Raw genomic sequence first — 1,153,433 nt, forward strand, 5'->3', positions numbered from 1 at the left:
CTGGCATGTTTCTGGGCTATTAACCATTTCAAGTTTTTTCTATGGGGGTGTAAGTTCACGGTTCGTACGGACCATAAGCCGCTAACTTACATTTTTTCTCCAAAAAATGTACACTGTGAATCTCCCAGAATAGCTAAATGGGTTCTGGGGCTGGAAAAGTTTTGTTTTAAAGTGGAATACCTACCGGGTAAGGAAAATGTGATGGCTGATTTTTTATCCAGGTCACCTCTTGCTGTCGACATAACGGAAGATCCCTTAGATACTCCTATTCTTTCAATTCATACTCCTACCTTCACCAAAGAGGAATGGGATGAAGGAATGAAGAAGGACTCTGTTATGTCGTCTTTGAAAAACTTAATAATCAACGGGTGGCCGGAGAAATGCTCTGAGATCTTGGAGGAGTTGAAGAACTTTTGGGAGGTCAGGAATGAGCTGACAATTCTGGACAACAAGGTATACCGTAATTCTAAAATCGTCCCACCCGAAGAACTAAGAGACAAAATTATAGACCTTGCCCACGAGGGACACTTAGGGAGAAGTATTACAAAAAACAAAGTAAGGAACAGTTTTTGGTTTCCTAGAATGGATTCCAGGGTGGAACTAAAAGTGAAGGAATGCATCAGTTGTGCAAGAAGCGACAAGTCTAAGATGTTACACAAGGTGCCGTTATCCCCGGTGGAGGTACCGGAAACCCCATGGACAAAACTTGCCTTGGATATAATCGGCCCTATGGACACTCTAGGTCCACAAAAGAGATTTATGTTTGTTTTGGTGGACTACACTTCGCACTGGGTCAATGCCAAGTTTACATCTTCCACCACAACCAACAATCTGGTTTCCTTCTTAAAATCAGTTTTCTCTTTTGAAGGCATTCCTTCGATTCTCGTAACTGATAATGGGGTGCAGTTTACCTCTGAAGAAATGAAAAACTTTCTGAAGACTTTCAACATCAAACACGAGAGGACAGCACTCTATTGTCCCAAGGCAAACGGATTAGCAGAAAGAACCAATCGTATGATTAAGGATCATATCCAATTGGCGATATCTAATGGGTTCAATGTCAATGATTCCCTCAGAGACTGTTTGTGGGCCTACCACACGGCACCCAACTGTGTAAGCGGCATCTCCCCGTTTGTGGCCCTAAGAGGGAGAGAGCCGGGCACCAAACTTAATCCCCTCTGGCTTGATGGGGGCAAAACAATGGCCTATGACAGGAAGGAGTGTCATTTCAAAGTTCAGCAGCATCAATCCAAATACAAGGATTGGTATGACAGAAAACATGGAGTGAAAGGCTTTAATCTTTCTGTTAACGACCCTGTGGTGGTAAAGAGGCCCACTCGTGTTCAAGTGGGGCAGAGCAAATTTTTCCCTCCACAAAATGTTAAGAGCTTGGGGAAAAATGTGGTGCGGTTGGAGGGTGGTCAAAGCTGGAGTGGGGACAGACTGGCCACGTAATGTTCTTCCTGTCTCTAGTTTTGTGGTTGATATATGGGAGGGAGATGTGTTGTAAGTTACCGCTTTTACCTTCCCTTGGTACCTTCCGTCCACCCCTCCCCTTCCTCCCCTGTTAGCCTGCCCGGGAGCTCACCTTAGAACGTTGACAGTACCTTGTGTATTCTGAGAGCGGATGGCTTGGAATAAAGACACTTTACGTGTTGCTGGGAGTTATTAATGATTACAACACATAACTATTTTGCAAATGTCTTTTGTCTCTAATCTTTTGACTCTACGCCTATCCACTCACTCGATGCAATGTTATTATTGTGCCTAATGCATAGAAGTTGTGGTTCTGAGCTCTGTCCCCACATTATCTCTCAGCAAAGTCTTGGACTGCTAGACTCACTACAACTGAGGTTAAGTGCCTGCCCTGTGACCATCATTTGGGGTCAGACACTGCATAATTTTTTCTTTAGCTGTTTCTTGAACAGGGTTATTCCCCATCCTCTGTCTCTGACTAACAGGTAAAGCATTCTTGAAGCAGAAGGTCGGGCTCCACTTGTTTAACTTTTACCTGCTCATGCATCTGGGCTCCTGGAGTGCTATAATATGTGGGTAGATCTGACTGCTTCTTTGCCCTCCTCCTCTTCTGCATGCCATTCTGAGGGCCATCGAGGTTTTTCAAACATAATGGCTCCCAGCTGTGTGTTCATAACTTGTCTTTTTCATTTCTCTGTGCCGCTCGAGGCTGGGTATTCCTGATCTTGTCTACAGAGCTTGTGTTCATTGTGTGTTGGATGCTTTGCACCCCTTGTGCCCTGGTTGGACTTGGAAATTTGGTTCCCCTGTTTTTTGGTCACCTTGGATGGTTCTCATGTCTTGGCTTGAGCTTTTGGGGAAGCTGATTGCTGCTGGGCAACAGCCTTTTGGTTGGTGCCTCCTTGTCCCTGAAAGTATTGCTTTGCACTTACGGTTTAGTCAAGCAGTCTTACTATTCGACACATCCTGGCCACTCACGAAAAAATCGCTTTTAAACTACTGCACATATCACGCGCATTGTCACTGAGCACCGATTTCTCACTGTGTCACTACTGTCAGCACATCATTGCATGACGGCCACTCGTAAAATATTGATGTATGCATATATGAATGACGCAATTCATATATAAAGAATTTTTTGGTTGCATTTGAACTGTCTTGTGTGTTGCTTAAAGTCAAATTAATGTACTCTGTGAAAAAATGCTTGACTAAACCGTAAGTGCAAAGCAATACTTTCACCCAACAGAACCATTGTTACCTTATAAACTTACCGCCCAGGTTCTGAGGGATACTGGGTTACCCCATTGCTTTTTTGAATATCCTTGTCCCTGAAGCATCTCTTCCCACTTTTGTGTCGGGGTCCTTTTGAGTGAAGTGAAGGTCTGACTGTTGATTACTTAATTGGTTCTGAAGTATTGTGGCATATATAATTAACTTTGCAATTTCTATATTGTGCTTGCAATGGGATTCTACAACCTTCTGTTGTGGTCTAGCCCTTCTCTGTCTGAAGTCCTTGCTTGGACTATGCTGCTGGATGTAGCTTCTCCTGCTGCTCAAGTCTGCTTATCCTCAATTGGGTCCTCCTCCTGTGGGAGTTGTAATGGTTTCCCTTGAGTTCTGGCATCCTAGGTGCCTGATAGGCCTAGGGCATTGAGTTTAGAGAGCGGTGGGTGTGCTTCCTCTGGTTTGTCCATCTTTTCTTAGTACCCCAATCCTCTTGGTGTTCTGTTTAGCTCATCACTTACAGTTGTGTTGACCCTCTGGATTTGGCACTTTCTCCTTTATGATTGTGCTTTGCTTTATCCATGTGCCATTTGTGACTGCTTTGATAGACCATTGTGATTTAAGCCCTGGGATAAGGAAGTGATGAGAAGGTAATGCTTTAATTGCTTATCAATACTCTCATTACTCTCAGTAGCCATTACTGTGTCAGTCCTTATTGACTCTCCTAAATATAGTACTGTGAACCGACCTCAGATTGCGATCCATTGGCTTGCTTTAGTCATTGTCTAAGAAGAAATTTGGGTAAAGATGGACCTTTATAGGTATGACTGGGGAAACATATTGATTTATTTTAGATTAGTGGTAGAGTGACTGTCTCAATGTAGTAAAAGCACATCATGATATAGGGACTGGGACTAAGAACATGAATTAGAATAATAGGATCTCCAGCAAGCAATCTAAGCATTTGACCAGCCTGAAGTTTCATGCTACCCTTAAACCATCAATGCACCATCCAGATTCTGCTCCTTAGGCATCCTTAGTACCTTTCATGGAAATTCCTTTCCCACTTATTTGCATACTATTAACTCACTTTCATCAATTAAGGAAGCATTAAAATCACAACTGATTGTGTCTTCATGCATTAGTGACTAACCTCCTTCCATCAAGTTCCTCCTTTATGCCCCCACCCTCTCTTCCTCTATTACTACCTGTGAATATGCAAAATGTGCAAATGTATAACCCATCATCACTCTGCACACCTATCACAATATTCAACTAGCCAATTTGATTTACCATTTGACATTATGTCTAAGTATTCTGCTTCAATTGCTGCTCCTTTAAATAAACTTCCAGGGTTCATGCTTCACTAGTCTTTGTGAGGTCTGGGGGAAGTGAATCTCACCTTACCCTTCCACACACGTGTTTGTTTTACTGTGCAAGTAAATAAGTCATGTTGATTGTCTGTACTTTTAGGGAACACATTTAAGTGAACATCTAACTTTCCTTTTCCCACAGGCCTTTCAGCAAAGAGTACTGATGATCTTTGTACCAGAACTAGTGGAGCCATAAAATCATGACCAGATACAAAGGGGAGGAAGGACTTGGCACTGAGGGATATGGCGACATCTCTTTAGAGCTCCTTGCTCTGAGAAATAAGAATTGTGGCAACCATCTTTGAAGTTGCGAACTAATCTTTGTAACCTCACAGCTTCACATGTTAAATCCAACAACATAGAGGCAAAATTACAAGACAAATGATGGCCTCCCTCACACTAGAAGGTGCCTATCACACACACTAAGGCACCAAAAATGGAAGAACAGTGACAAATTTCTGATCCTGCAAAAAGTAAGACTGATCTTAAAAAGATATTGTAGAGAGAAATTGCTGGTGAAGTTGATACTTGGTTCTGAGCCATATAATACCTAGAGCTCTAGAGAACTGTGCACTCCCTAGATGCCCAGTGATTATCTCATGAAAATACTGCCTTATTAATACACTCTTCAGATACCGATGTTCAGAAGTGCTCGCTAATGCTTCCAAACAGGCACTTTGACCCAAAGGAATGGCTGATTCAACCCCTATGGATAACACAGCAATGGACACCCTCCACAAGAGCTTGCAGAAATCAAAATATGCATCAGCTCAGTTGAATGAACTGCAAACAATACAACAGCAGATGTGCCATCTCTTCGGAAAGCTATTGTCTCCTTCAAGCAAAGACTGGATATCACAGAAACAAGAATGAAGAAATAGAGAAACGGCTTGACTTATTACCAGAATGGGGACTGGAGATGTGAACCCCTATTGACTTAAAAGATCAAAATCGCTGGAACAACACCGACATATCAGAACCACCAGAAAATAAGGAGAAAACTGACATTTGCTTTCCTATGGACCCTCCACCCTGACCTACTGAAATTATCTTTTGACTCCTATTGGAATTTTAGTGTGCTTTCTGTGTCATCACAAGCACACCAGATCATAAGTGCAACTAAGAAACATGGACAATACCATCTGGACAACTCTCTTACATGGAAACTTAAAAAGGAAGAAACTTGTACCTCTCAGACCTCAACAACTAAGAACAGATGGAATACGTTATTGAGTCCTGGAGCCTGCAAGAATGCTGATAACTGTAGATTGGAAAACCAAAGAGTACAGTGACCCAGTAGAACTGGAATGGTTCTTGGAGGCTTGCGGCATGACAAGAATGGATTCAAAGTTCCCGGAACCTGCTATGATAATGAATTGCAATGATTGTATGTTCCCTGATGAAGGGCACAGTCCAAAAAGCATTAGCACAGAAATGCATATCGGTGGACATGAATGATAATGACTTTTTGTTGATGTAAACACAATGCATAATTATATTTTTTGAGCTAATAAGCAAAGGAGTTTTGTTGATATAAATTCATGGATTAATTAATTTGACTGGATTCACCATTTGGCTGTAGTAAAGTAGTGCATCAGTGGCACCAATTGCGATTTTAGATGAGGTTGACATTGACACTTTAAAAAAATGAATTCATGAACACCAATCCATAACTGTGAAACTAGTCTTCTTGCATGACATGGCAGAATTGCCTGCACTATCATGCTGTGCAAAAACATTATCCCAGCACTATTCCAACCTTTGAAAAATCGCTGGAGGTGATGAATATAGAAGAATATGGCAACATCATCTATAAATAAAATGATGGTCTACAGCAATTCGAAGACATCTGGGGTATGTTTTTGAAGGATAAGTGAACACCAGAGGCAAACATATTCCTGAAAGAACGTCATTATAGATAGTCAGGTTATAATGAACAGTTCATTAGGGACTCAGTACATGGTTCCTAGTTCTAATTTATTAAAGGTACCCTACACTATAGCAGGAGAATTTCTCAGCTGGAGTGAGATCATAAGGGTTGGACAGCCAAGGATGGGTATCCTTAGCATGCCAAAGTGTAGAAAGCTTTGAGACAATCAATAGAGTTGAAAAAGGGAGAAAATAATCTAGTGGGGAGGAGGGCAATGTGAAAATTGAAACTAGACATAGGAGGGTCTGGTAGTCGCATTGTAATGTTCGATGTGGAAATATTGTCACTGATAAAATACCTATTTAATGTGCGTATAATATTATGGATATCTATGATTTGTACGATCTTTAGATCACTAATGACTGTGTAAATATTTCACAGTGACTGTGTTTCCACGTGAAAAAGTCAATAAAACCTTGAATTACGAAAGAATAGAGACTAAGTAAACATGAACATCTCTTTATTTTCAGATTCTTGACAAATTGGCACACAGGCAGAAGAAAAACAAGTACATGTAAACTTTGTGTCAAATCAATGCATTTATTGTATTGCTCATTATCTCCTTGAGTAGGGTCTAGAGAATCACATGCGCTCTTTGACCCTTTGTATTCTGACCTACTGTGGATCTATAACTACTTTCTAAGCCCCAACAGGTCACACATCCTATGATGTGATCAGGCAAAATGCATTTCGTTTTAGAAATAAACATGTTACAAAGCAAACAAGTACCTGAAAAGAGTCCAAAAGATTCCCCTCTTGTCTTATTACAATAACTGACAGATACTGGCCTTTCTCTGCAGGAGGACATCTTTAAAAATATACCTGAGTGTGCTGTGGAGGAAGTGACAGCAATTTTACAACTTGCGACATATTGTAAACCAAAAAAACAGAAATTTAAGACTTTGTCATCAAAAAAGGTCGTGCTGTATTCTCGCTGTTAAAAGTGACCGTCATATCTTTGACCTGGCATTACAAAAATATTTCTTAACATAACATACAAAAAGCTACACAGTTTTTATTTTGCATGAGTTATAAACTTTTTGAAACTTCAGCCCTAGAAAGTTTTGAATGCAGATAATAGAACATATTGCAGTGTACAAGTGATGTGAACATGCAAAGTACAGATTTATGCATTGGTTAAGTAAAAGTTTTTATTGCTCTGAGGCATACAAACATGGCAATATTTAAAAAAGCAGAAGACCCCGGTGCAGCAGAAGAATATTTTTGATGAACTGACTTGCAACTCTTTTTGAATAGAAAATATAAAAGCTTCGTTTTATAAAGATTAGAAAAATACAAGTGGGAGGAATCTATTACATGTCAGCGCGAACAAAGGACGCAAAGATCCCATCCTCCTGCGCGAGAAGATTCTCCGGCGTGTCGTATTCTAAAATAATCCCCCTCCTCATGACGATGACCACGTCCGCCGTCAGGATCGTGTGTACCCGATGCTGGGGATAATGGAAGACATAACACATCATATCACAAAATGTCTGAAAGGGGCAGCCGCAAAATTAAGACCAGGGTGTCCAATGTACGTCTAGGTGGGGCAGTTCCATGCCATTTTTTAGAATATATACATAACTTTAATTTACGTACAATGAATCTCAAAGGACATCCTTTACTTAGCTAGTGGTTAATCTGTGACTAGGTTTACATCAACATCTTATGTGGTTCTTGTATTACAGAACACAACATGTAACACACGGTGCTTGCATTCAGCATATTATAAATGACAAGCTGTCCATTGCCCTTACATGGTCTTACTCCTGGGGCAACAACACCCAATATCCTCATTAAATTCGTTTGGTGGTTTGCATTGTATTTAACACTTTTGTTGTAAATTCGCAGCCTTAGAATCCTGAGAACTCCACAGTAAGTTCTGGCAGATTTGACCTGACAAAAGGTATTTGTCAAATTCAGTCTTTATTGCACAAAAAAGTTATTCAGATGAATGTGTAAGTTGGAGTTTCACCTTCACGGATACAAATGATGGCAATTTAAAGTTTATTCACTTTCTTTGCTCAGTTTTTGTTCTCCAGACACAATTTACATACATGTGCATTAAGCACACAGCATAACTTACACTCACACACAATACGTTACACGATGGTAGAGTCATTTTCACACATGGCACATAGGGGGACCAACTGGCATGGGTGCAAATTCAGGACAGTGAGTGCAAACATTTAGTACACAGGGTCAAAATTCAGGACCAATTCAGGACCAAAATTCAGGACAGAAGGTCAGAGACACATCAGAGGAAGTAGAGCAACAGTTTATAAGTAAATAAATAAGTCTATATTAAGTTGAGAATCTGCAAAGCAGACAACACCTGTCCTGTGGCAAGCGACTTCCAGAAACCTGAGGAAGACTGCCTGCTCTTCAACAAAGACCAGATCTCCTGAAGACAAAGGCCCAGTCCAGATGAATCCAACTACAAGGACTCCGGATCCTGCTGGAACCACAACTCCTGCCCACTCTGCACTCAACGCCCACGGCCCAAGTCTGAGTGGCTCACCTGTCCAGTGAAGTCTCCCCAGCGATCCTGACCTCAAGTCCAGCGTTGGCTTACCCCTACTGGACTCCTGGACGATACCTGTAGCCTAATTCCAGAGGCTCCCCTGGCCACAACACTCTCCGGTAAGAAGACTCCAACATCCAAAGCCAACCCTGCACCCGAAGCCCATGCGCCTTAGTGGGCTGAATCAACGGTGCACCTATGACCACCCCCAACTCAACTTACCTCTGCTGTCGTTTCTCCTGCAACATCCGGTGCGACCCCTGCAGCCTTTTTGTTGAAAGCAGAAACCTCATTGAAAAGCATTGGGAGCCAGATGCAGAATTTACACCCGGCTGCCTCTGTACCGCTGGTGGTGTATGTTTGGTGCTGCTTTGTAGCCCCACCGGTGCTTGACCTAACCCCCAAAGATTGGCCCCTGCAGCCGATTTACTTACCTGCAAGTTGTGTGGCTTTGAGCACCCCCAGTCTCCATTGAAACGCATGGGTCTGAATTCCGTTTTTGACCTTTGCACCCGTCGCCGCTGGTCGTACAGGTTTGGTACTCACCTGATCCTTGCTCCTTGCTGACCTTTGGGACTGAAGACTGGAATTGTAAGTTGCGTACATGATTGTTTTCCCCCATAGGATAACATTGAACTGTTCAGAAATTGCACTGTCCTGACTTTTGAAAGTGAAAAGTATTTTTAATAATTTTATTTTGAAATTTTTATAGCGCTCGAATGCCCAGGGGCATCTAGGCGCTACCATATACAGATACAGCTTCCTACAGGAGGCACAGAAAAAAGTGCGAAAGAACAAGGAGAAAGCAGTGAAAACGAGAGAAAAGGAAGGAGGTAGCAGATAAAAAAACAGGGGACAAAGCAAGAGAAAGCAGTGAAAACGAGAGAAAAACACTTTGAATCAGCTTACCCTTCAAGAAGTTGATTGCAGGTAGTGGTTTTGCACAACCTAATGTAACCCAAGGGTGGGTCGCCTAAAGCTGTTCTCTTTGGCCCTGGAGCACCCTAGCAATGCTCTCCTAGTTTAAAAAAGATTGACAGAATGTGACCAGCATGGCATGGAGACACGTGGCACCTATGAAAGAGAGTGAAACCTGGTGTTTCCTGTTGTGATTTCTCTTGCTATACCTCCACCATCCTCACTGATCGGTGTTTCTTGTCAGCACTTTATAGTAAAATTGTTTTCAGGTCTCAAGAATGTGACAGATAACTAATTTAAGGAAGCTCTTCTAGCGCACACTGCTGCCAATCTGGATTGGTGTGGCTTTGTAAAACAAAAACAAAGCGACACTGCCTTGCATTACCTTCTGTCAGGTAGGCGTTACATGGGTGTTACATGGGCGGCATATGGGCGTTCCTGTGCATCCACCGATGTGTTTTGATGTAAACCCATATTTACAGACATGTACAGATGGTTTTACGGCAAAACGGTGCGCCTATCCGAAGCTGGGGTAACAAGGAGAAATATCTTTATTTCTCCTTGTTACTTCCTCTTTGCACACATGCAAATAGGAGCTTGCCTAAAACTATAGTTTTCTCTTCCTGCTCAAACAACTTACCTGATCACAATGTTTTGGCACTAGGCCGCCACAAGTGCAACAGAATTAGGAGAGAACAGAACTGCACCTTATCTTTGAAAACACGGTGCTGTTCTGCTTGTTCCGCTTCACGAAGTGCAGCAACATAATTCGCTGAGAAACATGAAATGTTAGTAAATATGCTCCTAAATTTTTGGGCGCAGGCGTCCAGAAATAAATCTTGTCTTGGACCTTGTAAACCATTCTGCTGCCTTTTGACTAGGGTCACGCTTTAGAAATAAAATATACATACAGACAGAAATTCACTATTTGTTAAGAAAAGGCTATTTTTCAAATAATGAGGGAAAAATCCATCCAAGATTGCAGCACGAGGCATTTGCCTGGCCCGTTAGAGTGTGGGACTAGAAGCTTTTGGGATTAGTACACACCAGTCTTGTTATGTTAGACATTTCTAATGATGCTCTTCATTCTCCCTTGAAATGTTTAAATAAAAACTGTACAGAAGAACAAGTTACTTACCTTCGGTAACGCTTTTTCTGGTGGATACAGTATCTGCCTGTGGATTCCTCACCTTGTGAATATCCCCTGCGCCAGCATTCCACGGAACTTTTCTTCCCCAGCATTCCACGTCGACGTGGGCGACGTCATAATACACCTGCTCCGCTCGCGACTCCGATCGACGTCACCGGAGCCATGAGAAGCCCACGTCGGCGTGATGACGTCAGTTCCACCCATTTTTTCCCCGTGCCTTCGAGGCGAACAGGTGGACTAACGACAGACTCAAAGTATACACAGTATACAATACACCAACACATATGCATAGCATACAAAGGAAAAGAAAGCTAAATAAACAAGCATTTCCTACAACTGCACAACAAAGCATAAAAGCATATCAACAAGACCTATTTCATGGTATACAAAGGTGGACAACGGGGAGGCGGGTGGGTCAGTGAGGAATCCACAGGCAGATACTGTATCCACCAGAAAAAGCGTTACCGAAGGTAAGTAACTTGTTCTTCTGATGGATACATCTGCAGTGGATTCCTCACCTTGTGAATAGATTCCCACAGCAGTCCCCACTCCCGGAGGAGGGTGTCCACCTTCCTATACCAGAAAGTCCTGCAACACAGAGCGCGCGAAGAGGCCCTCCCTCCTCATCTCAGAGTCCAAGCAATAATGCTTTGCGAAAGTATGGAGGGAGGCCCAAGTCGCGGCTTTACAAATATCTGCCACAGGAACACCCCGGGCCAAAGCAGATGTAGAGGCTTTAGCTCTAGTTGAATGCGCTCTAACACCATCAGGAGGAGTCTTACCTGCCAGGGCGTAGCAGATCTTGATGGTCAGAATTATCCATCTTGACAGCGTGCGCTTGTGCACCGCCTTCCCCTTAGAACGACCAATGTAGCCAATAAAGAGCCGGTCATCCAGGCGAAAGTCCTTGGTTCTATCCAGATAAAAACTAACAGCCCTCTTCGGGTCCAAACGATGGAGTCTTTCCTCCTCTTTGGAAGGGTGAGGAGGAGGGTAGAAAACAGGGAGAGTAATGGACTGCCCCAAATGAAACGGAGTGACTACCTTTGGCAGGAAAGCAGCCCTGGTCCTGAGAACCATCCTTTCAGCATGCAAAGTAAGGAAAGGAGGTTTGGAACTAAGAGCTTGAAGCTCACTTACCCTCCTTGCCGAGGTTATGGCCACAAGAAAAACCACCTTAAATGATAACAGCCTCAAAGGACAAGTATGAAGAGGCTCAAAAGGGGACCCCATTAGAAAGGTTAAAACAAGATTAAGGTCCCACTGAGGCATTACAAATGGAGTGGGAGGAAACATGTTTGTAAGGCCCTTGATGAACCTCAGAACAACCGGAGACTTAAATAGAGAAGGTTGATCTGGGAGGCACAGAAATGCCGATAAGGCCAAAAGGTAGCCCTTGACCGTGGCCACAGCAAAGCCCTGCTGAGCCAAGGAAAGAGCAAACTGAAGCACATTGGACAGACGGGCCTTTAAAGGATCAATGGATCTCTCTCCACACCACTTTACAAACTTAGACCACCTGTAGGAGTAAATGGACTTGGTGGAGTGTCGCCTGGCCGATAAAATAACGTCCACCACATCAGGTGGGAGAGAGAATGAACTCAGGTTGCCCCGTTCAATCTCCAGGCATGAAGGTGTAAGCTCTGGAGGTGGGGGTGTAGAACCTGCCCCTCCGACTGCGAGAGGAGGTCTGCCCTCAGAGGGAGACGGAGCGGAGGGCACAAGGATAGGTGGAGAAGATCTGTATACCATACCCTTCTTGGCGAATCCGGGGCGACCAAAATGACTTGGGCCCGGTCTTGGCGAATCTTCCTCAGAACCCGAGGAATCAAAGGTATGGGAGGAAACGCGTAAAGGAGTTGTGAGCCCCAACTCAACTGAAACGCGTCCCCCAGCGCCCCCTGCATCGGAAACTGGAGACTGCAGAATGACGGGCAGTGCGCGTTCTCGCGGGTGGCAAACAGGTCCACCCGAGGTGACCCCCACGTCCGAAAGACATGACGAACCACCTCCGAATGGAGCCTCCACTCGTGATCGGCGGAGAACTGCCGACTGAGACTGTCCGCACGTACGTTCAGCACCCCGGCCAGATGATTTGCCATCAGACAAATCTGATGGTCCTGAGCCCAGGACCATAGACGTAAGGCCTCTCTGCACAGACAAAGAGACCCTACTCCTCCCTGTTTGTTGACATACCACATCGCGGTCGTGTTGTCTGTCAGGACTTGGATCGACTGACCGCGAAGGGAAGGGAGGAAGGCCTTGAGCGCCAAACGAATCGCCCGCAATTCCAAAAGGTTGATATGAAGCAACCTTTCCTCTGGAGACCAAAGACCCCTGATCTCCAGGTCCCCCAGATGAGCACCCCACCCTAGGGTGGATGCATCCGTTATCACTGTGGCCACCGATGGAGGCAGATGGAAGGGCTTTCCTTGCGACAGATTGCCCTCTACGCTCCACCATGAAAGATCCGCTGCAGCTTCTCTGGAGATCTTGATTGACTCCCTGAGATCTCCGTTGTGCTGATACCACTGCTTGCGGAGGCACCACTGGAGTGCCCTCATGTGCCAGCGTGCATGGCTGACCAACAGAATGCAGGAAGCGAACAGACCGAGCAGGCGAAGGACCTTCAGAACTGGAACAACCGCTCCACTGTGGAATAAAGGGACCAACTCCTGAATGTCGAGAATCCTTTGAGGAGGAGGGAATGCTCGACACACAGTAGTGTCCAGTACCGCCCCTATGAACAGGTTGCGTTGAGAGGGCACCAGGTGAGATTTGGGCACAATGATCGAAAAACCCAAGTCGAACAACAGCTGCGATGTTACCTGCAGATGATGCTGCACCATCTCTGGGGACTCTGCCTTCAGAAGCCAGTCGTCCAGGTAGGGAAAAACCGGAATCCCCGACCTCCTGAGATGAGCAGCCACCACTGCCATCACCTTCGTGAAGACTCGAGGTGCGGAAGTAAGACCAAAAGGGAGGACCGCAAACTGGTAATGTTGCGACCCAACCGTAAAACGGAGATACTTCCTGTGCGACTTCAGGATTGGGACGTGGAAGTACGCGTCCTGCAAGTCGAGCGACACCATCCAGTCTCCTTGCTGCAACGCTTGAAGAACCTGCGCAAGGGTCAGCATCTTGAATTTCTCCTGTTTCAGGTAAAAGTTCAAGATTCTGAGGTCCAGTATCGGACGCAATCTGCCGTCCTTTTTGGGAATCAGAAAATACCGGGAGTAGCATCCCTGACCCCTTTCCTGCTCCGGAACCACCTCTATTGCACCCTTCTGGAGCAAGGCTAGAACTTCCTTCTGCAGGAGAAGCAGGTGGTCCTCCGAACAATAACCTTGGCAAGGAGGGTAAGGGGGAGGAAACTCCCGAAAGGGAAGGGCGTACCCAGTCTCTACGAGGTTCAAAACCCAAAGGTCTGTTGTAACCGATTTCCAACCCCGTAGAAAGTAGGACACCCGACCCCCCACAGGCCTTACATGATCCAGGATGGGGGATCTAGGGCTGCTTCCCTGAGGCCTCATTGGGAGCAGAGGAGGAGGAAGAAGAGGGGTTGCGTCCAGAACCTCTCCGACCCCTTTGCCTCCCTCTATAGGACTTATAGAGGGGATTCTGCTGTTGCTGCTGCTGCTGCTGCTGGGGCTGCCGGTAAGAGCGAAAAGACGACCGCCCAAAGCCCCTAAATTTTCGAAAGGTCAAACCCTTTGCCGGTACTTGCAGGCCCAAGGATTTTGCAGTCAATCGGCTGTCCTTAAAACGCTGAAGGGCAGAGTCCGCTTTCTCCCCAAACAGCTTCTGACCATCAAATGGAAGATCGACCAGCGTAGCTTGAACATCCGCTGAGAAACCAGAGTTACGGAGCCAAGCCTGCCTTCTCACAGCAACAGAAGACCCCATGATCCTTGCCACGGAGTCCGCAGTATCCAACCCTGACTGGATAACTTGCCTGGCAGCCGCCTGAGTGTCCGCTACAACCTCCATGAAGGATGACTTATCCCCTTCAGGCAACTTAGGAGCCAAGGACTTAATGGAATCCATCAGAGCGTGCACGTAACGCCCCAGCAGGCATGTAGCATTAGTCGATTTTAACGCCATGCTTCCTGTCGAAAAGGTCTTCTTGGCTGCCTGATCAGCCCTTTTAGACTCCCTGTCAGCTGGAGACTGAGGAAAGGCACCAGAAGCATGCTTGGAGCATGAAGCCTGCACAACCAAACTGTCCGGGGACGGATGAGTGGATAAAAAGTCAGGATCCCCTGGTGCAACCTTGTACCTTCTTGCCACCTGTCTACACACTGCAGGAGAAGAAAGGGGCTTCTTCCATACCTCTAATACCGGCTCCAATATGGCCTCATTGAAAGGCAACAAGGGCTCCGATGTCGAAGTCGGAGAATGTAACACTTCTGTGAGCAGGTTGGATTTGTACTCTACAGAAGGCAGCTGTAAATCCAGAAGCTCCGCTGCTTTCTTAATCACTATGTGATAGGGAGCCAACTCATGAGGTGGAGAAGACCTGGCAGATGTATGTTCCCACTCTGGGGTCGTATCCAGCCCACTGGCTTCCTCAATGCCCTCGAATTCGTCCGAAGAAGAATCAACCTCACCTTCTTCCACCTCTCGATATCTTCTTTCCTCCAACACCCTCTGGGCTTCCCTCCTCGACCGGATTCGGGGTACCGACGTCGGCGACGTCGTACGCGGCGTCGGAGGAACCAGAGGAACCGGCGTCGACGGCGCCAGACACGGCGCAGATGGAGTCAGCCTCGACGTCGATGGAGTCGGCTTCGGCGTCGATGGAGCCAGTCTCGGCGTCGAAGGAGGCTCCGAAGCCTGCCGAACCTTCCGAGGTCGAATCGGATCCCCAGACGGCACCGGAAACTGCCAAGAAGGCGCCATCGGCATAAAGGGCATAAAGGGGGCCTGAGCATACTACTGTGGCACCCCCATTGTAAAGGCCATCGGACCCACGGGACCAGCTGGTGCTCCGGATGGGTAGTCTGCCCTATTAAAAATGCCATACATAGCATTTAAGAAATTAACCGAATCCGTACCTGGGGCCGGGAACTGAGGCAAAGGAACCTCTTGTGGGGCCTCCGGCACCGGCTCTGCAATATCCTCCACTGGAGCCTCAGAATCTTCAGGTACTGGAACCGACTCTTCCTGCTCCTCATGCATAGAAGCATCCGACTCCACACGAACCGGAGTCGACGTCTTAGACGGAGCCGAAGACCTCGTCGGAGACTGATTCGAAGTCTGCTTCCTCGAAGGAGAACCTTCCGGAGACCTTGAAGGTGAAGGAGAAGGAGACAAACCTTTACTCCGACGTCGATGAGACGAAGCCGACCTCGACCTCGACTTCGATTTCTTGGACTTTGAGGATCGACGTCTAGAATGTTTACTTTTTTTATGGTGTTTCTTCGACCTCGACGACCTCGAAGTCGATGACTCTCTCGTCGATCTCTCCTTCTTCCTCCCTCTTTTTTCCTCACCAATCTTCTTCATGAAGAGCTTGGTCTTCCTTTCCTTGAGTGCCTTCGGGTTCATGCTTTTACAGCATCCGCACTCCTCCATATCATGTTCCGAGGAGAGGCACCATAAACAATTCTGGTGAGGATCCGTTATCGACATCAGGCCTCCACACTCCCTACAGGGCTTAAAGCCCGACTTCCTAGTCGAAGACATAGTCGAATAAACAGAGATACACGACCAAACTACGAAGTAGCACTGGAGAAAAAACCGTTGCGCGTCAAAGGCGCGGAAAAAAGGGAACTGACGTCATCACGCCGACGTGGGCTTCTTATAGCTCCAGTGACGTCGATCGGAGTCGCGAGCGGAGCCGGTGTATTATGACGTCGCCCACGTCGACGTGGAATGCTGGGGAAGAAAAGTTCCGTGGAATGCTGGCGCAGGGGATATTCACAAGGTGAGGAATCCACTGGGAGATGTATCCATCAGAAACAGTGATTAAAATAAAATGAAATCCCTCCATTTATAGACTATTTCCTCTTGCCAGTCCATCCCACAATTAGCTCCTGAAGTGCTTTTGTCTTAGGGCCGGGGGCACTGCATAGGCTTCAGGAATAATAACTAAAGTATCAACTTTACTGCTAGTTGAGCCTGGTGTGACAATCTTTGTTGGTGTCCCCCCCAAGACCTCCTTCTCCAATGATTCCCTCAGTACCACAATTCAGGAGTGCCCCTCATTTCTCCATATCCCCCTCTCCCATATGTATTTAATTTATTTTATAGTGCTACTCATCCCGATATAGAGTGTCAAGAGCACTTCACATGACACACATTATTCAGAGACAATGATTGTATGTGTGTGTAAATCAATAATCCTTAAGACAATGAGGGCTGTAAGGTGTAGGAAATACATGCTATTCATAATAGTAGGAATTATATGCAGGGTCACTGGAATTATTTGTAGTATTATTTCATTTGTTTCATTTTAATACATGGTAATACTATCTTAGCAAAGATGTAGCCTCATCAGTACCAGTTTAACAACTAAATACATAACTAAGCAATGGGAAGATGACAAGTTAATCTTTGTGAAGTGCCATTCACTGCGCGAGAACACATCTCGCCACTTTTTTAGAAACTTTTGATCCATTTGAGCTAGAAACAATTTCTTTGTGCTAAACTCTGCTGAGTATGTAACAGATAATGGGTTATGTGGCAAATGCGGCAAATCAATAATTTTGAGGAAAGAACTGCAGCTGCAGAAGTGCTTAATTCCAATTGCCCTGATTATATGTTAAGAACGTTTGGCCTGGAGAAATACAAACTCAGTGTTCAAAACATAACATTGTGGTTGAGGCTTGTCCTTACTAATACATCTTTAATATTTTCTAAAGGAACCCATTGAACCATCTACATAAAAACAATTCTTTGAGCAGCATGTTACACTTTGTGCTTTGCAAGTGGCACATTGTCCCGCTGCTCTACTTTATGATGAATCAAAACTAGGATTAGTCAAAGCTCAGATATCTCTCAAGAAGATACATTAATCACCACAGTTAAAGATGACATTTTTATGATCGTCTTATAATTGTAGGTAGGCAAAGAAATCAGAAGTCTTTGCCATTAGCCCTGTATTTCAAAATAAGGCGTGCACCCTGGAACCCAAAGCATAGCTCCTGTTTCAGTGGCACATAAATTGAAATTAGTTTGTCATTCATTCATTCTTCTGAACACCAGACAGAATGTTACTACTTAGTAGGTTAGCAATAACAGTTTGAATATTTAAAAATCTAAATTAGTCAGTATATGTCCCAAAGGTTATGCAATCCTGCCGTGCCCTAGGCTGCTGTAACTGCTGTATAGGAGAGAATCACCACACACAGAAGGACAATGGGGGTCATTGACAGTCTGCAGTGAGCTGCTGGCCCCCAACAGTGAGTGCTGAAAAACTCCTGGGTCTTCTCACAGGGGGCATTGCAGATTCCTGCAAACCCCAGAATTACAGACAAAAGGCATACGTAAAAAGAATTATTACAGACAACGGACTAGACAACACAAATTTATGGACGGCTGGTCACCCTAACGGCACATCTCACATGTGCGTTTTGTCATTCATTTCCGTTTCTCATTGTTACTAATTTTGCATTCTGACCAGAAAAAAACAAGCATTGGCATAGCCAATAGGTCTCGCTTTTGGGACCTTATAAGTATTTAGTTATGCAACTGTTGCATGGCTAAACACTTATAAGGTCCCAAAGGAGAGACCTATTGGCTATGCCAATGCTTGTTATGAAAGGCACACAAAAACAGAGACTACAGTTCTATTTTTTGTTGTACATTATCAAACTGCCAAAAATTAAGTGCCAAAGAGACCCGATTTAGCCAGATTGTCTTCTATTTCAAAATAAGGTAACGGGGAAAACACATTCCCCTACTATCCTACTTGCATGCTCTATGTCGGCATGTATTCATACAAGGCTTGTTTGTATTTTCAATCGTCCCTACTCTGAAACATAACAGGAAGACTGGCTGCCCTGGGTGTCATGCTGCTGTGCATGGGTAGAGGGCAGCAGTGTTCAAGCAATGGCGCCATGAAGCCGCAGAGCCGGCGACAAAGGGGAAAGGCAGCCGAGCTCTGGGCCACCTCTTCCTGGAAGGAATGAAAGGTGGACGCCGGGTGATTTATCTAGCTGGGGCGAGGAGGACCGCTGACGCGTCCTGCTCTCTTGGCAATGCTTGGCACTGTAAATTGACCTCTTTTCACATGAAACGAAAGAAACTGTGACACTTCCTGAGAACATCGCCCAGCATTCCCAACAGGAGGACCACTGTACTCTGATAACACCGCTTTGAAGTGCCTGGAGCCAGGCCAGTAAGTACTGGAAGTGTTCTTCTGAGAATGTCTGTTTCTTATTACCCCAATTTATTATAAACCACATATGCTAACTTTAACATTTCTTCGACGTTTGAAGCTTTTTGTCTCCATGCCTGCTTTATTTAAGATTTTTATTTTTTATTTGATCGTATCATGTTTGCGCTTGGAATCCAATTCCGTGTCCCCGCGCCGTTATGTGGTGAATGCATTAAAGTTAGTTCTCCATTAGCTGGAAAACACGGGAGTTGGTAGAAGACGATCTCACCGGAGATTTTTATCCACAGTGTAACAGGAAAACGTAACCTTTTGTTTCTATAAGAGGATTCACATTTCCAAACATAATTTAAACAACATATGTTGGCATGGAACGGGTTTACAGAGCCATGTCAGAGAGGTTGCTTCGAAATGGAGTGTGTAGGGAGCAGTCCTTTATGCACGAACATGGCTTGAACATTCGAGGAAATTGCACCGTCGGCAAAGTACTAAACAAGACAAGCCTGGCGGAGCGTGGCGCGCGCGCTTGGCAGGGGCGGTGGAGCGCATTCCAGGCGGGGGAGCGGACCCTTTGAAGTACGATGCCAAACGGATTGCACGGCGGCACGATGCATGTGATTGTGCGCGTGCTCGCCATGCAATCCACTTTTGGGAGCCCCTTACTATAGTCTCGCATAGTGATTGCTACGCAATAGCTAGGCGAGACCTAATGAGACATCCAATAGGTGTGTTACTACTAATAATAATAATGGCATTTACATAGCATGTTTATGAAAAAGTCTCAAGAAACTAGTCAGTCAGACTTGGGTAGGACAGAAAGGGAACATTTGAACATAAATAGTGAGGAGGCGTGTCTCAATTCAGTGGCTTAGTGAAACGGCTTTTCAAAGCTTTGGGGCCCGATTCACAGAACTAACTTAAGACAAAATCCTAAACTTACTATCATTTTGGTATTCACAGAAGGCACTTACTCATTTTGGTAATTACAGAAGGCACTTACTCCTTTTGGTATTCACAGAAGTTAGAAGTCCTAACTTTAGGACTCCTAAATGCCTTCTGTGAATACCGAAAGTCTTAAAGTTAGGATTTTTCTCAGTTTAGGAGTAGTAAAGTTAGGACTCCAAACTTTAGGACTTCTAAATGCCTTCTGTCAATACCGAAAGTCTTAAAGTTGGGATTTTTCTCAGTTTAGGAGTAGTAAATTTAGGACTCCTAACTTTACTACTCAAAAACTGAGAAAAATCCTGTGAATACCGAAATGAGTAAGTGCCTTCTGTGAATACCAAAATGAGTAAGTGCCTTCTGTGAAATGGTAGTAAGTTTAGGATTTTGTCTTAAGTTAGTTCTGTGAATCGGTCCCGGAGTGTCTACACTCCATAACTGTTCACCACCTATGGAGCAGCTGGTTTTCATTGGAACACCTAAGGGTGTGATAGGGTAAACCAACGGGAAGGGTGTTGTGCAGGCACTTCTAGACTACTCAGCATGGATTAAAACTAGTTGTATTAATTGCAAGGATCAGTCCAAGTTGTCCCTAGCATAGGATTTGCACCCCTTCTTTCTTTTACTCAAAAAGCATGGTGGCATTTTGAGGCAAATGGAGCCTATTGGTAGAATGGACAGGTAGAGCAGTATAATGCCTGTTACAGTCACCCAGGTAGGACTTGTTACTCATCCTAACATGTCCAGCATCCTTCTCTTTAAACCAAATACATTGTATAGAACATAATGTGAAACTATGTAGAAATATTGGATATCCATTCAGTCCAATTCATTTAGTGGCCACATCCTCATAATATCTTGTGTCTTTTAACTTGTACCATTGTTAGCACACAGGGCTATGCCTGTTTTTTAATGCTGACTTTTGCTAAGTACAACAGATTTTGTTTTAATTCTAAAAAAAATACAGGGATGATTACTCTCTTGCCATAAGCTATTGTCTGCTCACCTCTTATGGGGTGTTTTCATTGCAAAGCATGAGGGACTATTTTACATGTACAAAATACATTCATTTATTTATGTCACACATGCATTCTGTACATAAGGTATCCTTTTGGTACTATTTATAACAGCAGGATCAGGTTCTTAAATGTGTCTCTTAGGATACCCATGCAAGTCTTTCCTTAAGATGGCTTTCCTTCCCCTTATTAGCTTCTCCTTTCTCATATTGGAATACCATGATCTAAAATGGCTACCCAATCTTCAAAGACATTGCCCTGCCGTCTCGAGATCAGACTGCACGATCTGTTATCAATGGTATTTTTGTTTCTTTACTTGTACCACAACCATATCTTGTCACATGACATTTGTGTATACTGAGAGGCTCTTCTGCCGCTTTTGGACCCTGTATACACCTTCAGCACGCCCATTTGCTCTCTGTCTTCCTCATATCAGATTGCTGCTCATGTTCAGACTACTTACTACCTCTCCGGGGCAAATTAAACCAAAGAAGGGGGGGGCTGCATGGTTCCCCTCCTAGAACCAATTATGGCCCTGGGGACCACCACCCCCGGGGCTGGATCGTGCAATGTCCCGGGGTGCCTACCGCTGGGACATTGCTGTTTGCAATGGCTTGGCTGGAGTCATCGAAAACACTGCTCCGCTTCATGCAGGCAAGAGCAGAAAATGCTCTCACTTGCACGAAGCAGTGCAGAATTGTGGTTGGACAAATGGAGCTGCATGTTAGCAGCTGCTTCTGTCCAAAAGCAATGCTGCCTCCCGCAAGACGAGGGGAGGTGGCAGGGATCGCAGGGGCCTTCAGGTGCCCACCGCTGTACCCCAAATTAAAAAAGTGGGTGCCCTGGGTGGGACAAGGGCACCCACACTACAGGCCGGGCCCGGGGGAAGTGGTCCCTGGGGCTGTAATCAGCCTGGAAGAGAGGCTGCCCAGAGCCCCTCCATTTTTTTTATTTTTTGTGATAACTTTTTTAAAAAAGAGGCAGGCCCCTGGGAATGGGGTCCCTAGACCAAAACTGGTCCAGGAGTGGGAGATGCTGTCCCCCCTTCCCTTTAAATAAAACAATTAAAAGGAAAGGCTGGGCTCTTGAGGATGGGGTGCCCAAAGCCAAAATCAGCCCAGGGAAGGGAGGCCATGCAGCCCCCCTTCCTTCACTTTACAACAAAGATTTAAAAAAGAAAAAAGAAGAAATGCCGGCCCTAGGGATTGGGGTCCCCAGGACCATAATCGACCCATAGGAAGGGGGCAGCAGGGTCACCCTTCATATTCTATAAATGTCTGGCCCAGTGGGGGGGAGACAGGGTCCCCAGGGCCAAATATGACCCAGGGAAAGGTGGCCACACGGCCCCCCTTCCCTTATAATTTAAAAAAAGAAAGAAAATTCTACCAGCAAGATGCCGGCGGCCCGCCCCTTTGCTGCAGCACTCGGCAATTACAGTTCCTAGCGCACTATTAGTAAGAGGATGAAGTCTCCTTGGATGCTGAGGGTCCCTAGGGGTCAACAAGAACTCCTGTTATTTCCAGTAAATCCTACACAGCGGAATTGCTGAGAGGTGGTCGGAGGCCACTATGCAAACCTGCCTCTCGGCGCACTGCTGGTAGGGGTAGGAGGTCCCCTTGCCTCTTGAGGGCCTCAGGACTAAAGTGGACTTCTTCCTCCAACCAGTAGTGCACCAGGAGGTGCGTTTGCAGAGTGGTGGAGAAAGGGGGCATGGCCTCCAACAATCTCCCAGCAATCCCGCTGTGTGGTTCATACTGGAAGCATTAGGAGGGACAGTTGGCCCCCAAGAATCCTCTGGAGCCAAGGGGACTTCATCCCTAAACCAGCACTGTGCCAGGAGGCTCATTTGCAGAGTGGTGTAGAAAGGGGGTGTGGCCTCCGAAGTCCTCTCAGCAATCAGGATGTGTGGGGCTTACTGAAGGTATCAGGGGGGCTTCTTGGTGCCCGAGGACCCTCCGCATCCAAAGTGACTTTATCCCCCAACCAGCAGTGCCCCAGGAGGCACATTTGAAGAGGGCCGGATACCCCCCAGCAATTCAGTTGTGTGGGACTTACTGGAGGTAACGGGAGGGCTTGCTGGCCTCAGTGGGACCCCCCAAAAGGCCTAGGGGGGTCAGGATGTTTCTACCCTGGACCCTTTATTTTGTTTTTACATTTTTTGTGGAACTCACTTCAATTGAGTCCCAGGATGGCTGCCAACACTTCCTGGTTGCAGTGCTGACAGCCAATCAAATTTCAGTACGGTTTCAGTAGGCTGTTTTGTTCCCAGATATCTATATTTTTTTAACTTAAAAATATCTTTGAAACTGCCGAACAGATTTTTACCAAATTACGAAAAAGCACATTTTCTGGACCAACATCTAGCTTTCTGCCAAATTTGGTGTAATTCCGTTCAGTGGTTCGGGCTGTAGTCGTATTCAAGAAATGAAAATCCCCATAGACATAACATGGGGAAAATGCATTTTGGGACCCCCCTTTTTTCTCGTCCCCAGCTTAACGGATCACCCCAAAACTTTGAACACAGCAGGTGAACCAAAAAGGGGACGTTTTGTGAAAGTGTCTCGAGGATTTATCAAGCATCAACCAATGTTATTGGCAAAACAAACAAGCATTGGCATAGCCAATAGGTCTCGCCTTTGGGACCTTATAAGTGTTTAGCCATGCAACAGTTGCATAAATAAATACGTATAAGGTCCCAAAAGCGAGACCTATTGGCTATGCAAAGCGGCCGCGAAAGTGAAAGTGATCGCGATCACGATCGCGGCCGCGCAAAGTGAATGTAATCGCTGTAAAGCGCGCGCGCCCGCGCACATGCACTGTAGCTCCAGGCTGGCCTGGTAGCACTTTTTGGAGCCCTCTCAATAAGTCTCGCCAGACCAGCGCATGCGCTGGGTCAGGCGAGACCTAAAAACGCCTTTCCTATGGAAACTTTGGTACTAACTATAACTACCTACTGGTGGCCAGTAGGTCATATATATATAGCCCTCCCCCCCATAATAAACGTGTTTTATCTTCTTGTTTGTAGTAGTAAAACATGGGCTCATGTGGCAACACAAAATTGTTTTTACACATAGTATTTTTGCACAGGTGAATATTAATGAACATTAGTACTTTTTTGCACAATAAAAAGCTCTTTTTTGCTAACATTTGCACATTAGAAACAGGTCTAAAGAGAACAAAACTTTACATTGTTTACATGCGAATGCGTATTTTGCACAGAAATCCATATGAGATCAGGATTTTATCATATTTTAAGGATATTTCATTTAAATAAAAAATAATGTATTTACACAGTTATTTTTAGAACCTATATGCGTATATTGCACAAGGTCGAGGATGATCTATTCTGATCTGATTAATCAGAAATGTTACTCTAACATGAAATGTGATCAAAATACCAACAATTGTAAATTAACATCAAAATGTACAGTTGCAATGTATTTATACAGTTAGAAAAATGAATACTGATCCTCTGAAATAAGACCGTTTCCATTATAGACGTTTCTTGAATGTGTAAATGAGGAAATCAAACGGATAGTCTGTTTTCCAGTTTCATCATGTAAAATAATGAGCACTTAGCACTTTAAATAGTGGAAGAAAAACCATGATATGTCATATGATCAAGGACCCTAGAGGTCTGAAACGCGTCATGGCGGCTATGCACTGTGAAAAATAAAAAAATCAGCACTAATTAAGTGGAGTTCGTGCCTTTTTCGAAAACTACGGGGAACCGATTGGAGAAAGGAGCAAGGATTATTGGTCCAAGACGGCTTCATTGGAGTACACGAACCCCCTCTCGAACAGGGCGAATCAGCAGGAAGCCAAGTCTGGTGTGAACCGGAAAATAATTATTCTCCTGGAGGAGGACGCTGACTCAGCCCCCGGATAGAGGAACGTAATCCACCGAGTGAGGCAGAGCGGAGGTTTGGTGTCGGGTGATGCCGAAAAGACCAGCGGAAGCCTCGTAGGAGGAACGACCCAGGAGTATCCGGTGAGAGGTGTGCGTGACGATTATGGGCTATTAATACAGCAAACATATCGTAGCATAATCAACAAATTAAAGAAAGTGCAGAATAATGGCCGCCAACATAGTACAAGGAAAGGAGCAGGCAGCTGAAGGGATGTTTTCTGATACAGCGTGTGCCCCATCACGATTGCAGACTAGCAGGAATGGCAACATTAGTATTGTGGGCAATGTGACTTTGAAAGAACAGTATAAGAAATTTGAAAAGTTAATGCGCACAGAACAAGTAAAATGTTGGGAACATAAGTCCCTGTCTAGATATCTGGATGTTGGCAGAATCCCACAGGGTCTGCGCATAATGCTTGCCCCAAGCTACGAGAACCCTAACCCCAAAATGCTACGTGAATGGGGTGAGTGTAATTTAGAATCCTCACGACGACTGGTGGAAATCTTGGTAAAATACGCCGATATTGACAGGAAGAGTTTATTAGAGCAGATTGATGAACTCAATCAAAAAATAAATCAGGTAGAAATAAACGAAACGCCATCCAGAATGAGAGAAGACATGGTGGCAAGATTGAAAAAAGAAGAAGAAATAATAAAAAAATGAAAAACATTTAGATTCCAAAGGGATAAAAATGACTATGACCAAGGCCAAATATTTACCTTCTCAAGGAAATACAACGCAGTTAAGGCAGCGCAAAAAGGTGACACTAGAAGAAATATTCAAGTACATATGGCAGGTACAAGAACTACCGACTACATCTTCAGTGTCAGACCTAAGCTCCTCCGTGGAGACGGAGTCGGAAACAGAGCACAATACGGGATTAAGGGAAGGGGCAAGCCAGCAGAAGAGAAGACGCTCGATAGGGGAGGAATTGGATTCTTTAAGAGAAGCAAGGAGACAAACCCTACTCCCCAGGAAAGAAAGATTCAAACCCGACAAAGGAAAAACAAAAAACGATAAGAGAGGACAAGAAGACGCCAAAACGAACATAAGCCAAAGAAGAACAGGGGTTGGCACCGTTAGCAATCCCACTATTGGAAAATACTAACTCAGTCATCAATCTGTCAAATATCAATTTGGATGTAGCAGAGCAACAATTGTTGGCATTGGGACTCACATTTTGCACAGAAAGTAACTTTCATTATCCCCAAACGCGTGGATATTTACAAATTTATTCGAAAATTTAAGTTACGAAAATATCATCTTCTAAGACAGGACAAAAATAAGGAGGAAATATCACAGGAAGCATCTGACAGCACAGGGAGTGCATTAACAGATATTAGCCTGATATGTGACCTCCAGAAATTGCAAAATGACGATGCTGAATCATCACACAATGAGAAAACACAGCAAACATTGGCACAACAAGGAATCAATGTCAACTTGGCGCCAAATACAAAATTTAAACCAAAATCCAAGTTTATCCCAGTATTATTAAGGGACTCCATTGACACATTCAATGAAGTCCTAATAAAAGAGGTGAGATCTTTACACTATAGAACTCAAGTTCAGAGAAAAAAAAAAAACATACATCAACTGAAAAAACTACGAGACAATGACACAGTAGTGGTACGTAATTCGGACAAAGGCGGAAATGTGGTTATTTGGCCAAAATCCCAATACTTAGAGGAAGCCTCTAAACAACTAGGTGATCGTGTGTGCTACAAAATAAGCAATAGAACAACAACCAAGACAGCGCAAAACGAGCTGTATGGGAAGCTATTGGCCTGGAAAAGTAGCGGCCTTATCAACCACGATGAACTAAAATATCTAAAAAATGATCACCCGGTACTGCCTGTAATGTACTTTATCCCCAAAATTCACAAGGATAGCTCTAATCCCCCTGGTCGACCAATAATTTCCGCTATACAAAGCCTCACAGAAAATGTTTCAGTGTATATAGACTCATTTCTACAAGAATTAGTGAAAGTATTACCATCATACATACAAGACACTACAGACTTCCTGAGGCAGCTACAAGGACTCAACTGGCAGGAAGATTACCTATTGATTTCCATGGATGTATGCAATCTTTAGACATCAATACACCATCTTGATGGAATTAAAGCACTGGAACATTTCCTAGGAAAAAGACCTATAGAATTCCATACCCATAACAAAATGCTAATTGATTTAACCAGGTTTTGCTTACATAACAATTACTTTTTATTTCAACAGCAAATATATCATCAAGTGAGGGGCGTAGCAATGGGCGCGAGCTTCTCACCCAGCTACGCCTGCCTTCATATGGGATGGTGGGAGGAGGTAGTTGTAAAAAACAAATATGCGGAAATCTGGAACAACAAAATAATCAAGTGGGTACGGTTTATTGATGACCTCTTTGTAATCTGGCAGGGGGATAAAATAAGTGCAGAAGAATTTATTAAGGAGTTGAATGTAAATTATGTCAACATTCAACTCACATATACCATCAGTGAAAGTGTAATATGCTTCCTAGATGTAGAAGTTTATGTTTCAAATAATAAGCTGGAAACACGTTTACATCGTAAACCTACATCGGGTAACACAATTCTGCACTCAAGCAGCTTTCACCCCAAGCATGCAATTTTTAGCATACCCTACAGGGAGATGCTAAGAATTCGAAGAATATGTAGCAAGGAGTCAGATTTAACCAAAGCACAAAGTGAATGTAAGACTCGTTTTTTAGCTAGGGGATATAAAGAAAAAACAATAGAGGAGGCAATAAGTCGCACTCGATCCAAACTACGGGACGACTTACTCTTTAAACCTTCCGCCAGTAAAATCAAAAAAGCAAGAGACCTAACCACTGAAAGCAGCCCATGACTAATCCTGATGTATAATAAACAAAGGGACAGCCTGAGGAAAATTGTCAAAAACAACTGGCATTTAGTGCAAATTGACCCAGTAATTGGTGAGAAAATGCCGGCAGATCCCTTAATAACATACAGGAAAGCGCCGAGCACAGGGGACTATATAGTCAGCAGCAGCCCCGAATTGTCCAAGGGCACTAACTGGCTGTCCAACAGAAAAGGATTTGTCCGTTGTTCAACATGCAGGGCTTGCAAATGGGGTGAAAGTAAGACCTCATTTTTAACAACATTCAAGGATAGATTTACAGTCATCAACACATTTTTGACATGTAAAACGAAGTTTGCAGTGTATGTGCTGGAGTGCTCTTGTGGACTGCGGTATGTGGAAAGCACGAAGCTGCAGGTCCACAAGAGGATACTCCAGCACATACGGGCCATCACCAATAAAGATATGAATTTTTCGGTGGCCCGTCACTTTGAAGAGGTCCACGCTAGTAGCCTGGACCATTTAAAGTACTTTGTAATTGATAGCATCCCGCCACCAAGAAGAGGAGGAGATAGGGAGGCTATGCTCCGGCGATTAGAAACAAAGTACATCCTCGAATTAGATAGCAAGACCCCGCATGGGCTGAACACCGCTGACGATTTATATACCTGGCTATAACCGTTGTTATGCAAGCTGAAAATAGCAGAATCTGAAGTCAGCAGATGTGCAACATGAAACTATGAAAACAGAGAGTTCAGTTATTAATTAATTTTAGTTTAGGAAAATACCTCTCCCCCCCATAATAAATGTGTTTTATCTTCTTGTTTGTAGTTGTAAAACATGGGCTCATGTGGCAACACAAAATTGTTTTTACACATAGTATTTTTGCACAGGTGAATGAACATTAGCACTTTTTTGCACAATAAAAAGCACTTTTTTGCTAACATTTGCACATTAGAAACAGGTCTAAAGAGAACAAAACTTTACATTGTTTACATGCGAATGCATATTTTGCACAGAAATCCATATGAGATCAGGATTTTATCATATTTCAAGGATATTTAATTTAAATAAAAAATAATGTATTTATACAGTTATTTTTAGAACCTATATGCGTATATTGCACAAGGTCGAGGATGATCTATTCTGATCTGATTAATCAGAAATGTTACTCTAACATGAAATGTGATAAAAATACCAACAATTGTAAATTAACATCAAAATGTACAGTTGCAATGTATTTATACAGTTAGAAAAATGAATACTGATCCTCTGAAATAAGACCGTTTCCGTTATAGAGGTTTCTTGAATGTGTAAATGAGGAAAATCAAATGGATAGTCTGTTTTCCAGTTTCATCGTGTAAAATAATGAGCACTTAGCACTTTAAATAGTGGAAGAAAAACCATGATATGTCATGTGATCAAGGACCCTAGAGGTCTGAAACGTGTCATTGCGGCTATGCACTGTGAAAAATACAAAAATCAGCACTAATTAAGTGGAGTTCGTGCCTTTTTCGAAAACTACAGGGAACCGATTGGAGAAAGAAGCAAGGAATATATATATATATATATATTCAATGAAAAAACCAAAGGTTTCACACATGTTATAGTTAGCTGGACATTTCACTCGTAAAAAACCAATGAAATTCCCCCGTTATAGTTAGTTCAGCTAACTATAACTCGCGCACCCGCAATGCACTACTGATGACGTCACATATTACATCACTCATGACATGGTCAGTGACATCACTCATGACATCACTGATGACATCTCAAATGACATCACTGATGACATCATCCAGTGAATGTGTGTTTTTCTGAAAATTAAATATGTTTTATATATGTATATCTCAAGGTCGATGGAAGAATAAATGAGTATATAAGTGTCTAAATTGATGATTTGTTTCTGAAAAATTGATTGTATAACTGACTGATTAAGTGTATCTTTTTGAATATATGGCTTAGTGAGTAATGTTTAAATGTGTAAATACCTGTATCAGTCTCTCACTTTGTATATAAGTGGCTGCATGGGTTGGTGAGTAGCTACATGAGTGTCTATATAGGTTAATAGTTGTTTTTTTGAGTATCAGTATGAGTGTCTGAGTGTCTTCATGGTGCGGTGGGGGGTATTACGTAGTGCATAGATGCATGAATGAGTGACTCACTGTTTGTATGTGTTGAAGACAGCATGTGTGCAGGACTGTATGGGTGGATGAGTGTGTGCATGGGTGTGTTAGTGAGTGAATGACTGTCTCAATAGTGTCTTCATAAGTAACTACATATGTTTTAAACTAGTATATGTGACTATTGGTGTTTATAAGTGAGTATATGTGAGAGTGAGAGATTGGAAGAGTTCCTGTATGAATAAGTATGTGTTTCTATAAGTGATTGTTAAAAAGACTAAGTATGTGTAAGTTTCTGTAAAAGTAAGTGTGCTGGTGTGTGTATAACTGTATATGCAAGTAAATGGATGTTTGATTCTTTATTAGCATGAGTGACTATGTGTGTGAGTAACTCTATGGATGAGTGGGATTGTGTTACAGGATGTTTAGGTGTATGAGTACATATGATGTGTGAGTACATGTATGAGTGACTGTATAGGATTGTTGGTGGATGAGTCGATGTGTATGTGGATCTTAGAATTACTGAATAGGTTGTTGTAACTGTTATTGGTATGTCCATTGTTTTGAAAATTTTAGTCTCTATTTTTGAATGTTTGTATCAAAGGTTATATTAGGGTGAGAGGAGGTCTACCACTCTGTCACAAGGATAATGTCATCAGTGATGTCATTTGAGATGTCATCAGTGATGTCATGAGTGATGTCACTGACCATGTCATGAGTGATGTAATATGTGACGTCATCAGTAGTGCATTGCGGGCGCGCGAGTTATAGTTAGCTGAACTAACTATAACGGGGGAATTTCATTGGTTTTTTACGAGTGAAATGTCCAGCTAACTATAACATGTGTGAAACCTTTGGTTTTTTCATTGAATTTCTAAGGTTTTTTAAATGCTAATTCCTAACTATAACGTGTGTGAAACCCATGGTTTTTTCAGTGAATTTCAAAGGTTTTTTAAATGCTAATTCCTAACTATAACGTGTGTGAAACCCATGGTTTTTTCAGTGAATTTGCAAGGTTTTTTAAATGCTAATTTTTTTTTTTCTTCTTTTTTTTTTTACATATTTTTATTTTAATTTCCTATCCTTTTTTAAAGACTATGGTTAAATTTGTAAAATTCTACAATATGTTTTTTTTAACATATTTTATAAAATAAACAGGTAAAATTTATTAGCAATACATTTTTTCCTTTTTTTTTTATTTTTTTTTAGTACGCGTACCGTAAGCTTACGGTAAGCGTACGGTTTACGCAATGTCCGTAATTTATCTACGCTGTTTGCGTATAGTTACGCAATTTGCGTAGCCGCGCGTACTCCGCGTGGGGCGCGTACGCGTGTACGCTACACGCGCACGTTACGTGGAAGTGTCGGGGAGTGACTGTTATGCGCATGCGCGCAAGCACGTGTCTTTTTTACGCGCATGCGTACTTTTGCCATAAGCGTACCGTAAGCGTACGGTAGGTCATGTGATCATGAAACACAACTTTTGATTGGTTGAAACTACTTTCAGTTCTAGAACTCTCCTACACCACACCCATTCCCCTCATTTCTGCTTGTGATCCCTTAGGAGAAGGAGCTGGGTTGTCTTTGTGATAGGATGGCAGAACAGCAGAGCTCTTCTGAGAGTGAGGCTAGCAGCACTACCTTGAGGCAGAGAGCGAGGAAACAAAAGACCTCTTACGTATGGGAGTATTTTACTTTTCCAGAAGGCCAGCAAAAGGTAAATGCACCCTTAGTGACTTGCAAGCTGTGTAAGCGTGTACTTTCAAGAGGTAATCCTGACAGGAAGTATTCCTTTGGGAATCACACCATGATGAGACACCTTAAGGATGTACACAGAAGGACACATGCTCGACTTACTGAAGGTAACCCTTCAGTAAATCAACCAAGCACATCCACAGCAGCTCAGCCTGGACCATCATCTGCAGGGCCGAGTCCTTCTTCTGCAGGTCAGGTGAGCCCTTCATCTGTGGGGGGAGCATCTCCTTTTTCTGGTCCTCTGGAAATTAACCCTCGGTTTGCGAGGGTTGAAGTACGGTGCGCCACTTGTCACGATCTAATTACTTATAGGGAGACCAGTGTTTCCCTAGTGAACAGTAAAATAGATCAGCACACTTGTCGTACCGTCTAATCTTCCCAATCTTTCTTTCCTCTGTCCCTGCATGAACACAACGGCTCTTTTAAGAGCCAACCTTACCTTTCATCTATTTTTTATATATTTTTTAAAAAACTTTTTTTATTTTTATTTTTACCGTACGCGTACGGTACGCGTAATTTTTTTTTTTTTTTTTAAAAACACTAAAAATCAATTATCATATTACAAGGTCCTTGAGAGACTACAATTAAAAACTGCAAATGTGATTGTAGAGAAGTGGAAAAAAGGGACCATGACATTATTGACTTACCATACCCACTCAAAAAAAGATTTATTCATTTAATTTATTTTTAATTGCTTTTAAAATGGTTCTAGTTTTCGAAAATGTTCTATCTCAATCTGAAAAAAAAGAAAAAAGTATTAATATTTAATAAAACATTTAATAATACAGTACACATATTTACATATTTTCAAAAAATATTTTTGCCTTTTTTTTGCTGTTTTCAGAAAATATTGCATTTCACTATAAATTGTGAAAGCAATTGCATTCATCATTTAACAGCAGGCAAAAAAAAATTAACAATCTCAAAGATTGTTTTTAAAAAAGCCCACAATCTCTTTTTGCATAAACATAACTTTATAGAAATGCATAATATTCTTAAAAAATATCATCTAATATCAATACTTATTTCTTTAAAATACCGTCTGATATTTTTGTTTCAGAAGTATAATCACAATAATATATGTCAAATAACTCCACAATACATCTGGTTCCATTTCCTTTAGGCCAAATAGTAATTTTAAAATTATTTTTTTGTTTAATTTCCAATGGTAATCCAATAAAAAACAAAAGTTTAAATTGTACAGATGTCACCGATTCTCTGTAACATTTTGGTTTCCGAAAGATTAATTAATAATTAAATAAGTCCACAATAGAATTGTTTACTTTTCCGCATGGCCAAATAGTAATTTTAAAAATCTTTTTTGAAAAAATTTCCAATGGCAATCCAATAACATTCCAAAATGTAAATTGTGCAGATGTTACCGATTTTTTATAAATTTTTGGTTTTCCAAAGTTTCCTTAAAAAATTGAAAAATTCCACATTACAATTGGTTACCTTTCCATTAGGCCAAATGATAATTTGTTAAATCTTTTTATTTGTAAATTCCAAATGGTAATCCAATAAAATGGTAAAATTGTTTTGTCCAGATGTTGTCAAATCTCTCTAAAATTTAGGTTTCAGGAAGATTAGATAGGAATTTGCTAAATCAAAAGGCAAACGTTGCTTAAAAATCAATTGGGAATCATTACACAGTGTCCAGCCTTTTTCACATTTAAGATAAACTGTGTAATGACCAGAAGTTACAGTAGGTCCATCATGGAAAATTATTGCAACTGTTACAAAAGTTTTTCCTGAAATTGATAATTGCTGTCCTGTAAACTTCTTTATTAAAGTATCCAATTTTGAACCATCAGCTCTACATCGTTGCATCATTAAAATTACATACTGTCTGTATTCCTTTAAAATTAATGTTGAAAACATGTCAGATTTACACTCACCGCATTGCATGCTATGATTAGCATCTTTAACTAATTTAGCAAAAGTGACTGTTTTACTCTCTCGCAATGTTAAATAAATAAACCTTTCAGAATCAACATTAGAGCCACATATATTATAACAGTTTTCACAACTATGTTCCCCTTTATAAGAGAGACCAAATACATTTTCAATGTTAACCCCTTCTTCTTCCAGTACCTGAAGAAAATAAATCAAGAATTCCTGTGCGTCTTGCTGTACATTTTGAGAAAACTGTGTTCGTCCTGAACATACATCTAAAACTTTTCTAATTTCAGTAGCACTTTCTATTTGAGTTTTATCATTACTCAGCTTTTCAAAAAGGAGACTCAGCACAGTACAGAATCTTTTTCCCTGATTTACTATTATCTGCTCTTGCAAACTTTCCAGATAAAATGCAACATTCAGCACTACATTAGCGTAGCAGTTGACACCAGAGCTATTTTCAAAATAACATCCTACAACCTGTACTTCATTTTCCTTATTCTTTTTGCTTGCAATTACATCACTCCTCTTTTTTTTCCTCCTCTCTACATCTTCATTACAGATATTCTCATTTCTCCTTTTACGAGAAACTACACGTTTCTCCAACACAGGATACTGACCTAAATGAGGAGCATAGCTTCTTCTTAATCTATTATACTCCTTTACACAATTTGTATCAGCACTAACTTTTGAATCATCAAAGTCTATCATGAATAAACCTGATAATGTTTTCACTCGTGACAAAGAAACATATGCCATACCTTCTTTGAACACAGTTGAACCAATGTTCACAAATGCACAATCTACAGTCAATCCTTGAGACTTGTGAATAGTTACAGCATATGCTAGCGAAAACGGAAACCGCTTCCTACGTACATATAAGTCTTTCACAAGCATGAAACGAACTGTACAACGACAAATATCTTTAACTTCTTCTATCTTATCAAATTTTATTTTTAAACATTCAATTCCATCTTTTTTCTGATAATTAATAAAACCCACAACTCTTCCCATAGCTCCATTAACTAAACCTTTTTCAACATCCAAATTTCTCCTTAAAAATACTCTACAGTTCATGCAAACATATAGATTTTTTTCTAATCCAGCTGTTTTGGAAATCTTCTTCTCTAGTGAATCCAATTTATTTTTCAGTGTGCCTGTTAATGTGACAGTAATTCTTCCATCCTCAATTTTGTCCACTGCTTCCAATTTCCTGATATCTTCCTTTTCCAATTTCAAAAGCTCCTCATTGAATATTGAGCATTCACGTAGAGTTGGCATTAAGCAGATGACACTTTTGTTTTCTGCAATGTTCTTGTATATCTTCTCTGCAACTATTTCTTCCTTTGGAAATAAATTATGTAGCAGCCGAGTCTGTAATGCTTTTTTGCCAGCTTCTGTGAGTAGTCCAATCCTGATATCTTTCAGAATACTTCCATATTCTTCATCGTTTGCTTGCCTCATATTAGTTGTAAGTTCCTTGTACTCAAAGAAGGACCAAATATTTGTATTACCGATGCTTCCCAATGACTTCTTCGTGTCTTCATGTGTCACAGTATTAAACACTGGTTGTCCTTTAACTGGAGTAAGTTGCAAAAGATCTCCAACAACTATGACGTGTTTTCCTCCAAATAACACGTCATAGTCTGACTTCAGAATTTGCTGCATTCTTAAATGCACAAAGGCAAGCATTAAGTTCGATACCATGCTCACCTCATCAATAATGAGAACTTGCATCTTCTTCAATACTCTTGAAACTTCCAAGCATGCTTCTCCAGTTAGCTTGTTGTATTGTATTTTGTTCTCATGCTCCACTGGTAACATTAGCAAACGATGTAAAGTGATTCCTTTTATGTTATATGCTGCTAACCCAGTTGGAGCAGTAACCACACAAGACAAAGTAGAATCCGTTTTTTGCTGTAGGTAGCTTCTGATGACTTTTATTAGGAAACTTTTTCCAGTTCCAGCTTGTCCGCTTACATACATCCTGATTGGATGAAATGATGTGCATGAGTACTCTTTTTTTTCATGTAGAAATCCGTGATCAATTTTGTTTCTGATCTCTTCATAAATTTGTTGCTGCTCTTCGTTCAGTTGTCTTTCCAAATTTTGTAAGTCTATAAATTCTCCTTGAGCTTGATTCATAGCCGTTTCCACTTCATTCATGGCTATTGATGCTTCATTTTCAACGATTGGTTGTCCTAGGGGATCTTGACTGAGTGTTCCTGAACTTTGGCTGTCCTGAGAACTGTCTCTAGCTATTTCTGCTGCAATTGTAGTTTCCTGTTCTATTTCTTCATTTAACATTTGCAGATAAGTTGTGAATGTATTGCATTGTATGCTGTCTTTGCAAGCATTAAAAGAATCTTCATAGCTTTGAAATTCTCCCAGTAGTTCATCCTCTGTACGCCATGGTTTAAACAGCTGTAAAAGAGCCAAGTAGTAAAATTCCTTTTTGTCAGTAGTGTCGCAACTCAGCTTCCGGTGATTTATCAAACTTCCTTTTGTTTGCTTCACCAAACATCCTTCCTCACCAATGACTTTATATTTTCCATTGTTGATGTCTTCTGCGGCTTTCCGTGAATAAATGTAGTTCTGCAGCACTTCATAGAGACACATGTTCTCCAGATGATGACTTCTCTTTGGGTAATATGTATCCAACATGTTTGATTTCAAAATATCTGTACTTTCTGGGTCATTCTCGGCCAAATATTCAATTTCTCCAACAGATTTCAGTACCCGATTTCTCATTGCTGCAAGGCCTAAACTTGCCCAAATTATTCTTCTTGATTTCGAGTAGAGACTTGCAGAAGATAACCTATCTGAACATTCGTAGGATCCAATTTCTCGATGCGATAACATCTTCAAACTGAAACTGTACAGCTTCTTCCTGACAGTTTTCTCGTGAGAAATCTCTTCCCACATTTCCTTCAATTCTGTTTTTTCTGATTTCGTAATGTAAGACGTTACATATCGAGCAACAGCAATGGAATTGTCAGCTACATACTGTATATCCATGTTAGCGTTCCACATGGATAAAATCACTGGGTTGTAGTCATTTATATTTTTTGATTCTTCTTTTCTTTTAAGGTTGTAGGTATTCTTAGGTGATTTTCTTGTGATAGTATGTCTCACAGATGACATAAAACTGTTAACTGTTAACTCTTCCATTTGAAAGAACAGGTCTAGGAAATCCAAATCGACATTTAGTGTAGTATTTATCTTTGCTCTTGTATTTCCGTCGACAGTATTTTCCACACCGATGACTTTGGAAACGTAAAACTTGCTCCTTTAACTTTTTCTCTTCTGTGCTTTTTGGTATAGCACATGTTGCATATTCTTCAATGTAAGATAACACTGCTTCATCAGTATCTGTTCCAAACTTTGGGGCATCCTTGATCCACAACAGCATATGAATATGAGGAGCACCTCTTGCCTGGTACTCTTTTCTCCAAAAGAAATCCACTACTTCTCCTAGAGGTGGATTTTTTTTATTGCAGATGAAGGACATCATAGCCTCAAATCTATGATTGAAATATCTGCAAACATTAACCGGATCCAATGAGCACAGTTCTCCTGCTGTCTTGTATTCGATGTTTTTAATGTTTTGAATTTGCCTCTCGTAGAAAATCCAGTAAATCATCCCAAGCGTACTCGGCACAGCTTAGGGTAAGGAACCATGTTGGAGTTCCTAAATTCCGTAACATGCATTTTAATTCACCATGGCGTCGGTACCAATATTCATTTGTCCCACGCTGACAAGCCATCAGATTGATCAGTTGTGTTTCCAAATGATCATCTCGGTGCTGCACTTTCTCCATAAAATCCTTAGCAGACACATTTTGTAAATGTACTCCACTTTTTAAAATGTGATATACTGCATAAGACAGTGCAGACAAGTCGCTTTCAAATAAAAGATGGAACAAATAAGGAATACTTTGTCGAAATCTGGGATCTTCAGCATATAGTCTTGTAGTCAGATACTCAGAAGCTGGAATCTGTTCCGGACGTTCATCGTATCGTCCTCCTTTTCCTTTAGGAAACAGCTGGGGAAAACATCGAGCTTCCAAGCTCTCCTCCCATACACTCACGGGAGTTCCTTTTGCTTTCTTCATCTGAAATAGATCAATATTGTCTCCCATAACTTCTTTTGAATGAAGAGGATGTATGCTAAAATGTTCATAAATTTCTTCTTCCTTTGACCTGTCCACTTTTTCAATTTGTCCAGTTGGTGTTTCTGTGTCTTCTTGTAAATCTTCTTCTTCTTCTTCTTCTTCTATATAAATTGATTCATACCATTTGTTATTCCTTTTCAAATACAAATTTGCTCTTTGTACTTTCCGTACATCTACCAGCTCCTGCCAAATCTTCTTATTCTTTGTAGGTACACCATTAACCAGAATAATTAATGGTTCAGTTTCCAAAGTATCCGCATCAATAGTTTCCATATTTTTTTTCAAATCCAAGGGCAAATACACCACTCTACCTTTTAAACCTCTCAGTAAATCTGAAGGAGGTAATTTACCAGTTTTGGGCTCCATACGTACTATGGTCTGGAACGGATGAACACATTGAATGAGTATAGACTCATATGTATTTAATTCAGAAAGTTCAGCAGGAATAGCATCCAATTCTAAATTATTATGTACAGCTCTGGTCGGCATTCTATTTTCCTCTAACTTGTTGTAACAGTATTTACAAATACGCTGAACTTCACCCAATTCAAAACAATTTTCAAGAAATATATAGGTGGCAAAATCCTTCCACTTATAATTATCTTCATTTTCACTCTTTCTGTAGAGATCAACATACCTGGTTTGTTTTCTATAATGAGTTCTGCAGCAACAAATACAAGTAATATTTGGTCTTTCATTAGAGATTATTGCAAATTTTGTTATGTGATCATTAAATGTCTTACTTACAGAGGGTTCTACATTTTCTTCCACTTCTTCCTCATTTACTTCTCTGCACTGTTTTTTTCAGGACCAAAGTAACAAAACTGAATTTCATCAACAACCTTCTCTACATCTGATACCGTTCCACGGAACAGAGCCCTATTCAATTCATCTAACTTTATTGCTGGACTTTTAGCAAAATACAACCGTCTCACAAACTTTCTCATTTCAGTATGATGAACAGCCAGCATCCTAAAATGATGGAAAACACTATTACACACTTTTCTAGATAGACAAGCCAGAGAATGACCCTGCAAACCAGTATTCTCTCTCACTCTGCATGGATCTAGACTTTGAAGCACCTTAATCTTCTGTTTCACACTTTTTTTGCTATATTCTCTTAGAAACTCACGAAATTTATCAATAGATTCCTGACGCACAGTGCAAATACTACTACAATTCCAAGTGTACACTGGGGCTTTAGGACGTCTCCCCATAGCCTCATCCGCCATCACTTGTACCTCATCTCTTGGAACCATTATCTCCTTCTCCATTATGCAACCATTTTTCACTTCATAAGCACGACCTCTGGTGTCAACTGCATGCAGCAAACTATTACTTTGAAAATAACTCTCTTCATTAAAAAAAGGTTCACTACTTGAACTATGCATCCATTTTCCTAAAAACACTTTACAAAAGTTTGTTCTGTTCACTACTCTTTTCCTTTTGCTATGTGATTTCAGTACATTAACCATTTTGTCTAATGTACGCATCCTATTCAAAATTAAAATGAATAGTTTCCTTTTTAATTCTAATGCCTTTGCTGCAATGGCTTCAATTTCTTTTTTTCTCTTATAAAACTTTGCCTTTTGCTTATATTTCTTCACATCCTTTATCAAATTGGACATAACTCTCCTCTGAAACATTTTTCTACGTATCTCTTTAAACGCTGTTTTTCTGTTTAAGTTTATCTTTTTAGTTGCAGAAGGTATATTTGCATTAACTAAATTCTCAATTTTTTCCTGTCCTTTTCGATTGAAATCATTCTTTCCAGTACAGACATTTTGTACATTTTTCCTTTTTTTGAATATGTTCCTCAGAAAATCTTTTGTTTGCTTACCAGAAGATTTTTTCTTCTTCCCAACATGAGCATCTTCAACTAACTTAGGTCCTCCAGTTGTCTTCAAATATAGGTTTTTTTTGTGGTCTTTTTTTACTCTGGATTTTGTAGGCATCTTAAATTTTGTTCACTGCTCTTCAGCAATACCTGAAAAAAACTAAACAAAAATTCCTTTATTTTATTTAAATATATTACTACATTTGTTTTCACATTAGTCACAAAACAACATTTCTTTGCCGATTTGAAAGCACACTTACTGCTCTTTTTTTTGGCAACTGATAAACACTTTTACAGACTGACACATTATGAATCCACTTTTCAGATTTTTTAAAAAGCACATGTCCAAACTGCTTTTTCAGACCATCACCATTTGTAACCTGGGTGACTGCCTACACTCCAGCAAGGGCAACCAGCCTTAGTGATGCTGAATGTATATGCATTACTGACTGAAACCTCAAACCCCACTCGCTTGTGAATACTGTGCATGATTCCACATGGTAAGTAGCTGGCTGTGTGCTAAGAGTCTGCTTCTGCACCAAAAAAAGGCTCCCCCTTTCCTTCTAATCCAACTGTGAAATCACCAGAGCAATACGCAATAAATCTATGCCTGTAATTCCTATTTACACACAGAGTCATGTTTTCACATTAGTCACAAAACGAAATTTCTTTGCCAATTTGAAAGCACACTTACTACTCTTTTTTTTGGCAAGTGATAAATACTTTTACAGACTGACACATTATGAATCCACTTTTCAGATTCTGAAAACAGCACATGTCCAAACAGCTTTTTGAGACCAGCAACATGTGTAACCTGGGTGTCTGCCTACACTCCAGCAAGGGCAACCAGCCTTAGTGATGCTGAATGTGTTTGCATTACTGACTGAAACCTCAAACCCCACTCGCTTGTGAATACTGTGCATGATTCCACAGGATAAGCAGCTGGGTGTGTGCTAAGAGTCTGCTTCTGCACCAAAAAAAGGCTCCCCCTTTCCTTCTAATGCAACTGTGAAATCACCAGAGCAATACGCAATAAATCTCTGCCTGTAATTCCTATTTGCACACAGAGTCATGTTTTCACATTAGTCACAAAACGAAATTTCTTTGCCAATTTGAAAGCACACTTACTGCTCTTTTTTTTGGCAAGTGATAAACACTTTTATAGACTGACACATTATGAATCCACTTTTCAGATTTTTTAAAAAGCACATGTCCAAACTGCTTTTTCAGACCAGCACCATTTGTAACCTGGGTGTCTGCCTACACTCCAGCAAGGGCAACCAGCCTTAGTGATGCTGAATGTGTTTGCATTACTGACTGAAACCTCAAACCCCACTCGCTTGTGAATACTGTGCATGATTCCACATGGTAAGTAGCTGGCTGTGTGCTAAGAGTCTGCTTCTGCACCAAAACATGGCTCCCCCTTTCCATCTAATGCAACTGTGAAATCACCAGAGCAATACGCAATAAATCTCTGCCTGTAATTCCTATTTGAACACAGAGTCATGTTTTCACATTAGTCACAAAACGAAATTTCTTTGCCAATTTGAAAGCACACTTACTGCTCTTTTTTTTGGCAAGTGATAAACACTTTTACAGACTGACACATTATGAATCCACTTTTCAGATTTTTTAAAAAGCACATGTCCAAACTGCTTTTACAGACCAGCACCATTTGTAACCTGGGTGTCTGCCTACACTCCAGCAAGGGCAACCAGCCTTAGTGATGCTGAATGTATTTGCATTACTGACTGAAACCTCAAACCCCACTCGCTTGTGAATACTGTGCATGATTCCACATGGTAAGTAGCTGGCTGTGTGCTAAGAGTCTGCTTCTGCACCAAAAAATGGCTCCCCCTTTCCATCTAATGCAACTGTGAAATCACCAGAGCAATACGCAATAAATCTCTGCCTGTAATTCCTATTTGCACACAGAGTCATGTTTTCACATTAGTCACAAAACGAAATTTCTTTGCCAATTTGAAAGCACACTTACTGCTCTTTTTTTGGCAAGTGATAAACACTTTTACAGACTGACACATTATGAATCCACTTTTCAGATTTTTTAAAACGCACATGTCCAAACTGCTTTTACAGACCAGCACCATTTGTAACCTGGGTGTCTGCCTACACTCCAGCAAGGGCAACCAGCCTTAGTGATGCTGAATGTGTTTGCATTACTGACTGAAACCTCAAACCCCACTCGCTTGTGAATACTGTGCATAATTCCACATGGTAAGTAGCTGGCTGTGTGCTAAGAGTCTGCTTCTGCACCAAAAAATGGCTCCCCCTTTCCATCTAATGCAACTGTGAAATCACCAGAGCAATACGCAAGAAATCTCTGCCTGTAATTCCTATTTGCACACAGAGTCATGTTTTCACATTAGTCACAAAACGAAATTTCTTTGCCAATTTGAAAGCACACTTACTGCTCTTTTTTTTGGCAAGTGATAAACACTTTTACAGACTGACACATTATGAATCCACTTTTCAGATTTTTTAAAAAGCACATGTCCAAACTGCTTTTTCAGACCAACACCATTTGTAACCTGGGTGTCTGCCTACACTCCAGCAAGGGCAACCAGCCTTAGTGATGCTGAATGTGTTTGCATTACTGACTGAAACCTCAAACCCCACTCGCTTGTGAATACTGTGCATGATTCCACATGGTAAGTAGCTGGCTGTGTGCTAAGAGTCTGCTTCTGCACCAAAAAATGGCTCCCCCTTTCCATCTAATGCAACTGTGAAATCACCAGAGCAATACGCAATAAATCTCTGCCTGTAATTCCTATTTGCACACAGAGTCATGTTTTCACATTAGTCACAAAACGAAATTTCTTTGCCAATTTGAAAGCACACTTACTGCTCTTTTTTTTGGCAAGTGATAAACACTTTTACAGACTGACACATTATGAATCCACTTTTCAGATTTTTTAAAAAGCACATGTCCAAACTGCTTTTACAGACCAGCACCATTTGTAACCTGGGTGTCTGCCTACACTCTAGCAAGGGCAACCAGCCTTAGTGATGCTGAATGTATTTGCATTACTGACTGAAACCTCAAACCCCACTCGCTTGTGGATACTGTGCATGATTCCACATGGTAAGTAGCTGGCTGTGTGCTAAGAGTCTGCTTCTGCACCAAAAAATGGCTCCCCCTTTCCATCTAATGCAACTGTGAAATCACCAGAGCAATACGCAATAAATCTCTGCCTGTAATTCCTATTTGCACACAGAGTCATGTTTTCACATTAGTCACAAAACGAAATTTCTTTGCCAATTTGAAAGCACACTTACTGCTCTTTTTTTTGGCAAGTGATAAACACTTTTACAGACTGACACATTATGAATCCACTTTTCAGATTTTTTAAAAAGCACATGTCCAAACTGCTTTTTCAGACCAACACCATTTGTAACCTGGGTGTCTGCCTACACTCCAGCAAGGGCAACCAGCCTTAGTGATGCTGAATGTGTTTGCATTACTGACTGAAACCTCAAACCCCACTCGCTTGTGAATACTGTGCATGATTCCACATGGTAAGTAGCTGGCTGTGTGCTAAGAGTCTGCTTCTGCACCAAAAAATGGCTCCCCCTTTCCATCTAATGCAACTGTGAAATCACCAGAGCAATACGCAATAAATCTCTGCCTGTAATTCCTATTTGCACACAGAGTCATGTTTTCACATTAGTCACAAAACGAAATTTCTTTGCCAATTTGAAAGCACACTTACTGCTCTTTTTTTTGGCAAGTGATAAACACTTTTACAGACTGACACATTATGAATCCACTTTTCAGATTTTTTAAAAAGCACATGTCCAAACTGCTTTTACAGACCAGCACCATTTGTAACCTGGGTGTCTGCCTACACTCTAGCAAGGGCAACCAGCCTTAGTGATGCTGAATGTATTTGCATTACTGACTGAAACCTCAAACCCCACTCGCTTGTGGATACTGTGCATGATTCCACATGGTAAGTAGCTGGCTGTGTGCTAAGAGTCTGCTTCTGCACCAAAAAATGGCTCCCCCTTTCCATCTAATGCAACTGTGAAATCACCAGAGCAATACGCAATAAATCTCTGCCTGTAATTCCTATTTGCACACAGAGTCATGTTTTCACATTAGTCACAAAACGAAATTTCTTTGCCAATTTGAAAGCACACTTACTGCTCTTTTTTTTGGCAAGTGATAAACACTTTTACAGACTGACACATTATGAATCCACTTTTCAGATTTTTTAAAAAGCACATGTCCAAACTGCTTTTTCAGACCAGCACCATTTTTAACCTGGGTGTCTGCCTACACTCCAGCAAGGGCAACCAGCCTTAGTGATGCTGAATGTATTTGCATTACTGACTGAAACCTCAAACCCCACTCGCTTGTGAATACTGTGCATGATTCCACATGGTAAGCAGCTACCTGTGTGCTAAGAGTCAGCTTCTGTACCAAAAAATTGCTCCCCCTTTCCATCTAATGCAACTGTGAAATCACCAGAGCAATACGCAATAAATCTCTGCCTGTAATTCCTATTTGCACACAGAGTCATGTTTTCACATTAGTCACAAAACAAAATTTCTTTGCCAATTTGAAAGCACACTTACTGCTCTTTTTTTTGGCAAGTGATAAACACTTTTACAGACTGACACATTATGAATCCACTTTTCAGATTTTTTAAAAAGCACATGTCCAAACTGCTTTTACAGACCAGCACCATTTGTAACCTGGGTGTCTGCCTACACTCCAGCAAGGGCAACCAGCCTTAGTGATGCTGAATGTATTTGCATTACTGACTGAAACCTCAAACCCCACTCGCTTGTGAATACTGTGCATGATTCCACATGGTAAGCAGCTACCTGTGTGCTAAGAGTCAGCTTCTGCACCAAAAAATGGCTCCCCCTTTCCATCTAATGCAACTGTGAAATCACCAGAGCAATACGCAATAAATCTCTGCCTGTAATTCCTATTTGCACACAGAGTCAGGTTTTCACATTAGTCACAAAACGAAATTTCTTTGCCAATTTGAAAGCACACTTACTGCTCTTTTTTTTGGCAAGTGATAAACACTTTTACAGACTGACACATTATGAATCCACTTTTCAGATTTTTTAAAAAGCACATGTCCAAACTGCTTTTACAGACCAGCACCATTTGTAACCTGGGTGTCTGCCTACACTCCAGCAAGGGCAACCAGCCTTAGTGATGCTGAATGTATTTGCATTACTGACTGAAACCTCAAACCCCACTCGCTTGTGAATACTGTGCATGATTCCACATGGTAAGTAGCTAGCTGTGTGCTAAGAGTCAGCTTCTGCACCAAAAAAGGCTCCCCCTTTCCATCTAATGCAACTGTGAAATCACCAGAGCAATACGCAATAAATCTCTGCCTGTAATTCCTATTTGCACACAGAGTCATGTTTTCACATTAGTCACAAAACGAAATTTCTTTGCCAATTTGAAAGCACACTTACTGCTCTTTTTTTTGGCAAGTGATAAACACTTTTACAGACTGACACATTATGAATCAACTTTTCAGATTTTTTAAAAAGCACATGTCCAAACTGCTTTTTCAGACCAGCACCATTTGTAACCTGGGTGTCTGCCTACACTCCAGCAAGGGCAACCAGCCTTAGTGATGCTGAATGTATTTGCATTACTGAGTCCAACCTCAAACCCTTAAACTATTCTTTTATTACACCAGTACACCTTAATTTATTGTGAAAACATAGTCCATATTATTTTACTTGTTCCTCACATTTAAATTTCTCCCAAAACAGAAAATAATAAACACAACTTCAACAAAAAAGAATTGCATTTCTATTATTCATTTCTTAATTTACCATATACATCCCCTCTCAAACTCTAAACTCGCCTTTAAAATTAGTTAGTTGTGAAAGAAATGTGGCATTCAAACAGCAGATTATCAGAGCCAGGATCTCTGTTCTTTACACCTCTCTCCTCTCAGCAGAACCAGATAATGGCAAACTTTCCCTCTCTTTTTCCACACATATACATGTTAGTTTCAAATCTCAGTGCTTGCCCCTTTTTTTCAAATGTAATCACACATTTCTATTGGTAGAAAACCAACCCTTTTCCAAAAGTACCCTTCCCCTAACTTGACTTCTGCCTAGTACCCTTCCCCCAACTTGACTTCTGCCTGCTACCATAGCAACAGCTCATGGAACACTGCTGTGTGGAGTCAGGTCAGAAGTTCGCCAAACAATGTTTCAATTCCACAGAGCAAGAGTGCTTGACTTTTCAAACCTAACAGCAAATCCATAGTACTGTTCTTTGGTAACACATTTTTCTGTACCAATACAAAACATGCTTCTATTAATTTACACATACAGCCTAGTTTTTATTCTAGAATGGTATGAAACAGCCAATCAGTTCTTTTTTTTATGAAAAAAATATGTATGCCTCCATTTCCAAACTGTCTTTCTTTTCATATTGCCATTCTACTGAATTACACCTCCTGAGTGCATCCAGTTCTCCTTTGAAGATGTTCACAGTGTGGATTGTAGGGCACAGCTATGTCTTCTGGAGTGAAAAGTTTGCAGAGAAAACAGGTATGGTGAGAGACCTTGCTTTGCCAAATGTAGACATTAAATGGATTGGTCAGAGAGGGTTAAAGTGGCACCAATTGATGCCATTGGTGAAATCCTTCATGCACATCCAACACCCTGACCTCATAATAGTGCACTGTGGTGGCAATGACCTAGGCACTTTGACTGGGGTAGGTCTGGAAATGCTTATGAAGGACACCTTTGCACAACTGTTTTCACTTTTCCCTAAAACTGGCTTTGTGTTTTCTAACATATGCCAAAGGCAAAAATGGAACTGGTCCAATCATTTCTGTCCGCAGATTGACAAAGCAAGAAAGCACGTCAACAAATCTGTTTCTGCTTTCCTCCGTGACTATGGTATGGGTTCCATTTACCACAACAACTTGCGTTATGACATGCAAGACATTTATAGAGGAGATGGTGTGCACTTCAATGATGAAGGGAACAGAGTCTTCCTCTTGAACCTTAGACTCTGCATCGGTACTTACTTGTAGGTACCACAAAAAAATCACTTCATAAACACAACGGCTCTTTTTAGAGCCCCCTAATATCTAAACACTTAAATCTGATTTTCATTTCTTTTTTTTTTTTTTTTTTTTACCGTACGCTTACCGTACGCGTACCCCGTGATTTTTTTTAAAATCAATAAATGTTTTCTTTGTACTTTTCTGTCCTTCTTTGACCCCCTTACAAATGTTAGGGGGTCTGTAACTCTCCTCCTTGCCCCCTTTTCTTGTTATCACTCTTTTTTTTCTGAGTGAAACACACGAAATGGCGGCCGCCGCTTCCTGGTTTCGACCGATTCAAATGTTTACTAAGATCTAAGAGCCAATCAGAATCGCGCTCGCGCACACCACCGTACGCGTACGGTAAGCGTACCGTAAGCGCACCGTAAGCTGGCTCAGATATATATATTGATTTAAAGGCTATTTTCTCAGAATCTACTGAACAGATTTACACCAAACCTACAAAAGGCACTTCCTTGACCTAAGGACTACCTCTCTGCCAAATTTCTAGTAATTCTGTTCAGCCGTTCGGGCTGTAGCCCTCTCTAAAAGTCCTATGGAAAAATGCATGGGAAAAACGCGTTTTGGGACCCCCCTTTTATCTCAGCCCCCGCTTGATGAATCCCCCCGAGACTTTCAGGGAAGGAGCGGAGCGTAGCGCCCCACCTATTTTGAAAAATTTTCGAGGATTCGTCGACCGGCGCCAAAGTTATTCAAAATAGAATGTTGCGGATTTCCTATGGAAACGTGGTCCTAACTATAACTACCTACTGGCGACCGCCAGTAGGTAATATATATATATATATATATATATATATATATATATATATATATATATGTAATGACATTATAAAACCAATACTTTACCAGCCACTTACACATATCTAAATAAAAGTATAAAAGAAAGTTACACACTTTTACATTATACATCTTTTAGTTTCAAGGTTTGTGGAGCGCAGCAGTGCCTTTTGAACTACTATTCTGTTTACCAAACAAAAATCATATATGCTCCAATTTGGAGATTCTTACCCAGTAAAAACCATGTGACTTTTATCACTTATGAGTCTACAGTTGTGATCAGTATGGTGTAGTGGTTTAAGCTAAACGTAAATGAGCCTGACAAGTTAGCTTACTACAGGAAGAATTCAATAGATGTTGATAATTTCCATATATTATCTAATTTATTGTAGACTTTTTTGCATGCTATCCGTGGACATATGACACACAGGGCTAAGTAATACACAAAACTGATTTTCAAAAACTAGCACACAAAAGATAGATTGTATTTAAAAAAAGAAAAGAGATACTGAGCTACCAACCATAGAGAAAGAGGATTTGTGATCAGTCATACTTTGAAGTCTATTTGTGACTCTTCACCAAATTGGTGAATATGCCATCCTCGTGTAAGAGCAGGTTTGAGGCAGTATCACTCTCCATTAAAATGCCCTCGGAAAAGACAAGTACACAGTCTGCATCCAAGATAGAAGACACACGGTGCTGGAAGGAAGACAGAGCAGAAAAAGAAATGAGAGTGAAAGTCAAGTTCATGTGAAAGAGAAAATTATGTTTTAATAGACATAAATTATTAGAAGAATATAAAAACAGAAAAAAGGGTGCGCTAAGTAGATTGGTAAGGTAAAGTGGGAAAATGGAATAAGTAAATTGAGAAATGTAAAGGAAATAGGGTAGTCCTTTTTATTTGCAAATTGTGTCAGAGTAACCAGAAAGATAATGCAAATGTCTGCAATTTTACCACAAATAGAACCTTTGCGATATTAATCCAATGCAATAAAAGTAATTCATAAAGGTTAAACCTTTGACTATTAACTTAATGAAACAGACAAATGTAAAGAAATACGTAAGGGTGTGTTGCCACAGAAAAACTGGCAGGTATCCAAGTGTATTTTGCTAGGGTTTTATACGCTATTAAAAAGTGGATTGTAATACCTTTTCAATGCGTTTCTATTAATATTTTGAGTTTATGACGCTAATTATATCCCCCATCTAAGGAATTTAAGCCCATGTCACTGAAACTGGGATAAACAGCTCCAGATGTGGCTAGTCTTTTCTTTGGCTGCCTTTTGGAATTGTCTTTGTCAAGGGAATACTCCCGTCACAAACTACCGAACAATCGTCACAAATTAAACTCAAAGGAATTTAAAATAGTCATCTGTGCATGCAAGTTGAACTTTCACTCTTGAATGGTTTAGTTTGAGAATATATTCACTTTAAATGTATAAAGGGATTGTTCTTCATTCTAATGTTATGCATGAATCAACGCTATTTGAAGGATTTATAGGTCCCTGGACAAAGTCCCGTTTTGGAGCCTCGAATGTTTTTATTACATTTTTTGCAGCTTTGCATAGCGCGACCTCGAGCCCAAGGTATTGGATCGCTTTACATGTGCACCAGTTACGTTACACAAAGACACATTTATTTTTTGGTAGGCCAGGGGAGACTAAGAACCTCATTTATGAAAAGTGTTGCATCGCTGGTTCAAAACAGCGATGCAGCACTTTTAATTGCGGCCTCCTTGTGACACCTTGGATGCACCATATTTATAGTGCAGACCCTCCGTGTCGCAAGGATTAACCGGATACGTCAGGAATCCTGATGGATCTGGTGACGCAGTAATGGCGCATTGCTGCAGTGTGTCACAAAACAGACACAACTCCAGCAATGTGTCATTACACAGGGGCGAGTGCCATGTAAAAGGGCCTGCATTAGTCCTTAAGCCAGCTGTGAAGAAGACGTAGAATTTGACTCAATGAACTCGTAGAAGTGGCACAGTGAAATCTTATAGATATCGCTGCGCCACTTCTACGAGCCTTTTTTACAGGGGAACGCCCACCCTGCATACATTATACCTGACGCAGGTATAAGGTAGGGCAGGGGTTTACAAAGTGACGCATCTGCCTAGATGCATCACTCTGTAAATATAGCACAGTGTGGCGCATTTTTTACACCGCCGCAGTGTCACAAAAAGTGACGCAACTGCAGCGTAAGCCTTTCATAAATAAGGCCCTAAGTGATTTACCCAGAACCACAGGATGTTGAGATGAAGCCGAGACTCCAACCAGGTTCTCCAGTTCTAAAGTCAGTAGCTCTGGCCGTTTCTAAAGACCACGTGAGAAAACACAAACGGCAAATAATAAAATTATACCTATCTTGGGTATCGGGTGTGTTTTAGCACCCAATTATTATCAACATTCAAAACATGGAAAATAACTTGCGCATACAGCATTTGTACCCATTAAGGGTCCGATTCCGATCCGGGTCGGAAAGCACTCCGACCGAGTCGGTTCCGGAGTGTTTGCTGACCGAGCCGGACCCCTACAGTCCAACCGAGCGAGTACGATGCGCACGTAAGCTGTCGGACTCGGTTCGGTCGGACTCCCATAGAAGTCAATGGGAGCCAGTTGTACGACACGTACATGCGCTCCCATTGACTGAATGGGTACGTCTCGAACAAGTGCGCCTCCTACAGTGGGTACGCATCTGTGCCATCCGCGCTGTACATGCCTGTGTGGGGGAGTCCCATGTGTCTCCCCCTGTGTGCGAGTTGTACAGCTGCGGGTGTCAGGGGGTCCGATGCGGACCCCTGAAGTCCAACTCCGGGAGCTTTTGCGAGCCGGACGCGTGCATCGTACTGGCTCGGTCGTGAATCGCATCCATTGCATGCCACGGTTAGCTTACGACCGAGACGTACGGAGCAGTTCGGACCCGGAAAAGACTCAGTCGGTGATTTTCATGCAGCTCGCATCGTACTGGCTGGCACGTACGCCTGTACGAGTCGGGCAGAAAACACGCGTACGGCTCATAGTTTTTCCGGCCGGATCGCGTTCGGTGCGCTTCCGACCTGGATCGGAATCGGCCCCTAAGTGAGTCTTGTTCGCCCTAGTATACCGTTATCATTGTCAGTTGCTACCAAATACAACCTAGGGTGCTGTCTGCGCAAACGCAGAAAAGAGAGCAATTTGCACTTAAATTGCTGTCAGTGCTGAATCGCGTTCACACACTGTATTTGCTCTAAATGTGGTACATCTAATTAGTGTAAGTTATTGCTCATGGCAATTGAAGACAGGCTGGAATGCCAGCCCACACACAGAAAAATACCCACTATAATGGAAGATATTTGTATGCTTCTGCCTCAGAATAATTTGAGACAAAAAGTGAAGTGTTTTGCAGTTCTTTCAGGAGCAGTGTATGTTACCTGTACATTTTATAATCTTGCTACTCAGAACATTTATCAGGTACAATTGCTTACATTTATTTAATTGGAAGGCTTGCACCATAGATTTCAAACCTGCATTGCAGAACTTGGTATTATAACAGCAGAGGCCTCTTGTTAACAGTGATGTTTTGAGGCTCTGCATGTTTACATAAATTCTTCTCAGTGTGTCGATAGGTGATACGTATGATATACATTGAATACATATGACTATACAGGCTGTGCATTGCACCTGAATATAATGATTGGGACAAAGGCGTACAGATGTAGATTTGATGGCCCTCAACAATGGAAGTTGCAGTAGTGCCCTGCATTGTACTGGTCTCCAGTTCCCAACTCTGGCAGGGTTTTAGTATTAGAATAAGAAACTGGCATTGACACAGATGTCAAAGGCTCCAACATGAGAGGACATACCTATCACCCAGGTTAATGAGACAGGTTTGGGTTGAAGACTAAACAGCTCTGTATCTGGATCTACATTTATTTAAACAGGCTCAAGCTTTTTGCAGTTAAACTATTCCTAAGATTAAAAGACTATTATAGGGCTCAGGTAGCAGTCTCTATAGAGATCTTATATATTCAGGCCGTAGAGCTGGGTTACAAAGATTTTAGAGGCCCAAACTTTTGACAGCAGAGCTATCCAATGTTTCATATTTCTCAGGCTTTGTACAACAAACCTGTTCTTTTGATGAACTATTTTACAAAACCATCAGTGATGTTACATAGATCCCACAGGCTTCGACTTTGTAAAGCACAGAACGTAAAGCTAGCTCTTAGGCAGGGCCACTTGAATTATGCAGCAGGGAAGGGCCCAAAAAATTTGCCGCACTGTTGAGTAAATTATGTGTCAAGAAAAGGCAAATTATGCAGTGTAATGTGGCACATTTTGTGATAGTATTACTTCATTATTATGTCATTTTTACCCGTGTTCACACTGTCTAGGCGTTGGTTGCACCTCATTAGTACCAGAGTAACCCCCCAAATATAGCAATTAGCAACAGAAAGGTGACTAGTCAACCTTTTCAAAGTGCCTTCCCAGTGCAGTAACAAGTGTCACTGCATTTTTAGTAGCCTTTGGACTGTTTGATCTAGAAACCTTTTTTGTTAAAAAATATGCAGATTATGTAGTTGATGATGTATTATACCATAAATGCGGTAAATCTATAACTATGCAAAAAACGCAGCTTCCGAACAATTGCATAATTCCAGTGGCCCTGGTCTCTAGGTTAACTTTATTGTACAGGATAATTCAGCTATCTTTCAGGTTACAGAGTTCATACTCAGTCCTCAAAATCACTGCTACCAAATACAGGTTCTTATTTCAGATATCAGATCTATCCCGCATGATACACATCTTTTAGGTTTCCTACAGAAATTCTAATTTTGTCCTGCACGATTACAAAGATGTTCCAGGCTAAGGTCTCATACTGGGGAACTATCTCACAGTTATACTGATCTCACAGTTTCTGGCTTTGTACGGCAGAGATTCCTTAGGTTAAACATTCTACAGACTCTGTCTGAAAACCCTCAGGGTATGAGGTTTGATAAGCTCAGTTATCAGGTGCTTCTTGGGGCTACAGAGATCGTACAGGATTTGACTTTGAGCAGGAGAGCTACCCTTTTATACCTGGCATTATTGACGTAGTTTACCCCTTTATTTTTGCCTTTGCCTCCTGTTATTTTGCTGTGTGTTCGACTTCAGCTTTGTTGGTCTAGATGCATTGGGAAGTTTGCCACTTCAGTTCAGTGTCAAAGTGCAAGTGCTCCCTCTGTACATGTTGTTCATGGATTAGTGATTCCATGATTGGCATATCTGATTGACTGGTAAGTCCCTATTACAGTGCACTGTGTGTGCCCAGGGACTGTAAATCAAATGCTGCTAGTGGACCTACAGCACTAATCATGCCACCAACATGAGCAGCCTGTAAATGTAACTCAGACCTGCTACTGCAGTGTCTGTGTGCAGTTTGGTACTGCCATGTCAACCTGGCAAGTGCACCCATTTGCCAGGCCCTAACCTTTCATTTCCCTACATGTGAGACACCCCTAAAGTAGGCTCAAGGTACCCCTGTGGGCTGGGTGCAGTGTAGGTGAAAGGTAGCACATGCCCTGATGTGCCAATTTAGTTTTTCACTATTGAAATGCCATCTGTCCCATTGGATAAAATGAGCAGTTTACTTGAAACATTTTTATAAGTATAACTGCCCCTGGGAACAAGATAGGAAAACAGATTTTAGTATACCTGAACTCAGAATGTAAAGATGCATCTTTTAGTGAGGATGGTTTTTACATTCTGGGTTTGAAAATACCACTTTTAGAAAGTAGGTATTTTCTTGCTTAGCCATCCAGTGTGCCTCTGCTAGGTTTGCGTATTAACGGTCTGGTTTTGGAGTGAAAGGGGCTGGGGATGTGCATTCTGTTCAGACAGCCATTTGGGGGGGGGGGGTTCCTTCCTTTCCAGGGTGAATCAGGGCTGGGCTGAATAGACCCAGGTTGCATTTAAATTAGGGAAGAAGATTTCTTTCACACCTGATTGGGCCTGGTCTGCATTGGATAATGCTGTCTCCACCTCCTGCCGAACAGCTGCACAAGAGAGGACAGAACTGGTTTTGGCTGGGCAAAGAGCTTCTTTGCCACCAGAGAGCAAAGGAATTTGTGCCATAAAAAGTGGGGCCCAGACCCCAGAACTTCAGATTACTTTTGGGATGCCAAGGAGAAGAGCTGGAGAAACTGAGAAGTGCTGCCCCTTTGTTGTGTGCTGTCTGGGGTTGGCCTACTGTGTCTGTGTCTGCCAAGGAAAGGACAAGTACTTTGCTGTGTGCTGTGTTCTCTGCTTGAGGAAGATCTCCAAGGGCTGGAAGTAGAGCTTTCCTCCAGTTCTGAAGTCTCAGGGCCACAAAGACTTCACCACCAGCTACCTTGAACTTCCTTGCTGGGAGTTCTGACCTGCCAGGAGGTGCCTGTTGCTGAATTGGGTGTCTGGAGCTTGTTCCTGCTGTTGGGAGCTGGAAAAGAGATGCAACTATGAGAAGTGCGACGCATCCACACCTGTTTTCGACGCATCGCTGACAAAACAGATTCAGCGCCTACCCGCAGCAGGAGAAATCGCTGCACGCCGCACCGAGTGCACCGATCTACGAAGGCCGAGAACACGGCACCGATTCCAATGCAGGCCCTGCTGTGTGGCTTCAAGAACCAACGCATTGTGGGACAGCGGCTGGAGTAACCAACGCAGTGCTGTTGCCACCACCGCATCGAGAACCAACACATCCCCGATCCTCACACATCGCACCGGGGTACCAAGTCTACATTAACGCTCGGGCCACAGTAAGAAACCAATGCATCACCTACCGGCACAGTAAGAAACCAACGCATCACCTCCCCTTCAGTAAGGAACCGACGCATCACCTTCCCTGCACATAGGGAACCAATGCATTACCTTCCCTGTGGCTGTTTTTGTTTATCTTTTTGATGCATCCAAGGTACTTTATGTTGAAAGTGTTGCATCTATTGTTTGTTATGAACAGAACTGTTTCTACCTTTTAAAAGTCATATTTTTATTACTGTATTGTTGATTTTTTCTTTAGATAAAGTTTACTTATTTTTCTAAACTGGTGTGGTGTTTTCATTGTCTTACTGTATGTGTGCAAAAATGCTTTACACACGGCCTCTGAGATAAGCCTGTCTGCTCGTGCCAAGCTACCAAGGGGGTGAGCAGGGGTTATTTCAGAAGTGTATCCCCTTACCTTGACTCGGAAGAAGGGTCTCTACTTTGACAACGGTGCAAACCATTGCCAACCAGAGACCCTCATTTCTAACATACTCCATATATTACATTGATCTGTCATGCTTCAAAAAGCAAACAGAGATCTTCTATGCTGAGGCCACCTACAGAGCAACTATTAGATTATACAGATATGAAAGCCAGAGTGCCTGATTAAAAAATTGAAACATACATGTTTGTGTAAGTTTACTATTTTTTGGTATTGACAAAATACAAGTTTAATCTTACAAATAGTAATTTTATGACTGTGGCGGCTCTGCAGTCAGGAAGGAAAACTTAGCACATACAAATATAGCACTGGCCTATCTTTTTATGTTTGGGAATACCCCAAAAAAGTTTGTGAATCAGGCCCTGAGACTTTTGACAGTTAAGCTATCTCTTAGGTTACACAAACTCTAGCTCAGGGGTCTCCAACGAGTAGCTTGGGAGCTACTGGTAGCTTGCCAGCACCATCAAAGTAGAATTAAAATCAAACCCTGTATCGCATCAAGAGAATCTGTGTAAGCCCTTTTGAGTGACCGCTATCACAACCAATGGAATGGCCTCATGCTAACACACTCTGTGTCAGCCTTTGGAGTCTGCCACTTGACCATCATTATCCAATCTTAATCTAACTATGTTACAAGGAGATTGGCTATGTTGATGTCCCCTCTTTATATGTCGGATCATGAGTGTGAACAGTGGGCCAAAAAAAAGGGTGGCAGCAGTAGACCAAGCAGTGATCAGTGCTGACCAAGAAAAGTATGGGGCTGCAGGAGCCAGAATTAAAATGTGTTATTTGGGTGCATGATCACCCCAAGAACCTAGGATCACAGGGTATGTTTGAGAGAAAAGAAAATTATCATCTGCATTCACTTATGAGTGCGTCTCTAATAAACACTATCACTTGACTTCCTCGAAGGGACGCCTAATGTGAACTAACTGTTGTATTCTCTTGGTTTCTCCCTCTTTCTTCCACCCCCCCCTTTCTCTGCCCCTCTTGTTACGTCCTGACAGCTATTGTGTTACCAACATTCCACAGCTGCCTTCAGCTGACTGGAACCTGTTGGTGATGTATGATGGACTAACGACCTCTCTCCACTTACCTGGCGTCTCGACTTTTCAACACTGGCGACGACTGCTGCGTGGAGGCAGCCACACCACCATCCCCAGCTGTTATGTCACAACACAGCAGTTCTCCAGAACAGTGGTAATTCGAGGGAATTTCTTTTCTTTTCTGCACCAGGTACAAGTTGCGATTTAAATTTCATATTGCAGAAGTTTCCCTGAGTATATCCTCATCGTCATTGTTGTGACTGGATTTGCTTACAACTTTCAAATGTTGTGTTCCTCCAAGACTCTTGGGACAACGTGGCGAGTGGGTGGCAGTTGTATGAGTGCTGGTTCGACGTTATCCTCAGCGATGAAGGTGCGCGGACAATATAGCCTCGCTGTGTGCCAACTCAATGGTGTGTGACAACTCTTCGGTGGGATGTGTGTTGAGTGTGGAGCTTCCGAACTGAATTCCTTGCTGTTCCAGGCATTCGACTTAGCCTGGCTGCTGTCAATTTCCACAGACTTGTGCTCCTTCAGGAAACGTGAGGTGCGCTGTGCTTGGCGATTCACCTGGGAGTCCCTCCATGCTGTTCTCCCATCGGGGATCCCGTGTTCCTTAGGAGCTGTTTCCTAGGCGGAACCGTGGTGGTGACGTCTGGAGACGAGTTCCTGCGGGGGGGTTGTGGCTGTAGACAGCCTCCGGAGGCGTTCCCTTTGCCGTCAGCCGCCATTACGCACCCAGCTGGTGATGGTTCCTGATGTAATTCCTCTACGGACCGCCCCTCACCTGCTTGTCATCGCACACTGATGGGCACAGCTGTCATCTAATTCCTTAGTGTGGGAGCCTGACTCCGCTGAGGGATTGCATCGTGTCCATGCTCTGTTTGGACAGTTGGTGACGGTTCCTGAAGTAATTCTTCTACGGTCGCTCCTCACCTGCTCGTCATCACACACTGATGGGCACAGCTGTCGTCTGTTGGACTTTGGGTGCCTGTTCTCGCTGATAGGCACAGCATATTAATGAGTCAATCTACGGGAGGGTTTCGCCCGTTTTGCCTGTGTTGGTGCACGCTGATGGGCACAGCTGTCATCTAATTCCTTAGTGTGGGAGCCTGACTCCACTGAGGGATTGCATTGTGTCCACGTTCTTCTTGGTTTTGGATGCCTGTTCTCGCTGATAGGCACAGCAAATTCAGGGAGAATTTATAAGGGGAATTTTGTTCTCTTTTTCTATACAAAAATTCTTGCCACTTTCCCTCATTACAATTTCTAATTTCTGCACCTATTGTACGCTATAGGCACAGCTGTTCCAGTAATCTCTTAGTGTGCCTGACTCCACAGAATCACTTTCGTTCATGTTTCTCTAGCCTCATGACTATGTTTTTATTGCCTTTTTCGCTGATAGGCATAGCTTAACATTTTAATAGAGGCACAGTAGTTTCCTGCCTCCCTCATTCCTTTTTTTTTTTTATTTTTTTATTTTTTTAAAAACCTTTATTTCTTCAAGAATCTGGACACAGCTATTCAGCCGACAACCCGGAGGTTCGGCAGCTTCATTAGGAGAGTATAGAGAATCGTCCACAGTACATTGAAGGAGCAGTGAGAAGGTTCCATTTTTAATAATTACAAACACACAACAAACCCCAGCAAGGCAACAACACTGAATGCCCACGGTGATAGCCCCTCAGGGGGAGCCGGACCCCAATCGTCTAACTGTCACAGTACTATGATAAGAGGAAAAAGGGGGAAAAGCAGAGGCCCAAGAAGTCAATTAACCATCACATCTGCATACTGAGCTGGAAAGAAGGTCAAGAAGAAAGCTGTTCCTCGGGGGGATCCAGATCAGGGGCAAGACATATTCCCCCCCGTATTGATTCCACCGCCCCCAGATGGCATGCCACTTCCGAGGACGGCCTCTGGCGCAATATACTGTCTTCTCCCTGAGCATACTCCAGTCCATATTTTCTTTCCACGCAGTTAACGTGGGGAGCCCCCCGGAACCCCACAAGCGCGCGATGTCCCTCTTAGCAATCATGTTACCCAGGGTCACCCACTGGGTCTGTGCCTCATCATGGTCAGTGGGCCCCCAGACATTCAGGAGACAACACCGCGCTTCCCGCTGCATAGCAATGCACGTCACCTCCCCCATCACCGCATGAACTCGCCTCCAAAATTCCATGATGACACCACACTCCCAGATGATATGTAGGAAAGTACCCACCATACCGCATCCCCTCCGACATAGGCCTTCTTCAGAGAATCCCATATGAACCAGTCGCGGCCCCGTCACATACACTCGATGCAGGATCTTGAGCTGCACCAGCCTCAGACGCGACGGGATCGCAACCTCCTTAGGAGAGGAAACAGCAGACTGCCAGTCCTCATCATCCAACTCGAGTCCGTCCCTAGTCCACTGGTCCCGCAGCCCCAGTAGCAAATCAGCCCGAACATTTATCAGCTTCTTGTAGATGAGCGAGATCGCGCTCTCCGGCATATGGCCATCAAGGATCCGGTCCTCCAAAGGAGAGGACTCAGGCACCTTCTCACCCTCCACAAGGACTGACAGCAGGGCATGACACACCTGAACATATCGGAAAAACTCAGACGCCCCCAACTCATACTCCTTCTGCAACTCTTCAAAGGGCTTCACCCTAGCCTTAATCAGCATATCTCCAACCCTGGAGATGCCGATCAAGTCCCATTTATCAAACCCTTTCGTATGCCAAAGCCTACCCAACCTTTCAGATTCAAACAACGGGGCAGCTAGGGTGAGCCGATCCTTCCAGCCCAGAGAGTCAGTCGCCATCTTCCATACACGCACCGCCACCCCAGTGGGCCCCGTGAGGGATGAGTCGAGGGACCGCGAGTACAACGCCCTAAAATAGTTCCCACCGCGCAACAACCATCTGTCCATGGCATAACCAGAGCTGAGGGCCGGGCCATAGAAACCGTGGTTAATCGCGGACAACTGGGTGGCCCAGTAATAGCGTCGGATGTCTGGAAGCGCGATACCCCCGTCATACCATGGAAGCGTCAATTTCGCAATCGCTATCCGCGGCCGCCCATCCCACAGCAACGTCCGTTGGAGGCTTTCGACCTCCCAAAAATACTTGGCCGGCACCCAATCTAGAGTATTTTGCAATGCGTAGAGGAACCGAGGAAGGGACATCATTTTGAACAAGGCAGCGCGCCTGACGAGGGAGAGCGGCAGCCTCCGCCAGCCCTCAACATCCCGCCGCAGGCGCGCCAGGGGGGGGAGCAGGTTTCTCTCATACCGCAAAGCGGGGTCCATGGAGATAAAGATCCCCAGATACACGAAGCCTTGCTGAGCAATCTGGATCGAACAAGTTCGCGGGACCGGCGGAACCTCACCACTCAGGACGTATAAATACGATTTACTCCAGTTGATGACGAGACCCGAATTCCTACCGAAGGACGTAAGAACGTCACAGACCACTATGAGTGAGTTCTTGGGCGAGGCAAGATATAACAAGATGTCATCAGCATATAGCGAAATGCGGTCCTCGTGTTCGGGCGACCACCGAAGGCCACGGATATCCGGATGCCAGTGTATCCACGCCGCCAGAGGCTCAAGAGCAAGGGCGAACAACAGAGGCGACAGGGGGCAGCCCTGCCGAGTCCCCCTCCCAAGCCGGAACGGAGTCGATGCCCGGCCATTTACCACCACACTCGCAAGGGGTCCCTCATACAGTAACCTCACCCAGCTCACAAAACCAGGGCCAAAGCCGAACTTGGCTAGCACAGCCCACAAATACTCCCATTCCACCGTATCGAAGGCCATTGTGGCATCAAGAGACGCCACAATAGCCGGTTCTCGCAGCGTGCCAGCCCTGGCGATCACCCCATGAAGGCGCCGAAGGTTCAAAGCGGTGTTGCGATGCGGAATAAAACCGGATTGATCCGGGTGAATCAAGTCTCCAAGTACCCTGACCAATCTGCCCGCCAGGATTTTAGCCAGGATCTTCGGCTCGGCGTTGAGGAGTGATATGGGCCTATAGGAGGCACACTTATCTCGGGGTTTACCATCTTTATGTATCACAACAATTGCCGCCAGCCTCTGGTCCAACGGGAGGGTCCCACTCCCCCGCGCCTCCACAAACATGGCGCGCAGGTGAGGGGCTACCCTATCCGGGAACAATTTATACAGGTCAATCGGCAAGCCATTCGGGCCCGAGGCCTTGCCCGAGTTCAGCGCGCGAATAGCTCCCGCCACCTCATCGACCGTTAAGTCTCCATCAAGATCATCTCTATCTACATCAGAAAGACAGGGCAGAGCGATATCCCGCAAGAGGTCACGCGAGTCCCCGGGCGGCCTATCCGACACTGAGGTATAAACCTTACGGAAATAGTCCGAGAAACACTGGACAATCCCCTCAGGTTCCACAATCACCTCTCCCCCCTCTCCCGTCAGCTCCGGCACTACTCTATTAACCCGTTCTTTTTTATCCAGCCAAACTAGGAGCTTCCCGGCCTTGTCACCTACATCATACAGGCGGCCCTGCTGCTCCCTACTGAGGGTCTTAGCGGCATTTGTCACAAGGTCCTTATACTCGGCTTGCTTCAAGCTCAGCTCATGCAGTGAGGCCGCTGTTACCTCCTCCTCTAGCGCTCCCTCCAAAGCCATGATCTCCTCCTCCACCTGCATAACCTCGCCATCTCTCCGCCGCTTGGCCGCCACTACAAGTGAGAGGGCCTCCCCTCTCAGAACGGTCTTAAATGCTTCCCAGAGCGACACTGCCGAGTCCACGGACCCCTGATTATCCTTGAAAAAATTATCAACTGTCTTCACCAGTGCGCTGCGCATCTTGGAATCTCGAAAGTACCAGGGGTTAATAGGAGCCACCCTGCCCCCTCCCTCTCGGCCGACATCCAACCTGACCCACACTGGCGAATGGTCCGATATGCCACGTGCCATGTGCCTGGCCTCAGAAACCAAAGGGGCATGCACGGCCAAAGTAAGCATATAATCAATCCTAGAGAGGCTACCATGCGCCCCGGAGTGGAAGGTGTATTGACACTGTGTGGGGTGTCGGAGCCTCCAGCAGTCTATCAGGCCGAGTGTGTCTAGGAAGTCTGGAAGCCACTTCTGAGCCCCCCCTGTGTCCCTGGGCGGGTGCCTATCCAGCAGCCCAGAGCCGACTGCATTGAAGTCCCCCCCTACCACTAACATACCCCCCGGGAGATCCAGCAAGGCCCTACCCAGATCCACAAACGTGGAGGCCTGCAGGGCTGGAGGGACATAAACCGAAACTAAAACCAAAGTTCTACCTTCCCACCTCCCCGCCACCGCCACAAACCTCCCCCTATCGTCAACAACGGTGGAGTCCACCTCAAATGGCAGCGAGGCCCTGACAAGGATGCCCACACCCCTAGACCCGGAGGAGAATCCCGAGTGAGCTATGAATTTATAACCCTTCCTATTAAGAGCATAGCACGTGTTGCCTATAAGGTGTGTCTCCTGCAGTAGGGCAACATCTGGCATTGACCGTTTCAAGTGTTGCAAAACTATCCCGCGCTTAATGCGATCCCCCAAACCATTAACATTCCAGCTAATAACACTTAAACCTCTACCCCCCATCCCCAAACACAAAGAGGCCCACCCCCCTCCGAAGAGCCACCATGGGACAATACCGAAGATGATCACTACGCCTTGCAGAAACAGACCCCCCAACAACAACCCCAAAATCCCAACCATCCCCCCCACCCTGCACCCCTGCTGCAGCTTACAAAGCCCCCCCAACTTGCAGTGTGCCTGTCGCCCTAGAAAACCCAACATCTACAAAAAGCACCCTAAGGGAGGAAAGAGCTCCCCTCGTCCTCCCGCAACCCTCCGCATTTACTGCACTCTAATCAAGTCATCAAATAAAGTCAAATCGAATCAGACCGGCTCCGAGAAATCAGCCTTGCCCATCCCGGCCACTGTCCCCATCCGCGACAGTATCCTCTCCCGTCCGCCGCCGAGGCAAAGCGTCCAGCCATTCATCGGCCATAACAGGAGACTCAAAGAAGAATGTCCGATCTTCGTACACCACACGTAGTCTGGCAGGGAAGAGCATGGCATACTTCAGATCCCTCTCCCGAAGTCGCCTCTTCACCCCCAGAAAGCCCTGTCTCTGCCTCTGCACCTGCTGGGTGAAGTCCGGATAGAAATTCACCGACGCGTTCTGGAAGGGGACCGGGCCCGTCACCCTCGATGCTTGCAGGATAGCTTCCCGATCTCGAAAATGAAAGAGCCGGGCGACAAACGGCCTCGGTGGGGCTCCCACCTTGGGCCTCCCTCCCGGCACTCTATGGGCCCTTTCAACCGCAAAGAACTTCCCAAGACCCTTAGGCTGCAGATGGTTAAGCACCAAGTCCTCGACGAGCAGGTCAACCGAAGCCTCATCCGAGGACTCCGGGACCCCGATAACGCGCACGTTGTTGCGCCTGGCCCGGCTCTCAAAGTCCTCCAGCCTGCGGGCGGCGAGATCACTCTCGGTCCTCAGCTTACGAACCTCGGTCTGCAGTTCCGCGACATCATCGGCGAGGCCCGTGGTCTTGAGGTCCAGGGTTTTAACCCGTTCATTCGTTTTGCCCAAGTCCGCACGGATCAGGTTGACATCCACCAAGATGGCATCCACCTTATGCGCCAGGGCATCAAACTGCCTCCCAATCGAAGTCTGCATCCCTTCAAGCGCGCCCATGACATCCTGCAGCGAGAGCTCCGGGGCCAAGGGCGAGGCCTCCTTCTGGGTATCTGGCGACTGGCTCGACCCACTCGGTGATCCCTTCTGCAGAGCATAGCGGTCCATATTATTGACCTGAGTATAGGCACCCCGCCTGGTAGATTTAGGCTTCAGCCGATCCACCTCTGCTTTGCCCGACATGGTTGGTACCAAGCAGGTCGGTTCAGATAAGACGGCCCTCCCTCAACGAGAGGAATCAGGAGTGATCAGTTCTGAAATGGGCCGCCAGAGTAACATGTGGAGCGTCCAAGGGATAATGAAGCCCCCAAGAGCTCTCCAGGGGCAGGGCAGACAAAGGGAGAGAAAGCGAAAGTGAAAGGACGGGGACCTCCATCCGACAGTTCACACCTCGCCTGGCCGTTGTTATTCAACTAGAAGTCGGGCGACCTGCCAACTCTAGCCCCTGGCATTCCTCGGAGATAGGCCGCAGTCTTCCGCCATGCATAACTCCGGTTCCCGGTGGGCGATCCGACCGCGGGTAGCATCAATCGCCTCCCTGGCAGGTCATCTACACGATGCAATGCATACAGACAGGATTAGAGACAGGATAGTCGACGGAGGGCGCGAGGGTCTCGGGAGCTCAGAGCTCACGCGGCCATCTTGGTCAAGCGCTAGACTCCTCCCCCCGCCTCCCTCATTCCTGACATATCCTTACACCCAATCTGCACTTTGGCTGCTCTCAATATGGCATTACCCCCTCCTTTCCTGAACGAAGTCCTTGGAAAGAATGGAAGGAAATGTTTGAGTCGTACCTCATTGCCATTGGTGGAGACAAATTCTCTAACTTCAGTAAACAGCACATTCTGCTACATAATTTGGAAATCTAAGGCTGCAAAACATTTAATAACCTAAAAGACTCTGAACAAGAAGTAGAGGAAGGGGAAGGAGATTTCAATGTTTACCTAGCAACAGTAAGCAAGTTAGAAAAACATTTTCGGCAAGCCATAAACGTCGTACTAGAAAGGCACACATTTTTTTCCTGGGTGCAAGGCAAAATTGAGAAGATTAAGCCCTACATTGCTGCACTTAAGGGTTTATCCAACACTTGTGAGTTAGAAGGGTTAACTGAATCGCTCATCAGAGCCCAGTTAGTTAGATGCACTAACAACCAAGAGATACAAGAGAAGCTGCTGGCAGGTAACCCTGATCTGAAACAAGCCATTGAAATCGCATTGAGTGTCAAACACACCGCAGAGTGCATAAAAGAAATGAGGGTAAATGCGAATTCTTGCAATGAAGTTAATGCCATTTCTTAACAAGAGTCTAAACTAGATAAGGATCCCAGAAAAAAGACTCAACCGGGCGCAAGTTTTAAAACTAAATGCTTATTTGATGTATTGAACTCCTTTGGTCGCAATTCAGGGCTTGTGATTAATTGGGTGAAATCCTGTATTTATGTGCTGGTTGGCGACCCCCCTCTTCTCCCTCGTGGCTGTTCGATTCAGATTTCACATTCTGGATTTAAATATCTAGGTATCCACGTGTCCCTCGATCCGGCGGTCCGTTATGCTCTGAATCTGTTGCCCCCGCTTCAGCGGCTGCGGGCCGATGTTGCTCGTTGGCGTAGGCTCCCGCTATCGCCGCTTGGCCGGGCAGCCTTATTCAAAATGATGTCTCTTCCACGCTTTTTGTATGCATTGCAGAATACGCTGGACGTGGTGCCCGCCCGATATTTCAGTGAGGTAGAGAGCTTACAGAGGCAACTAGTTTGGGATGGGAGACCGCGCATTGCTCTCGCTAAATTGACCCTACCGTGGTATGACGGTGGCATAGCTCTCCCTGATATTAGAAGATATTATTGGGCGTCCCAGTTGGTGGCGGTGAATCATGGGACATATGGCCCGGCGGTGAACCCCGCGTACGAGATGGATAAGCTACTGTTGCCGGGCAGAGATTTCAATAGGGCGCTTTATTCTACGAAGGGAAGTACTAAATTGACAGGTCCTACGAAAAATGCGGTGCGCGCCTGGCACTGCGCCACCGCTGCTACGGGATGGACGGGCCATCTGTCTCGTGCGACTCCACTGTATGCGTCGGATGCGTTGGGAGGTTTATGGCGTACGAAAGGCTTTGAGAAGTGGGATTTGATCGGAATTAGTCGTGTGGGCGATCTCTGGACGAAGGGCGCTTTTAAATCGTTTGAAGCTCTTCAGATGGAATATAAGCTGAGCGATAGGGAGTTCTTTCGCTATGCGCAGATGCGCCATGCGCTACTTTCCGCTTTCCCGAATCCTGCAGATATCCCTGAAGCCTCCCCGTTGGAAGATCGTTTGCTTGATGGTTACCTGCCAGATAGTACTATTTCCCTGATCTACAAAAAACTGATCAATACTCGAGCGGACCTTCTCACACATTTGCGAGAGGTCTGGGTCGCTGATGGCCTAGAGTTGGATGATGAGGACTGGGTAGCGGCCGTAGCCTCACCGAGGGAGGTTGCTATACCGGCTCGCCTTCGTTTTGTGCAGTTGAAGATACTACATAGGGTCTATGTCACCGGTCCCCGCTTGCTTCACATGGGTTACACAAGTGATGGTTTATGTCGGCGTGGTTGTGGCTTGCTTGGTACTTTTCTTCATATTCTGTGGGAGTTTCCGAAGGTGATACGTTTCTGGACTGGTGTACATGCAGTGATGGAGGAGGTTACGGGTGTGGCGCTGCTCCCTGAGGCTCGGCAATGTGTGTTGAATGTGTGGGAACCGACTGACTGCGATGTGGCACAAGAACGCTGGGTGACTTTGGGCAACATGATCGCTAAAAGGGACATTGCGCCGCTCTGGGGGTCCGGTAGGCCCCCCACAGTTACGAAATGGAAAGAAAATATGGACTGGTGCATGTTCCGAGAGAAGACGGTTTACGTGGCCAGAGGCAAACCTAAGACATGGAGTAAGATGTGGGGTCCCTGGAATTCCTATCGGGGGGATATCTGCGCCCCCCCCTTGGTGGTCGCACCGGACGTAACGATGTCCCCTTGACTTTGATGTTCCTGGTCGCTTTGCAGGATTGATGACTGATCCTCTCCCTGCCCCCCCCTGCCCTTTTTCACGCGAATAACTGTGTAATTGGCTGCGTTGTCGCTGTTGTCCCCCGCTCATGAGAGAGCAAGTCCCTGTTAATGGAGTTCTTTTGCCTGGTATAAGTTTCTTTTTGTTGTTTTTATTTATAAAATAGTTAATAAGAAACCTTTCTGTAGTGCTGTGTTCAGTTGTGGGCGGCTGCAGCCGTTATGCGTGCGGCTCGCTCCGGCTCTTATGATTGCTGTATTATTGTTTTCCTCCCTTTTCTCTACGTTAGCGGCCGGCCCAGGCGGTTGTAGGCCCATGACTGTGAATATTCGATGTGTAAATAAAGGTTTAAAAAAAAAAAAAAAAAAAAAAAAACGTAATGCTATAGGTGTGGCAATCCAGCACATCTGGCAAATAACCCGTCCTGTCCTGCCAAGAATGTAACGTGCCATAAATGTGGAAGGAAGAGACATTTGGCCAGGGTGTGCCATGATTACATGGTAAATCTGTATCCATGATAGAATCAGTATCGATACCAGTAGAGACAAAACTGTTTTTCCAAGTAGAAAACAATGAGGAGAATGTCAAATTTCCAGAATGTAGCATCACTCTGGACAACAAGCCGGTCAAAGTCTATGCTGACTCGTGTTCACCATACACTCTACTGGAGGGCAAGACTTTTGATGCAATGTTCCCCAACAAACTCAATACTCTTAAAGCTGCGGATATCAAACCAGGGGGATATGGTGGAGAACCCATACCTCTTCTAGGCATGACCACTATGTTGTTTGAGTACAAGGGTAGGAGCACAGTGGGTAAGGTATATGTTGCGGAAAAAGGGTCCAACTTGTTAGGGTGGAAGCACCAGAAGGAATTGGGCATGAAACTAGACCCTAATAGCCCAGACCAGGTACTGTTGAATGATCGCTCAGTTTGTGGACAAGACATCTGTGAGGAATTCCCAGAAGTTTTTACTAACAAATTAGTCCTTCTAAAAGATTTCCAACACCACATAAAACTGAAAGACAAGGCTAAAGCCGTTGCCCATAAAGTGAGGCATAATGCGAGCCCCCCTACAAAAAGAATTAGACCGTCTATTGAAGCTGGGTGTCATAGAACCCACTGAGAGCTCACAATGGTTAGCTCCCATAGTCATTACGTCCAAGGCTGCTAGTAAGGATGTCAGACTTTGCATAGACCTAAGAGATTTAAACAAGAACATCTGGGTGGACAGACATCCACTACCGAGGATACATGAGGTCTTAACGCTCATCAAGGATGCCAGTTCCTTTAGTGTCCTTGACTTATCCTCGTCGTACCACCAGGTAAAACTGCATCCAGAATGTCGCCACCTCACCTCCTTCATCACTCCCCTAGGGGCATTCCGGTATCTCCGTATACCGTTCAGATTAGCCTCAGTGGCAGCTGCCTTCCAAAGAATCATGCAGCATGTGCTGAAGGATGTTCCAGGCGTCTTGTGTTTCCAAGATGACATCCTCATACATGGTAAGAACATCAAAGAACATGACGACATGCTGAGAAATACCCTGCACAAGTTGAGTAAAGCAGGCCAAACCCTGAAGAAAGAAAAGTGTCAAATTGGAGTAAACTCTGTAGAGTACTTGGGTCATACCATTTCCCGTGATGGCACTAAACCCAAAATGAATCTGATTGATGCCATTCTTAATGCTGTTGCTCCCACCAATGTAGAAGAGCTGAAATCCTTTTTACGGCTATCTGAATACTACTCTAAATTCATACAAAACTATGCCAGCAGAGTAGAACCCTTACGCAATCTTCTCAGAGCTAAGGAACCCTTCATATGGAACGGTGACTGCCAAACTGCTTTCACAGAAATAAAGACGTGCATCACTCATGTGCCTTTCTTTGGCAGATTTGACCCTAGAAAAACTACCTACCTGTCCACCGATGCCAGCAATAAAGGGTTAGGAACTAGCCTCACCCAGAGGGTTGGAGACACAGAGCAAGTTGTTGCGTTTGCTTCAAGGTCGCTAAAGGGTGCTGAACTAAATTACTCCGTAATAGAAAAGGAGGCTCTGGAGTGTTTCTGGGCCATCAATCATTTTTTTAAAAACATGTGGGGTATACCCTTGACAGTCAAGACTGACCACAGACCCCTCACCTACGTATTCACAACCAAGGGTTCCACCAGAACCACAACCAGGATAGCAAAATGGACTTTGGGGCTGGGAGGTTTCAATTTTAAAGTCGAATACGTACCTGGGAAAAACAACGTAGTAGTTGATTTCCTGTCTTGCACTCCTCTTAATGCAAAGACAAACACACAAGAGGAGGAAGGTGAGGATGTAGTTTTAGAAATAGCAGTATTAGATAAGAAGGATTGGGAGGACTGCAATGTACTTGTTGAAACCATAGCTCCCTTAAAGAAATACATCAAAAATGGATGGCCTGACAACAAGTGTGCCCTACCTGAACCCCTCAAGAAATATTTGGAGGTAAGACTTGAACTTTGCATAATCAATGATGCTATCTACCATGGGGAAAAGGTAGTGCCTCCCATAGGAGTCAGAGATAAAATTGTATGCCTTGCACACAAGGGACACCTAGGCCGGAGTCTAACGAAAAACAAGGTACGCGAAGAGTACTGGTGGCCAGGAATGGATGCCATGGTAGAAGAACAAGTCAAAAACTGCATTGAGTGTGCCAAAAGTGACAAAACGTTATCAGTAAGGAAACCACCTTTGTCTCCTGTTCAAGTCCCTATTCGACCAAGGTCGAAACTAGCTTTAGACATTATTGGCCCGTTAAATCTCAAACATCTGAATGAGCGCTTTATCATAGTTCTTATAGACTACCCCTCAAGATGGGTGATTACAAAATGTGTGAACCAAATTGACACCAAGACTCCCATTCAGTTCCAGAAGGGCACTCTTTATGAAGAGGGCATACCAGATACTATAGTAACAGACAATGGGGTCCAATTCACATCTGACTCTATGAGGGACTTTCTTTCAGACCTAGGTATTTCTCATATGAAAACTGTGTTATACTGCCCCAGAACAAATGGACTAGTTGAACGCATGAATAGAGTCATCAAAGAGTGTCTTCAGAGAGCAGAAATCACCATAATATCAGCAAAATCAGCCTTGGAAGAAATGATATGGGCATACAGAACCGCACCTAATACCATCACAGGGGTGTTATTTCCTTAAAGGGGAGGAAACCCAAAACCAACCTCACTGCTGGATGGTTATGCAAAGACAGCCTATGTGTGGTTGACAGATCAGAAATTGCCAGGAAAATTGAAACACAACAAGAGAAATAGAAGGCGAGATATGACTACACTAAACATATTTAGACACACTTGTATAACTCAGGTGAATGGGTAAGCATCATCCTTCCTAAAGCTAGAAGGAAGGACCACTCAAGGTTTTCTGAACCCCTCAAGATAGCAAGAGTAGGAAGAAATGTAGTCCACTTGGGAAATGGACAAACGTGGGGAATGGACAGAGTGGTAAGATATAAACATCCCCAAATTGGTCTAGCGGAAACTGATATCCTGCCTACAAGCTCTAATTCTCCTTGCAGGTCATCAAGAAGTTCTGGTTGCCCAGTTTGGCACAAAGGCTTTAAAGTTGGTTGATTGCATTGTGTTTTCACTCTTGCTCCCTGCTCTAGTTTTTCCTACACTACCTCCCCTCTGGTTTTTCTCCCTTTCCTCTCTCGCTCTGTTGCCTTTTTTCCCTTCCTGCCTTGGGAGGTGTGTTATATTCTCTTGGTTTCTTCCTCTTTCTTCCACCCCCCTTTCTCTGCCCCTCTTGGTACAGCTATTGTGTTACCAACATTCCACAGCTGCCTTCAACTGACTGGAACCTGTTGGTGATGTATGATGGAATAAAGATCTCTCTCCACTTACCTGGCGTCTCGACTTCTCAACAGTAACCCACATCATAATGGTTTATATCTGGTAGAATTGTGTCAGTTATGGCATAATAGTTCTAATGGCATAATAATGATAACCCTTGACTATTTTGGGCATTCTTGGTCTAGTTGTGGCATACAGACCGCCATCAATGAAGTATTGAGAGCATGACTGGCCTACTTTTAGCACTCTTTGGCATAAGGGTGCCAACCCCTGCATAATCATGGCCATGGCTATGTGGTGGCCACCCTGGCCCTTATGGTGTTCAGCCTTGGCACAGTGGTGACCATGGTATAATGGTGGGCATTATTGGCATAATACAGACAACCTCAGTGCTCTTGTGAGCAACCATGGCCATTTGAAGCAATTGGTACATGTGAGTAGGCAAAAATAAAATGACGAGCTGATGTGTGAGCAACGTGTATTTACGAAAAATTTTAACTGATATCTTAAAGGCAAAAATATGTTTTTTCAATAAATAGTTTTCTTCTGGGAAATTGAATTTGTTTGCCCAAAATAGAAAGTGGTATTTGATAGAAAGAATATGTGTATTTTCAGAAACTGATGTGCTGAGGAAGACAAAATATTGCAATTCAAAACAAGTTTAAATTTGAAAGTTAAATGATACTTTCAACTAAGTTGGGGTACTTATTACTGTGGCTATTTCCTTGGTACCAGAGGGCATGTCAAGATTTGAATATTACTTCATTATTCAGGTGGAGGCGTTTCCTATTGGTATTCTCGTCTGGAATATTTGGGCGGTCACTACTGATACTGCTGCTTACAGAGGCCAAAGTGTAATGTTAACACATGTTATCACTATTTTACAGTTATAAAATTTGCCAGTATCTCTGGCAGACTTTCCATGAGCAGAAGTACTTCTCACTACAGAAAAGGTTGGAGACCCCTGCTTCAATGTTTAGGCCTATGAAAACCTATGAACTGGCACTTAGGTTACAGAGAACTGGCCTCTGATCGCAGAGGTATACATCAGGATTAATTGCTCTCACAGGCTCATGCATCTGTCAGAAAATATATTCCACACAGTACACAGAAGTTACAGGCTCAGGCCCATGACAGCTGAGCTGTCATTCAGGTTATAGGTTCTGACGTGTCTGACAGCAAAATTGTCCTTATACAGACCTAATGATAGCAAGCCTAGAACCCCAAAGCTATCCTTCAAGTGACAGGTAATCTGTAGGCTCAAGTGTATGAAAGTAAAGTTATTCCACTGATGACCTTACAGGCTCAGACCTCTGACAACAGAGTGAACTCTCAGGTTAGAAAAATAATACATGCTCAGACTTCAGGTAGCAGAGCTATAGGTAGGGAGACCTCGTAAGTCGCGGGCAGTGGGCCAAAGCCCCATTTGTGAAACAAACTTGAAATGGAGAACTCAAAAGACAAACTGTACATCCCTTCATAATCATAAGGAGTGCAACATATGTGCACCACTAAATTGTGCTACTTCTTATTTATTTATGGCACAAACAAAGTCGGGGCTACAATTTTAATCTCTGTGTTTTAAATGTTTATATAATGCCTTGATGTCACTTCCCAAGCACTTAGGTTCTTTAACCATATAGACATGGATGCAAGCAGATATTCTTCTAGGTTGTGCATTGCAGTGTGTTCAGCTATCTGTCCCATTTATTTAGGTTTATAGAAAGCAATGGCAAAAAAGGCCATCGAGCCTTTCCTTTAGTGAAGTACCCACAACAATACTAATTGGTGAAGAGTTTATTTTCAGTTGAACCCTGACTCTTACTGTTCAGTATAAGTCACAGGCTAATTCAGTTTGTATCCATGTGCACAGGGACACTTAAAGGATTTTAGGGGCTCAGGGCCAAATATAATTTGGGACTCCCTGCACAGAACAAGTCTGAATTAATTATTCATTTTCAGTTCATTCGTGCACTCAGCAACTTTGATCGGATCATTGGCAACCCTCTTCCTTGGCTTGGCTCCATTTGGGACCAACCTTGGAACAAACAGTCTCTCTGTCTGGCTGGCAACAGAGAAGCCGAAACACCAGATGAGTGAACAAGGTAGCTGCATGTGGACTCTTGCCTGACTTTTGGGCCTGTCCATACAGAGGTTTTGGTATGTTAACTGCACTCCTGTCTTGGCTCTATGAGGAACATGAACTCTATACTGTGATCGCATAGACTCAGCAGGTCCACTAGATGGACATTGCAGCAATAGAGGGAGCATATAATGTTGCTCCTCACTGCACATTGATAGTTGGCCTGCACTCAGGCCCTACTTGATGAAGTGGTCTCCAGCTGGATTGCACCAGAAAAGCAGACATACTAGTGATCTGAGCAAGTCTTCTACCAACAATGTGTGGTGTAGCTAGTGTGTCAGCACCATTTGGGCATAGAGCGGTGATTTTGTTTGTTGCACTGCCTGAGCTACGTGGGACTGGTATTTAGAGTCAGTTAGCACTAGACTGAAATCACAGTTTGGCAGCAGCTCTTAAAGGTCGATGCAGTTAAAAAGGATCACAAAATGCCAATTTCCACTGCACATTAGATGGTGTATGCTGCATGAAGACAAAGGCCCAGGGACGTAGCAACTAATGGTGCAGCAAGTGCAGTTCACTGGGGTCTAGAGCCCCAGGGGGGCAGTGATTCCTGATGAATGCTGTATTTTACTACCACAATAGCAGTTAAAGGGGCCATTTTCTTTACTTGCACTAGGGCCCATTACATTCTTGCCATACTAATGCAAAGACCTGTGCAGTTTAATTGGGGCTAAATGCTTGCTGAATCTAACTAGAATCGGTCTGTGCCGGCTAAAGCAAAGAAAGTAAGTGAACAAACTGATTATTTGAAAACTCTATACAGTCTGGGACTGTTACAAACCTTTAACAAGGGGGGGGCCTTAAAAAGTGGGGGCCCTGGTCAAGCACCCCTTTTCCCACACCTTAAAACATCTCTATCATTGCAATCGGAAGGCAATATGGCAACTATTTACTTTTCCGTTAGAAGTGTGCTGCAAATACACCACAACAGGTGGACACAAAGGCCTACAAAGTAACTAAGGGTCTCAGTTAATGGATTACAGGAGACTCAGTAAAGGTGCTGTAACCAGATAGCAGAGAGCCCACGAAAAGTATGGGCCGAAAAATGCATGCATGATTGATGTATGGAACACCTTTTCAGTGCTCTTGCTTTCAGAGTATTATTTATGCACATACATCAGCTGGCATAGCAGCTTAACTGGGCGTCACTGAAGACAGAAGAAAGCTGTGTATCCCCTATGGGCAGATCTGCAAACATTTTCTGTAGTACATGCTCCTTGACCCTCGTGTAACTCATGGCGATCTTTAAAAGAACACCTATAAGTTGTCCACCATAAGGTAGGAGAAAACTCCCAGCATGTTAGGAACACTTGTGATGTGGATAATGACAATGCAGGTTATATTAAAGAGTAATAAGAACAATATCGAGACACAAGAATATTCAGTCAAAAATATAATTTATAGAAATATAGAATATACATACTTTGCATGTAAACTACAAAAATATTAGTGTAAAAATACTGTGGAACTGAATATCATCAAAAAAGGTCACTCAATCAATCAATCAATCAATCATATGGTACTTATAAAGTACAGCTTATCACCTGCAGGGGTATTCAGCTGCTGTGCTGTGGAGTTAGTCAAAGAGCCAGGTCTTGAGTCCCTTCCTGAAGTGGGTGAGAGAGGGTGAGGTGTGGAGGTGGGGGGGAAGGGTGTTCCAGGACTTGGCGATTTGGAGGGAGAAGCCGCATCCTCTAGTATAGCAAAAGTGGAAGCATGGCACCTGTGCAAGAGCTAAATGAGCAGAGCATAGATTACTGTGAGTTAGGGGGAAATTCAGGCGATGGTTCATATAGGCGGTCCTTGGTCATGGAGGGCTTTGTAGGTGTGGGTCAGGAGCTTGAACTGGCATTTTTTCTGGATCGGGAGCCAGTGGAGCCCTTACAGGTGCTGGGTGATATTGGTCCTCTTTGGCAGATTGAGGGTCAGCCTGGCTGCTGCAATCAAGATTATCTGGAGTCTCTTCATGAGTTTGTGGTTGGGCCTGCATAGAGTGTGTTGCTGTAGTTCAGCTGGCTGGTGACGAGGGCCTGCATCACAGTTTTCCTGGTGCTGTTGGGGAGCCACTTGAAGACTTTGCAGAGCATGTGGAGAGTGTGAAATCAGGCTGAGGAGACAGCGTTGACCTGACGATTCACTGAGAGTTTGCTGTCCAGGATGATGCAGAGGTTGCGGGCATGGTCTTTCAGAGTAGGGGTGGGTCAGAGTTTCGATGGCCAGCAGGAGTCATTCCAGAAGGAGGTTGTCTACAGAAGATCAGTACATTTGTCTGTGTCTGTGTTGAGCTTCAGGCAGTTGTTCTTCATTCAGGGTGAGATGTTCTTCATTCAGTTGTGGAGGTTGGTCTTTATCATGGTGGTGTCCACTGAGAGCAAGAAGATGAGCTGGGTGTCGTCGGCATAGGAGAAGATGTGGATGTTGTGTGTTCTTAAAATGTCCCCAAGTGGTGTCATGTAGATGTTGAAGAGGGTTGGACTGAGGTATGAGCCTTGAGGGAAGCCGCAGATGGTATGCTTGGGTTTAGAGGTGAAGGGAGGGAGACAAATTCTCTGGGTGATCCCCATGAGAAAGGAAGCCATCCATTTGAGTGTGTTGTCTGTGATTCAGATGTGGTGCAGTCAATTGATGAGTGTGTGGTGGGAGACGGTGTCAGAGGCTGTGGAGAGATTGAGAAGGATAAGGGTGACTGATTCTCCTCTTTCGAATAGGGTGCGGATGTTGTCTGTTCCAGCGATCGGTGCTCTATCGGTGCTGTGATTGGCTCTGAATCCTAATTGAGAAGGGTCCAGCAGTTTGTTTCTCTCCAGGTGTTCGGGGGGTTGTAGGTGGACGGCCTTTTTCAGTACTTGGCGGGAAACTGGAGCACTGAGAAGGGACAGTAGTTCTGCAGCTTGCTGGGGTCTGCAGAGGGTTTCTTGAGGAGCAGTCTGATCGCTTTGTGTTTCCAGGCATTGGGAAAGGTGGATGTGGTGATGGAGGTCTTAAGGATGTTGATGAGCTGGTGGTTTGATCTTGTCTCTTCTGAGGTTGAAAAGTCAGTGGAGGCATGGGTTGTTGGGTGCTCCAGAGTGGATAGAGTTCATTAGAGTGTTTACGTTTGGTGTGCTGAGCTGTTCTCATGTGGGGAGTGGGTGGTCGAGTGGGTGGTCAGCAGCAGTGGTTGATGAGATGTTGAGGAGGTCAGTGGGCTGGGGATCGGAGTTTCTGTAGATGGTTGCTATCTTGTTGTGTAAGTGGTTGGCGAGGGCATCACAGAGTTCCTTTGAGGAAGGAATCGAGTTTTCAGTGGCTGAAGGGCACGTGAACTCTCTGACGATGGTGACGAGTTCCTCAGTTTGGTTGGCGCTGGTCTTGATCTGATGTGCCAGTGCTTCTTTTTTCGCAGCTTTGAGCTGGCGGTGGTAGTTGTTGAGGGCCGACTTGAAAGTGGCTTGATCTATGTTGTTCCTTTTGGTTGGCCACATTCTTTCCACAGATAGATAGATAGATAGATAGATAGATAGATAGATAGATAGATAGATAGATAGATAGATAGATAGATAGATAGATAGATAGATAGATAGATAGATAGATAGATAGATAGATAGATAGATAGATAGATAGATAGATAGATAGATAGATAGATAGATTTGCAAATTAATATGAAGCAACATTTAAATATGTGGGTGCATGTAGGTGGGCACATGGTGTGCCCCCCTCCTGCACAACATGGACTACACAGTTCATGCCATGCAGGAACCTGCTTCAGTGCTCCCACGGCGCTGCCTTTTTAAGGCTCAAATATGAGCCTTAGAAAGGCACTGCTGTGGGACTGCCAAAGCATATTACCAGTTTCCTTAACATAACCCTTTCCATTGCGGGCTCACTGCCATGAAAAGAGTTGCACTGAGGAAACTGATAATATGCTTGACTGTGCGCAGTGGTCAGAGGCCGCAATATGCTGGAGGTGCCACTGCGGCACCGCCAAGCATATTACAAGTTTCCTCAATGCGATAATCAGGCCCTTGGTATTAAGACTGCCAGGTGGAATTCTTACAATACTGTAAAGTCATACTTACTGCTATTGTAACCACTGTTCGATCTGAAAAGGCCGTCATAACCACCTTCTGCAAAATATTTTCCTAAAATGAAATCCAAAATACAAATGATCAGATTCATTTAGGAAGCACAAAATGCTCATTTTAAGTTCACACTTAGGAATACATTGCAAACAAATGTATGACATTAAAAATGTATGGGTAGTCCTACACGGTATTGTAATTGGGATAACCCATTACGACACTGCATGCAACTTGAAATTCTTTTATAATGGTAACAACTACCAGCTCTTGAATAATATCTAGGCCTACCACTTATATTTATGGGAAACTATAGAGCATTCATACCACTTACCATGAATTTCATGCTCAATCTATTTATGTTTGCATTTTATATAGTGCCATTACGAACTTAACTGTCTCAAATCACCTTGCACCTGGACCTCAAATCTTGCTAAAGGGATAAATTGATGAACGAGGTAGCCTTGGCTACATGTGTTCTTCATTTGTCTCAGGGGGCCGAGGAAGAGGTGTATTTTCTCCACTTTCCAGATTTCCAGAAGCTGCTCATCGATTGTTAGGTACAACAATAAACAACAATGCTACTTCCTCTTTCTGGTCATGAGGATGATTCCCTTCTTTTGGGAGAATCAAAAAGTTGTCAACTCTAGGGACTATTGGGAAAATAAATGTTTTGTTATGACCTGTATATGACTGTGATCTATCAGGATTGACCTTGTTTATGCCAGTTTTTGCCTCTGTTTCTCACATACGTGTTCTTTGCCGCTATTTTACTACACTGTACGATCAATGGAGCATTGAGTGCCAATACTTTACTATAAGTTATTATTGTAACAGATCTTATGCTCCTTTGATAATGAATTATCTTCATTTGAATATTATTGGAAGAGCTCTTTGATTCATTTTACTTGATTGTGGTAGCCTTTTCAACTCTGACTGTTTTCCAAACATATACCACGTGCAGCATTGTTGTGTATTACTGTATTAAGCCCCAGCTTTAGGAAGGCTTAACAGGCTTCTCCTGTTGTGTGTACTATCAAAGATGTTTAGGTGCAGATGTTAGTGGAAAGTCTGATCAATATTACGCATGCTCGGATTGGAAAAGGTCTCCCACTTTATCATTTGTGCTATCATCAGTGATGACCAAAGTGAGTTGGTTGGCATATCATAGAATCTAAGCGAATGGTAATGCATTACATACTGTAGGAGGTATGGGGGTGCCATGCCAGCTGCACATGGCATGTCAAGGTGCAAAAAATGTAGGCGAATTATCTTCAGCTTAAACTGGTCTTTGACAAGAAGACATAGCAGTTGCTCTAGAAATAGTACCTTATGAGTTTATTTATGTATATATGTTGCTCAGGGTCTTACATTGCTGCAACACAGCACAACTATGCTGAAAACAGGCGTAGAACATGTTATAACACTGTTAAAGAGCATTTGACTGTGAGCATGGTCCAGCATTCATCAGATGCTGGCCTGTGATGTCAGTCAGGGAATGATCACTTAAGTGTCTAAACAGGCAATAAGTTAAATGTTTCTATATCGAGACGGGTCTAGAGCGTTCTGGAGATCTCCAGAAATCTACGACTTTATCAAATTGAGACAGTATTGCAGGATTAATTGTGGCAAGGGGCTGCCGCAAGTGTGTAATGAGGGACAGGTTTATGCAAGCATCCTGGCCTTTGTTTCAGTAACCCTTATAGGCAAAAATGGTCTTTTTAACTTAATTCTTGAATTAGAAGAGAGACGCCTAGACATGTTTAATATGGTGCAAGTTCTGTCATTCCCTGGAAACCGAGTTCTGTTTTTTGAGTGGAGGGGTTTCAAGCTACAAATTAACTTTTGTTCATTAAACATTTTGCTGTAGTCAAACCATGCCATCTGCTACACTGTACAAATGTATTTTTTGTAATTTTTAATACGTTTTTGAAACTGATTTTTACGGAACTGAGAGATAAGGTGTCCTACTACTAACAAAAGCAGATCATTGTGCAATAAAACAAAATGTTTACTCACGGTGGCCATGTCAATAGAGGCAGTAGCTTCATCCATGATAAGTATGCTGCTTTTGCGAACAAATGCCCTTGCCAAGCAGAAGAGCTGTCTCTGGCCCACACTGAAATTTTCTCCACCTTCAGTTACTATGGCATCTATAAGAAAGTGTAGATTATGAGAGTCACTTGTGAGTCTGTGGGACACGCTAGAGGATGTAGGTTGTCATTTTTTGTTGCCTTTTTACGGTGTCATACACAATAAATAAATGCATCGTATTTCTCAGTCCAGCGGTTGTTGCAGGTGCAGTTAGGACAGTGAAAATTAATAAATAATGGTCAATATATTTTAGTAACCTTTAATAGGGATGATTGTGTTATTTCGTTAGGAATTCCAGTAGTATTTGTGTAACACAAATATGGTGGTGCACACATGTACGCTCCATTCACACATACATTTACAGGATGAAAAGAAACTACGCAGTTCCATAGTCACTTACACTTTTAGGGCCTGATTTAAAGTTGGGGGATAAGGGACATTTGCCAAAAAGTGTCAGATGTGCAGTCCACCCACATCTGTGTTCCTTTACCAAGTTCAAAGGACAGGAAAAGGCACCGTCGGCTCTACCATCAGGAGCACCATTTCTGCATGTGAAGGACTGCTGAAGATGTGGGCAGACCTACCTAAGATTATAGTTGCAGAAACGTTTCAGTGGTGCCTCCTCCATGTAACTAAGACCCCCTTATTGACCATAATGAGCTGTCAGAAATCCATACATAAAATGTCCCTCAGGAAATCCCCAGAACATCAGGAAAAGGTTTCATGAGAGTAATGGAAATCTACAGCTGACCAGGCAATGCATTTCAAATGCCTACAAACTGTCTAGAAATGGGACAGGGGCTGTCAGCAGATATTGGAGGAGTTGCCGGGGGTGGGAGAAGAGTGGTGAAGTTATTGGTGTGGGTCATATGGGCTGGAGTAACTGTGCAGTTCAACACCTGCCTCAGTTTATTATTTCCTCCATGATGCAGTAGGCTTAATGAGTCCAACACTGTGCCACAACCTTGGTGGAGTTGGGTTCTTCCGCCACACCAGGAGCCCCATGGCATGCTTGCCAAAGCCTAAATAATGGCATACATCTTCGCTCATTGTAAATTTACTCACTTTTCAACGAAGTATTGGAATCTAAAAGATGCCAAATATTTTAAATTACAAATATACAATAAAAGCAATAGACCACTTTCAAATAAATATTGTTAACAGCTTTAATCATGATCATTCAAAGAACACATTATTGATGTTCTTTAAAACAACAGAGCGACTTGCAACTTTTTCTTTAAAGCATACAGCTTTATGAGTTCCATGAGTTGCTCCTTCTAACCAGCTTGATGGGTTCCTGGCTGCCTTAGAGGTTGCTCTTTGCCTTGTGCATGAACTGGGCCATTTGTCTTCAAAGTGGTAATGCCATCACCTCTTGAAGATCTTGGATTGCATTCTCTCTCCTCTGTGACAAGTGTGAGTGTGCCCACAGAGAGATTTAATCCAGCACCTTTCTCTAGTACCTTCCTTTAGACAATAAAAGGATGCATCTCTTCCCCCTTAATGTGGGTTTGAAGTAGTGGGCACCCCCACCACATCTTGCTTCCACATAATCTCCTAATTCCTGCCTTCATGAGTCCATATGGGTTAGAGCTTTCCCACAGATTACACAGTCCCTCAAACTCTGGATTCAGACTACAGGGCTAATCTTCATGTGTATTGCATCAAACATACAAAGGTAATGGAAGGAATGGTTGCATTGTAACCCGCCTTTCTTTTGGCCACCATGCCACCTCATTTGCTCCCAGCCATATCTAAATCAGTCTTGACCCTGCTCCAGTAACAGTCAGGCCAGAAATGCCCAGCCAGGCCCTCCCTGAACCAAAACAGCCCAAGGACGGTTTTGTATCCGACTGACGAGCCCCCATCAGGGCAAAAACGGTTTGGGTTTTCTTGAGCTCTGGTACCCAGAAGACCTGAGTTTTCAGTTTAAGCTAAACTGTTTCTATTGGAGCAGGACGAAAACTGATTTGCATATGGCTGGGTCTCATCTTTTGTAATGAACAGTAGGAGTTTCCTTAACATTTTAATTAACAGTAGTAGGTGGCAAACACTTTATGAATGTGAGGAGAGAAAGAAAGATTCTCATCCAAGCTTTGACCAGCCACGCTCAGAATGATTTCAATGTCATCCATATAGCACTTGTGGGATAGATGTAAATCCTGGATCATCTCTGCGGGCGGAGCCATGTATAGACTGCATGTGTAGGACACAAAGTATGTTCTTGTGGTACTCATAGAGAGACCCATTTTTTAGTGGACCTGAGGGCGTGATAACTGCTTGACTCCTTCCTCTCATAAAGGAGTGCAACCACTCCAGGGCAACTCTGAGATCTCCAACAACCGCAGGCTTGTCCATCAGAACCGAGTGGCTAACAGTGTCAAAGGCAGCACAGAGGTCAACGGGAATGAGGGCTGCTGGCTGCTATCCCTCCTAGATTCAAGATCAGTCTCCCACACATTTTGGACTGCGATGAGGTCTTCCTGTGTGCTATGAGACTGGCGGAAGACAGGTTACCTGGAACTGGGTGAAGAGCTGTTAGATGTAAACTGACATAGTTTCTTGTTTACTTAATTCTCAGTCACTGAGGCACAGAGTGCATGAAAGGAAATATGGTAGGAACTACAGGGTTCAGTGCAGGTTTTTATTTTTTTCATAACAGCAAAATACATGCATTTTTCCAAACTTCCAGCAGCTTACTGGACCTATAAAATGCCCTTATTAGCTGACTCAGAGGAGTACAAGTAATTGGTATCACCAAATGGAAAATATGAGATGGGAAAGGGGTCATCTGTGATCCAGAGTTAACAGTATACATAATTTAAAAAACAGCCTCCACAGAGATGGGATATGAACCATAAAGCCAAAATGTATGGCCAATATTCTGTCTGTTTGTGCGCAGCAGCATGCACGCATGAGACTCACTTCAATGCTTCCACATGTATCTCTGACTTGCATGTTGGGTTCTTATTTTGTGCTCAAAACTCAGCTAGTATCACATATTCTCATAATATTGGACTCTGAAACAAGCTGAACGATATCAACAAAGATGGTGGGCGAATTATAGGCACTCGAGATTTTCCCTCCCAGCACCCACCCTGCTCCCTCAAAAGTACGGTGGGCCTTATTTATGAAAACTGTTGCATTGCTGCCTGAAAACAGCGGTGCAACAGTTTTCACTGCGCCCTCCTTGCGACATGATGGATGCATCATATTTACTGTATGACGCATCATGTTGCAAGGAATGACAGCTACGTCAGTATTACTGACGTAACCGTCTTCGCAAAACTGACGCATTGCTAGAGTTGTGCCGGAAGCATGACGCAACTCCAGCAATGCACGGGGAGGGCTATGACTATAGCACTGCATCACCCTTATGCCTGCTATGAGGCGGGCGTAAGGATTTGACTCAGCGGCGTCCTAGAAGTGGCAGAGTGAAATCTTATAGATTTCACTCCGCCACTTTTATGAGGCTTTCTTGCGCTGAAAGCCCACGCTGCATACATTGCACCTGACGCAGGTATAATGTGGCGCAGGGCTTTACAAGGTGACGCATCTGCCTGGTTTCGTCACCTTGTAAATATGGTGCACCGTGGTGCATTGTTTATGCTGCCGCTGCATCACAAGAAGTGCCGCAACGGTGGTACAAAATTGTCCCAAGGGGCCTACAAATGAGCCCTTGTGTTTGTAGCTTCCACGTGGAATATGGTGCTCTTTGATGCCACTTGGACATGGTGTCCTCAGCAAGTTTTCTTATCTCGCTTTGTCAGCTTGACAGACACGAATATCAGTGTCAACAAAACTTCCATACTAAATACCTGAAAAGACAAGGTGGGAGAGTCCGTAAACATCAATACTGCCGGAGTCTGAGTGCAATGCTGTTTCCCCAAGGTGCTTCAAGTGCCCAAGCCTTTGAGAGAGAATTAGGCTGTTGGCAGTTGGGTCTGGTATCTTGTGACACCTCAAAAGCTAATGGACTCTTTCATCCTTCATTGGAGGGCACCTGAGAGATCTGCTTGGGTCCCACCTCGATAGGGAGGTGATAGAAAAGTATCATAATTCTCCAAAAGCGAATGTGCATAGCAGTAGAGCCCACATCAGTTGAAGGGTGACAAACCAGCTCCTAGAAACATACCCTGCATGTCCTTAGGCTACCAGCAAAATTAAGCAGTGTTATTGAAGTGCATTTAAAAAATATTTAAGCACATCTTAAACCCCCCAAAAAAGACATCAGCAAAGCCGCTAAGGAATATGCACAGGTCTGGTGGCTCAGTGGACTAATACTTCCACGGCAGGGGCCTGTGTTTGATCTCATGGTCACAGGTTCAAATTCCGGAAGTCCACTCAGTCTTTTATCCATTTGAGATCTGTTATTCAGCGCCTGGGTGAACATGCGCTTTACAAATAGACGTTATGTTATGCCAACTATTCTACAAAAAAGGGTGCATTATTCATTTTATTATACCATGTACATATTGTTTTGCCTCACAAGAAATTCGATGGCATATGTCACAGAACACATGGCCATCATATCATGCTAGAGATGGCTACCTTGATTGTGCTATGCTAGACTTTGTGGTGGGAAAGGCCGCTTGCTCCTTTTCCAGCTGCATCATTGGGCCTGACCAGCGATCACTTAAATACACAGGCCAGCATTAAAGATTTTTTTAAATTTACACCTGGCCCACGCTGGCTGCCTGTACTCCCCAGCTGCTGGCTTCACATAGAGTGCTGCTTGGCTTATTTCATGTCATTGATGCTCCCGGTCCTGAGCCCCATTCCCACCGAATGGCAAAGCCTGATTAAAATCTAGGCCCAACATAATCCCCATTATTTCCCTATTACATAATTTTGTTGCCAAGGGTCCTGGTAATTACGATGATGGGAAATATTGGGGATTTACAAATCGTTAGGGAATAACAGGGGGAATCAGTGCCTCTATAATGAATACTGCATCTGTTTCGACTGCAGGGGAAATCTCCCTGTGAAACACATGCCTTCTAATCAATCCCCGGCTGCCTTTCCTCTCCTGTGTCCATCTCTTACCTATTGATGTCATCTCCCTTTTCCCCCTCAATCTGGGTCACCAGACTCCTTTTTTTCTCTAAATTTCTTTCTGTGCTGTCTCTTTCTCATCTGCCTCTTTAAAAAATATCTCTCATGTACCTCTTTATCATCTCTGCCTTTCTCTCTCTCTCACACACACACTTATCTTTTGCTCTGTATTTTTCTCTTGCATGCACACACAGCTGTCTTGTTCTCACTTTACTGTTTTCAAACATATTTTCCTCTGTTCAGCGTTGTCTCAGCCGTAGCTTTCTCTTATACTTCACTCTCTCACTCTCTTGCTGTCTCTCTCTCTCTCACACACACATACGCACACAGATCTGTCTTTTTCTCAAATTGTTCCTTTAGAACCCAGTTGTCTCGTCTCCCATTATCTCCCTCACCATCTCTCACATACATGCGCAGGCGCACACACCGCTGTCTCACACATAGACACACCATCTGTCTCTCACCTTTTCTTCAAAACCCGTCTCTCGGAAGCATTATGTTCCCTTATCCTTACCATTTCACATTCTCCTTTGAACCTCTTGTGAACCTCTTTCTCCACTGAAGCTGGGGCGTCCTCTCTACACCACCAGCAACAGAAAATACAATTTGCAAATATCTTTCTTTCTCCTGGGATATTCTCTTTTCTGGAACAGCAGGCTGTAGCTAGAAATGGCCAATCTGTATTTGGACTGGCGTTGACAGTCTCGCAGTGGCACTCCAGTTACAGAGGGGACCTAGGGCCCCCCTCCATTATGGGGAAACCTGGGGGCCGCTGCATCCCTCCTTCTCCCCAGACTTACCACACTTGGCCTTCAGATAGGTATTCTTGAAGTTGGTTCCCTGATCCGAAAAAAATCCTTCTGCAGTCAATCCAGGTAAAAATACTCATTACAGGAGTCACCAGGGAACACACAACTGAGAGGCACTCAGTCAGGGTACCTTTGCCATCGTCAAACACAACAAGCAGGTACCTTGGTAGGAACATCCTAAGACCCATAATGTCAATTCCCATCCGCTCAGAGCAATCTATGATAGTACGAAATGACAACAGGGGAGCCTCGGTTTGACCACTCTTCTGCCACATGGAGCACAGCGACCAACAGAAATTTGGGAAGCATGCTTTCTAAGTCTTCTAGACATTGGGGTGCTCTGTAAGAGGGACCTCATGGTCTAGGGTCATTGAGATCCTACTGTGACACTCTGGCACCACTGCTTTAGCTGGCATAATTTGTGAGGTTACTGGCTCAATGCAGGGCCGGACTGGGAATCCAAAACAGCCCTGGCACATTTTGTCGGACCAGCCCCCATACGCTGCATAGCGAGTGAGTGCAGTGAGCGAGCCTGACCTCTACAAATGGGCAAGGAGAGGTTCTGCTCCAAGGCAATTTGGGGAAAATGGCAAACATAGTGCATTCTACAACACATTTTTCATTATATATTCAATTGCATTAGTTTTCAAAGAATAGTAATGATGACCTTGCACTGCACCAGGATATGGCAATCTTTAATGGGGCTCTTCAATATTCCCTCCCTATCATCCTCCAGCAGTGCCTCTCATCTTTCCATAGCACCTCTCTCACATGAATGTAATATGTTTTATAATGCCTCTCATATCAGTGTAGGGTTTCGGAGCATTTTACATCACACACACATACAGAGACAATGAGTCATACATTTGTAAATCAGTGCATAGAAAATGTTACATAAGACAAAGTGGACTGCAAGGTGTAGGATTCACATGTCATCCATACCGGTAGGCATTTTGTAAGAGTGCTTGGTCTCGGAATGTATAAACTCAGGATTCAGAACGTAACAAAGTGGTTAAGGTTGGCTTTACTAATAAGAATTTATTTCTAAAAAAAAAAAAACTTTTTAGCCATATTAAGATAATGAAAGACTGGGAAAAAAACACAACTTTCTAACCTAGATTACAATTGTATCTTAGGAACTGCACAGTAACAAAAGGATCTCTGTCACAAAAGCAGTAACCCACTGAGCTATGCATATAAGATATTGTTCTGTGATCTGCATAGTACACGTTCTTTGTAGCAGGCATAGTAACCCTCTGTGCTACCTTAGATGAGTTAAAACCTGCCACAAGACAAAACTCCAAGAGATATCTTGTCACTTTTATTGTTGCCTGAAAACTGCTGTATATAGAAGGAACTCTGAAGTGCTTTTAAAACTGCTGCTTTGCTACAAAACCCACCCTCAATAACAAAAGCGACCCCTTCCAGCCTCCTGGAGAAAATCCAGATGTCTGGTACCGCCAGTCCAGCCTTGGCTCAGTGCATAGAAATCTACTGTTCCAGAAGACCCTGAAACACTTGTTCACTTTTCCTACAGTTAGATCTCAGCTTGGCGTTAAAGACTGCCATTAAGATGCACTTTTGATGAAGATTTCTAGAATTGTTTATGTCGAGACTATTCTCCTGAAGCAGCTCATACAATTCATGGATTTCATTTTTAGGGCTGACACTATGACCCAGGGGATTCCTCAGATGTTGTACCTGGTGAGATTAAGTTATCCAAGCACTCCTCAACAGACTCCACATTGGCAGGGTGCAAATGCAGTTTATCTTGGCTTTCCAGGACTATTGGTACAGGACTAGGTCTATCAAAATGCTTCAACAGCCTGCATGTAGTAAATCAGCTCACATCACTCCTATCTCTATGAAATCATTACCAAAGAGACAGCCAAATCCTGGCAGGTCACCTAAGAGACCGTTCATTGTGAGATTGTCTTACACTCCTACCTTAACCGGCACAGTTTCTTACCTTCAAGATGATGACTGCTGGTAGAATTTTCTGGAATCTGCAAATCTTGTTGTAAGCAGTGCAGCAGTAACTATACACTGCTCAAAATCATATAGTTAGCAATGCGATCCACACGAAAAGGAGCCCTGATAGGCAATTACCCTCTTGCCATCAATGAGTACATTGGTAATGAAGTGGTGAGACGTTTTTCACTTGAGAATGAATCTTGGGGTAGTTCCACACCTTTACGGAGACCATGACACCCATGCCAAAATTATAGTTTTGCAATCAATGTCAAAGACTAGGGTTGTAGTGTGGAATCCTGAGGTTTCACGGAGCTGCCAGTTTTCTTAGTTAAATTGGTAGGGAAATGCTTGAAGCTCCTGGCTCTGGGAAATATTTCAGAGATTTCTCCCCAGGTTTGGCATCAATGCATTTTTAGAAAGACTTTTCAAATATTTCTGAACCGGTGAATGCCTGACTTATGTGCAGGTCGCCCTGATTTCAGTGTTTAATGTTTTTTGCAGCGTTTAGTGGTGTTTTCTTAGTGTTTTCCAAACCTTTTGAAATCTGTGCTTATCAGTGTTTATGCAGCTTCCTGAATCTCAAAACAGAAAAAAATGAGTTTTTACAGTGTTTAAAAGACATGTTTTTACAGTGACTGTTTTAAAGCACGTATTTAATTTATAGGAGAAGGTATATAGGGTATGTAGCGTCTTCCCGTTGGGAGTGTGTCCAATGGACTTAAGTTAGACTGTTTTAAGGATAAGAAAGTCTATGCGTTGTATTCTCACTCACCACTCATTATCCTCTTTCAAATCTTATTCCCTCTCACAGTCACTCTGTCAGGACTCTGCCTGCTATACAGGTCTATTACTAGATTTTTTTTTTTTTAAAGTGCTAAATTTGTGTGTTTAATATACAAATTCCTGGACACAGTTGATGGTCATTTGCATGCTCATTACTGAATATTATGACAGTGTAGGGGTGGTTAACTCAATCAATAGCATAGTACCTTGGGAAACATTCAACAGCTTGAGCTACACTACATTAATTTGTAGCCCTGCATTATAAGGCACCTGAAACTTTATTTTTCAGCATGCTTGCCACTGCTTTTGTGCACTCGTTTACCCGACTACATAAGATGGTACTTCTATTTTGTGGGTATTTATAACTACAGAATGTCCCTATGGCAAATGTCTCATTTACAATGGGAACACTCAAGTCCCAAAATGCAACACGTATTTTGGGATTTGAAATGTGGCTGTTAACATTGTAACTACGGGCTCTAAACACCTGCATTAAATTGCAGTTGGGTAAAAAGCCATGATTAGCTGAAAATATCACTCATACCAATAGGACATCTTCTAGATGTAACTTTTGGTGGTATGTGGGAATTCTTGTATCATGTTTTCACCACAAGCCCATGTGCATGGTGACAGCACTCTTTTCACAGTTACCTGTTGTTAGAAATTGGATTTCTGGTTGGCAGAGGTATGCACCCTTCCCAAGCGTGAACCACAATTCTAGTCATGGTAAGTCACAAAAACATCTTAGATTAACCTGCGCTCACCCTCTGGTAACTTGGCACTGAGCAGTCAGGCTTAATTTAAGAGGTAATGTGTAAAGTATTTGTGCAACACATCAAACAGTAACACAGCGACAACACCACACAAAAAGATTCCACACCCAGTTAGAAAACTAGTTCTTAATTTAATAAATAAAACAAGATTAAAATGACAAAGTAGAAGTCAAGATATGAATTTTAAAAGATTATATGTGAAAATAGCGCTTAGAAGCAAAAAGTGACTATAAGGTTATCTGGTTGTGCTGGACTGGGCCACAGCGAAAAAAGTCCAGGTCGACGTGATGGAGGGCAGGCCAGATACAGGGACCCCGCAAGGCACAATGAACAAATGTGCCTTGATCCTGGTCGCAAACAGTGAGATGCGGGGTGCAGTCAAGTGATGCAACATTGTTGATCCCACAGTCGAGGAGATGCATGGATTTTCTCCATGCAATGAAGGCGATGCTTCTGTTTGGAAGATGAAGCACTGGTTCTGAGATGCGAAGGTTCTAAAACCTATGTGCTGGGTTTCTCGGCTGTGGCGGCGATGCAATGGATCCAATGCAGTGGTTCTGATGGCGATGCACTGGTTCCAAGTGCAATGCACCTGTTCTGCTCCTGCAATGGTGGTGATGCGTTGATTCTGCTCTTGCAGCAAAGGATGCATTGGCTCCGCTGCATCAAGTACCTGGGTCCACTTCCAATGGGCCAGGCACAGGAGCCGAGTGAAAGACTCTTATAACTCTGAGTCTACGAATCAGGAGGCTAGTCAGCAAGCCCTTAGTGGCACTCTGGATTCAAGTGATGGACGGTCAATCTTTACACAGTCAGAGAGAGCAGCAGGCAGCAGGGCAGCACAGCAAGGCTGCACTATTCCTGAACAGCAGTCCAGGAGAGTGACAGTCCTTAAGCACAGCTGTTCTTCTTCCTGACAGAGTAGTTTCAGGTCTAGAAGAGTTGGTAGTTCCAGAGGTTCGGTACTTATAACCAGTTGTGCCTTTGAAGTGGGAGTGACTTCAAAGAATGGTCTTTGAAGTGAACATAGGTCCTTTCTTCCTGCCCTGGCACCAGACTTACTACAGGAGGGAATGCAGTCCTTTGTGTGTGGACAGGACACAGCCTTTTCAGGTGTAAGGATGAGGTTGTGCTCAGCTCCTCCCTTACCACCTCCCAGGAAGATCCATCAAGTCACACCGAAGTTCCCTTTGTGTGTGGCTTTCTAGAGGGAATACTCTAAGTCCATCTGTCACTCAACCCAGCTAGTGATTAGAGACAGGCAGCAGACACCAAATGGGTTAGAGCAGGAAAATTCTTAACTTTCTAAAAGTGGCATTTTAAAAATAGTAACAATAAATCCAACTTTGCCATTAAAGAGGTTTTATCATTACTGTTAGAAACAGGGGTCTCTAGTTGGGAGGCACCTTTTTCCAAGTAGGGACCCTTCTTATTAGTCAGGGAAAGGGGGTTACATTTCTAAAATAACCCCTGCTCACCCCCTTGGTAGCTTGGCACAAGCAGACAGGTTTATCTCAGAGGCAGTGTGTAAATCATGTGTTCATACATACAGTAATACAGTGAAAACACTACAAATGGACACCACACCAGTTTAGAAAAATAGATAATCTTTATCTAAATCAAACAAGACCAAAGCGACAAAAATCCACAATCCAGAAATAAAAATATGACTTTCAAACGGTAGAAACAGTTCTATTCAAAGCGAATTGCAGTTGCAATACTTTCAACACAAAGTACCTTGGATGCTCCAAAATGAAAAGCAAGATCAGCCACAGGGAAGGTGATGCGTCAGTTCCTTACGTGCAGGGAAGGTGATGCAGCGGTTCCTTACTTCAGGGGAGGTGATGCGTTGGTTCCTTACTGCCACGCAGGGGAGGTGATACATTGGTTCTGTACTGAAGGGGTGGTGATGCGTCAGATTCTTACTCTGCAGGGAGGTGATGCATTGGTTTCATACTGCGGCCCCAGCATCATAGTAGACTTGGTGCCCCGGTGTGATGGGTAAGGATTGGGGATGCGTTGGTTCTTGATGTGGTGGCGGGAACTGCACATTCATTGATTTCTTCGGCCACGGTCCCACGTTGCATTGGTTCTTGTAGCCACACCTGTGTCGGAATCACTGCGGTGATCTCGGCCAACGGAGATCAGTACACTCGATGCGGCGTGTGGCAATTTCTCAAGCCACGGGCAAGCGCTGCGTCACTTTCTTCAGCGGCACGATGACGATGGGTGGAAATTCTTCACACACTGCGGCGATGCACCGGAAACAGGTGCATCACTTTCCAGCTCCCAACAACAGGAACAACCTCCAGAGGCCCAGAACAGCCGCAGACACCTCATGGCAGGTCAGAACTCTCAGCAACAGAGTTCAGGGAAGCTGGGGGTGAATTCTTTGTATCCCTGAGACTTCAGAAACAGGAGGCAAGCTCCACTTCAAGCCCTTGGAGATCTTACTCAAGCAGGGGACACAGCACACAGCAAAATCCTTGACCTTTCCTTGGCAGAAACAGCCACTGCAGGCCAACCCCAGACAGCACACAGCAAATGGGCATTGCTTCTCCTCTGTTTCTCCAGCTTTTCTCCTTGGCAAAGGCTCCTCTTGAATTCCAGAAGTGATCTAAAAGACTGGGGTCTGGACCCCTCTTTTTATAATACAAAATCCTTTGTTCTCTTTCGCAGAGAAACTCTTTGCCCAGCCCAAACCAGTTCTTTCCTCTCTAGTGCAGCTTCCTGGCAGGAGGTGGAGACAGCATTGTTTAAGGCAGACCAGGCCCCTTCAGGTGTGAAAGAAATCTCCTCCCCCTACTCTGAATGCAGCCCATCTCCATTCAGCCCAGCCGTGACTCACCCTGGAAAGGCAGGACACGCCTCAACCCCCCAAGTGGCTGTCTGATCAGAATGCACATTCCCAGCCCTTGTCACTTCAAGCCAGACAGTTAATACACAACCTAGCAGAGGCACACCTGATGGTTAGGCAACAAAATATCTACTTTCTAAAAGTGGTATTTTTAAACACAGAATGTAAAAATCACCCTCTCTAAAAGATGCATTTCAACCTTCTGAGTTAAGGCATATCAAATGTTATTTTCCTATCTTGTTCCCATGGGCAGTTATACTTATAAGATGTTATAAGCAAACTCCCCATTCTATCCTATGAGACAGATGGCCTTACAATAGTGAAAAAACTAAATTGGCTGTATTTCACTATCAGGACATGCCACACACATCAGGGCATGTCCTACCTTTCACATACACTGCACCCTGCCCACAGGGGCACCTTTGGCCTACCGTAAGAAAAGGGAAGGTTAGGGCCTGGCGAGTGGGTACACTTGCCAGGTCGACATGGCGGCAGCAAACTGCGCACAGACTTTGCAGTGGAAGGTCTGAGTTACCTTTACAGGCTGTTTATGTGGGTGGCACAATCAGTGCTGCAGGCCCACTAACAGCATTTGCTTTATAGGCCCTGGGCACACTCAGTGAACTGTACTAAGGACTGACTAGTAAATGAAATATGCCAATCATGGAGTCACCAATTTATAACAACAATTTACAGGGAGCACTTGCACTTTGGCACTGCACAGCAGTGGCAAAGTGCCCAAAGCATCTAGACCAGCAAAAATGAAGTCCAACACACAGCAAGAAGCACAGGAGGCAAAATATAGGGGAAACCCACACCAATGATGACAGGTCTAACAAATACCATTCCATAGGTACTAAACATGACAGATTTACCTTCTATTAGGAATTAAAGCTTATTGAATGGAATAAGGAATCTCCAATGTTATCCTGTGAGAAGGGTAGTCCTCACAGTAGTGAAAAATTAGTTTGAGAGTTTTTCACTACCAGGACATGTAAAACGTAAAAGTTCATGTCCTACCTTTTGATCACTTAGGACCCTGCCTGCTACCTAGGGCATACCTTAGGGGAGACTTATATATACTAAAAGGGGAGTTTAAGGCTTGGCAATAGGATTTTAAATGCTAGGTTGGCATTGCAATGTAAACTGCATATACAGGCTCTGCAATGGCAGGTTGAGACATGTTTAAAGGCTTCTTGAGTGGGTGGCACCCGCAGTCCCACTAGTAGCATTTACAGGCCCTGGACACATGTAGTACACTGTACTAGGGACTCATAAGTAAACTAAATGTGCTAATTATGGATGCATCAATTAAACCATGTTTTTAGGGGAGGGAGTGCATGCACTTTAGCACTGGTTAGCATTAGTAAAGTGCTCAGAGTAGTAAAGTCAACAAAAAGGAATCAGATGAGGCAAGGAGGCAAAATGCATGGGGGAGACCACCCTAAGGCTGTCAGGTCTAACACCGCTCGCTACATCTTGATTTGAATGTTTAAAGCCTGTGGTGTTTGGCAGTTGACATAATAGCAATACTGACTGATGTAGTAAAGGTTTTACCCATTCAGTGTCTGTGGGTAAATGGATAGTACATATTGTCCAGCCATTTCTCCATTCAGTGAAAGATTTAAACACTGACAAATGATCAAATATGATTTTAATATTCCCATATTCTCTACAGTGTATAAAATATTACATCCGGCCTAAAACATGCTTCAAAACACAACCCTGCACTGGTAATCTACACAAAACAGGACGAAACATAAGGAAGAAGAAACAATATTTTAGTGCCAACAAAACAAAAGCAGAATAATGTTCAACTAGTCTTTCTAGTAATGAAAATGTAAAAGCAAATGTGATTGCCAGGTAGAGTCTCCATTCAGGTAATCTGCACTTATATTTCCAGTTTCTTATAACACTCTGCTGTGGTCTCAGATGAGTGTCAGAGAAGGCTTGTAGCGGCTATTTCTTGATCTATGCAGTCCATGGGTTGTCTGAGGACTTCCTCAGCAGTTATAATAGTAAATATGACACCCCTACCCCATGTATGCACTTTCCCCAATGATTGTTAGGCTGTAGTTAGAATAGTACATCTGACCTCCCACAACTAGTGTGTGCAGTTTCCACAATGATCATTAGGCCTGAGTTAGAAGAGTACATCTGCCCCCAAGTATGCACTTTGCCTAGTGTTTGTCAAACTGGACTTTGAATAGTACGCCTAACCTCCCCCACACAATCATATACATTTACTCCAATGATTGTTAGACTGAAATACATCTGATGGCAGCAATATATGGACTTTCACAAATATTTGTTTCACTGGAGCTTAGAATAGTAAATAAGACCCTGCCTCGCGTGCCTTTTCCCTAATGTTTGTTAGACTGGAGTTAAAATAGTGATGCAATGACGCCAATGTATGCATTTCCCCCAGTGTTTGTTAGACAGCAGTCTGATTAATAAATTTGCCCCCTCCTCCACTGTGTATGCATTTTTGCCAATGTCTGTAGTCTTGCATTTAGAAAACTATATTTCAATAGTTCTGTATTTGTTTAATTTTTTAATGATTTTGAATTGAAGTTAGATTAGATGTTTTGAGCATATCTGATTGAAAAGTATATATTTGTTAAATTACTCTATTTCTTTTAATTATTTTTTCTGTTTGTTTTTTAAATTATTTGCAATTCTTCACGTTTTTAGTATTTTTAAAATAATATTTATATTACATAATTTCAAATATTAAGTATAATGGTTGAATGCATTTAAAACAGTTTTCTATTTCGTGTTAATAATGATTATTAATTAAATGATCACGTAGCATTTTATTTCTTCATAAAAATAATAGATGCTATATGTTTTTATTTAGTACTTTTATTTTTAAATATATTTTATACAATGCAAATTAATGTGTATATGTTATTTATATTTTATATTATAGTAATATATTCTATATATGAGATTAACATATTTTTTAAATTGTAATAATGTTAATTACAATTAAATACATAATCTTACAATTATAGGGTTAATAGTGTTGAACCACAATATTTTGCTAGTCTGTATTTCCATACTTTACATTATATGTGTTTGTAAAGTTTATATTTTGTGGTCAATGTTTTGGTCACAGTAGTTTTATACCACTATATTTATGTGGTCGATATTTTCTCATACAACCCCCAGATTTGTGCCTAGTTTGATGTAGTCATAGAAATAACAGTTGTAAATTTGATTTCAAAATCATTTTGGAACACATGCTACTTGCAACTAACATATGTATGACATGTATGCCATAAGCATGTTGAAAAAACTCTTTTACGATTCACACAACACCTACCTAGGCCTCCTGGCAGTGCTTTCACCATATTCTTCAGTTGAGCAATTTCAAGTGCTTCCCAAAGCCTGTCGTCAGTGCAAGTACACTCTGGGTCCAAGTTAAAACTGGGCAGAACATGAAAAGAAACTAAGTACCAGCGTCACCCACTTCACCTCCAAATGTACAAAAACATTGTTTACTGGGCATTGTGTTTATTATTTCATTTTTTGAAACATGCTGCTGGAGTTTCGAAGACCATGTTAAGTAAACATCACATAAACTTCATTCTTCCATGTTTCTTCAGCGAACATGAACAAATGTTATGGTGCATTCCGGAAAGCTAATTATTTCCTAAATAAAATAATCAATGTCGTATTCAAATAATTTTCATGAAAGTCATATGTGTCAGTCACATCACACAAGAAAGGAGATAATAGACACAAACCGTGATTATTACACATTGTAAACAACAAAGCCGAAACATTAACTTTAATTGAAAACAGACGACGGCAAGCAAGAGTGTCTAAGTTTAGCAGAGGTCTAAAATATTGTGATGCATACCCCATCTTGCAAGATGATTTTTAACACAGTAGGATTGAGCTACTTGAAGTAAGAACATTGCTTAATTAGAGCTTATGTAGAGTAAGAAAGGATATATTTATAGCTAGTACCCTCCAGGTAAAAGCATGATCCATAGAGCATTTACCCATCTATAAAGAATGAAGAGTGACTGGAGGAAGCTTCAAAGGAAAGATTTCTCTGATTTCATTGTTCAAGAAATGTAAGGCTATGCAACATCTCCACATGCAAGTCAATGCCACAGAGCTCTTGCAGACAGATGAATACAACAGTAACATGAGTCAGGGTTTTCTCATTGAACTAGGTTGTAAAAGGGAAATTGGTTAGACTTAAACTATTGGTTCAAATGAATGGCATTGTATAATGGTGCCAGCTGAACAACGAACGGCGTAGCTGGTCAAATTATTGGTCTTATGGTGAACAGGCATGAGCCATTGAAAGGGAATCAATGGGCTAGTTTGATGCAAAAAAGTTCTGAAAATGATAAGATATTGGTCACAAAATACCGCTTAAAATATGACAGAGGGTTTCAACCTGAATCTTGCATACGAGAGCAAGCATGCTGGGTACCAGTCAAAAGTCCAACTAATAGCACTTTGGACCTTCTGAATATGTATCACATGATATTCCGTCAGCCAGAGGCATGTACTGTTATACATGCAAAAGAAGCATGTGAGGAAAATTATGTTAATATGTGAAGTCACAGAGAGAACAACGCCTGTCTGTCTATTGCAGTATCTCTTTAATGAACTAAGGTCAATGGGAATTGTTGACAGCACTGACATAGTATAAAAGAGCAATGAAGAAAGGACTCAGAGACTAGAAGATACATATCGTATAGTAAGACTGCAAAAGCTATTTTACCATTTGAGTTGATATTTTGTTACTTTTCAGTGATATTCCAATTCCTGTTCCAAATATGTGTAATATTTGAATAATTTACTGTTAAGCACATAGCTATAAAATTTATCTTTTGTATGTCTTGAAAAAAGGAGGTGCTGTTATCTGTGAACAATGTTGTAATGTGTCCAACTGATACCTTGTCCTTTCCCTTTTTTTTTAGCTCTCTCACTTTTGGCAGTCGCAGTTTGGAGTATTTATCTACAAAGGGACCACAAAAAGCTCCTTAATCATAAAGAGAGCACTAAAGATTTTGCTTGTGATAGGGTTTCTTGTAAATTCAAATAATCTGGTGGAAAGCAATACGTTTTATCTCATAGGTCAAAATATCAATAACGGATCCTAATTTCCTCCAGTGATGCTCATTAAACTGGGTCAGTTGTACGACTTCTGCTCAGTGTCCCATATTCAAGGATTTAATCATGACACAAACAGTTTTAATTATAAGCAAGGTGTTAATCGCTTGAATTTCAGGTCGGTCAAGTGAGTGAGTTCACTTGAAACTAGACCTTCAACTGATAGAATCACTTTCAGTAAATTTTTGAACCGTTGAATACATCCTACCCAGTCTGAATAACCAACTGTTCTGAAGTAGTTATCTCAAATGACACAAAAACTGCAAAACATCTATGGTTGCTGGTATTCTAGTTTAGAGTGGGCATGCCTAGCAATGTTGACTGGTTTGATAACTTTTGGGCAGGTTAAGACTGATATATGTATAACTGTTCACTGCCTGTAATGCCAGAGTGAACACAAAAATAGTAACAATAACTGATGCATTTCCAGTAACCAATTTTTGTTTTTCTGATTGAATTGCTACTTAGGGTAATTTATATCAATGTTTCCTTGGTACTCCAGAGGTACTTTACTGATGAGGTTCAGAAAGGTCAAAATATGTCTCACATAATTTGTGAATTTTGAGCAGATGTGGTTTAGTGCCAGGGATAAATTGAACCTTATGTTTTCTTTATCAATTGGCTTCAGTGATTGTAGAGTTCAACAAATTCCCATTGGAGGAATCCTAAATCTTGCACTGTAAAGAGAATTTCTTGCATAGTCAGTTGAGAATTAATACAGATAAAACCTGCCAAATGTGCCCTCTATTTGTTTTGTGCCTCTTGACGGGGAGTGATTCAGTTTAGGATTAAAGAGATTGGAATCAAAGATAAATTACAACAAAACAATGCCTCTTAGGCCATGGATCAATAGTGATTTAATCAGTTGGACATTTCCTCCGATGAAATATCTATTGATCCACGGTCTAAGAGGCATTGTTTTGTTGTAATTAGTCTATTTGTTTTGTATCACATTAAACATAAATATGTGCACCCGTCCAAATTCTACACTTAAGCCATTGAGAAAATAAATTGTAATTATTTCACTAATATTGGTTAGCTAAGGACCTAATAAAAAGTTCTAATGGATGACAAAATGTTACAAAATGTTAGTTTATTTATTTGTTCCTCTTATTTATCTACACTTTTCAATAAGGCAGATTATAGGTAGCACAATTCTACAAAGATACATTAATTTTGACAGAGCTCTGTAATATCATTTATTATATATACAAGTTGTTTGATGAAATATAATAGTTTCAATGACCAAGTATAAGACAGACAAAAAGAGAGAGGCATGTTTCACACTAATTAATTGAGAAAATAATATTTTTTATTTGCTTTCAAAGAGCAAATATTTAAAACAGTGAGACACACATGCACACAAACTGAAACCTTTATGTTTTGGTACAGTCTAAATGTATAGTGGAACCGCTTACCGAATAGAACCACTGAAAAGTATTGGGTCTTGCAGAATGATTGAAAGCCTGGAACGTAGTGTGTGTAAAGGAAGTTTGGCAATGTCAATCCCGTCAATTACAATTTTTCCTGTCAAAATTAAAGACAAATGTATAGTTAATATTTGCTCATGGAAGAAGATATTTTCACATTAGTATAAAGAAAACAGTGATGATGACTAATGTGCGTGTAGGAGTAGGGTTGGAGGGTTGTAGGTGTGGAACATGTAGTCCAAAGGCAACAAATTAAATAATCAGAAAGATATTCTGGGAACTGACAAATGCATTCATTATTCCATTTCTTCAAAACAAACTGTATGTTGGCTCTAGTATGTCTATAAAAATTCTATAGTACTCAAATGTAAGAAATATAAGAAACTGAAAACACTGTTTTAGGTATTTTGTGGTTAATGTAGAGTTTTGTGAAAAGGGTTCTTCTTCACAATGGAGACAAAGTACTCTCTCTGCCAAACTCTTGGTCCACCTGCCCCGATTAGAGGTGGACAGACCACTAGATTTACACTGATGTAGTAAAATGTACTCTGTCAATGTAAACTTTTCTCCAACAGCCTGAGGGAATAGGGGTCACTGGAAGTAAGCCATCCAACCATCCGCCTTATTTAGAGTGGACAGTCAAATTGCATTTTCTCACTGCCCATCACTGCAAGGTATATCCTGGTGGTGAGGGCAGTACCAAAATAATATGAACCTCACACCATGGGAGAAAACTTCTATGGTGTTTGAGTCATTAGGTTTTTAGTTTTCGAAAACAAATTCTTTTGGAAGTTTATTTCTGGGGAAAAAATGGAAATGTTTGACAGCTGGCCACCATGTTTGAAGGAGCCTTCTGTGAAATCTTTCCTGCATAGACAAGAACTGCCATGACAGCAGATCATGATGAAGTATAGAGATGCCCATAGGGCCCACGGATATCTCTAAATTTGGTGGGTGGCGTAACAGCAGGGTGGTGGACGTAAAGTCCTCTGCTACCCTGTCTGTCTTTATTCAGGCTTTACGCTGTTCATCAAAGCCTAAAACAGGCTCTTTGTCTCAATAATGAATCGGTTTGTTACTGCACTTTATTAAAAATGTCTCATCTTACATCATTTCTGAACTGACTGAGGTGTGAGTTATTTTATGGATGTATAAATGTAACATAAAGCTGTATACTACATTAACTGGGTTAAGAAACTTGGTATCTTCGTGAGAATTTGAAAACTTCCCTAAGCAATTAATTAGAGTCCGGCTTCTTTTGGGATGCATTCGGAAAATCCAAGAGAAATCTTTAGCTTGTTCATGTCCAACATATTGGTAATGCTTAAGTACTGAGTAGAAAATCTAAGGAGCATGTTGTATGCAATACACACTGAAGAACTGTTGGGAGAGAAGTAAATGATGCATGCTAGCTATGTGGATCTCTGGCAAGCTCTAAGCTTTGTCTAGCTGTAAATATGTGTGCAACAACTGTGGAGGCAGAGGATATTTTTCCGAAGTGTATTCTAATGGAAACAGTAAAGCAAAAGTACATAAAGTGAATGAAGAATGTGATTTGCAGGATAGCATTCACGGATTGGTACTGACGGTAGGGGTATCGGAGAGTAAATTAACCAAGGTATGATTATTCCCATATGTAACAAATGGGGTTACTGGTTAGCTTAGGTATACACCCTGGCCAGGCAAAACTCACCACTCTAGTCAGGGTAAGCTAGATACACAACTGAGCTAACCTGTGCTCACCCTCTGGTAGCTTGGCACAGAGCAGGCAGGCTTATCAAAAGAGGCAATGTGTAAAGTATTTGTGCAACACACCCACACTGTAATACAGTGAATACACCACAAAAAGACTCCACACAGGTTTAGAAATATAGCTTATTAGATTTAATAAGACCAAATGGCAGTAAACTGCACACACAGGTACTTCAGTGGCAGGTCTGAGACAGGTTTGAAAGACTACTTATGTGAGTGGCACAATGAGTGCTGCAGGCCCGCTAGTAGCATTTGATATACAGGTCCTCGGTATATGGTATTCCAATTTACATGGGACTCGCCAGTACAACAAATATGTCAATCAGGTATACACCAATATCATCATCGTTAGGGGAGAAGCACATGCATTTTAGCACTGGTTAGCAGTCCTAAGGCCAACAAAAAGAATCATCAAAGTGGAGAGGCAAAAAGGGTGGGGAAAGACCACCCTAAGGATGACAGGTCTAACTCCATATTTGAAGCAGAAGTTGGTGGTTTAGCACTTGGAGCTACAATCTATTCCATCGCTACCCTAGACTCGTCCACCCTTCCACTCCTACTTCTGCTCCCGTTTTACATGCAGTGGCTGCATCCTCCCACCTCAGCCCCCCTTTTCTTTTGATTACTCTCCAGCTCTCTATCCCGTACTTCTTTCCCATTCGAATTTCCTGGATGCACACATGGTTCTCCTTTCCACACCATACTCACCTCTTATAGCACCTTTTACCTGCACTAAAGGTTCACAAACGATTTATGTGGGTTCTTATAATGAGTACCTTTTCTTTAATATATTCAATTTTTTTGCTATTGCTGACTATGTTCTTCTAATATCATATACTGTACGTCACTACTGCTTTTATACGAATGTGAACTGTACCAAAAACTTTTATAAAATAAGTTACAAAATACCTTGATATATTATTTCAGATTTCTCTTATGAACAGACAATTCAACTGCCTGTCCTCACACAGGTACCCTTTACCCATTTCCTTAGTGTTCTCTGTATCACTTCCCACTTCATCTCCGTCATGGTTTATTAATTTTAATTTTACTTTTAGGTCAGCTACACCTGACTTTGCCCCCGGTTGAGCCCTGCTTAATTCAGCCGGCCACCTGGCCCTGCTCCCGCGTCCAGTGGGTGAGCTCCCCATGGTATTCATTGACTGGTTCACAGCTCTCACATACGCGCCGCAGTAATTTCGTCCCGTACACAAAACGCGGTTACTCACTCTCCTCGTTCTATGTACTCACATTTTATTGGTAAATGATCTCACATCGCCCTCGATCATGACTCATTCCACGCATAACTCCCCCATTACCATCGATTTCGACACAGCTGTTAACCCTCCAAGCATGCCTTTAGCTCAATTTTGGTCACTTTACGCCCCTCTAAAGTGCGTTGATTCACACCCGCATTCCATCGTCTGCATGGTATTCCTTCTAATTTTACGGAATCATATCACAGGCTAGCGATATATTCTCTCATAGCACTCCCCTCTTGGCGCCTTTTCATCACCAGCCGCATGCTTACTGTTCAATACAAACAACAGTGATCCTCAAATCGACAGGGTAATGTATGGATAAATATAGTTCAGAATCGATACTATTTTCTGGAAGTCCAGCCGGATAACCGATTTAATTATTCAAATTGAGATTGCATACATAAAATACAATACACGTGGGACACAGTCCTGTGTCCAGAGTAACCATTGACATTAACAGAACAAACAAGGCATTTCAGGTAAGACAGAAAATAGAGCTTTTTAAGTTATCCAGTGTAAAAAGCTTTTTCAAAACAGCTAGTACACTTTTTTAACACAAGGGAATAACGTGCAAGCTATTTTAAGGGGTCAACGACGTTTCGATCCTTTTTAGAAGAGTACCAGGATCATCATCAGGACTTGGATGTGTACATGCCTGATTGTGAACAAAATTGCCTGTACTCGTACGAGAGCGAGAACCGTACAGTGACGGGGGCAACTGCGGGGGCTCACAAGTCTGAGCCAGAGAACAACAACACGGACTGGTCGAGGCCGCGGGAAACAATTTCTACCAGTGAGCGAACGCTAGATGAAGGGTATTTCCATAAATAATGACCGTCCATGCGAGGTTGTCGATGTAAGCAGGTTACTCGGTTCACTGTAACCCCCTGGACCAGGCTGGATCCCGTGCATTGTCACGCCGCCTCCATCATCGACAACCTCGCATGGACGGTCATTATTTATGGAAATACCCTTCATCTAGCGTTCGCTCACTGGTAGAAATTGTTTCCCGCGGCCTCGACCAGTTCGTGTTGTTGTTCTCTGGCTCAGACTTGTGAGCCCCCGCAGTTGCCCCCGTCACTGTACGGTTCTCGCTCTCGTACGAGTACAGGCAATTTCGTTCACAATCAGGCATGTACACATCCAAGTCCTGATGATGATCCTGGTACTCTTCTAAAAAGGATCGAAACGTCGTCGACCCCTTAAAATAGCATGCACGTTATTCCCTTGTGTTAAAAAAGTGCACTAGCTGTTTTGAAAAAGCTTTTTACACTGGATAACTTAAAAAGCTCTATTTTCTGTCTTGCCTGAAATCCCTTGTTTGTTCTGTTAATGTCAATGGTTACTCTGGACACAGGACTGTGTCCCACGTGTATTGTATTTTATGTATGCAATCTCAATTTGAATAATTAAATCGGTTGTCCGGCTGGACTTCCAGAATATAGTATCGATTCTGAACTATATTTATCCATACATTACCCTGTCGATTTGAGGATCACTGTTGTTTGTATTTAACGATTACCCAAGGTCCTCAACTACCTTTTTGGGTTCCCTTGTTCCATAAAAATGCTTACTGTTCGGCATGCCTACTTTTATCTAAATTCAAACTCTCTTCTTTCTTCAAATCTACCCTTTTCCTTTTATCTTCACAGGCAATTTCTTATGCTCAGGCCAGCCAATTATTCTTGTCCTGATGATGATCCTAGTATTTTAGACAGGATCGAAACGTCGTCGACCCAAGTTAACAACTTGCACATTAAGCCAGTGTGTTAAAAAAGTGCAACTGTTGTTACTCAAAAAGCTTCTAACATTGGATTTGTAAAAAAGCTCATTACGTCTTGCCTGAAATGCCCCCTTGTATGTAATTGTTTTACATGTATTGTCTTTTTTTCCCCAAAGGATACAGGATTGTGTCCCACAATTAGTATGTTATTGTATTTGTTATTTTTACATTCTAGAAATAAATAGGGTTGTCCGGCTGGACATCCCATAATATAATATAGCTTTGATTCTGGACTATATTTATCCCAAGTGTATTTTCCCTCTCTCCAAGGACCACTGTTTCTTTTAAAACATAATTACCCAAGGTCCTTGATTACCTTTTGGGTCCCCTTGTGTCTTTTCAAATATATAGACAATTCAACTGCAGCATTTGTGGTGCCCCATAATAGGTGGGAGTTTAACATCCCCTGAGTGAAGTTGTTTTGGGCTTACTTTTGATGTTGGAGCAAATTAAATGTTTCTTCTGGTTTATCTTTTTTTTTTCCAAAGAAAAAATTGGCTTTCTTAAACAAGGTTCTGTGAGAAAGTGCCTCTTTCGCAATTACATTTTATGTGGACTTATGCTGCTGTTTTTTTTACACTGCTAACCAGGCCTCAGTGCATGTGCTCTGACCCCTTGAAATTTCAAAATTATCTCACTCCAAATTGGCATATTTAATTTTCACATTAGTCATAATATATGGTGCCCCAAAATACGCTCATGGCATGGAAAGTTAAATAACAGTTATGGATTACAGCACTACTATCTCATCCACTTCTGTTACAAGACTAACATTGCTCCAGGTCTATCACTGTAGCACGGCCGCTGCAATTTTAAAACTGCAGCCCAATCTGTCAAAATGTCCCCGTTTAACAGGAGACCCCCGCCTTAAAAAAATTAATAAGTCACACCTAGGATGGACTTATAACCAATAAGACATGGTGCATGGTATTTATAAGTTGGACATGTAGAAACTTAAAGTTAACACTTCCTTACAGTAATTAGCACCCAAAAGCTAGTGTCACTGTAAGAAGGCTAGTTGGCTGGAATGTTCCTGTGGACTCCAATATATTGGGAGCACCAAATTACAGGCCCACAAACGCATATTACAGAACATTAGGTAAATCACAAATTCAGACCCCACCTATCCGGTAGCCTGCCATTTTAAAGACAAACATAACAACAATTCGAAACATCTTAAGTATTATTTATTGGACGCAGTTACGATTCTAAAGAGAGGGGCAATAGAGATTCCATGTTAAGAAGGTTGTAAACACGCTATATACTAGAATTGGATACCAAAATCCCAGGGGGCCTGAATACCAGCGAGGATCTGTTAAGCTGTCTGTACTACTGATAGTGGATTGTCAATTGGTCATCATGCATGTGTTACCATAGGTGGATACAAACTATACCCTACCATTGAATATGATAACTGTTAACCAATGAACAGGTATATAATTGATAAATGTTGTAATTGATTCAATATTGAAGGATAAATCATGATTGTAGAGGGAATTGAAAACTGCAGAGAAAAGGAAAAAAGATTTTATGATATTTTATATGAATTGTGGCTGCTACTTACCAAAAAATAACTGTTTAATTGGGTTTATTTAGGCATGTAGGCACTTTAAATTGAGTTATTACTTTGGTATAAGGGTGATTCACTTTTGCACTTTATTCTTTAAGAACTTTTTAAGGGGTTTCTTTTCAGACTGCTTAGAGACAATTGTGAATTACACATGTTAAAAAAAAAGAGCATTTAAGCCAGCATTGTCAATGGGAAGAAAATCTTTGCAAAGGTAAAAACATAGGATGCGGATACAAATGTGATTATGAATTTTTGATAACGTAGGTTTTAACATGTATTTTAGCATGATTTTAAACCAGATTTTATCATTACTGTAATCAAATGTCGATGTACTTGTGTAATCAGTCTACTTTCAGTGTCTATGGGTCGAGTTGAGGCACTAGTCACTTTTAATATTTTTATCCCACAATGCAGCACTGTCATGTGATCAAGGCCGTGGAAGGCCAAAACGCGTAATGGCGGACAGTCTGGAACAAATGCATCAGCACGAGTTAATGGGTCTGTGTCCGTCTTTGTTCTGACTAAGGAAATGACTAAAAGCGGAGTAGCATATATATATATATATATATATTACCTACTGACGGTTGCCAGTAGGTAGTTATAATTAGGACCTAGTTTCCATAGGAAAAGCGTTTTTCGATTTGCCAATATCTTTGGCGCCGTTTGACAAATCTTCACAAAATTTTCAAAACTAATTGCTCACTCCGGTCAGCTGTTTCGGGGTGATTCATCAAGCAGGGGCCGAGAAAAAAGGGGGGGTCCCAAAACGCATTTTCTCCATGGTAATTTCCATAGGAAATTTTGTCGCGGCTACAGCCTGAATTGCTGAATGGAATTACACCAAATTTGGCAGAGAGGTAGCTCTTGGTCCAGAGTGCACTCTTTGCTTTAAATGGTGTAAACCGTTCAGTAGCTCCAGAGAAATTTTAAAATAAAAGATATCGATATCTGGTGACCGAGGAGAATTCGCAAAACCTCCCCAGCACTAGCTTCATGCTGATTGGCTGCCAATACTTCAAACCAAGAAGTGTTGGCAGCCATCTCGTGACTCTGTAGAACCGATTCACAAAAAAAAGGTTAAAAAAAAAAAGTGGGCAGGATAGAAACACCCTAGCCCCCTAGGCGTGATCAGGGGGTCCCAAAATAGCATTAACATTTTTTTTTTTAAATCTGCGGGATTCGCACTGGTTGGGTAAATCCGGCCCAAAAATTTTTTAAAAACAAAGTGCGGTCTCCCGCGCTTCGTTTTAACAAGCCCCCGGGTGGGCCAGGTACCGGGGGCGATGTGCAAAATATCTGCAGGGGCCGCGCAGGGCCCCGCAGTCCCAGAGACCACCACCTCCCCAGGGTTTTTCGCAATTTTGGGCGGGGCCTCTAGGGCCCCCCAAGCCCTGGGGACTGCCACCTCCCTGAGGCTTTACTTAATTATTCACGGGGGCCTCACAGGTCCCCCCAAGCCCCGGGGACCGCCACCTCCCTGGGGCTTTACTTAATTATGGGAGAGGCCTCACGGCCCCCTCAAGCCCCTGGGACCACCACATTCCCAGGGCTATTCTAAAATGTAAGTGTGGGGGGCTTGAACCCACCCACACTGTCCCGGGGACCACCACTTCCCGGGACACTAATGTCATCAGCGATGTCATCAGTGATGTCACTGGCCATGTCATGAGTGACGCAATATGTGACATCATCAGCAGTGCATTGCGGGGGCGTGAGTTTTAGTTAGCTCAACTAACTATAACGGCCAAATTTCACTGGGTTTGTATGAGTGAAATGTCCAACTAACTATAACGTCACTGAAACCTATGTTTTTTTCAGTGAATTTCTAAGATTTTTTAAATGTTAATTACTAACTATAACGACCCTGAAACCTAGGCTTTTTCAGTGAATATAAATGTATATATATATATTCACTGAAAAAAACATAGGTTTCAAGGGCGTTATATTTAGCTGGACATTTCACTCGTACAAAACCATTGAAATTCACCCGTTATAGTTAGTTCAGCTAACTATAACTCACGCGCCCGCAATGCACTGCTGATGACGTCACATATTACATAATTCATGACATGGTCAGTGACATCACTCTGATAAAAAGGGGCATGGCCTCTGAACACCTGTCTGCAACGCAGCTCCCTGGCGCATACTGGAGATACCTGTTGGGCTAGTTGGCCCTCAGGGACCCTCAGTATTGAAAGAGAATTAATTCCCCAACTTACAACTCGCCACGGGGTGTGTTTGCACAATGGTGAAGGAAGGGGGCGTGGCCTGAGGTGACATGTCTGCAATCATGCCCTGTGGCGCGTTTAAAGGGTGGCGGTCCCCAGGGCTTGGGGGAGCCTTTGAGCCCCCCACCCATGTCTTTTTTGTAGCCCCGGAGGGTGATGGTCCCCGGTGCTGGGGGTCTGGGGGGCTGTGAGCCCCCCATATAATTGTTAAAATCCCCAGGGGTGGAGGTCCCCGGGGTTGGGAGGCCCCTCTGGGACTTGCCCCTGGGACTTGGACACCCCGGGGGCTAAATAGCAACGAAGTGCGGGAGTCTGGCATTCGTTTTTCTTTTTCGCAGCCGGATCCGCGGATCCTCCGTGGATTTTGCCATCCTTGTGGGACCCCCTAAGCAGGGCTAGGGGTCAGGGTGTTTTTACCCTGCCCCTTTTCGCGTTTTGCGCATTTTCTTTCACTGATTTCTTGTGCCTCGAGGCACAAGATGGCTGCCAACACTTCCTGGTTTGGAGTGTTAACAGCCAATAAGCATGCAGCTCGTGATCAGGAGGGTCCGCGGATCCTCCGCGGCCATAGATATTTATGTGTTTTTACTTTAGATTTTCTCAGCAACTACTGAACGGATTTACACCATTTAAAAAAAGGGTTCTTTCTGAACCAAGGGCTACCTTTTTGCCAAATTTGGTGTAATTCCGTTCAGCAGTTCGGGCTGTAGCCGTGTCTAAAATTCCCTACGGGAAATTGCATGGGGAAAAAACATTTTGGGACCCCCTTTTTTCTCAGCCCCCGCTTGCCGAATCACCCTGAAACTTTCAAGATAGGAGCGGACCGGAGCGCCCCACGAGTTTTGAAATTTTTGCGAAGTATCGTCAACCGGCGACAAAGTTATTGGGACTAGAATGTTGCGAATTTCCTATGGAAAATAGGTCCTAACTATAACTATCTACTGGCGACTGCCAGTAGATTTTATATATCTATATATAAACTCTCGGCACTAAAGAGGAGAAGGACAAATTAACCAACGAAATGAACACACGTTTAAAAAAGGAAGAGGCAAGAATCATGGAAAGAAAGGCCTACAAATTCCAACGGGACAGAAATGATTATGAACTTGGCCAAATCTTTACGTTTTTTAAAGAAATTTGACAGTTTGAGAAACCCCGATAATACAAGTAAAACTAAATGGAGAAACACCAGAAAAGTTGAAACTGAATCGTCGGTGTCGGAAGTGAGCTCAGGGGCAGGTACTGAGTCAGAAACCGAAATGCGCGATGTGACACATCCAAGGCAGAGCAATAAACCGTCCCCTGGCAAGGAAATCAGTTTTTTAAGCAGGGAGAGACTTCAAACGCTCAGACCTCGGACCCTAAAACAACACGGAGAAAACTCGCCAATTACAAATGCAGGTGCAGGCAGAGGGCGAGGAAGAAGCACAGCCTATCCAAGCAGAAGGAGGGGCAGGGGTCGATGGATGACAAAGGAATAAACGTCGATACCAATGATAAGACCATCATCAATCTCAGCACGTTTACTATCACTGAAACGGAGGAAAACATTCTCAGACTGGGCCTTTCATTTGTCCCCCACGTCAACATGAACTATGCCAATACTAGATGCGACATATATAAAGCTGTTAGAAGGTTAAAACTTCGCAAATACTTTGCTCTTAAAAAATCTGACGACAGTACCATGTCTAATAGCCAGCCCTCTAGCAACATCAACTCCTGTGATTCATCACAAACGGCTGAACTCTTCGAATTATGGGAAACGGATGGAACTGGTTACGCAAATAACCAAACAGGTAGTGAGCCAGCGAGAACACCTTTTAAACCTCCATCCGTCTTTAATCCCATCATGCCACGAGATTCTATCGATATATTCCATGAGAATACTGTCTGTCAAATAAAAAAACTTTATAAAAAAACAGTTACACAAAGGAAAAAATATGACAGGCAGTCTTTTGAATATGACCAGCTCATGAAGAAACTTGGTACAAATAAAAACATTGTGGTCCGACAAAGTGACAAAGGCGGCAACGTGGTACTTATGGAACGATCACTCTATGACAAAGAAGCATATGCTCAACTTAATGATAGACAATGCTACATGAGAACCAACGCAAGCGAACTCAAAATCATGGCACAAGATTACCATTCCAAACTCACGAAGTGGAAGAATAAGAGACTTTTAACTGAACCCGAACTCAAGTTCCTCAAAGTTGACAATCCCATGATCCCGGTGATTTATTTCATACCCAAGGTCCACAAGGATATCACCAAACCCCCTGGCAGACCTATTATTTCAGCTAAAGGGGGGCTGTTGGAGAAAACCTCTATTTACATAGACTTTTTTCTCCAGCCTTCTGTCATCAAACTTCCCTCGTATATTCAGGACACAGGGGATTTCCTATGCAAGATACAACATATCAAGTGGAAGAAAGGTTATTGGATGCTTGCCCTGGACGTCACAGCTCTCTACACCAGCATCAAACATGACATTGGTCTCAGGGCAGTCTCCCACTATTTAAACCAGAGGGACGACTACGAAAAAGAACATAACAACATGCTTCTGCAAATGCTACAATACTGCCTGACTAATAATGTTTTCATGTTTAACAATCTGATGTATCGCCAACTTCAGGGAGTTGCAATGGGGGCCAGTTTTTCACCGAGCTATGCCTGTATTTTCATGGGGGCTTGGGAAGAACTGGTCCTCAGGGTACAATTCAAGAAAGAGATAGATGAGCATGTGGTAGCATGGTACAGGTTTATTGATGATCTATTCATTGTTTGGCGAGGTGACGAGAATCAAGCACTAGGCTTTATAGATGACATTAACACCAATGAACATAATCTAGCCTTTACTGCAACCATGAGCCAGACAACAGTAACATTTTTAGATACTGAGGTATATGTCCACAATGAAAGATTAGAAACGAGACTGTACCGCAAAAAAACAGCTGGCAATACACTTCTACATGCCAGAAGCTCACACCCGGCCCACCTAATAGCAAGCATCCCTTATGGCGAAATGCTGCGCATTAGAAGAGTGTGTAGCAACAACATTGATTTAGCTTCTGCGCAGCTCTCAAGCAGTGCTAGATTTTTGGAAAGAGGTTACTCCAATAAAAATCATAGAGAGTGCGATTATCAAGTCTATGCAACACTCTAGAGAGGATCTTTTGAGTTCCTATACTCACAGCCAAACCACCACTGTTGTCAGTTTAGCTACTACTTCTATTGAGGCGGTCAACACCTTTAGAATTATCACTGGATACAGCAGACAACACAGGGATTTATGCAGAATCATCAATCGCAATTGGCCCATTGTACTCAATGATCCGGTCATAGGCGCCTCATTACCAGTACATCCTTCACTTACATTCAGTAGAGCCCCCTCTATGAGGGACATACTTGTTGACACCAATCCTGAGACTATCGAGAAAACGACCTGGCTACAAACTAACACAGGATTTTACAAATGTAAAACTTGTAAATCATGCCTCCAAGGGGTGAATATGAAATCTTACCAGGATGGCTTCAGTAACATTCAACATCAGATTAACAAGTTACTTACCTGCAAAACAGAATTTGCGGTATATGTGTTATCCTGTCCATGCTCTCTGCGATATGTAGGTAGCACGAAATTAGCTGTGCACAAGCGAATCCTTCAGCACCGCAGGGCTATAGCAAACCATGATAACACATGCTCAGTGGCCAGGCACTTCAGGGAGTTCCATCAAAGTGACAATCGGTTACTCAGTTTCTTCGTCATCGATGCAGTTATTGCAAGTAGAAGAGGGGGCAATAGAGAGGCAAGACTCCGCAAACTGGAAACACAATACATCCTACGTCTTGATACTAAACATCCGAAGGGGTTGAATTTAACGGAAGATTTGTATACTTGTTTACCATGATATGAGTTTGTTCACCACCATTCAGAGATGAACTATGTTTAGATCACTTTATCTGTAAGACAATGCTAACCTTCAACTGTAATTTACGTCGTCATGAGTCTCCATTTGTTGATTTCCATACTGTTAATCTGGACTCCAAACTTGGAGAGGTTAGGTACATTTGTATCCCGAGATTTATTCATAGTAAGTCACTTTGCACTTTTTTACCTTCCAAATTGGACTCCAGCTTTTATACTGTATATTCTATATTTTGATTTCCTCCTTCATTCCTCCAAGGGTAGCAACGATGTTGTTTTACGATCTATAGACCATAGATGTCCTAATTTGTCTCGTTGCTTGACACAACAGGATAGTTTGGTCTTTATCCTTTTTCCTTGTTTGTTTTTTGCACATCTTTTGCTCTTATCACTGGATCCAATTTTAGCAATGATACACAGCATGAGTTTTATATCAGACACACTGTACATAGAGTTGATGTTTACTTCCTCAATTTTTAAAGCTAGGATCAAGCCTATTCAATACCTCTTGTTGTTTTGTATGTGAATATGATGATCTTTATGTTTGATTGTCAGGTGCTACAGGCATTTATGCCATTATATTTTTTTGCGCCAACCACATTGAACAAGGACAGCTTCTTAATTATTTCCTTTGGGCTGCAGCAAAATATTTTTATACACTGGGCATTTAAACCATTAATCTTGTGTAAATAATTAATATTGTTAATAGATGGTTTGTTTTTATTGACTTACTAATTTATTTATTTATTGGTTTACATTTCAAAAACAGCGAAATTTGCACATGTATTGGGACTGATCCGGCATTATTATAGGTTGAACCATGTTTTGCACTTTGCACTTTACTATCAGAACACATATAGGTGCCGATCACGATCCGGTAAAAACCGGGTACGAACCGTCGGTCGGAGCGTTTTCCCCGTCCGACTCGTACCCGGTCGTAAAACTTTACAAACATGGAATTACGATTCGCACGGAAACACCATTTCCGTACGAATCGTAAAAAACACCGACCGACGAAAACATTCATACGAATGTGATCCGGGAATGCTGCGACGTGACGTCGAGACGCTTTCAGGCAGCGTTTCACGACCCAGGAATTACGATTCGAACCGACAGCAGTCCGGACGGCAATATTTTCTTACGGCACCCAAAAAGTGCCGGAAAAGTGAAGTACGGCGCGAATCGACCAGAGTAGGTGGCCCGGTACGCACCGTACCCCCCCCCAGCCCCCGTATGTATGCGCCGACCCCCCCCAGCCCCCGTACGTACGCGCCGACCCCCCCCAGCCCCTGTATGTACGCGCCGTACCCCCCCCAGCCCCCGTATGTACGCACCGTACCCCCCCAGCCCCCGTACGTACGCGCCGACCCCCCCAGCCCCCGTATGTATGCGCCGTACCCCCCCCCAGCCCCCGTATGTACGCACCGTACCCCCCCAGCCCCCGTACGTACGCGCCGACCCCCCCCAGCCCCGTACGTACGCGCCGACCCCCCGTGTATGTACACCCGTGTACGTTCGAGTCGAACCCCCCCGTGTACGTTCGAGTCGAACCCCCCGTGTACGTTCGAGTCGAACCCCCCGTGTACGTTCGAGTCCAACCCCCCCGTGTACGTTCGAGTCGAACCCCCCATGTACGAGTCGAACCCCCCCGTGTACGTTCGAGTCGAACCCCCGTGTACGTTCGAGTCGAACCCCCCCGTGTACGTTTGAGTCGAACCCCCCCGTGTAAGTTTGAGTCGAACCCCCCTGTATGTACACCCGTGTACGTTCGAGTCGTACCCCCACCCGTGTATGTACGGTGCGTACCCCCAGCGCGTAGCATACAGGGGGGTTTGACTCAAACGTACACGGGGGGTTCGACTCGAACGTACACGGGGGTTCGACTCGAACGTACACGGGTGTACATACAGGGGGGTTCGACTCAAACGTACACGGGGGTTCGACTCAAACGTACACGGGGGGTTCGACTCAAACGTACACGGGGGGTTCGACTCGAACGTACACGGGTGTACATACAGGGGGGTTTGACTCAAACATACACGGGGGGTTCGACTCGAACGTACACAGGGGGTTCGACTCGAACGTACACGGGTGTACATACAGGGGGGTTCGACTCAAACGTACACGGGGGCTGGGGGGGGTCGGCGCGTACATACGGGGGCTGGGGGGGGGTCGGCGCGTACGTACGGGGGCTGGGGGGGATACGGCGCGTACCGGGCACCTGTTTGGACGTCTCCATGGTTGTTATAGGAGTTCGGTGCGGACGGTCTTTTAACCATACGGTTGTACATTCGGACGCCCGGGACGGATCGTGATTCCCCGGTCGGACTTCGCTTTTCACGTTTGTACGGTAAATCGTACGAGGACGTGTCGGACACTTTTTCCGACCCGAGGACGTGTGGGGAATTATTCCCAATGCGATTCGTATGGTCTTTTTCCCATGCGAATCGTGATTGCCAGTTTGTACGGCACTTGTACGATTCGTACGGTAAAAAGACCGGATACGAGTCGCACGGGGAAATTTTTTACCGGATCGTAATCGGCATCATAGTGTTTTTTCTATGTCTTTCACATCGGAAGTCATGTGTCCATGATCTTGCACTTTGAACTCATGTTGGCTGCTATTTATTGGATCGTATTTCAAACTCACGTTGTCATGTGATCAAGGCTCTGCTGAGCCGAAACATTATGACGGCAACCTAACCGAATAAACTTAGCACTTTAACGAAGGTCCGTGTCCGCTTGTGAATTTGGATTCTGATGCGCATCGTCTTCCTGTTGCACCAGCGGTATCTGGATATATATATATATATATATATATATATATATATATATATATATATATATATATATAATTTCAAATTGCCTTGCAGATGAGGGGTTGTCTTGTGAGGCCCTGTTCCAATTGTAGTCTGGTCCTTCATATGTGTCTGGGCAGTTCAAATACTCTCTTGTGGGCCATGCATTGAGCATGTTCTAGGCTGGGGGCACAGGCCTCTGGAAAGGCGAGTGTTTACAGATTTCTTGGAGCATATGAATATAAAGCATGAGAAGAGCACAACTTTGTTGCCGTAGTCTAACGGACTTGAGTGTTTTATGAGTATGCTAAAGAAAGCAGTGCAGCATGCTACTCTTGAGAAGCACGATTTGAAAACTGTGTTGAATTCTACCTTGAGAGCTTATCGTTCAGCACACCACTCGACCACAGGTGAAAGTCCGGCTACATTGATGTTCAAGAGAGGAATGAACACCCTCTCAATGGACCAATTAGAGAAAGAAAGATGAAACAACAACTCATGCGAAGGACTTGGTTAACAAACAAAAGATGAAAGCAAATGCTGACAAAATATGCGAAAAGCATTGTCTTTAAGAAAGGAGATTCTGTGCCTGCACTACAAATGCGGAGAAGAAAATCTGATGCTCCATTTGATGCAGAACCTTTTTAATTGGTGTCTACGATAGGACACATGGTGACTGCCCATTGCACTGGGAAGTCTATTACCAGAGACTTGTCTCATTTCAGGCACTTAACTAATCGTTCATCAGATCTAAATGCTGAAGGAGAGACGGGGTATGAAACATCAGTGACTGCAGTTGCCTCTACACTGTTGACGCAGATCCTGGACAATGGTGGAGATAGTTCCTAGTTTCAGAGAACAAGATCAGGTCAAACAATTAAAGTGCTCAAAATATTGATTGAAGAGATTTAATTGCATGTTTAGATCTGTCTATTTTATGAAAAAAATGCATTTTCTTTTAGCAGAAGGGAGATGTAGTGTCTTGCGAGTTAAAAATGATGGAACCCTTTTGGCTCATGATAAACTTCATAGAACTGTGATGTAAGTGTTAGAGTGGAATGCAATGAAGACTGGTTTAGAATGTTGAAGACGCATTTAGACAGAGATGAATAAGACATATAATACTAAGCTCTGTGTGTGGCATAGACATTGGTGCAACTCAGGCTGGGGAGGATGGTACATGTGTAATTTCAAAGTTCTGTTAAAGTGCTGCACAGGAAAAATAACGTTTCAGAAAGCTTCCTCCTGATCCAAAGATTTGCCTAAAAACATTTACAATAATGTGGAATAATGTGCTGGGACATTTTCCACTTTTTACCCTCAATTCCTAACCCAATTCTATTAGCAGTGGTTGATTAAGTTTCTGTTATGTAAGACAGCTTAACAGCGTGAGTGGCACAGCAAAATGACTCCTGGCTAATGCTTTAATTGCAAATTGTAAAATGTAAACCAACGCATTAAGTAAATCATCTGGAAATCGAGCTATCCACAATTTACCTCTCTAGAAATGCAATTACAATAGCTGAACACACCACTCTAGTCAGAGTAAGATAGATATGCACCTGAGATAACTTGTGCTTACCCTCTGGTAGCTCGGCACAGAGAAGGCAGCCTTATCAAAAGAGGCAATGTGTAAAGCATTTGTGTAATACAAACACACCCACAGTAACATAATGAATACACCACAAAAAGACTCCACGCAGTTTTGTAAAAATAGCTTATATACTGAACAAAACAAGACCAAAACAATAAAAATCACATAAGTATTTCTCAAGTTATAAGCATTTTTGTAAGGTAGACAAAATGCAGTGCTTAAAAGTTCCCAAGTGTTGAAGGAACACTCACGTTTGATTGGGTAACTAATGTCTCGCCGACCAGTAAACTCTTCCGTACTTAAGGCAGAGGAATGTTAAATAACATTGCTACTACGGGGTCAGAATTCAATCCCGAGCAGGACGACCGCAATAAGCGCTCGAAGGGTCCCTCAAGACCAGGCCACAAAGACAGTCTCAGGCATCTGTCAGTGGGAGCATGGGGAGCTGTTGGGAACACTGGGTTGCGATGAGAACCAGAACATGCTCCTGGCGCTTCAAAACAGGCAAGCCTCTGGCCTCAGGGGTCTTTGTGCGGTGGTCTCATTTTGGGGGCCGCACTGGGTAATATAAAGTGCAGCACTGCAGAGGTCTTCCTGATGAAGAGGAGGCAGGGCACAGTGTTGGGGGGGCAAACCTCCGGGTTGGCACGGTGGCTTATCTCAACGTTTTGGCATCGGGGGCTGAAGCAGGGCACGCACAGACCTAGAAACCAGGCCAAAAAGTGCCCCATCTTCTTTCCGGCCAGCTGCTTGAGTTACACAGCACAAGCAGGCAATCAGGCATGGTTTGCTTGGATCAAAAGGTAGCTGACAGACTCACGATGACAGAGTCCCACAGTAGCATGGAAAAAAGCAAAGTCTTTGATAGCCCTGAGACTTCCAGAACGGGCTAAGCCAGCAAGCCCCTTTACTCAGTACAGCCAAAAGGTAGCAGGCAGCAGGCCAGCTCAATAAAGCAGGCATCAAAGTGGCAGTCCCTCCTGCAGCTCAGCAGCTGCAGGAAAACACAGCAGAGCAGTTAACAGAGTGGCAGTCCCTTCTGGCAGCACAGGAGTCCTGGCAATGTGCAGATGTAGAGCCAGCAATGCTTGGTTACAGGTGCAAAGAAGTGTCTGATTTGACAGGGTCAGAGTCCCAGTACTTAAACCCAAAAGTGCCTTTCAAGTAGGGGGTGACTTCAAAGGAGCCCTCTGAAGTGCATAAGGATCCCTTTCAGCCCAGCCTTGCCTACCAGGCTACTAATGGGGGGTAATGAGCCCTTTATATGTGGACAGGACACTACCTATTGAAGTGTAAGTGCCCTCCCCTCCCAGTCCTCCCTGCCTAGGAAGACCATCAGAATGCAGATGAATGGAGATGCAGATGAGTGTGCTGTCTTGTAGCTGTCTAGAGGGAAAGCACAAATGTAGCTGTCACCCAGGCCAGCCCAGATGTTAATTGGAGACAGGCTGTCATGCACATAGAGCAGGAAGTGCAGAGAAATGTCCACTTTCTGAAAGTGTCATTTCTAACCAGTAAGGTTAAATTCAGCTTCACAAGTAAGATGATTTATCATTACCAATCCAAAGATAAAAAACATGAAAGATCTTCTCTCTGATCAGGGATAACCACTTAAACATGTTAATGGGAATTCCCAATGCTAACCTAGGAGAGGGTAGGCCTCAGAGTAGTGAAAAACAAAGTAAGCTCTTTGTCACTACTAGGACATGCAAAACATAACACTACTACCTTTTACTTACATAGTCCCCTGCCCATAGGGATACCTTGAGCCTACCTCAGGGGTGACTTATATGTACTAAAAGGGGAGTTTAAGGGTTGGCAAGACGTTTTAAATGCCAAGGTAAAATGGCAGTAGGACTGCACACACAGGCCCTGAATTAGCAGGCCTGAGACAGGTTTGAAAGGATACTTTTGTGAGTGGCACAATCAGTATAGGATCCCACTAGTGCCATTTACCTTACAGGCCCTGGGTATATAGGATACCACTTTACAAGGGACTAATAAGTAAGTTAAATATGTCAATCAGGTATACAGCAAATACACACATGATTAGGGAAGAGGAACATGCACTTTGGCACCGATTAGCAGTGGTAAAGTGCTCAGAGTCTTAAGGCCAACAAAAAGATACAGCAAAACGTGGAAGTAAAAATTAAAAAGATTGGGGGAAGACTACCCTAAGGTTGCCAGATCTAACAGTCTGGATAATCCAGACCTGTCTGCTAGAAATAGTGTTACCAAGATTTTAAAAAATTCAAATGGGCTTTGGCTCCTCCCAAAGGAGTCCTTCTTTCTCAGGTCATGCATTTGACTATATGCACCACTTATCATGCAATTGACTATTTGGTGCATCACGCCACCTCCTAGGAAGTACTTGAATTGCAATGGATGAGTGTTGGAAAGTGGATTATTAGTAGTAGCGGATATGCATTTACCACTGGCAATAATAACAGTAACACAATACAGGACTCAGAATAGGTCTTAGAACATTAGTCCCATGTTCAACCCTTGGTAGCTCAGCTGCAAGCAGGCAGGCTTAATTTCAAAGACAGGTATGTAAAGCATTTAAAAACACCAATTCAGTAAATAATTAATACACAAAACACATTACAAAACCAACACCAATTATAAAAATAGGAAATATTTTATCTTTAAAATGACACCAAGACAAAATAATCCACTGTAGGGAACAAGAGATATGAAAGATTAAACACTTTCCAGTGCTTAGAAACTAATAGTGACACTTTTGGACATTTGATTGCCTCTGACTGGGACACCGTCAAAGGTTGAGGCCAACCGCGATGGAGCCCTGGAGGATTTCTCACAAGGCATCATGCAGTCTCCTCCTCCTCCATCTTTCTGAAGTTCCTCTTGCGGGTCCAAACTGTCCAGAACACAATCCACGGGTCTAGAATCTCCAAGAAGGTCCTTGAAAGGTTGGGAACACAATTCCCACAATGCCCCTGGACAACACACTTAAAAGTCTACTGGATACACTCCAGGCAGGGGACTCTTGGTGGAGTTGATGCAGGTAAGCTCTGTTACCCTGTAGCTTTCAGCGAGCCCACTTTTTATTCCTCTTGAAACAAGGTATATCCAAAAGGCTATAGTTCTAGATAATGCAACAAGCACAGTCTATCAGAATACAGGGCCTGATGAAGCAAATCAAGTTTCCAGCTGGGCATCCCTTCTTTATTCCTCTTGAAGCAAGGTACATCCAAAGTACTATAGTTGCAGATAATGCAGCAGTTCCTTCTTCTTCTCTCAGTTTCAAGCGGCAAAGCTCAGAGGCTCTCTCCCTCTCAGATACATATTCCACGTTCTCTGGGTCAAGCAGGAGGGCTCTCCTGTCCAATGAGGTGCAGGGCAACAACCCAGGGTAGGACAACATCCTCCAAAGTGTGGCACTATCTTCTCCCAGAGAGCACAATTTCTCCAAAATTCATCATGGCTGATTTTCAGCAGAGAGAGAAGTGCTAACTTAAACCAGCCCACAGGATGGCTCATCTCCATAATTTCCCTCCACCTTGCATCAGGAATTCCTGCCTTAATCCTGTAATGTGGCTGGGTTCAAAGGGTAGGCTGTAACTGGACCTGACTTACACTGTCTCTTCCCTCCTGCTGTGGCATTCCTATGGAGAAGGACTCTGCCCTCCCAGAATAGCTCTCCAGTCCTAGGGGCTCTTAATCACCTCATCAAAGCAGTCTGGCTAATCCACTTAACTCTGAATGATCAGATCAGAGCACTAGGGGGCTGAATTTTGGCTTACAGACAAAAACGGCTTATAACTTCTTGTCTGACTTGTCTGAATGTTTCCAACACCAGGGCATATAAAACATATTTTATAAGGACCCTGCCTATATATGCAGGACCCCACACCCCTGGACTCCTAAGGGAGAATTTAGGGGTTCTGAATATGTAAACAATATTTTGAGAAGCACTTTACCATAATGTTGGGAGTGAAATATGCAATTTCACTGAACCCAGCAGGACATATACAACTTATTTTATAAGGGCACTTTTTATAAATACCTGACCCCACCCCTGAGACACCTAGGGGAGACCCAGGGGTTACCTAATATGCCCACACATTGTACTGTATCATTTTCTAAGTGCCCCAAACACCAAAGTTGAGTTTGGGAACAATTTACATTTCAAAACACAGGGTTTCTTTTAAACTGACCTCAGGCGTCAGAAGTGCACACATGGAAGTGCAGAAAGGCTGCTGGTCTCTACTTTGCCATGCCCTATTATATACTAGGGACTTAAAAATAGTTTCAATCCCCCTGTCTTAATTATGTAATAGGGCCTTACAGGGGAGGTCATGCCAATCACAGGGGTACCCTAATCCATAGTGTACCCTAGTGCATGCAGGTGTGTTCACTGTATTTTAAGGGGCATATTCACAAGCCCCTATTGCCACCACAACGTCACTGAAAGACGTTGTGGTGGCGATAGGGGCTTCGCCTTTTTCACAAGGCAGCGTTAAGCCACTTAATGTGGCTTGACGCTGCCTAGTGAATAGGTCCCTTTTCACGTTGTGTTTAGCGTGAAAGGGGCGAGCAGTAGGTGTTGTGGTCGGCGTTCCACGGCAACACCCATTGATATTTTCACTGCCCCCTATTCACAAGGGCAGCGTAAATAGGATCTAAAGCCAAACTTAAGACCAGGAAAACTCTGTCTTAATTTGGTAATACGAGGAAAAATGCTTTATTTCTCCTCGTTTTTGCATTTTCCATGTGTGCTGACTTGTGCGCACACATGGAAAATGCAAAATGCCATGGTTTGTTCATGTACAGGAAGGTGTCCCTTCCTGTACATACACAAACCTTTTTTTGACAATGCCGTTTTTTAACTTACAAGTAGGCCTGGGCGGTAAATTTAGTTACGCTCGTGGAATTTGTGGTATTTTGACATTTTCGCGTTCCGCAGAGAGCGCGAAAATGTCAAAACTTTCGCAATCTGCCACGAAACGGAAGTATTTTTCTTGTTCGCGCTTTAAAAATGCATTCTCACGCTCGCGGTCGCGACTTACTCGGTCCCTGCGTTCGCAGACGAGTTTTCCTATCCGTTTGCACACGCCACAAGATGTTGGATTGTTGGTAGCCGGTCGCGCTATCCCGCGAGAGTTTGCATTCGCGAACACGTCATTGCGATCGCAAACAGGAAATAAGCATCGCAAGCCAAATGGCCGCGCCCATTAGCGACCGCATGAGCAAGTTGGAGATATATATCCCCGCGAGCACGCAAAAACACATTGCGAACGGGGCAGAAAAGCAATCTCCGCATCTTCGCGAAAGTTCCGCATGCTCAATGAGATTTTGAGCAATTTTGCGAAAGTCAATTTCGCGAATTCCGCCCACCCTTACTTACAAGTGTGCTGCATGAAGCATCACACAGGTAAGTTACAAACTGGCATTTAGGTTTGTTTATGCAGGAAGGGGCACCTTCCTGTACATAAACAAACCTCCCTGCTTGCAGACACCCTTGCACTCTGGTGCAAGGGTGCCTGCATTGGCGCTAAGTTGTGAAACTTAGCGCCATTGCAGTGGGAAAAGCAAGGCTGCACCATGTCCTTGTGAATATGGTGCAACCTTGCTTTTCCAAAGTGGCGGAGAGAGACGTTAAGGCAAGAAGGCTAACGGCTCTCTCCGACACTTCCTTGGGAATATCCCCCTAAGTGTCTTTTTCAGCATAGCATTGTCCCTGGGACTGGTTAAGCAGAGCCAGGGTCAGTCAGAGTCAGTTACCACCAGAAACAGTCAGCAAAAGTGTTGGAGCTGCCGAGGGCACAGGATGACTTTGCAACAATGAAGAACCATTTTACTCCTTAGAAGCAAATCGAATCATTATATATGAAATTATTTATTTTACAGGTGTATTGCATTTATAATACAATCCTTTTTTTGCAGTAGGCTTTTTAATATGTGTCATTGCTCAAACTGCAATCCAGAATGCTTGAATGCCATAACCAATACCTGATTGCTAACTACTAAGGGCCTGATTCTGATGCGGTTAGGAAATCTTCCCTATCTAATCGGTTTGACATGGTTCCCGACCGACTCGGATCGGGAGAGTCCGACTGACCGAGTATGATGCATCTGGATGCTTCCAGATACGATTTGGTTGGACTGCCATTGACTTCCATGGAAAGCTATGTTCCTAACCGCATCGTAATCTGGCCCTCGTCGGAAAGATACGTTCCCGATCCAATTTGGAAGGAGCAAATGCCGTTAGGAGATCTTCCTAACCGCATCGTAATCGGGCCCTAGGTGGGAATGCTTTCCTAACCGGATCGGAATCAGGCCATAAGAGTGAAAATAGCACTGTACGAAGCGCCCGGCACAAACAATACATCTTTTTATAGTGATTTGCTGATAATAAATCCTTTATAAGCTTTTCATGAAAGATAGAAAATGCACTTTACATTCAAACCCTACTCCCACTAAAACACTGTCAAGCATTTAAAAAATAATGGGTAATAAACCGTTGGCTATTTTCCTTAGAAATGTAAAACTATCACACTGAATTGAGTACTAAACATTCTGTTTTCTTGATGTATTTCAAATAAAATATCAAGTGTACATTTCATTTGAGGTTCAAGGGCAGGTCCACAATGCGGCTGAAAAAGGCCTTGCTTGTTGCTTTTTTAGACCAGGAAAGCCTGAATAAATATTAATTGCAGATGGCCTTACATACGGTTCATTACTATATAGTAAATGTCCCTGCCCCTTCTACAAAGTTAAATTCACTGAAGTTGGATCACAGAATCAGGGCTCAAGAGGCCTTTGATTCCACCGGGCTGCTCCTAGTGCCTCGGTCACTTTGCCCATTTCCCCCTGGTTAATTGCAGCAGGCATGACGAGGCTTCAAGAGAGAGAGAGCGAGAGAGAGAGTGAGAGAGAAACAGAGGGAGAGAGGAGGAAGGTAGAGCGGAAGCAATCAGAGAATTTGTTTTGTTGTAGCCGAGACCAACCTAGATATAAATAGGGAGAAGTGTTTGTGATCTGGTCTGATGCTGTCATGGCTGAAGGAGGCGTAATCATACCTAGTCTTGCTAGCTTGTCTCAGTGACATTGATTCAAAGCAATTTTACAGCTACAGAGTCTTCAGAGTAAGAAATCTGCTTTCCCAATATAGAAAATCAAAATAACTGTAATAAACATTTGCAAGTTATTCTACTACATGTCTGAGAATCAAACGTCTATGTATCGTGCATCCTACATGCTTTTCCAGTAGTAAAGTGGAGTCTTCATTGCATCTTTCGGTTATGTGGCCTGTGGAGTGTCAGCCCCATGCATTTCAATCTTTATGTGGCAGCCCTTGCAACCCTTATCAGTTCATATAATCCTACGTGTATGTGCTTTGCCGATGCTACTCAGCAGATCATCAAGTTGGATGGCAACAATGGCGAGTTTGCTTGAACTTTCCCTCAGGCCTTAAGGCAGTTGCAAATGGAAGTCCAGAAACTGCCTGTAACTTAACTAGAGAAAACAGTGAGGTCAGAGTGCAGGCGGTCCATTAAAATTTGGACATCAAGCTGGTGACCTGATACCTAGGCCAGTGACCCCTGCCCCTACAAGTACAGTAATTAATTTTGGTGCTGTAGTCAAGGACCAACTTTAATTTAACGCACAGATAGCTAAAGTCTAGCTATTCTGTTTCTTCCATCTCAGAGTCCTGAGAACAATTCTGTCCTTTCTTCTGGAATGGATTCACATTCCAATGGTGGCCAACCTTTGATTGACTAGAACTACCTTCCTGCACCAATGACTGAATCCAACTGTTTCAGAATGCAGCAGCTCATCTCCTTCCTGAACTGCCTTGCAAGTCCCCTATTTCTGGACATCTTCAGGCATTGCAGTGGCTACCCATGTCTGAACAACTTATATTTCAAAGCCTTTGCATTTGTTTCAATGCTTTTCATGAAAAAGGCCCTCATTTTATTTGGTGCTTGTTTCTCAGTATGTGCTTTTATGAACCCTGCGCTCCTCTATACCATATGTTTAAAGCTGCTAAAGATAAGGAAGTCGTACAAGAGCGATTATTTTAAGGAGATTTCAATCACACAACTAATTACCCATTAGGGTATCCAGGAGATTGAGCAGTTGTTAAGGCAAGTGGTCCCAACTGACTTATTCAAAGAGCCAGATCTTCAGCTTCTTTCGGAACTCAAGAAGTGAGGAGGAGGCTCTGATGTGTTGAGGTAGGTTGTTCCTTGTTTTGGGTGCAATGTAGGTGATGAGCGAACTCCTGCTTTGCTTTTGTGAATGCAGAGGGTGGGTTTGAGTGGCAGAGGAGCACAAAGTAGTTGTCTGGCAGGCTGGTGGAACTATATGTGGCTGTTCAGTTATACTGGTTCAGTGTTGTATAAGGCTTTGTATGTGAGTGTAAGAAGTTTGAATTGGCAGCCCTTGTGAATGGGGGACCAGTGAAGTTCCTTGAGGTAAGGTGTGATGTGGGCGTAGCATGGGAGGCTGAGTATAAGTCTTATGGCAGCATACTGGATGGTCTTTAGTCTGTGTAAGAGTTTCTTGGAGATTCTGGCGTAGAGTGCATGGCCGTTTTTGAGCCTACTTGTGATGACGGTTTGCATGACAGTCCTTCTGGTCTTCTGTGGCAGCCACTTGAAAACATACGTAGCATGCATAGGATGTGGAAATAGGAGGTGCTCACTGCATTAATTTGTGCCGTCACATTGAGCTTGTTGACAAGGATGGCCCCCAATTTTTATCATGGCTGTTGGTCCTATGATGAGATCTTATTTCCAAAGACCAGTACTTCTGTCTTGTCGGAGCTGAGCTTCAAGCAGTTGATTCTCAACCACTGTGCTACCATGGTCATGCAGTTGATGAAGTTAGTTCTGGTGGTAGTTCTCTTGTCCGTTATTGAGAGGATGAGTTGGGTGTCATTGACGTAGGAGTCAATGGTGATGTTCTGGGATTAGATTATGTTAGCGAGCGGTATCATGTAGATGTTGAAAAGGATGAGGCTAACAAATGATCTCTGGGGTACTCCACAGATTAGGTTCTTGCTCTCTGATTTGATGGGTTTCAATCTTACTTTTTGGGTTTCTTTCTATGAGGAAGGGGCAAGTCCAGCTGAGTGCGGCTCCTTGGATGCCTAACTTGCGGAGTCTTCTGATTAGGGTGTTGTGAGAGACTGTTTTGAAAGCCGCAGAGGTCTAACAGGCAGCTGTTTCCATTCAGTCTAGGATGGTCCAGATGTTGTTTGTGGCCATGGTGAGTGCTGTTTTGTTCATGTGGTTCTTTCGGCATCCAGATTGGGTGTAGGCCAGCTGGTGGTAAGTCTCGAAGTAGGACGAGAGTTGGTCATTGATGGCCTTCTCGATTAATTTGGCTGAGTAGGGGAGCTGGGAGATGGATCGGAAGTTGCTTATTTTGTTCAGGTCTGCTGGTGGTTTTTAAAGAGGGCATTGACTTTCACATGTTACCAGTCATCCAGTAACACAGCGGATGTGAGGGTGGTGTTGATGATGTAGGGGAGGACGGTGTTGACTAGAAGTGCTCCCAGGTTGTAGATGTGGTGGGGGCGTTGATCCCGTGGGCCCCGGAGTGGATGGGCCGTATGATTGTTGCTGAATTCTCTCTGGTGAGGGCTCTTCATACTATCAGGTAGACCTCTTAGTTGGTGATGGTTAGGTTGATAATAACTTAGCTGGGACCAGGTTGGTGTGCAAAGTTGCTCTGATATTTGCGATTTCTCTGTGGAAGAAGTTTGATAGGTTGTCGCAGAGCTCTTGGGAGAGGGTGATGTTGTTGACAGAGGCCGAGGTTGTAGTGAAGTCTTTGACAATTGAGATGGAAGCAAGGAAGTCAGCGCAGTTCCAAATCCAGTTGTTGAAGCTGGTGATGCTGTTGTAGAGGTTGTCTGTGGGGTTGGATTGATCCATGCTGAGAGTACTGAGTCAACCTGTTTTTGCGATTTTTCTCCAGCTGTGGCTTAGTAAACTGGTGCTTGTTGGTGTATTGACCAGCGATGTGTTGACTTGGACGTGGAGGTTGGAGTAGTCAGCCCAAGTGAGCGGGAGGAGGCATTGCATTTTATGCTGTCCCTGATGGTGAAGATGGGGGCAGTGTGTGTCCCGCGGGATGTTAGATGTGAGATGAGCTGGGTGCACAGGCCTTTTGCCAATAAGGCAGCAACAGTATGGTGACCTCTCCCCTGGAAGTTGAGCAGCATATAGGAAGAAATTAAAATCCTGGCTCTTTAAGCTATGACTGGTACACACTGGATATGTTTCAATTTATACTTCATAACTAGGAGACCTTTTGGCAATCGCTCAATTCACAAATACTAAAATAAATAAATATGTAGAAGCAGAAACTCAAGGTTAGCTCTGGATTTGTCAAGAGGATGTGTAACTCGGATGCTGTAGACTTACAATCAATGTTTCTTCAAGACATTTAAAACTGGCAGTTTGTTAGTGTTGGTGGCTAGTTGACAAAATATTCTTATTGGAGTGATCGGGAAAGCTCTGTCTCATTCCTCTCAATAATAGATAGGGTTTGACAAGAACACACCACATTAGTTGAACTGTGGGGTCTTCATTGCTAGGCATTACCTGTCTAATGGGTGTGTGTGTGTGCTATAAATCATCTTATAGTTAACAGCTATTTGGGACTCTGTTGTAATTGAAATTCTAAGAGTTTCCCCACCTTTTTCACCAAACTCCATGTTAAAAATGTAGGTGGTCTCAAGCTTCCATTGAGAACACAGGTTTTCCCGCATCTCCACTCTTCGCACTGGCTCCCAGTGAGGAAACCGATCTTGTTTGACTCTTGTTCTTGCATATAGAACCTTACATTAAATAGGCCGTCGATATTTGGCCACCAGAATTCACGTTTGCCTTCCTGCTATGAGGCTCTGGTTCTCTAACATGGTCTTCGCTATGGTTCCAAGGAACCATTGTTCAAGGTCATGTGGCTGCTGCTTTTCCATTCTGGGTCCTTCTGCATGGAATAAACTTCCCCTAGACCTCTGTCTTGCAAGGTCTGAACAAATCTTTAAGAACAAGCTGTTAACATGGCTCTTTGTTCAGCTGTAAGTGCTTATCTGAGAAGGCTAGTATGGGGACACTGTTGTGGCTCACCGTAGAGCACTGACAGCCCGAGGAAGACATGCCCGTAGGAGACGGGCGTAAGGAACTACATATCCCAGCGCGCTTTGCGAGATGACGCTCCGACGTCATCGCGCACGGCGCGAAGACGATGAAAAGGAACTTCCGGCATCAAGCGGGTGCAGGTTATTTTGGATTTCCAGGTTCGAGTGCGGACGAGATCGAGTGCGGACGATAGTGGCGTTCTGGTAGGGGTGCTTCGCACCAGCCTTGACTTCCCGCTGCCTTTGTCGCGCACTATTGTGCGTGTGGTCCGTGATAAAAATCCGAGGGTGAAATAGAACCGCTGCGGTTCCGTTGGACGCCTTTCCAAGGCATTGCGGGATCGCCCGAGCGGTGAGACATTGCACTGTGTTTTTGGTAATTGCATCCCAGCAACTCCAAGGATTGGAGCCTTTCCTATTTTTCCTCCTGTCAGAGGGAAACCTTCTCGGAGAACGAGAATAGGCCCACCCGCTGGGGGTTCTCTTTAGTTCACGCTATCCCAGGAGTATGGGAGCGTTCTAAGTTTGTACGGAAGACGGTGAAGGAGCTGCAGGCACCGAACAGGGCTTAAGCTTCGCTGCACCTCAATTGTTTATTTGTATCCAACAGGGGCGGAGAGGACTTCTGACATACGTCCTTCCCCACCCCCTGTTATACCCGAGGTTCAGGAATTGTGGTAGGTCCGTTTGTTCTGGGGATAAAGGTGAAGGAGGGAAAAGCGAGTAGGGGTATCTTGTGGCTAAACCATGTCCTTTCTATAGGTCACGAACTGCTTTGTTCCTCGGCTCTCCAGGTCTCCCAGTCAGGAGTGCTTTCTTTCCTTTACAGGTACAGCAGGGGAAAATAGGGGAAACATTGAGTACGGGAATCTAGGGGTTGTCCTAACCATATTGCCTTGTGCTTTTTCTTTCAGATCTCCCTCCCCGCAGTCCCCTTCCTTTCCTTCCCTCGCCTGATCACCCTTTTGTGTCTGTCATATACATACCAGACCAAGGGGCTATCGGGAGGTGGACCCCTTACAGCATCGTGCGACCCTGAGGACGTTGGACTGCGACAAAATAACCGGCCCACGAATAGCAGTCCTCCCAGTCGCACGGTGGGATGGCCACCTTAGAGGACGTATTGGCTGCTTTGGCCCTGTTACAGGCCGAGGTAGTCACCTCTAGAACAGAAACTGCCACACTACAGGCGCAGGTAGACCGCTTGGAGCGTAACCCCTTTGACGCTGGCACCCCCCGCGCTATCCCAGCTGCTCCGGTGGTGGTAGAAATCCCCACGCCTGTTCCGTTAGCCACTCCTGAAAGATATAACGGGGATAGCGGGAAATTACAGGTCTTTCTCACACAGGTAATGCTACACTTCACCTGTAAGGCCCGGGCATTTAACACCAACCATTCGAAAGTCGCCTTCTTGCTCTCCTATTTATCCGGGGACGCTGCACAATGGGCCGTTCCATTGGTGAGAAGAGACGATCATATCTTGTATGATTGGAACGCCTTTTTGATAGAATTTGAGAAGACCTTTAATCGACGAGCGGCCACGCTCTCAGCCGACAGAGATCTCCTGGAGTTGCGTCAGGGCCATCGGGACGTCATCTCCTATCTCAACGATTTTAGGAGGCTGATTACGGAAACTGAGTGGCCTGAAGGGAAACATGCGGCAATCTTCCACCAGGGTCTGAGTGAAGACATGAAAGATGTGTTGGCTCAGATCGACCCGCAACCCTCCTCCTGTGAAGATCTCATTAGTTTGGTCCTAAGGCTGGACCATCGCATGAGCGAACGTAAAGGGGAGCACCGAAAGAGGGAGAAACCCGTGCCAAGCGTGGAATACTCTCGATCTACGAACTCCGGGGTACAGAACAAGACAGAGCCCATGGAAATAGGCGCTGTTCGTTCCCCGCTATCGGCGGAAGAAAGAGACTATCGGAGGAAGCGAGGGCTGTGCCTGTACTGTGGTCGAAAGGGTCATTTTATACGAGAATGCAGCCTAAGGCCGAAGGTCCCCCGTCCAGAACAAAAGGCCGCGGTAACTCGCACAAACAGCTCTACTGCGGGAAACGACTCTGCTTAAAGGAGGAGGAAGGGAGTCCTTTGAGCGCAATGTACATCCCTTCTTTGGAGGATTTACCCCTCCACAACAAAAACCACTTCTATGTCGAAGTACACATCCTGGTGGACGAGGAGTGGATTCCGGTTAGTGCATTGGTGGATTCGGGGGCCACGGGGTGTTTTATGGATCAAGCCCAGGTGGTAAGGCTAGGGATCACCTTGCAAGAGAAAGACAAGCCTGAAATGGTGTTCGCCGTAGATGGGAAGATGTTGGAGTCCGGTCCGGTGAGATATCATACCGAGCCATTAACGATGAGACAGGGGACTGAGCATCAGGAACTTCTTTCCTTCAATGTCATACCGGCACCCCATTATGGATTAATCCTGGGGTTGCCTTGGCTGCGTCTCCACAACCCTCTCATCAATTGGCAGGAGAAGACCATATTTTATACCTCAGGCTACTGCTTGGCTAATTGCAATGGCTCACCCAAGAACCCAGCCTCATCATTAGCTATCTGCTATCAAGTCGCGACTGCAGTAGAACACGCAGTCACCTTACCAGACGCATACCAGGAATATGAGGACGTCTTTAATGAGGACAAGGCAGAAGTCTTACCACCGCATCGGTCATACGACTGTCAAATCGACCTGATCCCCGGAGCGGTCATTCCAGCTGGACGCGTATATGCCCTAACGGAGCCCGAAAATAAACACCTCAGGGAGTATTTGGATAAATACTTGAGCTTGGGCTTTATACGAGTGTCGAAATCTCCCGCTGCATCGCCTCTCTTTTTTATCCCTAAGGCGAACGGCGAGCTGCGCGCGTGTGTGGATTTCAGGGCCTTGAACGCCGTTACGGTGAAGAACTGGTATCCCCTTCCATTAATCAACGTCTTGCTGGAGCAGGTCAAAGAGGCAGTGATATACACACGTCTTGACCTAAAGGGGGCATACCATCTGGTCCGTATGAGGAGAGGAGACGAGTGGAAGACCGCATTTAAAACGCGCTTCGGTCTCTACGAATATTTGGTTATGCCGTTTGGGCTGTGTAACGCCCCAGCGGCGTTTCAGTTCTTCTTAAATGATGTCCTTCGTGAACACCTTGACCGCATCGTCGTCGTATATATAGACGACATCCTGATCTACTCTACGGACACCAAAGATCATCCACAACATGTCAAGACCATTCTGCAAACCCTGCGACGACATCACCTCTTCTGCAAGATCAGTAAATGTGAATTTGGGGTATCATCGGTAGAATTCCTAGGAGTAAACCTCACCCCTTGGGGTCAGGAAATGTCGGAAAGAAAGGTAATGGCCGTAAAAGAATGGCCAACCCCACGTAACCTTAGGGATGTGCAGTGTTTCCTGGGGTTTGCAAATTTTTATCGTCGTTTCATCGACCGCTTTTCAGAAGTGGCCAGCCCTCTCACGCTGCGTAAACAGTCGACGTTTCAGTGGACTGAAAAAGCCCAAAAAGGGTTCGAAGAGCTAAAGGAAGCCTTTTCGACAGCCCCGGTATTGGCTCATGCACACCCGGAATACCCCTTCATTGTGGAAGCGGACGCTTCCGACACCGCGGTGGGAGCAGTCTTGTCACAAAGACATTGCGAGACAGGACGTTTACATCCGGTGGCCTACATGTCCAGAAAACTGAACCCCGCTGAATGCAACTACAATATTGCAGAAAAGGAGCTGCTAGCCATCAAGAATGCCTTCAGTGAATGGAGGCATCACTTGATGGGCGCCCGACATGTAGTTACGGTCTACACGGACCATAGAAATTTACAGTTTATGACTGCAGCCAGACACCTCACACCCCGTCAAATGAGGTGGACACTCTTTTTCGCAGGGTACAACTTTCTTGTCACTTACAGACCCGGAAAGGATAACAAGAAAGCAGACGCTTTATCCCGGCAAGCATCCCAAGACATCACCCCAGCTGCTACTACAGGAGCCATAATCCGCCCAGAACACGTAATTGGGGCGACTTGCACGGATCCATTCTTAAAGAGCGTATCACAGAACGTGCGGACACCAAAGTGGAAGAACTGGCTGAAAGACAATCCTGATTGGAAACTAGTACAGGGGCTACCGATAAGAGGAAAACAACTGCTCCTGCCCATCAGATCCTTACGGCTACAAGCGTTCAAATGGTGCCATCAACTGCCCTGTGCAGGTCACAACGGCAGGGAAAAAACACTTGACAGAATCCTGAGACAGTTCTGGTGGCCGTCGGTTCGGAAGGATGTGATCACATGGGTCCAGGACTGCGGGGTTTGCAATCAAATGAAGGCTTCCCATACCAAACAAGCAGGTTTATTGCAACCTCTTCCCACACCTGACCTCCCTTGGGAGAACATCTCGGTAGACTTTATTGTGGGTATGCCGCGTGATAAGGGATGCACAGTGATCACAGTGGTGGTGGATTATTTAACGAAGATGGGGCACTTCGTCGCCTGTAAAGCTCTGCCCTCGTCAGGCCAGTTGGCGCATTTGCTCTTGGAGAACGTGGTGCGCTTACACGGATTGCCTAGAAAGATTATTTCCGATAGAGGCGGCCAGTTCACTGCTCATTTCTGGAAGGCCTGGTGTTCAGCCTTGGGAATCGAATCCAACATATCCACCAGCTTCCACCCCCAGACGGATGGGCAGCCAGAGCGGGTTAACCAAACCCTTAAGCAATACCTTCGGTGTTACTCCAACGCTTCTGACAACGAGTGGGTGGATTTCCTATGGTTGGCGGAGGTAGCATATAACAGCGCTACGCACACGTCCACCAAACTTACACCTTTTTATTGCTCTTATGGGTTCCATCCTTGGTTTTCCCCTTTCCTGAATCCAGCGCTGGTTACCAAGATCCCCGAGGCGCAGAGTAGGATAGAACGCATACAGGCAAACTTACTAGTAGCAAAAAGCAATCTAAGGGCTGCGAAGCGCAACTACAAGGCATCCGCGGACAAGCACAGAAGGTCCGGGCCTGTCTATAAAGTAGGTGACTACGTATGGTTGTCCACAAGACACATACGTTTTAAACGCTTCAGCATTTTCAATCCCAAATTCATCGGTCCTTATCGGGTGCTTCAATTGGTAAACCCTGTGGTAGTGAAGCTATCCCTACCTTCCTCGTTACGCATCCATCCTGCATTTCATGTATCCCTAGTGAAGCCCGCACGGGTAGGGCCCGATCGAAAGCCTGCCCCAGTGGTGGTACAAAGCGAGGCAGAGTACGAGGTGAGGGGGGTGTTGGACTCCAAGATTTACCGCAACAGGTTGTGGTACCTCCTTGCGTGGGAGGGTTACGGGGAGGAGGAAAATTCTTGGGAACCTGCCTCCCAGGTCCACGCTCCTAAACTCGTTGCCCTGTTCCACAAGAAACATCCCACGAAAGCGTGTTTATGTCAGTGCTCTTCGGGGGAGGGATGTACTGTTGTGGCTCACCGTAGAGCACTGACAGCCCGAGGAAGACATGCCCGTAGGAGACGGGCGTAAGGAACTACATATCCCAGCGCGCTTTGCAAGATGACGCTCCGACGTCATCGCGCACGGCGCGAAGACGATGAAAAGGAACTTCCGGCATCAAGCGGGTGCCGGTTATTTTGGATTTCCAGGTTCGAGTGCGGACGAGATCGAGTGCGGACGATAGTGGCGTTCTGGTAGGGGTGCTTCGCACCAGCCTTGACTTCCCGCTGCCTTTGTCGCGCACTATTGTGCGTGTGGTCCGTGATAAAAATCCGAGGGTGAAATAGAACCGCTGCGGTTCCGTTGGACGCCTTTCCAAGGCATTGCGGGATCGCCCGAGCGGTGAGACATTGCACTGTGTTTTTGGTAATTGCATCCCAGCAACTCCAAGGATTGGAGCCTTTCCTATTTTTCCTCCTGTCAGAGGGAAACCTTCTCGGAGAACGAGAATAGGCCCACCCGCTGGGGGTTCTCTTTAGTTCACGCTATCCCAGGAGTATGGGAGCGTTCTAAGTTTGTACGGAAGACGGTGAAGGAGCTGCAGGCACCGAACAGGGCTTAAGCTTCGCTGCACCTCAATTGTTTATTTGTATCCAACAGGGGCGGAGAGGACTTCTGACATACGTCCTTCCCCACCCCCTGTTATACCCGAGGTTCAGGAATTGTGGTAGGTCCGTTTGTTCTGGGGATAAAGGTGAAGGAGGGAAAAGCGAGTAGGGGTATCCTGTGGCTAAACCATGTCCTTTCTATAGGTCACGAACTGCTTTGTTCCTCGGCTCTCCAGGTCTCCCAGTCAGGAGTGCTTTCTTTCCTTTACAGGTACAGCAGGGGAAAATAGGGGAAACATTGAGTACGGGAATCTAGGGGTTGTCCTAACCATATTGCCTTGTGCTTTTTCTTTCAGATCTCCCTCCCCGCAGTCCCCTTCCTTTCCTTCCCTCGCCTGATCACCCTTTTGTGTCTGTCATATACATACCAGACCAAGGGGCTATCGGGAGGTGGACCCCTTACAGCATCGTGCGACCCTGAGGACGTTGGACTGCGACAGACACCTCTTTGGAGCACCTATGTACTCTACAAATACCATTCATCATCATCTTCATCAATATGTGGCAAATGTTTTGCTTTGTCCATGAAAAGAGAGTTCCATGCAGTTTTCTCTTTTTTCAGTTCCTGTTGTTTGGTAGGAGAATTATTATACTGTTGCTTGTGTGTTGTAATTGGTAATTCAAGTTTAGTTTGTTTTAGTTTAGCTTTCTAATCCTCTTTCCCACATCAGGGAACTAATTGTGGCCATATCCATCAACCACAGGGATTCAGCCAAAGCAACTGACCTCTCTCTTCTGGTAGCCTGCAATTTGAGATTTTCATTTGCTATACTGGCAGGGAAAGTGCAATGTTCCTAATATCTATTTCAAGCAATATTGGAGCATGGTCAGATAGACCACATTCTAGAATGTTCTTTGGCCGATAAAAATCCTTTGGTCAGAAAGTAGTCAATGTGGGAACTCCAGCCATGTACAAAGGAGAGAAAGGTGATCCCCTTATCTCTCTGGTTTAGAAGGCACAATATGTCTACAAGGGAGTCATTTTGTAAAATGTCAGTCATCAGCATTCTGTCGAAGTAATTATTCTGATCAAGGGAACCTGTTCTGTCCAGAATAAGGCCCAAAGCTAGGTTCCAGTTACCTTTGTTGATCACTGTGGTTCTACCGAACTCTAAAAGGAGGCGTTCAATTACTGTGAAAAAACAGCTTATGAGAAGTTGGGTGAGTATATTGATCCAATGATCAGTAGTTAATTTGCAATTTTTACTTTAGCAAAAGCATACCAACCTTCTGGGTCCAACTCAGTAAGTAATACTTTAAGCAGAGGGTTCTTGCCGAAGGGGATCGCACGCTCTTGAGGTTCTAACTCTTCAGGAGGTGGTTGAGTGATCCCGTGGCCATCTGTGCAGCTACTACCAACAAACTATACCACGTCAAGTGTGTTTCTTGTAAAAGATCGTCCAACCAATGTCTCAATGTTTAGTGGCCATATAATTTTGTATTTTTGTCCTCTTTATATAATGAGATTCCCTTCTGACGTTTAGCAATAAAATCTGTAGGCTTCATTTGTTATGTCATATTAATGGGACGTTAGATCTAAATCGCTCATGAATAATGTGGATCCTACACCTTTGTCAGAGTGAATCCTTAAAGTCACTAAATTAACCTGAGCTCAGCCTCCTAGTAGATATGACAGAGAGAAGACAGGTTTAACTTAGAGGCAATGCGTTAAGTATTTGTACAGTACCCAAAAAGGAGTAAATTAAAACACAACGTATGAAAAATCCCAAACCAATTTCGGAAAATAAGGTACATTTTAATAAATAAAATGTCACCAAAACATCAAAAGATCCAATAAGTCGAACAAGATTTATACATGTTTAAAGTTTGAATCTAAAAATTACAACCAAAAGCGTTAAGCGACAACTACGTCATTTGGTTGCACTTCACTGTGTCAAGGGTACCTTTTAACGCCGACCGTGGTGGAGCTTATGTTGGATACAAGGACAACATTCGGCACGGTCAACAATTTACCTTCACACATGGAAACTTTTATGGAGCAAAAGGTTTTCATCTGGGCAAGGCCGCAGGCTGTGGCCAAAGCTGGGCTTGTTAATGACAGGGAGCTGAAGTCTGAGGTCTCGGTGCAGCTGTTGACATTGGTGGGAAAGCTCGAAGCAGGAAAAGTTCAGGTTTTGCACCCAACCAGCCCCCACCATTGATTGGATACGAGCGGTGGTGGCTTGGTCCAGTGAAGCTTTCGATGATTGGACTTAGAAACCTTTCTGGGGCTCGTATATCTTCAGCTGGGCAAGGATGCAGGATGTGGCTGAAAAGGGCTTGACGTTGTTAGATGCAGGAAGCAGCTGATCCGGTGAATCAGCTTTGCTGCTGCAGAGAAAAATGTAGTAAGAGCTGTGACAAACTCAATCCCAGTGGCGATGCACTGTTGGCAGATCAGCTTGTCGGTCCCAAGCCGGTTCTAAGGGCAAAACGTTTTGAAGTCCTAGGTTTCATGAAAATTTAGACGGAGTACACTTTGACACCAGCCAAGGGTCCAGGAGTACTTGCAGGTCAAGACTCACTCCAGCAGAGGCCGGCAGTAGGGTCTAGGGCAAGTCCAGTTGGAACTGGTCACATGGGAAGCAGATAAACACCTCTTGAAACTTGTTGTAGCCCGGTAGCTCAAACAAGAGGTCAGCCAACTGACTCTTGAAGTCATTTCTGGGGTCCTAGGTACAAGGTGAAAAGGTCCAGTCCTCTTCAGGTCTTCAGACAGTAGGGCAGTCCTTCTTCTGAATCTTCTACAGGTCCAGCAGTTTTCTGAGGATGGTGCTAAGGAAGCTTTATTTATGCCCAGTAACATACTGGGGGTTGGGCAAAGCCCTGGCCACTTCCTAATCAATAGGGTATAAATTCCCACTTTTACAGCACTTCATGCGTGTTTTTCGGTAAACAGTCCCACATTGACACTCTCTGACCAAAACAAACATGGCCAAACCTATCTTCCTCTGTGCAGAGCCCCTGCACCCACCCTAGAGGTGTGACCAGGGAAATGATCACCCCCTCCTCTGCCATCACTCAAAACTAGTTCTGAGGGCAGCTCCTCTCCCATGGGGCCTGGTGCCTGGCGCCTGGCTGCTAGGGGACAAAGGAAGGGGGCAGGCCCAGATGCTAGCTACATCTGCCTGTGAATGGGTAGGTCGCTTTGGAGTTAATTAAGTTACTGGGCACAGTCCAAATGGTCAGGCTGCCAGAGAAAAAAACACCTTCCCACACCGAAGTTCTTTGTCTCAACTCTAGGAGCAGGGTTACACCTTATTAAAGCAGCTATTCATCTCCTAGGTGATAGTTGGAAGCTCATACAACTGGGCTGCATAAGGCTGTGGGTAGAGAACAACCACTTTTTAAAGGGACCTGTTCTAAAATATCTGTTACAAATCTTAAATATTTTTTAAATGTCTAAGAATAAACTTGGTAGTTTTTTCCTAGGCAGTGGTAGCAATATTAAATTTACTATTGTATCCCAATACTTTCATATGGAACAGCTAACCTTGCTGTAGTAAAAATGGCTTTTAGGGCCTAAACTTTGTAAGGACATGTTTAACATTAAACCCTTACATGCCCTACTTTCAAATACTATGAACCCTGCCTTATTGGGCACTAAGGCTTTAATCAGCGGTGACATCAATATTTTGAAGTAGAGTTTTAGACCTGTCAAAAGGTGTTATTTTGACAAGTCGAATGTGAGGTTTAGACCTGTGCAGCCAAGTTACTGGTGGCAGCTCTGCAGTCATTTATGCATTGTCACTGCAGTGGGAGGCACAAGGAATGCTGAAGCTCACTGGTGACACTTAACTTACAGGCTGCAGATACACTTCAAACGCTACATACTAGGGACTTTTAGGTATATTAAATATGTCAATTAGGGTATGCCAACTTAATCATGTTGCAAGGGGAAGAACAGGCACTCTACCACTGGTTGGCATGAGTAAAATGTACACAGTTCTACCGTAAGTAAAAACAGTCAAGGCACAAATCTGGGGTGGTACTACACAAAAGACAGTCATTGCAATAGTTTGTAATGGAGGAGGGGCTCCTTGCAATCTATGTCATCTCAGGAAGAGGTATGTGAAATACTGATTGTTTCCTTGAGAGAGGGGAGCAGGATAAAGGTTGTGGGAAGCTCCCTATTCAAATGGTATGAAGTAGTGATTTCATGTTCACCCCATGCAAATTATCTTCAGAGGACAAAGTGTTCTATGTCTGCAGTAGAGTTGTTTGTCTACTTAAACCAGTGGGCCTACCTTCACTTACAGAGAGTCAATATTTAGCAGCTGGCAGAATGATCACTGGCAATTTGGTAACATCCTCTGCATATGGGGTCATTCGTAGGCCCCCCCAGCGCCTTGAGACCCTTACGGGTGAGTAGTCGCTCTTAACAAACGCCTGATTGATTGATTGATTGATTGATGGTATTACAACCAACAAAGAGTAACAAGCAACAGGCGCTTATGGGAAAGAAATGACAGTTTGCATTTTTCAGCTTTCAAGATGGAACTGTAACACCTCAAGGAGGGTTCAGGCAATAAGAACAGTTTTGTGTATTATGCGACATTCTAATTTTTCCACTTGTATTTGTTAGGATCAAAAATGTGTATTGCAGCCAAATCATCATTTATTGGAGGCAGCTGTATATCAAATTTGGTAATAGCCTCATCATGATTATCTCTCCAATACTGGCAGACACTTTGTCCCTGTTCTGTCAGGCAGCTTGGTGGAACATGTACTCTTGAAGGGCATAGTATATCAACCAGAGTTAATAAAGCGATGGGAGAGAAGGCTGGAAAAAGCAGAGGGTTAGGAGTCATAGTGTCAGCATCATTATAAAAAGTGGCGGCTCCTCCGCTGAGGTGGAGGAGCATCACCCCACTACTTTTTCAGCAGTGTAAGGAAAAATAAATTGATAATAACTCATTGTTATTATCATTTAATTTTTTGCCTGTTGTGGGGTGAGAGTTGTGCAAGGCTGGCAGAGCTGCTCTGCTGACAGAGCAGGGGAGAGGAGGAGTGGTTTTCATTCCCTAAGTATGCATGAATGTTTAGCCAGCCATCTTGGGCTGGCCAAACTTTCATGTGCACTTAGAGCATGTGCTCCACCCAGGCTGGATTACAGCCTGGGTGGAGAACATGCCCTGGTTCCCAGTCCCGTCTGAGCGCCAAACCACAGTGCTCAGACCAATCACAAAGCTGCATTGCAGTATTGTGATTGGCTCTGGGGACCCTGGGTGCTTCTTGGGTGCTTCCTGTTTCGTGTTCCGGCCAGAGGAACAAGGATGAGAGACAGGACGAGGAAGACGCGGCGAGGAGGACATGGCGAGCAGGTAAGTTTATTAAAAAATTTTATTTAACCCCTCCCCACCCCCGCATCCCTCCATCTGTGCCGGTCGCCACAGATTAAACATAGCATGACATTAGATTGCTGTCCCAGCTGCTTCCTGATGCTTTTACTCCATTGTTATGTGGAAAAGCTCCAGAAAAAAGGCAAAATATGCAGAATTTGATTTTAAAAACAGATTCAGCGTGTTATGCCTCATTTTACTGTCCAAAACTGGGAATAGGGGTAGTGATATTTACCACATTGGTTAAATAGCTCGCCCTATTCCAAAAAACTTGTAATGAGGGCCAAATCGTCTATCACCCTTAATAGGCCTTCTTTCTCTGATTGCCTGGCTCTCTATTGATTCTGCTTCATATGGTGGGGATGCTTTGTTGGGAGTCTGTTGCTGTCATTATTTTGCTTGTACATTTATATCCAGTGGTTTCCTTCGAATCTAAGAATCTTTCAAGGCCATCTAGTTCTGTGAACTCCATGGGCATCCAGTCAAAAGTAGCAATCATCAAGGCTGGCTCAAGGATACTTAATTTCAGCTCTCTTTTCCTCAACTGCTGTCTTAATGTCAGGATCTTTATTCCATTAAATATTAATTGTCTGAGGAGTAAGGAGGGGTTTGAGATGGGTTAAAGAGAATTTTAGGGAGGGACATGCACCCACCCACAAAAGAGTAAGTCGATTATTATTCAGAAACTAAACTTCTTTAATTATTGCAGTCAAACATGACCCAAAATAGCAGTAAATATAATCCAGCTCAGATCTGCAGTAATCCAGGAGCACTCATGGCCACTTACTGCAAACTCCCTGCCCTATAGAAAATAAAGGAGGTAGTGACGTAAAATAAAACCCCACAGGAAACAATGTTAAAATAAATGATGTATTTCAATTTTTTGAACATATATATTAATGGATTTTATTGGTAAAGAATATAAATATAAGTAAAAATGAATATTATTTTATTAAATATTTCATTTTTTAAATGTATTTTTTTAATAATTAAATGAATTCAAATTAATTCTCTACACTTTAGAGTACAGTATCTTTTAATACATAAAGAAATATAGACATTTACTTTAGGTGTTTTGTAAATACATTTTCAAAAAATAAATGCATTTAAAATACTTAAGTTACTAAAATATTTAATTTAAAATTAGATGAATAGTACTATAACATGTTTTTATTTGTACTACATTTAAAACAAATATATATAATCAATTAACTTTAGAATTTAACATACAAATATTTGCACTAATGTTTTAAACTTTAATAAACTTTTATAATTGTATATTTAACACAGGAAGATCTCTGCCCCGATTTTGAGGGCCCCCAGTAAATGTGCAGACAGTAGTAAAGTCACCACTAGTAGAAACTTTACAGTCACTTATAACGGATTTATTGAATTCACCCCCCGTTTCAGGGAGCAGGGATGTGTCAGTCTACACTTTTGAGTAACTTTGCCCTTGTAAATAGTGACTAGCCAAAAGGAGTAAAGTAAGTTTACATTTGTGAATAACCCCCTCACTGCCTTGTTTGTCATTTTGGTAAACAGCTCAAACAACCCAAATGTCATCATGCCCTAAATAGCCAAGCATGACCCTTTTTAACATGCACTTCATACATCCTCCCCCGTCAAACACAAGGGGCCTGATTCACAGAATTAACTTAAGACGAAATCCTAAACTTACTACCATTTTCGTATTCACAGAAGACACTTACTCATTTTGGTATTCACAGAAGACACTTACTCATTTCGGTATTCACAGAAGTTAGTAGTCATAACTTTAGGACTCCTAAATGCCTTCTGTGAATACCGAAAGTCTTAAAATTAGGATTTTTCTCAGTTTAGGAGTCCTAAAGTTAGGACTCCTAACTTTACTACTACTAAACTGAGAAAAATCCTAATTTTAAGGCTTTCGGTAATCACAGAAGGCATTTAGGAGTCCTAAAGTTAGGAGTCCTAACTATACTACTACTAAACTGAGAAAAATCCTAATTTTAAGGCTTTCGGTATTCACAGAAGGTATTTAGGAGTCCTAAAGTTAGGAGTCCTAACTTTACTACTACTAAATTGAGGAAAATCCTAATTTTAAGACTTTCGGTATTCACAGAAGGCATTAAGGAGTCCTAAAGTTAGGAGTCCTAACTATACTACTACTAAACTGAGAAAAATCCTAATTTTAAGGCTTTCGGTATTCACAGAAGGTATTTAGGAGTCCTAAAGTTAGGAGTCCTAACTTTACTACTACTAAATTGAGAAAAATCCTAATTTTAAGACTTTCGGTATTCACAGAAGGCATTTAGGAGTCCTAAAGTTAGGAGTCCTAACTATACTACTACTAAACTAAGAAAAATCCTAACTTTAAGACTTTCGGTATTCACAGAAGGCATTTAGGAGTCCAAAAGTTAGGACTCCTAACTTCTGTGAATACCGAAATGAGTAAGTGCCTTCTGTGAATACCAAAATAGTAGTAAGTTTAGGATTTTGTCTTAAGTTAGTTCTGTGAATCGGGCCCACACTCTTCCTGTAATGCACCAGAATATCAAGGATATAAGCTATTGTTCCAATGCATTTTTTTCTGTGGACATATTTACAAGCCCCTTGCGCCACTTTTGCATAATTTTTAACATGGGAAAAGTGACGCACAGGTGGCGCAAGGGGCTTGTAAATCTGCCCCTAAAGGTCAAACAGGACAATAGTAATCACATAGCAGAACTAAGTAGCTGAAAAGGAACCAACTAATTCATTAGGGTAGGTCATCTGTAAACAAAAAATTAACAGTGCTCCTCTTGCACAATTAGGACTGCGTTTTTGCAATCAAAATCTGAAAATGTGTTTGTGAAAGGCTTCTTGTAACATATGAATATAACACAAGTTGTATTGGTATGGCAAGACACTTCCATTACAAAGTACAGCGGTGCTAAATTGACATGTTCTTTATCTCTTATTTTTAAAAGGTGTATGTATACATCACTACTACCCCCAAGAAAACTGATGCATACAAGAGAGAAAAGGATGTTATTCCAAACATATTTTAAACTACTTCAGCATACCTAATTTGGGTGCAATTCTGTCTGGTCAGGAATGTTAGTAGCTTCTCACACAATGGAGTGTGGGCTTCCATCCCACACGCGTTTCAAGCAAGCCACAATGTTTCAGACCAGGCTCATCGCAAGCAGCATTAAGATATACAATGTGCTGTAGGTACCGTAAGCAGTAAGCTGTACTTCAAAGGCAAGTTAAGACAGTGAGATTGAACATGCTCAGTGAATCATCTCTAGAGCTGACCTTCAAACATGTCCACCATTCTGAAGAATGCCAGAGACAAGGACGACTTTCCACTGCCAGTGCGACCGCAGATTCCAACCTGCAAGACAATGACGCTTCTTTCAGAAAAATGCTCATTAACATTGTTTATTATGCCAACAAGATGGTAGCTTGCTAGTGACAAATATTGACTGTGCAGCATTATGCACAAAGGATACGTCAGATTGGGCAAAACTCTGTTCATATTAAAAAGCTCACAATGTATAACATGTAGGCTGTTGCAGCTATTACTTCATTATTTCAAGAATAGAAGAGTCTGCTGAAGTAATGTCAATCTAATGGCCATACAACATACTGGCCTTGATTTAGACCTCGGTGGAGCGAGGCAGTAGCAAGTGAGGTGCATGAGCAATGTGAGAGCTGCTAATGCTAATGCCAGGCAATGACTCCAGTCAGTATTTCCACACATATATAAAGACAGAGTGTCTGGTTCTGGCTGGCTGCAAAGAGATTCAGTACATGTAAAGGCCATTGCTATCACCATTACAGTGTGTCAGGATGAAGGCTTGCCTGCATAGGGCTACTTAAGGCTTGTGTCTCTACACGTTTCAGCATCGCCCCTGACTTGTCCTACTTTCTGCTACTCTCAGCGACTGTGATGCTGCGGCCATTTTCTTTGCAGAGAAGAGCAACCAGTGTGCAACAAAGCCAAGTGTAGGACGGCCGTGTCTGCAGAGAACACGACGACGTCTGTAGGGTCCTCAATGGTTGGAACTCTTGAAAGAGGAACCCTCTCTGAGGTGTGGGTTAGATGGACAAGGAGGTAGCAGGCCTTGTATGAAATTGCCAGGTAGAATCTGAGCCATGTTGATCCTTCCTTCGTGGCCAGGGGAGTCGTCTGACTGAATAGAAGTGTGGTGAATACTTTCTTGGAATCTTTGTCTGAATTTTAATCATGTTCACAAGCGCAAACCTAGTTCCTAATCTACTCTGTTCAACTGTAGTAGGATTAAGGAAAGATTGTTTTCACCTGCCAGTCTTTATGGTTGCTGATATGTCTGTTATGCACTTACACTACATGCAGGAATTTGTGGGTCTTCATTTGGCCTCCTATTTTAAATTGTAGCAGAGAGCGTCATGAGATGAAATGGTGTTTGCCTCGGTGGAACTGACTGAATTAGTTGATCATAATGTTTCTCTCAGTGCAAGTGTCCCTCTGTTCGAAAGTGGATTATTATTTGATAAGTAGGAACCAACCACTAGTAATAAGGCCACAAACACAATAAAACGTTTAGTGAAGGTCTAAATAAATTATTCCCTTGCTCAACCCTATGTAGCTGGCAACGAACAAGCAGGCTTAATTTAGGAGATAGGTATGTAAAGCATTAAATAACACAAATGCATTAAATAAGTAAGACACTACACACAATACAAATTCAACACCACTTTATAAAAATAAGCTATATTTTTATGAACAAATAGACATTAAAACAACAAATATTCAATGTAAGGAACCAGAGAAATGAATTTTTAAAGAATATACATGTTTTAGAGCTTAAACAGCAATAGCACCATCTTTGAACTTCTGGTCGCGCTTGAACGGGACAAAGTCAAAGTTTGAGGCTGACTGTGATGGAGCTCTAGTCGGATACACTAAGCGAGAGGCGTCAGTCTAATTTTTACCTTTGCACTTAGGGCACGATTACGATGTCGTTAAGAAACTGTCCAGAGCGAATTGGTTCCGGACTAGATTCTGAACGAATTGGTCCTGCGAGTTCAGACGACCGATTATGATGCTTACCAACATCGTCCGGTTGGACTCGAATTGACTTCAATGGGAGGATGAGTTCTGAACGAGAACACAGGCTCACATTGAGAAAAAGGGGCAGTTGTGGACAACCTTGCACCCTTTGGTGGGTACCCCATGATGCCGGCCACATTCTGCATGGTTGGGAAGAGGTGTCCCTTGGGTACCCCCACGGGCTACATTCGTACGTTTCCGGGTGAAGGGGGCCCTCAACGGCCATTTCATCTCGGGCAAACCGAATCGGAACATCTGCCCGAATTTGTCATCGTATTTGCACATCAGAAACAGTGTCCATAGAGCTGTACGATTCGGCTGCAAAAGACTCAGGCTGTCCCAATGCCTTTCGGATCCGATTTGGACTGCCCGCATGGTTTCCGGGCATCGTAATCGGTTGTTGGGAAATCTGTAGGATTCGTTCGCGAAAAAGTGTTCTGAATCGGATTCTGCAATACCGAATCCCATCCGGTGCCTTTCCTAACGACACCGTTATTGGACCCTCAGTCGTTTTTCTGAAGCTTTTTCTCTCAACATCACGTCAGGCTCCTCGTCAGGCCAGGTTTCAAGTTGACGACGGCAGCTTGGGTCAGAACGAGGATTTGATGAAATCCTGGAAGTCTGGAGATCTGGAGCTTTCAGAGGAACAAACCTGAAATCCAGGCTGGGTTGCAGTTCGACGTTGTTGGCTTGACTCACGTCAATGAGTCGGTCACCTTATGGAGCTTTATAACAAAAAATTTTCAAACTTCTGGATCTCCTTCCAGAAGGTCCTTTTGGGATTCCAAGTTACCCACAACAAAAATCCAATGGTCAAGGAGTTCTGAGATGGTCTTTGGGATGATGGGACTACGTTTTCCACAATGCACCTGGCCAAATCCTTAAAAGTCCACTGGACGCACTCCAGGATTGGGACTTCTTGGTGGAGATGGTGCAGGTGAGCTCTGTTAACCTGTTGCTGCAGGGAGTCTACTCCTTACTCCTTGTGAAGCCAGACACAGTCTTTAGGGCTGTAGTTCCAGATTGTGCAGCAGGTGCAGTCCTTCAGAGTGCAGGCCTTTGGGTGCAGATCAGGGTTCCAGCAGTGCAGTCCTTGTTGTTTCATGCAGGAGATCTGAGTTGCCATGTAGCTCTCTCATATGTATTCATTGTTCCTAGGGATCAAGCACAGGGGCATCCCTGACCTATCAGATGCAGAGTTCCACCCAGCAATAGCACCATCTTTGAACTTCTGGTCGGACAGAAAGCACTATTCTCCCAAAATCCAAAATGGAGAAACTCTCTCCAGGAGGGCTAGTTCTAGCTAAGCCACCCCACTGGTATGGCTAAGATTCCTAACCCTCCCCTTTCAGCCCCTTTACTAATCTCACTACAGGGGCTCCTGTCTGGCTGGCGGTGAATGTTGTGGGGATGAGCCTGTGCTGCTCTAAACTGTCATTCTCCCTTTGAAAACCAGTTTGGCTACTCCACCCCCATCCTTCCTTGTGCTCTGCAAGTTGCAGTTCTCCTCCCACAGGGAATCCTTTGTCTCCAATCAAGTCTATTCACACCTCATTAAGACGGCTTGGCTCAGCCTGACGAAAGCTGGCCAATCAGGAAGGGGCAGCTGGGAGGCTGGATTTTGGTTTGCAGAAAGGAAAGCTCTATAACTTCTTTTCTGGGATAGTTATAATAAATCTAACAACGGAAAATTGTTGAATGTATTCTAACAATCATTTTTATACTTTGAAGTATGTTTTTTTGCTCCTTTCTTTCAATAGTTATACCTTATAAAACATTTCTATGTTTTCCTATGGAGCCATTGAGTTGCAATGGGGATAAACACAATTGGCAGGTTGTCCCTCAGCAGGGCATATACAACTTATTTTATGATGTCACTGTCTGAAGTTACAAAGAACCCCACACCTGGGGCACCTAGGGGAGACCTTGGGGGTGACATATGTAAAACATAAGATAATTTGAGACTTTGGAAGTACTTTTCATTCCAAAGTCCAATTTGCATATATTTAGAATGTAAAGGCAGTCTGAAAGACAGAGCTGCCTTTAAATTGACAGCAAGCAGTACATTAGTACACAATTAAGTGTATTAAAGCTACTGGGCATCTATACCTATATACTAGGGGCTTATAGCTAGGCTGTCAGTACCAATCGTAATTAGACCTAATTACCATTTACCTTATAATCAAAGCACTGGCCCTGGGTCTGGTAAGCAGAGCCCAGGGCACAGTCAGAGTCAATTACCACCAGTGTCAATCAAATAATGGGGGTGATCATGGCAAAAAGGGTGACTTTCTCACACCCTCTCACAATTATGTATTTTGTAAGAGAAAGCAAAGTTGTGATAAGTATTTCCTCTCCAAGGGTTTTCTATTTAAAAAATCTTGTTTGCATGTAAGCACTTTTCTCAGTTTTTAACTTCAGTAAATGACTACACTAAATGGATTATATTCTGGAGAGGGAGGGATTTGAAAATGAATAAACTGTTTTAGAAGCCCAGCAAGAGGAAGTTTTAACAGTAGCTTTGACTCTGCACTCTGCCACGTACACTCACATCTACCGCTTTCTAGACTGTCTGCCTACGTAACCATCTGTCTAAGTGCTCCACTTTTTCTCACAGAGGAGTGCAGCCTGCTACCCTGCTACTTTCAGGCAGTCTGAGAAGAGGCCCTATGATGAAGCTTGTCATCTAAGGGTGGGTGAGGACTTTCATCCTATAACTGGCCAGCATGGGCATAGACACATTAGAAATAACCCCAATACTGTTCTAGGTGTCCATAGGGACTTTAGAACACTAACAGCTACTGTGTTTGTGTTATCTTTAGGCGATCATGTTTAGTGGTTTGGTAATTCTCTCCTGGACACCCATGAGTAATATTCTGTCCTTCAGCAACCAGAAAGGGGATAAACAAGAATTGTCCTGGCAACCTGTTCCCTACCTTTGAATGTTGAAAAACGTTTACATGTGTTTCAGACAGATCTGTCATGCAGGATTTGAAACACAGCCCCCTCCCTGCATATCATATGGAGCTCAGTGCAGTCATCTCAGTCTACTGGGTGCTTCTGGGTGGAATATCACACCGCTTCATGGGCTGAGCAAAGGCTGGGAGGTTGCAGTGGCTAATGCTAATCAGCCCTCTTGCAGTTCTGCAGGGAAACAGTAACTTTCTAAAACATACTTTTTCTTAATATTTATTACAACCCAAATTTACCATTAAATTGCATTTTTAGTAACTAAGAAAAGTAGTGGTGCAATAGCTGGTTCCATTTCAGATATGCCGTATTAATATTTTAATCTGTACTTTGTTTTTACATAGGACAGCTAGACTTGCCACGGTGAAGATAGCTTTTAGGGTCGTGTGACTGTAGGGACGTGGTAACATACATTTTCTGTGTTTCACTTTTAAACACCATGCACCCTACCTTGTGGGCTGCAACGCTTCTATGGGGGTGACTTACTAATGTTTAAAAGGGAAGTTTTTACATTTTATAAAGGGTTCTCTTTTAATCAGGTCGCACTGCAGATTTGCATTGCAGCAGTTGGGCTACAATGGTAGGCCAGAAGCCATGTTTTCCTTTGTCATATGAGTGGATGGTACAAGAAGTGCTGCAGTCCACAGGTGACATTTTAACTTTTTATGCCATAGGTGTATGTTTTTAACTATGTGCTATGGCTTATAAGAAGTTAAATAAGCCAACCATGGATTAACCAATTTCTACATGTTTTAGTAGTCAAAGCACATGCACAGGGCCCAGGAATGGCTCCTATTTCCTCTGGGGGTATCGGTGACTCCAGAGGTGGAGAAAATCCAGGCCATTACAAGTTGGACCTTGAAAGTCCCCAATGCAATGAGGAAGTGCCAGGGGAAACACTGGAAACACCACAGATCTCGGAATTACAAAGGGGTTGGTAGTGACTGTTACCAGTCCCATCAGAATTAAGGGGCCACTCGTCATGAGGGCCTTGTGATCCACTGGTGATTCACTGGGTGAACTACAGAAATGGCCAGTGGCAAGTATCGGCTGTGACAGTATGCTTGGAGCATTTTCTTTAGTTTTGATGGCACTGGAATAGTATTGCAAAGTATTGTCTTTAGTTCAAATGATGTGCGTAACTATCAACAATTGTTTTCTTTAATGTTAATGAAGACAATCAATATATATGATGCTTATAGGAAATCAATGTCACAGGAACCTTTTTACTCTGCACTACGCGTTGTATAGAACTACAAATTTCAAGCACTCTTCGAAAATATGTTTCTATTGTGTGATTGCCGACGAATTCGTCGGAAATTTGAGAAATACTTCTGAAATAAATTGGACGAAGGAAAGAGCCCGCTACAACAAGTTACAACATAGATGTTCACTGTATGGATGTAGAGTAAAAATATGAGATTTGTATTTTAGGCTCCCCACCCTGGTGCTTTTGGTAACTATTCATAGGTCGCTTTCTAGGAAATGGTGGCACCAAAATTATTGTTTAGTCATAGAGAGGGATGTATGACAGAACCACACTTGCCATTACCACGCAGATATTACCACACAAAGGGCCTCATGTAGGTAGCCAAATACCGGTCGGTAACGGCCGATTTTCGGTAATTATACCGTTACCGACCGGTATTTTGGCCATTGGTATGTAGGGGGACATATTTTGCTTTCGGAATTTACCGAATCGGTAAAATTACCGATTCGGTAATAATACCGAATCGGTAATGTTACCGAATCGGTAACTTTTCCGAATCGGTAATTTTACCGATTCGGTAAATTCCGAAAGCAAAATCGAGATGTAGGGGGAGTGTGTGTGTGTGTTTATGAGTCGGTATTTACCACCAACTTATAGTTGGTGGTAAATAATGAATGTATGTGTAAATGCATTTTTACGCGCGTAGCAGTGTGCAATGTGGCATACATACATGCCCTTAGGGCATGTATGTGTGCCACATGTGCACACATGGCCGAATCAGGGGTGCAACAGGGTGTCAATGTGACACCCTGCCACCCTTGTATGTGTTCCCCCCATTACCGAATCGGTATTTACCGATTCGGTAATGAGGCATACCTTCCCATCAATGGGAAGGTATGCCTCATTACCGAATCGGTAAATACCGATTCGGTAATTACCGACTAGTAACGAATCGGTAAAAATTACCGACTCATTACCTACATACGAGTTACCACTTCTTAAATACCGAGTCGGTACGGCTCGGTATTTAAGAAGTGGTAACTGGTACGCTACCTACATGAGGCCCAATGTCTCTACCACGCATTGCCTTTACAACACAAGTCTTTACCACACATATGCCTTTACCATGCATACCTTCACCACTCATACCTTTACTAAGAAAATTTGAGTATATATCAGGTGAGTTCATACCATATAGGCCTCATTTACAACAAAGTGACTCAGCGCGGCGCCGCAAGCCATTTTGCTGCACCAAGTTGCATCTTTTTTAAAAGCACAGGGATGCGTCATAATTGCAACTGTATGAGGCATCCCTGTGCTTTTCCCTGTGCTGGCACACAATTGGCTGCCATGTGCCAACGCAGGCACGCGTGCACCATCGTGGGTGGACTTATCTGTTATTTCACTTTTAACATGCTCGTCAGATAAACGTATCACAAAACAAGGCGGCAGAGAGTAACACTGTGTACTGTACCTTCTGTCCTGGTTTAATGTAAGCCTTGACATGCTTAAGGACTGGCTTCAGGTTACTTTCATAGCGGACGCACAAATCATGAATTTTAATTTCACCATTTTGCGGCCAGTCTTCCGGAACTTGTGAAAGGTCTGAAATCAAAACGAAAGTTAACAGTCATAAGTCACATAATTACAGTATTAAACTTGGCAGGACTTATGATCTTTGTTTTGTAACTTTTTCAGTATGCACCTGAAACTTCCATCTGAGTGAGAGTGGAGAAAGCGTACTAAAATGTAAGGCGAGCTATAGCAATGAAGGACAGAATTAAAAAAAATATTTATCCAGAGTTGGATAGTAAAACGTGAATAAAACTGGGTCTGTGCTGCAATTCATATTTATGCAGCTCGGTCCGCACAAGTTCAGACAAACACTATTGTGGTAAAGATTGATCACTAAATTGAGGGCATGAGAAATGCACGTTTTCTACCACGACTATTGTATTGCAATAGACCTGTCACCAGTGGAACTAATAAACACAGCTGTGCAAATGAGGGTCCAGAGCACATGACAAATGTCTCTGCTTGTGATTTCAGCTACCACACTGATTGGCGGAGGACTCCAGCAGAAGATCCACAACTGCGACTAGTAAAGAGGAAGAAGAGGAGGGATACCCTATGTGGAGAAGCCATTGATCTGGGATGTGGGCGCATGGCCTCAGTGACTGAATGTAACTATAGACAAATGATAGGAATCAAATTATCCAAGTTGGTCAGGAGCCTGGTCTAATTGTGTAAAAGCCTAATCCTGCAATGACCACTGGCAGCCAGATGTTACTTTTTAGGAGTGTTTTACCATTTCTTTATAGATTGCATGCAACCACTACAGGTTATGAGTCTGAAATGACAAATCAGACTGCCTATTGGTGGGGCATTAAAGATCAAACCCATTCTCCTCAATGCCAGTGCAAATATGATCCAGATCTGACTCCACCGCTGCAAGATGTGGTCTTAAATTCTACTATTGGGTAGAGTAACCATCAGTCATCACCTCTTCCAGTGGTTCAAACGTGTGCCTGCACGATGTACTGCATACTGTTGCATATATAGAGCTGCAAGAATGGAGGTGCTCGATAGGACAGTAGCTTGCAAATAGCTGAGAAATGTCACTATTTACCTGACTGCTGGTTAGATGGCAGACGCTATGTACTGTTTGAATGGCCGACTTGCAAGCAGCAAACAAACTTCATTATTCACCATGTGGCTGGCTTAATTAGCAGACAGTATGCACACTTTTGAAAGAAGCCGTGTAAATAGCAAACAAATGTGACTATTTACACAGCTACTGTGTAAACAGCTCGAATTGCATATTTTTATGCCTTTCACTGATTTCAGCAGGTGCTTTCCACCAGGTAGAACTGCAATCAAATAGTGGCACAATTGACACTAATCCTTTTCTGCAAATTAGTGTTAAAATGGCTTAAATACAATTTGAACCCACGTAGCACTAACTAATGGGTCTAGAGGTCCTAATAGCCAATAAAGAGAATGTTTGAATGTTTCCAAGTTCATTTGGAAAGACACTGCATTTTACCAAGGGCCAAGATACAATGAATTTGGAGGCCCACTATAGAGCTGTGACATACTCCACAACTGCATCTTCTTATATATGTTTACCTCAAGAGGAGACAATGATAAACATTAGATTCTTTGCAAAACATTGGGAAGCTGTTTACCAAATCACAGCTGTGTACTCTTGCTTACCCACAAAGTCGTGAGAATGTCCTAGGGCAATATATAGGGTAAAAAAAAAGGCTCCGAGTTATCTAAACACCTTTTGTTCTGCCCGGAGATGTCATGCAATAAAACAGTGCTTACTGGTATAAGTAATTCTGGGTTAGTTCAATTAAACAAATCAGACCAAACCAACTGAAAAAAATGATTTTTAAAAGTAAAGGCGAGCACTGGCAAAGTTGCATCCCAGTGACATTGTGCCATCTGATAATTCGGGTTATCTTTTCAAAATAGAAACAATTGCATAGCCACCAACACAGTATAATTGAGAGGTTTCATTCTAATCTCATGACAGAAGGAAGAAAAATTGTATAATGTTAAAGAAATAGAATCTATGCTCCCACCTAAAAATCAGTGAATGTGTTTGTAAGTCTTCCAATGGGCATCTTTTTGTGTACCAGAGATGGGCAATGAAATGATTGTTCCATCTCTATGCTGGTGTTTAAGTATTGGGGAAACGTACAATTTTTTAAAAAATGTTTTCAGACTGATCTTCCAACTATACCATCACCAGCCAAAAGTTTTAAAAAATTTTTTTTAAATATAACATTTTTACTGTGATTATCAATACTGTAATTGCAAACATACACATTGACATGTGTGGTTTGTATATTTAAAAGCAAATAACCTTGATAGACATTGTTCATCAGTCTTATTTCTGATAAAAACTCTTAGAGAACATGAGCTCAACAGACACAATAACATATCATCCATCCCAAGAAAGTACTTTAATCTCACAGCAAAATAAAATACTGCACAGTTCAAATAGGAATGCAATTACACCTATTGCGCCCTCGCCCTGCTCCAGGATTTCTCCTAATTTTTACTTTCCCACTTATGAAGTCCTTGATTGACAGGCACTCAATCATTTTATGACTAGGCCCCAATTTAGCAACTAGGTGATAACGTAGCTTCACTCAAGTTACCAACCATAAATTAAATAGGTTTCTGCCATGATAATGAAGATGTGCAAACATGGTGGACCAGGGCAAGGTAATCATAGACCAACAGTACAGCACAGACATCTGCTCAGGCAAAATCATTATATTCCCAAACATAGTCTCACAATCCCTATTACATCTTCATAGGAATATCTGTGCAGGCTCTCCTACTAAAGAGTAGTTTTTACACAAGTTGCAAGTACATTCAGTTCATAAAGCATGCCAAATCCTGTGGGTTCTGCTTCTAACAGCTGACTGTGTGCTGAAGACAGTGGGGTGACTATTCTAGCAACATCATGCTTAGTTTAATCAATCAATCAATCAATGGCTTGTAAAGCACGACTAATTACCCATAAGGGTCTCAAGGCGCGGGGTGCGGGAAAGCTGCTGGTCCTTCGAGGCGCTGTGGCTCAGTCTGGTCTTGAGGTCCTTCCTGAATTGGGGCAGTGGTGGTGATTGCCTGGGGTGACTGTGTTGTGTAGCATAGACGTACGGACAATGTTTTCTAATAATTGTGATACCTTTGTTTTACATACACTTGTACTTGGCATGTGTATAGTACACTCAATATCATTGTGTGGATTTAGTAATATTAGGTGTTTTTGAGGAGTGACATCCTGTGCCTTTTCTCTGGGAATTGCAGCTGTGACTGCATGCCCTTTGCAAGGTGTCTGCTTCAAGCCTTTAGCATGTGGAGAGATTGTACCACCTATAAAGGTATAGAAATGTTATCAGAATAGGGTTCTCGGACTATAAATGACATTTTTCTGACTCAGATTCTTCTAAATTGGAAATATTTATCAATTGGCTGCAGTGACATTGCATGGTTTGAAAAGTTAAATGTGTTTTTTATTATGGTGCATAACGGCCTTGAGATAGATGGCATGTTCCTCTGAATGAAAGTTGCCAATGTGAAGTGTCTATGACATGTGCTTTTAGAAGAAACAGTGTGCCCCAGTTGCTTTGCACTGTAGGAAATAGACTGGCTCTTCTCTAACTGTATTCCCCTTCATATGATATTCATAGATAATTCAAAAAGGTTTTGATAAAAAAGGCAAGAAAAGGAGCCAAACTGTGTACAGAGATACACAAATGTACTTCTAGAAATATACATTATGTTTAAAAATCATCCAATGCCAAGCAGAACGAAAACATGTATTATTTGTCAGCTGGAATGTCCTCCTTGGCTCTGACTTTCAGAAAAATGTGACTACACTATTAGTCTTAATATTTTGAGTGTCCACCCACCCCTACATTTTTATTTACTAACTCCCTTTTCATACATATGTTAGAACTCTTCGTGCCAACACTAAATAAATTATAGATACATACATTTAAACCTTAACAAGCTGTGGAGCAACAATTGCTATTTAATGCGTTTAAAAATTAAGTAAATCATCATGTGTCAACTTGCATTTCCTTTAACAATCTATCATACTAAATAAAGGCAGAAGGGAGCATAGACTGATCTGCTCAAGACCCAGTGGTTTGTCTGTTGAAGTCTCTGGCTCAAGCTAAGCTTGTCCTCATTGGCATCTGCACAAATACAGCTTGTGGCTTTTCAGCCACTAATACAGGCAAAGACAAGGTCACAGCCATGTTATTGCTGCAACTTGTACTATGTTTAGGTCCTTCCAAAGCATTTACCTTTATTAGTCCCATATTGAAAATGTTCCGAGTGCTGGGTAGTGCAAATCTAGATTTATTCCTGGGGTACATGTAGAGACAGGAAGTAAAATGACTCTCTTCTAATACATTGGGAAGAGCTTGTGACCTCTCTCATTTGACTGCTTTCATAATATCAGATGAACGAAACTGAAAGCAAGGACAGGCCTATATTTAAGCTTTGTCTTCTGACAAATGAGAGGCAGAGAACAAAAATCACAAGGCTTTATTGAATGTTTTAGACATTTTAAGACAATCTGTCTTGCATTTATTTTATTTTCAAAAAGCAAACTTTAATCAGTGAGCCTTTCTGATTGTGTCCTGTTGAAGCCAGTGATCGCAAGGGTGCTGGTAGGGGTTGCAAACGGCAAGCTAGGGGTAGCAGCTGCTACCCCTAGCGACCCTCAATCAAAGTCCATGGCAATGGGTGCTGCAAGCTGCAATGGCCTCCTGCTGAGAACCCTAGCACTTATTTTATTGCAAAGTAAGCACTGCTCTTAGCACATGGAATGGATGGCAGATAACAAAATGCTGCCCTTTAGTTCAATGTCTTGGTGTGGTTCACTATGGGAACTGTCCAGGGAAAGCAGTAGACCGCTCATGACACGGATCGAATTCTGGCTTCACTCCCTCTGGCAGTTAGTTTTGTTGGGTGTTTTACATGCCAAAAAATCCATGGCTTCTCCTCATGGTCACTCTTCTTCTGTATAAGAGATGACAGGTAGGCTTCTAGGTACTAAGCAGACCCTTAGGTGCTCCAGCAGGCAGATGATGGCCGCTTACCTTCGGGAAACTGCCTGTCATAGAGACGCCCGTCCTTGCCACACAGCAGCTCTTCGAGTATTCTGCAGAGCACTCACTTTCTTAATGATAATGAATTTAGAACTTGAATAATGTGGAATGGTTTAGGCCTTTGTTTCAATTATCAAAGTAGATAAAGGCAACGCCAGGGCAAGATGTAGCATGTAGAACTTATGGTTAGAGTGGAAGCCAAGAGCATATACATTTGCCGCTTGGGTGCAACATCCCAGAACTGGGCAAAACCCGGAACCGGGTTGTTGCTGTCTACTCCACAGGCTGTGGCTTAAGGTTGAAGAGGGAGTTGACTATGATGACAATCCATTTTACTCAAGGAATGACATAGCGGACTGCGATAAACCACTAATAAACTGTTATTCTCTGAGCCGTTCGCCACTGATGGTGGGACCGCGAAAGAGAAGTGGATCAAGTCAGGTTTTAAAAGGATGAAGTGAGGAGTACTTTTACAGGTGACAGCCCAATCAGAATCTGGGGGATCGTAGGGGGGGAAGCATCCTTGCATGGCAGATCTCCCCGGTACAATTTTGGCCCCATGGACCCCATCCCCGAGGTCCCGATGTAATTTTCATAGGGAGGGGGCAGTCTGCCCCCCTTCCAGGGCTGATTTTGGCCCTGGAGACCCCAACCTCCGGGGCCCGGTGCACTTCTCGAAGTGAGGGCTGATTTTGGCCCAAGGAGGCAGCCCCCGGGGCGCTACCATATTTTTAGAGGGGAGGGGTGCGCGAAGCCACCTGGGCCAATTTCAGGCCCGGGGACCCTATTCCCTGGGGCCTGGCACCATTTAAAAGGGGGCACTTGCTTTCCTTCCCAGGCCAATTTCAGTCCCTAGGACCCAATCCCCGAGGCCCGGCACCACTTTAAGGGGGGGCACACAGCCCCACTCCCCACTCTGATTTTGACCCTGAGGACCAAATCCACAAAGACCAGGCATCAATATTAGGGGGAGGAGGCATATGGCCCCTCTTCCTTGCGCAATTTCGGCCTCAATCCCCTGGGGCCTGAAATTAAATTAAAGAGGGAGGGGGAATACAGCCCCCCCTCTCCCGGCCAATTTTGTCCCAGGAGACTCCGACGCTCGAGCCCAGAACTAACTAAGAGGAGGGGAGAATCTCCCGTGGTTCCCCTCCCTGGGCCAATTTCGGCCCTGAGGATCCCATCCCCTGGGGCCTGGCAGCATAATGAAGGGGGAGGTGGGCAGTGGGCAGGAGCATTTTTGAAGTTTGTGCCAGCCAGGAGGGGACTTGGTGTTTGCTCCTGCTTGGTAGGAGATTTAAAAATGCTCTGGCCAAGCAAGAGCAAACACAAGTTCCCCTGCCTGTGCCACTGCAGGCAGGGAAACAGCTGTGTCCTGGGGGTGAGCTTCCCTGGACATAGCTGCTGAGCTGGCCCTGGACGATGGGGTCCTCAGAGCCATTAATTGCTCACGGAGGGGGTCCGGCGATCACCCCTCGCCATAAAAATTGTTTTTGTGTTAGGCTCCCTGGGGTATAATATAATTAAATGCAGCCTGGCTTCTATTTTTTTTTTTTTGATCCTGCAAGAGATTTGTGGGATTCTGGCATTTTGTGCCTTCTTTTTTTTGGGCCCGGGGGGTCCCTCTGGGTCACCCCCATTGGGCCTCGAGGGTCAGGGTATCTGTCCTGCCATTATGGCCTGTAGTGCAGCTTTGAAATGCCATTCAGACCTGGTTAAATAAACCTTTTGCCAGGTCTAAACCTTCCTTTTAATACCCATAGGTCACTCCTAAGGTAGGCCCTAAAGGCTTATAGGGCAGGGTGCACTGTATGTAAAAAGTAGGACATGTGGGTTTAGGTTTTACATGTCCTAGCAGTGAAAATCTCCTAAAATTATTTTTCACTGTTTGCAAGGCCTGTTTTCCCATTAAATAGCACTTGCCTAATGTAACACCTTACATTTAACAAGTGATAACTTTGGCTTGGGAGTGGATGTTTACACTCAAACTAATTGTAATTTTTAATCCTCTTTGATGGTGAAGTCAGATTTTAAGTCTCAATTTTGAAAATGACACTTTCCGAGAGTTCATCTTTTCTTGTCCTAACCATTTTTGCCTTCTGCCAGTGCCATCAGTCACATGACTTGGAATGGCTGTACATTTGGGGTTTGTGTATTGCTTCCAGACAGTGACACAGAAGGGACTTACGTGTGGACAGGATGTACCATCCTGGCAGTATGACTTGGAGAGGCTTTACCCAGACCCAACTATATGTCAAAGGGCTTTGCCTCCAGCACACACAAAGGAATCGGAAACCAGAACTTTCCAGTGGAAGTAGGAGAGGGAATCAGCCCACACAAAGGTTTGCACCTGATATAAATATTGGAGCTCCATGGTCACTTTTCAGAACTCTTGGACAGGTGGAAGTTACAGAATAAGGACTACCCTGCTGCTAGATATCTGCCCTGCTGCCTGAAGGACTCCCTTGCTGTCTGAGAAGGAAGATTGGACCTGTTTGCCTTCATCACAGGCTTACCAGTTTGACTCCAAGGGTCAGTTGTCTAACCTCCTGTGTGAGCTACAGAGACACAACAAGTTTCAGAGGTTTTCCTGCAACTGCCCAGCTTACATACTGCAACTGTGCATGCCAGGACATGCAACTGGGCCTGCCTGAGCCCTGATGGCTTCTGCTCTTGTGAGTCCCTGCTCCCTGAGAGGTGTTTGGGCTAACAGGTCTAACAGAGGGGACTCATTGCAGTTGTGGCCATGGGAGGATCCCCCCCTAGACATGGTGTAGGGCAGCAAGACCTAGGGGAGGGTGCCACTCCTCTGGACCCGGTTGAAAGGAGACACATTCTGCAGGTTTGTCCTGTCCTGCTGCCCATAAAGGGGTACCATGGTATGCCCTTTGTCCCAACCTTTAGTGCCCAAGCAGTTTTCCCTCTCAGAAAATAAGCAACCCTTACACCTTCAGTCCTTTGTGAGCTGTAAAAGAGGTGCCTGTAGGTGGCAGCCCATGCGGGGTCTGCATAAAGCAGATTCATGTGGGGGGGGGAGGAGTTTGGCGGGGTTAATCTATTGAGATGCAAACAACCTTTAGATGGGCCTAGAACCCTCATTGCCTCTGTCACTCACTCCCGAACACCTATACAACCTCACCCCCCCGTGGCACTCACCCCTTTACCCCCTCTTACCTTCGATCCTTTGTTTGACTACAATTCACACAGTTGTGTTTATCTTTTCCTTTCTTTGCCTCTCTTCTTTACCTGTTCTCACTATGTCAACATGAGCGCGGTTTGTGAACACAAATCCCAATTTGCTCTCCCAAAGCCAAATGTATTAGCTTTGTTGGTGTTTGACCCAGATTGAAGGGTTGGAAACTTCACAAGATTATGGTGTCCTTTGAACAAAAAAACAAGAAGCTCGTGACTGGGTAAAACTGTGCAAATATGCTTAACCTGAAGTTGGCTGAAATTTAACAACACAAATAGATTTGCGGTCAGTGTTTGCACAATACTTAATCGAGAAGAGAGGTGCAAAAATAAAATAGTGCGTCATTGCAACAGCAGAGTACCACCGCAGCAAAAGGTCAATTTTACTTCAGCCAGACCAGTTTTAATCTTTCTAAATCCGGTAGCCATTGTAAAGCCCGTCTGGTAGTGTTGTCAATGATCTGAACTCCAAGTCCGTCACCAGTAACAGATTCCATCTTTATTGTCCGCAGAAAGAGGCGGAGATACTACGCTTTTGGGCATATCACTCAAGGCCACTTAGGAGTGTGCTGCTAGTTTTCCTGTACTAATTGCTCACAGTCAGGCCCCCTGATAGCATATCTCAGCATGATGGAATTTTCCCAAATGCTGTGAGTCAGGAAACAGCCACTCCTGGGAATCAGAGAGCCCGGAGCTACCCAAGAAACACCCGTCCAGCTTGAACCTCGGAGTGCCAGTCACTTCAGCGCTCATAACTGAACCGGACCGCAAGGATCGTGTTTTATGCACTACTTCATTTGAGTTTGCTTATCCTGTTTAATGCACACAAATATATATATGGATTTGTCGGAGTTCGAAGCCTATAGCTAACCTACGGGAGATCCTTGCTTCTAAGGTCGCCCAGAGCTGTGCTGCGGAGACACGCACCCACTTGGGGGCAGATTTACAAGCCCCTTGAGCCACATTTGCGTCATTTTTAACATGGGAAAAATGACGCAAAAGTGGCGCAAGGGGCTTGTAAATCTGCCCCCTGGTGCTTAAAACATGCCGGATGCATGCTTTACACTGGACGAGTAAGTAACAAATCCCCCATGGTACACGATGTTGCACTTCGGAGAACTATTGTACGTGGCACCGCCTTCTGACCGGCACAGGCAGCAAGGTCGAAGCTGGATGTAACAGACGCTTCCTGGAGGGTTATCAGGGCAGACGAAATGCTAAAAGGATACCTAAAACCTTGTATCTTTTCGATCACTCGTAATCTTTTGTGCACGTGTTACTTACTCAACACAGAATTATGAGAATGCAGACACGATTTAAAAATCTTTTTTTTTAGATTATTTAAATGATAGATCATGAAGGTCAAGGGTCAACGTAACAAAAAGAGAGGACCAAAACGATGTCATCTTTTGTAAAGTTATAACACGCCTTTATACAACAATATAAACTACTTGCATATTTGAATGTATTGAGCATTATTCTAAACCCACATCACCCTCCTGGAATAAATCTGATCTGCTCGACCTTGCTGCCACCCTGAGGGTGAAAGTCCAAATAGTTGGCTTTCAGTCAGGATATCTGATGTTGCTGAGGTAAGCACCTCACAAATTCTCATCGCTTTTACATACTTCACAAGATTCAGTGGCCCTACTCTGAAGTGGTAAAGCCTTTCCACTGTCACGAAGGGGCACAGGGGACAGTGTGCTGTATCCCATCATAGCTCACACCATACTCCTGCCCCACAATCCGCAGTTGAATCAGACCCCCCTACCTGGAAACGTCCATTCGACTGATCCTGACTGTCTTGCCTTCAGATCGTCAGTCCAACCGAGCCTTGGTGGTACCACCCCTGTCCCTACCACAGCCATTCATGTTTTTTCTATCTCCAGGGACAGAATGTCCTATTTCTTCATAAGATGGACTTACTGCATCTGACAAACCGCCCAGCTTTGAGCACTCTGGGTGGGGTGCACATCTCCTACCTGAAGGCAGGAATGTTTGGCAGTCTCTGCAAAGCCGACGTTTCCCAACTTTGTCTGAAGATGAAAATGCAAACCCTATGCCTGACCCTACACTCATAAAGTTGTCGAGCAGAACTAGTAGCCTCCTAAAGTCCAAAGGTAACTCAACAATTTGTCACACCGATTGTTCCGTATCACGACAGAAATGTGATTGATGCTGTTGGCAAGCGGTGATGTATCGAAGACAACACTGCATGGCTGCCAGTATGGTTCAGGCCACTCACCGCGGGCCGCAACAAAATGGTGGACGCCAGTGCCATGAGGAGGCTGGGCAGAAGGCGGGGTCTGAGGAGGATCTGAAAGCAGCCTCTGGAGCTTGGCAGGTCCAACGTTATTCTACTGCCATCATTATGATTATTATTATTATACTATTATCAGCACCATGAAGCCCTCGCGGGCGGTAGCACGCTTTACAAATACGCATAAAACGATCATGATATATTATATTGAATCTTTTTATCATTTTGTCACAGTAATATTACTACTCCTAATACTGCTGCTAATTCTACTGCAACAACGACTACTACTACTACTGCCACTACTACCACTACTACTAATAACAATAATATTCCTGATTCATGGCAACTCGGTACATTTGAAGGGTACGCTATCATAATTTCATTTCACCTATTGTTTTATTTACACTGACACGCTTGGCACTCTAAAACAATTTAACCAATAAGACTTAATGCTGAAATCTTTCCAGATTACAACGACCATTTTCTATGACCATTGAACGGTGACTTTGACATTCAGTGGTTGCTTCACATCGAAATGATGCGCATCTGCTTCGTATCTTCAGATCTAGGAAGGATATGACGTCAGCAGCGGCGTAGCACGTGTGCACAGACGACAATGCAAGCAAGGATTCTGGTGCCCTCATTCAGTGGTTTGGCGGTAAAAAAAAGACATAAACAGGGGCTCCTCTACCCCTAGTACCCGGGGCCGTTTGTGGAGACCAGCGTTTCTGTACCCAATGACCTACAATCCCAGTAACACTGATCAGATTTTAGGAGAGTTTTGCACAGTTGGGCTATATCCCGTTATATGTCTCGAAGAACGCGTTTGCAGACAAGTTACTTTTCAAATGTACAAGCTGATTATTTTAAATTTTAGTATGTATTCTTTAACTTTTCCAACGCCGAACGACCATTGAGTGAAGTAGAGACTGAAGAACCGATCTAAAGAAAATCAAATTGAATAGCTTCCTATGTATAATCTTAGTGTATGTCCCACGACTGGACTCTAAAATACACTGGTTTCAAATGCTGCTTCTATTGACTATTAGTCACGTTCTCAGGTTTCCTCTACCCATATATGGATCAGTAGAAGGCTTATTTAGTTTAACTTCCTCCAAATTTTACAATTAGTTGGCTCAACAAGTCATCTGGTTGAAATTTTAATCCACATACTATATCTGTCTGGATATAATTATTCTCACATTTATTGGTCTTTATCGCACTGGGAAAATAGAGCAGACATTTGTTTAAAATTTGTTTTAAACCCTGCGTAAAAATAATCCGCATCATAAAATCAACTAAATTCATTTTGCAGTGTAATATTACTCGTAGTCATCATTTTTGGCCTCATGTAAATTACTCTCATTTTTTTGCTCCCACACGTACACGCAGGGCCACTGGAGTTATGTGACAGTGAAGGACCAGATTATGTGGAAGGGTTATATTGTGTACAGATTATGTGGTACCTCTATGACAAGTCTTTAGATTAAAACATTGCTCTGAAGAACAGTATAGTTTATTTAATATTTTTATATAGTTTCTCACTAGGAGTTATTTTGGGTTCAAGACAAGAGTCCCTAAATAGAATCAACATATTGGTAATTTTTCTGACGTCTGCATGACAGATTGAAATAAACACATCTTTGAGGACAGTGTCTGTGATGTGAACATGAATTTGTGTTAATAGTGAAACAGAACCAGTGACAAATGGGAAATCATTCTATCCACCCTGTTTAAAATACATTTATGGATTTAAGTTTTTGTTTCCGGATACAGCCAAAGGTTGTTGAACATATCCATGAAACAGAGAGGTTTTCTATGAAATAGAGAGGTTTATACTGCCCGACCAACATTGCAACATACTTAAATGACTGACTACAGGGATCAACACCTGAAACTGTGCGGTTGATGATTTATGTGGAAAGTTCTGCAAATTCATAGTAATTCGGAAGCCCCCAACAGCAGCACAAATGCATTTTTTCCGGTGGCCTTACCCATAAGCATTGGGATGGACTAAATAGTTGATTTTTCGTGTTTAAAAAAGGAATGTCATTATTTTCTTAGACATTACATTAAAAAAACGATGTTTTACCAATGGTCCCTTCGTAGTCTTCAGAGTCAATGTTCAGGAAGCTGTTCACTTTCTTCACAGCTCCCATTTGCACCTCTAAATCTGCCAGATTCCGTACCACCCAGTTCAAGTAATTGGTGACCTGTATCACAAAATATAAGACTGTTTTAAATTGGGCATAGTCAATGCACCAGCAAATACTATTTTATGTGACACATACGTACAATGAAATGAACCCGAAAACTTACACCAGAGAAATTTCATGATCACACTTTGTCAATGAATGGACAATTATATGTAGAAAAAATCCTTTCCAGAGTAGGGTATTGGTACCATTGCCTACATTTTAAAACTCACGATCCTCTTCATTTCTTTCATATGCCAATAGTGCCTCATTATGTAACAGGGGGAGAGTGATGACTTAATTGCAATCTATAATTTACCAGGTGGGGTGCAGGATTGAGCAAGGCATAGCACTTATGATTGCAATTTTTGTGCAAGAAAAAGAATGAGTAGCAATTAGATATTTCAGTTTTTAATAAACGATGTTGTATCTTCATTCCAGAACTGTCGAGGGTGAAGGATGTCTGCATAGTAAAATATCTGCTCATTGATATGAACGTCATCCCTTCAGGTGAATTCATAAAAGATTACGTTTCAAATACAAGATAATTGACAAGTTATGCCCGGGAGGACTAATTCCAGGGACAACACTTCATCATTCAATTTCACAGAATGTATTACCTTTTAAAAAGTTGGAAGTTTCTTGTGGATCAGTCCAAAGCGGATCCAACCCTCAGAGCAAACAGTAACTTAAGAGGGGCCATTGGATTTGATGAATTCAATTATGTCTGAAAAAAATTCAGAAAATTTGGCAAAAAAATGTGATGTTTTGGGGAAAAAGCTGTTGGATGCGGAGGATACTGTTGTGAAGACACCTGAAAAGTCAAGTGTAGCTTTGACAAGACTACCAGACTATGAAGACTTAAGTAGAAAAACCATTAAAATGGCAAAAGCCTATTCGTTTTATTATTAGGTTTTTAAGATTTACAACTGATTTTGTAAAGGGCAAAGAAAAGGGTGATCTGAAAAGAAGCGATCAAATAAAAGTCAGAATTTGGGGATCATAGGAAAGCCAAGCATATTAACAGAAACTTTAGATCTCTGGACTAAGAATCACATTAATGTGTCAGATTGTATATTCGTTTTCTGGGTTTATGTACTTACATGGGCTTGCATATTGATATGTTCTGTTCTTTAACCAAATTAGGACAGTGGATGAAACATACGCATCCTCTACAATACCTTGCTGATGTGGAAGACATGGCTATCTTGTACTCTGTTGGACAGCTGGAGAACGTCTGGTGCTTGCTCCAGAGGTGCCCCCTTGGGGCTTCACTAGAGGCCAACGCCAATGTGTTTGTGTGCTAGCCCCTGGCCCCTTCGTTCATTGATGTGCCAGTTTGTGGCTGCCAAGGAGAGAGGTAGTAGTTAGCGTCCTAATCCACTGCTGTAGCGGATCCTCCTGACACCATAAAAGTTAAAAGAGGACAGAATCTCTTCTTTTCTATCAGTGCCTATGCCTGATGGATTGCTGCTGAGGAACTGTGGCTATGCTCCATCACTGCACAAGATTCCAACATTAAGCCACCAGGGATCTGCTTTGTGGCTGGTGCTCCCCGTGGCATAGGGTCAAACCACTATGGGGGCATTGAATTAATGCCATATTTCTTTCCCTGGGGTCTAATCTGAACCCACAGCCATACCCGGTTCTCGCCTTCATGGAAGGAGAATGGGGCTGGACATTTGTAGCTTTTTTAGCATTGGTGCCTGGGGTCTTTTTCCAACTCCTGAGGGAAAAAACAGCACAGAGGGGTACCATTAGAGAGTATCCCCTTTTCAATAGTGCGCATTCACAATTAATTCCTGCTTGAGGATGGTGGTAACGCCCCTTGCTGGCAATTACAAATAGACATTTTCTCTTCACCATTCAAGTCTTGTCCCCACATTAGCCCCCCACCACCCTTTCCGGTAAGGAAAAATGGAAAGTTGAAACTGTACATTCATTTCAATTTGTACTGATGCCAGTGGTGCAAATTAAAGTATTTTCTTCTTTACCTTTTCTTCAAGACTGCTTTATAGGCATTTTCTGGAGCCTTTTCACAGGGGCACTTTATATTCATTGCTCTCAGAGTGTTTTTCTGTCTCCATGACTTTTTGTACAATAATCTACCTTGCACTGCAATCTCACTTTCTACACTTATTACACACACAGCATACTCAGTGCACATTTAGACTAGTACCTAAGCATTCTATCTTGCACACAATGTTTGAGGGAAAACGTTTTAAATAGAAAACAGAATCAGATATGACATCTAATTAGATGACTGCTGCCCCATGCCTTAAGTCAGATAATAGAGGAGAGCTCTAAGACTGAGACTGGCATCTGAGGGAGAAGATTATGAAAGTGATTTTTCATGCGATAAGAACTTCTCGTCCAGTGAGTGTGAGCAACATGTCCATGCAGCAGACCAGGCAATAGTGATTTGCCTTCAGAAGTGTGATCTGAGCCACTGAGAGACAGAGCCCAATCGGGAATGCAGGCAGATGCTGGGCAGTGGGTTTTATGTCCCAGTTCTCAAATCACCATGCCCTTCTCTCCAACCACAACAATGTGTGATGTTGGTGTCTAGCTTGTTAGTCCTCTGGCAGTCAGGCCGGATCAATCCATGGACTAGATGAGTTAAATTTAGGTTTTTGGGGTCTTATGGAAATTTTGTTCTGTAATGCACACAGTGCTTCCAAAATTGTATGTGGCTTCACAATCAGATAACATGGAAACACTTGTTGGGTGACTTTGATGCTAGGTAACTCGAAGATGCTTGATCCTTCAATATCAAACAGATAGAACGTCTGAGAAGGGGAGGATAACGGAGTTACCCTACTAGGGGAGGAGGTCAAAGGAGCATCCTATGTCCCTATTAAGATGTATCAGACATTTTGGAAAATGATATTGTCGCTTCAAATTGAAACAGCAAAGGAGTGATCCTTTTGAGTGCAACCACGTTCTTCTAAATTCTGAGTGCATAGTTTAAAAAGGCTTATTATTTTGGTATTTTAAGGCTGCTGATGTTGTGGCTTCTTCTGCTGAAGTTTTCTCCTCAGATATTGAGTTTTTTTGCCATATTATATGCTTTTAGAAATTATGCAGGAGTGTCATGATGAAACCACCATTTAAACTCTGGATGGTCACAGGCAGTCATAGCGTTGAGATCATGACAGACAGGCCCACAATCAAGTGAAACAAGCCAAGTGACTGAAGAAAGTAGATATATATGGCCACTCGTATGTCAAGGTGATTGAGGTGTAATGCCACCACAGAGAGATTTGTATAGGAGAAAGGACATCCAATGAAATATTTTTGAGAAACACAATGAGAAAAAGGAAGGTTGCAACTATCAGGCTACATCTGAAAACCTTAAAAAGGAGTGAATATAAACAGTGACAATGAGAAAATTGCTGACTCTGTCTTTGAGGTGAAAGAAGATCTAGAAAAGCATTTTTCTCTAATAGCTAGTACCTCAACTCTCAGTGGTAGGGTTATGCGATTGGCATACTCAAAGGTGGTTGATACAGTAAGAAATTGGGTTACTCGTTAAGGAGGGTGAAACCCTACTCTACTCAAGTAGTAAACCCAGTTATTTTCAGGGAGAAGTCACAAGCACACCCTAAATAAATTTGTGCTGAACCCTTGAGTAGCTTGGCACAGAGCCGTAAGGCTTAACTCAGAAGCAATGTGTAAAGTATTGGTGATCCACTTCAAACAGTGATGACATACAAACACCACACAGAAGCGCCCCACAACAAATTAGAACAATAGAGTACATTGTAATAAATACAACCAGGCCAAAATGACAAAAATCCAATCAGTAGAACCAGAGATACTGCCGGTTTAAAGATATCAGTGAAAATAGCTCCAAAAAGCACAAAGTGCCAACTGTGGAAATCTGGTCACACCAGACTGGGACAAAATTACAAGTTCAGGCCAACTGCGATGAAGAACAGGCAAGTAAGGGTCCCAGTTAGGCCTGCTGAACAAGAGCACCTTAGATTCTGTTTGCGGGGTGTTGCAAGGTCCATGTCAAAGATGCATCATACAGTTGAGGCGATGCGAGGCCGGGTCAGAGACACGCCGCACAGCGTCTGTTCTGGGGAGCTATAATGTTGTGATCCGAGGTCCTGCATTGTCATTGAGGAACCTTGTGATGTGTAGCTCTGTGTTGAGGATGTGTTGTGGACCAGCTGGTTCCAAAGAGACTGTGGTGCTTGCGATACGATGTCCTACGCTGCCATCAAGGCTGCTGTCGATAAGGGCTTGCGATGTGAGGGCCTGCATTGGGGATGCATTGCACAGTGGCAGTTTTGATGAGTCTGCTGGCTGCAAGGTCGATGCAGAGTCCTTGCACTAGAAGAATCCATGCAGCAGAGGAGATGCATCAGATCTGTTTGGGGTAGAACTCACTAGTGACTCTGGAGTCACTCTGATGGTCCTGAGTACAGGTTGCAGGTCCAGTCCTCACCCAGTCAAGAGGGCAGCAGGCAGTTGGTCAGCATAGGAGGTATCAGTCCATCAGGGCTGCAGTACAGCAGAGTTGCAATACTTTCAGCAGCACAGTAGTCCTTCTTCCTGGTAGAGTCTTCCACAGATCCAGAGGTGTACTAAAGAGTTGGGTCAAAGGGTCCAATATTTATGTCTGGTGCCCACTTTGAAGTAGAGGACGCTTCTAGGGGTTTTCACCCCCCTGAGGTGTCAGACATCCACTAACTCTCTCTCCTGGCCCAGTTTGTCTGGGGACAAATAGACTAGTGACAAACCCTTTTTGAGAGTGCTCAAGCAGAGCCTTTGTGATATGCAAGTGTGGTAGGTGACAGCTCCTCCGCCTCATTAACTCAAAGTGGCTCATCTTGCCAACATCGGGCTACCCTCAGGCTCACTGTCTGGCAGCAATACACAAAGACCAACTGCCAGCCACACCTAGTCATATGATCCAGGATCCGGCTGCAGGCACCAAATGGTTAGGAGAAGAAAATGGCAACGTTCTACAAGTGCCATTTTAGGAATTGTGATAAATAAATCCAATTTTACCATTAGAGAGGGCTTTTTTTTAAAGATTTTTATTAGTTTAAATAACAAACTTGCTGACAGCAAATGACATTTATAATCTCAGTTTGTACAATTGATAAGGTAGCACAATTATTGACATAAGGTTCAAAGTTACTTTACATTCCAACTTTTAAGGCATTAAAGCAAGAAATATCACTTCCAAGCCTTTTATTTGATCCGGTAATGTGTGCAGTCTACTCACTTAGATCAGGGTCTGAGGCCTCATCTGGGGGGGGCAAATACTGCAACGAAATGCATTCCATTTACCCCATATCTTTACCCACTTGCAGGGACAACCTCTGTGAATGAATACTGTCTCCTCCGCCACCATCGCCCTATCAAAGTCTTGGCACCAGTGTAGGTGCATAGGGGCAGCAGGTGCCCCCCAATGTTGTGCGATATTTCGTTTTGCCAACATGATCCCCAAGGTTGCCCAAGTCTGCGCTGCATGGTTCAGGTTGGTAGGTTCCCAGATATTGAGGAGGCAGCGCCGGGGTTCTGGGAGGACCTCCACCCCGCTGACCCTGGTGATGGTAGCCATGATCTTTCCCCAGTACTGTGTTATAACGGGACAGTCCCATAACGTGTGGAAGAATGTACCCAGTTGCCCACAGCCTCTTAAACATAAAGGCGTCCCAGCTCGTCCGATCTTGTGAAGCGTTGTTCTAGTATAATATGTTCTGTGCAGTATTTTCAGTTGCACAAGTTGTAGTCGTGATGAGATCGCTACCTCCTGTGGGGATGCTAGGGCCTCCTGCCAGTCTTGGTCGTCCACGTCCCCCACCTCTGTGCGCCACTTCTCTCTCAAGGTGTGTAAGGGGTCTTTCTGGTTATTCACCAGCTTACGGGACATGAGGGAGATTGCTTTTTTGGTGAGGTGGTCTGTTAGGAGGCGGTCGTCCAGTGGCGATGACTCGGGGAGATCGTCACCTTGGGGTATGACTTTGGTGAGTGCGTGTTTGATTTGTAGGTATCGGAACCGGTCCGAGTCCGCCATCTGATATGTTGTGCGTAGTTGGTCAAACATCATTATTTCCCCTTTTTTCCACAAATCACCTACTTTGGAGATTCCTATAAGGTCCCACCGAGCGAAACCTTTGCTATTGCGGAGTGTACCCAATTTTGGGGAGTCCCAGAGCGGCGTGTGTTGGGTGATTTTTCCCTCCCAGCCGAGTGCCCATTGCGCTTTGAACCACGTATGTGCTGTGTGAGCCGTGGGGCCGATCAATGTGCGCATCTTGGACTTGTCATAGAGTGGGCTCATTAGTCTGTCCGTGCCTAAGGTGTGTCTGTCCATCCGTAGGGCTGGTTCCTCTTGTGGGGCATGGAGCCATTGGTTCACTATTGTAAGTTGGGAGGCCCAGTAGTATAACTGCACGTGTGGCAGAGCGATGCCTCCATCGTACCAGCCCCTAATTAGTTTTGTCATTGCTATGCGAGGGGGTTTCCCGTCCCACAGGAGGAGGCTCACTTCTGCTCGATAGCTTTAAAATATGAGTCGGGACTGGGGTTGGCGTGTTTTGAAGGATGTATAAAAAACTGGGGAGGGCCATCGTTTTGAAGAGGGCCGCCCGGCCCAGCAGGGTCAGAGGAAGAGAATGCCAATATTTCACATCACGTTTTGGTCTCTTGAAAGGGAGTATGAGGTTGCGCTTGTAGAACTGAGTGCGGTCCGGGATTATATGGATGCCTAAATACTTAAACCCATCATGTCCGAGTTGTATTGTCACGCCTCTGGGTAGTCGTGGGGGGGGACCATGGAGAATGTACATGACCGATTTTTCCCAGTTGATCATGTATCCGGAAAATCTGCCGTAGGATGCGCATATGTCCAGGAGGCAATTAATGGAGCGGCTGGGGGAAGCCATGTATAACAGAAAATCATCTGCGTAGAGGGAGACGCGGTCTTCCCAACTCTCCGACCATTACAGTTCACGTATCACTGGGTCTCCCCTGATCCAGGCCGCCAGAGGCTCGAGCACAAGGGCAAACAGTAGGGGGGATAGGGGACAGCCCTGACTAGTCCCACGCCCCAGGGGGAAGTCATCAGACACCCGTCCATTAACCACCACGTGTGCCAGCGGCTGTGTGTATAAGAGCCGGACCCAGGCCAAAAATTTGGGCCCAAAACCAAAGTTTTGTAGAACTGCGAACTGGAAGGGCCATTCCACCCGATCAAAAGCCATGCTGGCGTCTAAGGACAGGAGAACCGCCTCTTCCTGAATTGTTGACATTCGGGCCAGCACTCCTTGAAGTCGCTCAGATTCATTGCTGTGTTGCGGCCAGGTATGAAGCCCGATTGGTCTGGATGGATAAGGGACGCTAGGTAGGGCTGGAGCCTAGTCACCAGTGCCTTTGCTAATATTTTGGCCTCCACATTTAGGAGCGAAATGGGGCCATAGGAGGAGCATTCGTCGGGGGGCTTACCAGGTTTTGGGATCGCTACCAGGGTGGCTAACCTTTGGTCTCTCGGTAGCTGTTACTGTTTTAGGCTGTCTACGTACATCTGTAGTAGGTGAGGCCCTAATATGTCCACTTCTCTCTTGTAGAGCTCCACGGGGATGCCATTCGAACCCAGTGCTTTGCCTGGTTGGAGTCCCCTGATAGCAGCTGTGATTTCATCAGCCGTGAGGGGCGCCTCTAGCGTGTGCATCTCGGGGGCCAACTTTGGCAAACGTATGTCTCTAAGGAAGGCCTGGTTTTCCTGCACAGTGGTGTTCGTGGCTGGTGTATAAACTGTCATGTAGTGATGTGAGAAGGCCGTGACTATATCTTGCGCACCCGGGCCACCCAATGATTTGCACGTTCCTTTTTGTCAAGCCATGCGAGGAGCTTACCGACCTTGTCCCCCACCTCATAGGTTGTGTGCTGTGTTTGCTTTACTCTGGCCTTGGCTTCTTCCAATGCATGGTCTCTGAAGGCCTGTTGGGCGAGGGCTAGTTTATATGTCGAGTCCCCGGTTGGGTCTCTCTTGTGGTCTTCCTCTGCTAGGCTAACTGCTCTCTCAAGCTCCTGCATCTGCTGTACTTTGTCTCGTTTGTGTGAAGTGATCAGTGAAATGGCTTGTCCGCGCAGGACCGTCTTGTATGCCTCCCAGAGAATGGCGGGGGAGGATACTGTGTGTGTGTTGTCTTGGAAGTAGTGTTTCGTGGTCTTGTGTAGGGTTTTCCCTATGGTCGGGTCCCTCAAATATCCAGGATATATGGGGTATATGTGCCGTCTCCCAGTGCGTTGTAGGATGTATGTTGCTGAAATCGGGGAGTGGTCAGATATCCCTCTGGGGAGGTGCTTGATTTCTAGAATGTATTCAAGGCTCGATGGAGACGCGAGGATGTAATAAATTCTGGACATACTGTTGTGGGCCCCAGAGTGATGTGTGTATTGATGCTCTGTGGGGTTGCGGGTGCGCCAAATGTCCACCAGTCCTAGTGCTTCAGTGAAATCTCGCAGGGGTACGGGGGAAGTCCCTTGGTTTCGTGGTGGGAGCCTATCAAAGGCAGTGTCAAGTACGGTGTTAAAATCGCCTCCCACAATAAGTTCTCCTAGGGGTAACGAGAGCAGGAATTCACCCAGCGCCGGGAAGGTGAGATTGTGGAGCACTCGGGGAGCATAAACGGAGACAAAGTTGTAGGCACGCCCCTCCCATTGACACGAAAGTGCAGCGAAACGGCCTTGGTCGTCTGTCTTGGTGCTTCGGACCACCAGTGGGCAGCCTTTTCGGATGAGTATACCCACCCCTCTAGAGCCGGAAGTGAACTCAGAGTGAGCTACCATCTTGAAGCCCCATCTATCTAGCGCCTTGGTGGCATTCCCCACCAGATGAGTTTCTTGTAAAAGAATCACTGAGGGTGCGTGCCTCTTGAGGTAGTGTAGTGTTAAGCCCCACTTTATTTTGTCACAGAGACTGTTCACATTCCAGGATATCAGAGTTAGAGGGGGGCAAAGCTTGTGTGTATCCCTTGACTGTGACTGTGTTGGGTCGGGTGATACGCCCCTCGGGGCATCAGTGCGGTCGTTATGCATTGGAATAGTGTGTGGGGGTCGTTGGGTCGCGTGTGTGCTAACCTTGGATTGCACGGCATTAGCATTAGCATTGGGCAGCAAAACATTAACAAAATAAAAAATTCAAACGCGAACATAAACTGAAAAGAAATTGAACCGGGCCATACATAGCACCAATAACAGTCTCATAATACCTTCCCCCCTACCTGCCTCCCTGCCCGGCGGACCCAAAACTACCCGCCTCCCCAACTGAGCAGAGTGCTTATGCCCCAGAACAGGTACTTGCGTGGGGGGTGAGTGATTGTCCGTGACCCCGGGGGGTCCTCTCTGACTGTGTCGTCATCAGCGGCTAGTTTTTCACTTGAGGGTGGAAAAATCGTTGTGGTCGTTCAGTGTTACTGTCATTCTTGCCCGCTGGGTTGAGTCTCTTTAGTCCCCTTTGTCACTGGAGTCAGGCGACTTCGATCTTTGCGACTCGTGGATTCGCAGTTGCTGTTGGGTTCTTGATTTGCCGGATCCCGTTGCCGGACGCCATCCCTCCAGCCAGTCCCTGGCGTCCTTGGGCGTAACAAAGAACTAGGTTTTTCCCTCCGCCTCTACTCTGAGTTTTGCTGGGAAGAGCATGGAGTATTTGAGCTCCCTAGCCCGCAGTTCCTTCTTGACGTCCAGAAAGCTGTGACGTTGTTTGGTGACTGCTGCTGTGTAATCTGGGGAGAGCGTGACCGTTGAATTTTCAATACGGATCGGTGGGGCCACCCTGGCCGCCTGTAGGATGGCGTCCCGGTCTCGAAAATTGAAGATGCGGGCAAGAATCGGTCTGGGGGGAGCGCCCGGGCGAGGCCTCCCCCCTGGTATTCGGTGAGCTCTTTCTATAGAGAAGAAGCTGGAGAGTCCTCTTGGTTGCAGCTGGTTTTTTATGAGGTCTTCCACAAAGAGATCCAGCGCCGATCCACCCATCCTCTCTGGCACTCCAATGATGCGCACATTGTTGCGGCGTGAGCGCCCTTTCTGGTCGTCGAGTTTGGCAAGGATGAGTTTGTTGTCCGCCTCTAGATTGCGTACTTCATGTTGCAGTGCAGCCGTATCCGTGGAGAGGGTCGTTGTTGTAGATTCCACCTCTGTCAGCCTATGCGACAACTTTGAGAAGTCTGCCCGGATGAGGGATATGTCCGTTGAGATTGTGCCAATGGATGACTGCACTTGTTGGAGGGCGGCCATGATATCCACCAGTGTAACTGTGCTTGGCTCTTTTGCGGCAGGAACCTCAGATTGAGTCTGATTCGATTGCGTTTTGTCCGTCAGGTCCTTGGTGTAGGCAAATTTGTCCAATTTGCCAGCAGGTGCACCTCGTGGGTCTCGGCCCCCCATCTCCTCCGTTGCAGCTGGGGGCGGTGCCTAGTGGATTGGGAGGAAGGGGTAGTAAGCAACGCTGCCTGCCACGTGATGTGGGGGCACGCGTGGCCTTCCGGGTTTCTTACCCAGTCCCCCACAGTTGGACGTGCTGATGACTGGGTCACAGGCCGTTACGCCGCCCACCACTTTGCCTTTGGGCAGTGGGTATTTCAGAGGAGAGTCCAGTCCTTAAGAGAGCCTGTGGGGTCCACAACAACCCCGCTAATGGTACAGTGTCCGTTGCTAGCTAGCCAGCCTCAGCAAGGCTTCCCCTGCCTTGATCAATTACGGCGTCTGAGCTGAAGAGGAACGATGCCCGTGGGTGGGAGGTGGATCCCGGTGCCGTGTGAGACAGTGCTGCTATAGAGCTGCCTGACCGCGTTATGTGTTGGTAGAGGAACATTGCTGACTGTGCAGACACTGGTCAATGTGGTCTTATGGTAGTGAGTTGTTTTGGTCGTCCAAATCTTGTGCGTGCGCCTGATTCGGCTGTGGGACGCCGCATGTGGTGGTGGATGAGGTGCGCTGGGTGCAGGAGCGAGGCCGCTCAGCGGCAGATTGGTAGTTGTGAGGTGGGGGCCCGAGGGATGTAAGCGCCACCACTGCCTTGTCAGACACTTTGTTGGATACTGTGAGTCCTGGTATTGCGGGTTTCAGAACCGTGGCAGTGAGTACACGTGGGGCCTCGGCCCTCCGTGCAGGTACGGAGTGTAGATTTTAGTAAGGGGCTGTATGGATTGTTGCAGGCCCCCACAGGGCGGGTTGCGATTCACCGGCCGCCCTCACGCTCTTACCAGGCTCGCTGTTGAATTTGCTGGGGCCCCCTCCTTCGCGGCGTCTGTCCGTCGTCTGACTCACCGGGGTCCCGGCTCCAATAAGGCAGGCAGGCGCAAAGCACCTCCGCTCCGTGTTTTGCCACCACTCAGTCTACGGAGCTGTAGAAAGGCACAATCTGTAGTGCTGAAATTCCGGTTGCATCGGCGTTTCGATTCCACTGTTTGTGGGCCGGATGAATGTGCGGATTAATAAAGAAGGTTCCCTGGGTCACGGAGCTCCACTAGGTTGCGGCCATTTTGCTTGGTCTCTAGCCACCCCCCCAAAGCGAGGGCTTTTAATTACAATTCCATAGACACCAAACTCATTATTTCCATCTGCTCCCATCTGGAAGTTGCAGCTTATTGAATGTAATAAGGAAAATGCAATGTTATCCTATGGGAGAGGTAGGTCTTGCAGTAGGGAAAAACAACCTTAAGAGTGTTTTACTGCTAGGACTTTTTAAATACTTTGCGCCTCGCTCTATGGACAAATCAGGGCCTATCCAAGGGGTGATGGATGTGTATTAAAAAGGAAGGTTTAGGCCTGGCAAACGTTGTATTTTGCCAGGTTGAAATGACAGTTTAAATGTGCCCACACAGGCTGCAATAGCAGGCCTTAAACATGTTTAAAGGGCTACTTTATGGGTGGCACAATCAGTTCTTCAGGCCCACTAGTAGTATTTAATTGACTGGAGCTGGGCACATGTGGTATCACTTTACTAGGGATTTACAAGTAAATTAAATATGCTAATTGGGTGTAAGACAATTCTATCATGTTTAGAGGAGACAGCCCAAGCACTTTAGCACTGGTTAGCAGTGGTAAATTCCACAGAGTCTTAACAGCCATCAAAATTGGGTTTCAGAAAACAGGAGGGTGAAGCCAAAAAGTCTGGAGATGACCCTGCAGAGACGACTCAGTCCAACAGATGCATGCAGTAATAGTAGAGCAGACACTCAATTTCTGACCACCATAATTTTAAGGTTATTTCAGATGGCTATCAGGGCAGCTTCAGCGTCTTTACTTGGAAGGAAGTCATTTTTGTTGTCAGAGAGAAGTTTGTTCGCATGCGCATATTTGGAGATCTTGCTTAAGGCAGCTCTTTTAATCAGCCTTCTGACAAGTCAATGCTCTTTTTCTTGAGGATTGGTCTGATATCTTGATGGTGGGGTAGAGGGAGATTCCTCAGGCTGTGGAGAGTGTTTCTTGTTATGAATGCTGCACTAGTGGCAATGCCTGCTGGTTTATGCCGGATAGGCGTCTGATGCAGAGTCCACTGGCATACGTGCATTGACTAGCTCCTTGAATTTGGTTGAAGTTGTTTGATAGAGTCTAGAATGTAGTGTGTGCTCTTCTTTTTACTTTGCAGTATTCTTACAGAAGATCTGTGAGGTACTTTGTGTGGGAGTTTGATAGAGGTGATCTCCAGGTTGTGAAATTTCGTGATTATGCTATGTAGCACCTTGGGTGGTGTTTTGTAATGGATATTCCAATTAATTGATGGAGTGTTTTGCATTCTTTATGTGCAATTTGCATATTCTGTTGTGACATAGTAGGTATGCTTTGTCTTTTGGTTTTCTGTGTCGTCACTGCCAAGCACCTAGTTTTTTTAATGAGTTTTTTAATCTTCCTAATAGAGTAAGGACAGGACAAGCTCACAAAAGGATAAGGGTACACCCCAAACTGCTTTTTCAGGACACAAACGATTAGTGAATATTGTGCCAGACTGTTAAAGGATGTGGCTGATGCTAAAGACACCTCTTTACTGAAAACAAAAATCCTTTTAACGTCATAAGCTGTTGTTTACTCTCTATGGATGGGAGTAGTAACTGCTCTCCTCATGGGGTTTGCAGTGTTATCCTTGAGATTAATTACTCTTCTGTGGCATTTTCAAAATCTGCCAAAGACCAAGGACTTACAGTGAGTTAACAGAAAAACATAGAGGGACCCTGATTCAATAAGTAGGAGGGGAAAGGAGTCAGGGAATAATCAATACAAAAAAACAGAAGCACATTTCCCCCACTAGCATAGTATATATAGGCAATAAGTCCATAGATTGAGATGTGCCCACAGACCAAAAAAGGATATTTAAATTATTTTTTCTATCATTTTCATTTATTTATCAAAAATAATGCTATACATTATAATATGAATGCTGTAGTGAAATCACTACTGTAATTCATTTGTAACATGTAAAACCAAGCACATTGTAAATTCAACTTTGACACGATAAGTGATTTAGAGAAGGAAAACAATCATATACACGACACAAAAAAAAAGCAATTAAACAAACAAACAGTGTATGTAATAACTTCATACATATAAAGACAAAAACAAACAAAAAATACACAATACAATGTAGCGTCCATAAAACACAATGAAAAAGACAGAAATGCGCCTTTGAAATGAAATAAATGAAAATGATAGAAAAAATAATTTAAATATCCTTTTTTGGTCTGTGGGCACATCTCAATCTATGGATTTATTGCCTATATATACTATGCTAGTGGGGGGAATGTGCTTCTGTTTTTTGTATTACTTACAGTGAGTTAACACTTGAGGGCTGCAATGGACCACGTTCACCCTCAAATCAGTCCGCTAATTCCTGGAAAGAGCACAAAAGAGTGCAAGATCTCCTGAAAGAGGAAACTAAATGGATCAATGCCACAGCACATAGTCATAAGACACATGTATGTACTAAGATTATTCCTTCCCCGCTACATAAAGTAGCAGTCTCCAATAAACACCAAAATGAAAAAGAATAAACACTGACCTGTTGTGTAGCTAAGTTGTTCTTGGTAAATAAACTCAGTGTAACATCAGTTAACTAAGTTAGCCTTGGGAAATAGAAAAGTGCAGTCTATCCCATGCATCTAACCTGAATCATAATAAATTAATGAGGGAAAAAACTGTGAAGAACACAACAGTAGTCAGGCAGATTCCACATTAGAAATCAGGGTACTCGTTTGAGAATGTGATACAAATGCCGATGTTTGAGTATCTTTGCTGCAAATAGCAATACTGATATGCTTCACACTTATTTGTGTTTGTGAACACCTTGCTTGCCTGTTTGCTTCTGCTGGTGAGGCAGCGAGCACCTTGCTGTTCAATACAGCTTCTTGACGCCTTCGCTCATATTGGTCTTTCAGTAGCGGTCCGTGGAGGGAGTTCGGTGGGGCAGTGAGGCGGGGCGGGGGAGGAAATGTAAACACCGGAATATGGATGAACAGAGGTAAGTACACATTTAAATAAATAAAACGAATTCCTTTGCGCGGGCTGCATCGCAAAATGCGATGCATCGCGCGCAAGAAATTTGTTTTAGTACTGATTGAACCCATTGGCTAAAACATTGACTGCCATGCGTGCCCTCTCATTGCAGAGCTAAGTAAGATGGATCACAAGCATGTGTTTTTAAATAATGAATAAAACTAATTACATACCGTCAGGGCATAGGTAAGACCCAATCCCACAAGCCCAGAGCTGAGGTCATTCCTTATTGATGCAACAGCGGCTGTGAGAACTATGCATGCTCCTAAGTAATCCTATGGAGATATAAAAAAAAACAAATGCATTAGGTTCTGAAAATAAACCTTCTGTTCACTATTAATTTACCTTAAAAGATCAACATTGACAAACAGGATTAACGGATAACTTCATATTCAACACTTCAAAATGGTCAAATTTCAGGTTTTACATATATAACACTCGGAGTGTCACCCTGTAGCTATGCCAAGTGCTCCCTAAGAAATAAAGTTCATTTTGGCAGGTGAGAAATAAACCTAGAATGGCAATGTTCCCTGCGACTGCTGTCAGAGCTCATAAGAGGGTGAGTTGTAACGCAACAGATTTTCTTTGCTACATGCCTAGACATGGATGTTGGCTGACTTAAACCTAACCCTTATCTGCCCTTGCATGTTAAAAAATATGTTGGAATGCACTCGTATTCAACAGATTTGCAAAGAACCTTCAAAATAAGTGGTCGGGAAACAAAGGGCCTCATTTACAAGCCCATTGCGCTGCATGTGCAGCACTTTATTAGATGCACTGGCAGAGCAGTGTGCCTGCCCACACTTACAAGGGCACGTAAAGTCACCCTGCGTGACCTTTCATGGGCTTGTAAATATGGGCTGCTTTCACGCATTACTCTGTGTGAAAGGGGCATTCCATGGGTGTTGCTGTAGGTGTTCCCACGCAACAGCCATGGAACTTGATGCATTCCCAGATCTTGGAAGTGTCGTAAACCTTGGAATGCGTCAGAATCCTACAGCTCCCCGGGGGAGGCGTAGGGGTGCCGCAACCAGGAGAAAAACTTTTATTTCCTCTCGTTGTTTGCTCTTTCTTCATTCATTCTTTTGCTCTTTCTTCATGTGCTGCATGCTGCAACACACATATAAGGAGCAAAACACAATTAATGATTGTTTTTGTGCAGGAACATGTGCCTTCCTGCACAACAAGAATCATCCCTGCACACACTTACGCAAGGGCACCAGCCTCCATATGCTACTGCTTGCTGAATTATTACTACCAATGTAGAGAAATGTATTAAAGAAGAAGAAATTCTTTTTAAAGCTATTACCATTGCAATGTTGATTCCTCAAACCTAAGCCTGTTTGAATATGCAAAACAGATTTTAAAAAATACAGTCATCCCCGCCACGCAGGCACCCTTGCATCATGGTGCAAGGGTGTCTGCGTTGGCGCACGGCAGCTGTTTAAGTGGAGGCACAGGGGAGAAGGACAGGAATGCGGTGTATCTTGTAGATAGAGTGTGTTCCTGCCCTTTTATTTTGACACACTGCGGCGCAGTAGGAAGGCTTGCTGCGCTGCCGTGTATCAAAATATAGTAAAGAAGGCCTAAACTCTTTGGCATAAAAAATAACAGTAGCCTGGCAGTACTCCTTATGTTAGTAACTTGTCAACTTCTTTACGACAACAGTCATCACTCCACACAGTTGTCAGAGGCCTGAGGACTGAGGCTGGCCCACACCTGGCTACCAGAAGTACTCGGACCCATATAAAACCCACCCTGTTTTTCAATGCTTTGTGTTTGAATTCACTACCTATTTATAAAAAGTGTAGGCATCAAAAGTTTACTGTTGATTAACTAAATGCATGACACCATAATAAGATACATTAATAAGATATGTAAAAGCTTTCAGTTTGTGAAATTCATTAAAAAACCCATTTCTCAACCAGTTCATTCCGTAGACCTTGGCTCTTAGGCATGCACGGCTGCTCGGCCCCAGATCGCGGGAATGGCCACATCTCTTTGATCCTTACCAGTTCCCCTCTTTTCAAAGCACTCTGGGGTGATGGAAACATTATTTTACAAATGTCTAAATATATTGTGGATTCATTATACTATACTTAACATTATAAGTATGTTGACCTCAAGCAGAAACAATGAAAGCATCCGATATATGTTTCTCGGGACTGTGAAGGGCTAGAAAGGGTCTGAAAGATGCCAGGCAAGAGCACTGACTTGGCCATTTGAAAAATTCAGACTAAGATACTGCCAAAACAATTTCGTGTGGAATGCTGTATATCCAGATACTGTCCTCAAATGCCAGGTATAGTACTGTGTGCCAAGGTACTGTCATTATCTGCCAGGTGCGCAATTTCAAATTCTTTTGTGTTTCTCGAAATGCCAGGTGTATTCATACATGTGCTTCTACAGCCCACAAATTCCCACCTCAGATTGTATACCTTACAACAGCTTCATATCTCGTTGCAGAGCCATCAGAGCCCTGACACAACTTTACATACCAGGTACAGACACCACATGCTATGTACATCCTTGTACATCACAAATACAGTTACTGCTTTCTTATCAGAGGGGGCCCCTCCATTAGGGCAGAGGAGCGCCACCCCCCTTGCCACAACCCTCAAATAAAAAAGATCATAAACAGATTTGAAACCTGTTTTATTATTGTTTTATTTTAATCCCTTAGACACGCCCCCAGGACTCTGATGAGTCCTGGGGGCAGGTCCACGGGGATGACACTGCTGGTGGGGGAATGGTGGGCACTGTTACAGGCCAGCCAAATTGTCATGCGCACTGACGCTCTCTCCAGCCCCAGCTGTGTTGCTGGTGCTGGAAAGAGCAGGCACAGGCTTCCAGTCTGCCTGGGACTGCAAGTTGACAGTGCTCAGGCCAATCCTGACACTGCGTTTATGAAGCATCAGGATCAGACACAGAACAGTCCAGGAGACTGTGCCCAGAACAAGAAGAATGGAAGAGCGCAATATGGTGGGGGGCGGTGTTCAGAAAAGTTATTTTTTCATTTTTTTCATTTTTCTGTCCCCAGTGCCCCCACGCCCCTCCCCACATCCCACCTCGGGCCCGCCCCGCTACTTTGGCAGGGGACGAGCCACTACTGTTTCTTATACCGGTTTAATCGTAAATTCATATAGAGCTCTGTGCTTTACATAGCTGCTGCCATCATATATACCCAAGGACAGCCCAATATAAGCAAGCACTGGCATCTTAGGTCAAGTACAGCCATTGTATGCCAGCTACAGCCACTGTATGTCAAAGTATTGCCATCTTATGCTGGGCCTTGCCTCAGATGTACGGATGTAATTATACATACACCCAGTAAGACAATAATCTATCTACATCAACCTATGTCCAGGTTTGGATTGCATTGTTTAGATACAGTCTCTCATTTGCAGGCACGTAATGATTATTTGCTCAGTGCAGGGTCATAAACCCAGCAAAGTCTTAGACATGCCAGGTACAAATACCAAAAACACAGGTGTATTCATACATCCAGGTCCTGGGAATGTGCCAGACGCAATCTCAATTGAGTGGTCGGGGGGAATGATATCAAAATCAATACTCTCCGGGTCAGCAACAAACATTGTACCAATGTTGCTAATGGTAGATACACGTACCACATCCAATGACACAATCCACATTTTCAGCCTGTCATCCAATTCCCTAAATGAAAGAAAAATAGGGACATTTTGTAACAACGCATAGGATTGATCCGTTTTATACTAAATTGGAACTGTATCATTTATTTAGGACTATGCACACAATGTAGTATTCACTCCGGGCGCTACAGGTTTACATTGTTCTTCTCAGTGGCAACTGCTCCGCTAAGGCAGAGAAGCGTCACCCCACTGCTTGAACTGCAAGCTGAATACAAAAAATAAAATGATAATAACGTTTGCTATTATCATTTTGTTTTCTGTATTCAGCTTGCAGCTGAAGCCAGGGGGCGGGGCTGGATTCCCCGTGTCACAGGGGGAGGAGTGGTGGCAGCACCTAAAGTGCACATGATGGTTTGGCCCGCTGTCTCGGGCCGTCTAAACCATCATGCACACTCTGCATGTTCTCTACGCAGGCTGTATTACAGCCTGCGTGGAAAACATGCACAGTCTGCCAGCCCCTGTCTGAGCGCTGATCCACGTTGCTCAGACCAATTACAATGCTGCAAAGGCAGCGTTGTGATTGGTCAGGAGATTCTTGGAGGCTGTGTGCTTCCTGCAGAAGAAGGATGGAGGAAGAAGAGGTGGCAGCCTGTGGTCAGCGGTATAGGTAAGTGTTTTTTTTTTAGTTATTATGTCCCACATCCCCTTCCGTACCCTCCCACCCCCCCCCCCCCCCCCCACACCACCCCTGTTTGGTAGCAGCCGCTACTGGTCCTTCCTCATTTTTCGCACCAAATACTGAAATGTGCAAAGAGATCATTAACTTTGACAATGGGGTCCTCTCAGAGGTTGATAGAATGCATTAATTAGAAAATATTTGTGAAATTCAATATATTTAATTAACAGCATCAGGCACTGCACACATTACAGAAACTTTCGGATGCAGCTAAAAAGCTCACTTACTACCATAGTGAGAATCATCGATACCTCAATAAATAGCTCATTATACTTGTATCTGATATTATCAAGCAAAACCTTGAAAACAACTGTCTCAGTGGCAAAGAATTTGCTTATTTAAATAATTCTGATTACACCATTGCTGCTATCTACACCCCCCCTAAAACACATAAAAATGCTACCAAACCTCCTGCTGCCTATGTGTTGCAAGCTGTGTCTATTCTCCAGCTGCTGAAAAGACGAGTTGACTTTTTTATTAAACCTTTTGTGTCAGTGGTAGCCCATCGGTGATTAATAATCTAGGATGTCATTCTTTTCACATTAATACATATTTGCTTATCATAAAAGACATTGGGAGACTATACACTCATGGGCATATTTACAATATTTTGGTGTAGGGCAGCGCCGCAGGCCTTCTAGCTGCGCAACCCTATGTCAAAAGAAAAGGGCAGGAATGTGCTGTATCTACAAACTAGGGTGAATTCCTGTCCTTTTTGCCAGTGCACAAACTGTGGCCAAGCACCAATGCAGACACCCTTGCACATTGGTGCAAGGGTGTCTGTGATGTTGGCATGATTGTTTCCTGCACAAAAACAATCAAAGGATTCTATGTTGTATGTGCGCTGCAAAATGCAGCACACGTGGAAAGTGGGAAAAACGAGGAGAAATGTATACATTCTTCCTCATTATGCCTCCTTTGGAAAGGCGTTAGTTTTGGTGCTGCCCCAGATTTACGCTATGTTGTAAATCTGGGGCAGTGTCAAAAACCATTGGTGTTGCATGGGAACACCTACAGCAACACCCATGAAACACCTCTTCCATGCAGAGTAAGGCATTGCCTTACTCCATATCTATAAGGCCATGAAAAGCCACACAGGGTGACTTTGTGTGGTCTTGTAAATATGGGCCAGCACAGTGTGCCACCAGAGTGTCACAAAAGTGCCGCTCCGGTAGCAAACAAAACTGCCGCAGGGCCATTGTAAATATGCCACTAATTTTCCCCATAATGAGGCTCAAACTTCCCACACCAACCTTGAATCAAGAGTTCGCACCCAAGGCCAATGCGTTGAAAGCAATTTTTGGTCAAAATATAGCGAACGTGTATGTAGCAGATTTTGAGGAGCACTTCATATATCATGACAGTAACCCTTTTAAATACAATATTTTGAAATTGACTTCCTATGTGTGTATGATCTCCAGAGGGACCGATGAACAATGTAAATACTTTGAATGGCTTAATTAAAATACACCATTCTTGTTTTTACATTGAACTATCGCTATAAGTTGTCCTAATTGTACTAAAATACAAATTTAGGGAAGTCGGGGGCGCTAGAGAGCGCGCACGCAGAATGGCCGCACTGCTGTGAGGCTCCTGCAGCCTGGAACTCAAATCCGTAATTTATCCTGTCTAAACCGCTGCTCCCGCGACCGAAACTACCCGTGGCTGTTGAAGGTGTTTTGCTGCTGCTTTGGTGAAAGTTGGGGCCCTGTGCGTTCGGCTGCGGCGGAGTTAGCGGCGGCGGTAGCCGGAAGGGGAGCTCAGCAGACGTGGGGCGGAGCGAGCCGCCCGGCGTGTGATCCACGCAAGTCCGAGGCTCACCACGAGGCGAGTGGGCCGTGCTGGGGACCCGCGTTGGCGGCGCCTTGACGACTGTGCGGACGGCGGAGAGGTCGCTGAGAGAGGGGGAGGCACAGCCGGACACTACCCCCCTGCTATGAGTCACGTTGCTGCGTGAGCATTATCTGTGCACCCGGGGCCCTGTGCGGAACGGCGCCATCCGAGGGAGAAGCATACTACAACGGTGAGGTGGGGGCTCTGGAGCAATGCCGACGAGATACGACCTGCTCGCCGGGTAGCGGGCAGGGTGGACGGCGGTGTACCCTGCCCTGGTCTGGCCGACCCGCTCACGCGAAGGCCAGCGCAGAGAGCCCGTGTAGGTGGGGCGCTCCCCCCCCTCTCCCCCTGCTGCCAGAGGAGGACGAGAAGGTGTCCGAGACTGCGCCCACCCGCCGGGGTGGGCGGCTGTGAGGTGCCTGGGCCGGTGAGGGAGACTCGGAGACTCACCGCCTCGTGGCCATCTGCTGGGACTCGACGAGTGCTGGGCTCATCTCTAATGTGACGGTGCCTGGCTGGCCTCTCTCCCGTGTGCCGGCCTGCTGTTTGGATGTTCGAGGGAGGCGACACGCTACGGACGCTGCAACCCTGCACCCTGCGACCTGCGGGGCATTTCGCTCCATTTGCCTGGCACGGCATCGTTGATATTGGGGTCCCGGCGGCCGGTTCTTCCTCTGGGGGCTGTGGTGGTGGACGCCTCTTACCTGCCTTTTGCTCCCTGCTCGGGGGAGGCTGGTTCGGACCCGCCGGTGACCTGGTACTCACCACTAAGGTCGCGCTGTGTGCGGTCCGGGACTTCTGGCCCGCCTGTGCCCTTGAGGATAGCAGAGGCCGGCGTACTGAGACCTGTGTCGGCACCCACGATGGGCAAGCAGGACAGCCGGCAGCCTAAGCTCACGTTTGACCCCCCGGCGACCAAGAAAGGGGTGCGAGGTGCGCAGGACCCGGGAGGCACCCAGAGCTCGCCCGCGCCCGAGGCGAGTTCCTCCTCCCCGGCAACAGAACTACAACACCTAATGCGAGAGATGAAGCAAGGGTTTGCTACAATCGTGGACAAAGTGGACCGGCTATCGTCCAGAATGGACGCCATCGCGCAGAAAATAGATATCCATGAAGAGAGGATTGCGGAAACTGAGCGGAGGATATCCGATAACGACGATACCACAGCCACCCACACCACGCAGCTTTCCAGAATAGATAATGTCTTGAGACTTATAGCCGCAAAGAATGAGGAGTTGGAAGCCCGTAGCCGCCGCAATAACATCCGCGTGGTAGGGATTCCAGAATCCACCAATACAGGGCGCATGGAAGACTACGTGGAAAAGATCCTCCTGGCCGCCGTTGGTTCCGACGCCTTTTCTAAGCAATTTATCGTTGAGAGGGCACACCGCTCTCTTGGGCCGCGGCCGAACCCGGGAGCTCCTCCTAGACCCATCATTGCACGGCTACTAAACTATAGAGACCGGGACACGGCGTTGCGAGCGGCTCGCACGGCTCAGACACTTTCGTGTGATGGGGTCAACTTTACCGTTTACCCAGACTTCACGCCTATCGTGCAAGAACAGCGGCGTAAATTTCTCGATGTTAAAAAGAAACTGAGGGCCCAACAAATTGATTATGCACTACTCTACCCGGCTAAATTGAGAATTACCCACCAAGCACGGCAGCACTTCTTTACAAACCCTCAGCAGGTAGAGGAATTTCTTAAGGCTCTGAAGAATGGGCGTACAGAGAGGTCTGCTGGTGGCGAGGAAGATCGTGAAGATGAACACTAGCTATGAGGGTGTGTTTTTGTGCTAGATGGATCTGCGAACTCAGGAACTATTGTCATATGCTTAATACAAATGCGAGCCCAAGGGACATGCCAGCATGAAGACGCTGTGACTGTTTGGAACTTCTCTGGTCGGATGTGGGACAGCGGTTGGTAACGTATTCCAGGCGCCACCTCCCCGTGCCTTCCCCTGTTGTGAGAGGGGACGGGCCGCTGGGGGTGGATATGGGCGCACTCTGGACGGACCCCATGGGGTGTACCCCATTGCTAACACTGACTGTGTTGCTCCTGTTGAGCTTTCGGCGGGGAATTATGGGTGGGGGGAGGGGAGGGGATTCTGGCAAGTTGGGGTTGCTTCAGTGGGTTGGGGGTGGGGTAGGGATGTGCGTGACGGCCCTGGTCTCTCCCGCTGCCCTCGCTTCTACCGGAGCAACTTTGCCCGGGCGGAGGGATTGGCGCTGGCGGAGACCCCTGCTGCACACATTGTTTGTGACTATGGCCTGCGGCAACGATCAGGTAGGGACGCTCATTGATGGGTCATGGAGCATGGGGTGTACGGGGCTATCTGTCCTACATTCGGGGGGTGAAGGGGGGGGATTGGAGCGAGGGCCCTAGTGCTTACTAGCCCGGGCCGCCCTGCTATGCCCGCGCCTGGGGAATGTGGTAGGAGTTGGCATGCTCGGAACACTGAGGAAATTCTTGTGGATAGCTGCTGGACGACTGGGACAGAACGATTGTGTGTGACGACCCTGGCCCAACCTTTAGATCAAAATGCTTGGGAATGGTGGCTATGCAAGGCAGCTGACACTGGGTGGGGCGGGGAGATGCGCTTTCCGGTGCAGTATGAGATTGTCTTAGATACGTTGCCGGTAGACCATGTTCTTCAGATGGTTACGGGAAATCTGTGGGAACTGTTCAAGATGTGGGGTGGGGGGATGGGAATGTTTGAATATGTTATTGCACTATTGTACGCGACCAACATCAATGTGAGGTTTTTTTTGAAGATTATGGGTGCTCCTGCGGGTGGCATGCTGGGGGGTTCCCTCTTGGCGCCGACTCCTCCCACATTTATTCACGTGGGGTCTGGCGGAGGTAACTGCAGGCATGGGGGACACAGGTGGTGGCGCGGCTCTGATGCTGGGGTGACACTGCGGTTAAACATGTGTATTTATGGTTGCGTGAGGGGCCCTCCCCTGTCGCAGCACTGTCATATTCTTTTACTGTCCCCATGACACGAGTAGATTCGGCCTTAAATATCCTGACGTGGAATGTTAGGGGTCTGGGAGACCCGCGAAAGCGGAGACAGATACTCTCCTATCTAGGCCGCCATGTTATACATATTGCCTTTCTCCAAGAGACCCACTTCAGAGAGCAAGCCAGCCACCCCTTTGCTGGCAGGTGGGCTGCATTTGCTGCCTTCTCCTCCTACTCTTCGTACTCTAGGGGTGTGGCGATATTGATAAAGAAGGGAACGCCCTTCAGTTTGGAGGGCACTAAAAGTGACGCTCAAGGGCGGTACTGTCTAATGTGGGGTAGGCTGGGACATGTGGCGGTTACCCTGGTCTGTTGTTATGGCCCCGACATAGATGATCCGCACTTCTTTACAGACCTCAATGCAGCAATTGTGGGCGTGGGCCCGAGATAGCTTATTTGGGGGGGGGACTTCAACACTTCACTGGACCCGTCTAGGGATAGATCCCACCCGGCCCCGCACCATTACACTAAGGCGCGTGCGAGCCTGTTGGACGCATTGGCTAATCATAACTTAATTGACACGTGGCGGCACCTACATGCGGACGCACGTGAAGGTACACACTTCACGGCGCAAGCAAAATCATGGGCACGGCTTGACTATGTTTTTATTTCCCCTCATTTTCATGCGGCGCTTGAACATGCACACCATCTCCCACGCACGTTCTCTGATCATTCGCCGACCCGTGTCACGTTGCGAGCGGTGGACCTGGGCCCCCCTGTGACTTCTTGGCGCCTGCAGCCCATGATGCTGCTAGATCCGGTATTTCAGGAGGAGTAACGGGAGGAATGTTTAGAGTTCTTTGAGCGCAATAAAGATTCCGTGACTGAGGTCGGAACCATATGGGACGCTTTTAAAGTTACCATACGGGGAGTGTGCATCGCTAAAGGGTCAGGCGTTCTCAAAACCATATTAGCTCGCCTGCGTACTCTGGAGAGTGAACTTGAGGCGCTTGAGGTGTCGCTGGCCGACAACCCTGAAGATGCCACGCTCGCTCGTATTCGTGAAAAGATAGCGGAATATATGACTGAAGCCGATCGGGAAGTGAAATTTAGGGGCAAACACTGGATAGCTCGCCGCTATGGCGAAGGCGAACGGCCAGGGAAAGCCCTGGCAGCGACGATGCGACTGACGCGCCCGCCAAATACTATAATGGAAATTGAAAGCAGTAGCGGTGCCGTGTACAGAGACACCACGCTCATTCTCAACGCATTTGTTGAGCATTATCACCACTTATATACATCGACCAGGGCTGGGGATCTGCACCTGCAGGACTATTTGGGGGATGTCTCCTTGGGATGGCTTAGCGATACACAACAGGCGTTTTTAAGCTCCCCTTTTGAATTGGATGAGGTGCGGGAGGCTATTATGCACATGCAATCGGGCAAGGCCACAGGCCTTGATGGGATCCCAATCGAATTCTATAAGACCTACATTGATTTTATGGCGCCGGTCCTCCGCGAAGTGTATGAAGATGCACTGGAGGTGGGCCATCTCCCCCCTTCGATGCGTATGGCCCTCATTACTTCGCTCCTCAAGCCTGGTAAAGCTGCTGACCAATGTGATTCATACTGACCCCTCTCACTGCTCAATTGCGATGTAAAAATACTTGCTAAACTGATAGCTACCCGCATTAACTTGCTCCTCCCTAACCTGGTCCTCCCTGACCAGGCGGGGTTCGTGCCCGGAAGGGCCACATCCCATAATCTGCGTACTTTTTTCTCGATTCTGAATGCCGTACATGACGACCTCCCGATGGCTGCCGTCTTCCTTGATGCCTCGAAAGCTTTCGACTCGCTTGAATGGGATTATGTATTTCGAGTTCTGGAATTGATGGGGTTTCCCCTCATCTTTATTTCTTGGATTAGGCTCTTGTACGTATCCCCCAGGGCCCGAGTGCTGGTGAACGGGAAACTGTCGGAGGCGTTTCATATCACCAGGGGCACTAGACAGGGTTGCCCCCTGTCGCCCCTGTTGTTCGCTATCGCCATGGAGCCGCTCGCGGCGCGGCTCAGGCAGCATCATAAAGATAAGGCGATGCGGTGTTTCCAAAGACAGATATTGATTTCTATGTATGCGGACGATGTTACCCTGTATATTCGTGATCCCTGTGATAACCTTCACCCGATTCTTAGGGAGTTCGTCAGGTTTGGCAGGCTCTCGGGAATTCAGATCAATTGGAGCAAGTCTCGGGTTTTCCCGCTTACATCATCTACTAGCAGGTTTACGCTGGAGTACCCTCTAGCTTGGTGCGAGGGGGATTTCACCTATCTAGGTATACACATCGAGAAAAACAGGGAGGAACTGCTGAGGGCCAATTATGGCACGAAGATGACTCGTATTTCAGACTGCATAACTCGATGGATTACACTCCCCCTTTCTATGGCGGGTCGGGTGTCGCTGGTTAAAATGGTAATACTGCCACAGTTGCTGTATCTCTTCCTGAACATCCCCTTTTACCCGGGCAGTTTCTTCTTCCGGACCCTGCGCTCGGAGCTTATTCGCTTGGTTTGGGGCGGGAAGTCTCCTCGACTCAAATGGGAGGTCCTCACTAGGCCATTTGTGCAGGGCGGGTTTGGCGTCCCGGACTTTGAGCTGTACTTTCAAGCGGCGCAGGCGCACTACGCCTATTTCTGGATACGGCAGCCCCGATACATGCCCCAGCTTGCGGCCGAACACTGGCTGGCGCATCCGATCCCCATAGAGGGCGCATTGTACGCTCCGGTAGCGGGGGCGGATGCGCCGCCCACGACAGTGGCTGGTACGGTGACGGCCTGGAAGCGAATAACTGCTAAGCTGGGCCTGAATATGGTATACGCGCCGCTCTTGCCGCTTGTCTACCACCCTGCCATGCCCCTGCTGCAGGAGGCAGGGTTTCAGAAATTGGCCCAGGCTATCCACGTTAAGACATGGGGAGACTTATATCATGATGGCACGTTTCGCTCTATGGAGCACCTCTATGGGGGCATCCAGCCTTCTCCCCTTGAGGTGTTTTTGTATATTCGGCTCCGGCAGGGGCTTAAGGCACTCACGCCCGATTTCCCACGGGAACCGCCCGAGGTGACACCGTTACAGCGTGCCCTTCGGGACGAGACCCCTGCCAAGTTGGTCTCCAAGATCTACGGGTCGGTGCGATCGCTGATGGACGCGCCGCCTCTTGCTGCTCGAGAGAAGTGGGATCGGGAACTGCAGACCCCACTGACGGACAAACAGTGGGAGTTCTGCCTTCAACAAACGGAGCGTATCTCTTCTAGTAGCAGATTCAGAATAATACATTATAAATATATTCACAGGTTGTATTACACTCCTGTAAAGCTGCACAAATACCGACTCCGGGAGGATGATAGGTGCGAACGGTGTCATGCTCCTGGGGCAGACTTCCTCCACTTGGCGTGGGCGTGTGAGGCGGTGCAACGTTACTGGCGTCAGATCTTTACAGCGGTATCCAAAATGATCAATTCGGAGGTAGAGCCTTCCCCTGTCCTCGCCCTCTTGGGGTATGTGGAGCCCATACAAGCCGCGCACCGCAAATTCATTGCATTAGCCTTCCTGCTTGCTAAAAGACGAGTTGCATGCAAGTGGGGCAGAGGCAGGGCCCCTAAATTTAAGGATTGGATGCGGGATATTGTTTATTGCCAGGAACAAATTAACACGTACTCTGAACTTTTACCACCCGCTTCCAGGCCAACTGACATTTGGGCACCACTGACTTGCTACTTGCTGGAGGGGGAGACTGCTGGGGGGGATGAGGCGATCCCATAGCCGCATACGGGACTACCCCTCATGACATGTGTAACGCCTACGATGAATGGTGTGCTCCAGTGCAGATGCGACTGGCTGGCCGTTAAATGCAGCGGCCCTTGGCTCGTGAAGAGTGTCTTCCATTTGCCCAGTGCTGAGACGTGAGAGAGTGGAATTGCGGCTTCACCAGGGGGAGTCTGATTTGAAACGCACTGCACAGTTAATATGGATTTCAAATGCGATCTTGATTTATTGATATCTTGTGTTATCGATGCTTGCTGTGATGCTCCTTGTCACCTCTGTACTGCTTCCCACTGCCATATGAACCCATTGAAGTAACTTGCTTATGATGTATGGTCGCTCAACTTTCATAAATAAAGTTTTATAAAACTTAAAAAAAAAAAAAAAAAAAAAAAAAAAAAATTTAGGGAAGTCATAACTCTAGCGATCAAACTTCAGGCAGAAAATTACCCGTACAGGCTACACAAGAGATTGTGGTTGTGTGCTTGGTACCATGATCACCAGGCTCTTCTTCAAGGTAAACCTGTGAAAAAGACACTTCAGTTGACTGTGTTTCAACTTTTGGCACTGTATCCAACAAAATCAAATAGATCATTCTGAGAGAGTGGTATGTTTTAAATAATGGTATATCAATATTGAGAAACTGATGTTAACCTGCAATAAGGTCCACAAAAAAACAAAGAATTTCAGCAGTTATAGTTATACTTATGTTAAGAAACTATAATTTGTGGCCTAAAGTTACTTAAGAGTACACGTTACAGTTTATTCAGATAGGTTTAAATATAAGTATAACTATAATTGCTGAATTTCAATGGTTTTGTGTTGATAAAATGTCAACTTAAGAATAACGTCCCAGTAACGTTTGGTGTTTTTCAGTGACTATCTATAGTTTTTTCATGAAAAATAATATGCAATTACTGTATAATACAACCACCATCGCACATGGTGATCGGTCGTGTGCGTCGGGGTTGGCCACAGGGCGGGCCGGCCCTGCGGCCAACCCTGTGGCCAAACAGACAGCCCCCAGGCCCCAGGGACCTCCATCTTCACATGGCTTTAATTAAAAAAAAATTGTTAGGGGGACGTGTGGCCGGGTCTCAGAGACCACCACCTCCCCGGGGCCAAATATATTTATTAATGTGGGAGTGGAGTATGGCCCGCCTCCCTGGCCACATTTGACCCCAGGGACCCCATCCCCTGGGGCCCAGCCGTAAACAAATGGGGAGGAGTGCCGAGCGCCCGCTTCCCCCAGGTGATTTCACACACCAGGGTCCAACATTAAAATGTTTTTATTTTTAATAGGGAGAGAGGCCCTCTCTGGGCCAATTTGGGCCCTGGGGAACCCATCCCGCAGGGCCAAGCCATGTCTCCTGGGTGCCCCAAGGGCACCCAGTGTGCTATGAGAACATGGGGGGAGCCTCCAGGCACCCGCAGTTCCAGCAGGGTCCCGACTCCTACAGGTAAAATTGTGGTGGGTGAAGTTAACCTGAAGGTGTGTGGCATTCAAAAGGACCATACACATAAATATTGTTATCACTTGTTTATTTGCGGTGCTCTGAGGTAGGGAGATCACCCACACTGTTTGACAGCTCCGGCTTGAAGAAAGCGTTGTTATGTTTTCTTTTGCTTGGTGGGAGCTGCCAGCTCCCTCCATGAAAAAGCAAACAGCTACCTCCCAAGGGTGGGCACAGTGGGAGGTAGCAGGAGTTGGCCCTGGGGGGGTACACAGGGCCATAAATGGATCCACGAAGACCATGTGACCCCCTCTCCATCGTTAAACTTTGCGCCTGGGAAGAGGTGGTTCACGAGGATGAGCTGGTACCCAGGGACGCTGATCCACGACAGACTCCAACATTAATTTATTTCAGCCCCAGGGAGGTGGCAGTCCCTGGGGCAGCCGAGGGACAGTGCGGGCACCATGCATTATTTTTATATGTTTTGCCCCGGGGAGGTGGTGGTTCCCGGGGCACTGGCCGGCCTATCCGCATATATTTTTAAGTGCCCCAGGGAAGTGTCAGTCCCCGGAGCTGCAGGGGACTCACATAGGCCCCCACATGAATTTGACTTGATTTGCCCAGGGAGGCGGCAGTCCCCAGGGCAGGGTGGGCCCAGTGGGACCACTCGCATACATATTTTAAGGTGCCCCGGTGAAATGGCAGTCTCCGGGGCTTTCATAAGCCAAAGGAGAGAGGGCCCGTGCTACCCCCTCCTTTATATAATTGCTCATGCCCTCTGGACTTGGCCCACTCGGGGCTAAAAATTACTGAAGCAAAGAGCCCGTGCTGCAAGGGGATGTCTGGTGGATCCAGCAGACCGCCCCCCCCTTCCAGAGGGCTACCACCTTTTAAGTGTCACACTGTCAGTGTGCCCCTGACAGCTTATTTGCCTCTGTGCCCACGTCTATAATATGGCCGGGGCGCAGAGGCAAAGGGATTCGCTCATTTGCATGGGGCCGCGCCTCCATGCAAATGAGGGAACACCCGCTTGAGTATTATAGAAGGGGCCACACAAGCAACTGCAGCACCTTCTATAATATCAAAGTGTCCTAGGAGGGAGCAAAGCCAACACAAACACCTATTGCGCCCCTGGGGAACTTTGTGTAATACGGCCCCAAGAAGTGTTGGCAGCCATCTTGGGACTGAACTCCAACCGAGACTCACAACAAATGTCCTTGGCCTTAATTATGCTTCCGGGACCACCGTCTTCCAGTGGCTTAATTTGAAGAAGCTGTAACAGCTCCCACCAAGCAAAAGCAAACACTCCGGTTCCAGTGAGCAGAAGCTGTCAAAGGGCTTCCACCCACTGGAAGCGGAAGTTCCAGGCAGGGAAAGAGATGAAACGGTTGCTCCTGCACAGAGGAAGCTGTTTTTCCAGCAGTTCTCTCCATGCAGCAGCAATGTTGGCTCCCTCAAGAGGCAGGGAGCTGGCTCGCACCGTGGGAGCCTCTAGTCCCCGTCCCCCCAGGATCCTGAGGAAAAGAGCAGAAATAGGCAAACTAAAGGTGAGAAATGAGCAGTATGAGGAAGATTAAAGGTGAGAAATGAGCAGAAAGAGGCAAAATAAACATCAGCAATGAGCAAAAAGAGCTAAAATACAGGTGAAAAACTAACAGAAAGAGGCACAATAAAGGTCAGACTGGAGCAGAAAGAGACAGTGTGCAGAAAGAGGCATAGTAACAGGCAGAATGAGCAGAAAGAGGCAATATAAAGGGTAGCAGCGAAGAGAGAAGAGGCAAGAAAACAAGGAGAAAAAGAGCAGAGGAGAAGCAAAATTGAAGGCAGCAGAGGTTAGTGGAATGGACACAAGCTCATTCAGCTGCTCACAGACTCACTGAGAGACTCACACACACACTGACAGACCCACTTACAGACTCACTCACACACCCACGCACAAACTCATGCATCCACTCACAGATCTACTCACAGACTCATACACCCACTCACAGACCCACTGAGACACTCATGCATCCACTCATAGATCCACTGAAACACTCATCTACCCACTTACGGACTCACCCACTCACTCATGTTCCCATTCTCAGAGCCACTCAGAGACTAACATGGCCACTCACAGACCCCTCAGACACTCACACACCCACTCACGCACCCACTCACACTCATCCAGCTACTCACAGAACTTCAAAGACACTCAGACACCCACTCATAGACCCAGTCAAACTCATGCACACGGTTGCTCCTGCACAGAGGGAGCTGTTTTTCCAGCAGTTCTCTCCATGCAGTGCAATGTTGGCTCCCTCAAGAGGCAGGGAGCTGGCTCGCACCGTGGGAGCCTCTAGTCCCCGTCCCCCCAGGATCCTGAGGAAAAGAGCAGAAATAGGCAAACTAAAGGTGAGAAATGAGCAGAAAGAGGAAGATTAAAGGTGAGAAATGAGCAGAAAGAGGCAAAATAAACATCAGCAATGAGCAAAAAGAGCTAAAATACAGGTGAAAAACTAACAGAAAGAGGCAAAATAAAGGTCAGACAGGAGCAGAAAGAGACAGTGTGCAGAAAGAGGCAAAGTAACAGGCAGAATGAGCAGAAAGAGGCAACATAGAGGGTAGCAGCGAAGAGAGAAGAGGCAAGAAAACAAGGAGAAAAAGAGCAGAGGAGACGCAAAACTGAAGGCAGCAGAGGTTAGTGGAATGGACACAAGCTCATTCAGCTGCTCACAGACTCACTGAGAGACTCACCACACACTGACAGACCCACTTACAGACTCACTCACACACCCACGCACAAACTCATGCATCCACTCACAGATCTACTCACAGACTCAAACACACACTCACAGACCCACTGAGACACTCATGCATCCACTCATAGATCCACTGAAACACTCATCTACCCACTTACAGACTCACCCACTCACTCATGTTCCCATTCTCAGAGCCACTCAGAGACTAACATGGCCACTCACAGACCCCTCAGACACTCACATACCCACTCACACTCATCCAGCTAGTCACAGACCTTCAAAGACACTCAGACACCCACTCATAGACCCAGTCAAACTCATGCACTGACTCACAGACCCACTCAGACACTCATATACCCACTGACAGACCCAGTCAGAAACTCACGTGCTGACTCACAGATCTACTCAGAAACTTATGCACACACTCAAAGACCCACTCAGACACTCACACATCCAGGCACAGACCCACTCAGAGACACATGCATTTACTCACAGATCCACTCAGAGACTCATGCACTCACTCACCGATCCACTCAGAGACTCTAGTACTCACTCACAGACCCACTTACTCACCCACTCACAGACCCACTTAGACCCACTGATCTACTCATATATTCCCTCACCGACTGACAGACCCACTCAGACACTCTAACACCCACTCACAGACTTACTGAGGAACTCATGCACTTACTCACACACTCACTGTCAAAGTTTTGTGGAAATACAATTTAAAAAAGCTTAGAAATTCACTTAAAAACATATGTTACAGGGACATTATAGTTAGGAAATAACATTAAAAAAACCATTAGGAATTCACTGAAAAAACCAAAGGTTGCAGGGAAGTTATAGTTAGGATATGGAAATTCACTGAAAAAAACAACTGTTACAGGGATGTTATAATTAGGTTCACATTTCACTTGTATAAAACCAGTGAAATTCAGCAGTTATAGTTAGCTGAGCTAGCTATAACTTACGCCCCCGCAGTGCACTGCTTATGACTTCACATATTACACCACTAATGACATGGTCAGTGACATCACTCATGACATCTCAATTGACATCACTCATAACATCATCCAGTGAGTATAAGTGTTTTCTAAGAGTTTATGAGTGTTAAAGATATATATTAACCTACTACAAAAGTTGCACTGATATACTGGGTGCACTACTAATGAGCGATGCTGCCTTTAACATATATTATGTGAGTGGCTGTGTGACTGTGAGTATCCATGTGTGGGTGGGTGTGTGAGTGGCTGTATGGATGTATAAGTGGTTGTGTGAGTAGCTGTATGGGTGAGTGAGTGGATGAGTTGTATTTTGCATTTGATGAATGCAGGTACACCACAATATAGGCTATTGCATAAGCAAGTTCTGAGGTTACAAGTGTGAGAATGGCTTCCAGTTTATGTTGGTGCAAGGTATGGGAAAAAGTGACATTGTGTTTTCATTGTGAAGAAGGCACTCTGTGATGTTAGTAGCATGCAACACCAAGGAAAGGTCTTAATCCATGGTAACTCCTAGGTTTCTAACTTCTCTTGATGTTGTTGAAGGAGTATAAAGTTCGTTAGGCCATATGGCAGTAGGCTGGTATTTTTGCCATTGTCTGCAGGTCATACTCTCTTTTTTGCAGTACTGAGCTTTAGACTGTTATTCATTATCTATGTATTTATAGCACAGAGGCAGACATTGAACTGTGAATTGCAGAGGTCTTCAGGACTATCCTATAACAATTATTTGAGTGTCATCTCCATAGTTGTAACAGGTAAAGTTATATGATTTAATCAAATCAAATCTAGTGAGGGGTTAGGTAGATGTTCAATAATAGAGGGAATATGATTGACCCCGGAGGACCATCATAGTATGATGTACAGGGAGGTAATGTGAAAGAGGGTAGGTAGACTACACTTTGTCTATCTGTGAGATTGGAAGCAATCCATTTTAGAGCATTTCCACTGATACTTAAGGGTTTGATTCTGAAATGTGTAGGGATGTGCTGCAGTGGATCCCATAACCTTGAAAATTAATGTGGCCCAACAAAATATGTTACTAGGAGTAACTTTATTAATATACTTATGCACCTATATTTATTACTATACTGCCAAAGTCAAATACCATGTTATTACCGTAGTACAATAGAAATAACTGTTAAAGACATTTTCAGAAGAATACAACTGGGCCCATACCTACAGCACCTATATATTGAGATCCACTCGTGGCAGAATGTTATTCTATTTACTAAATTGTGAAGGGAAGCTTTATTTTGCCACCCCACATATATTTGTCTTCAGACAAACACATTTTAACTTACACTCAGCCGGGTTCAAATTTATACTTGAAGGATAGAAGAGGTGCTGCATTATGTCTCACAGGGGCATATGTATCAAGCCCTTTTCCCATTCGCAAACGGGCCTATTCTCAAAATCGGCCCGTTTGTGAACGGGAAAAGGAATTTTGGGATGTATCATCCCAAATGGGCATCGCAAATAAGAGAATCGCAAAATTTGCGATTCTCTATTTTGCGATTGCATTTAAGGAATAGCAAATTGCGATTCCTTAAATGCAATGTATGAAGCACAGAAAAAGTGCGATTTGGCCGTAAGGAATCGCAAATTACCACCAACTTCAAGTTGGTGGTAATTTGTGATTTCTTTGAAAAATGCACCACTTGTGCACACATACATATTTCAGGGGTGCAACAGGGTGTCCTTTTGACACCCTTGAAATTTGCATTCTCATTTTGCGATTCTCAAATTGCGAATCGTAAATTGAGAATGTCTTCCCCTTCATTCCTATGGGCCTCCTAGCCCATAGAAATGAATGGGAAAGTATTCCTTAATTGCAATTAGCAATTTGCTAATCGCAATTAAGGAATACCAAGGAATCGCAAAACATTTGCGAATTTTTTATTACATCCCGTTTTGCGATTCTCAAATAGCGATTCCCTAAAAATCGCTATTTGAGAATCGCAATAACGGTATTTGATACATATGCCCCTCAATTTCCACTCTAAGTTTCTCACAAAGTACTGAGTTCAATTGAGTAAAGCCCTTCCATTGTGCCAAGTTTGGTGTGGTTGTGGTTTGTGGGGGATTGAGTAAAAATTATTTCTGTATATTTAACGATAACTTGTAGTTTATGAAAAAATGCAATATATACCTTAAAGCTAAAATTTGTTTGTACATACTAGAACTCTAATAGCATATAGTTTGACATTCATACATAGCATCATCAACATGGTCCAAGCCAAGATACTTTACTGTTCCATTACAAGTAAACATAACAGCTCTTAGACTTAGAAGAGTTCATATACATTTTAGAATGATAGTTCAAAGTTTGTTTTCACCGACAACACAAATTTCTGTAGTACTTCTCTGTGTTCCCTAAATCCTTCCCTACAAATCCATAGTAAAACAAATGGGTCTTGGCAAAGGAAATCCGAAATCATTGTAGCAAGGTTTTCGCAGCAGCAACATAGTATCACAAACACCGAGCAATTCCTCGCCTAAATGAATGAAAATGAGTATGTAAAGTGTGGAAATTGCCGAGATGGGAGTTGATCTGGAACTAGAACATCCTTGATTCTGCACCAGCATGGTAAAGTCAGTGAAGATCCAGAAATTGGTATTCACATATTGTAGTTGTCATTGTTTCCTGATGGCATGAATTATCACTTCTCTGTCCAGGTGGTTAAAGATGTGGGCTATACTCAATCTTTGAGGTGTCCCTCACCGTGATGTAGGTTTTGGTCCTCTCTGTGCCCTTTCCACCGAGAAAAAGTTCAGCAATCTCCTGGGTTGCAACGAGGAGAGAATTCAGAGACAGATTTACTAGGAACGTGCGCTGTCCCAGCATGACGCAAGTTGTTGCAAGGCAACGCAAGTCCTTAACTAGGATTTACTAAGCTACGCAAAGCTACTTTTGAGTGGCTTTGTGTTGCTTAGTACATTTAGCGCAACGCATAGCACTGCTGTGCATTACTTTGTGTCTGGTAGGCGTTACATGGGTGGAGCATGGGCATATCCCTGCATCCAGCTCTGTATTTTGTTGGAAACACAGATTTACAAAGACTTGTAAACCTGGGTTTCCACCAAAATTGTCGTCCTAACCAACAGTGGCCTAACAAGGAGAAATATCTGTATTTCTCCTCATTACTTTCTCTTTCTACATGTGCTCATTTTGCTGAACACATTGAAAAGAGGAATATCCCTCTAAGGATTATTTTTGAGCAGTAAGGCCTTTCTGCACAAAAACAGATCTGCTGCTGTCCACGTAATTGGAGGCATATGAGCATGGAATTTCGGCGACTTCTAGCAGGTAAGTTATAAACGTGGCATTGCCAAAACCATATTAGGGAAGCTCAGACATCATTTTATTAGCCTCTCAATATGCTCTACTTGGACTTTAGGATCTTAGCTAATAGGATTTCTACATTGATACTGTTAGACTTGGCCCTTTTTGCAGGGTCAGCCCTGAACTTTTTGCCTTCCTCCGAGTATTTTTTCTGACCTGGTGTTGGTGGTTTTAGGACTCTGAGCACTTTATCACTGCTGTCCAGTGTTAAAGTGCATGTGCTCTCTATGGTGAACGTGGTAAGATTGGTCTACACCTGTTTGGCGTATTTAATTTACCTATCAATCCATTGTAAAGTGGTATCTCATATACCCAGGGCCAGTAAATTGAATGCTACTACTGGGCTTGCAGCGCTGCTTACCCCACCCACCAAAGTAGCCTTTGAAACCTGTCTCAGGCCTCTGCCATTGCAGGGCCTGCACGCGCAGTTTACTGCCGCTGTGACATGGCACATAAAGTGGTTGCCACGCCTGTGACCCCCCTTTTATTATATATCAGTCACCCTAAGGTAGGCCCTAGCTAGCCCTATGGGCAGGGTGCACTGTAGGTAAAAGGTAGGACAAGTGCCTTAACTGTGTGGCATATCCTGGTAGTGACAAACAGCCATTTTGGTTTCTCACTACTGTGAGCCGGCCTCTCATAGGAATGCATTGGGGATTCCCTGATATGTGTTTCAGTGGTAATTTCTGACATGAGAGGAGTAGGGTGGTCAAGTTTGGTATGTTTGGAATAGTGATAACAAATGCTGCATAATGGTGTTCGCAGATTTATTATCACTATTTCAGAAATTAAATTTTTAGAAGTGGGCATTTGTCTTTGTGCCTGCCTGTTGTGTATTGCATGTCTGGCTCTGGAGTGACAGAGACTGGGGAGGTGCAGTGGCTCCAGTGTGCCTGGGTAAGTCAGCGCTAGGCTGAATAGGCCAATCTGCATTTGGAGTGGTGGGAGGAGTAGCTACTGGGCCTGAATAGGGCTGTGCCTACCTTCCACAATGCTGGCTCTGCCCCCCTGTCGTGTGTCTGGGGCCAGAACCTATACTAACAGAGGAGGTTGTTATGCACTGTAAATAAAATGTTTAAGTGCCCCCAGAACTGGTCGGTCACAGCTCACAGGTTGACCCAGCTGGGGTCGGAAGGGCTGACGTGGTGCATGTGGTGCTCCCGTCAGGAGGTGGAGCACTTGGTAGCCAGGTGAAACTGGGGTTGGCGAAGCCCCGGTACGCCACAGCCTCAACGAGAAGGGAGGGCCCGAGAGCCTTCTTAGGTGTCTGCCCCTACTCTGTTTTCTGAGCGTGGAGGAGAGGGGGTTGAGAGAGCAGGAATGGTGTTGGTTGCTCCCGGAGCCCCTCCACGAGGTCCCTAGTACTTTAATTCCTGTATTGAGGGTATTAGTGGCACAGAGGCTGCTCCTGGGGGAATTCTCTTGGTATTTTGGCCATTGCCCAGACGGAGGGGACTGAGGGAAGTCTCCCTGCCAATGGTGGGAGGAAGGTGTTTTCCATCCCTGACCAAACTGCTCCTTCGGATGCCCAGATGTAATGGTGTATCCCGGGATGGCCCATAAGCACAGTATTGGTGTTCGGCATAATGCTCTCACCAAGATTTTTATGATGTCTGCAACTATGACCCAATGCCTAATTCCTGGTGCGGTTGTAATGTGTGCGCCTTATAATGTTTACTAAGGTGCACTGCTTCTGATGTATTATCTTCTGTGATATGCTGATGATTAGGTTGTATGCCTAATGGGTTCATGCTAAGGATAATGATACCAGTAGTTACTGGTTGTTTTCACTACTTGTGAGCTGTGATATGATGACAGTGGCCTGATTGGCCCTGTAAGAGTATATAATCTCTGTAAAGTCATACCTAGTGCCAGGTGGCACAGTGTACATATGTGATTGTGTTCTAATGTGTTTTATGAGTAATACAAAGGCAATTTGTTTAAATAACCTTGTGTGGAGTTTCTTTTGTGGTGTGTCTAGTGTGTCGCAGCTGTGTGTGTGTGTTGTGCAAATGCTTTACACATTGCCTTTGAGATAAGCCTGACTGCTCTGCCAAGCTACCAAGGGGTGAGCAGGGGTTATCTTCCACATGTAACTCCCTCACCCTGACTAGAGTGGTGGTTTCTGCCTAACTTAGGCGCAAGCCCTAGCCAACCAGAAATCCCATTTCTAACAGATACTGAACCTAGTCCACATGGATCAATCTGTCTTTGTTCCGATGAAAAATAGTCCAAAATTATTGTCCGTAGCAAGTGCCCACTGTATTTGGAGCAGAAATTTGATATGGAAAAAACATTTGATAGTTTGGGGCTGATTATGATGGCAAAGGGACCGCAATGGACCGACCGTCGTTTGCGGTCCCCCGACATCTGTCCCATTACGATGTGGTGTGCGGAGGCATCAGGCGAGGGACCATCCGCTGCTATTCCGACTGGCTCCTTCAGCCTGTCGGAGCATCTGAAATGCTCATGATTCCTTAATGATGACGGAGCCAGCCTCAGCTCCGCCATCGGGATTATGATGCCATTTTCCAACAGGCTTTCCATGTCAGCCTTTCCAACATGGAAAGACTATTGGAAAATGACTTTGGGGGCCCATAGGAGGGCCACCTTGGCCCTAAACATTCCTGCACTGTGTGGTAGGCACCATGAGGTGCCTTCCACAGAGTGAAGGGATGTTTCAAAACATCCATTTTACACTGGCAGCTTGTGCTGCGGGCCTTTTCCACTGCAGCAAAGTTGCCATTATTAAGTGGATGTTTACGCCCGCCCATAGCGTGGTTTCATCCTAATAATGAGGTCAGAACCACCAACCTAAGGTCGGGCGGTTCCAGACCACTACAGTGTCGGGTGGACGTAAGTCTGCCAAACATCGTAATGAGCCCCTTAATTCTGGGAATATCTGTCCTGCAGGAGATGCAGTTTGACAGGGTAATTCTGAAATAGATTACATTGTGATTGATGCATCCCGAGTGTGATTGCGGACGATGTCCTATGCATGGCTTATGTATTGGGGCACAAGGCAAGGTGGTCCATGTTACCTGCCCCTGTTCGTCCTGACCAGGGAGCCGCTTACAGTAGTTCTGATGTTGAGGTGACGATAGGGGGATCATTACACTCCTCTGATCTCCCTTTATGCTTCCCTGCTATGCCTCAGAGGTATGAGTCGGGAATAAATCATATTGTGCAAGGTCTAGAGAATTTTGGTAACACTTCTGGCCAGAAGATCAGCAGAACAAGATTCTGCACATTCCTGCTGAGACCGGTGGCAGAGCAGGAGGAATCATGTCTGTCGACTTTCAGTGGAATATTGTGACTCCGATATATCGTAGCTCAGATTCACCACTTGCAGGCAGACCTCTTTTCCACTAAGCTAGTGAAGCCTATAGCAAGCCCCTGGGAGTCCTTGAGTTTCTGGAAGTGCTAGCCACTGGCAGCATGAAGAAAGATTCCTCTGACTAAAATCATAATTCTTTCAAACCTGCCCTATTTGTTGTCAGTCCTTCCATTGAGCCTACCCAGAGGTCTCTTTGAGGAGATCAACAGTATGCTTACAGACCTTACAGTGGTATGTGTAAACACAATACTTAGCTGCATAAACTGCAACTCTGTATTGCAGAGAGGGATCTTAGAGCCCAGGATATAAGACTGAAATATTGGGGGTCCGGATCCAATGGGTAGCCCAGTGGCTGGAAGAACAAAACACATTAGAAAGCAGCTATAGCAATAGGTTGTCACTGGCTCCCTGGGTGCTAACGAGACTTTTCACACATACATATAATTACAAAAAACTGCCAGGACTACTATATGTAGCCAAGCAATGTGGGAGCAGAGCCTTAAAGCACACAAACGAAAAGGAGGCTCGGCCTGATTCGCAAAGGGCCTCTTCTCTAGTGGCAGAGGCCCCGCAGTTGTGGGGGGGGGAGTCTGCTCTCTCGGCCGCAATCACCGCACATTGTGGAGATTCCACCCCTTGTGCGAAGACCCCCTGTGACTGCAGGGCCTCTGCCATGAGTGCAGAGGCCCTTTGTGAATCAGGCCCATGATCTCCACTCTGGTCTCTACCATGTTTTGCGAGGCTGGGCAGATGAGTTGAGGTGGATATATGATCACGCAGTTGCATACAGACACTGACAGACCTGGAAGATGGCAAGAGACTACACTGTTCCAGAGCCTCCAGTGGGCAGGGCATACCCCAATGGAGTAGTTTCTGACATTTCAGCGCATTGGTGGCCGCATTCAGACAAACATGGAGCAGTGACCAGGAAATGCTCAGGAAGCATGCAGAGATGTCCATCATGTTTCGTCTGGGCAATGACAGAAGAACTGTTTCTAAATTGATCAAGACAGATTTAATGATGCTTCGGCAAGGTGGGCAGAAGATGCAGAAGGTTAAGTTGATAGATGCAGGGTATGTAGTACATAAAAGTGTACGTAGTACATAAAAGTGGTTTCCAGAGTGGGGAAATGTAAACACCGGAATATGGATGAACGGAGGTAAGTACACATTTAAATAAATAAAAAGAATTTCGTTGCGCGCGCTGCATCGCATTGGAGAGCCGAGAGCCGAGCAGCCCCGCCCACATGCCTCCACAAAGCAGCAGGACGGGAAACATAAAATGACAATAACTTTAAGTTATTGTCAATTTATGTTTCTCATTCCTTAAAAGCAGTAGGGCGACGCTCCCCCGCCTTAGCAGAGGAGCCACCCCTGGTAATAAAAATACTGTATGAAAGGAAATAAAATAGGACAACCCTGGTTTCAAAGGTGGAATATGTTTTTCAAAATGAGGTTATTGTCAATGTTCTAGAATTGTTAAAATGTGGATGGAAAATTGCAATTGCAATCTATATGTGCATTGTATTACCTTCTAACAATTGTAGTTATAGGAAGGCCATCGAATTTCAACTAAACAATGACGAAGCTAGTATTTGAATATTTCAAATAGCGTGGTACAAATCCATGATACAATTGCTTTTTAACTATAAATTGTTTAAACATTCTATGGTTTTGTACATGGCAGAATAAGGCCCAGTTGGTTGTGGTAAAGCTATGTTGGAGCTTGCCTTCTGTGTTTAAATATGGAACTTTTAGATGTGCATTCTACACCCTTTCTTTTCCAGGAACTCGATTTTATGTACTCTGTCTGCACTGGATAATTAATAACATCTATTTTTGTTGAATGATCTCAGATGTTAAATATGTGAACCATTGCTTCTCCGATTGTTCTTGTTTGAAATGTTTCTTAATTCCATCTTAACTAAATTCTCCTTATATGCATAAAACAGTACCATCCTCACAGAAACTGAAAACTGGTCTTACCATGTTAGCCTCACACAAACATGATATATCCTTAAAAGGTATCGGCTAGAAGTTCGTCTACCCTTTTCCAGATCCGACAGCAATTGTTCTTGTAAAGTTTTGTTTTCTAATTGACACTGTATTAGAAGACGCACTTCCCATTACATTTCGTCTCCCTTTCTCTGTCTCCTGCACTTTCTCTCAATTCTTCCCGATGGACGTCAAGTCGCGGTCGCCAGGGGTAGCATCCACTACCCCGGCTTGATCCCTTGTGACCCCTGGCAGTGCCCTTGCGACCCCAGGACTCGGAGATCACACCGTGAGAGGCAAGAACAAAAGGAAAACGAGACTCATATGAGCACGTTTTATTACTTTCTGTTGCTGGACAAGAACTGGAATATTTTAATTCCTTAGAGCAGTGTTTCCCTAAGTTGGGAACTTGGTGGGTCGTAAAATTCCAAGAAATTAATAAAGATGCCTTTAAACTCTGTATTTAAATTGTCATATTTGCTGCGATTCAAAGACAGGTCCAATGTGAGGTTATGTCTTCTGACAAATGACATATATATTTGTTTTTTTATGATGGGGATTGGTGTTTAGAAAAGTAAAGTGAATTATGTGACAAACCGGGGTTGTGGCCTAAGCGTCCATAGTGTAGGGCGTGCATCTCGGACTTACGAGTACTTTAAAAATCCTGAATTCTGCCTAAAGTGGCCCGGGCCATGAAGAGATAGACACCTGCGACCAGGTGGAAGGAGGACTTGTGGTCTGTTGGCCCCCCTGGCAGTGGTGGGGGTGAGATGAGTGCTCCTAACAGAGGCCAGAAACATGGTGCCCACCTAGATTTATCCACTGCACGCCGGAGTCTGGCAGCAACCGGAGCCTTTGATTTGGCCCTGGGGGCAGCTGGGCACTTCTGTGCCCCCCGCCAACTCCCCCATTTCAGATACGGAGGATCGCAGGCCTGGTGCTGACAAGCTCGAGCTGTGGGATCTCCAGCTGCCAACACTCACCTGGGAGAGGGCAGCGACAGACGTGGTCCAGGGAGCAGGTATGAGCTGGATTGATGATTGGTGGCGCCACCCGGGCTACAGGGCCGGAGGAAGACCAGAGTAGGCCCATGCTGATTCTGAGGAAGCTGGAGTGACACATCAGCGGTGAGTTGGTGCCAATCGGGCCTCGGACGACTCAAAGGACCCTGCAAGTGCACCGAGAGAGCGCAAGGCTGGCTGGGTGACCGCTGTGGTGAGGGCCAAGAGCTAGGAGACAGCCATGGAGGTGTGCAGCAGTGTTTGGGGGGTTTAGCTGAGATGGTGGGAGGTTTCCCCCTCCCCCACATGTAGAGAGGAAAGGTTAAAATTTTCTGGTACAGGGGAATTACTTGGACTGCCTGTGAGCTGCTGCCTTTGGGGAAATGGCTCCAGCAAGGAGTCGGTGTGCACACAGTGACACCTGAGAGGGGACACGCCAGGTGTGGGGGACAGGGACACAGCTGCAGCTGGACTTAACAGTGTGTAGACTGCCTTGGCAAAAGAGGTGGATCCCTTCTTCCCTTTATCTGAGAAAACTCCTTTCACTCCGGTCTCCCTTCTGGGCCCCTTGGCAGCGGGGCTATCCTCTTGAATAGTAAGAATGACACATGAATTTAAGAAGATGGCCAGCCATGAATATGGTGTGTTCCCGACAGCAGAAAGAGGCCCGCTCAGGTGGAGTGGCCAGTGAAAAGGCAGGCGATGGAGCATCATTGGCAGCCCACACGGCCACCATCTTACAAGCCATTAAAGTAAGCAAACCATCACTGGAGACACAAATAGCAGCAGTGGTATGTGAGGCGGGACTGCTGAGAAAAGATCACAGGAAACTGATCAATCAGGAGAAGGAATCAGAAGACCAACTGGGCACCACCATGCCACAAGTGCAAGAACTTACCAGGAAGTGCCCGGACATGGCTAAGGAGATAAAAGAGATACCGAATAGACTGGAAAATGCAGAAGAAATGTTCTGCCACCACAATGTTTGAATTGTGGGGGTGCTGGAGAAATCTGAGGGACCAAACACAGCTCTTTGTGGAGGAGTGGCTAGACAAGAATGTTTCACAGGTTAAACCCTCCCAGTTCATCTCTGTGGAGCTGGCGCATTGAGTTCCGTCCCACCAGCCGTGGCAGGTGCCGCCCCCCACGGCTCATCATTGTGTGACTCATGAACTTCAGGGATAGAGATGGTATCCTCCAGGCTGTGAGAAAACATGGTCCATGGACTATAAAAGGCCATGAACTACATTTATACCTGGACTATATGGCTCTGGTCCAAAGACAGCTAGGTAGGTTTGTGCCTGTTAAAAGAGTGCTAAGACAAAAATTACTACAATACTCACTCCTGTATCTGGCCAAGCTGGGAGTGGAACAGGAGGGAAGTCTAATTTCTTCCCAACTGTGCAGGATTCTTGGTCCTGGCTTGTGCACCGGGGGCTATGGTCGGGCCCACCGCAGAGGGGTGTGTGGGGGAGACTGTGGGTGGAGGGCTGCACCGAGGAGATGGAAAAACACCAGGGGAACAAAACACTGCCTCCTCCCCAACAAAGGCACAAATGAAGGCAGAACAGGAATAAACAGTCAAGAAGCTGCAGCAATACACAGATGTTCTCAGCTCGAACAGGTGGACAGCCCTCGCCCCTTAAGGGGGTGGCAGTGGATCGGAGCACATGGAGACTGAGCATGAGATGGAGGATGAGGTCTATGATGTTGGAACAATTGGTGTGATGGGGATCATGATGGATGGCAGAGTCTTGTAAGAAAGAACTAGGCCTTGCGCTGGGGTCAAGACTATTACACAGCTCTCACGAAAGGGACTACACGTGGAGGGACATTGTTGTGAGAACGGCAACACAAGAGAAGCGGACATCCAAGGCTTAGGAAAGATTACATAAGTTAGTTATAATATTTAGGTTTGGGCAAGTGGGCAATGTTTAACAAGGTAGAACTCCCAAGATTTGTATATATTATTCAAATTAGGCCATACAAGATTTAGGAGGGATTCTTTGCAAGGCTAGACTCACTGGTCTGGTATTTGCTCTGGGCAGGTGGTCAACCCCGGATAGACTTGAGGGTACTCCAATGGTCAAAGTACGAGGTGGGTATTGCCCTGCCCATGTATGTTAATAATATGAGGTGGTACAAGTAGGTGTGATGAATTACTGGGCGTACCTGGACTGGAAAGGCCTGGCATTCAGATGAGATAGGGCAGCAATGGGAGGGAAGAGCCGCCTAAGTGCACTATACGAAGGCAAAGTATCACCCACAGGCAATATTTACAAGAAAGTGACAAAGCGTTTCATTAAGCCATAAAGACTTGGACATAAACAATCTTTAAATGCTGTATTGCAGTTACTTTGTGTTCTGCTTAATGCAGCACACATAGAAGCTGTAAACCTGCACTTTTTTAAATGATTGTTTATGAGCAGGAAGGGGGACACAAGGCAGCACACATGGAGACAGCAAAAAGGAGGAGAAATAAAGCATTTCTCCTCCTTTCGCCTGTTTAAGACCTGGTTTTCCCTGGTCTTAATTTTGGCTCTGTCCTTTATTTACACTTCTCTTGTAAATAGGGGGCAGTGTAAAAATCAATGGGTGTTGCGGTGGAAGACCCACCACAACACCCATTGCCTGCCCCTTTTACGCTAAGTACAGTCAAAAAGGGTGCCTTATTTACAAGGCAGCGTTAAGCCACCTTAAGTGGCTTAACGCTGCCTTGTAAATAAGACGAAGCTCCAATCGCCATCACAACGTCACTAAAAGTGACCCTGTGGTTGCGATAGGGGCTTGTAAATATGCCCCACAATGTGCCACCCAACATGGACGGTAGTAAATGTTTGGAAAATTCTGACTAGGGAAATGAGGTGGCAACACTGATTGATGCCCAAAACACAGCTATGGGAGGGTTTGAGACTGAAGCCAGTGACAGCGCTGCGAGGTTTTTGGGCTGGGTCGTAATTCGCTCATCTACTTTGGTAAATGTATGGGACGCAAATGAGGAGATCCCCTACTTCCACCTAAGGCAGGAGTGCCAAATGCTACAAAAACACTGGCTGAATTATGCTAGGCTGTGCCACGCCCATAGAGGCTGTGTATTGTTAGAGGAGGAAACACAGGAGGACTCACCTGTGGGGAGTAGGCTCTTAGGCAGGTGGGTGGATAATAAACTGATTTCACTGACATACAGTACACTGATGAGGAACACCCAGCCTACCCTAATGACTCTGCAAGGTAAATGGTAGAGGGACCTGGGAGGGCTGGAGGAGGAAGACTGGTGGGAGGTGCTAACATTTCCTTCAAAGGTAGCAATAAAGGTCAGTTTTAGGTAGATTCAGATAAAAATCCTACATAGGGTATAGTACACATGCACTTTGCTACACAAGATGTGCCGAGCAGACAGTGCGGACTGCCTTAGGGGATGTGGTTTGGAGGGCACCTTCTCGCACACACTCTGAAGCTGCCCCCGCATTCAGACATACTGGGAAGCGGTAGCCGAATCCCTGGTAGAAGCGGCATGGGTTCCGTTGGGAATGACGAAAAGCTAGTAATCTTGGGGGACCCAACTGACCACAAGAGATACAAATAAATACTGATAAACATGGGATGCATGGTGGCTCAATGTGATATTGTGTGGAGGTGGGCTTCGTAGACCCCCAACACATGGTAACTGGGAGGCAGGAATGGACTTTTGTAAGGTGATGTAAAAAAAATGTATAAAGCCAGGTGTGTATGAAAACATATGAGAAAATATAGGGAGGGTGGGAGGGGACAGAGGGGTGAGTGTAGTAGAATATGTAGTAGGGGCTTGAGGTGAACTGCTCAGGCCATCCCTACATTCTGAAAGGGAGGCGTTGAAATAAGGATGCTGGACATTTGTGGACCTAATATGAATCCGAAGCAGAGGGGGATCTAGCGGGGACCGTATCTAATACTGCAGAGCGAGTGCATAATGGCTGTCATAATATGTATGTTTATCATTTGTTGTCGGAGAAATGACAACAAATAAAAATATTTTCGGTTTTTAATTATGTGACAATCCTGCTGGGGGACAGAGAGTATGAACGGAAATGATGTAGAATGTCGTTTTTGTAGCACACAACAAAATATAAATTCATGTAAATGAATTGTACACATACAGCAGTTTAGAAAGCAAAAATGAAGCACATTTTATATAATTCTGAAGTGTGATGAAAGCAAAGATTATAATATGATCAAAACAAATCACTTTAATTGGTGATGCACATATGGTAAATATTCACTGCATCTCAATTTCCACACATCATCATTTTTGTGCAACATAGCTTTATTAGTACAACTTTATGTCTGTACAAATTTAGTGGCCATTTCAATAGAAAATATGCAGCCTGTAAATAACAGAGCGCTGCCATATGATGCTTTAGTTGCATTAGAAAATTGCCAAATACCCCGCATCTTGGCCATCAAAAATAGGTGGGTCACAAAAGTTAGTTGTTCTAAAAAATTGGTGTGATTCTAAAACTCTTGGGAAGCACTGCAATAGAATATGTATCACACTTCGGAATGCTTTTATTTTGTAGGTTGATACATTCTGAAGTGTGCACAATGCAGACTAGAAAGAGTTATAATGGTTCTTTTCTGCTGGTGAATTACGAACAAACCCAGTTAATTTCAGGTCTGCAAACAGCAACAGAGATGTTTTTTCAGATAGTTTTCTGCTGCTGAAATTCCTATATGCCAATGCAAGGCCCCTCCATCTAGGAAAGGAGGGAAGAAAACCAATTCCAGCAAGACAGCAGGTCTTTTAAGGGTGTGGTGTACCTGGGACGGGGTACAGAGCTGCATACCTGCCAACTTTCTGTGGCCAAAAAGATGTGAGAAATTTCCATTTTTAAAACCATCAATTAGCATGTTAACATAGGAAAAGTCAATGCTGATATGAAAAAATGTATGAGAACAAAATTGCGTCTATTAATAAATTCGATAATGCCACATCAACCCCTACTCGCAAATCGTAGTCAGGCTTAATCTGAGACTTATGCCACAGGTCACAGATTGATAGGTCACAGGTGGGGCCGCATGCAGCCAGCAGACAAATGTACGAACAGTAAACCTTAGATCAATCCCACAGATAGGTGCAGTGGCCTCATAATGGTGAAGGGAAATTGGCCCCAATAATAGATACATGGGTAGAGGGTGTGCGCTTGCTCCTAGAACACCGTAATGAGAGATGCCACATGAGTTAGGAACATATGGTCAATCAGGTCACTGCATACACAGTGATCACGGACTCCCCATGCCAGACATCTGGACACTTTATAAACTGGCAACATTGTGTCCATGCAAGGTTGAGGCCCACCTGTATTTTCCATTACACAATGAATTTATGACTCCAAAGGCAGCAACTTACATTCCTCACCATATATGGATAACAGGAAACCTTTGTCACCTACAGCTGTATAAAGGAAGGACACATACTGATTGTAAATTGAAACAATCCTCAGACCCTGTGCCTGTAACTGTTCTCTCGGCCGCTATGTTCAATTAAACAAACTCTTCCTAATTTGCCAAATGCCTGTTTCTTTCAAGATATTTATTGTTCAAGTAACAGACAGAAAATAAATCACACAACTTGTAGCCCAATGAGGACCTTACAGGAAATCATACACTGTATGGGGACCATATCAATAAAAATACCCATGTGGCATTTGACCCAGATGGTGGCATTATGAGAAAATAAATGGCATGACATTTATTACCTTATAACCTTATTACCGGCTACTTTCTCTACAAGAAAGCTTGTACCTTTTTCAGCACCTCCTCTAAACAGCTGCCAGCACATTCAGCCCTTTACACTTGAAACCCTGGCTGGTGGTGGTTTAACTAGTAGTGGTTTAATATAGTGCAATTACTTTTTGACAATATAGATTTGATCACTCCAGAACACACCCATTATAAAGTGTGGCCTAACAAGGAGACAGCACAGAGCCATAAAACAATTTTACTGCATGGAGTTAATTAATTCAATATGAAACTCAGCGACGAAACTCAAAACTTATAATAATACTGTTTTTATTTTGAAGTGTTGATAACGAGCCCAGCTAAATATGCATGGTAATAAAAACACACATACATTGGTAAGTCTTATAGTATTTTACTAATCATACTTTCATTGTAGAGATTATTGATTTAACTCCTAAGATGTTATCGTGTTCAAAGGTTATGTATGTGACATAATTTCCAGAGAGGACAAATCATACGATGTTACTTCTTATGATGTCATGTGTGGGGGGTGTATGTGATGTCACTACCATCCTCAAGCGTTTTGGTGAATCGACATTCATGTCCTTCCCTCTTATCCTTTACTCATTCTCCCATGTTTTTCTTTACAATGTATACCTTACACACACTGCCTCTAGTTCTCAATTCTGTTATCTCATTCTGTCTCCCAATATGTCTCCATTTTTATAGTCTGGTTTGACAGTGCAGCTGTCGCCAGACAATTATGAGAGAATCACGAGGTGAGGGGCCTTGTGTGCTTCCTCCTTTGGGTTGTGGAACTCAAATATAGTGAGCACTGCCCATTGACCACGCAGGTCCTTTTGCCTTTTAAAGGTGCTTCAGCCCTTGTACCATGAGCTCACCTCCCCTGGATGCATGGTCCAGTACTGCAAGTGTGATCCAAGAAAATACTTATATGAGATATTACACTGCTGAATCAAACTGCGCCGTCAGAATACCACACATAATGCTTAGGATCACACTTACATGTTGATGTGTGATGATGCACTGATATACAACACTGCTATATCACTGCTTATTTCTGATAAGTCATTGGCAAGTCTCACATCACCGATGCACAGTTCTACCACATTGCAATGGTCGTTAATATTGCACTACTAGATCACTTTGCCGTAATACTGCCCTGCTCTATGACATTACACTCCCTGGTCACTCTGCAATGATGTAACACTTTGCCTTGTCCAATTACCCTGTACCTATACTGCACTGCTAGATCACCCTGCTCTGATCATGCTAAGATTATGTGGTATAGGGGCAGCCTATGCTGATGCATGGTATTGTCATTCTAGATCACACTTAACGGATCTGTGAAACTACACTGATGGAGGACACTGAGCTGCCAGATCACACGTCACTGGTGTAAGATATTGGACTGAACATGACAGTACAATGCCAGATTGCTTCCCCCGTACGTATATACAGTACAGCAGCCTATACTGCAACCACGGAAGAAAAAACTATAACAGAACTCACAGAACTGATCTGTGATCCCGCATTGCCAAATCTCACTGGACAGTGATGCCCAGCACAGCCAGCATACTATTCCAGAAATTGTTGGGGGTTTAGCAAACACATGTGAACATTACAGCAGGGTTTAGCAAACACATGTGAACACTACAGCAGTTTGCATGTAGGTTTTCTGTGTGCCATTTTATTACTGACACTGAACAATTTATTTACACTGCAGTACTCTACTAAACTTCAGTATCAGTGCAAAATTTCACTGCCAGCTGGTATTGGACTGTTGCTTGCCCTTCTGATACCAGAAGAGTTTTGTTTACTGATTTATGCTTAAGGGCTTCATAGCACTGTAGGTGAAACATTTCAATGTGCATTTGAGTATGTAATTTCACTGTCAGGAAAGCCAGCACAGAGGCATTGTGTTAGAAATGTGTTTTCTGGTTGGCTAGGGTATGTACCTCAGCCAAGCAGAACTCATCACTCTAGTCAGGATAAGGGAGTTACACACCCAAGATAACCCCTGTTCACCCCCTTGGTAGCTTGGCAGAGACAATGTCTAAAGCGTGTGTGCAACACACACACACACACATGTGACACACAAGTACACCACAAAAGTGACTCCACACATGGTTATGTAAGAATATCCTTCGTATTATACAACAAAACAGATTAGACCACAATCCCATAAATTAATACTTGCTTTGCACATAAATCACTTTGTAAAGAAATGATAAGGTCAATTAGACAAACATATCACCTGCAGTGCACTGGAGCCATTACATGCATTTGTGCTCATATTTGTGTAAATATCTGATCGGCACCTAGATCAGTTTGTAAAGAAATGAAAGTTGTCAATTAGACAAACATCACATACCCGTGCTCCTAGGTCACCTAGTAAATATCTGTGGTGTTATAGTAAGGCCCTGCAACCAGGGCGCTGGTTCTGCCATCATGGAAGAGAAGAAAATGGAAGAAATGGCAGCTAATCTCCTTCTGTACTGACACCGGTAGCAAGGCAACCACCCAGGAGTGTTGTGTCGTGGTCAGCACCGCTCTGGTGCGTGCTCACTGTGTCAGGCAATCAGGCCCACTCACTTTGCCACTGGATTCAAGCAAGCCTGGCTGAAGACGGCTGAAATGCCAGAAACCAGTCCTAGGAAGCTTGTTTCCGGTCCAGGGAAGGCATGGCTTGGCAGTTCGGGCTGGACTGTTCCCATGAGGCACAGGGTCAGACTAATTTGCATATGGCCATGTCTGAACTGGGGTGGCAGAGTGGGCTAAAGAACGGTGATGGATTAAACCCAGATCTGTTGACTGGGTGTGAGTGTTTGATTGGTTCAGATGCTCCGTCCATCACCACCCCCTTTTGTACCACTTTGTTCGCCATAAGTTGGCAGGGTATGCTCAGAGGTGAGTCCCTTGCTCACTTTGCCACTGGATTCAAGCAAGCCTGGCTGAAGACGGCTGAAATGCCAGAAACCAGTCCTAGGAAGCTTGTTTCCGGTCCAGGGAAGGCATGGCTTGGCAGTTCAGGCTGGACTGTTCCCATGAGGCACAGGGTCAGACTGATTTGCATATGGCCATGTCTGAACTGGGGTGGCAGAGTGGGCTAAAGAACGGTGATGGATTAAACCCAGATCTGTTGACTGGGTGTGAGTGTTTGTTTCTGATGCTCCGTCCATCACCACCCCCTTTTGTACCACTTTGTTCGCCATAAGTTGGCAGGGTATGCTCAGACATGAGTCCCTTGCTCACTTTGCCACTGGATTCAAGCAAGCCTGGCTGAAGACGGCTGAAATGCCAGAAACCAGTCCTAGGAAGCTTGTTTCCGGTCCAGGGAAGGCATGGCTTGGCAGTTCGGGCTGGACTGTTCCCATGAGGCACAGGGTCAGACTGATTTGCATATGGCCATGTCAGAACTGGGGTGGCAGAGTGGGCTAAAGAACGGTGATGGATTAAAACCAGATCTGTTGACTGGGTGTGAGTGTTTGATTGGTTCTGATGCTCCGTCCATCACCACCCCCTTTTGTACCACTTTGTTCGCCATAAGTTTGCAGGGTATGCTCAGACGTGAGTCCCTTGCTCACTTTGCCACTGGATTCAAGCAAGCCTGGCTGAAGACGGCTGAAATGCCAGAAACCAGCTCTAGGAAGCTTGTTTCCGGTCCAGGGAAGGCATGGCTTGGCAGTTCGGGCCGGACTGTTCCCATGAGGCACAGGGTCACACTGATTTGCATATGGCCATGTCTGAACTGGGGTGGCAGAGTGGGCTAAAGAACAGTGATGGATTAAACCCCGATCTGTTGACTGGGTGTGAGTGTTTGATTGGTTCTGATGCTCCGTCCATCACCACCCCCTTTTGTACCACTTTGTTCGCCATAAGTTGGCAGGGTATGCTCAGACGTGAGTCCCTTGCTCACTTTGCAACTGGATTCAAGCAAGCCTGGCTGAAGACGGCTGAAATGCCAGAAACCAGTCCTAGGAAGCTTGTTTCCGGTCCAGGGAAGGCATGGCTTGGCAGTTCGGGCTGGACTGTTCCCATGAGGCACAGGGTCAGACTGATTTGCATATGGCCATGTCTGAACTGGGGTGGCAGAGTGGGCTAAAGAACGGTGATGGATTAAACCCAGATCTGTTGACTGGGTGTGAGTGTTTCATTGGTTCTGATGCTCCGTCCATCACCACCCCCTTTTGTACCACTTTGTTCGCCATAAGTTGGCAGGGTATGTTCAGACGTGAGTCTCTTGCTCACTTTGCCACTGGATTCAAGCAAGCCTGGCTGAAGACGGCTGAAATGCCAGAAACCAGTCTTAGGAAGCTTGTTTCCGGTCCAGGGAAGGCATGGCTTGGCAGTTCGGGCTGGACTGTTCCCATGAGGCACAGGGTCAGACTGATTTGCATATGGCCATGTCTGAACTGGGGTGGCAGAGTGGGCTAAAGAACGGTGATGGATTAAACCCAGATCTGTTGACTGGGTGTGAGTGTTTGATTGGTTCTGATGCTCCGTCCATCACCACCCCCTTTTGTACCACTTTGTTCGCCATAAGTTGGCAGGGTATGCTCAGACGTGAGTCCCTTGCTCACTTTGCCACTGGATTCAAGCAAGCCTGGCTGAAGACGGCTGAAATGCCAGAAACCAGTCCTAGGAAGCTTGTTTCCGGTCCAGTGAAGGCATGGCTGGCAGTTCGGGCTGGACTGTTCCCACGAGGCACAGGGTCAGATTGATTTGCATATGGCCATGTCTGAACTGGGGTGGCAGAGTGGGCTAAAGAACGGTGATGGATTAAACCCAGATCTGTTGACCGGGTGTGAGTGTTTGATTGTTTCTGATGCTCCGTCCGTCACCACCCCCTTTTGTACCACTTTGTTCGCCATAAGTTGGCAGGGTATGCTCAGACGTGAGTTCCTTGCTCACTTTGACACTGGATTCAAGCAAGCCTGGCTGAAGACGGCTGAAATGCCAGAAACCAGTCCTAGGAAGCTTGTTTCCGGTCCAGGGAAGGCATGGCTTGGCAGTTCGGGCTTGACTGTTCCCATGAGGCACAGGGTCAGACTGATTTGCATATGGCCTTGTCTGAACTGGGGTGGCAGAGTGGGCTAAAGAACGGTGATGGATTAAACCCAGATCTGTTGACTGGGGGTGAGTGTTTGATTGGTTCTGATGCTCCGTCCATCACCACCCCCTTTTGTACCACTTTGTTTGCCATAAGTTGGCAGGGTATACTCAGACGTGAGTCCCTTGCTCACTTTGCCTCTGGATTTAAGCAAGCCTGGCTGAAGACGGCTGAAATGCCAGAAACCAGTCCTAGGAAGCTTGTGTCCGGTCCAGGAAAGGCATGGCTGGCAGTTCGGGCTGAACTGTTCCCACGAGGCACAGGGTCAGACTGATTTGCATATGGCCATGTCTGAACTGGGGTGGCAGAGTGGGCTAAAGAACGGTGATGGATTAAACCCAGATCTGTTGACTGGGTGTGAGTGTTTGATTGGTTCTGATGCTCCGTCCATCACCACCCCCTTTTGTACCACTTTGTTCGCCATAAGTTGGCAGGGTATGCTAGACGTGAGTCCCTTGCTCACTTTGACACTGGATTCAAGCAAGCCTGGCTGAAGACGGCTGAAATGCCAGAAACCAGTCCTAGGAAACTTGTTTCCGGTCCAGGGAAGGGAAGGCATGGCTTGGCAGTTCGGGCTGGACTGTTCCCATGAGGCACAGGGTCAGATTGATTTGCATATGGCCATGTCTGAACTGGGGTGGCAGAGTGGGCTAAAGAACGGTGATGGATTAAACCCAGATCTGTTGACTGGGTGTGAGTGTTTGATTGGTTCTGATGCTCCGTCCATCACCACCCCCTTTTGTACCACTTTGTTCGCCATAAGTTGGCAGGGTATGCTCAGACGTGAGTCCCTTGCTCACTTTGCCACTGGATTCAAGCAAGCCTGGCTGAAGACGGCTGAAATGCCAGAAACCAGTCCTAGGAAGCTTGTTTCCGGTCCAGGGAATGCATTTCTTGGCAGTTCGGGCTGGACTGTTCCCATGAGGCACAGGGTCAGACTGATTTGCATATGGCCATGTCTGAACTGGGGTGGCAGAGTGGGCTAAAGAACGGTGATGGATTAAACCCAGATCTGTTGACTGGGTGTGAGTGTTTGATTGGTTCTGATGCTCCGTCCATCACCACCCCCTTTTGTACCACTTTGTTCACCATAAGTTGGCAGGGTATGCTCAGACGTGAGTCCCTTGCTCACTTTGCCACTGGATTCAAGCAAGCCTGGCTGAAGACGGCTGAAATGCCAGAAACCAGTCCTAGGAAGCTTGTTTCCGGTCCAGGGAAGGCATGGCTTGGCAGTTCGGGCTGGACTGTTCCCATGAGGCACAGGGTCAGATTGATTTGCATATGGCCATGTCTGAACTGGGGTGGCAGAGTGGGCTAAAGAACGGTGATGGATTAAACCCAGAACTGTTGACTGGGTGTGAGTGTTTGATTGGTTCTGATGCTCCGTCCATCACCACCCCCTTTTGTACCACTTTGTTCACCATGAGTTGGCAGGGTATGCTCAGACGTGAGTCCCTTGCTCACTTTGCCACTGGATTCAAGCAAGCCTGGCTGAAGACGGCTGAAATTCCAGAAACCAGCCCTAGGAATCTTGTTTCCGGTCCAGGGAAGGCATGGCTTGGCAGTTCGGGCTGGACTGTTCCCATGAGGCACAGGGTCAGACTGATTTGCATATGGCCATGTCTGAACTGGGGTGGCAGAGTGGGCTAAAGAACGGTGATAGATTAAACCCAGATCTGTTGACTGGGTGTGAGTGTTTGATTGGTTCTCATGCTCCGTCCATCACCACCCCCTTTTGTACCACTTTGTTTGCCATAAATTGGCAGGGTATGCTCAGACGTGAGTCCCTTGCTCACTTTGCCACTGGATTCAAGCAAGCCTGGTTGAAGACGGCTGAAATGCCAGAAACCAGTCCTAGGAAGCTTGTTTCCGGTTCAGGGAAGGCATGGCTTGGCAGTTGGGGCTGAACTGTTCCCATGAGGCACAGGGTCAGACTGATTTGTATATGGCCATGTCTGAACTGGGGTGGCAGAGTGGGCTAAAGAACGGTGATAGATTAAACCCAGATCTGTTGACTGGGTGTGAGTGTTTGATTGGTTCTGATGCTCCGTCCATCCCCACCCCCTTTTGTACCACTTTGTTTGCCATAAGTTGGCAGGGTATGCTCAGCCGTGAGTCCCTTGCTCACTTTGCCACTGGATTCAAGCAAGCCTGGTTGAAGATGGCTGAAATGCCAGAAACCAGTCCTAGGAAGCTTGTTTCCGGTCCAGGGAAGGCATGGCTTGGCAGTTGGGGCTGGACTGTTCCCACGAGGCACAGGGTCAGACTGATTTGTATATGGCCATGTCTGAACTGGGCTGGCAGAGTGGGCTAAAGAACGGTGATGGATTAAACCCAGATCTGTTGACTGGGTGTGAGTGTTTGATTGGTTCTGATGCTCCGTCCATCACCACCCCCTTTTGTACCACTTTGTTCGCCATAAGTTGGCAGGGTATGCTCAGACGTTAGTCCCTTGCTCACTTTGCCACTGGATTCAAGCAAGCCTGGCTGAAGACGGCTGAAATGCCAGAAACCAGTCCTAGGAAGCTTGTTTCCGGTCCAGGGAAGGCATGGCTTGGCAGTTCGGGCTGGACTGTTCCCATGAGGCACAGGGTCAGACTGATTTGCATATGGCCATGTCTGAACTGGGGTGGCAGAGTGGGCTAAAGAACGGTGATAGATTAAACCCAGATCTGTTGACTGGGTGTGAGTGTTTGATTGGTTCTGATGCTCCGTCCATCCCCACCCCCTTTTGTACCACTTTGTTTGCCATAAGTTGGCAGGGTATGCTCAGACGTGAGTCCCTTGCTCACTTTGCCACTGGATTCAAGCAAGCCTGGTTGAAGATGGCTGAAATGCCAGAAACCAGTCCTAGGAAGCTGGGTGTGAGTGTTTGATTGGTGTTTGATTGGTTCTGATGCTCCGTCCATCACCACCCCCTTTTGTACCAATCAGGCCGCCTGCCCATGCACCACAGTAAGAGCTGCCAATGAAAAATGCCCCCATTCAACTCGTACCGGGGGAGGCGCAGGGTGTTGCTCCTGCTCCGGTGCGTGGCACGTTGGTCTCGAGCTGCTGGTTTTTCAAGGGTGGGGCTCTTCATCGACGAGCGTCCAGCTCAGCTACACCTTGGGGACTTCTCTTGGCGGGGCCGGCTGGTTGGGTGTCTGCCGATGACGCTGTGTCCATGTTGGCTTCTTTGGCGTTTTGCTGGAAAATGCCAGGAACTCTGGTCCGCCGTGCCAGTTGCCCACCAATGCTGCAGACTCCCTTGCATTGTTCTAGCTAACGAGCAGCTGTGCTAGCACATGCAGCTCCATCCCGACCTTGGGCTCTGTACATCACAGGGTGGGGGCTCGACCCAGAATTCCACAACAAGGTTACCTCTCCCTGGAGGTTCAAGGAGCGAGATGCAGGAGGCTCTTCCAACCGAAAGCAGCACCCGGTAACTCTTTCACCGCATAAGGGAGCCTTTCCAAGATAAGACACAGGGAGGCTTTTCAGCAACACAGTCCCCAGTCCTTTTTAGCAACGTGAAGACACAGTGGATACTTTGATAACCCTGAGCATCACAGAACAGGCGGCCAACAAACACAGGTCCTTGGAAAGTCCTTCACAAGCAGGATACCACCTGGGTAAAAAGAGTCAGTCCTTTAACTCCACCATAGATAGAACCAGCAACCGCAGGCCAACCCACTCGTCACTCAAAAATGGCAGCACTCCTCACACAGTCCTTCCGCTCTTATTCTTGGCAGGGTCTTCTTGTTCCTTGAAGTAATCTAAAAACTTGGGGTTTGACGTCCTAAACTCATACCCAATTTTGTTATTGTTCTCTTTGTGGCAAGGGTCTATGAACCCAATCCAAACCAGTCCTGGCCTCCTTGGACCAGCATGACAGCATTGTGGGAAAGAAGACACAGCCTATTCAGATGCAAGTGAAACTCCTCCCACCACTCTAAATGCAGACCAGTTCTATTCAGCCTAGCAATGAGTCACCCAGGCAAAGCAGGGCACACCTCAACCCACCTCGGTGACTGTCTAGAGTGAATGCATATCCCCAGCTCCTATCACCCCAAACCCAAACAGGGAATACACATCAGGCCAGAGACACACAGGATGGTTAAACAAGAAAGTGCACATCTCAGCTCAGCTAAATTTATGCTCACTTTGCATGTTGTCCACACAGGCTGCATTATAGCCTGTGTGAAGAACATGCCCAGGCCCCCATTCCCTGGCTGAGCACCAAACCACATCGCTCAGACCAATCACAATGCTGCACTGCAGCGTTGTGATTGGTCAGGGGAGCCTGGAGGCTTCCTGGTTCCTGTTCCGGCTGAGTCCTGATGCGGAGGAGAGACTGGAGAGAAGCGGCGGTGATAAAGTACGTTTTATTACTCTTTTTCTTTTTTTTTTACATTACCCTCCTCTGATTCCCGCCAACCCCGATCCATGCCAGCTGCCACTGAACCTTCCTGCATTATTTTTGCTTGAAAATGGAGACCAATCACTGGGGTGGAAAGAATGGAGACAGAGCTTCCCTTGGAAATTCAATGAGGGCTATGCTAGGCAGGAGATTCTGATTATCTGTTCTTCCTGAGCACTGCAGCTTTGGAAGAAGTGAAGTGTGAGGGTGGGACTGCAGTCTCCAGTGCTCAGGTTGGGAAGTTTCTAGGCAGGGCTTTTTTGTGTGTTTGATTACTGCCACAGGAAGGCTATTTAACAGTCAGGTGTGTAATCTCACTATTCAATGTGCCTATGTTGTGGGTGCTCCAGATGGAGACAGTCCTAATGCTACCTGCCATGAGAAGCAATTATTTACACAAATTCATTAAAACAGACTCTCTTCTTCTTCATCCCACCCTGATCTTCAGAGGGAAAGGTAGGAGCATCTCTAGCACAACAATCACATTTAAAACACAACATTCCTGTTTCTGTGGTTTCCTTCCATTAGATTTTATTGGAAAATGAAACCATATTTTTTCAACTGTACTTACCCCATGAGTGATGGTGGTATGTGTGAGTTGAGGTTCTTGTGGTGTACAGTGGTATTGTCAGACATGCAAATAATATTGTTTCCTTCTACAGTTTTTCATACTATCTCAGAAAGCCTCCACAATAAAGTATTGGAATTATTACCTGTAGAGTTCAAGTCTAATCCCAATAAGCAGCAATAACCACAAAAAACACTATCCCTGGAATACGGAGCAGTGTGCTGCCTTACCTAAAGCACAGCAATCAGTGCCTCTTCAGAGGAAGTAAGTGCTATATAAATGGAAGTGCAATGCAATACACCATATAACCCACACTAAAACTAAAACTAATACCATAATACTCATTGATCAGGCAGTCGATTGTAATTCATACAGGCTGCCAAATGATTCTCTATTACTGTTTGACACTCTTACATAAGTCAAAACTGCTTGGGGCCATATCATTACCTAGTACTGTGCAAGTCCACAGCAATAAACCACCCATTAGCAGGCATAAAATAACTGAAGAGATCTTTTCTATACTGCTGGCCAGTCCCGACTGCCTACACCCTCCAGTCACTACTTGACATCTCACAATGACAATGAGATATAGGATGGTCCTTCACAACAGGTCTCTGTAGGAAAGTGCCCCTTTTTGACATAGTCACATCACTTTTTGCATGCTATCTGATTCAATTTTGACAGAAGTGCACTAGGTTCCTGCTATCCAAGTCCCCAGTGTCAGATCTCTTTCCTTTAAACTGTATAATTGTTAACCCAATTGGCAATACCTCTAGCACCCTCGGCAAGTCCCTAGTAAATGGTACCCCTGGTACCTAGAACAAGGTGGCTAAAGAGGGTCCGTATGGGCTGCAACATGTATTGTGCCACCCTAAGGGACCCCTCAGCACCAACACGCAGACTGCCTTTACAGGCTGTATGCCATGGTGCAGAGAAAAGTGAAGACACAACTTGGCACACCTCCTGTGTGCCATGCCCACAGACACTGCATGCAGTATAGAAAATCACCCCTTCAGCAGGCCTTACAGCCCTACGGCAGGGTGCACTATATTACATGTGTGGACATATCTGCATGAGCGGATATGCCTGTGTGATGTCTAAGTTTATTTAATAATACATGCACCCAGAGGGCACCTTAGAGGTGTCCCCTGAAAACTTACTGACTATTAGTGTGCTGGCTGACTGGTGAAGACCACTCTGCCACCACAGACAGGTTTCTGCTCCCTGCAGATGAAAGACTGCGCTCTCTGAGGACAGAAACAATGACTACTCCTGACGGGGGTGTTGTCACCGCCTCCAAGCAGGATGGCTAAGAGGCCAGCCTAGTAAGACAGGAGGCTTCAAATGCCTCTGCTGCCTTTTATATGCAACCCAAGGCTTTCCCAGAAAGAGAAAATGCCACACCATATCCCGGGCCCATTTGACACCAGGACAGGTGGGAAGATTAGCTAGTCATGAGGCATGTCCCCCTCTCAGGCTAGTTCCACCCCTAAGGTAGGCTACATGATGTGGATATCAACTTTTAGAATTCCTCCATCTTAGTTTTGGCAAAATTAGGCTCTCTGGGTCAGAGTTATGCCCACTTCCCACAGACGTAGTCATAGAGAGAGTGTAGGCACCCCAAAGGTAAGTAGCCCTTTGCTACTAACTGTCACTTTCCCTAACACCCCTAAATTGAGTACTTAGGTGGCACCCCTGACACCAGGAACTTAGATCTGATGGATCAAGAAGAGGACAAAGAAGAGCTGTGAGAAAAGGGAGAACTGAAGACTGCTTTTGACCTTTGGCACCAAACCCTGCCTGTCTGCACCAGTCTCAACGCTCATGACCAGTGCCTCATCCTGCAGCTGACCAGCTTTCAAGAACTCCAGGAGGCTGCCAGCCCTTCACAAATTGCCAGCAATCTTCCTTGGAGTAGAGTAGCTACTACTCTGCAGTCTGCAGGCACCGAAGAAGCAAAGTTCGGCTCAGCAGCACCCCAGGAAGAAGTGCCTGTGCTTCTGAAGGTCAGATCAACCCGAGTCGCAGAGGACAAATACCTGGGGTACCGGGCCCTCTGCAGCAAACCAAGCTCCCCTTTGGGAGCTCCAGGACTTGTCCTCAAGTCTCCTTCTGCAGCTTGTTTCTAGCTGGCCCCTTTCTTTCCACCGGCGTAGTGCTCCCAGCTACCAGCCTGCCCAGCATCTCCACACCCGGATGACCGAGGGCAGGTAATTATTAACTGCTGGTGGTACTTTGGGCCTTGGCCCCCTATGACCCTTAATCCTGAAGGGGATCCCCCAGAAACCGATCGCAAGTAACTGTCTGTAACATATAACTTTTCTCCCATAGGGAAGCATTGCTGGATAAAGAAGCATCTAAGTGAACTATTTAGTTACCTGGAAAAATTCATATTTAAAAAAAATAATTACTTGATAACGAAGCTCTTGGTATCAACATTCACATAAATATACAAGTTATTTTTTTAATTGGGCTCAGATTTATTCTTGAGTGTGTGTCTCATTTATTGTCTCTGTGAATGCAACAAATGCTTAGCACTAGCCTCCACTGCTCTCCCACACTATCACAAAAGAAAGCATGTAATGTTAACATTTTTGCCTTTGTACACCAAAAAGGGACGCCTGGACTCTTTATACAGTCTACCTAGTTTTGGTACACTGGATAAAGTGCCAGCTTTCTACTGTCTCTCCACCGTTTCTCTCTTTAAGCTATGCCTGGTCGGGATCATAAAATGTAAGTGAAATATCTTAGAATGGACATCTCAGTGCAGTAACCAGCTAAGTGGACTATGAACATAAAAAACACCAAAAGGGGCATGCAGAGCTGCTCCTCCTGCCAGCTTACTTAAAACCATAAACTGCATGCCTGTCTCTCACACTTCTGCGTCCCTTAACACAATAACAGTACCTTGGTGGTCCTCATACAAAACACAGAAACACTTTGCATATAGGACAAAAACAAACCTAACAGACTTCCAACCAAACACTCTACATGGTGTAGCGTGCTGCCCCTGAAGGGAAGAATATTAGCTCCCCACATAAGGGTAGCAAGCTAGGAAGCCCTGCATACATGTTACAATACAGTACAATACCTGCTAAGCTGTGTGTGTGCTGGCATTTTGAAGGACGGCAGAGTTTACTTCTTGGTGCTCCTTTGGGCATTAAATGTACCTTATTGAACCTCACTGGCGTAACGAAAATTGAAGGGGTCCCCTGCACGGGACATAGAGGGGACCCCTCTGGGCTCAATCAGCAACTCTCCGGCCAGAGTGCAGTGCTGAAAGGGCCTCCTGGAGCTTGGGGCCCCTCTGCACCGCGGGGGCTGAGGGGGCCTGTGTTACGCCCCTGTTGAACTTACATTCTTCTTAAAATCCGTAGCTGGCTGAGGCTTCATACGCTCTCCTTTCAGGCCCTGTGGTAAGTTGCATAAATGGTAAGTACTGCTCTATCAGAGTCCTGTTGCTTTAAGGACCTTGAGAAGTCATCTCAGTGCTCCAAAGATAGAGATGTGTGGGCAAGTGTGTGCCAGCCACAGTGGGACCAGTACCAACCGGTGCTATTAATAGTGTCTGGAGCAGTGTCTGCTGACACATCTCAGACATTTTGCCTAAAATGTTGCCTTCTCTTGTACACTGAGACCTGGACTTTTCAAGTAAAAAAAATGTCCATATTACCAAACAGATTTCCCATCATGAGTGCCCTGAAACGTATGGCTGGGGGTTCAGGGCCGTGTGGGCCTGCGGCCTGCTTCCACGAGTAATACAGAACACAACTAAGAGTGCTCCCTAGGTTCACAGTCCAAGATAAGGGTCCTAGTAGTGAGAGGAAAGTTCCACATGTTTGCTAATATAGCGGAAGCTCAGGAACTGCTGCAAGAAATTTCCACCCCAAAGTAGAAAAGAAGCAATATGGTTAAATACAGGGCTGGGGGGGATTGACCACTCAGAGTGCAGTACCGTGGCACCCAGCAGCACTGATAATCTGGGTAGGGAGCAGAAGGGTAGTGTGGGCCATTCTCTAGCTCCCGGAGGGTGTGGGGGCTGGTAGGGCACAGGGGTAAGTGGGTGAGGGTGGCAAAAATTATGAGCAGAATCAGGGAGGGAAAGATTGTGGAGAGTAGAACAATATTCTCCTTAAACCAGAAAGGCAGAATATCAAAATGACACTGGAAGAATTTGCACAGTTTGAATTAATTAGAGGGTATAAAATCAATCATAACAAGACTGAAATCGTAATAATAAATACTGCAACTGATTTCCTCCATGAGAATCTTAAACTGCAAGCTCTCTCTTCAGATCTGATTATATATTTAGGGATATATGTCACCAATCAGTATGCTGAAATCTATAAATTAAACTATGAAGCCATGCTGAAAAAATTAAAAAACAACTTGATAACTAGTTATTTTTTCCTCTTACATTGATCGCCGCATCGCCCTTATCAAGATGGCGATCTTACCTTTATTGATTTTCCTTTTTAAAAATGTCCCCATTAAAATTAATGTGGTATATGTTAAAGAACTGGAATAAACTTTTCGACAGTCTATTTGGAACAAAAAGGCTTCGAAGGTAACATTTCTTGTGCTTCAACTTGACATTAGTCTGGGTGAGTTTGCACTGCCACAGGTTCGTACGTACTATGAAACTGACTTTTTAGATCTAATAGTTTGCATAATTGACTGCAAGGGGTCTTTTGATAATTTCTTTCCTGATAAGATGATCCAGGAAGCTGGGTCTCAGATCTTTATAATAACAGCAACATTTCCAAAGAAAAAAAAAGAAATTGAGGTCAAGAACCTACACCACTATCCAAGAGTCCAAGCCATGCTCCTCGCTTCCTTGCCAGATGCGATGGGAGAACGATCTGGGACAACCAGACTCGACAAACAACGGGAATGTCTCTGGAGGGAGATCTTTGTGATGCAGAAGAGCACACCCGACCTTCAGGCTATCCTGTATCTCCCACCACATGCTGGTGCTGCCACCGAGCTATAGGCAGGTTTTTCACATCTAGTGGAATGCTTCATAATTAGGGCTCCCAGTTTTACTATATTTTTTTTTTAACATTTCCGTCTGCATTTATCCATATTTATTTTTTGGTCATCTTATTGGTATTCATCCATATTTATTTTGTTCTTTGCAAATGAATGAAGTTGTAAAACAGTATATTTCCACATTTAATTAATTGATGAACATGCACTTATACTGTGCTGCCTGTCACGTTTTAGCATTTTAAGCAGCCAAATATAGCAAAACACTGCGCCCACAGGTAAATATGTACTGGAAGGAAATCCCGGGCTACCAGAACTTTCTGAGACCTCCGTCTGACCACCAATAGTGATTCTGGGACCCCCCTCACCACCATCAACGACAGACTTGTCGAGATCCTCCAGCACTCTGGGTTGATTGAGCTTGGGAAACTCCCCCCCCCCCTGTTTCTGTAAGATGCCTGACCCCACCCCCTCGAAGTTTTAGGGGCCAGGTGGGAAAAGACATGGGCCTCCACCCTGGTTGTTCTACAGACCACACTGCATCATACATGCTGCGGGAGGGTCACTGGACTTCTCCATGACCTATTGCACACTTTCGGTACTCTCTGCAAATCTATATATGGGTGGTCCCATTTGCCTATCAATATGCTGGGCCAAGGGCCCATATTTTGTTTTATATTTTCAAAATGTACCAATAAATATATCTGTAAAAAACACAAAAACAGGCACATTAAAAAGATCCGGGTTATAGGTGGGATGCGACGTCCAAGCCTGAACTACTACACAAATCGCTGTTATGAAATCTCCCAATCTTCCAACACCTCTTTTGTAAATGGACATTAAAACATGAGCCCCGGTGCCTACCATATGGACCACTACAATGAAGGGTTGTTTATATTATGAATGGACAAGTAAATACAAAAATATCTGCTGTACCTATAGTTATTTTATAAACGCATCTAAGTCGTTTCTTAAGACAGAAAAAACCACTCTATCTGGACCGTGTAGAGATTACAAAACACATAGAAATAGGGTATTAATCCATGTTTTAATTTCGACCTTATTTGAAAAAGACTTATTTGATGAATACGTAAGATTTATACATTACACCAACATTTTTATACAAACAAAAACCAAGGACCTATTCGTCCTACAATACATTGGTACCCATGGACAATCTGTGGAATAAAATTATTCACACATACTCATTCATACTAAGACACATTCATACAATGTAACAAAAGACACATGACCCTAAAAGCTAAAAGTTGAACAAAATACAGGCCCAAAATAATGGTAGGCGAGTCTTCTTAAGTGTAAAACATACACAGAGGGGTACAGAAAAGAAGAATGGCATATGGTAAACAGAATGGAGTAACAAGAAGATGTGTTCTTGTAATGTCTTAATAAATCTGTGTGGTGAACAATCCAGTTCAATATGCCTATTATGAATGGAAACTGGGACCCTGATCCCCTATCGGCACAATTTGCTGTGATCTCAGGTTGTTATTCGCTAAATGCGTAACTTAGATAACGATGATCATGCTGGCTGCCCTGTAGCAGGGAATGAAAAGTTACAAGTAAAGTGATTGAAAAAATAATTCCCGTGGGAAAAAGATACACTCAATTCCCACTTTTTGAAATACTCCCATACTCATCCAGACCTTGATTTATTTAATCATGAACTGGTAGAACAATGATGAGATCTTATATGCCAATGCAGACGTGATTTATCACTACTAATTTGCAATAATAACCAATTATGCTTTAAAAGAGCAATTCATATCTGTAATGTCAACAAGAAATGTAGTTGCATTTCATCCCAAGGAGAAAAGACTTGGCCGCAGGAGTCAGAACAAAACCACGTGCTCCAATCTTTCACAATTCCTTCTGGATATTTTTCTGAGCTCACCCTTCTTAATACTGGAGCTCAGACCCAAGGCTGCGGTGTGATAGCCCGGAGCCTCTGTGTCTGTATGGTCACCACTCTTGTCATAATGAGAACTCTATCTTATGTAGCTCAGCCTTGAGCCTGATGAAGTGCCCAAAGGAAGCCTTTCGTCTACCCTTGGTCACCGCTATCGCCGCGTCAGTATCAGACGCCTTTGCATCTATGATATTTCACAAGCATGCCACGCACCGCAGGGCAACGGAGCCAAGGCACTCATCGGGCAATTCTGTTTCAAGGCATTTCAGCGGGGTGGAACAAACGCTGGACATGCTGTACTAGTCACTCACACTTCAGCAGGTCTGCAAACAGGCGATTATGATAACAAATGTGGTGCTGTTTCATCATGCTTGTGATTGATCGGAGGAGAGTATTTTTCCATCGGTGGAGATCAAATAAGAAAGAGGCAATACAATACCACACACAGCGTAGGTGCATTCCCACTGGCTCAGACACCCAAGGGACATTCACTCCTGCTTTCCATCCCGGCGAATTATTGCCATATGGGATGTTGGCTAAATGCACCTCTGTGTGTAGAGTGAGACCTCGCCATCTTGAGCCTGGTTGCCTGAGACGCATGGCCTGGGTGACACAGTGGCTCTAATTCAGAAAGCTTCTTTCTGTGACTTACTTACCCGTGGTTCAGTCCTGAATTCAGGAGTAAGCCAGGAGAAAGCGACAACAGCAAGGGACACCCACTCAAGGTAGAGTCCTTGTCATTCGGGTCTTATGTAACTGAACAGCCCTGTAGCTGAAGGCAACAGTTCATCAAATCTTCAGAGTCAGGTTTTTTTTTCAAAACAATCAAAGGGCTCCTGCACAGACTGGAAGAGGCGCCAATCATAATACAGCGCTGAGACGCTAGCAAATGCTGAAAGTGAGTTTCACACAATGTTTCTGCTCAAGAAATAGGAAATTAAGCAGATGTTTGTACATCTTTTCTAAAGCAGGCAAAAAGGCTGCACTTCAAGCAAAAATTATCAAAAAGAGCCAGTTTTCTTTCCTGATTTATGACTCGGTGCTAATATTTCTTCGATTTGATACTGACTCTTTACCTTTATTCATTGGTTCTCTTCTGATTTTTTCATATTTTCAAAACTCGTGCATCACAATTCGAACATTGTATAATTGCCAACATTTTTTAAGATGTACACACGAGTTTAAGGTTAAGCACATTATTGTGCAGTTCACAGTAACAGACAGGACAACCTTCGAAACAGCCATACTCATTGAATGTGTTCAAAATCTGAACTGATTTCAGGAATATTAACATCAGACAACCGCGGGAGACCGCAGCAATGCAGTGCAAAGTTTGTTCTAAGCCATCATTCCTCTGTTGACTGCTGTCAGATATTCAACAAGATTCAACTCGGTTAACAGTTTGATGGACCAGACTACTAAAGGATGTATGTTGCGGTCCTAAATGCTCTGATTAGCAAAATCAGAGGTTTTGCAACTGCGAATGGCCTTTTGGCAGATATAAAACGAAAACAGCGATTTGGGAACATGTTACCAAAATGCAATTTTGGCTTTCGGGTGCATACTAAATCGTTATTTTGAAGGGGAATGTTTAGGGCGTACAAAGCAAACACAAGGAGATGATGGACGGAGTGCTGAAACTTTTCACTTGACACTCACCCTCAGTCACAGATATGGGTTGAATCCATCATCGTTCTTTAGCTCACTTCCCCAGTTCATAAGCACAGGGTCAAAACTGATTTGCTTGTGGCTGTGTCTGAACTGGGGTGGCAAAGTGAGCTAAAGAACGATGATGGATTCAACCCAGATCTGTGACTGGGGATGAGTGTCTGAAAAGTTACAGAGCTCCGTCCATCATCTCCTTGTGTTTGCTTTGTTCGCCCTAGGTTGGCAGGAAATGCCCAGACATGGGTCCCTTGCTCTCTTTGCCACTGGATTCAAAGCTGGCCTGGCTGATGAGCGGTGTTACCCCGAAACCAGTCCCAGGATGATTGTTTCCGGTCCAGGGAAGACCTGGCTTGGCAGTTCAGGCTGAACTGTTCTCTTGAGGCACAGGGTCAAGACTGATTTGCATATAGCTGTGTCTAAACTGGGGTGGCGAAGTGAGCTAAAGAACGATGATGGATTAAACCCAGATCTGTGACTGGGGGTGAGTTTCTGAAAACTTTCAGTGCTCCATCCATCATCTCCTTGCGTTTGTAATGTTTAGTGCGTGCCTCCCATATAGAGATTTGCAATGGGATGTATTAAAGTTTTGCAATGAAATCTAGATCCAAAACATTAATATTTAACTGACTATGTAACTCATTTGCAAACAGGAAGGTGTCCCCAATGAGCCCCTTCCCCTTTGTCAATGGTTACAAATACCATTTTAAAGGAGTAGGCAATGGTCCTGCTTAGTCTTTAAAAAAGTTGGGAAAACATTTCATTTTATTTTTCAAATGCATCCCGTTTTCTTTTAAGGGAAGCAAAATACATTTATTTAATAGTAATGACAGACATGGTTGTATGTTGACCCCAGAAGGCCACTATCCCACGGATACTAGTGAATCGTAGTGGGTCATATTTTGTGACCTACCTCATTAATATTCATGGGGTAGTTCAAGTTGCAACCCACTGCGATTCAATACAGTATTTTGTGACCTGACCGAATAATATTGCTAAGTTAGTTCACAAAATATCATTGGATATGCTAAAAATGAGTGCGCAATTGCAACCACTTACAGCAAAAACAATGTTCGGACATCTGGCCATGTCTTTTGGCGTATGAACATATTGTTTTCATCGGAGGGGAAAGGGATTGCCCAAGTTTAGAAAACTGTGTGGAATTTGAAAAGTTATATACCTATTTTTCCAACAGAGACCTGCATGCAGCTTCTCACCCAGATGGGTTCTAAGCACAACACCTTAGAAACACCATACATTTTATAGAAGACATAAATGTTGGGAATCTAGGGATGAGACACTTGCATTGATCCCACATATTTCCCCAGCTTTAATGGTTCAGACGTGCATCATTAGACATAAATACACTTTTCTACAACCCATTCACTAAAGAAAACTAGCTGAAACAGTGCCCGGCAATGAAAGGCAGTGCTTTTCACCCCCAAGAAAATGGTGCCACCAACGATTAATGGTGAGCAAATCAAAAGACATTGAAAACCAGTAATTTCACCACTTATAAAGCACAATTAAGATTATTATGGCATCACCTTCCCCTAAATTGTTTCAGTCTAATGTTGTGTGGTACCTTAATGTTTGAAAGCACCCCAAGTTACACGTCTGGTGGCATGCCATGAACAAGTTTTGAGCCTGTGTTTGGGAAAAGAAATGATCTGAGCGCTCAGCTTTAGTGATATCTGGGCTGGGACAAAAGGGAGCAGAGAGAGCTTTATGCCCAGATCCAGTGCCTTTCAAGTCCCACACTGTTTCAGCAACATATATTGGAAGAGTTTGACATGAAAAAGCAACCCTCTTGTCATCATTAATAATTTCTTTTTCCCTTGAGTACTTGGTTTTATAGTACCTAGAAAGAGATGCTTCTGGCATTAAGGAAAAAGCATTCCGCGGGCCCCGCATTAAGGTTTTTACCCAGGGCCATGCAGAAAGTTTTGACAGGTCTTAGCAAAATCTCCTATTTCCAGCTAATTTTCAAACTCCATGATACAGCGACACACCACGAAATAGAACATGAGCTACAAAGAGCACAGCTCAGAATCTCTCAGAAACAGTATGCAGCTCGTGTTCTAGCTCATAGTGTTGCCGCTGAAATGAATGGGGTGTCTTTAATAATACAAGGGGGTTCTTTAATAACCGCATAAATATGGTTGCTCATGCATGCAACGCAGAACGGGTTCATGATCTCGGCTCTGTTGTCATATTTGAGGAAAATAGCTGTTTTTCCCATTCCAAGCTCTATCTCCATCTGGGAGTGAGCAGGATTGAGTGGAGGGGTGGCCACCAGTAAAGGATCAGGGTGGCCTCTCAGTCTGTTCCTGTAACATCAGCGGCCTACAGACATAAGCCGTGGAGCCAGCACTTACTTGATTTCTGGACTCATTTGACATCTTAATGTTCCAAGAGACTTGGGCGTAAACTAGTATCCCGCTTATTGGATTAAAAGAGTATTTTAAAGCGGCAGAAGGAGCGGGTTCCTACGGAAGAGCAAAAGGCGACCAGGGAACTTACATAAACTCTACCTTATTGTGCGTAAAACTGTTGCAGTGCACGTGGACGATTCAAACATGCTGGTTCTGAAAATGGAGGATTGGACTAAAAACTGTAAAGAATCTATTTTACTCATAAATCTATACATTAACTCAAAGAAAAGAGCAGTTTTATCTAAACGAATGGTAGCTCAGTTAGCCCAGTTGAAAGAAAGTTACTATATGTCGCACTGGCTAGCCACAGGAGATTTCAATCTTACTTTATTCCCCCATCCATCAGAGGAACCTATAGATGCAGTTGGGCCCCTCCCTGAACAAGCAACGCCTCCAATAACTCGGAGTCCTAAACTCGGAGAAGAGCTTATAAAGGTCTGTGAGCTAATGAGCTTGATGGCTTTGAATGGTCGGACGCCAGCAGACACACTTCCCATCTGGACAAGAGTCAAGGGCAACGCAGATTCAATTTTAGATTATACACTGGTTTCAATGTCCTTATATAATATTGATTGCAACTATAATATAGTCCATTGTGAAGAGAGTGACCAAAATCCTCAGATTACTATGGTGAACGCAAATATGTGTAAACATGAGGCGGCTCGTGTGATGCAGGGGGAGATCTGCACAGAAAATCTCAAATGTCTGATATTGACCTCATGCTCCGTTAATGCCATAGCCGAGGTGGCAGTTGCAAGCCAACAGAACCTAGCTCCAATTGGTCCTAATCCAATAGTGGTTTGGATAACACTCTCCAACACCGTGACCAAAAGCCAGAAAGTGAATAGCCACATTAAGGGATCGTGACTTGCCTACTGTAAAACGACAATTATGCCTGCCCATGTTAGAAAAATAAGAAAGAAAGTAGGCAACATTTTTCAACAACTTCATCAAAATCCAGTAGATTTAGAATTGAAGCTACAATTCCTTAATGAAAGATGGCGCCTAAAAAAGAGATTTGGGCGCACAGAGAAGCTAAACAAGGAAAACTATGGGCCCAGCTGCTCCACACTGCCAAATCAAATGACTTGAAATGATTTTTGCGAATAATTAATAGGAGCAAAAAAGGCGTAGCAGCGGCAAATAACGCAAATATTAGCGAGATGTAATGGGTTCAATCCTTGAAATTACATTTTAAGGAAGACTCGACAGTTACAACTAGTCATCTTATCTCCGAAAAAGACAAACTTGCATCATTGATTATGACACCAGATGAGGTTGAGGGCGTCATTAAAAAATCTCAGGAATATTGCGCCCCTTGCCCAAACGGGCTGCACCATGCACTGCCTAAGTACTTTATATCACACTTAATAACAATATTTCAGATGATGTTCCCTCCTATGTATACTTTGGGGTCAAAATTGATGCAAACGGCACCTTTACATCAGAGAAGAAGGAGATCAGGGCAAAAGCCCAGTCGGTTAATTATGGTTTCTCGACATTGGCTAGATTCATTAAAGGTCATGAGATGAAATCTATGGAAGCAGTTATGAAAGCCAAATTGTTGCCAACTCTTGCATATGGATCAGAGATAATGTTAGGTGAAGAGGCTCCTCTGCTTGACAAATTGTTAATAAGAGCTTATAAGCAAATATTCAGACTATCTAGGTCAGCCTCGCCTGCTCAACTCCGCTTAGAATTCTGCCTGATAAAACAGGCCGGGGCATTTGTAAAGCTTTGCCATAAATTGCATGCAGCGGCTGATAACACCTTGGCAACCCTAGTCTGGTCCGAGATTAATTTACAACGAGGAAATGGTTTCCACAAGAAACATCTTGAGAATAGTATTAGGTTACTGGAGTAGGGCGACCTTTGGAACTCTATCACTGGACTGGACCATCTTTTAAGAAAGTGGTAAATAAGTCGACTAGGCTGCAAAGTTGGACCAGAGATAAGGCAATGCTGTCCCAACGTCGCCATGGGTGGCTGGTGATGAAATCTTATTCAATCCCAAGGGAATCGCTCCTGCTTGCAGTGCCTTATGACCGGAAGGTGAAACAGTAATTTCTGTCTCTCAGATTTGGAGAGATCCCCACGTTAGACCTCATGCCAAAATGGAGGATGGGCAAAACACCTGAAGCCCGGCACCGTCGCTTGTGTCACCAGGAGATCGAAACACTGCCATACGTAATATGTATTTGCCCAATGTTGACTGTCCAACATAGAAGCCTATTAAGGCGAGAAATTCTTGACCGGGGTATCAGATCCTGCAGGTTGGCCCTTGTGGAGTCAATGGACCCAGTTAATATAAACTTGAACATTAGACATATGCAGTTTTTGGACAGCTTACAAAATCTTTTAAAAGAAAAGTTATTAATATTGAGTACTGATTGATCTTGGGAGGGGGGGCTGAGGGCCTGGAACTTGATTTTCAGCTGTTACCCCCTATCGCTTTTAGGTGAAATTTGCATGAGCAGGTAAGTGGCAAGAACGGGCTGCTTGGGCCCCCCCTTAATATAAGGTGGTTCCCTATCCCGTCCTGCCTTGGTTAAATTGCTCTACCTGGCCTCTTGCCTTGCACATTGGCATTTTAATAAAGCCCAGTTCCGGTATATTTAGGAGCTCGATGATAGGCAGCTCTGTTATCTTTCACTCTATTCTATTTAGTGTTCTTGTCGGTGTTTGTTCAGCCATCACGTGATATCTAATGTTTGCTCTGGGCATTTTTTATCTTCTCAGATAGGAAGTTCCGAAATAAAATGTAAGGATCTATTATTATGATATTCAATGGTTGAAGTAGATATCTGATGAGTTCTTTTTTTTAAAATTCTTTGTTCCTCTATGATTGTGCTGTGTTTATGGTTTTAACTGACTAATAAACCTATTACTTAAAATTCAAACTTTGCAGGAACCTGGTATGTTATAATCTTAGAATGTAAAAGGATTGTTGCTTCTAGCAACGGAAATAATCATACACTTGTTTTCACAAATTATTCAGACAAAACACAAAAGATTTGCGTATTTTGTAAATTTTTTCTGACAAGCATTTATTAGTAAACCACAAGTTTCCTCTAACACATAAATCACTATATGATCGACGACATAACACTGATTACAACTTGTACATGAAAGTCTACAAACCACTGAATATCAGCACCATTTACTTAGAGAAAAAAACAAGAGCCAATGTTTTATTTGAAGATTAAGGGCTTGATTTAGAATATGGCGGGCAGGTTACTCTGTAACAAAGAGTACAGGTTTCTTGTTACCTTATCACAAGTGCATTATATCCCATGGCACATATAATAATATGGACAGGATATCTGCCACATCCATAACTGAGTATCTGTCCAGTAAACTCTAAATCAATTTTCTATATAAGTCTTAACTCAAGAGGTGTAAATGAAACTATATCAATAGAATGTAAATACTAAGCCTCTTATTATGATGTCAGGCGGAAAGCCATCTGACAGTTTATCTGAGGCTTTCCGCCCGACATCATAGGTTTAAATTGGACCGCCATATTATGATACTGGCGGTCGGAGGAAAACCTCCTCGGGGTTTCACAGAGCCTGTCCGGTGGCGGGCGGAATTGTAATCCCAAAACGACTGTGGAGCCAGCCTCGGCTCCACCGTCAGGATTACAATGTCGCTTTCCACCTGTCCTTTCATGGTGGTCTGCCCACCATGAAAAGGCAGGTGGTAAGTGACTTTGGGGGTGCCTAACACGGCCCCAATCTCCATGCTGCCTCCACTATGAGGCCTTGGGGGCACCCAAACATAGTCCCTGCCACATGATCCATGGATGTTTTAAAAGTGTATATTTTCTATTGCTGCTTGTGCTGCAGCCCACAGTACAAGTCGCATTAGAAAATATGCACTTTCCGACTGCTGTGTAGGCGGTTGCATCATAATCATGGAAGAGGGACCGCCGAATCCTTGTCGGGGCGTCTCTTTCCGCTATGGTATTAACTGACACGAATGGGTGTTAAAACGTATACAGCGCTCATTAGACAGTCACAACAGTTTTTATCCCAAAGGTTTGATCTAGCGGTGCTCTCAAATGGGAGGCAATACACCTACACCCTCAATTGGAATCCTAGAATTGACTGACAAAACTTGATAATATGATGCACACACAGTATATCACAAATATAAATAGAAAAACAGTTTCAAAAACATCTTTTGGAATAGTTCCTCTGCCATTCTGTTTCTATCACAATTGTCACTCTATTTTAGTCTTGTGATTGTGTATGCTGAATGTATTTGTGTGACTAGAGTTACCTCCCAATATTGGCATTAACTGACACGAATGAGTGTTAGAAAGGAAACCCACGCTCATAAGACAGTCACACCAGTTTTTATGCCATATACCTAGAGGTGCTCTCAAAACGGAGGCGATACACGCTACACCCTTCTTTGCAATCCTAGAAGTGTTTGACAAAACTTGATAATATGAGGCACATGCAGAATATCACAAATATAAGTACAAAACAGTTTAAAAAATAAGGAGCACGTCTTTTCTTGATTTGTAGATTTATTTTCGGGTACTTTGACATCTTCTTAGAACTTTGGCCTAGTGATGGGGGTTTCCAGTTGTCACTGCCTCACATACTGTACTGCCTCTTCATAGTTTTTGGAATAGTAAGAAGAGATCAAACTACCCAAAAATAAATCTACAAATCAATAAAAGACATTTTCCTTGTTTTTGAAAGGCTGAATAAGAAAAACAGAAACTAATAACAAGGTTTGTAAAGATATGCGTTACCTGTGTAAAAGTTCTTTCAGCTGCACAACAGCTATCTATGCTCCATTACAGTTGGAAAATTGAAGGTTCCTTTTGTGTATTGGTTCCTCATTCCATAGATACAGCAGCATCCCAAAAGGTATAAATAACTTCATCCTCAAATAAGTGGTCTCTAAATGTTATCATTCCAAGTGCCCCTGAGCAAATTGCACTGGAGTAGGTTTCCCCAAATTTACAAAGGGGGCAGAAGAAGTAAGGAGGCTTAACAAGTCTGTTGCCCATTGGAACTTGCACTGGAGCAAATGCGCCATCCAAGTCCCCTCCTTAAAACTCATTCAGGTATATTCTCCAAAGAGTCATCCTCTCTGTTAAGTCCTATCTTGGACACTTGCAAATTCCCACCAAAACTTACTCTGAAAAATTCTTACCTACCTATCCTCTAGAAAGCACCATATAGATCATACACCAGACACCATTTACTCCACCCCTTTGAAAGCTCAGGAAGACCCCATTGCAAATCTCTTTCAATATCTCCTGTTAAAAGCTCCACTTAAAAGCCATGCTTCAAATGATTGTCCAAAAGACTTCTCCAAAGTCTTGATGGTGTGCCTTCTTCAAAGCGTCAACCAGCTTTCATCATCTAGCTTCCATCCAGATGACTATAAAAAGCAACCTACAAATCTCTATCTAGACATAAATTACAAAGTCCCATTCAAACATTTTCTACAAATGCCGATCTTTACTCCTTTTGTAAATCCATGACTATACACACTCTCCAAAGCCTCATCGACAGCTCAATGGCAAAACTCCATCTATATAACCTCTGCAAAGATCTATCCAAATCTATTTACAAATTTCCATTCAGCAATTCACTTTACCTCACTTTTCAAATCTAATTCATACACCCTTCTCTAAAGCCTGTTATAACTTCTCCAACACCTCACCCAGATAGTTTCTAAAAATACACTGTGTTCCCCATTTCAAAATCACATTACAGGACCTTTCACATGCCCAGTCCTTCTTAGAAAAGGGAACTTTAGTGCCCTTATTGAACTCTCATTGTACCGTCTCCTCAAGAAAGCTTTATCAAATCCCATTTAGAAGTAGCATCCATTTCCAGTTATGTCATGTTATGTTAATTTATATTTGTAAAGCGCCAAATCACCAGCGGTCGCTAAGCGCTACAAAACATGAACCCAGGAATGCCATGATACTTGCAGATAGAGCAAAAGCTTGGGGTAGACTTATCCAAACGCTTCAATGAACAGGATGGTCTTAAATTTCTTCCTAAATGGACAGAGGGTGGCCTCCCTGCGCAGCCTCTCCGGTAGCTTATTTCAAAACTGGGTAATCACAACCAAGAAGGCACATCCTCCCAAGGTGGTTATGTTAAAGCGTGGGCAGGCCAACAGGTGTGTCTCTGATGAACGAAGACAACGACCAGGCAAATAAGGCTTCAAACTGTCTTTAATGTAGCTGGGCGCCGCTCCATACTTAGCTTCATGTGCGATGCATAGGCCTTTGAATCTGATCCTCTGCTTAATAGGGAGCCAGTGTACTATGTGTACTGTAACGAGGGTGTGGTGGCTGTTCTTCTCAGCAGTTTAGGAATCAGTCGTGCTGCATCGTTTAAAACCACCTGAAGTTTCCTCAGAAGTTTATCGGGGAGTCCTATGTATATTGCGTTGCCATAATCCAGGTGTGACAAAATTGAAGCCGACACCACGGTACGCATGGTCGCAAATGTCAACAAGGGTACACATTTCCATAGTTGCCTCATCATTCCCACAGCTTCTCACTACGGCAGCTGCCTGATTATCCATCACTAACTTGGAATCTCTTCAGTTGCTGAAAGACAAATCTAGTACCCATCTTTAAACCCCTGTACCTCTTTATAAATGTTTATCCACTCCTAAAATTCTCACTGAATATGCCATCTTGAAGTTTCCACCTAGCCCCCTTTAGAAGTCTGATCCAGTCACCTTTTTGAAAAATAGAACCAGTGGTCATCTTCAAAGTTCCCTCCTGATCCACAGTAAAAGAAATCGCCCACACACCCCTCCAAAGTCCCATCATCCATCAAAACCCATCTATAGTCCCACCCCCTGCCATGGCCCATCCGGACAACAGCTCTCTGCACATTAGCACGGTGTCACAATTCCATCATTATGTATTGTGTTTAGACTGCAAATCAGAATGAAAAGTCTGTAGGAAGCTGGAAAGGTGTTACAAAGTGCTTCATTCTCACCCTCGCTTTGTCACTAAGTATTTTATGTTTTTTTCTGAAATGGCCACTCTCGCTTAAACTGAAATTGAGAATGAGTGATTTGTAGTACACACCTAACAGCCTTTTGAAGATAAGCCAAAAATGTACAATAACAGAAACAGGCTACAAAATAGAAACCCAAAAGCAAGATTCAATTTGTGCGACTTGCACCTACCTAGTGTAGCGTGGACTTGACCCAGCTTCAGATGATTCCATGTCCACTAACGGATGGTGTACCACAGTTTGAAGATTCACAAAATATTTCTTGTCCCAATTTGCAAGGCTATTTACATAACTAATTCTATCTTAGGTGTGCACATTGTATAAGTTATAGGTGTAAATTCATGTTTGTCATTGAAAAATTATTCCCTTTTCTTTCACATTTAAAACATCAGTAGGGTGCAGATTTAAGGATGAGTAACCCTTCTCACAGAAGCTTGATGTCGGCATTACAGGGTAGAAGTACCAGCAAATGGTGGGGAATACTCACAGGCATGTAGATTTGTGGGTATTCTTACACAATTATCTGGTTGTTTACTATTGCCAAGGTTTGATCTGTTTTCAGGTAGGCAAAAAGTAGAGAGCACCACATATATTCTTAGGATTGTAGGAGAATGAGTTGATGGAAAGAAAATTATTAGTTAGCTAAGGAGTGCAAATGCACACGTATAAAATATCAGAGAATGTTTAAAGGGATTTACACAAAGGAGTAACATCAATTTCATTAGACTATGCAACTGTCACAGACTTTAGGGAGACTTCCTGGATTCCTTAATGAACTACATGATAGTTATAAATTGACTCTGAAAGTAGACACAAGTCTATAGGAGAACACTTCCAACTATGTTTTGTGGAATGAGCCCCTTGGTTCTTTATACCCTCTGCTCACAATGTTCTTGAATCTCCCGCAAAATATTCTTTTCATCATCTGCTATTCTACTGTAGAATCCCAGTACTTTCTAGCCCTGGAGTTGTCACAATACTCTCTGGGAGAGTAGTTGTCAGTCTTGACTCTCTCAAAATATATTTTCTTCCAAGATCGAAGGTCATGTACATGCAAACTGGAAGGGAGCTCGCTTATGTGCTTTGCTCCTCCTGCCCCCTCAGTGTTCTATTAACATAATGGACCAAGCATATTTTGTTGAGGAAGCATATATACAGACATACTTCCAAAAGTGTGGAAATCTGTGGGTTTTCTCTTGCAGACAAAGTGCAAAGCATAGCAAACTTGTTGAGCAAGAGTAACCATCACAAGAGCACCTGCGTTTGAAGGGTTCCAGTTGCCCACAATCAAAGCTTATTTTTTTGTGTATGGTAATGAAGACTATAGAGGATTAGCGTGATTCCTTTAATGTCCAGTGTTTTTGAAAAGCAATGAAGAAAGAGGCAAACAGGAATTGAATACTAGGGCAAAACAAGTAGAGCAAAATGATTGGAGTGACAACAGCAAGACAAGTTATTAACTTTTGAGCAAAGTTATTGCTGCTTACGGAGTTCTAGCGAAGTGAAAAATTTGGAAATCTATGAGGGATCTACTGGATTACCACCATTGCAGAGTTTAGTCCTTTTCCAAGAACCATGAAAATATTCACTCTGCAAACAAACCGTACCCATAAAACCAAGCCAGTGCTTCTGCATCAGACACAGAATTACCAGGAACTGAATTTAGGTGTAGATTGTGACATTTTTCTCATCATAAAGACAAAAAGATGGTTCAGAAACCACAAAAACCACAATAACAGAAGCACAGAGAGAAGAGGATTATAAACGCTACAGGTCTGACGTACAAACTGCATTTTGTATTGTTGGGACAACAAAGTTATCTGCATAGCAAAGGCATGTGCCTCTGCCCTGAGTGCCCAAGTGTACTGCTGTTTGGATCTCTAATGCTGATCTCTTTTGTCCAAGGCAAACACGGATCATGTGTGTGTGCCATAACATAGGCCTGTCCAACGGATTGCTGTCTTGTTGGACTGGGAAGGGGCACCCAAAGTGCTACCCTCATAGTGGTGGAAGGCTACCACCTTCACCAGGAGCAAAACAGCTCAAGCATGGTGGTGGGAGCATACTCTGCAGTTATCAGTAGTGGTGAACAGGAGCTTTTTACCCTATGTCACTAGAGAGAGGCCTACTGGTTCACTCACTTTTTAAAAGTTCTGCTGATTTTAGCTCACCTGTGGCCTACATCAAGCAGATGTGGAGTATTGTGTGGTGCAGGAGTAGTGACTCTGTATGTGTGCCTGGGAAAGGTACAGTACAGGGCTAGTGCAGGACTGTGCTGAGTAAATGTATGCCTGAGAAGAATACATTACATAACAAGGAACAGTGGTTCCTGCGGACAATGTATGGGATATTTGATAATAGTTTTGCTCAATGGCAATACTCATGGGTAATGGTATGTCCCCAAGAGAGAATAAAAAGTACCCACAAAAAGGAAATAGAGTACATTTGATGTTTATGCAAATATTGCAACTATATTATACAGTTGATGAAGAAAAGTGTGCAGTGTCCCAAGTAAACTTAGAGCCTACATATCAAAAGTGATAATTTGTGACATACAGTAAGGTTTAATAATGTACAAAAATGTATTCCATTTTGGGAAGCCCAGGCCTGCCTTGGAATGAATGAGGAGAGAAATCCCCCCAGACTGATTTGGGTATTGCTGCATTCCTGAGAGCTGCGTGAGACATACACTGGAGGGAAAAGGAAGAGACTCCCTTTACACTTCAAAAGACCAGTGATAGATCACATGGAAGGGGCCTGGACACATCCCAGGAAGAAAGATGTGGCTGATAAGGAAATCATGATGAGTAGGGCAGGGGGTCTGGGATTCACCTTTTGATGCACATATCATTGTGTCTGACATATAGTTGTGAAATCTGGTCATTCCCATGACTGGTGTTGTGAGGAAATCAACTTTCGAGTCTTGCCTGCTGTGACAGACATATTTCATGAGAAAAGAAGAGAGAAGTGTCTACTTTTAAAGAAGAAGAACTCTAATATAAAACTTCAAAGACTCAGACCCTGAATCACATTTGGTGTCTGGAAAAGGACTATAAGAAGGGGAGGTTGAGTCCTCACAAATGTGCCATCTGCCAAGCAGCCAGTCGGGCTGAATGAGAAGGGGAAGCTAATCACTGCAAGACCTTTACTTATGACCAGGATTGGTGGCTAAGGCTTGCTAGTCTCCCTGCTGGGTGAGGGGCATCACCCAGGACACTGAGATCGCCTGCCCTGGAGCACCATCTCCTGCCTGCTTGCCAAGACCAATGTGCCCTGTGACGGAGAGAAGAATGTTGAAAGGAGCACAGTCCAGTGGGAAGGCCTGCAAAAGGATTTTGTGAGCGAGGTATGAGGCTGTGCACCGATCTGCCATTGCCATTGTGCATGATCATCTGGGTGACCCCCGTATGCTAGGAGAGTGCTGTCTTGTTCAGAGCCGTATCAGAGGTTCTGGGCGGGAAGCACCAGGTCGCACCCCTGCTCTGTGGTAAACCTGTATGCCAGAGGGGATCACCAGTGAACTGTTTTTGAGATAAGGAGCGCAGGAATTGTGACTACCGAAATCAGGGGGCCCATATGCAGTCTATAATAGTGGGAACTAGAGTGTATCCAGTTATTACTACAGATGTTGTAGTGAGGGTGATCACATAGAGAGAGTGTGTGCCCAGATAATGATTACAGCTGTAACCCCATATGCCAGGAGGGGCTGCCGGTACCACTTTGGCCAAGGGTTCAGGTCGTCAAACGGATCAAAGGAATATTGCTGTGAAGAGCCCACATGCTGTAATCTGCACCTGGCGGATGCCCCAAGAATGACCAGAGGCCACCGAGGATGTCTTACCCTATAGGGAGCTCTGGGTTGGTAGTCACAGGATCAGACCAGCACACCCCTATCCCCTGTGTTAGGGGTAAGAGCAAGTTACCTTTGTGTCTGCTGACTGAGCACAGCTCCTATCACTGGAACGAACCAGCTGCCCTGCTCAACAGAGAGAGTTCTGCACCACCAGGTGCTGCTGCATACACCGCGATCGGCCCGACTTCACCATACAGGATCCGGACTTGTGAGCACTCAAGAAGAAGGCACTTGCAGTCAATTAATCATGCCCCATACCTCCGAGAGAGTCTACATCATGAAAGCTCACAACTGCAGACAGCAGTCTCCTCTAAAATAAGCTGTTGTGTCCTTTAAATCCAAGGGAGGAAACCTCAGTGCTCCACTAGTCTTTTGGGCGGTTGTAAGCCTGAGCAACCGGGGTCTTGGCTTGCAACTCTCTGCCCCTAAAAAGGCGCGAGTAAAGTAATGGACAGGTATTCCACGGTATTTAAGGGAGAAAATCCCCAGATAAAATGGTAGCACCGATTGGGCTGGCCACAGTGCCGTTTGGCGCACCAGGTGGGGGGGGGCAGCTTATGTTACTCATCGCTGCCTGCCCTTGGATCACCAGTAAGTAACCCCACCATGTTGGCATAGTTCATGTATGAAATAAACCTGCAGCCAACTATTTTCCAACAAATGTTGTGTGGCGTGATTATTTAATGCCGTGTGTACATAATACCCTAATATGTGTGGGGGAGGGTTGCCCATAATACCCTAATATGTGTGAGGGAGGGTTGCCGATATCAGCACTAATTGGTCTATTGAGTGAGCTGGTGCACTGCTCTCAAAAGACTGGAGTGTGAAAAGGTGAAAAGTTAGGATCATTGCTGAACAGAATGTTCTGTAGCCTGATCCAAACGGGCACGCAAACTGACCTGTGGTTGACATCAGATAAACACAATAAGCACTCCTCCCTCTCAGATTGAAGGTAATTCTAGGAGAAAAAGATAGCTTTGCGCTGATTTTACATCCAATGATATGACTGCGGTATTTGCTTAGCAAGTGACATTGTTTGTTTTGCGTAAACTATTCCTTTCTTTTTCAGCCTATTAATTAGGATATTTCCTGTTTTCCCCATGCATCCACATAGATTATGTATGAGAAGAATGAAAGAAAAGAACACAACTAATGTGCGTACCACAAAGGCGAAGAGAGTGAAGGAACCCTGAGAGAATAGAATGTTTTCTTTTCAGTAATAAGATATGTGATTACTTTGCTCTACCAAGTGCTTTAAAGAGTAAAAAATAAGTGCAGGTACTCACCAAGTTGAGCGGGGTCAGCTAAGGCCGTTGGTAAGAGGCGACCATTTTAGAAAATTCAAACTTTCTTGGAGTGTGTCAGTGATGGCTAGTGTTCTTACCTAGTGGGGATCGCTACTCACTATGGGGCATATCAACAACAACCGGCGATAATTATCTCTAAGCGCACTGAGCGCTAGGATAATTATCGCCGGCTAGCGTGAATTGTTATCGCTGAGATAGCGTGCTATTAGCAACGCTTATCTCAATAGCAATAAAAATTCTCACGCTAACAGGCTAACGTGAGATTACCGCTGGAAACCCAGCGATAATCTCACGTTACCTTGTTGATAGGGACAGGCAAACTTAGCCATGATATCCTCCTTCCATAGGATATCATGGCTAAGTCAGAAAAATACCAGACGTAAAAAAGCAGCGTTAACCGCGGTTAGCGCTGCTTTTTTTGTCTCTAACAGGGTTAGCGACATACTTGATAATAGGAGAAATGTCGCTTAGCGACATTTCTCCTATTATTTTACTCTGGAACGCCCCCTTTGCATCTCATTAGAGATGCAAGGGGAAGCGTAGAGTAAAAGGGTGCTAACATGCAAATTTGCATGTTAGCACCCTGTTGTTGATAGGGCGCTAGTTTAATCTCTCCTTTTTTGGCTTTTAAAGCCAAAAAAGCTGAGATAAAGCCCTTGTTGATATGCCCCCAAGAATTTTAGTTAGCTCTCCATTTCAGTATTTCCTTTTTAAAAGTAGAAAAATAACGCATTTTACAGCACCTATACAATTCCCCAAAAGAATAACCCAGGAATATTGCATTTTCAGCTCCCTCAAGAAATTTTGAAGAACTGTGGCAAAAGGGTGCAAATTTCACAGAAATATTCCTAAAAATGTTTATAAGGCCAAAAAGATGATACTGGCAGTCCCCACCTTTGATTGTGCCTGGTCTCAGGCCTTGCACTTGCCAGTGCATCTTTACAAAGGTTGAGTGGTTTAAAGACGCGCTCTTAGAAAGCCCCTAATGACTAATATCAATTAATTATTACTGGGTGGTCAGTGTTTGCTGATTCCGCCTTCCTGACCTGGAATACACTGCTCTTTCTTTGATGTTCCAGTAATGCAGTAATGAGATCTGTTCTTGTGCTTTTCCCATTCCCAAAGATTAAGAGGGTCAGGATTAGGAGGTATGGCGTTGAGCTGGGTAACCAGCTTCCTTACTGACCGCACACTAACCTTGAACCTCGGCTCTTTTCGCTCCACCACCGAGTGTCTGACTAAGGGTGTGCCACAGGGCTCTTGTTTGAGCCCTACGTTGTTCAACATCTATGTGGCCCCCCTTGCCTCTCTTTTAAGATCTCTTGGGTTCATCCCCATATCTTATGCGGATGACACTCAACTTATTTTCCCATTTGATAAATCTAACCCGACTGCTCAAACGTGTTTTTCTCAAGGTATGCTGGCCATTTCGGAGTGGATGAGTAGTAATTTCCTGCAGCTGAATGCTAGTAAAACAGAGATCATTCTCTATGGAGACGCCACCATCCTGTGGTCACCAACTTGGTGGCCTACTGAGCTGGGGCCCGTTCCATCGCCTAAGCTCACAGTAAAAAATCTTGGCGTTCGCTTCGATCAGGCCTTGTCCATGAAGGATCATGTCTCTTACACCGTCAGCACATGTTTCTTTACTCTGCGCCTTCTGAAGAAAGCTTTGCCATATCTCCCAGACCTCTTTCGTAGGACACTGGTCCAGGCCCTGGTATTAAATAAGCTGGATTACTGTAATGCACTAATGGTCGCTGCTAACGAATCTGCTTTTAACCGTCTGCAAGTGGTGCAAAACACCGCAGCACGACTGGTCACCAAAGCTCCAAGCAGATCCGCCTCTAACCCGCTGCTTCGGCAACTGCATTGGCTACCAGTGAAGAAACGAGTCAAGTTCAAACTCTGTTGCCTGACCCACAAAGCATTGTGGGGTCCTGGCCCTCCCTATCTGTCTGAAAGGCTCCACCTGTACATCCCCAACCGTGATCTGTGGTCTGGCTCTAAATCGCTGTTACTCATTCCGAGAATTAAGAGAGCGCGATTGGGAGGCAGATCTTTCTCCTACCAAGCTCCTTTGGTATGAAATTAACTACCCCTCCCGCTCAGACAGTGTTCCGACTATCTTGCTTTCAGAAAGATTCTTAAGACTACTCTTTTTTCGGAATGATAATTCCTCATCACATCAGCACAGTTTGGCCAGCGCTGAGAGACCCCTTCGGGGGTGATTCACGCGCTTTATAAACTATATAACATAACATAACATAAACTATATAACATCCTATCTCAAAGAGCAATAGATCACAGGTCACAATGTCTTAAGTTTATATCTATTCACATTAGTGTGGCTAAAGCTCTGGCTGCAAGTAGAATTGTTTCTAAGGTAAGGTATGTTGAAACTTTTCAGAACAACAGCCCACTCAAGTGACATCTTCATTGTGATTGTCCTTCACTCCAGGAACTCATCCAGGTGAGGGTTTCTTGCCTATTTTAACTCGCACCAAAGGAGAACAGGTTGTGTCAGACTGGTTTGTGTCAGTTTAATTAAGATTCAATAACTTGTACTTCAGTTGCAGTGCGTTTTGACCGGTGAGACTATGTTCTTTTTCTGGAAATAGTAGCATGGGGGGCTGAAAGGGTCCGTGCCTTAACTCTTTGTGTCATGCACCCCCATTTGAAATGCACAAACCTACATTTTTTATTACATTTTTTAACAGCCTTTCTATATATGTGGTGTGATAGAGCAGAGAATGACATTAAGTGAAGCCACTTTGCAGAAATGAAGCACAACAAAAATGTGCCTTTCTATATGCTTGAGTATAGAATATTGTGTAGCTTGTCTTCGAAATGACACATAAACTAATGGCGCAAAATGCACAAATCAATCATTTCTATGTGTTTCTATTACTAAAGACCAGACTAGGCCTTTTTCAACTTAATCTTTAATTTTTTAATAAATAAATGTTTTATGAAATGCTAAACCATGATAGTTGACCTGTAGTTGACTTGCTTACACTGTCATTACTGTAGAATGCACTAACTTTATAAAAAAAATTATTTCTTGTTTCCAAGCTACATGTTCTCATCGCATTTAGATTCTAGCTGCTACATATTCACACAATTAAAATGTTTTTGTCTTTAGAACAGTTCATTGTTACATAGCTGAACCTGAACAAGCTTATAGTTAAAGGCTGCTGAGTTTCTCATGGGAAACCTGTTGTGGGCACAATAAGTGCAAATGTTTTGTAACTAACTGATACATTTGGATTGTGTCCTGTCTACGTGGAGTGTTTGCCTTGGGAATGAAGGAACATCGCTTTCCATTGGTTTGAGATGACCGAATACCGGAACATATTGATACATTGTTTGTGCTTTTATATTAATGTATGTTTTCCTTAAGTAGTAACGCAGATCTTCACAGAAGTACTCTTCATGAGGAGTTCTTTTCATGACACTTGTTTCCCCATTTTACAGACCTTAATTGAGAGCTATTGTTGACAACTTTAATTACTTGCCACTTGGGAAGCGACTCTTTTGATTAATTTCCTACATCCTAAAGAATTCTCAGGTGTAGCTACTGCAGCACTCATTGTTGCATAGAGAGATGTGGCTGAGTTTTTCTAAACTGCTCTTTATGGGGAGTTTGACTTTTTTAATACTCAAAAGATCTTGCTCTTTTCAAGAACTCTTTATGAGCTCTAATTAGCACATTGGACTGTACTTTTCATAGATTAGGGATAGATTCCTTTATGAAACACGCTTGTTATAATTTGCATTTATTGATTCAGACTATGCTTTCTTAATATTGATATAAATGGGTTAATCTGATTTATTAACTGAATAAAAAATAAAACAAACTTACTAAAATCTTAAATGATAAATAAAGGTTTTTGAAATGATCCTAAAATTCTCATTTTTTTTTTTTTATAAATCTTTTTATTAACTTTGCTCATGGTCTCATACAACACATCTGTAAAATCACAAGATAAAAGGGGGGTACCCCCTGTACATGATATACATCGATCAGCATGATGGGACAATAACATATTACACTTGACCCCCCTGCCCCCCATTGCTAGACGCTCGATATCTCCGCCACGGCCCCCACACTTTTTTCCATTTACGCACACAGCCCCGGGACTTATAAATAACTTCCTCAGCCCTCTGGCACCAATCCAGGTCCCTGCACCATTGATCCCACCTTGGGGGCGCCTGCGCCCCCCAACTACTGGCAATTTTCCGCTTCGCCACTCCAGCTGCCAAGGCGAGCCATATCTCCTGGTACCTAAACCAATCCGTGGGAACTTTAATCATGAGGAGAAGCCATTTAGGTTCAACTGGTACCGGGGAGCCCACCACCATCGCCATTGTACGCGCGACCCGTGTCCAAAAAGGTACTATGTTCGGGCAGTCCCAGAGGATATGATAGAATGTTCCCTCCCCCTGACATCCTCGCATACATAATGGAGACAGGCTCCTGCCCCACGCAAAGAGATGGGTTCATGGGTAGTATACCCGGTGGAGGATTTTTATCTGCACAAGGCGGAACCTAACCCGGATGACAACTTTGCGGGGGCTTTGCAAGGCGTCCTGCCAATCTTCATCTTCAAGGCGACCGAGGTCCCCCTCCCAACTCTCCCGCAGGGACACCAAGGGGTTGGGCATGTTATTTATTAGTTTACGGTAAATAGTGGCTGTTGGCCTACCTAAGATGGGGTGAAGAAGAAGCCGGTCCTCCAATGGGGAGTGTTCTGGAATGAACGAGTCAGGGCGCACATGGGAGCGCAAGGCGTGCATAAGTCGCAGATAATGAAAGCGCTGGGAGTCATGCAACTGGTATTCACGCTGAAGGTATTCAAAGGATCTGGGGGCGTCTCTTTTCCACACGTCATCCAGGTACTCTATTCCAATTAACTTCCAGCCCCCCAAACCCACGAGTCCCTTAACTTCCGCTAGGTGATCCCCCACCCACAGGGGGGTCCTGCCTGTCAATTTGCCAGCCCACCCCAGAAATGTATTCGCTTCCCGCCAGCATTGGAGGACCACCCCTGTATGTGAGGGTAGATCTCCTCTCAAGCGCCACGTGTAGAGGAGCGACTCATAGACCCCACCAGGCATAACAGGCCTGTCCACTCGATAGGCAGGTTCCGAACCCGGCGCATAGATCCAGTCGTTGATTACTTGTAGTTGAGAAGCCCAGTAATATAACTGGACGTCCGGGAGGGCCAGCCCCCCATCATACACCCCTCTCGTGAGTTTCCAGAACGCTATCCTCGGGCTTCCCCCCTCCCACAACAGCGTATGTACAGATTGCGCTATGCGCCGAAACACTCCACTCGGGACCGGGTACGGCGTATTTTGCAAAACATAGAGCAGCCGCGGTAGAGCCAACATCTTGAACAGCCCGACACGCCCAGCTAATGAAAGGGGCAAGGACCTCCAATGGGACACGTCATTTGCCAACCTTACCAATTGCGGTTCAAGATTTTTGTTGAAGAACCCTACCCTGTCCCTGGTAACATACACCCCCAAATATTTAAAGCCACCTGTCACCAGCGATGCCGCACAGTCCCACGGGATCCGCGGCGGCGGGCCCGAGAGGGGATAAATGATGGACTTGGACCTGTTAATTGTGAAGCCCGAGTAGCTCCCGAATAATTCAAAGAGGTGAAGCGCCTGCGCAATTGAGTGATACGGGCGGGCCATATAGAGAACACTATCGTCAGCGTACAACGATGTACGCTCCTCCCAAAGGTCAGTGAGCGCCAAGCCCCAGAATGATCTGTCCTGCCGGATCCAATGCGCCAGAGGCTCAAGAGCCAGGGCAAACAGAAGCGGGGACAGGGGACACCCTTGCCTGGTTCCCCTACGCAGGGGAAATAGGCGAGACATTGCTCCATTGACCCTGACTCGTGCCAGTGGCTGTTCATACAAAAGTCGCACCCACCCACTGAAAGCCGGGCCAAACCCTAGTTTCTGAAGGACCTTGAAAAGATACGGCCACTCGATGCCAAACTCTCATTATTGACTGAGCGAATTACTGAAAATGGTGATGTCTATTGAGATGATTTGATATATGCTCCATTCTAAAACAGTGACAAAGATTTATTGACCTAGAAAAGAAGAAAGGCTTCAAAGCATAGTCCACCTTTGTGAGTGACGATTTGATCTTTGTAAAATTAATGCAATTCAGTGCTATCTGTTTCCGGTAGCAAAGTAATGGTTCACACCCTGAATACAGCTCTAAAATGTTTCCAAAGTTAGAGGAAAACTCCCGATTCCTCAAAGCAATGTCCAGAACTTGAAGATCTGATGAGGCTATACTGGAAGGCATTTACGGTTTTGAAGGTGTGAGTATAATTTGGTGTATCGCCTATGGTGATTGTGTTTTAATTAAGATAGAAATGTTTTGAGGGTAAATGGATGAGTGAGTGAGAGTATTGAGAAGTTGTTGAAGAAAAGAGGTTTATGATTTCAGGCTCGCTGTAGCCAATAGATCCCGTGGTCCCAAATAAATAAATAGAAGTCTTGTTTGCAGGTTTTGAGGTGTAGCGTGTGAGGTACCATCACCTATGCCATTAGGATATTATACTAAGCATTGTCGTAATTGCTTAACATTGATTGATGTGAGTGAAACCTAATTGTGCATATTGATTTGGCTGATTTCACGCAGGTCAATATTTCACTTGTGGGTGTGTAAAATATTCTTGAGTGGTTGCAATCGTGTTATTTCCTTTAGTAGAGCAAATATGATGTTTTTTTAAAGTTAATTGTAGATTTTTGGTGAAGTGTATGACTGTACAAGAGAAATTGTGAAGGAGGGTGAACCACTGCAAAAGTGAGGCTATACATCAAATTGTTTCATGCTGAGATTGGTTGGTTGGTGTGCTGCGCCCTATGGATTGGTTTTTATGTAAAAATTGATACTTGTATAGCACACTACTCACCCGCAAGGGCCTCAAGGTGCTTGTACGAATACCGCTGTGGAACCCATTCTGGATTTCCCTGTGAGGCGTCCACTCCTGGGCACCCCCAAGGTGGAGGCCAGGCATCCTTAGCGTTGTGGGGGCCGTTGTGGAGATTAAGCAAGCTATTGCAAAGAGTTGCAGAGTGGGACTCCATGATTGGAATGGCACCGAGGCGAGAATTATCAGGTCCGTGGAATATTTTGAGCCCAAGACCCGCCGAGGCAGGGAATTGAACCCTGGTCCCGGGCTAGACCTCTGCATCAGGGTCTGCCGCTCTAATCATTGAGCCACACTTCTTCTCATAATTAATAATCAAATAAATAATTCATATGAATTAAAAATGAATCATTAATTAATTATAATACATTTTCTTCCTACCCTATACCCCTATAAACACCACGACCCACGACGGCACTAAAAATGACAATAAACTACTAAATTAAATTTAACAACAACTAGAAATTTACAAACTATATTAAAAAACTTTAACAATAATTATACAAATAATGTATAACATATAAAATTAAAACACATACCAAAATAGATAAAAATAATGAAACAATTATATTATTAACAAAGATATTTTTGTAAACGATATTAACAACATGGATATTTTTGTAAAAGATATTAACAACATAGATATTTTTAACAATGATATTACTTACCTTAAAATCAATATATCTGTCAACAATATTTTTGCACATGATATCTGTGTAACTCAATACTTACAACTCGATATTTCTGCATTTCAGTATTTTTTTTCTCGATATTGTGCCTGAATACCCTGGGAGGTGGATGGTTTTGGTGCATCCCTGGGCTACATGGTCTTGCAAAAATCGTTGAAATCCTTGGGTGTTGCGTGGAAACACCCTCTGGAATGCCTATGGCACAGCTCCCTGGCGCAGAGAAAGTGATCTGTGCTGCCTTGCCTTACTCCATATTGATGAGGCCATTCAAAATAATGCAAAGTGGCTTTGCGTGGCTTCATAAATATGATTTAGTGGTTTGCTCCGCTGTTGCATCAAAAAAAGTGATGCAATGGTGGCACAAGGTAATCGTGAATATGAGCCTAACTTTTTACCCCAAACATCCTAATCGAGCCTAGATAATAAGTCCAGTACAGATAACACACCCTAGTATAAATCTGTGGGAACATTTCCATCTTTGTCTTAAAATACTGTATTTTTTCAAAGCCTGCCTCTTCATAGAGATAATTTCTTGCAATGATGCTATGCACTTTAAAATGAGTCCTTTACGGTGGCACTAATAGCACCCACATCCTTCCAACACTACCGAGCATAATCTATTTCTCTGACTGAATAATTCTGATGTCCAGTCGTGACATTGCCGTCTTGTATTTACCACAAAAAGCTGCTCCTAGTGTGACGACCCAAATATAGTTACAAGAACGTTGTGAGTGTGGGCATCTCACAAAAAGTAACGGACTGGTCTCACACACCACCTGGTGTCATGCTTCATCATCGGCCAGTCCTCGCCCTCTAAAACCTTTGTTTGATAGAGGGCGGGCATACACCTGACGACAGGGATGCACTTCTAAATAACTAAGTGAGGGACCGTGATATTGTGAGTGGATTTAAAAATCATTATGGTTATCAGAAGTGCTATTTTAATGTGACTGATAACTATATGATATTAAAAGCATAGGACGGTGAATGGGGTGATTAGTGTCCCCTAACCGTCTCGTGGGTGGTCAACATGTTTCTGCCGTGTCGGCCCAGTTGGGTCCAAGGCATTCATCAGGACCTAAATAAACAGGGGCCTCCGTTCTTACCAACTGGTGGCAAGATACTACCACTGCGCGGGTGTGGCCAAGGCCACTCTCCACTTCCTAAATAGCTTCCAACGGTAAAGCCTACAGAGAATATGGGAGAAATCAGAGTTATTTAGAACATTTTGGGGTCAAAAAACCTGAAAAGGAAAAGAGAACAATGCATGCATTGGTTTCTATTGGTGAGTGATTATTGCACGTGGCTTTGTGACACTCTATTTGTGTACACATAAGTGGGGCAAGTAATCCTTACAACTAGGGTAAACAAGTAGTAGCCTTCAGCTACCACCTCTCCGTTTCCACTTATGTGTACACAAATATAGTGTCACAAAGTCATTGGAAGCCATTTAGGAAGTGGAGAGTGGCCTTGGCCACACCCGCGCAGTGGTAGTATCTTGCCACCAGTTGGTAAGAACGAAGCCCCCTGTTTATTTAGGTCTTGATGAATGCCTTGGATTCAACTGGGCCGACACGGCAGAAACATGTTGACCACCCACGAGACGGTTAGGGGACACTAATGATGAAGCATGACACCAGGTGGTGTGTGAGACCAGTCCGTTACTTTTTGTGAGATGCCCACACTCACGACGTTCTTGTAACTATATTTGGGTCATCACATAGGAGCAGCTTTTTGTGGTAAATATTCAGTATTGGAGGCTGCCAGCTCCTAGAACCCCATGCCTCCTGTTCCCCTCTCCACATATAAAGTGGAGCCCCTTTTGTGATTAGATTTACGTACAGCTGATGGCTGTGGGAACAAATTAAGGGGTACCTTTCCTAATTTAAGGGACGTGCTCTGTTATACAGATTGTTGTAAACAGAACAGAAGGACAGACATAATATAGTCCTGCCTCGACAACAAGAAGAGTAGATCTGAGGTCGGACTAAGTGTCACGACCCCATTACCCTATCTTGCAATATGGATACTGAACTTTCATTCGGGGAGGAAATCCTAGCGGAGATTTTAAACACACCATCTCTACTAGCTGAAACCATAGTCACACAAACTGTAGCAACTCAGATGAGTGGGAAGCACTATCCACGAAGAAAAAAGAACAAATCCGTACAGCCCTCCACGGGGCTTTTATGACGGAATACCTCCGGAAGAACACTGCCCCTAGAGGACTCATTGTCACCAATGAGCCAAGACTGTTCTTCAACAATAAGGAGTTCAGGATTAACTGGTCCAGCATCGCGTGGAAGTGCACTAAAGACTGGCTCATCCTTATTATTAACACTGCCAGACAGCTAGCTGATGCCCTGCTTGTGGAGATCCAGCAAAGCGAATGTAAATTAAAAACAACAGTACAACTCTCGGTCTTCAAGAAAAAATTCGAAGAAATTAATAAGGACCATTCAGAATACAAAGAATACCTCACACAATCCAAACTAACAAAACTGAAGAAAGACGTACAGAAGTTCAGTAAAGAGACTGTATATCGATACGTCACTGATGAGCATTATAATAAACCAGCCCCACAGCAGCCAGGGAGAAGACAACGGTTTAGACCCACCCCCCAGAACTGGACGTTCAGCTCGAGAGAGGAGAGGAGCGACTCCAGCAGTGACGAGGGCTCAGGACCCCAATATGGGAAACAATCTGGTTACCACCAACCCCTGATGCAAGCACCACAACCACAACCCCCTCCATTTGGCTACTAGCAACAACCTTATTTTCCACCAGGCTTCGGATTCCCTTCCGGCCCACTGCCTTTTTTATTCCAGGGCAGAGGCAGAGGGAGAGGCAGACAAAAAAGAAGAAATACGAGGGTGCAGTGGGACGACCAACATCCTCAAGGAATGACCACCAGGAGCAGAGGGAGGACGGATATGCCCTCGACAAGCAGGGAAAAACAAATATTGTCAACATCAGCAGACATACACTTACATGCGATGAAGAAACCATCCTCTCAAAAGGTTTGGGTTTCGTCCCCACACCCAGAAAAGACCCCTTTGTTCTTAACACAGAACTGGCCCAGTTTTTTCGAAAACTTAAACTTCGGGATTACTTTGGAGACACCACAGAAGATACTGAAGAAAGAAAGAAGTCGACTGGTTTACGAAAGAAGTCAACCTTCCAACCACCAAATCAAAATATCTCATGCCAAATACTCGCCTTTGTACAAGCTGTACTCAAGGATATTGAGGAAATTAATTTCCAAAATACAAAAGGGTTTAACAACCTCACCGGAAAGGAACGAATGGCCCTACAAGCCCTTAAAAATAATTATGACCTCATCATAAAACCTGCTGACAAAGGGGGCGCCATTGTCCTCATGGACCAAGACATGTATCTAGAAGAGTGTCTACGACTGCTAGCCGACTCAAACAGCTACGCCATACATCATACGGACCCAACAGGTCCACTCATGATCAGAATTAAAAACATAGTAGAGGAAGCACTCAACAATGACTGGATCACGAGACAAGAGGCGGGATTCCTCGTCAATGAAGAACCAAGGATGCCAAGATTTTATATCCTCCCGAAGATTCACAAAGATCGCATGTCCCCACCAGGCAGGCCAATCGTGTCAGGCATTGGGTCAGCTTTGGAACCTTTGTCACAATTTTGTGACTGGTTCCTGCGGCCCATTGTAAAAGAGACACAATCTTATCTTAGGGACACAAAAGATGTCCTTTGCCTGCTGAGAGACTTGGAGGTGGACATAACTAATGATTGGTTCATAACGATGGACATTGAAGCTCTGTACACGAGCATACCTCAACAACGAACTTTGGAGGTCGTGGAAAATATTATCCTACAAAGAGAGTGGGATTTCATCACTCCACAACACTTCGTGATGGAATGTGCTGAACTGGCCCTCACAGAGAACTTCTTCCAATACGAGCAAGTCATTTACCATCAAATAACAGTTACTTCGATGGGCAGCACCTTTGCCCTAGTATGGCATGCTTGTATGTCCAGCAATTTGAGGATGATTTTATCCATAGCCCGACCAACCCATTTTTGAAACATCTTAAAGTTTGGAAACGATACATAGACGACGTACTGATAGTGTGGAATGGAACAGAAGAGGACGCAACAGCATTTGTCCATTGGGTCAACTCTAAAGACAGACACCTCAAGTTCACACACACTATAAATAAAAACCATGCAGTCTTTCTGGACTTGGATATTACACTTACCAACGAGGGGATAGCAACCAGGGTACACAATAAGCCCACGGTCAGGAACAGTTTACTCCTATATGAGAGTTACCACCCCAAAGCCCTCAAACAAAACCTACCGGTCGGTCAGTTCCTCCGGGTCAGGAGGAATTGCTCTGACAAAGACACCTATGAGGAACAGGCAGAACATCTTGAGAGGAAACTCATCGAACACCACTACCCAAGAAAAATGGTGAGAAAGGCGATGAAAAGAGCAGGAAACAACTCAAGAGAAGCACTTTTGGAAAACGTAGAGAAAGAAAACACAGGAAGACCAGTGTGCGTCACCACGTTCACCCCAGTATCTAACTTAGGCCAAAAAATCATCAGAAAAAGATGACATGTATTGAACAGTGCTGGCAAACAGTGGGAAACACCTTTGTTTGCATTCAAACGCAACAGAAGTTTACGGGATGAACTAGTACACGCCCAGATGACTACCAAAGAGGGCGTTGAACAACAGAGACTCTGGGATCAGCCACGAGCAGTGGGACACTTTTCCTGTGGCGGATGTATATCATGCAATCTCATCAAGAACACAAAAGAAGTGGACATAGGTACGGGCAAACCATGGCAACTCCGAACATTCAGTAATTGTAACACCGAAAATGTTGTGTATTTGATAACATGTCCATGCAACCTCCAGTATGTGGGCATGACAACAAGGAAGATCAAAACCCGCATTAATAAACACCGAAGCACGATCAGGTGCAAAAAAACAAACACAAGGATGACACGGCATGTTGTTGAAAAAAACCACAATGACACAGATCTGAGCTGGACCATCCTTGAGGTCATGAAATAAAGCAAATTCGACTTAACTAAAGCCCTACACGTGAGGGAGCAATGATGGGTCTAACGCTTACGATCCCATGAAAGGGGCCTTAACGATGACATCCCGTGGCTTCAACTAGGGCGATGATATTTATCCATTAGCATGACAGCTATCTCTTCAAGCTGAACTCCACTCTATACCTACAGGAATAGTATATTCCCCTTTTACAGAGCGCACACAATAGGGCATTGATACCATCTTCATGCTCTACCAGGTTTGGCTTACACCCCTGCATTAACAACATGTACTGAACCAGAGATATAAATATATCTTTTCTGAATATCTTTTCACTGAACACACTTATACATCGACTCCTAGTAACTCCCAGTAACTCTACTATCAGACCGATGCACGCACCACAAGGCAGGCGCCACCTTTGTGACCATTGCGCAATCCATGACATCTTCGTTATTTCGCCCCCGCATACAATACTGAACCGCATGCAGTGTTACTATGCACGCATCCATACCATAAGGCGGTCGCCACCTTTGTGATCACTGCGTAATCCACATTGTTATCTCGCCCCCGCATTCAATACTGAACCACATGTAAAGTTACCCTGACAACGGCACACGCCCCCAAGCGCCTTAGCAATTTGTGAGTCCCTGTCAGGGCATGTTTTTTCCTTGAGATGATCCAACGTGTCAGCAGCACCTACATAGCGCACAGTTTTTATTTTTATTTCTTAACTTTTCGCTCTTCAATACATTTAACATAAGCCCTTTTCCACTCTTCTCATGGGCATACGTTATGGGCATACGTTAGCATCTTACACACTACGTAATACAGGCAGCACTCATTCTTTGCCCTCAGCGCTCCACTCTTCATCCGGCGCGCGCGGCGTCACCATGCCAACCAAGCACGCACTGACGTACTATGGCCAATCGCGAGCCCACACTTTGACGCATGCGACGTCCCTTCGACAACTGGACACACTCTGACTGGTACTTCAGTCAACCATGAGACCCCGCGGGCTGCCCCCAGCCTCACATCGAACGGGCATACCCGGCTTCGCGTACTCTCTTGGACACGCCTATAACGCCATCTTGAGTTCAGGCATGTTTTTTCTTGATCGCCCGGGACACCGGAAGACGAACACCAGACAACACTTATTTTTCTTTAACTCGCGCCAATCTCACCAATTAGTGACACGGCCACACTATAAATGACCCCGGCCGCTCCCTCTCATTCTGACATTTGGGAGGACTGGGAGCAGCCGCATAGGACTCAGGAGGAATACATTTCCTGTCATAGTAAGAGTGTGAATGAGTTGAGAGACATGCGAGTAATTACGCACTCGATCGGGTGCACGAGTGGATGTTTACCGAATGTTTGGAGATCTTCCTCCACCACTTTGACTGATGAAAACTGTGGTTTTTATGCTTCTTTTTACAGAGCGGACAAACAGGAATTTTCTCCTCCCCCTCCTCCCATGGGGCAAGTAATCCTTACAACTATGGTAAGACAAGTTGTAGCCTTCAGCTACTACCACCTCTCCTTTTCCACTTATGTGTACACAAATAGAGTGTCACAAAGTCACATGCAATAATCACTCACCAATAGAAACCAATGCATGCATTGTTCTCTTTTCCTTTTCAGGTTTTTTGACCCAAAAATTTTCTAAATAACTCTGATTTCTCCCATATTCTCTGTAAGCTTTTACCGTTGGAAGCCATTTAGGAAGTGGAGAGTGGCCTTGGCCACACCCGCGCAGTGGTAGTATCTTGCCGCCAGTTGGTAAGAACGAAGGCCCCTGTTTATTTAGGTCCTGATGAATGCCTTGGACCCAACTGGGCCGACACGGCAGAAACATGTTGACCACCCACGAGTCGGTTAGGGGACACTAATCACCCCATTCACCGTCCTATGCTTTTAATATCATATAGTTATCAGTCACATTAAAATAGCACTTCTGATAACCATAATGATATTTAAATCCACTCACAATATCACGGGCCCCCACTTAGTTATTTAGAAGTGCATCCCTGTCGTCAGGTGTATGCCCACCCTCTATCAAACGAAGGTTTTAGAGGGCGAGGACTGGCTGATGATGAAGCATGACACCAGGTGGTGTGTGAGACCAGTCCGTTACTTTTTGTGAGATGCCCACACTCACGACGTTCTTGTAACTATATTTGGGTCATCACACTAGGAGCAGCTTTTTGTGGTAAATATTCAGTATTAGAGGCTGCCAGCTCCTACAACCCCATGCCTCTTGTTCCCCTCTCCACATATAAAGTGGAGCCCCTTTTGTGATTAGATTGCTGTCTTGTACACTGAAGTAACTGAAAGATACCTTCACTGACCTCTTTCTCTCTAATCAAAACCAACGACTGCCTTTTAGTGGTGAATAAACTGATTTATAGAGCCCTGCCCTAAATAAGACAGTCTGAAGCGCAGGATAAGATATACAATTCGTTTGCTGGTAGCAAACGTGCCTGTGCCTTCGAAATAATCTTACTGTACGTGCAGAATCCTATATGTTCTGTCTAGCCTATACTGAGTGCTTGCACTTATGCATGCATGCATTTGGCACATGTAGTGTCGTGGCTGACGCACGTCACTCTGCACCCATGCAATCTGAACATCGACCGCTACTGGTAGACCTGTTTCACAGGATCGTACGATCCTCCTTGCAAGGTAATTGTTGTCTTTTCGTGTTTACAAAAGTATTCATATCATCAGGAAATAGGGAACATTATTCAGTAAGATGTGGGTGGAATTATGTTAAAATGCAAACGATGTGTTATGCATTTATTTATTTTCTTCCCCATCACTTTAAACCTTTCTTCAGATATAACATACTAGAAGTATTATGTCGCTCATTTTACCTTAAAGGATGCATTGTGAATGTTGACCTCTCTCTGTGAATTAATGATTTCCTTTGAAACAACACGTTTATGTAAACTACTCCAGGCGGTGTGAGGCCCAAAATAGAGAAAGAGCTGACAGCGGGCCATTGAACTGATGGTAGGCAGGGCTCTGAGCGTAGAAGGAGCCGGACAGGGTGGCAAGATGGGCGGAATGTGGAACCGTGGGCCGTCAATAACAACGTTTTACCCATTACGATTCCCATTGTAATTTGAATTAATGTCCCTGATAAGAAATTGATCTTTAGGGACTTTGGTTACGTTTATGGCTGGGAATACACGGTTGACACGGCAATTCTTATGAATCTGAATTCGATATAATATGGGGACGCCTTTCAAAAACATGGAAAATTAAAGCAGTGAGTAGCTGGGACAAGTTGTTATGTTAAGCAAAACATGTACAGCAAACGTATTCGTAGGAATACAGGGACATTCATGCGCGATCTTGTTTCTTTCCCGTACTTAATTTGTAAAATATGAAGTACAGGTGCTCAAGCTTTTTAAGGATGCCACACCCACCCACTTCCTCCACTGGCTCCACCCACTTGTTTTAGTGGCTCCATCCTCAACTGGCACCACAGAAAGCCCAATGAAATGCCCGATTTTAATTTCAGCAAGGCTGGTTTCCTCGAGTAAGGTTTTCTTAGGAGGTTCCCATCGCCCCTTGAGGAAAAGTTTTAAAAAATGAAATCAAACAATTTTGGAATAGACTGGCTAAAGTTATTAATGCATTGAAAAGGGAACAAGGTCCAACATGTACGCTAGGGTGTATGTCTTTATCCCATATAATACATGGCCACACCACCACCTTTTGCACAAACCACTTAAAACCTTGGTGCGTCGCGCTTTTATATTATAGAGTGAGCATGCTTGCAATCATGAAGAATACAAATAAAATCTCTAGTGCTGCAAAATTATACACACCAAAAACCTGCTGGATGTGTGCTGCATACAGATGTTAGAAACACTTCAATACAAGTTAGTTTAAAAAAAAAAGCTGGAGTAGTTTGAAACATGTAGAAAGTAAAAACATGCAGAAAGAGATTCTAGTGTTTCACTATCTAGGGGGTGCAAAAAACATATCTTCTCTGCTTGTTCATATGAACTATTAAAATAAAGCAGAAGAAAGAGATAGCAAAAGCCGTAATCTGCTGCTTTAGATGGACCTGTTGCAGCTAAGCAACAATAAGTTCATGTCACAACTTCGTTTTTGCCTTGGAGAGGTGTGAGGAGGTCTGAATAGAACACACATCTGAGACTATCTCAGGGAAATAGAAGTCCTCAGCTTTAGCCCTCTCCTTGTTTACACCAATGAATAAAACGGAGTCAATGAAAGAAAATTTCAGCCTAGGATCACACAAATTGGCTAAGTAGGGAATCCGGCAGTGATCCCAGGTTTTCAATTTTCACTGCAACTCAGACACCAACTGGGCATGTTTTTCTGACATCAAAGTTTGATGTTTTCTCCTGAAAGACGATAATATAGCGAATGTGACAGGCAGAATACATTTTATTTTTGACGGGCATACAAGCTCTTCATGAAGGGGAGAACCTGAATATTATGTTACCATCTTGTAGCATGCGGTACAGCTAGGTAGGTGAACTGTCCTGAATAGCGGCCACTTGGTCCCATAATGTGTGCCACTAGCCAGTGCTACCTTTAGCCAGTACAAGGTTTTCAAGAGTAGAGCACATTACCATGTGGGACTACTAGTTTCACTTTATAAGATTTCAAGAATGTTTGCTGATGGCAGCAAAACAATACTACCTGAACGTGCCACTTAGGGCGGCTCCTCCTGTGTCCCCCTCCCACATGCCCTACCCTGGCCAGTACCCTCAGTATGACCTATGCCTCCATGCTACCTCACACAGCAATCAGGCCCTTGCCACACGTTTCCCTTAGATGTGCATTTGCCTCAATTACTCTTATGTTTGGCCTGCGACACCCTTGCACAGCTGTATGCCTTCTGCTCAGTCACCTGCCAGTCTTGCTCGTACCACCCCTGTCAGTCCCAGTTTGCTTGTACCTCCTTGGGCCCCAGTCTAGTTTGTGGTCCCTTATGCTCCAGTCTGGCATGTGCCACCTCCCCGTCTTAATGCCCCAGTCTTGCTTGTATCCTCCAGACACTTAAGTCTGGCGGGTCACTCCTCATTAAAGCTTACCTTTCTTTGTCAGCTTTCTAATAATGCTGGTCCCTAAACATCCGACTGACTGAAATCTTGCAGTCTCTGCGACCCCAGGGACCTGGGTTCAGAAGGCTTAGTTACCCTCACCTGTCCCCATGCAATAGCGGAAGAGAGGGGTCTTGCGCTCTGAAAAAAGGCCTTGCCTTATACCGAAGGGAGCACTATTCACAAGTGATAGGGTAATATCTAAATAAAAATATGACTATTTCACCAGACTAGTGCAGACTCAGTAGAGGTAAAACATGTTTAAGATAGCTCTGCTTGTTAGAGGCTTTTAGTTTCCCATTGCATTATGGTAGTTGTAGTTCTTTGCATCGCATACATTTGTGATCCTTTAATTTGTTTCTAGTGCAATGGACATGAGGACGTGCACTACTGCAGAGCTGGCAGTCAACCATACAATTGTGATGTATTAGAGAGTTCACTGCTCAAGTGCACAATGCTGCTCTCATGTGAGAGCAACGTCATGACTGGGTGGGGACAGGAGCAGAGGAGCACTGAGGCGGCGTCCGGCAGCAGCAGGTACGTTATTTTATGTGTTTATTCCCAGGCCCACCCCCACTGTCACAGTGTTTTTGGCAGTAGCCGCTACTGGTGCCACTCGAGGCAAAACAAGATTCCTAGGACCGGTGCGCCAGGTATGCCCAGACGTGGGTCCTGGGCTCACTGTGCCACTGGAATCAAGCTATCTTGGCTGAAGAGGGGTGAAACCCCAAAACCAGTCCTAGGATGCTTGTTTCCGGTCCAGGGAGGACCTGTCTTGGCAGTTCAGGCTGGACTGTTCCCATGAGGCACAGGGTCAAGACTGATTTGCATATGGCTGGCCCGGTCTAAACTGGGGTGGTATGGTGAGCAAAAGAATGATGGATTTAACCCAGATCTCTTGACTAGGGGTGAATGTTTTGATTTGTTCTGCATTCCGTCCATCAATTGTGTGTCTTTTGTTTTCTCGCCCTAAGTGCGCCAGGTATGCCCAGACGTGGGTCCTGGGCACACTGTGCCACTGGAATCAAGCTACCCTGGCTGAAGAGGGGGGAAACCCCGAAACCGGTCCTAGGATGCTTGTTTCCAGTCCAGGGAGGACTTGGCTTGGCAGTTCAGGCTAGACTGTTCCCATGAGGCACAGGGTCAAGACTGATTTGCATATGGCCCGGTCTAAACTGGGGTGGCATGATGAGCAAAAGAATTATGGATTTAACCCAGATCTCTTGACTGGGGGTGAATGTTTAGATTTGTTCTGCATTCCATCCATCAATTGTGTGTATTTGTCTACAAAGCAGTGAAATGGCTCTTTATGCTAAATAACGTTTTATAGTGCGGGGCCCACAGCTGCAGTTCTTCCTCCACTGCTGCTGGCTTTTAACTTTAAAGAAAGATTTATTTTTCCACAAAAGTTAAAAGCCAGCAGCAGTGGAGGAACTCTCTCTTCAGCGTCTGTTTTCTGCTTCCAAGGTTTTCAACTCTGACCTGCAATAATGCCTGAGAACAGTTTGTCCTAAGAGGGACATCATTCTTAATAATTCCTAGAAAAGGTGCAGTTAAACATCAGGGTCCAGTAACTAAAAAAACCTTGGGGCTTTAACACTCGCTCCAAATTGTGGTTAACAATGATCTGAAAAATAAAAAACCGTACTTAAATTTGAGGAATTTGAATATTGCACACAGGACTTTGTTTTAGAGGAAATTCACATATTATATTCAAAGTCTAATTCATCTAAACTAGCAAAGAAATGGCATCATAACTATTTCTAAAGTCAGTTATTGTAAGGAACGATCCCTTTTCTGCATACTCACCCCCTAAGTTTTGGACTGATGCTGCTGGTGCCTGGACTTTTTGAACACTGGGGCGCTGCCGTCCAGCGACCATTATATGTTCTCTGATCTCTAAACATATGTCAAAATGGGTTATCTCTGATTGGCATATGTAACTTTTCTGCAGGTCCCTATGTAGTACTCTGTGTACCTAGGGCTGGAAGTTAAATGTCACTATTGGGCTGCGCACGTATTGTGCTACCACTAAAGTGACAGTGCATAGCATGTCTTCAGGTCTGCGCCTGCAGCCTGAGTGTGCAGTTTTAAAACTGTAAATTCAGCATGGCAAAATTAATATTTTGCCAGGTCTAAACTTAGATTTTTAATACTTATAAGTCATCCGTAAGGTAGGCAGTAAATATCCATAGGGCAGAGTGCATGGTATTTAAAAGTAGGATTTGTACTTATGTTTTCCATTTTCTGGCAGTGAAAAATCTCCAAATTCGTTTTTCCAAGCTGCAAGGCTGGCTCTCCTACAGTAGTGGTAAGTGATTTATTTAACTTTATCATTTTGCAAGAAAAAAATAAAAACAAAAGCTACACATCGCCAGGAAAAATAATACTTGACACTCCCAAAACATAAGTACTAAATAGGGGGAAGGGTAGTATAAATAAGAAGGAAAATAAATAGTGGGTGGGGGCAAATACTCATTGAAAAGTAAGGGACGGTAAAGAAATACATCACAGCAGAGTGACACAATTTAGATGGGGAACAGTCTACACAGTGTCCAGAGCACCAGCTGTGGAAGGAAAGGTTCAGTTTCATCTTCGTGTTCTCCAGCTTGGTCCATGTTTAGGAGATAATCTCTAAGTGACATGCCATATGTCCTTCGGTCTTGAAGTGATGGGCTGTAGAGAAGCGCAGAATTCGTTAGCGGTGTCACAGTATGACATATCATTCAGCCATGTGGGTATAGTGGGGAGTGTATTATTGCCCCAATGTAACACCACCTGCCTTTTGACCAGAAGTAGCACAATGGCAGTGAAGTGCTGTACTGCAAAGGGTATGGGTTTACTATGACCCAGTAAGGCCACCAGTGGGTCTGGGTTGATTGTTCATTCTATCATGAAAGACATCATAGAGTAAACCTCCCCCTAATCGGATTGGATCCCTGCGCAGTTAGTGAGCAAAATCGCTTGCTCTGCTTTACATTTGGGGCAGTGGTTATTAGAGATGAGTTTACTTTGCGTACAGCATTATCCACAGGTTATGTCAGGAATGGAATATCCTAAGTCATGCTCCTAGGCAGCTCTCAATTTCACTGCACCAGCTGGCCACAGTTGCAAAGAGATGGGATAGAGTCTAGATATCATTCAGCAGTATTCTTAAGTAGAAAGTGCGTGAAATTCCTTAGGCAAGGTATCCCCTAGTGTGCCTTGTAAGGGGTGGACTGTAAAGTTATCCATACGAGTTGAGTCTCCCCCATCCGGCATAGTAGAGCTGAGCTTTAGGGTACCAGTGGCAAACAGGCCGCCTACAACACATAGCTGATGTGAAGCAAGTGTTCTTGAGGGAGTGGAAGCCATGGATTATTTACGAGGCGCATATGTGGAGAGTGTAAAGTGTCCCTACCCACATAACGTTAAGTTTAAAAATGGCATAATACATGCCAGGAGTTCATCCCATTTTTTTCAAAATTTTCATTCAGAATTGCTCATATATTAAGAATTACCTTCATAGTGCCAAGGCCAGCTTCCTATTATGAGTACCCCCAATGGAATTCATTACATAACATATTCCAGTACCAGAATTTTGTCACTGGTATTGCCAAATGGGAAACAGCTATCAGCCAATAAATTGGCTGAGACAATTAGACTGGGTAAGGATCTAGAATGTGCCCAAAAAGAACTTGCTGTGAATAGGGCTAGAGTGTATTCTAATCTGGCGGATAAAATAGCTTTAAAATATAAACAACACAAGGAGCTGGCATATGAATTTGGTGAAAAAACTGGAAAAATGTTGGCTAAAAGAATAAGGCAAAAAGCTGCATATAACGATATATCAAAAATTAGAGATGTAAATGGGGTTCTGCAAGAAACGAGAGAAGGGGTTATGGGGGCTTTTCAAAGTTTTTATCAATTTCTTTATAAACCCCCAGCATCAGAAATTTTAGATGATGGGAAGGATTATCTGTTGGGAGTCCCAACTACAGGACTTACTGAGGTACAAGCAATAAGTTTAAGGGCCCCTATAGTGTGGGAGGAAGTTCAAAGAGCAATATTAGCATTAGCTTTGGGTAAAGCTATGGGCCCGGATCAGATCCCCTTGGAGTTCTATCGCACGTTTAGGAACATGTTAAAAAATGACTTATTGTTAGTATGCCAACAAGCCTTTTTGGGTAATCCCCCTTCTTCTTGGTCAATGGCCACTATAGTAATTTTCTTGAAGAAAGGGAAGCTAGATACGGACATGGGATCTTATAGACCTATATCCCTTCTTAATGCGGATAGCAAAATCTATTCCAAAGTTATTGCAAACAGATTAAATAATCTTATGCCTTTTTTGGTATCCAAGAGACAACATGGATTTATTTCACATCGGGATACGACAGATCATATTAAGAGGGTCATCTCTTTATTAGATTGGGCGCAGGCTACGAGCTCTCCTCTTGCAGTGGCTTTATTGGACGCTGAAAAAGCGTTTGATCGGGTATGTTGGAATTTCTTGTGGTCAACCTTAGTTTGGAAGGGCTTTCCGGTGGAATTTATTGAGGCTATTCAGGCTTTATATAAAAATCCAAAAGCAACGCTTCGTGTAGCAGGCCATCTCTCTGGTAATATTATAATCACTAGGGGGACAAGGCAAGGCTGTCCTACATCGCCTTTGTTATTTGCCCTGTATATCGAGCCCTTTTTAAGCAGCTTGGAGGATAATGCTGGAATAAAACCAGTTTGCATACATGATATAGTTTATAAGGTTTTTGCATATGCAAACGATATAGCTATTGTTACCTCAGATATCAGGTCTGCCCTTCCCAAGCTAATACAAGCTTCGGAGAACTTTGGCAAGCACTCTGGATATAAGCTTAACGTTGCTAAGACCCAGTTGCTGCACTCAGAGATTGGACGCCCACAAGACATGCATTTCGAGGCGGAATCTATATATCTTGGGATTAAAATAACTGCTGATATTGATAAAATTGTTCAAATAAATACTGATGCTGTAATTGCTTCTACTAATAAAACCCTGGAGAAATTGGATAACCTTCATTTATCGCTATATGGTCGCAGCAACGTTCTGAAAATGCTTATTTTTCCAAAGTTTTTGTACTTATTTAGAACCATTCCACTTTCATTCTCTATATCTATATTTAATCGGATAGAAAGAATATGCTCTAGGTTTCTTTGGAGCTACCATAGATCTAGAAGAGCTCTAAAAAAATGTACTTTACCTAGAGATAGAGGGGGTTGGGCAATTCCTAATTTTCAATTATACTATTGGTCCATTTTTTTACAGAATATGGGTGTTTTATTGTTTAAAGAAAATTATTTGGATGAGGCAATTAGACCTTCAATCTATGAGATGCTACTGGGACAGGAAGCACGTCAATGTTTAGTTCGTATTATCGAACCAAGTTATTATAAGAAAACCAAATTTAAAATTGTCTTTACTGTTTTTGAGATTTGGAAGAAAATCAAAAAAAAAATTGGATTTACTACTAACTTAAATTATTATACGCCTTTAATTAATTGCCCTTTGTTACCTGACATTTTTAAAGACCCTATTATGTATAGATGGCATCGTGCTGGGATAAGCCAATTGGGTGACTTGATGGAGGGTCAACATATAGGGTCCTTTTTGTTTTTACAACAAAAATATGGTCTTTCATGATTTGAATTTTTTAAGTTTTTACAAATTCGGAGTTTTCTAGATGGAAATTGTTCTGAAAATCAGAATATGTTTCAGAAGGTTAAAATTATTGAAGCACTTCGGAAACGACCAAGAATTGGCCATATTTACCAATTGTTGATGGCGTATTATCAAGATGATATACTGATGCTGGAAGATAAATGGATAAAGAAATTTAATGTGCCAAGACTGGACATGCATAGAGTTATAGAAATTTCTTTTAAAACATTATATAATGGATCATTAATGAGTCAACATTTTATGTCCATATATGATTTATACTATACACCTGCTAAATTAGCAAGATGGGCACCAGCCAAAGTGAATAAGTGTAACCGTTGTGATTTAAATGCAGCAGATACGATACATATGTTTTTTTTGTGTCCAAAGCTAAGTCAATTCATTCGCGATATAGAGAATTTTTTGTCAACTTATCTAGGTGTCCAAACGCAAATGTCAGCTGAACTTGTTATCCTAGGTGTACAAACTAGTAGTGTTTGTTCAAGAACTGATTTGGAGGATAGATTCTTATTTATATGCATGTCTATTTTTCGCTGCTGTATTACTACACATTGGCTAGATGTTGAACCACCCGTCTTTAGTTTCTGGCGAGCCAAATTATTGTCTGTTTATCACCTGGAAACTGCTGTTTATAAAACAAAGGGCAAGAATAGAAGGGCACTTGGGTTAAAATTATGGTCTCCAGTTCTTAATTGGCTATGAATAGAACTTCATGTTTCTGTATTGCTTATGTTGTGTTTCATTTTGATGATATTACTAATTGGCTTATATTGTATGTAATGTTTGTGTCCTGGCTGTTTGATGATATAAAATCAATAAAGAAAATTTAAAAAAAAAAGGGAAACAGCTATCACATTGCATGGGTTATAACGCATGCAATTACAACGCATTTATTACAACGACTGCGTTGTTACATTGCAGTACCATTACAATGCAAGTCGTTACAACAACTTGCTCTAGGAAGCGCTCTAAACTAAGGAATAGTATGATTTACTATTCCAAAACTTCCCTACTGTTGCACACGTTGGAGTTGGAATAGTAAATTATACTATTCCTAAATCCAGCGTACCCCTAGAGCAAGTCGTTGTAACGACCGCGTTGTAATCGCATGCGATGTAAAGGCTATAATCTGCCCAAATACCATGGAGACAGCATTTTAATCACAGTTTGCTTCCCCCAACCGGCCCACTAAGCCCCAATATGCCAAAGGCTGCCATTTCTAAAGCAAAGTATTGTCTCCACAAGGCCATCACCAGTATTTTGCCATAGGTGTCTCTTTATGTCAAGTATTTCTTCAAGTATTCCAGGGTTTGCATTTCGCCTGGGGTGTCCTCCTTATGCCAAGAATTTCCTCCATAGTCCCAGTGAAAACATTTTGCCATGGGTGCCCCATGGCAAGTATTTCCTCGAGTATGCAAGCAACAGCATTTTTCCACCGGGGCCATGCCAAAAATAACTTCTAGTATGTTACGGCCTGAGTGCCCTTTCTTATGGTGTGAATTATCTCCAATATGCCTTGGGTGCCGCCATAAGCCCGGTATTATATTGAGACGCACAATCATAAACAGACAAAAAACACACTCAGACTCACTCATTCTCCCTCACTCACAGTTACTCACACACATACTCACTTTTTTACGCTCAATAACTCTGGGTCCTGAATCAACTGCACCTGCTGCACCATTGATAGCAACACATCTAATGTCCTTCTATGCTCTCTCACAATCTCCATTTACTCACACCTTATAATGCACTCACACTCCTTCACCCACTCCCTCACACTAACTTACTCTTATTCATACACTCTTTTGAAACTCAGATTCCCATACACTTTCTCTTATTGATACTCTCAAATACAATCAAGCACATTCTTCTTGGCCACTGTCAATCACTCACAAACACACTCACTCATACACAGATATGTACAGAGCGACAACATTTGTTTTACTTACCTTGTTTCCTTAGATGGCAACTTGGAGGTTCCTTAGTAACAGTAGATCAGAAATCTGGTGTTGGGCATTAGAACCAGCAAGCCATGATTCTCAACAAGGAGCAGCCAGATGGAGCAGCAAGGGCAAGTTTGAAACAAGGGAAGGCCCAGCTCAGTCCCTCTTCCATGTTCCTAATAAGACTGGAAGCACTGCCCAATATGTTGCTGAGATTGAGCTTGGAATCTTTCCCCTGCTGCACTGTTTGGCTCCTCATTAGTCTCTGGGATGCACTGACGTTCCCTGACAGACACAATTTTGCAGCTACACTGTGCTGACTGAGGCATGTGCAGTATGTCTGCTAAATAAAATGGATTGTGCCTGTGTGATGGGACCATAGTTGCACTACGCCCCTCAGACATGCACAATCCAGGCATCCTATTACAGAGGGTTTAATTTTGAAATAACACTCTGTAGCAGGAATGTGCTTTAGCCCCCTCCTCCTTCTCCTCCTATCATCTAGAGCCTGGAGAGGAGGCCAAGAGGGCTGACCTGCTGCACTTACAGTGTTCATGAAAACATGAAACTCGTGTTTCATGAATACTGTTCAGTTAACTCGTAAGCAGTAGAGGCGAGGAGCAGAGAGTGTTGCCTAACAGGACGAAGGGCTATGCCCCTTAGCCCCTAATAAGGAGCCGCTGTTGCCCTCCCATAGAATTACACAGCTTACATTATAACACAGCGTCATTTATAACTTTGATTTGTGAACAACTAGAACCATGATTCAAGGACTCAAATTAATATGAATTTAAAATCTAGTCCGATGATACATTTGGATTTTATTTTACTAATTTGAAAAGGCCCCTTTAAGAAGGTTGGCATTTCTTGCCTAAAAGCCTCTAGTAGCCCTTTCAGAGATAATCACCAACTGTCACCTGGCAGCCTGCTCAGGATAGGGAACAAACGTGCCTTGGCTGGGAAATGTGACCCCCTCATGACAGATTGGCCTGGGGGAGGTCGCCACTGACTGTACAAGCTTCAACAGCACAGCTACTGTCACAGGCAGATGTAATTCATACTTAGGGTTGCCCCTGCCATTGTCCAAGTAGCTAGAGTGGCACCAATTGGAGTAGTTCCTCAATTCTATTGACACAACTCAGGTATGTGTCCAGAATGATCCCTGACCAAGGGAAGAAAATTATTCCAGGCCAGCATTTAGCAAAGCAGGGCACTTTAGGAGTGTTTAGGGACAAAGCCCAGGACTCCCTAACCTATTAGTCATCCCCACCGACAAGCTAGTGTCAGGCAGAAAAGTGGCATCCATACTACCTTCTTCAGAACATTGATTGACCTAAGGAAGACAGAAGAAGGACTTCACCAGATGAACCCTGACTTTAGAAAGAGGGCTGCACCTTCTGTAACATGTGGAGAAAAACCGAAGGGCTAGGCCTACCCCTACTTGAACCCAGAACAGAAGAGTGGACTCCAAGGGCTAGATGGCTAGCCTCTTGTGAAGCTGTCAGGTCACAAAAAGTTGCAGGAAGCATAGCTTCTTGAAGAGCCCACCTGACCAAGTCCAATTGGACTTGTCCTGGGCCTTGCTGGTGACTGCCCCTAGAGTGGGGCCTGACGCCAAGTGGTGTCCCTAAGGTCTTTGGGTCCTTAGATAAGTGTCAGACTGTATTCCTTCTGCCTAACTCTAAAAGCTGGAAATTGGGAACTTTTCCAAGGATTTTTGCCAAAAGAACCAGAGGCTACCACTGGACTGCACCAAGCTGCTGACCTCACATCGCCATTTGATTTCAACTTGGTGGGTTGCCCAGCTGGAAGAAATTAGACATTCAAAACATTTCTTAAGTCCTAAGATAGAAATCTTCTACCACAGAATTTAGGCCACAGCATGCTGCCTTGCCCCGTGAGTATTACGGCTTTTAGTACTATTAACATCTAAAACTTTGAAAAATCATATCTCCAGACCCCTACATCTAATTTGATCATTTTGGTGTCTATTTGCTATATTAAATTGTACTCTATTTTTATAAACTGGAGTGGGACTTCTACTGTGTTGTTTTATCTACTTTGTAACTGTTTTGGTATTATAAATGCTTAGCAGATTTCTCCTACGGTAAGCCTGTCTGCCCTGTGCTATAGCTCCCAAGGGTTGAGCTCAGATTTAAGTTATTGTGAGCTAACTGGACATTGTCATGAATAGCGCCATTATTACTAGAAAATGAGTATCATCCGTTTCAACTAATAATCCACTTTCTTACAGTTACTGTTTAGGAAAGTGATTAACATAAAAAATGTAACTTTGTAAATTAAAAAACAAATGATGAAATATAATAATTCTTATTAAACAAGTAAGCACAACACTCAAGGGCCATGAACGCTTGAAAAAGCTCGTAAAGCCTAAAAGAGCACCACAGCTACTCTCTCCAAGTTCTGCTGCCAACCTTCTCAAGCATTGCAAAGCAAGGATGAACAACAAACACAAAGACCTGATCATGCCACCCACAAACGGCTCAAGTAAATGATCTCTACACGAAGTAAAGGCTGCATTGAAAATAAACATAATTTTGATTTAATGCACCATAAACATAATTTCCACAATGCCCAGGATCAAAAACACACTGCAAAAAAACAATAATCTCTTAATAATAAAGATGTATGTTAGACCTGACAGCATCAGGGTGGGCTTGTCCCCAGGGCCGGACTGGGAACAGAAACCGGCCTCGGCAAACTGCTCAGCTGGCCCCCCTGGGGAGAGGACAGGGATGCGGCCGAGCTGTTTAAAACGGCAGATTTCGGCCCATTTTGTTACAGGGGGCTGATATTGCCAGCCCCCGGTAACAAAAACGGCCCCCAAGGGCATAAAACCAGCCCCCACCCTGGCGGCCTACCGGGGAAATGCCCAGTGCCCGCTACAGACAGTCCGGCCCTGCTTGTCCCCAACTTTCTGGCCATCCTCCTCCACTTTTCTGACTTTTATTTTCTGGTATTTCGGACTTTGTGCACTTTACCACTGCTAACCAGTGCTACAGTGCTTGTGCTCTCTCCTTTAAACATGGTAACATGGACTCATATCCACTTGGCATATGTAATTTACTTATAAGTCCCTAATAAAGTGCACTACATATACCCAGGGCCTGTACATTAAATGCAACTAGTGGGCCTGCAACACTGATCCTGCCACCCATGTAAGGAATCTTCTAACCATGCCTCACGCTTGCAATTGCAGTGCTTGGGTGTGCAGATGACACTGCCATGTCAACCTGGCAAAATATACCTTTCGACAGGCCCAACCCTTCTCTTTTTTTTAATACATAAATCACCCCTGGTGTCTCTGGAATCCAAATTTGAAGTCCTAACTTATGGTGCATTTGTATTTGTGCAACACTTTAAACAATAACATCTTACAAAAAAAAACCCACATCAGGTTTGGAAACTAGAGCTGAATACAATAAATTAAACAAGATCAAAATGACAAAAATACAATCAGCAGAACCGGAGATATGAATTTGTAAACAATTTAGTGAAAATAGCACCAAAAAGCACACAGCCCCAACTCTGGATATCTGCTCTTGCTGGAGCGAGTCCAAGTTGCTCTTTCAGGCCAATCGTGATGGAGCGTAGGTGGGATAGAGTCACTGGAGTTTACCTTCTCATGTTTGTGGCAACAGTTCCATTCAAGTTAAAAAGGGCCTGAGGAGCAGGAAGAGTGGTGCAGAAGACTGTCGGCGAAGCGAGAAAATCCGTCCGACATAGTGGCCGGGCATTGCTGGTGCTTCTGGTTGGCAATCTCCGTGAACGGTCGATGTTGTAGTAGGAAGAGTAGCACTGATTTGTGTTGTGAGCAGTGAGGTCTTGGTGTGAACTGGCCAGTTTGCGGTCGTGAAGAGCCCCGAAGCTTTATTTCAGCACCCTTGAGCCACACCAAGGATCCAGGACCTGAGAGGCACCACTTGGGGGTCTGGATCTCACTGCAGTTGGGTCCAGGGGCTGGTGAAGGATGTTGGGGAGCCTTTTAAGTCCCTGAGGCTCAGATCAGGCAGCCAGCAGACTAGCTCTTGGAGTCACTTTGGGGTCCTGTGTACAAGATGAAGTTGCAGGTCCAGTTCTCCTTCCACAGGCAAGAAGGCAGCAGGTCAGCAAAGCAGGGCAGCAGTTCCTTCGGAGCAGTAGTCCAGCATAGTGGCAACCCTTCCAGCAGCACATAAGTCCTTCTTCCTGGTAGAGTATCCACAGGTCCAGAAGTATACTGAAGAGTTGGTGTCTGATGTCCAGTATTTATACCCAGTTGTGTCTTCGAAGTAGGGAGAAGCTTCTAAAGGCATGCCTTTGAAGTGCCCTGCCTTCCTGGCCCTGGATCCAGACTCACAGCCTATTCAAGTGCAAAGGGGCTAGGCCCAGTTCATCCCTCCCATCCTGCTAGTGATGGCCCATCCGGTCACACGTAAGCTCACCATTTTGTGTGGCTGTCTAGGAGGAATACATAAAGCCTAACTGTCAACTACACCCGTGACCTAGAGACAGGCTGCAGGCACCACAACTCTAGTGACATTTTCAAAATTGTAATTTAAAATACAGCTTCGCAATAAGTTAGGATTTTTTATTTCAATTCCAGAGACACCAAACATGAACTGGTTACCTGTTCACATTTGGAAATTACACTTATAAAATATAATAAGGTAACAACAATGGTATCATTAGGGAAAGGTAGGTCTTGCAGTACTGAAAAAATGAATTTAAGAGGTTTTGACTACAAGGAGATGTAAAACATAAAATCATACATACATGTCCTTCTTTCTAAATACATTTACACCCTGTTCTCTGGGCTGTCCAGGGCCTACCCTACACATATGACTAATAATAGGGAAGGTTTTGGCCTGGCAAAAGGTTTACTTTGCAGGTCGAAACAGCAGTTTTCCACACAGGCTTCAATGGCAGGACCGAGACATGTTTAAAGGGCCACTTAAATGGGCGGCACAATCAGTGCTGCAGACCCACAAGTAGCATTTAATTTACAGGCCCTTGGCACATGTACTGGCACTTTACCAGGGACTTATAAGTAAATTAAATATGACAATTGGATATAAGCCAATGTTACCATGTTTAGAGGGCAGAGCACAATCACTTAAGCACTGGCTAGCAGAGGTAAAGTGTACAGAGTCCTAAGGCCAACAAAAACAAATACAAAAAAAATAGGAGGAGGAAGGCAAAAGGTTTGGGGATGACCCTGCAGAAAGGACCAAGTCCAACATGTAGCAAGAGTTCAATGGACCCCAATGCAAGTCAGGAAAATAGACCTCCTGCCCCTACCTCAGCCCCAGCTTACTTTCACCTGCTGTACCAAAGATAGCTATGCCACTGTTCCTTCGTAAAGAAATTTAAAACAGAAGAGACCCTCCTAAGAAAATTCTTAGGAGGGTCCTCCCCTACATCGCGCCGGCCTTTCAGGTGTTTACCAACATCCAAAAATGTTCCCTGAACAAGTTACAGACCCTCCAATGGGTGGCAGCACAGTAGCTTCTGGGCATTCCCAAACATAGGTCCACAACGCAAGCCATGGTCCATTTACACTGGCTCTCCGTCAGACAGCGCATTAACTTTTAAGCCCTGTGATTAGCTTTAAATCCCTACATGATTTGGGTCTTGCCCGTCTGGCACAATGCTTCTAACGTTATACCCTGCCTGGATCGCTTTGGTCATCCTTTTGTGGAAACCTGGTGGTCCTCAAATTCAAAAGAGATGAATGGGGTGGGAGAAGCTTTGTAACTACTGCCAGGTTATGGAACTCTTTACCCCTAGAGTTTAAGAATTAATCAAATCTGCTCGAACTCAGAAAAATTCTAAAAACTGGTCTATCTAACCAATAAGGCATATTTCCTGGCCTCCCTGATGTATCACGTTCAGTTCTCCTTAGTAAGATTAGTGCCTAGATGTCCCTGGGTAATTGTGCTCCTTGGAAATGTTATTTTCATTTTCATTTCATTTCAGATACTATGCAAGTGCTTGGGTAATTTTTGTCTGAATCGAAAGTTGAAGGAAAAAATGCAAATATAATTTCATATAGTGTAATTTCAAAGCATGCTTGGCAAACGTTTTTGTCTGAAGCCACCCGCATGGTTTAATTAATTAAACTATGATGCCTTCTCGGCAAATGAAGATGGATCTTAAAAAACAAAAACATTTTCGAAACTACAGCTACTTATTTTACACTGCTAATTTCTGTTCAGCAAACTCATCCCTTCCAAGTTTCCATTTCAGACTCACTTATGTGGTGTAGGCGTGTAATCTTAACATGCATGCATACATTCACTAGCAATCAGTTCTCTACAGTGTAATACAACAGCCTCAGCTGTTTTAAACACATCGCGGTAATAAATCCTTTTGTAGAGTTTACTCTATTGCATGCTCGTTTGTATCTGATCAGGTTTGTCTTCTTTCGCAGACTCTGAATCGCATCACAGTCTAAGCAGTACGTACCGTTCTGACCTCCAGCCATCTGTTGGCAGCAGACAAAAACAAGTAGGCAATGTTGTTAGTGTCTGTCAGCTCCAGCATACGTTGTTTAAATCTGGCTTCGTGTCTAGAAAAAAAATGATGACCTATTAATCCACGATGGTAAAAGCAATACTTAAAGCACAGGATGCACAGAGCACAAAGATAATTTGCAAATGTACAAATATAAAGCAAAAGTTATTTTGCACCTTGTGTAACAATAGATAATTGTCAAACAATGGTTGTTTATGGTCCATTGAAAACATAAATATTTCTGCCCGGAAGATAAATATGGTGAAAATGAATTTGCAATTTTTAACTGTGTTCACATATATATATTTTTTTAAAACATACTTTATTGATGACCGTGACACCATATCCAGTGCAATGAATATTACAAAGAGACAGTCTTTTGTACTTGTAATAGGTACAACATATACGTTGCATGAATCTATCATACAGTACTCGTACTATTCGACAGGAAATGAAGAACAAATGATTCCTGATGACAACGTAACTTCCAGATCATTGCAGCTGTGTCAGATAAAGTTACAGCATAAAGCATATACATTTTCAATTAACGAGAACAACAAGCTCAACCAGGTCCCCTCCCTCCCAAACCCTCCCAACCCAAACTCCTGGTCAGTCAATGTTTAATGTCCATAGTAACCGAAAGGGGATATTAGTAGTGTAACTCTAAGGGGTCTGCAGTGCCCGGGGGTTATAGTGTATGGGTCCGAGTCCTGGAACCTAATATTAACTGGTGGCAGAGCGACACTGTGTGTTACTGCAGTGGGGTACTCTGTGGGGGTAGTAAATCAAGTAATTCTAACTCATGTAGCATGATCTCCCACTCCATCGAAATGGGTTGCTTTCATAGTCCTCTCTCTTCTTCCCTCCTAAGAGCTGCACACTCAGCTTTTCCCCATTGAATCATGCCATCTTGCCAGCTGGATACCATTGAGCACCTGGGGGATTTCCACCTCATGGTGAGGGCTCTTACTGCCAATATGAGTGCCAAGTCTAAAAATCTCAGTTGTACCTTCTGCACAGTTGTACGTCTATGAAGGCCTATGAGACAGTTCAGGGCGTCATCGGAGATAGGAATTTGTGTGATTTCTCCCAGAGATTGACGAGCTCCTCCCCAGTAGTCCCGGATACGGGGGCAGGACCATAGCATATGAAGGAAGTCTGCCTCATCCCCTTTACAACGGGGGCAGCAATGTTGAGCGTCTGGGAACATGCGATGAATCCTCTGGGGAGTGAGATACGACCTATGAAGGACCATCGTCTGAATGAACTTCAGCTTTGCATTACGAGACACTCTTTTTGGGTGTTTGAGCATGCATTTCCAAGCCTTGTCAGTGATTTCCGTAGTGGAATCCTCGAACCATTGTGTTCTGAGGGATGTGTGGTTGCGGCGTGTGCACTGATACCTTTGTAGAGCCATCGGACCAGGTGTCCCCCATTCCCCATAAGAGATGTACCAGGTCATGTTGTGAAGGTTCAGTGCATTGCGGGGCCCACGTGTTTTTTATGTAATGGGATCCAGCAGCGTGTAGTAGGTATAAACGTGATGGTGCGTCCGTAGCCTGAAGAAAGGAATCATGATCAAGCAAACTACCATCACCGAAGAACGCCCCGACATCCTCCACTACCGCCGCCACCCAATCATGTATTCTGGCCTTCGTAAGCTTACCCTGCTGTGTAGGGATGCCCAAAAGGGTATGTTCCTTGAGTAGAGAGCCGCCAGGGAGGTATACGACAGCGCCCTCCTCCAGCACTGTAGAGCCGTCCTCAATAGGTGAGGGCAGTTCGTGGGGATTTTGGCCTTAGGTAAGAGCAGGGAGTGTAGCGCACCTCGGTCCAAATCCCTAGGCGTATAACCAATTTCCTGTAAATTTTGCCGAGAGTCCAGTAAGATAGCCGTTGGAGCTGACTAGCGTAGTAGTAGGCCTTGAAGTCAGGAACTCCCAGGCCGCCACTCCTGTCTCCAGTTGAAGTTTCCGTAGGCTCACTCTTCTGCGGCCTGATCCCCAAATGATTGCTAATTGGCTCCTGAGGCGGAAAGCCGGGAGCAGGGACATTTTAAAAATCGTATTGTGTGCTTTTACTTAACGTGATTTTAAAACTGCTATCCACCCTCACCTGAATCTTGGCAGCTCAGAACAGCGCCTCGCGCTGCAACGAACTCTTCCCTCAGGCGCCATTCACGAGGGCGAGGCGAGACACGCCCCCTCGGCTGGCCACGCCCCCCCGCCGCGAATACAAATAGCGCGCGCCAGCTCAGGCGCTGCATTGCTAATTGGCTCCTGAGGCGGAAAGCCGGGAGCAGGGACATTTTAAAAATCGTATTGTGTGCTTTTACTTAACGTGATTTTAAAACTGCTATCCACCCTCACCTGAATCTTGGCAGCTCAGAACAGCGCCTCGCGCTGCAACGAACTCTTCCCTCAGGCGCCATTCACGAGGGCGAGGCGAGACACGCCCCCTCGGCTGGCCACGCCCCCCCGCCGCGAATACAAATAGCGCGCGCCAGCTCAGGCGCTGCATTGCTAATTGGCTCCTGAGGCGGAAAGCCGGGAGCAGGGACATTTTAAAAATCGTATTGTGTGCTTTTACTTAACGTGATTTTAAAACTGCTATCCACCCTCACCTGAATCTTGGCAGCTCAGAACAGCGCCTCGCGCTGCAACGAACTCTTCCCTCAGGCGCCATTCACGAGGGCGAGGCGAGACACGCCCCCTCGGCTGGCCACACCCCCCCCAACCTCCTCGCCCACTGGTATAAAGTATGTGTCTTGGGAGGAAGCGCAGCGGACGAGCGCAGCGGGCGCGACTCTTGCGCGCCGAAGGCGCGCCTAAGGCAAGCCCGTCTGCGCCCGTCCGCGACCGACCGGGACCAGGGGCCATACCCCCTGCCAGCCCCAGCACACCCGAGGTAACCATCATTCGCTATAACCGCACCGACCTACTGGCCCTACGTAAACCTATTGAAACATCAAATTGTATTCTAACCGGCCCAGGTCTATCCTACGGTCCCATCTCATGCCGTTCCTGTCACTGGACCAGCTTAGGTCAATCTCCAACGGATCCTCATATGACCCCCACCAACCCTCAGCATGAACTACAATGTTTATATTTTAATGCTAGATCACTACCCAAGCATGCACTTGACATATGGGATATCCTAACCTCTAAAACGCCAGATCTGGTCTTCGTCACCGAAACGTGGCTATCAGATGCCAGTGCCCCGGATCTAGCTAACGCTCTCCCCCCCAATTATAAAATAATAACACAAAACAGACAAAATAACAAAAAAGGAGGTGGAGTAGCCGTAATCTTTAGGGACCACCTAACTTGCCTAACGGATACAACTAATGCGGAGCCTGAGCATGAGCTATTACCATTTAGAATCCTCGCCGAGAATCATGTCATGCTAGCGGGTGCAGTCATCTATAATCCACCTGGACAACAAACTAACCTCAGTGCGAAACTAGTGAACCAAGTACTCCCTTTGTGCCTAAAACACAAACACTACATGATCATCGGAGATTTTAACGTCCACTACGAAAATTCCAATGCCCCTGGAGTCGCCCAGCTTAAATACGACATGGAAATCCTCCAACTGAAACAACTGATCGACAACCCTACTCATACAGCAGGGCACACCTTGGATCTCCTCTTTACAAACATCGAGCGGACGACACTCAAGGAAATTCTCCCCCTGTCATGGTCTGATCACTTCATGCTTTCATTTCTACTTGAACTTCCTGGCAAACCCGTAAAAATCAAATACTCCCCCCTCACCTCCAACAGAGTCTGGAAACTAATCAAAGACTCCAATTTCCAAAATCATTTTCACGTGACAGATGTCTCCCTTCCAGATAACGAACCTACTGGGAATAACGCCATCCGGCTAGAAACCAGCATCCGCCAAACATTAGACAAAATTGCACCCCTGCGAGACGTCAGAAAAAAAACAACCATCAACGAAAAATGGTACACCCCCTCCCTCAAGAGCCTTAAAAGGGAATGCCAAAAGATGGAACACCAATGGAGACAAGCGAAAAACCCCACAACCAGAGTCAATTACACTGCCAAAAGGAAACAATACATCCTTGCCATCCGAGTGGCAAAAAAGGCATTTTTCGTGCAACGAATCAACGAAAACCACAACTCGGCAAAAGAGTTGTTTAAAATTGTGAAGGAGCTTAGCAATCCATCCTGCACCTCGCAAAACCTTACCCCCTCGACAGAAGCATGCGAACGGATAAGCTGCTTCTTTTCTGAAAAAATCAATAAAATTTACTCAACTTTTACTCTCCCCCAAACCGTCCCTCCTCATGATAATTCTGACGCAAGACCACCTACATCCGACAATGATAATGATCGCACAGACCTGGGTAACTCCCCTCGCTTATCCAACTTCCAACCGCTCTCTGAAAAGGAAGTACTAACAGTCCTTAGAGCAATAAAATCTGGCTCCCCCACAGACCCCTGTCCACACTTTGTATTCTCGGAAATTGCACCAACCTTATGCCCAATCATCACCAAACTTTTTAATCAATCCCTCACTTCTGCGTCTTTTCCAGACTGCTGGAAACACGCATCTGTAACCCCCCTCCTGAAAAAAGCTGGAGCCGATATTCTCAACCCAGAGAACTATAGGCCAATTTCACAACTCCCCTACCTCTCCAAAGCATTGGAGAAGATGGTTAACTCACAGTTATCCAAATATCTTGAGGACAACTTGCTTCTGGACCCCACCCAAACCGGCTTCAGATCCAACAATAGCACCGAGGCCACGCTGCTGGCAGTGTCGGACAGCGTCAGATGCATCACTGACCAAGGGGGTTCGGTGGCTCTGATACTGTTAGACCTGTCGGCAGCGTTCGACACTGTTTCACACAAATGCCTACTGAACATCCTCCGGTGCAAAGGTATACAAGGCACAGCGTTGCAATGGATCGAATCCTTCCTGTGCAACCGCACCCAGGCAGTGCACATGGGCCAATTCCATTCTGAACCCCGCCCCATCAGTTGCGGAGTCCCACAAGGGGCTTCCCTAAGCCCCACTCTCTTCAATGCCTATGTATCATCTCTGGCCGACATCGGGAGAAAGTGGGGCATCGGCATTTGCTCATATGCCGACGACACGCAGCTGATGGTGACCTTGGATGAAAGATCGGAGAAATTAGAAACAACTAAAAATAAACTCCACAGTTGCCTCTCCGAAATGGCCGACTGGATGCGTAATCACTGTCTTAAGCTCAATGCCGGAAAATCCGAAATTCTACTGTTCGGAGGAGCTAAACTATCATGGAATGATTCTTGGTGGCCACCGGCTCTAGGGACAGCCCCCGCCCCGAAACAACACGCCAGGAATCTGGGTGTCATGATGGATGACGCACTATCCATGAAGGACCACGTACGCACACTTTGGGGTAAGGGATTTGCAATCCTGAAACTCCTCGCCAAGATCTTCAAATGGATCCCACTGGACTGTCGTCGCACAATCACACAGGCCCTCCTAGTTAGCCGCCTGGATTACGGCAATGCTCTATTCGAAGGAATGAACGAGCAGTTGTTCTCTCGCCTCCAGGTCCTGCAAAACCAGGCTGCCAAGCTGGTATGTAACAAAGGCAAAAGGGACTCAGCATCGGCATGCTTAAAACAACTCCACTGGCTGCCGATGCGCCAGCGCGCCACATTCAAACTACTCTGTCATGCGCACAAAACCCTCCATAAAACAGGCCCTACTATCCTGCAAGGGAAAATTGAATTTTACATTCCAAACCGAAACTTAAGATCCACTAATTCAGCCCTAGCAAAACCCAGGCGTATCTACAAAACAAGAACAGGAGGACGAGCCTTCTCGCATTTGGCGGCCAAACGCTGGAATGAACTACCGGCGGATCTGAGACACACCACGAACCTCCTTGTATTCAGGCAAAAACTCAAAACTCATCTCTTCCCCAAATAATAAACCCCCGGTCCAAACCTCAGCAGCCCTTTCTCATTAAGCGCCTTGATATCCCTTGGGATGAATGCTGCGCTCTACAAATACCTCAAATAAATAAATAAATAAATAAATGAGGTCCACCAATAGAGTATTCAATAGACTGTGGGACTACGACAGGTAAGTTCACAAAATAGTATGATAGGCGAGGGAGCATCACCATCTTTGAGATGGCAATACGCCCCATCACCGACAACGGCAGAGAGGACCAAAAGGCCACACTGGCACGGAGGGCTGTTATGGCCCGCACTATATTACCTTCAATTTGATCCACCTGCGATCTGTAAACTTGAATGCATAAGTATTTAAAGGTGGTGGGGGCCACTGGTAAGGCGTATTTGCCAAACCGTAGATTGTTTTGGTACGGTGTTTCCTGAAAAAAGTAAGCTATAGATTTTCCCTGGTTTATAGCCAAACAACTGTGTTCACATAATAGAGAATTTGATCACTCTGTAAATATGAAAGTGGACTTAAGTATGTTAAATTTCTTATTTACAATGCAGCATAACCAGCTGTTGCAAAGACATCCTGTGCCCTGGGCACCCCTAGCTTGTTTACTGACTGGTACTGGTGGTAACTGACTCTGACTGACCGTTTGCTCTGCCTAACCAGGCCCAGGGCCAGTGCTATGCTGAAAGAGACACATGTAGAATACAGTGAAAACAACTACATACACTAGGGTTAGGGTAACCCTATGATTGGTAGGACCTCCCCTATAAGGCCCTAGTACATAATAGGGCAGGGGATTGAAAGTACCTTTGATTCTCTAGTATGTGATAGGGCATGGCTGTTTAGAGGCCAGCAGCCCCCACTTGCATGTGTGCACGGCTGAAGCCTGAGGTCAGTTTAAAAGTAGCCCTGTGTTGCAGGACTGCTTTTAAAATGCAAATTGTACCCAAACTCGACTTTGGTGTTTGGGGCATTTGCAAATTGACAAACTATCATGTTTGGGAATATTGGGTACCCACAGGGTCTCCCATAGGTATCCCAGGGGTGGGGAGTAAGGTATTTATAAGGCAGACCCTTATAAAATGAGTTTTAGATGCCCCGGGTTAACTGAAATTGAACTTTTCACTCACAATACTGTGGTAAAGTGCTTTCCAAAATCGACTTTTGCTCTAAGAGCACTGTAGAGTGAGGATCTTCAATATTGTTACATATTCAGAACCCCTAAAGTCTCCCCAAGGAATCTCAGGAGTGTGGGGTCCTGTAGATATAGGCAGAGCCCTTATAAAATATGTTTTATAAGCCCTGGTGTTCGTAAAATGGCCCAAGTCACTTTTCCCACTGCAAATTCCCAGCCACATACATTAACATGGCAAGAGGTTATTAAATAATAAATAACGTCAAGTAGGTGATACACATATCATTCAAGGACTTTCTAGAATGGTATTGATAAATCCAACAATATGGTATTGGTAAATTTAGCGTAAAATGTACAGACAAGAAGTTATGAGGCCTTCTTGTTTGTAAGCTAAAATTCTGCCTTCCAGTGTTCTGTCCTGATTGGTCAGAGTACATTGGATTAGCCAGGCTCCTTTACTGAGGTGATAAATAGTCCCTAGGGTTACTCTTCTGGGAGAGCAGGGTTCTGCAACATAGTAATGCCAGAGCAGCGGTTGGGGTTGTAAATGATATTCTTCAATGGAAGGAGGAGACAGGCAGGAAAGGCCAGTTTCATTTACACCTCTACTTTTTGAACCCAGCCAGATGGTGGGATTAAGAAAGGAATAAGCAAATGCAAGAGGAAGAGTCTATGTAGATTAACCATCATGGAGGTGTGTTTAGCCAGCTCTTCTTTCTCTGCTGGAAAATCAGCCATGATGAATTTCGGAGAAATGGTGCTCTCTGGGAGTAAATAGTGCCACACTTTGGAGGATGTGGTCATACCCTGGGGTGTTGCTCTGTACCTCATTGGACAGGAGTGCCCATCCACTTGACCCAGAGAACTTGGAATAAGTATCTTAGAGGGGCAGACGTAAGATATGTATGAAATTTACAGTAGTTGGAATATGCTTGAATGCTTGTGGAAAGCATGTCATATGAGATATATTGATTTTCACTGTTAATCTATAAATTATAGTCACCTGGATATTTCCCCTTTTTAACCTATATTTGAATCTATTTATAATAATTATCTGTGTACCTTTTTAAAGTAAATTACTGTATATGTAGTGCACATCATTTATGATCTGTATTATATTGCTGTCACTATTGCACTAAGGTTTATTTATTGAAACGAATACAAAATATTTAAAGTAAACTAAACTGCACCCCTCCCACATGACATAAAGGAAATAGGGACTTAAAATACTCTGTAGGAAACTATGTGAAAATAAATTAATTTCCACTTTTCCAAATTTAATGGTAAAAATTATACATACATAAAAAATAAATATTACTTTATAAGAAAATATTTTAATAACCATTTTTAATTAAAAATAAATGTAACTGATTTAAAAAAACGTTTTAAAACTTATTCTATTCTATTTTATCCTTGGCATGTCTAAAGTAAATGGATAACCAACGGGCCTCCCAGGTATTGTGTACCTGCCAATTGCAAATTCGTAATGCTCAGAAGAAGAGAACTAGTTAAAAAGACGTATTCAATTGTTTCCTGAAGCTAAGTTCCACCTTTTTCTTTCTGAATACAGGTGGGAGAACATTCCAGAGTTTAGATGCTAGAAAGGTGAACGACCTCCCGCCACACATGAGTATTGTATATTCTATACATAGTATTCTACATTCAATACATAACTCTTTGTAGTTTTATTACATAATAGGTTTATATAACACATTTAATTTAGATGGGATTTTTCACAAATCAATCTTTAAAATTAATTCTCATATAATTCTCACTAAAATATTCAAATGAATACATTATTTTATTCAAAATTAAGTTAAAAGTGTAATGTTATTACTATCACTTAGTCGGAGGTGTCCGCTACTGGGGAGGAGATCTCCGTATTCTACAGTATACAGAACATTTAAAAAGTGTATTAAGCTTTAAAAATATATTAAATTAAAGAAAATAATTTTTGTAAACACTTATTAAACAAAACTCACCTTATGTAAAAATGTTTTTTACTAAGTATCTATCAGAAATTGCGAAACGTTATGCATAAAAGTGTTTAAATTAATGTGATTAATTAAAAAAGAAAGTTACATTTATTTTTAAATTTAAAACAGAATTTCATTATTTTATCATAAAGTATTTCTTTTATTTAAAAGTAATGTTTTTAACATTAAATTAAATGCATATATGTATTTTTTAAAGTCAAAATTAATTAATTGTAATATTATTTCATATGGGGTTCTAATTTAAGACCCTCTTTCCATTATTTTGTATGGGAGGGTCATGCAGTACCAAAGGTTGGCCAAGTGTAGAGCTGGACCTCTTCCATGTCTGAGCAGGAGTAAATGTACTACTGTTTTGGGTCCCTTTGGTTGTAGTAACTGAAGAAGTGCAGTTTGTGAATAACAATGTACTTATTCTTTTGTGGATGGGAGTCTGTCCTTCTCTAAACCCTGCCTTAACCTTACTCACCCCCCTACTGCTCTATAAATCTCTCCCACTTAGTAGTAAGTACTGCCCTTTTTCCTGCCCCTCCAGTTAGATCCCTCTGACATTTACTACTAAGGGGCGGATTTCTATGTCGGACGGACCTGAGTCCGTCCGAAACAATCTGGAACTGGGACCGACCAATCTCCTGTCAGCAGTCCCACACCAGCAATTAGGATGCGACCAAACACTGTTTGGTCGCACTCCTATTCTTTACAATGGGAGCATGCATTCCAACCGAAATGCATGCTCTCATTCCAAAGAGCTGAGGTGCAGTTCATCCTTGCAACCTGTGCCAGGCACCTCTGGGTGCCTGGCACAGGTTGCAGGGATCAACAGGGGGGCACCATAGGTACCACCTCGGCCACCATCTAGATGCCTTGTACCCATGGGGGCCCTGCTGGGGGCCCCCAAAGTCCACTTCCCACAGCCTTTCTATGTCAGAAACGCCGGCACAGAAAGGCTGTCGGAATCCGACATTGTAATCCCTCAGGCGAAAAGAAACACCCTTGGGATTACAGAAGGCTTGCTGAATGGCAGACGGGCTCAGCGAGCTCGTCGTAAGACATTCAGAAATCCTGTTTGGCTCCTGTTTGGATTAATTTCTAAACGATTCCATCAAAATGGGTCAGTCAGAAATTAATCCAAACAGGAGATTACGATGCCGTAGGAATAGCTCCGAATGAGGGTTGGAGCTGTTTCCTACGGCATCGTAATCGGCCCCTAAAGTAGTAAATTTGCATGTGTGAGGGTCTCCCCATAGAAGAGATGGGAGAGGTGGATGTGGAGATTTACACTTGAAGGTTTGTGAATTGCACTGTGTAGTAAGTAAATAGTACTACTGTAGTACTACTTTCTGTACTACACAATGCAGTCAGGTGCAAAGTGTTTTTAGTAAGTAAAAGACTTGCTTGACAGCTGTGCTGTTAAACAGACCTAAAAAAAAGAGAAAACGTTGATGGAGTTTAATCACACAAAAATGGTGAAGACTGCGTAAAGAGATAATAGTTTTTACATTTTAAAAATCAAATCAGCTACATTAAACAATAGTGGTGTATAAATCAATGAAGTTTATGTGCATTAGCAAAAGTGGCCATCAGAAGCAATTTTTACATCAAAAATGAAAAATAACTACCATCAAAATGCCACGGCCCATTCTAGTATGGTTTTGCAACCTGGGGCAAGCACAAGCCTTTCACTATGTGACTCTCAGTGGTTGCAATGAAAGGAGTCACAGACTTTTCAGAGAAGTATTGTGGGGTGAACCAGCTCAGAATCCAACCACCCAGTAGAGCAATATATGATTGTCCAGTCCAGTGTTTTACTTAGAGAAGTACTTTAAACCACACACTTAATGTGTAATACCTCACATGTCATTTAAACAGATGCAATCAAAAGCGCTGGGGCATTTGGCTACTATATCCGGGAACATTGCTAAACGTTTCCCTTTTCCCAGATGTGCCTTATCTTTTGACTCTAGGCAGGTCTCTCTGGGGTTGGAGTGGCTGTGTAACGCAAATCAAGGCTCAGGTGCTGATTAGCCCAGGAGGCTATCACTCAGTTTAGTACAGTACCTTTGATACATATTCACCACAACACAGCTCTCCTTGTTCTATTTGTGGCCGGTGGGAGAACTGGAAACACATGTCTCCTCTTGGTCCCATTTCTGGGAGGAGACGTGCCGATTACAGGAGCAACCCTCAGTCTCTGTAGGCCACAGCAGGGTAAGGCAGCAGGAGTCAACACATGAAGTCTTTCAGTGAAAACAGGTGCTGGGCAATATTGAACCCAGTTTTGGTCATCATAAAGCAATAAAAAGCAAGCGTTCTGCTACATGGATGGATGTCGCTGTGGCACAAAAGCAGAATTACAGTTCTTTCTTTCGGTGGTGCTGTGAGTTGCAGTTGCTATTCTTGAACAACGGCGAGGCTGGCCACAATACGTAGTTCCTTCCTGGAACTGTATTTCGGGAGAGAGTGTGCTCACCACTCCAAGAGCTCACAGATTGCTTTCTGCAGTCTTCCATCTCTTGGAAGACCATCTCAGCACTGGGACCTTGCTGTATCTGGCATTCCCTGGAGAGTCACACCTCCTGCAGCATTAGCAGACTCCTTCACTATCCCAGCTAGCAGACTGGCATCTAGGGATTTCAGGTCAGAGAAAAAGCTTCTTCAAACAAGACAAGAATTCAGTTGCTGTTTCCTCACATCTGGGAATGTGGTTAAATGAAAAACACCAACTCTGGTTGCACAGAACTCTGTGAGGTGTTCTGCAGAGCACTCCCTTCCTTAGTCAAAGAACACTTTTTTGTATTCTCCATTTGTGAAGGTCATGCATACGTCATGCATCTTCTAGTATTTAGCTATCCCCGAGCACACCACCCAACTACTTTAAAACCAACAAAGCATTCATTTTATAGCATTGTTTTGGGACTCCTTTTTTATTTCTTGAGTGCTTTTCACAAGGGTTACCCCACAAAGTCAATACGGCTCGGCTCTGCTCCCCATCTAGTGGCATTCAAGTTGGCCGCCACAGCAGACAAGCTAGTTATCTGGTATTCCTAGTCTACTGCTGTCTATTGTTTACATTATCATTACAGAGTGCTGACTAAAGGTTCAGTTGACTTGGTTGCAAGTATTGTATGCAGGTTTGCAATACCACAAGCTGATAATGGCCGTCCATTCAAATGGTGCACCGGCACTGAACCTAAAACCGTGTGGGGCTGTAGTAGCTTTGACTAGTGGCTCCTTAGTGGCGTGCACCTTCACTGTTTGCAAGTTAACTGTACTGTACTGTTGCTTTTCACTAGGGATTCTCATGCCGAACCAAAGTCTGCTGCTAGAGGTCCCATTGAATCAAGCACAAGGACTGTGCGCAAGTGTATAGTCCCATGGAATTGAGAACGAGCTCTATATGTAAGCGTGCACTACCAAAGGCTGCTGGGGCACCAGAACTGGAAGTGTGCAGTACCGCAGGCTGCAGCTGGAGGTCCCAAAGAATTGGGCACCAGTGCTGTATGGAAGCATGCAGTACTGTAGCCTGCCGCTAGAGGTCCCATAGAATCGACCAACAGCACTGTATGGAAGTGGCCAGTACCGCAAGTCGCTAGAGGCCCTATAACATTGGGTACCAGCACTGCATGTTTGCCTGCTGTACCGCAGACCGCTAGAAGTCCTATAACATCGAGCACCAGCATTGTATGTTTGTTTGCAGTACCACAGACTGCTAGAGGCCCTATAGCATGATACCACCAACACTGTATGTTTGCTTGAAGTGCTGCAGATTGCTACTAATCTGCTGCAGATTGCTACTAATCCCTACTTAACCAGGCAGCAGCATTTAGTGCTCAAGGGTGCAATACCATACAACACTGTTTTACAAAAGCTTAGTTTTTAAGAATATTTCCCAGAACTTCCAGAGACAACATTCATGCATTATATACTCTAAGAATGGAGAGAACGAATAAAGGAGTTCAGTTTTTCACTTGTGTGCATTCACTCCATGTAGTGTTAACTGAGTTCGGCCTCTTTCTTGTATGCTCCTGGGCTTTTGGTTGCTTATGGTACACATGGCTGCTAGTTATTCAGTACCTTTTCCTGATATTTTGATTTTCAAAATCCGTGGATATGATCTGTTGTAGATACATATTTCCTATGACGTATTAGAAGACGATGCTCCACTCATATCATTACTGCATGAATTACAAATGCGTGTTGCCTCCTGTGTATATGTTTGTCTACCCTCCTTTCTCTGTTTCCATGACATGGTCACTTGACCCGGATTTGGTCGTTTTCTGTGCACCTCATTTTTACATTTCTTTTAGGTCGAGCTAGATAGCGCATGCACTGTCTCTTCGAGAACTGCTGTAATATGTCTGTGTACTTTTAATCCATCCCCTTTCTTGCCACTGCTTTTCATGTGTCTATGTCAGTGTCCTTTAACAATCCTTGTTGCTAGTGGTCAGTCCTACCTCTTTGCCCCTCCTTTCTCTCTTCTGTTCCTCCCACAGAGCAGGCACTTAGTACTGTCTCATTCCGCTGTGGTTCTTTATTTGTTCTTTGGGGGGAGTATTTTTTCCTGGTTTCCTGCTCTATTACTAATTGTCCGTGTTTAGCTTTAGTGCCCTAGCTGCTTACATTCAAATATAGCATTCTTCCTCCCACCTCCTCTTAATACCACAGTTGTGTTACTGCTGCCTCTTTTACTGCTGCTTCCCCAACCGCGACTCTTTCTCCCTTGCTTGTATTTGTTTTATTAGGCTTTTGCCATTTTTCGTTCTCCACCGTCATTTTAGCTTTTTTTAATAGTATATTTGCTTGGTTTGGGCTTCCTTTCAAGGGGGATTGGGCTTGTTTATAGGTATGGCCTGCAAAGATTTTACATCCTGCCCCATCTCTTTCCTGGCTTTTCTTGGGTCCTGTGTGGGTCACTTACTTTTCTTGCAGTTCTATTGGCTGCAACCTATTTTCTTGCATTGACCAATGCTTTTTTGTAAACATTCTTGTCCCCCAGGAGCCGTGCTTAATGTCTCATTACGGCACCTGTTTTTACTTTCACAATGGCAGCGCCTGCATTGACTGCCACCCCAGGGCGAGAGGGTTTCCAGGCACTTATGTGACCTTGCTTCGGACATAATAGCCACAAACAAGGCAAGATGTATTTTCGGAGACCCCGGGGTTGTTTTATTAGGCAAAATCTCAGGGGCTGCATTCGAGGTGTACTATGTGCTTTCTATCTGTTTTCCTGCCAGCAGTAGTGAGACCAATACTACAACAACCAAGCTATCTTTGTGGCCGTCACGAGGGGCACACTAAAGGAGAAACCAAAAATGGTATGTTTCTCCATTGCTGGTTCTCTTCTACGTGCACGTAGCAGATGATGTGCAGCTCTAGACGGCACTGGCAGAAATAATAAGCTGAGGTAATAAGCTGAGGCATTGGTTCGTAGATTTATCATCAAATAGAACATTCTGTTGTGTGTTCTTCACCCTTATAGGATCATTAGGTAATTAGCTGAAGCAAAGTTTAAGGTTCACACAGAGGAATACTTAATTTTCAGTGTACCATGCTAAAACAAGCAGCCTTTTAAAGCGTCATTTGTCTGGCAATCTGCTTGGCCTCTTTATCTACCACCTTCCACATTCACTCAGACAGTGCGAAACCTGAGCTATTTCTCACAAAGGTTTACAACCTCACATTACAGCAATTCTCTCACAGAAAAGCCATGATTTCACTAAGGCTTGCAAGTCGCCATCTGCAAGTCAGGTTGCCATGCACACCTTCCTTGTTGATTATTATTACTGTTAGTAAGGTCGTAGTGGTGGTACTAGCATTTTGTTTAAAAGCACAAATGTGCACGAGAATAGTGTTGAACGCCATGCCAGTAACAGCAGGCTACAACAGTGATGTCTCAGAGCAGGGGAAGCAGAACACTCCCCTTCGTCTACAAAATGGGCACCGTGACCTCTGTCGGGATTCACCGGAAACGCGAACAAATTCATTCATGCAGCAATAGTTATCCAGAGACCAGAATGCTGCACCGTGTAGTGTTCAGTGCGCGGGGTGACGGTGCAGTTCACCCGCGCACGTAGCGTACGCTTTGGCTCGGGCGCATGACGTAATGTGCCGGGTTATAAAATAAAGAAGCGTGGCCCGGCCGAGTCAGTCGGGACCGCGCTACAGAACTCAGCAGTAGTGTCACATCAGTTATTGCTGCTGCAGCGTGCACATGGTCCCCCTGCAACTACACTCATTACACTGGCGATGAGGCGGTAGCGAACACACGCTACTTCGCAGCACTATACTCGGCTGCACAAGGCATCAAGGAGATGAGAGGCTGCTGTTGCTGGGAGGGGTTCTGCTACCCCCGCTCCACACTGTCTAAGAGGCTGCTGTTACTGGGAGAGGTTCTGCTACCCCCACTCCACACCATCTCTGGAGTGTTTGCGTGGCTCCGAGCACCCCCTGGTGGGCATCCATTGTGGGTGCTGACAAGGAGGCGACATCAAGTTCTTTAGGTCACCAGGCCACGTCTGCCCTCGGTCAGGCAGCTGCCTATCCTGATGGAGTGAGGCAGTGCACGTGCCGCGAGGTTCGTCCCCAGTTGCGCCCTGATGGTGAAGATCCCGGCGATTGAGCCGTTCGTGGTGGATGGTGGTCCCTCTTCACTTGCCCCGAAATGGAAGGACTGGACTGAGCTCCTTCAGTTCTACTTTGAAGGGGCGGGCATCGCCCGAGAAAGGTGCCGAGCGCTGCTCCTACACTTAGGAGCGGTGCTCACTCAACTGCAACGCAATGAAGAATGGGCTTCAATCGCCTATGCTAGCCGCTCCCTGACAGAAACCGAGCACTGCTACTCTCAGATTGAAAGGGAGGCTATCGCCATTCACTGGGACTGTCGGCATTTTCACATCTACGTATATGGCCACCCATTTACCGCCTCCACGGACCATAAGCCTCTTATACCTCTCTTTCAAGGGTCTGCCTCAAAGCCACACCCGAGGATAGAAAAATGGATCCTCCAGCAAGAAGGATATGACTACCGGGTAGAGTACAAACCGGGTTAATCCAACCTGGCAGACTATTTCTTGAGGCACCCGAGGGTCACGACCAAAGCAGAAGAAGAGGAAGCCGAAGACACAGAGGAATATGTCAGTTTCGTGGCAGAACGGTCTCGGCCGATGCCAATGAGGATCGAAACATTAGTGGAAGCTACAAGGAATGATGAGTGTCTGCAGTTGGCTATTGCTGCAGCTCGAGCTAATGGCTGGCGATCCATCCAGACCAGTATGGCTAGACGGACAACACAAGCGAAGACCATGCTGGAATCACTCATGATGGTCAAAGATGAACTATGCACTGACAACAGTGGGTGCCTTTTGAGGGGTCCGCGACTAGCCATTCCGTCAAGCCTTGCTCAACAAGCACCAGAACTAGCACATCAAGGGCACCAAGGCGGCGGGAAAACGAAAAAGTCGGCTAAGAGCGAAAGTGTGGTTCCCAGGGATGGACATGATAGTAGAGCAGGCCGTCAAGACATGCCAATGGTGCCAGGTCTCAGGCCAGCCGGAGCGACCTGCACCTGTCATCACTGAAGACAACCCACAACGACCGTGGGAGTGTGTCAGCATTGACTTTGGGCACCTGCCAGACGGGCGCTACGCCCTCTTGGTCATAGATGATTAAACAAAATACCCCGAAGTAGAAATCATAGGCGGCCAAACCGCCATGGAAGTGATCACCAAGGTGGAGAAGATCATTGCTACCCATGGGATCTATGAAGTGGTAAAGACGGACAATGGCCCGCCATTTCACGGAAAAGAGCTTGCTGACTACCTCAGATCCTGGGGCATCCGCCACCGGAAGGTAACACTGCGCTGGCCTCAAGCAAATGGGGAAGTTGAAAGATTCATGCGCACCCTCAACAAAGTTCTTCGCATCATTCATGCCGAACAAGCGCCTCTCGAACGAGCCTTATACAGTTTCCTGAGAGAATACCGGTTGACGCCCCATCTTACGACAGAGAGAGCACCGGGGCCTGAAAGCATGGGCCGAGTAGTGCAAGACACACTTTCCCATCACCCAGACTGGGTCCCATCCCCGATTGACAGAGCCCGGGTCCTAGCCAAAAGGACCAGCACCATTGATCAGTCCAGTGTCAACAGAAAAGCAAGAGCGTCGGCCATCTGTGAAGGGGACATGGTCTACGTCAAAGACAGACATCCGGGGAGCAAATTCCGCCTCCTGTTGGAACAGTTTCAGTGGACCGTAACTCGCCGAAGAGGCACGATGATCACCGCCCGGAGGGGAACGGAAGAACTCACACGGAATGTGTCCTTCTTCAAGAAAGTGCATGCCGGGACTCCCAACCTCCCAATCCGAGAAAGTGATGATGCACGTCCCAGTCAGAGCACGACTGATGAGGGTGAAACCCGCCAGAGGATGACCCCCACGACTGCCTCAAATGTGCCTGACTGGGAGCCCCCGTCTCCACAGAGAGGCCCTGAAGGAGAGTAATCTAGCTGCCCCATCCAGAGAAGAACATTCCCAGTACCATCTGCGGGGCAATCCCGCACCCTCTTCCCGTCTAGCAGGGTTCATGATGTAAGGAACCGAGGTTGTGTGGTGGGCAGCGACCTGTACCTGCATCATCGATCCGGAAGTGGACTGATCATCCTGAACTGGTAACAGACTGTTTGTTTTTCTTGTTTATTGTGTTTAATTAAGGTAAGGAGGAATGTAATGTCCAGTGCGCGGGGTGATGGTGCAGTTCACCCGCGCATGTAGCATACGCCTCGGCTCGGGCGGATGACGTAATGCGCCGGGTTATAAAATAAAGAGGCTTGGCCCGGCCGAGTCAGTAGTGATCGCGCTACAGTACTCAGCAGTAGTGTCGCGTCAGTTATTGCTGCCCCAGCACGCACATTATCCCCCTGCAACTACACTCATTACACACTGTATTCATCTTGATGCCAAAGGCTGTAAACAGAGTTAATTAAATCCTGTGAGGTCGGGCATGCACAGCCAGCATATGTGCAGTTCAGCACCACGTCCCCTCTGCAAAGCTGCATCTGTAAAGATTCCCCCCTGGCTTCAGTGCACTTGCAGCAGCTGAGTTTCCTCTGAATATTCCAGTTACGCCAAGGGTATGGACGGAAGAAAGCTGGGGGCACCTGGGAATTGGCCTCCTGACAAGTTACGTGAGATACGTTTTCTGCCTACCACTCACACACAACGTGGAGAAAGGCAGTGGTCTTTCTACGTCCAGGCAGCCCTCTAGGTGGAATCGCACTTTTTACACATTTCACTTGACTGGTTTCCCTAAAGAACGCATGATTATGAATTTAAAATACACATTTTATGTTTACTATTGTACGACAGTGTCACAGTAAGAATACAAAGACTTTTTCACTAGACATGCTACCTGCATATACATCACTGCACTCTTTTTATCACATTGGACAGTTCTCAAAATAAGACCAGTGTCCGCACAGACTGCATTAACCTCAACGTTTTGCATTCACACACTTAAGCTTTAAATCCCCATCTAGAATGCTAATGTTTCACTGCCTTTACTTCCACAGACTGCGTTCTTCCCATAAGATCAAGACGAACATATGTATCTTTCCGCTGGCTTCATTTAGTTTTGTCTGGGTTGTGTGGGACACCCCCGCGCCGCACGGCCACCAGCTGCTGTGTGTGCCCCCTCGCCTTGCCCTCTGCCTCGCTGCCTGCCTCGCTGCCGGCTGACGCCGCTGGCGTCTGTTTTTGCTTGTTTTGTCTAGCATTTGTGCTTGTTTGAACTGCATTTTCCTCCCGTGTTAGCAGCTTTTGTCTGACTTTTGTGCCTGTATTTTTTCTAGTCAGTTTCTGCATTTTCCTCCCGTGTTAGCAGCTTTTGTCTGACTTTTGTGCTTGTTTTGTCTAGCATTTGTGCTTGTTTGAACTGCATTTTTCCTCCCGTGTTAGCAGCTTTTGTCTGACTTTTGTGCCTGTATTTTTTCCTAGTCAGTTTCAGCCCTTTGCGTTCTCCTGCCTGTCTGCCCGCCTACCTCGCCGCCCTCCGCCTTCCCTCCCCGCTCCCCGCTTCCCGCCACCACCGCTGACCACGCCCCTTTTTCCTTTCTGTTCCCTCCCCGCTCCCGCCTCCCAGCTGCCCCGCCCACCCGCGCACTTGGCCTTATATGGCGACCGTGCGACGCAGGTGAGTGTGACCCACTTGTGGGACACCCCCGCGCCGCACGGCCACCAGCTGCTGTGTGTGCCCCCTCGCCTTGCCCTCTGCCTCGCTGCCTGCCTCGCTGCCGGCTGACGCCGCTGGCGTCTGTTTTTGCTTGTTTTGTCTAGCATTTGTGCTTGTTTGAACTGCATTTTCCTCCCGTGTTAGCAGCTTTTGTCTGACTTTTGTGCCTGTATTTTTTCTAGTCAGTTTCTGCATTTTCCTCCCGTGTTAGCAGCTTTTGTCTGACTTTTGTGCTTGTTTTGTCTAGCATTTGTGCTTGTTTGAACTGCATTTTTCCTCCCGTGTTAGCAGCTTTTGTCTGACTTTTGTGCCCGTATTTTTTCCTAGTCAGTTTCAGCCCTTTGCGTTCTCCTGCCTGTCTGCCCGCCTACCTCGCCGCCCTCCGCCTTCCCTCCCCGCTCCCCGCTTCCCGCCACCACCGCTGACCACGCCCCTTTTTCCTTTCTGTTCCCTCCCCGCTCCCGCCTCCCAGCTGCCCCGCCCACCCGCGCACTTCGCCTTATATGGCGACCGTGCGAACGCGCAGCGGTCACGCGCAGCGGGCGCGCCGATTGTGCGCCAAAGGCGCGCCAAAGGTAAGCCCGTCTGCGCCCGTCCGCGACCGGACCGCGCCCAGCGCCAGGACCCCTGGCCAACGAAGATCCCGACCGACCCGCCTGACGTACTCCGCCGCCACCCTCACCGCACTCAACACCGGCCGACTCCCAGAATGCCATCAAGCCACTCCACGACGTACCCACGGACCTTTCAGCTGCCACGCCTGCAAGTTCACCTGCATCCGGACCAGCCTCGCACCAGCACCCACCAAGTCGAACACCAGCAGCACCCACCTCAAGTGCATCCTGCTCAACACCCGCTCCGTCCACAGACACGCCATCGAACTCTGGAACCTTCTAGACGCCACAGCCCCTGACGTCGCCTTCCTCACGGAGACCTGGATGAACGCCTCTTCAGCTCCCGACATCGCCATCGCTATCCCAGAGGGCTACAAGGTCGTCCGGAGGGACCGAAACGCCAACCAGATGGGAGGAGGCATCGCCATCATCCACAGGAACACCATCCGTCTCACGACCAGCACCGACAACACCCTGACCAGCGCCGAACACCTGCATTTCCAGATCCACACCAACCCGAACACCACCCTCAGAGGCACCCTGATCTACCGACCCCCTGGACCACGCACACAATTCAGCGAGGACATCGCCGACTTCATCAGCCCGCATGCCCTCCCCTCCGCCGACTACATCCTCCTGGGAGACCTCAACTTCCATCTGGAGAACAACAACGACCGCAACACCAGCACCCTGCTCGACAACCTCGCCAACCTGGGACTCAAGCAACTGGTGTCCACCCCCACCCACCTCGCCGGACACACACTCGACGCAGTCTTCTCATCCAGCACAGACATAGACTTCAGCCACGCCACAGAGCTTCAATGGACGGACCACAGCTGCGTCCACTTCACCTTCAAGAGAACGACGACCCACCAACACCAGCAACAGGCAGCCCGCAGAAGCTGGAACAAGATCACAGCAGACCAGCTCGCCACCTCCCTGAACCAGCACCCTCCTGCCAGCTCAGCGAACCCCAGCCAAGCCGCCGACAACCTCACGAAGTGGATCAGCAACTGCGCGGACGAACTCGCCCCACTGAGGACCCCGCCTAGCAGACCCGGCAGCAAGAAGGCCCCATGGTTCACCGACGAACCCAAGAGCTCCAAGAAGAACTGCCGAGCCCTCGAGAAAGTCTGGAGAAGGGAACCGACACCAGACAACAGGACCTCCTTCAAACTTGCCACCCGGAAACACCACCAGCTGATCCGCGCCGCCAAGAAAACAGCATTCAAAGACCGGTTGGACAACAACGCACACAACTGCAAGGAACTCTTCAACATCGTGAAAGAGCTTTCCAACCCCAGCGCAGGAAACAACGACATCACCCCATCGCAAGACCTCTGCAACTCCCTCGCTTCATACTTCCACAACAAGATCGCGGACATACATAACAGCTTCAACAACCAACCAACGCACACCATGACCGAACAACCACCCCCCACCACCACCCTCCACGCCTGGACCCCGATCAGCACCGAAGACACCATCCGCACGATGAACTCCATCCACTCCGGATCACCGACCGACCCCTGCCCTCACCACGTCTTCAACAAGGCCGACGCTGTCATCGCACCCCACCTGCGAGACATCATCAACACTTCCTTCGACACCACCATCTTCCCTGAGAGCTGGAAGCACGCCGAACTCAGCGCCCTACTAAAGAAACCTACAGCGGACCCCACCGACCTCAAGAATTACCGCCCCATCTCGCTCCTCCCGTTTCCAGCCAAAGTCATCGAGAAGACCGTCAACAAGCAGATGGCCGCCTTCCTCGAGACAAACGGATCCCTCGACCCCTCACAGTCCGGCTTCCGAGCCAATCACAGCACCGAGACCGCCCTCATCGCCGCCACCGATGACATCCGAGCCCTGATGGACAATGGAGAAACAGCGGCCCTCATCCTCCTAGACCTCTCTGCGGCATTCGACACGGTCTGCCACCGCACCCTAGTACGGCGCCTCAGCAACATCGGAATCCAGGACAAGGCGCTGGACTGGATCATCTCCTTCCTCGACGGAAGAACACAGAGAGTCCGCCTACCACCGTACAAGTCAGAGGCCTCCGAAGTCACCTGCGGCGTCCCTCAAGGATCATCTCTGAGCCCCACCCTCTTCAACGTCTACATGAGCCCCCTCGCGGCCATCGTACGCAAACACAACCTCAGCATTATCTCCTACGCCGACGACACCCAACTGATCCTCTCCCTGACCAACGACCCCGCCGCCGCCAGATCCAACCTGCACGAAGGGATGAAAGAGGTAGCCGAGTGGATGACGACCAGCCGCCTGAAACTGAACTCGGGCAAGACGGAGGTCCTCATCCTGGGCTCCTCACCCTCCGCCTGGGACGACTCCTGGTGGCCTCCCGCCCTGGGCACCGCACCCAAACCGACAGACCATGCACGCAACCTGGGCTTCCTCCTGGACTCCTCCCTCTCCATGACCAGGCAAGTCAACAACGTCTCCTCGGCGTGCTTCAACATCCTACGCATGCTACGGAAGATCTTCTGGTGGATCCCCACCGAGACCAGGAAGACCGTCACCCAGGCCCTCGTCACCAGCCGACTGGACTACGGCAACGCCCTCTACGCCGGTACCACCGCCAAGCTCCAGAAGAGACTCCAGCGGATCCAGAACGCCTCAGCCAGACTCATCCTCGACATCCCACGAACCAGCCACATCTCCGGACATCTGAGAGACCTTCACTGGCTCCCCGTCAACAAAAGAATCACCTTCCGCCTCCTCACCCACGCACACAAAGCCCTACACGACCAAGGCCCGAGCTACCTCAACAGCCGAGTCAACTTCCACGCTCCCAAACGCCACCTCCGATCAGCCAACCACGCCCTCGCCGCCGTCCCCCGCATCCGAAGAGCGACTACAGGAGGAAGGTCCTTCTCCTACCTGGCCGCCAAGAGATGGAACTCCCTCCCGACCGACCTGCGCCTGACCCAAGACCACCTCTCCTTCAGGAAGAAGCTGAAGACCTGGCTGTTCGAGCAGTAGCGGCACCCCCCCCTCCCCCCCCCCCCCAGCGCCTTGAGACCCTACGGGTATGTAGCGCGCTTTACAAGTGTCACTGATTGATTGATTGATTGGGTTGCAGCAATATCTCTGCGCTGCCCTGTATGCTGCCCTGTATGCTGCTGTGCAAATATCATCTGTGTTTCTCCTTCGCCACCTCGCTGCCGTTTGCCGGTATCTGAAGAATCCTGTCTGACGAGCAGCACCATCAGTACACAGCAAGGTTCCACATTTATTTCTGGTTCGGAAATTGGAAAGTGTAAGCCGGACCCCGATTAGATGCTTGAGGCAGCTTCCCCACACCACAGAATCTGGTTTATCTGGGCAACACAACTCCCCACCTAATTATTTTTATCACTCCATGTGCACAGCTGTGATATTTGATATGTGACTCGCAGTTTAACAAGATTGTCATAATAAATGCTGATGGCGGAGCGCGCGCGGCGCCAAACAAGATGGCCGCCTAGCTCCGGAGCTCCGTGTCGTGGCGGAAATGTTGCGGTAAAATTCGTGGCAAACAACTCTCTCTACACATCGAAACTGAGAGTTTTAGGCATCGGAACTGCTCCTGATCACCCTCATATGCCTGAAATGGGTGACTTCTTTGAATTTTGAGGTAAAACCTCTCTTTATTGTTCTATCTCCTCTGTTTATCGAGGGGACTAATTCACGCTTACAAGCTATGGACACTAAGTGGGCTTCTATGGACTCTCGTATTTCCACAGTAGAACAGCAAGCTGATGAACTTCAAACTGTTTCTACAAAATTAATTGTCCTTGAGAAGGAGGTCCTTTGGCTAAAGAAATCTGCAGAGGACTTGGAAAACAGAAATAGGCACAACAATCTACGCTTATATGGTCTTCCAGAAAATTTAGAAGGTGATGATCCAGTTTCCTTCTTCAACAATTTTCTCATAAAGCTTCTGGACCTACCTGCATCTACAAATTTGAATATACAGAGAGCACACAGGTTGGGTCCTCGTTTGTCTTCTTCAGCTGCTCCTTCCAAGCCACGAGGTGTTATTTTTCTGTTTTTGAAATTTACAGACTTGCTATTGGTTTTAAATGCAGCTAAACACAAAAAACAGCTTGTCTGGTCAGGTGCTAAGTTATTTTTATCTCAGGATGTTTCCTCTGCGACTGCTAAACGGCGGAAAGAATTTTTGGATCTTCGACCTCCCTTACGCACACTTGGAGCTCGTTATGGACTTAGTCACCCATGTTTTTTCAAGGTTACTTACCAAAATAAAACCTCCACTTTTGAGGATCCGGCAGAGCTGAGAAAATTCATCCAGTCGCATTCCACATCATCGATGGATGTCTCTGGCCCTCTCTCTTCGTTAACCGCCAGACCTTGACTTTTTTTTTTCTCCTCTATTTTGAATTTACTTTTGCTTGGTTTTACTTATTGTTTTTTATCTTTTCAGGTTATTGTTAATAATTGTATTGTAGCACTATGTTTGTCTTATATGGTTTTCCGTACTTCTTTTATATTCTTCCATTTGCTTTTAAAAAAAAAGTTAATATCCTCTAACGCATTTCTCTCTGTTTCCTGTTTATCGAATATGTTCCCCGCTGTGATGCTACCTCCCAGGTTAGTTGTGCCATCTTCCTCGTGTCGCCACTCCCCGCAAGTCTTCTTTTGTCTTCCCCTAAAAGGTACGTATCACAGTCGTCATCCTCTCTATTTTTCTCAATCTACATTCCTTTATTGCATTGGTGGTTGTCATGTACTGTCTTCTCTTATTGTCTATTTTTTCAATCCTCTCCTTTTTTGGTTCTTCTTTCCCTTTTTCCTTTTTCCTTCCCTTTCCCTCCTTTTCTCTAATGGTATACTTGTATTTGGATTGTAAGTTTGATTATAGTATTTATTGCATCTCTGTTAATATTGTACGTTTTGTTTTTATTGTTGTCGTTTTTCATGTATTTTTGATGGTTTTACATTCAGAGTTATTTCTTGGAATGTGAAAGGTTTTATTACCCTATTAAGAGACAGAGAATTCTATCACATATTGCCTCTTATAACCTTGACCTGATTTTTCTGCAAGAGACCCATCTAACAGAAACTGAGGCTTTGAAATTGAAGAGAAGCTGGGTAGGATCAGTTTTAGTCTCTCCCACTTCTAATAAGAAAAATGGTGTAATTTTGTGTCATAAGAAACTAAATTGTAAAATTATATCGCAAGAAAATGATACAGAAGGTAGATGGCTGTTAGCTAAGCTGTTAATTAATAATATCTCTTTGACTGTTTTTAATGTTTATGGTCCCACTCATCCTGATTGCTCCTTTTGGCCTATGATCACACAAAAATGTATTCAATTTAGAGATGAAAATTTCATTTTAGGAGGTTACTGTAACCAAGTTGTTGATCCCTTTCTTGATCGCCAATCACAAACACGCTTTCCACCCCATAGATCTCATAAACAATTTTTGGATACTATCTCCCAAATACATCTTGTTCACTCTTGGAGGCTCACTCACCCTGATTCCCTTGACTTCTCTTTCTTCTCTCCCCCTCACAATTCTCTCTCTCGTTTAGACTATATCTTTCTTTCTCAATCTTTATCTCGAAAAGTATTATCCTCTTCTATTGAACCTATCGTTATTTCTGACCATTCCCCAATCATAACTGACCTTGATCTACTCCCACCACATTCCAGGTCCTCCCGTTGGCGTTTCAACAACTCTCTTCTTCTTGACCCTCTTTTCTCCTCTTCTTTCACCACCTTTGCTAATGAATTTTTTCACATTAATAACGTTTCTACTTCCACCCCTTACATAATTTGGGACTCCTTTAAAGCTACTGTAAGAGGTTTCATTATAGACTTTGTCTCAAGAAAGAAGAAACGTTTTCTCCAGCAACATAAAGCTACCCTGGCTCACATCAAAGCTTTAGAGCATAAATTTTATTCCTCATCGGATAACGCAGTTCTTCCAGCCCTGATTCGCGTTACATTGGCATTCAACAAAACTTCGACTGACAATGCGTCTTCCATACTTCTCCGTAGTAGCGCTCGCTATTATGGTGGTCGTAATAAAGTTGGAAAACTTCTAGCAAATTACCTTAAATCCCATAAAGATCGTACATTGATTGACTCTGTTTATTCTGTGGATGGCACTCTTCTTCATAAGGATCAAGACATCCTTAATGAATTTAAACTGTTCTATGAAGATTTGTACACTCCGGAGTCCCCTCCCTCTAGTTCTCTCATTCAATCTTATCTTGATAAATTACCATCCTTATCCAAGTCTCATCTTAATCTTTCTGGTCTTGAGGTTGACCTCACCCTTAATGAACTCTCCTCTGCTTTGTCTTTTCTAAAGAAAGGGAAAACACCTGGCCCTGATGGCTTTTCAGTTGAATTTTACCTACATTTTTCTAACTTACTCCTTCCTAAGCTTTTAAACCTTTTTCATTCCTTTTTTCTCTCTGGTAAAACAGAAGGTACTTTTCAAGAAGCCACAATTTGCCTGATTCATAAAGAAGGACGAGATCCTATGTTTTGAAAAAATTATAGACCGATTTCTCTGGTTAATGTTGATTACAAACTTTTTGCCAAGACACTTGCTTTACGTTTAGATCCTCTTTTACCTCATTTAGTTGGTAAAGAGCAATGTGGCTTTGTCAAAAGCAGGTTGACCTCTGATAATTCTCGTCTTTTTCTTAATGTTTTAAACAAAGTCCCCTCTCTCTCCACATCTTTAGCGGCCATATCTGTTGACGCTGAAAAAGCATTTGATAGAGTGGATTGGTCATTTTTATTTGCATCCTTGAAATGGCATGGCTTTGGTCCCAAATTTATTTCTCTTATATTTTTGTTATACTCAGCCCCCAGAGCTTCAGTATTAGTTAACGGTCGTATCTCGTCTTATTTTCACCTCCAGCGTGGGGTCCGTCAGGGATGTCCTCTATCCCCTCTTCTTTTTGTTCTTGCTCTTGAACCTTTCCTTTCCTCAATCCGCAACAATGCTTCCATCTCTGGTTTTTCGTACGGTGAGCAACATTTAAAACTCTCTGCTTACGCAGATGACATCCTACTCTTTATTTCCGATCCTGGCAAATCCATTCCTCCCTTATTACAAGAATTTGCTTCTTTTTCCCTTGTTTCTGGTTATAGAATTAATTCTGACAAAACAGAAATTCTTCCCCTCACTACATTTTGTCTTCCTCATTCCTTTTCTTCCACTGGGTTTGCATGGAATAGTTCCAAAATCAAATATCTAGGTATATGGTTCTCCAATTCTATCGCCTCTTCTATTAAATTAAATATGTCTGCGATCCTGTCTCGGATTGACAAATTACTTTCCTCTTGGAATCCTCTCTTTCTTTCATGGTGGGGTCGGTTGGATTCAATCAAGATGATGATTACTCCTATTTTGATTTATACTCTTTCCATGCTCCCTGTTCACATTCCTGCCTGCTATTTTAAACAAACCGATTCCCGTCTATCTAAATTTCTTTGGCAAAATAAAATATCAAGGATTTCTCTTTCTTCTCTTCGTAGGACCAAATATAATGGTGGTGTAAATTTCCCTAATTTTCGCTTATATCATAAATCTTTTTGTCTTCGACAAGCCTCCAAATGGCTTCTTTCTGACTTCTCCCCTTTCACTCCCTTGTGGCTCTCCATTAAGCGAGCCTTATCATTACCGTTCTCTTTAAAGGAAGTCCTGGCCTTTTCTGCCAAAACGCCTCTTACTTCTCTCCCTTTGTTTAAATACACTTGTTCTCTACTGAAACCTTTGCTACATCCCAATCCTATCTCTAAACAATCCTTTTTAGATTCCCCTATTTGGCATAACTCCCTCATTACTATCAATGGTAGAACTATTGTTTGGAACTCTTGGAGATCAAGAGGTATAACCTGGGTCAAAGACCTTTTTGATGGTCTAACTCCGTGTTTATTTTCCCAGTTTCAGACCGCTTTTCTATGTCCCCGCTCCTTCCTACAGAAATTTACTGTTCTCTGTTCTAATGACTGTCCTTCTTGATATTTTCTATTCTCTTCCATCCTCATCTCTTCCCCCTGCCTCTCATTCTCTTCTTAAACTTCTTCTCTTAGTTCCTAAAGCATCTCTTATTTATAAATATTTCTCAGCTCCTAATCCAGAGCGTATGAAAACCAAGTTGGAACTCGCATGGGAATCTGACCTGGGATGTGAATGGTCTATTACCTTTTGGGACAAACTTTGGTCCCGTTCTCTAAAAATCTCTCTTTCCGCTTCTCTTACTCAATCTATGTTCTTCCTATACCATAGGATTTATCTCACTCCCACCTCTATTGCTAAATTCTCTCACTCTACTACTACAAACTGTTGGACCTGTGGTTCCCCTAATACTGGTCTTCTTCACCTTCTTTTCCTCTGCCCTTCAGTCTCCTCTTTTTGGGAGAAAGTTTGGTCCTATGTGTCTCGCCTATTTCTATTCCCTATTCTATCCCCTTACTTTTCTCTGGAAGTCTCTCTGATTCCATAGACCTTTTCCCTGATAAAAAGGGTCTTTTTGACCTCCTGCTCGCTTTGGCTTTCCAACACATCACTCTAAATTGGAGAACACTAACAAAACTCTCCATTCAACACTGGTGGAATAGCCTTAGTCATATGCATCGACTTGATATTGCTTTTGCCTCCTCTTGTAAACCTTTGCTTAATAGAGATCTCTTTTGGTTACCCCTTACCACTTATTTAGATCATTTAGTATTAACTGATAACGCTCGTTTAAATGCTGAAAATGTCAAACCTCCTTGAACGTTTATTTTCCTCATTCCTTGCCTTTTACTGTTTTTTTTTATTACTATATATATTAGCTTGATTAGTTTTTATCTTTCTTATTCCGATGTAAGATGCAATTTCTTAATTTATTAGTTTTAGAATGTATACCTTCCTTCCTTCCCTCTTTTCCCCCCTTTCTTTCCTCTCGCTTATGTCCTTAAAAATGTAAAATAGCTTTCTTTTCTTCTGTACATAAACCCCTCATTTGATATGTTTTTTCTCTTATAATGAAATAATTTGTATCATTTAAAAAAATTTTTTTTTATAATAATAAATGCTGATGTGATTTAAACAGGTGAATTAGATTATTCCAGTATAATACATGGGGGCCTGCAATCTTTATGACAACTGATCTCTAATTTCCTTATCACAGACTAATAGTTCAATCACCAGTCACCTGTAATAAGAAACCGACGCAGCTGGTCAACAGTTGAATTATGACATCACAGCGAGTGCCAGAGAGAGGTCACAGAGTAGAATCACAATTGATATTTAAACATGGAAAAGAGAACTCCCTTTTCAGCACTCCTGAAATCTGTTTTATTATTTCCCTACGATTAAGAGAAAGGCTCCAATTATGGCAATGTGTTTATTTTATGCACTGCTGTAGTTCATTACACGAAAGAAGGAATCTCTTTGAATGCTACCATGCTTTATCAACTATAGTTAAAAGTGTCTAACCTCCATCAATTAATATTTGTATTAAAGTATGTTTAATTTCTCATCTATTCAACATACTTGCACTTATAGTTGTTCATAAAAATGAGCAAGAAGGCACGGATTTAGGCTTTTTGGGGAAAGGTTAATAAATATTGTGACCATGTATGATAAGGAATAAAAGACTGTCGATGAAAGGTTATTATAAGCACATAGGAGTTCAATGGCACTAGACAGAAACGTGGCCTTCAACTTGTTCCTCTAGGTGGTCTCGGAATTCAGGTAGGCTTGTAATATCTTTAAAATGTGCATCATTGGGCACTTTATCCCATTGATTCAAAAATGTAACGCTGACCAGAATCAGAAAGGAACACTTGAGAGCCGACAGGGAATGCCTAAACATGCACAAAATAGCTAAACTGTACATCTGTGTCTCATGAAACCATACAGTGTAACATATCTATATCTCGCATTTTGTTTCGCTGATCACTTTTCACAAATCAGCACCTTTGTACAATGCACCAGTCAACTACTACTGGTTTGTATTCTTCACTATAACTGCATTTCTTGCTATATATAGCTTCTGCCCCAGTATATCAGGTCAAAATATCTGGTCATCCACATACCACATAAAATAAAATAAACCACCCAAACTGCAGCCCAAGTACAACTATGTCTATGCAGCTATGACTCTAACACGTGAAAAATAAACAATGTCCACTGCAATAAAAAAAAAATCAATAGTTACTCAGCAGTTCTGTTTAGTTCTCCATTTCAGCAGGTGCCCACTATCTATAGTGCTATGAAATTCCTTAAAAGTTGGACGTGCTTAGAAAATGCACATATACATGTGTACACGTGAGACCTTGTTCCCACGGTCCCAGAGAGGTCAGAGGCTATTGGACTCCAAATGTTACAACCATAGTCAAATCATTGGTGCCCTGGGTCCAGAATACTATTGAACCTCGAATGTATTACCAAGTGCATCTTTACAACACTTGACTCTCTCAGCAAGCCTTGCTTCTCGTAAGCAAGGACTATAAGTACAAAGTGCATGTTTCACACCGCTTGCAGGTTTTCAAAACACATAAATAAGAGGCATTGTCATTTACAATGCCAATAGATCAAACGCTTGCAAATGCGAGACCTATTGCATTGCAAATGCTTGTTTATTCTTATTATGTGTCCACAAATTCCTGTTAAGTGATCTGTAATATCTTAGTCGGTACTACAGTGTTTAGGTCTCGGCTCTAGACGTCATGCGTGCACTGTCTCGAAGAGACATGGTGTATCAATCCAGCGTGTCCTCCAGCCTTTCATCACCATCTACAGCTGTAAGTGACAACCACAACAATAACAGCGTGGCCTGGCGATTATCCTACTGCCAACAGCATGCTTGCCCGAATAGGCTGTGTTGGGGTGATCACATATGTACATAGGAACATGCAATGTTTGCTGGAGCCCCTTTGCAACCTATACTGTTGACAATGCCAATGGCTCTGAGCTTTGCCTTGCCAATGCTTGTTTCATCCTACGACTGAATGAATGACCCCTGAAACTAGAGATTGATTGCAAGATTGGTGCCATGGGCACTAGAGGGAAAGCAAAAGGAAGTACCTGCTACTCCTAATTGGCATCGATGTGGTGGGTGGAAAATGTATACCCGAATATAAAAATAAAGTGCAAGCGCTAAGAGCGAGATCGAACATAAAAATGTGATGGGGGTGAAGGGGTTCTCCCAACACAAGAACATTTTGAAAAAAATGCATTCAAACTGGGAAATTTACAGCATAGATTTACTGAAAAAAAATGTAAACACGCATTGGCAAAGTCAAACGGCCCGCCTTTGGGACTTTATAAATGTTATTGGCTTTGCCCATGTGTTTCGGGCTGGAAGGTAGTTTTGCTCTGGATGGGGAGACGGGGAGCGACTGGCAGGTGATCGGGAACTGGTGCTTGACAGCTTTATAGCCTTATGGTGGTGAGAATGTGTGGGCTCTGTATGGATTGTCCACGGCGAGATTCAAGTGGGGGCCCTTCAGGGTACAGGCCCTGCCTGTTTGATCAGTGCAATACAGACAACTTAAATTGGTGGAACAAGTATTTTATTTATAGAGTTAGGTATGGCATGAAATCGACCCAAAAGTATCAGAGCTCTTTACATGGTTGGCATAAAAACAGTTACTCAAGTTACATATGGGGTAAGTACAGTACATGGAGTAGGCACAAAGACATAGCAACAGTATACACACAAGAGTATACTATAAACAGTGATAGTAGTGCTAGTTACATATGAAATAAAAGCAGTTACATGGAGCAGTCACAGATACATGGCAACAGTGCAAACGAAGGATGGTGGGATACTGTTGCGATATACTTCAGAGTTAGTTAACGCAGGGTGTGTCAACTTGGGTAACAGTGTGCGCATAGGCTAAGGTGTGGATATGAGAATAGCAGAGTGGGCAAGTATATCCAAATAAATGCATTATTAAAAGAGTATATAAAACAAAATTATAAAACTAATTGTGTAGCATACGACAAATGTCTTGCACTGGTCAAATTTGAGGCAAATGAACTTATTCGCCCATTTTGGCACGTTTAGGCAGGAGCCAGGGATGCAGTTCGAAAAGCACATGAAGGACCAAATGAAACTGGTGGGCGTGGCCAAAGCCCACAGAAGATATACAGCATGCCTTCCAAAACAGTGCATGCATGCTGACTCTAGGCTAGACCTAAAAAGGGATCTGGTTGGGCACAACAGTGAAGACAGCATTAGAAGTAGAAGTAAGCCATAAAAGTACCCCAGGTATAGTACCTTATTGTTGGCATTTTATGAAGACTAACAAGAGTCAATGTACTTCCTCTACACTTGTTCAAACACGGCTTGTGGATATTTAAAAGTTATGTTGTGAGTCATTCTGCGGGAATTGCATAGATAGTTATTGATAAGTTAAAGGAGTGATGAGACAATATTTATTAGTGTTCAAACAATATCCAAGCTGGGAAGACATGTACATTCTACCTGAATATGTCCAGCAATAAATAAGTGTTTTTAGGCTAGCATTGCTTTTTGAATTACCTGTCCAGAATGTCATGTTTGGCAGTAAGACCATGTCATACAGACACGGTACTAGATGTGCTCTTCCCTATCTTAGCATTCAGACGGTGAGTTCAGCAAGCTTTGAAAACATGGGCCAGTGAATACCAGCCCAGCAACAACCCAAGGACAGGGGAACTTTTTCATAAACCTTTTTCTGTTTTGGAAGGTTTTCATTTTTCCAGTGCTGTCTTTAAGCTAAACAATTGAAAAACATCACTAACTTAGTGGCCTTTTGATACTAGTGAAAAAGTGAATCCCACACCCACAACTATATTTACAACAGGCTGAGTTATTCTGTGAACACAAAGTTATTTGGAAAGTTAATGATCATTAATGCTTTTAATTTCAATGGAACAAAAGTGCCACAGCTGTGTTACTTGCATAGACACCAAGCAGAGACTCACTGAATTTTAGCACAGTATCAAATCCTGAGGTGGCTCAGCAACAAGATCTAGTTGGCTTATAGTTATTTAATAATTATCTTGTGACTGTGAAACAACAAACAGCTTTATAGTGGAACTACTCACTACAGGTAGAATGTGGCAAGTTGAATGTCAGTGGTATACATTCCTAGGTTTCAGGCAATATGTAGATAGCTGTATTCTTCAGACACAGCAGAGTTCATAATAAAGTCAGTGACTGGCCATGGCATACAAGCATAATCATTGTCTGAACTCTGAAAGTGAAATGGATATCCGTGAAGATTGTATTGATTGTTTACAATCCACAAATATTGAGTTAACCACTATCAGTTGGCTGTTGATGATAACCACTAGATTCTTCACTTGTCCTGCAGAAACCAGAGGAGGAGTGCGCTGGATGACTGGATGTGTTAAGAGCCTGGCAGGTGAGGTGCCCTGGTTTAAGATGTGTCCTGAAAAAGAGGTGACTGGATTTACCTCTTAAATCAGGAAGAAGAGCAGTTCTGTAGGTGGTTGCCAAGCGAGCTCTTTTTATTTGAGGAATTCACTTGATATGGGCATTAGTAGACCTAAGAGCCCAGCTTGGCACACAGTCAGTTATTTCACTGTGAACGAAGTAAGTACCTATTTATTGAACCACAGGGAGACAGAGACACATATATTTGAATATCAAGCTCTGGTTTCAGGAGGTAATGGAGCAACTTAAAGTGACCAGAGATAGAGCATCTGAAAGGGAGGCTGAGAAGGAGGCTAACGGCAAGATTCTGTATAATCTAGATCCAGTGCAGAAGATATTTGGGAAATTCCATTGTTAATGCCAGACAGGATGATGGCTTGGACTACTCTCTCAGTCAAGCAGAATAAGACATAAGATCTTGGGAAGCATCATGACAGAAGAAGAACACAAATATTTCATGGAAAGTGAGTAAGTTGTCAAAGACAGCACCCAATTTTCTTGCAGAGTTAACCAGAGTGAAAGCTGATCACAATTCAGAAGGCCACTAAAGATGGCACCATGAAATCGATTTGCCCTCCTACAATAATTAGCTTAAGATGATCTAATCATCTTAAGCTCATTATAACTGATCCATTCATCAATAGCGAGGAGACTTGTTGGACTTGGCCCTTTTTGCAGGGTCATCCCAGAACTTGTTGTCTTCATCCTGTAATTTTTCCGACCTGTTGTTGGTGGTTTTATGACTCTGGGCACTTTACCACTGCTGATCAGTGCTAAAGTGCATATTCTCTCTTTTGTAAATTGTGTTATGGATTAGTGTTTCCATGATTGGCTATTTAATTTACTTGTCACACCCTAGTACAGTGCACTATGTGTGCCCAGGGCCTGTAAATCAAATGCTGCTGGTGGGCTTGTAGCACTGGTTGTGCCACCCACAGAAGCAGCTTGTAAAATGTGACTCAGGCCTGCCATTGCAGAGCCCGTGTGCAGTCTGGGGCTGCCATGTCGACTTGCCAAGTGCACACAATTGCCAGTCCCTAAACCTTCCCTTTTCTACAAAATAGTCACCCCTACGGTAGGCCCAAGGTACCCCTGTGGGTAGGGTGCATTGTATGTGAAAGGTAGGACATGCCCTTATGTGTGTGGCATGTCCTGATAATGAAATACTGCCAATTTCGTTTTTCACAGATTGGTTCCCATAGGACAGAATGGGGAGTTTGTTTATAACATCTTATAAGCATAACTGACCCTGGGAACAAGATGAAAAAGTAGAGTTTAGTATGCCTGAACTCAGAATGTTAAAGTGCATTTTTTAGTGAGGGTGATTTTTGCATTCTGCGTTTGAAAATACCTTCTTTTAGAAAGGAGGTATTTTCTGCATTTGGAGTGGTGGGAGGAGCAGCACCTTCATCTGAATAGGGCTGTGCCTGCCTTCCACAATGACGGCTCCGCCCCCTGTGGTGTGTAATGGTGCCAGGGCTCACACTGACAATGGTGGTTGTTGTGCACTTGCAAAGTGCCCCTTAGAACTGGTTTTGGCTGGGTACAGACATTCTCTGCCTTCAGAGAACAAAGTATTTTGGTGAATAAAAAGAGGGGCCAGGACCCCAGACTTTTAGATCACTTCTGGCAAATCAAGAGGAACCTTTGCCAAGGAGAAGAGCCGGATAAGCTGAGGAGGAATACTGCCCCTGTGTTGTTTGCTGTCCGGGGTTGGCCTGCAGTGGCTGCTTGCTGCCAAGGGAAAGGAGAAAAAGGACTTTGTTGTTTGCTTTGTCACCTGCTTGAAGAAAAGATCTCCAAAGGATTGAAACTGAGCTTGCCTCCTGTTCTGAAGTCTCAGGTACACAAAGACTTCACCACCAGCTCCCCTAAATTTCCTTGCTGGGAATTCCAACCTGCAAAGAGGTGCCTGCTGCTGTTTAGGACCTCTAGAGGCTGTTTGTCGCTGAGAGCTGGAAAATCGATGCAACATCGAAAAAGCGTGTCGCATCCGACCTGTTTCTGATGCACCGCTGAAGAAACCGACGCAGGGCCTGCCGTGGCTCGAGAAAATGCCGCACGACTCATCGGGTGCAATGATCTCCGAAGTCCGAGATCACCGCATCGATCCCAACGCAAGCCTGCTGTGCGGCTGCATGAAGCCACGCATCGTACCGGATCGACGCATCGAGTCAAGGTGCCAAGACTGTCACATCGTTGGGGGACGCAGTAAGAAACAGACGCATCAACTCACCATGCAGTAAGAAAACGACGCATCACCTCCTCTCCGGTAAGCAACCGATGCATCACCTCCCCTGCACTGCAGTAAGGAACCGACACATCACCTCCCCTAAAGCAAGGAACCAACGCATCACCTTCCCTGCGTGTAAGGAACAGACGCATCACCTTCCCTGCGGCCATTTTCTTTGTTTTGTGTGAGCCATCCCATGTACTTTGCGAGAAAAGTGTCCCATTTACAACTTGCATGGAACTGAATTATTTCTACCAATTGATAGCCTTATTTTTAATACTGTGCTGTGTATTTGTGTGGTTTGGTTTAGATAAAGATTACTTATTTTTCTAAACTGGTCTGGTGTCCATTTGCAGTGTTTTCACTGTGCTACAGAATGTGTTCACAAATGCTTCACACCGTGCCTCTGAGATAAGCCTGTCTGCTCGTGCCAAGCTGCCAAGGGGGTGAGCAGGGGTTAATTTAGGAGTGTATCCCCCTTACCCTGACAGAAGCAAGGGTCCCTATTTGGACAAAGGTACCTATCTCTGCCAACTAGAGACCCCAATTTCTAACAAGACTCTTAGAAAAACTAGCACACTCTTCAGCTTAAGAATGCAAGAGCTTCTGGATTAAGTTAAGTATTCTTGATAAGAAACTCCTATTTATATATGTAGTTTGCATTGTTCTTATTCCATTGATATTTTTGAAAAAGCAAATGCACATTGGACAAAATTAGCACATATATTACGCACCTAAATGCTCGGATTGTAGTAAGGCCTTCTGCTGTTTCAGAAAAATGACAAAGTAATGGCAACTGGGTGCTGTCATCAAGTTCTTGAAGATCTCTGCAATGAACCGAAATACAACAATGTGGTTAGTGAAAAAAGATTGCAGGAAAAATAGTGCAATATATTCATCAATTCACATTCATAATGTGTATCCACATGAAAGAGAATAACTCAACATGCATTGATAGAAAGACTTATTATGAGCTATAAAACACACAATACTTTTGGACTGAAATACTTCAAAGCGCTATTGGCACTGTCTTATTTAACATTTAAAGTCAGGAAGCTAGTCAAAGCGCTCCTTGACTAGTATCTCACAATTGTTTTAGGCAATATGTTGCTAATGACATGCCTAATGAATATTGATTAGGCAGGTTGCAAGTTGTGACTCACTCCAATTGATGCAAAGACTGGGCAAGTGGACTGCAGAGCACCATTCCTATCTGTTCTTTCAAATTGAAAACTTTTATTTTAGGAATCTTGATTTTCTTAAAGGAAAAAGGTTTTTTATTTGAAACACTTCATAGAGAGTTTGAAGTGCTCCAAAAGAACACTGCCTACCCCCACCTCTTCACAGAGGCTGCCAGCCCAATTCGCAAAGGGGAAGCACTCAAAGGGACTCATTCCCCCTTTGAAGCTTGGGGCATAACACTGGCATATCCAAAGCGCATACAATATCCATATCCAACCTGGGAGTCTGTAATTTGTCAACAGTTTGCTAGTACAATTTTGGTCGCAAACTAATGATACACAAGTTACTGAATCACAATTGGGAATGCCCACAACAAGCTCTATTCAAATTGTGATTCTGTAGCCATTTCCAAACACATTAAGGAGTTACCAAGGTTTATCAACTCCTAAAATGGGTTTGTTAATTAGACAATACCTTTTTATCAGTCTCAACGACTCTGATTTTGCAGCTCAGGGGGATGTGACCATTGCATTGTTCAGTACATCTGGCCCAAATGCTTACATGCATGATAATTTGGAAGTACCACACTGGTCACATTGTTACATCTGGAATTGCTAATATTGTGTGGTTTGGTAATTCTGATATGTGAAATTAGCATACTATTACAAGGTGGGCACTGAGAAATGTAGAATTTGCACAGGAATTAGTATTTCTGCATGAAATTCTGGGCCCTCTAATCGAAACAGTTTTCACTCGGCAAACATTTACAGAAATTGCAGAGGGGACAGTATTTCTTGTAGGATCTGTTGAGGTGGCAAAAGTAACTGCAAAAGTAACCCCAGGACAGAGAGTTATAATAGATCTAATCAAAGGGCCCGATTCCGATCTCGTTCGGAAAGCCGTCCGTACGACTCGGATCCGGAGAGCTTTCTGAATGACTCGCTCTCCGAGAACCCTAGCGAACGATTCCGATGTCTCCGTATTGTGACGGACTTGGTTTAGTCGGACTCCCATTGAACTCAATGGGAGCCTATGTACCAAACGCACACACAGGCTCCATTGCAAAAAGGGGTGGGTGGAGAAAAGTGTGGGTGCTCGCCACACTGTGCATGCATGAAAATGGGGGACCCATGGGTATCCCACCGTGACCAAGTCGGAGGACTGCCACGGCCCCCGAAGTCTGATTCCCACAACTGTTTTGTTCCAGCAAAACCGAGTCGATACGGCTGTCAGAATCGTGCATCGTACATGCTCATTTGGAACCCGGCTCCATTGTGTGGCTTGATTCAGCTGCGAATGACTCGGAATGCCAGGATCAGGTTCGGAAATGATTCGGTCAGCGCAAACGAGATCTTCACATTGTACTTGGTCGTTCGGAAAAGGGGACAATTCGGTCGGACACATAGGGGCCTATTTGGATGGTGGGCAGACCTGAGTCCGCCCGCCATCCTAGAGGGAACGGGACCGCCCACCTGCCATGCGGTGGTCTCACACCCCTGATCATGATGCGACCGCCACCGCGCCGGTCGCATCCGGCATTTTAACATAGCGGCGGGTGCTGCTGGATGCAGCACCCGCCGCAATGGTAAAATGCCATGTTGTGCATTTCCATGCACAACGTGGCAGGCATCGCGCGGTGCCTGCCACCTTGTGCATGGACATGTAGAGGGGTACCATAGGTACCCCGCAAGTGCACTCCCCACCCCCACGGGGGCCCGCAACGGGCCCCCAAAGCAAGTCCCCACCAGCCTTTTCATGGCAGCATTGCCGCCATGGAAAGGCCTTCAATTCCAAATATCATAATATGGATGGCGGCGCCTGCTAGGCATCGCCACCATACATAGGCCCCAGGTCAGCCCGGCCGGAAATCGTAACGATTGCTGACTGGTGGATAAGCGGTGGACAGACTTTTTGTCCGCCACGATACCCACCGCCATCATAATATGGCGGTGGATAATTCATGTTACAATGGCGTCGTTATGCCATTGTATCACCCCATAGGCTCTGAATCGGATTTTCTCATTCTGGAACCCGTCTGGGGGCCTTTCTAACGCGATGGAATCAGGAACAAAGATGAGTTATGTGGAAAATCTTTCAGGCTGGTTAGATATCTTTGGATTAACAAATTTGCACAGCCCAATCTAAATTCAATTCCCTTAAAATTGAATATCCTACAATAATTTGACTTCTCTTCACGCACTTAAGTATTATTCTAACCTCACAAACCTCTTTCATGTTTAAAATAATTTTACAACACATTTCTACAATTAAAAATGAATTGAAGGAAAGTCAGCTACCATGTCTCAGGGTCGGAATGGCATGTAGGGCAATCAGGGAGTGCCCCGAATGGCTGGTCAAACAGGTCAGTCTGTGAGCTGTTTTTCAAGCTTTTGTGGGCTAATTTTATGGTCTGGCTGGTCAGGTGATTTCCCTGATATTTCCACAAACTTTGCCTGCAGCAAACACCAATGCAGTCAGTCTCCCATACCTTGTAAAATACCTACATATTTTGTATCACAAAGTTAACAAATACCCTGATTTGCAAATATTGGCCCCTTTTTTTAGCAATAAGATTTGCTAAGGGAAGGTGTGTCACTTTTATTTTTGGTGTCTGGCCCTATTTCCTGTCCCAGTTTGACCCTGACAATGTTCACAACTTTTTGCCTTGAAAAAGTCCTATGAAAGGATGAAACATGTTAGCTGTTTCACTGCATCAAAAGGATTGTTATGTTAGATAGATTTAAAATATTTAACAATAAATGTGCTTGAAATATTGTAATTACATTTATGTCATTTTTGCGTTTTGTTGTGTATCTTACAGGTATGCCAAATTAAGGTGTGTCACCAATTTGTAAGGTTAAATGTACTGTAGTCAATAGGTTTCAACAACATCTATGGGTCAGCAGAGGGCAGCCAACTCCCTTCAAGGTGAAAGCAGTTTCTCAATAAATGGGAATGCCTATCATCTTATGAACTTTACGTGGTAGGTGAATTTTTCAAACTGTAAAATTTCAATAATAGTACATGGAAATAGGGTATATCCTTCTTTACAGAAAGATAGCCAGAGCTACAGTTTCTATGTCATGATTAAGCGTAACAAATAATTCCAAGGTAACATATAAAATTGCTAAACAAATTTGTGTAAAAATTATTTCAACGTAACCAACAATATTCAAAGGAGCTTCAATACTTACTTTGAGGCGACTCTGAAGTATTTCTGAATGAAATAGAACGCTACTCCCAGAGGAAGAAGAGCAGCAAGGAATACTGGAGTTGCATATGAAATCACTCCGATTGCAGACAAGCATAGCAAGGTAGATCTGGTGAGGGACTCCAGAGTAGGTGGAATGTGCTAATATGAAGGTAAAAATGAACATGTATCACAATTCAGGGAAATATGAAATAATCACTTTCATCTTTAATTGAACAGAAATATCACAAAGGCAGGAACATCACAACCAAAAGTTCAGATTGGTGCCCCTAAATTATTTTTATTAAAAGTCAGTTTTTTAAAATATTGGACCCAATTTTTGTGCTGGCCCTCGGTGCCACACACCAAATTTTAAAATGACCACCGACCCAGCAGAAATTTCTAGCATTGGCAGTAACCTCCGTCACTGCTGTTGCCGAAGCATTATGAGTTCTATGGAAGGCTCCATCAACATGACGGAGGGATACACAAATGCGAGGAGTGCACTGAGCACTTTTTAATGCCCCTTACCACAAGGTTTTTTCTGGCAGTGATGGGCATTGAAAATTGGCTGAATATCTGCCCATCTAAATTAGGTAAATGGGCATATAGCCAAACTTCCAAAAGTCCTTAAATTTCAATGTAGGGGGAATTACATGGATAGCACTGCAAGAGCCAGGACCAAATATCCCAGGACTGTGTCAATCACAAGGGCATCCATACTTCATAAGCTCTGTTTAAAATGTTGTCAACTGTGATAGAGTTGCTGTGACCCTTTTAGTTAGTTACGTTGGCAACATGTGCACAGAATGAACAGTGACTGCTTTTGGATTAATCATAGTCAAAGAAATATATGTGACCATCGCTGAGAAACGCGGAATACCAATAAAAAGCTCCAACAATTCTTACATTACTACCCAGAAAATCAATTTTAGGCCCTGTGAGAAGTTGGCCTGATATATGCTGTCCACTAGTTCTAGTGGGCACCTTGTATCAGTCCAAACAACCCCTTATGGTGATAGGTTAAAGACAACCCTTATTGAAAGCTATCCTAGTGGTAGCTAAGGAGAGCAGCCTTCAGGCTAAGTCTTGAAGGAATGTAAAGCAGCTTGTTTTACCAGTCTATAATCTCTTGAATGATCAAATGAAAGGACAACCACACCAGGTATATATTTAAAATATATGTATTTAAGATAAAACACACCCCTCTAGTCTCTTTATGAGGCTGGAGTTTGAAGTACTTAAGTTACAAGTCAGTATTCAACAGTAAAAGCACAAATACACGTTTGGGCCCTAGGGGCGTACCAAACCATATACCCATAAAGTGGTATAAGAACCCCGACTGAACTAGACACAAGGCCTAGAGCCTGTAGAAGTGCTTGGACCACAAGGAACCACCCAAGGTAGTGACACAGGGGACCCACGGGGGACGCGTGTAGTGTGAGAACACAGCCGTGAATCGCCGTTAACTTCTATGGGGAAAGTCGCGGTTGGAAATTAAGAGTTTAAGGACAGTTAGAGGACGTTTACAAGTAAACCCTTTTGGACTTAGAGGTGTCTAGGGCCAACACCCACGGGAGCACCGAGTACTCGAGTTACCTCACCCAGGGAAGCCGGGTGCATAGGTGTCAAATGGTGTTGGGTCGCGGCGTCGTTTTCAATGCAAGCTGCCAAAGAAGTGCTGCTGTCGTGAAGAGAAGAAGTGTCCGAAGAGATCCAAGCCTGGATCTAGGATGGAGGGAACCTCGAAGCAGAGGGGACAGAGTCTGGGTCACTTACCAGTGACCAGGGGCACAATAGTCCAATGCCCACAGATGTTGGGTGCTTCAGGTGAGTTGACGGGTGTCTTGTCTCTTCAGCAACGAGGTCCAGGAGGTGTCGACGACAACCAGGAGCTGGATTCAAGCTGTCCCACAAAGTCTGTCGAGTGCTGCGGTGTCAGCGACCAGATTGGACCCAACAAGCCTTGGCAACGTCAAGTCACATGGAAATAGAAAAAGGACGACGGTACAGACCAGCAAGGTCTGGGGGACTCACCCAGCAAGGGTAAGTCAAGGCACGTCTGGAGCAACCAGGAAAGCCCAAGCGGAAAACAAGTTGCTTTCGTGGGGACCAACTAGCCAACGGGTTAGCGATCGCGAAGGAGCCTCAAGGGGTTGCACTTGAAACTGGCCCACGGGTCACTCATGGAGTGGAGGCCAGAGATCTTCAGTGCAGGAGGTGCTCAAGGCTGGGGCTACTGGAAGCCCAAAGCACAACTTCAAGGAAGACCAGAAAGATGATGGATCAGCAAAAGATCACAATGTCCAGTGGTGACGGTTCCACGTCACCCACGATAGCCACGGGCCTCAGCTTTGCTGTGGACTCAGGGTAGCCTCAGGGAAGTCTGGAAATCACTCTCTGGTGATACAAAGACTTTGGCGTCCGGCGGGAGCTTCAGAGTTGCAGACCGGACAAGTGTTTCTTTGGTGCCTGCCAAGCAGAGAAGTCACTCCTTGACCCCAAGGGAGATTTCTTCAGTCTTTTTGTTGAAATAGAACGTTGAAGGTCCAGGATATATGTTGCAGAGTTTCATACAGGGTAATCTAAAGTCTCCAGGACTGGGTTCCCATACTTATACAAAGTTAGGGGGTTCGACATACTCTGGGGACCCACCTATGGGAGGGTTTGGAAAGAGGGGTGGTTACACCCATTTCCTTTGTCTAGCTTCTCGTCAGAGCAGGGGGAGGTAGCCCCTGCAACCGGTGTGAAATGGACTATGCACAGGGACACCAAGTGTGCCCCCAGTGCAGGACTTCAAAGCACCAGAGAGTGCTCCCGCCCAGCCCCAATACATATCTGCCTGTCTGGGGAGGTGTTTACACCTCCCTGGGGCAGGAAACCTATTGTCCAGGCCTCCCCTGACGGAGTTTCGGTCAGCAGCAGGAGGCCAGACCCGTGTCTGTGGCAGTGGCATCCATTTTGTGATTTCAAGGCTTTAGAAAGTCTTTACCGGGTAGACCAGTGTGACCATGTCTCTCCCTCTAGAAGGGTGGAATGCTACCCCCGCCGCCAGAACTGGCGGGGGGATAGTATTCCAAAGCGTCTGACACCAAACACGACATGTTTCCGTGCAGCCAGTCCAAAGTTAGCATTTACAGCGAGGTTATAATGCACTTAAGAGTATATGGTCAGGCTGCACCACAAACAGCATCAGAGGAGGTACTCCAAACGCTGCAGAGGGGCTCTGCTAATGCAGGGGCACCCTCTCACATAAAAACCAAGCACCTTGCCTTCAGGATTGTTAAGGCCTGCCATAGGAGTGAATTATAGGTTTTATATGTGTGTGCAATGGTAGTGATATAGGTAGCCTATTCCACAGCGAGGGGTGCAGGAACCACCTTACCCAGGCTGCAGTAGCAGACCTGTGGTGTCATTTTGGGGTGCTTCCCAAGGGTGGCATAATACATGCTTCAGCTAGGGGCTTATAAGGCACTCCAGAATCCAATTAGAAATGTACCTAATGTACATGGAAGCCATTTTAGAGAGGAAGCAGCTAGGCTGGGGTCCTGATTAGCAGGGCCACAGCCAGACTAAGGTCGAAAAACAGTGAAACACCAGCAAAAAGTGGGGGTACCCATGTGGAGCAGATCCTACTCTCCTACAGGCCCTCTTTACGAGTCATCAGGAGTGGCATTCCTCAGTGGGATAGAACTTCACTTGCCATGACTGACCTAATATTCCTGCACCCAGTTTTCTCAGGTGCGAGAACACTGGTCCTGCTTTTACTGGATGGTAATTCTAGCCAGTAAAATTGCATGTGGCTTTGCTTGCAACACAACAGCAGCCAAGCCTACGTCGCTGCCCCTGCCACACCATTTTTTCCAGCAAAACACGCCCCTATGCAAGAGCACCTTTTCCCATTTCCACCTACACCTTCCCAACCACTCTATCTCTACCAATCCAGAACCTGTCCCCAGAGAGCATTTTAACTCCTGCTTAAGGCAGGTGGTAAACGTGAGTTTTAACCCCCTGAAACAGGGAAAATCATGTAATACTGCCCAGTAAAACAGGATCCGCACAGTTATTCTCCATTGGGGGGGGGAATTAACTCATGATTTCGTGGCAATGGCAGGGTGTTACCGCACTGTAGTGCTAATTTTGCAGTACCGTGCAACTTATTATGAGGACCTAAGTCTAATGACAAATATAAAGGTGTGATCTATCAAAAGAAATGGCAGGTAGTTTCTATCATGATCATGTACCTCAAGTAAGACTATCCAGAACTTGGATATCTATGTCATTGACCAACTTGCATGACATACCTTTGAGACAGTATTGTACCACATTCTGATTAACATTATTTCAGCCTGTCAGAGTCTCTCGCATGGGCCACCACAATACCTTCAATCTGTTGATTCAGCGTCTTTCGGCTGGATGCTCAGACCCCCACCCAGCTTTGACATCACATTGAAAGGTACTGCTCCATGATTAATCCGGCAGCGGCTACAGCTGCTTTGGCCTATTCTTGCCAAATACATAGACTTCTTCAAACCAGAGCACGGAAGGTTTCTATTTGGAACTGAAACTGACTGAAAATTCAGGATATTGTTACTTGAGCTACACATGCCCAAGATTGACACTGACACCACCTCAATATGCACTTGACTTGACCTGCTGAGTCATTCATTTCATTTCATTTCATTCATTTTCTGAGTCATGGTTTGGGCTACCCACCACCACAAGTAAGAGATACTCCACTGTTGCCCCCAACCCATAGCTCCTCTTCCCTGCTTTGGTCACCCCTTCTCACTTCTATTGAGGTCCTTTCTTTATCCCCTGGCTACACAGAAAGAACTTCTTGTTGTGCCTCTGATGGGTTTTTAACCCAAATCTCTTGACTGTGGGTGAATGTTTGCTTTATTCAGCATTCTGTCCATCATTTGTTGCTTCAGCACTGATCACTTGAGGCCATTTAGAAAAGATAGAAGTATGTTCCTCACTTTAGGTTAACTGTGCTCCATTGCTAAAGCTGCTAGAAGCCAATTCATAGGGCTGCAGTTTGATCTATTTTATAGAGGGAATGGAACCGTCCGACAGGTAGTTGGCGGTCCTGCGCGTCAAATTATGATCCAATCGCCCTGGAGGCAGTCGGAAACATGCCTCTTAGCATTGAGGCTTGTACTGCCGCAGCACAAGCCTCAATGCCAAAAGGCATGTGTGTAAACATCCCAGCACCTTGTGAAAGGCACCATGTGGTGCCTGCCTCATGGGGCATGGATGTTTGTGGGAGCACCTGTAGTGCCCCCCTGACCTCATAGCGGAGGCAGTGTAGGGAAGGAAGACATGCTATGGGCCCCTAAAGTCCACTTTCGACAACCTTTCAATGTCAGTTGAACCGCAATTGAAAGGCTATGGCAAAGGCCATCATAATCCCTACAACGGTGCCTGAGCAGGAAATGCCTTCACAGTTTGGATTACATTCCGACTGCTGGGCTGATGGGCTCTTTGAGCCCATCGAAACCGCAGCGGTCAGTCCCTCACCCATGCGGTCGGATCAACCCCATTGTAATGCAGCGGTCTGACCCCTGCTTCAGACGTTGGTGGAACCGACAATAACGTGCCTTTGGTGTCATTCAGTCCAACCGAAATCATAATGAGTCAGTCAACCTAGTTAAGGAGTAGCTGTTTGTGCTCTACACATTGAAATTCCCTCCCTCTTTGCCTGATCCTAGGCCATTATACCCACCACCCCTCGTTGTTCCTCCCTAACCTGGTCACCCCTTCTCACCTTCATTGTTGGCCTTTCTTAGCTTTGCGGAATTCACAGCAGTTTGATAAAGTGAGAGATTACTGCACCTCATGCTACTGTCCTAGCTGAAATAAAGGATGCAGGGCCAGTCTCCATTCATCACACTGTCTTTTTTACTCTAAAATGTCACTTCATACTAATGATGAAAGTGGAAGTTGTCTGGGAGGGTTGTGTAAAAGGTCAGCAGTATGCCACCACTTAGAAGAGTAGAAAGAGAAAGTGTCTCTAGAGTCTAAGAAAAACTAATGGGATTTCCTGTAGGGGTAAAGCTAGAAGGGTACCAGGGGATGACAGATTAATTCTTATTGTGTGAGAGCAATATCCTAACAAGCACCTAATCTCGCCCCCTTCAATATGCATAGTGCAGTTCTGGATAGCATCTAAGGCTTGACGTGGTTCACCTGATGTGATCATCTGCCTTTGGGAAATTTCAGGAGCAAGATAGGTGCTTGTGTCACAAACTCCTGCTTACAATTTTGTGCTCTTTTGGACTCGCAGGAATGGGTGAAATCTGAGCCTTTTAAAGGAAGTGTAGCTTCATCTGTGGCTGTCAAGCTGGATTCTTCCTCCAAGCTGTATTTGTAGATCAGTCGGACTGCCAGAAGTAAACGTCTGCCTACAGCACAAGTCACTAAATTCCATTCTTGTTATTTGGCATAATTTTAATGGTTTTACAGCATGTTCGCATTGCGCATGTTGGCTATGGATTAGTGATTAGCCTCCTTTTTTTTGTTGTACACACAAACAGCACCCTGCCTCCCCTCTGGCTAGGCTGGTGAATGTAGCTCCCTCTTTATTGTAGTTCTAACTAAAGTTCTGTGTCACACTCCTAGGCACTGCTCCACAAGACAAGATAAGAGCACCTCACTGGTCACGTATTCACAATACCAAAACACTTCTAACATATCAAATAAAATACTTGTTGCAATTGAGTTCCACCCATTCAATACACCGAATTGTTTGCTTTTTGGATCACCCAGTTATAGACTTTTTATTGTGAGTGAGTCTCACTACATGTGTCTCACCCACATTAATCACATAGCAAATGGACTGTGTTTATGTACCACCAGTGTTTGCTTTTTAAGATAAGGCCTCTGCGACGCAGCTAGGGTTAAGGGAATTTTGCTGGTTACATGTGAACACATTTCCGTACACTATTTTACAAGTGTGAGCGGTGCGTGTGTGAGACTACTGTCTTGCTCATCCCAGGAACTGTGCACAGGTAGTCTAGAGCTGAGGTGACTGTGCAGGATTAGATATTGACCTGCGGTATGCCTTGAATGCCTCATCAGGTTAGTAAGCAATACTATATAAATTGAAATGCTATTTATAATGTTAGTGTATACCCATAGAGAAAGTCAGTGTGGTTTACTGTCTTATCTGCAGTGACACTTTATTACACACAGAGGGGAAAAACAGCCTTAGAGTGCAGTTTCGCTTCACTTTGGCCTACAAAGTCTAGTGACATTTCAAAATGAGATGGAAGATGTTGGTGAAAAATCTAGGAGATGCAAGAGGAAATCTGTATAACTTATGGGTCACCAAGGATGTCAAATTTCTCTGGCTTTCCTCAGAATCAGGGCCCAGACCTTTTGTCACCCTGTTGTGCCAAGTTAATTAGAGTTCTCTCCAGCAGTAGGGACAAAGGCCACCCCACACAAAAGGAGTAATTAATAGGACTTCCCTCCGCTTCTGAGCAGGAAACAGCGGAGTTAAAAATCTGCATTTGTTAATTTCGTTTCACAATGTACCAGGCTGGGTTCAGTTCAGTCCCACTGAATAAAGAAGGAAGTTCAGCCAACTGGGACCCTCTTTGAAGGTTTGGTTGGAAATGCCCTGGAAATGATGTCAGTGAAGGGCGGAGCTGAGATCCCAGGAGCAGATGTGACCAGAGTCTCTTGGATAACACCATCTTGAACTGCCCCAGCATGCTATGAAGGAGGGTTGGGACAGCTGATGTGCACCCTAGAATTGGACAGAGTTGCCTGGCTACTGTAACCTTCCACCACCTTTCAAAAACTCTTACACAAGGGAGAGAAAAGAGTGTTAGGGCTGTTTATGCTTTTGTTGCTGGACCCTGGCACTGCAACAGCCATAGACAACTGGAAGGAGAAATTCCCTGATTCCCAAAAAGACTAAGGACTCTACCCTCAGTTTACATCAGGTCAAGTGGGTCTCTTAAAAGTACAATGAGACTGGCCCCCTTAAAGCCCCTGCAGACGAGTTGGGAGAAAGATCTGTACTTATGTGCTCAAGAACAAAGACCAAGAGGAAAGCTAGTGCAGGGATACAATGGAGCCAGTTTCCAGCAAGTTACACCACTTTGTAGACGAGGAGGCCTGCTAGTGCTCACCACCAGGAGTAAAATGAGCCCTGGATCATCAGAATCAGCCCAAAGAGGCCCCAGTTATGGCTGTTTTAATGTTGGTGACCTTTGGACCCACTAGAGAAACCAAGGGCATGGCGTTTGACCAATTTCTTTGAAACTATCCCACGGGTGGGCCAGGGACCTGGTCGCATCACAAGTAGCATTTAAATGTTGTATCCCTGAGTGGAAGCCCAGAGCACAGAGGGTCCAGGAATCCCAACCCCTGGGTTGAGTTTTCCATGAGGGCCCAGGACCCCAAAACCGAGCCGCCACCCTCATCAACAGAGAAGTGGGGAATGCCATTGTCCCCTCCAGGAGGTCAGCCAGGGACCCGGGACCCCAACTCCAAGCCTGATGCAGACAGCAACAGGGGGAACGGAATGGAGGCAGAGGGGCCCAGTATCTCCAACTCCGGGGCCCACAACCAGCAAAGGAGAATGTGGGAGTGCTGCAGCACTCTCCCTATGTGTGGTGGGACTTCCTGCTCCCCGTGCTTGAGCCTGAGGGGAGCGGGCAGCCACCACCACCATTAGACATTGGATCCCAGGGCTTTCCCACTGTGAGAAACGCGCTGGGTACCCTGGTCGGAGCGGGCAGTCCCAGGAAAATTTAAAAATGAAAAATCAAACCTGCACCGCACAAAAAAAGAATGTGTCAGAGCCACTAATAAATATTCACTGCTTCCTGGCAGGAGTGCCCCATAATGCCCTGCGGAGCTAGTCTGCATACGTATTTCTCTTTTTGTGGTAGCCCCAGGAGGACAGGGGCACCACCAACTAATCTGGAAAATGCTTTGGTGGGATGTAGAAGTTACAACAGTCTCACATGAGTAATGTTTGGTCAACTGACCCTAGATTTGTGTGGTCCAGGAATCCTTAACTCAGGATTTTCTCATACTTCATAAAATGCTCGCAAGGCGGGAGCTTTTGTGCTGCTGCTGGGAGTGTTGTGCTTTTTAGGAGCTGGTTATATGGCTGCATTTTATGGGGTCTGAATGTGTCTAATGTGTCCAATATGTCTAATGATATAGAGAAATAAAAAAAAATGCTGCATCTGTCCATACAATTCAGTAGATCATGCCAGGGAAAAGGTGATCAAATCACCAAGATGCTGCAATGCCACAATGGGCAAAACTCATTCCGTTGTAGCAGCACCAGCAGGAAGAGCTTTTGCCCATTGTGGCGTTGCAGCATCTTGGTGATTTGCTCACCTTTTCCCTGGCATGATCTGTTGAATTGTATGGACAGATGCAGTCTTCTTGAAATTTCTCTATATCATTGGACGGCTAAGTTTCACGTCTGCCCATCATATATTTTAATGATTTTTGGAACCCTATGCCAACCTATGCAAGCAAATACAGGGTTGGAATGTTATTTTGAATAGAATCCTTGGACGTTCAATTGAATTCCAGTCCTGATGATGACCGTGTAATTCTACAGAGGTCGAAACGCCGTCGACGCATTGTGGCCATAAAATTAATGAAGGACACATTATTCTGTTCCATGTTGTTCCCTCTATGTGACATGTATTTTTTTGTCTGCCACTTGTCTGGTTTGTAATAAACACTGTCTTTGTACCAGCACATTATATTTTGCACCTTTGCCTCAACTGTTTTAATTTGTAAAAAGGAATACATTTACTATAATTTTTTTCAGAAAGTATTATTGTATATGGGTCTCTCTACACTTTTCTTTTCTTTCTGAAATATTTTTCTTTGTTATTTAGTTATTGATTCATTTCTTGTTCTTTTTATGGTTGATAATGTTTTGTGAATATTGCAATTTGTTGTTAATTGCTTCTTGGACCGTTGTTAGGATTAGTCACAACCATGAGAGAGTCAAGCACTACAATGGGGGGCTTGGCACACAGTAAGGGGAAATTTTGGACCTATTACTTGCGCAGGCGCCTCACAGTCTGCACAACTAGTAACCCAATTTCCTACAGTACTCTTCCAGCCATGCACTTCCCATAGTGTAGTGTGCTACCAATCCATAAGTGCTTATCATGTAGCACACTGTGAGTGAAAAAAGATTGTAGCAGTTGGAATTTCCCCCCTAAGTGCATCTAATCCAAAGGAAATCTAGAAACATAAAGCAAAATTTCTGTATCAAAGTAAGAGTTAGTTTATGAGTGCATCTATCCTCATACATGTCATAGGTAGAACATCCTCTTTGTTACTTCTGCAGGCCTTTTCGTCGATCTATTTATCTTTTAGGCTAACAGGGGACATCACAGTAATCATTAGAATATTAGAATGTTGGGAACTCCATTGAGGACAAAGTGGGTCAACTCTAATAATGGCCAGTAGATGCCTTCAATGTCACATTCCAATGTTGGTCTTTCTGTTTTTAATTTAGAACCTTCTACCCTCAGTGGGTGTAATTTTCTAATGACCTCCTTCATTACAGGCCCTCGCCTGAATCTCGGGCATTTAATTTAGGTTCCGGGCCTTCAGCAACCAGTATTGTCCTCGGCAGCAGCCTATAAGGCAACATTATGTCATCCACCACAAAAAACTTAAACAAGATGAGATTATAGACATTATGGGCAAGATGTACGATCATTTCATTTTGCAAGTCTCAAATTACGTTTTATTAAAGAAAATAATTTTGTCTTATTAACGTGTGTTAGAAAATGTGTACATGATGAAGCTCTCATGTTATATAATTTACTTTGAATCAGTTTACATTTCACATAAAATAGAAGAATAACTAATGAAATGTATGAAATAATATAATTAATTTGATTTTTATAGTGAATTTTACAAATGTAACCACTGTATGTGATAACATGTGCACCAGAAAATGACTAAAAGAAAATAAGCGCTACACCTTTGTACTAAAAGATGCGTTTGTGAAACTTTCAGAGAATTTTCTTTACGCATGTACCAATTATAATTGCTTGAAACAAAAATTATTGTAATCTATATTTTAAAGTGCATTTACATGTTAGTCCTTATAAATGTAGTAGTAGCCTATTTCTATTTCAATTAATTTTGATCATACTAAATGTTACAAAGTGCATCAGAAATTTCACTAAAATCTCAACTTCATTTTGATTACTTATAAATGTATACTTCTAATTGTTTATATTCTGCTTTATATTAGACTAAGTTAACATAGGCCAAACTATAATTATGAAGTTTTCTGCTTCACTATGCACACTGAGTATGAGAGAATCACTTAATGTTACAGTTGACTGTATCAAGTGCTCTCCTTTCTTGAGATTCTCATGTATTGTATGAAGATTTTGCTACACTTATGTTATTACTTTCAGGACAGCTGCCTGGGAAACTGCCCTTTCGAACGTTACTACAGGCTCTAGTTAAAGGGGTATTATTTAACGTTTTCATACAACAAGATGACTTAAGGACTGTGTAATTGTTCCACCTATTTCCTCTGCATTTTGTGTCTTCTTTAGGTCGCCCAATCTACATTCCACACAAACTGACCAATAAACTGAGTGGCCTGATCAAATGAGGTGACTTCAGGAGGAGGCATCCCTGTAAATGCTAAGAAATAATATTGCCTGATGAGAATGATATATAGGGGGATTCATTTTTGGAGAGAGACTCTTGTGCAGCTGATGGTGGTGATGGATAGTTGCTGTTCTGCATGCAGGTTAATTACAAACTGACTGAAGAGATTTGCAGAACTTTGATGCCGACACAACTGGCTTCCTTTCCTATTAGCCACATAGGCTACATGGGCATTGTGGTCGCTTCTTTCTGGGACTGCTAACACTCAGTGACGGCCCGTGTAGGGCGTTTTACCGGGGAGGTGACGTGGCGCAGAGGAGGGGCAGGGTGGGGGGTTGCAAAATGCGGCATACGGGCGAGTTCAGGTAAGTAACGAAAAAAATTAATAAAACGAATTTCGTTGCGCGCGCTGCATCGCCAAATGCGATGCAGCGCAAGCAACGAAATTCGTTTTAATAATTTTTTTCGTAACTGAAATCGGTCGTTTCCCGCATTTTGCAACCCCCCACCCTGGCCCTCCTCTGCGCCACGTCACCGCCCCGGTAAAATGCCCTACACGGGCCTTCACTGCTAACACTGGCATCTCACGTGCTGTCCCGAACTTGTGAGCTTTGGTTATTGATCCGTTTTACTAAATGTCCTATTTTCTAATTGATGCATTTATTCTGATTTGGTAAACTAAAATGTAGTAACTACATTTTAAAAATGACTAAAGATGATCGGATTAGAGAGATTTCAGGACACCAAATACTAATGCTGCCATACTGCATTGTTTTATCTGAACTCTCAGGGGCCGATTACAAGTTTGACGGTGTTGTGGCGGGATCGCCCAGCCACCGCACCGCTAAATCGTGTGAGAACCGCCTGCACCAGAATTACTTTTTTAGTAATTGGCAGGCGATTCCTTTGGTGTTTCAATGGTGGTGCCTATAATATAGGCGTATAATATAGGCACCGCAATGGGAACATCAAAAACAGTTCCAGCACGGCATCGACTGAAAAGTCCATGCTGTTCTGGAACTTCTGTGCATGCACACAGGGAGGCACATGTCGTGCCACCCTACAGGGCCCTCTTTGTTTCTTTTCCTACAGGGTTTTCATGGAGGAAGAACCACCATGAAAACCTTGGCGAAGAGGAAACTCAAAATATGCATGGTGGGACCACGGCCATGCCACCGCCAGGAAAGTGCAGTTCCCTGGAGGAGTCAGCAGTCCCAGGTTGGTCCGACCACTAGGGTTGTAATGTGACGGTCATAAGAGCGCTACTGCTGCCCACCATGAGCCCGGCGGTCCATGGACTGCCAGACTCGTAAGTAGGCCCTTTATGTGCATGGTTTTGTCTCACCTCCGTTTCTTAAGGAGATTTGGGCCTGCAGTTTTAATCTTCAATCAATCAGGTGACTTGTAAAGCGTGATTACTCACCTATAAGGGTCTCAAGGTGCTAGGAATGGGAGGAGACTGCTTATCCGTCAAAAGAAACTTTAGTTCAGTTAAAAAGCCAGGTCTTGAGGTCTTTCCTAAATTGATGCAGTGACTGTGATTGCCTGAGGTGGAGAGGCAGTGTGTTCCATGTCCTTGCTGCGAGGTAGTATAAGGATCTTCCTCCTGCTGTGGTCTTGCGGATATGTGGGACAGGGACCAGGGCCAGTTGGGTGGAGCCCGGGTCTCCAGTAGGTGCATGGAATGTGAGGCGGGGTTTGCGATAAGCAGGTCCTGCAGTGTGTAGGGTTTTGTAGGTGTGCATGAGGAGGTTGAAGTTGATTCTTTTGTTGACTGGGAGCCAGTGGATGTCTCTCAGGTGACCAGTGATGTGGCTATGGAGGGGGACATTGAGGATGAGTCAAGCGGAGGCATTCTGAATGTTGTGCAGTTTCTTAAGGAGTTTCCGGGTGATGCTGCCATAGAGTGTGTTGCTGTAGTCGAGTCTGCTGCTGATGAGTGCGTGAGTGATTGTCTTTCTGGACTCGGTGGGGATTCACTTGAAGATCTTTCAGAGCAGGCATGGAATGTGAAAGTAGGATGATGAGACGGCTTTGATCTGGTGCTTCATGGTGAGTGTGGAGTCCAGAATGATGCAGAGGTTTTGTGCGTGGTCTGTGGGCGTGGGGGGATCCAAGATCTGTCGGCCACCAGGAATTGTCCCAGGCAGAGGGGGTAGGGTACAGGATGAGGACTTTGGTCTTCTCTGAGTTCAGCTTGAGATAAGTCTCCTTCATTACAGCCTTCATACCATAGTGGAAGTTGTTCTTGAAGGCTGTGGGTTTGTTGGTGAGTGAGAGGATCAGTTGGGTGTATTTGGCATACAAGTTGATGCTGAGTCTGTGGTTCCTGATATTGGCTGCGAGCGGGGCCATGTAGATGTTGAAGAGAGTGGGGCTATGGGAGGGGCCCTGTGACACTCGACTGCTGATCTCAGTAGGTTTAGAGTGGAACGGTGGTAGTCTGACTCTTGGTTCGGCCAATGAAGAAGGAGTGCATCTTTTCCAGGGCTTTGTTGCTGTGCCAGCGTCATAAGTCTTGTGCATTGGGTGTGTTGCGAGACAGTGTCCAAGGCGGCCTAGAGGTCCAGTTGGATGAGGGCTGCAGTTTCGTTGGTTGAGGAGGGTGCGGCAGCCGCGGTCGGTAGTAGGAGTAACTGCAGGGCGGTGACGTGGGGAGGGGGAGGGGAAGGGCGGGGGGTAGTAAACTATGGATTCCGGAGGTTTACAGGTAAGATGACATATAAATTAATAAAACGAATTTCGTTGCGTGCACAGCATCGCATTTGGGGATGCTGTGCACGCAACGAAAATCGTTTTATTAATTTATATGTCAACTTACCTGTAAACCTCCGGAATCCATAGTTTACTACCCCCCGCACTGCCCCTCCCCCTCCCCACGTCACCGCCCTGCTGTTACTCCTACTACCGACCGCGGCTGGGGTGCGGACGTCGTCTATGGCAGCGAGGAGGGCAGTCTCTGTGCTGTGGTTGCTTCTGAAGCCAATTGGGAGAGGTCCAGGATGTGGTTTGCTTCAATGAACTCGGAAAGTTTGGTGTTGATGGCCTTCTCGATGACCTTGGCTGGGAAGGGGAGCAGAAAGATGGGTCTGAAGTTCATGAGGTCCTTTAGGTTGGCAGACGGTTTCCTAAGCAAGGGGTTGATCTCTGCATGCTTCTAGTCTTCCAGGCAGGTGGAGGAGTTGAAGGAGCAGTTGATGGTGTTGCAGAGTTCGGGGGCGATGGAGGTGCCGGCTTTGTTGAAGATGTGGTGCTAGCAAGGGTTCGAGGGTGCTCCGGAGTGGATACTTTTCATGATCTTGAGTGTGTCGTCATCAGTGAGGACAGTCCAGCTGGGCAGGGTCAGCTGGGATCTGGTGTCGTTGTGTGCGATGGTTGCAAGTGGGGTGAGAGGCTTTTAAAGCTGTCATAGATCTCCTTAATCTTTCGGTGAAAGGATGTGCTGCGATTGTTTTAGAGGTCTTGAGAGGTTATGATGTCTGCTGTCTCGGTGTTGGGTTTGGTGAATTTTCTGACAACAGCGAAAAGTTCTTTGCTATTGAGTGCGTTGATGTTGATCTTATATCATTATAACATTGTGTTGAGAGTAATTTACATGAGTTGGATTTTAAATTTGTAGTCCAGTTATCCAATTTCTAGTCCTCATTTGATGACTGTTGAATGCCTTTTATATCCAAACCCTCTCAGCACACAGCAAGGTCCATCGGAGGACCAAGAGAGTGAAAATGATTAAGAGTTTAAAATCATCACTGAGTTCATCGTGGTTTATTTGTTAGGGTCAAGTAAATGCTACAGCAAGGAAAATGAGATGCGTTTAAAAAAGAAAAAATGAAATGTTTCTGTGTCATTTTTACAGGATAGGCAGTGGACCACTACTTACTCTTAAGAAACGTTTTCGCTACCATTTACAAAGGGGAAGGGGTCCCCTTCCTATTTATGAATGGATTACCACCTACTTGAAGTAGGTGGTAAACTGCAATTGTTTAGCGACCTAATTCTGGTGGCAAAACAATTGAACATCCCCGTACGACTTGCTATTAGGAAGGGACGCCCTTGGCCCGCCCCTCCAAATAGTGAATCGTAACCCCTATTTTGCAAGTCGGTAATAGTTAACTGACTCTCAAAATAGGGTTGGTACATGTGGAAAGGATATTTAGCAGTCGCAAATAGCATGATTTTCCATTTGTGACCGCTAAAAGTAGTCGTACATTTGGCCTTTAGTGTTTTTCTGAGTTAGGCGTAAAGAGGTACTGTGCTTTAGCAATAGATGAGTGAGAAAGACTTTTTGTCTCCCTTATCAAAGTGTTCTGAAACAGGCTTAGAAGAATAGAAAAAAATTATCATTTTCTAGTCATTATCTAAATATACATATGCACGCTATGGTTTAAACTTGAATGCATGGGCTTAGAGATCATGTTAAGATAAACTAAAATGAATCAATGTTTAATTGCATTGTTTGTCAAAAAATAGGAATCTTAGTAGAACTAACTAAGTAATACATGCGTGTAGAAGTCACACATTATTTGGAATGACCATAGCATGAGTATAACTCTCTGATGTTATGAGAGTATTAATCTAAGAAAGAATGCCACTTTTTTATCGTTTTTATTTGTAAATCCATTTCTGTTGGTTGTTTTTAGACATCTTTGTTTACAGGTTTGGGAATAGCACAGCAATACTGACTTACTATATGTTGGATATTTGCTTGTGATTTCAGAGCGGGGCTCCCTACCCTGAGTTGTGACCAGGTAGAGGTGGGCTCACTTGCCCTACAAGTTGGACAAGTTCCAGTGATACCGATTCTGTACTTGGATTACTGGTTTTGTATCAAAAAATTCACATATTTATATTTTTCACTTTAGCAGCAGCTTTTGTTTATTGGTCCTGAAGAAAGCCAAACATACTGGTTAGATGGTTAATGGCTGAAACATGCCGACCTTTCTTTCATCCTAGCAGTTTTAATACATACTGCATAGCACTGCGTTTTAACTCTGCCAGTATAGATGAGTCAATAAAGTTATCTTTTCATCTGCACTAGGCAGTTTTAGATTCACTCTTTTTCACTCACTTGTTGCGCTGCACCCTCACATCACTTTTTTGCTTGCTTTTGGGATTTTAGCATCCTTATCTGAGGTTCAACATCAAAACATCCCAGAGCTCCCACCTCTCAGAGAGGTGGTTGTAGCCCTCAGTGGGACCAGGTTTTCCCACTGGGAGGAAAAAGCCCAAATGATGAAGCATGTCACCTTTGGTGAGTGAGGGCATTCGTCCTAAGAAGGGATTTTTCCCCGATTAGATTGTCATTAAAGAGACACTTTTGTTACTCTTCTCTCCTTCTTTTTCTGTTGCTTCGTTCTACTGCTTTTAAGCTGTATTAGACCCAAGAAGTTAATTGTGTTTAAAGTGTATTGTTATAGGGGTATAACTTCTTGCAGGTCTTTAAATATCTACACCCTTGGACCCCCCCTATAGAGTATCTGGTGTGTTACGCCAAATAAAAAGAAAGACCACAATGAGAAAATAAATCCAGCAAAAAATCCTGTCTACTACCTGTTCTAATTTTTTGAATACCAACAATCAATACTTGATCCTATTGCCATCAACCGACGGCACACAAGAATAGGAACCATGAAATTACCAATTCTGCTAAATAATTCAATAGCATTATTAAATTTCAGATTATTTAATGGTACTGCTGACTTTAACAAAATTCTAGTGTGATGCCAACGAACTATAAGTCAATGACATTTCGAACGTAATGGGTATTGAATGAAAAAGAGTAGAAAATATATTCAGAATTAATATTCGACCACTGGAGGCAGAGAAACTTTCCCCTGCTAGGCCACGACCCAGTATAAGAGTAACCTGGTCTGCTCATATTGGTAAAATCTCAGCAACAACTCAGGCTTTAACAGAAGCAATGAAGAAATGTGTATTAATGAAATAAATTAATTGTAGGAAGGTTTGGCAGAGGTATCACATATAGGACATCACTGAAAGTTGTCACTGCAAAAGAATGTGGCAACAAATCAGAAACTTGGTAAGGAAGATATCGGGCGCATGCCAAGTAGGGGTGTCAGAAATTCTGGCAATTTATTTTTGCATAATTTTGGGGAAAAAATAAACATAATTATGTGAAATGCAAAAACAGCATTTTGTCACTATATTTTAGCATAAAATGTGTTCTCAGGTTCGTTTTTGGACTAGAGGGAAAAATACAACAAACAGCACATGTGCTGCAAACATCTGCCTCTGGCGTTCTGGTGGTTTGCATTTCTCCTGTACACTGGTGCTACATTTTTGCAAGAACTTACGTGATGTTGCCTGATAGAGTCATTTTGGGAATTTTGTATGACAAGTGTAGCATGAAAATAATGCAATTACGGTTGATGACACTGGCATAACAGAAATTTCACCCAAAGACACTGTCACTGTCATACATTCGGGTCCCTATGTTATCAAAAAAAGTAAACGTCTGCTTGATGCAAAACCAGAAGCACTCCCAGGCAAAACTGGGCAATAAAGATGGGGGGAGAGAGATCCAGGAATGTTTAGCCTGACAATGTAGCAAGAGCATCCCTACTCCACACAATATTGATGTGCCTAATATACAAAATATATGGGAAAAGGCTTGAACAGGCTTCTCCAACATGTACCTCTCCCGCGTGCAGCCAGGCCCACTGAATTAAACGTTTTTGCTTGTTTAATAAATATACACACACCAAAAATGAAAAGCGTGTATTCGAGACAAATATGTGTGCATTTTTAGAACTGTTAAGAACTGTTAACATGATGTTTGGAGAAAAATGGTTGAATTTCTAAAAAATATTTAAGTACTAAATCGTGTGGCATTGGAGAGATGTATAACTCGTATTATTAGCATGGTGCCAGAGGCGCTGCAGCTATGGCTGTTAAGCATTGCTCAAATAGAGGCATTCCAAATAGATAGATCCATTTATACATTACTGCTGGCAACCCTTCCTGATGTACTAAGCGGTAGTCACTGCTGATATACTTGCAAACGATGGCCACTAATGTACTATTGGCTTTGGTGGTCACTATTACAACACTAAAAATATAAGTAATTCATGATGATTTTCATTATACATAAGTAGGTCTTATAAGAGAAAAAGTTGTGAGACCCCTTGGTTAGAAGCCTTCTTCTTTTCAGTGGCGTACGGCACGCAGCACTCGAAACAGTAACTGTCCTTTATTGCCCATAATTATTCAGTATCACAGTGCCACAAGGCTTTTGGGATATACTGTATCCAAATACTGAGTAGTGTCTGCTACTGGACTCGGGTGGTGGGCAGTAGGATGACCAACTGGCATTGGTGCAAATTCAGGACGGTGAGTGTAAAAATTCAGGACAAAGGGTCAAAATTCAGGACACAAATTCAGGACAGGAAGTCAAAATTCAGGACAAAACTTCAGGACAATAGGTAAGTTTTACAGACACATCAGAGGAGGTCGCGCAATAGTATATAAGTAAGCCCAGCCAAACAGTGTTTAATTTGTAAAATATGAAGTCCAGGTGCTCCAATGCTTGTAGGAGGCCACATCCACTTTCCCAGGCTCCACTCACTTCCTTCACTGACTCCACCCACTTACTCTAGGAGCATTATCAACTCTGCGGGGGTCCTCGCTGCTGGATGGCCACCTGCCAGCCGGGCAGTAAGTTAGCCACAGAAACCAACTGGGTCACCTCGCCGAGCTGTGATTCAATGACCTGGACGAGGGTGGCATGAAACCAGCACATGAAACCAATGGGCCACCAAGTGTTTACGTTTATGAAAGTGCCCTCAATTCAGCCCTCTAGTGCTGGTCATGCACATAAGTCCCTAGCCCGAACCATCCACTGGTCACACACATACATTCCCTCGCCCGAACCATCCACTGATGGTCACACACATACAGCCCCTTGTCCGCACCAGCTACTGATGGACACGCACATACAGCCCCTTGTCCAAACCAGCTACTGATGGACACACACATACAGTCCCTTGCCCGAACCATCTACTGATGGTCACGCACAAAGTCCCTCGCCCGAACCATCCACTGATGGTCACGCACATAGAGTCCCTCACCCAAACCATCCAGTGCTGGTCATGCACATACAGTCCCTCACCTATATATTCAGTGATGGTCATACATGGCAGTCCCTTGCCTAAGGCATCAAGAGATGGTCACTCATGGCAGTCCCTCATCCGAGCCTTCCAGTGTTGGTCACACGTGGCAGTCTCTCACCTGATCCATCAAGTGATGGTTACTCATGTGCTGGTCACTCATGGCAGTCCCTCACTTCAAGCATCAAGTGATGGTCATTCATGTGATGGTCACTCATGGCAGTCTCTCCCCTGAGGCACCAAGTAATGGTCACCTATGGCATTCCCTGAGACATCAAGTGATGGTCATTCATGGAAGTCCCTCGCCTGAGGCATCAAGTGATGGTCACTCATGGCAGTCCCTCACCTGAGACATCAAGTGATGGTCATTCATGGCAGTCCCTCGCCTGAGGCATCAAGTGATGGTCACGCATGGCAGTTCCTCACCTGAGACATCAAGTGATGGTCATTCATGGTAGTCCCTGAGGCATCGAGTGATGATCACTCATGGCAGTCCCTTCCCAGAGGCACTGAGTGACAGTCACATACACGACAGTCTCTAGTCCGAACCTATATTAACAACATGGCCAAACTGCAGCAGTATATATGTAGCATTGATGCAGATGCGCCAAGTGTATTATGCTATTTATTTCCACTGTGAAATGTGGAGAGGGTTCATCAATAAAGTAGGGCCAAGCCTCGAGTGACTCCTGATGTCCTTATCCGCTCTCAGCAAAGATGTCACCAAGTACCATTGATAACTGGAATAATACTTGTTAGTTACAGCACTTAGAAGCATGAGACTTTCTTTAAGGAGCATATTTACTTCATATGATAAGAAGTGAGATGGCACAGTACTCTTGGTGGGTCAACGCATATATTGCAAGTCATGCTGTTTTATTATTAATAAAGTTATGTTTACGGCTCCATACCACCCTTCTGCCCCTTTCTACGATCTGTACACAACAGGTGTTAATATTTACCAGGTCAAAGGGTCTCAATTACTCACCATGGAGGATGAAAGGCTGAGTGGCCCTGCCGGGATTCAAATTTGTGACTTAAACAAAAGCCCACAACCCCATTCCTCTTAACAGGAGGATGCCATATGAAAACACAATTTATACACAAGACAAATAGACCAGTTCTACAACTCAAGAAAAAGAAAACACATTATGCAGCCAATGACCAAAATAGCCATTTCACAACACTAGAAGGAAAAACACCCGGTGAAACTAAATTCCCAGTTCGCTCACAGAAAACGGACGCCCCAAAAAGCTGTGAAATACTATTTCCGATAAAGGAATTATTTTCCAGCTGTAGTATAGTCGGCCCACAGAACACCACTAAACTGTGTAATCACCCATGCCTCAAAGTGCAACTCGGCACCCTTCAAGAACACGCAACATCCACCCCCTTAGAATGTGCTAGCATAGTAAGGCGGCGTCCTATCAGGAGGCAACCGCAAGGCGATGTTAAACTCCACATGATGTACCGTAAATAGGCATGACCCCACGTCACATGTAAAGTGTACATAAGACAGAGAGCATCTCATGGCTCCTTACTCAACCACACCCCCCCTACAACATAACGCTATCAGGTACCACTGACCAGACGTCTCAACCGCCACAAGAGCACAGCAGAATCACATCCATCCTTACAAAAACCTCCACAAGAGCGCAGCAGGGTATCCCCTTTGTTCATGTTTTTTTTTTTTAAATTACGTTCACCACCACTGCCTCCTGAAAATAATTTATAGCCCCGGCCCTGACAATGAAGTGCCGGGGCTGAGCACCGGAAAGCAGCGGCACAAATTAAGCACTGCAGCCATATCCAAACATATTCAACCATTTGCTAACCTATCAATCATGTATCCTTCCATATATCATTTCACTCATCCATCCCTTCATCCATCCTTTCACTCATCCATCCATTATCCATCCATCCATCCACCCTTCCACCCTATCCATTTGTACACTCATCCATCCACTCTTCCACCCATCCATCCATTCACTCATCCATCCAGCCATTTACCCTTTCACCCATCCAGCCATCCTTTCACTTACTCATCTATCCACCCAGTCACTCCTCCTTCCGCCCATCCACCCTTTCAGTCATCCATCCATCCTACCTTTCTCTCTCAATCGACCCTTTCACTTAGCCATCCTTCCTTCCATCCACCCACCCATCCATCTACTCATCCACTCATGAATCCATCCATTGACCCTATCACTCATCCAACCTTTCTCTCATCCATCTATCCTTTCACTCCTTCACTCATCTATTCATCCTTGTGTCCATCTACCCCCTTTCACTCACTCATCCATCCTTACATCCACCCTTTTACTCATCTGTCCATCCATTCACCCTTGCACTTATCAATTCATCAATCCATCCATCATTTCACTCATCCATCCACCCACTCACTCATCATCTACCTTTTCACTCATCCATCCACCATTTTACCCATCCAGCTACCCTTCCACCCATACATCCAGTTATTTACCTTTTCTCTCATCCATCCTTCCACTCACTCATCAATCCATCCATCCTCTCTCATTATCCATCTATTCAATCGTTCATTCATCCATTCACCCTTTCACTAATTTATCCAGCCATCCATCCATCCCTTCACTTACTCACTCGCCCACCTTTTCATATTAATTTTGAGCTGAGCCTTTTTGAGAAGAGGCCCATCAAGAACTTCACCCTCGCTGCAGGAGCTATTCCAGGGATAGGACAGAAGCCACCCAGGATGGAGACAGGATCCACCACAGGGGGGTGGGGGGGGGGGCAAGAGCTATCACAGGTGGGGGTGCAGGAGCCACCACATGGGGGACAGGATCCATCGCTGGGGGGGGGCAGGAGCCATCACAGGAGGGGGGACAGGATCCACCAGGGTGGGCACAGGGGTGGGCATGCAGTATTCTAGTATCATCTTGGTCTCTTCCAGGGTGGGGTAGGGCTCCTCACCCCCTCTGGACAAGACAACGAGAAGACAGATTCTCTTTCCAAAATGTTCCTTTTGCCATCCCCCACTGTGATGTACAGTACTTAAAGGAGATACTCCAATAGAACTGATTTAACTGATTGTCCTCCATACTTTGTTAATCAGTGGGTGCGATTGTGCCATTTCTTTATTTTATTACATTATAGACTGCATGTTTGAAGAACCGAGGTTTGCTTACAATTTAGTTACAGTAATTAAGCTCTGTGAAGAGAACCACGTGCTGCCTGGTGTAATCAGGGCCGGTTCTAGGGTGTTTGGGGCCCTGGGCAGAAAGGGAATGTGTGAGGCCCCTCTAAATTGCAGAGACATGACGCATTCAGGGCTGTTTGCATCTGAAGAGATGCCCCTGAAGCTGCAGCCCCTCCCTCTCAGTCACCTTCAAACACCTCTTAACAGCTCATCAAGGGCTGAAGGTGTGAGGGTTGCCATCCCGCTGTGCCTCTCCAGTGCTGCTGGGTATCTGAGCTTTGGTACTGCATCGGAGTCAAGAAGGGAGGTGGGTGGAAGCTGTCCCGGCTTTAGGGTGGTGCGACCGGTGCCTGGTTAAAATTACGGACAAATAGCGTCCGTTAAAGAATCCTTGACGGACAACGGACAACGGACAGACGGCCGACATTACGGACTGTCCGTGAAATTTACAGACGGTTGGTCACCCTAGTGGGCAGGGAGGCGGGGACAGTGGGGTAGGTGGGAGAAATGAAAATGATAAAACAAAAAAAAGCCAACCTGGCTTCTGCCAGTGTTGCTGCCGACTCTCCTCTGAACCTCTTCATTTTCTTGTCTTCTTCCTGTCTGGAGTCCGTCAGCAGGAAGCACCAAGGATCCCAAGCTCCCCTGACCAATCACAACGCTGCAATGCAGGGTTGTGATTGGTCTGAGTGCCGTAGTTCGGCGCTCAGACAAACCTTGGGAGCCTGGGTCATGTTCTCCACCCAGGCTGTAATGCCTGGGTTGAGAACATGGCAAGTGTGCATGGCTGTTTTGGACAGCCCAAAAGGGCCGGTCAAAATTTCATGCACACTTGGAGTGCCACCACTCACCCCCCCCCCCCCCGCAGTGCTCTGGCTCATGGGCCCAGCCCGGCCCCCAGGAAGCAACGGAGCCACTGCAGTAGGAAAAAGAAAATTATAATAACGTTACTTTTTAAAATCATTTTCTTTCCTGTTTTTTTACTGGTCGGAGAGCAGTGGGGCGCCACTGCAAACACTGGGTACTCATATCTTCCTTTCATTTGCCATTTTTCACTTCTCACCTCGAGACACAGATCTTAAAATACCTCATAGCCTTTTAAAACTAGATCGCAACAAAATCTCTTAAATTTAACTAATTCAAAATGGAAATTCTGTTAATAGGCAGCTGCGGCATCTGCTTCCCTTCGTTACCTTTCCACTTCATACCATTCTAAACCCAATGGTGTCAGCCAGAAAACCCAGGGTGCAGCTTAACCCCTCCATAGCCATGGAAACATTTACTATCAATTCTACAACATTTGCCAGGGTTCAGCAATTAAGAAACATAGAATCGTCTCAATTTCCACAGCCAAAACACGAATATACTCACTTGTCGTAAGTGTTTCCTTTCTTTTGATGGCATAAGGTCCCTCATGTTTGACAGCGACTGTGCCTTCCGGCAAAATTATGTTATACCATTATGTTTTTGCGTAATTTCAGTATTTATTTATTTTTGCTATATTTTATATAGCGCGAACTTGACTCAACTCTGGTATCAGAGCGCTTTACATAGCACCAGTTACGTTACATGAGGACACACGTTCATTTTTGTTAGGCACGAGGAAATGTAGTGATTAGCCCAGAATCACAGGATGTTAAGCACCCCTGCCGAGACTTGAACCCGGTTCCCCATATCCAAGGTTGGCCGCCCTAGCCATTAGGCGTTAGGCCATCTCCTCTCCCTATTTTCAGGTTACACATACTTTTGCACCTTCTAATAGGTCTCCTTGATATTCGTTTTCCTTCTGGACATGACCCATAACTTTGCCATATGACCCCTTACACTTTTCACTTAGAAGCTCCCACCTCTGAAACGCGACACCAAGCCCACTCACCCTACCTCAGAACAGAATTCTCTGTGCTGTACTATACAGTACTGACCGCAGTCAGAGCTGCTTCTCTTTACAGTCCTGGCAGGGCGCAAGGCTGCTTCTCTATACAGCATCGACGCAGACATAGCTGCTCTCTATATACAGTATGGATCGCAGAAAGGGCTGCTTCTCTCTACAGTTCTGACCGCAGACAGGGCTGGTCTCTCCTCGATCTTCAGCAGTCATTGTATACAAACATGTGCAGTCATGTAGGGGTTTTACGCATGAACGGCAGGTTGCAGGATAGGTTCTGTAATCTCCAGTCCAGTTGTATCTCACTGTCCTTGTGTGGGACCAATCGTGTGAAAGACGAAGATTGTTGTGGGTCAATATTTCAATTGCAAAACTCTGACCGCCAGCAGTTAGACTGAATACCCCTTTTTCAAACCTGGCTGGCTCAGCATGGAGCCTCCTGTTTCCCTGAGTGTTCTACCATAAACTCTCCCCGGATACGCTTGTGAGCTTCTGCTGGTTGAGTCTTGGGTGGATGGCCTTGTGAAAGTTAATTCATTGCATTGTTCTAGTAGTGTGCAGTGGGTCACGAGCTTATGCACGAGGTCTTTGTTTCCGTTAGTCGTATGCACAGTGCACAGGCTTTTGAATTTGATCCTGTCATCCACTGGGAGAAAGTTTGGGGCCCGATTCACAAAGGACGGAGGCCCCGCAGTCGTGGCGGGGTACTGAACTCGAGGTGGGATCTCAATTCTGGCGATACCCATTTCAGAGGTCCCGCCACGATTGCAGCATCCCTGCCATGACTGCGTGGCCTCTGTCAAGAGTGCAGAGGCCTTTTGTGAAGCAGGCCCTTGGTCTTTTGAGACATGTGCTCTTCCTGTTTCTACTGAGGCTGTGACTGAATCCCTCGATGTAGAGCATGTTAAGGTGTGATAATGAGGTTTATAGAAAGACAAGCTTACACTGAAGTACAGTAACTCAGCCTCGTAATGCTAATTTCACTTGGTGAGAATCACAAGAAGCAGAATATTATTTTTAATCATATAGGGCATCGCAGCAAGCCTTCCTTCAGCACTGCTGTGCATCAAAAGAAAGGGCAGAAATGCTTCGCATCTACAATGTATGGCGCATTCCTGTCCTTTTCCCTTATGCTGGTCCACAATGGGCTACCATGTGCCAATGCAGGCACACTTGCGCCATGGTGCAAGGGTGCCTGCATTGTAGGGGTGAATGTTTTTGTGCAGAAGGGACACATTTCTGCACAAAAGCCATCACGAGAGGTGTTTTCCTCTTTTTATGTGTGCTCCAGAATGCAGCCCACATACAAAAAGGAAAAACAAGGAGAACTAAAGGTAATTCTCCTTGTTGCTACTTCCTTACGCCTTCCCTGGGGTGTAAGAATCAAACACATTGCCAGGTTTATAAAACCTTGTAAATCTGGGAATGCGTCTGGTTCTATGGATGTTGCGTGGGAACACCCTCAATAACACCCATGGAATGCTCCTTTCATGCAGAGTAATACGTGAAAGGGAGCCATATTTACAAGGCCATGAAAAGCCATGCAAGGTGGCTTTAAGTGCCCATGTAAATATGGACAGGGGCACTGCGCTGTTGAAGCATCAAAAAAAGTAACGGACCAGCGGTGCAATGGGCTTGTAAATAAGCCCAATAGAGTTTAAAGTTTGTGTGTTTTACCACGTCACCTAACTAGGCTACAAAGGTAAGCTCCAAGTCAAAACGAATGAATGGATTTGTATTACTTTTTAGGGTTCGCCTAGCATTGCAGCACGAATGCTCTACCATCGCTTTGCGAGGCATGCAGTATATACTGTAGTGTGGAAGCTTCGTGGAAGCTCCACCCACTCTCTGCCCATTGGCTTTTGTCTTAAATGCTGCCATCTGTTTGGTTTGAGGCTTGTTAGTCCCTCCTCATTCATCATTTGTATCCTTCCACGGCTATTAGCCCCTTTACTCCTGATACTATTTTCTTTTAGGTCTCGCCTAGCGTTGCAGTGCGAATGCGCTGCCATCGCTTTGCGAGACATACAATATATACTGTAGTGTGGAAGCTTTGTGGAAGCTCTGCCCACTCTCTGCCCATTGGTTATTGTCTTAAATGCTGCCTTCCGATTGGTTTGAGGCTTGTTAGTCCCTCCTCATTCATCATTTGTATCCTTCCACGGCTATTGGCCCCTTTACTCCTAACACTATTTTCTTCCCTGTCTCCCCAACCCCCCCTCAGTCTGTGACTTCTCACCCTCCCCCGCCCCCCCAACTCCCGTTCGTGTTTTCTTGCCTGCCGGCACTTCCATTTTCATCGCTATTATTGCCACCTTGAAATATGCAAGTTCAAGATGCGTGCTGTACAAAAACTTCTCGTGTTTAATGAACTAGATTTTAACGTTACTCTAAATATAATAAGACTCTAGGTAACATTCGGGGAATGCATGGCAACTGACGTCTCTTAGTTCACAAATGGCATTGTTGTCGGGCGGGAGGAGCGGCAGTGTTTTAACTCATGCTTAAAACGAGCACTTTGAATAACTTCCTCTCAATTCAGTACTATAATATTGTGTACTGAGGTGACGCGCTAAAGAAATGCACTTTGTTGAATTCTAAAGAGACATTATCGCACATTTACATCATGTTTACTGTATGAGTAATATGCAGATCATTTTCACAGCTCGCCCACCGGCTCGTATATGCTTGGCTCGTCTCCGGCTGGCTATACCTGTTAATTAATATATTGGCTCGCGCACCTCTAACAAAGAGAGATGAATGGATACATGACAGTGAGCCCGGTAAGTGGTAGAGAAATAGACTGGTGCAGACAAACAGACAAAGTCAGTCTCCATTGCCTCACGTCAGAATCATCACTTTCAATAACCTTGAAATCTGCCGGCAACTCCAGCATGCCCAAACCTCATCCCCCTCACCTATTCTCAGCAGAAGCGGCAGATTCTGAGCTGTGCCAAGCTGGTGCAGAGGAGCCTGGCAGAGTCTGTAGAAGCACTGGGATCCCTAGCCTCTCTTGGCGGCACCTAAGCCTTCCGGGTGCCTTCACACTCAGGATAAATGTATACATTTTGTTCTGTGCTTTAGTCACCCCTCTGTGAGCACTGTCTGGTAGATGAAGCTCTGTGTTAATAAACACATTCAGAAAGGTGGTTGTGTACAAACAAACAACAGCCACAATACCGTACATTTTGAACGGGTAGGTAAATACCTGCTCATCGAGTACCTAATTGGCTGATCATTCCATGGCACTACCAAAATTACATTTGGACACATTTGCTCAACTGTGAAATACTCCCTTCTATGGGTCATTTAACAACTCGGGGCTTTGGGGTTAGGTAACCTACTTTGGATGCTGTGTAAAAGAGTAAATACAAAAAGTAATGCAAAGAAACTAAGCAACCAGTACTGTCTAAAACACTGTGAAAACTGACACACATTCTGGCATTTTGTTTAGTTAATGTCGATTTTCTCATAGATGCGAGTAAAGTACTCTTAATATCTTAATGAAATCTGCAGACTTTTAACTAATAGCACCGGGCAACCTTTGACAACTAGGCAATGAATACATTTTCATGTACCCCCAAAGCCCCCCTGCCTCCCGCCCCCATGCCAAACTTTATTGCCTCCCAGTGTTTGAGGGATAACCAAAACGCAGGAGAGTGAGTCAAATAGTCTAGAAAATGAAAGAGAAGCCGGGTTTTGGATTCACATGCTCCGACCCCGATCGCGTTGCTTAGTCTGTAAGCACTACTTTTATTAATGAGTTTTGCATTAGTAAAGCACCACGGTGTGCATGTGTGGCGACACTTCACCCATGAGGCACGTGCCAAGCAATTGTTGACACAATCCACACTTTGCGTCTTTTTCAATATATTCTATTACGAAGTGCAGGACCTTTCCAAGGGATTTTGCACACTACATACATTCACTCCAAAAATAAAACGTGTAGGTAAAAAACATTGCCATTTACAATGTCAATAGCTCTAACTTACAAATGCAAGACCTATTTGCATTCTAAATGCTTGTTGTGTACAAGCTGCTGCTCATCTGTGTGTTGATATCCTGTCAAAGTGGAGAGGACTGCTTTGGCACCATCCACTACATTGACCTATTTTGGTACTAATTAAGTAGAGGCAGTTCTTTTTCAAGTCAAAGTGTATGTAGTGTACACCCCTTGGCGGATGATTTAAAGATCGGTGGTTGCTCCTCCCACCGACCACAGGTGAATAACAAAGACCCCCACGGCCATTCACCTTAAAGGGAGCTGGCCAGCTGCAAACAAATAAAACACTCTGAAGCAGCAAGGCATGTGGGAGTGGGTAATGGGGGCCCCTTCACCTTACCAAGCAGGGGCGACGCCAGAGGTTTTGACACGCCTCTGACAGACCAATGTGGCATTAGAAAGACCTCTTTAGTAGAGAAAAGGATGTCCACCACATTTTATACCTTCACTGTAGTTCTGGGTGCCTTTTCACTAAGGCAGCTGCCACTGAAATCACAGGAAATATCTGCCTTGCACGGTGCAGTTCCCATCACTATTGTGAGCAACTGACAGGCATTTTCAGATACCTTTGTACTTGTCATAGTGAGACGTTTCAACCAGCATATCAGGACTCTTTCATGGCTTGCTATGCAGACCACTGTGGTTTAAATGGGAATGTTGTTCAAAGGTAACAACTTCAACAAGCTTTGGAAAAGTCAAAAGGTCAGCTTTGTGTTTACAGTTATGAACCAGGCCTATTGGCTTTATCAGTTCCTATATATTTTGATGAATAAACTACAGGGATAGGCCAATCTTTCAGACAGCTTCAGCATAAATAAAAAATACCAAAACCCGAGGGGTGGCAGGATGGGTGACTGCTGTTGGTGATAACAAGCATTGGCATAGCCAACAGGTCTCGCCTTTGGGACCTTATAAGTATTTAGTTATGCAGCACAATATCCTTGGTGCAACAACATCAAATGTTGCGTGGCTAAACACTTATAAGGTCCCAAAGGCGAGACCTATTGGCTATGCCAATGCTTGTTTAGAATGGTTATGCTTTTACAACGTATGGCATTACCACACATGTATTTATATAAAACAATGTATTTGTGGGGGGAGACCCCCCACTTAACTTGAATGCGCGGTAAAGTCATGCATTGTAAAAACATACACATGGTAAAAACACACGTGCTAAAAAGTGCGTGGTAAATGCACAACATGTTAAAAACCTTGTTGTAAAGGCTGTTTCCCGTTCCATCTAATATGAAACCTTGACAAGGGAACTTTCACCGAATTAACAAACTAATGATCATATCATAAGAGACCTTAATAAACGCTGCAAATCATAGGAAGACGGAGAAGTTTATTGAAAGCTCATTAATCATACCAGTGGCAATGAACTATTACATATAGCTTGGCTGGGCTCTACAGAGCCTTTGGGGAGAAGATGTACACGGGGAACCAGCAGAGACTGAAATAAATGGCATACCTCTTGTCTAACAAGGTGTTTTACAGGAAAATCTGGCAGAACTAAAACACATTAACAAACATCATCTAAAGTGTGGTTTAACTGCAATTATGTCAATTTAGCCGATATATATGTATTCATGTATAAAATAAAACATTAATCCTTACTATTAGTGCATGTGGGAAGCTGGCTTTTATGTAGAGTACCAAAATGAGGTACACTATGTCGAAAGTCCAGACGACCCTCATTGTTTTACAGGGTTTAAATTAATAATCCCAAATGCTCTCTTTTTGGTGGTGAGGGTGAGCGGTCAATAAATTTAACACTCATGAAGAAACTCAAGACTGATTTAAATAAATCACATTTGTATATAATTTTAGACACCAAGAATATCGGATTCAGGTAAATTAGAAGTTATTCATTTTTACTGTAATAACAGAATAAATTGACAGCAGTCAAATTTGAGGCATGAGGCTCGTCATGCATGGATTTGCAGTAATTTATTTTGTAAATCTAGAACGATTGTAGAAAATAAGCCTACAACTATTGCACACACTTGTAGTAATAGGTTATCCTAATTTGTTCATCATATTCCCAGTTTTGATATTAAAGTCCGGAAAACAAAAAAGTGATAGATGAAATGCTTGAACTATTTCCTTCACTGGTAATTTTTCTCGGCTGCACTTCAGTTCATAGCTCTTTTGTCCACCCCATGCCATCCCAGGCAGGAGCCAGCCATTTGGAAATCAGTCATGTCTCAAGACATTTCCACTATCCAGAGTGAAGGGTTGAAACACTTCTGAAGTTGCTTTCTGAGGGGAACAGTTTTACTTTCTTCAGTAGAAAGGGCAGGTAGCATGCCATGTTGGTTTTTTGGAGAGCGTTCTTTCAGGCTAAGGTAGCAGGGCCAGATTGGGAATCAAAAGCAGTCCCACTCCCTTCCAACCCTTTCCATTTCTTTCTCGCTATCCGTGCTGATCTTTCTCCACTCTCTCTATTCCGCTCTACACTTCCTGCTGCAATTCTTTTTAGGGAGTGAAGAAACTGTCATCTGGGTCACCAACCCTTGGCCTTCACAATTAAATCTCTAATGGCTCGAGACACATCTTGGACTAGTTGTTGTAACAACATTTACTGGGGTTGTGAACGCTTTTTTGGCATTGTGGAATACTTGCCAGAAACTAAAATGATGAACATTATTGATTTTTTTAAAAAGTGTTGCATTATCAAAACTGTATTTCAAAGGTGTGCCATTGGCTTTGTCACTGCTTCTTGTTGCTGCCTTCACTCACATCACTATAGTACAGATTGAGTCAATGGAAACAGAGGTTTAGGTCCCTGCGTGCACAGTCATCTAATGAATATTTCTTGTCAATGTTTGTGAACCTAGCACGCTAGACATGGGTGAAAATACAAGCAATGTCATTTTGAACATTAAACAGATGACAGAAGTATTTTTTTCACTATTTGCTCACCACTAGTCTGCCTCGAAACAAGCCTTATGTAAATTACTTTCGGGTCACCCTTTCCTCCTTGGCCTAGGACTGGGCCATATCCGAAGCTATTAGGGTAAACTGGTGTCGACCCCCCCTTTTGTATCTGGTGCTTCTGGCAGCGACCTAGTACGGCCTTAGCCGGCACTGGCCCTGTCATTTCCGGTACATCACCTCTTCGAGAGAACTCAGTTGCAGGATCAGTGCTTACGATTTCCATGATAAGATTTCAGTTGCAAGGAGAAAAAGAAAAAAAAGTCTGCTGCGCAGTGTTTGTAATTTTTCATCTGGAAAAAATAACGAGGATCTCGGAGTTTTATTTTGTTTTTTGAAGTAGAAATGCTGCATTGGTGGCAAACCATGACTAATTGGCTGATGATGCTATACAAAAGGAAGTGGTGCATAGATGGAACTATTACAAGCAGTAGGACACCCTTTTACGTCTGGCTTGACAGCGCATGGACCAATGTCTCCAAAACTTCTCAGAGAATCAGCACACAAACTGTGTAGGCCCACGCCCTGATTTTACATCCTGAACAGGTTGCTTGCTCCAAACGTCACCATATTAAATGATGGCTAAGCGGAGTTGTTAGATCGAGGTTGTCCTTATAAATCACCACGAGAAGATGATGGTAAGATGAAATAAGTGGGTCTTTATTTGCCAAGACACGCAGCCCAGGAAACCGTGGCGATCAGGTCCGGAGATCCCAGTCCAACTGTCGACCTCCGAACCCGAACACCAGAACCTGGAACGTAGAATACTAGAGTATTCCTAAAGAGAATACAACACATCTTCCCCCTTAAACATCAAACACAAAAGTTCCAAAATAAAGTAATAATAACCAAAATAACAAACCCAAGAGAAATAATAATAACAAGAAAATCCCAGCAGAAATGGGAGCAGGCAAGCACTTGCATTATCATCTGACATTTGAACTAAACATCAAAACTAACCTACAACAATACATCAATGTAATACATAGTCTTTCAAGTAATAAGGAGCACAAGTGACTCTTGAGCTACCTCTAATATCTTGGACTAAAGGTGGAATCTCCAAACTCTCCTCTCTTTCTGGAAACAAAACATCTGAATTATTACCCACATTAAGGTGCTCATCAATAACATTATCATGTTCTACAACATTGTCATTCCTGCTTGTATTACTTTGGTCAATAGAGCGATTTGAAAAATGCAGATTAGAAGAAAAATGTTCATTTTCATGATTCTCCCCAGTAGAGTCACGCTGAACATTACTCTTTAATAAAACTACATTCCTTTTGCTCCACCATTTCCCATTTTCAACTAGAACTGCATGTTTGGAAACTTTGACAATATGAGTAGTAGGAAAAAACTTAGACTTGCTATTTTTTTAACCAAGGGGTCTTCTAATCTTAACCAAATCCCCCACCATAAAATGAAGAACTGCAACCTTTTTATTTGCATCATAAGCCAATTTCATTTTGGATTGGGCCTTCTCTACCGAAGAACGTACTTGGTTGATATCTGGTACATTACTAGCAGAATTTGTTTGTTCTAAAACCCAGGAAGGCGCCAACTTAGACGACCCAAAACGTCCTTTGAGAAGAACGAAAGGTGGAATACCTGTGACAGAGTGGGGAGTAGTGTGATAACTCCATAGTCTTTCTTGAATTGCTTCATTTATGTTGTCACCTTGCACAGACGCAAGCTGGATAGTTTCTTTGATCATTTTGTTAACCCTTTCCACCATCCCATTACCTTGCGGACTGTACAGAGCAACAGTCAGATGCTTAATTCCTAAGTTTTCCAAGAATTGTGAAACAACATGAGATTTAAACTGGGCCCCATTATCTGAAATTAAATTCTTAGGAATTCCCTCCCGACGAATTAAATCTTTTAATAAGTCAATTACCACTACAGTGGAGGGTTGGGGAAGAAATTTACACTCCACCCACTTTGAAAAATAATCTACAACAACTAAAGCATATCTTAAATTGGAATCGATATTATACATAGGACCAATGAAATCAATGCCTAACTTTTCCCATGGACCATCCGGGAAGTCAACAGGGTGAAGAGGTGTGTTCCTTACTTTTAATGACTTGTCAGACATAGAACAACTAACACAATGACCAACAACATTTTCTACCTCAACATCCATTCCAGGCCACCAATAAAATAGTCTCAAACGTTTTTTTGTGCCTGTCATGCCGAGATGACCTTGGTGTGCAAAATTGATTAATCTGAGTCTTAATTTAGCAGGAGGAACTAGAAGATTCCCTCTCAAAACAATATCACTTCTATGGTGAGATCCTCTTTTATTTTATGAAAAGGTTTTAAACCTTCACATAACATTCTTTCCTGTGGCCACCCATTCACAATGAACTTTTTAATTAAACACTGCAGATTGTCTGACACAGAGCATTGGCTCCATTCAGAATGAGTAATGGCCCCTTCCAATACCACTAACCCATCAATTAAGCCCACTACACACTCATTATCATCAATCAAATTGAGTGAAGTTTCCTCAGACAAAGGACACCTAGAGAGGAAATCAGCACGCGTATTTTTCCCTCCAGGAATGTGCTTAATTGAAAAATTGAATTCAAACATTTTTGAGAGCAACCTAACCAACCTGGGACTGAGTTTATCGTGATCACTTTTTGACAAAAGAAAAACCAAAGGTTTATGATCAGTGATCAAGAGGAACCTCCTCCCCCAAAGAAAAGTTTCAAAATGTCTTACAGCCCAAACACAAGCCAACGCTTCTCTCTCTATAGTACTGTAGTTGCGTTCAGAATGAGAAAGAGATCTTGAAGCAAAACCTATAGTATGCTCCACACCCTCGACCAATTGAGTGAGCACAGCGCCCAAACCAACTCCACTTGCATCCACTGTGAGAATGGATTGAATGTCATCCCTAAAGGAATGAAGAGCAGGAGCTTTTAAAATAAGTTCTTTTAAATTAGAGAAAGCTGCATCCTGAGTCTCATTCCAATTGAATTCTACATCTTTTTTGAGTAATCTCCTTAATGGCTCAGATTGTAAAGAAAAACTGTCTATAAAACGCAAATAATATTCGCAGAGTCCAAGAAAGGATCGAAGCTGATCCTTATTAGTTGGAGTGGGACTATCCTTAACTGCTTTAACCAAATCAGACTTAGGTTGGATACCCATGTCCGAGATATGGTGACCTAAATAATCAATGTTGTTAAGAAGAAACCTACACTTTTCCTTTTTTACCGTAAACCCATTACTCTCAAGAGTGCACAAAACATCACTCAAAATTTTAATATGTTTGTCGGTAGTTTTAGAGAAGATGAGAATATCATCTTGATATGCAAACACATTCTTTGAGTCTCCAAATAGTTTGAACATCAATTTTTGAAAGACCGAAGCGGCCGAAGCAAGGCCGAAAGGCATTCTCAAAAACTGAAAAGCACCAAAAGGGGTGTTAAACGCAGTAAGGGAACGTGATTCAATTGCAAGTTCAACTTGATAGTATGCTGATCTAAGATCTATGCAAGAAAAGAATTTAGCATCACCCAAACGAGCTAACATTTCATGGATCTTTGGCAGAGGAAAACAATCAACTAAAATGTTCTTATTTAATGACCTCAAATCAATACAGAGTCTGATATCATTGGTATCCTTTTTCTTGGCCACGACAATCGGAGAAATCCACTCCGAAGAATCAATCGGTTAAATAACTTTCTCCAAGACTAGCTTTTACATATGTAATCTTGAAAAAAGGGATTCGTGATGAGACAGAAGCTGTTGCAGATCGGTGTCCGGGTTAGGGATGTCAACCAATGAAATAGGGCAGGAAGTACCTGGTCTGAGAACCATCCCAAATTTTCCTTGATCTTTCCAACCTAGTATATTATATCCTTTCTTTGCTACGTAGAGTTTGGTGAAAATAGATCTGTCCTTGAATTTGATATTGTCAGAAAAGAACCCTAACATATCAATATTATGTCCCCCAAAAGCAATGGTGCGAATATCTGGAGGATTTAGATGTATATGACTCCAATGTTTGAAGAAAAGATCATCTGTAATAAAAGTAACCGGCGAACCAGAATCCACAGTCACCTGTAAATCAATATTATTTATAGAGATGTCGCATGACGGACCACCATCAGAAGACTCGACATCAACTGCTAAAACAATTTTCTTCGTACATTTGATAGAACAAACTGTGGAATCAGGTACTCATACTACATTTTCAACAGTTCCAATAGCAGCAACCTTACGAGGAACTTTACACATTTTTTAAAAGTGCCCAACCTTGTTAAAATTGACACAAAGTTTACCCAAAGCTGGACAATTCTTAGCGTTGGCCCAATGAGAAGATGAGCCACATCTATAACAAACATTTTGTTTTTTTGAATCTTGAATTTTATTGTAATTATAACCTTTGGATTTGGCACCTATAGCCATCACAGGTTCACTAGGAGTTTCATTTTTATTTAACTCTTTCTGTGCAACTACTGATCTCTCAATCCCTCTTGCTAATTCTAGAGTTTCCTCTAACGAGGGATTCCTGCAACAGAGGAGTCTTTCTTGTACTTTTTTATTAAAACAGTTGACCACTAATTGATCTCTCAAATAAGAATCAATACTACCATCAAATTCACATGTGGCTATTAAGACTCTTAGTTCAGTTATGAAAGTGTCAATAGTTTCAAATTCAAGTTGGCGTCTGGTATAAAACTTATGCCTTTCCACTACAACACTAGTTTCATCTTTAAAATGATTGGCTAATCTGCATACTGCCTGTTTGTAAACATACCAATCACTCTCACTGGTTTGAGTGATAACAGGTAAGTGGTCAAATATGTGTTGGCCTTCAGAACCTAAATTATTGTATAATAGAGCCAACTTCCTGACAGGATCAAATTTTGTGCCATCTGAAGCTATGATATAGCTGGCAAAACCCTTAAACCACTGTTTCCATTTTATTTTAATTATGCCAGGTTCTGCTAAAAAATGAGGAGGACAAGAAATATTTTGCATTGTGGCCATGACCTGTCAATAACTCACATGTACAATACAATTTTAAAATAATGTGTACTCTAGGATTGAGCAACAAAACTTAACATATGCACCAAAATGTCTTTAAAATGTTATGTGTAAGTTTAAGGTGTGCGCATCACCGCTGGTGCAGAATCTTCAATGCGCAGTAAGTAAGTCTTTAAATCAATGGTGTGCGCGTCACCGCGCTAATTAATGTTGACTTAGCCTGGATTGGAGTGCGCTCCATGGCGCTAGGACCCAGCGAGAATAATCACTTTAAAATGGAGGCACGTAAGGTTACGTACCGTGACCTCCACAATGACGCTGACGTCGGATCGGCAGACTTCGGGGATAGAGCGTGTGAGAGAAGCGCGTGTATGAATATGCTCGCGCTAACGCTCGAGAGAGGGGAGTTGCCATACCAAGTAATTCGCAGCCACAAGACAGGGAAGAACGAAAGATACGACCTGTCACCACGATCGAGGTAGCTTCCGGTCGTTTTTCCTCTTCTTCTGAAGATTAATTTTTAAATTGAGAGTTCAAAATGTATAATTTCCACGGAAACGTAGACTGGATGCTGTACGGGTGATTGGCAAAATCCCAAATGTCGCCAAATGTTAGATCGAGGTTGTCCTTATAAATCACCACGAGAAGATGATGGTAAGATGAAATAAGTGGGTCTTTATTTGCCAAGACACGCAGCCCAGGAAACCGTGGCGATCAAGTCCAGAGATCCCAGTCCAACTGTCGACCTCCGAACCCGAACACCAGAACTTGGAACATAGAATACTAGAGTATTCCTAAAGAGAATACAACAGGAGTGTAGCTCCTCATAGCGCTACGAAGTAACGGAAAGATGACACACGAGGCTCTATAAAAAAAAACTCAATAAATCACCACAGCTGACAGGGCACCAGCGCATCCCACGCAGACGTATGGCAGACTTTAATAACCCGTATACGCCAAAATATAATCACTTCAATAAAGAACAGTCATGCATCGCGTCTCACTGCAGAGAGCAGCATTCCGTTTCATCGAATGAAGGAAGAGCAGCGAAAGCGAGGCTGGGCCCTGGAACACATGTCGTGCTGTTGTATTGGCGGTCCAGGGGGCCAAGGAGCCACATGAAAAGCTAGCCCTTCTGCTCAGTGCACACAGTACCCGGCATCCACTGCAGGGGCTTGGTGACTTTTACATCCACTTAAGGCTTCTCTAATGAACTGTGAAGCAATTTTATGGGGGGGGAACCTTCCTTCGTCAGCCCCTCTGCTTTGGTTTAGCTGCCGAGAGGCGGAGACCCCGGGACCCCTCTGTGAACCGATTTGCAGCCGGGTTGGCTTTTTACCAATCTGTGCACACAACTGGGGCACAAAGCAGGCTCTTGTGACACCGTGCCTAGTGTGTGTGCGCTCTGGCACATGCACAGTGTCCTCGTACCCCTTCCCCCACTCACTGACCGCTGAACCTGTCAGACTTGAATCAGGAATCATTACAATTGTCCAGCCCCACAAGGCTCGCTCGAGGTGAAAACTGGAAAAACAGGGAGTTAAGAAATAACAAGGCGGCACGCAAGCGACAAGTAGAGGCGAGCGAGCGCGGCAGGAAAGTGAACGCGCAATAATTATAAACACATGGTGATGATAAGAAACAGATGCCACTGCTGCAGGTAACCGACACCAATAGGCCATGGGCGGTTACATTTGTTGAAAAAGGTGGGACAAGCACCCGCCTTTGACCAATTGCATGCTGTCTTTGTTAAAAAGACGCATGCAAAAGCCAATAGCCTGTAACAATAACAAAAGCACACGCACGAGCGTGTGGTCAGCTTTCTGAAGCCCTAACATGAAGTCTTCGCCAGAACAACGCATGCGTGCTGTTGCAGGCTCGACCTAAAAAGGATGACTGCATGGGGGAGGAGGGGTGACAAGTAACATGAGCTTGAGGGAATGATGTCAGGAGGGCAGATGCAGGTGACAAGAGCCTGCAGGCAGGGGTAGCCCCACAGGCTCTTTTTAAGGGCTTCAGGGGGCACAAACAGGGTTGCAGGAGGGGGGGCTGAATCCAGTTAACAAAAGCGTAAGAGGCTGACAAGGGAACACAGCCAGGGGTCAAAGTGCAGAGTGTAATGATTCCCCAATGCTGAAACTCAAGGCGATGCCATTGTTGGCTACTCCATGCCCTCTTTGGGCCCTTGAGAAGTGCCAGCTCATGGCTCAGGTGCTGCAGAAAGACCAGCGCCAGAAGTGGTGGGGGTGGTTGTGCTGCTGACCCCTGCTCTAGCTTCTGTTGCCTCTGAATGCTGATGGGTCAATAGATGGCATCTTGTAGCCCAGCAGCAGCTCAGTGTTGTGGAAAGCAGGTGGGGGGAGGTGGAAGGGTAAATGCTGAGGGCACTTAAGTAATGCTGGGGCCAAGTGGCACAGCAGCAGCACGGGATGGGGAACAGAAGGAGGAAAGGGAGCAAAGAGTAGAATAGTAGGTGGGGCTAGAAAACTGCTCGCAGTCAAAGTGTGGAAGAATGGGTTGGAAGCGATAATAGGAATGCTGAGGATGTGGCTTAACCTCAAGCTAGTGTCTTCCCCCTCTGATTTCACAAATGTATTGTCATGAGGACAGTGACAAAAGTACATCCCAGTTGGCACTCAATTCCACATTGCACTTCAGATGCTGATCTAACATAAGCACAATAAATGCAGCTTGAGAAAACTCTCTCCTCCTTCTGTTTGCACCATGTTTCTGCCTGAACCACTGCATTCATACTACATTAAACACCAAAATCATGAACATTTAACTGTCATAATAGCTTCAGTCACTGAAAGGAACTACGTGCCCCATTGCCAAAGCCATAAAGTGACATGAATGCCACAATGTATACCTAGGCAAAAGCTGTGGACATGACACCATTCAAGCACTGCCAAAATGGGAGAAAGCACAAAAGCCAATGGATTGGCGACACAACACCTACTCTGTCTCCATACTGCTTTTTGTATCTATTTAAAGAATTAAAGACATATGTTTTGACAGCAGACAGATAAAACTGTCTACAGACAGACCTAAAAATGTTGATGGAATATCAGAACTTGCATTGGACGGATAGTCCGTCAACATTCACAGTAGTGTCATGACCACTCTCTGGTCATTCCGATGCAGCATCTTTGCCACAAGAAACACTGCTTATATTCCAAACTAGGTGAGGGATCACAAATGTGAGAAGACAGAACTTTTGGCACTTTTTGCCTGAGGCTCTGCTACCACCTACCTCTAAGTTAGTCTTAAACTTGTGTCATCCTCCCATTCTGATTCATTATTCAGAAGGCATACATAGATCTAAGGGCCGGGTTTAGAGTTTGGCTGACAGTGTATTCTGTTGTAAACGTGACAGAGTACCCTACCCGCCAAACCTTTGGTCCGCCTGCTTCATTTCGAGATGGGTGTACCTTAAGGTTTTGGCTGACAGAGCCTCTACAGGCTCCAACAAATGAAAACTTCTTCTGACAGCCTGGTGGAGTCAGGGCCACTGGAGAGAGAACAATGCACTTGTCGTCCTATATAGGGCAGACAGTGTCATATCTTTTTTTCCTGTCCGTCACTGCGAGGATAATCCTGATGGTGAGAGATAAAAAAGAAATAATGACCTCCACATCCTGGGAGAAAGCTCCTGATGTGTGGGGGTCATTAGTTTTTGTTTTTCAGAAAAAATAAATGAAAATGTTTATCGGACAGCCGTCATAACTGATTGTGGTCTCCCAACAAACTTTTTGTACATTGAAAGGAACCACCATGACAGCAATTCCTTTCAATGCACAGGAATGAATGCTGGGCTGGTGGTCATCTTGAAATGTCATGCATGGTAGTCCATCAGGGTGGCGGAGGTGACACCCTTGGCCACCCTGATGTACTGACGTCCGTCCACCAAACCTTAAATCTGGACCTAAGTTTCCTCTGCACAAATGATTGTGTCACTTGATTGTCTGATTTAAAAGGCTGATGTAAAGGTTGAAAACAAGGAGTGACAGGGCAGATGTCTGGATAATGCCATCGAGAACATTACCGCTGATAATCTCTGTTGATTGAATTCTAAATGACTACACCAATGGAGGTGTTCCAGTGGATTGTTTGAAACTTTAAATCTCAATGCTTACTGCTTAGGAATTCATATATTTTCAACCTTAGGACTACTTAGGCCAGGTTGCCCATTTTCTTGATGTTGCTGTCTAAACACGTAACGTGAATTATTGTTCTTTCTGTGTTGTAATAAAGACTCATAGACTTCACAAGCTGAGAAAATAATTTCCGTAGCTGCTTGAGCATAGAGTACTTACCCAAGGACATAGTAACTGTCCCAGACAGAATCAAATAAAACTTAACATTTGATGTGCTGAGAACAAATGTTATGAACATCAGAGCTCCATGTATTAGAATTCATGAGAAAATCTCTGAATGTATTCTATTGCAACTGTAGCGCTTTGCCTGCTTTCTATTGACTATGAGTATATGAACCATGTGCTAAAAGTAGTAAATGCATGAAGCCTATGACGAAAACACTATATAAGAGTGTGACATCTCCATGCTAGGAGAAGACTCTTTCTTCATTCTGAGAAGGCGAATCGATGCTGGATTTAATGCCAGAACTTTACTGAGTTCCTTTCTTTATTCTATGCTGATCTATATGCTTACTAATTCTGTACTTTAATTAATTGACTAAATCTTGAAACTGAGATCCTTGTCTGTCGTCCATTATCAGAAATGCATATTTTGTGCCTTTCGCCAACTCTTTCTTTTGCTTATTAAAAGAGACTGGTCCAGCAGGATGCACCAAAGTCTGAAATGGACTACACCACACCTGATGCGATGCCTGTGCGCTTGAAAGAGATCTAATGTATGGGTTTGCATGCTGACAGCAGAAATAGTAAATCCATTCTGCTGCAATGCCTGATATTCTCATTCTCCTATACAGTTTAATTAATGGACTTATTTTTATTAACCTTTGCTTTTTCTTGTATTTTTGTTCCTATCTGAATATTTTTTCACCTATATCGCACCTTACAAAATGTACTCTTTATCAATATACTCGCTATAATTTGATTTTAGGAATTATTGCAGAAATCCCTTTTCAAACAGGTGAAGGTTGTCGAAATAACCTTGAAGTAGTGGGCATCCGCAGCTAATGCATGTGCAACTCACAGGCCAGAGGGCTGAATCTCTGCATGCTCAAATCTGTCTTTCGTCCCTTAGAGGAGACAGAATGAGTCACATTGAAAAGACTAGAAGTAGTGGATGTTATCAGTATACTCGGATAACTCGGTATGATCTTATTTATGTCTCTAGGTGAGGTATATTTAGAGCACTAGCCGGTGCTTAATTTCACATACAAATAAACCTATTACCGAGTGATGGCATTCAGGCATGGTGGCAACAGCAATGATAGGAGTGCCTGAAAAATTTGACACAAGAGGGTGGATGTCTGAAAGATCAGAGCTGTATTCATAGTCTGTGAAGCCAGGGCCGTAATAGGATGGCAATCAGACATAGTTACTTTGTATGCAATCCCAGGAACAAGTCAATAGTTGATGACTTATCGGACTTATATAGGGGCATATCAGCAAGGCGGCGCTATGGAATTATCGCCGCTTTTGCGTCCGTTTTCGGGCGAAAAGCGGCGATAAATCCATCGCCTTATCAGCTATCGCGTGTTTTGCTGATTTAGCGCCCCTTACAACAACGCCCAGCTTTGCATCTCTAATGAGATGCAAAGTGGGCGTTCCGTGCCAAAATAACTGGAGAAATATCGCTAACCGACATTTCTCCAATTATCAAGCTGCACGCAAACAAGCAGAGTGATAAGAAAAGTAGCGGTAACCACAGTTATCGCTACTTTCCTTACGCCTACTTGTAATCTGACTTAGCCATGTCATCCAATGGTAGGTGGATTACATGGCTAAGACCACCCTGCCCTATCAGCAAAGTATTGCTGGTCGCAGTGCGATTATCGTTGGATTTACAGCGATAATTACACCGTTTTCCAGCTAACGCATGGATTCCTTTTGCTTGGGAGATAAGCGTTGCTGATAGCACGCTATCTCCGAGATAGAATCCAGCGTTAGCCTACGATAATTATCCTCGCGCTAAAAGCGCTGAGTGATAATTATCGCAGGCCCTTGCTGATATGCCCCATAGACTTTTGAAAAAGGTGAAAGTGGCTAGTGGTTTAGTTGCCCTCCATGCTACATATCGATATGATTAAACATGATTGAAAACATTTTCTGATCTGTACACATACATAAGATCAAAGTGTCCTTCCTTCTCGTGCCATGAGCAATGAAAAGAAGATTTAGGCAGTGTATTCCGGACTTCAAGGAAAAAGAGCAGAACAACATAAAATGCATTACAGATTCTATCCCACCAAACTCGCAAATGCAAGTTGGTGGGCTACTGCCTCATTTTTTACCAAGCGCTAGTAAAGAGTTTCACCGATGGACTGCCTAATCTAAATCTGATGTACAAGAATCTTTTCAGATCTGGATGAAGCATGTCCCGGTATGGTTCAAATTTAGGAATGGGTTTGAGGATCTGGGATTGGGCTACCATTTTCCCTTACAGATGGTTGAGATTTTAAAGCCAAAACGTATCCTTTATCAACTGCCCACTTTTAGCTGTCATGCTTTCCAATTTGAACCAGCAGTGTGGGCAGCTGATGGTTTTTAGTGTGGCAGCCAAATGATTGTACAAGGGTAGTTTTACTAACCTGACCTGTTATCAGACTTCCTGCATAGGATCCAAATAATTCTGCAACTTCGGTTTTGTCCAAATTCTTATCCAGTATTGGAGTGCACCTTGTGCTAAATGCTGCTTGCCGAAATGGAGGCCCAAATCAAGCCTCAGTGCATCCATTGGGTTCCCCAGTCCAAGAGAGAGGAATTGGCATAAAAAGCGATTCTGTGCCCATACCAAACACTAACGCTTTTTATAGCCTCACAACTCTGCCTCCATAGGTACCTATTGTGGGGGGGTGCTAGTTTGCCGGCTGCAAAATGGCCGCCACCTAGTGAGGCTCTGCGGGCTGTACTGAAAATCCGGAAATTATCGGGCAGAGCGGGCGGGTGCCCAGAGCCTTGGATGGTGGAGACGTGCACCGGAACATCCAGGCGATCAGCAGTCGCGCTCTGACAGCTGAAAACCCTCGAGCCGCTGAGAAACACCGCTGCACATTACCTCCGCTGGGCTCACCCTGAGGAGAAAAATGGCAGCTCCACAATGCGTGTCCTGAGGAAAGTGCCCTAAACAGACCCCCCCAGTTGTGGGAGGAACATCTCACTGATTCCTCCTAGGGCAGGCAAGGCCGACTGCTGCCTTAAGCACAGAGGCAAATCAACGTGGATCGCTGGCTGGCAGACCACTGCAGAGCGCCCTGTGGGCTGAACAGGCCCTATTGGTCCCCGGTGAATCTGTGAGCCCAGAGAGGGAGATCCAGAGCAGGCAGGAAGGCCGCGATAGGGAAGAGGAGGGAGACAGTACAGCGAGAACGCCCTACCATATTGCTGACTCTGTCGCTTGAGGTGCGGAGGGACTGCAGATAGGCAACGCAGGTGGTTGCGCCCGGGGCACGTACGTTGCCGGGGCTGTGACTCCCCCACTGGCGAGCACAACTGACCGTAATTACAAGGCACAGAGCCTGAAAATCCTGCTCCACAATTGAAGTGGCTTTGTAGGGACGGGATAAAGGACAGTGCCGGCAGACCCCCGAGCCCTCAATAGGTCTTGGAACCCATCCCTGGCAGGGAGAAACAGGTTGAAGGAGCGCTTGACACGGGGTCAGTGCCGGGGCTGTGACTCCCCCACAGGCGAGCACGACTGACCATAATGACAAGGCATGGAGCCTGAAACTCCTGCTCCACAATTGTAGTGGCTTTGTATGGACAGGATAAAGGACAGTGCCGGCGGACCCCCGAGCCCTCAATAGGTCTGGAATCCCACCCCTGGCAGGAAGAAACAGGTTGAAGGAGCGCTTGACACGGGGTCGCACAGTGAGTGATCCCTGGAGTGTGTGAGACATTGGTGGGAAAGCGAGGCTGTTGGGCCAAACAGAAGCAGACCTGAGGAATCTGGCTAGGCACTGGCGGTGGACAAGTCCACCCACTGAAACTGACCTGGACAATGCGCACTGCTCACTGAAGGCCACAACTGCAGTGGATTGAGCCACAGAAGCGACCTGGCACTATAGCCCATGTCACAGAGGTCCGGGTGGTGAAGCGCGACCGACGGCACCCCGCAATGCCCTCCTGGTACACCATGGGTAAGACGGACACAAAGCAGTCCAAGCTTTCTTTTGAGCAGTGCAAAACCCCCCGTGGAGGGCTCCCACCAGAGTAGGAGGAGTCGGAGGTGGCCATGAGCCTCCACGCAGCCGTTGGAAGCCAACATACGAGCTATTTTCCTGGACCTGAAGCAGTCACTCTCGACTATAGAGCTCAAAATAGACTCCATGTCGGATCAATGGGACCAGCTTAGGGACAAGGTCTCGAACCGTGAGGTGCACCTCACGGAAGTTGAGCAGCGCATATCTGCGCTGGAGGATGAGGGTACCGCCACTCGTGAAAAGCTGCTCTGAATGCAGAAGGTGTGGGAGGTGATCCGCAATAAAAATACAGATCTCGAAGCGAGATTGCGCCGCAACAACCTGCGCATAATGGGGGTACCGGAGACCACGGCCATGACTAGAGTTGAGGACTACATCGAGGAAATGCTCAGGGCTGTTTGGAGACTCCCTTTCAAAGGTCTGCATAGTGGAACGCGCGCACAAATTCCTGGGCCCGAGATCACCGCCAGGAGCCCCCACAGGACATGAGGTAATAAGGTAACCCAATCTCCTTTTTCCCCGACTTTACCTTAAAGGCCCAGGCTGCAAGGAGGGAGTTTGTACCTGTGAAGAGAATACTGCAGCAGCAGGATATCAAGTATTCACTCCTCTATCCAGCAAAGCTCCACATCTTTTATCAGGGCAAGACTGTGTTCTTCACTGACCCCAAGGCGGCCATCAAGTTTGATTGCTCCCTCAGACAACCTGTACCAGCTCCACGGGTGAATGGGAAGCACGCGGAGGGAGGCCCCCTGGATGAGAACGATTGAGGCACCGAGTGAGCAGTAATGAGCCAGTAAGGTAGCGGCGCGTCTGACTGCATTGGTCTGATCCCACAAGACATTTTCTACCTTGGCCGGGGTGACTGTTTGCTTCGCTGCTGGGACCTGGGGGCCCGACCAATCTGCCTCCGACTGGAGGGGCTTTTTTTTTCCTACTCATGAATGTATCCTGTCCAGCCACCCAGCACACTACCGCTGAGTCTTCACCTAGTGCCTCCTTCAGGGATGAATCCCATGGATGTTCTTACTGTTGGCCATTGTAGGCCTAGTTTGTGTAAAGGGCTTAGCTGTCAGCCATGTTGGGGGGGCTGAAGTGGGAGGCGGGTGGGATTGTTGGATGAGGTGCACAGCAGGTGTGCTGTTTGGTTCTCTTTGATCTTTTTCCTCTATTTCACTGTCTTTCCTTTCACTGGCCCCACCTCATTGCCAAATAGGAGTGCAGAATTACCCAGCACATCATGACCCTGACGAATCAGGTGATGGGTGAGACAACTACAGAAACGGCTGTGATCAAGGCAGTGACATGGAATGTGCGGGGCTTGAATTATTGTCGTACGGTGAGACTGTTAGCGGCATATCTCCAAAGACATGTGGCGGACATATGCTTTCTGCAGGAACTACACCTCACTAGAAATTATTGTGCGAGATTAAGGGCGGGATGGATGGGAGAGAAATTTGCATCAGTATACTCTAATTACGCCAGAGGCACGGCTATGATCCTTAGAAAGAGACTTCCCTGGAAAACACACGCTGCGCTCTGCGACCGGCAGGGGAGGTACGTGATTATAGAGGGAGACCTGAGAAGGCAACGGTTAGGCTAGTGTCGGTTTATGGGCCGAATGTGGATGATCCGCAATTCTTCACAAAGGTCTGGAGGCTGACGGAGTTGCTCTGACCCGGGACTGTCCTGTTGGGAGGGGGGATTTTAATGTAGTGCAGGATGCAAACATGGATAGGTCTGGTGACTCGCGCCGGCCTCATCCAAGGGTGACTGAAGAGCTGCGCGCAATCATGGAAGACGACGAGCTGGTTGACGTTTGGCGACGCCGACATCCATCAAGGCGAGTGGGCACATGCATCTCTACTGCGGGCCCGTAATGGTCCAGCATCGACTATTGGCTCACGTTGCGCTACATGGATGCATGGGTACTCACAGTTGCTAATTTAGCCCGATCTCTCTCCGATCACGGCCCCATGCTACTCCGATTCATGTTACCGGATGCGGCGCATACGTCCTTCAGTTGGATAATCCCTGCTGGGGCGCTCCGGGACCAGGTATTCAGAGAATCGATCCGAGCCAATATAACAAAATACTTTGAGTTAAATAGTGCGACTGTGGACTCGCCTTCGGTACTGTGGGAGTCCTTCAAGGCAATAATCCGGGGCAAATGTATCTCCAAACAGGTGGGCGTATTGCGCTCGCTCAGGGGAGACCTCTGGCGTTTGGAAGGAGAAATTCAGAAACTCGAACTGGAGTACTTCAAATGCAATAGCCCGGAAATCCTGGGTAGCATTAAGGGGAAAATCGCGGAATACGAGGAGGCTGCCCAACGGGAAACCCACTCCTGAGTAAGGAGGCATGGGCGCGTCAAAACAGAGAGGGGGGTGGTGGGGGAAAACGCTGGCAGGTTTATTAAAGAAGCCCTAGCCAGCGAATATATCTGCGAACTGCGTAGGGACAATGGGGAGATAGTCGCGGGCTAGGAGGCGTTGCAGTTAGATAATACTTTCATTTTACACCTCTCTGTACTCGGCACAGCAGACAGCGGCGCACACAGATCTGCTTTCCCTCCTTGACTCGATTGAGCTTGCCTGGCTGAGTGATGGGCAACGGAAATATCTTGATGAGCCCTTCGAGGAGGACGAGGAGTTCGCGGTCATTTGGGCTGTGCCTGGAGACAAGGCTCCCGGGCTGGACGGGCTTACTGCTTCATTATATAAAGAATACGCCGCTTCTGGTCCCGCACCTCCTCAACGTGTATGAGGAAACCTTGGAACGAGGTATGCTACCCCCCTCCCTGCAGAAGGTGCTAATCGTCACTATTCTAAAAAATTATAAGGACCCGCAGGTATATGACTCCTATAGACCACTATCAATGATAAATCTGGACAATAAGATACTGGCCAAAACTACTGGCATCACGTCTGCTCCCCTTGCTGCCAGCGGTGCTGCGACCCGACCAATGCAGTTTCATGCCCAGGCGGAGCACTTCTCACAATCTGCGCACTTTCTTCGCGACCATGCAGGAGGTTGATAGTTCACTTCCCACAGCTGCTGTCTACTTAGACGCGACTAAGGCATTTGACACCTTAGAGTGGCCTTATCTGTTTGCACTCCTTTCTCGCATCGGCATCAGTCCCCATTTCCTAAAAAAAAATTGCTTTATTGTTCTCAGCCTCGTCGGCGAGACTGAGAGTATCCCCCACTATCCCGGAGGCCTGAGGTACGCGACAGGGGTGCTCCCTTTCTCCCCTCCTGTTCGCAGTGGCGACAGAGCTGCTCACGGCCAGGCTCCGGCAGTATCACGCTCAGAGAGGATTAGATTTTGCTCCCAGGGTGATTTTGGTTTCCATGTATGCGGACAATGTGACCTTGTATGTCCAGCATCCAGCCGTGAATCTGGACCCACTCATCCGGAAGGTCGTTCGCTTTGGGGGAGTATCGGGCATCTCCATAAACTGGGCAAAGTCAATAATTTTTCTGCTCACCCCGGCCACTGACCCATTCCACTCAGAATTCCCACTTCAGTGGACAAGCTCCCCAGTGAAGTACTTGGGGATCTGGCTCAGCCGGAACTTAGACGAACTCTGGAGCCACAACTATGGCAGGCTCCCAGAGTGGCTGTAGAGTAGATTGAACAGGTGGAGTTCACTCCCCTTATCCCTTGCGGGTCAATTGGCCATAGCCAAGATGGTGTACCTTCCAAAGTTTCTCTACAGCTTCACTAACTTGATGCTTCCCCTCACTGCTACATTTCGTCGGCGACTACGCTGGAACCTGATAACGTTGGCATGGGCAGGCAGACAGCCCCGAGTGACATGGGAGACCCTGACGCTGCCGTTCGAGCAGGGTGGGATGGCAGCTCTGGACATGGAGCTGTATTATAACTGTGCTCTGGCACAATTTGCCTATCATTTGGTGTTCCCGACCCTTTTCATGGTGCACACTGCCCCGGAAAGAGATAGGGCGGACCCGGTGTCCCTACATATGGCGCTCTTTGGACCCCAAGGGAGACCCCGAGCCAGGGCTGATACTGTGGGCTGTACGGTATGGGCATGGCGGGAGGTTAGACGCAGAGCGCGATTAGAGACCATGTTTGCCCCTCGATCCCACTCATCAAACACCCGGGGTTGCCCTTCACTGCTGATGCGGGGGTGGGTCAAAGACTGCAAAAGCTTCAGTTACACACGATGGGACGGGCATTCTGCAATGGGGTGATTGCTACCATCGATGAGGCGTTCGGCGAAGAGTACACAGGAATGCTGGATAGGTTCACTTACTATCAATTAAGAGCAGCGCTGCATACATTATACGAATCCTTCCCTGTAGCACCAACATTTCAAGTGCTGGAGGAATTCCTAGCGAATCCCCCGCCGCGGAAACTCTTCACCCTACTCTACACGGGCATGCAGCGCACATCCCTGATATGAGCTGGTTTGAGTGAGGATGCGACGTGTGTGCGTCGTCGAGCCCGGAGGCCTCCTTTGTACATCTGGCCTGGGAGTGCCCGGTGGTGGCGAGGTACTGTGAACGTATTTTTGAGGTGCTAGCCCTGCTGATAGATGCTGCAATTGAACGCTCCCCCTTGGTGGCCCTGCTGGGGTATGTGCATGGAATGGCTGCTGAACACAGGAAACTGGTAGCCATGTTGTTTGTTACTCCTAGCTAAGAGAAGGGTGGCTCTCTGCTGGGGCTGCAGGCGCAGTCCGAAGGCAACGGAGTGGCTCAAGGATGCAGCATTCTGCCACAATCAGTTGTCTGACTATTGGAAATTGATGCCTGCACAGTCTCGACCCAAAGACATATGAGCGCCACTGCAGAGTTACCTAGAATATTTTTCCCCGGTCAACGGTGACAGTGCAGTGGTAGTAGCATAGACACTGCGCTCTGGCCAATTGTCACACCCACGGCCAGCTGGCAGTACAATTGTAGCTGGAGAGTTTCATCTTCATCTGGGCCAGAGAGGGTTTCCCCACCCCCTTGCTCCCCCCTCTGAACTCCCCCCACAAAGCTTTTTGCTCTTTCCATTCTAACTTTATCCTTTAGTCATTATGGTCGGGACGGAGCCCTGAACTACTTCTCAGAAGGACTGGTGCTTCAGAGGGCAGAAGGACATGAAAGGGACTAGGACACTCTTCTCCAATATATTATCCAATACTTTGAAACGACACCCCCAAGATCGCTCTGTTATTGCCAAGCTTGCAGAATGCATGAAAGGAGCAAGGTTGCAGCTCCGTTTCTTCTTCTTTGTATCTGTTCACTCTCTTGAAAAATTCAATAAAAAATAGGTACCTATTGCAATTGCTTGCACTCGATGTGCTCCAGAGAAGGGGCTGTTAATCTGCGGCCCTGACTTTTAACAAAGCTGAGACCTCCACCGGTTTACTGGCCCAGCATGGCCTCGCACACACAAGCAAAAATTATTGGATACAATATTCCTCAAAATTTGATTTTAATCAACTTACCACATTTGATTGAATACTAGCAAACACAACAAAGCACTCCTAGAAAATCAAATGTAATTCATTAAAAATTACGGCTCCATATCTTTCAGTATGCCGGTGATATCGCAATAATGGATCATACACGGACCGGCCTACAGCAAGGCCTCAATGCACTCCACAGGTACAATCAAAAAAATAACCTGACGGTGAACAAGGAGAAGACCAAGATAGTTATCTTTGGGAATTACCCATGAAAGATTATTGCCCAATGCCTAGGTGATCAGCAGATCAAACCATGCACGAGTTACAACTATCTTGGCATCAGGCTATCAGACGGGACAAAACCAGTGGTCCATTTAAAACATCTAAGAAGCAAGGAGACTAGCATCATCTACAGCCTGAAATAGCTAAATCAGCTGCTACATAGTCCAACTGCAGAACCCATTCTGAAAGTCTTGAGAGCTAAACTCGTCCCCTCTTTCAACCATGGTCATTTAGCATTTCCCGGTGCATTTAACAGGCTCCTCATGCACCACCATATTTCAGCTTACAAGAAGGTTCAAATGCTCCCCTGACAAGCCAGGAGAGCTAGAGTGAGATTGGAGCTGGGACTCGCTCGTCCGGACTTCGTATGTTCAGGGGACATAATAAAATATTACATCAGCACTTTGCGTGCCCCAGCACCCTCAATGAAAGCTCAAATCAAAACATATTTTGAAGTGGCTGGCACCCCATGGCAGGCCCAGTTGGCAGTGGCCACAAGTTTACTTGAAATAGAAGCCAAAAACCTGCAAAACTAAGACATCACAGTCTCAGCCTGGAAAAAGTCTGTGAATGCACAGATTAAGAAAATCTAATTTGAAAGGGATCTGGAAAGCCTACGCCACCAATCCAATTTCTTCAAACTGGCCACCTCCTACATCCTGGGACAACCTCAGCCTTACTTCGAGCAAGCTTTGACAGTTCAAACCCGGAAGAAAATCTACTACATGAGACTTCTTGCATTACCTATTGCGGACTTCAATCCATCCTGGGCTCAGCGGGACTACTAAACCGCTTGTCGTCTTTGTGGCTACCAACGAGAATCATGGCTTCATCTACTGTGCTGCTGCCCAAAAATGGCTAGTGAGCGACATTGTTTGATAATCCCAATCTGCAGGACTCATGGGCTAAGGCACTGTAGAAAAGTCTCAGATCAGTGCTTCTAAGCCAGCACTGCACAAACAGCGGCTAGACTAGAGAAATTCACAGACGTACTTCGGGCCGCTCTCACACATACCGCTAAAGCCATCAGCAGCAACTAGCTGGCCACAAAGCTAGAGCTACAAAAACCAACAGCTCGCATAGCAAAGAAACAGTCCAGCACCCATAATAAATTTAGTTTTGCGTCGGACTCCACCAAGCACAATTTCCTGTCATACAAGAAACTCAATTGACCAAGACAAGATGATCAATTGTGCACGTCAGATAAGTCAATATACGCATCCCGTACTGAAATGAGAGAAATTCCCACCAACGCTGCTTCAACCACTTTTACTCACAATCAATGCTGGGACTCTCAATATAAAGGTTTTACTTCTGCACTGGAAATACATTTTAATCCACTGGGTTAATGGGCCCACTTTAATGTCGACAAAATTGGGCCCACAGACGCAGTTGTTATCCCTATGGGCTAGCACTTTTTATAAAAACGATTTTATAGCTTTTAGCAAAACCAGATATCCCAGCTAGAACATGCATGTTGGCTACGAACTTAAAAAACCTCATTTTTTACCCTCTTTTTCCTTCTTTTTTTCTTCTCTCCTATTCCATACATGAAAATGAAGCATATTGTAATGATTTTAACTAATTGAGCAATAAAGAAGACTTACTTACATAACATTTGATTCAAAATTGGCAAACACAACAAAGCACTCCTGGAACATCAAATGTAATTCATTAAAAATAAAGGGGCATGTTTACAATAACTGGCGCATCCCTGCATATCAGCAGGGATGCGCCAGTTATTGTGCGCCACAGCTCCGCCACCATGGATGCGCCGCATTTACAATGCGGCGCACCATGGGGAAAACACGGCACAGATGCGTCACGCATCTGTGCCGTAAAAGTGGCGTATTGCTGGAGTTGCTCTGGGGGGGCCCTATCTTGTTCATGCTGCGTCAATCCTTACGCCTGCTTCAGGCAGGCGCAGGGTTTTGACGCAGCATGGACCTAAAAGTGACTGAGTGAAATCTGCACCGGAACGCCGCCCCCCTGCGCAGGAACGCCTACATGTGGCGCTGGGCTTTACAACGTGATGCATCTCCCAGATGCGTCACGTTGTAAGTACCCCGCACCATGGCGCAGGATTTGCACCGCCACTGCGTCACAAAAGTGACGCAACGGCGGCGTAAATGAGGTGCAAGGGGCTTGAAATCTGCCCCAATGTCTTTACTTTTCACACATTTACATTGCTAGGAGAGTCAAAACATCAAAACGCCAGCGTTGACACAAGTTAGCCTCACACAAAGTTTGAGACCCGATGACATGGCTGGGTTGGCACCTTGCTCTTCAACAGCCTGCTTTAATTGCTGCTGAGTGTCTGGGGTAGGGGCAAACATTACATCAAGTATTTAGTCCCCTTGGTAGCAAGGTGAGTTTGAGAGGTAAAAAGTATATGCCAGAGATTGGAGTAACGGATATTTAATTTGCGAAACTGTCAAATAACTGTTTTAGCGCAGTTTAAAAATGACATGCAGTATTGTGTTGTGACTAGTCTACGGAAGTCATCATCCGTGCAAGAGATACTTGTTTGATTTAAAACAATGCGTACTTCTTTGAGTCCGTACGTGTAACGTCGTTTTCAATAGCTAATTTAAAAAGATCAGCTACTAACTGAAAGTTGGTGAAAGAAATCACACATTTTCCATTGTTGTAAAAGAAATAGTGATGTCAGAGTCGTTTTTCCTTCAGAGCTATATACGTTAAACATGCATAGTCCACTGACGTGTTCAAACACGCCACATCCGCAAGCAATCACATCGACTGTTGGATTGAAAGACGCGTTGCGCGCTCACTTCTGTAAATAGCCGCCCCTCCTTCACAACAGCGCGAGGCACGTGCATGTGTGCTTGAGAAAACACAGTCGCGCATATTTGCTTGAGACTATTTTACAAACTAGCATATCTTGTCTGTGCCTGATTCATGATGTCATCAATCTTTAGAAGTGCATCAAGGTACGTTCCCAAGAAACATCATTGCTCCCGGAGCCTTCTTGCATTTTTCGTGGTGCCAAAAATATATGAACATCTTCTGGAAACACCACGCTGTTAGGTGCAGGATGCCAAGGAACGCTCTGGTCCTTGTCTTGAGTGCGTTTAAAAGCTTCACATTCTTTGTGAAATGACACCGCTCAGATATGTACCATATTCCCATTACTTAGCCCTAAAAGGATTGTCAGTTTTATCAATGTACCAACTCTTATCATACTGTGGTTTGTCTGTGGGCTCCTGTTGTGTTTGTATTTTATATGAGAACACCTGTCAACAATGAATCTCACGTTAGGGGTTGGCCGTTCAGTGCAAACTACAGCTTAAAATATTAACTGTCAATATATGTCTCATCAAACCGCACCCAGCAATGTGTCTTGGAGACAATGTATAGCAGAATGCATTGTTTTACAGCTCATGTGCTTACAGTGTTCATTTTAGGACTGGGCTGGTAAAGAAACTTTATATACAATACATTTTTATTGAGATTATTTGCAGATGCTTTAGTTAGACTGAAATTCAGAGATCCATGCACTCGTTTTTAGGTCGAGCCGAGCGGCAGCGCGCATGTGCTGCTCGCTCTGCGAGGCATGCTGTAGTAGGGTATGCTGTGGAAGATTCGCACACTCTCCACCCATATTTGTCATTGGCTTTGTGTCATTGTCCTTCTTTAATGCTGGCTTCTGATTGGTAAATAGGCTTTTTAGTCCCTCCTTGGTACCGCCTTGTCTCCATTTGTTCCATCCCATGGCGACTGGCCCTTTTACTTCCGTTGTTACACGGTGCCTGTTCTTATATCTCTAAGCACTACTTTCTTTATTGCGTTTCTCTGGACAGTGGCGGCCGCATCTTTGAAATGCAATAGGTTTCGCATTTAAATGCGAAACCTATTGCATAGTGTTAGACCTGGCATATCTTGGCGTGATTACCCCAGACTTTTTGCCTCTACCACCTTTGCTTTTAGATTCTTTGGGTACTTTGCCACTGCTGATCAGTGTCAAAGTTATCAGTGATCCCTATGAAAAAAATTAATGGTGATTGGTTGGCTGTGATTGGTATGTTTGCCTTGCTAGTAAAAGTCCCTAGTGATGTGCTCTGTGTGTGCAAGGGCTAGTAATTCAAGGGCACGCAGAGAAGGGAACTCAGGCCTTCAGAGTAGGGCCTGCGCGCAGAATGCTAAGTCAGCATGTTGTCCTGACAAGTGCAACCACTTGTCAGGCCTGACTTTCCCTTTTGCATACACATTGGGCACCCCTGTGGTAGATCCCAGGTAACCCCTGGGCAGGGTGCAGTGTAGGTAAAAGGCAGAACATATACTGAAGTGTGTGCTATGTTCTGACAGTGAAAAACTCTTCATTTCGTTTTTCACTGCTGAAAGGCCATCCTGCCCATAGGACTCTCAGTCTAAGCTCCCATTAAACATTTTGATGTATGTAATGTGATTAATTTCAAGAATCTAATATATTGCTATAACTGTTCCCACAGATGATATTGATGAAGCCTCAAGAAATCTATTGAAATTAACTATCGAACAGATTAATTTTATGTATTAGGTTTGAAATACTTTCTTTACCTCTTGAATATTGCATCAGCGCCCTGAGGAAGGACGGTATATGAGATTCCGAAACACGCGTCGGCGCAATTGTGTTTTGTATTTTGTTTTTGATGTATATTATTGTGTGTTTTCCTAGTTTTTGTGCTTCTTTTATGCATCACTTATATATGTTTTTGATGTGTATGTTTGAATTGTTCATTTTTGTATTGTGATTATATGTATTGCTTCGTCGATGTTAGAGACTCTTCCTATTTTGATGAAGAGTTCATGTGTAACGAGTTCTTTGATAAAATATAAAGATTAATTCTATGAGGAAAGTAAATATATAACTTTTTTGATAATAAAAACAAAAAAATAATGTTATAAAATGGTATTTTCTCTTTTGTGGGATAGCCGCTTTTGTAATTTTTGCTTAAAGGGGTTTGTTGTGGTTTCATGAATTGTGTTTTCCATGCTATCTTCCCCGTGATTTTGATAATACAGGGTCCCTCTGATGTATATTGGTACTAGACGAGTGTCCAGATGTATTTCATGCTGCTCTCTTGAGATCTACTTGGGTGTCATTCAGGCAAGTGACTGTGAGAATCAAGTTTCCATTAGCTCTTCGTGGGGCCTTAGGGATATATTGAATGATGAAGGCAGAGTCTTGATTTGTTTTATAAGGACGAGATAATCCTCTTCTCCATGCATTATTTCACAGTGTTAAGGAGTGTATTGGAGTCAGCAGTCTTGAGATGTCATTGTGTTTTATATACTGTCTCACTGCAGTATTTGTGGATATTTACTAGTCTCCTTTCTGTAATCCTTGTTAGCTGCTTGTTACAGTAGTGCTCGGTCTTGAAGCTCTGTGCCTTGGATCAGCTTCTCTTCAGAAGCTACATGTATAGTTATGGCCTTACGATTATGACCTGCTTCATCTTCTGAGTGTACAGTGTTCTCCTTTCTGCACTGCTGGAAGAAACTGTAGCAGCCCCTGAGCCACTTTATTCACTGCATGTTTGCTGTGTCATGGCTAAATCATTACAATCTCTCACAGAGCTATTGCTCTTCGTGCATGTATTATTGACCCTGGACTTAATCAATGTGATTGTGTAGGTTTGAAAGATTTAGGGTTTCGGGTATTTAATATGTCAGGGTTTTAGGTGCCTCTGTTATATCTTATTTCACTGAAACTCTTTTTTTTATTCAGTATCTCGTATGAAAGCACTTCCGGATATATAAGTTCAGACTACCGGTTGTACAAAAAAACACTTTAAGTTCTTCTCAATGCAGTCCCCTACTAGTGACAAAGCTTCTTTGTTGTGACCTGGGGCTCCTCATGATGCTTTGCCACCTCTCAGCTTTATGTGGTTAAATACAATTTTCAGCAAGCACATCACAAATGCCAGCAATAGATACCAAAAGAGCTAGCTATTTTTTTTATTTAATTTAATTTTTAGAGTTCACTTTGGGAAAAACTTTAAATAACCAAATTCACCAAAAAAAACAAACAAAAAAAAACATTAGTATTTACAATGTCAATAGCTCAATGTTTCACTAATGCGAGATCTATTGCATTGCAAATGCTTGTTCCAACCTCAGTGCGTCTTTGTGCATTGCAGTGGGTGTCTACAGACTCTGCTGTCTATTATTACAGTAGCTTAGTCTGAGACCTGGCCCCTTGGCCCTCATGGCATTCAGAGGTCTATGGGCAGCACTTGTAACAAAGTACCCCAAATTAGATAACCAGGTACCCTCTAATTAAACTTAACTGAATTTTTGCTCCCCCATTCACAAAGGGGAAGGGGTCCTTTGGGGACCCCTTTCTGTCTTTCTGTTTGAGAATGGCTTACCACCAATTTTAAATTGGTGATAAACTGCAAATGTTTTGCAACCGCATCCACGATCGCAAAACATTCCTACATACCAGGGAAGCCCTTGGCACTCACCTTCCTAATAGTGACATGCAAACCCTATTTTGTGAGTCTGCAATACGTTACTGACACGCAAAATAGGGTTGGTACATTTAAAAATGCATTTTATCAGTCGCATACAGTCCGATGGGCCATTTGTGACTCGTAAAATGTTTTTTACATCTGGACTCTAGTCCCTACCAGCAGTCCAAACAAGTCTCTGTTCTTCACTGCAACACTTCAAAATACAGGAGCGTTCATGCTTCATTTCAAAGAATGGTTCATGGTATCAGGGTTGCATGGATTTATTTCCAGTTACCCATGCTGGAATGTTAACAAGATTTTGAAACATTGTCTAGGAAACCCTTCTTGACCCAAAGAACAGGCCATTGAATTCTCAGGCAGCTAATTACACTGTTTCCACCTAGTCTGCGGTAAACATAGCAACTCTTAAAGGGGTAGTCTCTAGGCTACTCCCGGTTGGACAACAGCTGCATTCACTGGCAGTACATTAGAATATCTACTTAAGGTGATGAAAAGGTTCTGGAGGCTATAACTAAAAACCAAGTGGTCATGGTCAGGAAAGTCCCATGTCTGGGGGGTTTGCCTTCAAGGGCACAGGAAATAACTACCTGAATAGCAAGAACAAAGCTGAAGACAATGTACCTTCTGGGGCAGTGCTTAGTTTGAGCTGGTACTTGCCAGTGTAGGCCACCAGCATTAATCTGTGGGGAACCTGCACTTATATTTCTGGCATTTACTGAGATGGAGAGAGAACAACAAACAAAGCAGAAAGATGTAGGACGAGAAAAACAGAAAAACCTTTATAAAGGGAGAATGCAGGAGCCTGTAACAGATAGATAAAAGGGTAAGTGTTGGCTGGAAGTGGATTAAAGAGGCACAAAGTGGAGTAAAGACTATACAGTCTTGTTATTGAGCGCAACAATATTTAATTGCACCCACAGATGGCTTCTGTGCAGAGCTTTGGACAATGGCACTCATTCTTTTATAAATTAAGCACTGTTCTGGAGTGGTAAATGAGGGCTCAAATGTGATTTTTTTCTGGAACAGAGGGACATAGACATATGTGTTTAGTTGTACCAGAGTACCATAAATCCCTCTAGATATGCCATAAAATTCTCCAGGGCTGGGGGTGGTCTTTAGGTAATCCTCAAGATCTAAGAAGGCAACTTGACTGTGCAACCTGTTTCCTCGGATCGTGGTGCATTAGGGGCTACGCAGGCACAACGTCATGTCAGCAGCAGGTGAAAAGTCTTAATGTGGGCCTTTTTAGGTGATGTGTAGTGGCAGATGATGAAGCATAACTTGAACAGCTGGCTAGGCCAGTCTCATTTACTTGCGCAGGCACAGTCTAGCAGCCAGTCCCACAGATGCTGCGCAAGCAGAGTTATGGAGTTTGCTGACAGTTGGGTGCTCCAGACAAATGCAGTCCAGTGTCTCCTTTACAGTCAAGCACATCAGGATCTTGGAAAGCTGGAAGGAATATACCTACATGCAGAGTTTCCTCCTTAAATGTAGAGGTTTGTCCCAGCATCACTGATATGTAGCTTCTATGGTGATAACATCTTAAACATTCTTCTCGTCAAGAGACCTGGAACTGGTCAGTCATGAGCAATCTGAGCTTCTGCATTTTTTAAATCATACAGGGTGCTCCTCCAATCCCGGCTAGATCACAGCATGTGATGGTCATGATTAACCAAAGCTAGCATGAGCTGGTCTCCATAGACTTTTTGTCACCCCCAACATAGAACCTGAATATTAAGAAATGCAGTTGTGAGCAGGAAAGCAGGGTTGGGTTGGTATTTTCATGCAGATGCACAGCAGCTGCTTCAAATTCCCGGTGGGCTAACACTCTCATCCACGAAAACAACTTTACTGAAAACGAGGTAATTGAATGCAAAACATGCAGGCTCTCAGGTGAGCAGAGTCCCATGGAGCCTTTGCACAAAGCCAGCCAGCATTCTGAAGACCACAACCATGTGGAGTGCTCTGGACTCCACCACACACACTGGCAGATATATGCCCAGCTACCCATTATGCATGTCCCATGATTGAGGTAAAAGGCTGTTATAAGGGGAGAGTGAACTCGCCTTCTATACTTGGGAGGCAGTAGATATGTCCCCAATATTTTGCAACCAATATCAGGTCTTTCAGAGCCTTTGCAGCCATTAGCCTTTACATGTGGTCTCAGTAGTTTTGTTGCATTTCTATGGACATTTGACGGATAATATTACTCTGTGTCCCAGCCACTACCATTCAGTGTCACAGTGCATATGCCTTGATCCTACAAACATAACGTAAAATTGGTTACACCTAGTTGCTTTATTTAACTTTTCAGGAATATCATAGTAGGTCGGCAAAGGAAATTCACCATTTGGAAGGAAGTTAACTGGCATACGTGGGTTGCAGCGTATATTCACACACCCAGCATAAATGCCTAAAATTTCTAGCTCCAGAGAACAACACTGTGAAGGCTACAATTTTAAACCAACGCAATAACCGCATATCAGATGAACGCGCTCTGTAAGGTAAAGAATCCTACTTCTGTATATTGCCTAGATCATCCCTGAGAGTACCCTACGTGCTCCTTGTTTGGCAGCCTATTGTATAAAAGTAGAGCATGCTAGATTGAAAAGAAAAGCATACCCACACAGTGTACCACTGAGAAAAGCAGTTAGTCACTACGTAGGCAAAGCTGCATTAGCCTATGAGAGGACCTAATTGTGATATTTTCATAATTTTACACTCTTGCCAGTTTTTTTCTCTTTTTTATCAAAATTCTACTTCAGTGGCAGGAGTATATTTGGGATATCTTTAGTAGAAACATAACTTTTAAAAGTTACAGCAAACAGAATTCATCCAGTTCTGCAGGTTTGCCTGTGAACAAATCCTTTTCCTAATGTCTGCATTCCAATTAGGCATCACATATTGTCCTGTCAGAAGAGAATAGAGACTATATTAAAGCCAGGAAGATTATTGTAGAGCAAACACCGTCCACTTATCTGACATGGGTAATTTAGGAGAGAACTGGAACAGATGGCATCTCAAAGACCAGCAGCAAAGATATTTGCCACTGTACCCAACAGGAGGGGGAGTCTTTCGCAGAGTGGAAAGAAAGGGCTGTTCATTCTTTCCACAGAGGTGGATCTGAGAGAGGACGCAGAGCTCCTCAGAGGGGAGTCTGCCTCTTTCCATTTTGAATAGAGACTTCTGAAAAGGTTTTCAATGAAGGAAAATAGGAAGCTCTGAAAACCTCGGTTGAGTGTTGGTGAGACTTGAGCCTAGATTTTACATAGGCAAATCTCTTACCTAGGGCAACTGCACTTCACCCCACAGCCACTTACTTGGAAAATTCCTCAACTTGGAGAAAGATAGATTTTGCCTTGCCAAAGAAGCCTGATGGACTCCTGCTCTTCACTTGCACCCAGGAATTGAAAATGTTCTCTATTGGTCAGTGGTTGGCCTCCTCTTCACTGCCTCAGGGACATAAAAGGATGAAGAAGACCCTCATCCTGTGAGGAACAATCAGCTGTCCAGAAGAAGCACACTGCATTGGATCCTGTACATTGAGAGAGGCCTGTACCCCTGAACCCTGCCTTGAGAAGCAGGAAGTTATATGAGAAACCAGGAATAACTTTCCCAGAATCAAGATATATTGGGGCTTCATCATGTTTCTGACTCCCGAAGAGCCAGGACTAAGCATCAAAGCTCCAGACAAGGACACTACCTAGCTGGCTGCAGCTTGCTAGTTTTCCAAATGTTGAGTTTGTTTCACTCAACCTTAGTGGCAACCACAGGCCCACCATAAAAAATATCTAACCCATGGTTTTCACTGGCTATGGCCTCCTGACTTGGCTTTCTGGACAAATCGAGAAACAAAAAAGTCACTAAGTCTGAAGTGCTTGGGCTTGGGACGAGGGCACGACAAGAAACTCATCCCAGCAGAAAAGTGACCTGGGCTGCTACAAAATACAGCCTTTACGGCTCAGAACTTTTGGTACCAAAATGAAAAGCTTCAGTGGGAGCTTAATCGTGGCATATCTGATTTTAATGGAATTAAGTGGCATCCTGCTTTGTGCCACTGGAGGATTTTAAGAACCAGTAAAATTGCAAAGTCCCAATGAAAAACCTTTTACTGGTGTGACCTGCAAGAGATTTACCTGACTCCTGGCCATCTCAGTTTACCAGAAACAATATCGAACTTGTGGCCTCCTGCATGCTGTGTCTTGTAGCTTTTTACCTAAAACATTAGAGATTTGTATCTCCAGTTCTCCTAATTCACTATTTAGGTCTGGACTTTGTGACAGCTTTTGCTGTCTCACCAAACTATTGTTTATCCCCAAAAACTATGATTAATATACTTTTAGAGAGCATCTTTGGTGAGTGGAATTTATTCATACGTCTGTTAAATTGGCATTCACATTTTGCGTCCACTCCCTTGCAGCATACTGCATGGGGCAAGTAGTCAGTCCCTATTATCCATTGGCCCCCTTCACTTTGAATGACTGCACAGGCCTGTGCAAATTGTTCCAGTCCACCTAAATATAGTTCCCCTTTTCAGTGACAAAGCTGGTTCAAAGTGTTCTTTCCTATATTATTTATTTTTGCTGCTTAACTTTAAATTTTGGTAATTTATTTTGCCTCCAATCCAGGTGCTCAGTTAGATTGTGATTTAATTGCCATTTCCTTTATATCAGGGGTGCCTGTTATTAGCACATCTTGATCAGTTAGGTGTTAGTGCAACCAAATTTGCAGAAATGGTCAGCACCTGACCCAGTGCTGGTGTAGATGAGTTTTATTTTGGAGTGAATATGCATTTCATTCTGTAGATAAGTGGGTTCAGCTGATTGTCCTGGTTTCCAAACTTTCCATTAACGACTTGATTTTAACTCATCTTAATTATAACATATTTTCTAATTGACTCGTCTTCAGAACCTTACCTGGTCAATAATGTTTGTGTCAGCAGAGAAACGGTTTAGTATGAGCCCCAGTGGTGTAGTGTCAAAGAACCTGCAAAACAAGAGAAGCAGGAAAATATATTAAATGCTAAGGAAAAGAAAACAACTGCCACAGAAAATGGTTATGTTTATCATAGATGATGAAATTAGGTACGAAAAAGGCATAAACATGTCACTTTTGAATCTGTGGGATCTACTGTGGCAGGAACTGGATTTTTCGGATTTGTTTTAAAGAAGGCAAACCTTAAAGTCCGGGTCGATTATTTGCCAATTTCGACGTCAGAAGAGAGACAGCTAAGTTTGTGATTCCTTATATCATGTTAAAAACAGGGCTGTTTCTTCCTTTCAGTCTGGAATAGAATGGCAATTACCATCACCTGGATTTTACTTAAGGAACCATATTTCAAAGGGGCAAGCCACAAGGTATTTACACCTAGTGCCATCTTTGAAGTAGTAGAGGGTCTGGAGGTTTCCACCCCCCAGAGGTGTTTGGAATTACCTGCCTGCCTGCACAGGCCTTAGCTTATCTAGGGTCACAAAAGACTAGTGTCAAACTCTTTCTGAGTGTGCTCAGGCAGAGCCTTTGTGATGTGTATGTGTGGTAGGTAACAGTTCTCCTCCCTCATCAAGTCGGCAATGGCCCATCCGGGAAATGGCCACTACAACGCAGCCGTTTCCACGCATAATTTAACCACGCATGCATTACAACGCATGTGTGGTTACTACAAATAGCCTTAACAGCGCATACCTTTACTACGAGATACATAGTAAAGGCATGTGTGGTAAAGGCTATTTTTCAAAAAGGGGGACTGGGGGGTCTTCCCCCCCCCAAAAAAAAATTGTGCGAAAAAAAGGGGGCTTGGGGGCTCCCCCCCCAAAAAAACTCACCTGTTTCCGTCGCATTGTGGAGGCAATCGGCGTCGTCTGAGGAAACGGAAAGACACTTCCGCTTCCTCTTTACAACGCACATCACATCGGAAGAGCTTGGAGAGGAAAGGTCGAGGAGAGGTAAGGGGGATTTTAGTATTAAAAAATAATAATTTAAGGGTTGAGGGGGTTGTGTAGAGAAGGGGTAAATTATTAGGGTGAAGGGGAGGGGTATTTAATATAATAGTTTGTGGGTGGGAATCAGGAGAAGTTTAAAGAATTTGGGCAGGGATCAGAGATAACCTTTACCACAAAAATTCCATTAACACGCATGGATTTACACTGAAAATAGTTGTAAAAATATGTGTGGTTAAGGCATTTTCGTGGTAAGGGATATGCGTAGTAAAGGCATTCGCGCTGTAATGCATGCGTGGTAAAGGCATGCGTTGCAACGGAATGCATTGTAACATCATACAACCGCCCATCCTACCAACACCTATGTGAATAGGTGTTGGCACTGTCTGGGAACAATACACAAATATCAACTGCTAGCTACACCTAGTCATGTAACCCCGGATACATGCTGCAGACACCAAATTGTTGGGACAGGGAAATGCCAACTTTCTAAAAGTATTATCAAAAAGTTACCCCCAAGACCATCAATCTAATATTAACTAACTTGAAAAAACCAACATGTTGTTTCTCCAAACAATAGTGAGTTGACTTATTCTTACTTGAGAAATTCTTTAATGGTGTACACTTAAACAGATCACACCAATAGAATAGATCTTAACAGTGATCTTAAATTAAATAAATGGGAATATTCAAGGAGTCCCGTTTCTTAATTCAGTACTTGTTTTAGCCACTTCTAAACAGAACAAACATTGTACATGTAATGGTTTACACACCCTTAAAAAGGTATACACTTGTGACTACATTAAATTGAAACAAAACATATACAGCCCAAAAATAATACATCACATTAATCACTGGACATACAAGAAGGATTATTCATGAAACAAAAACAGAGAAATGAACAGATTTGAGTGGCTAGTGTCCTACACTGATAGATTATTGGGGCAAATCTCAATGTACACCCTCTTGTTTGCAGTCCAAAATGATACTGCTTGGCCCTATCCGTGTCAACCACTAATCAAACACGAAATTTGTATGTGATAATTTAGTACAGTATCAGCACAATGGAAGTAGCATTCTAATAATTTTCCTTTTGTTCCTAGTGCATTTCCATGGATTTTTCATTTTTATATCAGTTCTCGGATTTTTAATGCATGGGGGCTGCCCTTAACTATAATTATTGTGCCTTTTAGGGAGACTCGGGTGTGCTCGGATAATGGGAATAACATTACTTAGTTTTCTCCCATGTATCCGCAAGGTCCTCTTGGCTCCCTTTCCCAAAGCTATGGCTAGTGACAGTAGACTACTGATCTTTCCATATTGAGTTTATGGCCATTGACTTGAGCTAGATGGGCCCCCTCTCTGAATATTCATTTTTTAATTAAATATAATGGTTAGGACCCTTACGTGCATCCATCACCAGCATAATCCTTCGTGAACAATAGTGAGTCTGCATTATGACAAGTGGCATATAAACTTAAGCATGGTTAAGTTAGGTTTATCCACAAGTGTTTGTGATCACTTGTTATAATGCAAGGATGTATTTGCAAGATGAAGGTTTGCTGCTACAGAGAGAAGACGTCAATATGCTCTACTTTTTTCCTCTTGTTGCTTTGTTTATGCTGTCTGGAGGGAATCTACCTACCGTCAAGCAAGAGAATCCCTGGAAGATTCAAATCGAGCTCCTGCAGGGAGGCAGTGGCAACTGGTATCCCAGATTCCTTTCTGGTGAGTACAACTAGAAATGAGCCTGACTGGTTGCCCCATTGAAATTATAATGACTAGGTATTGGCTCTCCACTAGCTGCTTTCATTTGGGAGCATAAATAGGAGCAACATTGCTGCTCACTGAAGACTCCATGAACTTGGGTTGGAGACAACTCTTTTTAACAGAATCAACCAGGTGTGGGGAAGCCTGAGCTTGATGGGAAAAAGCCATGGCTCTCCTGACGCTCTGCTTGCCTTCTCTATTGTTGCTCTTTCCAAGCATAGAGCCCCTGACCAGCCACAAGAAGCCTTATACCAAGGGTGCTCAAAGGAGACCGGAGACTACTGTACCCCTCACCATGAGACTACCTTGATGAACAGCAATTTTAGTGACATTTACTGAACTTCTCAGACTCTGCAGCAGTGACAGAGAAGAGCTGCCAGAGAAGTTGATTGTGGATAAGGAGTTGAGATGCTGTTGATTCGGTCTGAGAAACACAACCTTCTTTGTGCCAAGTTTTATTATCTTTTGCCATTTCTCTGCTGCTCTTTGTTACTAGGGTGGTCCAGACCCAGGGTGACTCAACAGTTGGTTCAGTTTAAGGACATTTATTGTCCACTCAGTGCTGCAGAGGCTCTGTGACAGTAGCCTATTGTGTGCCCATTTGGCCCCCACAAGTTCTGTGTACTTCCACCACATACGTATCCTTCATATGTGTATGAACTCCGAGACTCTATCCCTTTGTCTTGCAGGTACCCATGAACAGTTGTTGTGGTTGATTTGCTTTTTTGCTTCTGTAATCTAATATTTACAAGCACGTTGCTTTGTGTACACCTTAAAGCACCTTAAATAGATACGCATTATCCATAATGTTCATCCACACTGACAGCTTCTGGGAAGGTTTTCAAGCAGTAGCTGTTTGTGAATACCAGATGCTGTTTCCATATTTGCATTGTACTTCATTCATTTCTTGCAGGTTGTACTATGCATTTTCTGAGGTTCACAAAGAATAGAGTTCATGGACGTTTGTATATATTAGAAGCATAGTATAGTGCTTTTATGCTGGGGCCCTAGTCTTACAACTGTTTTGTGTTTTGTAACTGCTCTTATTGTGTCCAATGACCCTTCCGATAGTGGAAGTAGTGGCTCATTGTACCACTACTGTAGACGGAGCACTATGTTTGGTATTGGTTAGTATTGTGGTGTTGTGTGCTTTCAATTTTGATTTGAAATGTTAAGCCTGTAACTATATTTACTATATGAGTTATTAATGAAAGTGTTGCCCAGCACCTTGAGACCCTTACAGCTGCGTAGTCGTGCTTTACAAGTCACCTGATTGATATACAAAACAATATGCTTGGCAGGCCGATTAACACTTTATTGTTGCTTCTCTTGAGTTAAGACTCGGACTCCTCGCCCATAGTAGTCCAGTGAGTCATGAATGCTAAAGTGACCACATACCTTCTGTTGAAGACTAAGCATATCATGTAAATGTTGGCATTTAGCTCGCCAGGACACCAGGTTGGTAGAAGAATAAGCTATTGACTTCTCAGTGGCAAACCACCCACACTATGAAAAGACCCTACCTGTGTGGTGGAGATTTCTTTGACAAAAGTGCATCTGCATGCGTGACTGATGCACTTATTTTCACAACTGAATGCCGAGTGGGCTGCCACGTTAATGTGTGGTGCTTGACGTTTTTTTTACTTCTCAGAAACAAACCTCAGAATCTGAATGTTTGTTTCTGGAAAGTAAGAGAGAAATGTCACCAACACACAGGGTGTTTTCACGCACCACATTAGGGACATTTCTTTGTTTTCCTACCCAGATTGACCATGTTTTGCACAACAGAAGTGGGCAGGGAAATCAGTGGAGGATGACCAACCTTCAATAAGTTGGCGGTATCCACCACTTTGACCACATAACCCTATGGTGGTCAGGCTGCCAGGTCAAGGGTTTTCGACAACTGAGATGGTTGAGGCCCCACCACTGGAAATCTGGCACTTACTGCATCTCTAAATGTGGTAAGGGAAATGCAGTTTTGGGGGAATGAGAAGTCTGCTAATTACAGTTGGAGTTCCCACTTTCCCAAATGCTAAGTGATCCCTTTGTATCTTGCATGCTGATTGATAGTGACTCTGATTTTTATCTTCTTTTTGTGGACCAGTAGCACTGCCCAATAGGCCCTATAATGTTCCACACTCAGGATCTGGACCGACTGTGCCTTTTAAAGATACAGTATGTTCATGCACTAGTAGAGAAGAGATGCATCCCTATTTTAGTAGAGATATTGTTGTTAGGGATGTGTGAAATTAGCATAAGTTGCTTTCACATAATTCCATGAAATGTTGGCAAAATTACGTGAAAATATGAGTATTATGCGAAAGGCAGCTTCATCATTCAGCACTAACTTTTAGTGTGAAATGTGTGTTTGCATTAGTTTTTGATGTGAGAATGCATTATGCACTAAAAAAGTGCAATAAACCAAAAACACTGCGAATAAACACTGCTAGCATTCTATTGTTCTTGTGAGTTCACTATACATTTTTAACGCACATGGAGCAGAGTTACTCAGAATGGCAGAATTTCTGGAAAGTCACGTAAGGGAAACATCCTGTACTCCGCAGTCTCAACAATGACCTTTACAATGCAGTCACTACCCTGGCTGCGACGTTACCACAAGTTACATTAACCTGCAAGTCATTAAAACAACTTGCTGTAATGGGTGCCGTGTTGGACAGGTGTTGGAGTTTTAAGTCCAACACCTTCCCTACTGTTGCTTAGACTGGAGTTCGAATGGTAATTTACCATTCAAAAGTCCAGCGACCCCTAAAGCAAGTCTTTGTGATGGCTTGCGTGGTAAAGCAATGCGTGGTAACGTCGCAGTCAGGGTAGTGACTGCATTGTGAAGGAATGTGTGGAAAATGCATGCGGGGTTCCGACATACAACCATCAGGTATCAATTGTAACAAGAAAGTCCTGAAATTACATGAATTACACCGCCGTAATTTAAATTTTGCCCAGGCCTAATTGCTATTCCATTTTATGCTAACATTTGATTGGGTTAAATCATTTCGAAATACTCTACCTAATTGGTGCTAAAATGATTTTCTTAAGGAGGTTGTGGTGAAGATTTTTCGCAGCTGTGAGCCCCATCCACTCCACCGTCAGAGAAGTCACAAGGCAAAGGAAGATGCCAGAGCCGCATAGTATGGTGAAACCAGCGACATAATATGTTCGGTCTGATTGAGCATCCTGTGGGGAATGAAATACACGTTCACAATGTAGCATCTTGCAGAATAATTATGTTGATTTCATGCATATTTCTCTATAACACGTCTATCAGCTAAGCTAAAGTAACAAAACCAGATACCACAAAACATTACCAATTACAACCCTTCATGTAGTGCAGTTAATAGTGGCAGATGATAGACTCCAGCCTTATCTAAACATGTTTACAAAAGAACATGATAGATTTCTGTTGACCCGTTTGAGATTGGGCATTTTTCATAGGCTCGTTACTTTTCCTGCCCAAAACAACTGGTCAAAGGAGTTGTGTAAATGCCCCTGTGATGATGTGTCCTTTCAATCAACACTATTCACGTCTTGCTTTTCTGTAAATTTTACTCTCACAATAGGTACAGGTGGATTTTGCTAATTTTAAAAAATCGGGGTCTACGACAATGCCGGCCTGCTTTTCTGTTTTTACAAACACTAGGAGAAGAACAGTTGACCGTTTCAATTTGAATATATTTAAAGCTGGTGATAAAATGTAGAAATTCAATCATGATGTAAATTGTGTTTTTAACCTTATTGGATGTGACTTGTAGTGCTATTTTATGGATTTTTAATAATCTAATGTTTGCATATATCGTCTCCAACATTGTATTGTGCTTTTATGATTATTTTATAATCGAATAAAGCTGATTGAATTGAATTGAATTGAAAAATAGTGCAGATTCATTTAGATTTGAAATCAGTTCAAAAAAGCTATTCCTGGTTAATGAGAAAACAGATTACACATTTGTCAGAATATACATGATCATGGATATTTTTTCGATTACTGGATTTACAAAATAGTTTTTAAATGCGAGGATGGGTAAAAGTGTTCTGAATTTATTCCCTCCCCAAAAATATTATTGTCAATCGAAGATGAAAATTCTGTGTCATCCACTTCGAGATTTTATCGTACCTGCAAAAGAGGTTCAACTCAGACTGAAGCGTCCCAGCTTCAGAGATAATCCCGTGAATGGCAGGATGTAAGAATGGGATCAAAGAGAACCTGGTTCTCATCTAGGGGAAGGACAGACAGATCCAAGCTCCACATGGGCAAACTGCATGAACCGGTCGGTACGTTACACAACCAGGAAGGAAATACATACGGAAAGTGTAGGGAGTTTATTTCTCAAACCTGTTTTGTTAGATATGGAAAGACACATGTGTAATAGTAAATACCACAATGTGGCAGATTATCCACTGGTGTAAATCAATGGTTAGCAGCAGTGGAGAGGACATTACAGAGAGTGGCCTTTAGAAATGCAAATGCGACAAGGAAAAAGTATCGATATTTATACCTATGAAAAGCAATACTATCCTAAATGGGGAAGAGAAGGGAAATGTCCGGATATGATGAGTGTGCACTGAATAGAGTTTCTCCAAAGAGATTTGTTTTTAGATTCATAAAATTTTTGTGCATATACACATTTCCATATCATTTGGTAATGCAGATTTTCCAGTAAGTGGAAAATCAATGAGATCACGTTGTGCAAAGTTAGAATATTCTTGGAAAATGTATGGTTGTTGCACATTTACGAGTCTTTGCCTGGAGTTCTGTGTGAATAAGAATATACTTATATCTGTACTATGTTTAAGAGTACACCGTAGGATGTGCATTTCCAACTGTTTCTTGATATCATTAGTGAATCATATTCAAGGATGTGCAGTGCCACATCAAGAGCCAGGACACAGGTAGATGACATAATATATACAATGGGAGATACATAGAGCTAGAGAATGAAAAACAAAAGAAAGTGTGTGCGGTAGAGAGAAACAGAAAGAGAGACAAAATTAAAGAGAAGGAATGTGAAAAAGAGGGAAAGAAAAAGTGAAACGAATGAGAGGAAGAACAGTAAACTGAATGGCATGCTACCAGAATACTCTGGCATATATATCTTCTGACAAAAATATTTTGTCCTAAATGTAAATTTAAAAAAAAATCATCTCGTTGGAGGTTACGTCTGTGGAGTACTTATGACAATGAACATTCAATGGCCAGAAAAGTGTTGGTTGTAAGTGGTACTTTAATAAAGGTGTAATGACTAAAATGCGCCGAATCAAGGGGATGACACATTGCTCCCAAAAAAATTATTCAATGATAAATGTTTTACCTCAGGACTGTTTGGAACATTGACATTGGAAGTCCAGTCAGCGAGCCAGTAGTCTATCGCCACAATGACAGAGTGTTTGACCAGTTTGGAAATAATCATAAGGAAGACCAGGAAAAAGCCTCCGGAGGTGAGGTATCTCCAGCAGGTCTTCCAGGGCATCTTGGTCCTGAGACGCATCACCGTGGACATGTTGTCTTCCTCATCCTCCTCTTCTTCTTCCTCTGTGTGACAGATTTAGACAAAGGAATGAATTCGGCTCCAGCAGTCCAATAAATATTAGCATACTTCACAAAAGAGTGTTTAGTAAACTGTGCCACCCCTTGAGCAGTCATTCATGAAACCGTCTATTTTAAAATACTTTGGAAACATGTCTGACTGGTTCACCACATTGTCCTAACACGTTGTGTCTGTGATTCCAACGTGACAGACCAGGATGACAGCACTGGATTGATATAAAGTGGCTTCCAGAAATAAAGTGCACTCTGACATTGAACACGGCAAAATAGCATACATTGATATATAGTCAGAAGACGTGTTTAAAAGAAAGACCATGTTCTCATTAAAGATCGGTAGCAGCAGAAGTAAAAGCCGTTACGACATGAAGCGCTTTCGTGGATGCTGTGCGCGCGAGAGTTCGGGCCGTGTTACATCTATGATGACTGAGCAGTACAGAGAGGGTTTATAGGCAGACGAAAACTGCTTATTTGTCCCGATGCACTCTCAGCTATGTTTTTATCATTTAAGACACTTCAAAGAGATGTGTTAAATAGACTTATTGCATTTCTAAGAGACCTTCTAACGAGTTACATATATTTATAATTTTCTAGCTATTAAAAGGTGTTTCCTTCGTGAAACAATAAATTGTGTCTGCAACCAAAGGGGGAAGGAATGTTAATCCATTCAAAGAGAAGCTGTAATTCCTCCAGTGCATCTGTGGGCAACATCACTCACAATCTGAAGCCTGGTACGAGGCACGTCATCCCCTAGTGATTGCCCCAAAAGTATTTGTTTGGCGACACCCTCTTTTTAACTGCAATGGATACTGAAACATTTATTTTATGTTGTAACCGGAAACCAGTATTTATTTATTGATGTAAAGTAGCGCCAGGCACATTAAAAAAGTCCAGTCCAGAGCTATCAAAAAATCAATAAAGTTAGAAACATATATCTAGATACAGGACAATTTCTGTTTCATTTCCTATGTTCAGAAAATGACTTACAATCAAACTCCATCGTTTAGCATAAACATAAAAACACACTATGAGTATCTTTCCAAGTAACATGTCAAAGTATCTGCTGTTTTTAACTTCACATTTTTCATAGCAACCAGTGAAATCGTAAATAAATATATGATGGTATTTCACACCTTATTGACCAGGAATTAAGTTACGCATCTCGCTTCAGTCTTTTCTCTATTGCTATCAGAGAATGCATTGAAATATGTCTAGTCTCAATATAAAGAGTGATGTCGAAATCCTAAATTCTCCCTTGTATTTTCTCATGTCTATGTCTATTTCCATGAAACGCTCTAGTTTAATAATATTGAAATCCCTACCTTTATGATATAAAAGGAGAACATTTATTATACATCCATTCAAATGTTTCTGCATCAAATCCTGCATCCCTTTATATGTGTATTCTCAGCGCCAAGAGGATATCATGCTGCAAAAGCTCTATAAAGAAATCTGGCATTTCTTTGATTCCCTTTATTTTAGGATTTGGCCCTGTTGATTGTATCTAAAAATGCAGTTAGCATTTGTATGTACTGATAGCCAGTTTATTATTCTCGAATTTTTGATGGTAATAAATAGGCTGGTGTGAACTATTTGATAAAAAAAACAACCCCCCCCCCCCCCCCCCCCTCTTAGTGCTATTTTAGTCTCGGCAGGTTAGTCGGACAGGGATAGCTACCTGGCGATCCAGTGGCCACGCAAGATTCTTACGAGTTCTCAATAGGTCTCCCTGTGGACACATTTACCTGTTGGGAATGACCTAACAGAACCACACAGCACACACAATACACAAGACTAAACATATACAAACACATACATACAGATATATAGGCAAACAAAAGTGCATTTGGACATCAAATTCAGCATTCGCTATTTTGGGCAAGTTACCTCGAATCAAGGGCCAGATGTACGACCATTCCAAATTGCGATTTGTAATTTGCGCTCAATTGCGAGTCGCAATTTGGAATGTACTACAGTGTCAGAGACACTGATTGTGATTCCCAATGGGGTAGCAAAATGCGAGGCTCATGAATATTAATGAGCCACTCGCAATTTGGGAATGGCTGGCAATCCTAGGGATGGTGGCCTGCTGGGCTGCTGGGCTCAGCAGACCTCCCTTTCTGGGACTGCTTGTCAATAAAGCAGTTTTTTTTAAAATGCAGCTCATTTTCCTTAAGGGAAAACGGACTGCATCTAAAAAAAAAGAAACGTTTTCGTTTAATTTTTTAAGGGTAGGCAGTGGTACCTGGGACCACTGTCTGCACTTAAAAAATATTTTTAGAGGAAGTCACAAAGGGGAAGGGGCAATTGCAGTCGCAAAACATTCAAACATTGCTACAGAGTCGCTATTAGGAAGGGAACGCCCCTTCCTAATAGCAAGTTGCAAAGCACGATTTTAAATAGTCGCAAATTTTTGCAAGTCGCAAAATAGTGTTTGTACATGGTCGTTCTTCTGGCCCTTAGTTACAGATTAGTGCATTTCACAGATGTATTCATTTTTGGGCTTATGCTCCACTTCCGAGATGGAAGTAAAGTAGTCCCTCGCTGGAAAGCAGCCCCACTCTCTTCATGGCATAAAACAAAAACACCCACAACTTCAATTGAGGCAGCTGGGTATTGTCTAGACAAGAAAAATCTGGTGTCCAGTCTGTACATTGCTCAGCAAACTCCAAAAGCCATTCCTAACTCAAGCTCGAGTTGGTGAGAAGACATGGGGGTGCTGGGATACTAAATGATTGGCACAACACTCTGACCCAGCCATTTAGTGTTGCATATCCCAGCAGCCCCTACTCTTCCCTGTGGTGCTTGTTTGTGATGCCCAGTCTGACAAAAGCAGGCCCGGTCAGGGCTGGCTTTAACACTGGTGCGACAATGTTTGTTGGCGCCCCCCCAATGACCACCTCTACCACGGATTTCCTCACTATCACCTTTTAACAGTGCCCCTCAAGTCTCCATAACCACTGTCTCTCAGATTAATGTCATTATACAGCACCACTCATACCAGTGTAAGGTATCAGAGCCCTTTACATCACACACACATTGCACAGAGACAATCATATGTGATTAAATCAGTGTGTAGGAAATGTTACATCAGACAGGACTACAAGGTGTAGTGTATGAGTGACATGTCATCGATACTGGTAGGAAATATAATTTAAGACTAAGAGTCCTTATTCTGAAATAACACAAATTCTGAATTTAAAACATAACATCATTGTTAGGGGTTCTCTTTAACATAAGAATTGTTTTCTACCCAAATGAACCCTTTTGGCAAGGTTAGGATAATGAAAGACTGGGCAAAAAACCATATAGCTCTAACATATACCTTGCAGTATACATGCAGCTCTTTGATGACAGTTAATAGCTCAATGTTCTATATTAGGATTTAGACTTATAAACGACAAGTAACAGAAGGAGCTCTCTTACAGAAGGAGTAACCCATTGACCTATTTAGATTATATGCACTTTGTTATCTACATGGTACACGTTCTTAGCGGCAGGCATTTTAAACTTCTGCGCTACCTTAGGATGAGTCAAAGCTTCCATTAGCATTCTGCAGCACACATAGAAAGAGGAAAAAGCCTCTTGTGATTGTTTGTGTGCAGGAAGGTTTACCTTCTTGAACAAAAATTTTCATCCCTGCAACACAGGCACCCTTGCACCATGGTACAAAGGTGCCTGCATTGGCGCACGTCAGCCCATGGTGCGCCGCTGTAGGGGAAAAGGACAGGATTGAGCCGTATCTCATAGATACAGCGCATTCCTGCCCTTTTCTTTTGCTGTACAGTGCATTAGGAAGGCCTGTGGTACTGCCCTACGGCAAAACCTCATAAATGAGGCCCGAGCTTCTTGTGGCATGAACATACGCAGCAAAGCAGCAGGTGCAAAGGTGCAAACAGTGCAAGATTTTGCATCTGTGTGTGAAATGGCAGTTTTTAACACAAGAACTGGCACTGCATCAGGCCACTGAGACATTAAGAAATTTTATAAAATGTAATTCATTGATTAATTTATCTTTATATTCGTTGTGTAGACCTTCATTCTATAGCCTGAATGCGCCTTATTAACCAAGTGTATCTGTAGATTAGGGACACTTTTAGGTGTTTCGAGCCCATATACCTATCTTCTTCTCGCATTTCCGTATCTAATGTGTGGGTTACCTTAATTTCACAAGTCCTGGCTTTTATTCAAACCCTCGCAGCAGTCCAGGTTGTGCCCGTGAACTTGATTGAAAGAGAGGTTAACTTTAATCACTGTTGAAAATGTGCATGTTTTTGTCCAGCACAAGTACAACCTCACCAATCAGTAGAGCATCACTTTATACATAAAATTTCCTGACCTGTTGGTTCTGCCAATTGTTGCATTTTGTTAAGAGAAAAGTGGATTGCCATACCTAACCTACCTACCATACCACCGTAATACACCTCCCTATCAAACCTAACCTAACATAACATCTACAATCTGTAAGTACCATACTTAACCTGCTTTGCCTAACCTACCATAACTAAGCTACCATACCTAACTTATCACATCGACTCTACCTGCCATACTAAACCTATCATACCAAATTTAACATAACATACCACCCATCATATCTATCTACAGTAGCTTCCAAATATACCTACCATATATGTTTACCCACCATACCATATCTATCATAAACTACCTATCATAAGTAACCTGCAAGACTTATCTACCTACCAATAATACTTTGCCTACCATAACATACCAACCTACACTACCATCACTAACCTACCATAACTACATACCGTATCTAACCTACTATACCTAACCTACCTACCATATCTAACCGACCATACTTACCTACTTAGGTATGGTAGGTTAGATACTATATCTAACCTACGATACGCAACCTACATTGACCCCCTGCATTTGTAAATTTTATGCCAGCACTGAGGTAGTGTTTTTTTATAATTAGGGGAGGTTATTCCAGTAGCACGTCAAATAATGGCTTGAGGTATTGCAGTCGATAGCAGAATGCAGTTGTTCTAAATCGAGGAGTCCCTAAAAAAAGCCTAAGGAATGGCATTCTGCATCGAGGCAGTGCTGATTGAATCTTTTGAAAGCCATGAACATGTGGATGACATTGCTTCTTTAAAAAACAGAGAAATGCAAGCTTATTGAGTTTCCAGCTAATTTTTTCGTATTGAACATTTTGTTTAGATCTTTCTTAGAGAGAACCATTGAGTTATATGTATTACCCATGCTAGAAATGGGATTCCTGGTTGGCTGAGGTAGGCACCCAGATCAGTCAGGAACCACCTCTCTCGTCGGGGTAAGCTAGATAGCACACAGGCACTACAGTGGCAGGTCTGATGCATGTTTGAAAGGCTACTTCTGCGGTGGCACAATGAGTACTGTACTCCCACTAGTAGCATTTGAGGTACAGGCCCTGGGAATATGGTATACCACGTAACAAGGGACTTACCAATACAACAAATATGCCAACCAGGTGTATACCAGTGTCATTATGTTTAGGGGGAAACAGATGCACTTTAGCACTAGTAAAAATTGGTAAAGTGCTCAGAGTCTTCAGACCAACAAAAAGAGTATAGAAAAAGAGGAGGAGGGAAGCAAAAAGTGTGGGGTGACCCTCAGAGAGGGACATTTTCTATCAATCATAGTTGCGTCGTTCTTGCACCATGCAATGTGGTAAATGCGGAACAAAGGGACCAGATGGGCAAATCCCCACAAATAGGGACAATCATGGACAGAGTGTGGTGATCAATCTAAGAAAGATAAAGCTACTTGAGTTATAACGAAGTCCTTAATAAAGGTCATGGTTTTGTCCTTACTCAAAGATATGACATTTTCACCTTGAGAAAAGAGATGGCGGAATATTTTCGCATCATATGGTTAAAAACCTTTTTTCTAGTTTAACCAGTAGATGACAGAGTGACCAACACAGGCCTTCACAGAAAGTCCACTCTCAGCCCACCCATTAATAGCTTACCTATCGAGGTACAAGCCTTCGAAAAAGCTGTTATGAGAGAGATTGACTGTTTAAGCAACTCACAATGTCAACATTTTTACAATACCTCACGAGCAGAGAAACAAGTACGAGCTGACCTGGCAAAGGAGACTGAAATAATAATAAAGCCAGCAGACAAGGAAGGTGCAGTGGTAGTCCTTCCCAAAGAGATGTAGAGAAGAATGTCAAAACTAGTCAGTGATGGTAGGAACTACAAGAAATTGACAAAAGATCCTATAAAAGATATTGTGGATTATATAACATAAATGATGAAAATAACTGAAGGAGAAGATTGGATCATCAAACAGGAAGCCTCAGAAAGGCCTCAGAAAGGCAAAACACCTCCACCAAGTCGCCCAATGGTGGCAGGCCTAGGTTCAGCATTGGAACCGTTGTCAAAATACATGAACCATTGTCTGCAGCCTTTAGTGAAAAGAATTCACTTTTTTGTACAGGACACCAAAGACATGCTCAAGATTTTGAGCCACCTCAAGTTCAATTCAGCGGACCAACTACTTATGACGCTGGATGTCGAATCGCTCTATATGAGTATCCCACAGGAGGAGTCAATAAGAGTGGTTGACCACCTACTACAAAAGGTGGAGTGGACTTCCATAACCCCATGAGAATTTGTGATGGATTGTGCGCACATTGCCCTCACAAGAAATTACTTTAGGTTTGATGATGTGCTCTACCTACAGACCCATGGGACTTGGATGGGCAGTACTTTAGTCCCCAGCGTGGCCTGTATGTACGTTCCTGCCTTCGAGGAAGAACACATTTACAGTGAGGACAGCCCATTTCTTGACCATATAAAATTATGGATAGGATATATCAATTATATATTTGTTATCTGGACAGGCACAGAAGATTCCTCAAGTGGGCCCGTTTGCGTCTTGGATCAACTGCGCCAACACACGCACAACGTCTCACTGAAAAGTTGAGCGAGAAGAACCATCCTAAACAGGTGTTGAACTGGGCTTGCAGGAGACCAGCAAATACCCCAAGGGAAGTCTTACTCAAAACTTCTCCAAGATTTACTCCAGATCAGAAAATTCGAAAGAAACATTGGAACATCTTGACATCAGGTTCGCTAGGGTTTGAAAAATCTATGTTCTCATTCAGACGAGGAAGATCAATAAAGAATGAACTTGTCCACACCTGTCCTAAACCACAGAGGGTACATAACAATCAACCACCTTGTGGAACCTACCAGCTTTAACATGCCTTACCCGGTGCGGACACTGAAAATTGTGTACACTCACAAAAAGAACAAAACAACTGGACTTGGGCCTCAGAACCCCCTGGGTGCAAAATGGTTTCACAAACTGTGACTCAACATTTACTGCATATCTTCTCAAATGCACCTAAGGTGAAAGATGCATGGGTATGACCACAAGGAAGGCCAAAGTGGGGATGAATGAACACAGGAGCACTTTCAGGTGTAGAAACAAGCATTTATAATGCAATAGGTCTCGCAATTGCGAGATTTTGAGCTATTGGCATTCTAAATGGCAATGCCTTTTATAATAATAAAAGGCATTGTCATTTACAATACCAATAGGTCAAACTTTGGCAAAAGCGTGAACTATTGTATTGCAGAGAGGGGTATCCCTGAAGCGGGCGCCACGCTAACTATTAAAGTATTAAAAAAAAAATGAAACAGAGCACAATGTCCCTGAAGCAGGCCCACGCTGAACATAAAAGGTAAAAAAAAAGAATTAAACTGAGCATGGTGTCCCTTTTCAAGTTTAAAAATAAATAAAATTAAAGGTGAAAGAAAGAGCGGGGTCCCTGAAGCGAATGCCGCATTCTTAAAAGTAAATACAAAAAGCATCGCCATTGTAACGTGAGTGCTGTGGGGGTAGGGGGCAGCCACTTTTAAAGTTAGAGCGGCATAGCACTCCATAAGAAAAACACCCGCCATTGTCCTGTGTGGGTGCAAAGCAAATATTTAAAAAGCAAGCAGCCACCATTGTCCTCATTAGTCAATAAACAAAATAGTGCTCACCGACTTATAATGTAGACCGTGTAACGAGCCAAGTAAAAGGTCCAGTCGCTATGGGAGGTAACAAATGCAGAAAAGGCGTTACCAAGGAGGGACTAACATGCCTATTTACGAATCAGAAGCCAGCATTTATGAAGGACAATGACACAAGCCAATGACAAATATGGGTAGAGAGTGGGTGGGGCTACCAGGGCATACTCCAATACAGCATGCCTTGCAGAGCTAGAAGCGCATGCTCTCTGCTTTAAGGCTTGGCCTAAAAATACAACAAGATTGATGAGACACTTTGTGAAGAAAAATCACTCTGAAAACTATTTTGAGTGGACTATCATTGAACATCAGTGATGTAATTTGAGATGTCATCAGTGATGTCATCAGTGATCTCACCGACCATGTCATGAATGATGTAATATGTGACGTCATCAGCAGTGCATTGCGGGGGCGCGTGTTATAGTTAGCTGAACTAACTATAACGGCGGAATTTCTATGGTTTTGTATGAGTGAAATGTCCAACTAACTATAGAGTCCCTGAAACCTATGGTTTTTTCAGTGAATTTGTAAGGTTTTTTAAATGATGATTTCTAACTATAACGTACCTGAAACCTTTGGTTTTTTCAGTGAATTTCAAAGGTGTTTTTAAATGATCTTTTGTAAGTGTTATATGTTAAAAATATTTTTACATTAGTTTTTATTTGTTGTAAAAATAATGTAATGTTTTTGTTTTCTAAAATATATATATAGATTATTTTTTTTTGCAAAAAGTGGAGTTGCATTCCGATCGTGTACCTACCCCGGTGGGTGCGTGAATTCAAGCCGCCATATTGGTTAAGTCGTGAAGGATGCGCGTTTGATATGCGACGGGTGCGCGGTGCCCGGCCCCGGGTAACGTCAAGTACAAATGATATCGCGCCGGGTTCTCGACTTACGTACAATATTATTTTAAAAGTATATATATATAACTTTAATAAGCGTTTTAAATCAAGAGATTATATAAACTAGTTTGAAGAAGCATATATTAGTAATTTTATTAAAGGTATATTAGTGTTAAGTATATTTTTCGAACTTCGCGATTGATCCATGTGTGGTATGCGACGGGTGCAGGGTGTCCGGCCCCGTGTAACCTCACGTAGGTATGTGGTTGCACCGGGGGCGCGACTCCCGTAAAATGTTCATGTTTTAAAAGTATATGTTTATTACTTTAGTATGTGTTTTAAAGGGAGAGATTATCTAAAGTAATTATAAAATTAATATATTTATATTTGCAATAAAGTTATATTATTGTTAAATACATTTTTCGTAAGTGACGCAGGGTGCGCGCTAGGTGCGTGTGTGTCGGGTGCGCGACCCCCATGTGATTTTAAAAAAAAGCATTTAATTGGTTTACAAGGTTTTGTTTCTAGAATGTGAAGGACCCCCCTTTTTTTTCATTCCTTTGACTGCATCCTAGAAGACACACCTGTTGTGTTCTTTTTACTAGTCCGTATATTTCTTTGGTGTATTTTGCACTGAAAAATGGCTTCTTTATCTGAACCTGTGAATTTGGAAACAGAAGAAGAGTTGGAGGAACCAGTGAAGAAGAGGAAGGAGTCTGTGGTATGGGCCTTCTTTACGATTCCTGAGTGGGAAAAGAAGGTGAATGCGAAGAAAGTTAGCTGCACGCTATGTCCCAGGGTACTTTCACATGGAAGTGAAAAGAAGTATTCGTGTGGCACTTCCAGTATGTTGAAGCACCTGCAGACACTGCATCCACGTCATCTGGCCCGCGAACAACATCGTCACACCCAGGAGGCACGGCAGCATGATGAGCAAACTGCTGGACCAAGCACCTCTGCAGGAAATCGTGGACTCAACATCCATCCAGAATTTGCAAACTTAGAACAGCACTGCATCAAGTGCAAGACTGCAGTTTGCTGCTATGGCGAGCAGTCTGTTGATGCTGTGGTTTCTGCCGCAAGAAACCACTGTTGTTATATTTTTTTTTGTTACATTTTTTCTTGCAATGATAGTTTAGTTGCAAAGTTGGACAGTTTGTTTTGTTGCTTTCCCTTTTTTTAAAAAATGCCAAAAAGATATACAAAATGGTTTAAAAAACACAAAACAAATTATAAAAGCAAAAAAAGAAGAAAAAAAGAGTTCTTTTCAGAACTACCTTACCTGGTTAAAAAAAGAGAAATTACTGCATGCTAATGCGTGGGTGATTGCATGAGAATATGTGTAGAGGTTTAGGAGTGAATAAAAAGTGTGTAAGTGGTTAGAGGACTGCATGAATAGTGCATAGGGGATCGCAGCAGTGTGTTTGTTTGTGACTGGGTCATTGCATGAGTACTTGGGTACTGAGTGGATGATTAGAGTACCACAAGAAGAGGGCGTGGTGAATTTATTATTTCCTTGGGTATTGGCACAGTGTTTGGATTAGTACATGGTAGTGGCCGTGTGACTGGAGGAGTGCACAGGAAGTGACAGGGTGATTCCTGGACTGCATGAGTACTACCAGGGGAATTGAAAGAGCAAATGAGAAGTGAGTAACTGGTTAGATGACTGCATGAGTAGTGCATAGGGGATTGCAGTGGTGCATGTGTTTGTGACTGGGTCATTGCATGAGTACATGGGTACTAAGTGGATGATTAGAGTACCGCAAGGAGATTGGATGGTGAATTTATTAGTTCCCTGGGTATTGGCGGACTGTTTGGATTAGTACATTGTAGTGGCTGGGTGACTGGAGGAGTGCACAGGGAGTGACAGGGTGATTGCTGGATTGCATGGGTACTACATTGGTAATTAAAAGTATGAATGACCAGTGTCAAGCTGGTTAGAGGACTGTATGGATAGTGCAGAAGTGAATGTAATAGTGCATGGGTAGTGTTTGGGTTACTAAATCTTATCTTTTCGATAGTAAATATGAAAGTCTTTGAAAATATTTTTTCACTTGTTTTTTATAATCTAAATTAAAAAAGTTTCAAACTCTAGAATTTGGGTCTGTAAAAGAGAAGATTAAATACAGTTATAATATGTAATGTTACAGTTTTAAGAACACAACATAATTCTACCATTACATAACGTATTCAGTTTGCCTTTTTTGCTGTTCTCAGAATCTATTGAATTTCACCATAGACAGTGATTTCAATGTTGCTCATCATGTAACAGTGGGCAAACAAATACAATCAATAAGATTGTTAAAAAAAAACAAATCTGCGTTCAAAATATTTACAACAAACTTAACTATCTCTTCACAGTTCCTAAAATAAACATCCTCAATAACATTGCATATAATACAAAGATCAAATATATGAAATATTTATTTCTACAACAAATTTGTACATACAATAAGAAAGAACAGAAACAATAATTGAATCAGTAATTCTAGATATCTTCTCTATAGGCCGAATGATGTTTCCGAAATCATTTGTATTGAGAATATCCAAAATAAACTTCTTATTTCATATTCACATCTTCTAAATAGGCCGAATGATGTTTCTGAATTTGTTTGTATTGAAACTTCCAAAATAACCTAATTAATTCCTGTTGACATCTTCCCAGTAGGCCGAATGATCTCAGAACTTTAGAATCAAAAATATTAGATATGAATTTGGTCATTCATAGGGCAACTGATATTTGAATTGCAAATGGACATCATTACAATGTGTTCATCCTTTATTACACTTTAAATACACAGTGTAGTGTCCAGATGATGTAGAAGCTCCATCATGGAAAATAATTGCTACTGCTTTGAAAGTTCTTCCTGAAATTGACAGTTGACTTGCCACAAAATCTTTAATATTAGTTTCCAATTTTCTTCCATCTGGTCGGCAACATTGTATCATTAAAATTACATATTGTCCAAATCTTTCTATAAATAATGTTAATAACATTTCAGATTTGCACTGACTACATTCCATATTTTGATTTGCTGATTTTACTAATTTTTTAAAAGACACTGTTTTCCAATCTGTTATTCTCAAATATATGAATCTTTCAGTGTCTATTTCAGTGGTAGAAGAAAATGTACAGTCTTCACGTTCATGTTTCCAACTGTAACGAAGTCCAAACAGATTTTCAATTTGTATTCATTCAACTTCCAATACTGCAAGCATAAACATGAGAAATTCCTGAGCATCTTGTTGAACATTCTGTGTAAATTGTGAAGTACTAGAACATATATCCAGAAGATTCTGAATGCCAGAAACACTTTGAATTTTTGTTTTATCAGTTCTCAAGTTATGCAGAATAGAATGCAACAAGGAACAAAACCATTTTTCTCGATTCTCCATAATTTGCTGTTGGAGATTTTCTAAAAAAAATACGACGTTCACCACTACATTAGCATAGCAGTCGATACCTGAACTATTTTCTAACTGATATCCTACAATCTCTTCAACAGTGTCAGAACTCCAAAGTTACAGATAGGTTTAATAGCGCATCGAAAGGTCAAAGCCTTCACTCCCCGTGCTATGGAAGATACATGGATGGAGCTAACTCGGAAATGGCACCTAAAAAGGCAACCGGAACCGAGTAGCTGTTAGCGTTCTAGTGTCTAGTAGAGAACGCGCTGGAATTCCAAGTGAGGCTCGCGCTGCTTGTGAACTGCGCACTTCACCAAGAATTCCAGGGAGTCAGGAGCGTACTTCAGAGTGCGATAACGAAAAACTCATAGTGTTTTTTTTTTTTGAGAGAATACCATTATCAGGGCAGAGAAAGGCATTCAGGAGTCTGTTGGTTACGAGTCCGCGAACCCGAGTTCAAAGAAGTTTAGCGGTTGTGAGGAGAGCGGCAGGTCTCCGTGTTCTGAGGCATTAGTACCGTGGAGAGAGAGAGAGACGAAGCAGCGTCGTACCGAAGCATCTAAAAAAGAAGAAGAAAACGAAGCTAAGTTATCAAAAGCGTATTTTTACAATCTGTGAATGGAAATACATTTGCTGATAACAAAATAAGTAAAACTAACTTACTGTGAAGAAAACGGCATTTCTGTAACCCAGCACAGAAGTCAAGTGCTGAATCGGCAAGACCTGTAACAATGAAGTGGTTGTTAGAATTACATGAGCAAGGTGTAAATAGTTAAAACAAGAGAAACAATACTCACCAGAGAGAAAAAAGATGACAGTTGGTAGCTGGGAAACCGAGAGCTATAAAATAAAACCTAAAAGGAAAAGAAGAGAAAATACATTATAAACAGATGATTAATTACCAATAGGAAAAGACCTTAAACACAGTAAGTAGAATTCTAATTGAATACAATAATACAGAGTCAAGAGGAGAGTAGAGGTCCTTAACAAATAAATGTAAATATATTGCAGGTGTGCTAAAAAGAAAGAAACTGCAAATAGAGGTTGACAGCAAGGAAGATTAAAATAGAAGAGAGTAACAGAAAATAGAGAAGTAAGTAAAATACACAGGGAGAAAGAGTAGCACGAAGAGGATAAACATTTTGGTTAAAGTTGTCTTTCTATTGCAGACAAAGAATTCAGTTAAGGAATAAAAGAGCACACACAGAAAAGACTACATAGAAATAGAAGAGGAGCTGTGTTCTGGGATTAGCAAGGTAAGGAAGCGAGATAACAGGGTTTAAAGAATTAAGACAGGTTAAAGGACAAAAGGGTTTATGATCACATTAACTCTTGTCTACAGGTTTACCTCATCAACAACAGAAGTCTGCAGGACGGACTACTGAAGAAACCAGCCAGAACAGTCTCTTCTCTTTTTGTTATTTTATCCACTTTTCCCCCTTCCCCCATGAAAGCCTCTCTAGAGACTTGTTACAATAAGCTCTAGGTTGCTGTCGGGGTGGATTCGGGAGCTAGCATCTCTGTTCCTGTGTAGTAACGTACAGTAACTAAAGTCTGACAAACAGTGTCCTTTTTCTTTTTGTTTGGAATCTCAACATTGTCTTGATTTTTTTTCTTCTTTCCAGCTTCACTACAGAGATTCTCATATCTTCGTTTTTCACCTGCTACACGCTTTTCATATACAGGATATTCATCTAAATTGGGAGCATACAGTCTTCTTAACCGATTATACTCTCTTACACAATTTACATCTGCACTAATCATTCTCTCATCAAAATCAATCAAATACAGTCCAGATAAAGTTCTGACTCGGAACAATGCAACATATGCCCTTCCCTCTTTAAACACGGTACTTCCAATGTTTACCAAAGCACTGTCTACACTTAAACCTTGAGATTTATGAATGGTCACCGCATATGCTAAAGAAAGAGGAAACTGTTTTCTACGAACATACAACTCTTTAACAAGAAAAAAACGAACAGAACAACGTCCAACCTGTTTTACTTCTTCAATCTGATCAAATTTAATCTTTACAAATTCAATTCTATCTCTATTTTGATACTTAACAAAATCAACAACGTCTTCCATTGCTCCATTTACTAAACCTTTTTCCACAAGCAAATTAAGCACAAGTGTTTTAAAAACTGGATGCCCTTTTACAGGAGTAAGTTGCAGTAGATCACCAAAAACTATCACATGTTTTCCTCCAAATAACACATCGTATTCTATTTTTAAAATTTGCTGCATTCTTAAATGCATAAAGGCAAGAATTAAGTTTGAGACCATGCTCACCTCATCAATAATCCGAAGTTTCATTTTCTTTAGTACTCTTGAAACTTCCAAACAAGCTTCTCCAGAAAGCTTGTGATATTCCAACTTGTTATCATGTTCAACAGGTAACATTAGTAAACGATGTAAGGTAATCCCTTTAATGTTGTGTGCTGCTAACCCAGTTGGAGCGGTTACAACACAAGATAATTGTGATTCAGTGGTTATATGTAAGTAACTGGTCAAAACTTTAATTAAGAAACTTTTTCCTGTACCAGCTTGACCACTGATATGCATTTGAATACGTTTAAAAGATGCACAGTTGCATTCTTTCTTTTCATGAAGTATACTATGGTCGATCTGTTCTGTCACTTGCTGATATATTTCCATCTGTTCACTATTTAATTGCTCTTCCAAATTTCCTAAGTTCGTAATATTGTGTTGTGCTTGATGCATTGCTGTTTCCACTTCACTCATGGCGATTGCTGCTTCATTTTCAAGAATTGGTTCTCCTAGTGGATCTTGACTCAGTGGAGCAGAACTTTGACTATCTTGAGAACTGTTTCTACCAATCTCAACTGCAATACTAGTTTACTGTTCAATTTCTTCATTCAACATTTGGAGATAATTTGGAAAAACTGTGCATTCAATGCTATCTTTATATGCATTAAAAGTATCTTCATAGCACTGAAAATCTCCAAGTAATTCCAATTCCGTACACCAAGGCTTGAAGAGTTGCAGAAGTGTTAAATAGTAAAATTCCCTTTTATCAGGAGTATCGCAACTCAGTTTCCTGTGATTAATCAGATTTCCTTTACTATGTTTCACCAAACATCCTTCTGAACCAATCGCTGCATATTTTTCTTCATTTAAGTTCTCTGTAATATTTCTCTTAAAACTGTAATATTGCAGCACTTTATAGAGACATATGTTTTCAAGATGAGGACTTCTTTTTGGATAGTATGTATCCAACATGTTTGTTTTAACAATATCTGTGCTTTCCAATTCATTTAATGCTAAATATTTGATTTCTTGTATAAATTTAAGTACTCGATTTCGTGATGCAGCAAGAGCTAGACTAACCCAAATGATTCCTCTTGACTTTGAATATAAACTTGCAGAGGTCAACCGATCCGAACATTCGTAGGATGCAATCTCTCGATGAGATAGCATCTTCAAACTAAAGCTGTAAAATTTCTTACTAAGACTCTTCTCGTGGGAAATCTTCTTCCCACATTTCTTTCAACTCCGTCTTTTCTGATTTTGTTATGTATGACGTTACATACCGATCAACAGCAATGGAGTTATCCGCAACATACTGGATATCCATATTAGCATTCCACATCGACAAAATAACTGGATTATAATCATTAATATACTTTGATTGTTCACTTCTTTTTAAATTGTAAGTATTTTTGAGAGATTTTCTTATGATGGTATGTCTCACTGCTGACATGAAACTGTTGACTCTTCCTTTGGATATTACTGGTCGTGGAAATCCAAAATGACATTTGGTATAAAACATTTCCTTCGACTTGTATTTCCAATGACAGTATTTGCCACATCGATGAGTTTGAAACCGTAAAACTTGTTACCTTAAGGTGTTTTGTTCTCTTGTTTTTGGTATAGCACATGTAACATAGCCTTCAATAAAAGATAAAAACAGTCTCATCCGAATCAGTTCCAAATTTGGGTGCATGCTTGATCCATAGTATGTATATGAGGAGCACCTCTAGCTTGATACTCCTTTCTCCAAAATAAATCAATAACTTCTCCAGGAAGAGGATTGTTTTAATTGCTGATAAAAGACATCATAGCTTGAAACCTATGATTAAAATATCTGCACACAATTACAGGATCCAAGGAACACAGTTCTCCAGGTGTCTTGAATTCAATGTTTTAAATATTTGAATTTGCTTTTCGAAGAAATTCAAGTAAATCGTCCCATGTTTATTCAGCACAGCTTAGCGTAACAAACCACGTAGGAGTTCCTAAATTCCTTAACATACATTTAAGTTCTCCATAACGACGATACCAATACTCATTAGTACCACGTTGACACGCCATTAAATTAATCAATTGAGGTTCTAAATGATCATCTCTCTGATGTACTTTGTCCATGAGTTCCTTTGCAGAAACATTTTGAAGATAAACTCCTGTCTTTAATATGTGGTTCACTGCATATGAAAGTCCAGATAAGTCACTTTCAAACAAAAGATGAAATATATATGGGATACATTGTCGAAATCTTGGATCCTGTGAGAACAATCTTGTTGTCCGATATTCTGATGCGGGAATCTCTACTGGTCGTTCGTCATATTGTCCACCTTTTCCAGTGGGGAAGAGCTGTGGAAAACAACAAGCTTCCAAACTTTTTTCCCAAACACTCATGAGAGTCCCCTTCGCTATCTTCATTTGGAATAATTCAATAGTATTTCCCATCACTTCTGTTAAATGTAAAGGATGTACACTATAATGTTCATATATTTTTTCAGTTTTGGACATGTCCACTTTTTCAATTTGGCAACTTGACATTTTGCTATCATCTCCTAAAACTATTTCTTCTTCTTTCACATTCATATTTTTGTAGTAATCATTGTTTTGTATGAGATATAACGTAGCCTTTTACCCTTTGCTCACATCTACTAATTATTGCCATATTTTCCGACTCTTCGTAGGAACACCATTAACTAGAATAACTACAGGTTCAGTTTCCTCTTTCTCTATACCAATAGTTTCAGTATCTTTCTTTAAATCTAAAGGTAAATACACAACTCTTCCTTTTAATCCTCTTTGTAAATCTGTGGGAGGCAACTTACCTGTTTTAGGTTCCATACGAACAATAGCCTGAAACGGGTGCACAGATTGAATAAGATTGGACTGATACTGACCCATGCAAAAGAGCACTGTTTAAGTCACTTAAAAGTATTGCTGGACTTTTTGCGTAATACAATCTTCTGACTACCTTCCACATTTGAGAGTGATGTAGTGCTAACATTCTGAAATGATGCAAAACACTTTGACAGACTTTTCTAGAAAGACAAGCCAGAGAATGACCTTCCAAACCAGTATTTTTTCTCACTTTGCAAGGATCTAGTCCTCAAAGCATCTTAATCTTTTGTTTAACAATTTTTTACTATACACTCGTAAGAAATTTCGTAAAATATCAATAGACTCCTGTCGTATACTACAACTACTACTACAATCCCAAGTATACACCGGGGCTTTACTATGTCTCCCTAGAACTTAATCAGCTATAACTTCTTCTACATTTCTAGGAACCATCTTTTCTTTGTTAATTGGACAACCGTTCTTCACTTCATAAGCAGGACCACTGGTATCAACTGTGTGCACTAATGTATTGGTTTGAAAATAGCTCTATTAAAAAAAGGCTCTGAACTTGAACTGTGCTTCCATTCACCCAAAAAAATATCACAAAATTTAGTTCTGTTAATTAGTCTCTTCTTTTTAATTTTAGCCTTCATAAAATGTATTGGCTTATCTAATCATCGGAAAGTGTTTAAAACTAAAATGAATAATTTCCTTTTAAATTCAAAAGCATTTTCAACAATAGTTTCAATCTGTTTCTTCTTTTTATAAATTGCTGATCTTTTTTTTATATTTCTTGGCATCTTTTAATAAAGTACTACTCTATTGTGAAACATTCTTTTCCTTATTTCATCAAATTGATTCTTTCTCCTTTTACCATAGATTGCTTTTTGAAAACGTGATTTCCCATTAATTTCTCCTTTTTTCTTTTCATTCTTCTTTGTTGTCGAGGTATTCTTTCTACTTTCTACATTGTGCAAACTGTTTCTAGTCTTTGAAAGTCTTTTAATAAATTCTTCTGTTCTCTTACCGCAAGACTTTTTCATTTTTTCCCATATGTTGTAGTTCATATAATTCTTGCTGTTGTCTTTTCTTCAAATAATAGTCTTTCTTTTGTTGTTTCCTCTTTACAGTTTTTTTAGTCAAGGTAAGTCTTTTTTATTGATGATGAAGAATATCTGTAAAAAAAAAGTAATATTATTAATATAAATCTACAAAAGATACCATTCTATTACTAAACAAACAAGTTCTACAAAAAAAACATTTAAACGCTATGTTTTGAAATCACAATGCATTTGATGCAGTACACAGGTACTACCTGGATAATTGTAGGCCTGAATGAGTAGAGTTTAGGTGTTTAGAGGACTGCATCGGTAGTGGATAGGGGATTTTGAAAGTGCATGTATTAGTACCTGGATCATTGCATGAGTACATAGATAGTGACTGGATAATTAGAGTGCTGCAAAGAGAGTATATGGTAAATTTATAACTCCTTAGGTATTGGCGCAGTGATTGGATAAGTACATAGTGCTGGCAGGGTGATTAGAGAACTGCTTAGATAGTAACAGGGAGATTACTGAACTGTATGGGTAGTGCTCAAGGGATTGTAGAGGTGCATGACTTAGTGCCTGACTCATTGCATGGGTACATGGGTAGTCACTGGATGATTAGAGTACTGCAATGAGTGTGCATGGTGAATGTATAAGTGCTTGGGTTTAGGCGCAGTGATTAGATAAGGACATGGGACTGGCTGGGTGATTTGAGGACTGCATAGGTAGTAACAGGGAGATTACTGAACTGTATATGTAGTGCTCAAGGGATTGTAGAAGTGCATGAATTACTTCCTGGGTCATTGCATGAGTACATGGACAGTGATTGAATGATTAGAGTACTGCAAGGTGACAGCATGGTGAATTTATAAGTGATTGGGTTTTGGCACAGTGATTAGATAAGGACATGAGACTGGCTGGTTGATTGGAGAAATGCATAGGTAGTAAAAAGGAGATTACTCAACTGTATAGATAGTGCTCAAGGGATTGTAGAAATGCATGAGCTCGTGCCTGGGTCCTTGCATGGGTAGTGACTGGATGATTAGAGTACTGCAAAGACTGCATGGTGTATTTAGAAGTGCTTGAGTTTTGGCACGGAGATTAGATAAGGACATGAGACTGGCTGGGTGATGGGATGACTGCATACGTAGTAACAGAGAGATTACTGAACTGTATGGGAAGTGCACAGGTGATGGTAGCAGTGCATGTGTTAGTGCCTGGGTTAATGCATGCGTACATGGATAGTGATGGGATGATTAGAGTACTACAAGGAGAGTGCATGGCGAATTTATAAGTGCTTGGGTTTTGGCACAGTGATTAGATAAGGACATGGGACTGTCTGGGTAATTGGAGTAATGCAAAGGTAGTAACAAGGAGATTACTGATCTGTATGGATAGTGCTCAAGGGATTGTAGAAGTGCATGAGCTAGTGCCTGGGTCATTGCATGGGTATTGACTGGATGATTAGAGTACTGCAAGGTGCATTTATAAGTGCTTGGGTTTTGGCGCAGTGATTAGATAAGGACATGGGACTGGCTGGGTGATTTGAAGACTGCATAGGTAGTAACATGGAGATTAATGAAATTTATATGTAGAGATTACTGAACTGTATATGTAGTGCTCAAAGGATTGTAGAAGTGCATGAGTTAGAGCCTGGCTCATTGCGAGGGTACATGGGTAGTGACTGGATGATTAGAGTACTGCAACGAGAGTGCATGATGAATTTATAAGTGCTTTGGTTTTGGTGCAGTGATTAGATAAGTACATGAGACTGGCTGGGTGATTGGAGGACTGCGTAGGTAGTAACAAGGAGATTACTGAACTGTATGGGAAGTGCATAGGGGATGGTGGCAGTGCATGTGTTAGTGCCTGGGTTATTGCATGAGTACATGGATAGTGACTGGATGATTAGAGTAATGCAAAGAGAGTGCATGGTGAATTTATAAGTGCTTTGGTTTTGGTGCAGTGATTAGATAAGGACTTGGGACTGGCTAGGTGATTGGAGGAATGCATAAGGAGTAACAAGGAGATTACTGAACTGTATAGATAGTGCTCAAGAGATTGTAGAAGTGCATGAGCTAGTGCCTGGGTCATTGCATGGGTAGTACTGCAATGAGAGTGCATGGTGAGGTTACAAGAGCTTGAGTTTTGGCACAGTGATTAGATATAGACATAAGACTGGCTGGGTGATTGGATGACTGCATAGGTACCAACAGAGAGATTACTGAACTGTATGTGACGTGCACAGGTGATGGTAGCAGTGCATGTGTTAGTGCCTGGGTTATTGCATGAGTACATGGATAGTGACTGGATGATTAGAGTACTGCAAGGAGAGTGCATGGTGAATTTATAAGTGCTTGGGTTTTGGCACAGTGATTAGATACGGACATGAGACTGACTGGGTGATTGGAAGACTGCATAGGTAGGTACAGGGAGATTACTGAACTGTATGGGAAGTGCACAGGTGATGGTAGCAGTGCATGTGTTAGTGCCTGGGTTATTGCATGAGTACATGGATAGTGACTGGATGATTTGAGTAATGCAAAGAGAGTGCATGGTGAATTTATAAGTGCTTTGGTTTTGGTGCAGTGATTAGATAAGGACATGGGACTGGCTGGGTGATTTGAAGACTGCATAGGTAGTAACAGGGAGATTACTGAACTGTATATGTAGTGCTCAAGGGATTATAGAAGTGCATGAATTAGTGCCTGGGTGCATGAGTACATGGGTAGTGACTGGATGATTAGAGTACTGCAAGGTGACAGCATGGAGAATTTATAAGTGTTTGCGTTTTGGCACAGTGATTAGATAAGGACATGAGACTGGCTGGTTGATTGGAGGAATGCATAGGTAGTAACAAGGTTATTACTGAACTGTATAGATAGTGTTTAAGGGATTGTAGAAGTGCATGAGCTCGTGCCTGGGTCCTTGCATGGGTAGTGACTGGATGATTAGAGTACTGCAAAGACTGCATGGTGCATTTATAAGTGCTGAGGTTTTGGCACGGAGATTAGATAAGGACATGAGACTGGCTGGGTGATGGGATGACTGCATAGGTAGTAACAGAGAGATTACTGAACTGTATGGGAAGTGCACAGGTGATGGTAGCAGTGCATGTGTTAGTGCCTGGGTTAATGCATGCGTACATGGATAGTGACGGGATGATTAGAGTACTGCAAGGAGAGTGCATGGCGAATTTATAAGTGCTTGGGTTTTGGCGCAGTGATTAGATAAGGACATGGGACTGTCTGGGTAATTGGAGAAATGCAAAGGTAGTAACAAGGAGATTACTGAACTGTATGGATAGTGCTCAAGGGATTGTAGAAGTGCATGAGCTAGTGCCTGGGTCATTGCATGGGTATTGACTGGATGATTAGAGTACTGCAAGGTGACTGCATGGTGAATTTATAAGTGCTTGGGTTTTGGCGCAGTGATTAGATAAGGACATGGGACTGGCTGGGTGATTTGAAGACTGCATAGGTAGTAACAAGGAGATTACTGAACTGTATGGGAAGTGCATAGGGGATGGTAGCAGTGCATGTGTTAGTGCCTGGGTTATTGCATGAGTACATGGATAGTGACTGGATGATTAGAGTAATGCAAAGAGAGTGCATGGTGAATGTATAAGTGCTTTGGTTTTGGTGCAGTGATTAGATAAGGACTTGGGACTGGCTGGGTGATTGGAGGAATGCATAAGGAGTAACAAGGAGATTACTGAACTGTATAGATAGTGCTCAAGAGATTGTAGAAGTGCATGAGCTAGTGCCTGGGTCATTGCATGGGTAGTACTGCAATGAGAGTGCATGGTGAAGTTACAAGAGCTTCAGTTTTGGCACAGTGATTAGACACAGACATAAGACTGGCTGGGTGATTGGATGATTGCATAGGTAGTAACAGAGAGATTACTGAACTGTATGGGATGTGCACAGGTGATGGTAGCAGTGCATGTGTTAGTGCCTGGGTTATTGCATGAGTACATAGATAGTGACTGGATGATTAGAGTACTGCAAGGAGAGTGCATGGTGAATTTATAAGTGCTTGGGTGTTGGCACAGTGATTAGATACGGACATGAGACTGGCTGGGTGATTGGAGGACTGCATAGGTAGTTGCAGGGAGATTACTGAACTGTATGGGAAGTGCACAGGTGATGGTAGCGGTGCATGTGTTAGTGCCTGGGTTATTGCATGAGTACATGGATAGTGACTGGATGATGAGAGTACTGCAAGGAGAGTGCATGGTGAATTTATAAGTGCTTGTCTTTTGGCGCAGTGACTAGATAAGGACATGGAACTGGCTGCTTAATTGGAGGAATGCATAGGTAGTAACAAGGAGATTACTGAACTGTATAGATAGTGCTCAAGGGATTGTAGAAGTGCATGCGTTAGTGCCAGGGTCATTCCGTGAGTAGTGACTGGATGATTAGAATACTTCAAGGAGAGTGCATGGTGAATTTATAAGTGCTTGGGTTTTGGCGCAGTGACTAGATAAGGACTTGGAACTGGCTGGGTAATTGGAGGAATGCATAGGTAGTAACAAGGAGATTACTGAACTGTATAGATAGGACTCAAGGGATTGTAGAAGTGCATGAGTTAGTGCCTGGGTTATTGCATGGGTAGTGACTGGATGATTAGAGTACTGCAAGGAGAGTGCATAGTGAATTTATTAGTGCTTGCGTTTTGGCGCAGTGATTAGATAAGGACAAAGGACTGGCTGGGTGATTGGAGGAATGCATAGGTAGTAACAAGGAAATTACTGACGTTATTCGTAGTGCTCAATGGATTGTAGAAGTGCATGAGTTAGAGCCTAGGTCATTGCATGAGTACATGGGTAGTGACTGGATGATTAGAGTACTGCAAGGTGACAGCATGGTGAATTTATAAGTGCTTGGGTTTTGGCACAGTGATTAGATAAGGACATGAGACTGGCTGGCTGATTGGAGGAATGCATAGGTAGTAACAAGGATATTACTGAACTGTAGAGATAGTACTCAAGGGATTGTAGAAGTGCATGAGCTCGTGCCTGGGTCCTTGCATGGGTAGTGACTGGATGATTAGAGTACTGCAAGGACTGCATGGTGAATTTATAAGTGCTTAAGTTTTGGTACGGTGATTAGATAAGGACATGAGACTGGCTGGGTGATGGGATACGTGCATAGGTAGTAACAGAGAGATTACTGAACTGTATGGGAAGTGCACAGGTAATGGTAACAATGCATGTGTTAGTGCCTGGGTTATTGCATGCGAACATGGATAGTGACTGGATGATTAGAGTACTGCAAGGAGAGTGCTTGGTGGATTTATAAGTGCTTGTGTTTTGGCGCAGTGATTAGATAAGGACATGGAACTGGCCGGGTGATTGGAGGACTGCATAGGTAGTTGCAGGGAGATTACTGAACTGTATGGGAAGTGCACAGGTGATGGTAGCAGTGCATGTGTTAGTGCCTGGGTTGTTGCATGAGTACATGGATAGTGACTGGATGATTAGAGTACTGCAAGGAGAGTGCATGGTGAATTTATAAGTGCTTGTGTTTTGTCGCAGTGACTAGATAAGGACATGGAACTGGCTGCCTAATTGGAGGAATGCATAGGTAGTAACAAGGAGATTACTGAACTGTATAGATAGTGCTCAAGGGATTGTAGAAGTGCATGCGTTAGTGGCAGGGTCATAGCGTGGGTAGTGACTGGATGATTAGAATACTTCAAGGAGAGTGCATGGTGAATTTATAAGTGCTTGGGTTTTGGCGCAGTGACTAGATAAGGACATGGAACTGGCTGGGTAATTGGAGGAATGCATAGGTAGTAACAAGGAGATTACTGAACTGTCTAGATAGGACTCAAGGGATTGTAGAAGTGCATGAGTTAGAGCCTGGGTCATTTCATGGTTAGTGACAGGATGATTAGAGTACTGCAAGGAGTGTGCTTGGTTAATATTATAAGTGCTTGGGTTTTGGCGCAGAGATTAGATAAGGACATGGAACTGGCTGGTTAATTGGAGGAATGCACAGGTAGTAACAAGGAAATTACTGACTTTATACGTAGTGCTCAATGGATTGTAGAAGTGCATGAGTTAGTGCCTGGGTTATTGCATGGGTAGTGACTGGATGATTAGAGTACTGCAAGGTGACAGCATGGTGAATGTATAAGTGCTTGGGTTTTGGCACAGTGATTGGATAAGGACATGAGACTGGCTGGCTGATTGGAGGAATGCATAGGTAGTAACAAGGATATTACTGAACTGTAGAGATAGTACTCAAGGGATTGTAGAAGTGCATGAGCTCATGCCTGAGTCCTTGCATGGGTAGTAACTGGAGGATTAGAGTACTGCAAGGACTGCATGGTGAATTTATAAGTGCTTGAGTTTTGGCACAGTGATTAGATATGGACATGAGACTGGCTGGGTGATTGGAGGACTACATAGGTAGTTGCAGGGAGATTACTGAACTGTATGGGAAGTGCACAGGTGATGGTAGCAGTGCATGTGTTAGTGCCTGGGTTGTTGCATGAGTACATGGATAGTGACTGGATGATTAGAGTACTGCAAGGAGAGTGCATGGCGAATTTATAAGTGCTTGTGTTTTGGCGCAGTGACTAGATAAGGACATGGCACTGGCTGGGTAATTGGAGGAATGCATAGGTAGTAACACGGAGATTACTGAACTGTATAGATAGTGCTCAAGGGATTGTAGAAGTGCATGCGTTAGTGCCTGGGTCAATGCGTGGGTAGTGACTGGATGATTAGAGTACTTCAAGGAGAGTGCATGGTGAATTTATAAGTGCTTGGGTTTTGGCGCAGTGACTAGATCAGCACATGGAACTGTCTGGGTAATTGGAGGAATGCATAGGTAGAAACAGGGAGATTACTGAACTGTATAGACGGTGCCCAAGGGATTGTAGAAGTGCATGAGTTAGTGCCTGGGTCATTGCATGGGTAGTGACTGGATGATTAGAGTACTGCAAGGAGTGTGCTTGGTGAATATTATAAGTGCTTGGGTTTTGGCGAAGAGATTAGATAAGGACATAGGACTGGCTGGGTGATTGGAGGAATGCATAGGTAGTAACAAGGAGATTACTGACTTTATATGTAGTGCTCAATGGATTGTAGAAGTGCATGAGTTAGAGCCTGGGTCATTGCATGAGTACATGGGTAGTGACTGGATGATTAGAGTACTGCAAGGTGACTGCATGGTGAATTTATAAGTGCTTGGGTTTTGGCGCAGTGATTAGATAAGGACATGAGACTGGCTGGGTGATTTGAGGACTGCATAGGTAGTAACAGGGAGATTACTGAACTGTATATGTAGTGCTCAAGGGATTATAGAAGTGCATGAGTTAGTGCCTGGGGCATTGCATGAGTACATGGGTAGTGACTGGATGATTAGAGTACTGTAAGGTGACAGCATGGTGAATTTATAAGTACTTGGGTTTTGGCACAGTGATTAGATAAGGACATGAGACTGGTTGGCTGATTGGAGGAATGCATAGGTAGTAACAAGGATATTACTGAACTGTATAGATAGTGCTCAAGGGATTGTAGAAGTGCATGAGCTCGTGCCTGGGTCCTTGCATGGGTAGTGACTGGATGATTAGAGTACTGCAAAGACTGCATGGTGAATTTATAAGTGCTTGAGTTTTGGCACGGTGATTGGATAAGGACATGAGACTGGCTGGGCGATGGGATGAGTGCATAGGTAGTAACAGAGAGATTACTGAACTGTATGGGAAGTGCACAGGTAATGGTAACAATGCATGTGTTAGTGCCTGGGTTATTGCATGCGTACATGGATAGTGACTGGATGATTAGAGTACAGCAAGGATAGTGCATGGTGAATTTATACGTGCTTGGATTTTGGCGCAGTCATTAGATAAGGACATGGTGCTGGCTGGGTGATTGGAGGAATGCAAAGGTAGTAACAAGGAGATTACTGAACTGTATGGATAGTGCTCATGGGATTGAAGAAGTGCATGAGCTAGTGCCTGGGTCATTGCATGGGTAGTGACTGGATGATTAGAGTACTGCAAGGAGAGTAAATAGTGAATTTATACGTTTTTGGGTTTTGGTGCAGAGATTAGATAAGGACATGGAACTGGTGGGGTAATTGGAGGAATGCATTGGTAGTAACAGGAAGATTACTGAACTGTATAGATAGTGCTCAAGGGATTGCAGAAGTGCATGAGTTAGTGCCTGGGTCATTGCATGGGTAGTGACTGGATGATTAGAGTACTGCAAGGAGAGTGCATGGTGAATTTATAAGTGCTTATGTTTTGGCGCAGTGATTAGATAAGGACATGGGACTGGCTGGGTGATTTGAGGACTGCATAGGTAGTAACAGGGAGATTACTGAACTGTATATGTAGTGATCAAGGGATTATAGAAGTGCATGAATTAGTGCCTGGGTCATTGCATGAGTACATGGGTAGTGACTGGATGATTAGAGTACTGCAAGGTGACTGCATGGTGAATTTATAAGTGCTTGGGTTTTGGTGTAGTGATTAGATAAGGACATGGGACAGTCTGGGTAATTGGAGGAATGCATAGGTAGTAACAAGGAGATTACTGAACTGTATATGTAGTGTTAATGGGATTGTAGAAGTGCATGAGTTAGTGCCTGGGTCATTGCATGAGTACATGGGTAGTGACTGGATGATTAGAGTACTGCAATGTGACTGCATGGTGAATGTATAAGTGTTTGTGTTTTGGCGCAGTGATTAGATAAGGACATGGGACTCTCTGGGTAATTGGAGGAATGCATAGGTGGTAACAAGGAGATTACTGAGCTGTATATGTAGTGTTCATGGGATTGTAGAAGTGCATGAGTTAGTGCCTGGGTCATTTCATGAGTACACTAAGCATTCATGCAATTGTATAAAAAGAATTTGAACACATAGATAACTCATTACATACTATCTAGTTAAGTAGATAAGTACAACATGCCAGGAAGGGTAATATATGGTGGTTTATTTTTGAGTTACATCTTGTCCATTCAATCTACAAATATGCAACATCATTGAACTATACCTCTCCACAGACTTAAGAAAGAAGAGCAATTAACATCACCTTAAATGATCATTCTTAAAACCACACTTTTACTATACAGCTTCAGCTTTGTATCGAAAATTATGCAGTATATTTCAACCATACCTTTGTAGAGAGAAGAAAAAATGAAGCCTAATAAACTACAACTTATATGAACATCTTTCAAAATACACATTTGTACTGCATCTTCAACCAACTATCTAAAAATATGAGGCATCATTCAGCTATACCTTTGAACAGACTTAAAAATATACATATTACTGTACAGACTGTTTTTTAAACAAACTTCAAGTACAATGAAACTAATTCCAATATGCATTTAATTTACATTTAATAATATATTTCAAACAACACAGTTTTAGAATAATGTCTTTTTTAAATAAACCTCAAAAATACATAACTTACCTTGTAAATGAATCTGTTGAATGAAAAATCTCACACACTCAGACAGGATTTTCTTTTACACACAGTCAATATAATTAACCAGACTCTGCAAGGCAAACCAGTAATGGCAAGGTTTCCCTCTCTTTTTCCATACAAATACACATAAGCAACAAATTACATTGCTTCCCAGAGATTTTCAAATTGTAAAGCACATTTCCATTGGTCACAGATAATAACCCTTTTCAACTGACTTCTTCACCCCTTCCATTAATGTCAGTTTCCATAGCAACAGGTCATGCAACATTCAACTTAACTGACGGGTCACAAGTTCACCACACAATGTTGCAAATGAGAACAGCAGGTGTGGTTGGCATTGCAAAACATGACCTTTCTGCTGTACCTTTCAAACATTTTTTACTAACCAATAAGAAACTTGCTTTTAAAACAAAGTAAAATGCACCCTATTTTTGAATGTACAAGGTTCTTAAACAGCCAATCAAATCTCTACTTTCTTAAAAACAGCATCTTGTCCACCATTTTAGCTATCTCTCATTCTACCAACTGACTACCTCAGCAACAGTCATCACTTCAAGATGCTTTCAGTGTGGATTTTTGGGCACAGCTATGTTTTCTGGTGCAAAAGCTATGCTGAACGCAAAGGTATTCACAAAGACCTATCTTTGCAAAATGTAGCCATTAAATGGATTGGACAGAGAGGATTAAAGTGGCACCAATTGATGCCTTTGGTTAAAACCTTTTTGCATCTCCAAGCCCCTGACCTCATGATTGTGCACTCTGGTGGCAATGACCTAGGCACATTGACTGGGGTAGGTCTGGAAATGCTAATGAAGGACACCTTTGCAGAATTGATGTTGCTTTTCCCCCAAACTGTCTTTGTATACTCTAACATATGCCAAAGATGAAATGGAAGTGGTCCAATCAATTTTGTCCTCAGATTGAGAAAGCTAGAAAAAATGTCAGTAAAGCTGTTTCTGCTTACCTGAGAGACCATAGGATGGGCTCCATCTATAACAACAATATTCGTTTCCATATGGATGGCATCTACAGAACTGATGGAGTACACTTCACTGATGAAGGCAACAGAGTGTTTCTCAACAACCTGAAGCTCTGCATCCGCACTTACATATAGCTACAACAATCTCCCAATGAAAACAAGGGCTCTTTTTAGAGCCACTCAATAACCCAACTTATAACCTAGGTTTATATGATTTTTTTGGGTTGGAATCGCGCATCCAGTGCGACTCAAAGAGCTGTGCACCCCTCGCGTTCACACTAGGGGGTCGCGGTGAGTGCCGTGCACCCCTCACGTTCACACTATGGGCCTCACTGAGAGCCACACACCCCTCTCGTTCACACAAGGGCGCAGCGCTGACCGCCGCGCAAGGGTCGCGACTCCAAATTTCGGCGAAAAAAGTCTACTATTGTTAATTTATATTCACCCTGGGGACCCCATCCCCCGGAGCATAGCCTCACAGTTGGGGACCATGGGGGGAGCCCCAATGCCCCCATGGTCCCGCTGGCCCCCTGCCTCCTGCGGGAGCCATCATCGCTTTTCCACAAAGGAAGCTGCTGCTGGCTCCCCTTGTGGAAAAGCAATCCTGCTTTGCTTCGTAGAAGCAAAAGCAGGTTTCCCTGCTCTTGCTTCCATGAAGCAATGTAGGAGTTTGCAATGACAGGGCGGGAGCCCCACAGATCCCGCCCTGTCATTCCAAACACCAGTGTCCCGGGGGTGGGCACCCTGGGATACTGCAAGAGCCGGCCCTGGGGGGTGGCGGTCCACAGGACCTTTGAGGGCTCCAGGAGGGGGGCCACGCGGCCCCCCTCCCTACTTTTTATTGCCCCGGGGAGGTGGTGGTCCCCAGGGCCCCGCAACGGACCCCCGTATTTAAATATTAACTGCCCCGGGGAGGTGGAGGTCCCCGGGGCAGTGGGAGCCCCCATGGGCCCCCAAACAGTAATTCAAGAGTGCCCCCGGGACCTGGCTCACCCAGGGGCTTTTTGAAAATGACATTCCACGCTTCTTTTTAAAAAAAATCTCAGCAGGGGTCACGGCTCCAATGCGTCTTCTGCAGTTTTTTTAATAAAAAACAGATATATTTTTCTCCTTGGGGGTCCTTGTGGGACCCCCTAAGCAGCCCTAGGGGGTCCCACCCTGCCCTCTTTCCTTCATTTTACACTTTGTTTTACTGTTTTCTTGTGACTCGATTCTACCGAGTCACAAGATGGCTGCCAACAGTTCCTGGTTTGGACTGTTGGCAGCCAATTGGAATAAAGCTTGTGGTCGGGAGGGTTCGCGAACCCACCACTACCCTAGATATTGCTATTTTATCTTTTTCTAATTTCTCAGGAACTACTGAACGGATTTACACCATTTAACAAAAAGGACTCTTTCTGAACCAAGGGCTACCTTTTTGCTAAATTTGGTGTAATTCCGTTTAGCAGTTCGGGCTGTAGCTTTGTGTAAAGTTTCCTATGGAAAATAACATGGGGAAAACGTGTTTTGGGACCCCCCTTTTTTCTCGGCCCCCGCTTGACGAATCACCCTGAAACTTTCAAGACAGGAGCTGACCGGAGCGAGCCACTAGTTTTGAAAATTTCACAAACATTCGTCAACTGGCGCCAAAGTTATTGGGAAAACAAAAAATGCTTTTCCTTTAGAAACTAAGTCCTAACTATAACTACCTACTGGCGACCGCCTTTAGGTAATATATATAGAGTGAGAAAGGCGAGACGCGTCTCTCTGAGCACGGGTCGATGGAGACCTATGCAAATAAATGAGCCGTATCCTGACAGCTTCACGTGCATGCCTTCTTCTTTGGGAGCAGGATTGGGTATTCATATATATTACCTACTGGCAGTCGCCAGTAGGTAGTTATAGTTAGGACCTATTTTCCATAGGAAATCCGCAACATTCTATTTGGAATAACGTTGGCGCCGATTGACGAATCTTCGCGAAAAATTCCAAACTTTTGGCCAGCTCCAGTCCGCTCCTATCCTGAAAATTTCACGGTGATTCGTAAAGCGGGGGCCGAGAAAAAAGGGGAGTCCCAAAACACATTTTCCCCATGCATTTTCCCATAGGACCTGTTGATGCAGCTACAGCCCGAACTGCTGAACGGAATTACACCACATTTGGCAAAGAGGTTGTCCTCAGTTCAGACTCGTGCCTTTTGCTTAAATGGTGTAAATCCGTTCAGTAGTTCCTGAGAAAATTAGAGTTAAAAAGAAAGATGTATCTGGGCAGAGCCTAACCACACATCTCATCGTGAGATCTGATTTGGCTGTCAGTACTTCATTCAAGAAGTGTTGGCAGCCATCTTGGGACCAATACACATGATAGCACCTTATTAAAAATCATTGCAGTTAATAGAAGGTTTTAAGACTTTAGTTACATTATAAATCATTTGTTGATGGTACCATACTCATTTTAGGAATTGTGGTGTGTTCTAAGGTGATTTTACCATGTGAAAAAGCCTTCTGCTGTGATATCATGAATCATGTTTGAGAAAACTATTTTCTCATGCTTTTCCCACAGAGGTTTGGAAGGTGATCTATAAGCTAAGCTGAGAGCATATTTTCTTTAAATTCACATTATCTTTCTCAGTCATGTGAGAAGGAAGTCTGACATTCTCAGTAAAACATGTACATCCAACAAGGGCAGAGACTGTCAGTTGATTCCTTTGTGTTCTACTGCAGCTTCCCAGAGTGTTCCAAAGAACAACTAGAGCGCTAACAGTCCTACTTATGACAAACGTGTGGCACACCTGAAGCCATCTTGATTGGAATAAAGTGGTAACTCTTAAAACATTTAATTTAAAAAGGAACAAAATGAGGGGGCACTTTGCCATAGAAAGTATGATTAGTGCTGCAGAAAGAAAAATTAGGGCACATTTTGAGGGACTTCTCAAATCCTCTTCTATTTCATAAAAAAATTCTGACATGCAGACTGAAACATGCACTTTCAATACCAGCAGCAGACTTCCCTGGTGAGCAGTGGCTTTACTACAGTGATCTAATGAGCAACTAAAAAGCTGAAGACTTTATTATTCGCCAAAGCCTCCGAGCTCTAATCTGTCACTCAGCATGTCTCTCCAAATCTCATCTCAGTGCTTGGACGCCCTTGGGCAGCAACCGCGCTCAATAAATCTATTTCTAATTCTAATTCTAATTCTAACTAGAGTGCTAACATTCTGAATTTATGGCAAATGTGTGACACATCTGAATGCCTTCTTGATGGAATCAAAGTAAAAAACTGAAAGTATTTGCTACTGAGGAGACTGTAGTAAATGAGGAAATTAGGAAACTTCATAACAAATAAGTCTCCCAAAATGGCCACCAGAGATAAACGAGCCCAAATGTAGCACAAATATCACCCAGATGTAGCCCAAGTATAGCCCAATGACAGAATGTCCCAGAGTGTTCTAACGAACAACTAGAGCACTAACAGTCTTACTTATGACAAAAGTATGGCACATCTGAAGCCATCTTGATTGGAATAGAGTGGTAACACTTAAAACATTTAATTTACAAAGGAACAAAATGAGGGGGTTCATTTTGCCATAGAAATTATGATTAGTGCTGCAGAAAGAAAAATTAGGGCACATTTTGAATTCTCAAACCCTCTTCTATTTCATAAAGAAATTCTGACATGCAGACTGAAACATGCACTTTGAATACCAGCAGCAGACTTCCCTGGTGAGCAGTAGATTTACTACAGTGATCTAATGAGCAACTATAGTGCTATCATTCAGAATTTATGGCAAATGTGTGACACATCTGAATGCCTTCTTGATGGAACCAAAGTAAAAAACTGAAAGTATTTCCTACTGAGGAGACTGCAGTAAATGAGGAAATTAGGAAACTTCATAACAAATAAATCTCCCAAGATGGCCACCAGAGACAAAAGAGCCCAAATGTAGCCCAAATATTACCCAGATGTAGCCCAACGACAGAAGTGTGCAAACACTTATTTTTTGTGTATTTGCAGTTTTATATAGTGCAGACTTGTCAGGTATTGGAGTGCTTTACATGAGCATTGGTTACATCACACAAGATCAAATTCATTTAGGTTGTATACATGGGTAGATTAAGTGATTTGACCAGAATCACAGAATGTTGAGCTGAAGCAGAAACTCCAACCTGGTTCCACAGTTGCAAAGTCTGCAGCTCTGGAAGTAACACCACATCCTCTCCCCTAGGTGCAACATTTAATCAAGTGGTCAACTGGATAAAAAAACATAAAGATTACAAATAATTTAAAAGTTCTTTGTCGCTATTTGAAAACTCAGAAAATATGTCCTCATTTTAGTTTTTTATAGCACTAACCATAATTTTGATGCAAATAAGACCCTCTCATATATGTAATTTCTAAAGGAAATGCTCTAGGTATTACAGTTTTGATTACATCAAGATGACGTCAGGCGTTCCACACTTTTGTAATAAATATAGAATATTAGCAATCTAGTTGTTTATTGGGATACTGTTGAGAGGCAGAGGCCAGGGGCACGGACTCTGAAAATTGAAGGCAGGTAGGAGAGTGCAGAGGCAACAATTTGACCACACTGGCCAGGCAGGAAGGGCAGTGGCAGCACAACAGACTATGGAGGGCAGTGGAAAGGGGGGCAGGGGCAACAAACCAACAATACAGGACTGGCAAGAGAGGCTGTGGCAATATAATAGACCATTGTGGGCAGAAGGAAGAGGCAGTGGTAGTACAACCATACATGCCAACAGACCCGTTTCAGCCAGGAAACGTCAAATGTTTTTAAGCTCAAATGGGCTTTATTTGATCTGTCTCCTGTCTACAATCTCCTCTTTTTCAATGTAACTCAAAGGGGAAGCTCAATACCCCAGTTTTTTTTCAAAATCTCCCTCTTACCAAGTTCAAAATGTTCGCAAGTATGGTACATTGGATCATGCTAGGCAGTAGGAATTGAGGTAGGGACATGGACTCGGATAACAGAGGACAGGAGGGAGATGGAGAGGTGCACCAAACTGACCCTACAGGGCAGGCATCAGGGTTGGCAGCAGCACAATACACCACACAGGGCATGCGGGACGGGAGTACAGCACAACAATCCATAGAAAGCAATAGGGAGGGGACAGGACCATGCACATGGACAACAGAAAACAGAGGGGAAAGAGGCAATGGTAGCTAGCTGACCATAATGGACAGACAGGAGAGAAAGCTGCAGCATAACAGTCCATAAAGGGCAGGAGGGACGGATCAGGGGCATTACAATGGAACAGACAAGCCAGGAGGGAGGGAATAGGGGTCTGCACATGGAAACAGAGGGCTGGGGGCAAGGGGGCAGGGCAGGAGCAGCAAGATGACCATGGAGGTCAGGCAGGATGGGCACTAGAAACAAGACACACTATGGAGAGCAACAGAGAGACTATGATGGCATACACACAGACCATGGAGGGAAGGTGGGAGGGGGTCAGGGGCAGCTAGCTGACCACACAGGGAAGGTGGGAGGGGCCATGGCAGCACAGAAGACCATGCATGGCAAGCGGGAGGGTTAGAGGCAGCACAATGGCTATGATGGGAAAGAAGGAGGGTGCAGGGGCATGCACAAAGGACCATGGAGGATAGAAGTGAGGGTCAGGACCTGGGCACAGACAAGAGAGTTCAGGGGAAGGGGCCTCACAACAGACCGTGCGGGGCAGGCAGGAGGAGCAGTTGCAGCACAACAGACCAGGGAAGGCAGAAGGGTGTGGCAGTAAAATGGACCATGGAGGACAGGAGGAAGGGGATAGGGGCATGGCATGTGGACAGGCAGGGTGGAGGTGGCAGGGACAGAGTACAGTCATCTGACAATGCTAGGCAGATGGGAGGGGAGTGGCAGCTCAACAGAACACTCAGAGTAGATAGGAGTGGCAGGTCCATGGAACATAGTGGGCAAAAAGGATGGAGCAGGGGCATGCACAAAGACATCGGAGGGCAGGGGGAAGGAGAATAGGGGCAGCAAGCTAAGCACAGAGGCTAAGCATGTGGTTAATGATGGGCCATAAAATTGGGCAATGGAGGGCAGGAGGAGTGGACTGGTACATCATGCTAAATGGGGGGCAGTGGCAGCACATCAGACCATGCATGGCAGGAGGGAGGAGGCTAGTCCATGGATTCAGACAACAGAGGATAGGGAGGAGGTGGATGCTAACTGTTCAGAGAAGGTGGGTATTAGGAACTTTATTGTTTTTAAAATGTGTGTCTGTACGAACTACTTAAAATATGAACAAGTATGCAGCATAATCTCACTTTTATTCAGGAAGAAGAGGACGTTTGTGACTGTGACTCCGGGCTCACTTGGCAGAAACACCCCCTGACCCTCCACCCCCCATCGCAAAATGTAATGCCCATGAAAAGGGTAGGTGGACGCAGTGTTATATACAACATAGTCCTGAGAGCACGATTGAAAATGAAAATTAGATATAGTATATGGTATAAACTATGCACCAAAAACTGTGATATAAGATGAACCGGGGCGTGAAATATAATATGCAATACATTGTGCGCAATGACAGATTCATTGGAGAGCGCGAGATAGCACAGGCACTAGCGCGTGCTATGCGATATGCACCTTGGAGTGTAATATGCACAGGGCAGTGTTGTGTAACCTAACTAGTCTCTAAAGTTGTAATATAAAATATGTGCTGGGAAGTGTAACGTTGCATATGCACTGTGACAAAGATATGGATCCCAGATTGTAATATGTATGGCATAGCGCTGTGCGTTATAACATAGGCATCGAGGAAGGCACGTTAGATGGGGCAATATAACCCGTGCGAAGGCAAGTGTGGCATGACATATTCACGGGGTGGTGTAACAGTGCACATGGGCTAGAGAGTGTCATAGCATACGCACTAGCTGGTGGAATACAACACAGAGGTGTGTGGCACTCGGCGGGCACTGGTGGGTTTAACACGGCATTGGGCTCAGCCAGGAGCACGCTGTGACTCTCAAGTGAGGTTCGTCTCCTTTCCAGAGAGTAAAATAAAAAGTATTACACATCCGGCAGTGGATGTGTGTTTTATTAACCGTGAGGGGGGTTTCTTGCATAGTTAGGTCGAATTTTTGTCGAATCCCCTTTGAATGGCTTGGTGTGCGTGTGTATTAAATGTTCCCATCAATAGCTACCCATGTTCGTATAAATAAACGACAAGGGTGGCGAGTTGTAAGTTGGGGAATTAGTTCTCTTTCAATACGGAGGGTCCCTGAGGGCCAACTAGCCCAACAGGTATCTCCAGAATGGGCCAGGGAGCTGTGTTGCAGACAGGTGTTCTGAGGCCACACCCATTTTTACACCTCTACGCAACGCAGCTCTGTGGCGCTTACTGGAGGTACCTAGTGGGCTAGTTTGACCCTAGGGACCCTTAGGATTCAAGGGGACTTAATCTCTCAACTTAGAATGGCCACAGGGCACGTTTACATAGTGGTGAAGGGAGGGTACGGGGCCTGAGGTGACGTGTGCAAACACGCCCTGTGGCGCGTTTTAAGTTGGGGAAATAATTCCCTTCCAATCCTGAGGGATCCTGGGGGCCAACTAGCCCACCAGGTGCTTCCAGTAAGCGCCACTGCTCTGCATTGCAGAGAGGTGATGCAGGCCGTGCCCCTTTTTACACCTCTCTGCAATGGCGCTTACTGGAGGTACCTAGTGGGCTATTTTGCACCTAGGGACCCTCAGGATTCAAGGGGACTTAATCTCCCAACTTAAAACAGCCACAGGGCGTGTTTACACAGTGGGGAAGGGAGGGGACGGGGCCTGAAGTGACGTGTGCAAACACGCCCTATGGCGCGTTTTAATTTAGGGAAATAATTCCCCTTCAATCCTGAGGGCCCTGGGGGCTAACTAGCCCACCAGGTGCTTCCAGTAAGCACCACAGAGCTGCGTTGCAGAGAGGTGATCCAGGCCGTGCCACTTTTTACACCTCTCTGCAATGCAGCTTTGTGGCGCTTACTGGAGGTACCTAGTGGGCTAGTTGGACCCTAGGAACCCTCAGGATTCAAAGGAACTTAATCTCCCAACCCAAAACGGCCACAGGGCGTGTTGACACAGTGGTGAAGGGAGGGGACGGGGCCTGAGTTAACATGTGCAAACACGCCCTGTGGCATGTTTTAAGTTGGGGAAATAATTCCCCTTCAATCCTGAGGGACCCTGGGGGCCAACTAGCCCACCAGGTGCTTCCAGTAAGCGCCACTGCGCTGCATTGCAGAGAGGTGGTCTAGGCCGTGCCCCTTTTTACATCTCTCTGCAACGCAGCACTGTGGCGCTTACTGGAGGTACCTAGTGGTCTAGTTGGACCCTAGGGACCCTCAGGATTCAAGGGGACTTAATCTCCCAACCTAAAATGGCCACAGGGCGTGTTTACACAGTGGTGAAGGGAGGGGACGGGGCCTGAGGTGATGTGTGTAAACACGCCCTGTGGTGCGTTTTAAGAGGTAGTTTTAATCCCCTGCGCTATTATAGACTAGGGGCTTACAGAGGAGGTCATGCTAATCACAGGGGGACCCCAATGCATAGTGTTCCCTAGTGTATGTATGTGTTTTCACTGTATTCTGAGTGTCTTTAATATAGCACTGGCTCTAGGACTGGTTAGTCAGGCTCAGTTACCACCAGTATCCGTCTGAAAAAGTTGAGGGTACAGGATGATTTTGCAACAAGGCTTCTTTCTGCTCTTCTGTTTGTTCTTTCTGCACGTTATCCTTCTTCCTGCACTTTTCTTCGTCTTTGAGGACTTCTGTTGCTTCTTTCAGCATTTCTTTTTTTTCTTTCTGTGCGTTTTTTCTTCTTTCTTCACATGTCCTATCTCTGTAGGCATAGTTAGAAATTAGCATTTAAAAAACCTTTGAAATTCACTGAAAAAACCATAGGTTTCAGGCACGTTATAGTTAGGAATTAGCATTTGAAAAACCTTAGAAATTCACTGAAGAAACAATTGGTTTCAGGGGCGTTATAGTTAGCTGGACTTTTCGCTCGTACAAAACCATTGAAATTCCCCCATTATAGTTAGATCAGCTAACTATAACTCGCGCGCCCGCAATGCACTGCTGACGACGTCACATATTACATCACTCATGACATGGTCAGTGACATCACTCATGACATCACTGATGACATCACTGATGACATCATCCTTGTGATAGAGTGGCAGACATCCTCTCCCCCTAATATAACCTTGATACACACATTCAAAAATAGAAACTAACATTTTCAAAACAATGGACATACCAATACCAGTGACAACAACCTATTCAGTAATTCTAAGATCCACATACACATCCACTCATTCACCAACAGTCCTATACAGTCACTCATACATGTACTCACTCATCATATGTACTCATACACCTATACATCCTGTTACACAACGCCACTCATCCATAGAGTTACTCACACACATAGTCACTCATGCTAATAAAGAATCAAACATCCATTTACTTGCATATACAGTTATACACTAACCACCACACTTACTTCTACAGAAATTTACACATACTTAGTCTTTTAAACAATCACTTCTAGAAACACATACTTATTCATACAGGAACTCTTCCAATCTCTCACTCTCACATATACTCACTTATATACACCAATAGTCACATATACTAGTTTAAAACATATGTAGTTACTCATAAAGACACTATTGAGACAGCAATTTACTCACTAACACACCCATGCACACACTCATCCACCCATACAGTCCTGCACAAATGCTGTCTTCAACACATACAAACAGTGAGTCACTCATTCATGCACCTATGCACTATGTAATACACCCCACCGAACCATACAGACACTTTGACACTCATACTGATACTCAAAAAACCAACTAATAACATATATAGACACTCATGTAGCTACTCACCAACCCATGCAGCCACTTATACACAAAGTGAGAGACTGATACAGATATATACATATTTAAACATTACTCACTAAGCCATGTATTCACTAAGATACTCTTAATCAGTAAGTTATACAATCAATTTTTCAAAAACAAATCATCCATTTAGACACTTATATACCCATTTATTCTTCCATCGACCTTGAGATATACATATATAAAACATATGTAATTTTCAGAAAAACACACATTCACTTAGTGATGTCATCAGTGATGTCATTTGAGATGTCATCAGTGATGTCATGAGTGATGTCACTGACCATGTCATGAGTGATGTAATATGTGACGTCATCTGCAGTGCGAAGCGGGCGCGCGAGTTATAGTTAGATGAACTAACTATAACCGGGGAATTTCAATGGTTTCTTCAGTTCTATATATATATATATATATATAAAAGATACTTCTGTCAGTGGTGGTACAATAAAGTTATTTCAGTTCCTAAAGTTAATGGGGCTGTGAACAGTCGGACGTAGACAGCCATCCATGTATAGAGTGGTTATACTGCTTTTTATTTTCTTACCTTTTGCTTAGGATACAATGGTGCACTAAGAAGTAAATATGTACCTCAAACACCTTTTTTGGTTAGAGGAAGGGAGTGGGTCACACATACTTAGCTTTGTGCCTTATTTACCTTTTTATTTAGGTTTTCCTATCCAGTTGAGGGACTGGTAGAGTTTTATTATTTACAATACAAAATAGACTGGGTCTACGAAGGTATCATCAACATGTATCAGAATAAACTGTGGTATAGATACCTATTTCTCTTGTATCTCATACGCCTCTCCTTTTTTAACTTGAGGTAGTCACCAACAGCTTTTCACCTTCAATTTATATAAAAAAGAAACTAACAAAATATTGTACTAATGGCAATCCCCACTTGTTCATTCCGCCAAAAGTGCAGAAGGACACTAATCAAGTGCCAACACAAAACTACCAAATCATTGAATCTTGAAAAAATGTTGGAAAAAATGTGAGAAAAACAATGTGAGAAAACCAGATGACACCTCACGTGCGCACCGCCAATTGAGCCTGCTGGTTGGTACTCACCAGCTATACCCACTTTTATCATCATTGGTTGTCATCTTGCTTAAAAACAATATATGTGTAGTGTCCAAACAATTACACCCAAATTGTGGTGTGGTAAATGGTGAAACAATCACATGCCACGATGCGACCCAAGTGAAAAGTAAAATTGAAAAAAGATGCACTTTTCACAAAACCAACTTTATTCTTCTTTATGTGTGCACCTAGTTCAAATTAAAAAGGTTGCTTATTATGCATACCATTATGTTGTGCCAACATGTTTCATCGCCAAAGGAATTTTTAGGCGATTTCTTCAGGGCAAACTCGGTCGCCTGGCACCAGTTAGGGACACTTCAAACACTTATTGCGGGGACTGACAGAAGTAAAAGACAAAACACACAGAGTTCTTACTAAACAACCGATTCTCCACTAATGGTCATTTTTTCAAAACCAAATCTCAGTCACAAATGTATTCTTTACCCGTCTTGAGCCACACTTCCTCGTACCAACTCATTTTTTATAGGTCACACATCGAGCTCCATATGTGAGTCCTCACTATGGATTCGCATTCAGCTGTAATGCAAATCTAGGAATAACAAAGTTTCTGGTTAAACCCTGCACACTCCTGTTCGTTTACCATCAACTACTACTATCTTCGGGGATACAACTTTCGAGTGCACTCATCACTCCTCAACCCACTAAACATGCTGAAAGTGGAAGTCGTGGCACCCGGGACCCGGAATAAACTCCATTCAACTGTGACAACTCAAACAATTCCCGTACACTGCCCTCATTCATAACAAGAACGTGAAGTCAGTGACATTAAAAAAGCCTGCATACTCCTCACGACAGCCATCACTTCTTACCACCCGGGGTCTCACGGAGCTTCTTGTCTCCACCGATCAAACTTGACAAACAGCCGCCTATATTTTTATATTACCGCGAGAAGTGCCCGGCGGTGTAACCTTACAACAACAATGGGCGCCATCTTAGAAAAGGTTAATACTCTAAACACTCCCAGTCACTGGCGGTACTTCTCGCCAGCAAATGCCGACCCATTTTTCAAAAGCCAATATTGTTTTCTCTATATCTTATAGCAGGATCATATATGATGTTAATGTTCTTTTTAATTATATTAATTGGTTATATTTCTATACTCTCACTGGGGGACCCGGTAACATCATCTTATTATATCATTAGGCGCCATCTTGAAATGGGAATCTTTAGTTATTACTTAGAAAAACCTTTTCGCTACCAGTACTTCGCGAATTAGATATTTTCACCAGTCTTATCGTCTTATACCTGGCTTCTTACAAAAATTGAGATTTTCTTACTTTTTTTCTCTCTTTCTCGTTTTGTCATTACATAATCAAATCTTCAAGTCATTCGCAGTTAGTCTGGATACATAGATGAAATCTACAGCAAAATCCATAATTCTGCAACCATCATAAGGACTCCAAAGTTTCTAATGCTGCTCATTGAAACCACCTCTGTGCATTCACATAGACACTACAGCACCCATACCGCAGAATTAAACTGTCTCTTTTCTTATTAGTGTCTAGCATATTCAAAGACTTTTTATCCTAATCTTGGATGTCACAAAGATGTTTGCAGTCATTGCCAACATGTAGCTCGCTGGTATGTACACCACATATATTATATATTGATTATACACAGCAGATGTTGCTTATACTATCTCTTACAGACACCAACAGAGGTTAACCAAAAAATCAGGGTCTCCTTCCCCTGTGCTCAATATTTTGCCTTGTTCCATTCAATTTGGTCGTTCAACCTAATTTGGTTGCATCTCTCTTGAAAAATCCAACGTGCTTCTTTTGAGGCTAATAGGCCCTCGATGTTTTGTGGTTCACCTACTATTTTCTCAAGTACCACCCAGGTAAAAGTATGTTTTGTCTCATGGCAATGTTGTACCAGTCTCGTAGTTAACTTCCCTGTTCTAATTGTGCTGAGATGTTCTTGCATTCTGATTTTAACCTTTCTCGTCGTGAGACCTATATACTGTAGGTCACATTGACAGGTCAATCTGTACACCACATTCGCGGTGTTACAATTGCTGAAACGTCTTAAATGCCAGATCTTCCCTGAATTCAAAACCACACTCAATGTCTTCCTAGTCAATGTACACACTGAACATGACCCACATGGATAACGCCCTGAGGGAACTGTTGTCTCTATTGGCTTTTGAAATGCTTCCTCCCGGGTGTGCACAAGCTTATCCTTCAAATTACTAGATCTTTTAAAAGCAAATCTAGGTGGAGGCATAGTAAACTCCTTTGTCGATAATAATGACCAGTGTTTACGTATAGATTGTCGAATGCGTGTTGCTAAAGGGTCAAACGTCATTACTACGGGCATACATTCATCTTTTGTCCTTTCATTCTTCTCAAGTAAACACACTCCGTGGGGTGTTAATCGCTCTTTTTCTCGCTTGTCTGACAATTTTTCGTGGATATTGCCTCATCTCAAGTTTCTCACATAGCCCTTCTGATCGTTCAAGAAATGCTGCGGTAGAGGAACAATTCCTACGATACCGCAAGAACTGTCCCACTGGCAAATTATCTTTAAGAGCTCTCGGATGATAAGATTTATAGGATAAAAGTGAATTTTTATCCGTAGGTTTTTGATGGACTCCAGTACAGAGTATATTCCCTTCAACATGAATGTCTAGGTCCAGATAGACCTCCGTCTGGTGACTATATGTCCATGTAAATCTCAAGCTGGCATCCTGTTGGTTAAGCCAGTTGAGAAAGTCCAGCAACATGTCCTTTGCCCTGACCAGATACAAAACATGTCATCTATATACCGCTTCCAGCGGCGTATATTCCTCTGGAAGGGGTTAGACTGATGGTATATGACGTGTTCCTCAAACTGACCAACATAAATGCAGGCTAGACTGGGCGCCATCGTAGCGCCCATTGAAGTACCTGTTGTTTGTAAGTACATATTGTTCTTATAACTAAAATAGTTCCGCGTCAAGGCAAGTTCTACATACTGTAGCACGAATGATTGTGGTGCATCATAGAACCACTCTTGCCCACTAAGAGCTCGTGCTGCTGCCACCAGCGCGGCATCCTGGGGTATACACGTATAGAGTGACTCTATGTCAATCGTGACCAGTAACTCACAACATGGGTCAAAACATAAATCCTCTATGATGTTAAGGATCTCGGTAGTATCCTTTACAAAGGATTGTTGATTTACTACTGACTCTCTTAGAAAAAAGTCAGCAAACTGTGAAAGGGGCTCCAACACTGATTGGATCCCTGACACAATTGGCCGACCCGGGGGCACAACATAATGGTATGCATAATAAGCAACCTTTTTAATTTGAACTAGGTGCACACATAAAGAAGAATAAAGTTGGTTTTGTGAAAAGTGCATCTTTTTTCAATTTTACTTTTCACTTGGGTCGCATCGTGGCATGTGATTGTTTCACCATTTAACACACCAAAATTTGGGTGTAATTGTTTGGACACTACACATATATTGTTTTTAAGCAAGATGACAACCAATGATGATAAAAGTGGGCATAGCTGGTGAGTACCAACCAGCAGGCTCAATTGGCGGTGCGCACGTGAGGTGTCATCTTGTTTTTCTCACATTGTTTTTCTCACATTTTTTCCAACATTTTTTCAAAATTCAATGATTTGGTAGTTTTGTGTTGGCACTTGATTAGTGTCCTTCTGCACTTTTGGCGGAATGAACAAGTGGGGATTGCCATTAGTAAAATATTTTGTTAGTTTCTTTTTTATATAAATTGAAGGTGAAAAGCTGTTGGTGACTACCTCAAGTTAAAAAAGGAGACGCATATGAGATACAAGAGAAATAGGTATCTATACCACAGTTTATTCTGATACATGTGGATGATACCTTCGTAGACCCAGTCTATTTTGTATTGTTATTGGTTGAGAGGAGGGCGACTTGTGGTCTTGCTTTCCCTCTATAGCTCATATTTGTTTTGCAGAGTTTTATTATTTACCTTATCTGCATGGTTTGAATGGACACCATAGCTTGTAATTCCTTTACCCTGAAGAAGTCCCGAGACCTTGATAGGCTGATATAGTAGTCGAAACATGTTGGCAATTACACAGTTTTTTCAGGTCTAGTGAGTCATTGTATTTCACCCCATGACAAACTTTTAGTGTTTTAAATCATACCAGAGGTACTCACCAATAAAAAAAATCTTTGAGTATACCTCTAGGTATGCTTTATATATTCTTGCCAAAACACAAAAGACCCAAGAAATTGTCCTTAGTATAGATTTATAAGAACTCCCAGGGTATAGAATGGCTTCACTCGATTGAGTCAATTGGGTTGGATTTGCTCCTACCCCAAAGTGATCTTTTGATGACCCTCGGCTCTAACAAGTCAAAACAGCAATAGGACAGTTGTGACTTCATCATCCTCAATTCGTTTTTTGTGTTTATCTGCATATGGGAAGATATATTTGAGGATCCACCTCCATTACTCTCCTATGGAGACTGATTGTTTAATAGTCGACCCATCTCTAATCATTTCAGATAGGCTGTGTTTTCATTTTCATTTTCCTTTTCTTTTTTTCTTCTTTTTCATTTTTGTTCTCTCACACTTTCTGTTGTTAGAATGTAAGAAGGGGTTGTGTGTTATATAGTTGTAGAAAGTGTAGGTGTCAGGGCATGCAGGGGAGCAAGAGTTAGAATATGTTTGAAGCGGTGATGGATGATGTATGTGGTGGTGTGTGTGAAATGAAATGTGGAGGTTTATCATGAAAGTGCAGAAGGTATAAAAAGTGGACTATCGTTGCTCTTTGTATTGAAGCCTTTCCTGCAATAAATACTTGCAGCTTATCGGTGTACCTATATTCTTTCAAAGTGCCACAAGAAGCAGGCCCCTCGATGGAGCTACTAATATTTCTCATGACATTTAGATGATTTATTGAGTTTGGACTAGTGCATGGATCTTTCTTGAATCGACAGTATAGGTGCTGAGCACAAGTAATTCTCTTTGCCCAGTGGCATTTTATTGCAATATGAGCAAAGGCCAGCATGTGGCTGAGAGTTTGATGGTTGATGGTCTTGTTTTCTGGTGTTGCTTCAGATGGCCCACCAAAGATGAGAAACCCTCATTGGTTCAAGGCTTGCCAAGTGTGACATTTTGGGTCCCAGATTGCCAGTAGCACGATGCAACCATGCATCATGCATAAATGATACCACACTGTGGCTGTGCGCAGCTAGTCACCCATTTGTAGTTACTAATTAGGCTTTGGGAATCTTCAAAGTGTGAATGGCATTCTATAAGGTGCATGGGTGTAGTGTGCACTTGGCGCAATGATTGTCTGTTTGATGCTGCTAACATAGGTTGAGAACTTGTTGTGCCACAGTGCGAAGCCTGAGGACATGTAAGTAGCCCAGAAGCAGGTCACGTACATGCTTTCTGAAATTGTGCAACCATTATGGCTGGTGTTTGAAAATGTGCTGTGTCCTCCATACCTTCAGGCTCTGTTGCACTGAGGATACATTTTGTTTTTGGGGTGTTGGGAAAGATACAGTGCCCCTGTGACATCAGTACCAGCTGCAGTGGATGGTGTTTGGACAGTCAATGTATGGTTTCCTCCTGCACTATACCTCACACTATATGGGTCTGCCCAGCCCATGCAGAGGCCAGGGCTCAAGTAGTGTTCCATACCTTTGTGCATGCCTGATGCATTTGGATAAAGGTGCTGAGCACTTGTTGCATTGTTTGCCTCACACCAGACAGATGCTGAGAGCCGGGCATTATGCGTCACATCTGATTACTACAGAGTGTGGAGGGTAAATCAGTAAGTACAGTACATTCTATCAAGCACTGACAACCTGCCAAGGCTGCCTCCTGTACAGTATGTAATACTTTTCAAAGTGCTAGTTAAATGTCGGGTAGACAAATGTAATTAATACTTGGATTGAAGAAGAAGAAATGCACAGCAGGATGTTCTTATTTCATAATCCTATATAATACCTCCTCCACAGACTACAATGCTTTACTTAACTGCAAATGAAATATACAACAAATGTTGCAGATGCAGATGTCAGAATAAATGGACATGTGCTTTTTTGTCCTGCCACAGGCTTCACTAACTGCCAAGACACACCATAAACTCCTGGCCTTCTTTACAAACAGTAACACTTTCCTGATGTAATGAAGTCATTAAATGCATTCAAAATGTTATCAATATGGAATGCTGACAAAATCTGATGGTAGCATCAGGTTTTTAGACCGGGGTAAACAAGGGGCAAAGGATAGAGTATTTTTGTTTGTTTTTTTTGCTTATATAGCGCGTGGCTACCCCAGCAACGGGGCATCCCATCGCTCGAGGACGGGTGGCCATGGTGAAATTTGCTAGCCAGATGGAAAGACAGCCAGGAAATTATCTGTTTCTAGAGACCCCAGGGACCTGCACGCAGCAAGTTCGTGCAACGTGAGCTAGATGGATGAAAACAGCCAGGTTTTGATCTGTTTTCTGAAAGCCCAGTGATCTTGTGTGCTGCGCGCAATGATCGGAATAGAATTCGATAGGGCTGGGGCCAGGGATCTAAATGCGTGACCCCCGCTCTGCTCCTGCGCATCCTGGGAGTGCAAGCCAGGTGCAGATCTGCAGAGCGCAGTGCGCGAGTTGGGACATAAGAGGTGCAGAGCCCCTGCAGTATCTGAGGGCCCTGGCTGTGTAGGATCTTGTGTACGGTGCAAAGGGCCTTGAACTGAATTCTCAGTTCGATGGGAAGCCAGTGCAGGCAATACAGGAGATGGGAGGTGTGACAATGCTTAGGGACGGCAAAAAGAATGCGAGTAGCTGCATTCTGAGCCCTTTGAAGCCTCTTCGTGACAGTTTTATTGATGCCCAGAAGCAGTCCGTTACAGTAGTCAAGACGTGACAGTAAAACTGATTGAATGATCACCTGTCGCATAGAAGCGTCGAAAAACCCAAGAATGGATTTCAGACTGTGTAGGTGGCCAAAGCATGTACCTGCCACTTTTTTGGTGTGGAGTTCGAACGAGAGGGCCCCTAAGTTCTTCACTGCGCTTTTTGGTTGGGGTTGAATGCCCAGTGCAGCAGGCCACCACAGGTTGTCCCATTTGTGAAGATCCTGGCCAACCAGAAGCACCTCCGTTTTTGAGGAGTTAAGTTGGAGGTATTTTTCCACCAACCAATCAGAGATGGCCAAGATATCTTCACAAAACTTCAGTTGGTCATGGGCAGGGTTGTTGGTGAAGGTGAATAGCAGTTACTTGTCGTCCGCATATGAAATCATCTTGATCTTCCAGGCTTTGGCCAGAAGAGCCAAAGGGGGGACATACACGTTAAACAACGTGGTGCTCAGAGCAGAGCCCTGAGGGACACCGCTGCTGAGGGGATAGGAACTGGACATGTAAGGTGGGGAGTGGATCTGAAAGGAGCGGTCGGCTAGAAAAGACGCAAACCAGGCCCAGGCCTTACCACTGACACCGATCTCCCTGAAACGTTGGAGCAAAATCTCATGGGAGACCGTGTCGAAAGCCGAACTCAGTTACCTCAATTCAATTAACAGTTGTCTAGTCAGCAATTCTTAGCTCTTGTAACACAGTTGTTTTGTTCATTGTTGATGCTTGCACCCTGCAGCATCTTCCTGGTGCCAGGCAAGGTTACAAGAGGATGAGGCCAATGATACTCCAACCCTCGCAAGAGTATTGTGAAAGTCCACCTGAAGCACTGATAAGCATCTCTACTCAATTTCTTGCCACTGCCATGACGACATGATGGTATTGTGGAAGTAAACTTGAAGTGAGCATAACTTAAATTAAGTTTGTTTTGCCTTACTTAAGTAACTGGGCAAATAGGTAAGTGTCACTGCATATGTGTTGTCGCTTTTTGTAGGATCGTATTCCTATGAAATGGTTAAACCCTGCTTGGTAGCTCAATATCACCCTCAAAGAAAAATTAAAGGCAGCAAGGTCAGGACATGATATTGGATACTGTCTGACCAAGTTTGTTAGATTACTGTAAAGGCTGAATTTCACAATTAACAAAAATTTGCAATTTTCAGTCTGTGGAGGCTGACTGTTGTTTTGGAGACTTTTGATTGGGGTATACGTCGGTCTATTGAACATTTGTCCCTCTAATGAACACTTCAAAATGACTACAATCCTGGAAAATGTCTTCTAGCTGGTTAATTCTTCTCAGTATGCATGTGGCTATGTGGTACCACACGCACATCTGAAGGTCAGGCTATCTGTAGAGCACTCCACCTGGATCAGGCTTCGATTTGTGCTCTGCTGCCAAACCAAGGGTTATTGCACATATTTATGTTAACAGATTGTTGCAAAGTCACACTTGTGTCCTGGGCACCCCCCATTTTTTGCTGACAGGTATTGGTGGTAACTTACTATGCTGAAAAGACACTTCGAATCTGAAAACACTTACATACACTAGGGTACATTATGGTTTGGGGTACCTCTATGATTGGCATGACCTCCCATATAAGGCCCTAGTACATAATATGGCAGGGGGACCAAAACTACCTTTAAGTCCCTAGTATATAATAAGGCATGGCAGTTTAGAGGCCATTAGCCCTTTCTGCACTTGCATGTGTAGACTGCTGAGGCCTGAGATCAGTTTAAAAGCAGCCCTTTGTTGCAGGACTACCTTTAAAATACAAATTGTGCCCAAACTCGACCTTGGTGTTTGGGGCACTGAAACGTTAATTAACTACAATGTTTTGGCATATTAGGAACCCACAGGGTCCCCCCTAGGTGTCCCAGTGGTGATTGGTCAGGTATTTATAAGGAGGACCCTTATAAAAAAAGGTTTTATATGCCTTGGGTTTAGTGAAATTGCAAATATCACTCACCCCATTGTAGTAAAGTACTTCCCAAAATCGACTTTGGTGCTAGGAGCACTGCGGAGTGAGGATCTGCAAAATGTTTACATATATTCAGAACCCCCTAAAGTCTGGAGCAGGGGAAGGTAGAACAATACTGTAGATATAAGCAAGGTCCTTATAAAAGATGTTTTATAAGCTCTGTTGTTGGAAAAATTGCTCAAGTAATTTTCCCCATTGCAAATCCCCAGCCACATAGGTTAACATGGCAAGAAGTGATTCTTTAACAATTCCCGCCAGGAGAATTTTAACAATATCATTCAAGGACTCACTAGAATGGTATTGATAAATCCAACAATATACTATTGTTCAATTCATCCTAAAATGTACAGACAAGAAGTTTCTTGTCTGTAAGCCACAATTCTACCTTTCAGTGATATGTCCTGATTGGTCAGAGTTAAGTGGATTAGCCAGGCAATTCTGGAAGGAGAGATTTTTGCTCCATACGAATGCCAGAGGGAAAGGGGTTGTAAGCTATAATCTTCAATAGAAAGAGGAGACAGGCAGGAGAAATCAGTTTCATTTACACCCCTACTCTTTGAACCCAGCCAGATGGCAGGCTTAGGGAAGGAATGTGCTGAGGCCGGAAGGGAAGGAGAATATGAAGAATAGCCATCCTGGAAGTTTGTTTAGACAGCTCTTGTCTGTCTGATGGGGCTTCAGCCGTGTTTAATTTTGCAGAAATAGAGCTTTCAGGGAGACCACTGTGCCACACTTTGGAGGAAATGGTTATGCTCTGGGGTTTTGTCCTGTACCTCATTGGACAGGATTGCCTTCCTGTGTGACCCCAGAGAACACTGAATACGTATCTGAGAGGGGCAGTGCATCTCAGATCTGCTGCTTGAAACTTTAGAAGAAGAATGGTCCATGCTGGAAGTTTGATTTGCACCAACCAGGCCCTGTACTCTGACTGACTGTGCCTGCTGCACAATCTGGAACTACAGTCTTGTGGATCAAACTTGCTTTGAAAGGACTAAAGAGTGGACTCCCTGCAAGCTACAGGTTAACAGACCTCACCTTGACCATCATCACCAAGAATCCCCAGCCTGGAATATTACCAGTGAATTTGTAAGGGTTTGTCCAAGTGGATTGTTGGATTTGAAGTACCAAACTTTTAAGGACAATCTTGGAGCTTTCAAACCTTTAGAGTAAATGTTGGACACGTTGAAACCCTCAAAGGAACTTTAGGAAGTTTGAAGAACTTTGGAGCAACTTTGGAAAAAAGCTCCATAAGTGGACCGACTCATCCCGGCCAGCCAAGCTGGCGACCCTCAACTGTGAGCCGGCCTGGTGTCTAGGCTTGTCCCGCTGAAAAGCTCTGAAGGTCCGACTTCCAGAGTTTGACGGGAAGCAGGTGGAAACCCAAGCTGACGAATCTTCACCGAATCCGGCCTGGTGAAGAGCATCGAGGTACCACACGAGAAAAAGCTCTGTAAATTAGAAGAGGGGACCTGGACCACCCGCAAGAGTCAAGCCGCCCACCTTCAACCGTGAGCCGGCCTGGATCTCTGGTTCGTCCTGCTGGAAAGCTACAGAGGTCTGACTTCCATAAATTTGACTAGGGGGTCGTCGCAATGCAAGCCGGCGAACCCTCGGGAAGAAAAGCTCCAGAAATGTTTCTAAGTCAGAAGGTAAAAACTTTGACTGACACCTACAGCAGGGGGTAACCTTGCAGGGCTCCATCGCGGATGGCATGAAACTTTGACTTTTTCCCGGTCTAGTGCGACCAGATGTCCCAATGAGTGCTATAGGTCTCTATGTGCTATATAGTGCAAAATCTTTAAAAATTCATATCATCGGTTCCCTACATTGGATTGTTTTTGTTTTGGTGTCATTTTAAAGATAAAAACATTTCCTATTTTTATAAAGTGGTGTTGGATGTTTACTATGTGTGGTGTCTTAATTATTTACTGAATTGGTGTTTTTAAATGCTTTATATACCTCTCTTTGAAGTTAAACCTGCCTGCTTGCAGCCAACCTACCGAGGGTTGAGCATGGAAATAATTTTCTAAGACCTATTATGAGCTCTATATTTTGTTAGTGGTCTCATTGCTAGTGGTAGATGCATAATTCCCACTACTAATACGCCACTTTCCAACACAGGTATATACTGAAGGTATACGTGCAACTTAATTCATAATGTAGCGCCCTAGTGTCTTAGAACGGAGTGGGTCTATGTTTATCAAGACTTTATCAAAGTATTGTGTAAAGATGGAGTAGCGAAACAAGGGAAGTAGAATGAGCCAGCATACTATGTGCAACTCTCCTTATCAATCTCTCACAACTACCGCCTGAGTGAGAGTACCTTACTGTAACCAAAAGCTTGTGGGGCCTCTAACGGTGCTGTCTCAGTATGGTACCCAGAAAAAAATTAAATACTTTGAACTACCTTATCCATTGCTTTACTTGTGGCCCTGGCACCCGTGATCTGGGTGCCTCAACTTCTCACTTTTAGTACGATTCTAGTGGGCCCAAATTAGCAGACCATTTCCCGCATTCATGTGCATTGAATACCAGACCTATTAATTAATATGTGCCATTATTATGTGCCACCCATCCCAATGGAATAACAGTGTATTTTGTGTCTTACAGAGTAAAATCTGTTGTACAGCGGCAAATATGGTGCAACTATATCTTCGGGCATACTGTAAAGCATCTGGGCAGGGCTCTGTACCCACCCAGGTGTTCCTTTTCCAGCCAAAACCTACTCTAGACTGTACAGTTACTATGATCCTTTCCAAATAACAACACTCCTCTTTTTGTCTTGCTGTATTGTCTAGTAATTTTATCCCTCACTGGCTGCGTGAAATGAAGTTAGACTAGGACTACAGAGAATGAAGTAAATACATGTACCCATTTACAAAACAAGAATTGCTTGAGAATCATGTTCACACTAATAACTTACATTGTGAGACATTGGACATTTTTGGATGTTTAATCAAAAGGCAATCAGACTCAGCAAGTCAATTATGTTATTGTATTTCCTGATCTTAATACATGGGGACTCTTCCCCCAATTAATATGAATAAGGTTTCCTCTGTTGTGGCATATTTTCTTTGTTTCAATGTTAATATCTCTCTCACTACATCTCAAGTCCATGCAGGATTCAAGCATGCTACAGTTATTCCAGTACTACAGAATGCAGTATGTAGTAATCTATCAGTTCACCTCACTCCTCCCTATTCAAGGTAGGACTCTGAAAATCACAATTAACTACTTGCTGTCTATCTGCTTGTAAGGTACATTAGCCTTGGGCCCTGTGTAGTTCAGTCTCTGGATTAGTCACAGTATGGAGACAATACTCATTGACATCTACTTTTAGACCTCTCTGCATTAATTTACACTATTGACCATTCCAGGGGCTGCAGCGGGTGGGGACTGCTCCACTCCACTGATATGGCTTGTCTTTTATCTTACAGTCACACTGCCTTCTTAACACTCTAAACCTATAGCTCTTACATGCAGCTTTCCACAGGTCTCTTTTATATATATATGTCACCCATTTAGCAGCTCTTATTGGACCCTTTAGAGTGATATTTTATGCATACACTGATATTAGTCAATGCTCATCTGGCTGGACAGCAAACAGCTTCATGTCATGGACAATTTTCAGCTTTTCTTCTCGACAGTCTCTCACTGTATAGCCTTAAATTCATAAAGCCTGAATTTAGGCGGAAGTCCTAATCCTTGTTCCCCCTCCATCAATATGGCATATGGCTTGGCGACCTGCTATACCTGGTCCACAGCCCACAGCTGCTACCAAATTATGGAATGTAAGAATTATTTTATGATTCCCTCTAATTTGAACCCCACAGCAATAAGATGGTCTCAAACTGCTTTCTTTAGCTGAAGGTCTTGCGGGATATTCTCCTATTTCTACATCCAAAAGACAATCATTTGATTGTTCATATAGTGATTTTTTACACACATACTCTTTTTCAGGACCTATACTGTTAGACTGTACATTTTCCAGAAAAGGTCTATCTACTATTTTCAGGCAGAAAACAAGACTCAGTTTTAATATCTTGGCCATACTTTGTTAATTCCTGGTAGACAAGCTAGTGAAACTGAAATTATTATGCAGGGCCCATTCGATCAATACTAAGGGGAACTTATCCATCTCCATCCACTGTTTCTACGCTACTGTATGATCTTTCTCCCGAGCTATTTTGACCAGCTCAATGGTAGAGCCTGTCAAGCTTGGTGGTCACTCTTTAACATATTATGCCAGCACCCTATGGCACTAGCAGCTAGTGTGGCCTGACTCACAACAGATCACCAATCTTTTCATAAACAGGTAAACAACCTTTCTCTCTTAAATTTAGACTGTTCACAAGGTTAGTTCTCTCACAGGAATCCAGCACCAGAATACCTTCCCAGTAACTGCACGCTATACCAGCGTAATTATCAATCTACTATTACTAATGAAACATGTTTATCTAAGTAATCACTATGCCATATCGAGTTCCTAATTCATCTATTCATTCCATTCTGGAATGGAGTTGCTGTCATCGTGAAGTATTTTTAAAACATTTAATACATTTGACTTTTTCAAGTATTGGACATTTGTATTAACTATTGTGAGACATTGGGTTGTTGGTTGAGGAGGGTGTGAGCCCTTTCCTAGCACCAGCCACAATCCCTGTCAGAGTGAACCACTAAAGTCACTAATTTAACCTCTGGTAGCTTGGCATGTGAGCACACAAGCAGTAATAAAGTGAAAGCACAACACAAGAAAAATCCCATACCAGTTTACAAAAACAGAGTAATTTTTTAAATAAAAATTTACACCAAAAAGAGAAAAAATCCAATCAGTAGAATTGAAGATATGCAATTTTAAAGATTTAGATAAATATAGCGATTAAAAGCACAATGCGACCTAGACAAAGTCACAAGTTCAGGCTGACCGCGATGCAGCATGTGCTGGATACAGGGAGCAGGTCAGGCTCGCAGAGAATTTTGCCTTATGTCCTTGATGTGGAGTGTTGTGATGCGCAGCAGTGGTTCCCAAGTGCGTTACAGGGTCCTGTGTCAAGATGCGTCAGGTAGTGTCGGTTCTAATGAGTGATGCATGGTCCCACCTCAAGTTGGGCCAATGCTGTGTCGGTTCCGGTGATGAGCTGTGAGGTGCAGTCTGTGTCGAGTTGCGTCAAGCTGCATTGCCAAAGTTGGAGAGTTGCGAAGGCCATGATGAGAGGTCCTGCGTCTGGTTGCATCTCGCTGTGTACCGACACTCATTGGAACCACAGCTGGGCTGGCAGCGTATCTTTATTCCCACTTCCAAGGGTCCAGGACTGGAGAGGAACCACTTGGGGGGTTAGGACTCTGAGCAAGGCAGGTGCAGGGTTTAAGATGGTTAGAGTCATTTCTGTCCCTGAGGAGCCTATCAGGAGGAGGCCAGCCAACAAGCCCTTGGAGTCACTCTGGTGGTCTTGGGTTGAAAGTGCAAGTTCAGACCTTCTTACTCCAGCAGCAGGGCAGAAGAGCAGTCCCTCTTGAATGCATTGCTGCAGAGCAGTACCTCTTGAAGGCAGTGTAGCATTGCAGCAGAGCATTTGGGCAGTCCTTTTTGCAGCAGAGCAGCTGGGCAGTCCTTCTTGCAGCAGAGCAGAAACGAAGCAAAGCAGTCCTTCTTCTGAGTGTTCCACCTGTTCATAAGTGATCTGAAGAGTGGGTGTGAGGGTCCCTTTTTATATACCTGGTGCCTTCTAGAAGTTCCTTTTTCAGAAGTACTTGGAATTTCCTGCCTCCCATCCCTGGCTACAGTGACAATAGACTAGTTTGATGTTCTTTATGTGAAGGCAGGACACACCCTACTGCCTCCCCATCCTGACTGAGATGGCCTATCCAGGCACACCCAATCCCTCTATTGTGTGGCTGTCTGGGTGGAATATACAAAAGCTAACTGGCACTCACACATAGCCATGTGACCCAGGAACAGGCTACAGGCACCAAATAGTTAGGGTTGGAAAATGCCAACTTTCTGAAAATGGAATTTTCAAACTAGTGACACCAAATGCAGCTTTACCATTAATGTGGATTTTAAATTACAATTTCTCAGACACCAAACATGCCTTTTCTTCTTGTTTCTAATTAAAAGTTAGCGCATGCTAAATGTAATAAGGCAACCTAATATTATTCTATTGGAGGGATAGACCTCACAGTAGTGATAAACAAATGAAGGAGTTTTTCAATAACGAGACATGTAAAACGTAAAAGTACAAGTCCATCTTTTTGATTGAAATGCATCCTGCCCTATGGCTGTGTAGGGCCTACCTTACGGGTGATATATGCATTAAAGAGGGTGTTATAGTCATGGCAAAGGGGTTATTTTTTCAAGTTGATTTGACAGTGTAAAACTGGTAGCGAGATATGTTTTACAAGGCTACTTAAGTGTGTGGCACAAGAAGTGCTGCAGGCCCAACTGAAGCATTTGATTTAAAGGCCCAGGGTATATGAAATACCACTTTAATAGGGACTTTAAAGTAGATTAAAAATGCCAATCAAGTGGAAGCTAGTTTTACCGTGTTTTAGGGAGTTGGCACAAGCACTTTAGCACTAGTTAGCAGGGGTAAAGTACAGAGGGGCAGATTTACAAGCCCCTTGCGACACATTTATGCTGCCGTTGCGTCACTTTTGTGACGTAGCGGTGGCGTAAACCATGCGCCACATTGTGACTTATTTACAACATGACACATTTAGGGAGATGCGTCACGTTGTAAAACCCTGCGCCACATTAACAAGTTTAATGTATTGAGGGTGGGCGTTCCGTCATAAAAAGCCTCCTAAAAGTGATGCAGTGAAATCTACAAGATTTCACTGAGTCACTTTTCAGAGGCCGCTGCGACGAAACCCTGCGCCTGCTTGAAGAAGGCGTAAGGAGTGGCGCAGCACGTTACGTATGGGCGGTCCCTGAACATTGCTGGAGTTGCGTCGCGCTTGCGACAAGACTCCAGCAATGCGCCACCCTTATGCCATCAGCTGCAACACGCATCTGTCTATCCCTGCGCCATGGTGCGCTGCATTGTAAATGCGATGCATTCGTGGCAGCGCAAGTGTAGAATTGTGTGTCGTATCGGTACTAGCGCATCCCTGCTAATACGCAGGGATGCCCCAGTCCTTGTAAATCTGCCCTATAGAGTTAAAAGGCCAACAAAATCTAATTCAGCAAATATAGGATGGGTGAAAAGTAAAACATATAAGGGAAAGACTACCCTAAGGCTGACACGTCTAACTATCACTGCCCTACTTGAGCTATTACTTTTATTCCAGTGTTTTCCTTATGGTCTCAGAGAGAATTATGAGGCTGTGTTAGAAACCAGTCTTTAAATTGTTTAAACTGTCTCAGACAACAATGCACCCCTCCCTTTAGATTTAGTATTTGCAAACGTATTAAGAATTCTTTTGCTATCACGTAGCCCACTATAATTTGCCTAGTTGTAGATCCAATCATCTATTTTATTATCATCCTTAGATTTTAATCTTAGTTCTCAAAAAGGAGAACATTGGCCATTTGTTTCTCTCTCTAATAGCTGTAACATAATATAACATATTGCAACATAAAAGAACAAGGCATAACATAAACTCTTGATGCCATCAATCATCCCCAAATATTTTCCATTCTCTCACAAAGTGTCACAGTCTTTATTCAAGACCTCCCGCAGGGATCGTCCATCTCATTACTACCGCCCTGCTCCATACTTATGGTTATTTATGGTGCATGATCTTTTTGTGGGTGTAGAGGACACCCAGCTCATTCTGACACCTAGACCATTGGAGAAAAATAGAAAAGGAATTCCTAAAACTGCAAATGTAATTATCTAGGACGAAAACAAATGGCAAGGTGACAGAAAGAATGCTACGAGGAAGCTCCATCAGATAGAGACTATGAAGGTAAATTTGGAAAAAATAAACTTCATGGAACAGGAACCTATACATTTCACAACGGAGAAGAAATAGGAAGAAGAGAGCTGCCCAGTGGCAGGAGTGGACATGCTCCGTCCAGAAGAAAGTAGCACCTAGGTTGAAAATAAAGCTTCATATATTGGTCTGCTACATTAAAACCGAAAATAAACCATGAAATATAGGTATTGCACATTGAAATCCAGAAGTAAGCTTGAAATATAGACACCAGGTCATAGTTTTGAACGTGATGTTGGAAACAGATTGAAACAGGAGCTCGAAAAATAGACTTTCAGCATTAAAACAGAATGCAACGCTTGAAAACAGACCCTGCGCATCACACCTCAAAATGTGGACCTCAGTCATTTACACAGTACATGACATGTAGTCATTCCACAGGAACCTGTTACTAAAGAAAAAACAATGGGGCAGATTTATGTTTCCTGGCGCATCCCTGCAAATCAGCAGGGATGCGCCAGGAAAGATGCGTCATGCAAGTTTACCCTTGCGCCACCACAGATGAGCCGCATTTACAATGCAGCGCATCATGGCGCAAGGATAAACAGATGCGTGACGCATCTGATGGCATAAGGGCAGCGCATTGCTGGAGTCATGGTGCAAGCACGACGCAACTCCAGCAATGCTCAGGGGCTGCCCATACCGAACATGCTGCGTCATGCCTTACGCCTGCTTCAAGCAGGCGCAGGGTTTTGGCGCAGCAGCGTTGGAAAAATGACTTTTCCAAGGCTTTTTCCGACCGAACGCCCACCCTGCATACATTAAACCTGACGCAGGTTTAATGTAGCGCAGGGCTTTACAACGTGACACATCTCCCTAGATGCGTCACGTTTAAATAAGGCGCAACATGGTGCATGGTTTACGCCGCCGCTGCCTCACAGAAGTGACGCAACGGCGGCGTAAATGTCTCGCAAGGGGCTTGTAAATCTGCCCCAATATCTGAGAACTTAACGCTGTTAAATTGGAACCAATCTTTTCCAAAAATGGTTTTCATGATGATCAGTTGTAAACAAAGCTTTGATTATCTAAATTAAAGTACAATGGATTTTAGAAAACGAGAAAAAAGGACGGTTGGTAAAAATTCTAGGAGCATATTTACAAGGGCTTTATCTCCGGTTTTTTGGCTTACAAAGCCAAAAAAGCAGAGATAAAAACAGCGCCCCATTTACAAGAGGGTGCTAACATGCATAATCGCATGTTAGCACCCCTTTTCCCAACGCCTCACATTGCATCTCCAATGAGATGCAAAGTGGGCGTTACTAGGCGTACCCAGGATGGACTACCTTGCAAATATCGCTGATGTTTACATCGCGATATTTACAAGGCAGCCCACATGATTTTAGCACACATTAGATTTTGGCGAAAATGGCAGTTTTCGCCAAAACCTAACGTCTGCTAAAATCTTGACTTAGCCATCCCTAACATAGGGGGTGGATTATGCTGATACGACCCTGTGGGTCGTATCAGCAAGGTTATCGCCCTTTTGCAGGGAACATCGCTGAAAAACCAGCGATGTTCCCTGCAAAAGGGCGATAACCTCACTATCTCTGGAATCTTTATCGCCCTGGAGTAACGCGTTGTTAATAACGCGCTACCAGGGCGATAAATACCAGAGATAGGCTGCGATAATATAATTATCGCTAAGCACGGCCAGCGATAATTATCGCTGGCCGTTGTTAATATGCCCCCTAATTCCTGTCAGTTCACAGTGGCATACGATAATTGATGTTTAAAGATCATCTCAATTTTGACATTGATAACTTAGCAAGTTGCTCAAGCTAAAGAGATATGAGTGCATCTCCTCAAAACTATGAACGCTGTGCTTGCTATCGGTGCCTAGACCGATTGTCTTCAAATCCCCGTGTGTTTTTTAATCTTGACCTTGGCTTTCAGGGAAAAATTCTTCAGATACAGTCCTGGTTGTTTACTGAGGTCAACATCTCATGGTTTTCCGACAGTTCTTCTGTTTGAATGTTCTTTTTTATTGCAAGCTGTTGGTCCAATGAATACTTTAATCTGCAGCCGTTGACTGATTCCTAAACATCTTGAGTGCAGTAAAACGTTAAAAACGTGGGTCATCATCCAATCGTTACCATGTCTGAACGACAGTCACCAGCTCTCATGTTCTACAATGCCAAACAATCCTCTGGAACGGTAGAACACCTGACAAACGTACACAGCATGCAGCCTTGTGTATGCCCATGCACCTGGCTTGAACATGGTCAGATGAGGCTGAGAAGCACCTGGTGCGCATGGGGCTCAATCTCCTGAATTTAATATTGTAAGTATTAGCGATGTGCTCATAAATGCACTCACAACGCTCACAATCACCAAACCAGCCAACGTGCTAGTCCTTAGCATGTTTTTCTTTATGAAATTGGAGACCTTGTTTGTTGAAACGCATTCTCCAGCATAAATCAGGCCCTATGGGTGGTTAAAACCATTTTCCTTTGCACAATGTACTTGGTAACATATTTTTTAAAAGGTCTATCACACTTCGTTGTGTTCGTGTTGGTCCAACGGGATGTAATGTATATTGTAGCTAGTTATATATATATATTATCAGACTGACAAATGAGTGCACAAAATAAACAGTGCTTTAGCATTTACAACTACAGTGGTTGGCGCCCTCCCTTTCAGGCTTAGTGTGGTTAATTACCTTTTATACAATTGTTCCCTGGCATTTAATATGTTTTCTAACATTATATAGTATGTTTACATGTATTAAACAATGAAGTAGTCTAAATCACTAGCACAAAAGGTATAGAGTGTGGTAAAATACCTTCATCCTCATCCTCCATTTGTGCTTTTGCTTCCCTGGAATACATTGCTCTTCGAAGAGTCTTCCTTTCCATGGCTGTTTGGTCAGCTTCTGTATCCTGTAAAACAACAGTGAACATTGTTTTCATTGGTTCCACTTAATATGAAAATGACAATGATATCACCATTGCCCTTACACTGGAAGAACATCTACAAACTAATAAGCTATGAAAAAGTTCCCACTGATAATTGCCTTTTTTCAATGCCAAAGAGTTTATTAAAACGGCAATGTATATATTGCAGTATAGAACAAATATCTTTGTCAGACAATAGGGTGTTGCATGTTCTACCACTAGGGTTAAGTCTATGTTTACGTACAAAATGTTCTAAGATTCATAGCAATTATTATTATTATGAATAATATCAAGAAAAACATTTATGACTCATAATAATTGACCTAAATTAACCTTTGCAAAATAAAAGTAGACTTTTCCTGTTCAGGGCTACGCGTTTGGCACACCAGGTGAAAAGGGCAGCAAATGCATTGTATAATCTCAAAATGACAATACGTGTATTATAGAATGAAGCTATAAAACAAGGAATACAATAAAATATGGGATTTGAATTGTAATGAGTTGAATAAGTGCTTCCATTCTTTTGGCTCCATACTAGACGAGCAGTGAGTCAAAATAGTTTATATAGATATAGAGTGCACATTGTGCGATCCTCGACCTTGTTAGGTAGGTCGCTCCCCTACCACACAGCTCCGCCTATGTGTCCTGACCCTGCCCCAGCTGCCGCTGCTGTAGAAGTTGAAGCCCTCCTCCACCCGGAGGCTACCACCTGCGCCTCATCCCTGGTGGCCAGTGGTAGGTCTTAGGTTTGTATCACTGTCGCTGTCTGTCTGTGTTCCCCTGTACTCCTGTCTCCCCCCTGTGCCTGCATTCTTTCTGTGCCCGTTTTGCTTGCCTTCTGTTCCCCTCGTTGCCCCTTCATTCTGTGCCCTCTTTTGCCTTCTGTTCCCCCTCGCTGCCCCCTGATTTGTGCCCCTTCATTCTGTGCCCTCTTTTCCCTTCTGTTCCCCCTCGCTGCCCCCTGATTTGTGCCCCTTCATTCTGTGCCCTCTTTAGCCTTCTGTTCCCCCTCGCTGCCCTTGATTCGTGCCCCTTCATTCTATGCCCTCTTTTGCCTTCTGTTCCCCCTCGCTGCCCCCTGATTTGTGCCCCTTCATTCTGTGCCCTCTGTTGCCTTCTGTTCTTCCTCGCTTCCCCCTGATTTGTGCCCCTTCATTCTGTGTCCTCTTTTGCCTTCTGTTCTCCCTCGCTGCCCCCTGATTTCTGCCCCTTCATTCTGGGCCTTCTTTTGCCTTCTGTTCCCCCTCGCTGCCCCCTGATTTGTGCCCGGTTGCCTTCGGTGCCCTCGCCGCTCCTGTTCCCGCCGCTGCGTCCCCTGTGGCCCTGCCCCCCTCACTGGCCATTCACTGCCTCCCGCCCAGTAGCGGTCCGTGGAGGGAGTGACGGTGGGGCAGTGAGGCGGGGCGGGGGAGGGGCAGGGTGGGGAAATGTAAACACCAGAATATGGATGAACGCAGGTAAGTACACATTTAAATAAATAAAATGAATTCCTTTATGCGCGCTGCATCTACTTACCTCCGTTCATCCATATTCCGGTGTTTACATTTCCCCACCCTGCCCCTCCCCCGCCCCACTGCCTCACCGTCACTCCCTCCATGGACCGCTACTGCTCCCGCCTCCCAGCTGCTCCTCCCTCCCACCTCCCCATATATGGCAGCTGCTGTGCGGTCGCGCCGCTATCGCGCCGAAGGCGCGCCTAAGACAAGCCTGTCGGCGTCCGACCATGCCCGGACCGTGCACGGCGCAAGAACCCCTGGTCCCTGCACACGCCACGACGACCGCCGCCGCTACGATGCCAGCACACTCCACGCTCTCAACCCCAGACGGACCCACACCCGCTTCAAGGCCGCCCCGAAACGCACACACGGTCCCTTCACCTGCTGGAACTGTAGCTACACCAGCCTCAGAGCCACCAAACAACCCACCAAGAAAGACCTCAACCACCTCCGATGCATCCTACTGAACACCCGCTCCTCACGCAAACACGCCGTCGAGCTCTGGGACCTGCTCAATACCTCATCCCGGGACGTCGCCTTCCTGACATAGACTTGGATGAACGACTCCTCCGCACCCGACATCGCCATAGCCATCCCAGATGGCTACAAGATCACCAGCAGAGGCCGCACCAACGGAGTCGGAGGCGGAATCGCCATCGTTCACAAGAACAGCATTGGGGTCTCGACCAGCACCGATGACACTCTCAGCACCTCTGAACACATGCATTTCCAGATCCACACAGACCCCAACCCCACCCTCAGAGGCACCCTTGTCTACTGACCCCCCCGGACCCCGACCCCAGTTCAGCAACTCCATCGCCAACTTCATCAGCAGGCACGCCCTGACCTCCACCGACTACATCCTCCTCGGAGACCTGAACTTTCACCTTGAGAACAACAACGACAGCCACTCGACAACCCTGATTGATAACCTCGCCAACCTCGGACAGAGGCAACTTGTCACAACACCTACCCACTCCGCTGGACACACGCTCGACCCCGTCTTCTCCTCAAGCCCCCACGTCTCCTTCAGTCACACCACCGAACTCCTCTGGACGGACCACCGCTGCATCCACTTCACCTTCCAGAAACCCACCACACAACTCCTCACCCAACAGATCCCTCGCTGCTGCTGGAGCAAAATCACCGAAGCCCAACTACAAGCAAACCTCGCTCTCAGCCCACCCACCAAACCCTCCAACACCGACAATGCTGCCCACAGCCTCAGACGCTGGATCGATGACTGTGTCAACACCATCGCCCAGCTGAAGAAACCCCCCCACAGAGACACTGGCAAGAGGACCAGCTGGTTCACCCCAGATCTCCTAGCCTCCAAGCGAGCCTGCTGGAAACTAGAGAAGAAATGGCACAGCGAACAGAATCCGGACAGCTACGCAGCCCACAAGGACACCACCCGCAACCACCATCACCTCATCAGGACTGCCAAGAGGACCTCCTTCAAAGACCGCCTCGACAACAACACACACAACAGCAAGGAGCTCTTCAACATCGTGAAGGAACTCTCCAACACCAACAACATCCCGCCGTCGCAAGCCCTGTGCGACTCCCTCGCCACTTTTTTCCACCGCAAGATAGCAGGCATCCACAACAGCTTCAACACCCAGACAGCCCCAACAGACAGCAACACAACAGACTCTCCGCACACCATCGACCACGACCCCCTGCTAGCCTGGGCCAGCGTGAGCATCGATGACACCATTAAGACCATGAGCACAATCTACTCCGGCTCCCCGTCAGACCCATTCCCACACCACATCTTCAACAAAGCCAGCAGCTCCATCGCACCCCACCTGCGCAACGTCATCAATCTCTCCCTTGAGACTGCGACCTTCCCAGAGAGCTGGAAACACGCCGACATCAATGCCCTACTCAAAAAACCCAAGGCAGACCCTAGAGACCTCAAGAACTTCCGGCCAATCTCTCTGCTCCCATTCCCGGCCAAGGTCATCGAGAAGATCATCAACAGACAGCTAACCTGATACCTCGAAGAAAACCAGAATCCTGGACCCTTCGCAGTCAGGGTTCGGCAGCAACCACAGCACCGAGACCGCCCTCATCGCCGCCACCGACGACATCAGGACCCTGCTGGACAACGGTGAGACCGCAGCCCTCATCCTCCTGGACTTCTCCGCCACCTTCAACACCGTCTGCCACCGCACACTACGCGCACGCCTCCACGCCGTAGGGATCCGAGACAAAGCTCTGGAATGGACCACCTCCTTCCTCTCCGGCAGAACCCAGAGAGTCCGCCTCCCCCATTTCCGATCCGAAGACTCCGAGATCATCTGTGGCATACCCCAGAAATCTTCCCTCAGCCCGACACTGTTCAACATTTACATGGCCCCGCTCGCACACGTCGCCCGACAGCACATCCTCAACATAATCTCCTACGCCGACGACACTCAACTGATCCTCTCCCTCACTAAGGACCCCATCACCGCCAAAGCCAACCTCCACGAAGGAATGAAGGCCATCACCGACTGGATGAAGATCAGCCGACTGAAGCTGAACACGGACAAAACGGAGGTCCTCATCCTCGGCTCCAACCCTTCAGCCTGGGATGACTCCTGGTGGCCGACGGCACAGGGGGCAGCCCTGACACCCACCGACCACGCACACAACCTGGGAATCATTCTCGACTCAACGCTCTCCATGACCAAGCAAGTCAACGACGTCTCCTCCTCCTGCTTCAACACCCTCCGCATACTCCGCAAGATCTACAGGTGGATCCTGACAGATACAAGAAGAACAGTCACCCAGGCCCTCGTCAGCAGCAGACTCGACTACGGAAATGCCATCTACGCGACAGCCCTGACCAAGCTCATCAAATGACTGCAACCCATCCAAAACGCCTCGGCACGACTGATCCTTGACGTGCCACGACCACATCACCCCCCACCTGAGAAACCTGCACTGGCTGCCCATCAACAAGAGGATATCCTTCAAGCTCCTCATCCACGCACACAAGGCACTCCACAAGACCGGCCCAGCCTACCTCAACAGACAACTTTCCTTCTACATCCCCAACTGCCAGCTCCGCTCCGCCGACCTCGCACTCGCCACCGTCTCGCGCATTCGGAGAACAACCACCGGCAGGAGATCCTTCTCCCACCTCGCCGCCAAGACCTGGAACACCCTCCCACTGAGCCTACGACAGACCCAAGACCTGCTGACCTTCAGGAGGCTACTCAAGACCTGGCTGTTCGATCAGTAGCGCCCTTTCCCCCACCTCCCAGCACCTTGAGACCCTCACGGGTATGTAGTGCCCTCTACAAATGTTTGATTGATTGATTGATTGTTACAGTCACAGTCCAAGGCAAATAATTTGATAATGCATGTTGCATTTACTGGGAACAATTATGTCAAAGAATTTTGGTAAAGGGCAATGGGTTAACATTTGTCTACATATTCTGTCCACAAGCTAACAAAGCTAAGGAATTAAAATCATGGATGGGATTGTTGTCCAAAGTGTTGTTGAACATTTGTAGATAGTTGTATGAAAACTGTAATTGCCAGTTGAAAGGTTTAAAGATTTTGTAGAATTTTTAAAAACAGCAAGATTTAAACAGAGGTGCTATGCTCTATTTTTAAAAATGTTACCACAGCTTTTTTGAGCTATTTCTTACATCGTTAACATTTCTAGTTAATTATTTTTTTCTAGGATTTTACAATTTGCGAATCTAAGAAAAGATTTTTTCAGGATATTTGTAGGATGTTCCTACTTAGCATTACATTGACCTGTGTGTCTTCAATTAATTCATTTTCACCTTCTTGTGAATGCATGTTTTAGGGTCCAGAACAGCCTTCCACATGTAAGATGTTGCTGTACATTAACTGCAACTTGACCATACGGGAAAGACAGCAGGCAATGCTTAAATTAGTCTCAGCCACTGGTGATTACTCAATACCGCATCTCAGTCCATCATGATTTTGTACACCATGCCATCTCAGTTTGGACCCATCCATATGTAATTCAATTTTGATCCTGCTCCAATAGAAACAGTCCAGCGTGAACTGCTGGGCTAGGTCCTCAATTATTGGAGAACAAGCAACCCAAGACCGGTTTCGCCCTCATTAGGGCTCGTCAGTCAGGTTGTTTTCAGTGACACAGTGAGGGCCTAATATTAATTATATTGTTTTGAATTTGTGGGGCCTCAGACACAGCTCACACCAAGCCAGTGGCATTCCTCTTGCATAGTTAAGAAACTGCTTTCCTACAATGGTGCTCAAGGCACATGCAAGCACCACAGAGCTCCGGTGATGGCAGGAATCTTTTTTTTTTTTCTATGCTTCACAGCATTGCTATCAACAGATGACTCCATATCCTGCATGATCATTGATTATCCATACAGCACCACCATCACACTCCAGTCATGCAACTGCTCTTACAGATGGGTGTTATCTAGAGTGAATTGATGAGAATGCCTACAATTATAAGACAAATCAAGTCAAGTCAAGTCAAATAAGCTTTAATTCGGTTTGTATAAATACAACCATATAAGCTGAACAAAGTAATATAAAATAAAATATCATGACACATAATTCAACAAAGCCAAGGACAGATAATTATTCCTATACCAGCCCTAACACTTGCACTGAACGGTGAGACATAAATAAAGAGTGCATCCATATATGTACATGTTTAAAAATAGATAAAATCAATTATATATCATTTTAGCATAAGTAAAAAAATGCTCAAGAAGCATTGGTTTCCATCGAAATTAGTAATTCATGATTAATGATTCTACCTCGCAATAACAAGGTGCTTATGCATAAGTTGTAGTAGGCCTAAACATTGTAATATTGAATCACTAAAACGGATTTTGTCAATAGTTATCACCATATAAGTGAAGGAGACCCTTGACACGATAAAGTGACGTATGCATCTACCTAGCAATAGTAAAATTACTAATACATAGACAGTTATAAGCTATATAAGGCGCAATTTCGCATCCATAAAACATTTGTTTCCTCCACAATAAATGGCAACATCTTGTGCTGATAGAGTAAACTAAGTATATGTGCGAAATAGATTACTGTCATAAAGTGACTTGTGCATAACAAAATGGGATCATCTCAAATAATGTGATTTAGGCATATATGTAAGAGATTATTATCATAAAGTGACTTATGCATAACTATAACATCGTAGCAAGGCACAGATGACATTAATCAAATAATTATAGATTTCCTAGCAGCTCTGCATTTCAGAATGTATAGTGCTACATGGAAACAAATGTCCAAGCTCTGGAGGGAACAGAGTAGATTCATAGCATCTGCAGTTAAACGGATGTTATATTTTAAAAGGATCGGTTTCAAATAAAATTTCCTCAAAGATGTATAAAATTTACAAAATAACAGAAAATGGCAACAACTTTGTTTGGAAATATTGTCACACGGGCATTCTGCACTAGAGCTTACCCCAATCACAGGGAAGGATACAAGATGGTGTGCGATGCCCAACCTTAAACGTACAAGAACAAATCGGTGCGATTTCCTGGTCACTTCCACCAAATATGACTGAAGATCTTTTTTAAGATTATATAAGACAAATCATTTTTTGTCTCTAGTTTCTACAAGAAAGTGACAGCACGGCACCGCAAACCATTTCACTGCGCTGCACTGTCACTCTCAAAGCACAGGGATGCGACATATTTACAATAATATGTCACATCCCTGTGCTTTACCCTGCACTGGCGCATAATTGTCTGCCATGCACCAATGCAGGCACCCTTGCACCATGGTTCAAGGGTGTCTGCGTTTCAGGGAAGATTGTCTTTGTTCAAGTAGGGACACCTTCCTGCACAAAAACAATCACAAGAGGTGATTTCCTCTTTCCATGTGTGCTGCAGAATGCAGCATGCATAGACAGAGGCAAAACCAAGGAGAAATGAAGACATTAGTCCTCGTTAGAAATAGGTTCAGCCACTGAGCTGCCGTACTTGGTCTAAAGTGATTGAATGATGAATGTTGCTCCATGGAATCACTAACTGATCCCAATGCTAAAACACTATAGAGCATATGTACAAGCCCCTTTTGCCATGGGGACGTCACTTTTTGTGACGTTCCCATGGCGATAGGGGCCTTGCCTTATGTACAAGGCAGCGTTAAGTCACTTAATGTGGCTTAACGCTGCCTTGTACATAAGGCACCCTTTCACTCTATGTTTAGCGTGAAAAGGGCGTGCAGTGGGTGTTGTGGTGGGTGTTCCACTGCAACACCCATTGGATTTGATGCTGCCCCCTATGTTCAAGGGTGGCGTACATAGGAGGCAGCGCCAAATTTAAGACCAGGAAAACCCTGGTCTTAAGGTGGCGAAATGAGGAGAAATGCATTATTTATCCTCGTTTTTGCTTTTTTCCATGTGTGCTGCCTTGAGCAGCACACATGAAAAAAGCAAAATGCCATGGTTTGTTTATTTTTAAAAATGCCATTTTGTTACTTTCATGTGTGCTGCATGAAGCAGCACACATGAAAGTTACAAAATGGCATTTTAGGATAGGTTATGTGCAGGAAGGGACACCTTCCCACACATAACCAATACTCCCTTGCACACAGACACATTGCACTCTGGTGCAAGGGTGCCTGCGTTGGCGTTAAGTTGTAAAACTTAGCGCCATCGCAGGGGTAAACACAAGGCTGCACCACATTCTTGTAAATATGGTGCAGCCTTGCGTTTCCGAAGTGGCGGAGCGTGTCGTTAAGACCAGGAGGCTAACAACACTTTCCGCCACTTCGTCGTACATATGGCCCTATGTTGTGCTCTGCTGTAATTGTTGCATTTCAAGGATCAATATCAATATGTTGCACATAGTTCAGTGACAGTTTAATGCCCTAATAGGATTTTACAATTGAGCACAGTGTTCATTGACTGGGCTTTCAATAGTCGCCATCACAACATTATTAAAAGGACCTTATTCTAAATTCTAGAGCTTATCGATTGTGCTTGAGAGGTTTCTGTTAACCATTCTTCATCTTTAATGAGGTGGTATTTTCAAAGCAATGCAATTAGCATTATATACTGTATAATATTTATCTCCTACCAGTCACAGTATTGAACTTGGATGCCTAGCGTGAAACACTTGATTTTTTAAATATTTTATTTATTAACAGTATTTTATAGTGAGGACCGAGGCACATGGGAGAGTGATTTACATATAGTCATGAGTATATATCATTTATATAACACACATACATTATGATTTCTCAACTTGTACCAAATGTAATATCTTAGCCTTTCTAGAAGATTTGATATTTATCTATTTACAACATGTAGGACAATCTAGTTTCTCGGATGGAGTTTGAAGAAGAAACCGTTTAGCTTTTCCAGAAATCATTGACAATATGGCTTGCTTGTTTAATATTGTTACTTGAAAGATGATTATCATAGCTAGTAAAAATTCACTGTTGTGGCAAAATAAACTTGTTAGATGAAATTAAAGCATACATCTATAATGAAATTATGTATAAACAGGAAGAAACCTCTGCACAGTGTACCTCTAATGATTCCTAGTGGTGTTCCAAATGTACTTTATTTTTGCAGTTTTATATGGCACAAACTTGACTCAACAGCATTAGAGCACTTTACATGAGCACCAGATTACATTACACAAAGTCAGATTGACTTGCCCTGAATCCCAGAATTTTGAGCCGATGACAACAATTGTACTATAGAATATCGACACCAACAATATTGTGGTACAAGAATATCTAGGGACAAAAAATTGAAAAGTACGTGCATATAGAGAAGTATAGATTTCCTATTTCTAACTCCCAGTCTACGTACCTTGAAGATACATGTACTGCACAGGAACATAGATGTGATGTTTGGTATAAAGAACCTAAACTTACTTACTTGTTGCTAACACTGTGACTCAAACCAGGTTCCCCAGTTCCAAAGTGTGCACGTCGGGCCATTAGGCCACATCTCCTGCCCTATGTTTAGCTGCTATGGAGACATATTAAAAATAAGAAAAATTATCTTCGTTCTGTAACAATTTACATTCAGCAGTTGATAGTGGTATCTGGCAGACAGAATGAGTGACTGGGTTAGGATACCTTTTAAAAGATTATGGGCATAATGTACTAAATGAATTTTCACTTCAATAGGTTGTAGTATGAAAGGTATAGACTTTGCAAATAAAAAAATACACAGTTGTACTGTCCAAAAGGTATGTCACGAGTAACAAATGGGATTATGATTTTCAATTGCCATACTGTGCTCCTAGCAATTGCCAAGGAACAGGGGGAATGAAAGGGGTTTGTCCCCTTTAGCGTGGCTCATAAGGTTGTGTATCAATGTTTTGTGACTGCCTTAATGGTTGCAAACTATTGATTGAATACTGAAACCCACAGAGGGTGTTATGTATTTGCAAAGTGGAAGCTGTCTGTCTGGTACCTTCCACTTATGAAGGTGGTCTGTGTCTATAGGGGAACACATATCAGTTCAGAAGACAGTTCCTTGCTTCCCCTAATGTCCTTTGGCACTATGCCAGTTTTTCTTCTTTTATTTCTGTCTCTTGAAAGCATGGGACAGCAAAACCCCTATTTTCTTTTGACGTGAATGGAGTGGTGGGTGGTTGCGGTCCCTTTCAGAACTCCATCACTACATCCATTCCTAGATGGAATCCTGCCTCATTAACATGCATGAGACAGAATATCTGCATAGCCTACTGAGGGGGTTCTCTGTGCTGCAACGTTTCAGTTCATCCATTGCAGTGCAAACATATCCTCGGATCACATCGCAGGAACGGTGAAAAAATGGAGGCTGCGATGTGACTTGGTGAATTTACGTCAGGCCCATTGTTGCTAATATTTACCCTCACTCGAATGAGAGACGGTGTCAGAATGTTCCCCTCGCTAATTGTAGGTGTAGACCTTGAATTACATCCTCATAAGTTTTTTTTTGTGCCACCTCTTATCCCTATGACAAATATCCTGCAAGAGAGGCAATTGTTTTTTAGAAGACAGACTTTGAAATATGAATCAACCACTCTTGACCCGCCATTAGAATTTTTGATGAAATTATATATTATGATGTATTCCGTTATTCTAACCATTTTCTTCTTGAGCAAAATAAACTTTTTTTTTAAATTCTCGTTGGCTATTCTTCCGATTTCAATCTCCCTCTCCTCCTTCGTCTTATTACCAAAACCTTCTCCTTTTCTCTCCTCCCTCTCTCTGTCTCTTGGTCTGCTGACACTCTGCAGTTCATAGGGGCACGCGATGTTGTGTTACCTTTTCCAGCTCCTGGTCTTGGCGGTTCATCAGCGTTTTCCAGTGCTCGTAGAGCTCGTTGTCTTTGTTCTGAATGTCTTTGAGTGTTCCCTCCCTCAGCACAGTTCCATCCTTCATTGCTATGATCTAGAAAAGATAGAATCAAACACATTTAATCCAGATACACAAGCTTCACACAGTTAGAAAACACTGCTTTGGATGTCCGTTTAAGTTCTTATCGTGGCAGTGCATCAACCTGATATCCACTCTATATGCGGAGAGATGGGTATATATTTACATTCTCCTACCCAATGTTCAAGTATGATGTCTTACCCAATCAGCATGAGGCAGATATTGTAACTTATGTGTCACCAGAACAACTGTCCTCTTGTCATCTTGGAGGAACTTTAAGATTCCCTCCTGCATCAGATGGTCACTCAGGTGAATATCGAGTGCAGAGAATGGGTCGTCCTGAGGCAGAAGGAAAAAGGTGTCAGTGCAATGTGGCCCCGAATGCAATTCCACATCAAACGTATCACTTCATAAGGATTACATTGATTCAACATTTTAATGTTGTCACTTCACTGAATGCATTTCATTACTGGTTGTTCTCAATTGGGGTTGACTACATTTTCTCTTTGACAGTAACAGGACAAACTACTACTTTTGAATGAAATTAACTGCAGCAAAGAGATTCGTAAATTATCATTATAATTTCAATGATTCATTCTGGAAACCTAAAAGATATGGCAGTGCCATACATATATTGTGAGATGTGATGTTTAGGAGAGTAGAGCCAAATTTAGATACAATCTCCCCCAATGTTACAAGCACTAAAAATACGTAAAAGGACTACAGTGAATACGCATTGTTATTCGACACCTTACAGAAAAAGATGCAGTTCTCGCACATCATCAATAACGAAAAAATATATGAATCTTTTGATCTTTTGACTGTGGTGCTTAAATAGTGCCATATATTCCTAATTTAAAATCTGATAATCTGCTTTTCTCTTCCTCTTTCTTCGTGGCGTAACTCAAAATGATGCCCCCCCCCCCCCCCCCGCAGAATGTGTTGAGGGCCCCCTGAGTCTTTCATATCTCACAGATATTCACTGGCTTCTGATGGGTCGGGGCATCCCTGCACTGCAGAGGGGCTGCAGAGGTCTGCTTTACACACCTGCTGCTTCTCTCTCTCTCTTTCTGCCCCCTAGTTAAACGTTCTTGCGTGCAGTCTTCTCAGAGTATGTTTACTACCAGTGCTTAATTTGAGCATGTGGTTTTCGGTGTATGGCACCCCTACTTAATTTTCAACTCCAGCACAAATGACAGTTGACCACATGGTGGTGCTGTATGCCTAGTTTTGAGATGAGCACAACAACAGTGTTTAGTCATTCAAAATACATAAAAAATGAGTAATACCTGTCACCTATGCCATTCTTGTATCTTTGGATGGCTTGGAATAGTCTGAATTGTCACACTTGTAGGAGTGTGATGGTTAGTAGTTGTGTTAGTACTGTTATTGCCATCTCTAGAAGTAGCAATAGGTGGTGCAGGCTCCAATGGCCTTCTAAGAAAGGCATTGGGATTTCCTTTTTTTACAAATTAAGCACTGTTTGCTACACTCCCCCCGTTGCACAGAAATATTTTGCCAAAGAAGGTGATACCAAACAGAGGCATGATAACATCTCATTGCAGAAAAGGGTGGAATTGTGTTGGTGATCTGAGCATGTTAATTTCATGTGTCATAGTTGATAAAGTAGGGATTATAAATAAAAAGTAATGCACTACGGATTGCTGATGCCAGACTATGCGGTCTTTACGAGCTGAAGGTTGCTGCCCACTTTATACAATATCTGTGGTTGGTTTGCTGTAGCCAATGAGGTGGCCGTATAGGATTTACAACACAGATATACTTGTCTTGTTCCGTAACATTTCTAGTAGATATTCTTTGCGCTTTGGAGCTATGTCTTTCCTGTTGGGCATTCATCGAACCAGGACAGATGAGATTGCAGTATGTCAAGCTATATCTTGGCACAGTTAAACATCTTAGTGTGTGACCTGGATGTTTGTACCACCTTTAGACTTAGGCATGACTTAGCTCCCCTCGGCCATATTTACTATCGGGGTGGGGGTTCAGTACTCGCTCATATGCAGCATTTGTTTCCCAACAGTGTGTGACTACAGGAGTCCACCCCTTCCGAGATGCATTACAGCTACCTAATTCACGTAGCTGGTGTAAGATACCTCCAGTCATTTTTTTACTTTCACTTTTACGTATACTTCTGTGACACAAGGAATTTGTTAATATTGCATGCTTTTGATCGCAGTGGGGGAGCGCAGGGCCCTCTAACTACTTGGTGCTGCAACCGGTTGTCTTATAATTTTTAAACTTGATGTCACTAAAGTGTATTTTCAATACTCTGCAAATTCTATGAGGGGAGTGTTGGGGGTATTTTAGTGGCTTACCTTTACGGGAGGCTCACGGAGGCCTGGGCACAGTCTTGATTCCTTCCCGCCCCGGTCCGACACAGTAACCAGTACCGTTGCGCAGAGGGCGGGGAAGGTGAGAGCCAGGCACTTCCGGTCGACCGGTTAGCGGTCTAGTTGTGGGAAACAGGCAGCAATAAAGGCGCATGGTCCAGCGGCCGCGGTGCGGTGAGTGGGGCAGTGGCAGGGCCCTCTAACTGCTTGGTGCTGCAACCGGTTGTCTTATAATTTTTAAACTTGATGTCACTAATGTGTATTTTTAATACTCTGCAAATTCTATGAGGGGAGTGTTGGGGGCATTTTAGTGGCTTACCTTTACGGGAGGCTCATGGAGGCCTGGGCTCAGTCTTGATTCATTCCCGCCCCGGTCCGACGCGGTAACCAGTACCGTTGCGCGGCGGGCGGGGAAGGTGAGAGCCAGGCACTTCCGGTCGACCGGTTAGTGGTCTAGTTGTGGGGAACAGGCAGCAATAAAGCCACATGGCTCAGCGGACGCGCGCAGTGGGCGCGCCGCCGGCACGCCAAAGGCAAGCCCGTCTGCGCCCGTCCGCGGCTGAACGGGGCCCGGGGCTCCAACCCCTGGGTGTTCTGGAGTAAAGCTACAGTATAGCTCCCAAGAACTGCATGCTTTGTGCCCTGCAATGGCAGATCTGTGCAAACACAGCATGGAAGGAGGAAGTATGAGATGGGACTGTAGGTATTGCCCATTTAAGTCTAGTGCGGGGAGGGAGGTGAAGGAGGCAAGCTCTGCTTCGAACTGTTGCCTGCTGAACTGTCGATCACTCAGGAAGCATAGATTGGGGATCTACGACCTGCTTTTAGATGGTCAGATAGATGTGATGTTTCTCTCTGAGACTTGGCTGGATGAGGACTCTGCACCAGAGATCCTAGAGGCACTACCTAGTGATTATGCGATCACTAGGATTGACAGGTATTCCGGCAGAGGAGGTAGAGTGGCAATCATATTTAAACATTCCATCCAATGCTTCCTCGAGCCTGTCACCATTGCTGATAGCGAGGCTGGTCTTTTTACGATTAGAGTGGCTATTAACTACATCGTGAAAGGGCTCCTGGTCTACAGACCGTCTGGATCCCCCACTCGCTTTTCTCCTAGCCTGATAGACTGTCTCACTCAACCAGCACTGCGTTATGATAAACTCTTAGTACTTGGGGACTTCAATATGCATTTTGAGGATGCTATGAGTGTGGTGGCGGGTGAGTTATGTCAGGAAATGGCTACCCTACAAATCAGGCTAAAATCTGACTCCCCTACCCATCAGCTGGGCCATCTGCTTGACCCCATTTTCACGAACTGGGAGGACATAGTTGTTAACCCACCTCTCCCTATTGTATGGACAGACCATTTCCTGGTTCCTTTTGTTATGATGCTGCCTGGGCAGAAGGTACAGGAGGAATCTAAGAGGGGAATAACATGCCGGATGTGGGCTGGCTTCTCGCAGGAAAAGTTTAACAGTGCCCTTTCTTGGGGTGGGTTACCAGGGGGCATAGATGACAAAAGTGCATGAGTAAACTTGGACAGGAGGATTGCGGAGGCACTGGATAGCACTGCCCCCTGGTCACAGAAAATACCGGGTAGAGCACAAAAATCTGCCCCTTGGTATAACGCCGCCTTGAGAATGGCGAAAGCAGAGTGTAAACGCATGGAAAGGCGGTGAAGGAAAGACTTCTCGGACCAGGGGAGGAGGGAGTGTAAAGATACGTTGAAGAGCTATCATGGGCTTATTAGAAGGGCTAAGGCATCATACTACCTGGAATGAATTGGGTCAGCGGAAAATTCGACAAGGGATCTATTTAGGGTTTACAAGGAGATATCTTCCCTAGCGACAGCGGCAGTACCTGCAACAGGCTCAGAATAGCTATGCAATCGCGTGGCAGATTTCTTTTCAGACAAGGTGGAGAAAATCTATTCCACCTTCCCTGACTCCGCCCAAGTAGGCTACGAAACCTTGGAGGAGGCAGGTCACGCCCAGGAGGGTGAAGGGTTGGATAGCTTCACCGTTCCCCCTCCAGAGCTGCTAACTAAAATCTGTTTTAGTGTTAAGTCAGGCTCTCCTAGAGACCCAGCCTCCCCTAAAGTGCTTAGAGGGAGCATAGAAATATTGGAGCCATACATTAGACATCTCGTGGAGGTTTCATTTAGGACATGCACAGTGCCAGGGAGGTGGAAGGAAGCAGTGGTCCTTCCACTACCCAAGAAACCGCACATAGGTCCAGATCAACTTGACAATCTGCGCCCAATCTCTTTACTGCCGTACTTCGCAAAGATTGCAGAGAAAGTGGTAAACATAAAACTTACGGCGCATATTGGGAAATTTAACTTCCTGCATCCCACTCAGTCTGGATTCCGGGCTTTCTACTCGATGGAATCTGCCCTGCTTCTCGCCACAGAAACCACAGGCAATATGCGGATGCGGGACAGACGGCGGCCTTGATCCTGTTGAACTTAAGTGCCGCCTTTGACACTGTTGCCCATCACACTCTGAGGAAAGCAGGAGTGTATGGCAGTGCATTGAGCTGGATGAAATCATTTTTGTCGGAGCGCAGTTTTCAGGTGAGGCAGGGCTCTCATTATTCTAAAGTCATCAAACTGAAACAGGGGGTGCCGCAGGGTTTGACCCTGAGCCTGACCCTGTTCAATCTTTATGTGGCTCCATTAGTGGAGATTGCTGACGGATTTGGGATCAGGGTCGTGTCCTATGCCGATGACACTCAATTGGTGGTCTCCCTGACACAGGCACAGGATACGGCAGTCTCCAATTTCGTGGCATGCTTGCAAGAGCTGGCATCATGGATGGCTAACAACTGCCTGAAATTGAATGGCGATAAGACAGAGGTGCTAGTGGTGGGGAGAGCCCCGTCGGTGTGGTTGTCGGCTTGGTGGTCCCAGTGCTTGGGATCCACCCTGATGCCCTGCAATCAGGCGAAGAACCTGGGGGTGTGGCTGGACACAAAGCTCTCCTTTGAGTACCATACCTGGCGGGTGGCAGGCACCTGTTTTGGAGTCCTGAGGGGCCTTCGTAAAACCCTGGATATGCTGCCTACTGCAGCCAGGGAGACCATGGTTCATGCCCTGGTGGCATCGCTCCTTGATTATGACAATATCCTGTACCTGGGTGCAATGGCGAAATGTATGGAAAGACTCCAGGGTGTGCAGAACGCAGCAGCTCATCTGGTTCTTATGTGCCCGAGGAGGGCCTCCTCGAAGGTGGCGCTGGCTTCCCTCCACTGGCTGCCGATAAGAGAGAGAGTCTTGGTCAAGGCACTGTGCGTCTGCCACCGTATTATTCAGGGGACGGCTCCATCCTATTTATCTGATCTACTCACTCCTTATGTCCCAACACGCCAACTTAGATCAGGAGGGATGGGCCTGGTGTGCGTTCCCGCTATTAAAAGTGCAAGGATGGGCAGGCGGTCCTTTCGTTTTTTGGCCGCACAACAATGGAACAAACTCCCCTTGAGACTCCGGGTGGAGGCCTTGGAGGGCACTTAATGGAAAAATTTGAAAATGCATCTATTCCTCCCGGGATAATTAGGACTGGCTAGGTTAGGGTGTAGCAATCAGGGCAGTTTGCACCGCAGCTCGGGGGCACACTGGCCGAGTGTAACCATGCGCTTTATAAATGTGCCTATTATTTATTATTACATGAGTTTTCAGCAAGGCAAATTCCTCCCTTGACCAGAATTTCTAGGTCATTTCTAGATTCCTTCCTTGACCAGCATTTCTAGGTCATTTCTACTTGTAATAGCATTTACAATGTAGAGTCTAAACAGCAGCTTTAATTAGCACACCAGAATTCTGGCTGCGATTACAAAGACATGAGGCCACGCAAGCCCGTTTTTTTAATGTTCATTATGAGACATGCATGACTGCACTAACCACTATGCATGAATTTGCATACACTATGTGTATGCCGCATGTCCACGTGTGAATGACTGTTTGTGAAGAATCCTAAAATCGACTCACTGAGTGCACTTGAATGCATACGTAAGCACATCACGAGCGGACAGATGAAGAAGCTACAAAGGAACAGTCACAATTATGTTTGTCTACGTGTTTTTATGTCCTTTATGTTGTGCTTTGTCTTCCAGATTTTAACCAAAAGGTGGGGTCCGTAAGTACGGTTCACCACTGCATGTACAGCACACCTTAGTGTGTGTGCTGGAAAAATTTATGTGGCTTAATTTTTTTGCAACATCACATTTCCCATTGTATGGTCCTGATGAAAGCCTCATTATTGTTGACAAGGCTGAAACATGTCGAGCAGTGTTTAGGGGATAATGAAGACCAATTTTTCATCTTTACTTTATCCCCGCTCAGAGATAAAACACTATCAGTGGATGTTAGAACTGGGGGTCTCTAGTTGACTGAAGTAGGTACCTTGCTTATAAGTCAGGGAAAGGAAGGACACCTTCTCAGATAGCCCCTGCTCACCCCGTCGGTAGCTTGGCACGAGCAGCCAGGCTTATCTCCAAGGCAAATATGTAAAGTATTTGCAACCCCGCTCTCAGTAACCCAATGATGACACCAGAAATGAACTTCACACGAGTTTCATAGAAAAAAAGTATATGTGTATATAAAAAGATATACGATGAGACCACATGATAAAAATTCAACATATGTATATTTGTAATATTTCACCTGGCCGGTTATTAGGCCAGCAAACCCTTGTAGGTTCTTGCAGTATTAATGAACAATTCTAGATGATCCAATTCAGTACTAATGCAATGCTATGCAGTTCGTAATGCAAGAATCAGGCACTTCGTAATGTAACAATAATGCAGTTCGTTATGCAACAATAATGCAATGCGTAATGCAACAATCAGGCAGTCCGTTATGCAGAAATAATACAATGCGTAATGCAACAATCAGGCAGTTCGTAATACCAAAATGATGAAATGGGTAATGCAACAATCAGGTAGCACGTTATGCAGAAATAATGCAATGCGTAATGCAACAATCAGGCAGTTCGTAATACCAAAATGATGTAACGCGTAATGCAACAATCAGGTAGTTCATTATGCAGAAATAATGTAATGCATAATGCAACGATCAGGTAGTTCGTTCTGCCAAAATAATGTACTCCGGCACCGATCACGGTGGTCGGGACGGTCTCTATGCCACTCCTGCTGACTCGCGGTCAGCTACTGCCAAAATATGCCCCCAAAACAGGTATGGTGTAAAACAAAGTGTAGCTCCACACTCCGGCCCCGGTACTGCCACTCCCCGGCAAGTACGGGCCCCAATACGGATTTCAGCAGAGGCTCGCGCTGCGAGAATGGAAAAGGCCGAGAGCGTTTCTCTCCGTGCCTGCACCCCGCACCAGGCACGACACACGCATCTCTCTGAGCGTTACCTGGGGGGTGAGATCTCACTCTCCTCTCCCCGTGACTTGGGCCTCCGATGCGACTTCGTTGCTCTTGGGCAGTGGACCACGGGCCCCCCTTGCGGGGATGGTTCGAGGTCCCTCCTTGGCAAAGAAGGGCTCGGACTGGCGACACAGCTCCTCTGGTGATGCCGGTCCGAGCCAATGGCAATGACGAAGATCTCAGGCTGCAACAGGGCACACGCACATAGCGTCGCTGAGGCTCCCTTGAGTTCCGGGTGCACACGATCACAGGGCAATCCTCACGAAGGTCTCAGGCTGCACAAAGCACACGCACACAGCGTCGCTGAGACTCACTTGGAATCCTGGTGCCCACAATCACAGGGCAATTCTTACGAGGGTCTATGGCTACAAAATGAACATGCACACAGTGTCGTTAAGACACACTGGAGTTCCAGGTGCACATGATCACAGGGCAATCCTCACGAAGGTCTCAGGCTGCACAAAGCACACACACACAGCGTCGCTGAGATTCACTTGGATTCCGGGTGCACACGATCACAGGACGAGCCTCACAAAGGTCTCCAGCTGCACAAAGTACACACACATACAGCGTCACTGAGACTCACTTGGACTCCTGGTGCCCCCAATCACAGGGCAATTCTTAGGAGGGTCTCAGGCTGCAAAAAGCACACGTACACAGTGTTGCTGAGACACACCTGGAAACTTTTGTGTTCCTGAGTTTCCACAACAGGGAGCCAGCTCTCTTCGGGCCCTTGGGGATAAGTTACTTCATGACACAGCAAAGTCCTTTCAAGCAGGGGGACACAGCACACAGCAAAGTCCCTTTAGCTTCTCCTTGGTTAAATCAGCAAACTGCAGGCCAGCCCCAGAACGCACAGCAAGGGTCAGTCCTTTCTTTCAGTCTCTTCAGCTGTTTCTTCCTTGGCAAAGGTTCCTCTTGACCACAAAGTAGTTTCAATCCTTTACAGTCTTGATCAGTTCCATTCCAAAGTCCGGAGGTTTCAGCTCTCATAGTTATACCCCTAAATGTCTTTGAAATCTTTGTGTTCAGGGGGCACTGACCCCTGTCCAAACCAGTTCTGGGTGTCTCCCTGCCAGTGACACCTTCTTCCTTTGATAATGGTGGTCTGGATCCTTAATCACTCAGCAGGAGATGGAGCCATTGTTTTATGGCGCCAGCCCAGGCCTCTTCACATCCAGGGGCTACTCCTCCCCCTACACTCCAGATGCAGGTTATCTTGTTGCTGTCTCACCTCCTCCCCTGGGTCAAGACATTCCCCAGAGCCTATCACATTCAAATCCAGACAGTCAATCCACAACCAGGCAGAGACACACAGAAATGTTAAAACACAAAACCCAGCCACTTCTAAAAGAGTGGTTTCTAAACACACAATGCAAAAACCACCTTCACAAAAAGATGTGTTATAAAATTGTGAGTTCAGGCACACTAAACTTCACCTCTCCATCTTAGGCCTATGGGAAGATAGGCTGGAAACATATTATACAGCCTCCCCTATTCTGTCCTATGGGCAAGATGGCCTTTCAACACTGAAAAACGATATGGAGAGTATTTCACTGTCAGGATATGGTACACACCTCATTACATGTCCTACCTTTCACATGCACTGCACCCTGCCCAGGGGTGTACCCTGGACCTACCATAGGGGTGTCTGATGTGCATAAAAAGGGTTGGGTAAGACCTGGTAAGTGGGTGCACTTGTCAAGACAACATGGCAGTTTAACAAACTGTGCGCAGGCACTGCAATGGAAGGCCTGAGTTCTCTCTTTAGGGCTACTTGTGTGGGTGGCACAATTAGTGCTGCAGCCCACTAGTAGCATTTGCATTACCAGCCATGGCACACATAGTGCACTTTACTAGGGACTTTACTAGTAACGCAAATATACCAATTATGGACAACCAATTACCATACCACTTTATACAGAGAGCATATCCACTTTAGCACTGATCAGCAGTAGTAAAGTGCCCAGAGTACTAAAACCAACAAAAACAGGTCAGAAACAATACAGGAGAAAGGCGAAAAGGGCCAAGTCCAACAGTGGGGGATCCCAGAGACATTTTTAACATCACCAGTTCGAGCACATATCACACCAAAAAAAACAAATCCGCTCCGCTGTAACTCAGGTGTCGAAGCACAGCTGGGTTGAATTTGGCTCCCAGCTGGGAATCCCAATAATGAAGCATGCCACCAACTAGGTTGGTGGGTGAAGGGTCGTCTTACAAACCTATTTGGTTTCTTGCAATCCAGTGCATGGTACTAATTTATAGATGACCACAACAACAGTTAATTATTAATTCAATATAAATTAGACATTACTGTTTCCTGCCTTCCATTAAAGCTCATTAAAGCGCTGCATGGAATGCTTCCTTAATGCAAAGTAGCACAAGGAATTGCATTGTACAGCTTTGCGTTACTTTGGGTTACCTTCAAATGCAAATCACAATTTGTGTTGGATTGTAAATCCCACCACAACCTTGTGCATCAAATTTGCAATAAAACAGTAATGCAAGCCCAAAACAAAATGTTTGTAAATCTGGGCCCTTGTTTGTTCACATCCACGCTATGCAATTCTTGACATTTATCATCAGCAAACTTTGCATGCAAAACTACTTTTAAGTCTCCTGCTGTATTACTTCAAGTTCATATTCAGTGACAGAGTGGGGGCACATGGTTTGATTCAGTGACAGTGTGTTGGCATGTGGTTTGAACTTCAGTCTTTTTCTGCACTGTAACACACAAACCGATGAATTCAAATTTCCTATCAACTGGAAAAGAGATATGGAGATGAGATAATTTTCGAGCCAGTTCAGCTGCGATTGCTGAATGCCCAGATTCCTTGGGGCAGATTTATGCTTCTTGGCGCATCCCTGCAAATCAGCAGGGATGCGCCAGGAAAGATGCGTCACGCAAGTTTGCCCTTGCGCCACCGCAGATCCACCGCATTTACAATGCGGTGCATCGTGGCGCAAGGACAAGCAGATGCGTGACGCATCTGCCGGCGTAAGGTTGGCGCAGTGCTGAAGTTGTGTCGCAGGCGCAACTCCAGCACTGTTCCAACCTACCCTATCCCTAACATGGTGCGTCAAGCCTTACGCCTGCTTCAAGCAGGCGCAGGGTTTTGACGCATCAGCGTTGGGAAAGTGACTCAGTGAAATCTTATAGATTTCACGGAGTCACTTTTCAGGGGCGTTCCTGCGACGGAACGCCCCCCCCTGTGCAGGTACGCCCACATGTGGCGCAAGCTTTACAACGTGACGCATCTCCCTAGATGCGTCACGTTGTAAATAGCCCGCAGCATGGCGCTGGCTTTGCGCCGCCGCTGCGTCACAAAAGTGACGCAACGGCGGTGCAAATCTGCCGCACGGGGTTTATAAATCTACCCCCTTATTTGTAATCCTAATTTCTGCTTGTCCTGCTCTTCCTCGTCTCCATCATTACAAGACTTCTGACCCATGAGTCCTGAGGTGGATACTTCAAGAATATGTTGAGTTGCTTGGAGCCCTTACAACACCCAGTAAGGTGGATCCTGAATGTGCTCAATCCGGAGTTCTTGTCTTCTGGTGGAGCCACCTCACATGTAATGAATGGAATTTTAGTAGTTTCTTTCCAGGTGTTCCAATAGGCAGTGTTTCAGTTTCCTATCCTAAATCTCCAAGAACGACTTTACGCATAAAAATTTGAATGGTCATTTGGTAGGTAGACAGCCACATAGTTCCAAGCCTATGTTTCTCTGACTGGGTATTTTAGGTGCTACCAATGAAAGATTGTACGTGTGGTTTAGGGTTTATTCAAATAAACGTTTTTTGGTATAAAACCTATGTCTTGCTGTGACCCTTTTTTAACAAATGTATGAGTCTGAAGCAACTTTGTCTGAATTTCAAGTACACGTGCAGCGTGTGCATGCATGTGTGGAGGCTGCCAATGGTCATGGCATGGTGTGCTTGAGTGGCCTGATTCTGCGCTTTGCCTTTGCCCTGTCTCATTGTCCCCATACTGTGCAGAGGTCAAACCCAGTGACATTTTGTGCAAGTGATTAAGTGTGGTTCTCAGACAAGGGCAGCACTGTCCCATGCCTGCATAAACATAGATTAAACAATATCAGCATGCTGTTGTGAGGCTTTGACACCACACCCCCAATCACAAATCCATCATCTAATCCGGGAAACTCGCCTACCTATGAATATGGCATGGTTTTTTCATATGCAGTGGTCATTTTGCAGAAATTAACAACCTCCCGAGCCCCTTATGATCGTAATGTCGAGCAAGGTTAAATCAGTGCTAATCCTCCACCACAAACAGAAAATGTGCCTGTATGTTCGACTACACCCGGGTTAAACACAGTTTCTGAGCCTGAGGTTATTTTGTTTTTTTGTCAAGTTCCTTTGAAATAAGTAAGGGTATGCCTGCGTGGGTGCTAGTCGGTTACGATGGGGCATGCCAGACCGGTGAGCGTACCCATTTGCAACCCACTGTACCCCTACCAGAGGAACGTCAAGGGACAGTATACCGCATGCTGACACCATGGAAAGAGATGAGGTCATGGGATAAAGTAACGGCTGCCTCGTTGGTCTATTTACACTCACTTTCCAATGAGCCCGTTTAAAAATTGTCAAACAAAGCGAGAAATGAATGATGCTTACCAGAAATACAATGTTGGTATTCTGATAAAGCGCTCGAGCCACACAGATCCTCTGTCTCTGGCCACCGCTTAGATTAATCCCCTGAGAAAATAACAGAAAAAAAGATCACACATTGAAAAAAAATACAAGAATTTTCTTCCAAAAACGAAAGTACATTGTGCAAATTATTTCAGTGTTTTACAAAAATGTAAGATCCGTGTGCAATTATTTAATTATTCCTATAAAAATCAAAACACCTTACTTATTTCCGTGTTATTAAAAATAGGGCATTTATAACAACATCAGCTCGAATACATCATTGTCGTTCAATTAAGATTTAAGCTCACTGGTTTATGTAACCTGTACAGAGGCGTTTTCTAGAAAAGGATTTCACAAAACTGACGGCCACTTTGAAAACGTGTCTTTCTTGAATCCTAATGTTTTGTGGTGTTTAACGAGTCTCGGAGCTGGAGGTTAACAATGCGGGTGAGAGTGAAGGTGAAGTAGGGGCTACCTGGATCAGCAAGATGGCCAAAGGGACGTGAATCCTGCGTCCTCTGACCACGTTGCTCTGCTATCCATCAATCATATGTGATACCAGTGCCCATCCATCCACCGAATCCTGCTGCAGTGAAAGGGATTTTGGTGGAGAAGCTCTTGCCCCATTTGCAAGCACCAGCAGTAGCAACAAAGAGACGTATTGGCCTATGTCCTCCTAGTAGTATGGCGATAGTGCATGGGCAAAGCTGAGAAAGGCACTGCCGAGGCAGGTGAGAGCTGCTCTCCCCACCATCGGCCTCATTCTGCCTTGTGAGCGGCTAGCCATGAGGTGGTAACAGGAGAATGGCACTGGGCCCATCTACTTAATGTGAACAAAGGCATCAGGGTTGTCATGTTCAGTGGTTGCCAGAAACTGTTTGCTCCTTGGTAGGTTAGGGTGGCAGGCAGTGGCATTGTGAGCTAGCTGGTCTATAAGCCAAAGTATCCTGCAGGGGTGTCCGGAATCAGTCTGGGCACCAAGCCCTTAGTTTATGTTGTCCAAACAATGTTCAGATCCTACATGTTACAAATGGGGGTCTCTAGTTTGGAACGGTTTGCACCTTTATCCATGCAGGGACCCTTCTTTCTAGTCAGGGTAAGGGGAATTAAGCAATGTTACATCCTTTCCTTCTCGCTCTGCTCAGCAAAGTCCGGCGGACATTATAGTTTTTTCTATGTTCCCAATGTATCTTTCTATTGTTTAGAAACTATAAGAGATGTTAGCCTAGAGAGGGTTTTTTGCCACTTGCCATTTTGCCTTTGCCGCGTATCGAATCTACGTTGCTGAGGATTGATGCTGAAGGGACTTCGTCTTGAGAGACATTTACCGAGAGACTTGTCCTGACCCGTTCTGACATTTAGCTAGAATAGGTAACTATGAGAAATGATTTACTCTGATTGATTTTCTTTGACTAATTTTAGATAAAGCAATATAATTTTAAACATGGTGTTGGATATTCTTTCTTGTCAATTATTGGGTTTGCATTATTGATTATTGTTGTATATATTGTATAGGTTATGCTTAGGGACAGTCACAAAAACCAGGTCTTATCGACCTCGATATAGATGCAGGGTGTTTAGGAGTGTTTTCTTTCCACAGGTTTATTGCTGGTAGAGTATTTGAGCGTATGTTAGTGAAATGGGCCCTAGCGTATGATGTATGCATGTGCGTGTAACTGTGAGATTACTCTATCCGTGGTAGTGGGAATATTGTACACACCCTGATCTCTATCAAATACACTTCTAAAATAATCCCTGCTCACCCCCTTGGTAGCTTGGCATGAGAAGACAGGCTTATCTCAGAGGCAGTGTGTAAAGCATTTGTGCAAACATACAGTAATACAGTGAAGACACTACAAATGGACACCATACCAGTTTAGAAAAATAAGTAATCTTTATCTAAACCAAACAAGACCAAAACAACAAAAATCCACAATACAGTAATCAAAATATGACTTTTGAAAGGTAAAAATAGTTTTGATCAAAGCAAATTACAGATGCAACACATTACACACAAATTACCTTGGATGTGTCATGCACAAAAACAAAAACTGTCGCAGGGTAGGTGATGTGTCAGTTCCTTACGCCCAGAGAAGGTGATGCGTCGGTTTCTTACTTCAGGGGAGGTGATGCGTCGGTGCCTTAATGCCACACAGGGGTGGTGATGCGTTGGTTCCTCACTATAGTGGAGGTGATGGATCGGTTTCTTACTGTGCGGGGAGGTGATGCGTCGGTTTCTTACTGCGACCCAGGTGACCTTGCCGGTGTGGCACCCAGATGCAATGCGTGAGGATCTGGGATGCGGCAGTTCTCGATGCGGCGGCGGCGATGATACTGCATTGTACTCTCCAGCCGCAGTCTCATGATCCGTTGGTTCTTGCAGCCGCACAGCAGGGCCTGCGTTGGAATCGGTGAGGTGACCTCAGACTTCGGAGATCTGTGCACAGGATTCGGCGTGCGGCAATTTCTCAAGCCGTAGCTGGTGGGTATAGATTAATTCAGTGATGCGTCGGAAACAGGTGCGGATGTGTCGCGCTTCTCTAAGTTGCCTTACTTTTCCAGCTCCCAGTGGCAAACAGCCTCGAGAGGTCCAAATCAGCAGCAGGCACCTCTGAGTAGGTCAGAACTCCCAGCAGGGAAGTTCAGGGGAACTGGCGGTGTAGTATTTGTGTCCCTGAGACTTCAGAACAGGAGGCAAGCTCTATTTCAAACCCTTGGATATCTTCCTCAAGCAAGGGAACACAGCAGGCAGCAAAGTCCTTGTCCTTTTCTTTGGAGAAACGGCCACTGCTAGCCAACCCCAGACAGCAAACAGCAAAGGGCCCGTACTCATACTCAGTTTCTCCAGCTCTTCTTGGCAAAGGTTCCTCTTGATTCCCAGAAGTGATCTTTGAAGTCTTTTCTATCCTTGAGACTTCCAACAGGAGCCAAGTTCTACTTCAAGCCCTTGGAGAAAACTCTAACAGCAGGATGATGGAAGCACAGTCCAGTCCTTTCCCTGCCCAAGACAGAAGCAACCATTGCAGGCCAACCCCAACAGCACACAGCACAAGGGCAGTACTCCTCCTCCAACTTTCCCGGTTCTTCTTCCTGGGTGGTTCCTTAGTTCAGCAGTAATCTAAAGTTCAAGGGTCTGGGCCCCACTTTTTATAGCACAAATTCCTTTGTTCTCTGGTGGTAGAGAAGCTCTTTGCCCAGCCAAAACCAGTTCTGGCCTCTCTGGTGCAGCTGCCTTGCAGGAGGTGGAGACAGTATTGTCCCAGGTAGACCAGGCCCATTCAGGTGTGAAATAAATCTCCTCCCCCTACTCAGAATGCAGCCCAGGGCTATTCAGCCCAGCCCTGACTCATCCAGGAAAGGCAGGACACACATCAACCCCCTCCCAATGGCCGCCTGAGAGAAGCAACATCCCCAGCCACTGTCACTCCAAAGCCAGACAGTCAATACACAAACCAGCAGAGGCACAAAGGATGGCTAAGCAACTTTCTAAAAGTGGTATTTTCAAACACACAATATAAAAATCATCTTTACTTAAAAATGCATTTTTATATTCTGAGTTCAGGCATACTAAACTCCATCTTTCTATCGTGTCCCGATGCACAGTTATATTTATAAGATGTTATATATAAACTCTCATTATATCCTATAAGACAGATAGTCTTCCAATGGTGGAAAACAAAATACACTGTATTTCACTATATGGACATTTCACACACAACAGTACATGTCCTACCTTTCACATACACTGCACGCTGCCCACAGGGGTTCCCTCAGGCCTACCTTAGGGGTGTCTTACATGTAAGAAAAGGGAAGGTTAGGGCCTGGCAAGTGGGTGCACTTGCCAGGTCGACATGGCAGTACCAAACTGCGCACAGACATTGCAGTGGCAGGTCTGAGTTACATTTACAGGCTGCTCATGTGAGTGGCACAATCAGTGATGCAGACCCACTAGCAGCATTTGATTTACAGGCCATGGGCACACACAGTGCACTGTACTAGGGACTTAGTAGTAAATCAAATAACCAATCATGGAAACACCAATCCATCATAACAATTTATAGGGAGAGCATATGCACTTTAGAACTGATCAGCAGTGGTAAAGTGCCCAGAGTCATAAAACCAACAAAAACAGGGTCCAAAACAGGAGGCCAAAAAGCAAAAAAAGTCTGGGGATAAACCCACTGGACAAGCCAGGTCTAACACTACGGATTAGTAGGAACTACACGACAATATGAAAGGATGATGCAGGTGGCAACAGAGGTGAGATGCGGCCGATCTGACGTGGGAGCCTGAGGACCATGAACCTGGACAGCAGATCAGTAGTACAGGGGCAGGGACATGTCTGTAGACATGCATATATTGCACAAGAGTGGTAATCACTGGTTACTGACACCTCCTGGAGCGGTGGACAATTTGTCATTGCTGCTAACTGACTGGTTTGAGACCCTCCTTGGAAAGAACACAGCGATAGCAGAAGCTGCACTTCAGTGATAGGGTGCATAACTGAAGGCAACAGTAAACATGAGCTGAAGTCTGGCCTGAGACAACACTGAAAGAATGCCAGACTGGCTGAATTGTTGGACTTACGAGACAAGGGCACTTGGTCATCTATTGGAAAGGGTACAACACGTGTAAGGAGTGACACTAGACAGTCAGAATTTAGTGCTCTACACCCCATCTGCCACGATAAATAAGCAATAACCACTTGATTATTGCACAAACTGCAAGTCAAACACATTCGGGACAACAGAGAGAAATCCAGCCCACCAGAATGGCATTGGCGTTGCCTATCGATCCTGCTGAAAACTCCAGCTCCAAAGTCATCTTGGCAAATGGGGGCATTGATAGAAATAAAGCAGTTATCCTGGACACAGGATTTATGCTGGTCACCAAGATAGTTGCACTGATATACACCCTGTCACTTACGATTAGGTTCTATTTTTCACTTTGGGACACAGTGCACAAATATCTGTTCTATTGTGAATTTAAACAATGTATATAATAAGTCTGTTGTGTTTATAAAACAAGTCATAATTGTACAAATGTGTTGGTGGTTCCTTGCCCTCTGACATTATTCTACCCTCTTTTTATTGTGATTGTGCAAATTATATTGCTTGAATTATTTTTTATGAGTCCACAGGAACCGTTGTTTTCTTTATATAACCATTACCCTGGTTCCGTTAGTAAGTAGGGTTCCCCTGTCCTTTCTCTTTTGGTGTGCCAGTGTCATGGTCACACAGCGGCTGCCCTTAAGTAGCATGAGGTGGAGAGCTGAATAACTGGGAGGCGGGAAAAGAGGGAAGCGGGAAAGTGGCCCCAGAGCGAAGCAGGGCCCAGGGAGACGAGCAGCGACGGGGACATGGTGAGAAAAAAGGCACAAAAGTGCAGAAGTGTAGAAAGAGACTGAAAGGCAGAATAGATGAAATTTGGTAAAAGAAGTGATGATAACAGAAAAGGCAGAAAGAAGAGAGACATAGGGCAGAGCAGCAGAAGAGCAGAGTTGCTCCCCACTGAACCACCAAGGATGAAGCACATGTGGTTGTCTGAGGGTGGAGGAGGGCCTCAAACTCAGGACCTGTAAGGGTCATAGGGCAACAGCTACAAAGCGGAGCTGTGCGACGAGGGCAGCTACTTACTGACAAGGTCAGTAAGATCGCTCCTTCACCATTCAGCAACTGTCATTAAGTAGCGTGAGTGAGAGGGCTAGACAGCTGGGAGGTGGGAAAAGCGGGATGTGGGAATGTGGCTCTGGAGGGGGACGGGGTCGTGGGGGACGAGCAGCGGCAGGGACACATTGAGAAAAAAGGTTAAAAAAGTGCAGAAGTGAGGAAAGAGAAAGAAAGTGACAGAAACGCAGAAAAGATCAAAAGAAGGAAAAGAAGAGATCAGAGGAGAAAAGGCAGAAAAGAGAGAGACAGAGGGCAGAGCAGCAGCAGAAATGCTCCCCACTGGACCACCAGGGATGAGGTGAAGGCGGGTGCCTGTGGGTGGAGGAGGGCCTCGAACTCAGGACCGGGAACGGTCAGGGGGCAACAGCTACGAGGTAGAGCTGTGCAGTGAGGAAAGCTAGTTACTGACAAGGTCAGTATAATCGTCATGCAGCAGGGGTGATGCTTCAATTTCAAGATTAGATGAGGCTACGGTGTGAGGTCCAGATGCGTCGACATCAGGGATGCGCCTCTCAGCTGAGGAGATGTGTCGGCTCTGCTTGGCTCTGCTCGGGGGAGTGCAGCTTAGCAGAGAAGATGCGTTGGTTCCACCGGTAAGCATCTTAGATCCAAGGATTCAGGACTGGGGTCTCACTGGGATGTAGAAAGAAAACCGCTTTCGTAAATATGCAGGGCCATGACCATAGAGGGGGCGCGATGGGCAATGACAAGGGATTTAAATTTGACCTGTTCAGCTACAGGAAACCAGTGCAGTGAGCGTAAATGTTCATGCTCTCTACTCCTTTTGGAAACTCCAAGGAGGAGCCTGGCAGCCACATTTTGGACGACCTGGAGTTTATTCAAAGCATAACCGGGAATGCCCACATACAAAGCAGTGGAGTAATCCAAGCGGTAAAAGTATCAAGGCGCGGATGTCCGTCTCTTTAGTAGGCTTGGGAAGAAGGGGGAGGAATCTTCTTAAAGTTTAAAGGAGGCCAAAGCAGCTGCCTGCGAGCTACTTAACCTGGGTGGAAAAGGATAAGTTATCCTCCAACCATACCCCCAAATTCTTAGCGACTGTGCCATTGGAAGAAGGCAGGGGAAACCCAGAAGGCCAGATCGTGTCCCTGAAGCCACGGGGGAAATTGTCATAAAGGAGAATCTCCGATTTGTCTTTGTTTCACTCGAGTTGCGGGCTGCAAGCCACTTGAAAACTGAAGACAAGCAGTGATGGACATATGATACAGAGTCTGCATCCTTTTCCCAGGTAAAGAGGAACTGGGTTTCATCCACATAGGCAATCACCTTAGCCCCAGGTCCTCGGCCAAATAGACCAGAAGAGTGACATAGATGTTGAAGAGGAGGGGGCTAAGGGAAGACCCCTGCGGGACCCCTGTGGCGACCGGCTGCGGAGCTGACGCATCCGACGGCATCCAGACCTGTTACACCCGCCCTTCCAGGAAGGACCTAAGCCAGGCCCAGACAGAGCCGGAGATGCCAACCTCAGTGAGCCGGGCAAGTAGCAGTGAGTGTGGGACCGTGTCAAACGCTGCCGATAGGTCGAGCATAGCTAAGGCTGCTCTCCCACCGGCATCCAGACACTCACGGATGGCCTCTGAAACCTCCACCAGTGCTGACTGGGCTGGCTGCAACAAGTTCGACCCTTCTACATACTCCGTTAGTTGTCTGGTCACCACCTTTTCACGAACTTTGGCTAGGCTAGCCAGGAGGGAGATAGGGCGATAGTTCCCGGGGTCCCGGGGGTCAAGGGTGGGCTTTTTTAACAGAGGGAGGATTTTTGCCTGCTTCCAAGCCTCCGGCACCCGAGCCTCACGAAGGGAAGAGTTTATAATGATATCCACCTCAGGGTTGATGACCTCCACGACTGCAGCTAGAAGTCTTGCTGCGCAAGGGTCAGCGGGTGAGCCTGATTTCAAACACTTCGAGATTTTGAGAGAGCTCGGGAGGTCCACTGGAGAGAATGCGTGTAGAAAATGCCTAGGAGCAGCAGGCGCTGTTGGAGAGGTAAAACTCTGAACTATTGCAAAGATCTCCTTAGAGTTGTTTTGCTCCTGCTCGATATTTGCTGCATAGTATTGTTTCTTAGCCTGCGTGATCGCGGCATAGCCTGAGTTTACCCTTAGCCAAGGGGCAATACTCACCAAGGGGCCGGGCAGGCTCAAGTTTTTTGCACTCATGCTTAAGAGTTGACAAGCCCGTGGTGAATCAGGGCTTGGAAGGGGATTCCCTAGAGAGCCTAGAAGAAGTGGGTATTACTAGCTTATTCATGGTGTTGGAAGCCTAATTTGAGAACCCTGTCAGATTCCCCTCTAGATCCAGAGAAAGAGTGGTCTAGATGCCACCAGGGCGGTGCCAAATTTAGAGGGGTCAATTTTTTAAAAGCTGGTTTGCGACAACGGCGACCAGAAGGGCTGACCAAGGCCACCTCCCAGGAGAAGTAGGTAAGATAATGGTCCGACCATGACACTGGGAGAGGAACTTCAACCGTGATAGGAAAGTTGGAGCAGATTGGGTCGAGAATATGGCCTCCTTGGTGAGAAGGGAGATTAACCCATTGAGAGAGTTGGGCAAGCTGAAGGATATCGCCAAAGGCAAGTGAGTCCCTGGAGTCAGACGGGTCAAGATGAATGTTCAAATCTCCCAGCACCATATACTGGGAGAAGCGGAGCGCCCCTGAGGTCACTGCATCGCCCCATGATTGAAGAAAGGCCCTAGCAGAGCCAGGGGGTCTGTATATCAGAGAGCCTCCCAACATAAAATGGGCAGAGAACCGAATACTAAAGTCTAAGGCTTCGCGATCACCCCATGAGTTAGTCTCTCCCCTGTGAAGATCCCACTTGTCCCTGTACATAATGGCCACTCCCCCCCCCCCCCCTTCCCACAGTACTGTCTGCTCTTGTGATCTTATAGCCCACAGGAGTGGCCAGCGTGACAATCGGGTCAGAAGTGTCAAACAGCCACGTCTCTGTAATAAACAATAGGTCCACTGGTTTGTCTAGGAGGAGCTCAAAAAAAGTGGTGTTTCTTTAGGGATCGAGCATTAATAAGAGCCGCTGAGATAGGAGGAGGCCTGGCGGGCCTGAGAAAGGAATCAATAATTAGACCAGAACTAGACGAGTCTAAACACAGTCTAAAGCCACACACAGCACAAGTAGTGATCCGACCGGTTTGCCCGTCTAGCAAGCCATGAGAGTTACAAATAGATGGACAAAGTAATTGTAGTGACTCACTAGTGTAACACAGCCTATCAATAGGGGCAAAACGGCGACGGGCAGAGTGACTGGCCCTGACCACTTCCGGTACGCAGACGGGCTTGCGCTCACTGTGCATCGGCGCAGCGTGCATATTTGTAATCCCGGCAGCCAGAAAAACTAGAGAGCGCACTGCCCTAAAATGGCCTCTCTCACTGTCTGACCGGTGAATCAGGAAGTCAAGTAAGAGCCCCATATCGGAGTCAGGATAAAATTCAAATTCACAGCACAGTAAACACAGTCACACAGAAATCGTGCTAAAATAATTCTTAAAAAGGTCTAACAGTTAGTTTTCAGTATTTTCAATATTTTTAAAACGAATTAAAACAGCGTGTGCAAAATGAACAAAATACGGGAGGAAATGCGAGCGTGTAAGTAGAGAACCCCTCAAGGCCCTTGCAATAGTGAGAAACAAATTTGAGAGTTTTTCACTACCGGGACATCTAAAACTTAAAAGTACACATCTTGCTTTTTAAATACATTGCCTTCTGCCCTCGGGGTTGTCCAGGACCTATCTTAGGGGTGACTTATATGCATAAAAATGGACGTTTTGGGCCAGGCAAAAAATGTACTTGGCAGTGTAAAGTGCACACACAGGCCCTGTAATGGCAGGCCAGAGACATAGTTAAGGGTCTACTTAAGTGGGTGGCACAATCAGTGATGCAGGCCCACTAGTAGCATTTAATTTGCAGACCCTGGGCACATGTAGCGCAATTTACTAGGGACTTATAAGTAATTTAAATATGCCATTTGGGGATAGGCAATTGGTACCATGTTTAGAGGAGACATCACAAGCACTTTGGCCTTGATTAGCAGTGGTAAAGTGTACAGAATCCTAATACCAGCAAAAAAGAGGTCTGAAAGTGGAGAAAGAAGGCAAAGGATTGGAGGGAAGACCACCCTAAGGTTTTCAGGTCTAACAGCGACCTTGATATGGGGTGCTGGCAGATGTAGGGTAGCAGTGGAGGAAATCCAGTGATGTCTGCCAGTAGCAGGTTGTGAGCTCCCAACTTTGATTTTTTTTTATCTCTACTCAGTTACAATATGTGGCCATGTGCTTTGTGGCGGAGAGAAATGTAGACGTCTGTCAATTGTAGAATGAAATTAGACCACTGACACAGGCAGTTGCAGGAAATGTAGAGAATAAATCACTCCTGAGAATACAGAGCACAAAGCAGATAGCGTACATACTGACTTCCCCCTGAGGTATCTTCTCATATTCCTTAAGTACGTATGATAGACTAGATACAAATAAATGGTCAAGGATCGGTGTAAAATAAGTTGGTGGACTTGTATAAATAAAATATCTTGTGAACCTTTACCCAGCCAATTTCGAGAGTATGTGAGTGTAGTACGGGTAGGTACCAAAACTTGGAACCTCACCATGAATGAACCCGAAGTGCACAATGTTTTAAAAATAATAATGTCACTTGGATTTGCCCATAGTACTGACAGACCTATACCTGATACTGCTTTAGTGCAATGGGCGTGACCTCCTAGATCTGAAGCTCCAATAGGAATAAAAATGTATATTTGTAGTAATCACCTGAGTCCTGTAATGCAAGCAATATTTCCTTTGAGAAACATGCTTACCCCATGGTTTTACAGGGAGAAGATCCAGAGGTTCTAGCACTAGACGCGGAAGGTTGCAGATGGGCTAGCCATTGGAGCACCTTTGGGACACCAGTGTTGTGGACACGCTGGCATCATTACTAAGAAGCCCACCGAGTCAAGGGGCATGGCTGAGACCTTCACGTGATATGACATGTCAGTTAGAACATCAGGGGTTAAACAATAAAATCAAACTGGAGTCCAGCTCCTCCCTCTTTTACTTAGAGGCTCCCCTGAAGGATGGGTGTACTGGAAAGGTAAATATAGCAAAAAAATGGCGAGTAAGTTAAGACATTAACATAAAATACATGAGCTAACCCCTCCAATATGGCACCCAAAAGGTCTGGAGCCAGGCACCTCCAGGCTCAATACAAGTGCTGGACAAATTATGTAACTGTACCGATGTTTAGCTCCCAGTAATAGGGTAAGTAGTGAGTTTATGGCTGCGCGGACGTGCCAGCATCCTGACTAAAAAGCCTGCTAAGTCAAGAGGTGAGGCTGACACCATCACGTGACATGATACATCGATAAGAACCCGGGGCAAATAAACACTAAAACCAAATTGGAGCCCAGCTGCTCCCACTTATCCTTAGAAGCGCGCCTCAATGATGAGCGTACTGGCAAAGTAAATATAGCAACAAATTGTGAGGAAGTTAAAACATAAACATAAAATACAGGAAGGGTTGACCCCTTCAATATGGCTCCCAAAAATGTCTGGAACCAGGCACCTCCAGGATCAGCGTTATTGGTATTATTTTTGCTGGTCAGATTACTAGTGTAATGCTGATTATATTTACTGAATAAATGAAATATTATAAAAAGACCAAGTGAGTGCCTTTGTTGGATTTCTTTCCTTCACAGTTTCTGCATCCACTTTGCATCCCACTGATCCAGTAAAACGGCCTTTTTTGTTAGATTAGAAGTGTCGACATGTTCTCCATAAAGAAATGTCTTATTTGAAATGTAAATCCTTCTGCTTTCAGTACAGTACCCTAGAATCCGCATGCAGTGATCAAATCAAAAGAAAGCGAAAGGAAAGGAAAATTAAGGGCAACGTGCCAAAAAACAACTTCACATGTGATTCCACAACCCTAAATTGGCAAAACCCCTATAATGTTTTGATAAGCCAAACTTTTATAAAGAAGCACAGTGGGATAGGCTAAAAATGTTAGGTGTGAAAAACCTAGATCTCGCCTATACGAGAGCTATTGGCTTTGGCAATGTGTTTTTGCCAAGTTGTATACCAGTGTAGCTGCTGTTCCGCATGGCTAAAAGTTAGTGGCGTGTAGTGTCCTAGATCGGAGTGGGGGTAGTAGAGTGTTGTAGACTGGATTTATTGGAATAGAGTGCCCTAGAAGGGAGTGGGGGGAGAGGAGTGTCATAGAGTTGAGTAGAGTTCAGTGGTTTAGTGGCAGAAAGTGTTACAGAGTGCAGTGTGGTAGAGTGCAGTGGCATAAAGCGGAGTGGCGTAGATTGGAGTGGAGTGGGGTGGAATAGAGTGGAGTGGGTTAGATGGGATTGAGGTAGTGGGGTGGATTTTATTGGGGGGGATTGGTTTGGGGTAGAGTGGGTTAGACAGAATGTATTGGAGTGGGTGGACTGGATTGGGTGGATTGGATTGGAGTGGGGTGGGAGGGAGGGAGGGATTCGAATCTGTTATGTGGATTGGATTGGGGTGGATTGGAGTGGGAAGGACTAGATTGGCTTAGGATAGGTGGATTGGAGTCATAGGACTGAGGTGGGGTGGATGGATTGGATTAGAGTAAGATGGTTTGGAGTTGGGTGAATTAGAGTGGAGTGGTGTGTGTTGGATTTCAGTGGGGTGGATTGGACTGGATTGGAGTGGGGTGGATTGGACTAGAGTGGAGCGATTGGAGTGGAGTGGACTGGAGTGGAATGGATTGTATTGGAGTGGTGTGAATTGGGTGTGGTGGATTGGAGTGTAGTGGACTGGATGGATTTGATTGAGTGGGTTGGACTGAACTGGGTTTAGGTAGATTGGTTTGGGATAGAGTGGGGTAGACTAGACTGCAGTGGAGTGGGGGATTGGAGTAGGGTGGATTCGAGAGGGGTGGATTGAAATGGGGTGAGCTTGATTGGGGGATTAAATTAAGGGATGGATTAAAATGGGGTGGGGTGGGGTGGATTGGATTGGGGTGGGGTGGACTGGAGTGGGCTTGATTGGAGTGGGGTGGTGTGGATTGGATTGGGGTGGGCTGGATTGGGTTGGGTGGGGTGAATTGCATCGAGTGGAATAGATTGTGTGGGTGTGAAATTGATTAAGTGGGGTGAATTGGATTGGACCCTGTGGACTGTAGTGAGATGGGCTGGAGTGGGGAGGAATGGAGTGAGGTGTAATTGAGTGGGGTGGAATGCAGTGGGGTGAATTAGAGTGGGGTGAATTGGATTGGAATGAATTGGAGTTGAGTAGACTGGATTGCAGTGCGGTGGATTGTATTGGAGTGAGATGGATTTTATTGGGTGGGGTGGATTGGAATTGGTTGGATTGTATTGGGGTGTGGTGGGGTGAACTGGATTGAGGTGGGGTGGATTGGATTGAGGTGGATTGGATTGGGGTAGGGTAAATTGTATTGGACGGGTAGATTGGATTTGGCTGGATTGGGGTGGATTGGAATGCTGTGGGGTGGACTGGAGTGGGGTGGACTGGATTGGAGTGGGATTTTTTTGGACTGGAGTGAGATGGTTTGGTTTGGAGAGGAGTGGATTGGAGTGGGGCGTATTGTTTTGGATTGGAGTGGGGCAGGGCAGAGTGGGGCAGATTGTTTTGAATTTGAGTGGGGTAGATTGTCTTGGATTGGAGTGGGACAGATTAGAGTGGGGCAGATTGTTTTGTTTTGGATTGGAGTGGGGCAGATTGTTTTGGATAGGTCTGGGGTAGATTGGAGTGGGTCAGATAGTTTTAGATGAAGTGGGATGGATTGTGTTGGTTTGCATTGGAGTGGGGTGGGTTTGAGAGACAGTGGGCTGGATTGGATTGGTGTGGGTGGATTGCATTGGTGTGGTGTGGGGTGGATTGTGGTGGATTTGAGTGGGGTGAATTGGGATGGAATGGGTGGATTGGATTGGGGCAGATTGAAGTGGGGCAGATTGGAGTGGGGTGGATTGGAGTGTGACAGATTGGAGTAGGACAGGTTGTTTTGAATTGGAGTGGGGAAGATTGTTTTAGATTGGAGTGGGGTAGATTAGGGAAGGATGGATTGGAGTGGGGTCAATTCTTTTGGATTGGAGTAGGACAGATTGGAATAGGGTGAATTGGAGTGGGCAGATTGTTTTGGCTTGGAGTGGGGCAGATTGGAGTGGAGCAGATTAGAGTGGCGCAGATTGTTTTGGATTGGAGAGCGGCTGATTGGAGTGGGATGGATTGGAGTGGGGCAGATTGTTTTGGATCAGAGTGGGACAGATTGGAGTGAACAGATTGGAGTGGGGCAGATCTTTTGAATTGAATTGGGATGGATTGGAATGGGGAAGATTGGAGTGGGGCAGATTGTTTTGGATTAGAGTGGGACATATTGGAGTGGAACATATTGGAATGGGGCAAATTGGAGTGGGGCAGATTGTTTTGGATAAAAGTGGGGCATATTGTTTTGGATTGGACTGAGGCAGATTGTTTTGGATTGGAGTGGGGAAGATTGTTTTGGATTGGAGTTGGTCAGATTGTTTTGGTTTGGAGTGGGCAGATTGTTTTGGATTGCACTGGGGCAGGTCGGAGTGGGACAGATTGGAGTGTGGCAGAATGTATTGGATTGTAGTGGTGTGGAAATATGGATTTTCCCGATCAGTTATGTCCCCTATCTTGGACCCCAACGGTTCTATGTGCATGTCACAAGTACATGTATGTTCCCTCCAGTTCCAGTTATGAAGACGCAAATACATGTGCGTCCACCGTCAACATGCTCTCTGTCAGATCCGCCATGACTAGGCCGGATATTCCATTCCTAAATATGAAAGGCCACCGGCTTTATATGGTTCACTTATGCCATTTTACAGTCCAGGCAAGTAGGCCCTGATTCTGTCATCAAACTCCTCTTGCTTTCTGCCTCTGAAAACTCCAGTTCGAGCCTGCATCTGTGACCATGAACTTTGTCTCATTCTCTGCGCGGCTCACGAAGCCTGACATCAGCCTATTCTCTGCCAAGAACTGTATTTCGCCTTCGAGTTATCTGCTTCCCCCTCAGCCGATGCATTCCTGTCTAGTAGTTTAAGTAAACATCCTTCCAGTTACCGAGCAAAAGGCTCGACTTCTCTGCCCTCATGCAAGTAATTCATAGCCCTGTTACCATGGAATATTCCTACCCCCTCGCTTTCAGTGTAGACACTTAGACGCTTGTACACGCACGCACAGTCAGTATAGAATAGATTCTGTTCAAGAGTCCTTCTTTATGGATAACATAGTTCTTTAAACATAGGATGTTAGATATGATTTGGGATTAGGTTGACTTGACCCCCCAGACTTCTTGTCTCCACATGTAGAGCTAAATGTCAAGTCCCCTTCACCCCCTAGTTGCACGTCAATCACACGTCATACTGCTGCGCACGCATCTATGCCAAGTATTATCTTATAGATCCACCTATATATGACATCATAACCAATTATGTTCCTTTTTACTCCTTATTACACCCATTTTTTGGTTACGCAGATAGATCGTCATTTTCCTTATCAATTGTTACGCCCATTGCATTCGCCTCATTGTAATGTATGATCTATAAAAGTCATTTCATGTCAATAATGTATGTACTTCACTTCCTGAACCTCCGTGGTGATGGAACCTGGAGCAACCGATTATAATCGTTCATTGGAATAAAGCCCATTCCGAACCTCTAATACCACGGATTCTGCCTCTCATTTTACTGAGCTGTTTTATTATGTTTCTGTATCAAATTCAGTCCCGGTAAAGGAAAATTATTTACCACATGAATGGCGCCCGAATAGGGACACTTTCTCATCTCACGCGCCGGCGGTGAGTTGCAGGCCCGGTCTCCTGCCACAGCTGGACGGACAATAACGCGTACCAGCAGGATTTCCTGTATCTCCCTCCGGTCAAGCGGGGGCGACTGAGACTGCGATCAACACCCAGACGAGGCGGTGAGAAGTGCGAAGTATCCCGACCAGAGCCTAGCTGAGAGAGCAAGATCCGAGGTATACAGAGACCCACCAGTTCAAAGTCAAGCCCAGTGTCCGACGAGTCGAGTCGAGTCCAGTCCGTTTCAAGTTCAAGTTACCGAGGCCTTCCGTTTCCGAAGCTACCCGGTGAGTACCATTGCTGGGGAGGCATTTCTGACGTGCACATAGGTTGTGCCGGTCAAGACGGGTTTGGGTACACAAATCCGGTCTGCACTGTTTTAGCAGTGTATCTGTACTGTTTAGCAGTATATCAAGTATTCCGAAGTATCTAGTTATTGTCAAGAATTAAGCTTGGTGATTAGTTATGCAGACGATCATCATTGTTGGTTATTTTAAAGGTTAAAAATGTTTTAATGTTTAATGTTCAATGTGTTAAACGTCCTGCATATTGTGGTATGAATGGTTGTTCATTACTGTGCTTTTGTATTAAGTGTGTTCAAGATTAAGTATCGGATCAGTTGTCAATATGCCGCTCTTTTCGAAATTAAGACAGATCACTACTAGAAAAGGGGTTCTCGAAGAAGCCGTCCCTATTCCTTCTAGGGACACTCCAGGGCACTTCATGTATCACAAACATGGCTTAGACGCTATATTATTTCTTGATTTATGGGTAGACTACACCAAGGGATTACCAGAAAGTCAGAGGTGGCCCGCAGCGGGAACCTGGGATGCAGAGTGCATCATGAAAGTCGAGGAAGAGTTATGGAAAAGGAAAGTCAGACAGTCACAGAAAGACGCCGTTGAGTTATGGCGTAAAGAATCTCATAGACGCACAGAAAAAGCACGTAGACAGGAAGAAAAGAGTAAAGAAAGTTCAAATAAAGTTCGAGAAAATCTATTAATTGAGGAAGGTATCCGAGTGAAATCAGAACAAGTAGACAGACAAAGAAACGCCCTTGTGAATGGTATGTATCCCCTTCTGGCCGAAGGATTACCTAAGGCTACTCCAGAAATACCGAAAGACTTGCCAACCCCATTGTTCCCAATAAAGGTACATCCTAAGGGGCATCCTAGAACCGCAGAAGATGTTTTTCTTTCCTCATATTTAGATGACGCAGCTCCCGAATATGCTAATTCCGCCCCGCATAGACCGCATACCAGGGAGGTCCAACGCCAAGAGCCAGCACCCGTATCCCTGCAGCAACAAATCGAGTCACAAGTTCTGGCAAGCACATCTGTTTCTGCATCCGCTCCTACAGCTACTTCTATAGCTGTGACCACACCTATAGTTGCTGTGTCACGTTCGACGAATCCTTTCACACCCGACACCCCAGATGGGGCCACAGGAAGTGCTACCAATATCTTTTCTACGCCACCCAGAATAAATAAACTTACTTTTCAAGAGTCAGCACATCCACGTACCCCCAAACTCATAAGTGCCCGTACGCTTAAGGAACTTCTTATAGATTGCAGATATGACCCTGTGCCCGGTAAAGAGGACGAAATGACCCTGGCATCATTGCGTATCAGACGAGCCGCAGTGTATTTAGGAAAGTTACCAGGAATGACTGAGCATCTAGATAAAATATATCATTTTGTCCAAACAGGGCGAGATCCAGAATGTATTAACAGAGCTATGGGATACCAGAAAGTAGAGATACAGGGGGAACTGTTACGTTTCCTCATAAACTGTGTGATCAGAAATCAAGACCGACCGGGGGTAGACCCGGAAGCAATGCAAATTCTTACAAGATGGAGCCAGAATATATCTGAAGGGAGACATGATAAACAAAATTGTATAATAGCCATGTGCCGAAAGATCCGTAAAGAAATAGAACGCCTACACGAAGAGAGATTAGAGGTAGACGAGTTCGAACAAAGCGAGGAAGAAGGGTCAGGACTGCCCACAGGACAGTCAGACACCATAGCCTATGTAGGTAGAAGAAGATCTTGTAATAATAATAGACGTCTTACTGACTCAATACGTCCGATATGTCCAGATAATAACAGGAATTTCCAAATACCTATAATTAATATAAGGTCTAACGAGCATTCGTTCCAAACCGCCGACAAACTACTCCGAGAACGAAGGGGTTATCATTTTCTCGATTCTATGGATGAACAAGATTTAGCCAGGGCAGCTGTCCATTGGGTGGACAGTCCCGGAAAATATAGTGATGATACAGTAGTACGCACATTTCTGAATCTTACCCCAGATGAACAGAGGTTAGCTGGGATTTATATGATTCAACAACTCATTATACTATATCGAAGTCAGCATTCGGACCCTGGTCCCTTACCTGACATACTGACTGAATTGCTTATGAATAAATGGAGAGGACCAGGTACTAAATTAATTAAAGAAATTCTAGAATCAAGAAAGCAGTATATTCTTTTTGTATGCGCAGAGCATGTCTCATTGCCCGTCAAAGAAAGAACAACGTATCACATGGATAGACAGAATCCCTTACGAGAAGTGCACCCAATAAAAGGCGAGGACAACGAGTTCAAGCGCGTATTTGTATATACGCCCATATCGAAAATAGAATTGTTACAAATGAAGAAAGTGGTACCCAGTCATGACAAAGATCCAGCGGGTTTTCACCGAGAAATTAAAGACATGTTACTCATGGGAGAGTATACCTACCCCGACATTATGACAATATTGAAGGTATTGATGCCTGCTGGCATTTATGAGAAACTCAAGGAAAAAGAGTGGGAGGTAGGAGACCAAAAGATAGAATGGTCAGTGTTAGAAGCAGAAGAAAAGGCCCGAACTGCAGGAGCAGGACTTGGGGATAAAACTAAAGCACTGCCAGGTTTATTAGTACAGGTACTGCCACGTTTATTAACTACAAAAAAGGAAGATTGGGGTACAATTTCAGCCTGTAAACAGAAGCAAGATGAAGACACTAGTGATTACTATGCCCGATTTGAAAAATGTTTTGGTATAAATAGTGGCATAAAAGCAAGTAGCGAATCATACCCACATCTGTTTGTAACAAAATTAGTAGAAAATGCCCTGCCACCAGTAAAGAATAGAGTATTAAAATTCGAGAGTACCTGGCAAGGTAACACTCCATCACAAATGTTACAAATGTTACAGTACCATCATAATAGAATTAGAGAGGAACAAGAACATGAACACAGACGCATGAAAGACACGAAAATGAAAATGTTAGTTTCCCAGACAGTTCCAGCTGAAGGACATAAAAAGGGTATGACACATTCCGATTCAGCAGGACCTGTAAAAGGGACATGCAATTATTGTAAAAAGCCAGGTCATTATGTACACGATTGTCCAGTTTTAAAACATAATATCACCATAGGTAAAACTCAAGAAAGACCACGACCATTTAGACAAGAGCAGAATGAACAAGGAGCTTTGCAGCATGCCCAGGCCATGCCAGCCGCACAACAGCCAATACAGTTTGTGCCAGCTGCACCACCGTTGCCTGTTGCTGCCACACAGACAACAACACGACAAATGTATCAGACCGCACAGTATGAATATCCTGAGTATCAGCGTTACGCATGAACTAGCCTAGAGAGGGAAGTTGACTTACCCCTTATCGAGATACCTGTAGATCAAGAAGGACCTTATGTACACAGTGAATTATTAGGCCAAGATAGAAAATTTTTACTCGATACAGGGGCAAGTCGAACAACTATAAAACGTAGTGAAGTTCCAGGGGCACCCCTCTCAGGCTCTCAAAATATTTCCCTTGGTTTTTCAGGAAAACCTATTGTTAATGAAGTGTCACAACCTCTGCCACTTACGATAGGACCTCTGACCCGAACTACAGATTTATTGCTTACTAAATCATGTCCAGAAAACCTGTTAGGAATAAAAACATTAAAAGCTCTAGGAGCTATAATATGTTGTTCTCCGGAAGGAGTAAGATTGTTTTTACGCGATTTTAAAGGTCACTATGTATCTAGAGACATGGATCCCCGACTGCAGACTTTACCTACACGTCTATGGGCACAAGGCCCTACTGATGTTGGTTGCATGAATATTACACCATATAGAGTCACATTAAAGGCAGGAGTGGTGCTACCACGAATGCGACAATACAAGTTACCACCAGATGCTGTAGTGGCTTTACTACAAATCATTGACGAGCTTATTGCCCAAGGAGTAGTTGTAGAAACAGACTCCAATGTATGTAATTCACCGATAATTCCGATTCTTAAACGAACAGATCCAAAGGCCCCGCCAGTATATCGATTGGTTATTGATCTGCGCGAGTTAAACAAATGCATTGTGCCACAATTTCCTGTGGTCCCAGATATCTCGTCATTACTGACAGCTATTGATTCCGAAGCGACATTCTTTACTGTAATTGATCTCAAGAATGCCTTTTTCAGCGTCCCAATAGATCCGGAAAGCCAATATTTGTTCGGATTTAGTTTAAATGGACGTAGCTTTAAATTCTCACGCGCACCTCAAGGATTTACAGAAAGCCCCAGCATCTATAGCCAAGCCCTGAAACGAGAACTTGACAGTATCCACATGCCAGTTAACACTGCCCTGCTTCAATACGTCGATGATCTGCTGATCACCGCAAGAAGCGAACCGGAATGTGAAAAAGCATCACTGACAGTTTTACAATTTCTAGCCGAAAAGGGGCACAAGGTGTCCCCTTCTAAGCTGCAATTCTGTGTCCAGCGAGTTATTTATCTTGGACACTCGCTGTCCAAGGAGGGAAGGCAGCTTACACCCGACCGCATTCAATTAATAGCTAACATGCCAATACCCAAGACACAAAAGGAGGTACGGGCTTTCATAGGCCTCACTTCATATTGTAGGCAGTGGATCCCTCAGTATGCATTTCTAGCAAAACCACTCATTCAATTAACAACACAGGAGGCAGCCACATCGACTGTCCTCCCTTGGACTCAAGAACATACACAAGCTTTTGAAAGCCTAAAGAAAGCTTTATGTCAAGCACCTGTTTTAGCAACACCATGTTACAGAAAACAGTTTACACTTTTTGTTACAGAACGCGAAGGTACTGCCTTGTCAGTACTCACACAGGAACAAGCAGGAGCACACAAACCATGTGCTTATTTTTCTAGTACATTAGATCCAGTAGCTCAGGCTTTGCCTGCATGCCTGAAATCAGTAGCAGCGACAGCTTTAGCAATCAGACAAAGCGATGCCATAGTGTTAGGACATCCATTGACAGTTCAAGTACCACACACAGTAGAGGTCCTTGTAAATAGAACGCAAACACAACACTTGACTATAGCGCGACTTACAGGGTATGAACTTACATTGTTTCAGCCACATATAGAAATCAGACGCTGTAACACATTGAATCCTGCCACACTTTTGCCAGTAACCGGAACAGACCCACTAGCTCATGACTGTATTGAAGTTATTACTATAACGACAAAACCCAGACAAGACTTGACAGATGTCCCATTGTCAGATCCAGACCTGACGTTGTATGTAGATGGTTCATGTATGAGAACAAGTACACGAGAGTTAGTGGCTGCTTACGCAGTCACCACAGATACTGAAGTCATTGAAACTAATCGTATAAATACTTTGTCAGCCCAAGCCGCAGAGCTCATCGCTCTGACACAAGCCTGTATTCAAGCCACGAATAAAAAAGTCAACATATACACTGATTCACGTTATGCATTCGGAGTTGTACATGACTTCGGCGTGCTGTGGCGAGAAAGAGGTTATTTAACTTCCCACGGTGCCCACATTCAGCACGGACCCCTCATTCATGCCTTATTAGATGCAATACATCTACCCACTGCAATATCAATTATGAAATGTAAGGCTCATACGAAGGTTACTGATATCATTTCCCAAGGCAATGATCTAGCCGACAGAACAGCTAAACAGACTGCTCAAACTCAAACCCCCGACATGACAAAGACAATAGTCCCGACACCGACACATTGTATGACAGTTAAAGATCCTACCCTTGATGTAATTGACATACAGACACATGCTACACCAGACGAAATAAAGAAATGGACTGAATTAGGAGGGATCCAAACGGACCAAGGATGGATGATGAAGGAAAAGTCTGTATGGTTCCTTCCTGATTCAATGGTCCAAGTTATAATTAACACTATACATAGTCCAGCGCATCTAGGAGAAAAAGCTATGCTAGACAGCATTCAACACATTTGGTTCAATAAACATTTACGAGCAGCAGCCAAACAAAAGGTCCGTACCTGTATGATCTGTTGCCAGTTCAACCCAGGAAAAAGCGTTCCCGTAGAACAGGGTGGATTTCATCCTCCTGACCACCCTTTTGAAGTCCTCCAGATGGATTATATCCAGATGGAACGATGTCGAGGATTCAAATATGTTCTCGTAGTTGTCTGCGCTCTGTCCCGTTGGACGGAGGCATACCCGGTTTCAGATTACACTGCCCCGACTACTGCCAAACAGTTAGTTCGAGAATTCTTCCCACGATACGGTTTACCACGTGTTGTCTACTCAGATAACGGCCAGCCGTTCTCATCCGAATTAATGAAACATGTTTCACTTCTGCTAGGATATCAGTGGAAATTCCACTGTGTTCGACACCCCGAGGCAGCAGGTCTCGTAGAAAGACATAATCAGATACTGAAAATCAGACTGTCCAAAATATGCAGAGAGAAAGGTGTCGACTGGATAGTAGCATTACCAGTTGCACTCTTTTACATGAGAATGGTAGCACACTCTCGAACAGGGCTATCCCCGTATGAGGTGATCTTCGGCAGACCACCAAATATGTGGGGGACGCCCATACCACGCAAAATAACCGATATTGACTGTAATATGCTGACAGATTACTTGGCTTCCTTGATGTCTGCACTACAATCTTGTCGTTCACAGGTTGCTGCAGCATTTCCCGACAACACGGAGGTGAAACCCCATGACGTAGTTCCGGGTGATTTCGTGTTTGTGAAAAATTTCGACCGAAAGACTCAGCTGGAGCCCAGGTGGAAGACACCCAAGTTGGTCCTGCTGACCACAAGAACAGCCGTGAAGATCGAGGGCCGCAAGGGCTGGATTCATTCAAGTCATATCAAGAAATTTCATGGACAATCCTCGGATATAGACATTGTGCCCTGCACTCCCTCACAGACTGATTCAAAACTTCCTTTGGTTGAAAAGACTGAAACCGAACTCTACAAAGTTAAATTGAGGCCTAGAACGTCAGACGATTTGATTGTTTAAGTCCTCTCCTAGGTGAAGCGGTTGAATCTGTCTCTGACATGTATCCTCTAGACCTGAATCATGGACAGTCGCGAAAAATGATGAAACGACAGGCGTATTGTAAATCACTGCGTAGCCATTGCATAGTGACATTAATAATCTTGTTTTTCTTGAGTCTTTTAATAATTACTGCAAGCATATTGTTGCACATATATTACCCTATTTCTAGACATGTTTATAATATTACTGCTGAACATTCTTTTAGTGACTTACCTCCGCATGAATTGTCTTATAGACTTGCGCTGCGCAATAACACTTTCATTAGTATGTTACATCATTCCCATCAGACTAGTAATGCCACTAATTGTTGGGTGTGTGGCCGACTCCCTCCCTATCAGAATTATAAAGGAGTCCTACCTTTCTTCCCACATCCGTTTACACATAATGGATCCTGTGGAGCATGGTTTAGTTTAATCAATTCCATAGACTCAGACACAGCAGTTTACCAAGATCATTGGGTATGGGGAAATCTGAACCTAGTTTTACTCAAGGTCTGCTACCCTGACAAGGAGGGTCGCCCCAAGAGAACAGGAACTGATCTAGAAAATGAAGTATATGGATTAGGTAATTTTACACCTAATCTCATGATTCTAAAAGTCGTATCCGAAGTTGAACTAGTCTTGCCCACCATGTCAGTATTCCCAGCGAAGGGTGAATTATGTGTAAGAAAGGTTGGTTCCATACATATGGGCCATAGTAAATGCACTACTATAGTAGAATTCAGGGATCAAGGCAAATCTTCATTTAGAGCTTATCGCCACTCCTACTTTATATGTGGCCAGACTGCATATATGCGTCTACCTCTCGACTGGGATGGTACCTGCTACATTGCATTCCTTTTGCCACCTGTTTTCCTAGCTCCTCCTGATTATTACAGAAATATTCATTTAGTACACAACAGAGAGCGGAGAGATCTCCCAATTGTCGATTACACTGAAACAGCATGGGAAAAATACACAGATTTCAATAAAGGCATCTTTCCTTATATAGGTACTGTTACTAATAGTAAACTGATACGTAGATTAACTAGAACCCTTGAAGCAGTAGTGAATGAGACTATTTCCGCCTTAGGCAATTTAACGGAAGAGCAGTCTGCTATGCGGATTGTTGTGCTTCAAAATCGTCTTGTTCTTGACGTCATCCTGGCTGATAGGGGCGGAGCTTGTAGGGTCATCGGATCAAGCTGCTGCGTATTCATACCAGAAAATTCGCCATCTGTATATAAAGCCATCACTCGCCTTCATAAGATTGTAAACCAGATACACCAGAACCCAGGCACTTGGACTTGGTCCAGTTGGTTTTGGAGTGTGATATCGGCCTGGGGATGGAGAGTTTTATCCTTCCTAGGTATTGGCCTTCTCATACTATTCAGTTGCTGTCTATGTCTGCAATGTGGACCAGCGATTTGTGGTCTGTGTACCACATCGTGTATTCCACCACCGAGATTTCGTTCGTCCCGGAAGAAGAAAGAAGAACAAATGATGTTATATTAACAGATCAATGGATTGATGAAGATTGATATCTCTTAACGGGCAAGTAGGGGACAAGGAGGGAATGTGGAAATATGGATTTTCCCGATCAGTTATGTCCCCTATCTTGGACCCCAACGGTTCTATGTGCATGTCACAAGTACATGTATGTTCCCTCCAGTTCCAGTTATGAAGACGCAAATACATGTGCGTCCACCGTCAACATGCTCTCTGTCAGATCCGCCATGACTAGGCCGGATATTCCATTCCTAAATATGAAAGGCCACCGGCTTTATATGGTTCACTTATGCCATTTTACAGTCCAGGCAAGTAGGCCCTGATTCTGTCATCAAACTCCTCTTGCTTTCTGCCTCTGAAAACTCCAGTTCGAGCCTGCATCTGTGACCATGAACTTTGTCTCATTCTCTGCGCGGCTCACGAAGCCTGACATCAGCCTATTCTCTGCCAAGAACTGTATTTCGCCTTCGAGTTATCTGCTTCCCCCTCAGCCGATGCATTCCTGTCTAGTAGTTTAAGTAAACATCCTTCCAGTTACCGAGCAAAAGGCTCGACTTCTCTGCCCTCATGCAAGTAATTCATAGCCCTGTTACCATGGAATATTCCTACCCCCTCGCTTTCAGTGTAGACACTTAGACGCTTGTACACGCACGCACAGTCAGTATAGAATAGATTCTGTTCAAGAGTCCTTCTTTATGGATAACATAGTTCTTTAAACATAGGATGTTAGATATGATTTGGGATTAGGTTGACTTGACCCCCCAGACTTCTTGTCTCCACATGTAGAGCTAAATGTCAAGTCCCCTTCACCCCCTAGTTGCACGTCAATCACACGTCATACTGCTGCGCACGCATCTATGCCAAGTATTATCTTATAGATCCACCTATATATGACATCATAACCAATTATGTTCCTTTTTACTCCTTATTACACCCATTTTTTGGTTACGCAGATAGATCGTCATTTTCCTTATCAATTGTTACGCCCATTGCATTCGCCTCATTGTAATGTATGATCTATAAAAGTCATTTCATGTCAATAATGTATGTACTTCACTTCCTGAACCTCCGTGGTGATGGAACCTGGAGCAACCGATTATAATCGTTCATTGGAATAAAGCCCATTCCGAACCTCTAATACCACGGATTCTGCCTCTCATTTTACTGAGCTGTTTTATTATGTTTCTGTATCAAATTCAGTCCCGGTAAAGGAAAATTATTTACCACAGTGGGGCAGATTGTTTTGGATTGGAGTGACGCAGATTAGAGTGGGTCAGATTGGAGTGGAGCAGTTTGTTTTGGAATGGAGTGGGGCAGATTGTTTTGGATTGGAGTGGGGCAGATTGTTTTGGGTTAATGTTTAACAGATTGTTTTAAATTGGAGCGGGGCAGATTGGTGTGGGGCAAAATGGAGTGAGGCAGATTGTTTTGGATTGAAGTGGGGTGGATTGTGGTTATTTGGATTTGAATTGGGTAGGTTGGGGAGGAAGTGAGGTGTATTGGATTGGAGTGGGGTAGATTGATTTGGGCTGGATTGGGGCGGACTAGTGTGGGGTTGATTAGATTGGAGTGGGGTGGGGTGGATTGGAGTAGGGTGAATTGGGATGGAGTGGGTGGATTGGATTGGAGTAGGGGGGATTAGAGTGGGGTGGATTTGAGTGGGGCAGATTGTTTTGGATTGGAGTATAAAAATATTGGAGTAGGATAGATTGGAGTGGGGCCAATTGTTCTGGATTACAGTGGGGCAGTTTGGAGTGGGGTGTATTAAAGTGGGCAGATTGTTTTGGATTGGAGTGGGGCAGATTGGAGTGTGGCGGAATAGAGTGGGCAGATTGTTTTGTATTGGAGTGCGGCAGATTGGAGTGGGGCAGATTGTTTTGTATTGGAGTGGGCAGGTTGTTTTGTATTAGAGTAGGGTAGATTAGAGAGGAGCAGATTAGAGTGGGGCAGATTGGAGTGGGGCAGAGTCTTTTGGGTTGGAGTGGGATGGATTTGAGTGGAGTGGGGTAGACTGGAGTGGGGCAGATTGGAGTGGGCCAGATACTTTTGGATTCAAGTAGGACAGATTGGAGTGGGGCAGATAGTTTTAGATGGAGCAGATTCTCTTGAATTAGAGGGGCAGGTTTTTTTTACATAGGAGAGGGTCAAATTAGTGTGGGTCAGACTGGAGTGTGGCAGATTGTTAAAAAATTGAGGTGGGGCGGATTGTGGTGGTTTGGATTGGAGTGGGGTGGGTTGGATTGGGTAGGAAGTGGAGTGGATTGGAGTGGAGTAGATTGGATTGGATGGACTGGATTGGATTGGTGTGGGGTGGATTGGATTGTAGTGGGGTAAATTGTGGTGGATTGGAGTGGGGTGATTTAGGATGGAGTGGGTGATTGGATTAGATTGGAGCGGGGCAGATTGGAGTGGGGCAGATTTGTGTGGGGCAGATCGTTTTTGTTGCAAAGTCATCCTGTGCCTTCGGCACCCCCATTTTTTGCTGACTGGTATTTGCTGACTGACTCTGACTGCCCCTGGGCTCTGCATAACCATGCCCATGGCCAGAGCTATGGTGAAAATACATGAAAACACACACACAAGTTAGGGTACACTATGTGTTAGGGTACCCCTATGATTGGCATGACCTATCCTATAAATCTCTTGTACATAATAGGACAGGGAGATTAAAACTACCTTTAAGTCCCTACTATATAGTAGGGCATGGCAGTTTAGAGGCCAGCAGCCCATTCTGCACTTGCATGTGCACACTGCTGAGAGCCTGCTGTCACTTTAAAGGCAGCCCTGTGTTGCAGCACAATTTTAAAATGTGAATTGATCCCAAACTCAACTTTGGTGGTAGGGGCTTTTAACAATTGATAAACTATATATTTGGGCATATTAGGTATGCGTGGGTCTCCCCTAGGTGTCCCAGGGGGTTGGGGAGTCATGGAATTATAAGGAGGACCTTGGAGATAGAGAAACTGCACATTTCACTTCCCCCATTATAGTAAAGTGCTTCCCAAAATCAACGTTTGTGCTAGGAGTGGGCCCTACACTATTTTTTGCATATTTAGGACCCCTAACGTCTCCCCTAGGTGTCCCTGGGGTGAGGGTCCTGTAACTATAAGCAGGGTCCTTATAAAATGTTTTATAGGCCCTGGTGTTGGAGAAATTGGATATTTCATTTTCCTAATTGTAGATCCCCAGCCAAATAGGTTAACATTGCAATAATTTATGAACTCATAACTATTGCTAGGGATTACCAAAAAATATCATTCAATGACTTAGGAGAATGGTATTGATAAATCCAACAATATGCTATTGTTGAATGTATCCTAAAATATAAAGAAAAAAATTGTAAGTCTTTCTTGTTTGGTAGCTAAAAGTCGGCCTTCCTGCACTCTTCGTTGACTGGTCAGAGTTTAAAGGATTTGCCAGGCTGCTTTGATGAAGTGATAAGTGTCACCTGGGAGAGAGGCTAGCTGGTAGGAGAGGGCTCTGCTACACAGGAATGCCAAAGCACGGGGGGGGGAAGGGTCGTAAAACATGAGCTTCAAAGGAAGAATGGGACAGGCAGAGAAGGGCAGGTCCCTCTACCTCCATCCCCTCTGAACCCAGTCAGATGGCAGGCTTAAGTAATGGATTTGCAGATGTCAGAGGGAGGAGAGCTATGGACATGTGCCATACTGGAGTTTGGTTTAACTTGTTCTTGCTCCTCTGCTGAGACTCCAGCCATATTGAATTTTGGAGGAATAGTGCTTTCTGGGAGACCATTATGCCACACTTTGCAGGAAGTGGTTATACTCTGGGCTATTGCCCTGCACCTCATTGGACAGGAGTGCCCTCCTGCCTAACCCCAGAGAATATTGAATAAGTAACTAAGAGGGGCAGAGCCTCTCTGATCTGCTGCTTGAAACTAAGAGAAGAAGAATGGCCCATGCTGTAAGTTTGATTTACATCAACCAGGCCCCGCACTCTGACTAATTGCGCCTGCTTCACAATCTGGAACTACAGCCCTATGGACCTAACGTGCTTCCAGAGGAATAAAGAGTGGAATCCCTGCAAGCTACAGGTTACCAGAGCTCACCTGGACCATCACCACCACAAATCCCCAGCCTGGAGTGCATCCAGTGGATTTGTAAGGGTTTTGTCCAAGAAGATTGTGGGACTTGAAGTCCCAAACTTTCATGGTTAATCTTGGAGATTACAGACCCTTGGATTGCGTTTTGGACACTTTGGGACCCCGAGAGGAACTTCAGGAACAAGTTCCACAAGTTTGGAGAACTTTGGAGCAACTTTGGAAAAAAGCTCCATAGGGGACCGACTCAACCGCGAGAGCCAAGCCGGCAACCTTCAACAGTGAGCTGGTCTGGCCTGCTGGTTTATCCTGCTGAAAATCTCCAGAGGTCCGAATTCCAGAGTTTGACTGGGAGCTCCCTGGAAAGCAAGCCGGCCAACCATCACCTAACTCATATTAGTGAAGAGCATCAAGGACCCTGGCAAAAAAAGCTCCAGAAAAGTTTCTAAGTCTGAAGATAACACTTTCACCCAGGGCTCCATCGCAGTCGTCCTGAAATTTTGACTTTGTCCCGGTCTAGCGTGACCAAATGTCCCAATAGGCGCTATAGTTTTCTATTTGCTATATATAGTGCTAAATCTTTAAAAATCATATCTCTGGTTCCCATGTTTGGATTTGATTAGTTTTGGTGTCATTTTAAAGATAAACATATTTCCTATTTCTATAAATTAGTGTGTCTTGTGTCTCAATTATTTATTGAATTGGTGTTTTTAAATGCTTCACATACCTGTCTCTGAAGTTAAGCCTGCCTGCGTGCATGGAAATTATTTTCTGAGACCTATTCTGAGCCCTAGACTGTGTAAGTGTCCTTATTGCCAGTGGTAGATGCATATTTACCACTATTAATAATCGACTTTCCAACAGTTTTGGATTGGAGGAGACAGATTGTTTTGAATTGCAGTGGGGCAGATTGTTTTGGATTGGGGAAGATTGGAGTGGGATGGATTGGAGTGTGGCCTATTGTTTTGCATTGGAATCGGGAAGATAGGAGTGGGATGGATTGGAGTGAGGCCAATTGTTTCGGACTGGAGTAGGACAGATTGGAGTGGGCAGATTGTTTTAAATTGGAGTGGGGCAGATTGGGGTATGGTGGATTAGAGTTGGACATATTGTTTTGGATTGGAGTGCAGCAGATTGGAGGGGGGCAGATTTATTAAATTGGAGTGGGGCAGATTGGAGTGGGGGAGGTTGTTTTGGCTAGGCATGCGGCAGATTGTTTTGGATTAAGTGGGGCAGATTGTTTTGAATTGGAGGAGGGCAGGCAGATTGGAATGGGGCAAATTGTTTGGTATTGGAGTGGGGCAGATTGTTTTGAATTGGAGTGGGGAAGTTTAGTGTGGGCAGATTGGAGTTGGTTGGGAGGGATGGAGTGAGTGAGGCGGATTGGAGTGGAATTGGATTGGGGTGAGTGGGTTGGATTGGAGTGGGGTGGATTGGATTGGTCTGTGGTGGATTGGATTAAGTGGGATGGATTGCTGTGGGGTAAAGTGGGATGGATTGGCGTGGATTGGAGTAGGGCAGATTAGATTTGGGTGGATTGGAGTGCACTGCATGTTAAAGTATAATTTCAGAAATTACACATAAGAAAGACACAATGTCGCATTGCAATATTAAGAACAAGGTAATCCTCATCTTTTGAGTGCACACAAGCAAAAAACTAAAGAAAACATGAGTCCAAAGTGAGAAAAGAAGGCTTGGTAAAATAAAAGAAAGTTAACTTTAGAAAATAAATCTTTGCAATTTTGTTTGTCCTGCTGGGCAAATTTTTGGCAGTAACATGCCTTCTGTTTGCTAGGCCCTAGAACTTAAAAAGAACAAAATAGTACCTCAATAATGTCGGGAGCAGCGAGCGGGTGCTGATTAAGTTGAATCATTTGTTCTTGGTCGCTGCTCCACAGAGAGGAACGGAATTGATGCTAGGCCTGCAATGATGGATTACGTGGCTGTAAAGAAGAGTGCCATGCAAGCCAGCAAATGGTAAGCAACCGGTGGGTTCCAAACCCTTTTTGTAACAACAGCGTCTCGCAAGTGATATGCATGTGCTAGCGCATGCTCTTGCAGGCTCGACCCTAAAAATAAAGGTCCTCATTTATGAGACCCCTTTCCCCGCTGGAACGTCACTTTTTGTGATGTTCTGTGGCACAGGAGCTTGCTCCATACTTACAAGGCAGCACTATGCCACTTTTTTTGGCTTAAAGCTGCCTCATAAATATCATTCACTTTAAAGCAGTTTTCTGCGTTAAAGGGGCATGCAATGAGTGTTTCTGGGGGCGTTCCCATCAACATCCATGGCTTTTTGACACTGCCCCAGATTTACAAGAAATTGTAACTCTGAGGCAGTGCCAAAAACATGCGCCTCTCCAGGGGAGGCGTAAGTGAGGCACAACGAGGAGAAATATATTTATTCCTCCTAATTTTTCCTGTTTCTATGTGTGCTGCATTCTGCCGCTCACATAGAAAAAAGAAAAAGCCTATTGTGATTGTTTTTGCGCAGTAAGGTTTCCCTTCCGGCACAAAAATAATCAACCCCCTCAACACAGGCATCCTTCACCATGGTGCAAAGGTGCCTGTGTTGGCGCACTGCAGCCCATTGTGTGCCGGCACAGGGGAAAAGGACAGGTATACACCGTAGCTGATAGATCCGGCACATTCTTGCCCTTTACTTTTACCATAAGGCAGCACAGCAGGAAGGCCTGCAGTGCTGCTCTACGGCAATACCTCATAAATGAGGCCGAAAATACGGGGGATGGACAGGGAAGCAGACCTATTGTAAAGAAAAGAAGGAGAAGAAAAAAAAGCTGACAAATGCCACCACCCTAAAAATATGAACCATTTTCTTTCTTTGTATTTCAAATGTATGGAAATGATATGCCTAGAATCTGTCTGGGAGTACATTCGCTGGCAAGTATTTTCGGGCTAATCATGGTTCCTTGTCCTGTTTGAGGCCTATGCAATTGAAGAACACAATAAGAAGGCTGTAGTATTAAAGGTACACTTAAAGTGAAGAGTGCAATAGAGTAAACCCCATTAGGTAATACAAAATCCAAAAATTGTGTACTGTCCTTAAAACTTGTATTACTTTACAATCAGAGATTTTTAAACATAACCAAGATGTAGCGTAAAAATGCAACATAGTTTACTATTTGTACCTCACCTAGAATGTACTTCTAATACCGAATTGAAATAAATGAGATTACAATCTGTAGCACAAGTAATGTGGCAGTGGTGTAGCTATCAATAGTGCAGCAGGTGCAAAGGCACTGGGGTCCATGAGCGTGAGGGGCCGACAACATCCTAAATATTGCTGGTTTCCCCTACATAGGTTAGTGATGGGGATTGATTTTCTTGACTACATTGAGTCTCCTGTCACCTTCCTATACCACTGGAGAGCGTTAATTTAACATGTGGTATGACACTACCTGTTTTTGCAGGGGGCATGTTTCAGCAGAATAAAATGTAATAGAATGTGTCCCTGTAAAGCTTCACAGATTTCAAGAAGTGCCCGGTAAAATTGAGGCTGTAACACTGATTTCTCTGGTAATTCTCCACTGTGGAAGGGAAAAGCTGTAACACTGCAGTAAATTTACGACAAGTAATTAGAAATACTCTTGGAATCTGTCATTCTGGGCGCAAATTGATGATGAGGGAATACCGCATTGAACAGAATGAGAAATTAATATTTACGTCTAGTGATTAGGTTTGGGGAGAGAGTCGTTGCAACTTGATTTTATCCAATCAATATCACCAATTTCTATCTTTCACTTTATATTACTAAACTTCTTTGACTTTTCTAGGTAAAGCTGTGCTGCGTGAAAAAGTAGACTAGTATTCTACGTAAAAACCTTTCAAGAATATTCCAAATCAATAACACTACACTTTTTGGAGTTAAAGAAAAAGCTAAGATTGCGATATTTACCCTTTCTCCAATTTCTGTTTGATCTCCAAATGGTAACAGGTCAATGTCTGGCTGAAGCGAGCAGGCATCTGTGACAGCTTTATATCTAGAAAGAAAAAGACAACGTTCTAGTGACATTGTATTGCTTTTAGTGGCTATGATTTCAGAATGGGTAAAGAAACACACAGCATTTTCGGTCAAATAGAGAGATGCTGAGATAAGCTCTAACCAGCAGTAGAGAGACTTTGGTTGTTTGAATGATGAATTATCTTAGAACGAAAACCAGCTTTGCTTACTAGCACTCTGGATTGGCTGTCTCAAATTCACTGAATGTTTGACAATAATCCAAGGGAAGCACCTTAATATGGAAATACCATGTTACTATCGCGTATTACCACTAGATGTAAGGATTAGGGACATGATTTAGAGTTTGGCCGAGTTGGAGGGACCCTAAGATTTTTGACGATGGCGGCCATGCTGACTCCACCATCAGAAAATGTACTCCAATGACCGACAGAGTAGGGCCCTTAGGAGTAATTCCCTATTTTGAGGAGAAGGCCGCCTGTCTATTTTTTCTGTCAAGCCCCGGAAAATCCTGGCAGTCACAGAAAAAAGTAACAACCCCCAGGGTGCGGAAGGTCGTTAGTATTTTGTTTTTCAGAAACAAACTCTAATTTTTTAAGTTTGCTTCTGAGAAACTAAAAAACTTGGTAAACGGCCTTCTAATAGACGACTATCAACCAAACTTGCAGTGCCTTCAGAGGTGCTGCCATGACAGCTATTCTGAGGGTGCTGAGATCACCGCTGCGCTGGCAGCGATCTCTAAATTTGGCAGCAGTAGACTTAGGGGCATATTTACAAGCCATCACCTCCAGTGAAGCATCCCTTTTTTGGACGCTCTTGTGGCGCAGAGCCATTTTCCATCTTTACAAGGTGGCACTAAGACACTTTGAGTGACTTATCGCCACCTTGCAAACATGCCCCTTTCTGCCGCAGTCCTCTGTGGCAAAGGAGCGTGCAATATGTGTTGCTCACCTTCTTAAGATTTCACTATTAATATCTTCACAAGACCCAGAATTTCAAGGGATTGACAGGTATGCATTTCGACTCCCCCTGCCAGGTCCCATGGACAATAGTCCACAGCTTTCTAAAATACACCACACACATTCCTGAGATGAACACAATAGCATTGAACCTTAGAATAATGCTTACAAACCCAGTGTGATTTAAACCACCTCCTAATGGCTCTCCCCTAGATTCTACATTGTGCAGCAATCTGCAATGCCTCGAAATCTTCAGTGAAGTCTAGGAAATAAACACCCATTCCTTATAAACGTCCTTGTTACATAGCATTTTTCTATAGAAGTTGCTCATAGCTATTTAACATGAGCACGCGCTGAAATATGCCCTGGTGGATAATTTTACAGTCAACAGAAGCTTTGGCTTTTCCCACAGATTTTTCTTTGTAACAGACTTTCCCTTTAAGACACAACCTACTTTGAAACATGCCTCTGCAACCTACACCAGCTGCGCTCAGCCTTTACCTTGTTTAACACGTACTACTTGTAGTCTACACATTACTAACATTATTGTTTGTAAATAGTGCACCATATAACTTTTAAAATCCACATCCATACTTCCCTGCAGAGCTTACGCTATTTTCCATTCTAGGCAACCACAAGTGTAAACACAGTAAACACAGTATCCTATGCTTGACCCTTTACTAACAACTCCTTTTAAAACACTTTTATACATGAAGACGTAACAAAGTTTGTGAGCTCCTTTCAGACATATTAAGGTACAAATAGTTTTCTAACATGCAACTGCTTTTTTAGATAAATGTGAATCATACTGAATGCGTCTGAACATATTTGTAGGTGTTAGATACACACCACTTTAGCTACCTGTTGGCCCGACCTACTGTTTCCAGTTCATTACATATAAATCAAGTGGGTTTAGGGCCAACCCCTTGCTAATCACTGGATGAATTTTTTTGTTTATCTCAGTTGTCTTCTCTTGATTAGAAGGCTTTCATTAAACTACCCAAAACTCCTGCCCTTGCCACGAATTGCTAATTACATCCCATCCCATAGCATTAATGGCATGTTCAATGACATCATTGATAACATCGCTGCAACATTCTAAATGACATCATGGATGGCAACACTCTGCATGGTGGGCGCAAGTTATAGTTAGTTTAGGGTATGGGTTATAGTTTATTGAGATAACTATACCTTATGAATTTCAGTGGTTTTATATGTTTAAAACCGTGTCCCGCTGGAGATGGTGTTCACGAGGAAAACACCCAAGGGAGACATATATATATATATATATATATGAACATAGAGATAGATAGATAGATAGATAGATAGATAGATAGATAGATAGATAGATAGATAGATAGATAGATAGATAGATAGATAGATAGATAGATAGATAGATAGATAGATAGATAGATAGATAGATAGATAGATAGACTTTTTTTAGGAGGGCATGGCAGTTGTAAAGTATTACTGGACCACTCGCTCCCTTAGTTTGCACTTCTACTGGAGAGTACTTCTTCCTATTGTATATATATTTATTTACTGTTTTGACTTGGAAGTTCACCATGCTGGAATGGTTAAAATGTGTGTGCTGCGCAGTACCACACATACACCCATGTGCCTCACAATGCGTGAACATGATGCATCTGTGTGCATGAAATAAGATACATTCATGCTATCTGGCATCCATTGTGGAAAGCCATTGCAAAATTGTCAGCCACGAATGTACATGCAAAGACAATATCTGGACCTCATAGAGCTGAGTCATATTAGGGTTGCCTATGCTTGTTCATTATTGTTCCTCATGTGGAGAGGGGCAATTTGAGTAAGACTTGTTTTCGAGGCAAGGGAAATTCCAAAACATGAGGGCTCTCATTACAAGCAACCCATTCATTTGGGTGGGCTCAGTGACCGCACTTACGTTGGTGACTGGTTCTACCTGAAGATTTCACCTGCTGCAAGTAAGTGAAGTCCTGAAGAAGTCTTTGGGTGGAATCCCAGGGGAAAAACAAGTGGGAATCGGCATGGTAAGTCTGATTCCCACAAGTGGTATAGCAAGCAGAGGCGGATTAGACTGTGGTCAGAGTGCACATTGAGATCTTGAAAGAGTGTCACAGCCAATCAGCTTAGCAGCTGTCAGTCTTGATATGTGCCAGCCCTTGTCCTTTCCTTTGCAAGCTCAAGTTATTATTTAATGATCAAAGCAGTTGATACTATTTAAATGAATAGGGTTGGTTTGGCTGTTAAACCTCTTTTGGTGGATAGAATGAAATTATGAATTACCCTCAATGTGCAAGGACTTATCCTCAATGCGTTTTTCCATGTGTATAAAAGGCTGCTGATCAGGATAAGTGAAATGGGTTGCCACCTGTAGGGATTTTCACTAGAAGAGAGGTCACATTTTGAAGGCACTGGAGACTCCATACATGCTATTAGCGTAATCATATTTGTTAGGCCCAAATGAGAGATTGGAGGTTGTCAAACCTCTGTAAATCTCAGGTATCATCAGAAGACCTCAACTGAGGGATCTTGAACTGAAAAATAAGGATTTGGACATTGGCTCCATCTGTGACCCGAGCATTCGATTATATGGATTTGGATACCCTCCAATCCGAGGAGGAGAAGCTTGGTAAGGGTAGGAGCAGTCAGGGTAGTAGTCTTGGCTCCAGGGCTGTTTCTTCTCATCACAGAGATACACCTCAGTCTAATTATTAGTTGTTTGCAAACGTTAACCTCCCTCCAGGGATTTTCTTTTGAAATTCAAGGTAGGACAACTTAAATTGCAATATTCGTTTTATGTTTTTGCATTCGCAACTTACACCTAAAAGATATGAGTATGTTAACTAAGTTATGTGAGCATAGTTTTGGATGTTGTAAAGAGGCCATGCAGTATATCTTCAACATGGAAGACGTACTGTGGTGATCAGTTGCTAATTAGTTATCACAGCCTTGTAAAATAACATTAAACAATGTAAATCTTATGTAATGCAAAAAATTAAGCTGTGTGATTGTTAGAAATTGGGGTCTCTAGTTGGCAAGGGTTTGCACCTTTGTCCAAGTAGGGACCCTTCCTTCTAGTCAGGATAAGGGAGTTACACTCCTAAATAAAACCTTGCTCACCCCCTTGGTAGCTTGGTAGGAGCAGCATGCTTATCTTAGAGGCAGTGTGTAAAGCATTTGCACATAACCAACAGCAATACAGTGAAGACACTACAAAAGGACACTACACCAGTGTAGAAAAATGTCCAATATTTGTATATGTCAAAAACCAGACAAAAAACGATAAACTTCCACCATACAGTTCTCAGAAATCTTCAGTAATCAAAAGAGACTTAAAATGCAGTTCCTTGAAGTTGATAGCTCTGTCTGGGGCTATCACGGCGTCGTGAACAACAAATCCTAACAGTTCTGGCTGACTGCGGCGCCGCGGGTCAGCTACGGTGTCAGGAAGACCCACAAAACAGTACCTTTAGAAATGTAGGACGTCGGCGACCTCTCGATGATCCCCGAAGGGCTGGCATCCACAGGCGTCGGTTCTGGAGGTCGGTGCAGGAGTCGTCGGGCCCTTGAAGTCACATGCGTTGCAGATCGAACTCCTTGTGGTTGAAGGCGAGAGCGTCGGCAGGTGTCGGGGCTGTAGTGCGAAGTGCAGCAGTGCAGCATGCAGTGCCCTCAGGTCGCGTTGCACGCAGCGGCACGGTGACAGTCGTCCAGCGGTGATGGAGAGACCAGGGCTGCGGTTCAAAGCGATGTGGTGCTCGCCGTGGTGCTGGCAGGTCATGGTTCATGCAGCGGCATCATCATTGCTGAAGCACTGTCGTTGATGGTGCCGTGTCGGTGGGCCAAGGCTACGGTGCCGGATGAGAATGGTGCGTCGTGTAACTTACGAGCGGTGCCCTTGAACTACGGTGCAAGCAGCGGCGTCGATGTCGGTGTGGAGTGCCGTCGTCGGGGATACCAAGGCAGCGTTGTGAAGCAAAGCTGTGCGAAGTGGGGTACCCACAGGTCATGGAGCAAGCAGCAGTGGCGGTGGGGTGTGGCACCATCGGTGAGACCAGGGTTGCGGTGCGGGAGTGCCCTCTGCAGTGCCTTCAGGACACGGAGTCGGCAGAGGCGTCGTCGATGGCATCGGGTTGCTTTTTCTTTTGTTGCAGGACAAAACATACAGTCCCCTGTGCTGATGGCAGAAGAACTTGAAGTCTTTGCTGTTCCTGAAACTTCTTGAACAGGGGGCAAGCTCTACCTCAAGCCCTTGGAGAAACTCACAAAAAGGAAGTTGCAGAAAGTGTTGTCCAGTTCTTTCATGGCCCAATACAGAAGCAGCCACTGCAGGCCAACACAGCAAAGGTCACAGCAAAGTGGTAGTCTCTCCTCACAGCTTCTCCAGCTCTTCTTCTTGGCAGCTTTCTTGGTTCCAAAAGAGCTCTAAAGTTCTGGGAACTGGACCCCAATATTTATACCCCAAATTCCTTTGTCCTCTCAGGCAGACAGTGTCTGTGCTTAGTCCAGACCAGTTCTGTCCTCTCTGGCCCAGCTTCCTGGCAGGGGGTGGAGACAGCATTGTGGAAGGCAGACCAGGCCCATTCAGGTGCGAGGAAATATCCTCCCACTACTCTAAATGCAGCCCAGGTCTATTCAACCCAGCCCTGACCCAGCAGACTCTCTGGAGCCACTGCACCTCCCCAGCCCCTGTCACTCCGAAACCAGACAGTCAATACACATCCTAGCAGAGGCACTCAGGTTGGCTAAGCAAGAAAATCCCTACCTTCTAAAAGTGTTATTTTCAAACACAGAATGTAAAAATCACCTTTACTAAAAGATGCATCTTTAGATTCTGAGTTCAGGCATACTAAACTTTATTTTCTAGTCTGGTCCCAATGGGAAGTTATATTTATAAGATGTTATACATTAACTGAAATGCTTTCCTATGGGCCAGATAGCCTTTAAATAGTGAAAAACAACATTGGTAATATTTCACTATCAGGGCGTGCCACACACATCAGGGCATGTCCTACCTTTCAGATACACTTCACCCTGCCCACAGGGCTTCCTTGGGCCTACTTTAGGGGTGATTTACATGTAAGAAAAAGGAAAGTTAGGGCCTGGCAAGTAGGTGCACTTGCCATGTTTACATGGCAGTACTAGACTGCACTCAGACACTGCAGTGGTAGGTTTGAGTTACCTTTGAAGGGCTGCTTGTGTGGGTGGCACAACCAGTGCTGCAGGCCCACTAAAAGCATTTGATTTACAGGCCCTGAGCACACACAGTGCACTGTACTAGGGACTGACTAGTAAATCAAATGACCAATCATGGATTCACCAATCCATGACAACAATTTACAAAAGGAGCACTTGCACTTTAATACTGAACAGCAGTGGGAAAGTGCGAGGAGATGCTAAACCAGTAAAAAAAGAGTCAAAACCGGAAGGTCAAAAAGCAAAAAGACAGGGGAAACAATGATTGACAGACGTTTAGAGAAGTATAATTATGAGAGAAGGAATGATTCACTTATATTTAGGGCCACTGGAATTATGCAGCAGGAGAGGGCCAAATTATGTGGCAGTGTTGAGCAAAATATGCTGCAAGAAAAGTCAAATTGTGCAGCGTAATGCAGCATATTTTGCTATAATATTACTTCATTATTTTCTCCCTTTTACACTGTTTAGGCATTGGTTGCACCTCTCTAGTTCCAGTTTAACACCCAAATATGGCAATAAGCAACAGAAGGGTGACCAGTCAACCTTTGCAAAGGGCCTTCCCCTGCACGGCAACATGTGTTTCTGCGTATTTAGTAACCTTTGAACCTTTTGAGCTAGAATTTATTTTTGTTAAAATCTGCAGATTATGCAACAGATAATGGATTATGTGGCAAATGCGGTGTCGGGAAGTAGGATCTGCTTCTATGGTTACCCCCACTTTTTGCTTGATGTAATGCTGTTTATGACTAGTCTGACTGGGATCCTACTAATCAGAACCCCAGTATCTCTGCTTTCTTCCCTAAACTGTTATAGTAAGAATTTAGGTACATCCCCAATTGGATAATGGGGTACCCTTATCAGTCCCTAGTATATGGTATTAAGGTATCCAGGGCATAGGTACCCCAGAGGTCCCTCATAGGCTGAAGCATGTAATATGCCACTTTTGGGCGACCATTCAAACTATCTCTACAGGCCTGCCATTGCAGCCTGTGTAAACTGGTGCTAGCACCACTTACGAAAGATATAGGTTTCCCTATATGTAAGGTCACTGCACTTAAAACCTACAAGTCACCCCTACAGCAGGCCTTTTCAATCCTGAAGGCAGGGTGCTCGGTTCTAAGTGTGAGGGTGCTCCTGTATGAGCAGGACACCCCTACAGCCTTCGAAGTCCATTCTCCCAGGTTGTAAGTGAGACAGCCATATAACATATAGAGGGGCACTGTGTCATCATTACGCGATGAATATCTCAAAACTGGCTGTAACAAACCCTGTTGTGTTTGGTATCAAACATGTTGGAATCATACCCCCCACACTGTAAACAGTGTGGGTGGTAGGATTCCCAGCACTGTAAAGGCCCTCCGTTAGGCCCTCAGTGCCCCCGGTACCAGTCTTCTAGAGCCGGACAGCACAAAATGGCTGCTGCTAACCAGAGACACGATTCTGCCCTCCTGCTGCTGAGCCAAGCTTGAGCAAGGGAAGGCAGAACAATAGGCATCCTGTCACAGGAAGGTGTGACCACCTACCAGACAGGGCTTAGTGTATTGGGGCAGGGTGGGAGCGCTTGCCAGCGCCACTGGACAAGGGACAAGGGAGTATCCTCCCCCTTGTGCAGCCCCTCCTTAAGAGGGACCCCTGTATCGTCCCAACCCTTTCCTTAGGGTAGTTAAGGGCTTACCTGTAGGTGGGTCCCTAGATCCATCGTGGGACACAATACAATTCAGATACCACTTCAACTTCGACCGTCTGGGCACTCTGGACTCCGCTGGACTTTGCTGGACTTCACTCTGGGCATCAAGACTGCAACCGGGAAGACTCCTGCTGCTCCTGATCTCTTAGCCCTGCTTGTCTGCTGCAATGTCTGTGCCTGTGCTCCATAGAGGAAACCTTCCAAGGCCTGTGGGCATCCAAGACACCTGAAGGAATCTCCCTTGAAGTGAAGGAGTCACTTCCCTGCATCTGCAGACACCGCAACTAAGATGATTGGTCTGCTGTTCCTGGGCTCCTACAGACTCCGAAAGGCTCAGCAACACAGATAGTGGTTCTTCACATCTCTCGAGGCCTGCCCTGTCCTCTCACCAAGTTTTAGGCCAGTATCCCTCGTCAGAGCAGCAGGAACCGAACCCCTGTGCACCGCGTCGACTTGCAGCTGCAAAGGCTTGTTGGCTTCCTTCAACCAAAATCTTCAGGCTCCAAGCATCTCCAGTGACCTCACCACATCACTTGCAACGTGGGCCTGCTTCTATGGTGAGCTGCTCGAGGTACTTTGCGACTCCAGTGCCTCCGGCCTGTAAGTCCTTTTGAGGGTCACCTTTAAATTCTGTTGGGCTCTGCTGATTGCTCTGGGCCTGCCCTGACTCCCCTGCTTTTGGTGAGTCTCCTGGACCTTGCTGGTCCCGACATTGCACCTTCTTCAACTTCCCCATTGGCTGCAGTTGCCAAGGCTTGTTGGTGCTCCCGCCGGACACCGAACCCTCAGCTCTCGACATCCAATGTGGGGCAGCTCATGTATGGCTCCTGATCTTCCACAGCACCGCCTGATCCACACAGCTGCAGTCTCAAGGTCACCATCATCTCTCCTGCAACACCGGACATCGGTGGGCATTCGTCTTCCGTGCCTCCTAGTCACTCCTGAGTGGCATAGACTCTGTCCCCTGTGCTTGCAGGTTCTTCACATCTTGAATCCACCTTTGGGTTCCACCGGACACTTTCACCTTCTCCAGCAGCAGCATCTTTCTGAAGTCTCCCATTGAGTTTGACGACGGTTTCCGACGCCACTTCACACCTATGCACCCAGCTTCCCTGATGCAGGTATCCTGGTTCTTAAGGTATCCACGGGTGGGATGGCTCTCCAACTTCTTATCTTCCGCAGGGATTTTTCAGGGTCCACTGAGAAGGGTCCCCTTTCTTTCAAATTGCAACTGCGACTTACACATTGATATGTATGGAGAATGCTGTTGTGTTCCTACACTGCACACAACCTTTGTCAGGCTCCTAGATACTCACCTTGGGTGGTTCCTTGGGTCTCCGGCACTTCTACGTCCTCTGACTATTGTCTTGACACGAGTCGTGGCTCACATACCACTATTTTAGTATATGGTTTGGTCTCCACTGTGCATTCTGTGCTACTTACCTGTTTTTATTGCAAAGCATTGTGTCTATTGAGTATATCTCCGGCTAATAGATATCTGTATGTGTTAGTGAGTGTCTGTATTAAATATATATTTTTATAAATACACTGTGTGGTTCTTTTCACTTAATCTAAACCTATAAGATTATGTTCTGGTAAAACAAGCTGCTTTACATTCCTTCTGGACTAAGCCTGAAGGCTGCTCTCCACAGCTATCACTTATAGAGCTTTCTAGAATTGCCTAAGACCACTAGAATCACCATTAGGGTTGTCTGAATTAGTGCAAGGTGCCCACTTACATAAGTGTACCTCATATACTGAGCCAGCATCTCACATGTGGCAAATCTATAATTATGCAAAAAATGCCTCGGCCGCACAAGTGTAAATTTCCAGTGGCCCTGATTCTATTGCACTTTGAATATTTAATATTTTAATGTACATTTGTTGCAAAATCATCCTGTGGCTGGGCACCCCCATTTTCTGCTGACTGGTACTGGTGGTAACTGACTCTGACTGTCCCTGGTCTCTGCCTAACCAGGCCCAGTGCCACTGCTATGCTGATGACATACTTAGAATACAGTGGAAACACCTACATACACTAGGGTACACTATGTGTTAGGGTACCCTTATGATTGGCATGACCTCCCCTATAAGGCCCTAGTACAAAATAGGGCAGGGGGGTAAAAGCAACCTTTAAGTTCCTAGTATATAATAGGGCAGGGCAGTGTAGAGACCAGCAGTCCGTTCTGCACTTGTATGCGTGCACTGCTGAGGCCTGAGGTCAGTTTAAAAGCAGCCCTGTGTTTCAGGACTGCTTTTAACATGTACATTTTTCCCAAACTCGACTGTTTGGGGCAATTATAAATAAATAAACTGCAATGATTTGCCATATTATGTAACCCCAGAGTCTCCCCTAGATGTCCCAGTGGTGGGGGGTGGTCAGGTATTTATAAGGAGGACCCTTATAAAATAAGTTTTATATGCCTTGAGTTTAGTGAAACGGTACATTTCACCTCTCATAATGTGGCAAACTGATTCCCGAAACCCACCTTTGTGTTAGGAGCACTGTGGAGTGAGGATCTGCAACATTTTTACATATTCGGAACCCCCAAAATCTCCCCTAGGTGTTCCATGAGTGGGGCGTCCTGTAGATATAGGCAGGATCCTTATAAAATATGTTTATAAGTCCTGGTGTTGGAGAAATTGCTCATTCCATTTTCCCCATTGCAGATCCACAGCCACAGAGGTTAACATGGCAAGAAGTTATTTATGAATAATTCCCACCAGGAGAATCAGAAAATATATTTCAAGGACTTACTAGAATGGTATTGATAAATCCAAAAATTTACTATTGTTGAATTTATTCTAAAATATAGATACCAGAAGTTACAAGACTTCCAGTGATCTGTCCTGATTGGTCAGAGTTAAGTGGATTAGCCAGGCTGCTTTGATGAGGTGATAAGTAGCCCCTGGGGTTGTGGTAAATAAAATTCATTACCGGGACTTAATTTGATACGGAAACATAATAAAATAGCTCAGTAAAATAAGAGGCAGAATCCGTGGTATCAGAGGTTCGGAATGGGCTTTATTCCAATGATCGATTATAATCGGTTGCTCCAAGTTCCATCACCACGGAGGTTCAGGAAGTGAAGTACATACATGATTGACAAGAAATGACTTTTATAGAACATACAATACAATGAAGCGAATGCGGTAGGCGTAACAATTGATAAGGAAAATGACGATTCATATGCGTAACCGAAAATGGGTGTAATAAGGAGTAAAAAGGAACATAATTGGTTATGATGTCATATATAGGTGGATCTATAAGATAATACTTGGCATAGATGCGCGCGCAGCAGCATGACGTGTGATTGACGTGCAACTAGGGGGTGAAGGGGACTTGACATTTAGCTCTACATGTGGAGACAAGAAGTCTGGGGGGTCAAGTCAACCTAATCCCAAATCATATCTAACATCCTATGTTTAAAGAACTATGTTATCCACAAAAGAAGGACTCTTGGACAAAATCTATTCTATACTGACTGTGTGTGCGTGTACAAGCGTCTAAGTGTCTACACTAGATGCGAGGGGCAGAAACCTTCTATGGTAACAGGGCTATGAATTACTTTCATAAAGACAGAGAAGCCGAGCCATTGCTCGGTAGCTGGAAGGAATGTTGACTTAAACTACTAGACAGGAATGCATCGGCTGAGGGACGAAGCAGATAACTCGAAGGTGAAATACAGTTCTTGGCAGGCAGCAAGCTGATGTCAGGCTTCGTGAGCCGCGCAGAGAATGAGACAAAGTTCATGATCACAGATGCAGGCTCAGACTGGAGTTTTCAGAGACAGAAAGCAAGAAAAGTTCGATGACAGAATCAGGGCCTACTTGCCTGGACTGTAAAATGGCATAAGTGAACCATATAAAGCCGGTGGCCTTTCATACTTAAGAATGGAATATCCGGCCTATTCATGGCGGATCTGACAGAGGACATGTTAACGGTGGACGCACATGTATTTGCGTCTTCATAACTGGAACTGGAGGGAACATACATGTACTTGTAACATGCACATAGAACCGTTGGGGTCCAAGATAGGGGACATAACTGACCAGAAAAATCCATATTTCCACATTCCCTCCTTGTCCCCTACTTGCCCGTTAAGAGATATCAATCTTCATCAATCCATTGATCTGTTCATATAACATCATTTGTTCTTCTTTCTTCTTCCGTGACGAATGAAATCTTGGTGGTGGAATACACGATGTGGCACACAGACCACAGATCGCTGGTCCACATTGTAGACATAGACAGCAACTGAATAGTAGGAGAAGGCCAATACCTAGGAATGATAGAACTCTCCATCCCCAGGCTGATATCACACTCCAAAACCAACCGGACCAAGTCCAAGTGCCTGGGTTCTGGTGTATCTGGCTTACAATCTTATGAAGGCGAGTTATAGCTTTATATACAGATGGCGAATTTTCTGGTATGAATACGCAGCAGCTTGATCCGATGACCCTACAAGCTCCGCCCCTATCAGCCAGGATGACGTCAAGGACAAGACGATTTTGAAGCACAACAATCCGCATAGCAGACTGCTCTTCTGTTAAATTGCCTAAGGCGGAAATAGTTTCGTTCACTACTGCTTCAAGGGTTCTAGTTAATCTACGTATCAGCTTACTATTAGTAACAGTACCTATATAGGGAAAGATGCCTTTATTGAAATCTGTGTATTTTTCCCATGCTGTTTCAGTGTAATCGACAATTGGGAGATTTCTCCTTACTCTACTATTTACTAAATGAATATTTCTGTGATAATCAGGAGGAGCTAAAAAAACAGGTGGCAAAAGAAATGCAATGTAGCAGGTACCATCCCAATCTAGGGGTAGACGCATATATGCAGTCTGACCACATATAAAGTAGGAGTGGCGATAAGCTCTAAATGAGGATTTGCCTTGATCACTGAATTCTACTATAGTAGTGCATTTACTATGGCCCATATGTATGGAACCAACCTTTCTTACACACAATTCACCTTTCGCTGGGAATACTGACATTGTTGGTAAAACTAGTTCAACTTCGGATTCGACATTTAGAACCATGAGATTAGGAGTAAAGTTACCTAATCCATATACTTCATTTTCTAGATCAGTTCCTGTTCCTTTGGGGCGACCCTCCTTGTCAGGGTAACAGACTTTGAATAAAACTAGGTTCAGATTTCCCCATACCCACTGGTCTTGGTAAACGGCTGTATCTGAGTCTATGGAATTGATTAAACTAAACCATGCTCCACAGGAGCCATTATGTGTAAACGGATGTGGAAAGAAAGGCAGGACTCCTTCATAATTCTGATAGGGAGGGAGCCGGCCACACACCCAACAATTAGTTGCATTACTAGTCTGATGGGAATGATGTAACATACTAATGAAAGTGTTATTGCGCAGCGCAAGTCTATAAGACAATTCATGCGGGGGTAAGTCACTAAAAGAATGTTCAGCAGTAACATTGTAAACGTTTCTGGCAATAGGGTAATATATTTGCAACAATATGCTTGCAGTAATTATTAAAAGATTTAAGAAAAACAAGATTAATAACGTCATTATGCAATGGCTACGCAATGATTTACAATACGCCTGTCGTTTCATCATTTTTCGCGACTGTCCATGATTCAGGTCTAGGCGATACATGTCGGAGACAGATTCAACCGCTTCACCTAGGAGAGGACTTAAACAATCAAATCGTCCGACGGCCTAGGCCTTAATTTTAGTTTATAGAATTCCTTGCTGTTGGTCTCAGCCAAAGGTAGTTTTGAGTCAATTGGTGAGGACACACGAGGTGGGCTGTTTACATCTGAAGGAAGTCCATGAAATTTCTTGATATGACTTGAATGCACCCATCCTTTCCTGCCCTCGATCTTCACGGCTGTCCTTGTGGTCAGCAGGACCAGCTGGGGTGTCTTCCACCTGGGCTCCAGCTGAGTCTTTCGGTCGAAATTTCTCACAAGCACAAGGTCCCCCGGAACTACGTCATGGGGTTTCACCTCAGTGTTGTCGGGAAAGGCTGCAGCTACCTGTGAACGACAAGATTGTAGTGCAGACATCAAGGAAGCTAAGTAATCTGTCAGCATATTACAGTCAATATCAGTTATTTTTCGTGGCATAGGCGTCCCCCACATATTTGGTGGTCTGCCGAAGATCACTTCATACGGGGATAGCCCTGTTCGAGAGTGTGCTACCATTCTTGTGTAAAAGAGTGCAACTGGTAGTGCTACTACCCAGTCGACACCTTTCTCCCTGCATATTTTGGACAATCTAATTTTCAGGGTCTGATTATGTCTTTCTACGAGACCTGCTGCCTCAGGGTGTCGGACACAGTGGAATTTCCACTGATAACCTAACAAAAGTGAAACATGTTTCATTAATTCGGATGAGAACGGCTGGCCGTTATCTGAGTGAACAACACGTGGTAAACCGTATCGTGGGAAGAATTCTCGAACCAACTGTTTGGCAGTAGTCGGGGCAGTGTAATCTGAAACCGGGTATGCCTCCGTCCAGCGGGACAGAGCGCAGACAACTACGAGAACATATTTGAATCCTCGACATCGTTCCATCTGGATATAATCCATCTGGAGTACTTCAAAAGGGTGATCAGGAGGATGAAATCCACCCTGTTCTACGGGAACGCTTTTTCCTGGGTTGAACTGGCAACAGATCATACAGGTACGGACCTTTTGTTTGGCTGCTGCTCGTAAATGTTTATTGAACCAAATGTGTTGAATGCTATCTAGCATAGCTTTTTCTCCTAGATGTGCTGGACTATGTATAGTGTTAATTATAACTTGGACCATTGAATCAGGAAGGAACCACACAGACTTTTCCTTCATAATCCATCCTTGATCCGTTTGGATCCCTCCTAATTCGGTCCATTTCTTTATTTCATCTGGTGTAGCATGTGTCTGGATGTCAATTACGTCAAAAGTAGGATCTTTAACTGTCATACAATGTGTCGGCATCGGGACTATTGTCTTTGTCATGTCGGAGGTTTGAGCTTGAGCAGTCTGTTTAGCTGTTCTATCGGCTAGATCATTGCCTTGAGAAATGACATCAGTAACCTTCGTATGAGCCTTACATTTCATAATTGATATTGCAGTAGGTAGATGTATTGCATCTAATAAGGCATGAATGAGGGGTCCGTGCTGAATGTGGGCACCGTGGGAAGTTAAATAACCTCTCTCTCGCCACAGCACGCCGAAGTCATGTACAACTCCGAATGCATAACGTGAATCAGTGTATATGTTGACTTTTTTATTTGTGGCTTGAATACAGGCTTGTGTCAGAGCGATAAGCTCTGCGGCTTGAGCTGACAAAGTATTTATACGATTAGTTTCAATGACTTCAGTATCTGTTGTGACTGCGTAAGCAGCCACCAACTCTCCTGTATTTGTTCTCATACATGAACCATCTACATACAATGTCAGGTCTGGGTCAGACAATGGGACATCGGTTAAGTCTTGTCTAGGTTTCGTCGTTATTGTAATAACTTCAATACAGTCATGGGCTAGTGGGTCTGTTCCGATTACTGGCAAAAGTGTGGCAGGATTCAATGTGTTACAGCGTCTGATTTCTATATGTGGCTGGAACAATGTAAGTTCGTACCCTGTAAGTCGCGCTATAGTCAAGTGTTGTGTTTGTGTTCTATTTACAAGAACCTCTACCGCATGGGGTACTTGAACTGTCAATGGATGTCCTAACACTATGGCATCGCTTTGTCTGATTGCTAAAGCTGTCGCTGCCACTGATTTCAGGCACGCAGGAAGAGCCTGAGCTACGGGATCTAATGTACTAGAAAAATAAGCACATGGTTTGTGTGCTCCTGCTTGTTCCTGTGTGAGTACTGACAAGGCAGTACCTTCGCGCTCTGTAGCAAAGAGTGTAAACTGTTTTCTGTAACATGGCGTTGCTAAAACAGGTGCTTGACATAAAGCTTTCTTTAGGCTTTCAAAAGCTTGTGTATGTTCCTGAGTCCAAGGAAGAACAGTCGATGTGGCTGCCTCCTGTGTTGTCAACTGAATGAGTGGTTTTGCTAGAAATGCATACTGAGGGATCCACTGCCTGCAATATGAAGTGAGGCCTATGAAAGCCCGCACCTCCTTTTGTGTCTTGGGTATTTGTATGTTAGCTATTAACTGAATGCGGTCGGGTGTAAGCTGCCTTCCCTCCTTGGACAGCGAGTGTCCAAGATAAATAACTCGCTGGACACAGAATTGCAGCTTAGAAGGGGACACCTTGTGTCCCTTTTCAGCTAGAAATTGTAAAACTGTCAGTGATGCTTTCTCACATTCGGGTTCGCTTCTAGCGGTGATCAACAGATCATCGACATATTGAAGCAAGGCAGTGTTAACTGGCATGTGGATACTGTCAAGTTCTCGTTTCAGTGCTTGGCTATAGATGCTGGGGCTTTCTGTAAATCCTTGAGGTGCGCGTGAGAATTTAAAGCTACGTCCATTTAAACTAAATCCGAACAAATATTGGCTTTCCGGATCTATTGGGACGCTGAAAAAGGCGTTTTTAAGATCAATTACAGTAAAGAATGTTGCTTCGGAATCAATGGCTGTTAATAATGACGAGATATCAGGGACCACAGGGAATTGTGGCGCAATGCACTTGTTTAATTCGCGCAGATCAATAACCAATCGATATACTGGCAGGGCCTTTGGATCTGTTCGTTTAAGAATCGGAATTATTGGTGAATTACATACATTGGAGTCTGTTTCTACAACCACTCCTTGGGCAATGAGTTCGTCAATGATTTGTAGTAAAGCCACTACAGCATCTGGTGGTAACTTGTATTGTCGCATTCGTGGTAGCACCACTCCTGCCTTTAATGTGACTCGATATGGTGTAATATTCATGCATCCAACATCAGTAGGGCCTTGTGCCCATAGTTGTGTAGGTAAAGTCTGCAGTCGGGAATCCATGTCTCTAGACACATAGTGACCTTTAAAATCACGTAAAAACAATCTTACTCCTTCCGGAGAACAACATATTATAGCTCCTAGAGCTTTCAGTGTTTTTATTCCTAACAGATTTTCTGGACATGATTTAGTAAGCAATAAATCTGTAGTTCTGGTCAAAAGTCCTATCGTAAGTGGGAGAGGCTGTGATACTTCATTAACAATAGGTTTTCCTGAAAAACCAAGGGAAATATTCTGTGAGCCTGAGAGGGGTGCCCCTGGAACTTCACTACGTTTTATTGTTGTTCGACTTGCCCCTGTATCGAGTAAAAATGTTCTGTCTTGGCCTAATAATTCACTATGTATATAAGGTCCTTCTTGATCTACAGGGATCTCGATAAGGGGTAAGTCAACTTCCCTCTCTAGGCTTGTTCATGCGTATCGTTGATAATCAGGATAGTCGTACTGTGCGGTCTGGTACAGTTGTCGTGTCGTGGTTTGTGTGGCAGCAACAGGCAGCGCTGGTGCAGCTGGCACAAACTGTATAGACTGTTGTGAAGCTGGCATGGACTGTGCATGCTGCGGAGCTCCTTGTTCATTCTGGTCCTGTCTAGGTGGCCGTGGTCTTTCTTGTGTTTTACCTATGCTGATATTATGTTTCAAAACTGGACAATCGTGTACGTAATGACCTGGCTTTTTACAATAATTGCATGTCCCTTTTACAGGTCCTGCTGAATCACCGGAACGTGTCATACCCTTTTTATGTCCTTCAGCTGGAATTGTCTGAGAAACTAGCATTTTCATTTTTGTGTCTTTCATGCGTCTGTGTTCATGTTCTTGTTCCTCTCTAATTCTATTGTGATGGTACTGTAACATTTGTAACATTTGTGATGGAGTGTTACCTTGCCAGGTACTCTCGAATTTTAATACTCTATTCTTTACTTGGGGCAGGGCATTTTCTACTAATTTTGTTACAAACAGATGTGGGTATGATTCGCTACTTGCTTTTATGCCACTATTTATACCAAAACATTTTTCAAATCGGGCATAGTAATCACTAGTGTCTTCATCTTGCTTCTGTTTACAGGCTGAAATTGTACCCCAATCTTCCTTTTTCGTAGTTAATAAACGTGGCAGTACCTGTACTAATAAACCTGGTAGTGCTTTAGTTTTATCCCCAAGTCCTGCTCCTGCAGTTCGGGCCTTTTCTTCTGCTTCTAATACTGACCATTCTATTTTTTTGGTCTCCTACCTCCCACTCTTTTTCCCTGAGTTTCTCATAAATGCCAGCAGGCATTAATACCTTTAATATTGTCATAATGTCGGGATAGGTATACTCTCCCATGAGTAACATGTCTTTAATTTCTCGGTGAAAACCCGCTGGGTCTTTGTCATGACTGGGTACCACTTTCTTCATTTCTAACAATTCTATTTTTGATATGGGCGTGTATACAAATACGCGTTTAAACTCATTGTCCTCGCCCTTTATTCGGTGTACTTCTCGTAGAGGATTCTGTCTGTCCATGTAATACGTGGTTCTTTCCTTAATGGGTAGTGAAACATGTTCTGAACATACAAAAAGAATGTATTGCTTTCTTGATTCTAGTATTTCTTTAATTAATTTAGTACCTGAACCTCTCCATCTATTCATGAGTAATTCAGTCAACATATCAGGTAAGGGACCAGGGTCCGAATGCTGACCCTGATATAGTATAAGGAGTTGTTGAATCATATAAATCCCAGCTAAACGCTGTTCATCTGGGGTGAGATTCAAAAATGTGCGTGCTACTGTGTCATCACTATACTTCCCGGGACTGTCAACCCAATGAACAGCTGACCTGGCTAATTCTTGTTCATCCATAGAATCGAGAAAATGATAACCCCTTCGTTCTCGGAGTGATTTGTCAGCTGCTTGGAACGAATGCTCGTTAGACCTTATATGGACTACGGGTGTTGGGAAACTCCTGTTATTGTCTGGACATATCGGACGTATCGGGTCAATAAGACATCTATTACTATTACAAGATCTTCCTCTACCTACATAGGCTATAGTGTCTGACTGTCCTGTGGGCAGTCCTGATCCTTCTTCCTCGCTTTGTTCGAACTGGTCTACCGCTAATCTTTCTTCGTGTAGGCGTTCTATTTCTTTTCGGATCTTTCGGCACATGGCTATTATACAATTCTGCTTATCATGTCTTCCTTCTGATATATTCTGACTCCATCTGGTAAGAATTTGCATTGCTTCCGGGTCTACCCCTGGTCGGTCTTGATTTCTGATCACACAATTTATGAGGAAACGTAACAGTTCCCCCTGTATCTCCACTTTCTGATATTCCATAGCTCTGTTAATACATTCAGAATCTCGCCCTGTTTGAACAAAATGATATATATTATCTAGATGCGCAGTCATTCCTGGTAACTTCCCTAAGTACACTGCGGCTCGTCTGATACGTAATGATGCCAGGGTCATTTCGTCCTCTTTGCCGGGCACAGGGTCATATCTACAATCTACAAGAAGTTCCTTAAGCGTACGGGCATTTATGAGTTTGGGGGTACGTGAATGTGCTGACTCTTGAAACGTAAGTTTATTTATTCTGGGTGGCGTAGAAAAAGTGTTGCTAGTACCTCCCGTAGCCCCATCTGGGGTGTCGGGCGTGAAAGGATTTGTTGAACGCGATACAGCAACTATAGGTGTGGACACAGCTATAGAAGTATCTGCAGGGACAGATGTAGAAACGGATGTGCTTGCCGGAACTCGTTGCTGTAGAGATACGGGTACCGGATCTTGGCGTTGAACTTCCCTGACAGGCGGTCTATGTGGGGCGGAATTTGCATACTCGGGAGCTGCGTCATCTAAATATGAGGAAAGAAAAACATCTTCTGCGGTTCTAGGATGCCCCTTAGGATGTACCTTTATTGGAAATAATGGGGTTGGCAAGTCTTTCGGTATCTCTGGAGTAGCCTTAGGTAATCCTTCGGCCAGAAGGGGATACATACCATTCATAAGGGCATTTCTTTGTCTGTCTACTTGTTCTGATTTCACTCGGATACCTTCCTCAATTAATAGATTTTCTCGAACTTTATTTGAATTCTCTTTACTCTTCTCCTCCTGTCTACGTGCTTTTTCTGTACGTCTATGAGATTCTTTACGCCATAACTCAACGGCATCTTTCTGTGACTGTCTGACTTTCCTTTTCCATAACTCTTCCTCGACTTTCATGATGCACTCTGCATCCCAGGTCCCCGCTGCGGGCCACCTCTGACTTTCTGGTAATTCCTTGGTGTAGTCTACCCATAAATCAAGAAATAATATAGCATCTAAGCCATGTTTATGATACATGAAGTACCCTGGAGTGTCCCTAGGAGGAATAGGAACGGCTTCTTCGAGTACCCCTTTTCTTGTTGTGATCTGTCTTAATTTTGAAAAGAGCGGCATATTGAGAACTGATCTGATACTTAATCTTGAACACACTTAGTACAAAAGCACAATAATGAACAACCATTCATACCACAATATGCAGGACGTTTAACACATTAAACATTAAACATTAAACATTTTTTAACCTTTAAAATAACCAACAATGATGATCGTCTGCATAACTAATCACCAAGCATAATTCTTTGACAATAACTAGATACTTCGGAATACTTGATATACTGCTAAACAGTACAGATACACTGCTAAAACAGTGCAGACCGGATTTGTGTACCCAAACCCGTCTTGACCGGCACAAACTATGTGCACGTCAGAAAGCCTCCCCAGTAATGGTACTCACCGGGTAGCTCGGAAACGGAAGGCCTCGGAAACTGGACTGAACTTGAACCGGACTGGACTCGACTCGGACACTGCGGAGACTGGACTCGACTTGGGACTTCGGAAACTGGTGGGCCTCTGTATACCTCGGATCTTGCTCTCTCAGCTAGGCTCTGGTCGGGATACTTCGCACTTCTCACCGCCTCGTCTGGGTGTTGATCGCAGCCTCAGTCGCCCCCGCTTGACCGGAGGGAGATACAGGAAATCCTGCTGGTACGCGTTATTGTCCGTCCAGCTGTGGCAGGAGACTGGGCCTGCAACTCACCGCCGGCGCGTGAGATGAGAAAGTGTCCCTATTCGGGCGCCATTCATGTGGTAAATAAAATTCATTACCGGGACTTAATTTGATACGGAAACATAATAAAATAGCTCAGTAAAATAAGAGGCAGAATCCGTGGTATCAGAGGTTCGGAATGGGCTTTATTCCAATGATCGATTATAATCGGTTGCTCCAAGTTCCATCACCACGGAGGTTCAGGAAGTGAAGTACATACATGATTGACAAGAAATGACTTTTATAGAACATACAATACAATGAAGCGAATGCGGTAGGCGTAACAATTGATAAGGAAAATGCCGATTCATATGCGTAACCGAAAATGGGTGTAATAAGGAGTAAAAAGGAACATAATTGGTTATGATGTCATATATAGGTGGATCTATAAGATAATACTTGGCATAGATGCGCGCGCAGCAGCATGACGTGTGATTGACGTGCAACTAGGGGGTGAAGGGGACTTGACATTTAGCTCTACATGTGGAGACAAGAAGTCTGGGGGGTCAAGTCAACCTAATCCCAAATCATATCTAACATCCTATGTTTAAAGAACTATGTTATCCACAAAAGAAGGACTCTTGGACAAAATCTATTCTATACTGACTGTGTGTGCGTGTACAAGCGTCTAAGTGTCTACACTAGATGCGAGGGGCAGAAACCTTCTATGGTAACAGGGCTATGAATTACTTTCATAAAGACAGAGAAGCCGAGCCATTGCTCGGTAGCTGGAAGGAATGTTGACTTAAACTACTAGACAGGAATGCATCGGCTGAGGGACGAAGCAGATAACTCGAAGGTGAAATACAGTTCTTGGCAGGCAGCAAGCTGATGTCAGGCTTCGTGAGCCGCGCAGAGAATGAGACAAAGTTCATGATCACAGATGCAGGCTCAGACTGGAGTTTTCAGAGACAGAAAGCAAGAAAAGTTCGATGACAGAATCAGGGCCTACTTGCCTGGACTGTAAAATGGCATAAGTGAACCATATAAAGCCGGTGGCCTTTCATACTTAAGAATGGAATATCCGGCCTATTCATGGCGGATCTGACAGAGGACATGTTAACGGTGGACGCACATGTATTTGCGTCTTCATAACTGGAACTGGAGGGAACATACATGTACTTGTAACATGCACATAGAACCGTTGGGGTCCAAGATAGGGGACATAACTGACCAGAAAAATCCATATTTCCACAGGGTGAAAGAGCCATTCAGGGAGGAGATGGCTCTGCTACATAGGAATGCTAGGGGAAGGGGTCATAAACAATAATCTTCAATAGGAGGAGACAGGCAGGAGAAACCAGTTTCATCTACATTCCTACTCTTTGAACACGGCCAGATGGCAGGCTTAAGGAAGGAATTTGAAGATGGCAGGGGAGGGAGAATATGGAGATGAGCCATCCTGGAGTTTGGTTTAGCCAGCTCTTGGATCTCTGCTGAGACTCCAGCCATATTGAATTTTGGAGAAATAGTGCTTTCTGGGAGACCATTGTGCCAAACTTTGGAGGAAATGGTTATTTTCTGGGGTGTTGTCCTGCACCTCACTGGACATGAGTGCCCCCCTGTGTGACACCAGATAACACTGAATAAGTATCTGAGAGGGACAGTGCCTCTCAGATCTACTGCTTGAATCTCCAGAAGAAGAATGGTCCATGCTGGAAGTTTGATTTGCCCCAACCAGGCCCTGCAATCTGACTGATTACACCTGCTGCACAATCAGGAACTACAGCCCTGTGGACCTAAATTGCTTCAAAAGGACCAAAGAGTGGACTCCCTGCAAGCTACAGGTTAACAGAGCTCTCCTGGACCATCACCACCAAGAATCCCCAGCCGGGAGTACTACCAGTGGATTTGTAAGGGTTGTGTCCAAGTTGATTGTGGGAATCGAAGTTCTGGACACTTTGGGACCCTCAAAGGAACTTAAGGAAGAAGTTCCAGAAGTTGGAAGAAGTTTGGAGTAACTTTGAAAAAAAGCTCCATAAGTGGACCGAATTGACCTGGCCACCAAGGTGGCCTCAACCGCAAGCCGGCCTGCCCTCCAGATTTGCCCCGCTGAAAAGCTCTGGAAGTCTGACTTCCAGAGTTTGACCAGGAGTTGGGCGAAATCCAAGCCGGCGAACCCTCACCGAATCCGGCATGGTGAAGTGTATTGAGGGACCCCGGGGTCCGAACGTAGAAAAGGTGATCGGGACCAGCCACGAGAGTCAAGCCACCCAACTTCAACTGCAAGCCGGCCTCTCTTGTTTGTCCAACTGGAAAGCTCCAGAAGTCTCTCTTCCATATGTTTGACCAGAGGCTAATCGCAAGGCAAGCTGGAGAACCCTCACAGAATCCAGACTGGCTTTGAGCTTTGAGGTACCCGGGAAAGAAAAGCTCCAGAAAAGTTTCGAAGTCAGAAGGTAAAAACTTTGACAGAGACCTACCGCAAGGGGTAGCCGCGCAGGGCTTGATCACGGTTGGCCTGAAACTTTGACTTTGTCCCTGTCTAGGGTGGCCAGATGTCCCAATAGGTTTCTATATGCTATATAGTGCCAAATCTTATACACTTTTGGGGTAATTTTAAAGATACAAATATTTCCCATTTTTATAAATTGGTGTTGGATTTTTATTGTGTGTTGTGTCTTAATTATTTACTGAATTTGTGTTTTTAAATGGTTTACATACCTGTCTTTTGAAGTTAAGCCTGTCTGCTCGCAGCCAAGCTACCAAGGATTGAGCATGGGAATTATTGCCTAACACCCATTCTGAGCTCTATATTGTGTTATTGGCCTTATTGCCAGTGGTAGATAACTATTTACCACTACTAATAATCCACTTTCCAACCAACATTGTTTTATTATATTTTTATTTCTGCTTCGAAGGAGGTGCATTTTTGTCTTTGGGTATATATCCTAAAAGCTAACCTATGGGTGTGCTATACCCATAAAGGCCTACAAAACAATTTATAACAGGAAACAAGGGTACAGATTAGTTAAAACCTTAAGCTAAGAATTTGGTTTTAAAGTTAGATTTGAGTTATTCTTTGTATGTTAGGTACAAAAGAGAGTACCTTTATTATTATCTTTTATTGTATTCCTTAGTGCTCTTCCGACATTGTTGACCTGACGTAGACATTGGTAAATTAGGACCTGCTAACATGTGTTTCACTCTCTCCATGATTCGGTCTGTGTAGCTGAACAATATTTTAGAAGAAAGTAAATTGTTGGTTTTCTTTTCCTGGAGTGACTGGTGTCGGAGCGTCATGCTTAAGACAAAAGTTTGTCACTGTGGTTATCTGGGAAGAAGGGCAGCTTCAACCTACACCCTTGTTTCTTATTATATTTTAGGTTTGAGGCATATGCACCACTTTAGGCATACACATACAGACGTTGACAAGGTTGCTTCCTAATAGATTTTTGGGAAAAATGTATGGATAGATTTTATTTTAGGATTATTTTTTAGTATTTAGTCCCCCCTGGTCTACATTATCTTCAAAGAGCTCCCAACATTGTGGTTGAGCCCACCCCGACTTTTAGGCGTCGGGGTGACCCGATGATGAAGCATGACACCACTAGGGTGTGTGAGGGTACCTAGACCAAAAGGAATTGCTTCCTTGCTCACCTATTGGTGAAGTTAAAATTTCCCTCACCAGACACTTCACATCATTCCATCTACGTGCTAAAATACCGACCACTAGCTGGCTAGTTGGAGTAAAAACCATTTGTGAATTTGGATAGATTTTATGCCTTTATTTTATTCACACTCTTATTCAGGATTCAAACCTGTTTTTGTAAATTAAAGAACAGTTTGCACAAAACCTCACCTTATTATGTATTAGGTGAGTTGATGGTATTGAGATTCAAGACTGAATGAGTGTGAATGCAGTGTCGGGCTGCTTGTTGGTGGTCTGTGTATTTCAGTCTTGATGGGGCTCCCTAGACAATTATTCTAATTAGAACTTTATAAAAACGAAAGAATCAACGTTCTCTATATATGGATTCTATTAACAATATGTATTTTTTGATTTGGAAATTTTAAACATTGAAATAAGATTGTTATTTGTCATGTTTTGATATGTATTATGTCCTAAATTACATTTGGCCTGAGCTGATATTTGTCTTATGTTTTACACAGGAAAAATTATGCAGATGAATGTTTTGTAATTCTTAAGTTTTTTAAAAAGTTTCAAGTATTATTTTATTCTAGTGTTTAGTCTTTTTAAAACCATCACACTATATGATAAAACCTTTTGTGCACTTTTTTTTTTAAATAAGTACAAATGTACGATAAAATTCATAATTTCATCTCATTAAAATTCATAATTTACTTCACATATCTCTCATGCAACAGAACATTGACAAACGATGTTTCTTTTACAGTCCGAGTAAGATACAAAGTGACTCCTTTTTTCTTTCAAAGTTTGTGTGTAAAATGGGAATAATGTTTCCCATCAATGTAATTCTTAAGGAGGGACTATGTATTTCTATTTGTCCTGAAGAAGGTAGTTATATTTTTCTTACCCACCGAAACGCATCAACGCCTGCTGTTGTTAAATTTTAGGAACATAGTGTTGTGTATTCGCACTTGCTGTTGAGTCCTACAAATTAACTTTTGCTGATAGCAAATGTGAATGTCTTATGTGTGGTCTCCCTCTATATTTAAAAAGACTTTTGTAATTGTTTTTTATTAATTTTAAGTGATGGTTTTTATGAATATGTATGAATGATCCAATACGACTAATATTAAAATTTTATAAATTTGATGATTAGTAATTGTCATGTTGGTCCCTTTTAAAACTGATATAGAGGACTGTACGACCTTTAAGGCGTTGTTGTATGAGAATAGATGAATGCATGATGTTCTCCCAGATAATTTACTTTTGATAATTGCGTGTAAGATGGACAGATGGCAGCCATGCATGATGGAGTCAGGCAGGAATAACAGATATTATGTAGCAGAATTGTGTGTGGCAAAAGACAAAAACAAAATGTTTCTAAGCAGCGAGGCATCACTTTTGTGTCTGTGGTTGAAAATGACTGATAACATTGTTGTCTAACTATTTCAGTGAAAACCTTTGCTATGATGTCCTGTAACAAATCCAGTAACAAAGCTCTCATATTTGAAAGCAGCACAAAGCACCATTCGTGACACTATCTTTGACCATCTCGCATAAGTAATTTCTCTGGCTCTCATCCTGCATTGTGTTGTGAAAATAGATGGCAAACACTTGTGTGATGTAGGCATGAAAATCCCTCAAGATGGCATCTATTTGTGCTGTAATTAGAACAGAATAATGAAGGTTTGAAGCAAGGTGGCAATCAGTACATCCCTACACTTCTACTCAAGAAAGGGTTACGGTCTAATCTGGGTCAAATATGACTATGGGTACTCAGGGACATATGCCTAGTCTGCACACAAAGTAGAACTGCCTTCAGGCCTACGATGTACAGAGCTGTATAGCACTTCTTAAACACAAGTTGATGAATGCTCCCAGGACAGCTGTTATGTGCAACTAGTTACAATGGAACCTACAGGATACTACATAGTCCTTCTTTAGATACTCAAATCGCTGACCATGGCAGACCATATTTCAGCTGTTTCACGCTGCCATTCCCTGACCTATAGAAACTCCTGTAATGCATCATTCACTGCCTCCAAACAATTAGTCTACCGTTTGCTTTAAAGTGCTTGCAATTACTTCAGTGGGGTATGGCTTTAGGATTAAGGATAACTTACACATTGCCTATTAAATTAAGCATGACTGCTCTGTGCCAAGCTACCAGCGGGTAAGCAAAAATTAATTTAGGTTGTTTATATGACTTACCCTGACTTGGATTGTGGTCCCTACTTGGACAGGGTGCAAACCTCTGCCAACTAGAGACCCCATTTCTATCAATAGTGATGAATTGTAAGGAAAGGACTTGTGGTTATGCAGTACCTTACAGTAATTTGGTATTCACTACTATCCACATCTAAGACCATTACATGCTTCTACTTTTTTCTCCCAATTAGTAATTTTTCTAAATGTTACTCCTGCTTCATCTTCACACTTGAGACTTTCCTTTTGTGGCACTAGTGATACCTTGACAGAAGGGGGTGACCATGTATATTGCCCGCCTAATATCCTACAATCTGAAGGATTTCTGCAAGGAGAGGAGGCTGGCTGTGAAGAAGAGGTCCTCAAAGAAGAATCTACAGACACCCCTGCTTGCCTATGAGGAAACATGCTGGCTAGAAGCACCAACAGATGACTCTGGGAAGGAGGACACATTTGGAATGCTAAAGAACCCAAAGCCCAAAAAACCTCCTGGATGATCCCAGACCAGAGGCCCAAGACGGCAGTGGCCCTGAGAAGGAGTCAGATGAGAAGGAAAATAACTTTGCAGAGACTCCAGAGGAGAGAGGGGAGCCCACCGAGAGGGAGTCTCCTGCTGGATCTATTGCTGGGAGCAGTTTTTCCCCATACACCCTGTCCTCTGAAGAGTTCAAGGACAGACAGGCTGAGAGAGACCTGCAGCTGCAGCTGGACAAACTGGCAGCAGAGGGGAGGAGAGTTGAGGCTGGCAAAGCCCTGGTGAAGGAGAGGAGGACTGAGGCTGAGAGAGCCCTAGCCCAGGAGAAACTGGCCATGGAGGAAAGGGGAATAGCCCATGAGCTCAGTCTCCAAGAGCTGTACTTGAAGGTTAAGTAGCTGTAGAAGTATGCCAGGAATGGTGGCAGCGAACATGCAATGTCCAGTGCTGAAGAAAAGGTCCACACACCCAGAGATTTGATGCCTGACCTCAGGGAGGGGGATGACATACACAGGTGGTTTGAGGTGTATGAGGTCACTCTAGTAGCATATAGAGTCGCTGAGGAGGTTTGGGGGGCTGTCTTATGGAGGCTTATACCTAGTGATGGGAGCGACGCCATCCTGGCCCTAGATGGGAGAGACATGTGGCTGAGGTATCCCACTGTGAAGGAGACCCTTGTCAAGAGATATAGCTTCACCCTAGAAGAGTGCAGGTTGAGGTTAAGGAGCAGTAGGAAACTGACTCACCAGTCCTTGGGGGATTTTGTTGGTCACATTTGTAGGGCAGTAGATGGTTGGGTGAAGTGTAGTATTGTGAACACATTTGAGGAGCTATACAATTTGATTGTCAGAGAGCATATGTTTAGTCACTGTTGTCCAGAGCTACATCAACACCCGGTGTATTGTAAGTTCTCTGACCCCAGCAAGCTTGCAAAGGAGGCAGACCTCTGGGTGAATACCATAGTGTCAGGGATGGCATTGGTGAGTGATCCCAAGGAGGGTGGCCCAGGTCTTCCTCATCAGAGTGAAGGGGAGGGTCACAGTGATCCAGACAGGCCCCAGTATAATTTTTTTTGGGGGGGTCCCATGTCTTTTCCAAGAGTAGTAGAAGGGGTAGGGATGGAAAAGACCAGGGTGCCCTATTTCCAGCCTCAGTGCTTGGATTGTTCTCAGAGTGGGTTCAATAAGGGGGACCTGGCATGTACAAGGAGGCCATGAACTGATGTGAGCCCCATAGTGTTAGGAGCGCTGGGGGGCTGCTACAATTACCCTCCCAGTTCTGGTTTCTGAGGGTACCACTCTGCAGTGGAGAGTGGAGGGTACAGAGACCCAGATGGAAGGGCAGGAGATGGAAACAATCCATAGTGCGAGGACCAGTGGGTCAGGGGTTGCCAGCTCTGATATAAGAGCACTCCTAGGCTGACCATGGTGAGGCCACGTCTCACCTGAGGGTGCTCCAAGCATTGTCACAGGGACAAAGGGCTGGGGACCTGTGCCATGCAGACATTTGCGCAGCACATGCAGAGTGTGTTTCCCTTGGGTGGGTAGTTGTACTCACCTGTAAGTCCTCGCTTGTCAGACACATGCTTAGCCTACGGTTAGATACCTTGGGGCGAAGAGCCAGTCTCAGGATACCACCTCTGAACTGGTGGGAGGGAGACTGAAAAAAAGGTGCCAGTCACCTGGGGCTACTGCCCCCCACTCAGAGAGACCACAGATTTATGGGACCCCTGGATGGCCTGGGGCCTGGCTCTTGACACTAACAGCTGTCAATGGCCGCTGCTGGTTGTTGTCCCTTGGTTGGGGACAGAAGTCATACACAAGGTGTGGAATGGCCCAGGTCACTTTGTTGGCCCTGGTGGTGCTGTCTGCCTACTGGGATGCATCTGTGAGCAAAGTAAGGTTAGGCACTACACAGAAGGGGTCCATAGAAATGGAGAAGGGTTCCCCATGGATCAGTTTAGTGGGTATGGACAGAAGGATCCAACTGGGTTCAGAGATGTGTAGAACTGGCAATTGCTACTGCAGTAGTGGGCCACAGTCCATGTTCTATCGTCCTAAGCAAGGAGGTCCATCATGGTATTCATTAGTCTACCCAGGCTTTAGGCTGGAAGGGGGTTGTGTTGGACGTGGCCCTTTCTGCAGAGTCACCCCAAAACATTTTCCCTTCCTCCTCCCTTTTTTCTGACCTAGTTTGTGTTGGCTTTGGGACTCTGGGCACTTTACCACTGCTAACCAGTATTAAACTGCATGAGCTCACTCCCCAAAACATGGTAACATTGGCTTATCCATAGTTAGCATATTTAGTTTACTTATAAGTCCCTAGTAAAGTGCAATATATGTGCCCATGGCCTGTAAATTAAATGCTACTAGTGGACCTGCAGCACTGGTTGTGTGGTGCCACTCAATTCAGTAGCCCTTTGAACGTCTCAGGTCTGCCACTGCAAAACCTGTGTGTGTAGTTTTCAATTGTAATTTCGACCTGGCAAGTTAACCTACTTGCCAGGCCCAAACCTTCCATACATATAGGTCACCCATAAGGTAGGCCCTAGGCAGCCCTGTGGGTAGGGTGCAATATATTTAAAAGGTAGTTCATATACTTTTGAGTATTGCATGTCCTAGTAGTTAAACACTGCTAAATTAGTTTTTCACTACTGCTAGGCCTATCACTTCCATAGGTTAACTTTGGGATTGCCTTAAAGCATCTCTTAAGTATAATTTCCAATTGGGAAAAGACAGATGTGGTCCTTACTTGGACAGGGTGCAAACCTCTGTCAACTAGAGACCTAATTTCTAACAACAGGTATGGCTCCAAAAGGCTGGATAGCTCTAGTTCATGGCCCCATGGAGATCTTGAATTTCGCAGACAATGAGGCCTGAGCAACATAACCCAGAAAAATGTAGCAACTGGGGTCACATATATTTAGGTAGACTTGACCCTTGGCATGAACCTCCAGCAATTGACATTTTTAAAGTGGCAACTTTTAGGAAAACGTCTGTATCTTCTACTCCAGTGTTACACAATTTTCAAAACTTTCAGGTAAATCTTCTTGGACATCAGCCACAGGTTCAGGTTGTGAAAGGCTCATTACAATTTCCAGTCAGGTTCAAAACCAACCAACAACTGGTATACTGTTTTTTTTCCGGGTGGACAAAGCTACCTCTGACTGCAGATCATTGGACTCTCAGAGAAGATCACACAGATTCATTCTGGTAAAGACCTGGAGCCCTTTTCACTTCAGGGTCAACAAGAAGCAATCTTTCTTAAACCTTAAACCTTGGAGTAACATTCACGTCCAGATATTCAGGGCCCTGATGAAATGAAATGAAATGAAAGGATTTATAAAGTGCAACATGACCCGGAGGTATCTAGGCGCAGAGAAAACCAGAAGACAGTTGTTTCCAAAATGATGTTACTGGTATAGCCAGGTCTTTAAGCACTTCCTGAACTGGAGCAGGTTATGTTCGTTTTTCAGGCAAGTGGGCAAGGAGTTCCAAAGTTTAGTGGTGGTATAAGAGAAACTTTTGCCTCCCCATTTTACTTTTGAAATCTTGGGGGTAGCGAGGTTGCCACTATTAGACCATCTAAGTGATCTGCCTGGGAAGTAGGGTCTGAGGAGTTGCGATAATTGTCGTGGGCCCAAGCCATGTATGGCTTTAAATGCAATATACAAGGCCTTAAACTGGATGCACTTGCCGATGGGCAGCCAATGTAGCTCTGCGAGAGCCTTGGAGGCTGAATCGAAGTGAGAGAGCCCAAGCAGTACTTTAGCGGCGGCGTTTTTGGTGGTCTGTAATTTTTTAAGACTAGGTTTGCTTGCACTGGCCAGAAGGGCGTTGCAGTAGTCCAGTCTTGAAACAATCAAGGCTGTGACCACTGTTTTCCTGAGTTCCAATGGGATGAACGGAAATATTTTCTTCAAGATTTTAAGAATGAAAAAACAGGTTGCTATGGTATGGTTGATCTGGGGTTCGAAGGAGAGCCTGGCGTCAAACAAAACTCCCAGGTTCTTAACCTTAGCAGCTGGTGTAGGGGGAGGGCCCATGTGACTTGGCCACCAGCTGTCTGACCAAACAATAGGAGTGTTGCCAAAAAGCATAACTTCTGTTTTTGAGGCATTGAGCTTAAGACAGTTTGTCTGCATCCACTGCCCTATATGACTTATACAGCTTTTAAACTGGGACGCAGTGTCTGCAGGCGAGCTGTTGATAGACACTATGATTTGTGTATCGTCCGCATAAGATACCAGTGTGACACTCTCTCCACAGACCTTCACCCAGCAGATAGAAATTCTTCAGCCAAGTTGGCTGTTATCATCAACTGTGATAGGTCTTTATAGTACATAGTGTTTTGCGTCCGTTTTTAAAGGGGTGGCCCAGCTCTGATTGAAGAAGACCCCTCACCAAATGAAGAAGCTGAAGCTGTTGTACTATCTACACCCAACTTTCTATACAGAGTTACACCGTTCCTGTTTTCCAAAGGTGTTTTGCTTTAAAGAGAATTCTCCAAAATGAGTTGCTTTTTACTTTTCAATCCAGGCATGCACATTGCTGTCTCTCACTGGATTAACTTCTTGTTGCAGCATTGCTCCATATAGTAGTGAATACACTATCCTCTACATGCTTACACCTGACATTTGACCTTTTCAGTGATTGCACCAGCAATGAATACACTACAAATATCTTACGAACGATCACAGAAGCTAAATTATTTCAAACTTGTTTTTCATTTTTAGAGAAGGGTACCTGCTGCTGGGAACAGTTCAGGGATCCCAACTGACAAGAAATCAAAATAACAAATATCCAGAGTTCAAAAGCAAAATCATTGTGGGGAGATAACTAAAAGCGAGGGGTTTCTTGGACATTAATACGTCTGGATTGTTAAAGATTAGGGATGACACTGATATGGTGCATTCGGCAGGACACCAACCAGGTATTCAGAAAGCTCTTTTCTTTCACTCAATCTTTAACATATTTGCAATGAACAAATGTGGTGCATCTGGATCTGGTAACCTCTGCACGGTGATTGATATGTCCGGAATAAAAGATTTGTTGATTTTATAAGATATCTAAATTTTGTACAGTAGCTGCCAGCATCCCAAGCTGACTACATAAGTCTCACCCGCAGAATGTCAATAGGCAACTCCTCAGTAGGAAAGGCACTTTCGTCATGTATACAAAATACATTGAAAATGATCAAAACCCTTTTTTAGTATACGGGAAAATCTGTTTTCTTCAAAAAAACTATTGGCACAAAATTGTAAAAAACGACCTAAAATGTTCTAATTTTTTCAATAATTTTAAGAGTTGCACATAAACAACTGCAGAAATGCAATAACTGAAAACGATTGTCATGCATTAGCCTTCTAAACATAAATTACCCACCTCTGCTTGTTAAATGGACTTCCAAACGTTATATTTTCCTCCACTGTGGCATTCAGTAGCCAGGGTTTCTGAGCTGCGTATGCAACAGAGTTTCTATTTTTGCTGAAGAAGGAAAAAGAAAGTTCTTCAACAAAAGTATTTCAGCATTATGCACACAATGTATACATTTGTTAGCAGATAGTTAATTACATTTTTTTGTCTACAAGGGTGAGAAGACGATTGGAAATCTGAGTAAGAATCTGATGGGGGTCATCAGTATTTTTAATTGTGAGTGAACTCAATGCATTCACTCCACTTTTCAGAGTGTTGCATACCAGCCTTTCACACTTTGAAAGGCAATGGTCTGTACCTGATGGATTCCCTTTTCTAGCATGAAATCTAAATATTAGTGGTGCTAACACCAGTGTCTTTAAAGTATATCTGATTAAAAGGGGGTTATTCATTTCAGAATAGGCGACATTCATCAACTTACTAAAGACAATTTGGTTGGCCGAAAACACAGTTCCTAAATATTATTTTCTCAATCTTTGTAACTATAGCACAAGCAGCAGCACTTCCCAGAGAAGTGTTAAGTTCAAGCAGTGCCAACATTTAATCTCAAGAAAACAACACGTTAAACTGGAAATAAAAATACATTAAAGCAACATGATTAAAATTGCATAAGTAGAATCATAGCTATACATTTTTAAAGTTTTAGGGTAAAATGCTCAAAAAAAAGAAAAATGCAATTGTCTGTGATAGTCAGTCACACTATGCAAGTCGCCCTGGTCAAATGTTTTACCTTAGGACTTTTAGTCCGATTTAGCCCTTGGTAAGCTGAATCCCGAGTCTTTCCACTAAAACAGTGGAGGAATGTAGGAGATGGACAACAGCCAACCATATTTAAATATACGTCTCTGCCTGGTGGAGATCTATGTATATTCAGAAACATTGCTGTGTGGACACCATGATCAGAGTGCCTGCACAGGAATCTTTTTTGCTTTTCAAAAACTAACTGGGAGTTTTCTCAAAATGTCTGAGGGATAATTTCTTTGTTTTCCTGTGTGGTGGGCCAGGCTTTCCTTCACCTTCTGAAATAGGGATAAAACATATGTTGGAACATCCATAAACAGGGTAAATGGTCTGAGATACTTTGACCAACGGTCCCAAAGTCAGCCGTGCCATCAGTCAAAGTTTGGCACTGGAGTAGCCAGTGGGGTCTTTGCCTGTGGAAACAGCACAGTCCGCCTTCCTGGGCAGAGAGACCAGGCTATTGTCCACTGGAGAGTAGGATCATTAACTACATCCATCAATGTGTATTGGTCTCTAGGGAAGAGATGAGAACCCGTTTTGACTCAAACAACCTATATTTTATAAAGTTACTTCTCCACTAAGGTTATAGAAAATCTGACATCATCAGTAAATTAGATTTTGAAAATTGAGTGGAAAATAACTTTGGCTTATGTTTCTAGTGGTTACCAAAGTAGATGTGCACTTTAAAGATGTTAATTATAACTAGGTATGTCCCTGGAGAATGCTGCTCATATCTACACAGTGAAAACCGTTTCTTGGCCTACAGTCACTGCTAGGGTTCGCAATTTCAAGTATGTGGTGTGCTACTATTTTATACAATAAGCACCCACACTTGTGGACTTACAAGGCCCAATTGAGGAGTGACCTATTAAAAAAATCCTATCTACATATATATATTCACTTAAAAAACCATAGGTTTCACACATGTTATAGTTAGGAATTAGCATTTAAAAAACCTTGCAAATTCACTTAAAAAAACCATAGGTTTCACACATGTTATAGTTAGCTGGACCTTTCACTCGCAAAAAACCATTGAAATTCCCCCGTTTTAGTTAGTTCAGATAGCTATAACTCGTGGCACTGCATTTTACATATGTAGTTACTTGGACATGTACCAATGAGACATCCATTCACTCACCAACACACCTAATGCACACACTCCCCCACCCATACAGCTATTTCCACATGCACTCTTGAACCCATACACCCAGTGAATCAACCACTCACACATCTATGCACAGAGTCACATGCCTCCCACCCACCCACACACACACTCAGTCTCCCAAAACAATACTCAGACAACTAATCAATAACCCATATAGACACTCATGTAGCTACTGACCAACCCATGCAACAGCTTAAACAGTAAAAGACAGACTGATACAGACATTCACACAGTTTAGTCACTAACCCATGCATTCAGTAAGACACATTTAATCACTCTCTTATACAGTCAGTCACACACATACTAAATCCTCCATCCACACACTTATACACCCACTCATTCTTCAATACACCTTGAAATATATATAAAACATATTTAAACTTTACAGAAACACACAGTCACTGGATGATGTCATCAGTGATATCATCAGTGATGTCATTTGAGATGTATGTATGTATGTGTCTTGTAAAGCGCACTGCTGCCCTGAGGCGTCCTGGCGCTGTAGACCGCTGGGGAACCCGTCCTGGTTATCCCTGTGAGATGGTCCCTCCTGGGTATCTCCAAGGTGAAACCAGGCATCCCCAGCGAATGTGGGGGGCCGTTGTGGAGATGAGGCAAGCTAATGCCCAGAGTTGCCGAGTGTGATCCCTGGTTAGAGTAGGCACCGAGGCGAGAATTATCGAGTCCGCTGACCCTGGTCCACGACCCTGCCGCGTTGGGGATTGAACCCTGGTCCCGGGCCGTTCTCTGCTTCCGAGACTGCTGCCTCTAACCAGCGAGCCACACCACTCCACCGTGTGATGTCATGAGCAGTGCATTGCGGGTGCGAGAGTTATAGTTAGCTGAACTAACTATAACTGTGGAATTTCTACGGTTTTGTAAGAGTAAAATGTCCAGCTAACTATAACGTCCCTGAAAACAGTTTTTTTCAGTGAATATATATATATATATATATATATATTTTTTTTTTTTTTTAAACAAAGGACGTGGCACTCAGAACTTGGCTTTTAGCTTCTTTAGTGCAGTCTTTTGCCACTCAGACCATATATATATATTGAGCATGATACGTGGACGTATCTGAACAGTTTCATAATTAATATTGCATTAACTGACGTTTACAAAGAAAGAAACATATTATTTGTCTTCTACATACTCTACACACCAGCACTAGATGAACAATATGGTATTGAAGACCTTGCAAATTGCATTGTCAAGGAGTTAGTTTTGTATTTAAACAGTTGTTTTGATATCACAAACAATACTGGTATGTTGATATTATCTCATATTTTTTAATTGCTGTCTAATGTGTAACAAACAAGTACTTGGATATGGAAGGTACATGCATACACAGTACCTTTTTGATTTGATGTTAAAAAAACTGACGTTTGCATACTTTCAAGACATTTATTTTCATATGTTCATACTCAAATTTAACATAATGCAGACTTACAAATATATTTTTGTGTAGAAATATTATCTTTAAACATGTGAAACCAAATAACAGACAAAATCATATATCATAGACAAGAGAGAACAGTTCTGAGGAAAAGAAAAATACATTGTTAAGAAATTGTTAAGAACCCTTTAACAAAACAACTGGGTTAGGAAGTTTTCACTCTGCAAACACATGAGGTTGCTAGGTTGAGTAAATCGCTGCTATATGTTACTTAAGTAAATTATTTTGTCAAAAGAATTTCTAAATGCATCTTTCGGTTAGTTAAATGAACAATTATTAACGGTGTGGTTGTGATTGGAGGAAATGATGGAAAAGAGGGAGACAAGATGAAGTGAAGTGGAGAACATTGGCACTGGCTTCTAAAAGTAGAAGTACCTTTTATCATCTTCACTAGAAGGGTCAGTCTCAAGTACTCTGTAAATTATCGCAAACACATGTATGTTACTAGAAAATATAATAAATGCCGGCTATATAGATTGTAGATTTCAAATTGTAATTAAAGCAAAAGAAATATAGACAATATTTAAAATTAGCATTAATGTTTAAATTTGATGTAATACATATGAGGCTACATGTAGAAAAAAATAGTTCTGCTTTACATTTCCTAAACATCCACCAGTTTGAAACAATGATTTGTGGCTAGCACAGCCACATGCAAGCAGAGAGATAAGAAAGCTAGCTGAAAAGAATGAAACACCACTCAGCCTTGCCCATCTCAATATAGAGCATTGTTGAGCTCAGCATCCTATTGAAAAGGGCGAAAGAGTGTAAAAAGCGTGAGTGTGAGTGAGAGAGGTGGAGAGCAGAAAATAGTATGCATGTGGGTTTGTGAAAGCGAGAAAGAGTATCAGGCATCAGTCGGGAAAGGTGAGGGCAAGTGTCTGAGAGTATGGATTGTGAAAGAGGGGGAGCACCAAAATATGCGTCAGGGGTAACGAAATTATGTTTAGGGGTCCTGGTTTTATGATATTTATGTATTGTTGTGACATTTCCGTGTGTATTTATGCATATTTCTTTTTTGCTATTTTTATCTGTATTTGATCATATTTATTTTAGGTTTTATGGAAAAATGAAGCTGAATTTAGTATATTTCCACATTTATTTAGCCGGTAAATATGCTTGAATGCCTACCAGGTTTCATTGCTGTAAAAACCCACATAGGATAGATCAATGCACTTATAAGAAAATAAGCACATTTCAGAATCAACCTTGCACTTATCTACTGCTCTTTAGTAGAATTCCTTTCTTTTTTAGCCCCCTTACGTCTCAATATCAGTATTCAGAATTACTCAGAAAGCAACGCATTTCCCGTTTTTATCCACATTTAAAAATAAATACAGACAAGAAAATAAATGTTTGCTGTCTGTGTTTATCTGTAAAAATCAGTAAAAACGGAAAACAGGGAGCCTTAATTATGTTGCAAGAAAAAGCTAATTATGCGGCATTATGTGGTACATTTTTTGATAGTACTTCTTCATAATTTTGTAACTTTTACACATGGCAATACTGTCTGGGCAAACATTTCATGTTTCTCACACAGTTTGCTGGCTCTGGTGCATTTGCGTGTTTCTTATTACGATGTAATTGGCTGACAAAGTCATTTATAACCGGTTTTAATCTGAAATCATATTACCGAAAGTGTGAGCAATGCTATATGCAAACCCTGTTCAACCAGCAAAAAGAACAATGAGTTACACGATGTTATTGAATTACGACGCCCTATTTAAAAGTTTCAGGAACATTAAACAGTATTTGATTCATGTTTATCTTTTTTCTTAGCACAGGTTTCGAAGCCTTGGTTTACCTAATACATTTATCAAGTGCATACTTCTTTTATTTAACATTTATATCACTCAAGCTTTTTTTTTACATTGTGCAATAAGCATCCTAAAGTAATATTAGTAGTATGTGATGCTCTCCACATTCCTTTTAAATATATCACATTCTCATTGCACTGCACTAGTAGAGTACTTGTCCATAATACTCAACTCAGAAATGAGTCACAATAAAAGATGCCAAACCCCACAGTGGGCTATCATAAACCAATAACTACTGAAACATTTGGAAATAATGTAGGAAAAGACAAATAACTGGACACAGATGTATTATACTGTATAGAAAGACTGTTAGTAAACTGCCATTGTAATCTGATTTCATGGCTTATCAAATTGAGAGCCTTCCAAGGTATTATCCTTTTCTGAACTTGACAGATATAGAGCAAAGCTATAGCTACAGCCAACACTTAGAAATGCAATACTGGAGGCATGGCTAGGAAGAAGACCAGGCAAGATGTGTCTCTCCTGAGAGTTGTGTGAGAGCCCAAATTTCCCCTCTCCATGCAATGAATGTCGGCAGAGATGGACTTGGGAGTGACCATCCTATGCCAGTCAAGTGGGGGTGAGTCACGGGGCCCACAAAACAGATACTGAGCTCAGGCGAAGGACAGGCCCTAAAGCGACGCAGTGGCCAGTGAGGTGGAAGCAATTTTCCTGGTGAGCGCCGGGCCTGGAACCCTGCAGGTTGTGGGACCGAGCGTCCATATGATGTGGAGGCCTGATGCCAGCAGGTTCCCCTGAAGGGACTGAGGGTGAGGCCCGGGGCTCCATCTGGATCCTGGGCGTGTAGCGAAACACAACTGTGCTCACAGGGGGGTCCTGAGGAGATCCCATTGCAGCATAAGAGGCAGCATCCAAGGCCACGATGACCCAAGCAGGCCCTGATCAGGGGGTGGGCCCATGTTGAGAGAAGCAGGTGGCCCGCATTGACCCCCAGAGTGAGGCTGGAGTTGGCAGGTGGGCTTCAATAAGGGAGGGTTCTGTCCAATTAGTTGGAGGCCTCCCCTAGGCATTAGGAACACAAAAGAGCAATACCAGTGGGATACAATCAATAAATCAATCAATCAATCAGGGGATTGTAAGCGAGCTACTCACTTGTGGAGGTCTCATGGTGCTGGGGGTGGGGGTGGTGGTCAGCAGGTCCGTTTAACTTAAAAGCCAGGTCTTGAGAGTCTTATTGAAGGTGTTCAGGGAGGGGGCACGTCTGATGTCTGCCAGTAGCTCGTTCCAGGTCTTGGCCGCAATGTGAGAGAAGGATCTTCCGCCTGCTCTGACCATGTGGATGAGCGGGGTTTCGGCCAGTGTGAGGTTGGCAGATCAAAAGTTTCTTTTGGGTGCGTGGAAGTTTATTCTGTTGTTGAGGTATTTGGGTCCGTTGTTGTGTAGGCATTTGTAGGCGTGAGTGAGGATTTTGAAAGTGACTCTTTTCTCTACGGGAAGCCAGTAGAGCTGCTGCAGGTGTTGGCTGACGTGTTCATGCCGGGGGGATGCCAAGGACGAGTCTGGCGGTAGTGTTCTGTACAGAAACCCCAGGGAGGCCACTGCGGTGTATCATTGGCCTTGGACACCATGGGGCCTTCACTGCCAGGTGGGGTGCGTAATACAGGGGGCAGACACTGGTTGATCCCATTTGGGAACCCTGGAAGGCATGGAGAGTGCTACTGAGGTCTGCAGGGCTTGTAGCTCCAATTAGCAGGCCCGCACTGACATACACCCTGAGGAGAGGTATTAGATTCAGGGCCCCTGAGGGAGGCGCGCATCAGAGTTCTTGTCAGGAGTGGGTGTGGTGGGGAACTGCGACCTGATTGTCTCTTGCACAATGGCATCCAACAGGGTGAAAGCCCCCTGCTCTTCTTCCATCAGAGACATGTTGCAGAACCTGAGCCTCGGGCCCCCAGGGAGAGAGCTCCCAGACCACATCTGTCGATTCAAGGGAAGCTCTGACTCTAGACTCCTGCGACCAAGGAAGACATCCAGTTGTTACTCTTCGAAGTTTGCAAAGATATTACTTCACTTTGGAAGGACTTTACCAGGCACCTAACTGATCTAGACCAATACCTATGTCAAGCAGACTCCCACCTGGCACAGCTCAAATCTACAGTGGTGGACAATGTGGGTCACGCAGCCCACATAGAAAGACTAGAATGAGATCAGGCAATGCTACACAACAAGCTTGATGACCTTGAAAATCACTCTAGGAGGAACAATGTATTGATCAGTGGCATCGCAACCACAGTTCCTCAGGTGGGCCTGGAGGCTCATGTACTGGCACTCTTTGCCCACATACTAAAACTGCCCAATGGTCAGCGGGTCCTCCTCGATCGCACTCACTGGGTGTACTCAGCCTTTCAGTAGCAAAAGAATCTCTCCCTGGACACTCACACTCAAGTTCATTATTTTCACATGATGGAGAAGATCTTTCAGGCAGCTAGGCAGGAAGAACCAATAGGGTTCAGAGGGGACAATATCTCACTGTTTCAAGACATCTTGCCTACACACTGGCCCACCGGAGAGAGTTCAGAGAAATCAGACAACACCTTTAGACTCACAAGATCCAATATCCCTGGGGTTTATACCCTCTGTCTCCACTTTAGCTTCAAAGGCAAGATGGTTGCAGTTCACACAGCCAAGAAGGCCCGTGAGATATTGGGTAAGCCGCCCCCTCCGGATTAGGAAATCCCCCGGGGATCTGGAACTCTTCTACCAGTGAATCAAGGGAGGCTGGTGTTTCCAGACTACACGTTCGATAAGGAAGAAATCCCGCAAATAAGTATGTTAAGAAGAAAGAGACCAAAGATCACCATTATCAGGAGAAAACACCCCCCTTGAACTTTCCTAGAGGTACATTAGGCTTCAAAGGGGGTCAAGAAGGGCGTTACAATACCTCTCCTTCACCTTCTGCTGGACATTGATGCACTACTTTGGAGGCTGACTGGGCGGTTGGCTCTCTTGTTCGTTCCCCTACTTCTTTAGATAATACCTGATGATGCCACTATTTTCTACCCTTTTCTATTTTCAGGAGACTTTCTCCCAGATCCAGACCTTGAGAGAGGTTTGGCAGTAAGCTGCGGCTATAGTTCTTCAGTTTTTATTATATTTTTTTTGTTGTTTTGTTTATTGTTTATTCCAGTGACACACACATGCAGAATGGCCTGAGTTGACGTGGTGGGGACACATATCCTGAACTATAGCGTCTACATAGGCAGGGGTACCCATATAAATTGAAGTGACAGCCCTATACATAGTCTTATTGAACGTGCAAGGATTAAATACCCCAATAAAGCGTAGAGCCTTAATAAACTGGCGTAGGCAGAAGAAGATGGACGTGGCACTGCTCCAGGAGACTCACCTTTTTTTAAATTGACACCAAATGCCTGCGTTCATATTGGTACCCAACGCAGTTTCACTCCTCATAAACCAGTAAGTCTAGAGGTGTGGCAATCCACCTCCACAGGGACCTCTCCTTCAAATTAGACAGCACATACAAGGACCAAGAGGGGAGACAGGTGGAAATTCGGGGAAAACTAGGCTCTACTCACACAACTATAATATCTGTTTAGGGGATGAATGGGGAACTGTAGGAGTTTTACTTCGACTTATTCCAGAGGATCTCACACTTTGCAATGGGGGACATAGTGGTCACGGCAACCTCAATGCTCACTAGACCCAAAGCTAGATTGCTCTCACTCTTGTGATGGCAAGCTCCATCCCCCTACTGCCTTACTCCATGGACTGCAAAATCTGGCCTTGGCTAATGCTTGGCATAACCACTACCCCAGAGGAACAGGACGATATATTCTACTCTAAAGTCCACAAAACCTAATCACGCTTAGATTATTTCCTGGACTCTCAGTCCTGGCTACCGAGGCTCATAGACTCACAAATAAATGTCAAGGAAGTCTCCGATCACGCCCCTGTGTAGCTGGCGGTAGGGCCCCCGCGGACCCGCAGGCACTATTCCAGAGGCTGCGTATGGTGAATGAGGTGGCGCTCCGAGACCCAACCCTGCAAGACAATATTGAAGATACCATAGAACACTCTTTCACTGAAAACGATAATGGGGAGGTGTCCCCTGCAACTCTTTTGGATGCAACTAAATCATTTTTTAGAGGGGGACATATCTCCCACATACAGCATTTCAGTGAACAGCAAAATCTGTAAGCAAGAATTTAAAAAAACAAATATCCCAGATTGAGGCACAACACAAGAAAGGGATACAATTAGAACTATAAGAGATCTCTGCAAGCTACCGGGAGAGCTCAATCAAGGTTGCGAGCAGCTCCATCTCATACGAAGAGCCAGTTCTTGAGGCTCTTCATGAATCTTTGCACGGTGGAGGTTCATCTGATGGTGAGGGGGAGTTCGTTCCAGGTCTTGGCCGCGATGTAGGTGAAGGCTCGTCCTCCCGTTCTGGCTCTGCATATGCGCGGGATTTCGGCCAGGGCAAGGTCGGCGGAGTGGAGGTTTCTTTTGGGTGCGTGGAAGGAGATTCTTTCATTGAGGTATTGGGGTCCGGTGTTGTGGAGGGATTTTTGTAGGCGTGAGTGAGCAGCTTGAAGGTCACTCTCTTTTTGATAGGGAGCCAGTGGAGATCTTGTAGGTGCTGGGTGATGTGGTCTTGTCTTGTCGTGGTATGCCAAGGATAAGTCTGGCTGCGGCGTTCTGGATGGTCTGGAGTTTGAGGAGTAGATCTGTTGATTCTGGCATAGAGGGCATTCCTGTAGTCCAGTCTGCTGGATATGAGTGCGTGGGTGATGGTCTTTCTGTATTCGAGGGGGATCCATTTGAAGGTCTTGCGGAGAATGCAGAGGATGGTGAAGCACGTGGAAGATACGGCATTGACCTTTTGGTTCATGGTGAGGGAGGAGTCGAGTATGATGCTGAAGTTGCAGGCGTGGTCCATGGGAGTGTTGCCGAGGGCGTCGGACTACCAGGTGTTGTCCATGCTTCTGTTTTCTCCAAGTTGAGCTTTAGGCAGCTGCTGCTCATCCAGGATGCAATGTCTTTCATTACTTCCGGGAAACTGTGTCTGGTGATGTCAGGTTCCTTGGTGAGGGAGAGGATGAGCTGGGTTTTGTAGGCGTAGGATACTATGCTAAGTCTGTGTTTTCTGACGATGGTAATGAGGGGGGCATGTAGATGTTGAAGAGCGCAGGGCTGAGTCAGGATCCTTGGGGTACTTCGCAGCTGATCTCTGTGGGTTCGGAGGGGAAGGGCAGGAGTCTGATTCTTTGAGTTTGGCCAGTGTGTAAGGAGCAAATCCAGTCTTGGTCAGTTCCCTGTATACCAGAGTCGTGGAGTCTGGCGTGTAGTGTGCGGTAGGAGACGGTGTTGAAGGCTGCGGAGAGGTCTAGTAGGATGAGGGCAGCTGTGTGGCCGTGGTCGTGGAGGGTGTGGATGTCGTACGTGGTGGCTAGGAGGTCGGTCTCCATGCTGTGGTTGCTGAGGAATCCGGCTTGGGAAGTGTTGAGGATTGAGATGGTTTCTATGAAGTTCGTGAGTTGGTTGTTGACGATCTTCTCAGTGACTTTGGCTGCGAAGTGGAGGAGAGAGAGCTGGAGCAGATATTGATGAAGGAGGCAGCTAAGCAACTTACTATGAGCTTGGGATAAGGCAGACAGACTCTTGGCCTACAAACTGTGCTTGTGAGCAACACAGAACTGTATCACAGGGGTCAGGGATGAGGAGGACTACCTGCATCAGGAGATGGCGGAAATCCTTGCCATTTTCCAGCACTTTTATATGGCTCTCTATCAGGTCCACACCTTAGCTGAGCAACTCCAAAAAGAATTCCTCTGTGACTATATGTCCTTGGAAGAGAAGCTGAGTTGTGATCATACCAGGTAAAATCCTGGCTGTGATTAACAATCTCCCATCCCACAAAACTCCGGGCCATGTGGTTTCCTGCCTCCTTTTATAAAACCTATGCTTCCCTATTGATCGATCCCTAACAAAAGTTTTACTTTTTTATGTCGGGGATAGTTACTGACACAATGCTGGTATTCCACTTTACCCTTCTTCTTGACTGGGATGATGAATAGCCTCAAAGTGAATTTCATGCCACAGCTCCTATATGCCCACCAGATTCTCTCCCTAGCCATCCCTAAATAAACCCAAACACTGATTCGAAACAAAATGCTAAATTTTGTATGGAAGGGCAAATCTCCAAGGGTGGCAAAATTGTCCTTATCATATTCCACGGCGAAAGGGGGTTTGGGCTTTCCTGATGTAACCACTTACATGCTAGCGGCTCATATTGGTCCTTTCCTTAACTGGAGCCATGACCCCGAGGGCAAGCCATGGGTGCTGGTAGAACAAGACGTTTTCCCGATCGCCCAGGCAGACTTTTGTGGCTGCGAGCAGCAGCTCGGATGGGCCCTGCCACTGATAGCCAACCTCTCTTGGTCCATTTGCAAACCGTTAGGAGATTCACCACTCCTGAGGTGAGTTAGCCGGGAGCTCTTTCGCTATTCTTAAAATACTTGATTTTAAAACTGCTTTTTAGAAACAGAATTGTACTTTAAATTGTTGCACTTTACCCTGAATACTCCACCCACCTCACCTGATTAGAACTCCCCGCGCTGCCGATTTCAGGGCTGCCGTGGGTCGGAGTTCTTGCCGCCATTATTCTCACGAGCACAGGCCACGCCCACGGACGTAGGCCACGCCCCCTTCGCAGACCCATTTAAAAGCGAGCTGAATACAAGCCGCAGACAGAGATTCACCACTCCTGAGGCGAGTTAGCCGGGAGCTCTTTCGCTATTTTTAAAATACTTGATTTTAAAACTGCTTTTTAGAAACAGAATTGTACTTTAAATTGTTGCACTTTACCCTGAATACTCCCCCCACCTCACCTGATTAGAACTCCCCGCGCTGCCGATTTCAGGGCTGCCGCGGGTCGGAGTTCTTGCCGCCATTATTCTCACGAGCACAGGCCACGCCCACGTATGTAGGCCACGCCCCCTCCCATTTCACTCAAAAATGTGTCCCCCTCAAACGCGCAGCGGACGCGCGCGCCAAAGGCAAGCCCGTCTGCGCTCGTCCGCGCCGAGACCGGGCCCAGGGCCATACCCCCAGTCCAAAGCGATCCCGATAAAGGACAACGGAAGTACTCCAGTCAGGAGCTCCGAACTCTAAGACCCAGCGTCACATGCGCCCAGATAGAGCTACTCAAGGAAGGTAAAAAATGTCCGTCCTGCACATGCACTTTTGATTTCTCCCTTATTAAGATCCTGAACAAACCCGTGATACCAAAATGTAGAAACAGCAGCCTGAAGGCTGGCCTAATTAATGTCAGGTCTTTAGTCAAGCATAACATACATACAGCTGAATTAATCGAAAGCCAAAATATCGATATACTGTTCGTCACCGAAACATGGGCAGACGAAGCGTCAGATGCCGACCTGACCCTGGCCATTCCGGAGGGTTACTCTATTTTTAGAGCTGACAGAAAAATGAAACGTGGGGGAGGACTGGCAATAATAGCAAAAGGATTAAGAGTTCAGACAGAGGAAGCAACTCAGACTGCGAAACCTTGATCTTCCAAATAAAAATCATAGATAAACATACGTTTAATGGACTGCTAATTTACAGACCACCTAGTGCAAAAACATCCTTAATTGAGCTGCTAAGTCCATTTTTGGAATCTAGTGTGACAAGCCCAGATAATACAATTTTAGGAGATTTTAATCTACATCTTGAAAAAACCTCAGACCCAAAGATAGCTTCATTTATGGATGCAATGTCAAACTTCGATCTGGAACAAAAGGTACACCTAGACACCCATAATGCTGGCCACACACTGGACGATATTTTTACCTCATGTCCGAGCCTAAATAAAATTGATACTCTCCAGATCCCATGGTCGGACCACAAATTAGTCCGATTTACATTAGAAATTAAAGAGGATACGGGGAGACCTGTGGAATTTATTAAACAAGCAATTTATCCCGACTGGTCTAAAATTGACCATCAGGCATTTGTTGAAACACTCCGACCATCCCATCCTACATTTGATGAAAACTGCAATATAGCCTGCAAACAATTCAACGAGTGGTTGAATACCGCAGTTAAACTGACAGTCCCACAAAAAAAAGTTACTCTGAAAAGAAAAACCCCCTCACAACCATGGTTCTCGGAAGCACTGAAAGCACAAAAACAGAAGTGCAGAAGAGCAGAGAAAAAGTGGAGAACCAACTATGATACCAACTTCAGACAAGAATATAAAGCTACCTTAGCCAATTACAAAAAATTAATAATAACAGAAAAAAGTAAATACTTCGTCCAGAAAATTAATGAGTCAAAAAACTCTAGTAAAACCCTCTTTGATACTGTCAAAAAAATTTCAAAATTTGAAAATAATAACTCAGAAGAACTGTCTTCAGACTTCTGTAATGTATTAGGCGAATTCTTTGTTAGCAAAGTATCATCAGTCTACGACTCCTTCAAAAATTACAGGACGGAGACGGCAGAAAAGGATACCTCACACCTAATAAACCCAGTGGAACAATCAGTTCAAACCACATCGTTCCACTTCACTCCTCCTACAGCAGAACAGATACAGAAAGGTTCTTACCACCAACTCAGGTAGCCCAATGGACCCCTGTCCACCCAAAATTATGCAAATCTGCTCAGAACAGCTGAGCCTGGTGTTAGAAAAACTATTCTCCCAAATCATCAAAACCAACATCTTTCCAGATGATTGGAAAATGATATCAATCAGGCCGCTACTAAAAAAAACAAACCTAGATTGCGAAACTCCAAACAATTACAGACCAATAGCCAGGATCCCTTTTGCCGCGAAAATTCTCGAGAAACTGTTAAACAAACAGTTATCCCGATATCTGATGGATGGCGACTGGCAGGACCATTCTCAGTTTGGTTTTCGCGAGGGACATGGAACGGAGACTGCTTTGATTACAGCAGTGGAGGAACTTAGGCAAGTACTGGACAATGGATCGAAGGCCGCCTTGGTGCTACTCGACCTATCGGCGGCCTTCGATACAGTCAGCCATGAGATCCTCATAACACGACTGAAAGCAGCACAAATACATGACTCAGCTTGTACCCTCATTGCCTCCTACTTAGAGAACAGAACTTTCTCAGTAGAATCAGGAGAAGAGAAATCCAATTTATTCAACCTGCCATGTGGGGTCCCGCATGGCTCCTCGATGAGCCCCACTCTTTTTAATCTATATGTGGCTCCCCTTGCTGAAATAATAAGGAACAGTGGATTCACTCCAATATCCTACGCCGACGATACTCAAATCGTGGTGTCAATCAGTAGGGATGTGGAGGACACTGCAGAAAAATTTCAACATTGCATGGTACAGATCAGTCAATGGATGAGAAGGAACTGCCTAAAACTTAACGGGGACAAGAGTGAGGTCATGATACTAGGAGGTGACACAAATATATGGCCCCCCTCATGGTGGCCAAGAAATTTGGGAAGATGCCCCGAATCATCAGAAAAGGTGAAAAACCTGGGAGTCACCTTAGACACCAACCTCTCATTCGACGCCCAAGCCAGCAAGTTGGAATCAACACTTTGGTACATCCTAAAAATGATTAAGAAAATACTACCTTATCTACCGCATGATTCGCGCAAGACTGTGGTGACAGCATTAGCCTTGTCAAGACTGGACTACGGGAATGGCCTCTATGCCATGGCCAGGAAGAAAATCCTAGCCAAACTTGAACGCCTGCAGAATGCAGCAGCCAGGCTGGTACTTGGCATATCTAAGTTTGAACCAATCAGCCACAAATTAAAACACCTACACTGGCTACCAATTGCAAAAAGGATAGAATTTAAATCATTATGCCTGGCTTATAAGGCAATCAACGGAACTGGATCACAATTTCTGAAGTCACACCTAAAACATTATGAGCCAAATAGACTTCTCAGATCCGGCCAAAAGAAACTCATCAGGGTCCCGAGATTCAAAAGAGCCAACTGGGGCGGAAGAAGTTTCCTGGTACACACAGCAAGAACCTGGAATCAACTACCACTGGCCATAAAAATCAGCCCATCCTTGAAATCCTTTAGAAAGGAAGTTAAAACATGGCTTTTCTCCTCTCAGCTCTAATCAACATCTCCAAGAGCCAATGGTATATCTCAGCGCCAAGACGCCCTCGGGCATTCGCGCGCTCTACAAATGGATAAATCAATCAATCAATTAAATCAAGGAATTCTCGATCTGCCCCTACCCCCTCACACCTCTAGCTAATAACTCAAACTTCCCCCTGGCTTGTCAGACCTCAGTTCCTCTTGAGACCACTGCCAGTAACCTACTCTGAAGGATTTTTACAAAGATGATGATCTTTAGACTGGAGGGAACCTCCTAGTGAAATACGCACTAACTCAATTCAATGCATATAGGCTCACGCAGGCACTCCACTGGGTGAGGAGAGACCAGGCTTGTAGAGCCACGCAGAGAGAGAAATCAACTATTGAATCCATATACACTAAGAGCATTCGCCATAATGGTATCTCATGGCTATGCCACTATATCCTCGCTCTCACCCCCACTAAAAAACATGCATGTGGGAAAGGGAATTGGACACTGACATTTATGATGAGTCATGGGGGTTATAAGGCAGAGGGCTTCCAAGTCATCTATTTGCCTCTGATACAAAGGAGAATGCCTACAGAATACTGTCACACTGGTGCAACATCCCTGTGCGGCTACACAGGATGTTTGGGGGTTCAGAGTTGTGTTGGAAGAGGTGCAGGGGTAGAGGTACTTTCCTATATATGAGGTGGACCTGCCCACAGATCCAAGCATTTTGGAATGAAGTTCTCTTCAGGATATGCTCCATTACCAATGTTTCATTGTCCTGCAACCTGTTCCTTCTATGGGACTCAGGTGAAGGCTGACTTTACTCCATAATGACTCCTGAAGTGAGGCTGTTCTCTTACCACCTTCTAGCCAAGCATTTGAATGTGGCCTAGATGTGAAAATAACCCTAGGCACCCTCCCTCAACATGTGGTTGGGGGAGGTGTGGTTCATTTATGCCATGGAAAAAGTCACTGTCATTGTTCGTGACAGGGTCTCAAAAGTTGATGCAATATGGCACCCTTTTACCACTTACATGAAAAGGCCACAGAATGCAGGGGGGATACAGCTGACAATGTCAAAAACCTTGAGAGCATCAGGGATTTGTGATATGTCTTCTTATGAAGCAAAGAGCGAGACGACACCTGTTACACATTCGGAATAGTCACTCACACGTCCCTACACATTCTGTGAGATGAGGAATCGTAGCTCTGCATGTGTACTGGACTGCATGCTTTTATGGTGTTGACTACAACTGGCTATATTTTTTCAGACATGTCGCAGCTATAATGTGTGTCTTGTTTATCTCAAAACAAGACACATAAGGTTGGGAGGAAAAAATGAAATATAATATGGCCCATGTGAATTAGTGATTCTTTATGCAATGCCAATTACCGTATCTCCATGCTAATAAAAACATCCATTAGAAACAATACAATCAACAATTAGGGCCTATTATGACTTTGGCTGCCCTCCTGTGGCACTGCCACTTCTCCTTCTGCAGGAGGACCACCAAGGCCGTGGTGTGCCCACCCGCAGATTCAGATTTGAATCAAGTTCAGGCAGGCGGTGCTGCGGTGGTCTCATGGCAGTGGTATGTTAGGCTCATAGGACAGCATAACATGCAGAACGCTGCCGTGAGAGTGCTGACTGCATGTTCATGCATGGTGTGGCATGCACCATGTTGTGCATGCCATGGCATACCGTGCAGGAACGGGGATGCAATTCGAGGGGGGCACCACATGTGCCCCCTTGTATGCATCCCCAGGCCCAGGAGCAGCAGGGGGCCTTGTTAGTACCCCCTTAGTTAACTCTCTGCCACCCTTTTCATGGGAGGCTCATTGCCGTGAAAAGGTAGTGAAAAGGCAACTCATAATATGCTCGCCGGAGCTGCAGCTGCACCGCCAGCCTATTACTGCTCCTGACTGCTGTTACACCACCTGGATCCCGGTGGACATGGTGGTGCTTTGACGGTCCGACTGCCACACTCACAATACAACTGGCAGTCCTGCAGTGGTGGCAGTGGTCAGATCGCTACTGCCAGCACGGTGGTTCTGTGGACCGCTGTGCTTGTACTAAGGCCCTTAAAAATGAAATTGGATGCAGCGCTCTTTTTCTCATTTCCACTAAAAGACTATCTGCCCCTCAGTTTCTAGTTCTGCAGTACTTTATTAAGACCTGGGCAGTGTTTCACATTGTGCACAATGCAGTGAAAACCTGAGTTTGTACTGTGTGTTCTCCTGTAACACACTTTAGAAGTAAGTATAGAAAAGATCTTGGGGCTCCTATCCGTTATGATCACACTTTTGTGTATATTGCTCAAGTAAATTAAAATATACACTTCCCTCATTTGCAGGGGCTGTTTCCCATGCAATGGATATCAACTTCACTTTGTCTGGTCTATGTCTTATTGTGGAACATACGGGAAAGCACAATTTCTTGGAGTGGCATGGGTTGAGGCCCAGAATCGTATTACTAAAACTTCTGGGCATGTATACAAGCATGTGAGTTCATAGAAACTGAGCATCTATGTCCCCACAGCAATTTTCCTATGTCCGTGAAAGAAACTGTGTTTTTTTTTTTTTTTTTGGGCACTGTGCATGGTGCCTCAGATTCTAAGGGATGTTCCCAACTTGGCTGCCCTGAGAGCCAGTCCAAACCTGGTATCCCCACCATTTTATGCCCAGGGGTTCCCCTACACATCTCTGCATGAGCCATAGCAGCTTCAATGACTGTCTTGAGGGAATCCAATCCACAAGGTGTTCCACCAGAACCGCCCTTGATAAATGCCCGATCATCTTCATATAGAAACTGAAAACTGGAGAGAATTCTGGGAAGAGTGTCTTCCCTGAAACAATTGTGAGTGGTTAGACGTTTACATTTGGAGCATGCACTGACTCTTACTGGGATGGGTCAAGGCTCAACTGTCTGTCCTTGGATAAAGAAATTTTACTTTGACTCTTCCGCACATAAAAGGAACTTTGTCCATGGAACTCCTTTTCCATGTGCAAATTAAAGGACAGAAAAACTGAGAATGGACATAGCTGTAATAACCCTCTGTTAAGAAAAAATGTATGCAGCACGCAAAGTTTTTTGGAAGCAAAAGAAATTGGGTTTTAAATACTGTATGAACTAGTCATGAACGTGAACTAGTCATTGTCACGTTGATCCGCAGGATGTGCAAATGATATATACAATGACTTTACCAATATGTAAATATTTGTGACATAAATATGTAACTTATTTTTACATAAGGTGTTCTACCCTTTGTCACAATTATGCACAATGTATGTTATCATATGGAAAGTAGTTCTAAACAAAAATGCTAGCGTGGTGCTTATTGCATGCTCAGTTTGGAGGTATTCAAAAAAGATTCCTCTCCTTTTGACATACTTCCCCACTTTCCAAATAACTTAAAGTTTATATATGTATGTGTGTCTGCGGTCACACTTTGGGACTCCAAGCTAATTAAAAGTGATTCATTTCTACTGCCACCAACCCTGAAGGCATTGTATCTCATGTGAGCCTTGACAAAATTATCCCACCAGATAGCCATGCCACTTTGTTATACCAATTAACTGATTTTCTCAATGAGAAGTATTTTTAAATATGCTGTTTATCCTGCTGCCAGAAATGTTATCTTATTTCTACAAAACATCATCTAATGATGTCAATCATCCTGCTGCCGGGCAATACTAGAACAATTTCGATTCTGTTTAGGAAGATCAGTAGATAGAACAGTTGCTTGAGAGTATTAAAATGAAAATAATGTTAACGAACTACGAGCATATGCTTGGAATCATTCTAGTAGCTAGTTACAGAAAGTTTTCCAAATTAAAGTATGAGTTGAAACAGTGCCATCAGCTAAACATTTCTGCAGGTACTAAAGGAGCTTCATACTTAACCAATGATACATTTGGATTAATCTCATTTAAATATTGAGTAATAATCAGCATTGGTAGAAAAAGAATGATCCACCTACAGATTATTGAGTGTACAGCTACTGGATCACTTGCATTTTGTATGAATCACCTATCAATCTACATAGAAGTAAAGTAGAATGTTCCCATATCACCTGGGTATTGTGTTCAAAACTTTGAACAATCTAAGGGGGATATTCTCAAGAACGTGTGTTAAATATCGCAAAATTTGCTTAACGCAACTTTTCACAATGCAGTCTATCGCGGGAAAATAACACTGTGTTAACGTTGTTTTCTCAACCCGGTGGCATCATGTGATAGTCTCATGGTAACGCGCCAACTGACACCGTTAAAATGAACGTGAGGCCGAAAAAAAGCGAAACACGAACACGAAAAAAGTTGTTATGTGGCCAATCGCCTTACAAAAATCAGCGATACCCAGTGACAGGCCTGCAATTCCCACACGTCATGCGGAAAAAATGCACTATAAAAACACAGAAAAACACAAAAAAATAATACAAACTGTGTGGCACCATGGAGGAAGCCGGAGCAATTACAGAGGACGACCAGAACCCCACAAGCCCCTAGGAGGACCCGCATGGGACCTCGGGATCACAGAAGGGCAAGGAGAAGAAGAAGAGGAAGACGAGGTTCAGTCCGCAGGAAAATAGGATCATCATCATGGAGGTGATAGTATACCACCAACAACTGTTGGTCACCCCCAACGTGCCATTGCCAAATAAAAATGCAATACGGCAGGACATCCTGGACAAGGTGAATGCAGTCGGAGTGAGGAAGAGGACAATTTGAGAGGTCAAGAGGCTCTGGAATGATGCGAAGCGCAAAACCAGGAAGAAACTCGCTGACAACCATCAGGCAGCACTGCAGACTGGAGGTGGCAGTCCAGCGGAACACCAGGAGCTGGATGAGATGGAGGAAATAGTGTCCACTGTCATCAGTGGGGAGATGGTGGCAGGAGTTGGGGGTCCAGACACTGCTCGGAATGACCTGACACAACAGCACCAGGGTGAGTACCAAACAGGGACTGGGGGACGGGGGGAGATGGGCACAATGGTACACATGCACAATTAAGTAGAGCACACAGCACACCCATAATGACTCCTAAGCATGTCCCTCATCCCCTTGGCATACTGCAGCACACATAAAAAACAGCAAGTAGGCCCACATCCACTATGGGCACAAAGGTGTCCCTCCCCACACACCACCAATCGTACGACCAACCCATGCACACGTATGAAAACCAGCAAATCTGCATGTCTGTGAGCCACACTGACAATGCAAGTGACACTGCATGATGAATAGCTTCGCTGCAGTCCAATTATCATAACATACTTTTCACCACAACACTGAGGTGGCTGAGTGTGGAACACATACGGAAAGGAGCAGGTCACACCCTGACACATCCACGTGCACACACAACCCCTGACGGCAACAACACATCTGCGGATAAACCATGCCCAAGAGCCCAAATCAGCCAAGGCTACAACATCTCAGCGCTGTAGAAGCACAGAAGTCAGAGGCACACCGCCCCCAAGGGATAAGGGGCAGCAAAATCACAGCTGCAGGGGCGACTCACCCACAATGCAGCACACACATAGCAATAACAGCACATCAACAATGACGAAAATGTGGTACGAAGTGCAACACTTTCACTGCAGAACAGAGGACACAACTGGTTCCGCTTGTGCGCAGAGACTGGTCAATCACAACTGGCAGAGCAGAAAACTGTGAGATGAGAGTGTACACGTACAACCTCACATCCCTGATGTAGTTCAAATGTCCACTGTCCAGCATGAAACAACCAGCTACTCCCAAACAGTCACAATGCACATTGTCATGCAGTCTGTATGTAAATATGTACAATGCGTCAACATACAGGGAACACACTGTCAACCAGCATCTCCCCTTTACATTGCAGAGGGACAATCAACACCTCCTGCAGAGCAGAGCAGACATCTCTTCAGTGATGATGAAGAGGACCCTCTAGAAATTTTCCCCAACAGCCTTCAACGGCTCGTGGACAGCCTTCACACCCCACCCCCAGGAGCAGGGCAGCCCAGCAGCATCCAGGAGACCCCACGCCCCGCACAGACCACACAGCAGGAAGCACACACCACCATGGATGGCTCCCAGCACCTCACCCAAGAACACATGGCATTCCAAGGCCAGGTGTTAGACTGCCAGAAGGAGGTGGCTAAACAGGTGCAGGTGGGGTTCAAACTCATGGCAGCCGAACTCGATTACATACGTGGGTGTACAATTCCCATCAGGGACCACTTACACTCACCAACGGACACACACACTGCGACATAGCCACACGCATTTGCACATTTCCAGTACAGAACCACGGCCAGAGGCCCGGGACAATCAATCACACCCCTACGTTAGACTTGCCTACACCGGGCCAGTCCACTCCTCTTACGTATGAAGGGGGGGACGACATAGCTACATGTACTAGGCCTACCCCCTGCCTGGGGCGACATGTTTGCGTCCACTGTACAACGCACTATGTAATGTGGTAGGGCTCGGGGCCATCATGTATATGTAATGAGCACAAAGACACACTTTGATAGCCAGTTGAACTGGCTACAGGCATGTGCGCCCGGCCACTCTTTATTACCAGGGTCACCTGACCAGTGACACCTTTGCTGGATGGGTGTGGGGTGAGTGTGAGCCAGCCCTCAGGGAGTGGTTGGTGCTGGCAACAACTTGAACAGTGTTCACCATTAAAGCGGAAACAGAAAACACGAACATTACACAAACAACTGCGAAGCATCATGTTGGTAGCCGGAGCAAGTACAGAGGTCACCCAATAATCAATTAGAAGGGTCGGCGAGTTGCAGTGCACTGAGGTTGGGGCAATAGAGCTGATTGTGGTCCTGTGAAGAAATTGTCTAGCATTGTGTCCTTTCGGGATATTCCTGCTGCAGCTGCAGTAGGGTGTGTTACACCTGCCACATCTTCCCCATCATCGTCCAAGCTCTTCCCCACTGCCTGAGGTGACATAGTTGCATCCGCATTCCACAGCATGTACCTCAGTCAGCATTGCTGCCTTCTCGTTGTTGCCTCCTGCCCTCCCATTGTCCGTGTCTTCACACCTCCGCACACAGGCCACATCTTCCCCATCATCGTCCAAGGTGTTCCCCACTGCCTGAGGTGACATTGTTGCGTGAGCTGCCCACATCCAAAAAGATCTATTGGAAAGGGTCCATGAGTTGTGGTGCACTGAGTTGGTGGCACCTGAAGAGCTGAGCAGGGTACCCAGCTGATGATGGCATCCAAGACATGTGTGATCAACTCGGATAGTCTGGCTGTAAGACTCTTTAGACTCTGGCAGTTGTAGGTGGTCCTGGCGGTGGTGGCGTGTGCATCCTGCGGTGATGCGTCGTCCGGGCAGGTCAGGACTCGATTTGATGTGTGAGCCCTGGTGGTCCGCTGTTGAGGCCGGGGGCAGCGGACAGCGCAGGGCCACAGACACAGGGTGTTGATGAGCCCAGGCCATCGACACAGAGGCCATCCAATATTCATTTAGAAAGGGTCCATGACTTGAGCTGCACAGAGTTAGTGACCCTGGATGCACTGTGGCCGGTACAGGTACAATGCGGTGCATTGAGAAAGGCCACGTGAGCTGAGTGGGTCCTCGTTGATGTCGAAAGTGAATGTCGCAGTGTTTTGGGGGACAGCGGAAGGTGTCCTTCCAGGGCATGATGCAGAGGGCAGAAGCAAGCCGAAACAGGCAAATGGAGGAGTGGAATGCTACAGACTCCTTTTTACCACCAAGTCAGTATCAGCTACATGATGATGGAGACAACCCCCAGGCCATAGACTCAGACGCCACCAAAGTTCAACCAGAGAGTGTCCATGAATTTTGGGGCACAGAGTCAGTGGCATGAGGGCTGAAAGGGAATGCAGTCTGCGATGAGGACTGTACAATGATATAAACTTTGCCATGAATCAATCAAGGCTCAGATCCAAATGTTTGACCTACTTTACCACAGTGTAGGCGGGATGCAGCGGTCTGCATGGGCCCACAGCCACGTGTCGTTGGCTTGCGATGCACAGAGTTAGTGGCACCAGAGCAGTTGTTGATAGTGTACGATCACCTCCGTATTTGAGGATCCTTTTTTCCTCCATACTGAACCACGTCTTCATCTTACTCCTCTCCTTGCGTACAATGATGTGAACTCTGCAATTGCATAATTAAGACTCAGTTCCACATGTGTGACCTACTCGACCGCAGTGTGGGCCGAGGGCAGTAGTCAACAAGGGACCACAGATAGGTGTCGTTCGGATGCTATGCACAGAGTTGGTGGCACCACATCGAAGGGAATACAGTGATATCAAGTCACCCATAAAGTGTGCACTCGGCCATTGCATAATCAAGACTCAGTTCCACATGTGTGACCTACTTGATCGCTGTGTAGGCTGGAGGCAGCTTTCAGCACGGGCCAGCCACTGTTTAGCAACCTCCTCCTGGAACTCTAACACACGACGTTGAGATGGCATATGGAGATGACTTGTGGTTGATGGAGGTAGAAGCACCAGAGCTGAGCAGGTGTGCAGCCTATGACAATGCCGTGTCCTGCCTGGTACGGACTGGATTGGATTGGTGTGAGGTCTGCTGGACCGCGGTGTAGGCAGCACACAGGTGACCACGTGGTGCTGGACCGCAGTGTAGGCCGAAGGCGTAGTCAGCAAGGGCCCACAGACACGTGTGGTTGGAATGCTATGCCTAGAGTTGGTGGCACCACAGCGAAAGGAGTATAGTGATATAAACTCTGCAATAAAGTGTGTACTCAGCCATTGTATAATCAAGACTCAGTTCCAAATGTGTGACCTACTTGACGGCAGTGAAGGCCGGTGGGGTATGTCAACGAGAAAGGAGTGCTGAGGGCCTGTCTCGGGGAGGACAGCGATGGTCTGAGGAGACTGGCAAGGTCGCGGCCCTCGGGCTTGGAGCTTGCACAGGCATGTGGTGGGCCCTCTTTGACACACGCCAGTGTCGGAAGGTGAGCGTTGAGGCCTGGTTGCGCAGCGGCAGCCAAGACGGATCTGGGGACCTGCGGCGTGGGGGTGTGGCAGGTGCACATGGTCGCAGGCATCGCCACTCACGATGTCGGCCTCGTGGCATACTGGGAGGTGCCGCCCTGTCAGACACCTTGTCCATTCCGGAAGAGAACCATGCCCAGAGCTACGGGCTTTTTATTCACACCCCTATGCTGGCCTGGCAAATGCCGGGCCAGCCACCTCCGCTTACAGGGGGGATATAATTAGCTACTTTCCGCACTCTTCCCCACTGCCTGGGGTAACACGGTTGCGCCCACTGTTCTCTGCACTCCAAACACCAGCAGTATATGTCGACATGGGCATGTCTGTGGTCTGCATACTGCAGTCTGGCCAGCGCATCCATGCCACACTTGGAATTGTATACATTCTCATTCATGGGTCACTTGCCTCCTTCGCACATGCATGTTTCTCACCCCTCCCCACATTCTGCTATTGTGTGGCTGAGGTGCCATGCCATTGATGGCTCATGTACATGGCTTGCCCAGGTCACCACAGTAAGTTGTGCTGTTGTGTCTGGTAGGTGGGCATGTTGTTTGGCATGTTGTGTGTGAGTTTGTAACGTGTGTATTCCCAGGGTTGTGAGTTGCATGATTGTGGAGTTGAGGTGTGTGGTGTGTTCATTTGGTACTTACCAACGAGCACTGCATTCCCATAGGTGCCAGCCTCAAAGCGCTGGCTGATGATGGACTATCGGAAGATGAATGAATCATGCACACTGCCTGGGTAGTTGGTGATGACATTGGTGAAGAGTCCCCGGTGGTCCACTATTGCCTGCACATTGATGGAATGTGTGTGCTTCCTGCTGCGGTAATTGTGTGCAGTGGCGGCAGGGGGCACAAGGAGTACATGTGTGCAGTCGATTGCCTCCAACACGTGCGGAAAGCCAGCTGTCGCGTAGAAGCCTTGCTTGGTTTCCAGCTGTTGCTGCGCAGTGTGTGGGAAGTAAAGGTACTGGGGTACCAAGATGATGATGGCATCCAAGACAGGTGTGAGGAACTTAGATAGGACTGGCTGTGAGACTCCTCCGACTCTGGCAGTTGTTGCTTGTAAGGTCCCTGAGGCCAACAGGTGCAGCACAGCCGGCAGCTTTGTCTGCGGAGGGATGTTGGTTGTCCGCTATGTTGGTACGGTCAGCCTGTGGGCAATGATGTTCAGGATGCGGAGGATGGTTGTCCTTTTGAGCCTGTAGTGGGCAATGACATTATCTGGTGTTAAGTCTGTGAGGCTGGTACGTTTTTTGAAGGTCTGCTGTCTTTGTCTGCACTGCCTCTGTGGGGCTCCGGGGGGGTGTGGTGGTGGGTGTTGTGGCCCTCTTGGGGCTCCAAGCTGCATGATCAGTGGCTCCATGGCATCTGTCGTTCTGCAGGTGTGGCTCTGGGCTGGGCTCCCCTTCATGGTGCAGGTTGTCGTCCGACTTTACACCAGGTAAGACGAGGTGTTAAATCCCTGCAGCTAATGCGCCTTATCGCATGTTTTGCGAACTTATTACCAATCTGGCTGGTCATTGAGAATGTTGCGAAGTGGTGTTGTCGCGGCTTTTTGCACGTGAACGCCTACTCTGCATCTGATTAGCGTTAGTTGCCGGTGTCATCTGTGGCGATGTTTTTTGCTCCTGCTATCGCCGGAAAACTGGTGATATCGGCTTTTAGCACCAGCTTGTGAATAGTGCGATGAATTTATCGCAACTTTGGTGGCAATAAAGTGCCGCTAACTCGGTGATAGGTCCTTGAGAATGTGCCCCTAAATGTCTTCTTGACCTTAGTACCTTTTCTAGTCATTGAGACAACTATTACCAAGTCGACAAAGAGACTAGGGGGGTATTCTCAAGGAGCTATCGCCAAGTTAGTGGCACATTATCGCCGCCAAATTGGTGATAAATTGATTGCACCATTCACAAGCTGTTGCTAACAGGTGATATCACCAATTTTCCCGCGAAAGTAACCTAAAAAAACAACCCCATGGATGACACCGGCAACTAAGGCTAATGAGATGCAGAGTAGGCGTTCCTGTGCAAAAAGCCGCGACAACACCACTTCGCAACATTCTCAACGGCCAGCCCGATCTGCGGTAAGATCCCAAAACATGAGATAAGGCGCGTTAGCAGCCGGAATTTAACACCTGCTCTTACCTGGTGTTAAGGCGGACGACAACCTGCACCATGAAAGGGAGCCCAGCACACAGCCACACCTGAAGAACAACATATGCCATTGAGCCACTGATCAGGCTGCTCGGACACCGAAGAGGGCCACAACACCCACCGCCACCACGCCCAGGAATCCCCCCCCCTCCCTGGGCCCTACCCCATGCCCCGTCCCCCAGGCAAAGATAGTTCACACCAACTTTATAAATTCTTGAACCAATTCGCCTGAAGCCGCACAATAACAACAAGTAACATTCATGTGTGGACAGACAAAGGTAAATCATTCATTCTCCTTTGAATTTCCCAAAAAGATAGATTCATTCAAATGTAACTCAATACTACTATTTGGAAGAGTCATGCTGGGTCTCCCATGGACATTCTGTAAGTCACAGCCTGCAACACAAAATTCAAAATAAGAAGGTGTGTCATGTGCTCATCAAAGGACAGAGAGAAAGAGAAAGAGAGAAAGAAAGAGAGAAAAAGGGGGAGAGAGGGAGAAGGAGAGAGAGAGAAACAGAGGAAGAGAGAGACAGTGAAAGTAAGAGAGGGAGAGAGAAAGAGCGGGAATCATCCCTGGGCCCTGTGCGCGGTTCATTTCTGGGGTGGACAGGAAACCAACTGATGCGTGTGTGTCTGTTGCAGTGTCGGTGCCACACGGACCTCAAACGACAATGTCGCCCTGTTGCATGCACACGGAGGGCTACCGCACACAAAGGGATTGTACAAGGAGCGCAAGACCGTTCGGGGTCTTGGCTGATACATGCCAACTGTTGTGTGTGCATCGCTCTTGGTGCACCATAAGTCTAAGGCCGAATCTCATTTGCAAAGCGAAAGCCTCATCACATTTCAAGAATGCAAGTAGTAGTCAGACTGACATTGTGGATGAAAGCTCCTTTGTTCCAATACAGAAGGCGGAAGGACATCTGCACCTACGACCTTGGCAGTGCATGCGGCAGGCACCCCCTGAAAGATACACCATAGCAGATGACGACTCCCACACTCTACACAGCGCTAATAAAAAAAACACGTATCCACACCCCACACACAGAAGACCTTACCCGAGATACTCCTGCATGGCATGCCCTTGAAACTTAAGCACAGCAAAACCCATACGTCCAAACTTTGCACACCAATACGACTCATTGCTCCGAGCTGTGGCATATCATCCACACAACAGCCGCAGGTCAGAAGAGTGCCAGTTCTTCGAGACCCAACAACGCAATGGCGGGACATCCAGGGCACATCTGCAACCAGGGTCACGTGGAACTGTACCGTGACCGAATTCTGCATCTGTTGGGGGCACTGGCATTGGCAGTTCTGCAGATCAATTACTGTTTGAGCTTCCAACTTGCATCCGTCACCTGCGTCCATCCCTGGTTCCACTGTCGATCATGCATATTCGAGTGGCCCATGGATGTCTGCCTATCCAACACAACGGTAGCTGAACTTGATCATGACATGTGTGTGTGCCCCCTGTTGGCCCACGACCAGGAGTGTAACCATGATACCCGTTCATGAGATGCCTTGATATTTGGCGTATGTGCTGGCAGTTGGGCATGGGAGATTGCACAATAACTTGTGTGAAGTGACCACATGGAGGCCCTCCCCTATTGGGCTGTGTTGCGGATTGGTGAAACTTCGTGGACGGCGCAGAACTGTCCGAACCAGCGAATGGATTGGCTCGCCATCGTGTCCGTTGAAGTCGACAACTACGTACTCTTGGAACTGATTGAGTATGAAGCTGCGCGTGCTGTCATGGACGCGTAACTATGTTCCTGCAGCCACAACTGATTGTAACCCATTGCACAGGTCCCAAAACCCTTTTGCATCTTGGAGAAATGGTCACATATCCCACCATTACAGTGGACATGGCTGCATTCGCCTGGACTCAGAATGCATGTGCGTGCAACACTGTGGGTTGTCACACACCTGTGCAAGGTGAGTGGACAGCGGCGCATGGCAACGGTCCTCAATCTGTCACCCTGCTGCAGGGAGTGTACACACATGGCAATGTAGTTCTACATATGACCCTTTTGGACCTTGTCACCTGCTCACTGTCAGCAGAGCAGACAGTCAGCACAGTCCGGTGGAACAGGACTATGCAGATCCCATGGGCTGTGAGTGGTGTCCCCTGACACAGGGCAATGAGTGTACGCCAAACATCACATGACTCGTCCAGCAGGGCAAGGTGGGCTGAGACAGTTGCCATCCGTGATGATTTCTGTCCATGTTTGCATCCCCATGTCTTGCACCTCTATATGTTCCTATGCTGCCTGTTAGTATATGATGCATTGGTCTGCATGTTGTGGTCCTTGTCTTGCCCGTACTGACACGTGCATGCTAATAAAGTCTACGCAACTTCACTAGTGTTCTACTGTGATGAGTGTTGATTAGAATGCCAAATCGTGTGCCTCAATGAGCATTGTCCGTACACAGGTAGGGACTGTCTGACGCTTTTCACTTAGTGGTGAGTCCCCATTGCCAGCTCCACTTCTGTGAGTCAAACATTGTGTTTGGGAAAGTTGCTGGTAGACCTGTGTGCTTACGTGTCTTCAGCAATGTGAGTATGGTATCCAACTCCTTGCCATGTGGATCAATGTGATCCATCCAAACCGGTTGTGTCCACACAGTTGAGTGTGTGTAGGTATGCGAAGAGATGTACTTTTGTCACATGTAATGGGGGACACTACTTTGGTCCTGCTAGCGACTTTGACATTTTCACACACAGCCATATTCCATACATGGACGTGGGGCTACTCTGGGGGGTTGCGAGATTGTTGTTAATGAGCAATTAGGCCAGAGCTAGTGCACACCTTCACAGACATATGAGTGGCCATGTGTGTCACGGTCAAACATGCGCATTGATGTCATTTCCCAGGGTGTACCTTTTTGTGCAATCGATGTCCCTACATTCATCCATACTTTTACTCTTGACTGATCATAGACATGACACATCTGTGGGATTTGGAATGTGTTATTCACATTCTGTGGAGTGTCGTAGCTGGAGTAGTACATGGCCATGTTTACCCCACATTACATAGTTGCACCGTGGACTGCCGACCAGAGTCCTTGGGGGAATGACAAGTGAGTCGGAAGAGGAAGGGTCTGGTCAACAGCCTGATTGCTGTGTCATTGGTAACCAGTGCAGATATGGCAGTCCATGTTGGGGTCCAGGTGAATGTCGCAGAGTGTTTGGGGGGATAGTGAAAGGTGTTGTTCCAGGGCATGATGAAGAGGGCTGAACCAAGAAGGAACAGGCCATATGGCGGGGAAGAATGCTTCAACCTCCTTTTTGACACAGAGTCATTACCATCCACATCTTTGTCCTCTGATGTGTCTTCAGTGTCAGGTGTTCCAGGTGTGTGTGTGGTAGTGTTAAGGCTGCATCACTGTGTGCCACTGACACATCAGGGGCGGAGGTGGTATGTCTGCATCACTGTGTGCCACGGACACATCATGGGGCGGAGATGTGTGTGTCGAAGTTCCTGCAACAGTCATCTGGGACAGGCTCTGTGGCAGCAATGGCAAGATGAGGATCTTCAGGGCATGGTAGATCCCAGCTACATCTCGCTGGTGTTCAGTCGTGGCAGCCATCCTTCCTGCCTGCATCTGCTGCATGTTCTCTATTGTCCTCTGCATCTGTGCCAACTCTCTGCTGTCGTTGCTGGAGCCTGTTTGACTAGACAGTTCTTGCATCCGAGTAATGGCTCCAGCGAGGGCAGCCAAGGATTTTTGTAGGGCATGGAACGGACTGTTGGTGTCCGGAAGGGACTGTAAGTGGTCCCTGATGGGACTTATACACCCACATATGGCATTGAGTTTGGCTGCCATGATTTCGAACCCCAGACGCAAATGTTTAGCCAGTTCCTTCTGGCAGTCTAACACACGGCTATGGAACGTCATGTGTTCTTCGGTGAGGTACTGGGAGGCAGCCGTGGTGGTGGGTGCTTCAAGCTGTGTGGTCTGTGCAAGAGGTGGGGTCACCTTGAGGCGGTTGGGCTGCACTGCTCCTGGGGGTGGGGTGCGGAGGCTGTCCATGAGCCGTTGGAGGTTGTCTGAGCAAATGTCCAGGGTGTCATCTTCATCATCACTGAAGAGATGTCTGGTCTGCTCTGCAGGAGGTGTTGATTGTCCCTCTACAATGTAAGGGGGAGATACAGGTTAACAGTGTGTCCCATATATGTTGATGCATTGGAAATGTTTACATACAGACTGCATGACAATGTACATTGTGACTGTTTTGGAGGAGATGGCTATTTGATGGGAGACAGTGGACATTTCGTCTACATGACGGTTGTGAGGCTGTACTCGTACATTTTCATACCATAGTGTCCTGCTATGTCAGATGTGCTTGGCCAGTTTCTACGCACAAGAGGCACCAGTTGTGTTCTCTGTTCTGTAGTGAAAGTGTTGCACCTTGTACCACATTGTTGTCAATGTTGATGTGCTGTGATTGCTATGTTTGTGTGCTGCATTGTGGGAGAGTTGCCCCTGCAGCTCTAATTTAGCAGCCCCTTATCCCTTTGAGGAGGTGTGCCTTTGACTTGTGTGCTTTTACGGTGCAGAGATGTTGGCGACTTGGGCCATTTGTGCTCTTGGACGGTTTTTGTACTCGTGTGCATTGTTTGTCTGCAGTTTTGTTGTTAACGTCAGGGGTTGCATGTGCCCATGTATGTGTCAGAGTGTGACCTGCTCATTGGAGGATGTGATTCACACTGGGCCACCTCAGTGTTGTGGCGTGCACCATGTCATGTATTTTGACTGCAGCCATGCTATTGGTCATGCAGTGTCACTTGCATTGTCAGTGCGGCTCACAAAGTCACTGCTTAGGTGGATTCAGCACATGTGCATGGGTAGGTTGTGTGATTGGTGCTAGGGAGGGGGGCCGTTTTGTGCACATAGTGGAGGGGGACCTACTTGATGTTTCTATGTGTGCTGCAGCGGGCCAAGGGTATCATGGACATGTTCCACACTCATTGTGGGTGTGCAGTGTGCTACACATGATTGTGCATGTGTGCCATTGTGTCCATCTCCCCCCGTCCCCCCAGTCCCTGGTCGTTACTCACCCAGTTGCTCTTGGGTCAGGTCATATCGAGCTGTGTCCATCCCCCAACTCCTGCCACCGTCTCCACACTGATGACTGTGGCCACCATTTCCTCCAGCTCATCCAACTTCTCCTGTGGCGCTGGACTCCCATCTCCAGTCACCGTTGCTGCCTTCCTGTTGGTAGCGACTTTCTGCTTGGTTTGGCTTTTCACGTCATGCCAGCGCCAATGACCTCCCCGACACTCCGACTGCATTCAAGTTGTTCACGATGGACTGCCATATTTCCGTTTGTGTTGCCAATGACACGTTTGTGGTGCCGAACAGTTGTTGGTAGTGTACTGTCACCTCCGCAACAATGATCCTCTTCCTCTTCTCCTTGGCCTTCCCCGAGCCCGGGGTTCCTTGCTGGTCGTCTGTGGGGCTTGTGGGGTTTGCATTGTCCTCTGAACTCGGTACTGGTGCATCCATGGTGCTACGCAGTTTATTGTCTTTTGCCTTTTTTTTTGTTTTTCTTTTAGAGTGCATCTTCCTGCATGGCGCTTGGGAATTGCAGGCCTGATGCTGGTTTGCGCTGATTTTGTAACGCGGTTGGCCACATTGCAAGTTTTTCACGGTTGTGTTTCGCATTTTTTCGACGTCGCATTGGTTTTAACACGGGCATTTGGCGTGTTGTCGTAAGACTATCACATGGTGCCGCCGGGTTGAGAATACAACGTTAAGACAGTGTTATTTTCCCGAGATAGACTGCGATATGCAAAGTTGCGTTCAGCAACTTTTGTGATATTTAACACGCGTTCTAGAGAATATCCCCCTCGTTTTGTTAATTACAGAAAGAAGTTGATGTGCAGGTCAAAAATTGGACTTCTAGCAAGGTCAACCAAGAATTCCATCCCTCTGGTCAGAAAACTGAATGCCATTGAATTAGGCAATAATAAAACCTGTCATTTACAGTGTTTGTACAGCATGAGTCATATGGTCAAATATTAGCTCTCTACAGGTCTCCAGAAAGTCCCCTCTGCTCAGTGCATTATTTTACATCCTCCTTAGAATGGCAACACCAATTTTTATAGGCTTCTGAGTGTACTAGGCAGATCAAGCTGCTTATTTTTACAGTTCGAAATGGCTTATGAAAGCTATTGTCACAGTAATTCAAAAGGAATTATCAAGGTTATTTGTAACCATGGAATCCAAGGATTCTACAAAAAAACTTCGGGCCCGATTCACAGAACTAACTTAAGACAAAATCCTAAACTTACTACCATTTTCGTATTCACAGAAGGCACTTACTCATTTTGGTATTCACAGAAGGCACTTACTCATTTCGGTATTCACAGAAGTTAGAAGTCCTAACTTTAGGACTCCTAAATGCCTTCTGTGAATACCGAAAGCCTTAAAATTAGGATTTTTCTCAGTTAAGTAGTAGTATAGTTAGGACTCCTAACTTTAGGACTCCTAAATGTCTTCTGTGAATACCGAAAGCCTTAAAATTAGGATTTTTCTCAGTTTAGTAGTAGTAAAGTTAGGAGTCATAACTTTAGGACTCCTAAACTGAGAATAATCCTAATTTTAAGACTTTCGGTATTCACAGAAGGCATTTAGGAGTCCTAAAGTTAGGACTCCTAACTTCTGTGAATACCGAAGTGAGTAAGTGCCTTCTGTGAATACGAAAATGGTAGTAAGTTTAGGATTTTGTCTTAAGTTAGTTCTGTGAATCGGGCCTTTCACATTCTAAAGCAATTACTGCACAAAAATGTGCAACATTTTCCTTAAGAAAAAATAAACATTTTAAAAGTGATAGTTGTTGTCAGCCTTCTTGCATGCTTATATATAGGCCACAGGATCAGAGACGTCACCAAACAAGCTTCTCGCCCTATTGCAAATATATAAAATGATTATGCATCATTACATCATTTTTTGTGAAAATTGTTGGAACATTTTTAACCTACGTTTTTAGAATCTTATCACACACTTGTCTTTTCAAAAAGTGTCAGTTTTTTTAACTTCAGTCTAATAGTGAGATAAAATCACATTCTTCACCGAATGAAGCGGGATTGCCGACGAATGTTCGTATATATGACACGTCTCCATCTTCCATTACTAACTTCTGAAGCCCTTCTTTTAGACTTTTCATCCTACGCAACTGATTCATCACTTGTCAATGTTGCTTTCCGCCATTTTGTATTTCTGCTTGCTTCCCTTTCCTGACAATGTACCTTCTCTCGAACTTGTTGCTTTCACTGTACTTCTTGATAACATGCTAGTCCTTAAGTGTACTTACCAACTCCCTTGTTGTCTTTTTTCATTCTCAAAAAAGCTTGATTTCAGCCTACTACCTTTCTTCTGCTGTTTTTGACCCTTCTGCCGCAATAGCAAAGGGGAAGCAGACACATTTATTTCCAAAAGAAAAAGAGTGTAACACTCTACCCTAGTAAGATGCTCTCTGGTACAGTTTTGTCTCAGGTAAGTGAACTCCTCCCGATCACTTGGTGTTGAAATACACAATCACATGACATTTTACAGACATGCATGCTACATGAACATGATTATGAAAATGGCAAAAAAACAAACGTGAAGGTGACTTTTAACAACAAATGTTATTACCTTGAATGTCTGCCCGTATTCATCTCAGCCTCTGGCCATCTGAAATTCCCAGCAGAACAGAACCACGCGTGGATGAGTTACATTAGTGAACATTGATTATTGACGCATACGACGAACATTCAGTCAAATACATATATACTAGAAATTGTATTTTTACATGTGGGCCTGGATCCAGTATTTTAATTAGTTTCATAGTTTTCATGGATATAATTAATGAAATAGGGGCATATTTATCAATCTTCCATGTAGCGCAATGCAGCAAGCCACCTTACTGTGCTGCCCTGAGTGAAAGAGAAAGGGCAGGATGTGCAGTATTTTAAATTATCCAGTGCATTTCTGTCCCTTTCTAGAGGTGGTGCACTTTTAGCTGCCTAGTACCAACGCAGGCACCCTTGTGTCATGTTGCAAAAGCGTCTGTGCATGAGGCAGGATTGTTTGTGCAAGAAGGGTTCGCCTTTCTGTACAAAAACAATCCTCTGAGGCGTTTTCCTCTGTGCTTTGGTGCTGCAAGAGGAAAAATGAAGAGAAATAAAGATATTGCTTCTTGTTACACCTCACCTGGGTGGCGTAGCATTTTTACGCATTCCCATGTCTACCACTAATGATAAATCTGGGCATGCGCCAGAATCCATAGGTGGATGTGTGGGAACACCCGTCATGCCTCCCTGCCGCACAGTAACACAAGGCAGCGATTTACGCTGCCTTACGTTACTAAAGATTTATCAAGCCATGCAGGGTAACGCAAGGTGGCCTTGCGTGGCTTGATAAATCTCACTGAGGTTTTGCGTCGCCTGTGCATCCCCTTGCCTATCACAAGGATGACGTAAAACCTTTATAAATGTGCCCCATGATGTTCAAATGCTGATACGACGCTATAAATCTCAGGATATACATTAAAAAAACAATCTTTGGAGAGGATCCCACTATCACCAGGAAAATAAATAGAAAGGCTCAGTGATAATGTTTCAGGTTTAAGTTGGTTTGTTGACTTTGTTGACAGTTCAAACTTACTAGTGGAAAAGAAAAAAGGAATTATCATAGGCATTAAACTGAGTAAAGTTCAAGTTTTAGTCCCATACTATGAACATTTTCATGTTCTCCCAATTTAAATGCAGTGCTAAAAGGCCTCTGTTTGGTAAGCAAGTGAAAAACGAAACTGTGAAAAACTGAACTTGCAAAAACAAGAAAGTCGAACACACACCACGCAGCCACCCAAAAGACTACCTATAGAAATGACTTGATAAATCAATCACCCAAAAACGTATTTCGCGTCTGTTAAACATTTGAAACGAATGAATTCAAAATGGCTTAGGAGGAGAGAAGTTAGAATACTGATTTTTATTGAACAAACTGTTGAATATTAATTCAACAGTGACTGTGTCTGGGCATGAAAATGGTGATAATATGCAATGTAAGGGAAAAGCCAGTCATTTAATTTCATCATCCCTGCACACATATCATTTCCATTCAGCCCATTCAGCAGCAATCAACACGCTTATATAGTTGTGTATGGCATAGCAATTCCCATATTGTATTGTGTAATATATTTGCATTTATTTAGCGCTTCATACCTCTGATGAGCTGCTGAAGTGCATGAGCAGACTGGTAGCACGCTGCACTCTTAGGTGCTTTTGATTGGGAGAATGCTGTAGTGTAGTGCAACCAGTGTTGGAAGTGTTTTGGTCATGTGCTTGATGACCACATGTTTCTCATAGCCTGACATTGGCTGAAGTTAAGCGAGTAAGCATGAGATTTACACTGGTTTACTTTTATTTTGTATTTTGATATTTAACCAGTAAACATAATTGCGATTATGAAATGTCGACAATAAAAGGTGTAGAATAATATGCAGACGGAAAGTATTCTTGACATTATCTCAGTGAGCTTTTATATTTTGGGTCAAACTAGGTTTACAAGTACCTGAGAAGATATGGCAGAGTGTATGTAAATCGACATTACCCCCAGGTCCTTCCTGTCCTCGTCCCATTCATGACAAAGTGGAGCTAATCATCTCCAGACAGAAAAAAAGAACAGAGTAATGCTGGGACCCTAACCCCAATCCCTCCCACTGGGAGTACAGAAGCAGTACCTACCCAGTATTCTGCCTGTTCTTTTTTCTGTCTGTCGACAGGAGTGGGACAAGGTGCTGGTGTTGCTCCTGCTGTGCTTGAGTGGCAACTTTCTAGGGTACCCTGTCTGGCTGTCTGGCTGTTCCTGACGGGGTGTGGGCTGTTCGGCCTCCCGGCCTGCCTGGCTTGGTGTGAGGTGTGTTTTTTTGGCTGACTAGTTGTGGTGCACGCTGGCCAGCCCTTTGCGGCTAGTGCACCGGCCTCCCGGTCTTTTCCAGGTTGGAGGGTGCGTCTTCCTGAGGCCTGGCTGGGTGGATGACGCGCCGCGCTCGCTGGGCGATTCCTCCAGGCTGTGCCACTGGTGCATCTGGTCTGGTGTCCAGCCTTCTGCTGCCCTGTTGTGGTTGCTACAGTTTGCCTTGGGCTGGGTGTGGGGGTGGAAGGGGGGCCTTGTTCGGAGCTGACGGCCACCCCTCCCAGTGAGTACCGCGTAGCGGTTTTACTTTGTGTTTCCTCCTCGACTGTTGGGCTCCAGGAGTTGAACTGCCTGTACAATAGAAATGTTTACTTGCCGCCCTGTTGGTGCTTGCTCCCGGCATGGGTTGTGCCGGGGGTGATTTGGTTGGGTATCCTTGGCTGCCCGGTGTGGATTTTTGTTGGGCTGTTTCACCCGATTATGGGTCTGTTTTCAGCATCATGGACTGTTTGCATCCAAGTGGGTCCGCTCAGCCTTTCATCTTCTATGATGGTGTGCTGCACGGTTCACTCCCATGGTCCTCCTTTTGTGTTATGGGGTCACTAGTCCCTCCTTTAGGGAGCGGTTGTGGCTTGCCGGCTCGGGTGGCCGGCGTTGGTGCTGTGGTCCCGGGTTTGTGTCTGGCGGGTGCCTCGGTCATTCTGTGGTTCTGGGCAGTTCTCTTCGCCTCCCCATGCCTCCGTATGTCTGTGCCCTTTGGTCAGGACTCTGGTGCTCATGTTCAGTGCTGTGTTGCCTTCTACTCCTGGCCCTTCCTCCCTGTTCGCTCCTGCTCTTGTCTGCTTCAGGGGTTCTGCTGGGCTGGGCCAGGTTCGTTCTTGGGCCTGTGGCCATCCATCCCTGTTGGTGCCTGTTCCCCTCTGTTCTTGGGGTTCGTGGGTGTCTGCCTGGGGATCCCTGTGTGGTTGTGTTTGTTCCCCCTGCGATGGCCTTGTTGTTTGGTGTTCTTCTTGCTGGGGGTTTAGCTGGGTCAGCTGTGGTTGGTCCCTGGTTTGGGGCCTGCCGAGGTCTGCCTCATGCTGTGGGCTTTTGGTTAGCCCCTGGTGGATCATTCGGTCGGTGTGTCAGCTTGGCCTCCGGCCATGCCTCCTTTTGTCCTCCTGTTCTCTTCTGCGCTCTGTGGTGCTGCTGGTTCAGGCGTGGTTCCTGCCTTGTTTGCCCGGGCGTTTGGGGCTGGCTGTCTTGTTGGGTTTGTGCCGGCTCTGGGGTGTGTTCCTCCTGATGTTTTTCTTTCTTCACCCTGTTTTGGTGTGTGGGTTGCTTCTGGTCTGGTCTTGGCCTGGTGGGTGGGTGTCTGATCCCTCTGTGGTTGGGCCCTGGGCCTTGTGGGGGTGGGCTGGTCCAACCCTTTGTGACCTCAGCCTGCATTCCAGCTGCACCAGTCTTTTTCCTGGGCGGCCGTTTCCGTCTTCCCGGCGTGCCCCCCCTCCTTGGGCCCACTCTCGTTAGTGGTGTCTGTTGGTCGGTGTTTGCCCCCCACCCTCTGTTGGGGATGCGGTCGTGGGGTCTTTGTCTTGCCCTTTGGATGCCTGCCTGGTTGGCTGCTGGTTTCCCGGGGCTTGCAGCTGTGGTTTGGGGGGAGTCTTGTGCCTCTAGCTGCTCAACTTCCTCCTGTTCCTGGGCTGTTGTCCCTCTGCCTGCGTTGGTATTTCACTGTTACGTTGTCCCTGGGGCCACTTGCTCTGCCTTCGTGTTGTGTCTGTTTGACCTGCTTTGGCCTCTTCTGGTCTCGCTTCCCATGTGGGGGGTTGGGCCGTGTGTCCTCGATGGGAGCTGGGCTCCCGGTCTGGTTCTGGGGCTTTGGCTGATGCCTCTGTTTTGTTTTGGGCCTGGCTGTTCTGTTCTCAGCCCTGGCTGGTCCCGGCCTTTGGGCTGTTGCCTTGTTTGGGTTTCCATCCTGAGTGGTCCGGCGGGTCTGTGCTGGGGGTGTCTGCTGCCATCCCTGGCCTTTGCTTTTGCCTGTGCTCTGCTAGGGCCTTCCCCAATTTGGACCTTCCCTGGGTGTGGGTTTGGCCACTGGGCCCTTCTGTCCTGGCGGGTTGCTTGGCTTTGGCCCTGGCTTCCCAGCTGCTTTTTACTCTGTTGCCTTGGTTCTGCCCTGGGGGTTCCCCCCTACTCCTGCCCTGCCTTGGTGCATGCTGGGCCATGGAGTTTGCGTGCCTGTGCGGTCTGCTTAGATTCCGCCCTGGCCTCTGTGGCTTGGCTGGTTTTGGGGGTTCTTTCCCTCCGCTTGTTGTTTGGGGTTTCAGGATTGTGGTTGTTGGCCCTGTCCAGCCCCCTCTGGGCCTCTGTGGCTTCCATGTTGGTGGCCTCCGGTCTTTGCTGACCTGTCTGAGGTTTGGTTGGCTGCCTGCCTGTTCTCTTTCGGGTCATCTCTGGCTGGATGGTTCTTTCTGCCCTTTCTGGTCTTGGTTCTTCTGCTGCTGGTGTTTGGGCTCGCTTGGAGTTTCCATTGTTGTGTTCCTGGGTTCTCCGGGAGGCCCGGTCGGCTGACTGTTCGATTGGGGGTCTCGTTGCACCTCTTCTCCGGTGGTCGATGTGTGCCTTCTCCGGTGCTGTGGTTTCCAGCTTCGGTCACCACTGGGTTTGTAGTTGGGTGTCCTCCTGGAGCTATGTTGTTTGGGCCAGGGTCTCCCTCTTGTTCTCTTTTGTTCTTTAGTTTCCCCCGGTCTCGGTGGCCTTGGGGGTTGGCCTTGGCTGACCCTGCTGTTTTGGCTTTTCGTGTTTGGCCCTGGTTCAGTTTTGGGCCTTGTTCCGTGTGGGGTGTTGTGCCTCCTGGTTGGTCCCTGGCTCATCCACTGTCCTTTCCGGTTCAGGTGGGGTTGGGTTCTGGCTGTCTGGTCCTCCTGGTTGGTCTTTTGGTCTTTCAGAGGACGGTTTTCTTTGGGTGTTAGGGCTTTGGGGCCTTTTGAAGCAGATTTTCGGGGGTTGTGTTTGTGTTTCTCTGGCTTTCTTGTGTGTGCCTTGGCCTTTGCCTCTTGCCCTGTCCCGGGGCTCTCATTATGGCTCCCTTTACCGGGCTGGGTGCTTGGTGTTTGTTGTGTTTGATGCTGGCCGTTCTTCCCTTGGGCCTGGTCCTCCTCTGTGGGGTTACGGTGGCTTTGTCCTCTGGGCTCTCTGGGGGACAGGTTGTTCTGGTTGGGGGGGCTGGTGCTTGGCCGATATTTCCCCCCTTCCTGGTTTGGTCTGGGTGGTCCTGCCCTTAGATGGTCCTTTGGGTTTGTGCCTTTGCCCTGTTGTTTTGCCCTGTCCTCTTTCCTTTCTTAGTTTGGGCTCTGGTCTGTCTGCCCGGATGTGTTGGGGTTTGTCCTAGGGGGCCTTCCTTCTTCCCCTTGTCTTTCTTGGGGTTGCTTGTGTGTCCGTTTGTCTGTCGGGTCTTCCCCTCTGTTCTTGCTGGGGCTCACTCTGTGTGGAAATTTAGCTCGCAAACTGAACATTATCTGCGCCATCTTGCCCCTCCCCAGCACCACGCGCAGCGAATGCACAGCCGCCATTTTAGGCACCCCACTCTCTCCCCGCTCACTCTCGACCGCCAGCGCTTTCCCCTGGCGCTGCAAGCATCCCCCCCCCCGCGCGCGCCGGCCACCCCCGCTCTCTCGTACAGGCCATAAACCCTCTCCTTCTGCGCGACCCTGCTACGGAACCACTTCCAACCGACAACCCATACATGGTCATGCCTCTCCTTAGATAACCCCCTTCCTCTGCGCCCCATTGTCTGAACTGGTCCCAGGCCATCACCTAGCCCTGCGGATACAGTTTACTGCCCCTACTGTAAGGGAAACACCCCACTTCAAAGGGATTACAGTAGATCAAAGCCCCTACCCCCTGAGACCCGGCCAGTTGCACACACCCCCGGGAATTAGCGGAATTCCCTGCTGCGCGATAGCCATCTCCCACTGCGGGTAGGGTGGGAACTTCTACTGTATCTATGTATGGGATCGGATCTGAGCCGGGGCTTCAGGGGATGTTCTTTCAGGCATCAAGGGAATCTCAAGAATGTACTATATGTAATAAAGCAATAAACCAGTGTATAAGAGACCAGGTCTCAGAGATGCAGTTAGAGCACCTCGTGACGATACCTTGCTGTCTGATCTGATGTGTTCTGCTCCGACGGAATAAAACTTTGTTTCCTGCCTTCCAGTCTCCGGCGCCTGCCTCTTTTATTGGTAAATCATCGAGTGGTATGAGAGGCGATTACCGCCGGGCAAATACTTGAAAGATTATCGACTGAAACTGCCGCTACCATTTAACAATTGGCGTCCCAAACGTGGGGCCCATCAGAGACACGTGGATCCAGTGGGAGAGGTCCCGACGACAGAGTGAACGACTGCAACGATCGGGAGAGCTCCTGCCCAATAGACCCTCGTCTGGCAGCCGATCATCCGAACTTCACTGGTTCCGAGCAGACCTCTCTCGAGTGATCTACGGTCCTGACTGGGAACCATCAGGAGTGCCGCGGCAAATACGGAGAATAGAGGACGATCGGGCGCTGGAGGCGGAAGACGAGAAACTGTCCACGCGGTCCGGGTAAGGTCGTGAAATACGACAAAAGTGCGAAATAATTGATTGATTGTTTGAATACTAGTATTGCTCATTGATTGTTCTTTTTGAGATATTCGCTGTCTACAAACGGGGAGGAGTAGGAATACTCTCTCTCTCTCCCTTTGCAGATAGTGAAGGGTAGGTAACGCAGACTTTTGTCCCCGTTGAAACCCGTCGTGCCTATCTTTATCTCCCCATTGATTGATTGTCCGAACATTGATTGTTTTGAAGAATAGTACTTTTTGAGATATTCTCTGTTTGCAAATAACGTAGAATAGGAATATTCTGTCTAGTCTTTGCAAATAGTGAAGGGTAGGTAACGCAGACTTTTGTCCCCGTTGAAACCCGTCGTGCCTATCTTTATCTCCCCATTGATTGATTGATTGATTGTCCGAACACTAGTTGTTCGATATTGGTTCTTTGGAGGTATTCTCTGCTTACAAATAACGAAGAATAGAGATATTCTGTCTAGTCTTTGCAAGCAGTGAAAAGATAGGTAGTGCTGACTTTTGTCCCCGTTGAAACCCGTCATGCCTATCTTCTCCCCACTGATTGGTAGTTGGTTCTGCCCGGACCGCTTATTAGAGGTGAACCATCCGGCTCCACTGGAAGGCACCCCTAATAAGGACATGTTCACTAAATATGGACTAGTCGCCGTAGCTTATAGCAAGCTGTGGCATAAATATACCAAGAAGGACCCCGAAAGTCAGTGGCCACTGATGGGATCCTTCGACGACCATAAGATAGAAGCGCTAGAAATAGCTCTGCGTAGCAATAAGACGACGCCTACTATGCTTGACAGTATCGGCATGTGGCGCAAAGAAGCAACGCAACGGAAAAAGAGGGAAGAAGTAAAAGCAGAAAAGGAATTACGAAAGGCAGCTCACCTTGCCGCTAAAAAGTTAGAAGAAGACATAAAAGAGAGAAGGGAAACTAAACTAAGACAGGAGCCCGAAACCTCAGGCCAGTACGCTGTTAGGACCCCTTCTCTGCTCTACCCTGTATTGTCCTCCAAGCAGCAAACGAATGACGAATTACTGTTAGGCCCCCCGACCATTTACATGCCCCCTCCGTATGCACCCTCCCAATCGGTAGTGCAACACCCACAACCCCCGAACACGAACGAAAGCAGTACAGGGGCCTCGGCCCTCACGGCCTCCGCGCCGGCTGAGCCTCTTGTGCCGAACCCAACGTCGACTACAACGCTAGACGACCATGAGATAGGAAAGAAAGAGTCCACCAGAATGAATCGATTAGCTAAGGATGAACGAACAGGAATCGACAAGATAGTAAAGGCACTGGTAGGATCCTTTTTGACCTTACAAAAACTAAAATAACGCTAGGAGTTAGCCCTTTGTGGGACATATGAAACCAAGGGAAGGAGTCAAGCTCACGGTCGAGACGACCACGAGGTAGCCCGACTCCAATACTCTCGCTACCTAAACATGTCCGCCCTACTGCCCACCCCGCCCAATAAGCATGACAAAATCCCGCACAAACGGAAGCCTGCTGACACCCACCCTCGACGTCACCGAACTAGGGCTAGCTCGCGCACAATTGGGCTATGTTATTTTTCCGATTGCACAGTCACCTCCTGGTGCTCGTCATCTGACTACAAATATGTACAAACACTCCAACGAAGTAATGTAGTTATAACATTTTAATAACTTATAAGATATAACAAACACACCAACAGGGTAAACAGGTTAAAACACGTTTTAAAACAACTATTTACATGACGGTCTGCTGCAACCTCCATCCCAAAGCCTTAACGTCCACGTGACACCGTCCTCGCCTCTCCTTCCTCGAAATTGCAACATTGGCCTGTTTTGGGCGGTCCCTCTTAGTTGACTTTGGGCTATAAAAACCATGCAAAAATCCATTGACATCAGTGGCGAGCGATTGTGCGAATAGGCCGGAGGCTATACGAAGCGCCGAAGTTCTGGCAACACCAAGGCGGAGCCCGCCACGCTGTGCGGACCTTCCCGTTTTTCTTTCTTTCTTCAATTATGGCTGCTGCCCTGGCGGGGGGAGGCGACGCGGACGGACCTCCCCCACCTCCCCAGGTGGAGGCTTGCCAGGCACCCCAACCGCCTTTAACTCTCCGGCCAGCTAAGCTGCACCCAACCGTCTTTCACTCACCGGCCAGCTAAGCTGCACCCAGCCATCTTTTTCATCGGCCTGCTGAATTTCACCCTGGCACGCTGTGCGGGTCTTCCCAGTCACTTCTTCCTTCAATAACGGAGGGTGCCCTGGCGGGGGGAGGCGACGCGGACGGACCTCCCCCACCTCCCCAGGTGGAGGCTCGCCAGCAGATGAGGGCACCCCAAACCACACCTTTCACACGTCGGCCAGCTGAGTTGCGCCCTGCCACTTCATTCGCCGTTCGGCTGAGCCGGCACCCCTGCACGCGGCCGCCAGGCAACCACCCAAGCACCGGGTTCACCAGGACTGCCGCTAGCGCCTGACGTGAGGAGTGGGCCCCCGCAGCAAGGTAATCGGGGACCCACCCCGGTGGTGTTACCATCCAAACTGCTGTCGTCACTGCTACTGGAATCACCCCGGTGGCAGCACCACCCGAACTGCTGCTGTTACTGCTGCTGGCTCCTCTCCGGTGACTGTACCGAAGAGCTGCTGCTACTGCTGCCCTTGAACTCCGGCGGTCGACCCCTCCGGTTCCAGGCCTGGCCCACCGTGAGACAATTCTGGACTCGAAAGCTTGTTTGCTAGGGCATGGGCCCCACCCTTGACAGAACGCTCCCCTCAGCCTTGCAGAATTGGTTGGAGTCATTTGACGTTCGACTCCTGCGGACTTCCGGTAAGGACAAAACCACCACCATTGCTCTTTTTGCCCCCGGGCGGCAGCCACCTTGCCTCCGCTTGATACAGTGAGACAGTAAAGCGTCGGCGGAAGAACCCGCCTGCTGCCCCGCCCTAAGAACAAACCGTGGCATTGCTACAAGGTTGCAGTGACGCAAAGTTGACGCTAACGAAAGTTCTCGAACTACCGAAAGGGATTCTGGTTCAACTGCTAATTCATGGAAAGACTTAGACTGTGCACTGGCCCGACCCCGCCCTAAGATGGCGCTGATGTAGGAGTAGCCTACAACTCCTTGTGGCGTTCCAGTCACGTGACATTCGTGTTAAAAAGAGATATATATACATGTATGCGATGCTTTCACACATGGCGGTGGGGGAGAGGGGGGAACCGATTTTTATGTTAATCCAGTGTTGCTCATGTTGCTCGACGCCTCTCACACCGTAGCCGGTCTGTGGCGGCTGTAGGCCCGTATTTCCATACTGACATTGTTTTAAATAAAGGGCTTCTTAAAAAGGAATTACGAACTCAGTGTCATGACTAATCATCTAGGTTGTTGAAGGTTTTTCTTTTGAATAAATGATTGTTACTCCTAAGCGAAAGCATACAGATAATACAGACACCATTTGCCTAAAAATCTTTTTGTTTAACGGAATTTGTACCCATCACGCCTGCCCTTTTTCCAAGAATTGTCAAATCAATAATGAACTATAACTTAAGGTATATGTCGCATGCAAGGTACGGTATCCTGCACCATAATACACGACCAATTGAGAAATACATGCACGACCAGGGAACGCGAATTTAGGAGATGAATGAACTAGAGCATCTTTGCCTCAAACTAAAGAATAATGGGTCCGTGGTATTACCCAACCCTGCGGCTAGCCTGGTACATGGTAGGTAGAACCTTTCGTGTCTGCGCGCGCTGGGGTATTTTGAATACTGCACCTCCCCTCCCCTCTTATTTCCCCTCTATAGGTCACGACGAAGTTCCGACTGAAGAGTGGAGTGGACATGGACCGCACCAAGTTCAACATCAGGGAAAACATAGACAAACGTTGTGAGATAGTGTGTAAAATTACAGACCACCATTGAGAACATGAAAAACTGTATGATATGATTGTGCGTGTGTACTACGATTATACGATATGAATGTGTATGCATTTCATGTTCGGATCACTTGAAGAGAGCGTCATTGTATGATTGAAGTGTGCGTCCACCGATCAAAGGGAGGAGAATGAAGGGTCAGACAACCCATAAGATGAACTACAAAATACTGAAGGTACGCAGCATGCGTAGGAATAGAGGACAGGAAAGGAGAGGTCCCCGTGCTCGACGCAGCCCTGAGTCTCCGTCTTGACGCATGTACTGTCACACCCTATCCGGCATTTGTGTGTACGTGATCACCGAATTTATGTCTTTTCCCCGCTTGTGTTTTCTTACATGGAACAGACCCATGCTACTCCATGTTGTGTGTGCACCAAGTGACCTATTATCTCTCTCTCTCTCTCTCTCTCCCTCTCTCTCTCTCTCTCTCTCTCTCTCTCTCTCTCTCTCTCTCTCTCTCTCTCTCTCTCTCTCTCTCTCTCTCTCTCTCCCCCTCCCTCGCAAAAGGCTCTTTCTTGCCCTCTTTCTTCTTGAATAAATTAACGACATACACCTCTTTGGTAAGTGTATAATTGGCCTGAACACAGTGAGTTCGAACAAATTGATAGAAACAAAAACGACCATACTTTACCACGTTACTACCTCTCCTTTTTACAAACATTAAGCCTAATCGGCTGAGAAGGAAAGGACAGGTAAGACGACTGATGTCTCCCAATCTGACCCACAACACGGGGACTATATGTCAGTGGTTTTTGTTCTTAAAGGACACCATCTCCACCACCCAGAATTACCCCTGACCAATTGGCCCGGAATAAAATGTCTAAAGCACCCTGTTCTCCCAAAGATAACTCCAGCCCTATACTAGCCGTCTCAGAGTATCCCGAACAAAACAGCTGATGGCCCCTGTTTTAAACTGATAAAGGGTCACCTACTGTATGAAAAGGATACTCGTGAACGCATGACCATAGCACCTCGCACTTACGGGTATTACCAAACCTTGCATTATAGGGCGCAGAAACTGACACCTAGAAGACCAGACGATGGACAGGGACACCCACAGAACCCTGCACCACAGCAGTAATTAATAGATTAGTAACACGCACATTAACATCAGAGTTAATAGACACCAATCATATAGTAACAGATAAGAGCATTTCCGCAACTACTCAGTGGTTGGGAGAGAGAATGAAGTATGTAAATGTCTTCCCTGCCAAGATCTCTAAGACTTTCGTTTCTTATAACCTATTCAAGGATAACCTGCAGCCATCGGAAGAGAGGGGTCGGATGTGACGCACAGTCTGGCTGCGGATCATAAAACATCTATGACATCGACCAAGGGGGAAGCGACGAAGCAACAAGAGTGTGAGACGAGGCACCCTTATCAGAACGATGAGCGCGAAGGGCTACATCGAGGCCCCTGCTCACTGACCAGCGTGCCTGAAGTCTTAACCCGTCGGGCCCGATTGATGGGCCCAGTGCTGAAAAGATTCTGCTCTCCTTGGTCCGCATTTTTGATCTGATCCCATGCCACCCCATTCTCTCTTCCTCTTTCATTTGGACTATGACTTTGACCTACTACCGAGGAACAAAAGGCCGGCACCCTGTCTCAAAAGTACCTGTGGTGAACTGTGTTAAGGAACAGGACTATGATCAAAGAACAGTGAGTGGTCACACCCTGCCACGTGAAGAAATCGGATTTGAGCTGGACCTTAGTTCCACCGCCGGTGCTCAACAGTGCCAACGAAAGAAGAACAACAATGAGAGCTTACCAGTGATAGCTCTTTATAAACAAGGACACTGGAAAGAAGAACCCATGTCAAAGTTGAAAATCCTCTCCCAACCACCTTATTATATTAACTATCTTCTTATCAAGTTTTTATGATGTTGCATCAATCACTTCCGACTGTACACTGAGAAGTTAAGAAAATGTAACTTTGTATAGTAACATTCATACAACACCAGCCATGTACACAACTATACTGTAACTTTGAATGTACTTCCTCCTCGCCTGCTTCATCAAACTGTATGAGACAATGTACAAATGTGTCAGATTACTCCTGCCTACCCTAAAAACTCTGTATCTTTAAATGTGTGACGAACATTGACGATACTATAACTGAAAGGCTAACAAAGGCGAATATTGGCCGGACAAGCTGGCGAGATATGTTAAAAGGGAGGACTGTGGAAATTTAGCTCGCAAACTGAACATTATCTGCGCCATCTTGCCACTCCCCAGCACCACGCGCAGCGAATGCACAGCCGCCATTTTAGGCACCCCACTCTCTCCCCGCTCACTCTCGACCGCCAGCGCTTTCCCCTGGCGCTGCAAGCATCCCCCCCCCCGCGCGCGCCGGCCACCCCCGCTCTCTCGTACAGGCCATAAACCCTCTCCTTCTGCGCGACCCTGCTACGGAACCACTTCCAACCGACAACCCATACATGGTCATGCCTCTCCTTTGATAACCCCCTTCCTCTGCGCCCCATTGTCTGAACTGGTCCCAGGCCATCACCTAGCCCTGCGGATACAGTTTACTGCCCCTACTGTAAGGGAAACACCCCACTTCAAAGGGATTACAGTAGATCAAAGCCCCTACCCCCTGAGACCCGGCCAGTTGCACACACCCCCGGGAATTAGCGGAATTCCCTGCTGCGCGATAGCCATCTCCCACTGCGGGTAGGGTGGGAACTTCTACTGTATCTATGTATGGGATCGGATCTGAGCCGGGGCTTCAGGGGATGTTCTTTCAGGCATCAAGGGAATCTCAAGAATGTACTATATGTAATAAAGCAATAAACCAGTGTATAAGAGACCAGGTCTCAGAGATGCAGTTAGAGCACCTCGTGACGATACCTTGCTGTCTGATCTGATGTGTTCTGCTCCGACGGAATAAAACTTTGTTTCCTGCCTTCCAGTCTCCGGCGCCTGCCTCTTTTATTGGTAAATCATCGAGTGGTATGAGAGGCGATTACCGCCGGGCAAATACTTGAAAGATTATCGACTGAAACTGCCGCTACCATTTAACATCTGTGTCTGTGCTTCTCCTCTGTAGGTGTGGTTGCCTGGTGGTGCTGGACATGTCGGCCTTTTGTCTGTTAGGCACCCTTGGGGTTTTAATGTCCGGTAGGGGCTTCGTTTTTCTGGTCCGCTGGGTTACATGGTGTTGGCTGCTTTGGCCCCTGTTTCCCATCCAGGGCTTTACCTTTGGGGTCACTCTGGGGTACCTCCTATTCGGCTTCAGTTTTGGCCTGGTCACCTTTGTAGCGTGCTCGCTTCCACTTGGTGGTTTGGGGTTTCTCTTTTCTTGGGGCCTAGGTGCTCTGTTTCTCGTGTCTTTGGTTGGCTGCCGCCTTGATGTCGCTGTCACCTTCTGTTTTGCTTGGTCCTGGTTTCCGGTCCTTGGTTGTGTCCTTGCTGGCCTGTTTCTGGCTTGCTGGTCAGTTGGGCCGCTTGGGGTCTTCTTCCTTGTGTGACCTCCTCGCTGTCGTTTTGTTGTTATCGCCTCTGTTTTTTTTTTTTTGTTTGGCGTGTTCTCCGCCATCCTTGTTCGCTTGGGGGAGGCTCATGGTTTGTGCTGGATGCCCTCTGTGGGTTTTCCTCTTCTTCGTCTTGGTTGCTTCCTGGTTGTTTTTGGTGTGTGCGACCCTGCTTTGGTTGAGTGCTTTCCCGTCTGGGTGCTCTGCCTGTTGTTTCCTGCGGTTCTCCCTTTTGCGTCCCTTGGGTTGCTGCCTCTGGTGTGGTTTCCTGGGTGTACTTGAGGGTTTTGGAAGGCCGGTTTTCTGCTTTGGTATTCTCCATTTTGTCATGAATGGGACGAGGACAGGAGGGACCTGGGGGTAATGCCTTATTACTTACCAGTGATCTTCATTACTCCTGGTCCCATTGTTCTCGTCCCATTCATTACACCCTGCCCTCAATCCTGGACGGCCGGCCTTCCTGTTGGGGGCTTGGTAGTTCAGGTGGAATGCTGGGTAAGGACTGCTTATGTACTCCCAGTGGGAGGGTTGGGGTTAGGGTCCCAGCATTCCTCTGGTTTTTTTTCTGTTGTGGGATGATTATCTCCACTTTGTCATGAATGGGACGAGGACAACGGGACCAGGAGTAAGGAAGATTACCGGTAAGTAATAGGGCATTCCCCAAGTTCTTCTATCTTAACCCCTTCAGCGCGGCGCGGATTTCCGCGCCACGCTGAAGATTCCGTGCGCGGCGGGGCCATGACGGAACGGTTCCGTCATGCGCACAGCGCAACCGACGTGCATGACGGAACCGCTCCGTCATGCGCGTCGAAGGGGTTAAATATGTCCTTTCTTTTAGCACAAGTGTATTTTCTGCATTATCTGGAGGGACTTAATTTACCAATTTGAAGCGTCAGGATTGTATTTGCCAATCCAGTATAAAACATAACTGCATAACTTATTTCATTTTAGCATTTTGGACGTGGTAAGAGGCCTGCTTTATTACTGGACAATGAATAGGTAGTGGTCTGTAGGATCCGAAAGATATGGCAATACCAGTATCAACACTTATACAATTAAATCAATAAAATATTAAACACATTTATTGAATTTGTGCAAAGCCTATAACTACACAAGCAAGGTAATAATATCTTGACTCATAGAAGCATTTGTATTTGTTGATTTCAACTTGACACAAAACTATTCACTGTCCAACACATGGCATTTTGACAAAAAAGATGTATAATTAATTGCCTATCCTTGTCTTGATAGCTAGATACACAGATGCAGTCTTGAGTACAGCCTAAGGACCAGGAAATCCCTCACACTGAATGCCCTATTGTATGAAATTTAGTTACTGGTTGAGGGGGGTGAAACCCTATTGAAGCCGCCACCACAACTCTTCTCAGGGTGAAGTTCCAATCAAAACCAAAATTAACCTGTGCTCAACCCTCAGGTAGCTTGGCTCAGAGCAGTCAGGCTTAACTCAGAGGCAATGTGTAAAGTATATGTGCAACACTTTAAACAGTAACACAGTGAAAACACACCACAAAATGATCTCTGAACAGTTTTAGAAAAATTGAATCATATTTAGAAAATAAAACAAGACACAATGCCAAAAATCCAATCAGGAGATACACAATTTTAAAACTTTTAGTGAAAAAAATGTCAAAAAGCACAAAGCGCCAGCTGTGGATGCACACAGTCCTCTGAATAAAGTACCTTAAATCCTGGTTTGCAGAGCGTTGCGAGGATCCACGTTGGAGATGCGTTGCATAGCCAAAGCAATGCGTCAGTTCCGACGGGCTTCAGGGCTGCAATGTGAGAGCCTGCATTGTCGTTGAGGGTCTCGTCGACAGGACTTATGATGCAAAATCGGGCATCGAGGATGGGGTGTGCAGTCAGGGAGATGCATAGCTTCGTAGGAGCTGCAATTCTGTGGTGTGGAGTCTGGTGTCATTGTCGAGGCTGCCATCAACAAGCGATGCGAGGGCCTGTGGCCAGGATGCATCTTGCCATGGCAGTACTGATGAGGCTGCAGCAGCAATGAGGGTCTTTGTGACTGGTCCTATTCACGCAGCAGCAGCAATGAGTCAGTTCTGCTCAAGGTTGCGCTGCGCAGCAGAGGAGATGTGTCCATTCCAACAGGGCTAGAGAAGCTAGCAGAGCAACTTACGCCCACTTCCCAGGGTCCAGGACCAGGGTACACCACTTGGCAGGGTAGGCTCACAGATGGCAGTGTCCAGTTGCTGGTTCACGGTTTTTGGAAGCCTGTTGTGTCCCTGAGACTTCAGATCAGAAGGCCAGCCAACTAGACATTAGAGTCACTTTGAGGTTCTGGGTTCAAAAGATGCAGAGTCAGTCCTTATCACCCAGGCAAGGGGGCAGAAGGTAGTAGGTCAGCAGTACTTCGGAGCAGCAGTCCAGCAGAGTAGCACAGCAGTCCTTCTTCATGGAAAAGTATCCACTGGTCCAGTAGTGTACTTTAGTGGTGGTGTCTGAGGTCTTGTATTTATACCTAGTTGTGACTCTGAAGTGGGGAGATGCTTCTAGAGGCAGGCCTTTAAAGTGCACAGGTGCCCCACCTTCCTGGATCTAGACTAACTTCTGTCCCTTATGCTCTAGTCAGGAGGCCAGCCAACAAGCCCTTGGAATCACTTTTGGGGTGCTGGGTTCAGAAGATGTAGATCCACTGCTTCACACCGAAGGCAATAGAGCAGCAGGTCAGCCGGGCAAGACAGCAGTCCAACAGAATGGCATTTCTTGAGGCACCACAGCAGTCCTTCTTCCTGGAAGATTATCCACAGGTTCAGAAGTGAACTGAAGAGGTGCAGTCTGAGGTCTAATATTTATATCTGGTACCCCTCCTCTTGAAGGTAGGAGAAGCTTCTAGAATTCACTGTCTCCCTGTCCTGGGCCCAGACTAACTATAAGGCGTATGTAGCACTTTGTTTGGATGCAGGAAGCAGCCTTTGCAGCCCTACCCTCCCATCCTGGAAGTGATGTCTCATCCTTCCACATCTAATCTCACTATTGTGTGCAGCTGTCTAAGAGGAATATACAAAGCCCAACTGTCAGCAACACCCGATCATGTGACCCAGGGACTGGCTACATGCATTAAATGGCTAAGGCAGCAAAAAGCCAACTTTCTGAAAGTGGCATATTCAAAATTGTAATTTAAAATCTGACTTTACCATAGAAGAGAAGTTTTCATAACAATTCCAAAGATGTCAAACATGAACTCATTACCTGCTCCCATTTTGAAATTACAGCTTATTGAATGTAATAAGATAACTGTAATGTTACCTTATGGGAGAAGTAGGCCTTGCAGTATTGAAAAAACACATTTAAGAGTTTTTTTATTAATAGAGCATGTATAACTATAAATCACATGTCACACTTTTTATGTGCATTGCACCCCACCCTCTAGACACTCTCTGGTCTACATTAGAGGTGACTCACATGTATTAAAAAGGAAGGCTTGGGACTGGCAAAAGGTTTACTTTGGTAGGTCGACCTGGCAGTGTACAACTCCACATACAGGCTGCAATGGCAGATCTGAGCCACGTTTAAAATGCTACTTAAGTGGGTGGCACAATCAGTGCTACGAGCCCACTAGTAGCATTTAATGTACAGTACCTGGGAACAATGAGCGCCACCTTACAAGTAAATTAAATATGCCAATTGGGTATGAGCCATTGTTATCATGTTTTTAAAAAGCGAGTACATGCTCTTTAGCACTGGTTAGCAGTGGTAAAGTGTGCAGAGCCCTATGGCCAGCAAAACTAAGATTGCACAAGAAGGCAAAATGTTGTGGGGGAGACCACCTTAAAGCTGACAGGATTAACACCCAACCTTCAGTTGCAACATATATCCTGGGCCCCAACATTGCAATGATTTCTCAAATGTGTCAGTGAAACAGTAGAAGTCCTCCTTCTCAATACACATAATTTAGATGTCACCAGTGAAGAGCGAATCCACCTCTTTCCATGAGCATTGAGTTCTATGATATTGTAATATTATGTGCATCATTGTCTGTTACGTGTAATATAGGCAGCTCTAGCGAGGGTTAGATGTACATCTCATTTTCATTGTTCAGAGTCTGACGTATTGGAGTCCAGTAGCTAGCAATGTTAGGGCAGGACCAAAGAATATGAATCAAATAGCCCCCACTGACCACATCTCCAGTATCAAGAGGTTGGAGCAGGTTTCACTCTATTCAGCTTGAAAGGGGTCATATGCCAGTAATACTGTTTAAAATAAAAAATCTGTCTTACTTCACATATGCCTCTATCAATGGTGTATGAATCTATATCAGTAAAGTCCTTCAGGCATTTCTCTAACCAAGTGTTCCTGAGGTGCTGTATTGTTGATCTAGAATACAGTTCTTCAATAATCACATTATACATACCCGAGTTTCTATAGCCACCTCATTTCACCAGATGATCATGCATGGAAGAAGATGTACGTGCATATTGTGGCTTCCATAGTTTCTTTGAAATGCAGCTTTTTAGTTGCAAATATCTACAAAACTGATCATCTCTAAGACTGTATTCTCTCTGCAAGTCACAAAAATCTTTTATTAGTCCATCAGGCAAAATACAAAGAATACCTTTAGAGGCCCAGGTTTCCTAATAAAAGTGAGCGTTGACAATAAGTAGATCTGTATCTTTCCAGATAGGTGTATCAAGATGAGAAATCCATTATGTTTGAGAGATATGTGATGTGCGGTCCAAATATGAATAGAACATTGAAGGATTGGCCGGGTCGCTGGTTCTTTTCCATTTCCTGAAAAAACTTCTGCCCCATACACATAATTTTGTATGTGCAGTTCTATGGTGATACAGACAGGGGTTTCCAGTTCATCTTGGACGTGATATCCTAGCTGCAACAGTTGATAGGCTCTAAAGTATTGTTCAACTTTAAGAATGCAGAGATTCCCAGAAGCGTCATCCACATATATGAATCAATCAATCATTATTCATCATTAGAATGATAAAACGATCAAAAGGAGCAAAGTAAATAAACAGAATCATTCATATTAAAATACATTTAGTAATGTCAGTATAAACATGGTTTAAGCAATAGTAAAACAACAGTAAAAACTCCACCTGTAAAACAGCTAGACTAGATAAAAAAAGCAGACTGATCCAGAAGCAGACAGCAGATTTGAGAAAAAGTCCGACACTCACACATACATCTACCTTGAGGAGCATACGTAAATAAACGGGGACGTCCATTTAACAAACATTTGCTTCTTTAAATTGATAAAAATATCTCTTTGAGAAGCATATATACAATTTACAAAAAAAATCAAATTAAGTAGGGTCTGTGGTGAATCTTTGTCACACGGACACTAGCAGGCTGAATTCTGGTTATATTGGTTTAATGGAAAACATAGCTGACTCCTGATAGTCCCTAATCTAAACCTGGCTAGTAATGTACGCTCCCATGTATCAATTATATATTCCAAATAACGTTCAAGGTCTAAGATGGTCTCAATCAACATATATTCTCTCACTGTAGGGTTTACAAGTCTTGCCTTAAAAAAATTTGTGATGACTTGGGTCTGAAAACCAGTAGACACATTCTATTGGTCAGTAAACAAGGCAGGTCTACCAAGGCTAATCATATTAGATTTTACATAAAGAAGCCAATGAATAGTTTGAGCCAGATCACATGGAACAATCTTTAATAATCTCCTTGTTCAATCTAGTGCATTTATTACCCCTAATAGACAGCCGTAACAACAATGGTGCAAGTTTAATGGTGTCTTCCACAAAACCTAGGCCCAAATCTTTATGCATCACATGATTGGGGTTACTCGGAGGGAGGCCCAGGATGCAACAACAGGCACAATTGTTCTCTGTCAGCAAAGAACTGACATCACAAAAGCCCCAAATTCAAGCCCCAAATACAAAAATTGGTAAGCACTTCCTTTTGTAAGTTTATAAAAGGGGAACAGTTGGTTTTCTATTAAGGTTTGTCACCCAGGAAAAGAGAGCGTACATAAAACATTGCAAGCAAATAGGAGTCCGACATACAGATGGAGTTGAAAGTAATCTCTAAGTATGGAAAACAAGGGATCTTTTTAATGCTTTTGCCTTCAACAATAGGAGAATGAGACTTCAGGTTTTTTGGGCCCCAAGCCATGGTGAAGGTTATAGTAAAATTCATCTAAAAATGTAGGTCTTCCATAAAACACACAAATGACACAGAAGCCTCTTAAGACTATTCGGAGTTCTCGCCATAATGACAGCATCATGCGTATTTAGGAGAACAGGCACAGGCCTAGAATTAATCACTGGCATAGTCTTCCTTTGGCCAATAAAGCTATCCCCAACCCATTGGTCTATAGCTAAAATAGGACTGGAGCCATAACACACTCTTTCCGGACCCCCCAGGCCAGCTCAAAGGAGTTGGTACATTTTCCTTTGCAACCAAAGCACACTGAGGCTGTAAGGTCGTAGTGGAGGGCACATAAAATATTCAATAGGCCTGTTAAAGGAGCAGTTAAGGTCCATAAACTCCATGTAAAATATGCTGTGTTTGGCCACTGTGTACTTGTGAATCAGTAAGTAAAGATTCAAACACTGTTTAATTGTTCCAAGTCCTTCCCTAAAACACTATTTGTCCATCTCCAGCGGTGAGGACTTAGCACAACAGCGCACTAGTCAATTTATAGTTTTAGGAAAAATATATTCAATGATTTTCGGTGCTCACTCCTCGTGGTCCACCGCACGTCAATCACCCTTCCAGAAAACTAAACTATATAGAGAAGGAGCGCCGTAATTATCAGTTCGTATCACAATTAATTGTTAAAATTCTTCTAAAAAATAAGTCCTCAGGCAGTGGATTCAATACAAAGTTCTTATTCTTTATTACAAAAGGACGAAACGCGTTGGCTGAATTAAAATTGTGGAGTCAGATCTAAATTATGGAGCACAGCTCAGCTACAGTTTGAAATGAATTTCTGTTGATTTGTAAGAAAGAAGAAGAACTTTGTATTGAATCCACTGCCAGAGGACTTATTTTTAGAAGATTTTCAACAATTGATTGTGATACGAACCGATAATTTTGGCGCCCTTTCTCTCTATAGTTTAGTATCCTTCCCTAAAACCATATTGTGCACCAGAGATTATATTATGCTTAGCTGTCTCACACAGAAGTCTCTCCAGGACAATTCTGCCTACTGTTTTTACAGTTGAGTCAAAAGAGAGATGTGGGGCAACAGTGTAGGTCAGTTTAGTTACGCTTTTTAAATATCAGAACAATTGTTGCAGACTTCCAAGACTGAGTTATTCCTGCGTTATAGGCAGCATTTACAGCTTTGGTAAGAAGAGGTGCCCAAAACTTAATGTTGTCCTTATAAAGGTCTAACAAAATCCCATCCATTACCAGTACTCAGCCGCGGTCGGTAGTAGGAGTAACTGCAGGGCGGTGACGTGGGGAGGGGGAGGGGAGGGGTAGGGTGGGGGGTAGTAAACTATGGATTACGGAGGTTTACAGGTAAGTTACCATATAAATTAACAAAACGAATTTTGTTGCTTGCCCTGTATCACCAAATGCGATGCAGTGCACGCAACGAAATTCGTGTTATTAATTTATATGTTAACTTACCTGTAAACCTCCGTAATCCATAGTTTACTACCCCCCACCCTGCCCCTCCCCCTCCCCACGTCACCGCCATGCAGTTACTCATACTACCGACCGCGGCTGCCAGTACCTTATTACTAGGGCTCTTTATAATTGCAGCCAACAACTCTGCAATATCAAAGGCAATACTAAGAGGATAAGAAGGTGGAAGTTCACTGTTAACATTACCGCTGCCAGAGTGAAGAAGATAAATTGATTCAAAATGAGTGACCCAGTCCTCTGGGCCAATATTTTGTGCTAAATCCTTAACAGGCACCTTGGCTAACTTGACTCCACATATAGTTTCAACATTGCCATTCTGGGCCTATTACCATCTCAAACGTATGTTTTGATATGTTTGTCAATGAACTTTAATAGCTTATGTGGATGGATATTGATAACATGACAAATACGTAATTAAATCTGGGGGGAACAACTATTTTAACAGTCTACACCCTGCCCCATGAATCGATGAGCGTTGAAGATGCTTTCTCCAGCACTATATGCCAAATTGCACCACTTACAAGAATAGGCACTTCAGCTTATATGATATCCACTTAAAGGCGAATCCTAGTAGCAAGCCTTCAGGGGGTCACAGCTCCACTCTGACTAGCTCATTTTATAATCCAAGAAAGATGATAAAGCAGTGAAATTTGTTATCAGCACTCGTATAGACTGGTCCAGTGATGCTAATGTCATAAAGAAATCATCTGTAGCAGCTGTTTCCCCCCACTTGAAGGAAGGGTTAGGGGTCTTCTGGATAGCAATAGCCAATGGCTCTAAAGCAAGCAGAAATAATAATGGGGACAGCAGACATCCCTGGCTGGTTTCTCTGCTAACCACTACCCCGTCAGAAAGCAACCTTCTACAGTTGATATGAGCAGTAGGAATATTATATAGAATTTGGACCAACCTAATGAATTTATCACCAATCCCATGTACCTCTTGTCTGGAAATAAGTAGCCCCATTGCAAATATCCATCAAATGCCTTTTCAGCATCAAGGAATACTTTTTTTGTTTTTATCTCTCCTATTTTGCCAGAGTAGATGCATCAGAATTCGGAGGATTCTGTGAAGTCCCACCAGGCATAAAGCACACCTGATTTTGATGTATCAAGAGTGAAATCACTTTCAGCCTGTTAGCCGGCACTTTTGCTAGTATTTTAAGGTCACAATTTAACAATGATATTATTGGTCTGTAGGTCTTATAGCAAAGCAGATCCCTTCTGGGTAGCAGTATCAGCAAAATATAAACTTTGGTAAATTTTGTGCTCAGATTACCCTGCTCCTCAGCTTCTCTGACGACTTGTGTTGACATTGGTGTGATAGTTTTGGCTGTGATTTTATAGGAGTCAACAGAAAAGCAATCTTCTCCAGATACCTTCCCAGATGTCAAAGACTTAATCAACTCTGACTCTTCTTTACCTGCAATTTCCTGAGCCAGGTCTGGTCATAAATCTAGTGTCAGCTTCAGAACTGGTAAATGATCCATAAGTTTTTCTTCTTCGCGAATGACTCTCACAACGTCTCTAGTATACAATTGCATGTAATAGCAGGGAAATTCTTTGGTGATGTTGAGAGGGTTAGGTATCAAAAACCACTTTAAACCTCATATCACTACAATAGTTGATTTGGCTTCTTTTTCTTTCAGTTGCATTGCAGTCAATCTCCCAACCTTTTCACTATGTTCATAAAGAGTGCTGCATATCCGCTGTAGAGCGTTTTCTGTCATAGAGCAGTACATGGTGTTCAACTTACACTTTATCCTAGTTAATACTCTGAGTTTTTTGGCTGTAGGAGCAGCTCAATAGCTTTGCTGCATATCTAGGATGTCCTTTGCCAGTTTGTCTCTCTTATTGCGCTGTATGTTGTTACACCTGACCATTAGTATCTTCATCACCGTCCCTTTGATATACACTTTCATCTGACTCTCTATAATAAATTATATTCATTATCCAAGCCTTTGTTTTTGTTTTTGAAGCAGTAATTTGAAGATCTAGCAGCATCATGAGTAGGGATTGATCTGATAGCCCTGCTGTTATGTCACAGCCAAGGATCTTCTGTAGTAATTTACTGTTTGCCAATTCCTGTCTCTGACACATGGCAACAGGAGAGAAAAGTGTATTCCTTTTTCATCGGGTGGTGTAGTCACCATGGATCCATCAATCTATGATCAGACATTTTAAGCATGTTTCTGTCTGGATTGTTACATAAGTTTGGTTTCCATGGCTTGTCCAGCACAGGAAACATACATCACCATGCGGGCATTGCATCGTAATGCCTTTACGTCGCTGGTAATACAACGCAAGTTGTTACAACGACTTGCGCTGGATGGCGCTCTAACCTTAGGAATAGTATGATTTACTATTCCAACACCTTCCCAACTGTACGTAGACTGGTGTTGGAATAGTAAATCATACTATTCCTAAATCCAGCGCCCTCCAACGCAAGTCGTTGTAATGACTTGCATTGTAGAAACTGCGATGTAACATTCCGCGATCATTTTGATCGCGTTGTAACATCACATATTCATCCAACACTCGGCCAATTGGTAGATTCCAGCCCAGTAAGCTTGGTCTCCATGACTTGTCTAGCACTGGGCCACTTGGTAGATTCCAGACTCCTCCAATGAGGAGTTCTGACTGACCAAATTCAATGCATAACTCAGGGAAAGAAACTTCCTTTCTGAACATTCGGGACATACACAGATCCCATGATGAAAATACATTTCTGATTGACAGTACGGTGAACACATATCATCTGTCTGAATTAATCCCATGTCTTTAGTTTTCTCCTCTGTAAAGACCTGTGAATTAGGATTGCCACTCCCTGTTTCCTATGTGGTATTCATCATGGGGTAGATTGTTGATATTGTCCACATCGCACTGAAGAGGAGACTAATTTATCTACCCTTTCTCCTTTACGCTTTCTGATTCATTTGCAGAGAAATGGAGTTTCTGGAAAAAGACAATGTCTGGTTTGTACCATAGATATACCAGAATCTTTTTACTATTAAGAAACGTTGAGAGACCATTAACATTGAAAGACCATATAGATAAGGCTCTGGTAAAGGTAGGTATAGGATTTTGCATTGAACCCAATTCAGTGGGCTATGATTGCTGTAAGGTTAGAGATTGTGCAGGGTGGTAAATTATAGTCACAATACAGTATAGAAATGTGTCCTAAAGGTCTGCAGTGGCCACTAGTCACGCACTTCTCAATTTTGGAATAGGAGCAGTCACTATTCTATATGTGAAAGAGAAAATGGCAAAAGAAGGTCGAACAATACTCAAAGAAAAGTGAAATGTCACTAACTTTAAACAGGTATGCTGTGCTTCCCTCTGTGCCTGTAGCTCTTATGAGTAGTGGTGATAAACAATTTTGTATTGGTCACTGCTGTTTAACCAAATTCATGTTATGTTAAGCTTTCAGTGGTCACCTTGAGTTATTCCTTGCTTACAAAAATTATTTGCCTCTGTGCTGCGGGGCGCATGTTATGTTGAGCTTACATATATTGATCAACAGTTCCCTGTTCTTGTGATGAGTGAGGCATATATTTGTCTCATATTTGGTGCACTTTCATCTATTGGACACTCTTTTATTTCTGATATGAATTTCTCCAACTCGTGGGGTCTTGGAATTTCCTGGTTTCTCTAATCAAGAGTCACCAACAATATAACAAAATCGAGTCTGGCATTTAGGCATTTAATTTTTTCTGTAGAGGGCAAAGAGCAAATAAAATGTCCTAAAACGATTCCTGTCAAGGGAACCATTTGCTACAATATAAATTGTACATCCTTTATAGTCATATGGACCATGGTTCCTGAAGGATTGGAGAAGCTGACAGACATGCTGGTGTTACAGTAGGCAGACTAAAATAGGTCTAGGATTTGTTTTGGAATGTCACAGCCTCTGTCTGAGTCAATGTGGCCTTTAAAAATCATGGAGTATGAAAGTCTATGACTCTAAGTTTGGGAAGCAAATCAGACTGAAATGTTAGCATATCTTTACCCCCTTCAGGGAGACCAAAATGTGTATATTATCTCTTCTACTTCTATCTTCAGGATCAATGATCTTGCTTTTAAAGTTCCAGATTCTGTCTCCCCAATATGGGGTAGCTTCTCAGAGCTGTTCATTAAAGCCTTAAAACTCACTAGTTCTTCGTGGGGGGCTCTCAGCTCTTTATTGGTGCCAGCATTTGCCATTTCTGCAGTGGTCACTGAGATCTTAATTCCCTTTAGTTCTGCCTTTAAAGACTCCAGCATCACTGCCGCCATAGTCATATCTTGTGAATGCTGCTGACACCTATTTGTGCCCCCAGAAACTCATTCTGAAAACAGAAGTTAGCATGATGACTCGTCTCTTGACATATGGAACTGCCCTGTAATTAACTTTTGAGAAGTGTAAACATTTTGCCTTTAACTCTGATAGAATGTATGTTGTCTTTAGAAGCACCCCTTTAGAAGACTTGTAAGTGTTTACCTACACATTTGTCATCCAGCTTCCCTCATAAGTCTCCCACTATTTCTAGTTATTATAGGCATGTAGGTATATATTTTTCTTTTAAGACTTTGACACATCTTTTGTATGGCTGCAGATAGTGCTACTGTTCAACGTTAAGCGCATCTGTGTAGCAGACCTAATTGTGTAGCTCTTTAATGATCTGGTAGATGGGGCAAGGCACAAACAACATGTATTCTATCAAGTAATATGGTGGCCCCTGCTATTTATCATGCTGTCATTAAAAGGGGGTAAGCCCAATTCAAAATGGCTGCCTGCCCAGGTGTAACACCATCCCTCTCTCTTTAGCTGCAAATCAGGGTCTATCAGCTTGAGAGCACCTAGGGCATCCTGGAGCATCCCAGATCAGCCACATGGTGCCCCGCTGCCACAGCTCTCACTTTCATGTTGCTGATTATCCATTGAAGGAGGCCACTTGCCACATAAATTAAGTTTAAAAAATGATTACATAAAAAAAATTATTTCAAATATAGAAGAAAATGTGTAACTTACGAACATTAAATAAAAATATACACTTTAATACAATTGTGAGCAATAAACATAATACTTAAAACATCAAATTAATATTTAAGCATAAATAATACAAAAGTAATAAAAATGGTTAATAATATCAAACACTGGCTATTAAAAAAACATATACAAATAGAAAATAAATTACCAAAAATGTATTAAAAAATAAATAATAATGAAAAAGTTACATTCAAATACCTTTTAAAATTAAAAAAATACATAATAAAGCAACTTAAAAAAAATTCAAATACAAATATTTAACTCAGGTAAAATGCACTACTCCCACTCCAGCCTGAGCAACAATAAGGTAAGTGTTGAACTTTGGAGAGGTCAGAATTACTATTCTCACTCCAATCTGAGCAACAATATGGAAAATTTTGGACTTTGGAGAGTTCAAAATTTAGCATTTGAATTCCAGCATAATAAAAGTACTGAAAATGTTAAACTTTAAAAGCAGTCAGATTTACTATCACCACTCCAAATTATGCAAAAGTGAAGAAAGTGTTTGACTTTGCAGGGCTCAGACTTACTATTACCTCTCAGTGTAAACAAAAGTAGAGAAAGTCTTAACTTTGGAGGGGCTGGATGTACTATTCACACTCCAGCACTAAACATTTAAATATAGATCAAAAATGTAATATGTTTAAAAAATAAATGTATTAAAATCTGTTACAAATAACAATTTAAAATATCTAAAAATACTTAAAATATTTTCAACTAAACCACTTCCCTGCCTAATACCATAACAATGAGCACCAACAAGAAAATTGGAAAAAATGGTAACCTTATTAAAAGGAAAAGAAAAAAAACAATTAAAACAGGCAACATATATATATATATATATATATATATACATATATATATATATATATATATATATATTATTCAACACAATTTGATAATTATTGTATTTTTATATTTTTTATTGAATATTTTAGATTCATGAAACTACGATGCATTTATTGCTGCTCTTTTTTGGATTTGTTTATGAATCCGGATAAAGAATTGAATTGAATTGATTGATAACTAAATTCCTCAACCAATTAACAAATAATATAGGTCAACTGATAATTGCAATAACAAGTAATTCATGAAGTAATATACATCATTAATTAACTTTTTTAATCTCTCCACCATAATTCCCTACAAACTCAGCAATCTGCCAATAAGTTAACAATTTCTAAAGAAATTTACTAAATTTAGAAAATCTTATGAAAAAACGTACAAACTATACTAAAATTCATGCAACACAAGTATTATTTTAGTGCAAGTATTTATTTTCAATACCAACAGCCTATAATACTAAAGAACTATCATTATTAAAAGTAATTACTAAATATTTTTTATGCAAGTATGTAAAATAAAATATTTCACAAACTATATTTAAAAAACGAAAATAAATATCTAAAAAACGATATTGTTTATTATATTTTGTTAGAATACTGCATGTGCATTAAGTCCAATAAAACACCACACAAAAGTCCAACAACTTCATATTTTGTGCAACCAGGCCTTCAAGCTACTCAGAACAAGGCTAGCACAGCCATAGTCAACTCCTGCCTCCCCACTCCGATCCCTTCAGATCTGCTTAAAAAGAAGAAACGTTAAAATGAGTAACCACCTGTCAACAAACAGTTGTAACTACCACTACCAGTCTTTTTTCTTCAATGCCACATAACTGAGTTTGCTCTCTTCCGTGTCCTAGCTCTCACAAAAGCCTTACTTTATAGCCTCGATCTTCAATCCTCCAATCAGCTCCTTCCTGACATTTCTATCATGTTTGATGCTTTTGACCATTTGACACACCTTTACACGCTTTGCAGATGAAGCACCGTGGGTCGATTCTCAGTGGCATCTCTTCGTCTCACTAATTTCAAACGTTCCCATATGACTGTTTCTTCTCCGCCCATTCATTGCAAGATGGCCATGAGTTGCCACATGCGCAACCAAGAAAAAGATGATAACACACTGTCTATCGACCAACAACAGCATCATTCCTTCTCCTATATCTTTTCCCAGACTCCTTTCTCCTCTTCCACTATTGAAGTGACCTGGTTCCATAGGTTGATGTGACACAGCAGACGTAGCCAGGATAGATCTTAAGCGTATTTATTAAGTTAATTAAGTCCATAGAATAGCCCCACCAGGAGCAGCCTGCTAGCTGCTCAGCCCATCCTCTCAACTGTCTCACACCACACCAACCTCCAACATTCCAGTCACATCAACATTCCACATGGAACTCTCACACCTTACATGAAGATACTACAATATCTCCCTTCTTTACAATTGAAAATGAAACAAACAATACTCAAAGTTCAAAACAACTATACACAAAATATAAACAAGAGATAAATAGTCCAAAACCCAAGGGTAAGATGAATAAACTATACCACGAAAGGGAACCAGACTATAAAACGGAAGAAAAAGGATAAGAAAAGGATGACAAAATAAGAATGAACTATCACCATCCTCCTCTTATAATAAGACACCAAAGAGAACATTAAACTCACACACTATCACCAACCTCCTCTTTTAATAGGACACGAAAAGAACGTTAAACTCCCAAACAGAAATTGAAAAGACTACATAAGATACATATGGAACAAAACGCAAAGAATTACAGTAGAGAACGAAAAGACTACATAAGATACATATGGAACAAAACGCAAAGAATCACAGTAGAGAACGACTAGAGGTACTCTACAGATTGATGAATCATACAGGAAAAATCACTCCCAGAACAAATACACAATGGGTGGATCTCACCCATCACTAAAACGTAAGTGGGACTATGACCCCCTAACCCGAGTCTATGAGACTAACACCCATTAACAACGACCTAGGTGGGACTAACACCCCCTAAACACTTAAGTATATGGGACTAACACCCATTAACCATAAGCTAGGTGGGTCTGACATCCACTAAACTCTAAGTATATGGGACTAACACCCATTAACAATAACACAGGTGGGATTAACACCCCCTAAACACTAAGTATATGGGACTAACACCCATAGCTAATTTGATAGGTGGGACTAACACCCCCTATACACCGACAAGTGAGTCACAGCATGACTAACAGCCAAAAATAGAAGACAACGTGCAGCAAAAAGTGACTGATACACGCTACACAACCAACTCAAAATGAAAGTGGTACTAAATCAGAATATTAATACATAAATATGCACAAACATTCACACTAGTAATGCAAAAATAAACTGTGACCCACCGGTGAGCGATCTCTCACCCGAGTAGTGAGACACTGGGTACACTCTCACATAGTGCACCCCAACTATAACCAATAGTGTGGAAATTTCAGCTAAAAAAACATTAAAGCAAAAAACCATTTCAATAATATGTTATCATGCGTAAAATAACTCATTCCCCTGTGAAATAAGACATTTTGCATAAAATCTTTAAACATGCACCACAAACTCGTATTTCAAAAGGTCAATGGTGTGCCTGTCACCGCAAAGATGAAGGACAGGCGTTCCTAGCAAGAGGACTTGAGGCTCTCCAGACAGTATGCCAGCAAAACTTCGTGACAAAGAACTGTAGCAACAAAAAGCAGGGACTCACCACCAAGCTTCCAGCAAAGAAAAGTGTCCTCGGAGTGTTCAAAATGAAAGAAAATTCAGACCACAGCCCCAACTTAGAATCATAAGCATAGTCCGGTGACCAAAAGAAGAACTCACTGACCAAGCATCGAGACTGAAGAGGCAGACACTTGTGGGGCAGTACGACCAACCAGTAGAAACTGAAGAGTAAAAAGCATGCTGGGAGATGAGATGAGATCCGCACGTCGCAAAAAAATAAATAAATCTTTATTTGTAACAGCCCAAACAGCAACAAAGGCAACCAGTAGAAGCGTGGTTGGCAAAAAAACGGAGTGAAGACCGCAAGCCACAAGATGGCGGCACGTTAGCTGACGTGCTGCCGGATGGCTCTCAGCACGTCTGTGCATACACGGCATGGAAACAAACAGCAGAACAAAGGCAATTTCTCCCAGCGTCACAAGGATCCTCAGAGAAATCATGGGTGCAGGTAAGAGTGAGCGCGAGCTGGAAACTGCGCGCGGGCTAGGAATAGCGCGCGCCAAGATTTTAAACCGCTAAGCAGCGGTTGAACTGACCCAAAGTACAGCGCTGCCAGAGATGAATAAAATAGGTGAAAGAGACAAAGGAAAAAAATAAGGCTCACCATATCGTGTTGCTAGTAAAGCAAAGTCCCAAGAAGACACCCGCAACAGTGCTACTCCTGTGGCAGAAAAACACTATTTTCACAAAACCACACTGCTCCTGTGTAGCACCAGTGCGCACCCACGTAAGTTCAGGAACATACAAGACAAAGTGGGACATCGAGAGTTATCCACGAGAACAGGCGCTGCACGCAGTGTTGTGACTGCTGCACTCACTTTGGTTCCTGAAGTCACGGTAGAATTGAAGTCACTAAGGATAAACACTCAAAGAGGAACACTGCTGACCTTGTGCTAGTCAATTCCCAAGCAAGACCCCGTGTGGCCATCTCTGCTGCAATGTTGACAGGAACCAACGTGTAGAAACCAAAGAGTGCCCAAAGACATTGAGCTGGCACCTCGCCTCTAGAACAGACATCCAGAGGTAGACAAACCAAGAGCAGGTCCCACGTTTCTTTAAACACTTTTCTTTAAACAGGCTGCAGCACAGTAACACGTAGTATCAAGTTAGTGTACTGACTTTGGCTGAAATTACAAATATCGCTAGACACCTCTTCCGGTGACAGCTCCCAAACGCTCACTTCACGACCGTCAAGTGGCCCAACACAGAGACTGCAGGTACTTCTCCTACACGACTGTCACATGGGCCAGCAGCCTTCAAAAAACACCAAACTTGGTCGCGAAGACATCCACAAAAAGGCTCTGGGACACAACACCTTGAAGTAGACACAGGACTGAGGCAAACCTCTGTGCTGCACTAGGGAACAACTTGCAGCTCCACTCCTCACTCCACCTGGCACACAGAGGTTTGGGCGACCGGTGTTGTGGTCACTGGTGGGGCTCACGTTGCCAGGTAGAATCGCCAAATGAGGAGTTTCTTTTCTTTAAGTCAAATTTCTTCAAGTCACACCAGTTTAGTTACACACCAGTCTGTTCAGGTTACACGCACGGTTTCTTTAGTCCAACTCGTCGCCAATTGAAGTGACCTGGTTCCATAGGTTGATGTGACACAGCAGACGTAGCCAGGATAGATCTTAAGCGTATTTATTAAGTTAATTAAGTCCATAGAATAGCTCCACCAGGAGCAGCCTGCTAGCTGCTCAGCCCATCCTCTCAACTGTCTCACACCACACCAACCTCCAACATTCCAGTCACATCAACATTCCACATGGAACTCTCACACTAGCTGAGCAGCTAGTTACAAGATACAGAAGAACAGTAATAACCTTACATGAAGATACTACAACTATGCTTGAAAGCTCAGTGTCCATTTTGTTTTCATACTGACACTTTGGACTTTTATCTCATCCACAGCCCACTACCAACATACACAAGATCCATTTTAAACTCACAATCTCCGCACATACACCCTTATTAAACTTATAATTCCAGCACCCTCCTTCTTTGCCTTCTCCTGTTTTCTGTCCACATTTGCTGTAATACCTCTGCCACCCTATTTGAGTATAAACAATGATTCGCCATCATCCCTTAAAATTCAAACTTTCAGGTCTGTGGCGTTTGCGTTAGTGTCCTTTCCCATCAACTACCTTCTTCAGGCTGTCTAACTCAAGCAATGTCCTGTTTCACCACTGGCTCCCCCTCCAGTCACCATTCCTCATTACACTATCAGTGAAACCCACATGTCTCCTCATAAGCTGGACCTTTCTTATTCTTAGATACCCTTTACTTAAATTCTATCTTTCTTGTCTTCACTTTCGCCATCATTCTCATTGAAAGTAAATAAATGCTAGCACAGTACTAAATGTTAAACGCTCTGCATCGGCCAATTCTGTCAGCTGAGCCGCTAAAGGACGGAAGGACTCGTCATCCGGGCTCAAACCTATTGCAAGAAAGGATTTTTTAGCTTAACGTTGTTATGGTCGTACGGCTTCGTGTAACATCTCCTTTTATTAATGTCCCCCAACTGCATTTCTGTAGAGTCCCACCTGCTTCCAACTAAACATTGCTTTCCTCATGTGGGGGCATATTATCGAGAACGGCGTTAAAAATTATCGCCGCTTTAGCGACAGAAAACTGCTGCTAAAGCGGTGATAATGGGCTTGATAATATGCCGCAGAGAATTCAAATAGAAGCCCATGTTCTGGTGTGAACATGGACCTCTATGGATATTCTCCAGGGCATATTATCAAGCTCATTATAGCCGCTAAACCTGCGTTAATTTTAAAGGCGTCCTTAATAATATGCACCATAGTCTTTCTATCTAAGTGTCACAAAATAAATGAGGACAAAAAAACCTTTGTACTGATTTATGTGAAAAAAATGGGTCTAAGGCACGTCTCATTATTTTTATTTGTAACACATTGCAGGAAACGATGCCGTGGCCCAGTTCAGTGAAATCTTTCAAGCTGAATGCACTGGATCATAATTGTTCAGTATGCATATTCATAAATTCCACAAATACGTTGTTTGTTCCTTTTTGGTGTCTGCTGCATGTCACAGAGCTGTGGTGATGCAGAAAACATAAAATACAATTATTTCCTCACTCCTCTGGGGTATTACCTTTTGCCTCAACTAGAAGTTAAGGTTCATGGGTAAGCAGTAGTGGGTCAAGTAGAAATATATTTTATGCAGTGACACAACAATACAGTCTTCAGTGGTGTGTCATTTTGTGACTTTTAAAACATGCCTTGATTAATCGTTATGTAATACAAAACTCAAACTTAGCTAAAAATGTAGAATTTGAAAATGCACCTGACCTGTCTTACTAAAGCCATGACATCTTTGCAACAAACTATGCATCAATCAGAAATACATTGTTGGTATCATGCAGCATAGAGGTATGTAAGGTGAAATTGTTATTCTGCACATTTCAAGAATCAGCAAAACAATTAATCACACAAAGGTAAATATGTTCCTACTTGCTCCAGAAAACCTTCCCTTCCAGGGCCTGCATTTCACCGAGTATTGCAAGGAGAAGGGACGATTTGCCACATCCAACTTGACCAACAATCATGGTTAACTGTCCTAAAAACAAAAGGAAAAAGCGAACAAGTTGGTATTTGGGATGTATGACGTTCGAGTTCTAACACCAAAGCGAAGCGGGGAGAAAGCCAAGCAGTAACGTGGACTAAGATCAAGATTAATCGGCAGCTTTAATTAACAGTTTTGCATGAAAAAGTAAACACAACTGGACCACTATTTACACCAGTGGTACCGGAGCGGTGAATGCAAACACGATTTGCTTTTGTTTTTGCACTAGTGCCGATCATAAATTAGTGTCAATTATTTTAGCTCGGGTTTTGCTCTCACATTTGCCTCCAGCTTTTAGCAAACTGGGAGCAAACCCGTTTGTCTCGTTCCATATTTTCTACTCCAAGTGGAAGTCCGGTTTAGAAACGGACATTTGACTTCTGGCAGAGTTTTTGTGCCAGGAGTGAATATGACATGCACATGCTATTATATCTGAGGTGAAAAGGCAATACCAGTATCGACTAATGTGCTCTGTATGGGCGAGAGGTCATCAAATCTTGGTTTAGAGTGTATTAGTTGCTCCCTTTATAGCTCACTCCATACGTGGATTTTTAGTACGGAATTATATGGTTAAGGATGCTAAGTCTCTCTCTCTCTATCTATCACTCCCTCCTTCTCTTTTTCTCCGTCTTATTTGCTCTTTGTTTGTTTATTTGTTCCTTTCTTTTTTCTTTCTTTCATTCTTTCTTTGTTCCTTTCTTTCATCCTTTCTTCCTTTTTGTCTATATCTCTTTCTGTCACGGTACCTCTCTTGTTCTCTTTGTATAAGATAGCGTGAAGGGGAAGATTTCCCAACAGACATGTTGACCATCAATACTCCAAATTCTCATTGGATTGTGTGTGTCATCATATGACACATTTGTTGGATTGGAGTCAATGGATTCTGATGTGATGTCATGTACTGAATGCCTTGACGACATCACCATTTATTAAATTCCACGGAACACCATTATCCTTTTTAAGGCTGATGATAATCTGTGCCAGGTGTGTTAACAGACAAAGCACCCACGACACAGAATTGTGGCCTTGAGCAGCTTAATATAAGTGGTCCGGAGAGAAGAGACGCAGATGGTAAAACCACAGGTACTTACGAAATGTCAGCTGGGGTGGCTGTGGGTCATGCTTCAAATTATTATTAACAATCCTGACCCTCTTGGGCACTGTAAACCCCACTGGGGAAACATCTTTTTGCCTGACCCTCTTTTGCACTGTAAACCCCACTGGGGAAACATATTTTTGCCTGACCCTCTTTTGCACTGTAAACCCCACTGGGGAAACATCTTTTAGCTGCCTAAATCCCAACATTCAGAAACCTTTAGCACTTTAAAAAAATACATAATGAGGAGTCTCCACAAGGTAGTAAAGACTGTGCATCTAGACAGAAAGTTGACCAGTTCACCTGATGGGTACACCTGATTCTCATGATGAGGCAGAGAGAACGTGCAGTGCACTGCATTTCCGGTGGAACTGTAAACCAGTAAGGAGCTTCCACATATCCACAGCCAGGAGATGCAGGCATAGTAAAACTGCCAGAAGATCTTGTATATCAATGGAAAGGACCTCTCAATCAATACAACCAAGGAGCTGCAGTGAAATATCAACTTTGAGGAACAAGCATTGACACCCGGTGGCACCTGCACCTAAGTACCCAAATATATTCATCAACCAAGAAGCTATCCTTATGTGTATCTATAGAAGAGGTGAGAGTGAACTTCTTGTAATCCAAATTGTTCACTTTTGGACTGAGGAGGCAGACACTGAAGCAGCATAAAGGAAGTGTGGGGTGAAACTTCCCGTGGGACTGGGATGTATGTGTTGCAAAAAAACATAACACGAGTAAGACAAAGATGAGCATGATGTGGAGGTGCTCCATGAAAACAGAAGGCCGATTTAGACAAAATTACCAAGGATGTTAACTTAAAGGCAACATAATTGCACTAAGTGCCTGCCTAGAGGTCGTTACTAGCACTAAACCAAAACTCTCACTAATAAAATACATTTAATTGAGTGCAGATGGTGGTGGAGATTGTGGACAAGCATGCCACTTTGCAAAAATATTTTCAGTGGAACAAAAGCAAAGAGCGACATATACAGGGAACTTGCAGGACGAGTGCAGTGGGATTGTGAACGATTGCCTTTGAGTCTTTGGCTGAGAGTGAGGCTAAAGGAATCTGCATTGTTAGGCAGCAGTTCAAAGGCATTCTTTGCATAAATAGTATACATGTAGAGTTTATGGCAGATCAAGAACCCAATACTAACTGAAATTTCAAGTAACCATTTTTAAGTTCGGCCAAAGGAACAGTGATGACAAGAAAAATCTCGGTTGTGATTTCATATAATAAATTCTCAGTACCTGATAGGTACAATCCACAATTCTGTATATTGTGTGTGCACTCCTTTTTAAGAAAAAGCAAGAAGCCTCGCAGAAACTATGCAGAAAAGCAAAAACTATATGCAGTAAAGTATGCCCCTATTAATTTCGCCTCCTGCGCCTTAATGCCCCCCATGATAAAGAGCCACCCTCATTAAAGCTTAACTTGGGATATACCCTATCAAACTCTACCTAACTTGTTCGGCCCTTTGCCACAGACCAAAACAATCTGACCAGGATAAGGACACACCATTCCTCCATGGACCACCTTTTCTGCATTAATCCATCCTTCACATCTACTCTGACAGCGATATTAGGATCTCCCAGCTTGTTTAGTGACCATTAACCACAGCTTCTTGAACTGGTGTTGGTCAATCCCTCCACAGATCTACAGAATCACTAATAAAAGTTACATTATCATCCTCCCGTCTAGTCCCCCATACTAAACCCTGCCAACTTTCCCCAGAGAAAGTAGAGTTAACTGATATGTCTTCACGTTGCTAGAGCCAGGGTTTAGGAGAGCTTCTAAAAAGCAAAAAGCCAGTTTTACATGGCTATTGTTAGCATGAATTATACATACCTGTAGGAATTCTGATGTCAATATTGGATAACGTAGCCAGGCTACTGCCCCATGAAAAGTAACCATTGCATACCTGCAAAAAACGACAATCTCATTAAAAAAGAAATAGAGAACTAGTAAATTTGTTCAGTTTTCATGATTAACACAGTTTATCTAAGATAGCTATCTACGTTTCTTTTGCTCTCTTTTAAATTTGCCATTTCTCTCTGATGTGATTCATTACTTTGACTAACAAAGGATAATAAGCAAAAAGGAATGTCTGGCTGACTACGGGGTTGGCACATTTTGTAAGGACCCCATCTACTTGACCAGTTATGGGTTTCCTGTGAAAAGTTACTTCAAAAAATTAACAACAAAAAAATAGCTTTTAAAAAACTGGCATAATGAAAACATTAATGCTAGCTACTCAGTTTTATACTGTTCTATGTTCTTACAGCACATGCATGGCTCGGCAGCAGAACGTTCAATAGGTAAATGTGATTTACCATAGTTAATATACAATTTTCCTCCTGAGTGCATTGGAGCCCTTGAAGCTCCATTATAGCACACGTTTCTTGTTCCCTACCAAGCTTCCCCATTATATCTATAAAGAAATAGAGGTGACCCGAGAGTGAACAAATTTGGGACTAAGATGCTGAGGAAGAAGACGAGATGGATAAAATGGGAAGTACACAGGGAAATTGGAAAAATATGGAGAAAGTGGTAAGTAAGTGGGACATGGACAAAGGAGCTGAAAGTGAACTAGAAAATAAAAAAGACTTAGGAGAGGCTTTAAGCTTGCTGAAAAGGATACTTTAAATCAATAAACCTACTATTTCAAAGATTGCGCAATTATGCATTTTAATACTTAAAAAACAATATATATATTTTCAAGTGTCAAGGGAAGATCTGATGATATTTTTGCAGGATTAAGGTACTTGAAGTGGTAGCATGGACCCAGCTCAAGTCATTAGCCTGGCGTGTGTGTTATGAAGAATATATGGAATTTGTTTGGTGAGCTCAATGCAGTTCTCCATGAACAAAACCAATAACCCGTGGTGGCAGTAACTGGCATGAATCACAAAGAGGAGGACTAAGAGCCACATTACGGTCCAGTACCCGTGCTCTATAATTGACACGTCAAATCAGTGTGGGTACTTGTTCCTATGTTGAGAGGGTATGGAAAATGTTAAAGAAAAGGTGTGGTTGGAATATATGGTTCCAGTGGGATCTTCCTAATTTGGAAGTGTTGCCCTCATACACCCTTGTGGGTGTCATGCTTCATCATCAGGTGTTTTGCTCCTCGTGAGGCCGGTGCTTCAATGCCCCATGTGCCCCGTGAGAGGGCTCTTTGTCAGAGATCTTTTCTTGTATTAGCCGTGACGGTGCATGGGGGTATGTGGGGTACAATGTTTAAGGTGGAGAGTGTGACCAAGCCTTACTCAGTATACCCTCACCTCCAAGGTTGACCTAAATCCCCTCATAACCAGCTCAGCAGCTCTCATTTCCTACACCAAATGTGTGTCAGAAGTAGGTGATCCATGGTTGAAGGCTACCAAACTGTCAAAACATTTGTCATGAACAATACATTCATCCTTATCGGTCTTAGCCAAACAGATATAAAGGGAGTTTTCTTCCTTTGCCTGACTGGTGGATGTGTAGTAATTCATGGGCGTTAACAACGTTTTAGAGCTGTTTAACTGCAACCTCTTCTGAAACATTTGCTAGTCACTGTAAGCTTCCAAAACGGCAATCATTTTTAGTCCCTCTCTGTCATGTGGCGATGTCTTTAAATTGGGTGAAATTTAATAAATGTGTTCCAAATGTTGTTAAGACCACATACATTTATAAAGATCTTGACTTTCGTCCCCATATTTAAACCTAGATTTAAGTTTCAGAACTCCCAAGTGTATACAAGTTAAGGAGAAAACTATGAGAAATAGATGTGTCGCTAATGGAATCCTAAGGCTTCATCACGAGTCTGACGGAACTGCAATTAAATATATCGGTGTCGGTTCAAGGTGTCGGTGGTGGGCTTCGGCTTAATTTTCAGTTTAAAAATTGCAGTTTTTGCATAATGTAGCATTCCACTAAAGCTACAGTTTTAATAAAAACGTCGGCTAGGAAATGGCTGAGAAAACCACAACAGCACTGGCCAATAGCAAACTCTCATTATACATATACTGACAGAGTTAAGAAATATAATTTAAAAAATTGAGGAAATGGTTGTTCTGAGTATAGGAAAACGCTCCTATACGTTCAAAATACCTCAATTAGTAAGTCTTCCATGGATTTTTGGCTAGAATCCATGTTAGTGTGTATGACGTCTCCTGTTATTTGATTGAACCAATATTTCAGTTTATTCTTTTTGCTGTAATTAAATCCTCTATGCTGAACACCAGGTACTTAACCCTGCCTTTGCTACATTCTCCTCATTACCCCTCTTCAGCATTGATTCTTCCCCTAAGTTTCTATAGTGTTTCAGATTCTGTGGGCATGTAACGGTGCCATAATATGAAGGTGATATGAGCCTCTTACTTAGGGTGCCACCACAAAGAGAAGCAGAAGTGCCAAATGTCAAACTATATTTTTGACTGGAGCTCCAGATTTACAGAAATATGATGGCACATGTCAAGGAGCAAAGTGTACGGATATCTTTTGTCCACATCTCCATGTTGACAATCAAGACGTGTCTGAGGGCAAATGCTAGACTTACATTTTTAGGTCAAAAATCCTTATATTATAGTTGTAGGAAGGTACCTACTTCTGTAACAATATGCATTGACCTACATGACGTGCATGGGCAGAGTGATGGTGCCTGATGTCGTCAATGCCCTGAACAACACTATCATCCCTAATATAGGGTTAGAATGTGATTCTGTATTTCACTGGCTGCATTCCATGAGCCAAGGAAAAAAGGGTCTGTAATACAGGCAGAAGACATTTCTAACCCTAGTCTGCCTGCTTCTCTCCCTGCATCGACCCTCTGCTACATAAGGTCTGCCATATGGGGCAGGAGGATGCCCCAGTCGCAGATTTCAAGAGCATCCCCCTGTGAATCAGGGCTGCCCTTCCCATATCTACTAGCACAACCCTGATCACAGGTTCTGTTCTTGGAGCGTATACATATGTGGAAGACAATTTGCATGCAGGGAACTGTGTCAAAGTAGCAAACACACGTGTGCAGTCTAGCCTTCTGTAATGCAGTTCACCTGGGGCTGTCAAAGGAAACCGTTGCCAGATGGCAGAGTGTTAGAACGCCGCTGTGAGGCTTTGCTTTCATTTACGTAAGATGGGAAGGGTTTTACCCAGGGGCAGCTCCTCCACTAAGGTGGAGTAGCGCAACCCCTCTGGTTTTCAGCACTGCAAAAAAGGAAAAATAAAATGATAATAACACGCTTTTATTTTATTTTTCCGTGCTGAAGCAGTTCTGCGGGACGGGGCTGGGCTGCTCACAGAGCAGGGGGAGGAGGGGTTGGGGCACTTTCTAAGTGCGCATGAAGATTTGTCCGGCCTTCTTGGGTCGGCCAAACAGTCATGTACAATTAGCATGTTCCCCACTGCCCTGGGTGGAGAACATACACAGTCTCCCAGTCCCTGTCTGAGAGTCAAACCACAGTGCTCAGACCATTCACGACGCTACTCTCATTGTGACAACAGAGTCGTGATTGGCTTCGGGGAGTCTGGAAGCCTGTATGCTTCTGGTTCACACAGAAGCAGAGGACGGAGGAGAGGCGGTGGCCGGCCAGTCAGCCAGCCCGCAGGTAAGTGATCTTTTTTGGTTTTCTCTATTTTTTTTTAAACCCCTCTCCCCGCCCAACTACGACTGCCGGGGAGCAGTCTATAAACTGGTGATACTCGAAGCAGCGTCTATGACGTACACAAATTTATGATACCAATGGCGTCTCTATTCTGAGCAAAAAATGTATTCTCCTACCGGAGTTGGTAGCGGCTGAGTTATGTAATCAGCTCCAGTTGTTTACACTTTCGGAAACAACTTTAATAAAGGTCGGATAGAAATTTAAAACGTGCCTTTTTTGCATCCTAAACACGTATCTCTGTGGGCCTGGCCTTCATCCCATCCTGTCCTGTAATTATACTCTGACGGCCTCGGAGTCGAATGGGTCCTGATGGCTACCTGGGCCCTAATGGCTATCCTTCAACTCTGTGAAATGCTTTGTCCTGAACAGACCAACAATCTCTTGGAAAGCGGAAGCAGTGCACATGCCTACCCCATGCAGCCACTGGCCATCTCTATCCAGGCACTTATTTACTCATTCACTCACTTGCTCACTCACTCGCTCATTTATCTACCCAACTATCCATTCACCTTTCCACGCATTAGCTGAGATGAGCAATGTGATCTTGTTAGCCTATTTTCTATAGGGTTTGTGGTTCTATGTGAGGCAATAGTTAAATCATACAGCAAAATGAAAAAGGTAAACTGTAGGTTGGAAATAATCCCGAAAGCAAGACAATGGCGTTGATGAAAAGCACGACATTCCACTCGTCTCTGGAGAAGAGATAAAGCATGTGAAATATAGATGAGCTAGATGGCTGCAGCTGAAGCATAAAGTGCAGACTTGTATTTTGTTGACATAATGTACATGCTGCATTTTTACCTTTCTGTCGAATAGAATGTATAATCAGCCGTGTCAGTGCCTGTTTAAAAAGTGTCCAGATGGAACAGGAACAAGAGTGGGAGTGGTGGATATTTAAATATGTATTTATGTATGTATACATACATATGCATTATATATATGTATCTATAGACATACATGCACACACACACGTGTTTGTGCGTGTGTGTGTTACTATAACTTATTAAACTGCCCACTGTTTCCTTCCCAAAAGAGTGCCAGGCACAAAAACAGCCAGTTGTCTGATACATTCAAGAGTGGTAAAAAATACGTTCTCGGCCTTGATAAAACATGGCCACTTATTCGATAAGGTCAATGAAGATATCTGACACGATGAAAACAATAACGTTCCAAAGGCCCTCTCGGAAAGAAATTGATTAAACAGACACTGGCAAGCAAATTGAATTGCAAACAAAAAAATCTGTTGTGGATTCGTTTCCTGGTAACATAGCATCATCATGACTTTATGTTATTAACCAGCATAATTTGAACAAAATGTCTGTCGTCAGAAGCGAGCTGTTTGAGGAAATGTACACGGATATACCAGCTCTGGTGCCCCTGATCAGTTAAAGTTTGGGCCACAGTGGGGGAAAGTAAGGTGAAACCTAATTTGATTGCAATTAGTAATTGTGTTATTTCTTTCTGAATATTATCCCCGCGGCAATAAAGCTCGTTGGCATTCATTATAGACAACTAATAGCCAAGCGTTATTTCCACCCCTCTGTAATGTGCTTTGTGTGGGCATTTCCACCAGGGATTTCCGATAGTAATCAATGTACCAACGGCACTCTGGCAAACCACCTTCAAAGCCACCTCTTCGGTCTCGGAGGGGCGCAGCTGCCTCCTGGACGGCTGCTCGTAGCTCTCCAGCTGGTACCTGAGGGGCTGCTTCCTGTTGATGGCTTTGGTTTGCTGAAACACAGAATGGACATTGTGGGGTTTTATTCTGACAGCCTTTTTCAATATTATTCTGAAACACAAGTCAATTAGAACAGTTCACACTCAAGGTACTTAATATCAGAGTCCCTGAAAAACAGCACTGCCGTGACGAAAGAGGGAACAATCAATTTCAAAAGTTTCAAAAGACAAATTAACAGAGAGATACAGGGACAAACAAAGTTCACAAAGATAAAAATAACCAGACCTAGGGAGAGGGACTGTAAACTCATCAGACTAGCACGCATTGAACTAAAGATATAGGATGTACTGCGACAAACTAAACTAGTCAGTCAATGTATCTACATCATACATTAGCTTCTGCAGTCTTTGTTACCCTTATCAATCAGGTGTTTTTCTTATCAAATGGGAGAGTTATCGACCTCAGTTACATGAAATACTGCCAGCTTCCCACTTGTCTCACTGAAAGCTATAGTGCAGCTCTGAGGGTGACGCTTGCAGTTCCTCATAGCTGCATTTTAAAGGTCTTTCAATCCAGCCACAATTCTTCATCCTCCTCGCAGCAGGGGAGCCTGTGGCACATAGTGCACCTCGCCTATATTGCATAGATTGCACTGGTGTTGGGCTGTAACTTTGAAGAAGGACCCGCGTGTTTAATCGAATGCACAAGATTGACCTTATGATCAATTGTTTTCTAACTACACTGCACAGCGTGCTTGCTACACTTTCAAACATTAAAAGCAGCTCTGGGCTTCACAGCCTGTGCTGCTACATCAAAGGTATCTGCAGCTTTCATTGAGAGATGGAGAGGAGCCGGCCACTGTGCTTGATGGCACAAGTCATTGGGAAGCCATCCTGACTGTACAATCAGCTGACATTCCCAGGGTGCCCTATGAACATACAGCCCGGATTCATTTATTGTACCACTTTGAGTTAAGTGTATTCTAAAGCTTAAATGTTTCTACTTTATCACGAGCGGTAAGTCCACATCCCCTAATAGCGATAAAACAGGTGATTTTTAGCCTCGGGCATGCGATATCGATTTGATCAGGTGCAGATTTACGGAACTGGTTGATTTTCCATGACAAAATATATGTAGGTAGCCTAATACCGGTCGGTAACGGCCGATTTTCGGTAAAAATCCCGTTACCGACCGGTATTCAGGCTTTTGGTATGTAGGGGGGACATTTCAGGATTCGGTAATTTACCGAATCGGTAAAATTACCGAATCGGTAATTTTACCGATTCGGTAAATACCGAATCCTGAAATGAGATGTAGGGGGAGTGTGTGGGTGTTGTGTGGATTCGTTATTTACCACCAACTAAAAGTTGGTGGTAAATGACGAATGGCTGAGAAAAAGCATTTTTTGGCACTTAGAAGTGTGCCACATGTGCACACATGCAGGAATCAGGGGTGCAACAGGGTGTCACTGTGACACCCTGCCACCCTTGATTGTGCTCCCCCCATTACCGAATCGGTATTTACCGATTCGGTAATGGTAACTGGCTTCCCATTGATTCCTATGGGCCTCCTGGCCCATAGGAATCAATGGGAAGCCAGTTACCATTACCGAATCGGTAAATACCGATTCTAAATTACCGACCAATTCCGATTCGGTAATTTTTACCGACTGATTACCTACATAGCATTTACCACTTCATAAATACCGAATAGGTAAAATTCGGTATTTATGAAGTGGTAAATGTTAGGCTACCTACATAAGGCCCTAGGTGCGGTATTACTTTACCCATTATTATCATGAATGAATGGACTAATTAATTAATGAGATTTTAACTATAACCCGACAGGGCATCCTGGTGATAGTGGGATCAGCATCCCTTCTGAGGGGAGAAACCAGTCCATAGATTACACTTGAGAAGAGCTCAGGTTAAAGGAGTTCCTAAAGGGCTTAAGGATAAGCCTGGGCATTAAATTCTGCTCCACTCGCGGAGTTTGCGGAGTTTCTCCCACTCTGCCTAGAGCTCGGAGGTCCAATAAACTCCACGTAGCGTAGTTTTTCCTTGCTCACGCTCGCCAACATTAAGATGGGGAGCGCTAGCGAGGAAAATCTTACTCCAGACCACCCCCCAGCGATATTTCTCAACAAAGGCAGTCGCAGATGGTTACTACTGCTCGCATTGAGAAACCTTCAGTTCGCGTTGAGGAAACTGCCGGAGTCTCCTCACATTTCTTCACAAGAAAAGAAAAAGAGCGTCTACACAAGCACGGAATTTGAATGAGCTGAAGACTGCGAGAACAAAGAGTGCTTCAAAGGAGAGTATGTACAGCATCTGTCTTTGAGATAGGAGGGGACAATGTGATGAAGAGTCCTGTAGACCAGACAAAGGATCTGATGCATCAAAAGGTTTTTCTTATTCTTGGCAAAATGCTTTAGTTGGTACTTATTGGCCAAAGCGGTTTAAAAGCAGGGCGTTGCCGCAGTGGGAGCCAGTGGAGTTTAATGAGATGAGGTGAGGGGGGTACTCAATGGGGATACATTAAGTATGGAACGAGCTACAGTGGTCTACACCACCTGAAGTTGATGAACAGTGTATTTTCAGGTGGACTGAGGTGTAAAGAGTTGGCGTAGTCAATGACAGAGCTAACAAGCCATTGGTTGATTGTATTTGAAAGGGGATGTAGGTTAAGGAGTGAAGATTTTTCTCAACATGCGAAGAATTTGGAAACAGGTGGGATCAACATGAGAACTATGAGTTTTAAAAGGAGTTACTGCAAAAGGTGATAGCCAGATTCCAGACTAAAGCCAAAGGAGTGGGAGTGGGCTCTAGGTCAGGGTGCCAATAGCAGACAAAAAAAAAGAAGAATTTCGGTTTTGTTGCTTCTGAGCTTAAGGCAAGTAGGGGCCCTTCCAAAATACACAGCCGTCATGCATTACAACCACATTTCTGGGTAAGGTGACATTGCCTGAAAATGACTCGGTGATCTGTGTCTCGTCAGCATAGGACATGGTTTCAAACTCAAAGTATCTGACCATGTGATTTATTTATTGAGTGAAGATCAGGTGCGTAGCTTGGTCAGTCAGGATGGAGGAGGAGTGAGTTTTTCCTGCAGATTTTCCAACAGTTACACTGGCATTTAATGTTAAAATACATTATACAATAAGGAGGGTGCTTGCTAGGTGCTGTGAAATGGTAGAGGAATACAGATTGGTAGAGTTACTAAGTTAGAGAAAACACAAGATTTTGTAAAAAATAACCAACATTTGTGAAGGCTTTCAAAAAAGAGAGAGGAAAAGTGGGTGTGCTATTTTGTATGTGTATATGTAAAAATGTCTGGTGAAATCCGACAGACACCTCACCATATGCGACTGAAACCCCATGTAACCAACTATTTATCAGAAAATTAATTTTATTGATGGGGTGTAACACCCCAAACACCCTCCTAAAACTACACCCCCGTTTAACATCCCTGTGGTAAACCGAAAGGAACAGAGCGCAACTTGGACTGAAAGGGGGGAAGAAGGACAGTTTGGCATCTGTACACGAGAAAAGATCAAAACCAGTTTAGGGCTTTCCGAACAGACGTTATAATGGGATGGTATGGGACACAGTATCGAAGACTACCAAGAGATCAAGTAGGTCCAAGGCAGCAGATCCTCTGTGGTCAAGTGTAGATCTGAGATCACCATACACAGCCTATAGGCCTGCTTCAATTTTTATGTATGGAACAAAAACACAAATGAATTAGGTCTAACCTCTAAATTACTAATCGACTGTCAGTGATTTTGGAAAGAAAAGGCAGGAAATGCGTCATGAATATGCGACAAATGGAAAAGTCAAGTTTAAAAGAAAACACATGCGAAACATTTGATCTATATGTGTCAGAGCACAACTACCTTTCCTGGACATTTGGAAGACAGCCTTAAGCAGGCAGCCGTTGTCTTCAGATGAAGTAGCTGCAGAATGAACCATTGCAATCTACTGTCACACTTCTCCCGCAGCTGTTGTCCAAGAAACCTAGCAAAATGGAATTTTCTGAAAGGCAGCTGCAAGTCCTGGTGGAGGAGGAGGCTGTCGAACAGGAGCCCCAACTAATGGGCCACCTCAATCAAGTCTAATTCCATAGTCCATGACAGGTTGCGTCAGAACAAAAATAATAAATTCAGTGGGGCTTATTTGCAAGCCCCTTGAGCCGCTGGTGAGTGACTTTTATAAATGTGAATAAGTGACTTACCGGTGGCGCAAGAGCTTGTAAATAAGCCCCAGTATCTCGCACACCCACGATATGGAGGATTGAAAGAAACACTTAATTGACCTGAAGTGGAGGGATAGGAACCTGCTTGTCAGACTCTAGCACAAGATCCTTGCAATTGGGAACAGCCCCATGCCTGAATTGTACTTGTAACCCTGGGTACAGATAGTAAGAACCATAAGCAGTTTCACCAACAAGGGGAGAGTTTCTATTTAACTGGAAGCTGGAGGGCCAGAGAGTCAGGAAACAGCCACCACATTGCAACATCATGTAGAAGCAGTGAACAAATGTGTACAATGTGGATGGGGCTAGATCATTCAAGGACCACCTACACAGGGGAAAGGGAGCTTGGCCAGGGCTTGGCCATGGATCATATATTTGCATTTTAGCAAAACACGCACCATTGTGAACAGTGTCAGATCATATACAATACACGCTATACCAGTAAAATGTGCCAAATCTCACACCCATGTACAACCTCTTCCCACAAACATGTTGTTGATTTCTTAGCCAATTGTCAATGTGGCAAAGGGCTGCTATACGGTAATTGTAACTAGTACGTGTTACGTAGCAACTGTATAAAACTGAATTTCAACTCCCTTTCTGAAGCATATATATAGCTTGAAACATGTATGCCACTCAGATAGCATGATCAACGCAAAGTGATAAATGGAGGTTCACTTGCAGGGGGTGTTGGCGTATGAAAAATAGTAAAGCGAGGGACAAGGGTGTATATGCAATCAGCTATTCCCACATGGAATCATGTAGAAAGGTGTGAGCATCCAGAAGGACGACAACATTGCATGGATGAGTTACTGTCTGGGGGAAACTGTAACAGTATTGATGTACTCACAGTCAACCAAAGTTGGGCTCAACCATGCTAAATGTCCCATTAGAGAACTGGAGGCCACTTGGGAATTTTAGTGATGCTGTGTACAACATAATATATACCCAACATGAAAACATGATGATGTATCAACACATTAGCCCAAATTTGAATTTCAAGAAATATGGGTAAGGTTACGTTTGTTGCGAGCACACAATTGGATTTGCCTTGTCAACTGATCCACTTCTCGGGAATATCATACAGGAGAATGAGTACTTCCATCCACCAGCCATGCTCTGCCAATAGCCTGAGGTCTTAGGAGAAGTCCATGCACTGTTGCAATTGCAGCTGATGCAAACACCACCTGTGGAGCAGCTTTTCCCCCTCAGAGGGATTTCTTTATTTTCTCCCTAACAACCATATCAAATCAGTCCAATAACGGACAATAATGAGCATAGTGTCTTACTAATTACCCGTACTAACTACCTTTATAGTATTAGAATTCAGAGCTTTGAGACCCTTACGGGTGAGTAGCTGCGCTAAATAAGTTCCTGATTGATTGATGAATATATTTGTTCCTGTGTCCATATTGCCAGACAGCTGTTTAAGCAAGCTCTTCACTGACCTATGACTTATAGCCCACACCCTCTTATGTACAAACTCTGCCTTTTGCACAATGCTATAACTGGTACTACAATACTATCCTCATGTTTATTAATAACATGTAATATTATGATAATGAGCCAATGTTCTAAGTAAATGTTGCATATATATTTGTTAGTGATACCCATTAATGCTACACAAATAGCAGACCTCATATATGACCCCATATATGAAAGTGTTTTCACTACTATTCCATGCGCTATTGTTCTCACGTGTCATGATCATAAGAACACCTTCTCACTCACTTTTGAGAAACCATACAAATATTGCACAATGCTCTGTCTAAGGTCAGTGAGTATAGTTTATTCAGGGCCTAACATCTCTAAAAACCTCCTCTATCATTAGAGCCAGGTAGCTGCACCATAGTAATCATGATCATATATTCAAGCATCAGCCACAAGGTAGTATCCCAATATTTTCAATGAAGTTGAACATTGCTACTAGTAAACGAATCACATTATCGATAATTGGAAACCTCCTGCACCCAAACTTTAACCAGTTTAAACAGGGTTCAAAAGAATCACATTAACATTGTTAGTGGTGCTAGCCATTGGTTTAGGCCAGGGAATATTCTAGCTATAGTTGGCAGAAGCACATCTCAATTATAGCCAACAATGATAAACTGAACCTCATCTCCCGTGTCAGTTCTATTCACCCTGAAAGGTAAACTACTACGGAAATGTAAACATGCATGAATGTCATATATTTTACCCTCAGAATATGCCAAAGTAGTAGTAAGTGTTGTTAATTAGTAAATTAAAACCAGCACAGCTTGGTTAAAAGAAATAAGAGTAATTAAATATTCAATGTGCAATATACCAATGTGTAATTAAAGGTCACAATCTGTACATTATTGGAAAAAATGTAATCTAAAAGTGATGGACTAGCCACAAGCTGCTCAGTTCACAATGTTAGGACCAGTCCTAAGTTGCTGGGTAACTACTGGATCATGTTACAAATGCCCTGTGGCCAATTACCCATGAGGCAAGAGTCTCTGTTTAAGACCCTTTCTCTACTTCCGTCCATCTGTCCTGGCCAGTTTGGACCGTGTACTTTGTTATAGTGCTTTGCCCTTGCTTATGGCTTATGGCAATTATTGGTGAGAGCGATTGCCGAAGGCCATTGCCGTATTTGGCGCATCACCCCAGAGCCCATGGAGCAATATTCCTGAAGCAGGTTGAAGATGCTTCCTGGAAAGCACATATTCCTTGAACAAAAGACCGGTTTGAGCAGTACTCTTCTTTGGAGGTCTAAAGAGGGACAGCAACATAACAGGTGGAGCCACGATTCTATGTCAGGACCGGAGGCTTCGGATTATGCTTTATCTCTCTTCGCTTTATTACTTATACAAAACAACAGCAGCCAGAGAGATTTGTGAATGTCAAAGAAAAAACCATACAAAAAACTACAACTCCCTACAACCAGGGAGGTAACCTAGTAATTAGTCCATCAACTATCTCTATGACACTGTCCCAAAGTCCTCTGTCAGCTCTCTCTCTTCCTCTTTCTTCGCTGCTGCGCAGCCAGTTAAGTGCTCTTGTTTATTTCCGGTATTAACGAGTGATTAACGAGTGATTATTTGACTATATTTCAGGTTGTAATGCGTTTCATGTTGTTTTTCGTGGGCTCTCAGTGTTTTTTCTCCTAACACGTTGTTAATTTGATCAGTTTCAGAGCCCTCTCCGGCCGCGGGAGCGTTCTCGCTCCTTACGCGGCCGGCTCCCCTGTTGTTGCGGCATTGTTATGCGCCGCTAGGGGCGCTTGACCGCCTTGTCGTTCTCGCGTCGCGTCTCCTCAGAGGAGGAGCGCGAAGCGAGACCAACGGTCACAGCCGTCCCCTGCTGCCTCACCTTGACGTCCGCATCGCGGATTGTATGCTCTCCACAATTTCAATATTTACTACGCCCCAGTGGGGGTCTGTATTGCGGATTTATCCGCGTTGAACGCGCTTTCTAAACCGGCGCTGTAAGCACCTGCTAAACACCACGCATCTCGCGGAGGGTGTTATTTTTGGATTCTGGGCATTTATCTCCAAATATATTTGGCATAAATAAATAATCACAACGCGGTAGGGAGGCAGCCACCCGGTCAGGTTCTTCTGAGGGTTTTTTCCGCGTTGAGGGTCTGGTGCAGCCCTATTGTAACCCTCTGGGCTACCCTATCTTGCAGCCTTTGGACTGCGCTTAATCCTTTTATCCTGCTAAGTTTGTAAGGGTTACGTACCTACCTTTTGAGTATGGCCTCACAGTCTGAATACTATGAAGAGGAAGTGCAGGAATACTTACCTTATAGCGACGACTTCTTTGACGCGGTTGATGATTCAATCTACCGGGTGGTTAATGAAGTAGTGGGTCCGATGGAGCAGCGTCTCTCGGACAGGATTGTCCAAGAATGCAATAGATTAGCATCGGCACGTGGCAGTGTAGCGCAGACACCTGGGCAGGTTCCCGATGGGACCCCCCCCCCCCAAAAAAAGCAACGCCCTGATGGAGTAGATGCGGATGCCTTTGCGCGCCTTAAGACGGCGTTTCTAGCAAAGACGGCACCGGTGGCCCCCCTTCTTCCAACGACCGATCCATTTCAGGATATCCCAGAACCACCATCCCCAGCGACAGATAATGACACTCAAGGGGATACAGATGATGAGGCGGGTGCTTCCCGCCCTTGGCGACCGGCCTCGGCGTCCACTTCGGCGGCGCTTGAGGAAGATGCAGATATGTTAAACCCAGACGAGATAATGCATCCCCGGTCTTCCGCTTGGGTCCCAGGGGATAAAGTTGTTAGGTTCCTTGCCAACCGTTTGCGTAAGCCACTGGAAAAAGAGGCACGGAGTTGTTTGAGGGCGGAATGCCCGCGTCCCTCCTTGCCAGACAAAATCGCGCTTACGCCGGAATTAGATTCCAAAATGGCTACGTTCCTGGCGAAATTTGTAAAGGATCCCCGTAAGGGTATTGACAGATCTTGGCGGTCTTGTCAAGATAAACTCCTTGATGCCGTCGGTCCTATGGCAAAAATCCTGGACATGGCAGAGGAGGCTAAAGTGACGGGCTCAACTATTTCGCCGGAAGTCTTGTCGAATTGGGCCCAACGAGCCATTATATTTTTGAGCAATGCAAATTGTGCTCTTTCAACGGAGCGTCGCCGCTCTTTGTTGATTAAGTTGGACCCCAAACTTGGGGATTTAGCTTCCTCAGAGGCAGGAGCGGTTGCTCAAGGAGGCCTGTTTGGAGAACCTTTCGTGAAGGAACTGGGGAAGTTTGTCTCTACATTTACCTCCTTAGACAAGGCCCAGTCCGGTATTAAGAAGGTGTTTACCCAGCGGGTTTTCCGCGGGGCCGGTCGAGGCAGGGGCCGCTCGTCCGGCCGCGGATTCCAGCAAAATCCTCAAAGGGGACAAGGCTCTGGCCGTGGTCACTACAACTCCACTGCAAACTACACCAATTTCTACCCAACGCGAGGACAACGTTTCCGAGGCCGTGGAGGATACAAATCCAATAATGGAGGCGGAGCTTCTAACGGTAAGTGTCCTCCCCGCATGTCAGCAAAAGATAGGAGGACGATTGGCAAACTTCACTCAGGCTTGGGAAAAGCTAACGTCCGATGCATGGATCCGGCAGACAATTCGAGGATTTCATGTGGAATTTCTGGGCAATCCTCACCAGGCCACGCGACCGTGTCCATTGCAGTTCACCCTTCAGGATGCACGGTTGATCGACGAGGAGGTCGCCGAATTGCTTTGCAAAGGCGCAATTTGTCGCACAACTTTGCATCCTCACGGTTTCCTCAGCAATATATTCCTTGTGGACAAAACGGACGGAGGTCGTCGTCCGGTAATCAATCTCAAGGACTTCAATGCGTGGTTGGTGTACCGCCATTTCAAAATGGAGGGAATCCATCTTTTAAGAGATCTCTTGCGCCCTTCCGATTGGATGGCGCGTCTAGATTTAAAAGACGCTTACCTTGTAGTTCCCGTGCATCCGCCCCACCGACGATTCCTTCAGTTTCGTTGGGGGGGTTTGGTATACGAGTTCACGGCCCTTCCATTCGGGCTTTCCTCGGCACCTTGGTGTTTCACCAAGCTGCTTCGTCCCGTGGTAGAGTTTCTCCGGGCGCGGGGTATACGCATGATCGTCTATTTGGACGACATCCTTCTGATGGCGCAGACTCCCCAACTCCTGGTGATGCAGCTCCGACAAACCGTTTCCCTGCTCCAAAGCCTGGGGTTTGTTATCAACGCGAAGAAATCGATACTTCACCCCTCTCAGGCGGTCACCTTCCTGGGGTTTGTGGTGGACTCCGTTCAAGCGACTCTGAGTCTTCCGTCTCGCAAGATGGCGAAAATTCGACACGAACTACGCCGTACGGTGTCCAAGCCCACCATTTCCTTGCGTCAGCTCGCCAGGATCGTAGGCCTCTTGTCGTCCTCGATCCAAGCGATTTTTCCGGGCCCTTTGCACTATCGCGCTCTACAACGTCAAAAGGCCTATCACCTCCGACGGGGTCATTCTTACGATTATGTGGTGCCCCTGTCGGCGGAAGCCAAAGAGGAGATCCTCTGGTGGCTCAATCATATGGAGGCATGGAACGGCCGGGCGATTTTCGGTTCCGTTCCAGACTTGGTCATCGAGTCCGACGCCAGCAAATTGGGGTGGGGCGCTCGATGCGGAGATTTTTCCACCGGAGGTGTTTGGTCAGCAAACGAGCGGGAGTTTCACATCAATTGCTTGGAACTGCTCGCTGGCTCTTTCGCGGTGCGTTGTTGGACCAAGGACAGAGTGCAGTCTTGTGTCCTCCTAAAGATGGACAACATTTCCGCGGTCCATTATGTCAATCGATTAGGTGGTCCCCGTTCTCGGGCGCTGGCCAATCTGGCAAAGGATTTTTGGAACTACTGCCTCGAGCATCATATTTCGGTGACGGCGGAATATCTCCCGGGCCAGCACAATCAAGTAGCGGACTGGCACTCTCGTCATCTCTACGACTCCAGCCTTTGGAAGCTGGATGTTCCGATCTTCCAGTGGTTGCACAACCTCTGGGGTCCGTTCTCAGCGGATCTTTTTGCCTCACGTCTGGACAATCAAGTGCCCAGGTTCTTCAGTTGGAGACCGGATCCACTGGCCCTAGCCACGGATGCCTTCCTCCAGGATTGGAGTCAGGAAAACGGATATGCGTTTCCACCGTTCTCGATGATCATGAGGACAACGGCCCAGATCCGGCGTCAATGTGCGCAGGTGGTCCTGATAACCCCCCTTTGGAGGTCTCAAGTCTGGTTTCCAGTTCTTCTGGAACTTTCCTGGGATTCTCCAATCCTACTCCCCCTATATCCTCAACTTCTTCAGAACCCGGAAGGGAACCCTCATCACCTGATATCTCGGGGGACACTCCGACTCATGGCGTGGCGTCTTTCAGGCGACGATGGGCGTTGCCGGGACTTTCGGGTCAGGCTGAGGCCCTCCTGTCAAAGGCATGGGCGGACAGTACCACGAAACGTTATAGATCCTCGTGGTCACGTTGGGTTCGTTGGTGTCTTCGACGACGTCTGGATCCCGTGGTCGCAGGAATCGTTCCCCTCTTGAATTTTTTCGCCGATTTGGCGTCGGAGGGTTTGGCTTATCGCTCCATTAATGCTATCAGATCGGCGATTTCCGCCGGCCACGAGCCTCTAAACGGAGCACCTGTCGGAGAACATCCATTGGTCTGCAGACTTCTGCGGGGCGTGCGATTGTCGCTGCCCCCGGAGCCTCGCTACTCCGTCCTTTGGGACGTTAACAGGGTACTGAATTTGTTTCTTTCCTGGCAACCTAATCGGTATCTTTCTCTGAAAGAGCTGTCTTCTAAGCTTGCTATGCTTCTCTGCTTGATTTCCTGCAGGAGAGTTTCCGATGTTCGTGCACTTGACGTCTCGGCGCGGGTCTTTTCCCCGGAAGGGGTCGTTTTTACGATTGGACGTAGAACCAAGTCCAACTCGCGAACAATAACCTATCCGGCTTTCCGGGATTCTCCCAAACTTTGTGTGGTAGACTGTTTGAAAACTTATGAGGATTTGACGCAGGAACTCCGCCCGCCAGGCGAACGACAACTCTTGATAGCTCTCAAGAAGCCACACAAGGCAGTCTCTTCTCCCACCATTGCTAGGTGGGTGCGTTGGGTTATGCAGGAGGCTGGCATTGATACTAAACAGTTTGGTGCCCATTCAGCCAGGGGCGCTATGGCCTCGAAGGCTTTCGCGCTCGGAGCGCGTTTGGAGGATTTGATGCGTGCAGCGGACTGGTCGTCCGACTCCACCTTTAAGAGGTTTTATTTTAAGCCGATTCTTAACGTGGCACAGTTAGTGGTAAGTAAGCTTTGAACTAGCATAATCCGAAGCCTCCGGTCCTGACATAGAATCGGAATTTGCCTAGTGCTATGACGGTAAGTTCCAATTCTATTAAGGACACGGAGGCGAGGATTATCCCGCCCGGGGCACCCTTGGTGCGAACCCCCCCGTATAGGGGTAAGTAAGTTTTTTCCTGGATGTTTATTGACAGAAATGCTTGCTTTGCTTGCTGTATTTGGTTCTATGACCGTTGCTTGCGCTCCGGACGGTTCGTTCAGTTCTCACCTCCCTGTTTGGCTTCTTTCAGGAAATGATGGATCCAAACAAGACCAATGAGGAAGTGGCGTGACTTGCGCGAAGAAAGAGGAGGAGAGAGAGCTGACAGAGGACTTTGGGACAGTGTCATAGAGATAGTTGATGGACTAATTACTAGGTTACCTCCCTGGTTGTAGGGAGTTGTAGTTTTTTGTATGGTTTTTTCTTTGACATTCACAAATCTCTCTGGCTGCTGTTGTTTTGTATAAGTAATAAAGCGAAGAGAGATAAAGCATAATCCTCGCCTCCGTGTCCTTAATAGAATTGGAACTTACCGTCATAGCACTAGGCAAATTCCGATTCATGCCGATAGTCGCATAACCTGCATTCCCCCGTGCCTCCTCAGCCCGCACAGGCTGGATTAAAATCTTTAACTGGAAGCACTAGAAGATGAATATCCCAAAGGCTCTGTTGGACACAACATCCTTGGCGTGGTTTTCCCCCAACGTTTTGCCTACCAGCCTCTTGTTTTGTCTGACTTCATTTTTGTTGGTCTTAGGACTCTGAGCACTTTACCACTGCTAACCACTGCTAAAGTGCTTGTGCTCTATCCTTTAAACATAGTAAAATTAGCTTACATCCAACTTACCTATTTACTTTACTTGAATGTCCCTAGTAAAGTGTTACTACATGTACCTAGGGACTGTAAATGAATTGCTACTAGTGGGCCTGCAGCTCTTATTGTGCCACCCACTTAAGTGTCTTAGCCCTGCTTTTGCAGCCTATGTGTGCAATTTTAAACTGCCATTTCGACCTGGTGAGGTAAACTTGTTTCCAGCCTGAAAATTCCCTTTTTAATACATATACATCACCCCTAGGGTAGGCCCTACACAGTCCAAAGGGCAGGGCGTACTGTATCTAATGAGTTGGACATGTAAGTTTAAGTTTTACATGTCCCGGTAGTGAAAAACTCCTACATTTGTTTTTCACTACTGTGAGGCCTATCTCTCACATAGGATAACATTAGGTTAACTTATTACATTTAATAAGTGATAACGTTCAAATTGGAGCAGGTTGGGGCATTGAGTTTGTTTGGCGTCTAAAGAATTATAATTAAAAGCTCCCTCGATTGGTAAATTCATGATCTTAGTCACAGTTCTGAAAATGCCACTTTTAGAAAGTTGTAATTTCTTGTCCTAACCATTTGGTGCCTACAGCCTGTCCCTGTGGTACATAACTAGGTGTAGTTGGCAGTTGGTATTTGTGTATTGACCCAGACAGTGAGACAAAGGGAAGATAGGTGTTGGCAGGATGGGTTACTCTGGGTAAAGGAGGGGGAAGAGCTGTGACCTACCACACTTGCACATCACAAAGGCTCCGACATCGCATCACACTTTGCAGCTCCCTGGAACCACCTTTGCACAACGCCTCTCATCGCCAAGACCTCGCATCGTCTATGCTGCGGGACTCATCTTTGATGCAGGACACTGTATCGCTTTGCAACCAGGATTAAGGTTCTGGTTAAGCACAACTAAGTGGGTCCCTGTAGCCGGCCCACGTACCATTGCAGTCGGCCTTAACTTGTGACTTTGTCCCGGTCTAGAGCGACCAGAAACCCACAGTTGCCGCTAAGTGCTTTTTGGTGCTATTTTACTGAAATATTTAAATCTTGCATAAATCAGGTACTCTTGATGGATTTTTGTCATTTTGGTCTTGATTTATTTATTAAAATGTACTCTATTTTTCTAAATTGGTGTGGGATTTTTTCTTGTGTTGGTTTACCACTTTATTAGTGTTTGAAGTGCTGCACAAATACTTTACACATTGACTCTAAGTTAAGTCTGACTGCTCTGTGCCAAGCTACCAGAGAGTGGAGCACAGGTTAATTGGGGGTTGCTTTTGACTTCATCTTCACAAGGATTGTAGTTGCTGTTTGAGGAGGGTTTCACCTCCCTAGATCAGTAACCCAGTTTCTTACAGGCCCCAAAAACTTTAGGACACATCCATAACTTAGTGGGGCAGGAAGGATTCCTTTGCTCTTCATTATACTTAGAAAAGGTAACTTAAATCTGGATTCAGGGGTTAAGTAAATACAGTTCTCTTCTCTAACTTTTACATGATAAAACCCAGTCCCCTTAATTACATAATTTCATATTTTGCAATATAAATTGCTTTCTATGTTCTAGGTGATCCTAAATAAATATCCTATGGTGGACACATCTATTGGATTATATGAATAAGCAAAAGGAGTTTAAATACTTGTATTAGCTAGTAAGCATAAGCTAGTGGGAGTTTTAGAAAATATCAAATAGCAGCTGCAATGAAAACAAACTGATATTTTAAGAACCATACTATGTGCTACTGAGTAAAGTAACTTGAGTTTGCGGTGTTTTGAAAACTTACAACTCCTGTGTGTTTCCTGCATTGTTCAAAGGGACTTGGAGAACCTCCATTCCTCCAACCTTCTTTACCAATTTCATCACTTATAAAGAATTCATTTAGCTTCTGTACACTGAAACAAACAAGAAACAAAGCAACATTTCATATACACATTGTACATGTATTTGGGTAATTGCATTACAGATAAGCACTAACAAACTAAGACTATGATACCTATCTTCTTTCCAGTTGCAGAATTTGACTCTTCATTCCCTCCATTACTAGTTCTACCCTATTACTCTTCAAAACGGCATCTAAATAAGGTCCTGAGATGCATTCCATTGCCTTTGGGAAAACACATATGTTACCTGGAATACGACACCTCCTCACAGAAACAGGAAATAGTGTAGAACGCATTCAAACAAACCTCATATATATCCATTCTCTTAAGGCAAATACCAAGGAAACCATAGTTGTAAAGCAGACATCCCTGTTATGTGTATGTGGGGAGGATGCCTCATAAAGGAAACTTTGATGTTTTTCCTTAATGGATTCCAAACCCTCTACATTCAACGGTCAGAACTAAAACATAATTTATCTCTTTATCTTGATTTTTAGAATACTATATATGTAACAGAATATAAAGATTCTGGACTTATGCAAGGTGCAAAAGCAAGACAATTTCATGTTTTTGTCTTTAGAGAAATGTCTTGGCAAGTAATGAGTATGGTGTCCCACACTATATGGGGTATATACATTGATAAAGCAAAGAAAATTATTTCCATAATAGTTCTGAAAAGCATGACAAATCAATTGGTACATAACATCTTCCCCGTTCCTAGATACATTTCCGGATAGGCCTATGGTTTACTGGCCTTTGGGGGACAATTATACTCTGTTTTACACACAAAGGACTTTGTCAGTGGAATATAGACACAAAAATATATTTTGTCAGGCCCTTGAATCTCTTAATACTAAACATGCAAAGATTCCTCAAAGGGAAGGTGGTTGAGCAAACACTATGACACATCACTTATTCACTGACAGAAGAGATTCATAGCACTGTATTCAAACCTATCAAAGTTAAACATTTATTGATTATGAGAAACCAAACATATTTATAGCTTACTGACTTGCTTCTTTGTCTTCCTATCAACCAAATTATGTCAAATTGACCAAAGAAATAATATTATATTTATTATGATAATTCCCAAACATGGATGTTGGACCGGCACCTCTCTGCAGGTTCACCCCCAAACTTTTTGCCTTCACCCCTCCTGTTTTGCTGAAATACTTTTTGTTGGCTTTAGGACTGCTAACCAGTGCTTAATTGCATGTGCTCTCTCACTAAACATGGCACAATTGGCCTACACCTAATTGACACATTTAATATACCTGTAAGTCCATAGTAAACTGTACCCAGGGCCTGTATATTAACTGCTACTAGTGGGCCAGATGCACTCGTCTACCTCCAGAACACACACAAAGGTACCTGTCACCTATCTTTTATAACCTCAAACTACTTGGATCCTTGGCAGGGAAGGGAAGAACTTTCCAGAACCAGATGTAAGAGCAGTATTGATTGTCCCCTCACTTCAAAGGGTGGCAATGGGTGTAAATATTGGCCCTCCTGAGCCATGCATCAGTACACTGCTGGACCTGTGAATGCTACAGAAGGAAGCCTGGACCTATGTTCTTCCTCCCAGGCTACCTGAATGACTCAAAAAATCAGTTGGCTGCCCCCTTGTCTAAGCTAAAGAGATACAGCAAGCTCCGTAGGGCTCCCTGCAAACTGCCTAGCTGACCTGTTGCACTGGTCCTGCAATTGGACCTGCCTGAGCACTGATGACCTCTGCTGGAATGAGTTCCTGATCCCCAAGAAGTGCCTCCCTAGGTCCTGGATCCTTGGCTGCCATCAGAGAGAGACCTCTTCCTTGCTTAACTGAAGTTTCCATCAAATCCAGTGTGAAGTGGCATGAAGCTACTGAAAGCCTCACCGCACAGCTCAACGTTTCAACGGAACCCATCCCCGAATGAGCAAAGCCTCACCACAAAGATTAAAGCTTCATCTGATGCCAAGCAATATAAAGTCTTGTGAATCCTCACGCACAGCTATGAGCTTCATTGGAACTGATGCAGAGCGACTCAAAGCCCCGCCGCTCAGCTGAAAGCCTAATTGGATCTGGAGCAGAACGCCGTGAAGCCGCGCAAAGCAACACTGGGCAGACCTCACACCAAGGACATAAGGTACAACTCTCAGCCGGCCAAACTTTGTCCTGTGACCGGCCTGTTGCAGTCGGCTGAACTTGTGAGTTTATACTGGTCCTGCAGGACCAGATACCCATAATTGGTGCTTTGTCCTTTTTTTGGCGCTATATCTTCTTAAACCTTTAAAATTCAATATTTCGGGTTCTACTGATTGGATTTGTCGTTCTGAAATCATTTTATTTATTAAAATGTACACTATTTTTCTAAATTGGGTGTGAGATTTTTCTTGTGTTGTGTTTTCACTTAATTGCTGTTTGTATGGTGCATAAATACTTTACAGATTGCCTTTAAGTTAAGCCTAACTGCTATTGTGCCAAGCTACCAGAGGGTTAAGCACAGGTTAATTTAGAAACTTTTGTCATTAACCCTGATAAAGATTGTGGTTGTTACTTGAGAAGGGTTTTCTACCTCTTCAACCAAGAACCCAATGTTTTACAATGGAACCATACTATATACTAATTTCAAAGATGTATGCAAACAGCAAGGTTACATTATACATTAAGGCCCTCATTATGAGTTAGAACTAAAATTCCATTCCCTGTGCCAACAAATTTGTACAAGGATCGAGAGTAGTTGGATAATTATCATACGCTCTCAGTTTTCTCCCGCTACTTTATGACAGGTCAAGCCTGCGGACGTTTATTGGGGTGAAGGCCCAGGAAAAGTAGATACATGCAGAATATGGAGTGTGAAACACAAATTCCTCATGTTATCTACCGTTTTCCTTTTAAAAACTTGAAAGAGGAGGTATTTGCCATATATGGTAAATACGTAACCATGGCTTAATGATATTTGCCACATTCAAATGGTAAATTATCCACTCTATCCCAACAAACTAATACCGAAGGCCTTAGTGTATAACCCTCCTGAATGATTTTATACAAGATGTGCACAGATTTGGCAGGGTTTCATTATTTAATATAGTTGAATAAGGATGAGCGCATTTCAGTGTTTAAATAAACGATTTTGAAAGGCTAACTGATATGGAGAACCCCTCAATGGGTGATCTCAGACATCTAAAGGAAAGTAACAACACCTACCAAAACTTTGCAATGTCTGCTGGTGAACAGCTGAGGGAACATATTGTTGGGTGCAAGCCTCCCTGTCTGTATTAACTGATCACTACAACAACTGAAATTAAGTAAGCATTTTTATTTTCCCTTTAACTCATAGGCATATGTGTTGTATGCGGAGTCCAAGCACATTATTATGTGTAGCACTATCATGACCTCCCTTCAGTGCTTGTGGACTGGTCCCGGACACAAGCACAGAAAGTATTACATTGTGTTGTTCATATAAAGCTGAAGTCTAGGTTGTGTGCCATGTTGGGGATCTGGAACCAAGGGGACTCATCCCTGGATGCACTGAGGAACAAATGTCCGATGCAAGGAGGGGCATGTATGCCCAATGGATGATTGTAGGGATGATACACATTATTACTCCTAAATTGAGTATGTTTTTATGATAAAGTGGTGTGTTACTAACATTAAGATACTGGAGAAGGAATGAGGTCAAGATTAGGAGTGCAGAACGTTTTTTTATTGAATAATTTGTTGGGCATATTTATTGCCAGTTAGTGGGTCAGTTAATGACTCATTGCAATACTTTGCCTTATGTATTGGGCATTCCTATATTTTCAGCTTGATTTTGTAAATCTCATGTACAGTTGAGGCATAATGTCCACATTCAGGTCTGTCCCTGCTACCGTCTTATGCAAACTTTGCAGCTTCTTGATGTTCTTCATGAGCAGAGCAGCATGCAAAAAATATTATAATCCAGGCATGAGAGGGGCAGTGGCAATGCTTGCTCATTACTATACAGGCTCGGCTTGAAGGCAGTGCGACAGGTGCGGCTGCACTGGGTGCTGACCTGGGGGGGGCACTGACCTTAGGGGGGCGCTGTGTTTAGCGATGACATAGGAATTAAAAACACCTGCTGCAGATTTCCTTGATCATCCAGGTTACTGGCAGCAATTAAAATTTCATTATAACTCTTGTAATTAATGTACATGCTAGAGAGATAGGTCAGAGTTTTGTCTAGTAGCAGTTTTGACTGGCCATAAAGTAGCCTAGAGGTTTAATAGGCCTGCTACAAAGAACAGAGCTGTATTTTATGTGGATATCTGAATAGATTAGTAAAGCCAGCCTATACCAGCACTTTAAAACAATTCAATGTCTATGAGAGAGTGTCTATTGAGAGTTGAGGGGCACTTTTGCAGGGTTGTTGTGAGGGAATCCGAGGAGGAAGTCATACGGAGGGGTGCTAAAAAAGATTGTCACACAGTGTGCCACCAGCACAAAAGATGGCTCTGTTTCTATGGTCATTATTAGCATGAGAAAGTTACCCAGGATGATTAGTTAGCGATATCTCTTGGACAAACATGATACTGCGGTTCCCACCTTTTTTCACTGAGTCAGAGGCCTCGTCTGCCATCTTAGGGAAATGGGATGAATAGTTGTATTAACACTATCTCTGTGACGGCTGTTGTCATACTTACTATAACTTTATTAAAAATGAGATATTATATGGGAATTCAGATATTTTGCTTGGCGTACCCATTCCATTATCAAATTGGAGGCAGATCTGGGTAACAAATGCATTTATATTGAACCTTTTTGGTATTACTTACTCAGGTATTCTACAAGTATCCTTATCAATTAAACAGAAAGGCAATAAAGATCCCCATATGCAGTCTCACGAGGTATCTCAGATTTGCCCAAATGTACTCCACCAATACTGACAATGAAGGTTTAAAGTGTAAGGAAAGAACTTATCCACCTGATAAACTCCACATTCTATTTTTCTAGATGAATCTGGTAATTCGGTGTACCATAGATAAAAACATGTGCATGCATAATATGTAGTTCTTCTTTAGCCATTATTGTGACAAACCCTGCATAATTGCGTCATCCAATACTCTGCAGATGAGTGCTGATCGACACCCTACTGACTCACAGCAGCCAAAATTGTGCCTTCCACACTAGCCAATGTTAGTGCACTCTCATATACTTCACAAAATACAGCCCCCTTCAGCTACATTAGACTCACATAATATAATATGGGTGTGATAATTATCATAGACCAAACTGAACTAATGTGGCAAGGATCAGTAGGTGCTAGTGTGTGGGTATGATCGATGGAGAGAGTCAAATGTCTAGGTACATTTCATAACAGGCAGAACATACGGGGAGAGGATGTAGCCTAATAGCTTGAGCCGGGGCCCTGGGAGCTGGGGACCCGGGTTTGAGTCTTGGCAGGGATACTCAACATCCTCTGATTCTGGGCAAATCACCTAACAAAAATGAATGGTCTGTCTGTAATGCAACTGGTGCTCTTATGAAGCGCTCTGATACCTTTGGGTCTAGTTCTCGCTATATACAACAACAGCAAATAATATAGATGGTATAAATAGATTTACAGTTGTTTTAAGATGAATGAACCCAGGAGAGGGGCTTGTTTGAATAACCTGTGGTAGAGAATTCTAGAGAAGAGGTCCTAAGATATTACATGACACCTTGACATAGCACAGGGCTAACTGGTTGGGACAATTGGTTTAGTATGATAAACTATTAGAGATATTGGTTACATGCCATGCATAGCTTTATATGCAAGTGTCAAAAGCTAGCATTCTACCCTGTAATGCATATTTCAAGTATGGCTAACATTATTGAACTTTTCAAAGCAGCAGGGCAACTGTGAAAATATAATGGGTGCAGAGGGAATGGTGAAACTCATAAAACACAATTGCTTTGTTAGAGCTCTTCCATGACCACATAAGATTCTAGAGCGATAGGATGGTCTATGAAAGGAAGTCGATTCTTTGACACTTTCTGTGATGAAGTTGCACTAGGTCTTTCAATCACAAATTGATTGAAAGATTGATTCAGAGGCACATGCAGTTTTATTTCAATCATGATAAATGCAATCATTTGTCGGTTTGTCAGGTGAGCACTGGGGGCAGATTTACTAACTTTGGGCGCAGCGCAATGTAGCTCAGTCATCTACTTTGCATCAAAGGGAGATCCAAAAACAGAACAGTATAGACTAAGATATGGTGCTAATTTTTTCTACCCCCTGCGTTGGTGCATTTTCTTCCTTGTGTTAATGCATAATCCCTTTCACCATTGAGCAAGTTTGTGTGGGCCTCCTGTCAAGCGTGGGTTTTTTTACTGAAAGGGTAGTCTTCAAGTAAAACTATGTTTCAATAATTTTTCCAATATATATGTATACTGTACAGTGCAGCACATGTGCAAAGCTGGTGCGCTGTGGAGAGCTTTAAAACTTGATCCACTGTTACACCTGCGTCAAGAGGTGTAGGTTTTTGGTGCATATTCCTGTCTACCAATGTTAGTAGATAGGGATTTGAGTCAAAACCCATGTGTGGAACGCCCTTGTGCCACCCATAAAATTTCCCCTTGCTGTTAGGTAGCACATAAAGCTACTTTATCAACTCTCCAAAGCCAATCAGGATTTGTGTTCTACAACACATTTTACCATAAGGTTTTAGTACATCTGGGCCGAGTGTCTGGAGTGTATTTAGGATGGATACATATAGCAAACAAATATTTTTAATATCAGATCTAATTGAGAATTGTGTTGCACAAGAATGTGGTTGCTTTAAAATAATTTTACTTTATTACTTCAACAATCTTGCTAAATATTTTGGATAAGATTGTTGAAGATTAGTTCAACAGCAAAATTCATTCTGGCAACATCTAATGCACTCTGCATAAAATTGTTATGAAATGTGAAATTGTAATTGGACAACACAGATCCACCTTAGGATAAGAATTAATAATGTTAAACCATTTAAAATTAAAAAATATATAGGTAACTTGTGCATATGTGAACTAAGGGTGGGAATCTTAGTAAAGTTGTTTTAGGCCCTAGAAATGCAATAAAGGCATTTAAAGATTGTGGCACTGGTGTCCTCTAGTCCCTTAGACTTTATGGAAGAATCAGGGACCATGCATGCTAGTTTCCTTTAGTCAGATATATACTTTGAGCCAACATCAACATTATGGGCATGTCATAACACAAATTTTCGGATGGTTAAAGGTGAAAAGACATTAACTAAGGTTGACTGCATCCCATTAGCCAGATAACTGTTGGCCCGTCTCGTAGTCACCCCCGTTCCATCAGCCGTTTCATGCAATATAGATGGCAATCTTTCAAAGACTCCAATTACTAAACCAGGTTTTACCTCTCTTCCATTCGCAAAAGCCCTGAAGTACTTACTTCTGTTTTTCTGTATAACCACAAATCAGTCGCTAACATTGTGGCGTCCTCCAACTTGACTACAACAATTCTGTGTACCTTGGCATATCAAGTTATCCATTGTTGCAGCTGTTAACCATCCTAAAACACAGTCACCAGGCTTATCCCTAGTCTACATATTGAGAAACGTGTCCCGAATCATCTTTCTTAACTCCTCTTACTGCTAGTGGCCGCTTCATTTAAAATAAAAAGTTTATGCATCTGCTTTTGCTCCATACATCGAATGAAAAATACTTCTTCTTCCTCCAGTCTCACTTTGCCGGATAAAGGAAAGCTCATACTCTCAATTCACTTTTTGAAAATTCCAGTCACTCATCGGTGGTAGTTTCGTTATTCACTCCTTCCCATCCTAACAGTTATATTGGGGAATTTCCTGCCTGTCTGCCACCTACAGCCAAAGCAATTACTACTCCATCCATACACATATTGGACTGTTTGTTGCCTAGGTGCCTTCTATCTGCATTGCCCACCAGGTTCCAGAGTATAGAAAGGGCACACTGCCCTGGTCTGTGCCATAACGCACCTTGAGCTACCAAGTCAGTGCACCCCATGCAAAGTCACGCCCCTCCTGATGGCAGCACGTTAGTGAAAGGTGGACTGGCTATTTGAAGCCTTTAGTCTGTTTTTCATGCTGCAGGTGACAACCAGCCTGCTTTTGAACAGGGAGGCAGTGCTCTACCCAAATGTGGGAGCAGTGAGTTCTTGCCCTCTGTGCATCAGGAGGGTACATAGCACCGCCATTACCTCCTTTCAATGGGCACCCTTGAAGGGAGCACTGATTGTGGGTCACTTTTTCGTGGCGCACAGTTAGTGCACCCCCTGATGACCTGTTTGCCTTTGAGCCTGTATCTATACTATGGCGCAGGGACAGAAGCAGGTCCTATGCCAATGAGGGTGTGTCCCCTTGAGGGCACAACTTTGCTTTGCCTTTTCTGTATCACTGAAGGATCCCCTTCTGTAATACCGTAGCACCCCAGGGATGCCAAAAGCAGGTATACATGCCTGTTGTGCCCCAAGGGGCCCATTTGATAATATTGCCCGAGGTCTTGGTCACATCCATAGCGTTTGGACACCTTTCTAGGTCACTGTCACAATTTAAAGTTTTCTTCCATTGATTTGTTCATTGAATAAATAAATTGCTAGAAAATATAGCATGCATTAGAAAAGAAGCACTTTCCGTTTTCATCCACACATCACACAGCCTGTTGTAAAGAGACTTACACCAAAGACACAAGCACTTTATAGAGTGAAAACGTTTACGTTTTTATTACCTATGTCATTGTCTTTGCTGTCAGTATTGTCTAGCAGGAAAAGGAATGGTATTAAGTACCTCACTAGTGCTTTGACTGCAAATCTGACGACAGTGGAGAGCAGGAACAGTGGTGTGACCAGGATGTGGAACAGAGACAAAGATGCAAAGGCGTTTGCTGGTGTCAATGGTTTTGTGCTTACATAGGCATGGGTAACAAATGTCTACGGAACAAAAGAAAATATATTAAATAATATTCTATAAGTCAATCAAGTGTACACATAAAAATACCATTATATTTAGAAGAACCTAAGACTCAGGGGTCTGTAAATGTCCCTCCTTACGAGTGGGCAAATAATTACAATATGCCCTGTGCCAAAAGTTACTGGGCCCATTGGAATTTTAAACTGAGTTTTTTCACACGGAGCTAGCAGCTGAAATTTTTAATTTAAAACACTTTGGGAAAAACATGCAGAAATTGGCGTGGGAATACCAATTCCTGCACAGTATTCCCACATCTAATTCTCATTATTTCCAACCCGCAGAACTAACAGGACCCCCAGATAACTGTAATTCTGGGCAGAGGCGTAGCTTCGGGGGGAGGGTTGGGGGTGTTACACCCTCTTCACAAATGTGTTATTTAATACATAGTTGGGTACAGGAGCTTTTTGTTGGGTATGGTAGGATGTCTGTTGGATTCTAACTTGGATTTTAACTGATATTTTCAAATACTCACTCTGACAAAAACACACACACACGTCTCTGTTTTGAAGGTATTAAAACATGGCTATTTTACAAAATGCTGTGTTTTAAGTACCCCTCACAATCCGCACCTCTTTCCCTTTCCACTGGCCCTTAAGCCCCCCTCATGAGCTGCTTCCCAATAATGATCATCATGATATGCTAGCTTGATTGTCGGAAAATCTGAAGCTCACACTCCCACAGTCTTACTGACCAAGCTACACCCCTGATTCCAGGGTTGGGAGAATAACAGGGTTTACTCTAAGCCTCTCATAATGAGGGCCTTCTTCTTTTACTTTAGGAACACTTAGGGGGGCTGAGTATATTCATAGCTTTTAAATAGGACATAATTCAGAGAACAATACATTGCTAGAGATTGTTACATAGTGTTTTGCACTTAGTCACACCAAACACAGAACTGACTCAAAACCAAACACGGAACACTGAAACTGCAATTATAGAAGGCACAAAAAAATACAGAAAAATTGTATATAGCTATAATCCTATCTTTTTCGCAACAACCACTTAATTAGGGGCAAAATATTGCCAAACAATTGGCACAAATGTTATTTGTCCTAGGTAAATTTTGTGTGTTGTATTAGCACAAACGTCTAAAAGACTTCCTTAGTTTTCAGTTCTCTGCAACTTCCCTTTGTCATGGGATGGCTCCCTTCTATTTGTTCCCCTCTTACAAAGTATATTTTTAAGGTTGGTACTGTTTTTGCTTCTACCTTACCCAACAAAATACATTCCACACCATTGCATAATCAGAATGACAACCATTAAGCTATCCCTACACTATTTCACATAACCTATGAACATTGTTTTTTGATAAGCGACATGAACACATCATTTTTTACAATGGTTGAGTTGTTTTCATTTTTTTGGACAACAATATAAAGTAACACATAGTTTAACAAAATTTAAAGGTGACTTACTGCAAGAACTGCTGCAATTGGTATTGCTGCATTCATAAAAACTGCAGAAGAAAGTTCACAAAATAAGTTAGACTACTTGAGCATATCAATCATGTTCTTGAAAATTAGATAAATATCTTTACTAAAGACATCTCAGTATTGTGCATTAGCATTCAAAAAGGGGGGAGACAGAAGCTGAGAGAGGTTCACTTGGCTCCCATTAGCCATACTGTCATAAATCAAAAAAGAGTGAACCTCACCAGTCTTGATGCCCATGCCCATGAGTGTTATTTCAGAAACTCTCAACCAGTACTTATCTCCAGCAGTATACATGATCCCCAATGTGGTGGCTTAGTTAATAGCATAATCATCGGGTTCCGTGCCTCGCTACTCACTTCTCCAGCTGAGTAGCACCTCTATCTGGAAGTGTCTGGAAAAAAGATACTGGTGGGATCAGTGCACTAAGAATAAAATCACCTCCTACAAACTTTAATATGAAAAAGGGATAGGAGTAAGGTTAAAAAATAGATAGAGTGATGTGGTTCATTTGCATTACCAATCCTTTACATCACAAGTAAGTGGTAGACCTGTTTTGGCCATATGTGCCCCTACAGGTTTGTGGCCTTAATCAGGACCTATTACGTTCAGATCTCTTGTGTAGTTATTGGTTGGTACTCTGTGCGGGTAAGTCCACTAACTTTGGTTTTTTTGAATAACAGAAGCTTTTTCAATATACAATTGTGCTTTCTGCCTTTATTCAGAGAGACAAGAGTTTGTCAGTACATAAAGAGAAAAAACATATGCTTTTTGATCTGTGCCAGTCTCCATCTAATTCAGAAGTTTTGCTACATCCATTGCATGCATATACACCTAGATAGTGCAGATTGTTTTCTGAAGCGAACTAGAGCTACATCTTCTGTTGGGTAATCTTGCAATTCCTAGGTCTCTGTAAGAGAGACAACACATTGCTATCTAAATCCATATAATGGCCCTTGCAAATGTTCAATAAAACCAGTCAAATTCAAATTAAAAACAGTGCATTCAAGAACTGTAGTGTTTCCCTTATGTCTCGTGAGGACAAAGGGAGTTTCTAAAATTCACATAAGATTGTTGTGCCGTTGAAGTGTTATCAAAAGTGGATTGTTAAGGAGGCTGGTATTCATCGTTTACAGCGACGTGGATAGCGTTAGTGTCAGCACGTGCTTGATGTTAACTTTTGTACATAAAACTCTATGGCATTCTCCACTATTGTAACTACTCAACAGGAAGCTGTTCTTTATCTACCAGCACATTTCCTACAGGTTGATAGCGAGACCTTCAATCCTCACCCACCACCCATAAGGCTGTAGTTATCCTGCCATAAGGTATTTACCAATTATTATAATAGTAGTTGACAATACGAATGCAAAGTTTGAGGCACAGAATTGAACAGACCAAGCATAGCAAAGCCACTTAAATTTGAATTCCAAAGAAAATCTTTGGGGAGCTGTTTCCTTTCAAAGTAGTGCGTAACCAACACACATGCGCACAAATTAAAAATTCGACATGGCGAGCAGATGCCAGCCTCCATAACAATCTTCTTTTGATAACACTCCTTGGGCACACCCACTCCAATGTGAATTTTACTAAGTCACCCCAGTGGAAATCATATATACTGCTGGTGGTAATTACTTGTTGAGGTTTTACGAGAAACACACGTGGAACTCTGGCATCAAGACGGGTGTAGTTCACTCTTCATTGATTCATCTCAGTAACGTGCTTCATGTTTAAAATAAAATATAGACTAAATATGTATCAAAAGTCGGGTGTATCCATGTAAAACTTGTTTTCTGGTAAGTCTTTATGGGCTGCAGACTTTGTGCCATGTCATTCTTGCCGACAGGAATTTCACTGCCTCACTGAAGGACCTAATTCAACAGCATTGCAGTTGTAGGTGGTGAATCCTGGTTGGCAGGAAGGGAAGGGAGTGGGGCAATGTGAGGGCACCACCTCACCTCATAAAAAAAGACAATTAAGCAGCAATCACAGTGGGGTAAATACCAATGTCAAGGTGTCTCCTCTGCAGTGAAATGTCCATGGTGAAATGTCTACAAATCAGTCTTTTATACTAGTTTATTCTTGGTATAAGAGAACCGCATGGCTCCTTGGTAACTAACTGTGAAGTTACTTAATGAACATGATCTCTTCTGTTTGAATAAGCTCATGTAAACCCGTTTTAGGTATTTTAGGTATTTTACAATCTTTTCCCTCAAAAGGATCTTTTCTTACTTGAAAGAGATGTGTGAAGCGCAAAGGTTTTGAGACTTTTCAGTTCCTTCATTCGTGTTTCCTCCACGCTGGTGCAGAAAATGTGTTCCCAGGCATACAGTTTCAAAAGTTTGATGCCTTTCAGGATCTCGTTGGTTTTCTTTAATCTCTCAGTAGAGTAGTCCTTCGCGGGTAGGAAAAAACATAATACAGTCAAGAGACACCAAACAACAACAAATGGACATGAGATGGAGGGATAGCTTTACCTGAACCTAGACTGCGCCAGCTGCTGCTGAAATATCCTTGAATTGGAATATTGAATTTTTAAGTTTTAACTAGGCCTGCGTAGAGTTTAAAAAAAAACACTCTGCCACTCTCCAAGGAGTTTCACAAGCAGTGGAGTGAACTGCGTTGCCCTGCTTGTGCTGATTTTTAGGCATTTGTCCCACACTGTAAAATCAGCGCGAAAGGCACCACACGCAGCCCAAGAGGATGCACCTTCTTTTGGCTCCTGTATTAGATGTATTCTACTCGAGTGGCAGCTTCCTCAACGCAAGCGGCAGGTTTCTCAAAATGAGCAGTATCGACAAGCCGCAACTGCGCGCATTGAGAAATCTCAGCGGGACGTGATCTCGCCATGGATTTTGCTTGCTCGCCAACTTAACATTGGGGCGCTGCAAAAGAGGAAATCGTCCACTCCATCCCACTGCGCAGAGCTTTCTAGAGCTCCGCGCTCTATGCAGAGTGGGAAAAACTCCACAAGCTCCCCGAGCGGACTGTGCACTGTCAGTCTAACATACGGTATATTCTTGAAGTAGCCTGGCCCTCTTTTATTTGCGATCTTAGGGGCATATTATCAAGAAACGGCGTTAAAATAGTCGCCGCTTGAGAATTCCCATAGAAGCCCATGTTCTGGTGTCAACATGGGCTTCTATTGGAATTCTCTGCGGCATATTATCAAGCCCATTATCGCCGCTTTAGCAGCAGTTTTCTGCCGCTTAAGCAGTGATATTTTTAACGCCGTGCTTGATAATATGCCTCCTAGGCTTTCTTTCCCTTTGTGCAGGCAAACATTGAATCCTTGTCCTATATACATTTTAATCAGTATATGCTTTTATCCTCAAATAAATTGTGTATTTTTCTATGTTTGTTATAGTGACAGCACTATTTATTCCCAACTACAAACGAGTCTCATTGGAGGAGCTCAAGCAGCCATCTTGAGCTTAGCTTTGTGGCACACCCTCTATTCGATGTTTCAATTTTTAATTCTTCAGGACTACAATCTGACTTTGAATGTCTTGAAAGGATTTCTATAATTTCAATTACCCAATTGACTATATTTTATTTGCAAGTCCAGAATGAATTAGATCTTGCAATCATGACAGAGACCATGTTTAGAGTAAAAATAAAAAATGAAAAAAAGATGGCAGTTGGCTGCATAGTGATAATTGAAGGCCACTAATGTAGGAAATTAGAAGAAGTATTCCATACTTTCAGTGACCTGTAGAAAGAAAACTGCAGGAAAACATCTACGTAGTCTTGAAAACTGACTTCACACCTTTCGATCTCTACCGTTGCAGTTTCAATGCTGCTATGTTTGAACTTTGGACTCGCGCTTAGCCAAATATAAGGTGGGCAAAAGCCTGTCATCTCTTGTAAAAAGAATAGGGAATATAAACATTTTCACAGAAAAATGTACGGGGTAACATCCAAAGCATATTGGAAGGACTACTTCTGCTTGCATTATTTCAGTATATATTTGTAGTGTAATAGGAACGTTGCCGATACTCATTAATAGATTCAAGATTTTACTTACCAGGGTGCTCTTCTGAGCATCAGCCAGTTTTGTAGCTATAAAATACTGAATCGGAGCGAGCAGTACAATAACAGCAGCGCCCACAAGTGCACTGACGTCCAGCAGCTTATAGAGAAGAATCACACCCATTGTAATCTAGGAAACAAAAGATGTAACTCAACATGGCCCAGTCAGCTCAGCAATCAAAGGTTACTTACACTGATAACTCTGCTAATAATTTAAAGGTAAAGCCAACGAAAGACCAAGCTTAATCAGAGAGTACAAAGAAGGCACTATAAGCGTTCATTATGAATGAATGGGAGGGAAGAGTTGGGCAGCGAGTTGACGGGGATAACAGATGGACACCTGAGATTCTCTTGACAAATTAGGAATTAAAGGGCGTCAGTAATTCTGGATCCAGTCACACTCTAATTCAGAACGTTCTTCCTGAGATGCAACGAGAAACTAAGCAAATCTAAACAGATCTAAACTAGAAAAACAGAAGTACTGATCTTCAGGAAGAACACCTCTGTATGGGACCACACCTGGTGGCCAGCAGAACTTGGACCAACACCCACACCGACTGACCATGCTCGCAACCTCGGCATCATCCTTGACAGCCAAATGACCATGATACAACAGACCACCGCAGTCGCCTCCTACTGCTTCCACACCCTTCACATGTTCAGCAGAATCTTCAGATGGATCCCAATCAACACCAGAAATACCGTCACTCAGGCCCTCATCACCAGCCGCCTTGACTTTGGCAACGCTCTCTATGCCGGAATCTCCACCCACCTCCTTAGAAGACTCTACACCATACAGAACACTGCAGCCAGACTCATCCTCCCAAAATGGACCCACATCACTCCACACCTCAGAAACTTCCACTGGCTCCCCATCCAGAAGAGATGCCAGTTCAAGATCCTAACACTGCTACAAAGTTCTTAACAACCAAGCACCATCCTACATCAACCACCAACTGAACTTCCATCAGCCCATTAGACACCTGTGCTCTGGCTCACTTGCCCTTGCGCACCCCCCACATCCGACACACCTGCAGTGGGGGCTGCTCCTTCTCCTACATTGTTGTCAAGACCTGAAATGAACTGTCCCTCTACCTCCGAACAGCACGTTCCCTGGCGCACTTTAGAAAGAAGCTCAAGGCCAGGCTTTGCGACAGAGACATGGCAACCTCAGCGCTCAGATCCCTCTAGGGGGACAGTGCGGCGCTTTACAATTGCCAACTGATTGATCAGCAGCATTCCCATGTATCCCATAGTTCTGCAGGTGTCGGTAACTGGTGTCACCTTCCCCATCAGAATAAAGAGGTCACTCATAATGAGGATCTTAGATGGTAGCCAGGGAAAACCACTTACCAAATGCTATCAATTGTATCCAATCCCATTGCAAGAAATCTGAGCATAAAACCAGGACATTACCTAAATACGTGCAATTCTTTAAGAGTTAGTCCTAACTATACCCATTTAGGAGTTTTAGTAATATTTCAAGAAAACAGCAAAGTCTATAAATAACATTTTACATCTTTAATGTTATCTAAATGGTGAAATGAATCATACTCTTGTTCCCTAACAGATCATTCTAGTTTTTAAACTGCTATCATGGGCTTTACATAGATGATAAACAATATAGAAACATTTGGAGACAAAGAAGAGAATAGTAGGTTGTGCATTAAAACACTATTTTATTTATTGATCTTTTTTCATTGAATGGAAAGAGAGAACGTTTACCTCTGTGGTGATACTACCCCTTCCTAAGAACCCCACTAAAGTCTCAATTAATATTATTGTAGAATTATTTAGCACATCTAATAAATAAAAATGCGCTGTAGTCATTTATTAATTGGATGCAATAAATAAGGGTACTACGAGTTTTGACATCACAATTGGCATAACGTGTGAATTTTAGTTCTTAACGCTCCAATATCCAATATCCACATCTCGTTATTCACGTTATTGGGGAGCGACCCTTGACCCTGTACTCAGGCAGGTCACTCCCCACGCTGCACAGCTAGCTCCACCTGTCTGTGCCTCTGCCCTTCACCCGCTGCTGCCGCTAGTTTGAGCCCCCGTGGCCGCCCTCGCTTCCAATACTTCCTTTTCACTGAATTTTTAGCCCACTCCTCTGGGCTACTGTGTTGTCTTCCTTGGTATTGTATTTTGCCTTATCTGTTGATTTCATTCTGTACTCTCAGCTGTTGATTTTTATTTTTATTTTTTGCTCCCTGTAACCCCTGGTTCCCCCTCCCCCGCTGCACTCCATTTTTCCAGTTGCTGCGTCCCCTGCGGCCCAGCCCCTCGCTCATCCATTCACCAATTCACCCTCCCGCCTGCCTCCCAGCTGCTCCTCTCTCCCACCTCCCCTTCTTAATGGCAGTCGTTGTGCGGCCGTGCCGCTGGCGTGCTGAAGGCATGCCTAAGGCAAGCTCGTCTGTGCCCGTCTGCGCCTGGACCGCACCCAGCGCCAGACCCACTGACCCCGCGAGCGCCATGACACCAGATGCCGCTACGACCCCAACCTCTTCCATGCACTCAACGCCGGCCAATCTACCACCTGCTTCCAGGCCACCCCAAAGCACACCCACGGACCCTTCACCTGCCAAAACTGCAGCTTCACCAGCCAGCGTACACCAGTGCGTCCTGCCCCCCCCCCAACCAAGGCAGGCCACAACCATCTCAGATGCATACTGCTCAACACCCGCTCTGTCCACAGGCATGCCATCGAACTCTGGGACCTGCTCGACCCATTCTCCCCGGACGTCGCTTTTCTAACAGAGACCTGAATGAACGCCACATCAGCACCCGACGTTGCCATAGTCATCTCGGATGTCTACAAGATCACCCGCAGGGACCGCACCACCAGACCGCGAAGAGGAATCACCATCGTCCACAGAAATACCCTCAGAACCTCAACCAACACCGAAGACACCCTCAGCACCGCCGAACACCTGCACTTCCAGATCCACATTGATCCCAACACCACCCTCAGAGGAACCCTCGTGTACAGACCCCCCGGGATCCGGCCACAGTTCAGCGACTCCATAACAGACGTCATCAGCGCGCATGCCTTGGCCTCCACAGACTACATCCACCTCGAGAACACCGATGACAGCAACTCCACCACACTGCTGGACAACCTCGCCAAAATGGGTCTCAACCAGCTCGTCACGACACCCACCCATTCTGCCGAACAGACGCTCGACCCCATTTTCTCCACCAGCAGCCACATCACCTTCAGTCACACCACCGAACTCCAAAGGACCGACCACCGCTGCATCCACTTCTCCTTCGAGAAAACCACCGCACACAACCAACAGCAAAGAATCCCCCACCACATCTGCAACAAGGTGACCGAAGACCAGCTAATCACCTACTCGCCCGAGACCCACCAACCGACCACACCGACACAGGCGCCCGCAACCTCAGGCAATGGATCGACGACTGCGCAAACACTCTTGCCCCGATCAAGAAAAAACCCTCAAACAGACACACCGACAGAAGAGCCATCTGGTTCACCGTCTACCTCCAGGCATCCAAGCAGACCTGCCAAAGACTAGAGAAGAAATAGCGCCATGAGCAAACACCGGACAACCATGCAGCCCTCAAGAACGCCATCTGCAGGCACCACCAACACATTCGAATCGCCAAAAGGACCTCCTTCAAGGAACGCATCGACAACAACGCACACATCAAGGAGCTCTTTAACATCGTGAAGGAACTCCACCAACCCCAGCTCCAATGACATCCCGCCGTCACAAGACCTCTGCGACTCTCTAGCCAACTTCTTCCACCGCAAGATCATACACATCCACGACAGCTTCAACAGCCAGACCCCCCAACAGCCGCCGACACCCTAGACTCACTGCCCCCCAGCCACACCGACCTCCTGATCTCCCGGAACCACGTCAACGACGAAGACACCATCAAAACCATGAACACCATCCACTCCGGATCACTGTCAGACTCCTGGACCCACCACATCTTCAACAAAGCAAGCTTCATCATCGCACCCCAACTCCAAAAGATCTTTAACAGCTCATTCGAGACCACCACCTTCCCGGAAAGCTGGAAACACGCAGAGATCAACGCCCTACTCAAGAAACCCAAGGCAGACCCAAAGGACCTCAAGAACCTGCGGCCCATCTCCCTCCTCCCGTACCCAGCGAAAGTCATCGAGAAGATCGTCAACAGACAACTGACCTGCTTCCTCGAAGAGAACAACACTCTGGACTCATCCCAATCCGCATTCCGCAGCAATCACAGCACCGAAACTGCCCTCATCGCCGCCACCGACGACATCAGGACCCTGCTGGACAACAGCGAGAGCGGGGCCCTCATCCTCCTAGACCTCTTGGCCGCCTTTGACATCGTCTGCCACCACACCTTACGCACACGCCTCTACAATGCAGGGATCGACAACAAAGCCTTGGACTGGATCACCTCCTTCCTCACCGACAGAACCCAGAGAGTCCGCCTCCCGCCATTCCGATCCAAAGCCACCAAGATCACCTGCGGCGTACCTCAAGGATCATCCCTCAGCCTGACCCTCTTCAACTTCTACATGACACCGCTCGCCAATATCGTCTGATCGCACAACCTCAACATCATCTCATATGCCGATGACACCCAGTTGATCCTCTCTCTCAAAGACCGCGCCACCGCCAAAACCAACTTCCACGATGGAATGAAGGCCGTCGCCGAATGGATGAAGAGCAGTCGCATGAAACTGAACTCGGACAAGACGGAGATCCTCATCCTCGGTTCCACCCCCTCCGCCTGGGATGACTCCTGGTGGCTGGCCTCGCTGGGAGCTGTGCCGACACCCACCAACCACGCACACAATCTGGGGTTCATTCTGGACCAATCTCTGTCAATGACCCAGCAAGTCAACGCCATCTCCTCCTCCTGCTTCAACACCCTCCGTATGCTTCGCAAGATCTACAGATGGATCCCCACCGGAACCAGAAGGATGGTCACCCAGGCCCTCGTCACCAGCAGGCTGGACTACAGCAACGCCCTCTATGCGGGTACCACGGCTAAACTCCAGAAGAGACTTCAATGCACACAGAACGCCTCCGCACGCCTCATCCTCGGCATCCCCCGCCACAGCCACATCACTTCCCACCTGAAGAACCGGCACTGGCTCCCCGTCAACAAGAGGATCACCTTCAAGCTCTTCACCCACGCTCACAAAGCACTCCACAACGCCGGACCAGCATACCTCAACAAACGAGTCACCTTCTACACTCTCAACAGCCAGCTTCGCTCCGCTGACCTCGCCCTCGCCACCATTCCACGTATCCACTGAACGACCACCGGCGGCAGATCCTTCTCTCACCAAGACATGGAACACGCTCCCCATCCACCTGCGACAGACCCAGGACCTGTTGACCTTCAAGTGACTTCTCAAGACCTGGTTGTCGAACAGTAGCAGCTGCCCCCCCCCCTCCCTCAGCACCTTGAGACCCTCTCTGTTTTGCACAGGTGTGGACATTTATCGGGGCACTCAAAATTAAGGCCTAAATGGGGTAAGTAGGTGGGATTTTGAAAACAACAGACTACACAACACCGATGCAATGTATAATGTATATAATGTGTAAAGCAACATCTAATTGAAATACCAGAGTGGAAATGTACCCCATACTTAAGGCCTGATTTAGGTTTTAGTGGGCTTTGAAATTCAATTTATAAAGAGGAAGGTATTTATTTTCCTAAGTGGGCAGATCTTCAAACATCAGTACAATAATTATTTCCAAGCATGGCTTTGCAAACATTTCAACGTGACACATTATCATGAAACAATGCTGGCTCCTTGGTAGCCTCACATAAATGTACATATATGTCTGCTGCTAAGTGTAGCTTTTAATTATGGTGTCCAAAAAAAATAACCTTTAATTTGATGCTATACCTGAACAGGCATTGCCCACAGATTGGGACAAAGAAACAAGAACCACATCAGTTGATTGGTTTCTATGGCAACCAAGTTGTTGATCTGGCCCAATGTCATCTCTCCCATGGACATGTTCGATGTTGAAAGTTTCAGGATTTTATTATATATCATTGCCTGAAATCAGAGATGTTTGACAGGTTTAATTAATCAGATTGTAAAGAATAAAATGATCATCTCGAACATGACATTTTGTAACACTCATATGGTGAAAACATGTATTGCTTCCTCCTGAATAATAATTATTATTAAAAACAAGTTATTGTATTTGTTAATTAAAGCTGTAGTAGAATGTAAGGAAAAAACAATAAACATTCAAATCAATTCAAAAAACTTTATTCGGTGTGTATGAAACAACCACAAAATTGTGCATAAAAAACAAATTACATTACGAAAAATGAATATCAAATAAAAATAAAAACGTGTTGAATAGCACTTATTGAACAACATGGGGCCAAAGTTGATCACATCATAAAACACATAAATTGTCAATATAAAAAGAGCAATACAGTTTCATAAAATCATCATGGGTTCAGCGCTATATTGGAACAATAAACACTAAAATATTACAGTTAGGAAAAAACTACAATCAGTTGTGTAAGAACAACAAATAAGTAAAAAATGCAAAATTCAAGGGCACTAAGTTGATGGGGCATGAACAGCGACTGAACAAGATAGCTGCGACGTAGAGGAGCTCTCCTTGGTGAGGCCCAGCCCTGAAAATTGCCTCACAAAAATCCAAGCAGTGGTGCTGAAATGAGTGGCAACACATGGGGAATGGATCCAGGGCTCATCATCACCCTGATAACAGCAGGGGAGGATTGACAGGAGACAGTTGAATGGAGGACCAGCAGCACTACCCCTGCTCCTTCAACTAGGGAGATATACGAGAGGTGGTCGGCCAGGCGAAAGCCGAAGCTGGGAGAGGAGCAGAGGCCCATCATAGCACAATAGAGTAACTGGTGCTTTAGGTCCCTGACACCCCAGGACCCTGAGAAGCAACTTTGGCTGGGGGGAAAGGTTCAGGAATAGGCAATCAGGAGGGAGACAGAGGGAGAGGTGAAAGACTGCAACAAGTGCCTGGAGCAGTAAATCTGTGTCAGCTTTTCCCTCCCCTCATACCCCTGTGTAACCATGTGGGCCCTTCCGTGCCTACCCACTTCAAAGGCTGGCTGACTGGTAGATACGCATTACTGTCTGACCCCGATCAACAAAGGAGGCAATTAAAACAAGCTGCAAAGCAACAGAAAACTGCTGGAGCAGAGTAGGGACCTGTAGGAATCTGACGAAGAGGCAGGTATCTTAGAGTTTTCCCCAATCATCCTCACAACCCTGAAAGGAGGAACCACAAGGGGAGTGAAGTACTGCAATGAGGAAGTCAGGGGTGAACAGTGCAGGCTCCTCTGCCTTTTTCATCCTCACTGCTTAAGTAATTGCCATCCTTCTCCTCCCAGTTAAAAGAGGAGGGATCCACCTTGACATGCTGTGGGGTGAGGGGGAAAGGTGAGAACAAAGGGCCGCAAAGACTGAAGAGCACAGGCAGATGTAAGAATTGGAAGGAAGGTGTGAGGGGGCCATCTTTACGTGACTGGATCAATGGATTCAAGAGAGGAGGCAGGAAGCAGAGGAAGAGTGCGGATACCACTTTAGTAGCATGCATGACTGGGGTCAGAAAGCAATTCCCTTACTCCCTGGTAGGTGGCGGCAACTACTACGGGCTCAGTTGTCCTGAGTGATTAAGTACGAACAAAGTTATTTAACCTTCGGAACTCCATTAACCATCAACAATGAGATGAGACAGGGTCCCCCATTCCACACAGCAGAATGGCCTTCAGGAAGGAGAGACTGCAAGAAGGTGATAAATGCAAAACGGAGTATTCTAACCAAAAAGACATATCCCTCAAGTCAAGGAACCTACAATGAAGGACATTTTATTAGCAGTGAAAGATTTGGTGCTCAAAAACAAAATTGATTTGATTACTAGATGGGGTGTGGTTTTGCCGCTGCTTCAAGATGGCGGAGGCGTGCTGAGCTCAGACGGACTGGGGAGATTAATTGACACTGGAGACCGCTCCAGCGCTCGCTGAGGAATGAGACTTCCGGGTGTCTCTTCCTCTTGATATGGTGAGTCGCTGGAGTGCTGCAGCTTCACCCCCTTTGTAGTTTTTCTGGCCATATCAGCCTCTGGGGATTTATTCTCAGAGGAGAGGTCACGTCCACCATTTTGAATGGCAGGCGGGCTTCATTTCTTCCCTTTTAAACTTCCTAATTGCACTTTTACCTCCCATTGCCTTTATGGAGCATTTTCTTTGATATATTTTTAAGAGGCTATGAATACTGAAAGCAGTTTTTTGATACCATATTATATTACTTGAGAGAGTGACTGCCTTACTTTTTCCTAACTGCTTCGGTTCCCGAGAACTGTGGTTGAATTTTCCTCATTGCAAGATTGAGTTTGCTTTCTTATACTGCAGACTCAACATATATAGTGCTCCATATAAGTTCCTCTTCCCTTCTATCGGGAAATTAAGGAATCTCAAGCTCTAGGTTTCTTCTAAGCATGTTACTTATTCAGACTCTGACTCTAACCAAAACAACATGGAGGACAACCCTCATCACAAACCTGAATCTTTATCAGGTACTATTTCAAAATTGCACCCTTCAACAAAAACACCTGTGAGCTCCACTAAACTAACAAAAAAGACCCTCCGTCTCCAGTGCATTCTTCATCAGTTTCTATGGATCTGATCCTTGAGGAAATTTGTCCATTAAAACCTTTCATGGAGGAAACTACTAAGACTCTGCAACTTCTGGACTGCAAATGGTCTTCTTTTAAATCATGTGTTCTCATTATGGAACAATCCACTGAATCTCTACAGTCCACATGCTCTTGTATTCCCCTTCTGGAATCAGAAATAGCTCTTCTCAAGAAACCCACTGGGGACTTGGAAAATCGAAATCGCAGGAACAATCTCCATATTTATGGTCTCCCCGAAAATATGGATGGCTCCAACCTGACTGTTTATTTTCAATCTTTTCTACCTAAGCTTCTGGCAAGTCGACCTCTGTCCCACTCAACATACAACGGGCTCACAGGCTTGGTCCCAGAGTTTCATCAAAACCTTGTGGTGTCATCCTGTATTTCTTACAATATACCGATCTGTTACAAGTCATGTCGACAGTCAAAGCAAAAAAGCAAATCTCTTGGGAGGGTCACCGTTTGTTCTTCTCGCAGGATGTAGCTAAAGTTACTGCAGATCGTCGAAAGAAGTGTCTTGACCTCCGTCCTCAATTAAGAACTATAAGTGCTAGATATGGCCTAATCCATCCTTGTCTTTTTTAAGGTCACTTATAAGAAAAAGACAACCACCTACGAAGATCCAGCAGCTCTGAAAGATTTTCTTCAACAAGTTGGAGCAGAAGTCATGGACACAATGAAACCTTCTTAATTGTTATTCTGTTATCTTTTGTCTGCTCTCTTTTGTGCATAATTCTCCGTCTGACGTTCCATTCTAGTTTAATCTTTATGTTATTTGTTCTCATATGATATTGCCTCTCTCATTTCTATTTGCAGATGTTTATCCCACTCCCCGTTCTTCATTTGATCTCCTCAATATGTTGATGTCATTAATCAATCCAAGGCTGCCCTGTCGTCCGATGGGGCTCGGATGATGTCTTCGTCGTCGCCTGGTGTCGCCTACCTCTTTCATCTTTGTGTGTTTTAGGTATGTTTTTCAGTCATCATTTGTATGACGTACTGTCTTTTTGTTTTTTGTTATGTTCTCCCTTCTCTACTGTTTCCCTATACCATTACTCTATATCTTTTTCTTATTCCTATGACTTATTCTATTGCTCCCTCTTTCCTTTCTCTCCAAATCAAACAAAAGTCTTCTCTATACTCTTATCTTCTCACTTTTATTCAATTCTAAGATTAGGTTTACCACGGTAAGCTTAATGATTGTTCATGTTATTACCTCATGGTTACATTCCGAGTTACTGCATTGAATATCAAAGGGTTAGGTAATCCTATTAAAAGACAACGAGTGTTAAATTATTTAACTAAATTGAAAACTGATATTGCATTACTTCAAGAATCACATCTTTCTGAAGCTGAAGCTTCCAAGTTAAGGAAATGCTGAGTTGGCAGTGTGTTCACTTCTCCGGCTTTAGGTAATAAAAATGGTGTTCTGATTCTCTGTCATAAAAAATGTTATGTCTCAGTTGTTCATCAAGAATCTGACTCTGAGGGCCGTTGGGTGATTGTTAAAATCCTTATTGAAAAAAATACCCTTAGTTTTTTTTATTTATATGCCCCAGTCTACTTTTATACGATGATGATTATATTATATTTGGTGGTGATTGCAATGAAATTCATGACCCCATATTAGATAGACATTCAACAGTTAAATTTGTACACATGAAAATGCACTCACAATTCACCTCCACAATACGCCGTAAATTACTAGTTGATATCTGGAGACTATGCCACCCAGACCTTCAGGAGTATAGTTTTTATTCAGCTCCGCACCACTCACAATCCCGTATTGACTACCTCTTTTTAAGTAAATCCTTAGCTCAGCATGTCCTTCAGTCTGAAATAGGGTTTCTTTTAATATCAGACCACGCCCCAGTCTATGTTGACTTTCATCTGATACCATTTGCTCCACATGCAGGTAGGTGGTGCTTTAACAATTCCTTACTTTTGGACCCTAAATTCTATAGGCAATTCAGTTCATTTCACTTCTGAATTCTTTGCTATTAATTCAACATCAGATTCTTCTCCTGTAATGATTTGGGATTCTTTCAAATCAGCCGCTAGAGGTTTTATAATAAGCTTTGTTTCACAAAAGAAACAATCTTTTCATATACAAACCACTCAATTACTTAATAAAATGAAACAGCTAAATACACTTATTATCATTCCAACAATGAATCTTTCTTGAAAAACCTTATTGATGCCAAACTCACTTAACAGATTATCCACGGAAGCCGCTTCTTCCTACTTATTGAAAAGCAGCACTCGCTATTATGGAGGTCGGAATAAGATGCAGTAATTACTAGCTAATCATTTAAAAATAAGGAGAGAAAGAACTAGAATAGAATCTTTGCAGAGTGCTGCTAGAACTCCACTTTTTAAAGACAATGATATTTTAGATGAATACACTCCAGAAACACAACTAGTTCAATCAGATTTATCCTCTTATTTTCAATCCATTATTTCTCCTCCCTCCCACCATATTGATTTTGATTCACTGGGAATTGATATTACTTTAGCGGAAATTACCCATGCAGTCTCGGTGCTACGGCGAGGGAAGGCCCCTGGACCCGATGGGTTCACTGTTGAGTTCTATGAACATTTTGCTAACCTCCTTCTTCCAAATCTTCTACTTTTATTCAATTCTTTTACTACCAACGGTGCATCTCAAGGCACTTTCCAAGAAGCCATGATATGTTGAACTCCAAAAGATAATAAGGACCCTTCTCTTTATAAATATTACCAACCCATTTCCTTAGTCAATACTGACTACAAGATCTTTGCCAAAATGTTGGCACTACGCATTGACCCTATCCTACCTGACCTTATTGGTCCGAAACAATCCGGCTTTGTAAAGGGCCGGTTAGCCTCTGATAATTCTAAAGTCTTTTTGAATATTCTTGGCAAGGCTTCTTCTTTAGATTATCCTATTGCTGCTATTGCTTTAGATGCAGAAAAACTTTTGATAGGATTGGATGGGATTTTATGTTTCATGCTTTAAAATGGAGATAGGCTTTCCTCCCAAAATGATCACTTTAATCTCTTTATTATATTCAGGCCCTGGAGTCTCCATCTTTGTTAATGGTAAAGTTTCGGACTATTTTTGTCTTCTTAGAGGGGTACGACAAGGGTATCCTTTATCACCTTTAATGTTTGTCATAGCGCTGGAACCCTTTCAAACTAAAATTAGACAGGATGCTCACATCTCTGGTTTCCAATTTGGCCCACATCAGGTTAAAATGTCTGTTTACGCTGATGATATCCTTTTATAATGTTCTAATCCGTCTACAGCTCTCCCTCCTTTCCTCAAGCAAGTTGATACTTTTGCTCAACTATCAGGTTATCGGGTTAATACGGATAAGTGTGAAGTCTTGCCTTTAAATGTTCTTTGTCACAGGCAATATTTCAATCACACTAGTTTTTCTTGGCAACCCTCAAAACTAAAATACTTTGGCTTGTGGTTCTCCCCGAATATCCCTTAAAATTTAAAATAAAATTTTGATCATATTATCAAAAGGTTAAAGGATACTATTGCACATTAACATCCTCTTTACCTCTTCTGGTGGGGACAAATGGATTCGATTAAAATGATGCTCACCCCTCTGATTTTATATATTATTTCCACGATCCCTGTTCATAATCCCAGATATTATTTTAATAAACCGGACTCACTTTTAACAAAATTTCTTTGGAAGGATAAACCTCCTCAAATGCCCTTATCCTCCTTAAAAACGGCAAATCTAATGGTGGCCTTAAATGCCTTGACTTCAAAACTTAACACTCTGCTTTTCTCCAAAACAGGCTACCAGTTGGCTATTTTCTGAGCCTCTCGCACATCCCCAAGTATGGATAAATATTGAGAAATTTTCATCTCCCCTTTTGACTTTCGGGAAATCCTTGCCTTCACTAATATTTCTTTATAGCGTTCTCCTAGTATTTCCCATACCTGTAAGCTTTTAGCTCCTCTTTTACCATCTTCTTTCACTTCTGTTACTTCTCATTATCAACAAACTATTTGGCATAATAAGTCATTACGTGTCAATTTATTGGAGATCTTGGAGATCTAAAGGCTTGCTTTTGATATCTCAGCTCTTGACTAATGATCATCCTCTATCTTTTACTGATCTTCAAAAAAGAATTCATTGCCTGCTACTTTCATTTCATAATATAACCTTCTACTTCCTTCTCTTAATCAATATCTTCTCACAATACCTAACACCTCCAATCCTCCTATAACTTGCACTATTCTTTCTCCTATATTAGATACTTCCCCCTCCGCATCTACTATATATAAGTGTTTACTATCACCCTCAGATAGACTCAAGTCGAAAACTGAATTGGCACGGGAAAAAGACTTAATACAATGCTGGCCAACTACCATTTGGGACAAATTATGGCTTAAAATTCACACATCATCAAGAGCTGCTAATGCCACATAGTCCCTTTATTTTGTTTATCAACGCCTATTACATTCACCTGTGACACTAGCATCTTTCTCACCAAATACTCCTTCTACATGTTGGTCCTGTTCTAATGCTGATTGAAAACATATGTTATTTGATTGCCGTGATATCCAACAGTTTTGGCAGTTAGTTTGGTCCCAATTTAAAAAGATATTTAAAGTTAATATTCCCTTTTTTTTACTCAATATTTTCTTAGGCTCATTGTCACCCCAATGGCCTCAATCATCATCAAATTTCATGCTGTTAGATGTATTATTAGCTGTGGCTTTCCACTTAATAACCTCAAATTGGAAACAAACTGACAAAGTTACTTTTAGAGCTTAGTGTGATGCTGTGTGTTTTAATCATAGACTTGACACCAATTATGTTACCCCTATTTCTTTAGCGATTAAAAATATCTTTTATGGCTTCCACTTACCACATATTTATCCTTGTCTGCTTCTTCTACTGTTAAAGTTATAACTGTAGCAGATGATGTACGGAAGCCACTGTAACTTCACCGAGTTGTCTTTTCATTAATATATTAGAAGCTATTTTATGCTGATATATTTATACTATGTTATTTAATTTTATGTATTACTATGCCTACAGTGTTTAATTTTGTACCTCTTTTATCTCCGATTGCTGCAGAGACATAATATATTGAAACCTTTCCTCTTCACCTCTCCTTTCCCGTCCCTCCCCCTTTTTATAGAGTCCTATATTGAATGTATTCCCTTTTGCATACAGCATGTTAACTTTAAAGTTGTAAATCCTCATTCTTTTTATGATCTCTATGTTAATAAAGATTTATTATTTTTTATTATACTGCTTTTCTTTTTTTTGTGATTTCTCAATAAACTCAAATTAAAAAAAATAATAATAATTGATTCACTGCCGATAGAGGACAACTTGTTGGGGTTTAGAGTTCATGAAAATGAAAGACAGAAAGAAGAATGGAACAAACTAAAGAAACCCTCATGCATTGACAACAGAACTGAAAATCTCTGCAAGACGGTCAACACACTACAAACAGAAAGCAAATGTATAAAGGACCAAATAAAGGATTCAGAGGATTGATCCAGTGGGAATAAATAAATAGTTTGCCTGCCCAAAAATAGGACAGTGCTGAAGTATCTTATTGTTCGATTAGTTAAAATCATTACAATATACGTCATTTTCCGTGTGTGAAGTAAAAAAAAAAAAAAAGAAGAGAAAGGATTAAGAGGATAGCTTTTGAGTTCATAACTAACGTACATACTCCAGCTGGGGTGACTTGATTTGCTAAAATCTATAATAACTTAAAAGCAGTAGACCAGACAGGAACTAAGGTGCTAATGCATCTGGAGACCCAGTGTAATTGTCCTTTATATGGGCCCTTTGCTCAATGGATTAATGTTCATTTACTGTACAAATGCAGTAAGACCTTTATGTTTGTTGTCCCAACATTGCTTTTGAATAAAAGCGTTTAAAACAGCATTAACGGATGTTTTCCGCATTTCAATGCGGGGTGCATGAGTTGACTTGTGTGACGTGCTTGTTTGATCTTCTGATCTTAAGCATGTTGGTTTCCTTGTGTGCCTGGGTTTTGTGTTGGTTAAGATCTGAAGCACAATTCTCATTTTGTTGTAGGCGCAGGACTGTTATTTTGTTGTGTGAACCATTTGATCGTTCGCGCTTTGTGGCCAGCTAGTTGCTGCTGGTAGCTTTAATGGTATGTGTCAGTGCGGCCCGAATTGGGTCTGGCCACGGTTTGTACTGTATTGGCAGAAAGAAACATGTCTGAGATTTCTCTGCTGTGTCTGAGGCTACAAATTGGAACTACCAAGTGATGCACTCACTTGCCAACTTTGGGCAGCAGCACAGCATATGAAGCCAAGATTCCCGTTTGTAGCTGCATAGTTGACAAGTGGTTGAGTTGTCCAGCTGGGCCCAAGATGGATTAAAGTCCACGATGGGCAATGCAAGAAGTCTCATGTGGGTTATTCTTTTCCGAGCCTGGACTGTCAATACTTGCTCGAAGTAAGGTTGAGGCTTTCCCAGGATGTAGGAAGCATCCAGTATGGAAAGATTGGGTTGTCGGAGTAAACTTTCCCGGTCCCTTTCAAATTATAGTTTCTTAACCTGTGCGTTCACTATCTTTTTCCAGGCTGTGACCGAATGTCCTGGTTTGCTAATTTTTTACTTCTATTTCAAGTAGGCTGTGCCTGCCACGGGGAGCCTACTTCTTCGAAGATTGTTTTGATTTGAGCTTTCAGTGAGGGTGCTGAGGCATGCAAAGTACTGATGTCCCCTGAGCATATAATGTCCGGGTTGGCGAGTTCCAGCTGAAATCTCACTCTGGCTCTCCTGGCCTGCCGAGGGAGAGATAAGACCTTCTTGTATAAGGAAATTTGAAAATGTATGAGGAACTTGTTAAATGCGCCAGGAAAGGCTAGATTACCGTAATTAAGAGAGGGGACATGTTTGGCTCTCAAAACTTTCAGGATGGGCTCAACGGTTGGACTGTGTAGCAGCTGGTTTAAGCATTTCAAACTATAAATGATACCAGCCCCCTTGCTTTTTAGGTGTTTTTGGTGGGCCACTGGTTTCGCCGTGTCTGATAGCCTGACGCCACAATAGTTGTAGACCGTAAATATTTTAATTTGCAGATCAATTGCGCCATTGGGCTATTTTCTTTTGTGGGTACTTTCCAAAGATGACTATCTTAGTCTTCTTCTGGTTCACCATGAGATTGTTCTTTTGATTGTACCTGTGGAGTGCAATAAGGTATTTCTGTAGACCGGTTCGTGTGTGATCCATTATTACGATGTCGTCTGCATACTGGAGAATTTGGAGCCACACTTTCCCCAACCCTGGTGTTAGTAAACATGAACCTTCCAGGGCTTTGACCAGGTCTGCTGTGTAAAGATTAAAAAGAAGGGCGGCAAGGACGCAGCCTTGTTACAGGCTGTTTTTGGTTGCCACATTTTCTGTTACAGTGGATTGGCTGGTCTTTTTGCGGACCCAGGTGCCCTGGTGTAATGCAGTTATTGACTTTAATAGCTGGTGGAGGATTCCCCAGGAGTATAATTTTTCCCACAGTTTTGCTCGATCCACCTGGTCAAATGCTGCACTGAAGTCTATGAAACAGCAAAAAAGAGGTGGTTGCATCGGCTGTGTAGCTCGATGTGACAGGTGACCCAGTGCTAAGATGCTATCCATGGTGGAGCTTTCAGGCCTGAATCCAGATTGAAAGAGGAGAAGGATGTTGTTGTCTTTTGCCCAGGCTTCTAGTTCTTTCAGTAGTATTCTGGCGTACGCTTTTGCTTCTAGGTCTAGTAGAGCAATAAGACAGTCATTTTCCGGTTTTGTACTGTCCCCTTTTTTGTAAATTTGGAAGAGGATGGATCCTTTCCATGATGATGGGATTGTTGAAGTGTCATAAGCATGCTTGAAGAGTGGTGTGAGCTGTCCTGACCAGTATACATGGGAGGCTTTGAACACTGATGCGGGGACCCCATTGGGTCCTGGGGCACCGTCTGTCCTCATTTTTTTTATTAGTTCGGTTACCTCGGTCTCTGTGATGTTGGGTGTTTCGGGAACCTGACGTGTTGCTGAGGGAGATAGTTGTGGATTGGTATGTGATGTATTCTGATATTTAAAATATAACAGTTTAGTATGTTTGACACACTCATCGGCTGCCACTCTGTTCTCTTTTATCTGATCGGTGTTACTGTGTTGGTTGATGTACTTCCAAAGTTGAATGTGTCCCCTTTCTTTGAGGAGGGTGAACATTTTCAACGATTCTGCCTCAATCTTCTTAGATCTTATCTGCCAGACTTTCTTTCTGTGCTCCGCGTGAAGGACTGGAATTGTATGTGTTTGCAAGTTTTAGTTCCCTTTTCTTCTTGCTTTCAGGGCCTTTGAAAGGCTGCATTTAGTTGAATGTAACTCCCTCGGTTTAATCTGTAAGTGGACTGGATGGGCATTGAGTGGCTTGCACCTGGGTAGTTCCCGGTCCGCATCCTAGGGCTAGTATTACGTCTGCTAGGAGTGCTTCCCAGTGCTCCGGAAGGGGGACTATATTTCTTACTGTTGAGTTTGGCTCTTTGGATGTGATCCACTCCATTAGTTTTGGGCTGAGTTTTGCAGACCATTTTATTCTGCTCTGGACTTTGTGGCTCTCTTCACCGGTTGGGTCCACCAGTGTTTGCAGTTGTGGGGCAGCTTTACTATCTAGTTGAAAGATTGCCCTCAGAGGTCTGTGGTCACCCACAACCCTGTTGTCCACTTCAAAGTAACTGAGATGTGATGCCTAATGATGTGAAATGAAACTGTAATCAATTGTGGACTTGTCCCTGGAAGAGAGGAGTGGGAACCAAAGGCGATCCTCGGCCACTTTGATGGTGTGTGCGGAGGCCAAGTTGTGCCTGTCAAAGAGACGCTACAGGAGGGCTGCCTCTGTGGAAGGTGGACAGTGGATTTGCGGATTCCCTAACTTCCGAGTCCCTGGCGATTACTGGAAAGTGTGAGATGCATTTATTTAGAAGGTGGTCAATTTTTGTTGCCAATGTTTTTAAAGCTTGTTTTTTTGGTGAGAGTCAAGGTTAACATAGGAGTTAATTAGCAGTAGGCGGATAGAGTTGTTATTGCTTTTTAGCTCGCTGATAAAGACTGCTTGCAGGTTAGTGGTGTTAGTTGTAATGGAAGTAATCTCTATTCTGCATGCTTGGTTTATGAAAATTGAGAGACCGGCGGATGCTCGCCCAAAAATGTTGCGTTTTGTGGCTGCGGTGTGTAGTTCGTAGAAACCAGGAAGGATTAAGGGTTCGGCAGCCTAAGTCTCCTGTAGGCAAAGGATTTCGTTTTTTGGGTGACATTTGGTTGCTGAGTTTATCCTAAGAATTTTTTTGTGGCCAGCTACCTTCCAGGATATGATAGATAGTTGTGCATTAATTCCAAGTGTAGTGATACTGATCCGGTTGCAGTCAGCTTTTGGGACGTTAGTGATGCCGTCGTAAGAGCAAGCCTCCTGATGAAGTTCGGTTTCCGTGACCAGGAGTTTGCATCGGCTCACAAGAGAATATTGTCTGTGATCATATGTACTTGTTATCCTATATGCATTGTGAAAGTTAGGCTTTATTGTTGAGTTGTTCCCTAGTTCGCTGCCATCCGTCCCCCTTAGAACAGAGTAAACTTCATTCATGAGAGGGGTTACTTTTAGCATATGAGGGTATTTCTCTGGTTCGGGTAATAAAATATCTATGCCCTATTCTGCCATGAAAGATAGTTCTTCAGGTGTTAACCCTTCCTGGGTATGGCGGCTCAGGTTGAGGTTGATTCCCCATGAGTCTCACCAGGTAGGCTCAGAAACTTGACCCAAGCTAGGTCATCCGATTGTGTTTGGGCCAATGTGGGGATATGCTTGATTAGAGGAAGTATGTTGCCCCTATTTAAGATATCATAATGGCCTTTGATGCTATATCTGGGGGTGAGAATTACCTCGTTGGTTGATTTACTGACTTGGTTCTCCTTAGGTGGAGCTTCTGGTCCTGTATGAGCGGAGCTTGAATTGGTGCCCAAACCAGCATTGTGGTGACTGATTTCTGAGCTGAGGTTCGGGCTTTGGGGTGGCTGGACAGTTACAGCACAGGGCAACTGGGGGTCAAGGAGCAGAGGACCCGGAGGTGTGCGTGCCCCGATGGTTGGTCCTTGTTCCCAAGGCGTGCGTAGTTGCGTTGTTTGCTCTGGCTTTATGGTGGTTGGTGGCGAAGCTAGTTGAATTTCAGTTGCTGGACCTTTTAGAAGGTATGGTCCCCCCATTTGGGGTATTGGGCAAGATTGTATATCGGTTGCTTGTTCCTTTGCATCTATTGGGATTGGTACTGTTGAAATAGATTTTTTGGGACAGACGTTTTGGCAAAAATCGGATAGGTCGGACTTTGTCATAGTTAGCTTGTGAAGTTTGGTTCTGGATTGTTTGCAGGAAGGTGACTCTTTTGGATGCTTTGACCTTTTTCTGCTGTTTCCTTTGTTTTTTCTTGGCCCTCCTGAGGAGGAGTACTTCTTGCTGTTTCTGGAAAGGGGGTTTGTCCTCAGTTTCCTCCCCTAAGTGTGAAGCACAGGGGCTGGGGCTTGGTCTCAGTGAGTTGGCGGAAGGATTGAGGGCCAAGGGTGAAGCTTGGTTGCAGGTCTTCGTTGTGGGGCTGCCAAAGTTGTTTGTCGTCCGATTGATTTGGGAGCCTGCTTGCATTATTGTTGGCTTGAGGCTACTGTTGATCAACAGATTATTGGTGCTCCCTGTTGTCCCCTTAAGCGAGGCTACCAGGTCTGTTAGAACTTTGGGGAGAGTTGCCCATTTTTCAATGAGTGCTGCACATGAACAGGTGCAGGACCTAGTGTCCTGGTTTTGGCGTAGTTTGTTCTCGATGAGATCCACCTTGATATTCAGATCCACTAGGTGCTGTGCAATGGTTGATAAGAGGTCAATTTGCAACTCCATTTTGGTCGATTGCCAGAGTAGTGCTCTTGCCGTGGAATAGTTTATTTCGCTTATTGAGGTTGGTCACGGGTCGTTGATAGAATTACTGTTTTGAGAACTTTGGCTGAGTGGGTGGAATGCCTGGTTTCCCTGGCCATTCTAAACAGCTTTGGGGTGAGCTCTAATGTTCTTTCTATCTTGGAGTCCAGGCTTTGTAAAAATATTGGTGATAGGTACCCAGCTCTTGTTTGTACTCAGGCACTTCTGTCTTATTTGCGCCAGAGCCTGAGAGCTCTGGGGAGCAGAGCTGGGTGGGGGTCTGTGGAGTGAGTTGTTGTTGTTGATGTATTTGGGCTGTGATTACCTGCCCACGTCTTCCTGAGGTGGGGGCATTAGTGTTCGCATATAGGACCTGTACAGTTGTGTGTTCATTTCCAGCAGGGCTGCCTGTCCTGGGGCAGGATTGAGACCAGCATCTCTCGATGTGTGAACGTTGTATAGCAGGAGTTTTGTTGTTAGGGAGGCTGCCTGAGAGGCGCTACTTCGCGTTTCTAGCCTTGACACATGCTGATGCTTCTGTCAAAATGGAGGGTTTACCTCCGTTGGGGGAGTCTTTGTGTAGAAAGTGGGTTATAAGGCCTGCTGTTGGGGTCCTTTGAAACGACTTTGTAGCAGAGACTGCCTGGGCTGCGTTCTGTGCACTCCTTAGGTTTCGGGGTTACACTTGGGTTGGAGGGGGGTTTCCCCTATAGGACGAGTTCAGGATGCTGGGGGGCTTCTTTTTGGTCATCCCGTGGTTGGGAAGACCTGGTTGTTAGTAGCTAGGGGAAATCACTGCAGACATTTCCTTCCTCCTTAGACTTGCTCTGTGCTAGTTCAGAGCCCCTGGCTCTCTAGAGGCCTATGCGTGCTGAGGTGTCTGCTGGATGGTGAGAGGAGTACCTTTGACTTGACAGCTTTGGGGACTCTTCCTATCCTCTCTTCCCTGTTGGGGCCTTGGGACCCTTGCTGCCTCCGATCAGATCCCCTGCCGTCTTACGTCTGGGCTGCCTCCGGGCCGCTTATCTTCCAGGGGCTTCCACTGGCTACCAGGTGGTCTTTAGAACTTTTGGGTCCTTCTAGATACAATCCCCACAAGCCGGGCCGCTTCCATGTGGGGGGCTCTTGTCTTATTGTTGCTCTTCATCTTTCACAGCCTACTAGGGCTGCGGTGCCCGTGATCGTCTGGACGATTTGAGCATCTTCGGAGGTGCGCTGCAAGCGGGGGAGAAGGGAAGGAATACGCCCAGCAGTCTCAAGGATGGCCACTGACTACCACCTCCCCCAGCCTCCGGAGGCCTGGCGACTGTAGGTGAGCGAGGGTGGTGGCATGGGGTCTGGGGCCAGTGGGCCAGAAGCCTCCATGGCATGCACTGCATACTGCCACACTTACTGCTGACCGCTGTGGGCCGCCGCGGACCTTGTGACCTCTTGCACAGTTCTGGTGCCCGGCCCACAACTCAGCAGCTCCCGAATTGTAGTTTGCCACTCGCTGCTCGCAGTGTCGGTGTCTCGTCGGAACACCGTATTATGGTGAAGGTGGGGCAGGGCTGTTGCGCACCTGGGTTAGGACTACCGGATAGGAACTGCTGTTAGCTGTTGGCTCTCCTGGATGCACTCCTTGATGTCCTTAGTGTTGTGTACCGTCCTCGTTCTCATAGGCTTTCATGGGCACTCAAGCTATGCTGTGAGTGGGGCACACCGAGCTGTCCGCAAGCAGTACCCGGTCCTAGCCGGGCCGCCTCCGCGGATCGCCCGGGGCTTCAATCTCTGCAGTAGCCAAGTATGGCCCCTGAACTTGCAGGCACTGAGCGCTGAGTGTATGAGGAAAACATCTTGGAGAGCCATAGTAGGGTGAAGAACCTACCTCCCCGATGGGTCCTGCCTCTCCCAGGGAGCTTGGTGCCAGGTACCTGGTGCCACAGCACTGCCACCTGGCAGCATCTGAGTGCTGCTGCTGCTGCTCCTTGCTTCTCTCTCCCTGCTCCTTGCGGTGTGTCATGGGCACTGACTACGGCTATAATTCCGGCGCAGATGGAGCAATGCAAAATGGCTGTCCTCAGGCGTGTCCGACTCTCCCTGCCTTTCCGGCCTTCCGTGCTTAGCCGAGTCTTGGGATGAAGGACACTTTATTAGCAGTGAAAGATTCAGTGCTCAAAAACTAAATTGATTCACTGCGGATAGAGGACAACTTGTTGGGGTTTAGATTTCATGAAAATGAAAGACAAAAAGAAGAATGGACCAAACTAAAGTAACACTCATGCACTGACAACAGAACAGAACATCTCTGCAAGACGGTCACGACACTACAAACAGAAAGCAAATGTGTAAAGGACCAGAAAATGGTTCAGAGGATAGATCCAGTAGGAATAAATAAATAGTGGGTCTGCCCAAAAAGGGGAGAGTGCCCCAGCACAAACCTGTTTGTGGAACATTTGTTAGTAAATAAACTGAAACCCAATGGCCTGTTCATTTCTTTTCGATAATAGAGGGTGCACAGAATTATTGACCTGCCAATGAACTCTGGGGGAGTGACACACAGTTATAATAGTCTGGCTCTTTTATTACAAAGTGGTCCTCCTGCAAGTGGCCAGATGACTGGGGCCCATAGAGTATGAGAAATCAAAGTCCTTAAATTACCTTACTTCACACTGAATGTAGAAAGATAAAGCTGGAGCTTTATATCTGTAGAGGTTTGCTAAACAATTAATACGATTATGGCTGTTTACCAAGCTTATTTCAGTATGAATGTCAATGGAGGTGAGGGGTGAAACGCAGTCCGTAGGGTGGCAGATGGGTGGTGGATAAGTCAGAAACATGGCTGTCACATCCTTCACCAATCTAAAAATTCTCCCCTGGAATGTCAAATTAGGCAGCAAGGTAAACCAAGGAGTGGTGATGCAAATGGTGAAAAGGGATTTAGCCTATATCATTATTGTACAGGAGATGCATGTCAGGATCATGGACTATAGAGTGCTGGGATGGGAAGCTGCACTTTAATGGCACACATCAAATTCCAGGGAAGTGGCAATCATAGAGAGGGGTTCAACGCCATTCATATCAGAACAGATCTGGTGGGAACCCCCATGTTGCTATGCAATCACACAGGGTACATGGGATGGGGAAAGGCTTGGTGTATGATCTATATACTTGCTACCCAGACTACAGACATCTATAATGGATAATACCAGCCCTTTCTTGGAACAAGTGCAAGGGAGCATGGGGTAGTAGGTGACGATGTTAGAATGGTGCTGTTAGGGAGCATTGACAGATCACAGGATATACCAAAGGTGGCGACACCAGTTTACAGGGGTTCAGCTGTGCCCTGGGACTAGTGGACGTGGGGAGGACTCAACACCCTAGCACTAGACAATTCACATACTACCCAGGAGATTATAACGCATTTTCCCAGACTGATTATCCTCTTGCAAGGAACACTCATTATCCATCTGTCCCTATATGCGAACACCAGGTATTTGGCCGGGGGAATTTCTGCTCACTCTCCTCTATATACAGAGATAAGAGTCCCAGCACCAACGGCCCACGTGGATTTCTTAGTACAAATCAGTCATCGACAAATTACATTGGATCACAGGAAAATATTTCCTAGAGAATGAAGGATCAGTGAAATTTGAGGTCACATTACCGTAAGATTTCAACACCAGGCTTTACAAAAGATCAGGATACATTAGGCCACCCAAGTAGAAACAGGCCTTATCAAACTGAGGCCCATATCTGCAGTCATTGGCCGGCCAGAAACGATTAGATGAAGTAGGAGATAATGCCAGTAAACCGTTATCATGGTTAGAGAAGAAAGATGAAAATAGTTGGTGAGGAGGATTAGCAATCATGAGGGTGTAATGGCCAAGAACAACACTGACATGGCCTGCAATTATTCTCAGTCGAGGTATGCCTCACAACTAAAGCATAACTATAGAAAATTAGGAGAGTTGTCTCAGACCTGCTACTTTTCAGTCTTGCAACAGAGGAGAGAGAATTACAAGATGGTGAGCTCGCAGTTGAAAACGTTGCGCAAGCATTTACTTAGCTTCAGTTGGGGAAAGCCCCCAGACTGAATGGTTTACAAGTAGATGTATTTAATATAACAGCAAGCAAATTACCTAAGTTGCTGCCAATGTCACCAAAAGAGATAGACGTCCAGCCGCAGTAGTAATAACACAAAAACAGGGGAAACCCAAAACTGAATGTTCATAGAGGCCTATATCTAATGCAGAGGTTAAAATACTTGCAAAAATCGTGGCTTAAGTAAGGTTGTGCAAGACCTTGTACACTTCGACCAATTGGAGTTCATATACAGAAGGATAATGAAGCAGAATCTGAGGCCCCTATATGTCTGTATAGCATGCGCTGAAAAACTGTGGGTAAGAAATTGTATTAATGGCTGAAGGAGATTGAAGCCCCACTCAGCCAGCAACCACAATCCTTGTCAGGTTGAATCACAAACATCACCAAATTCACCTTTGCTTAACCCTCTGGTTGCTTTGCCCACAGCAGTCAGGCTTAACTTAGAGGCAATGTGTACAGTTTTTATACAGTACATAAACACTAATAAAGTGAAAACACAGCACTAAACAAATTACAAACCCTTTTAGAAAAATAGAGTGAATTTTAATAAAGAAAATGATACCAGAAGGACAAAAACCCAATCAGTAGAACTGGAAATACTAAATAGTAAAGTTTTTAGTGAACATAGAATCTAAAACCACAAAGCGCCATGCTCAGTCAAACTAGACCGGTAGAAAGTCCTAAGGTCAGGCAGACAGCATTGGAGCATGGGCCGGATACAGGGAATAGGTTTGTCTGTTAAACAGGTTAACTTCTCAAAGTCTGACGCAAAGAGTTATGTTTGTGGAGGAGGATGCTGCAAGGAGCAGGGAGAGTGTAGCGCATGGTCTTCACTGTAGTGCGAAGAACCAGGCTGTGTGGCACAAGCTGTCATCATTGTAGTGCAAAGAGCCGGTCAGATATTTTCGATGGTTGTTGCTGAAGCTTCACGTTGGCAGTCTCTGCGGGGTCCAATTGCTGTAGCACAAAGTGCAGATCTTGCATTGCTGGTCTTCGCTGACGAGCACTGTAGCGCAAAGAGTCAGGTTGCGAGCGGCAGAGCCTCAGTGCAAACTGGCCCATTCTCAGTCAAGAAGAGCCCAAAACTTCAGAATGTCACCCTTCATTTTAGGAGGAGCTCAACTGATACCATTCAAGGGTCCAAGACCTGGAGAGGCACTTCTTGGTGATCAGGAAATCACTCCAGCAGAGGCGAGCAGGGCCCAGGCAGTCCAGTTGCTGGTCCAGGCACTTCCAGTGTAGCAGGTCAGTTGGAGGGAGGCTTCTAGAGCTTGTAGGTATCCTATAGCTCAGACAGATAAAGGCTTGAGTCACTCAGGTTAGCCTGGAATGAAGGGAGCAGGTATAGTCTTTATTCTCAGAGAACAAGGCAGTTCCCTAGCAGCAGGGCAGTCCTCTGTTGGTAGGGCAGGCCTTCTGTAAAATCCACAGGTCCATGGTGTTCTGAAGAGTGACTCTGGGGGTCCAATATTTATTTCTGATACAAGCCCTTGTATAGGGAAATTCCCTGTCCAACCCCCCAATCTGGTTCTGAAAGTTCTTCCCCTTCCCCTGCCAAGGCTGCACACTGTCTGAGGTGACAAGAAAGGGCAGGCCTGTTGTCAGCTTCCTTTGCATGTGCAGGAGGCAAAGACCTTTGAAGTGTATAGTTCCTCCCAGTCATCCTGCCATAAATGCCTGCATTGTCCACACATAAGCCCCCTTTGTTTTACTGTTGGGAAGCAATACACTGACCCCAAGAGCAGAGCCATTCACAGTCATGTGAGCAGGACACTGGCAGAAAACACAAATGGTTGGGACCAGAAAATGCCTACATTCAAAAAGTGGCATTTTATGAACTGTGACTTAAAATCTGACTTTACCATTAAAGAGGATTTAAAATTACAATGTATTTGAGTGCAAACAGTATATTTCTATATGCTCCAAACCCAAGGTTATCTCTTACTAAATGTAATAAGGTAACCCAGTGTTATTCAAAGGGAGAGATAGGCCTTACAACAGTGACAAATGACTTTAGGGGTTTTTCACTGTCAGGACATGTAAAACCTAAACAAATATGTCCTACATTTTAAATGCTATGGACCCTGCCCTCTGAGCCTTCAGGGCCTATCTTAGGGGTGACTTATCAGTATTAAAAAGGAAAGCTGAGTACTGGCAAAAGGTTTATTTTTCAAGGTCAAAAGGCAGTTCAAAACAGTGCTATATGCTTTTGATTTGGAAGCCCTGAGACGTGTTTTAAAAGGCTACTTTAGTGGATGGCATATTATGTGCTGCTGGACAACTAGCAGCATTTAATTTACAGGTCCAGGGTACATGTAGTACCATTTACTAGAGACTTACAAGTAAATTAAATGTACCAATCAGGTAGATGACAATTGTGCCATGTAAATCAATTAATCAGTTGTACCATATTAAGGAGAGAGGAAAAGTGCTTGACTACCGGTTAGCAGGGGAAAAGTGCGCAAAGTTCAAATGCCAACAAAAATGGTTGCAGCAACACAAGGCAAAAATCTGGGACCCTGCTAAAAGGGCCAGGCCCAAAACTACAGATGCGAACTACAGATGCGACCAATGCTTTTGAATCTATTGAATGGCGATACTTGTGTGCAGTTATGAACAAAATGGGTTTTGAACCGATATATTTATCATGATTAGGGTAAATAATCTATAAAAGGATGCTGGCTCAAGTCAAAGTAAATGAGGTACTGTCAGACCCTTTCTGACGTGAGAGTTTCAGCAATGACTCTCAACATCCTGTGAATCTGGGAAAATCACTTAATCTCCCTGTGCCTAACAAAAACAAATGTGTCGTTGTGTAATGCACCTGGTACTAATGTAATGCGCTCTGATACCCGATACCTTCGTGTCAAGATCGCGTTATATAAAACTTTGGAGAAAAAAAAGTATCTCAGTAGGTACATTAATCAAGATAAAAAAAAAATATTTCTTGACTATAACTTATTTGCAGCATTAAATCGTTTTCTGGGGGATGTACACATTGCAGGAAACTACTACTCTCTCTCTCCTTTTCAGGGTGGCCATATCTATCTATCTATCTATCTATCTATCTATCTATCTATCTATCTATCTATCTATCTATCTATCTATCTATCTATAAATAGATAGATAGATAGATAGATAGATAGATAGATAGATAGATAGATAGATAGATAGATAGATAGATAGATAGATAGATAGATAGATAGATAATATACAAATCGTTGAAGGCAGAGCAGCTCCTTTTGCTCTGGGTTTGGGGTGCCTCATGGATCACCAGGTAGACAATGAGCCAGGGGAATATGAAGGAGGCATGACCCTGCCTGATAATAGGACATATGATTGTTCATCCCAGCTGCAACTGTAAATGCACCTTCACTTAGGGAGGACAAGCATTGCAAGAAATCATTACGTCTTTGTATCAGCACTCTGTAGCAAAGATAGTCAGATAAACAGGCAAACCTTCCTGAACACACTCAGGCAAAGCTAAAGGTGTGGAGGGCTGCAAATGTATGCCTGGGTTGTGCTACTATGCTGAGAATTCTGATCTCCTCAAGGAGACTGAAAGGAATCCATGCAGAGGACGTCACTGGTATTAGCAATTTGGTAGATATCTGAGGTTGCACTATGTTGGTACCCTTTGAACACCTCAGGATGAAAACACCAGATCTCAGTAAACTGTACAGTACAGTTTCGAAATGCACTTGCAGTGCACATAACAAACAACAAACAGCGGAAAGATAGCTTCCCTTTAGAATGTGGCATCCTCATGGAGCCACTACATTGAATTACAATATCAGGCATGTATATGAAGGCATTGAACAACTTACCAGAGGCACAGAGCATGCTCAGGGACGAATGGGTAGTAGTCCTTGGGGCAATGGAGGACTTGGAGGGCAAGAAAGTCTTACAGTGCACAAGAAAGGCGGCCATTAGAAGGACTTAGGCTATTTCAAATTAAGATTCTTCACAATTTACTATACTAGAACACAGATGGTCAAATTTGGAAGGTCCAGTTCAGACCACTGTTTGAGGGAGTGTGGGTAGTTAGGGACTTGCTTTCACTCCCTACACTCTTTGTGATTGGGAGACTTGGGGGGAAGGATTTCGGGGGGTGGAACTCGCAGAGTTTCACTCTCAGGAATTCCGCAAGTTAAATGAAAACTCAGTGAAATTTCACAGAGTTCCGTGAACGGGTGGGAATTGACACGTCACGCTGCTGGTACTGAGTTTTAGCATGGGAAGCTTGCTCCACACTGCAAAATTAGCATGAACTATGCCATGCGGTGCGCCAGAGGGCACTGCAACTCGAGTTGCTTTTGCTGACGAGTAGATTATATACTCAAGGCAGCAACTTTCTCACAGAGAACGGTCGCGATTGCCAGCACCAAGAAATCCCGCCGGGTGCCCCTCTAGCACGCTACGGTGCACCAATTCTCTCTCATACTCGCTAACTTACCATTGGAGATCTGCATGCGAAACAAATGGCGGTTGGTGGAATCTGGCCAGAACTCTGCGTTATGCAAAACTCAGCCAACTCTGCTGGTGGAGCGGAATTTATCACCCACTCCTAAAGGATACCCCTCCAAGGTATTTAAAGTCACTGAGCAACCTAGGCCTCATTTTAACCAGGCAGGATGTACCTCAACACTGGGGAACAGCCTCCTCCCTCTCTTACTGGAGGAGTGGAAGAAGAATATAGACCAGTGTTTTATCACAAGCAAGGGGGTGGCTCAAAATAATATGGTAAGATTTGGGGCCATCTGAGAGAATTTTGGCACCTATACTAGAAATAAAATAGTTAAGGAGAGGTGGAACCTGCCTGATAGATGGCATTGTCAGAAATGTTGATGTATGCTACCTTACACAAGATATGTCAATCTGATTAATATAATAAATAGATTAACCTACAGTTCATGGTATAATGTGCTATGACTGTTTTTTTTTCTGTTTTTTTTTCTTTTTTTATTCCTCATATACCAAAGAATAAAGGGCATTCCTGATGGGAGGCCGTAACCTCTCCTCAACGGTCATCCTATCCCAGCCCTGATGTTTAAGACCGATGCGGAAAAGGAAAGGCTCAAACCCTCAAGCAATCACCACTTCCGCTGTCCACTTCTTTTAGCGCTGCTAGATGACCCAGCGTCATTTTGAAGGGACCAGAGAAGCAGTGCCCAGGTGAAATCATTGGAATATTCTCTATCTGTTCCGCCATGCAACCAAGGCTGCCCAAACATTTCCGTAACTATTACTGTCACATGCCATATCAGATTCACTGGTATAAATTATATATTTCAGACATTCTATAAGAGTTGGAGCATTTATATTCTTCCAGGCTCTACATATCTCTCGTCTTGCCAGGATGATCACATAGAATATGAATTTAGATACCGGATCATTAAGATTATAATCTGTATGTAATCCAAACATAATCAATCCTGGGTTAATTTCAATCTGTTTATTTAATACCTCGGCCCAAAAAGCTTGCACCTTTACCCAATAACCTGCTATTTCCGGACAGCCTATAAACATATGATGGTCATCTGCCGCAGGAAGTTTTCATCTTGGACATTGATGATACAGACCTGTAATCTTTGTTAGCTTTTTTGGGGATATATATATACTCTATGGGCCATATGTACGTAGCCTAATACCGGTCGGTAACGGCCGATTTTCGGTAATTATACCGTTACCGACCGGTATTTAGGCTTTTGATATGTAGGGGGCTCATTTCTGTATTCGGTAATTTACCGAATCGGTAAAAATACCGAATCGGTAATTTTACCGATTCGGTAAATACCGAATACAGAAATGAGATGTAGGAGGAGTGTGTGGTGGGTGTGGGGATTCGTTATTTACCACCAACTGAAAGTTGGTGGTAAATGACAAATGACTCCGTAAATGCATGTTGTGGCCCTTAGATGTGTGCAATGTGGCAGACACACATGCCCTCAGGGCATGTATGTGTGCCACATGTGCACACATGCAGAAATCAGGGGTGCAACAGGGTGTCAATGTGACACCCTGCCACCCTTGATTGAGCTCCCCCCATTACCGATTCGGTATTTACCGAATCGGTAATGGTAACTGGCTTCCCATTGATTCCTATGGGCCTCCTGGCCCATAGGAATCAATGAGATACAGGTTGCCATTACCGAATCGGTAAATACCGACTCTAAAATACCGACACTTACCGAATCGGTATTTTTTTACCTACATTACATTTACCGATTCATAAATACCGAATCGGTAAAATTCGGTATTTAAGAATCGGTAAATGTAATTTACCTACATAAGGCCCTATATGTGGTATATAGATGATTTCTTTTAAGAGGAGCTGATTTTACCACAGCATGTAGCATAATAAAAGAGTCTCCCCATATTCCATGAAATTATTTGAATCCATACTAATAACATTGCCCCAAAGTGTATGAAGTTCAGATTCTGTTATCCCTTCTGGCTCTAAAATGGCCAAATACCAGAAAGAAACCTCTTGCTTCCACCTGCCCCTTCTTAATACATAGTCAAACTTTGGGTTCAGTGAATCAAAATCCCAAGGTTTGGTTGCCCACCATGCTGCCAGCTGATAATACTTGTACCTAGATAAAGTTCCACCTGTCAGGCTGGATAGCGACTCCCAGTTCAACAGCTGCGAGTCTTTCTGTAAATCCTGCCAGTAAAACAGGCCAGCCATTTTAAGGGGGCGAGATAATTGGTCATTGAGACATTCTGGTGTACCTGGGGAATCCCAGATCGGAGCCTGAGGTGCGTAATACGGGATTTTCAAGCTTTTCCTAACATACACCCAATTCTTCAGAGCCGTTTCCAGTACCTTTAATCTCACCCTCTTGAAAAACCTTGGGTCACCATACTTAAATGAAAAATATTCTTGCCCCTTAGGTATATCATGTAGCATGGCTTGAAAAAGAAGACCTTGAGAGAAGGCATCTGTCTTTCCAGCTAGCAATCTGAAATTTTTGAAGTGAAATGAGTGACAGTAAACAGATATATCCGGGAGGGTTAACCCTCCCATTTTAAGGCTTCTCCTTAATTTTTTCCAAGAGATCCTTGATGACTTAGCGTTCCAGACAAAGGAACCAATTTTCCCCTGTATTTTGGCGATATCTGATGCTGGGAACGTCAACAGGATGGAAATAAACAGAAATGTAATCTTTGGCAGAATGATCATCTTGACTAAGTTTACTCTATTATTATTATTATTATTATATTTAAGTTTATAAAGCGCTCAGCTACCCGTAGGTTTCCCGGCGCTAAAACCAAATGAAAAGGGGAGAGTCAGAGGGAAGGCTATTACATGTTAAATAACCAATTTTTTACCTGTCTGCGAAACTTAAGGTAGCAAGGTTCAGTTCGCAACCGAAGAGGAAGGGAATTCCAGAGTGAGGGGGCCAGCCAGGAGAAGGAGCGGCCACCCATTCTGGATCTTTTGATTCTAGGAACCGAGAACAAAAACTGATTAGATGATCGTAGAGTGCGGGGGGGACAGTAGTGTTGTACCAAGGAATTAAGATAGGGTGGGGCCAAGCCAGCGTTTATTCTGTACATGAAGCAAAGGGCCTTAAATTTTGTACGGTTTTCAATGCGGAGCCAATGCAGAGTGCGTAGAGAGTAGGAAGTAGGGGAAGTATTGGGGAGTTTACAGAGCAGTCGCACTGCCATATTCTGGACTGTCTGTAATTTACGAATCACCTCTTTGCAAGCTCCCAGGAAAAGAATGTTCCCGTAGTCCAGTCTAGAGGTGATTAAGGCCTGGACCACGGTTTTCTGAGTATCCTGGGGGAGCATCCAGATGATCTTACGCAACCACTTAATGATAGTAATGCAAGTGGACGAAGTCTTAACCACGTGGTTTTTCATAGATAACTGGTCGTCAAAAATGACGCCGAGATTGCGTGCTGTTTTAGATGGAGTAGGCAGAGTGCCCATTTGAAAGGGCCAGTGTTGGGGTCCCCATAAGGTGGTATTATGGCCAAAAAGAAGAAGCTCTGTTTTCCCCCCGTTCAGTTTCAGTTTGTTATTATACATCCAAGCTGCAATGTAACTGAGTCCTGTACAGAGGGAAGAGGGGGAGGAGTGAGAGCCCATAGAAAGAGAGTAGATGATCTGAGTATCATCGGCGTACGAGTAAATAGTTAGCCCAGCTTGCTCCACAATAGCAGCTAAAGGTCTGACATACAAATTAAAGAGCAAGGGGCTCAGAATGGAACCTTGCGGAACACCGTACGCCGATTTAAAGGTTTGAGAAGCAGATGAGGAAGAGAAAACTTGGAAGGTACGATCTGATAGAAAACTAACAAAACAGTTGAGGGCTAAGCCGGTGATGCCAGATGATCTAAGGGCATTAATAAGAATGGGGTGGGAAACCGTGTCACATGCGGCACTCAAATCAAGCAAGATGAGCGCCACGGTTTCCCCCCTATCCACTCGGCAACGTATGTTTTCAGAGACCCCCAATAGAGTGGATTCCGTCGAGAAACCTGACCTAAAACCGGATTGTGATGGATGTAAAATTCCCCTAGATTCAACATAGGAAGAGAGTTGAGAGTTGATATGTTTTTCCATGATTTTTGAGAAAATTGGGAGAAGTGAAATAGGACGGAAGTTAGATGGAATACTAGGGTCGGCATTGGCCTTTTTTAACAAAGGCACTATCATCGCATGTTTCCATGCAGAGGGTACTGTAGCTTCTCTAAGGGAGGAGTTAAGAAGGTCCATAATAAGTTCCAGGGATGAATTATCCAGCATTTTTAGTATTTGAGGGGGAAAAGGATCCAATGGGGAGCCGGATTTGATTTTACTGATAATATCAGAAAAAATATTGATATTAAGAGGATCCCATGTGTCAATCAACTGTGAAGCAGGAGGACAGGTATCTCGTGGGACCCCTGAATCACGTAAGTCGTAAGGTTAGATACTATGGGGGGGGTCTGTTGAGCAGGAGTAGGGGACCTATCATCCAAAGTCACTAGATCAGAGGATGTGATAGGGGCTGGTAAGTGAGACAGAAAAGGAGGAGGGGCAAGTTTTTCAAAATCAGAGTATATATTATCAATTTTGGTGATAAAGAATTCAGCCAGAGAGTTGCACTGTGCGGTATCAAGACAAGGTGGTTTGGGTTGACACAGTGCACCCGAAAGTTTTTGTAATACCTTAAAAAGTGCTTTAGGGCGATTTTGTGCCGAAAATACTCAGAGAGAGGCCAGACCATCTTTGTATTAAGCCACAGATATCCTTATATATTCTCATCAAATTTATTTTGACAATTTCCAAAATATTTTGGGACTAAATTATACCCAGATACCTCATACGTGTCTTAGCTTCAATTGTCCCTCCTGCCTGATTCCAGTGCATAATCTCTATGTGCTATGACTGTTCACATTTTGTGAAGCATGCTTATTTCTGGCTTCAATATATGGACAAGTGTAATCTTGTGTATGTTAGATTTATTCCTTGAAAATTAATAAAAAGTTACCTAAAAAAGGATACTAAGTTGCTGGTCAAAGGAATTTTTATTTGTGGTTATTCACCTACAGTCTTTGCTCAGCAAATGTTAAAGCAAAGCAGGCACACAAAAATCAAGCCTGAACTTAGCTGTACTTCATTCTATAAAACATACAGGGCCAGATGTAGGTAAAGTCAGTTTTGCGAGTCCAATAGCGATTTTTACCGAATAGCTATCAAGGACTCGCAAAATGGAATGTATGTAGGAATCGCAAAAATAATTGTGATTCCTTAATATTCCTTAATTGCGAAACACAAATTGAGATTCACAATCAAGGAATACCTTCCCATTCATTCCTATGGGCCAAGAGGCCCATAAGAATGAATGGGATTTGTGCACGCAATTTGCGAGTAACTAAGAGGTACTCGCAAATTGCGTGCTCAATTTCAAGGGTGCAAGGGTTCCAAAAGGACACCCTGCTGCACCCCTGAAATGTGCATGTGTGCACATGTGGGGCACACACATGCCCTAAGGGCATGTATTTGTGCCACATGACACTTTGAAAAAGCAAAAAAGTGTTTTTTTTTAAAGGAAATCGCAAAATAGCACCAATTTGAAGTTGGTGGTAATTTGCGATTCCTTAAGGCAAAATTCTACATCTGGCCCATAATTGCCATACAAATGACTATGGTCAGAACATGACTCTAACAACCAACATGATATTGAGAAAAATATACTACAGAGTTTTCAATGGATGTTCTTTTGGAGCATTTTTTTTGTGTAATTACATTACCTACCATTAAGAAATCAACATGTAATTTAAACACAAATAATATTTAATTTCCCAAAAATATGCACAAATGAGATAAGACGGATACAAGACTACAGCTGGTTTGCCCAATGACAACAAACAGAGATTATGCCTACCTATGGCAGAAGACATAGACAATACTGATTTCAGTAAGCTGCACCCATCATCAGAATGATCATAGACACTGTTCCATATTAGTTCTGTCTTCAGGGAGTAGCTAATTTGAATACTACTGGGCAAGGCCTAATGAAAATGTGAAAGTGTAACTAATTTGAGGGGTCCTAATGTGAGTCTAGGAAGTATTCAGGACAATTTCAGGAGCAGGGTCAGGTAGGATGGGACATAGGCCCTGATTTAGTCTCTGGATGATGATAAAGAACTTAACATGCACCACCCTGACAGAAAGTAGCGCGTTCTAGTTAGAGATAATCGCCAGCCCAGTGATCATTTCTGCATGTTAAAAGGAACCAACGTCACTGTGGTTCTCTTCCATGTACAAACCTTTTGGTGGACAGCCACCATTAGTTTTGAGGTCTGTCCTCGAAACTTTTAGCATTTTTTGTTTCTCCATCCTGGGAGGTTTCTCCCAAGATGTGGGGATACTATTTTTATTTCTGTTGCTTAATATCAGGCTTTTTCATGGTGGACAAAATAAAATCAGACTGTTCACTCTAAATAGAATGATAGCTACAATATATTAACTAATCTTATACTGTTTAGAGTAAATAATAAAGTGCACCATCAATGAAAGTTGTAGCTTGAAGACAAGGGATTCAACATAATTGTCAACTAATGCTAGGAGAGGGACAGACTTTTGATTTGCTACTTTTTTGAAAAACATACTGACCTAACTTCTGATTTAAATATAATTCTGTAGAAACATTTTTTATGTAATAGCTTAACTGCACTAATCCATAAAAGTTGTTTGAAAGATCCACAGATAGTGTCAGTGCCCAGAGAAAATAACACAATCGAAACGCTATGTGGCAGAGATAGAAATCATTATTAAAACCTCCAACGGTCATAGCATCTCTAATATTGCTAAATATGTTTCTGTCAGAAATGAAACCCTCATGGTCTCTGATTGATTAGCTCTGTCAAATTATGTCAATAAGATTTGTGCAAATATGTTTGACTCTGAATCGATCACAGATATGAAAGGGAAGGTGAACGTAGTCACAGCTCATCAGTTGCTTTTTTTTCAGGGAAAGCAAAATGAATTTCCTCAATGATGATGAAATCATGTTTGTTGTTTGGATAGATTCAAACATCTTTGATAACATCCCCAGCAGAACAAGACCTGGACCAATCAACAGGCCCAGGCTTTGTCATTTGAAGGGCTTTGGTGACCAACTTCTGATAGAGAGTCAGCCCTTCAAATGTCTGAGGAGCTAGATTCAGAGGCGCTGGGGAGTTCAAACAAACATATATTATTTATCCAGTTCATCAACTATGAAATCAGAAATAATGCACGTTTTTAGAGTAGGCTAAACAATTTGAATTTTGTTTGCATATTGTCTGAATTGTACTGAATTTGAACATCTACTTCATTTCAATTGAAGACGAGAACTCTCAATATTCAAAGCACAAGTTAAAAAAATGGTTTTGCTATTGCTAGACTCAAGGCATACAGGATAACTTTAACGTGTTCCTTTTTTATGCTATTTCACAACGTATAAACCAATTTTGAAATGTAATAAAAACAGCTTCACAGTCTTGAATCAGACTATTGCACCCAGGAAAGTTCTGGCTTTATGAGTAAAAAAAGTATTTTGACTGGCAGTCCTACACAGAAAAGTGAAGGCCTTGGTGAAATTATGTAGGCGTAATTCCCGTAATTAAAAAAAATCACAAAATTACCGAAGTTACACCATTCCGCCACATTGCCTAATTGCTTCACTGTTTGAGACAAAATTGCAGAAACAACATGAACAATCAGAATGTTAGCACCTGGGGTTTGTGGCAATTGTGTTCTTGGCGCTTTTTTTTGTGTGAAGTGCTTGCTTGTGTAAAAAACTGCATCAAGGAAACATTTCAGACTAAAATATATTGCTAAATGTCGAATTTCACATAATTACATGTAACTTCGCTCAACTATGCAAAAGCAAATAATGCACATTTCACACATCCCTGGAAAAGAGCTGAACATGTTTGAATGATGTCCTGGTAATGCATTAAGAATACTTTGAAATCCTTTGGCCCTGGACTGCGCAAACACCATGGCATTAAACAGTCCCACGTTTCAATTAAGAGTCAAGCAGCTTTAACTGGGAATATAAGTAGTGTATTGCCTCTTTGGCGTGGCAGCAGCTCGGAAGTATAAAGCTACTCACAACAACCTTCCATGCAGACACCTTCTGGAGGTTTTTTTGAGTCATGGAAAACTGTTTTTTACCTCATAAACAATGCTATTAACACATGAGTAGTGAAAGGTATGCATGCATAAACTGAAATGAATGAATTTTTCATAAGTAAATGTATTTGTATGTGAATAGAGATAGCGATACTCCTACATTTTAGAATAATTTACCTACTTTACTAGCAGAGTTATTTCACCACACAGAGGTATGAAAAGGTTAGAAATATGCTTTTATTTTTTCCTAAAAAAAACAAAAAAACTGTTAGTACTCACCAGTAAGGCACCACGCAGGTTGATGCCAGTTTCTATAGTGACATAATATGATGCTTGTAAAAATGTTCTTTGTAGTATGAGGGCAAGGAAGAGAAGCACTGCTAAAACATATGCATTTTCTAGGAACTGTTTTGAAGAGAGAAAATAGACACCAATCGTGTCATTTTCTAGTGATGAACTGGTTGCCTGGAAGCAAATGAACAACGAGAACGTTAATTGTTTATTGTGAAATGTTACGCTCACTTCATATAAATACAATTTCACTATGCAAAAGTATGCAAAATTCTATTTAAGTAAATTGAGCCTTTTCCATTTTCAAATTTCAGTTTACCATTATTGCATTGAGTTCACAGCTCACATTTATTGGGTACTGTGATTGCTTTTACAAAACAGGAGATATCGATGGACAAAGGGATTTTGTGATGTCATAGTCAGCAATGTGTAATAAAGAACATGTAGGACCAAGCCAAGTTTTAGTAAGCATGCATTAACTAAATGTTACAAAGAATCCATATAAAGGAAAGTGTGAGCGGACAAACGTAGACTTTAAAATGTAATAATCCCTTAATCTCTTTGTTTTACAAACTGGTAAATATGAAACAAACATGTCAAAAAGTAATGATAAAGACAGTCTACTTGTGGAAAGGCATCTATATCATGCTCCACCAATAAAAAAAGCAGTGCAGTAGTATACCAAGATTATTTGCTAGTTGCCATCTGTAGCATCCTTCCCAGCCTGGAAGCATGCAAATGAATATGCCCCATACGGAGCTCTGGATTTTATGTCTTTATTCCTCAGCATACAACCACACTCTGTTCTCTGATTACATCACAACCATTATTAACCACACCCTAACACCTCCTAACTAGTTAGGTACTTCCTCTACAGAGCCCGCCCAGAACCACAAGGGTCCTAGCACACAGTCTCACAACACTACATCTACCGTTTTGTTAAATAAAAAATACAAACAACAGTTATAATATATTTCTTCAATGAGTCATCAAGGCGCTTGCACTAGTGGATCAGATTGAGTGGTATGAAGTGGTTGAGATACGCTCTGTTCAGGCATCAATAGTACAGGTTCTGATGCTTGATCTGGTCTGTCAGGCAGGACGGACTCATCTGTAAGTGTAGGAGCTGATGATCGCAAAAGGAAGTGCTTACAATGTGATGAGACCAATGTGATGGACTGTCCGGGGCGATGTTCAGTCACCATGTGTCCTTTGCATGTCACAACCCGCGGAGGACCGACAGCAAACGGAATGTCTGTTTTCCACTCTTGTTTCTGCCTGACCAGGACTAAGTCACCTTCATTGAAGACTGTCTCTTGGGCTTTCCGTCATCGATCGGCGTATGTCTCCATGTTTCACTTTGGAGCAGCTTCAGTGACACGAACCTTGTCATTGCTCAAGGATCGCTCTACTGTCAATTGTGGGAGCCTGGTTCTGATGAATCCACCAAATAGCCAGATGGCGGTACTTTCAACCATTGTGGAGTGAGGAGTTGAATGATAAGCATGGAGGGTTTAACACAGGGCTTGCTTTGATTCAATCCACTCAATGAATGCTCGCTGAATAACCCTTTTGAGTGTACCCATAAATCGTTCCGCAGCACCATTTGCTTGAGGCCACAGAGGTGTACTCTTTTGATGCTTGATATTCATTCTGACTTGAAACTCTCAGAACTCTTTGCTGTTGAACGGCAGACCATTGTCACATTTGAGAATGGTGGGGATGCCCCACACTGCAGAGATGTTGTCCAGCCGCTCAATGACTTTGTTATGAATTGTTGATTATAACTCTTCTACCACAGGGAAATGTGAATATTCATCAATAACTACCATGAAATTATGTCACTTTCATAGGGGTCCAAAGAAATCAACCCAAATCCTTTTCCAAGCCTTTATAGGAAGGTCAGACATGGGCAACGGATGTTGCGTTACTTTGGGGGAAAACAGTTGCAAAGATGGCACTCTTAGTTCCCTCTCAACTTTCTTGTCTAAGCGATGGAACCACACTCATCCATTAGTGCTCTTTTGGTAGCTACAATGCCACAATGTCCTTCATGGACTTATTCAATTACCTGTTGTCTTAGGCTCTCAGTTATGATGATTCTTGAACCTCTCAATACAACACTTTCTTTGGTCATAAACTGTTTATCATGCACATTTTTGCATTTTGAAAGTCAACATCATCAGTACGAAGTTGAACACTCCTTTTCTATGAATGAGTGAGATAATGTATTTGAGGATATGCATTTTCTTGTTAGCATTAGTAGCCTCAATAAACTGTTCAATCGATATGACCACTGACACACTGGACTTCACACAGAAGTTTATGTACTCCTCAGCTGTCTTGGATGTCAAACTGTGATAATGTAGAAGTACTTGTGAAAAATAATCAGTAGGGTGCTGATCTTTACCCAGCTTGTGAACAACTGCATAATTGTAATCTTGTAGTCAAACCCCACCTCATGATACAAGGGGGGCATCTTGGCTTTCAGATTTGCGAAGATGGTGAGCAGCACTTAGTGGTCTGTTATGATAGTGAAATGTTCTCCATACAGAAACACATGAAAATGTTCACAGGCCCACACTACACCCAGACTCTCCTTCTCTGGCTGAGAATATGCATGTTAAGTGTCACAGATACTCTAACTGGCAAAGGCCACAATGTTTCTCTGATCATTCGAATGACCGTTATGTTGAACAAGGATTGCTCCAGTCTCACCGGGCTTGCATCCACTGCGATCTCAGTGTGTGGATTGGAGTCATGGTAGGCCATCTCAGTTGCATTCTCAATCGCATGTTTTATTCTTTTGCAAATTAGATCACATTCAATAGACCATTGGAACAGGACATTTTGTTTTGTCAACTCTCTCAATGGAGTACTTACAGTAGCAAAATCATGAATGTACTTTGAGCAATAATTGGCCATATCTAGAAAGGATTGCAGCATAGTGACATCTTGCGGGGGCAAGTGGCTGACAGTGCTTTCACTTTATCAGGGTCAGGAGTCATTCCCCATCAGAAAATATGTGTCCAAAGAATTTGAGTTTGGTTTTGTGAAACTCGCACTTTGCACTGTTCAGAGTGAAACCTGCATCAGCAAGTAACTGGCACACGTGTGTAAGAGCCTTGCTCCTTTCACATTGATCAAAATACAAGACTGTCATCACTGAAATTAAAAGCATTTGTGACAGGTTGAATTATTCTACGTATAACATCCAGAAATATTTCTGCAGCTGACGATACTCCAAAACTCAACCTTTTGTATCTGAACAAAGCAACATGAGTTGAAAAAGTAGTGGTGTACCTGAAATTCTCTATCAACTCGAGTTGATGACATCCCTTGTTCAGGTCAAGACAGAGGAAAACTTTAGCGTAGTTCAGGGGGAACAACCTTTACAACGCAACGTTTACAACGCACTACACTTACAACGCATTTTTTACAACGCACAATCCATTACAAGCATGACATTACAACGCATGACACTACAACGCATTTTTAAAAACTACCTTTACAACGCATTCCATTACAACGCATACTACCATTACAACGCATACCATTACAACGCATAATATTAAACTACACTGTCCAACACTTTCCCTACTGTTGCACCCCTTGGAGTTAGAATAGTAATTTTTACCCCTGTACTATCCAACACTTACCCTACTGTTGCACCCCCTGGAGTTAGAATAGTATTTTTTACCCTTGTACTATCCAACACTTACCCTACTGTTGCACCCCCTGGAGTTAGAATAGTCATTTTTACCCCTATACTATCCAACACTTACCCTACTGTTGCACCCCCTGGAGTTAGAATAGTAATTTTTACCCCTATACTATCCAACACTTTCCCTACTGTTGCACCCCCTGGAGTTAGAATAGTAATTTTTACCCCTATACTATCCAACACTTACCCTACTGTTGCACCCCTTGGAGTTAGAATAGTAATTTTTACCCCTATACTATCCAACACTTACCCTACTGTTGCACCCCCTGGAGTTAGAATAGTAATTTGTACCCCTATACTATCCAACACTTTCCCTACTGTTGCACCCCCTGGAGTTAGAATAGTAATTTTTACCCCTATACTATCCAACACTTACCCTACTGTTGCACCCCCTGGAGTTAGAATAGTAATTTTAACCCCTATACTATCCAACACTTACCCTACTGTTGCACCCCCTGGAGTTAGAATAGTAAATGTAACCCCTATACTATCCAACACTTTCCCTACTGTTGCACCCCCTGGAGTTAGAATAGTAATTTTTACCCCTATACTATCCAACACTTACCCTACTGTTGCACCCCCTGGAGTTAGAATAGTAATTTTAACCCCTATACTATCCAACACTTTCCCTACTGTTGCACCCCCTGGAGTTAGAATAGTAATTTTTACCCCTATACTATCCAACACTTACCCTACTGTTGCACCCCCTGGAGTTAGAAAAGTAATTTTTATCCCTATACTATCTAATACTTACCTTAAATGCAATTTAATATTATGCGTTGTAATGGTATGCGTTGTAATGGTAGTATGCGTTGTAATGGAATGCGTTGTAAAGGTAGTTTTTAAAAATGTGTTGTAGTGTCATGCGTTGTAATGTCATGCGTTGTAATGGATTGTGTGTTGTAAAAAATGCGTTGTAAGTGCATGCGTTGTAAAAGTGTGCGTTGTAACGACATACATCCTTAGTTCAGTTGCATGATCATGTCAAGCCATGTGTGGACCAGGATGTCTTTCTCCCTCAATTACCTTGTTGGTCTGGTGCATATCAACACAGATGGACACTGCACCCTCACTGTCCTTTTTTGGCACCACCACTATGTGAGACACCTATGGGATAGGACCGTTGGAGCACTCAATAATGTCAGGCTTCAACAGCGTTTCAAGTCCTTTCTCACCTGCTTCTTGCAGGTGGAAAGCGACTCTTCAGTTCCTCGGGGCACTTTCAATGTCTTGGGCCTGTCCAGGCTGTCAAATTACCACAGGAACTGACTCACAACTTCAAATTGAGCGTGGAGGTTGTAATTGATAGATATCAGTCCCATGTCAGCAGCGGTGGCAAAACTGAGTAGGCAAGCCCTGGATGAATCTCCTTGAAGAACATGAATTGCGGCCTGCACTGATATTGCTTTATGTATCAAAGTCACTGAGAATGGCCTTTGACTCTGCAATGGTTTAGAAGCAGCCCACATGTATACTTTTATGTTTTACGGGCTGAGACGCAGCACAGGATATAGGCTGTTGAACCATTCAACTGGCATGATCTTAATCAATGCACCACTGTCTATAATGAAGATTATGGGGCAACCGTTGACCTTTAGTGTAATCTGGTTGCAACATCCAAATAAGTTTAGTTGTTTAATTTGGTGGTCTGCTTTTGTTATTGGTTCTTCCTTGCAAGCAGCCAGACCTACCTGTGCCCGTAGTTTGTTGGTCAATGCCATCAGTGTATATCCATCTTCCTCACTGGCACTCGATGATGATGTTGATGAGCCTCTGTAGCATGAACTTGACGATGATCGGCTTTGTTTGGTTTCTACTTGTCGTAACTGATGCTGCCTTTTTATTTTCTGGGAGTGGCGAGAAGGCTTCTGGAACTTTTTGGCATTCACTGTCTCTTCTTGCTGTGACATAGCTAGTATCTCTTTTGCTTTGCAAACTGTTATGAAGTGTGTTGGAAAATGGACCTCTCTGAAGGGTCACTTCAAATGTTTTGCCTTCCTTCTCCTATTTTTCTGACCTCCTTTTGTTCCCTTTAGGACTCTGGCACTTTGCCAGTGCTAAAGTGTACGTGCCCTCTCCTCTAAAAATGGTATAATTGGTTTATACCTGTTTGGCATATTTGATTTACCTTTGTAAACTGGTTTACCATATGCACGGGGCCTGTACATTAAATGCTACAAGGGGACCAGCAGCACTGATTGTGCCCCCCACAGTAGTAGCCTTTCAAACCAGTCTCAGGCCTGACATGGCAGGGTCTGTATGTATAATTGACTGTCACTTTAACCTGGCATATAAAACTACTTACCAAGCTTGAAACTCCCTTTTTATTACATAGATGTCACCCCTAAGGTAGGCCCTAGGCAGCACTAAGGGCAGGGTGCTATGTAAGTAAAAGGTCGGACATATACTTTTATTTTTTGCAAGTCCTGGTAGTGACAAACCGCCTATTTAGTTTTTTCACTACTGCGAGGCCTAGTCCTCTCATAGGTTAGCATTAGGAATTCTTTAATGCACTATTAAGATGTATTTCCTGATCATAGAGGAGTAGCTTTTCATGTTTCATACGTTTTGAATAGTAATGATAAATTCTCTGTACTGGTGAAGTTGGGGTTACCATTACCATTTTAGAAATGCCACTTTTAGAAAGTCAACTTTTATCTGTGCTTACTACTCTTTGTGCCTTACAGCTTGCCTCCAATACAAGTCTGGGTTGGGTGACAGCTACACTTTGTGCATTCCCTCTAGACAGCCACATACACTGGAAGGTGAAGCTCATCTGCATATTGAGCACTCATCTGCATTCTGACGGGTCTTTCTAGGCAGGGATAAATGGGAGGGGCTGACACACTTCAATAGGTAGTTTTCTATCCTCACACAAAGCACTGATTCACCCCCCCAAAGATAGCCTAGCAGACAGGACAGGGTTAAAAGGAGATCTGCTTTAATGTCACCCCTTACATCAAAGGCACTCCGGGTCTTTGACCCCACCAAATCAGTAAACTACTGGACATGGGAAGAAATCTGCTGGAGTAAAGACTGCTGTGCTGTAAGGATTGCCACTTTGCCTAGACTGACTGTTCTAAGGAACTGTTTCTCTGCTTTCCTGAGCTGCCCTGCTGCCTGATGATCTCTGCCCTGCTGAGGACAAGGACTAAACCAATCGCACTTGAAACCAGAGTGACTGCAAGTGTGTGCTGGCTTGCCTCCTTACTTCCTGAAATCTCAAGGACACAAACGACTTCTTGCACTGGACTCTGCCTTCTCTGAGTGCCACCCTTGCCTGAGATGCACTCTCCAGGTTCTGAGCCTCAGAAGTCAGTTCTGCAGCTGTTTTGCTACAAAACCGATGCATCGTCACCTTTCTGCCGAACGGAACTGATGCATCTCCTTCTGACGCCCACACAGAGGCTGTTTGACTACAGCAGTTCTACAGCCTGCGTGGCCCAATGATGACGCTTTGTGAAGCTTAATGATGATGCATTGACTTCATTAACTTCACCTCGGTGAAGGTCAATGACGAACCAGTGACGCATCGTGCCCTCATCGTTGACCCTTTGCTCCATCCAAGGTACTTTCTCAGAGAGCCCTGCGTGGGTCCTGTAGGTAGCATGCCCTCCAGTCGGCCTGAACTTTGGATTTACCCCGGTCTAGCGTGACCTTAAGTAACCTTTTAGCACTATTTTTTTATTTTTTTTTATTTGTTTATTGGTTTTTACATTAAAGCCATACATACATGATCGGACAACAACTCTAATATGCTTGACAGATCAAATGCCAACTGTTAGTACTTACTGTGGATTATAACCTCTCCTCCCGGCCCATACAAGTGTTCATTCCCATTGCAACAGTAGGTGACACACATAGATTTCCTCGATACACATTCCACTGTGACCACTTTATATCCCATTTCTTGGGGCAACCCATGGCCTCAAAGACCGCGGACTCTGCCAGTATACTTCTATCCATCTCATTTGCCCACACGGCGACCCGCGGTGAGTGCACTCCCCCCCATCCCCGGGCCAGTTCTCGTTTCACCAACGTGTATCCCAGTGTAACGAAGTGTTGTTCGGTTTCGGTAAGGTCAGTTGCCTCCCATATGTTTAGCAGTCCCATTTGTGGGGTCAATACTATTTCTTTGCCCAGGGCGGTTTGCATGTGCTCCGAGGCCTCCTCCCATAGTGCCCTCACCTCTGGGCAACTCCACAATGTATGATAAAAAGTAGCCTGTTGTCCACACCCCCTAGCACATAAGTCATCCGGTCTAGCTCCTATTTTCGCCAGAACTGTCCCTGTGATGTATGAACGGTGCAGTATGCAAAGCTGGATCAGCCTGAATCTTTGTGTGATGGCAGCCTCCCAGGGGGACATGAGGGCCGTTTGCCAATGCTCCTCGTCCAGTGGGCCCAGGTCCTCCTGCCACCGTTCTCTGAGCTGTGAGAAGGTATCTGGCCAGTTATTGCTCAACTTTTTATAGGTTAGGGATCTCGCCTTCGAGTTAAGGGGTCTGTCTAATAGACGGTCTTCCAATGGTGATATTTCCGGTATATCTTTAAAAGATGGGAACGCCGCTTTCATCGCATGGCTGATCTGCATATACCTGTATACTTCTCCCGGTGCCATCTTGTAGCGTTTCTGAAGGTCCTCAAATGAGAGCAATGCTCCCCTCTGTACCAGGTCTTTTACCGCCGAGACCCCAATAAGGTGCCATTTATCAAACCCGGGCTGGCGGCATAACATGCCTAGCCTCTGAGAGAACCATAGCGGCGTGGCCCTCGAGAGAGTCCCCGCCCATCCCAACCGAGAGTTAACTAGATGCCAGGTCTCTATTGTATGTTGTGTAGGACTGAAGAACCTCTCCCTTCCCTTCCTATCAGGAGTGTACAAAGCCCCCAGATAGCCGGACCTGTCTGTTTGATATCGATCAAGCACGTAAGCTGGGTCATCCGGAGGGTGATAGATCCAGTGATTTACCGTGACCAGCTGCACCGCCCAGTAGTAGCGCTGCAGGTCTGGGAGTGCATTGCCTCCATCGTACCAGCCCTTCGTTAGTTTTTTCAGTGCAATCCTGGAGGCCCCTCCGTCCCACAACAGGGTGCGAATCTCCCCTTTGACAGCTCTAAAATACAAGTCTGGGACCTTATGTGGGCAATTTTGCAATATATAGAGGAAACGAGGCAGAGCCAGCATCTTGAAAAGCGCTGCCCTCCCCAACAGCAACAAGGGGAGCGACCTCCAATGCTTCACATCAGCTCGCAGCCTAGCTAGAGGGGGAGCCAGGTTGGATCTATAGAAACAGTCAGGGTCCGGTGTTATGAGGACTCTCAAGTAGCGAAAGCCCTCCATTGCCACTGTTATATTACAGTGCGATGGGAGTCGGGGGGCCCGACCTCTCAGCATGTATAATATGGATTTATGCCAATTAATGGCATATCCCGAATATTTACCAAAATTTGTGAATATGTCGAGTACCGCTATGATAGATTTGTATGGAGAGGCTAGGTATAACAGCACATCATCTGCGTATAGGGATATACGGTCTTCCAAGCCTTCTGCCCACCGCAGCCCTCGCACCCCAACATCTCTTCGCACCCAGGCCGCCAGCGGCTCCAGTATAAGAGAGAATATTAGCAGAGACAATGGGCACCCCTGTCTAGTCCCCCGTCGCAGCTCGAACGTCCGGGAGGCATAGTTGTTGACTCGCACCTGTCCCAGCACTCCGGTGTATAGAAGCCGTATCCAAGCTATAAATTTAGGGCCCAGTCCCACCCTCTCTAGTACCACAAACATATACGGCCACTCAATAGAGTCAAATGCCATCGAGGCATCTAGAGATAGCACCGCCACATCCTCCTCTATATATTCCCTACGGGCCATCACGTTTTGTAGGCGCCGAATATTAAGGGTTGTGTTTCTGCCGGGCATAAAACCCGACTGATCCGGGTGGACCAGTGATGTGATAACTGTCACCAGTCTATTGTCTAAGACTTTGGCCAGTACCTTCGTCTCTGTGTTAATCAGTGAGATTGGCCTGTACGAGCTACTGTTGTCGGCCGGTTTGCCTTGCTTATGTATGACTACTATGGTGGCTAACCGCTGATCTGCTGGCAATCTACCTACTTCCAGGCTCTCTTCATACATGGCTTTGAGGTGCGGCACCGTTAGGGAAGCCGTCGCCTTCAGAAACTCCACTGGAATACCGTTTGGGCCCATTGCCTTTCCAGATTTGCTCTGCCCCAGGGCTTTCCGGATTTCTTCGTTCGAGAGATCTGCCTCCAAGGTCTCCCTTTCTCCCTCCGAGAGACTTGGCACATCACTGTCCCGGAGGAGCAGATGGGAGTCCTCGGCAGTATAACTCGTAGAGGGGGTATATACTCTTTCAAAATGGTCAGCAAATCGCTCCGCAATTTCTCGCGGGTGTAGCACCGTGTCCCCCTCCGGTGTCGTCAGCCTGTGCACCCATCTGGCCCCCTGTTCCCGTCTTTCTAACCAAGCCAACGTCTTGCCTGCCCTGTCACCAAGTTCGTAGATTCTGTGCTGGGTGGCCCGGAGCTTAGCCACCATCTGCTCCCTAGTTTTCAGTCTATATTCCTCCTGTTTCAGTAGAAGCCTGTGGCTCACGTCTGGGGAGGGATTTTGTGCCTGCTCCAACTCCAGTGCCAGAAGGTCCGACTCCGTCTGGACCACTAGTTCTCGTTTTTTGGCAATGTATCCAGTCTTCAGGGACAACGCTTGACCCTTAAGAACTACCTTATATGCTTCCCATAACGTTTGTGCGGAGTCTACCAAACCCACATTTTCAGTGAAATAGTTCTCGGTTTGCTGACAGAGTTCATCCCTGATATCTGGTACGTGCAGAAGCCATGGGTTAAGCACTATGGTAGCGCGCGGTTGACGTTCCCAGTGCGTATATTCTAGCCATACTGGCGAGTGGTCCGATATACCTCTCGGTTGGACTTTATATTGGGCGAATTGACCTATGGAGGACAGATGAGTGAGAAAATAATCTAAGCGTGAGAGGCTGCCGTGGACATTTGAGAAATATGTGAATAATTTGTCAAGTGGGTGGAGCGCACGGCCCACATCTGTCAGCCCCATTGCGGTCGCAAAGTCAGCCATTAAGGTGGTTGCTTTTTCTTTGGATCCAGGTGGTTGGCGGTCGATCTTGTCGTCTAATGTGAGGTTGTAGTCTCCCCCCATAATCAATGTGCCTTCTCTAAGTCCCACCAGCTAGCGCCGCCCTGCCCAGCGCCGGTGGTAGATACACTGAGAGGATGTTTACTCATTGAGCCTCTGCCCCCGCAAACCGGCCATTTGCATCTGCCCATGTCTTGTGAACAATTAGGGGGGTGCTTTTTTTTCACCAAAATGGCTGTTCCCCTGGAGCCTGTGGTGTAGTCCGAGTGTATCAGAAGTTTATACCCCCACCTTTTCGCACTATTGACTTCTAAGCACTGTTTTTGCATTTAATCTTCAAAAATGTATATTTTGATTTCTACTGATTGGAGTTTTGTCATTTTGGTCTTGTTTTACTCGGATAAATATTCTCTATTGTTCTAAACCTGTGTGGAGTCTTTTTGTGGCGTATTCATTGTGTTACTGTGTGTGTGTTGCACAAATACTTTACATATTGCCTCTTTGGATAAGCCTGACTACTCTGTGCAAAGCTACCAGAGGGTGAGCACAGGTTATATTTTTAGTGTGTACCTAGCTTACCCTGACTAGAGAGGTGGTTCTTGCCTGGCATGGGTGCATACCTCAGCCAACCAGGAATCCCAATTCAAACAAAGTGGTTCTCCTTACCGCAGCCTTTGCACATTTGTCCTGTGGCTAGACATTTCTTTCACGTGGAAATGAAAATCCACATCAGAAGCACGACCTTTTCTTCTTTGTAGACGGCGACTTGCATGCATCTACTCTGTGCTTGTTCTTACTCTTCATGACCAACGCTGACTCACATTTCACTGTATCACCTTCCATGTCAGTGGCTTGTCGATCTGCTCTTTCTTCGGCCCTGGGGGCCATTAGTACATTCTCTATGCTAAGCGTCTCTCTCAACTTGCGTCTTCTGAAGGGGTCTGAAAGACAACCACCGATGGCTCAGAGACACGTGGCTTCTTCATAAGTAAATTCACTGAACTTGCAGTGTTTGATAAGCACATAAAGTCTTTCAACAAACTCATCCATCGTTTAAACAGCTTGTTGATTGAAAATGTATTTTTCGTAGTCGACGTTCAGCATCAGCATAAACTTGGCTTCTAATTCTTCCTCGATTTAACGTTATGATATTTCGTCATCTTGTGATATTTGCTTCAGCACTTAGTCCATCACAGGCAAGATTCTTTAGGTACTTAATGATTTTCTTATCAACTACCTCTTCAAGGGCAACTATGAAATCATCAGATGTCTCGCTCCATGCAGTCCATCTGGTGCCAATATTCTGCTATTTGGCGGTGTCGAGGGCGGTGGTGGTATCAGAAATGCAGCTGCATCTTCCATGCTCTTTTCCACTGTTGTCGAGAGCATATGCTGTTCGAATGAAGGCAGTTACCTAGCCGGATTGCTAACTTCTGTAAGCATGGGTCATGTTCTCTCACTTGAGTCATCACATCTGATCGGAGGTCGTAAGACACTATCTTTTTTCTTTATGGAAAGTGGTGGTTTTGTCTCTTGTATTTCTTCATCACTGCTTTCAGCATTTTGCATTGCACCTGGTTGTAGCACAGTATCTCTTCCATTAAGTTTACCAGTGGGTTTCTGGTGGGCTGTCAAATGTGCTCCTCTACAGGGCCTTCAACTTCTTCGAGATCCGTATGTGGGCTGGAGTGGGGCTTCGATTCCACACGCAACAACTTTGAACAGCTTCTCATAGAAACAGCGCATGTGGCACACAGAAGCAGTTTGCTGTGGCGCTGCAAACTTCCAGACAGAGCAGTCTCATAGCTTCAGGGCACAGATCCTGCTCATCGCCAGTTGCAGTGTCCTCCCCAGCCCGGGAGCGTGCAAATGACTACCCTACACAAGCGTTGGATTGTACATCTTTATTCCTTAGCATACAATCACTCTCTGTTCTCTGATTATGCCATAACTGTTAAAAGCCATGCCTTAACACCTCCCAGCTAGTTACGTACTTCCTTTACTGAGTCCTCCCAGAGCTGCAAGGGTCCTAGCACACATAGTCTGATGACACTACACCATCATCATGCCAAGACTGTTCATAGAGGCTGGTGGGAATGAGATGTTATCAGCTGCTTTAGTAGATGCAAACTGTTTTTCTCTGGTGATATTACAGGCTTTACAATGATCTTTCAAAACCTCGACCAAGTCAAGAAACCAGAAGTCTTACTCAGTAGCTGCTCCTCTACAGGGTGCGGTTCTCTATATCCCCAGAATCCATTTAGCTGTCAGGCATCTCTTATAATACAAACCTAAGATTCTAAGTGGACCAGATATTCTTCTTAATTGACCATCCTAAGCTCATTATAACTGGGTGCAGTTGGTCTGAAAATCCTTCCGCCAGGAGCTGTTCTCAGACTCATATGTCTTCAAACAATTTTAGCTACCACACCACTCCTATGAAAAAGACTCCAAACAGCAGGAACAAGAATTACAATAGCATGAGACTCCAATGTGCCTGGGAGTCAACCAGGAGACTAGCTCCTCTAACCTCATAAGCATGTTTAGAGAGTCTTGGTCATTATTTTCAATGTCACAGCCTGTGCAACTTTTTACGGCACATCCTCTGGTCTAGAAATTGTCAAGGCAAAATAAAGTATGTTACATGTTTAAGATTCAATATGTGTAGGGATAATAATCCTAATTCTACCTTTTCCTTTAAACTCTTATGGCTAAGTGTATATCTTACTAGTTCGGACATTTACAATTGATGACTCTTAACTTCATCTTCCATAAGGAGATTGGTAAAAAATAGGAAGTCAGGGAATTAAATCTTTTTATCTTCCTACTTTAATGCATACATATACAGTGCAATGTCAAACTTAAAAAAATATAATATGTTTACAGATTGGAACAATGCCATGACATGGTCTGTTTGACATCAACAATTAGGCTCTGCTTTTGTCACAGTCTTTTTAGGCATCTCTTGGTTATCTTACATGTGATAGAGCATGAATGTTATCTTTTGTCGATCTCTACGAATTTTCCCTAGAAAAAATGATTTATGACATTTTTTTTTCGAACATGACTAATGCCTGTAAGATTACCACGTTTAAAAACAAAAACACACATGAAACTTGATTTAGGTACTGCATCATAAAAACATGCAGAATGTTAGATGTAGGAATGTGAGGACATTTAACCGTAAACAAACTAACGAAAAGTTTAACAAATGTATTAAGATGTTTCTCTCTATGCGTAAATGAATGTAATAACAAACAATAACATAGAAAACTCTATGAAAGAATAAAAACTATAATCTGTTATGAACATGGTTGTTAACTTTGGAACGTGGAATAATGAACACTGACAATGAAGAAAAATAGATGTTATAATGAATTGCGTTATGAAAAAGTAGATTCTAAATGTGCCTTTAAATCTTGGGTGATGTATTAACCTATAACGTGAAATAGAAAATTGCTGAATAGAATGTAAAATAGAACTGAAGTGTCATAAATTTTTTTAGGGGTACTTTATACTTACATGATGTAAATGTGAATCATGAATTTGCTTATTTGAAGTACTAATGCATGGTTTCTAATAACGTGAAAATCATACTTAGCATAAATTCATCGTGCAGAAGCTGTGTTTCATGAAGGCCCAAATCTTGCATCCCTTTCCTAGTATAAATTTATAAACTGAATAGTCTGAAGCCTATGGGAAAGTTTTGTAAAGTTTCTACTTGTGCTCTAACAATCAATGATTGCTTTCACGTTTGTAGTACACTCGACTGGACTTGCAACAAAATAGTTACTTCCTAGAGCACAGGCTTGGGAAAGAACTGTCAAAGGATGAGAGCATGGACCCGCCTATTTCCTAGATTACACAACCAATCGTATTGGTTTTAAGGAAATGTAAAGTGATGGAGCACTTAATTCTTCCGGATTTGTAAACTTTTTGCTCACTACATCTTCTCATCTTACTGAAACTGACCAATGGGACAGAGTGGTCTGACCAAATTGGTGATGTCAAGGGTGTAAACCAGAAATCAATGGTGTATAATTGCCAAACGTGTGGTATGGAGTGGCTCCTATCTTGTCCACTTTCTCAACCCACCTTGCGGTACACAGACTGATGATTTGGACTTCCAGAAACTAATGCGAACTGTGACGAATTACTGCATTTGCTGCCAACTGGCATGTGTGCATAGTGGAATCTTTCCAGCTGGAAGGTTTCCTACAACAGCTGTGGCATTGACACTGCAGTGCGGACAGGGGCAGGCAAATCCTGTCCATGAACTGCAACTGGTAATTTGGCGATTACTGAACTTGCATCAATAGGGTTTGTATGAGGGTTATTAGCTTTAAAGGACTCATTGCTTATGATACAATCTCCATCGGCTGAGAAAGATAACTCACTTAAAAACTTGATTTTTACAGCTTTGTTAATGCTTATTAAATCCTTTTAAGGCGTACATTAGATTGGCATGCAAATTATTTAAATTTGATAAAGATACCAACTGAGATAATTACTCTGCTGATTTATGTTTCATTTCTTTTGTTGTGATCTGTTTCCAAGTTTACTGATCTAAAGACAGATTTAGCCTAAGAAAATCCATTTGGTAATGAATAAATGCTAATTATTATCTTATTCCAGATCCTCATATGATAATAGTTCATCCCCTAAAAATTGTAGTCCCTTTCAGCACAGAATAAAATCCATCAGAGGCCCTAGTGAGATTAGTATGGTAGCTGAGGTTATTCTGGGATAAATATCTTGATCATTTGAAGTAGAAATTCATGAGGCTCAACACATTTGCGCTACAACACGTGAATATGAAATAGCAGAGGAGCATTGCAAAATCCAGGCTTGTCATAAGGTGGGAATGAAATAAGTGAAAAACAAATGTGACTGCTTTTGTTATCAAGGGCGGAGGGGGAAGCATGGTGGTTGTTAATTGAGCATGGAGAGGGGATGAAGTGATGATCAGAGTTTCCCATTTTCAGTACATTGAACTACTAGTGTTTTAATGAGGAGAAGAGGGAGTGCAAAAAGTCAAAGACTCTCACAGCCACAATCATTGCCTGCTAGGGCAAAATCACATGCTTGTTGCACTTTCAAGTTTGATAGGATAGGGAGGGGTGCAGGTGTGCCAACCTTTAATAATATTTCACGGAGTGAGAGAAGATGAGGATACACAGAGGGGGCAAGGGGTAGAGAAGTGGATGGTGCCCTAGGTACATAAGAGCCTAAGAAGATGGTGCCTTAGGTACATAACAGCCTAAGAAGATCGGGTGGGGGAGTGCAGGAAAAGGGGCTGCCTTTTTGCTGGTTACAAATTGTGCACTCAATGGTAGCCAGCTCCCTAAAATGGCTTCCAATGACCCTTGTATGTCCATGGGACATGGGAGGCTGCTTCAGAAGCCTTAAAGACACATGCATCTGTACTTTAGTGCTGTCATACACCAGCTGGGCAGGGGATTCCTGCACATCCTATGTTCATCATGTGATACCAGATTGTCATAATGAGGGTTTTCATCTGTAGCAGGATATGGAGTAGAATGTTGTAGATGTAATGGGTGATGTATAGGGGTTCTGGGTGGTGAGGTCATTGGGTTCTGTGGCAGTTGGTATGGTCACTGTGAAGGTGTCTGACATAGCAGACACAGGTTGTTCACCTGCAATTCAACTTATGAAGAAGACCTAAAAGTGTTGTATCCTGATTACAACTCTTTTTTTCTGACAACGAGGATGGGATGTGCAATGCTCCTGACACAGATGTGAATGGAGTCCGGCAGAGAATAGCCTGTGCCACACCAGGGAAGCTGTTACGTGGGGGCTTTATCAAGAATTTGTCAAGGTGTCTCTTCAAAAGGAAGTAAGTGATGCAGCGCACTGACACTGGCAGCGATTTGACTTAGAAGATGATATTAAGAGCCAAGACTGAGTTTTAACCAATTTTTAATATTACAAGTGCGAACCCCAAAACATTCTAGTCAATCAATCAATCAGAACATTTGTAAAGTGCACTACTTACCCGTGAGGGTCTCAAGGCGCTACTGCTTGAATAGCCAGGTCTTGAGGAGTTTTCTGAAGGTAAGCAGGTCCTGGGTCTGCCGTAGGAGGATGGGGAGAGTGTTCCAGGTCTTGGCGGTGAGGTGGAAGAACGATCTGCTGCCGTAGGTCGCTCTTCGGATGCGGGGGACTGTGGCGAGGATGAGGTCAGCGGAGCGGGGCTGGCGGTTGGGGTGGTAGAAGCTGAGTCATCTGTTGAGGTATGCTGGTCCAGTGTTGTGGAGTGCCTTGTGTGCGTGGGTGAGGAGCTTGAAGGCGATCCTCTTGTTGACGGGGAGCCAGTGCAGGTCTCTCAGGTGGGCTGTGATGTGGCTGCGGCAAGGGATGTCGAGGATCAGGCGTGCAGAGGCGTTTTGGATGTGTTGAAGTCGTTTTTGAGGAGTTTGACCGAGGCTCCTGTGTAGAGGGCGTTTCCGTAGTCCAGCCCGCTGCTGACGAGGGCCTGAGTGACCGTTCTTCTTGTTTCAGTGGGGATCTACCTGTAGATCTTGCGGAGCATGCGGAGGGTGATGAAGCAGGAGGACGAGACGGCGTTGACCTGCTTTGTCATGGAGAGAGTGGAGTCTGGTATGAACCCTAGGTTGCGTGCGTGGTCGGTGGGTGTTGGAGCTGTTCCCAGTGCGGTCGGCCACCAGGAGTCATCCCAGGCCGAGGGGGTGAAGCTGAGGATGAGGACTTCCGTCTTGTATGAGTTTAGCTTCAGTCAGCTGTTCTTCATCCACTCGGCGACGGCTTTCATTCGTTCGTGGAGGTTGGTTTTGGCGGTGAGGGGGTCCTTGGTGAGGGAGAGGATCAGCTGGGTGTCGTCGACGTAGGAGATGAAGTTACGGTCGTGCAGTCAGGTGACGTGGGCGAGCGGTGCCATGTAGATGTTGAACAATGTCGGGCTGAGGGATGAGCCCTGGGGTACGCCGCAGATGATCTCGGTGGCTTCGGAGCGAAAAGGGGGGAGGCGGACACTCTGGGTTCTGCCGGAGAGAAAGGATGTGGTCCAGTCCAGATCCTTGTCTTGGATCCCAGCGTCGTGGAGGCATGTGCGTAGGGTGCGGTGGCAGAAGGTGTCGAATGTGGCTGACAGGTTCAGGAGAATGAGGGCCGCGGTCTCTCTGTTGTCCAGCAGGGCCCTGATGTCATCGGTGGCGGCGATGAGGGCAGTTTCGGTGCTGTGGTTGCTGCGGAACCTGGACTGGGACGGGTCTAGAATGCTGTTCTCCTTGAGGTAGCGGGTCAGTTGTCTGTTGACAGTCTTCTCGATGACCTTCGCAGGGAACGGGGGCAGGGAGATGGGACGGACATTCTTGAGGTCCTTGGGGTCAGCCTTGGGTTTTTTGAGTAAGGCGTTGATCACGGCGTGCTTCCAGCTCTCTGGGAAGGTCGCTGTCTCGAAGGAGATGTTGATGGCTTTCCGGAGGTGGGGTGCGATGGTGGTGCTGGCTTTGTTGAAGATGTGGTGAGGGCATGGGTCTGAAGGAGATCCGGAGTGGATGGTGTTCATGATTTTGATGGTGTCGTCGTCATTTATGTTGGTCCAGGAGAGCAGGGGGTCGGTGCAGATGGTGGTCATGGGGACAGAGGTCTCAGTGGTTGTCGGGACGGTCATGGCATTGAAGCTGTCATGGATGTCTGCGATCTTGCGATGGAAGAAGGTGGCAAGGAAGTCGTTCAGGTCTTGCAAAGGTGGGTTGTTGTTGGTGTTGGAGCTGGGGTTGGAGAGTTCTTTCACGATGTTGAAGAGCTCTTTGCTGTTGTGTGCGTTGTTGTCTAGGTGGTCTTTGAAGGAGGCCCTTTTGGCGGATCTGATGAGGTGATGGTGTCTGCGGATGGCGTTTTTGTGGGCTGCGTAGCTGTCCGGTGTCTGTTCACGGTGCCATTTCTTCTTTAGCTTTTGGCAGGTTTGCTTGGAGGCCTGGAGGTCTTCAGTGAACTAGCTGGCTTTCTTGCTGGTGTGTCTGTTGGAGGGTTTCTTGATCAGGCGAGGGTGTTGCCGCAGTCGTCGATCCATTGTCTGAGGTTGCGGGCGGCGGAGTCGGGATCGGTGGGGTCGGCGGGTGGGCTCCAGGTGAGGGTGGTGGTTAGCTGGTCTTCGGTGACTTTGCTCCAGCAGCGGCGGGTGGTCTGTTGGGTGCGGTGGTGCATGATGGATTCCCAGAAGGTGAAGTGGATGCAGCGATGGTCGGTCCAGTAGAGTTCAGTGGTGTGGTTGAAGGAAACGTGGGAGCTTGCGGAGAAGATGCGGTCAAGCGTGTGGCCTGCAGAGTGGGTGGGCGTTGTGACGAGTTGTCTGAGTCCGAGGTTGGCGAGGTTGTCGATCAGGGTGGTGGAGTTGCCGTCGTTGTTGTTCTCGAGGTGAAAGTTCAGGTCCCCAAGAAGGATGTAGTCTGTGGAGGCGAGGGCGTGTTTACTGACGAAGTTGGCGATGGAGTCACTGAACTGTGGTCGGGGTCCGGGTGGTCTGTAGACGACGGTTCCTCTGAGGGTGGTGTTGGGATTGGTGTGGATCTGGAAGTGCATGTGTTCGGCGGTGCTGAGGGTGTCGTCAGTGTTGGTCGAGACTCTGAGAGTGTTCCTTTGGATGATGGCAATTCCTCCTCCTACTCCGTTGGTGCGGTCCCTGGGGGTGATCTTGTAGCCGTCCGGGATGGCTGTGGCGATGTCGGGTGCCGAGGAGGGGTTCAGCCAGGTCTCCGTCAGGAAGGCGACGTCTGGGGAGGTTGAATCGAGTAGGTCCCAGAGTTCAACGGCATGTTTGCGGACGGAGCAGGTGTTGAGAAGGATGCATCTGAGGTGGTTGCGTTCCTTCACGGTGGGTGGCTTGGCGGATCGGATGCTGGTGAAGCTGTAGTTCCAGCAGGTGAAGGGTACTTGGGTGCGCTTTGGGGCAGCCAGGAAGCAGGTGTGTGATTGTCCGGTGTTGGGTGCGTGGAGGGTGCTGGCATCGTAGCGGTGTCGAGCATCGTGGCGTTCGGGGGGGCCAGGGGTTCTGGTGCTGGGCGTGGTCCAGGCGCGGACGGGCGCAGAAGGGCTTGCCTTAGGCAGGCCTAGCGCGCCAGCGGAGCAGCCGCTCAGCGGCCGCCATAAGAAGGGGAGGTGGGAGGGAGGAGACAGCTGGGAGGAGGGAGCGGACGGATGGGCAAGCGGGGGGTGGGGCCACAGGGGACGCAGCAGCGGGAAAACCGGGGCAGGAACGGCGAAGGAACAGAAGGCAAAAGGGCACAGGGCACAGAAAAAAACGGGGGGAACAAGGAGGAAGAAGCACTAAACAATAAGGCAATGCAATTACGAAGGGAACAGAAGGCAGAAGGGCACAGGGCACAGAGTTAGAAACGGGGAACAAGGAGGAAGAAAGAGCATACCAATAAGGCAATACAATTACAAAAAACAATTAGAATCACTACAATTACAGTGAGACAAACCTACCTATGGCCTACCACTGGCCACCAGGGATGAGGCGCAGGTGGCAGCCTGCGGGTGGAGGAGGGCCTCGAACTCTCCTCAGCAGCAGCAGCTGGGGCTGAAGGCCAAGACACACAGGCTGTGCTGTGCGGCGTGGGGAGCGACCTGCCTAAGAAGGGTCAAGGGTCGCCCGCTTGAATCATGGCCTGTGTGCATCTTTGAAGACACCACTACGCCATTAGAAGCTGTGTCGCACAGTCGTATGAGCCATATGTGCTGAGCAGGAGTCAGCGAGCAGCACAGAAAGCCGTAGGTGCAGGAGTTGAAAAAAGTAGAGCATGCTACCCAAGCAGCATGTGCTGCGTTCCAGTGTGTGCTACTCCATTTGCATTTATCGGCGCATCTCCTGAGATTTCAAGAGGAAAAAAAAAGTCTCAAATAAGGTGTGCTGCCACTGGGATTGGTGCTTGTTTGACAAGAGGTACAGAGAAGTGGGCAGGCCCAGGTTTTAGATACAACTGCCTGTGACAGTGTAGGCCTCCTTGAAGTTAATTAGTGTCCTGGACACTGCCCAGATGGTCATCCTGTCAGAGAAACAGAACACCTCCCCACACCCTAAGCCCTTGACTCAGCTCTGGAAGCAAGTGCACACCTCATCAAAAGCACTATTCAGCTCCTGGGTGACAGTTGGAAGCTGAAGCAAATGGGATTCTAGAAGCTTCTGGCAGGTAAAACCTGACTTTTTAAAAGTATCTTTCGCCAAATATTTTTTACAAGTCTGACCTAATGAACTGGCATTGTGTTTTTAAGACTACAATGAATCCTATGAGATTGTTATAAAATTCCCCTGTCCCATGTTACTGCTTGGCCAGTTTCTAATCTGGATCATACTAAATCAAGTACGGTGTGGGTTAGATTTGGGGTCCCTAGTTGGCGAAGGTAGGTACCTTTGACCAAATAAGGACTCTTGCGTCTAGTCAGGGTAAGGGGCTAGGGTAAGGGGCTACACTCCTAAAATATCCCCTGCTCTCCCCCTTGGTAGCTTGGCACGAGCAGGCAGGCTTATCTCAGAGGCAGTGTGTAAAGCATTTGTGAACACATACAGTAATACAGTGACAACACTACAGATGAACACCACACAGGTTGTATTATAAAAATAGGTATTTTTATATAGATTTAACACAAGACCAAACGACAAAAATCCACAATACTGTACTCGAAAATAGAGTCTAAAATAGTAGAAAGTAGCTCAGTTCTCTCAAGTTGTAAATGCAACACTTTACTCTCAAAGTACCTTGGATGCGTAACGCAGTGCAAACAAAAGGGTCACAGACAAGGTGATGTGTTGGTTTCTTACACTCAGGGGAGTGGATGAGTCGGTTCCTTACTGCTGCGCAGAGGAGTTGATGCTTGCTTCCTTACTGTCTGGGGAGGTGATGCGCCGGTTTCTTTCTGCTCTCCGGTACGATGCGACAAGATAGCGCCTCGATGCGATACTTCTCTCCGGTGCGATGCGGAAAAATGGCATCTTGGTTATGATGAGACAACGTTGATGTGATGCGTGCACGCCAAATGGCCGTGCGGCGACTCAGTGATCTTCTGAGCCACGACAGGCCCTCCGACACGCTTCTCTAGTGATGCGACCTCTGCGGCAGCGGCACGCTTCTCCGGTAATGCGACGAACTTCGGTGATGCGATGGCAACAGCGGCGGCACGCTTCCTTGGCTATGTGACTACAATTGCTGTGGCGGCGACAAGCTTCTCGTCGTTGAGTCGCGCTTCCAGCTCCCAGTGACATGCAGTCTCTCAGAAGACCCAGGACAACAGCAGGCACTTACATTCCCAGCAAGGGAATTCAGGGGGGAGGTGGTTGGTGAAATCTTGTATCCCTGAGACTTCAGGCAGAAGGCAAGCTCAAGTCCAAGCCCTTGGAAATCTTCTCCAAGTTGATGAAAAGCACACTCAGTCCTCGTCTCCTTTCTTTGGCAATGAAGCAACCACTGCAGGCCAACCCCCAAACAAACAGCACAGGGGTAGTCTCCTCCTTCAGCTTCCTGGTTCTTCTCCTCAGCAAAGGTTCGTCTTGATTTCCAGAAGTGATCTAAAGTTCTGGGGTCTGGGTCCCCCCCCCTTTTATACACCAAAATCCTTGTCTCTGAAGGCAGCGAGTGTCTGTACCTAGTCCAAACCCGTTCTGTGCAGTCTTGGAGCACTTTGTTTACAGGACTCCTTCTTTCCTTTGACAGTGTGGGCCAGGGTCATCAGACGCACCACAGGGGGTGGAGCCAGCATTGTGGAAGGCAGGCACAGCCCTATTCAGGCCCAGGTGTTACTCCTCCCACCACCCCTCATGCAGATAGGTCTATTCAGTCATGTGCTAACTCACCCTGTCTCCTGGAGCCCCCCAGCCCCTGCCACTCAGAAACCAGACATGGAATACACAACCTAGCAGAGGCAGGCTGGATGGTTAGGTAGGAAAATACCTACTTTCTAAAAGTGGTATTTTCAAACACAGAATGTTAAAACCAACTTCACTAAAAGATGTATGTTATCATTCTGAGTTCAGGCATACTAAACTTGAATTTCTACCATGTTCCCTGGGTCAGTTAGGATTATAAGGTATTATAATCAAACTGCACAATCTGTCTATGGGTACAGGTAGCCTTACAATAGTGAGAAACGAAAATGGCTGCAATTCACTATCAGGACATGCCACAGACATCAGGGCATGTCCTACCTTTTACATACAATGCACCCTGCCCTTGTGCCTACCTTAGGGGTGGCTAACATGTAGAAAAGGGAAGGTTTAGGGACTGGCAAGTGTGTGCACTTGCCAAGTCAACAAGGCAGTACGAGACTACACACAAGCCCTGCAATGGCAGGCCTGAGACACACTTTACAAGCTGCTCCGGTGAATGGCACAATCAATACTGCAAGCCCACCAGCATCATTTGATTTACACACTGGGCACATGCAGTGCCCTGTACTAGGGTCTGCCAGGTAAACCAAATAAGCCAATCATGGAGTCACTAATCCATACATCAATTTACAATAGGGAGAGCATATGCACTTTAGCACTGATCAGCAGTGGTAAAGTGCCCAGAGTCATAAAACCACCAACAACAGGTCAGAAAAAATACAGGAGGAAGGCAAAAAGTTCAGGGACGATCCTGCAAAAAGGGCCAAGTCCAACAGTGTGGTAAATCGTTGAATTCCATTCCAGAGAACTGTGCTTTGCACCATGAGAACTGAATGGATACTGTGAGAAAGTACCTTTTGTATAATATTTAGTAGAAAACCAACATTACCAATTAATTGGACTTGTAATAATTATTTTTGAAAAGTCAAAGAATTACTTTTATAACTGTCTTCTAGGTGGAGACTATAGGGCAGATTTATGACGTCTGGCGCATCTCTGCTAATCAGCAGAGATGCGCCAGAAGAGTTGCGACGCATCTGCCGACCCGTGCGCCACCATTGATGCGCCACATTTACAATGCGGCGCACCGTGGTACTCGGATGGGCAGATAGCGTGACGCATCTCCTGTCGGAAATGTGGCGCATTGCTGGAGTTGCGTCGCAAGCGCGACGCAGCTCCAGCAAGGCTCGGGGGTGCCCTATCATTACAATGCTGCGTCAATCCTTACGTCCGCTTCAAGCAGGCGCAGGGTTTTGACGCAGCATGGGCTCAAAAGTGACTGAGTGAAATGTTGTAGATTTCACTCAGCCACTTTTAGGAGACGTTCCTTCGACGGAACGCCCCCCCCTGCACAGGTACGCCTACTGCTGGCGCAGGGCTTTACCACGTGACGCATCTCCCAGATGCGTCACGTAGTAAATACCCCGCAGCATGGCGCAGGATTTGCGCCGCCGCTGCGTCACAAAAGTGACGCAACGGCAGCGTAAATAAGGCGCAAGGGGCTCATAAATCTGCCCCTATATATTTTAATTTTAATATTTTGTCCCAATGCTTTCCTATAGAACAGCTAACGCTGCTGCAGCGAAAATAGTATTTGGGGGCCTTTTCACTGTAAGAACATGTTTTACCTTAAAATTGTACATGTCCTTCGTGTAAATAACATACACACGCTGCCTATGGGAATAAGGCCTACTTTGACTTACTAATAATTAAAGGAGGGTTTTGGTCTATCAAAAGGATTTTTTGGCAGGTTGTATTTGTAGTTTGAATACTGCACATACAGGCTACAGCGGTAGGCCTGCAGTGTGGTTTGGCCTGTCACTGTAGTAGCAAGCACAATGTGTGCAATAAGCATCACTGTTAGTAAATGAAATTTCATCCCTAACTGAGATGTGAAGTGGAGAACTTTTTTTGATCATCACACTGTAACAGGAGAAGATGGCTAATTTAATGACAAAATATAAATGGTGAAAATGAACTCCTTTTCGGAGACGATCATATCAATCTCGAATAGGAGTGGTTTAGGAATGATTAAATCACCTTTCTTTGCCTTTGTGTGTCTGTGTGTGTTCACAGTGCTTAATTTGTAAATAAATAATTGCAGCGGGTGAACGTTTTCATTAGGATCCCGCGGCTGGCAAGGCTGATCACGGGGGTTGCTGACTATCAAAGCGGACTCATTTTGATCCAACCTCATGCCTCTTTCTTCCACTGCTGTATTATTCTGTTCTCCTTATATCACTCTAGACGGTTCTTTTTTCAACACCATCATCTGTCTTGTTCACTAGTTTTCTTTCTCTGTCTGTCTGTCTCCATCATCCCTTTATGCGTTTCTCTCTATTGATCTAGGTAAAAGACTGAGGATTAAAAAAAAGGAAGTGCTGTTGCCCATTACCTACAAACACCTGCACTAATTAAGCAGTGTGGGTGTCGCACTCCCCCCCATTACTGGCTCAGTTGTGCGTTTTGGTTGTTGTGAGTTGGCTGTTAGGGTATGTCTCTTGCTTACTGTGCAGATTTTATAGATGTATTATTTTGTTAGTAAGGTGCTATATGGTTTTTTTTGTTTTTTTTCTTTTGTCCTCATTTGCCAAACCCTTATGTGTGAAGAAGGAAATCCGCCAACCACCATTTTGTGCTATCTTGTCCTGCCCACCAAACCCTTTAGTGTGCTATGGACAATTGCACAAAAAACAAAAGAAACAGATTGGCGGGAGAAGGAGCAAACAACACACAAAAAAGGACGACCTTCAGAAACTCCATCTAGGCATATTTCAACCTGTTTGGACCAGAAAGACGAACGAAGACCCTTGTTATAGATCCATGGAGCAGGGAAGCTGGCATAATCATAGGACCCGGGGAAAAAAAAAAAAAAAAAAAAACCCCGGGAGACCTACTTCCACTGTATCAAATAGTCCCAAAAGGCTATTTTCTTTTTTTTCATACTACAGGGTCTAGCCAGGTCTACTTTAGAAACTTCATATAGGGACGATAACCATCCCATATATGTTGGAGGAGCTGTGTCCACCCAAAATCTGCAAATCTGTCTCCTGGCCAACAGGATTGCAAAAAACAGGAAGGATCTAGCAGGCCCTAGGATATTTTCGTCAAGCCCAAAGAAAATTAAAGGGAGAGTATTACTAAGAGTGATATTTAGCATAGAAGATAGTGCTTCTATCACCTCTTCCCAAAAACGTCTAATGGCTGGGCACTCTTTAAACATATGAACATCCGAGGCCTCAACTAGGTCATATTTGTTGCATTTTTTTCCATGTTGAAATTTGGCTAACTTTTGGGGGGACAGATAAGCACGATGTAAAGTGAAAAGATGGTTTCGCCTCAGCCAGGCTGGCTTCACGATTTTATATAGTAAACTAAATGAGTTTGACCACAGCTGCTGGCACTGTTCGCCGATGTTACTGCCCCATAACACCTCAGGGAGGGTTGTGTCGTCATCTATCTCCTCCAAGATCGCCCAATACCAACATGCAACCTCCTTTCCCCCCCCTGGCCTTGTCACCAATAGATTTTCTAAGTTGCTGTATTTTCCCAAGGGGACTCCCTTTCTTATCAAGGCCTGAGCCCAGCTAGTCAGCTGTACATACTTGAAGTAAGATAGACCTGGCCCGACTTTCTCCCGCAAAGCCTCCCAAGGTAGCATTGAACCACCAGCTATCAGCTCTCCCCAGTTCAAAAGACCGGCTTCCTTTATTGGACCTGCCAGTCTGTCTTTAAGACATAAGGGAGTACCTGGTGAATCCCATATAGGTGCTAAGTTGGAAAAATAACACAACCCTGTTCTATTTCTGATTGTGGACCAACTCCTAGCCAAAGATTGTAGAGTTTTTAATTTTATTTTTTTTAAGAATTTCTGGTCTCCAAACTTAAAAAGAAAGCAGTCAGATGGAAGATCAGACCCCTCCAACATAGCTCGGAACATCCTCCCTCTAGAGTTGTCCTCTGATGTTTTTAGGAGCATTCTAGAGTAGGATAGTTGGAACGCCCAAGCATAGTATTGGATGTCTGGTGACGTAAGGCCTCCTTTCTCTCTCCTTCTCCTCAGCTTTTTCCAGGCCAATCTCGAAGCTCGATTCTTCCAAATAAAAGAGTTAATTCCTTGTTGACATTTAGATATTTGTTTGATGTCAAAAGCCATAGGGATAGAGTTAAACAAAAAGGTATATTTGGGTAGGATAGACATTTTTATAAGGTTTGTCCTCCCAAAGATGGATAAAGGGAGGTGATTCCATGCCTTTAGTTGTTTCTGACATTCCTTATATACTCGGTCAAGATTAAAGGTGGTGATTTTGCTTATATCTTAGGTAATTCTAATTCCAAGATACCACATAGAGGGCACTACCTCCACCTGTGTGTTGGGGGAATTCCAGGCCATAATTTCTGTTTTCTCAGAATTTATGTGGTACCCAGAAATTTTACCAAACTCCTCAGCTTTTCTAATCACAGAGGGGAGAGCCGAGTCGAGGTTTGATGTCATAATGAGTATGTCATCGGCATATAGGGCAACCCGCCTTTCCCACCCTCCAAAGCTAAATGATGGAATACTAGCCTCCTCTCTAAGAATCTGTGCAAAAGGTTCAATATAGAGGTTAAAAAGGAGAGGGGAAAGTGGGCAGCCCTGCCTTGTACCTCTCGAAATTCCAAAAGACTCTGTTAGAGAATTGTTTACATTGAGTCTTGCCGTCGGGGCCTTATATATAAGTGAGATCATGCGGCAGAAATTTTCGGGCAAATTGAATTTCTTCAAAACTGCAGCCAGATAGGACCAGTTTACTCTATCAAAGGCCTTAGTCGCATCCAACGTAAAGGCGGCCAGAGGCAGAGAAAAAGTGGTGGCGATATCAATCGCCCCTACCAGATCGTGTGTGAGGTCAGCTAAGTGTCTGCCCTTTATAAAGCCCTTTTGGTCTTCATGGACTAAAGAGCTTATCGCCTTCCCCAACCTAGTTGTCATTATAGCCGCAAAGATTTTATAGTCGTTGATGAGAAGCGAAATCGGGCGATATGACCCACAATCCTTCAAATCTTTCCCTGGTTTAGGTATTAAGACCACCGTGGCATCATTCCAGGATTTTGGAAGGTCCCGGCCCTTCAAAAGGATGTTATTAAAGACAGAGGCCAAAACCGGGGTGATCTCGTCTATGAGGGCCTTATAAAATTCCCCTGGTAACCCATCAGGGCCTGCTGCCTTCCCCCGCTTTACCTGCCCCAAAGCCTTCCTGATTTCTTCAACGGAGATCTCATTCTCCAACATCTTGCTATGCTCTGGGGATAACTTTGGCAGGGAAATTTGATCTAACCAGGCCTCCCTCTCTGCCTTGTCTTCCCGGATATCTTCCTTATAGATTTTCTGAAAGAAGTCCCGGAAAGCCCCGCCTATTTCATCCTTGGTAATACGGGTGACAACTTCCCCCTCCACCTTAATCTCTCTGATATAGTTTCGAGCTTGGTCGGATTTGGTTTTCCAAGCTAGAATTTTTCCAGCAGCCTCACCAAACTCAAAATGAGAGATTTTACTCGCCTCCCACCTTCTAGAGACCCTAGTTTGTAATACATTTTCTAGGTCCAACTTTAACTCTCTATGTCTTTCGTATAGTGCCCCTGATCTAATTTGGGGGTCCAGGGTGTTTTCAATGCTCTTCATTTCCCTCTCCAGATTATCAATACCTTCCCTATATTTCTTCCTTCTATAGGAGGCTCTATGCGTGATACTCCCCCTACAAAAAGCTTTTAAGGCATCCCACATAATATGCAGATCTGTTGAGCCTATGTTTGCCTCCATAAAATGAAGTGTTTCTGATCGTAAAAAGTTGACTTCCTCATTTTCTAAAAGAATAGTACGGTCAAATGACCAGGAAGTATAGCACTGTTTGTGCTCAAGCTTCAATACAAAAGAGATGGCCGAATGGTCGGAAAAATGTGAGGGAAGGTAGGAAATGTCTATCAATAGATCTTTCAAGCTAAAACTAAAAAAAGCATAGTCTATCCTAGACACGTGATTATATTTAAGATTCCGAAAGGAGACCCCCAGTGTGTCCCCAGCCTTTTCCCTCCAAACATCTGCGAGCCCCAATTGTGACATTGCTATTAGGAGGTCTTGTCTGGATTTTGATAAAACACAGGCTCTGGATTTGGGAGACTTATCTAGCATTGGGTCTAAGACGATGTTAAAGTCACCCATCCAAATAACTGGGTCCTGGAAGGCATAATGGATTGTCTCGAATAGTATTTAGATGGGAGGAATCATCCTGATTGGGGCCGTAATACCCGGCCAATGTGAGGAGAAAACCATCCAACATTACCCTTACAATGAGCCACCTACCACTCCTATCTTCCCTATACTCAATGATTTGAGCCTTAGCTTGTTTTTTAAAAATAAAAAGCACCCCCCTAATTTTTGCTGATTGATCTGTGCAAATAAAACTGTCTACCCATTTTTCCTTTTTCAAGAACTCTGTTGTTTCACCCTTGAGGAGGTGTGACTCCTGGATGACAATGACCTGCGCCGGGGAGTCCTTCAAATACTGAAAGATCTTTTTTCTCCTGCTCCCAGTACGCAGGCCATTGACATTCCAAGATAGAAAATTTAGCTGGGTCATTTCGTCCAGCAGTCACCACCCCCCCCTTCCTCTTTCAGGTTTCCTACAACTAAGTTGGCATAACTTTCCCTACCTTTATTTGGGCATGAGACAAGAAGTACCAAATTATTAAAGCTTTTCTTAGGCTTGGATTTTAGAGGATTATTTTTATTTTTACCCTTACCACCCCGTGCAACTCCCCCCCCCCCCGGAAAACCCTACCCAACCTATACTGGACAGGTGAAATGCCAGTTTTACGCCCTCTTTCTCCTCCACCCTCCTTTCTCCTTCCCCTCCCCTCCACCAAACTCAAAAACTGGATGTATGTCATTACAACGCACACTTTTACAACGCATGCACTTACAACGCATTTTTTACAACGCAAAATCCATTACAACGCATTCCATTACATAGCATGACACTACAACGCATTTTTAAAAACTACCTTTACAACGCATTCCATTACAACGCATACTACCTTTACAACGCATACCATTACAACGCATAATGTTAAATTGCATTTAAGGTAACTATTAGATAGTATAGGGGTAAAAATTACTTTCCTAACTCCAGGGGGTGCAACAGTAGGGTAAGCGTTGGATAGTATAGGGGTAAAAATTACTATTCTAACTCCAGGGGGTGCAACAGTAGGGAAAGTGTTGGATAGTATAGGGGTAAAAATTACTATTCTAACTCCAGGGGGTGCAACAGTAGGGTAAGTGTTGGATAGTATAGGGGTAAAAATTACTATTCTATCTCCAGGGGGTGCAACAGTAGGGTAAGTGTTGGATAGTATAGGGGTAAAAATTACTATTCTAACTCCAGGGGGTGCAACAGTAGGGTAAGTGTTGGATAGTATAGGGGTAAAAATTACTATTCTAACTCCAGGGGGTGCAACAGTAGGGTAAGTGTTGGATAGTATAGGGGTAACAATTGCTATTCTAACTCCAGGGGGTGCAACAGTAGGGTAAGTGTTGGATAGTATAGGGGTAAACATTACTATTCTAACTCCAGGGGGTGCAACAGTAGGGAAAGTGTTGGATAGTATAGGGGTAAAAATTACTATTCTAACTCCAGGGGGTGCAACAGTAGGGTAAGTGTTGGATAGTATAGGGGTAAAAATTACTATTCTAACTCCAGGGGGTGCAACAGTAGGGTAAGTGTTGGATAGTATAGGGGTAAAAATTACTATTCTAACTCCAGGGGGTGCAACAGTAGGGTAAGTGTTGGATAGTATAGGGGTAAAAATTACTATTCTAACTCCAGGGGGGTGCAACAGTAGGGTAATTGTTGGATAGTATAGGGGTAAAAATTACTATTCTAACTCCAGGGGGTGCAACAGTAGGGTAAGTGTTGGATAGTATAGGGGTAAAAATTACTATGCTAACTCCAGGGGGTGCAACATTAGGGTAAGTGTTGGATAGTGTAGTGTGATATTATGCGTTGTAATGGTATGCGTTGTAAAGGTAGTATGCGTTGTAATGGAATGCGTTGTAAAGATAGTTTTTAAAAATGCGTTGTAGTGTCATGCTATGTAATGGAATGCGTTGTAATGGATTTTGCGTTGTAAAAAATGTGTTGTAAGTGTAGTGCGTTGTAAAAGTTGCATTGTAAAGGTTGTTTCCCTCAAAAACTGCATGGTGTGTCCCAAACAGTACATATTTACGAATTCTGCAATATTTTCCCCTTCATTTCTTTTTCCTTTATTTTTTTTTTTACGCTAATTTTAAGCAAACAGTTTTATTATTTAGTTTTTTTCCCCTCTTTTTTTCTTTTTTTACTTTAAACCCCCCTACAACTCATGTAGGACTGATTAGATTTGTAACCTAGTAGGGGTTTTACTACCTCTTCATCTTTGTGACCCAAAAATAACAGAGGGAAGGACTCACTCAATCTAGAGGAATCACTAGCTACTTTGGGGAGCGATATCCAAAGGATCCACAGGGACCCCTTCCGTTTAAAACCTGGCAGAGAAAATCCCAGGAAGATTTTGGTTAACTTTCTTACCTATTCAATCAAAGAAAAAATCTTAACTTTGGCCTTAAAAAATAAGTCTCTAAGAGGCCCTGACTTTCCTTTTGAGATCCGTTCTGACCTGTCCAAAGCCACCTTGGATCGTCAGTGGGAATTAGGTCAAAGGATGGAAAAATTTCGTGCCCTAGGTGCAACAGTGCAGATGAGATTTCCTGCTTTTTTGCGTGTGATGTTTAATAACAAAATGCACAATATTAGATCTCCTCTTGAGGCGGACGAGATGTTGAACTCATCAAAAGATCCTCCTCGGGGAGGTGCAGGAATCCATTGAGATTGAGAAGGCAATGAAGGAAGAGGTGAAAAAAAAAAAAAAAATTGGAGTCTTCCCTCTGTTATTTTTGGGTCACAAAGATGAAGAGGTAGTAAGGTGCTATATTGTGCTTGTACTCTATCTGCAACCCTCCGTTGGTTCATGGAGTTTGGCGCGTCCTTCTGCTCCAGCTGATGTCTGGAATGCAGCACAGCTGCTGCGCCCCAGGCCGCCCTGGTGGAAGGTCGTTCCCGTTCTTCCCTTTGGGCGTTTGCACTATTGCACTTTCGGTCAATAAATACTTCTAAATCTACCTGTATCTCCGGTTCTCATCTTGTGTCCTTCTATCCGGTCCCTCAGTACAACATAGAAGTCTTGAAATTCGGTCACTGACATTTTCTGAGCCTTTGCAAACAAAGTTGCAATTGTACCGCGATGATTTGCTTTCTGCACTCGAACCCGGGGGGAGAGTGCATGATTCATAGATCAGCCTTTATACAGGATGCTTGAACCAGGGGCGTAACAAAAGCCCCCACAGCCCCTGCAGTGCGGGGGGGAGGGGGGCGAGCTATAGGGCCCCCCTCAGCACAGTACCCTGGCCTGAGACCTTCCAAGTGAGTACGGAGTGGGGCTCCTCCTTGTACTTTGCAGGGGGGCCCCCTCAAGTTTCGTTACGCCAGTGGCTTGAACTGCATCCTTACTTTCAGGGCCACCTTTGTAAGAACACATGGAAATCCTTGTGGTCAATGATCCTCTATGAGTCTCCCCTATGCTCAAAGGGAATGTTCAATTCTTTGTCTAAGAGGCATTTGCATTCCACATAAATTGTAGTGTACTCACTCATACTGTTACATTATTTCGAAAGTATTATATTATGAACTCCTTCGTTTGTTGCTGTGTTTCAACTGTTGATGCAATGGTTAGATTTATTTTTGCCATTTGAACATGTGACCAGTGCATTATGAACATCATCTTGGAATGGGGCATGTCACCACCTTCCCTACATGGTCAAGGATATAGTCCAAGGCGATAATTTGAATATACCACACAGGGAGTCATGTCTCTGTGGCTGATACTGCAGTTATACCACAGGAGCGCAATTTCAATCCGACTGCAACCACAAAGATCTGTTTTATTCAGTTCACAAGCGTTGTCATACTCACATTGACTCCTATGCTGCTTATGTTGGTGTTGTTGTTACCAAGTTTGTGAACTATCCCAGAAATGCAGAGTGGACCAGCAAAGCCCAACAAGTCAGCCAGGTACCGGAAGGTGCTGCTCAGCAGGATGGGTCTACCAAAGGCCCTGTACATGGCCCGCCATATGGAGGGGTTCCGATTCGGCTGGTCTGCCACCTTTTTCTACAAAAGTTAAAGAAAAATTACATTCAAACTTCAAAAACAGAACATTTTCAGAAAACAATTCTCATAAAATAAGTAAAAATAATCCATTAACATATAATATTGTAAAAAACACAAACATACTACTGTTTGCTGTTCTGTATGGGGTATACTTAAAAACATAGCCACGGGTATTCATGCTGTGTGTGAATGTCAGAAAGAATCGGACCTCATCATGCTCTATGCATATTCCCACTGAATACCCCATTATCTTCAGTACTGCCGGGCCCCTTGCACTCGTTTACAGAAAGCTGGTTCCGGGAAAGCTCTTCCTGTTTGAGGCCCCTGCCGAGATGAGTGGGGTCTCAGAATTCACTCATCCTTGTGAGGTGCCTTAATCCCACACCCACGAAAGCCAGCAATATTAGAGCAGGAATGTGAATACAGACAGGATGTCCTGACCACAACTGCCTGTACTTGTGTTGGGGCCTCATGTAGTGATTATGGCCAAGGGACAGTGTTCCCCCCTAGGAAGAAGAACTGTTAGATATTGGGTTCCTGGTTGAATGGTGTGTGAGCCCTGGTTAAGCAGTAGCCACAGTTCTAGTCAGGGTAAGGCTCCAGCAATCCCCCAATTCATCTGTTCTCACCCTATGGTAGCTTGGCACAGAGTCGTCAGGTTTAACTTGAAGGCAATGTGTAAAGTAGTTGTGCAACATTTAAAGCCGTAAAACAGTAACAATACCACAAAAAAAGATCCCACACCAGTTTAGAAACATAAAGCATATTTTAATAAATAAACCAAGCACAAACCGACAAAAATACAATAAGTAGAATTTGAGATATTGAATAAAGGTTTTAAGTAAAAATAATGCTAAGAAGCAAAAAGAACTAACTTGGGATACCTGGTGGCACTGGACCGGGACAAAGTCAAAAGTTCTGGATGGAACCCAGGTCGAATACTGGGACCCAGTGAGGCCCGCTGAGTCAAAGTAACTTAAATCCTGGTTTTGGAGAGTTGCATGAGTTCGGGTCGAGGATGTGTCATGCAGAAGAGGCGAAGCGATCCTGTCACGGGGCTTGCAATGTGATCACTGGTGTCAAGGATGAGATGCATAGCCAGGGCGATGCGTCAGCTCTGATGAGCGGGGAAGCCGCAATGCAGAGTTTCAGCATCATCGTCAAGGCTGCCGTTGACGGGGATGTAATAACCTTGTGCCAGGAAGAGCGTCCCGCAGTGGTGGATCCGAAGGTGATGCATTGAGTCCAATCCAGGCAGCAGCAGTGATGCGTTGGTGCTCATCCGCAAAGCAGTGCCAATATGCCACTTCTGATCTGGGTAGTAGTGGCAATGGGCTGGTTCTGCAGAGGATGCATCGGTTCTGCTGGAGCGAACACCTTAAGCCCACTTCCAAGAGTCCAGGACTGGGGTGGCACCACTTGGCAGGGCAGAACTCACAGATGGCAGAGCCCGTTGCAGAAGCTGGATGCTTGGATGTTTTTTGTGTCCCTGAGACTTCAGATCAGGAGGCCAGCCAAATATCTCTTGGAGTCACTCTGGGTTTTGGGTTCAAGTGAAGCAGGTCCAGTCCTTCTCACCCAGGCAAGAGGGCAGCAAGCAGCAGGCCAGCACAGCAAAGCAGGAGTCTAGCAGGGCAGCAGTTCATCAGAGTGGCAGTACTTTGAGAAGCACAGCAGTCCTTCTTCCTGGCAGGGTATCCACAGGTTCATAAGTGTACTGAAGTAGTGGCGTCTGAGGTCCAGTACTTATAGCCAATGATGTCTTTGAAGTGGGGGAGACTTCAAAGACAAGCCTTCGAAGTGCACAGGTGTCTTGCCCTTCCTGCCCTGGTTCCAGACTCACTACAGGGGGTTATGCAGCCATTTGTGTGGTGACAGGGCACAACCTATTCAATTGAAAGTGAGGCTGGGTCCAGCTCCTCCGTCCCATCCTGCCAGGATGGCCCATCAGGTCACACCTAAGCTCCCATCGTGTGTGGCTGTATAGGGTTATTACAAAATGTTCAGCTGTTATACTCTCCAGACCTGACCAGGAGACAGGCAGCAGGCACAAAATGGCTATAGCATTAAAGTGCCAACTTTTTAAACATGACATTTTCAGAATTGCAATTTAAAATTCGACTTCACCATAAGTTAGGATTTAAAATTGTGATTCCAAGGACACCAAACTTGAAGGGGTCATCTCTTCCCAGTTGGAATTTACACTTATAAAACGTAGTAAGACAACTTCAGTGTTAAGCTGTAGGAGAGATAGGCCTTGCAGTAGTGAAAAACAAATTTAAGAGTTGTTTTCATAAACAGGACATGTAAAACTTAAAAGTACATGTCCATCTTTTTAAATAGACTGCACCCTGCCCTTGTGGCTGTCTATAGCCTACGGGCCTAGAAGTCTAACTTGCCAGGTCAACATATCAATTTAAAGTGCACACACAGGCTTTACAATGGCAGATCTGAGAAACTTTTAAAGGGTTACTTAAGTGGGTGGCACAATCAGTGCTGCAGGCCCACTAGTAACATTTAATTAAATATGCCAATTGTGGGCTCATTTTCCTGAACAACTAACTGCTATTATGTACGCCATGCAAGAATATATTATGTAAAGGCAGGATACATTTAAGTAAAAAAAATTCTACTAGGAAACATGTCTTAAATTAATTTAATGGAAAATACATGACTACTATGCAGATACGAAGACTCAATGTATATTTTACATTCAGAATATGAAGTTACATACTTGCTTCTTGAAATTAGAAGATTGAGAAAGATTGCTTCTTGAAATTAAATTGCGAAAGTAGATTTGTTTTAGAAATAGGGAGAAGTGGTGGTGCATGACTGTGGCATTTGGCACCATTTGACTGGGGGAATCCATGGTAGAGTGAATTGCTTTAATTCACTCCAGGTGGGAAGTCCATACACATTTTCAGAGATCAAAGCAAAGAGAAACAGGTAGCAGCAATGGTCAATATCTGAAAAAGGAAAAATAATCATGGTCTAATTTTACTCCCAGATTTCTCTTTGTCTGGGTGGGGCAAGAGGAGTCTCACAAATAACTGGGACTCCAGTCAGATGACCAGATCAACTGTGATCCACCAAAGATCAAAATCTCCGTTTTATCCAAGGTTAACTTCAGACAGGTAGTTTTCATCCATTGAATAACCTGGGTAAAGTGAAACTTGAAGGTTTTTTGAGTAATGGTTGGACAACTGTGTGTTATCAACACACAAAACTAAGCTGAGGTCATAGGGCTGAATAATTGCTGCCAAAGTGGCCATGAAGACAATCTGAAGTTGAATTTCTTAGAAGATGACAGAAAAGGTGAGAGAATGATTGATTGGCGTCTCTTGGGCAATAAATAATTTATCCAGGTGAGGGCCAGCCCACAGACCCCAACACTTTCAAGTAGTTTAATCAGGACGTAGTGAAACACTGTGCTGAATGCTACAGACAGGTCCAACAACACCAAAGCAGCAGGATGACCATGAGCTTTTGATAAATTCAGCAGCTTCAAGCAGTGCTGATTTCATGCTGTAATTTGGGTGAAAGCCACATTGGGTAATGTGAAGAAGCCTGTATTGTTTCAGATAGTTGCCAGCGCCTTGAGACCCTCACGGGTAAGGAGCGCGCTTTACAAGTACTCTGATTGATTGATTGATAGTTAGAAAGTGGGTGATTAACTATCTTTTCGAGCATCTTTGAAGCTTCTGGTGGTACAGATATCAGATGGAAATTTGAGTAGATGGAAAAGACCGCATTAGATTGTTTTTAAAGTGGTACTACTAGGGTAGGCTTCAAACAGTCATTATCCGTAGCCCTTGCAAGTGATTGATTAAACAGAAGGTTTAGCTTTAGGTTATTGATCAGTAATACAACAAACAAATGATGGACGGAATGCTGACAATGCAGACATTCTCCCCCAGTCAAGAGATCTGGGTTAAATCCATCGTTCTTTTGCCCACTACACCACCCCAGTTTAGACATGGCCATATGCAAATCAGTCTTGACCCTGTGCCTCATGGGAACAGTCCAGCCCAAACTGCCAAGCCATGTCTTCCCTGGACCGGAATCAAGCATCCTAGGACCGGTTTCTGGCTATCAGCCGTCATCAGCCAGGATAGCTTGACTCCAGTGGCGTAGTGAGCACGGGTCCCACGTCTGGGAATACCCATCCCACTTAGAGCGAAAAGCGTTACAACAAACAAATGATGGACGGAATGCTGACAATGCAGACATTCTCCCCCAGTCAAGGGATCTGGGTTAAATCCATCGTTCTTTTGCCCACTACACCACCCCAGTTTAGACATGGCCATATGCAAATCAGTCTTGACCCTGTGCCTCATGGGAACAGTCCAGCCCAAACTGCCAAGCCATGTCTTCCCTGGACCGGAATCAAGCATCCTAGGACCGGTTTCTGGCTATCAGCCGTCATCAGCCAGGATAGCTTGACTCCAGTGGCGTAGTGAGCACGGGTCCCACGTCTGGGAATACCCATCCCACTTAGAGCGAAAAGCGTTACAACAAACAAATGATGGACGGAATGCTGACAATGCAGACATTCTCCCACAGTCAAGAGATCTGGGTTAAATCCATCGTTCTTTTGCCCACTACACCACCCCAGTTTAGACATGGCCATATGCAAATCAGTCTTGACCCTGTGCCTCATGGGAACAGTCCAGCCCAAACTGCCAAGCCATGTCTTCCCTGGACCGGAATCAAGCATCCTAGGACCGGTTTCTGGCTATCAGCCGTCATCAGCCAGGATAGCTTGACTCCAGTGGCGTAGTGAGCACGGGTCCCACGTCTGGGAATACCCATCCCACTTAGAGCGAAAAGCGTTACAACAAACAAATGATGGACGGAATGCTGACAATGCAGACATTCTCCCCCAGTCAAGAGATCTGGGTTAAATCCATCGTTCTTTTGCCCACTACACCACCCCAGTTTAGACATGGCCATATGCAAATCAGTCTTGACCCTGTGCCTCATGGGAACAGTCCAGCCCAAACTGCCAAGCCATGTCTTCCCTGGACCGGAATCAAGCATCCTAGGACCGGTTTCTGGCTATCAGCCGTCATCAGCCAGGATAGCTTGACTCCAGTGGCGTAGTGAGCACGGGTCCCACGTATGGGAATACCCATCCCACTTAGAGCGAAAAGCGTTACAACAAACAAATGATGGACGGAATGCTGACAATGCAGACATTCTCCCCCAGTCAAGAGATCTGGGTTAAATCCATCGTTCTTTTGCCCACTACACCACCCCAGTTTAGACATGGCCATATGCAAATCAGTCTTGACCCTGTGCCTCATGGGAACAGTCCAGCCCAAACTGCCAAGCCATGTCTTCCCTGGACCGGAATCAAGCATCCTAGGACCGGTTTCTGGCTATCAGCCGTCATCAGCCAGGATAGCTTGACTCCAGTGGCGTAGTGAGCACGGGTCCCACGTCTGGGTATGCTCAGACGTGAGTCCCTTGCTCATTGCACCATCAGGATTCAGGCAAGCCGGGCCGACGAAGGCTGTGATGCCAGAAACCGGTCCCCGGAAGCTTGTTTCCTTCCCAGTATAAGAATTGGCTTGGTAGTTTGGTTTGCCCTGTTCCCATCATGCACTGGGACAGGTACAGACTAATTTGCATGTAGCCAGGTTCTGAGCTGGGATGGTGCAGTGAGCTAAAAAACGGTGATGGATTAAAACCATGATCTCTTGACTTGGTAAGAGTATTCTGCATCATTCAGAAACTCTGTCCATCACCACCCCCCTTTTTCCCAAATCGATTTTATCCACACTCAGTGTGGAAGGGTATGCTCAGACGTGAGTCCCTTGCTCATTGCACCATCAGGATTCAGGCAAGCCGGGCCGACGAAGGCTGTGATGCCAGAAACCGGTCCCCGGAAGCTTGTTTCCTTCCCAGTATAAGAATTGGCTTGGTAGTTTGGTTTGCCCTGTTCCCATCATGCACTGGGACAGGTACAGACTAATTTGCATGTAGCCAGGTTCTGAGCTGGGATGGTGCAGTGAGCTAAAAAACGGTGATGGATTAAAACCATGATCTCTTGACTTGGTAAGAGTATTCTGCATCATTCAGAAACTCTGTCCATCACCACCCCCCTTTTTCCCAAATCGATTTTATCCACACTCAGTGTGGAAGGGTATGTTCAGACGTGAGTCCCTTGCTCATTGCACCATCAGGATTCAGGCAAGCCGGGCCGACGAAGGCTGTGATGCCAGAAACCGGTCCCCGGAAGCTTGTTTCCTTCCCAGTATAAGAATTGGCTTGGTAGTTTGGTTTGCCCTGTTCCCATCATGCACTGGGACAGGTACAGACTAATTTGCATGTAGCCAGGTTCTGAGCTGGGATGGTGCAGTGAGCTAAAAAACGGTGATGGATTAAAACCATGATCTCTTGACTTGGTAAGAGTATTCTGCATCATTCAGAAACTCTGTCCATCACCACCCCCCTTTTTCCCAAATCGATTTTATCCACACTCAGTGTGGAAGGGTATGCTCAGACGTGAGTCCCTTGCTCATTGCACCATCAGGATTCAGGCAAGCCGGGCCGACGAAGGCTGTGATGCCAGAAACCGGTCCCCGGAAGCTTGTTTCCTTCCCAGTATAAGAATTGGCTAGGTAGTTTGGTTTGCCCTGTTCCCATCATGCACTGGGACAGGTACAGACTAATTTGCATGTAGCCAGGTTCTGAGCTGGGATGGTGCAGTGAGCTAAAAAACGGTGATGGATTAAAACCATGATCTCTTGACTTGGTAAGAGTATTCTGCATCATTCAGAAACTCTGTCCATCACCACCCCCCTTTTTCCCAAATCGATTTTATCCACACTCAGTGTGGAAGGGTATGCTCAGACGTGAGTCCCTTGCTCATTGCACCATCAGGATTCAGGCAAGCCGGGCCGACGAAGGCTGTGATGCCAGAAACCGGTCCCCGGAAGCTTGTTTCCTTCCCAGTATAAGAATTGGCTTGGTAGTTTGGTTTGCCCTGTTCCCATCATGCACTGGGACAGGTACAGACTAATTTGCATGTAGCCAGGTTCTGAGCTGGGATGGTGCAGTGAGCTAAAAAACGGTGATGGATTAAAACCATGATCTCTTGACTTGGTAAGAGTATTCTGCATCATTCAGAAACTCTGTCCATCACCACCCCCCTTTTTCCCAAATCGATTTTATCCACACTCAGTGTGGAAGGGTATGCTCAGACGTGAGTCCCTTGCTCATTGCACCATCAGGATTCAGGCAAGCCGGGCCGACGAAGGCTGTGATGCCAGAAACCGGTCCCCGGAAGCTTGTTTCCTTCCCAGTATAAGAATTGGCTTGGTAGTTTGGTTTGCCCTGTTCCCATCATGCACTGGGACAGGTACAGACTAATTTGCATGTAGCCAGGTTCTGAGCTGGGATGGTGCAGTGAGCTAAAAAACGGTGATGGATTAAAACCATGATCTCTTGACTTGGTAAGAGTATTCTGCATCATTCAGAAACTCTGTCCATCACCACCCCCCTTTTTCCCAAATCGATTTTATCCACACTCAGTGTGGAAGGGTATGCTCAGACGTGAGTCCCTTGCTCATTGCACCATCAGGATTCAGGCAAGCCGGGCCGACGAAGGCTGTGATGCCAGAAACCGGTCCCCGGAAGCTTGTTTCCTTCCCAGTATAAGAATTGGCTAGGTAGTTTGGTTTGCCCTGTTCCCATCATGCACTGGGACAGGTACAGACTAATTTGCATGTAGCCAGGTTCTGAGCTGGGATGGTGCAGTGAGCTAAAAAACGGTGATGGATTAAAACCATGATCTCTTGACTTGGTAAGAGTATTCTGCATCATTCAGAAACTCTGTCCATCACCACCCCCCTTTTTCCCAAATCGATTTTATCCACACTCAGTGTGGAAGGGTATGCTCAGACGTGAGTCCCTTGCTCATTGCACCATCAGGATTCAGGCAAGCCGGGCCGACGAAGGCTGTGATGCCAGAAACCGGTCCCCGGAAGCTTGTTTCCTTCCCAGTATAAGAATTGGCTTGGTAGTTTGGTTTGCCCTGTTCCCATCATGCACTGGGACAGGTACAGACTAATTTGCATGTAGCCAGGTTCTGAGCTGGGATGGTGCAGTGAGCTAAAAAACGGTGATGGATTAAAACCATGATCTCTTGACTTGGTAAGAGTATTCTGCATCATTCAGAAACTCTGTCCATCACCACCCCCCTTTTTCCCAAATCGATTTTATCCACACTCAGTGTGGAAGGGTATGCTCAGACGTGAGTCCCTTGCTCATTGCACCATCAGGATTCAGGCAAGCCGGGCCGACGAAGGCTGTGATGCCAGAAACCGGTCCCCGGAAGCTTGTTTCCTTCCCAGTATAAGAATTGGCTTGGTAGTTTGGTTTGCCCTGTTCCCATCATGCACTGGGACAGGTACAGACTAATTTGCATGTAGCCAGGTTCTGAGCTGGGATGGTGCAGTGAGCTAAAAAACGGTGATGGATTAAAACCATGATCTCTTGACTTGGTAAGAGTATTCTGCATCATTCAGAAACTCTGTCCATCACCACCCCCCTTTTTCCCAAATCGATTTTATCCACACTCAGTGTGGAAGGGTATGCTCAGACGTGAGTCCCTTGCTCATTGCACCATCAGGATTCAGGCAAGCCGGGCCGACGAAGGCTGTGATGCCAGAAACCGGTCCCCGGAAGCTTGTTTCCTTCCCAGTATAAGAATTGGCTTGGTAGTTTGGTTTGCCCTGTTCCCATCATGCACTGGGACAGGTACAGACTAATTTGCATGTAGCCAGGTTCTGAGCTGGGATGGTGCAGTGAGCTAAAAAACGGTGATGGATTAAAACCATGATCTCTTGACTTGGTAAGAGTATTCTGCATCATTCAGAAACTCTGTCCATCACCACCCCCCTTTTTCCCATATTGATCAGTAATGCCAGCTTGAGCATTCATGGTGGACGCCAGGGTCAGATGGGCAACCAGACCGGTAATTGAGCAAAGCATTAGGCAAGTCCTTTAGAGAGACGTTATTAAATTAAGAGAATAGTAGCTCAATTGGGGAAAGGGCCAACATAGCAGTGAACAAAGCATAATATCTAAGGTATGATGGCTCAGTTACACACCTGTGTTGAGGAATGATTTTAAAAAATTGGAAATTTCCTAAAGACAATTGGGGGCATCATGCATTTTCTAAGTGAAAATATTCCTGTACCTTTTTTTAATACATTTGCAATTGTTTTCAGAGCCACCTTATTAATGGTTTTATCTAGAAGGAGACAGTTCTTTCTCCAAGTTCTTTCAAGTGCTTTGCACTACTGTCTTTCAATCCTGAGACCATGGGAGAACGATGTAGGAAATATAGAATATCGCTGCAAAGGTTTACTCTTGCACGATAATTAAGAGTTGACGGGATCAATTATTAACACAATTAATTAAATCTTCCAAATATCCCTCTAAAGAGGGGAATTTGTGGCCAATGCTTGGTTGAAAGCTTGTTCACTGATCTTACTCCATGCTCAGGTGGGTTTAAAGTGAGAATGCAGCAATGAGGGGTAAAGTGACATTTAAAATAAAAAGGAACAAGAAAATGATAAGATCAAGTGAGCGGGTTGGATGTGCCTTTCTTGTGGGAAGCTCTGTTTTAGTATATGAGATCAAGTGTGTGCTCGAATGTTTGAGTCAAAGAAGTTATTCATTAAGATTCAGAGCAAGTAGAAAATGAATCAGTCCTTGCGGAGAGGAGTTGGCCTAACGGCTAGGGCGGTCGACCTTAAATCTGGGGGACCGGGTTCGAGTCTTGGCAATGACGCTGAACATCCTGTGATTCTGGGCAAATCACTTAATCTCCCCGTGCCTAACAAAAATGAATGTGTCCGCATGTAATGCGACTGGTGCTATGTAAAGTGCTCTGGTACCCGGTACCTTCGGGTCACGTTTCCGCTATATAAAACTCTGTAAAACAAATGAGGTAGCAAGTTATTTGGTCATCACTATTAAAGTTAAATCCCCCAGCACAGTGGAATTGGAATATTGAACACAGTAAAGGGCAACAAGATCAATTAGAAAATCAGTGAACGCAGTTGAAGAGCCTGGGGGAGATATATCTGAGTGCCCAAAAAAGAGCAGGTCAGCAGTGATAATTTTAGTAAACATTATTACTGTGGCCTTTTGCCATCTTATGCATTCTCCCCACAGTCTTGATGTTTCCGGCTGCTCTGCCAGTGAGTGAGGTCATTCTATGGTTGGGATGTTGAAAGTGTTTGTGTTGGATGAGTGGACGGTTGGAGTGAGAGGAGCTGGGAAGCACGATGCTCCTCCTGGTGGGGCTTTATCTGTAACCTACAACTAAGCTAATAAACCTACTTCTTTTATAACCTCAGAGTATCCATCTTTGATTGTAACAATTATACCCTCAGTGGGGGCTAATTGATCTAAATTAGTTGGTTTACACTCAAAGGGGGATCAGTATGTTATAGCCACCTCCTCTGCGATCCTGTTGATCAGAGGAGGAAATCAAATGGACTGGGGGCATAGGTCAAGCAATGTCAGGGACTAAACAATCGGTGATCCAGGTTTCAGTAAGAAGTATAATATCCCACAAAGCTGACCAAAAAAGTACTAATATATTAAGGCATTTTTAGGTAGCGACCTCACATTTATATGACACGCGGAGAAGGACTAGGTTCTGGGTTCCAGACGCTTTGTGCCAGAGTGAGTATTGGGCTCACATCAAACATGAGTAGGCCTGCAGGCTAAAGAGGGAACGAAAACTGAATATTGGGAATTGAGGTATACAACTATGTTAGTCAAAGTAGCACAGTTCAACCTATGTTGGCATACCACTACCCTGTAAACATTCAATAGCTCTTGACTTTTGTGCTGAATTTACTGCTGACATGAGATGGTCCAACGAGCAACATGGCTAGTGCTGTATGAGTTCTGGACGCGGACGGGTGCAGGCAGGCTTGCCTTTGGTGCTCCTTCAGCGCGCCAGCGGTGTGTCCGCTGTGTGTCCCCACTGCTGCCTGGCATGGACGGTGTGAGCATGATCTTCAGTGAAAACCTAAAGAAAACCTAAAGAAAAACTAGACCACATCCTGCCCCAAAATAGCGCCTCTATATATGCTCTCAGATACACGCAAAAATGGCTGCCTCGCTCTTAAACCAAGATCATAACAAACAGATTGTGCAGCACAGTCCTCCACAACACACAGCTATTAAAATGACAAATAGTACCATTTTTTTTTAAATGTGCGAAATTTGCAGAGCTAGAATCAAAATTGTGCATCTTCTCCTACTTACATCTAGCGCGTCCATGCTGCCGCCTGTGCTATCTAGGGCATAGCCAGGATGAGCATGACTGTCAGGTAAAAACTGAAGAAAAACTAGAGTGCTCCAATGGCACCTCTAAGTACACCCTCCGCTGCAGGTAAGAATGTCCTGCTTGCTCTTAAACCGCAGGCCTCCACAACACACAACTATTAAAATGTTAAAACGTGCATCTTTTTAAAGTGACAGAATGTGCAAAATATGCAGAGTTAGCATCAAAGTGGCGAAACTTCTTCTTACAACGTGCCTTTCTGATGACATCATATGCCATCAGGAAGGCAGTAGGATACCATGGATCCGATCTGGGATGTGGCCAGGAGCTTGTGAAGGGCTCTGTTTGCTTGGGAGATAGGATATTTGTGTTTCAGACCCACAGTGTCTCTGAATGCTGCAGTGTTGGTGCATTCTGAGACAAGTTCAAGTTTCATGCCACGTTTTGTGCAACCACATTCAGATGGTGCTGCTACGAGCACATTTTCCTCTCAGGTGAAATGTACTCACCAGAAGGGGATTCTTTTTCAGCTTGTGCTCATTGCAAAAATGCTAATAAAATGTAGCTTGACCAAAGAAAAACATGCACGTTTTCTTCTGCGCCCCCTATAACTGCCACCATGTGGATCTACATGAAGCTAAGTACACTAGAACCTACCTGGTCTGACCAAGAGACTGGCACATTTAATGCAGATTAATCAAATGGCAGCACAGTTATAACCAAAGCAAAGCAGTAATGTTCTTTATACTGAGACCTAACCATATCTAAAGAGCCACTATTTCCACCTCTGCATTGGACAGTTTTTGCAAGGTAAACTGGGTGTGGTACCATAGACTGATTTGTGATCAAGGAAAAGCAGCCTAAAGAAGTAGTGTTATTATTTGGCCATAAATACACATTCATACTTGTAAGGGTATAAGAATGGTGTATGAATGCTTTAGGTTAAAGATAAGACAATATAATTGTGTAGGAACCAGGCAGTGGCGCAGCAAGCGGGTCAAAGGGGTGGTCCTCACCGGGCGGCATGAGTTTTGCGGACGGCGGCCTCCCCCCGCTCTTACCTGAGGCCGTTGCTCGATGGCAAATGTAGGAAGTGCCATCAGCCATCCCTCCCCCTCCACTCCTACATGTGCCCGTCGCGGGGCGGGAAACGCAGGGGCCACCACGGGAACCAAGTAAAGTTTCTTTAGCCTAAGAGATGCAGGCAACTGCAGAATCCACTGTAGTGTTTGAGGTGAGACCAGACTGCTTGACTATGATCTGTTTCTTCTGAGAGAACAGTGGGAAGGGTAGAAACACAATTGGTAACCTTGGGTGAAGGAAGGCTGAAAGCACCGGTGCTGACCTGTGCTCCAAAGCGAATATAACTGGACTACCAAGCAAAGTCTTTACTCCATGGATTATTTTGATAAATTAATTAACTTTGTGTTAGCTGAGAGCCATTTTAGAATGAAAAATGTAAAAAACAAAAGTATGCAAGCCCTTGCAGAAGTCATTTAAATAAATTAAAACATAGAAATATCAGTCATGTGCTGTATGTAGACTTGTGGGTCTGAGACAGTACTGGGAGGCCTTGAGACTTTTTACGAGCGATACCAGTGAACTACTAGCCTTTGCGGTATCTCGGTATCTGCATTGTGCTTGGAAACTAAGGAAAAAGGCCATAGATAAAATGTAACCGTGATAACTACACTGAAGAGTAAAAGTCAAACAGGCCTTCCAGTGTCCGCCCTCCACTCTCTTATACGCAGGATATTGTCTGCGCCTATCTCTTTGTCTGTCTTTAGATTGACATATGTAAGCTTTTTATATTTATAATATTGGTATCTTTCTTTTTTAGATTGTGTGTTTTACAAGAGGCCAAATTTTCTTTTTTGTGCAAGGAAACCGTTTTATCATATATTAGCGACATGGTCACGATCAACTGCATTAATAGCAATGATTTTTTAGCTGTTTTCCGTCCCTTTTTAACTGGTTTTATCTGTATAACATCATGTGTATACATTTTTGCATGTATGATGATCTTTGAAACCGTTTATTTATGCAAACTTTTTATGGCTCGGTGCCGAAATAAAAGTTATCAATCTATCTAACAGTGACGTGCTCCTCACGGAGTGCCTGCAGACACAGGAAACATGTGTTTGCTGATGTCACAAGTGGAAGAACACAGCTCACCCAAACAAGACCATGGCAAAAAGCCATTCTGCAGGGGTTCAACAAGACAAGAATACGAAGAACCATTGAACTGAGACAGGCAATAAAGCCATTCAGTCAGGAGCAAGGGGCTGACTCAAAGCCCTCTCTGTGCATTATTATATTGTAGACAATGGAACTTTGATAACAGGCTGCATAACCTGTGTATAGACAAGATCTAATCAAAACAATTGTATTCTATGGAGATGGACGTGAACTGCCCTTTTATTGCAAGCCTAGTAATCATATGATTTTGATATCATTAATAAATCAACAGGTGCATTTCCTGCTTAGGTCTGATTTTGGATTCACTTAGATTTTAGATATAGAGCATTCAGTATTTTACCTTTTGTTCTTCATAGGCGTCTTTCAAGCTGACATAGTTGGTAAGAGACCTCATGGCAATGGGCAGTTTTCCAATTGTTTTCAGGTCTATGGGTCGTTTATGTGCTGTGATGATTAGCGTGTTCATCCACCAGTAGGTCGCCTTTGAAAGCAAATTAACAAACGGCTGAAGAAATCGCACACCTAGGTCTTGCAGATCTTCTGGGGGTTTCGCTTTCTGGGGGTTCATCAAAAATACATATCTCTGAAAAGGAAATTAGCAGATGATTAACAGAAATGACAGCTGCATTGACTTGGAATTTAATTTACCACAGCAGCAATTGAGCAACAGGATCTGACTCACAATTATATACAAGCATCAATGCGGCAAAACATTTTTTGTCAATGGAAAATGACTAGAAAAAGTTTGGTCCTAGGGTTCTGCCTCTTCCAACTCCACACTTCGTGTAAATAGCAAAAGCAGTAGGCGGCAGTAGTTTGCCACTTTCACCCAGTATGTTGCATGTAATCACATGTCACTCACAAGCAATGGATCGGAAGCGGTATCATAATTATCTCAGTCCTGTATTGTAAGCCAAATGCCAGGCAAACTACTGTGTTTTAAATAATTTAGAGAATATCTGGCACATTTTTCAAGATGCCATCATGTACTCCAACTGCCCCAAATATCACTGGATGAGTTTTGACCATCAGAAGAGGAATAATCTTCTTGAACTCATATAATTGGTCAATTCAGTTCTTGGAGGCTGCTGACACTTTGGCTTTTAACTTAGCATTTTTAAGAGCCACTATCTTGTTCAGCTTGGCCAAGGTGTTTTTTAAAATAAGGTAGGGAGAAGGGTGATGTAGACCAGGGACGATGTGCGTTTGGTGCCAAAGTGTAAATGTGTTAGTAACTGTATTTACGTTGAAATAAAGTTGTCCACATCGAGCAGACACAGACGAAATTTCACCTGTTTCAGTTGTGCCATTAACCAATTCTAACCAAGACGAACCAATAGAGCTCCCTTGTAGGTGGATCTGGCAAGCATAGAGTCTTAAAGTGCAATATCAATTTCCAAACTAAACTGTGGAAATTTTGAAACAATGATACAACAACAAATGAATAATCCAAAATAGCTCTCCTTGAGACTTCGTATTGACTGTAAAGTATTGAATTATCTGAAGGGAAACAGCCATTGAAGCTTGAAAATTTAGATGATGAATGCTCAGGGATAGTCACATTTCCATTAAAAGCCACCATTTAAAATTATTTCTGACTTAATGATGCACAATAAAGCTTTTGTACCCATAGCCAGGATTAACATGTACGTTAGTTTACCAATATCAAACCTAAAGCAGTATTTAGAGGTTGGTGGATGGCGGCACCCACCAAAATGGGATGGATGCCCCATTCACTCTAATTACAGTTCATAGAGTCTCTATGAACTCTAAGTAGAATGGAAGGAACATCACTACATAATGCCCTTAGAAGTTAAGTGTCCCAGTTCCTTCCATCTTATTTTTGGGCCTAAATGTTTTCAATGTTAGACAGAAATTTCAGCAACTTCAAAATGCCAGAGAAATCGAAGAACTTTGTTTCACAGTTACAACAAAGCCATTTTAAACCCATATACATTGACCCCTTCTTTTGCCCAGAATTTGTGCATACAACAAAGTTAAAATGAGAGTGTGTCAGTTTCATTTAGTAGCCTTTGAATCCCTTAGACGTTCCTGGACTTTAATATCATATCCTTAGTAATGCATGTTTTCCCTTGATGGCACAACCCTGAGGCCAGAATTGCATATTGATGCTTGGAGCAGGAGCCTCAGTGATCATGTTCGATCTGCCCACCTTTCCTGACCTAGCAATCAATCAATCAATCAATCAAGAGAGTTGTAAAACGTGCAGCTACTCAATGAGTGTCCTGTCACTAGCTGACAAGTTGACCACCCAAACTAAAGCCAACTTACTGATCTGCTTATTGAAACAACCAGGTTTTAAAGTTGCGTTTGAAAGCCTGCTCATCTTTCATCACCTGTAGGTTAAAGGGAGGGCATTCCACACCGTGGCAGACAGAAAAAAGAATGAGGTATCACCCCATCTTTTCCTCTTGATTCACAGGACCCCTGCCAGCACAGCGCCGAAGAAGCAGATGGTTCTCACAGGATGATATGGAGTAAGCCTATTAGCCAAATACAGAGGGCCTGCATGATAAAAGGCTCTGTGAGGCAGTGTGAGACCTTTGAACCATATTCTCTCCTTCAACGGAAGCCAATGAAGCTCCTCAAGGTGCTAATGAATATCAGCCCCTCAAGGACATTTTTATAAAAGCTGTGCCGCAACATTCTGTACCAACCGAAGTCTCCTCAGCTGGTATGCCGGACGACTCAGTAGAGAGAGATGGCATAACCGAGCCGACAGTTGATGAGGGCATTTAGAAATTTCTTCTGACACTGTCGGTACAGAAATCTCTTTATAGACTTAAGAAGTCCAAAACTGGATCCCAACACATCAGCCACCTGAGGGCCAAAGGAACTTTGATTATCAAACTTCACCCCTAAATTTCGAGCTCTAGTGGCAGGGGCTGGGTGGGGTGTGTGTGCCGTATAGCAGGATCTCTGTTTTGCTTGCTTTGCACTGTTAATTACTGTGATGCATCCAATTGAAGATAGCAGTTAAACAGGTCCTAAACCTGCTTAAGGGCATTTGGTGAGTTCATGTCGAGAGTAAGGAGGATCTGAGTATCACTGGCATAAGACACAATCTGGACGCCGAAAGACTCCACCAATGTGGCCAAAGGACTCATATAAATATTACGCAGCGTCGGGCTCAGGGCAGAGCCTTGAGTAACCCCAAACTTTAGTGGTTTGGGAGCAGAGGCAAATGGTGTCTTCCAAACTGATTGTCTACTGTCAGACAGAAACAAACAAATCCAAGCCAATGCGGATCCACTCACACCTATGTTTTCCAGCCAATGCAGGAGAATGGGGTGAGACACAATATCAAAGGCCGTGGATAAATCAAGCAGTAACAACGCAATCTGTTTCCCTTGGTCTACATCAAAAATCATAAGAAATAGACTAGGGAATGAGCCTTCTTTGACTCCCCTTCAAATATCTTAGCTCCCAAAAAAGAGAGAAGAACTAATAAACAGGGCCAGGGATGTTAACCCAATTTAGATCGAAAAATTATGTTGTTCCTGCCCCCTCCACTACGTGGGAATAGTAGAGATTAGTGAGAAACAGAAAAAGAGGGAAAATAAAAAGATTTTAGAATACTGCCCTCACCCACTATGCAGTGGCATGCTTCATCATAGGGCCGCTGCAGACGTCCAGGCGCAGACCAACGCACTGGATTGAGCACTGTTTTTTTAGGGTGAGGGAGAAAAAGGATAGAAAAGAAAGTCTGTGAAAGGGAAGAGTGTTGCCTAAAGAAGGGATCTCTAGTGCAGAAAAGCAAGAGAATAAAACTGTCTACAGAGATAACTTTGCAATACCTTTATTCATGGTTCCCCTTGACAGGGTTAAAAATAATGTGATCTGGGGATATACAGGAGGGGTAACTGCCCCTAAATCCCCACTGCAAGTACCAACATGTTTCAGCCTTCCACTCTAGCCCTCATGGGTCAAAAAGGCCTTCTTCAGGTTGTAGATCCCTTGGATAGAATGGTCCTGACCCAAGATTTGGTCCATGTGAAAAAGCAATTTTTTTAATATAAGAAATAAGATGCGCCTTCTACTTTATCCGTAATATATTCATTTTCCGAGTTTATGAGTAATTCTCTGAACCCGGGAGCATCGTGGGAACACCGTCTTATTGTCACACTTTTGTCAAAGACCGGCGTTTGTCTTATCTCCCCCTCTCCGGTCCTCCGATGATCTCCCTTGGTCTACAGCAAGCTTGATGGTGTCAGTGACCTCCACTATGGTGGATTCTGTACTAAAGTGGGGGCGGGAACCTGACTGAGACGGGGCAGCAGCTTGCCTTGTTCTATATAATTCGACTATTGGCGATTGATCAGCTTCTCCAATATCTTAGAGAAGGCAGGCAATAAAGAGATAGGTCTTAAGTTAGTCAGAATAGATCTATCTGCAGATGGCTTCTTCAGTAAGGGGATCAGTTAAGCTTGTTCCCAATATCTAGGTACAGTAGCCAAAAGAAAGGAAGTATTTAGGAGAAGGTTGAGTATGGGTTTGATGGACATAAGACTGGCAGTAAGAATGCGAGGTGGACAAAGATCACATGGAGAGCCAGACTTACATGCTTTCAAGGCTTGTTCAGACTCCTCCATAGATATAGGAACAAACTTTGGCAGATAACAAAACGGATGGCATCGCCATCCAACTAATAGCTGGGGAGCCATCTGGATCTGTGATGTTAGGTGTTTCCATAATGCCATTATATTTACTACCAAAGATTTCAGATAGCTTTTCACACAGATTGGGAGCTGCCTCCAAAAGGTGAGGGAGAGCATCAGGGTAGGAAACCTTTTTAACAATTTTAACAAATCTCTCAATTTATTACCTGACTCAGCAATGTTATTGGCAAAGAAGCCAGCTTGAGCCCCCTTGATCGACCAATGATAGTTATTTAGTGCTTTGTTACATTGTTGCTTGTCTGGAAGTAGATCATTCTTTTTCTAGCCTGTTGCCAGTTTTTACACTGATTACGCAGAGCCCTAAGTTCCTCATTAAACCAAGGAGCAGAAGAGAGTCTGCTCTTGGAACTGGCTGCCCGCTACATCTTGACAGGAGCTACAATGTTTGCCATGAGCAGCAACCATGCTTTGACAGCCTGAGATTCAGCCTCGATATCTCCACTCATAGTTGCAGTAGTGTCACCATGGATGGATGCTAAACCAAACTAGAAACTTCAGACCAGTTTCTATAGTGTAAAGAAGGCATACGCCTTCCGCTTAGCGGAACGTGGGCAACAGTTCAAGCATAATGAATGATGAAGACAATTGAAAGAATAGGGTCGAGGATATGACCTGCAGAATGAGTAGGTTGATTTCCGAATTGTCTGATTTTCCATGAGGTCATGCTCTCAAGTAGTCATCTGCCTTGTTGGTCAGAGACCTTATCCAGATGTAAATTTAGGTCACCTAAGAGAGTGAAATTGGAAAATTTCAAAAGTTATTTGGATAAACACTCGTCCAGTGATGACCGAAACTCTCCCGCATAGCCCAGGGGTCAACACACTAAAGCTCTAGCCAAGGATTAATTGGCCGGAAGTGACAGACTGAAGGCAAGTGATTCTGCTCCCTGTAAATCTGTTAGCTCAAGCGAGACACATATGAAGCTCTGTTTAAAGACAATAGCTACACCCGGCCTCTTTTTCCTACTCTGTCTCAGTGAAGCATTGTGTGTATCCCTAGTATCGCCACTGTGACGTCAGGGTCTGAGCTATTCGACATCCATGTTTCAGTACGGAAGAGAATGTCAAACCGCTCCTCCATGATTAGGTCAAAAATATGCAGAGCATGTTTGTGAAGAGAGCGCTCAGCTCATTGACCAGTGCTGTTCGGATCTCTAAAGACCTCCTTGATTGCATAGTATGGCAAGAAGGAATATAAAAGGAACTGTCTGCCTTATCTTGTCCTGGCAGATGACATGCACAGTAAGCCCACACAGCGGGTAAGGTTTTGCACGATGTTAAAAACATACCTCTGCAGTGAGATCCTGAACGTAAAGAGAGAAGTTCAGAAGATCAATAAGACAGACATGGACCAATAGCTAGGGTAAAATGGGCAGCATGGCTGGTGCTAGGCTGGGGCAGAGCATGGATGAGTGCAGACGGGCTTGCAAAAAAAATTACAAAAAGTATTATTCCAATGAATTGTCAATTTACCTACATTACCTACATTAAGATTGTTTTTAGTTTCTAGGCCTCATGCATGTTTTCAAAACAGGAGGAATCCAGTGGTGGCTCCTCCGCTAAGACGGAGGAGTATCGGCCCACTGCTATTGCAGCAGTGAAAAAAAGAAAAAGAAAAGGATAGTAAAAAGACGGGATTATCATTTTTTTTTCTTTCGTGGGGCGGGGCTGACTCTCTGACGGCAGAGCAGGGGAGGAGTGGTTTGCACTCCTCTAAGTGCACATGACAGTTTGGCCGGGCCTCTAGGGCCAGCTAAACCGTCATGCACACTTGGCTTGTTCTCCATTGGGCTGTGTTGCACAGCCCTGCGGAGAACATGCCCAGCCTTCCCACGCACTGCCTGAGCATCCAAACAGGATGCTCAGGCCAATCACGGAGCTGTTCCTACAGCGTTGTGATTGGCTGGGAGAGCCCGGAAGCCTGATTGCTCTGGTGCTTCTAGCAGAGGAGAGGCGTGCGATGGCGGGTGAGGCGTGCGGCGGAGAAGGTACGTTTTTTATTTTTGTTTAACGTCCCCCTCCCGCCACACCACTCCCGTTCCAAGTGAGCTGCCACTGCAGGAATCCTTGCTGTGCTAATTTCTGATCTTTCATGGGGAAATTATCTCCTGGTGTTCTACCATTTAGAATCACTGGGTGAAGTTCAGATTTAGGCTTTAACACTTGTATGTCTCAATTTTTAACATTAACCAGACTCTCAATGCGACTCATTATTGAAGTCAATACAGTTGTTTCTTTTAACTTCCTACCTTAGCTGGTTGAAATTGTAACAAAAACACCTATGCCCCACCAGAACGTAGGTCCATCCTAGTGATTTTGCTCATGTCTGCCTATTTTTGCACTGGTAGATAGAGAGAACAATAGAAAGTAAAGCTGGTACACCCAGTGGTACTTTTGAAAAACTGAGGGAGATTCCTGCTGTCATCTCCTCCGCTGTCCAGACAAACTGCATAACAGCGATGCACGTAGTGCATTTTGTGTTCTTCATACACACTGACATTACTCCACTGCAACCTATAGTGGGGGTTTGATGATGTGATTAAGATGCCAGGAAGTATGTGCAGAAGGAAAGAGTGAAAAGAGGGTGCAGAAGAAGAAAACGGTGGTGTATGAAACATGATAATGGAGGATTTCAGAATGATTTGAGGAGAAAGCCATGGGGTCCATGGCTTCCTGTAGTGATGTAATAGGGGTTCTCAGAAGTCAAAGGTTAAGAACCACTGTCCTAAGACATATTGGACAAATTCCATTAATCAAACACCAAATGGTGTGGCTGACCTTGAAGGAATGGGGGCCCTTTTGTATTCCATTAATTTCACAATGTCAGACTCTTTATTTTCCTCCTGAGTTATTAGATTCTCCTTTACATCTCTTTCACAACTATTTCTGCATTTTTGAAAATTAAGTATTTATTTCTCTTCCTTTGTTCATTTTTTAAACTGTGACAAAATTCCCATTTTCTTGGTCCTTAATAGAAGATCTATTTAATGGTGGCTGTTTAACAACACAATTGGTGTGAAATGTGTACCTCATATGTTCCGAAGGTATTTTCCTTATTTATTCAGTGTCAAACGTGAGAAACTTTCTAGTAAAATATAGATCATCCCTGCAAGTCATTCAAGGTCACTCAATGTGCCTAGCAGCGGTGGTTTCTTTAAGGGGGATTCAGGGCTTTGTTCCCCTAACCCTGAGCCCCATATGAAATTATATAAATACTTTTTGCAGCTGATTCCATTGTTTAATAGCAACGGCACGGCCGGAGCAAAGTTTGCCATTTTGTTGAGTCAGGTGAGGGCAGGCGGAGTCAGACGTGGGTGGGTGGGGAGGTGTGGAGCTTGAATGGTGGTTGAGTGTGTGACATAACGCTGGTCCTCCTTGAGGTGAAGTGCGTTTGTGAGATTGGACAGGTGTCTTGCTCTGACCAGCCCGACATTCGCACTTGAACCCTCACCTACCTGCAATGCTAGGAGCCGGGGGGATAACATCCTCAGCCCCCAAGTCTCCGAAAGAGCGTTGGCAGCCCCTGACCCATCCAATCCTTGCGCTGCTCTCATGTGGTTTACAGCAAAGGAACAGCGTCTTGATTGGCTCAGGAGTCGCAGGGGTGGGATGGGGAAGGTTTTGAAGCCTCACGTTTTTCTTCTTTTGGAGCGTGGAGGGCAGCAGCCAGCACACCTCAAATGTGGTGTGTCGTTATCGGTGCCTCAGCACCTGCCTTTTTCAGCTGCCCTGTCTGTACTGGCCCTCCATTTTTGTGATGCATGGCAGGCTGCATTCCCTGTAACGGATTACAGCATGGAGCACGCCAGGGCTGATACTGCTCATTTAACACCAGCAAATCACAGGGTAGAGTCTGGTATTCTGCGCAGTGCTGCAGACAGTCAGAGGGCAGAGAGCCTACCATGCAGCGGGGCCAGGGCTGACTGGCTCTGACATGTGTACGTGTGAGTGTGTTTCTGGCTCACAGTGTGAGTATGGGGGCCAATGGATTATTTGGCAAGGAAAGTGGGCCTCTAATAAGGTCCCTAAAAACCAGTTACAAGATTGAAGGAAGAGGAAATGGCCTTGTGGCCAGGGTCGCTGGCATTGGAACTGGGAACAAGGTTCATGTCTCGGCGTCGGGATCGGTTCGACATCGTGTGATTCTGTACAAAATCATTTAATCTCCCTGTGCCTAAAAAACATGAATCTGACCTTATGTAGTCTAACTAACGCTCGTGTAAAGTGCTCCAATTCATTCAGGTCGAACATGCACTATATAAAATGAAAAAAATACAGAAGAGCAACATTCCTTCCTCAAACTGTGGGGCAGATTTACAAGCCCCTTGCGTCACTTTTGCACTGTCGTTGCGTCACTTTTGTGACGCAGCGGCAGTGTAAAAGATGCGGCCCATTTACAACGTGATGCATCTAGGGAGATGCGTCACGTTGTGAAGCACTGCGCCACATTAAACCTGCGTCAGGTTTAATGTATGCAGGTTGGGCGTTCTGTCGCAGGAAGCCCCGTAAAAGTGATGCAGTGAAATCTACAAGATTCACTTTTTCATCCATGCTGCGTCGAAACCCTTCGCCTGCTTGAAGCAGGCGTAAGAATTGACGCAGCATGTTAGGCATGGGGCGCCCCTGAGCATTGCTGGAGTTGCGTCGTGCTTGCGACACGACTCCAGCAATGCGTGACTTTTCCATCAACAGATGCGTCAGAATTTCTGACGCATCTGTCAATCCTTGCGCCATGATGCGCCGTATTGTAAATACGGCGCATCCATGGTGACGCAAGGATTTGGCATGTAGGCGCAGGGAAAGTGACGCATCTCTACAGATGCGTCACTTTCTTGTAAATCTGCCCCTAGGTTTTTCTTACCTCGTGTATGTTGAGTACGTGACATGAGTTAAACAATAACCTACTGTGAAGTCAGTAGGTTTGCGTGACAATCAGGTGAAGACTGAATCACCCAATGCTCCGGTAGTATCCCCCAAGTTTTGCATTAAAACAGCTGTCACTTTCACACTACACTACATACAGTACCAACTCCTCGAGGGAGTGCGGAGGGGCGGAGGGGTGGAGGTGGGGCAGGGTGTGGGGTAGTAATTCCGGAATGCTGCCGAACGAAGTTGAGTAAAGAAATAAATAAAACGAATTATATTGCGCGAGCTGCAACGCCAAATCGGCAATGCAGCGCGCATTGTAATTTGTTTCATTTATATATTTCTTTACTCAACTACGTTCGGCGGCATTCCGGACTTTACTACCACCCAACCTGCCCCTCCTCCGCCCCGCCCCACCACCCCCGGCACTCCTTTGAGGAGCAGCTACTGACTACATAAGCACAACGTGCAAGTGCCCACAAGCAGAATTTCAGAGCATTCCACCATCAAAGAACCAGAGAGATCCCTGTATTACAATTACCAGCCCATGCACAAACCACCAAATGATAAGTACTTCAGAAGTACAAGGTTTTGATCAGAGCTAGCATTGTCTGCCTATGCTTTAAAGCGTACTAATTTCATTTTTGTAACAACACCAGCTGACTTGCTGTACCCCAGCATCGACAAACTGCTCCTAGTAGCCTCATGGCCCAATTTCTTAGTATAGAGTCTTGCAATCATTTAATTCCATCGTCCATAGCACTAGTTGCCATCATCTTAATAAAAGTCCTTGAGCAACATCTACAAAAAAGTGCACTGCCTGAAAACATGGCCAGGCATAAAGTAATCTGTTACCACTCTGCAAACATTTGCCTGCCTGTTGAATGCAAAACAATATGCTTCAGCAGCAATCTATTTGTCCTACTTATATATTACTACATAGCAAAAGAGATCACAGGAACCTGATAAACAATCTATGTTTCTCCTCTGCACCATCGCGGCTTGGAACCACATGCTTATATTTGCTTCTCCTACTGACTTTGTCAGTGCCAAATGCCATCATTTTCTCTAATCAGATTGGCCTTCTCAAACTTTAGATTTTTATGCAAATTTTGTACCGAAATATTCTTGGAGGGGAATCCCCCACCACTTCCAACCCCTCATGTGCTGGTCACTCTCTCTCTCACCTTGAAATCCAGAACAATTTTTACGCTCACCACTGTCGAGTCACCAGCCGCCACTGGTAAGACTAACTTAGAGGATTTCAGACAATGACTTCTAACTCCAAATATGGTACTGTATTCAAAAGATCACTTTTCTTCCTCTGCTTGTCCAGGGTAGAAGCAGGCTGACCAGTGACCTGTCTGGTCGCAGCATTAATCATTCTATTGACTCATTGGTATACCAATGAATAAGAACAGAAACTAGCTTTAATATGTGCTATAATTAGGTTTATCATTATTTATCATTAAAACATGTTTTATACTGATTTCCCCTAACATTCTTTTTACTTAAATGTAATTTGTTTCGTTGCAATGCAAATGTGAACTAGAATATCTTTAATTAGAAACAGCAGTTTTCCTTCACAACTGTTCTAATTTATTTCTAATCGTGGTGGACCGTTGTAGAAATTCTAATGACAAGGTTAGAAAACAAATTCAAGCTGAAGTTACATCAGGGCGAAAGTGCATTTTTGGTCTGTTTTAAAACTACAGTCAGATGTTGCTCATTGTAATTAGCAATAAACATTTTACTCTCACTTTGTTTAATTAGTCATCCCTGATATATTGTATTAGAGACTAAATCAAATATTAAACATTAAGCAACAGAGTCTTCAATGGTCATCCACTGTCAGCCTTTGAGTATTCATCATCCCTTCTTCCATGAAAGTATACATTTGTGCTTCTTATCAGCACTCCAGTACTTTTAATGGGTCACATCTGTACTTATTTTGCCCGTTTCTGGCTACAGTTTCTTTAAAAAAAATTTTTTTTTAATTAAAGATCCATAGCAGCAAAATACAAACAAAACATCCATCATTAATTAGGACAGACATTGACACAGAAAAGAAAAATGATGGTCCTCCATGATATACCATTCCATAAAGATAATTTAAAAAGAAAGCAAATTACATTTGGCCAGAACTGATTATCCTGCCATATATTCTCTCAGCGCCCCCCAAACCTGTAAACCCAGTTTCCTTTTTGCATAACCTTTGACGGCATATTGACGGTATTCCATATTAAAAACATTGAAGAATTCAGCACGCCAAATTTCAAAGGAAGGGGCCTCTTGCTGTAACCAAAAAGACGCTATTGATATCCGTGCCACCGCCGTAGTAATACAAATTAAATAACGGTGTTTATACAAGAGTTTTCCCTGGCAAAGTTCTTCCCCAATCCCTAAAAGCATCATGAATTGAGAGATTTTTACAGGAACCCCCAGGATTTCCAACAAAAACCTCTCTATAGATCCTATGAGAGGATTTAGAGCAGCACAGGCATAAAACACATGTAGAATATCTGCACTATCAAATCCGCACCGAAAGCATTTTCCATCATGCTGACCCCCCACTTCATCATCTTGACAGGGGTGTGATACAAATTAAACACCATTTTATAATGTTGACCTTTCAGATTAGCTTCCAAGAAAATCTTCCCAGATAATTCAATAGATTTCTCCACTGGAGTTTCAGGATTGCCCAACCAGGTTCTCCATTTTATATTATGCTTTTCAAGATCATCTATTCTTCCCTCTAGGAGCGTTTTATATATCAGCCCAATATTTCCCTGTCGTCTGATGATTTCTACTGTGGTACTTTGAAATTTGGGACCGCGTGGGAGACAGGGCCCTACCCCTGTCTATCCCGGTATTAGCGAACCGCGAATGGTCAATGCGGTATGTACAAGTGCTTTATATAATGTTTCATTGATAAATGCACTATGTATACATTATTATACATTGACTTCGTGGGTTCCATCTTAGAGCGGTGGCCATCTTATGGTTGCCCTCACATAGGCTACCTATTACGAGCAAATACGGGCCTTTAGAACACATGTGCCTTCCTTTGACTTCTCTGTGACCTGGGCAGCTTGGCTCCGCTGCCCCAGGTCAGTCCGGTCTCACGAGCTCCCCGTCCTACGGCCACCTGTGATTAGCATCAGGGTTTGACACACCATAAAGCCTTTTCATCCCACACAAGCCTCCAGCTAATCTCTTTCACACCTGACTCTTCCTGCTTTATGGCTTGTTTTCCAAACAGGAGATGTTCGTGTTTATTGGGGCTTGTTGATATCTGATGTGGGATCTGAGCCTTGCTGGGTAAATAATTGTGGGCTGGCCTAACTGGAATGTGGGATGGTCATCATGACTCTGCCTTTTCTTTTGTAATGGATACATGTATATGACCATACCATAAAACAAGGAATGTGTGCGTGAAGCATGATATTTTGTATTTAAGGAGAAGTCTGTTTCTGTAACTTGAAGCAGTCTCCTGAGAACATACATGCTGTTGTACTTCTCGGATACCTGTAATTGGTCTGCAGCCAATAAACTGATCTTTGACTTCACCCAGAAGACTCTGTGTTTCTGTAGGTCTGAAACAGGAAGAACCCGAAGTCTTAGGGTGTGTTCCCCTGCACCGCTGGGCTTAAAATTCCCAGTACTTCAGTTGGCGCCCAACTCGGGACGATTTCAGCGGTACCGGACCAAGCCAGAGGTTCGTGAGGAGCTTCGTGTGGAAATTCTGGAGGAAGGCCGCCACTTCATCGACCCCTGCATGTCGACGTGGTCCGAAAGTCTTTTCTGCGAGGTTCTCCGCGTCCCGACGGCTACGAAGGACTGCTGCCCTGATTAATCGCCCTGTTTTGGACCCTTGACGATTTTGGTAGAGCGAAACATTCGAGAGAGTCTTCTGGTGACGCCATCGATCATCGATATTCAGTTAAGTATAAGTGGAGCGTCTCCCAGTTTGTTTGGTATCCTTTGGGATTTTTGGTATCCTTCGGGATCATTTTTGATTTGGAGTTTGCAAACGCCAAAGCCAGAGGACTCGTGTATTCACGAGACTATCGTAATCGATAATCCTTTGAAGTTTGAAACTAGACTAGTGAGCGAAGATGCCTGGTTCTAGTGTATTTGGAAGACTGTTTTGTTTGGGTTGTGGAAGGGATTTCCAGTTAGAGGATTCATGTCCGGTTCCTCCAATTGGAACTCCAACTTATGAGCTTTATGTAAAACATGGCGTGGGCCCCATTGCATATAATGAAGTATGGATTCGATACACCAGAAAGGACGGTGTTTTAAAATGGCCCCAAAATGGTAGTTTCGATACACATATCTTAGATAATTTGGAAGTTAAATTGTTTAAAAAGAAAGCCCGGCCGGCGATGTTTGATTCTTTCCGCCTATGGCGAAAGGAAGCCAAACAGAAGGAAATTAAGCTAGCAAAAAGGAATAAGAGAGAAAGAGGTATGTCAATGATGCAAGCAGCTGTGCAATTTAAAGATAACGAGGAGGAACAAATGAATGAGCAATTGCATAGACAGCGCAAACTGGGGATTGATAAATGTTACCCTGTTTTGTCACCCCTTGTGCAAGATGAGACAAAAGAGAAAGAGAAAGATTCCCTAATGTCCCATTTGCTAAGTTCGCCACCCCCGTATGCGCAAAATGCCACAGCGCCTCCACAGCTTGTGAATGTGCAGCCTCCAGTAAATATGCCGCAAGCCTTCCCACAGCCGCCAGCTCCTCCTCAGCTGGCTCCTATCCCTGCAGTGCAGCCCTCTCAAGGGCCGCCAGTTGTGTTACCTATTGCCCCCGCGCTTCCTGCGACTTTGCCTAGTATGTCAGCTGCCTCCCCTGGCGCTCCTTCTTGCATTACCCCGGTATCTGTATCTGAATCCGTTTTTCTTCCCTCTGTCTATCTCCCCGTTTTCGCCTCAACTTCTCCTTCAGCACGACAACGACTAGCTAACGTAGTTACTAGTTTAATGTCGCCTCTCTTTGGGTCATCTAGTGCGACTCCTGGTTTACAACGTAAGCAATTGCGTAGTCAGCTGCCTGGTCCTGATGAGAAAGAGGTGTTAGATCATCTGGCGCATAGGTGGGTTGGTTTCCCTTCACTCTATAATGTGGAATCAGTTGTTAACGTTTTCCACCAATGGGATGCCCCAATACAGAGGTATGTCTTTGACAAAATGTGTGAATTCCTCTGTGAGGAATTGGAGGATAATGGTTCAAACCCAAACCCACAGGAATTGTGTCGAGTGCGATTTGATTTTGGAACAGGTACAATTGTGGGTCCCAATGTAGATAAAGCAGTTACGACTTTACTGTCCTTCAGTAATGGCGATTGTCAGCAATCCTTGTTCGAACAGGAATTCCCTGTGGGAAAAAAGGTAAAAGCGCGCCAATATCCGATGCGTGAGGTTCCCCCAGTTTGGAGACCTGCTGATCCAAATGCTAATCCACCTGTCTTAGCACATTTTCAGCGTGTTTGGGTGCATGTCCCTTGGAAACGTTCTGAAGTGTTAGCGCTTAAGCAGACATTGCCTGACCCCCGTAAAAACCCTACAGGATATTATAAGGAGTTATCACAAACTGCAGAATCGTGTGTCATGAATCTGGCTGACATAGATATGTTGTTTGGGAATGTGGTTCCACAGCCTTTATGGGGATCCATTCGTAATGTAGATCACGCTGCAGAATTGGGTAACACATGGGCTAATATCATTGCTGCAGATGCTGGCCAAGTTGGTGGTGCGAAGCCTGACCCTTTGGTAGCAGAACTCCCTGGTAGAATTATTAAATACATGAAAACTTTAATGCCCGCGATGCGAGTAAATTGGGATAAACTGTCTGCATGCAAGCAGAAGAAAGATGAGACAGTGTCCGATTTCTTTACAAGGTTTGAAGAAACGTTTATCGACCACAGTGACCAAGACATGAGTACTGAAGGTGGCCAACGGTTATTTGTGGATAAATTTGTACAGAATCTACTTCCCGAGTTGTGTAAGAAATTAAAAGATTCAGAAAGTTCTTGGGCTGATTCCTCTTCAGCGCAAATACTGGCTACTGCACAGTATTATGAAAATAGAGATAAAGATGAGAAGGATAGAACAGATAAGAAAACGAAAGAACTGAAAACGAAGGTCCTCTTGCAGCAGGCTTATCCGCCACGTGGAGGACAGAATAATTACAGGCAAACCCAAGGTGTCTATCAGCAACCCCAATAGTTTCAGAATAATCAGCAAATGAATGGGTATTATCAACCACGTATCCCTGTAGGTCCCAATCAATGTTCATATTGCAGAGAGGAAGGTCATTTCAAGTATAGTTGTCCTAAATTAATGCAGCGTAACAGTAATGCGTATGGCGCAAGAGGCAGAGGCGGTCAACAAGCTCCTAGAGGTGGGGGGCGTGGAAATGCTCCCCAGAACGCGCGTTCTCTTCCGCCTCAAAATACGATAAATAGCTTTGATCAGCAAGCCAATGCAACTGGTAATACAGCTCAGTACTACAATAATGATTATTATGCAGAAGACGACAATGTGGAAGGTAATGATTACTAGGACAGCCGTAGACAGAGAGAGGGAGTTGTTTCAGTGCCAGTGGAGCAGAGCGGACCATATGTTAAAGTAACTACAGCGGGTGTAACAGAGCCCTTTCTGCTAGACACTGGTGCTGCAAAGAGTTCAATCATGCATTCAAAACTCCCTGGCGCGCCTTTGTCTGGCGAAATGAATGTTTCAGTAGGTTTTTCTGGCGCCCCAGTTAGGAAACCGATTTCTAGTCCTATGTCACTTTCTGTTGGACCTTGCGAGTTAAAAGCACCCCTCATCCTAACGACAGGTTGTGGTGAAAATCTGCTAGGATTAGATTTGCTAAAAAGATTGCATGCAACGCTATATTGTTCTCCCTCAGGAGTACAACTTACATTAGGTAAGAAAGTGATTTCCCCGATGTATTTGTCTAAGAATGCAATGCCACCTGAATTGTCATCCCTTCCGGATGTCCTTTGGGCTACTGGTCCCAATGATGTGGGTCTTCTGGAAATACCGCCATATGTGGTAACTTTAAAAGCCAATGTCAGATTGCCACGCATTCCCAATTCTCCAATGAAGGTCAGAAAGCGTTGTTAGCAATTGTCAGTGATTTGATTAAAAAGGGTGTAATTGAAGAGACAAGAGGCAACGTTTGCAACAGTCCTGTTTTACCTGTCTTAAAACGAACGGACCATTCACAGCCTCCTGTTTACAGATTTGTGATTGATCTTAGAGAGGTTAATAAGATTGTTGTGCGACAGTTTCCAGTTGTCCCTGATATAACTGCCATGTTAACTATGATTCCAGCCTCCGCTGCATGGTTTTCAGTGATCGATCTGAAGAATGCTTTCTTTAGCATCCCAATTGCAGAGGAGAGCAGAGACATTTTCGGCTTCAGCTTAGGAGGTCGCAGCTTCCGCTTTAAACGCGCTCCACAGGGCTACTGTGAAAGTCCATCAATATACAGTCAAGCTTTAAAAGCGCAGCTTGATGCACTTGTTTTACCTAGTGGCGCTATCCTCATTCAGTACGTTGACGATTTGCTAATCGCCGCGGATACTGAAAAGATTTGCAAAGAAGCTACATTGTCATTGTTGCGTCATTTGTCTGCCTTCCATCACAAAGTGTCTCTCTCAAAGCTGCAATATTGTCGACAAGAAGTGACCTACTTAGGTCATCTCTTATCGAAGGAGGGAAGGAAACTGACCCCAGAAAGAATTCAAGCCATTGCACAGTTGAGTGTGCCAAGAACACAGAGAGAAGTGCGTGCTTTCTTGGGCATTACTTCATACTGTAGGCACTGGATACCAAATTTCTCCTTGCTGGCAAAACCTTTGTTAGCATTAACATGTAAAGACACACCGAATCCTATCCCATGGTCTGAAGAGTGTCAGAAAAGTTTTTGGGAATTGCGTAATGCATTATGTTCAGCTCCTGTGTTGGGTACCCCCGACTACATCAAGCCTTTTACATTGTATGTTCATGAAAAAGATGGTTGCGCATTATCAGTGTTAACACAGCCTTTTGGCGACAGACCGCGTCCATGCGCATATTTTTCGTCAACCTTGGACCCGGTAGCGAGGGCATTGCCAAGTTGTCTGAGAGCCACAGCCGCCGCAGCTATGTCTATTCGACAGTCTGCTGGACTAGTAATGGATAATACATTGATTGTTATGGTTCCACATGCTGTGGACACATTGTTAAACAGGACCAAGACACAGCACTTAACTAGTGCGCGATTGTCAGGATATGAATTAACACTGTTAGCAAATCATATACACATAAAGAGATGCAACACGTTGAATCCAGCTACACTATTACCAATTCCAGCAGACCCAGATGAGATTGAGCAACATGATTGTCTGTTCAGAACAGAAGAAGAGACGAAAGGGAGAATAGATCTTAAAGATACTCCCCTGACCGAGTGTGATGGTACCTTATGGGTGGATGGTTCGTGCTTCAAGCTTCCGAATGGTGATACGACTGCTGCATATACTATCACGACTTTACACACGATTGTTGAAACTGCACGTGTGCCACATAATTCGGCCCAAGCAGCAGAATTAATTGCCCTTACAAGAGCATGCGTGTTGTCTGAAGGAATGAAAGTGAACATATATACGGATAGCCAGTACGCCTTTGGCGTGGCTCATAGTTTTGGGCGATTGTGGAAAGAACGTGGGTTCCTGACTTCGCATGGAGCTAAGATTCAGAATTGCAAGTTGGTGAATGATCTCCTTGAGTCACTGACCCTACCGTTACAAGTTGCGATTATGAAATGCAGTGCGCACAAGAAAGTCACTGATGATGTTGGTCGTGGTAATGCGATTGCTGATGAAACCGCGAAAGAAACAGCAAAAGATGTGAAGACTCGAATGTATGTTGCAGGCCCTGCAAGATGGGTTGGTGATGTTGGAATGTGTGAAAACACAATAGAGAGTGTGAAGTCCCTTCAAGCTGAAGCCACAGAGAAAGAGTTGAGCAAGTGGAGAGAAAGTATGGGTAAATTGGATGAGAATGGTTGTTGGATTGATCTGTCAGAACATAGGCGATGGTTGTTACCTGATGCATATGTGCTTCCAGTGGTTACTATGGCACATGGAATGGCACATATCAGTATGAAAGGAATCTGTAAGTTGTTGGCTCCAGTATGGCAGAATGCTGGAATTCCCAAGTGTGCAGAGAATGTGGTCAAGAATTGTATGGTATGTTTGAAGTACAACCCTGGTAGAGGAACCCCAACTCCAGCTGGTCATTTTGCGCCTCCATCATATCCATTTGAGGTTTTGCAGCTAGATTTTATCCACATGGAAAGGTGCAACAACTTGAAATATGTATTGGTTGTTGTTTGCGCTTTTTTAAAATGGATAGAAGCATATCCCCTAAAAGACAACACTGCTTTATCCACAGCCAAAGCCCTTGTGAAGGAATTTTTCCTAGGTTTAGAATGCCAAGAATGGTGTGGAGTGATAATGGGAGTGAATTTGTGGGTCGAGTGATGAAGAATGTGTGTGAGGGATTAGGGATTAAGCAGAAGTTTCACGCTGCAAATCACCCCCAATCAGCTGGATTAGTAGAGTGCTACAATGGCACCCTGAAGCTAAAACTAGCCAAAATCCAGACGAGCTCCGGTCTTAAATGGCCTGACGCTCTGCCTCTAGCACTCCTATCCACAAGAATGACTGTGCATTCACGAGTGGGACTTAGTCCATACGAGGTGGTTTTTGGCCGCCCGGCCAATGTATGGGGTGTGCCAAGACCGACAAAATTCAGCGAAATCGAACATCCAGTACTGCTTGATTATTTGTCTGAATTGACGGCTAAATTGCGTGTTTTACACCAACAGGTGCATGATACTCTCCCTCAGGCCTCTGAAGCTCCAGGACACCCTATTGACCCTGGCACGTGGGTGCTCATCAAGAACTTCCAGCGAAAGAGCAACGATGAGCCCCGTTGGATTGGCCCTCACGTCGTACTTCTGTCTACAAGATCAGCGGTTCGAGTAAAGGGGAAGAAGAACTGGATTCACGGCGCCCACATCAAGAGGATCCCTTTTCCTCTACCATATGACCAGTGGGTCCAGGAGGGTATCGCTGACTCTGAAACAGACACTGTACCTCGTTTTGTACCATTCAGTGATGCACACGTAAGAGGCACAACTTCAGCACTACAGAGTGACGATATTTTGCAAGAAGCTGTGCCACCGTCAAGTCGATTGGACACCACAGAGCCTGAACTCTTGTTTCAAGATCAAACAGTACCTGGCCGTTTCCGCTATAACTTAAGACCAAGGCCTAGGGACAAATAAATATTCTTTTCCCTTACCTTTTTGTTTTTGATACCATAGCTCTCCCATCTGAAGGACTTTTCTTGATTTTTGTTTTTCGAACCACCATCCGGGTTCAGCCGCAGGGTCGCGGTGCCAAGACTTTGGGGTACAGGCCGAAGACGTTAGGTCAACGGTTCTGGTTGGTCGAGGGCGTTCCCTGGACTGACAGGCGTACTCCTTAGCAGAAGATACTCACCCGCCGCGAGCGGCACAATTAGAGGATGAAGTTTTTCAAGATGGAGAGACCCGCTGAGGAAATGAACTTTAAGACGAAAATATGTAAAATAATGAAGAGCAAACGTTTTGTATTATTATGTCTGTTTATACTATGTAGTATGATAGTGTTTGCCGTAGGATTTGTATTCTTCTCCTCTCAAGAGCCCATTGCAACCACTGAACAGCCTATACCTCCTCCTACTGTCTCCTCACACTCTTTTCACCCTCTGCCTGAACACGAACAAGCTAGACGATCAGAGTTTGTAAACAACTTGTTTATTCAGCTCCTGCACCAGCACCAACTAGTCATGAATACAACCAATTGCTGGGTGTGTGGTTTAATGCCACATACCATTAATAAGGGTATTCCATATCTAGTGCTGCCGTTTAGTTACAATGGATCGTTATGGGCATTCCAGACCATGTTTCTCTTTGCACTAGATACCTACTCCCCGCGACAACCGCGTTCCATCAGACCGAGCACAAATAATAAAGCTTTAATGAAAGGAGTTGCCGATATGAGCAGAGGTATCGACGCATACTCATCTATACCCAAGGATGAATTGAGAGCTTATGTAGGGTGGAACGCGACGGGGTATAGTATTAGTCTGGGTGAAAGACAGCGAAAAATGTCATCCCCAATCTGGGTCGTACCCCACATAGGTCGGTTCTGTTTACAAGGTAATGGTCAGAATCCAAGAGCTCAACTGGGGAGAAGTGACTGTACTGAAACGTACACTTTCCCATCACAGTTTTCCCCTGCGCTTTTGGCTGCCAAGGGTACATATTTTGTCTGCAATGACCGAGCATATACATGGTTGCCCCCTGACTTCTCGGGCACATGTTATATTTCAAATCTGCTACCGCCAACATTTACTGCTGCCTCTGACTATCACAAGACCAGAGTTGTAAGAGGCGTGATTAGTAAGGATGATACTGCCGGTCAGGAAGCGGGAGACTTCTTTTTGGGTTTCCTGCCGTTTTGGGGACCTATGGTCAATAGTAGGAACCTGAGACAACTGACTCGTGTGGTTGAATCCACTGTTAATGTTACGGCTGGTGCCCTTGGTAATTTGACAGCTGAGCTCCAAGCGGATCGCCTCATGACTTTGCAGAACCGCATGGTTCTAGACGTCATACTTGCAGACCGCGGTGGGGTATGTAAGGTTATCCAATCTAGCTGTTGCATTTTCATACCAGATAACGCTCCAACAGTTTATCAAGCCATCTCCAAACTGCATAGAATATCTGACTCCATACACGTGGATAAAGGAGATTGGTCACTGGTGGGGTGGTTCTGGGAACTGATATCTGCCTGGGGTTGGAAGATTCTGATGGTCATTGGAATGATCTTAGCCATCCTTTTCCTGTTCTGTCTGTGCATACAGTGTGCTCCTGCGATATGTGGCCTCTGTGCTACATTATGTGTAAGGAAACCTGTATCGAGGGACGAGCTAAGTAATAGGATGATGCTACAGCAACATCTCCATGACTTTGTGAATATTGACCTAGACTCGGATTGATGTGAGTATAGTTATTGCCTATGTAAGGGCAAAAGGAGGGTCTGTGGTACTTTGAAATTTGGGACCACGTGGGAGACAGGGCCCTACCCCTGTCTATCCCAGTATTAGCGAACCGCAAATGATCAATGCGGTATGTACAAGTGCTTTATATAACGTTTCATTGATAAATGCACTATGTATACATTATTATACATTGACTTCGTGGGTTCCATCTTAGAGCGGTGGCCATCTTATGGTTGCCCTCACATAGGCTACCTATTACGAGCAAATACGGGCCTTTAGAACACATGTGCCTTCCTTTGACTTCTCTGTGACCTGGGCAGCTTGGCTCCGCTGCCCCAGGTCAGTCCGGTCTCACGAGCTCCCCGTCCTACTGCCACCTGTGATTAGCATCAGGGTTTGACACACCATAAAGCCTTTTCATCCCACACAAGCCTCCAGCTAATCTCTTTCACACCTGACTCTTCCTGCTTTATGGCTTGTTTTCCAAACAGGAGATGTTTGTGTTTATTGGGGCTTGTTGATATCTGATGTGGGATCTGAGCCTTGCTGGGTAAATAATTGTGGGCTGGCCTAACTGGAATGTGGGATGGTCATCATGACTCTGCCTTTTCTTTTGTAATGGATATATGTATATGACCATACCATAAAACAAGGAATGTGTGCCTGAAGCATAATATTTTGTATTTAAGGAGAAGTCCGTTTCTGTAACTTGAAGCAGTCTCCTGAGAACATACATGCTGTTGTACTTCTCGGATACCTGTAATTGGTCTGCAGCCAATAAACTGATCTTTGACTTCACCCAGAAGACTCTGTGTTTCTGTAGGTCTGAAACAGGAAGAACCCGAAGTCTTACGGTGTGTTCCCCTGCACCGCTGGGCTTAAAATTCCCAGTACTTCACTACAATTGTAAAAGTTATATAATACAAATTGAGTGTTTTCCCAAAAAATCTCTAATTTACAAAAATTAAAAAAATTGGGTTGGGGGTAGATGATATTTCTCCACCAGCTCTGAGAACGACATTAAACTCCCGTCCCCCTGATAGATATCGGCAAGTCGGATAATGCCCTTTTCTCTCCAAGTTAGAGACATAAAATCCCAAAAGATCAGAGGTAAAAGTCCAGTAGCGTCAGTGGGGTATAAACACAAAGTATAGGGATCTTAAAGCTTCCCCGGACTATATTCCAAACTTTAAACACAGCATTTAACACCTTAAAATGAGTTCTTTTAAAATAGCTACTATCCAATATTTTAAACAAAAAATGCTTCACCTCAGGGCCCAAAATCATCTGATAGATTGAAGGGGCTTCAGCCGGATTGCTAACCTATTCCCCAGTCAACAGAATACGTGCATTAACCAAAATTCAGACATAGTAATAAAAAGCAAAATCAGGCACAGACCACCCTCCTCTCTCTTGAGAGAGGGTCATATATCGAGCAGCTCTTCGAGGTTTCCCCGGGGCCCACATATATCTAGCACAGAGTGATTATAAATGCTGGATTAGTTTGCCTGGTACCTCCAGAGGTACTGCCCTGAAAAAATACATGACCCGAGGAAAAACATTCATCTTCAATACATTGGCTCTGCCGACTAACGACAGATGCAGATTCTCCCACCTTTGGAGTGAATGTTTTACTCCCCAAATAATATTGTCCCAATTCACCTCTACAATCTCTTTTACAGTAGTACGTAACTTGATAACCAAATATGTGGCTTCCCTGACCACCCTAGGATCACTATCCATTGCTTGACTCGTACATAAAATTGAGTTTTGGATGTATTTAGTTTGTATCCCGATGCCACCCCAAATTTCTGCGCTAAGGATTCTATTTTGGGTATTGCAAGGCGAGGATTAGAGGTGACGATCGCAATATCGTCGGCATATGCCATTACGCAAAACTGCTCTTGTCGTACACAAAAAGGCATCATCTTTTTACTCTGTTCTAACATAATAATAAAGGGGTTAATATAAAGTGCAAATAAAAGGGGTGAGCATGGACACCCTTGTTGTGTACCTCTAGAAATCAAGATAGTGTCCGAACAGCGTCCCATTGAGCATATTTTCGCCATGGGGAGACAGTATAGGGCCTGTATAGCTTGGATATACCCCTGCCCAAACCCCATTTGTTGTAGGCCCCTCCATAAAAAGTTCCAAGACACGCGGTCGAATGCTTTTTCGGCATCAAGTAAAATCAGCCCTAATTCTCTAGTTTCTGCCTGTGCGATATCAAAGAGAGTCACCACTCTACTTACGTGATCTACCGTCCCTCTTCCAGTTATAAAACCATGTTGTTTTAAAGATACTATTGGTGTTATAATTTTTGCCAGCCGTGTAGCCAGGACCTTAGCATATATTTTTTCAGCAGAGTTAAGGAGAGAGATTGGACGGTAAGATCCGGGTAACTCGGACGGCTTCCCCGTTTTCATAAAAATACAAATATTGGCCTCAGCTCATGATCGCGGTATTTCCCCTTTTGAGCCGTTTGAAACACCTTAAGCATATCAACTTTAATATCTTGAAAGAAAGTCTTGAAGATTTCCAGTGGGAGTTTATCCGGTCCTGCCGCTTTGCCTACTGTGAGAGAGTTTATGGCCTGCTCTAGTTCCACTAGCGTAATAGGCTCATCGAGCATCTCGGTATCTGCCTGATCCAGTTGACTCCACAATGAGGCTGGGAGCCCTAAATCCAATAACGTGCATCCTGTGTCCTGTCCAGTATATAATTCTGTATAAAAATCCCCAAAAACTTTAAGGATTTCCTGAGGGTCAAACACCATGACAGCGGGAACATTTTTAATTCTGACTACTGTTTCACTGAAACTCTATTTGTCAGCAGTCCTTGTGTGGGGTTTCCAGACTCTGAGGGGTATATTTTCAAGGATCTATCACCGAGTTATAGGCACTTTATCTCAGCCAAAGTCGCGATAAATTCATCGCCCCATTCACAAGCTGGTGCTAACAGCCGATACCACTAGTTTACCTGCGATAGCAGCCGCAAAAAACAACACCACGGATGACCCCGGCAACTATCACTAATGAGATGCAGAGTAGGCGTTCCCGAGCAAAAAGCCGCGGCAACACCACACCTCAACATTCTCACCGACCAGCCAAATCTGCGATAAGAACACAAAACATGCAATAAGGTGCGTTAGCAGCAGGAAATTAACACCTGCTCTGAGCTGGTGCAAAGTCGGACTACAACCTGCACCAGAAAAGGGAGCCCAGACCACAGCCACACCTGAAGAACAACAGATGCCATGGAGCCAATAATCATGCAGCTCAGACCCCCAAGAGGGCCACAACAGCCACCCCCACCCACCCCCGGACCACCCCCCATCCCCCCGGGGCCCCACCCCAGGCACCCCCCACACCCCCAGACCAAGAGATTGCACATCAACATCACGAAATCATGAACAAAATAATTCGCTTGATGCTGCAGATTCACAATAACTAACAGTCATGTGAGTACAGAAAAATCAGAATCAATCATTCACCATTGGAAGTCCAAACAACATATCACAATCCAATTTCTCTCCAAACAACTATTTGGAAGAGTCATGGCGGGCCATCCCTGGACAATCTGTAAGTGACAGCCTGTAAGACAATATCCAAGATAAGAAGGTGTGTCAGGCACTCATCAAAGGACAGAGAGAGAGAAAAAGAGAGAGAGAGAGACTGAACAAGGACAATCGGGCCCTTGGCTCATACATGCCAACTGTTGCGTGTTTTTCGCAATTGGTGCACCCAAATCTAAGGCCTGGTAACAATCTCAGTGCGAAGACCACATCACATTTCAGAAATGCAAGCAGTAGTCAGACTACAATTAGGCATGAAAGCTCCTTTGTCTCAATACCCTAGGCGGAAGGACATTTGAACCTCTGACCTTGGTCTTCAATGTGCCCGGCACCCCCTGAGTGAGATACCATACCAGACTGTGACGACTCCCACACCACGAACTGCACTAATAAAAGGCCAACGTGACCACACACACTTGTCCCTGCTTGAGGTACACCTGCATGGCATGCCCCCAACACATTGGTAAAAAAACAACCCATACGTCCAAACGTTAAACACACATACGACTCATTGCTCCGAGCTGTGGCATACCGTTCACAGAACTGCCACCAGTCTGAGGAGTGCCAGTGGTACGAGACCAACAAACGCAATGGCAGGCAATCCCGGGCACATGCACAACCCCTGTCACGTGGAACTGTACCGTGCACGAATACTACATCTGTTGGGAGCTCTGCCGATGGCAGTTTTGCGAATCAGTTACCGCCTGAGTTTCCGGCTTGCGTACATCACATGCGTCCAGTCCTGGTTCCACTGTCGCTCATGCTCATTCGAGTGGCCCATGGAGGTCTGCCTATCCAACACAACGGTAGGTGAGCTGGATTATGACTTGTGTGAGCTCCCCACAAACAGGAGTGCAACCGGGATACCCTGATCTGTGGCATATGTGCTGGCAGTAGTGGATGGGAGATTACACAAGTCATCGTGTGCAGTGACCACATCGAGGCGCTCCCCTATTGGTCTGTGTTGTGGATTGGTGAAACGTCGTGGATGGAGCACATCTGTCCGGACCAGTTAATGGATTGGCTCTCCCTCGTGTTCCTTGAACTCGAGAACAACGTACTTCTGGAACTGATTGCCTATGAAGCTGCGCTCGCATTCATGGACGAGTAACTACCTTCCTGCAGCCACAACTGATTGACACCCAGAGCACAGGTCCCAACACCGTGTTGCATCGTGGAGGAATGGTCCCATAAGCCAGAACAATAGTGGACATGTATGCACTCACCCATGGGCGGAGCTGCACAGCGTCGTTTGGCAACATTCCTAAATCTGACATACTGCTGGAGGGAGACTACACACATGGCAAAGTAGCACGACATGTGACCTTGTTGGTCCCTTTCACCGGCTTACTGTCAGCTGGGCAGACAGTCAGCGCAGTCCAGTGATACAGCTCCATGCAGATCCCATGGGCTGCGAGCCATGTCCCCTGACACGGGGCTATGAGCAGACGTCAAACATCACATGACTCGACCAGCAAGGCAAGGTGGGCTGAGACCGTTGCCAACCGTAAGGATATGTGTTCATTTTTGCATCCCCATTTCTTGCACCTCGACACGTTCCCATTCTGCAAGTAAGTGTCTTAAGCATTTGTCTGCCTGTTGTGGCCCATTCCTTGCCCGTACTGACACGCACATGCTAATAAAGTCTACGCAACTTCACCAGTGTACAACTGTGATGAGTGTTGATTAGTATGAAAAATCCTGTGCCTCAATGAGCATTGTCCGTACACAGGGAGGGACAGACTGCTGCATGTACATTGGTGGTGAATCCCTATTGGCTGCTCCACCTCTGTGAGCCAGACATTGTGTTTGGGATAGTTGCTGGTAGACCTGTGCTTCTACGTGTCATCAGCAATTTGAGTATGGTGTCCAACTTCTTGACATGTGGATAAATGTGATCCATTAAAACAGACTGTGGCCACACTGATTTGTGTGAGTATGTCATGCGAAGAGATGTACTGTAGCCACATGTGATGGGGGACACTACTCCAGGCGTGCTACTGATTCTGACATTTCTCCACACCGCCCTATATAATATATGGACGTCGGGCTACGTTGAGTGATGCAAGATTGTTGTTCATGTGCAATGAGGCCATAGCTAGTTCACACCTTGATATTCTGGGGAGCGTCAGAGCTGGCGCAGTACATGGCCAGTCCAAGCCCATATAACGTGGTTGCCCAGTGGTGGGACAACCAGAGTCCTTGGGGGAATGCAAGGTAAATCTGAAGAGAAAGAGTTCAGTCCGCAGCCGGATTGCTGTGCCATTGGTGCAAGAGCAGATATGGCAGGCCATGTTGGAGTCCAGGTGGATGTCGCAGAGTGTTCCGGGGGACAGTGGGAGGTGTTGTTCCAGGTCACGATGCATAGGGCTGAACCGGGCAGGGAGAGGCCATGTGGTGGGTACGGATGCTACTGCCTCCTTCCTCACACAGTCATTACCCTTCACATCTTACTCCACTGAGACGTCTTCTGTGTCCAGTGTGTCAGGTGTGTATGGTGGTGTTATGGCTGCATTACTGTGGGCCACTGACACATTAGGGTGTGAAGGTGATAGGGCTGCATCACTGTGTGCCAATGACACATCAGGGGGCGGAGATGTGTGCGTCAAACTTCCAGCAGCAGTTATCTGGGACAGTCTCTGTGGCAGCAATGGCAAGATGAGGATCTGCTAGGCATGGAAGATCCCAGCTACATCTCGCTGGTGTTCAGCCATGGCAGCCCTACTTCTAGCCTGCATCAGCTCCATGGTCTTCATTGGCCTCTGCATCTGTGCCAACTCTGTGCTGTCATCGCTGGAGCCTGTATGACTAGACAGTTCTTTTATCCGAGTAATGGCCCCAGCGAGGTCAGCCAAGGATTGTTGGTGAGCATGATGCGGACAGTGGGTGTCCGTTAGAGACTGTAAGTAGTCCCTGATGGGACTCAGACACCCACGTATGGCATCGAGTTTGGCTGCCATGAGGTCGAACCCCACCCGCAGCTGATCTGCCATCTTCTCCTGGCACCCTAGCACACGGCGTTGGAATTACATGTGTTGGTCATGGGGGTCCTGGGAGCCAGCCGTGGTGGTGTGTGCTACCTGCTGTATGGACTGTGCAGGGTGTGGGGACACCGCTATGCAGCTGGGCTGCCCTGCTCCTGGGGGTGGGGTGCGGAGGCTGTCATTAGCCGTTGGAGTAAGTCTGAGCAAATGGGCAGGGTGTCCTCTTCATCATCGCTGTAGAGATGTGTGGTCTGCTCTGCAGGAGGTGTTGATTGTCCCTCTGCAATGTAACGGGGAGATGCAGGTTAACAGTGTGTTCCATGTATGTTCACACATTGGATGTTTACATTCATACTGCATGACAATGTACTTTTTGGCTGATTTGGTGAAGCTGGCTACTTGATGGGAGACAGTGGAAATTTCAACTACATGACAGATGTGAGGTTGTACTGGTACATTATCGTCTCACAGTGTCATGCAATGCCAGATGTGATTGGCCAGTTTCTATGCACGGGCGGCATCAGTTGTGTCCTCTGTCCTGTGGTGTAATGGTTGTACTTTGTACGACATTGTCGTCAATGTTGATGTACTGTGATTGCTATGTGTGTGTGCTGCATTGTTGGAGAGTAGCCCCTGCAGCTCTGAATTGGCGGCCTCTTATCCCTTTGAGTTGGTGTGCCTTTGACTTTTTGGGTGCAGTGATGTTTGTGACTTGGGTCATTTGTGCTCTTGGACATATTTTGTACTCTTGTGCATTGTTTGTCTGCAGATGTGTTTTTGACGTCATGGGTTGTAGGTGAACGTGGATGTGTCAGAGTGTGACCTGCTCCTTCACGGATGTGGTCCACACTCAGCCACCTCAAAGTTGTTTTGTGCACCATGTCATGTATTGTCACTGCAACCATGCTATCTGTCATGCAGTGTCACTTGCATGGTCCGTGTGGCTCACAGAGTCGCTGCTTTTTTGCATTCAGCACATGTGCATGGGTAGGTTGTGGCATTGGTGATATGGAGGGGGGCCATTTGTGCACATTGTGGACAGGGCCTACTTGGTGTTTGTATGTGTGCTGCAGTGTGCCAAGGGTATCAGGGACATGTTCCACACTCATTGTGGGTGTGCAGTGTGCTGCACATGATTGTGCATGTGTGCCATTGTGCCCATCTCCCTCCGTACCCCCAGTCCCTGGTCGTTACTCACCCTATTGCTGTTAGGTTAGGTCATATCCAGCTGTGTACAGACCCCCGACTCCTTGCACCGTCTCCACACTGATGACTGTGGCCACCATTTCCTTCAGCTTAGCCTCTTGCGGCGCAGGACTCCCACCTTCAGTCACCTTTGCAGCCTTCCTGTTGGCAGCGAGTTTCTCCTTGGTTTGGCTGTGCACTTCATGCCAGGGCCTCTTGACCTCCTCCATTGACCTCCTCGATACTCCGACTGCATTCACGATGGACTGCCATATTTCAGTTTGTGTTGCCAATGACGCAGTGGAGATGATGAACAGTTGCTGGGAGTGTTCTATCACCTCCGTGACGATGATCCGGTCTTCCTGCGGACTGAACCCCGTCTTCCTCTTCCTCTTCTCCTTGCCCTTCCCCGAACACGGCGTTCTTGGGTGGTCCTCCGTGGGGCTTGTGGGGTTCGGGTAGTCCTCTACACTCGATCCGCGTGCATCCATGGTGCTACGCAGTTTGATTTGGTTTTGGTGTGTTTTTTTTGCTTTTATAGTGCATTTTCCCGCTTGATGCGTGGGAATTGCAGGCCTGTCGCTGGTTTTCACAGAATTTTGTTTCACGATTGGCCTCATCGCAACTTTTTTTGCATTCATGTTTTGAATTTTTGCGGCATCGCATTGACTTTATTGCGGACATTTGACACATTATCGTGAGCCTATCGCATGGTGCCGCCGGCTTGAGAATACCACGTTAACACGGAGTTATTTTCCCGCGATAGACTGCGATGTGGAGAGTTGCGTTACGCTAATTTTGAGCTGGTTATCACACATTCTTGAGAATATCCCCCAGACTCTTGGTAAGAGTTCACAGTACAATGAGGTGCATGCTACCACCTGATCATCCTTACAAAAAAAACCACAGAAGAACAATATAAAAGGTACTTTACCCTAACTCGAATAACGTTGATCTCCACTGCCATGAGCAGCCCGTAAAGGATGACCATAGTAAAAGTAATGCAGAACCGAAGTTGGGACACTCCCACGTCATGCTCCCAGTACTTCACCAACTTGATTGTTTTAGAGACAAATGCCATGACCCAATACAGGAAAAGCGCTACAAAGAGAAAATCAACATTATACAATTAGGACATCCACAGTGCTGTTATTTCACATAAATAGTTCAGCGGTAATTGTAAGTAAACCAAAACCGGTAAATGTACATCACATTTGCTGTATTGATAACTTATCTATAGATTCCAACTTAGAAACCCAGCAGTACAAGTAGGTAGATCTGCTCACTTTCCAGCATAACAAGCACTTTGTTCACCTTACTCACAAAAGGGAGGTGTGTAACAGAATACAAATTAAATTGTTTGAGAACTGATGCACTTTTTAAATATATTTGATTGTGTGCATTAATTCATATTATTTTTCTTTTTTTCTTATTGAATGTTGTATATGTTGGATGGTTTTATTATGTATATTTTCATATTAATAGATTTAAACCATTAAATAATTAATGTAAAATAAATATTTTGTTAAATTATGTTTTATATATATATATATATATATATATATATATATATATATATATATATATATATATATACATTATCTACTGGCGGTCGCCAGTAGATAGTTATAGTTAGGACCGAGTTCCCATAGGAAATCTGAAAATTCTATTTTGAATAACTTTGGCGCTAGTTGACTTATCTTCGTGAAATTTTCAAAACTAATGGGGCGCTCCGCTCAGCTCCTACCCTGAAAGTCTCGGGGTGATTCGTCAAGCGGGGACTGAGAAAAAAGGGGGGTCCCAAAACGCGTTTTCCCCATGCATTTTCCCGTAGGACGTTTAGTCGAAGGTACAGCCCGAACGGCTGAACAGAATTACTTGAAATTTGGCAAAGAGGTAGTCCTCAGATCAGGCATGTGCCTTTTGCTTAAATGGTGTAAATCTGTTCAGTAGTTCCTGAGAAAATCAAAAGTAAAATCACATATATATCTGGGCGGAGCCTGACCACATATCTCATCGTGAGATCTGATTGGCTGTCAGCACTTCATCCAAGAAGTGTTGGCAGCCATCTTGGGACCAATATACATGATCGCACCTCATTAAAAAGCATTGCAGTTAATAGAAGGTTTTAAGACTTTAGTTACATTATAAATCATTTGTTGATGGTACCATACTCATTTTAGGAATTGTGGTGTGTTCTAAGGTGATTTTACCATGTGAAAAAGCCTTCTGCTGTGATATCATGAATCATGTTTGAGAGAAAACTATTTTCTCATGCTTTTCCCACAGAGGTTTGGAATGGGATCTATAAGCTAACCGAGAGCATATTTTCTGTAAATTCACTTTATCTTTCTCAGTCATGTGAGAATGAAGTCTGACATTCTCAGTAAAACATGTACATCCAACAAGGGCAGAGACTGTCAGTTGATTCCTTTGTGTTCTACTGCAGCTTCCCAGAGTGTTCTAAAGGACAACTAGAGCGCTAACAGACCTACTTATGACAAAAGTATGGCACACCTGAAGCCATCTTGGTTGGAATAAAGTGGTAATTCTTAAAACATTTAATTTAAAAAGGAACAAAATGAGGGGGTTCATTTTTCCATAGAAAGTATGATTAGTGCTGCAGAAAGAAAAATTATGGCACATTTTGAGTGACTTCTCAAATCCTCTTCTATTTCATTAAATAATTCTGACATGCAGACTGAAACATGCACTTTCAATACCAGCAGCAGACTTCCCTGGTGAGAAGTAGCTTTACTACAGTGAACTAATAAGCAACTAGAGTGCTAACATTCTGAATTTATGGCAAATGTGTGACACATCTGAATGCCTTCTTGATGGAATCAAAGTAAAAAACTGAAAGTATTTCCTACTGTGGAGACTGCAGTAAATGAGGAAATTAGGAAACTTCATAACAAATAAATCTCCCAAGATGGCCACCAGAGACAAAAGAGCCCACATGTAGCCCAAATATCACCCAGATGTAGCCCAAGTGTAGCCCAATGACAGAATGTCCCAGAGTGTTCTAACGAACAACTAGAGCGCTAACAGTCTTACTTATGACAAAAGTATGGCACACCTGAAGCCATCTTGATTGGAATAAAGTGGTAACACTTAAAACATTTAATTTACAAAGGAACACAATGAGGGGATTCATTTTGCCATAGAAATTATGATTAGTGCTGCAGAAAGAAAAATTAGGGCACATTTTGACTTCTCAAATACTCTTCTATGTCATAAAAGAATTCTGACATGCAGACTGAAACATGCATTTTGAATACTAGCAGCAGACTTCCCTGGTGAGCAGTAGCTTTACTACAGTGATCTAATGAGCAACTAGAGTGCTAACATTCAGAATTTATGGCAAATGTGTGACACTTCTGAATGCCTTCTTGATGGAACCAAGTAAAAAACTGAAAGTATTTCCTACTGAGGAGACTGCAGTAAATGAGGAAATTAGGAAACTTCATAACAAATAAATCTCCCAAGATGGCCACCAGAGACAAAAGAGCCCACATGTAGCCCAAATATCACCCAGATGTAGCCCAAGTGTAGCCCAATGACAGAATGTCCCAGAGTGTTCTAACGAACAACTAGAGCGCTAACAGTCTTACTTATGACAAAAGTATGGCACACCTGAAGCCATCTTGATTGGAATAAAGTGGTAACACTTAAAACATTTAATTTACAAAGGAACAAAATGAGGTGGTTCATTTTGCCATAGAAATTATGATTAGTTCTGCAGAAAGAAAAATTAGGGCACATTTTGACTTCTCAAATCCTCTTCTATTTCATAAACAAATTCTGACATGCAGACTGAAACATGCACTTTGAATACCAGCAGCAGACTTCCCTGGTGAGCAGTAGTTTTACTACAGTGATCTAATGAGCAACTAGAGTGCTAACATTCAGAATTTATGGCAAATGTGTGACACATCTGAATGCCTTCTTGATGGAACCAAAATAAAAAACTGAAAGTATTTCCACTGAGGAGACTGCAGTAAATGAGGAAATTAGGAAACTTCATAACAAATAAATCTCCCAAGATGGCCACCAGAGACAAAAGAGCCCAAATGTAGCCCAAATATCACCCAGATGTAGCCCAAGTATAGCCTAATGACAAAATGTCCCAGAGTGTTCTAACGAACAACTACAGTCTTACTTATGACAAAAGTATGGCACACCTGAAGCCATCTTGATTGGAATAAACTGGTAACACTTGAAACATTTAATTTAAAAAGGAACACAATGAGGGGGTTCATTTTGCCATAGAAATTATGATTAGTGCTGAAGAAAGAAAAATTAGGGCACATTTTGAGTGACTGCTCAAATCCTCTTCTATTTCATAAAAAAATTCTGATATGCAAACTGAAACATGCACTTTTAATACCAGCAGCAGACTTCCGTGGTGAGCAGTAGCTTTACTACAGTGATCTAATGAGCAACTAGAGTGCTAACATTCAGAATTTTTGGCAAATGTGTGACATATCTGAATACCTTCTTGATGGAATCACAGTAAACAAGCATTTGCAATGCAATAGGTCTCGCATTAGTAAAAGTTTGAGCTTTTGGCGTTGCAAATAATAATGCAACACCAATAGCTCTAATTTTTAGTAATGCGAGGCCTATTGCCAACAGACAGCTACACAAAAATAACGATGAACACAAAAATCACTCTCAATAGAAAGCAACAAGCTCCAGACTCCAATGCCAAACAATTGCTTAACCTCAGGGTGACGGGGTGCCAGGTCGAACATTCGCAAAATGTTTCAGTTACTCTCTCCATCTCGACGGCAGGATACAGTATTGTTGCATAATAACAAAATAATTAATCATAAATAATTTGTAAAACGTGAAAACTTGTGCCGTGGTTGCGTTGAAAGGTGGGCCAGGGGTTCCTCCAGTGATTGCGGCCTTCAAATGCACAGGATGTCTTTTTAATTCAACTGCTGATTAATGTAATTAAATTAAATTAAAGAAACAAAACAAAAAGCTGAATGCTGGCAGTACTGACCCAGCCTGAATCGCCCGGGGACGCGTGTAGGTTTCCAAGAAATTTTTGTTCCATTTACTGCTGCGCTGTGAAAGGCGTTAACGAAGGGGTTGTGTGGTGCCCGAGGCGGATTCTTAGATCTTAATCATAAAAGCCTTACGCACGCACACCCAGATTGACTTAGATAGAGTGGCACAGACATCCATGCCCATGCACTTTTAAAGAAATACACAAACCCGCACACTCAGCTAGAAGGGAATTCACACACAAAGGCGGCCAAAAAGATTACATTATGGACTTGGCCCATTTAGAGGTGCTGGCAATGGTAAAATCGACCGAAAATTATGTTTTTACTAAATGTAAATGCAGGTACGTAGCTTCAGATGGGCTGTTTGGGCGGGACACCCCCTTATGATTTCTCAGTCCGGTCATGCTGCGAATTGCCATGCCAGGGTGCAAGGCGGGCGATCAATGGGCAGGTACCGCCGCCATGGCACCTCATTTACGAAGAGTCAAGAGAACAGTTAATGCAATTTACAACCAGCTCTGATAATATGAAAAAACAAGCGTGACCAAGGCGGACCGCACTGAAAGCGGACCACGCTGAAAATAAAGATACACAATATCATCACAAAACACATGCCAGCAGGGGGAGGAGAGGCTGTCAGGCCGGGGGCACCCACCTTCCTGCGCAGCCGCAGCTGGCCGGTAAGGATGGGGTCAGGCTCCTTCACACTCACGCACACATGCCAGCACGGGGTGTCAGGCCGATCACGTGCACATGCCAGCAGGGGGTGTCAGGCTTGTCCACACTCACTCACACATGCCAGCAGGGGGGGTGTTAGGCTCGTTCCAACTCACTCACACATGCCAGCAGGGGGGTGCCAGGCTCGTTCACACTCACTCACTCACACATGCCAGCAGGGGTGTGCCAGGCTCGTTCACACTCACTCCCACATGCCAGCAGGGGTGTGCCAGGCTCGTTCACACTCACACATGCCAGCAGGGGGTGTCCGGCCGATCACTCACATGCCAGGAGGGGGTGGGGAGGGTGTCTGCTGGGGGCACCCACCTTCCTGCGCAGCCTCAGCTGGCTGGTAAGGATCGCCAGCAGGAGCATCTTGAGCAGCAGTGTGTTCTCCATCCTCGTGGCCGTGCGAGGGCTGCTCTCTGCCGAGGGTCACCGAGCAGTGCGTGGCTGCGCTGGGAAGAGGCACTAGGTAGTCAAAGGGGGGAGGAAGGTGACTCAAAGGGCAGGGAGTAAGACAAAAGGGGGTCGAAGAGGAGGCAGGGAGAGGAGGGGAGAGAGCTGCGAGGGAGGAAGAGAGGGGGCCTCAACGGGCGGGAGAACCTGAGCGTGGGCTGAAACACCGGAGGGAGGGAAAGCGAAAGCACGCCATGCGCGCGTTGAGGGATACGCATGCACTGGCTGAGGGCGGCTGGTGCGTGTGTGTTTGTTGGCGCAGGGGGCGTAGAACTCGGCGAAGCAGGCGCTGCAGGAGTTCAGCAGGTGAGAGCAGGCCGAGTCGGAGTACAAGATGACCAGCGGGTCTTCCCGGGAGTACATGCCGGCCCAGCGACTGCGAAATATTCGTTGTTGCTTTGAATTGCGCTTGCATTAGTGGTTTGCCTACCAGGCACTAGGACCGGGGGCTCATGCCGATATGTTTAGCTGCCCGGGGACTGCCCCAGGGTAGCCAGCGATGGGGGTGGCTGGCCCGCTTTGGATTACACTCGGGCAAGACTGCCCGCGAGTTCTCTCCTCGCTTCCCCCTTCAGCCAGACCGGGTTTCCTGACAGCCGGGATCACAGATCCTTTATCCTGTCCCTAGGGGGGGTGATAGCGCGACGGCCTAGGGGTGCAAGGCACACTACACGCGTTGTGTAGAGCAACACAACATAATGGCTAGAGCGTGGGACTTTGAAGCTGGGGAATCCAGTTCGAGTCTCGGCACCGACCCTCAAACATCCGGTGATTCTGGGCAAATCGCCTAGCTCCCAGCGCTAAAAAGGAATGGGCCCGCTTGTTTACGCTTGAATGAAGAAGGCAGTATAGGGCGCCCTGAGCACCAACCCTCCCGTTCGCTATTAGCGGATGTAGAGCGGCATGTAGTATGACGGAGTGCGCATAAGGCTCGAACCTGTTAATATGTACACATTGAAATGGCGCAAGGGGCGCGAGCACTGGAGTTCGAGGGCTAGGTAATTACCGCAGCATATGGGTACCAAGGTACAGGTGGCGCAGGTCCATCGTACCTCTCTGGTGTGGTTCTTGTATTTTTACCGCTGCGCCATAGCCATAGTTCAGGAATTGAGAGGGGCCCGAGTCTTTATGAGCGCGTTCACAAAGAAACTACTACCTCGAGCCTAATTAACACGGCACCAAGCACCAGCTGTACACGTTACATGCAAGCGCCAAAAGCCCTGCGGATGCCCAAATGCTGCGTTTTTAACAAGTGAATGTTCACGAAAGTGAAACTGCATGCTGACTTGCGAGGGAAGGGGGACAGGAGATGTGCACGCCGCGTGGCTGTAAGCGTGTACACCAACTCAAATCCGCCAAGAGCCTGCGCGTGCCCATCTCCTGTCCCACTTCCGAGGCAAGTCAGCAACAATAGATCTCGCTGGCGACAGCGCTTCGCGCTGCGTTCGCCAGGCGAGACCTAAAAACTAAAATCATTTCCTACTGAGGAAACTGCAGTAAATGAGGAAATTAGGAAACTTCATAACAAATAAATCTCCCAAGATGGCCACCAGACACAAAAGAGCCTAAATGCAGCACAAATATCACCCAGATGTAGCCCACATGTAGCCCAATGACAGAAGTGTGCAAAACACTTATTTTTTGTGTATTTGCAGTTTTATATAGTGCAGACTTGTCAGGTATTGGAATGCTTTACATGAGCATTGGTTACATCACACAAAATCAAATTCATTTTGGTTGTAGACATGGGGAGATTAAGAGATTTGACCACAATCCCAGAATGTTGAGCTGAAGCAGAAAGTCCAACCTGGTTCCCCAGTTGCAAAGTCTGCAGCTCTGGAAGTAACACCACATCCTCTCGCCAAGGTGCAACATTTATTCAAGTGGTCAATTGGATAAAAAAACATAAAGATTACAAATAATTTAAAAGTTCTTTGTCGCTATTTGAAAACTCAGAAAATATGTCCTCATTTTAGTTTTTTAGAGCACTAACCATAATTTTGATGCAAATAAGACCCTCTCATATATGTAATTTCTAAAGGAAATACTCTAGGTATTACAGTTTTGATTACATCAAGATGACGTCAGGCGTTCCACACTTTTGTAATAAATATAGAATGTTAGCAATCTAGTTGTTCATTGGGATACTGTTGAGAGGCAGAGGCCAGGGGCACGGACTCTGAAAATTGAAGGCAGGTAGGAGAGTGCAGAGGCAACAATTTGACCACACTGGGCAGGCAGGAAGGGCAGTGACAGCACAACAGACTATGGAGGGCAGTGGAAAGGGGGGCAGGGGCAACAAACCAACAATACAGGACTGGCAAGAGAGGCTGTGGCAATATAATAGACCATTGTGGGCAGAAGGAAGAGGCTGTGGTAGTACAACCATACATGCCAACAGACCCGTTTCAGCCAGGAAATGTCCAATGTTTTTAAGCTCAAATGGGCTTTATTTTATCTGTCTCCTGTCTATAATCTCCTCTTTTTCAATGTAACTTAAAGGGGAAAATCAATACCCCAGTTTGTTTTCAAAATCTCCCTCTTACCAAGTTCAAAATGTTCGCAAGTATAGTAGGCAGGAGGAATTGGGGTAGGGACATGGACTCGGATAACAGAGGACAGGAGGGACATGGAGAGGTGCACCAAACTGACCCTACAGGGCAGGCATCAGGGTTTGCAGCAGCACAATACACCACACAGCGCATGTGGGATGGGAGTGCAGCACAACAATCCATAGAAAGCAATAGGGAGGGGACAGGACCATGCACATGGACAACAGAGAACAAATGGGAAAGAGGCAAAGGTAGCTAGCTGACCATAATGGACAGACAGGAGAGAAAGCTGCAGCATAACAGACCATAAAGGGCAGGAGGGACGGATCAGGGGCATTACAATGGAACAGACAAGCCAGGAGGGAGGGAATAGGGGGTCTGCACATGGAAACAGAGGGCTGGGGGCAAGGTGGCAGGGCAGGAGCAGCAAGATGACAATGGAGGTCAGGCAGGATGGGCACTAGAAACAAGACACACCATGGAGAGCAACAATGAGACTATAATGGCATACACACAGACCATGGAGGGAAGGTGGGAGGGGGTCAGGGGCAGCTAGCTGACCACACAGGGAAGGTGGGAGGGGCCATGGCAGCACAGAAGACCATGCATGGCAAGCGGGAGGGTTAGTGGCAGCACAATGGCTATGATGGGCAAGAAGGAGGGTGCAGGGGCATGCACAAAGGACCATGGAGGATAGAAGGGAGGGTCAGGACCTGGGCACAGACAAGAGAGTTCAGGGGAAGGGGCCTCACAACAGACTGCGCGGGGCAGGCAGGAGGAGCAGTTGCAGCACAACAGATCAGGGAGGGCAGAAGGGTGTGGCAGTAAAATGGACCATGGAGGACAGGAGGAAGGGGATAGGGGCATGGCATGTGGACAGGCAGGGTGGAGGTGGCAGGGACAGGTTACAGTCATCTGACAATGCTAGGCAGGTGGGAGGGGAGTGGCAGCTCAACAGAACACTCAGAGTAGATAGGAGTGGCAGGTCCATGGAACATAGTGGGCAAAAAGGATGGAGCAGGGGCATGCACAAAGACATCGGAGGGCAGGGGGAAGGAGAATAGGGGCAGCAAGCTAAGCACAGAGGCTACGCAGGAGGTCAATGATGGGCCATAGAATTGGGCAATGGAGGGCAGGAGGAGTGGACTGGTACATCATACTAAATGGAGGGCAGTGGCAGCACATCAGACCATGCATGGCAGGAGAGAGGAGGCTAGTCCATGGATTCAGACAACAGAGGATAGGGAGGAGGTGGATGGGGCAGCAGGCTAACTGTTCAGAGAAGGTGGGTATTAGGAACTTTATTGTTTTTAAAATGTGTGTCTGTGCGAACTACTTAAAATATGGACAAGTATGCAGCATAATCTCACTTTTATTCAGGAAGAAGAGGACGTTTGTGACTGTGACTCCGGGCTCACTTGGCAGAAACACCCCCTGACCCTCCACCCCCATCGCAAAATGTAATGCCCGTGAAAAGGGTAGGTGGACGCAGTGTTATATAGAACATAGTCCTGAGAGCACGATTGAAAATGAAAACTAGATGTAGTATATGGTATAAACTATGCACCAAAAAGTGTGATATAAGATGAACCGGGGCGTGAAATATAATATGCAATACATTTTGCGCAATGACAGATTCATTGGAGAGCGCGAGATAGCACAGGCACTAGCGCGTGCTATGCGATATGCGCCTTGGAGTGTAATATGCACAGGGCAGTGTTGTGCAACATAACTAGTCTCTAAAGTTGTAATATAAAATATATGCTGGGGAGTGTAACGTTGCATATGCACTGTGACAAAGATATGGATCCCAGATTGTAATATGTATGGCATAGCGCTGTGCGCTATAACATAGACATCGAGGAAGGCACGTTAGATGGGGCAATATAACCCGTGCGAAGGCAAGTGTGGCATGACATATTCACGGGGTGGTGTTACAGTGCACATGGGCTAGAGAGTGTCATAGCATACGTACTAGCTGGTGGAATACAGCACAGAGGTGTGAGGCAATCGGCGGGCACTGGTGGGTGTAACACAGCATTGGGCTCAGCCAGGAGCACGCTGTGACTCTCAAGTGAGGTTCGTCTCCTTTCCAGAGAGTAAAATAAAAAGTATTACACATCCGGCGGTGGATGTGTTTTTTATTAACTGTGAGGGGGGTTTCTTGCATAGTTTGGTCGAATATTTGTCGAATCCCCCTTGAATGGCTTGGTGTGCGTGTATATTAAATGTGTCCGTCAATAGCTACCCATGTTTGTATAAATAAACAACAAGGGTGTCTACTTGGAGAGTACCCACCGGCGGGGGCGCCGGGATTAGGCACGGTAGGGCGTCAGCCACGTCAAAGCTTCACTAGCGGTGTAAATACATTCCATGTGGATTCATTCTATGCATAGTCGCCTTTTAATGAATATCACGCAAATCGTCATGGTGATAGGTAAATACGGTTTGTCCAGCATGTCCTAGGTGTTTCTATAAATATATATATTTTTAAAATAATAAAAAACAAAGGCCGGCCCCGGGGGATGGGGTCCCCGGAGCCATAAGTGGCCTGAGGAGGGGGGCAACGCAGACCCCTCCTAAAGAATTTAAATTTAAAAAAGGCCATGACCCGGGCCAAATTTATTTTTTTCAACAAAACAAATTAGGGCGCAGGCCCTGGGGGATGGGGTCCCCAGGGCCAGTAAATTAGAAAAAGAAGGGGGGCCACACATCCCTCCTTCTTAAAAAAATAAAATAAATAAAAGACCGGCATCGCGCTGGAGGCCACGACCCCTCCTTGCAGCACTCTGCAAACGCACCCCCTGGCCAGTTGTAAGTTGGGGAATTAATTCCCCTTCAATGCTGAGGGTCCCTGAGGGCCAACTAGCCCAACAGGTATCTCCAGTGTGCGCCAGGGAGCTGCGTTGCAGACAGGTGTTCTGAGGCCATGCCCCGTTTTACACCTCTATGCAACGCAGCTCTGTGGCGCTTACTGGAGGTACCTAGTGGGCTAGTTTGACCCTAGGGACCCTTAGGATTCAAGGGGACTTAATCTCTCAACTCTGAACGGCCACAGGGAGCGATTACACAGTGGTGAAGGGAGGGGACGGGGCCTGAGGTGACGTGTGCAAACACGCCCTGTGGCGCGTTTTAAGTTGGGGAAATAATTCCCTTTCAATCCTGAGGGACCCTGGGGGCCAACTAGCCCACCAGGTGCTTCCAGTAAGTGCCACTGCTCTGCGTTGCAGAGAGGTGGTGCAGGCCGTGCCCCTTTTTACACCTCTCTGCAATGGCGCTTACTGGACGTACCTAGTGGGCTATTTTGCCCCTAGGAATCCTCAGGATTCAAGGGGACTTAATCTCCCAACTTAAAAAATGGCCACAGGTCATGTTTACACAGTGGGGAAGGAAGGGGACGGGGCCTGAGGTGACGTGTGCAAACACGCCCTATGGCGCGTTTTAAATTGGGGAAATAATTCCCCTTCAATCCTGAGGGCCCCTGGGGGCTAACTAGCCCACCAGGTGCTTCCAGTAAGCGCCACTGAGCTGCGTTGCAGAGAGGTGGTTCAGGCCGTGCCACTTTTTACAACTCTCTGCAACGCAGCTCTGTGGCACATACTGGAGGTACCCAGAGGGCTAGTTGGACCCTAGGGACCCTCAGGATTCAAATTAACTTAATCTCCCAACTAAAAACGCCCACAGGGCGTGTTTACACAGTGGTGAAGGGAGGGGACGGGGCATGAGTTAACGTGTGCAAACAAGCCCTGTGGCGCGTTTTAAGTTGGGGAAATAATTCCCCTTCAATCCTGAGGGCCCCTGGGGGCTAACTAGCCCACCAGGTGCTTCCAGTAAGCGCCACTGAGCTGCTTTGCAGAGAGGTGGTCCAGGCCATGCCACTTTTTACACCTCTCTGCAACACAGCTCTGTGGCACATACTGGAGGTACCTAGTGGGCTAGTTGGACCCTAGGGACCCTCAGGATTCAAATTAACTTAATCTCCCAACTAAAAACGGCCACAGGGCGTGTTTACACAGTGGTGATGGGAGGGGACGGGGCCTGAGTTAACGTGTGCAAACAAGCCCTGTGGCGCGTTTTAAGTTGGGGAAATAATTCCCCTTCAATCCTGAGGGACCCTGGGGGCCAACTAGCCCACCAGGTGCTTCCAGTAAGCACCACTCCGCTGCGTTGCAGAGAGGTGGTCTAGGCCGTGCCCCTTTTTACATCTCTCTGCAACGCAGCTCTGTGGCGCTTACTGGAGGTACCTAGTGGTCTAGTTGGACCCTAGGGACCCTCAGGATTCAAGGGGACTTAATCTCCCAACTTAATACGGCCACAGGACTTGTTTACACAGTGGGGAAGTGAGGGGAGGGGGCCTGAGGTAATGTGTGCAAACACGCCCTGTGGCGCGTTTTAAGAGGTAGTTTTAATCCCCTTCCCTTTTATATTCTAGGGGCTTACAGAGGAGGTCATGCTGATCACAGGGGGACCCCAACGCATAGTGTTCCCTAGTGTATGTAGGTGTTTTCACTGTATTCTGAGTGTCTTTTAACATAGCACTAGCTCCAGGACTGGTTATTCAGACTCAGTTACCACCAGTATCCGTCTGAAAAAGTCAGGATGATTTTGCAACAGGGCTTCTTTCTTCTCTTCTATTTGTTCTTTCTGCACGTTATCCTTCTTCCTGCACTTTTCTTCGGCTTTGAGGACTTCTGTTGCTTCTTTCTGCATTTCTTTTTTTTCTTTCTGTGCGTTTTTTCTCCTTTCTTCACATGTCCTATCTCTGTAGGCATAGTTAGAAATTAGCATTTAAAAAACCTTTGAAATTCACTGAAAAAACCATAGGTTTCAGGCACGTTATAGTTAGGAATTAGCATTTAAAAAACCTTAGAAATTCACTGAAAAAACCATAGGTTTCAGGGGCGTTATAGTTAGCTGGACTTTTCACTCGTACAAAACCATTGAAATTCCCCCGTTATAGTTAGTTCAGCTAACTATAACCCGCGCGCCCGCAATGCACTGCTGATGACGTCACATATTACATCACTCATGACATGGTCAGTGACATCACTCATGACATCACTGATGACATCTCAAATGACATCACTGATGACATCATCCAGTGAATGTGTGTTTTTCTGAAAATTACATATGTTTTATATATGTATATCTCAAGGTCGATGGAAGAATAAATGGGTATATAAGTGTCTAAATGGATGATTTGTTTTTGAAAAATTGATTGTATAACTGACTGATTAAGTGTATCTTAGTGAATACATGGCTTAGTGATTTCAGTGAATATATATATGTATGTATATATATATATATATATATATATATATATATAAACTCACATATATATATATTTGGTGTGTTTATATACGTATATATTCACATATGGTAATATATATTAGTGGAAGTAATTTAATTTACATTATATAAAAAATTATATACATTATATAAAAAATGTACTACTTTAAACTCTATTTAAGTTAAAAAATCGATATTTTCCTATATTTTTGGACAATATTAGTGTCAGCATATTTTGATACTTGCCATTATAAGTATAGAAGAACAATATTGTGGTAATTGATATTTTCGACACAACATTTTAGTCAACGATATTTTTTACCACGCTATTGTGTCAGTGATCTGCTTCCTAATAAGAAAGTGCCAGAATGGCAGGATGGTCAGTCCTGCCCTGGTTTCTACACTCCCATCTTGCCCACAAATATACAAAAAATGTCATGCCAAGCAGTTTTTTCAGGAGTGAGATAAAAGTCAAACCACATACCTGCCTACAAAAATAGAGCACATGCTGTTATTGCAATCGAATATAAAAAGCATGTTTTCTCAATGGTTTTGCAAATGTTACTTTCTAAATCCGGTAACTATATTGACTGTTCCGTACTAACCTCACATTCATAGAAATGAAACATTGTAGTGGTTTCTTCTTCACATGGTGGATGAAGTCCCATTTGATTAGCTTCTCTAAAGGTTTTGATGGTTAACTGCCACACAAGAAGTATGTTAGCAGCATCCACCATGAAACTACATTCAGATGTGTGCAGCAACACAAATGTAACAGTTATTTTCCTTTCTCTTTCTTTGCAATACATGCCAAATTGGATGGTGAAGACTTTCTTTAGTTGCAGAATCAAAGCTGTCATTGCTTGCATGTCTCTGGAAATTGTAGTCTCACACTAAGCCAAAGATTACAGAAGAATTTAAACAGAAAATATTTTAAAGATTTAGAAAAGACATTACAACATATTTACCGAAAAAATGGCAAAATGGGGGACGGGGAATGGAACGTTGTGTCCGCGATGTGCTCTTCCAGCAGCAGATATAACGCATATGTTTGCTTCATGCCCCGTTTTAACTAAAGTCCTTTCTGAAATCTCCGACTTTCTATCAAGGATTTTATACTGCAAGATTAACATTGGGAATACAGAAGTAGTGTTGGGCGTCTCTAACAACAATCGATCCAGCGAGCAACAGGGGCTGATTTTTGTTGGTATGGCCATCTTCAGGATGTGTGTCGCTTCAGCTTGGATAGATCCAATACCCCCTTCATTCTCTGAATGGAGAGCTCGGCTATTAGCGACCTGCAGTCTGGAGGTTGCCATTTATAAGAATAAAGGGAGGGATAAGAGGAAGAGGGGTATGAAGATCTGGGCACCATTGATTGCTTGGACACAAGAAATTTGATTGTGGGAACTGGATATTGATATGTCGTATATCGCAAAATTTTGTTTGCCTTTCATCTTGTTTATGTACAAATAAGCTCTCTGTTGGTAAAATATGTGAGATACCTGTTCTCCGGGGGAGGGAGGGGGGGGGGGTAATGTGCTGTTTTGAAAATTAATAAAAATATTTAAAAAAAAAAAAACAATATATTTACCAAATGTACAATTCCTCACATCATGGAGATTTCATCACTCTAGAGCAGAGGTCTTCAAACTTTTCGATGCTGACACCCCCCTGTCAAAAAAGTTTAAGCGTAAGGACCCCCTCCTGACAAATATTTCTAGAACTTGGTCCTCCTCATCGTTGCCAACTTTCGACAACCATAAACGCCCCCTATTTCCACAGCAAATCATTTTTACATTGGGGAAATAAAATAAACAGTGTTTAGCAGACCAAAGCTCATTGAGCGTGGGAACATGGTCAAAGGTGTGACTAAAACAGAGGGCCTCATTTATGAGGCATTAGTGTAGGGCAGCGCCGCAAGTCTTCTTGCTGTGCTGCCGTACGCCAACGTGAAATGGCAGGAATGCACCTTATTTATGAAATATGGTGCATTTCTGACCTTTTCCCCTGTGTTGGCGCACAAATTGCTGCCTAACGCCAACATAGGCAGGATTGTCTTTGTGCAAGAAGGGCACCTTCCTGCAAAAAAAGAATCCTGAGAGGGGTTCTTCTCTGTCTATGTGTGCTGCAGAATGCCGCACACATAGAAAGAGGAACACACATAGAAAGAGGAAAAATGAGGAGAAATGAAAACATCAAGCCTCATTGCGCCTGCTGTGGGGAGGCGGAAGATTTAGGCGCCGCCCAAGGTTTACATGGTTTTACAAATCTGGGGCTGAGTCAAAATTCATGGGTGTTGTGAGGGAATACCCACTCCAATGCCTATGGAACGCCTACTTAACATAGTGTAAGGCAACACAGTTACTTGCGCTGCTTTGTCTTACTCCATATCTATGAGGCCATGCAAAGCCACACTGGGTGACTTTGCGTTGCCACATAGATATGATTTAGACGCTTGTGCTGCCAAAGCTTTAAAAAACGTGACGCTCCGGCAGCCCAAACCTCTCATAAATCAGCCCCAAAATATTTTGTTAGTTTTTTAGGTCTTTCACCATCAGGTAGCTACATATCAAATAATGAGTAGCTTAAATGAAAAATACATTTACTCAATGGGACATGCACTGTAATACATTATGAAAGCTCTATTATTTAATGCACTGCAGAGGTCTGATTGTAACTAGATAGAGACAGAATTAAATTTGGTTGGCACAGTGGAGAATAGTGGCTTGTGTATTTTTAGTGCTATGAGGTCACAGCCCGTGACAGAAAGCACAGTGAATGTGTAAGTTGTTATTTTATACTTGCATTACACACATTATAATATAGACAGTTACAAACTGTGCAAATAGTTTTAGGATAAAATGGAGCTTCCAAAATGTAAATTTGAGTAATATAAGACCATAAGTAATGAATTTCTTTTTTTAGGTCGAGCCCTGAGCCAGCGCGCAAGCACTGCTCTGGGGTTGATCTGTGGTAGTAGACTGCGGGAGAGAAGCCCCGCCCACTCCCTCGCCCATCTTTTTCATTGGATTGTGTCTTTGTCTTTTCTAAATGCTGCCTTCCGATTGGTTAATAGGCTTGTTAGTCTTTCCTTATGACGGCCATGTCGTCATTTGTATCCTTCCATGGCTACTGGCTCCTTTACTTCTAGTGTTGAATGAGCACTCTTTTCTTCCCGTGCCTTCGCCCCCCTCCCGCACTCCTGTTGTTCGTGCCTTCTCGCCACTCGCCCGCACCCCCGTTTTCAATGCAATAGGTCTCGCGTAAATGCGAGTCCTATTGCATTGAAAATGCTTGTTCATACTACGATTCAATGTATTCTAATGCCGCTTGCTTTCACATTCTGCCATGACTTCATAAGAGACCCGGTCATGAGATTCTTCTGGTTTTTGTTGACTGACTCTGCCGGTAGTCACCTGACCCGGAAGTAAGAACTAAGTGCTTCAACAACAAAAGCAGCGCCTCTGGGCAGGCTGAGTCAAGGAAGCTGATGCCGGCAGAGCAGACAGTAGTAACGAAGCAGCAATCGGTAACTACAAGGGCATCTCACTTTGTTGTAAAATGACACATTTTCCTCAGCACTGCAGACTCCACCTTGGGGTGACACATTTCATCATAGGACTGTACAGGACCACGGAGTCTGTTCTACATGTTCTGTTCATTCAGGACTGAACACTTCCCCTCAGGACTGACTGCTCATTGCACCCCAGCCTGCGTGTTCCACCACACATGTGACCACTGCACTCCTGGACTGCTGACCTCCTCGCCCAGCACTTGAAGCACAGAGTACTGGACAGGTGAGTGTGTAACACACCTTTACACCATTATATGCCCGTGCCTTATTTTGTCTGCTTTACTTCCCCGTCTTCTATTGGTTTCGGGTTTGTGCGTACCTGGCACAAAAGCTCGGTAAATATTCAGCCCAGAGTTCACTGGTTCGAATAAGGATAGGGCTGACTCAGCCTTTCATCATTCATGACAGGTTGATACGACCCAGAAGGGTAATCGAAATACCTGTGTTTACAGAGCTACGAATTCGCCTGACAGTGGAAGCAAGTTTGTAGCGCTATAAGAATGACTATAAAACTAGGGTGTGTGTGCGTGTGTAGTGGGGGAGGGTTCGGCCTCCGGTTATATAACTCATTCATCTGGTGTAGAAGAAACATAGCGCTTATATGTTTACATTGAGCCCTAGGAGGTACTTCACAATTACTAACACAGCTCCTGCAGTGATCCTCAGTGCGCGGGGTTTTTGGAGTGAGCATCTGCCCGGTTGTGGCCTCACTCGTGGGGACAAGACCTCATTGGTGTCACAGACTACAGAGAAGGAGCAGCAGATACTTGCTCACCCCTCTCACAATGCCTCAAGCCACCCCAAACCCAACCAATTACTGACGGGTGAGTCGATTCCATCACACCAACACGGGGTGAATAGTTTGCCCCTTTAGACACAGCTTTCATCACTCGGTCCTTCACTGAGTATGATGTTCTGGCTTTGCATAGCGCTTTCAGTCCTTATTACAGCATCAGTTCACTGTCTTCATCTAGGAGTTCTTTTGTGCTTAACAGCCAAAGCCAACCTTTTACAGTGACTGTGTATTGGCGCGTGGTTGTGGGATTTTATTTGGGAGTGTGTTCCGTGTTTGGAGGTGATTCTGGAGAGTTAGTTCAGTGGGTTGTGTGGGTCAGCGTGGAAGTGAAATGAGTTTGGTTTAAAATGACGCCTGTGTCTATAAGAAAAGGAAAAAAACAACACACTTCAAACTCGAGCGCATATTAGCTTCAAATCAGGCTCAAACACTGGAATTCTGGGATTCTGGAGTCGTTTATACATGCTTTTTTATATATAAGGATATTTGCACGCCCCTTCATGCTCTCACGGTCGCACAAATCAGTGAGATGACCCCCGAGGCCCTAATACTGCCCAATAGTGCAACATTGACAGCTGATTTCGTAGTGTATGCCATACTGATATCATCACATAGTGCCTCCCCGTGAAGGGCTATATCTTATTAAAGCCCCTTCGAGGCGGGCGTATTAAAGACCCTCGGATAGAGCCAGAGATTGTGGGTCCCGGCAGAGGCCTCTGAAATGCAACACCACAATTGTTTACAGCAGGACACAGCTTCACTTCTGGTGCTTGCGGAACATATGCAAATGAGCACGCAAATGCGGGTGCCCCGATCCCAAGCCTGGCGCCCCTGGAGGGGCATGAACTGCTCTTGCGAGAGAGGAGCTCTCTGGTGCGCCTGAGGGTCAAAGTGTGCAAGTGTGAGCAGAGTCCGTGTAGAGATGTGGTGCTCTTCCAAGAGGTGGGGGGTTACCTCTTTTCTGGAGTGTAGCAGCTCTGCCAGCTAGGGGGCTGAGGCACCTCCCAGGGAGAGGAGGGAGCGCCTTCGTCCACATGCCAGGGCACTCGGACCCAGACAGTTATCCTGATGTCTGTGTAACTTTCTTCAGCAGGGAGAGTTGGTACCATTCTATAGTGGATTGTTCTATTATAACCAGGGCCACTGGAATTATTCGATTGTGCGGCTGCATAATTATAGGTTTGCCACATTTGCCACATAATCCATCTTCTGCTGCATAAACTGCAGATTTTAACAAAAAAATGTTTCTAGCTTAAACGGTTCAAAAGTTAATAATAATGCAGCCCACGTGTTGCAGCGCAGTGGAAGGCCCTTTGCAAAGGTTGACTGGTCACCTTCCTGCTGCTTATTCCTATATGTGGGTATTAGACTGGTACCAATGAGGTGCACCTAATGCCCAGACAGTGTTAACGTGTGAAAAGTACAATATAATGAAGTACTAGTATTTAAAAAATGTCACATTACATCGCATCATTTGCCTTTTCTTGTCACATAATGTACTCACCCTGCCGCATAATTTGACCCTCTTCTACCACATAATTCAAGTGACCCTGGCAATAACCTTCCCTAGGCGTGCTACTCTTACCCACTGGACTCCCAGCCTCCTAACATATCGATCTCGAATGACATCATGGATTTGACCTGCAGAATGTCGTGGTCACTGGAGATTTTCATGCAGAGCTGCGCAGGGTCACTACAAACACCCAGAGCATTTATAATCATCCAAAAGGGACCTCATACATTCGCACTTGTTGTTTTGTTGATATTTTGTAGAGATAGAATTGTACGAAGAGGTCACAAATTTTGGACTATTCCTGGGTCTCTGTAGAGTGCCGAGAAGCATTTCTTTTAAGTAACTACTACCTCTAAAGATGTATTCATGAGAAACTGAAAGTTCGGAGTGCAAAACTCTGGGCATGATCTCAAAATACAGATGCCACCAGGTCTAAGAGCGACGTGGTTGTATTGGGGCTGATGGGGTGGTCTGTTATGTTGTGTTAGCTGATTGTATTGCTGCTAATAATGCGGTGGTCTGTCATGGTGTCTTCAAAGAAGTGAGCTGGTTGGATTGCTCCTAGATGGGTCGTCTGTCATGGAATATGCAGGATGTGAGCTGGTTGCATAGCTGCTGGTGGCCCAGTGTGTCATGGTAACTTCAATGACATGATCTGCTTGGATTGCTGCTTCAGAGGTGGTCTGCCAGGGTGTCTTTAAGGATGTGAGCTGGTTGGAGTGCTGCTGATGCAGTGATCTGGCCTGGTATATTTTGGTTTATGAAATGGCTAGATTGCTGCTGTTGGCGTGGTGTATCATGTTCTGTGCAATGATGTGAGCTGGATGGGTTGCTGCTGGTGGGGTGGTGTGTCATGGTGCCTTCAAGGATATGAGCTGATTGGATTGCTGCTGTGTGGTGATCTGTCATGGTTTCTTCAATGATATGACCTGGTTAGATTGCTTCTGGTTAGGTGATCTGTCACGGTGTCTTCAAGGATGTACACCTGTTGGATTGCTGCTGAGTGGGTGGTCTGTCATGGCCTAAGCAAGGGTGTGAGTTAGCTGGACTGCTGGTGATAGGGTGGTATGTCATGGTGCCTTTGTGGATGTGAGATGGTTGGATTGCTGCTGCTGGGGTAGTGTGTCATTGTATGTTCAAGGATGTGAGCTGAATTGATTGCTGCTGATGGGGTAGTATGTCATGGTGTCTTCAAGGATGGGGAACTGTAGCAGGATTGCAGCTGCAGAGGTGGTCTGTCGTGGTGTATTCAAGGATGTGGTCTGGCAGGATGGCTGCTGCAGAGGTGGTCTATCATGGTGTGTTCAAGGATGTGAACTGGTAGGATTGCTGCTGCAGAGGTGGTCTGTCATGGAATGTGCATGGACGGCTGCTAATGGGGCGATCTGACATGGCATATTTGTGGCTATAAGCTGGTTGGATTGCTGCTGATGGAGTGGTCTATCTTGGTGTCTTCAAGGGTTTGAGCTGGTTGGATTGTTGCTGATGGGCTGGCCTGTCATGGTGTCTTCAAGGATGTGAGCTGTTTGGATTGCTGCTGATGGGGTGATCTGTCATGGTGTCTTCAAGGGTGTGACCTGGGTGTATTGTTGATGTTGGGGTGATCTGTCAAACGTGTCCCAGAGAATGTACCTGGTCTTGTGGAGCCCTCTTCAACTAGCAATTGCAGCCTTGCCCCACTAGAGAAATCCGATCTCCACAAAAGAGGCTATGTCCAATTGTAGAAAACTTGACTGGGTGAAGTCGTCAAAAGTATTCAACCAGCAAGAAGAATTCCCTGGGTTTGAAATTTGAATTTTCACTGAAAGAATCTGGGTATTACTAGTTGAGTGGGTTGAAACCCTACTCAAGCAGTAACCAAAATCCTTGTCAGGGGAAGTCACAAACAAACCCCAAATTAACATGTGCTTAACTCTCTGGTCACAGAGCAGTCAGGCTTAAGTTAGAGGCAATGTGTAAAGTATTTGTGCAACACTTCAAAAAGTAACACAGCAAAACAAAACACAACAAAACTCCTACAACAATTTAGACAAATAGAGCAAATTTTAATTAATAAATCATGACCAAAACGACAAAAATTGAATCAGTAAAGCTAGAGATATGCAAATTTAAAGTTTAACTGAAAATAATGGCAAAAAGTGGCAACTGTGGATATCTGGTCGCACTCGACCACGATGGAGCATGGCCAGCTACAGGGACCCAGTTGGGCCCGCTGAACAGCAGTACCTTAAATCCTGGTTGCGAAGAGTTGCAGAGACCCACATCGAGAATACATCACGCAGCCAAGGCAATGAACGGTCGGAGAAACACCACACAGCACCGGTTTCGAGGGCCCTTGAGTCTTCGATGCGCAACCCTGTGTCATCAACGAGGCAGCCATCGATGAGAGGCTTGTGATGCAAGGGCCTGCATCGAGGATGTGGGCTGTGAGGACGATGCAAAGTCCTTGTACCACGAAAGTCCATGGAGCAGAGAAGATGCGTCAGTTCTGCTCAGGATTGCGCCACACAGTGGAGGAGATGTGGTAGTTCCACTGGATCTGTAGAGTTTGGCAGAGCACCTTATACCCACTTCCAAGGCTCCAGGATTGGTGTGGCAACACTTGGAAGGGTAGGTTCACGGAAGGCAGAGTCCAGGTACTGGATCAAGGTTGTTGGAGCCTTTTGTCCCTGAGGCTGAAGTCAAGAGGCTATCCAACTGGCCCTTGGATTCACTCACAAGGCAGAAGCTCAGCAAGGCAGTAGGCTAGTGGGGCAGAAGTCCGGCAGAGTGGCAGTCGTTCAACAGCATAGCAGTCCTTTTTGGCAGAGTATCCACAGCTACAGAGGTGTACTGAAGAGTTGGTGCCTGAGGACCAGTATTTATACCAGTTGTGCCTCTGAAGTTGGGGAGAAGCTTCTAGAGGTTTCACGCGAAGTCCCCAGTCATCCTGCCTTCCCTGTCCTGGTTCCTGACTAACTACAGGGGGCAATCAGCCTTTTGTGTGGAGGTAGGGCACATCCTATTCAAGTGTAAGTAGGGCTAGGCCCAGCTCACCCTTCCATCCTGCGAGTGATATCCCATCCAGGCACACCTAAGTTCTCTGTTGTATGTGGCTGTCTAGGAGGAATACAGAAAGCTCATCTGTCAGCTATACCCAGTCATGTGACCCAGGGACAGGCTATGACAATAAATGACTAAGGCAGGAAAATGCCAACTAAAGAGACATTTTCAAAATTGTAATCTAAAATCCGACTTCACCATAAGCTAGAATTTTTCATTACAGTTCCAAAGACAACAAACATGAATTGGTTCATATTCCCTTTTGGAAATTACAGCATATTAAATGTAAAAAGTTAACTCCAATGTTACCCTAGGAGAAAGGTAGGCCTTGTAGCAGTGAAAAATGAATTTAAGAGTTTTTCACTACCAGAGCATTTAAAACCTAAAAGTATATGTCCTAGTTTTAAAATACATTGCACCCTCCCTGAGGGCTGTTTACGGCATACTCTAAGGGTGTCCTTAGGTATTAAAAGGAAGGTGTTGGTCTGGCAAAAAGGTTTATTTTGCCAGGTCGAAATGGCAGTTTATAAACTGTGCACACAGGCTGCAATGGCAGGCCTGAAACATGTTTGAAGGGCTACTAAAATGGGTGGCCCAATACTTGTTACAGGCCCACTTATAGCATTTAATTTACAGGCCATTGGAACATATAGTACCACTTGACTAGGGACTTAAATGTAAATTAAATATGCCAACTAGTGATAAGCCAATGTTACCATGTTGTAAGGAGTGAGCACATGTTTACTTTAGCACTGGTTAGCAGTGGTAAAGTGTGCAGAGTGCTAAGGCCAGCAAAAACAACATCAGCAAAATTGGAGAAGGAAGGCAAACACTTTGGGGAAGACCACCCTAAGGCTGAGAAGTCTGACACTTTAGGGGCTAGTTTGAAAGAAGTTGGAGTTGTATGTGGCCTATTAGTTGAATGTAAAGAAATTACTGTGATCTTTGCTTGGACGGAAGAAGGTCAGCGCTAGCTGGTGGACTTTTTGGAGGAACCCGAGCATCGTACGACAATTCTCTACACCGGGGGCATATTGCACGCAAGCCCCGGCCAGGCTACGACTTCTTGGAAAACATAACTCTTGTTTGTGTTGAAGAAAGTGAAAAGTACGATTTCTAAGAATAATTATCAGCGAGAAATCGTATTGGGCGAAGTGTCCTACCTCATTCAAGAGCAAGTTCCTGTTCTCATCAGTAAGGTGATGGCGCCAATTCTTTCAAACCCTAATAACTACTACGACTGGCCACAGATAGTATTGGAGGATGTACGAAAACATGCTGAGAACATTAAAGGAAAAGTCTATGTTCTAAGTGCCTTGATAGCTGGCACTGCCACCCTGCCACTGCCCACATACACAGAACCATTGCTGCAAAATCAAATCCAGTGCAGGAACCAGGCCAGGACTTCAGTGCCCAGGATCCCTTGGGGCAATCACCACATCATCTCAGAGCGCCAGGAGGTGCTTAAAACCGTGGCAGGGCTCCTGCAGTGTGGGACGCTCGTTTGGTGTTTTTCTCTTGCTACAGCCACCGCAACAACCGGGCCAGGACTTCAGTGCACAGGATCCCTTGGGGCAATCACCACGTCATCGTAGAGCACCAGGAGGCTAAGGGAGGGCTCGTCTGCACCCGTCCGAGACCGGAGGAGGCCGGGCTGGGCCCCCCCTCTTGGCTGTCTCAGCAGATAAAGTTACCATAATAAGGGTGAGTGCTCTCTGAGGAGAGATATTTTGTAACTCTTCTGACCATCTTGTCATCATCAGCCACATACGCCCGGGTGGCCTCTTTTGTGACTGTTCTTTGTTGACTTTAAGACACCAGGTTCTGGGGGGCTGTCAATTGCCGTAAGAATCTTTATTTTCCCCGTTCAGATAACCGGATGACTCATTTTGGGGGGTGTTAGACCTGGCACATTGTCGTGAGTCTCCCTTCCATATTTCGCTGTGCCTCATGTATTTTTTGCTGGTGTTAGTTGCTCAGGGCACTGTGCCACTGCTGTCCAGTGCCACAGTGCAAGTGCTCCCTTTTGTAAATTAATGTTTGATTTGTGATTCCAAGATTGGTTGGTTTGGTTTACCTGTCAGACCCTAGTACAGTGCACCAGGAGTGCCCAGGGCTTGTAATCCAAATACTGCTGGTGGGCTTGCAGCACTGGTTGTGCCACCCACAGAAGCAGCCTGTAAACATGTGTCTAATGTCTGCCATTGCAGAGCCTGCGTGCATTCTGGTACTGTCATGCTGACTGGGCAAGTGCACCCACTTGCCAGTTCCTAAACCTTCCCTTTTCTTCATATCAGACACCCCTATGGTAGGCCCAAGGGCAGGGTGCATTGTAAGGAGAAGGTAGGACATGCCCTGGTGTGTGTGGCATGTTCTAATAGTGAATTACAGCCATTTTCGTTTTTCACTATTGCAAGGCTACCTGTTCTCCATAGGCCAGAATGGGCAGTTTGGTTATTACATCTTATAATCCTAACTGACTCAGGAAACATGGTAGAAATTCGAATTTAGTATGCCTGGACTCAGGATGATAAAATACATCTTTTAGTGAAGTTGGTTATAACATTCTGTGTTTGAAAATGCCACTTTTAGAAAGTAGGCATTTTCTTGTCTAACCATTCAAACCTGCCTCTGCTAGGCTCTGTGTATTCCTTTGTCTGGAGTTTGAGTGACAGGGCTGGGGAATTCCAGGAGACAGGGTGAGGTGTCCCAGTGGTGAATATAGAGATCTGCATCCAGATGAGTGGGAGGAGTTGCACCTGGGATCTGAATAGGGCTGTGCCTGCCCTCCACAATGCTTGCTCCACCTCCTGGGGAGCGGCTGATGTCTCTGCCCTGCACAGTGAATGAAGAGAAGGAATCCTGTCAACAAAGTGCTCCAGTGCTGTACTTGCCTTCCACAATGCTGGCTCCACCTCCTGTGGGGCTTCTAATGTTTCTGCCCTGCACTGTGAAAGGAAAGGAGAGGGCTGGTAAACAGAGTGCTCGGGAACTGGGTTGGACTGGGCAAAGGCCCCTCTGCCTTCAGAGGACAAAGGATTTCTGGGTATAAATATTGGGACCCTGATCCCAAGTATTTAGATCACTTTGGGAAAACAAGAAGAACCTCTGCTGAGGGAGGAACCTGAAGAAGCTGAGGAGGAAACTATCCCTGAACCTGGGGGATTGGCCTGCAGTGGTTGCCTTACTGCCAAAGAGAGGAGAAAGGAACTTTGTGTGTACTTTTGCTCAACTTGTGAAGGATCTCCAAGGGCTTGGAAAAGAGCTTGCCTCCTGCTGAAGTCTCAGGGACAACAGACCTCACCCCCAGCTCCCCAGAGTTCTTTGGAAGTGCCTGCTGCTGTTGTTGGGCCTTCTGAGGGACTGCGACTCAAGAAGGAGAAGCGTGCCGCCGTCAGAGCTGTTGTCGTCGCATCTCGTAAAGTGTGTCGCCGCTGCAGCATCACATCAAGCGGAAGCGTCTCGCATCATCCAGGAAGTGTCTCGCACCGCCGAAGAAGTGTGTCGCCATCGCAGCCATCGTAGATGACGCCTTGCACCGCATCACGAGAAGAGTCTCGCATCGAGGAAGAAGCGTGTCGCCATCGTAGCCATCGTAGTTGTCGCATTGCACTGCATCAAGAAAAGCGCCTCGCATCCACGGAGAAGTGTGCCGCCGTCGGAGCTGCTGTCGTCGCATCACATAAAGGGGTGTCGCCGCTGCAACGTCGCATCGAGCGAAAGTGTCTCGCAAACGTCGGAGAAGAGTGCCGCTGCCAAGGCCACTGTCGTCGCATCGCGTAAAGGGTGTCGCCGATGCAGCTGACGCATCGAGTCGAGTCTTCTCGCAACATCAGAGAAGCGTAACGCATCTGGAAGATCTTCACGTCTTTATTTCTTTGCACCAAAAACTTAATCGCATCAACATCGATGCAACACTTTTGTTGCCCTGCGTGTCGCATCTAAAAGGTACATTGACTTAAAGTGTCGCATCGTAGAACTTAAGAGAACTAAGTTAAATTCTACCATCTAAAGTAACAGTATTGTGTATTTTTGTCGTTTAATGGTCTTGTGGTAAATCTATATAAAGCATACTTATTTTTAATATAAAACCTGTGTGGTGTCCATTTGTAGTGTTGTCACTTGGTTACTGTATGTGTTCACAAATGCTTTACACACTGCCTCTGAGATATAAGCCTGTCTGATTGTGCCAAGCTACCAAGGGGGTGATCAGGGGTTATTTTAAGAGTGTACCCCCTTACCCTGACTAGAGGAGAGGGTCCCTATTTGTCACAAGTGCATACCTGTGCCAACTAGAGACCCCCAAGTCTAACAGGGGGGCCTTTGCATATTGTTCAATTGTATCTTTTTATATAGCTAATGTGACTACTGTTCTTTGAAAACTCGGGAAACTGAATTAGCTCTTTATTGGCACCTAAAGGCAAATATCTATATACTGCAGACGCAGAGTAAGGCCATCTTCACTCTTTTAAGAACACTCAAACCCCTTTTTTGACTCTTTAATTCGGAATTATGATATAAGTTATTTACTGTTCTTGTAGATCTCTGTTTAAGGGGGTAACAGTACGAATTGCCCGGCGTTTTAGCGAAACTAGTAATTGGGCAGAGGTACTTCTATTGGAAATGGGCAAAAAAAAGTTAATGGAAGTTCTTCTGGGGAAACCATGGCCTAAAACATCAAATGCAATTACCAAATATTTAACCAAAGTGGTGGGTTTGATTGAGAACGAAATAAGTAATGTGGAGGAAAGGCTTGAGGTCACAAAACAGATTGTAAGTAGAGCAACCCATAAAGGAGCGATACATGTTGAGGAGTTCATCTGTCCTGAGGCTTCTGGAAAAGGGAAACCAGAAAGAAATGCCCTCAATGTTTGGAACACCCCTTTGTATTTAATACATCTTTAGAGCTAGATGAGCTATCTACCTCACAAGATATAAACCCACCCCCCACTAAGAAAAGTAAACAACCTGGGGACCTGAGTATGGCAATTCCCATAAACCACAAGACAGGTCACAGTACTCATGGGAGAACGACCTCTAAAAAGAAAAAAGTGGCCAAAGCAAAAGAAACAAATGATATGGGTATCCTAGAGGGCCTCCTAAATAAGCTGTATGCCAAACTAGAGAATGTTGAGCAGAGAGTCATAGTCGAGCTCACCGAAATTAAGGGCAGGCTAATGGCACTAGAAAGTGCACCCATTAATGTTAATGTTAATTGTGATTTGTAAAGCGCCTAATGCCGACAGGTCTCTAAGCGCTGTGAGAGAGTAGCCATAGCCCATCCCGATGAGTGAGGGTTAGCCCCAGGTCAGTGTCTACGTTATGTCCAGGCCTCTGTGAAGAGGAAGGTCTTCAGTTTTCTCCTGAAGGGAAGGAGGGCTTGTTCTAAATGGAGGTCTCCTGGTAGCTTGTTCCCCAACTGCGGGATCAAGGCTTGCTCCCTTTTAGTTGTGTTGTTGAACCATTTACAGGCCATCTGGCCTCCCTCGGACGACCGGGGACGTATCTCCCTAGGCACTCCTTGATGTATCCTGGGGGCCTGCCCATGAAGGGCCTTGTGGGCAATGCAGAGTCCCATGAAACTGGCTCGCTGTTTGACGGGAGGCCATTGTAGCTGTTGCAGGAAAGGTGTGGCCCGGACCCATCTGGGGAGCTTAAAGATCAGCCTGGCAGTATCATTTATCGCTTCTTGCAGCTTGCCAAGCAACTTTTCTGGTAATCCAATATATAGCGCATTGCCATAATCTAGGCGGGACATAATAAGTGCGGTAACCACTGTCCGCGTGATGGAAAATGAGAGGAGAGGTGATAGTTTCCTCAGCTGCCTCAACAGGCCCACGCAGGTCCCAACCACAGAGGACACTTGGTTAGACAGAGTACGTTTATCGTCAATTTTAATACCAAGGCTTTTCATGACTGGAGCTGGAGACGGTGTGTCTCCCAGCTTCTGTGGCCAGAAGAGGTTAGTCCACGGGTTGCTTCTCGTGGTGATGGCTAGGACCTCCGTTTTGTCTGGGTTGACTTTAAGTGAGTTGGCCGTCATCCAGGTGACCACGTGGATCACTGACATAATATCGACTACAAAAATATAGACTTACAAAAATATCGATGCCAAAATATAGAATACCAAAATATCGACTCCCTATCTCCAAACAGGAAAATACAAAAATTTAGAATCCAAAATATCGTTGTAAATAATATAGTTAGTCAAAATATCGAATTTTTTAAATGTTTTAAAAGTAATGTAAAATTAATGAAATAATACATATAATTAACTGACACATACTTAAAAATACTTAAATAACATTAAAATGAATAAATAATTAATGTAAGTAAAAAAAAAATTTAATACATATATATTAACGTAATATTTATTAAAAATATTCAATATTTTCTGCGTAGGATAGCAGGCGGGTAAAATTTACTATTACCACTCCAGTAAGTGCAATAGTAGGGAAAGCGTTGGATAGCGGGAGGGTAAAAATTACTATTCCCACTCCAGAGAATGCAACAGTAGGGAAAGCGTTGGATAGCGGGAGAGTAAAAATTACTATTCCCACTCCAAAGAGTGCAACAGTAGGGAAATCGTTGGATAGCGTAGGGGTAAAAATTACTATTCCCACTCCAGAGAATGCAAACGTAGGGAAAGCATTGGATAGCGGGAGGATAACATTTACTATTCCCACTCCAGTGAGTGCAACAGTAGGGAAAGCGTTGGATAGCGTAGGGGTAAAAATTACTATTCCCACTCCAGAGAGTGCAACAGTAGGGAAAGCATTGGATAGCGTAGGGATAAAAATTACTATTCCCACTCCAGAGAGTGCAACAGTAGGGAAAGCGTTGGATAGCGGGAGGGTAAAATGTACTATTCCCACTCCAGTGAGTGCAACAGTAGGGAAAGCGTTGGATAGCGTAGGGGTAAAAATTACTATTCCCACTCCAGTGAGTGCAACAGTAGGGAAAGCATTGGATAGCGTAGGGGTAAAATTTACTATTCCCCCTCCAGAGAGTGCAACAGTAGGGAAAGCGTTGGATAGCGTAGGGATAAAAATTACTATTCCCACTCCAGAGAGTGCAACAGCAGGGAAAGCGTTGGATAGCGGGAGGGTAAAAATTACTATTCCCACTCCAGAGAGTGCAACAGTAGGGAAAGCATTGGATAGCGTAGGGATAAAAACTACTATTCCCACTCCAGAGAGTGCAACAGTAGGGAAAGCGTTGGATAGCGGGAGGGTAAAATTTACTATTCCCACTCCAGTGAGTGCAACAGTAGGGAAAGCGTTGGATAGCGTAGGGGTAAAAATTACTATTCCCACTCCAGTGAGTGCAACAGTAGGGAAAGCATTGGATAGCGTAGGGGTAAAAATTACTATTCCCACTCCAGAGAGTGCAACAGTAGGGAAAGCGTTGGATAGCGGGAGGGTAACATTTACTATTCCCACTCCAGCAAGTGCAACAGCAGGGAAAGCGTTGGATAGCGTAGGGGTAAAAATTACTATTCCCACTCGAGAGAGTGCAACAGTAGGGAAAGCATTGGATAGCGTAGGGATACAAATTACTATTCCCACTCCAGAGAGTGCAACAGTAGGGAAAGCGTTGCAAAGCAGTAGGGTAAAAATTACTATTCCCACTCAAGTAAGTGCAAAAGTAGGGAAAATAATAAATTAATATTTTGTTAACAATTAATTAATTATTAATACCAAAAGAAGTATTACAATTAATTACCAATCACAAAAGATTTAATAATTGATTATTTATAAATACCAATATATTTTTGTTTAATTAATTACCTATTAATAATTAATTAACAACCAATTGTTTTTCAATAACAAACATTAATAAATGCTAATAATACCAATTAATCATTAATTAATAACATATTGATTAACGATATACACACATTATTTAAATAATTAATTTTTTACAATTATATTACTTCCCACCATATTCCCCTATAAACACACTACCCACTACAAATATTAAATAAATACAATTAATATAATTATCAATTAAACAATTAATACAAATTAATTACCAATTAATACAAATTATTTACCAATTAATAATTAATCAACCACCAATTATTTTTCAATACCAATTAATAATTAACTAATAACAATTAAATTACTTCCCACCCTATTCCCCTATAAACCCACAACCCGCTTCAGAAGTAAAACGCTAAATTAAATTAAAGATATATTAATTAACAATATACACACATCAATTAAATAATTAATTATTTACAATTATATTACTTCCCACCATATTCCCCTATAAACACACTACCCACTACAAATATTAAATAAATACAATTAACATAATTATCAATTAAACAATTAATACAAATTAATTACCAATTAATACTAATTATTTACCAATTAATAAACAACCAATTAATTTTCAATACCAATTAATAATTAACTAATAACAATTAAATTACTTCCCACCCTATTCCCCTATAAACCCACAACCCGCTACAGAAGTAAAACGCAAAATTAAATTAAAAATTATTCATAATTCCAATAAATTATTATTTAATGTATTATAATTAAATTACTTCCCACCCTACTCCCCTATAAACCCACAACCCGCTACGGAATTAAATTACACAAAAATAAAATAACATAAAATTCATTACTTTAAAAATATTGTAACATACATTACAATATTAATACATACTTTTAACACATATACTAACACTTAAAACACTATAAAAAATTAGATATTTTTAACAACTATATTATGACTGTCGATATTATTTACTTCTATATTATTGCAATCGATATTTCTTACCTGTTTTTCGATATTCTTCACCACTATATTTTGGTAATTCGATATTCTGTCCATTCTATATTTAAAACTCGATATTCTGTCCACTCGATATTTTTTTTTCGATATTATGTCTATTTACCGACCACATATATAAGGATATTTTGCAGGCGTGCGTGGGCTTGTGGCGTGTTGACAATTTGCAGGCTTATCTGAGTGTCATCGGCGTAGTTGAACACCTGGCAGTCCATCTGGGCCAAGGCCCCCACCAACGGTCTGAGATAGATATTAAACAGGAGAGGTGATAGTGCCGACCCTTGTGGGACTCAGCAGGTAAGTGTCCCTCTATTGGACACACAGTCGCCCATCTGGATCCTTTGAGTACGGTCTGTCAGGAAGGATGTGATCCATTGGTGTATCATCCCGCGGATATCTATGTCCCTGATTCGTGCCAGGAGTTGAGTGGCACGAAAACATGGATATATAATATCCCCGAATGTCCCCGATGTCCACTGCTTTGCGTTAATCTAGACAAATCTCAGGCGGAATTCCCATTTTACCCTCCCCTCCTCTATTCCTTAGCGTCAGGATGCTCCTTGCGGAGTGACAGTTCGCGCTTAATAAATGTATATTTACATTACATTACATTACTGTGGTTAACTGTGTCGAACGTTGGCGAGAGATCTAGTAGGACCAGGGCACATGGCTTCTTGCTGTCTGCGGTGAGCCTGATTTCATCCAGCACCAACAGCATCACCAATTCAGTGCTGTGGTGGGCTCTAAATCCTGTCTGTCTGCCCTCGAGTAGCTGATGTTCCTCTATGAATATCGATAGGGTTTTGAGGACGTGCTGTTCCATTATTTTAGCAAGGAAAGGAAGTAGGGATATTGGCCTGTAGTTCTTCATGTTGGTAGTATCACCTTTTTCAGTAGTGGGGTTACTCTGGCTTCCTTGAAGTTACTGGGTACCTTCCCTGTTTCTAGATTGATCAGGGCGAAGATCTCTCCCTCAAGCGCAGGCAGGGCCAACTTGAATATCCTTGGTTGACATGGGTCAGCCGGCGAGCTAGACTTAATTCGGGTCGCAATGTGGGACAGAGAGTAATGGTCTAGCCTTGGGAAAGAGGCAGTACACTCTTTGATGACACATTGTGGCTCCTCCATAGCTAAAGGGCTCTGGCCAATGGTGGTGTAACGGATGTCTGTTAAAATATCCTGTACTTTGTCTAGAAAGAAGGTCAGGAACTTGTTGCAGTGTTCTTCGCTGGTGGCTGATTCCTGCATCTGCTTTAGACTGAGCTCTTTTAGGATTTTAAAGGTTTCTTTTTGTTTGTTGTCTACCTCCATAATCCTGGACTCATAGAACTCGTCTTTTCTTGTGAGGATGGCTTTTTTGTATGTTGCTAACCTCGCCCTGTAGTCTTTGAGTGCCCCAGGGTCATATGACATGCGCCATAGTCTTTCATGCTGGCGTAGGGTCCGTTTCCGTCCCCTTAGTTCCTCCATGAACCAGGGGGCTTCCTTGCCCTTGTTCTCCACTCATACTCTGTGAGCCGGTGCCACCATGTTGATGGCTATTCTCAGCTGGTAAGTGATGGATTCACTCTTTTCCTCGCGATCCTCCGGCCTAAAGCTCCTCGGCGACTTACCTCGCAGAGCATCCCCCAAGCTATCTGCCTCAATTTTACTCCAGCTATGCACCACTTTCCATTCCGGAGGGGGAGGGGGTGCCTGGGGCGCCTTGCTTGGGGGACCTGGAGGCTGATCAGGTAGTGGTCCGACTAACCACAAGCCTTGATATCCATCAGTTTAGCCTGTGGCTGAGTGGACCAGATGAGGTCTAAGGTATGTCCTTTCTCATGGGAGGGGGTATCCACGAGTTGCTGTAGCCCCATGGTTTCCTCTTGCTGCCTGGACTGTGCCTCTCTCAGTAGCTGGTCCCAATGATAGTTGAAATCCCCCACCACCAGGAGTTGCTGATACAGTGAGTAAGGCGGTCGTTAAACCGTGGGGTTGATCGAGGGGGCCGGTACACCACCATAATTGCCAGGCATGATGGTTTGGAGCAAACATTTGTCACCAAGATTTCGGGACCTTCTAGGGTTTCTCCCACCAATTTTTCTATTGCTTCCTGTTTATTATCAAGGAGCGCTACCCCCCTCTTTTCCCATCCTGCCTATCATGCCATAGGGCATTATACTCTGGGGGTAGTGCTGCTACCATGTCGGCCCTGAGCTGTCATCAAACCAGGTTTCTGTTACTGCTAGAATATCCGAGGATTCTTCTTGAAGGAGAGTGAAGATCTCCAGGCTGTGTTTCTGGAGTGAGCGTGTGTTAAGTACTAGTGTCTTTAGATCCTTGATTTTATTAGGACGTGTGCCCTTAGAAGTCTGGGGCTGTGCAGCCCTCTCTTTTACTCTCCCCTGGGTGACAGCAGCTTCTTGGCTAAGAGTATGCCCTCTACCTGCGGCGCCAGGGGGAGATCCCTGCTCTCTAAAGCCCTTAGCTCTTACGCCGAATATGACTGGATTAGGCCAGGGGTCCTGGCCCCTGGTCCCATTCGGGCGTGGACGGGCGCAGACGGGCTTCCCTTAGGTGCGCCTTCGGCACACCAGCTACACACCCACTGCGCGGGTCCCCTCCAGCACGCTAATTATGCCGTCCCTCGTCCCTCCCCGCCAATCAGCCCTGCAGGCAGCAGCTGACTTTCCCCGAGGCCACTAGACAGTGTTAGTACAGCAGATGTGGTGAGGAGTGATGCCCCCCTGAATTAAATCAGGTATGTGACACAGATTCCCCACACTGACATCAAATTCAATACATTTAAACAATTGAAAACACCGTTAGTCACCGGTTTAAGAAGGGATTTAAAAAATGATTAGAGCAGGTTTTGTTGTAGAGTTAATGGGCGCTCGCACCACCTGGAGTAGCTGAAGCGTGTCTCACAAAGCTGCGTGTCCGCTCCAGCACGCTAATTATGCCGTCCCTCATCCCTCCCCGCCAATCAGTCCTGCAGGCAGCAGCTGGCTTCCCCCGAGTCCACTAGACCACGTTGTTACAGCAGAAGTGGTGAGGAATGATGCCCCCATGAATTAAATCAGGTATGTGACACAGAATGCAGAGAGGGAACTGGCAGAGGAAATTGCTAGGGGGGCCACGCCATCTGATACTCAACCCCCGGACATGCCGCGCCCCAAGGAAATACCACATCTAAGATCAAACTGCCCCCCTGCACCGTTAGTGCAAAGCATAGAGCCATTACAAAATAGGGAGGCCACGTGTGGGTATCAAAGCACAAAAACACCAAGAGAATGGAACCACACCCCAGAGATGTTACACCTTCCCCCTGAAGCAACACCATACATTATTATCCTAAAAGGAGCCCCGATAATTACTCCCTCAAGCTAAAGAATCTTGGTCAGAATTAAGAAATTAAGTGGTGCATTGGATGGCTAGTTTTAATTTAAACATTATTCCCCTTTGTGAGGAAATCATAATGGTGAGACGTGTGAACTGGGTGGGACCTACAGAAAAAAGGGTACTGGGGACTGCATAGTTATTAATTTCCGACACCCAGAGGTGGCGAGTTTTACACTTAAAAAGATCCAATCCAGACAACAGTACATGATCAATCGGAAAGAATGAGAAGCCGCCGTCCCGTTAGGTTTTTTCTACAAGCCCCTTTCCCTTCTTGCCAATCCACCCACCTACAGAGGGGCCAACCCGGTACATACACTTAGTATGGGCCCTATAGTAGCCTGTTTTCACCGTTATGCACCACTTTCTAGTTTAGCCGATCAGGATTGACAGAATGAATAAGGGGAGATAAAAGCAATTTCCAGGGAGATAAGCCCAAAGGAGTATACTATCGATGGACAACCAAAAAAAGCCACCAAAAGAACTACTCAAAGCTTAGTTCATGGAATATAGCCGGAATTAAAAATAAGCTTAAAGATAAAGAATGGCTAGATAATATAAAATCACTTTATGTCTTCAGGAGACCTGGCATACTCAAGAGTCATATATTGATGGTTTTGTAACTGTCACAACCCCAGCTATACCATCAGTATCTGGGCGAACAAAGGGAGGTTTGGCAATTTTTATTTCTACCACAGCGCCAATAGAACTTAGAAAGACGTATAAAGGCTCCCCTTAATTTCAACTGGTTTTCTTACTAATGGGGAAAAACCAACCCTTTATCGTGGTGAATTTTTATATTAACATTTTTAATGCAACTCATTACAAGGTTGGGAATGTGTTGGAGAGAGCAATGGCTAACTTTATAAAGGGGGTGGACCCCTCATACATATGTATCTGGGTCAGGGATCTTAATATTAGTAAATGTAGTTTCTCAGGAATGAGTGTCTGCGGATTCACTGATATAACGGGGATTCATTTACATCATTTCCCACATGATAGTTATGGAGAAAAGCTAAACAAGCTCCTGTGTAAACATAGTCTTGAAGTTTTAGTATCAAGAGGGGAAGAGGGAGTAACACCAAATTCAGCCTTCCAAGGTAGAGGAAATCCAACATGCATTGATCACATTATAGTGTCCACTACTGGCCTTAAATCCTGTGGTCTACCAAATAGTGAATTCACTAGATTTAGTGATCAGGCTTCACTGACCTTGCCCATAAATGTTAAAATAAACTGGTCTGAGGGCAAATTGCTGTTGCCAAATATAGTGGTGGCCGGGAAGAACACCACTAGCATAAAATGAACAGGGATTAACGAAGATACTATGTTGCACAAGGCTCTTAAAGATAACAAAGAAAGTTTCTCCATTTGTACTGATATTAACTCCTCTCCTGAAATGATTACGACCGCCTATGAGAGAATCACCATGGCTATAGCCATTTATTTAAGAAAAGACAGCACTACGAAAAAGAGACAGGCACAAGGCTGGTTTAACCATGACTGTACACAGGCAAAACATAAGGCCCTACACACAATACCTAGAGATAGGACAGAAATTAAGTGACTAAGTTTACTATATAAACAAGCCATAAAATGAAGGAAGAGTGAGGTACAAGAGGAGGCCTGGTTGAAACTGAATCAAGCTGCAGACACCAGGGGTTCCACCCTTTTCTGGAAAGTGATAAATTCACCAATGTGGAAAGATGAACAAGACCCCATCATTGAAACAGTCATTACCCCAAACAATTGGCTTGCTCATTTCAGCTGAATTTTTTATGCATTTACTAATAATACAGAACAGTCGCCCTCTATAGCTACGATATTGCTTCAACAAATTAGGTTTGAGGAGGTAACTATAGCAATTAATGAGATGAAACAGGGCAAGGCCCAAGGAACGATGGGGTTCCGGCCGATGCATATAAAACATACACACAGTTATAGGCACCTATTTTAACCCAGATCTGTAATGCAGCTGCTAAAGGTTGCGTCCCCAATACATGGACAGGTAGTATAATTGTCCCCATTTTTAAAAAGGGGAGTCGGGGAGACGCGAGATGCTACCGCCCCATATCCCTCCTAGAATCATCTGTTAAGATCATGGGGAGAATAGTCCTTGGAAGATTGGAGAATTGGGTCAACGATAGTAACATCTTGACTGAAACCCAATATGGCTTTAGGGGGGAGATGGAGACGGTAGAGCAGTGCATAAATTTGAATTTAATTATTGACAAATATACGATGGCTAAGAAGGAACATATCCACCTATGCTTCACAGACCTAAGCTGGGCATTTGACTGTGTAAACTATGCTAAATTCTGGGAAGCAATGATTGATATGGGTGCCCCTGACGATATTGTCTCATTCTTATTACAATTAAGTGCGAGACTGCCATCCAGAGTAAGGAATCGAAGGGAAGGAGAGTGGACTCCAAACTTCAAGGTGCCTAGTGGAATAAGGCAGGGCTGTGTTATCGCATCCCTTCTCTTCTCACTATACATTAATGGGATTAACAATACACTCCAGAATCTGAATACTGATGCTCCGAAAATATGTTCACGACCAAACCCCGCTGCTCCTGTATGCAAGCGATGCAGTTCTAATATCTAGAACTGCTAATGGACTACAAGAGCTGATCGAAGCCTTAGTCTGATACATGGAGCAGAAAGACCTAAAATTAAATCTCACCAAAACGTTTGTGATGGTCTGCGGTCGAGGTAGGGCAAAGAATAAGTCCCACTTAGTAAGGGATTAAAAACTAACAAAAGTCCTGAACTTGAATATATGTATAGATACATGGCAGTAATCATGAGTACTCCTAAGATGCTAACCCTAGCTAAGTGTACCTAGGTGCACATAGCATGTATGCTGGTGGAAAGTCAAGAATCCCCCTAGGAAAGAGCCAACCCCATTACCTGATGGGAGAGAACGAAGGATCCCATCTTGGTCACAAGTTGGACACTCCGCAACGGATGTCAGACCACTGTGTGCTGGAGTGTCTGCGTGCAGGGACTTCAGAGTCTTGTGTCAGCATGGAAGCTTCTCCTCTGGTTTGCCCAGCGAAGATGTGGTATTTATATACCTAAAAGGTACCCTCAAGGATTCTACCTAGATATGTCATGGTACTGTGAGCCTGTCGGCCAAGGATGACAATAGCTGTGACTTTTGTATAGAGTTATTATGTAGAAGATGGTATTCCTGTTGTGATACTAAGAATCCTCATGCATAATAAATAAGGCTAGTTTTTGAAGAAAACCACACAACATTTATTTGGTACCTAACTAGATAAAAGGTCAGCGCCAGAGCCGTTATGTAGAGCAAGGTAGGACAAATGTAGGTAAAAGGTTGTACAACTACCTAGACCTATATTGGGGTACACTGGGGCTCATAACACCCACTCCTCATCCGACTTGATGACAAAATTAAACAAATGCTAAAATATGCCTGTCTAAAAAGCATAAAAGACATTGCTAAAATGTGAGTATAAAAACATCTAAAAACATAATATGTGTTTAACAACTGATGCAAAAGTTAAAAAAGAAAAAGTCTCTATAAGTCCTCTAAATAGTCAATATACTCTTAGACCAACTGAGAACGCCGAAAGCCATAGTGCTCAGTGAGAGCAAGAGGAAAAATAAATCAAAAATGATGTTGTAGAAAACCAATTTCGGTTGTTTTGGGAAAAGAGCGAATTGTTCCCAGCACACAGAGACCCAAATGTTTATGAGTCCTGTGTGGGAGACGCACCATCACTGTTGCTAGCCTTCGCAGACGACGGTCCCTGTAGCACCTCTTGGATCAGGTCAATGGAGCAAAGGTGATCTTCAATTGTTCCCACAGCAGCAGTTTAGGAAGAACTTGACACCTGTGAGCCTATTGTAGAGCCGGTGTCCATTCCGACAGGAGCTGAAGCATCACGTGGTGGCTCTAAGAATGCAGACATCACCATTGGAATACGCTGAGGACACTGCACTACGGGGGTCTTTAATGGGTCCAGCAGTATGTCCACGTCTGGAGGCGAAACCGTGTTAGACATATGCCCAACATGCATTCGTATCCACAGAGCGGAGCACAGACAAGATGCAGTCAACCCAGACTGATCTGAAAGATAGGAAACAATGCTCGATTAGCTTCCGAAGCTGAGGTGAGCCCAGATGGAGTACCATGAGTTGTTGTTGTTGTAGACTTGTAAAGTGCACAGCTACCCCAGCAACGGGGTGTCCCGGCGCTGTAGACCGCTGGGGAACCCGTCCTGGCTATCCCTGTGAGATGGTCCCTTTCTGGGTATCTCCAAGGTGAAACCAGGCATCCCCGGCGTCTGTGGGGGGCCATTGTAGAGATGAGGCAAGCTTAATGCCCAGAGTTGCCGAGTGTGTTCCTGGTTAGAGTAGGTACCGAGGCGAGAATTATCGAGTCCATTTTGACCCTGGTCCACGACCCTGCCGCGTCGGGAATTGAACCCTGGTCCCGGGCCGATTCTCTGCTTACGGGTCTGCCGCCTCTAACTAGTGAGCCACACCTCTCCACCAGCGTCCCAACGTCCCAACAGGAGTGATTTTTTCATCTCTTTGGAGGCTAGGACATCCATTGCGTAGCAGGAAAATTAAAACCAAGATACCCACTACAAGCAGCAGGACCACCGGAAGCCCTCCAAAAATGCTTCCTAATACGGAGTGTATAAATGATAGAATAACTACGAAGATTGTCTGAAAGGTGCTCAATAGTCCAGAACCTATGCTCTTAAATAGGTGCACTATCCCACTTGTATCAGACTTGTTAAAGATACGATGTACCATTCTCCAAAATGGAGTGGGAAGTTAGTTCAGACTAGTGCCTGTATCTCAGCTGAAGACCTTGCAACCTGGAGATCAAAAGTCTCTCAGGCTGATGTTAAGGCCACATCTTTTTGTAAAAACTTGGCTTTCAGTCTGCTCAGAGAATCAAACCGTATAAGGGAAACATTCAATGAAGATCATAGCGGCGCCTCCCTTGTGTGGGCTGGTGGAAACAATACTTGCATACAACAAATAACCCTGGAACTTACTGTGACTAGATATGCGATGCCTTGCAGCATCCCACAGCAACCTTGATCATTCAACATCAAACAACTCCTATTCAAGAGCAGTTTGAACACCGGACAAATCACGGCAGCTGGGGACCCTTTCAAGTGGCATGATAGGTTTGCAACCAAAGCATTACAAGCTCCGTGAAGCATAATATCCTTACAAATTGAAGACCCACCCAAGCCTAATACCCTTGCTGTTAAGGATTGCTTTAAATGCTGTTTTTTCCATTCCACAATCGACTTTCCCTTGGGATGCTACGGAGAGGAGTACCACAAGACCATACCCAAATTTCCTGTGGCTTCTTTGTAAGCCAGAGAGCTAAACGCAGGGGCATGGTCAGAATGTAAAGTGCAAAATGCATATGTCCCTATAAAAAGAATTACAAATCCTTTGTAACAGTTTGAGTGTCAGCCTAGCGCTGGGGCCAAACCCATAGGAATCTAGAGCATGAATCCACAGCCACCAAGATGTACTTATAAGCCCCATCAGATTATTAAGGGCCGTAGTGGTCCAAATAGACACATGCCAGAGGTCTGTCTGAAATCAATATTGGTGTTTGTGGTGGAAGTGCTACGGTGGAACCCTTCATCTGCTGACAGATGTCGCACTTAAGGACAAAACCTTTGGTCTGTTTAGTGACACCTGGCCACTAATAACGTTGTTTCAGTAGTGAAACTGTTGCAGTAATACCTGCGTGTGCTGAACACAGACCCTCCTGTACAGCTAGAATTAAACCTAATCTGAAATCCATGTTTGGTATTACTCTATGCCCCACTCCTTGAATTTGAGCACACAGTTTCTTTTGTGCATCAAACTTGTAAGAGTACTTGAGTGGAAAGCCTTTTGGTAAGTCTGAGCTGTTATTACGAGTAGCGTTAAAAGCTACCATTATCTGTCCGTCTAGTCTCATGCTAGAACGAATGATTGCAGCAACAGCAGCAGTTCCCACTATCACCTTGATGGCTTCATCAGCCAATGAATTCCCTTCAATGTGCACGCCAACATGCTGATGACTCAACATATGAATCATATGAGCCCATGGCAAGCCGTTTTTCAGCTCTGCCGCTTGTTCCCAAAGCATTTTATGCTTTATTGTGCAAACTTTGGAATCTCTAAACCCATTCTGGCCCCAATAGTGAAGATATTTGTTGTAGGACTGGACACAGTAAAATGAATCTCAAACAATAAGGTGCCGATCACAATCCGGTAAAAACCGGGTACGAACCGTCGGACGGAGCATATTCTCCGTCCGACGCGTACCCGGTCGTCAAAATATACAAACATGGAATTACGATTCGCACGGGTACACCATTACCGTACGAATCGTAAAAAAGACCGACCGAACAAAAAACACCTACCAATGCGATCCGGGAAAGCGCCGACCTGACGTCGGGACGCACGCAGCCAGCCATTCACGACCCAGGAATCACGATTCGCACCGACGTCACCCCGCACGGTGAATATTTTGCGGCAGCCAAAAACTGCCGGGAAATCAGGACGACGCGAACAAGGACCACCAGTACGCGACGGACAGACGGCGACGCGAACAAGGAGGACCAGTACGTGACGGACACACAGGACGACGCCACCAAGGAGGACCCGTACGCGACAGGACGACGCGATCAAGGAGGACCCGTACGCGACAGGACGATGCGAGCAAGGAGTACCAGTACGCGACGGACAGACATGGACCCGAACCTACGAGTCATCCCTGCCCTCATAGCAGTACACCTCCTCTACAGGTTACGACGCAGACGCCGCAGAAGGTCAGAATAACTAAGGGAGGGGGGAAAGTGGGGTGGGGTGGGGGTGGCACGACCAGGGCAGGCCACAAAACAACCACATGAGTGACACACTACACATGGCCTGGACATACCTGACTCCCATGCCCTGGTCACCACGAGGGGGTGGGGGCGTGTCCTGATAATCCAGCGACCGCCACAACGGAAGTCCGTCACCACGCGAACCGGCAACACAACCAGACAGGTACGTCCCGTACCCACGCCTGAAGAGCGTGGGTACGAGTCGGACCACGCCCACACACGTCACCCCAACAATGGCGGGACGGATCGCACCCACGTGGCAAAGGCCTGGGTACGGGCCGCACAAACATCACATAGCGTGGGGACGGATATGTACGGACCCTACCCCCACCCCGTATGCAAGGAGCGTACCCCCCAGCCCAACAGTGCAAGTACGACCCGTACCCCCACCCGCGGACGTACGGAGCGTACCCCCAGCCCAACAGTGTAAGTACGACCCGTACCCCCACCCGCGGACGTACGGAGCGTACCCCCAGCCCAACAGTGTAAGTATGACCCGTACCCCCACCCGCGTATGCATGGAGCGTACCCCCCATGCCAACAGTGTAAGTACGACTCGAACCCCCACCCACGAATGCAAGGAGCGTACCCCCCTGCCCAACAGTGTAAGTACGACCCGTACCCACACCCGCGGACGTACGGAGCGTACCCCCACCACACCAGTGTCAGTAGACTCGTACCCTCACCTCTAATGCAGTGTGCGTAACCCCACCGTGTATGTGCCAGGCGCACATATCCAGAAATCGGAGGTGTGTGTGCAGAGTCCACCCAGCAGTGCCCTGAGACAGGAGTGGTGGGTGTGGAGTCCTCCCAGCAGTGCCCTGAGACAGGAGGGGTGGGTGCCCATCACTCCCAGCAGTGCCCTGACACAGGAGGGGTGGGTGCAGAGTCCTCCCAGCAGTGCCCAGACACAGGAGGGGTGGGTGTGGAGTCCTCCCAGCAGTGCCCTGAGACAGGAGGGGTGGGTGCAGAGACCTCCCAGCAGTGCCCTGAGACAGGAGGGGTGGGTGTGGAGTCCTCCCAGCAGTGCCCTGACACAGGAGGGGTGGGTGCAGAGTCCTCCCAGCAGTGCCCTGACACAGGAGGGGTGGGTGCAGAGTCCTCCCAGCAGTGTCCAGACCCAGGAGGGGTGGGTGCAGAGACCTCCCAGCAGTGCCCTGAGACAGGAGGGGTGGGTGGTGAGTCCTCCCAGCAGTGCCCAGAGACAGGAGGGGTGGGTGCAGAGACCTCCCAGCAGTGCCCTGAGACAGGAGGGGTGTGTGCAGAGTCCTCCCAGCAGTGTCCAGACCCAGGAGGGGTGTGTGCAGAGTCCTCCCAGCAGTGTCCAGACCCAGGAGGGGTGGGTGCAGAGTCCTCCCAGCAGTGCCCAGAGACAGGAGGGGTGTGTGCAGAGTCCTCCCAGCAGTGTCCAGACCCAGGAGGGGTGGGTGCAGAGACCTCCCAGCAGTGCCCAGACACAGGAGGGGTGGGTGGTGAGTCCTCCCAGCAGTGCCCAGAGACAGGAGGGGTGGGTGCAGAGTCCTCCCAGCAGTGTCCAGACCCAGGAGGGGTGGGTGGTGAGTCCTCCCAGCAGTGCCCAGAGACAGGAGGGGTGTGTGCAGAGTCCTCCCAGCAGTGTCCAGACCCAGGAGGGGTGGGTGCAGAGACCTCCCAGCAGTGCCCTGAGACAGGAGGGGTGGGTGGTGAGTCCTCCCAGCAGTGCCCAGAGACAGGAGGGGTGGGTGCAGAGACCTCCCAGCAGTGCCCTGAGACAGGAGGGGTGTGTGCAGAGTCCTCCCAGCAGTGTCCAGACCCAGGAGGGGTGTGTGCAGAGTCCTCCCAGCAGTGTCCAGACCCAGGAGGGGTGGGTGCAGAGTCCTCCCAGCAGTGCCCAGAGACAGGAGGGGTGTGTGCAGAGTCCTCCCAGCAGTGTCCAGACCCAGGAGGGGTGGGTGCAGAGTCCTCCCAGCAGTGTCCACACCCAGGAGGGGTGTAACACATGTGTGTGATGCCACAATTACCCACATCCATACTGCCTACAAGGGAACATGTCCCCATGAACTCATGTCAACTGACTCCACACACAAGTACAGTGATCACCAAGGATGCCACGATTGTTGCAGGTGGAGACATGGCCATGCATGCATGGCCAAAGTAGAAGGGCTCCGTCACACACACAGCTCATGTACACACAGCTCTGCGCTAAACATTGGGAACACCCTGCAGGGAAGAAACTGGGTACACAGAGGAAGGAATACACCCTGGGACAATTGAACCATGCAGTAACTGCTGACATGACCTAAGGAAGTTAGCCAACACCTTGTGATGGCACACAGATCCTAGGGTGGCCCCAAAGAGCAGAACACTACTACAAATCCCACACACCCAAAGCCTTAAACACCACCCAAAACAATGTAGCAGCCCCACCAACACCAATACCACCATAGCAGGAGTGTGATAATGAAAAAAAAAATAAGCTTTATTCAGCATGAGCACAATGTCCGTGGATCAAAGGCAGTTCAAAGTCAACAAAGGCCATAGGGCAGTCAATGATTCCCAGCTGCATGGGGGACACAGTGGGATGTGTGTCCCCTACCTTGCCTGCACAGTCAAATGCCATCGTCTTCCATACTGGTGAGGGCATCAGGGGGGGGGGAAGCAACAGGCACCGCAGGGACATCAGGGCAAAGGGGCGGCGTTGTGGGTGCAGGGATGGAGGACTCAACCACAGGGGGTGTGTCATGGCCAAAGGCGGAGGCCAGGATGGCACTACACACCTTAGCAAGGTCCTCCAGGGAGTCCCCTGCACCCGAAGTGACCTCAGGCCCCAAGGAGGGGGGGGGTTCAGAGGGATGGGTTGCAGCGCCACCGGGGGAGGGTGGAGACAGGGGGGGAGACTCAACCACCCTGACCGAGGACTTCCTTGACTGCTTGCGTGGTGGCGTAACTGTGGGGCTCAGGGACAGAGCGGCCATGAAGGAGTCCTTGGGGGAGATGTGGCCAGGAGAGCTGAGGGGAGGGGATTTGGAGGGAGTGGATTGTGTGGAATGCGGACTCCCACTCTGGCTGCGTGTCACACGTTTGCCCCCCGACCCAGTGGGTGTGCCTATCTCACCCTGTGTGTGCGTGTCAGGAGGAGTGCGGTGGACCTTCCCTGCTGGTGTGGTGCCTGTGTCTGTTGTGGTGGGTGCATGCCGACGTCTGGGTGTACGTGGGACAGGCATGGAAGTGGGAAGTGTGGATGGGGCAGGGGTAGGTGGGGGGAGGTCGCGCTGCAGGAGACCCACTGCTGCAGTCAGTGTGGAGTCTAGGGACCTCAGCAAGTTGCGTTGGTCAGCCTGCAAAGAATGAATGCCCTCCAAGAATGCCTCGATGTTGGTGAGGGTTTTCCCGTGGGAATGGAGGACATTCAGGATCGCAGCCTGAGCAACCTGCATTTGCCGCTGGATGTCCATAGACTCAGCATTGGCGGCAGCAGTGGAGACAGGGGCAGGGGGTGCGGTGCCTGGCAGGAAGGAGACATGCGGTGACCGGGCACGCTGGGAAGGGACACGAGCAAGTGGGAGGCGGTTGGTGGGAACTGAGGGGGTGGTGGCAGGTGTTGTTCCACTGTCAGCTGCTGGTGCAGCCTCCGCCAACTCTGAGACATTCTCCTCGGACCTGTCAGCTTCGTAGTCTGATGTGCCAGTCGACAGGTCCTCGGCCACACTATCCTCCGCCTCTGTCCCACTCGATGTGCCAGCCCCGATTTCACGGCTGCCACTGGTGCTCGGTCCCTCCGCCTGGTCCGTGTCCATGTCTCCCTCTGTGTCCCCCGACGATGCTGTGGGCAGGGTGGAGAGACAGAAATTAATCAGACACCTGTACACATCTGTCACATGAGTCCAATCTACATAGTCAACATTGCATAGCCTGAAGAGGCAGATCCCTAACATCTGCAAAACAAGGTACCGATGTAGGGCATGAAACACAGTTGGTTGAGCCACCATGCCACTGAAATACCATGGAGAGCATGAGACAATAGCTGATGACAGGAAACGGAGTCTGACATAGCACCCAGGCCCTGGGGACAATCCTGCACTGCCTCTGCACCACACAGCGTTTGTGAAAATACCTATGACCAGGGACAATATCCATGAACTTGAGACACATGCTGCATAGGTAATGCTGCAAACATGCCCAACATAACTCGGTCACTGCACCTTGCGTGTGTGTCCAGTAACATCACACACTGTCCAGACCCAGCAATTAGGAATCAGGATTTGACACATAGGCATTGCCCGCCCCAAGCAACCCCCACACGATGCTAATTGCTGAGACACAGGTGGCACCAACATCTCATAGTCTGGGTGATAAACACAGTGGCAGGCAAAAGGCAAGATTGGACGCAAAACAGCAAAGGTGCGCCTGTACAAATAATGAGGTACCAGTGCCCATCCTCAGATGAGTATAACAAGACACACAGGCACTGGCAACTGTGAGTATGAAGAGGGACAATCAGGTCAGGCTGCACAGTGGACACCTGTACATAATAGCACGTCTATATACATGGTGACAGGGGACAATGGCACAGAGCACAACCTACGCTGTAGACAGTGAGAGTGTCCACGTTGATGATGACACAAACAACACTGAGGATAAGGTGCCCCAGGGGACAGTATTGGGCACGCAACTACATGCTACTGAATGGGAATGACTGCTACACACGTCACCATCCCTGCACTATGCGTAGCGCACACTCATGCACATCATGTCACAGGCCACTACATAGGACATGCGCGCTGTAAGGCATGACACATGAGAGACCAACTCCCATGTCTGGAGCCAGCATCAGTGCCAACTGACATGGAACCCACATGCAGTGAACTTGACAGTTCACAGGCAAGGTCCCACAACCTGTTACCCACCACCACCACCCATGATGCTACAGTCATTCTTCTCGTGGACAAAGCGCCAGCCTACATTACCTTGTGAAGGAGTGACTACACACAGACCAGGGAACACATTGCAAGGAGGGGAAGGGTGGCAGGGGCGCAGCGCTACACTTGGGCAAACTGGATGGGCACAGCACCTTTAAACCCTGCCAGTGAATTAATGCCACTGTGCCCTTACAAATGCCGGTGACACACAACAAACGCACATGTACCTACCCCCTTCCGCCTGCTGCATCGCCTGTAAGCGCCTCTCCAGGTCTGGAAAGACCACCGGCAGCACACGCCTGTGGAGGTGGGTCAGACGGCGGCGGCCGCGGTTCTTGTGGCTCTCAGGTGAGTCCCCCAGCAGGAGCCGTGCAATCCTCCGCGTCCAGCACCGGATATCCTGCCAGCGTTTCCTCACCTGGGACAGGCTCCGCCTCCGACCATCCACACGCCTCACGGCACTGACGGCGGTCAGCCAGATCTGCTCCTTGGCAGTGGCGCCTACCTGTGAGGAAGTACAAGTGACACCACATCAATACACCAGCCACATGTCACAGAGAGACATATGTGAACATGATAGCTGGTTACTACATGGCATGTAATGCAGCCAACGCATTGCACCTCTGTCATAGGGACATCATCCTCTGGTGAGGGAAAAGGCAGCACGTGCCATAGTGGGTACTCAGGTGGAATGATGGCAATGTCACAATCAATGATCAAGGCTCACACTGTGCATCACACCCACACCTCCTGTCTCAGGGCACTGCTGGGAGGACTCTGCACACACACCTCCTGTCTCAGGGCACTGCTGGGAGGACTCTGCACACACCCCTCCTGTCTCAGGGCACTGCTGGGAGACATCAGGCACCCCCCCCCTGGTACCCCCCCGACAGTACATGGCATGTGTGTCACACCGGGTCACAATGCCTGAAGACACAGTCACAACATAGGGACAGTCTGTGGCAGTGGCCTATGCACTCACCTGATTCCCTGGTCGCCCATACAGCATGGGGTACTGTGGGAGGATCACATCCAGCAGAGCCATGTTCTCCTCCAGGGTGAATGGCTGTGTCCTCTCCACAGCCCTTGACATGGTTCCAGGGAATCAGTAGCAGCAGCTTGGTCGACAAATGCAAAGATGTGCAGGCAAGTAATCCCTCATGGGACCTGGCTGCCTTATATGTGGCCTTCTGCCCAGTCTCATGCACAGGAGTACAGAGTGATTGGTCACTCACATTTGCATCCTATGTTTCCACCAATCCCTTCAAACCTAGCAGTCTGTGGGTTCTCTATCGGTTTCATTCTCCTGCATGATGTCAGCCCCACAAACACATTGCAACAAAGTAGAAGAATTCCAACTGACTTCTGCTGTGCACCTTCCAGAACAAAATCGAAATTTGAACCTGGTCGCCATGACAACCAGCATGCATGTAGGCCTTAATACTTGTCCCCTATGTAATTAGGAGAATCACACACAGGTACGGTGCGTTTCCGGGCCCTAGGGCACCCCAAATGCATGGCAACGGCCCGTACATGCATGCCTACGTTCAAAATCACTATGGGTCTGCACGCGTATGCGTACACGTAGTGGTACGGACCGTACACACGCATGTACGCTCACTATCACTATGGGTCTGCACGCGTATGCGTACACGTAGTGGTACGGACCGTACAAATGCCTGTACGCTCACTATCACTATGGTTCTGCACGCGTATGCGTACTCGTTGTGGTACGGACCGTACAAATGCCTGTACGCTCACTATCACTATGGGTCTGTGTACCCGTAGTGATAGTGAGCGTACATGCGAGTGTACGGTCCGTACCACTACGTGTACGCATACGCGTGCAGAACCATAGTGATAGTGAGCGTAGATGCGAGTGTACGGTCCGTACCACTACGTGTACGCATACGCGTGCAGACCCATAGTGATAGTGAGCGTACATGCGAGTGTACGGCCCTCTCACTATGGGTCTGCACGCGTATGCGTACTCGTTGTGGTACGGACCGTACAAATGCCTGTACGCTCGCCATCACGATGGGTACACATACGGCAGCACTCCCACAGTGATTGGGGAACATACACAGGCCCTCTTAGCAGCAGTACGCCGGTTTGTACACATCACTGTGGTGATAGTCGACACACAGGTAGGAATAGGGCGGACATACTTGTCCATGGATGGACATACTTGTCCAGGAATGGACATCAAGGCATCGTCTGTGCATTACTACATGTGTGGGGCACAGGTGTGACAGGCTGTGATGTGGAACATGCCTCCTGAGTGGAGGAGGCACCAGATGTATGATGAGATGTGTACAGGTGTACTGTGTGAGGGTGCAATGTGTGCCAGGCATGCCCTTGACTCCTTTGACATGTGTGCATGTCGTACTGCGCACTTGGGGTGAGCGTCACTGGCATGGCACGGACACCAACACACGGAAGTGTCCCATGATGCCCGGTACAGGGGTCATGACACCTGACTTGTCACTACCCACAGTGCACAATGTGACTATGTCATTTATGTGTCCGGGATTTACATCAGGTTGATGTTGTAGCACCCTCAAAAGCTGCAGCCGTTGCAGCAACCAACATGTGTCTGTGTGTAGATTGTCATTGCACACTGTTCCGCACACCATGCCACATGTGGTATCTGATGTGAGGTGCACATGTATGCATGGGACACGGAGTAGCGTGACAAGGCCATGTCAGCATCCTCACAAGGAATGTGTGGTGAGTCATGACATGTGCACCTTCATGGCAAGGTGTGTGGGCAGGCCTAGTGTAATGTCATGTGACCTGTGGCTCCGGTGTTCCGCTACCAGTCTCTACAATCGGCATCCTACTTCTGCTGATGTGTGGGTGTATGTCACTTCTGTCTTGCGTCGGGCTGTTCACTTGCACTGGGACACAGCTATTCCCATGGCGTGGCATGGGGAGGTTCTCAATCACCGTGTGTAGCTGGGTCTTGGAAGGAGTGTCACCTTGCATCCATACGTGTCCTGGGCATGTAGCACATGCCTGACTCCCTATGTGGCATGTGTGTATTGCCAGATTTACATGTGCTCAGTAGACATGAGTTGTTCTCGTAGTGCACTCACTCTTCCTTGTCACTTCCAAATTACTGCAGAGCGCCTCCTGTTGCCCGAAGAATTCCAGACTTGGCCACCATGCAGGAGAATGACAGGATCCGGCTCTACCGCTTCACCCAACCGTTGATTCTGGAGCTGACGGCGAGACTGGCACCACACCTGCAACCGCAGCACAGGTATCCTACGGCACTGACACCCCAGCTGAAGGTAATGGCTGCCCTACATTTCCTTGCCACGGGTACCTTCCAATATACCATAGCTCATGTTGGTGGCATGTCCCAGAGCATGTTCAGCGGTGTGCTGCATGATTTCTTGGAGGCCATGTTGATTCACCTGGATGACTTCATCAAGTTCCCAACCCCTGAACAGATGACTGAGGTCAAACGTGGTTTCTATGCCCTGGGAGGGATGCCCCATGTCATTGGGTCCATAGATGGGACACATGTAGGTTTGGTACCACCACACGCACGGGAGGTGGCGTACCGCAATCGGAAGCACTACCACTCCATCAATGCCCTTGTGGTGTGTCTGTCCAACATGGTGATTTCACATGTCTGTGCTCGTTTTCCAGGATCAGCACACGATGCCTACATCATGAGGCGTAGCGGGATGCCTGATATGATGATGCAGCTGCGCAACGAACGTGCATGTGTTGTTGGTGGGTACAGTCTGTCTGTCCTGTATTCTGTTTGGCCGAGCAGCACTACCGCTTCGCCTGTTCTAACGATATCCATGTGCTTTCCATTTAGGGGACGCTGGCTATCCCAACATGCCTTGGCTGCTGACACCTCTCCGCAACCCCATCACGCCGGCCCAGCTCCGCTACAACACCGCCCATGGCCGGACAAGGCGAGTGATAGAGAGGACGTTTGGCATGCTGAAGAGCCGATTCCGGTGCCTCCACAAGACCGGCGGCGCACTCCCATATGCCCCGGCGAAGGTCTGCAAGATCTTCATGGTCTGCTGCATGCTGCACAACATGGCAGTTGAAAGAGCTGTGCCCCTCATCCTGGATCAAGATGACGAGGACCATCCACCCGTGGAGGACGAAGGGCTTGGCAATGGGGCTAGTGATGTGGAGGATGTGGAGCCGCAAGAGGACATCCGGACTCGGCTCATACGCGACTTCTTTGCTTAGTGGTGAGTACCAGGGTCTGAGTGTGCACGCATTGGTCCCCGTGTGGCATGCGTTGTGATGTGTGTCTCCACCTGCATGTATGGCACGTGGGTCAGAGGTGTGTGTGGGTGTGTCACTGGAGTGATGGTGGCAGTGATGGTAGTATTTCCCCAGACATAATTGTGACCTAGCATGTTGTCATACATACATGTGTCGAGTACATGCACATGCAAGTGGCTGTGCTTCTTGTGGCTGACTTCTTGTGTGTCTCTCTTCCCCAGGTACCTGCGCATGCCGTTTGCTGGTTGCATTGTTGTGGCACTGCTATTCCTCATGGACATGGCATCGTGGGCTGACTCAGCGTTACAGGCACGGACACGTTTGGAAGTCTCCATGGGGTAAGGGATGCATCTGGGGTGTATTGGGTGTGGCAGTTGTTCACGATGTGTGCACACTGCCCCGGTCGGATTTGGGTCCTCTGCAGACATGTGGCATCCCCGTGGGACACGACATGCAGCTGGGTACACCTGAATAGATGGGCTGCCTGGTTGTCAGTCATCAGTGATGGGATGGTGGATTGTGATGAAGGCATCAATGTGTGTGACACTGCCCTCGGACACATACGGTTAACATTGTCTTGACATGGCGTGGGACTTCCACATCAGCGGATGTATGGTGTATGGCAGGCTCTCCGTGAGCAGCTGTGGGTATTTAGCTATTATCCGACACTTGTGTGCCAGTTCCATGGCTATCACGCATTTGTGCTGCAGAAGGGGGGTGCCAGTGTTGGAGCCACATGTTACTCCACATGATGTGTTCATGTGTACTTCAAGTTGCCTCTGCAATCCCAAACACATGACTATTAAAGGTGTCCCTATGCCTCCAAGGTGCCTCTTCTCAGTCAATGCTGGTGTGTTGGCACGGTGCATCCTGCATGTCTGGCATGGTATTCCCTGATTGTGGCTATGTGTCAATGTGTCGAGTGGCAAGATGCAAGCTGTGTGTGTGTGCTGAGACTGTGTAATGGGCATGATGTCCATGACTGTGTGGGTATTGTGACATGTGCCATCCCCATGCATCCAACGTTGTCCATGACCCCATTCTCTGCATCCACCGGACTCAAGCTTGCAGGACATGGTTCTGCCACCTGTCTACACGTACCTGGGTGCCCCCCAGGACACGGGCCAGGATCCCTGACCTCTGCGCATGACTGTTGCTGTACTCAATGTGTCTGTCAGCACGGTTGTTCGGCCACCCCCTCAGCTGGTTCTGACCATCACGGGTGTGTATGGTGCTCCATGTCTGTCTTGCCTAGAAAACTGTGACCCATGTGTCCTGTGCCAGACTCAGGCCCCAGGGTGTGGATGGTTGAAGTGAACAGATGACTCAGGCATGTTTAGACTGTACAAGACACATGTTAGGTAATAATGCTACCAGCAGGCATCTACTCTTAATAGTGTGATTTATTATTGGGGGGGGGGGCCAAGTGAGGGCCTTTCCGGGATTAGGGAATCCAAAGTTCAGTAGGGGAGTTGGTGTCCTTGCCATTGGAAATCCTCAGAGTCCATGCCACAGTCTTTGTCAACATTGGTCAGCCAGTGACCAGCAGGGCCATGTGGCAGAGAATGTCTCTTGATGCTGTGATGCTGTTGCTCCAGTGGGCCAGGTGCCAGGCCAGGTGTCCTGGGAGATGGTGATGTAGCAGCCACCCTCACGGTCCTTTCCGTGGACGACCCGGCTTCCTGCGGGGAACCTCAGCAGCAGGCCGTGACGACGTCTGGGATGCTCCGTCGGATGTTTCCTCCTCCTCCTCATGATCCCTCCCTGTGGGTGGTGATGTTCTCCGCCTTCTGGCACAGGGAGGGTCGGCCATGGTGTCGGCCATCCGACGGAGTTCAGCGTGAATCCCCTGGGACGCCGTCACTTGCTCAGCCTGTCTGTCCTCCATCCTCCGTTGGTGTAGCTGTAGACAGGCTATTAGCTCCGCATGTTGCTGGGCCTGCTGGACCTTGATCCCCTCGAGGACGGACACAACCTGGGCCATGCCCGTGGTGTCCTGCCGGTATGAGTCCAGGATGTTACGGACATGGGAAAATACCGGATCCCCAGCCAACTGGTCAGGCTCGCGCCTCCGCCGCTCTCCACTCCCACCACCCCTGCCCACTTGCGTCTGGCCTGCACTTGTGGGCACATGGGGTCTCCGGGACCCCTGAGGGGTGGCATTGGCGTTGTCGCCTGCCTCCTCCTGGGTGCCCGGGACACCGTGTCCCTCCTGGCGAGCCTGGCTGCATTGTGGTGTTGGGGCAGGGATCCTGGGTGTCTCCTGGGATGTGGCAGGAGTGGGGGTGGTGGTTGGCACGGTTGTACCTGACGCAGGTGCTGCAGGTGGTTGGACACCAGAGGGGCCAGGTCGGTCGGGGTCGTCCGCAGAGTGGTGAGAGTGGTCGCTGCCGGTGGGATCGGTCTCCTGCAGATCCGGGTCCTGTGAGTGTTCCCCCCCAGTGTTGGGGGGTGCAGCACGACGTTGACCTGTGTGTGAGAGAGACAATGTTACTTTTGATCCATGCAACATCCATGTTTCATCCGTTACAAAGTTGGCACATTTCCTCTTGGAATTAGGATCTGTCTTGCATTCCACTCACAGTGCACTTGTGCATGTGTGTGTCCCTTGGGCACCAATTTGGCCCCTTTAACTATGTGTGGCACAGTCTTACTTGCTGCGTCAAGTGTGACTGCAGTCAGCAGTGGAGTGTGCATGTGTGCCGAGCTATGCGTTTGCGCCTTCCTTGTAGCACTGTACATGTGCACATGGAGTGGATCCACACACTCATATGATGCAGGTGGCTGTCCTTGTGCTCGTGTACAGGTTGTAACATGGCCCTGCGTTTTGCCATGATGAAGAGGGGGGGTTCTGGCACTGGGCACCCTTGTCTACATGCACGCAGTCCACCTGCTGACGAGCAGACATTCCCACACACCAAAGGACTGATTTGCTCTCCCTGTGTCTCCCTCCTTCTCTGTCCCCCTCTCCCTCCCTCTCTGTCCCCCTCTCCCTCCCTCTGTGTCCCCCTCTCCCTCCCTCTGTGTCCCCCTCTCCCTCCCTCTGTGTCCCCCTCTCCCTCCCTCTGTGTGTCAGCCTCCTCCCTCTGTCCATCTTCCTGTGTCTCCCTCCCTCTGTGTCCCCCTCTCCCTCCCTCTGTGTGTCAGCCTCCTCCCTCTGTCCATCTTCCTGTGTCTCCCTCCCTCTGTGTCCCCCTCTCCCTCCCTCTGTGTGTCAGCCTCCTCCCTCTGTCCATCTTCCTGTGTCTCCCTCCCTCTCTGTCCCCCTCTCCCTCCCTCTCTGTCCCCCTCTCCCTCCCTCTCTGTCCCCCTCTCCCTCCCTCTGTGTGTCAGCCTCCTCCCTCTGTCCATCTTCCTGTGTCCCCCTCCCTCTCTGTCCCCCTCTCCCTCCCTCTCTGTCCCCCTCTCCCTCCCTCTGTGTGTCAGCCTCCTCCCTCTGTCCATCTTCCTGTGTCTCCCTCCCTCTCAGTCCCCCTCTCCCTCCCTCTGTGTCCCCCTCTCCCTCCCTCCGTGTGTCACCCTCTGTCACCTTGGCCCAGCTTCCTGGGCACACACTGTTAGCAGATCTTTGAGTGGCCCTTGGCCTGTTGATGTGAGTTTGTTTCTGATCTCCAGGCACCCATTTTGTCTGCTGTGTGTCTGTGCGCTGCTGCTGTGGTGGTGTGTGCTGCCACTCTTTCACACTGTTGGCTGTTCATTAGCTGCTGGCATGTGCAAAACAGTGCCTTCACCCCCATGTGTTGATGCAAGGCATCCGCCATTTGCTGGCAAGTCATTCCTGTGTTGGGACACAGTGTTTGTCTGGCTGTGACCTAGGCCATATGGGCAGAGGGCATTGTTGTCTGCTTTGGAGTCGCACTATGTGATTCTTGGTGCCCACCCTCCCGCCATCCGGGTTACCGTGTCATGTGTTGTTGTCTTCTGTGGCCTGTGACTTGACATTGTCCAGCTGGGTGCATGGGGCATGGTGGCAGCAGTGGCATGTGCCTGCTCATGGAGTGTGGTTGAGTAATGCGATGGCTTGTGGTGTTTGCGTGCCTGTTATTAATTTTGGTTGTGGTTGCAGTTCCCCCCATGTGAGGTGCGTTGTTTGTGTACTCACCCGGGTCTCGGAGTCCTTCTACTCCTTCAACTGCCTCCACCGGCAGTATGGCCATCACCCTCTCCTCCCAGGGATGGTACTGTACGGGTCTGCGGGAGGGCCCTCCTCCGGTGGCGTTGGCCTGGTCGTGTTCCTCCTGTCTCTTGGCTCTGACCCTCCTCCGCAGATCGTACCACCTGTTCTGGCAATCCTGCTTGGTCCTCCTGGTGTCCGCAACAGCATTCACAGCATCGACGATGGTCTGCCACATGGCTGTTTTGGCTGCCTGGCTGGTGCTTCTGACCAATGTTCCAAAGATCTGTGGCTCGACTCTGAGGATTTGATCAACAAGGACCTCCAACTCTCGGTGACTGAACTTTGGATTCTTGGTAGTGGGCATGGTGAGGGGTGTGGGTGGGGATGGTGTGGGTGTGGGGGGTGTGTGGATGTTGGGGGGGGGTGTGGATGGTTGTGTGTGTGTGTGAATGTGATGAGAGGGTGTTTGTGAGGGTGGTCGTGTGAAGGTGTGCAAGTGTAAGATGTGGTGTCGCTTGTAGTCTGGTTCTGTGGTGTCTGGCAGCAGTGGGTCTGTTGCAAAGGCTCATGGTTTGTGTGTGTGGGCCCTTTTTATTGGTCCATGGGTGGGTGTGGCAGTGTTTGAATTTTGGGTGGGTGTGTTATAAGGAGTGGTGGTGTATTGGGCCTCTGTTTGTTTTTGACAGTTGCAGGTCAGTGATTGTGTTATTTTAGTGGTTGTTGGCCATGTTTAGTGGCTGTGTGCCTTTCGAATGGTGTATTGTTGAGTTGTTTTGTTTTGTCCTTGTTGTGTACGTGCGTTTTGAGCGTGTGTACGGTGTGTACATGGGCCATTTGGTTGTACGATTTGGTCCTTGTGTGTGGCTTTGTACGACTCGTACATGCGGTTGTGATGTTGGGGCATGGGGTGCGCTCCGTACTTAGGAGGTTGTGTTGGGGGTGCGCCAGGAACGTACTGGGGTGGGGGTACGACTGGAACGTACTGGGGTGTACATAGACGGTGGTACGACACGTACAGGGGTGGGGGGGTGTACATAGACGGTGGTACGACACGTACAGGGGTGGGGGGTGTACATTGACGGTGGTACGACACGTACAGGGGTGGGGGGGTGTACATTGACGGTGGTACGACACGTACTGGGGTGGGGGTACGACTGGAACGTACTGGGGTGTACATAGACGGTGGTACGACACGTACAGGGGTGGGGGGGTGTACATTGACGGTGGTACGACACGTACAGGGGTGGGGGGGTGTACATTGACGGTGGTACGACACGTACTGGGGTGGGGGTACGACTGGAACGTACTGGGGTGTACATAGACGGTGGTACGACACGTACAGGGGTGGGGGGGTGTACATAGACGGTGGTACGACACGTACAGGGGTGGGGGGTGTACATTGACGGTGGTACGACACGTACAGGGGTGGGGGGTGTACATTGACGGTGGTACGACACGTACAGGGGTGGGGGGGTGTACATAGACGGTGGTACGACACGTACAGGGGTGGGGGGGTGTACATTGACGGTGGTACGACACGTACAGGGGTGGGGGGGTGTACATTGACGGTGGTACGACACGTACTGGGGTGGGGGTACGACTGGAACGTACTGGGGTGTACATGGACGGTGGTACGACACGTACAGGGGTGGGGGGGTGTACATAGACGGTGGTACGACACGTACAGGGGTGGGGGGGTGTACATAGACGGTGGTACGACACGTACAGGGGTGGGGGGTGTACATTGACGGTGGTACGACACGTACAGGGGTGGGGGGGTGTACATTGACGGTGGTACGACACGTACTGGGGTGGGGGTACGACTGGAACGTACTGGGGTGTACATAGACGGTGGTACGACACGTACAGGGGTGGGGGGGTGTACATTGACGGTGGTACGACACGTACAGGGGTGGGGGGGTGTACATTGACGGTGGTACGACACGTACTGGGGTGGGGGTACGACTGGAACGTACTGGGGTGTACATGGACGGTGGTACGACACGTACAGGGGTGGGGGGGTGTACATAGACGGTGGTACGACACGTACAGGGGTGGGGGGTGTACATTGACGGTGGTACGACACGTACAGGGGTGGGGGGGTGTACATTGACGGTGGTACGACACGTACTGGGGTGGGGGTACGACTGGAACGTACTGGGGTGTACATAGACGGTGGTACGACACGTACAGGGGTGGGGGGGTGTACATTGACGGTGGTACGACACGTACAGGGGTGGGGGGGTGTACATTGACGGTGGTACGACACGTACTGGGGTGGGGGTACGACTGGAACGTACTGGGGTGTAGGTAGACGGGGCTGTGACACGTACTGGGGTGGGGGTGTGGCTCGAACGTACTGGGGTGTAGGTACACGGGGGGTACGACACGTACTGGGGTGGGGGTGCGACTGGAACGTACTGGGGTGTACATAGACGGTGGTACGACACGTACAGGGGTGGGGGGGTTTACATTGACGGTGGTACGACACGTACAGGGGTGGGGGGGTTTACATTGACGGTGGTACGACACGTACTGGGGTGGGGGTACGACTGGAACGTACTGGGGTGTACATAGACGGGTGGGGGTATACATATACGGGGGGTACGTGTCGGACGTACGGGGGCTGGGGGGAGTGTTGGGCGCGTATGCGGGCACATGTCTCCATGGTTGCTATTGGTGTTCGGTGCGGACGGTGTTTTTTCCATACGGTTGTAGGCTCGGACGCACGGGATGGATCGTGATTCCTCGGTCGGACTTGGATTTTTACGTTTGTAAGGTAAATCGTCCGAGGACGTGTCGGACACATTTTCCGACCCGAGGACGTGTGGGGAATGATTCCCGGTGCGGGTCGTATGGACTTTTTACCATGCGAATCGTGATTGCCAGTTCGTACGGCACTTGTACGATTCGTACGGTAAAAAGACCCGATACGAGTCGCACGGGGGAATTTTTTACCGGATCGTGATCGGCACCTAAGTGTGGGGAATTCCCGATCTGTATGTTTTAGTGCCATTTTCAGGGCTTTTAGTTCTGCCAGCTGTGCCGTGCAATCTCTTAGAGATTGCGTCTGCGTATTGCTAGGACGGAACTTGCCGTCCTGCATACGTCCTTTCACAATCACATATGTGGCACTGTATTGCTGTTTACTTCATACAGGAAGCTGAATAGATCCATCAGTGTAAATTATGTATTCATACTGAACTAGAGGCATTTCATTGGGGAGAGGATATTCTTGTTTGTACTGCAGGAATGCTTGTGTTTTTAAGGTAGAATCAAATTTGTTGTCTACATCTGTTGAAGTGGGAGAATTAGCCCATTGTATCCATTGAGGATGCAGTGCTTTTGCATTTGGAGCGCTCGCTTTTGTAACAGCCTCTAAGGTTGGTACTGGAGTCATGGCAGTTATCCATTTCCCCTGGGCTAGTGCTGTTTCTCTCACTACAGCAGTCTGTATCGCTGCCAGTATTTTTTCTGTTGATGCAAAATGCATTTCAGCGTTTGTATACAAATGGGATTTGTATGGAATGGGTACAGCTTAGCCGTCATTGAAGGTGGGGTAAGTGTACCCGGATTGACCCACGACTACACGGATCACCAAATTCGTGGTGTTTACATGCTTGGAAGCTATCATGTCAGCTTGTAAGAAACTGAGAATATCTGTGTGTTCCTGTGTCCAATGTCAAACTGAAAAAGCAGGTCTTATTAAATCGTAGAAAGGTTTTACTTTTGCTGCATAATCCAAAATGTATGTTCTGCCAAAATGTAGGAATCCTAAAATGGACTGTAGTTTTTCAGAGTCTTTGGAGGTTGGAGCAGCACACATTTTTCTAAAGAAAATTAGCTTCTAGGCTTTTCTTTTCACTTGAGAGCTCATATTCTAAAAATAGAACATTGAAGTGGGCAATTTTTGATTTTTTAAAGTTTAATTTGTAGCCCTCAGAGGCAAATCCCAGAATTATGTTGTTCACCCTGTTCAAATGATCTAATAGTTCATCATCCTATCATCTACATTGGACAATGCCTTCTCATCAAAATTTTGAAGTAACTCTGATACTCTTGCCGAATATAACCCAGGGCTATTCTCATACCCTTGGGGCAATCTACAGAATTGCCGTTGAGAGCCAAGGGCCAAAAATCTGGTCAAATATCTGCTTTCAGATGCTATATTTTGGCAGAAAAATCCATTTGAGATCTCTAATGTTGTTTTGTATTTCTTCCGTACAATGTTATTCATTAATGAGGCACTGTGTGCATTTTGTACTGCAAATGTTTTCATGTATGTGTTCAAATGCCTGTAGTCTAAAACTAGACGGTATGAACCAAAGGATTATTCATAGAAGAGGTGCAATTCTCGATTACACCTTGGCATTCAAGTTGATCTAAGATCTCCCTGACCTGTTTTTCAACATCATGTTTTATAGGGTACTACCTCTGTGAAGTTGGAGTAGTTTTTACTGGGATTTCATGGCGAGGTGACTCAGCATCCACCCTATATGATTGCGGTATAATGCAGGAGCTAGTGCTACCGCCCACTCCTGCGCATATGAATGTTTTAGTGATTCTGGAATGAGGTAGCAGAAAGTCGGTTAAATTACAGTTTTCTCCTTTTGGGCAGTCCATAAGGAACTGGGGAGGCCAATCTTTTTCAGCCAAAAGGATATCGTATCCATATGTCAGGTTCTCCCAAAAGAGACCTTTCAGTTTCCTTGGTTTATCCCCCTCCATCAGATGTTACCAGAAATTCCATCAGGTTCTGGCAAGCTATTGTTACTTCTGCTGTGCTGTCTAGCATCGGCAGAGCCCATTCCCCGTTCAGAAGTTGAGTCCTCAGTAGCCTGGGCATTTCTTATTTTAAGGCCAGCTACTTTCTTTTTAAATTGAGGTTTTGATTTTGGTTTATCTTCTTGTTTGATAATATAGTCTGAAGTGCAATGTGCCTCTTGGCTTGACTCGCTCTTCTGATCTGCGTTCTGACCGACCTTCCCTCTCTGAGTTTTTTGATGAACCCTGAAAGGAACAAGAGGAACGTGTATCAGTATCCTGATACCTGTCAGGTTTTTTAATATTGTCACGGTTTCAAAGGTTACATTTCCTGTCAGAGGGCTCTTGCTGAGAAGACCCACCCCGTGATTGTGTTGCATTGTTCTTGTTTTTCGATTGTTTATTATCCCATTTATTTTTAGAAGGTTCTTGCTTTGAGTTGTCCCTTTCAGGATAACCAATTAAAGGTGGTTTCACAGGTCGAGCTCCCAAGTTATCTCTACCCAGCAAAGCATGGGTTTCTTTGATAATTTTATGTAATTCCCGCTCCTGTTGTGCAGGAGTACATTGCCTCAGGCATTGGTGTATAGCCACTACTGCTGACTCCCCTCTTATGTTTGCTAACATAATTGTGGATACCTGGGAAAAATTGCCTATCAATTTCATCCCTAAGTCCAGGGCAGGTTCTGCCCTGTACTCGTTGTATATTTGTCTCAATACTTCTGGCATGACTGCTATTGAGGGGGTACCATGAGTTCTGGTATAAACGGCAGCGAAAACTGTACCTCAAGTGGTACAATCCTCTATCAAAGTAGCTATCCCCATTGGCAAACAGATTGTCAGTATTCTATGTTTTTATTGCGGTCCTGTGTATGGAAACACTGCCTCCAGCTGCGCTATTTTCTGTTCTGTCCAGAATGGTATTTGATCACGTTTAGTGGGCATTCTTCCCATAATCACGTTCAGAGTTTGTGGGGTGATTTTTGTTGTGGTCTCTTGTAATTTAGCTGTTTGAGTGACCCTTGTAGGTTGAAGTGTCAGTGTTCGCATAACGAACTGTATAAGATTTCTGTAAAGTTGTATTATTTCTTTGTGAAGTGGATGTAAGTCTACTGCTGGTAATGTATCTATCTCTGGATGTGGTGTGTAATCAGCTGGAACTGGCCAAGTTGCTCTGGGCTGCTGAGCGGACCGAGTCTCACTATTTCTGTGGTGTGTGGGAGGGCGCCTTTAAACCCATTTATATGCTCTTGGTAAGTTAACAGGACTTCTATGTCCTAGTATGGAGAGTATTCATCTGGTATTTCATCCGGAGTGTAAGAATGTATTGTATTTGTGCATGCATTTACAGGTGGGAATTTGACCCAGGAATAGAACACCTCTGTTCTGTATGTCTCGTGTGCCTCAATCACGAAGGTAACGGTCCCGCCTAACACTAAGAGACCAACATTTTCAAATTTTATAGCAAGTGCATTTCTGAAATTTTCTGAAATGTTGATAGCACCTTCTTGCTCCCTTCCTCCCTACTAGTACCACTGGTACCACTAGCACCACTATCACCTGTGTCTGCGCTTTGAGACATTATGGGTGGAAGCTCTATGGAAAAAGAGATAAGGTTTTGCACAATGTGGGGAACTATAATCCTTCAAGATTGAATATACCTACAGCCAATACATAGGGTATACCTACTCAGCTGTGGCGGATTTTCCCTCCCCACTCCAGACGTCTCTGGGTAAATGTGAGTAGGGGTCTCTGAGAAAGCACAACTGAACTACTCAGATTTGACCCTTATATAAGAACTAAACCAACGTTGGCGGCAGAGTCCTTCAAATTTATATAGGATCTGCGCATTTAGACAACATAAACTAAGGGATTGGTGTGAAGACTGATTCCAGATACTTCCAAAGGATATGTCAGTCTGTAGACCAGCTAGCTCACAGTGCCACTATAAGCCCCACAACCTAACCAAGGAGTGAATAGTTTCTGGCAACTAATCGAACATAACAACCCTGACCCCTCAGGGATTGTGGAAACAGTACAGCACTTTTCGACCAGTCATTTGTGCTCACTTTGTCTCAGAGATATACACAGAATGGGGACGTTTCAATAAGTATTTATTGAACGCGCATCATTCTAGTATAAAATACGTGTACTGAAACAACCATTAGACAGAAACAGATATATACGATTACAAGCACCAACAGAGTGAATTAAAAGGTAGAATTCCACCATGGTGCTAAAACAGTAAATATATACAGGCGTATAGATACATGGCAGTAATCGTGAGTACTCCTAAGATGCTAGCCCTAGCTAAGTGTACCTAAGTGTACCTAGCATCTTTGTAGGTGGAAAGCCAAGAATCCCACTAGGAAAGAGCCAACTCCATACCTAATGGGAGAGAACGAAGGACCCCGTCTTGGCCTCGAGTTGGACACCCCGCACAGGATGTCAGACCACTGCGTGCTGGAGTGTCTGCGTGCAGGGACTTTGGTGTCTCATGTCAGCCGAAGCTTCTCCTCTGGTTTGCCGAGCAAAGATGTGATACTTATATACCTGCAGGGGTTCTACCTAGATGTGTACTGTGGGCCTGCTGGCCAAGGATGACAATAGCGATGACTTTTGTACAGAGTTATTGTGCAGAAAATGGTAATCCTGCTGTGATACTAAGAATCCTCATGCATAATAAATGAGGCTAGTTTTCGAAGAAAACCACCCAACATTTACTCAGCACCTACCTTGGTAAATGGTCAGTGCCAGAGCCGTTATGTAGAGCAAGGTAGGACAAATGCAGGTAAAAGATTTTACAACTACCTAGGCCTATATTGGGGTACATTGGGTTCAAAACTAGTGTGTAGGCTGTGCAGGAAATTTAAAATGTACATTGGGGGCGTCTGACGTGCATACATATCACAAACCATTAGTATCTCTGTTAAGTGGCAAAGGACTGAGCAAATCCTCAGCACAGTAAGTTGGACTACTTTCTAAATTTTAAAAGTATGAAATACGTGTTAAATATATAGACGTTGGTGAATATTTTAGAGCTAAAGGCCTGTTACTCCTATCTTTATCTCTGAGCAGCAAGATGATGATGAAGATGATCTTGAATGCGTTATGGCTGTAATTGACTCTGTTTTTTAAACTAAGGGTCCTATTTAAGTGGATGATTGGGTGTCTGCTACTAATCACTTTACATATATTACTGATGGTTGGCCTCAACCAAAAAAACAAACACAAAACCAAAGATCTGAAAAGCTTTGGACAAGTTTCTCCTGAGCTAAATGGTGAGAATCAAGTTGCTTAAGAAATATCCTATTTATACCATCAGTAGGTTTACGTAAATGGATCATTAAAATTGCTCATGAGGGGCACTTAGTCATTTCACCAACTTACAAAAGATTGAGACAATTGTACTAGTAGCCTGTAATGGACAACCAGGTTAGATACTTTGTTAATGTTTGCCCATAGTCTGTTGTTTCTGACAAGTATTGGGAAAACTCTTCATTAGTTTCCTTTGCCAAATTAGAATTTTTCAGAACCTTTCCAACTTCTTAAAAATAAAAACAGGCATTTAATGATCTTGATCGACCGTTTTTCCAAATAGATGTTTTTTGCATTTGTTGATTTTACCAACACAAAAAAATGTGATACATTTTTAGAAGATGTTTTCTATCTAGAAGTGTCACCAAACAAGGTTGTTACAGATACAGGCTCATTTTGTCTCCAATAAAATGACTCAGTTTATAAGACTGCATAAAATTAAACATCTTCAAGTAGCTGCCTACAGTACTTCTGCTAATGGACTTGTTGAAAGAGCAAATCAGTTAATGAAAGTGGAAGTACAAACTGCATTGCCAGCAGACTTGATGTTAGAAATTTTCTCAAAGAGAAGGTTTGGGCTTATCTGACTTTTCCTCATTCTAATACAGGTGTTTCCCCATTTAAATTTCTAAGAAGAATGTATCTGTAATATTGTGCATTTACTTATTCCACATATTTACTTATTACTGTCACCTTGCTTATGTTTAAAGGTGCACCATGGTGATAGAACCTGGTGTGGTGATGCTTCTGCAGTTTGCTGTCAGTTGCATCTGACTTCAACTGCTGGATGGATGGGATCACTTTTACTGGAATAAACGTAACTACCATTTTACTACCTGGAGGCTCTTCATCTTCATTTTCACCTCAATTTTACACTGGCGACGAGCTGCAGTTTCTACCCATGCAACAGGATCGTGATCTCAACATTCAACAACATTTTTGTGAATTTTCCACTTGACTGAACTGTGGATTATCTAAAGACTACTCCATCTCAACTTCTACTTGATGTGAGTACTTTTTACCATTGTGACTATAAATCTTAATTTGAGCTCTCCTCACATACACCTTTTACCATTAATTCCATGGTTTCAAGGTCACTGTGTGAGCTCAAGCATTAGAGCAATCGCTGCACATCTCACCTCATATCAAGTTATAAAATCCATTGAGGTTGGGAGATTTAGGTGCGGGCACTACGATACTTCGAGATTACTTTTGTGGTGATAATTCATGGACATTTTTGTTATTTGAAAATTTAGTGCATTATCATCCCTACTCTTCGTGCCCGCAGAGCGCTAGTAGCAGTGTTTTCTGTCTTCATGTCCGTTATGATATAGTTAAGAGGATGAACCCACTCTTGAGGAGGTCATATCTATTACCAAACAGATCGAGCACTCTTTGAAATGTGTGGATATAATTACTAAACGTGAGAACAAAGATAACAGTGTTCATTCTGTAAAAATGAATTCAAAAGAAAAAGATTTTAAGAAAGGTACTTTAGCAAAGGCACAGAAAACAAATGTGAGAGATGTAAGACTTAAGTGTTACAGATATGGGAGTGAGAATCACTTGGTTAATGATAAAAAACTGTCCTGGACTTAAATCGACTTGCTCAAAATGTAAAAAAGGTAGGACATTATACCTCTGTTTGCAAAGTCAAGAAAAACAAGGGGAAGGTTCTGGTTATTACAGACAACAGTGATAGTGATAGTGCCAATGAGTCTGATTGTTACTGTGGACAAATTGTTTCTCAAGTCTCTGATAATCGTAAGAAAGGTCCCTTGGATGATATAAAAGTTGAAGGTGAGTTAACTAGAGTCTTGTTTGATTCGGGAGCAAAAATCACCATAATATCAAAACAATTTTTTATGAGTAAACTTGCTAAAGCTGTAAAACTGCTTAAAGCTGATATAAGACCTAGCGCCGATGAGGGAGAACCCATACAATTATTGGGTTATTTTTCTGGGTTTATAGAGTACAAAGGCAGATATGCTCAGGAAAAATATATGTTTCACAAAAAAGCGACAGCATTCTCAGATGGTTTCACCAGAGAGATCTTGGATTAATGTTAGACCCTAATAGTGATCCCCCCATTATCTTGAGAGAAGAATTTCAAATGAATGATGTGTTGGCTCAGGATTGTGAGGGTGATTTTACTACTCTTCTCAGGAGGGAGTTTCCAGACGTTTTTAAGGATGAGCTGGGCTGCTTACGTGGCTATGCTCACAATATAAGGTTAATTCCTGGGGCAATACCTGTAGCTGGTAAGGTCTGAAGTGTGCCATTATCAGTGAGGGACAAGATGAAAGGGTAACTAGAGAAACTAAAAAAAGATAGCATAATTGAGGATGTAGAAGGCACTAGGTGGTTGGCACCAGTTGTATCCGCTCGAAAATCGAATGGAAGTCTTTGTCTGTGCATCGATTTCAGAGAATTAAACTAACAAGTCATCATAGATAAGTATCCTCTACCTAAAATATCTGATATGTTAATGCTTTTATAGGGAGCTAATGTTTTTTCTACCGTAGACTTAAAATCTGCCTATCATCAGGTAAAACTGGAAGATAAGTCCAAAGACCTAACTGCATTTATCACGCCCTTTGGCACTTATAGATTCATTAGGTTACCATTTGGACTTGTGTCCGCAGCGTCTGTATTTCAGAGAGCGTTAGAGAGAGTATTGAAAGGAGTTGTGGGTGTGAAAATATATCAAGTTGATGTGCTTGTTTATGGGAAGAATGAAGAAGAGCATGATGCGATACTCGGAGGTTTTTAAGAAGTTTCAGGAGTATAATTTAACAGTAAGAATTGACAAATTCAAATTCAAAAGGTCATCCATAGATTACCTTGGACACACCATTTCTGGTCAGGGTGTACAACCCAAGGCTGAACTTATAAATACTATTCAAAATCTAGCTTCTCCTTCCAATAAGGAGGAACTAATGAAATGTCTTGGGATGTCAGAATATTATAGCAAATGTATGAAGAACTTTGCTGGAATGTGTGTAAATATGCGGAAATTATTATGCAAAAGTGTGGATTTCATCTGGACAGATGATTGTGAAAAGGAATTCATTACGGTCAAGAGTATGCTCAAGAAAACTCCCAAGTTAAAAAGCTTTGATCCCACCAAAAGAGGTGTCCTCATTACTGATGCCAGCATGAAAGGTTTGGGGGCTGTGTTACAACAGAAGGATGGGGACACGGAGAATGTCATTTTGTTTCTATCACGAAGCCTAAGAGGTGCAGAACTACGATACTCAGTCATTGAGAGGACTTAGCTGTGAACTGGGCCATGAAGAAACTCAAGGATCTGTTATGGGGTTTGATTCGAAGTACGGACTGATCACAAGCCACTTTGTCAAGTTTTTAATAAAAAAGGGATTGATGCTATTTCAGGAAGAATTACTAAATGGGTTGTAGCACTTCAGGGATATAATTTCAAAGTTGAGTATTTACCAGGTGCTAAGAACAGTGTTGCAGACATATTGTCAAGGTTGGTGGTACAAAGTGATGATAGCGACAATGCTGAGGAGGATCACCTTGATGAATGGGTTTGTACTATTGAGGCAGGTGGAATAAAGGAAAGCAGATGGCGAGAAGAGTGTGCTATTGATAAAGAATTTCTTGAGTTAACCTCATTACTCAAGAATGGATGGGACAAGAAAGTGAAAGGTAATTGTGAAAAGTATTGGCTGGTGAAGGACGAATTATCTGAGAGAGAATGCCTTGTTTTTAGGGGGACTAGATTAGTTCCACCAACTGCACTTTGTGAAGAACTTCTTGAGATGGCACATGAAGGTCATCAAGGGATGTCTAAAACAAGGGAAAGATTAAGACTTACATATTGGTGGCCAGGAATGGACTTGTGAGGGATTGCATACCATGTTGCATGAGTGAGAAGTGGCAGAAGCCTAGGTTCAACCCATGGTTATTAGGGAACGGCCAAAGAAGCCATGGGAAGAGTTAGCGCTTGACATTTTGGGGCCTATTTGTGGAAATGGTTGTGAGAGTTATGTCTTTGTGTTGATTGGTTTACATTCCAGGTGGCCGAAAGTAAAAATCACAAAGTGCATTGATACTAAACATGTGATAGTGTTTCTCTGGGAGGTTTTTGGGAGAGAAGGGCTACCTGGGGTCATACTAACTGATAATGGAACGCAATTGGTCTCCAATGAAATAGAGGAGTTCTTGTTGAAGTGTTCCATCAAACATAAGAGGAGTGCTCTTCATCATCCCGAGAGCAATGGCATGGTGGAACGCTTCAACTGTGTTTTAAAAGAGACCATTGATTTAGCCAAACAAAACAGTTTAGATTGGAAAAAGCAAGTCATAAGGAAAGCTGAAATTGACATGGTGTCCCCCATGCCATAACTGTTCGCACACCCTTTGAATTACTTAAAGGAAGAAGTGCTAACACTTTGGTTGCTCCTTTTTGGATCATTTACACTGAATCTAAAAGAGGTGTGAAAGCCTCTGATAGTGATTGGAGGCTCAAAGAAAGTGAAAGAATAAAGGCACGTAAAATAAGTTATGATCAAAGAAAAGCAGTGATGGTTACTGCTGTCAAAGTAGGTGTGTCATATTGTGCCTTTACTTATTTCACATATTTACTTATTATTGTAGTCACCTTGCTTATGTCGAAAGGTGCACCATGGTGATAGAACCTGGTGTGGTGATGCTTCTGCAGTTTGCTGTCAGTTGCATATGACTTCAACTGCTGGATGGATGGAATCACTTTTACTGGAATAAACTTAACTACCATTTTACTACCCGGAGGCTCTTCCTCTTCATTTTAACCTCAATTTTACAGTATCCAAAATCTAGACTTGGTTAAATAGGAATAGCAAACAGGATGCAACTATAGAGGAAAGTGTTGGCTCAAACAAAGCAAACAGAAAGAGAATTTTGAATGCAGGAAAGATGTGAAAAATGTGTATTTTGTTGTGGGAAACCTTTTAAAGTTAAAACAGTGAATCTAGGTTTACTGTCCTGGCATAAATGGTAAAAGTAAGCAAAAGTTCTGTGCTTTTGTACGGAAAGGGTTGGTGTCATCTTTTTCCTATTACGAGTTGACAAGTTGAAATCTTTAAAAACACTAGCTCAGATGTGAATGAATCTTTATTGGATACTTCTCCTTGGAGTCTTTTTCTTGGAGTCTATGTTAGTCACTTATTCCGAGTCTTCAGTGTCACAATATGGTTCTGTGATGCTTGATCAGCAACCATTGGTTGTTGAGACCAGATCTGATGTTTTTGCAGCGAAAATGGATGTAGAACAAGGGTGTATGTTATGCAGCACTGTAGTACCCATGAAGTCAAACTACTTGGAGGGTTATTGGATCATGATTTGTCTTAAGTTCATTTAAATCCTTATTTTGTTGTTGTCTGTAGGTAGGGTGGTGATGTAGCATTGCAATGTAGTAGTTATGTAGTGTGTTGATTATAACTGTGTCTTTAATATATTTTACACCATCTGGAATGTTTCTGTGAGTTCTAGAGTTAACATGCATTCTGTTCTCATATGCTGCTGACTCTCGAACTGACTGGTTTTGCCATTTGTCATGAGTCACATTTCTAAGAATAAAAGAGCGCTTCCTGTATCTTTTTGGACCTGCCTTGTCATCATTTAGTTTGTGCTAGCCTCCCTGCCATCCCACACTATAGCTTCATAAGTGCGTTAAGATGTTCTTTTCAGCATGGTAAACAGATGGCAGCGTTATATCCTCTTACAGTCTAAATGAAAAATATGTATACAAAATGGATAATTTCGGAAACAGTAGGAGAAATGTGAAACGTGCATGCAATCATAAATCCTTTTCACTTTCATCTGCCCCAGTAAAACATGTTACTGCATTTAAACTATTCTACCCCAGTGTTTCTTAACCTTTTGACTTCAATGGACCCCACTGAGTAACTATTGAATCTGGGAACCCCACTTAAGCAATTTCTATAATTGAACCTCAAAACATTACAAAAATACAGAAACAAGAGTGCATCAAATACACTAATTATGAAATATTGTATTTAATTCATGAAAAAACATAGCCAGAAATCGAGATTTTAATCAGAAGGTTGTAGCATTTCAAAATGTTGTTTTATTTCTAAAAGGCAAAGTGGTATGCTTGATGCCAGCATATTCTCTTGCCTTCTTTGCTCCAAATGCATGCTCTCTTTTCGTTGGTGTTTACCAGTGCATCAAATGGCGTGACCAGTTGTCTGTACTAGCTTCCTTTTGTACTTGTTCTGCTCAGACAAATTAAGATAGGGATACCAACTTAATTTTTATCCTACAGTATCAAAATCCTTCTCACAATCCTGCCTCTATTATTTAATTTTCTAAACAGTCGGGGACCCCCAGAGTAGGCATCGCGGACACCATGTTAAGAATGATTTCTCTAGCACACCCCTCCACTGCACTGTTCAATCTTGACATTTTGAAGTTCTTGTGGCAGATGTAGTGGTTACCAGCCCTGTGATTGTGGTACTAGACCTATGCACACAGTTGGTGAGGTGGCCAGGGGTGATGTCACTTCTTTCCGAATGCCTATTTTGTCATATGATGTTTTACAGAGTGTATAGTATTCTGAGAGTGCTCACCCTTTTGCAAAAGTATGTTTTTAGGTTTCTTCCATTTTGTTTGAAAAGTATATTTAAAATGTACTCACATTTTCTCGATATTAATCAATTTACTATTACTTTGTTTGTGAATAAGCATCTATATCAAATAAGTATTTTCTAGTTGATACCTCAGAAAAAACAGGCATTTGCAATGCAATCGGTCTCGCCTTAGGAACCTTATATGTATTTAACTATGCAGCACATTGGCCTGGGTGCTGAAACATCTACTGTTCTTTAACATGGAAGGAAAGTAAGCACCAAACTGTGTGACACGTCAGGTATGGGAACATATGGAAAGAAATATTGCCTTTCAGCAGAAATTGGTATAGTCCAAAGCTCTGTTTTTAATATAAAATCAGGGCCTTCGTGGTCATATCAATGAAAATACAATATTATTGTCTACGGGTGCGTGTGATTCTGGTATTTTACTGACCTCTGCTAGTCGTTTTCTATCAAGAAAGTTAAATAGAGGCAGTTGCCAGAAAAATTAAAAAAAGAAAGTCTCTCCACAGAAAGCAATTCTGGTATTTTACTGACCTTTGCTGATCGTTTTATGTCAAGACAGTTAAACAGAGGCAGTTGGAGAGAAAAAAAAGTCCCTAAGCGGAAGCAGACAAGTCCTAGGGCTGATCTCCAGAGCCCACATAGTACATACACATATAAGTATATAACAGGTATATACTAAAGTATATACAAGAGGTCTCGAATGCTCCACCTAACAACTGTTTTTGATCTCATATTGTTCTTGACAGTGCTCCATGGACTGTGCATCTGTAACCAGTTGAAGATAAACCTGAAGTTGCCTTCTCTTGCTGTAGAATACTGGTCGATCCCCAATTCCACTATCCTCATTTGAATTTTCAACCTGAGTAACCCAGGAAAAGGAACTTCTTCTCGCTGGTGTCTTGGTGAAGTAACAAGGGTAAGAGGGTGTGCAGACATTACTGACACATTACCTAGCCTCTTTTAAATCCCCCTTAAGCTTTGAGCACTACATTCATGTCATCTCTGCACATGCATGGGATTCCAAAGGTCTTGTAGATGGGGTGGAACATTTGGGGTAAGGAACTATTGTACGCCACAGACATCTCTATCATTTGTGTGTTTTAAATCATATTTCTACTTTCACTAACAATGTGTACCATACATTTTTCAATATGAGATTTCTCTGGCATTCGAGGCATGTTATTTCAAGATGAACTATATGGCTGGACAATAAGCAAAAATTATGATTTCACTGCAACCCATTACAGTGGTCTTGTGCTAGGAAATAGTCTTAGTACTATAATTCATAATCATTTTGAAGTGTAATCATTAACATAACAAATACACATATAAACGTACATTAAGGAAAACAGAAAAGAGTTTTGTTTGCATCATCACAGCCTTGGCAGCATGTGTCTCACTGGTTTTGTCTGTCCCTTTTTTAGGTTGCAGCTGCAGAAAGGTTTAGTTATATTTCTAAGACCTATTGTTTCTAATAAATTACATATATTTAGAGTGGGCTGGGTGTCAGCCCCCTGCTCCTTACTGGGTGGCTTTGTGGTCTATTTGAGGCTACTGCTCTTGATTAAATGGTGTTCCACCCTGCCAAGGAGCCATTCGGTCTCACAATATTCTGGCTGGATGAGTTGTATTCTTCAACTGCTGACTTGAGGGAACACTTGTATATGTCCTTTTCTTTTCCTTTTGTTTTGTTTTTTCCCTTTCTTTCAGCTCTATTTTGGAGGGCATGTGTTAGACGTGGCATCTTTGGTGTGGATTTCTCCCTAACGTTTGCCTTCAAACCTCCTGGTTTGCTGACATTGTTTTTGCTGGCTTTAGGACTGTGCACACTTTACCACTGCGAACCAGTGTTAAAGTGCCAGTGCTCTCTCCCTAAAATATGATGGAATTGTCTCATACCCAATTGGCATGTTTAATTTACTTTGAGTCCCTAATAAAGTGACACATCCTGTGCCCAGGGCCCCTAAATTAAATGCTACTAGTGGGCCTGTAGCACTGCATGTGCCACCCACTTAAGTAGCACTCTGAATGTCTCTCAGGTCTGCCACTGCAACCTGTGTGTGTGATTTAAACTGCCATGTCGACCTGACAAAATTAATCTTTTGGCAGGCCCAAACCTTCCTTTTGATTACAACCCTGCCTCACCAATTTGGCTGCACTGCAATCCAGGGACTGGGCTGGGGAGGACTTTATCCCCAGAATGTCGGGTCCCCAGTGACGTCTGTTCCGCGCCCTGAGGCACTTAAATTCATCTACACGCCCCCGCGATATTATAAATGCCTGCAACCCTGCCTCAGCATTTTGGCTGCACCACAATCCAGGGACCGGGCCAGGGAAGGACTTTATCCCCCAGAATCCCCGGTTTCCAGTGACGTCTGTTCCGCGCCCAGAGGCGCTTAAATTCATCTACATGCCCCCGCGACGTGGGACGCCTGCCGGCCGCGCCCCATCAAAGCCTGGGTCAAGTATGGGCCCGTCTTGTGCCCGTCGGAGCCAGGAAGAGGCTGAGCTGGGCCCCCCCCCCCAACAACGTCCCTAATTTGCTACCAGCAGGAGAAAGGGAAGGAAGAAAGCAAACCAGTCAGTCACGGCTGAGGTAACGACCACTTTACTAGATCACTTTCTGGCAAAAGCCACTACTGCCCTGGACAATGAAATTGAGCTTGTGGAGAGGAGGCTGTCTTTGGGAGCCGGTGCAGGGGACCCCAATCTGAATTTTTACCCATGCTCTGCCGGACTGCTACACCCCCTACGGCTGCTCAGATCATTCGCTGTGAACCTCAACATATTCTGTAATCTTTTCCAGGCTGTATCACTGGAACTGAGCTATCACCTAAGACAGTCATCATCACTGCCACTGTCACTGTCAAAAGGAAAGAGCCCCAATTAAAGCTGCTCAAGTTACCACAGCCAAAAATCCAAGAAAGAGCAATCTTGCGCAGGACAAAACAATTATCCCGGCCCCTCAACAGAACAATGCCAGATCTATCTTAAGCTGGAAGGACGTGGAAATAAATCTCAAAAAGCTAATAGGACCAATTGTCACTCACATAGATTCCATTGAACAAACTCTTGCTGACTTGGTGGCAAAAAAATTGGAGGGCACAGCCCTGGGGTGGGGTGGAGTTGGGGCTTTGGCAGTACCAGCACACGTACCAGCATACATTAGTTTGAGTCATGGTGTTATAAATCATACCCCGCCTCGGGGCCAAGAAAAGGTAAATCTGGCCATAACTAATCATAGCCTAGCCAGGATTCACCCTGATAATACTGAGATCTCAGTAGCTATAGCACAGTTGAATGTAGCTCCCCTTGGCCCCACTAAAGGCTCACATTAGCTGGACCCCGCAGCCATTATCCCCAGCGCGCACACAGCCCCTAACTCTAATGCTAACATTGCTAGTGTACAGCCCCCTACCTCCACAAAGAGTAGTGACCCTTTGACCTTGAATTTACCTCCTGCGGCATGTCCTTTTGTGATAGTTATGGTAACCGTTCCACCGCTCAGAGTATCCCAAAGCGAATCTACCGCACAACTGACGGCAAAGGCACTGCATTGGCTGTCCCATGCCGCTTATATAGGGCATCTAATTCAAGACCATCTGATAATGGGCAGGAGAATCTCCTGGGTAGGCCTAGCGCCAAAATTAATTAATAACGACTGTATCGTCCTCAATTTTGATAACCGTTGGCTGCTGAGGTATTTGTTATTCCAACTACCGACAGCACCTTCCACACAGTCTCAGATTTTTACATTTTTTTTATAAACTGCCACCTATACTTAAAATCAATACCGACAAATCAAGACACCAGGCAAACAATAACTTACACTGCAGCCCCCAGCTGGTTAACAATAACATACTGCTTGAAAACAGATATGCTGCATTTGAGGACCTGGACAGTTGCGACTTACTCAGGCCCCCCCCACAACCCTTTACCTACACCTTGCGCATCAGGGTCCGAAGTTAAGGAAGTCCAACTTAGGGCCACGGGCCCCGCCTGGATGGGTGGCTCGGATACTTTGAGCTTGGTTTCACACGATTCACCTAGTATCCTATCTATTGCCCATAGGGGGGAGGCCCCGTTTATTCTTGATGAAGGAGCGATCTCACTCCTTTCATGGAATAAAGCCAGCTTCAAAATGAAAATATGCAGCTTGGCTTGGGAATGAAAGCAAAAGACAACCAATTGATTGACGGAATGCAGAACAAATCAAAACATTCACCCCCAGTCAAGAGATCTGGATTAAATCCATCATTCTTTTGCTCACCATGCCACCCCAGTTTAGACCTGGCCATATGCAAATCAGTCTTGACCCTGTGCCTCATGGGAATAGTCCAGCCCGAACTGCCAAGCCAGGTCCTCCCTGGACAGGAAACAAGCATCCTAGGACCGGTTTCAGACTTGGGAATCTGAGCTGCGCAATGCCGGCATTATTTGTTTACAGGAGACCTGGGCACAGAATCCTTTCTTTCTTAATGGCTATCACTCTTTTTTTACACCAGCCACTCCCTCAATCTCAGGCAGGGCACAAGGGGATTTAATAACACTTGTTGCTAATACTCTTTCGTTTTGACAAGATAGACTTTGTGAATAGCTCTACTTACTTCCATATTATAGTTGCTAGGGGACAGAAGAATCCGGATCTATCATTTTTATAACAATAATTTCATAAATCCAGCTGAAGTGTTAGAAGAACTGGGGCACACTAAGGAGGGTTTGCTTCTTTATTATACTAGATCGCCATTTATTATGTGGGCTGGTGATTTTAATACTCATATTTGAGATCATGCTGACCGTAACATATGTGGGGTAACTGACGGAAAAGACTACTTTACTCCTCATTTCACTCACCATATCTACGGAAATGCCCTAAATAACTTGCTGATGGTGTGGGATTTGGGAATTGTTCACCCAATATGCCCTACCGCAGGACAACTAGCAGCAACATTTCATCGGTCAGGGGGCGTTTCCTGTATTGATTTTATTCTGTCCACTATGTCTTCATGTAGAAACATTAAGCATTTTGAGGTTGTGTTCTCTGAATTCAGTGATCACTCCCTACTATATCTTACATTTAATTGGTATTTTCTTTAAAAAGTGGGCGCTAAATGCATACCCAAACCAATTTTAGCCAGGACCCTATCATAATGTAGTCTAAAATAGTATCCTCCACTTATGAGGAGATCTGCCTATGTTTAAACTTGTTGTCCAGTGACAACCAAACCGTGGAAGCCCTTAATAGTATCCTAAGCTACATAAAGGTTTTGATAACTCACTATGCTTCCCAAAAGACATCCCCTTCACCAAAGTGGTTTGAAAAAAACTGCTCTCAAGCCTCAACTGCTTTTTCCATAAAGCGCTCAAATCGCAACCTAAAGACCCAAATCATATTAGAAGCCTTAGGTCTACATATAAATCCATCAGGATAGAGAGAAAAAGGGCGATTTCCATGGAAGCCTGGGAGAACCTGAGACTAGCCTCACTATCCAAAGACAGCAGCTCTTTCTGGAAAGTGGTTAACAGTCCCCTGTTTCAGGATGAAAACCGGCCATCAATGGACCTCCACATAGACGAGGCCACATGGATAAATCATTTTCAAAATATATTCCAGGAACAGTCTGTCACAGCCGCAGAGTCCTCAGCGTGACATTTAAGTGCTCCATCAGTATTGGAGTTTGCCATAAAAGAAGTAGAACTTGCTCTATCTCAATATCCTGTCGGGGTCCCATTGGATGTCTTTTTAACTAACACATCTTTGTGGGCCCCGGTTCTGACCATAGCATGTAACGCCATAGCCAAAGTCGTCCCCTTGCCGTCCTGGAGACTGTTAAAGTCCCAATCCTTAAGAAGGGTAGTGGCGCAGACCCGGCTAATTATCGTCCAATCTCCCTCTTGGACAGCACCGCAAAATTAATGGGCAGACTGCTACTAAATAGATTAGAAGAGTGGGCAACAAAAAATTAAGTTCTTGCGGACGCCCAATATGGCTTCAGGAAGGGGAGGGGCACAATATACCAGTGCCTCAATCTTGCTTTAATTACTGCAAAATATGTTACTGCAAAAAAAGGGCAGCTTTTCTTGGCATTCATGGACCTGTCCGCGGCCATTGACTGCGTGAGCCATGGCAAACAATTGTCTATCATGGAGTCACTGGCCGTGGACCCACCCATAATTTCATTTATTAGGAACCTTTATAGCCACGTAGAGGTGGTAGTTTGATACGGGAGGCACGAGGAGTGCACAAAACCTTTCAGGATTGAAAATGGGGAGAGACAGGGCTGTGTCCTTGCCTCCTTCCTTTTCTCCCTCTATACAGATAAATTGTCTAAGGTTCTGAGTGAAAAATGCAAGGATGTCCCAGTGGTAGGTACACTACTATTACCAGTCATGCTTTACGCAGACGAAGCAGTTTTAGTGGACAGAACCCCCAAGGCCCTACAGCTCTCTCTTGAGACCTTTTCCACCTATATGGCCGAGTTAGGTTTACTTGTTAATAAACAAAGTCCTATGTGATGGCTGCGGGTAGGGACAAGAAGAAAAAAGCTAATGGGTTTCCACATAAATTACAGAAAGCTGGACAGAGTGGATAGTTTTATTTATTTGGGAATTTTCTTTAACGAAAAATTAAACTTGACTACCATGGTTAGGAACAGAGCACAACTGATGAACAAAAGCATAACCAGCATTTGGAAGTTTGCAACACAAATAGGGAATAAACCAGTCAAAGAAATGCTAGAAATCTACTCTGCAAAAACCATATCCATAGCATCATATGGTGCAGCGAACTTGGGAACACCACATATTGATCCGCTACAAGTAATAGAGGACACATTTCTAAAGAGATTACTGTCCATTCCGAGCACTTGTCCAAATATTCTGGTTCACAAGGAAATAGGCTTTCCATTCATATCTGATACCATGAAACTGGCCCCGCTTCTAGCCTAACTTTCAATATGGAAAAGGGAATTGGTCCCTTAAACCAAATGGTATTAAAGGATATTTCATCTCTGGACCGAGCTTGCTCAATCAATGGGTTGCCTATATGAAAAAGTCCTATAGTGAACTAGATTTAGAGTTTTTGTTTAACTCGCCGTCCGAGTGCATATCCTTCTGTAAAGCCAGACTAAAATAACTTTTTATTGCTAAATGGCAGGTGGCGAAAAAAATCTAACTAAAACCACAGTTATTATATATCAAGCATCACCTTCCATGAGTATTGGGCACTTATCTTATCTTTCATTTGTTACAAATAGTAGACATCGCTTTTTATTGGTCAGATTCTAACTGAATTACATCCCGCTAATGGCTGGGTACCCAGCCCAAGTTTACTCGGCAAACCAGCTGTCTTTATATCCTTGTGATGGCTCCTCTAGTCAATCCATTTCGCACCCATTATTTTTTTGCACATTTTATAAGAATGAGAGGAAACAATTCAGTATCCCCCTGCTTAAAAAATGTAGCTTACATTCGCATAATCAGGCCTTTGAGACCTTCCGATCATTGGAAACCCCATACGTATGCTACATGATCGCCAACTTCTTACTTGCCATCTTAAAAATTAGAAAAGAGAACATTACAGCACAGGGGGCACACTTTTAAAATTTGTATTACCAATTATTTGCGGATGAAATGCTCTGATCATTTTAATGGTTTTATTGACCTCTCACCTTACTTGTATTGTTACCCTTGTGAATTTGACATTGTTGAAATTATGTTTTACATGTGGTATTTTGTTTATGATTTTATGTACTCATTATGCATTTATTTAAATGTAAAATAAAGTTGTTGATTGAGAAAACATGTTTGTCAACCCTAAGATAGGCCTTGGACAGTCCTCAGGGCAGGGTGAGATGTCTTTAAAACATGTACTTTTAAGTTTGACATGTTCTGGTAGTGAAAAACTGGTAAATTTGTTTATTACTACTGCAAGGCCTACTTCTCCCATAGGATAGCATTGGAATTCCCTTATTACATTTAATAAGCTGTAGCTTCCAAAAGAGAACAAGTAACTCAATAATGTTTGGTCTCATTTGAACTGTAATGAAAAATTGTCTCGCATGGTGAAGTTGAGTTTTTAAATTACAATTTTGAAAATGCCACTAGTAGAAAGTTTGCATTTAGTGTCTGCAGTCTGTCTCTGGCTCACATGACTGGGTAAAGCTGACAGTTGAGCTTTGCGTATTTGACCTAAACAGCCACACACAACAGAGAGCTTAGATGTGTCTGGATTGGCCATCACTAGCAGGATGGGAGGGAAGAGCAGGACCCAGCCCTACTTACACTTTAATAGACTACAACAATCTCCCAACATGGCTGCATACCCCTGTTTTAGTCTGGAGACAAGACAGGGAAGGCAGGATGCCTGCAAAATTCAAAGGGATACCTCCAAAAGTTTCCTCTCCACTTAAAGGCACAACTGGGTACAAATTCTGGACCTCAGACACCAAATCTTCAGTACACTTCTGGACATGTAGATACTCAGCCAGGAAGAAGGACTGCTGTGCTGCTGAAGGACTGCCACTCTGATAAACAGTTACTCTGAAGGAATTGCTGCCCTGCAGTGCTTACCTGCTGTCTGCTCCTCTCTTATCTGGGTGAGAAGGACTGAACCTGACTCTGTTGAACCCAGGACACCAAAGTGACTCCAAGGGTTTGGTAAGCTGGATTCCTGGCTAGAACTTCAGGGAAGATTCTAACAACCTTAAACCAACACTTGGACTCTGCCATCTGTGACTCTTACCCTGCCAAGTGGTGCCACCCCAGTCCTGGACCCTTAGAAGTGGACCTGAAGGTTGTCTGCCAACCCATCTCTGGATCCACCAGACAGTGAGACAAAGGGGGAATATGTGTTGACAGGATGGGTCATCTCTGACTTGATAGGCGGACAGATCTGTCACCTACCACACTTGCACATTACAAAGCCTCTGCCTGAGCATACTCACAAAGGGTTTGACACTAGTCTTTTGAGACCCCTGAAAAGCTGGGGCAGTGCAGTAAGGGAGGAAATTCCAAACACCTCTTGGGGTGAAAACCTCCAGAACCTTCTCCGACTTTAAAGCTGGCACCAATTAGAAATATTGGAAACTCAGACCCAACTCTCCAGTACACTGCTGAACCTGTGGAAGACTCAGAAGAAGGACTGCTGTGATGTTCTGCTGCAGGAAGGACTGGTACCCTGCTGCCCCACTACTCTGCTTCCCTACTGTCTGAGAGAGAAGAACTGGCTTTGCTTCTTGAACCCAAGACCACCAGACTGACTCCAAGGGCTAGTTGGCAGGCCTCCTCCTCAGCCCATCTGTGGATCCAGCGGAGCTGACGCCTTTCCTCTGCTGCGCAGTACAATTCCGAGCAGAACTGGCACTTTGCCTCTTCTGTGAGGGTTCTCCCTGCGCAAGGAGTCTGCATTGACCTTGCAGTCTGAAACAGATCCACCTCTGTGAGAAGCTTCACCGTCCCAGGCCCTCGCATTGCAAATCTCTCGACTGTAGCTTTGAGTGCGACCAGGTTCTCGCATCGCAACCTCGCCGCCCTTTGGAACAGACCCATCATCTGGAGTGCTGATGCATCCTCGACGACTAAACAGGATGGTGCATCAGAGCTCTGCGGCACCTCGGACCTGAAGCATTGCCCTGGCTGCGCGACGCATCAGTGGCGCGGTATCTTTTGTTTAGCGGGCCTAACTGGTTCTTGGAGTTGACCTGTACTCCAACCGGTCACACTGAACGTGTGACTTTGTCCCAGTCTGTCATGACCAAATATCCACAGTTGCCACTTTGTGCTTTTTGGCAACATAATTACTGAAATCTTCAAATCCGTATATCTCTCATTCTACAGATTTAATTTTTGTTGTTTGGGCTTGTCTTATTTATTTAAAATTACTCTGCGTTTCTAACCTGGTGTTTTTAATCCTTATTGTGTAGTGTTGTTAGTTTATTACTGTTTGAAGTGCTGCAAAAATACTTTACACATTGCCTCTAAGTTAAGCCTCACTGCCCTGTGCCAAGCTACCAGATGGTGGAGCACAGGTTATTTGGGGCTTGCTTGTGCCTCACCCGTACACGGATTGGGGTTCCTCCTTGTGTAGGGTTTCACCCCCCTCAACCAGTAACCAAATTTCTTACATGTGTTTTCCTTATTCCTCCTGCATCTCTGACCCCTCTCACACCTCAGTTTCTTTTTCTCTCTGTCTCCCTATCCCCCACTCATCAGTTGCCTCCCCTGGGCTCCTTATCCCACTGCTCATTGTCATTTTATTTATGTATGTATTTATTTATTTTAATTAAGATCTGGCAGCTGTAAAGTGATGCCAGCGTACCCAGTCTTTTCACACCCACACACTTTCATTGTTTACTTTTAATTAGCCATTGGAAAAAGGCCATTGACCTTGTTGGAATGGTAAACTTAAAATTGCAAACTGGCTGCTAGTGCCTAATGAATCATGTGCACGTATGCGTCATGGCACCTGCGCACACATCCATATGAATAGGTGGCCATCTTGGCTTTACTTAATACACAAATTATTCCAAGATTGATGCTTATCCGTCGAAAGTCTGCGCAAATAAGCATTGCCAAATCCATTATCTCAGCTGTTTACTACTGAGGCCAATTTGCTTTGCCAAAGTTTTTTTCTTTTTTCCAGTATTATATTCTCGAGATGCATGTCAGGATTGGAGACTGAATGTAAATGGTGCAGTGATTATGTGATGCATTCGAGATGATTTTATTAGATATATGTGAGAGGTTTTTTTATGCATTACTACGTGATTTCACATTCTTTTGGATACACTGTGTTAATTACAGCATTTTTTGTGATATATATGGGATTCTCTTGATAGAACGCTTCTGAAAATATATTTGAGAGTCAACTTTCAATTTCAGCAGCAATGCATGATAGATATAAGGGATTCAAAGTGTCCACCATATCCCAGTTTGTAAGTTCTAGTTGGAACGTTGGGATGGTTCACTCCTACACCCATTATGTTTAGTATGATCTTATTTGCATGCCAGCCAGCATAATCAATCTGCCATGAGTCCTGCTCTCCATGTGTTATACTGCTTAGAAAATGCTACAGATCTCCATATTTGATGTTCCGAGAATGTACCAGCTGAGCTTTTCAGAGATTGATAAAACACAAACGACGAAGTGTGCTTATAATTAAGATTTTTTGAGGGGGGTGGGAATGGGACAAATATGTTTTAAGGCATATGTGAAACGTGCTCTTTTTGACATGTTTGCATTATCAGCCCCTCATTCCGACCGACAGAATTAGATGCAATAAAAATACCACGCAATTAATCTGTTACCACCCTTAGTGTTTTTTTGCTGTGGCAATTTTGCTGCTGCATTCTGAATTTACAGATCTGAATTAGAGATAAAGCGCAGAATCAGTTTTATGGTATCCAAATTCTACATGTTTTCTCTCGAATCTAACTCGTTTCACAAATTCCTGCAGGTTGACTCATGGTTGACTTGAACCTGGAAGAATTTGTGTGCAGAAAAATGTGGGGTGTGAAATGACAGCATAACTTGATATGTAGATTCAGCCGCAAATACTGGTGAAATCCAAGTCAGATCTTCCCGCGCCTCAGAATGAATGCCGTAGCATTTCTTGCCATATCCAAAAAGCAGCCCACTCCTAATGAACTAGTAAAATATTTATTCTTCCTTATTTTGGGCCCAATATACAAATATTTTTTTTCATGATTGCGTGTCACTGACTTCTGTCAGTGCAAGAGTAAATAAAATGTCATTTAAGAGTAAATCATACATACTCACTTGGAAGACAAGAGGTTCCTTTTCCAGCTGCCTCTATCTTGAACTTACCTAAAAGTAATTTGGGGAAGTTTGACGTTTCAATGTTGTGATAGTAGACAATGGAAGTTGTGGCTGCTACAAAGCCCATAATTGCTGGCATGAAGAGATGTAGATGGCGAGACTTCATATATCTAAGAAAAGAAACGAGATACAAGTGAATTACACAATAAATGTCTGCCAGGCTTTCACTAACACTTTGATGCACGTTTTTTATAGCTTGACTCCTAAGTTGCACACATTTTGGTAAAACACTAGTTGCAGAAAAATTACAGACCAAGGAAAGGAACTGAACAATAAATATGCAAGACAAGACAGAATCGTTGCAGACATCCTCTAAAAAATTCTACCCCTCAATAATTGTAATCTCCTTCATCCACAATAATATTTAAAAGCAAACATTACTAATTTACAAAAGCAATAACATATAATAAACTAGAGAAAAATAGTGAAAATATGTGTTGTTGTTAGAACTGTGGGTGGTCTACCCTCAAAATATTTGACTTACTTCTCCATTTTTGCTGATCTCATTTTTGTTAACCATAGGACTCTGTGAACTTTAACCCTGCTAACCAGTGCTAAATTGCGTTTGCTCACTCCTTTATACATGAAACATTGGCTCACACTCAATTGCCACATTTTACTTTTATGTCCCTAATACATTAGAACTACCAGCACTCAGGACCTGTAAATTAAATGCTACTAGTGGGCCTGCAGCACTTATTGTGCCATTCACTTTAGTAACCCTTTAAACCTGTCACGGGCCTGTCTTTGCAGCCTGTGGGTGCACTTCAAACTGCCATTTGGAACTGGCCAAATAAGTCTTTTGCTAGGCCTCAACTTTCCTTTTTGACACACATTACTCACCCCTAGGATATGTCCTAAATAGCCCGCAGGGCAGGGTGCAGTGTATTTAAAAAGTGGGATATGTACTTTTAACTTTTACATGTCCTGGTAGTGACAAAAATTAAGTTCATTTTCCGCTACTTCAAAGCCTACCTCTCCCATAGGATAACATGTAGGTTTACCTTATTACACTTTACAAGTTGTAACTTTCAATTCGGAGCAGATAAGAATGTAGACTTTGGTGTCAAAAGAATTATAATTTAAAGACCTCTTTAATGGTAAAGTTGGATTTTAAGTCACAATTCTGAAAATGCTACTGTTAGAAAGTTGGAATTTTCTTGTCCCAACCATTTGGGGTCTCCATCCTGTATCCTGGATCACATGACTAAGTGAAGCTGGCAGTTGAAATGTGTGTATTGGTCCCAGACAGTGAGACAAAGGGGAAATTGGTTTTGGCAGGATTTGACATCACAAAGCCTCTGCCTGAGGACACTCAGAAAGGGTTTGACACTATTATTTTGTGTCCCCAGAAAAGCTGGGGTGAAAATCTCCAGGACCTTCTCCAGCTTTAAAGCTGGAACCAAGTATACATTTTGGACCCTCAGACCCAACACTTCTGTTCACTGCTGGAACTGTGGAAGACTCAGAAGACGGACTGCTGTGATGCTCTGCTGCAGGAATCAATCAATCAATCACTGCATTTCTAAAGCGCGCTACATACCCGTGAGGGTCTCAAGGCGCTGGGGGGCGGGGGCGCTACTGATCGAAGAGCCAGGTCTTGAGGAGTCTTCTGAAGGCCTGCAGGTCCTGGGTCTGTCGTAGGCTGGTAGGGAGAGTGTTCCAGGTCTTGGCGGCGAGGTAGGAGAAGGATCTGCTGCCGGCGGTGGTTTTCCGGATACGAGGGACTGTGGCGAGGGCGAGGTTGGCTGAGCGGAGGCTTCGGGTGGGGGTGTGGAAGCTGAGTCGGTTGTTGAGGTAAGTGGGTCCGGTGTTGTGTAGTGTTTTGTGTGCGTGGATGAGGAGTTTGAAGGTGATCCTCTTGTTGACGGGGAGCCAGTGCAGGCCTCTCAGGTGGGGTGTGATGTGGCTGCGGCGGGGGACGTTGAGGATCAGTCGAGCCGAGGCGTTCTGGATTCGTTGTAGTCATCTCAGGAGCTTGTTTGTTGTTCCTGAGAAGAGGGCGTTCCCGTAGTCGAGTCTGCTAGTGATGAGGACCTGGGTGACGGTTTTTCTCGTGTCGAGGGGGATCCATTTGAAGATCCTGCGGAGCATTCGGAGGGTGTTGAAGCAGGAGGCGGAGACGGCATTGACTTGCCTGGTCATGGAGAGAGTGGAGTCGAGGATGACCCCCAGGTTGCGTGCGTGGTCCGTGGGGTCTGGGGTTGTGCCTAGCGATGTGGGCCACCAAGAGTCGTCCCAGGCTGATGGGGTGGGTCTGAGAATGAGGACCTCCGTCTTGTCTGAGTTCAGCTTCAATCTGCTGTCCTTCATCCAGTCGACTATGGCCTTCATTCCTCTGTGGAGGTTGACTTTGGCGGTGTGGGGGTCTTCAGTGAGGGATATGATCAGCTGGGTGTAGTCGGCGTAGGAGATGATGTTGAGGTTATGTTGTCGTGCGACGTAGGCGAGAGGTGCCATGTAGATATTGAACAGCGTCGGGCTGAGGGAGGATCCCTGTGGGACACCGCAGATGATCTTGGTGATTTTTGAGCTGAAGGGTGGGAGGCGGACGCTCTGGGTTCTGCCGGAGAGGAAGGATGTGGTCCAGGCCAGGGCCTTCTCTTGAATACCGGCGTCATGGAGGCATTGCTATCCTGCTGCACTTCTACTCTGCTTCCCTGCTGTTTGAATGAGAAGTACTGAACATGCATCCTGAATCCAGGACCACCAGACTGTCTCCAAGGGCTAGTTGGCTGGCCTCCTGTTCAGAGCCTCAGAGACAGAAAAGGCTCCAACTCTCTGGAACCCTGCACCTGGACTCTGCCTTCTGCGTGCCCTAACCCCCAAAGTGGGGTCCCTCCAATCCTGGATGTTTTGAACTAAAGATAGTGGTGCCTTGCCAGCCCTGCTGTGGTTCTCACCAAATCTGCAAACCCCAACAAAGCCTCAGCCGGGCAGCTGCAAGCTCCATCAGAACTATCCTTGAGCAATGCAGAGCTCCACAAAGCCTTGCTGCCCAGCTGCCAGCCTTAGCAGAATTGATGCTGATTGACGCAGAGCCCTCAAAGCCTCGCCTCCCAGCTGCCAGTTTTATGTGAAACGACACCATAAGACACGAAGCCTCACAAAGCCTCACCGCACAGCTCCTTCAGAACTGGTGCAGCATTGTGCAACACGAGGAAGGACCTCGCCCTGCAGCTCTCATGGCTCCTCAAAACTGATGCCGGACGATGCTTAGTGTCACAAAGCAAAGCTGCTCAGATCGTGCACCAAGATTTAAGGTACTTTGTTCAGCAGGCCTAACTTGGTCCCTGTAGTCTGACATCACGCCAATTGTGACTTTGTCCTAGTCCTGAGTGACCACATAACCCTAGTTGTTGCTGTGTCCTTTTATGCACAATTTTTTACCAAAATCTTTAAAATTCCATTACTCCAGTTTTACTTATTGGAATTTTGTCATTTTGGTCTGAAATCATTTATTAAATTCTGCTGTATTTTCCTCAATTGGTGTGGAATTTTTCTTGTGTTGTGTTTTCACTTTATAACTGTTTGAAGTACTGCATAAGTACTTTACACATTGCCTCTAAGTTAGGCCTGATTGTTCTGTGCCAAGCTACCAGAGGGTTAAGCAAGGTTACTTGGGGATTGCTTGTGTTTCACTCTGACAAGGATGGTGGTTGCTGATTGAGTAAGGTTTCATTCCCCTCAACCAGTAAACTAATTTCTTATAGTTCTAAACTGAATGTACCTGCTTTAGTCAGTTGCATAGCAAAGCTGTCATGGGCCCAAATGCAATAAAGATAACTGACCCGCATGCCCTGGTGTAGTTGTATAAAATAGTGGTCCCCCTCACTCCACTGGTCCCTGATGCAACTGCACCCCTGACACTCGATTTTTAAAGTATTAGTTTATTTATTTATCTGACATTTGAATGTTATCATGTATCTTAGTGTACTTTACAGTTTTAACAATCTTCCAAAGAATATGCTTTCTAAACGTGTAACAAGAACATCGTGATGCTGGGGGCCAAGAAAATATCATATGAACGAGCTTCTGCTTTGTTAAAGGGGAAAGAAGCATCATTATCCATTATCCATTATCCAAGCAAACCTTCACACCTTCTTGTAAGAGACAGATAAAAGTGTTACCAGTGACATGCATCAGGTGCAAGAACAGAACAGCGATAAGTCTATGGGAGAGGTGGAGGACGGGGCATAGAAGGGGAGCGGAACACGGGAGATACACAGACCAGGAAGGATTTAGAGTGAGAACGTTTCCGTCGCTATATAGGCTGAGTCAGCATTAGACAGCTTGACATCAACGTCTGGTGTATTATAAGGTTCCCTTTCATTTGTACCAGTTCGCACCCAGCTTGCTTCTTCTTGCATGTATGTTTTGTTGCCAATTCTCCTCAAGTCCAGTGCTTTGGGTTGTACTTGCTCTTGCTGTGTGACCGCTCTCCCCTATTTTGTCCTGCAGTGTGCCATGCTGTTTCTGCTGTGTTTCGTCGTTGTATGCCGGTCACCCATGAGCAAGTCAGAGTCTGTACTTCCAGGGAAGCAGGTAAGACTCAAAGAAATGTCTGCTGTGTATGCTGATTTGAGGCAGTGATTCACAAAAGATCTAATGGAATGGCTGGTAGAGGTTGCCCAATCCTGCCTTTTAACCAAACCTTCAGAACACGTGACAAACCTTCTCAGCTATCAGTAAAATTCTGGGTAATCCAGTCCAGATCTATGCTTTTTCCTGTAATCCTCCTCCCTTCATTCTGGAAATGGGTTCATATTCACACTTCCAAGGTATATTAGAGAGGAAGTCTGGAACTGAAGTTACAGCGCAGCTGTACAGCGCAATTTCCTGAAACCAGGCACCAGGAGTGATCCTTTGAGGCTAGAAAGCGGAGATGTCTTCGTTTGATGGTGCCCTTCATATGCACATAATGGTTCTAAACCTGTAATTTAAGTTTGATTCCAGCATGTACAAGTGGAGCTTAAATGTTTTAGCAATTTCATGTAAAAGTCTTGTGTTTTGATTAAATTTTGTATTAAGTCTGTAGAATCTAAATTCTAATAAAGGTTGTTGCAGATACGTATTAAACTTTCCAAGTGAATGCCCCACCATTGCAAAAATCCTGACTGTAGACCTTGGCTTCATGACCCTCCAATCAGATGGATTCTTTTAAATATGAAAATACGAGAATAATTCAGATTCCCATAAACTCATTGGGACATTTCTTTGTTAGTGGTAAACAGTTCCTCATAAGAAATCCATGTGCAACTTGCATGACCTTTGATGTACATGAATAAGCCTCGACCCCTGCTAGACTTGGGTCTAGGACACACAATTTCCCAGCTGCTCCATATGTTTGATCCCTGCAAATGGACAGATTTTGATACAGGAGTAGAAGGCGAAGCATTAAGGATCTTTTGAGCCGGTCTTACTGTGTGAGTATGTCTGTGAATGTGTCTTCATATGTTGCTCATCTTCCCTGATTTGAGAAAGCATTCTTATGCTGAAAGAAACGATGTAATGTCCTTGTTTCATTGATGTTGCTGTTTCTGTTACATTGTCTCTGTTTATTGCAGAGGAACGTGTAGTAGTTCCAATTGACTAGATTCTTCCAGTGTAGATAAACATTGGTGCATTGCTGTTGTGGACTTTTGATGGTGAGATGTACAAATCGTTGGCAGCTGACATGGAGGTTGCACAAGTTGCTACATAGAAATGCGTTGCCAAAAACACAGGTAACTGTTGACCCATGTCTCGTTTGTTTTGCACACATATTAACACAATGTGCTTTTGTGGTGCTTCACATGGTGTGCCCAGGATGAAAGGTGTAGGTAAATATGGTGGCTTACCCATCTGAAGCGATTCCCTCTGCTATTTCGCAAACGTGAACAAACAAAAGGACAAAGGTAAGAATCCATCGTAGGTTGTGCCCAGGAAAATGCAGCCAGGTGTTGTGATGAATCTGAACTTTCGAGCTTTGGCTTCCCCATCCTGACAAGGAAAGAACAATCACAAACATGCATCAGTGTTACATTTGTGAAACAAATAAGTGTCAGCGCCCTCGTCAGGGGACACTGCAAGTAGCACCACCCACTCCCACTGCCAGTGCTGCCAATGACAGCACCTACAAACTACTAGCAGTCACACTCCTACACGTGTTACAGTTCAGACTATTCCATGCCCCTCAGGCTATAAGAATGGTTTGGGAGGCAAGTATTATTCATTGTTTTCAATGTATATTGAATTAATAAGCATCTGTTGTTGTGCTCATCTTTAAATTAAACAGACAGTGCCACCATGCAGCAGAATGTTGTAAGTGCCAGTGTTGACAATTAAGTGCCAAGCAGGGGAAACCATTGGCTCAAATTAAGCACTGCATGCAGTAACACAAATAGGTGGTGTACTATTACAATGCAAGTCATTGCTAAAATTGATCTTCTCCCACTAGTTGTCTCTACTTGGACTGCGTCATCCCTTTGTTCACATTGTTCACGCTCACTGTTTTGTGTCACAGAATGCAGGCTGTTTGATACATATGTACAGTGGACACTCTAACAAATGACACCCATTGATAGGGCTTATATTGTATTATTGATTCTTCAGTCACAAGAATGATTTCAATGTAATCCCCACTTTATAGATGTACAGCAAATATCTAATTTCTTCCAAATATAAAAGGCTGTAATTACTGCATGCTGTGTGACCAATAGACGTTGTTGTGATACCCCTTCAAGCCAAGGAGTTTATTTTACTAGTTGAGGTGTAATGAACGATGCACCACCGCTCTGTGGGGCCAAGCACTGGGATAGACTTCTTTTCCAATGTCAGCATTCTGCCTCATGAGGGGTTCTGTTTGAGGGAAAAGGAAAAAGGAATCCTGCCTCTCAACATCAGGGCCAAGTTCTACTAAGCACTTGCATTGTCCTTGCATAATGCAAATCAACGCAAGACAATGCAAGTGCTTAAGTGACATTTAGAAGGTCACACAAATCCATATTTGCGTTCTCTTGTGTCACTTTTCACCTACAAACTAACTTAACGAGCACCTTGCCCTACCTTACATTACTGGGTTTGCACCAAAATGTTGCACCTACCCAGCCTTGGTGTATTGAGGAGAAATATCTTTATTTCTCCTTGATACTTCCTCTTTGCATGTGTGCCGCATTCTGCGTCCATCCTTATAACTGCCAGTGCCCAAAAATGCATACTAATGGGCCCCACCTGCAACCACTGGCTCAAATTAAGATCTGAATTTAACATAGTCTAAGTTCCATGTTATGAATAAGTGGCTGCAGCCAACTGCCAACATTCAAAGTGTGCAGTTTGTTAAAACCTACTGTCCAATAACCCTATAAGTATATCGTTAGCGAAGTAACAAACATCATCAATCACAGCAGATAGTTATTAAAAATGCTGTTTATGTTATAGGCTGCAAAGTTGACTTTTTAACATCTCTGTCTTTAAACTGACCAGTCTGTGCTGGTAATTTCTAAGTTGTGGCAGAGGCCCCTGGTTCCCAAAGGTAATTGTTTCCCTTCACAACACCTTCTCCTAGAAGCCCCCTCATATTGAAGGGCCCAAGTCACAAAGATCTTCCTTTCACATCTGCCTGGATTTGGGACTCAAAGTACTTGACTCACAGACTAAAATGACAGTTAACGATATGGAGTGTCAGCAGATGTGCTCATGAGAGAAGGGCGCTTTCTTTGATCCTCTGGGGTTGGAACAGACTTGCATTGGGAGAGGTCTAGACAGAGATGGTGAAAATTCTAAGTAGGGATTAGGTTTACCATGATAGATTTCAGAGGTACACTAAACTCCCAGATATCTTAGCTGGGGCAGGAAATGAGTCACAATGGGATAAAACCTAAGTGTGTTCAGAGGGTCTTGGTTATGTTATGTTATGTTATGTTATGTTATGTTATGTTATGTTATGTTATGTTATGTTATGTTATGGTATATTATGTCATTGAAAATCAGGAGCATCGTGGGCCAAGCTAGGGCCGACACTAGTTGAAGAGCCATGTCTTAATTTTCTTGTGAAATTCAAGAACTGTGGAGGAAGCTGTGATTTGCAGGGGTAGGCTGTTCTACGCTATGAAAGAAAGGTAGGAGAAGGTCACCAGATCTGGTTCTGTGTATGTGGCGGATGTATGCAAGTAGGAGTCTGACTGAGCAGAGGTGTTGGGTGCATATGTGGATCTTAACACGATTGTTAAGGTAGGTGGGGCCAATGTATTGCAATTCTTTGCATGTGTCATTGAGGAGTTTGAAAAGTGAGTGCAGTGTGTGGATGGGGAGTTAGTGGTGTTTTTTGAGGATTGGAGTGAAGTGAGTGTGAGAGTAAGTTGGAGTGTGAGTTTGGCAGCTGAATTCTGTATCGCTTGGAGTCTCCTGGTCATTTGGGCATGTAATCCTAGATGTGCAGTGCATTGCTGTAGTCCAGCATGTTGATGATGAGGGCCTGGGTGACTGTTTTGTGACGGTAGAAGAGAAGACACTTAAAAATCCTCTTGAGCATCCTGGGTTTGTGCAAACAAGGAGGCGCAGACTCCGTTCCTATGGCCTATCATAGCAAGCTGGTTTTGAACTATTATGTCACTGTTCATTCAATGGGTGGTTGGGTATGGGTCTGAGATCTGCAGGCCACGAGTAGGAGTCCCATAGGGAGGTGTTTGTAATGAAGACGACTACTTCCGTCTTGTCTATTTTGAGCTTTAGGCATTTGTTTTTCATCCATCTGGCGACTTCAGAAATGCAGCATAGGAGTAGGTTCAGGTGTTTGTTGTTTTGTTGCTAGAGGGCAAGGATGAGCTGGGTGTCATTTATGCAGGATATAATGTTAATTCTGTGTGCACAAATGTTGTTGCAGCAAAGGCCATGTAGGCATTAACAGCGTAGGACTGATGGGGGTTCCTTGTGGTACTCTGAAGATGAATTTGCAGGCTACCGAGATGAAAGGAGTCAGCTGAGCAAATGTCTGAGGCCTCTAAGGAAACAGCAGATCCAGCAGAGCGTTTGGAACATGAATGTCGGCATCATGTAAACGTTAAATGAGGATGAGGTGGGAGATGGTATCAAAGGTGGCGGATAGATCCAGAATGATCAGGGCAGAGGTCTCCTCTGTCCATGATCAGTTGGATATCGTCTATGGCAGTGATGAGGGTGACTCTAGTGCTGTGGTTGGGTCTGAAGCCTGATTGGAGGGTGTCAATGAGGTTGTTGTTGTTGAGGCGGGCGACTACATGTTTGTTCATTAGCTTCCCCATGACTTTCATAAGGAAGGGTAGCAGGGAGATGGGCCGGCAGTTGGCAAGCGTTTTAACAGCTAAGGGTTCCCTTTATGAAATGTTGCAGAACCACTTTTAATTTACAGATCTGATTGAGCCAGAAAAAGAGAGAAAACTACCTTCTATTTGCCGGAATAATTCCCATCTACCTAGGATTCCCATCCACCTGAAGAGAGGTGTATTCAGTAAAGTCTTGAATCCAAGAAACTCAAAGCATGCTCCAAATACTGAGGAAATTAACTTCTTCCTTACCTCACAATGACAAACAAGGTCCAACCGCTGTGACCAGCAGAATCCTGACTGCTGTTTGTAATTTTCTTCTCTGAATCTTGGAAATAGTGGGCGATCAATGGCACACCTATCTACCTGAAGAAACATTTTCAGGCCTGTAGTAACAGTAACAGCAGTGACTCAGAGAAGTAGGAAAAAGTTTGCTCGTCACACATTTGGTCTGGAAAGCTTGAACATTTGGGACTATTGAAGCACCAGGGTACGCCTTATGAAAGTCTACAGAATCTGAATTTTTTGTTCATCTACTTGGATACCAGTTGTCTGAGTGCTTATAAAGAACAGCATCTACCCAAAATATTGTTCTCTATTAAAACTATTTCCTTGGGGCAATACTTTGATTCATTGCCAATAATAAAAGGTTGCTAGTTGCTGTTTTTCAGAATTGAATTAGCTGATTTTGGTGCCTAGTTTTAACTACCAAAGACTGTTGTTGGTTAAATAAATATCCCCATTTTATTTTGTAATACCCTGTAAACTCTAGATCAGATCTACTCTATCCTTGTGTCATTTTGGTCATTGCATATTGTTCTTTTTTAACAGAACCTGTATGGAATGTTTTCCTCCTTTTTAGGTCGAGCCTAGGCAGCGCTTGCAGTGTCTCTTCAAGACATGCTGTTTACAATTCGTGGGCCTACACCTTGCCCAACGCCTTTTATTTGTGAGTTGGATTGTCCTTAAAAAGTCTTACTTGCTAGTGGTTAATCTTTTCTCTTTTCCCTCCTTGTTGTCATTTGTTTCCTCCCATGGAACAGTGCTTAACTATTGGTATCTTTCCACTTTAGGGCGTATATGTTTCTGTCTGGACAATATTTTTTTCTTTGTTTCCTGCTCGTCTTTGACAAAGCTTCTCTTTTGGTGGGTTCCTCACGGCAGCTTAAAGGCACTGTGATTCTCCTTTGTATTATTTTTTTGTTACGTTGTAATGTGAGTGTGTGTATGAGAAGCGTTTAAAAAAAGCTTTATTTTCTATCAATAACCATCTCTGTAAAGCTGCCTTCATTCGGTTTTTTGCATTGCCATTGTTTTTTAAGGTTGTAACTAGTGATTGTGTTTACAGTTTTTAAAGACTGCTTCTTGAGCGCATGTCCACGACTCTTGTTCGCAGCCCCTCATTGCCTCTAAATTGAAGAGCCGCCTCCTCTCTTCAGGGGAGATCTGTAAAAGGTCTTTTGTCCAGGCTACTCCTACAGGATGTTCATTGTTCAGGAAATTCCTGCCTAAACTATTTAAATGCTGGCTTTGTAGATGTAGAGAGCTGTAAATGCATCAACTGTGCTACGGGGGGCTTCCTTTTAAAATAGATATCCTTGTCTGTCGTGTTGTTGTTTGCTTTTTTATCAAAATGCGTTCACCCAACTTGCTCCGGGAGCCATTGCAGACAGGGCTGTAAATCATGTTCTTATCTCGTCACATTGCTTTACACCACACAGGAAAATGGTGGCTGTGCAACACAATGAACTTAGGGGGAGGGGGGCTGGTAATAAATTTGAAGTCCCTTTGAGAGACTGGAGTTCATGGATTACCGCACATAGCGGGTTCTTCCACATGCCAAACAAAATGAAATGCTAATCTCTCCTTTCAGCCCTTATGGTATAACCAAGCTAAGTGATTACATTCTTTTAAACCTCTCAGACTTCCAATATGGGCCAGTGAGGACATATTCTACTGACCCCATAAACGTTAGCTCATCGCCTATCTTTCCTACATTATGCAGGGAAATGCTGAAACCAATATCACATCACATTTCTCATCAAACTGCATGCCGGGCCTGTATTTTGTGAGCTCCTACATGCAGGCAATGAGTAGCCAGCAGCTGCACTGAAGACTCATGAAATTAAAGCAACAGTGTCCAAAAATGAAATCGATATTAGATATAGGCGCTAGTGAGGCGAAAGAAGGAACAAGTGCAAATATAAACCTACAAAAGACAAATTATAATATTTTTTTACATGCAATAAAACTAGTAAAAATTAAAAAAAATATTGAGTCACAAGTGAACATCTACACTACTACAGACCAAAGCCCAAAAAAACCAACTACCTCTCGCAAAGGCGAGACATATTGGCTTTGCCAGTGCTTGTTTTGACAGTATCGTCTTGCTGTTGCTGTTAATGTACCACATTCAGTTTGTCCTGATTAAGTCCTTGCTGTTTGTGACTATCCACCAAAGACAAGCACTGTTCCTTCAACGATTGCATGGTTTTGGATTTTGGGGAGCTCAGTCACAGCTCATATCAAGAAGAGGCCCCTCTCTCATAGTTTACCAATCCAGAATCCTACAATATAGCAGAAACTTCTTGAATAACCTGAAAAAATAAGACATGCCAGGACTCCCTTAACCTGGCTGTTCCAAATTCTTCCCCATGATCAACCTGCTTTGCTGCCACCCAACATTCGGACCAGCTATTTATAAAGATTACATCCTACAAGACAGTTACAGTCATAGCTAACATCTCTGTTGTTGGAGAAAGCCCAGTAGGGTGTTTGAGAGGATGGCAAGTCATAATTTTCTGCTGGTGACACACAGAGATGCCAGCAGTCTCGCCGCCTTTCCTCAGCACTTTCAGTTTTAAATATTTGGTTATTTGATTTTAAGCACATTTGCAAAAATCCAAACAAGAGTTTTCAAAAGCACACGAAACATATAAAACTACTCAGTTAAAAGCATCCTTAACAGTGCCCTTTTATATGCAACATCAGGAGCGTCTACATCAGTAAACAATCAAAATGTGTTGTAACTTGCCCTTTAACTATTAGTTCCTTTTGGAGAATGTTTGGCATGTCAGCTGTGGAACGCTGAGACCTCAGTGTTGGAGTGTCAGCTGTAGCGTCCGCTGCTGCTGTGGAGTGTCTGGTGGGTGTGCAAGAAACTCATCTTGATGTTACATGACCGTTTCCTCGCTTCATTACTGGCGATGACTAGCATGCGAATACACACCCACAGAAGAATCCAGCGTGTGTCTCTTTGTCAAGTACTGCTTTGATTTTCCTCGGAGAAGGTTGGTGTCTCCTTTTATTTATTTTTTTTTATTTTTTTTGGTGTGACTGAGACTCAGACCTTTTTAAACGATTTGCGGAGTCCGAGAGTTTTGAATTGATACCCCCTTCGATAAGCGATAATTATTTTTTTCTAAATGGCATTATTTGGATTTACAGACTGCGTGGTGGGCCTGGCTGCCGTTGAGCGCTCATGATATGATATTTAAAAAATAACACACCGCAAGGCTGCCGGCATTGTCCTGATGGGAGGACATGAACACAAGTGCTCTTGAGCCAGCACTGTGACGTGCTTAGCCTGCGTGCTCTCATGTTCTCAGTGACACAAGCACATGTTTAACGTGCCGATGTGAATTGGAGACTTGAGTAACTACGCATCAATGCCCTGTTTCCATGGTGACATCAACAACAGTGATACCTTCTTTTCCACATTTCGGTGGATTATAGAAGCTACGCGTTCACCGTGTGACATTTCTAACCAAGAAACCAAAATGAAAAGCAGCGCTTCATCGTGTGGCATTTCCTACCTCTGAAATGAAGACAAGGTTGGAAAACTCTCAACATAGATAGATAAGTTATTTATCTTAATTTGTTATGTTAACTATTGTTATTTTGCGATTCAGCACCAGAAGCTATTCTTTCTTGGAAACTTGTTTTACCGCTACACGCTTAAAGAGACTTGGTAAAGAAAATCAGAAACATTTCAGTTAGCTTATTACTTTGCCTTATTATATTAGCCTATTATTTTAAATTGTTATATTAGTTTATTTTATTAGTTTGTTAAGTTACCTCTTTTTCAGGATGTCGAAATCCAGTGGTATGAGCCAACCACCTCAGTTCTTATGTGAGCGTGGAGAGCCAATTTTACAGTGGAAAAAATGGAAGCCACTTTTTGATTCTTACCTCATAGCCATTGGTGGTGAAAGATTCTCTGCAGTTAGAAAACAGGCTGTTTTACTCCACAATCTTGGCATCGAAGGTAGAAACATCTATGATAGTTTGGATGCCATACCGATTGGCAGAGAAGCAAGTGAACCCAATGATGTGTATGAAATGAGTGTACTGTTATTACAAACCCACTTTGGACCACAACTAAATGTTGTAATGGAGCGGCAAAAGATTTTTATGCGTACCCAGGCAAAAGGTGAGAGAGTTGGCAACTATGTGGCAGCTTTAAAATCCTTGGCACAGACTTGGGAATTTGAACAGTTATCAGATTCCCTTATCCGTGATCAACTTGTGCGATGCACTAATGACCCCAAGATCCAGGAGAAATTACTATCCAAGAATCCCAACCTCAAAGAAGAAATCGCCAATGTGGAAAGTGTTGAACATACTTCCCACTGGGTAAAGGAAATGCACAGTACCAATGTTGCCCCTGATGCTAGTACCAACTTAATAAGAAGTGACTTTGATAATTCATCTTTTGAGACTGCAGTTGCCACTGTATCTAAGTCCAATGTAAAATTGGAAAAATTGTTTACCAAAATCAACAAACCGAAATCCAATCCTAATTGGAACAGAGATGGTAAGACAAAATGCCCGAGATGTGGGAGCCTAAACCATGGGCCCAATTTTCCCAATTGTTTTGCCAGGGGTACCAATTGCAGAAACTGTTAGAAAAAGGGACATTATGCCCGCATGTGTAGGAATGTGAAAGTAAACATGATTGATTGATGAAGAAGAAGTATTTTCACAGCAAGCTATTCACTGCATCACAGATAGTTGTGACAAATATGTTCATGATGTTAAAGGAATTGAAGCTGGTAATGTTTCTATGCCAAAATGTGATATATTTGTAGGTAATGTATTGGTTCCTGTTCTTGCTGATTCTGGCTCGCCGTACACCTTGCTAAGTGATACATTTTGGGATTCCGCTCTTGCATTCAAGGAAGTGAAACGTTTGCCTCCAGACATCAACCCAGTGGGTTATGGTGGACAGAACATTGATCGTGTTGGGTTTTCCATTCAAACTATTGTGTTCAAAGGCAGAGAGACAGTCAGCAAGGTTTATGTTGCCAGGCGTGGTGACAATCTCTTAGGCTGGTGCCACCAAAAAGATCTTGGGATCATTTTGAATCCAAATGCTCCAGACCAAGTAATGCTGGTGACACCCCAGGGCGAAGAACTAGATATAATTGGGAAATATCCTGGAGTTTTTAGTGAAAAACTAGGACTTTTTAAAGGTTTCAAGCATAGAATAATCTTAAAGGATAGTGCAACGGCGATTGTACATAAAGTGAGGAAGGTCTCAAATCTCATGTTGAAACCTCCTCAAGAGAAGCTCAATAGGCTGCTTGAATTGGGTGTCATAGAAGAGATTGAATCTTCGGAGTGGCTGGTCCCCATTGTTTGGCCCCAAATGACAATGGCACTAAACGTAGAATGTGTGTGGACTTGAGGAGCCCAAATAACTGTATTTGGGTTGACAAGCAGCCATTACCTAACATCAACAAAGCCTTAACAAAAATAGGTGGTGCCTGCCTTTTCAGTGTCATGGACATATCATCGGCCTACCATCAGGTCATGTTGCATGAAGACTCTAAGGCATTAACTTTGTTTGTAACACCTTTGGGTGCCTATAGGATTATTAGGATGCCTTTCAGTTTAGCAAGTGCTGCTGCATGTTTCCAAAGAGTCATGAAGGACGTGTTGGCAGGGTTTGACTCTGTCCTATTTTTCCAGGATGATATACTTGTTTATGGGCAAAATAGAGACAAGCATGATGAGGTGTTATTTAAGGTACAATCTAGACTAGAAGAACGAGGGCTCACTTTGAAAAGTGAGAAGTGTAAATTCAGGGTCAGCTCTGTATGTTATCTTGGTCACTCTATTTCAAGCGAAGGCATTAGCCCAGAAATTGACCTTGCGGAAGCGATTTTACAGGCTCCAGCTCTTTCGTACAAAGACCAAGTCAAGTCTTTCCTTGGTTTATCCGAGTATTACTCGAAGTTCGTATACAACTTTGCCTGTGTTGTGCAACCCCTAAGGTTGCTGTTAAAGAAGGGGTCTGATTTCAATTGGTCCGCAGATTGTGAAAATGCTTTCAAAAAGTGAAATTGCACTTATGCCTACCCTTGCCATTTTGATGGACTTAAAAAGACCATCCTCACTACTAATGAAAGTGTACAGGGTTTGGGTGCAGTTCTCTCCCAAATGGTTGATGGCAACGAGAAGGTAATTGGTTTTGCCTCGCGCTCATTGAAGGGAGCAGAAGAGCCCTACTCAGTAATCGAGCGAGAGGCGTTGTTTGTTCATGGGCCATCATCCATTCCAGTGGGGTTTACCATTGTTGGTCCGAACTGACCACAAGCCCCTTGTACACATGTTTGCCTGTAGGAATGGTGAGAGCACTACTCCCAGAATCAAAAGATGGATTGAAGGACCTTGGAAATATAACTTCACAGTTGAGTATCTGCCTGCCCTTAAAAATGTTCTGGCCGATTTCCTTTCTAGGATGCCGCTGGAAAAATATGCGTTGAACTCCTCTGACTGTGCTGTATCCTGGGTCAGAGAGTGTGCGCTCAATAGGGAAGAGTGGAGAACATGTGCTGAATGTGATGATTCAAGGGGACCTCAAATGGAGTTGGTCGTTAATGGGTGGCCTGCTCTTTCTGCTGTCCCCAGTTCTGCTAGGGCGTTGTGGAATATTCATGATGAGTTGAACATTGTGCAAGGTGAAATTTTCCGGGGCAACAGATTGATTCCTCCTCGTTCCTTGAGGGAAAAAGTCATCAACTTAGCACATGAGGGTCATCTGGGACGTAGTTTGACCAAAGCAAGGGTCAGGGAATCCTACTGGTGGCCAGAGGTTGACAAAGAGGTTGAGGAAGCTGTGAGAGACTGCACCATTTGTGCTGGTAATGATAAGTCCAGGAAAATCAAGACGGCACCGCTCTCTCCTGTGGCCTTACCTGAACGCCCTTGGTCCAAGCTCACCATCGACATTGTTGGACCGTTCGATGTTCTAGCTCCCTCTGAGAGGTTCGTAGTCGTCCTGGTTGACTATACCTCAAAATAGATCTCTGCATGCTGCATGAGCTCTGTTGTCACTAAAAATGTAATTGAATTTCTAAAAGATGTGTTCACTTGTGAGGGAGTATCTGACATATTAGTTTCTGATAACTGGGTGCAATTCACCTCTCAAGAGATGACAGATTTCCTTAACAGTCTTTCCATCACACATCATCGTACAGCCCTTTACTCTCCGCAAGCCAATGGTCTGGTGGAGATCATGAACAGGCTGGTAAGAGCCTGTGCCCAAACTGCAGTCGATACTAGGTCCCCCCTTAGAGGTGTTCTTGGAGAAAAATGATGGGCACACCGGAACAATCTCAACAGCGTTACAGGTTGCCCTCCATTTAAAAAACTTAGAGGCAGAGCAGCTGGTTTTAAACTCAACCCTGTGTGGTTGAGTTTTAAGGACTGAAACAGTTCTCTGAACGACTCGAGAATCAGAAAGTATCGAGAGTTACAAACAAAGGTTTGATAACAAAGTGGGGGCACAGAAGTGTGACTGGAAGGTGGGTGATTTTGTTTTTGTGAAGAAGGCGGTTTGGTCTCCCAAAGGATGTTTGGAGCATGTCTCGCCTTTCAAAATGTGGGAATGAAGATAGCAATGTGGGTTTTCAGTCTCAGACTGGACGCTCCCGAGTGGTGTTGGTCATTTACAGAGTTTGCAGAGTAAAGTTCAAGCTGACTCTCCTAGTTGCCACCTTCACATCTCCAGGATTATGTTCTTAAGTAATGTTGCTAAGTTATGATGTTACCTTCTGCGTGTTCATCCTAATGTTTTCCATTGACCTCCCTTCACTCCCAACTCTCTGTTTTTCTTACTATTTTTTCTGTCTCTACCTTTTCCTGTTCTCTTCTTCCTTTCACTGTTCTTTTGCATTGTAAAGGGAAGATGTGTTGTAACTTGTCCTTTAATCGTTAGTTCCTTTTGGAGAATGTTAGGCATGTCAGCTGAGACCTCAGTGTTGGAGTGTCAGCTGTAGCGTCCGCTGCTTGTATGGACTGTCTTGTGGGTGTGCAATAAACTCATCTTGAGGTTACATGAAAGTTTCCTCGCTTCATTAAAATGCTTCTTATACAATGTGTCAAACAGAAGCATGAAAAAGATCTTTAGATATATACAGGGTCACTGGAATTATGTGATTTCGCGACAGCAGGATTTTATGCATGATTAAGAATTTGCCACATTTTCCACATACTCAATCATCTGCTACTTCATCTGCAGATTTTAACCCAAAAAAAGTTTATAGCTCAAACGGATCAAATGTTACTGAAATTGCTGTAACACACGCTGCCGTCACAAAGGTCGACTGGTCACATTTCAGTTTATTATAGCTGTATTTGCATGTGGAATTGGTACTAATGACGTGAAACCTTTAGAAAGACAGTGCTAATATGTGCGAAAATGACAAAATAATGAAGTGATACTATTACAAAATGTAGCACATCAAGATGCATAATTTCTGTTTTGCTACTGCATAATTTAGTAAATTCTGCCTCATAGTTTGACCCTTTTCTTCCACATAATTCCAGTGGCACTGGATATATAATCCTCTACATCAGAACAAGTGAACATATTAATAGAGTAAGTAATATTGTGTCTTTATGATCCACATTCCAATTACATAGACCATTAAAATGTGTTAAGTCCCTCCACATTCTCCTGTTTTTCTTAAAATGGAAGCCCAGCCTCATCTTCAGCAATAGGAGATTATTGGCCTCATGTACAAAAAACACATTCAGTAAAAATGGTCACAAAATGCAAACCGACTTGTACAAAATGCACTGAAATTTTAAGAACCAACCTATGTACTAATAGGTCAATTCACAAAATAAAGAATCATAATGGGTCGCAATTTGAGACCTACCTCATTCATATTCATAAAGTAGGTTGAATTGCGACCCACTACGATTCAGCATTTTGCAGACTGACCTATGATTTGCTGTCATCACAGGAATGGTGGCCATGCTAGGGTCAGCAGACCATCATGGCTGTGATTGCTTTTAAATAAAGCAATACGTTTCTTTTTTTTTTAACTGCAGGCTGTTTTTCTTGAAGGAAAACAGGATGTGTTTAAAAAAATTTAGAAGTTTCACATTTAAAATGGGGAAGTGGTCAATTGCAGTCCCCTTTCTAGTCACAAACCATTGATATCATTAATTCAAATCACAAACTGGAAGGGACGCCCTAATCCCTAATCACACGTCTTTTAATATGTGATTCAGTTTGTACTCTGTAACCAATTTTACAATTCAGTAATGTGTTACTGAATTAAACCTTTGGTTTTGGACATGCCCTAAAGCTATTTTGTGGTTGCAAAGGCTCCAATTTTGTGAATCGGAGCCTTTGCAACCACAAAACAGCTTTGTACATATTGTTTATTTAAACTTAAAGAGAACAATATTGCCCGTGTGACTTGATTCCACTCCAGGACTAATGTTAAATAGGAATACATTTATAGTCCTGCCTCCTGAAAGCTGATAGAGCTCAAAGACTCGCCACCCCCTCAATGTCCTTTAAATTACAAGAAATCAATTGTTCTCTCATATAGATTTTCTACAGAAACAAAGTTGGTCCAATCCGGTTGGACCCAAAAAAAACTTTTTGGTGTACCATATCTGACCATATCTGACCCAGGTCCAGCTGAGTGCTGGGTTTCCCCATTGACTCATATAGATTTTCAGCATTGCTTTACGAACCATAAGTTGATCTTGCAGCCCTACAATGACAGATTTATCCAATTATTTTTGAATTTATTATTTTTTATTGAGATCCAAAAATTTGCAATAGAAATACATCAATTCTAAAATAAAATGTTGTTCAAGCATAATCAACACATATATCAATAGGAACACATTTCATAGCAAAATACATTCAGGATCAGTTAAAAAGATGGTAATACATAAAACTCCGTATGAAATAAATACCAAGAATAAATAAATACAGCTTCCTCTAAAAATAAACCATTGAAAGTACCTGAAGTGCATAAAAAACTAATTGTGCAAAGTAACAAAAAGGAAACTATCCAGTCTTCTGATCTAACCCCTCATTTTTAGAACTGCCCCCAAAGTTGATCAAATTTCCTTACCGTCCCTCGTTGCGCATTGCATATAGCCGTTCATTATCTCTAACTTGCTTCATTTTTCGCAGCCAATCCCCCATTGTTGATCGAGCTGTGTCCACCACATTTGAAGCAGGAGGGATCTGCCATTGCTACATATAGCAATTAGCTATAGCAGTTTATTGGTTAGGCTGGAGGCAGGATCGTACCGCAAAACTTTCAACCAGCTACTAAAAGTTAAGTTGACCTGCCATTCAGTATCCAAATGCTAAATATTTAATTCCAGAAACCCTGAAAAAGAGGACACTGGCCAACTGTGTGCACCCAATTAGCAGCAGACACATCGATACATCGGAAGCAATGCCTCGTCAAGTTACGGTTGAATTGTGCAAGAAATTGCGGGGTTCTATGCAACAACCACGTGCTAAAAAATAGCATTCAACGCATATTGGCACCTCTCAAAACACTAACATTTAGTATATTGACTTCATTCCACATCCTTGGTGTTAATTCCAAACCTTCATATTTTTCCCATTTTTTTATTGCTTTTTGGGTGAGATTGAGGCCTTTCATGGAGGCAATCAATCTTTTCCATTCTCCAGGGCTTTTATATTTGCGGGCTTCAAGCTACGTGAGTACTGCTTTTTGACTGCCACTTATCTGGGACAAATCTAAATTGCTAAGTAGTTTATTCAGTATTCTGTAGGAGCGAATAAGCAGCAAATTCCGTTGAACAGCCTTGTGAACGTCAGATGATCATCTCTCCCCACTTTTGGACAATATCCGGTGCCAAATTAACACCAGATTCCATAACTAGTTCTCACAAGGGTGTTACTATGTTAATAAAGGGAATTACATATCTCCTATAGAGATCCATACGCTTCCAAAGAAACCACTTCAGACTCTTAGAATTGACTTTTTAGGTGCCTTTACTGATTTGAAGTGTTACAACCAACAAATGATGGACGGAATGCTGACAATGCACACATTCTCCCCCAGTCAAGAGATCTGGGTTAAATCCATCGTTCTTTTGCCCACTAAGCCACCCCAGTTTAGACATGGCCATATGCAAATCAGTCTTGACCCTGTGCCTCATGGGAACAGTCCAGCCCGAACTGCCAAGCCATGTCTTCCCTGGACCGGAATCAAGCATCCTAGGACCGGTTTCTGGCTATCAGCCGTCATCAGCCAGGATAGCTTGACTCCAGTGGCGTAGTGAGCACGGGTCCCACGTCTGGGAATACCCATGCCACTTAGGGCGAAAAGCGTTACAACCAACAAATGATGGACGGAATGCTGACAATGCACACATTCTCCCCCAGTCAAGAGATCTGGGTTAAATCCATCGTTCTTTTGCCCACTAAGCCACCCCAGTTTAGACATGGCCATATGCAAATCAGTCTTGACCCTGTGCCTCATGGGAACAGTCCAGCCCGAACTGCCAAGCCATGTCTTCCCTGGACCGGAATCAAGCATCCTAGGACCGGTTTCTGGCTATCAGCCGTCATCAGCCAGGATAGCTTGACTCCAGTGGCGTAGTGAGCACGGGTCCCACGTCTGGGAATACCCATGCCACTTAGGGCGAAAAGCGTTACAACCAACAAATGATGGACGGAATGCTGACAATGCACACATTCTCCCCCAGTCAAGAGATCTGGGTTAAATCCATCGTTCTTTTGCCCACTAAGCCACCCCAGTTTAGACATGGCCATATGCAAATCAGTCTTGACCCTGTGCCTCATGGGAACAGTCCAGCCCGAACTGCCAAGCCATGTCTTCCCTGGACCGGAATCAAGCATCCTAGGACCGGTTTCTGGCTATCAGCCGTCATCAGCCAGGATAGCTTGACTCCAGTGGCGTAGTGAGCACGGGTCCCACGTCTGGGAATACCCATGCCACTTAGGGCGAAAAGCGTTACAACCAACAAATGATGGACGGAATGCTGACAATGCACACATTCTCCCCCAGTCAAGAGATCTGGGTTAAATCCATCGTTCTTTTGCCCACTAAGCCACCCCAGTTTAGACATGGCCATATGCAAATCAGTCTTGACCCTGTGCCTCATGGGAACAGTCCAGCCCGAACTGCCAAGCCATGTCTTCCCTGGACCGGAATCAAGCATCCTAGGACCGGTTTCTGGCTATCAGCCGTCATCAGCCAGGATAGCTTGACTCCAGTGGCGTAGTGAGCACGGGTCCCACGTCTGGGAATACCCATGCCACTTAGGGCGAAAAGCGTAACAACCAACAAATGATGGACGGAATGCTGACAATGCACACATTCTCCCCCAGTCAAGAGATCTGGGTTAAATCCATCGTTCTTTTGCCCACTAAGCCACCCCAGTTTAGACATGGCCATATGCAAATCAGTCTTGACCCTGTGCCTCATGGGAACAGTCCAGCCCGAACTGCCAAGCCATGTCTTCCCTGGACCGGAATCAAGCATCCTAGGACCGGTTTCTGGCTATCAGCCGTCATCAGCCAGGATAGCTTGACTCCAGTGGCGTAGTGAGCACGGGTCCCACGTCTGGGAATACCCATGCCACTTAGGGCGAAAAGCGTTACAACCAACAAATGATGGACGGAATGCTGACAATGCACACATTCTCCCCCAGTCAAGAGATCTGGGTTAAATCCATCGTTCTTTTGCCCACTAAGCCACCCCAGTTTAGACATGGCCATATGCAAATCAGTCTTGACCCTGTGCCTCAGTTTACTGATTTGAACACATCACGTATTTGATATTCTTTAAAGATTAGCTGCATAAAAGTATTCTTAAACATACCATTGCAAAGTTTTTCATTAAACCTGGACATATAATGTGCGAAATAGGTGAAATAGTAACTTTTAAGATTGGGAAGCGCCAGCCCATCTTCTTCCACCCCTTCATATACAGTGCCTAGTGCTACTCTGGCTACTTTTTTGCCAGATAAAAGATGTACACATACATACATAGACTCCACCTTTCTAAAAAAAAAATTATGTGATTAAAACACACAGAATGGCTGGAAAGAGAAAATTGAATAAAGGGACAATCGACATTTTGATCAAGAAGACCCTCCTGAGAATAGTCAAAGGAAGAGAATTCCAGCATGAAAATTGGTTTTGTATTTTAATATGCAGTGGGGAAAAATGGAGATGGTATAAATCATCAATCCGTGTTGAATAGCTAATACCCAGATATCTTTTCGGCTGCAAGTTCACACACAACAATATATTTGGACATAGTATATCTGAATTGTACCCATATAATATTATTTCAGTTCTCTTTCTATTGATTGTATAGCCTCCCAGTTTCTCATACTGTGCGAAGATCTTGAAAGCCTTCTTATGTTCACCCCTTCTGCTATCAAGAATAAACATAATGTCATCGGCATAAAGGCTTTATCTTCCACATCTGTAGCAGCGGGGGATGGATATGGCTATTTTATCTAATCGCTATTGCTAGTGGCTCAATACAAAAAAAGGCAAATAAAATAGGGCCTAGGGGACACCTCTGCCGAGTTCAGCACTGGACTTGTATTTCCCCCCTTTCTCTATGACATTTACAATAAGGTTGGCTTCTGCATTTTAATACATCCTATGTATCAACCCCATGATCTGGCACGGAAAATCAAATCTGGACAGAATACAAAACAGAGTTTCCCAGACCACGAGGTTGAATGCTTTCTCCGCATCAATCAGAAGCACTATAGCTGGTGTATTGTTAGTGGAAAAATAGTCTATTGCTTAAGCCAAGTAATGCATGTTTGTGCCTAATTGTCGCCCAGCAATAAAACCATTCTGATCTGAATGGATCAGCTTTGATGCAATTAGGTTCAATCTGTTAGCTAGTGATTCTGTAATGACTTTATAAACACCATTTAATAATGTGAATGAACAATACGAGTTCAGGTCCTCACCATCTTTCCTCCTTTTTAAAAAGCTCACAACATTCCCTGTATAAAATGAAATTGGTATGGGGCCCCCTTCTAACATTGTGTTGGCGACGAGTAAAAATAGTCATCTAAAACATCTACAACAGATTTGAAAACCATATGCCCCGCAGGCTTTACAATTTGGAAGATTCTTGATTGTCTCAACCATTTCTTCTTTAGAGCAGGGTCGAGTAATATTGGCCCCCTCTTCCTCGGATAGTCTGGGAATAATATGGTCTGCTAAGAATTTTCAAAGGGCTTCTTTAGCTACCAATTGGTTTTGACCATAAATCCGCCTCTAATGATCCAGCATAATTTTCCCCACTTACTCCGGTTCCTTGCTTCTACTTCCAGAGAATAAAGCGAGAATTTACATTTTGATCAAGGAGACCCTCCTGAGAATAGTCAAAGGAAGAGATTTCCAGAGTGAAAATAGGCATTGTATTTTAATATGCAGTGGGGAAAAATTGAGTTCGTATAAATCATCAATCCAAGATGAATATCTAATACCTAGATATCTTTTTGGCTGCAAGTTCACACACAAGGCATATCTGAAGTAGTATATCTGAATTATACCCACATAATATTATTTCAGTTTTCTTTCTATTGATTCTATAGCCTCCCAGTTTCTCATGCTGTGCGAAGATGTTGAAAGCCTCCTCATCTGCGCCCCTCCTGCTATCAAGAATTAACGCAATGTCATCAGCATAAAGGCTTTATCTTACCCATCTGTGGCTGCGGGGGACAGATATGGCCATTTTATCTAATCGCTATTGCTAATAGCGCAGTAAAAAAGGCAAATAAAATAGGGCATAGGAGACACCCCTGCAGAGTTCCACGCAAGACTTGAATTTTCCTCCTTTCTCTATGAAATGTACAATTATGTTGCCTTCTGCATTATTATACATCCTATGTATCAATCCTGTGATCTGGGAAGGAATATAGAATCTGGACAGAATACAAAACAGAGTTTCCCAGACCATGAGGTCGCATGTTTTCTCCGCATCTATCAGTAGCACTACAGCTGGTATATTGTTGGCGGAAAAATAGTCTAATGCTTCAGCCAATTAGTGCATGTTTGTGCCTAACTGTCGCCCAGCAATAAACCATTCTGATATGAATGAATCAGCTTTGATGCAATTAGGTTCAATCTGTTAGCTTTTAGAATGATTTTATAATCAACATTAAATAATGCGATTGGATGATACGAGTTCGGGTCCTCACCATCCTTCCCCTAAAAAGCTCACAATATCCCCCCTACAAAATGAAATTGGTATGGGGCCTCCTTCTAACATTGTGTTGGCGATGAGTAAAAAATAGTCATCTAAAACATTTACAAAAGATTTTTAAAATCCTGCCAAAAAATCATTTGGCCCACAGGCGTTACAATATGGGGGATTCTTCATTGCGTCAACCAGTTCTTCTTTAAAGAAGGGTCGAGTAATATTGTCCCCCTCTTCCTTAGATGGTCTAGGAATATTATGGTCTGCTAGGAATTTTCAAAGGGCTTCTTTATTTACCAGTTGGTTTTGACGATAAATCTGTCTGTAATGATCCAGCATAATTTCCCTACTTTCTCCAGTTCCTACTTCCAGAGACCGGGCATTTCAATGCATCTATCCTATTATTAGTAGCTTGCTCATGCGCCTGCCAAGCTAAAATCTCCAAATGAAATTATTCTCCTCGTACACTTTTTGCATGTAAGATGATTTAAAACTTCGCATTATGTACAATATGTCTCTCTTAATGCCTTTTTGGCCCTATCCAATTCTTTTTTATTGGGCATAAATTAATTTCTTAGGATTTTTTCACAGCATTGCTGGCCATTTCTTTTCAAGGTTTGCTAATGTAATTTAGCTTTCTTAATGTTCTCCATGTCCTTACCTATCACCAACCCTCTAATGTAAGCTTTTAAGGGATCCCGTACTATACTTCGGGGGGAAAACCCATGGTTCATTACCAAGAAATCCTTTATCTCCTCTTTATATATTTGCACCTCTCCTTCCTCCTGCAAATACTGTTTGTTAAATACCCAGAGTCTAGGATGTTGGGTAACTTTCCCCACCAATATCTCTCAAACCACCATTGCGTGGTCTGAAAAACCGTTAGGTATAATACATTGATCTTTAAAAACCAGAGTTTTTTAAAGTAGAAAAGAATCTACACGAGGATTGCTCCAAAATCTTCTGGAGAAGAAGATATATGCAATTTTCGTAGGTAAAGCCGCCCTCCAAGGATCAATCAATTCCAATGTGTTCTGGTAATTTTGTATAACTTTCAAATTTTGGGGTTTTAACTGCCTCTTTAGATTTACTGAGGAGTAAATTTTGGGATTCTGCAAGAAATTAAAGTTGCCTCCGATTATAACTTCGCTTGGAATTCAAAGTAGTGACTGGAATAACTCCAAATAGGGCATAGCATTATCTTCGACTGGAACACATAGGCTTACAAACGTGAGACCCTTCACCACATTATACAGCTCACCCAACACCTACTGCCTCATTTGTCACTGGCAAATTCAACCACTTTGGCTCCCAGCCTCTTGGCCAGAAAAATTGTGGTGCCCCAGTGTGCCATCTGGGCGGAGGAGAAGCCTCTATCAGCTGCCCAGGTTTTAAACATTGAGAATTCTGATCATTTTCCTACCGGAATGTGTGTTTCCTAAATCAATATCACAGACGGGTTTTCAGCTGTGATAACAGTTTCAATTGCACAACGTTTTGTTTTTTTATTATTAAGTCTTATGACATATAAAGAGGGAACCTTTAAGATTTTATTCATCATCATCTTGACTTTCCTTTCTTAGTAAAACTATAAGTGGAACATCTATACTTTCAATGACCCCCTTCATGTGTTTCACATCTAGATTAGTAGGAATATATATCTGCTCTCTACCTGACCTTAAACTGCTGTAAAACAGTAAGAAAATCAACTCGAAGGTTGTGCCTCCCTTCATATCAGATTAAGATTCTATTTATCTAGAATTGATGCATGTAACAATCAGTCGCAAATTTGGATCTCTTTTTAACAAGCCTTTCACACCCCACCTTCCCCACAGCCACCCCATCCTGAGCAGCGGTGAGTGGATCGCCTTCCCACACACACCTGACAGGCTCCTCCCATCCAAACCAATCTCGCACCGTGACACTGTGCCTAGGCCCAGTGGCCCATCTCCCCCAGTGACCCCTCCACGTCAGGAAAACCAAAACAAATGTAAAGAAGAAGGAGAAAAACAAAGGAAAGACAATAAGACATCATAAGAAGAGCAACTTAGCCTCCCCCTAACCAAACTATCAATAAACCTTTACTAGTCTGCCCATCCAATCCACTGGATCATAAATTCCTGTGAACTAAAGATAGTTACTGCATGTTATATAGCAGCCTCGCAGCGAGTGCTTTTTATTAAGACTTCTTAGAGATCTGCTGGAGCAGCTCCGGTACCTCCGAGACATCACAGAATAAATGGAATAGCTCTTAAGACCAGCACCTTCAATTTGGATTGCTGCACAACCATTGCCTGTGCGCCCTGCACCTTAAACAAGTAAAGCATTTTTACAAAATTATTTCTGTCGCCTGGCTGCAGAGGCTGACATGTCCGGGAAGATGCAACACAAAGAAACATCTGGCATGGTAAACTGTCTCTGTTTAATTGCCTTAGTTAAGGCTTGCTCCTTAATGTGATAATCTCCAAAATTGTATTGTGCATGGAAATGTTGAACTAGGAGGTTGATGAGCTGGCACACGGTGGGCTCTCGTTAGCATCAGATCCCCAGCGTGTTCAGCAAGGACATGTGTTTTTATGAAAGAGTCAACCCATTGGAGCACGTTCTGACACTCTCGTCCCTCCGGAACTCCCACAATGCGGAGGATAGCACCTCAAGAATGATTTTCCAGCTCCTCAAGCGTGTTCTCTACCACAGATTTTTGTTTTTCAAACGTGGCCTCTTTTTACTGCATCAGAGTGACCTAGTCCTCTAGCTGAGAAATCCTGGACTCGGCTTCTTTCACCTTTTCAGGGATCTGGGTCATAGCACCCTCGATTTTGAAGACCCTTCCATGTAAAGAGGCTATTTCTGTGGTTTGAGAGATTGGAACGTCCCTTGTCTCTTCCAGAATGAGATTGAGCATACTTTTTGCATCCCAATGCATAGTTGAAGGCGTGTCCCCTTGTAAGGTGACTTCACTTGGGCATTCTGGGAGTGACTCGGAGCAGACCTTTACCTTTCCTGAGTCAGTCAGTTGAGAGACTTGAGACAAAGTCAACGGTTGCCATCCTGCTCCATACCCATCATAGAGCGCCCCGACGTGAGAGGGTGGAGGAGCTCTGGCAAACAGCCGCTTGCCATTCCACCACCCGCAGATTCATCCAATGGTTGAGGAATACATTAATAAGGATCTTACTCGCTGCCCCAAAATGAAAGCTTTACATGAGACCCTTACCAGCTTTGCTGATATTTTCTGTTCAAACTGCAAATTTAGACAATCAATTATATAGTTTAGTCCACCAAATTGGGCATCACTTATGACTGACACTATAAATCCCATAGGCTCCAGGCACCTTACTAAATATTAAATAACTTCATTTTGATCTATTATTTAAATACATCAAGGCTTCATCCAAATAGTATTTAAGCGAGAGAGCAGAAAAATGTGGCTATTTCCATGAAATAGAAAAATAAGCTGCCCATACAATATTGGTTATCATAAGGTGTGGTGTAGTACATAAAGTACATGCAGTACATGCTGCACAACTTCTTTTGCCCCTTTTCAAATTACATCCTCCATCTCATATCAGGTTTTTTCCTGCCCTTTTTTTAGGTTTGTGGCTAAAATAATGCATGCAATACATTCCCTATACATAAAGAAAGAGGCTTTAGGCCAGTTTCCTTCAGCGAGAGGCAGGAGCCTTCAACTATTGGCTTAAGACATTTTTAATCACATTGTCTATGTAGCCTTAGGTGTATTATAGTTGTGTTGCTTCCTAAGACATGTTTGGGTGCATTCTTTCACCTCCATTGGAATATATGAGAAACTAATTTGACATTTAAAAAGTAAATTTTGTCATCACATTTAATGAATGTGCATGCATTGCAGTCACTAGGCAGACATGTTTAAATGTTTGCACTGCAGCAGACATTTTTGGTTTTTGCCTTTGTCAGGGCTTGAGGGTGAGGCTGACTATAAGACTGCACCCCTGCCAAATGTCACATGTTAAGGGTTATATTAATGCATTTTGAAGAAATGCCTGCATTACTGCAATGCTAGTATTTTGTCACTGTCAGCTGTGCACAGCTTACAACGTGTTCTAATCAAACGTTTCATTCTCTTCATCTCATAGCTGCTAGACTCTGCACAACCCATGACTTCAATAGGCCAATCAGGGGGCTGGATACAAATATTGCTTAGCCAAGGTTCCGCCCCTATGAGTAATTGATCCCATTTGGTGCAGAGCTTAGTTTGGTGTCTCCTTCTTACCCTTAGATTAGCAGGCTGAACACACTCATGAATCTAAAAGATAATAAGCAGCTTTGAGCTGCCGAGTGATTTGAGCCTGCCTGCTCTACCACTCTTCTGAGGTAGTGCACGGAATGTCCAGAGACTGATGGGTGTTCATGTGTGCAATTTGTAACTCTGCTGCCTCCCGTGAATTTTTAACATGGCTCTGATCACGTGATGGTGGGGGACCTACATCCTCACTAGGGTCTGATGTATTAACATGAATCTGCTCACATGATGGATTCCTCACTATGGTCTGTTCAGCGGTGTAGCAGGTGTGGTTTATCATGTCTTCTGACATAGTGGAAATAACATTTAAAATGCATTAATTGGGAAAATATGCTCTAGTCATTTACAGGGCTATGATGACGGGTATGTCCAGATGTGTGTCCTGTGCTAACTATGCCACTAGAATCAAATTATACCTCACTGATTAGCCCAAAGAAGGCAAAAACAGCTCTGGGCATGTTTGTGTTCTTGTTCAGAGGGGATCTGGCACAAGAGTCTGGTTTGGAATCTTCTTACTGAAGTACGGCCAAGAGTAATTGTCATATGTTTGATCTATGTCTGTAACAGCACAGTGGGTGATATGCAACTGACTGGAATGCAGCCTGAGCAATTGCAAATGAGTGAGATTTTTGCCAGCATTAAACGCATCGCATTGTGTTTTCTTCAGGGCACAGCACTAGGTCTGACAGGTATGCACAGATGCAGGTCCTGTGCTCACTGTACCACAGGACTCAAGCTGTACCTCAAAGATGAAGCCTAAGTAGGCCAACACCAATCTGGGCTTAAATTTGCTCCCATTTAGAGCAGACCTGACCTGACAGTTCTTGCAAGACTGTTCCTACTGGAGAAGGACCAAGGTCCTTGGTCTAAGTTGTATAGTGGTTTAAAAACAACTGGAATATGGATCTGACCAACCGTCAGTGACTGTGACGTTTTCAAGCATTGCTCGCATCAACATTGTGCTTTACTCAGAGTAGCACCCTTGAACAATTGCCAGCAGTTGATCCTTTAGCAAGCATTCCTTCCAAACTTCTTAAATTTTCACAACCCTGCAGTCAGCCTGTGGCCAACGTAAAATCAGTCTTTCTGTGTGGAACAGAAACTTGAAAGACGAAAGTGACCACCAACAACAAAGCCCAGACCTTGATAAACACCTGCCTGAGGAAAATCCTCCAAATGCACTGGCCAAACACCACCAGAAACACCGACCTATGGCAGCAGATATTCCATCTCCCTGCTCATGAAAATACGGTGGGGCTGGATAGGTCACACCCTCTGCAAGCCTGCATCAAACTCTACCAGGCAAGCCCTGACCTGGAACCTTCAAGGGAAAAGGCAAAGAGTAAGGCCAAGAAACGCCTGGCACTGAGGCCTCGAGGCTGACTGCAAGGAGATGGGTTACACTTCAAGTGTGTTTGAAAGAAAAGCCCAGGACACAGGTGGCTGGTTTATGACCTTTACCTCAGGAGGGGTAGGAGGTATAAGTAAGAAGTAAGTAAGTACTTTGAGCCTGTGCACACTTTATATTTCATGAGTATTCAGGAAAGAAGGAGTACGTAATGTGTACAGTACAGCCTTTTTCCTTTTTATTTCTTTGCCATCATGGTGGGTTTTCCTTTTTGTTGGCAAGATTACCTGTGATGAATATGTGCTGGTGGTATATTTCGGTCATGCCAGTTTTCTCTTTCCAAGTGTGAGTGATATTTTTTTCTCATGGAATCTGGCAGAATTTGAAATCGTACACTGAAGTTGTTATATGAAGAGGAAGTGGTGAAAACAAGGAACAGCTTTGTAGCAGAGAAATTGGTTCAAAGGTTATAACATAATGCAACAAAACTTGGAAAATGCATTAGGTTTTGTCTGTGGGATTAACAATAGGTCAAGAGGTGTGGGAGCAGTGTATGAGTGCAGGGAGCATGGTGTGAGTGTTCTCTGTGCAGGAAGAGTGGTACATAAATAGAGGTTTATAAGTGTTTGAGTGCAAGGTGAAAATGCCTCAATGCATGGTGATTGATGTGTGTTCAGTGCAGAATAAGAATTGTGTGGGTGTACAGGGTGAGAGATGTTACCCTGTACAAGGTAAGAGGTGTGTGAATATAGGGTGAGCGGTATGTCAATAGTATAGGTTCAGGATGAGCGGTTTGTGTTTAGGGTGTGATGTGTGGGTGGTACAGAGGTCTATCAGTGGTGTGTAAGTGTAGAGTCTGCACTGGGTAAGTGGTGGATGAGCAGTATCTCACTGCTAGTGCACTGTCAGAGTGACTGTGCCGAGTAAATGGTGGGTGAGTGTGCCGGGCTAGCGGTGTCTGAGTGCTATAGAACGAGGGTGACTGAAGGCATATTCAAAGGGAAGCGGTTGCAAAGAAGCATTCCTATGCCCAGTGAAGGCTAGGCGAAACAGACCAGAAGCAGCAGGGTCCCCTAACAAAAGTCTCAATACCCCCAAAAAAATTGATTATAATTAAAACCACTCTGGGAATAGGATCTTCTAACAAGAGATCTTCCTCAAGAGGGAGAAAGGAAAAAACAGGAATTCTTCCTGAAGGCTGACGCTCTGGTATTTCTCTCTGGACCAATGGGCCTAATGTGCGACCCTTCCAATTTGCAGGTTGTAAATTGTGTTGTTTTGTGACTCGCAATTTGCGACTCGCAAATTGGAATTTACAACAGTGTCTCAGACACTGTTTGCGATTCCTAATGGGTTCGCAAATTGCCTGCATCATTAATATTCATGAGGCAGGTGCAATTTGCAAACCCATTGGCAATGGCTAGCACTCCCAGGGATGGTGACCTGCTGGGGTCAGCAGAACACGTCTGTGACTGCTTTTTTAAAGGAAAAGGGCTGCATTTAAAAAAGAAAAATGAAACGTTTCTGTTTCATTTTTTAAGAGCAGGCAGTGGTCCGTGGGACCACTGTCTGTTCTTAAAAAATATTTTCAGTGCCAGTCACAAAGTGGAAGGGGTCCCCTAGGGACCCCTTCCCGTTTGCGAGTGGCTTACCAGCCAGTTGAAATGAGTGGTAAACTGCGAGTGTTTTGCGGCTGCAATTGCGGCCGCAAAACAATCTTATATGGTAGTGCGAGTCGCTATTAGGAAGGGACACCGTTGGCACGCCCCTTCCTAATAGTGAGTCGCAAACTCTATTTTGCGAGTCCGTGATAGGTTATCGACTCGCAAAATAGTTTTTTTAAATAGGGCAGACCTATTTTGCTGTCGCAAATGTGCCGATTTCCTGTTTGCGACCACAGAAAAAAGGTCATACATCTGGCCCTAAGTTAATAAAAGGTTTAGTGGTACAGGGTCCTCGCCAATAAAATTCTGTCCAAGGAACGTTCCTGGAAAGAGGCGCAGATGTCCAGCATAACCAGCAGCAAAGTACCCTGTTAGTGAATGTAGCCAGCTCTACGGTGTGAGCCATTGCCATGCTGCAGCCTGTGAGGACACAAATGTTACCGGCAGCAGCAACATCATCCCACCTGGAACAACAAATAGTACGCATAGTCACCGAATATGCATGTCTCCCTGGAAAACAAATCCTGAGCCCGTTTCAAGATGACAATAGTGCTTAATTTCTGTATGGGGGAAGTGCCATCCTAGTAATTTGTTTCTGTCTATGTACCTGTCATCATAAACAACAGGGTTTTGAATGTTCTGAGACTGCTAGGCCAAGTGTAATACAAGTGAGCAACTGTTATTGACAAAGATGATAGGCGGACTGGCCATCGAGGTTGTTTTTGAATTGGTAGTCCAAACAGTATCTTAGCTAGGGAATCCTTTGTTTGTTTTTATGGAGTAAGTTCCTTACTGTATGCCAAGGGAAATGTGCGCAGGTGATGACAGCATGGCGAGTGTTCGAGAAGAGGCCACAGTCCCCTCTAATTAAATGACTTGGATGCCTCAGCACTACAGTGTATCTATTCTTGAAGACCAACATCTATTTTTGGTTACTGGCCTTAAAACAACCTCCTCACAGAATGTAACAACATATAAAAAAGGTCCCCAAAAGTGGATTTAAACAGTACTTGGTCCTCAGGAGACTGATAAGAGAAAAACATGAGCAGCAACAGGAAATAGTATGCTATAGCCAATAGAAACGCAGGGAAAGTAAGAGGCAAGCACAGGAACCAATGCAAAGCAAGGGGGCGAGATGTAAGTCCCTTTTAAGATTCATATTGAATACAATAGATTTCACAAGCAATTCATATTGAATACAATAGATTTCACAAGCACAGCACAAGCGCTGTGCAGGTGAAACCTAAAAGCATGGCGTGGATACTGTGGATTAATCCACAAAACAGAGTGGTTGAGATTCAGTTGAGTCGAGAGTACTGTAGAAGACAGAAACATCTACAAACTGCATTGTGATCCTTATTCCTATCACTTTATATGTATTTATTCATCATTACTATGACATGATGTTTCAGTGTACTGACCAAATCATAGTACAAGTGAAAATCATGATTCCCAGGAGTGAGACTCTGCTACAGCCTACAAGGGTACGTGTGATTGAGTCAGCCTGAAACTGTTTGAGGTTTGATTCTAATAAAGGAACAGTTGAGGTGAATAGATATAAGCTAAGGCATGAAACAAAGCACACAAGCATACATAACTGCACTAATAAGTGTACCTGCTCAACTTTCATGAGCACACTGTCAACTGTACTTGTTCCTTATTTTTTTAGATCCCACTACAGATAGCTTTATTAGTCAGGGAGACATCATGTTACCTGTGCTTAAGAAGTAGTTCATAGTTGTTGGACCTGTCAGCCCTAGGGTGGTCTCCCCTTCTATTTTTGATCATGCCTCATTTTTTCCACCCTCATTTTTATGTTGGACTAGGTCTCCGGGCGCCTTTTCATTGCCAATCAGTGTTAAGGTGCAGGTGCTCCCTTCTCCCAAGATGGCTGCCACATACCCCTGCTACTGCAGAGTGGTCTTTCATAGTAGCACCCTAGCTGCCAGGAGCTGGCTGGGACCCCACAACAATGTTGCGACACCAGCCCGCCTTTTTGTCCCATAGGTAGAATGGGGAAGCTCCTGGAATGTGCTGGAACCTTCTAGAAGACAGGTGGGGTTTTACTGTTGCCGCCTTGGCTAGAGATCACCTGACCTAGGGCTATTTAAGTGAGGGAGGGATCTTTTTGGAGTGAGTTGGCCAGTGGGGTAAAGCAGAGCTGGAAGAATCCACCAGGAGTGTAGGCGGTAGGGCCTAGCCAGGGACTTATGCCTCTGAGAGTGACAGGATTTAGGTGCTACCTCTTAAGTGAGTGAGGGACCCTGTGAAACCCACTGATCTTGCCCAGCAGTAGGAGGACCCAGAGAACCTCTGCCCAGCCTGACTAGGAAGGGCCTAGTCGCCAACTCATTCCCTACCCCCCTTTCTGTAACAGAACCTCTTAAGGGCGCCAGATACATCTGCGCCAACCAGACTTCATCTAACATCGGAGAACAGAAACTGAATGCTGAGACTGCGTGTCCAGATTGAACTCTAAACTTATATGCCAAGCGCTGAGACTGCGTGTCCAGATTGAACTCTAAACTTATATGCCAAGCGCTGAGACTGCGTGTCCAGATTGAACTCTAAACCTGATGCCAAGCCGATTGGAGAGCCTCCGGGGATCGACCAGGTATTAGCGCTGTGACCCCTGCGCTCCCTGACCTGGCCTGGGACCCCCGTCAGCGTGCTCCGCTGAGCGCGGAGCTACCCCCCTTAATTTGAGCCCCCCCTGTGACGTGGGAGCCAGCGCGCTCACCGCGCGGCCCGGAGGCCGGAAGAAGTGCCCTGCAGAGTCACGAGGCCCGTGGAGAAGCCCGGGGCCCCGTTGCTGCCGTCGCAGCTGTGAGAAAAGGTGCGCGAGGCCGTGGGCGAGATCCCCCCCATCGCCGCTGGCGCGGACGCCTCCCGACGTCGTGAGCAAGGTAAGCCTGGAGGCTGGGAGTGACCCCGGTGCGCCCCCTACTGGTTGGGAGCCTCACCGCACCCCGAGCCCGAGTTCCCCCTCCGTGGGAGTCCCCCCTGTCATCGCGACGGAGAGACCCCGCCGAGGGATCCTTTCCTTGTGCCCCCTTGAACAGTACTGAAGCGTGGTGCCCTACGAACTGCACCGGAGCCGGGAGACTCGCTCCTCAAGTCCCGTTGCGCTCCCCGCTGAATGCTCCGGCCTGAAGTACTGAATCCTAATGATTACGAGCAGCGCTCTGTCCCTCCGGTCCCGTGTTGAAGTATTGAATGCTCTGGGTTACGAGTAGTGCCCAGCTCTACATGCTCCGCTTCAAAGTATTAAGTGTCATTGATTACGAGTGGCGCTTTGTTTTACATGTCCCGTGTTAAAGTATTAAGTGTCATTGATTACGAGTGGCGCTTTGTTTTACATGCTCCGTTTCAAAGTATTAAGTGTCAGGGATTACGAGTGGCGCTTTGTTTTACATGCACCGCTTCAAAGTATGAAGTGTCATTGATTACGAGTGGCGCTTTGTTTTACATGCTCCGCTTCAAAGTATTAAGTGTCAGTGATTACGAGTGGCGCTTTGTTTTACATGCTCCGCTTTGAAGTATTCAGTGTCATCCATTACGAGTATTGCTCTGTGCTAGATGCCCCATTCAGAGGTAGTCATCGCTTAGCGCGCACAGCACTATAATCACCCCTAGAGCGCTATAGGTAACTAAACCTACTAGTGGTTAACGCGGTGGGGAAAGTGAATTGCATGTACATCTCCTGCAGTGCCAGTATATTACCTGAATTGCATGTATAGATTATGAACTGCATTTACATCTCCTGTACGGCATGTATATCTGGATGGATTGTATTACAACGCAAGCATTGCACTGATACCTCATGAACTGCATCTAACTAGCTCTACTTGGATAAACTTGAATTGTTTGCATAATTTATACCGTGTGGCGTCACTTATTGTGTGCGTTCCCCGTCCATGAGAGGTGCGTGTTGTATGGTTGCTTTACACACAGACCTTTGGTTGCCCGTCCGCTCGTATCACGTTACCGCCCCATAGGGCCTGGAGACCCCAGGTCCTACAATAGTGTAAAGGTTTTGTCAGCCACTTTAGCCATTGACTTTCAGTACCGAAAACAACTAGCCCATTATCAAACATATTTCCTATGTAACGTTTTGCTGCTTATACCTTTTAAAGTCACCAGTTGCAAAGCAAACGTCATCTTCTGAATGCTTTTTAGAACACTCCACTTTGAACATACAGCTTAAATCTGCTAATGCAGGATTTTCACCCAATGCACCTTGCTTCCTACTGTTGTTGCTCAAAAGAAAACTTAATTGTAGTGTTTTTTTAGGACAGCTGGAAGCACTACACACAAAACTATTACCAGACATCTCCCCTAATAAATACCTAGACTTCTTAGATTTAAGATTGCCTTTTTAAGAAAAACAAGGCTTATTGCGTTGCCCAAGGATTGATGTAAAGCTAACAAGCTCTAACATTAGATGAGGCATAACATTTTATGTTATAGAGCTGTGCTGGCACCACACTGACGTGACATCTGAAGAAAAAGCTCTGCCTCGGTTTTAGAACTGTGATTGGATTGCATGTTATATCCATCTGCCAGACACTGTGTACAATGAGGAGAATGAATGTGTGGCCATTCCAGAGGAAACTTACAAGAGGAAACTGTTCGCTGATAAACTGACATTTGTGACCAGTTATGTATTCCAAGCTGCTGGATGTGTTTCTGTGTGACTTATCGGGATACTTTAAGGGAGAGGACAGACATCCCTGTGGGATGGAAGGGGCGCAGACCGGCGCTGACTTGAGCAAGGGCTCTGGTGTAGTCGAAGCAGTAAGTGGGTCACACAGTCTGATATGCGGTGTGGACTGGGTCGCAGGAGGCTTTAGTCCCTTTTATTTATACCCTGGGGCCACGCCCAGCCTTTGCATTGCATGCCTGCACATCATGGGGTCAGGAGCCACATTGAAGAGCTGGGTAGCTCATTACAATCCCCACTCCTTGCCTCCGCAGTACAAATGTGACTAAGCGGCTGGGCTATAATAGCACCAGCAATTTCACGTTGCAAGAGTTTCTCATCTTACATGCTATATATTGATACTTCCTCGAGTACAAGGCCTTCTCAGATATCACGTGATGTCCAAGCATCGCGTGCTAGTTGAAAATGTCATTGAACTTTCATTAAAAAATATGAGAGGGGTTGTTAGTTAGGGTGTTCTTCCCCCAAACTCTGCCTGTACTCCCCCCCCCCCTATTTTTGCTGATCTCATTTTTGTTGGTCTTAGGACTTAGGGCTCTGTGCACTTCACTTTTGCTATTCGGTGTACTTGTGCCCTCTCCCCTAAATGTGGTAGAATTTGCTTACACCCAATTGGCATATTTAATGTAATTGTAAGTCCCTAGTATAGTGGTACTACAAGTACCCAGGGCCTGTAAATTAAAGGCTTCTAGGGGCCTGCAGCACTGATTTCCCACATAAGTAGCCTGGTAAACATGTCACAGGCCTGGCACTGCAGAGCATGTGTGTGCAGTTTCAAACTGCTATGTCGACCTGCCACAATAAACCCTTTGTCAGGCCCAAATATTCCCTTTTAATACATATGTCACCCCACAGCTCAGTGGGCAGGGTGCAGTGTACTTAAAAGGTTGGACATGTACTGGTAGTGAAACACCCCTAAATTCATCTTTTAGTGCCTGCAGCCTTTCTTGCGTCACATGACTCGGTGTAGCTGGTAGTTGGTGTTTGTGTGTTGCTCCCAGATAGTGAGACGAATGGAAGCTAGGTGTTGGCATGATGGCCCACTCTAACCTAATGAGGGGAAGGAGCTGTCACCTACCACACCTGCACAGCACAATGGCTCTGCCTGAGCACTGTCACAATGGGTTGGTCACTAGTCTTTTGTGTTTTGCAGATAACAATTGGACATAGAAATCTAGAGTATTGCAGGAGGCTGTTGATAGCGCTCCGCGTGCTGGTGCTTTTCTCTCAGGGCTAGCATTCGCTAGAAGATATTCTACTGCTATTATTTACTTGTTATCCTTCAAGGAGACCGGGGAGAGGGTCACTGCTTTAGCTTTGATATAAAATGCGAACTTGTAGCTCCTTGCTACTAAACATCAACAAAGAGAGGAGTAAAAAACTAAAACTAACACAAAAAGAAAAAGCATAACGTATTGTGCACTGTAAGTTCTCCACAGTCACAAAGCATAAATCTTCCAACCTTCACCAAAATGGAATTACAGGTTAGGAGCCTGAGTGCTTAAAGGTGTCGGAAGCCTATAAAAAAAAAAAGGCATCAAAAAATACTTCAAGTGCAAATATAATGATGATAGCGATTTGGGGGAGGACAGTCTCGCTGCTCTCAATGTTTTCGATTTAACAAGGGCTCATTGCAAAATCTGTGCTTGCTGTCGCCACTACCTCCAAAACTGGCCAAATCTACCTTGTCTTATTTAGACCAGGAATCACATGACACTGGTTGCAATCAATCGGCTTACAGCCAAGGAGATCCACTGGCCTTACCATCAAAAATACTGTTGAAACAAGCCATGCTATTGTCAGCTCAAGATGATCTTCAAGCCATCCACTCACAAATGCATGCTTATCTCACGGTGGACTTATACCAACCGTTAACTCTGACATCTTATTTATCATGTCCATTAAAAGTTCATGTTAAGACGCAACTACCTCAGCTGCGGCTTGGATTGATCCTGCGGAAACCTTATAATTATGGTCGACTAACAGGTGGGCAGGATAATTCTTGCCATTGCTCCTGCATTTTCCATCCTAAAAGATCATGGTATGTACCTGTTTTCAGACAATTGAACATTAGATCTTACAAGAAACATATTTTTAATGAAAAGTCATCCTTCTTCCGATCTCAACTCGATCGGGCAAAGAACAAACCCAGAGAATTGTTCAACATTGTTTGTAACCAAACTTCTTCTTCTGCACCGCCTATACCATTGGCTTTGACCTCCAGATATGAAGAAATTGCTCACTTCTTCTCGGATAAAATCGCGAAGATTGAACAATCCTTCCTCTCAACTCTGATCCCTTCCACCGCCCAAATCACTCGAGACATCCCCTCTATCACTCTCTCCACATTCTTCACACCCCCTGATCACACTACTCACACCTCTTCCCAGCGTATTAGTTTTCCCCATCCTCACCTTTCCCTACACACATCCTCTATAGTACCCCCTATAATCTCTCCCTGCACTTTCCCATAATCACTCCTCTTGAAACCAATCACCCTAATTTACAACTAAAAAACAATGCCTCCTAGCATAATTTCCACCCTGTAACTGAACATGATGTTTTTAAACCTTCCTCCCACACCAAAGACCCTCTCCCCTCTAACCTAGTCCAAGACCTAAAACACATCATTACCCCATCCTAGACCTCTATCATTAATACCTCGCTGGCCTCGGGTTGTGTCCCCATCTCCCTTCAACTTGGACAAATTACCCCCATTCTTAAAAACCCTATGGCTAACCCCAATGACCTTAACAATTTCCGTCCCATGTCTAACCTCCCGATGCTTTCCAAAGGCCTTGAAAATGTGTCCTACTCCAATTAGATAAACACATTGATAAAATCAACTTACTGGACCCCTACAATCTGGCTTAAGGAAATGCTGCAGCACCGAAACTGCTATGCTCAACATTGTTGACGACATACACCAGTCCCTTGACAATGGCGAGACCTGCCTACTAATCCTCCTTGATCTCTCCACTGCATTCAATACGGTCAACCATGCGGCTCTGCTTAATGTTCTCAGAGATTGTTTCGGCCTCAATGGCACGACACATAACTGGCTCGTCTCCTACCTCCAACACTGATCACAGCAAATTAAAATACACAACTGCCTATCTAACCCCACTCCGGTCTCCCTTGGAGTTCACCAAGGATCTATTCTCTCTCCCTCTCTCGTCAACCTTTTTATGGAACCCCTCACCCTCATTCTTAAACACGCTGGGATCAACTACCACCTCTATGCCGATGATACCCAACTCTACCATAAGATCAAAACTAGGGGTGGGCGGAATTTGCGGAATTAACCTTCGCAAATTATCGCGAGAATGTTTAAAATTATCGCAAACAAGCAGAAATATCGCGAAGATGCGGAAGTTTTTTTCCGGCATGTTCGCGCGATTTTCTGCATGGTTGCGGGTCGCCAACTTACCCATGTGGCTGCTTGCGGGCGCGGCCATCTTGTTTTGAGTTGTTCTCGCGGTGCATGATCGCGAGAAGAAAGACGTGATCGCGCGACGCATGACGTCACTGCGGGCGCGAACTGTCGCGAGACAGCGCAAATGGCTAAAAACAATACAACATCTCATGGAGAACGCGACCGGATCAAGAAAACTTGTCGGCGAACGCAGGGATTCAGGTAAGGCGATCGCGCGCGCGCGAGAATGTATCATTTTACAGCGCGAGCAAGAAACAAATTATCGCCAAGCTGCGGAAACCGGAATTTTTGACATTTTCGCGCTCTCCGCGGAACGCAAAAATGTCAAATTATCGCAATTTCCGCGACCGGAACGAAATTTTTGCCCAGGCCTAATCAAAACCCACGGCGGTTTCTTATACCTTAATAACACCCTCACCAAGATTCAATCCTGGTTCCAATTAAATCATCTCAAACTTAACCCCCAAAAAACTGAAATCATTCTCTTTTCCCCTAAAAACAACCACCTCCCCATTCAAACCTGGATCTCTGACCTCAATGCCCTCAACTGCTCCATTTCCCTTGCCAACTCAGTAAAATCCCTGGGTATCTCCCTTGATAATAACCTAACCCTCAATGCACACATCAAAAACTCTGCTAAAGGAGCCCTCTTTACCCTCCATCACCTAAAGAAGATTAAACCTGATGGAGACCTGGCTGAACCCCTCCTTGGCACCCAACATCGCCATGGCCATCCCAGAAGGCTACAAGATCACCCGCAGGGACCGCACCAACGGAGTAGGAATCGCCATTGTCCACAGGAACACCCTCAGAGTCTCGACCAACACCGATGACACCCTCAGCACCGCTGAACACCTGCACTTCCAGATCCACACCAACCCCAACACCACCCTCAGAGGAACCCTCGTCTACAGACCCCCACGGACCCTGACCACAGTTCAGCGACTCCATCGCCGACTTCGTCAGCACACAAGCCCTCGCCTCCACAGACTATATCCTACTCGGGGACCTGAACTTCCACCTCGAGAACAACAACAACACCAACTTCCCCATCCTGATCGACAACCTAGCCATCCTCGGACTCAGACAACTCGTCACACCACCCACCCACTTCGCCGGCCACACGCTCAACCCTGTTTTCTCCACAGTCCCCACGTCCCCTTCAACCACACCACCGAACTCCACTGGACCAACCATCACTGCATCCACTTCACCTTCCGGAAACCCACCACGCACCACCGCACCCAACAGATGCCTCGCCGCTGCTGAAGCAAAGCCACAAAAAAACAGCTAACCACCACCCTCGCCCAGATCCCCCCCGCAGATTCCACCGACCCCGACACCGCAGCCCGCAACCTCAGACAGTGGATCGACGACTGCGCCAACACCCTCGCCCCGGTCAAGAAACCCTCCAACAGCCACACCAGCAAGAAAGCTAGCTGGTTCACTGAAGACCAGACAGCTACACAGCCCAAAAGAACGCCACCCGCAGACATCATCACCTCATCAGAGCCACCAAAAGAGCCTCCTTCAAAGACCGCCTAGACAACAACGCACACAACAGCAAAGAGCTCTTCAACATCGGGAAGGAATTCTCCAACCCCAGCTCCAACACCAACGACATCCCACCTTTGCAGGACTTGTGCAACTCACTAGCCACCTTCTTTCATCGCAAGATCGCAGACATCCACGACAGCTTCAACGCCACGACCGTCCCGACAACCATTGAGACCCCCGCCCCCAAGACCACCATCCGCACCAACTGCCTGCTCTCCTGGACCAACATTAACAAAGACGACACCATCAAGATCATGAACACCATCCACTCTGGATCTCCGTCAGACCCATGCCCTCACCATGTCTTCAACAAACCAGCACCACCATTGCACCCCATCTCCAGAAAGCCATCAACATTTCCTTCGAGACAGCTACCTTCCCGGAGAGCTGGAAGCACGCCGAGATCAACGCCTTACTCAACAAACCCAAGGTGGACCCCAAGGAACTCAAGAACTTCCGGCCTATCTCCCTGCTCCCGTTCCCGGCAAAGGTCATTGAGAAGACCGTCAACAAACAACTGACCAACTACCTCGAGGAGAACAGCATCCTGGACCCATCCTAGTCCGGGTTCCGCAGCAACCACAGCACCGAAACTGCCCTCATCGCCGCCACCGATGACATCAGGACCCTGCTAGACAACGGAGAAACCGCGGCCCTCATCCTCCTGGACCAATCAGCTGCCTTCGACACGGTCTGCCACCGCACACTACTCACACGCCTCTACTATACCGGTATCCAAGAGAAGGCCCTGGACTGGACCACCTCCTTCCTCTCTGGCAGAACACAGAGCGTCCGCCTCCCCACCTTCTGCTCCAAAGCCACCGAGATCATCCGCGGCATACCCCAGGGCTCATCCCTTAGCCCAACGCTGTTCAACATCTACATGGCACCGCTCGCCCACGTCGCCCGACTGCACGACCTCAACATCATCTCTTACGCCGATGACACCCAGCTGATCCTCTCCCTCACCAAGGACCCCCACACCACCAAAACCAACCTCCACGAAGGAATGAAGGGCGTCACCAAATGGATGAGGAACAGCCGACTGAAACTGAACTCAACAAGACGGAGGTCCTCATCCTCGGACCCACCCCCTCGCCCTGGGACGACTACTGGTGGCTGACCGCACTGTGAACAGCTCCAACACCCACCGACCATGCACACAACCTAGGGGTCATCCTTGACTCCACCCTCTCCATGACTAAGCAGGTCAACGCCATCTCTTCCTCCTGCTTCAACACCCTCCGCATGCTCCGCAAGATCTACAAGTGGATCCCCACCGAAACAAGAACGGTCACCCAGGCCCTCCGCCAAACTCCTGAAACAGCTTCAACGCATCCAGAACGCTTCTGCGTGCCTGATCCTCGACATCCCTCGCCGCAGCCACATCACACCCCACCTGAGAGACCTGCACTGGCTCCCTGTCAACAAGAGGATCACCTTCAAGCTCCTCACCCACGCACACAAGGCACTCCACAACACCGGACCAGTGTACCTCAACAGACGACTCAGCTTCTACACCCCCACCCGCCAGCCCCGCTCCTCCGACCTCACCCTCGCCACCGTCCCCTGCATCTGAAGAGCGACCTCCGGCGGCAGATCATTCTCCCACCTCACCGCCAAGACCTGGAACACCTTACCCATCCACCTACGGCAGACCCAAGACCTGCTGTCCTTCAGAGGACTCCTCAAGACCTGGCTTTTGATTGATTGAAACCCTTTACAGCAACGTCATCCTCATCGGAATCCCTAAAATCCACCTTGCTCCGCTTAAATCTTTGCTCAACCTTGCTGCAAGGCTCATCTCTGACTGCAAATGCTTCGACCACATCTCCCCTGCCCTCAAATCCCTTAAATGGCTCCCCATCGAAGGCTGGTCCGCCTACAAAACTGCTTGCATTACACATAAAGTCCTCCACCAAAATACTCCGACATACTTCGCCAACAAAATCTGCAAAACGGTCAACACAAGACCCCTAAGAAGCACAAACGCTCTCCTCCTAGTCCCTCCCCTACTAAAAAAAGAAATCCACTCAGTCTTGCTCCTTTTCCAGCAACGCCCCAACCATCTGGAATGCACTCACAAAAGGCCTAAGTTGTAACCCCTCCTACTCCAGCTTCAAAAAAGAACTCAAATTACACCTCCTCAATATATTTTGGGGTATCTAATCTGCACGATGATCCAACACCTAATAGTCTTAAACTCGCCCTTCTCCCCTTCTAATCCCTCTGGCCCCTGCTTTCATTTTTTTAAATTCTCTCTCCTCCCCCGCCCCCCTTCTCCTTGCCGCCACATCCTACTGGCGCTGATTTTTACTCCTACCCACCTCCCTCTTCCTCTAACTCTCTCAGTACTCTTACTCTACCGTCCCTTCCCACCTAAGTTTTACCCTTTGCCTCCCTCCTCCCTGTTGCTCGTCTAACCTCCCACCCCCCACTGTCCACTTGCCTTTCCCCTTCTCACACCACCACTCTTAATCTGATCTCCCACATCCTGGTATCATTGATGTATATCACCCTCGCTCTCTCTATTGGTGTTCTACAATGTATGTTGACATAAGCAGTTTCTAGTTTTTTTACCATGTTGATTTGTTTTTCTCATGCTGTTGTTTTATTGTTCCTCAATGTGACCTCCTTCCCACCCATGTAAAGTGCTCTGATACCTCCGGGTCCAGCCAGCGTTATATAAAACTTCTAAATAAATAAAGTAGCAGTCGAAGAATGTCTGAATTTATAGTCATGTCAACTGACTGCAAGAATATTCAAATTCATGAAGGCTGCTACAACGATGTTGAACGCCGTGGTGCCACAGAGCTGGTGGACCATATAAAACTAATTTGCATGAACCAAATCAATGTTTTGGTGGCACTTTAATGCACTTCACTAGACAGTTTCTTTTCATCCTTAGTTATACTGTTCACTAGTTTGTTGTCGCCAGTGCAAACCAGTGGTCACAGATACAATTGTTGATGCGTGCAGCACCTGCACTTTAATTATTCTGAGGAGAAATTACTGTATTTAATATGATCTTGACATAATTATCTATTGTCCTCGCATGGGTGGGAACTATTGTGTTGCTAATTTGCACAGCAGCTTTTGCACATGAATTACGAGGTCTTATAAAATTCCAACAGTTGATCCCTACCAACTCAGTGAACTTTTGGACCTGTGGATACTCTGCAAGGAAGAAGGATGGCTGGGCTGTTAAAGGACAGCCACTTTGCTGAACTGCTGCTCTATAAGAACTGTTTTTTGCTGTGCTGACTGTTGTCCTCTCTGCCTGGGTGAGAAGGACTGGGCACACACCACTTGGAGCCAGAGTGACTCCAAGGGCTTGCCTCCTGTTTTGGTGTCTCAGAGACACCAAAGGCTTTCAACAATCCTGCAACAGCACCTGGACATCTGTGTCCTACCCTGACAAATGGTGCAAATCCAGTCCTGAGCCCTTGGAAGTGGATTTTTTCTGGGCTGAACCAGCAAAAATCCACACATAGCCGTTGTTGTGCCAGTCAAAACCGACGCATCTCCCCTTGACCCCAACGCATCGCCGCTGATGCTCTGGACAAAGACATCACATCGCCGGCTGCGCGGCTTGATGACACTGCGTCACCCTCATTACAAGGGGTTCACCCATGATGCATCTCTGACTGCGTGGATCAGAACCGACACATTGCCCACATCCAGCCGGATCGACGACGATGCATCACCTTCACTGCTCCTTGCATTGGGTCTTCAACTTTGACGTCAATGCAGTCTCTGTCCAAAGGTACTTTTTTAGAGGGACAAGGTTGGTCCCTGTATCAGACACTTTCTCCATTGCGGTCGGCTTGAACTTTCACATTTTACCTGGTCTAGTGTGACCAGATAGCTCCGGTTGGTGCTTTTTGTTTCTAAGCACTATATTTTAGGATAGTCTTTAAAAATTCATAACTCCGTTTCTACTTATTGGCTTTTGGTCATTTAGGTCTTGTTTTATACAATAAGTTAAGCTCTATTTTTCTATGCCAGTGTGCATTCTTTTTGTGTAGTGATTTCACTGTTTTTCTGTATCAAGTGTTGCACAAATACTTTGCACATTGCCTCTTATGTTAAGCCTGGATTCTCTGTGCCAAGACACCAGAGGGTAAGCACAGATTAATTTAGGGTGTGTATCTGACTTACCCTGACTAGGAAAGTGGTCCCTACATGGACAGGGTGCATACCTCTGCTAACTAGAGACCCATTTTCTAACATGTATTGATTTCTGGTAAGCATGTTTTGGAAATGTATGAACTTGTATCATTATAACCCGGCTATGTAAAGTGCTGTTGTTCCAGAGACCCTATCCTTACCCTAACGCACAACAGGGATTAAACTGCAAAGCAGTAAGATAGCTGTTATGTTTCTAGTATATAGGCACTCATCGGTTGGCCAGATAGTACTCTTTGCCCTCACACTCGCTACTACTTGAGCTAACCCAGACATAGAAATCGAGCAAAATAAAAGGAAACTCCAGTCAATGGGCATGAAGTCCAGGATGCACGCCCAATATGTTTGGAAATGTTTTTGCTCAGTGGTCCTGTCGTCACTCATACTAAAATCACGATAACTGTGTAGCCCCAGCAAAAACTGGACAAAAGTTGGGTGGCAGAGATAAGAACAATGAAGCCCCATTCTGTATAATCTATAATGGAATATGAAGACACGCAAAGAAAGACACTATAAGGTTGTTTTTTTTTAAATAAACTAGTGCTTAGTATGAATAGAGAAGACAGTAAGCCCTACAAATACATAATGCATGCCAGGGAGGAGTCCTGGAGAGCATGCTTGAAGTCCCTGTAGTCCTTTGCATGTCTGAATAGTCTATGCATTGCAATGAAGGCATTCTATAGGCACACTTATACACTACATTCTGAATGGTCTGAACGGTCCCTTCATTGCAATTAAGTCATTCCATAGACACCTGTACACTAAATTCACCAGTATAAACAAGTTTGAAGCCAGTGAAGAGGAAATACACATGTGGGCTGATTACAAATTATAATAACACTTTCATTAAGGATTGGTTAACAGGAAGCTGACCCAATGAAACCAAAGGCTGAAAGTGGCTGACATAAAGAGCCTTTGTGTATAATTTGTTTCCATCATGTAAGCTCAGTTAATGCTGTCTCAAGTCAAACCTCTGTCTTACCAATATCTTACACATTGCATGACATATGTTACCAGGCTTCCTTCAAATGGAACTCTATATATGTCATTAGCTGTGTCAGAGGGGGGCTAAAGAAGGTTTGTTGGAACTATGGCAGTTGCCCCTCAGACTCTATGTGGGATGGGTGAGATCTTCTTTGTGGGATAAATTTGGATCTTCAAACCAACTATATGTATCCTGTGAAGTTCTTATTTTGGGATTCTACATAAACCCATTGACAATATCATTAAAATAATATATACGCTTCCTTTAACAAAAAGAAATATGCTTTAAAGGTCACCAAAACACAGAGCACTAGGAATTAAACAAAGAAACATGCTGTCATGTATGTAAGGAACACAACAAAATGGAGAGGGGGGACAAGGAGCTAATTAGAAATCAGAGGTCCAGTACCCGTGCTCCCAAGGACATATGTGCATGCGGGTGTGTGGGCCTAGAGAAGTGAATGGGTGGGTTAAAATTGTCTCCAATGGTACCCAGAAGCTACGTTTTTCACACCCGCATGCACAACAGAGGCGTCTCCTAAAAAGATCTCCGCAAAGGAGCCCACTCGTGTGGCCCGTGAGAAACTGCAGCGCCACCCCCACGAGGAGCAACGCCTGATGATGAAGCATGACACATGCAAGGGTGTGTGAGGGCACTATATTCAAAAGGAGAAATTCCCCACCCATTCTAAATATCCAACCTTACTGAGAGATGCACATTTTCCCAATCATAATAGGTTGATCTATCTTCTTCCCTTTAGGAACAGCTACCCCACTGTGATTATTACATGTGTGTAAGGAACTCACAATTGTTCAGCCATCACATTGAGTGCTAAAATTATATCTAACTAGATAAATGTGGCTGACCTCGCAGTGGGCTGGGGCAATCATCTTTCTATCGCAATATTACAGGGCAGGTTTAGTCATTTATAGTGCCACATACTATTGCAAAGTGTAGGTAGAGAATCAGCAAACTTTGTGAACCTCACATTAGGTGGATTCCTCCCTGCTGGCATTCTTCAGTACACAGTTTTATTCTTCTGTCTTCTTCCAAAAATGTGCCCATTGTATCCATTGTTTTCTGTATGTAACAATTTGGGCTGCGGTACACATGGGTTTTTGCATTTGCACAGTCTGCGCTGCTCTGAAATGAAGGCTTTAACCGAGCAAAACCCCAAATCAAAATATATAAGTAACAATGCGAAATGCAATTAGGTTTTTGATGCACAATGTCCATATTGGGAGTCCTTGTGAATCAAATCAAAAGGAAGTTCAAGCCCGTCCTTTCTTTTGACTTGCAGAGATGTGTATCAATGGTTTGCAACCACTTTTGCCAAAGGAAAGCATTGATAGATTACAGATACACTGTAAAAGCTGTCCATGAGTGAGTGTCATCTGTAGCTATCAGCTTGAGCAGAGTGCTCTATTGGACTGCTACAAGCTCTGCTCAATATTCCTTTGCTTTGTACCACATATTTTTAGGTCGAGTCTAGGCAGCGCGCATGCGCTGTCTGCAAGACCTGGTGTAATTGTCATACGAAGTGTAATCCCACCTGCTGCTTGCAATTGGTTCACTCCTTCATCGCTTTTATTTCCTGGTTCCTTAATGGTTCATGCTTCTGATACATCACTTCCGTTTTTAGCTCTGGAGCACCAGTCAACCACAATTTCTTTTCACTTGTAGGTGTTTATGTGTTCCTTTAGGGACTACTTGTTAGGTATGTTTCTGCTTTTTTAGTTACTTAAGTATCGTGATTTCTGTTCGACGTGAGTGCTTCTCTTAATGTTTAGTTTGACTTGTCTGAGCTTTTCCTGGGCTATGATGCATTTGTCTACACATAGTACTATGTATTTCTGCTGTTGGGAAAAGTGTTAGCCGTCTCACGGTAGCCAGTGGCGGCCGAACAGGACGAACATACTTTTTTACAAGCTATTTCTGCTGTAATGTTATGCAGCGAGGGGTTTTGCTTCCCCCTCCAGCCGCTGTCTAGGTCAAACCGGCGTTCTGCAGACAGTACCAGTTTACAGTAAATCATGAATGAACAAAAACAAACATGCTCTCCTTACTAGTTTCTGAATACAATTTTCCTTTATTGTGTGAAGATTTTTTTTAAATAAGATCTATCAGCAGTGTTTGTGAAAACCAAATGAGGATCGATTTTGTTTTTTTAAATAATGAATCACATGAGTGGTTATTTGCTGGATTAAATACAATTAATAGGAAAGTGTCTGACTATTTTCTTCACTCAGAGGAACACACTCCTACCTCGAAGATGAGCCTTGCAGAAAATATCGCTAAATCGGATGATTGTGCCTGTTACGAGAAGAGACTGACCACTTTTGTGACCATTCGAGGCCCTTGATGTCTCTTGCCATCCCTATCAGGGAGAGAGGAGGGGAGGTCTTTCTTTTAATTCACCAGCCGTATTCTTCCGCCACACACCCGTGTTCACACTTCTGTATCCCCTAGCTCAGAGGAGCTGCAGCTGACGCTGAAATCACCGCCAAGCAAACCCTTCTCATGATTTGAATGGAAAAAAATGTGTTGGAATGAATCGCTTCTCACTGTTTCTGTCTGCGCGCTGCTTTTTCTCCTTGCACCACAATTCAAAACAAGCACAATTTACTTGATTTTTGTGTTTATTTCAAAAAAGGGAAGTCCACTGTAGCATCAGAACTCAATGCCTTAAAACATAGCCAACCATCTGGAATCAGAACTACAAGTCCCAGCATGCAAAGTGAGCCTGGCCTGACTACCCTTCTCGCGTTTATTGAACTGGCAAACTAGTCTGACATGCTTTGGAGGACAAGTAGAATTATTTCCTGCATGATTGTTTTCAGGACACCGTGTTTCTAGTACCAGGATTTTATGTCCCACTGTTATCAGGTGGGTGAGTTCAAATTGTTTGTTGTCGTTGCCTTATGACTACAAGTCCCGCTACACATGAGGTTGCAAAATAAAATCTGAGTACTAGAAATCAGACGTCTTGATGAGCTGCGTGGCAACGTCATGGCCAGAGACACTGAGGTGTGGGTCTCTCTCTCCTAAGTGTTTTCACCCAAAAATTGGATAATATATGGAAATGTTAAAACCACGACTCAGTGCTGGGTATTTTATGGAAATTTTGTACGAAACAGTCAATTTTAAAGCACATTGCACTGGAAAACTTGGTCAATATCAGATATGATTCTACAAGTGGGTGGGGCGAGCTTCACCCAGTTCCTTCTGGTAAATATACAGCACATAAACTGTTGTAAACCACTTTAGGCCAATTTCACAGATGGAAATATCTCCAGTCATGGGTTTTCATTCTCACACGTCATTGTTTTCAGGAGTGTGCTTCCATTTGTTGAGTCACCTGAGCAGGGTCTGAACTCACTGCAGGCACGAGTTCCAACGGCTAAAAGTGAACTGATAACTGTAGGGTGGGGGGTTTCCAACAAGTAAAATATGTAAAATTGGGCAAATAGTGCTTTACTAATTATATGGAGAGCATGCAGGTTTTGCTGAAAGAATGTATGAATAATTGTTCCATTTAGAGCACAACAATAAAGGCATATAGGACAAACTCAGGGTTCTAATTCACAACTGCTGACTGGCTTCCAGGACAAGTGCAAGGCACCATTGACACACTCTCCTCCTCTTCTTTCTGTGCCTTCTGTGCACACAAGTGCAGACTCTTTATAAGTCTACAATCTTCTCTCCCCTTCTTTCTCTCTTTCTTGCACACTGTTTCTCCTACTCTGTCTGGAGTTCATTCACCACTTCATGCACAAACTACCTATCCTTCACAATCTTCCTATCTATTCTATGCCTCCCTAACCCCCATCTGTTCGCCATGCCACATAATTCCATTACACACATACACCACACGCCACATGTTTCCAACCCACACAATTCCACAACTAACAATTTCAATTCAAACCACATAATTCCACTACAAACAATATACATCCATTCTACTGTAAACAAAAAAACATAAGGAAAAAACATTGCCATTTAAAACGCCAATAGCTCTAACTTTCAGTAATGAAAGACCGATTGTATTGCAAATGCTTGTTTTCATTGGCGCCCCTACATCTTTAAGGGACAATCCCAGCATTTTGTGATTGCAAATACAGGAATGGAAGTGTGCTGGCTGCGGGCATCCTTGCTGCAATCCAAGAGATAGGCAACAAATATCAGGAAGAAAACTGCTTCATAAATAGTCATGAAGTGGAATTTCTTCAAATGCTTCTAAATTATATGTTTTGCACTCTACCAGATTAGTGCATATGACACACCACCAAAACATTTTGGGTTGCATCGCACAAAGATGATAGGAAAAACATCTGAGGGGCCACCCGCTCTTGGTACATCTAGCCCCTAGTTTTTATGCAGCTCGGTTCAAGTTAGTGCGCATCGGGCATGCAGACCACAACTTTAGCATAAAATAACACACAGCGGTGATATTTTGATATTCCTTCAGCATAACATAATCTATATAGCACGATTTGACAACAATGCGCACTTTCAGTTTCCTGTTTGTCTCGTAGAACAACAACATGAGATACCGTTTTCTCTGCCATGACATTCTGACATAATACACAATGTCACACATTTTATCCAGAGTAAACTGCAGAACATAATGTATTTATTTATTTTGTATTCAATGTGTGGGGGGAATTAATGGTTGCTGAGCATTATCTGTGATGAGTACTGTTGTTCAGCACTGATGTCTCAGGGCCACAAGCATGATGGCACTTACATTGGATATCTAAGTTACTCCCCTGTGGCACTTGCCTCTCCAGATATAGCTAGGTTAAGCAGTCAATGCTTCTACCGGGTTGTTGTGGTTTAGAAAGTTAGATACAACAGAAGTCAGTAAATAATACATAATTAACTCACTTACTGATTCATAGGGTCATTTGCGTTTGTAACATAGTTTTACAAGTGCAAATAACAGGATTTTCGACTGCTAGGCGTTCACTAAAGGCGATCTGCTAATCACACATCGTGCTGCTCCTAAATAAGAATACCTTTTTAAAGTGGAAAGAGTAACAGTGCAACCCCCCAATGTTTGTTGGTGTGGAGAGAAAATGGTTTCCCCACAAAAAATAATATTTTCAGTGTAGAGAAGAAAAAAAAGGACAAAAATGTGAAAATGCACAGCTGCGCTGGCATATCATAAAGCAGCATCGCACTGTGTGCATAATTCAACAGATCTAAAATTCCATCACAAAAAAGGAAAGACACATTTACCCAGGAGCATCAATGGGAACCAATGACTGGCGCTCTAGGTGAACTCATAGAATCATCTCTTAGTTGGAAAAGAGTGCACCCAACAGAAACGTATCTCTATAGATGCAGATTTGCAACATTTTCTATTAACCTAGCCCTCAATTTTTACTCGGATCAAGCCCTTAGAAAAGAAACAAGTCTTTATTTACATGTCCCACCCAAAAGGTTGTTTGGGGTGCCAATAGTCAGTTCAGCCATGCCTTGGTGTTCAGCAAAGAAAGCTACACAGGGTCCGGGAATCAGGTAGCGATCTGCTACACTGGTCACAATTGAAAAGTGCAGCTAGTTGGACAAAATAACTTATCTCACTGAACCATCGCTGCTGGGCTGGACTTCAATTACCAGCAGTCCCTGCCTAAAGAGAGGGCATGGGCCTAGAGATCGCGTTCTTAAGCGCTGCAGCTGACCCCCTGCCCAAGACGCCACAGAAACAATGCTGTTCCGCTGAATTTAAATTGCCAGCATTACCTGCGTAAGGAGAGGGCAGGGGCCTGGAGATCATAGTTTAAAGCACCCCAGCTGACACGCTGCACGGGAAGTGCAAGAGGTGTGCCCAGACATTAGCTTGGGCAAACACCGGGCCAAAATCAGGCCCGGCTGGGCCAGTCAGCCCCCAATTGAGACCGGACCTCAGGACTTGGTTCGTCATCCTTGACTTTATTGCCATCATGGGTAAGCGGAAATATTCACCTGCTCAAATGTGACACCTCACACAATGGGCCGAACATCTTGACCTTTTTAAATTTTGCAGTTGGAGACATTACAGAGGAGATTACCATGGTGGAGAAGGTACAAGGTCTGGTTACCAGTCCTCCTGCTGTGGGTTCTTTTGTTCCCCCTATTGACTCTAAGCTTAAGAACCTTACTAACTCAACAGATCCTATTCCTGAAATACTGAGTGCTCCATTCTCTTAGACCAGGCTTACCACTGATGCAATTGTCCATCTGTAATGTGCTATTACTAACGCAGATCCAGCGGCTTAATCCGCCTCGTCCATTAGCAATTTGTTGCATAAAATCCTAGTAGTTTCTGTTGTTACAAGTACTTTTGATTATATTCCCCTTCTAAGGGACCTTTTTCTGCAGAGCAGATTGAGGGCCAGATTGCCAAGACTAGTAGTGCCCCTACGCCTTGCCCTCTTAGCATGTGTTTGCCTGGCACTCCAAACTTCCGATTGTCTGGCCCCCTAGCGTGTGATCATCTGATTTTCTCTCACACACCATATTGGGGCAAACTCTGCCTGGTGAGGTGCATAACTCTCACAAACAGGGTGGACATGTTTGGCCATATATATTATATACGTTTAGATCTCCCATCGGCAGCTGCATCGTTTGTTGTAGTTTTCACCAATATCCCTAAACAAAAGGCTTGTTCTATGGAAGATTATCATTAACTCAGAAATAATCCATTGGCTTCATGGTCAGCTGGGCTCCACATTGTATTTATTTAATCATGTCAACATAGTCAGTTGTGTTTTTTGGTTCCCAAAGTGTTGGCCGGAGACTGCATTAACTTCAACAACACGAAGTGTACAAGGAACGTGTTTAGGGCACTGACCTTGTAACATAGCCCTAAAACGGGCATCACACCAGTATCTCTTGATTACTTTTTAAATAATCTTTGTTCGTATGCCAGAAAGTCATCATACAGCTTCTCGTAACAATGATACTTCTTCTGTCTGCCAATCTCAACTCCAAGGCAGCATTTTGAGCATACCCACTTCAAACTCCTTTGAATCTTTAAAACTATAGCCTGGACTTTTGCAATTCCTTAGCCAAGTCTTTCCAATCAAAGGTAGAAGACGTCTACAACACAGTCAATAGGAAAGAGTCCAACTACACCAGTGATACTCAAAGTACGGCCGGGGGGGGGGGGCTTGTGGCCCTCTTGACCTTTTCATGCCCCCCAGTGACAGCAGCATAAGCGGATTAAATAAGCAGGAAAAGATTTATTTGCAGATTAAATGAAGCTATGAAGTTACTATGGTGGTGTCCTGCACCACTTAACTTTAGTTAACCTGCAAGTAAATGCTTGTCCTTTTTTTTAACATTTGTTACAAAATCCCGACCCACCCTGACCCCCTACAGGCATCAGTGTGGCCCTTAGTCATTCGACAAACCATACTTTGTGGGCCGAGGGAAAGTGATTGCGGGTATCCATGAATTACACAGAGGCGGCCACAGCCCTAGATACACCTCCCATTGAGAGTAGGTTGGAGGCCTTCACTGCCCTGGACTTGGAAAATGTTTGTAAATTAGTCTTGGCCACCAAATCAGGATCGCCACTCGATCCTTGCCCACGGAAGATAATTCACCCAGCATCAGATGTTATCAGCGAATCATCAAGGGAAATCTTCAACGAGATCCTGAGATCAGGACTTTTTCCGGCAAAGTGGAAATAGGGTCAATAATGCCATTGCTAAAGAAACCTAATTTGGACCCTCCTGAGCCAATAAGTATTTACAGACCCATATCCAAGCTGACATTTCCATCAAAAGTCTTGGAGAAGGTCCTCATCATAGAATTTACCTCCTACATTAATACAAATAAACATTTTGACCCCATCCAATATGGCTTTCGAGAAGCGCACAGTACAGAAGCAGCCTTGTTAGCTGTGATAGAAGATCTAAGATCAATCTTGATCCTACTGAACCTATCTGCGGCCTTCAACATGATTGATCATCATACTTTAATCCATAGACTTTCTGAATTAAGGACAATGCTCTTAAAGTCCTAGACTCTTTATTTATCTGCAAGGCAGCAACTTGTGGCGTTAGGTCAACTCTCTTCAATTTAAATTACCGTGTGGAGTTCCTCAAGGCTCAGCACTGGGTCCCACATGTTTAACTTGTATGTAACCCCTCTGGCATGGCTCGCTCACTCACTCATTTGGCTTTTCAACTGAATCCTATGCTGAGGATACTCAAATTATCATGTCAGTGTCCGACAATTGGACATAAATTAATTAATGTGTGTATAGCTTCGATCAACACTGAATACAGCTTAACTGCCTTAAACTGAACTCGGGGAATCGAGGACTTGCTCTTAGGCAATGACACCTCATTTAGGTCACCCGTGTGGTGGCCTAAGGAAATAGGAGAACTTCCACTACCTGTTAAATAAAGTGCGTGACCTGGGCATCATTATTGATAAAAAGGTGACCTCAGAAAATCAGTTCAATGCTCTGGTATCTTCTGCCTTCTTCTTACTAAAAATGATCAAAAGGATCTGCCCATTTATTCCATTTGATCTTCAGATGACAGTGGTGACTGCCTTGGTGCTATCCAAACTTGACTATGGAAATTTTGCAATATCCCCAAAAACTTTTTCAGAGGCTACAAATACTACAAAATGCCTCGGCTCGGCTTCTTCTAGATCTTCCTAAACAATAATCCATCTCTCAGGGCCTAATAAAACTGCATTGGCTGCCAGTTGAGAAAAGGATCATGTTCCAATCACTATGCATTGCCTTTAAAGCATTGCGTAACATCGGCCCAGGATATCTAAAACACCGCTTTAGATGGTATACCCAATCGAAAAATTTACGACAAACAAGGCCAAACTGAGAGTGATCCCTAGAACAAAATAGGCCTCCGGGGGAGGGGGGGGGGGGAAAAGCTTCATTCAACAGCTAGATTCTGGAACTCGCTCCCTACTACACTAAAACTCAGTCTTAACTTCTGGTCCTTCAGAAAAACCTTAGGAACCTGGCTCTTCTGCACTTAATACAGCTAAAGACAATTTTCTGTATCCTACCGGATTGAAGCAGCACCAAGACACCTCTGGTATTTAAGCGCTTTACAAAATTAAAATCAAAATCAACAGCCTTGAATGCCATTGCTAAATCTCTCCTTTAACCATAACCTCTGGGTCTCAGGAATTATCTTCTTTAGAGACCAGGACCTGCACTAACAATACCTTCAATACTCTTGGCATTCTTTCTTGAAATATTGCTGACAGGATGGGTCTTAGGAATGACCCTTCCTGACTGTCCTTCCTAAGGAGTTTCAAAATCGTTTGTCTTAAGTAGACCTGGGAAGTTAACCATAGTTTTTTTCTTGATGGTTAAAGCAGCTTCTTTGGGCCCGCACAGAGTTCTCAGTCAGTCTTGACTCTAGTTTCTCTTGCCCTTAATTGCAATTTTTTGCAATTAGATACTGGCTACTCTAACGTGTTAGCATTGTGGTTGTCCTTTTTTAGTATATCCAGGTTGCTTGTTATTAATCTGTACACTGGAAATAGCTCCCAATCTACTTCTGATCATGTCAGTATACTTAGATCTCTGTTTGATAATTGTTTTTATTCTGCCAGTGCTTTTACCTGTCGTTTTCAAGGGCAATTTTAATTTGCATTTTCGTGATGACTGTAGGTCTACCGATTGGATTTCTCATGCTTCTTAGATATTCACTTTGAAAATACTGGTCAGGGTAAGATGTTTAATACCGTGGTTAGCAATTCTAATTTGTCTGCTCAGTGTGAGGGTGGAATGAAGCCTGGTGATTGTACTATTGCCCCCACATTTACTGAGAGAGGTGCTTTCACCACCATAGACTTTACTTTTGTCTCTACTCCCCTGGTGTAGTTACTGATTAAATATAATATAATATGGGACACAAGAAGTGATCGAAACCCCTTAACAGCCAACTTACACTGTAGGCATTTTTTGGACCATGTCAAGAATCTAACTAATGGGCGGTTGACACCACATGACCAGGGATGCAGGCTCAGATGGAAGTTCATCGATCCTGCTTTAATCGTAACTTGTTTGGCCTTTGCCCTCATACCTTGTTCCTCATGCACAGACAAGACCTGTCTTAACAAATTTGAAATCATAAGACAGCACATGGCTGTCCTTCTTACCGCTTCTCAACCATGTTTACCTATCTATGTGAAATGGTTTAACCACTCCTGCACCAGGGCTCATGATTAGCATTACAGGAGTGGTACCAGGAAGTTATTTTCCCTTGGACCTGATGAAAATCCCATTGGGTGCGGCCTGAAACATGTTGACCTTTTAGAAAAGCAGGCACACTAATGCCTTTCCTTTTATTTTGTTCCCCTTGTTTTTAAGTATACCGACTAGAGGCCAGAATATATAGTGGTTCACCTGCTAGGCAGGTATTTGTAAGCTTTTCCACTCCTGTCATTTTCCGTTTCCTTTCACATTACGATACACCTAAAGTGCTCCCACGTATTTCATAGGCGGAACGTAATGGAACCAAAGATGAAGCATGCCACCAAGGGGCAACCCGGGTGGGTGAGGGTTTATAAGTGTTTTCTTACCTTTAAGAGGGATAGTCCTTTTGAAACAATTGCTGATAAAGTGCAAGTGCTTCTCCCCTAAACATGGTGACATTGGTGTATACCCAGTTGGCATATTTAGTTTACTGATAAGTCCCTTGTAATGTGGTATACCATATACCCAGGGCCTGGAACCAAAATGCTACTCGTGGACTGGCAGCACTGATTGTGCTACCCAATTAGGTAGCCTTTCAAACCTGCCTCAGGCCTATCATTGCAGGGCCTGTGTGTGCAGTTTGATGACACTTTGACATGGCATTTGAGACTCCTTGCCAAGCCTTAAACTGCTCTTTTATTGCACATAAGTCACCCTTTAAAGTAGGTCTTAGGTAGCCTATTGGGCAGGGTGCTGTGTAAGTAAAAGGTAGGACATGTACTGGTATGTTTTGCATGTCCTAGTGGTGACAAACATCCAGATTAATTGTTCACTACTGTGAGGTCGTCTCCTCTCATAGGTTAACATTGGGAATTCCTTAAAACACGTTTAAGCTGAAATTCCTGATTAGAAAGGAGTGGCTGCATCACGTTTTATATCTTTGTAATGGTATTGATAAATCCTCTTTACTGGTTAAGTTAGATTTAGCATTACCATTTTAGAAAATCCACTTTTAGAAAGAGGACATTTCTCTGCTCGTACTGCTCTGTGTACCTTGCAGACTGTCTCCAATGCCCATCTGGCATGGGTGACAACTTTGTGCATTTCTTTTAAAAAGCCACAGGAAGGGCAGATGTTGACAGAGAACCCATCTGCATTAATTTACATTCCAAAAGCTCTTCCTGGGCAGGAAGAGAGGGGGCTGCTACTTACACATGAATAGGCAGTGTTCTGTTTCCCACACAAAGGGATTATTACCCTCTACTGAAACTGGGGCTGAAAAGAAAGGACCTGTGTGCACATCAAAGACTCTTCTTTGAAGTCACCCTCACTTCAAGCGCCAAGAAATCAATCCGGTGTATGTGCGCTATACAAGTTCATTATAACATAACATAACATAACATAACTTCAAAGGCCCCACTAGGTATAAGTAATGGGCCTCTGACCCTACCAAGACAGTACATTATTGGACCTGTGAAGAACTCTGTCAGGAGTAAAAACTGTGTGCTACCAGGATTCCCACTTTGCATGACTGCTGCTCTGAAAGAACTGCTTTTCTGCTTTGCTGGGCTGCCATGCTACCTGCTTATCTCTGCCCTGCTGAAAAGAACTGGACCCATCTCACTTGAACCCAGAGTAACTCCAAGGGCTTGCTTGCCTTTGTTCTGAAGACTCAGGGCCATCAAATACTTCCTTCAACTCTGCAACAACACCTGGACTCTGCTATCTGTGAGTGCTGCCTTTCCAAGTGGTGCCAATTCAGTCCTGGGCCCTTGAAATGTGGTTTCTGCTATCCAGAACCATGAAAATCAAAGCAGTGACCACTTTGCAATGTTTGGAACCGACGCATTGCCCTACGCCGATGCATGAGCCTATTGACAACATCGCTTCGATGGACTGCATGGCTCAGCGATGATGGACAGTGCAACTCGACGAGGCAGTGTCTGCATTATAAAGGGGTTCATCTACAAAGCCTTCATTGCCTGGGCAGATTGGAACCAATGCATCAAGCATTCGACATCGACGCTTGCTCCATCCAAGGTACTTTTACAGCAGGACATGCATGAGTCTTGTGGCAGACTGCCCTCCATTGTGGTCAGCCTGAACTTTGGATTTACTGTGGTCCTGTGCGACCTCATGTAACCCCTAATCACTAGTTGACTGTAAGTCCTAAATTTTGATTTAATCTTGAAAAATTCATAACTCCGGTTCTGCTTATTGGATTTTGTTCTTCTGGTATTGTTTTACTCATAACATGATTGTCTATTTTTTCTTAAACCTGCATGAAGTCTTTTTGTGGTGTTTTTCTTGTATTACTGTGTGTCTGTGTTGAGCAAATCCTTTACACGTTGCCTCTTTAGATAAGCCTGATTGCTCTGTGCCAGGCTACCAGAGGGTGAGCACAAGTTATCGTTTAGTGTGCCTTTAGCTTACCCTAACTAGAGTGGTGGTTTCTGATTGGACAGGGTGTATACCTCTGCCAACCAGAAACCCCACTTCTAACACTGCTACTCTATAAATTGAAAACTTTGGCTTAAAACCACAGAGTGCTATCTGGTGTCCCATATGGCTTCAGGCGAGGTAATGGCACTGTGGATCAATGGCTAAACCTGTATCTTTTAATTAATAAGTACACCCTGGCCAGACCTGGAGCCATACACCTGGACTTCATGGATTTAAGCTCTGCTTTTGACAGGGTTAACAGAGATAAATTGTGACAGATTATGCTGGACATAGGGATTGATCTGCACCTTAATTTGAGCACTTTTATTAGGTATGGTCTGATGGGGGAATGCACTGAGAACTTTATACTCAGGCAAAGTTGTATTCTGGCCCCCTTTTTATATACTCTTTAAGTCAACAAACTGGAGCAGATCCTTGCAGCTGGGGGCCGTGACCTCCCTATGTTTGATAGCCATCCTGTTCCAGCACTTTTTATGCATAGATGATATTGTTTTAGTTTCTAGGGCGACACGTGGTCTGCAAAGTTTTTGGGGACCTTTTCCGCAATTGCAAGGACACACGTGACCTTAGTATCAATTCTGTTAAATAGCACATTATGATAATAGGTCCTAGAAATACTAATAGTACATTCCACCTTTGAAAGGGCCACACACTTACCAAGGTCAAAACCTTTTCATCTAATAAAGAAAGAGGGGGACTATGAGCCAATCAAGGGCCAGTACCCGTGCTCCAAAATACGATATAAATTCAACAAGGGGGTTACTGTTCTTCGTAGGACACTAATAGTGTCAAGAGAAAGAAGAGGATAGAGTAGGCAGCTGAGTACTATACCCATAAACAGAAGGTGACAATCAACAAGAATGTCTCTTGGAGCCCTCACACATCCCTAAGGATGTCATGCTTCATCATCGGGCGGGTGCTCCTCATTGGGCCGGCGCTGCAATGCCCTACGGGTCCCGCGATGGGTCATTTTAGAGGAGATCTTTTTATTTCGCCTAGTTGATTAGTGAAAGAGTGTCCTAGTGGGGTAGCGAGAAGTGAGTGTGAAACGAAATAATTGAAACTGGCTAGGGGATATCCCCAAGGTTTTAAATATGCTGATCCCCCTGTAAGGGTAAAAAACCCGTAGGTTAGTGTTACTTCTTGGATAATACTGATCCTTAGTAGCTAAAAAAAAGGAGAAGGTCAACATGTTTCAAGGCTCTCTCAAAAGACTTGCACTTTAGGAATGCTTCCATGAGTACCTGAGTACCTGTATTACGTGCAGTGTTACTATCCTTTTTTAACTCCTGTATACAAGCTCAAGGACACCTCCTTCCTCTCCTTCATCCTCCCTCATGGTCCAAAGCTGGGACTCTCTCCTCCTCCACCCGCTTCCACCCTTCAGCTTCTAAACTCACTTCCACCTCTGTCACCAATACTGTTGTGTCTCACTACTGCACTCAAATTCACCCTCTCCTATAACCCCCATCTAATTTGCCCTACACTGCAGCACAATTGATCCTTTTTGTGTATCTCTCCTGCCATTTTCTCTGTCTGACATTCTCTTTTGCAATGAGTGTGTGTGTGCATGTATACATATGTGCGTGTATTTTTGTGTGATAAAAATGCTCGTTTAGATAACCATGCACTTGAGTAGCTTCGCCTGTGCATTATTTTGAAAGTTTGTCACTGGTGTCCAATAAAGAGGCAAATAAAATAAATACATTTAATGTTTGCCAATCTAGTTTACACAGACATGGATGACATTGCCTACAGCCCTTTATCCATTACACAACAAACTGTTTGTTAGTAACAGTAAGTGTCATTCCTAGAAGAATTTACATATAATTTCGAGTTTTAAATCTTTAGGTTCATAATTATGCACAATCTTAGAGTAATAATGCAATTACAAGATTATCTATCAGTTCTGTGGCTGAAATGAGTACTTTCAAAACAGAATACATATCAATTACAAAAACATCTCTGAAATTCCTGTCCCCAGAAAAGTATTGAAATTTTACCTAATTTACTTTTTTTAAAACCCTTTAAACTAGACACTTATCACTGATATCTATGGTATGGGGTCACCAGTGTCTCTGCTTGATTTGAGGTTTCTTAGGCGGGAGATCATTATTTCAGGATTGTTGGGAAATGAAAACCATAGATGTCTGTTTCTGCAGCGTAGTGCAGGGCCAGACTGGGAACCTCAAGCAGCCCTAGCAATTTTGTCAGATTAGCCCCCTGGAGGGCTGGGGGGTTTGCAAGAGTGAAGCCTTGCTGCTTTTGTTAGTCCAGCTGCACAACCAGCCACCAATGACAAAACTAGTCCCCTGCCGCTACAAAACTGGCCCCCACCCTTCCAGCCTCCCGAGTAACGCCTGATGCCCGCTACGGCCAGTTTGGCCCTGGTGTAGTGTCTTTGGAACGCTTTGAGTTGCTGTAGCCTCTCACTTCCAGAGTATATTTGGAATTTTTCAAATAAGTAAGAGTTTAGGAAGTTGCATTCTTCTTACATTTGTGGGATGGCTACAAGTTGCACTGGGGTTGAATACTCTTTGGACGGCTTTGACAATTATATAAATATTTACAATTTTGAAATACTAGTATTATTAGCAGACTCTAAAAATGCAAAACATCAAATTTGTTCAATATGAATTATATCTAACTGATTATTTGCTCTCATGTGTGCCATTCTTAATAACTAACTATACAAGGAAGTGGCAATAAAAGGAAAAGTTTTATATCTTGTGGTTTCAAAGTAAAAATTAATGTGCCATTATTTTGAGGATTTACTTCACATTATCTTCATGTTCATTTAGTATAAAAATGCTACTTTATTATCTATGCATATTAATGGTAATTACAAGTCTTTCACATAAATTGGAAGTGGTGATGACATTTAAAAAGATCAAATGATGAACAATGGTTAAGACATGTTGTAGTAAAGTCATGCAAGATGCCATCTACTTACCAATAAACAGAATTGGAAATGTGATAAATAACAGGAAAACATGAGGTACCAAGTTGAGGGCGTCCAAGAAACAAAAATTCTTTAAGACTCCATCGTTGACATAGTAAGAAGTCCTGCTGTCATTGCCACAGAATGAGAGGCTCATTGCATTTGGTCACGCTTACTTCAATGACTGAAATGAGAAAACCGAGAGGAGCAATTACTTTGACTGCTTCATTTGTATAACGAAAATTATTGAACACTGTGCTCATAAAATCAGGGTAGCAGAATGATCTTGAACATGCAAAGCAATAATCCAGCTTGTGGTTGGCGTGATTCTATATCCCAGCTTGTTGAAAAGGGTAAACAATGAAGTGAAGTGAGATCTCCATACAGTTTTTCCTTGACCTTCTGTAAATTTGTGCTAGAGCAATACAAGTTAGAATGTTCAAAAGATTTGAAAAAGTCATGGCTTGATATATATTCCAGTAAAAATATGTCATAAAAAGTGAAAGAGCACATGCATCATCACTTTGTCCAGAGAGACAGCATCATATTTCCATTGGTGGGGGTGAGGGGAGGTGGAAGTGAAGAGAGAGGTAGCATCAGAGTTGTATGATAGAACATTGAGCACAACAATATCAATCTGACAAACTATTATTGCCAAAATATCTACTCCCAGAATATTGTCAATGTAAGTATAGGTTGGTAAATATGGATGTATTGGTCTTAACTCCACATCAACATATTTTGAACATATCATCATGGTACATGTATGTGGATTTAGGGGTTGTAAACCTTTACTCACATATCTGCACTTCATGATATTCTGGTAGTCAATATTATGCCTCACTAGTTTGGCAGGTGAATATTTAAATGTCAATGTTCCAGTTGTAAACCAATGGGAGAAGTGAGCGAGGGTGGGTACCATCTATCAAGGGATGGAGAAATGGCATTAATTTCGAACAGACCCACTCCCCTCAGGCACTAAAATAAAGTCCTTTGCAAAATAATAAATAAAGTAGGTTGCGTGAGCATAGGGGAATGAGTTTTACATTTTGCAACTCTGGCTCCTCTTTTGAACTTAGCTTCGCCAACTTTATTAAATGTTCATTGCAGTTGACCACTTTAAGAGAGTGTTTCCTGCTGCTTTGAAGGAATCTATAAATATGAACTAATTAAGAAATAATTAAAAACTGAATTCTAATCACAAACCATTCAGATAGAATGAAAATAAAACCTCACAAACTAGTATCAGTTTCAGTGTTTATGTGAATTAGCACATTCTGAAAGTTTCTTTGTATTTCCAATTAATTGTTAACTGGACTTATGACATTAAACAATATCAATATGAATTCATATTGTGTCAAAAGGGGAGCCAGCTGGCACTGTTGCTAAAAGACGCCTGTATAGGTCTTTAAACATGATAAGGTTAAAGCATTATTGAATTAAACCTTTTACAAAACAGTGACAATGTAGCTACTATCACATCTTTTTATGAGTTTGTACCATAATATCCAGCTTTTATATGTCTGCTAGCAAAGTAGCACCTATTTCTCACAGTTGCAGTCATGAATATTGATTGGACTTGTTTTGTGATTCCTACGGACCATCAGAGTATGTCTGATGATACCACTTCACCGAGACAGGTGCCCTGCACCCCACTTACACTAGACCTAGACGTTCAAGAAGTAGAGAGACTATCCACCTTCCTGTTAGCCAATAAGTAGCTCCCATCTTTGTAGGCTGGGTTCACAATTCACATGTGAGTGCTAGGATATTGGATTTTGGGAATTATTGTAGTAACACTGGATGAGGCCAATGAGTCATCAGACTTGAACCAAGAGCTGCAAGAGTAAATGGGGTAAAGGGCAGCACAGTAGTAGTATCACTATAGAGCTTTACCTGCTCAAGCTGAACCTTAGTATATTAATTGAATTTAGTAGAGTTGCCCAAGAGTGAATGTTGCACAGCAGTTCTACTGGTTGTGTACTATTTAACTAAAATGGGTAAATATATATCCATGTCTGGTTAGCCCACATCTAAAGAGTTAGCACACATTTTGTCACAAAATAGTATTTAATTTCATGGTGTTCCACAGGTTCTGATTGCTGATAGAGGGTCTTAGTTTATTTTAAAAGTTGTGCCTGTTCTATGTAAACATATATTTGTGAAAGTTTGTCAGTCTGTGGAAGTTTGTCAGTCAGGGAAATGTGAGACACACGTTCCTATAATTGGTAGGCTGGGAGGAGTTTGGTCTTGAGGAACAATCATGGGAACCTGCTTGTTGAAAGATTCTTTTGCAAGACAGTCTGACAAACCAGGAGCCCCGTCTATGAAGTGATGGCCTTTGGGGGTGGAACTGTAGGAAGTGTCCGAAGACAATGTTTTCTCTTTAATGCTCCCCCACGCTTTAATGCTAGAGCGTGGGGGAGCAATACTGTAAACCTGCTTGATTTCCTTTCAGCAAAGGAAAGGCTGGAGGACATTACGGATTGTTGGAGCTGTCTGTATGCAGACAGATGACACACTGTGTGGCAGCATGCCCACAATTAACATAATTCCCAGAAGCATGTGGATGCTCACAAATTCTGGAGGAGCCACTTCCAATATGGATATCTGGGAACAATGCCCTCAGTTCAGACATAACTTCATTACTCAGATCCTGCCAAGATCTTTAACTTCATTGTATTGCTGAACATTGGAAATACAGTGAAGTATTTAGAAAGATGGTGTTGTTAATGAAACAAGCTTAGAACTATGTGTTGAACATTTATATGAACGTTTCAAAAACTGGGGTTATTACATTGCACTAAGGATTGTCCTGTGGTGGAACAGGAAGGATTCTTAGATAAATTATGTTGCAAGCATATATATAAATCTCATGTAGAAGGTATCACTGTTCTAGTATGCATATAAACATGGCAAAGATTAGGGAACAACAGAATAGTGACAGTACCTTGAATAATGAATGATGTTGCAAAATTATACATCATAAGGTATCATAGTTCTAGTATGCACATATGAAGTGCGAAGAATAGGAAACAACAGAATAATAATATTGTTGGTTACCTTGTGTTGCTATAGAAGTTAAATGGAACCTACAACTCATCTTTCACAAGAGTGTGTATAGTGACGAATCTTGAGGTAATTGTTAAAATAGAGAGGTGCTAGTGTGAATTTATATTTGAGGTAGTCATTCTTTATATATTTAGCTTTCAGAAATCATTAGTTTTAGACCAAAGTTGTCAAGTCACTAAACGTTGTAGCATAGAAAAGACCTTTGAGACACCAGATTTGGAGATGGTGGATAACAAGGTGCTCAATCTTCAGTATCTTACAGTGACATAACAATCTAGGCTGGGTTTTCCACTAAACTGCTTCCATAAATGAGTCTCTCTCTCTCCACCTCACTCTCTTATCCCTTTATACAGGGGCCCTTTTCACAAGCCTTATGATCATTGAAGGGGTAAAGTGACCCGTGGGGGGAATTGGTCTTGACATCCTCAGCATTGTTTATCCCCAAGTCTGACCGATTGCCAGACCTGAAAGAAAAATGCTAATTCTGAGGCCAATCCTTTACAGGCAATGGCACAAGCAATTACAAAAATACAAGATGATCTTGACCTCACTCAACATGACCGTTCTTTCCCACTTGAGAATGTTAATCAGATGGCAGGCGTAAACCCCTGAGATGATTCACATGGTGGCAGAGTTTCTTCAACCACTTCTTCCAGTCAGTCTACTTGACTTGCACCTGTAACTAGCAGTTCTTTTCCATGGTTTACTTCAGCTTCGCCTCTCTTAACGACGTGTATGGCCCGACCTAAAAGATTCTCAGTAGATCCTCGTCACTTCAGTCATTCATGGCTCACAGTAACTTACATTTCTGGCTAAACCATAGGAATTTGCTACAGATACCAATATAGCATTTGTGTGTCATATCTCAGCAAAGATGTCCTAGTGTAGAACACCCCTCTAATTTTAATACAGTGTCCTTGGATTTTCAATCACACTACCTTTGTAAAACATTTCACAACTATCTTTGGCAAGAAGCAGACTAGAGGCCTATTAAGGTTTACTTAAAATACATCAAGGACATGAATTGATTGTGAAAGTTATTAGCTTCCAAGAAGTGATGATAGAAGCCACTTAGACTAATGAGGCAGCTGAATTTTACCATGGCCTCAGAGGAGAGTTAAAAGAGGCTCTTTCTCTCTCCTTGTTAATAGACCCACTACTTCCATTGCCTTGATAGATTTAATATTGCTAGTTGGTTCTCAGGAGTGGAGAAAGGGCCCTAATTGTACAGTCCAAATCAGTCAAGGCAGAAGTACGTCCCACAGAAAAACCTATGTGGATTGCAAACATTAGGAAATCATTCATGATAGAAGAAAAGAAGAAAGATTTTCAGAAGAAAGGTGGGTCTAAGCCTTTATTGTTGATAGGCAGGACATTTTGTAAGAGGCTATCTACTACAGGTGACAAACTCCAGAACTTGACGGTAACAGATGGAACCCATGCAAGCCATCTTCCAATTCAGTGGTTCATGTGAACTTGTGGAGAATATTGAAAGTCCTATTTTCCAACTTTTAGTCTCTTCATGGCCCAATGATCCTTAACCTTACTGACATTATTTGACTATGGGGCTTGAATCAATCAGTCAGGGGAATTATAAGCGCACTACTCACCCGTGAGGGTCTCAAGGCGCTGAGGGGTCAGTAGTTCCGTATCAGTCGAAAAGCCAGGTGTTCAGCACCTTCCTGAAGGTGTTCAGGGAGGGGGCACGTCAGATGTCGATGAGGAGCTCGTTGCAGGGCTTGGCCGTAATGTAGGAGAAGGATATTCCCCCTGCTCTGGATCGGTGGATGCACGGGTTTCAGCGAGGAGGAGGCTGGTGGAGCGGAGGTTCCGTTTGGGCACGTGGAGGGTGATTCTGTCGTTGAGGTATTGGGGTCCGGTGTCATGTAGGCCTTTGTAGGCGTAGGTGAGTATCTTGAAGGTGACTCTTTTCTCGACGGGGAGCAGTGGAGCGTGCGTAGGTGTTGGCTGATGTGTTCGCATCGAGAGGCCCCGAGAACGAGTCTGGCAGCGGAATTCTGTATCGCCTGGAGCTTGCGGAGTAGCGACTTGATTCCAGCGTAGAGGTCATTTCTGTAGTCCAGCCTGCTGGTGATGAGTGCATGGGTGACTGTCTTCTTTACCTCGGGGGGGGGTATCCATTTGAAGGTCTTGCAGAGGGTATTGAAGCAGCTGGAGGTCATGGCGTTGACCTGTCGATTCATGGAGAGGGAGGAGTCGAGTACAATACCGAGGTTCTTGGCGTGGTCCATGGGGGTCGGGGGATGCTGAGGGTGGTGGGCCACCGGGTGTTGTTCCACACCAAAGGGGTTGTTCAGAGGACAAGGACTTCTGTCTTCTCTGAGTTGAGTTTTAAACAGCTGTTGTTCATCCAGGCTGCGATGTCCTGCATTCATTGCATTCCTTCCTGGAAGTTGATTCTGGTGGTGGTGGGGTACTTGTTGAGGGATAGGATGAGCTGACTGTCGTTGGTGTAGGAGACTATGCTGAGGCTGTGCCGTTGGACAATGGTGGTGAGGGGAGGCAATGTCGACGTTGAAGAGGGTTGGGCTGGGTGATGATCCCTGTGGGACTCCGCAGTTAATTTCAGTGGGTTGGGAGAGGAAGGGTGGCAGTCTGATCCTTTGGCTTCTGCTGGTGAGGAATGATCTGATCCAATCGAGGGCGTTGCCTTGTATGCCGGCATTGTGTAGTCTGTCTGTGAGTGTGCGGTGGGAGACAGTGTCGAAGGCTGCTGACAGGTCGAGTAGAATCAGGGCCGCGGTGTGGCCTCGGTCGAGGAGGGCGTCGATGTTGTCAGTAGCGAGAGTAGGGTGGTCTCGCTGCTGTGGTTGCTTCGGAATCCGGATTGGGATGGGTGGAGGATGGCGTTGTCTTCAATAAACCTTGACAGTTCTGCGTTGACGGTCTTCTCAGCGACTTTAGCTGCAAAAGGGAGGAGCGAGATGGGCCGGTAGTTCTTGAGGTCCGTCTGGTCTGCTGAGGGCTTCTTGAGTAGGGGTCTGACTTCTGCACGTTTCCAGTAGTCGGGGAAGGAGCCGGTTCATGAAGGTGGTGTTGACGGCACGTTGTATTACGGGTGCAATTGTGGTAGCGGCTCTGTGGTACATGTGGGGTGGGCAGGGGTCTGTGGGGGCCCCAGAGAGGATGCCTTCAATGGTCGGGCAGTCTCCTCGTAGTAATCGATGTCCAGGTGGAGATCGTTGTCTGGCTGGTGTTGTTGCCTGGCGGGCTGACTGTGGGGCTGGGCGTTTGTTCATCCAAGTTGTCGTAGAGGTTCTTTATTTCAGTTGGAAGTAGGAGCCGAGTTTATCACAGAGGTCCTGGGAAGGGGTGATGTCAGTGACCTCGCTGAGGGGCTTGGTGAATTCCAGGATGACGCTGAAAAGTTCTTTGGAGTTGCCGGAGTTGGAGAGGATTCTGTTGTGGATGAAGGTCCTTTTGGTGGTTCTGATGCGTTGATGGTATTCCGTCATAGCGTCCTTGTAGGTGGTACGGTTGTCAGGTGTCTTGCTATTTCTCCAGTTATTCTCCAGGGGTCTTCAGGTGTGCCTGGCTTCTTGGATCGGTGGTGAACCAGGTGGCTTTTCTGGGGCCTTGCCTGTTTGGGGTTGCGCAGCGGGGCGAGCTTGGCTGAGCAGTTGGCGATCCTAGTGTGGAATTCCATGGCCGCAAGGTTAGCGTCGGTTGCAGCAGAGGGGGTGTTATCATTGAGGATGGAGTTGAGTTGTTCTTCGTGACTCTGCTCCAGTTCCTACGCGGGAGGCGCAGAGTCGGTTCGGGTGGCTTGGGTTTGTTGACTATGAAGTGTACGCAATGGTGGTCAGTCCATGGGGACTGTGTGGTGTGGCTGAAGTGGACACTGCTATCTCCAACGAAGATGGGGTCGAGAGTGTGTCCTGCCTTGTGGGTCGGTGTGTTGATGAGTTGTTTCAGTTCGATGTTGTCGAGGTTGTCCCGGAGGGCGGCGGAGTTGGGGTCACTGAGGTTGTTGAGGTGGAAGTTCAGGTCTCTGATGAGTATGTAGTCTGTGGCAGCGATGTTGTGGGGTGCGATGAGGTCCATGATGGTGTCGGCGAAGGGAGCTCGGGGGCCGGGGGTCTGTAGGCGAGGGTGGAGTTAGGGCTGGTCTGGACCTGGAAGTGCAGGTGTTCGGTGGCGGGGACGTTTTAGCAGGAGGCGGTGAGGCAGAGGGAGCTTTTGTGTGCGATGGCGATGCATCCACCCGGGTTCTTGGGGCGGTACTTCCATTGGATCTTGTACCCATCCAGGATGGCGATGGCGATGTCAGGGGCCGATGAGGCATTGGTCCAGGTTTCAGTGAAGAAGGTGACGTAAGGTGAGAGCGAGTCCAGAAGGTTCCAGATTTCAGTGCATGGAGCACACGTTGAGGAGGATACATCTTAGGGCGTTGCGGGTGTCAGCGGCCGGGGTGGTGGTGAAGGTCTGTCGGCAGTGGTGGCAGGTTAACTGGCTGTGGGTTGTGCTAGGCGTGGCCTGCTGACAGTTGTTGTTTCTTCCGGGGTTGAGTGCGAGGTGGGTAGCTGGGTGTATGGTGGGAGATCCAGTGTCCCTGGTGCTGGTTGCAGTTAGGTCGCGGACGGGCACAGATGGGCTTGCATTTGGCATGCCTTCGGCACACCAGCGGCACGCCGCTGCACGACCGCGCTGCGGCCACCATAAATTGGGGGAGGAGGGAGGGACTAGAGGCTAGGAGGCGGTAGCGGGGGCTGTCCGGGGGGGAGGGGCTGCAGGGGCAGCAGCGTCAGGAATAGAGCAAAAGGAATAATAACGTTTTTTTTTAAAAATTAAAAGCGGAAGGAAAACAAGGTTAAGATAAATAAATAAACACGGAGAACAGGCGACGGCTAAGGGCTGCAGGCAAGGGACAGGACGTGGAGAGGGCTGAGGTAGGCAGGATCTGGGCAGGTGGGATTGGGCAGTGGAGGAGGCAGCAGACTCGAACCTGACCAGGAGGAGGATGGAGGACTGCGGAGCGGCAACGGCATAGCGGAGCTGCTGGGGAGAGAGTCGAACCAGACCAGAGGTCAAGGTCTAACTTGAGGCTGTTTTGTGAATCAAATATCTTTTAATCATTATCAGTTGCCAAAACAACCTAGGAAGAACCCTGTAACCATTGTCAGCATCAATGACAAGCCCCTGCAGTCGGGAGAAGTATGTTAGGAGACATCAGTTATTGGAATGATTTTAGAGAAAGGACATTTGTAAACCATAAGTTTGAATCTAATTGATTCCTCTCCATTTGCTGAGTAGTCTTGGGTACTGCCTGGGTCCGCCAACATAAACTTTTAATTAACTGGAAAGCACAGGTCATGACTTTTGCATCTTAGTTGTGGTGCAAAATGCTCCAGAGAAGGTTAGAATTGAGCCTGTCCTTTAAGATGCTGTGCTGTTCAACCAAATATAGATCAGTTAAGGATTACTGAAGCTTATAAGACGTTTCAGACTGTCTTTAGCAAGAAGGGGAGTGATCAATTGCATTTTCAGTGCCCTTATGACTGTATTATTGATCAGTTGTGGCTCCAGCAGGTAAGCGCGATGGGGTGGGGGCAGGCCACAGGGGGGAAGGCGACAGATGACATAATAGGATTTGTTTATTTATTTTCCCTATTCCGTCTTTTGTCGACTTACTCCCCACCCGACCCCCTGCCCCGCCCAACCACACGTACCTGCAGGAGCCGCAACTGCTATTAATCTCATCCCAGTACCTAATAATCTTCTAAACGTTAAACAATGAATTTAGAACAGCACCTATATTGAAACATACAAATGGTGCTCTTCCAGTCATCATGGAAATGGAGGCATCTTCCTTTGCATTGGGGCTATTTTTTCTCAAAACGATCCTCAAACTGGAGTGGTATATATAGTTACTATTTAAAAAACGGAGTTATTTGGAAATAAAATACCCCCTCTATAGTGGAAAACTATTCACTATGATGAAGGCTTTCGGACATTGGAAACATCATTTGTAAAGGGCTCATCGTTTTATTACCATTTGGACAGGTTATTAAAAATAAAAAAAAATTGGTTTTTGCAGTTCTATATAGCGCAAGCTTGACTCGAAGGTATCAGAGTGTTTTACATGAGCACCGGCTGCGTTAGAGATTAACATATTCATTTTTTATTAGGCACAGGGAAATTTAGTCATTTACCCAGAATCACCGGATGTTAAGAGTACCTGCTGAGGCTCGAACCTGATTCCCCAGCTTCAAGGTTGACCGCTCCGACAGGCCACATAACTTAAGTCAATGATATATGGAACCATAATCAGATTACCTATCAATCGAGAAAGAGACGCAGTAAAGCGGGTGCTGTATTTCATCAAGGAGAAGATCGAAACCTGTTAATAGTACATCTTCTCTCCTACCAATTCAAAAAGACACATCCAAGTCATGTGAACAGGTCCACAGGGCTATCAAATTATCATTAGAAAGGAGTGGATAGCAAAAGTCCACTCAAACAAGACATGATAAACAAGTCATGTGGCACAAAGACAAAGTGTTCAGCCCTAACAAGGGTTTACAACTTCTATTGAAGTAGGACATGTCCCCTCCGCAATCTGGACATTTTGGAATAAGCAGGACCAGCAACTCGATTACACACCATTTCTGGTAGTCATGAATAAGACCAAAATGTACAACAGTGTTCAGTCTCTGTTCAAATTGAATACACCTAGAGAAGCCAGTGGTGTTTCTGAACCACTCAAACACAAGGAGATGATGGACGGAGCACTAAAACTTTTCAGACACTCACCCTCAGCCACAGATCTGAGTTGAATCTATCATTGCTCTTTAGCTCACTTCGCCACCCCAGTACAGACCCAGCCAAATGCATATCGGTCTTGACCCTGTTCCTCTTGGGAACAGTCTAGCCCGAACTGCTAAGCCAGGACTTCCCTGGACCGGAAACAAGCATCCTGGGACTAGATTCACAATAACACCCCTCATCACCCAAGCCAGCTTGAATCCAGTGGCAAAGTGAACAAGGGATTCACGTCTGGGCATACCCTGCCATCTTAGGGCAAACAAAGCAAACACGAGGAGATGATGGACAGAGCGCTGAGACTTTTAAGACACTCACCTCCTGTCACAGATCTGGGTTGAATCCATCATCATTCTTTGCCTCACTTCGCCGCCCCAATTCAGACCCAGCCATATTCAAATCAGTCTTGACCCTGTTCCTCAGGGGAACAGTCCAGCCTGAACTGCCAAGCCAGGTCATCCCTGAACTGGAAGCAAGCATCCTGGGACCGGTTTCGGGGTAATACCCCTGATCAGCCAGGCGAGCTTGAATCCAGTGGCAAAGTGAGCAAGGGAGCCACATCTGGGCATACTGTGCCATCTTAGGGTGAAAAAAGCAAACACAAGGAGATGATGGACGGAGCGCTAAAACTTTTCAGACACTCACCCCCAGTCACAGGTCTGGGTTGAATCCATAATTGTTTTTTAGTTCACTTTGCCACCCCATTTCAGACCCAGACATCAGTCTTGACCCTGTTCCTCATGGGAACAATCCAGCCCGAACTGCCACGCCAGGTCTTCTCTGGACTGGAAATAAGCATCCTGGGACCGGATTCAAGGTAACACTCCTCATCAGCCAGGCTAGGTTGAATCCAGAGGTATAGTGAGCAAGTGACCCATGTCTGGGCATACCCTGACCAACTTTGGGCGAACAAAGCACACACAAGGACATGAGCCACTGCCTACATCACAACAGGCATAGTCACAAATACTCATGGATTTCATCACATACCTGCCATCATCCAGTGGTAGACTATCTCACAGTGTCCCTTACAATATTTCTACAGCTCCCATCTTTGCAGCAATCTTTCCACAGAAAATTGTGCAGCTCCATTAGTTGGCATCAGTTGTCACAACAGACTTGGAGTCTTTTTACAGCCGATTTTGTAGAGCTTTGTTATAAAAGATTAGAAGCTCTGCATGACTCATATACCACAGAGAGATGGACAAAAAAGAGACTCATACTTTGTAACAATATTTGCACTGCATACTTATGAATCATTCAGATCAGTGGGCTCAGTGGATCCCTATAGCAGAGTTTTCTTACAACAATACATGCTCCGAATCTATAGGATATCTAGCTTTTTATTGTTTGTTAGGGTTCTCCCTGACGTTTGGCCTACAGCATATTTTTCCTCCACAGTTTCCTTTTTGCAAAGTCTCCTCCAAGATATCAACACAAAACAGAAGTCTTCCATTCTGCATTTAAGACTTACTAAAGCCAGATATGAGACATTTCTATTATTTTCTTTTCTATTCTATATGACACTTAGAGAGTGCATGGCTACCCATAGGCATCCAGTGCTGTCAGTGCAGCAAAACCGAAATGAACTGGGTTAGACCAATCTGGTCTGGAAGAGCCAAGTCTTTAGAAGTTTGCTGTAAGGAAGTTCCATTTTGGCTGATCTGAGAGTGAGTGGGAGGCCATTCAATAGTTTTTCCGCATTATAGGCGAACGAGCGTCCTCCGGCTCTTAACAATCTAAATCTAGGAGCTACGGCTATAAGGGTCATAGAAGAACGCAAGGTTCTCTCAGGGAAGTAGGGGGCTACTAAACAACAGGAGATCATAGGCCCTTTACCAAAGAGTGCTTGCGGGGTATACAGAATGTTTGAAACATTTGAAACATTATCCTCTCTGCCACTGGAAGCCAGTGGAGGGAGGCTAAAGCTTGTCGGGCAGATTGATGTCGAGGTAGACCACACAGAATCCAGACAGCGGAGTTCTGGATCACCTGGAGTTTTCTTATTATGGTCTTTGAAGCACATAGGTACAGAGAATTGCCGTAGTCCAGGTGGGAAAGGATAATAGCCTGGACCACCAGTTTCTTTACGGTGGGGAGAAGAAGGGGCAGAATTTTCTGAAGCATCCTAAATAGGCTAAAACAGATGGCTGAGAGCTTTATTGCTTGTGTATTAAAGTTCAGAGAATTGCCCAGCCGCATTCTGAGGCTTTGTATTGCAGTTCTTGAAGTAGGGAAGGGGCCGAAACAGCTTGGCCAGTTCAGGTTACATGAAGGTGAGGTGTTATTGCCTAGCCTCATATGCTATGTTTTTCTTCCATTTAGCCTAAGGCAGGAGCTGTGATCCGACCTGCAATTTTCTCGAGGCAGGGGCATAGTGCAAAGGAAGGGGAGTTGTGGCTATCAGTGAGAAAAAAAAAACATTGAGGGTCATGCGCGTACTATAGATATCCCAAAAGGTTGGACAATCTCAGCGAGTGGCCTCATAAAAATAGTAAATAGAGTATGTCTCAGGGACGAGCCCTGAGGTGCTACACATTCTATGGAGAAAATATCTGACATACATCCTCCTTCAAAGACCTGGAATTACCTATTTTCAAGGAAGGACATCAGCCAAGAAATGACTTGTTCTGAGATACCAACCTTCTGCAATGTCTCTGTAAGAATGTTGTGGTCCATCGTATCGAATGCAGAACTGAGATCTAGGAGGATGATGGTTTCTGAACCTCTTTGATCAAGCTGTTTTTTGGCTTCTTCTACCACAGCCAGAACGGAAGTCTCTATACTTTGGAAGAGTCGGACCCCAGTCTGTGTGGGGTGCAAAATGTCATGGTTTTCTAAATATTCTGAAAGAGTGAGATTGACAAGACAAGACAAGTTTTCCTAGGGTCTTACTTATCCCAGGAAGCAGGGAGATTGACCGATAATTTCCCGGGTCAATGGTGTCCAAATTAGGTTTCTTTAATAATGGTTTAACACTAGCATGTTCCCATGCTAACGGGAGTTTGCCCACAGCCAAGGATAAGTTAACCATATCCAATAAAGTAGGGAGTATCTGGCCTGCTACTTTGGCTAGGATACATGGAGGGGCTGATTCTTTAGGAGAACCAGATTTGACTTTACTCATTATATCTCCAAGAATATCAAGATTAAGAGGGGGGAATGCACTAAGTGTGGGCTGGTTTGTGCCCAATGTAGCTTCCTTGTGACTCAGTTGCTAAAGTCTGACGATGGTTGGAAATCCCTATAGATAAGAGTTGTCCTGAAAAAATCTTGCAAATTCATTACTTCGAGATGTGGAGTGCTCAGGAGGAGGGTGCAAAGAGGCAGGTTCTGAAAGAGTTTCAACTATGCAAAACATCACGCAAAAGGAATTTGCAGCACTGTAAATTCTTTCCACAAAGTAGAAGGTTTTTGGCTTTTTTTATTTCAGCCTGATAACTCTGATAGTTTCTCGATATTTTTGTTTGTCTATTCCCCTCCTTTTCCATGCCTTTTCGGCTTTTTAGCATTCTTGTTTGAGTTTACGAAGAGTAAGGGTATACCAGGGTGCAAATTTATTTTTACACTTTTCTGGTATATGTTTTTTTAGGTATAAATTGGTCGAATGTGATCCAGTGTGAAGTTTAGCAAAGGTAGGATCAAGGCCTAAGAGAGGTCTGGATCCCCGAGGGCCTGTTTCCAAATTTCAATAGTTAGTTTGGACCAGGGACGGTCTTTCCAGGTAGCTGGTATACAGTCAAAAGACGAGTGGGGAGTGACAAGAATTAGAGGAATCCAAAAATTACCTGATCAGATTATCGGTAAGGGTTCTTGGACCTTTAAACAATTATCATTAGAGAAGACAGGGTCAAGTAAATGGCCTTTCTCGTGTGTAGGTCCAGAGAACCTTTGAGAAAGATGAATGGCCAAAAGATCCTGCACAAGATCAGCAGCTTGAGCTGCACATGGCTTCTCCAATGAAGGTTGAAGTCTCCCATAAGGGAGAAATATGCTTTAGTGCTGGCCAGATTAGCTATCACTTCATGGAGAGAAAGGAGGAACCTACTAAATGGACCAGGGGGGCTGTACAGCAGAACTCCTGAGAAGGTGATGGTGGGGGTGAGCGAAATGGCGAACAACAAGCTTTTGCTAGCGGGGCTTTCTAAAGGTTTGATAGAGCACCTGCATTCTTCTTTGAGGATTATTGCAATCCCTCCACCTATCCTATTAGCTCAATATAAATGGTGGATGTAATAGTGAGGGGGTAAAGCTTGTAGTAGATCAGGCCCGTATTCAGCATGAAGCCAGGTTTCAGTAAAAAAAAAATGTGCCTGGTTTACTGTCCTCTAAAAAGGTGAAGAGTTGTAGCTTATGGCAAGGCAGTGATCTGCAGTTAATTAAATACATGTGCCACTTAATTGCCTCTGTAGTGTAGGGATTAGTGTCAACCATACCTGGGGGGGGGGGGGGGCAAGGAGCAATGTCTACAGATTGTTTCATCCTTAAACAGCTTTATAGAGTTAAAACATCTCACCTTGAGGGGCTCCTGTAGGGCTGTCATGTAGTTCCTAGGAGTCCCCCAGGACCTGCGCGTTTTGGATGACATAAACTGAGGGCTTAGTGTCCAAACTGACTCCTGACAACCCCCACAAGATATGTCAGCCATTAGACCAGCTAGCTCTATAGTGCCACTACCACATCCCCTGTGGTCCACAGTGGTGTAGGTAGTTTCTGACAACACTGAACATGGAACCCTGTATTATCAGGGATCATGGAAAACAGTACAGTACTTTTCGCTCAGTCACTCGTGCTTGCTTATTCTCAGAAAACACACAAGATGGTGATTAGGACATTTCAATAAGTATGTATTGGTCCAGCCACAGTCTTTTGTAAAACATATGTGCTGCAACAATCAGGAGACAGAAGCATACGAAAGAGATTGCAAGTACCAATGAAGTAAATAGTAGATACATTTCTACCATAGTGCTAATAAGATTAACATAAGCAGTTGAGATAAAAACAATATCACTTGCATATTCCTAAAATATGCGCCCTAAGTAATTTTCCTAAATGCACCTAACCTAAATATGTAGGTTCAGCATGTATATGTGTATATAGTCAAGAAGCCCCTAGGGAAGAACCATCCCCCTCACCTGATGGTTGAGAATGAAGGACTCCGTCTGTGCTTCGAGGATGACAACCTGCAAGGGATGACAGACCGCTGTGTGTTGAAGATTTAGCATGCAGGACCCCTTGTCAGCATGGAAGGTATTCTCCTCTAATTTGCAAGGGTAAAATAAGGGTCTTATATACTACAGTGGTCACTGCAGGGTTTCTTCTAGAAATTAGGTGTGTTTTTAAAACAATCATAAATGTATTTTAAAGTGTTTTTCCATAACAAATGCTATTTGAACAGCGGGCTGGTGGCCAAGGATGAAAAAAGCAGTGACTCTTATACAGAGTAATTATGCCGTGCCTAAGGACATGTTTATTTACGTCAGGTACAGGGATTAGGGTTGAATATTAAGAATTTGTGTCGAAGAGACAGCAGCAATCTACTAGGTAAAGGTCACCTGTTTCAGAACCGTTATTGTTGTGTGGATGGGACAATGTATGTAAAAAGGGGTATACATGACAGGACTAGTCTAAAGGACATGACAGGGCTATGAGTTGCAGAAAGGAGTAAGTTACATTACTTACAGAATGATAAGCCAGGATTTCTGGCTCCTGGACCCAGTCGGACATGGACAGGTGCAGACAGGCTTGCCTTTGGTGTGCCTGGGGCATGCCCGCTGCGAATCCGCACAACGGATATCATTTTATACACTTTCTCCTCAAAAGCTGAAGCGCTAATCTCTATCACATATCCCAGCTAGAGTGCACAATGTGTCAAAAAGGTAAAAGCACTGTTTAAAATTAAGTTAAAGATGTACCAGCAACAATTTCCGCTCTCTCACCTGCTAAATTCGGTAGTGCAATGCACTAAAATGTGTACATTGTTATCCCATCTGTAGCCCAAAATTCATCACAGACTAGGTCTGGCCTTCCACATATTATAATTGCATTCCTGGAACTCATCTCAAGTTTGCCCATAAATAGGTAGGTCACTTTTTAGCTGTAAATCTATTGGGGTCAGCTGCACTTCAGTTAAACCTTCCTGACCGGTGGAAGATAAACCATGTTTTCTATGTTGCTCGTAGTAAAGCCATGTCATCATCTTCTTCATTTTAGCCACAGCATTAGGTGATGGAACCACGGAGTTTGAAGTGGAAGCTATCTTGGACTCTAGGTGGAGTAGCCGAGAGTTGAGGTATTTGAGTGCATGGAAGTGGCATGGTATGTTAGAAACTCCTGTTGGTGCTCCTCGGTTGACCTCTGCTTTTCATAACAGGTATACTTCTAAGCCTAGCCTCAAGAATTAAGGGGGTCTTTGAGTGGGGCACTGTCAACATGTAGCACAGAGAAGAACCTAGAGGCATAGCGATTGGAGAAGGTGGAGGACATGGTAGTTGAGTTGAGAAGGCACACATGCATCAAAAGGGAAAATTCCTCCAGGACTGGACACAGGTAGTTTGTTCTACACCAGCCAAACAAAAACTGGCCGAGCAAACTACTCCACCAGGTCAATATGGACAGTTACTATAACCACCTGCCACATGTGTGAGCAAGCTCCGGCAACAACGAGTGTTACAACTCCTTCCCTTATGCTTGACTTTTCACCCAACTTACTTGACCCTTCACTTTTGTTATTTTCTCCCTTCTTGCTTGTCTCGGTCTGATTGTCTTCCCAGTGTGGTAATTCAGTCTGTTACATGTTTATTACTTGTATCCCCCTACTCACAGCCTTCCATCTTATGGTGCTGCTATGATATTTCATCTTGTTTCAACTCTTGAACGGTATTCTAGGAACAGGTGGGGGCTAGTTACAATCCTCCAGCATGTTGCACTGGATAAGTCATACCTTAGCCTTGTGATAAGATAGCTGAACATTCCTATTGTGTCTCCCCACTGAATGTGCTTTCTCTTCTAAGCTGGGACGTTGTTGATGTTTGACTAATTCTAAAGATACCAAAGGGACAACAAGACCGGGTTTTCAACCAACCAACCTCTTTATCTCTCCTTCATTTCATTTCCCCCTTACAAAGGTATCCAAGAGGTGAACTGGCCCATGGGTGCAGGAGGCTAGATTAGTTTCAACACATGTTCAACATTGTTTATGCTCAGGTTGCTACAAAAGTACATAGATGTAGCTACAAAGAGATATTGCTCAGGTATCCTTTCACTATTACAGCAGGAGCGGCCCGTGCAAGTAATAGCGGTGGGCGGGGTGGAGGGGGGGGACTCGACAGACGAAGAGGGAAAATTAAATATTTATGTAATTTTCCCTTGTCGTCGTCGTCTGTCGAGTGCCCACCCCGCACTACCGTGCTTACCTGCACTAGCCGCTCCTCTATTACAGTTAAGCATAGAGCCTGCTGTTTAAGTTACGTAATGTATCTTTTTGTCTTGGAAGTATCCACTACATCCTGCGGCAGGCCCGGTTCTAGCGAGTGGGCCGGGTGGGCCAGGCCCACCCAAAGATGAGCCTGGCCCACCCAAACAGGAGCGTTGGTCCTCGCAGTGAGGGCTTGAAGGCAGGCGCACAACGGCATTGGGCTCAAAGGGCTGTGCTGTCTGTGTGTGTGTGCACCCGGGCTTGGACAGCTTCCTGGGAGCACACACATAAAGACAGACAGTTTTAGAGATTATCGCAGCCGCACCCGAGTACTTCACAGGTCTTTAAAAGACCATTTACATGTTAACGAGACTTTGTTTATTTTTTCACCCCTTCATCTCCACATGGCGAAAGGCGACAAATCCTTTCATTGACAAGGGTAACCTTTGCCTACTGTTCTGCTGCGTGGATATTTCTTTTTCTATGTAGCACAGGAGAAAAGAAGTTTGTTTATTCCTATTCACCTTTCCTGACCCCTGCAGCTGCATATCACATCAGGCTGTGACACAAAGTTTGACTAATGGAGTAGGAAAGAGAATGTGTTACTATTTGGTTTTTCTTTTAAAAATCTGCACAGGGCCTGTAGGACATCTACTTTGTGTGCGCTTCGTTTAAACAGTTTTTATCATTATCATGGCTGATGCAGGACAACAATAAGACAATAAAAGATGCCCAGATAACGCTGGTGATTAATGATCCTGCTGGAGAGCAATCATTTGTCTGTTAGTAGTTTTTAAATGTAGATGAACTGTATTTTATGTGGAAGCTCAGTGGGTTACTGCCTTTGTCACAGGGACCCTTGTGTTACTTGCAGTTCAGAAGTTACAATCCTAACATAGGACAGTGACCAATGAACTGTCATCAAAGAGCTGCATACAAACATGAATGGTATAGTTAGAACTTCGCTTTTTTTGTTTTGTGATATAGTTAGAACTCCCTCAGTCTTTCATCATTCTAATGTTGCTAAAATAAGTATGTTTAGGCAGATATACATTTTTATCAGTAAAGCTGACCCCCATGGAATACTCTTTAAATCCTAAGGTTGTGTTTCCCCAGACCAAACCCTCTCAAAATATACTGCCCACCAGTATGGATGACATGTGATTCATACACCTTGTAATCCTCATTGGCTTATGTGACATTCCCTGTAGACTAATTTACATACTTGTATGATTCATTGTCTCTGTATAAAGTGTGCGTGGTGTAAAGTACTGACACACACTACACTGATATGAGTAGCGCTATACAACAAATGAAATGCATATGAGAGAGGGGCTATGGAGCGATGAGGGGCACTGGTGGAGGGTGGCAGTAAGGGAATCTGAGGAGGAGGTAGTGGGAGGGGCTGTTGAGCGAGGAGGGGCACTGGTGGAGGGTGACAGCAGGGCTCGAGTCGGGGTACCACGCGGGTGGACGGCGTCCCCCCACTTATTTTACTAGGAGCTCGATAACTGGAGCAAATGGAGCCACACATTCACTCTTTGGCCTCTCTGGGGCGAGAGCAGAGCTCATTCAGAACGCTGCTCACTCGCTGGCTTCTCTGATGCAATGGCATCTAAGGGGTGAGCGAGGGGAGGCATTGAGTCTGATGGTGCAAGCCACCTTTCGTGACGTCACTTCCTGTTGTCCCCCCACTTCTTTTTTTAGGGCTTGTGCCCTGAGTGACAGTGAGGGAATCCGAGGAAGAGGTCATGGGGTAGAGGGGGCGTTAGGGAGAGATGAGGGGCACTGGTGGAGGGTGGTAGTGAGGGAGTCTGAGGAGGAGGTCATGAGGGGAAGGGGCTACAGAGAGATGAGGGGCACTGGTGGAGGGTGGCAGTGAGGGAATCTGAGGAGGAGGTCATGAGGGGGAGGGGCTATGGGGAGATGAGGGGCACTTGTGGCGTGAGACAGTGAGGGAATCTGAGGAGGAGGTCAATAGTGGGGGCCATGGAGGGATGAGGGGCACTGTTGGAAGGTGGTAGTAAAGGTATTTACGGAGAAAGATTTTATTGGTGTGGCGCCAAAATAGACTTTCGCATCAGCGCTAAAGCCGGCCCTGTCATGGCCTTTCTGTTTTTGTTTATTTAATTAGCAGTTGGGTCATAAGGGCTACTGTGGAACATACTTTAAAGTGCATGCTAATTATATTTACTGCTATATTCAATGTTTTAAGTTTGAAGGTGGTTTTACTAATGTTTTTACCGGGAAAAGGGAAAATGGAGCCCGATGGTGCCTGATATTGGGCTGTGGTCCAAGGTCAGTTGTGAGATAAGGTGCACTGGAGAGGAGTAGTGGATAATCAAGCCTGTAAGGGAGAGCGTTGCAGAGTCTGGGGTCGGGTGAAGGCAGTAATGAAGAGGGATTCTCCCTGAAGGCTCGCACAGAGGGAGCCTGAGAAGTGTCACTTGCCTGATACTCCCACCTCAGAAATCTCCTCTTCCCATCAAAGGAACGTTACATGGAAAAAACACTTTTCGAGAGTGATAATATTTAGAAAGAGATTTGGAAAAGAGTGTGTTTTACTGGGCCTTGTAAGACTAAGGAGAGTTAAAGGAGGGCCGTGAAGCAGGCCTGCCCAGACATATACGCGACAAATCGAGCCCGCAGTGGCCCATTCAAATGCACCCTTGGCTCACCCAAATAAAAATTCCTGGAGCCGGGCCTGTCCTGCGGACATCTTTAATCTCCGGAATTTACAAGACTGTTGGAGTCCTGTGCTGCCTCTGTTTTCTCTCTTATCCTATTCCTCTTTCCTGCGTTGCCTCTTGGCCTTCACAGTCCACAGTATGCGGTCCTTGGTGAGGGCGGTGAGAGACAGAAAGGTACATCACTCCCACTGGATTCCCAACACAAGCGTAACAAATATTTCTAAAACCAATGGATGACACGTGTGAATTGTATGCTTCTGGTTTACTTTGTTGTATAGAATGTTAACTGCTCTATATTTCATATATGTAATTTTAGAAAAACAAGGTCATTCAGTGTGTGATGGATGTGAGCCGTAAACCAGTGGAGGTTTCACTGCCAAACATGTTGCTATCCTGCCTCCTTCATAGGCAAGGCCACGGCCAGGTTTCCGGCAGTGCAGACCCACCTGGTTCCCCTGTGGGAAACCCTTCTCTGGTGGCCCACCCGTCACAGGGCTGCAGGCATGTCCATGCCATAAGAGCTGTCCACATAGGGTGGACTTATGGATCCCATGTTTCCAGCCTGGGTCTTCCACATGAGGCCTGGAAGTGCAGGGCAGAGACAAGCAAAATGTTTCCCAGTGCGGAGGAAAAAAAGTTGCTTAGTTTTTCCGAAATAAACTACCTTCTGGAGTTTGTTTATGAATAACAAAAATAAAGAAAAGGCTGCGCGCACATTAGGATATCAGACTACGCCTTTGTGTTCAATTGGATCCACTGGGCATGCGCAATAACAAACTCCATTGTGTCTGTTCCGCGAGCTGTGTGAAATGGGCCCTATAAGGATACATAATGGCCCACTGGCACCAATCAATTCAATGGCTGCTGATCCGCCATATTGTTTATCGCATTTATGAAGATCGGTTCAGCTCGGCAGGTTTTGCGTGTTGGTGCGGTATTATCACCTGACCAACAACTTAAAAACCGTGCAGGAACCTTTACTGGAGTAATTAATATACACTGTATAATGCCAAGCTTATGCGGCCTATCTCCAATGTTCTATACAGCATAAACTCTTTTTCTGTTCTTCACAATGTTCAAGTACTTACAATTCTGGAAAGTTGTTGATCCCATATAATTGTGTCATTTACCGGCAGACATTTTTTTGTTTGCTCAATCGTGTCTTTCTAGGCTTAGCCTTGTTTGAAATTCTCACTTAACCCCCAGCTGACGTCAAACCTGACAGAATGCTCCGCGAAGCCTCGCCGCAGCGTTCGCGGGTGTTTATCGGTTTATAAGGGCACGCTTCTTTTTTTAGAGCAAGGAATGCACTTGGCCTTGCGCTCCCTTGTTTACAAAGTCACAAAGAGTCATCGGTGAAGCTGCAGGGAGAGAACTGAGGCTGGAGAAAGGGTGTTTTTGGTTTCTTTGAGGGTGTCTATGTGGCAGTGAAGCTGTCTTAACTCGTTTCATGAGACAGGCAGGCAGTCGTGTCTACAGATGAGCCCCAGTACTTCTTCAGCGTATTCATGAATGGCATGCGATCCCTGGCCCAGAGCAAATCATAGTTCAGTTCACCCATTTGTATAGTCAGTTTTATGAATGACATGATGCAGGTGTGTCAACAAAAGCGAGTAAGCTACCAACCTAAACCTCACTTCAGAACCACGTTCTCCAGCACCATCACTATTAACAGACTGCCTGTCCCTAGGTGCGCGCCTGATGAGAGGTGAATGCGCATTATTACTTCATTAATATTATTAATATTTTAATGTGATTTTTTACACAGCCACAATCTAGGGGTGTGTTAAGTTGCGTTTGTCCAACGCACAGACTCACAAGCTAGTAACATGCTGAACTTTCGCTTGCTCAAGCAGCGTATATGCAGTGACGTCAGACGCAGCGCATCATGCTGGCATGCCATTGCCAGGGTCATGCCATGCATGTAAACTATATTATTTATACATTGGTGTCAGGATCACATGCTCCCTACCCACTAGGTGTCGATGTACATAGGTGACTGTGAGTACTGCAGTGATGCACTTGACATACTCATAAAGGCTTTGGGAACTGGCCTGGAATGGCAGTGCGAAGAGGGCAGAATGTTTTCTAATTGGATACACTGTCCATGAATATTCCCTGAGTATCCCCGTGTCAGTTGTTTCGTAGCAGTGGGACTTCAGGACCTGCCAATCAATGCCTTTGAGTATTGGCCTCGGTGTTTTGTGAACATGCGGTATATACACATGGCACATCCATGCTGTAGTGGCAGAAGCAGGTGTGACATGCACATACACTTCTCAGAATTGCTTGCTTCATTGTATATTTCTCGCATGCGAGGCATTCCACAACTCTCAGCTATAAGGAGTATTCCGTACCAGGAGCCACATGCCATGTACCGGCATTGCTTTTAGAGTCACAGGCTGTCTGCCCATCGTGGTGTCTTTATTATAACATGCAGAGTGCCTGAAAGACCATGTGCTACCTACATACGTATGTTACTCTCCCTGCCCCACCCTGCAGATACACAGTGCCCGTACAGAGTTAAAGACCAACATTCCAAACAGCGCCATGTGACGTAATCATTGTGTCGATTTCCATACCATGAAAAAGACTTGCAGGTGCAGTTCAACATTGCACAGCCCCACGTGAGCACCCTGGCAACCCTCAATAAGTCCAGGCCCAAGGGCCACAGGGGGCATATTTTGACAATAATCATTTACCGTGAGAATCACATGCTGCGCACACTTTGCTCTCAAAAAAATGTTTCAATAGCAGTGCTTCAAAATCCTATGCTGTTTACAGTAGTCTTACAACTGCAAGTGAGCACTCCCAGGCATAGACTGCTCTCATGGGCATTGTCTCTGGAGTCTAGGTGGGGGCAGATTTACCAATATCTCACTCATCTCAGCAACAGTGATGGCTCCTACGCTAAGGCGCAGGAGCGTTGCCCCACTGCTTTTCAGCAGTGTAAATAATGGAAAAATAAAATGATAACTCGTTGCTACTATCATTTTAGTTTTTTTCCTGCTGCGGACGCTTGGTGGGGTGGGGCTGCCCTGCTCACTGAGCAGGGGGAGGAGTTGTGGGCACAATCTAAATGCGCGTGAATGTTTGGACGGCCGCCTCGCCGGCCAAACAGTCATGCGCACTTTGCATCTTGTCCACTCAGGCTGTATTACAGCCGGGTGGAGAACATGCTCAGGCTCCCTGGCCTCGTTTGAGTGCCGAACCACGGCGCTCAGACCAATCACAATGCTGCATTGCACCGCGGTGATTGGCTGAGGAGAGCCTGTGTGCTTCCTGTTTCGGCCAGGAGTTGTGAGGAGGAGAAGAGATGCAGTGAGGAGGTAATTTCAATTTTCTTTACCCCCTCCTCCCTGCCCCGCCTCAACACCCCCGACTGTGCCATCCGCCACTGCCCAGCAACCAAAGTGCCTGCTGTACGTTGCACAGAGGGAGAGAGCAGGACAGCACCTTATCTACTAACATATGCAGCTGATAATCTCTTCTGAAGCACTGGCGCATTTCCAGGCTGCCTAGCGCCATGCACACCGCACTGCACCTAGTGGAAAGGTGTCCGTGTGAGTCCAGCAGAGGCTTTGTACTGGAAGAATATAATTCCAGTATATATTCCTATGCTAGGACTGACAGTTAAACTTTTCCCACTTTGTGTGCTGTACAGCACTGTACACACATGAAGCGCTTGTCCTTCTCCGCGCCTACCTCAAGGTGGCATTTTGTTTTGGCGCACAGCCCTGTCTAGAAATGTTAGTAGATAGGGCTTTGCAACAAACGTCATTTGTGGTACCTGGAAATGCTTATGCTCAACCATTGGACGCCTCCTGGAATTAAAGAAGCACTAAGTACAGCATAAGTTTACTTTGTCTTACTTTTTGATAATTTCCCAGCGCAAAAAAAATGTTTTGTGCTGGAAGTAAACCCCAAATTAACATGTTATGCCAGTCGCCTCACGTTTGGTGACTTTGCAGTGGTGCAAAGTGTTGATAAACCTGGCCCTACTTCTACTTGCATACTACGTGCTTATGCTCGCAGTCTGCAAACAGCAATGTAGGAAACTCATCGTATGCATAGGATACTGTGCAATAACTCATTCTATACACCTGGGTGTCTCAGAATCACAGGTTACCTACAGAGTGTGTCCTGACACATCTCAGACACACATTAACGCCCCGACACATGTAGAAGATCTGAGAGAAATCAAAATCACACAGCAGATACGAGGGAGGCGCTCGCCAGAGCTCTCGGACGCCGTACGAGCAAAATGAAATAACGTGTCTAAAGTGACTCGCTGTACAGCACACGGTGGCCGTTTTAGACGCCTCTGAGAAGCGTTCTCGTGCTAGGAGACCACGCTACACACTGTCAAGGAGCCCGGGAGGAGCGGCGACATTTCTATGAGGGAGCAAGGCAGAGCAGGCACAGTTCCCCAGTCAACTACCTTCGGATCCCTTTGTTAAAGCCTCAGATAACTTCCGCCGGCCGCCTCAAAATAAAGACCCGCGGCTGCACTTTCACAGTTAGAGCGAGAACTACATCAGTCTTACCTTAAAAACACACTCCGGTCCCGTATGTGCCGCCTAATTAATGTCCATTCCGATCGCAGGGGGTGCACGGGATTCCGCTCGACCGTCTGACCGGAAACTATTTTTAGCTTCTGAGATCAACTGCTGCCTCCTATCGGGTTTCCAAAATGCGTGAAGTCTTTGGAAATCACATATTTTTTTCTCTCTGCCTGCCTGCCTGCGTACCTCCTTGTTTTTCAATCGATTTCTTTTTTCACTCTTTCTTTTACTCTCCTCTCCCTACATCCTCTCTCTAGTTTTCTCAGATTTATTCCACTCCCTTTTGCACTCACGTTCTTTCTCTCCAGTCACTTTGCCACTTTCTCACACTACCTCGCCCTTCTTTCATTTTTTTCTAATATATCTATACGGTATTTTTGTATTGTGGTCTCTTTTTTATTTTGCAATGTCTTGCAGTCACGTTCTCTGCCTCTTAATCTTTTTTTGTTTCTCTTCAAATACCTTTCGTTATGTCCAGATGCTCTCTGGATGCCTTTTTATTCTCTTATGCAGCCCCATCCTTGTATCCTCTTTCTGGATACCGTGCCTTTACTCTCCCTATTCTCGTTCACTCACCCGATCTCCTACTCTGCCACTTCCTTCACTTCCTTTTCAAGGCGCCTTCCCCAGTTAACTTTCTCTCCTTCTCCTTCTCTCGGAGTTTAATTTAGTTCACATATGATCAATGTCAGTATGTAAAGCAATAGCGTTGTAAGGGTAACTTCCCTATATTGCTAGAAATAAAGTTACGATTAAGCGAGGGTTTGTGAGCCTTCCTGGGTTGGGCTGCCATGATTTCAGAAAGCTCAGCTTTATAACTTTCCTGGCAGGAGACAAGCTACGAAGTTCCAAACAAACCAACTTTACAACACTGAAATGAGGTAGAATTTTTCAGGTTTCTGGCAGAATAACGACAGCAGGAAATGACATCACACGCTCTGCACCCTGTGCATGACCTCAAGGGCATGACCTTGCACTACAGCAGGTGAGCTAGATCAGGTCGATGGAGAAGACTGTGGCTTTTGATACAAAGCACATGAAATGGGCAAGATGTCCAAAGAGGTAGAAATAACCTACTTTACCGAACAAATGAATGTATATATAATATTTATTGCTTGATTAATAAAACTCATTGCAATCAAAGCATCTTCACATCACATAATATTTAAAAACTGAACCACATTTACTATTTACAAATTTGCCCATACATTCATAATAATATCCACAAAAAAATGACACAAATCAAATCACCATACATCATAAATTACAACAACATAATATTGCACATTTCACAGTTTAAAGTGACAGCGTGCACAACATACTAATTCCCTGTATCTAACAACAAGGATAAAATGCATTAAACAAATACTTCATTCGTTTCTACAGCAGAATACTACACATGTTACATTTTAAAGTGCTAACGTGCAGTAATTGCAACGTCCATTATATTAAAACAATGATAAAGTGCATCAAAAGTTACTATAGTGGTGCAACTTCTATTGTTACATTTCTAGTTATCACCCTAGCGGCATAATCACTAAGATATCAGGATATAAACGGTATGCAAACTATTAGGTTCCAGAGCCATTAAAATAAAGAAGCTCAAACTTATTATATCAGACATTTCTCAGATACACTTAAAACTTTTACCAATTGACATAATAACGGAATCGATTCTCCAGATAATGACATAATTGAAGCCTGACGAGCTGATCTAACCGCGCTCCTCAAGAAATGTGGTTTCAGAACATTACGTCAAAGGTCAATCAGCTTGTGGCACACACACACTATATGTACTAATGTTTCATGTGGCCATCCACTGTAGCTAATGGAAACATGGCGGCAAAGGATGAACTGCATTCAGGGTGCCAATTACTCGCCTTCCGATTGCGTTGAAATCCTGCATGGTCTCCAGCTTCACCCTTTCCTAACGCAAGTAGAACAGCTCTGATCAGGCGCGCAACACCCATTGGACTCCTAGGGCTTCAGCCCACCCCGTCGTGTGTGACAGCCCGGGATGAGAGTGCTTCCCGGCGCGCACACAGCCGCACCCGAGCACTTAGGTCTTTAAAAGACCATTTGCATGTTAATGAGGCCTCGCTGTTGTTTCACCCCTTCTACGAGCCCCTGCAGCTCCACTCTGCCTATGGCTTAAAAGATTCAGCCACCCCCGAAATTTATTTTAGCCCCCCCCGAAATTTGGCTCTAGTTGCGCCTCTGGCTCTGATTGTTAGTTGCTTGTGTCTTTAAGAGTAAAGAGGGGGAGAAGAAAGACTACTTTAAGACAGGAGGCACATAAACTGAAGACATGAGAAAAAAGTTAGGATAAGATGTGGGACTAGGCAGAAGGAGATGTAAAGAAGAGAAAGGCAGGAAGTGAAGTAAAAGGGAAAGGAAAAGAAAAAGGGGACATGGATGGAGGATTAGAGAGCATCGAAATAACAGAAGAAAGTGATGGAAATGAAAAGGAGATAGAGAGAAAAAAGGGAGGGGAAAGGAAGAAGATAGAAGTGAACAGAAGAGGGAAGTGGAGAGCAATAGTAAGAGAGAGCAGAAGGAAGAAGAGAAAAAGGAAGTCAGAGATATTGTTAGAACAAGTATTGGCGAAGCTAATAGGTTTCGCCTATGCAAGAACTATTGGTTTTGTCAATGTTTTTTAGCCATGTTGTACACCGGCGTGGCTGCTTTTTAGCATGGCTAATGGTTTGTGGCATAGAGAGTGGCGTGGAGTTGAGTAGCATAGAGTGGCAAAGAGTGGCGTAGAGGGGAGTGGCAAAGAGTGGAGTGTCGCAGCGTTATAGAACGCAGTGGCATAGACTACAGTTGAGTAGATTAGTGCAGAGTAGTGGTGTAGAGTGTAGTGTTGTAGAGTGCAGTAGTATATAGTAGAGTGGTGTAGAGTGTTGTGGCGTAGAATAGAGTGGTGCAGAGTAGAGAACAGAGCAGTGACTTAGAGTGGAGTGCTGCAGAATAGAGTGGTGTAGAGTGCAGTGGAATAAAATTGGAGTGATGCAGAGTACAGTGGCATAGAGTATAGTGGCATAGAGTGCATTGACGTAGAGTGCAATAGAGCGCCATAGAGTACATTGGTGTAGATTAGAGTGCAGTGTTGTGGAGTACAGTGCCATAGAGTGCTGTGGTGTGGTGTAAGGTGGCATAGAGTGCAGTAGCAAAGAATGGAGTGATGCAGAGTAGAGTGGTGCAGAGTGTAGTCGCATATAGTGCATTGACATAGAGTGCAGTAGAGTGGCATAGAGTACAGTGGTGCAGAGCCGAGTGCAGTGGCATAGAGTGCAGTACCATAGAGTGCAGTGGTGCAGAGTAGATGGGCGTTGAGTTCAGTAGCATAGTGTAGAGTAATGCAGAGAAGAGTAGAGTGGCATAGAGTATAGTGGTACAGAGTAGAATAGAGCGGGGTAGAGTGCAATGGTGTAGAATGTAGTTGATTAGAGTGCAGTGGCATAGATTAGAGTGTTGCAGAGTAAAGTATAGTGGCATAGAGTGCAGTGGTGCAGAGTAGATTGGCATAGAGTGCAGTGGCATAAAGTGCATTGGTTTTGAGTAGAGTGTTGTAGAGTGCATTGGTATAGAGTACAGTGATTTAGAGTAGAGTGGCTAAGAGTGCAGTGGCATAGAGTAGAGTGGTGCATAGCAGAATATAGGGGTGTCGTGTGCAGTGACATAGAATTGAGTCGCACACCATAGCGTGGTGTAGAGTGGAGTGGCGCAGAGTAGAGTAGAGTGACATAGAGTGCAGTGGAGTAGAGTTGATTTTTTCAGAGTGGATTGCAGTGGCATAGAGTGCAGTGGTGTAGGGTAGAGTGGTTATAGAGTAGAGTGGCAAAGAGTGGTGAACAGGGCAGTGGTGCAGAGTAGTGTAAAGTGGCATAGAGTTGACTGGTGTATAGTGCAGTGGCATAGAGTGGAGTGGTACAGAGTAGAGTGCAGTGCATAGAGTACAGTGGTGCAGAGTTGAGTGGCATGGAGATATGTAGAGTAGAGTGGTGCAGAGTAGAGTAGAGGGGCATAAGTTAGCGTAGAGTGAAGTAGAGTGAAGTGGTGCAGAGTAGAGTGGAGTATCGTAGACTAGAGTGGTATAGAGTACAGCGGAGAAGAGAGCAGTGTTGCATAATGGCGCAGAATAGATTGGTATAAAGTAGAGTGGTGCACAGTACAGTAGAGATGTGTAGAGTGAAGTGGCATAGACTACAGTGGCGTAGAGTGAGGTGGTGCAGAGTGGAGTGCAGTGATGCAGAGTGGAGTAATGTAGAGTGGAGTGGTGCAGAGTAGAGTGAAGTGGTGTAAAGTGGATTATGCATGGTCCGCAGCTTACTGCCATTACATGCCACACATTTTTAATTGAAATTACTATTATATTTGCACAGAAATACTGTTTTACTGATAAAAGTAAAAACAAACATGCCTCCTCACTTAGCAGCTCAAAAGTCACTAAATCATGAATCAAAAAAAGGCTACTTTAATATCTAAACATATTTTCTTTTATTAAAGAAAATCATAATTTTTAAAAATTCAATAATTTATAGTTCTTTCCTAATAACACCTAAGTTAATAGAGTATTTTATTAAAACAATTCAACTTTACCATTGTCTTATTGTATTGTACACTGTCATACCGCATTAAAAAACCTTAAGCACTCGCACCACACACAATACAACTTACACCATCACATAAAAGCTCTCTTTTTGCCCCATGCACATCAAAAGTGCCCAAAAGACAAAGGTGTTATTTTCCTGTTTCAAGTATCTTAAATAATATATTGGTGGTGATCAATGAGAAAAGGATGTCGCAATATATACTCAGATACAACGTCTACATATTTGAGATGGTTATGAATAATAACATGTTTAGGCTTCAAACAGGAAAATACCATATTTGTCTGTTTCGGTGTACATACAGGTAATTAAGTAGAATGGAAGGAAAAGTATGGACTGTCACAGAAAGAAGAAAGTTGAAAAGAGACAGTCTGAAAGAGACAGTATGTGGGTGACATATATGAGAAGGAATTACAGAAATTACATTTAGCAGTTTTACAGACTGTTGATTATTCCCAAATCTCTGTGTGATTTTAGGAAACCTTTTTAGATGATAATTTCAGATTTCAAGATAGATTGTTGGGACACTATTCTATACACATTTTTTTCCTTTGAGTAACTGCTCAGAGGGATTTATATTTTTATTAGGGCGCCATTAGGGCCGTTTTCTCATGTCTCAGTCTACGGTCTACCTGATTTCGACCCTTCTGACCATTTGCCATACTTTAGATTGCTGAAATAGGCTGGGGGTGGTGATTGCACGGCATTCCCTGCAAGCAGTGGGTGTATGGAGCAGGTGCGCTGTCGACACAGCAATGGCATACAAAAGGCAAGCCTGTTTGCGCCCATTCGCACCTGGATCCTTCGAGGAGCTAGCCATGCTGCCAAATCTTTACAGAAGTGCACAAGTGCCGTCAACTGCATCACATACTAACTTGCATCACATTCTAACTTTTTTTTAGAAATCAAATTTTACAAAAACTATGACAACCACTGGCATTACCGGGCCCTGACCCTTATGGTAACTACAATTGGTTAACTCCCTCAGCATAAACTAGACCTGCCCAACTATTACTACAAATCATACATTGAGTAGCTGAGGCATGTGTGTGCAGTTCATTTGAACACTCATCACTTTATTTTTCTTCCCACCGGTCCTATATGAGTATTCCACATTTGCAGAACTTCACTGAGCGATATAGTGTTCTCTCCGATTTCAGTAGGTAAAGAGTACCTTTACTGAAAAAACCCCAATATATTTTGTTTTGTAAATGATTATAACATTTGCACTATTATGCACCATGTTGCAGCCTAGAAAAAGCCCCAGGCCTGAGCACCACTGAGGGATGAAACAAGTTTTGGCTGTAGACTATTGGGCTGTACACCCTTGAACAAAAGAATCAGACTAGCCCTTTCATTGTACCTACTCATCTATTTAACTCGTATACATTGTTCCTTAATATAACCATGTAAACCAATATGTGGTAGCATTCCAAACCCAATTTCTACCACACATGAGGAGGGGTCTGTACCCATAACAGGAATGCATAATCACACCGGTTGACATGTATTTTCTCCATAACTTAGGCTGTGCAGTAGAACTACTCGGTTCTCTGATGTCTCTTTCTCATATTAAATAAGCCATTTTATGTCTACCTCTGGAGATTAATAGTGAATGTTCATCAGTTTTTTCAGACAGGCTGACATCTTGAGAAGATTGGGGAAAGCCATCCCCAAACCGGTTTTTCAAGGGGTGTGAATCCCCCAAGTAGCCACGCCTCTGGGATGGGGAAAGGAGCACCACACACCAAGAGAAGAGTTCTGCCATGTTGAGAGTTCGCAGAATAGTGCATTCTGGAATAACTAGATGCCACACTTCACAGGACGTTGTCAATAAGTGGGAGGATACGTAGTACTCCATTGGCTAGAGCCAACACGACCTTACTTGGCAGCATAATAGTGGCATCTCTGGAACCTGGACCTCAGATTACGTCTGTATTGAAGAAGGGACTGAATAAGGACTGCCCTGCTGTTCCCTGGACCCAGCAAAGAGAGGATGCACCAAGACGTGACTGCATCTCCAGCACCTTTGGGCTAGCAAAGAGAGGACTGTGCTTATGCTTCCCTGCTCGAGGAAAAGTCACCCCCGAACTTCAGAAAGAAGGGATGACTCTAAGAGTCAGTAGGCAGACCTCCTGTTACAGCTACAGTACCACAAATGCTAAAGAAGCCTGTCTTAGCGAGAAAGTAGTCAAAATCACCTGACCACCGTTGATCGCCAATGTGCAGCCTGGGTAACCCTAGACCTAACCCTCAAGAGCTGCACCTGATTATGCTGGACCTTGGAGAATCATCAGAGTTCAGTTTGGTCTACCAAAATGGAATTTACAAGCCATATAAATGGAACAGCTGGTTTCGCTGTAACTGGAACCAGTTGACAAATATTTTTTTGGGCTGTACTTCAACTGGAGTTTGAGGGACATTAATCCTGTGGCCAAAGTCACTATACTGTGTTTGTGGAGCAAGGAGCAACCCAGGATGGCCCATGACACCGTATAAGCATCCTCAGGATCCTTGAGCAACTTCAACATTCTGTATCCCTAGCATCTGGACCACTCAATTAAAGTCAGAGGCGGCTCACCCATAGAGCATGGAACTGGACTGAGACTGTTTGACTGACAGGTAACCGTTCAGCCAACTCTCTTTAGCCTCTATCACTCACTCCCTTCTGGAGTTGGTCACCCAAAGTGGGCCCGAGTATTAGTTCACAACTTCATAAAAGTTTTTCAAAGTTTGCAAAGTCTGCCCACATGGTCCAGTAAAATGATTTATTGTGTTGAATGAAAAAACTATGATTTATTGTTCCTTTTAAAAGTTATATCACCAGAAGTCTCTGGTGGATTTATGTTGTTTAGGGGTCATTTTAATGATAAAAATATAACCTATTTTACAAATTGGTCTCAGTTATTATTGAGTCTTGTTTGTTTCTTATTCAACTATTTTGGTACTTCTTACTGCGTTAAATGTATTCTTTTAATAAAGCCGGACTGTTCAGAGCCATAGCTACCTAGGGCTGAGCTAAGGTTTTTCAAATGAATCTGACTGGACCCAGTACAGGCAGTGAGTTTATTACTCGGTGAGGTTCCACAATCACACCACATAATAAAACGCTTTCCTCATAAGAACAGAACAATACCAAAGAAATAGTTTCCTCTTTTTTTACTCTTCGGTGTAGTAGTAGTAATTGTTTATTTTCAGGAACAGTCCATAAAACACATCAGATTAATACAGCGAATATACGTTTTAAAAACATTAAAAGTTATGCAATATGAACACCATCTTAAAAACAAGTTGTAGATCTGGCAAGATAACCAATTGTACATTTTGGTGACTAGTATTCTGTTAGACCTGGCAACTTTTGGCGTGGTTACCCCTGACTTTTTGCCTCTACCTCCTGTATTTTTGATGCTATGCTGGATGTCGTTTTTACTGGTATAGATGCTTTGGGCACTTTGCCACTGCTGATCAGTGTCAAGGTGCAGGTGCTCCCTAGGGAAATTGTGATGTAATTGGCTATACATGTTTGGCATATTTGTTCTACCTGCAAGGCCCTAGTAAAGTGCACTGAGAGTGCCAGGGCTGGTAGTACAAATGCTACTAGTGGGCTGCAGCACTGATTGTGCCACCCACAGGAGTAGCGCTAAAATGATGTCTTAGGCCTGCTTGCAGTGCCTATGTGCAGTCCAGGACTGCCATGTCGACCTGTCCAGTGCAACCACTGACCAGGCCTTATCATTCCCTTTCTGTATATGTAAGGCATCCCTATGGTGGCCCTAGGTACCCCCCTGGGCTGGATGCAGTGTATCTGAAAGGTAGGGCATGTACTGAGGTGTGTAACATGCCCTGGTAGTGAATTACAGCCATTGTCGTTTTTCACTGGTGAGAGGCTATCTTGCCCATAGGACAGAATGGGGGAGGCTGTTTACATGCCTATCTTCCCCTAAAGGCAAGATAGAAAATCCAAGTTTGGTATCTTTGTGTTCAGAATTTAATTATACATCTTTTTAGAAAGATGGTTTTTAAATTCACTGTGTGAGAATAGCACTTTTTAGAAAGTAGCTATTTTCCTGTTTAATCTTCCTGTGTGCCTGTGTGCAGATTGGCTGACTGGTGTCATGTGATGGGCTAGGTGGCTCCAGGAGCCTGGATGAGTCAGCAGCAGGGTGAATAGGGAGATCTGCTCTACATGGGTGGGAGGAGTAGCCCCTGGGTTTGAGTAGGGCTGCCTCTGCCAGCACAATGCCGGCTCCACCCCTTGCTGGTCAGGCTGAGGACTCTGCCTCTGCCACCACAAAGAAGGCTCCACCTCCTGCTGAGCGTCCAACGACCCTGCCACTCACTCTGAAAGGAACCAGGTGCTCCAGGGCAGAGCACACCCAGGAACCGGTTTGAGCAGGGGAATCCCCCCACTGAAACAAAGAGAGACACAGACTTGGAGGGGTATAAGAAGAAGACCCCAGACACCTAAACTTTAGATCACTGTGGAACTAAGAAGGAACCTCTGCCAAGGAGAAAGCTGGAAGGAACTGAAGAGGAGAAGACTGCCTGCTTGCTGTTTTGCTTTGCTGCCAAGGAGAGGGGTAGGATTCTGCTGTGTCCCCTTCTTTAAATTCTGATCTCCAAGGGCCTGAGGAGAGCTGGCTCCCTGTTAAGAAGTCCCAGGAACAAAAGGACTTCACCACCAGCTCCCCTGGAACTCTGCTGAGGGAGTTCTGACCTGCCTTGGAGTGCTTGCCTAGTCTTGGGGCCTCAGGAGGTCTTTTTGCTGTGTTTGGGAGCTGGAAAGCAGAAAGCGTGAACAAGAGTAACTGGTACCCATCGCATCATCCGTTTGAGGGTCGCATCATCCGGTCGCAAGATCGAGAGTGCGAGACGAATTTCATCGCGGCGTCATCGCAGCACCCGGAGTCCCCGTATCGCCGAGGGCGTCGAGCATCGTCCCGGTGCGTGAAGATTTCTGACACTGCGAAAGTGGTCGCAGAACCAGTTTGCGGGCTGCACCACTGCCGGTGCGTGAAAGTATTCAGTAGCTGCGTGCGTCGACGCAGAGTCCCGTCCCGTGGCGCATCGAGGGTTGCGGTGCCCGAAGTCAATGCCGCGCCGCGCCGCGCATCGCGCCCCATCGAAGAGCGTCGCACCGTACCTGTGCGTGAAGCTTCCCCCTGAGAAACCTACGCAACGAAAGCCAAAGTCATCGCATCCTCCCCCTACAGATCGGAGCCGGCGCATCCACCTCTGCTGCGTGAAGCAGGGCTGCTGCAAAGCCTCCCCAAGGTCTCAGGAGTATCGCATCACCTTTGCCATCTTCATTGTTATAGCTTTTGGGAACCTTAGCGCAACTACAGGTACTGTTGGGCACAAGAGTGTCGCATTTTGTGCATTGAGAGTCGCATTGTGCAGGACACTGATTTTTACATCCTGGAGTACTTTCTACAAACTCTTGAACTATCTTTGAAGTAACCTTTTTAATTGTATGTTGGTTTTTCTCTAGTATTTGGTCTTGTGAAGTTTTTAGTAAAGATACCTTATTTTTCTAAAACTGGTGTAGAGTAAATCTGTGGTGTTTTCACTGTGTTACTGTGAGTGTTGGTACAAATACTTTACACATTGCCTTTGATAGCCTAGACTGCTCAGGCCAAGCTACCTAGAGGGTGAGCAGGGGTTATCTTAACAGTGTATCCCCCTTTCCCTGACTAGAAGCAAGGGTCCCTACTTGGACAGTGGTACCTACCCTGCCAACTAGAGACCCCCAGATCTAACATTGGTGGTCAGCGGTGAGGATTGAACTTGGATTTGTACTTGACCCACAGTAATTGGTGTACATCACTAGGAGAGCAGACCATTACACAGCCACATACTGCTGATTGTTGATTTGTGGTTCTATTTTTGAGGTAACTCTTGAATTATCATGGCTCCAAGTGAGAAAGCAGCCAGTGTAGAAGGAGAGCAAGAGTTCACCATTGAGGATTTGTATTCATACAAGGTGGAGGAGCTCAAGCAGTTCTGCAAGGATTTTGGTTGTCCCATAAAAAGCAACTTCAGAAAGAAAGAGTTGCAGAAGGTTCTGAAAACCTGGTGGGAGGCTAAAGAGGCTGAGGGAGCAGATGATAATAATGAAGGGAATGGGTTTGGGGCAAATGATTTGCCAGTGGGCAACCCCACCAGAGGAGCGGGGAGCCACCATTCCAGCAGGGGTCTCTCCCCAGCAGAGGAGTTACAAGAGAATCAAAGAATCAGAGAACATGAGCTGGAAGTAATGAAAATGAAAATGGAAATGGCAAAGGAGGAGAAGAAGAATGCCCTTGCTTTTTAGGAAAGAAAATTGCTTTTGGCTCATGAGTTGAGCATGAAGGAGCTGGAGATCAAAGCCAGAGAGGTGGAGACCGGCTCAAATGGTGGCAGCAAACAGCCAGTGAAAGGGGATAAGGTATATATCCCCAAGGATGTGGTTCAGAGTTACAGAGTGAGTGATGATATCTATGGGTGGTTTTCTGCCTAAGAGATTTCTTGTAAGATGCATAGAGTGCCTGAAGAAAATTGGGGTGCAGGTCTGTGGAAGCATTTTGAGGCCTCAGGGAGGAGTGCTCTAGAGCCCTTGGAAGCAGCCGGTAACCTGACCTATCCCCATATGAAGGAGGCCTTATGCCTTAAGTTTGGGTTAACCCCAGAACAGTACAGGGTACACTTCAGGAACTCCAGGAGGGAGGGGTCCCAGACTTGGGTGGAATGGGTAAATCTGTTCTCACGTGCACTGGAAGGTTGGATAAAGGGCAGCAAGGTGAATGATTATAAGGGGTTGTTGAATTTGATCATTTGGGAGCACTTGAGTAGTATATGTGTTCCAGAGCTGCGCCAGCATCTTTTAGACCGCAAGCTTACTGATCCCCTTGAGCTTGCACAAGAGGCGAACCGCTGGTTCAGTACCAGGGTCCATAGGGGTTTTGTGGGTACCACAGCCAAAGGTGGGCAGGGCCCCCAGCAGAAGAGTGGGGGGACAAGGGTAACCAAAAGGAGTTCTCACAAGGGCCCCAAAACAGTTCCCAGGGTAACCAGTCCCAGCCCCCAAGTCAAAACCCAAAACAACCTGGCCCCCTAAGGGCAGGTCGGATAACAGGGGCCCCATTAAGTGTTATCACTGTCAGGAATTGGGTCACAAATCCCCTGTGTGTCCCAAGAAATCCCAGGCACCCTCTGGTGCTCCAACACCGGGTATAGCTAGTGTAGCTTTTGGTGGGATTTAATTTCTAGTGATTTGGAGGGATTAGCAGTTATGTCCCTTGTCTCTTTAGGAGACACAGAGATGGTCCGGGAAACCCCTGTCCCTGATAACACTAAGAAGTACAGGCAGTGGGTGACCATCAATGGGAAGAGGGTGGAGGCTCTCAGGGACACTGGAGCCAGTGTGACTTCGGTCAGGTGTCAGTGGGTCCCTGAGGATCTGATCATTCCCGATGTACTTCACCCTGTAGTGTCAGCTGACAACTCTGTGCGCCTTTGCAAAGTGGCACATGTTCCCTTTGAGCGGTGGGGGGTGTCTCAGGGCCTCTAAGAGTTGTTGTGAGTCAATCCATGCCAGTAGACTGTCTGCTAGGTAATGACCTGGAGAGTTCCCCATGGAAGGAGGTGGAACGCCAGGCTCATTTGGAGATGTTGGGTTTGCCTGAGTGGGTCTGTGTGACCACTCGGTCCATGGCAGCCAGACAGGGTTGTGAAGCAGACCTGGAGCCTGAAACAGTGGCCCAGGTCCCTGCCAGAAAGAGGAAGGGCAAGGGGCGTGGTGCGTCCACCCCTGTTGTTCCCACGGTCCAGGAAGGAGCAGACCCTGAGGGGGATGCCCTGGAGCCGATAGGGGAACAGGTGCCTGAGCTGGGAGACATACCTGAGCTGACCCATTGGCAGCAAGAGGGTGGTCCCTCCAGAGAGGAGTTCTGCCAGGTGCAGAAGACATGCCCTACTCTTGAATGTCTGCGGCACCAGGCTGCAGACCAGGCAGCAGGTGCTGATCCAAAGAACTTCTTTCTCTACTGGGAGAATGACTCGTTGTACAGTGAGCCTAGGTTTGCTGAGCCCAGTGGATCACGTACCCTGGTGGTACCCGCAGGGTTCAGAGACTTCCTACTGGGTCTTGCTCACGACGTGCCTCTTGCAGGACATCTCGGGCAGGACAAGACCCGACAAAGGCTTGCCACCCACTTTTACTGGCCCGGGATGAAGACGGACGTCGGTTCCTTTTGTAGATCATGCCAGACTTGCCAGGCAAGTGGCAAGGCTGGAGGGAAGTGCAAAGGCCCTCTCCAGCCTTTCCTGTAGTGAGCACCCCTTTCGAGCGAGTGGGGATAGATATTGTGGGGCCACTGGACCCCAGGACAGCCTTGGGCAACAGGTTCATCCTAGTCCTGGTGGATCATGCCACCCGGTACCCGGAGGCTATCCCTCTCAGGATAACCACAGCCCTGGTGGTGGGCCGTGCGTTGATGGGGATCTTTTCCTGTGTGGGTTTCCCCAGAGAGGTGGTATCTGACCGGGGTACCAACTTCATCTCCAGGTATATGAAGTCTCTGTGGGAGGAGTGTGGGGTAACTTAGAAGTTCACCACTCCTTACCACCCTCAAGGAAATGGGTTGGTTGAAAGGTTCAACCGGACCCTGAAGGGCATGATCATGGGGCCGACAGAGCCCATGAGACGGAAATGGGACGTCTTTTTGCCATGCCTATTATTTGCCTACAGGGAGGTACCACAAAAGTCTTTAGGGTTCAGTCCCTTTGAGCTTTTGTACGGGCACCCTGTTAGAGGACCTCTCAGTCTGGTGAAGGAGGGTTGGGAGAAATCCCCTGGGAAAACCCCCCAGGATGTGTTCAGCTATGTGCTGGCCATCCGCAACCAGACACAGCGCTTCAGGACACTCGCTCAGGCGAACCTGGAAGCCAGCCAGGATGAGATGAAGAGATGGTATGACCAGCATACCACTCTGGTGGAGTTTCAACCTGGGCAAATGGTGTGGGTGATGGCACCAGTGGAACCTTGCGCGCTCCAAGACAAGTGGACTGGGCCATATGAGGTGGTGGAGTGCAAGAGTGAAGTGACCTACCTGGTCAACTTGCGGTCTCCCAGGAACCCCATGAGGGTCCTACATGTGAACCGCCTCAAACCCCATTTTGAGAGGTCTGAAGTAACAATGCTACTTGCTACAGATGCAGGGATGGAGGAGGATAGCAATCCTCTTCCTGACCTCCTGGAAGCTAAGGAGCAAGATGGGTCAGTGGATGGAGTGGTCCTCTCGCCCACCCTGACCCCAGAACAGAAGAGGGACTGTCGCCATGTGTTGGGTCAGTTTGCATCTCTGTTCTCCCTGACCCCGGTATCACCAACTGGTGTGTCCATGATGTGGACACTGGAGATAGCATGCCTGTAAAACAAAAGTTTTACCGGGTGGCTGACAAGGTCAGGGCCAGCATCAAGAAGGAGGTTTCTAAGATGTTGGAACTAGGGGTGATTGAGCCCTCCAGCAGCCCCTGGGCTAGCCCAGTGGTACTTGTACCAAAAACTGCTGCACCAGGTGCCACTGCAGAACTTAGGTTTTGTGTGGACTACCGTGGGCTCAATGCGGTCACGAAGACTGACGCACACCCCATCCCCAGAGCTGATGAGCTTGTGGATCGGTTGGGAGCTGCCAACTACCTCAGTACGTTTGATTTAACTTCTGGGTACTGGCATATTGCCTTAACTGATAGGGCAAAAGAGAGGTCTGCGTTTTCAACGCCAGAGGGGCAATTCCAGTTCTGTGTCATGCCCTTTGGGTTGAAGAACGCCCCTGCCACATTCCAGAGACTGGTCAACCAGGTACTGTCCGGGCTGGAGCAATTCAGCGCCGCATATCTGGATGACATTGCTGTGTTCAGCTCCACTTGGGAAGAACACTTGCAACACCTCTGCGCAGTGTTGAAGGCTCTGCACAGTGCAGGCCTCACTATCAAGGCCAGTAAGTGCCAGATAGGGCAGGGTTCAGTGGTGTATTTGGGACACCCGGTAGGAAGCGGCCAGGTGGCGCCCCTACAAGGCAAGATAGATACCATCCGGGCTTGGGAACCCCCCAGGACCCAGACAGAGGTGAGAGCCTTCTTAGGACTCACCGGGTACTATCGCCGTTTTGTCAAGGGGTATGGCACCATTGTTGCTCCCTTGACAGAACTAGCTTCCAAGAAGTTACCCAAGAGAGTGATTTGGACCAGTGCTTGCCAAGAAGCTTTTGATGCCCTGAAGGAGGCCATGTGTACAGCACCTGTACTCAAGGTGCCTGACTTCTCCAAGGAATTCATAGTGCAGACAGACGCTTCTGAGCATGGAGTGGGAGCAGTGCTCTCACAACTAAATGATGAGGACTTGGACCAACCTGTAGCTTTCCTTAGCAGGAGGCTACATCCCAGGGAACAGAGGTGGAGTGCTATTGAGAGGGAAGCTTTTGCTGTGGTCTGGGCTCTGAAGAAGCTGAGACCCTACTTGTTTAGGACTCACATCCGGGTTCAGACAGACCACAGGCCCCTTAGATGGTTGATGCAGATGAGGGGTGAGAATCCTAAGCTGTTGAGGTGGTCCATTTCCCTACAGGGGATGGACTTCACGGTGGAACACCGTCCCGGTACAGACCACGCCAACGCTGACGGTCTGTCCAGGTTTTTCGGCCTTAGTGATGAGAAATCCCAAGAGGGTGGGTAGTTCTCCCCACATTTCAGCTGGAGGGGACACGTGTTAGACCTGGCATCTTTTGGCGTGGTTACCCCTGACTTTTTGCCTCTACCCCCTGTATTTTTGATGCTATGCTGGATGTCGTTTTTACTGGTATAGATGCTTTGGGCACTATGCCACTGCTGATCAGTGTCAAGGTGCAGGTGCTCCCTAGGGAAATTGTGATGTAATTGACTATACATGTTTGGCATATTTGTTCTACCTGCAAGGCCCTAGTAAAGTGCACTGAGAGTGCCAGGGCTGGTAGTACAAATGCTACTAGTGGGCTGCAGCACTGATTGTGACACCCACAGGAGTAGCGCTAAAATGATGTCTTAGGCCTGCTTGCAGTGCCTATGTGCAGTCCAGGACTGCCATGTCGACCTGGCCAGTGCAACCACTGACCAGGCCTTATCATTCCCTTTCTGTATATGTAAGGCATCCCTATGGTGGCTCTAGGTACCCCCCTGGGCTGGGTGCAGTGTATCTGAAAGGTAGGGCATGTACTGAGGTGTGTAACATGGTAGTGAATTACAGCCATTGTCGTTTTTCACTGGTGAGAGGCTATCTTGCCCATAGGACAGAATGGGGGAGGCTGTTTAAATGCCTATCTTCCCCTAAAGGCAAGATAGAAAATCCAAGTTTGGTATCTTTGTGTTCAGAATTTAATTATACATCTTTTTAGAAAGATGGTTTTTAAATTCACTGTGTGAGAATAGCACTTTTTAGAAAGTAGCTATTTTCCTGTTTAATCTTCCTGTGTGCCTGTGTGCAGATTGGCTGACTGGTGTCATGTGATGGGCTAGGTGGCTCCAGGAGCCTGGATGAGTCAGCAGCAGGGTGAATAGGGAGATCTGCTCTACATGGGTGGGAGGAGTAGCCCCTGGGTTTGAGTAGGGCTGCCTCTGCCAGCACAATGCCGGCTCCACCCCTTTCTGGTCAGGCTGAGGACTCTGCCTCTGCCACCACAAAGAAGGCTCCACCTCCTGCTGAGCGTCCAACGACCCTGCCACTCACTCTGAAAGGAACCAGGTGCTCCAGGGCAGAGCACACCCAGGAACCGGTTTGAGCAGGGGAATCCCCCCACTGAAACAAAGAGAGACACAGACTTGGAGGGGTATAAGAAGAAGACCCCAGACACCTAAACTTTAGATCACTGTGGAACTAAGAAGGAACCTCTGTCAAGGAGAAAGCTGGAAGGAACTGAAGAGGAGAAGACTGCCTGCTTGCTGTTTTGCTTTGCTGCCAAGGAGAGGGGTAGGATTCTGCTGTGTCCCCATCTTTAAATTCTGATCTCCAAGGGCCTGAGGAGAGCTGGCTCCCTGTTAAGAAGTCCCAGGAACAAAAGGACTTCACCACCAGCTCCCCTGGAACTCTGCTGAGGGAGTTATGACCTGCCTTGGAGTGCTTGCCTAGTCTTGGGGCCTCAGGAGGTCTTTTTGCTGTGTTTGGGAGCTGGAAAGCAGAAAGCGTGAACAAGAGTAACTAGTACCCATCGCATCATCCGTTTGAGGGTCGCATCATCCGGTTGCGAGTCGCAAGATCGAGAGTGCGAGACGAATTTCATCGCGGCGTCATCGCAACACCCGGAGTCCCCGTATCGCCGAGGGCGTCGAGCATCGTCCTGGTGCGTGAAGATTTCTGACACTGCGAAAGTCGTCGCAGAACCAGTTTGCGGGCTGCACCACTGCCGGTGCGTGAAAGTATTCAGTAGCTGCGTGCGTCGACGCAGAGTCCCGTCCCGTGGCGCATCGAGGGTTGCGGTGCCAGAAGTCAACGCCGCGCCGCGCGCCCCATCGAAGAGCGTCGCACCGTACCTGTGCGTGAAGCTTCCCCCTGAGAAACCTACGCAACGAAAGCCAAAGTCATCGCATCCTCCCCCTACAGATCGGAGCCGGCGCATCCACCTCTGCTGCGTGAAGCAGGGCTGCTGCAAAGCCTCCCCAAGGTCTCAGGAGTATCGCATCACCTTTGCCATCTTCATTGTTATAGCTTTTGGGAACCTTAGCGCAACTACAGGTACTGTTGGGCACAAGAGTGTCGCATTTTGTGCATTGAGAGTCGCATTGTGCAGGACACTGATTTTTACATCCTGGAGTACTTTCTACAAACTCTTGAACTATCTTTGAAGTAACCTTTTTAATTGTATGTTGGTTTTTCTCTAGTATTTGGTCTTGTGAAGTTTTTAGTAAAGATACCTTATTTTTCTAAAACTGGTGTAGAGTAAATCTGTGGTGTTTTCACTGTGTTACTGTGAGTGTTGGTACAAATACTTTACACATTGCCTTTGATAGCCTAGACTGCTCAGGCCAAGCTACCTAGAGGGTGAGCAGGGGTTATCTTAACAGTGTATCCCCCTTTCCCTGACTAGAAGCAAGGGTCCCTACTTGGACAGTGGTACCTACCCTGCCAACTAGAGACCCCCAGATCTAACATTGGTGGTCAGCGGTGAGGATTGAACTTGGATTTGTACTTGACCCACAGTAATTGGTGTACATCACTAGGAGAGCAGACCATTACACAGCCACATACTGCTGATTGTTGATTTGTGGTTCTATTTTTGAGGTAACTCTTGAATTATCATGGCTCCAAGTGAGAAAGCAGCCAGTGTAGAAGGAGAGCAAGAGTTCACCATTGAGGATTTGTATTCATACAAGGTGGAGGAGCTCAAGCAGTTCTGCAAGGATTTTGGTTGTCCCATAAAAAGCAACTTCAGAAAGAAAGAGTTGCAGAAGGTTCTGAAAACCTGGTGGGAGGCTAAAGAGGCTGAGGGAGCAGATGATAATAATGAAGGGAATGGGTTTGGGGCAAATGATTTGCCAGTGGGCAACCCCACCAGAGGAGCGGGGAGCCACCATTCCAGCAGGGGTCTCTCCCCAGCAGAGGAGTTACAAGAGAATCAAAGAATCAGAGAACATGAGCTGGAAGTAATGAAAATGAAAATGGAAATGGCAAAGGAGGAGAAGAAGAATGCCCTTGCTTTTTAGGAAAGAAAATTGCTTTTGGCTCATGAGTTGAGCATGAAGGAGCTGGAGATCAAAGCCAGAGAGGTGGAGACCGGCTCAAATGGTGGCAGCAAACAGCCAGTGAAAGGGGATAAGGTATATATCCCCAAGGATGTGGTTCAGAGTTACAGAGTGAGTGATGATATCTATGGGTGGTTTTCTGCCTAAGAGATTTCTTGTAAGATGCATAGAGTGCCTGAAGAAAATTGGGGTGCAGGTCTGTGGAAGCATTTTTAGGCCTCAGGGAGGAGTGCTCTAGAGCCCTTGGAAGCAGCCGGTAACCTGACCTATCCCCATATGAAGGAGGCCTTATGCCTTAAGTTTGGGTTAACCCCAGAACAGTACAGGGTACACTTCAGGAACTCCAGGAGGGAGGGGTCCCAGACTTGGGTGGAATGGGTAAATCTGTTCTCACGTGCACTGGAAGGTTGGATAAAGGGCAGCAAGGTGAATGATTATAAGGGGTTGTTGAATTTGATCATTTGGGAGCACTTGAGTAGTATATGTGTTCCAGAGCTGCGCCAGCATCTTTTAGACCGCAAGCTTACTGATCCCCTTGAGCTTGCACAAGAGGCGAACCGCTGGGTCAGTACCAGGGTCCATAGGGGTTTTGTGGGTACCACAGCCAAAGGTGGGCAGGGTCCCCAGCAGAAGAGTGGGGGGACAAGGGTAACCAAAAGGAGTTCTCACAAGGGCCCCAAAACAGTTCCCAGGGTAACCAGTCCCAGCCCCCAAGTCAAAACCCAAAACAACCTGGCCCCCTAAGGGCAGGTCGGATAACAGGGGCCCCATTAAGTGTTATCACTGTCAGGAATTGGGTCACAAATCCCCTGTGTGTCCCAAGAAATCCCAGGCACCCTCTGGTGCTCCAACACCGGGTATAGCTAGTGTAGCTTTTGGTGGGATTTAATTTCTAGTGATTTGGAGGGATTAGCAGTTATGTCCCTTGTCTCTTTAGGAGACACAGAGATGGTCCGGGAAACCCCTGTCCCTGATAACACTAAGAAGTACAGGCAGTGGGTGACCATCAATGGGAAGAGGGTGGAGGCTCTCAGGGACACTGGAGCCAGTGTGACTTCGGTCAGGTGTCAGTGGGTCCCTGAGGATCTGATCATTCCCGATGTACTTCACCCTGTAGTGTCAGCTGACAACTCTGTGCGCCTTTGCAAGGTGGCACATGTTCCCTTTGAGCGGTGGGGGGGGTCTCAGGGCCTCTAAGAGTTGTTGTGAGTCAATCCATGCCAGTAGACTGTCTGCTAGGTAATGACCTGGAGAGTTCCCCATGGAAGGAGGTGGAACGCCAGGCTCATTTGGAGATGTTGGGTTTGCCTGAGTGGGTCTGTGTGACCACTCGGTCCATGGCAGCCAGACAGGGTTGTGAAGCAGACCTGGAGCCTGAAACAGTGGCCCAGGTCCCTGCCAGAAAGAGGAAGGGCAAGGGGCGTGGTGCGTCCACCCCTGTTGTTCCCACGGTCCAGGAAGGAGCAGACCCTGAGGGGGATGCCCTGGAGCCGACAGGGGAACAGGTGCCTGAGCTGGGAGACATACCTGAGCTGACCCATTGGCAGCAAGAGGGTGGTCCCTCCAGAGAGGAGTTCTGCCAGGTGCAGAAGACATGCCCTACTCTTGAAGGTCTGCGGCACCAGGCTGCAGACCAGGCAGCAGGTGCTGATCCAAAGAACTTCTTTCTCTACTGGGAGAATGACTCGTTGTACAGTGAGCCTAGGTTTGCTGAGCCCAGTGGATCACGTACCCTGGTGGTACCCGCAGGGTTCAGAGACTTCCTACTGGGTCTTGCTCACGACGTGCCTCTTGCAGGACATCTCGGGCAGGACAAGACCCGACAAAGGCTTGCCACCCACTTTTACTGGCCCGGGATGAAGACGGACGTCGGTTCCTTTTGTAGATCATGCCAGACTTGCCAGGCAAGTGGCAAGGCTGGAGGGAAGTGCAAAGGCCCTCTCCAGCCTTTCCTGTAGTGAGCACCCCTTTCGAGCGAGTGGGGATAGATATTGTGGGGCCACTGGACCCCAGGAAAACCTTGGGCAACAGGTTCATCCTAGTCCTGGTGGATCATGCCACCCGGTACCCGGAGGCTATCCCTCTCAGGATAACCACAGCCCTGGTGGTGGGCCGTGCGTTGATGGGGATCTTTTCCTGTGTGGGTTTCCCCAGAGAGGTGGTATCTGACCGGGGTACCAACTTCATCTCCAGGTATATGAAGTCTCTGTGGGAGGAGTGTGGGGTAACTTAGAAGTTCACCACTCCTTACCACCCTCAAGGAAATGGGTTGGTTGAAAGGTTCAACCGGACCCTGAAGGGCATGATCATGGGGCCGACAGAGCCCATGAGACGGAAATGGGACGTCTTTTTGCCATGCCTATTATTTGCCTACAGGGAGGTACCACAACAGTCTCTAGGGTTCAGTCCCTTTGAGCTTTTGTACGGGCACCCTGTTAGAGGACCTCTCAGTCTGGTGAAGGAGGGTTGGGAGAAATCCCCTGGGAAAACCCCCCAGGATGTGTTCAGCTATGTGCTGGCCATCCGCAACCAGACACAGCGCTTCAGGACACTCGCTCAGGCGAACCTGGAAGCCAGCCAGGATGAGATGAAGAGATGGTATGACCAGCATACCACTCTGGTGGAGTTTCAACCTGGGCAAATGGTGTGGGTGATGGCACCAGTGGAACCTTGCGCGCTCCAAGACAAGTGGACTGGGCCATATGAGGTGGTGGAGTGCAAGAGTGAAGTGACCTACTTGGTCAACTTGCGGTCTCCCAGGAACCCCATGAGGGTCCTACATGTGAACCGCCTCAAACCCCATTTTGAGAGGTCTGAAGTAACAATGCTACTTGCTACAGATGCAGGGATGGAGGAGGATAGCAATCCTCTTCCTGACCTCCTGGAAGCTAAGGAGCAAGATGGGTCAGTGGATGGAGTGGTCCTCTCGCCCACCCTGACCCCAGAACAGAAGAGGGACTGTCGCCATGTGTTGGGTCAGTTTGCATCTCTGTTCTCCCTGACCCCGGTATCACCAACTGGTGTGTCCATGATGTGGACACTGGAGATAGCATGCCTGTAAAACAAAAGTTTTACCGGGTGGCTGACAAGGTCAGGGCCAGCATCAAGAAGGAGGTTTCTAAGATGTTGGAACTAGGGGTGATTGAGCCCTCCAGCAGCCCCTGGGCTAGCCCAGTGGTACTTGTACCAAAAACTGCTGCGCCAGGTGCCACTGCAGAACTTAGGTTTTGTGTGGACTACCGTGGGCTCAATGCGGTCACGAAGACTGACGCACACCCCATCCCCAGAGCTGATGAGCTTGTGGATCGGTTGGGAGCCGCCAACTACCTCAGTACGTTTGATTTAACTTCTGGGTACTGGCATATTGCCTTAACTGATGGGGCAAAAGAGAGGTCTGCGTTTTCAACGCCAGAGGGGCAATTCCAGTTCTGTGTCATGCCCTTTGGGTTGAAGAACGCCCCTGCCACATTCCAGAGACTGGTCAACCAGGTACTGTCCGGGCTGGAGCAATTCAGCGCCGCATATCTGGATGACATTGCTGTGTTCAGCTCCACTTGGGAAGAACACTTGCAACACCTCTGCGCAGTGTTGAAGGCTCTGCACAGTGCAGGCCTCACTATCAAGGCCAGTAAGTGCCAGATAGGGCAGGGTTCAGTGGTGTATTTGGGACACCCGGTAGGAAGCGGCCAGGTGGCGCCCCTACAAGGCAAGATAGATACCATCCGGGCTTGGGAACCCCCCAGGACCCAGACAGAGGAGAGAGCCTTCTTAGGACTCACCGGGTACTATCGCCGTTTTGTCAAGGGGTATGGCACCATTGTTGCTCCCTTGACAGAACTAGCTTCCAAGAAGTTACCCAAGAGAGTGATTTGGACCAGTGCTTGCCAAGAAGCTTTTGATGCCCTGAAGGAGGCCATGTGTACAGCACCTGTACTCAAGGTGCCTGAGTTCTCCAAGGAATTCATAGTGCAGACAGACGCGTCTGAGCATGGAGTGGGAGCAGTGCTCTCACAACTAAATGATGAGGACTTGGACCAACCTGTAGCTTTCCTTAGCAGGAGGCTACATCCCAGGGAACAGAAGTGGAGTGCTATTGAGAGGGAAGCTTTTGCTGTGGTCTGGGCTCTGAAGAAGCTGAGACCCTACTTGTTTAGGACTCACATCCGGGTTCAGACAGACCACAGGCCCCTTAGATGGTTGATGCAGATGAGGGGTGAGAATCCTAAGCTGTTGAGGTGGTCCATTTCCCTACAGGGGATGGACTTCACGGTGGAACACCGTCCCGGTACAGACCACGCCAACGCTGACGGTCTGTCCAGGTTTTTCGGCCTTAGTGATGAGAAATCCCAAGAGGGTGGGTAGTTCTCCCCACATTTCAGCTGGAGGGGACACGTGTTAGACCTGGCATCTTTTGGCGTGGTTACCCCTGACTTTTTGCCTCTACCCCCTGTATTTTTGATGCTATGCTGGATGTCGTTTTTACTGGTATAGATGCTTTGGGCACTATGCCACTGCTGATCAGTGTCAAGGTGCAGGTGCTCCCTAGGGAAATTGTGATGTAATTGACTATACATGTTTGGCATATTTGTTCTACCTGCAAGGCCCTAGTAAAGTGCACTGAGAGTGCCAGGGCTGGTAGTACAAATGCTACTAGTGGGCTGCAGCACTGATTGTGACACCCACAGGAGTAGCGCTAAAATGATGTCTTAGGCCTGCTTGCAGTGCCTATGTGCAGTCCAGGACTGCCATGTCGACCTGGCCAGTGCAACCACTGACCAGGCCTTATCATTCCCTTTCTGTATATGTAAGGCATCCCTATGGTGGCTCTAGGTACCCCCCTGGGCTGGGTGCAGTGTATCTGAAAGGTAGGGCATGTACTGAGGTGTGTAACATGCCCTGGTAGTGAATTACAGCCATTGTCGTTTTTCACTGGTGAGAGGCTATCTTGCCCATAGGACAGAATGGGGGAGGCTGTTTAAATGCCTATCTTCCCCTAAAGGCAAGATAGAAAATCCAAGTTTGGTATCTTTGTGTTCAGAATTTAATTATACATCTTTTTGGAAAGATGGTTTTTAAATTCACTGTGTGAGAATAGCACTTTTTAGAAAGTAGCTATTTTCCTGTTTAATCTTCCTGTGTGCCTGTGTGCAGATTGGCTGACTGGTGTCATGTGATGGGCTAGGTGGCTCCAGGAGCCTGGATGAGTCAGCAGCAGGGTGAATAGGGAGATCTGCTCTACATGGGTGGGAGGAGTAGCCCCTGGGTTTGAGTAGGGCTGCCTCTGCCAGCACAATGCCGGCTCCACCCCTTGCTGGTCAGGCTGAGGACTCTGCCTCTGCCACCACAAAGAAGGCTCCACCTCCTGCTGAGCGTCCAACGACCCTGCCACTCACTCTGAAAGGAACCAGGTGCTCCAGGGCAGAGCACACCCAGGAACCGGTTTGAGCAGGGGAATCCCCCCACTGAAACAAAGAGAGACACAGACTTGGAGGGGTATAGGAAGAAGACCCCAGACACCTAAACTTTAGATCACTGTGGAACTAAGAAGGAACCTCTGCCAAGGAGAAAGCTGGAAGGAACTGAAGAGGAGAAGACTGCCTGCTTGCTGTTTTGCTTTGCTGCCAAGGAGAGGGGTAGGATTCTGCTGTGTCCCCTTCTTTAAATTCTGATCTCCAAGGGCCTGAGGAGAGCTGGCTCCCTGTTAAGAAGTCCCAGGAACAAAAGGACTTCACCACCAGCTCCCCTGGAACTCTGCTGAGGGAGTTCTGACCTGCCTTGGAGTGCTTGCCTAGTCTTGGGGCCCCAGGAGGTCTTTTTGCTGTGTTTGGGAGCTGCAAAGCAGAAAGCGTGAACAAGAGTAACTGGTACCCATCGCATCATCCGTTTGAGGGTCGCATCATCCGGTTGCAAGTCCCAAGATCGAGAAGGCGAGAAGAATTTAATCGTGGCGTCATCGCAGCACCCGGAGTCCCCGCATCGCCGAGGGCGTCGAGCATCGTCCAGGTGCGTGAAGATTTCTGACACTGCGAAAGTCGTCGCAGAACCAGTTTGCGGGCCGCACCACTGCCGGTGCGTGAAAGTCTCCAGTCACTGCGTGCGTCGACGCAGAGTCCCGTCCCGTGGCGCATCGAGGGTTGCGGTGCCAGAAGTCAACGCCGTGCCGCGCATCGCGCCCCATCGAAGAGCGTCGCACCGTACCTGTGCGTGAAGCTTCCCCCTAAGAAACCTACGCAACAAAAGCCAAAGTCATCGCATCCTCCCCCTACAGATCGGAACCGGCGCATCCACCTCTGCTGCGTGAAGCAGGGCTGCTGCACAGCCTCCCCAAGGACTCAGGTATATCGCATCGCCTTTGCCATCTTCATTGTTATAGCTTTTGGGAACCTTAGTGCAACTACAGGTACTGTTGGGCACGAGAGTGTCGCATTTTGTGCATTGAGAGTCGCATTGTGCAGGACACTGATTTTTACATCCTGGAGTACTTTCTACAAACTCTTGAACTATCTTTAAAGTAACCTTTTTAATTGTATGTTGGTTTTTCTCTAGTATTTGGTCTTGTGAAGTTTTTAGTAAAGATACCTTATTTTTCTAAAACTGGTGTAGAGTAAATCTGTGGTGTTTTCACTGTGTTACTGTGAGTGTTGGTACAAATACTTTACACATTGCCTTTGATAGCCTAGACTGCTCAGGCCAAGCTACCTAGAGGGTGAGCAGGGGTTATCTTAACAGTGTATCCCCCTTTCCCTGACTAGAAGCAAGGGTCCCTACTTGGACAGTGGTACCTACCCTGCCAACTAGAGACCCCCAGATCTAACATATTCCAACCAATCATAAAATATTCAAGTAATCATAACTGGGGGATGTGCAAAATAGCTATCATGGGGGGCTATACGGAAGGAAAAGGTTAGCAGGATAAATATGCGCATCATTTCATAATCACATGTTAGCTGAAAGGGAAGATGAGGCAGTTCTCTGTCAGGATTCGGTTTTACAAATGGCCTTCTTTCTTAATGCCCAAGCAATATACAGATACTTAGAGACCGCGAAAGCTAAAAGTTCTCTAGTATCTATCTTAAAGAGTCTCTCTGCTTCCCCATAGTGTCTCACACTCTTGTGGTTACATACAGCCACCAACCATTTTTTTGGACCTTCCTGTATGAGGGACAGAATAGCATGAAGTGGGACTCTGTTTCCACTAAATTCGGGCAATTTGGACAACAATTGGTCTGGCAAGTTGCATTGGCCCATTTGGAAGTGTGATATCTCTAAGGCAAAACCCCACCCCTATACTGTACGTACAGACATCTTAACTGGTGTGGATGCATTCTGTTCAAATATGATTCAAACCTAGCCATACTTTTATGATTCAGGAATTTGCCTGAGAGCGACTTGGTCTGATGCATTTTCCACATTTGGAGTATGACTGCCTCCTAATAAGACTGTTTTGCTCTTAAAGCATCTCCTTTTACTAATGTATGAGGGGCAGTCCATAGCTCACTCATTCCTATTTGATATGTTATTTCTTGGATGTGTTTCAGCCAAGGTGTTCTCAGATTTCTATCGAGAGCCAAAAGATCTTTCACGCACTCTCTAAAGTCTGCCAATTCATTAGTCATCCATAATCTGACCCAGAATAGGAGGGGTTTTGGAAGATTACCTCCTCAATCACAAATGTTCTCTGATTCTGTATCAGATTTTTATGACAAAATTTTGGAAACGTGTTCTCAATTCAAACCTTATATGATGTTTCAGACATTGTAGGCCCACTGAATTCCATGTCTGATGAACCCTTCCCAAATCAGTTTATAACGTGTTTTGGTCAACTCTCTACAGAGTCTACACAACCTGTTTGAAAATCCATCAAATGTGACTCTCCTTTAGGATCACAGCCTGCAAGAATTTTCCATCAAGCTCCAGAATATTTTAGTGACCTTTTAACAAGTATTCGTAATGCCCCTATTGCCACTGACACTGCCACTTGGTTGGACAAACCTACAACCGCTGTGAATACACTGAGCTATTATTGCCCAATATATCTCAATTTCCTGTATCAATGTAATTCTTAGCAAAACATATCAACAAACAAATCACCACCTATCGGAGAAAAACATACACAATCACGTTTTAGATTATTGCACACCACACAAACGACCTTGATTGTGGTGTTTGACAAAATCTGAGGGATGTCGGTTTTGCATGGCAGAGCAGCTCTAATCTTTTTGGATTTCTCCTCTGCATCGAAAACCATCTCTAATAACTCTATGAATGTGGCATCAGAGATTTAGCCTTAAATTGGATACACCCCTACATTTCAGACAGACGTCAGGCAGTAAGAACGTCAGAGTTCCAGTCTGAGTTTAAGCTGATGAAACAAGGAGTCCTGCAGGGATCCTCCTTAAGCTCAGTTCTATTCCAAATATAAGTAGCCCCACTGGCCAGGCTTATTACATCATCATTTGGAGTTACTTCCATGACCTACTCTGATCAAACTTGGCTAGTAATAAGACTAAATGATCCAAAAGGGGAATCAAAAAGTAAATTTAAATCTTGTATCTTAGGTATCACCCTATTAATGTCAAAAATATATTAAAACCTAACACTGACAAGTCTGAACTTTTGATTTTGGGTAATCATAGTCTGGTTTAGGGTTCAGCTCGGTGGCCCTCTGAACTAAGTAATGCTCTTTACCAAAATATAGTTCCCAAAGATCATTTAGTGCAAAATCTGGCAGCTCGATTTCAGCTTGGTTTGAATAGATGTATTCAGATGTCTTTAGTTTTGACCAAACACAATTGGCTTTCAGTGAGGAAATGTATTATATTTAAGTGCCTATATATCTTTCATCTGGCATTTTGCCAAAAAAGAATTCTAATATAATAGGGGTTAAGACCACTAATGTTACCATGAGAGCACTCTGTTCCAAATTGTCCGTCTTTGCTCTAGTTTCACACTTTAAGGGCGCTCATTCTCGCTGTCGATTGTTCTTTGTGGTCCGTACAAAATAGTAGTAAAAGCCACCTGCACAGCTGAGGACCATTCAAGATCGTCTGTCTTTCAGGAAGGTTATAAAAACGTTTTTCTTTAGACAGTACAGTTCACACTCATCCAACACAGACTGACTATATAGCTTGTTGTCAAACATTTTCAATAGTACGCACCATCAAGAGATGTTACCTAAAGCAGACCACTTTAGACAGACCAGCCCACATACATCCAAGAAGCTCAGATATGGCATACACTTAGCTATCATAAATTAAAGTTTTGTCACATGCTGTAGATAGCAATATCCAAGTCAAATTATCTCCAGCCACCAAGCATGAATCATAATATTGGTCTAAGAATGTCATAAACAATTGGGAAAATCCTCTTACCACATTTTCTTTGACATCAATACCGTAAACACACGGTGCCAAGGCTTTAAAACCACCTCCAAACTATATAACAGAATTATCCGTTTAATAGTAATCCACCAATCAACAAAACATGCGTAGGTCACAACACAAAGAAGTGCACATTGACAATATCACCCTACATACATAATCAGTAGACTCCGGGGTGTGATGGTAAGGAACTAGTAGCATGGCGAGCACACAAACAACTAACAGTAATACAACAGCAAAGTAATGGTAGACCGTGCACTAGAGAAAGGTCAGTTACATAACATAATTCAATTATAATGTAATTATCTCTACCATTATTCTATTTTAATTGCTATGGAAACTATTTCCTAAGGGATACAGACACTTCAATCCAGGAACACGCTGGCCACAATAGAGAAATTGTGTGCAGTTCAATTCATATTTTTGAATTTCAAAACTCAATATTCTGTTCTACAAAACAAAACAATCGACAGACACTGTTGCATACACTCATTTTAAATGTAGTAGTGCAATGATGGAAGTAGCTGGACATGGAATTCATTGTTTTAATCTTTTTCATGCAAATAATACACATAAATGTGAAATACAAACACATGTTATGCACAAGACACATATGCACAGACACATTTTTCTTTTCATATCCCTTTTCCTGAATGATCTCAGCTCTTTGGGTACAAGAGGGCGCTTGCTTTGCTGTGGTCAGACAGCAAGCTGTGATCATAGTAATTAGCAACCTACCTCGTATGAGGAGTTTGAAGAGAAGGATGAGAGGGGCAACGTTGAGGGGGGGGGGGCTTTGACACTGTCTCAATCTATCCCCTTTGATCAACAATGACTTTTTTTGCTCTTTCTTCTTTGCTGTTTGACTGGATCCTTGACATGCCCTAGCAATTTTCCACGAGGAAGGTTGTAGTATCATTACAGTTTTGCATTTCTATTGGAGTCCACCAACGCACTGTTTATGGCAGACATCACCACAGAAAGAGCACTTTATTATGAAATTGTGATCACAAAGTTGATTCATTTCATGCTAGATATATATATATATGCAACTGTAGAGCAAATGTGACTGGGGTACATACCAGTGGGTGATTGTATACTGGCATGTGCAGATGTGGGGAGTAATGGAAACTATGGTTATCCAATGTGAGTGAACAAGCTTTGTTTGAGAGAGAAGGGGTGTATGCCGTTAATGCGCACATGGGTTACTCTTGTAAGAAATCCCTGTTGCAGAATAGAGGAAGAGAGTGGAAAATACTTTTCTATGCATACTAGCTTCACAGCATGAAGGTCGGTTGGCTCTATAGAGGCACTCGCGGGTTTTTCTAAAGTATCCCTCCCTCACTCATCCTTAGGTTGTGTGTACTGAACTCCAATGTTATACCAGGAGGAGCAGTAAGGAGATGGGAAACATTCAACAACTCAAACATAGCAAAGAACAAAAAATGTGAGATCCAATACTAGTTCATAAAAACTGAAAAACACAAAAGGTTTAGAGAACAACAATGAAGGAGAACTGGAGAAAATGTGCTTTTACTGTTTTCAGTGAAGTCAGCTGGGACAACAAGTAACATATAGATCAATTGTGGTGAATTTAAAGGTAAGGAAAATGGTGAAGTATTGCCAGTCAATCCTGTACCACAGTTAGGTCACCCAAGACCAAGATCAGTCTTGGGATTCACCATCCATGAATACCCTCGACTCATTACATTTTTATGAAGCTCGGGTTTCGCCAGTGGAAATGACTTGCGGTTGTGTCCAGTGGGTGCCATGAGATGGCAAAAAGGTGATCTGATCACTATACTTAAGAGCTTTCTAGTACAGTAAAGAGCTGCACTCGTAAAAGGGGTCACTCGATGGTGTGCGGTGGACACAGAATTATTAAATGAGCTACTTAGTTTCCTTAGTCCATTTTTGTTTGCAGAGTTTGAGTTTTCAGACTTTTTCAAATTCCGATGATGATCAGAGGCACGGGCTTAATAGAGTTCCCATGTCTTGGGATCTTGCTGTGGTAAGGTACGGCAAAGGTGAAAACGATCCAAATAGGATGCAGTCCTTGGAAAGACCACGAAGGCTATAGGTCTTTTTGAATAATATTGGTGTTTTAACTCTATCTTGATCTGTGTACAGGTAGTAAAGTCTGTTTTTGAGGTGCTAAGTACTGTGCATGGCTCTTGATAACCCTAAGCCAAATCTTCCAGGATCTGGTCTGTTACATTGCAGTCAAAGTCAGCATTGCGACGCGCTATTGGTGGTGCACTGAAAACTTAACAACTGCATCAATTGGAGAAGAGATTTGTAATAGTAAATGCCTGCTGGGCTCGCAATCCCTAGAGCAGCAGTTTTAACACAGACACCATTCTTGGCAACCTCGATGAAGAAGCAGTAGAGCTAAATATTCCCTGAGTCCTCAGTTCCTACATGGCTACAAGAGTTAGGGATTCCAGCTTCGTTAGGTATCCCGAGACCACGTCATTTTAAGGATTTTGGTGTTTCCGGGTTTGATAAATCTTGGGGGGGGGCCTGTTTGCAACAACCTTGAATGTTATTCTTAATTTCCCACAAATTCAAGCCTAAATAGTACCAAAATAGCGAATTACAGTTGCACTTTCAGAAACAGGGTCACACAACAGTAATTGAAATATGTGTTGCCTGAGGGTCAAACATTCTTAAGATGACACTAATGAGGAAGAGCAACTGAGTTAGGTGTATATGTAGGGAGAAAGCAGGAAGATGAAAAGAGGCAGAGATAGAAAAATAAACAGAGGTGCAATAGAAAGAAATGTCACTTTCCTTGGCGGCCCCTTGGAAGGTGGGGGGCCCTAGGAAATTGATCACTTTGCCAATTAATTAAAATGTCACTGTCCTTAGAGATAGCAGGGTACTCGTCATGCTGATGGGCACATTAGCTGAGGCATTCAGGCGAACAGAGGATATGAAGGCATTTAAAGGAATCTGAAAGCACCAAGCCAGTGGCAGTGCATCAATTAGGGCGCAGGGGCGTTGACCCACAAGCCGCGCCCGGGCTCTGTCTGAAATGAACTGACAATGCATGTCAGTCAGCATGATGCCGGACCGCCCACCCCTTCAGTGTCTGAAGGGGTGGGCGGTCCAGCTTCATGCTGACTGACATGCATTGTCAGACCAGAGGGTGGCGCGGAGCGCACAGCAGGCAGCAGCACAAGTGCGCATGTTGGGTTTAGGTAGGAGAATTTTTCCGACCAGCCCAGTCATGCGCACTTGTTTGCTCTGCCTGGCGGCTGCGCTTTAGGAGAGTGAGGGTTGATCAACGCCGCAACCCTCGGTCTCCTAATGGTCGGGCGGGCAGCGAGTATCCCTGCTAAGCCAATCCTGGTGCTCCTGGAGCAGTGTCAGTATTGGCTGAGGGGTTGCCACTGCCTGTGACGCGGCTGTTCCTGTCAGAACGCACCAACGCGGGACCCCGGCCCAGGAGCAGAGGCGTACTCAAAATACTTCTACTTCGAAAGAGCTGGTACAAGGCTTCCAGCTTGTGGTCAAGTTATTTCTCGAATGAGTGACCACATTCCACTGGGTTCTCGTACCTGAGCAATAGCTATGCACGTTTCACAATGATTCTTTGGGTACTTTCCAGGGGAACCAGAAATATAATCCATCTGCACACTAAAGAGAATGTACACAGCGGTTCATAAAAACCTCGGAGTCTGCATGTAGCGCCACGACAGCTTCGCCACACTCTGCGCTTGTCTTTGCTGCACAGCTAGTGACAGTGATGCGTGGCAATGGTCACCGGCAAGGTAAACATGCATTAGACCCCCGTAAACAGACTGCTTTTATGGTGCCATTAAATCATCAGAACACGGGGGACACCGCAAGCCTGCTTAAGAGCACCTAAACTCTGCAGAGAAACGTGTCAAAGGAAACACCAGTCCAGGGCTTAATGGGGTTCCCGTGGAGATGACCTCAGCAGAAGCTAGCAGAGGAAATTCTTCTGCGTGCACTGAGGTCAAAGGCATCATGTGCTGACCTGAGCACCCAGGAGCCATGGACAATCCGGTATGTGTTGGTCTGAGCACCAAAAGACAGGAGTACTAGGGCATGCACTGCACCCAGCATTTAGGAGCAGGTCATATCCCAGCTAGTGTTGGCGAGCACACAGATACAGTGCCTAGACGAGCACAAGTTGACAGGAGCACACAGACACAGTGCCGAGCCCAGCAATGTTGATAGGAGCACACAGGTACAGTGCCTATCCCAGCTAGTTTTGACATGAGCACACAGATACAGTGCCTGGCCCAACAAGTGTTGACAGGAGCACACAAAAACAGGGGATATTACTACATGTACAGGTACGGTGTCAAATTTGCTTGAAAACGCACCATTTGCCCACTGTTTTCAGTTTTCTTGGGGGAGAACCCCCCAAACACCCTGTAGGTGGTTTGTGCTCACTCGCTACGCTCGCTCGCTTCAGTGCTGTACAACAATTGTTTTACGACTCACCACTTTCAAATGTCACCAGCCGCCACTGCACCATGCCTGTTTTATGTCATATTCTTACCTGTGTATAAGAGGTAAAAGAGACACTGGAAATCACTAGTCTGTTTTTCTGTTCGGACGAAATCATAAAGTGGGCAGTTTGAAAAGTTTAATCTGGTTTGTGGAACTGTAAGTCCCAAAAACATTGACTGCTGTTTTCATGTGTGTGGGGTGTAGTGTCTCTATTGGGAAAGGCTCACCACTCAAGAACTTAGAAACAATTTCATTTCTTAGATCTGTCAATACAAAGTCAGAGCCATATGTCAATAGGGGCAAAAAGGGAGCTGTCGCTATGTATGCTCTATGTAAAAATGTGTCCATCACACTTGAATTGAATGGAGTAAGAAAACTCAAAGAAGGGTAAAGAGTTTTTGACTTTGCCATTCATATTTAACTTCTTTGGCACTGATTCTCTGCAGTCGGATGTTTTCACTCAAGGAAGGAATGTCAGGTTGTAAGGAACGAGCTATTCAATAGGAGGCGTTTTGTCTACCATAATCACTGCTAAACTTCATCTAACATGTTAAGCAAGTCAGATGTTTTGAGGAGGGGGGCAGGTGAAAACTTTCATGCAGACCTCACTCAGAACAATAAGCTGTTTCTAAGCTAAAACAAGCCTTGACAAAGTCAATAGGTCCCATGTTGGCTGCTAGCCTTTTGGCTTCGTTAATGCTTGTGTTGTCATTTTTTATTTGGTACAACTTTATTTTTGGAGCAGCTGCAAAACTCTCATCAAAATAAAAGCAAATTGACAAAAATAAAAATATTTTCATTGGCAAAGCCAATAGGTCTAGTGTAGGCTTTCCAGCTTTTGGGTTTTGTCAATGCTTCTTTGATTTTGTGATTTAAAAACAACTTTATTGTTGGAAGAACTGGTGTGACATCATCAAAATGAAAACAAATTTGGTTTCAAAAACACACATTTTCGTCTCTAGCAGATTAGCTCATTTAAAAGGGCAGAAGGCTGTCACTTACAGTAAAGTTAGCCAATGGCTGAATTTAGCCTACCCATTGCCCCATGTTGTATGCTGCAGTAGGTGGAAGAAAAACATGAATGACACAACAACAGACCAATGGATGACGTGGGCTGGCTTGATTCCCCTGTAAATCAGTATATTCTATATGTAATCTTATTTAAAATCCAATGGTCTTGGCTAACACCAAATTTAAAAATATCCACCAAGGAACAAGCAAACAGCATTGATATCCAAAGCTGTCTAGAGTTATAGCCATTGTGAAAACCTAAACCCGTTTACACCATATTCATATATTTCTATACAGTACAATATTGTTGTTTTACATATATGATCAAGAACGTACCAATGTTTTATAACAGAATATGGATTTCATTTCATACTTTATTGGAGCTTCCAGTAACTTTGACTCTGCTTGCTAATTTTCATGCTTTAAGTAGGCCCAGAAGCCATATTATTCAGAGTGTCCATTTGCACATTTCCAAGAAGTGCAAACTCGTTTTTGAATCTAGAAAGTAGAAGCAGGGTTTAGGAGAATAATGAGCCTAGTTTTGTGTTTAGGAAATATATTTTCTCCTCAAGGACCTCTTGCTTTTTCTGTGAGAGAGGAGCCTGCTATCTGCTCATTGGATAAAAAGTTTGCTGTAAGTAACAAGTTTCAGTCATATTATTGATTTTCACAGACTTTTATTGAGAAAAAGCATATATATACTGGTATTTTAACATTACGCTCCAACTGACCTTTTTCAAGCAAGAGCTCTGGTCAATTGAAATGCCTCGTGTGCCCCCTTCTGGCGGCCATTTGAACAGGTGAAGGGTCATACCCAATGGCGGGCAGCCTAAAATGCTTTACACGCATATGGGAAAGGTTATGGCCGGTGCTCATTTGCATGTAAAGGTTATGTGCCGTGTTCATATACACAGATCTATTTTATTCTATGTCCATGCGCATGCGGTTGGTTATGCTGTTTATATACATGGGAAATGGCTTATGATCTTCACTTCTGTACAAATGAAGGCTCGTTTTGGGTGGTAATGTACATGATAATGACGATGGGAGATTTCTGTAGATTGGGAGTTGTGGTCCTGTACACTGCAGTGTTACACTGTGCTCTAACTATGAGTCCAGGTTCACTCTAGCAATATACAATGTGTGCTCAGGTGCATTGGCAAGACTGTGGTCTGTCTTCCTGTATGTTGCACCAGATATAAGGTGTGCTATTCACACGAAGAATTGTGACCTAAGTTCGTGTACACATGGGGTTAGAGGTTACTATCAGTGAGGTGTGCGCCCGCAGGATAATGCCTGCCGTTTGTGATCACGAGAAAGGCTGCGGTCCATTCATGAGTAGGGTTATAAGTGTTCTGATCACAGCTCTTGTGTGCTGGTGAAGTACTATAGTATGTGTTCATGTACTGATAGACACGTTACATGTTTACTGTTCATGTGCATGTGACAATGCCATCCAATAGGCTTTGAATAGCACGCCTCTTAGGAATGAGTTTTCGCGTTCTTTGACCTATATTTGCCGCACTATCAGCGCTGTGGCATCAGCAAAGGCCACAGTCTGGTCATCGGCAGCTGTTCGCGACATGCCCCGACTGACATGATAAGCGCGAGATGTTTTTAGCACAAAGCACTTTAAGAGGCAGTGTGCTCTCTCTCCGTTTTGCCATAATAATACAAGCTAATGGTTATTCGAACATTTTCTGCTGCTCCATCGCGCCTTAAAGCCACCTCTGGAAACACGTGACATGCGTGAAAGCTGAGCTCACCCTAACAATGGTGTGGTGTAGTGTAGACTCGGCACCGGAACGCACCGGAGCACCCCGTGTAAAAGCAGTAGTCCAAAAAATGCAATTCGTTCTCCTGTTTGGGCATCACAGGTCTGTCCGAGGAGCGCGCAGCCGACCACGTTCCTGCGTGAGGTGCTACGTGCTACCTTTGTCCTGATCTGACGCCGGGAAGGAGTTCCCGGTGACAGCGGCGAGCGAGTCATTCATTCAAAGCGGGCGAACTTACCTAGGGGATGGGGGGCAGACGTGATCCGGTGGATTAGGCAGACCATTAAGCGGAGCCCCGGCGTGTGATAAGCGGATGCCCGCTGTTTTACCGGGTGATGGTGAGCTGTATACTGCGAGCCGCAGCGATCGCCGTAGTAAAGGAATTAACCGATTGAAGCGGAGCAGGGAGCGGCGGAGCGGCGCTGCTTCACTGACACGGGTAGCAGCCAAGACCCGGACAGGCCGCGTGCTTACAGCGCATCCCATTTCAAAGCCCTGGTACAGCCAGGGGCTTTCGATAGATGTTCTGTCCTGCAAGAAAACCCTCAAATACAAACGCATCCATGAAGAGAGGAAAGTTAATTTTAATCGCAGGGCTCTGTTCAATCCGCGTGTTTTGTATAAATATAAAGTAATGTACGTAACACCGATAGGTTTGAATCGTGAAAGCATATTATGAGTGAATGTTCCAGAAAATCAAAGGGCTTTAAAAGTGAACTGTAACGGAATGAACCTTTAAAGCGTCTGTAGTGCTGGAATACCGGCGATTCAGGGAAGGGGTGCAGTCCCCCACTCTGGTTCACCTAAATCAACTAATCTCTCCCGAGAGTCAACACAAGGGCTCAGTCAGTCACGAATGCTTCACATAGACCATGGGCCACAGTGTTTTTTATCTATTTTTTTTAATAAAGAACGGTTATGAAGGGACCCTGAGTAGACCAGAACCGACTGCACAGCTGTGCAGCACCCCCTTCTTCTTGGAAGGAATGGAACTTGCCGTTCATGGGGAAGCCCTTAGGAAAGCTGCACTCAGCAGATTACACCATTCCAGTGACAGCTGTGGATGTAAATACAGGGCACAGCTGACAGAGCGCAGCTTCCACCACAGACTCTTTTAGGTTTTTCCAGTCTGTTGAGAATGTGAATGTGACGGCCAGAGCAAGAAATGTGTCTGGTTTCTAAATTGAAACCTTTCACTGGACTAACAGAAGAAGTGGAGAAAGGACGCAGAGGCGTACCTATCAATAAGCAGCACGTGCAGTGACCGCGGGCCCAGATGTGCGAGGGTCTCACTGCAGCTGAATTATGGATTCTTTTTTTGCCATCAAACAAGATGATGGTGAGCCACTTAGCGTTTCCAGCCTTAGCCCTTCTGTCCTCTGACCTATCTACACACATACATTTGTGACAAACTACAGTTGCATCATCAACAAAATAGACCACATGACTTTTTTTGTGGGAAAAACTGCAAGTTTATTCATATTCTGTTATGCAGTACACTTAGGGTTAACTTACGAGTGATCATACGAGTGCAGAGCGTGTAGGACTAACCACTGACACCCATCCGTAACTCTTTGAATGTTCATGACGGAGCGGTTCCGTCATGAGCCACGGTCAGCGTGTTCTCATGACGGAACCGCTCCGTCATGGCACCCACCCATGGGGGAAGCGCTGGCGCTCCCTCCTTGGGCAGCCGATCTAGCCCCCACAGAGGGGGATGGCAGCGGAAGAGTTTCCGCTGCCACCTCCGACACCCCCCCCCTGGGCAATCCCATGACATCAGCACGGACAGCGCGCGCCAACATCATCAGGAAGCCCCGGACTTGCTGGAAGCCATTTGCTTTCAGGCGTCCAGGGAGGAAGGGTGAGTGTTTGCTGCTCCAGTGGGGCGGGGGGGGGGGTGATTTGTGTTACAGGAGAGAGGAAAGAGTTTTTCCTCTCCCCTGATGTCTCGATGCAGGGCATTCCTGCTGCACGATCGCACACAGCGTCGTGATCGTGCTGCAGGAATGCCCCAACTAGACACCAGGGATGTTTTTTTTATTTAAAGGAAGCGACCCCTTGGGCAAGGGTCACTTCCTTAGGGGGCAAAATTATTTAAAGACTTTTCTGCCCCCGAGAACAGATCTCCCTAACGTTTTGGTGTTTCTGGACTGGGGGGGGGGGGGGGGAAGAAAAGCCCACTAGAGCCAGGGATTTTTAAATATTTCAAATGGAAGCGACCCCTTGGGCAAGGGTCACTTCCAGGGGAGATATATACTTTTTAAGTGTATTCTGCCCCCCCCGGGGGTAGATTGTCATGTTTATTTGGCCTTTCTGCCCCCCCCCCCACTAGACACCAGGGAGTGTTTTAAAATTTAAATGGAAGCGACCCCTTGGGCAAGGGTCTCTTCCTTATGGGCAATAATCTTTTTAAGACTTTTCTGCCCCCCCCCCCCCCCCGGGGACAGATCGCCTGCATTTTTTGGCGTTTCTGGCCCGGGGGGGCAGAAAAACTCAATAGAGCCAGGGATTTGTAAATAATTAAAATGGAAGCGACCCCATGGGCAAGTGTCGCTTCCAGGGGAGATATTTTTTTTAATGTGTATTCTGCCCCCCCCCGGGGCAGATAAGCATGCTCATTTGGCCTTTCTGCCCCGGAGGGGGTGGCCAGAAAACCCCAATAGACACCAGGGACTTATTGAAAATTAAAATGGGAGCGACCCCTTGGGCAAGGGTCACTACCAGGGGGCAGATTTTTTTTATGTGTGTATCCTGCCGACCGGCCCATTTTTTTGGCCTTTCTGCCCCCGGGGGGTGAGGGGGGGGGCAGAAACCCAACTAGGCTCCAGGGATTTTGTTTTGTGTGTAATGGAAGCAACATGGTTGCTTCCAAGGGGGTAACATTTGATTATTGGACATTCTCATCCAGAATAACCAGGGAAATTATGAAGTAATCCCTCTCTTTATACCTGGCAGAGACATTGTCGTCAATCTAGATGCACAAAGCACATACATAGCATCCATTCCAGTGAACTGTCCGACAGTGCTACCAAACATATTGTATATCACCTCAGGTGTTCACATCAAGCAAGAATAAATAATGCAAACATTCTGTGAGTGTTACCTACTCTAGAGTTAGGTCTGAGGTACTCTTGAATTTCAAGAGTAAGCCACATGTGAAGTGTCTTGAAATATATGCAAACATGGGCAGGATTAATCCAAATACCGTGGATTGAAGTTAGTAAGCACAAGGTAGACGTTGTTACAAAAAACGAGGACAAAAGCCATTGGTTTATACATCACAGTAAACATTCTAATACAGAACATCAAGAGAGCCAATAATAATAAGCCTTAAAATATAACCTATGGAGTCCCCAGTACACCAATGAGGGTGAGAATACCACATATCTCCCTCATACACACAACATAACAAAGAGCCACAAGCAACAACATAAAACAAACACAAAACTGAAAAAAAACATATCATGGAAAGACAATGCAAAACAAATACATAGACATAAGCATACATCCAAACCTTTCCTGGTAATAGTACAAACCCCCCCAACTACTTCATAAATGTACGAGGCACTTTTATCACACAGCGAATTGTGCACATCTTTACTTCTTGACGGAGCCATGTCAAACCATCTCCAACTACCCCTTGATCAGAGGAAGGAGATGTACATACACAAGATATGTTCCACCATTGGCCTCTCGACATGCATAGAGGCGTGGCCGGCACAGGTATGAGCGGTGGGAGGGGCAAGAGAGGGGGAAGATGACAGATGACGGGATAGCTAAATTAAATACAAAAATAAATAAAACCACTAACCTTGTGCTCGCCGCACTCCTATTTTTTCAATTTAATTTTACCTCTTCCATCATTTACCAACTTCCTTCCCACCCTGTCTCGCCCCTGTCCCACCTCTCTTTCTTGTGCCGGCCATGCCTACATGCGTACAACATTACCACTGCTATATGATCCCTAAATCTGGAAGTCCCTTTCCTTAACAACAAGAGATCTTTAATATGAACCTAGTGATCCAGCGGGTTACCAGCTTGTGTTACTCACACACCATATACTCACCTGGGCCCATAAACATTCATACAATAAGCTAGTAGTACCGGTGGGGTACATTTTTGATTAACCTGCGAGATTGTTTACCTTTATCACATTCTTACCAACTCGATCTCCTTGATAATAAATTTCCTCTGGTCAATGAATCTAGTTGCTAAGTTATATTAAGTAGAAATGACAATAAAGTTTAATTTCTAAATAACCACAGACTCAAAGAGTTTTAAGAGTTTTTATCTAATCAATAATTTTGTGAGTCAAAGATCAAACCAGGAAGAAATCAAATCATGTTCAATATAAATCTCAATGTAAAATATCATGATAACAGTACTTGAAGAGGGAGATAACAGAGAGCAGCACAAGGACATACTACACAGAATTATATTTACCTAAGGTGTGAAGACCAAATCCCTGGCCAAGGAGTCAGGTGAAGATCTTGAGAACAGGTCGGGAGATAAAGGATCAGGACAGGTTCAGGACCGGGAAGGTGACCTCTTCTAAGTGTGACGCCTGCGTCGCACCCCTCTCTGGCACTACTCTCCTCGAATTTTCTTCCGCGACTCCCCTCTTGTATGTGCCTCCTCGATTTTTCTTCCGCGATCCCCTTCTACATGATTAGATTCTTCAATCAGTATTTCGGTCTGTCGAGCAGGGTCTGTGGCATCTGCAGTCAGCGTAGGGTCTGTGACATCTATCTAACTAAACTACCTCAGTTATACTATTCTATGTTCATGTACCACCCCCAAATGTTTCAATACCGTGAAAACCCCTACTTCTGTTTGGGTAAGGCAAGGGGAAGAGGTCATCACACCATGCTAAATGTAATAATTTATTTTAGGTTCATTGTTCAATGTTCCCGCCCCTTAATTTACTTTCCCAAGCTTTATTCCCACCCGCATTTCACATTATGAACAATACATTGTATATATTTTGTACAATTTTCTCTCCTCTGTCTGGGTCAATGGGTTAAGTTCCCAAGAGATTCTTGCCAGTGCGACCTTGGCTGAGTTTCAACTTTGTCATCACTGTTCCGGGCAGGTTTGAGTGCGCTTGTGCACAGATCAGGTGGGGTAGGGATTTCAGTCACCCTCCGAGGCCCAAATATGAACTAATAATAAAGTCAGAAAAAGACATATTAGAATACAAAATAAAATGAATTCACTGTATACCACCTATCTCTACTCTATCCCCATTTACTTATATAAATCTTTCGCATTAGCATTTAGTAGAACTTATAAGGTTTAGTTTAAGCAATAGAATGTGCATTAACATGTGAGTTTCAAGCGGCCATTTTAGAAGCTATTGCGCAGCTGCAAAGTTTTCCCTCCAAGCATAGAAAACGTCATACTACATAGATGCAGTAGACACATGCACAGTGAAATCCCACGTTTTTTGGCGGCCATTTTAGGACACTCAGGTTACTTGTTAGTAATACACATAGAAAAGCTTCCCCTAGATACCGTATAATGTGTGTAATGCAATATTAGTATTTACAAAACAGGTCGATTATAGTGTTACACGCTATTTGAGAGGATTGCACCCGAGCAAGTCTCTTTTATTACGAGACCTTGCTCCATCAATTCCCTCTATGATGGCATTATATGCCATCACTAATTTCCACTACTAAATCAGATGCCAACTTTAGCACTTTTCTATTTCAAATTCTTCTTCAACTCTTTTATTTCTTTCTTTTTCCCTTTTGTGCTGTAAACCCCTCATTCTTTTATAAAAATCTCCCTTTATTTCTTCCAGCTGTATTTCTTCGTATTTTCTTTTCTTTCCTTGTTCGTTCACTTCATACTTGTTTCTTTTCCTGCAACATTTGTGCTAAAACTAATACTGTTATTCCCATTATTGGCATTATCAATTGACCTAAAATATCTTTACCTATGTTAGAAAACAAAACTACCTATGGTAGAAATACTATTTGTTAATTTCTTCCATACACTGACAACTTCCAGTGGTTTTAAATCTTCTTCTAAGTTCGTAATATTTTTAATATATCCTCCAATTTCAACACTTTTATCAGGAATATAAGTTCAACAATGTTGCGCTTTCAACATTTTACAGACTCCGCCCTCTTTTGCCAATAATATATGAAGAGCAAGTCGATTTTGCATAACCATAGATCTGACCGCATCCATTTCTCGTGTTGATCATCAAGAATCCTCCAGCAGTATCAGTAGATAACCAATCAACTACTGTAGACAATTGACACATTTTTCGTGAATTTAGAAGAACTCCCACTGAAGGTATCAATGCACCAAATATATCACCTACTATTTCAGTAAAACTAGCTCTTTTACTACGTATTAGTCCTTTATTGTCTTCATTGCTTCCAGTGATTCTTTTTGCATGGTATGCTTTCAGGAATACTATTCCAAAATAGCAACTCCCATACCAGTGGTCAGGCAGCCTAAAATAGGCTTTATTGCCACATACATAATACATTTCATGAAATACTGGATCTGTTCCTCCTTTTAGTCCCCATCCCCCAATTACTAAGAAATTATGTTCACATTCACTGGAACCAATAAATGCATTGTTATATTCTGTCTTTAACCTATGGAGACATGTTTTCCCTTTCTTCACAAAGTCCAAGGACATAGCAGCATTAGTCTTGCCAGTTGCATAAATATCTTCACTCTCAGCCCATCTAGGCATCTGAGGTTTAGGTCCAGAAGCTCTTCTTTGGAAATCCTGTCTCCTTTGCTCGACTAAATTCAAAAATATCTTCTTTTCTTCATGTAATTTACAGGTTAAATTGTGCTTGTGTGCTTCAGCTATATCTATTGTTTTCATAGTTAGAAAATATTCACCCATGAATTGTGAGTCTCTAGTACCAAGGACAGGGTTCATACTCTTTCGCATAGGAACCTCGGAAAAAATCACGTCTACATTAGAATATTGTAGTTTCCCTGTTCTATAAAATAAGCTTGCTAAAACACTACATGAAATACCATATGTCAATGGTATATGATGATATGTTGCCCCTTCTGCTACCGATGCTGGTAATTTCATACATACATAACAATCACTAACTTCCATTGTCTCTACATATTGTACTAACAGATTTGCAAAAACATTTAAGTTAGAATCATTTGTGTTTACAGTGTGATGTAAATCTAACTCATCTGGTGCTTCTAATTCTACCTTTTCTCTTTTGATGTTAGCTACCCTTTCATGTGTATTAGTGCTATTCTGTTTATTCGTAACCATCATATTGGGAATGGCTACTGTTAGTACTAACCAGATTATAAGTACTAAAATATGCTACATATACATATTCTACAACATTTCTTTACACAGTTTTGTTTCGGTTTTCCAACAGCTCTATTGTCAGCCATTTTCTTTTTGGATAAGAAGATTTCTCTTCTTCAATTTAGTATTTTAATCTGCGACAGAATCTTTGGGGAAAAATAACAAGTTGGTTTCACTTCTTCGTCAGTTTGTTCTGCATTTAAATCTTCATCACTTTCTTCATTTATTTCCAAATTTTTGAAATCCTCAAGAATAACATACGTCCATTCAGGACCTTTGAATTTATTATTCGGTCTTTACAATCTTGGGCTTCTTCGTTTGGGGTTTTCAGTTGAGGGCCCAGACTGACTGGATACTTCGTCTACTTGGTCTGGTTCTTTATTTATTGTTTTAAGGTGGTATTTCAATCTCTTGATAATACAAGGCCAATTATCACCTTTTCTGATTATTTTAGCTTGCACTGCACTTTCACTTTCTTCAAGTGTTCTTTTGTTTTCGTTGATTTGTGGCACAACTTGGTTATTCTCGTCTTCAAAATCTCTCTCTATCTGACTTTGTATCATCTTAGTATCATCTGCCTGGATGCATTCTTCTTCCTTAGTCTGACCCTGTTCAGGGTTTATTTCAATTTGTTTTTCTTCTTCTTCCTGAACCCGTTGTTTTATTCCTGACTGGTCCTGCTCAGGTCTTTTTGTTTCTTGATTTTCTTCTGCCTGAACGTGTTCTCTAAGACCTATCTGTCCCTTCTCAGACTCAGGGGCTGTGACTTCAATTTCTTCTGTCTGAGTAGATTGCTCTTTCCTTATCTGGTCCTGCTCAGGTTCCCTAATAGTTGTATTTTCTCTTACCTGAGCGCGTTCTTCTGCTCCTATCTGGTCCTCACTCTTTTCCTAGCTAACTAATCTGGTTTGGCTTCTTGTTCTTACAATTACTTCAGGTATGTCTACTATTGGGATCCAATCATCCTGACTGGTGCTTGGTTGTTCTTGGTCAGCTACTTCAGGATCTGTTATTCTGGATCCTTCAGCTGTACAACCTTCAGCATCCCCAACTGCTTGAGTCAGTTGAGGTTCTTCGTCATCAGGTGCTGGTACTCTTGGTTTGGCTTGCATGAATCCAATTAGGCAAGCCTGCACATTTTACTGCTGTTGTTGTAACCAATATAACCTGATGTGGTTTTTCCCACCTTGGTGCTAGGCACGATTCTCGAGTGTGATTCTTCACAACTACCCAGTCACCAGGGTTCAGATCATGTGCTTGGTTCGGCTGCCTGGCGACTGCGTCTTCTCCAACCTGGTGACAGATAGAATGCACTTGGTCAGCCAACTCTTTGCAATACTCCAGTACCAAATCATCAGATATATTCAACAGCTTGTGTCTTGGTATACATGCTTGCCTCATTTCTCTTCCCATGAGTATTTCATGGGGACTCAATCCAGTATTTTTGTCTGGAATACTTCTGAGTCCCATCAGAACAAGAGGTAACGCATCAGGCTACTCCAGTGGGGTGGATGCACACACTTTTCCCAGTCTTGACTTAATTGTGCCATTCAATTGTTCTACCACTCCAGAAGCCTCTGGGCGGTATGCGCAGTGCAGTTTTTGTTCAATTTTAAATGCTTCACAAATTAATCAAATTATTTCATTATTAAAATGAGACTCTCTGTCTGAATCAATAGTTACTGGAAAACCAAACCTAGGAATGAGTTCTCGTAATAGGAGTTTGGCCACTTTCAAGCTATCATTTCTTCTGGTGGGGTATGCTTCCACCCACTTTGAAAATAAACAAACTATGACAAGTACATATTTCAAACCTCAACAAACAGGTAACTGAATGAAATCTAATTGAAGTCTTACACATGGACCTTCCGCCTTTCCAATCCTCCCCATACTGACTATTGTTTGTTGACAGGTCAAGCATTTCTGGCAAAGACTTTCTGCAACATTCCTGAACTTTGCATTAAACCAATCTTGTCTGAAAAGTGTAATCATAGCATCTCTGCCCATGTGTGTGTCTCCATGATACATCCTAGCCATTGGTGCAAGCATACAGTCTGGCATTACTGGTCTACCATCTAAGTAAACCCATATACCATCTTCTGCCCTTCTCTGACAACCAACTTTCTCCCACTCCTCTCTTTCCCTTATTTCCACTTCATCTTGTAGGACTCTCACTTCTCTCCATGTTTCTAAACCTGAGAGTAGCATAAGTTGGCAGCTGATTCCACAATTTTCAATTTGCTTGTTTATTGCTGTTTTATATTTCGCGCAGTGTTGGGCAACCTGGTCAGCATATCGGTTACCTGCAGTCACATGGTCATTTCCTGACTGATGTGCAGCACACTTGACCACTGCCACTTCTTTTAGCAATTGTATTTCCTCAAGCAATTCTTTCACAAAAATTCTGTTTTTAACGGGAGACCCTGAAGAAGTCAGGAAGTCTCTCTGCATCCAGAGCTGGCCAAAGTCGTGCACAACCCGTAACCATACTCGCTATCAGTGTAAATGGTTACTCTCCAATTTTTCCCACTTTTGCAAGCTTTGATTAAAGCTATCAATTTGGCTACTTGTGCAGACTTGACTTCTGGTAAATAGGATGCTTCGACTATTCAGCCAATGTACACACAGCATAAGCAGCACTCAAACCTCCTTCCTCATGGCGCATACACGAGCCATCTACAAAGAGCTCATGTTCAGCATCCTTCAAGGTCTCCTCCTGTATGTCTGGACAAGGTTTTGTACTGAGTTCTGTCACGTCAAGACATTCGTGTTCGACTTCATCTTTCACTTCTTCATTGTATGCATCTAGTAACAAGGTAGCTGGGTTAAGAATGGTACATCTGGCTATGGTCAAGTTTTCAGCCCCTAGTATAAACCTCTCATATTTTGTCATTCTACTAGGGATAAGATACTGAGTTCGAGTTCTTGTTAAAAGAATTACAACTGAATGAGGGACATACACTTTTACAGGGCGTCCCATCACAATGGACTCGCTCTGTTCCAGACTCATGCACGTTGCGGCCACAGCTTTTAGACAACCAGGCAATGCAGATGCTACAGGGTCCAAGGTAGCAGAAAAATATGCCACAGGACATCGCATTAGACCATGTCTCTGTGTTAAGACTGAGAGTGCACAATTATCTCTCTCACAACAGAACAATGCAAATTCTTTCGAATAGTCTGGCATACCTAAAGCAGGTGCTTCACACAAACAATTTCGTAATTTCACAAATGCTTCCATTCTTTGATCATCCCACTCAATTGGGTCTCTTGCTCGCTTCTTTGTCATTTGTATCAGGGTTTTGCCAATAGAGGAAACCCTACAATCCATTGCCTGCAATATCCTATGACACCAAGAAATATTCTTATTTCCTTTTGGGATTGTGGTAATTTCATTTGTTTTATTATTTTTATTCTCTCAGAGGTCACTCTCCTTAGTCCTCGTTCTATCTGATGTCCAAAATATTTAACTACTGTTCTGCAAAATTGTAATTTCTCTGGGGACACTTTATGTCCACCTTCGGCTAGATGGTTCAATAAAGCAATGGAATCAGTAACAGGAGAAGCGCGCGCTGCCGCAACCACGAGCAGAGCGCTGAATAAATTAAATAGCGCGCGAAGCAAGGGACCACACGTGCATGCAGCCTGAAGTACCTGAGGGCCCAACAATCAAGACAACACCATGACCCCAAGGAGAGACACCTCAAGAACAGGGGCACGCTCTGCTACAATGCCTCTGAGAGAAGTGAAGCATACCTGCATGAGTCCCCTTCGGCGGCCGTTTTGAAGTCAGGCAAGCCCCATTGATTAAGCCTAATCCTGACGCGGCGGCCATCTTGAAGTCAGGCAACTCACCGAAAAGACCCCTGAAACCTGCAAAAGTGAAATTAAGCGGCTGCGGATGCCACCGAAGCTTCGTAGAACTATATTTGCGCCCCCACCATGTCAGACCCTGACTCCTCGCTGTGATCGGTGCCTGGCCCGGCCCACAATGCCCCACCGCCTGGACTGATGCCCATGGGAGTATCGTACCTGTGCCCCCCTGAGCCACTACCATTGACGTCTGGTAGCAGCATGGGGCCCGCGTGGAAGAGCTGGCTCGAGGACTTCTAAGACTTCATGAAGGGGTCACAAGTCCGTGACCCCGACCACCAGCTCATAGCCCTATGCAATCTCGTAGGTAAAGACATTAGACAAATCATCAAAGACCTGCCGTCGAATAGCGCTGCGTCATATGACAATGTAAGAGACGCGCTGAATAAGAAGTTCCTCCCCAAACGGAATCTAGATTATGAGCGCTACACCTTCAATCTCGCGTCTCAGGAGTGAGACGAATCCATGGGCGACTTCATCTCCCTCCTCAAGCATCTAGCCGGCTATTGTGAGTTCGACAACTTCAACACGGATGACGCGCTACGTCTACGCATCATTGACGGATGTCAATCTGACTCCCTACATCGCCGACTCCTGAAGAAACACTACACTCTAGATGAAATAGAAGAACTCACGCGCATCAATGATCAAGCCGAAGAACACGCAAAGAAAATGGAGGCCAGTAAATTAAAAAAAAAAGTCCAAGCACTCCGTGTACACTCTCACGCAGAACCAAGGCGCCACTCAGACCGACACTCATCGGGGAGATTTGCAAGACAGCCTCGCGTGAAGTCACCCCGCCGAGGGACACAGAACAGTCACTCCCGTAGACAACCTCCACAATGCTACCGGTGCGGCCAAGATTACCCTCACACGGGTCAATGCACAGCCATTGGACAACAATGCCATAGATGTGGGAAAGATAACCATTTTGAAGCCGCCTGTCAAGCTTGTCGCACGGAACCGAGACAGACCAGACAGACTCCAGGATCCCGTCACATAGCTTCTACCAATCTCAGCACTCAACATCCAGAGAGTCGTCCTCCATCACTCCGATATCACAAGACAGCGACGAATATGTTTGTATGGTGGCAGACCCAGATAGACTGAAGAAATACCCGCGACTCCACATTCGAATAGGAAACCACTTGGCCAAGTTCGTTTTGGACACAGGTGCATCGCGCTGCTGAATACCAGAGCATGAGTCCCGAGCCAAAACTGGAACCAGCCGCAGTGCGGGTCTACAAGTGGATGTCCAGAGAACCACTGCCGTGTTTAGGGCGGTTTCCTACCACGTTGACCTACAAGGACAGAAAAATCCAAGCGTACATTCACGTGATCGAAGGCCCTGAAGCAGCAGACTGCCTCCTCAGTTAACCAACGGCAGAACGCCTGTAGCTGGTCGAGATCCTATACAAAGTAGACGACTCACCAGACATCGTCAACAAGTTCCCGAAACTGTTCCACGGTCTAGGGAAGCTTGCCCATTTCAAAGTCAAGCTACACTTAAATGAGCAAGTAAGACCAGTGGCACAGCATCACTGGAAAGTGCCCTTTCACTTACAGCAAGCGGTGGATGACGAACTACAAGACCTCTTAAAAGCAGACATCATTGAGAGATCAACCGGACCCACTCCGTGGGTGTCTCCGGTTGTGGTCGTACCCAAGAGGGGCCAGGGCAACAAACTACACCTGTGCGTCGACATGCGAGCCCCAAATGCAGCCATCGAACGGGAGCAACACCCAGGACCTCACATCAGTGACATGATCACACGCCTGAACGGAGCGACAGTTTTCTCGAAATTAGACCTCAACAAAGGCTACCATCAACTTGAACTACATGAACGGTCACGTTACATCACGACTTTCACCACACACCAAGGACTCTTCCGGTAAAAACGCCTCAATTTTGGAATCTCCTCTGCTGCGGAGATCTTCCAAGAGGCTGTCAGACGAGTAATACAAGACATTCAACTACAGCGACGACATCCTAGTGTTCAGAGAGACCCAGAAAGATCATGACAAAGCACTGGACCGGGTCTGTCATGCCCTACTCACCGCCAACCTCACACTTAACCAGGAAAAATTTGAATTTCACAAGTCAACTCTCAAGTTCTATGGCCACATTTTCTCGAAGGAGGGCATGAGACCGGACCCTGACAAGGTGTCAGCGCTCTCGGACACTCCACAACCTCATGATGTCAGTGATGTTCGTTCGTTCCTGGGGATGGCCAGTTACTGCACCCGATACATCAGGGACTATGCCACAATTAGTTATCCCCTCAGAGAACTCACTCGACAAGGACAAAGCTTCCAATGGTCAGGTGCGTGTGACCGAGCGTTCCACAAAATCAAGGCAGCTGTGAATTCAGCCATCAACCTTGCCAACTTCAATCCCAAATGAAAGACTGAAATCACGGTAGATGCCAGCCCCGTAGGGCTAGGGGCAATTCTAGCGCAATATGATGACGAAGCAGACCAACGGCACATCATCGCGTATGCCAGCCACAGCCTCACTGACACCGAAACAGCCTGTTCCCAACCGGAAAAAGAAAGTCTGGCAGTTGTGTGGGCGTGTGAGCATTTCCACCTTTTTGTGTATGGTAAACACTTCACACTCATCACCGACCACCAAGCACTGATCACCATCTTTGGGAACCCCAAGGCGAAAATGCCTCCACGAATCGAACGGTGGGGCCTCCGTTTGCAAGACTATACAGACACCATCATTCACAAACCGGGGAAGGAGGGGAATCCGGGGGACTACATATCACGGCACCCCCAGACTCTGACGCGGGTGCACCACTTTGTGGCTGAAGAATATCTTCATTTTGTCATTGACCGAACCTGCCCACCGGCCGTCCCACTTGAAGCCATCATCGAGGCATCGGCAAATGACGCCACAATACAAAACGTCATGCATCGGGTTCGCACTGACTTGTGGCGACATCTAGAGGACCCGAAGATCAGTGACACCATCAATATGCAGGAACTTGCGGCATTCAAGCACGTCAAAGATGAACTTTCCATCAGTGACATGGGCCTGCTATTAAGAGGTCAGAGAATTGTCATTCCTACCCAGCTGCGACAGGGAACCGTAAACCTGGCACACGAAGGACATCGAGGGGTAGTAGCCACAAAGAAAGCGCTGCCAGAGCGTGTCTGGTTCCCATCCCTCGATCAGATGGTAGAGTCCACGCTTCGAGATTGCCCACATTGTCAACTAGTAGGGCGCGAAGAACCACATGCCCCCCTGCAAATGTCGGACCTCCCAGATAGCGTCTGGCACCATTTAGCCGTCGACTTCTTTGGCCCATTGAAGTCCGGAAAATACATCATTGTTATCATGGACGAATATTCCCGCTTCCCCATTGCTCACCAGATTTTCTCTACCAAAGCGATCACTGTCATACCTTCAATTGATGAAGCCTTTGCCGCATGGGGCATCCCCATGGTGGTGAAGACTGATAACGGTCCACCATTCCATGGACAAGAATTCGCAGATTTCGCGAGACATCTCAGTTTCAAACACCGGAAAATCACTCCCCTGTGGCCTCGAGCCAACGGAATGGTGGAGCGATTCATGGCCACCATTAAAAAAGACAATACAACAAGCTGAGCTAACTCACCGGGATATCCAGCCAGCATTGAATGAAGTACTCCGAGCATACAGGACCACTCCACACAGCACCACAAACCAATGTCCGGCTACCCTGATGCTCGGGCGGACCCCTCATACCCGGATACCAACCACAGATGCCATTACACAATCCAGAATCATGACTTCAGACCACGAAACTCTGGTCGAACTGGATCGAAACAAGAAGGCAAAGATGAAGGAATACAGTGATCACCGCCGACACGCCAAAACATCTGACGTCCAAGAAGGAGACTGGGTACTAGTGAGACAGGAAAGAAAATCCAAAGCAGACAGCCGTTACCACCATCACCCACTACAAGTAACGCGAAGGAAAGGGACTATGGTCATGGCTGAGTCAGGAAACAAGAGAATGACCAGAAACGTGTCACATTTCAAAAGATGCAACCCAACAGCCTACACCTCGGCTCGGAGATCTGACTGGGACACAGACGTGTCAAGTCAAGAAGAAAGCAGTCATGAAGAACCCCTACGAACCTTGGAGACACATGATCAGAGAAGTGATCATCCTCACAGTCAATCACGACCCAGCCGACCACGACGGGCCATTCGGAAACCCACTCGACTCATTGAAGAACTATAACAGAGGCGCTGAATTTCTAAAATACAAAAGGGGAAGATGTTGTGTCGTCATGCCTGGCGCGGCTTCGTGCCGAGGTCAGGCCGGGTTGTGGGAGGAAGGGGAGGAGCCGCGGGAAGAAGCGGCAGTTTCGGGGGTAGAAGAGGAAAATAAAGACGTGTCCTCCAATGCGCCGGTGTCTGTGTCTCCTTCCTGGGCGCGGGACACAAAAGCTATAACTTGCAAAAAAGATTTATTAATCACATAAACAAAACACATTGCATTTACCAACGCATTTTTCTTTTAAGCTTTTAAAAAGCGTTTAAAAGCTGTGATTTTTTTTATCTTACTACAGTCTTTCTATCTTTCTGCTTATTTTTTTTTTAATTTGCAGCCTGAAGAACATGACAAGTTAAATTCATCTGCAGCCCTAATTGCTTATTTGCCTACACTAGATTAATTTATATAGAAGGTGAAGATTAATTTATATAGAAGGTGAATTGTGTATTTTAAGTTGTACATCCGCAGCTGTTTATAGCAGTTATAGCCAGGGTCTCGTTAATTCACCATTGCTTCTTTCTATCTCATTTAGCAAACCACTTTACTGCTGTTAACTAAAATCATACTACGGCCGGTCTGTTCACAAAACAGTCAACACTTCTGCTCTCTGTGGGCTCTGCAGGTGAGATGAAGCGACCAGCAGCATTGTATTTGAGTAATCCTTAGTTTAACCAGCCGCGCACAAGGATCCCACATTCACAGATCTTGACATTGGACCTAAGACGCTGTCCGAGGTTTGGAGACCCATAAATGCGCGTTTTATGAATCACAGCTCTGTGTAGCTTCAACTCGAGATTACTAATATTTCATTGATTTCTAAACACCTTTGTCCATGGAGATTTCTTTTGCATAATCATTTTTTACTGAAAATGTCATGATGATATTTCAGATGTTTTTCTGTCTGAAAATGTGCTTTTCCTTTACAGTGATTTATGGATGCTTTAGCCTTGCAGTGAAATATGTCAAACTTGGCAGTGGCGAAGTCTACGAAGTTAATCAGAGTTTCAGTGACGCTGAACGGAGCCAAACATAATACTATCTGAAAGTTTGAAGGCTTTGTAAAGATAAACGCTCGTTCTTTGGCGATGAATTGTTTCTTTTTGTGTGTTCGCCTGTTAAATCCATCTCGGATAGATTAACATTTTTCTTCCTTTGTTGATTTATGTTATATTTTTATGACATATGGCCCATGTATAGCGCTTACTTTGAACTCGATCGCCTCCAGATGTTTATAACGGCCACGGTAAAAAGCTCTGAACTCAGTCGAGATTTTCACAGTGTTTGCCAGTGGTTCAAAAGCTGTTAATTACATGGCCATCCAATCCATGGCCTCTCTGCAAACAGCACAGGTCAAATTGCAAATGCGTGTGAAGGAGGTATACAGTTGTCCAGATAATGACAAGGCGAAAGTAAAAGAAAATGCAGGGGCAAATTATCAAGGACGGCATTAAAAGTTATCGCCGGTTTAGCGGCAGAAAACTACCGCTAAAGTGGTGATAATGGGCTTGATAATATGCCCTGGAGAATTCCAATAGAAGTCCATGTTCTGGTGTCAACATGGGCTTCTATTGGAATTCTCCAGGGCATATTATCAAGCCCATTATCGCCGCTTTTCTGCTGCTAAACCGGCGATAATTTTACCGCCGTCCTTGATAATATGCCCCCCAGGTCTTACAGGTGCGTGGGCGTGTAATGTGTTTCAGGGTGGCGAAGGGAAGGAGATGCAAGGAAGTACATACAGGACAGAGTTAAAGAGGGTGCTGAGGAGGAAAGAGATAAATTATGCAAATGGGGGGATGTGAAGATAAAAAGATCGCATATATCTAGCATAGACTGAACATAACAGGAGTGATTGAGACACTCTGAAGACTACTACCCCTTCCACAGGTATCATTACTGTTTAATTCGAAGTTTTGCAATTTCAGAATTTAAAGAGTTTCAATATTAATTCTATACAGCAAAATCATTGATGTTACTCATTTATCTTAAACAGGTATCAACCATTGAAAAAGCAAACAGCCCTGGATGTTTTTAGGTGTATGTAATTTGTTGTGTAGAGCTCAGTGGCGGTGACAGTAAATGAAAAAAATGGTGAGGCAAGAAGGAGCTTGACTCACCATAAATTCGAGAGCACACCCTCTGCTGCACTCCTCTTACCTTTCCTTGAGCAGGAATGAAAAGGAAGGACTTCCTTCCTGTGTGTGGAAATCATCTCCAACCAATCATGGAGCTGTTATCATGTTGTGAAAGCAGCTCCAGGATTGGTGGTAGCAGACTCACCCAGCACTCATTTTGAGGCTGGTGGCCTGTACTAGCAATCTACAGGCTGTTTCACAGCCTTTTGATTGCTGGTTCTACAGTGCGCATGTCGGGCTGACTGTTGCAAGGCGGCTGGCCAATCCAACATGCGCACTGTAGACCAGTGCTGCCATCCTCCATTTGCAGGATTCAACCCTGCCCCACCCTCACGCTGTACACAGTGCAAGCCGGTGTGGTGACATGCCCTTTAATTTATTTGTGTTTGCCTGCTGAACTCTCAGCAGGCAGGCGACATTCCTCCACTGCCGAGGACTAGCCGCGCCTGGTACATCTGGATGCAATAACAGGAAGCACAGAGAGGCAGCAAAATACCAGTCGGTGGCACATTAGGGGAATCACAGAAATGTATTTTAGGTGTTTACGTCATACCCTTACTTATGCAGGCCCCACCCTTTTTACAGACACCCCACTTTTTTCATTCTGTTTAAAGTACCTGCACATGGGATATTTTATATGAACCCCTAGAAAAGGAAGATGCAACAATGAACATAGCTGCACAGAAGGGAAGGTGTCAGAAAACAAAGCTAGACATGACCAAACCAACAGTCCTAGAACTCTCTGCATTCACGCTTAGAGCGGGAGGTAAAACAGAGGAGGAACACCAAAGCAGGGCACTAGGCAACTGGAGTGGTAGCTCAGTCCAATAGCCAGAGAGAACCCAAGCTGGACAGCTCACCTAAACCACTGGAAGGGAGAGATCAGGAAACACAGGACAAAGAAGACGTACATGAAACAGCGACACAGGGCCAAACAAGAGCCCCTCAAAAAGTAAGCCAACAGGCCAACAATGTAGACAAGCCCCCACCGCAACAGTGCCAAATGAGAAGCCTGACCTTGACAAGCACCAAAAAGTACGGGAAAAGGAACACTAGGAAGCAACAACAAGCTGACCAACAATCCCCCCCAGAGAAAGAAGTGGAAAGGACGAACACCAATATGCCTCCCTAGACTGAAGCACGCAGGGAGGCACAATAACCATCTGAGAACAGGGAAGAGGCCACAAGTCAGACCACTACAAGGCCAATGCAGAAAAAACAACACAGGGCAGTCTCTCCTTTGCCCCCAGAATGGCCAGTACAGCGGAATGGCCAGCCCGGAGCTTAAACAGGCACAACAGAATCTCAATAAGAAGAGAGAGCCTGACTTTGGGCAAGATCATCCTCAAGGCAGACGAACACACTGGGGACCACAGTGCCAAGACAGACAAGAGGTAACAGACCTAGCAGTCCCTAGAGGTCCAGAAAAGTCAAACCATAAGACCCCACAGTAGGATAGGTACAAAAGAGCGAGAAAAAAGCGATGAGCCCAAACGTGTAGTCGAGGAGATGGGAAAGAAAACCGCTAAGCAAGATGCCAAAGCAAGCAGGGGCTTGTACCCCACACAAAGCTGCAAATTACCCCAGAAGCCAACAGTGATAAAAAAAGTTATACAGATTGAGCTCACCAAACAACAGGCTGAGGGAAGGGAAGTTATCAAGCACATAACAATGAGGCACCAAGGAGGAATGAGCTACTACACCCATCTCCAGACCCTAGGATAGAGAGCAGAGAGAAGTGCATCATGAGTGGGCAGGAACAGGACCACACAAGTGGACCAGAACCTGCCACTCACCTGAACTCCCAACACACTGCCACAGCCAAACCGAGGAAGGACTACGAGGAATGCACCCAAACCCCTATTACTCAATGAAGAAAAATGGAAATTCTGGCCTGTCGCACACTGAGAGAAGGGCCAACACATCAGACCCTCAAACCAGGGTCCAGGAGACCAAAAGGAAAAACTCTATTAGTTTAAAATTTGAGAGGAAATCCATCCCGGCCCCCGGAACATACCTGCACAACCGAACGAGGGTCCGCACTCCGACGACTGGAGTTAGGACGTGACCCGGAATCAAAACAAGGATCCCATCCACTTCCGGGAAAAAAAACCTCCCTGTCATGTGTCATCACAGGATGAGACGGGTTGATGGAACCCTACACCTGGAGGCCGAGCTAACCCCGGAAAGACTCTCGTTGAGAGAGAGAAAATGAACGATCGGGTGACAACAAGGAGAGTCCCGGAGTCGTGGAAAGGAGACGAAGACAACTCGACAGATGCTGAAGTCCCGAGAAATACAGAGGAGGGAACACGAGAGGAAGGCGGAGCAGAGGAAGAATCCGAAAGCTGGAGCTAGGAGTGGTGGTGTCCACCAGAGGATGCGGAAGTGTGGCCGCAACTCAGATGAGTTGCGGCAGAGCGGGTGCATGCTGACAGGACGGGTGGGTAGCTGTTTAGGAAAGGAACATGTCAGGAAGGTGGGGAGCACAAAAAGACTACCACCTGGCACTGTTTTTGTTTGTCCTCATTAGACACATCCTGAGAAAACCCTCACACCACTGATCCAGGACACATAGTGGGCAATTAAAGACGGGGCACTGGACGAAACCGCCGATAAGCTCTTAAATGTAGTTGGGTTCACCCCGAACTGTGAAGAAAACTTGCAAACTACGTTGGAGAAAACCGTGGAAGAAGCATTCCACAATTATTTGTTCTTTCTATTGTTTTTTGTTATCCCCCCCTTCTTTCCTTGGTGGACCAAAGGGGTGAGGTGAAGAGATTGCGTCTCTCCCTTTTTTCCCATTTACTGACTGCTCCTTTGTTTTCCTCATTTCCGAGTCTCCAGGGAAAGCATCCAACCAGGAGATGGTGAGAAGAAGGAACAAGGATACTTAGCCCCCTCCTCTTTAACATTTATGTTACCCCGCTGATATATCTAGTGGTGGAGCTTGGGGCTAAGGTGATTGCCTATGCGGACGACACTCAGCTTTTGTTTACTTGGGAGGGTGTTGATGCTGAGGCTTCCTCTGCCCAACACTGTCTACTCTCGGTATTTCGCTGGCTGGCTTAGGCCCAGATGAAATGCAATGAAGAGAAATCCGAAATACTTCTGTATGGCAAATTTCCTTCCATATTCAGAGAGCTATTACGGCCCTCAGGGTTTCCTCGGCCGTGCGTGTTTGGTGCTGCCGCTAAAACCCTGGGCGTATGGTTTGAGGAAAACTTAACCTTTGCCACCCAGATCAAGAAGCTGGCGGGGTCCTGCTTTGGAATTTTAAAATCTTTGAGGAAGTTCCTCCCTCTTCTCCCAATGGCAGCTAGGGAAACCGTGGTTCGGGCTTTGATTTTGTCTCGCCTGGACTATGCTAATGCCCTGTATGTAGGGACCCCCAGCTTTCTGTTGAATAAGGTCCAGGGGGTGCAGAATTCGGCGGCCCGCCTCCTACTGGATCTCCCCAGGCGGAGTAGCGTGCACCTCCATCTGCGCGCCCTGCATTGGCTCCCTATGGAGGCGCGCATCAAATTTAAGGTCTTGTCAATTGCCAATAATGCCCTTTATGGCCGAGGGCCTAGCTACCTGCAAAAGAGGTTCTCTTTTTATGTGCCTACGAGACAGTTGTGTTCCTCTTCTCAATTATTGGTCCAGATCCCATGCTTCTTTTGGCAAAGGCTTGGTGGTTGCTCCCTTGTTCGAAAAGCGGCCCTAGGCTATTCGCAGTATTCAAGATTCCCGCACTTTCAAGAAAAAGTTGAAAACCTTCCTGTTTTAAGCTCTAATTTATGATCCTCTCAGGTTTCGCGCCAGGACACTCTCTGGAGTAGCCGAGCGCACTACAAATGCATATAACAATAACAATAACTGGAAGGAGGAGGAAGAACCGAGATACACTGAGAAGTCCCTTATAACGAGGCTGTGAAATTTGATAGACCAAATAAAATACTACCATTAGGAAATATATCCAGCCACTGTGTCTGTTTATCCGGCCTGCTCTCTCACAGGTGGTGAAAGAAGTGGGATCCGGAGACATGGAGGCCGTGATTACCCAGAAGGCAGAGAGCCAACCGAACTTGGAAAAGGTCATGTATAAGTTCTTATCGGGGGCCAAAGAGGACTGAGAAAAGTTACAACATGCATAGACCGGTCTGAGCCAGACACTAGAAGCCACTATCGGAAAGCTAGCTGAGGCCACAGAGCAAAAGAGGGGTCATACCTCTTTACCCTCCGTTGTCATGCAGAGGTATGTGAGCGGTGAAGATCCTGAATACTTTTTCAACAATTTCAAACAAATGGCGTTGCTGGCAGCCTGGCCCGCAGACAAATGGGGTCAGTAATTGGGTACAACATTATTGGGAGACCTACAGGCTGCATATCAGGCAGCAAATTTGCAAGTAGTGACCCCATATGCAAGACATTAAACAGTGTATATTGGAACGATTGGGTATTGACGACGAGACATATAGGATACGACTGCTACAGAATAAAGAGGGGCCTCAAGAGACACCCAGAGCTTTGTATTTCCGAGTAAAGGACATGGCCGACAGGTGGTTGAAACCATAGCCACAACCAAGCTAGAGATAATGGTCTAAATGTATTTAGGAACAGTAATTGTCGTCCCTTCATCCCCCAATACAAAAGTGGGTTTGACAGCATGCCCGTCTCACACTAGAATCAGCTGTGGAGATAGCCAGTGCTTACAACAGAGCACAAGAAATCCAGAAGGGCCGAAAGGAGACACCTTGGAGACCCGGAGGAAGTGGAGGTCATCGTTCTTCTCGACCCTCTATCGTGAGGAAACCAGACCCTGTTACAGTCATACCTGGTCCTCCTGTACTCAGACCGCCAACAGCTGGACCACAGTGTTTCATTGTGTTGGTATAGGGCATATAGCAAGGTTCTGCCCACAGAAAGAGGAATCTATGGAGATTGGAGTCGTAAGAAACTACTACTGTTCCCCTCCAGAGAAAAAAAACACCTCTCTACCATTGCTGGCTTTCCGTGAACGGACAACCAGTCACAGCCTTGGTCTCCAGAGTGTCCTATGACCCCAAGACCTGAACCAAGGGATAAAAACACTACGGGGCCTGTGACCATACAATGTGTATAGGGAGACAAAAAACAGTACCCTATCACAGATATTTCTATCCAACGCAGGTCAGAACCAGAGTCAACCCTACAGGTAGGGCTCATCCCACAATTACCAGAACAGTTAATAGTCGGTAACAATTACCCCGACCTGACCGGGTTACTCAGAGAAACCCAAGAAGAGGGAGAAAATTAGTTGGACACCGCTCCTTTTTCCCAGGATGATAAACTGGAATGGCCACCTTCCAAAAGTTAGAAAAAGCCGGAAACAAAGAAAAGAAGAGTACAACAATCATGTCCGGGTTTTTCTTGTTCTAAGAGAAGAAACCCCCTGGGAAACTGACAGGAATTTCCATGCAGCTCAAAGAGAGGACCCTGTACTGCAAGAGGCCTGGAATAGTGCAACTACGCAAGAAGACCCCTTCACGTAGGTCCTCAATTTTTTGTGATGAATGGGTTGCTATATAGAAAGGGGTACACAACATAACATCCACAGTTATTAGTACCTGGACCTTTTCATGATAAAGTCCTCTACCTCGCACACAGTCATCTGTTGGGTGGGCGTTTCAGTAATGAAAAAACCGAGAAGGCCCTCTTGGAGAGATTCTACGGGCCAGGGTTATACCAGCAGGTAAAAACCTACTGCCGTGAATGCTCCATATGCCAGACGAAGAGCCGATATAGGCTTGCCCGAGTACTCCTTCATCTGCTCCTTTTGTCGAGTAGGCATGGACATCATAGGTGCCTTGTTACACTCATGGAGCGGGTGTGGTTATGTGTTGGTCTTGGTCGATTACGCCACCGGTTTCCCCGAAGAAGTAGCCTTGCATCACTCTAATGCCTCCTATATCTCGAAAGCCATGGTTAATATATTTTCCCGGGTGGGGTTCCCAAACGAGATGTTAACCGACTAAGGCACACCATTTGTCTCCAAACTCATGAGACAGGTATGCTCACAGCTAGGAATCACACAGAGCCGCACAGTCGCGTACCACCCACAAACCAATGGGTTGGTGGAACGCTACAACGCCACCTTGAAAAGTACTCTAAAAAAAACTCCTAGCTCTTGAAACCAGGAAATGGGAGAAGATGCTGCCCCTAGCTCTGTTCGCCATCCAGTGCAAGATTCAGAAAAGTACAGGCTATTCTCCTTTTGAGTAATTGTATGGCCGACAAGCCCATTCTTTATTGGAGATGGCTCACAAAGCATGGGAGAACGAGAAAGACGAAACCAAAGCCCTAGCGGAGTATGTGTCCAACCTCAAAACCCATTTAGGCCAAATCTGAGATATCATCCGAAATAACATGGAAGAGGCACAGGTCGCACAAAAAGCCCAATGCGACAAGAAAGCCAAGGAGAGATCTTTCAACGTAGGTGATCCCGTACTGCTGATGATGGCATCGTCCGATCATAAGCTGTTAGGTCAATGTCAGGGCCCTTACACAGTACTTGAGAAAGTGACTCCTGTCACCTATCGGATCAAGCTAGACGCCAACTGGAATACATCCCAAATATATCGTATAAATCTGCTAAAAAATGGGAGGATCCTGTTCCTATGTTGGTGGTGGTAGCATCAGGACAAAATCCGCTGTTTGACCAATGTATAGATACGGACCTCTCACAACCCTTAAAACAGAACCTGATAGAGAGACTCCACCCTTTGAGGGAGAGAGTATGCCTGAGCCCCTATAGGATACCTGAAGCACACAGAGCAACCATCAAGGAGGAGGTTCAACAGATGCTGCACATGGGCATCATAGAACCCTCTGTTATTGAATGGAGTTCGCCTATTGTCTTGGTGCCCATGCATCATGCGTGTTACTTTTACTGTTGCCACCAGCTTGGAGACGTGACTATGTCATCTCATGCTGTGCCTACTCTTCTTTACGTGACCTCCCGCTGATTTTGCTCCAGGGGGTTTAGAGCAAGCTACGTGTATCGAATTCTATTAGTCTTGTTCATTAACCATTACATGTTATGCTCTGGTTACTCATTTAACTGAACGGATTCATTTCAAGCACGATTTGCTCATACGGAGGATCTACTTACTTATTGGATACGCTTTCGTGGAGTTTGAACTCAGCTGCTACACTGATTGAAATTCTCTCTTAAAGCATCCTGTACTCTTATTGCCTTGAAAAAGTCATTGTACTCAACATGTACAGACGAAACACGTGTTGGCTGTTATCCGTTTTCAACCTATACTGAAGAATAATAAAACCAACAACATACTCAGGACTGTGGTGGATTCTCATTTCATCATTTGGAACTTGTTTGGATATCCTGTCAATTATTCAAGAACTTCAGAGACAATAGCTATTATACCACCACTGGTCTGTGGTATTTGCTTAGTGCGAATGACCTAGCTCTTTACTTATGGGAGTGCTGTTCAAGCCAACCTTTTCTGATACAATAGAATAAAATACACTCCATCGAGTAATACGACACTTCATACAAGAATGAGCACACCTCGAGGATCCATAACAGGGAAAGTAACAACAAAAATGAGAATACAGCCCACCAACTCATGATTAGGCCTGGGAGTAAATAAATAAATAAGATAAAATTAACCCAACTTACACTTGTCCAACTTTACATATAAAAACATAAGAATACGTTTTTAGATAACGTAATTCACAGCCATGTCCACAGGGGAGTTCATAAGTGACCTATTGCTATGCCTGATTGCTCCTGTTAGAAAACTTGCTACCCCAAAACAGACCATAGGTGACGCTAGCATTTGTAAATATACCAGCGCCGGCCTAACTTGTACAAATTTACAACCTCTAAGCAAAGGAATGATACATTTTCTGCGCAGGGAATTGTAATATGCGCAGAAGAATATTATGTGAAGAGTGTTCTGGTCCGAGAAATTATCGCAAGGACAAGGATTTAATGTTTCTTCTTTGAAAGACCCTTTAGGAAAAGCAAAGAGCCAGGGAACCATATTCAGCCTAAATCTTGTCAAAACAAAGAGATGGTACGGTTTGTTTATATAAGATAAATATGGTTGCATCTGTCGATTTGCTCAGTGTAGCAAATCTTCTCACCATAGGTTTTTTCAATTCGTTCTCCTCCCTTAGTACTCTTCGTCTATCTATCTGCTTGAGGTCTCTAATGGCCGGTTTACCCAATGCTGTGGTGCTCAAGAATAAATCGGAGCAGCCAAGTGTTTCCATTTGGTCCTTAATATATCGAATCCACGGAATGTCTAACACCTTTTCTAGTGTGAGACAATCTTGGATGATCAATTGGTTAAGATTTGGAGTAGGTTGTGGCCAAATTCTCAGCCAACGCAATAAAGGGGCAACCGCGATCTGGTCAGAAATAAAACCTGCACCTAATTCCTCGTGCATGTTAAAATTTGGCGTGGAAGCAGGGACCGAGAGCAATCTACGCGAAAAAGTGTTTTCGGCCCCCTGGATTTCTCTGACATCTGTGTAACCCCAGATGTCGCTCCCATAAGTCGCCATGGGGAGACACTTTGCATTATAGATCTTCATAAGTGCGGGGAGTGGTTTTGATCCTATTCTTTTTGCAAAGTCTAAAGTGGCCCCCGATGCTCTAGCTTATACATTCTTTTTGTGTGCACGCTGCGTGCACCATGAGCGCCGGTCATCAAAGAGTACCCCAAAATATGGAAAAGCGGGGACTTTTACTAACTCTAGTCCCTTGCAATAGAATTTAACCTTCGTTGCCCTCTTTGAACCTATGGACATAGCATGTGACTTTTTAAAATGAGTGATTAGGTCCAATGACTCCATAAAATCTATAAAACAATTTAAAAGCGTTTGCAGCCCCCTTGCAGTCCTGGCCACCAAAACCGCATCGTCAGCGTACAGAAATGTGGGAATCATTTTGGTACTAGCTCTAGGGATATCTTTACAGCAAGAAATCAGAAAATCCCCTAACTTATTAATGTAGAGGGTGAACAGCAAGGGGGCCAAAATGCACCCCAGCCGGACCCCTCTTTTTACTGCCCATGAATCAGTCAGGCTGCCATCTTCATTAAAGCGCACTGCCACTGTTGTATTTTCATGGATGGCTGCCAAAAATGAAATCAAGTCAGCATCTAGCCCTTTATCTTGAAGGATCACCCAGAGTTTTGATCTGTTAACAAGGTCAAAAGCCGAGGTTAGATCCATAAAGGCCAGATGGAGGTCCACCCGCTTTGCGACTGTATACTTCCCTATCACCAAATGGTGATCAAGGCATTGCTCCAGCGTACCTTTCCCTTGCCTAAAACCATATTGGAGATCGGAAACTATACTTGCTTGATCAAGCCACTCTGTTAGACGTGCCAGGACAACTTTCCCCATAATTTTGGCCCGGAGTCAAGGAGCGAAATAGGCCTATAACAAGCCGGGTCGACCCTTGCTCCCTTCTTAAAGATCGGTATGATAACCGCCTTGGCCCAAGACAGGGGGAAACCAGACAGGTAGGCTGCATTAAAAACATGGGTTAAAATCTTGGCCCATAGCTTAGGATCTGCCTTATAGAGGTCAGCCTGTACTCCGCCGGGACCTGGAGCTTTCCCCCCTTAAGTTGATGTAATCGCCTTATTGACTTCATCAATAGTAAAAACAAGAGGGTGGCATACGCAATCACTAACTAATGTCCCTGCAGGAGTTCCGGGGGTCACGTCGCTGTATACTTTCCCAAAGTGATGCACCCACCTCTCAAGGGGAACTAAACAATCTTTACTGGAGTTTGGTGAATCGTCAAAGAATGGACTGTTTACAACAAACTAGAATCTAGAACTGTTGGCCAGCACACTGGCCTGGCTGAGCTCCTCCCACGCCATCTCCCTTAATTGCCTTTTCTGCCTTTCCACTGCAAGTTTGTATACCCTTCTTGCATTCTTAACCTGTAAGGCTGCCCTAGATTTTTGCTTGAGTTCCTGCATGAGTTCCTTATGGGTATTCATACAGGTTTCATAAAACCATTTTTTAAATTTTGGGGGCCTTGGTCTACAGGATACAGTTAAGTTCAAAGTGACCTGCTTTGTGATTCGGTCAAAGGCATCAAGGACAGATAGTGGTTGGGAGTCCTGGACTGAGCAAATCCCAAACTCCTGCGCTCAGTTGGTGATTAAACTGTCAATAAAACTGTCAGGGGTGATCCTTTCCCACCTCATTCTACGTGCTTGAGCTATGGGAGCAATATTAGCGTTAGTAAGTTGGGCCATGGTCCTTCCTTTATTTACAGCATATATATTAAGGTCCAGTGTCAGTGGATTGTGATCACTGAACTAATTTTTTGTTACGCTTAATGTGCCTAGTGTCAACATCAATGCAGAGGAGACCAAAATATAATCAATTATACTGTGTTAAATGGGTTAGCCCCTGAGGGCCATAATCCTCCTCCAGCCTTACTAAGCAGTTGGTAGAGCAAACATGAATATTAAAATCTCCCAGGACTAATATGTCATAGTGTGTTTCAGTGTTGTCACCATAATTGCCCAAAAAAGCTGTGAGAGCTCTAAGGTGCTCATCAATTCTAGTGAACGAATTATAAAAATTTCTTCCCTGTCAGTTCTACTACTAAGATATGGGGAGGACATGATTCAATCAACTTTGCTTTATAAGACAACTTGAGGTTAATCATCAATAGTAGTCCCCCCCCATTGCTCTACCCATACTCTACCCATACTGGATGGTGTAGCAAGTTTACAAAAAGATATAAACCCATCCAAATAGTAGGTTTCATTAGCCTCCCACGTTTCCTGAAGGGCTATGATATGATGTGTGGCAAGGAAAAGTTCCCAACTGGCGTCACCCTTTTTTGCACTTAACTTTCATTATGCCTCCATCAATTATTGTTAAGGTAGAACTGGGTTTTTACTGTGCCAGCTGATGAAGTCTGGTGGTTCAAGGGACAGGACGGAATAAGATTTGATAAACGATGTATTACATCGTCAAATATTTCCACCAAATTGTCTAAGACAGCAGGTACTGCTTTACTAAGAGGTAGTCAGTCTTGAGCATCTAAACCAGAAAGTGCCTGAAACCTGTTAGACAAAGAAATGGAGGGGACAGTCAATGTCAAAGTTCTCACAGAAGGCTTGTAAAAGTATCCCAATGGCAAAGGCCAGATGGAGGTGGCGAACATAGGGCACGGTTCCTGCGCCCTTAAAATCGTCTGAACAACCGCAGGATTTCGAAAATTCATGACCAAACAGTCCCCCTCAAAGTTCTTTAATGATCGTCCCACCCACTCAACTCTACGCACCATGATGATATTGTTGCTCATGGGTACCCTAAAACCTTTATGTTTGGATAACCAATCTACAATTTTATTGCGCAGTTGGGTCCAAGATTCAGTTTGGTCTGGTCTAAGCAGTGGGACACCGGCCAGAACCAAAACATAAGGACATGCGGCCGGGGCAGATCTAGGACATCTCCAGAGCACTTAGTATTCACGGCATTCAGCGCAATGGGGCCATCTCTGTGGTGATTACTAGCTCTCATAGTAGACTTGGCCGGATCAATAGATATTGGTCTCGAAGGACCCACAGGCTGGTGCGGGATCTGATCAGCTGGACAAAAGGATTTAACCATACCACCTATCCCCAGGCCTCCCAGGCCCAGATGTGCGGTATTCCCCCCAGGGCCAGATGTCATGCATAATGGTTGAGGCGTAGCAGGACTCGCATTACCAGTGAGCTCATTTCCTGCTCTGTGGACCAATTCCCTATTGTTACCCCCACAGGGCCAATGGCTTCTGGCATTACCGAGTCCACGAGTGCTTTAGCTGCCCCTCGTGCCACATATTGACACCCACATGCCTCCTGATTAACTGGGTCATTACTAGATTTTAAGGGATGTGACAATTTTTCTTCAATCGCCCCTAGTTTGCTTAAGAAAGGCGCTAAGAGAGCAGATATTAAAGTCTCCAAGTGTTTCCAGTGGTCAGGATCACTTCCAAGATCCACCATGGTGTGGGGGTCAGTGTTTGAAAAAAGAGGCGTACCACCATTAGGTTTCGGAGAGTGATTCTCATGTGTCCCTAAAGCTTGATGTTTAAGTTTAACTTTGGCCTTGTTCCTCAGTGCCACACTTCCCCTTGTACATTTTGCAGGCGGTTCACCGTTCCCTCCCTCACCATTCCCTCCTAACCTGGATTTAGAAGAGCATGTCACACTTTCCCTTTCCCTAGAAACTCTTTTGGATCTAGTAGCAGGATCGCCTTGGGCTACACAGGTCGTAATTAAAGTATGTGCTGGGTTGAGACAGGGGGTACAGGCAGATCTATTTTCTCCTCAGATGAAATAACCAGCGATTCCTTAGGTAAGCTCAGTCTCGGATTTTGAGTAAGTTCCAAAGTGCCTAGGTGGTCCACCTCCAGTACCCCCGATTTGAAAGCTATACCATCAACTGGCTCCCCAACCGGACTTGCAGCTAGTGCATCTAAACTTAAATGGTCCGTAATTTGTGGAGCACCCAGGGGAGATTTGGCCAAAGTTATAGCCCCCAAGGATGCTCTTTTTTGCCCTGCATAAGTGCCCAGAGAGAGCCTTTTTTCAGTGAGCTGTATTTCATGTGTTAATTCTGTCTCCGCCCTTGATAAAAACGCGTACAAAGATCCCACTACTCACCCCCCAGCCCTCAGACCTGTAGCCTTACGTTTAGTAGTCATGACCAGTGCCTCAGTATATAAAACCACCTTCTAGACAAGCAAATGTATCAGGGAAAATATAACAATAAAATAACCTTGACATTTGTCCAGAGTTCAGAGTGTCTTCCACGGCAAAGGGGGGTGGCCCAGCCCTGCCTCCTCCTGGCTCGGATGAGCTCAGACGGGCCCGCCCTTGGCCCAGGCTTCGCCCGGCACGCGCCCGTGCGCGTCCCGCGAAGTGGGTGCCGCGAGATGTAATGTAGGCTTTTTCCCCTGCTCAGGTGCGGCGCATTAGTGGCAGGCAAGGCTTCCTGGGACTTGCAGTTCCCTCGATGTCCAACAGCGTCCTCCTCCAAACAGCGAAGCGGCTCTCGTGAAGCGGGTGCCGAGAGATGCAATGTAGGCTTTTTCCTATGCTCAGGTGCGGCGCATTAGTGGCAGGCAAGGCTTCCTGGGACTTGCAGTCCCCTCGATGTCCAACAGCGTCCTCCTCCAAACAGCGAAGCAGCTCCCCCGAAGCAGGTGCCGCGAGATGTAATGTAGGCTTTTCCCCTGCTCAGGTGCGGCGCATTAGTGGCAGGCAAGGCTTCCTGGGACTTGCAGTCCCCTCGATGTCCAACAGCGTCCTTCTTCAAGCAGCGAAAAGGCTCCCGCTAAGCGGGTGCCGCGAGATGTAATGTAGGCTTTTTCCCCTGCTCAGGTGCAGCGCATTAGTTGGCCGCAAGGCTTCCTGGGACTTGCAGTCCCCTTGATGTCCAACAGCGTCCTCCTCCAAACAGTGAAGCGGCTCCCGCTAAGCGGGTACCGCGAGATGTAACGTAGGCTTTTTCCCCTGCTCAGCTGTGGCGCATTAGTGGCAGGCAAGGGTTCCTGGGACTTGCAGACCCCTCGATGTCCAACAGCGTCCTCCTCCAAACAGCGAAGCTAATATGCAGTCTTACTCATGAGATACTCCTTACTCTTTTGTTGTGACGTACTATGTCACATTCATCAGTCACACATCATTCCACTGGTGTCTGCTACCAATTTTGAACAGAAAAAGGCTGTTTGTGCATGGAGCTCACATTGGTAACAATTGTCGAGCTTCTTTAGTACTTTCCAGGGTTTTAGTGTCTCAAAAGTTGAATTGCAATTCCTGGTATCCATGACATTCTTCTGACCATTGTTTTTATTCTCGATTTCTTTCACTTTCCTGCTCCCCAACAGCTGCTTTCCATAACTTCATGAAGCTTCTTGCTCTTGATGAAACTCCTCTGTGGACGAAGTATGGTTTGCTGTAGACATGAAAGATTCCTTATTGTCCAAGCCGCTGTCAGTTATTTTTCAAATGGATTCTTGTTGAAATGCAAAATATGACAGGAGTTCCTCATTTCCCTGTTCTGGGCTTCTTGTTCTGGTTTCCTGCCCCTCATTCCTCCTGTCCGTTCTTTCTCATTTTTACCGCGTAAACTGTGACCTGCGAGCGGCGAGGAAGGAGGAGAAACAGCACCGATAGCAGAGCAGGGACCTGCTGAGCAGGGATGGAGATGGGTAGAGTGCGCAGGCGCGGAAAAAGCATTAGCCGGGTAGTCAAATTACTGCCCTGATCATTTGTGTCTGCTTCTAAGGCAGACATCCTCTGCTCAACCTGTGTCAATCAGCTCGAGAGCTGATCGAAGTTCTTGTTAAGCTGGCCCAATTGATTATTAGTTTTATGATGCCCTGCTTCTTGGGAATCTTCATTTCGCGAAGCTTACATAATATCTGGCTTAACGTTGTTTCAATAATAGTGGATGATGCAGTATGAGCTAGCATGATCAGGTAATGACGTTGATACTTTGTTGTGTGCTGGAGCCCCTTCTGCTGCCATGGCAGCAGGTATGTCGCCGTTAGTCCTCGATTGCATGTTGGCTAGTTCGAAAGTATTGCTCTAGTGAACTTCTTTTGGCCCTCCCAAGGTGAAGAGAGGGTACGTTGATTTCCCTAATTTCAGGGATGGATCTTCTTGGCTTACAGTGCGTATATTTATTTGAGGAAGGGAGGAATCAATTGCTGTCTTGGCTGCCCCAGCCATGGCAGTGGTAGTGCTCTTATCTGTGTTCTTCCCTAGATCCATCTTATTTATTCCTGCCCGTGAAGCTTTATGCTCCACTCTATCTGCTGATAGAGAGGGAGTCAAATGAGCCGAAGAGCAAGATTCGACTCCTTTGTTATTTTGTTTTGGCCTTGGTTTCTTCCTTGTAGTCCGATTTTTTACACCTGAAGGGTCTTTTGAGATACACTTCATTGAAGGTTTGTTATCTTTGGTTATCACTATTGAGTCAGGGTAATACTGTGGCTAACACAGGTCGGCCGCAAGCCGCACCTGCAGTAGGCGAGCTGCCGCCGCAACCAACTTGGTTTTTTCCCCCTCTCAAAGGTGCTGCTTCCACCCTTTTCCTGATCTTCTGCTGATTTTGGTGAATCAGGTCAGTTATGGCGAGCTCGAGCACATTTTATTCCTCTCTCATCCCCCTCCCCAACCCTGTCTCGCTCTAAGGCTTTTTAGATTATTATTTTTGCCACTCCATGACTGGGTTTTGGGATTCACAGTTGCTCACGTTTTCCTACTGCCCCCTCTTCTGCAGTTGCTTTGTCTGCCTTTGAATGCCTAGGTGCTTACAGTTTTTTTTTTTAGTTTTTAAAGACCTTTATTGAAATTTGCACATCAGGTTACATAGTAAGAAATCAAAGTTTCGGCAAAGGACAATGAAAGGAAGAAAATCCACATCTGTTACATATATCGTAAAGACACTTGTACATTAGTAGCCTACAGCTGAAAGGGCATGGAAGAGTGCTGGGCGCAGGCAGTGTACCAGCGGAGGAGGCTGTGGAAAATCAGCAGTGTGCAGAGGGAGATTAGTACTACTCTATGGTCCAGCACTGGTGGCCGCCGCGGGCGGTGAGCCGGCAGGGAGCATGGGAGAAGTCACAGAGGGAGACGTGCTCCGGCAGAGGAGGTATGAAACAAGAGGACCCCAGATATCAAGAGGCCGGCAAGTTGCCGGTGTTAACTCCCAAAATTCAGACAGCAGTGTCTGACAATGCGCAGCATCCGCCAGCCAAGCGCTGACCCTGGGACCGGGCCTCTAACCCTAATGCATGGCAACTCTGCGACGTGCGAGAACAAGCAGCATAGCGGTGTGTAGTGTAGTTCCTATATCCCTGATAGGCTCTGCGCATTGGAATAACATACACTATAGATTTGACATAGGACTAAGGTCAGTGTGTCTCTATCGAGTATATTAAACTTAATTACTTGTGTGTGCCAGCTAACTCAGAGGTCACTAGAAACGTCTTGAATATACAAGAAGGGATTAGTCTCTGACAACTGCATAAACATGACAACTTTGTTTCCCTTTAGAATCGGAACAGTCTCAGAATCGTGGAAACAATAGATAACAGTTTCACTCAGTCAATCGTGCATGCTTCGTTTCTCCAGAGTTGCACAGAAATAGAGAGACGGGTTTTCAATAAAAGGGTTTATTGAACAGTCTTATTTCTCATGCAAGAGATATGAATTGCTACAATCGGAAGACAGACTGCGATTTACAATATGTAAGAGGTTAGCAGTAAGATAAAATAATACTTCAATAGCATGGTTTGTAGCTATGACATATATTAATCAAAATACATACATAAATAACATAATCTAAAATGTGATACTCATCTGATGCTTCTAAATTGTTCTACCCCAGTGTACCTAACCTAAATGCAGTACGAGGTTTAAAGTAGGAGCTGTTTGTAAAGTATAGCTAGCTATATTTTAGTTTAGCCAAGAATTGCCAAAAGTTTCTCTAAGTTCTAGTCAGCTCCATACCTGAGAATGAGAGAGGTTGGAATCTCTTTTCTGGACTCAATAGTCTAACCCCCCGCAAGGGAAGTCAGAGAGCACTGGAGCTGGATTCTCTGCGAGGAGGATGGCAGCGTCAGGCTGGAACTCGATCTCCTTCCGAACTTGCCGTGGCGAACCGCGTAGTCTGGGTTGGATCGAATCCTCCGGGAACCGCAATTTGCCAGGGCAAGTGCTGGTATATTTATACCTTGAAGGTGTCTAGGAATGCCAGTATTGACGTAAAAGTCAGGCAGAGGAACGTCATGAATGAACCCCTAAGGAATAGATGTTCATGCATACTTAATGAGTTCTTGGAGAAATCAATATTCAAGCTGAGGGAAATTCCTAAAGGCTTAAGGGTCTGGTTTTCTTTTCCAAGAATTCGTTGTGACATGGATGGACAGATGTAGGTCACCATGCCTGTATTTGGTTTGTACGGACAATGTCTAAATAAGGGGCGGATTTCTATGTCCAAATAAGGGCAATGTGAATTGTACCTATATAAGGGCATTAATCGGGTAACCTATATACGGAATCTAAATCTGCACACAACAGGTGAGCCGATGGAAAGCGTCAAGACAATGTTTTACAAAGCCTAAAAGGCAAACCAATGGGTCAGGCGAGACAGATATTGAAGTAATCTCGGTAATGGTCGTGCACACATCGCGCCAATACGTAGAAACCCCGGGGCACAACCAAGCAAGATGAGAAAAGTCCGCCGCGGGAGCTGAGCACCGGAGACATCTATCGCTGTCGAGTGAGGCCCATTCTATTCAGCTGAGCGGGGGAACGGTACAATCTGTGTAAATATTTAAAATGTATGAGTTGCAGTCGGTAGTTGGGAGACAGACGTTTGGTCTGCTTACAACAGTACATCCAGTCCTCCTGAGAAAGGTCAGTCCCTCGCTCCAGGCAATGCGGGCACGATCAGCAGAAATTGGTGATGCCGCCAATGTGGGTGCATAAAGTCTGGAGTCCAATTTGCGGGGGGAGGTGCACGTGTAAGCCTGATCAAGGGAAGCCATCGAAGGAGGGGGCTGAGGGAAAGTGGAATGCAGCTCCCGGCAGGACACCCTGAGTTGGTAATCAAGCAGTGTGTCCATGGGGCCGGATTCCACTGGAAGAGAGAAGAAGTTGCCATCAGGGTAGAGGTCCAACAATGTGGCCAGCCCCATACCTGTTGCGTGTTTAACCATCCCGGCTGTGTGCAGTGAGGGAAAAACCGGGTTGTATGCAACAGGCATGGTATTAGCGGAGAGCAGGCTAGAGCCAGAGTATTTCCAGAGACCATCCCCACAGGTGCAGCGCAGGGTCTCCACAATGTCGACCTCTACACGCGGTGGTTGAGCAGTGACAGAAATCGCAGTTCGGAGGGGTGAGGGGTCCACGAGGTCAGCCTCCATAGCCACGTGGGGCTGAAATGGCATCGGGTGCAGACAGAAGTGAAGGAAACTAGCCTGGGCGCTGAGGGCGTATAGGGGGGCCCATCCCACCGCATATAAGGGGGAGCGTGAGTATATCATATGCAATTCTAGGTTGACGCCCAAACAAGAGAGATGATGAGAGAGCGGAGTGTGCGGAAGAAATGAGCCGTAAGAGGAATGGGAACATTCAGGAACAAGTATAAAAACTTTGGAAGCACAACCATCTTGGCGATGGCAATGCGCCCTGCCAAGGATAGTGGTAGTCAGCGCCAGAGGGGAATCTTGGTCTCCAGCCAGTCAACCGAGCGGCCAAAGTTCGCACTCCAGAGTTCGGCCACGCTCCTGCTGAGCCAGATGCCCAGATACCTAGTGGGCCCGATGCCTACATAGTCCGGAGTGAAGGGGACAGTGGCGTACATCAGAGGGAAGAGAATAGATTTACTCCAATTGACCTGAATACCATATAGACCCCCAAAGCGCACCACCTCACGGACCATGGGGCCGAGATTCTCCTGGGGGTGACGGACAAGGAGAGTAATGTCATCCGCGTACATGGAGACGATCAGGGCTTGGGCAGCAAATCCAAGACCCCTCTGGGTGTGATGCTGTCGGAGCCTAGCAGCGAGGGGCTCCTTAGCCACAGCGAAGAGCATAGGCAGAAGTGGACACCCCTGCCGCAGATGGGCTCAGAGATCTGACCATTGATCCGGAGGCGAGCAGTGGGGAGGGAGTAGAGGAGATGGATCTTGCGCAGAAAAACCGGGCTAAAGTCAAGGTGGGGGAAAAGGTAAAAAAGGAAGGGCCACTCGAGATTGTCAAAGGCCTTGGTGGTGTCCAAAAGAGCAGCAACAGTCGGGAGAGATGGGTTGATATGGTGAAGTACAGCAAATATGGTTCAGAGGTTGTGGGAAGTGGCGCGCCTGGGAATTAAACCGGACTGGTCAGTACAAGCTATCATGGGCATGAGGGGTAGAAGGCGGGAAGCCAAAGCTTGGCAAAAATCTTATTATCGGTGTTGATGAGGGATAGGGGGCGATATGAATTAAGAAGCTCAGGGGACTTGTCCGGTTTCAGGAGTAGCGCTAACAGGGCCTCGCGGAGTGCGCCCTAGGCCCCCATCCTGAAGCGCTGTGATGTAGGAGGTCGCAGAAGATTAGCTAAAGTCTTACCCGGACGATCGCCTTCACCATAGCGGCATGCCCTCGCCTCCCTACCCAAAAAGGAAAGTTCTCTGTCAGCCTCTTTTTCAAACTTGGAAAGCTTGTCCTGGAGCTGCACAAGGGTGTCAGGATTGGGGCTGAGAGAGTGTGAGGAGTTGAGAGCCTTGATTTCCCTCTCTAAGCACTCGAGGACACCCCGAATGGAGCACAGAACACCGGATTGCTTGGAGATGCATTCGCCCCGAATCACCATCTTGAAACCCTCCCAGAGTGTGGAAGGGGAGTCCATGGAGCCGGCGTTGATTTCAAAATAGGTCTCTATCGCAGCTTGGATCTTGTCACAAAACACCGAGTCGCTGCGTGCATTGGGGGCAGCTGCCAGGCAAACATGAGCTTCGGGCGTGTGGGGGGAGCAGGCTGAGGCAGACGGGAGCATGATCGGAGAGCGTGCCCAGCATGTGTTCAACAACAGAGAACCATGCGAAGGTGTCTTGAGTGGTGATCCAGAGGTCCAAGCGGGACCAACATCCCATAAAGCCTGTAATGCATGTGCCCTCACGCGCTTCTGGGTGAGTGTGTCGCCACACGTCAAGCAAGGAGTTTTCAGCTAATATGGAGAGTAAGAGGGATGTGGAGCACGGGTGTAGAGTGCAGGGCCCTGAGCGGTCGAGGGTGGCTGAAGGTGTACTGTTGAAGTCGCCCCCCCACAGCAGGGCAGCAGGACCCAGGGAGGAGATATGCCACCATACCTGCTTAAAGAAATCAGGGTCGTCAGAATTAGGGACATAGATCATACGAAGATCAGGGGTTGGGCTGAGAGCATGCCTTGGATGACGACGAAGCGCCCCTCAGGATTTGCAATAACCTTGGTAGTATGCCAAGGAAGCCCTCGACGTATGAGGATGGACACCCCACAGGAATAGCAGGAGTAGAAGGAGGAGTGAACCTCTCCCCAGTGTCTGGAGTGAAACCGAGAGGCAGTGGCAGGTAATAAGTGGGTTTCTTGAAGGAAACCGATGTCAACCTTGTGGCGAATAAGGTGTGCATGTACAAGGCGGGCCTTCCGATGGTCGTTGAGACCACGGACGTTCCAAGTCCAGAGCGTGGTGGCCGTCATAATGTTACACCCGAGAGGTGAGTGTCAGACAGATGCAGAGTAGGAGCCAGATGCGCTTGAGAAGGGATGTGCAATGCTAAAGACAGTGTAGCAAACAATGCGTCACAGATTAGGTCATAACATGATACCAACAACAGGCCTCGAAGATGAGACAACAATCCTCGGGGAACACCCCCCCTCCACCCACACCAACCCCACAACAAGGAAGCAGAAATTCCAGGTATAAGATGAGGGGAATCATCCCGTAGGGGCGTGGCGTAGCTCAGCGAACATCCCTACCACTTGGAGAGGGTGGCCAAGCCGCAGATGAGAGCGGACTGTGAGCAAATGAGCCGAAGGCCCTGTGGCTGCCGCATATACCAGGGCGTGGCAGGGAAGCAAACAGAAGAACTAGTGAGACAGAGCAGGAGGTAATTGGTACAATCTGGGTGAAAGAAAAAAGAAAAGTGACTAAACAAGCAGAGGACAAAGAAACCATATCAAAATGGAAGACCATATTCAGTCATTGTCGCTTGTACTGCTGCCATCAGCTGGCTGGGAGCTGGATGGGGAGGAGCGTGGTTGCTTGTCCAGTTTCTTCGTGTAGGCCAAGGAAGCTTTAGGTTCGGTGAAAATGTGTAGGCGAGAGCCGTCTTTAACACGCAGTTTGGCCGGATGCTTCAGGAGCAGCCATTTGCCGGGAGGAACTCACGTCAGGTTGCCTGTACCGCCAATGTATAGTCAGGATAGAAGGTGAGGGAATTCCCCTGATGGCGAATGTCACCCTTATCTCTGGCAGCTCGAAGGACAGCATCGCGATCGCGAAAGTTCAACAATATGGCGATGATAGGACGAACCGGCAGGCCATGAGCCGGTCGCGGACCCTGTGAGCGGTGGGCCCACTCCACAATGAAGACAGGGGACAGGACGTCGCCAAAGAGATCACGAAGGAGCTGCTCAACAAAGTCCTCCATTTTGTTGATTTTGGAGGATTCGGGCACACCTGTGATGCAGAGGTTGCTCCTACGAGAGCGCGCCTCCAAATCCTCATTTTTATTCTTGATAAGTTCCAAGATCTTGTCCATCTGCAGGAATCTCTGGCGAGTCCCAGTCAAGGAATCTTCCACATCAGACACCCTCAACTCCACATGGGCAAGCTGTGAATCATGTGAGTCCACCCTGGCCTTAACAGTGTCCAGATGGGCCGATAGTGAGTCAAGGTGGGTAGAAATGCCATTGACTGGCCTTTACATCAAGCATGATGGCCTTGAGATCATCCGCTCATGTCTGACCAATGTCAGACTGGGTGGACTGGTCATTAGCGCCAGAACAGCGCCGTCCTCCCGAGTCTGCCTGCGCTGATCGAAGACCAGTTTAGGCTGTTTGGGGTCAGTTTTCCCCATGTTTGGGCTGCCAGTCGAGCCCACCACTAGGGCACACTGGGAGTCGGGTGCGGTGATGCAGTTATGGAAAAGTAGAGCCGTCAGCAGCGCAGCAGCCACTGGCAAAGCAGAGGGCGGGCAATACCAGAGCAGGCTGCAGACAGGGAACGTCAGAATGCACAAGGACAGTGAGAGCAAGTCCGCAGAGAGGTTCCCCGCCCAGTCAGGCTCCAGATCCGCCAGTGCCCCCGGAGAAGTAGGACAATGCAACGCCGCAGGCAGGCGACTCCAGGGCAAGGCAGGTAACAGGAGATGAGGAGAAATGCAATTGCTTCCCCTGGGTAAGATAAAACAGCAGGGGACCAGGTCACGGGCCATAGGGGCAGCAGGAGAGAGCCCGGTTATTGCAGGAGGCAGCCGCAGTCTGCAAGGATGAGAAGAGGCTGGTTCGGACTGAGCCAATGCAAGTGGCAGGAAGGCCAGAGTGTGTCCTGAAATTGGTCCCGGTGGCGCCGCAGGGAAGACTAGCAGCAAGCGGGGGCAGACAGCAGTGGGAGACGTGGGGGGCACGCCACCCCCGTCGCGGGGCCCTATACGGGCGAGAAGGAGCAGCGAGGCAGTTGTAGCGCATGCAGGCGCTCACCGGAGAAGAGCACGGCCTCAGGCCCCGCGGTGCAGCGTGCGCGCCCCCAACTCCACCGCAAACCCCGCACTCCCAGTACCGCCCTACCAGGTCAGCAGGCCACCGGGAAACAGCAATGAGGCACGCCGGCCTCCACAGCATCCAGCGGGCAGTCACTCAGCCCCGAAGCAGTGCGATGCGGTCACGAACCGCGCCCAGTCTGGGAAGCCTGGAGGCCGCTCTGAAGGCCGCAGGCATGCTCTCCGTGATCCAGTAGGTCCAGACGTCCGCGAAGGAGGCAGACAGATCACCACGATGCAGGATGGCAGAAGCGTCGAGGGTGGAGGTATGACACCCCCCAGGTCTGCAGGATAATGGGGGATGATTAAGCTTGGCCGGCAGAGCCCACTTAGAGTGCGGCCATCTTGCAGCTGGCTAAGCCACGCCCCCAAGGGCTATAGAATGTTAACTACAAACACTGAAAAGTCTTGTTAAGAGGTGACCCACTGAGACTCACCAGTCGATTTTGCTCTTGCAGTCTTGCCTGAAGGGCTGAAGGGCGTGAATATCCTTAGGTCTCCTCCCCAGATGGTTGAGGATCCGCGGCGTTAGGCAGTAAATATTTTCCGCGGCCGCAAGGAGATGAAAGGTGCGTGGTCTATAACGAGTCCTGGCAGGGGAGACTCAAAAAGTGCAGACCACCTCCACCATTTGTTGCGTACCTCCTGTGCGGTGCTGCAACAACCCATGCAGGTTAGCACTCAGCGCCTCACCAACCGATGATGACTTCCCCTTTGAATGAAACAATCAGGGTGCTGTACTTGCGTTCATGCCCCTGTTTGCATTCACCATTTCTCCCAGCACTCCGAATGCCACCAGCCGAACTTGCTGTCTGCTGCTACCCACTCCTCCAGAAGTGAGCTCATCCACGGAGCATGACGGGAGCTCTACGTGAATCCCCCCATCACCAATGTACTCTCTATCCTGGTTAATGTTGGCGATTGCAGACGCAAAGATCAAATCCTGTCACAAGCAATTAAAAAAAATTGTTTACTATTTCAGACAACTTTTCATTTAGAATTTACTCAGAAATGTCAGTCTTGGCAGCACAAAGGCACAAAGACTTTGTAGGAATGATTGATAAATTGAAACGCCATAATGCTCCGGCTTGGATACTACAGCAATCCAAGTTAAAAGTCCTGTATAAAGGCAGAACATATATGTTCCGGTCAGTAGAACGGGCCAAAGTCTTCTTTATTTCTCTTAAGGGGGAAGGAATAACTAGGAAATAGGATTCATATCAATAAGAAATGTATGAGGATAATGGCATGCTGAAGATAAGGAATGATATCGACACCCTCTTTTCTATTTCTATTTCTTTTTTCTTTTTGTCTTTCTCTTTCTCGCTCTTCTCTCTCTCTGACCACGTTAGTCCAGCTTAGGGATAACAGGTTGTTTTCTGCCTTCTCCTCCGGGAAGAAGCTCTTAGTACCATGTCAAGGTACAATTGCCAGGGTGTGGGAGTAAGGGGGTGTTGGGCAAGGGGACTAAAGGGAAGAGGAGGAGATGGGATCACTTCAAGGTGGGGAAGAAAAAAAGAAATAGTAATCACAGGCCTAGATAGGATAATCTTTCAAACTTGCAGGATCAGAATGAATCATGAGGGCAGAAGAAGACATTTAGAGAGAGTAATTAGAGGTTTTAAAGAAATACCTTGCTTTAATGGCTTAACAACTACTCTGAATAGTCCATGTGATATAAACAGGGGCAATAATCAAATTAAATTGAAAGCCACACTACAATGGCTAATGGGAAACCAGCCCCATGTGATATTATTGCAGGAGACTCATTTAAAAAAAGGGATGCCTCCACCTAAATGGCCTAAATTCATAAAACAGACGCAGCGATAAGGGGGCTTGCAATATTATTCACATGCTATTATCAAGGGGAAACCCTCTGGGTCATGAGTGACCCTTTATTGAGATGGGTGATGGGAAAGCTGAAAATTGGGGAGCATTTAGTGAGCTATTATGGCCCAGTAAATGATGAGACCCTAGCCTTGGAAAAGTTGCTTGACATTTTAACTCCACTATATGGAGATATAATTATAGGAGGGGATTTGAATTATATTCAACATTTGGGGCTGGATTTTTCTCTTAGAAACAAGACACAAAATAAACCTCTAACCTCTAGATATTTGAACAGAATGATCAGAGATTTTACATTAATGGATTTGTGGAGGGTATAGCACCTCGTAAAGAAAGAATTCACTTTCTTTTTGAAAAGGCATAACTCATCATCTAGAATAGATTTCTTTTTAATTTCCCATCAGTGCACATTAGAGAAGTCCTGGATTATCCACAATCCCTTTTCGGATCACTTAGCCCCGCTAATAGAGATTAAAACATATGCCATCCATAGGGATCGACCAAGGTGGATGCTAGATAAAACCTTGTTAACTGAAGAGGGCTGGATTAATAAAATCCGAGAGTTGCTTACGGAATTTACCCATGGAAATATGGGATCTGCTCTGCCCTTTCCAGTATGAGACTCCTGCAAAGCTTTTCTTAAAGGGGTAGCAAATTCACGTAAGGCATGTATTAACAAGGAAAAAAATAACTGACTAGGCAATTACAGGGAGATCTAGATCAGGCAAGCCAATCCCATACCACACTTAATTCGGAAATAACGGCATTTAACTTAAAAATAGCAGGGAGGAACATTAGAATTTTTTATGAGCAGCCAGCAATTATAAACAGAAATACATGTCTAAAAGAGTGGGATGAAGAAAGTGAGCAATTAGGCACATTTTTAACATGGTCTCTCAAAATAAAATCGACAATGCCACTATTGAATCGATTTATGATGAGCAGAAAGGCCAAGACGTCTACCAGCTGGATGAAATTAACAAGGTTTTTTTATCACATTATGAAAAACGATTCGGCCTCTCCACCTACATCGGTTGAAGGAATAGATAAATTCCTTAATACAATGGTGTTACCTGCTCAGGTCATTGAACCAATCTCCAAGACAGAGATCCAGGCAGTTATTAAAAATACACCAGGTTGTAAAGCCTGTGGCAACGATGGAATACTAATCGAATTTTACACATTTTTTAAGATACAACTTATTAGCCTATTACTGCCTGTATTCAAAGCAATTTTGGAAGGGTGCAAGATCCCGAAAACATTTTTGGAGCAGTTATCATTAGCTTTGTAAAAAAGGGTATACCTTGAAAAACAAGGAGAGGGGCTCGTTAAAGTCAAAAGAGACAGAGCACCAAAAACTATATAGTTAAAAAGATTTTTTCCTTTGGACTAGTTAAGCGGATTTAGCTTAAATCACCCACTTACGTCATTCAATCCAATTCATCAACTCCAAACTGTCGTTCATTACAGACCACTCCAGATGAGATGTGAGAAAAATTACACTAGGGAGAGTTTCATTTGTTAAACATCTAACATTAAGTTTATTGACACATTAAAACTCCCATTACAACAATTGATAGTGCAAAGGAGTAATATCATGAATGAAATTCACATAAAAAACATGTCAATGTACACAAGACAAATGCATCGTTAAAACAATAAAAAAGAATATTCAAAATCTCATACATAAAAAACAATGGAACATCATGTGGAAGGAAAGGCAACAACTGGCACACAGATTGTGTCTTGGCAATGTTAATTTGTAATTATTGTGGACAAGAAGGGAACTGGGAATAATTCACCCAAATTTCAAAAATACTTGTCCCAAAACAAATTAAACCAAATGCTTATGCGTCGACGCGTTTCGGTGGTATGAAGTCATAAGACCACCTTCTTCAGGACTGGCAATGCTTTTCCTCCATTAGTCAAAGTTAATGATCATTCCTAACATAAGACATAAGATGAAAATTAAAAACAAAAAAAAACACATACAGTACCAATATCTTATATGTGCAGTCTATCTTAAAATTCCAAAAACTTAGGAAATCAGTATTAGAATGCAAATCAGAATAAAGAACACACAGTTCTAGCATTCACAATGCATCAATGTATCTCCCATTGTCTAAAAATAAGGCATAGAATTTCCAACATCCCATCAGGAGCGTGTCTGACTTAAAAGTAATGAGTCCTCATTCTTTACACTATCACATTCAAACCATCAACATAATGATTATTTATCTCAGATCATACCACTCTGACAACCATTTATGGTGGAAAACCCATTGATAATTTGGAATCCATCAATCCATATTAACTACTACACCATCATCCATATAATGTGATAGTACCTTTGATCATATCGTGATTGAGAAACTGGCCACGACCAACTGGATTTTGAGGCGACCGATATCGCAGTAATAATGTATATCTATCTTTTCATAAGAGAGGAAAAAATATGTAAATTGTTTGGTTGTTCGAAAAACCATACATATTATACCTTCAAACATTCATTTTGGGGACTGCACTCACAGTGACCTCTCACCTTAAGATATTCTGGTGGGGTCTAACTTCGCTCACTGGTCTGTTAATTCAATTGGGCCCAGAGAGTAGCGCAATCTATATAGACAAAAATAGATCAAAGATATCTTATTTTTAGAATTTAGATACTTATTAATCAGGTTGTTGAGATATATGGGGGAAAGGATGCCAACTTACCAATAATTTAAAAACCCTCACTCATGTTCGTGGCATTAACTCTTCATCATTTACTAGTGACGTCTTCTAAAACGGTGATGGTTCTCTGTTTCCAAATGTATTAATAGGTAGGCTATCAGGGAAAAAGAGAAAGAGGAAGAGATGTTTTTCTTAACAGATTGAATAGTCACATACCCCTATCACCCACTCGTATTTGGTTTACTACATAGCAGCAAGTGTAAAATTATACTGCAGTCAACACTTGCTGCTATATTAAACCCATATAAGCCAATATTAGTAATAAAGAAATTGATTATAGGTTACTATATTCAGTTTGTTTTATGTATTTTGTAAAGATAAGGTTGTGCTTTTTTTCCCCATGAATTACTTCTTTTGTATGTTAGAATTTATTGCTTCTGAAATATTGATTATTGAGATAGTGTTTTTTTGTGGGCCTGTGGTTATTGGGATAAATAAAAAACATTAAATTGACTGATTGCTGCAGAAATAACAAGCAGTGAAATGTGCAGGGGGAAGCTAGGGATTACATCCATTTTGAACAAGAGGGCTAGTTCACAAGGGCCAGAAAGCCACACTTCTACACATCATAGAAAATGTGTTTTACAGACAATATTATATCAGTGTGTACATGTGTTGTTGAGTGCAAACCCACATTCTGCACTTTGTTCATAATGCACTAAAACAGGAATACAGAAAAATCCTCATTAAGGTTTACATCCAAACACTACTAGCTATAAGGCATGCTCAATCAGGCTCTATGGGTATCCCTCCATAGTTTGTTTTAGTATCCTACTAATTTTCTTAAAATGAGCAGAATGGCATAAACCATTACAATCATACTGCATCTTGACCCATCTGTAAGCGAGACTCACATACATTAAACATGTTACAACAATGCATATTATCTCATATTTTTCTTTATATGTATATTTGAACCTACTCTATAGAACTCTATAGTGTCAATTTACTACAAAAGAAGAGCACATTTTAGGCGGCATAATGCACATTTTATATCTTAGCACATTTTCCCCGAACACACATGCATTCCTCAAAACATTGACAGGAATATCTATAGTCTCAGGCAAACAATGAATAGCAAATCGATAACGTTAAAATTCTCAAATTTTGTAAAGAGTAGTAAAATCAATTAATAAATCATGTAAAATAAAAAATACATAATGACTAATGTTCAAAATGTTCATATACTGTCATCTCAGGTTTCAAGTGACATTTCTTAAGCACTCGGCCCATCAGTGGTTTATACATACCTGCATATATACACAACACACACTAACACTGTAGCAATAAGACTTAAATAATAATTTAAAAAAAGAAAAGATAAAGATAAAAAAAATCTGAAATCAAGGTATCATCGCTTACCACACCAAAATAAATGCATTCCGAAATCCATGATTGAAATTTAAGAGTTATGCTTGCTCTCTTTTTGACACTCATAAATAGTAGCAGACCAGAGGAGATGAAAATGGAGAGGAAAGTGTGGGAAGAGGCTAGGTGAGCCTAACACCACCATATAGCTTCCACTTGTTCAATTGTATGAGATTGAGCAGACCAGATGTATACTGTAGGCCTGCTTTTCTAAAGAGCTTTACTTAATAGAGGACAAAACTGAGCTGCATGGGTTTACCATGGTAGGGAACAAATGTAGCTGGTCAGAGTAAAGGGGTATGCAGTTCCAAAATGTTATAGGGATAAGGACAACTTATGTCCTCCATTAAGATACGAGACAGGTCGAAAGGAGATTTGAAAATCAGGAACAAGAGCCCTCGTCCTCCCAATTGGGTGGCATGCTTCCTTACTGGCACCTCCTCATTAGGCTGGTGCTGTAATGCCTAATGCTTACCCACAAGGGGGCTCTTTGCCGAAGATCTTTAGAAAAAGGTGCCCTATAAAAAGATATGTAGATTTCAAAAGAAAAATTGAGAGTTGAAAATGACTAGGAGGCACTGAGGAACAATTTATTCTGATGGTGGATCTTGTCATAGTTAAATACAAGGACAAATAATGAAGAAAAACAATGTTCATGTTTTGAGGCTTAAGGTAGGGTGAAAATGTTTCTTGCCAAATTGTCTCAAGGATTGCCGAAAATTTGTCAGGACCAAACTGAAGAAATCCTAATCTACGTGGATGTGGGACCAATTATTAAGATCCACCAGATAAGCGTGGTGTGCCAGGCTAATAGATGGGAATAGGTTGCCGGCACTGAACGGCACGTACCAATTACTGTCTACTTCTCGGTTAGCATCCATATCACCTAAGGGGTCTGATCTTGATAATCTCGAGGTCGATTACTATTATGTTTGCCTTAATACAGGTACTACACACACCACACTTATCTGGTGGATTTTAATAATTGGGCACATTTTACAATTACTATTTTGGTCCCACATCAGCCAGATTTGCTGCTCTGCACTGTGCAAATGGGAAAACATAGTGCTGTGCCATATCAATTAGGAATTACCTGCTGCCTCTGTCATCCTTTGCTCTGGGACACTAAAAAGATGTCTTGTGTGATACACTGAATTGCAGAAGTCAGTGTGTTTTTTCTGGCATAGGATTTGTACTGGAAGCATTAACGTCTGGTACAAAATCCTGCATCTGGACACAGAAGATCCCATGCACAGGAAGTGTGCAGTGTCCTTTAGCACACGAACATTACAGGTGTTTTTGAGAAATTAAATCATTTCTCCTAGTTAGCGCCTGCTTGAAGAAGGCATTACTTTTTAACACAAAGCCTAATCAGACCGTCTCAGTAGATTAGGCTTTGCATTAATACATATGGATGTTTGTGCTGATTCACCCAAGTAGAACCCCAGAAACACGCTCTTGCCAGAAAGCAAAGCAAAGTGCTTTTTGTGCTGAGAGTAGGGCACATTTGCAGTGCAAATTACCTTTTGTTGTGGAAAGTAAATACCATTCAACACTTTGAGTAACTTTGCATCACTTTGTGCTGGTGTAGGGCCTTAGTAAATCTGGGTCTGTATGCTCTAAAAGAGGGCCAGTCAGCCGATCTACTTCTGTCCCCCGGGGACACAAAACATAACTAAAAATAATATACAATAATTCCTCTTATGTAGTAGGCAAGTTCACCAGCTGTAACTGGTTTTGCATCGTTCTGTGATAAGACTCTTTGTTGGAACTTGTAAGTGACGAAGCCAACTTCCATTCACTATGGGATGTTACCTAGAAAGAGAACTCTCCAGTACAACAAAAGGACTCTGATGCCAACACCAAAGACTGAACTTTCATCTGGGAAGATGGAGGCATGGTCTACTGGCTTAGGCAGACTAATAAGGGTTGGAAGCTATGACGAGGCAAGAAAGCAAGACTTTCCATTGGGACACTGTGAAGTGTGCAAGCTGGGAATTTCCCCTCCCTGCACAGAACACCTCACTCTTATCTAGCCCCTTAAACATGGCAGAAAGCATGAGGCAGCCAGGAGTCGTGCTGGGCCGCTGTAGAGGGAAGAATTCTGCAGTAGCCACTTGTCAGAAACATGTAGGGATCTTCTCTCACTGACCATGCAGAATGGAGAAATACAGAATGGAACTACTCCTTCAAAACTCTATGGACCTGATTACGATGTCACCATTAAAGGGAAGGAACTGCCCGACTGTAGGTCGGTGGTACCGACATCCCAATTTAGACATGTGCGGTCGGAAACATCCATTTTCCAATGGGAGCTTGTGCAGTGGGCTGAAAACACCCACAGCACAAGCTACCATTGAAAAATTGATGTTTTCAAACATCCCTGCACCGTGTGGCAGGCACCATGAGGTGCCTGCCACACGGTGCAGGATAGCATGGGGCCCCCAGGCCATGATGCGGGGAGTCAGGGGGAAGGGGGCCCTGCTAGGAGCTCCCAATGTCTCTTTCCAACAGCCTTTCCATGTTGGAAAGTCCGACATGGAATGGCTGTTGTAAACCGACATCATAATCCCGGCGGCGGAGCCGCCGTCATAAAAGGATTATGAGTAGTTTCTGATGCACCAACAGGCTCCTTGAGCTTGTCAGAAAGCGTTGGTCGGTCCCTCCGACTGCGGTCTCTGACCGCACGCATTTGTAATGCGTCTGTCAGACTGCTGCAGCAGATGACGGTCGGAATGTAACCGAAGAGCCGTCGGTTGCAGTCCAACAGCAATCTAATTAAGCCCTATATCTTTTTAGTGACTGATACCTTTTTTGCATTTTTAGCTCATTTTATTTATAAGATTCGTTTTAAGTTTACTAAATTGGCTTGGGAGCTTTACTGAGTAATTTCTTAATTCAAATGTTGTGTTGGTACAGCTTTCACACACATTCTCTGAAGTAGGTTTCAATCTCTGGTGAGACAATATGCCTCATCTGGCAATTCAGTTTCCTACAATTATACACTAATGTGTGCTTTGAATACTTTAAACACATTTGCCTAGCCCCTAGCCAATTAGTACAAAATCTCTGCTATTTACTCAGCAGCTGTCAAAATAGTACATAATTTCTGCTAAATAGTACATACAGGTAATGTACAATTTACCAGTGGCCAGATTAATAGTGTGAAGGCAGTCTTTATTAACATAAAGAAAAAATGGTAGTGTGGTGGCCATCTTGTAATGGGGATTCAACATGTATATAGCATTTGAAAGTAAGTGCATATACAAATGTACAATAGTTTGTAAAATGGTAAGGGCATGAATTACGCTAAGCTGCTTACAGATGGAAAAACAGGAAAATACATTTTATGAATAAATACATATATGTTATCTTAATATTCAAATAAGAGATGCAGAAATCATACAGAAGGTTCAGGATATGGCACACAGATATGTTATGCTGCAGTCTACCACCTATTTTGCTATCTGCAAAAAATAGTGAGTATGGTCTTATTGCATGTTTTGTAAATTGTTTTTTCACTTATAAGAATACATACAATGTGACACGTAAAATAGGTAATTGGTGTTTGGGGGCACAATGCTTTGAGGCACTTGCAGGAGGTTTATTGAGGGAGACACTGTAATGGGGTTTCTGTGACAAGGGGAAGTAAAAGCAGGAGAGAGGTAATTAGTCCATCTGGGTAATTCACAGTAGGACTTTATTTTACTATTATATTCCATATAGGTACCCTATATAGGCTCAGGTAACACTATAACCTTTCACCTTTATCCTTCCCTACCTTACATACATAATGGTTCTTGGGGACTGACCTTTTATCCAGATATGACACTGCAGTCAGAACGCGGGTTTTCCCCAGTTCGATTCTCACACTTTATGCATGAGGCTTCTTAGAGGGACAGCAGGACTAACAGCAGGATTACCATCTCCTGTATAATATCTCTGTATATCTCTGTAGTTCAGGCCCGACGCCATCCTTTAGGCCGACACAGTAACACAGCAAGGTAGGACCCCTGGCGAGACCTATGGGTATATATACATCATGTCTTGTTTAGAGAGACAGAGGAGACCATGACTTACCGGCTGACACACTGACCAGAGACGCTGAGGTTCCTGCATTCAGATGCTCCAGCTAGCAGTTGTCTAACATCCCTCCCAGGGTGTCCAACTCGAGACGAGGACGGTATCCCATATTCTCTCATTCTCAGGTAATGGGGTGGACTAGATCCTAGAGGGATTCTTGGCATAACACCTACACAGATGCTAGGTACATTTAGGGAGACATTGTAGGAGTACACACTATTTATCATGTGTTTTATATACTTGTATGCATTCATGATTATTGCAAGATGGTAGAGCTATACCATCCATTTACTTTCTCAGTGCTTCTAATCATATATCTCTGCTACTGTCTAATGGTTGTTGCAGCTCATATATTCTACACTAGAATGATGACTGTTCAATAAATCCTTATTGAAACGTCAAGCCTGTTTCTTCTGTGTATATCTGAGACAAACTAAGTGAGCACGAGTGACTGAGAGAAAAGTAGTACATTGTTTCCACGATCCTGGGGGATCAAGGTTGTCATGTTCTGAGGTTGCCAAGAACTATTCTCTCCCCGTTAAGAGGAGATTCTAGTGGCACTGTGAGCTAGCTAATACAGACAGGCTAATGTATCAGGTGGGGGTGCACAAAATCAGTCTGTCACCAATCCCACAGTTTATGTTATCCAAACACACAGATCCTGTATAGGTTATATAGAAACTGCACGACACTACTGTCTGTAAATAAACACGCTATTTCATACTATTCACCCAGCAGAGTAGGTGTAGGGCATTGATGCTTCTTGGTCCCATGTCATGAGTGGCGCCTTCAGCCACACCAACATTTTAGTCACCTAAACAATTTATCTTGGGCATGGGAGTTTCCATTCCTAACATGTTAAGCAGTGTTTTAAGTGGACAAGGTCCTGCCTAATCTGGGCTCTCATTTTTGTACCTGAAAGTGATGTCTCAGCAAAAGAAATCCAGATGCCAAAAAGAAGAATCTGTGTGACAGGTTGGAGGTTGTACTTGACTATAGCCATTATGAAGTGGGCTGGGAAAGGAAGTAGTAGTAGGAGGAGGATGGCAAGTAGGAGAATAAGGGTCAGGTGGTGGATCACCAGGAGGGCTTGGATGACCAGTGCCACGTGAATCAGGGAACCTAATCTGCAAGGGCTAGGGGTACCGATTCCAGAAGGGACCAGGAACAAATAGATGATGCAGAACAAGACAATCAAAAACAGACCTGCACTAGGAGTACTATGAACAGGGTGAGAAGGATCAGAAGGGCCAGGAGGATGTCGAACAGAGGGATCTGGACAACGGCCTGAAGGAACAGAAGGACCACAGGTAGAAGGAACAGAAGGCACTGGACCATAAGACAAGGAGAGCTATGAGGGCCTGTGCATATCGACCAGGGCCAGGAATAGCAGACCCAAGTATACAGACCAGAGAGGATCAGTACCAGAATACCAATGGAGAGAAGGAACAGAGACAAGAGGGACAGGATCACAAATATCAGATCAATAAGGACCAAGGAGCCAGTAGCAAAAGGAGCAGGACTGGGAAGACCACAACCAAGGCTAGCAAGACATTGAGACCCTAGATTGGAATGACCAGGGGGGTTATAAAGCATGAGGAAGTCTAGGTACAGTGATACCAGGATCAGAAGGTCAATGAGTGTCAGACTCAGGGGGATCAAAAACCATGGTGACAAGAACTACACAAACCAGGGTGACCCAGAACAACTAGGAGGACCAGTGCCAAAGGGATGAGGAAGGCGAGACTCAAGAGTATCCTTACTAGAAGGACAAGAACAAGGTAGAATGGCATACCAGGAGACAAGAAAGAATAGTAGGAGTAGGACTGTGCTGAGGGACCAGGGACTAGTAGGGCTAGGGAAACAACTGCCGGTGTTTCTAGCACAAGATAACCCAGTATATGAGGACCAGACAAAGAAGTACCAGAACTAAGACCAGGACTTCATGAACCATAGCGACCGGGATCAGAAGGATTTGGAACAGACAAACGAGGGGACTAGATAAACCATGGGAGCAGGACCAGGAGGACTGAGTGACGAGAATTAGGGTGAGGGGGATAAAAAGGTCAACAAGCCTGTGAAACATGACACCTAGGATCCAAAGGACTAGGGGCAGGGAATGATTACCAGTAAAACCAGGACCAGGAAGTCAAGAAGGTCAAGAAACAACAGAACTATGAAAGGATAGGATCATCTGAGACAGGATAAGTTATTGCAGAACCATGCAGCAAGGAGCAGGAGTATGAGGATCATGATCAGACTGAAGAGGACTACGAAGGTCAGGACCAGAAGAGCAAAGGCCAGAATGTCCAGGATACTATGATAAGCAGGACAGGAACTGGGAGGACTGAGGGGGGCAGTATCAAGGTCACACAGACAACTAGAGCAAGAGGACTAGGTAACTAAAAGGATCTTGACCAGGAGGACCGCATAAGAGGATAAGAGGGCCATGAAGATCAGGACTAGAGCTCAGATTCCCGAGTGGGACAGAGCAATCATTATATGTAGTAGAACCAGGGTGAGGAGGATCTGATGTAAGAAGGCCAATGAGAATCTATAAGACCAAGTGGAATGGACAGTGATGGTCAGATCCACCAGAACCAAAAATACCAGGCTCAGGAGCCCCCAAACGAGGAGAACCCAGATCAAGAATACCTGGATCAATGGCTGCAGTACACGTAAGATTATATAGACAGGGAACAGATCCAGGAGAACCAAGACAACCCAAACCAGGAGTGCAGGACAAGAAATGCAAGACGGATAAGGTTCTGCAGTTCCAGGGCGAGGAGGTTGATGGTGAGGAGAACCAGGACAAGGTGTCCAGGACCAAGAGGACAACAAAGGAACAGGGCCAGATGAAACTGGGTGAAGCAAGAAGGTCCATAATGGCCAAAAGGCAAAGTTTATGATAACAAGCACAATAGGATAAGAAGGACCAAGATGACCAGGACCAAGGAAACCATGAACAGATAAAAGAGGACAATGATGGGTTTGTGTAGAAGCATGAGCACAAGCAGCTTGAAGACCAGGGCTAGGAGGATTAGGAACAGATCTAGGAAGATAGGATCCAGGCCAATTTGACCAGGGCCAGAATAAGCAAGGATTGTAAGGGGTTCAGTACCAAGAATACCAGGAGGACCAAAGCCAGAATGACCAGGACCAGATCCAGGAGAAATAGAAGGATCATCACCAAGAGGATCAGTAACATATCTAGGAGTGCCAGTAGGACCATGACCATAAGGCCAGGGCTCAGAGTACCATGTGGAGCATAAAGACCAGGATCTGGGGTCTCAGGACCAGGGTGATGAAGATGAGAAGGACCAGAACAGACAGAGCCAAAAGACTAAGGGGACTACACTTGAATGTCCATGTGGACATTGACAAAAGTATGAGGGGCAGAAGGACCCAAACTATGAGAACCAGGATCAAGAGGACCCAGACCGTTGGGTGCAGTGCCAGAGCGATAATGAGGGCAAGGCCCACATCCACGAATACAAGAGCTAATAGGACAAGGTCTAAGAAGACCAGGACACAAGAGGCCAGGTAGACTGAGGGGGACCAGCAAAACCAGGAAACGATGTATTGGGATTTCAGATGAGCAGGGTGAGAAGGATCAGAAGCACCAGGTTAAATGGACAAGGGTCAAGAGGCTCAGTTAAGAAAAAGAAGAGCTATGTAACGGGGAACTGAAAGGATCAGGAAGGCCAGGAGGAGCAGCACCAAAATAATTAGGCATACAAAGACCCAAACGAGGAGCACAAGAAACAAAAGGACCAAGTCTAATGTAGGCATGAGTGTAAAATTCCTCTCCATTCTTGGAGGTTGCAGAGTTTTTCCTACTCCATGCTCCGCATAGAACACGGAGTTCCGAAAAACTCAGCACCTCATTGTTTTTCCTCTCTCGCGGCTCGATAACATTATGTTGGCAAGTGAGGAAAATTGTGCACTAGACCACCTCCCGGAGAGACATCTCAACACGGGCGGTCACGGCAGGTCACTACCACTCTCGTTGAGAAACCTGCTGCTCACATCGAGGAAGCTGCTGTATGAGTAGAACATCTACTTGAGTGGAAGAAAGAAGCTGCCATCTCTTGCGCATCGTGTTGCAGTGCGGGTGATTTTACAGCTCAGGATAAACTCCTGCCGCAAAAAATCATTGTGAGCAGCACAACTTACCTCACTCTGTCACGGAACTCCGCGGACTTGCTTCGTGAACTCCTCCCAGGCCTAGTCTAATGAGCACAAAAACAGGAAGAGAAAATTTGACTGTGGGGGCCAGGTATAGGAAAACCATTGCTAGGCAAAGCTATACTGAAAGTGAGAAAGACTAGAAGACAGGACTTGAATAATAAAGAGGAAATGGATAGGCAGCCAGGGCCAACAGGACAAGAGCTAAGAGGGCCAAGGCAATGAGGGCCAGTGGGAACACAACCAAGGGGAAAATAAAGCTCAAGTCACAGAAATCTCAGAACATGGAATATAGGAAGAGCACGACCAGGATGAGGAGGGAAAGAAGTACCAAAGAAAGCAAGGCCAGGATGACAGGAGCCAAGATGACTAAGCTGGACGGCTATGAACAGGATGACCTAAACAAGAATGATCTGGACAAAGTGGACAAGTTAGTCCAAGGTGACAAAGAGCAGGAGGACAAGGCCAAGAGTATCATGACATGTTGGCATGTTGGAGGAGGGCCAATTAACTAGTTAGGTCAGGAGTAGGTGGACTAGGACCATTAAGACCTGGGACCAGATGGGGATATTCGATGGACTATAAGAATCAGAATAGGCACAAACAGGTCTATGAGGACCAGAGAGATCTAAACTAAGAGACCACAAACTGCAGTTCCAAGTGGAGCAGGAGGACCAGGAACCAGGGTTTTATGACCAGGCTGGCGAGGAAACCAGAACAACCAGACCAAAGGGGACCAAGGGGATCAGACTAGGACCATAATGACTAGGCCCATCCAAAGAGGATCTTATAAAGAGTGCCAGTGCCAATGGAGGCAGTTATAGGTGGACAGCAAGGACAAGGACCAGGGCAAGGAGAATCAGGATGAACCAAACCAGGGAGACCAGAAGAACATCCCTAGGAGAACCAGGAAAAAGGGCTAGCTGGATAAGAACCCAGCAGACCAGCAGGATTAGTAGTACCAGGATCAGGAGTCCCAAGAAGGGCTATTGCAAGGATGAGCAGGGAGCAACATCAGAAAGAACAGGGTCAGGAGGTACCACAACCAGGACCAACATATTCATGAAGCAATTGCCAGGGGTACCAGAACTAGTTAGACCAGGGATAGGATGAGGGCCAGGACCAAAACAACCCAGAAAAGCAGGACTAGAAAGAGTACCAAAGCCTAAATACTTAGAAGGACCTGGAGAAGAATGAAGAAGACTGGGAGCAGGACAACAACTATGTGATTCAGGGCCACATGTATTAGATTATCCATCCCTTTTGTGTATGGTTCTTATTGATGCTTCCTATGCTGCCAGTCCTTAGCTATCTCCATTATGTCACATATAGAACTGGTAAATATTTGCTGAACACTCAGAGCTTGAAAAGTGAAGAAAAAGCAGGGACTGTTACACTCTGATCTCTGCATGGAGAAGATATGGTCTAATGCTGGCACAGTAGTCTGAGGGCAGATTTGAGGGCTTGGGGCTGGAACTTGGCAGAGGAGTTTAAAGGTGGATGGGTGAAAATAAGTGTGGTCTGTGCAAGATGGCAGAATGATTTGAGAAACCCAAATAGCTGAAGTGAGGAGCAATGGTTAATGGCTAACAATGGGGTCAAAGGGTATTGCAATCAACAAAGGAAAGCTCAGGATCATAAGAAGGCTCTGATGAGCAGAAGAGGGGGTGATGGAGGCTCCTAATAGATCCTCTCAGAAGACCCAAAGAGGGATTCTGTGTGACTCCCGGATCTTTCCACTGACATTCTATGTGCGTGTATGTGAGGTGGGTATGTAGCAAGTGCTTAGTAGTAACACTCCTTATGTGATAAAAGTCTAAGTGCATGGGATGCAATTTTGCATGATGTGAAGGAAAGTAGGTACACCTTTCCTACACAGTGGGTGTGTATTAACTGCATCCCTGTGTATAGAGGGTTGAGGCCCAAAACTGAAGTAAGAGAGAATGAGAAAAAGGTTGCCTAAACAAATTCTGTGAGGTCCTTTTTAGCAAAGAGTTTCTGATTAGTTCTAACTAAGTGACGGTATAGGGTAGATGTTGGATTAAGAGGTAGGGCACATGTTTCTCTTGCTAAAGGTTTCACCGTTTCTAATCAGGGCTGCCCTTTTCTCTGTGCCTCATAACTATTTGAAAAGGCAGATGACATCCAGACGTTGAGATCTTATGCTTAATTGTGCCCTTGTTTATGGATACTTCTGCTTGGAGCCAGCACTATTGCTACCGCTCTGAGAGCCTTAACTTAGAACAAAGGCTATATCTGAGCTACAGCCAGAAAATGATATTTGAAATAGAAACAGACGAAATCAGTTCTGAAACCTCAATATCCAAGATCCACATTGCCTGTCTAGGAAATTCGCATTAAAGTGGAGCTGTGAAATGATCAATCGGTAGATCACAAGAATTGAGATAACAAAATGTCTCTGTTTATTCAGTGTCTTATTTATAACAATATTTGTAATAAGGTCAATTAATAATAATCTCTGTGAGATTTTTTCCTTTGGCATCTTAGATGCCTATATCTTTTCCTCTGATTCATTAGGAAAAAGCATTCATATTGCAATGACATTCAGTTAAATTAATTCTAGTCTCATTCCCTTGCTTGTGGTTCCTCAAAAGAATACTTCCTCTGATGGCCTAAAACAGCGGAGGGCTGTTGAAAGATGGGCTTTTACCATTTACCTGATTTAGAGTAAAATCAGGCTGTAAGAGAAAGGAAAAGAAATAATGACCCTGTCACTCTGAGAGAAAACTCTCAGTGTGTGGGGCCATTAGTTTTATTGTTTCCAAAAACAAACTCTTGCTTTGGGAGTATGTTTTAGAAAAACAAACCTTTTTTTTTTGTATTATCCTCATCTCACCAATAAGCCTCTCCAATTCATGTAATGAAGCCGTCTTACCGAACTGTGCACCCAATGGCTGCTGCATTCGCTTAGGCCAAACCAGACCAGCCCCTTTGTTGGTGGCTTGGTATAATCATAGGCCTAAAAAGAACCAGAGGAAATCATACCAGTCTCAATTCCGAACCCCAGGACACTAGAGCTTGCCAAATGTTCACACCACTCTCACTTACTCCTCCTTGGTCTAAACGGGCCATGGCGAACATGACTTTAAGCCAGTCCTCAAAAATTGGGGGCCGTGGTTCTTTCCACTTCATATAAATCTCTCTCCGAGCTAACAATACCAGGTATAGCAGTAAGCCTCTGTGTATCAGCTGTAGATTTTTCCCTGACACTCCGTCGTCACCAAATAATACCAGGGAAGCATTGACCTCAATTTTGACTTTAAAAATGCCCCATAAAGCCTCCCCCACTCCCTTCCAATAGGCTCTAAGATCGGGACATTCATAAAAGATATGGATATTGTTGGTATTCAGAAGGTTACATCTTGGGCATTTGGGGGAGAATAGTGGTGCAAACTTAGCAATTTTTGCGGGTGTGTAGTAGAGTCTAATAATGGCAAAAAAATGATTTTTCTTTAAACTGGCCGGTTTGACAAATTTATAAAGAAGCTTAAATGAGGCCTAATAAAGGTCTTCAATGTTAGGCTCGAAGGGGAATTGATTCCAAACTACATCCTGTGGAGGATGATCCAAATCGTCAGCTTCCAAGAACTTCCTATACCAGATAGAAACTTCTTTTCTTTTGAGATGTACTATTTGCAAAGACTGCTCCACCTCCCAATTGCCTCTTATATCCCCCTTTTCTGCTGTGTAACAGGAGGATAGTTGCATCTGAATCTGGAAAAACTACTTCCAACTTTTGCTCTTAAAACCTCCTAGGGGTGAGGTCCTTCTGAGGATAAAAGCTCTGACCAGGTGATAATACATGCCCTTTTTATTGGAATTGCATGGCTATCCTTTCAGAAGAGCGGGGTCCCCGGAGAGTCCCTGATAGGGGCAAAGTCTGAATAATACCCAATCCCCCATCTACAGCTAACCTTATACCAAATGGCTAGGGCGGCCTTAAGAACTTTCAGACGTACCCGTTAAAAAACCATGGAGCCCCAAATTTATACAAAAAACCTTCCCCTCCACCACCACCCTCCAACTTAACCATTTTACCCAGTAGCCTCCCCCAGGATGACTCCTCCGGTTTTACCAATAGCATCCGGATGTTTTTAAACTGAAAGGCCACAGAGTACCAACCGATATCTGGAAGAGACAGCCCCCCCTTCATAAGCTTACGTCTCAGCTTTTTCCGAGACAATCTAGCCCCCTTGTTTCCCCAGATAAAACTTCAGATCTTACTTTGGATTTTACAAATATCTTTACTAGGCAAAACAAGAGGGATCTGCATTGAACAGATACGTCAACTTAGGCAAAATAAAAAATTTTACCAAGTTGACCCTGCCAAAAATTGTTAGGGGGAGATTCTTCCAACTGGCAAATAGTCGGTCAATCCCTTTGATGTTCTTATTTAAGTTAATGTGAGGGATTTTATCCAGTATCCTTAACGATAGTAATACCCAGATATTTAAACTCTTTACTCTCTGTACCTTCCCAGTTATCGATATTCCAACACATTACCTCTGTTTTGGAGGTGTTGGCTAGATATCCCGAAAGAGAACCAAATTCCTCCAACAGTGCTTCAACCCTTGGTATAACCACCCCAGGGTCGTTGGTGTATAACAACAAATCGTCGGCTTATGGAGCCAACTTGCTACTATATTGCTGAGATTTAAAGGGGGAAATTAAATCATCAGATCTTGATGCCAATGGCTCTATATAAATATCAAATAACAGAGGGGAGATGGGACAACCCTGTCTTGTTCCTCTTTGGATATTAAAACTGGAGGTCAACATACCATTTAGCAGGATCTTGGCAGAAGCTCCCTGGTAGCAATTAATCAAAGTTCGAATAAAGATAGGACCAAAGCCCATAGACCTAGGAACCTCCCAGAGGTATACCCAGCAGACTCTGTAAAACGCCTTGGCCGCGTCGAGAGCCACTACGGCCAAGGGGTCCAATCTCGCCGTGGCCAAGTCGATGTTTCAAATTAGCTGGTAAATCTGCTCCTGGATATATCTCCGAGGGAGGAACCCCTTTTGATCGGCATTTCTCAAAGATGGAGCCAACTTAACCAGTCTCCCTGCCAGAATACCCATAAAGATCTTGTAATCGGCGTTCAACAGGGAGATCGGTCGGGATGAGTCCGCCTTTAGGGGATCCTTCCCTGGTTTCAGGATAAGTACTATGTTTGCTTCTTTCCAAGACCTAGGTGGCAGTCCTACAGAGCTATTCACTGAGTTAAATAAAATACCCAGTATTGGGGCCAATTCATCCAAAAGAAGTTTATAAACCTCACTGGGGAGCGCATCTGTGCCTGCTGCTTTATTATGTTTACATTTGTTTATTTGGTCTTTAATTTCCCTCTCGGTTATTGGAGAGTCTAAGCTTTCACGACTTTCATCCGTTATTGTCGGCAGAGTTTTCTAACTGAACCAAGATTGAAGGGATTCAGTGTTAGGCACCGTCTCCTTCCAGTTGAATGGAAAAAAAAGTCCCTAAGTGGAAGCAGACAAGTCCTAGGGCTGATCTCCAGAGCCCACAACGTACATACACATATAGGTATATACAAGAGGTATCGAATGCTGGACCTATAAAGGGGACTGTAATAGACCCCACCCCCTCTCCACCCCAACATTGATCATTTAGGTGATTCTTGTTTTCAGGAACTGTAGATAGTGTATGCACATGCAAGTCTGAAAGTGTGTGAGAGAGAGCACTTTTTACAGTAGTGTTGTATTCCTTTTCTCTTTCGGTCATTACCCATTCACGCAAATGAAAGTGGTATTGTTTTCATTAACTGGAAGCCTCTGCCAACGTTATTGATTGGTAACTCTCCAAGATAATAATTTTGAATGTAACACTGCATCCTATGTCCTTGTACAGATTATTCTATTTTCATTTTTCTGTAAAAGTCTTTCACATCCAGGAAAGCTATGTCAGTGCTATAGGAAAACAAATAAACAACAAGCATTGGCAAAGCCAATATGTCTCGCCTACACAAGTTATTTGCTTTGCCAATGTTTTTTAGTTATGCTGCACAGCAGCCATACTTTATAACATTGCTAAAAAAACATTGACAAAGCCAATTTTTAACATAGGTGAGACCTAATAGTTTTACCAATGCATGTTTGCTTCACATCAAGAATGCTCAGGCCATGTACCATTTGAGAGATAGAGCAGCAAACAGGAGCTGGTGCATGCAGGTAGGCAGCTGACACCATTTTTGAAGAGCAGTTCAATGGTGTTACAGGGCTCCCTACTTCTGTGGGTGAAGTTGCAAAGCAGGAGGATGGGAGGAGTAAGGTGGGTAGCTCGTGAGTGAGGTTGCTGAGGAGGGAGAACGGGAGCCCTGATGCCAGGAACAGCAAAGTGTATGAGGCGGAGTCACACTAATGTCACTAGCCGCTTGTGATTATGGCCATGTCCTGACATCAGAATGCAATTGTAAAAAGAAAATAAAGTACATGCATTTAAACAATTTTAATTGTCTCCCACCTATTTTGATATTTATATAAAAACAATACCCCTTCACACTTTAATACATTTTATGGCATTCTACTAACTACTAACTTTAATATGCGTTATGAAATTACTCCTCTTTTCTGTTATTTCTCTTTGATTCCCATGGAGTACCCAAAATGATAAAGCTACAAAATCCACATGACAATAAATAGCCAAGAAAAGCATCTGCTTTTCAATATTCTCTTATTTTATAATGATTCAGCAATTGCGAAGTACTCAGTCTCTCCGGGGCACATACAAGGAACAGACTACTCAGTAATACATGGTCAGGCAAGGGTCAGGCAGTCTCCTAGCCACCGGCTGCAGGGGAAGACTAAGCAGTCACAATTCAGGAGATTTTAATGGTGGCAGAAGTGACAAAGGTACACAGGATCCCTTGTGCCAACAACCACTCGACAGGAACCACCATCTTGAAAATGGCTATTTATAAGATATGGCCTGCTCTTTTCCAAGCATTCTCGGTGTTGGTTTGACTATGGAGAAACAGCTAATTTTTAACATCCTGCGCAACATGCATAAATTTAGACATCCGCTGTTGTCCTTTGATCTACCCGCAGTTTACGGAAAACCTCTCCAATACACCGTAAACATCGGAGCATCTGATTTACTCTGTTGGGAGGATACCCAACATCAGTCTGAACTTATCATCTGTTAACACTGTGATGGAAAACATGTGAAAAACTCCTTCCCCTTCAGAACGTAAGCAATTTTATATAACTCCTGGCACCATCTTCTGCACCAATCCCAGTCCAAATTATTATGAAACACTAGGTGATATTGCAGGGTAATTCTCTTTCCAGAAGGTCAGGACACAGGATCCAGTGATGGGCAGGAATCCAATCTTCTTGTCTTTGGCGACATTCTCTGTGTAGGTGTTTCTCCTGTCAGACCACAGATTGACCTGCCACTGCCAGTATTGGCTTGATCCAGGCCTATTGATAACAAAAGTGGCTGCCTGCTTCTATTCACAGGGGGTGAGCTTAAAGTCAGATAGATGCATTTGGTTTTACAAAGAATTCTACAGAGAAGTGTGAATCAAGAGAACAAAACAACATACATGGAGAAAAGAAGATACTATCACTGACTTTCACAAAAGCTTAAGGAGCAGCTTCTTGGACTATATACATCAAAGGCTGCCCCAATCCAGGGATACCCTATTTCTAATGTACTCAAGCACCATCTTACAAACCACATACCAATCAGGGTCTCAAGGGGGCCTAGTTACGACAGACTGTATGGAATCACCTGGAAGACCTAATTATTCTGTTGTTCCACTTGAATACCCACAGACACGCCTGTTTCCAGTACTATGATCAGATGCTATAAACTGTTAGTAGTTCCATGGCATGATTATGTATTGGTAGCCACGTAAATTAATAGTAATACTTTTTTTTAAGTAGACTCCTATATTTCAGCAGAGTAAGCAGCATAACAAATCATAAAGATTACTTTTCAGAAGACTTATGATACAAGTTTCCTACACAAGCAAACATGCTCGGCCTGGCAAATTATAAAATCAAGAGCAACTTGTCACATGGAAACTACACCAACGACTTCCACCCTACACTGTACATGTGCATAACCCCTTCGGTTTAGCACTGTTGGCTGTTTTCTCTGTCTTCGGTTTGGGCCGTGGACCTGCTTTGTATCCTTACTTCTGTATATTTTCTTATAGCTTTGTTATATTCTGCTACTTCTTGGCTACCTATAATACTGCTCAGCCTTTATTTCCCTTGTGTCCCTCTCCAGGATATCACTGGGACATACCATCGAAGTCGTGACCCATCAAGCCACTCCTTAGCATTGTGTGAGACCTTCTCAGTAGCTTCTGCTTAAGAGTGCTGTCCCACTTCAGAACTGCTGCTAAGTTCCATATCCCTATGTAGGTTCTTCTGTGAGGTGTACCTATGTTCCAGTGATAATGTTATGCATTGATCTCCATCAATTTCTGACTAAGGTTATTACGGCAATGCTCAGAGGTTATTATGTTCTAATATAGTAAACAGCTTCTCCCAACACTGCACTGAAGTCCTTTATTGCTGAGTTGGATAAAGACACTATCATGGCAGTTTGAAAACAGAAAGGTAAGGCTTAGGTTTCTATAATAAAACCTTCCTTGTCTATCAGGGGAACAGCATACTGCCCTGTCACACTCAGGGCTTTACATTCAAGCACTGAAATTCTTTTTTGCATCCTTCTGCACCACTCACAAAGAGTTCAAGGACAAGTCTGGCCAATGAATCATGAGGTTTTCTTTACTGCATAATATGAAGAAAGTGTTACCTTTAAAATCAAATTCTAAAGCATACCAAGGAAATTCCCCCATTTGGATTTTAAACCTGACCTCTTCCTGTGGGACTGATAAAGTGGTATCAGATAGTGTATTAGACCCCCCTCTTTCTTTTCAGTACTCCTATGCAGGCTTAACCATCTTTGATTTGATTATGAGTTATCTAAATATGGAACGCTTAACCCTTCCCATCCATCTATCCCATCAGCCTTTTAAGTGGCTGCCTATGGATCGCATTTTCCAGTACATTAAAAGTAGATGGATAAGGAAGCCATTTAATGTGAATACTAGGAAAAGCTTTAAAGCTTAATGATCCATGACATTAACTGTATCAAGGCTAGGAAGATCCCAGAAATGGTTCCTGACTGGACAATCTACATTTTTGTCTTGAGAGGGACACTCATAAAGGCTGACAAATGTCATAGAAAATGAATGAAGACCGAATCCTGAATGGGGTAGGCGCTTTGACTAAAATATTTTATGTGATATTTGACACCTGTTCCAATGATGTGCTTGTTGGCATAGGTTACTTATACTATTGGTTACAGCATCTCTTCTGTCTTCTGTAGAATCACAATCTCTCTGATATGTTTTTGAAATAGCCAGGCCCTAACAACCGGGGCTTATTACTTGATGATCTCAGCTGTTATGTGGAAAATGTGCAGTCAGACTGGAAGGTGAGATATCTCACCAAGATCCACACAAAAGGTGACCTGAGTAACTGTGAAAACTATAGGCAGATGATTCTTTTATCAACCCCAGACAAAGTATTCAACAGAGTCATCATGAACAGAGTGAAGGAAAAAGTAGATGCTTATTTGTAAGATCAGCAAACTGGATTCTGCAAAGATAGATTTTGTACAGACTAGATCACAACACTGCATCATTGTCATTGAGCGAACAATGGAATGGAACTCCCCTCTATGTCAATTTTATTGACTATGAGAAGGCATTCGACAGCAGTGGACAGACCCTTTGGAAACTCCTCGGCTACTATGGTGTGCCTGATAAACTCTTGAGAATGATCAGGATCTCTCATGAAGGAATGACCTGCAAGATGATCCATGAAGGACAACTCACAGAAGCATTCCAAGTGAAGACCGAAGTCTGCCAGAGTTGTTTGCTCTCCGCTTTTCTCTTTCTGCTGACCATTGACTGAATCAGGATGACTCCTGGACTGTACAGACAACCTGGCAATACTCTACCATACCCATCTGCTAATGTGGTCTTATGATAGATGTTAGGCCTGATGATCATCCTGGAATTTGTTGAGGGTAGAAACGCTGTCGACTGATTATACCACAGACCCACTTTTGAATATATGATTTGTTATGAAGGGCTGTGGTGCTCGTGTTATTTTGACACAAAAGATGATCATGTTTATCACATGTGTGTGTCACTTATGAAGGAGCACGAAGCATGTTGTCCTACACTGGCATTTCCCACGCTATTTTTGTGCGTTTCATTGTTTAATTGATTAAAATTGTAATTTGACTGCACATCATTTCTAAATATTCCTTCGACTAGGGACCTCTGGTCCTTGTTCTTTCACAACAAATGGGTGAAATTCACAAGGCTGCTTCATATGATGCCAACATCACCTTCTTCCTCAGCACCACCTCCTTCAATCAGTTCATTTTCTTCTTCTCCCTCCCCAGCAACTATCTTTTTGAGATGCACTTCCCACACACTTCTGTGTTCATTTTCCAGATTGGCCAGTTTTCTCCAGGTAGCTTAATGTCCACCTGGCTTAGCATGCTAAACAGTTCTGCAGTAAATTGAGCATTCTGAGATGTGCTTTTCATGCTGCCTGAGTGTGAAGAAGTCCCAAACAGTAAAGGAGAGTTGTCTTACTGTCTCAAACTCTAATAAAACATGTTGAGATGGGGCTAGGCATATTTTTTAGAGAAGGCTGTGACTGCATCAGGGTTGGTGGCTGCTGGAAGTTTTTGCCACCTTGAAAAGATGAAAGTAAGTGGTGTTGGTGGTTGATTAGAGATGATCTGTTCATCCTCTGTGCCACTCTACACAGTAACAATCACTAGATCCTCTTCATCTTCCTCACTTCGGAGATTTTTAGAAACTTTCCTTTTATCCTTATCTCTCATTGTGGGTGTTTGGCGGGTTCCAATCCAAGTCAAAATCATAGGAATGGGGACTTGGAGAAGCTGGGGGAGTGCTCCTTCTTTTTCTCGTCTGAGATCTTGGAACTGAACTGTCCAATGGAAGAGGATCCACAACAACACCATGCTTTGCAACAATCTCAGCATGCTCCTCCGCTCGTACTTCTGGAAGATCGGGTGTTTCAGACTGTGACAATTTGGTTTGCTGCTGAGATAAATCAATCAATACTCTATGTCTGCAGAGGCATGGTCTTTGAATTTGGTGATGATGTCATTGATCCATAGGTGATCTTTTTTGCAAGCGTCTTCCTGCCCAGAGGAGGGTATGTTGGGTTTTTTGAGGAATTGTTGCCAGTGGCAGTACTAACAGACTAATGCTTCCCACTGGATATTTTCTTGGCAGAGACCTCCTTCTTTGGGGCTATCTTCCTGACTTCATATATGGGTTTGCACTCAGCATGAGCAGAAAAATTTAGCATAGGACTCTGGTGTCACTGTCAGCTTATGCACCTGCAGGCAACACAAAATAAGCAGCTAGTCAGTGAGAATTGGGCAATCTAGTCAATGTACTGCAAGTCATCACCATCACACATCTTAACAATAGTGTACACATCCATGAAATAACTTTATTTGTTGCTAGACCTTACACAGGGAAAGCTACATTGGTGTCTATCCAAAGCCCATGGGCACTTCTGAGAGGCAGACAAAAATCAAATACATTAATTAAATAATATTTAGTGTTCCTCCAGGACCAATGGGACCCTTTAGGAGGAAGGCAAAAATCAAATCAACTATTTAAATAATAATTGGTGTTCCTCCAGGGCCCAGGGGACCATATTGAGTGGCTGGAGGAGGCTGCCACCAAATTGAAAAAGATAATTAACTAATAGGTGGTGTCCCTCCTGGGCCCATGGAGCCGCTATTGAGATGAGTGGCAGGAAAAATTCGAATTGCTTAAACAAAATCATTAACTGTGTTCTACAGACTACTACATTCAACCACAAGCACAAATATATAAGGAAAATGCATTAGGAAAAAACAAGAAACGAAGAAATTTGACATTAACTTCTACTAATAGCAAAACTCCAAAAAAATGGTATAAGATGATGAATAATCTAAACCAGCCAACGGATCAACAAAATGGTAGGTTCTCACCACATGCCCACACAGTAGACAGACAGACAGACAGACAGACAGACAGACAGACAGACAGACAGACAGACAGACAGACAGACAGACAGATAGACAGACAGACAGACAGACAGACAGACAGACAGACAGACAGATAGATAGATAGATAGATAGATAGATAGATAGATAGATAGATAGATAGATAGATAGATAGATAGATAGATAGATAGATAGATAGATAGATAGATAGATAGATAGATAGATAGATAGATAGATAGATAGATAGATAGATAGATAGATAGATAGATAGATAGATACATAGATACATGGATAGATGGATATCCAGAATGTGTCTGGCTCCATCCCTGGGACTGCCCTTACCAGCAATGTCACAAAAGAAAAGAAACGTTAAATAAGCCCCAACCACAAACAGCTTAAGGAAGAATATGCTAACCCCCTCCCCCCCAAAAGACTGCATTGCAGGAAAGCAAATAATCAACCATCTCACACATACACAAACTAACAAAAAAATGACGGTGGGCAAACACAAGGGGAGGAAGGTAGCTGAGATCAAGGGAAAATGTCTGTTTATCTGGGTCTGGACTGCAGGAGCCAACCTGATCCTAGCCACCAACAGGCACATGCAGGCAAAAAAGTAACTTACATTTTGTTTAAATACAGGACCATCTACACACTCCTAAAATGATTAAAAAATACCTGTAGCACATCACTGCAAACAATGTGAAAAATACATAAAAAATGCACCCTAGGTCTATAGCAGGGCAGACTGTGCCCCAAAAAGTAAAGCAACAATGACACTGTGAAATAATTAACACATTAACAAAAAAACAAGGAAATTTAGAAAATGTATAGAAATGAAGAAAATATATATTATACCACCTGGCCCCCACATCCCAAAATGTGCACAGATGATCCTTTAGAATACTGTAGTCCTACATGCTTCCTTGTTCCAAACTTCTGGCCATGTGGCAACAAACAAAAACAAAAGAGTAGCAGAAATAGTGGTGTCTGCCCTCCTGCAAGCAACATACTTTTTTCAAAGAACTGCATTGAACGTACTTAATTTTCCAAATGGTTATGAGACCCAAGGCGTGTACACAGCAGGCATTGCTGACAAGAATAGAGTGGTGCTTCTCCCCTAAAATCCAACTGCAAAATGTTCAAGAGCTGAAGAAAGCGGGGAGGGACTTCAGGACAAGAAGAAGACGTTGCTACTGTATATACAGTCACCTCCGCATCTCTATGGAACTTATTGCAAAAAAAATTAAATTACCTGAACGGTCTAACTGGAAAAGAATCCTACTAAAAATGTGTATAGAGTTGATTTTGGGCACTAATGTTGAGAAGCTGTCACATTCATGTTGATTGTCTTGTATCCCACACTCTTGAGCTAGGAGTTTCCCCCAAATAGTTTTATCACTATCCAACATGGCATAATGATGCACTCTTAGGTTTTTGACATACATTTTGTTGCGGCATAGGCCGGAACCAAAACTATATTTCAGTGGCCTAACAGAAAATTCAGCTTAGCCCTAATTGGCATGCAACCTCTTATATACATGTACCAATAGGGAATGTGAGAACTAATGCTTGCATGGGCTAGATCTAACAATGTTAGAGTTTTAATAAGGTTTGGGGCTATTGCATCACAATGGGAGGACAAAGTAGACCCGTTGTTAATCAAATACTTCCTACACTTTTAAAGGTTCTGAGCTAATAACCTCTAGATTTACCTTACCATAATCATCTTTCTGCCATCCATGTTTCATTTGCCATACTTTTCTAATCTGATGTGTCTCAACCATGCGATAAAGAGTTAACTTTCTGATTCCCTGGCTTATTAACTGCACCTAATTACACTATTCTATGATCACTGTCTGTATTTGAGATGTAATAATGCATTAGTACTCCTTGCAGTAATCAGTCAGGTGATCATTGGAGTTGATGTCTCAGTGATGTAGGACATAGGGAAGGATATGGATTGGTTTCTCTTAGATGTTGAATAGCATAGTTGGTTTGTAACTTTATGTTTGATTGATAGGGCGCACTGCAATATGGTGGGATACAGTCTACAATATATCGTACATTATGGTGGATTAGTGCCTCTAAGGCACAGTATGATGTGCTTGGTTCCTTAGAATGCAGTGAGGTTTGGTAAAGTAGTGCGCTAGTGGCCATTGGATACAGTGCAGTTGGGAGATTACTGTCTCTAGATTGGAGTTTATAATTTGAGAATACAATCAGGTACTCCTGGCCACAGAGCTTCATACTGAGGTCTTCATATTTCTCTTGAGCTCAGTCTTTGGTCTGGAGAACACTAGGATTCCTGAGTTCAGAACTCTCCAGGAAATTGCCTTGTCTCATACAACTCATTTTTGTACTTTATTGCTCCAATTAAAGGAGCTGCTCGTATATTCATGGACAAATTGGCATCGGGGCTACAGGTGAAGATCAGCCTGGGTCATGGGTTGAAGCTACTTTAAGATGAACTTCATTTTATCCTGTATGAGACTGAGCTGGTCTTGGTCTGTTACAAGCCACTGCGCTACACGTTCTCTGGTGATAACTGCCCCTTTCCAGTTGTTACATAAAGTCCTGAGCTCTTGCCTAATGCCTCACCCACTTAGGGTGCCGTATGTGGAACTGCCAGCCTTGGACGAAGCCTGTAATATCATTCAAGTACAACATCAATTCCAGTACCAACTGCTACAGACGCCGCCTCACCACTCAAGGATATTTTACATTTTAATGAAGTGAATGGACAATGTATTTAATATAAAATCTAAAACTGGATATTTTTGCTGTGCAGGATGACATATTCCCATGCTGTGATATACCACATGAAATGGGATTATTCTTTCGACAAAAGGCTTTTTAAATTAACATTTACAACCTTTTAACTTTCATAATATTTTTTATAAAAGTTAATTCTTTTATAAAATTCCTGAAGAACATTTTCACATTTGACAAAGATAACACTGTTTATTGAAAGCTTTCCTAGGAAAAGGACAAGTGGAAACTGTAGAAAGTAAATAGTGCTCTTAAAGGACTGTTTATTTTCTGTCACTTCGACTTTGTTCTTGACCTCGGAGACAAAGTGCTAACATGTAAGGGCCGCAAGGTGTCAGAACTTGCGCCAGCGTCCCCTAATTAAAGCCCCTGTAAAAGTTGAGTTAGTTAATTTGGGCTTTTTTAAAATGTCTTTAGGAGTTTTTACCAAAGTGGGTAGCTATCCGGTTCGTTTTTTTTTTTTTTACGAATAGGTTAAAATCAATGTATGGAATGTTATGAGTGAAATGGCCCAATCTCCCAGACAGAGAGAAGTCTAGTTTGGTTAGAGTAGCCACTGATCTCCTGCTTAGTTCAGCTTATCTCCCAGGGTTGCCCATTCTACAAATGGAGTAACAACTCAAAATATGAGAAAGCGCTTTGGGCCTTGCAAGGGGTATAGAAAGCTCTATGTAAATACTATTAAAATGCTGATATTGAGCATTCACGTGGTATATACATAACAGACTTAGGGGCTTATTTACAAGCCCCTTGTGCTGTCGGTAGGTCACTTTTTCCCATGTTAAAATGTATAAATTAGCACTGTAATGGTTATTCGGAATAGCTCTGCAAGGGAAAGCGCTGCTGATATATATATATATATAGCAAACAAATCGTTAACAGTTTTTTTTGTGTGTATATATACAAATACTGATATATATATATATATATATATATATATATATATATATATATATATATATATATTACCTACTGGCGGTCGCCAGTAGGTAGTTATAGTTAGGACCACGTTTCCATAGGAAATCCGCAACATTCTATTTTGAATAACTTTGGCGCCGGTCGACGAATCCTCGCGAATTTTTCAAAATAGGTGGGGCGCTACGCTCCGCTCCTACCCTGAAAGTCTCGGGGGGATTCGTCAAGCGGGGGCTGAGATAAAAGGGGGGTCCCAAAACGCGTTTTTCCCATGCATTTTTCCATAGGACCTTTAGACACAGCTACAGCCCGAACGGCTGAACCGAATTACTTGAAATTTGGCAGAGAGCTAGTCCTCAGGTCAAGGAAGTGCCTTTTGTAGGTTTGGTATAAATCTGTTCAGTAGATTCTGAGAAAATAGCCTTTAAATCAATATATATATCTGAGCCAGCTTACGGTGCGCTTACGGTGCGCTTACCGTACGCGTACGGTGGCGTGCGCGAGCGCGATTCTGATTGGCTCTCAGATCTTAGTAAACATTCGAATCGGTCGAAACCAGGAAGCGGCGGCCGCCATTTTCTCTCTCGCTCTCTGAGTTGGGCAGCAAAAACGAAGCCAAAAAATGGCTAAAGAGGCAGTTTCGTCACATCCTAACCACCCAGCAATGATATAGGGGTCCCCAAACAACCCTCAAGCCCAAAAAAAAAAATTTTTTTTTTCAGAAATTCGCCGATTATGCTTACCGTACGCGTACGGTTAAAATTAAAAAAAAAAAAAATTATCCACACTCTCCCCACCCCGTGTTCAAATGGTATATATATTAAATTAACAACGAATACATTTCAAAAAGATGCGCATAATATGTCCCCCATGTGCGCAGGGTGCCTCCCCGTGTGCAAATGGTGCCCGAAGGGCACCATTTGTGCATGGCATATAACAGCTATAAAATTAACAAAGAATACATTTCAAAAAGATGCGCATAATATGTCCCCCATGTGCGCACGGTGCGCGAAGCGCATCGTGCGTACATGGCCCATCCCGCATAATGTGGGCACGCGGTGCGCGCAGCGCACCGCGTGCCCACCGTGTGTGCACGGCACTAACTGCGTAAAGTGGGCGCGCGGTGCGCGAAGCGCACCGTGCGCGCACGGAACGAACTGCGTTAACTGGGCGCGCAACGCCACGAATGGCGTAAAGTAACTTAGCATTTAAAAAACCGTACAAATTCACTGAAAAAACCATAGGTTTCACACACGTTATAGTTAGAAATTAGCATTTAAAAAACCTTGCAAATTCACTGAAAAAACCATAGGTTTCACACATGTTATAGTTAGCTGTACATTTCACTCGTAAAAAACCAATGAAATTCCCCCGTTATAGTTAGTGCAGGCAACTATAACTCACGCGACCGCAATCTTCTGCTGATGACATATGTGTCTTTATGAAAAAAAATTTTTTGTAATATATGTATAGCTAAAATTTAATGGAAGAAGACATGGGCAAATAAGTGTCTAAATACAGTATTAGCATCAGCAGAGGATTGCGGTCGCGTGAGTTATAGTTGCCTGCACTAACTATAACGGGGGAATTTCATTGGTTTTTTACGAGTGAAATGTACAGCTAACTATAACATGTGTGAAACCTATGGTTTTTTCAGTGAATATATATATATATATATATATATATAGCAAACAAATCGTTAACAGTTTTTTTTTAACTTGGACAAGGTCATGTTTTGCTTGTGTAAAAAATAACATGTTATTGTTCATTCCACCCCCAGGTTATTCGAGCCTCCTACAGCGATTCGTCTCTCCCACCTACTGCAGCATTTTGCTTGTTGTTTTACAAGGTTATAGTTTATGTTTCCCTTATTACTGTCAGTGATTTCTTTTTTACTTTGAGGTATCCCCGCATTTCACCTGTCAAAGGAAGGATGCACATTTGACTTGATGTGCTTGCCAAAACCCAAAGGTGAATTTAAACCGGTGGATATTGCTACCTTTGCCAAATAAATAAAAAGAAAACATGGAAAATATTTTATAATCAGACATGCAAACAATTGATATTAAAAACAGAGACGAACTTCATGACCTCAGAGAACATGGGTCTGTAAGAACTGTTTAATTGGGAGTGGCATTCTATGCACATCTAGCTTGTTGCTTTACAAAACATCAAAAAAAACCTCAATCACTACACTGCATCCTATACCTCTAAATCCATAACTTCCAAATACTCTTGCTGCACCTTCTTCTGCTCCCTCCTGCCCTCTCCTCCCCTCTTCACAGTCTCCTGCTAGTTTGGTTCTCCTCTCGCCCCTATTTACATGTCTTTAAATATACCTTACAAGGTGAACTTGGTTGGACAAATCTTGATTCTCGTTGAAGGATGTCCTTCAAACTTGACAGTTACAAAGGCACTAGTCTCCTTCAACGTCATCACTAACTATACTATTCGTATAGGTAAAAGCAATTGGTGGGAGAGTTGTGCAGCACATGCAGTGCCAGAGCCTGTGTCAAGCAAGAGGAAAGGTTTTCATTTCGAATATATGATAATTATGCATAAGGAAACAAAATACACGTGTGCTCATTTTATTGATGTTTATAGCTATCATGCATGAACGAAGGTAAAACCTAGGAGTTAGTACTCGAAATCTAGGTTCTAGCATGCAATATGCTAATGTCTCAAAACGTAGTTAGTGTGCATCGGTGCCATAGCCTTAAATTGAACTATTACCATCTTGGTTGACGAGGGAGGAGTCATAGAGTTCCCATGGAAGGTTTTAGGGATATATGAGCCATTAATCTTTTACAAAATAACACTGTAAAAAAGGTATACAAACCATCATGTCTAGCCACTTACTCGAGATGCTCAGTCAGTGGTATGTTGCAGCATGACTACAGGCAACATTAGATGATCCACTTGCTCCCTAATGAACTCAACCTCATCAACTTTCTGATTGCCTTCCCTAGCTGGTCGTTGTATTAGCCCTGCCACATTAGCGCTGAGGGGCAGATTTATTAATCTTTCACACAGCGCATTTACCGAGTCACCTTGCTGCACTGCGTGAAAGGTAAAGGGCAGGAATGTGCCGCATTTAACATTATAAGCGCATTCCTGTCCTTTCCTAATGCTGGCGCACTTTTGGCTGCCTAGCACCAATGCAATCACCCTTGCATGATGATGCAAGAGGGGTGCCTGCATTATAGGCAGGCTTGTTTTTGTGCAGGAAGCAACATCTTCCGGCATAAAAGCAATCCTGAGAAGCGTTTTTCTCTTTTTCTGTGCGCTGAAAAATGCAGCACAAATAATAAGTGGAAACAACGAGGAGAAATAAAGATAGTTCTCCTCATTACACCTCACCTGGGGAGGTGTAGCAATATAACGCATTCCCAGGTCTACCACTAATAGTATATCTTGGAATGCATCGAAATCCATCAGTGGATGAATGGAAACACCCATGCTCCACCTATGAAGCACCTCCAAAGGGCAGATTAATGCAAGGCAGAGATTTGTGCTACCCTGCATTACTATAGGTTTATCAAGCCATGCAGGGCCATGCAAGGTGGCCTTGTGTGGCCTGATAAATCTAACTTTGTTTTTGCTTCCCCTTGCATGGTGTAGAGGTGTCACAAAATCTTGATAAATATGCCCTGAGTGTCTGGCACCCTGATCATTGGCAGGTATGCAGACTGCATCCAGACTTTTGCAAACCCATAGAGGTGTGTCAAAACCAGAGGTCCTAGCTCCCATGGGGCTGTGGTAGCCCATGCCTCAGCAGAGCGCTATAAAGGAATAACGGGACCCAGCTAGGTATTGCTAACCACGTGCAGGCTCTTTTTCTAATCAATCGCTGCATGTATTATCAGAGGCTTATTACTATTCAAAAGTATCCTGTCTCCCCCCCGGCACTTTTTGCTGACTCTGCTACCTCATATTGCAGCAGAGATTTATTTAAGTTTTTTCTTGAGTCCAGGAACAAAATCGTTTTGGCGGATATAAAGTATTCTCAAAATATAGAGTCATATACAGCTATAGTTAGTGGCTTTCCTGAAGAAGGCGCTCCTGTGCCGAAACACGTGTATGAGACACTGGAAGAATTATCCACATTAGTCACAACAAGATTTCATGACTGTATCAACATTCAATGTATATACTTTTTAGACATTATTTGCACTGTACAAATCGTTTTTTGGTCATATTTGATCAAGCCAGTTGTTTTTGTGTGTATGTGTGCTTCAAATGTGGATGTGAATGCAAGATGAATGAGTGGTCATGGGTGATTTGCCAAATGTACATTGTGTGTATAATAGGTCACTGTTTTAATATTGATAATACATGGAAAAACTATGAAATATATTTAAAAATGTATATATAAGAATAAAATAAAAGAATATAATCTTTAAATGTATTTTCCTGTATCGCCTTTCTTTTTGTCCACACACAATTTGAGCCTAGCCTTATCACTTTCATCTCAATCATACTTCATTGGGTAGTTTTTACACACTGTTAGTATATACTTAAAAGCTGCCCTAGGTTTTTCTACATTAAAAATATTTCCCTACTCTAGGTACTCATAGCAGTCTGCATAGTGTCCCTTCTCTTTACATTACATGTTCCCCATACTTAGCCACTTGTTTGGAAAGCTGTGAAAACACAAACCATAAAGTCTGCACCATAACTGCAGACGACAGTAGATCTGTTCACTTCTGTAGAATTCCATTTTCCATCCATCACTTTCCCTTTGACGGTCTGACAACCATCTTTGGCTTCTCATGAATCTTGAGGCCCAGCTCTGATTGGATGCTATCTAGTGCTTTCCCCATTGTCACTGATTCACCCCTATGACGTAGTGGACCAATCAACGTACCAGCCAAAAAATGGTATTTAGTCCCTGCAAAGAGCTTATGCACCATGACCACAATCACGGACAGAAAACGTACTAAATCCAGGATGATCTTCACCCTTGCACCAAGAGCAACCAAAATATTTCATTGTTTCATTACTTGTGAGCACCACAAAATCACTGTAAAAGGACAAAGAACTCTGTTAGACCATTAGCGTGAGTCTACCTTCCACTTTATGCTGTTGCCTCATCTGTTTTTGCTGGTCTAGATGCTTTGGGCACTTTGCCACTGCTGTTAAGTGCCAAAGTGAAAGTGCTCCCTATTGTAAATACTCTGATTGATTGATTGTTGTTATGTATTAATGATTCCATGATTGGTTATTTGATTTACTTGTCAGTCTCTAGTACAGTGCACCATGTGTGCCCAGGGCCTGTAAATCAAATGCTGCTGGTGGGCTTGCAGCACTGATTGTGCACCCACAGAAGCAGCTTGTAAAATGTGGCTCAGGCCTGCTATTTCAGAGTTTGTGCAGTGTGGGACTGCCATGTCGACTTGGCAAGTGCACACACTTGCCAGTGCCTAAACCTTCTATTTTCTGCATTTTAGTCACCCCTAAGGTAGGACCAGGGTACCCCTGTGGGCAGGGTGCATTGTATGTGAAAGGTGGGGCACGCCCTAGTGTGTGTGGCATGTCCTGATAGTGAAATACTGCCAATTTCATTTTTCACTATTGGAAGGCTATCTGTTCCCATGGGCCAGAATGGGCAGTTTGATTATAACATCTTATAAGCACAACTGACCCAGGGAACAAGATTGGAAAATAAAGCTTAGTATGTTTGAACTCAGAATGTTAAAGTGCATCTTTTAGTGTGGGTGATTTTAACATTTTGTGTTTGAAAATACCACTTTTAGAAAGTAGGTATTTTCTTGCCTAACCATCCGGTATGCCTCTGCTAGGTTTGTATATTGCATGTCTGGCTTGTGAGTGACAGGAGCTGGGAGAGGGCTGTGGCTTCAGCAGTCTGACGAGTCAGGGCTGGGCTGAATAGGACCTGGGTTGAATTTAGAGTAGGGGGAGGAGATTTCCTTTCACCTGCCTGGGCCAGGTCTGCTTTCAACAATGCTGTCTCCACCTCCAGCCAGGAAGCTGCACCAGCGAGGACAGAACTGGTTTTGGCTGGCTACAGACACTCTATGCCTTCAGAGACAAAGGACCCAGACCCCAGAACTTTAGATCACTTCTGGGAGGTCAAGAGGAACCTTTGCCTAGGAGAAGATCCGGAGAAGCTGAAGGAAGATTACTGCCCCAGTGCTGTTTGCTGTTTGGGGTTGGCCGGCAGTGGTTACTTGGTGCCAAGGAAAGGAGAAAAGGACTTTGCTGTATGCTTTGTCATCTTGAGGAAGATCTCCAAGGGATTTAAACTGAGCTTGCCTCTTGTCTGAAGTCTAAGGGACACAAAGACTTCACCACCAGCTCCTCTGAATTTCCTTGCTGGGAATTCCAACCTGCAAAGAGGTGCCTGCTGCTGTATAGGGTCTCTAGAGACTGTTTGTTGTTGGGAGCTGGAAGATCAACACAACAAGGAAGAAGCCTGTCGCATCTGCATCAGTTCTGGACGGATCGCCGAGTCCCCGCGTATTTTCGAGCCCCGGAAAAGAAGCTTGCAGCATCCACACCGAGTCCCGACGCATCGCCGAGAAGATCGACGCAGCACCTGCCGTGCGGCTGCAAACGTTTACGCATCGTCCAGATCATCAAATTGCATCAAGCTGTCATTTTGTGGCATTGCACCAGATCGTCGCATCGCAGCGCCATCTTATTGCATCGTAACTGGAACGCAGTAGGAAACTGACGCATACCCTCCTCTCCAGTAAGGAATTGACGCATTGCCTCCCCTGCGCTGCAGTAAGGAACAGCTGCGCCGCCTCCCCCGACGCAAGGAACAGACGCTTCGCCTTCCCTGCGACCCTTTTGTTTGTTTTGCGTGACACATCTAAGGTACATTGTATGAAAAGTTTTGCATTTACAACTTGCATTGAACTGAATTATTTCTACCATTTAAGAACCTTATTTTTGATACTGTATTTTTGATTTTTGCCATTTGGTCTTGTTTAGATAAAGATTACTTATTTTTCTAAACTGGTGTGGTGTCCCTTTATAGTGTTTTCACTGTGTTACTGTATGTGTTCACAAATGCTTTACACACTGCCTCTGAGATAAGCCTGTCTGCTCGTGCCAAGCTACCAAGGGGGTGAGCAGGGGTCATTTTAGGAGTGTATCCCCCTTTCCCTGACTAGAAGCAAGGGTCCCCATTACCACAAAGGTGCAAACCATTGCCAACTAGAGACCCCCATTTCTAAAAAAACTCCAACAGACAAAAATAGAACCAATGCTCCCAAGTGGTGTACCTACCTATATATAGCCAAAGGAACATGAGGCCAAACATATCAGTACATAAAATACAATTAGTTTAATCACAACCCCAGTTAACTAGACAGAGTTCAAATTAATCTATTGGATAGAAATGTGTGCTTTGCTAGGTTGACAAACTTGACAACCAAGCTACAAATCCTGCTGTTCGGTGTTAATATGCAAAAACAACAAGCTGATGGATGGAATTCTTGAATTAATCTCAGCCACTGGCAATCCCGCGGGCCACATCCGAATCCATCATTTTTCGCCTACCATGTCACATCGGTTTTCACCCAGGCTTATACAAATCCCTCTTTTTTTTCTGTTTGAAAAGCTTTATTCAAGAAAATGTCACTACAAAGATATCAGCAGAGGCTTAAGAAATAAGCAAATAGAAGCAAAATAACAGAAACAAGCTAATATCATATAGAAACGAGCAAAAGCATTTTATACAGTTTTAGGGAGAAAAGGGAAAAAGGGAAAGAAAGGAAAGGATAATGAAATAAAAGGGGGGAAAAAGGGAAAATGTCAACAACACATTATGAAAGTATAAAAGCATGTCTGAAGAGTAAATGCTGTATGCAAATCAATAATCAAATACAATCAAGATGAACAACTATAACATTAAATACATCGTATACTGTAGCTATAATAAAAAGAAGAGGCAATATCCTCAAGGAGGCTCAAAATTTTCTGAAGTGACATGTGATACATTCTTCCGAACCATCCGATCTAAATATGAGGTAAGAGGTAACCAGAAGAGATCCATATTATGTGTAGGATTACAGGAGGATGCAAAAGCAATATCAAGCCTATGAAAGTGACATAGAGAGTTCCACCAATAACGGATGGAAAGCTTTGTGAGGGATTTCCAATTGGAGGAAATGTGTTGAAAGGCGAGAGCAAGCATAAGGTCAAAAAGACCGTGAGAATGTAGAGGAAGATCTAAAGAGTCAGATAAACTGCCTAGAAACAGGGTAGAAATCAAGTACTGAGACGAAAGCGTGAAAATACGAGAGATGTATAGCCAGACATTATTCTAGAATTGAGAGACAGAAGGACACAAGAATAAAAGATGAAAAAGGTTAGCGTTAGGGGCAGAACATGTCCAACACTTGGACTCCGAAGAAGAAGAAAAACGAGCTAGAGAAAGTGGAGAGAAATATAGTCTGTGGTACATGTAAAACAAAGATTGAGTGAGGGAAGCAGAACGAGAAATTTTCAAAGATCTGGACCAAAGTTTATCCCATAGAGCAACGGACCAAACACATCCCAAGTCCGCCTCCCAAGCAAGTTCCGTTTTAGACTTAAGGCGATCTGCATTAGGTGATAAAAAGAATTTATAAATAAGAGAGGCTTTGGGAAGGGTTGAAAGAATTTTGAGAAGAGGGGCCTGGGATTCGGAGGGAGGGGAAGAAGGAAGAGAATAAAAAATGTCAAGGATAAGTGAGATCAGAGTAACAAATTTTTGCAAAAATGAGCGAGGACAACCATAGGACAACTGGAATTGGGGAAAGGAACAAGGAGATGTCCCGTCAAAAAACTGGTTTACCCATATGATGCCCTTAGATCTCCAAGAATTCCAGAAGATGGGCCTATTATTTATAAAAATGAGTGAGTTATACCAAACCGTTGAAGCTAGAAAAGATTCCCGAGTAGTAGGTGTAGAATTGAAAATAGGCTTTAAGAGAGAAAAAGTATGTTTAAATAAAGGAAATGACATGTGCGGAGCTTTGGCAGAAAAGCGTATGAATTCTCCAAAAGAGAACGGTAACAACAACGTTTGTTCAATGTGAAGCCAAAGAGGAGCAAAAGGAGAAGGAACTGACGCAAGCCATCTGGACGCCTGACGAAGAGAAAATGATTTATGGTAGAGACGGAAGTCTGGAAAATTGACACCACCATTAGACTTGGGTTTACGAAGCTGCGCTAAAGAGATTCTAGATTTCTTTTTGTTCCAAAGAAATTTTGACAAACAAGAGTCAATGCGTTTAAAATAAATTGAGGGGATATGAATAGGCATCATGGACAAAATGTAAATTAAAATGGGTGCTATCATCATCTTAATTGAATCCAATCGCCCCCACCAAGAGAGAAAGAGGGGGTTCCAGGAGGAAAACAATCAATCAATACGAGACAAAACCGCAGACATGTTTAGAGGGATTGACGAGGAAATAGAGTTGGAAAACCATATTCCTAAATATTTAATTTTGGAGCTGTTCCAAGCAAATCCAGTAGAAGAAAAGGCATGAGGAGTGCAAAATTTTGTAGGAGGAAGTATTTCAGTTTTATCTGAATTGATTTTATATCCCGAGACCTGTGAGAAAGAATCAAACTCAGCTAGCAGAGAGGGAATAGAAGTGTCTGGAGCAGAGATGAATAGAAGAATATCATCTGCATACGCAGAAAGCTTCAACTGATCATTACCATAAGGAAAACCTGAAATGGAGGTATTGTTACGGATAGAAGACAAAAAGGGTTCAAGCGCGAGGACAAAGAGTAAAGGAGATAAAGGGCAACCCTGACGAACGCCTCACTGAAGAGGAAAATATGAGGAAACCTGACCATTGACCAAAACCGAAGCTTTAGGGGAAGAATACAACAAAGAAATAGGAGAGATGAAATGAGGACCAAAACCATGCCAACGCAATGATGCAAATAGGAAAGACCAATCAACCCGATCAAAGGCTTTCTCCGCGTCAACAGAAATAGCCGCTAAGGGAATAAAAAGAGAAGAAACCTTATTTAAAACATTAAGGAAGAGGCGAGAATTATCAGAGGTAAGCCGACCTTTAACAAAACCACATTGTTCCTTACCAATGAGATGGGGCATTAGAGGATCTAAGCGTAAAGCTAATACTTTAGCAAACAACTTATAGTCCACATTTACTAAAGAGATCGGACGATAGTTCTTGCAGAATTTGGGGTCGCGACCATCCTTGGGAATAAGACATATGGTAGCTTCTTGAAATGTACCTTCTGCCTTACCCAACAGATAAAACGATTGAAAGAGAGAAAGAAGTTTGGGAAGTAAAAGATCAGAGAAGTGAGAATAGAATTCAACAGAAAAACCATCAGGGCCTGGAGTTTTACCTTTGGTAAAAATCTTCAAAGCTGCAGAGAGCTCATGTAAAAAAAGATCAACTTCCAGGTCTGGAAAACTAAGATGAGACGACGAGGGTTTAGGAAGGTTGTCAAAATAAGCTTGGATAAGAGAGGGAGAAGGAGAAGATTCCGGTGTGTAAAGATTACGATAAAATAACTGAAACTGGTCAACAATATCCTGAGACTTATGCAATAAAGTATTGTCCGAAGCATGAATAGAGTCAATGAAAGAGCGTTCCTTGCGTGACTTAAGATAATTAGCTAGAAGCTTCCCTGCCCTGTTACGACTGCCATAGTAACGAGCACTACTACGAAGAAGCATTGACAAAGCATTATCCGTAGTAGATTTATTGAATTCAAGCTTGGCACGAATAAGATCCGGAGAGACGGAATCATTAGGGGAAGAGTAGAACTTATGCTCTAAAGATTTAATATGGGCAAGAATAGATTTCTGCTTTTGAAGAAAACGTTTCTTCTTTTTGGAGACAAAATCAATAACAAACCCTCGAGCGGTAGCCTTAACCCCTTCTGTGCCCATGACGAGCTGGACTCGTCATGGGCCGCGGTTGCGCTGTGCCCATGACGAGTCCAGCTCGTCATGAACCCCGCCCGCTAATGCAACGCCCGGCACAGGGCGGGGAAAGGGCGTGGCACACAAGGGGTTAAAGGAATCCCAGAGAAGATGAGGGGAGATATCAGAAGTATAGTTTAACAGGAAGAAATCAATGGACGAAACGAAGAGGAGAAGAAAGAACCATTAAGAAGAGAATTGTTAAATCGCCAACGAGAGGGCTTGGAATGCGGAGGAAGGAGATCAAGATCCGTAACAATAGGAGCATGGTCCGAGATAAGTATAGGTTCAATAGAAGAAGAAAGCAGGTTTTGTGATAAGGAGAGAGAGAGAAAAATATAGTCGAGACGAGAAAAAGATGAGTGAGGAGGAGAAAAAAAGAGAAGTCAAGAGTGTCAGGATGTGAGAGTCTCCAAGAGTCAGTGAGACGTGCTTGAGAACTGGTGTCTAGAAATTGTTTGTGAGGTTTGTGAGGTAGAAACCGAACCGTTGACTTACGGTCAAGAAAGGGATCCACAATCTGGTTACAGTCACCACCTAGAATGAAGAGGTCATCTTTATGCTGAATACATTTGCTCGTAATTGAGGGCCAGAAAAGCAAGTCAGCTTGCGTAGGGCCATAAACATTAAGTACAGTCAGGGGAATAGAATTGATTGATAACTTAGCTAATATCCACCTACCATCAGAATCTGTTTCTTGTAGCAAAACCTTACATTTTAACTTTTTATGACACAAAATACCAACACCATTCTTCTTATTGGTAGAAGGAGAAAATAAAACTGTACCCACCCATCCACGCTTTAACTTGAGAGACTCAGCCTCCGAGAGATGAGTCTCTTGTAAGAGAACTATGTCAGGACTATATGAGGCGAGATGGGAGAGAATCCTCTGACGCTTAATGGGATTGTTAAAACCTTTTACATTCCAGGAAATTACTCTGAATTTAAACACTGGAGAACATGAACAGGAACAATACCTCCAGCAACAGATAGAAGGAAAGATAATGACAAAAGGTGGAAAAAAAAATAGAAGCTAGACAATAAGGGTGAGTGAAAATAGATGAAAAGAAGAATAAAAAGTTCAAAACTGAAACATAACCACTAAAAAGAGAGGAGAATAAGATAGACAGAGGAAGAGTAGAAAAAAATAATAATAAATGGAGCAGAGGCAAAGGGAAAAGAAGGGGAGGGTAAACAGAGAAAAACACAAGAAGAGACAGCACAAATCCAAAAAGGACGACTGAAGATAACATACCTAAAGGGAACATGAAGAGGACAACGGGGCAATGGAGAGACGAAACAGGAATGACCTTCCGGGACCAGGAGACCACCAGACCGCATCAGGACGAGAGATGAGAGGACGAGCCATATGAGGGAGCAGGGGAGGACACCAATCGATCTGGATAAGAAAAATAAGTATGAGAAACGCTATAATGGCAAGACAAACCATAAAACAGGTAACAAAAAATGATAGTAAGAACGGAGTCTAAGGGAGAATGTAAAAGAATGAGAACCAGCAAAATAGGAACAGACAATAAAAAACAGCATATAAAAAGTCTGAAGAATTGGACAAAAGGCGAATTAACAATATAATAAACAAAAGCATTGTAAAAACATTATCAGAGAAAACCTGCAAGAGAAGAAAAAAAATAAAAATAGAGTTAAACATTCAACCACAAGTAGAAGTATCCATGCCAGCGTTAGTCTGAATATGAATAAAGTTTTTAAGTTCAGCAGGATCTTGAAAGGACCAAGTCTGATTCTGATGAGTGACTTTGAAGGTGCAGGGGTGAAATAAACCATATTTGACACCAAGAGAGCGTAGAGGGGCACGAAGGCTCAAAAACTCTTTACTTCTTGCTGCAGTAACGGTAGAAACATCCTGAGAGAGAAAAACCCTCTGACCCAACCAGGAGACTTGGCGTTTGGAGCGAGCCGCAGAGAGGACAAGAAGAAGATCTGTGAATTTCAGAAAGAGAATAATGACTCCTCGAGGCTTAGTTGAAGTTGATGAACGAGGACCAAGTCTGTGAGCCCGTTGGATAGTAAGAGAGGTGGTAGCAGGCATGTCCAACATTTTCAGGAGAAGGGAGGAGAAAAACAGAACAGGATCGTCCCCCTCCAAAGACTCAGGTAGACCATAAATGCGTAAGTTATTCCACCTATTTCTATTTTCCAATTCCTCAGTATGTTGCTGGAGGGCAAGAACAGACTTTTCCAGAGAGGAAATACGCTTAGAGTTAACTTGGATCTCTGAAACCTGATGCTCAACAGAAGAGACTCTATTTTCCATAGCTGACCATTTCGCTTCAAAAAGTTGCATTTTATTATTGGTCTCCTCAACAAACGGTCGTAAAGCACGTATCTCCTCCAGGAGAAGCTCCAAGGAGATAGGAGATGACGATTTATCCGGAGGGGGAGAGTCTTGTTTCAGGCGCTTAGATGACGTGGTAGGAGGAGAGGACTTACTTGAAGTTGACTGGGATGAGGAAGGGCGATTAGGAGCTGGTGACGCCATTTGATCCGTGGTAGAAGAAGAGTCAACTGTTGAGGAAGATGAAGATGGTACTGAAGGAGAACTCTTCGAGGGCACAAAAACGAACTTTGGATTGCGTAATTTGCCCACAGATACTTAAATAGACAGACAATAGCCTAGGTGGAGGAGGTATTGCAGCGCAAGCACATGCACAAACGTGACTAAAGCACACATACTCCCAGTAAGAGCAATTAGGTGGAATATGTAGGAGCCACAATATGGGAGATGAAAGCGTGCAGCATAGAGAATTGCAAGTATGAATATGAAAGAGCTCCTCCAGACAGGTACGTTAGCCTTGCATGAACCTAACTAAATCGCAGAGTTGAAAAGGCGTAACACAGCAAAACAGCAAGAACTGTGCACTGAGTTATCTAATAATGGCAACTGAGGAAAGACATGTTAGAAAACCAGGAATCATCAGAAAGACCAATGAGACAGCGCAGGAACCAGGATGAATGGAGCAACGGATGTTAGTGGTCTTCTGAACCAGTGCCAAAGATACGCTTCTGGTAAGGTGGTACAAAGCACAGGCGTTATCCTTCACAACATTTCAACTGCGCTGCGCCTCAGCGAAAATCAAAAGCTATTAAAACTCGGAAATGTTAGCATAATTCCGGCTGAATCCATAGAGAACCGTCAGGTACACAATACTGGCTGCCAGCGCAGATGTCACAACGCCTCCCAGTACGTCAAGGAAAAACAAAAGACCTTCAGAGAAGCTGGCATTAATAAACACACCACATGGAGCCAAATGACATATCCCCCTGACGCAGTCACCAGAAACAGTTCATACAGGATTGGTGGTTAAATAACATTGCCCAATAGTAGGTTCAGCGCCATGTGAGATTTGACTGAAAGGAAACAAATTCTGTGGTGTTTCATTAAAATTGCGCAAATGTTACAGCAAGAGAGTCTCTGGTGCAGAATCTATCTTTATGCTCCCACATTGTGTGGAAATCAATTTAATTCACCTTTCAGGAGCGTTGAAGCAGACGTGACAGACTCAGGAAACAGCAGTAAGTCACAGTAGAAGCAATCCCCTCAAACGCGGTGGCATCGTAAATCATCACGATGCAGACAAAATGGCGGACGCGCTGAGGCGCTTAGCAAATTCGCCGAAGCTGAGGCATTTTCCACAGAAGAGGGGCCCCCCAGACCTCAACAGGAGCACATTACGCTCCGATGCTGGAAATTGCCAACAGAAACGAAAAAAAATGCAGAGACATCTCCGTACGGGTTGAAAGTCCGTCCCGGTGCGGCAGAGCTCCGATGTCAGGCGGCCATTCCGATCGGCGTCCAAACCACGCCCCCATACAAATCCCTCTTGACCCTTCTCCTCATGGGAACAGTCAAGCCTGATTCAGGGAGGACCTGGCCTGACAGTTTTGGCTGCACTGTTTGGATTGGAGCAGCGTCAAGGCTGATTTGCATATGACTGGTCTAAACTGATAATGGATGGGATGGGGCATGAGCGATCGCCAGTGTCTACAATTAGTCAAAGCATTCCACACATCACTTTGTTTTTTGATGCCCATTCAGTGTTAATAGACTTAAACTTGCACCTAGAGCAACCGTGTGAATATTATTGTTCAGAAGTTTACCTTTAAAATAATTTCACCTTTCTGCTGGTCATATACAAATAATATGCATCAGACCTTGTATTTTATAGTTCCAAAGACATAATTTGTTTGTCCAATTTGAATTATGCTTATTTAAAATAAATTCTTAAAATGGCAGTAGTAGAAACTGAAATGCTAAAAACTGATAAACTTCTGAAGTAAGATTACTCACCAAGGGGCATATCAGCAACAACCGGCGATAATTATCGCTAAGCGCACTTAGCGCTCGGATAATTATCGCCAGCTAACGTGGATTTTTTTCGCTGAGATAGCATGCTATTAGCAACGCTTATCTCAAAAGCGATAAAAATCCTCACGCTAACTGCCTAACGTGAGATTATCGCTGGAAACCAAGCGATAATCTCACGCAATGTGGCGTTAGCTTGATGATAGGGACTCACAAATTTAGCCATGATATCTACCTTCCATAGGATATCATGGCTAAGTCAGTCCTGAAGCAGGCGTAAGGAAAGTAGCGATAACAGGGGTTATTGCTACTTTTCTTGCCGCTATGCTTAATAGCATGGGGCTTGATGATAGGAGAAATGTCGCTTAGCGACATTTCTCCTGTCATGTCAGGTCAGGAACGCCCACTTTGCATCTCATTAGAGATGCAAAGCTGGGCGTTAGGAATTCCTACGCTAATGCAAGGTTTCACACGTTAGCGTGAGCTTGCTAATTAGACGATAATTTTATCGCCTCGCCTTGTTGATATGCCCCCACTTACCTTTGACAAACAGGAAATGTAAACTCTCCATCAATTATTTATCTCCTTGAGTACTGCACAGTAGACTTAAATTGAAGCTGAAGGAGTACTAAAAATTAGCTGAGATAATTGCTTTTTAAATGGAATGTGAACATGTGTTCCAAAGGGCGAATTCCCAATCTGATATTCCTTAACAACACAATAAAATTTACTTAATTTAAAAATTATGTATCAGTGCATATATATGCATGTGTATGGTATTTATAGAGCATGAAAGTAGCCAAAAGGCAGTGTGCTGTTCCTGGTCAAAGACAAACTTAAAGTCGACAAGTAATAGGAGAGGAAGCTGAGTTATGGATGGTTAATGCACTATGATTTAGTGTTTTTTAAGTGGTGAGTCTTCAACTCTTTCCTAAATTGGAACAGCCCTGGAGCAGTCCTGATGAATACAGGATGTTGTTACAGATCCTGGGTGCACAGATGGAGAACCCATTGCCTTGCTTTTTCTTTTTTACATTTCTTAGTCTGTCGTCTTATGGTGTCATGGCTGTGGATGTGCCGAGAAGCACTGGAGATTGTGAGCTTGTCTGTAAGACAAGCTGGGGTGCTGGTCGTAATGGCTGTATAAATGATGTAGCTAGTTTTGAAGCTTGTGCGGACTGGCAAGGGGGGCCAATTGAGTTCCATCAGTGACAAACCATTTGTGAGTGCTCATTTAGAGCTGATTGCGCCGGATCCTTATCATAAAATCTCACTAAGAATCCTCAGCCGACAAGACCTTTGTTACCTGCTGAAAAGTGCAAAATGGAGAAAACCACTACATTCAAATCTAAACAGTGAGGACCAATGAACTTAGACTCGGAAAGATTACTGACTCCGACTTCAAATTTAGGGGTTTTATTACAAAACTAAAAATAACTGAACGTACAAGCACCTCATAACGAGGTTAAAGAAATACATGGCACTAATACAAAGTTCATACTATACACCAGTCTGATCCGGTGAAGCATAAAAAGAATAAGCAGCTCAAAAAATATTAAACTAGCAATGACTGCTCCAACATCCAAATTAGTTTTCATTAGTGGCTGTGAAAGAAATCTGTTAATCTATTCCTACACTATCACTAAAGTGGCATCCCTACTTAGCATTTCCCAGGCAAGATCAAGAAAAGTTGTCAGCTCGTGAAGACTTCCTAAGAAATACACTCACATTGTTAGGGTCAGTAGCCAAAGCTAAAGAGTTCGTTCTACGTCTTCCTCCTCAGTATCGATCCTTTCCTTCTACCCTCTAACGGATCTCTGCTCAATCTGCTAACTCATCCCTCAGGGCACTGTCTCTAATACAAAAGGCACAATAGGTAGGACACAACTCCAAAACACCTCCTCTGACCAGGCACCTCTCGTAGGTATTTTTCCACCAAAACTTATACTTCGTCCAGCAACAGTTAGTATGTCCTTGAGTCTCAGGCTTCTTCAGCGAGAAAGAGTATCGGCTCCTAATTATCGACATTCCAAGATACACCGTTGCGGCTCTCCTTCAAACCTAACTCCTAAAACAAAAGGCGTGAGCCTAACTAACGAAGATGGTGTCCTTGCACCTGCAACAGAAGCATGAGAACAGAAAAATCTTGAACGCACATGAATTTTGCTGACTACCTTCAAATGAGAGCTTTACCAGGGAAATATATTTCAGGCCTACATAATTCAGCTAACATAAGAAATGAATAGGCCTTTTATAGCAAAACGTGAACATTCGATAAGGCCTTTACACATTGAGAATTACAGGCATTAATAAATGTTGCATCTGCAAGCACTATAATTCATCACGTTAAAAGCGCAATTAATCATTTCTACATGTGCAGACTTTAATATGGTGCACGTTTAAATCTAATGCATTACATTACACGAGCTACTTCATTAAGCATTTGCATTGAATATCGAGAATTACATAACTCTATTTAAATGCCACTTTTACTCTTCTTGAATGGCACAAACTAATTTTCTATCATTACTCTTACACATTTTGTTATTGCTACACATTTCTAATGATCACTTTTAATATAACACAAGAATATATGCGGGTGCGGACTATCCATAATCATGATGCACCCCTACGATTTTAGAATATCATGACACTCTATCACAGCCTTTGTGATGTGCATGTGTGGTAGGTGGCAGCTCCTTCTCCCCCTTAACATCAATCTTCCCTTTGTCTCGCTATCTGGGAGCAATGCACAAAGACCAGCTGAGAACTATACTTAGTTATGTGGCCCAGGATGCAGGCAGCAGACAACAAATGGTTGTGACAGGAGATTTCCCAATTTTCTAAAAGAGGCGTTCTCAGAATTATGATGAAGAATACGACTTCACTATTAAGAATGTGTTTTAATTACAATTTTATAGACACCAAACTGGGCGTGTCTTCCTGCTCTCAACTGAAAGTTCTCACTTATTAAATGTAATAAGGTATTACAATGTTATCCAATGGGAGAGGTAGGCCTCGCAGTAGAGTAAATTAGTTTAAGACTTTTTCACTACCAGGACAAGTAAAACTTAAAGCACATTTCAAATTTTTGTAATACACAGCCTGCCCTCTAGGCTGTGTATGACCTACTCTAGGAGTGATGTATATTATTAGAAAGAAAGGGTTGGATCTCAAAAAAGGTTTATTTTGCCAATTTGCAATAGCAGACACCTCCCCAGCCCACTTCAGGGATACCAGGGCCATGGGACGGACAAAGTCCTGCCCCTGTGTTTGAGTCACCTTACACGCCTCTCCAGTGTACTGCTCTGGAAAAGCCAGCCTTTCCACTACCATGGTATGGCTAGCCCCAGTGTTCCTCAGAGTAGTGATGGGGACCACATTCACTTTCACCCGATGAAAGTGACGACTTCCACCCTCAAGGATCGCAAACCCACCCCCTGAGTCTATCTCCCAGATAAAGGCGATCATGGCATTTTCTGTGACTGCCCCGGGTGACTGCTTAGCCCTAAGGTCACATTGGTCATCCCTGTGGATGAATTCTTAGGACAAACAAAGTCTCCCTGCTAGTGCCTTAACTGGGAGCACTCAAATCAGCGGAGTTGAAATGGGGCGCCCTGTGCCACCGCCCACCCGAAGCACCCCCGGTTTTTCAGAAGGGGCTTGGTAACCCTTTCTCCTACCTTACTCTGGGACTTGTCTGGACCATCATTAACCTTCCCCTCATGCTGCTGGGGGAACCTAACCACCCTTCTTGGGGTCACTCCCAGATACCTTCTTGGACACTCTAGTACTGATCCAGAGATCCGCCTCCTCACCATGTTTCCTGGGGTTAGTTAACATGCTGTCCATCAAGTGTTGGTGCAGTTCTATAAAACAAGTATGGAGCATTTGCTCTCTAAGAACCAGGCGGTACTGCCCATCATAATCCTTAACTTTGCTGGCCCTCACCCAGCCACTCAGTGACCTACTGGCATAATCGAGAATATCCAAGAAAGACCGATTCTACATCTTATGGCTAGCCCTGAATCTGATGCACTGTTTCTCTTGGGTGAGTCCAAACAATGATTTTCTTGAGGGCATATATTGTCTAGTCTTCTACCTTCAGTGTTAGTATGGTGACCCTCCCTACCTGGGGGTAGCTTGTGGAACCATATGCCCCCACACAAGCTACCCCCAGTACTCATTTGGAATTTTGTGTACCTTTACAGTGACCTCATATGCAGCATCCCACTTGTCTATGTCATCCACTACCACATAGTTGGGCACCTGATCTTAAGCGATGCAGTCCCTCTTGTTTCATTCAAACCCTGTAAGTGTGCTGCCGCTATTGCTACTGGAATCTGTATGTTTTGCCTTAAGGTTCAGCTTTCTAAGACTACACTCATGGGCCATTTTCCTTTGTTCCATGAGCCGTTTCATTTTCCTTCAGTGCCACTTGCCAGATCTTTTTAAATTTTTAGTTTGGAAAGTTGCAGCTGAAACTTCCCTTTCTGCCTTCCTGTCTACCAACTCATCTGGGGACAAGCAATGCGAAGATACACTACTTCCCACTCTGGCAAGGAGCTCCATTTCAGGAGATGAGTCATCCCCCTCTCCTGAAGGTTGCATCTCAGGTATGGGTGGGCGGAACTTGCGTAATCGCGTTACGCAAATCTCCGCGAAACGGTAAAAAATCTCCGCGAACACGCAGGAATCCCGCGAACGCGCGGAATTGCTTGTTCACGATCCTTTTTCCTGTTCGCGATTGCTGTTTGCGTGCTCGGGGTGAAATATCTCGCGAACACGCATATTGAGAACGCGAACAAGCCAAAAATTTGGCGAAGTCGCTGAACGCAGCTTTTTGGTCAATTTTGCGTTCTCCGCGGAACGCAAAATTACCCAAATTCTGCAAATTCCGCGAGCGGAACGGATTTTACCGCCCAGGCCTAATCTCAGGGCTATTACCCAGGCCCTGCTCTGGCTCCTCCACATCATCCTCCTCATTATCATCCTCTGTTGTTGTCAGTAACTGGTGGACCTCAGTCTCTCAGAGCTTTCTGATTCTCCAACATCTTAGTGCCCATCATTATTTGCAGTCCCCTTTCCTTACAGAGCTGTTGGAGCTCACCACAGTGTAACTTCCCAGGTTGGCCAGATCAAACTACATTAGTGCAGGTATGGTCACAGACAGTAAGGTGGCAATGAGAGTAGATTTGGAAATACAAAATAAGCCAATTAAGGAGAATTAAAAACTCTAAATGTTCTCAAATCCTCACAGCTGAACACCAGTTTAACACATGTGGTTACTGGTTGAAGAAATTGAAGCCCTCTTCAAGCAGCAACCACAATCCTTGTCAGGGTGAAGTCACAAGCAGACCTCAAATTAGCCTGTGCTCAACCCTTTGGTAGTTTGGCACAAAGCAGTCAGGCTTAACTTAGAGGCAATATGTCAAGTATTTATGCAGCACTTCACACAGTATTAAAGAGAAAACACAACACAAAAAAACTTCCATACCAATTTAGAAAAATAGAATAAAATCTAATAAATAAATCCAGACTAAACAAATAAAAATCCAATCAGTTGAACTGGGGATATGCAATTTGAACCATTTCAGTGAATATAGCACCTAACACAAAGCATCAACTGTGGCTATCTGGTTGTGCCGGACGAGGACAAAATCTAGGGTTCAGGCTGACCGCGATGGAGTGAGGGCTGGCTTCAGGGACCCAGTCAGGCCCGCTGAACAAGAGCACCTTAAAACTGGTTGCAGAGCGATGGGATGCCCTTTGATAGAGTTGCACCAGCCGCCATTGAGAAACAGTCAATGTGAATCTTGCGATGTGAGGTTCTGCGCCAATATGCATCATGCAGTGAAGTCAGTGATGGTAGATGGGAGCTTGCGATGCTAGGTCCTGTATCACCATCTAGGAAGCCACTGGGGCATGCGAAGACTTGCATAATGATCTGTCGGTGCTAGGATCGAGGAGCATCACACTGGGCCAGTGATGGTGAAGCTGCTGAGGCTTGCAAGGACTGGCATCGAGGTGCACCGTGCTACATTGAGCTGGGCTGATTGTCATGTCAAGATGTATTGCGCTCGGTTGGGCTTGCGGGGCCACGGGGGAAATGCTAGGAGCTGCCAGGAGCTGCAGGGCTCCAAGCTGGTTGTCGGCATTGAGATAAATCACACTGGATCAAGCTTGCAGAGCTGTTGAGGCGATACGTAGTCCTGGCTCAAAGATGCATGGTGCAGGGAAGACTCTTGTGTCTCTGTGGCTTGGGAACAGGAGGTCAGCTGGCTGGCCCGTGGAGATCTTGGGGCTAACTGGGTCACACAGTAAGGCTGATTTCAGCAGGGCAGTTCACAACAAAAAGTCCTTGTGCAGCAACAGCAGTCCTTGGGCAGCAAAGCACATCAGCCGGGTAGACTTTACAGCTATGCAGGGCTTCTTCCTGGCAGAGCCCACAGGTCCAGCATTGATCTGAAGCGTTGGAGTCTGAGGTCCAATATTGATACCTTTTGAAGTAGAGGGAGGTGTCAGGCATCCCCTCCTTCCCTGACCTGGCCCTAGCTTGTTTGGGGTCACACAAAACTAGTGATAACCCTTTGTGAGAGTGCTCAGGCAGAGCCTTAGTGATGTGCAAGTATGGTAGGTGACAGCTCCTCCTCCTCTTTGTTAACTCAGAGAAGCCCATCCTGCCAACACCTATCTTCCCTTTGTCACACTATCTGGGAGCAATACACAAAGGACAACTGCCAACTACACTTAGTCATGTGACCCAGGATGCAGGCAGCAGACGCCAAACCGTTGGGAAAGGAAAATACCAACTTCCTCATAAGTGGCATTTTGAGAATTGTGATTAAGAATTCTACTTGACCATTAAGGAAAGCTTAAATTACAATTCTAAAGGCACTGAACTCAACCTATACTCCTACTCCCAATTGAAAGATATAACTTATTAAATGTAATAAGGTAACCCAATGTTATCCTACGGGAGAGGTAGGTAGGCGGTGCAGTAGTGAAATAACACTTTTAGAGTTTTTCATTATCAAGACATGTAAAACGTAAAAGTACATTTCCATTTTTTTAATACACTGCACCCTGCACTCTAGGCTGTGTAGGGACAATCTTAGGCGTGACATATTATTAAAAAGAAAGGGTTGGGCTTGGCAAAAGGTTTATTTTGCCAGATCGCACTGACAATTTAAAACTGCACATACAGCAGTGCTTCATTTGTTATGAAATAACTCCCAGGGCCCTCATCAGGAGGTTACTACAGCTTGCACCACCCAATGCCCCTTTCAATGCTGCCAATGACAGTACCAACACAACTGCTAACCTTCATTTCAGACTATGCCAGACCCCCAAAGCTATAAGAATGGCTTTATCATCAGGTATTAGTCATTTGTAATGTGTATTCGATTAATAAAGAATGGTTGTTTTGCTTATCTCTAAATTAGCCAAACAGCACCACCATACGGAAGACTGTCATAAATGCTAGTGCTTACAATTGAGTCCCGGGCACCAGAAACCCTGGCTCAAATTAAGCACTGATGCACAGGCAGTGCAGGCAGGCCAGAGACATGTTTAGAGGGCTACTTACGTGGGTGGCACAATCAGTGCTGCCGGTCCACTAATGGCATTGAATTTACAGGCCCTGGGCACATGTAGTACCTCTTTACCAGGGGCTTACAAGTGAATTAAATGTGCCAATCGGGTATAGTCAATTTTACCACATATAGAGCAGAGAGCAAAAGCACCTTAGCAGTGGTTAGCTGTGGTAAAGTGCATGGAGCCCTAAAGGCCAAAAAAAAAACAGGTAGAGAAAACAGAGGGGTGAAGGCAAAAAGTTTGGGGATGACCCCGCAGGGCCAGGTCTTACAGAGGTCCAGAAAATGCCCTCCTTGGTGCAACACAAAGACACTTATTATCACAACTGAGGGAACACTGCCTTAGTATTCCCACTGCACTGATTCCCTCCTGGGGTTCGCCAACCATATTTCACATGGTATTTCCTTATAAAATGTGTGTGGAAAAAGAAACTCTGACTAGTGATGCAACTTGGAATCTCAATATGCTTGCACACACATCTTTACCGCTGAATAGTGATTACAAGAAATAGTATAGTGTGAAGGCCTAGCTTTACTGCCTGAGGTAAATGTGTTTTGCTTAACTCATTGTGTAAATAATACAATAACAATTCAGATAATTTTCCCTTTTCAATATGTATTTATAAAAAAATAAAAAGCCTAGAAGCAATGGAGCCCTATAAATAGTTGTGGTGTATCTAATGATGAGAAACTATTCAGGGAGGTAGGTTCATGTGTGTAGGAAAGTGTCCTTTTTGGATGGTCACCCCCTGCCCCTCCACTTTTTGCCCCAGTGCTGATGGTTATGACCCTGAAAGTGCACTGTAGCCTGCTACCCAGTCCCCAGTGCCTGTGCCCTCTCCCTAAAACTGATAGATGCAACTTGGTAACCCCAATTGGCAAGGACTTTAACCCTATTGTAAGTCCCTGGTAAATAGTATCAGTGGTACCCAATGTTTGACAGTTAAAGGGGTTGCTAGGGCTTAAATCAATGATTGTGCCACCCTGAGTGACCCAAGTAAACAAATGACAGCAGTCCTGCCATTGCACACTCTTTTAAGAGAGGCCTCCAGAGCCCTGGAGGTAGGGTGCATTATTTTAATGGTATGGACATATAAGTGCAAGCTTATATGTACCTATAGAAGCCTCTTTCCAATAAGAGCTACTTTAAGTGATCAGTGGACTATAGGACAACATGGTCTGGCAGCCGGGCACCCCCGAGGTTGCCAACTCCATTATGGTACCATTGAAATGTGTCATGTTTGGTATGAAACAACTTGGCTCATCACCCCTAAGATGGTTTTCATGTCAGAGTCAATGAGGCATGCATCCAGGTGGCTACCTTTGAGGTTGCCCACCTGGTTCCCTCAGTCTTTCTTGTGTCCTGGCTGAGAGCCCACAGCTGCTGCCGTCAATCTGCCAGGAGATGTGAACGCTCCCAGGAGTCAGAAACACAGGCCTTGACGGGAAGGAGGTGATACCTCCCTCCATGTCAGGATGGCTAGTGAAGTGGCACATCACGGAAGTGAGCTTCAAAGCTTACACTGCCTCTGATATGCATTTAGTCTGTCTCCCAAAGGAGGAAACAGCCATTCCTCTGCCTCCAAGCACATTTGAATCTGGGCTGGTGGGAAAATGATGTAATCAGAAGGTGTACACCCCACACACTGCTGGGGTGAGCTGCCCCGTCTGCACAGCCAAAGAAGGTATCTGCCATTTTTAAAAGTGTCCGTATAGGGGGTTCTGGATAGCAAAGGTGACACTGGTGCAGTTCGGGTTATTCAATTACCCCCTGCTTCCACGGACAGAATGATTTCCCAGTCACACACACATACACACATCACACGCTGGTGGGGCCCATAACACCAACATTCATTCTCTCAAACTATCCGTGCCTACAAAGGGACATCTGATCCGAACCACAACTGTTCTCTTTGATAGAGGAAAACCACTTCTCCTGAATTGCCCTAACACTTCCTCCATCAAGAGGTCGATTGAATCATTTAGTTGTTATTTAGTTTAATGACACTTTTACTCTCAATTTAATCAATAAACATTTTAATGAAATAATCACCCGACACAGTAATTCAAATAATGATTTTCTTTTATCTAATTTAAATGCAGGTTAAGTCTTAATAACGCAATATTATCTTTTGTCATATTTACCTAGTCTGGCTAAATGTCGTTCTCTAAGTCAGAACTGGTCCTCCATGAATTCGTCAGAGTTTTATCATATAGAGTCACCGTCCTCTCCGTCAGCTTAAGGATCTCTGATCAACGATTCTCCGACAGTAGCTTCTGGTGATGCCCTCTCTAGTCTACTAATATTTATACTAAAATTTACATATCAATGATACATTTCTCATTTTACAGAAATCCGATTGGCTGAATTCAAATACATCTCAGTACATTAAGAAACATTTACAAATTCTCCCATGCGGGAAAAGTCTCAAAGCAAACGTATGGGAACGAATGTCCATGGTCCTAAATGTAACAGTTCGTTGAAACAGGTTGGGTTCGATAGTTCATCTTCTTAACTTGCAACATTTGCTTCACGTTCAGGGGCATTGGCACCTCGCCCAGAGTAGTCTTCATGGGCATGGTCTGACAGGTCACACAAAGGACACGAATGAAGTCAGTGCAGGCGCCTTCCTCCATTGTTCAAATGATGAAGTAATGTACTTTAGTTAGGTTTCAATCGGCGGCCATCTTTTTGTAGGCCAGAATAGTCAACTTTAAGCAAAGAAACACAAAATCGTAATTAATACATAGAAATGATTAAAACAGTGTTATTCCCTTGCTAATACCCTTATGTGTATGCATTTGTCTAGCCATATGCAACATTCAAAGCCATTAATGCTGGTTTATTTAAGCGCAAATCACAATAACATTACTCAAGCAACATTTATCATTTTAATATGCATACAGACTTAGTTCACTTATTATTTTAGCCATGCAAATGCATTCCCTCGTGTATTCTCCCTGTTAATAAGGTTGGTTTAGTACTTTCACATCACACTATTAATTATTATAATTATTCATTAGTTATTTTAATATAAACATATAGAAATGGATTCGGTATATAAAAAGAAAACATTTTACCCGCTCCATCAACACACCGTCCCGGATGTGGTCACCTCGGGGGCGGATTAGCCCCTGGGGCTAGAAGTCCATTGGCTACTCGCACCTACACCCGTAACAGCAGTAAATCATGGATTTAAGAGGCACCCCTGGAATCAGAACCTCAGTTCTGATTCACATTACAACAGAGGACAAAGAAGAGACCCAAGTCTGCAACAACTGGACCTGCACAACACAAAGACATGATACTCTGCACCTGTGGCAACCATCATGATGCTGCACGACTGCGACTCCTGGACCAAAGACTGGTTCCTCCAGACAGAGGGACCCCTTTGAGAGCCAAAGGTAACTCCCAAGTCATTTGGACTAGTGGCACAAGTCCCCTGTAGTCTGCAGGTAAAAAAACAATGTCCGAGACCAAAGAATCGCTGGTCACTGGGCCCTCCGAGGGATCACCCAAAAGTAGATGGTCCAGTGCATTGTGGTAATGTAGTCCTGACCTACAGCAAGTTTCAGGTGGCTACCATTTCCTCCCAGACCTCAGAACGTCAAAATATGTTTACTCTGACCTTACCACTGTCAAGGCGTGTTGGTCTCTAGCCCAGATACCACTACCTTTGCTTGATGCTGCTAAATAAAGGAATTCCGCAGCACCTTCCACCGACCACCTCAGTGGCCCGTTGTCCACTTTTGGCACCCGTTTCCTCGCCAGCACCGTCTATGCGGTAAAACTATCTCTCCCGCGGTTCCCGCGTCAGCACCAGAGACAGCCAGAGCAACTCTGCACCCGGCCCCTATGAACCAGGGAAGCTCAACTGACTGTCATAGCCTGGTCCTAGGACCCGCATCATCTTAACCCCCAGTGGGTTATATGCAACTGGACCTGCAACTGACGATAGCCACATTGCTTTTTACCATTGACCGCAATGGTAAGGTTTTGCAGTTTTAATTGCACTGATTTATTTTCTTAAAACCATAACTCCAGTTATTCTTATCAGATTGTTTTCCTTTTGGTGTTTAAATTTATATAAAAGTCTGTTTTGGTTTAATAAATTAGTGTTGGATTTCTTTCGAGTCGTGTCAATTACTTATCGTTCATGTTACTCTGAAATGCTTTATACATGTTACTCTTGTAAAGTCTGACTGCTCTTTGCCAAACTGCCAGGACTGTGCTAAGGATTTATTATTGTGAGTCCAAGGGCCATCTTTGGGGTATTGTGACAGTATTACATAGTGAAGGCTTACCAGCCTCATTGTGCAATACTCCACTTTCCTACAAGGTATAGTTGATGAAGCTTGCACCAAGTGAGCTGTAAATATTTGGGTGTATTTTCACCATGCTTGCAAGCAAAGCTACCCAGTCTGTTTAATTCCTTAAGAGTACCCTTCTTTCCTGTCAATTGCTTTTTTAGAGGAAACAAATCTACCCTAATGATGCATTTTACAACACAGTTTTCCACAGACCTTTGTTAAAAAGCAATAGCTTTTACAGGCAGTTATTTCCCAACAGCTGTTTGGTTGTTTGAGGTTTTTTTTCACTAAAAGCAATTTGAAAGAAATCGAGGGCCATTGGAGTAGTTTACAGAACAACTTCCGAAAGAAAATGCCTAACATGTTACAGGTTTCACAACTAGTTCAGATTATGGGAGTCAGTATTTTGGCAAGATCATTTCACTTCTTAGTCATACTTCCTTGCACTAACTATCCTTTGTACAGGAATGAGAGCTAAGTAAAACAGATCTAATAATCTCAGCCCATCGAGATGAACTGATCAAACAGGCTGTAACAGCAGATACATTCTTTAGGTCCTACCAGCTCAAACATCAGCAATCCGTGACCCAAACAAAGCATAAAGGCATCACTCAAATATCATCTTTAGAGTTATTTTGAAAATAAACTATTATTTTCACAAACAACAACTACCTACTTTCCGAAAATATACTAATTTTGTTTTCAAGTCCCAGTTTTCAATGTTTGGGTAAATAAGTAAATCCCTCTAAAAATAAAGGATTGTAATTTCTGACAAAAACATACATTTTCCCAGAAGTAGGAGCTTTTTAGTAAGTGAACTTCTTTGGTACCCAGATAGCAACTGTCATGTTTCATAAGGTACTCAAGCTGTCTGTAGCTGAGACCTAATAAAGGCAGTGCAAAGAAGATTTGAGTAAAATGCGAGTAATAAAAAGATAATATTATAATGCTTTAGTGAGTCCCAAAAGCACCATGGGCCAGATGTACTAACCTATTTTGAGAGCACTAATGCTGTGATTCACAAAATAGAAGCGTTTGTGACAACAACATAGGTTTTCTCTATGTACTAATCCAATTTTAGGGGTCTCTAAACTTTCATCAATTCCAAAAATGGGATTGTAAAAGGATACTGATTTGCAATTTCGAAGGTCATGCTATATATGTCCCTTCTAAAATAGGAATTAGTATGAAATGTATCAATGTTTTAACCCGGTCACAAACAAATGAAAAATTACCAACTCCAGAGATGGATGAATGGTAATCCATTCACAAAAAAGGATCCCAGTTATGAATGTAAAATAATGTTTGTATGGGGAGTAGGCACTGGTCCAAGGGACCACTGTCAGCTCTGAAACAGACAACCACAAAAGGTTTTATTTTAAAACCATGGCCTTTTCATTTAATTTATTGAAAGGCAATCACAGACAAGGTGTTTTGCTTACCCTAGTAGGCTGCCTTCCCTCTGATGACCACCCAAACATACTAAGGGCCTGATTATGACTACGGTGGTCCATAGTAGCCCCAGTGGCAGTTCGCACACCGCCGCACTGGTGGTGCAAATGCCGTATTATGAGTGCAGCGGTGGGACCACCACAGGGCCGCCTCAACCGCCGGGATTCTTGATCCCATGGTGGTGGCGCAGCTGTGTGAGGCAGTAATATGCTGGCAGTGCCGCTGTGGCACCAGCAAGCATATTACGAGTTTCCTCACTGCAACAGTTTTCATGATGGTGAGCCCATCGTGAAAAGTGTGGCAGTGAGGAAAGTAAAGGGGCCCTACAGGACCTCCTGTTGTCAATGGCCAGGGGATTCATGTAGCGGGGCACGTGGTGTGCCACCCTGTTTGCATTCACCAGCAGTTCCTGCATGGCATGGACTTCACAGTTGTAGGCACTTGCTTTGGTTCTCCTATTGCAGTGACTTTCTAACGGGCCCGCCGTGGGACTGCCAAAGCACCACTCTCCAGACCACGAATGAACTTATAATCTGGCGGGTGGTGTGCGGATGAGTTTGGGGGTGTAGCAGTGGGGTCTGGTTTGGAGGCCCCGCTGCCACACCCTCACACTTGTAATCAGGCCCTAAGTCACAATTCATGGCCTACCTCTTTAATATTCATAAGGTCGGTTATATTGAGGCCCTCTACCAATTGGAATTTAGCGAACCGACCAATTAATGCATAAGTAAGTTGGTTACATTCTTTAGCGTTCGCAAAAATATTGGTTGCAAATCGGGAACGGATTTTTGCAACCACTACTTACTGCATCGGCCCCCTATGAATCCTGTTACCTAGATGACGGCCCATTGACCGTACTTCTACTGCTTCTTCTGAAAGATGTACGTGCAGACCCACGCACAGTGAACTGCTGAACTGGTAGTTAACTCCCAACAGCTGCCTCGACAGTGACCCTAAGTGACATAAAACATCCTTGCTTGGGAACATAATTTTGCAACATATTAGGTACGTGGGAATTTGTTTTCGTGGGATATTGCAAACCTACTTGGTGGGAAAAAAACTGTTTCCTAACAGCATCAATTACAAAGCAAGCACCAAGAGAATATGTTTTTGTCTGCCCATTATCATAGCTTGCTCTGATTCGCAGCGCGTGGATGTCATAGGCACGGCTGTTTATCTGACCCTGAATGCTGCAGACATTAAGCGCATGTGCTTGTTATCTGGGTCTTGTTCATGAGGTCAGGACCAAGGGTTGAGATGTGATGTGAAGCAGGACCACTCAAGAAGTACAGACATTGCATAATATTTCCCATCTGTGTGATTTCTTATGTTACTCATCGCCGTGGAGGAAAACTCTCTGGTACATTTTAGTGAGCATAAAACGAAACTGTTTTCGTTTCTGTTGCTCGAAAGGAAAAAAACATTTCAAAACTCTCTCATACTGTAAATAAAATACATTTAATTACAGTTATTATTGTTAAAGGTGACCTCAAAAGTGAGGGAAAATTGGATGATTAAAATAAGCCTGTGAGATTGAAGAAAATTATTTAGTATGATTCGAATAGAGAAAAGCGAAAGAAAGAGAAAACTCAACATTATATGCCTTGTAAATAAAAAAACAAATCTCAAAAGGTTCAGTATGAAACAGCATGGTCAACTAGAAAGACAAAGATTAAGCCAGGAGGGGTGGCCAAACACATTGATTGTGTTGTCATTATAAAGCAAGTGGCTAAGTACTAGGCGAACAATCCTGCAAAGGAAAGTTTTTTGGGGATAAAAGACTGCAAAATGTACCTCCGATTGCAGAATTATAATGAAAATTATTTTGGAGAAAAAATCCCAAACAGCCTTTTTTGGAGGAGCACTTACGAGCGGGTCAGTTTTTTAAAGGTGACAAACTGCAGCGTTTTTCAAGGAGTGAGGTTTATCACTTATAAAAATGTATCGGTTTGCACAAACCTCGGTGTATGTTTTTCCACTTATGCTGAACATTTGTAGTCAGGAAGGTACTTGAGACATTGAATCCAGGGGCATATGTACAAGCCCCTATCGCCACCGGAGAGTTCTTTTTTTGACGCTCCGGTGGCGTAGAGCCATTTCCCATATTTACAAGGAGGTACTAAGCCTCTTAACGTGGCTTAACGCCACCTTGTAAATACGCGCCTTTTTACCGCAGTCCTCTGTGGTAAAGGGGCATGCAGTGGGTGTTGCTATGGGCATTCCATCGCAACACCAACTACTTTTTGATACTGCCCCAGATTTACAAGGCTGAGGCAGTGACAAATGTAACTCCATTCTAATGCCATGGGTTACCAGGTGATCGAATGGTGATATGAGGAAAAATTATTAATTTCTCCTCGTTTTTTGCTCTTTCCACGAGTGCTGCATTCTGCAGCACACAAAGAAAGTGCAAATCGCTATGAATGATTGTTTATGTAATGGGAAGGTGTCTCTTCCTTCACATACATTTTTTTGCCCCTGCACTGCAGGCACCCTTGCACCATGGCGGCAGGGTGCCTGGGCTAGGGCGAGGCAGCGTTTTTTTTTGCTGTAGCTCTAGGGCAAACACAGGGGTGTGCCATATTCTTGTGAATACGGTGCATTCCTGCGTTTTAAAAATGTTGAAGTGTGGTGCTGCTAAATTTGGCGCAGCTCTGCGCTCTGTTATTTATTGGTAAATATGCCCCTTAGTCTCTTACTTTTCCTTCTCACAGTCCTCCATAAAGGATGGTGCTACCCAGCTTCAAGGCAAGGCCTAGGGGCAGATATACAAGCCACCAGAGCCTCACTTTATTTGACGCTCTGGTGGTGGAGCGCCATTTCCCATATTTACAAGGTGACGCTAATCCACTTAACATTGCTTAATGCCACCTTGTAAATATGCTCCTTTCCGTCGCAGTCCACTGTGGCAAAGGGGCATGCAATGGGTGTTGCTGTGGTCACTCCACTGCAAAACCCATTGCATTTTGAAGCTGCCCCAGATTTACAAGTCTGAAGCAGCGCCAAAAACAGAGCCATTCTAACGCTATGGATTACCAGGCATTAGAATGGCAATACGAAAGGAAATTATATTTTCTGCTTTTTTTTTTGCTCTTTCCATGTGTGTTGCATCATGCAGCACACATATAAAGAGTGAATCCCCATTAATGATTGTTTATGTGCAGCAAATTGTCCCTTCCTGCAAATAAATATTTGTCCCTGCAGCGCAGGCACCCTTACAGCATGGTGGTAGGGTGCCTGCGCTGGAGGTAGGCAGCTTTTTTTGACCAGCACTGGGGGAAACACAGAGGTGTGCCGTATTCTTGTGAATACTGCGCATCACTGTGTTTTAAAAATGATGGAACGTGGCAGTGCTGAATTTAGCACATCTCTACGCTCCAACATTTTTTGGTAAATATGTCCCTTAGTCTGTTACATTTCCTTCTCACAGTCCTCAATAAAGGATGGTGCTTTCCCGCTTCAAGGCAAGGCTTGCTCATCTGTCTGTTACTGTCTAGGCACACCTGAAAGCTGTACCCACTGGGCAATCTGGTGGAATACTTGTTGCAAAGAGTGACTAATGGCTTTGCTATATACCTAGAGCAGGCTAGGGATGGAGGTTGTACAGAGGAAGGTCAAAGGCCACACCCTGTGCTGTTCACTCTCTGCTCAAGAGAACTGCACACAACCAAAGGCCAATCAGGAGGAGGAGGAGGCAGTGATATCGGTGAAGAGTATGTCTGAAGACTGAACACCGATCTCAGAGCATAAAGAGCAGCCCTTGATGTAGAGCAGTAGGACACAGTGTATAACTAAAGGCAACACTCTGTACCAGTGGTTTTGTGACCACGGACTAAAGTGTACCATAACAAATCACTGAAAATCTGTAGTGAAAGGAAGTCATGTTTGTTTGCTCCCCAGTAAACATACTTACATTTATGAAAATGGAAGCACATAGTTTCCCTGAAAAAAGCCAATAGTGCACTGAGTTCAAAGTTTGGCTCCCTCCTTTCAAAATCTTTTAAATGCTTTCTACATTGCACAATATTTGGTGTTGTGAGTAACAAACCACAGATTCCCTTTGACTATGCCTTTATTCTGAGTACCCTTATTGTTCTTGTTATGATATGCTTTGTGTACTGACAAAAGTATCCACTAAGCAGAGGGTCTAGGTGCAAGGTATGGCCTTGATCCATAACTCAATACTCACAGCTTCCTTGTCATGCTCAGTAGATTCCTGGCAAAGGCTGTGGTCCCATCCCTGGGTCACACCCTGAGTGAGTGGCCCTGCCCACTAAGCCTAATAGGTACAGGTTCGACCATATGTGGAATTGGTGGTGGGCAGAGGGTTAATATTAATGAGATAGGTCTTCAGCGACCTCTTTAGGAATCACAAACAGTGTCTGAAACACTGTTGTGCATTCCATTTTGAGAGTCGCAAATTGTGAGTCACAGAACATCGCAATTTGCGACTCACAAAATGGAATGGTTGTACATCTGGCACCATATGCCTATAGGATTACCTGCATGCTATGTAAGTAAAATTCTAGATAAGGCCACTTAAGGCTGTACTTCTTAGGCACATCGAACTTGCAGCTACATCTTCAGTCGAAGCATGAGACAGACTACATGAGGTGTCAGTGGGTGATGCTCAGAGAAGAGGCAGAGAAGAATGACACTCTGCTAAGAGTGCTGGAAGTGAACCCACAACAGAATGTTTTTGTTCTGCATTGCATAGATTGCTAAGTCCACATCTTTTGTCAAGCAGAATAAGTAATTAGGAGACGAGAAGATAGAAGAGCAATTCGAGAACTTCTATCAATGAAAAAAAAATTACATTGGCCTATAGAAATGTATTTGTAGTAAAATGAAGGTAAAGTGCAAAAAAACAAAACTATAAACTATTTGAAAACGACCAACAAAACTCATACACTGAGCTTGTCTCTATTAACTATTAGGCCCAATATGTTGGTTGCAGGACCAGACCGAAAGCAAGGTCCTGAAGCCAATATCCACTGTAGGTTGGGGATGGGCTCAGGGCACAGGCCAGGATCTGCTGCAACCACACACAGTGTGCATGCCTTATGCAGCTGAGGTTGTTCTGACATGTTGGTTTGGGTACAAATTGGTACTGGTCAGGCCCTGCAGCCAACCTCCACTGCATGTGGTCACAGGCCATACACAGTTGGGGTTGTAAGGTTGATGGGTTTGATGCTGGGCCTGGCATTTGGCCAAAACCTATGGATTGCTCCTGCTTTGCGGGACTCACAGCATGGATCAGCAGTAGTTGGGCACCCATGGTGGACTAGTCACAGGGCACAGGCCAGACCCCTGTGCATTTTGGCTGCATAGCCTGAGTCCTGCTGGCACACAAGGACTTCTCTAAAGATTAAATGGCTCAGCCGATCTGAGATTCTGAAATTCATTTTTATCGGCTACGGCCAAGTCTTATGGGAAACTCCCGCTAAATGTGGCTGAAGGCTGGTGCAAGCCGGGCTTAGCACTGAGAGCTGACAACAGGCTATGCTTGCAGCCAGCCCACTTGCGCCTGGCAAAACACTGTCCACACCAGGGGTTGCAGGACCACAGTGGGTTGGGAGCAGTGATGCATATGGCGATTGCAAACATAGTAGATGAGTGAATAATACCATATAGGCCCTTAGAAATTCACAGGAATAAACAAAGTTGACAGTTAGTTAGTATTTTACAGACGCACCAATCGTCTTTGAAATATAATACCCAACCTTTAATTTTGTGTTAATAAGGGTATTTTTAGTTTTCTTAATAAGTTTAGTGCATTTTAGCAAATCTGTACAAAACTTTCCAAATGCAGCTCTATCAAGCTAGGGGTAGAGAAGGAAGGGGTCAAAAAGTAGCATTTGCCATTTTAACCTTGTAGTAAAGAACCAGGATGCTGTAGATGTCTTGAGTAAGTTCATTTATTGGTTACATGGATGAGGAGCCAGCCTGAAAGCAGACAGCCCCAACAGACTCCCAACTCAAGAATGCCGCACACATTCTACTGTATCTAAGCAGTACTTTAGCTTCTTAAAGAGGACATGGCAATAAAAATACATATTGATAATACAATCATAACCAGAGAACCACAACAAGTTACTACATTTACCTTTCCTTCTTCTAAAAACAAAAAAGAGGAAGAAGAGAAAAAGAAAATACATTTAAATAAAAACAAAGCACGCAATTAAAATTCATTCCCTGAATCTCGTTGGTTTGGTGATAATCCGGGAAGATCTCCTAATATTGCTGGTGACAAATTTTTCTCTAGTATGTGTTTTGCTATCAGAATTGGAAGACAAGACTCCAGAGGAACATTGAACTTTAGCTACTTTGCTCAAGTTCCACCAGCATCCGCCTTCAATTTGAACAGCATTTCTGACAATCTTGATCACTTTAACAGGTGGACCATATTTACTTTCACCTTTGTTAATGTGCATAGACTTCTTGATTTTAACAGTGTCACCACCCTTCAAAAGAGAAATCTTTGATCCTTTTTTTGAGTCAAAATCATCTTTCTGTTTAGCTTGCGTAAGAGTGACATTCTCTTTTACATGGGACACCAATTTACTAACATCCGACTCACTATTAATCCACTTGGACAACCACCCTGGACGAAACAAGGTATTTGGTTTCCTTCCCTTCCCCTCATTAACTCAAAGGGAGACACTTTGGTGGATGAATGTGGGGTGGTTCTATAAAACCAAATCATGCTGTTAAGAGATTTGACAACATCCTGATTGTTGGCTTTAGCCCTTTTCACACAGTCCCCATGACCCGATTCATCCTCTCCACAAGACCATTACCCTGAGGATGGTAAAGAGAACTCTTAATATGTTTTACACCACAGGTGGATAAGAACAGTTCAAACTCCTTGCTGACAAACTGTTTCCCATTGTCAGAAACGAGAATTTCAGGGAAACCTTCTCTTGCCGAGACATCACTTAAATAGGAAATAATAGACTTGGTGTCGGCTTCTCTAACTAATTTATATTCAGGCCATTTTGATGCAAAATCCACTGAAACTAAGATAAATCTCGAATTCCCACTGAGAGTCAAGTATGGTCCCATGACATCTACACCAATTTTTGACCAAGGGCGGTCAGGACACTCGACAGGAATAAGAGGAGGAACAAAGGTCTTAAGGGACTTATCTGAAGATTTGCATATACAACAATCCACTACAAATTCTTCAATTTCAGATTCCATACCAGGCCACCAAAATGTGTCGCGAATGCGACGCATAGTGAAAGAAGTGCCTAAGTGACCTTCATGAGCCCTAACAAGGATACCTTTTCTGAACAAATGTGGCAGGATTATTTTGTCATTCCGCAACAAAATTCCATCCTCGAGGGAATTTTCATCTTCAACTTTAGCAAAAGGTTGGAGGGCAGGGGAAAGAACCTTTTCTCTAGGCCATCCACTCCTTAAAAACTTACATACATCCTGGAGAACACAATCACTTGCAAAACATTCCCTCCATTCATCCTCCAAACAGAATTTCAACTCCGGAATGTCTACACCGGCCACAAGGCAGTCTTCGCAATCTTCATCAATCAGTTCAGAAAAAGAAATGTCATCATCATCATGGGGATCTGTACTAGGAAAATGAGACAGAAAATCCGCTCTCCCATTTTTCCCACCTGCAATATGTTTGATGTCGAAATGATATTGGAGCAATTTGGTAACCATTCTCATTATTCTGGGAGTGCAACACTTAGTGAGACTACCTCCCAAAATATTGACTAGGGGCTTATGATCTGTTTGAAGTAAAAAGCATTTTCCCCACACATAAGGTCTGAACTTCTCAATGGCCCATGCACAAGCTAGTAGTTCCCTTTCAATGACTGAGTATTGCAATTCCGGAGATCTTAGCACTCTAGACACGAACCCAATAGTTCTTTCAACTCCATCCTCACTTTGCGTCAAAGTAGCACCTAAACCTACTTGACTTGCATAGACTGTCAAACAACATGGTAGGCTTGGGTCAAAAGGCTTAAGAACAGATCCCTTCCCTAAAAGATTTTTGACATCTTGGAAAGCTAACTCACATTCGTCGCTCCATACAAACTTGATCCCCTTTCTGAGAAGATTACTGATGGGGCGCACAATCATGGCATAATGAGGAATAACAATAATAGAATATCTCAAAAAGAGTGGGTCCAAGGGATATAGTTTAAAGACTAGAACAGTTTACAATCCCCAAATCAACATATCGTATATACAATGAAAACTGTGAGTCAAGTGCTGTATTGAACCTCAACGCTACTACACAATGAATACTCAATCGAGTCAAAATGCTGATGTGTATATATCACTAAATGTATATATACAAGAATAGGATTCCCATCACCCACTTGAAGTGGCTCGCTTCATCATCTGGGAACCCGGAACTCAACCAGAGAACCATCCTCTACCAGATAAATGTAGATACTAGTTCAATGTGTGTCCCAGATGCATATAACAGTATGATATTTGTACTAATGAAAACAGCATTAAAAATGATACAGGGTGATGTATGCAGTGCAAGTGATAAAGGGCTGATTAAAATTGGCTAGCAAGGCAAAGGAGAATTTTTATTAATGTGCTACCTTGATGCCAACAGATAAAAACAGTGCTATAACAGTTTAAACAAATAACTGTGTTGGAAAAACTGGTCTACATGTTTCAGCTAACGGATAATTTCTATCCCAGCTTTCGCCAGGACCAAAAAGCTACTGGAAAAGTATAGTGTATATTGTGCAAATCTCACAAAAGGCCTACAACCTGAACCTTGTTGTTGGTCCAGGAAAAATTACCTACAAAAACGAGAGCAGAACAAACTCAAAGAAAGAACACATATGTGTAGCGTCACAGTTAGGTCAAAAACAAGCATAAAAAGTTAATTTATTAATTATACGAAATACTATGAATGTATTAAAACAACTATAAGTCTGTCACGTCTAGTGATGAATTATTTTGGCACTCACCCGAATAGTTCTGGGTATGCACCTCGCCTCACCTGGCAACTGCTCAGGTTCGGAGGCAACGCTCTAGGAAGTAATACAAGTGCAAAACATTATATAACCTTAACACTGGTTCATTAAATGTCAGACACCTGATTTAAATACCGCATATTAAAAGCCATGAAGGGTGAGTGCACAGGAGTCTTACTGCCGAAGAATAATGCTACTATGCAGGTTTACTGTGATATCAGTCAGTGTCACAGTATCTAAGCAGATATCAGCAAAACTTATGATAGTTGATCAGGGCCAAAAGCGTGATAATGTAACTCTCTGTCACAGGCAAAGCAACGTTTGACAGCTGTTGTTAATAGCGTAAGCACAACGTGCCTAATACGAAGCATATATCGCATCATTGCGACTTGTAGGCACGGTTTTTTACTCCCATGTGTTTGAAAGCGGTTATTAATAGCGTAAGCAAAACATGCCTAATACGAAACATATATCGCATCACTGCAACTCCTAGGCACGGGTCTTGCTGCCATGTGTGTTGGAAACCGTTCTCAAAAGATGATTAATCTCAAAGTATAGAGCTGCTCTCACCTCTCCATCGGTACCTCTCGCTGCTGCTGAGCTAGAAGGGGAGGTAATCGGCGTTGGTGAGGCTCCATATTTAAATAAAAGTCAAAAGCGTCATGACCGTCAGATCAAATGCGCGATCTGCGTCAGTGGCAGGGCGCAACTAGATGACAGCATGATGTTATAACGTGAAAAACCCGTATTCTCTGGGAATTGTAGTCTTATATTGTGGTGCACGTAATCACTGAGAACATATTGAAACTGGAAAAAGGTCCAATGATCTGTCATCGGCATTATGAACGAAGTTAGATAACATCATGACACTGTAACGTAAACAACCCATGCTATCTGGGAGTTGTAGTCTTAAACTGTAGCGCACTTAATCATTGTGAACATATTCAATCCAAATACGTCCAGTGATCTATTGCCGACATTGTAAAGAGGGCGTAAAAAAATATAAATGTAAAAATAAGGATGTAAAAGTACAAATAAAAATAAAAATAAAAATAAAAGAAACCTTGTCGATAGTGTCCATATAGTAGTGGACGGAACTCTTCGTGGATGCAATCAAAAAAATAGTCATAATCATTAACTTTGAACGGCGTCACATATTATGCGGTGACACCATCCAGTAGAGAGTGAAAAACTAGAGGTGTCAGACCGAACCCATATTATAAGAGTGAAATGAACACACAACCCCCTGTCTGGGTAGAAGTAGTGAAGGTGGTAATTGCTCCGCCTAAATGGAGTTAAACAAGTAGACTGCTGTAGATTAGTAGAATGATAGATGACCTAGTCTACCAGTGTCTATCATAGCAATGTCCATGGTATTTGATCATTCAGCCCTTGGCAGTCACTCTGTAGTCTATAGACCCATTTCTGTTCTCTTGTAAATAGAAATTTTGTGATGTCTGTGACATGCAATGGAATGAAAGGTTGTACCAAAATAAGCCATCTTAAGTCTTCTGGTTTGTGATTAAAAGACAAAAAATGACTAGTTAATCTGGTGGCTTGTTTGTTTTGCCTGATGGTACTTTTGCGTTCACTGATACGGACTTTGATCTTGCGTGTTGTCATTCCTACGTATCTAAGTGAACAAGGACATGTAATCAGATAGATGACTTTCTCTGAATTACAGTTGGTATGTTTCCGTAAGATCCATGGTTTATCTAGCCCAATGTCGACTGATTTTGTTGGCTGCGTTTGAGGGCATACCGAACATGAGCTGCATGGATAGTGGCCCTGTATGGGTGGTAAATCCCATAATGTCGATATTTTTGTGCCTAGTTTGGCTTTGGGTCTTGTATGAACCAGATTATCTCGCAGGCTGGTACCTCTTTTAAAAGAAAAGAGAGGGAGTGGAATGTTTTCATTGCCTATATTAAGAATGCACCAATGTTTGCGTACTGACTTCTGTACGCTGTTAGATAATGTGCTAAAGGTGGTAACAAAGGTCATTCTTGTCAATGGTGCCCTAAGAGTAGGGGGTTCAAGAAGAGCGTCTCTGTTGTTGTTGGACACCCGTTTGCGAGGTTGTCTCCCCAGATGAGTCTGGTATTTTCTGGCTTTAAGTTGTTTTGAGAGTACGCCAGCATGGAGGTCAAAACTCTCCTTAGTGGAGCAGTTCCTACGTATACGTAGGAACTGCCCGACTGGTAGGTTTTGTCGAAGAGACGTGGGGTGATGGATCTGAAAACTAAGAAGGGAGTTCTTAGACTGTGGTTTATTGTACAGTTCACTCCCCAAAGTGCCAAGAGTGGGGTAAATCATGATATCCAGGAAGGGTAGTCTGGCTTTGTCATGTGTTACTGTAAATTTCAAAAAACTATTTTGAGAATTGAGCCAAGAATGAAAATCTAGCAAAGTAGCAACTGTTCCATGCCAGACCACCAGGATATCATCTATGTATCTCTTCCAAATTACAATTTGGTCTCGAAAAGGATTTGCATCAGTTAACACACTATTTTGTTCAAAAAGATGAACATAGAGGTTTGCCAGGCTGGGCGCAAAAATGCTGCCCATCGATGTTCCGGAGATTTGGAGAAATATGGTTTCCTCAAATTTGAAGAAGTTCTCCATCATCGCCAGTCTGGCACATTCCATAATAAAGTGTGTAGGTGTTATGGTGTCACAATCTCTGCTATCCAAAAGACCCCTGATTGCTTCCAGTGTCTCTTCTTGAGGAATACACGTGTAGAGTGATTCCACATCAAAGCTGACCAGAAGTTCGGTCTCGGTGTTGAAGGCGATCTCAGGTAATAGTCTCAGGACATCTTTGGTGTCCTGGATAAAGGTAGGCATTTCTTTAAACATGGGCCGTAGAAAAAAGTCAACAAAAGTAGACAAAGGTTCTAGAAGAGAAACGATGCCTGATATGATCGGGCGACCGGGTGGGGGTCTTATTGTTTTATGTATTTTAGGAAGAATGTAAAAATACGCATAACAGGAAATTTGGTAGTGAGAAACTCAGATTCTTGCAATGTGATCCAACCAGATTCTTTTGCTTCATTAACGAGATCATAAATCTCCGAGGACAGTCTCGTAGTAGGATCCTCTGAAAGAACACAGTAAGATTTGGTATCATTCAGTTGTCTCAAACATTGCTCGCGATAGGTAGCAGTGTCCATGATGACAATGGCTCCGCCTTTGTCGGCGGGCTTGATGGTAATGATTTCGTCATTTTGGAGTGTTTTCAGAGCCTGTTTTTCAAATCCAGATAGATTCTGGTACACACGGTTATTCTTTGAAGTGGGTAGAGTTATATCATGTATTACAGCTTGTTCAAAAACTTTCACCTGATCTGACAAAACCTTTCTTAAGGATTGGTCACTAATCGTGTGGCGCTGCACCCGTGATTGGTTGATCTTAATCATCAGTACAGCCAAAAAAGCGGCGGATGTCATACTCCTTGAGATACAGACGCTGGAGGGTCAAATTAAAGCATCCATTACAAGTGCCTTATATAAGAGGAATTTGGAAGAAACCAACAAATCAAATAAGGAACATTAAGATACTATTCTCTTAACCAAAATTGACAAGTTCAAGAAGGAATTATCACGTTTCTCGTTCGAAAATGTATACCCTTATACGAGCGAGAACTATACTCCCCCAGAGTTTAATAAAAAAGGTAGAAGGTACGGCTCTAACTATTCTTCTTCAGGGTCAGTCACTCACTCGACTGATTCAGAGGGTTCAAATATATCTGTACCACTCAATAGGACTAACACTCAGCGCTCCCGTCCGAATCGCAGGCGTGGGTCACAAAATCATTATGAACAATACAGCTCCTGGTGGCCCCCAGCCCCATGGGGTTATCAGCCCTCGCCATTTGCACAACCCATGCCTCCTTTCCCTTGCCAACCACCTCCTTTCTTTGGCCAGCCTCCTTTATTAGGACAGGGCCGAGGACGCAACAGAGGCAGAAGAAGAGGGGAAACACAAGCACAGGTACATTGGCAATCAGACCAATTCCCACAGAACATTCGCAACAAGAAGGGTGCACAACCAGCAGGGCAGAACACAGACACGACGACTTAGTTGTCAATTTGAGTCAGAGAACGCTCACCACAGTTGAACTAAATGTCTTGAATAAAGGTCTAGGCTTCGTTTCAACGAATGTAGGTGACCCTTTTCAGCTTAGATGCAAAATTGAAAAATTCTTTAGAAAGATACGCTTAAATTTCTTCTTTAAAAATAAAGAGATAACGGCCACTAACACATCTGACCTTATGTACTCCTCTAATACTGGTTTGAAGCCACCCTCGACTTTTAACCCACCTGCTCATCTTACACCAGATCAGGTGAAAGTTTTTGAAAAAGCTGTAATACATGATATAACTCTACTCAATTCAAAGAATAACCGTGTGTACCAGAATCTATCTGGATTTGGAAAACAGGCTCTAAAAACACTCCAAAATGATGAAACCATTACCATCAAGCCCGCCGACAAAGGCGGAGCCATTGCCATCATGGACACTGCTACCTATCGCGAGGAATGTTTGAGACAACTGAATGATACCAAATCTTACCGTGTTCTTTCAGAGGATCCTACTACGAGACTGTCCTCGGAGATTTATGATCTCGTTAATGAAGCAAAAGAATCTGGTTGGATCACATTGCAAGAATCTGAGTTTCTCACTACCAAATTTCCTGTCATGCCGTATTTTTACATTCTTCCTAAAATACATAAAACAATAAGACCACCACCCGGTCGCCCAATTATATCAGGCATCGGTTCTCTTCTAGAACCTTTGTCTACTTTTGTTGACTTTTTTCTACGGCCCATGGTTAAAGAAATGCCTACCTTTCTCCAGGACAGCAAAGATGTCCTGAGACTATTACCTGAGATCGCCTTCAACACCGAGATCGACCTTCTGGTCAGCTTTGATGTGGAATCACTCTACACGTGTATTCCTCAAGAAGAGACACTGGAAGCAATCAGGGGTCTTTTGGATAGCAGAGATCGTGACACCATAACACCTACACACTTTATTATGGAATGTGCCAGACTGGCGATGATGGAGAACTTCTTCAAATTTGAGGAAACCATATTTCTCCAAATCTCCGGAACATCGATTGGCAGCATTTATGCGCCCAGCCTGGCAAACCTCTATGTTCATCTTTTTGAACAAAATAGTGTGTTAACTGATGCAAATCCTTTTCGAGACCAAATTGTAATTTGGAAGAGATACATAGATGATATCCTGGTGCTCTGGCATGGAACAGTTGCTACTTTGCTAGATTTTCATTCTTGGCTCAATTCTCAAAATAGTTTTTTGAAATTTACAGTAACACATGACAAAGCCAGACTACCCTTGCTGGATATCATGATTTACCCCACTCTTGGCACTTTGGGGAGTGAACTGTACAAGAAACCACAGTCTAAGAACTCCCTTCTTAGTTTTCAGAGCCATCACCCCACGTCTCTTCGACAAAACCTACCAGTCGGGCAGTTCCTACGTATACATAGGAACTGCTCCACTAAGGAGAGTTTTGGCCTCCATGCTGGCGTACTCTCAAAACAACTTAAAGCCAGAAAATACCAGACTCATCTGTTGAGACAAGCTCGCAAACGGGCGTCCAACAACAACAGAGACGCTCTTCTTGAGCCCCCTACTCTTAGGGCACCATTGACAAGAATGACCTTTGTTACCACCTTTAGCACATTATCTAACAGCGTACAGAAGTCAGTACGCAAACATTGGCGCATTCTTAATGTAGGCAATGAAAACATTCCACTCCTTTTCTTTTAAAAGAGGTACCAGCCTGCAAGATAATCTGGTTCATACAAGACCCAAAGCCAAACTAGGCACAAAAATATCGACATTATGGGATTTACCACCCATACAGGGCCACTATCCATGCGGCTCATGTTCGGTATGCCCTCAAACGCAGCCAACAAAATAAGTCGACATTGGGCTAGATAAACCATGGATCTTACAGAAACATACCAACTGTAATTCAGAGAAAGTCATTTATCTGATTACATGTCCTTGTTCACTTAGATACGTAGGAATGACAACACGCATGATCAAAGTCCGTCTCAGTGAACACAAAACTACCATCAGGCGAAACAAACAAGCCACCAGATTAACAAGTCATTTTTTGTCTTTTAATCACAAACCAGAAGACTTAAGATGGCTTATTTTGGAACAACCTTTCATTCCATTGCATGTCACAGACATCACAAAATTTCTATTTACAAGAGAACAGAAATGGGTCTATAGACTACAGAGTGACTGCCAAGGGCTGAATGATCAAATACCATGGACATTGCTATGATAGACACTGGTAGACTAGGTCATCTATCATTCTACTAATCTACAGCAGTCTACTTGTTTAACTCCATTTAGGTGGAGCAATTACCACCTTCACTACTTCTACCCAGACAGGGGGTTGTGTGTTCATTTCACTCTTATAATATGGGTTCGGTCTGACACCTATAGTTTTTCACTCTCTACTGGATGGTGTCACCGCATAATATGTGACGCCGTTCGAAGTTAGTGATTATGACTATTTTTTTTATTGCATCCACGAAGAGTTCAGTCCACTATTATATGGACACTATCAACAAGGTTTCTTTTATTTTTATTTTTATTTTTATTTGTACTTTTACATCCTTATTTTTACATTTATATTTTTTTACGCCCTCTTTACAATGTCGGCAATAGATCACTGGACGTCTTTGGAATGAATATGTTCGCAATGATTAAGTGCGCTACAGTTTAAGACTACAACTCCCAGATAGCATGGGTTGTTTACGTTACAGTGTCATGATGTTATCTAACTTCGTTCATAATGCCGATGACAGATCATTGGACCTTTTTCCAGTTTCAATATGTTCTCAGTGATTACGTGCACCACAATATAAGACTACAATTCCCAGAGAATACGGGTTTTTCACGTTATAACATCATGCTGTCATCTAGTTGCGCCCTGCCACTGACGCAGATCGCGCATTTGATCTGACGGTCATGACGCTTTTGACTTTTATTTAAATATGGAGCCTCACCAACGCCGATTACCTCCCCTTCTAGCTCAGCAGCAGCGAGAGGTACCGATGGAGAGGTGAGAGCAGCTCTATACTTTGAGATTAATCATCTTTTGAGAACGGTTTCCAACACACATGGCAGCAAGACCCGTGCCTAGGAGTTGCAGTGATGCGATATATGTTTCGTATTAGGCATGTTTTGCTTACGCTATTAATAACCGCTTTCAAACACATGGGAGTAAAAAACCGTGCCTACAAGTCGCAATGATGCGATATATGCTTCGTATTAGGCACGTTGTGCTTACGCTATTAACAAAAGCTGTCAAACGTTGCTTTGCCTGTGACAGAGAGTTACATTATCACGCTTTTGGCCCTGATCAACTATCATAAGTTTTGCTGATATCTGCTTAGATACTGTGACACTGACTGATATCACAGTAAACCTGCATAGTAGCATTATTCTTCGGCAGTAAGACTCCTGTGCACTCACCCTTCATGGCTTTTAATATGCGGTATTTAAATCAGGTGTCTGACATTTAATGAACCAGTGTTAAGGTTATATAATGTTTTGCACTTGTATTACTTCCTAGAGCGGTGCCTCCGAACCTGAGCAGTTGCCAGGTGAGGCGAGGTGCATACCCAGAACTATTCGGGTGAGTGCCAAAATAATTCATCACTAGACGTGACAGACTTATAGTTGTCTTAATACATTCATAGTATTTCGTATAATTAATAAATTACATTTTTATGCTTGTTTTTGACCTAACTGTGACGCTACACATATGTGTTCTTTCTTTGAGTTTGTTCTGCTCTCGTTTTTGTAGGTAATTTTTCCTGGACCAACAACAAGGTTCAGGTTGTAGGCCTTTTGTGAGATTTGCACAATATACACTATACTTTTGCAGTAGCTTTTTGGTCCTGGCGAAAGCTGGGATAGAAATTATCCGTTAGCTGAAACATGTAGACCAGTTTTTCCAACACAGTTATTTGTTTAAACTGTTATAGCACTGTTTTTATCTGTTGGCATCAAGGTAGCACAATAATAAAAATTCTCCTTTGCCTTGCTAGCCAATTTTAATCAGCCCTTTATCACTTGCACTGCATACATCACCCTGTATCATTTTTAATGTTGTTTTCTTTAGTACAAATATCATACTGTTATATGCATCTGGGACACACATTGAACCAGTATCTACATTTATCTGGTAGAGGATGGTTCTCTGGTTGAGTTCCGGGTTCCCGGATGATGAAGCGAGCCACTTCAAGTGGGTGATGGGAATCCTATTCATGTATATATACATTTAGTGATATATACACGTCAGCATTTTGACTCGATTGAGTATTCATTGTGTAGTAGCGTTGAGGTTCAATACAGCACTTGACTCACAGTTTTCATTGTATATACGATAATGAGGAATAAACCTCGAATAATACTCACAAAGCCCCATCAATGATTTAACTCCTGTTTTATCAGTGGGAACAGCAGCATCAGAAATAGCTTCAAGAAGCCCAGGTCTTGGTTTGACACCATCTTGGTTAAGGATATGACCTAAATACTCAACCTCTGTGCAAAAGAACTTGCATTTTTCTAATTTTAGAACAATACCATGCTCATGAAATAGACCTAAAACTTTATTTAATATGAGTTAATGGGAGGAAGAATTCTTGGCAAAGATGAGGACATCGTCTTGGAAAACCAAAACTCCATCCACTCCTCTGAGAATGTTGCTCATGACCCGTTGGAATACCGACGCAGCCGAAGCTAAACCGAAGGGCATGCGTCGATATTGAAATGTGCCTAGAGGAGAGACGAACGGCGTAAGATGACATGACTCATGATGTAACTCGACCTGGTGATACGCGCTCACCAGATCAAGTTTAGTGAAAAAATTTGCTCATTTGGTCGACGCGAACAAATCATTGATCTTTGGAAGAGGGTGTGAGTCAACCCAGATCTCTTTATTTAGGGATCTCAAATCAACACACACTCTGAGTTGACCACACCTCTTCCTGACGACGACCAAAGGCGAAAGCCAAAGAGAGGACTCTATTGGTTCGATGACTCCCTTCTCACATAGTTGCAATAGCTCTTTTTCTAGATCTTCTCTAACACTGTAGGGCACTCCCCTGAGTTTGTGCTTGACAGGTGAAGACCTCTCTTTCACTATAATTCTGTGTTTGAAACCCTTAATTTTCCCTAAGGTAGGGCTGAAAACAGTTGGAAATGTAGCCTTCAAGATTTGTACTTCGTCAGGGCACCCAACAACAAGAACTTGTTCTTTCGTTCCCAGTTTAAGTATCATTCCAAAAAGTCCTTGATGGAACCAGCCTAAGATGTTGAGCCCTTTAACAGCAACATAAACCTTTCCCCTTATCCTTATACCTTTGAAGGACATTTCTTCTTCAAAGAAACCCAAAAGAACAATTTTCCGTCCTTCATAAGATACCGGTGAACGGTCAGGAGGAAGAAGCTGTAGACTACCTTCCCACGTCTCTTTGAAACATTTTTGGGTGATCATAGTTATTTTATCACCAGAGTCGACTAAAAGCTTGATGCATTTACCACCCACATAAATATCAACAACAGGATCTATACAATTTTTAGGATCACCTTCAATGATTTTACAACTGTTGAAATCGGAGACAACAGAGACAACTTTAGAATCTGAAGAGGACTCTGAATCGATCATGCATACTGTGGGTTTTTTGAATTTCTTCTGATTTTTCAATTTCAAACAAACATTTGCAAAATGACCTATTTTCTCGCAATAGTTGCAGGTAACATTTGATGCAGGACAACGTGAACCTTTTGGGTGAAGAGAGTACCCACATCTCATACATGACGCAGCATCCGTTTTAATTGACCCATTGTGCTTAGACGATTTTCCTGCATTGTTAGTACTACTTTTGGAAGATTTCAATGGCTTCATAGATAAATTGTTAGAATTTAGATTGATAGCATTGATAGGTTCTACAACCTTTTCTTCTAATTCCTTTAATGATACCATCGAAATTTCAATGCTTTTGGCTAATTTTATGGTTTCATCCAAAGACGGGTCACCCATAGTTAGTAACTTTTGTCTGATATTTTTGTCCTTACAGTGACAAACAAATTGATCCCTGATAAGTTGGTCCGTGAAGTTCTTGAACCTACAGTCAGCAGCTAACGTACGTAGAACCGAGATATATGAATCAATGTCCTCAGATTCTGATTGCTTCCTTTTGAAAAATTTGTGCCTGAGAACCATAAGGCTTGGTTGTTTATCGAAACGAAGTTTCAGTTTTTGAACACTTTCTTGATATACATCATCGAGAGCTGGATCATCTTGAGGCACGTCTGGTAGATGTTTAAAAACTGATCTTCCCTCAAAACCCAAGGAATGCAGAATCTTCCTCTCAGCATTAAATCTGGATGCCCCTATAGCACCCAGATAGGTTTCAAAGGCATTGTGCCAGACTTCCCATCTAATTGTTGGTTCACCTGGCGTATCAAGAAAAGCTGGAGGAGGATTTACAGATTGTAAAGTACACATTTTGGATAGAAAATAAAATGTAAAAATGAAGCAACTATGGCGAAAGTTTATATAAAAACATAGCTTAGCATTAAATGTGACAGAGAATATAGCAATAACAATTCAAGTTATGACATTTAAAAAAAAAACTGCGCTGGATGCAATAAAATTGCATAATTTGACTTAAAACTGCGTGTTGAACAAAATGGGAGCAGCTTGTGGCTTTGTTGATTGAAATTGTACACATCAGCATAATACAGTTTTTAATCTCATTAATATTCAATGGTCTTCTGGCTGTGTATCAACGTGACTAATGAAGGTCGTGAGATACACATGTCAATTTTAAACATTAATTTGTGTGTATCAGCGTAGATGAAACAAGATTATACACACAATAAGCTGTGTGCATCAGCGTAACTGTTTGTGGAAAAGCGATCGTCTAATAGAGACGTGAAGACGCGCTGTGAAAATAGGAGGCGTGTTGTTGCTAGGCGATGAACGCGTGAATAGCTGTGCGTGTCAGTGAAGAGCACTCTTGAAACTTGCAGCTGTAGACACTTCGTGAATGTCGCTAGGCAACCTTGAGGGCGTGATGACGGCGCTAGTGCATGCGCAGACAGGCGACACTTTGTGAACAATGCTGAACGTGATGACGTGTGCTGGAGTATGCGCACTTAACGTTCTGTGTGAGGACAATGGATGGCTCGGGACAGCGCAGAATGGCAATCGCGAGACTGTTCAAGTGAGCGTGCGGTGCGTTATTCAATATTTAAACAATGCTTTTATGCGCAGGGCAAATTAAGGTATTAAACAGAAAATTCCTCTATGCGATTTAAAAGTTATAGTATCCAGTGCTCCCAAGTGATAAGGCAGCATTAAAAGTCTTTGCAAAAAAAAAGGAATTTTGCGCTTAAATCGCCCTACCGTGTCTGGAAGAATATGAGTCCCGAACAAGTTGAATAACAAGCAGGCAGAAGTGTCAAAGAGTTCACGGAGTTATTTAATCCAGTATTATGTCGTTTCTGTAGAGTAGGTAGGCAGGATTAAGCACACTTGAATGTTGATTTGTTGAAGGAAGAATCTATTTCAAATGATGCACGCAGGGTTGTCCATGTAACCAAGCTTGTCGCCAGTAAAATGTAGTAAAGAACCAGGATGCTGTAGATGTTTTGAGTAAGTTCATTTATTGGTTACATGGATGAGGAGCCAGCCTGAAAGCAGCCAGCCCCAACAGATTCCTAACTCAAGAATGCCGCACACATTCTACTGTATCTAAGCAGTACTTTAGCTTCTTAAAGAGGACATGGCAATACAAATACATGTTGATAATACAATCATAACCAGAGAACCACAACAAGTTACTACAAACTACCACAGTAAGCTGTTGATTGTGCTAAAGAAAAATGTCTGCATGGAACAAGACCAAACTTAGAATGAACGTAGAACTTTACCCAAGTACATGGCTCAGTTTGGAGTAAATCAGTTCACTAGTTTTTGAGGCATTAGTGTTAGAAACATGTTTTGTATGCCTTAAAGTGAGTCAACTCTCAATCAAACTCAGAAACATAGAGATATCTTGACATTTAAAAATTTGTTTAGTTGATTTTCATATAAGTTTTGCACCACTTGACAAACTTGGACAACATTTAGGAGATGCTCCACATTTAGCTTACTCTTGGAATCTATAAGTTTGTGGTAATCCGTCAAAAGGGAGCACAGTTAAAAGAGGAGAATAAGTGTTAAGATACTATTAACTGTGGCATTATTCGATAGAGGAATCTCATTTTTCATGCAGATGTTGTAGGGGAGTTAGATTGGGGGTGGTAAAAATAATTGGTTAGCTAATAACGTTCGTGCAGTTCTCCGGATCTGCACAACATTTGTGAGACACTTACCATATTTAGATTTCTCTTGATATTTTGAGTGTCACACAGATTAATTGAGGGAGATATACTTAATGAAATGGTCAAAAAGCAGTATTTCGCATTTGATCCCCTGTAGGAGTCTTTGCTGTCCACTACAAAATGAAAAATCTCAACAGAATTAAAACAAACTTGGCACAACACTAGAGCGGTGTTTGTGCTTGCTTTGCTGTAAATCCAATCAGTAGTGTTTGAGAAATTAGGACTACAAAGGCTTTTTGGTCAGCTTCAAAGAGTTAACTGTTACAGATCTTGGGAAAGTTAAATAATTTGTGGACAGTTTTTGTTCCCGAGTTTACAGAGTGTCCATGGACTGGAATTAAACATTCTGAGCCTGTCATTGGACGAAAAAACATTTTGCTCTTGTTGTCCACTTTGGATCAGTAGTCACCACAATGAATCCATGAACAACAAAACAGAGCTCACAAATTCAAAATGCAGGTCAGGCTAGGCCTCGCAGATAACCCTTGCTGTGTATAGTCTTTGGCCATGCTCATTGGGGGTTGGTTGCCTGCGGTGGGTAGATCACAACCCCACTCCAAAAGGTTGAAGGGCATGAGCAATTAGGATTAGCTGCTCTTGGAGTATTGGTCACAGTGCCTGGTTTCAGCCAAGCTGGGCCCTGTGGCCAAACTTCAATGCATATGGCCGACGGTTATGCACTGCTTGGTAGGGTATGCTTTTCACAAAAGATAGGCTGTAGTATATGATCAAAAACACAGAAACTGTCTGAAATAATCAAGGCTAATGTGAAATTACGGTTGCTTTTGTGTACAAGCCCTTAACACGCGTTTTTCAATAAACTCAGAAATCCAATGAAATAAATACAGTACAAGTCAATGGAATGATTTATGACATCACTAATAACTTCCATCGCTCTCCCATATGTCTGAGCCCAGTACGCGTGATGGTACCCATGAATTCATCTTCATTGGATCAGATTACAGCAATAAGTCACAATGCATTCCTGGACCTGTTGGCAAAAGTAAGATCAGGTTCTCCTAGAGATTGTTGTCCCCCCTGGATCTTAAGAGAGGTCTTTTCTGCTCTCCCTGGTCCAGCTATGTCTCTCTTGAATGAATCATTGTCCCAGGGTTGTGTTTCTGTCACCTTCAAGGAGGTTATTGTCATCCCCCTCCTGAAAAAGTCAGGGGCGGATCCTAAAATCTTGACCAACTACCGTCCTATCTCCCTGCAGCCCTACCTGGCCAAGGTTCTCGAAGCCTACGTGGCCAGATGTTTATCTACTTTTTTGGAACAGTCCAAAAGTTTGGACCCCCACCAAGCACGGTTCCGGCCAGCCCATTCTACAGAGTCAGGTATACTAACAGTACTGGACACCCTGCGGGGGAAAGCTGATAGGGGCTTTCCACAGGCCCTGGTGATACTGGATCTCTCCTCAGCGTTCGACACGGTCAACCATAATATACTGGTCGACCATGTCGAGGGCGCGGGAATCCAAGGCTCAGCTCTTGAATGGATCCATTCCTTTCTGAGAAATCGATCTCAAGCCTTCCGTTTAGATCAGTTCACAGCCCCCAAGATGAACACTACTTGCGGTGTGCCACAGGGCTCTTCACTTTCCCCTCATCTATTCAACTTATACCTGTTTCCCCTGATCTATGCTCTTAAAGAAAAGAAAGTCCGTACCTTCAACTATGCGGATGATTTCCAACTTGTGTTTTCGATCAGTAACTCTCCAGAATCCATCAACGACTTTCAGAGTGCGATGCTGTTCATCCATGAATGGATGATAGAAAAGAAATTAATAGCAAGCTACGATCAAATTATGCCAACAAATACCAGGTATATGAATGGACGTAACCAATAACTATGCGCCACATATAGATAAAAGACACAAATTTGATATTGAAAAATATACATATTATTTTATTTGTATTCATCAACTATTTTTCTATATAAATAGATATCTTTTTGAATTCATCTATTAAAATCATTTCTTTGTTTTCTTTTCAAACGATAGAAAAAATATATATACAATGCCAATTATTTACAAAAAGTAAATCACAAATATCAGAAATTGTATTTAGAAAGAAATTCATAAGTTAATATAACAGTCTGATCTGATAAGATTAATATTACGGTCGATGTGCAGTCGATGAGAGCAATGCGGTAGATGGAGAGTACGCGCGTTTTGGCAAAACTGCCTTCATCAGGGGACCGTCTATTGCAATACCACTATGTGGAACATAAAAATAACATGGATAAGTGGTTACATTTGTACTATATATATATATAACTAGATTATTGGTCAACAATTAAATTCTCAACACTTTTTACATGATAATAAATTGTGGCGGCTAATTACAATATCAAAAAGAGAACATGATTATATACACTGTAGTGCACCTTGTATATACATAAGAGAGAAAAAATACAATATAGTGACTTTTTGCAAAAAGATATATAAAATATATGTAACACAGAAAAAATAATACAAAACATATTTTTTTTGAGAGAGAATATATGAAAAAAATATATACAAAAGAATAAAGATGGCACATACTTCCTCAAATCTATATACATTCCACTAAACATAGATTGTAGTAATATCATAATGGTCAAAATTATGAACATCTCTATGATATAGACTGATAATAGATAAAGAAGAAGAGGAAAGATAAAGGAAGATTATTATAGTAAGAAAAGTGCAAAAAATAGTAAAATCAATGCATCAATAATGTTGGTGATCAAACAGGGCCCAATATAGAATGTAATTATAAACACTAATGTGTTTTAATAATATGCGTACAGATTTTTTTATATCATAGATTTAATGTCAATAACGATCACTCCTATTGGTGAAACAAATTAGTGTTTATAATTACATTCTATATTGGGCCCTGTTTGATCACCAACATTATTGATGTATCTTACTATAAAAATCTTCCTTTATCTTTTCTCTTCTTCTTTATCTATTATCAGTCTATATCATAGAGATGTTCATAATTTTGATCATTATGATATTACTAAAATCTATGTTTAGTGGAATGTATATAGATTTGAGGAAGTATGGGCCATCTTTATTCTTTTGTATATATTTATTTCATGTATTCTCTCCAAAAAAAAAATGTTTTGTATTATTTTTTCTGTGTTTGATATATTTTATATATCTCTTTGCAAAAAGTCACTATATTGTATTTTTTCTCTGTTATATATATATACAAGGTGTACTATATTGTATATAATCATGTTCTCTTTTTGATATTGTAATTAGCCGCCACAATTTATTATCATGTAAAAAGTGTTGAGAATGTAATTGTTGACCAATAATCTAGGTATATATATATATATATATATAGTACAAATGTAACCACTTATCCATGTTATTTTTATGTTCCACATAGTTGTATTGGGGGAACAACCTTTACAACGCAACTGTTACAACGCACTACACTTACAACGCATTTTTTACAACGCATAATCCATTACAACGCACTACACTTACAACGCATGACACTACAACGCATTTTAAAAAAATACCTTTACAACGCATACCATTACAACGCCTACCATTACAACGCATAATATTACACTACACTATCCAACACTTACCCTACTGTTGCACCCCCTGGAGTTAGAATAGTAATTTTTACCCCTATACTATCCAACACTTACCCTACTGTTGCACCCCCTGGAGTTAGAATAGTAATTTTTACCCCTATACTATCCAACACTTACCCTACTGTTGCACCCCCTGGAGTTAGAATAGTAATTTTTACCCCTATACTATCCAACACTTACCCTACTGTTGCACTCCCTGGAGTTAGAATAGTAATTTTTACCCCTATACTATCCAACACTTACCCTACTGTTGCACCCCCTGGAGTTAGAATAGCAATTTTTACCCCTATACTATCCAACACTTACCCTACTGTTCCACCCCCTGGAGTTAGAATAGCAATTTTTACCCCTATACTATCCAACACTTACCCTACTGTTGCACCCCCTGGAGTTAGAATAGCAATTTTTACCCCTATACTATCCAACACTTACCCTACTGTTGCACCCCCTGGAGTTAGAATAGCAATTTTTACCCCTATACTATCCAACACTTACCCTACTGTTGCACCCCCTGGAGTTTGAAAAGTAATTTTTACCCCTATACTATCTAATACTTACCTTAAATGCAATTAAATATTATGCGTTGTAATGGTATGCATTGTAATGGTAGTTTTTAAAAATGCGTTGTAGTGTCATGCGTTGTAAGTGTAGTGCGTTGTAATGGATTATGCGTTGTAAAAAATGCATTGTAAATGCATGCGTTGTAAAAGTGTGCGTTGTAACGTCATACATCCGTTGTATTGCAATAGACGGCCCCCTGATGAAGGCAGTTTTGCCGAAACGCGCGTAGTCTCCATCTACCGCATTGCTCTCATCGACTACACATCGACCGTAATATTAATCTTATCAGATCAGACTGTTATATTAACTCATGAATTTCTTTCTAAATACAATTTCTGATATTTGTGATGTACTTTTTGTAAATAATTGGCATTGTATATATTTTTTCAATGTTTTGAAAAGAAAACAAAGAAATGATCTTAATAGATTAATTCAAAAAGATATATATTTATATAGAAAAATAGTTGATGAATACAAATAAAATCATATTTATATTTTTCAATATCAAATTTGTGTCTTTGATCTATATGAGGAGCATAGTTATTGGTTACGTCCATTCATATACCCGGTATTTGTTGGCATAATTTGATTGTAGCTTGCTATCAATTTCTTTCCTATTATTGTTAAGTCCCTGCGTATAGCAAGTTCATTGGTTATGTAGGGGCCCCCTTCTTTCAAAAAACATCCATGAATGGATGAACAGCAATCACCTGAAGCTAAATCCAGACAAGACGGAGGTGATCTTAACAGGGGGCTCTCTGAATCCCTGGAGTCCCCTCTTTTGGCCTAAGGAGCTGGGACAGTCCCCTAACACCCCCGGTCTCTGCCAAAACACTGGGGGTCATTATTAACAGCGACCTCACAATGAAGACTTAAATTGGCTCTGTGATCTTAACGTGTTTTTTCTAGTTGAGAAAAATAAGGAAAATCAGTAGGTACCTTACGCAGGAAGCTAAAATGCAGGTGGTTCTAGCTATGGTGACATCGCATTTAGATTATGCCAATTCTCTATACTTTGGCATTCCAGCTAATCTTGTCCACCGACCCCAACTGGTACAGAATCAAGCAGCAATACTGATTCTGCAGGAAAATAGGCGTCAACATATCACCCCTCTTATGAGGAAGTAGCACTGGCTCCTCATAAATCAGAGATGCGCCTTCAAGGTAGGATGTATCATCTTTAAATCCCTCAACGACACGAGCCCCAAATTTGTTGACAGTATTATTGAAAGATACATCCCGACGCCCACTTGCATCTTCTGGCCTCTCCGTCATTCAAGTTGAAGCATCTTGGTGGAACAAGATTCCCCGTACTAGGCCCCAGATACTGGAATTCCTTGCCCTTAGAAATTAGATCCTGCACGGATCTCATGAGCTTTAGGAGACTTCTAAAAACATGGCTATTTAGACAGGCATACGAGTAACGTCCAGGACTATGGTATCCCTTAGAGTAGTGCCATGAAACCAATCTGGTGTACGTGCGCTGTATAAGTAATATATAAAATAACATAACATCACACTGCTGTTGATATTAGTTTAGATTTTCCTTATTTTATGAGGGACGGATTTGGATATGTACATGCCTCTGACTGCATTTGGCTAAAACTCAAGTTAAGTAGGGGTTGACTACCCATGGAGTCATAGGCTCAGGGCCCAACTGTGGAGCAGCCCCTGCACCCAGCCCCAGTTGTGCATAGTTGAAAGTTATGGACAGCAGAAGTTGGCTACCTTCAGAATGTTGACTGTAGAGCATGTCTGAAGTCAATGCCCTACAGCCAACAGCTTCTGTGCACAGCCGAAGGGTGTGCGCACCGTGGGTTGGTGGCACACAGATGATTGGACACAGGGCCTTCCTAGTGGAATGGCTAACACCATCTGTGCATGGCCAGAAACGGAGTATAAGCTTCTTTGGGTGCTGTCATAAATTATGTAATTTTAGATGATATCAGTGATGTCTTCAACATTATAATGAGTGGGGTCATAAGTAAGGTCATATGCAGTGCATGATGGTGGAGCAAGCTAAGGTTAATTAACCTAACATAACTGACAGATTTCAGTGTTTTAGGGGGGGGTTTGAAACCATAACTGCATTTTAAGTTATATATCCCTATCAAATATACACATATATATATTATATATATACATAGATATATAAATAATACATATGTGTGTGTTATATATATATAACATACATATGTGTGTGTGTATACACATATATATCTGTATATGTACACTGTATAGTTATAGGTAGGACCTAATTGGTATAGAAAATTGAATTTTTGTTTTGCATATAACTTTGGACGTTGGGTGAATCTTCAAAAAGCTTGCCAATAAACAGTTTATCTTCCCCGGCTCCTTCCTGGAATGTTTCAGGGTGATTGGTCAGGTGGGAATGAGAGAAAGAAGGGATCCCAAAATGCAATTTCCTGATGCAATTTTCATAGGGATTTTTGAACAGCTCTACAGCCAAAATGGTTGAAGAGAATTACACCAGATTTGCAGAAATTTAGATTTTTACCCCCAAAACTTGTTTTGTGTGATTTGGTGTAAATCTGTTCAGTAGTTATTGAAAAATTAAGGTCCAAAGTATATAGATATCTTGGCAGCTGGGTACACAGTACTCCAGAGCCCAGAGGGTATGCAAATGGAGCAATTCATTTGGTTGAGAGGACATTTCTCCCGTCGGCTGTCTCGCTCCCATGGGAGTGACAGATTCCTGCAAGTCCCAGAGGAGCTTGGGCTCTGATTGGCTGGATGTGCCCTATTGCAGCTATGATTACAGAACTTGGGGACTCGGTCCTGCTGCCCTGAATATAAAAATAAACAAGCATTTGCAATGCAATCGGTCTCGCCTTTGGGACCTTATATGTATTTAGCTATGCAGCACATTCGCCTGGGTGCAGAAACATCTACTGTTCTTTAACATGGAAGGAAAGTAAGCACAAAACTGCATGACATGCCAGGTATGGGAACACATGGAGAGAAATATTGCCTTTCAGCGGGAAATGGTATAGTCCAAAGCTCTGTTTGTAATATAAAATCAGGGCCTTCGGTTGTCATATCACTGAAAATATAAGATTTGAAAAAATATTATTGTCTATGGGTGCACGGATCTCATGAGCTTTAGGAGACTTCTAAAAACATGGCTATTTAGACAGGCATACGAGTAACGTCCAGGACTATGGTATCCCTTAGAGTAGTGCCATGAAACCAATCTGGTGTACGTGCGCTGTATAAGTAATATATAAAATAACATAACATCACACTGCTGTTGATATTAGTTTAGATTTTCCTTATTTTATGAGGGACGGATTTGGATATGTACATGCCTCTGACTGCATTTGGCTAAAACTCAAGTTAAGTAGGGGTTGACTACCCATGGAGTCATAGGCTCAGGGCCCAACTGTGGAGCAGCCCCTGCACCCAGCCCCAGTTGTGCATAGTTGAAGGTTATGGACAGCAGAAGTTGGCTACCTTCAGAATGTTGACTGTAGAGCATGTCTGAATTCAATGCCCTACAGCCAACAGCTTCTGTGCACAGCCGAAGGGTGTGCGCACCGTGGGTTGGTGGCACACAGATGATTGGACACAGGGCCTTCCTAGTGGAATGGCTAACACCATCTGTGCATGGCCAGAAACGGAGTATAAGCTTCTTTGGGTGCTGTCATAAATTATGTAATTTTAGATGATATCAGTGATGTCTTCAACATTATAATGAGTGGGGTCATAAGTAAGGTCATATGCAGTGCATGATGGTGGAGCAAGCTAAGGTTAATTAACCTAACATAACTGACAGATTTCAGTGTTTTAGGGGGGGGTTTGAAACCATAACTGCATTTTAAGTTATATATCCCTATCAAATATACACATATATATATTATATATATACATAGATATATAAATAATACATATGTGTGTGTTATATATATATAAAATACATATGTGTGTGTGTATACACATATATATCTGTGTATGTACACTGTATAGTTATAGGTAGGACCTAATTGGTATAGAAGATTGAATTTTTGTTTTGCATATAACTTTGGACGTTGGGTGAATCTTCAAAAAGCTTGCCAATAAACAGTTTATCTTCCCCAGCTCCTTCCTGGAATGTTTCAGGGTGATTGGTCAGGTGGGAATGAGAGAAAGAAGGGATCCCAAAATGCAATTTCCTGATGCAATTTTCATAGGGATTTTTGAACAGCTCTACAGCCAAAATGGTTGAAGAGAATTACACCAGATTTGCAGAAATGTAGATTTTTAACCCCAAAACTTGTTTTGTGTGATTTGGTGTAAATCTGTTCAGTAGTTATTGAAAAATTAAGGTCCAAAGTATATAGATATCTTGGCAGCTGGGTACACAGTACTCCAGAGCCCAGAGGGCATGCAAATGGAGCAATTCAATTGGTTGAGAGGACATTTCTCCCGTCGGCTGTCTCGCTCCCATGGGAGTGACAGATTCCTGCGAGTCCCAGAGGAGCTTGGGCTCTGATTGGCTGGATGTGCCCTATTGCAGCTATAATTACAGAACTTGGGGACTCGGTCCTGCTGCCCTGAAAATAAAAATAAACAAGCATTTGCAATGCAATCGGTCTCGCCTTTGGGACCTTATATGTATTTAGCTATGCAGCACATTCGCCTGGGTGCAGAAACATCTACTGTTCTTTAACATGGAAGAAAAGTAAGCACAAAACAGCATGACACGCCAGGTATGGGAACACATGGAGAGAAATATTGCCTTTCAGCGGGAAATGGTATAGTCCAAAGCTCTGTTTGTAATATAAAATCAGGGCCTTCGGTTGTCATATCACTGAAAATATAAGATTTGAAAAAATATTATTGTCTATGGGTGCTCGTGGAAGACAATTTCTATGGCCTGGAATCTAGAGAATGGTAAAGTGATTCTGGTATTTTACTGACCTCTGCTGGTCGTTTTCTATCAAGAAAGTTAAATGGAGGCAGTTGGCAGAAATTTTTTAAATAGAAAGTCCCTCAACAGAAATCAATTCTGGTGTTTTACTGACCTCTGATGGACGTTTTTTATTAAGACAGTTAAATAGAGGTAGCTGAACAGAAAAATTGTCCCTAAGCGGAAGCAGACCAGTCCTAGGGCTGATCTCCACAGCCCACAATGTACCTACATATATAAGTATATGATAAGTATATACTAAAGTATATAAAAGAGTTCTCGAATGCTCAACCTAAAAAGGTGTAAGGGGCAGTGTAGGGGTACCCAGATCCCCTGGACCTAGTGCTCAAATACAACAATTGTCCTGTGGGACTCTCTTATCTGCAAAGCCTCTTGTACGAATCTGATGTATGGTTGCAAGCGTGAGTCATTCAATATCACAATGAATAAACATATAAACAGATTATCACAGTACATGACACATTTCTCTTGGTGCACCCGTCCATACCTTTTTAAATCCCTTTACTAGGATCCTGGTGCTGTATTTGTAATACAATGATAGTGCAGACGACGTAGTGCTCAAGTGACAAACTTATAAACCATGGAAATACAGACAAAGACACTGTATCAAACTCCCTGGTTGTCATATGATTGTCAGTACTCTGAATGGGGTTTGTATCTTGGCATATGCAATATCCCTCATGTAATTTAAATACAAGGACCAGACAAGAGAGGAGGTGTAATTATTGTTTGGGTCTCTTCAGGACTGAAGTCATCTGACTAACATTTCACACAAGGCGTGAGCATCTGGGAGCTTCTATCAAATCACTTGTATTTTCTCCTAAATCTGTGTGTGATCATCAAGTAAATGCCCATACACCACAGTTCCTGTCCACCATCTAGAATACTCCCACACCACAAGTGGAGTCAGACAGATGGACAGATTCACGGACTGCATTGTGCGATCAGATGTGCCTAGGCCAAATTTGGATGCAGCAGCGTGGGGGAGTATTCTTGATCGGGGGCGGGAACTGTGGCGTATGAGTATTTACCTGATCTCATGCAGATTTAGGAGCAAATACAAGTGATTTGATGCAAGTTCTCAGATGCTCACGCTTAGTGTGGAATGATATTCAGATGACTTTGGTGTGTGTATGTGTGTGTGTAGTATTTTTCTCAGTTTGTGTTTATGTATGTGCAAGCATGTGTGTATGTGTTTGTGTGTGTGTGTGTGTGCGTACGGTGTACTCAGAGTCTCTAATTTATGTGTGTGTGTGAATGTATGGTGTGCTTGAAGTCTTTAATTTATTAGCGTTGTCATCTGGCATTTTTTAAATGGTGAGCTATGAGTTGGTGTGGCACATGTGCGATGTGCAGGGCACAAGTCAGGGGTACGCGTGGGTAGACAGCGTCCACTCACTATTTTCACAGTTCAGACCCAGCTATATGCAAATCAGTCTTGATCCTGTGCCTCATGGGAACAGTCCAACCCAAACTGCCAAGCCAGGTGTTCCCTGAACCAGAAACGAGCATCCTGGGACCGGTTTTTGGGTAACACCCTTCATCAGCCAGGCTAGCTTGAATCCAGTGGCAAAGTGAGCAAGGGACACAAGTCTGGGCATACCCTGCCAACTTAGGGCGAACAAAGCAAACACAAGGAGATGATGGACAGAGCGCTGAAACGTTTCAGACACTCACACACAGCCACAGATCTGGGTTGAATTCATCATAATTCTTAAGCTCACTTCGCCACCTCAGTTCAGACCCAGCTATATGCAAATTAGTCTTGATCCTGTGCCTTATTGGAACAGTTCAGCCCAAACTGCCAAGCCAGGTCTTCCCTGAACTAGAAACAAGCATCCTGGGAGCCGTTTTTGCGTAACATCCTTCATCAGCCAGGCTAGCTTGAATCGCAGTGGCAAAGTGAGCAAGGGACCCACATCTGGGCATACCCTGCAACTTAGGGTGAACAAAGCAAACACAAGGAGTTGATGGACGGAGCGCTGAAACTTTTCAGACACTCACCCACAGTCACAGGTCTGGGTTAAATTCATTATCATTCTTAAGCTCACTTTGCCACCTCAGTTCAGACCCAGTTATGTGCAAATCAGTCTTGATCCTGTGCCTCATGGTAACATTCCAGCCTGAACTGCCAAGCCAGGTCTTCCCTGAACCGGAAACAAACAATGTGCTAAAGAATGATGAAGTATTCAACCCAGATCTGTGACTTGCTCCTCCATGACCAAATATTTACATTTTTGTGCTGAAGTATCTAAATCTGTCACACCACAACAAAAAGTGATTTCTAAAGATTTGAAAGTGTGTGCTTTATTTACAAGTTTCAATCACTAAATGTTGAAGAGCTGTTTTCCTTGAAAGGATGCCAAGTTGCATTTTTGTAACTCTGGAAATTCGAGAGCGCTGTATATGGCTGTGTTAAATTTTGCCAAGTTGTTATCCTGCCAAGTTGTGGGTGGTTCTGTATTTGCCCTTCTCAAACCTACCTACTGTATATTAAAACACAATAACACAGGTTAGCTTTGTTGTTACAATGTTCTTAGGTTTGGGAGACTGATGTAATTCCGAGTTATGCCATCTATCAAATGAAGGATCATGTTCTTACCTAGGACTGGCTCCTTCAGGATGAGGTTACAGTGAATAGGTGAGCCCACAGGTCAGTGTTCATGTAAACAAGTAGGCCGTCTACGGTGCACCATGTTGGCAGGGTAACATGTCTAGAATATGCAGAGGTCATATTAGCGAGCATGGTCTAGTGTAGATTCTGATTACTGGCCATAGTTTGAGGTGTCTCTTCCTGTTCCTACATCTGCCCACTTGGGTAGTTTTTCTCTACAAACCAGTAATATTTCCTTTGGAAGAACAATATTGTCTTGAAAGTGCTAGTTAGGACTTGAATTGCATGTACCTTTTTCTTGTAAGTTACCTTTGTCACCATTTCCTTTTCATCCTTGGATAGTGCACAGTTTACACTCATTTTGATGTGGAACTGATACATCTTACTTTGAAATTGATGGTCTATTATTTGTGTGTGTATTCTGGTGGTACTGTTTCCAGGGTGAGCTGTCAGGTTGCACTGGTAAATGTGAGGGTTGCTTAGTTATAGTTATGCCAACAATAAGAAAATGAGAGATCTTCTTCTAAATGTAGTGGTGACATTTTCGGGGGAAGTGTCTAACTTGTAAAAACATAAATGCGGACGACCAAAAATGTTCTTATGGTCCTATTGCTGAATGCCAAGGTTGCCATAACATTTTTTTTTCACTATCCTAAAATTGCTTATTCTTGCAGGTTATTTTTTCATCCCCTTTTCTAAATTCATAATTGTTTTCTTCTCTCTCTCCTTGCTTCCCTTTCTGTCTTTCTCTCTTGCTTTGGGTCATGGTCTGCTTGCGAACAATTAACCCCAATCTCCTAAAATGAGTGCAGGTGGGTAAGGATGAAAAAGAATACTTTGCACAGCCGGCTAAAGCAATCACATCTACATGAGATGTGCTGCATGTGGAATATTATGCTTGGTTGAGTAGGCTGGCGGTAGAGTTGGTTTGTTCAATCCTTGGGTAAAGAAGCTTTACACTGACATTAGGCAACATTGTTTTATGTGTAGCTTACAAAAGTTTGAATCATCTTATTAAATCAGTAGGGTCTGTATTTATACTCGAAAATCGCTCAAATGTACTCATGACAGACCTGCTAAGCATATATGTGAGGGCTTAAGATTTGATGTCACTCCTTATGATTCCACTTCCTGTAATGTCATGGCTTGTGATGCCACTACCTGCATTGTTCAACATTCTGTCAATCAATTGTTTGTTTTGCAATTGTCGCCCTAAGTGGGAAGGGTATGCCCAGATGTGGGTCCCATGCTCTCTGCGCCACTTGATTCAGCTAGCCTGGCTGATGAAGAGTGATGCCCTGAAACTGGTCCCAGGATGCTTGTTCCCGGTCCAGGGAGTACCTGGCTTGGCAGTTTGGCCTGGACTGTTCCCATGAGGCACATGGTCAAGCCTGATTTGGATATAGCTAGGTCCAAACTGGGGTGGTGTGGTGAGCAAAAGAATGATGGACTAAACCCAGATCCTTGTGACTGGGGGTGAATGTTTGCATTGTTCAGCATTCCGTCTATAAATTGTTTCTGTCGCAGTTGTCGCCCTAAGTGGGAAGGGTTTGCTCGGACGTGGTGTTGAAAACTAAAACAGCGATATGATTAAGCATTCACTGAAGACATGAATTCTCTACAGTCAAAACGTGTTTCTTGTCTTATGTTGACTAATGTCCGGACTCCATTTTGTATTGTCATGTCTCCACATGCTTTGCACGAGAAGAGTCCTACCTTTTCGCTAGTTGCTCTTGTAATCTGCCTAGTAACAGTCTATAAATAGCTCCTTTGTCCGTCTGGTGCATGCCCAGACTTGACCACATCTGTTATCAGTTAGTTCTTGTTTGACCATGTTTTCGCGGGCTCAGGAAATTGTTAACTCCGCCCATATATTGATCCTGTATCGAAAATGTCCATAAATGGTAATGAATTGTGCTTTATGTTGTATCCACCCACTTATGAGCCCCTCTGTTGTGTATAAAAGGGGACCATGTACGCAAGTTCTTTGTGCTACTCTATGCAATACTGAAGAGTGTTGTGTAGGTTGTAGGACCACCCTTAAGGGTTAATAAACTCTGTCTTTGTATTTGCAGTTTCTGTGCCAACTTCCTTCTAGCTTTCATTACAGGAGAGCGAACCCTTGCATTTTGCGGGCCTAGCTGGGGCCTGTACTCATCAATTGGCGCCCGTCACGTGGGGCTCATCGGCGACTCGGATGCTCGAAGGACTGGTCGTGAAGAAGGTGAGGAATTTGGCCGGGGATGTGATCACTGCCAGCGGCGTCTTTTAGTCCTGGCATCCCGAGGTTTCTTCCTTCCCTTCCGAGCTGACCATCTGGGTGGCGCCGGTCCTCGACTGAGACCTCTTCTGTCGGTTTGCCGTGTGAAAACCGTTTGGGCGAATTTTGGAACTTGGCAGTTGGAATCTGGACGCTCTTGATTGGTAAGAACCGTTGTACGGTACTTGCTCCGAGTTTTGAAGCCTGGGTTGGCTATTTGAGTTTGATTAGTGATGACCGGTCATATTTTGTATTGATTACTGTGGAATATATGCGTTGCAACACATATAGGCAGGTAATGTGGAGATATTTCTCCGGAGTTGTTTAAATTTGAACGGCGCAACGTTTAAGTGACATTTTTGATAATACTGCATATTTTGCATTATTTTTGAGCATGCCTGCTTTTAGCGCACTTCGTAAGTGGTGCTGCTGCTTTGGAAACCGGTTAAATCTTGAGGAATCTGCTCCAGCCCCCCCAGAGGGGACTCCTAATAGGGATATGTATGTGAAGTATGGTCTTTCCTCTATAATGTACAGCACAGTGTGGAGGAAATACACCAAAAAGGATCCTGAGTTACGATGGCCTTTGTATGGATCGTTTGATATGCGTAAGATTGAGTATGTGGAACAGTGTATGTGTAAACGGCGTGCTCGTCAAGACATGTTTGAATGTGTACGGTTATGGGTGAAGAAAGTGCGTGAGCGGGAGAAACGTGAGAAAGCGCTGATTGATAAAGAGCAACGGAAAAATGATCATGTGAGAGCGCAGGAAGCGAAGCGTCGGGAGGAAAGAGAACTGGCGGAGAGACAAGAGAAAGAGCGCAGGTTGCAAGTATCGGGTCAATATGCTGTCCGCCAGCCACTTTATCCTGTCCTTACTAATCTTGAAGATGATTTTCATTTATTAGATCGCTCTCCGCCCCCTTATGTTGGCGCGTCTTCCCCGGGGTCACAGGATTCTGGATCGGTTTCGGATAAGGTAGACACGCGGTCCATGTTATCAACTGATCGTATGGGTGAGCTTCGGAAAATTTCTTTTCATGCGCTTAAGGGCAAGCTATCTCTTACTGAATTATTGGCATCTTTGGACAGTTGGCAGAATAGGGAAAAGTTATATTTTGTTGAAACTTTTTCTGATGAAGTGGTTACTGCCTTTCGGAAATATTCTGATGTTTTTGAGCCTGATGATATAGTATTAGATTCTAAAGCATTACGTAACGGTGTTTTTTCTCCCTCTAAGGTACCCGATGCGGTTCGACGGCTGTTTACATTGCGGGACGCGATGCTTGAACTTAAAGAGAGAGCGCGCCAAAAGGCAGGGGAGGAGGAGCAATCGAATCCACATGTCGGCGGGAAACAGTCGTCTACCTCCCATTCAGATAAGAGTGCACTAGTGCATGCTAAACCGATGCGAGAGGCGGCACCTTTGTATGTTCCTCCTAAAGGAGCAGGAACTAGTGCAGACATGTCTTCCCCTGATGCTAGGGGATATTTTGTGTATAATTGGGTTTATACTCCCTGGCATAGGACTGATGTTATGGCATTAAAGAATGCATTGCCTGACCCCCGCAAGAATCCAGCGGCCTTTTATGAAGAGGTCGAAGGGGCCTTGAATTCTTGTACTATGACTTTATCAGATATAGATTTGTTCTTTGGGCTCATTTTACCACCGGATATGTGGCGATCTGTGCGGAAGGTGGATGATCAAGCCGTTTTTAAGGCCAAATGGTCTGAGATTGAGGATGAGGATAGGGAGAGAAAGCCCGCACAAAAACCGCCCCAGCTTATTTTAGATCTTCCTGCTGCTATCTTGACTAAGTTGAAAACGATTATCCCCCCTAAAAAGATTGACTGGAATATGTTAGCCTCGTGTAAACAGAAGGTTGATGAATCAGTTTCAGATTTCTTTACGCGTTTTGAGGAAACATTTCATGATTTCAGTGGTCAGTCACTTACGGATGATACGGGTCGACATCTTTTTGTTGATAAATATGTGGCGAATTTATTACCAGGAATAGCAGTTCGTTTAAAAGCGAGTGAAAGTTCTTGGTCCACCTCGTCTCCGGCATCCCTCCTGACTATGGCTCAGTATTATGAGCGTCAGGAACAAGAAGCGAAGGGGCATGAGGAGAAGAAATCGAAAGATTTGAAAACTAAGGTGATGTTAGCACAAGTATATGGTCCGCCTCATCGGGGTGTTGAGAGAGGTAGAGGAGGATTTTATGGTCCCCCTTCGGGTCGGTCGGATGTTAATAGAAATCAATGTGCGTATTGTAAACAGTTGGGTCATTGGGCCAGGGATTGTCCGGTACTATATGCACCCCGTCAGGGACGTGGTCAGGGACCGCCGAGAGGTAGAGGGGGCTTTTTGAATTTTAGAGGGCATTCCAATGATCGTGCTCACTTTGAGCCTACCGTGCAGCAACGAGATAGACCTAATGTGTTTGATCGTCAAAATCAGTATCAAATGTCTGGGAATGACCGCCCTGGGTACCATGATTCGCAGCATGCATAGGATTGCGTTGGGTGGGGGTTGGAATCAGTTGAAGTGCCAGTTGATCAGAGGGGTCCTTATGTTACAGCAAATGTTCTGGGTTCTACTGATCGGTTCCTAGTAGATTCAGGAGCTACACGCAGTGCGCTGTCCAAACAATTGGTTCCGAGGGCTCCCCCATCTGGCTTAATGGTTACATCGGTAGGGTTTGATGGTACACTCTCTCGAAGCCCTCTATCCCGACCCCTTGCATTCCATGTTGACCAACTTTCTGCACTCTGTCCGTTTTTGCTTGCTCCGAACACGCCTGACAACATTATGCGTCTTGATATGCTTAAGCACTTCAGAGCTACGATCCGCTGCTCCCCTACTGGAGTACGTGTGATATTAAATGACAATCACCCCATGGCAGAACGGATGTGTGTGGTTGCAGAGGATACTGTATTAGCTTCTCTCCCTCGTACTTTGTGGGCCACTTCGGATACTGATGTGGGACAGATGGTGATTCCGCCTGTCCACATTAGTGTCCAGGAGGGTGCTGTGTTACCACGCCTCCCTCAATATCGTATTTCCCAGGAGGGGGAGGAGGCACTCATACAGATTGTGCAGGATTTGATCAAGGTGGGAGTAGTGGAGGAAGTTCCATACAACGTTTGCAACAGTCCTATTTTACCCATTTTGAAGAAAGATACCGATACTAGGGTTTATCGTTTTATTATTGACTTAAGGGAGGTGAATAAGATAGTGATACCTCAGTATCCAGTGGTTTCTGATATCACGACGCTGCTTACTCTGGTCCCGCCAACGGCGACCACATTTTCGGTTATCGATTTGAAAAATGCTTTCTTTTCGATTCCTATTCATCCTGATAGCCGGTACCTTTTCGGCTTCACTTTGAATAATCGGTCCTACAGATTTTGTAGAGTCCCTCAGGGTTATACAGAGAGTCCTAGTATTTACAGTCAAGCATTGAAAAGACAATTGGATTCCTTTGTTCTGCCTGATGGTGTAGCCCTTATACAATATGTCGACGACATCTTGTTGGCGGCCGACACTCCTGAGCTGTGTGAGAAGTGCACGTTATCCTTGCTTTTCTTTTTGGCATCTCACAATCACAAAGTGTCGAAGAAGAAATTGCAATTTTGTAGACCAAAGGTGACTTACTTGGGTCACCTTTTGTCTAAGGAGGGGCGTGCACTCACACCAGATAGTATTCAAGCAATTTTGGACACGCCAGTACCTTCCACACAGAAGGACGTGCGTGCATTTTTGGGTCTTGCTTCTTTTTGTATGCAATGGATATTGGGGTTTTCACACATAGCTAAGCCATTGTTAGCACTTTTGACAAAAGATACCCCAGTTCCTCTTCCCTGGTCAAATAGTTGTGAAATTGCCTTTCAGAAATTGCGACAAGCCCTTTGCTCAGCACCAGTGTTAGGTACCCCTGATCATACGAAGCCTTTTACATTGTATGTACATGAGAAAGATGGATGTGCATTATCAGTTTTAGTGCAGATGCACGGCGACAAGCAGCGCCCTTGTGCATATTTTTCGGCCGTACTTGATCCTGTTGCCTGAGCATTGCCTGGTTGTTTTCACTCGGTTGCGGTGACAGCTGTGTCAATACGCCAAAGCGAGGGAATTGTGTTATCTCATAAGCTGTTGGTATTAGTTCCCCATGCTGTTGATGCCCTGCTTAATCAGACAAAGACGCAGCATTTGACCAGTGCTCGTTTAACGGGATATGAATTGACGCTTTTGGCTCCTCATATTACATTAAAGAGGTGTGCAACGTTAAATCCAGCCACATTGTTGCCGTTCCCGGAAACTCAGTCTGAAACACGAAAAGCACACGACTGTATTCTTGTGACTGAGGAACAGACAAAGGGTCGTATTGATCTCCAGGATACGTCCTTTACAGATGTAGATGGAGAACTATGGGTGGACGGATCATGCCTGAAGCTACCCGATGGTACGACTTCAGCAGCGTATGCAATTACCACATTACAAACAATAGTGGAGACAGCACGCATACCGCAGAAATCAGCTCAAGCAGCGGAACTGATAGCATTAACACGAGCATGTGAGCTCAGTGCAGGATTGTGTGTGAATGTCTATACAGATAGCCGCTATGCCTTCGGAGTAGCGCACGATTTTGGCCTACTCTGGAAGGAGAGAGGGTTTCTAACATCACATGGAGCGCAGATAATGTATGGAGAGTTAGTTCACAACCTTTTGACTGCATTAACATATCCAAAGAAGATTGCTATAGTTAAATGTAGAGCCCATAAAAAGGTGGTTGATAAGGTTGGAGAAGGGAATGCGTTGGCAGACCGGGTGGCACGAGAGACTGCGATGCAGCCTGACTCTACTGCAATGTATGTTGTGAAGTCACAGGCAGAAAGATGGCACGATGCTAGGAGAGAGGTGCTGGAGATACAGAGGACCGCTTCCGATAAGGAACGGGAGCAATGGTCCAATGATGGAGAATTAGATGATGAAGGGTGTTGGAGAAATAAGCAGATGGATAAATGGAAGTTACCCACAGCTTTCTTACAACCTATGGTTCAGATGGCACATGGACTAGCGCATGTCGGAGCTTCCGCAATTGTAAAATTACTCACACGAGTTTGGGAGCATCCGGAGATCGCTAGTACGGCAAAGAGGGTAGTGCAGACTTGCATGATTTGCCTGAGGTATAACCCAGGAAAGGGTACACGAACTCCAGCAGGAGGATTTGAAACACCTACTGCACCCTTTGAGGTTTTGCAGATGGATTACATCCAGCTTGAGCGCTGTAACAATTTGAAGTATGTTCTAGTAGTGGTTTGTGCCTTCAGTAAATGGGTTGAGGCATACCCTACGAAAGACAATACTGCAATGACTACAGCCAAGATGCTATTGAAGGAGTTCTTCCCTCGATATGGTGTTTGTAGATTGTTGTGGAGTGATAACGGACCTCATTTTATAGCAGACGTTATCAAGTATGTCCTGAAAGGACTGGGAATTACCCAGAAATTTCATGCAGTGTTTCACCCTCAGTCTGCGGGATTGGTTGAGAAATATAACGGTACTTTGAAGCTTAAGATCTACAACGCATGACATTACAATGCATGACACTACAACGCATTTTTAAAAACTACCTTTACAACGCATTCCATTACAACGCATACTACCATTACAACGCATACCATTACAACGCATAATATTAAATTGCATTTAAGGTAAGTATTAGATAGTATAGGGGTAAAAATTACTTTTCTAACTCCAGGGGGTGCAACAGTAGGGTAAGTGTTGGATAGTATAGGGGTAAAAATTACTATTCTAACTCCAGGGGGTGCAACAGTAGGGTAAGTGTTGGATAGTATAGGGGTAAAAATTACTATTCTAACTCCAGGGGGTGCAACAGTAGGGTAAGTGTTGGATAGTATAGGGGTAAAAATTACTATTCTAACTCCAGGGGGTGCAACAGTAGTGTAAGTGTTGGATAGTATAGGGGTAAAAATTACTATTCTAACTCCAGGGGGTGCAACAGTAGGGTAAGTGTTGGATAGTATAGGAGTAAAAATTACTATTTTAACTCCAGGGGGTGCAACAGTAGGGTAAGTGTTGGATAGTGTAGGGGTAAAAATTACTATTCTAACTCCAGGGGGTGCAACAGTAGGGTAAGTGTTGGATAGTATAGGGGTAAAAATTACTATTCTAACTCCAGGGGGTGCAACAGTAGGGAAAGTGTTGGATAGTATAGGGGTAAAAATTACTATTCTAACTCCAGGGGGTGCAACAGTAGGGAAAGTGTTGGATAGTATAGGGGTTAAAATTACTATTCTAACTCCAGGGGGTGCAACAGTAGGGTAAGTGTTGGATAGTATAGGGGTTAAAATTACTATTCTAACTCCAGGGGGTGCAACAGTAGGGTAAGTGTTGGATAGTATAGGGGTAAAAATTACTATTCTAACTCCAGGGGGTGCAACAGTAGGGTAAGTGTTGGATAGTATAGGGGTAAAAATTACTATTCTAACTCCAGGGGGTGCAACAGTAGGGTAAGTGTTGGATAGTGTAGTGTAATATTATGCGTTGTAATGTTATGCGTTGTAATGGTAGTATGCGTTGTAATGCAATGCGTTGTAAAGGTAGTTTTTAAAAATGCGTTGTAGTGTCATGCGTTGTAATGTCATGCGTTGTAATGGATTGTGCGTTGTAAAAAATGCGTTGTAAGTGTAGTGCGTTGTAAAAGTTGCGTTGTAAAGGTTGTTCCCCCCAAGATCCAAGCTTCGACTTCTTTGACTTGGCCAGATGCTTTACCGCTGGCATTATTGTCAATTAGATCGATACCGCATTCTCGGACCGGTCTCACGCCATATGAGATCGTGTTTGGACGCCCAATGAATATTTGGGGTCCACCGAAACCGAAGTCAGTGTATGATGTACCTTGTGTAATGATGAATGATTATCTGGCACAGTTAACGGATAATTTGATTTCTATTCATCAACAGGTTCGAGAAGCGCTCCCCGATCAGTCCACAGGTGAAGGACATAACCTCCGGCCTGGAGACCATGTTATGATCAAGGTGTTTGAAAGGACGAACAGTCTGGAGCCGAGATGGGTTGGTCCTGAGCAAGTCTTGCTCGCAACGAGGACAGCTGTGCGAGTCTCCAATCGGAAGAACTGGATCCACTCCTTGCACTGTCGCAAAGTGCCGCCTGGATTAGTGGAGCCTGCTGTATTGACCGACCATCGAGAAATCCTGACTGCAGAGAAAGGCCGTGCTGTGGACCCGAACGATGCTGAGGAGCTCCTTCCGGACCAAGCGATTCCTGGAGGAAGAAGATTTCATCTTAGACTGAGGAAGTGATTTCTTTTTGTATCAGGACACGTTGTCAGAACGGCCCTTTGGTTAGTGAAACGGAGAGCCAATGAGGCAAGGGGGGGGGGGGGATCAGCCCTGCATTAGTGTAGTGACACCCGTCTTGGCCCACTGGTGAAGAAATCAACGGCTGCCTAAGGGGAAGAGTTCTGACAACTCTTTAGTTTCAGGAAGATATTGACTTTTACTACAAAATGGAGAAGAAGAAGATTTTTTGTGCGACAAGTTTTATTATTATTGTAGCTATTGTTGGTATAACCACGTGGTTTGTTGAGGATGTGACTCCTGCCCGTGAGTTGCTTGTTTTGACTACTCCAGTGCCTGAGGAGCACTACTTTTACACCCTTCCGTATCAAGAATTGAAGCATCGTCAGTCTTATTTGAATAATACTTTTATCCAGATATTGCATCATACCCATGTTGCTACAAATGCTACGAACTGTTGGATATGTGGTATGATGCCAGCTCATCAGAAGAAAGGAGGAACGCCGTTTATACCTCTTCCTTTCTCTCATAATGGCTCTTGTAGAGCATGGTACACTTTGCTTTTTGCCACACGGAAACCTACAGTGGGAAGACTACTTTTTAGACTTAATAAGGAATGTCATCAAGATAAAGAAGGCTATCCACAAGCAAATGGGACAATATGGGAGTGGGAAGAATATCGACCAGATAATGAATCAATCCCTTACATCTTCACGAACACCAGAGACACTGCTGGAAATGAGAAATTCGTAATTCAAGTGGCACAAGCTCAAGCGGTCCTATGTGTTTAGAGTGTGGGTCATATTCCTGTTGGTGTTAGTGACTGCATTATTGTTTTGAATATAGATGGATTAAATAATAGTACTTTCTTACCTTCCCATAATACATACTTCGTATGTGGGAATAAGGGTTATTATCGCTTACCAGCCGGCTGGTCCGGAGTATGTTATGTAGCGTTCTTATTACCCCCTGTATTCTTAGCGCCTGCATCCTATCATAAAGACTTGAAGTTATTGAACAATGTAACTGTAAATAGGTATAAACGTACTCTATCTATTGATGATGTTGACCAGACTGACACTAGCTTACAACAGTATGTTGATTTTAACTTAGGATTGTTTTTCTTTGTTGGAGCTGCTCTAAATAGTAGGAAGGTTCGACGATTAACAAGAGTTGTAGAGGCTGTAACGAATCAAGCTGCTGCTGCTCTTGGGAATCTTACGGAAGAATTGCAAATCACTAGAATTGTTGCGTTACAGAATCGTATGGTATTAGTCTATAAATAGCTCCTTTGTCCGTCTGGCGCATGCCCAGACTTGACCACATCTGTTATCAGTTAGTTCTTGTTTGACCATGTTTTCGCGGGCTCAGGAAATTGTTAACTCCGCCCATATATTGATCCTGTATCGAAAATGTCCATAAATGGTAATGAATTGTGCTCTATGTTGTATCCACCCACTTATGAGCCCCTCTGTTGTGTATAAAAGGGGACCATGTACGCAAGTTCTTTGTGCTACTCTATGCAATACTGAAGAGTGTTGTGTAGGTTGTAGGACCACCCTTAAGGGTTAATAAACTCTGTCTTTGTATTTGCAGTTTCCGTGCCAACTTCCTTCTAGCTTTCGTTACAGGAGAGCGAACCCTTGCATTTTGCGGGCCTAGCTGGGGCCTGTACTCATCAGTGGGCCCCATGCTCACTGCGCCACAAGATTCAAGCTAGCCTGGCTGATGAAGGGTGATGCCCGGAAACCGGTCCCAGGAGGCTTGTTTCTGGTCCAGGGAGGACCTGGCTTGGCAGTTTGGGCTGGACTGCTCCCATGAGGCACAGGGTCAAGCTTTATTTGAATACAGCTAGGTCTAAACTGGGGTGGCGAGGGGAGTAAAAGAATGATGTATTAAACGCAGATCCTTGTGACTGGGGGTGACTTTTTGCATTGTTCAGCATTCCGTCCATCAATTGTTTTTTATGCAGTTGTTGCTCTAAGTGGGAAGGGTATGCCCAGACGTGGGTCCCGTGCTCACTGCACCACATGATTCATGCTAGCCTGGCTTATGAAGGGTGATGCCCTGGATCTGGTCCCAGTCCCAGGGTGCTTGTTTCTGGTCCAGGGAGGACCTGGCTTGGCAGTTTGGGCTGGACTGTTCCCATGAGGTACAGGGTCAAGCCTGATTTGCATATAGATGGGTCCAAACTGGGGTGGCATGGTGAATAAAAGAATGTTTACATTGTTCAGCATTCCGTCTCTTAATTGTTTCTTTTGCAATTGTCGCCCTAAGTGGAAAGGGTATGCCCAGACGTAGGTCCCGTGCTCAAAGAGCCAGATGATTCAAACTAGCCAGGCTGATGAAGGGTGATGCCCTGAAACTTATCACAGGATGCTTGTTTCTGGTCCACGGAGGACCTTTCTTGGCAGTTCGGGATGGACTGTTCCCATGAGGCAGAGGGTCAAGCCTGATTTGCATATAGCTGGGTCCAAACTGGTAAGGCATGGTGAGCAAAATAATGATGGATTAAACCCAGATACTTGTGCCTCGGGGTGAATGTTTGCATTGCTCAGCATTCCGTCCATCAATTGTTTTGTTTTTTTGCAATTGTCACCCTAAGTGCTAAGGGTATGCCCAGACATGGGCCCAGTGATCACTGCTCAACCTGATTCAAGCTAGCCTGGCTGATGAAGGGTGATGCCCTGAAACCAATCCTGGGATGCTTGTTTCCGGTCCAGGGAGGACCTGACTTCGTGACAAACTCTCCTCATGAGGCACAGGGTCAAGTCTGATTTGCATATAGCTGGTTTCAAACTGGGGTGGCATAGTGAGCAAAAGAATGATGGATTAAACCCAGATCCTTGTGCCTGGGGGTGAATGTTTGCATTATTCAGCATCCATCCATTGTTTCTTTCGCAATTGTCACCCTAAGTGGGAAGGGCATACAAAGACGTGGGTGCCGTGCCCACTGCGTCACCTGATTCAAGCTAGCCTGGCTGATGAAGGGTGATGCCCTGAAACCAATCCTGGGATGCTTGTTTCCGGTCCAGGGAGGACCTGGCTTGGCAGTTCGGGCCGGACTGTTCCCATGAGGCACAGGGTCAAGCCTCATTTCCATATAGCTGAGTCCAAACTGGGGTGACGTGGTGAGCAAAAGAATGATGGACTAAACCCAGATCCTTGTGACTGGTGATGAATGTTTGCATTATTCAGCAGTCCATCCATCAATTCTTTCGCAATTGTCACCCTAAGTGGGAAGGGCATGCCCAGACGTGGGTCTCGTGCCCACTGCGTCACCTGATTCAAGCTAGCCTGGCTGATGAAGCGTGATGCCCTGACACTGATCCGGGGATGCTTGTTTCTGGTCCAGGGAGGACCTGGATTGGCAGTTCAGGCCGGATTGTTCCCATGAGGCACAGGGTCAAGCCTGATTTGCATATAGCTGGGTCCAAACTGGGGTGGCGTGGTGAGCAAAAGAATGATGGATTAAACCCAGATCCTTGTGACTGGGGAGAATGTTTGCATTGTTCAGCATTCTGTCCATCAATTGCTTCTTTTGCAATTGTTGCCCTAAGTGGGAAGGGTATGCCCAGAGGTGGGTCCTGTGGTCACTTCGCCACATGAGTCACGCTAGACTGGCTGATGAAGGGTGATTCCCTGAAACCGGTCCCAGGATGCTTGTTTCCAGTTCAGGGAGGACCTGGCTTGGCAGTTTGGGCTGGACTGTTCCCATGAGGCACAGGGTCAAGCCTGATTTGCATATAGCTGGGTCCAAACTGGGATGGCGTGGTGAGCAAAAGAATGATGGATTAAACCCAGATCCTTGTGACTGGGGGTGAATGTTTGCATTGCTCAGCATTCCGTCCATCAATTGTTTTGTTTTTTTGCAATTGTCACCCTAAGTGCTAAGGGAATGCCCAGACATGGGTCCAGTGATCACTGCTCAACCTGATTCAAGCTAGCCTGGCTGATGAAGGGTGATGCCCTGAAACCAATCCTGGGATGCTTGTTTCCGGTCCAGGGAGGACCTGGCTTGGCAGTTCGTGACGAACTCTCCTCATGATGCACAGGGTCAAGTCTGATTTGCATATAGCTGGGTCAAAACTGGGGTGGCATAGTGAGCAAAAGAATGATGGATTAAACACAGATCCTTGTGCCTGGGGTTAATGTTTGCATTGTTCAGCATTCCGTACATCAATTGTTTCTTTTGCAATTGTCACCCTAAGTGGGAAGGGTATGCCCAGACATGGGTCCCGTGTCATTGCGGCACCTGATTCAAGCTAGCCTGGCTGATGAAGGGTGATGCCCTGAAACCAATCCTGGGATGCTTGTTTCTGGTACAGGGAGGACCTGGCTTGGCAGTTTGGGCCGGACTGTCCCCATGAGACACAGGGTCAAGCCTCATTTGCATATAGCTGGGTCCAAACTGGGGTGACGTGGTGAGCAAAAGAATGATGGACTAAACCCAGATCCTTGTGACTGGCGGTGAATGTTTGCATTATTCAGCATTCCATCCATCAATTTTTTCTTTCGCAATTGTCACCCTAAGTGGGAAGGGCATGCCCAGACGTGGGTGCCGTTCCCACTGCATCACCTGATTCAAGCTAGCCTGGCTGATGAAGGGTGATGCCCTGAAACCAATCCTGGGATGCTTGTTTCCGGTCCAGGGAGGACCTGGCTTGGCAGTTCGGGACGGACTGTTCCCATGAGGCAGTGGGTCAAGCCTCATTTCCATATAGCTGGGTCCAAACTGGGGTGACGTGGTGAGCAAAAGAATGATGGACTAAACCCAGATCCTTGTGACTGGTGATGAATGTTTGCATTATTCAGCAGTCCATCCATCAATTGTTTCTTTCGGAATTATCACCCTAAGTGGGAAGGGCATGCCCAGACGTGGGTCTCGTGCCCACTGCATCACCTGATTCAAGCTAGCCTGGCTGATGAAGGGTAATGCCCTGAAACCGATCCTGGGATGCTTGTTTCCGGTCCAGGGAGGACCTGGCTTGGCAGTTCAGGCCGGACTGTTCCCATGAGGCACAGGGTCAAGCCTGATTTGCATATAGCTGGGTCCAAACTGGGGTGGCATGGTGAGCAAAATAATGATGGATTAAACCCAGATCCTTGTGACTGGGGAGAATGTTTGCATTGTTCAGCATTCTGTCCATCAATTGTTTCTTTTGCAATTGTTGCCCTAAGTGGGAACGGTATGCCCAGACGTGGGTCCCATGCTCACTTCGCCACATGATTCAAGCTAGACTGGCTGATGAAGGGTGATTCCCTGAAACCGGTCCCAGGATGCTTGTTTCCAGTCCGGGGAGGACCTGGCTAGGCAGTTCGGGCTGGTCTGTTTCCATGAGGTACAGGGGCAAGCCTGAATTGCATATAGCTGGGTTAAACTGGGATGGCGTGGTGAGCAAACAAATGATGGATTAAACCCAGATCCTTGTGACTGGGGTGAATGTTTACATTTTTCAGCATTCTGTCCATCGATTGTTTTTTTTGCAATTGTCGCCCTAAGTGGGAAGGGTATGCCTAGACATAGGTCCCATGCTCAAAGAGCCACATGATTCAAACTAGCCTGGCTGATGAAGGGTGATGCCTTGAAACCGGTCCCAGGATGCTTGTTTCCGGTCCAGGGAGGACCTGGCTTGGCAGCTCGGGCTGGACTGTTCCCATCAAGTATAGGGTCAAGCCTGATTTGCATATAGCTGGGTCCAAACAGGGTTCGCGTGGTGAGCAAAAGAATGATGGATTAAACCCAGATTCTTGTGACCTGGGGTGTATGTTTCTATTGTTCAGCATTCCGTCCATCAATTGTTTCTTTAGCATTTGTCACCCTAAATGGGAAGGGTATGGCCAGATGTGGGTCCCGTGCTCACTGTGCCCCATGATTCAAGCTAGCCTGACTGATGAAGGGTGATACTCTGAAACCGGTACCAGTATGCTTGTTTTCGGTCCAGGGAGGTCCTGGCTTAGCAGTTCCAGTTGGACTGTTCCCATGAGGCACAGGGTCAAGCCTGATTTGCATAATGCTGGATCCAATCTGGGGTGGCCTGTTGAGAAAAAGAATGATGGATTAAATCCAGATCCTTGTGACTGGGGGCGAACGCTTGCAGGGTTCAGCATTCTGTTCATTAATTGTTTCTTTTGCAATTGTCGCCCTAAGTGGGAAGGGTATGCCCAGACGTGGGTCCCATGCTCACTGCTCCACGTGTTTCGAGCTATCCTGGCTGATGAAGGGTGATGCCAAACCAGTCCCAGGATGCTTGTTTCCGGTCCAGGGAGGACCTGGCTTGGCAGTTCCGGCTGGACTGTTCCCATGAGGCACAGGGTCAAGCCTGAGTTGCATATATCTGGGTCCAAACTGGGGTGACGAGGTGAGCAAAAGAATGATGGATTAAACCCATATCCTTGTGACTGGAGGCGAATGTTTGCATTATTCAGCATTCCGTCTATTAATTGTTTCTTTTGCAATTGTCACCCTAATGTAATGTAATGTAAATAGGTACTTGGAGAGCGCACAACTACTCAATGGAGTGTCCCAGCGCTGAGAGACCTCAATACAGACACTGACAGAAGATCTACCGGAGCACAGGCTCATTGGCTATTGTTGGAATAGCCAAGTTTTCAGCCGCTTTCTGAAGGTGAGTAGGTCCTGCACATGTCTAAGTGACAGTGGTAGATTATTCCAGAGACGGGAGGCTTGCACTTGGAAGGAGCGGCCACCTCTGCGGGTGCGGGAGAACCTGAGGATGGACAGCTGCTGCTGCGATGAGGACCTCAGAGTTCTACGTGGTATATAACGCTGAACTCTTTTCCTAATATAGAAGGCACCAGTGTTGTGTAGAGCTTTAAAGGCCAGAACCAGAGCTTTGAATCGAATCTTCTTAAGGACCGGCAGCCAGTGCAGGGCTTTCAAGTGGGGGGACACCCGCGTTCTAGGTCCTAACATGAGAATCGCCCTCGCCGCCGCATTCTGGATCACTTGAAGACGTGTCAGTAAATATTCCGGGAGGCCCAGGTACAGGACATTCACATAGTCCAGCCATGACGCAATCAAAGCCCAGATCACCGTCTTTCTGTGGGTAGCCAGAAGTGGGCGCAGAAAGTGCTTTAGCATTTTTAACAAGCCGAAACAGGACCCAGCTACTGTTTCGATCTGAGCTTTCATTGATAAATTATCATCCAACTTGACCCCTAAGTTATTGACTGTCCTTACTGAGGTTGCAGGTGGGCATACCCTTCCCTAAGTGGGAAGGGTATGCCCAGACGTGGGTCTCATGCTCTCTGCTCCACGTGTTTCGAGCTATCCTGGCTGATGAAGGGTGATGCCAAACCAGTCCCAGGATGCTTGTTTCCGGTCCAGGGAGGACCTGGCTTGGTAGTTCGGGCTGTTCTGCTCCCATAAGGCACGGGGTCAAGCCTGATTTGCATATAGCTGGGTCCAAACTGGGGTGGTGTGGCGAGCAAAAGAATTATGGATTAAACCCAGATCCTTGTGACTGGTGGTGAATGGTTGCATTGTTCAACATTCCGTCCATCAAATGTTTCTTTTGCAACGACCTGTGTTGCCACTACCGGTGATGTCAATACATGTGATGTCATGCACCGTGATGTCATGCGCCTTGATGTCATGCACCGTGATGTCACTTGCATACTGTCTAACTAGGTTAGTCCCCCCACTTCTATTTTTAGGACTTGTGCAGTGGCGATGTGTGAAGATAAAATGGTGTGTGCTTTATTTGAAAACGTGGGAGTAAGTGTGAGGGAGAACTATTGTGCCCAAAACATACAAGTTGAACACTATGCCAGCTCCCTCCCCCGGTTTAACAGTGAGATGTCACATACAAATTGAACACTATGCCCCCCCACCGCCGAATAAACAGTGAGATGTAATTCTGATTTGGTTGCAAATGTGAGATCGAAGCCAAACAGGGATTCAAATAGGTGCACAAATAACTTGCTGTTGTGTTTTTTTATCACCGCAAATCTCTGGCAAAATTTGTGCAGGGGAAAAAACGCAATATTCCAATTTTCACAAATCAGGGAAGGACATGTTTTCTACTGTTCTGGTCAGCTGTGCACAGAATGATGCGGTAAAACCGGAACAAAGGGAAAAAAACTTAACCCTGCAGATCTGACTTAATGTTGCGATATTACTGCATCATTTTACAACGGCCTTGGAAATAATGCCATTGTAAGAGCATATGACGGAATTGTGTTGCGTCATTATTCTGTGAAATAAAATAAAAAATAACTGCTCAACCACTGACCTGTCAATTAGTAATATCCCATAATTCCGAAATAGCTTGTAAACGGTACTTGTCTTTCATATGTGGCCCATTCCATCCTATTGGCTAATTTCCCTGCTTTTATTCAGTCACAGCAAATTAGTAAAATCTACAATAACAATTGTTCCAATTGTGCTTACTGCAGTCACGTGATGGCCACTAACATCTGTTTGAAATCAAGTAAAGGTTACTAGAATAACAGACTGTGTACAATGGTAACACAGCCTTCCACTGTGAGAACACCACAGGGGATAGGAAAAAGGCTATGAGAAAACGACACGGAGTGAAGAACACAGAAGCACGTAGCAACTGGATTGTCAGTTCAAGGAAAAGATTTACACAGTAGAACAAACAAAATAATCTATTAGTTGTGTTAACTTCTGCTGGATCCTGGTTGAACGTGTTATTGCACAGCAACACCACCGCACAGGGTGAGGTTGTGTCATTGATGCTTCAATGTAGGGTCACTGATGGCGACACAAGCTTCTGAAGACTGATTTAGATTTGTAAGGACTATGGGGCATATTATCAAGCCAGGGGATAAAATTATCGCAGTTTTAGCGGCAGAAAACTGCTGCTAAAGCGGCGATAATGGGCTTGATAATATGCTCTATGGAATTCCAATTGAAGCCCATGTTAGATGTGAAGGAAATCTAACCTGAGCTTCAATTGGAATTCCATAGAGCATATTATCAAGCCCATTATCGCCGTTTTAGCGGCAGTTTTCTGCCACTAAAGCAGCGATAATTTTATCGCCTGGCTTGATAATATGCCCCATGGTTATTTGTATGCTTCAAAACAGGCACAATGGGGCATATTTACAAGCTGGCGATAAAAAATTATCTCCGCTTTTGCGGCCGTTTTCGGCCAAAAAGCGGCGATAATTTTATCGCCTAATTAGCAAGGCCACACTAACGCGTGAAACCTTGCTTTAGCGTCGGGATTCCTTTTTTGAGTTTAAAAGAGGATTTTATTGAAGAACAAAAAAGTTACAGTACATTGGTAATATACGCTTGTGGGAAAAAATACATTGTAAGATAATTCAGAAAGATGAAAAAATGTAGAAAGAAAAAGGGAGAGAAGAAAAGAAGGAAAGAAAAAAGGGATATCATCAGAAACATATTACAGCAATATATAATAAGTAAATGGCAGATTAAAGAAACAATATAACTTCATAGTATAGGAATTAATACTTTAAAAAGAGGTAAGACAAGTTGGCAAACTTCATACATTAATAATATCAGAATTATTAATAATAACAAAAAGATCAAGGAGGTTTAGATACTTCTTCCCTGCAAGGATTGTGTAAAGGAAGGGATTGGGCAGACATGTTCAGGAAGGAGGTAATGGGTAACCATAATAAGTCCCTTTTAATCGCAAGGGAAACAGGGTGAACATAAGCTCTATCTAGTCTATGGTTATAACAAACCCCATACCACCAGGCTTGAAGAAATAAGGGAGGTATCCTTCCAAGCTTTCGTGATCTGTTGAAATGCCACAGCAAGAAGGAGATCAACAATGGAGGTATTAGCACTGGAGGAGGACCATACTTGTGAAAGACAACCAAGAAAAATATGAGAAAGAGAAAAGGGGAAATTGGTGGAAAAAATGGAATTAATTTGCTGCCATACTTTGCCCCAGAAAAGGTGAACAGCAGGACAAGTGAACAACATATGTTTAAGATCAGCCACTAAAGCTGAACAGGACCAACAGATGGACGGGATAGAAGAGTCAATGTGATGTAGTTTGTATGGGGTGATTAAAAGTCTATTGTATATAAAAAATAGAATTTGAGTGGTATTTGCCGCTCTAGACGATTTCCTTATTTTGATCCAAATGTTATCCCAGGTAGTAAGGGGAAAACAATCATCTAAATCTGATTCCCAAGCACACTCCACAGCAGATTTCACTCGTTGAGCAGACAAATCTCGTAATTTTTGGTAAATTCGAGAGGCAGATGGAGAAGAATGTAAAAATGGTAAGGAAATGAGGGAAGAGTTATATTGAATAGAAGTACCCGTAAGAGCATCAAAAGTAGCTTGAGCCGCCGTTCTTAGTAGAGTATATTTGGGATAAGTAGAAAGGGGGAGAGAGAAACGGTCTTGAAGAACAGCAAAGGGGAGAAAAGAACCATCATGAAAAAGCTGATGAATCCATTTAAGACCAAGAGATAACCAGTCATTCCAAAAAATAGATCTATTTTTAATTTTGATAGAAGAATTATACCAAATAGGAGATTGTAAAAAACGAGCACGGTCATCCAGGTTATGCAAAATAATAGGTTGAAAGGTCTTGCGAACATGTTGAAGGATGGGAAGAGAAAATTTCTTTGGAGCTTGCGATAATGAAACAAACTCTTCAAACGTAAAGGGATGAAAAAAGGAAGTTTCGACTTCTACCCATAAAGGACAAGAAGAGGGATCAGGAATGTGATCAGAAAGGAAAGAGGTAGAGTGAGTAAGAAAAAAGGAAGTATGATATGAGGAGAAGTCAGGAAAATTAACACCACCTAAATGCTTAGGAGATTTAAGTTTAGAAAAAGACATTCTGGCAGTTTTGTTTTGCCATAAAAATTTAGACAATATGGAATAAATATTCTTGTAATAGAATTTGGGAATGTGAACTGGAAGATTCGATAAGAGAAATAAGACTAATGGTACCAACATCATCTTGATAGAATCTAATCTACCCCACCAAGATAGGAACAAGGGATGCCATTGTTTCGTAGATGCAGTAAGAGCTAATAGTAAATTTTTAAGGTTCAAAGCCACAGTATCCTTAATAGAAGGCGTAAACCAAAGGCCAAGATATTTGATTTTTTTTGGGCTCCAATTGAAGGAAGAAGCTAAGAAGTCAGCATGAAAACAGAATTTATTAAGAGGAAGGATTTCGCATTTGTCTACATTAAGCTTATAGCCAGACACTGAAGCATAGTTCGAGACCTCTAATAGAAATGATGGGAGAGACGTATGAGGGTTCGAAAGAAATAACAAAATGTCATCTGCGTACGCAGAGATCTTTAACTGTGTAGAACCATAAGGGAAACCAGAAATGTCATCGTTCATACGAATCTTAGTTAAGAAGGGTTCTAATGCTAATATAAATAAGAGCGGAGAAAGCGGACAACCCTGCCGAACACCACGAAGAAGAGGAAAGGAGGAAGAGACAAGGCCATTGGCCAAAATAAAGGACCTAGGAGAAGAGTAGAGCATTGAGACATATGAAAGAAACTTAGATCCAAAACCAAACCAAGAAAGGGAAGAAAAAATAAACTGCCAGTTGACTCTATCAAAAGCTTTCTCAGCGTCCAGTGCAATAGCTGCCAATGACGTCTTATGAGAATGAGATTTACTTAAGACATTAAAGAAAAGACGGGTATTGTCAGATAGATGACGTCCTTTGATAAAACCACATTGTTCTTTGGCGATTAATTGTGGAAGAATTTTTTCTAAACGAAGAGCAAGGATCTTAGCAAAAATTTTGTAATCTAAATTAATTAAAGAAATGGGCCTATAGTTCTTACAGAAGGTGTGATCTTTACCCTCCTTAGGGAGAAGACAAATAAGGGCTTCCTGAAAGGTACCTTCAGATTTTTGAGATGCTATAAAGGATGAGAATAATTGATGAATTCTTGGAAGAAGTAAGGAGGAGAAATGGGAATAAAATTCTATAGTAAACCCATCGGGGCCAGGGGCCTTACCCCTCTTTAGAACTTGAATAACCTCCAGAATATCTTTATGCGTGATATCAGCTTCTAAAGGGGAAAAATCAACCTCTAAAGAGGAAGGCGGAGCAATGGAGGATAAATATCGAGTAATTTCAGATAAAACAGGAGAGGACTCAGGAGTATATAAACGTTGATAAAAATCCGTAAATTCAGCTAAAATATCCTCGTCTTTATGGACTACAACATTAGAAGACGTGACAATGGATTCAATTTTAGTACGCTCCTTCTTAACTTTGAGGTATCTGGCTAAAAGATTACCGGCTTTATTTTGTGCGGTGTAGTATTTAGCACTAGACTTAAGTAAAAATAAATTGGCAGAGTCAGTAGAAATTTTATTAAAGGAAAGCTTAGCCTTAATAAGATCATCTAGGTCAGATTGTTTCTTAGAGATGTAAAAGGAATGTTCTAATTGTTTAATTTGTGTGTTAAGCAACTGAATAGATTGAGAGGCTTTACGACGCTTACGGGCAACGAAAGTAATAATGAAATCTCTAGAAGCAGCTTTAAAGGTATCCCAAATAAGAGAAGGAGTTAACTGAGGCGAGTCATTGTCCTCAAAAAATGAAGAAGCAAAATCCATAAAAGCTGGTGTAAACTGTGGATCCAATAAAAGTGAATTATTAACCCTCCATCTCCTAGTGCCTTTCACGGGGGGGAGTAAATCCAGACTTAAAGAGACTGGAGCGTGGTCAGAAATTAAGATAGAACCTATGTCCGAGTGAGTAATGAGTTGAGTGAGGGCTTTGGAAATGAAAATATAATCCAATAGGGATTGGGAAGAATGAGGGGGTGAGTAAAAAGTGTATTCTCTTAGAGTAGGGTGGCAAAGCCTCCAGGAATCAACAAGAGCCCTTTGGGAAATAGTGGAGGTAAATAAAGAATGCATGTGAGAGGGGGAGAACCTAGAGTCAGATCTTCTGTCTAAAAAGGGGTCTATAACCATATTACAGTCACCACCTAAAATCAAGTAATCATCAGTGTATTGCATAAGCAGGGAGAGAACATGGGGCCAAAAAACTTTATCCGGAACAGTGGGGGCATAGATATTGAGAATGGTCAGAGGAATTTTATTAATCAACAGAGAAACTGCTACCCATCTACCATCTGCATCATTATCTTGGTTGATAAGATGAACATCTAGCCTCTTATGGCATAAAATAGCGACACCATTGCGCTTCCCAGACCCAGGAGAGGCAAAAACATGACCAACCCAATTACGACGTAACTTAGGAATTTCAGTATCTTTAACATGAATTTCTTGTAATAAAACAATATCCCCTTTTAAATTTGCTACATGAGACAAAACTCTTTGGCGTTTAATAGGTGAACCAAGACCTTTAACATTCCAAGATAAAATATTCAAAGCCATCTACAGATAAGGGAGAAAATGCAAAGAAAAAGAGAGTAGAAAAGCATGAGTATTTAAAACCTGGAAAGTAATCATTACATTAGTAAGAGAAGGAAAAACAGAACATTGCAGGGAGAAAAAAGAAGACCAACTGCAAGAAAGAAAAGAAGATACATAATTTAGTAAATACAACAGAAGAACCGCCATAAAGACATTGTATTGAAAAGGCAAGAAAATCAAAAAAGATAGAGAGAAAACGAAATTCAAACATGTGAAGAGAATAGGAATAAACGGGTGAAAAAGAGAAGTAAAAATAGAATGAAGTACATGTTTAAAAAGAAAGAGATAAATAAAGAAAAAGAAAAGAACAAGAAGTAAGAGTAAAGAAAAAAGGAGTGAAACAACGGTAGCAAAAGAAGATATGAGAAGCAAAAGAAGAAAATAGAATAAAGAGAAGAGAACAACAAAGCAAAATAAACCAATTCCATAGACATAAGAGCGCACTAGCAAAAGACATACCACAAGAAAACAAGAAAGGATGAGGGTGTTGGAACCACATCAGGGAAATGGGACGCCGAAACGGGAAACCTCAGGGCAACAACGACAGGGAGGACGTCATCCAGGAAAACTGAAGAGGATAACATACAGGGGCCCAAATATCCAAAACTAAGGAGAAAAAGACAAAAATATATATATTAACAATGTAAAACATTAGAGCCAAATACAGTAAAACAGCAAACAGACTACATGAGAGAAACAGAGCCATTATAGTCTGGAAACATCCATAGAATCCTGACGACAAGTATTCAAGAATTGTTGGAGAACAGCCGGGTCTTCATAAGATGTAGTCTTGTTATTATATGTCACTTTAAAAAGGCACGGGTGAAAAAGGCCATATCTAGCATTAAGACTTCGAAGAGCAGGTCTCATTTCCAGGAACCTTTTCCGACGATCTGCAGTCACTTTGGCATAGTCCTGAGTAAAAAATAGATTAGAACCATGCCAAGAAATCTTTCCTTTCTGCTTGGCAGCCTGGAGCACCTTGAGCAGGTCAGTATATTCCAGAAAATATAAGATAGTACCTCTAGGTCTCGCTGAAGAGGAGGAAGAGGCAGACATCCGGCCCAAACGGCGAGCGCGTTGAATGTTCAAAGGAGGGGATTCAGGAAGACCAAGAAGAGAAGGTAAAAATTACTGAAAAAATGAGATTGGATTAGAACCTTCAAGACCTTCAACCAAACCATAAATTCGTAAGTTGTTGCGCCTGTTGCGGTTTTCCAATTGTTCGACTTGTTGTTTAAGATGAACAATTTCTGTATGCAAAATGGGGACTTGATGTATGGTCTCCTCAGACGCATCAACTCTTTGTTCAAGGGTCACCACTCTCTGGATGGTGTGAGACCAATTATCTTCAAGGCTTTGTAAGCGCAAATTAGTTTCCTCCATATAAGGCTTCAGAGCACGAATTTCATCAAGGAGAAGCTCCATAGAGACTGAAGAGGGTGGATTAGTAGGAGAAGGAGGATTAATTTTTACCCGTTTGCCAGAAGGCGAAGCTGATGGTAGCTTGGAAAGTTGTTTGGGGCGAGTGTCCGCCGAAGAGGAGGCTTTAGGGTCAGAAGATTCCGGGGGAGCTTCATCCATATTGTCTCGTAGGACATTAAAGGGGTTGTTGTCAGCCAGTGGTGGGGAGATAGTTTGGGGAGCCCCACTACGGGCACCGCTACGAGCACCACGCGGCATTGCCATGAAGAGAAAGAAGACAAAGTCCCCTTTTGGTGATGGTAGAGAAGGTCACAAGGAGAGACAGTTCGTATAGCAATAATTGTCAAAATTAGAGGAATTCCGCAAAAAAGCGTTGATGAAAAGACAAAAAAGAAAAAATGAAGAAAAAAGAGACTGCAGGAGGTACTCCAATAACTGCCGCAAAGAGGACCAGGAAATTATAACCCAGTTGAAGAAAAGCCTTTGTTCATATGTTATAGTAGAAATCTTGTAGCGAATGGCACTGATAATAAGGCACGAATGCGTCAGGAAAATATCATCACAGAAAACAAAATGGCGGTCGCTGTTCTGACTGACTGCATTTTTCGATATAAAATCACCTTAACGGCATGGAAATGCTCCGCGAATCATCACAGCGGTAGCTGAAGTATTCCGACGATTGAAATGTCGGTTTCCGCGGTCCAATACAGAGGAAAAGAAGCCTGGAGACTCCTCGCTGCCTACGTCGCCGCGGAGCTCCCGAAAACAGCGGCCATCACCAACGGCTCCGAAGCCACGCCCCCAGCGTCGGGATTCCTAACGCCCAGCTTTGCATCTCTAATGAGATGCAAAGTGGGCGTTCCTGACCTAACATGACAGGACTATCATCAAGCCCCACGCTATGAAGCATAGCGGCAGGAAAAGTAGCAATAACCCCTGTTATCACTACTTTCCTTACGCCTGCTTCAGGACTGATTTAGCCTTGATATCCTATGGAAGGTGGATATCATGGCTAAGTTTGTGAGTCCCTATCAGCAAGCTAACGCCACATTGCGTGAGATTATCGCTGGGTTTCCAGCGATAATCTCACATTAGACAGTTAGCGTGAGGATTTTTATCGCTGAGGAGATAAGCGTTGCTAATAGCATGCTATCTCAGCGCTAAAAATCCACATTACCCGGCGATAATTATCCTCACGCTAAGAGCGTTGAGCGATAATTATCGCCGGTTGTTGCTGATATGCCCCAATATTCAAATGTTTTACTTTAAACAGCACATTTAAAGTGGATATTAAAATATTTTCCCGATTCAATCATGCAGGTGGCGCACTATATTTTTTGCAAAAATATGATTTAACCCCATTTTCATTGCATATTTTTGCTTGGCACTTTTAATTATTTCAAGGTGTCAATGAGGTTGTTAAGGTACAATTAAGAATGTAAAGGGCATCAAACAACCATGTCAAATTGTATATCACCTGTCGCAATGTTTTATGATTACCTCATGATTTCGTTTTCCACTACAAACAGACGAGACTCGTGTTTTGTGTTCTCTCTGGTGGCATGAATGTATGTTCCATGGCCCATTATATGGTGATGACCTCGGAATGGGTATGCTGACATTGAAAGTGTCATAGTAAAATGTTCTTAGCAAACCAGGGGGCATATTATCAAGAAACAGAGTTAAAATTATCGCCGCTTTAGCGGCAGAAAACTGCCGCTAAAGCGGCAATAATGGGCTTGATAATATGCCCTTGAGAATTCCCATAGAAGCCCATGTTTTGGTGACAATATGGGCTTCTATTGGAATTCTCTGCGGCATATTATCAAGCCCATTATTGCCGCTTTAGCTGCAGTTTTCTGCCGCTAAAGCGGCGATAATTTTAACTCCATGCTTGATAATGTGCCCCCCAGATGGGTTGCTTTTTCTCAATTTGTTCAGCTGCAATATTGTGCTGTTTGATGGGTCATGAAAAAACACAAAAGGTGATGGGGGAATGCTTGAATTAGTCTCAGCCACTGGTAACTCCGAACAATTTTTTTTCTACACAATGCAACTCCTGCTGCAATAGAAATATTCCAGCCTGAACTGACAGGCCACAGTTCCCCCAGATAGGAATAGAGCAAACCCCAGACTGGCTTCAACCTACTTGGGGGCATATTATCAAGACAGGCGATAAAATTATCGCCGCTTTAGCGGCAGAAAACTGCAGCTAAAGCGGCGATAATGAGCTTGATAATATGCTCTATGGAATTCCAATTGAAGCCCATGTTAGATGTCCTCCACATCTAACAAGGGATTCAATTGGAATTCCATAGAGCATTTTATCAAGCCCATTATCGCCGTTTTAGCGGCAGTTTTATGCCGCTAAAGCAGCGATATTTTTATCGCCTGTCTTGATAATATGCCCCTTAGACCCAATCAGTTGAGAATAACAGTGAACAAAGAACACATGGCTCAGTATATCTGCTCTACTTAAGTTGTTGCTCTGTGGAAAACACACAGGCGACACCTGGAATACTTGAATTAATCTCTCCCACCGGAATTTACTGGTAATTAATCAGGGCCACATTTCATTTTTTTGCCCATTATGATACTCTGGACAAAGATCAGCTATTAGCAAATCAGCCTTGGTCCTGCTCCAATAGTAACAGACTAGCCCAACCTAAAAGGCTTGGTCTCCTCTGCATGCTAACACAAGCAACCCCATACTGCTTTTGGTTTACTTAGGCCCCACCTGTGATGTACAGCTTGATTACTGTAGCACAGCGAGCACAGGACCTCCATCTCGGCATACCCATTTTACTTAGGGTCTTGCATCGAAAAAACAAAAAAGTGACCGTTGGAATTCTGAATAATACCTATCCATTGGTAATTACTTGAGATAAATTCCAAGCCATCATTTTTGTGTTCACTCTGCCACTCTAGATACAAGTCAGCTATATGCAAACCAGCCTTGGTTCTGCTCAAATAGGAACAGTCCAGTCCAAACTGCCAGGCAAGGTTTCGTCCAGATTGGAACACAAGCAATTCAATGCCTATCTCCGCTAGTATGGTACAAGAATATTGAAGCTTAAATGTCATCTGATAAAGTAATATGTTGTAGTGAAGAGCCTTCAAACCAGTTGATCAATTTCGTGGTGGAGTTTATTGGTAGGATACAGCTACACAGCAGGGGGAAAACCGGCCGATCACAGCAGCCTCCATCTCCCAAAGCCACACTTTTAAAACCACTCAACGACCTCGTAACTTAGCAACATTCTAACATTCTCCCTGATGTCACCAAGCCATAACATATCCTCTTTTCTCATTTTTCTTTTTTAAAAACAAACAACAACAATTATACATATTAACTGGCAATACAATAAGCACAATCAATGCACAGAAATATAAATTGAAAACATTAAAATAAAACATCTCACATATGGTACCTCAAAGGGCTCATCCTTTTTCTCCCACTTCTCCTAGCCGGGACCTCAAGAGGTCCACTGATGCTAAAATCCGGAGAAGCAGAAAAAGAGCATGGAATAGCATTCTTAACTTTAACAATTTTACATACATTCCACCATTTCCCTCCTTCAACTTGAATGGCATTTTTTTCCCCCCTTGGTAACAAGAACAGGTGGCCCAAACTTATTCTCTCCCTTCTTGACATGAAAAGGAGACTTGATACGCACCATGTCTCCAACCCCTACCGAAACTAATTTAACACTTTTTTTTGTCAAACCATGACTTTTGTTTGTGCTGTGAGCAAGAAACATTTTCTCTCACTAACTCCATAAGCGAATCAATATCAGGAACACTCTTGATCCACTTATTCATCCAGGCAGGTTTAAAAATAGTGTTCGCCTTTCTTCCCCTCACCATTTCAAAGGGAGAAACTTTAGTAGTGGAGTGAGGAGTTGTCCTGTAGAACCATAACATGCTCTCTAGAGAATTAACAATGTCCATATTCCCACACTTGGCCCACCTAATACAATCCCCAACTACTCTATTCATCCGCTCTACCAGCCCATTTGATTGAGGATGGTAAAGTGAACTCTTTACATGCTTGATATTACATGATAAAAGGAAATTCTCAAAACTCAAACTTGTGAATTGAGTACCATTATCCGTCACCAATGATTCAGGAAACCCCTCCTGCATGAAAACTTCCTTGAGAAATGAAATGACAATGTTGGTTGTGACCTCTTTGACTAGTTTTATCTCTGGCCATTTTGAAGCATAATCAATAAGGACAATAATGAACCGACCACCATTTGGCAATACTTCAAGAGGCCCCATGATGTCTAAACCCACTTTTGACCAGGGACAAGAAGGACACTCAATGGGAATCAGCGGAGGGGTAACAACCTTTAATCCCTTGTCGGCAGATCAACAAATAGAGCATGTCTCAACAATTTCATTGATTTGGTTGTCCATTGAGGGCCACCAGAAAAACTCACAAATGCGTCTTTTAGTGAGTGTGGATCCTAAATGACCCTCGTGGGCGCGAGTAATAATCTCCTTTCTAAAATGCTGCGGAGGAATAAGTCTGTCAGAACGGAGCAAAATACCATCTTCTAACGAAATTTCAGACTGAACCTTCCAGTAAGGCTGTAGACTAGGAAGGAGTACACGCTCCCTCGGCCACCATGACCTCACAAATTCACAGACCTGCTGTAAAGTAACGTCATCAGAAAGAGCTTTCAACCAATCATCTTCGGAACCAATGCCATGCTCCAATAAATCGATTGCAGCAATAAAACAATCGTCAGAATCTTCTTCACAATCACTCAAACCAAAATCAATCGTTCACTCCTCAATGGGAAAACGAGATAGACATTCCTCCCACCAGAAACATGTACCACATCGAATTGATATTGCATGAGTCGAGACACCATGCACAAAATTCTTGGGGAGCAAGACTTCCCTGTACTTGAACTAAGAATATTCACCAAAGGTTTGTGGTCGGTCCTCAATAAGAAACGCCTTCCCCAAACGTAAGGGTGGAATTTCTCAATCGCCCATAAACAAGATAACAACTCCTTCTCTATTACCGAGTATTGACATTCACTGCTTCTCAGAACTCTGGAAGCAAAAGTGACTGTACGTTCAACATTGTGCTCATTTTGAGTAAGAACTGCCCCCAAACCTACTTGACTTGCATCCACTGTAATGCAAGAATGTAAACTTGGGTCAAATGGTTTAAGAGCTTGACTATTCTTTAAACATTCTTTCACAGAACTCAAAGCTAAAGCGCAATTATTGTTCCATTCAAAACTCACACCTTTCCTGAGAAGTGAACTAATGGGACGTACAAGAGAAGCATAATTAGGGATACATTTGGAATAGTATTCGAGAAGACCAAGCAAAGATTTGACACCAGTTTTCTCTAGAGGAGCTGAAGCATGTGTAATGGCATCTAATAAACCCTGTCTAGGCTTGATACCTTCCCCCGAAATGAGATGGCCAAGATATTCAATTTCATCACGCAGAAAACTGCATTTCTCTGATTTGACGACCACATCACGTTTTTTTAAGATTTCAAGTACCTTACTAAGTATTTTATCATGCGACATAACATCCTTAGAATGTATCAAGACGTCGTCTTGAAAGACTAACACACCCTCAATATGTCCTAACATGTTTTGCATAACTCTTTGAAAAACGGATGCTGCAGACGAAAGGCATCCGCTTGTACTGAAACGTTCCCAAAGGTGAGACAAAAGCTGTAATGGGACGCGACTCAGGATCCAATACAATCTGATGGTATGCACTATTTTGAGAAAAAAACGTGACCCCCTCACACATGCAAAAAGGTCATCTATTTTAGGTAAAGGATGGGAATCAATCCAGATTTCTCTGTTTAGAGATCTCAAGTCAACACAAACGTGCAGCTTTCCATCCTCAAAAAATCCCAATAAATCAATTTTGCGATCCTCATATGAAACAGGAGAGCGATCAGGAGGTTCTAATGATCTGTCACTCCAAGTTTCATTGAACAATTTTTGCGTAATCATGGTGATTCTCGCCCCAGAATCCACAAGTAGATTGAGACACTTATCACCAACACAAATTTCAACAACAGGTTCGATGCAATCAGAGGAATCATGTACATTTGAAATAACATCATGTGGATCAATTACTACTGAAACAACCTCAGTATCAGACTCTTGATCAGATTCCACAACACAGGCAACAGTTCTTCTGCGATATTTCTTTTTTAAGCAAACATTTTCAAAATGTCCTGTTTTCTTGCAATAATTGCAAATTGTGTTAGCTCCTGGACATCTCCCCCCTTTTTGATGAGGTGGATTACCGCAACGGTAACAGATCTGTTTGGTATTATGGAATTCATTCTTAGAAGTAGAACCATTTTTTGCAGTGTTTGAAAACTTGTTTTGGAATTTTTTTGATGAACCAGACTGGGATGTGGAAGGTTTAAACTTATTGGATTCAGCAACCACATTAACAGGATCAATAGGCTTGACTTCAAGCTCTTTCAGTGAAACTTGAGATGTCTCGATATTCTTGGCAATCTTAATCGTTTCTTCCAAAGAGGGATTTGCTAAAGATAATAATTTCTGACGGATTTGTTTGTCTCTGCAGTGGCACACAAATTGATCTCTAATTAATCAGTAAAATTGTCAAATTGGCATAATGAAGCTAACATACATAGACCTGAAATGTAAGAATCGACATCTTTGCTTTCTCCTTGTTGTCTTTTGAGAAATTTGTGCTGAAGGACCATCAAACTTGGTTGCTTGTCAAACCTTGTTTTGAGTTTCAAGATAGTGTCTTGGAAAATGTCTATTTCTTCCCCGGGAGGATGGTCAATTTCCGGAAGATGTTTAAAGATGGATCTTCCCTCGTATCCCAAAGAATGAAGAAGAAGGTGTTTTTTCCGTTCACTATTAAATCGTGAAGCACCGATGGCACCAAGATAGGTTTGGAAAGCATCAAACCATATCTCCCAGCGAACAGGAGGTTCACCAGGGGATTCAAGAAAGGAGGGAGGAGGGGTCACAGATTGCATAATGTGATTTAAGTAGAGAGGTCAATATAGAAAAGAAAGAAACTTAGTGAAACAAAGATGACTGATTTATATGAATGGAAAAAAAATAATAATAATTTTTTTGATATTATGAATTTGTGAATATAAAATGAAGAATCACGACAGGTGAAAAATTGCAAAAAGAAAATTATGGTAAATGTAAAGTAATGTTGTACAGCGATGAAATGTCAATGACGCAGGAATGTGTGAATTACCATGATGCTTGTTGAATGTTTATGGTAAACACAGTTTGAAAGTGTGTGTATCACTGTTTTCACTGGATTTTCAGCCGTGAGATTAGAGCTTAGAGGTGTGCAAATCACCGTGATGATTTTATATATATTTTTTTTTATATTCGCACTGAGGATTGTAAGCACGGGATTGTAAGCCGTGAGTTTAGCGCTGTAGAGGTGTGCGAATCACCGTGATGATTTTATTTTTTTTATATTCGCACTGAGGAGGTGTGCGAATCACCGTTGAAAAGTTGTAGTGAGTGAAAGACGTGCCAATCGTCGAAATCGGCAAATACTGAATATTTCCTTGTTGTCCGTAACACTTGTCGGCAAAGCTTGTTGTTGCTAGGCGACAGTTACAAGCTACGTACTGGTGAAGAGCGTATGCGGTTCACTGGTTGAGGCCTTCCGCGCATGCGTGAAGATTAACGGGTGCGTAAGGTCCGAAAAAAAAAATATTTTCCTGGGATGCAATCAATTCATGGTCGAAAACGTGAATGGTACTTCCTTTTGAGGAAAAAGAGTTGCAACCGGTAAGACTTGGATGACGAGTGATGAATTATTGCTTTAGTACGTAGATTAAGCGAATGAAAGGATTACTTGAAGAATGAAGCGAGATGAGAGATCAGATCGCCGAGTAGAAATAAGCGGTGTCTTTACTTTCGATGAATTGTGAAAAATTACCGTAGCAGATAAAGAACAGTCTTACCGCTTCTCTTTGACATTGATGCACGCTTGGTCTTGGAACTTGCTGTGTAGCTCGATCGATCGTCGCCAATTAAATGTAGTGAAGAGCCTTCAAACCAGTTGATCAATTTCGTGGTGAAGTTTATTGGTAGAATACAGCTACACAGCAGGGGGAAAACCAGCCGATCACAGCAGCCTCCATCTCCCAAAGCCACACTTTTAAAACCACTCAATTACCTCGTAACCTAGCAACATTCTAACATTCTCCCTGATGTCACCAAGCCATAACATATGTCCTAAATGTGGTTTATGAATATATTGCCCCATCGGAGTTAAAAATAGAAAATCTGCACCCTAAACACATAGAATGTTTGTAAATGATACTAAGGCCACAATATTTACGTCTGGCAATGTTTCTGTCATCGCTATTCTGACATACAACTCTTTTGGCCTATTTAGACATCATCAATGAGTTATAGCTTGCTTCCTACAGCACAATTAGTGTGGGTCTGACATCTCGGCATACCCATTACAATCAGGCTGTTGTACTGAGAAAATTAAAAGGTGATGGGTGAAATACTTGAAATAATCTCAGGTATGGGTAATTACTCGGGCTGCTTCACACTTCATTGTATTGTAGATCACTATGCCACTCTGGGCAGAGATCAGCCATATGCAAATCAGCCTTAATCCTGCTCAAATAGGAAAAGTCCCACCTGAACTTGCATGTCATGTTTCTTCCATTTGGGAACACAAGCAACCCCATAACGGTTTTAACTATAAAGGCTTGGGGCCACATCCTAGTCCACCATTTTTTAGCCACTCCAGCACTCTAGACAGAGATCAATCGTATGCAAACCAGGAAGGGGTGGGAGCACACTGCTTCACCTCCCAGCACAGTTCGCCCCTTAGCATTACGGTAAATGCTGTTCGTAAAACATGCTTACTTGAGATTTTACTGGAGTGTTCCACCAAAGCTGGTGCAGGTTAGTACTGTACATCTCTAGATACATGTTTCTGGATTTCATCCATCATCAGCAGAGATAAAAACGAATTTTATATGGGGTTGCTGAGCAGGCTGCCACAATCCTTACAGGTCTCAATACCTCTCGAAGGCGCATAGGTGCATCTCCACCAGCTCATCGTAAGGATTGTGGCAGCCTGCTCAGCAACCCCATATAAATTTTGTTTTTATCTCTACTGACAACGGATGAAATCCAGAAACACGTGTCTAGAGATGTACAGCCCTAACCTGCACCAACTTTGGTGGAACACTCCAGTAAAATCTCAATTAAGCATGTATTACGAACTGCATTTACCATAATGCTAAGGGGTGAACTGTGCTGGGAGGTGAAGCAGTTTGCTCCCACCCCTTCCTGTTTTGAAAAGACTCCCTTGAGCCATTGACCTGACAAACTTGTGGAAATGCACCTGTGCGCCTGTGAGAGGTACTAAGACCTGTAAGGATTGTGGCAGCCTGCTCAGCAACCCCATATAAAGTTCGTTTTTAACCCTTCTGATGACGGATGAAATCCAGAAACACGTGTCTAGAGATGTACATCACTAACCTGCACCGACTTTGGTGGAACACTCCAGTAAAATCTCAAGTAAGCATGTATTAAGAACTGCATTTACCACAATGCTAAGGGGGGAACTGTGCTGGAAGGTGAAGCAGTGGGCTCCCACTCCTTCCTGTGATCAACCGTATGTAAATTAAATTTTAGAGATAAAAGAGGTTATCGCTACTTTTCTTGTCGCTATGCTGCTTTGCGTGAGGCTTGATAAATTTTGAAAATAAAACAAAACAAAACCCATATCTTTCCTCTCTAGTACGCACAGACTAGAGAGCCGTAAATTGGCAATACTCTGAAAATAACTTGCAAATACTTAGACAGGCACCGAGTATGCCGAAAAAGAGACGAAAATACATTTGGCCCAATGACCCTCCTTTACTCATTTCCCGAAGAACTTGGTAATCTTAAAATTTGGAAGGAGTAGGAGAGAGATGTTGCTCTCTCTGTAAATACTTCTCAGACAGGAGGCCAGAAACCGAAGGCTGTTTCACCCACCTCATTCACCTCAGCGTAGGTGGGCAGTGAACAATGCTAAATATAAAGACTTATTTCAGAAGCAAGTTCTGGTCTGCAAAGCTCCTCCAGAGCCTTTAGTATACCAGGAGGTTTGGGAATCCCACTGGGTCCTAAGCCACAATGTAGGTGCATTTTTTGAGTTTGTCCAAAAAGAGCCTTTTATGTTGGTGTCAGCACATATCCATCTAAAGCAGGCCCACTGGAATCATGCGATTTTGCTGCGTTTTCCACCTGATTATGGATTTTCCGCATTTGCCACACAAGCAGTGGTAGAAGTGGGCTGGATCGGCAGGGCACTGCGTGCCCCTACTATTAGATCCCGTGCCCCTACTTTTTTCATTTTAATAATGCGTCCCAGGACGGCAGAAATAGCCAAGGACTGCAAAGAAGGCTCGGCGTTCCTGGACGTTCGGGGACAGGCGGGCAAAAAAGAAAAAGGACTCTGGGGCATATTATCAAGAACAGCGTTAAAAATTATTGACGGTTTAGCTACAGAAAACTGCCGCTAAAGCGGCAATAATGGGCTTGATAATATGCCCTTGAGAATTCCAATAGAAGTCCATGTTCTGGTGTGAACATGGGCTTCTATTAGAATTCTCCAGGGCATATTATCAAGCCCATTATCGCCTGTTTAGCAGCAGTTTCCTGACGCTAAACAGGCGATAATTTTAACGCCGTCCTTGATAATATGCCCCTATGTCTTTTCCTTGTTGCCAGAGAAGAGAAGGACGGTGTCCACTTCTGCTCTGCCCTGGGAGCTGCCCCCTCTCTTTCTTCCTCTTAATCTCTCACTCCTCCTCACTGAAAACCGTGACTTCAAGAAACGGTTCTCATCTTCTCTTTCCTCCTTTTGTTTATTTGTTCCCCTGTGAAATGGATCCAAAAAAGAAAAATACTATTGCTGCAAATGTTGTCTTTTTCTGACATTATTCTAGTCAAAAGTACAGCCTCGGGAATAAAAGGTTTAACTATGAAAAATAAATAACTAAATAAAGCAAGCCAGTGTTCACAAAGCGTCCTGATTGGTTTTATTCACACCTAAACACATTAGCGCCACTATACAGAGTTTGGCAGTGAAGCGCTACTTTTGTTTTAGCTTTTCATTGACAGCATTATTTTCCCTAAGTGAGGAAGTGCACCATTCCTGGAGGTACTGCAATGCCCGATTGATGGGTGGATTGGAAAACAAAATGCTTACAGCGGCTCGGTGTTCATGGATGTGGTCTTTTTATGTTTGAGAAGCTTTATTGAGTAAAATAGTAATACACAAAGAGATCAGCAGATACAGAAAATAATCAAATATAATATTAACAACAACTAGGCTGATATCAAGCTAGAGAAAAACAAAGCATTTTGTGGGATTTATAAGGAACGGGAGGAGGGAAGAGAGGGAAAAGAGAGGAGAAGGAATAAAGGGAAAGAAAGGGAATAATAATACCATAATATCACAGAATACAGAATATGGCATTCAAGCAAGATAATATAAGGAAAACAATATATCATAGAGAATAACATTAAGATGAAAATTATGTAAAAAAGAAAAGAAAAAGACAGAGTAAAATTGCTTCACGGAGGTTTAAAATTTTCTGAATTGATACGTGAATGCAATGTCACGGCCATCTGGTCCAGGTAAGTAGCAAGTGGTAACCAAAAGAGATCTCTGTTATGAGCAGGTTTGCAGGAGGAAGCAAAGGCAACATCAAGTCTGTGAAAATGACAGAGAGTGTTCCACCAGCATTGTATGGAAATGTTTGTAAGAGATTTCCAGTTGAAAGAGATATGTTGGAATGCAAGAGCAAGCATAAGGTCAAAAAGGCCATGACAGTAAGGGGAGAGAACTAGAGAGTCAGAAAGACTACCCATAAAAAGGAGAGGTACAGAATAAGAAGTAGAGATTGAAAAAATACGAGAGATATATAACCAAATCTTGTCCCAGAATTTAGAAACTGGAGGACAGAGAAAGAAGAGATGGAAAAGATCAGCATTGGGAGTGCCGCAAGTCCAGCAATTAGAATTAGAAGAAAGAGAGAACCGTGACAAGGAAACCAGAGAAAGATAAAGTCTGTGATATAAAAAGAATAAAGATTGGGTGAGAGAGGCAGACTGGAGATTTTTAAGGATCTGGACCAAAGTTTATCCCAAAGTGTAACAGACCAAGTGCAACCCAGATCCGCTTCCCAGGAAAGCTCCAGTTTGGACTTAACACAATCTGGATTGGGAGAAGAAAATAATTTAAAAATAAGAGAAGCTTTAGGAAGGGCGAGAAGGTTTTTGAGAAGAGGATTTTGAACAATAGGTGAAGATGTGGGAGGGAGGGAATAATAGACATCAAGAATTATTGCCATGAGAGTGGTACATTTATGTAGAAAAGATCGAGGGCAATGAAATAAAAGTTGGAATTGAGGAAAGGAACAGGGCGACGTTCCATCGAAAAACTGATTAACCCACATGATACCCCGTAGTCTCCAAATGTTCCAAAAAATAGGTCTATTATTCAGAAGAATAAGGGAGTTATGCCAGACAGGGGTAAGAGTAGGAGGAATAACCAAAGGTGATAAAGGAGAGGAAGTATGTCTGAATAAAGGGAGGGTAGTAAATGGGGTTTTAGCAGAGAAACGTATAATCTCTTTAAAAGAAAAAGGTAACAATAGTGTTCGTTCAATAGAAAGCCAAAGGGGAGTGAAAGGAGAAGATTCTGATATGAGCCATTTTGAAGCATGGCACAGCGAGAAAGACCTATGATAAAGACGAAAATCTGGGAAATTAACGCCCCCATTAATTTTGGATTTTCGAAGAGATGATAAAGCAATTCTAGATTTTTTGTTTTTCCAAAGAAATCGTGAAAGACACGAGTCAATACGCTTGAAATGAATAGCAGGAATGTGAACAGGAAGCATGGAGAGGATATAAATTAGAATAGGGGCTATCATCATCTTAACCGAGTCCAACCGCCCCCACCAAGAAAGAAAAAGAGGGTTCTAAGAAAAGAACGACTTGTCCATGCGAGATAGGACTGCAGACATATTTAATTTAATTGAGGAGGTAATAGAGTTAGAGAACCAAATACCTAATACCTAAATATTAAATTTTTGAGCTATTCCAAGCGAACCCAGTGGAGGAGAAGTAATGGGGAAGACAACACTTTGTGAGAGGGAGAATTTCAGTCTTATCTGAATTAATTTTGTAACCGGAAACCTATGAAAAAGAGGTAAATGCAGATAATAATGGGGGAATAGATGTTTCTGGAGCAGAAATGAATAGAAGAATATCGTCTGCATATGCGGAGAGCTTCAACTGATGGTCACCATAAGGAAAACCAGAAATGGAGTCATTGCTATGAATAGCAGTCAAGAAAGGTTCAAGGGCCAAAACAAAAAGAAGAGGGGAAAGAGGAGAGCCTCGACGAACACCACGTTGAAGAGGAAAGTAAGAGGAAACATGACCAACCATTAACTAGGACCGACGCTTTAGGGGCAGATTATAATAAAGAGATAAGGGAAATGAAATTAGGACCAAAACCATGCCAACGTAAAGAAGCAAATAAAAAGGACCAATCAACTCTATCAAAAGCCTTCTCTACCTCCACAGAAATAGCAGCTAAGGAAATGGGGAGAGATGGAGCTTTATTTAAAACGTTAAGAAAGAGACGAGAATTATCGGAGGTAAGTCTACCTTTTTTACAAAACCACATTGTTCTTTACCAATAAGATAGGGTATAAAGGAATCCAGACGTAAAGCAAGTAGCTTAGCTTATAATCTACATTAACCAAAGAAATCGGACGATAATTTTTACAAAATTTGGGATCACGGCCCTCTTTAGGAATAAGACAAATAGTAGCATCTTGAAATGTACCCTCTGCCTTACCAGATAAGTAAAATGAGTGGAAGTAAAAGATCAGAAAAATGCAGATAAAATTCAACTGAAAAACCATGAGGACCAGGCGATTTCCCTTTAGTAAGGGTATTCAAAGCTGCGGAAAGTTCGTCTAACGAAAGATCCTTTTCAAGCTCAGAGAAAGTAAGATGAGAGGTAGAGGGACTAGGAAGATTCCCAAGGTAGGACTGAATAAGAGAAGAAGTAGGAGGGGATTCAGGTGTATAAAGATTTTGATAAAAAATTTGAAACTGCTCAAGAATGTCCTGATCTTTGTATAGAAGTGATCCCTCAGAAGAAAAGATAGAATCAATGCAAGTACGTTCCTTACGGGATTTAAGGTAATTAGCCAAAAGCTTCCCTGATTTATTGCAACCACCATAATAACGAGCGCTACTATGAAGAAGAATTGACGAAGCATTATCAGTAGTGGTTTTATTACATTCAAGTTTAGCACGTATGAGGTCTGGTGAAATGGAGTTGGTCGAGGAAGTGTAAAATTCATGTTCCAAGAGTTTAATATGTGCCAGTATAGATTTCCATTTCTGGAGAAAGAGTTTCTTTTTCTTAGAGACAAAATCAATAATGAATCCCCTTGCGGTTGCTTTAAAGGAATCCCAAAGAAGATGAGGAGATGTGTTGGGATCACAGTTGAGCGAAAAAGAATTGTTAGCAAAGGAACGAAAAGAGGAAGAAAAAAGAGAGTCAGTAAGAAGAGAATTATTAAATTGCCAACGGGAAGCGGGGGGAGTAAATCTAGAACTGTCACAATTGGGGCATGGTCCGAAATAACTATGGGTTCAATAGAGGAGGATAGTAAATGTTGAGATAAAGATTGAGAGAGAAAAATATAGTCTAGACGAGAAAGAGATGCATGGGGAGGAGAGAAGAAGGAATAGTCAAGATTATCAGGCTGGGAGAGTCTCCAAGAATCGAGAAAATGAGATTGAGAGATAGTGTCCAGAAATTGTCTATGAGTTTTGTGAGGAATAAAACAAACAGATGACTTACGGTCGAGAAACGGGTCTACAATCTGATTACAATCACCCCCCAGAATAAATAAATCATCTCGATATTGAATACATTTGTTCGTAATTGAAGGCCAAAAAGCACAATCAGGTTGTGTAGGACCATAAATATAAAAAACAGTTAAAGGTATAGAATTAATTAGCAACTTAGTTAAAATTCATCTACCTTCAGTATCATTTTCTTGTAATATAACTTTACAGTTGAACTTTTTATGACATAAGATATCAACACCATTTTTTTATTAGTAGAAGGTGAGAATAGAACCGTACCCACCCAGCTTCTCTTCAATTTAAGAGATTCGGCTTCCGAAAGATGTGTCTCCTGCAAAAGGACTAAGTCAGGATTATATGATGCCAGGTGGGATGGGATTCTCTGTCGTTTAATAGGGTTATTAAAACCTTTTACATTCCAGGAAATAACTTTGAATTAGAAACAGTAAAATTTTGATGGAAACCAAGAATACGATAATAAAAAGGGAAAGAGAAAATGCCAAAGAGAAAGATATGGTATGAGACTAGAAAAAACCAGAGGAGGAAATAAGGAAATGTGAAGGAGACAAGGTTAAAACCTCACAAAGAGAAGAGAAAGGAATAAATACAGGGAAAAAAGATAAAAATGTATCCAGTAGGTGAAAGGGAGAGAGAAGGAAGAGAGGGGAGGAAAGAGAATAAGAAACACAAGAAGAGACAGTACATATCCAAAAAGGATGACTGAAAGAGACATACCTGAGGGGAACATGAATGAGGACGGCGGGGCAATGGCGACACTCAACAAGACAAGCCTCCCAAAAGAGGGAGTCCAGAACGCACCAGGACGAGGGGATGTAGTAAGGGTGTCAGATGGATGTCAGGTGTCAGATGGATAGAAGGGATAAACACCAACCAATCTATATGGGGAAGCAAAAATTGAAGGTTAAAATCAGGAGAGAAGATAAAGGAATGCACAACAAATCAACAAACAATACGAAGAGATAAATATTAATAATAAGAACTTGTAACCTCTAAAGAAGAATACACAACAATAAAAGAAAAAAGAAGAAGCTACAAGAAGAACCACACCAAAACCATTCAAGAGCCGTCAAAAAGGCACGACTACAGAAACAGAAAGGAGCATAAAACACTACAAAAAAAAAAACCTGTAAGAAAAAGGAAGATTAGAAGATCAACCATTGGAAGAGGCAGAAGTGTCCATACCACTGTTAGTTTGGATATGAATGAAGTTCTTAAGTTTTTCAGGCTCCTGGAAAGTCCAAGTCTGGTTCTGGTACGTGACCTTGAAGATACATGGATGAAATAGACCATAGCGGGCCCCAAGAGAGCGCAAAGGGGGACGAAGATTCAAAAATTCTTTCCTTCTAGACGCAGTAGCGTTGGAGACATCTTGAGTAAGAAACACCCTCTGACCCAACCAAGAAAGTTGACGTTTAGAGCGAGCTGCAGATAATATTGAAAGAAGATCCGTAAAATTTCAAAAAGAGAATGATGACTCCTCTTGGTTTAGCCGAAGCAGAGGAACGAGGACCAAGTCTGTGAGGCCTTTGGATGCTGAGAGAAGTAGTAAGAGGCATGTCCAGAAGTTTCGGGAGGAAGGAGGTGAAGAATGATACCGGCTCATCTCCCTCCAAAGATTCCGGCAAGCCATAAATGCGTAGGTTGTTTCTTCTATTTCTATTTTCTAAATCCTCAGTATGTTGTTGAAGGGCACGAACTGATTTTTCCAAGGAAGAGATGCGTTGGGAGTTAACCTGTATCTCCGGCAAGTGCTGTTCCAGAGATGTTACTCTATTATCTATAGAGGACCATTTCTCCTCAAGAAACTGCATCTTACTATTGGTTCCCTCAACGAACGGGTCAAAGCGCGTATCTCTTCCAAAAGTAGTTCCATAGAGATAGGAGATGGTGTTTTGTCTGGAGAAGGAGGGTCTTGTTTCAGACGTTTGGATGAAGCATTAGGCGGAGAGGATTTATTTGAAGTAGATGACGTCCAGGGAGAGCGATTAGATACAACACCCGCCATTTGGCCTGAAAGGGAAGATGAGTCTGATGTCGAGGAACCTGAAGGCGTTGCCGCAGGAGCACTTTTTGAAGAAATAAAAACAAACTTTGGTTTACGCAATTTGCCCATAGGAAATTAACAGTCAAGTCACAGAGAAAGCAATGTATGACAAAGAAATGTTCCAAGAAAAACAGTTGAAAATGTTGATGGGCAACTGTATTAGCATGTACAAAGAACACAATAAAATAGGTGTTCCAAAAGGTCAAAAACAAGGTCAGGCATTAAAAGGGACGAGCCCCTGCAGGCAGCAATAAGCATCCAACATAAGTAGTGTCAGCAAGGAATGAAATTAAATTGCAGGCAAGAGAGAGTCAGAGTCCATCAAATGGAAGAGAAAAGTACACAATAATTGGGCATGTTGTGATCGAAGAGATTCTCAAAAAATGAGATGTGGGAGAACCAAACATGCCAACATATGAGGAGACGCTCATCCAGAATGGCAGTTATCCTGAAGAAAAATTACAAAGCAGGAAAACGGGGAGCAAACCTCCATAGTGACACAGTATGCGCAGATAGTCCATGGAATACCCAGACAGGAACAGATACCCAGCAACACCGGGGTCAGCGTCTGAAGAACAGAGCACAGCAGCGCCGAAATCTCCTCAGGGAAAGACGCGCGCGCCTAAAATGGCGGCCGTCATGAAGAGAGCGGAGCACCGTCATATAAATCAACAAGTGCGACAAGCTTGAAGCTCCAAAACAAGCTCACCGAGGGCAACAAGTGTTGCGGTTCATAATGCAGGCATCTTGGAGTTTCGGCGCCGAGGGAGAACGCATCCGCGGCTCCAAAATACGTCCCGGTGCGGCGGAGCAGACTCCTTAGGCGGCCATCTTGGTCGGCGTCTTGACCACGCCCTGGATGTGGTCTTTTTAAACCATACTGCTTGAGTTTTGTAAGGATATAAGCAATGGACATTGAAGCGGGTCCCTTCCGGGCCCTGTAGTCATGTCCTTAACTTTTCAGGCACAAGCACTCACTGATTTCTGATTAGTAAGTGTAAATGCGTTTAGTTAACCATGTTCCTGCTCACATTTCACATGCTTAACTTAATCTTGTATTCCCTATGAGTGTTTGCTTTTTCAGGTTGTTGTTACGTTTTTTAGGCAGCATATTGCTCTTGTCTAGTGCATCATTTGTACTGAGTCGCATCCATGTATTTTTAGCAGGGCACAATTGGGTTGTAGCTGAAGGCAGTGCGAGTTTCTCTCAGTGGGGCAGTATGGTGTTCAGTGGAGAGAGGATGTGGCACTATGGTCAGAGCAGCCGAATTTAGAACTGGGGAACCAGCTTCAGCCTTCCTGACCAGTCCCCCAAACCACTCTCCTAAGGGAGCACATTCCCGTGCTATGCCTAAGAAGGCCCTGCAAGGCCCTACAAGCCCTGGTCTTTTAGCACTAGCAGGTTTATCCTAGTAGGGGGTTAACCTTGGAGGCCTGTCCACCACAATCCATACTGAAGTTCACCTCTAGTCTTGCGGGCAGGCCTATGGAGCAGCACACCCTAGAGCAACAGTGGCTCTGTCACTGTGGTCACAAAACCCTTGAGAAGTGCCAGCTCTAGCACGGTGCGACTCGTGTGTTCGCACCGGATGCTGACTTTGGGTGGCAAGTATAGTATGGTTTTAAAAGTGCTTGCTGCCTCCCTCCTGGCCTCCAACAATTTTCAGCAACAATAAAAATGTTATGATAACTTCGTTGATTTATATTCTTCCTAGAGAGAGAGTTTTGTCTAGTAAAAGTTTTGATTCGTGGAAAGGTTGCGCAGAGGGTTAATGTGCCTGCTGCAAAGAACATGTACCATGCAGATCAAAAAGTGCACACAATGTAAATAGGTCGGTGGGTTACTGCTTTTGTCAGACAGATCTTTGGTTATTGTCATCTAAGAGCTGCATGGAAACTGCAAGGTATAAATTAGAGTATTATTGTTTTTTTCAAAGGTCTTTGATTATCCTAATGTTGCAAAAAGTGTTTATTTGGATAGAACTCCATTCCAATTATGAAAGAGAACCCCCAACCATGATATTACGTTCCACATTCAGAGTTTGTGTTTGTCCAGATCAATCACTATTAAACTATACTGCACACTAGTATGGTTGTCATGTGAATTCAACATCTTTTAGTCCTTTGTCTTATGTAACATTTCCTATACAGTGATTTACACACGTATAATTGATTGCGTAGTGTGTGTGATGTAAAGTGCTCTAAAACCCCACACTGGTATGAGTGGTGCTGTAAATCAAATTAAATGCATCTGAGAGAATGTGTTGTTATGGAGACTTGAGGGGTACTGTTAAAGGGTGGAATTGAAGGAATCCGTGGTGGATGTTGTCATTGAAGGCACCAACAAACATTGTTGCACAGGGCGCCACCAGCGCAAAAGCCGGCCCAGCCGTTGAGGCCAGTCCACCTCACCGATTGGTACCTCCATTGGCCTTGTTTCAGCAGTAGTAGCTGCAACTCACCAGGGATTAGCAAGGCAGGATTTGCACTCACACAAAACTAAGTTCGCAAACTTCACATTCTCTCTGCTTCATGCCCAAGCGCTTTTAAGATGTGCTACCTGCTTTGGGGGCACTTGAATTATGCAGCAAAAGAAGACAAAATTACGCCGCAGTGTTTGAGCAAAAAAGGCTGCAACGTAATGCAGTATATTTTCTGACACTTTATTATTTTGCCATTTTTACACATGCTAACAGTCTCTGGAAAGATTTTGCCTTATTAGTTAGTACCAGTGTTAAATACAAATGCAGCGGTGAGAAAGGTGATCAGTCAACCTTTGCAAAGGGCTGTCCATTTCGCAGCAACACAAGTCCCATATTTGTTATCTGTTGATCCGTTTGAGCTGCAAACAATTTATTAGTTAAAATTTTCAGATTATGTAGCAGATGTTGTATTATGTGGCAAATATTGCAGAGCCATAATTATATGAAAAACTTTAACTAACTAGGATAATTTTCCCATTCATGTTTGAACTGTTCTTGTGGTAAAAGGGAGGATAAGTGCTGATGACAAACTCCATAGATCAGAGACAAAGGGCTTGTGCTTCCACTTTTAAGCATATTTGGGACATTATGTGATTGGAAACATATCCCACTTTGTGATTGTATTTTAATGTCAATAACTCATATTAAACCTTAAATAATTATGTGTATCCATTGATTGAATTAAATAACATAATAAGCCGTAACTGGTCAGTGAAATGCCAAACAAATACTAAAAATTGGGATGTTTTGCGCTTTCTGGCCGTACCTCTGACTCTGCCCACTAATCCAGTTCTAGGGTTATTCCCGCCCTCTGATCCTCCACCCACAGTTCCCCTACTTTATTTACCCCACTTCGACCACTGCACACAAGCCATCATCTGCTGCAATAATTTGCAGATTTTAGCAATAAAAAAGTTTCTAGCTCAAGAAGGTGCAGTGGATGTATCTCCTCCATCAAATACACATCCACAAACATCCACCCACTCACTCCCTCACCCACCTCTTGCCGCTCATGCATGAGTTGTTGAGATTCTGTGTCGCCAGAGCCTCGGATCTGTCAGATTGTCCACATTCCCCCCACCAAAAAAAGTAACATAGACACCAACAGGCTTGATTGAACCCACATGTCTGTCAGTGAGTTGCAGATGGTGAACAAAGATAGGCGTTCATCTGCAATTGGAAATACGTTGTATGTAAATCACCAGAGGTGAGTTTGAGTGTAAGTAATGGGGAGTCACTCCTTATGCGCCCCTCACTCCCTGCAAAACCTTTGTGAATTTTGTAATTGAGACAAGGGTGGATTATTTTTTGCTAGTGGAGAAACGCATGGGAAACGCAATGTGATAATATAGCCGGTCCAAAAGTACAGCATAATGTTTCTTTGGTACGCATCATTTAATCAACATGAACGTAGAATCTGAAACAGTTTTCTGTTCCACTTACAATAAACAGTAGCTTATTAAAGTACTGGTTGAATTTTTGCACAGCTAAGGAGCTATGAAAATTCCACACTCATCATTAGAATGTTCCATTTGACATTAACTTTCAACCAGGATGCATTAATTTGCACCGAAAAACTATATAATATATTTGCATATATTTCTATATCAGACCACATGACCCAGTGTAATAATTGTTTAGCTCTTCAATCCCTGGCCGGCACAGCACCCAGGATAATGTACTGCATGAATCCTTCTAACACAATCTTTCTGCTCCTCTATCTCCAGTTCATTCACCACTTCCTGCACAAACTACTTATCCATCTCTATCTTTCTTTCTATGTATTCTGTGCATCTCCCATCCCTATCTATTCGCCATGCCACATAGTTCCACTAGAAAAATACACTCCACACCACACAATTCCAACCAACACAATTCCACTACTAACAATTCCAATGCAACCCACATAATTCCACTCCACACCACATAGATCCACTACACTACAAGCTAAAACACAGAGATAAAATACATAGTTATTTACAATGCTTATAGCTCTAACTCTTGCAAATGCGAGACCTATTCATTCCAAATGTTTGTTAGTTTTCCTGTTAATAAAAAATTCGCAAATTCATGTTTTATTATTGCAAGGCCTACCTCTCTCATAGGATAATCCTGAAATACATTATGATATTTAATAAGTGATAACATTTGTTTGGGAGCAGGTAGGAATGTCATGTTTGGTGGCTGAGGAATTATAATTTATAATCCACTTTAATTGTTTAGTTGGATTTTATTTCACAATTCTGAAAAGGCCACTTCTAGAAAGTTGGCATTTTCTTGTCCTAGCCATTTGTTACCCACAGCCTGTTTCCAGGGTTACATGACTAGGTGTAGTTGGCAGTTGGCCTTTGTGTATTCGTCCCAGACAGCCAGTCAATAGAGGGTCTGGGTGTTAACAGAATTGGCCATCCTGACTTGATGAGAGGGGCGGAGCTGTCACCTGCCACGCTTGCACTTAAAAGACACTACCTCCGCTCACACACAAAGGACTGGGACCAGGGCAGGGAGGCAGGAAATTCCAGACACTTATGTAGGGGGAAGACTCTAGACATTTCTTTCACTTCAAAGTGGGCACCAGGCATAAAGAGGGGACCCTAAAACCCACTCTTCAGTACATTCCTGGATCTTTGGATACTACATAAGAAGGATTGCCCAGCTGACCTGCTGTGCTGGACCTGCAAATGGACATGCTCAACGTCTGCCCTGCTGTCTGAGAAAGAAGATTGGACCTGCACCTTTCAACTCAGGCTGAAGTGACACCTAAGCACTAGCTGACTGATCTCCTGTTATTAGCTACAGGGAGAGAAGAAGCTCCAGACGTCTGCCTGCAACTGCTCAGCTGACCTGCTGCACTGGAGCTGCCTGGACCTACAACTGGACCTGCCTGAGCCCTGCTGGTCTCTACAGGAGTGAGTTCCTGATCCCTAAGAGGTGCATCCTAAGTCCTGAACCCTTGGTGTGTCATCAGTTGAGCTCCTCCTTGAAGAAAAGAAGACCTTTACGACCACAAACTGGCCTGTTCAAGGCAAGACCTTGCCATTGGTGCCAACCGCAAATGCGCAGGTCCAGTGAATCTGACTCTTCGTGCTACAAAGACCGCCAGCAATGACTAGAAATACAAGATCTGTACTTTGCTTCCACATCGAGACCCATTGGTGACCGACAAGACGAATCCCCGCATGCCGTCCACGATACCCAATAGGATCTTCGCATTACAGCGACTATCGTCTAAAACGCCCAGCCTGCTCTGCAAGCTACGGAGATGACAACCGCAAAGCTCTCTCTGCTCCTTGCAGCTTCCTCCCCCACCACAAACTGAACTCTTTATTAGAAGCATGGGCCATCCTGACTTAATGGGATGGACGGAGCACTCACCTGTCACACTTTAGAAGGTAACTTTTTCAGTAGGACTCACCTGGTCTCTGTATTCGGTCTGTAACCATCGCAGTTATCCTGACCTTGTGACTTTCACTCTCTTATGACTGGATAGTGGCGAGTGGCGCTTTGTGCTTTTAGGCACTATACTTACCTTAAATCTTTGAAATTGCACATTTCTGGTTCTATTGATTCGATTTTTGTTGTTTTGGTATCAAATAATTTATTACAATTTACTATATGTTTCTGAATTGTTGTGGGATTTTTCTTGTGTTGTGTTTTTATTGTATTACTGTTTGTGTGCTGCATAAGTACTTTACATATTGCCTCTATGTTAAGCCTGACTGCTTTTGTGCCAAGCTACCAGAGGGCTAAGCATAGGTTAAATTAGTGACTTTGTGGTTCACCCAGACAAGGATTGTGGCTGTTCCTTGAGAGAATCTCACACCCCCATTAACCAACAACCCAATTTCTCACAGCAACCAAAACTCTTTAAACCATACACCCGATAGGCATCAAGGAACACAACAAAAGTCAGTGTGTTTCAGTGATCACTTGAAACCAAGCGCAATATAATTGATTCATGCACACCAAAAAAATACTCAACAATCGAATAGAAACTTAGGTATCACAATGGGTAAGGAAAGCACTATATAAAGAGTCATACAATACTGTAAATAAGAATTAGGCAAAGCCAATAGCCTCAGCTTAAAAATTAAATGGGAAGCACATTCATTCGCATGAGGTGCTCTATACAAAAGAAAACAAGCATTTGCACAGCCAATGGCTTTTGTAAATCCTTGTTTTATCGTGGCTTTTGAGAAAACAGTATTGATGGGGGAGCTGCCTGGCCCTTGCCAATATTGAAAAACAAGCAGCTAAAAGCAAAAACATCTTTGGGTCTCAAAAATAACATGTTGAAATAGTAGTCCCTAACACTGACAGAACTACTTTGTGAGCGGATCTATTCGTTTAAAAAGAGCAGAATTCTGTCACTCACAGTGGAATTAGCCAATGGTTGAAGAAGGCCCAACTACTGCCCCATGCTGCAGGCTGTAGTGGACACATGAAAATTAAGAATGCCACTGTAACAGACCAATGGATGAAGAGGGCAGGCTAAAAGCCCCTATAAGTATATTATATCTATAGTCTAGTAAAGTCAAAAGGTGTGGCAAATTCTAGTATGCAGTGAAAGGCCACAACTCATCCAAATACAACAATGTGAGATTAAAGTGATCATGGGTGGGACAAACACATGAATAGGGTGAACGTTTTGAATCAGGAGCAGGTAAGTGAGAGAGACAACAAATACATTTCTTCATGACTAATGGACGTACCCAGTGCCACTGTATGTTAAAGAAACAATAGGTATGGCCAATAGACAGCGAAAGCAGTCTTTTGCCGAGAGCTAAACACAGCTCATAATAGCATTAATTTATCAAATATTTGGTATTTCCTACAAAGGTGTACATTATTAATTCATATCACCTTTTTATTCCCCATTGTTTACATAGGAGGCAGTGCTCATTGATTGAAGAGAATAATCTTGTCCCTCATTTTAAATCTGAAAACAGAGTTAGAGGCACAATGCAATACAACCTAGATTTCCATGTGCAACACAGAGGAGCATACATTGGGATTATTAAAAAGCAGATTAAGATATCTCTTTGGAACTGGTAGAGCCTTGATCAGTGTGCCAGAGGAGGTAGGCCAAATTGTTGTGGTATATTGAATTTAGGAAAATATAGATGCAAACTAGTAGGTGCTCTTGGTATAGAATAGTCACCAATAAGGTGTGATGCTTTTTTTTAGTCGATGTGTCCCAACAGCCACTAGAGAGTTTGAGTTTGTCTACAAGATAGGCAGGAGTGCTCCATTGTGGTGGGGCAGATGTGGTTGTATTTCTTCAGGCCATTGATAAGGAATTTGGCTGTTTTTGGATGCCCTTGAGGGAGGTCAGTTTGGACTTGGGTGGCCATGATCAGGGTGTAGCCACCATCCGCAGTGAGAGAGTGAGGATTTGAACTGCAGTGCTGAAGTTTTCACTTTCTGTGGTAGAGAGAGCTGGTACTAGAGTATCTTATATTTAATAGTGATGTGTCAATAAGAAATGAGATTGGTGTCCAGGGTAAATCTGGTTGTATTGGTATTGAGTGAAAGTTGGGGTTCAAATCCATCCATGTGGGGGAATTGGGTAAGGACTAGTTGTTGCTTGTTGTTCTTGGCAAACAGCAGGAATTCTGTTTTGGTTGGGTTAAGCTTCAAGCTTGTGCCCGAAAATCAGGTCTGGGCGAGATGTAAGCAGTTTCTGAGGTGCTGGATGTCTGGAGCAGAAACAGACTTGCTATTACAGTTGTGTTGTCAGAGTACTGGTGAATTTTGATATTGGTATTTGTAGGTATAGCTCCAGGTGTTCCATGGAGAACTTTAGGATGACAGGGGACAAGATGAAACTTTGGGGAACTCAACAGGTAATCGCAATCTTCTAGGACCCAGAAATGGAGTTGGTTGGATAGGCAGGAGAAAAAGCAATGAAGGACATTTTCAGTTAATCTCATTCAAATCTTCAGCATGTAGGTGCAGGTGGAGTGGTTGACAGTGTTGACGATGAGAGGTCCACCAATATCAGGAGATGAAGCCCATCTTTATCTGTAGCCAGGAGTGCATCCTCTATGATTTGAAACATAGCTGTCTCTGTGCTGATGCTGGTTTGATATTCTTGCAGAAGATGGGTAATGGTGATGTGATCTTGAAGTTGTGCACAGATTGTATTTTCAATGATCTTGCAGATGTAGGGTAGATTAGTAATTGCCCAGCATCTGGCAAAGTCACTAGGATCTAGCGTGTATTTCTTCAGGACTGGGAGGATAGTGCATATCTTGTGAGCTTCAGGGAAAATGCTTTGAGGTATGGAGGTTTTAACGATGAGAGATCTCCTCGAAGAAAGGCTTTGAAGAAGGATGAGGGTAAGATATCATTTTTATAGTTTGTTTGTTAGAACTAGCATCTTTGTGGTGGTGTCCCAGATTTGTGCCTTCACTACTGTTTTTGCTAAACCCGTTTTTATTGGCATTTGTACTCTTACACTTTACCTTTACTTAGCAGTGGTACAGTGCTTTTCCTCTCTTCTTTAAAAAAATGTAAGATTATTGGACATCTAATTGGCACCTTTACTAACTTACACATTTCTAGTAGTAAATGGTACTATCTGCACCCAGGGTCTCTAAATTAAATGCTACCATTGTGCTGCAGCACTCGTGCCACTGTAAAACATGTGTAAGTCCTGTCACTGCAGCCTGTAGTGCAGTGTTTAAGTGTCATTTCTACCTTGCAAAGTCAACCTTTTAGTAGGCCTAAACCTTCCTTTTTAGTAATTTCAAATCATCCCTAAGGTAGGCCTAAAGGTTCATAGCGCTGGGTGCATGGTATTTAAAAAGTAGAACATGTGTTCTTATGTTTTGCATGTCCTGTCAGTAAAAACTCCTAAAGTGGGTTTTCTCTGTAGCAAAGCTACCTCTTCCATAGATTAAAACTGGGTTACCTTATTGCACTTATTAAGTGACAACTCCATTTTGGGAGCAGTCGGATTTTAAATTACCATTCTGAAAATGCCACTTTTAGAAAGTTGACATTTTCCTGCCTAAATCAAATAGGCCTTCCTGCCAGTATGCAGGGTCAAATGGCTGATAATGGCTCTCTGGTGGTGTGATGTGAATTCCTTCCAGATAAGAGACAAAAGGACCTGCGGTGTAGGGAAGGGTGTTCCTCTCGGGAGCAGGATGGACTTGGGGAGTAGTACACAGTCCATCCTGAGTTTCAATGGATGGCATGAGGACTGTGCCCACCCCCTTCCTGACTTCTGCAGGTGCTTGCCCTGCCAATAGCAAATGCAGTTCACACCTGGGCCTCCTGGTCAGTTTGGAGCAAATCCCAGTGGTAGGAACGTTACTGAACAGAACCATTTTTGGGGTAGACAGAGAGAACCCTCCATACACAAGTTGGCAAGGGGTATAAATGTGCCACCCTCAGAACTTCTCATAAAAATACTCTTGGACCTGTGGAAGATTCAAAAGAAGGACTGCCCTGCTGTTTGCCGAAGGAAGACTGGAACTGCTTGTCTTGAACCCAGGATCCCCAGAAGTTACTCCAAAAGTCTTTTAGCTGACCTCCTGTTTTGGGGACACAAAAAGCTTTCAGAAGCCACACTAACCAGCCCCGATTGGACATGGTTGAGCTCTATTGATGTCCTCTGACTCCAAGAGATGCCTACCCAGGGCCTGGACCCTTGGCTGGTGTCAGAGTGTATTCTTCCTGATTCAAATATGCAAATATGCAGGTGGAAATTTAGAGCTGTTAGGCTCTTTCTGACCACAAATGACTGCCCATGTCACCCTCAACACGTAGATTTGATGGTGACCTCCACCTTGCATTAGGAATGATCGTCCCATTTCCGGGAGACATGAAGATCCAACAATGGCCTGCTTTTTGTGACAGCAGTGACCGCCAATGTCTCCCACCAACATGGAGCTCCACCAGTGACCTGCTGTTCACACCAACAATGATCTTTTTGCGGCTCTCGCCAACACAAAACTCCAGCTGAGACTCCTTGTGTAGCCTTGGGACTGTGTGAAAAGGTAAACTCTTCACCTGGACAAACCTGGTTCCTATATCAGACCTGACTCCATTGTGGTCAGCTTGAATTTGTGACTTTCGCCCTGTCCAGGGGGACCAGATAACCACAAGTTGACCTTTCTGCTTCTTATGCTATCTGTACCTGAAACTTTAAAAATTCTTAACTCCGGTACAACATATTTGATTCATTTGACTTGGTGTCACGATATTTATTAAAATGTGCTCCATTTTTCTAAATTGGTATGGGATTTTTCTTGTATTGTGTTTTACTTTATTACTGTTTGAGTGCTGTATATATACTTTTCACATTGCCTCTAAGTTAAGCCTGGCTGCTTTTGTGCCATGCTACCGGAGGGTTAGGAACAGGTTTATTTAGGGATGCTTGTGGTTCACCCTGACAAGGATTGTGATTATTACTTGAGGGGGCTCTCACCTCTCTCTACTAAAAACCCAATTTCTTACTTTGTGGTTTTGATGGAGTTGTTGATGTCAGCAAGGCTTTTCAGAGACAGAGAAAGTTGTGGACATGAATGGAAAAAATAAATGGGCTTTGAGGAAGCTCTTATTACATTTCTGCGCAGGTTCCATGCGTCCACCACTGTTGCCATCTGCTATGGTCCTGGGAGAGAGAAGACTAGGCCCATTGTTTCTACAGAGGAGGTATGCCAGGGCTGTATCCTGGCCCCTTTTTTATTCCTCTTATATACAAATGATTTGGAGTCATTTTTGTTAGAGCAGCAATTAGATTTCCCAGTATAGGAGGAATGGCTTTAACGGCCTATTGCCTCCAAAACGCCCTGAACGCTTTTACTGATTTTATGTTGACATTAGACCTAAAAGTAAATTTTAGTACATCTTTTATCATGGTATGTGGTCCTAACCGAACAAAAACAAGAACATTTGTTGTGAAGGAAAAGATCATTGATAAGGTGCCCAAATTTACTTATTTAGGGAATGTTTTTATTAATAACAAATTGAATTGGGACCATCTGATTGTGGCTAGGGTTCAACACACTAGTAGAATAGTAGAGGGGCTGTTCCGCTTCTATTGCAAGCTGAGACATAAGCCGGTAGCAGAAATGTTAACCCTATATAAATCAAAATGCCTGTCAGTAGCTACCTAAGGAGCGGGAGTATGGGGACATTATAAAAGCAGTCAGATACAAATTCTGGAAAATATTTTTTTTTAAAGATTATTGATGATTCCTATCAGTTCTCCTACACATTTTTGTCATTGGGAAGTGGGACTGGAGTTTGTGGAAGATAGAATAAATATCGCCCAACTGATCCTATGGTGAAAAGTTTGGACCGCAGAGGACTTATTATTCTCTAGGAGTATTCTCAGAGACTGTTTGCACCTTGAAAAGGCTCTGGATATCCCCTGGCTTTGATATGTTAAAGATACTTTTAACAAGATTGGCTTGGGGCACTATTATGATAAGCCCGATTGTATTCAACCGGACATGAAATTGATTATAAAAAATGCATATTATGTTGAATTAAGTACGTCTAATCTGGATCGTGGAATACTAAATAGTGTAGATGGATCTCAAAGCCATCAGCAATTTTACCTGTCTTTTACTATGCATGTACAATCTCGTTTCCTCGTGAGCAGATTTCGCCTTTGCACATTGCACTTTCTTGTGGCTTTTCCCAAACAGGCATGTTGGTGTGAGAGACTGACTCCCTGACCTTGTAATAATTCAGTCCAACAGAGCACTGGGCACTTTATGTTGTTTTGTACACTTTACGAAGATCCGAGGGCACGTTTTATTAAGCATGTTTTGAAGGAAGTCCGTCCCTGTTCTTATTAGTAGGGATTTAGTTACATACGATCATTACTGTTGCTATTTGCAGCGCTGTGCTTAACTTCATCAGAGCTGCTTTACCAATTAGGAAACGGTATCAATTGTAAAAGAAAGTTAAGTTTTAAGTGATTTCTCAACATATTTGAGAATGATAGGATGTTCTAAAAAAATTATATTAATACTAATTTTTTTTTAACATAGAATTTGTACTGGGGGAGCAAGAGCCATGGAGGAGGAGGTACTTTTTAAGTTAGGCAAATTGTACTTTGTTTTAAAATTTTAAACCTTGAGTCAACATATGTATTCTGTGTTTATTCTTTGCATAAGTTCTCTTATGAATACTTAATTTTTATATGTATGTATGTTAAACTTTTATGATTCGAACGAATTGAATAAAGTTATTTGACTTGACTTGAGACAGGGATTTGAAGGATGATCACTGTAGGGTTCAACAGGAGTGGATGTGAGAGAAGAAACAGGTTTGGTGTTGTCAATGTGCAGTTAGTTCTTCTGTATTTTGTCATTAAAGAAGTAGTTAATGACACCGCACTTCTTCTTGGAGTGTAGACAGTAAAGTCAGGCACTTAATGGATACAGTGATACATTATTTAGAAGAGTGTTCTCCTGCTGGCAAACTAATCGATGGTGTTGGCATGGTACTTGACGTTAGCAGGTGTGAGTTAGGGAGCTTGAGTTTATTGGGGGATCTGTTTTCCTTCCATTTCATTCTGTTTTTTGCTGCCAGAGAATTTGTTGTTGACAAAATCTTTGGAGTACCAAGGTGGATAAGGTTTTGGCTTTAGCTGGAGTATAGAAGTTCAAATGGTTTTCCAGAAATGCAGTCTGGCAGGATGTAGTCATCAGATGTGCGGGTGGCAGTGCAAGAAATTAGTTAAAGCTTTAGTTTGTTTATGGAGAAGTCGTTGAAAGATCTACATTTTTGTAATTCTCTTTGGTGTGAACCTCGGTGTGTTGATTCAATGTTGAACACGGTTATAGGATTGGCATGCTGGTCAGTTCAGTCTATGAGAATAGGAAGCTTGCAAAGTTTATGAGTATGGGAAGCTTCTGTCCAGGTGGCCTGTAGATGAAGTGGAAAGTGGCATACTGAGTTGCTAAGAGTGGGAAAGGGTATGTGATGAGCTCCATGGAGTTGATTGTTGCTTGCTTGCTTATGGTGTAGAATGTAGAGTACTTACACATGACAGTATGGACTCACATTGGCTGCTGTGGGCTGCTGGAAGAAGGATATCTAGGATATGTGACATAGAGGGGGGGTTTAGTCATGTTTTTGTTATGAAGAGTGCATCACGTTTGTGATAGATTATGAGATTTGCCATTTCTGGAGCATGTAGTACTGCATAGAGAACATTGATGAGTAAAACATTGAGTCTGTATTTAGTAGTTTGAAGCAGTGTCATGGTTTGTGGGACGTATAGGAGGTTTCATCTATATGATGTGAGGATGCTAAGTGAATGTGTCTCTGGTGTAGGTCTGTGTGCCATTATTGGGGCTGACAGTGTGGTGTGCTGGTAGAGGCACATTATGATCTCTTACCTTATAGGTTTCAACAGTGCAGGGGTTCAGGCCCAAGGCCTTAACTGACCCTAAAAGGCCGAAATAGTAAAATGTTGTATCTGTGTCTGCCCTTTGCGAAGGACTCCCAGGCAGTAGGACACTCTGATGTATGGACAGAAGTAAGGAGACTGTGCTTTTTTGGTATCAGTAATGAATCTCTTTTGTTTGGGTGAATGCTAGCTGCAAACCTAAAGAATGGCACCAGCATGTAGTGAGGTCACCCATTATTATAAGTAGGACTAGTATCTTTCAAGGGTTCCTCCCTTTTGTTTAATTATTTAAAGATTGTTATGCATGGTGTTTGAGGCCTTTCTTGGACAGAGTTCAATCGCCTTGAGAGTTCTCATACAGAAAATGTAGATATGTTTAAAAGTAATCATGCAAGAAATTGCTGGGAAAAAAGGATTTTGAAGCTTGTGTCACTCAGATGAAAAGTCCCTCCACGCAATTTAGCCGCAGTAACTGCAAGAGAGGAAGAACATTTGAAAGCCGAATGTGTGACATTTCTCAAATCATGAACTTTGATCCTACTCATTCTGACATATGTTTCACCCTTTAGCTCTCAATTGTGGCTTGTACAGTTTATATCAGAAAATCATGCAATTTACAATAGAAGCAAAAAACTGCTTGGCATTTATACTCTTTGAAAGAAAGCCCGTATAGAATACATTACCACTGTAATGTCACCAGAACCACTCTTTTTAACCAAATGCTTAAGGCATAATTGTAGAATATTTAGAAAGGGATGGAAAGCATTCGATATACATCTGATTAGTACAGTTTCCCAAGAAAATGTATTATGACACAAAGATGCATGAACTATGGAAACATGCACAGCTTTACATGTGTTAAATATGCCTTGCCAGGATACCGTGAAGGGATGAAGAGGCGCAAGTGTAACAAGTTCAGTTGAGAGGAAAAATATGTTTTCACTTTTACTGAATTTTCTCACACACGTCACCTGGGAATCTTACCTCGAGAATACAGGAAACAGCTGCTACTGCGCTGCAGCTGACTAATAATTTTAGCAAACAGATCTTATAATAAACAACCATTGACACATTTCAAATGCCTGGCTTTTTTTAAAACTTGGTGAAAACTGAACATGTGAAAAGGCTAGAAGAAGTTGTATTTCTTTAAAACGTTTTATGAGTACATCGACATACATCAACATACATTTGGAGTACAGCATATGCAAAAAACTGTGTTGTGGAACTGCGTTTTTATGTCTAGTCTAAAGACTGCTTTTTTCTGCTGAACTAGCTGCATATAATGGTTTTTTATAATCTTCAGTTGTCTCCTATCGAATCTATCATTTCTCATGCCTTCTCCTCCTCATTATCACTTTACCCCTTACTGTCCCATACAGAATCTGGCACTATTCCTACCACACACATAATGGTTATTGCATTATATCTTTCAACCATATAAGGCTACCTCTCATGTCACACTATTTTCTCATCAAATCTCAATGACACTTTCACTTTACTTGTCAAATGAGGTCAATAACCTTTCTCCCCTCACTCCACTTCCACTCTTTTCTGTTACCATAACCTTAGATTCAGTAAGCAATCTTTAGACTTTAGGGGAAGTTACATGGACTTCCCAGTTATACCTTTTTGGTTCAATACCCACTTGGCTGAATACTGGGCCGGGGCATAAAATTCCACTCAACTCATTGAATTTGCGGAATTCAGAAACTCCGTACACCACGGAGAACGTGGAGGTCATGATAAATTCTGAATTTTGCATCATAGTGGAGTTTGTTTTCGGTTGGCTCGCTTGAGCCTGGCTTTTGCGAGTGCTTGTGAGCCCCAGTGAGATTTGCCAGCTGCCTACGAGCACCAGCAAGATTTGCAGGGCACCCACAAGTGCCAGCGAGACTTGCCAATCACCCTCAAGAGCTCTCAAGATTTACAGGTAACAAGTGCGGTTTTAGGCAGCGTCTACGACATACGGCACCTATTTTCTGAAGACATCGAGAGTGAGAGAGTGCCAGTGACTGCCGGTGCATCCTCGAGCAGATTTTCTCATCGAGAAGCCGCTAAATCTACTCATAAAGATATTTTTGAGTTAATATTCTTCCCCAACGGACCGTTCATGTTGTTTTTTAGTGTTAGCAGCCTCTTTTATTTTACTTTTTTTCCAACAAGGAGGAAGTGCCACAGAGACTTCAACTTCCTGTTCCTGTCCAGCAGGCTCCTCCCATTAGTTTGTCCATCACCTGGTCACTTTTCCTTTGGATTTGGAGTTGGAAGGATTACTCTATTTGTCTGCTGCATATATACCATTGGATTTAAGGACTTTCGTTTTGTGATAGCACAAGTACATTTAAAAACTTTAAGGGTTTTGTTTGTTTAATAGAGTGCATGCACCAGCATTTATTTGTACTTTTATCTGATTATTAAAATGTATTTTGGTGGGTGGCCTGCAGTTTCAGTAGGGTCTAGGTACTTTTTTGCATCTAGTTTTTCTTATGTAAAGGAACATTTTGGACAGTTCAGTATATTTTGTCCATGTCTTTTAAAAATAAATTTGCAATATTTATTTAATTCACTATATGGCCTAGTCTGCCAATGGGCCTTGCAGCCAATGGGCCCAATACTTATCATGGGTGCATGCAACTGTTTCTGTGGTGTATGTTGAATTAAAACATCATTTAGGCCATGGATGGCATTGGATTAAATTACAAAATGCGCTTTTTATAGGTATTTCACGTTTTCTTCTGAAAACAGTGTATAGGTGGGGTAATATGTTTGATGTCTTTGGAGGATGTGTGTTGGATGTGTGTTGGTGTAAAATTTTCATTTTTTGAATTTCTAAATTAATGCTGTTTTCTCCTGTGTTACGATGCCTATTTGTCTGGCCAGTGTGTGAGTGTTTGCCACAGGACACAAGTTTTTCTTTGTTCCCCATGCCATATGGCATGGGGCCATTTTGAATTGTCAGTGTCCATAGGCTTGCATGTGTTCTTTGTTTTTCATGCCTTCTTGCTTGTTTTTTGACCATGTGGCTGGCGGCCATTTTGTTTAGCCAGCCAGTGTGTTTTTGCCATAGTTCTGCATGAGTGCTTTGCTGTGGCCATTCCTCCTTGCTGGTTGTTGTTGTTTGACATTGTGGCTGGCGGCCATTTTGTGTAGTCAGCCAGTGTGCTTTTGAGGTTGGTCTGAATATGTTGTTTGTTGTGGTCATGCCTCTTTGTTGGTTGTTGCTGTATGACCATGTGGCTGGCAACATTTTGTGTAGCCAGCCAGTGTGATTTTGCCATAGGCCTGAATGTGTTCTTTGTCGTGTCCATGCCACCTTGCTGGTAGTTTTTGTTTGACCATGTGGCTCACAGCCATTTTGTGTGGCCAGCTAGTGTGCTTTTCCCATAGGCCTGCATGCGTTCTTTGTTGTGGGCCCTGCCTCCTTGTTGGTCGTTGTTGTTTGACCAAGTGGTCGGTGGCCATTTTGTGTAGCCAGCAAGTGTGCTTTTTCTTTAGGCCTGCATGTTTTCTTTGTTATTGGCCATGCCTCCTTGCTGGTTGTTGTTTGACTATGTGGTCGGCAGCCATTTTGTGCAGCCACACTTTTTCCAGTTTTCAAAGAGAGATTGATAGTAGAAGGCTATGCCTTTTTGTATTTGTTTTTTTCTCTTTACTTTTCCCTGATATCATTTTAATATTTTACTTGAGGATCATTGTGTAATAATATGTATTTGTAATGGCTGCGACCCAGAGGTCTCTGAATTGGATTTGTTGCCATGGATCAAGGCAGTAATTTAGTTAAGGCCATGACAGATGGCCACTATTTACGGGACATGTGTTTGACGCATTACATCAACATCATTGTGCAGGACTTTCTCAAAGAAGAAGTCCTAGTCAGCAACTTACTGACAATCTGCAGAAGAATCTGCACTCATTTCATCTATTCTTTTAAAGCCCAGAAGCAGCTGAGTATCATTCAGTGTGCTAATAGAGTACCAGTTAAAGCTCTCATACAGGAGGTGCCAGCACATTGAAACTCAACCTGTCACGTGACAGCGTTTGAGCAGTACAAACTGATCAATGAGTATGCCATGCAAAGAGGAGGGGATGTAAATAAAAGCATGTCCATTGGGATGGACAAATGGAAACTAGTCAAATGCCTAACAGAGATGCTACTTCCTTTTGAGGTGTTCACATGGGAAGTCAGCAAGGAGTACAGTACGATGGGCCAAGCGGTTCCTTTGTTATATCTGCTAAAGGAGCAGTTAAAAAATGTGTCTGACAGTTTCACAGCTGTGGGCTATGAATAGAAAAGACATGTATACCTTGATTCAGAGCTTAATCCTTCACTTGACTGAGAATACATGGCTGCAAAGAGATATTGTGTCATCCAAAGAGTATATCTGTGCCACAATACTGGATCCACGTTACAAAAATATACTGCCCACTTATTCAGAAGGGGATATTTCAGAATACAAGGAGTGGATTGTTGAGATAGTCAGAGTACTGGAAGGCGAATGGCTGGAACATAGAGTCACACTCTTGGAAAGAAGTTCTGGGGTGCCATTTTCAACTTCCTGATAGGGCAGTCCTGTCTTCTCACAGCAGCCAACACCAGCAACAAGAACACCGGTGTAAAAAAAAAAACAATATGAACACAAGAATCGTCCACAACCCATGCATTGGCTTGGTATCAGATGGCACGGCTTAAATTCAGTGCAGAGATGAAGGCAAAACAGGTCAAGCAAGTGGCAGCATCAATGACCATTGAGAGAATGTTCAATGAGTAATTGGATGACACAAGACAGGTCTGAGTGGATCAAAACCACTTGGTGTATTGGTATGCAAAGATGAGCCAATGGCCACAGCTCAGCAGGCTGACATAAAGTATCTGGCATGTCTAGTAGCCAGTATGTCTGCTGAGCATGTATTCACTGCACCTGGTGCAGTTGTCACAGTGCGAAGGAAATGTCTCTCACCTCAAAGCGTGGCGATATTGAAGTTGAGTAAAATAAACCAACATTTTAAAGCATTGAATTACACTGTTCCTGAAACACTACAGGAAGAGGATAAGGTTGATTGCTCAGACTCACAGGTGTGTGTTAACTGACCAACTTCTGGGTGAACCACCTGAGTTTGAGGACGAACTCTACTTCCCTGACCATTTAACTTTTATTGCTGAATTTCTTTGCAAAACAAAATGGGCATAGCTAGGGGAACATTATATTATTTATTTTGTTTGTTTGTGTGAGACTGATTTATGAACCCCACTGTTTTAGGCACATATATACCCAGATTGGAGTTGGAACAGTGTGCAGTGAAGAAGTTGCCCCATTTCCTTGAAGGATATTGGAGAAACAATGCCTGTCTTCGTCCCGTGCCTATCATTTGTTTATCCCCTAACAGGACTACCCCAGAATATTTGAGTCACAAAGACTGCCCTAATGTGTGTTGCATGCATGAAAGAGGATTGACAATTGTGTACGACCATGCTTGGATTGGAACCGATATATATTGCACCAGTGAGTGATCGTGAGTGATGAAATGATTCATGTGGTGGCAGACAGTGAGAAAAAGTGTCTTACTATAATTTGTAAGCTTGATTGTGATGATTTGCAAATGTTTGTGACATGATGGGTGAATATTTTTCCTGAAGATGATTTGCTCTTAGCCTTTCACACTTAGCGAGAATTGCTTGCTGGCTCCACTCAGGTTTTTTTGTTCTGGTAACTGGTTCACAAATTAATCTTCAAAAACCTTCCTAGACCATATAATAATAAACACAAATGTACACAAAAAATTACTCAGTGTTTCTCCTCTTGCTCATCAACAGCAGTGCACTACAGGTCGATCTCTCTTATTTGGGTCGGGAGTCGGAACGGAGCTGCACAGATTCGTTATTACTAGGAGTCAGGGGGATAATGAAACGACTCAAAGTGGGACTACCCCATCAACAGCCAGAAGAAGGAAGTTATCAATTTCAGGGAAATCAACATGATGATGACTCTAAGAGGTCTACTCAGCGCAGTGGACTGGTGAGAGATGAGTAAATTTGGGAAATGCAATGCTGCTGAGTGTGTGCGCTAGCTCAAATTTTAAACTCTTGTATTATGTGGTTGGGTTGGGTGGGGGGCCTGTTGTGAGTAACTGGAGACAGACATGTAATGTCATCACATTATGCATGCACTTGGCTAAACATATGAGTCATAAAATAATTAATTGCAGCAGGCTATGCTCCTTCTCTGACTCTCTGAGTCTTCTTGATACACTTAACTTCTGTTCTGTCTTTCTTCTTGGCTTCAATATAATTTCTGTTTTACAATCCGCAGGCCTTCTCTTCTCCTGCACCAAAAAGGCAAAAGCTCTATATCGATTACCTTACCGCCAGGCACCCAAGATTGATGGGCAATCCGAGAAGAATGTAGATGCACCACCCAATTTGACAATACGGTATCACTTTTCTTTTAAGAATAATTTTTTTGAATTGTGTCAGTTTACCTCACTTCTCCATAATTTGTATACTATTTTTCAAACCTAGTTGCCAGAATATTCAGATATATGAATACTTTGGGTCTCTGGGGCAGAAGGACTGTTTCTGTTCGCAATGCAATTAACTGAACTGTGTCATACACTTTCTTTCATTTCCTTCCACAACAGATTGGTGATGTGCTGCTCATCACCCCAAAGAATGTTGTGTTGCTCTGTAGTGTTTTTGTTTGTCACATCTTTGCCCAGTTCCCATTCCCATCCTTTCATCAAACCCCTAACCCTCTTCCCCTGGCCTGTAAGATTTATTAAGGCGTTACCTAATTTACACTATAAATAGATAACACGTTTGGTGGGGCAGATGTGGTGCCAGCTGCACCAACTCACTGCAGGATCTTCTATTACCTGAGAAATAGCCATGTGGCCTCATTATATTCTACCCACCCTCGTAAAAAAGTGATCCACATTTTAGATACAGAAGAACATCATTCATCAACATCATCATTCAGGCCTTGTTTAGCGCGTAAATGCTTAACCTTGCCCACTCATGACTCTGACTCAACTCCTCCTGCCTTGAAGATTTAGTTAGTTTAGTACTTTAGTTTTAAAAACTAGCTCCGTATTGCTCAGGAAGAAGTTACTATTGCTATTTTTTGTTATATCAGGTCTTCTATGTTGTGTCATGGTGGTAGTCTGGCTACAGTCTTTCTAAAGTTATGGGGATGATATAATAATATAAAAACCCACTACCTCTGTGTTTTCTTTCAATCTAGTTGCCTGTGATGGATAATACCTTGGTTAATCTTACAGTTGGAGTTCACCAAAGTGGGAGTTCGACCTTGCTTGTGATGCCTTCCATTAACACGTTACCCTGCTACTACTACCACCACCATAAGATGGTACCTCAGGAAACCCTGCAGTAATAACAATGAGAGAGTTAGCAGCCCTTGATTCATCTATTGAGGTATGAGAACTATGGAGCATTGTTGTAATATAGGCAATGGCAATCCCCTCTGGTGGTCAATAGAGAGGGTAGTAGGACAAGTGTACAATATGATATACACTTTTTTTAACAGGTTTAACAATACAGGTAGCGTAAAAGGGAGCAGTGCAAAGTAAAACAACCCCCAAAAAAATTGAGGGATAAATAAAGTAAAATAAATATTTATTTCCCCTTTTAACAATAAAACACATGCCTTCTACCCACAAAATTCACCCGTCCTCTCAAACAAATCTCCCCGTCTCCAGCCTTTGTCCAAAATTGACCAACAAAAAGGCCAATAAACAAATCCTAGTCCCACCTCCAATCATCTTTACTCTCTCCACCACCAATAAGTCCCTCCCACAAAAAAATAATTTAAAAGGGGCTCAAGGAGAAGGTACTCTATGCAAGCCAGAAGCTGCTTGAAGTAGGTCTCCATGCTTACCTTCATGCATGCCTATCTGCTTTCAATGTGTGCCAGCCTCAGCATGATACAGTGCTGGAAAGTGCAGTCTGAGTGCAGGGAGGGACAGCAACAGTGTTGGCTTGAAGAGCAACTGCCAGCTGCTTGCAGCGATGGCGTTGTGTTGATGGGAGGGTGAAGGCTCTGACGGCTGTCTGGGGTCCTGGGCAGCAGAAGCAGCAGCAGCTTCCTCCTCCTCTTCCTCCAGGGCCACCAGCTGCTGAAATTTGGCTCGCATGGCCTCCAGCCTCTACTGCCGCAGCTGGGCTGCTTTCTCCTGCTTGTTAGGTTGTCGACATGGAGGAGTAGCTAAATCAAAAAAGAAAAAGGGCAAATTGAAACAATGCTCTTTGCAAAGCTCATCTTTAAAAGTATATGGTAGCACAGTAACAGTACATTGCTATTCCCTTGAGGCCATTCAAATTTGATGTGATTAGAGTTACAGTCATTTTTTCCCGTACATGCTTTACATAAGGCTGAAACTGGCTGAACAAATTAAGGCAGAATAGCAGCACACTGGATTAAAGGAGCTGTTATTTTTTTTTAAAAAGGATTTCCTAGTAAACAAATAAACAGACACTTTATGTGGAAAAATACAAATAAATTACCTCTCATTAATTAGTAAGACGTTATGCAGTATGGAGTACAAGTATTCTTGTTGTGCTAAGTGAATGGAGGCATGCTAGCTAGTGTGTCGGTAGTCGCTACTTGGCTACTCGGCTGGGGCAGCTGTAACGGACAATCATCTTATCCCAATGGCCCAGCTCTTCTCCGAAATGCTTTCCAATGTTACTGTGACTCCAAGGCAGATGAATAGTAATGATACAATGTCACACATGTCAGGTATAAAATGCAGATATCCTGTGCCATGAGTAGACGGGGGGGGGAAATGATGCACTGCAGTTCTGAGAAAGGATTAAGGAACAGGATATATACTTTGTATTTGGCATGTTCATCACAGACTATCCCGTTCGCAACACCTCAAGGCACTTAGTCCCACTTTAATTCCCTGCCTCGCCCTTCACCACAATTTATAATTATTTGTTTCTGACAAATACATTTACTAGGCATTGTGGAAAGGAAACTTAACTTACTTAACTGCAGGGTAAATTAGTGGGATTAGGCCGGGTAAGTAAGTAGATGTTTTACTACATAATACTAGTGGGATGTTACTGATCCTCATCATGTGACTAAGCCTTAGCTTAATCGCTCACTGTAGTTGACAAATGTTAAATAAGAAGAATTTGAACAGGCATAAATCTGTTATGGAAGCCATGAAATATATTATAATTCACTTGGCCAGAAAAATGTGGCGCATCCCAAGAATGGATTTTTCTGGACAGGCTGGGACAGAACTTAGGAAAGAAAAAGGAGTGAAGTACTAGAAAGTGACTGAGTGAACAATAGAAGGGAAGGGAAACACGCTTTGCTTTTGCTTTGCCAAGCATTGAAAACTGTGTAAATGCCACATTAACTGAAGAAGACGCATATTGCACAGCTAACACTGCTGTACTGAATTGAACCATGCAGTAGTTAGGCCATGGGCGGCACTGGCAAAATACCATGTGATGGGATGTGATGGGTGGGAACATATCTGCCTCATTTAACATATGTAGTGAGTCAAGAGAGTAGACAGAAATACCCCCACTGTGAACCAAAGCTTTGCTAAAAACCATTCCAAACAAGCGAAGAAGGTGTGCACGCCCCCTCCAGAAAAACACCCTTGTTTCTTCATCCAAGCAATTATCTAGTCCTCAGTTTTTTGTTCTAGTATTTGACACTCACTATTTAAGCTTTACATTCTCTCAACCAGTCTTTCACCATTGAAAACCATCCATCCATACATAAACAATCATCCATTCATTCACTTATCCACGGCTCTCAAACATCCTTTCACCAACATCTATTTGCCCACCCATTCAGGCATTCTTTCACTCATATACCCTTTTACTGATGCTTCACCCACCCATGCATCCTATCACCCACCTATGCATCCTTTCACCTTCACTCACCCACACATCCTTTCACTCATATAACATTTCACTCACCCTTTCTCCTTCCATCCCTTTTTTAATTTTCCATCAATCCATAATTTTTAGAGCTCATTATGAGATTTTTAAGCTTTTAATTCAACCCTGCTCTAGCTGCAAAAGCCAGGGGTTCATGATACCCTTGCAGTGAATATCAGTATACTAGTAATTGTCAATATGCAAGCAATGTGACTTACCACTGCCCGTCCTTGCCACTGTTGAGACTCCCACTTCTACCACCACCACATCTGCTCTGCTGGCTCTGGTGCATGCCTAGGCACTGGTGGTCTGTTCGGCTTCAAGAAACATTGCACATTGTAGATGCCAGATACGCTTCCCCTTATTATTTTATACAAAATTCAAGCACAATGCACAACAGTTCAGTTGCAGTATCTTCTTCTTTCAAAAATATCTAGATGGGTATTTTATTTGTTGGCAATGTTTGAAAATCCAATCAAAAACTTTTTGTAATTGAGGCACAGAGCTATGATGACTCTTGAATCATTGGTGTGCAATGAAGGGGAGAAATACTTGGTCAATGATGGACATATGGTCTTGTTTGGCAAATGCAATGGGACTGTCCTCATACTAGTTTCCAGCCATGCTGTACTGTCATCAAAACTGCTGGTATACTACTATTGTATAAATAAATACAAGCACAACATTGGGGGGGACCACCCATGATGCCCATGGCCACTCTCTAGTTTTACTGTTTGAGCATGAGACAGAAAAAGAATGCCTTCTCAATTAACATGGGTAGAATAAGAACAGCTTACTTGGGCATGCAATTGCAATCTTCACTGTAGAGTACCTGTCCTAAAATCCGTTCTCTTAGTCTTACATTAACAGTCCACACGATATATATGGGGAGAGGGAAAGCTCACTGACAAAGCATAAGAAAGAAAGCCCAAGAAACACTAGTTCACACAGGAGTAAGCCAACTACAGAAACTTGATATATAGGAAATAACTAGGATAATGCAAGTATAACAAGTCTTTAACAAACATAGCTGCAGTACTGGTGGTAGTGGTGGAGGTGATGGCACCCCTGTTACCCTGACCCACCTCCATGCTGCCAGCCCTCTCCTTGCCCATTGATGCTGATGTAAGAAATAAGAAAGTTTAGTGGTACAGTTAATAATCTCCCCAAAAACATTTTAACAGGCAAAGGCAAACATAGTAACATTGTACTTTTATATACCATAACACCTGTATTACTACTAGTATTGTGTTGACCTATTCCTAATTTCCTAAAACAAAGCCCTAGTCCAAATTTCCTAAACTACTAATACATTTAAATGAATGATATTTGCTGCTTTCTCAGTCTCAACTAAGGGTGGGCAGTTAACTCTGCTCCGTGGAGGGAGTTTACAGAATTTTGCGACTCCACGATCCGCAGGGAGTGCGGAGTTCTGCAAAAAACTCCAATTCCGCCACGTGGCAGAGTTTGACTGCCCACTCCTGTGTGAGGACACGCATTAGCGTCATATGCACGTTAACACCTTGTTGGAAATGCTGCGCAGAGGGCACCAGAAAAATAAACCATTACTGATAGCACATAGCGGAAGAGTAGGGGGTGGCATTACAACAGTGTTAAACCATAAAGGTGATGCCCTCTTTAAACTGTCCCACCCCAAACGTACTGGGGGCAGCAGCAGCATCAAAGCGGTCTGGAATGGGGGAAACAGTCTAAGAAGAATTTGGGAGGGGGTCGACAGTGGCGCCACCACCACTTCTACAGTACGACGATGACGTGAGTTCTTCTCAGTCAGAGGATGAGAAGGATCTTTGTGAGGCTCAGTCAGTGGCCATCCCTGGTGTCCCCCTTAGCCACTCCTGAGCCCTTCCACTTGACTGCACCAGCCACTATTGCCTAACCAGTCTCTCTACAGGCGTTCAAGGAGCATTGATCAGCCCCACAGCAAGGTAAGTGACATCAATTCAACATTTACACATACTTTTTATTGTCTGCACCTATATTGGCAAATTCCTTAAAGAAGTAGCTGTAAAATAAAAGTAAGCTTAGCCCAACAATCCTGCAGTTTTTAGAGAAAGTTGTTAAATTACACAGCAGCAGCATCAGTAGTATTTTTATTTCCCTCAATATGCCAGCAATGTGTGCTCTTTAATATTCTAGATTACGATGCTTATTGCTGTATTCCAGCACTAAAATCATTTACACACAATCTGGCACATGCATCAAGAAAAGCTTTTGCGAGTCCTTAATTGCGAATATTAAGGACTCGCAATTAAGGACTCGCAAAAGCCTATGCATGTAGGAATCGCTATTAAAATAGCGATTCCTTAACATTCATTAATTGTGACTCACAAATTGCGAGTCGCAATTAATGAATGGCTTCCCATTCATTCCTATGGGCCTCCAGGAATGCATTGAAGATTGTGGGAGCAATTTACGAGTACCAGTAGGTACTCGCAAATTGCTCCCGCAATTTCTAGGGTGCAAGGGTGTCAAAATGACACCCTATTGCACCCATGTATTTGTACTCTGCACACATGTTCCATACACACATGCTCTAAGGGCATGTGTGTGCGCAACGTGAAACTTAGAAAAATGCAAATAAGTGCATTTTTCTAAGTTTTAGCAAATTACCATGAAGTCCAGCTTCATGGTAATTTGCTCCCGCTAGTAGCGAAATCGCTATTTTTAAAACTTTCATGCATTGCATTTAAGGAATCTCAAGTAGGGATTCCTTGAATGCAATCGCTATTTAAGGAATCGCTATTTTGAGATTCCTTCAATAGCGATTTTTGCATTTGGGATGATGCATCCCAAATGCAAAAATACCGGTCGCAAAGGGGCAGATTCTGAGAATCTGCCCGTTTGCGACCGGTTTTGTGGTTGATGCATGTGCCTGAATGTGCATTATTGATGGAATAATGGCATGGATTTAGAAAGCACAGATTTGCATTAGCTGTTGCCTAAATGATCACATAAATTAACTGCCTCGGCCTCCTGGGTGACATCTGTAATTATAGTAAAATAAGATTACCATTTGGATAGGGCGCTTCTTCCGATGGATCTGTCTGTGTTTAAATAGAACTGTGTTTGATGTCTATGTGATGCGGCATTCAGGGACATTCCATTCCTCTTCATGAGCTGCACTTTGGTTGGAAAAGCAAGATTCCTTCCGATCAGCTAGTCCAACTGTGATATCGTTTGAGTTTAAATATTTTTATTTATTTATTTGATAGCTTTTCACATGGTGTAGAGATATTTATTTGGCATTGTTAATGAAATGCAAACATGGAAATTCTCACATGGTTGGGAAAGCTCTGCCATGCTGACCTTATTTTTAGAGCGGAACTCCACAAAATTTCACAGAGTTGTTATGCAACTCCGCGG

At 44.3% G+C, this 1,153,433-nt stretch overlaps 1 protein-coding gene across 5 annotated transcripts; it reads right to left on the bottom strand.

Moving 5' to 3' along the window:
• Positions 1 to 6,446: 6,446 nt before the first annotated feature.
• Positions 6,447 to 953,460, bottom strand: ABCC9 (ATP binding cassette subfamily C member 9). 5 transcript variants are annotated; one of them, XM_085652729.1, is made up of 39 exons: positions 953,352 to 953,460; positions 893,583 to 893,754; positions 836,863 to 837,004; positions 831,011 to 831,132; positions 750,091 to 750,257; positions 720,073 to 720,315; positions 706,019 to 706,216; positions 673,240 to 673,425; positions 642,513 to 642,668; positions 636,606 to 636,740; positions 634,811 to 634,973; positions 632,564 to 632,604; positions 630,966 to 631,108; positions 622,115 to 622,223; positions 607,343 to 607,453; positions 601,923 to 601,995; positions 598,860 to 598,965; positions 530,775 to 530,876; positions 498,226 to 498,310; positions 465,894 to 465,974; positions 453,709 to 453,846; positions 453,397 to 453,522; positions 442,531 to 442,627; positions 382,912 to 383,132; positions 380,613 to 380,779; positions 374,798 to 374,867; positions 312,579 to 312,736; positions 308,937 to 309,029; positions 272,585 to 272,687; positions 173,981 to 174,082; positions 159,191 to 159,311; positions 146,477 to 146,607; positions 139,043 to 139,121; positions 96,251 to 96,359; positions 93,019 to 93,122; positions 77,365 to 77,498; positions 75,346 to 75,408; positions 47,819 to 47,996; positions 6,447 to 7,454 (listed from the first exon to the last, which is right to left on the bottom strand). In XM_085652729.1, the coding sequence occupies exons 2-38, from the start codon at positions 893,725 to 893,727 to the stop codon at positions 47,859 to 47,861; spliced, it is 4,662 nt and encodes a 1,553-aa protein (XP_085508855.1). In that variant the 5' UTR covers positions 893,728 to 893,754; positions 953,352 to 953,460; the 3' UTR covers positions 6,447 to 7,454; positions 47,819 to 47,858. The 5 variants fall into 5 exon arrangements, with proteins under 5 accessions (XP_085508855.1, XP_085508853.1, XP_085508856.1 ...); XM_085652727.1 differs by lacking the exon at positions 953,352 to 953,460 and adding an exon at positions 918,080 to 918,296; XM_085652730.1 differs by lacking the exons at positions 47,819 to 47,996; positions 953,352 to 953,460 and adding an exon at positions 918,080 to 918,296.
• Positions 953,461 to 1,153,433: the final 199,973 nt, after the last annotated feature.

This window comes from Triturus cristatus, chromosome 4_1, assembly GCF_964204655.1.
Source record: "Triturus cristatus chromosome 4_1, aTriCri1.1, whole genome shotgun sequence".
Taxonomy (NCBI): domain Eukaryota; kingdom Metazoa; phylum Chordata; class Amphibia; order Caudata; family Salamandridae; genus Triturus; species Triturus cristatus.

Bases quoted from the DNA above. Each gene is read 5' to 3' on its own strand.
- ABCC9 (XM_085652729.1), bottom strand. From the start codon at position 893,727: ATGAGCCTCTCATTCTGTGGCAATGACAGCAGGACTTCTTACTATGTC. The intron at 632,605-634,810 runs GTAAGAAAAGAT...TTTCTTCTGCAG, and splicing joins GCTTCACACATCTCTTTCAA to TTTTTATGAATGCAGCAATA. The intron at 96,360-139,042 runs GTCAGCTCTAGA...TAATTTTGACAG, and splicing joins AATGGTGGACATGTTTGAAG to GAAAAATTGTAATTGACGGG.